The sequence below is a fragment of the Rhipicephalus microplus genome, chromosome 4, assembly GCF_043290135.1.
Source record: "Rhipicephalus microplus isolate Deutch F79 chromosome 4, USDA_Rmic, whole genome shotgun sequence".
Lineage (NCBI taxonomy): Eukaryota > Metazoa > Arthropoda > Arachnida > Ixodida > Ixodidae > Rhipicephalus > Rhipicephalus microplus.
The window spans coordinates 84,028,192-85,181,624 of record NC_134703.1 but is presented as its reverse complement, the minus strand read 5'-3'; the positions used below and the strand labels follow the sequence as shown (position 1 = coordinate 85,181,624).

Genomic DNA, 1,153,433 nt, shown 5'->3' with positions numbered 1-1,153,433 from the left:
TGCGTACGTAACGCGATACGTGCGCGTTGCGGTCTGCGCATGCGCACTACGCAGAACGTGGCGTCCTTACGTACGCAACGCCGCCATGTACGCAGCGTACGCAGTACTAAAACTCTCTAATAACAATTTTCTAGGCCTTAAATGTGTGCTATTTGGAGCCTGTAACTTTTCTTACTTGCTTGTTCTTGAGTACCAAATGTCAGATTAGGGCTCAGGTTTATTGTTTTTTCAAAAACAAAACAGTGTGGTCGCAAAATTTAGCACGCTCATTGAGGATTACGCTCGTATTCCGTACATAAAAAAATAGGCACCTGCATTTATCACGAGTAAAAGAAAACAAAATTGTCCTCACTGATCACGTGAATGCGGAAGACTTTCCAAGTGATCTTTTTAACATCAACTTTGACAGCATCAAAGTTTGATGCAAGGCTCGGCAGTGTCAGGATACAAGAATACCGCAATAGTATTGGAAAGATACTTTTTAGCATCCGTATTTGTATAATGCACTTCAAAAATGTGTCTGTATCTCACTAGTGCAATAATTATGCAATGTATCAATTCTATAATGATAATATGCAGAAAACGGGTATCTTGTTAGATATTTGCCATAAATGAACTGATGTGGCTTTTGATTGTACCAAGAGCATTGAAGGCGTGCCGCCGGTCAGTGACACAGAAAGGGCGCTGATGTTTTACTCTCTGGCAACGAATGATCGATGTGGTAAAGCACGCGACGTCGCTCACGGTACAATCGCGGAGGAAGTGCTGTTTGCCTCTGTTTCCCAAAGCCTGTGTAGCGTGCATAAGTTATTCTGCGTGCAAAAACCATTACTTCGTCACCCCCGTATGATTACCACCCTATAACAGGCATTTTGCAACGTCTCATGCGCGTTCGTTTCTCAAAAAGGTGGCGATTCCAAAAGTAGATTTTGTAATCGAGGTGCCCAGGAGATAACTATTAGGTAAATACTGCCCAGACTCTGCAAAAAATACCCTGTACCACATAATATAGGGCTTTCGATACAACCCCAGTGTCCCGCCCATGGACGAACACAGCGTACAAGAAAACTGCAGAAGACCAGTGGGAGCCGTTGCTAATGTCCGCAGACACTTAGGTTCAGCTCTGGCTCGTTGAAAAAGCTGGGACGTGGGCGGCTAGCCGTGGCTACCTGCAATGATGTAGTCACCTATATCTGGGAGAAGAGAACGCGCGCTTGGTTGCAAATTAATGTAGTTTCTCTCTCTCTCTCTCGTAAGTGCATTTGTTGCTTATGGGTAGTCTCTAGTTCATTGCTTCTTTATTTACAGAAAGCCGCCGCTTAGAAATGTTAGCAACAGTTGGATTAATTCAACAATAATATGATATTGTCATTAGCGCTGGTGTGACTACAAAGCTGACAAGTGAAGGACGGTGGTATATCCATTATGCTGAAAAATTGCGTCCTCCATCTTAAGAACAACATAGTTCAAGCCCGAGATAAAACGTATGGGAAAAAGAAAGAAAAACGCCAGGCCTGCATGGAAGGCGCAACCCAGTCAAAGCGAAAGCTAGAAGAGCAGCCTTTCAGAGCCTTTTCTAAACACTCATTGGGTAACTGCTGCAAGCTCACTTGCTTGATGCCCACTACGCATTAGTAATAAAAATTTTGGTGTAGTAGGCCGGCATTCAATATGCTAATTTTTTCTTAATTCTCGTAAGAAGCGTGGTATTCGCTATAGTATTGCGAGGAATTTTGTAAGAATTGTTCATGCAGTGGCTGACGACGATGGGGAATTATGTCTGTAGTGTGTATGTGCCGCAGTTTATAGGGGAACAAGAACAAGCTTTTGTAATGGGTTGGAGCATTGGATGACCCAATCGTTACGCTATTGGTGTTTTGCGACAACTGCTTGTTCTTTCGCTGTTTTAAAACACATTATAAGTCGTAAAAACGTGACTGCTTTCTCGATATCAATCCTGCCAAAGGCAAGTTTTCCAGCATGTCCCAAGCCCCAGCGTGGCTCAGGGGTAGAATATTGGACTGGCACCCAGTGCACCTTGGTTCGAGCCCCACTGTGTCGTTGTTACTAGGTTTGTTTCCTGATTTCGCACGATGTGGTTGCGGACACCGGCGGCGAACAACGACGGCGCTGTGCGAGACCATAGTTGTGATCTCATAAGACTTTCGCTGTGAAAACGTATCTTGATAATAAATTGGTATGTGCCTTATAAGTTGGGTGAGACTAACTAAGCGCTACTTTCACTGAAGAAGAAGACGGCAGCGATTAGCGCAAACCGTCTGCGAAGCGACAGCAGGGCATCGACTACCCCGAGTACATACAACGAGAAAAGACTAGAAAAAGGGAAAGACAATGGGCGCTACAACAAGACCCCGAAGCACCATGTCCCGAAGAGACGAAGGTCTTACGCTAACAGCTGCACTCCCGTAAATCTGTGAAGAGTTGGGAACGCTCCGTTTCGGCTCAAGTGTCTGTCTTTGGAACTTCGAAATCCGTATCGTGTCCCTAACTGTCGTCGGTATGATTCCAACTTTTCTGCCCTAAATACCGACATAGAGGCGACCCAGCAGCATCTAGCTAATACCTTGCATCTCTTAGCTAATCAAAAATACGTAACAAAAGTCCAGTTTCTCTTTTACAAGCCTTTTGCGACATCGTGCTCCTCCGTATTCACAAGCACTCGTCAACTCGAATTTCGCTTTTCACTGGACAGAGTTGAGCACTGCCTTACTCATTGACTGAAATGACGGCATTGTAGGCATCGACACTATGTATACATTTCTAAAGAATCACTGCAGATTATCGCTAATATGCCGTTACCTGCTCCGCCTAGAGATTGGGCTTCCATCGACTTTTTTCAAGTCGAGGTGTAGCATTGAGTGAAGGAACGTTCAAGAATGCAAGGGTCAGTTTCAGTCTTTTTCAATTATAGCCCTACTTTCTTCAAGTCTATTCCTCCTGACATATAAGCAAGTGAAGCGTAAGTGAGGGAACAACAAGACAACGGAAGCCAGAACAATGAAGCCGTTTCTTTAGCTACATGATGGCGCGTTGTTTGTGCGATGGCAAAAAAAAGACACGTAATACACATAAACATATATCTGTGTGAGTAAAGCCTTAATAATTTGTGACGTTGATTTGTCAGAAGCATCCTTTTTTCGAAATTTCCCCTCCTACCAATATCGTCACGCTGAACGACGTTCGTAAAACAAAGTGTAACTTTTCAAGTAAGTGAACTTCTCTGTAGTCTCGGAGGACTGTTATCATTTGTCCAATGCTTTTTTTAGATCTTTACGCTGTTGCAAGGTTCAGAGGCACGTGCGCGCTTTAACTCCAAACTGAGTGTTCCGGAAAGCTGTCATAACAAGGCGCCTGCTCATACAGGTGTGCAGATACTACGCCAACATAGAGGGATGAGCTCTTTGTTGCCATGGCAACTTTTCTTCCAGGTTGTGTTTGCGTTTCCAGGCACGCAACAATTTTTAGACTTGTCGTGAAGCCACCCGACTGAGTGAATGCTACAAATATCCCTATGCTATGCTCGCTTTTTATTTAGCTTCGTGGAGTTTCAGGTTTTAGGTACGATGAAATGTAAAGGCGGCTCCATCTCTTTCTGTACTGGAACTATTTACTCACAACTTCTTACTCTCGGTTTACTGTAAGCGTCTCAGTGAACTCCAAAGGGGCAGCTTTCTATTTCATAGGCTACTCCTAAATGAGTGTTTTCTTTACCCTTTTTTTGACTCTTTAACACATTGCGGTCAGATTTATTCTCGGCTTTTGAAATTGTGCTTGCTGGAAGTGTACTAATACTCTGCCATTTGTTCTATTGAATAGATAACTGCACTTTCTCCAAATTGCAGATACTTTCGTTAACGGTCCCGGCAGAAGCGAGAAAGGTGGTGTTGCTAGCCTCTGTAATCAGATTATATAAAACTTTGGTGATCACGCAGGTGGCGTCACATCTATGCTGGCATGATAGTTTTAAGCGAATATGAAATGGAACGGCAAACAACCTTTATAGGTCCTACGGAGGTTCGCTAAATGTCTCATCTTGGTTACAGATTTATGATTTGGAAACCTTTACACTTTTCACTTTATTTTGCGTGCTCAGCGAAAAAACGATCAGCCTTCTGTTCACGCGATTTGGACCTTCTAGTTTTTGCCTTCTATATTGCACATTGGCCATATTTGAACATAAGTATAAAATAAATGTACTTTTCTTCACACAAACAACAAACATAATGACCGTGAGATCTGACCCGATCTTGACACATGGCAGTGGCACTAATTCATAGCTCCAAAAAAGTGTCTCTACAATATTCACAAAAAAAATATATTGTACTCAGAGGTCGCATTCCGTGAAAGACACTTTCGGATTGATGGTTTTCGCCTCAACAGTTACTCGCACAATTTGTCCAATTGAGCTAAGTATATTTAAATTGCATTTCAGTATAATGTCAAAAAGCGTTAGCGTAGTTGACGGTATAGCTTTTTACGAAAGACACCTCAAGGTCTGATATATATATATATTTATATATAAACTGATCATGAGCGAAACGTGCGTTTCTTCATTTATTTACTTACAGAGTACCTACATTGCGATATAGGCACAACGTAGGGGAGGGGGACAAAAACAGTTAGTACAAACTAATTCGTAGCGAAATACATAACGCACATACAAAAAAAACATCGCCACATTTATCAGAACATAATAATGCATCACAAAATACATTTTCATACATATGGAACGTACATAACGAGAAAAGAATTTCACAGCACAGAAAAACATAAATTATTTTTTGTTATAATAACCATGTTGCCACCTACGCTGTTCCACTCTCTTATTGTTTTTGCAAAGAATCAGTGGAAAAAACTATTGGATCTGCATTTGAAGGTAGATATTTTTTTCCTATTGTAACAGCGAGTGGATGTGTGCTGAAAAACAGATGCCGGAAGTGCGTACAGCATAAAGTAATGATTACACTACAAAATTTTCTCTGCTGGTAAAATTGGTGAACAAATATTGTTAAAATGGCAGGAAATGAATGTACTCGATCTGCCTGAATCTATTCACAACAATAAAATTTGGCAGATACTATTCTTTGTGTGAATCGGTTTCATCTGAAACAACCCACAATAGTGTTTTTTTTTTTCAATATTGTTGGTTTGCCTGTATTATACCCGTGGTGTTTAAACAATGAGAACAGTAATCGGCTGCTTACCAGAACAACGCGAATTTGATTACCGCAGCCAAGGTCACATTTTCATGGAGCATTAATGCAAGATTTGATTGATTTGATTGATTGATTTGTGGGGTTTAACATCCCAAAACCACCATATGATTATGAGAGACGCCGTAGTGGAGGACTCCGGAAATTTCGACCACCTGGGGTGCTTTAAATTATCGCAAGATGATCACGTACTTTGGAATTTTGGTGCTTTTGAAATAATACGGGTGGTCATTATTTTCGGAGCTCTTCACTACAGTGCACCTCTTATCATATCCTACTTTCCTACCGTTAATGTTGAAACATTAAAGACATATTGCTTACAGTAAACATTTCGACAGAACAAACTAAACACAAAAATATTAGGCTTCATTTTGTGTTCATTTTGTTAGTTAGAGCTAACAAAGAAACCAGTCAATTGAATAACTGCCTTTCTCTCATAGTTACAGCAAACTTGCAATAAAATTGCGTTGCTTGAAGATAATTTGATTTGTCTACGTCACCTGATATTGCATATACAGCGGCATGCATACAACCCCAATAATGAGAAAATGAAAGGTGGCTAGAATAACTAACTTAACCAACAAAATTCTGCCATGTCGCACAACGCTATTGCTCCGTTGGCGAAAGAAACGCAACTTTTCTTTTAGTTTTCAGGAACTCGTTTCGCTGCAGACTCCCCGGGAACGTGGAGGAAAATGGAGGCACCCAGGAAAATTATTTACGTTTCTAGTTGCAGCCTCTAAACTTTGCGACGCCTACTGCTTCTTGCTTATGGTAACACGACAATGGGTAAACTTTACTTTTTTCTGTTCATTTCGTTCTCTCTGGTTGACGGGCACTTTTTATTGTTTAGTGAAGTGGCATATCGCGCTCGTCGCAAGTGTCTTCATTAATTGCACTAATAAAATAGAGAATCAACAACCACGCGTTTCTGACACGAAGCTGCCAATTCGTTCAGCTTTCTCGAAAGGCAAGCTTCTTAGTTTAGAAAAATGTCCCGTTTTGAGCACAGATGACGGCCGCAACTTCTTTGTGAGGTGATCACAACTTGTAGCACACGGTCTTTGGATGTAGGAAACCTGTTATGCGGAAAGCCTCTGCGTGAAGGAAGAAATTGAACTTCACACCACTCAGCGGGCATTTCAATGATGGATTCGCAACTGTGATACCTAGCAAAAAGCAGCTTTTTCTAATATTTCTATGCAAAACGAATACAGCTAGCTCACAAGTGATCGTCAGCACTTCGACTACGTGAATAAATAAATAAATGAGCAATTAGGTATACAAATAAATAAATAGGCAAATATATAAATAAAGAGCGCACATAACACGACATTTTCTACAATAGCAATCATTCTCTAGAATAAACAAACATATTGTGCTCCAAACTGGGCACAACATGACTACCTTTTACACGCTTCCACAATGTTTCATCTGAAATAATAAAGAGCATCACATTAACATATACTGGCGTGCTTCCTGGACGTATGCAAAAGTGCTAGTGCGAAGAAACGTCGGGAACTAAATATCACTTGAAGACTATACATAAAAACCTCGAGATAAAGAATTACCTCAATGCCTAAACTAAAGAAGGAATGGAGGTGGAGATGTTGTAGACCGTGTGCTCAGATTTGGGTACGCGTCAAAGAACCTGAGGTAGTCGAAATTTCTGGAGCCCTTCACTACGGCGTCTCTCATAATCATATGGTGGTTTTGCGACATTACGCCCCACATATCAATCAGAGTAAAGAAGGAAATAGCGATTCCCAAGATTCGCGAGAGAGTGAAGTCAGAATTTTATTCAAAGTCATGCTTGTTTTTCTCGCAAGAGTAAGTCCTACACCTGTTATTCTCGGAGAGCAGGGAAACAAGACGAAGTAACTTCAGGTGAATGCACTAAGTTTTTCAGCTTCCGCATTCATCGATGAACAACAACATTCCATACTTTCGTGCTTGATTCTATAACTCGCTTTTTCCGGTATTCTTCTCGTATTTCGCTTTCTTTTATCCCTTTCAGTCATGGTGTGTACAAATGGAGACATACACATTAATGGCACGTCACGCATGGCATGTTTGATTAAATGTCTTGTAATTTAGTATGCACATTCGAGGAGGCCTCCTGAGTTGACAACTGGCGATTATTTAACATTGTTATGCTATGAATTGCTGCAGCTCATGACTTTATTGGATGTACTACCATGCTCGACGATTGTTCGACGTGACGCATTCCAAGACCAGCACAAAAAGCGTTTTTTTTCTTTGTCCGAAACAAACGCAGCCATAAAAGAAACTGCGTATGTATTTCGAGCTTAATAGCGAATTTGTTTTATGCAAGTACTGAAGCTGACTGGTCGCAGAATAATTAGATAATTAGTTACACACTGAATAACTTTAATTACTAAAACTCGCCCGACACAACGCTTTCCTTCATTTTGGTACTTGAAATGTTATTCTGAGATCCTAGGAATTGTGCCACGTGAATTTTACACGTTTCTGACAGCGCATCATAATTCGTGACTGAAAGGGTAACATATCTACATGACACATCTTCCAAATCTTTACCGCAGCAATCATATTCTTTCATGGCGCACTCATGTTCGCTTACCCTAGGTCGCCAGAAAAAGGTGAAATTCGCTCACTCACACAGGACGGCGCACGTTAAAGAGCGTCAGGTGGTCCAAATTTCCGGAGCCCTCCACTACGGCGTCTTTCATAATCATATGGTGGTTTTGGAACGTTATACCCCACATATAAATCAATCAATCACTCACTCAGGAAGTTTACCCGAGCTTTGGCACTGACTTACTCAAATTTTCCTGATTCAGACTCACTCGGACTAGTCTAGACTAGCTCGACCTAGTCTTCCTTAATGGGCACCAGGGTGTGCAGGTGCTCCAAAAATAAAATGGAGCACGTGAACTATGGCTAAACGGGAAACAGCATGGCAGTGTGGTCTATAAGATATGCTGCAGGGAAAGAGATTACGTAGGCATATCTGGCTGACCAATCTCGATAAAATGATGCTTGCATTATCGCCCGCTTGGGGGAAGCCGTGCTACTTTCATCACTGCGTGTCAGGGGTGAAAGCACAAGGTATTCTCGGCTTGGTAAAGTGTTCATGCCTTCAAATATTTCGTCATGACACGGCAAAAGAAAGGCAATAAACACTTAAAGCATCCCCTGATGAGCTGTCATATAGTGGCAGTGTTATGGCAGTGCATCTTTTGTCGAGCCGGTGATACGGTGAGCAACACAATATCAAGATGGTGCAGCCGGTTGTGCTGATGAAATCTCAGTATCTGCAACGTATCTTCTCATAGAACGCGCTGGGATAATCTTTCAGCTCGTTTCACTTCAGCTCGTGCGTTCAATTTTACTTTTCAAACACCTTAACGTGTACGGACCCCTTTCATTTTGCCGCTAATTAAATATGGTCGTTGAGGCAAATATTTCATCGCGCAAACCTCGAGTCAGCAGCCGGGCTCTGTAAACCGATTACCGTGACGGGTAAGCCATAGCAACAAGAAGATGCTCGTATGATTATGGTACCTGTAACCATTCGCGTGTCTGTGTATACATATCAACAATGGCACAACTTTTCCTCCCTATGCAATCAACCATGAACTTCACACAACGTCCCCGCCTTATCAGCCCAGTGGATAATTGCCCCATCAGCAAGGTGTTTGTCATGTACTTTTTTCTTGCTTTGTTTTACATTCCCATACCATGTTAAATGTTCGTAATTTCTGGGGCACTGCTCATGTTCTTTACGACCGCTCACAAAAGAGCGCGATAAAAGGAGGCCAGCGTGGTTAGGTACCGACCCTTGATGACATCCGATTTCGCCTACTTATGTGCCTTAATAGAATCGGTGGGCAAGAAGAGCTATATAATATAGCCCATTCATTTTCTACACCTTTTAGGGGCGAACCTCTTTGTAGCGGTACCCATTCGTCCCTCGTAGTCGTAGTAGTAGTTTGTAACCAGTCTTACAATTTGACCTCCAAAGTGGTGCCGGGGGGAAATTCCTTCTGTGCGTTGTTGAACAATGAAAATTCGCAGCGTGCGCGTTAACTAAAAGCCGAATTCTCCTGTCTCTCATTCCCTCTTAGCAGCCATTGACATGTACATTGAGCACTATCTGACAAGAAAAGGTTGCTACGTTATACTCGCTGGGCGTAACCTCCTTGCTTTTAGAAAGGTTTTTGCGAGCGCTGGGCCGCAGTGCCATCAATACAGTGAACTAGTATATACCATGAACTCGAGGTGGTTAAAGGTGGGAAGTAGACACGAAGCGCAAGCCGTAAGAAAGTGTGCGTGTGCCTCCTCTCGTTCAGTTCTTGGAATGTCCGCTGGATGGCGATGTTTCTATACGAGGAATATATGATGAAAAGATGCGAGATGGTGGTACTTGGAGGGTTGAATAGATGGACGAACGGACACACAGACAGATGCATGGACAGACTCACGGATGGCTGCACCGAGGGATGGACGCATGGATGGACGCAGGGGCGGATGCATGGACGAACGCAGGGACGGACGCACAGATGGACGTGCAGACGTACGAAAAGACGCATGCATGGACGGGCGGATGGACACACGAGCAGCTGCACAAACGCACGCTTGGACGGACGGAAGACAGAACGAATGGACGGACGGATGCTTCGCCCCACTCTCCATCATTCATTTCGTGGATATGCTGCCATTTGTTTCCTTATATGGCAAAATATATTCAAAGGAATGTTATATTTACCTGCATAAAATGATAAGAGATTCCTTTGAAATCAACGCACGTTCTTTTTTTGAAAAATAAAACAGATTTTCTTTATCTTTGAAAAAAAAACTTGAGAACGTGCTTTGAGTTTTGATGTTAGGAGCTGGTAATGAGGTGACCGGAAGCTTTTGGGGTACAACGCTGGCAAACTTAACACCGTCTATTGAAGCGCAGCAAAGTGCGTGGCACGCAGGTGGAAACTGACGTCAGAGCGAGAAAATCTCTCATCACGGTGCTCTCTGATGTGCCGGCACGTACTACGTACACGCAGCGTTCGCCGAGCTAAAGCCTCCACTCGTAAAGCAGTCTTCGCGCCAAGGCGTCTGTGAAGCGCAGGTGGCCGAGGGGAAAAAAGAACGTAGGCAGCGAGCGGCGCTTTCATGAATACATAACAGGGCTGACAGTTTTCCGCGCGCGAGCTATTCTCGGTCATTGTGCCCAAGGTTTGGTCGATGCAGTGCTGCCAAGACACCAAATAGGAGGTAATCGGAAAGATGGGGATGATAATAATTTCTCGGCAAACGCATATTTTTATCTTTGTTGGCTACTTCAATTGCTCCAGAAAACTTTAACTAAGACTGACGTAAAAACAATAGGACGTGACCTTCGTGTCAAGAGAATTGTTGTTCTTGAGGCCCTCTTCACGTATAGCTTGAATGGAGAGTAAAATTTCTGATATATTTTTCACACTGTTCATTCAGTGCTAAAACAGTACAAACGAAAATGGTGCTCTAATCAGAAATCCTATCTTTTCGTACTATGCTCTGACCGTGCCTCGGAAGAGCTAGCGTTCTGCGTGTGATGTTTTCAATTTCTAACGGACCCATGTGTTCTCCTCCCTGTGTGCTTCTTTTTTTTAATAAACGGTAAGTGTACGGTTTTATTTATCTTCGCCTGAAAGGCAGTTCATCTAGGCTGTCTTCTCAGCACGATTGCAATGCTTCTGAAATTGAAAAAAAGTACTAACATTCAACGTTTCAGTAAGCATTGACAGGCATTTGAACAGCAGCAGTGCATCTGACAGCTACCATTGATTGGTTCTAAGAGTGGAACGTGTTCGCAATATATGAGTATTAGGAGTATGATAAAAAAATAACCACATAGAATTGACGCAGTGCTTAGGCACAGTGGGCGAGTAATCTAGCTTCACTGTTTCTTACGTTCATGATATAAAAGACATAACGCTGCTCTACATTTTTCAGTTCGACTAATCAATCAGAAGAGAACCTGCGACTAACCTGCAATGAGAGAAGCACACATTGTCAAAATAAAAGGCAGGTGAAATTTGGCAATATTGTTTTTTTAGGAGCAAAGCTCCTTAAGGCGTGGGCTGAGCCTTCTATCGTAATCGTTTGTGGCCAGTTCTCATTAGTTTTTGAACAGGCCGTAGAGGGTGGTACTTGTACATGTAACGAAATGCATATACGCTGAAAAATGCAAAAGGTACGATACTTGAGGACGTTACTTGTAGTATGATAAGTAATAAAAATACAGCATATTCACGGAGTGAATGATGATGAGTGGTCCGAAGCATTCATCATTCCATCCGTGCTTCTGGCCGCCCGTTCGTTCTCGCTACCGTGCATCCGTGCGTCCTCGCATTCTTGCGTCTGTTCCTGCGTTCGTCCATGCGTCTGTCCGTCCATGCGTCCATCTATGCGTCCGTCCGTCCGTGCACCCATTTGTGCTTCTGTGCGTCTTCCCGTCCGTCCCTGCGTTCATCCACGCGTCCACTGATCTGTCCGTCCGTCCGTTCGTTCATTCATCCATCCGCGCGTCCATTCGTTGATTCGTGCATCCGTCCACGCGTCCGTCCCTCCCGTTCATCCATGAGTCCTACCATCCAAGCGTCGGTCTCTGCGCTCGTCTATACTGCCACAGAGACTGCTTACACTTTCCGACATTATGAAAAATCAGTGTCCAGAGACTTGTGCGTACTCCTACCTGTGGCCGCACGACTCATGCCTCTTGTTCACGGGCACGAGTCAGTGTGGGTTGGAGCTGCGAAGAAGAAGAAGGTGCGTTGGCGGATGAACAGTTTTAGATGCGGAAGCATCTTATACTCGCGCCTTGTAGTGCGCCGTCCGCGCCGTCCGCGCCGTCCGCACCGCTTCTCGAACATTCGACAGCTGACGCGCGCGCATGCGCCGTCGCGCCGTCGCCCACTCTTCCACCATCTGTGCATCCCTTCCTCCTCTACACACCGCGCGTGCTTCACTCCTCCACCATCTGTGCACCCTTCCTCCTCTACACACCGCGTTCGACATCTACAATTCTCCCGATTCTCCAGTGGACGCGCATGTGGCGTCGCGCTTCGAGAACATTCAACAGCTGACAGTGCATGCGCCGTCGAGCTGTATATATACTCAAGGTCGGCGCTCGCTCGCTCAGTTGCCGCTCGTCGGTTGGTTTGTACGGCGCGTCGACGTCCAAGGTCGCGGTGAAATGAATTCCAACGAATCCACAAACACAATGATCGACGTCCCTTCGACCAGCGCCGCCCTTTCGCATACGTGTGTACGTGTTCACTCAATTAACACCCCCTCCTACAACCACGTTAACCAATTTAGCCATCGACCCAAGTAAGTCGCACTTTAACACCCCGTTAACCAATTATATGCTCCGCATCCTCCTCAGTGTTCCCCCGAGGGAAGCTGCGGGCAATTTTTTTTTTATTTTGGAACGCTCTAGCGGACTCTTCCATCTTTTCGCACATAATTTTCAGGGCACAAGTTCGCCCATAATAAACTAGTTTTTGACGTTTCTTCTCTTGCACCCGTTACATTCTGGTGGACGGTGCTGGGTATGATTGGAAGCCCCCTTGGCGCAAGAGAGCGAAGCCCCAATCCTCAACGATTTGAACCTGGCGAACTGACTCCGGTGCACCAGCGTGCAAACCGCCGCCTTCAAGGAGAGCCGCCTGAATTCGCACCCCTCCGCAGTGCTCCAGCAACACAAGCAGCGTCCACAGACAACGGAACGATGGCTTACCAGGTGACATCAACGGAACTTATTCCGTCCCCACCGTGCTTGCCTGAGCCATTCCACGGCGACACGTTCGAGGATGTGGAGGATTGGTTAGAACACTTCGAGCGGGTTGCGAAGACCAACGGCTGGGATGAAGCAAGGAAACTGCGTGGCGTGTACTTGGCACTGGAGGATGCAGCGAGGACGTGGTATGAAAACCACAAAGCGTTCATACCGACATGGGAAGAATTTCGATGACAAATACTAGCTACATATGCCAGCACCGATCGTCGGGAGAAGCCGGAGAACGCTGTACAGTCCAGGAACCAGTGCACGAACGAAAGCCTTGGCATGTATATTGAGGACTTCCCACTCCTTTGTGTGATAAAATCCTCAGAAATCGCCGAACATCAACGGTCTGACATGGAACTGCTCCCATTAATAAAGTATCTTGAAGGGCACGACGAACAAGTTCCCCGTGTGTTTAAGAGAGGGTTATCCTCATTCTGCCTCTGAGATAAAGCACTTTACAAGAGGAATTTCGAACACAACAAGGAGAAGTTTTTACTCATTGTACCATCAGCCATGAGGCATGAAGTCTTAGAGGCCTGTCATAATGAACCGTCTGCGGGTCACTTGGGCGCGAGTCAAACATTCGCTGAAATTCATCAGAAATACTACTGCCCCAAGTTGCTAGCGTTCGTGAAGCATCACGTCAAGACATGTCGCGAGTGTCAAACGCGCAAAACACCACCTCTCAAGACGGCCTGCCTTCTGCAGCCTATAGAGCCACCTGCTACTCCATTTAAACAGGTTGGAATGGACCTACTCGGACCGTTTTCAATGTCTGCATCAGGAAAAAGATGGATAATAGTTGCGACTGACTATTTGACACGATACGTTGAAACCGGCTGCCTCTAGCGAGGAATGGCAACGGAAGTAGCGAAGTTATTCATTCAGAATATTGTTCTTCGCCATGGAGCCCTACTCATCGTGATTACCGATCGAGGAGCAGCGTTCACGGTTGATTTGATGCAGTCCTTAATGACAATGACTAACACCGACCATAGGAAGACGACTGCATACCATCCCCAAACCAACCGATTGACAGAACGCCTGAATCGCACCATCGCTGACATGCTATCGATGTACGTTGACATTGAATTGTGGGACGAAATCTTGCCATACGCAACCTTCGCCTACAATACGGTCGTACAGCAGACCATCCGCGTCACACCCTTTCAGCTGGTCTACGGTCGCACTGTCACTACGACACTAGATTCCATGTTGCCAGTAGACAACGACAATTACGAGCCATCTGAACTTACCGACTTTCTGCAAAGGGCTGAAGAAGCACGCCAGTTGGCAGAACACCGAATACATCAACAGCAAAACAAGGACGCAAGCCACTGCAACCTGCGCCGCAGAAAAGTTCAGTACAACCCAGGCGAGCGAGTGTGAATATGGACACCAATCCGACACCACGGCCTATTAGAGAAGCTTCTTTGTCGATACTTTGGCCCCTTTAAGGTTCTCCGACGAATCAGTGACCTAAACTACAAAGTCATCGCCGACGGACACATTCTTTCAAAGCGGCAAAACAGCGCATAAGTCGTACACGTCGTTCGTATGAAGCCCTATTATGAGAGGGAATGAAAACGCTCCCTTTTCTGTTTGCCTCCCTCTATCACGCATCGGGACGATGCGTATTCCGAAGGGGGACTAATGCCACAGAGACTGTTTACACTATCCTACCTTATGAAAAATCAGCGTCCAGAGACTTGTGCGCACTCCTGCCTGTGGCCGCACGACTCATGCCTCTTGTTCACTGGCACGAGTCAGTGTGGGTTGGAGCTGCGAAGAAGGTGCGTTGGCGGATGAACAGTTTTAGGGGCGAAGCTCCTTAGGGCGTGGGCTGTGCGTCCCCTGTAGCCTGTATGTAGCCACTTCTAGTTTAGTTCTTGCAGTGTTCACTAGATGGCGGTACCGTCCCCTGTATGTAGCCACCTCTAGTTTAGTTCTTGCAGTGTTCACTAGATGGCGGTACCGTCTCCTGTATGTAGCCACCTCTCGTTTAGTTCTTGTAGAGTTTACTAGATGGTGGTACTTGTAGCTGGTGATGAAAAGATGCAAGATGTTATAAACTAGAAAGCGGTACTTGTAGTTGATGAAAGACGCGAGATCTTATAAAATAGGAATGATGTCACATATGGCGCGTGTCATTGGTTGAAGGCAATCGTTCGATTTAGTGCGGCGACGTACGCTAGGGGGAGCGTTGTAATAAAATCCGTTCGCTGTTGGCGCGCGCTTGGAGTCGCCGGATGGATAAGGCTGCACAGCGGAGAGAGCGCAAGGTGGCAGCAGCGCGCGCTCGCAGAAAGAATCCCGATGTGCGAGCGCGCGAGGCAAGGGACATCGCAAGCCATCCATCGTCTAAGAACAAATAAAAGTTGATTTGTGTATATACACACACAGCGTTTCTCACGTCTTCACATGATAATTGACTGGGCGAATTACACGGAAGATTCACAGTTTACCGATGAATCCCTCCGGAGCTTCGCCCATTCATCATCATTCACCCCGTGAATATGCCGTAATTTTTGTTTTGGAACGCTCTAGCAGACTCTTCCAACTTTTCGCACATAATTTTCAGGGCATAAGTCCGCCCATAATAAACTAGTTTTTGACGTTTCTTCTCTTGCCCCCGTTACAATACGTCCGTCCGTCCATGCGTCAAACAGACAGACCATGGACAGATGCGGCCAGCGGTTGATTCATGGTTTGCCAATAAAAAGTATTGTACGCGCAAAACAGCGGTGGCTCGCGCTCGAAGACGTAACCCAGATCTGCGAGCGCACGAAAAACTAGGAATGACATCACACGAACACGGAGGCGATTACGTGTTCATTTTGGCGGCGCGCGGCCTGAGAAGGTCGGTGGATCGAAAAGGCTGCAGAGTGGTAAGAGCGCAAGGCGGCGGCGGCTCGCGCTGCTCGCGCTCGAAGACGAAACCGCGATGTGCGAGTGCGCGACGCAATGCGTACAATGAAGCAGCGTGGCTGCGCTGACAAGATCCCGGCGTAACACTGGCGTGCGGACCCAGCTTTGCTCCATTCTGCATCATTTACCCCGTGGATATGCTACCATATTTTTAATAAGGGTAAAAACAAAAGTTATGTCTGAAAAAAGTTGTTGGTACTGCGACACCTTGAAGTTTTTATTATTTTTTCGCAGCTCACTCTATATTATGTTTGTTTTTACCACAGCCTGTGTATCCCCAATAAAGCTACCAAGCGCTTACCAGAAGATCTGACTCAAAGTGTAGTTTACCAACAATACTCTACGGTGCACATTTCAAGAAAAGAAAAAAAAGACCTTGCCTGCTTCTTCGTGCATTCTATCTCAAACATATCTGATTTCACTGTTTTTATACGAAGAATGGAGTGTCACGCTGATGGTGCATGTGCTGTTCGACACCAGAAAGCAGCAGGACCGTGGTGGTAACGCAAGGGCAGGCGCGCGAAAAAGATAACAATCAGTGCAGTTGTGTATCATGAAGATGGCTAAATAATGGCAGCATATCCACGGAGTGAATGATAAAGAGTGGGGCGAAGCATTCATCTGTACATTCGTCCTTGCTTCCGTCCGTCCATGCGTTCGTCTGTGTGACCGTCCGTGCGTCCATTCGCCCGTCCATGCGTGTGTCTGTTCGTGCGTCCGCACATCCATCTGTGCGTCCGTTCCTGCGTTCATCTATGCATCCGCCCTGCGTCCGTCCATGCGTCCATCCGTCCATGCAGCCTTCCGCACGTCTGTCCATGCATCTGTCTGTATGTCCGTTCGTCCATCTATTCAACACTCCTACTACCACCATCTCGCAACTTTCCATCATATATTCCCCTTATAAAAGCACCGCCATCCAATGGACATTCCAAGGACTGAACGAGAGGAGGCACAAAACACTTTCTTACGGCTTGCGCTTCGTGTCTACTTCCCACCTTTAACCACCTCGAGTTCATGGTATATACTAGTTTACTGTATTCATGGCACTGCGGCTCAATGCTCACTAAACATTTCTAAAAGAAGGAGGTTACGCCCAGCGAGTATAACGTAGCAACCCTTTCTTGTCAGATAGTGCTTAATGTACATGCCAATGGCTGCTAATGGGGATGAGAGATAGGAGAATTCGGCTTTTAGTTAACGCACACGCTGTGAGTTTTTTATTGTTCAACAACGCACAGGAAAAATCTCCCACCGGCACCACCTTGCAGGTCAAAACGTAAGACTGGTTACACACTACGACTATGACTACTTGTGCTAAGAGGGACGAACGGTGGCGGGTTTAAGGAGCTTCGCCCCTAAAAGGCCTATTCTTTCTAGCGTGTAGGCAGAGAATGGACTACTGTGCTAATCTATGGAAAACCATAGAAATAAATAGTGTGTGTGTGTGTGTGTGTGTGTGTGTGTGTGTGTGTGTGTGTGTGTGTGTGTGTGTGTGTGTGTGTGTGTGTGTGTGTGTGTGTAGAGGAATCAAAAAGTTTATAATAATATCTAATACACAAAGCATGAATACAAGTGTGAAGGAGAAAAGGCTTAAGCAGGAACTAAGCTCCTGTCTAATTTCGATTGTTATATGCTAAATAAGGCGTTTAATTTTCAGTTCTTTTGGTAATTTTTTTATCTTAGAGAAGCACATGTAATACTGTATAAACGCTACTGATAACATTTCACTCTGATTAATGGGAAGTTCAAGTTTTCTAGCATTGCAACAACCTAATATTGGTGCACGTAGATACGCACAAATTGTGACCTCGTGGCGCATTATTGAAGTATCATGTTCTGCTTTTTTGTAGCACAAGTATGAGCACCACATTGATGTCACAAACCAAGTGCTCGAGCAGTCCACCTACATTTGAGCACGCCATCTTTACCAGACGCAGGTGCTGTTGGTGCATTGATAAATACAAGGTGAAGTGCAACATGAAGTGCGACGTTTGGTGATAAAAATAATCACATCTTTCAGGCATAACTCGACAGTGGTGCGACTTCGAGCGACTCTCACGCATGGTTCCAACTGTTCCTATCTGAATATCTTTTCTATAAACACTGCCTCCTAACTCCTCGACTTATTAGTCTCAACAGCAAGGTATCATTCTGCCCTAACTTCACAAGCGGTCAGTATTCTACGAAAAGTTTAGTTCTGGAAATTTTAAAGTGGGGCAGAACTTCCGCATAGCCATCTGTGGTATCACTTTTATATTTGTTGGCGTAGTGTGCTGAACATACCCTTCAGTATTGGTGGTGCAAAATTCATATATAACCCTCCCTACAACTTTTCAGATCTTTACACAGACTCTTCGCACAGTGCACCCTAAATAAAGAGCACCTGACCATCCAGTAAGCCCGCGAGGCGGCGAGGAGACAGGGTTTCCGGTCTTAAAATAATTGCTACCGCAAAACACTATCATCAGCTGTCAGGACAACTCCTGTGCCCCGACTTGCCTTTAAGAAAGGGAAAGAAGACAACCATCCATAAGTGACACGAAGCCTGAAAAAATCCACAAACTTCCTTGTTAGCTCAATTGACAGAGCGACAGCCCCGAGTAGGCATTGGTCCCGGGTTCGAACCCTGCCCCAGGACAAAATGTTTGGCAACTAAGCAGCTTTTCTTTCTGAGAAGTTTGTTGGATTTTTCGTGGCTTCGTGCTACTTATGGGTGGTTGTCTTCTTTCCCTCTCTTAACCCTTCCACCATGTTGTGGGTTTCCGCAGAACTAATTTGCAAAACTTTCCTTTAATTTCTCAACCACAAGGATCGGCTTTCGTTCTTTTGGAACCACCGGTGGCGGAGCAGCGAACTCCATGCGCACGGAGCGTCTGTGTCATGTGCTTGATGGCCTGATTCTTTTGGTGAGGAATCACAGCCAGCCGATATACATGCGTACCACGCTAAGAGAGCCTCCTTCAAATCAAGCTCGTCAGTGCGAAAAACCGCTTGGGAAAATCTTGGTGTCCATAAATACGAACCGTATGCGCAGGAAGTGTCAAAACACAACAAATTCGCACAGGCTCAATGCGCCCTGTGGGCTGTCAAAGTAGTCGAAGCCATTATCGAGATTATTCCCACTCGTCAACAATTAAAAGCTCGTTTTAAAATTAGGTGCTGCCACTCCCCTTTTTACTTTGGCCAAGCGCCGTGCATTTCAGCGCCATTCGTGAAGACTAAGTTAAGACTTGCTACATGTCTCTACACACGAAACTCTACATGTCTTTACAGACGACGAAAGTAATGTACAACAACCTCGGAAGAGAACAGCGCTTCGAGATAGGTGTTAGTGCACTTGAAGTTGTAAAATACTATGTCTTCTTAGGAAAGCTAACAATCGCGGAGCCGAACCGCGAGACTGATGTAACTAGAATAAGAATGGGGTGGAGCACATTTGGCAAGCACTCTCAAATCATGGCAGGTAGATTGCCACTATCCCTCAAGAGGAAGGTACATAACAGCTGCATCTTGCCGGTACTTAGCTACGAAGCAGAAACCTGGAGACTTACACAGAGGGTTCAGACTAAAGTGAGGACGACGCAGCGAGCAATAAAAAGAAAAATGGTAGGTGTAATCTTAAAAGACAAGAAGAGAGCAGAGTGGATAAGAGCACAAACCGGGGTTGAGGATATCATAGTTAAAATCAAGAAGAAGAAATGGACATGGGCTGGGCATGTTGCACGTAGACAGGATAACCGCTGGTCATTAAGGGTAACTAACTGGATTCCTAGAAAAGGCAAGCGTGTTAGAGGGACACAGAAGGTTAGGTGGGCAGATGAGATTGAGAATTTAGCGGGTATAAATTAGCAGCAGCATGTACAGGACCAAGATGGCGGGTGGAAAATGAGAGAGACCTTTGTCCTGCAGTGGACGTGGTCAGGCTGATGATGATGATGATGATGATGTTCAAAATATCGTCTGAAGGTATTCAGTGGTATCAGTATAATCTCAATATACGAGATGACACACCGGCTGTTTTAAATTTTATTCCGTTCTATCCCACTTGATGATTTTTCAAGTGAAGAAACGTGTGCCCTGACTATCTTCTTGTGTACGTGTGTGCATGCCTTGTCCATTTAGAATGAATATGTATCAACTAGCTCTCCTCTCTGTTAATCGAAGTCAACGTGTTTGAACATCTCAACTTTCGCGAGCAAGTCTGGAAACCCAATCCGGTCTTATCACAAACAGTGAACGTCTATTTTTGTGTGTCCTTCTCTGCAAGGTGGTCGGTACTCGTAGTATTTAGTAAGCAATAGTGAACAGAAACTTGTGAGCTCAGAGCTTATATCTTCATGAAAGAATTGGACTACTTTGAAATGTTCTTACTGAAAGATCGCGTAAGCTTGCCATCAGCGAATACCTGCTCTACAATTAATATTTAGGGCTTTGTTACTAAGTTAACAATGTGAAACAACGATGTACACAGCACAAACCAATTCTCTTGTTATAACCTTCTCTTGTTATAATCTAAGGCTTCTCTTGTTATTTCTAAGGCTAGCAGCGCACGTTCTTTATCATGTGACCTGGCGTAACTTAACAGAACGCTGGTGAAGAGATACGCAGCCGCTGAAGCGGGAGAAGTGACCTTTGTACATCAAATGGGTTTGTCGCCTGCGCACTGATCAGGTAAAATGGAAACATCATAGACACTATAAATGCTAAATACTACGGTCCACAGAAATGCCAGAAGCTAGGTTGCCTATTGAGCGCTGCCGCATTTGCCACGCGTGAGTAATAGGTAGTGTTTCTGTCTTGACTGACTGACAATTAAAAATACCGCTATTGTTTCTGACTGCCAAAATATGTGTTCTGTGTTGTTTTCACAGCACCTCAGTGCCTACACCAAAGGTCCACAGCTCGAATCAGAACCCTAAATATGGCTATAATATGCGGCCCTCGGTCAGCGAGGAACCGTCTCCCCTTTCTTTTGCCACTGCCTACCTGAAGGCGGCCGTGAATGTTTTGGCATAAAATGGGACTTCAGCCCAAGTTGATCAAGTTTCTTAATCTATTTTCACATTTTATTGGAAATTCGCTTAATATTTTCGCTCTGCCTGCACATGCCCTACCTCTCCAATTTTCTGGCGACCCCCCACTGTGTCTAATTCACGAAAATTGGCCCTCCACGTCAGAAAAGTGCAGACCCTGGTCTTTACTGCTCCTAAAAAACTTATATAATGTACTTGTGTTTAAGGTGGTCAAATGCTGACCCAAAGTTTGTGCAATTGAATCCCCTGGAAAGCGCATTTTTGATGAAGGTGAAAGTGCTTGAGGCCCACGTGTTTAAAAGTTAGTGCACGTTAAATAACCACAGGTGGTTAGATTTTCTTGAGCCATGGAATACGAAAACTTTCATAATCATGTTCTGGTTCAGGGGATGTTATCGCCGACAAATATTGTTATACTGTACTAAAATAATCGCATAGGATTAGCTTGTTAATCATGTCTTATAATTATCGGGACTGAACGCGAGTACACAAAATTATTGCGCCAGCGCAATTGTCAAAACAAGAAAGAAACAGTCTTCACATTAATCGCATGGTGCACACCACATTTCACAGTACAAGAATTTGTCACATGACTGAGCAAAACTAGCGCCTAACGAGCTTTTTGTGTCTACAATTCTTTGAAAAACCCACACATACAGTCGAGTGAACATACGGCCATTCTGCTCCTTCAAGAAGAGCCTTCAGCAGATCTGGTTTCTCGTAGTTAGTGCTCGTTCTGATTCAACATATTTTCTTTTCGCCTTCATCCTTGTCTCAATAGGACTTCGTTCCGTCCAGAGAGCTCGCAAAACCTAGCGAAACTAAGCAGTCGCTAGGAGAAAACTTTGCTTTCCCAGTATGTAACGGAATACAAGAGTCAGAAGAAGCTGCGACAATCTCTGCTCCAGCTGCGGAGTCTTTCTTCTTCTATTTTCTCTTTTGCCCAGACTGAGCGCAGACGTCGTCTTGCCACTACAACACGACGTTGTTAATTTCATTTCTCTCTTTTACTTCGGTTGTGCTTTTTCCCGAATCCTAAGACAATCTTCAGGCATACGCATCTGTCATGTGTCTAATAAGATTCTTCTTTATTTCTATCTGTTTCATCTGGACGCTTCATTAGCAACGTCTACCTTGTTTTTTTTTTTGTCCACTTTTTCCTCGGTTGCTGATATTAAACACACGTTGGTTTGCGGAAGTTTTTTTTTTAATCTTCATTTTGTTGGGTTCTTCTCTTTCATCTGGGTGCATGTACCATACGGCGGTTGCAAAGAGGGTCTACATCGCACTTCCGAAAACGTTCAGTGTACGTATTTTTTTTTCTTCAGATGATTCCCACAAAAAGACAACATACATTTAGGATACATCTGCCAGAATAACTCTCCCTAGATCACTTTTGTACTTGGCGCCACTGAAAATGAATTCTCCCTTAATTCTTGCCTGCGTGTTTTGTCAAAACAAAGAGGGAGTACAAAAAAATAAATAGAAACAAAAGAGAATAAAAGAGTGTTTCTTGTGAACGTCTAGTTGACCCTGACGTTCTCATACGCGGATTGCCGAATGTATGCTTCCCTTGTTCCTGTTCTTGCTTATTTGTGTACTTCGTTTTCGTTTGACTTTACTAATGCATAACAGTAGCTTTCACAAAAACATTTGTTTTTCGTGTGCTTGGTATGTCTTTCTCGCTTTTCTATTTAAATGCGAAGCTGTTCTTAGTTAATTGAAGAGACACTGAGCATATCTATCTATCTATCTATCTATCTATCTATCTATCTATCTATCTATCTATCTATCTATCTATCTATCTATCTATCTATCTATCTATCTATCTATCTATCTATCTATCTATCTATCTATCTATCTATCTATCTATCTATCTATCTATCTATGTCTGTCTGTCTGTCTGTCTGTCTGTCTGTCTGTCTGTCTGTCTGTCTGTCTGTCTGTCTGTCTGTCTGTCTGTCTGTCTGTCTGTCTGTCTGTCTGTCTGTCTGTCTGTCTGTCTGTCTGTCTGTCTGTCTGTCTGTCTGTCTGTCTGTCTGTCTGTCTGTCTGTCTGTCTGTCTGTCTGTCTGTCTGTCTGTCTGTGCACCTGCGTCAGAGTGCTGTTATGATTGCCTGCTAAATTTGGGTTGACCAAAATTAGTATGGGGCGAATATGACTGGCTTGTAATGACATTAATAACGGGAAAATCCAGTCGCGTGCGTAATCAAATACTTTCCTCCTTACACGTGTGACACGAAAGGCCGGGTATGCGGCACATGACATTAAGAGTTCGTGTTTCTACATGGGCATTGTGAGGACACGCTTTCGTAATTTAAATGCGAGAGCATTACATCGGCATCATTGACCCAACAAATGCACAGAATAAATAGCGGGTTCTCAGCAGTAATTGAAATTAAGCATGCTGCGTGGCGAACAAATATATTACCACAGAGCTGAGCCAGGTCACAAAATGGCTTTGGAAAATAATATATGCAGGCGTAAAATTTCTGAAAAGTATATTGTGGTTACAGTGGTGCCCATATAATTTTAGATACATTACATGTATACTCCTATTACACTTGTATCACGTTGGTTTAGCGTGACTTGCGTACTTAAGCGCGATCCACGGAAGTTGGTCAGTGCAGAACTAGCAAGGGCTACCTGCTCACGCGCACAAGCGCTAGATATCAGTCTACCGCTCCTTGTGTTGATAATACCGATGTTGCTGTTGGCATTGTCACGCAACTTTAAACAACTGGTCACAAAAGGCATGTTAGGCTGTTGACATATCTGTGCGTACAAACATTATTACTTATATTTGCCGTCATTTCATAACGTTTCACTTTATAAAAATTTACCCCAGAGCCACGTTTCCTCCACCTTGGCTTTGCCTGCACATGCCCTGTCCCTACAATTTTCTGTGCGACCCCCCCCCCCCCCCCCCCGCTGTGTCGACTTCATGATTTGCATAACATGTATTTTAATGGCACGTGCGATCTGCGAATTTTTTTTCTTTCCTGGCTGTTTATATGTTTCCTTCTCTAATGAAACGCTGAGTGGGGATGACATTTGAAACAACTGAGAGTGAAACAACTTTCTCTTCAATTCGGCATAAAGGAAGAAGAGGTAGGGGAATTAAAGCAAGACTAGCGTGCTTGGGCGTCCCAAAGCAGCAATCCACTCGTGCCAAACCCGTAGAGGAGCCGCTTTCGGCCACTGGACCATGTGCTGGTTCAAGGCACAATTTTTCTAGGACGCGTTACGAGCACACGCTGGGCCACGTCTCTTTGGTTGTCTCGCTCTTGGCTCATGCGTTCGCTGCGGATGGTAGTTGGCATTGCTTCTTCGTTACTTGGCGGTAGCGCACAAACCCTGACGAAGTGTCTCTGTGTGGCTCGCGCCTTCTTGCAGTGTCGGCATTTATCTCTGGAGTACACCTCCGGGCAGACGTGCTTTGTCCAGACGGGGGACCATGTGGCTTGTACTTGCAACTGCCGTAGTGTGGCTGCTTTGCTGCGTAGTAGGTCTCGATGAGTTGGTGGGTAGAGGTAGGTAGAGGTGGGTAGATTTGGTGGGCACGTCACCGTAGGTTGTGATGGAATACTCCTTGTTTTCGGTGTCGGGTCATTTCCGCTCCGAGGAATGTGTTGAAGACCCGCGGCTAGTTAGCACGTGTGCCTCCGGATCTGCCTCTTTGTTGCAGTTCGGGCCCGCGTCCAGCTCTCCAGCGTGAACAGGGAAGCACTTGATGGTAACGTTGGTTTCTGGTCTTGCTATTGTTGAACGGACTATTGCAGTGGTTTTATGAATATTCTTTGTAGCAAAGTTTACTATTGCCGGCTACGAGTCGCTAAGGAACATGCGGCAATCCGAAATCACCAGTGCCATTGCGATTGCAACTCCTCGGATTACGTGGGCAACTAGCGTCGGATGCTTCTCGACGTTAAGAGTACTCCAGTATCTGCTGCGATGACTACTGCTGCGTACGTGTTTGGCCGGCGGGGATACTTCACCCCGTCCACGTAGAGCGTGCCTGGATTGTTGGCATGTCTCTTTGCGAGAGCCGTGGCTCTTGCCATTCAAGGCAAGACTTGTCGCCTGGTACACCACTCGCTCAACAATAAGGGAGCTCAGAATTACTCACTAAACACGACCTTTCACAAAGTCATAAAAATGGGAGAGGCTGAAGTTCAACGACATCCAGACACCAAATATCTTGCTGTAACAACACAGAACCCACTCCACAGCTACGAAGAAGCTGCCAACGAGAGACTGGATGCAACATCGAAGAATAGGAAGTGCGAGCGGTTCCACACACAATTACCTGTATATTAGCGTCCGGACCGGACCACGTTATTAACAAACTATTGAGGAACCTGGATGACACGGCGATCGAAGCCCTCACCAAATATTACAACCAGTGCTGGCGGATGGCATTCTACCCCATCAATGAAAGACCCCTATTGTGATCGGCCTCCGCGTCCAGGCACCACTTAGACGCGTTGAAAAGTTTTGACTTAGCCACGCTTCCTGAGAGCCCAAAAAGCAACAGCACAGCGAATCTATTTGGTTCGTCGGCTCGCCTTAAGCCCTTTTGGCCCGCACGGCCGATGGAGTACCTGGAAAAAGCTGTTTTCCGGTCTGGACTGCCTAGAAAGACTGGTCACCTGTGCCTTGCTGGAGTTGTCGGAATTCAGCTGACAATGAGACGAGTGCCGAGGAACCTCCAAAAACGTTCCTCGCATTTCAAAGGCCTTTCAAGTCTTCATTTCATTTCATGGCGTCACACCACCATTGCCACACCAGGCGCCGGTCTTGTCATATACTCGCAGGCACGCACCGCACTGCGTTGCTTTGACGCATGCACGTTTCAGCGCGTCCAGCATCTCTCCGTCACGAAAGGGGGAGTCACAGTGTTATCTGAGTAACGCATCGGCACGAAATGCAGCATGTCGCATATCGCGCCGGTTGCCATCACGCCATGCCGACGAACGCTGGTCGCGCCGGTCGCGCCTGGCGTCATGCTATAGAGTGCTCGCGTTTTTTTAACGTAGCGTCGCTGTACCCAGCTTGCGCGCGCGTCAACGCTACATTGGAGTATTTGGGGCCCTTCATGATGCACTCATGGCCGTTTTGTAAGCTCCATATATACCAAATTTGGTGTGACGTGATGTCGATAAATGACGAAATATAAGACTGGTGCAAACATCATAATCCTGGCACGCGTGCCATGTAAGAACACGAAAACATACCACATTCATACCGTGCTCGTGGCCATTTCGCTAGCTCCACATATAATAATTTTGGTATCACGTGACTTGAATAGATGACAAATGTAAACGACACATCCAAACACGGTAATCATGACACAGATGTCATGTACGGTATCATTTACCTCCACCTCGTAATGTTGTGCTGATTTTAAAGTGACGTATCAAAATTTCTCGATCGTGTTTAGCATATAATTGATTCTCTCTGTACGTGGAATCTGCCAATTTTTCTTTAACTTTTACTGCATTGTACGCATCCATACTTAGTTCGACGTGGCCAGGCATTAAGATAGAGGTTTAATTTAGTAGTTGAGTTTCACGATCTTCTCTCTCGCCATTTGCCTCGAAGCTATAGGTGACTTCCGTCCTGAATGAGATGGAATGAAGGCAAAGTTTTTGTAAACGTTAGGGGTGTAGCTATATTGTTTTCTTTAGGGCTGTTTCGTCAATGCTCTTGGGTGGCTGCTGCTCTGCTATAACGGCTTCAGGTACAAGATTTTAGCAAAGGGTTCAGTAGCCTGGCATTTCTCGATAGGGGTTGTGTGCTGCCTTAGCGCTGTGGCGTACTCTGTGGATTTCAACACTAATGTCGATCCCAGCTTTAGACATGCAGAGACCCCTCCAACAGAAAGCACCACCGATGGCCTTGATGACCCCACTTGGGCGAGAGAGTAAACCTGAGTCGCAGGCGCTTCAGAGCTGCTGTACTGGCAGACCTCTTCAAGCTACAGCGTTGGGCTGCCCATCTACAAGTCCTTTTTTCGGCGGCGGACGAGCTGTTTTGATCGGCCCCCATGTCTTGGCACCGCTTGAAGGTGTGGAATGATTTTCACTTAGCCGCGCTTCCTGAGGATCCAGAAACGGACTGCGCAGTGCATTGTATAGGTCCGTCACTTTGCCTAAAGCCCTTTGGACCCACACAGCTGACTTATTACCTGGAAAGGGTTGTTTTGCTTTCGGGGCTGCCTAGAAAGGCTAGTTGCCTGTGCGTTGCTGGACTTGTCGGAATAAACCTGACAATGAGCCGAGTGCCGGATAACCATCTTCGGTGACGTTTCTCGCATTCCAAGGGCTTTTCAAGCCTTCATTCCTTGTGCACGACGGACTGCCCGGCAACAATGCCTTGATGAGACAACCTTGAACCTAGCCAACTGGAACCTAGCCCCTTTGCAGCCATGCCACTTTACAGCCATGCCATGGCACCATGCCAGTTGTGTCATGCTGGTGTACTGGCCTTTTCCGGTACGACGAATAGTGCGTGCCTTTCCTCCTTTCCTGGGAGGGGTTTGTGACTTTGCCTCTTCCTTAGCGCATTGGAAGGCGATGATCTCGTTAGAGCGTGTTGGACTTAATTGCCTTCCCTGGCAGCGAATCTTGGGAAGACGGAGAATATAAAACGCGAGCGCAGACACGCTTGAGCGTGCTTTTTTATGAATTGCGTTATCTAATCATGTATATACTGTAAATAAACGTTTCAGTTTTCAGCTGCTGCTCGACGGTTTGTATTTACCCTGACCTTTGGATTGCTCCGGGTCTCATCAAAGTTTTCCAGTCACAACACCGCTAAATCATTCTTAATTCTCAAACCGGGTAAACCACTCATCATATATAAACTGAGACCCATCTTTCTGACGTCGTGCGCGGGCAGAGTACTGGAACACATCATGCTCATCATATGGCAACGTTATTTGGAGGACTCCAATATATATCCACATACCATGCTGGGGCACTGGGCCAAACTATGCGCCCAGAACACCATGCGGTTACACAAGAACGAAGTCGTTGAGAGTTTCCCATGTTAGACAACAGAACCATGCTGGGGCTCGATCTCCAGGTAGCATTTGACAACGTACACCACTCGTCCGTCCTTCGGCAGGTGTCCCACATCAAGATAGGGGAGAGAACGTTCACTTACATCAAAGATTTTCTGAGCAACTGCACGACGCGGCTTGTGGCAAGAGAACTACAACTACTGCTCAAGCAGTGTGGAAGCATGGGGACCACGCAGGGCTTACCGATCTCCGATCTGTTGTTCAACCACGTCTGTTGTTCAACCACGTCAGGCGTAGCAAGAAGATTGGAACTTGTTAGGAACATCAAGTACACAATCTACGTGTATGTGAAATGAAGAAAAGTCTCTGAGCTATGAAAATCAACTTACTTATGCTTTTCGAGTGTTTTTGTTCTTAAAAAACTCCCGATATTTGTTTGAAAATCTGCATGGTGGCATGGAAGAGTACCACTAAGTTTTTGTCATTGCAATATCTTGCTTAATTAATACAAAAAAAACTGCTTCTGGTCATTGCGACAATGGAACTAGTAACTCACATGTATTGTTATTACGAGTTTCCTTATTACTTTGGGTCTTTCAACAACTTTTGACTTTTTTACTGCGGCTTCACTATCTTGGGAAAAGTCAGGAAAACTCAATGTTGAAGTAAGCACATCTACAGAATGAAAATTAGACGGTCTAGTTGAAGCCTAACGGGAACCAGTGCGTGTATTTTCGTGTGCAGCACTGGACACCTAAAAGAATAATTCTTGTAGTTTACCACTTTAAAACCACGATATGGTGGTCTGGTGCGTCGTAGGGGAAAGCTCCAGAAATTTTGACTACTTGAAGTTCCTTAACGAGTGCCTATGTCTTTTGCACGGGCCACTTACATTTCGCCTCGATTGAATTGCGATCACCCCGACCGCGATTCGATCTCGCGACAGCGAGGTCACTAAGCGAGCACCATTCCGATCATAAACACGTACACCACTGCAGTGTGCGGCGCGTATGTTTTGACGTGTTATTGTAAATGTGACTCTTTAAATAACCTTTATATCAAAGTGTTGCCCCGCCGCGGTGGTCTAGTGGCTAAGGTACTCGGCTGCTGACCCGCATGGCGCGGGTTCGAATCCCGGCTGCGGCGGCTGCATTTCCGATGGAGGCGGAAGTGTTGTAGGCCCGTGTACTCAGATTTGGGTGCACGTTAAAGAACCCCAGGTGGTTTAAATTTCCGGAGCCCTCCACTACGGCGTCTCTCATAATCATGAAGTGGTTTTGGGACGTTAAACCCCACGTATCAATCAATCAACTAGATCAAAGTGTTGCATTATAAACCTTGCATTTCACCCCCCGCATCGGTTATTGCATTACAATATTATCAGTTTTCATAGGGCCCTGTACTGAATATTTAAAAATTTAATTTCATTTTATTTTTTATTTTTCAACTTCATCACGTATTGATGTAGTCATTATCATAATATTTTCAAGACCCATGGATATATCAAAACGTTTTTGCGCAATATAGAAGTGTCGACCAGGGGCAGTGCTCTTTCAGTAATTCAACTTTCAGACTTACTGACAGCTGGCGAGGCAACACTTCAAGCTTCTTTACGTTTTTGATTTCATTCGGCTGTAATGTGGCTCCTTCTTATGGGAGGAAAAAGGCGGCTGCCAGCGGCTCGAATCTCTAAGGGCTCACTCATCGGGCATTCTTGAGCAAGGCCAAACGCAAAGCAGAATAGATGACTGCGATAAGATTCCCGCTATTCATTAGAGAAGCTCCGGCTCGAATAACCGTTTCTCACTCTTCTAGGACTACGCGCCTTGTACACTCACTGCATAACACATCGCAAAGTGGCTTTCGATGACGGAAAAAGAAAATGACGTTGCCGCCTTCGGCGATAAAAATGTGGTGGTTGCCGCATTCCGTCAGTTGCGGAGAGTCGTACGAAAATGGGATATTTCACAAGAGATGTGGTTTTTATTGACTTGCAAAAAATTCACCTAAAATAACTATATCCGCTATAGTACTACTTCTGCAAAGATGATGGAAAGCGGTTTCCTTACGCGAAAGCTTTCAAGAAGCCACTCCATCTTCGACATGAAGTGGAAACCTTGGTCACCGTATTGGTATGAAAATTCTCGATTTGAACTATTAGTGGCTGGCCAGGATTGCTGAAAAGCATTTGGGAAAAGTATATTTGATCAGTCCCTATTATTACGTGAATTGTGTTTGCACAAAGCGTTAAACAAAAGTAACGCGCATACACACTGAGGATGCAAGTTATCCAGTCTATCAGTCTGATTAGTTTTTCGTTTTGTGACAGCTACGAGGTGCGTTAAAAGACACGGGTGCTCTACTGAACTGAATTCGCTGAAAAAAGTGTAGTACTTTACACAGTTTGCGTGAAGCCTAAAAGACAGCGAAGCTGTTAGTCTCTGGGGCTTGACGTAGTCGGTTTTTTTGATGCTAGGTCTTTCCCTGGTGTTTAGCAGAGTCGAATCACAGCCAGTCGAATCCCATGCGAGAATTCCCACCGCTTTTACATAAGTACATGGCCTCGAAAGCTTTTTTGTGCTTTTTAAGTACCACCAGACTTCAAAAGCGCTTGTGAAAGTACAGTGTGAGACCGTGCCATGTAGTCTCGCTCTCACTATTTGTCTATCTCTTTCTTACTCTTCTCCTTTCTTCTCAATCTCTTTCCTCTCTATTAGTCCCCCTTTCACCCGGAGTGTAGGGTTAGCCAATTGAGCCAAGCTTGGTTAACCTTCCTGCCTTTCCTCTCCATTTCTCTCTCTCTCCCCACTATAGCTGCCAAAGTAGCATGCAGAGCTGGTTCTGGCACCTCTGGTAGAAGCGTTGTCCTTTCGTCGCTCGTACTCGGCTATCGCGGCTGCCAAACGTGGTGCGGCGGTAGCACGGGTTCTTTCCGTTGGTATACAGGTGCCGCTGGTGAGCAAAAACGCATGATAGGCACTGGCGTGCAAGGTTTTTTTTCCCATTATCCGACGTTTTACGTCGAACTTTAGGAGGAAAGCTTGTGAAGCTCTTGTACAAAAATGCATAGAGGTATTCACTAAATGTTTTTATTACGTCAACTGCAATGTTTAATTAACGCCGTAGCAGGACCTTCGCATCTGCTTATGTTACATCTGCCGAGGCGAACTAAATCGTAGTTTCACCTCTGCATTTTCCTTAAAAACATCGTTGTTAGTGATGATACCATGCACATGTAGTTGTTGGTTTCAAGACGGTAGAGAAGTGATCTCGTCAAACAGTGGCAGGAGTTGTTACTCGTTGTGATCACAAGACGCATGAAGTCACGAACGTCACAAAATAGTGTCATCATACATTGGCATATTTACATTATGATTATTTTGCCTCTCTCTTGTGTACAGCTACAACACGGGATGCTCTGATAAGCCGAGAGCCATTTTTCGCGTTTGAAGAGCAATGTCGAGCTCTCTCTTTAAGAAACTACTTGGCTAGCATTTATCCTATTCGGGTCAGTGAGCTCGCGATGAGATTCCCGGGTGCTGCTCTCGCAAGGACGCAGTTATCTATACTCAAAGCCATTTGCAGCGGTGAGTGCCAGTTCTACTATCCATTAGCGCTGACGTCATAATTAAGGGGTTGCTTCGGGCAGCACGGAAATAGCAAGCGATTCGCCTGTGTGCACTTAGTGAGTGTAGCGAACAGCTTGGATTCACCGACGATTGCGGGGCAGACCTGGTTTCGTGAGCAGAATGACGCAAGAAAAAGAAGCAGCAAGCATGGAGTAATAAAGTACGTAGCGACTTGTCTTCTCCCGGAGACGTGTTCTCAATGAGTGGCCTAGTCACATTCAATTGGTGTCCGAATAGTCAAAATTCAGTGACTTACTCTTGTGAAGTTGCCACGCTCCGAAAGCGTCTTTCGTTTGCACAAATTGATGAAGTTCAGAATAAATGCTCATTAGATTAAAATTTATTAGATAAGCTATTTTACCCCAAGAAACCCAGATCATTTTGGCGAAGTGCGTGAACATTTAGCTAATTTTTCAGCTAATATCGCAACTTGCAAAATGAAGCACTGAAGAAACTGGAGGCTGCTTGAGCTTTGCTCTCACGAACACATCGTGACGACGTAATCAAACCTCGAGGGAATCGCTTTCTGTATTACAAGTTGGCTTCACTTCTGGTTTCATGTCTCAACTGTGCCGTTAAAAAGTGACTGTGTGTGTAACATTGGTAATTTCTAAGTATCACTGTCCATAACAATAATTGTTAAATTTGAATGCCCCAAACCTACAGTATTGTTTTGAGAGACGCCGTAGGTTTGAATTCCATTTTGTCCTTGGTGTTAATTTAGTTTCTGAGACGTCTTCTTATTTCATTCACTACTGGAGACAGTTCTTATTTCTTTCGATACCGGTTACATTGCTGGCGACGGCAGACAACTACGGAACCGTGCGTGACTCGTTTTCTAATCTCCTAACAGTTTTCGCTGTAAAATCTGTTCCCACAAAACGAACGTTCCGTGTGTGAAAAAAGTGAGAAGTGATAAATTATCAAATCATTATCGTATTATTCTTCACTCTTGGTGGAAGGCCACAAAGCACTTTTTTTTCAGCAAACGGAATTTCACATTGTACTCCTCACACATCCATGCTGTTTTTAGAGGGTCCCTCAAACACTTTTTCAAGTAACCATAGAATGCACTCACTATAACCTTTTACCTCACTAATTCAACACGGCAAAAATTTTAAGCATTCGTTCGGTACGAGCAGACTTGCAAAGATTGGTCGCCTCCTGCAAACGCATTCTCCATTCTGTCGTCCCGAAGAAAGTGCTGGATGCTAACCAGGAAGGAATGGCTTGGATGAAGAACATGCGTCAAGCGCGCCTCAGGACCTTTAGCACTGTTTTCTTTTTTTTCTTCGAATAGACTGATTTTACAGTGTTATCGCGCGCACACGCGTGGCCAAGTCATGGCCTCCCACGGTGATCCCTGTAGTGACCGAACACGCCATGTCCAGAACAGCCAGTGGCTGGTACATGGCCTTATACGAGTCATTTTTGAGCGTCTTCTGTGATTTGTCGAGAAAAAAGAAAGCAATTGTGTGCTGACTTTGTTAATTTATTGTGAATTTTTTATCGCGCGCTGCGATATGTTATTTAGCTCGCGTGTTCTTGGGAGCCCCTACTACCATTCAGCAGCGTTTTCTGACCATGCTGAAAAAGTGTTGCAGGGCCTTTTTAAGGTTCTTAAGAGTATGTGAACGAACTTCTTCTTGAAGAAAATATATTTATTTACATGAATATTACATTAACTTCTCTTAAATCGCGTTAGGCAGAAACGTTACGAGAACACTTGGTTCAATTTAAAAGACCTTACAACAAAAACGCTTGTGTGATGAACGTATGTATGTATGAACGTATGTATCTACATAAGTTCCTACATACAGACAAAAAATGGTCCGCGGTTTCAATGAACACGTTGAAGTTCTGAAAAAAAATCAGAGCCCAAAATACACAATGAATTCACACATACAACACCCACACACCCAGCCAATAAACACCTACAGCGCTCAATTCGAGATGTTTATTAATCGCACAAATGTGTATGTACAACATGCGTCACCTGCGCACGTTAACACGGGCCACCAGCACATAGTATCTAGACGTTCTGTTTTCTTCAGCTTTGTTATCATGTCCTAGAATTGGAAAACAAATGAGCTTCATAAGAAAACAAAGACCAAGAAAAATGCACGTACACAGTGGTATTCATTCCTAATCATAAAAAAAACTCATCTAACACTTCCCGTGCTGTCAATTGACTTCTGCAAATAATTTCTGCCGGAAAGATTCATGCATCGCCGCCACAAAATATATCATGCACAGTCAGGTGCTTATGGTATTGTTTCGTTAGGTTCGTTTTGGGCGTGCTCCCTTAACCGGTCAATATATTGGTTTGACTCATGCAGTACACCACGACGCAGGATAAATGTATCAAGCACACGACCTCAGTGGAGCTTTTTACAAAAGGCCTTTGGTGCTTCTCTTCAAAGCTGCGCTTTTTGATATTGTAAGTGCGCTGGCACACCATCAAAAATATGTTCAGTGCCGCAAACTCCAGTGGTACGCACTGCCTGCCTGTGAATTTCTTGAGATTGTGCGAGAGTTTATGAAGACGAGACAAAACTTGTGGCTTGAACTTTAAGGGCTGGCTAGCAGTCGTCGCTTGCCGTGGTCCACGTTTAAACTTCTGAAAGGGGACTTCGGCAACAGTGGTCTTTATTGATCGAGGAAAACCAGTGGCCTCTAATCCGCTCACCTGATTATGAAACGTAAGTTCTATGCCACCTGGGCATGACCTCTTCAGCGTCGAGTCTAAGCAGAGAGAGGCTGCACACTTCTTCACAATCTTAGAAAGCGCGGAGAATATACGGCAACGACATCCCCCTATGCATTCTCCTATTCACATCAATCACATTCAGAGGTACATCATCTCCATCTCAATTAAGCTTATACAATTTGATGTGACATGTAACCTACACAACTCTTAACTTGAATCATTGCATTCTTTTATATGAGTTTTTATTTCTTGTTGAAGTTTTACAATATTCCAAGCGACGCTCAACTTCCATTTGACTGGGAGCCAACTCCGGTTCACTTCTAGAAAGGCATAATGACGGAATATCTAAGCGCCATAACACACTAAGTGCTGTCTGTGAGCCTTGATGTGTTGGGGCGGAGTTTTATGATTTTGTTCGTAATTCTTTCGTGATTTGTAATTCATAAAACACCTGTAATAATACATTTTCTTGTTATTTTTATATATTTGAATGCTTTTTCCAAAGTGTAGCGTTCACGAATATTGAATCGCATTTCTTTCAATATTACCGGAGATCAATTACTGTCTTTTTTCCCAAATGAAGTTGTAACATTCCTCAACGGCATGTCAATCAAGAAAAGTATATGTGACCACATTTGCTTTCATTTATGGCAGAAAGAGAAAGCGCACTCTGAAACGCACGTATTCATCATCACCATCAGTGTCGTCGGGTGTTGTCTGCGTCGGCATTGCTTTTCTCGGGTGAGAGCATGTTGAGGTTCATTTTCATTCGTGACAGAAAGATAATGTGTGGCCTGGAACACACTTATTCTTCTTCGTCGTCATCGTCATCATCACCGTGAGTGCGCTTATTATTCATCGTCATCAACGTCACCTTCGTCACCACCTTGATAATGGACAGCGCACAACGCACTAAACTAGTTCCTAAGGTACATCAGTGCTAAAACAAATAATTGACATCTCGCCGCACTTAGAGATTCAGAGCTGGAACAGAGATAGATGGATGACAACTTTACTGTCCCAAAAGATAAGAAGGCCCCCTACTCCCCGTCCCCGGCAAACATGCCTAGGTTACGAGGGCCGCCGCCTCCGCGATAAGAATCAGGTGAAGAGATTATGACTCCTCGCGGCTTCTTCTGCCAGGCGGATGGCTTGTTGCTGTGAAGGGTATGTCGTAAGTGACGAATGAAAAGAAGACGTAGAAAAGGACGAATAAGCGTGAAGACGGACAACTTAAAATCATTCGTTTCAGATGCTAAGCGTTCTGCATAGCTCTGCTTGAAGAGAGATGGAGGAATAAAAAACTGGTTTCAAATCTGCATGTACACTCTCCAGACGCAAGACGATAGTCTTGCGTCTGGAGAGAGTGAACAAAACGTTTACTTCATGTTCTGCGCAGGAACATCGCTGAATGGCATTCTGGAGGCGCTGCGGTAGAGTGCCTCGAGCATGTAGCGAAGGCGAACGAGCGCATCAAGGCACGTTAGACACAAGCGCCATCTGGCCGTTATCTTCGAAAACAAAGGTGTGCAGCTCGCGGAGAAAGATGTGCGCTAGTCTCGGAGGTGATAAGGTGTGGAACGCAAAGTGACGGGCAGGTGCCGCCACCGTGACGCCGTAGCAAAGCGTTGAAAACACCTTTTCGAGCATCGCGTTGCACTGTCAGCGCAGCGCGATAAACGCTACATTCCGTAGAGTTACTTGTGAGTGCCTCTTCTAGTATAAAGGCAGACATACAAGACATCGAAGTATTGTTATGGCACCTCAGATATGCGCAATAATTTCTTTTAATTTGACAATCGCACGAATATAAACGCTAAACCTTGAGCAATATTGGTGGGCGCAGCGGATGGGGTTGGCCGTTTGATGCCGTTTGAGGTATCGTCAGGACGGACAATCAGACAAATGTACAGACAGACAGACGAAATTTTTTTTGCAGAAGGTCCCCAAGAAAGACTATCGTCTTTAAAAAACTGACAGATCCCACGTACAGTGGAAATCGATCTATGCGAAGCATGAATGAGAAATGTTGATAGGTCACTTTAAAATCTGCACAACGTTACAAGGTGGAGGTAAATGATGCCGTAAGTGACTTCCGTGTTATGGTTGTCTTTTTTAGATGTGCCGTTTACCTTCGTCATCTAATCACGCCATATGATACCAAATTCATTATATGTGTAGCTAGCGAAACGGCGGCGAGCACGCTATGAGCGTGGTATGTTGTCATGTTCTTACATAACACGCGTGTCAGGATTATCATGTTTGCCCTAGTCACATATTTCATCATCCAACAACGTCACGTAACACAAAATTTGGTATATGTGAACCTAGCGAAACGGCCACGAGTACATCATGAAGGGCCCAATATACTAAAATGTAGCGATGACGCGCGCGCGCTGGGCACAGCAACGCAACGTTAGCAAAACGCGAGCGCTCTAGAGACTATCACCAGTCGCGACCAGCGTCTGTCGGCGCGGCGCGATGGCAACAGGCGCAAAATGCGACATGCTGCAATTTTTAGACGGAGGGACGCTGGACGCGCTGAAACACGCATGCGCCAAAGCACCGCAGCACGGCGCGCGCCTGCGAATATATGGCAGGACCGGCGCCTGGCGTGGCAATGCCGGCGTGATGCGACGAGATGAATGCCGGCGAGCACGCGCACCGCATCACGTCGAAATTAATTGGTGCCTCGACTGTAGCATGTAGTCATGTTCTCAGATGACACGCATCTCATGATTATCATGTTTGCACCAGTCACATACCTTCGTCATCCAGTGGCGTCACGTTATACCAAATTTTGTATAAGTGAAGCTAGCGATATGGCCGTCAGCGCATGATGAGCGTTGCATGTAGTCATGTTGTTACATGACATGTGTCTCATGATTATCATGTTTGCACTAGTCACAAATCTTCGTCATCCATTCAGCACTGTAATACCAAATTTGGTATATGTGACACTAGCGAAATGGGCGCGAGCGCATCATGAGCGTGGCATGTAGCCATGCTCTTACAGGACACACATGTCATGACTTTCATGTTAAGGTCTGTCGCTTGTGTTCACCATGCAATCATGCCATACCATACCAGTTTTGCAACATGCCTTGTGAACGAAACCACCGCCAGAGCGGCAGGACCATGAATTGTAAATCATGACATTCATGAAATGCATGTCATGCTTTTAAGTTATGACTAGTCAGATATGTTCTTCATACTGTCATGTTATGCCATACCAAGTTTGATATTGATACCATTATCGAAACGGCCAGGAGAGTTAAACGTCCTAGGCGGCTAGATGGATGGATGGATGGACGGACGGACGGACGGACGGACGGACAGACGGACGGATACGCTCAAGGTCACTGAAGTTCGCTAAGAAATGCTTCGCATTTAAGAGATAATACAACAAAACGATAAGAGGTAGAGGATTATGCCACGTGAGAAGCTGTTTGTGCACGCAACAAAATTAATTCCGACCGAGTGAAGCGAGAAGTGTGAAAGCGAAAAAATGCTTAGAAGCCCCAAAAACTAGGAAAAGGAAGAAGTGTTCATTTATTTTTTTCATTCCACGGAGCTCACTTTCATGGCCAGATACGAAAGACGGGTACGAAATGAAACGGCACAGCCTGCCATTAGCGAAGATTAGAGCTGGGGGCTTCCCCGAATTGCACATATCAATTATAGCTGAATTGCGTAGACTTAAAATTGGCGAGTTATTGAAAAGAGTAGAGCCTTGCATATTTATATATAAATATTTTTAATTTCGTCCGCAAGAATATTTTTTCGGCTGCTTACGGCGAAAAAAAGTATTACGAATATTGCGATCTTTGCGCTAAGTTTGAGAAACCGCTAATTGAGGCCAATTCTTGCTTGGTGGTAGAATTAGCTGACTTAAACTTGAATATAATCTCTGAACACGAGCTTTTTAGAGGGGTGCAAAATGGTGTTCGCAAGCTACGGCGAGAAGCTATTTTTTTCTGGCATAACGTGGCTGCGGCCCGCTGCGCGTTGAGTGGTGCACCTAAGGACTTAAATGAAGTTTCGCATCCATCCATCCATAACGATGTTCATTCATTACGGCACCAGGGAGACACGTTAAGATTCGACATGTTTATGGATATCTATAACCATGTTTTATTTTTATTCCTCTTTTCGTCATTTCAAAAAGGGCATTGCAGAAGTGCGAAGAAGCTCTCTGTCATTCATTACGTTTGATGATACATAACTGCTGAGCAGCTACACTTTACGTTTCTTCTAAAAAACTCATCGTTTTCAACACCTGCGCACAGTGCTGCAATTCAGCCAAACAGACACAAAAAGGATTAAATATGAGACTAGAAGAAGATTGCCTATTTAGGGAGAAGCGAATGAATAAAAGGACCAACCAGACAGCACATTGATTTTGTTTTGGCTCTGAAGACTCACAAATCTTATGACGCCACGCACAGATAGTGCACGTAACCCTTATTATGTTGTCTTTCCAAAATGCGTATCACAATTTCGGTGCAACAAATTGTTACATTGTAGCTATGCGTAAATCAAGCGAATATTGAACCATTTAGGAACTTGCCTTTATGTGCAATTGTCGGAAGTGCATATATGGCAAACGAAGTCTCCTTACTGCTTCCCCCTAACAGCATATTGATTTATTGATCTTGAGTTCTATCACTTCGCTCGTACCTTACAAAACGCATCCTCGTTCAATGCAAGAAATGCTGCCTCATACGTCCCCTCTATGCATAAAAAAAGAAGGGCGTTCTAAGAAGCCTTTCGTACGTTGAGAAATGCACACATTAAATCGATATTTTTTTCTCAATGCATGGAAGATAAAGGCAGCGACGCGTGTTTATGCTTAATGTGCTATTGAAATAGTGAATTGAGAGTTTCGGCACATTTCTTTTTCCTGTGTGAATCTAATTCTGAAAGAAATAAATGCCTTCTTTGAAAGAACACACCCGGCAGGCACATTGAAGGCTTGCAAAACCTATATTGCTGCAAGCAGCGGTATCGCGGTACGTTGGTTACAACATTGTGAAACACACCTTGATCCCACGACTGCTTTTTTTTTCACAGATTCTATACATGGCTGTATATTCATCAATGTGAACTCGTGACAGCAAAACACAAGTTACTGACTGAAAAAATTGTAGTCGCTTCACTGGCCTGCTGTGTTTAATAATCATTCAGGCACCGTTTTACCCAAATGGTCCGAAGTATTCAAAGCTTTGCAATAACCGATATGACCAATCGTTCACGTGAATTTCAGCCAAAAACAGTGACATTCGGCTTCAAAATAGTTTACTTTTATTTGTTTACAACAACTCCAAGTTGGTATTTTCTAATTACACTTACACCAGTTATAATATCACTGGACGAATGGATGATTAGGTGGAGAAACTTCATTTGAGTCCTTCGAAAAGTGCTTGATCCCGTTGCAGGCTGCTCCCACGTATGAGGAGAAAGACCAAGTCTCTTTTTGCTGCACCGTGGGCCTATAAATGATTGATTCCAGAGCTGCTAGTAGCGGCCTCCTATTTAAACGGCGTGACGACTTCGCCACATCATAACGCGGGGCACCGTCAAAACATCTGTTCCATGTTAGCGGTGTCCGCATAGAAACATGTATTACTTGGCTGTATTTCGGTTTATGTCTTGTGCAACAGCGCGAGGGTAGGATGTGCCCATACCTGAAGTAGCTTAAGTGTCAGAACCAGATATATGTGCTTGATTTTGTATGTGGTAAAGGGTATGTTGTCTTTTTTCTAAGCATAATTTTTTGTCAGTTATTTATACGAAGTGGGCGAATACGCGTACTGCCGAAAACTTCAGCACCGCGCCCACCAGTGGCAACGCAGTTAACTAGTTTTCGCGCATTTATGCCACCACACTCGTTGAGATTGGGCCGGACTCCATCAATCCATTTCATGTGGGCAGGGAACTAAACAAGTGTGTGTGGCGCAATCTCCTTGTCACGGAGGATGCACAAACTCGGTCCCCAGATGGCGCGCTTGGGAAATGCTCTGAGCGCTGATCTCAAGTCTTAAAACCACGATATGATTTCGAGAGACGCTATAGTTTTTGATCCATTGGTAAATTTTGACCACCTAATGTTCAGATAGTCGGCAAAGCTCTTACGCAGCCTGAACTCAACGAACAAACCTTGACCGTCCAGTGTGCCCGTGAGCAGGACGTCAAGCTCGGCTTGACGGTCTCTACGTGGGAATAGCCGGATGGCGTGGGGTCTCCCCTGCGTCTTTTCTAAACCAAAATGAAGTTTTGATCATCATCATTATTATCATCATCTGGTGTTATTTAATGTGCACTGACAGCGCACACTACGTGGGCCTGAAATATTTGAATTGCGATGGCCGCGGCTTGGATCGAACTCGCAAACTGGGGGTCAGCAGCCGTGTAACGTAACCTCTACACCACTACGGCGGAGTGAGGGGTATGTGGTACGTGCATACGGGTATGTGCCACAGACATCAGCTAAACTCAGCAACTTCCTCCAAACAGGAAGAAAACAAGAGTTCGGCCAAGGAATGGTGTGTGCGCTGCCATTGTCACATGAGTGTCACGTACAATCCTGTGGTTCTAAAAGGCGATGACTGGAGTACCACCCCAAAGCTTAATTTATTGAATGGGAGTGATTCAACACAACTCATAAACTTGCAAAACGTAGAAATGCAATAGTGTATCGAACGGAAGGCCACCACCTTACTGTTTCATCGGTGTCCACGAAGAGATGATGGGTGAATTTATTGATTCATTTGATTTTTTTCTCAATTTTGTGCAATACCAATTGCAGATACCGGTGGTGGCGGACAACTTAGACGCCAAAGCCCGCTCTTGTTGCGATTTCAAAACCTCTTTTGCTGTAAAAATAAAATCTTTTTATTGTGCGGTAAAGCAGTTCTCTTTTAGATTTAAACAAGAATGGAAAGCTGCAAGGGGCAGAAAGCACTCTTCAGCGGGAAGCTGGGAAGACCAATACTTTATATATAATAAGGTACAGAACTCTAGTTCAGGCATTTTACAAATTGATGTACAATATTCTAACCGATGTTTCTCACCCACCTTCCTTGCTTTACAAGGTCGTTGTTAATCGGGCCTAATAAGGTATCAAAGCTAACAACAAAAATACTGCATCTTACTAAAAGTCGTAGTGCACAACACATTTCCTCGCGTCGTGATAAAGTGCTTGGGCATACTCTAACACTGTGGCTAGACATTGGTGGGACAATTTTTGTACTCTTGCATAAACGCAGATAATAAAACTGTCCTCAATCATCAGTGCTAAGTCCTAAAATTATGTCTAAATAAACAAAAGCAGAAAACTCTATCTCAAAGAATTGGTGGCATTTCAGGCCTGGTGTTGCATAATGTTTTTGAGAATTTGGGCAACTAGAAAAAAAAACCTAAGAAAAATTGGCCCCGAATCTGCATGTTACACTGCAAATTTCATCGAAAGACGATAGTCTTGTGTCTTGAGAGAGTGAACAAAACGTTTGTTTGATGTTCTGCGCGAGAAAATTGGTGAATGATATTATGGAGTCACCACGTTAGAGTGCCTCGATCGTGTAGCGGAGACGAACGAGCGCATCGAGGCACGTTCGACACGAACGCCATCTGGCAGTTATTTTGTACATAGTAGGCGACACGTCATTCATTTCACGTGTGTGTTGTGAAATGAATGACGTGTCGACTACTCTGTACATACGAGCGAATGCATCTTTATAAGGACCAGACGTGTGCTTTGCTGTTTTGTGCTGGTGGACCGAATATTAACGAGAGACATTTCCAGAGACTTCTTACATTGACTTTCGAACATTTACTTACCATTGTGATATGTGCGTATAAGTGTGTCTTTGCATATCTGTGCCCGAGTTTTCTATTTTCCATGCACTGCTTTGTATGTTTTGCTTCAAGATACGTGTTCAAGTTTCAATCAACGGCTAAAGAGTAGCCGGCGCCATAATGGTGCGCCAACATCTCCTTATATATTATATCAATCAATCTTCGAAAACGAAGGCGTGGGAGCCCGCGGAGATAGATGCGTGCCTGACTCGGGGGTGATAACGTGTAGAACGCAAAGCGATGGGCAGGTGCCAATCGCTTTGCCACTGTGTCATGGTAGCAAAGCGTTGGAAACATTTACCTTTTTGAGCGTTGCGTTGCACTGTCAGCGCACCACGATAAACGCTACAGCACTTAGCGTTACTTCTGTGTGCCTCTTCTAGTATTAAGGCACACAAATGGAACATCAACGTGCTGTTATGATGCCTCAGATATGCGCGATAATTGCTTTTTATTGACAATCGCACAACTATGAAGGCTCAACCTTGAGCAATATTGGTGGGCGCTGCGGATGGTGTTGGCCGTTTAGTGCCATTTGGGGTACCTTTAAGGACAAACAGAGAAATGTACAGACACACAGACCAAAACTTTATCGTCCAAGTTACCCAAAAAAGACTATCGTCTTTAAAAAAACAGGAAACAGTTGTGACCGTAAACTTCCCAATAGTTTGCCGTATGCCACCTGCAGAATGACCCAAACGCAATCTAGGCGAAAATGCTTCTGAAGAACTTTGGCGATGGGGCATCGAAAACCGCTTATGCGGCAGTGAGAATACATGAAAATAAGCTTCGCACGATAAAACAACAGTTTGCTAATCTGAGTAGCAGCCATAATTCAATGCACGCGTTCCACCTAGAAAAAGTGTGCGTCAAAAATAATTGCAATAATAATAATAATAATAATAATAATAATAATAATTGACACATGCCACGTACGGTGAAACCGATGACATGCGAAGCACGATGAGGAAGGTTGATATGTTACTTTAAAATCAGCCCAAGGTTACGAGGTGCAGGTAACATTCCGTACATGACTTCCATGTCATGATTATCGTGTTTGCGTGTGTCGTTTACCTTCGTCATCTGTTTACGTAATGTTATACCCATTTTAGTCAATGTACAGCCACTTCGTCATCTATTGACGTCAAGTAACAAGTTTTGTATATGTGGAGCTAGCAAAACGGCCGCGAGCGCACCATGAAGGGCCCAATATACTCCAACGTAACATTGACGCATGCGCACACTGGGCACAGCGACGCTACGTTCGCAAAACGCGAGCACTCTATAGTCTGACGCCAGGCGCGACCGGCGCGACTAGCGTCCATCGGCGCGGCCCGACAGTAACCAGCGCGAAATGCGACATGCTGCATTTCGCGCCGATGCGTTACCCAGAAAGCATTGCGTCTCCCTCTTTTCGTGAGGAAGGGACGCTGGACGTGCTGAAACACGCATTCGTTAAAGCAACGTAGCGCGACACGCGCCTGATAGCTTTAGCAGGACCGGTGCCTGGCGTGGCAACGCCGGCGTGACGCGACGAAACCAACGCCTGGTCACGTCGAAATGTATTGGCGCCTTGACTTCGGCATGTAGTCATCTTCTCACATGACACGCATGTCATGACTATCATATTTGCCCCTGTCACATTGCTTCGTCATCCATTGACGTCAGGTAATACCAAATTTGGCATATGTGAAGCTAGCGAAACGGCCGCGGGCCCATCATGAGTGTGGCATGTAGTCGTGTTGTTCCCTGACACGCATGTCGTAAATATTATGCCTAATTGTGTCATCTTCCAATGTCGTCCGTTCACGTCACGTAATATCGAATGTGGTACATGTGAAGCTAGCGAAACGGCTGCGAGTGTTTCATGAGCGTAGCATGTAGTCATGTCGTTTTATGACACGCACCTCATCTTTGTCATGTTTGCACCAATCTCGTACCTTCGTCATTCATTCACGTCCCATAATGCCAAGTTTGGTATAAGTGAAGCTAGTGAAACGGCCGCCAGCGCATCACGAGCGTCGCATGTAGTCATGTTGTTACATGACACGCATCTCATGATTGTCATGTTTGCACCAGTATGTAACCTTTGTAATCCATTCACGTACCATAATACCAAATTTGGCATATGTGATGCTAGCGAAATGGCCGAGAGCGCATCATGAGCGTGGCATGTAGTCATTTTCTTACATGACACGCATGTAATTATTATTATATTTACAGCAGTCACATACCTTCGTCATTCATTCACGTACCGTAATACCAAATTTGGTATGTGACGCAAGCGAAATGCTGCCAGCGCATCATGAGCGTGGCATGTAGTCATGTTGTTACATGACACGCATGTCTATATTTTCATGTTAGGATCTGTCGCTTGTGTTTGCCATACAATCATGTCATAGCATATTAGTTTTGCAACATGTCATGTGAACGAAACCCCTAAGTGCAGCAAGACCATGAAGTGTAAACGATGACATTCATGACATACATATCATGATTTTCATGTTATGACCAGTTAAATAGGCTCACATACAGTCACGTTATGCCATACCAAGTTTGGTATCGGTACCGTTATCAAAACAGCCAGGAGAGATAAAAGTCGTAGGCTGCTAGATAGATCAATAGATACGCGCAAAGTCGCCGAAGCTCGCTAAGAAATGCTTCGCATTTAATAATAATAATAATAATAATAATAATAATAATAATAATAATAATAATAATAGTAAAATTCGGCCGATTCCATTACCTGGGAGTCGACGTTATGCGATCCATGCGGAGGGAAGGTGACCGTGTTGCAATTCTTTCATTGAGTGACATAAAAGTGGCACATACTCACCCGTGGGTATGTGCCACTGTCTGGCGGGAAGTGTTTTACGACGTATGCGACGGGATTGTGACATTATTCATGTCTTGACAAGTGCGTCATATTCGTAAAACCATCTTACCCTCTCTCACTAATTGTGGTTCACGCCAAGTAAATGGGTTCACCATGAGGGCACCCAAATGTAAGCGGCTAAACAGATAGATAAATCGATACGCGCAAAGACGCTGAAGTTCGGTATGAAATGATTTGCAATTAATAATAATAATAATAATAATAATAATAATAATAATAATAATAATAATAATAATAATAAAATTCGGCCGATTCCATTACCTGGGAGTCGACGTTATGCGATGCATGCGGAGGGAAGGTGACCGTGTTGCGATTCTTTTACTGAGTGACATAAAAGTGGCACATACCCACCCGTGGGTATGTGCCACTGTCTGGCGGGAAGTGTTTTACGACGTATGCGACGGGATTGTGACATTATTCATGTCTTGACAAGTGCGTCATATTTGTCAAACCATCTTACTCTCTCTCTATAATTGTGGTTCACGCCAAGTAAATGGGTTCACCACGAGGGCACCCAAATGTAAGCGGCTAAACAGATAGATAAATCGATACGTGCAAAGTCGCTGAAGTTCGGTAAGAAATGATTTGCTATTAATAATAATAATAATAATAATAATAATATAAAATACTCATAATAATATATCGCGTTGAACATTGAAAACCTACGATATGAGTATGAGGGCTGCACAGACCTCACGATATTTTGACTATATGATCGATTTCTTTAAAGTGCACCGACATCATTGAGTGCACGGGTGTCTCTCCATCATTTTACATTAATCAAATTTGGACCACAGCGGCCGCAATCAAGCTCACCACCTTTGAGTGAAGATTATAAAATGAGTATTCGTACTATCATTTCCCAGTAAACTAAATTCGCGCACTTAATTATTTTCTCTTAAAATAACTTTCAACAATTTGTGGCTTTGGGTCCTTGAGTTTCTAGATTTTGGTGTAGCTCACGACAAAGGCAGCTTATACAATAATAAAAATCCAATTAACTCAATCTACATTAGCAGCTCGTCAATTATGTTATCCTGATAAACGCGCAATGTACCGATAGCAAATGGATTCGTGTGCAGGAGGCAGCTGAAACAAAAGTTGAAGTAAACTAATTACCTTTCATAGAAAGCGCTACTCCTTGTCTCCGAAACTAATTGTTTTTGAAGTAGTTTTTATTCTTTTTCTTGTCTTCTTTTACTCGTTTCTCGCCGACCTTATCAAGCTGAAGAGCAAGCAGACGTGCTGTTACGTTAAGCCTCAAGGTCAAGGTTCAGCGCTTAAGTGTGCCACTCCAAAGCCCGAGTGTTTGTTGTATTTTATGAAATAAACACTACAACAATGTGGATTGGGAGACTCCTTGTTAGCATCACCTGTTGTTGCATACATTCAGGATTTACGTTCTCGACTTCCGAGTGCCGTTACTCACGTGCGTGCTCGTTGTGTATCATAATGTTCACACATGCATCTGTGAGCAAGTGTGCACGCCTCTCTTGTCAGTGTGGGCTCGCAGTGTTCACGAATGGGAGCACCTGTTGGCATTTTGACACGATAGCGTAAAAGAGCTTGTTTCGCAGAAGTTCTGCTGCCGGTGTCACCAATGTTGCAGGCGCCGTTGATGGTCAGTGAGAAAACAAGCGTTTTTCGTCACCGAAAAATTCAGAAAGAGGCCAAAAAAAGAAATACTAAAAAATTGGCAGATCACGCACAGCGGGAATCGATGATATGCGAGGCACGAGTAAGCAAGTTTGATGAGCCACTATAAAATCAGCACAACGTTATGAGGCGGACGTAATTTATGCCGTACACGACCTCCATGTCAGCATTAACTTGTTTTGACGTGTAATTTACCTTCGTCGTCTATTCACGTCACGTATTAGCAAATTTGGTATATTTGGAGCCAGTGAGACCGCCACGAGCGCATCATTATTGTGTTATAATGTCTTCTTATATGACACGCATGTCATGAATATTTTGTTTGCACCAGTCATATACCTCCGCCATCTATTCACGTCACGTAACGCTAGATAGGGTATATGAGAGGCTAACGAAACGGCCGCGAAGACACTATGAGCGTAGCATTTATTTATGTTTTACATGATACACAAGTCATAATTATGATGTTTAGACTTGTTATTTGCTTTCGTCATTCATTCCCGTCGCGTAATACTAAAATTGGTCTATATGAAGCTACTGAAACCACCGCGAGCACATCATGAGCGTGGTATGTTGTCATGTTCTTACATGACACGTATGTCCGGATTATCATGTTTGGGCTTGTAATTTACCATCGCCGTCCATTCGCGTCCCGTAATACGAAATTTGGTATATGGGAAGCAAGCGAAACGGCCCGATCGCATCACGAGCGTGGCATGTAGTCATGTTCTTACATGACACGCATCTCATGATTATCATGTTTGCACTAGTCATATACCTTCATCTATTCACACCCCATAATACCGAACTTGGTATATGTAAAGCTGGGGAAACGACCACGAGCACACCATGAGCGTTGCATGTAATCACGACTTGCATGAAATCTATGTCATGATTTCCATGTTAGGGTCGGTCACTTATGTTCGCCATGCAGTCATGCCATACCGTACCAGTTCTGCTACATATAATGTGAATGAAACCACTGTAATTGTAATTATATATGTAATTTGTGACATTCATGACATAAATTCCATGATCTTGATGTTACGACTGGTCACTTATGCTCGTCATGCAGTCATGTAATACAAGCCAATATGTATGACGAGACATTATCGAAATAGCCAGGAGCGCTGAAAGTCGTTGGTTGCTAGATGCATAGATAGATAGATAGATAGATAGATAGATAGATAGATAGATAGATAGATAGATAGATAGATAGATAGATAGATAGATAGATAGATAGATAGATAGATAGATAGATAGATAGATAGATAGATAGACGAATGGACTGACGGATAAATAGATGGATGGATGGGTGAAGGGTACGCTCAAAATGATTTAGGTGCCCGTAAAAGTGGCTATTTTCTAGAACATAATAGTCTCAAAGTGCGCTCTAATGTTGCTTTATCATTTTCATTCGCCAATGAAAAATAATGTACTAAGCATTATATCAGAACGCTGCTGAACTTGCTTAGAGCTTGACAGGGAGTAGTCTAAGTTATACTGATGGCTCTCCTAGAACGTCAATTCTTACGAGCTCTGACTGAGCGTAATGAAAGGGCAGCTACTTCCTCCGAGAGCATCTCCTTTTCGGGTGGGTCGTTATCGTTATTAGGTATAGGAAGTACTTCCGGGGAAAGTGTACTCTATCACTTACACTAGAGGTAAGAGGGCTGCGTAGGCGTGAAACTTACACAAGAACACGCAAAAGCCAGCTATGATGATGCTATAAGAACTACCAGTACAGCTGTGACATATACTAGTCAGCCTTTGAACACCAAAGCTTTCGTAAAGCTGTCGGGGCACATTTACGCAGTCGTGGTGAAGATATCGATTCATTCTCCGGCTTTCTTACTGATTTTTGTTAAACAGAAAACATCAAGAACGAGGCCCTCCTAAATGGTGCTTGGAAGAGAGATGTTCATTTTTTAATCAGGATAGATAGGATATATACTATTATTAGGATCATCAGAAGACTAGAAGGAGAATCAGATGAATTGAAAAGACTTTTATAGTTGAGTGAAATGCCTTAACTAAAATAAGAACTACGTAAAAAGGGAACTATAGGTGTGAATTCGTACTTTAAAAAGGAAAAAAAAAGGAATATCATTACTACTTTCTGCATCGGAACAGATATAGTGTGAAGTTCTGCAGCTTAAGCTTACCTAAAATTTTAGCGCGTGCTATAACTTAGTTCTTCGTTGTGGAAAAGAACGTACCGACTGTAAGTAGGGACGAGTCTAAATGCGTTCTCTCATGACGTTCAAGGTAAATGACACTACGCCTGGGGAAGGTGCAGGTTTGTTTCAAAGTTCTGAGGGCAAAACAAAAGGTACAAATGGAAGACGCTATCTCTTGCTGTAGCTCTCGCCCTTATGCGAGTAGGCAGCTTAGTATGCTAATAAAGTATGAAACAAACATTTTAGCCAAATACCCGATTATTTTAAAATATTTTTTCAATGATCACACGTGGCGAAGCTTATCCTTGAATATCCTTCCTGGAATAGTAACGGCGCTAGCCTATAGCTATGGAAGTCGTTTAGCTTCGTTTTGCATATGTGCGTTATCACGTGCCATCGAAAGTTTTCAACCGTCAATTGCTGATGCTTAAGAGATTGTTGCTTTTTATTTTTCGGTAACTTTTATGTCCATCTCCTGCTTAAACAGGTTAAGTAATTTCTTCAAATTACCATAGAAAGTGATTTTCTTTCAACTGTTTTTTTTATCATGTTATCTTCGTATGGAGCATAAAACAAACAGAAATATAAGCGCCATCGGTGAGGCCTGAGAACACGTTCTTAAATCGGATAAAAAGCCTCGTGGAATGAAGAGGGCAGAACGGATGAAGGGTTTGACAGTAAAATAATTAGCACGGTGGTCTGCATTGTATATATACATATGAATAATACTTGCTAAAAGTACATTTAATTGAAGCTTCTAGGTGACATGAAACCAAATCTAGAATATTCATTGCAACTACAGTTGTCAAGAGCCCATCAAGTCATATTTTCTCTTTTTGAGAATCATCAAAGGACCCACCATGCTACCGTAAAGAAACGTACGGCCCTACACAACTGCTAAAATTGACAGTAATTTTCTTAGTTCTTATTACGAACATATGTCAGCGATTTGTTATAGGTGGGCCATAATTAGCACCCGCTAGTTGTGCGATGCAGTTGTTTTGACGCCTGGTGCAATTCTACGAACGTGCAACACAATTATACTTAAGTTAAGGAGACTGCTCCCTCTGCCTGGTATAAATTTATAATAGCTAGCTATAGTGTGTCTGTGTATGCGTTTGCGTATGCTTGTGCGCGCGTGCGCACCCTCGCGCATGTTTGCTAGGGGGGGGGGGGACATGTTTCAAGGCCGTGTCAAGCAGTGGTGTTGCTTTGTGGTAAAAAACCTGCTTGTTACAAAAAAGACCTGAGTTTGATTTTCAGTTGAACCAAAGACTTATTTTACAGGGAAGCTTTGTAGGCTAGGCAAAAACGAAAAAAAAAGAACCTTTTCGCATCGTTGTCACGAGCGGTCTTCATTGGCTATGCCATCAGTTACTTCGTTCTCAGCGTTCTACTCAGGTACGTACGCCATTGGCTGCTTTGTGAGTGACGTCGTTCATCCCATCGCAGCCGTGGTGCCGATTACCCGCGCATCACTTTCTAGTGAAAGCTCCCGAATGGATGAGCCACGGACAACTCTAGAGGAGCGTCGAAACTCGAACGTGAAAAAGCTCACATTCGCTGAGGCAGTACTGCAGTCCGGACCCAAAAACAGGCCCGGTAGACCCAGTACCAGCAGCAACGGCGTACCGTTGATAAGGCAGCCTTCTAAGCCGTTCTATGTGTGTGAGTGAGAATTTATTAGAAGGCAGAGAGGTCGGCCTGAGCTAGTTAGCTCTAGCCTGCTACTGTACACAGGGAATAAAGGAAGGAGGAAGGAAAGAGGAATGAAGGATGATGATGAGGACAAAAAGAGGTGGTGCGTATAAAAAGAGGTGGTGCGTACTTAGCATAGTACCCTACAGTCTAGTATCTAGTCCAGTGCTTTTGATAAATCGCAATCGGGAATGCAAGAGCCGATGGCGGGCAGATACTGCAAACAACGGCACCGAGTTAGCTTGTTGCGGGCACAACAGCATCAACCTGATGAATGCGGGAGAGCATTCACCGTGGCGAACGACCACTTTCGGAGGAAGTTTCTCCAACGAAACTTTGGCTTCAGCTTCGACGTCTGTGGCGACCTGTGTTTCTAGAACAGCCACTTTTATTGACGCATTTCGAAACGCCTTATCGTCTCTTTACTCTCATCCATGACAGTAAGTATTCGGGGCACAATGTGCGGCATGTGGAATAAATGCGTAGGTATACCGAAGCCAAACGTGTCTCTAACTTTACCAAGAAGCATTCATACCGCCAATAAGTTTTAAAAGGCTTCAGTGCAGAGTCGGGTTGAACCCACTACTAAAAAACGATGCCGCACATTTCAGCTTTCACTGGTTAACTATTTGTACAGAGTTCTTGGGCGGTCATTGTTTATTTGAAGTTTTAATTTTCCGAACACTGGCAAAACTATCTCTTCACTCAAAGCGAATGATACCAATGCCAGCACCAAAATTTCTTCGAACCACGATATTAAAGCGGTCGCGTTGAAAACAGACTTAGGTATCACAAGAAGCCGACCTGCATTTTTTAGGATGCTTTGAAGTTTTAATTTCTTGCTTACTGATCGGCTAGCTCTATTTGCCAGCTGTTTGTTTCTTGTTCACCGGCCAAAGTTCCTTCGCAAACGACTTAGTGAGTAACTACACGACGAAGTTAAGCTTTACATGTGCAGCTTCTTTCTTATTACAGCGAAAGCTGTTATGAGATCAAAACTCTGGTCACGTGCCGTAGTTGTCCGCCGCCGCCTAGTACCAAGCATACAGTGGGGCTCAAACCCGGGTCCGCTGTGTGCCAGATCAGTATTCTACCACTGAGCCACGCTGGTGCTTGGGACCTGTTGGCAAACTTACCTTAGGCAGGTTTGATGTCGGCAAAGCAGTCGCGTTAATACGACTTATAAAGCGTTTTAAAACAGCGAAAACACAATCAGTAGTCACATAATGCGAATAGCGTAACGAGTTCTCTTATATACCCTATTTGCGTCCAATGCTCCAACCCATCACAAAAGCATTCTCTTGTTACCCTATTAACTGTGGCGCGAACCCACTTCAGGCATAATTCCTCATCCTCGTCAGCCACTGCATAAACGATTGACACGAAATTTTTCGCAATAGTTTAGCGAATATGACGCTTCTCAGAAGAATGACGAAAAACAGCCTAGCGAGTGCCAGTCTCCAGACCTGAAATTTTTATTTTTAATGCCGTAGAGGGTATTAAGCAAGTGTGCTCGCAGCAGTTACCCATGCAGTGTGTAGAAAATTCTCTCAAAGGCCGCTCTTCTAGCTTTAGCTGTGGCTGTGCTTTGTTTTCCGCGCAGGCCTGGCCTTTTTTTATTCTTCACGCACCACTTTTGTGCTCTGTTTGGCCCTCTCCTGAAATAAAAAAACGTGGTATTTCTTTTGGGAAGAAAAAGGTTTACTATAGCGCATTAAGAATTCATACCATTGCAGTATGCTCACACCACTGCTCCTGCGAAGTGCATTCTTCTCATAGGGCTATGCCTCACACCACGCCCACAGGGAAGTTTCGCAACGACTTTGAACCACCATGACAATGTTATTAAGTTTAGTTTAAATACGATCCCAGGTATGCAAGTTCTGCGAAGCCCAATATAATTCAGGCTATCAGTGTCCTTACGTCGAACATCATAAACCACTTTATGCCAACGTAAAGCTTAAAGCGCTGATCTCGTGATGTACTCAGCTGACCAATAAATTTTGCCTCCCCACTGTGCTTTTACCCGCCTCTCTAAAGCTTTTGCCCAAAGTAGATTGGCCTTGTTCTGATGGGACTTACTTGAAAGAAGTACTAAGGGGTTCAGTATAGGCGCCGAAATTGCTTTGTTGAGGAAAACATACATCCTTCTCTTCTACCACGCAAGACATGCTAACGTGCTTGGGAGGCTGCTGTATATCATAAGTTCATCTGTACGAGGAGCCCGTGACACAACAAGGCAGTGACACACTCACCTCAGGTGGCTGTCGAATTGCTACCTCTCTTCTAAAACCACGAGAAACTATCTCAATGAGGCCAACATAAAAAATAACAGACAGATTACGGGTGCAGCTTCAAGAGACTCAATTGGATGTTTTACCATATAATTTCTGTCGCTCATGTACAACTTGGGACCAAATAAAACACTAAAAGCAAGGCATTTCTTAACAAGTCAAATAAACAATAAGCACTTCTATCTATCTATCTATCTATCTATCTATCTATCTATCTATCTATCTATCTATCTATCTATCTATCTATCTATCTATCTATCTATCTATCTATCTATCTATCTATCTATCTATCTATCTATCTATCTATCTATCTATCTATCTATCTATCTATCTATCTATCTATCTATCTATCTATCTATCTATTCAGCCAGCCACATAAACCTGCGTATCGGAGGGTAAAATTGGTAAAAGAAAGAAATTGGTTTAGGGAGTCATTACGTGAATGACGTCGAAAAATTCAGTAGATCCCACATACCTGGGAATTGACGTTATGCGAAGTACGCGGAGGGAAGGTGACCGTGTTGCAAATTTTTTAATGAGTGGCGCATCATGAAATAACGTGAAATATATGTACAAGTGTTGCAAGCACAGACATATGTGAAGAGGTGAAGATACTTATATAACCAGTTGTATGCATTTGTGCAACAAACAACTGGCATTGAGCAGATACGCTCAAAGTCAGTGAAATGCTTCGCATTTAAAACGCTGTCACGTATGTCGTCAAATATTTTCCTCCCGACACGTATGTCACATACAAGAATATCACTGGCAGTGGTATGTGGGTATGTGCCACCAGGGCATAGGCAGCAAATATCTTCTTAGGGTTGGCGACACAAACATTCGTAATTCAAATGTGACAGCGTTGAGAAATTGTGAAACTTGTGAAACTGTCACATGACGAATGAAAATAATAAATAACAGGCTACCAACAGCAGAATCATAGGCATTTTACATGGTGGTGAGCAATTCTACCACAGAGCCCACTGGGTCTCGAAAATGTATTCGATAAAGTTCCTATGCAGATGTAATATTGGCGCAAGTTTTAGGTGTGTTGTGTCGATGCCAGAACATAATACCTGTGAAACAAAAAATATTAGTGTGCAATGCTCTTTTTTCTTCACATTTACACTATTGTCATCTGGTCTGGTCTACAAGCTTTAAAGAATCTCAAAAGAACCTGGTCGGGTTACAAAAAATTGCCTTGCGATGAATTGAAGGTGTATCCTATAACGCACACACTGCTTTAATATTCGCAAACTATAGAATTTCAAGAATTACCTGTTATTACGAATACCAGCTTCTGTCAACTTTTAAATCGGAAATATGCAGAGGAAGTATCTTTTCACGCACCTTGGCCACCTTGCAACTAAATCCTGCCAGTCGCGTTACTCGCTGTACGGAGACTTGGCACGTACCTTGTCCTCGTACAAACTATGGATTTGAAACACTACGTTACCGCCTTCCAAGTGTGATGAACAAATAGAAACTAACAACTGATAATCTGCGTATATTGTCCAAATCTGAAATGTTAAATCAGATGTGCTTATTGTGTTGTAAATAAATGTTGGGTGATTTCTGTAATGGTTATTCAGCTTTTATTTTTTCATAATTGCTTTGTTATGAATATTTTTGTATGTATTTCAGAGTTGTCATTCTATTATTTGCTATCATGGGCCACATGCGTGTTTGTTTTTGTATTGTCGCTTTCCGCTGCCTGTAATTTTTGTAATTTTTGTGAATTTGTAGTTCACAATTTTTCTGGGTGAAGGGGCCAGTCAAGCTGTGAAATGCAGCTTTTTTACCCTTCGCACTAAACCACGTATACAGTGTATCTTCGTGTACTTGTCACGTGATTGAATAAACTCAAACTCAAACTCCACGCCAATTCTGGTTGCAGCGCTGGCTATATTTATTTTTATTTATTTATTTATTGCATACTGCCAGCCACTTCTTGGTGGCCAAGGCAGGAGTGATACAAACTTTCATACTTGCAGCCACATATAACACTACACTTCACGGCGCAGAAATAAAATCACCACATAACAGGTTTGCGTGGAACATGGATACTCGGGTTACAGGAGCAACACAAGAGCGGTATCGAAAATACAATCCAAATTTCGTTCCTAACACGAAGTGTAAAAACATCATTAGAAGAATTGAAATCTGCACATACGACCAGACAGCTTTTACTACAAACAGGCAGTGGCAGCTGATAAGAATGCGTCGGGCACTGCGATGCTGGTGATGTCATGAGGTAGTTCATTCCAGTCGGTAATTGTTCGTAGAAAGAATGAATATCTCCGAGAATTTGTTTTTCTAAGCGGCACCACTATGGTGTTATCATGCTTGTACCGAGTTTTTCGCGATGTATTGCACTGCATGTAAGTGTTAAAGGCGAGTCCTGAGTGTCCGTTGACTATGTTATAAAGGAATTTTAAGCGATGTAGCTTTCTACGGGACTCCAATGTGGGAAGAGCGGATCCATTACGGAGTTCAGTGACTGAACAGTGTAGACTGTACGCGTGGTACATAAACCGAAGGGATTTATTTTGGACTCGTTCTAGTAAGTATATTTCTGTTTGTGTGTGAGGATCCCATACAACGTCAGCATGTTCCAACAATGGGCGTACCAATGTAGTGTATGCGACTAGTTTTGTTTTGCTGGTGCAGTGCCTCATGTGATGCTTTAAGAACCACAATCGCCGCAGTGCTTCTGATGTTATGCCTTCGATATGAGTTTTTCAGCTCAAATTAGAAGTGATTGTCAGACCAAGGTATTTGTACTGGTTAACGGTTGTTATAGCAGTGTTGTTTAACATGTAAGTGAATTCCGAGGGTTTTTTTTTACGTGTTATGGTCATCTTGACGCACTTTGCTATGTTGAGGCTCATTTTCCAGGAGTTACATTATGCTGTAATAACCGATAAGTATTCATTTAGGGTGGCGTGATCTGTTCTTGATTGAATGGGCAGGTACGCAACGCAGTCATCCACAAAAAAAAACGACACTGCGCAGTAGATTCGGAGGACATGTTATTTAGATAAACTAAAAATAAAAGTGGTCCTAGGACAGAGCCCTGTGGTACCCCAGAATGCACGGGAGCGGAAGAAGAATTTTTATCTGCTATCCGAACGTGTTGGTGTCGGTGGGATAGATAACTATAAACCATCGAAGAATTCTTTCATTGGTTATGATTCAGCGAATTTAAACATCAAATGGGAATGGGAAACTCGGTCGAAAGCTTTTTTGAAGTCTAAAAAAATCGCATCAATTTGTCCGCCTTTGTCAAGTGTTTTTAGAAAGTCATCACTAGTGTGAATTAACTGTGTGGTGGTTGAAAAGCCTTGCCGGAAACCGTGTTGGTTTGGGGAAAAAATGGTTACTCTCCAGAAATGAACTTAAGTATTTGAAAAGGAAGTGTTCCATAACCTTGCCGGCTGTACATAACAACGAAATAGGGCGGTAGTTTTTCACGTCATATTTATCACCTAATTTATGACTGGGTACCAATTTACCCTTCTTCCAATCTACTGGAACTTCGCCTTGTAACAGGCTTTCCCTGAATATTAAGCCTAAGTATTTGGAACACCACTCGGCGTACCGATAAAGAAAAGCATTAGGTATTTCATCCGGCCCAGCCAATTTTTTTGTGTCAAGATGAAGTAGAGCTGACAAGATGCCTTCATCTGTTATAATCAAGTCTGGCAGTTCGAGATTGTTTGCGTGGAAATCAGGAGGGGTGTCACCCGTTCGCAAAAAAAAAAAACAGAAGAGAAGTAGTCGTTAAATGCTGTCGCTATGCAGCTGGCATCAGTCACGTCCGCGTCCTTGGTTTTAATTTTTGTCACTTTCACTTTTTTGTCGGAGAGGTGCATCCAAAATTTTCTTGGATTGGTTGTGAGAAAGTTGTGCATTTTTACGTTGAAGAAATGAAATTTGGAGCTTTTAATCTTGTTGCGCAGTTCGGCGCGGAGGCTCGTCAGAGCAGCACTACGTGGTTGTGTTTTTGAGCGTGACCGGCGTTTTATCTTGCGTTTTAGATGGAGTATTTCGCGCGTAATCCAAGGACTACGGCCGTGTATTTTTTTCACTTACTCCGGAACGAACGAACTTATACATTTGTGAACGGTTGTCTTAAAGTGCAACCATAGCTGGTTAACGTCACAACGATTATGAAGATGTTTGTTGGAAATATTGTCATACTCCTCCTCTAGGAGGTCCAAAATACTTTCGTCCGAAGCAGTATTAAAATTGAGGAATCTACATACTTGGGTAGCCGAGGGAGTACACAACATGTTGGTTTTAAATATTACTAGTTCGTGGTCCGATATACCTTGTACAACTTCAATTGTGTTGTTAAACTTGCAAATAGACTCAGAAACAAAAATAAGGTCCAGAATCGAACTCGTGCCTGCAGTGACACGCGTAGGAGGTTTTACAAGTTGCGCCATGCTACAGGAAAACGATATATCAAGTAGCAATTCGGAGTGCTGGCAGGGTGTTATAACGCAAAAGTGATCCCAGTTTATTTTTGGCAGATTTAAATCACCTCCTACAAGAATGTGGGTATAACGTTTGCTTTGTTCGAGCAAAAAATCTTGCAAAGCTTCGAGTACCGCTATATCGGAATTGGGCGGCCTGTAGACAGCGCCAATGAGCATGCTCAAATTTTTATGCCGAAGAACTATCCAAGTCATTTCGACGCACGTCCCGTGCGACAAAACCTTAAAATCCATGCCCTTTTTCAGCACTATCGCTACACCGCCCCCCTTTGCACCTCGGTCGTGACGAACGATTTCATGAGAGCTGGGAATTACTGCCGAGTCGGGAATGTCATTTGGAAGCCATGTTTCAGTAAGGATTGTAATGTCGAGATCATAAGCAATGAGGACGCTTTTTAGATCGACCGATTTGTTGACGACACTTCGAGCATTCATGTTTATTACAGAAAATGTTGACGGGACCGCGTGAGAAAGTGGAGCCGGTAGCGTTCGTCGATGCTCCAGATTGCTGCTTTGTTGCTGTCACTGCACAGCTACCGGAACCCTTGAGTTCAGTGAGTCATCCCACCGATAAAGCTTGCCGTTAACTTTGATCTTGTCAAAGGTCAAAGCAACTTTTGTTCCACTACTCCGTTCTTCTCGTGCGCTCGCCCATAGCTTTTTTCGTATTTGTTGAACTCGAGGCAAAAAGTCTTCCGAAATGCTGAACTCTGTGCCTTTTGGCTAAGGTACTCGGCTGCTGACCCGCAGGTCACGGGTTCGAATCGCGGCTGCGGCGGCTGCATTACCGATGGAGGTGGAAATGTTGTAGGCCCGTGTGCTCAGATTTGGGTGCACGTTAAAGAACCCCAGGTGGACTAAATTTCCGGAGCCCTCCACTACGGCGTCACTCATAATCATATGTTGGTTTTGGGACGTTAAACCCCACAAATCGAATCTGTGCCTTTTAGGTTACCGCAGTTCTTTAGAATCCTAGTTTTGTCACTTCCGTCAACTAGCTTCAGAATGACTGGCCGGCACTTGTTTGCCACTGGCTTGCCAATCCTGTGAATGCGCTCGATGGCGACATTTGGCACCTGAATTATGTCTTCCAAGATGCCCTTTGCCACTTGTTCACCAAGAGGCTGATAAGCATCGTTTTCTTCTGTCACGCCAAAAATAAGCAAGTTATTTCGTCGACTGCGGTTTTCAAGGTCGTCGATTTTTTTTGTCAGCCCGTCTACTTGTTTTTGTAGGTCATCTACCTTGGTTGTGTTGGAAGCGACAGTTTGAGAAAGGTCGTCTAGCTTTTTTTTCGATACTGGTCAGCGTATCAACCGTTTTACTTAATTGTTGGTTGACTGCGCTCGAACTGTCTTTCAGCTCGCGAATATCATTGATAATCGTTTCCAGCATTGCTTCTGTTGTGGGGTCCGGATTAGGCTCAACATCACCACACGACGACAATAAGTCAACCAGACATTCATAAATGGCACAGTACTCAAGAAGCAATGACCGTGGGCACGGCAGAAGCACAAGGCAAACATTGTCGTCTCGATAACATGAAAGATTGCGATCGTCTCTCACCTGTACGAAAAACAGGAACGGATTCCTGAGCAACATATTCGAAGAGCTTCCGCCGTGCCCACTGGTGAAGATGGCCCGGTCCAAGCGATTTATACTCTCTTCCATCGCTGACGTAATCGACGTCGTGCTGAGCTGCGCAGCTGGTTGGGGTAGCCAAAAGCGCATGCCCAGGAGTTCGTCGCTGAGGCAGCATTTTGAAGAATCCATGTTCCAGCTGCCACGGTGCCAATCTTCGTTGTTGTTCGGGAGAGCGCTGCACTCCGCCTGCCCGTGACTGGTGGATGAAGCGAAGACCACGGCCTGTACGAAAAACAGGAACGGGTTCCTGAGCAACATATTCGCAGAGCTTCCGCCGTGCCCACTCCGAAGTACGTACAGAAGTACGTATCTAATGTTCATTAAATATAATTTAATGAACATTAGATACGTACTTCTGTGATGCAGGCGTCACGTCGGTTTCGCCTCAATTGCATAATTAGGTGCCATCTACTGAAAGTAGTATACGTAGCACTATCAAGGGGGGCTACCACGCTCGCAAGGCTAAGCGCCCTACATATAACATTACCACAACCAATTTTGGCAGTACCCATGTAGCTGCTGGTGTTGTTACGCAACCGTAAACAACTGGTTGTATCAATGATATTCGACTTTTCAACCTATGTCAGTGCGTAGATATTGGCATATGTCTAGCGTTATTTCGCCACAACAATTGCAAGCGGTTGCACCAACATAAATTACTGTTTCTTTAGCTATTTCTTCTAATATATAATACTGTATCTGGTTTTATGTTCTGAAACCGCGATAAGATAATGAGACGTTGTAGAGGAGGGCTCCGGAAAATTTGGCCATCTGGTGTTGTTTAACATGCACTGTCACCACAGAACTTAAGGGCCTCAATCATTTTAACTCTCACGAAATGCGACCACTGAAACAGAGTTAAAACACACGACTTTCGAATGGGTAGCTGGGCACCGTAGCTACTAATTCACCGCACATGACTATCTGTTACTTCTGCCGCTTCTGTACTTGCCTGTGACTTTTCTAATGCAGTGAGACGGCCACAAAAAAAAGTATGAATATTTGACCCTCAAAGGTTGCGATTGGACCCCACTGCGCCGCGCTGAAAATGTCACGGCTGCTTCCACGTATCGTCTTTCACAGCGACTACTCTTCGTGCAACAGCTCGTCGTCGTTCAGTGTTTGGAAGCTGGCCATTGGAACTGCGGCCGTTGAACAACTCTATGTCCCATCCGGGCTGCGACATGTGGAATTACTAATGCTTAGGTTTCCAGTGCACAGCTGGGACTGCTTGTCGGCGAATATACAAAAAAAGAAACGTAAGTGCAGCCTTGAAGTGGTTTTTTTTCTTATAGCAGGTTCTCCCCATTTCGCCAGACCTAAATGAAAAAATCTGACCAAGACGCAACCAACTTCTTGGAAGCTATTATTATTTTGTGCACCAGCGCCAGAATAAAGTAAAATACGCTTCTATTGCAGAAAATTTTTAAATTTAAAAAATTAAATAAACTTGACGTAGTGTCAAAGGGGCAGTTGTGCGGAACGTCAGTATGACGAGAGTGGGGTTTCTGTTATTTTTTCTGCTTTTTCTGGCTGACCAGCGCAAACATGGTATTTTTGGTACCTGGAAATTGAAAGTGCAAGTAAGGCCTACTAGTTTTTTTAGTCTTTGAAATTAAAAAAAATTACCTTACGTTTACTGCTGTAAGATAATACGTTGTTTCTTCAATACAGCCGTCTGTCGCTTCGGCATACGTACTACAAGACTATATAACAAAACTACAACAATTAAGAAAAAAAATCTGTGTATTTTTACTGCTCATCTTGATCCTATTCTACCAGTATCACGATACTTGGGAGTTCAACACTTATTTCAACATGGCGTCATAGACTATACTGTGAGCTACCAAGTAGCCTACAATAACTTCCTTTCCTTCCTCCACAGTCACGCCAGTTGCAAGCAATACCCGTATTAGATATCCGCAGGTAGCTGTGCTATATCTGATACGGGGGTTATTATGTAACAAACACTTCAACGGCCCAGGCTGTTGAATGGTGTCGTAAGCTGTCATTGGTTTGCGTAACGCAGGCAAATCCACGTACTGCATAACCACCTGTAGCATATACTGTGCGTGCGTTCGCGCTAAGTGAAAGTCTTCATCCTCTTGTTCTTCGAGTGACTTTTTCACTGTGACAAGTACACTTCAGGGGTGTGAGCTGTTGTATATTATCGTATGCTATAGTCGTTTGACGTACGCAGGAAAAATCGCGTATAAAAACAGAAAGGACAGAAGCAAGCGACAACAGAAAAAGAGAGAAAGAAAAGAAAAAAAAGAACTAAATAAAAATATAAATGGAAAGAAATTAGTTGGAAAAGGGAAAAAGAATGTATGTGAGGTGGAAAGAAGACGAAAACAGAATAGAAGACAGCATTTTTTTCAGGCTCGACAGTACCACCGTGATGCAGCATTACTTTCTTTTTCCTGAGTTTTCAAAGGGTGCATGTATCACTTCAAGACAGTGATTCGCAATTCATGACGTTTTACGCTTGGGCGAAGCGTTCGCATACAGCCCGTGAATGGTGAGCTTTTTCAAGTTCCTGGGATTGAACATGTTGCAACACTTTTTCCTTTTCAGAAAAATAAGCTTATATTCTTGATCGCCAATATAAACGTTCTGCTGGTAGTCAGCGCATAAATCTGTCGGTTCTTTAGATGTCTTTTTGCATTTTTTGCACTCTTTTCAGTTTTGTGACACTAAGCCGAATAATTAGGTCATTCCTGTTAATGCTAGAGTGTTTAGTACCTAACCATCGCTGCAACCATGTCCCGCATGAATCTTCCCTAAGGGCTGCGTACGGGCACACTCCCAACCTTCCTCAAAAGTCAAGGGAAGCAAATGCGGCAACAACGGGCTCAGCAGAAAGTTGCGTTCGACCACGTGAACCACGGAGGCAGCGTTATTATAATACCTCGACCAGCGCAATGCCAGAGGCGGTGCGCGCACAATGCCACAATACCGCGAGCACGCTCCAATCAGAAATGGGGAATGACAAATCGCGTCTTCTGTCATGGCGAGGCGCCGGCCGTTGTCGATGTCGTCCATAAGTCTCTACGTTACAGACGCTTAGAACGAGTTGGCGGGGAATGCAAGCCTGTTTTTTTATCCTTCTCGCTCAGACCACTTCTCATTCTGGATCGAGCAGGAGATGAAATCGAAACACGACTTGAGAGCCATTTCGCCCTTTCATACCGGTGCAACGCCCCCTCCGCCTCCCGATTGACGTTCTTGTATCCTAGCTTTATCCTCATTGCACGCTTTAGCTTGCCACCCCTTCCCCCCTCCTGCCCTTTCCGTATTGAAGTAATAAAAGTAAGCAAGCATATGGGAAGGAATAGGCAGTTGCGTGCAGGAGGTGAATTGGAAAAACAACGATCTCATTTTTCTTTTCCCGCCTTTTGCAAATTGCAGCGTCACCAAATCGGACCCCCGTGGTAAGCAAGCCAGCATCCGACGACGGGAACATTTCAACAGCTGGGTTCAGCTGCTGGGTAGGCATGTTCTCGCACCGGCAAGCTATACCTTACGTTTTTGTGCGCCTTCGCTATTAATACTAAAGGTAAAATTTATCAATTACGGCCAAACATATTAATAGAAGAAAAAGCATTGTAGAGTGATCAAAATGACAAGCAAAGAGTTATATAAACTTGAAAAAAAAATAGTCGAAAAGATATGCAACATATGCAGGAAAAGGGCACATTGGCACTCGTTGACGCGGACTAATATAAGAAACAGCTAGAGCGCAACGAACAAAAAGAAAACACGTGCTATATTGGACCGAGTGGGCTCAGAGTGTGGTAACTCGGCGCTGGCGAGCAGAGACAGTTTCTTCGTCCAGGAAGTCCGCATTGGAAGTCGTTTCACCGACTGTCCAGTGCGTAGAGAATAAGTCAGAAACAATTTGACGCCAGTGAGAATTGGTACGGCCAAACTCTCTTAGAATCAGGAACCCTTTCGGTGTTCAAATGTAGTTGAACTGATGGAAAGCATCCTGACGCATCGCCTCTTTCGTGCTCTCCCGGGTTGTATCCTTTCTAGACCGCGGTTCCTTCGTCATGTCTTTTTATTTATTTTGTGTTTGTTTGAGGTGAAGGAGGACATTGGTGTTGGGGCTGGATTTATTTTTTCTGTGTCTCGGGCGAAGGTTTTGCAGCCAGAAATTTTCAGGAAGCGCATCCTAGCAAAAAGTCTAAAACATTGGGTTTATATCTGCACATCAGTACTTTAACATTCCTCAATGCTAAAGTTGAGAGAGTCCTGTGTGTGCCGTGTCTCAGTATAGAAGCTTGTCAAGTGCTACTAACTGTATACGCGCGTAATGCTTTACGAATAGTATGCAGTTGGTTCATGTGCATTGTGTGAAATATAACCGCAAGGACCACAATCTTTTAACCAAGCGAAGGCCTCCTTGTGAGAATGTGTACACCTTGACACATCGAGCCTAAAATAGGCAATTCAACAGGACAAACTGCATTGTTGACCACAATACGAAGTCAAGAAAACTGATAAGAGAACGTGTGCACAAAAATAACTTAGTTCGAAAATTCAGCGCGCGTACTGTTTAGACAGCGCCTGAAGAGGTAGCTGCTATGCTAACATCGTATTGCGTGTAGGCTTTTATTTTTTTGTCAGGTTCAGTGAGTCGTATGCAAGATCTCAGCGAAAAGCACTTCAACTCCCCTCTCCTTCTTAACTAGTTGTACTACTAACGCTGTCAGTGAAGTGATGCACAGCTAATTGAGATGATTGTTATAAAGTATGTTCATCTTTCTCTTCTATGTACTGCCCTGATTCGCATCGTCTACTTCAAGCCCTTGGCAGTTGTGAATGCCGTGGCCAACTACGTCATTAACTGTTTTGCATCAAAGTTATGAAGCCACAATCAGCAATTAGGCTGCCATTGTTACCCGACAAATAAATTGGGTGCCTGTGGTCACCAAAATGACGACACGATGGCAGAAAGGCTACTGGTCATTCGTAATTCGCCAGAAATGCGCTGGCTGCGTTTTTTGTGACGTGTGCGACCATGTTCGATTCAGTCTGGACGTTGTGGGTGTCAAATCCTTTACCTGGAAATCTTTTACCTGGCTTGTCTACCTCTCGCTTGTGTACTTAGGCCCACCTTTGCGCTCAACAGTGCTAAGGCACCACCAGGAATCGTCTTCGAGGCTAACAGGTGTTAAATTAACCTTTATGTACATGTGAGCATTGTGCTTGTATGTATGCGTGTATATGCATGCATGCAAAATTAAGAAATTTTTTAGGGAAAGAATTTTACCCCCTCCCCACTCCAAAAAAATAGTCTCCCATCATCTCTAACAAGGAGTAATAAATATTTAAGCTGTAGAGAAGATACCCAAAAGCTGACAAAATTGATGGCCAAGCAGCAAAATTTGTATCATTGAACGCGTTTATTGCTAAAAAAATAAAGTGAGCGGGTCAGTTCCAGAACATTAAAAATATTTATGAACCATGTCTTGGAAAGTTTTCTTTTTCTAGAGATAATGCGCTATTCCTTCGTGCAAAAACACTTTCTAAATGGTGTGACGCGAACTCGCTGCCAAACGCATTTTGAATGTTTTAATAAGTACGTCGAGGTTACTTTATTGTGTTGCGTCGAGCTTTTGACCGTCGTATATAAAGGGGGGGGGATAATTGGGCGTACTAATAAACTCTTTCATTAGTCTAATTATTCACGGCCCTAATGTCTTGCTCCACCAGCAGGCTAATTGAGATTTCTTTTTACAGTGCTGCAGCTCCCAGGCGCCCGTTCCATGCGTAGAGTGGCGCACCATCCCTGTTGCCGTTGGTGACATAGCCAATAGAGACAAAAAATTAACTGACAGCCATGTTAAAATTCAATAGGAAAATGCACCGTGGATCAAATTTGATTTCAACATAGGTCCTCTGCGTGGTAAAATATTCTATCGCAGAACCACGCTGGTGCGTGAAGCTATATTACAAAAAGGCCCTCTAGTGATGTTGTTTGGAACAAATCGCTTTAACCTATTGAATATGGCGCGGCAGAAGAACAAAATAACTACTAGTCATCACACAATATCATTCGCGCGACGAATGTGTGTGTCAATCCTTCTCACCTACTGCAAATTACTTAGCCATAATTCTTCATCATCACCCACACACCGCATTAACAAAGTGCACATGGCATCTTTAGTAAAACTTGCAGCTGTGCGAGTTGGTTCATATTTAAGGGTAAACGTATGTGTGCAAATGAAGACAAGGACACAGAAAAGATTCGACAGGAACAAGCCCAAACCAGTCTTTTTCGCAGGCTTTACTGAACCAGATTTCTACTACAACGGGGCTATTCGTCGATGTTTTGTCCGCTCTTTTGTCGTCAACCTTCAACCTCTTGGTGAGCCACATAATCACGACCACATGCCGATCAAGATATTTTACGTTCTGTCTAAGACAAAGAATTGTTTGTGCTAGCCCCTGTTTTAACTTTTCTGTGTCGTTGTCTTCATTTGCATGCACCAGTTTACCTTGAAACATGATTCCCAACGGAGGTGTACCAGGCGTTTCGCTTATTCACAAAGAAAGAAAAAATGGGGCAGCGGGTTCCACTGAGTAGTATTGAAAATTGGGCCAGTTGGTAATGATTCATTGTTCTAGGTAAACAGTGCGAAAAACGAAGACAGAGAAATAGGAAGACATAGGAGGAGTGGTCTCCTGTGTGGGTGCCACACTACATCACTGCAACTATCACGTCTGGGGCAGTGAATAGCATTCGGAAAGCAAAAAACTTGAAAACAGATGGTCTTACCGCTGCACGAAGCTGGGTTCAGAATTTAGATTAGGCAGTTTCGTAATCAATGGGGAATCGTTCAACGTCATGAGCTTCAATACTGCATTGCGTCATCGACTACTCAGTTGGTGAATAATACGTTGTTGGGGATTGCGAGAACTCATAAAATCGAGAACATGTCCTCCAGCAGACCGGTTGGTGGTAGATTCTAATATAACCTCGTAACGACTGCATTTGAGCGAGTAGGTTCTGCTTTAAAAGTCGCCTTTGAAATCACTCCACCTAACCTTATCCTCCCTGCCGTTCTTTTCTCCCTATTTTCTTCACTTCCTTCCATTTCTCTCTGTGCCCCCCTTTTGTGTATAGTCCCATGGAACGTTTAAGATGTGAGTGACTCAGTGAGTGAGTGAGTGAGCGTGAAAAAAAAAGCAATGTTGAGGCTGCTCGCTATTGCCTGGAGTTAGACTATTTTTTTGTGTTCTCAAATATTGTTTAAAAAGATAGGTTCAATTGACTAACTTTTCAAGAAACGAATATGAAGAAAAATTCAATGAGAAAATTGTAGATTGGTTTGCCAAACACTCGATTAGACAGTTTTGAACTTTATATCTGTTGCGTATTAGCGGTTTTCTGCTAATTACAAATGCCCGTTAAATACAAAAAATACCACGTGACAAACCCGCTCGTGCGCTAGTGCGCACAATCATTCTAGTGCTTCCTAGCGTTCCGCGTACGAACTACCATAGCATTTGCCCCATTGTGCTGTCTTGGCAGGGTCGCAACGGTGGTGGTGGTGTTACGATGAACACGTTTTGCTATCGGCCACAAGAACAATTACCGCTGTGACTGCTTATTGCTGTCGTGAACTGGTGCGAGGGAAGCGTGGCGTTCATACGCGGAACGTTAGTAAGCACTAGAATCATCGTGCGCACTGACGCGCGAGGGGGGCTTGTCACGTGGTATTTTTTATTTCGCGGGCATTTGTAATTAGCAGAAAACCACTAATACGCAAAAGATACAAAGTTGAAAACTACCTACTTGCACGTTTTTCAAACCGATTTACAACTTTCTCGTTGGAATTTTTCATCCATCTTCGTTTCTCCAAAGTTGGTTAATTAACGAGACCTAATTAAACAATATTTGAGAACACAAAAATAGTTTCAATAACTGCAGGCAATTGTGAGCCAAGTTCATTTGCTTGCGTCATAATTATGTGTTCCGGCATACTTTTAAACTCAGGCTAAAGTTACCTGGGACACCCCGTAGAGACGCCGCTATCTGCTACACAATAATGTGTGCGTAAGAACGACGAAATTATCCCGTGTCTTGCCCACCCTGACCGCTTGTGGAACTACGCAACAAACGTTACGCTATAGTTGCTCGCTGTCGCGTAAAAGTTCCCATGAAAAACTCCCTGACCCCAACCATCGCCGCAAAGTTACGAAAACACACGATAAGCGCGCCAGCGAGTTTTTGTTGACTTCGTTTCACCAGTGCTTTTAGTATTGGTGGGGGAGCTGACGGCTGAAAAAAACGAGTGATGGCAGTCGCTCTTTTGCGCCGAGTTTAAATTGTACAAGCAGAGTTACTCTTGTGAGCTAAAGAAATAATTACTGAAACTTGAACACAAGGCGCCTGTTGTGCAGTAGTTTTGTAAGTGTCACGCACACTCTCTCCCATCATGTTTTCCGGAGCCTTGTGAGGGGGAGCGTACCACGACGGCTGTTACGAAGTTCTGCATGGGCAGCCTCCGTATTCCGCGCGTCGCTCGACAAACGCAGGAAGTGCCCGGAACTAGATGACTTGCACAGATGAGCGCTCGGCACGGGATCGCTACGAGCCTTCGAGCCTCCATGTCTCCTTCTTTATTTCGGCGCTGTGTTCCCAGACAACCACGCAACGCGCCACCGTTATAGGCCCTGCGCTGTACAAACTACGCCGAGACTCCTACTCTGCACCCAACTAGATCCGTCATCACTCACCTCAGCTGAGTATGAAAAAGCGAGGCTCACGGAGCTGACACATTCGCCCCGTTTTAACCACCCCACCCCCCCAACCACGAGGTTTGTTAGAGCGTATGCTTCGATATAGACAGGACAGAAAATATCTTTTTACTAAGACGCACGGACTCGCTCGTGTTATACATGACGCGCAGGAGGACCGCAAATGCGAAAAAAAAAAACCGAACAGCCTAATTTTTATCAATATGTGCTCAGAATATCAAGACAAGGAGTGGAAGTTTAGAGTGACTTAGATTTACTCGAAAGATGTGGAATTTAGTTGCCTCCGTAGTGACCATATTTTGTTCGAGGCGAAATGTCAGAGGCACTGAACTTTGATTTAGCAGCCCTATAAACACTACTAGGTGGTCCAAGCGTGCACCTCTCCTCCGGCGTCTGTCATAATCACGTCATGGATTTCCGACTTAGACCTACACTTATTAGTCTTCGTCTTCACGAAATAAACAATGTTATCAATTCATTGAAGTATGCATTGCGCAACCAATGAAATGACGAATGAAGTTCAATGCCCTCCTCATGTGCACTGCAGTTTCAAAATACGTTTCAACGTATCAAAATACGTTTGCTAGGCTGCGACCAAGTAACCGAAAATGATTGATATATTTGGAGGTGAAGAAAGCGTTGTAAGCTTGTCTTTGGTCATCCGATTATTCTAAAAATAAGCAGAAGGTAATATATATATATATACGTACTTTGTCAGCAAAACAATCATGAGCACACTCCGGGAGCACACACAGTCTACAGGTGGTCGCTCAGGCATGTTGACTTTAGGTAAAGTAGCAGAGCTTTAGTTGCTTTCTGCGCAACTGAGGCAGATGCCCAAGGTCCTAGAATCTTCTGCACACAAAATGGTCCGGGGTCAAGTCGATTCAAAACCATCTGTCGCTGGCATCGCTGTGTGTCGTAGCAAGCGCAGCTGCACAGGACGTGTTCGATGGTCTCTTCATCTCCGCAGTAGTCGCATGTAGGAGTGTCTGCCATACCAATGCGAAAGGAGTACACCTTTGTAAATGCAACACCCAACCAAAGGCGGCATAACAGTGTCGCATCGGAGCGGGAAAGTTGTGATGGTAGCTTTAGCTTGAGCGAAGGATCCAGTTCATATAATTGACACCTTTGGAAGCTGGTAGACGACCAGAACGTGCGTGTGAGATCTCGAGCCAGCAGGTAAAGTCTTGCTGCATCATTCCTTGATAGAGGAATCGGGATTACACGGGTTCCTTCATGGGCTGAGCGGGCTGCATCATCGGCTAATTGATTTCCGGTAATACCGATATGTCCAGGCAGCCATTGATATATAATATCATGCCCTCGTGCTAGAGCTTCATGATGGCAATGTCTTATATCTTGTACCAATTGGTCATGACTCCTCCTGTGCATGGCAGACTGCAAACTCTGAAGCGCTGCCTTCGAATCGCAGAATATGACCCATTTTTCTGGATGTTCTTGAACGAGATATTGTAAAGCAGCCCTTATAGCAGCAAGCTCTGATGCCGTAGATGTAGTCATATGCGACAACTTAAACTTGATTGTCATTGCTGCAGCCGGAATTACAGCGGCACCTGATGAGCTGGTGGACGAGACGGACCCATCAGTGTATATCTGCATTCGGTCTAAGTACAACTCATGTAATAATTGCAGTGTTGCTTGCTTCAATGCTACTCTGATGTGATTGCTTTTTTTTGATTCCCGGAATTTCTAGACGTATTTGCGGCTGGTCGAGGCATCACAAAGGACATGCCATTCTCGCAGCTGTCGTTTATCCTGATGGAATGCTGTTTAGGTGCTGGGCTATGACGTCTTAAAACGTAGCACGTGGTCTTCTGGAGGGTAGAAGGGCCAAGTGGTGGTCGGGGACACGGCTAGCATGTCGAATGTGCGATCTGAGGCAATCCACAACTCTATATGTCCTGAGCGGATGGTCTTTGGCAAGCATGATTGTGGCATAAGTAGAAGCGCATCGGGGCGGTCCTAGGCAGATACGCAGTGCCTGACCCTGCAAACTCTCCAATGAATGAGTATTGGATTTCCAAGTGTACCTTCTCATCTCTCTGCAACCTCTTTTCTCCCATTTATCTCTTCCCCAGTGCAGGGTAGCAAACCGGATGTGCGTCTGGTTAACCTCCCTGCCTTTCCTTGCATCTTTATCTCTCTCTCTTGTCAGCGCAACCACTCTAGCGAAATGGCTGGTAGTACATCAATTGCTCATGCGCCTAAATATTCGTCAGCTTATGAGACTTTACCGTATAAACTATCTGCACTTGGCTCTAGACTTGTCTTTTTTGCCCCTCATATTCGTTTTTTGTTGCATTTTAATTATGTGTTTGATAAACTACGTCCATGCACACCTTCATTTGTACCATTTCTTCATTCAGTGGTGAGATAAAAAATAAAGCATCTTGAGCTCAAAAGCGCTCGCATTGCCTCGACGTACTACAAATACAATAAAACGTATACAATAAAACGGCGTACTACAAATACAATAAAAAAATCAAGCAAGAGAGAAATGTTTATGCCTCCTTTCTTACTGGCCGCCTCGAAAGGCTTTCAAAGTGACAACTACCACATGCTTCTATTGGCACGAGTTGTAAGTGCTTCATTCTTATGTGTTCGAGTTACGTCCACCGTTACTGTTAGCACTGCTTGGCGAAGATTGCGTGGCAACACCTGAGAAGCTTTTCATTGTTCAAGATCATTCTGTCCAAATTACGTGCAGGACGCGAATGGTCAACTTTACTTCAGAGCTTAAACGCGCACCAGTGGAAAGGCCTAATGTTCCTTGCTGCATGTGTGAACGACAACATACCTCACCGTAGATTAACTTACTGATGGCCAACGCTGTGTTCATTGTCACCCGTATATTGCGCGCATTCCTTCGTTGTAATTTGTTTTTCCGTTGCTGGGCCACATGTTTGGCCAAATAAAGTTCAATCTAGAACATGCCGACTGCAGCCTTCGTCGATGCCACGACGCCGTTACAGTACTAAGAACTTGTACTAGTTAAGTTGGTTAACTTCTAAACCTTCGCTCGAAGATCGCAACTGAGATTAACCCAGCAGTAGACGCGTTTACACTCGTATACCAAAAAGCTCCAAATTCGAGTTTCGAAGTTCTCTGTTAGTAGGAATAGCACTGTTCCTTCCTCCTACAAAGCAACAGAGGCAACTTAAACCTGCGCTGAAAGGAGAGGTTATCTTCTGTGTAAACCCAGATCTATCAGCGTTACGAAATCTCCCCATTTATCTTCCAGTGGTTGTTCCAACTATGCTCACAGTAAGGCGATACTACTGCATCACAATACCTTTGCGCAATAGCAGCAATATTCGGCACTGTTGATGTTCAATACTTCGAGGAGCTCGGTTGAATGTGTTCAAAACAAGCCCCGCCATTCTCCATGAACCAGGTCCTAGCCAATGGCAATCAAAGGCAAAGCCCAGACGTTTGAATTTTATACTTTTCCCACGATACAATGTTCTGTGCGTCGTTATGCCGACCGATATACATCCGTCTGATGAATCAATTGCGAGTTGCCTTTGCAGAACAATATCTCTGTTTACCCGAAGCCTGCATGATGCGCGGGACAGGTTTGAAAGGGGTAGATTCGTGTCATGACAGCTACAACACTATAGATGAAAAGAACGGTAGAAAAGCAAAAAAAAAAAACTTAGGGGATGGCACATGCGGGGAAACAACAGAACTACTAGTACAAGGGAACTCTAATATAAAGCAAAACGGTCTGTTAACCACACACATCCTCTTCCCGTGACGATATATAGCAAAATATATCTTCTAAGTTACAAATTTTGCGTCCTTTTCCTTGTTCGGAGTTAATTTCTGTCGTTCTCGATGAGAAATTTTAACCAACAATTAACTTGGGCACGAGACACGCAGTGCTTTCGCCTTAAGTTCAACAGGGCAACCTCCATATTCCACATTGAAATGAATTACTGGCCAAAACTTTTTATCTTGTCAGTTACACCTTCATTATATTATGGTTGTTGGGCCACGTACTTTGGGAACCCAAGTTGTGCGAAGCATGCGGATGCATGGACATTAGCTTCACGCGCTAACAGCATGAACTGTGGTAGACTGAGGTGTTTTACTGGCACGTGATGGTGGTTACGCGCGCCTTTATCGCGAATACGCGTGCATCAGCGATGTCAGTTCATGTGTCCAAGGGCGAAATATGCGCGTCCAGTTTGACACCTCTTCAACTTTGGCTAAATAGCTGAGAAGTCTCAGCATCATTAGAAGTTTAGTTGTTACTATAACCGTTCGTTGTAGTGGTGATGAGAGGTCTACGTACACTGAGCATGACGTATAGTTTAGTTGCTCGAAATTGGTAAAGTATCTTATGTAAAGTGGTCAATGACACTTCCGTTCATCATCGTGAGCACGAGATCTTGAGAGTCTCTGTCTACATAAAAAAATTCACAACTTATCCATGGAGTGAATGATGATGAGTTGGGTGAAGCGTCCGTCTATGTGTTCATCCATCCACTCGTCCGTCTGTCCGTGCATCCGAATGAACGGGCAGATCGAAGCACGGACAGATGGGTGCATGGACGAACGTATACGCACTGACATATGAACGCACGGACGAATGCACGGACGGATGGGGTCAAACACGGACGGAAGCCTGAACGAATGAACGCACGGACGAACAGACAGAATGACGGAAGCACGGATGGACAGACTCTCAGTAGTGCACGCACAATGTGCGATAAGCGAGTAATCATTTTTAATAAGTGATCGAATCACTGATTGTATGAGTGGTGCAATCACTCAGACACGTGCATAGCAGTCTCCACTCGTGAAGTGACAATTCCGATTGGGCAACTGCAACCGCTCCACGGCACAGGCTCGTCGTAGAAATGGAAGGCAGCCAACTTCTGTACGTTTGCTGGAGACTCAAAGCTTAAGCTGTTTTACTGAATCGTTGTTACGTTACTGAGTTATTAAGCTCTGTAACTAGTACCAACGAAAGCGGTACACTAACCGTTAACAGGCGCACGTTGTCCATGTCTACAGCTCTATGAACATACCTAACTCCAAGCGCCACATCGAGCATGGAGCCTGGCATAACTGCCACCAAACGTGCACATCTCCCCTTCAGAACTACTAGATAATTGAGCAAAGCGATCAGCGCACCAACGCCTTGCATTAAAAATGAGGGAGACAGAGAGCAGTCGGAAGCAGCAAAGGCGCCATGACAACCCGGTGCAGGGACGAGTGGGTTAATTCACCACTATGATGCCGAACGCAAATGAGCGATGTGTATAGCATATGCGGGCATATATGGCGGTGCCTTCATCACAGAAGCCGATCGAAACGCACTTTACAAGAGCGCTGCGACTCCTCTAAATCTACTATCACTTTCTGCGCCTACCTTGCAAAAGTAGTAAAGTAAAAACCCAAGGAGAATCAGGATACTATAACGCTCTTGTGGCTCTTTATTGTTTGAGTGCATAGAGAAATTACACAAGATTCTACTGAAGAATCTCGTGATGAGGACCTACGTGTTATCGCTGTGTTGAGGTTTCTGATAAGCTCAACGCGCTCACGGAACCTTTTTACATTGTCCTTTGACCATGCACACTTTAAACGCGAAGCATTTCTTAGCGAACTACGGTGACAATGAGCGTATCTATCTATCTATCTATCTATCTATCTATCTATCTATCTATCTATCTATCTATCTATCTATCTATCTATCTATCTATCTATCTATCTATCTATCTATCTATCTATCTATCTATCTATCTATCTATCTATCTATCTATCTATCTATCTATCTATCTATCTGTCTGTCTGTCTGTCTGTCTGTCTGTCTGTCTGTCTGTCTGTCTGTCTGTCTGTCTGTCTGTCTGTCTGTCTGTCTGTCTGTCTGTCTGTCTGTCTGTCTGTCTGTCTGTCTGTATCTATCTATCTATCTATCTATCTATCTATCTATCTATCTATCTATCTATCTATCTATCTATCTATCTATCTATCTATCTATCTATCTATCTATCTATCTATCCGCTTACGTTTGGGTGCTCTCTTGGCCACTTCCTTAACATGGCGGGAACCAAAATTAGCATGGGAGGGTAACATGGTTTCACGAATATGACGCGCTGGTCAAGACATGAATAATGTTGCAATCCTGTCACGTACCTCGTCAAACACTTCTCACCAGGCAGTGGCATATACCCACCGGCCGCTATGTGCCGCTGGTATACGGGCATGTGCCACAGGTGATTGACACTCAGTATCTACCCAGGAACGACGAGAACACACATGGCCAATTTCAACATGCGAAGGTTAAGAAATACCCTATATTGAGAGCGTCGACCCAATGAATGCAAGGAATAAATGTCAGGGCCTCAGCTGGAATCAAAACCAAGCATTCTTCATGGAAATGAAACATTCTACCACAGAGAGATGCCACGTCTCGTAACTACTTTTCAAACAGACGCTAATATTTGGGAAACATCGTTAGTGGTTGCAATGCTGCCTACCCCACTTCATAAACAAGACATATGTACTCCTTTGATACAGCCGTCACGTCGGGTTAACGTCAGTTGCAGTTTGTTGCCATTAACCTAAATTGATTAATGTAGCAGTGTGCAGGGCCTGCGTCCTCGCAATCATCTGCGCTTTATATGAGCTTCTGGTGTTGTTAATACGCATGCTCAAGTTAGCATCGTTGCGCAAGTTCAAGTGATTGGTTATATAGGCTTTTGGAACTCTTCAACATACGTCTGTGCCTGCAACATTTATACATATATGTAGCGTCATTTCATGAGGTGTCGCTCAAAATGCAACACGGTCATCTTCCCTCCGCATGCTTCACATAACGTTGACTCTCAGATACGTATGATCTGCTGAATAAACTCTTGATAGAACATTGAATCACGCATATCATTTTTACATGGCCAAAAATGTTTGACCACATTGAAGCAAATGCTAGTGTTTTTGACCTTCTTCACGTGACAGAAGTACATTATTAAAACCTTGTTGAACCTCGGCATAAAACACTTTCGTGTTAATGAATGAACTAGAATACACGAGGAAATGTATTACTTTACACCTCTTGAGTTGCGTTGCGCGTTCTATATGCACTTGCAATCTGGCAGCAGTTTGCGTGGGTGGGACCAGGTAAACTGCGGACAACAGAAAGTTTCTGGCACATGGAAAATTGCTCCGTAAAAGTCATAGGGCCTTTGTCAGAAACAAAGGCTATAAACTGAACCAAATCTAAAACAATGCAATCGGCCTCTTTGTGGCGCTCAGAAAAAAGACAAGAGAAGTAAAAGAACGAATACGGTAAATTATATATATATATATATATATATATATATATATATATATATATATATATATATATATTTAAAGGCACTAATAAATATTACTTGAAAAAAAACTTCATTTGTCATTTGTTTGCCGTCCGTACTACGTGGCTGCCATGATAACAATAAAAAAAATGTCGGTGAAAGGTTGCGCTCGCACATTCCTCGAGGGATGCTGGGAGACGTTTGGTAAGATTAAAAAGACAAGAGTAACTGCATGGTGACAATTGTTGTGGCAAAAAGAAAGAAGTGCTCTAGACAATCTTTCTCCAGGACTAAATTACTCGCGGCTTTCCCGTTCTGTGCAAAATAGGAAGCAGTAGTGGTGACCGTACCTTCCGTGTCCTCGACGGATAAGTCGTCGGGCTGCCACGAAACAATGCTTGTATTGTGAAAGCGTGCGAGTCCTGAACTGATTGAACGTCCTCTTTCTTTTTATCGTCGCCGCCAACAGCGTGACATTTGTACGTGCACACTTGTAAGACTGGCGAGTGGTGACCGTCAGGAGCCAGCAGCATCCTAATTTAGTCCACGCATTTTTCGTTTTCCCAAATCTTCTCCATTTCCTACGTCCGCTGTCTTTCCGCTCACTTGAGATGACCTACAAACTCTGCCTTGTACAGACGAAAACGCAAGCGCACACACAGCACACCTCTTTCTTCTCACAACATAAATGAACAACTGGAAACAACTTGCACAGGCATACAAGCTCTCCGCCAACTACACAAGTCACCACTGGCTTCTGTTCTCGGCTTCTAGCAGGGCGTTCTGTGAGAAGAAAAAAAAGAACACAAATAGAACTCGGAATATCTTTCATCAAATGCCATTTCTAATATTTTTTTTCTGGTTCAATTCTTCGCAAGTCGTTTTCCTTTCTTTCGCTTTATTGAGTGCCCTCTTTTCGCAGATTTCCCTAAACACGCATAAGGAAGCATCTTCTAGAAGGCCGCATCGGCAAACGTGACTGCTTGTTCCTGTTGTTGCTGCTGCATCAGAGCCACATGAACGCTGATATAGTCGCCCTACCGTACAGAGTTGGCATTCCGATTCTATCGTCTGCGGTTCCCACTAGAATAAGAGGTCTGAAAAAGCACGTCAGGCAAAATAGTCGCGGCGTTTGGTGTGTATACTGTGCTTTTCCCATTCGTTCTTTGACATTTTTCGATCTTCTCGCCAACATTGTGGAGTAATTACCGATGGAACGAAGCCTTCGTTGCGTGTTAGCGGTGGTGGGGGCGGAGGCGTAAATGAAACAAAGCAATGTGTCCTGCCCCTTTAGCGACTATGTGCACTCCTTTCATGTTGCGAAGTGGGAGGGCTGCTTCCGTCAAACACAAGTAGCAAGTAAGGAACACGTTCGCGCGGAGACTCCGTCAATGTGTGCGTGCTATTTTTTGACTGTTGAACCTGGCCATACACAGGAGGACAGTGATTCTTCTGCTCATCGAGCCACTGCTTTGCAATGATCGCCAATACAATGGAAACTCTTTCCAATTTGAATCGCACCTCTTTTTGTCTTCTTTTGTGAAGCATTCTTTTACTGTCTACCGTAAAAGCGAAGAGAAAGAGGGAACATTTAGGTGCCAAACATAAGCGCATTCTTGAAAAGTTTCTATTTTTTGCTAGTGGCAACAGATGGGTAGTGGAAGGCTTCCGAACTAAAGTTGATGACTGATTGAAGGCAGTGCCTGTTGTCCGCAGTGTGCACAGTTGGCTTGTTCCTGAGTCGGCGCCTCCTAATTCAAGATGTTGCCGCACCGAACAACAGAGCAGTCACAGTAATGACAACAACGTCGGCGTCACCACCAAATGACTGCCAGCTGTTGCTCGCCTCTTCTCTAACGCTGCACCGCTATATATCGTACAGGAGACGTGCGGCAGAGGCTGCCACCGCCTCTTGTACGAACTGCTGGCATGGCTTGTACGCGTCTATAGCCACAGAAAAAAAAAGAGAGGAGACAGGCGATTGCAGTTAACGATGTTGACGCATTTTTCAAGCATCGTGCAGAGACAGACGGTACACGCTGGTGGTTCAGTTTGTCGCAGGAAGCGTCGTCAGGTCGAGCTTCCGATGTCATCAATCAGGCTCCGGGCAAGATAGAATGGTCATCACAGATGTTGCACCAATCGCCGCTTTAGTCACTGTACCTGCCACTTCTAAAAGAAGAGTCAAGTGATACGTTGACTGCACGGCAGTCTTAAAACTCTGTGCGACTTTCGGTCATTCGAAAGAGTTTAGCGACACCTGCTTTGGTATAACTCTTTTACACTAATGGATTGGACATGAAAATGAAAGAGATGCTCGAAATGGTTTTGTCGAAACCATTATGACGCAGTGTAGCCCATCAGATGTTCACTTGGCCACAACATAACACTTCGACATATATTTTCTTTTGATTGCAGTGAGTCGGAGCATGAACCCAAAATTTGAAATTTAAGTCTACCGTGATAAGGTGCGCTGATGAGCACGAATCAAAACTCTTTGTAGCTAAAGTGTAACTGTTTTAGTGTTGCAAAAGCGTTCTTAAGTTCTACACGCGTACAATGTTTTCCAATTGGGCTGTCTAACTGCCACGAGAATATGACAGAAACACTGGGACATCTGCTATGATTTGTGGTTCTATTGAAACTATAAAACAATACATTTAACAGTCGGTGGTTACTGGACCTTTGTGCTGCTGCTAAAAACAACATAGAAAACAGTATCACGCAAAGTAATGGCTTATTCGATGCAAAACAGCTCTTTGACTCACGTGTGTAACGCTGGACGTGCGTGCGTTAGTATGAACACAACGCAACGCGTTCCTCTCCCCACAAGTGTTCGAGCTGTGCTAAATAGGTCACGCTGCAGCTGTTCGTTGACGTCATGCTCCCCTCGCAGTTCCGCGTGGACTTACCCTCTTTTCCTCAACCCCAGCACACTAGCCGCAGCCCCCGCAGATGCCACTTCGACGTCGTATCTTCACAGCAACCTCTCAGCGTGCACTTGACCAATCCCAAGGCCGTAGTATTCAAGGCGGAATACACGCCTGCTCCGGTTTAGGGCCCGTGTCTTAACTCTGAAGAAACGACGACCACGAAGTCTTGAAAACGCTTTGTCGAAACTTAACCGAAACCCGACCCGCCTCACTTGTCTTTGCGTTTCAAACAAACGTGCATTCGAGCAAATGCTACACAGAGTTCCGCCTTGAAACCTTTTTTTCAGCACCAGCACAGACGCCCGTTTCGAACGGGTCAATGCCGTGAGCACCGCTATTACTTCGCTTTCTATCAGGATTCCCTTCGAGAAGATGGTGCGTATTTTTGAATAATACTGCTTGCGCTTATGATAAATCTTCTGAACTTGAAAGCTAGTGAGTGATCCTGAATAAGATGCACTATAACCTTTAAACCAATCAAGGCAATGCTTTCAGTTATTTTTTTATTTATGTGTTTAGCAATACTGCAGACCACCGATTGGTCTATGTAAGAGGGGTTGCACATTGATCGCAAAAAAAAAAACAATGCACCACAATCAAAGCGAAAAATAGAAAATTGAAAGTATTCTGGGAAATAGGAATGCAAAAAAGATGTCAAGTACAATCATAAAACATAATGCAGATTTTCCAGTTCGCACGTACAGTCATTGGCGTCAAAAACAGTGGAGGGCCGAGCATTTTATTCGCAAGAGTTAGTTATAGGAGAAAAACAGTTTTTATGCGATTTCGTTTTATTGAAAATAGGGGCTGGGGGTGTGTCTAGTCTTCATAACTGAGTGGGGACGTACACAATCAGACATAGTTACTGTTATAGTTTCGGTAAAACATTATGAAAAAAAAAAAGACGCTTTTTGATCTTTCTGGCCGATTCTAACGATGGAATGTTATGTTGCATGTTACTGAGGAAGGCGAGTAAGTCGCTCTATACTCATTAAACATGAAGCACACTGCTTTTCTTTGAACCCGTTCTAGTTCTCCAACAACACTTTTGTTGTGGGGGTCCCACACAATTGAAGCATATTCCAATTTAGCTCTGACGGGAGTATTATAAGATAAAAGCTTGAGGCTAGGAGGTAGGGTTTTCAGTTTCCTATTCAGAAACCACAACTTCGGCCGCGCAGGGCTATAAGTAGCCGATGTGATGACCAGGTTAGTTTATTGCTCATAATGACACTTAGATACCTACATCTATCTTCTTTTTTCCAATGCGCGAGTAATGTTGGAAATCAGCGTACGCTGCCTTGCCAAGCGTTTTAAAGAAAACAATGCCCAACCTGCTTATTAGCCGCGAAGCATTTTAGGTTCTCGGCTTATCGCCGTCTCATGTGGTCTTTACAATCAGCCATGAATGGTCACGCACCACAAAATTGACTAAATCCCCATGCGGCACAGGTTCATAATATGCATATGTTGAGTTGGAGATTCATCATTGTTGCTAAAAACAATATATATGTGTCTGTGCGGTACCACAATCCTCGATGAAAATTATCGAGACGCTCAAGTTTTTAATCTAAAACCAAAGACACAAACGTAGGTCTCTACGGCAGAATCATCTATTTGAAACACATTCTTGTTGAAACAAAGTAATGGGACTTTACTCGCCGCCATTCCACTAATATTGAAGAAGGTAATAGTCATACCGAAAGATGTTTTACGACGTTAGTGACGTTGAAACATGATTCTCTACAAGGACAATTTTTGCTTTGCAAAACTAGTGCCTCCTCAAAGAAATGTCTCTCTAAACAATGCAGCGAATCACCTCAGCCAGTCTCTTACTTTCTGTATCATTTTGTTATTCAAACACGCACTACCCACTAACAGCACTGTTGCTGTGGAAAACACCAGTTCACAGAGCATGCTTGACTGCTCCCTGGTTAAACAACCTTATTAGGACTACTGGTTAAATATTGGAGGGAACAGAACTGATACCAAGAAGAGAACAATTTTTTAGAATGGCACTAGGTCACGCTTTTTTTTCGTAAGAACTAAGGACATCAACGACCGACGGTGAATATGCGAGGTGTAAAAATTGGACAGCTATAACAATAGACAGATTAGTCTTTTCTGCAGTGAGAATTTAGGAAAGAGATGTTATTATGCTACTGAGATAGATCCATAGATAGATAGATAGATAGATAGATAGATAGATAGATAGATAGATAGATAGATAGATAGATAGATAGATAGATAGATAGATAGATAGATAGATAGATAGATAGATAGATAGATAGATAGATAGATAGATAGATAGATAGATAGATAGATAGATAGATAGATAGATACTGTCCGTGGAAGACTGACGCGCATACGTGGATAATTATATCGTGTTGCTATAACGCAGCTCTGTTTCAGCATGAAAAAAAGATGCAACAGAAAAGAAAAAAAAACACAGTTGAAAGTATTTAGCACTAATCCGATTGCCTATGTTTCCATTCATAATTTTTGCCTCTTTTCCTCGTTCTGAAACGAAGATGTCGTATAGCAATACGATATTATTGGGCACCAAGTCGCCCAATATGCAGTACTTGTACATACACGTATATGGTGTCGGCTTCTTGCAAAAAGTTGCCAGCATATTCACGGAGTGAAGGATGGATAGTGGGGCGAAGCATCCGTCCGTCCATTCGTTATTGCTTACGTCCATCCATGCGTGCGTCTGTGTGGCCACCCGTGCGTCCATCCGCCCGTCCCCGCGTGCGTCTGTTCGTGCGTCCACACGTTCATCTGTGCGTCCGTCTCTGCTTTCGTCCGTGCATCCACTGCTGTGTCCGTCCATGCGTCCATCCGTCCGTGCAGCCATCCATGCGTCTGTCCATGCATCTGTCTGTGTGTCCGTTCGTCCACCTATTCAACATTCCAAGTACCACCCTCTCGCATCTTTTCATCATATATTCCTCATAGAGAAGCACCGCCATCCAGCGGACCTTCCAAGGACTCAACGAAAGGAGGCACACGCACACTTTCCTACGGCTTGTGCTTCGTGTCTACTTCCCGCCTTTAACCACCTCGAGTTCATGGTATATACTAGTTCACTGTATTCATGGAACTGCGGTCATACGCTCGCTAAACCTTTCTAAAACCAAGAAGGTTACGCTTAGCGAGCATAACGTAGCAACCCTTTCTTGTCTTCTGTGCGTTGTTGAACAATAAAAACTTTGCAGCGTGCACGTTAACTAAAAGCCAGATTCTCCTGTCTCTCATTCCTCTTTAGCAGCCATTGGCATGTACATCGAGCACTATCTTTCATTGTTCAACAACAAACAGAAGAAATCTCTCACCGGCACCACCTTGGAGGTCAAAATGTTATATTTAAAACACACTATAACGGTTACGAGGGATGGACGGGTGCCGTTATAAAGATCTTCGCACCTTTCAACGTCATCTCATATCCATGTTCATGTAGATGACGTCTGTTTTGTCATCATCGTTATAGTATGTCTAAGTAGGAAATGTTCTGCTGAGTGTTGTTGACGATTGTGGCAATAATGTTTTTCTAAACGAAAGACCTTGTCACCGACTGTTTCACAGATTCAGTGCAGCGTGCCCAAGAATAAGTATGCTCAGAACATCAACGCTGTCAACGAGGCGTTTGAGGCGATCAACCTTCCCTCGCCCTCGCCTAGAAATTCGTTTTGCAACTGTTAGGTGCGCTAACAAATACAAATGCACGAGCAACTGTCTACAAAAAGTATGGTTTAATAAGTAACCAAATAATGAAGAAAATCACATACCCGATTTTTGCATCAGTTTCTAGGCCATTTGTTCCTGGTATCGGCAGCTTCACGAAAGGGAAAAAGAAAGAAAGGAAAAAGCCACAGAAGATTGTGTCATAGAGGGAGAAGCCATGAATGAAATTCCAACCATGATTGTTGACGGGCTGAATAAGATCGCGCCTGTGAAGGCCATTTAATCGAAGAGTGGTTTTATGTATACCCACAACTACGGCCAATCTTTGCCGAAAAGTTGTCTATTTGATCTAGAAAATGGGATAAAAATACCACTTCCACGCCCAGCATCTACGCCATTCTTCCGTTGGTTGTTTCTATTTCGCTCACTTTTACTATTCCCGCTTTCTTTTTCTCTGTGTCCGAGCTTTTGACGAGAGATTACCGAAGGCCTGCAATTCACGTCATGAAAGCAGACGATCGAGTGCTATTCAAAGGAAGCCACCAAATGCAGAAAGAAAGTAGGCGGTACCGAGGCTGAGTATCGGGCATCAAGGAGCGTGTTCGTGGCTGACCTTGCGTGCTTTACCGCACGCCCGAATGAAGCAGCCTTGCGTGTAGCCTGCGGAAACTGGGAATAACGCGTTCAGCCGGCCTCTGCAATAAAAAATGGATGTCTTCTATGGGCTCATTTAATTTGTTCATGCACCGGTCGCAGTTTACGAGGAATTATGCTTGCATACAAGCGTTGTGTGTATAGAACGTCTCTGGAATAGACAGCAACAAAATTGCCGTAGATATAGTTTTACGCTTTCCTCTGAAACGATTAGTGGCGTGTATTAGGGTGTTAGTGCGTCACCTTTCTTCTAAGTGCAAACTGACTGCAGAGGGTCACAGCAGGTTTATGGTCACCTGGATTAAAGATACAGAGGGAAAAAGAGACAACAGGTGTCAGCGAATGCATTTAGCCGAGTCGCGTGGTGCCGGAGAGGCTTTCATATTTACGAAGCGATAATAGGCATGTTTTTCAAGCAAAGCCTGCTACAAGTGGCCAATTTTTAAAACGGCGACCTTCTAAAAAAAAACAAAACAAAAAACGTTTGATACAGAAATCTGGCCGTCCAAGGTGCGTCAGTCACAAACGTTTTTTCACTCTTCTCAACAAGAGATGGCCTCTCGATCGTGAACTCGTCAGCGATCACCTGTTTCAGACATATCAAATCGGTATTTCATTGAGCGTCCTTGTCGTTACCCGTTGCCAGATTTAATTTGTTTTCTCAATATATGCAAACGCACGGTCATCGCATATGCCTGAAACAAGTGGAGGGTTGCGTGAAATTCCTGGCATGGGCGAAGCGAAAGCTAGGAGAGGTGATTAGTAATGCTGAGAAAGAAAGAAAAGAAGAAAGAGAAACGAAAAGAAAGAAAAAAAGAAAGAAAGAAAGAAAGAAAGAAAGAAAGAAAGAAAGAAAGAAAGAAAGAAAGAAAGAAAGAAAGAAAGAAAGAAAGAAAGAAAGAAAGAAAGAAAGAAAGAAAGAGTAGGTCAGGCACACGCAGACCATGTTTCGCTTGTTCAAGCTTTGCGTGAAGAAAAAAGGGCTCCCACTTTATCCTCCTTTTAGAGCTCGTTTCACGGAATTTTCGACGTCGGCGTTCGTGTTTGTGTAGACGTGGGTAACGTTCATTGTGAGCGAAAGATATACTTGTGCTGGACCAAAAATTGAGAAAGGTGCAAATGAAATAAAATGATAAAGTTTTCGTGTCCAAGTAAGGATGGGATTGGGGCCGCTTTCTTGGCAAGCACGAGTTCAACCAAACAGCCACGGGTCTACTTAGAAATATACACACTGAAAATGACTTCATCTGCTTGCAAGCACCATGAAAATAACAAACTTACCTTACCAACACATGCGCGACCAATATACAAGCTTTACAGTACAACATAGAATCCTATAATATTATTGCTTCATACTAGCGAACATCTGAACATCGGGCGTCAGAAAATGTGATTATCGAAGTTTTTGGTGTATAAATTCAGCCACCAACTAGAAAAGGCACACACATAACTTCACGTATTCTTTTAGGACCACGTAGTGGGTGCTTAGCAAACTCGAAATGGTTGCACGTGCATAATTGTTCATGTAATAAAGCATGCTACTCTTTGCACGGAATGTAGCCATATGCGAAAGCTTCACCGACACAAGCCATTTTCAGTTTTATTGATTAGATTATAAGCATCCACAAGTTAAACTTCTCGAGTAACATTTTACAATAAAATATATGCACTAAGGTGCTCAAGTGCGCCATAGGGACAAAGTATAACATTCGCGTTCAACATACCATAAACAGAACGTAGACCTCCCCTCTCACGAACCATCCTATCACGTGGTCTTCGTATTTCGGATTTAACCAAGGAATTAGAGTAACGTAGAGCAAAGGCTCGGGAACTCGCGAGACGCATGGCTTTTTCATGTATTCGGCTCAAACTTCAATCCGCCGGTGAGTTAATGCGGCAGCAGAGTGAAATCGCACAGCCCCTGCAATTTTCTTTGCCTGTGCAGTTTCTAAACTTCTTGACTTCAAGTGCATTATTCGGTCAACGAACAGAGAGCACCATGGCTAATGAGTTTTTCCTCCTGTCACGCAGAGGAAGAAACAACAAAATAAAGAAAATTTCCGCGTGCGATATTTTTTGACATTGTTTTCCTTAAGACAGATTGGTTTTTCCCACCTAAACATAACAAAACAGCAAGAAAATGATGGCAAAAGAAAAGGGCTTGTTCAAGCGACACGGGATGCCGTACTCTCCGGGTGAAACAGTGTGTAATAAAGCGAACCGAAGGCAATTAATTGCGGTAATCAGTGCAAGTCGAGTAGTTTTATCTCGTTATTTTTCTCTAACACCTCTAGTGTAATGCCGGGTGGGCGATGTATTTTTGTGGTGCGAAAAACGGGTAGTTTTCAGCTTGAAAGGTAGCAGAGGAATCGCCGCATGTCAGGTGTTGAGGCTTCTAGAGTCATTTCTCATAAGCGGGGCAGGCACGAGAATGCTTTAGATTTTTTAGAGTTGATCAGTTCAGTGTTTTTAATGGCAAGTTTTTGGTATAAAGTCAAACAAATGTCCACGGTACTAACTAGAATGTGTGTTTTAGTAGGTGGGATTTGCTTGAATTTTCATAAAAAAACTACGCATACAAACATGAACATGCGCAAACGCACGCACTCACGCAAACATTCCTTTGCATACAAGCTGCTTATCTTTTTTTCAATCAGTCCACATTATAGTTGTTAGTACGAAGGTTACATGGTGATAATATACAGAAGGAGGTCCTGAAGTCAAAAGCTGCAATGGGACCGCCTTTTTAAACTATTGAAAGTAATTTTGTAGAGTTGGCGTGGGAGAACAATTTGTAATGAAATTCCCGGATGCGCTAGCGTAATTTCACGCATCGCTTACTACTCCAGCTGCTACTTGAGCACTGTGATACTTACCTTGACATATGCTCGCAAATATACCTATACCTATACAGTCACACACACACAAAATAGTTATTCATAACGTTCTGTTCAGTCGAGCAGTTCTCAAAATTACAACATAGCACTTCTGTATTCGAGTTCAACTGTTGCTGCAAAGGAGTGGTTGCAACAAGGCGACTTGAATTTGTATTTATCCTAGTGACTACGTTGAGACATTCTTTGGCATAAGAAAACTCGAGTGGCTCCTTTTAAATTCTGCTACTGGATATCAGTGTTATCCATTAGGGCAAACGACGTGAAAAATGCTTCTGGAGGCTGTTTTCACTGCAGCAGTGTCTCAGCAGCGAGGACGATGATCTCCGCACACTTGTCCAGTCGGACAATTCTCAGGCGTTTAGGCCATAACGGTACGCAAACATTAAAAAAGAAGATCACTGAAGCAGATCATCAGCATTTTTTATGTTTTTCAAGGGTCATTGATGCACGCTTAGCCAATATTTTGCTCTTGAGCGTCTAGAACGAACGATAACACGACATTTCCAAGTCAGCACGAGCTTTTAGAAAAGGTCGCTTACCTTTTCTTTTCTTTACTTCGCAAGACGCGACTGAAACCGTCGCAGGGACAATGCTGCGGAAAATCTGTCCCGAATGCGGTTTAATGTACGTGACCCCAGAGTAAGTTTGCAGCGTCGATGAACTGAAAATGGTCGATTTCGAGGGTAGATATTGAAGACTCCAGAAAACTGTGCTTTAAAATACACACTCGAAACAGTTTTTCATTTGAGGATAAAAAAAAACATTCTCTAAGACGAAATCAAGTTATACAGCCAAGCGCAAATCACTCGAAAGTGTCGGGCGTCTTCAGGAAGCAAACCCGCTTAAGCATCAGAACATAGCCTTAAAAAAGAGCTTCATGCCATAGTATCGGCAGTAAGAAAGCAGCAGACTGCGTCCAAATCGTCCAAGACCTGTATCCAGAGTGCAACCAATGAAGTCCGCCGCTGGCCATTCCTAACGAGTGGAGCCTTTGATGTGCCAGGAACAGTGGCAGGCGAAGACTCGACATTTTTTTTTTCCGCTCTTTTGTGCACTGCCAAGTTCGAATCTCCACACCACCTCTACCGGAGGGTGCTTTGTCGCCAAGCGAGCGGAAAGTAAATAAAGTAGCACAGAATGCTCTAGTAGAGTTCGTTTCAAAGCGAAGTGTGATTTGTCTCGGTCCACTTTTTTTTTCCCACATGCTGACTGGTTCTCATTGTTACTAGTGTTGTTTATACCGATTCGTGTCTCGTCGTTCAGGTTTGATTACAGAGGCGTTTGCTCATGGAAATGTCTTGAACTAGTGATTTGTTTGTTTATTTTGAAGCACTGAATGCTAAATGTAGTGGCCCTTTGGCATAACAAAAGTACAAAACAGCTTCAGAGACTCATCCCACATAAAGAAACAAATTGATTTCGTGCATAAAATTTGACAAGGCTCGGTGGAAGGGTTCTCTTATCTGCCCTCGTAAGCTTGGAAAGCATACGGAATGGTGACCAGTTGCTCTGATATGGTGATTTCGTGCTTGCTTCAGGCATGGGAACAACAAGAAAACTCTTGTCATATCCACTGCAGTTCGTTAGTAGAGAAACAATACGCATTTTAAGGAGCTAAATCATGCATTGGCAGGCGCGCCAGGGTGATCGAAGCAACTTATAAATGACCCCCTTAAACCAAGCTTTTTAACAAAGTAGAGGGCTTGTTTGCATGCTGTTTTGTGACATCATTTTTTAATGTACGCCCCTTTTCTAAGTATACGTTTAGATCAGGTAAATACACTCATTTTTTGCCATTGTCATCAATTTTATTACAAAGTTTTTTTCAGTAGAGATGCTTTTTAGCGAAGTCATTGTTTTATGGTATAACCTGTTTCAGCGAGACTTATTCATCACGGTCAGTATTTTGAAAATTTTCAAACCTTGATGGCTCTTTTCTAGAGAACTGCTAGGCCGATTGCGTCGATGTTATCTCAGATCGTATTTAAGTCTTTTCAGAGCCCAAGCAAATTCTGTACCCACCCCTGCATTATCTTGCAATGAGACAGCAGTATATGTATATATAAAAAATCGTCTTTACCGAAAACAATAAAGCACTTTCAGTTATCATTAACAAAAAAAACCACTTAAAAGCCTCGGCTACGTCTTATGACAGCCGGGCACGATATTTTTTTCTCTTGAAATATATGTAGAAACCTGTCTTAGAGCTAGGGTTTATTGCCAGCACTGTATAAAATTAGTACTTCATATTTCACTTTCACGTTGTTTTCTGTTGCTAAGAAAAGGAACATTTATTATCCTACTAAGCGAAAAAATTGCTACATGAATGCAAAATTGTAATGAAAGTAGCTCGTTCATATCGCCCAAAGTAAAGACCAGACCAATTTCTCGTTGAACACACAATACCCTGCAGGGAAATATAAAACAATTATTGCAATGTTAAGCTCAGACAAAGATAATCAGTCTACCCGACTATATCCCCTCAAACATGCCCATGTGAATTCTGCTTCTGCAATATTCTGCTTCTGCAATAAAGCAGTGGAAGAGAACAATATTTTATGAAATCAATGAGTGCTTGACCAACCTGTCACTTGAGCGATGAATGTATTTTTATTTTTTTTGTAGTGAACAAAAAAAGTCCCTGTATATTATGTCCAGGAGCTGTCTTGCGATTTTAGGGGGACAAAGTTTTGCGAAAAGCAAGCAAAAAAAAACCACCAGCGTATTGCTGGATGCTTTGTTTGTAATTACTATATTTTGACTGAGTCTCTCAACGAGCTGGATGGAACAATATGAGACGAAAGAACGTAATGCGAAGTCTAGGTGATCCACTAATTGCATCCGCGGACCCTTAAAACAGGGTACGATGGAGAGCTTTGACGTTCATTTAACAATGCGTTGCCGAAGGATAAAAGTTCTGCACAGGCGGGGCATTATTGATTGACAGCCAAAAAACAAGAGGGAGGGGGTGCTCAACTATGAAAGTTTGACTGCGTTACTGCGACATTTTTTGACAATGTCCAGTGAAGCTGAACACAAAATCGATACAATAATGAATTATTTTCCCGACTTTCTCGCAATTAGTCTTTGTTGGTCTGTCTGGCTGATGCGCGATTCAGCCACCGGGCGAACGTTTAAGCACTTCATGAACACGCAGTCATCTTGAACTGGTGGCTGCGCTCATACCTGTGAACACTGTCGATTAAAAAAAAAAAAAACTCCAGGCCTGCGCGAACGTTCAGCACAGTCACAGCTAAAGATGAAAGACCGGTCTCCTTTTTAAGCACTTTGGTTAGCTGCTGCAAGCACACTTGAGGGTACCCAACACGCCATAAGTAATCATTATTTTAGTGTAGTAAGGAGGAATTTTTATTCTTCTTGACCTCGTCACATGACACACACATGGAGTAGGAGACTGGCCGAGTTCAAAGGAATTGATCATATGTCTGGTACCCGTACACACTTGAAAGGAATTTTATTGAATTTATTGATGCTGTGGCTGATGATGATGAATCATGCCTGAGGTTTTTGTATTGGGTTAGAGCATTCAATCACCCCTTTTGTTGCGAAATTCGCCTTGTGTGACGCTCCATGTTCCTTTGCTGTCTTGAAACGCTTTATTACTCATAATAACGTGATTCGGGTCCCAACACGAAACCTGCCTAGAGTCAAGTTGCAACGCAGTTTCATTCACCGGCTTGGCTCTGTGGTAGCATACTTGGCTGGCACACAGAGGGTCCTGGTTCGAATCCAAATGTGTCCTTGATGTTTTGAATTAGGGGCGAAGCTCCTTTCGTCGTGGTTCGGGTGTCCACATTGTAGGTTGTTGAGGTAGTCGTCGTCGTAGTAGTAGATAGCCACCTCTCGTTTAGTCCTTGGAATGTCTGCTAAATGGCGGTACTTCTGTATCATTATATATGATGAAAAGATGTGCAATGCGGTACTTGGAGTGTTCACTAGACGGACGGACCAACGGATGGACGCAAAGACGGACGGACTGAAGCAAGAATCAACGGATGGACGAAAGCGCGAACGAGTGGACGGACGCTTTGCGCCACTCATCATTATTCACTCTGTGGATATGCTGTGTTTTTTACTTAGTTTTTTTTCTTCTTTCTTTTCAAAGTAGTCACACTTGTCGAAGTGACAGTTATCAGATCTTATAAGAGCTTTTGCTGTAAAAGCAAATATTACGCACATCAGAAGTGACGCATCAATGAGGTGGTCCCTGCTTTTATTGGAAAACGCATACATACGTAATTCTAAAGAATTTAGGGGTTCATACGCTGCGCTGAAAATGCAGCACAGCACAGCACTGTAGGGTGGGAGGCACCTCTGTCCAGCTCGGATCTGAAGACCCAAGAGGCCCTCGTGAGACGAGTGAGGACAGCGGCCCGTGCCAACGAGATCATGGACTAAGAATCTCACTCACCGACATTCCTTCCTCGGTCACAAATCAATGTTTTATTCTCTCTCACTCCTCTGTTTTGTTGATGACAGTCAGATGCAGCCAATTCAGCATTGAGGATGCGCTGTATGAAGTAAGTCAAACATAGGTGGCCAAGCAGCCATTTATGTTTTGGCTTTCGACGACGTTTGTCTTGAGACATTCATTTCTTTCGACGACATTTCCAGGCAAGCACGAAATTACGTGGACAATTATTTCATTCTTCTTTTTGTGTTCTTTTCTCCTTGTCTCTTTTCCACTTTTTTTCTTATGTTGCCCTGTTTTTAGTTATTTCTTTCTCTATTTGTGTTTCTAATTGTTTAATCATCTTAGATCCGTTTCTCTCTCTCACTTTCTTTCTCCTCTAATCTTTTCTTTTTTTCTAATATTCTATTTCAATATTCCTTATATGCTATGCAATACATTTTTTCCTCATGTCACCTTCACATATTTCTTCACCTCACTTCGCTTTGCTACAACCTTTCTAATGATACTATACAAGGCTACGCTATGTTCCATCATGGGGCCTGGAGAGCCGAGTAGTTACGACGGTCTCCTTCAGATAGTCGGTACACGGTTTCGAATCGAGCCGCATCGTGAGGCATCAATTTTGTGTCTTCCGCTTCGGGCTCGTCGACTCACTTCGGTTGTTTCGCAGGCGTATGTCGGACTAGCTGTTGCCTTCATTTTTATTGAGCCAGCGGTTAGTAGCGGTATTCAATCTCTGTGAGACACAGCCATCCTAAAGAAATTGTTTATTTTTTTTCGCTTGGCCACACTATCACACACACAGTGAACCATACCATTTTTCTGTTAAGCGACATGAACTTCCTCTAACCTTAGCAGCTTATGCGGTAATAAAAAATTGCGAAATCTCGCCGGCATCTCTGTACAACTTCAATTTACATATAAAATGCACTCATGTGTAGCACACGTTATAGCGCTTGCAAGTCCATCAAAGTAAAAAGAGGCTACTCCACCACACAGCGAAAGTATTGTGTCCTCAGTTCCTTTTGAGTTTCACTTGAACTAAACTCCACATTAAAAATTTAAAAATTTCTATGATGTCAGCAGCCGGGAACCATATACGGTGAACTTTCGCCCGCGTAAAGCTATGCTGGTAAGTTATCGTTATACCAACGTTGTTGAGTAAGTACGGTGCAAGTACCTACGCGTGGAATCATCTGCTTGTGACAGCCGACTGCCAAAGTCATTTGGAATCTTCATCGTAAAAGTCTCATGTCTCATTACACACAAAAAAGCAACATCCTCTTCAGCGGCTTTGATGTCAACGTGAGGGATGAAAGAAAATTGCCACTTGATGAAATCTACACGTGACGTTCTATTATGACGTCATAACATACCATTGGCACTTGGTCAAAGTTCGTAGATTACAGATGCAGTGCAGAACAGGTTAATAAGCAGTAAGCTTACAATTAATTCATCCTCCGAGGTTATGTGCCCCGCGTACAGCGCAGAAAAAAGGAAGGGAAATAGAGGGAAAAGAAAGGCAAGGAGGTTAACCAGCAAATAGGCAGCCGGTTTGCTACCCTGCGCATGGGAGAGGGATGGGGGAGATGAAAGAGAGCGTAGAGGGAAGATAGAAACAGCAAATTTGGCAGCACACGCGCGCACACTCAGTCATAGTCCAGTATTGTCTTTCGCGGTGTGTGACATTGCTGTTACAGTCGCTTGCTCAAGTCGGTGTCGCGTAGGAATTTCAACAGAGCCTTCGTCGCCTTCTGTTGCAAGGTCTTCTCTCGGGCACTTGACCGAATAGTTTCCACAGACATTTGGCTGTTGTCGATGCGCGCAAAAGCAGACGCCAGTGACTGTCTCTGGATTTCATACAATGGACAGTCACACAGGATGTGGTGTAGCGTCTCTTCGCAATGACAGGCATCGCAGAGAGCGTTGTCGGCCATTCCTATGACAAAGGAGTAAGATTTTGTAAATGCCACTCCTAGCCATAAGCGATGAAGAAGGGTGGCTTCTCTTCGGTCGAGTCCAGTGGGCATGCGGAGAGCCATCAAAGAGGACTGGTGGTGCTGACGATTCGTATCGATGTTTGGTGGGCACCATAGTGAAAACGTGATTTCACGCACAAGTCGTTGAAGATTACTGGCAGCATCAGTCCTCAAAAGTGGTATGGCTTCTTCTCGTGTTCCTTCAAGGGCTGCCCGCGCGGCAGCATCGGCATGTTCGTTCCCTATGATGCCGCAGTGACTTGGCAGCCATTGAAGCGTCACATGATACCCTTTCTCGAGTAAAGTGTGGAGAATGCATCGAATTTCGAAAACAAGCTGTTCGTACGGGCCGCGACGCAGTGCTGAGAGCACAGATTGTAGGGCAGCCCTTGAGTCGCTGAAAATCGACCATTGTTGCGGTGGTTCCCGATTGACCACACAAAGTGCAGCGCGCAAAGCAGCTAGTTCCGCTGCTGTAGATTGTGTGGAGTGGTCAGTCCTAAAGCTGATGGTAACACCTCTTGCTGGGATAACTACTGCCCCTGACGAACACTGGTGGTTCGTGGAACCATCGGTGTATACATGTATGCTGTCTGAATATTTCTCGTGCAAAAGAAGGAGAGACAGTTGTTTCAGCACGGGCGAGAAAAACTCAGATTTCCTCCGGATCCCTGGTACACTAAGATGCACTGTGGGTCGAATAAGACACCAAGGTGGTATGGATGGTTTAGATGCATGAGTGAGGCCCGAGGGAAGTTTATCGTTGTATTTCACGATAATTTTGGCAAACGATGCTTGGCGCCTGTCTGAAGGTAACAGTGCAAGGTGATGGCCGGGGGCACGTGCGAAGTGTCGGATGTGCGTTCTCAGGACTTCTACAACAATGTGAGTTTGTATCGGATAGTCACCAGCAATTGCAATTGTTGCTTCTGTTGACGTACATCTGGGCAGACCGAGGCACACTCTCAGCGCTTGGGCTTGTACTGCCTGTAAAACACGAACATTGGTCTTGCAGGTATTGCTAAGCACGGGCAAGCTATATCTGAGGAAACCGAGAAACAGGGCCCTGTAGAGCTCCATCATTGCGTCTACTGACATCCCCCACGTCTTTCCTGCCAGGAACTTGAACAGTTGAGAAATAGCGGTCAGGTGCTTCTTCATATAGGTCACATGAGGACTCCAACAGAGGTTCCTATCAATAATGATGCCCAGAAACCGGTGGGTTTTGGCGTAAGAAATCGGTCGCCCGCAGATTGAGATGACATAAGGGGTCATTGCTTTGCGAGTGAAAGCCACCAGCGCGCATTTTTCTGGTGATATGCTGAGACCTTGTTTGAACAAGTACTTGGCAATCATAGTTGCTGCTTTTTGAAGCCGGGAACGTATCTGAGGACGTGTGACTGCCGATTTCCAGACACAGATGTCGTCTACGTATATTGAGATTTTAATGTTGCTTGGCAAGTATTCAGCAAGGCCAATTAGTGCCAGATTGAATAGCGTCGGGCTAAGAACTCCGCCTTGAGGATCACCCCTGGAAGTATAGCGTCGCGTAGTTGGGCCATCTTCTGTTAACACAAAGAATGACCTTGCAGCCAGGTAACTCGAAATTCACTGAAAGACTCGACCACCAAGGCCAACCACCGCAAGAGCACCCAAGATGGCTTCATGTAGTACATTATCATAAGCGCCTTTCACATCTAAAAACAAAGCTGCAGATAGTCGCTTACGGGATTTTTCGTGCTGAACGTACGAAACTAGATCAACGACATTGTCAATAGAAGAGCGGTCGCGTCGGAAACCAGCCATTGAATTCGGATAAATCTTGTAGTATTCAAGATACCACTCCAGGCGGCCTAGTATCATCCGTTCCATTATCTTCCCTACGCAGCTGGCCAGTGCTATTGGGCGGTATGAGGTGAGTTCGAGTGGGGATTTGCCCTGCTTCAAGATGGGTAACAAGCGGCTTACTTTCCAGTCATCAGGAACATTGCCATCTTGCCACGACATGTGGTAGAGGCTCAACAGTTCTCTCCTTGCACCTTCCCCAAGGTTGCACTAGGCTCGGTACGGAATACCATCTGGGCCCGGAGAAGTTGAACGCCTGCAGAGAGCTAGGGCCGCCTCGAGCTCCTCCATTGTAAAAAGGAGGTCCATGTGGTAGTCACGGGAGCGGGGGACGGCACCTCTCACTGGAGAATCTGGACGAGTGGCTTGGTTGGCGATCTGCGCACAGAAATCTTCTGCGACATCGATGTCTTGCCTCCTTTGAAATAGCGCTTGCGCTTTGAATGGAAAGCGCTGTTCCGTAGGGTGACGCAGACCTTGCACCGTTTCCCAAATGTGTGAGAGTGGCTTGCGAGGGTCTAGTGACTGGCAAGACGTTGTCCATCGTTCCGACGCTAGTCTATCCCTCGACGCCGAATCTTCTTTTGCATCCTCCGGGCTGCCCTAAGATCGTGAATTGATTTTGTACGCCGATACCGACGCTCCGCCCGGCGTCGCAGTGCTCGGAGTCGCTCTAACTCTATATCAAAGCCCCGCCGCGGTGGTCTAGTGGCTAAGGTACTCGGCTGCTGACCCGCAGGGCGCGGGTTCGAATCCAGGCTGCGGCGGCTGCATTTCCGATGGAGGCGGAAATGTTGTAGGCCCGTGTGCTCAGATTTGGGTGCACGTTAAAGAACCCCAGGTGGTCTAAATTTCCGGAGCCCTCCACTACGGCGTCTCTCATAATCATATAGTGGTTTTGGGACGTTAAACACCATATATATATATATATATATATATATATATATATATATATATATATATATATATATATATATATATATATATATAACTCTATATCAAAGTCGTTTCGTGTGGAAGATATCGTCACCGTGCGAGTGGCGTTTTGCATCGTGCTCTTAATTGTTTCCTCTAACCCAGATCGTAGGCCATCGCTGCAAGCATCTTCCATGTCAGATGTGAAGTTGGTCCATTGGACTGCTCGAATGGTCGTCCGTGGACCACAACTAGACAAGCCGTGGATGTTAAGGTAGATTGGAATGTGATCACTTCCTCGTGTCTCAACATCTGGAAACCACTTGACGTATCTCGCGAGGGAGTTGGAGACAAAAGCAAGGTCGAGACAGCTGCCGTATGTCACCCCTCGAAGAAAAGTGGGGCTGCTGTCGTTCAGGAGAGTAAGGCCATAGTTGTAGGCGATGTTTGCTAACCTGCGTCCTCTTGCATTTGTCCGCGTACTTCCCCATGCGTGACTGTGCGCATTGAAATCACCTTGAGGACCCATGGTGCAGAACACACTCTCAAAATATCCGCTAATCTTCTGGAATCGAGATTACTTGACGGCTATATATAAACACCTATGAGAGTAAACATAGTTGGTTCTTTTTCACAGTGATGCAGACATACTGATTGTCATCGTGAGGTGCAATTAGTTGCACAACATACGTCAGTTCCCGACGAACAAAGACGATGATTTTGCTGCACGCACCGTTCGTTGAAGACATGACAGCTTCATACCCCGATAGTCTTATTGGTTTCGAGAAATTGGGTTCGCAAATGACGATGATTGGAAACACGTTGGTAAACACAAACTGACAAAAATCTGAAAAGCGTGATTTCAGTCCTCTGGCGTTCCATTGGATGACAGACGCAGCCTTGACTTCTTTACGAAAAGTTGAGGTGTGAGTAGCCATCTTCCTAGTTGAGAGATTCAAGCACTGGGCTTAGGGCATCCAATAGTTCAAGTGCGCTTCGAGCAGATGGTGTCTTCATGTCGACTAATATCGCTTGGATGGCTTCTATAAGGGAACGCAGCACCGAGATCACTTGACGATCAGTTTTAGGCAAATCTTCCATGGTTGGAGACGGCTCTTGTGTGGCCACAACCTGCTGAGATTCTTTGGCAGAAGACCGCGTCGGGAGCGTGGGCCATTCCTCCAGAGAAGGAGGCTTCTCTGTTTTTTTCGTAGAAGAAGTGGGCCTTTTCGCGGCGCTACTGGATAGAACCGCTAAAGAGTGGGAAGGAGCGTCTCGGGAATGTGCCTTCTTTGAAGACTTTCGATGATGCCGACGCCGACGCCGGACTACTTCGGCTGCTTCCCTGTGTGTTGAGTTTTCTCGGGCCATTTGTCTGAGAACCGCGCGCTCCTTTTGGATTCGAGGACAGTCTTTCGACGAGGCAGCATGAGGACCACTGCAGTTGGCGCACTTCAAAGTAGTCGCCCGACAGGCGTCTTCAGCATGAGGTTCAGTGCAGCGGGGACACAGTCGTAAGTTGGGGTTGACGCCCTTGACGTGTCCTAGCCTGAAGCACTGATGACATTGAAGTGGCTTTTGGATGAATGGTCGAACCGGATGTCAAAAATGTTCAACTTTAACGTGAAACGGTATGCAATCTGTCTTGAAAAACACTTTTACGCAGCGCGTATTTCCAAGGCGCCACACTTGTGCAATGACAGTTCCCTCGTTTGCAGGCTTGATGAGGGTAGACAAGTCAGCATTAGGAATGGCAGTGTCGATGTCATAAATTACACTGGCAATTGATTTGTCATTCATCAGGATAAAGGGGCGCATTTTAATGCCACCTAGCTCAGTCATTTGCTGCAGCTGTCCTAGCGCACTCACATCGTGCACGTCTATGGCGAGAATGTTCTTCCTTGGGTTTACTCGTAGGTCCTTAATTTGATGTGGCACCGCAAATTCGAGAGCAACCGAAAGTGCTTGCCTGTTCAGAAGCTGTAGGTTGCTTGATGGATCTTCGGGCATGAAGATGATGACGTGCGGCCAGCAGTGCAGTGCAGAAAATTTTCAGAGTGGAAAGGGGGAGTGCCAACACCTTGAGCAGAAAAGAAAATTTCTGTCGCTTTCCTGCTGCCTAAGGTGAGTGAATAAGTGACCCTGAGAAATGTTTTCTTGCCGCTTTCGAATAAGGGTCAGACTGTTGATGCTGGATAACTGCCAGGTTTTATTTTTTATGTATATAATTTTAACAAAGTATTCAATTGTGCAACCGCAACATCTAAGTATAGCAGATATATTACCAGATATAAGATCAAAGCTTTCTGATCAGCTGAGCAATGATGTATTTGTTCAGAGTAGAATGGCTCAGGACGTGTGATCATTGAGGATATCTTTTTTTTCTGAAAATAGAAGCAGACCATCATGACATTTTTTGCTGTGTTTATGAAGGCTGTGTCCTTTAAACAGTCTTCACCTTTCCCTATCGTTTTGACAGACGTACTTGCAGTAGAATCCTGCAATGGGAAGCAAATGTAGTTTGAAGTTTGAAATTTGAAGTTTATTCATCATTGAAGCATACATCTTTATCCAGTGGTTTGATGGGAAGGGAGGGGCGAAAAGGTAACTAAATGCCTGACAATGCGCCAATCCCCGCCCAGGCCAAAATAATGCACAACACTAAGTATATCTTTAGAGCATGAACACAAATTCAATACAGCGAGAGAAAAAAAAATGGAGAGAAGATACAGTGAAAATAAAGAGAAAGCAGTGGGAGAAGAGATAAGAAATTCCAAGACGCTTATACATGCACTTTTACACATACCAAAGAAACCTCTAATAATACAGTCGTAGTTTTGACCAGGGAATAACAAGTGACATATCGCGAAGTGAATAGGACCATAGCTGGCTTGCACAAATTTAAGGCACATTACATTTCCTAGACAGTACATAAGATGCGCAATCGTATACAGAAAAACTAAACAGACATGTCATGTTTGAAGCGAGAGTAGACAAGCGTGTATCTTTTTTTAAACTGTTGTTGAACGACTTTTCTTCACTATGCTGATAACCATGCTGCTTGAATGTAGAAATGAAGGAATGAGGTGTGCTAACTTTTGCCTGCCAGAGTTCGTCCGAATTCTTTCACTGTTATAGGTGTTTTTTTTTAAACTATACGTTTGTAGCTTCCGGGAGTAAGTATCCCTAAATTGATCTGCATTCGTTCTTATTTGATCATAGATGACTGTCGCGAGCTTTTTTTATAAAATATTTTTTCAAATTTTAGAATTGCATGCTTTTGAAAAAGTGGAGCAGAAGGCGTTCGACGAGGAACATTTTCAATGATACGCAGCATTCTTTTTTGCAGTTGGTCAATACCAATTTTATTTGTTTATCTTGTAAAGCCCCAGATTATTACACAGTAATGTATGCGCGAATAAACCAAAGTGTAGGAAAGCTGCTTTGTCACCCAGAGAGGTAGTAAGCATCTTATTTTTCCAATTGCGCCAATGAACCAAGATACTTGGGTACGAAGTTTATCTACGTGATTGGTCCAATTCAGGGTTTCGCGGAAAAGGACGTCCAGGAACTTTTCAGTCTGAACACGCTCAATCAAAACTCCTCTAAACTTGAGCTGCGCATTATGGAAAATGGAACGGTTTCGCAGATGAAAAATAATGTACTTTGTTTTCCTAATAATTATTTCTAATTGATTTGTTTGTAACAATAGAGACAAATTGTCAAGCCACAAGTTTGCTTGTTGTTCAAGATTAGACATATCTTCACCGGAAAAAAATACGTTAGTGTCGTCTGCGTACAATACAATGCCTGATGTGAGAGGCACATTTATGATATCATTGATATATAACAGAAACAGAAGCGGTCCAAGTATGGAGCCCTGTGAGACGCCATAGTTTATCTTGCCCATTTGAGACTTTGAGTGCTTCATATCTGTATACTGATATTGGTTCGAGAGGTAACTTCTTATTAAATTATGAGACGAGCCTCTTATACCTTATTCACTGAGTTTTTGTAGAAGAATTTTAGCCTTAATAGTATCAAACGCTTTCTTAAAATCTAGAAATATTCCTAATGTGTGCAGTTTTTGCTCAAAGTTATGAATTATTTTATCTTTAATAGATAGCAGGACTTTTTCAGTTGACTTGTTCTTCTGGAATCCATACTGATGTTCTGTTATAACTTTCTTTGAGCTACAAAAATTTGCAATTCGTATATATATGACACGTTCTACAATTTTGAAAAAATGGGCAAAACAGAAATGGGCCTATAATTACTCATGTCATTTTCATCACCACCTTTGTGTATGACACATACTTTAGCTACTTTTAGTTTGTCCAGGAACGTTCCAGTGCTCAAGATAAGATTGCATATATGGGCAAAACATGCGCTGATATGCTCTGAAACTGCTTTTAAAGGTTGAGTCTTTATGTCGTCAAAAGCAGCAGCAGAGCTCTTATTTAAATTTTTTATCAGTAAGGCCACTTATGATTCTTCCGTGGGCGTAAGGAAAATGGATTCCGGGATGCATGCTGTAACATACGACTTATAAGACTTGGCAGCATCACTTTTATTATCAGAAGCTCCTGATCTCAAAAAATGGTCATTGAACATATTAGCAAGTACAGTACCGGAACAAGATCTGCCCTCTATTTGAAGTTTAGAAATGCTCTTAGCATTCTTGCTTTGCAGAACAATATATAAACAATATATATCTGTGGTGTCCCACAAACATATATTTGCGGTGGCCCAAAACCGATACTGAGAAATGTGTGCAATTAAAGAAAAAAACTAAAAGAGTTAAACCAGCATTTGAGATGCACCACCCAATCCACCTGTCAACCGACTTTTGCCTCCGGCACGAAGCACCCAACAAGGTCGATCAATGCTGCCGACGCGATCGTATCCTCTGAGTCCGGGTTTACGTCTGACAGCAAAACCCAACAATTTGAAACGACCATTCCCGGGTGTCAAGACTTTCCACGAATTCCTCTGGCAACTGCTATAAAGAGACGTGGTCGCTTTTAGTAGCTCTTTGTCACAACCGACGTGAGAAGACTTGACAATAAACGGCTGAGCGAGTGAAAGAAAGCGAATAAAAACAAGTGGGTTACTTATACAGTAGCGAGTGAGTGAGTCAGTGAGAGAGAGTGAGTGAGTTAGTGAAACAACTTTATTAGCGCGACAATAGGAGAAAAAATGCATATGTATACGGGAGTCCAGGAAACTCACGAGCATAAGGAATCTGGAAATTTTAAAAAGACAGACGAAACATATACTCTCGCATATGGGGCTTCAGTTTGACATATCTGTAGTGAATGGAAATCTCGTCTTATGTATAATAAGTAAAACAGGCACATGACCTAATAAATCCCGTATACATACTCCTACACGCACTCGTGTCTCCTTCAGTAATAAATTTTGGGAGCATTCAGTCATGCCTTCACTGTTCTACTGAGAAGAAGTTGCCCTATGGCCACGTACAAAGTAACTGTGAACTACTAAATCAAGTTTATTTTCTTTCCTGTTGCAAAAAGTAGCCCCTATATAGCACGAGAAAGCTTTTTCGAGCCTACATTATTGTCTAAAAAAGTACATTTTCTTCGGTGACATCAGAAACATGCACCTCATTTTAGGACTGATTGGATTACTAATTTGTTGAAAGTGAAAACTGTAAAAGGTTCTTTTTTCTGCCAGCTAACTATTTTACTGTGGCAAAAAAGAAATTAATGTGCTCAGAGCAATGTACTTAAAAACTGGGACATCCCGTCGCACGTAATACAAGCAAACAAACAAAGTGTGTTCCTCATTCGCTGTCATAGCTACAATCGCTACAAGCGATTGGATGGAGGCAACCTCCGTAGCTTGACAGCTAGAGGATCAGACCTGTTATTTGATGATTGCAAGCTCAGTTATTGCAAGAAGCAAGCTTTTTCTTAGTTCACTTGAATCTCTCAAATACACTATATTTGCTGTGAATAACATCCCCGACAGGATCACCGAAAAAGAGCGCGGATTGAACAGAGACACAAGAAAGAGAGTACACAGTACAGGTGCTTTTAGATGGAGGCGAAAACATTGTAGGCCCGTTTGCTCAGACTTGAGTGCACGTTAAAGAACCCCAAGTAGTCGAAATTTCCGGAGTACTCTGCTACAGTGTCTCTCATACTTATATGAAGCTTTTGGGATGTTCAACCTCACATATCAATCAGTCAACAGCACAGGTGCTAATTTCCAGCTTTGTCTTTTTCACACTTGCTTACATTACCTGAGAAAAAGAGTTACATGATGCAATCCACACAAAATTAACTTCTAAAACCAACATATCTCTATTACCTATGATAAGTGCCGGATCATTTATGCACGCGAAACTCAGGAATGAGATTGCCTAAGCCTCCTTGACCAAGAATGACCCATTAAAATTTACATTGTTTCATCAGTCAAGTCATTGAAAGGAATGCCACCGTAATGATTATATCGAACAGCTAGGAAACAGCTTTCCTCAAGTTTTCCTAAATATATGCTGCTTATTCGTATATGGTTAAGAAGGCAGCAGAATCTTGTGGGTGTACATTATACTTAGAGAATTATTATTTCTCATGAATTCGAGGAAGGTGAATTGTTCATTGTTTTCTACTGGGTTTTGTTTCAATATATTGAAATTCATTGCGTACCTTGCTTTCTGAAAGAAAGCATATTAGGACGGAACTTGTGCCTTTTAACACACTTCAATGAATCTAACACATTAGGAGAGCTGTAACATAAACATGGCTCACTCTAAGAAATTAGTTTTTGAACGGAAGCGATTCACCGACAATACACACATAAAGTATTCGCCAAAAGAAGTCGAGAAGAAGCTTATCCGGATGCCTCAATGAAGTGAGATGGAAATGACCGCAAAAGTAACTCGAGACGTTAGGGCTCGTTTTGTAAAGAGCTGTCCGTTCTAGTTCATAAACATTATGTATATACTTGAAGCTCTTGAGGAAGTGTCATCGATGTAGGCAAATAGCATTCGTCAATAAAGAGGTTGTTTGCAAGACAAAGCGCAATTGAAAAAAAAAAGTGAAGCGAAGAAGGAAAACAAGCTTTATGGCTGTCACATACAGTAAAACCCAGCTTCTTTGCGATGTGGAAGAAACCAACTCTTCCCACTCGGCGCTCAAGACGCACTGAACCTCCTTAGGTAATATAACAAATTGGGAGAAGAAACATACTGCCGCTATTCTAATAGCGGCGATTGACTTGCTGGTCCCTTTAAGATCAAGCAGAAAAGCAAGACAAGTTCTAGTGGGCTGAGAAAAACTTGTATTTACAGAGTGTACAAAAGTTACGTAAGTACGGACATCAAAGTTACAAAAAAAAAAAGGAAACACTTTGGAAATGAACCGACTTCTGTAGGGCGACCCTGCGGTATTCAGCCGAGCCGATGGTGCCTAACATCTCCAGCCCGGTCCAGAACACTTGGCAGAGCTTCGGGACCTCTTCTGATGCCCTCGTTCCTCCGTTTTTTCACAACTCTCAACGAATCGCCGCCTGCTTGTCCACTGGTAGGACAGTACACTTGGTCGATCAAAAACCCGCCAAGAGGGTGCGACCTTCTTAGACGTAAGGGCTTATGCCCTCTCCACAAATAACCAAAGTGTAAATAGCACAAAAATAGCTAACTTTATAGCAAAATGGGCAAGCTCCGCGGCGCACAATTATCCAAACAGAGCAACAAGTATACTGGGGATTGCAGCCATAGGACGGCTTCCCTGTAACACGTCAACTTCTCTACGACGGGGCAATAATCCACCTGTCCCCTGTGTGCTGTAAGAGGAACCGCTAGCTGACTGCATGTGGTTTTATTTACGAGCTCATTTGTCAGCGTAAATGTGGCAGCAGTCGAAGATATGCCAATTCAACAATGAACCCTTCAGGCGCCGACCTGTCGCGAGCACGCCGGCTTCCGAGAGCAACCTCACTGGACTGTAACAGAAGGTTCACGGCAACCCCTGGGGATTCGAAATGCGCGTCACCGGTTTTGCAGGCGTGCAAATAGTACACGGCCGTGTTATAAGCCGAACCAATGTGAGGAGTCGCCACGGTGCGCTGGGTCTCGGAAGAGGCCCATTGATGCGTCGTATGCCAGTGCCGCGAGGCTATTAGGGGGCCGTCACAATGATTTTATGACCCCACCCCTCTTGTTGCCCACGTGGTGGTTTGTTTCTTTTTACCGAGTTAACAGGAACTTTACACGCTCGGCCATCTCTGGCGCTGCAGAACTACGTGGGGTACCATGCTGGCGTCTTACTGTCTGCGTTCACTGCATATCCGGTTGGACACGCTTCCACCAAGTGCAACTAAAGCAATGCTGCATGCCATCAGATAAAGCGCCTCCGCAAGCTTACGACACAAAGTAAGTGGAAGCAAACAAAAACTGCCACGCAACCTACGCAGCCACGCAACCTTAGCGTGGTCCTACACATACGCTGTTTCAAGCTTTTTTGTTGTTGTTTCTGTTAATGAAGTTGTTGTGGCATTGTATTTGGCATTTTACTTTTTTTCTAGCTTGTCACACGTTTTGCAGTGTACTCTCTTATGAGACCGCAGCAAGGGTCGCGTTTGCCGTAGTAATACACTGTCGCTACCGCCACTATCACACAAAGTGTAAGTAAACAAAAAATTCAACGACACAACCGAATTTGAATACGAGTCGCCTGCATGCCAGCCAAGTATTTTACCACTGAGCCACGCCGAGGCTTGAAACTCTGTTAGGAACTCATCATAAGTAGGCCTCATCTCGGGAAAGAAATCTCATTATTGTGTGTAATAAAGCGCTTTAGAACAGCTGAAAAACATCCAGGCGTCACACAATGCGAATTGCTTAACAAGTGGATCGTAGAATGATGCAACCTAATACAATACCCCTCAGATTGTGATGATGATTGAAACTTTATTTTCGCCCAGCAAAGATGCAGGGGAGACCCCGTGCCACGTGGCACTAAGTATAATTCCTCATTGTCATCAGCCACAGCATCCAACGTTGGAACGAAATTTTATGCAAGTGTGTTGAGGGTACCGTGTTTCTCCGAAGAATGACGAAGGATGGCACGGTGCATGCCTTCCAACTACACTAAAGTTATGACTGATGGCATAGTGGGTAGTCTACGCATGTGTGCTTGTAGCAGTTACTCAAAGGGTGTTTTAGTAATGCTCCTAAAGGCCGCTCTTCCAGCTTTCTCTGGGACTGTGCTGTGCATGCTGCGAAGGCCAGGTGTTTTTTTTTTCTTTTGACTGAAAGATGTGCTGCTCTCAGAGTTAGCTTTTGGGCATTGCAGCACCTTCAAACGTTCCCGTCCTCTGAGAGAAGCTGAGGGCCAGAATCAAAACTTCAAAGCTTCTGAATGGCTGAGTGGGTAATGATGAAAGTTCTACTTAATATTCATGCGTAAAACCTTAAAAAGAAAAGCCTATCTGCGCGGCGCAGCGTTGGCAGTAGTGTAATTAAAAAATGCTGGCTAAATATGCTGAAATTAAACGAAGAAAAAATAATACTCCGAGAGAAAAAACGTTTAAAAAGATCTATTTGAAACAGCACAACAGCATAAAGTTTCCAACAACAGCTACAATTTTGCAGAATATAAAAAGTAATCTAGAATAACCACAGCCGAGTAAAAAAAGGTAGGCATTGCTAAGAAATGATAAAAAGTGCACCAGTTATTTGTTATTGTAATCAATAAAAAGAGTTGTACACTCACTAGATGTGTTTGGTATTTCGGCTTGGGTGAAGTATTAAAACAAACAAGAAGCGCCAAGGCCTGTAGAGTCAGTCAATTATTTCTGCGATGTTAAGAAGTTGCCGCTCTCTAAAGCTTCTTTTCTTTTTCCTTATTTTGCAAAATTTGAAATTAAAAAAAAAACATAATCACCTTAGCGTGGCTGTGATAGCCTGGCCGTAGAAGATATGTACTCAAGGAGGTGAATATAAAAAGAATACAACATTATTATTACCAATTTTTTACATGAACAAACTTGCAGTAATCTTTTTCAAGATTGTTGAGCCCGAAAACGAAAATGCCAATAAGGCCTAGCAATTGAAGTGGGTACCTTACTTCACATGGGGTTCATAATTGACAAAGGACACTATTCGCTTTGAACCACGAATGATGCTAAAGCAACTATTTTCTGGATAGGCAGAACACACTTTCTTAAGTCACCGATAGTTCGTGTGTGGCGGAAGAAAATTGCTTTTGTCACGTCTATTTTCGCGTTAACTGTATAAACTCATTGTGTGTTTTTTGCTGAGTTGCCTTTTTCAAAAGTAAACTCGCTAATGAGAGAGAAATAGAAACAAGAAAAACGTGACCCTCACTGGGTGCCATGTGAAAGATCTGCACAATAGTCTCAAACAGCCTCCAACCCTTGAGTCTATTGTGCAGACATATAGACAGAATTGGGCCCAATTAGTGCAAGCATCACAAAATTTTCCTCTCCTATTGTCAGAAGACAACAATTCGGACATCTTCTTTCGTTTATTTCCTTTTTTTCTGAAACATTCTTTTTCGAAGTGGAGATTTTCTATTGGATAAAGAGTTAGCACGACGCATGAGGTCAGCGTAAATTTCCTTTGTCATTCTAATTAGCACAGAGCTCGCTGTAGGTCTGGAATTGTGTTCAGTAGATCATTGCGGGTATGTGTAAAATTGTATAAATGTTTATATTGAGTAATAAAAAAGTTATACTGAATTTTAAAGACTTTGTGTTTGCTGCCTCAGAAACCTTGCCGAAAAACGTTTAATCATTAAATGCCATGTCTTGAACTATTGAAGCCTTGAAGCCTTGAGCATGCCCTTCCCCTCTGTAATGTACTGTGTACCCTGAGGGTGAAATAAATAAATAAATAAATAAATAAATTCGTTAGTGTTTTTCTTATTTAAAAAAACTTCAAAACTTTTATAGAATCGCGAGGTGGGACGTAGGCAAAATTATACGTGGTGTTTAAAGATACATTCATATATTTAGTAAACCATTTCGTATATTTAGTGAATTTTAATTATTTATCGACTTGTGTCACGCCCAATCGGCTGATAATTGCGATAATCATCTCGAATGTTTAACGATACGCAAAAAGAAATAGCTTGAGTTTAATTTCGAAACGATTTAGGACCGCTAAAAGTTTAAATTGTTCGTAATTAGTAATTTTCTTTGATTTTATTAGAGCCATTTCAAAGAGGTATAGATGAAGACGTCTTTGGCTAATTACGCCAAGTAAGCAGCTACGGAGGCAATCTTATTTTCTGGCCAGCCATAGAAAAAGGCGATGGAGCGAACGGTCAAACGAATGTTCAACAGCACTCTTGCGGATCTTTTAATTCGCTTACTCGCTCATGGGTCCACTAACGCGAATTCTCGCGTGCACTTTTGTACTTTCATTATTATTTTTTGTTTTGAAGCCAAGTGATCCATTGTTTTATGAAAAAGAAAAAAACACTCAATTTTCTTTCTTTCGAATACGACTAAGGCGAACGTGGCTTTGTATGAATCCTTAAAATGAAGTGCTTAAGGAATCGATCAATCACACTCTGCACTCTCGGCGCCATGCAACTGCAGAACTTAATGTTTGCGTGGCATGCAGCATAATCATTTACATGCAAATAAGTAAGATTATTGCACCTAAACTTACTTATGATGCAAGCGTGTTTGAGGCAGGGGCGGAAAAATCAATCATTTATAAGAACAGCAAACAATATTGCAAATGTGCTGACTTCGTTCATTTGAATAATAATAACCTGCTTCTTCTGCTCTGTTGTCTTCATAAAACCAGAGCCTTAAAGTTTGGAACAGCTGTCGAAATTTGTGTGCGTTAGTTTCAATAAATAGCTTAGTTTTGTTTGTACCTTGATGGAGTTTTGTCTTAACATGCAAAATCGTTCTAAAAGCTGGTGCTCTCGTGATTATGACTCAAATAGGTGGGAAGACGTCTATGTAATTTTGTTATATTTATGTTTAGTAGGAGTGAATAGTTTAGAAGCTGTCTTACACCACGTGATCTGACGGTTCTATGAAAATCTCTGTATGATTAGTGGAAAACCGGATGAAAACTTGAGTCCACGAAGAGAAATCATAAAATTATATTTGGTGCTCATGCTGAAGAAATCACTGGTTCTCGCACGCATAACTGCCAGAACCTAAAACATTACTTACATTGGAAGCTATAGTGTCACTTGCTTTCCAGTATACAGAGTTGGACCAATAAGACGAACTTGTTGCTGTGTTTATTACTTTACGTTTTATTTACCACGAAAGTACGTTTTCCGCAACTCTGGAAGATTTATTTTGGACATAGCTATATTTTCCGTCTTTCAACGCTATAAAAATAGCTAGTTTGTGCAAATTTCATACGTTGTTTACTCTGCGGTATGTTAACACACTTTCAAGCATTTCGTTATCTGAAATAATTTGCTTCAGCTTTATAGCATATTCACAAACGTTGTGCTAGCCTATCATATATGTCACACTCTCTTGCTATTCATGAACGCTCCGCCGCAGTGGTCTAGTGGCTAATGTACTCGGCTTCTGACCCACAGGTCGCGGGATCAAATTCCTGCTGCGGCAGCTGCATTTCCGATGGAGGCGGAAATGCTGTAGGCCCATGTGCTCAGATTTGGGTGCACGTTAAAGAACCCCAGAAGGTCGAAATTTCCGGAGCCCACCACTACGGCATCTCTCATAACTATATGGTGGTTTTGGGACGTTAAACCCCACAAATCAACCAATCATCATCATTTGCCATTGATAACTGCTAGGCTTAGTAAAGTTATTTTTGTTATCTCTAAGAGATAATGATATCTCAGATGAAATGTTACCCTGAGCAAACAAACGATTTTTAAAATGAGGCGTACAAGTGTCTTATTGCCTTTTACACGCTGTAGCACTTTTTAAAGGTAAAATTGCACAAATATGCAAAACATCCAAGTAGCTACACACACACACACACACACACTCTCACACTCACACTCACTCACACACACACACACACACACACACACACACACACACACACACACACACACACACACACACACACACACACACACACACACACACACACACACACACACACACACACACACACACACACACACACACACACACACACACACACACACACACACACACACACACACACACACACACACACACACACACACACACACACACACACACACACACACACACACACACACACACACACACACACACACACACACACACACACACACACACACACACACACACACACACACACACACACACACACACACACACACACACACACACACACACACACACACACACACACACACACACACACACACACACACACACACACACACACACACACACACACACACACACACAAGGGCCGTTGTTGAATCTGTGAATGCTGCCCTCCAGAGACTGAAATTCTCTGATGCTGCTGCTGAGTATTCTAAGGCTGCATTGTTCGCACAAGAAGCCCTTTGCGAAGCGACGTACCAACGCATTCACGCACGCGTGCACACAAACATTGAATTGTCTTTTATAATCGCACAGTGGAGCCGAGACGGCGAAATTAGAACGAGGAAGTGTGCAAACAAAACGGATTTATCGTGTGCTCATGCCAGGTGTTGGGAGCGGGGCACGTAGCGAAAGTCTGTCACCATTGTAATAAAGCGCCACCTAGCAAGCTAGAGGGGCGCGACATTGTGTACGCGTAGGCCTTTAAACTGAAATATATACCAGCATGTGACAATCCAGCGGAGAGACTAACTTGAAGATTTGAGAAGATGCAATGAAAATTTATATGCACACCAACAACAAAGCGTATGATCTTTTCTATACAGAACAACTTGATATTTTTTCGTATGTGTTTATTTAACATTGCAAATATGAAGGCTGTCGGAGACAAAGAAGGCATAGAGATTCGGAAAAGCAGCGTCAACTGTAGCACACTAAAAAGTGGTGGTGTGGTGAGCGTACACCTATGTGTGGGTAAATGTAGGCCAGCAGAGGAACAGTGTAACGTTGATGTATACCCATAACAAGTGACACTAATAAAAGCAGCAATTAGAAACAACAAGAAATGTTTCTGTTGAAGTGTTTCAACCAAGTTTTATTGCAAACAATCTCACTTTGGTCGTATATACTTCAGCATAAGCAAATATCTTCAATTTTGCATTCTTAAAGTCACTGGACTCTTTGTGCGAGCACAAGTATATGAATATTCAATGTTATTTAAGATTAGCGGAACAAAGAAGAACCTTTCGTCACTGCAAAACGACAACGGCACGAGCATCTTCGAAAGCAAAATGCAGGTTTCATGCATGCTTGATATGCAAATTTTGCTGAGATGTTGAATACTTTGTGTAGAAGAATGAAATAAACGTTTATATTGCGCAACATTGTTAGACTTCAGCAATGATGCACTTCGGGAATGCAAGGGCACTTTATATCCAATTTTATATGATCTAATTTTGTAAACATAACATATGCATTTCTATCATAGAAGCGTCACTTTGCGCTAATGCGAATTGTGGTTAAGCGCCACTTGAGTTGGTCTACGTAGCACTCTCCAGAATATACATCCTTGCAAGCCTGAGCGCTACATATCAGCTCACCACATTCGGTGTTGGTAGTACCAAAATGGCAGTTTACTTCGTTATGCAGCTTTAAAGAACTGATTGTATAAAGCATTTGCGACTGTTCAGCACGTATCTGTGCGTACAACGTTTGTACATATATCTAAGGTCATTTCGTAAAGCTTTGATCAATAAAAATATACCAGAGCCACGTTCCCTCCACATACTTCGAACAACACGATTCCCTTAGAACGTGATATGTGCCAAATGTTTCGTCTAAACAATTTACCTGCGCATAATAATTTTGCTGTACCTCAAGTTAAGAAGGCAATGACCAAAGCGGTCAAAGTAACGCTGCAAGGTATATAGATAGATAGATAGATAGATAGATAGATAGATAGATAGATAGATAGATAGATAGATAGATAGATAGATAGATAGATAGATAGATAGATAGATAGATAGATAGATAGATAGATAGATATGCTCAAAGTCGCCGGAGTTCGCAAAAAAATGCTTCGCATTTATTAGCAGATATATGACGCCATAAGTGTCGTGGTGGAGTGCGGAACAAGGCGTTTTAAGCGGGACCGCTGAAATCGATAGATAAATCAGATCAGTCGGCAGAATTAGTTGATTGATATCGCTGAACGTAATTGGCAGCAGAGTTCCGAGCTTAAATATGCATTTGGAGATTGTTTTTGGGCTATTAACATTATGAACATTACTGTGCCACAAAAGCTTTAAGCACTTTAAGAAAGAAGGAATATGGGCATGATGCACGTAGACTCAAATGAGAAGCTTAGATAATTAATCTCTAATTTTTACGTGCAGAGGTGCAGATATCTTGATATCTGTGGTTTCCTTCAAGGACGTACTGCTCAATTTTTGGTCGTGCCCAAATAACACTCTCTGTATTGAGTGCTCAGCTGTGCGTGCTGTGAGATATCCAGAGGGGAGCTGCGTGAGAAACACAATTCACACACTTGTGGCCAGCGCGGTCTCTCAGGAAATTGCCTTCATTGCTCTGTTATAATACGCGAATGATATACTTACAGAATCTCTGAGTTGGGAGGAAAACACTGTACATAGCAGTCTGCACCGGGTAATGAAGCTGAACGTGCAAACGTTGCTTGTGTGCCTCGGTCTTTGTTTTTTTTTTATCCACACGCTCATCTGACGAACTCGCCGGCCAACATCGGAATACAAATGCTTGAGAAAGAAGCTTGGTACCACCATAACACAACAATGACCTTCAGCTTGCCCACCGGCAATAAGCCTCACTTTTGAAGAACAAAACTAACCTTGGTTCAAGTATTCCAGATTGTTAAATATAAGGTGCCCTCAACTGTGCCAGGGCTATCACAACATGTATAACGCTTAGGAATATAATTTATCCAGCTGAAATAAATCACATTCAATAATATTCTAATGAATATTGTACATGAAGTGTACTGCATGCATTTGTTTCAGTTTCATTTTAGGTCTCTTTGACGACGTCTGACTTTCGTGCCCTAGAAATTGCGCCAAATGTTCTGTGGGCTGGGAAGCTACTACAAAATGGAAGTCTCATTCATACGCAATTAATGTAGCTACCCATCATATATATCACATTAGTTTTTATTTTGTGGGCTGAATTCAGTTGTACGTCTGCATAAAAGAATTGAGTCGATGAACTTGCATATTTGCTGAAAAAGATTGAGCTGCCCAAAGAATCTGGTAATTGCAGGAGATGCGCATGCACGAGGGAGCATGCCGGGAGATGACTTATTGGTGAAAAATATTTTGTTTTTCATCAGTTCATGTATTGATGATCCGCCAGCACCTGCGAAATCTTGCTGCATGCGCGAACCTGGCGGGCATCACCACGTCCCGGTTCAGTTGCTTTGCAAATTTGCTGCACCTATCCTGGGTTGGGACAGTCTCCGCGATGGGGCCCACTTTTGACCTATCGCTGGTATCATGTGGTGACGGCATCATATGACGCTAAGTTACCGGATGTGATGCTCACCTCAGAGGCTAACATCACCACGTAATGATGTCTTTTTTATCACTGGTGTTGTCGCCGATATCGCACGGCACTGCTGACGCTGCCGTATAATATTCGTGCATGAAGCAACATCAACGTCTTTCACCTTAACACAAGCTCTTGCGTATCCCACGTGTATGTAGATTATTCGTGGCACATTGCCGTAGTTCATTTATTGCCTAATTGAACACCTGAGCAAAGTTCGTAAACTTGATCGACGGCCCAGGCTAGAACTTCTGTCGAATCAAATTTCGAACACGCTATTCTACTCTCTGTGCTTCAGGAGGCTGCATTTACGGCTCGTAAAATCCCACCGTTTTATTTCAGTTCTGGTTCACCGCGTGAAAAACAGCTTTTTTCCGGTTCGCGATCAAGCTGGCAAGCTCATATATATATATATATATATATATATATATATATATATATATATATATATATATATATAGCCCTATAGCCCTATTATGTACTGGTCATGCTAGGGACGTGAACAGCTAATCTAAACTACGACATCACTTCACTAGTGCAAAGAAATCAAACACAAGAGCACATGGCAACGAACACACTGAGCTAAGCTTCCATCAAAGGTTTTTGTGTGTGTGTGTGTCAAATGAATTTTGTGTAAAGAAGATTTTTTGTATTGAATGGAATAGAAAACGCGTTGAAGTTGTGGAGTTATCTATCTCTATATAATTGTAAATCGCAATTCAACCTCTGAGTTAGTCAGCAATGCAATATCACCGGCAAAGCGCAGGTTACTAAGGTACTCTCCATTAGGTCGTATGGAGAGTACCTTGGCAACCAGAGGCCCATTCTAGGGCCCATTCTAGGCCTCTTGAAAGCTCCTCTAAGCACGGTGTAATTAGCATTGGGGAGATCGTATCCCCTTGTATTACACTCTTCTTCATTTGTATTCTGTCACATCCTTTATAGAGCACTGCGGTGGCAGTTGATTTGCTGTAGATTTCTTCCAGGATGTTTTTATATGCTTCGTCGACACCCTGATTGCGCAGTGTCTTCATGACTGCTGATATCTCTACCGAATCAAATGTAGGGCTCAACTTCACATTCTACGAAGGCTATGCATGTATTCTGAACGTTTCTTTTCACCTGATTGACAGTATGAATGTGGTTGATTGTTCAGTAGCTCGTATGAAATTGTGTTTGATGTTTCGTTTGATTGAATTCCAACGTCGTGTTAGTTTTGTTAGCAATGGACTTTGCAAATATCGTGTAGATGGTGGGCAGCACACTGATTGGCCTGTAATTTTTTGAGTCTATGTTGTCTCCTTTCTTATAGATTTGGATGATGTTAGTATTTTTTCAAGATTCTAGTACCCTCCCCGTCAGGAGACACTTCAAAAACAGGTTGGCCAGGTTTTCTAACAGAATCTGGTCCGCGTCTTTCAGCGGATCTGACGTTAGCTGATCTTCACCTGCAGCTTTGCCCCTTTACATTTCCTCGAAGACATTGCTGACTTTTTTTGTCGCAATTGGTTGGATGTCATCTGTGGTACTGCTAGTTCATACGCTCTGGCCGTGGTTGTCTTGGCTACTGAACAGATCTCTGTAAAACTCTCCCGCTACTTTAAACATCCTACGTATGTTTATGAAGCCAAATATATTTTTATTTTCCTCCTGCTTCCTCGGAGCCAGCGCAATCACCAGTGCTCCCAAAACATATCAAGATTGGTGCCGTACACTTTTCTTCGATGGAGAACCTAAATAATGACAGGCATCCGCGGCCTATGTGTGAACTAAGAATGGTGCAAATAGTCTTTTCATGTGTCGCACAATCTCATATATTTGCAACCATTAACTGCTCAACATTTACAGATCACTGCCTATTTTATCTGCACAGCATAAGGTATTTCGAAGCCATCGACAGCATCTCTAATGTCGACAATGGCCTCGTTTACACCAAAATACTCCGAGAACCTAGGCAGCTGAAAAAATAACGAAAATGCTTGTTGTTCCCTGTTGTTTTCTGCAACACTTCATTATACGTGTGTTTTTGAAAATTTTCGAAGACTTCTCTATAACCTCAAAGATTGTTCTTTATTTACATAAACACAAATATGCGCTTTCGCTCACTGGTTTCCACGCGCGAGTGTCACTGTCTGCGGTGTGAATGCTCAAGGTCAACACCAAAATAGTGAACTTGAAAACAAAATGGTCACTGTTCATGACCGCTTTTCATTTCTCTTCTTATACGTCTGTCTGCACATGAATTCCTTACCATTACCTGAAATCTGAGCATTAGCAAGCCACGCATTTCAGTCTCGCCCCCCGCCTTCACGCTTCCCCTTGTTATCCACCAAGTTTTGTTCTATGATCTCTCTTTAGCGGAATCAGAAGTTCTATCCGCACACTTCGGACAGTCGCAGCCACTAGATCAGTCATCACCAGCACTTGGCATAGAAAGGGTGAGAATTAGTATTCTCACTTTAAATTCTAGATAAATAACAGAAAGTTATGAGAATAGAACCACTAGTTTGCTTTCTTATGACAGTGTCGTTGTAAATTCTTATCCTGGTCAGCGTAGAAACTCCTAAATTACAAGCCATCTTACGTAGCAGATGTGCTAGTTATTGGTAACTAAACTTGCTCATCTCAAGAAGCGCAAAACTATTATCAGATGAAGACGCGGAAATAAGACGAGGATTATAGCACAAGTTCTGTTGCCGGGTCTCTTCCATGTGAGAGTGCAGTTTTGCGGATATCAAAACGTGTTAGTGGAAAATGGAAGCCACACTAAGAATCTTCGTAATTTATGTCCGTATTTTGGTATAAAAGTGGCGACTCCTTTTCAACCAGCGCTTTTGCCGAGTAAGCCTTGAGTGGTGCTAACGCATGCGAAAGGAGCTGCCTCTGTAATATTCGCTTTCACAATTCACCAGCACATCTAAATGAAGCCGGCCAGATGTCACCTATGGAAGGAACACCACTTCTTGCTGAAAAGTGGAGATAAGCTAAATTAAGGGGGGCTCGTTTCAAAGCTGATAACGTCAAAAAAGCTGAAGTGAATCTCTATGTACGCCACCACTGCTTCTCACACAAAGGGTCAGGCCATTCGGTGAGTTATAAGGATCAAAAGAAAGACAGGTAGCACAATAAATACCATGCATGTGCTATCTCTCGGCTGCATTTGAGACCCTTTGTAAGGAAACTTGTGCTGATAAAGAAAGCCTCATTATCTGCAAGCCATTATTCAACAGACTGCTTAAGGGTGCCTGCTTTCCATACATTTGTTGAAAAAAGACGATAGGTGGCATAAAATGTGTCCAAATATTTGGTGCAAAAGTGAAGATCACAGCCTCTAGTCATACAACTGAGCATATTGCTTCATGGTTTAGGAATAAGGTTGTTTCAATATCAGCGCGGAAATGTCCGAAAAAGTAGCAGATTATGACATTTTGCTCAGAAGCCGTGGCAGTGGTGCGGAGTCAATATTTTATTGCACGCAAGTAGCATGTTGCTTGGGGCGCTACACATTACGGTTATTGTTGCAGTCGTTATTGTTTTTTCAGCACCTGCTCTGTAATCACGCCGCCTGCGGCAACAAATAGTACAGAAGACTATTAGTAACCACATCAAAGTAAGGTGGCATGTTTAGCATGTAATTTGTATGTATCGTATGCATGTTCTAACCAGGGCTCAACTCCACATTCTGGCAGTTCAAAGGGGCTCAGTGGCTACAGTTTTCTGCTAGTGACTCAAAGAGCACGTGTCCGATAGTGACCACGGTGGTCGAGATTGAGCTCTACAAGCAGGATAAATATTAATATTATTATTAATACTATTATTATCGTTGTTGTTGTTGTTGTGGGAAATAATATTCCACTGATACATTACGTTCCGCAAATACGCTACTAAGCACGTCGTAGTCAAGAGCTCCGCGAATTTCGACTAAGTGTTGTTCTTCAACTTGCACTGATGTCACACAGCGCGTGGTCATCCAACATTTCGCTCCCACTGAAATGGGACGGCCACTGCTGAGATTGACCTTGCGTCCTGTAGGTCAGCAGCCGTCCATCCGAACTGTCTGAATGATTGACTTGACCATATATACCACATGTGACTCATGTGATTTGAAAGTGTTAGGAGCTAAAAACACACATTTAGGCATTCAGACGTCATAACGCTTTATCCGCGTTCAGAGCACTCCGGTTCTGAATGGTCTCAGCTTTATAAGAAAGTCAATTTTATACTGAAGAAAAAAACTCCACGCAAATAAGTATAAAATACAGAGGCGGCTGTCTTCTTCAAAAAAATAGGAGCTTGTCAGGCGAGCAGACATCGTGGTGAAGTACGCATAACAGCGCTTGACGTGTCATAAATATCCAGGGATGGTCATTTTTCCGGCTTTCCGCATCGCAAATTTCGAGTCGCTCATGAAAGGAGCGCAGCTCATCGATTTCGCTCGGTGGCTGAATCTTCGGGCAGCCAGGCGCGCTCTTGGGCATTCCTGGCCATCTACGATGCGCCCGAAGCATCCGTCATTCAGCCTACGAAGCCTAGTTACTAAACGGGTCTCGGGGCCGACTGCCAAACTGCCCCCAATTTGTTCTTTGTCACGCTTCACTCTTTTCTAGCCGTCGTATTCAATAGATCAAGCCATTTTCTGCGTTCAGCCTGTTGGCCGTGTTTGCGAGCTTAGCCTGCGCCTTTATCGCCCCTTGCCACCCCCTCCCGCCGGCACGTGTCTTGAAAATGGTTGACCGTTTCCTCGACTATAACTCTGAAGGCAGCTTTATGGAGCGTGGTAACGGTCAGTGAGTCACTCTTTATTTTTTCGATATGCAAAGGCTGTTTCTCATGTCAGCAATTTGTTTGAAAGCACTTGTATATTATTAAGAATCTTAGGCGACTATGTCTTGCCTACCTTTTTACCGATGGTGGAGTAAGTTCATTTATTTAATTAACAAAAGAATAATAATCTAAATAATTAATAAATAATTATTAAATAAATAATAAATAATGTTCTCACTCATACATCAATGCAGAAAAACTTGATGATTCACAAAAAAAATTATGTCAATATGGTTGTCCTAATTCCACCTCAAAGGTGCCTCCACTCTTTTTTCCCCACTCACATTTCCATCAATTGTTCGAATTTCCTATTACATCTGCAATTTTGCCTGTTTCTATGACGTTCCAAAACAAAGACGTACGCGCCACCCTTGTGTAATGGCAGCCGCGTGAGCAGTCGGTATTCCGTTCCTCTTTGATTCAACTTGCTTATGTTCCCATGTTTTACCTGGGCAGTGGGGGCTCAGAATACCCTTATACGGTAAAATCAAATCTGCAGTTTACTCGGTAAAGCTGTTTCGAATGAGCAAACAATGTTTCTGATTGCATAATTAGAGAAAAAAGCATGGCTGCCACATCGCTTAACTCTTTTGCGCTGATCAAAAAGCGACAAGCTATGCGTCCCGTTTTCGCTTTTCGTTCCGCCGAGTATTATTGATTGATTGATATGGGGGGTTTAACGTCCCAAAACCACTATATGATTATGAGAGACGCCGTAGTGGAGGGCTCCGGAAATTTAGACCACCTGGGGTTCTTTAACGTGCACCCAAATCTTAGCACACGGGCCTACAACATTTCCGCCTCCATCGGAAATGCAGCCGCCGCAGCCGGGATTCGAACCCGCGCCCTGCGGGTCAGCAGCCGAGTACCTTAGCCACTAGACCACCGCGGCGGGGCCAACCGCCGAGTATTAAAAGAATCGAAAAAGTTTGTAGTTTCTTTTCAAAAAGCCGCACTGTTCATTTCACGTCAACGTACAACGTGATTTGCCAACATTCATTGATGGCCTTTCAAAAATACATTTCTTTCTGAGTAAGGGTAAATTACAAAAAAAGCCGTCATGAGAAAACACAAAGATATAAAAGCACTACTACTTCAAATACTGTGCCCTGAAGAATAAGTGATGAGATATTTGGAAAGTTCACGCACTCTGCCGCGACAAAAAAAAGTGCCCACGTCAACGACCGTAGTTAACATAGGTGACTTATGCCAATACATATGTGCTTTTTACTTGCCACTGCAACTCCAAAATTAACATCACTTTGAAATAATAGTTAACTAAATACGCGCAATATTTGAAGCAGTCTTGTTTGTTGTTGTTTTTGTTGTCGTTGTTTTTCTTGTTGTTGTTGTCGTCGTCGTTGTCGTTGTTGTCGTCGTTGTCGTTGTTGCTGTCGTTGTTGTTGTTGTTGTTTTATTCAAATGTGGTCAGCTACTGCTAAATCGTGGCGTGGCCCCAGGAAGCGCTCCGGGTCAAGGGGTTCCTTCAATAAGAGAGCCTCCCGCTTGAATAACAGGCCCATCATTAAAACCGCTTTATCTCTTTGTCTCTAGGAGTCTGACATTTTAAATTTTTTCTCCTTCATACTGAAGGAAACTGAAATTTGATGCACGCGTTGGTAAAACTAAGGACATACTGCGTGGACATATTTATCATTTGTGGCTGGTTGACCTGAAAAGACGCTAAGCTGCTTCTCAGTAGTATATATGCTTCTTCAGATTTCTGCCCTGCCGCTGTGGTCTAGTGGCTAAGGTACCCGGCTGCTGACCCGCAGGTCGCGGGATCGAATCCCGGCTGCGGGGGCTGCATTTCCGATGGAGGCGGAAATGTTGTGGCTCGTGTGCTTAGATTTGGGTGCACGTCAAAGAACCCCAGGTGGTCTGAATTTCCGGAGCCCTCCACTACGGCGTCTCTCATAATCAAATGGTTGTTTCGGGGCGGTAAACCCCACGTAACAATTAATCTTCACATTTCTTATTACGCAAGAGAGTACCCGAGGTAAATGACATACTGGGATAGCGTTTCATGAAAGCTTCATTTTGTAAAGTGCGACATGAAATATTGTGCGTGGCCTTGTTTTAAAGTAGCCGACATGAAAACATTCGGATACATACTTATGTATGCAAGGGACGGAGAGGAGGTATATTGATTTCTCTTCCGTCTATAAAGAATATACATATGGTTCTCCATTTTCTCAGTCTTTCAAACTAGCATTTCTTGTTGCCAATTCAGGCTGAAGAAATGCAGCGTTGCGAGAGGCATTGAGCCCCGCCACGGTGGTCTAGTGGCTAAGGTACTCGGCTGCTGACCCGCAGGTCGCGGGTTCGAATCCCGGCAGTGGCGGCTGCATTTCCGATGGAGGCGGAAATGTTGTAGGCCCGTGTACTCAGATTTGGGAGCACGTTAAAGAACCCCAGGTGGTCAAAATTTCCGGAGCCCTCCACTACGGCGTCTCTCATAATCATATGGTGGTTTTGGGACGTTAAACCCCACAAATCAATCAATCAATGAGAGGCATTGCAATTTATCCTGTCAGTCAATATCTCTACAAGTGATATAACAGTAATTTGGCGTAGAAAGCATTGAAGTCTATAGGATAACATTTATATGGTGTGACTACCGGTGACGCATACGACATATATATATATATATATATATATATATATATATATATATATATATATATATATATATATATATATTGTTGCGGGTTCGCGGCTATGCAGCTATGCGGGCGGTGCGAAGAAGAAGACGACGACGTTTTTGGGCTGTTCGAAAATACACAACGGCTGCCATCTTGACTGCTGGAGTACTTTTCTACTCTAAAGTAGTAAATACATTCGCAACATTTTGGTGGAGGTGCTGGGTACGACGCAAGACGGAACTTCGAAGCGGACGTGTTCTCGACTGCCCGACCATGGCAACAGAAACCAATTCTGCCGCTCCTGTTTCAGCCGCGACTCCGGCGCAGCCTGTACAGCCGGTCGTATTGACGCAACCGCGCGACCCTGGCAACTTCTGCGGCACCGACCATGTTGACGTTGACGACTGGATTCCGAAGTTCGAGCGGTTTGCAGCAGTGTACCGGTGGGACCCTACGATGATGCTCGCCAACGTTGGCTTCTATCTCTGCGGAACAGCTGGCGCGTGGTTCGAGGCTCATGAAGCGGACATAACCAGCTGGGATACTTGCAAACAGAAGCTTCGTGACCTGTTTGGTAAGGCCGTCGGACGCCAGCGGGCCGCTTCTAAAGAACTCTCTGGTCGGGCACAAACTACGACCGAATCATATGTCACCTACATCCTTGACGTTCTCGCCCTTTGCCATCGTGCCGACCCCAACATGTCCGAGGAAGACAAAGTAAGCCATTTACTTAAAGGCATTGCAGATGATGCTTTTAACATACTGGTTTCCAAAGACTGTTCCACCATTGATGACATCATCAAAGAGTGCCGCCGATTCGAAGAGCTGAAGAGTCGCCGGGTCGCCAAGAATTTCTTGCGTCTTCCGAACACGGCCGCTACGTCATCTTGCGAGGACCTTCAGCCGCCATGCAGTCAACCACATAACAACGAGAGTGTGGTTCGCATCGTTCGTAGAGAAATCGAGGCCGCGTCTCCGTCTTTTCTGACCCGCCCATCTGATGATCGACCAACGATCTCGTTGATCCAACAGGTCGTGAGAGAGGAGCTGGCAAACGTTGGGCTGCAGCCTGTATGTTCGTTGACGGAACCTCGGGTCAGTACCATAGCGCCTTCTCCTGCACCAGAAAGATTCCGCCGCTATCGTGATCCTGCTCAGTGGAGGACACAGGACGACAAGCCTATATGTTTTCATTGTCATGGTGTAGGACACATCTCCCGCTACTGTCGTTTCCGCACGTATCCACCTCGGTCGTTTCCTGGCTATCGACGTGACGACAACCACCGGCCCCTGCAGTACAGCGCTCGTGACGATGGACCGTACAATGGCACTCCTGCGACGCCAGTCCGCCGGTCCAGCCGTTCGCCGTCCCCGCATGACCGTCGCTCCAGGTCACCTCAGCACCGCCGCTATTCGTCGCCCCACCCTAGTGGACGCCCTTCTTCGGAAAACTGAGCAATGCAGCTCCCGGAGGTGACGCTGCATTGGACTCCCGACCTGAAAACCCTCTGCTGACCTTGACTACGGACAAAAACCTGCTTGATGTAGAAGTGGATGGCCTTCCTGTTACTGCCCTTATTGACACCGGCGCACATATTTCAATTCTGAGCTCTGACCTCCGTGCACGATTAAACAAGGTCCTTACGCCGCCAGAGTCCCTATTTGTACGTGTCGCTAGTGGAGCGACCCCGGCTGTGCTCGGAATGTGCACCGCGCGTGTGAGATTCGCCGACCGCCAGACGTCCGTTCTATTCCATGTTCTCGCTCACTGTCCACATGACGTCATCCTTGGACTCGATTTTTTGTCCGACCACTCCGCTGTAATTGACTGCTCAGCCGGCGTCGTGCAACTTGACTTGCCTGCGGCCACCGAAGAGTCGAAGATGGTACAGAACAAGCTTTCGTGCGCTGAGTTTGTTCGCCTCCCACCCCAAGCCCTAACTTGTGTCACAGTTGAACCATATCCCAGTGTTCCGGATGGGGATTACGTGGTCTTTCCCTCTCCTGGTGTTTTACTGGCCCGCAACGTTTCCTCCCCGTACACCATATTAACTGTCACAGCGAACAAGACGTGCCTTCCTCTTCTGAACTTCGGACTCAGCCCTCAAATCCTACCACAAGGCATTGTTCTCGCCACTCTTTCACCGTCACACGAGTGCCAGATCTCATCAGTGTCACGTGAACTGGCCACAGTCGCCTCGCCGAACCCGCATAGCACCGACGCAGCCAACTCTACACGGCTCAACAATGTAACTAAGATGATTGCCTCAGACCTGTTGCCGTCTCAGGTCAAAGACCTCACTGATCTTCTCACGAGCTATTCGGACATATTTGACTTTGACGGTAGGCCCATAGGTCAAACATCGCAAGTCAAACATCGCATTAATACCGGTGATGCAGCTCCAATTCACAGGCGTCCCTATCGAGTGTCACCATCAGAGCGCCAACTTATCCAACAGGAGGTGAATAAGATGCTCACAAAAGGCATCATAGAGCCCTCATCGAGTCCGTGGGCGTCCCCTGTAGTCTTAGTTAAAAAGAAGGACAATACCTGGCGTTTCTGCGTGGACTATCGGCATTTAAACAAGGTCACCAAAAGGGATGTCTACCCGTTACCTCGTATTGATGATGCCCTGGACTGCCTTCATGGCGCAACCTATTTTTCTTCGATAGACTTACGCTCCGGTTACTGGCAGATCGCCGTGGACGACCTCGACCGGGAGAAGACCGCCTTTGTAACGCCCGACGGTCTCTACCAATTCAAGGTAATGCCGTTTGGCTTGTGCAATGCGCCGGCAACGTTCGAGCGGATGATGGACACGCTTTTGCGCAGCTTTAAATGGTCTATCTGCCTGTGTTATCTGGACGACGTGATTGTGTTTGCCCCAACCTTTAAGTCTCACCTCGAGCGCCTTTCCTCAATTCTTTCAGTATTTCGAGAGGCTGGGCTCCAACTTAATTCTTCGAAATGCCATTTTGGGCATCGCCAAGTTACTATTCTAGGGCATCTCGTTGACTCCTCCGGCATCCGCCCCGATCCCGACAAAGTCCGAGCTGTCCTGGATTTTCCTGTACCGACTTGTGTCAAGGACGTTCGAAGTTTTGTGGGCCTATGCTCATATTTCCGACGATTTGTCAGAAACTTCGCAGAGATCGCACGCCCCCTCACTGATCTTTTGAAGAAAGATGTACCATTTGAGTGGGGTCCTGATCAAGGCACGGCCTTTTCCCAGCTCATAACACTTCTGACCACGCCACCGATTCTCGCCCACTTCGACCCGTCTGCTCCAACCGAGGTCCGCACTGATGCTAGTGGCTACGGTATTGGCGCGGTTTTAGCCCAGCGTCAATCCGGTCACGATCGAGTTCTTGCGTATGCCAGCCGGCTCCTTTCTCCTGCCGAACGCAATTACTCTATTACGGAACGCGAGTGCCTGGCGCTTGTATGGGCAGTTGGTAAATTCCGCCCCTATTTATATGGCCGGCCTTTCACAGTTACCACTGACCATCACGCTCTATGCTGGCTTTCAGCCCTCAAAGATCCAACGGGGCGCCTTGCTCGTTGGGCTCTGCGCCTCCAGGAATTCACATACACAGTGGTTTACAAGTCTGGCCGTTTACACCAAGACGCCGACTGCCTCTCCCGGTACCCCGTTGACGCTCCAGATCTAGTAACCGACGACGCGTCCATCTGTATTTCCTCGCTCTCTGCTTTCGGCAACATGGGATGTGAGCAACGGCGTGACGCGTCCCTACGCGAGCTAATCGACCGCCTGAACACAGGCTGTACAGACAGTTCGCTTCGCATGTTCGTTGTCATAGACGGCATTTTATACCGCCGCAACATGCACCATGTGGGAAACGAACTACTACTCGTAATACCCACTCATTTGCACTCGACCGTACTTCAGCAACTACATGATGTACCAACGGCTGGCCACCTTGGTGTTGCCAGAACGTACGACCGTGTCCGCCGACGCTTTTTCTGGCCCGGCCTCTACCGTTCTGTACAACGTTATGTGAGGTCTTGTGAGTCGTGCCAACGCCGCAAAAGGCCAGCGGTACACCCCGCCGGGCTCCTTCAACCGATCGACGTACCTGCCGAGCCTTTCTATCGTGTCGGCCTCGACCTGCTGGGCTCTTTCCCTCTTTCTACCGACGGTAACAGGTGGGTCGCCGTCGCCATAGATTACTCGACCCGTTTCGCAATTACGAGACCTCTTCCAAGCAGCTGCGCTACAGATGTCGCCGACTTTTTGATTCAAGACGTCATCTTACATCATGGTGCTCCTCGTCAACTGGTCACCGATCGCGGTCGCTACTTTTTATCTAAGGTAATTGACGATCTACTTCGTTCTTGTGCAACCAAGCACAAGCTTACGACGGCCTACCATCCTCAAACAAACGGCCTCACAGAACGTCTGAATCGCACACTCACTGACATGCTCGCCATGTACGTGTCGACGGATCATCGTGACTGGGACATTGCGCTACCCTTTGTCACTTTCGCTTACAATAGCTCACGCCACGACACTGCTGGATATTCTCCCTTTTACCTTTTGTATGGAAGAGACCCGACATTGCCGTTCGACACGCTTGTACCCAACCCTGCCGACCTGTCCACAGCATATGCTCGCCGCACTATTAGCACCGCGGAGAAAGCCCGTCAGATTGCCCACCAGCGCCTTTCGGACTCGCAGCTCCGTCAGAAACGTAGCTATGACAGCCACCATCGGGACATCCACTTTAGTCCAGGTGACCTCGTTCTTCTGTGGACTCCGTCGCGACATGTTGGTCTGGCTGAAAAGCTTCTACCCAAGTATTCCGGACCTTATCGGGTGCTACGGCAGGTAACTGATGTTACCTATGAAATAGCACCTCTAAACCCTTCGATACCTTCCACATCTTCCGACATCGTCCACGTCGCTCGCCTCAAGCCGTACATCTCGTCCAACACCTGCTAACAAGCGCCGGGTCGGCGCTTTTCGCCGCCGGAGGTCGATGTTGCGGGTTCGCGGCTATGCAGCTATGCGGGCGGTGCGAAGAAGAAGACGACGACGTTTTTGGGCTGTTCGAAAATACACAACGGCTGCCATCTTGACTGCTGGAGTACTTTTCTACTCTAAAGTAGTAAATACATTCGCAACAATATATATATATATATATATATATATATATATATGCTTAAATATTTACTGCAGAGTTTTTCATTATCGGTGCAACATTACTGCCACTGAAGTTTTTGAGTAAACCAGTGTGCCTAATAATTAAGACGAAAAAATGAGAGCTCACCAGTTATCTGAATATAATAGTCATACAGATGATGTTTGTGAAAGTAGGCATGCTACATGTGTTGTGAATAACTGATAACACTGAATGATAAAGATCACGAAAGGGCGGTTATCACGCCATGGGATATCTGCAGACGCTAAATGAAGGTGAGGGTATGTTTTTTTCGTTAATATTGGGGGCATTCGTTATGCGCTTCTTATCAACAAAGCATCATCATAATCATCATCATCTGCTTGGGTCTCTGGCCACATCTTCACTGGTTGTCACCACCATCATCATCGTGGGTGTTCGCGCTCCGTCTCAGACTGCCTGTTCGCTGCGGAACGCATGGGCTGAATAAACGATGTCTCAACCCAGACGGTATGCGATAAGCTTTCCAAAGAGCGTGTTTTTTTTTACACACAGCAGAAAGCATTATAGAACAATAACGATCGCGCATGTCGCAGTTAGTACTTTTCAGCTAAATTATGACAGGAATAGCCATGGAAGCACACTCGGGATATCCCTGTTACTACTGTTTTAACACGAAAGTGTTTTATGTCGGAGTTCACCAGGGCACCACTGACGTATTTCCGTCACGGAAGTGACATTAAAAAATATATAATAAAAATGCCGTGAAAAGACCAGAAGACCACCATTCGTCACGCGGAATCAAAACAGCAACTTCGCAAACCCTAGCATGCTGCGCTAACCACTACGCCATGGAGCGTGCGTTGTCAGGAATGCTAATGGCAAGCCATATATGTACACCATACCGTTTGCCAGCTTAGAAATTTTAGCGCGCTTTCGTTACCAGTTGTGAGATGGCGCAACGTGCACGCGTTGGGCGCAAGTCATCGCCTCCATGAAACGCTGTATCCACGGAGCATGGTCTCTCCTGGGCGCGCGCTGATCAGACTCGTCATTTCAGAGAGGACCAAGGTCACCACTCTGCCAAGGCCTTGTTTGCAAAAGGAGCGTTCTGCTTACCCACGACGCAGGAATATATATAACAGTTATTCGCGCTTGTCAAGTGTATACTTTCGGGCTGGTTTCATGCGTGTTTTTTTTTTTTTTTGAACAGCGCTTCAAGACTCGAGGTGAGACAGGTCTTAGTTTGTGCTCGTCCTGTGTGTGCTAGTTTCCTGCGTGCTTTCTGCTTGACGTGTGCGCGAAAATTTTCAAGCTGTTTTCCATTCCTAATGAGACTTTGAAATTTGCTACATCTACTAAGACAGTGCAAAATGAACGCTCAACTACCTCTGTAAAGGCATGTTTTACTTTCGTGTTATAATGATTTTTATACAGGAGCATCAGCCACGCTTTCTAGAATGGTCCGTGGAACGCCATTCTAAAATACAATTTGTGGTGATATAGAATAAACTAAAAACAGTCTGGTGCCGAGCACCTGGACAGATTAAGAAACTCCTGGTGACCAACTTCTTGTTGTAGACTAATAAGGTTTGGTATGTCTCTAAGCAAGGACACTTTCACAGATGCTCTTTCTTTACTAATGTGATATACAGGGAGATGTTGGCGCACAAGGCAGGCGCCGGCTACTGCTTAGCTCTTGATTCAATGAAGAACACAATGCTTGAAGTATAGAACACTCAAGAACACACTCAGACATACACACAGCGACCAACACCACCAAAACGTATATATACGAAAGTGTGCAAAATGCAATAAATTATGTATCGGATATTGTCTGTGGTCATCACTGAATTCAAGCGACACAACATGACCATCCACACGTCTGGTTCTTATGTGAACGAATTCACTCATTGGAACATAACAGTTGACACATCATGTACTTCAGTACATGCATATCATGGATGTCGTATGATCATCCTCATATTCATCCAGACTGCACCCACAGCAGGACAAAGGACTCCTCTATGTCCTGCCAGTCAACTCGGTCCTGTGCCTGCTGCTGCCCCCTCATCTCCGCAAACTTCTTTATCTCATCTACCGACCTAACTTTCTGTCTCTCCCTCATTTGCTTGCCGTCTCTTAGAATCCAGTCAGTGATTCGTAATGTACAGCGGTTATCTCGCGTTCCACGCGAGATAACCGCTTCGAGATAACCAGTCGCGTTCCATGACCATTCCTTCTTATTGATTTCGACTATGATGTACTTCAGAGCCGTTTGTTCCCTGATATACTCTGCTCCCTCCCTGTCCCTTAGGGTTACACCTAATATTTTTCTCTCCAGTGCTCACTACGTCGTCGTCAATTTGAGTTTAATGGTCTTTGTAATCCTCCACGTTTCTGCTCGGTAGCTTCCTACTCCGAGAATTCAGCAGGCTCTCAAGAGTGGTAGAAGCATCAAAGCGGTAAAAAGGAAACTTCGGAAAGGCAAAAACAGACGTGTGAAATAAGGGACAAGGAAGGCAAAGTAACTATCATTTTGAATAGGATAGTTGAAGTAGTGGAGATATTTCACAGAGATATGTACAACAGCCGGAACAAATGCAAGAACTAACAGTATCCCCAATGACATCCCACCAGTACTGAGATAACTCAGGAAAGCCTAGGAGGAAATGCAAAAAGCAAAACTGGTGGTGAGGAGCAGGCAGCATTCTGTCTTCTGAGAGACGAAGGGCCGATGGTGTTAGAAAAAATGGCCACACTGTTTACGAAATTTCTCCTGACAAATAGGTTACCAGAATATCAGAAGAATGTTAACATCATTCTAATTCTTAAGAAAGAAGGCAACAATGACTTGAAGAATTACATTCTAATCAGCTTGCTCTCCGTCGTATACGAGCTATCTACAACCGTAACTGCTAACAGGACTGAGACAACATTAGAATTTAATCAAGCAAAGGATAAAGCAGGGTTTTTACAGGCTACCCAACGATCGACCACATTCATACTATCAATCAGGTGACAAAAAAATGCCAAGAATACAACAAATTACTGTACATACCTTTCATAGATTACAAGAAGACATTATATTAAGCAGAAATATCAGCAGTCATGCTGACACTGTGAAGCTAGGGCGTCGACGAAGCACATATAAACATCCTTGAAGAAATCTACAGCAGATCCACTGCCACCAGAATATTTCACGAAGAAAGCAACAAAATACTAATAAAAAGGCTGTAATACAAGGAAACAAAAAATCCCTAATGCTATTTATCGCCCGATTACAGAAGGTTTTCAGCGGCCTCTTATGGGAAGAGTTAGAGATTCGAGGTAATAGAGAGTATCTTAATAACCTGCACTTCACCGGTGATATCGTATTGCCGAGTAACTCAGGGAATGAATATCAATTCACGATTAGCCAATTTGATAAAGAGAGCAGGAAGGTAGGTCTGAAAATTTGTCTAAAAAAATGAAGGTAATCTACAAGAACATCGAAAGAGAACAGTTTTTCAAAATAGGTAGCAGTGCACTTGAAGTTTAAAGGAATACGTCTACGCAGGACAGAAAGTAACCGCCGGTGTCGTATACAGTGCATATAACAAAGTATCACATGTGATATAAAAGAATGAGTCTCTTAAAAACAGTTTCTTAAAAACTGTCAGCCATTCCATTGCATTCTAAAAACGAGTTAACGCTTTTAGAGCGCATATCCGTAAAGGTACGTTTGGCCACCTAGAACTTTCTTGATACTGAATGGTCTGCGGTGTAACGCCAATAAATTTGATTGAAAACGTTGTCTCGGTGTGTAATGATGTGTGCAGTCCATAAAAAGGTGACATACATATTCATACACAATTGAACATTCACATTCGGAAGTTTCAGCATTGCCAGTTCTGTGTAATAAATTTTTTATGTTGGCGGTGCCTAGCCTTAACCGGCCAGTATAGGTATTTCAATACTTCTGTTTCTTGCTGGCGTAATTTTGATTTCGTTGAATCAATGAATCTGATATATGTCACAGCTCTTTGAGGTTTGGCCAAACGAAGTATTTATACTAAATCAAAATGTTGCTTCTTTACAACACCATGCTGTTTTCTGAATTTATGACCATGCCCTATTAGTCACAACATATATGGAAGTCCGTACTCGTCATGATTTCTTTGCTGCTAAGGTGTCGCTTGAGGAAGCAGGACTGACACCCGGTGAAGCAAGCCGCTTTGCGATGTAGGCAAAGTGAATAACGATTGTGTACATTCATATAGACCCACAATAAAAACACATCAGCTGCTCAATGTTATCCACCGTCAGCCATGTACTACGGTGTACCACGAAACCTTGTCGTATTTCTTGGCATGTAAAGTGAACATCGACCACAGTGAGCAATGCATAACCGGCAGCCAAGTTGTCAAAGAAGCTGAACCAGTCGTCATGTGGCTTCAGCCACTCTCAGACATAAAGCTCGTGTGTTTGTTGGAGCCGAAATCACCGTAAGCTCAGTCTGTACAGCTGTAAAGGCTTTTTCTGGCGCAGAAGTAGCTAGCCTGCAGTAGGCGTCATGACTCGACTACCTGGGGTCGCACGGGACACACCTAAAAAAACGCATGCACTACTACGTAACGCAGAAAATTAGGGGAACCTGATGATTTCGCCTTTAGGAGCTCAGCACGATAGCGACATCCTGTTCCTATTGCGTACGTCAAACTCGTAGTGCATGAAACTTTTTCGAATTAGCTGAGCCCCCGCTACGTGGCTTTCAGGGAATATGTGAAATAGCGTGTGTGCCTTTGGTATCGAAGTGCCGGCTTTCAAACACGGGGACACTATGATTATCACATTTTGACGCCCGCTGGTAATAGACGCTTGTACCATGTATAAATACTGCAATATGTCATGTTTTATTCCGAAGCATGTATAGAGGACGCGTGTGTTTGGGCAGCATGAAAGCTATTTTCACTGCGATTCCCAGCAGAAAGGGTTCATCTCAATGACTTCACAAGCAAAGGCGTGGCTTTGTGGTAGGACATACGCTTGCCACGCAAACTCCCCGGGTTCGATACCCACTTGGACCCAAATCACCCTGCTTTGGTCGCCACTCTGCTCCATGCATTTTTACAATTTATTTATTTTCTCTGCATCGTTCTCACTTTTTCGCTCACGCATAAGATGATGATTTTTCGCTCACAACCAGCGACGCCGACATCGACGCTGACGCCGATGCCGGAATTTTGGTGGAACGAGCTCTTTAACGCTATCGGGTTAACAAAGACGACCGACATCATGATCTATCTTCTTATAGTTTTGCCCGTAATCATTTTTCCCAGCATAGAATACCGAACCGGATTTATGCCTGGCTGACGTTCTTACCTTTGCTCCTTCTGTCTTAGTTGTCTTGCTTCGCCCTTAAAATCACTTTCATTTAGTCTATTATATATTTCGAGCCTCTAAATGCAATCAAAATAACGAGTATTTAAGATACTTCTTTCCAATCTAATTTGAATTGATAGTGCAAATGTTTAAGCAGGAGCAACGAAGGCACGTTTTCTTAACTCCAGTATAAACAATTGCTCTGACAATTCAAGCTCAGCTATTCACAACTAGCCGGCAGTAAACCTTATCGAGCTACACTTCTTTCCAATTTTCCCCATAAGGCTCTATACATTTTACTTTGTTTTGAGACATGATGTCTCCAGCAGGTCTTAAAGCTGCGAGGTTCATTATTTTGAGAGTATTTGTCTCAGAAAAGTGAGAGCTACCTTAGAAAATTAGAACCGAAGCAATAATATTTTAAACTTTGGAATTCTGGCAAGGAATTAGAATGATCAAAATTCTTTCTACATTGCACGTCTGGTTGACCTCCATAAGCACTCGACCTATGTTCGCTAATATGTCTACACGACAAGTTTGTTAACAGGAAGTGTAAAACGTTTATTGAAAGGACAACGTCTAGGCTATGAGCGAACAAAGCGTCATGTCTCACGAATGGGGAACACTCAGAAAAATTGAATAAAGTCGTTCGAAGAGCGAACAAAAGCCTCGTCCTGAGTGAATAGGGAAGCACTCAGAAAAACGTGTCTTGGACACTTAATCCAGGAATACGTAAAATTTCTTGGCACAGTGACAGCGATATTCATTCTCGCTTGCCCAAGGAAGATGCAATAATGAGAGTAAAATCACTTCTGCGGAAAGACATCAGATGAATGGAGCCTGCCTCTTTCGTAAAACAAAGGGAAAGCCTGAAGGTCAACAGGAAGTGTCAACAGGAAGGGCGAGGGGTGAACAGTGCCTACATTATATCCCTTGCTTAGATCAATTAATTGCGCGGTGGTTCAGAGCCCCAGAACTTGCATTGAAGATAGCTTTTTCTTCTGTCTCATCAAAACAGATACATAAAAACGGGGTTATATTTTAAAAGTCAAGTACAATAGTCCTGATGAAAAAGAATAATGTCTAGTGCCCGAGGAAGCATAAGACAAAAGGTGAGACCATAAATGAAGGCAAAACTGGGAAACTTGGTAATTATATCTCTAACATTTTTGTGAAGAGAGGACCGTTTTTGAAAACGTGGTTGGAAGATAACCGATAGAAGCTGCACAGATGCATTCAACTCCTCCTAATCAACCTGAAAAGACAACCTGTTGTGAAAGGCGGTGGTGAGGAGCCTTTTTAGTTGCCTCCGACGCGTTTTCTTCGACATCTTAAATTGAAGAAGTGGAAAGAAAAAATACAGCCTTAACGCACACGAGGTTTGTTCCCATAAAACACCCCACACGATATGCATGCAAAAGCGCATGCACTCGAAAAAAATGGTCACGTGCGATTGTTGTCATCTTTAGCACAGTCAGCAGAGCATTACGATGAAACTACAGGAACGGCTGCCTTTCAGGCAGAATTTTGCGGGACCTCTCGCTGTGTTTAGAAAAAATGTGCAACGATTTCGAGTACTTCGGACCTCTCGCTTACTTCTTAAAACATGGCAGTATATAGGAGCATCGTCATGAATTCTCGCGCACTGGTCTTGTAGAGATATTTTGAGGTAGAATTCTAAATATCCTGGGTGTTTCACGCACCCAGAGCTAAATATTTCTGACTGAAGCCTACGACAGTACACCATCACTTCGTTCTCCTTAGACTACTTTTTATTGTGCATATTTTTATAACAACTGCAATCTATTTAAAAAAAGGTACATAAACAGTTAGGAGCTAAGCACGCTTATTTCAGAATAACTGATCGCACTTTTTGTCTCACTCTTGATCGCACTCTTGCTGGGTTATTTTAAAATGAAAATATAAAGAACACGTTTCGCAGAAATGCTGGAGTGCATGCTGGCGTCCATGGTTTTGAAAGAAAACTGAAGTTTCCCTCAATAAAAAATCCTATATTTGCAAACAATTAATAAAATTGATTGGTCCTTGTGAAGGTAGAACCTATACCCTCTGGGTGCCTACATGATTTCTTCGATGCACCAAGCTACTGCGTCAGAGCTTGAATCTTATTCATAAAAAAATTGGCAGATCCCACGCACAGTGGGAATTGATAATATGCGAAGCACGAATGAGAAATGATAATATGTCACTTTAAAATTGGCACAATGTTATGAGGCGGAGGTGAATTATGCCGTACATGACTTCTATGTCATGATTATCATGTTAGGACGTGTCATTTACCTTCGTAGTCTATTCACGTCCTGTAATGTCAAATTTGGTATATGTGGAGCTATCGAAACAGCCACCAGCGCATCAAGAACGTCGTATGTTGTCTTGTTGTTACACGACACGTGTGTCTTGCTTATCAAGCTTGCACCGGTCATAATATACCGTCCTCATCCATTTACGTCACGTACCTCCAAGTTTGGGATATGTGAAGCTAGTGAAACAGCCGACAGTGTATCATGAGTGTGGCATGTAGTCATGTTGTTACATGACAAGCATGTCATGATTATCATGTTTGGACGAGTAATTTATTTATGTCATCCATTCGCGTCACGTAATGCCGAATTTGGTGCATGTGAAGCTAGCGAAACGCGTGCGAGTGCATCATGAGCATAGCATGTAGTCATGTTGCTACATAACATGCATCTCATGATTCTCATGTTTGCACCTCTCACATACCTTTGTCATTCATTCACGTCCTGTAACACCAAATTTGGTACATGTGAAGCTAGCCAAACGGTGGCGAGCGCACCATGAGCGTCGCATGTAGCCATGACTCATGACTTGCATGACATGCATGCCATGATTTTCACGTTTGGCTCTTTCACTTATGTTTGCCATGCAGTCATGTCATACTACACCAGTTTTTCAACATGCCATGCGAATGAAACCACCGCAAAAGCAGCAAGACCATGAAATATAAATCATGACATTCATAACATGCAAAACATGATAATAATGTTATGACCAGTCAATTATGGTTGTCATAGAGTCATGGTATGCCATACCAAATTTGGTATTGATACCTATAACGAAACGGCCAGGGAAGCTATAAGTCGAAGGCGGCTATAAAGATAGATAGATAGATATATAGATAGATAGATAGATAGATAGATAGATAGATAGATAGGTAGATAGATAGATAGATAGATAGATAGATAGATAGATAGATAGATAGATAGATAGATAGATAGATAGATACGCTGAAAGTCACTGAAGCTCACAACGGAATGATTTGCATTGAAAACACGCAGTAGCGTCTGGGTGTTTTGTGAACGGTGGTTGGCTTTAAACCACAACACCGTTTTGATAATCACGTGTTATGTAACCAGATCACTTGTATGCCAAATATTATCTCGATAGTACGTTTTATCGCAAAACCTGTATACAGGACACGTTCGCAAAGCATGAACGTCACTTTCACTGCATTTCCAAGCAGAAAAAGTTATTGTAACTGTGTATTCGAGAAAACAGGAAGCTGGGGGGTCGAACACCTGATTTACCCGCAAATCGCCTAGCGTCGACTCCTCACTCGGACGAGGAAAGTTTTATTATTCGTCTTACTTGCCTCTTTGGCAATTCAGAACAGTCCTGCTGAGCTTAGAAATAGAAATGTATGCGACGTCAACATTGTAAACGCCATTGGCATTCTACAATTTTCAGCTCTTTCATTGTTGATGCATTATCTCAACTGGCACTGTCCTTTTTTTCGCATATTACTATGCCTCCCTCGCCCTCTCCGGACCAAGTGCTTGATTTTTACAGAACCGTACATCCATATCTCAAGGTGAAATTTATACGAGAAAAATTTGCTCCCATAGAATCGGCAACATAGCTTAGTTGACTCATATTTCAATGAAAACTTTGAATCACATTTTTGTATCTATTGCAATGCCATTGTTGAACGGCGGAGAGCAATTAATTAATATATACAGCTCCAGCTATAGCAACGGAATACGGCAAATAATGCGAGGGAATAGCTTGTGGAGAAGCGAAAACAATGGTTCGGGGTTGACGACAGGAAAGCATAACTTTTTTTTTTCTTGGGGCCAACCAAATTTCTTTTCTGTCTTAGGCTGAATGGAGTTATTCGCGCGAATAGAAGAGGGAAATACGGCCTCTAGTAGGTTTCCGCTGGGACACACACAAAAAAGAACGAAAAAAATAACATGAAAAGCACCGCTGGTGCGAATATGGGAACGGCTGCTCTCATTTGGCAGCGGGAATCATACACGTGAAAAGGACTTGGCAGCGTTTTTATCTCTACGTGTCATAAAGAGAGGCGGCAGCGCCGTGATTCCTCATCTGTAAACGCGCTTTGAAGAAAAATAATTTCTGAGTGCACTAGTGCGCGACGTACTCTCATCTTTTTCATTCTAAAAATAATAAAAATGAAAAAAAGCTCTTATTTGCAGAACTGCATTTTTCTTCTTTTGGACTTTTTTTAAATGTTTTTAAATATTTTGGGAAGTTCTCTTTCCAATGTTCATTTTTTTATGAAATCAATAGCCCCCTTATATGAACATGCTGCAGGTTTTTTCGGTGAACTTAGTTTGATGGAACTTGCATCGGTAGTGCCATATATCACTATATAATTTGAAAATCTTTTGGCCTTGGTAGTGTTTGTCTTTCTCATCGATGATAACTTTATGTTTGCGGATATATTGGAAAATATTATTACACAAAAGAGTGGGCTTGACAAGATGTACAATAAGAAAAGGCGTCGTCAAACGTCAAAAACACGTGGCATGTGCAGAAATATCTGACGTGAGAATGTGGCATAGAGAACTATTAAAGTTCATTTATTGATGACCTTTGCAGCCGGCTGAAAGACGTGAGCAATTTTACTCGGAATCATAAGTTCTGAGATGAAAAAATTGCTTCGTTCCTGGCTATAACTTGATGTGTCTTTTTAACAATGAGTGCGTCAGTCATGAGAGGAAAAAACAGGCTTTAAGCACCAAATAAACTGAAACATTTGGAGTGCACGTGTAAACATTTTTGTTAAAATTGACTTTTTAGGACTGTGTAGGCAATGTGATGACGCGTATTTTACGATCAATTTCTTCAGTATGTCTGGAACTATTCATGCTTTAGCTGTCCCCATCAGTGCAGTTTTTACCTAACACAGTTTGGCCATGCAGAATGTGGCGCCAGTCTGAATAACTGGCCACTAATAACATCCGATGCTCTTAGACAAAGCAATGCGTTTTCTATACGTGCCTTTTTCACCAATTCTAAGTTTTTACAGGCTCTCTGCATCGCAAGCGAGAAAAGAAAAACAGTTTATAGCGTGCATGTGCAGTCGTGTGCAGCGTAGACAAATTTCGGAGTATATTATCACTAAGCTAGCAAATAGGAGCTAGAAGACACAAGGACGAAAATAGAGAAAAGGTCATTTACTCTAGGAAAACATGGCTACCACCCAAAAATGCACACCGCGATTAACTTCAGTTTCAGTTTCAGTTTCAGTTTATTCATTCATTCAAAATACAAAATTCGTAGAATGTAGTATGCAGACGAGGGTCCCAAAGTCAAGCGACTGCAGTGGGACCCTCGGTTAACAATAACAATAAAATTAATAATTATAACAGCACGTAAAATACGCAACACAAGTGAAAAGTAAACAGTGAACTTACATAAAATAACATCAAGTAAACAAAAAAGGCAGTCAAAATGCGACACAAGAACAATAGTAATAAGTTATACAAGTAAAACATAATCACGCCATAAAGCAGTAACCTGAATTTTCAAAGACTTTCCAATTTGATGCCCGGATACATAGGAATCGTTAATTATTTATCGTTGTCAACCTAGTTATGCAAGATGAAGTTTTTAGGTTCACGTTTGAATGCATGAAAAAATGATCATGATTTTAGTGTATAGGGCAGGTTATTCCACAATTTAATGACCGCGAAGGCGGACCTCATTTTGTCATAATTGGTGTTACATTTAGGTAAAAGGAAGTTGTGACTGTGGGCGAATCTAGTGGTATTGGTGTTAGTGAGTAAACTAGCAACGATTATATAAAACAAAAACTGTTTGTTAAGTTGTTTATATAACAATACGATTAAGTGAAAATAAAAAAGCCAGACACAGTAAGAATACAGTTAGCCTGAGGAGTGGGGTAACATTAGAATAAAATGAACTATTGGTAATAATGCGAATGGCCTGATTCTGAATGTGCTGTACAGACGAAATATGAGTGTTATATGTATTTCCCTATGATGTAATGCCATAGATGATGTGACTATGTATGAAGGGAAAGTATAAAGACAATAAGGCTTCAAGTGAAAAAAAAAGGGCGAGATTTGATGAGTTATCTTATGGCAAATGCTGTTTTTTGTTTGACGTAAAGAATATGATTGGGGAACTTTCAATGAAGGTCTAATTTTACGCCCAGAAAACACACACAGTTAGACGCAGGAATAAAATGATTATCAATGAACACTTGTGGAATGAAAGGTAGCATTTTTTGTGATGTTTTAAAAACCATGAACAGAGTTTTGAGCGGGTTTAAAATTAAGTTGTTTAAGCGACACCATTCAACGACATTAGTCAGTTCTTTGTTCAACATATTGACCAGAATAGGTAATGATTTATGCGAGGTGGAAATGATCGTATCATCAGCGTAAAGAATAACTTTATAATCTTCAAGGCAGTCAGGCAAATCATTATTATAGATACAAAACAGTAAGGGTCCAAGGATATAACCCTGTAGGACCCCTTGATTAATTATTTTCACATTAGGATTAACGCCCCCACTGCAGACAGATTGTTCACGACCAAGAAGGTAGCTTTTTATGAAGGTCAAGGATGGGCCAGTGATATCCAAGGACTCTAATTTGCTAAATAAAATATTATGACTAATGGTATCAAAGGCTTTCGTGAAATCAAGAAATACAGACCCTGTGAAATTACCATTGTCGATGGACGTTTTCAAAAAATCGGTTAATGATAGCAATGCTAAATTTGTAGAACTACCAGCCCGGAAACCGAATTGACAAGGCTTTAGCAGCTTAAATTTATTGAGGTACTTGTTAACTTCATTGTCCTTTTTCAAGAGACTGGCCACCAAAGTTATCAGTCTCCTTCGCGTCAATATAACAAACCATGAATTTTCAAAGAGTACCTAAATGCACATCAAATCGCTAGATCGCTGGAACCATAGCTTAGTGCACCTGTCTTTATGCAGGAAGCAAAAGTGAGGTTTTCAAAGTATCAATACCAGGTGAGAGTCCCGCATGTTTTGTAGAAGGCGTCGCACAGACGCCTTCCCGCTGATTTGTGGTACTTAAGCAAAGAGTGAGTATTATAGAGCAGATCGGCCGCGGTGCCCTTTGCCGTGACGTGTAAAATTACTGATGACGACGTATCTGGTAAGCACGCAGTGTGGCATCAACGAGGGAAAAAAATCTGGTGACACGATTGCTGGTGTCGTCCTATGTTTTATCCATCGTGTGGGCCACGCTACACGTTCTACCAAAAGTGTACTCCGTAGCCCAGCTAACCCAATAATGGGGAGAACATCTAATCTTGGACAAGCAGCGATGTGTTACTTAGCCAGATAAGTAAATGTTCTTATGATTAAAATATATAGGTCAACGTTCAAGACGCCATGCAAATACCAGAGAGAACTCTTTTCACTTCAGCTTTAACTTCAGCTGATATGTTTTCATCACCATCATCCTTATAGAGATTTCGACATGAATCCAAGATTTGTGTTGGTCGAATGAGGGCCGAGTATAAAGCATGAAGCCTGCGTAAAGCCACCCGCATGAACAAATGCATCCGTCTGCACCTCTATTCAGTATGCGAAGTCTCTCAAAACCGCGAGCGTGTGGGAAGACCTCGATTCTTCACCCCATCTCATTCGGCACGCACACCCGCATTGGGCTAACCCGCAATTACGCGCTGGTCGCACAGTGGTTCAATAAGCGTCCCTTTCGTTCCCTCCGTGCGCCTGTGAGAAATCGATCTTGCGGTGGTGCGAAGCCTGCTAGAGAGGTGTAAAGCACGACATTTTTTTTTCGTGCATAAAACGCCTTTGATGTCGATACCACTGCCTGTGCTATTGTACTGTATTTTTTGTTATTGAATTATTCGAGGTTTGATCAACCTCAATGTCGAAAGCTCCGTGCACTACTTTCTTTCCGGACTAAGAACATGTTCTTTGGCACTCACCCCATCTAAATATTTACTTGCATAACTTCTGTTTCTGAATTTTTTCAAGTTAAAAAAAACTAAAGCATTCTGCAGCTAGAAGGCAACGTGTTTGGAGCGTTATACAAACAGGCCTGCTGACGTAATTATTCGCACAGAAAGATGAAATGGAGTGGTAAGACAGAGGAGGCTGATGTAGTACATACTATATCAATACTGTGTCGCGTGCAGTGTAGGACACTACGAGGTGAACACACGCGAACGCAGGAGCCAATTAATAAGGCCGAAATAGCGTCGCTGTCAATAGCGCGACCTTGTGTACATGGTCAAGCGGCTGGCTAATTATCACTTGTTCAGTATGGCAAACAGCAAGGCTTTTGGGTACGAAGGCAGTGCTCATGTGTGTTTCATCAATGTGCGTCTAGTGTACGGCATTTTGTGGGGCGCTTCATGTGTGTTCCACAAATGGGATGTAAACATATATTCATAAGTCCCTTATATGAAGCGAAACACTCCGTTCTTTTACATTTGAATATAGGTGCGGGGATTACATATTGTAAAAACTTTCTAATTACACAAATTCTTATGACTATAGGCCTGGAAGCAGTGCACAGTCCATGTGTTCGGCACATAAGTTCGCTTTGTTGTAACCAGAAAAAATAATTTGGACAGCATGCGCTGTAGCGCTGCAAGGCTGGATCGATGAATCTTGTGAACAAACTATATGATTATTACGATCTTAAATAGCAAGGTCCTATTTTGTATGGTGTTAATTAGTAAGATCCTCTCTCTTAGCCACCTGAATTGCACGTCCATCGTGTCAACCTCACTGGGCTGGCTGGCCACGGGTCTTAATATCCGCCAAATTACTAGGTGATACAATGAATGTGGATAACAATCTCTATTTCTGGCATGTACATCAGAAAGTGCAAACAGCCATTGTTTATAGCCGAGGCTAAGGTGAACAAAAGGACGAAGAACGCACCCATTGCCCGAGTTCTCGCGTTGCAGTCGCTAAGGTTAAGCTTAGTTTTCTGGTCATGCAAAATGGTGGAACGCACAGTTGTGCTCTAAAAGCGTCCTTATAACGCTTTTGTATGATCGGCAGGAGGTCAGACGTATATCATGGTATTTTGTAGGAGCTTGCACGTCAAGCTTATTATGCTCGCACCTTGTTTGTACTGGTGGCGTGTATACTAGTTCTCAGTGGTCTCGCTAGAGGCACAGCTGCACTTTCTCCGGTGTGTGAGTCTCACAAGCGGCGCGGCGCCGTGCTCTAATTTGTGACCACCGTAGCACGTGCTACAGTGGTCACCAATTCAAGTCACGTGCACGTGCTTGGTGACCGCCAGAGGGCCGCGCTTACAGTTGACGCTCACGTTTGACACCCTTCGATTATCTTCGCGGGAAGCTCCCTCAGTGAACACTGTATATTAGAACTCCACAGTAAGAACACCCCAAAAACCAAAACAGCATCGCGGTGGGTTCGCAACGTGGCAGCATCTGCTGCGTTGCTGCCCTGCTGTGTCCCAGGGCTTCGTGCCCTGCGAAAAAACGTCGACCGCTCGGCCGAGTTCACCTTTGCTCTTCTCAACGTTTATGACATCGAACGTGATCCCATCCTGAGCGCAGCCAAATTATTTGCTTCACGAAGACGTGCAATGCCGGAAACGTGCAATGCCGAAAACGGGCAATGCTGGAAACGTGCACATCTATAGGTTTGCTCCCGTTGTCTGCCCCAAAGCGGAGCGTCCTACGGCTAGGGCCCAGATCTACGTCAAGCCACCTGAAGCGGCTGATGATCTCGCGTTGCCAATAACGAGCCAGAGCCCTAACGGCAAGCACGCCACTGTGGAGCTTTCATGCGGAATATTTGTCATGGCCGTGTACTTGGCACCCAAGTTGTGAAAAGAAGACGTGGTCAAGTACATCACGAAGGCGTTGCATTAATACAGGACTGATCCCACCGTACTCGTCGGAGATCTGCACGTTGACATCAAGTAAATCGATTGGCTATAATTCAATACATCGTGCCACATTATGCTTTCCGGTGCATATCGTACGACCGCGAACATCCTAGAACTATGAGGGGCGCCTGTATTAATGTTGCCTTCTCAAACTTTCTATTGCGTCACATCACGAATAATCTATTTAGAACATACTTTAATGATCATAGAGCATTTCTCTTTAAAGGAAAACGACTTCCCTAGCTAATTGAGGAACGCCCTTCTTGTAGTTTGTAAAAGAACAAAGCTTGTGTACATGTAATGTATCTATCGTTCGTCAAATTTTATGTAGTACATCAAACGCGACTTTTAATTATTAAGCATTGCGTGTGTTACGTATATATAACAATGTGGTCACGTCATTATATGATGGTAGAGGAATGTGTACAAAGCATTTGGGGGTTACTCGATCATCTCCGAGCAAGCTTGTCTATCATCAGTAAGTTTGGGAGAGAAGCCGGTGATTTATTTGGTCTTAAGTGGGAATATGAAATGTAAATATAGTTTTCCATTTGGTGTTCTAAATTTTTTAGAATTGCAGCTGACCCCAATAAAAATTTATACTGGTTGATTTCGTTTCGGTTGCAATCATTGCGATGTGTATTTTTTGTTTAAATAAGCATGTTTGAATAATTTATTCTGAGCTTGTTAAGCTCATTTTCAATGCACTGAGGATCTTTATTCATGCAATTACGCGTACTTACTAATATCCTTATATTTATTGTCTACGTCAGATTGTGGAGAAAGAATCATTCCGTTTTATTCCTCGTCGTTTGCATATGCTAGTGAATACCCCTTTTTTGTCGTCAAGACTAGAAGGTAGGCCAAGGTGTGCATTTTATTTATTTATTTATTCAGTTGCGTATTAATTTAAATTTGTGTATTTCGGGGCTGGGTTGGGGAGGGGGGTCAAAAACTTCACTCTAAAGTGAACTATATCTTTGAGCAGCTTGTCGTTGGGGGTAAAGAGGAGCGCTTTGCCGAGACTATGACTTCGACTCTGAGCAAATAAACAAGAACAAAAAATTAGCACCCGTGGAACAAAGTGCGGTGCACACATACATCATAAAAACTTTTACAACCTGGTCTACCAATTGTATAAATAGCAGAATTCCATCTAAAAAAAACAACATTCGTTTGCCCGGTGATTTCTGAAATGCTTTAATTTTTACACTATTGTGCATGCATATGTCACTTTCTTTAAGTATATAGAGCTCTAGCTGTTGAGGCACTGAACATATATATGACGTAGCGCAAGAATCTCCGAAACAACAAAATATGCAAATGAACGTTGATACTGTCCACCACCTAGCCGATGCATGGCATCGCAACAAAAAATAAATCTCGTAGCTTGCTCAAAACTTCGTGAGGTTTAATTGAGACTCCTCTTACATGAATTAGTTTTTTTAAAAAATCATCAGTAGATTAGGTGTTAGGGAAGCGAACGACAAGTGTGTAGAGATAGAGCTATGAAACATGAAGTTTATGAACAAAATATAATGGCTCCAACTCCGTAAACCAAATAGTTTCGTTTTGAATAGCGTCTCATATGACAGCCAGACATGCACAAGTAATTTACCAGGGCTGTCATTCATTTCATGACGTACTGAAAAATCTGGTCTCACAGCATTTTCCCGATTGGTACAAACGCTTCTTGTCTTGTCTATTATAGGCGCAGGCACACTGTTTCTTCAAGTCAAATCATTGACAGAGACGAGTGCTAATTTTAACACTTCATGCAGATTGCAACAGTTCTGGCGTACGTCACATGCATGGGCCAACATTATGGTCAGCTAGGTTAGAGAAAACCTGCTGCGGAATGCGTTTATGTACACATATATTCTAGAATACTTCATGCAAAGGTTTTAAGATTGAGTAGGTCCAGAGGCGTGGTCCTAAAAACTTGGCCACATTGCTTGTATATAGCTATTGCATCATGATGTTCCCAAAAGAGGTTCTTGAAATAAAGCGTGTTGTTACTTAGCACACTCAATCAATGAAAACAATTCTAGACGTCTACCACGATGAAGACAGCGCGACCTAGATGAAGAGAAGGAGACACATAAAACAAAGACGTATGTCTCATTGTCTTCGCTCAAGTCGGCCTGCAGTATGTTCCAACTCGCCCAAGGGGACGACTCATTAGAATAGAAACGTATATGATGGAAGGCGTTTGTGATAACGGCAGCAGTTTATTATGTGAACATAAATGTTTATGAACAAAAATGTGCCATATCAGTCAGTGAACGAATGGTGATGAGTGGGCACAGCTCGAGAGGGGGTATTATCGGTAAACTGTGACTCTATACCCTGAATTTAACCCTTTTCATCATCAGAAAGACGTAAGACTGTGCGTACATTATACAAAATGACTTTTATTTTGAGTTATTTGCAGCTGTTCGCAAACGAAACTGCGCAATGCCATCACGCACGCCTGCAAATGTCACTGACAGGTGACGACCAGGCTGACACTCCTTGAAAGTTAGCCCATTACGTCAATAGAAAGATGTAAGACTCTGCGTTTATTATTGAAATGAACTCTTTTTGTTGTTGTTCCTAATTGAAAGGGTGGTTTATGGTCGGTGAAGTGTTAGATCGGTGATGGGGCATAGTGGGATGTTTGCAGACGAAGTAGTGCGCAGCTTGCAAAAGTGGTTACGAACCGGTCACAAAGGAAGGGCAGACCGACGGCTTTAGTAGCTTCGCCTCTAAAAACCCCGCCGTGGTTGTCGAGTGCATATGGCACTCTATCTAATGCTAACCTGAACGTCCGGAATCAAATCCCGGCTGGGAAGCTGCATTTTCGATGAGCATGAAATTGTTTTAGGCTCATGTACATAGATTTAGGTGCGAGTCAACGAAGCCCAGGTGGTCAAAGTTTCCTGAGCCCGCCACTGCCGCGTCTATCGTAATAACATAATCGTCAAGTTTCCAACAACAACAACAACAACAACAACAACAACAACAACAACAACAACAACAACAACAACAACAACAACAACAACAACAACAACAACAACAACAACAACAACAACAACAACAACAACAACAACAACAACAACAATAATAATAATAATAATAATAATAATAATAATAATAATAATAATAATAGTGTATTATTATTATTATATTATTATTATTATTATTATTATTATTATTATTATTATTATTATTATTATTATTATTATTATTATTATTATTATTAATAATATGATTGTTGTTGTTGTTATTGTTGCTTTTATTAATATTATTATTTAACTTGTCAAGTGTCTAAATGCACTTCCATGCAAGTAGAACATTTTTAAAGGCTTTGTAAAGAACATGAACAGCAATGTTTCCGTTATGTATGTTTTTGTTTTGAGCATCAGACTTCAATTAGCGTCAAAATGCCCTTGTCAAAGTAATTGTAACATTTTCAGTTTGGTTAATCCAGCCTAGCTAGGTGTAGCGTTTCTGTGACGTCAAAGCAGTAGCGGCATCGTTCACTTGTTCAGATCTCGTCAGGTTAACAAACCCTGACATTAGCCTAGTACTGATCCAGTACTTTTGAAAGCGGCGAATAAACACTATGAAATGAGGATAAAGGACAAATGCTTAGCGTCGGTAACAAATGCGTCGTTAAGTGAAACATGATATTGACATGAAGAAAAGTATAACTGTTTAACGTTTATCTTGGAAGCACTTGCGAAGGAAGCAATTGGGAGAGGCGGGAAACCGTGGGGACAAACTACACACACTATATCAAACTAAATTTGAAAAGTGAAAAAAAAACACTCGCGAACACTCAAATTACCTCTAAAGAACACATTTATTTTTTTATTTATTTATTAATTCACAGGGTTTCTGCTGGCTTCAAAATGAAGCCTTCAGAAGAAGGGGGTAACATATAAATAAAGCACACTGAATATTTTCACAGTATATTACGCGCAGAAAATGCCGCGAACACGCAGTTTCAGACGCAGTAAAAGAAAGAAGAATATAGAGTGCATGGCATGCAATTTCACATAGCATAATACCTATATAAATGTGTGTTAACATCACATGTGTGCTAAGAAGCACGAGAGTAAAGAAGAAAAAATAGGCCTTGCCAACGTCACTAAACAAAGAGTACTAATATGGTAGGTAGACACGCTATAAACTCTGCAGCTCCGCTAATAATGACGCCACTTTCGCCGCCTCCACAAACCCACCAAGAAGGCGATTCCACTCGCTTACAGTTCGTGGGGAGGAGAGCCAATTTACGAGTTGGTTCTGTAAGTACATTCCTGTAATTTTTTTAATGATCTGCCCTCATAGATTGTCACACGACTTATTTAATATACGCGTTAATGCCAAGCTTATCGTGATAGAGCACATGTGTAGCTAATAAAACATGTAGCAATCAAACATGTAGCGTGATAGAGCCCATTTAGTGAACATGTAGCCAATCGTACGTAAACCGACTGTAATCCAGTATATGTGCAGCTCTATGTAGCCCTAACCAGGATGTAGCCGATATGGCCTCTCAGTAATCAATCGTTCTTACAGTTTACCCCGTCGACTCCGTGCTTTTGCCGCGTCGAAGTAGATACGGTAAACGCACGAAGTCGATGTGCCAAAGGCTGCATGCGAGCGTTCAGCACGTGCCTCACGCCCTTTAACCCACGACACGAAGCAACAGAGGCTGACTACTCGCATACCACGCACGCCCTTTACACGTAAGACAAAATCATCCTTTCTACTTTATTCCTTCCGTAACTGACCAGCACATTGAAATATAATTGATCACGTCTTTAATCAAAGAATGCCAGTACACTGCAGGATGAATACATCTTCGTTTTGGATCTGGTCGTGGCGAAAAGTATGATTTTCTTTTATTCCCGGAAAATGGAACGGATTGATGGTGATATCTCGGTCTTGTGCTTGCTTCTGCCATTTTATACCCGCAAACTTCTTAAACTCATCTGCCCACCTAACCTTCTGTGTCCCCCTAACCTGCTTGCCTTCACTGGGAATCCAGGCAGTTACCGTTAATAAGCAGCGGCTATCCTGTCTACGTGCTACATTCCCGGACCATGTTGATCTCCTCTTCTTGATTTCAAGTGAGGTATCCGTAAGCCCGGTTTGTTCCCTTATCCACTCTGCTCTCTTTTTGTCCTTTAAGGTTACACCCACAATTTCCTTCTACAATTTTCGTCCAAAATTAACACTGAACCCTCTTTGTAAGTCTCCTGGTTTTTTCTCCATAGCTGAGTACCGACAAGAAGCCACTGTTATATACGTCCCTCTTGAGTAATAGTGGCAATCTACCAGTCATGATTTGAGAGTGCATATATATATATATATATATATATATATATATATATATATATATATATATATATATATATATATATATATATATTGTAATATAAGGGGTTTAACAACCCAGGCAGCACGCCGCCGTTGGACCAATGTTGGACCAACATCGGCTAACATCGGCACCGACGTCGGGCCGACGTCGGAAGTGCAACTTCTTCCAATGTCGGGCCGACGTTCAAGCCAATGATGGGCCGACGTTTTGCCGATGTTTTAGCCAGTATGCAACCAACATTGGGCCGACGAAGGCCCATCGTATTGCCGACAAAGCTGCCAATGTTCCGCCAACATTGGGCCATATTTCAGCCAATCACATGCCATTTTTACGCCGATGTTTGCTGCACGACGAATATTGGCTACGGATGTACGACCGACATTGGACCAATCCAGGGCCACATTGCAGCCAATCAAATGCCGTTATTACACCAATGTTTCCTGCACGACGAATATTGGCTACTGATTGGCTTGCCATTATGTAACCATTATTATTAGGGAATTTTTCTTACCGGAAGATTTAAACAATATGCCTCAATGACCCGCTCTTGTAGCTTTGCAGCCCTGTATACTTGGGGCAACAGAAAATTGAATGCTGAGAACTGAAAGCAGTTACTCCATCTATTTCATCTTTTATACCTCATTCCCTTTGCTAACACTAGAAGTGTAGTTTATTTTTTTACCAATTTATCTTTTGCAATAGGGAGTGCTTTATTTGGTACTGGTATTTGGTACAGCAGATCGAAAAAAGTCGTTAGGAAGTAAATGCTGAAAGCGTATGTCCCCCACTTGCAATCCCCACATATGTCCCCCACATGGTAATCGAGAATATTCATAGTTTAGAGCATTTTTTTGTAACTAAAACATGGTGATGGTGCTTCTGAGTCAGCATAAGCTAGCCAAACAGTGCACTACCGACAGTCTGCAGACTATTTATTCTGTTTTTTTTTATTTGGTACAACAAAAAATGTATACATTGAAAAATATATATACACAACTAAAAAAGGCCTACTCTACTACAGGTCAGGTTGCGTTGGGGGCACAGTGACAGTGGTGCTGTCAAGGCCCTGGCTGCTGTGGCTGGGCTGGAAGCCAGCTGCCGCGAGCAGCCGATAATCTGCACTCTGAGAGTGGGGATCATCGGGCTGCTCCACAACAAATGCTTCTCTGAAGCGCCGCTTCCTGCCCCCACAGCGATCACCAGACCCTGGCAGCCACCTCTTAATAAAGTTGAGGGCCTCCGCCTGGTCGCACCCTGCTTTTTGGCAGATGACATCTGCATACAAGAACAGAAATACCATAGTACACATGAAGCACTGCAGTACAGAGAATACACAAGGGTACACACACATAAAACAATGAACAAGTCTAACCTGTCACTAATCTACAGAGCCTCAGGTTCACAAAGGCCCTTTTTCCTTTTCTGCCATGAAGGCTGTACAGCACTTGCACGTCATGTGCCAATACAGCCTTCATGGCATTCACACCAATTTCTCGGAGCCCACGTCCCCCAATCTGCAGGAGGTGCTTGCGCTGTAAAAAAATGCAAGAAGCATAGATGGGGTAAACGCAACAGCACATCGAAATGTTTTCATGATAAAAATCTGCAAGAAGAGGACACTGAAAACAACAACTTGAATTTTTGGGCATCACAACATTTCATTGTTTTTTTATGCTAACTTCCACTCACTTGACCTAAAATGGTTTCCACATCAGCCCTCTCACACTCAGTGTGAGAACCTTTCAGAGTCCTTCTCTGAATGCAGTTTCGCTGTTATGAAATCAAATACAACACTGTTATAACCCTTAATAAATATTGATTCTAGCTATGAAATAGTATAATTACTTTGTACAGTGCTCAAATTCCAATACACGTTTCTTCGAGGTTACAATGTCTTTGCCTGAATGTTGACCAGGAGTAGCTTCTACAGGTGAAAAATCATAAAATATGTGGAATTCAAAAAGAAGCTTGGACATGTTTTTAATCAATGCATTGTAAGCAGAGCACAACAAGATAAATGAACATGATCAAGGCGTACTAAGAGGCAACCTTAGAGCGACCAAATCTTGGTCATAGATGAAACTGATAGAAAAATAAAGGTCGCTCTAGATGGTCGCACAATTTGCTGTTTATATTCTTCTGTGATAGCCAACGAAGAGGCATGTCGCTATAGAAATCTCATCACAATAAACAAAGGTGCATTTTTCTTCACACTGCGAAATTGGGTGCTTGTTAGATTTTTAAAAAAGTAAGAAATCGGCTACCACAAGGCAGGGTGAACTGTAGCTCAAAGTAGAGAGAGCCGCGGCGGACACGAAATAGGGTGATAAATGAACAAAATTACTGAATGTCTGTTTTAAGCAGGCTATTGCTAGTCACTGCCCATCAAACACACGATGCCGCCTACATCGTCTGCTACCTTAGGACAGTTCACTCGGACTTCACAGACTATAGTAAATACAGTCGAATCTCAATAATTCCAACACACTTAATTCGAACTGACGCTGTGGTCCTATCAAAGCTATACCGTGCTCCGAAAATGCTCTCAGCACCCCGCCCAATCCTGCGGTGGCACTTCAGACACCTCATCGCTGTGCTTGAAGAAGAAAATGAAGAAAAGGAAAGAAAAGACTGCGGAGGAATGTTTGCCAAATGCCAATCTGCAACATTCCTGTGCCACGCTTCGGCTTTTTCCGTCCCTGCCACGTAGAGACCCTTCTCTTCTTAACACTGCGCATGAAGAGAAAGAGGGGAAAAAAAGCTGTCGCAGAGAGTTGGCTCTCTCATGCCGATCTGCAATGCGCCGGTGTCACGCTTCCCTGTTTTTCGTTCCTGCTATGTAGAGACTCTTCTCCTTTCAACACCGCGCATGAAGAGAGAAAAAAAAAAAAAAAAGCTGCCGCGGAGTGTTTCTCTCTCAAATGCCGATCTGCTTTTCTCCAGGTGGAGACGCTCCTCCTTTCTCATCATGTGCTGGCCACGCTCCGGCTGCAGCGCAGATGGTAACAGTGGAAACACAGTTGTCTTCGAAGAGTGTCAGCACTGGACATTGCCGCGCGCAACTTCTTTTGCCAGGACAATACTGAAGCCGAAGTACAAATGCTTTGCAAACTGCACACAAAACTTGTTGACTCGTTGCAAGGCCAACGTGTACAGACATGTATTGACTGCTTTAATTAATGACGGATGTCCTGTAATTTGTGAATAAAACTTCTACATGCACATGCATCACTGCATGGTGAGCCCTCCGCTCGTTTACCGTATTTACTCTATTCTACCGCGCCCTCGATTGTAACGCGCGCCCGGTTTCCACGACAAAAAAAAAAAAAAAAAAAAAAACCAAGACATCGGTTGCAACGCGCACCCTTTTTTCTCGTTGGCCCGCTTGATCACACCACTCGCGAAAACGACTCTTTTTGAGAGCGTCTTCCGTTTAAATATGAAGTACGGGGGAAGCTTATGCCTATCTGACGTGCAACAGAGCATTGCTGTCACTCTAGTTTTACCGTGGCCCGATGTCAGTACACAAACTTGCTTAGCCCCCTTCTCCTAGACGGTTGTGGTGCCAGGCATGTCGAAGTAAAGAGGCGTGTGATCGGCATTCCCGATTTGCCCAAGCAGGTAGCCGTTGTTGTGCCGCAAGTTTAGGAAGAACCTCTGAAGACTCTGAAGCTTTTCTTCGTACTCCTCCGGCAACTTCCGGCATATGCCCGTTCGCCTTCGGAGGGAAAAGCCTTTTCTCTTCATAAAGTTCATTAGCCAGCACCTGCTCGCTTTAAAATGGCTCTGCATTAGCCCTTTTTCTAAGGCTAACTGCATAGCCTGCACTTGGAGCAGTTCTGTCGTCACGGGCCGCTGTGCCGCTCACTGCTTAATCACATACTCGCCGAGCAGCTCTTCAATTTGTGGAAACTGACCCTGCTGTGGTCCACTGAAGCCTTTGCGTGAATCTTTGCTGTCGACAATATTCTGCTTTTGTTTCCGCCAGTCCCGCACGCACATTTCGGGAACTCCGAATGACCGCGATGCGGCCCGATTTCTGTCCGTTCCGGCACACGCGACGACTTTTCTTTTAGAAGCAGCATTGTGGTGCACTCGTCGAGTTTTTGGAGTCGGCCCTACCATGCCGTCGATGCTAATGTACTACAAGATGACGAACTCCTCAGCACACGTATGAAGTGCCGCGCATGGGAAACACAGAGGCAGAAATGACCGACGCGCCATGCCGCCGCACGAAGGGGGCGGCCATTTTGTAAGTGGCGATGGCAATAAAATGACCATATTCATTTTTTTTTCGTACTCGATTCTAACGCACATGCGATTTATGAACTCTCTTAACCGGAAAAAAGGTGCGTGTTAGATTCAAGTAATTACGGTAACTTTCATTATTCTGAACTTCTTTTAATTTGAACAAATTTTCTGGCCTCTTTGAGTACGAATTATTCATATTCGACTGTAGTACAGTGGCTCATGAGATAACCTGACTAGTTTGTTTCCCGAAACACAGTATCTTAAAGCAGTACTAAATTTCTGCATGTTACATAGGCATATTAAAAATCAAGAAATATACACCAAAGCCACAGCCACAGCTTTACTCTGCACAGCTGCCTCTGCTGCCTCCACTTCTCCAATTGTACCAGCAGGCAGCCGGGGAAGGTCAGAGGGGCGCTGTGCTGGCTGGGCGTGCTGAGGCACGGACAAGAGCCGTACCTCGTGCTTCAGCTGTCGCACCTCCTGCAGAACCTCTCTTTGTTGCTGCCAGATGCCAAGTTGGATCCGCAGGATCCGTAGCAATAGAGCTGAAACCTACAAGAGTACATACCATATTTACTCGCACAATTTGCATCCTCACAAAATTTGCTCACCAGTATAATTAGCCAGCCTGCTTTACTACAAGAAACTTTTTGCTCGCATACTTTGCCCTCCCCAACCAGCCCGAGCCACCTTGCCAGCACACACACAGACACATTTGACTTCATGATGCTCTGGTCAGGCACATCTCTTGTCGAGCAGGCGAGTGCAGTCTTACACAAAATGGACTGAGTGCAAGGTCCCTTCTTCCATGAACTTTTATGCTTTCCCTAGAATATCGAACTTGAAAACCGAAACCTGTTTATGTGTAGCCCGAAATGCCTAAAGGTTTGCCTCCTATCTTCCCACCTCTTCCACGGCAAGAATGTATTCCCGAGACACAGCACAGATGTCGAACGCGTGCAAGGACCTGTCACATCAACTAGATGAGGCAGGTTTTCGCACTCACTTTTTTTTTTCGGTTTCGCCATCTGGTTATTGCGTTTTTACCGTTCCTTGTGATAGGCTACAATAATTATATACGAGGCAGATTGCTGTTATAAAGCTTACCGAAGAAAACTGAAACCGTGCTACCGCTAAGCACATCAGCGTGGAGCTTTTCGACATGCAATATTCAGTATGGGAGCCAGCAGAAGAGTGCGTTGAATAAGACTTAGCATAGAAGCTTGGGTGTGTTGGTTAGATATCGGAGGGAACACAACGCAATAGAAGACTGGGACAAGGAATGGACACACACACACATGAAGGGCGACACACACAGCACTGTGTTGGCATCGCGCTTCCTTGTCTGCATCTTACTTTACGTTGGGTTCCCGACAATTATTGGAGAGTACTTATGTTCTCTGGTATAACCCTGTCGAGGGAAATGGTTTTTGTGAGCACTGTTCGGAAGAACTTCAAGAAAATGGGGGCATTTGAACAGGCTTAGCAAACAAATGACAATCCGCTTTGAGACAGCTGTGACAGCGCCTGCAACATATATTCCCAGTTGAGCTTTTAGGCCAGCGATTCCTACTAGCTTCGCACATGACCGGATTGACAAAAAAAGTACCCATAATACGCGAGTATATACCGCATTTGACTCTGTAGCTTTGATGAACCAGGCAGATACACAAATTTATCCAAAACTCCATTGATTCTGTTGCAAAATTATTCAACAAACAAATTGCCATGTTATCCATGTTACTATACGATTGTGGCACTTTACCATTGCAGCTTTCCAGGAGGCACACATAGTGCAGCGATAGTTCACCACTCGCAGTTAATTGTATGCAGTAGGTTGCTCACAGCAACTGACTGCATGCAATGGTGAACATCTTGCATGCTTGCACCGCTGTTTCAGCATGCTGGCTGCTTCCCATACGGCTATCAATTAATGTTCACAAAATTGCGAAGATGAAGAACGACTACACAGTGCCCTCTGGCCACCCTATACTCCAAACCTCCAGCCAACAAACAAACAAAAGAAACAGAAGTATGGAAATGGATATTATTCCTAATGCAGCTGGAATGGAGTGAAGTTTTCACCAATTCTGTGTGTTAAGTCAATATGGAGTGAGTTAACTCCATAAAGTAGCTTTTCTCATAACAGTGTTCACTCTATTGTAACACAAGGAGTGACTTCATAGCATCTAGAAGGAACAATAGAATCTTCAGTATTTGATAGAAATGTGAGGCTCTACCTTAAAACAACAATAATCTCTAAAAAGAACTCATTACATTCGAAAAAAAAAGGTAGCACAGTTGATCCCCTTTACAAGAGACACTGATGTAACAGACAAACGGGGATAAGAGGCACCAGTGTGCAGGCTGACATTTGGCCCATCATGCATCAAGCACTCCGTAGATGCGCCTGTGCAGCCGGGAGCCCTGCAGTCAAGCATGCTGAGCAAGACTGTTGACCACTGTACAATGACACATTGCCACAAAATTTCAAAACTTCATTTCACAGACTTCTGCAAAAGCTTCTTACACTCTTGCATAATTTTTGCACAAGCTTCTCTCATTGTTGCGTGATTTTTGTCAGAACAAATAAGTGTTGGAAGTTGTATGTCCCCCAAAACTTGCACAATACAAATAGCATACATTAAAGTCTATCACTTAATGCGTGCATAGTGTAACAATGAAAGGAAACTCACGCATGGTTTGCTCCGAGCCTTCCCCGTGCGGTGCCTCCTTGAGCCTTGGAGAGCACTGTACAGCTAGAGCAAAGTAGCATCAATCCAGTGTTAATGGCAGGTTAACAAGACAACAAAACTAACCCCCATATTCATAAACGCTCCCCGACTTGACTTTCACCCTTCACTTGACAGAGTTGAGCACTATGCCGCTGCTCGTTTGAAAGCGACGCTGCGCTACTCGAGAATCACAGCAGATTATTGCTGACATGCAGCAATTTTCTCTGCTTAGAGACGGCGCTCCCATCAGCCATCTCAAGTGAAGGTGAAGCGTTGAGTGGAGGGACGTTCTAGAATACGGGGGTAAGATTGGTTGCAAGAACACTACAATAGACACACTTATTTTTTACACTTCATCTATATTGTACAGCTACACACATTCTGCATCCTTATAATGCAACATATGCATAAAGGCTTATAAAGTAAACACTGTAGGCTGCTCAAATAACACTTACACAAAAAAAATTACCCAAACGTGGCCATGCGCAAAGTACTTTTATTTGAAACTCACAAAACTTTTGCGGTGATGGAGAATAAATAAGACAGGTTACGCTTGGAGCCACATGAGACCTTCGCAGCTTTCATAAAGTACAAAAAACAATATGGTATGTGTGTGTGTATGTACGCATGAAGCTTCAGCCTTTACATACGGTTTCTTGAAAGAATCGACTATGAATTTTATGGCACCTGTGTCCTTCAGCGCAATTGAAAGCCTGCTGATCAGTGTGTGCAATTGTGGAATAGTTACATGGAAAATGGCGTGAAACACCTAAAATCAAATTTTTCTAGCTAGGAAATATGCAGCTGTGTATACACAACACATGCTGCAAACAGTGGGAGGTGACCACAAGAGTGATTGGAGTGTAAGCGGCAGTATTCCGCATTCATGCATCCCGCCATTTTCAACTGTTGCCCAAAAGCAGCACCACTTCAGCGTGCTACTTCTTTTTTTTACATCATAAACAGCACGGAATACAGCGAGGATGAAAACAACATATGCAATCAAATTTTGAGCACTATTTATGGTGTGCATGATTGATTGATTGATATGTGGGGTTTAATGTCCCAAAACCACTATATGATTATGATAGACGCCGTAGTGGAGGGCTCCGGAAATTTAGACCACCTGGGGTTCTTTAACGTGCACCTAAATCTGAGCACACGGGCCTACAACATTCCCGCCTCCATCGGAAATGCAGCCGCCACAGCCGGGATTCGATCCCGCGCCCTGCGCGTCAGCAGCCGAGCACCTTAGCCACTAGACCACCGCGGCGGGGATGGTGCGCGTGAAAAAAAAAAAAAAGGCCTTTGTACAACGACGAATTCATAATTTGCCTTCACGGACCTTCTGTTAGGCTGCACCACATACAGATTTTTTGTGGCTTTCAAAAGAGATTTGAAAAAAAAATAATAACCGTGTTTACTCTCGTCATGAGCGCACTCACTAAGTCACCCTCATTTCAGTCGCCAAAATTTTGATTTTTTTTTCTTCCACATATTAAACACACACCCTACGTTCATCCGCTGAAGTCCCACGGGCTCCCCCCCCTTGCCGCCTTCGCTCGCTGCCACGTGCCATTTTATTTTTGTTTCTATTTGTTCACGGAACGTCCCCTGTCTTTTTTAATTATCTCTTGTAACATATGTGGCATTATCTTGTTCCCGAGGCGCCACAGGTGCTCTTATGTAGATGCACCATTAAACTAGTATTTTTGATCAACTGTGAATTTCTGATGTTTACCTTGCAAGTACGTAAAACTGGCATGCTTCTTGATCTACGATACACATGTGGCTTGTCTCACTTTGAAGGAAAAGTTAACATACAATTGTGTAAATGCTTAGAACTTGAAATATTGAGGCAGCAGCACACCGGAGATGATCATATGGTAAAGAAACGAGTGCTGACTTATTACTGGCAAGTTGTCACTTATATGTACAAATAAATTTTGCGAGCTAAAAAAGTACAAAAGCACAGCGAGGCTATGATGTGGTTCAACCTGTGGATTCGCTTCATTTATCACGCCATATGATGAAGCTTCCTTTGGTAAAACTGCCCAGATAAGAAAAAAAGTTTGCTGTCCAATACAGCAACTATACAAAGTGTGCACGTGCATCTAAGCGCCTTTTCGTCACTTCCGAAATGCGCCACCAACATGCCCGGGCACCAACCGAATCTATCGCCTACAACTGCCATGTTGTCTCCTCGTGCTTGCACCCGTTTAGTTTTGCCTCACGATGCAAGTTTGAGAAATTATGAGCTGCTAGTGAGGCAAGTTGATTTAGTAGTCCACGCAGAGGGAGCAGAGCTTAGGGTGTTTTTTCGCTGAAAGTTATAACCTAAAATTGAGAACGCACATTCCGATTTTCCTAAAAGTACCAGCGTATTTGGCTGGTGCAGATTAACAAAAGCTACTTGAAGAAACTTTGCAATATTTGCATCTTCAGGTGCAACTTCATTACGGGTAAGTGCCATAGCCAAGTATTTACCTGCAAACAGATATAGCTTACCAAGATACTGTACATACAAACTTGTCCGCAGTTAAAATCATGATGGCGAGGAAGGCGGTTAAAATCGTGATGCCGATCGCGGAGATTTGGTATTGCATTGAAACAAACTATAAAGAATGGGAAACAATATTAGTTCACTTTGAAGTATAGCCGATCGGTTCAAGTTGGGCGTCAGGATTTTTTTTAATCAGTCAATTAATTCTATACACGGTCTCTATCATGTTCAGTGACTCCACTGTACATTACCGTACAACAAAAGCAAAATACAAAGTGAAAAGTGTGTTAAAGCATACGCGAAAAATAAAGTTATGACTGGCATTACCGCGGCACACACCACGCAAAGTCGCTATCTGCCTTGTATAATATTTTCCTCGACTATTTCCACAAATTGCAATCAAAGAGGCTCAACCTCAACATCAGCACTGTTTAAAACACTTGGGGGGTGGGGGGGGGGGCATTGCTACTTTGGTGGCGTAGGCCGTGACAATATATTCATAATATTATATCTCTTGTAAACTTGCCTAGCTCTGCACGACTAGTTTTGGATGGGAGCAGCTGCGCTTCGCACATCCACTCTTAAAATTGCGGCTCGAGAGATTTTGAGCTTTCACTTGTTTTTGGGCCAGGCAATTTGTAGTGAAAGCAAGATAATAGGCCCTCATAGGTTGTAGCGGGCAGCCGGTGTACGCCGTGGCTGGTGTATGTGTCGCACATCTTGATTATCTGGTCTTGTATCGAGTGAACGAGCGAGGCCTTCCTAATCCAATGAGCTCGTTAAAGTAAGACAACAAAAAACCACAATGCTTCCACATCGTTCACAGCAACAGATGACGAGCCCCCAACAAACCGCACTGCAGCACGTGAACTGCCGTAGGTACCCAGGGAGTTACCCGGGCATGGCGGGAGTGGGCGACAACGGCAGAAGTGACATCACAAGAACACTATGTATAAAGGGGACATTTAAAGACTTTTTTCCCATTTTTAAACTTCGTGCACTGTTCTGTCACAATTTATTCCTCAGAATAGTTGTATTTTGAAAAGGGCACTAATTCATAAGCCCAATGGTTCAAGGATGGGTGCATTTAGGGGGCCCATTCTACGTTTTACTTATGCCCTTCAAGAACTTGCTTACAGGGCCAAAGTCCTGTTTCAGAAAGAACACGCTAGTGCGTGGCCAGCAGTCCGTCAAGCATTAGTGCTGGTGAGATTTGGAAATGCAGCGCATGAGCATCCTCATCTGCTACTTCTCTGCTCATGCTCTCGGGGCTTACTTGCGAGGCCCGGTCCTTCGCACTTTTCATTTTCACACTGTAAATCAACTGATACCAACTCTGCCTTCCATTATTTAATAAACCAATATTTCATGGTCACGAGGACGAGCTTAAAATGTTTGCTACATCAGACATGAACAGCATTTTGAGTCATCGAAACTTGCTAGTTGCAGCGAGCATTATGCGAAAAATATGATGTGCTTTACGGTGACAACTTGCAAAACACTGCAGCAACGATTAAAATAATGCATTTTTTGTGCTCACAGGAAATCCCTGAAGCAGGAGGCACTGGGCTAGATAAATTGCGCAGCTAAAATACGGATGCGCTTTCCAATGCTGTCATGCGTACAGGCGGAGAAATGGCAAACAAAACTGGGCGCACCCCGATTCTATGCGCATGCGTCCCATTCACAAGCCTCGCTGCCAGTTAGCACCACATGGCTCACTGTCCATGAGCTCGCTTGTTTCCTGTAACAGTGGACCATACGGTACACCTATTTAAAAACGAGAATAGAATGTATATAATGCAGCATCTGATGAAGCCATGACGATGTGTTGCTGATGAAATCTGGAACTCTAGTTAGTACCCTTATTGTTAACCAGCCGACCGACTAGCAAAAAGATTTGCGACTGAAATGATGGCATCTACACCTGCCCTTAAAGGGACACTGAACAAAGTTTTTGCCGCTGAGATTTTCAGCCAAAGCAAAAGATTGGGCCATGAAATTCATAGACAACAATAATTTCAAGCAGAAACTACGAAAAAATACTGAATTTATTGAGCCTTTTACAAAATGCCGCGTCTAGCTCTTAGACACGGCGTTTTCTAAAAGGTCGCGACATTTATTTTTCAAGTTTTTTTTGTTATTCAAGACAAATCTACGGTGCATTGTTCACAGAAAACAAAATTGCCTCGGTAAGATTTCTTTGCGAGCAGCTTACTAATTTTAAGGCAGGCGCGTTGATTCGTGAACTGAAGGATGCGAGTGATCGATCTTGCCTGCTAGTGGCTAGGCGACAAAGGCTTTACCTCATGTCCTGGTGTTGCTAAGTCACGCAAATGGAGCAGAAAATGTGCATTATCATTTATGTCACCTAAATATCACACGTATGTGACTTATTGCCGGTGACAGGTGATCAGTATGAACTCGACAAGTTGCAAATCTGAACAAGAATTCACTCGAATGAAAAACCAACCTATACTCACGTGCACGGTGAAGTCGAACACGTCGTCGTCAATGTTGTCGCTGATGCCCGAAGGAAAAGAGAAGAGGACAAGCGACGGGGTCGTCTCTTTCTATAAAGTCGGCGGAACTGCCAGAACGGCCAACACAGAAGGCATCGGGTTGACATTCCTCCATCTGGGCATCAGTCACTCCACCCGGGCATGCAGCTGCTACTGGTTCTACTACTATCCTCTTCCCGACATTGCAGTGTTGCTGCCATACTCGCGAACCTTTTTAAATTAAAGCACGCAATGATGTATTATCTTGCGCCAGACTAAACTTAAAAACAGTGCGCCGGTACATGAGATCACGAAGCGCGGTCCACGCCATCACAAGAGCAATTAGAGAAATGAAACAAAGAAAAAAATGTATAAAATATTTTGCCTCAATACGATCCGCAATCCAGTTTCCTGCAGCGGCTTTTGGCTCTGTATGAACGGCCAAGCCAATGCCAAGCCAAGCTTGCGTCCCTGATCAGCTGTTTGTTTCCATCGAGAATTCAACAGTGAACTGGCAATTTGTTTAGATGATATTGCTAAAGGGCTTGAAATTGAATATTTCTCTACGTACTACTGCTGTACTTTTCCTCTCTGTTTCCTGATCACAGTGATGAGATTGAGGAGGTTACAATTTAGAAAACAGCAAGTGCAGCTCAAGCATTGCTAGTATCGCTGTTTCGGTAATAAAATGTTACAAAGATTTTGCCCCGCGACCTGCTTGCTGTGTCCGAGCACCCAGTAGAAATTTACGGTGCCGCGTTTGAAAGAGTTGAATAAAATTGCAATATTACGAAAGGAAGGCTCTGAAGCAACATCGCATTTTATCAGGCCTACACTTCCCACACCTCGACGAGTAAAACTCGTCGATATTATCTTGCAAAGCTGTGTATAATATTTAAAACACATTCTTTAGCCCACGATGAATTGTTCTCTCGTGTGGCTTCTCCATTTGGTACTGTCATGTTAACTTACAAAGGCAACTTTCCATATTTAGTCTCTTTAGATGTTGCAAAAGCTTGACACGTGGTGTGTATGCCATACTGACAATTCTCGTAACCTGGGTCCGCCTCTTTAAACAGCGTCGCATTTTATTGTTCGCAATTGTGTTTGTTTTATACTGTAAGCCAGCTGTGTGATTTCATCAATATTCACGAGTGTTCCCTGACTATACAAACACGTGCGTCTTATTTGGTGCGGTGCACGTTTGTATGTAGCAAAAAATGTCATTTCGTCAGCGTGTGTCTGCATACACTTGCATGCCCTGCAGTACGTGTACATAATTAATGCAGTAAGGACTGCAATGCATATCCTTGCATGGGACATATATTCCATGCACCCTCAGAAAAATGTTGTTTGTTACGAGCCTACTGTTTATCATTGCATTTTTTTTTCGTTAAAGTTTCATCTCCATATAAAGCAGCTGTATACAGGCACGAGCTTCAGCAGCTTCCTCGTTGTTCCATTTTAAATAAAAACACCAAGCCTACCCGAATCAATGATCTGTTTGCTATCATTACTGTTATGTGTTCTACGATGTACACAAGGACAGTAGTATACAAAAAATAGGGAGGGAATTGAATGCCCTGCCTGCATGGCTGCGCCGTTTCACAAGATCAGGCGCTGCCCTGTGAAGCTTCCTACCGGCCTGCAGAAATTCAAGGGAGCGTACGATAGCGTGGTTCAAGAGGACTTGTGGGGAATACTAGACACACTGGGTGTAAAAGATGGAGTCACTAATCGTTTAAAGGAAATCTATAAAACTGATTGATTTGCGGGGTTTAACGTCCCAAAACCACCATATGATTATGAGAGACGCCGTAGTGGAGGGCTCCGGAAATTTCGACCACCTGGGGTTCTTTAACGTGCACCCAAATCTGAGCACACGGGCCTACAACATTTCCGCCTCCATCAGAAATGCAGCCGCCACAGCCGGGATTTGATCCCGCGACCTGCGGGTCAGCAGCCGAGTACCTTAGCCACTAGACCACCGTGGTGGGGGAAATCTATAAAACTAACAAGGTAGTTAAAAAGTGGGAAAAACAGGTATCCAAGCCCACAGTGGTGAAACGTGGACTTAGGCAGGCGTGCCCACTGTCACCCTTCTTATTCATGATGTACCTACAAGGATTAGAGGCCAAATTAGAGGCAAGGGGACTTGGCTTCAACCTCTCTTTAGTCAAACAAGAAAAACTCATTGATCAGGCACTACCAGCATTAATCTACGCAGATGATATAGTGCTAATGGCCAACAACAAGGAAGATTTGCAGAGGTTGATGGACATCTGCGGTAATGAGGGAGATAGGTTAGATTTTAGATTCAGTTAGGAAAAATCAGTAGTCATGATTTTAATGATAACAAAGGTAGTGAGCTTAGAATACAGGAAGTCACGCCAGAGATAACAGATACATACAAATAACTGGGCGTATGGATAAGCAATGGGACCGAGTACCTGAGGGAACACGAAATATGCGTGACGACTAAAGATAACAGGAATGCAGCAGTGATGAAAAATAGGGCACTGTGGAATTACAATAGGTATAATGTTGTGAGAGGAATATGGAAAGGGGTCATGGTTCCTGGGCTGACGTTCGGCAACGCGGTCTTGTGCATGAGGTCAGAAGTTCAAGCAAGATTAGAAATTAGGCAACGTGAAATATGTAGGCTTGCTTTAGGAGCTCACGGGAATACACCAAACCAGGGAGTACAAGGTGATATGAGATGGGCATCATTTGATGGCAGGGAAGCTAGCAGCAAGATAAAATTTGAGAAGCGATTGAGAAAAATGGGGGAGGAGCGTTGGGCTATGAAGGTTTCCAGCTACTTGTACATGAAGAATGTCAATACAAAATGGAGGAAGCGAACCAGGAAATTGACTGGTAAATACTTCGAAAACAGCAGGTGGCAAACCAGAAAGAACTACCGGTTAAAAAGGAACTGCAGGAAATGGAGACTGACATGTGGAGAATTGGCATGATTAAGAAGTCCGCACTAGAGATCTATCGAACTTTTAAGCAGAAAATTGCCAAAGAAAGAATCTATGATAATACTCAGGGTAGTTCTCTACTGTTTGATGCCGGGACGGGAGTGTTGCGAACCAAGGCATATAGGGCCAAATATGAAGAGGTAGACACAATATGCAGTGCGTGCGAAGAGAAAGAAAAAACTGCCGAACACTTGACAATGCTCTGTAAAGGGCTTCACCTTATAGTTCAAGATGATGGCGCAGAGTTTTTCAAAGCATTGGTGTTTACGGACAGGGAGGGCAAAATAGACTTTAAGCGGGTAGACTTAACTAGAAGGAGGTTATCTGATTGTGGGCTAAAGTCAAGGCACGATTGAAAATTAAACCCTTCACTTCAAAGTACCCGTCCAACTTTACTATTTAAAGGGGAAAAAAAAATCTAGTGGTTAGTTCACTAAGCATTACGGCTAGGTGACGTTAGCCGCCACCCGATCTAAAGGGTACAGCCACATCCATCCATCTATCCAGCCAAGAATATGCTCTCTGGCTTGTTGCTCCAAACCTAGTCAGGTAGATTTTCTTGCCTCACCGTTGAATTGTTTGCTCGGGTTGTGGCTTGCAAACATTGCGGTTTTGGGCTTCGTATCATCTTGTTCCGTCATCATGTCCTCCAAGTGGAGGACATGTCGCAGTGTGAGGAGGGAGTACGACAAGGCGCTGATAGAATGAGCTATCAGTCTTACCAGGCAGGCGGTTGAGAGCGCACCGAGGCAGCTGACGCACACCAGCACTATCCGCTTCCTGTATAATACAGGCTAGGGAATTATAAAAACACAGAGCAGAAATCAACTCTTGTGCCTCTCTCAGGCACTCACAAGGCGAAACCTGCTTCGAACACTGAGGACCGAGCTAAGCAACACCATGCATGACGATAAATCATGGTCTCCTATTGCAATAATGATTAAGGCACGCATGCAACTTAAACCATTGTCACGCAAGATGAATTCACAACACCATCGAAGTGAACCCAAGGCACGTGCTGATTATTATGTACGGTACTAGCGTTAAATTCATGCAGACGTTTAGTTGGCGCTGCAGTAGGCCTAGTTGAAGGAATGGCCACAGCTACTGCTGTGATGGAGAACGGGCTCATTAACATCTTCATGTAGATTAAAACGGCTTACCCCGAAATGGCTGGGAGTGTCACGCTATCCCTAGCAGTGGCACATGCAGTTGCATATTTAACGATTACAGAAATGGCGTACCGATTTCCAAAGCACCTATCAATACTTCCGTCAAGGCGTAGCACCAAACACTTTATCGCACATTTCGGGAAACATTCCTTTTTCTCCCAATCTGGTGGCTAGGCATGACTACGCCCAAGAATAAGCATGTTATTATGTATGTCGGAGGTATTTTCATCTGATCCCTGAAAAATTATTTCCCTAAACCCATGGAAAAAAAAAGAAAATGAAATTCGCACCTGTCATCACATTGCACCCCATCACAGGAATGGAATCAGATTGGCCTGGCGCTCAATACTCCCTTACGCTTAATCAGAGCTCGATCTGGCACCAGCTCCAGACAAAACCATTTATAATCTCCTGTCTGGCACATCTGTTTTACTCTGCTCTCTCTCAACCAGAGTGCACCATGTACCTGTGGTTCACCCCTGGTGGATCTTTTTTACTGTTTGTGAATTGCACACAAAGCCCTTACTGGTAGATCCTATTCCCAATTCTTCACTATTCTCATGGGAGGCCACTCTTTGGGCAGCTTACATCACGACATGTGCGTGTCATGATGACAGTGCCGTCTTTTCTTTCTCTTTTGCTCCTTCCCTGTCCTGTGTTTCTGGTGTTGCGCTGCAAACAAGTGAAGATGTTAAAGAACACCAGATGTTCAAAATTTGCTTCTCATTAATATATTGTGGTTTTGGGAATTAAAACCCCAGATATATTGAAAGAAGATGCATGAAAAAAGAAGGATGATATTGGAAACTGGCAAAAAAGGGATGACAGACTTCTGAAGCTATGCAGCCATTGAGATTTTCAGCTGTTCACGCAATTCTCACACGTGGCTTTGATGCAGCTATGCACATATCACACAAGCATGTTGACTGTACAGTTAGTATAACTGCAACCTTCATGTACCCAGCCTTCATGTACCCTCTATGACATTTCAGAACATCTGAGTCAGTGTTAGCATCAAGTTATGTTCTTCATGCTGGGGAACCAGTGTGATGAGTTACCATTTCTACAGAATGAAGCCCTGTCTACCTGGAACAAGCTGCAAGATATATAACTAAACGGCCCTTTTCAGGGCCAGTCAATCTCTGTCCGGCTTGGATGCACCAACTGATTCCCTTTATCATCAACCCTCAATAAAACTAGCAAATGTTTGTACATGTGCAAGCAGTGTCATTCAATATCTTAGGAAATGCTTGTGAAGCAATTTCAAGGAGAATCGTTTTTCTGATCTCATAGTGAGGCATTAGGAACACCTTAGTCACACCAAATGCCATTATTCAATGAGAGGAACAAGAGAAATAGTTCACTGGGAACTATGAAGTAAACAAAAAAACAAATGTTTTCAGATACTGCGAGATCATTTCATAAAAAAGCTCAGAAGTTGCTATGTTTGGCCACATTTAATCTGTGCAAGCATCGTGTGGTTACAAAATTCTATACCAAACATAGGTTCAGCTTTCTGGAATAGACCGCGCGGCACAAGCTAGCTCAGTGCATGCACTTCTGTACCCTGCCAGAGAATATTTTTACCACCAGTATGTTGTAACGTGAAGTGAAATGGTGATTGCATACTAGGGCGCGTCCTGCAGGACCCCAATAAAGTTGTTTCACTTGATCGGTTGGTGTGCTGTAAGCAGAACATTTCCAAGAAAAATCGTATAGTTTGGAGGAGGACTTAAGCAAGGAAAGGTGTAGATAAAACACTGGATTCACTGGCATTATCCTCACCAAGTATAACACTGTTTTTCTGGTGAAGCTTTGTGTCTGAACAGCGAGCAGGATAAGCTGGTAAAAACATGCAAAATGGGAAGTCTAGCACAGCAATATGTGCAGTACTGCTCATTTCATGGAGCATTAATTTCACAGGCTTTGCTCATTGTTTGCGTTAAGCCTATATTATGTCCACTGCAGGGTGGAAGCCCAATCAATGTTCCCTGTCCTGTATGAGCCAATTTCATATTATGGCTGATAATTTCTCGATCTCATTGGAACTAATCACCTGCCACTCTCTGCTACATTTCATGTGTCCTAATACAAATTAATTGAAATTACTGACCTGTCATCCATCTTTTTTTCTCATTCCCAACTAATGCATTCATTTTTGATAAACTCTGCTTTCTTCCCATGTCTTAATAATAGGCTAGCCTTTTTTCATTTTTCTGAAACATTATCTTTGCTCAGAAGCTAGAAGTTATCAGAAAGAACATAACGACATTCTACCTCCTGAGCATATGGCATCATCAATACAAAATTGTAATAAAAGTGAGAAAACATCCTATCTATATAAGAGGCCCTAAAATACTGCTGGAGGCAACAAATAAACTGGTATTTGTATAAAGGCAGTGACAAAAACTTTGACTACTGTCACTTATTCTGATTCTTGGGACATCTTTTTTAGTACATCATAACACATAATTACACATTTACACAATTTACACAGAGGAATTGCCACCACGTGCATTGAGGCCACCCTTCAGAAGTCATGTGAGCACAAGGATGAGGTAAGCCTTAAAAACCAGATTAAAAGACTGAAGGATGCTGGATATCCCAACAGCACCATCACACCTGTGTGCTAAACCCTCCTGCAGAAAGTCAAGTTAAACAAAACAGGACCAAAATAAAAACAGAATGACCAAAGATCTTTGCATGCTATATTGTACGTACATAAGGTGTTTCACAATATAAAGAAAATAGCGAGCCGATATGATTTTATCTTGTTATTTGCCATCCCTTGCAAGTTTTCAAAAGTGTGTGTACTAAAAAGCAATAGGAATAGCCATTATTTCACCATTCGTCACGAGAATAGGTATACTGAATGCCAATATAATGTTGTGTATGAGATACTATTGACAGGTGGAAACGTAAACATAAGACAAACTGGGCAATGCCCCAATGTTTGAGCAAGACAGCATGCTTAAAATGTTAAGAATGGCTATGGTAGTCGCATGGCCATACACTGTAAAGAATGTAAGTGCAGTTCTATGTTTCATAAAACACTGTTTTTGAAAAAAGCAAGAACAAGAAATGAAAGAGAGACTGTGGAAGCATTTTCTTGTCAGGAAGGCCATGGATCAGTGCATCAGTATACCTTCACTCATCCATTCGGAGAGAGAGTATTCTTTTCTCAGTTAAGATTATATTATCATGGTCTCACATGTGTCGTTGTGCATGAGCACTGTTCTTGTACTCTGTAAAAAAGTGGGCGTAGTACCTTCAATAAAATTTAGTTGGCCGTCAGCGCTCTTTCCTGTCCTTTTTGTCTCTTCCTGAACTTCTCTCACTGTTACTAGAACACAACCACAATAAACCAACTTGCCCAGATTAAGCTATTGTTGACGAAAAGTCAGAGCATGAAAATACTTCAGGGGCTCAGAACCTCCTCACTACCCGTCTAGTTACGGCCCTGGTCTATGTGTTCCGAGAGTGAAGCACTAGTGGAACTATCTAACTACCTAACGGTGAGGAAGGTTTGTGCATACTCGAGCTTGTTTCATGACATGGTGAGAGGTGGCAGGTTGTTGAAACAATATGCTGTGTGGGAGGTCAAAATTTTGATTGAGAACGCTGAGTATGAGCCAGTGACATTAGGCGTTCAAGACTTTTTGCGATATCCACTCTAGCATAGGACCTTGGTTGGTGATTGACGTGTGCATTTGATCACATTGTAGTCTTCCATCATAATTGTTTTGCCACTTGGCGTCGACGCTCTTGAGTTGTACCAAAGTAATTAAGCATCCAGGTACAAGTATCTTCTGTCAGTGTTTCAATGAAGAGCTGAATATGAGTAATAGCTTCCATCAATACTTCTGGCATTGGTGTATGCACATTTCTTTTGAAGTTCTCTTGCAAAAAAGGCATTAAAGGTATGTTTTTGTGACTTTTTAGTGTTGGCCAGAACTGCTGGTGTGTCCGAACGGCTCTTCGATTGGTTGTGGTGTTGTCTTATTCAGGGCCACACAGCTTTCAGTCTTTTTTTATATTTGCCTTCACAGGAATGCTCTTTGCATGCTTCTTCAGTACTTTATATTATTCCTAAAGCATTGACTTCCAGATGTTGATTGTGGTGCTTTAATCTAGTGTTCAAATTCACGCTAGCTTCATTTGCACGCAAAGCAAGAACTCAGGAGTATGGTAACTTTTGCCATGGGTTTTCCCTTCTTCAGTCTACCGTATTTTTGCCTATGTTGTCTAAGCGCTGACAGCCTCGTGCGACAGCTTTTTTTTTGTGCACTTATTGTGTGCCAATGACTTATTTGCCTCCTCAGCTAAAGACTTTTTGTATTATAAGAGAAAGCTCTGTCTGTATTGGTTTTGTCATTTGCTGATGGTGTATCTTCAGTATCTTTTCTCAGTGTACACTATACTTGAATGGAAGAGCAGCATGACTACCTTCAGCTGTTAGCAGGCTTTTAGCTGCTGTAATACTGATTGATGCTCTTTTCTCGGGCGTTCTATTTTGGATGGTTGGCATGTCATTGCTTCTTTTAAACTTTAAAACTGCAGGTGCGCCTTTTTCTGGTTACACCTGGTATATTTTTCCAGTGGTTATATATATATATATATATATATATATATATATATATATATATATATATATATATATATATATATTGCTAACTTGAGAAACAAGGCCTCTTTACGTTAGGTGCACATCAGGTGGGAAGAGTACTTCCATTACTTGCCAAGATTGTGGCCCCTTATGGTGGGAATCATAATGCACTGTTGATGTGTCAAATTCACATAGCATAATTTCAAGGCACTCGTTCAATATCCAAGGAAGAAAATTATGTTCTTTTGCGTGAGTTTCAGCAACTCATAGTAATTTGTATGTAGATGAATACTTCATCATTCTTGGCTGTTATGTTTTATGGAAGCACATGTGCTTCGTTAATAACAAAAAAACACGCACGCTCACGCAACTGCAGCGGCGTGAGCGTGCGTGTTTTTTTTTTGTTATTAACGATTTGCCCTATGCATTCACATTTCTTCTATGCATTCACTTCTCGTATCGCGCAGCCTACCGTTTTGGGCACACGTAAAAAAAGTACATAAAAAAGAAGCGTTCCACGCCGAAATTCGCGTTCGCAACGAGCTGGGCACCGACAGGGTGCCCTACGACGCCCACACACTCCGCAACACCTTACCAACCGTTCGCTGCGATGTTGTTGGGAATTCGTGTGGTCGTTTGGTCGTTGCATGAATATAGCGCGTGCGTGCGTGCGCACGCGCGTCTGTGTGTTAGATCACGGCAACTGCATATGTTGTATGATTCAGTCACCATAACGCAACTGACGACCCCCGCTCTTCCCACACGTCAAGCAGCAGCAAGTGCCGTTAACAGTACTGTGCTGTGAACGCAAAACAGATTCGAATAGGTCGCGTAGATAGCTAGCCCGACACATGATACGATAAGATTTGCGTCAGATATTCGTCGTCTACATGCAGGCGTAAGACAGCGGTATCCGCAGCAGCTTCGTCATACGTACGGATAGCACCGCATCGGACGTCACGTCTGACAGAGAAACTTGATCGGTAAATTTTTCTCACTTAAAAAGTCTACCTTGCACAACTTCAACCAACGATTATGCATTTCAACGAGCTGTGCATGGTTTAATGATTGATTGATTGATATGTGGGGTTTAACGTCCCAAAACCACCATATGATTATGAGAGACGCCGTAGTGGAGGGCTCCGGAAATTTCGACCACCTGGGGTTCTTTAACGTGCACCCAAATCTGAGCACACCGGCCTACAACATTTCCGCCTCCATCGGAAATGCAGCCGCCGCACCCGGGATTCGAACCCGCCACCTGCGGGTCAGCAGCCGAGTACCTTAGCCACTAGACTGCCGCGGCGGGGCATGGTTTAATGACGAAAAGATAGTTCTAATATTGTGCCCGGCTCATATATTACTCTCTCTCTCTAACTTGAAAAATCGGCGCGTGAATTGGGGCCAGAACAGCGCCAAAAAGCAGCACACGCAGAAAATGGCTCATATTCTAATATTATGACATCGTGATGTTAACTTTTCAGCTGACGCCGGCAATAACGTTCAAACGGCGGGCCAATAATGGCGGTCTTATTGGATGGCTCCGCCCATATTGGCTGCTACATGTACAACCTGGCCCGATGTGTCCGTTCTAATAGACCGGCACAGCCTATATGGGCGGAAAGTTCTGAAAGCTGGCCCAATATAACCAATCTAATAGACTGGCACAGCCATCATTGGCGGAATGTTGTTAATGCTGGTCCAACATAGCCGTTCTATTCGGCTGGCCGAACCAATATTGGGGGTACGTTGTCAACGCTGGTCCAACGTCGCCGTTCTATTTGGCTGGCACAGCCAATCTTGGCGGTACGTTGTGAAAACTGGGCCGTTCGTGGGCCAGGCAATGCCGATCTATCCCCAATATTGGGCCAACCTTCTGTGCTGCCTGGGAACCAATGTATGCAAGAACATCAATAAATGTCCGGTGGATATAAACGCCTTGGTTTGATTACCACTTTAGTAAAGCGCTTGAATAATTTCACCTAAATGCTGTTTTTGACCATGCATAGACTATGCACAGTGTTTCGGGATTTCGCCTCCACCGAAATGCGAGCACCGTGTCGGGAAATGAAATCGTGACGTTCCGGTCGAAAGTCGAGTAAAGTAATAATAATAATTTTTGTGTTTATTGTGCAAAAAGCGCCATACGAATATTAGAGGTGCCGTAGTGGAGGGCTCCATAAATATCAACCACCTGAAGTTTATTAACGTGCACCCAGTTCAAAGCAGACGTGTCTCAAACATTTCAGCCTTCATCAAAAATGCGGTCATGACGAAAGGGATTCGATCCCGTGAATCCGGTCAGCAGCCAGGTGTCTTAGCCACTAGACCACTGTGGCGTGTACAGCCGAGTGAAGTAATGGCTACACCGACGCAGCGGACGACCTGTGCTGTAGACAACCCCACAGGGGCAGGCGCTTCGCAATTAGGCAGGCGCTTCGTAAGCGTCGTCACCACAGACTTCTTCTTACTAAGTTGCACATAAACTTGCCTAACATTACTCATAGGACGCTAACTTACAAATTTTGTCACAAAATGGTTGATTAAGCCTTACATAGATCATGTTTTGAATGCATCTCAAATCAGTAGCAACTAACAGTTCCTTAGTGCTACTAATTACGCTTTTTCAGACTTATTTTGCAATGCAATTAGTAATTTCAGACGCGTGACCATTATTATCGTTTCGAACCTGATAATGGTGCAAATTTATGGACAAATGCTTCTCAATTGAGGGCCAGCGATTTCATTTTCAGGTGCCCGTATTAGCTATCTAATAATTCAAATTCGCATTTTGGAAGCCCACTATGTCCCGTGACGGCAGACCTCTCTGATTTTTGACATGCATCACCGCCCAACAACTTTAAGTTGTGGTTGAGCTGACCTTTATAGCCCTTTCTACAGGAGATGGCTGCAAACCTATTTATGTAGGTTTCGACGCTATCTACAAAGAAAAACACTGAGTTGGTGTTGTATTTTGTTTGCCCATTATCTGTAAAATTCAATATCCTAGGGTTACTTACACCTGTGTTATTTATGTATCCCACTTTTTTTCTCTAAGGGATCCATCAGTCCTTCCACAAACTCAAAAGGGGTCCAAAAACGTCTTTTCCCGAGTACAACTGATATCGGTGCTTACATAGCGGCATGTTCGTTAACAAACAACTTCTACCTTACCTGTGCCATTCTGTTAAGGAATGCGCACATCCTATTGTTTTCTGTATTCTCCTCCAATCGCTTCAGAGAGGGCATTGATAGTTTTGTTCACTAAATTGGGAAGTGGTCTAGAAAAGCGGTTTAGACTACGTGCATGTACAATCACATGTTACTATAACAACAAAGAGCAGATCTGGAAACTGTTAAATACAATCATAGAAATTTTGAGTAGAAAACTGTACCGGAACTGATGTCTGTACTACGCAGAAAAACACCAATACATATTGCAAAAAAATTTGAAACTGCCTAATCAAATGTCAATCAAAGTGATCTATAAATTTATAATATAAATTTTCCGCTCCATTTTTGTTTCTTATTGATATAATTATTCATAATTCATAAATTAGGCAATTCAGAAGAGAAAAAAACGGACGTTCTCGATATATACAGCAACATGTATTTCTCACGTCGTCTTCGAGTGGGTCAGCATTTTAAAAACTCGGTCTAGAGATAGCTACGACATGCTAAGTGGTCAAATCAGACAGCGATTTAACCTATATATTAGAGATGCCTTCATTACTCTGTGCACTTTTTCACAATAACTCAATTGTTGGTTTAAGGGGTCTTTAACACTGGGTAAATTTTTTTTAGCATCTGCACGAAGTGAATCATAACGAGTACGCCAAGCCCTGCAGATTGTTCTTACCGTAAATGACCCGGTATAATACCCAGTTATGCATGTAAATTAGGCACTACTTGTGTGTGCAGTATATAAAATGTGTCTTTGCCATTGAGTAGCTTCTTGCCTGCGTTGGCGTTGCTTATACATACATACATACTTACATACATACATACATACATACATACATACATACATACATACATACATACATACATACATACATACATACATACATACATACATACATACATACGTACACACATACATACATACATACATACATACATACATACATACATACATACATACATACATACATACATACATACATACATACATACATACATACATACATACATTCGGCGCATGACAGAATGGCGATGGCAAAAACTAACCGATAGTGTTCATAGAATTCCTATCGCAATAAAATAGGACAAATTCGTTTCTTGTAGCAATAACGAAAACCTAAGAGCTTTCTTTTTTCACATATTGAGGACGATTAACAGGTGGTATTCCTTTACTTTTCTAACTTTTCTAATTTCATTACACAGAAGCTTTGTATTTCAACATTGTTTCCAAGAACAACGGCATTTTAAATTCTACGCTTCTCATTCCTTCACGGCTATTAGGTTCATATTAGAGGACCAGCAATGTGTTATTGAATGAATATGCGCAGAGCTTGACACTTTCGCGTGCTTTAGGACTTTGATGAACAGTGTATATCCTCTTTGTTTCTGGTGAGGACGCAGTCGACTCTTCGTAGCTTACTCTTACGTTCGCACAGCCTAGAATTTGTATTACACAATATCAGCATCATACCATTTGGGATATCCTGCGGGTTGTATGAAACCTTTTCAGTCCAATAAATTTTAGCTTGTTGAGGATGAACTGGGTTGTTCACTAACTATGGGTTTTTTACCTGCACTGTGCGTGAACGGAAGCGGAATATTTCATGCATACTCCAATACTCAGCAGACCTTATATTTTAGATTGCGTACGGCTACGTACTTGACGTTTCACTAACCTTTGAGAAAAAGACCCCCTTCTTTTAAGCACTGTCGGCCACATTGTGCGCATTAAGGCGAGTGTAATGAGGCGAGCACTGAAGACGCAACTGTGCCGACGCTATAGCTACTCGCTTCGTTTACAGAGAATTAAAGGAAGGCGTAATCAGGGGTACTTTCAATCTTAAGGTGTGAAGAGCTCCTCGACTAGTAACGAGGGCACGGTTTTCGTTCATAATAGAGGCCATTTTACGAAGCGGCCTCTAATTGGGGCAAATGAAGCGTAATCAGCGTGATGCGAACGCGTCGTTTATTTACACGCGTCTGCCGTTCGCAGTCACCGATGTTGATATGCACACTGGGTCAAGCACTTGGTTTACAGCTGCGTTGGGAACAGTGTTAGTAGCAAATTATTGGATTAGCATTGACATCTACGCAAATCGTAACTTAAGATGACTAGGCCTACATCTGCTTCTTGTTTGAAAGCCGATCAACTGGGCATCAAAGGCGTTCCCCACAGAAAAGACAAGAGATCTAAAGTGCCCAGCCTTATTTGTCAATTACAATGACAAAAAAAAAACTAAACACGATTGAAGCAAGAGGCACTCACATTAAAGAACGGTGACATAAAGTGAAATTTATAAAGAGATTTCTTTGGTTAAAACCTAAGAAAATTCATTAAGTTCACATCAATAAGGAAGAAGCGAGTGCTGGTGGTGACTACTGACACGTTTGCAGTTAGATTATTGCTTTACCGTAGGACGCTTGGAGCACAAGATTCTGATTCCTGCATTGGTTTTAGTTAATTCCGCTTTTTATCAATTGTTTTTTACATTATGCTCTCCCGATTTCTTGCCTGTATTTTTAAAGCCCTCTTAGGTGATATCGGAAGCTATAAAGCAAAGTTGCGTAAAAAAATCAGAAATTTTTCTGCAGTTCTGTAGGCGCAGTAGCTTGACAGTGCACTGAAAAGGATGGCTCTTTGCTAACGTGTGGTATGCTTGGTAGTATGCTTGTGGTATAAGACCTCGTCCATCTTGGCGCACCCCTTTTGTGTCGCGTGCGCTGTCGGCATTCGTCTCTGTCAGCCAGAAAACCAGCGCAACCGCATTCTTGTAGAATGAAATCCCCAGTGGCGCAAGGCATCCACAGCTTTCACGGGTGTCTGTTGCGTGGGGTGATATTGAAGAGGTCACAAGCGCGTGTGTAGTGTCATGGTGCAATGTTGAAAGTTAAAGTGGAAAGGTCGGCTGTTTACGTCACTGGCAGAAGCGTCAAGTGGTGTACCGCAGACAATGCTGCTAACTATGAGTTCTCGAGGTCGTTCTTTTGCACCACTCGATTTAAGTATGTATAGTGTTTCTAACATTGATTTCAGGTGATGGTGAGGGAGTAGGAAAAATTATGTGATCGCAGTCAATGATAGAAATACGTCCAGTCCTCAAAATAGTCATTTCTTCTGGAAAACCACAATATTGAGCGCGTATCTTGTGCACGCTATGCGATAGCTTTGCGGCAGCGATGTCGGGCTGCTAAGCTAAAACACGCGGGTTTGAGTCCAGATGACAACGGCTCTAATTTAACTGAGACAAAATGCAGAACTGAGATAGCGCACTTAAAATGCGAAGCTCCCGTGAGAAAGAACCTATTTTACAATCACCCAGTAAAGTGTGCCTTTTATACGTGTTTTTTTTTCTCTGGGTGATATCCTGAAGTACCATTTTAAAGGTGATGGTAATTTTTTGGCATGCTTGAACGTCGAAATTTCGGCCTGTCTGTCTGTTTGTCTGTTTGTTGCACGATTAAACCACCTGGCGAAATTTTAAGAGCTTCCTCAATGCCCAGCTATAACAACATATGGTAGCACAGAGAAAGGGCATAGACAAGAGAAGGCGCATTCAAGACAACTTCTCTTGTCCATGTCCTTTGTCTGCGCTACCGTATATTATCATGCTACTATGCCAACAAGCCCAAATCACCACCCAGCTATGTTGATCTGCCAGCTGCACCCATGCTTGTGAACGTTGTCAATGAAAAAGAAGTGCCACGCAAACTTGAGGTAAAGATCAGTAATGTGTTGGAACTAAAATCGTTTAATTCGGTATCACTACCAAGCCAAAATAACGTCCGAGGCAGATATAAAATCCAGACATCTCTTCTGAATCTCAAAGCTTAGAATAGTTGACGGTCAATCATTATAGCATCCCGCAGGCATTTTGCATTAAGCAACCTACACTTTCAGTGGCTATGTTTTCCTAATGATTCTTAACTGGTGTTTATATGCTGCTTGAACACCTAAGTTCTGGGCATTGATCACAGGAAATACAAACTTACAAGTGATGGAACATGGCCGCTTATAGCGAATGAATAAAGTAATCCGATTATAATTATTGTTTGGTTGAATTAGGACAACGCCTACACTCTCAAGTGCAAAGACGAACACACGTGCATGTAAAAATGTATGACAACTTCATAATACCGTTCTTTAGATAACCGTAACCAAATAAGTGTGGTTTTCAATCCAAATTTAGTGTTTTGGCATCCTGTTTTTACAAATACACACACATGTAGCACAAAAAGATTGCCCGCAGCTTCCCTCAGGGGAACACTGAGGAGGATGCGGAGCATATAATTGGTTAACGGGGTGTTAAAGTGCGACTTACTTGGGTCGATGGCTGATTTGGTTAACGTGGTTGTAAAATGGGGTGTTAAATTGCGACTTACTTGGGTCGATGGCTAAATTGGTTAACGTGGTTGTAGGAGGGGGTGTTAAATGAGTGAACACGTACACACGTATGCGAACGGGCGGCGCTGGTCGAAGGGACGTCGATCATTGTGTTTGTGGATTCGTTGGAATTCATTTCACCGCGACCTTGGACGTCGACGCGCCGTACAAACCAACCGACGAGCGGCAACTGAGCGAGCGAGCGCCGACCTTGAGTATATATACAGCGCGACGGCGCATGCACTGTCAGCTGTTGAATGTTCTCGAAGCGCGACGGCGCATGCGCGTCCCCTGGAGAATCAGGAGAATTGTAGAATGTTCTCGAAGGGGAGAAGCGCGCGCGGCACAGATGGTGGGTGACGGTGCATGCGCGCGTCAGCTGTCGAATGTTCGAGAAGGGGAAGAAGCGCAACGGCGCATGCGCGCGCGTCAGCTGCCGATGTTCTCGAAGCGCGACGGCGCATGCGCGCGCGTCAGCTGCCGATGTTCTCGAAGCGTGACGGCGCATGCGCGCTACATTATACAGCTAGCGAATGTTCGTGAAGAGGAGAAGCGCACGCGGTGTGTAGAGGAGGAAGGGTGCACAGATGGTGGAGGAGTGAAGCGCGCGCGGTGTGTAGAGGAGGAAGGGATGCACAGATGGTGGAAGAAGGAGGAGGAAGCTTGCGGACGGCGCCGCACTACAAGCCTCGAGTATTAGATGCTCCGCATCTAAAAAACAACTTACACGGAATTAGAAGCCCCCTTCATTTACAGCATCTTTGCAAAGGGTGATGCGTGGGAGCTCATTACAGGGGCGATGAAGTTTAGCGATTAACGGCCAGCCATTGTCAGCAATTTGCTTCATTAGCGGGTGACTCTAACTGGGTTTGAAATAACGCACACATATAGCCTTCAGAATCCTGCCACTGGGAGGGGCCTAATTACGTTGAGTTAGCGCGCCAGAAAATTTTTCATTTCATCAATAGTGATCATATATTTGTGATTTATCACTAAGTTCCTTTCGAATAGATAGACTACAGGCTTGCATCTGTGTGTTTCAGAGCTGTCTACTACATTACTGCCACTTTTCTTGGCAGTAATAATATTACACTACCCTACTTAGCTTTTGCTGTGATGAGTAGTGTTATGAAGTACGTTTGTGCACTGCTGATTTAATAATATAACCGAATACTGCAAGTGGCTGATATCAAGTAAATTGTGAATTATTTTTGACTGAAATAAAGCATGACCACTTGGCTTGCTCTAGAGCATATAACAGATATTAGAACAATCAAAAAGCAAAATGTTTAAGCGACATTTCTCGAGCGTGGAAATTAGGCAAGACTGCAGTAACGACATGTAGAGTCCGAAATCGATGTTTTATGTAAGGAATTACTGAATAGGCACGGCCCTTAAACTCTAAAAAATGAAAATTTTAAGGCTAATAATAATTAAGTACGAGCAGTTGACGACTAGATTGACCACGACTAATTATCATGGCGTATACGAAACACATATTGTTCACCGTTCGTGGGCACCTGGTACGTCACCTCCTGTTAGGCACAAACTTCTGAAGCCTCAAGGAAATGTCGCAGCTATCTCCATCGAGTTTTCATTACGCTGAGATGTTGCAGTAATGAGCAGGTATATGGCTTCTCTATTTCGAGTGGAATAGAACAGATAAAATATATTTCTTTTCAACCACCAATATGAATGCTCATAATCAACAGGGTTACTTGGGAGAGTTTAAAATTTTCCAATTTCAAGACCGGTTGTTTGGTCCCTATTGCAAATTTTGCTAATGTTAATCGTGCGGATGGAGCGTTTTTTTAATAAACAAGTCGATGTCGAATTACGAACGTATGCGCAACAAATACCGCGAGTTAAAAAGCATCTATTGTTATCGTAGAACAGAGGGATGTTAAGGCTGTATGGTGTTGCTCACGAATATTATCTTTTAGGAAGAAAGCTGTTCTATCGCGGCGTAAAATGTCATAGCCCACAACCATCATAATCATAAACTGGCACATTAGCCCTCTTCATCTAACGCTTCTTTTCCAGAACGCCTGCACCGACTTCTCTGGCGCATAGCAAGGGGCACCTACACCGTGAAAAAGACATATGAAGTTGAAGAGAAGAAAAACGAATGTTAGAGAGAACATAGAGAAAGAAAGAAATATATGAAACATTCGAAAATTCAAGCATAGTAAAATTCCTCTTCAGATAGCTGGAAAAATAAGAGGATAAGTAAAACCTGGCACTTCTTCGCAGTCAATTCTCCTAGCTGTTCGAGCCGCATAGCAATATTCAAGACACCCAAGCATCGAATATTTCTCAATATGATGGATGCTCTATTTTCCAACAAAATAATAATTCTCCGAATTGCAATAAATATCCATCTTGAAATTTTGCGCAAGCACACAGGGAAGACAAACGTGCGCCTTTCTGTCTGCATGCGTGCTTGTGCAAAAATTTCAAGATGCATATGTTCCAACTAGGTCGAATCGCAGTTTCGCTGCAATAACTACATGCGAGGAACGTCACGATACGAGAAAAGTACGTAGGAGAGCAGAGAGCAAGCGGGGCTTTCGGCACTGCCGCGGTGGTCTAGTGGACCTGCAGTTCCGGGTTCAAATCCCGGCTATAGCGACTTTAAATTCGATGGAGGCGAAAACGCTGTAGACCCGCCTGCACAGATTTGGGTGCACTATAAAAAACCTTCAGGTGGTTGAAATTTCCGGAACCTTCACCCAAGATGTCTTTCATATGGTGGTTTTCGGACGTTAAACCCCACATATAAATAAAAATCAATCAGGGCTTTCATACTTATCAAGACGAGCGCACAGAAAAGCACAAATAACACAAGAAAGGGAACGACACAAGTGCTGTCTAACAACTGAACGTTTAAATGAAGAAATGAGTCATATGGGGCTTTCATAGTGCACAAAATAAACCTTACCGAAAGCTGTCGTCTTGCTGAAATTATATGTGCGCAATCCTACATCCCTTAAAGCAGAAATCTATTTAGGAAAAAAAGAAGGTAAAATGGCCAAAACCTAAAATACACTACTTTCAGCTGAGCTTTTGAAATCCATTCTGTCAAACCTTGCCTCAAAGCAAGAAAACTTTATATAAAACCAGAAAGAGAACGTAAACCAGTTTTCAAAAGAAAGCAAAGAGTGCAACACACATAAAAATCCCGAGCTCCATCGCTCCGCATGGCAAAACATCTTTCGACGCATCTTAAACAATTCACAGCTCGGACTTGTGTGAGAGCCCCCGCCACAGTGGTCTAGTGGCTAAGGTACTCGGCTGCTGACCCGCAGGTCACGGGATCAAATCCCGGCTGTGGCGGCTGCATTTCCGATGGAGGAGGAAATGTTTTAGGCCCGTGTGCTCAGATTTGGGTGCACGTTAAAGAACCCCAGGTGGTCCAAATTTCCGGAGCCCTCCACTACGGCGTCTCTCATAATCATATGGTGGTTTTGGGACGTTAAACTCCACATATCAATCAAACTTGTGTGAGAAAAAAATGAGGAAGCCAAGAGATATAAGTTATCTACTTAAAGAAGCGTGTCACTCTTTCAGTGTTATGAGCAGCTGGCTTAAGTGGTTAGAACTCTTTTGAGGACGCTGCTAGCATTTGTATAATGTTTTTGGTACACTACTAGTAAGAATAAACACATTTGTCTTGAATAAACTGAAAAAAAAATTCAGCAGAGTTCCACCAGAACCTTCAATGCTGCTATTAAAATGTGCTATAAAAGATTGCTCTCGTCAAAAGAAAAAGCAAAGATTGGACTTGTATAACTTGTGAGTGTAACAAGTTTGGTACCAACGCAAGCTCCATCTAACTGCAGTGTTCTGTTCGATGTTCGTTGACACCCATTACGTTCATTCACAACCCTCGTACCTGAGAACCAAACTAGCAGTGTTGACACTTACCTTGAAGAAGACAGAAAAGAACGTAAGATGAATAATCAGTGATAATTAAAAAAACTCTGTCCTAACTTTATGTAGTTCACGACCGAACCTAGCGCAACAGTTTACATCGGCGTGATTCTACACGGTGTCTGAAAGAAGGGCAGAGACAACCATGTGGAGAATCACTTCCAAGAGGCAAAAATGATGTAAAATTTAAAAGTGTTTTGAGCAAGCATGCGTACTTTTCCTAAAGAGCTTATTAACATTTATGCCGTTTATATTTAGGCCAATGTGAGGACAAGCATTATAGATGGCACATAAAGTGGTTCTTTGGCTGAGCTAATAGCAAAGTGCAGAACGTTATGAGAACGCTGCACGTCCACTGCGTGCATGCTTGAATTGTCTGAGCTGGATGAGTCTAGTCTGAGCAGTAGTTCAGAGTTACAGGTGAAGTAACTTTGGCGAGTTGATAGATAAGGCGACTGTTACGAGATAGAACTTGATGCACTGCAAACTAAAGCAGCTGACGGAAAGCCGGGATATGAAATTCTCGCCCAGTAGCTCCCTTAGGTTTCCCTAAGTGATTCACCGCCTAGGAACTAGACACTCTTACTCCGCTTCAACGGCTTTTCATAATAAACTGGCCTCAAAATTTGAGGTACAAAAATATAAAATACGCAAAATGGCACCGGAAAAGAGAGGATGAAGATGCCTTTCAGTATCACCTTAGAGTTGTCAAAGCTGCAGGTGCGCAGCGACAATCCCAGAGGTGCCGTTATTTTTCCAGAGCTCGTTATTCTTTACAAAATAAATTAGCGAAACCACTTGAACAATGCACGCCGCCAACACAATTATCTGTGTTACATCTTCAAAAGTCTTGTTTCCCAATCAGCTACGCATAACATCATAGGTGATGGCAGTTGAGGCACGAATGCTTACAAACTATTCAGTCCAGCTTTTGCTCGTGTCTGCTGTAGATGAGCACTGTATAGCTATTCCAGTACTTGTTGAAGTGGCATGTGTGCTGATGCAAAGGGCTAGAGAGGGCGTTCGAGCATGTCGAGTGGTAAAAAGTTATATACTATTCCCTTGTAAAATGTGGTGAAGTTTAGAAAAAGTCAAAGCTCAATTAGCCGGAAACATGTTTGTTGTAGGTGTTATATTCACGAGGCATAGCGTTGAGCTCTACTCGTGCTGTACAAAGCGATTCACTCGACTATCTTAAAGAATGCGTAGCGCTTGAAATATTACCCGAGGAGCAGTTTTCTCGCGTCCTTGATACTTCCATTACTTCGTAATTAGGCATTTTTATTTTTCCATCACCCAGTTAAGTGCAGTTTGCAAAACTGCTCTATTTAGGTTAAATAAATTTTATATACCTAAATTTATATTCAGTATACATATTTAGGTTATATAAATAAAAAGATATGACGAGAGATATTTGTACATTCTATGGTCGGGAAATTCTACAGCGAAAGTTGTTGTGAGATCACCACTCGCGTCACGCGCCATTGTCCGCAATCACTGGTGTCCGTAACCACATCGCGTGAAATCAGAAAAAAAAAATGCTAGCACCAAAGGGGGCCCGATACCCAGGTCTGCTGGGTGCCAGGCCAGTCTTCTACCACTCAGCTACGCCGATGCTTGTGACTTGTTGGCAAATTGCCTTAAGTAGGCTTGATGTCGGAAAAACAATCGTGGTAATACGACTTGTAAAGCGTTTTAAAACAGTGAAAGAACAACCAGTCGTCACACAGTGCGAATAGCGTAACGAGTGGGCCGTCCAATACTCCAATCCATCACAAAAGGTTTTTTCTTGTTTCTGTATTAACTGTGGTGCATACCCACTTCAGCCATTATTCCTCATCGTCGTCAGCCACTGCATGAACCATTGGTACGGAATGCCTTGGAAGTGTTTAGTGGAAACCCCCATTCTCAAAAAAATGATGAAAAATAGCATAGCAAATGCTTGCTTTCTACCCAGAAGTTTATTAGTAATGCCCTAGTGGGTATCAAGCAAGTGTGCTTGCAGTAGTTAGCCAATGTGTGTTTGTAAAAGGCTCTGAAAGGCCGCTGTTCTAGCTTTGGCTGTGACTTTGCTGCACTTTCCACGTAGGCATGGCATCTTTTTACTTCTTTTCATGCGCGGTTTTGGGAATATTTCTAAAAAGTGAGAAGTAACTAGAAATATGTGCGTATTGTACTACCGAAAAGTTTCTTTTTAGATTTTTAAGCGAGTGTTTGTGATATATCTGCTGTAAATTGTTTCAGCCTCCCACGCTTGCCCGTGTGCCTACGAAATGGTGGCATACATACAAGTCGAAGGCAGTTCTGGAGTGGTTTGACTCCAGCAGCTGCTCGCTAAATCTTGGGTTGCTCCAATGAAGGGTCTCACTTTACCACGCCTTGAACTCGTCGCTGGGTTTCTTGAAGCTCGAATTCTTAAGCTACTCCTAGATACTGTGCCATGTACAAATATAGAATGCTTCTGCTAGACTTACTACCGAGTTTTCTTGAGTTCGATTAGGTATACAGCCCCCAAGTGGAAGCCCTTCGTTTGCAACAGGGTAATCGAGATTCAAGGGCTCACATACGCGAGTCGCTGCAGACATTGCTCTGGAAAGACAATCCCAGCCGATTTAGTTACAAGAGATGTATCAGTGCATCACCTTTGTACTAGCAATTTATGGTGGCATGAGCCTGACTGGCTTGCTGGTCCCTAAGAAACGTGGCCGGCCTGTGAAGCTAGTCCTCATGAGCCAACGAATGAACTATGTAGATCAAACGACAAATATGCAACAGTTTTGGCTTGGCAGTGCTCACCAGCAGAGCCACTTTCCGACCTCGACAAGTACAGCAGCTGGATACGAGTTGTTGGAATCACAGCTTGTATTTATAGAGTTATCCACATTTGTGAAGTGCCCACCAGTCGTCGTCTGATGGGCCCACACACTGTCACTGATATAAAAGAAGGCGAGATTACATGGATGGAGAATGCGCAAGCGGCAGCCTTTGGCATAGAACTCGCCTCATTGTTAAAGGACCAAGCAGTACCTAAGGCGTCCTGAATTCGTGATCTGCATCCATTCTTGGACAATGACGGGATTTTAAAGATCAAGACCCGGCTAGACAACGTAATCGATCCTACTAGCAGCTGACCATCGCTGCACATACCTTATCATCGACCGCACGCATCAGCGCCTGCTTCAAAGTGGTGTAAACGATACACTTTCAGGGCGAGTGTTCTTGGGTGATTAAGAGCCGCCAGTGTGTGAAAAAGGTGGTCTCTATATTCAAAGTGTATGCTAGGTACAAGATCCAACCGGTATCAGCCCCTACCGAACCACTGCTGACCGACAGGGTGAAGAGATCGCACCCATCTCAAGTGATGGGTGTTCACTTTGCCAGTCCTGTTTTAACGTGGCAGCGTAAAAAAACTCGTGTCGCAGAAATTCCGGCGTCGGCGTCGGCACTCTTGGTTGTGAGCGAAATATTGTCCGTGAGCGAAAAATTGTGAAAAAAGGCAAATAAAATAAGGAATAAAATATTTGGTGTTATTGACGATCGAACCCACGCCGTTCTGGTGGAAAGCAGGTATTCTACTACAAAACCACGACATTACTCGCTGCTGCATCGCGAAAAAACACTACATAAATGCCTTGTATGGAAGGAGTAGTTTTAACGCATTTTGTTTGACAAGTGCCACGACGAAAACGCGCGCACTCGTGTGTGTGTGTGTGTGTGTGTGTGTGTGTGTGTGTGTGTGTGTGTGTGTGTGTGTGTGTGCGTGCGTGTGTGCGTGTGTGTGTGTGTGTGTGTGTGTGTGTAACAAAACACATTAATAAGTAATAAGTATGCACTTAGTGGTTGAAGGGCGCACTAGGGGCCGTATTTCGCTATCGCGTTGAACTTTCAAAGACGAAGCTCAAGGGTCCCCCAATTTTTTGTGAAAGAGCCAGTCCTGTAAAAGCCTATATCGTTATTTTTACGTGTTCTGTCGTTCTGGTGATCCACTCAGAGTTGTGCAATGATATGACAGCAGGGTCATTTTTAATGGCTTTCCGTCAGTTTGTGTCGCAACGCGGATTGCCTTGTGTTATTTGTCCCAACAATGCTCTACCTTTTCTTGCTGCCAGTCGTGACTTAAATGTGGTGTACCAAACTCTGAGGGACTTCCAAGTTGAGGACTTTTGCTCTACTAACCACATTACTTGAAAATTCATTGCAGAACAAGGTTCATAGTGGGGTGAATTTTGGGAAAGGACGATTTGCACTGCTAAAAGTTCCCTATGGAAAATTCTAGGGAAAGGGTGCTTTAGTTTCTAGCAGCTTGTGACCATCCTTGCCAAAGTAGAAAATGTAGTGAATGCCGATTCAGCTGTACTTACACATTCACACTTTCTAACCGGTAGAATGTCTACTACACGGCCTAGTGCTAATATTGCTGAAACCTCGGGGAATCACTCCGACACTTTAAAACATTGGAAGTACAGGCAGCAAATAGTAACTGAATTTTGGAAGTGTTGGTTTAAAGAATACCTTTTGTGCTTGAGAAGTGCACATATTAGGGGATTACAGATTGGCAACCAGCTTTTGGTTAACGATGTAGTCGCCCTTAAGAAAGACATGGTGCCCATAATTTTTAGGAAAGTTGGTAGAGTGACTAAGGTGTACTTATCAAGTGATAATCACGTTAGAGCGTGCAAGATCGTCTGGACAGGAGTTACGGAATTTACGAGGCCAGTGCACCTTTTGTGCCCATTGGAGTTGGGCGATTGAACTTCGTGGGGCGCGCACAACGTTGTAAATTGTTTGAACCTCTCGCGCGAATAGCGCGCGCATTGCGAATTGAAGGACGGAGAACAACGACGAAGAAAAAAAAAAGTTCAAGGAATTAGAACACGCTCTTTTTTCATGGATGCTCAGATTTTTTTTTCAATTCGAAACTTGCGTGAGATGAGCTTAAGGAGGTAAACTTGCTAGAGCCCAGTGGATGCTCAGATTTGCGCCTCTTTTATTTGGCGCCTTTCATCGCAGAAGCGTGGTTTTCTCACAACATTCTCATTGCGGAATAGAAAGGGGAAATATTCAACACTATTTCTTGTGACTTGTGAAGAGGTAGAACGACTTGTCCGTGCAAATGTCGAATTCGTATCGTTTACAGCGCATAGTACATGTTCGATGAATTAAAATAGTGCCAATATAGTAGTTTAGGCGTCGCTATTTTGCAACAGAAGTTTGACAGTCAAACTGCCTCGCGGTGATGCAGTGTCTACTATAAATATTTACTAACGCCCGGAAAGAGAAATATAAACTTAACAATCTTAGCTTGTCATTTGATGAGCAGCTTATCATGCCTGATTAAGCTAAATTGCCGAGATCTCGTAAGCTGAAATTACAGCTTGGGCAAGTTGGTTTATGATTAAGGTGAATTTACCAGCGCCAACAAACGCTGAACATTGAGGAAGGGCACGCACACGAAGCGCTGAACACGCACCTGATGAAGTATTTCGAACATAAGGTATTTTTGCACGCACGCGTCGAAACAGCAGAGAGTAGCATGCAGAAACGAAGCGAAGAAAGAAAAACCACGTGAAACTGCTTGCTAAAAGGACAATAAACCAAATTGATTGATTGATTATTTGAATAATTGATTGATTGATTGATTGATTGATTGATTGCATTGATTGATTGCTATGTGGGGTTTACCGTCGCAAAACCACCATATGATTATGAGAGACGCCGTAGTGGAGGGCTCCGGAAATTTCGACCACCTGGGGTTCTTTAACGTGCAACCAAGTCTAAGCACACGGACCTACTGCATTTTCGCCTCCAACTAAAATGCAGCCGCGATTCTATCCGATGATCGGCTGGGTCCGCAGCCGAGTACCATAGACCCCCATGGAGGGGTGACATGCTTAAGCAAACTGGGATCGTAAATGCACGGAATTGTGTTCACTCACTCTGAAATACTTCCACTACTCCCGAACGTCACACCTGCGTGTTTTCTTGACCGTTTGTGCGCGGCGAAAATTTCTGACACCTGTATTTGTGAGCGGAAAGTGAACACCAGTTGTGTTTCAGTGTCTTCACAATCTGGAATCCCCGTGCACTTCCATATATTCTGAGACCTGAGCTATGCTCGTTATTTAGCCAAGTTATCCAAAGCAAGTCTGCCGGCGGCAGTTGTGTATCGAGCTGTGCAAACACGGGGATGGGCTTGTAGGGACCGAGCGCTATAGTATAGTGGACATGACACACTTATCTCACCAATCTGAACCCTCCTACGTAACGCGTAAGAAATATAATGCTCATTTCTAATAAATAATTGTTGGGGTGTCTCATTAAAAATTGCTAAGTGGAAACCGACCTCTTGCTCCTGTCCTGATTTTCATCTATCTGGACTTTTCGTTCACGGTAGACGCTGCTTTTTTGCTAAAAACAAAAAAAGTGCCAACGCTGCTGATTCAGATATTTTTTATGTTATTGCTTTAAAAAATGGACAAGTAGTTCTTTAAATGGCCACTAAACAGGTGATGCCCTCAAGAAAGAAATATGAGAACGGAACCTAGCGACGCATGCGTAGGCGAAAGAAACAAAAAAAAACTATTAGGAGAGGAGAAGCGTGCGTGCGAAGAAGCTGAAGCCCAGCCATCCACACTGCTGCTACTGGTCTTCGTCTTAGCCATTTTGACGCATTGTCAGGTCTTCGAAGTTTCCTAATTGCTAAACTTCATCGGCGGTTGTTGTCTGTGTGCCGCGAATGTTCACGGTTATCGTTAACGGAAATTAATGACGGAATTTCAGTATCCCGTACTGTGAGCGTGTTGGTTTCGTAATTGCCGGGAGACACAAGCGAGCTTGCAGCAGCGTGATAGAGTGCTCGGCCAACACCACGGTTCATGCCACTCGGGGAGCACGAGCGGTAAGCGTTACTTCTGGTTTTTTTTTTTTTGCTTCGCGTTTTAATGTCACTCAGTTGATGCTTGATGCACCTTTCAAAAGCTTTTGTGATGGCCAAGTCATCGCATGGCCACTTTGTCCAACAGTGAATGCGTCTCAGTAATGATAGTTTGTGCGTTATATTTTGTTTGTGACGGCATGCTTTCAGAAAATATAACCTTAAGCGAGAAGCCATTTGTGCCGCGGCGTTGTGTAATCTATTAAACACACTTTTTTAGCATTTTATTTAGTTGCAACCTGTTATACATTCCTCGCGTCTGGGATACAAAGGTTGCAGTGCTGGGCTGCTAACCAAGAAGTCCAAAATTTATATAGGAGCCGACAGATGGAAACACGTGGTGGGTTAGTCAGGTTGAACTGCAGAAGTGCCTCAGATAAGCTGGCTGACATTTCGATAGGAGGATCTTACCTCGTGAAAGGCACCTTGTTATCCTTGGCGTGTTAGTTTTAAGAGTGGTGATATTGACGTCATCTTCTCGTGGTGGCGCAGACGCGCCACCACCAGAAGAAGACGTCAATCACTGTTGACGATGACGTTCGCACTCACCATGTATATACTTGTGCACTCGTATCACACGTCCTTCTTCGTGTTTGAGCAGTGTCGAGCTGCCACAGTTGTTATCTCGCGATTGTCTTTTGGTCTCTTTTTTAACTTTCCGCCAGAGAAATGAGCTGCAAATTTCAAGCTACTGTCCGTTCTTCGCATGACATAAGTGGTAACATTAGAGGCTTCGCCTCCGCATTGTTCGAAATGAAATCAAGTGGACGGAAGTGTTTCACCATCGAGAAGGTATTATGACCATGGCGCTGCCCATCCCAGTTCTAAAAGGCAACGAAAGCGCTGTTGCGTTTCCTCAAAGACACCGGTTTGTTTCATAATTTGTGGTGTAAAACGTGAAACGCGTCACCCAGTCGGTAAATACTTTTGCTCCTCCAAAACCTTTCGTCCCCCTTTTTCCTTCCCAAGTGCAAGGTAGCCCACAGGGGCTCAGCCCTGGTTAACCTTCCCGCTTTACTAAATATTCTTTCTTTCTCTCCTTCATGCTTATGTCCATGTTTGTGTGCTCACCTTATCCGGTTTAAACATCACATTTTGTTGCTATTGTACTGAAACTTTTGCCCTTGAAGCGAAACAATGCAAATTAAACACTTAACAACCTTTGTGGGGACGCACGTCACTTTCAAGTTTTGTCTATCTCAATAACAGAGAAATTAGCGGTGGTTTTTTTAATATCTTTATACACACCTAACCAAATATGCATGAATGACAGTCCCGTAATATTAGGTCAATATTGACAAGAAACCTGTGCCAGCTTTCATGCAGTATGAGGCTTTTAGAGCTTCAAGCTTAAAAAAATCGCCACAGGACGAGCATTCTATCGTTTAGAAATTTGACATCCATGGTTAAAAGTAAAAAGTACAATTTTAGATGAGGAAAAACTGTTAAATATGAACATAGTGCGCATGCTATAAATAAAAAGTGAGGGTGAACATCAAGATATTCGGATGCCCGGCACCTGCAATGCACCGACAATAGATCCCTAAAAAGCGACAAAAAAAGTTTAGTGAAAGCCATTTTGACCACTCATAAACATCGATAAAACATTGCGTCTCCACGCTCGCTCTTTATCGGTGTGGCAGTTGATAAATGTTGCTTCATGTCACCGTAACACACCGCGACACGCCCGAAAAAAGCAGATACAGGACCAAAGACGCCCACTGATGAAAAAAAAACTAATAAACTGTTCAGTCGCTTCGCTTAGATGTTGCAAACGACCAGTGCTCTGTATGTGTGTCCACATAATTCTGCTTCACACCTTCGCGTATCGCAATGAGGTAGATTATTGATGCCGATGCACCGAGGCTATTATGGCCCGCGCGTAAATAACTTCCCCGCCTCAACGCCCGCAGAAACTGTTCTGTCGTGCATCATTTATTCTTATTGACAGGGCAGCCGCCCGGCATTTTCCTTGTTCGTTTAAGTACTTCGGAATTTTTCGCATGTTTGCGTCGCTTTCGCTAAGCAGATGCATGTGAAAACGGCAATATTTCATTTTATGGCGCCACACACGTAGGCTTGTATACAAAATGTTCTTTGAAACATCTTGCTTCGCAACAGCCCGGGTGATTATAGAAGCGTGAAATTTTTGTCTTGTAAGAACGCAGGCTGTGTAATGTAGCATGGCGGGCTCGCAAGTACTATTCATTCGATTGTTTATTCGGAGCAATAAAATTATCGAAATGACCTGCTTCATTTTACATTACGTGTTTCTCCATTAATAGGTTTCTATCCTCTCTAACCATAGCTATGAGGCTTGTTTTTTTGCTCTTCAGGCGCAGTACAACTATAACTGAAGTAATTTGATTCAATGTGATGTGTGCATTTATATGCTATAATGGAGCTACCCTGTTATTGCAGTTCGTTGTCTGGAAGATCATGAAGATATGTAAATTGAGGTGGTTAATACGACATAAGGTAGCCTGAATTTCACAATTCACAAATTTTTTTGCTAATGAGTTGAAGTACTTTGCTTGATGACAATCGCTGATTACTCAATGAAAGCTTCATTGAGTAATCAACGATCGTTGTTTTTAATGGGATGCCATCTTTTTGTCTGACAGGTAGGAGGCAGTTTAGTAGCCACATTGCATGTGGCTAATAAACCCCAATGCCTTGGGGACATCCAATTACTGCAGCGTTGTTGATAAATGCTTTCTGTTTCGGCAACAGTTATTAACTGCGAGTGATCGAGTGCCACTCATACAGCCTGATTCCTTCAGCATAATGTTAACTAATTGGTATTTACGATATGATCAAAAGGCACACCATTGTAGATGGCTTGGGGAATTTCTAACATTTGGTTTACTTTATACCGTACACTGGCGTTGTTCGGTACACTGGCCTTTAGCGATGCACCGCCATTGAATTATAGCCGCCACGGCGTGAATAGAACGCACCACATTGGGGTGAGCACCCCTGCACCACGCCTGACCTCTGATACTATAATATGTTACAAACACACCATTCACACAGCAATACACCAAAATAGGGACAATACTGTTGGCCACATCTCCATGTTTTCAGGCGCAACACTTATTCAGAAGGACATTGCATGCGTACAATGTACACACTTTCTTAGTTCAAAAGTAGACAGTTCCGGGCACAAGTTTTGCGGCTTGTATTTGTAGAGAATGTTTCTTTACGAAGCCGATATTTCAATATAATGATCACACTGATGTGCTCTCTTTTGGGAAATCTGGTAAGAAATCATGTACAGATACTTGTCCTTGCTCACTTTGTTTTTCATATGCAGCAATTTTTTGTGATTTCGACTAGTCCTATCATAGTGCATTGTTTTCACATGGTTTACTTTCTTCGTGTTTTCTGCGCCTTGTATTATTCGCACTCTTCGAAAGGTAATCTGAATTGATATGTGTACTAACCATCCTACGTCTTGTTTTTTGTTGTTGTTGTTGTTGTTGAGCTTACATTTGCGTCTTCTCTCACCCTCACCTTTCCTTAGGAACAGTTGAGACACGAAAGACTACACGCAGCCGTATTTCACGTATCCCGCTGATGGCGTAGCCACCAGCTGTTTCGTTGCCTCATCGATATCTCTTTCAGTGTAGCTGCATTCATGCGTGTGACTGTCTGGTCCTCTGTTCCCCGATCACGTTCAATGAGGGCATTGCTAAGTGTTTCTGACGCTTCAGGCGCGTTGGATGCGGGCCGTTCGTCCTGAATGTGAAGCTCTTTCGTGATGCCGAACCAAGTCACGCCCACGGGTCGTATCTGTCTGTCGCTTACCGCTCGCATTGATCCAGTATAGTGTTTCTCTTCGTTCTATCTTGCCTGCTTACGTCTCATGTCGAGTTCGTCTAACGATGTTCGCAAATCAGAAGTCGACTATCCAACCTTACATAAAGTTTCGGCAGCAAAAGCTTAATAATAATAATAATAATAATAATATAAATAATAATAATAATAATAATAATAATAATAATAAATTGGTGTGCTTTAACTTCGTAGAAACACGACTTCATTGAGGTAAACGCTGTAGTGGAGCACTTTCGAAATTTCGACCATCTTATGTTCGTTAACCTGCACCTAAATGACCTGAATCATTTGCGCCTCCATGAAAATGTGGCCGCCGGGGTTGGGATACGATCCCGCGACATTCGTGTTGGCCGTCAAGTACCATGGTCACTTGACCGCCGTGCAGGGTGAGCTTCTGGAGGTACTGTACTGTAGAGGATAACGTGAGAATTACGCATGGCGTCTAACAAAGAAAAAATACTGTTATGCCAAGCTCTGCTTCTTCATGAAACGTCAACTTAACTAGTTTCATTGAAGAATACTGATTTATCATGATCAGGGGAATTGATGTTGCAGAATTCTACTCCCCTTAACATATAGTTCCGGGTTTCATAGCCGGTCTGTTTTGGAAGGCATGCGAACTTTTATGGCAAATGCTCTTGCGACACATGAAGACGCTTACGCTTAAGAAGTAGTAGTGAGAGAAGAAACAGAAACACGCCCTGAATGAGAAGCACATGTTAGGATGCGTTGAACACCTTTTCAGACCTATCGTGTAAAGTTATAGGGTGTTAGAAGTGCGAGTTGGTACACATGGTCACTCTGCAAGGACAGCCTCAATAGAAATAATCCCTCGCTCGGCGACTATGAGTAGACGTGTGTAAACAACTTGGTGGCTCATTTTATAACCATCGCTGTGCGCAATCGTACTTCTTGGGAATTTATACCGGATAAGTGGTGCATCCTGCGCGCGCCCACCTACAATGAATTGCGCTATACGGTGGAACCAGAACACAACGATCGCAATCAAATTGCCACCAGGGTAAAAGAAGAGTGCTAGCTCTTGTGGTATTATTTTACGAGTGCCATTATCTCGTTCGCAATTTATCACGTACTTTGTGACACATACATTGTTGATTCTGGGACATGCTTTGGCGATCGATTACGTTGAAATGAAACAGGAGCCAAAATTTAACGGAATCTTATACCCTGGAACACACGGCTCAATTGAAATCCTTAAGTACAAGTTACATTTTATCAAGATGCATCTAATTTTATTCATATTGCCACTTGGCCGCCAGTAAGGGCGAGCACAAGCCATGGCTACCCGCTAGTATGGAAGAAGATGTTCTGGGGCAGCGCGTGCTCTGGCTAGTTGTTGTTGATTATTGAAGCTGCCATCTTGCCAGTTTTTGGTGCGTCTCCTCGCCGGCTCTGTTCTTCCGAGTTGAAGGCCTTTTGTACCACGTGACAACTGGCGGAGCTGTTGGGTTACCCCCAGCCGATGTTCCAGATGCCTCCAGGTAGCCCTGTTCCTGCAGTGATAACACCTGTTCACCGCTCGAGCCGAAGACTCTGAGGTGTACCTCCTGAGCATGGACCTCTTTCCGAGATGACATGTCACACCCCCGAACAATAGGGAAGGTGCTGCAGCTTCCAACGCACTGCAAGGCGCTGCAGCCACGCCTCATACGCTGTGGAAGCCACGTGTGCCGAAGGTGTTTTACAGTTCCATCTTGGAGGATGTCGAAGACTGGCTGGCTCAGTTCGAACGGGTCTCTGATTACAATGGTTGGACCGACTTCGACAAGATTAGGAACATGTATTTCAGCTTGGAGGACGGCGCTCGTACTTGGTACTAAAACTGTGAGCCATTTTCCTCGTGGAGCGACTTTCATCGATACTTGCTGGCAAGTTGGGCCAACCCCGATCGCCGTGAACGAGCCGAGCGAGCGATTCAGTCGCGCCTCCAAATGTCGAATGAAAGCGTCATGATGTACGTCGAGGGCATGACGGGCCTCTTTCATCGAGCCGACCCCGACATGGCAGAAGAAGGTCCGTCATTTAATGCGAGGAGTGAATGACCAGCTTTTCGGTGGCCTCGTTCGCTGTCCTTCAAAGGTCGTGGTGGATTTTTCGACCGAAGCCACAACTATAGAACAAGTGCTGCAGCAGCGCTCTACTGTGTACGACCGGCAAGTGAGTGCCGCTTCGTCAATAGGTCAGATCGGAGGCGCAGAAAGCAGAATCAACATCGAGTCTCTCTGCGACCTCATGTGATCGGTGGTGCGCGATGAGCTACAAAAGATTCAGTGCCAGTCCCAACCTACTGAAGGGTGTATTTGCAGCCTCATCAGAAACAAAGTACGACAGACTCTCCAAGTGCCGCCTTTCCGTTATGCCCCGCCTGTCCCGACGGAGTAACATCGTGGATCATACGGAGAAGTTGTCAGTCGATATCTTCCCGCTGCACCGCGCTTAATTAATCCTATGCCTCGATAGCCCTTCCTTCGCTACGGACAATTCAGCACTTGGAAACTCGACAGTAGCTTCCCAGAAAATCTGACGTATGGCGCCCACCGGACAGATGACCACTATGTTATCACTGTGGTGAAGCTGGACATGTGTACCGGGAATTTCCTGATTGTCGCCTCGGACTACAGGGTTTTGCCGTCGACTCGCCACGGCCGAAATTCAGCGAAAGACCGAGAGCTATTGAAGATTACTTTTCACAGCAGCGCATGCCACTGTGGTGTCAGTCACGGTCCTCATCCCCAAGGTGATCTCCGAAATTCCGGAGCCTCCCAGGGGCGGTGCCGGCGCGCTCGCCAAGTCCTAGGCGGGAAAACTAACGACAGCGACCTTCGTGAGCGAGGCCGCTGACGCTCGACACAAGCAAGGCCTCCCACCGACGCAAGCATGGACACGGAGCGATTCCACGACGACAGCGACGAAAGCCAGAAGCAGATTTTCTTTGGATATACAAGTGGTAGTCGACGGTCACCACGACGTTAGTGCATTATTAGACACAGGTGCTGACTACTCGATCATGAGCGGAAAACTAGCAGCGCACATAAAGAATGTTGTTACGCCTTGCTACGAAGCACAAATTTGTACTGGGGGGGGGGGGGGAGCACGTAGTCACCTTACTAGGCATGTGCTCTGTCAGAGAGCATTCGAGGACGTATGCTTCTCGCCAGCTGCCTCGAATTCATGACTGTTCCCGAAACCTAATCCTGGGAGTCGACTTTCTGCGGGAGCACGGTGCTATTATCGACTTTCGAGAGCGTACCGTGACGTTTTCAACAACTGGATCCTCTGACAGAATGGATGACATCCGCCACAGCACGTTTCACGTTTCTGCAGACAGCATCACGTTCCCTCCGCGTTCAAGCGTCCTAGTTGATGTGGTGTCTGACAAGTTACGGGATAGTGAGGTTGTCGCCGAAGGCAACTTGGCTCTTTTGTTCGCGCTTGGTGTCTGCACTGCACGCAGCCTCGTCACGATTTATGATGGACACTCTGCCCTACTTGCGACTAATTTCAGTAACGAATACCGGCACCTGTTTCGTGACACCGCCATCGCTTTCGCCTGCCCTCTAGCAGACGTTTTGAATGCTTCGTATCTGCATCAGCCGATGACGGGCTTCGACCGACACCAAGTGACACGACTTCATATTTGCAAAAGTTGATGTCTACTCGACCCTCTCGGAACAACAAAAGATCGAGCTACGTGAACTGCTATATCAATATAAAGAGAGCTTCGCGTCCACCTCGAAGGTTCGTCAGACACCGATCACGAAACACCGAATAATTCGTATACCAATGCCTTGCCCATAAAACAACATCCTTACCGCGTTTCGGCAAAGGAACGTGACGTGATGAATGCTCAAGTCGAAGAGATGTTGCAAGATGACATTATCCAACTTTCGAAGAGTGCCTGGTCATCTCCGGTTGTGCTCGTGAAGGAAAAAATGGCAGCATATCCACCGTCTGAATGATGGAGAGTGGGGCGAAGCATCCGTCCGTCTATTTGTTCTTGCTTCCGTCCGTTCATGCGCCCGTCTGTGTGACCGTCCGTGCGTCCATCCGCCCGTCCATGCGTGCGTCTGTTCGTGTGTCCGCACTTCCATCCGTGCGTCCGTCCTTGCGTTCATCCATGCATCCGCCCCTGCGTCCGTCCATGCGTTCATCCGTCCGTGCAGCCATCTGTGCGTCCATCCATGCATCTGTCTGTGTGTCTGTTCGTCCATCTAGTCAACACTCCAAGCACCACCATCTCGCATTTTATCATCATATATTCCACATACAGAAGCACCGCCATCCAGCGGACATTCTAAGGACTAAACGAGAGGTGGCACACGCACACTTTCTTACGGCTTGTGCATCGTGTCTACTTCCCACCTTTAACCACATCGAGTTCATGGTATATACTAGTTCACTGTATTCATCCATCCGTTCATTCCTTCTTGCTACCGTCCATCCATGCGTCCGTTTCTGTGACCGTCCATGCATCCAACTGTCCATCCGTGCGTGCGTCTGTTCGTGCGTCCACACGTCCATCCATGCATCTGTCTGTGTGTCTGTTCGTCCATCCAGTCAACACTCCAAGCACCACCATCTCGCATTTTATCATCATATATTCCGCATACAGAAGCACCGCCATTCATCGGACATTCCAAGGATTAAACGAGAGGTGGCACACGCACACTTTCTTACGGCTTGTGCTTCGTATCTATTTTCCACCTTTAACCACCTCGAGTTCATGATATATACTAGTTCTCTGTAGTCATGGCACTGCGGCCCAACGCTCGCTAAACCTTTCTAAAACCAATGAGGTTACGCCCAGCGAATATACCGTAGTAACCCTTTCTTCTCACATAGTGCTCAATGTACATGCCAATGGCTGCTAATGGGGAATGAGAGACGAGAAAATTCGGTTTTTAGTTAACGCGCACGCTGCGATTTTTTATTGTTCAGCAAAGCACAGGAGCAATCTCTCACCGGCACTACCTTGTAGGGCAAAGCGTAAGACATGTTACGCACTACTACGAGGGACGAACGGGTGCCGGTTTTCGGAGCTTCACCCCTAAAAATTTGGATCACTGCGCTTCTGTGTGGACTACAGGAAACTTAACAGCGTGATTAAAAATAAAGACGTCTATCCGCTGCCCCGCATCGGGGATTCGACAAACGTCGACGCGCCAAGTATTTCGCATCGATAAACTTAAGTGGCTATTGGCAGATCAAAAGTTGATGCACAGAGTAACATAGTTTACAACGTTACTCCACGGTTGATGGACGAGATCGTGAAAAAACCGCCTTCGTTACACCTGATGGCCTATATGAATTCAAAGTCTTCAGTCTCTGTTCTGTACCTGTGACATTCCAGAGTATGATAGGCACTCTTCTTACCGGTCTAAAGTGGCACAAGTGCCTAGTTTATCTGGATGATGTGGTCGTGTTTTCTGCGACCTTTGAGGAGCACCTGAACTGTCTGCATAATGTGCTGGAAGCTCTCCTCTCTGATAACCTGACACTGAAGCCAGAAAAATGCCACTTCGGTTACAAAGAACTTAAATTTCTCGGCCATGGTATCAGTGCGGAGGGTATTCTACCACATCCTGACAAAGTACTGCCGTGGTCTCGTTACCTGTTCCACGTGATGAAAAGGCAGTACATCGCTTTCTAGGGCTCTGCGCATACTATCGTTGCTTTTAGCCAATTTTTCTAGGATTGCTGAACTGCTGACTCTACTTACTCGGGAAGAAGTTCCATTCGTTTGGGAGGAAAAACAGGACGCAGCTTTTTCTGAACTGCGGGAATGTTTGCAGACACCACCAGTCCTTGCTGACTTTGACCAAGGCGCTGATACTGAAATTCACACTGACGCCAGTGACGTGGGTTTTGGCGTTGTCCTCGTCCAACAACAACAGGGCACAGAGCGAGTGATAGCGTACGCTAGCCGCACTCTTTCTCGCGCCGAGGTCAACTGCTACACGTTAGAGAAAGAGTGCCTCGCTGTTGTATGGGCCACAATGAAACTTAGGCCTTACCGGACGTTACTTCAAGGTAGTGACCGACCATCATTCGCCGTGCTGGTTAGCCAACCTACGGGATCCGTGTGGCCGACTGGCACGATGGAGTCTTCGTCTGCATGAATACGATTTCATGATCACTTACATTTAGGGTCGCGAGCAAGAAGATGTTAATTATACCGCGCCCCTTTTTGAAGTTTATGGCCACGACACCGAGGATGACGGTGGTTTCCTTGGGTCCCTTACTACAACGGATCTGATTACACGACAGTGCGCGGACGATGAAATTCGCGCAGTTATCGATAACCTGGAAGGACGCAACTCTTCCACACCTCGACGCATTTCTCGAAGTCTGTCGTCGTTCTGTATGCGATATAGGGTCCTGTCTAAGAAAAACTCCAACGGCAATGAGAGAACCTATTTTCTAGTTGTGCCAACTGACATGCTTGACGACATTATTCTCGCCTGCCACGATAAGCCCACATCTGGTCACTTAGGCTCGTCTCGAATTCTCGCTCGAGTTCGACAAGGATACTACTGGCCTAAGCTTTCTGCGTACGTTAAGCGATACTTGAAAAGCTGTCGGGAACGTCAACGCCGCAAATCCCCGCCAATGAAGCCCGAGGGGCTTCTTCGACCAATAGAACCACCTAGAGCTCAATTCAATCAAATGGGAATAAATTTACTGGGGCCCTTTCCGCTATCATCTGCCGGCAACAAGTGGATCGTAGTAGCCACCGAATATTTGACGAAGTACGCCGAAACAACGGCACTACAACGCGCTACGGCTTCCGACGTCACCCAATTCTTCATGGACCAGATTGTTCTTCGACCTGGCGCCCCGTCGTGCCTAATCACAGACAGAGGAACAACATTTACGTCCTAGTTCATTCATTACGTATTCACCTCAGCTACGCGAGCCATCACAAGACCACGGCATATCATACGCAGATCAACGGCTTGACAAAGCGACTCAACAAGATGAATCCCTAACATGTTATTCATGCACGTAGATGTCCAGCAGAATACCTGGGATTAGGTGCTGCCGTACGCCACATTCGCGCACAATACTGCCGTCCAGCAAACTACGCGATTCAAGCCTTTCCGGTTGTCTATGGACGTGAGGTCCAGACCATGCTGGATGCGATGCTTCTACACAATTTTGACGCTTTGATTACTCCTGACGCTGTGCAGCTAACCCAGTACGCCGAAGAAGCACGCCAGTTGGCAAACCTACAAATTACGCACCAGCAGAGTACTGACGCATGCCGCTACAACGCTCACCATCGACAAGTTTAATATCATCCAGGCGATCAAGTTTGGGTGTGGACTCCATTCGGACGCCAGGGATTGTCACAAAAACTGCTCAGTCGTTACTTCGGATCGTACAAAGTGTTGCAATGCGTGAGCGATGCGAAACTACGAGATAGTCCCTGACGGCGCCTTCTCGCCACGGCGGCGAAGGCACTCCTCGGAGATTATGCACGTAGTGCGACTGAAGCAGTATTTCACGCGGTATTGCGACTGAGCATGAACCTTTATGCTGTTTTTGTGTATGCGTGTTTTTTCTGTTCGTTCGCCCCGACTTTGCCTTTGTACTTTCTGAGCATCAGAGTGATGCCCTTTTTTCCAGAGGGGAAATAATGTCACTTGTCCACTATAATTACGGTAAGCGCACGCCTTATCTGTCCGCTAGAATGGAAAACGATGTTCTGGGGCAACGCGTGCCCTGGCTAGTTGTTGTTAATTATTGAAGCAGCCATCTTGTCAGATTTCGGTGCGTCTCTCCGACGGCTCAGTTCTTCTGAGTTGAAGAGCTTTAGGGGCGAAGCTCCTTATGGCGTGGCTTGTGCGTCCCTCGTAGTACGTAACCACCAGTAGCACTTACCCGAAATAGCGGTCCTTACGATTTCGACCTCCAAGGTGGTTCGGGTAAGAGATTTCTTCTGTGCGTTGTTGAGCAATAAAAGATAGTGCTCAATGCACATGTTAATGGCTGCTAAGGGGGAATGAGAGACAGGAGCATTCGGCCTTCAGGTAACGCACACGCTGCGATCCCCATCAGCAGCTATTGGCATGTAGATTGAGCACGATCTGACAAGAAAGGGTTGCTACGTTATACTCGCTGGGTGTAACCTCCTTGGTTTTAGAAAGGTTTAGCGAGGGTTGGGCCACATAGCCATGAATACAGTGAACTAGTATATACCATGAACTCGAGGTGGTTAAAGGTGGGAAGTAAACCCGAAGGGCAAGCCGTAAGAAAGTGTGCATGTGCCACATCCCGTTTAGTCCTTGAAATGTCCGCTAAATGGCGGTGCTTCTATATGGAGAATATATGATGAAAAGATGCGAGATGGTGGTACTTGGAGTGCTGAATTGATGGACGAACGGACACACTGACAGATGCATGGATGGACGCATGAACGGACGCAGGCGCGGATGCATGGACGAACGCAGGGACGGACGCACGAACAGACGCATGCACGGACGGGTGGATGGACGTATGGATGGTTACACAGACGTACGCAGGAATGGACGGAAGCAAGAACGAATGGACGGACGAATGCTTCACTCCACTCCCCATCATTCACTCCGTGGATATGCTGCCAATTTTTTGTAGCACGTGACAATATAGATCAATACCACAGACAAATATTTCACTGCAGTCTTCCACACACATTTCTTCAAATAACGAATGACAAGCACATCAAGTAGTTAAGCGGTTCACGCAATGCCATTCGGTCAGGTGAAATCATTGTTGAGCAGGTTGTTGCCCAATGCCAAGGCAAATAAAAATTGACGTTTTGAGATAAATATGGAGCCCTTGGTCACCACCTTTTGAACAATGGGAGGTGTACGAGTTCATACGAGCCTGTACGTTTGGTCAATGGTCAGTGATTTTTGTTTTTGTTTTTTTAACAAAATCACTTGGCAAACGTGACAGGAAGTATGCGGCTTATTAGTATTTGAGTTATGCCACGTTTAAAGTGGGCATCCTTATGACGGAGGTGCATGACGCACTCTCGCCATAAATATATGCCGAATCTCGCAGTGCCTGCATAATTTAATAATATATATCAGTGTTAGTTCGTGTCTTTAGCGCTTTACTTCCAATTAATAAGTATGTAAGAGTTAGTGAACATCGTAAGTACTACCAATACCAAGTGACTGACGGTTAGTAAAGATTACAATTGTGATTTTGATAAGTTAGTAAAAAAAAACATGATTCTCTCAGCTTACCATGTTGCCTTGCGTTGAAATCGATAACCTTCAGAAATATTTAGCAAATATATTCTTATGTAGGAATAATAGTATACGCATCGTCATAACAGACATGTGTGTAAGTATTACGGTTTAAAAATACAGTCCCAATTATTTATTGTATGTCTATATTTACGACTCCTTACCCGTACAACTCATGTTACTCTAAGCCTTCACCTTGTGGTTAAAGAATATAATATAGCGCTTGTGTACGCTAATATACGGTGTTTGGGCCATTTTCATTTTCTGTATTCTTCGTTTTATCAATGAACGAATAATGGCTGCTTGGCTCACGGAACGGCTTTATGCTCTCCCATAGTGGAGTACCAAGTACTCAACATCGTTAACTTCTTCTAAACACACCATGGAATGTACATATGCAAACATACCTTTTTGAAACTCTTTTTGGCGTGTGCGTGTACGTTGCGTTTCGTGTATATATATGTAAACATACCTTTTTGTCACAATTTTCGGTGTGTCAGTGGATGTTGTTTTCCATCGCGATGTTCTGTTCGATTGTACTTGATGTTCACTGTTTGTGAGAACAAATTTCTCTAAACACATAGGTTATAGTGTTCGGCTGCTGACATTATGGGCCAATTCAGGCTAATTCGGTCGCCTTTCGAGAGAGGCAAAACGCTATAGAGTCCTAGGAACGGTGTGATGTCAGTGCGAAATAAAGACGCCCCATAGTCGAAATTTCCAGAGCAGTCCCACAGAGTGGCCCTCGCGATCATATTGTGGTTAAAGCCGAAATATTTTATGTGTTGCTTATGCAATCATTACTATTCCAAGATTCCCTAATAACATTCATTGAAAAAACACTGCATAGGCTAAATAAATCTGCAGAATTCAATGAAACGCATTTTCAACTTTAAATTTGGTTAAAGCCATACTATTATTACAGTTGTGCTTCGTTATGTGTCCCCTTGCCTGAACTCTTCGTTCTTTGGTTTGTTTAGTTCCTCACAACCACTTCATGTATATAGCAGTGTTTTTTAATTGACGAGGGTGATGACACAAAGTATCGTTCAACTTTAAAGATACTTTAATAAAGACGATAGTTAGTTTTGTATGTCTGTCTGTCTGTCTGTCTGTCTGTCTGTCAATCAGTCAGATGAGTCAGCCATCCAGCCGAATTTCAAGCTCTTGGGGAACACCCAACCATCTTGAACTAGTGGCTGCGTTTATACTTGTGAACAATGTCGATCAAAACGCAAATAGTACGCTTAAATGAGGCGCCATGCCCCGCCGCGGTGGTCAAGTGGCTAAGGTACTCGGCTGCTGACGCGCAGGTCGCGCGTTCGAATCCCGGCTGTGGCGGCTGCATTTTCGATGGAGGCGGAAATGTTGTAGGCCCATGTGCTCAGATTTGGGTGCACGTTAAAGAACCCCAGGTGGTGGAAATTTCCGGAGCCCTCCACTACGGCGTCTCTCATAATGAAATGGTGGTTTTGGGACGTGAAACCCCACATATCAATCAATAAATGAGGCGCCACATTAATACGTAAGATTACGTGGTGTGTTCCGTTAGTAGTAAATACGTATATAAGTAAGTCTAAAAACCCTAGTGTTTTCTGGGCTGCACTGAAGTTCGTCACTATGTACGACTAAAATGCGACGCTATGTATGAAAATCCTTCTGCCAACGATTTGGTGCTGCCACCTGGCAGTGGTCCTAGGTTCTGCACAAGCTCGTGTTTCCAGGCGCCACAGCCAGATTGCATCCATATATCCCGCACCATTATATATCACAGGGATGCGACCAGGACTCCGGTTATACGGCCGTGGGAACACTATCATCTTTTGACGACATTTCAGTGAAGCTAGCAGATTTACAGCGAATTTCGAACTCATTTTGGTTTCCGTGTTACTTTACAGCTGTATATGCCCCCACCACCCCCCTTTCTGTACTCACTCTTGTATCCCCGACAAAGCAGTGCCTTTTATTTATTTATTTATTTATTTCTTTATTTATTTATTTATTCAGATACCTACAGCGACCAAGGGACATTATTGTAGGGGAGAAAAAATTGGCAGATCCCACGTACAGTGGGAATCGATGATATGCGAAGCACGAATAAGGAAGGTTGATATATCACTTTAAATTCAGCAAAACGTTACGAGGTGGAGGTAAATGATGCCGTACATGATACGCATATAATGATTGTCATGTTAGGACCTGCCATTTACATTCGTCGTCCATTCACGTTATTAAATTTCGTATATGTGGATCTAGTGAAAAAGCCGAGAGCACGCTATGAGCACGGCATGTATTCATGTTGCAACATGACACGCATCTCACGATTATCATGTTTGCATCAGTCACATACCTTCATCATACATTCACGTCCCGTAATACCAAAGTTTGTATATGTGAAGCTAGCGAAACGGCCGCGAGCGCGCCATGAAGGGCCCATATACTCCGACGTAACGTCGACGCGCGTGCACGCTGGGTGCAGCGGCACCAAGCTAGCAAAACGCAATGCCAGGCGTGACCGGCACGATCAGGGTCCGTCAGTGCGTCCCGGCGGCAAACGACGCGAAAGGCGTCGTGCTGATTCTCGCGCCGATGACGTTACCCGGACAGCACTGCGTGTGCCTCTCTTCGTGATGGAGGGAGGCCAGGGTGAGCACAAACGCGCATGCGTCAGGGCAACGCAACGCGGCCATATGGCAGGCGGATCAGGGCCTAGCGTGGCATCTCCGCCGAGACACGACGAAATGAACGCCGGTGCGCAGATACGTCGGGCACACGGAAACGGAGTGGCGCTTTGAGTGTGGCTAGTAGTCATGTTCATACATGACACGCGTCTTATTATTATCACGTTTGCACCATTCACATACCTTCGTTATCCATTCACGTGACGTAATACCGTAGTTGGCATGTGAAGCTAGCGAAACTACTGCGAGCGCATCATGAGTGTAGCATGTAGTCATGTTGTTACATGACACGCATGCCGTGATTATCATGGTTGGACGTGTGATTTACCTACGTCGTTCGTTCGCGTCACGTAATACCGAATTTGCTACATGTGAAGCTAGCGAAACGGCTGCGAGCGCATCATGAGCGCAGCGTGTATTTATGTTGTTACATGACACACATCTGATGATTATCATGTTTGCACCAGTCACATACCTTCGTCATCCGTTCACGTCCCGTAATACCAAATTTGGTGTCTGTGAAGCTTGTGAAACAGCCGCGAGCGCAACTTGAGTGTGACATGTAGTCGTGTTGTTACATGACATTCATGTCATGATTTTCATGTTAGGATCTGTCGCTTGTGTTTGCCATGCAGTCATGTGATACTATACCAGTTTTGCAACATGTCATGTGAACGAAACCACGGCAGGAGCTGCAGGATCACGAAATTTAAATCATGACATTCATGACATACATATAATGATTTTCATGTTTTAACTAGTCAAATACGTTCTTCATGCAGTCATGGTTTGCCATACCAAGTTTGGTATTGATACCGCTATCGAAACGGCCAGGAGAGCTAAAAGTATTAGGCGGCTAGATAGATAGATAGATAGATAGATAGATAGATAGATAGATAGATAGATAGATAGATAGATAGATAGATAGATAGATAGATAGATAGATAGATAGATAGATAGATAGATAGATAGATAGACAGACAGACAGACAGACAGACAGACAGACAGACAGACAGACAGACAGACAGACAGACAGACAGACAGACAGACAGACAGACAGACAGACAGACAGACAGATAGATAGATAGATAGATAGATAGATAGATAGATAGATAGATAGATAGATAGATAGATAGATAGATAGATATATTGATTGATTGATTGAATGATTGATTGATTGATACTCTCAAAGTGGCCGAAGTTCGCTAATGAATGCTTCGCATTTAAGAATAATTACAGGTCGGGTACAACATCAAGAGTTAGCATAACAAGGTCCGCAATGTGATAAGATTACAGATTACTTTGTTGGTTTAAGTCGTATAAATAAATAAAAAAATAACTATCTACGCATATGTTTCTGAAACACCTTCTTAGGGCGCACTCATTGTCGTTAAGAGAGAGAGAGAGAGAAACGAGAAAAGAGGAAGGCAGGGAGGTTAACCAGATGCTAGTATCCGGTATGCTACCCTACACTGGGGTTAGGGAATAGGGGGTTGAAAGAGAAAGGGAGAGTTAAAAAAATAAATAAGAGAAAAACACCGACACACACGCACACACAAAATCAGTCCACTCAGAGGCGTTCCGACAGGCCAGTAGTTCGTAAGAAGCCCAGTAGCGCTTGCACGGCTTTCTTCTGTGACGATGAGTCATGACGATGGCGCAGTATACTTTCTTCTGACAGCGGCTGGTCATCTAACCTGTTTAGTTTATTAGAAAGGTGTTGTCTTTCCAGGTTGTATTTCGGGCAGTCACATAGGATATGTCGAATTGTTTCTTCATCTCCGCAGTGTGCACAGTCGGCGGTGTCGGCCATACCTATGCGGAACGCGTACGCACGGGTAAACGCGACTCCCAACCATAGTCTGCACAGAGCAGTAGCGTCGCCTCGTCCAATTTTTGTTGGAAGCTGCAAGCTTAACGTTGGATCAAGGGATCGTAATCTTGCATGCGTAAAGAGAGGCTCATTCCAAAGAGCCATGGAGCGTTGGCAAGCAAGCATTCGGAGCCTCCTAGCAGCGTCCGTTCTTGATAGAGGTATTGACTGGTCGTTGTCTTCTGTATGGGCTGAACGGGCTGCTTGATCAGCTCGTTCGTTACCGATAATTCCACAGTGGCTTGGCAACCACTGAAATATAACGTGGTGCCCTTTCTCTGTTATGTGGTGTAGCATTTCTGCTGTTTCGAATACCAACTGCTCGTGTGGACCACGGCGTAGATTTGACAGAAGTGACTGCAGTGCCACCTTGCAGTTGCAAAAAATCATCCACCGTAGCGTGCTTTGGTCGTTAATGAAACGCAGCGCAGCGCGAAGCGCTGCAAGCTCTGCTGCCGTTGTTGTGGTTGCATAAGCTGTCCTGAATTTGATGGTTGTGGCGTGCGTTGGAATAACGACCGCCGCAGTTGAGCTGTTTGGCAGGACGGAGCCGTCGGTGTAGACGTGGGTGCAGTCTTGGTACTTCTCGTAAAGCAGAAGTAATGTGAGCTGCTTGAGGGCTGGTATTGAGAAATCACCTTTTTTCTGAATGCCTGGTATTGTCAGGTAGATGACTGGCTGTTTGAAGCACCATGGAGGAATTGAAGGTCTCGCCGTGGGCGTAAAACCAGTTGGTAGGGAGTCACCATGTGTAGTTATTGTTCGACAAAAGGAAGTATGAGGTCTATCCACTGGTAGAAAGGCTAGGTGGTGTTGGGGATTCCGGCCCACATGCCTTATGTGTATCCTCAAAGCTTCAATTTCAATATGGGTCTGCACGAGATGGTCTTTGGCTATAGCTATAGTCGCCATTGTTGAGGCACCCTGAGGCAGACCTAGACATATTCGAAGCGCCTGTGCCTGAACGCTTTGTATCATGCGTCGACTTGTTTTGCTGGCGTTTGATAATGCAGGCAGACTGTATCGTAAAAAGCCAAGGAAAAGCACCCTGTACAGTCGTAACATAGAATTAGGCTGCATTCCCCAAGTCTTTCCAGCGAGAAACTTGAAAAGATGGCATATGCCTGTCAATCGCTTTTTCAAATACGACACATGAGGGCTCCATGATAAGTCTCTGTCGACTATGACACCCAGAAATTTGTGAGATCGACGATATGGTATATTTTGGCCATTAATTGACACTCTGTAATTGGACATGGATTTGCGCGTAAATGCCAGAAGAGCGCACTTTCCGGAGGAAATTTCCAGGCCTCGATTGCGTAGATACAAAGCAGTTGAAGTAGCAGCTCTCTGTATTCTCGCTCGTAACTGCAGGCGAGTTACCGCAGATGTCCATATGCAGATGTCATCAGCGTATGTTGATAAATAAATATTGTTTGGTAGGTGCGTATGGAGAGCAATTAGTGTTATATTGAATAGCACGGGGCTCAGTACACCACCCTGAGGGACGCCACGACAACTGAAATGTGTAGACGTGTTCCCAGTCTCTGTACTCACAAAATAGGATCGCATTTGGAGATAACTGCGTATCCACTTAAACATTCAGCCACCCACTCCAATCTCTTCTAGTGCGGCAAGGACGGATTCATGTGTCACGTTATCATAGGCTCCTTTGACGTCAAGGAACAGAGAGGCGCAAAGACGCTTATGGCCTTTCTCGTGTTCAACGTACGTGACTAGGTCGATGACGTTATCGATCGATGATCGACCACGTCGAAAGCCAGCCATGGCATTTGGGTAGATCTGATGATACTCCAAGTACCACTCGAGTCGGCCGAGAATCATTCTCTCCATCACTTTACCCACGCAACTGGCTAATGCGATCGGGCGATAGGAGGAGAGTATCAATGGTGATTTGCCAGGTTTCAGTAATGGTACTAGACGACTAGTTTTCCAATTTAAGGGGACAGTGCCCTCTAGCCAACAATCATTATATAGCTGAAGTAGAGCTATTCTCGCGCGCTCACCCAGATGACACAGGGCTCTGTAGGAGATTCCGTCAGGTCCTGGTGCAGAGGTACGTTTGCATGAAGCGAGTGCTGCTTTGAGCTCCTGAATGGTGAACGGGCAGTCCATAGAGGAATCACGTGGTGGCGGACAACTGCTCGAAAGTGGTGAGCTGCTGATGGCTGTAGTTTGCCCTGATAATCCGGCACAGAACTCTTCAGCAATGTCCACATCTGGTCGATTTTGGTGAAGGGCTAAGGCCTTGAATGGTGACTTCTGAATGGGCGATGACCGCAAACCTCTAACCGTCGTCCATATGTGCGATAAAGGCTTACGAGGGTCGAGTGACTCGCAGAAAGTAATTTAGCGTTGGAATGCTAGCTTGTCCAACCGACGTTTGATCTTCTTCGGCATACGTCTAGCAGTCTGTAAATCTTCTATGTCCTTCGTGCTGCGCCGGTACCTTCTTTCAGCTCGTCGTCGCAAGGCTCGAAGCCACTCCAGCTCTATGTCGATCTTCGTGATTCTTACAGGGCATGGGATCGTACACACAGTCTCTTTTACAGTGCTCTTGATGGCCTCTTGTAAATCGGATATGTGTTTTTGGCATTGGTCTTCCATACGAGACGGAAATTTTTTCCAGTCCACTCTTTTAACCATGTCGCGCACTTTAGGAGGCGACAATCCTCTGATCTTGACGTATGTTGGAATGTGATCACTCCCGTGCGTTTCTATATCCGTGAACCATTCGGTATGTTTCACTAGGCTTCGCGAAACAAAAGCCAAGTCGAGACAGCTACTGTATGTGGAGCCACGTAAAAATGTAGGACTGCCGTCGTTCAGTAACCAAAGTTGGTTGTCGGAGGCAAAAGACACCAAGCTTCTGCCCTTCATGTTGGTATTCTGACTTCCCCATAATGTATGATGAGCGTTAAAATCTCCGATTATAACAGACGGGTCAGGAGTTAACGCTATGATGTCTCGTAGTCTTTTTTGATCGAAACGGCTTGATGGTGATAGGTATGCGCCAACCACCGTGATGTTGAGCCTCCTCTTTTTCACTCTTAAGCATACGTATTGGTTTCCGTCATGAGGTGGTACAGGTTGAAAGATGTAAGTGAGGTCTCGGCGAATGTACACCAGAACCTTGCTGCTTTCAGTAACAGTAGACGACATAAAAGGTTCGTATCCCGAGAGTCGTATTGCACTCGATAAGTTCGGCTCACAGATGACGATTACGGGAAACATATTGACGTACACAAATTGACGAAAGTCACCAATGCGCGATCTCAGTCCCCTGGCGTTCCACTGCAGTATTGCTGCTTTACGAACCTCCTCAATGAAAGACAGTGGTGGGTTAGCCATGGTCTACTCTAGGGCTGCTAGCACTGGACTAAGCGCGTCCAGTACTTGAAGGGCACTTTTGGCTGACGGTGTATTCATGTCGTTTAACAACATGCGAATGGTGTCCACTAATGATCTTAGCATCACCATCACGCGATGATCTGGCTTCCCGGCTGTTGCAGCATTTTGTGCTTGTTCTTGAGGTGGCTTCTGTTGAGGCTCAACAGGTCGTGTAGGCGGCTTCTGTTGAGGCTCAACAGATCGTCTAGGCTGAAGGAGTGGCCATTCCTTTGGAGAGAGAGATCTTCCGGCATCTTCTCTTTCAGCGCAGATGTTTGCCGTGCTAGGAGCCGCGCCTGTCGATTTCACCGGAGTTTCTGACTTTGTCGTCAGATTTTGCACTGTCCTTCGTGAGGACATTCGACGATGGCGGCGCCTTCGCCTTACTTTTTGCGCAGCTTCTCTGTGAGTCGAGTTGTCTCGCACGATTTGCCTCAGAATATAAATCTCTTTCTTAATCTGAGGACAGTCCTTGGAGGAAGCACTGTGAGCGCCTTGGAAGTTGGGGCATTTCAACGTAGTTGCATTACAGTCGTCTTCTCAGTGGTGTTCAGCGCATCGGGGGCACACTGCGGAATTTCTGCAAACGCCCTGCACGTGGCCAATCTTCTGGCACTTGAAACACTGCATAGGCTTCGGAATAAATGGGCGAACCTGGTGACGGAAATGGCCAACCTTCACGTAAGAGGGAAGATAGTCACCCTTGAATGTTATTCGCACACAACGAGAGTTGCCTAGGTGACCAGCATGCACAATGACGTTGTTTTCGCTCACTGGTTTTATCAGTACAGGAAAATCTTCATTGGTGATTTCAGTGTCTATGTCATAGATAACTCCTGTTACGGTGTCACCATTCGCTGGTATGATGGATCGGACTTTGATGTTTCCCAGCTCCGACACATGCTGTAGCGTGTTCAGTGCACTCGGGTTCCTCACGTCGATTGCCAAAATATTCTTCCTCGTGTTTATCCTGATGTCCTTAATCTCGTTAGGCACAATGTTTTCAAGGTACAAGGACAGTGCTTGCCTGTTGAGGAAGTGTAGATTGGCAGTAGTAGTCTGCGGCACAAACAGAATGGAGTGAGGCCATCGCTGAGGCGCTGTCCTCACAGTGGCTGTACTTGATGCCGATGATGCGTTCATGATTCTTCGTTTGGCCTTGCGGTAGAGCACAGGTTCGAAGCCGTCTTCCGAGGACTCGTAGTCTGATGCAGAGTACGGTTCGGTGTCCTCGCTCTCACTAGATGTATTACCACGCTTTCTTGAAGCAATGCCCGTGGATGAACTGGTACCGGGCGGGATCTCCGGAGATTGTACTTCCATGACCGCGATTTAGGGGGCTGGAGACCCCGCTGTTGCACTGTGGAAGGCAGAAAATACAGCACAGACCGAAAGATGTGTTCCACAAGAGAATCACTTCCTCATTGTCATTAAGGTTCGTGCATTGCTATATGTAGATATCATGTATCTGAACATTTAATTGAGGTGTGTATTTAGAGGTGTCATCGCATGAAGTATCAAGGAATTAAAACAAGTTTACCATCGCAATGTCGTTTCGACTAAGGCATCTATGATAGCGTGAGTAACTCTGGGAAGTTGAAACCCATGAACCGTCATCTTGTACCGTTTGTCGGTTTGGACATGTAACAATAAATTTGTGTTTCTACTTCTGTGTAGGAAGTAACTGTACGCAATTAGTGTGGTGGTAGAAGAGTTCCTGTCTTTTGTGTTACTGTTTGCTGTTACTTCAGAGATAGCGATTGTTGTAACGAGATTCTAACAATGCTTGTGTAGCACATTGTCGTTATGTTGTCATTTTGTTTTTTTGTTTTTCCAAACCAACAACAAAATGACAACATTCATGGGCTCTGTTCGCGTCACAATAATGAGAACTTTTTTCTCGAATAAGGAACAATAAATTGTAAAAGAGCTTAAACAAACATACGTTTCTTGATGTCCAGTGGTACCACCTAGGTGGTAACGTTTGACCAAAGTAATGCATTCGAGAAATTCTACACTGTGCAGCTACAGTATATGGAAGAATGCATGCAACACATTACTCGAAGGGCTCAGGTTCGACGACTCAGAGCACAGACTACATCCGCGTTGGGACAGTCAGGCGAAGCCCGACGGCCGCATCTTGGGCCCACTGGATAGCTCACAGTGTAGCATCGATATCGGGGTTAATGAAGGCGATAATCTTTCTTGGGGACCTTCGATGCAAAACTTTTTGTCTGTCTGTCTGTTCATATTTTGTTTGTTCACTCTTAACGGCACCACGTACTTGAAATGGCTGACCCCATCCGCAGCGCCCACCAATGTTGCTCAAGACTTAGCGTTCATACTTATGCAATTGTCAATTAAAAAGCACATATTGCGCGAGTCTGGGGCACCATAACAACACGTATATATTCTGCATGTGCGTCTTTTACTACAAAAGACATACATAAGTAATTTCAAGAACCGTAGCACTTATCCCGCTACGCTGACCAAGCAACGCTTGCACGAAAAGGTGAGTGTTTCCAACGCTTTGCTAAGATGAGACGGTGGTGGCACCTACCCGCAGCCTTCCGTTCTACACCTTATCACCTTTGAGACGGGCGCGTACACCCGTTAAAGAAACCCACGTTAAATCCGTCTCAGAGCCACGCGCTTTGTTTTCCAAGAAAACTGCCAGATGGCGCTCATGACTCACGTGTGACGTGACTTGATGCGCTCGTTCGCTTCCGCTGCACGCTCGAGGCACACTAACGCAGCGCCTTCAGAATACCATTCACCAATTTTCTTGCGCAGAGCATCAAATAAATGTTTGGTTCACTCTCTCAACACGCAAGGCTATCGTCTTTCGATGACATTTGCAGATTAACATGCAGATACGGGGTCAATTTTTTAGAGCAGATAAGCTGTTGTCCTGATCAATTTTGTACATGCCTTTTAACAAGGGAGCAATACTAGCATATCGGTTGGGATAGCCAAGTCCTTGCAATGACTCCACCTGTATGAGCCACTGGGATAACTGTCTGGTTTAATCTTGTATAATCAAACCATGCTGGCATTCGTACCCAACTGTGAGAACCTCCGAGTCAATGCCTGTGCTCTATCTGACGTCTTCTTTGGAAGAGGGATTAGTTCAATTTGAGATCAAAGGGCTGAGTAATTTCATTATTTCCCGTCATTTCACTGAAGGCTGGTGTTGGAATTTTTTTGGTCAAGTAGGTAATTGTATGAGCTGAAAAAAAGCATCGAAAACCCGGATTACGGTACTTTTGCACGCGATGGTATAGTGCTCGTATACCATACGTCCCAATTTCTTAGAAGTAACTGAGTTTTATTTTAAAGTACCTATGCGCCCCGCCACGGTGGTCTAGTGGCTAAGGGTACTCGGCTGCTGACCCACAGGTCGCGGGATCGAATCCCGGCTGCGGCGGCTGCATTTCCGATGGAGGCGGAAATGTTGTAGGCCCGTGTGCTCAGATTTGGGTGAACGTTATAGAACCCCAGGGGGTCTAAATTTCCGGAGCCCTCTACTACGGCGTCTCTCATAATCATATAGTGGTTTGGGGACGTTAAACCCCCCATATCATTCAATAATTTAAAATACCTATACGACCTATTACTTATGCCTTAAATTTATCGGGGTTAGATAATTAATACACATCATCAATGTACTATTTTTCCTCTGTTTATTTTATATCTTAAAAATTCAAAATAAAAATTTAAGTTAGGCTATAAAAGTTTTGCCTGTGAGATGTATGATTCCTAATATATATGCAATCCACAAAGAATACAATGACCAGCATGTCATGCTCTCAAGAATCGATGTGCTTAGATGGCTGGTGCTTGTATGAGAATTCACAATGTCCTTCTTCGTTATAAATGCTACAGATACGCTATTCTAAAAAAAATACTGATCGTAATAAACAATAAATACCTATAGATGCTGTAGTGGTGGGTTGGAAATTCTGGCTTCTCTAGATTTTCTTAATATCTCCAGCGCTATTTTTGCGATCAACTGTGCGGAGCGGAAAACGGGTCTAGAAAAAACCACTGGCGTGACAATCAACAAAATGTTGAATATGCCAAATGATTCTTGACTTGACATCTGAAGATATTTTCTTTATTTTTTAAAACTGACAGGTTGTTTGTACTTTTCAGAAATATACCATGCACTTACCGTTTAGAAAACTGCCATATCCGATATTTCGTACCTTCTAACTGAACTTGAAGTTTCCCATCACATGTCTTCGCAATACTCACATATTAAATTGAATGAACGTTATTAAAAGGTTAAAACACGAACAATTGGCGTATTATACAATAGCGCATTAGTTAATCACTATAGGTGTTAGAATAAATACTAGAACACTCTTCTTAAAGTACCGAAAATGTGCGGCATCCATCTTTTCAATTTCTCACTTTTCTACTAGTAAATATTTGTTTGCCTCTTCAATCGCGTAGCAAGTTACGACCGTCATTAAAAAAAGCACAAAGCAGGTAGAGGTTCAGGCGCCTTTGCTACTGCATAAAGAATAACATAGTTAAGAACGAAACATGATTAAAAAAACGTATGGCAGCTGATTGATATGTGGGGTTTAACGTCTCAAAACCACTATATGATTATGAGAGACGCCGTAGCGGAGGGCTCCGGAAATTTAGACCACCTGGGGTTCTTTAACGTGCACCCAAATCTGAGCACATGGGCCTACAACATTTCCGCCTCCATCGGAAATGCAGCCGCTGCAGCCGGGATTCGAACCCGCGCCCTGCGGGTCAGCAGCCGAGTACCTTAGCCACTAGACCACCGCGGCGGGGCAACGTATGGCAGCTGCCAGCTTCTCAAACCTGTGGGTGTCCGTGGTATGGGCACCCAGTGGGTCTTATTCGCAGAGTTACCACCACTCCGTGTACCGAAGAATCGAGGGCAACATTGTTTGAGCTAAGCATAGGGGGTTTCCTGAGGATGAGTTGTACTTTGAGAGGCATGTTCAAAAACTTGGCGAGAGACATGCGCGCTACTTTTTTACTGCGCATTAAGAACTTGCTGTCTGTTACGGCAGTTTGAATACACGTAGTCTGCTGCGAGGTGTGTCAAGTTGTTCTCTCAATCAAATGTTCTCCGTAGCGACGCAGCACCGACGCGTGTGTGGCACAGGGACATTCGCTCAATCGGCGAGATGGTGGTGACCTTTGTCGTGTTTCGAAAACTTTTAGCAATATTAAGTTAGGTGATGCGAATAAATCTTTTATTTCTAATAAATATGTCGTTTTTGGCCTTTTTCGTTCATTTGAAACCGTTTTTGAGCATTGCTTACCGGTATTGAGCGCTTTAAGCGCAAGAAATTGACAAACCACAATCCAAGCCGCACACTCAAAAAATGCACTTTACACGAATATTATGTCTTTTGGAACAGAAGCCTAACCTCTTCTATGAAGCTGGTGTATTAATGATGCTGGATGCCGCGAAAAAAAAACGTTCTAATGTGATAATGTGTTCCCTTAGAATAGCAGCTTCTTGATGACACAACACCAGGAGATGCTACGGCTATATGGCCATTAGACGGAAGCAACGGTTACAAAAGCAACATACTCTGAGCCTAATGAGTAATCACATTGACAAAAAGTTCTAAACACTACACCGATTCTTGTAAAACGCTGGAAGCCAAACAGGGTGGGATGTCAGGACTACAAAAAAAAACGTCACGCACGCCTCGTGACCTTTAGCACTTCTTTTTCTTCAAATGCGCGGCTTTCTCAGTGTGATCTCGCGCACACGCGTGGGCAAGTAGCGGCCTCCCACGGTAATCTCTGAAACAAGCGAGCGCGCCATGTTCATATCAGCCAATCGCTAATAGATGGGCTTGCTAACAGGGATTTTCGGGCATATTCCGTGATTTGTCGAGAGAAGAAAACGCAATATTTAGCCAACTTTGATCATTTATTGTGAATGCCGGGCTGCGTGCTGCACTATAATATTTGGCTGACGTGTTTTCGGGAGCCTTTACTACCGATCAGCACCTTTTTCTGACCATGCTCAAAAAGTGGTGCAGGGCCCCTTTAAACGAATTAGGACGCTTCAAAAATTCAAAGTGGACTCTCCTCAAACCGCAATGTTTGCTGTGTTCACAAGAAGTACTCATTATACAAACACAGCCGGAAGTTTTCTGGAACGAAGTGTTTTGTTGATACACTCACTGTTTCAGGCAATCTGAGTTGGCCCACTGTTGTGTCAAGCTTGTCATATTCTATCGTCCTTCCTTCTCAATGCCCACGGGGTTTGCTTTATTGAGCGTTCCTAGCGTACCACCTTAAAGAAAATCGTATAATGTCGGATCCTTTCAACCTCGCCGTCATTGCTACGGAAAGCCGTCCTTGTTCTTTACAAAGGTCCCTTACCAGCCAGTTTTGTAGGCTTGATGCGACATCATTTGAAATCTGTACTGTAGCTTTTATTTTATTTATTGAATTTATGTTGGTTTATTGGCATTTTTGTTTGCTCTACGGTTTTTTTTTTCTCTTTGGCTAAAGTGACTATTCCTACTTTTAGCAAATTCAAGGAGTGTGGGTTTGGTTCTTTTGAATGCGTACTGTTTTGTCCCTTACCTTTTCTTCGAAACAGCTGCGCAAAATAATCTGAGAAATAAAATGTTCTGGGGAAAAGCATTGGAAGGTAACGGTTAGTGGCGGTCATATAATAAAACGGTAGTGGTGCTTGCACGCGTAGTTTTAAATGGAAAGAGAAAAGCAGAAATTTTACGTGATTAAAACTGCTTTGGAGGGGTTTTGAACTTCATTTCTTCTTTTAGAGAGTGTTCGACAACGCAACTTGCAGATGTCGAAGCCTACACAGTGGTATTAATATGCCATAGTCATGTCAATAAGAGGACCTTCGAGCATTTGGAGCTATTCTCAAAACGAAAGCCTCATTCGTCTAACGCGAAGGTAGTGTTTAGTAGAGAGCTATAGTGTTGGCGCCATTTCGCAAAAAAAAAAAGAAACACCACGTGAAAACTTAAATGTGGCTCAAGGTGCGTGAAGTGTGCGTTCACTTGTAATTGCGTAGCTTGGGTGACCAAATAAATTAAAAAATTACGCCATCTCTTGCAAAAAAGATCCACGTGTTTATGTGAAGCAGCGGGCGCTAACACTTACACTGGCGGTGACGTTTAGGCTGGCGCTCATTGCAGGGTTGCGCAGGAAAGAAACCTGGAGAGGCGTAATACACGCAGTGACGGACCGGTGTTTTCTACTGGAACCGTCAACACCGCCTGCAGTGCAAGCGTTAGCGCCCGGTGCTTTGCATCTATACATGGTTCCCTTTAGTGGGAAATGTTGTAATATTTTTTTATTGGGATACACTCATAGTGCCGCGACAACTTGCCTGCATTCAAACAACGCGCCCATCACCGCACGCTCAGGGACACAATTGCGGGCCGTCTTGTGTCGCTCAGAGACTATGATGGCACGAGCACCCAGCTGGACCCGGCTGATGTGCACCACGCGCTCGGGACTTCTAGTGGAAAGGAAAAAGGAGGCAGCTGAAAGACATCTTTGATGTTCAACTGACCAATAGTTCTTCGACCATAGTCACTTTGAGTTGTGGGCACAGGTTTGCCCTTTTAGTAAACACGTTTTATTATACCCCCGAGTACTTCAACATCGCTACATTTCTGGTGGAGGTGCTGGATAATGAATTGAAGCCCTACGAATGCAAAAAAAGCCCCGATCATTTTCGAGTTGATCTTGTGGAGCTAACACCTGTGCATCAGAAGACACTCGCCGTCGTCGAGGTGACTCAGCAGAGTTTAATCCACTCCGCTTCACGCCGAGGGGAAAAATTACGGACTACAATATTCATTCAGACACAGCCTAATATGGTTCTTTTTGTATCCAACCATAAGCGAAAAGCAGTAAAAGGTAAGGTGAGAAGCAGCAGAAAAAAAATGAACAGAAATATGCTGAGATTTTGTCTTTGCAGCCTCTAATTGGATGACGTGGTGACTTTTGGGATCATTACTCGGCCCTTTTCGGTGCGTGCAATGCGTAGCCGCGCAGAGAGAGGTCAAAGAGGTCCCCCTCTGCGCCATTTATCAGATATACCCAGTAACGACTTTGGCGGCGACAGGCAAGGTAACGACACGAGTGAAAACAAAACAGAACACGAGGCGGCAGAGAAGTCTGAGTCAGGATGGAGCTCCCCCAACTTCCCGGTGACCGTTTGCTTTCGCGATCAATACGTTATCCAACTTTGCGGCCTTCCGATGACCAGTTTCTTGTTTGGCGGATGGTAATGGCCAGCGTGCCCCGAGAGGGAAAACCATATTAGGAATAATTTGCTTCTCGCTATTCAATAAAGAAAGCTGGAAAAGTAAATGCACATAAATAGGTAAGTGAAATAACAAACAAATACACTAATGAATGAATAAATAAATAAATAAATAAATAAATAAATAAATAGGGCATTTTTCTTGTGCATCTGTCGGAGACAAATCAAAAGCGACCGCCACAGGCATTGCCTTTTTTTTCTCAGTTAATTGCGCACTACTTCGGTGATTCAAAGCAGGGCAATAGGAAGCATTCGAAGCTTTCTGCACTAACGTGATATGACAGTGTCTTCTGAAGAGGCCAACCCTTGACCAAGCGATGACGTCGTCATCACGATGGCCCGTTAATAAGACGTCACAGTGCCGTCTTGGTGAGGTCACATGGTGACGTCATATCGAGGTGTTGGTTATTTGCATCACTTCTGCATATGGACACCGACTGTCACTTTTCCCGTTTGAGCTGCATACGGAGGTTTAGCTGTACATACATACATACTTACATACATACATACATACATTTATACATACATACATACATACATACATACAAACATACATACATACATACAAACCTACATACATACATACATACATACATACATACATACATACATACATACATACATACATACATACATACATACATACATACATACATACATACATACATACATACATACATACATACATACATACATACATACATACATACATACATACATACATACATACATACATACACGTAAAGCGACACAAACACACACATTGCGTAGAGGCACAGACCTGCAAGTATTAACGTCGACATCTGCACAATGCAGTTTGCAGTGTCATTACTGTCTGCGAGCGGGGACACAACCAGCTATAAGCTTTGTTTCACTTGGCCACTGGTGCTAGAATGCTGTCCACGTCACATACTTTCGTCGAGCAGCGAATGCAATATCCGGTGTCACTTCGGCGTTGGCATTTCGTCGGAGCTGAGAGAACGCCGGTTTGGTGCATTAGATGTCACATTTGTGGTGACTATAACAGGTCCACTGTGCCTTTTTTTCTGTGTCTGCGCGCGGGATTCCAGACCTATACACTAACATTCTGTTGAAGGAGCACCTCTCACAGTAAGCCGGCATGTAACGATGGGCGGATTGTATTTACATGAAGGAACACTTCTAGTATGGCGGTGTATTTCTTACAAAAGTTCGTGAAAATTGGCTTGTCTGCCTACAAGAAAAGAAACGTGAGGTACAATACAGGCCCATAAGAAACGTGGGCCGTGTTACCAAATCTCATCGTATTTCCACTGGTGCGAATTGTGTTGAACAGGTCTATAGCGTGTACAGTGTCACTACTTGAGTCAAAGCCAAACATGTTGCAGTAGCCACTAACTGAAATATTGAAGAAAAGGATAATATGCTAACGTGCTTGAATTTTTTGGAGCATATAGCTGCTTTTGGTTCCTTAATAAGTACGCTTTCGGCCGATGCCTGCGTAATCGAGGCACCCTCTTCTAACACATTCATCCCTAAACACACGCTTCCTTGCAACCCTGTCAGCTTAGCCAAAAGGAAGACACTTAAGGATTTACGACACTCCCCTGAGGGAGGTATGATATTTGTTTATTTGCTTCAGTAATATATGGCGATGCAAACAAAATGATTTGAGATAACCCTACAGTGAATATCATCTCCCCTTCACCCCCAATCACCTTTGTATCATAGGCAAAATTGATAGCGAAAAAATTACGTTATTTCGTTACGCGTTGCTGTACAGTTCTGTTCCGCTTTAATAGTTTTGCTGAATCACTTCAACGGTTTCGCTTATAGTTATACCAGTGGTTTTATTGTAAGCTGGCTGCAGCTACACCAAAATCACATTTCGGAAGTGTTGAGGCTTTGTCCTCTTGGGCTGACATTGCAGCGCAATACCTACCCATCTTCTACTTCGATGTATGGGAAACTTTCTACTTTCACTTTGCTGGTCTTCTGCCGTAGTTATACTGCACGTACGCATAACTTCCACGAACACGAGTACATTTCTGCTGCATGTAAATAGCGTATCTTTCAAAATGTATTCGTAATTAACAATACTTTTGGTTGCCTCACTACCTCCGCATATGAGTGGTTCCAGCGGATGCTATTGAATTCGGTATAGAGACTGGCTGCTTCAAACTGCATCTTTCTGCTGAAAAAAGAAAATAAATGAGGGGGGGGGTGCTACTCAACATGCACCACAAAGCAGGATTCCATTTCTGCGATGGACGGTAGAGAAAACGAACTGCCATAATTTCTGCTCATGATTTTAGCAATAAAGGCAGTTAGGCTGGCAACATCACGTATATACCATTAAGTTGAAGTAGGCGAGATACGCGATTAGACAAAAGCACACTCAAGAAATCAGATTATACCGTGAGCTGGTTACCAATGCACTCTCAGCTGAAGCTTTCGAGTGTGCTGATTAAGAACCCAAGGCTCAGGGTTAGCTGAACTCTCAAGTAGGGAACCGATAATTATTCTCCATTGCAAACTCCCGATGTCATGCAACTTTTATACCTTGTGAAAAACCATAGTTGATATAGCATCTGTTTCTAGGCAGTACGTCTGCTTCAAGCACAATACAGAATATCGTGTGGTGGTATTACGATGTTACAAACCAGCGAAGATGGAAGAATGCTCTCGCTAAAATGACAAAAGGCAAAACAACAAAGAATATGACATTTCTTTTGTCACGGTGACCTGGCCTTACCAAAAATACCTGTGTGGAGTAAGTTACGAGGTGTTCTGAATATTAATGACTAATGCCGCACGCGAACTTAGCGGCATGACCGCAAAAGATTGAACGACGTCCCTGACGGCGCTTGCAATGGCACACGTGCTTCAGTGCGATGTAGAGAACGACGTACCTGATGGCGCAGCCAATGAATATTGTTACAGTAACAAAAGCCGAGTGGTTTTTCATTTCGCCAAGCACATACAGCTTGCAATGTAAAGTGAGAAGTGTGTAATGAAGAATACCAGCGCTATTCTGTAAGGTCGACGGTATCACTCTGACAAAAAAGACGATAGCTTTCGTGGTTCGTGCATTGCGACGCTTGCACCTGCTCGGCTGTTCCTCTCCGACGTTCTGCGACAAACCACACGGTTTATTTAAGAAGTGCTGTGCTGAAACGCCTTATTGAAAGTACATTAACACCTCTGCAGATCTATTGTGTTTGCAAAATCATTGAATGATCTCAAAATGTGCCGGATGCTTCGAGGCGTTGATGAAGAAATTCAGTCCTATTGTTTGCGTATCAGAGGTCTTACGGATAATGTGGCGATGGCGTGGAATCCACGACACGTTTCCAAGAAATTAGTTCTCATATCACCTACAGGGAGTTTGTTCATGATGGTGGAAGCTGTCGGAATGCTAGTCTGGAGGTTTGTGAAACTCGAATTGAATGAGTTTTTCCAACTCTGGCTTTCCGGTTGCTTCAATGCACGGGCAAAGTGAATTGACAGTAACAGGTGCCATACACATTTCCGGTGAAAACTGCTGCAGAGATCATGCTAGGAAAACATGTGAAACTCGAATATAGTTTTCGGCACGTGGCAACAAGTATGCGTTCAGCGAATACAAGAAAAATTCTAGCTTCCTAGGACGATCCTTCGGGATTTCGCCGGGGGTATTATTCATAGGAAATGGTTCCACCACTGCCGTGAGAAATGGCACATGTAGTTTTTCAGCCTAAAGAGAAATGGTTTCAATAAAAAAACTTTGCAAAGTTAATTTAGTTGCAAGCTCGAAAGAAAAAAAAATGGTCTTATGGTTGCAAGAAATTTACCTTTCTCTACGTGCTATTGCAGATAAAGTTTTCAAAACCAGACTAGCGAATTCTCAAACTTCTCTGGTGATTTTTCACTGACTGGTTTTTACACTTTGGCTTTTGGTGTGACCGCTGAAGTGCCTGATCGTTGAATATAGTTGCACATTGCTCACTGTGATAATAAAGGAAAGCGCATGTAAAGATGCATTTATAAATGACCTGCTTAAATAATACCTCGCTTCTGATGTAACTTATGTGCATATTATTATTATTATTATTATTATTATTAATATTTGGTCAAATTCACTGCTCTTGTCTATGTGTCGAAGAACTTTACCTTAACGAGCAGTATCTGTGGTGCCTTATACCTTCAATATATCTAGGTCGCCTCTTTCTGTGACATTATCAAAGCACTCTGCGTAATATAACCAGCCACATTTAGCTCATTGGTATTCGCTAAGAGCGTTACCAAAAAAGATAATTGAATCATTGTCCGAACATACTGAGGTTCATAAGTGTAACGAGAAATTTCTTGCGAACAAAGAAGCCTGTTATATGCGCCAGTGTTAACTTGGTACGACGTTTATGGTTTTCAACTAATCTTTCAATGAGCATGAATTCACGGGGGGAAAAGTAGGGCGGTTTTCGTAACTCTGCTCAAGTTTTTTTTTAATTACACCTTATCTAGGAGAATGAAGTAGACAGAAAAAATGGCTAAAGCTGTTGCTTGGGCGAGTTTGTTCGCGATTAAGATCGATTTATCAGCGCAAAGAAAGACAAGATATGTTCAGTTTTTCTTTGCGCTGGCAAATCTATCGTAAGGAAGAAACATTAGAGTGATTTTCGGTGGCAGAAACACAGCATTCATATACGTGTAACATCGAAGTTTTAATGCAACAAAATTTGAGTAGCAAAAGTCACGCATGCTTCCTACAAATTACTGAACTTGGGCTCTTCATTTGTGAGCAAGAAGTTATATCTAAGGCACGCGAAACGGGATCATCGCGAAGGAAAAGATCCTAATGATCAGTGAAACTTGCAGATAGGCGAGTGTGTTCACATTTCAGACACAAATGATCGTTTCTCGAAAAAAGAAAGAAAAAGACAGTAATAAATTTGAAAGATTGAAGATACACGTCGTTTGGTGAACTGTATCTGAATGAACCCGATGCTTCGGTGTCATTTTCGTTCGCTGCTATTTCGTAGGGTAAAGGCCATGGACCACTCCGACGTAGGTAAGGGGAGGCCTAGCTTCATCTGAGTGCTGTGGACCTTTCGGAGAGCTTTGCGTTTCTGTAGCGGGACTAAGGTGTGACCAAGTTATCCAGCTGCGGGATCGTACCTAACCTGGAACCTTTGAATAACGCGTCTAATGCGCTACCCCCGAGCTACAGAAGAGGTCCTCCTTGCATCCACTTCATAGGCAGGGTTTCAACTGGTGGCTACTTTTCTCCAAATTGGGGAATTTGAGAGGCCCATGGTGACCTAAACTTTTGCATGGAGTTATTACAAACTTTTGGCGATTTCGAGCTTGCGTCTCGAATTAATTATACATTCTGCACTTAGTGTCTTCAAAATGAATGAGCAACAACAGTTTTCCCTGGTTTCTTAGTTTTACACTCACCAGTGGAAGACACACTTTACGCGCCATTATATACGTCATCCTGCTTCTCGCATGTGTCTTCTAGTTCACGTACATGCTGGAGGCACTGGCGCACTCCTGCGGGCACCAGCAAACACTCAGCAAAACTTAGATCAGGGGACTGCTTCGCATGCTGTGAGGTGGTGGCGTTCTACTAAGGTTTTTAGGTGCTTCATGGTATTTAGGCTTTTCTGAAGTGTTGCTTCTGAAGTGGCTGGGCGGCGGTTAGGCCACGTGTTTCGACCGCAGGTCCAACTGTTGTGAATATCTTGTCGACTTCATCACTGCTGTGGTACCCAAAGTTTGATATGTTGAGTCTAATTGTTTTATTAACATACTTTTTGTAATGACCAAGAAGCTCAACTTCTTTCGGCAGCTTTCAGAAACTACAGTTAGTCGAATATATAGCGTAAGCCTGAGCACACAGATAGCGCGGTGTGGGCATTGCGACGGCTGCACCGGTGCACACGGTTACACAGTAGTTCTGATTTTATTTTCTATGCTTTTTAGCTTGAAGTTCTTCGATAATTGAAATCGTGATTCCCAATGCTACAAAATTCTCTAAGTCTACATGAGAGCTACGCATGATGTCCCTCTATTGTTGTAGCGACTGCTTCATCCCGTATTCGCTACAAAGGAAACCATCACAAACTTTTGTTATGAGGCTCTAGCATTCACAGATGGTGCTAGTGCATGCATTCCCTTTCTCAGTGGTCTCATGGTGAAGCGGGTGATGTGACTGCCTTTAAAAAACGTCATTATAGCTAAGCGTTTGTGAATGGTACTGTGTTTCACGGGGCTATACGTAATATGGAATTTTCATCAGTATAAATGCCACGCATAAATACAGTGGCGCCTTTTCTGGCGAAACTCGCAAAAAGAAAAGCGCCTCTTGGTGTCATTTTAGTCGTCATTTAGGGAATGTCTCTTGAAAGTCACTGGCAACGCTGTTTTTTCGTATATATCGAATTAGAAAAAAATAAAAAAATTATGACTTTATGTTTCAAGTTGAAAAAAAAACAATGGTTTGGGCAACTAAACTAGGACACCAAAACAAGTTCTGTCCCCCAGCTTTATAATTATAGGCATAAAAAAATCTATAGTCTAATATCAACAATTTTCAAAGAAAGTTGTGCGCGACCACTTTCAAATGTGAAAGCGTAAACACTTCCAGCGGCAAGTTATCTTTTCGTCCACTTTTTTTTCTTCACATTTACATAGAAAATATTTCCCGCAGCATTCCCTACACTTTCTTTGGTATCATTGTATGTTGGTTATTTTTATTGTCGTGCCTAACAAACAAAGAGAACCCTCAAATTAGCAATTATTTCCTTCATTCTTAACGAAAGTTCCCGGTCGTTATGGTCGCCTTTTCATGAAGGTGAAATGGTCGTAACCCACGTTCTATGCGATGTAAGTGACCCTAAACAACACCCGATGGTCGGTATTTCCGGAGCTCTACACTACGGCGTCTTTCTTAATAATATAGTGGCTCTGAGACATAAAACTTCAGGTCATCAAAACCTCAGGTTATTATTATCATAGCGAGGGTTTCATTCTGGTAGACTTGATGCCTTCAGGTAGTATGCGAGTGATTATAGTGAAACTACTAGCACGTAACAAGATAACACGCTACGTGATGACAATTGGCAAAAACAGTGTTCAACACGCACCATAAAGGCTACTGGCATAGCACCGGGAAGCACAACCAGCAAAAGAAAAGTCCTTTGCCAGACAGCGCTGTTTCCTGCGTTTTCCCAGCCGCACTCCTAACGAACTGCCAGTGGAAGCCTCATGATTGGTAGAACCAGCGCCAATATTTCATTACGGAAGAATCAGGGCTGATTTCACGATGAGCTCTTTGTGCAGGGAATAGCTTCCTGCATGAGTGAAAATATAAAAGAGAAAAGTAATGCGTACGAAGCCACCAAAAAGACGCATAATGTTAAAGCCATTACGTTCTGCCTGGATTTATGTCCTTGCGCTGATGAATGCCAAAAAAAGCAAAATCACGTTTCCCTGAGTTTCATTACGCGTTCCGATTGTCTCATTTTGTGCTTACAAGATTATAAATGGAGGCAGAACTAACATTTTGCTCTGTGTTTTGCGAGGTATTTCGATTTTCCATCTTGCTTTGATTAAAAAAAAATTGGTCCTGTCAGGACCATGCACTATCAGGCCACTCAACATGACGTTCAGAAGGAACATTGGTTAAACATAATTATCGTTAAAGGCTGATATTTATGTAACAAACGTCCTTCTTAGGAGCCGGAACCACTAATTACAAAGTACGCAGGCATCAATTATTATCGCTATCAAAAACAACATAAACAGCGTCGGAAGCGGCATAGGCAAGTGTGATGGTCTTACGAATACATAGAGCGTAACTCTTCGCCTCACAATATTAAGAATTGTGCGTAGAGGGCACTATAAACGGTACATCTAGTAGACATTTTTGACAGTCTGAAAGGGCCAATTTACAGGTTCAAAACGACTTTTTATAGCGATATTTACAGTGGTTGTATTTCGTATCGCAGTGGTCGGTGGCCGGACGATGAGCGGAGCTGTTTCTTAGCAAACACCGCATCTAGCAGTATAACTGGCCGCCCCGTCTGGCATGACGTCAGAGGAAGAGCAGCCGTTTCATTGTGTGTGCAGAAAGGGTGGCTTCGTGGGATCCGTCGATAGATATAAAAAGTGAGCCGAAAAGACCGAAAGAAGCCAGGCTTCATGGTCAGAGCGAATCTAAGACAAGGAAGTGAGCCGAAGTTGGTTGAACAAGAGGGCTAGGGCTGAATCTCACAGAGTTGCGAACAGTCCCCATTTCCCGGACGTTAGAATATTCGCCTCAACCTGCTCTAGAAAGGACAACTAGAGCCTTAATTAGTGTTGATGTATGTGTTAATATTGAAAAGACATGTTTATAGACGCTTATAAGCATATAGGGAAAAACATTGCTAACAGGCAAATATAGGATATATAAAAACACTGTAAAAACGCTTCTTGATCTCCTCTTCAAGCTCATATGTAAAAAGAGGCCTTAAGAATGTTAAGGGCACAATAGGCATTGACCTCAAATTTGATCTCCCGTTATGACAATGAAACATCAGCAACGAATAGGATAAAAGATTTGAAAGATGTCTAGAACGAAAATAATGCAGCACTGCGGTGTTTTTATAGGGATTCGTGTAGACTTTTTGCACTGCTCGCGTCTTACATCAGAGTGGTTATATAATTTTAGCAAGCTCTCGACAAACTTCCCGCAGCGTGTTCGTCACCTTTCCAGATTTCTCAAGTTGAGCTCTTCATGGTGGATGTAGTCAAATGGGGAATCGATGGTTGAAATCCTCCAATCCAGTGTTTTTGCTGTTCTTTTAGCGCATACACAAACACACATATACGCGTGTGTAGAAGCTACACCCACGCCCTGTAGTAGATGAAATTACGGCTACACCCCTTCCTGGACGATGAAAAGATACAAAACCTGACACATAAACTGCTCAGCAGACAATGAAACATACGCTGACTACAAATAAATATTTAATTACGAATGGACAATATATATATATATATATATATATATATATATATATATATATATATACTTGTGAATATAAATAAAAACAAATAACATGAACAAAGAACGCCATGCATTTAAAATACGTAAATGCCCCTTGCCATGGCCTGTCTTTCAATCCTCGTTCATTTGGAAACTCATAAACTTTCATTTTATAACTTGACGGATGGTTTTCTCACTCGTGTACGAGGGCCTTCCATCACTATTGGGGCTGTTTTATTAACTTAGGCTGTTCGAAGACCTCGATTGTTGATGACAATAGTCATATAATAATGATCGATGAGCACAGGCATGACAATAAATCGCTTAAGGTTCTTGTTTATGACTGTGTACGTCAGTATTATTCTCGCGCAAATGGTCGTTCAAGCACTGTGCCATGTGGCCTTGGCAGAAGCTGCCGCTACAAGTGGAACCTCTGGTACCACTTTGAGGTCTGAACGCTGCATTAACGTATATATAGCTTGCATGGCGCAAATGTACTTTAGAGAATCCGTAAAAGAAGACCAAATCAAATCTGTTTCATCTTTATTTAACATTGCCACAAAAATACCAAATCATATTACCTAATGGGTTTTCACTACTACCCCGGCTACAAAATTTCAGGCTAATACCGTGCACATCAAAACATCTTCTCCCATTTTATTAAGTTTCCATCTTTATACAATGTCATAATGCGAAACAAGGTCATTTTAACATAGAAGTCCACCAACACAGCAGTGACGTATTTCCTTCTTGATTATGGTGTCAAAAACATGCACATGATCAGAAGGCAATAGAAAGTTCTCCAACAATGCATGTCGAACTGACAAGCGCTCAATCCGCCGCAAAAGACGCCGGGTACGCTAATAACTGCGCCACAGTTAAATGCTCTGGAAGCTTTACAAACGTGCTTCAACCAAACTTGCTGCTGGGCGAGTTGGTTCATATTTGTTAGGTAACTATAGTTGCAAGCTTCGAGCACCCTGACATTGCAGAGACAGACGAGCGTAAGGTGGGTAGAGTGAGAGTGAGAATTTCTTAGAAGGCAGAGAGGTCAGCCTGAGCTAGTTCGCTTTAGCCTGCTACTCTACACAGGGGATAAGGGAAGGGGGAAGGAAAGAGGAATGAAGGGTGATGATGGGGACAAGAATAGGTGGTGCGTATGTACAGTAGTCACTTAGCGTAGTGCCCTACAGTCTAGAATCTAGTCCCGGTTTCTCGGTTATCTGCGTAGTACCCTACAGTCTAGTATCTAGTCCAGTGCTTTTTATAAAGTCTAGAACAGCCTTTGTAGCAGTTTTTGACACTGTTTGGTCGTTCATTGCTGACAATATGTGGCTTTCACTTAATGGCGTTCGTACGATGCTTGCCAACGTTGCAATTAGCATTTTTCTTTGCGCCACGTATAACGCACAGACACAAAATATGTGAGCTAAACTTTCGCGCACTTGGCAGCACTCACAATTCGGGCTGTCCGCACGGCCGATTAGGTGGGTGTAGTGGCGAGTGAAGGCGACGCCCAGGCGAATCTGGTGCAGTATATTAGCATGTCTTCGGCTGATTTTTCTGGAAGACGAAAACTCATACTGGGGTCTGTTTCCGAGCACGCTTGTTCCGGTGATCTGGTAGTGACCAGTAAGTGGCAGCGCATTCACGCATGAGCGATCTCAACAATGTGTTGATGTCACTTCCCGAATACGGTACTTTGACGTACATAGGAGCGTTGTATACTGCCGCTCTTGCTTCGCTATCGGCTGTTTTGTTGCCAACCAAGCCGCAGTGTCCAGGAATCCATTGGAGTGTAATCAAGTGACCGCTCCTGTGTGTTAGTTGAAATGCTTGGACGATTCCTAACGCTAACTCGTAAAATTGGCCTCTTCTTGAGCAAGAATGGATAGCTTGAAGCACTAATTTTGCATCAAACAGAATCGTCCATTTAAACGGTGCTTGGTCGTTAACAAATTTTATGTCTTCCAGTATAGCAACTAGTTTTGCAACTGTCGAAAATGGAGACGCTAGGGGCACCGATTCATGCGGTCGTCTACACATGGGCTCCTGCTTGTTCACCTTTTTTTCTGTGAAAGTTAGCTATGTGTTTGATGCCTTTTGCTCCAGTTGATGCCTGAAGTCTTGAGGACAGCGTGGATCCAATTTTGTCACGGTGGGTGGATCCTTTACCGAGTTTTGAAGAACTTTCTTGCTCGACCACGCCGTGGGTTGCTAGGCCTAAGGTTAGGCTGAGCTAAGTCTAACGCTAGGCATAGCGTGTTTGAGCTATCAAGATGGCTATGCAAGTCACTGTGCAAGGGGAGGACCTTTCTCCCGAAGAATTTCAGGGTTCTGCATGGACAACGGCGCTTTCTAAGGGTAAGTCAACTGAAGCACCCGTGGCGGGCGCTGAAGTTCAAGGCTCATAATAGGCAAGAACGCTGGCACCCAATCTCCCGCCAACGTGAAGAAACGCCTCGCTAACACGTCAAGGCTGTCTTATCTACAAAGGGAGCATTTTAGAATCATTGTTAGGCCTCGGGGAGGCCTGAACGTTAAGAATACCAGTAAAGACCAGATTTCTCAAGCCCTCACGACAGCGGCGCGTCTCTCCGCTGCGGTTATTACAGAATACATCATTTGTCCTAACGCTATGCAGAACATTGTTGTGATTAGTATGCCATCGCAAGCCGACGCCAAGGCATATGCAAGTCTAGAGGCCATCACCGTTAATAACGCAAGATACGAGGTTAGCTCTTACATTGCTGCGCCCGACAACACATGCAAGGGCATCATCAGAAACGTCGATATGGAAATCGACGATGAAGAACTCAGAAGACTTCTTATTCAGCCGAGAAATCCCACTGTTCTCGAAGTGCGGCAAATCAAGAACTCTGCCACAGTCATTATCTTCTTCGAAGGACTTCGAGTCCCAAATTACGTCATGTTTGGTCCCAGCATAGTGAAGTGCACCCTCTACCGACGGCAGACGGATGTCTGCTATACCTGTGGTAAACTCGGTCACAGAGCCGACGTGTGCCCCATTTCAGGAAATGTTATCTGTTGAGGTTGTGGAATGACCTCCCCTGGTGACCAGCAAGTTTGCTCACCGAAGTGCGCCTTCTGTGGAGGGCCTCATCCAACGGCCGATAGAACCTGTAAACAGAGATTCGAGATACCTTACATCGTCAGACAGCGCAGAAGAAAGAGGCGCGACTTTGACAAGGACTTCCAACTCATACATCACCTGTCCGAACCAGCCAACAAGTCCAGGTCCCAGTCCAGGAGCTCGAGGGGGCGCTCTCGATACAGCAGTGGTCCCCGATCCACGAGCCGTTCCCAGTCACGGAGCTGTTCCCGATCACGGGCCCGGCCATCAGCATTCAGGTGCCTGCTGCCACAGCGACCGAGTGGGCTGACCACGTCAAAGGATCCCAGATACCGGTAAGGGGGGCATACTGCCAGAGCAGAACTATGATAAAAATATTCAGCTGGAAAGGAAGAACGCTGCACTAAAGGAGGCGATCGCGCAACTTATAGTCGAGATAGTTGCACTTAAGAATGCTAATAACGCTAAGAATGAGGCTCCACAACCTCCTCAGGTCACATGACTCAAAACGCCTATGGAAACGCCCATGGAAACACCTACGGAAACGCCCGTAGAAAAACCCGCGGAGACGCTCGTTGAAACACCCATGAAAGGGCAGTGTATTCCAGCCAAAAAGAGGGCTTTGACGAGGCCCGCGTTTGATGAGGAACTGCTTAGTCTTAAAGCAGAGATCAGAGACATGTTCCAGTCACTTAGCCAAACAGTCGCATTGGTTCATGTTAAGGTCGATACCTTGGCGGACAAGTTCAGCGCACTGGATCCCAAGGTCAATACGTTGGACGCTAACTTCTGTGCGTTGGACGCTAAAGTCAACGCGCTCGAACGCAGGCACGTATCTTTCGAGTCCATGGCACATCCGCCTAAAGAGTTCAGGATTTGGCAGTTGAACTGCTGGGGGTTTACCCGCAAGAAGGCAGTTCTTCGGCAGTTTATTCGTTCTCACTCTGAAAAGCCGCACGTCATTTTGCTTCAGGAGACGCTTTCGGATTCTGTCATTCTGCCTGGTTACACATCTTACGCTCTTTATGGAGACGGATGAAGGGGCATTTGCACGCTCGTATCTAAGGGATACACCTATATCTCGCATGATCTTTCTATGAACAGCAGTAAAGTGGAACACTCATTGGTGGAAATTATTCCGGGGGGTCATTTAAAAAGTAGCGTTTTCATCCTGCATATTTATAGTTCACCAAATGACTCGAAACAAAGGTTTGTGGCGCTCTTGAGTAGGGCTGCCGCCAGGGCCGGTATCTCCCCGCTTGTGGTGGCGGGTGATTTCAACCCTCCTCATCAGGGTTGGGGTTCTGCGGTCATCCTGTGAAGGCGAGGATTTGTGGCAAGCAGCGGTGAACCTGAACCTCACCCTGAACACGGACCCAGCATTTCCGACCAGGATGGGTGACTCCTGCACAAAGGACACCACGCCGGATCTTACCTTTGTGAAAAATGTTGAATCTCCTACTTGGCACAACTTGCACGTGGATGTGGGTAGTGACCATAATGTCTTAGCTACCGACATCAGTGTAAAGGGCAAACCCGTAAGAGAGTTTAGTTTCACACATTGGGATTACTTCCGGTGTATTAGAAAAGAACGCGCGCAAGCTGAAGACTTAACCCCCAGCCTGGATCAATGGGCCAAGCAGCTCAAAGGAGACGTTGGTGAGCCGACAAAAAAGATACACACAGATTTGGAAACCGATAGGATGGACAGCCGCCTAGCGCACCTCCTAGAGGCCAAGAAATTGTTACTGAATAGGTGGAAGGGGCAGAGGCTCAATAGTCAGCTCCGCGAGAAAATTGCAGAACTTAACTGAACCAACGAGGACCACTGCCAGACTCTCTCTAGGCAGCAGTGGGATAAGCTGTGCAATTCCGTTGATGGCCAAATGAGAACAGAAAGGAAATGGAATTTGCTAAAGCACCTTTTGCACGAGTCGAATCCCAAGAGTAATCAAAGGCAAGCCATTGCTTGACTGATACATGCCGCAAGACACTCTGATTCTGAAGACGCCATACTTGATGATTTGGCTCACAGATATTTACCCATTGGCTCCTCGAGCTGTTCAGACTATCCGCCTTACACTGGACCCCCTTGCAATGAGCTCGGAGAGCCCTTTACCATCAGCGACGTTTGGGAAGTTCTTCAAAACCATAATGGACGATCGGCTCCGGGGCCGGATGGCATCTCGAACAAGGCCCTCAGGAACCTGGAAGACAAATCTATCAATTTCCTTACCGATGAGATAAATTGCATATGGAGAGAAGGTTCTATCCCAGACTCTTGGAAAATGGCATCGGTTGTCTTCATTCCCAAGCCGGGGCGACCTCCAGGTTTAGGCAATCTAAGGCTCATATCGCTAACGTCCTGTGTCGGCAAGGTGGCGGAGCACGTCATTTACAGCCGTGTCTCTACGTACACCGAGAAGAAAGATCTTTTTCCTTACAACATGGTTGGGTTTCGTCCGTCTATGTCCGCACAGGACACAATGAAGCTGCTCAAACATCAAATCAAAGACGTGAACACAAGGGACGTGAGAGGCATCCTGGGTCTTGACTTGGAAAAAAGCGTTTGACAACGTCTCTCACGCGCACATCTTAAACTCCTTTTCAGACCTTGTACTAGGCGAAGCCTTCCACAGATATGTCAGCTCCTTTCTCAAATTCAGGCAGGCCACGCTCAATATCGGAGACCTCAAGTCCTCTCCCATGGCACTGGGCTCTAAAGGCACGCCGCAAGGAGCTGTGATATCTCCACTTCTGTTTAACATCGGTACATGCAAGTTGTCTACACTGCTATCTAACGTGAAGGGCATCAACCATACGCTTTAGGCTGATGATATTACTATCTGGTGTCCCGGAGGTAGCGAAGGGGAAGTCGAGACTGCACTCCAGGAAGCCATCGATAGACAGAGCTCTTCCTTGCTGGCACAGGGCTGAGGTGCTCCTCGAGTAAATTGGAGCTGCTTCTATAGAGGCCCAATAGAAAAGGAGCCAGGCCAAAAAACTGGAAGCCTTTATCAGAGGTAGACATTGTGCTTCAGACCGGAAGTGGCGCCCCATTCCGAGAGTGGACGCTATTAGAGTGCTGGGCATGATTACAGAGTCGCAGGAGTACAACGGACAAACCGTCGCTAAGATTTCAACCAAGACCGAGAACATGATCAAATTGGTTAATAGGGTTTCGAACAGAAGGGGGGGGGGGGCTCAGAGAAGAGAATCTACTGAGGCTCTTTCATGCATTCCTGATGAGCCACATGACATACGTTGCTGCCATGCACTCTTGGTATGGATTCGAAAAGAAGAAGCTGGAAACTCTGATCAGAAAAAGCGTAAAGAGGGTGTTGGGTATCCCTGTGTGAACAAGCACTGAACGGATTATGCAGCTAGGAGTTCATAACACCCTAGATGAGATCATTGAAGCGCAAGAGACTGCACAGCTAATGCGCCTGTCGTCTACACCGGCCGGTAGGAAGATTCTGTCCGTCCTAGGCCTCAGTCCGGTGCTCGTTGAGGATCACCGTCTCAAACTACCAGATGAGCAGCGTACTGCCATCCAGGTCTCTCCGTTTCCACGAAACGCCGTCCTCAGCACAACGTAGAAGGCGCCGGGCTAGGGCCATCACACTTCTGAAGAACATCAGGAACGATCCTCATTCAGCTTGTTTTGTCGATGCCGCTCAGTACGGTCGCTAAGCTAGGTTTTCTGTTATTTACGTCATTCATATGGGCTCTATTATCAATGCTGCGTCAGTTAGGGACTCTACTCCCTCAAGAGCCGAACAGTTGGCTGTAGCCCTTGCCCTTTTGAATGATAGTAGATCGCAAATATTCACCAACTGAAGGTCAGTGGTCAAAGCTTTCGCCTCTGGATCCGTCTGTACTGAAGTATTCAAACTACTTGAAAATAGGACACTTTCTCCACATACCGTTTCCTGGTTTCCTGCACATCTCGAACCCCTTATGGACTCTCAAGTAAACCTGAATGACACTGCTCACTCCCGGGCACGCGCACTAACCCTCCACGCTGGGGAGGACGTAGGTCCGCAGGTTGGCAGTGAGATGTTCAGGGACGCTTTACTTACATTCAGTGAAGTGGCTAAACACTACCAGTTGAGTAGGCGGTAATTTGCTCCACCACAAAACAAGTTGTCTAGACCTCAAGCCATCATGTTTAGAATGCTCCAGACCAGGTCCTATCCAAGCCTATATTTCCTCAGCATAGTCTCTTCAGAGGCTTTTGACTCTACCTGTCCTGAATGCGGTGAGGTTAGTGACTTAGCACATATGCTCTGGCAGTGCCCCTCGTTACGGGGCCCAAGTTGGCTCACAGAAGAAGATTGGGACTGACTTACGATGTTCAGAGTTGCTACCACAACTACGGGCTGTCCAGAAAGCCCACGGTGCGGCGGTGAGGCTAGGCCTCCCCGTTCCTACGTGGGAGCGGCCCGCGACGTTGCTCTAAAGGAGCAGCGTCTCTGAGGACCTAATAAAGTTCTTTGTCTGTCTGTCTGTCCAAGATGTCCTGTGATCTAATTTGTACTGTCGGGAAATACCGAGTTGAGGGATCTCTAAGGCTGCAGCTGAAGCGGATGAAGTTACGGATCCATCGGTGTAAATGTGCACAGAGTCGCTGTATCGGTCATCGAAATGTGCCAAGGTGAGTTGCTTGAGAGCAATATAAGAAACACGCGACTGATACGAAATTCCACGTATGTGAAGGCACACCAGCAGTTTAGTCAATGTCCATGAAGGCACTGCAGGGATTACGGCAGGTGGAAAGCCTGAAGGGATCATGTGTCTATGCGTATCGAGGCATCGCGAATAGGTACAGCCTGGTCGGTCCACTTGTAGCGAAAACAACGGGTGCTGTGCATGTCTGGTATGCAGACGAAAGTGCACTAGAAGAGGCTCAGAGGACGTGCAAACCTGTATAGGGTAGATGCGGGACTCCTCTATAGTGCCAGAGGTTGACGTGCACCGTGGCAGGCCAAGGCATATTCTCAGTGCTCGTGCCTGAAGGCTCTCTAAAGTACGAAGGCACGTTGCCCGCATGCTGGAAAGTACAGGTGAGCTGTACCGTATATAGCCCACAAAGAATGCCTTTTATAACTGCAGAATACTTTTCTCTGAAGGGCCCCATCTCAGTCCTGCTATAACACGAAGAGCATACACAAAACTGATTAGCACAGTCACATGCTTTGACCAGGACAGGTTGCGATCACTGACGACCCTAAATAGTGGTGGTGCTTGACAGCGGGAATCACTGCTCCATGAGCGACGATTGGGTACTGCGACATTGATTTCTTCGTAAATGGCAATGCAGCACATTTTGCTATTGAAAGTTTCAGGCCCTGACGACGCAGACACTTAGATGTTAATGATATGCTTTGTTGTAGCCTTGCTCGCAGTTGTGGTCGTGTTGCTTCAGATGCCCACATGCGTATGTCGTCCGCATACGCACCTATTCTGACAACGTCGGGAAGCTCAGCTTCAAGGCCAATGAGTGCTACGTTAAAAAGCATGGGGCTCAGGACGGCGCCTTGCGTAACTCCACGGCTTACGAGGTGCCTGGCCGCGTCACCGTCAGATGTCAACGAAAAAATGGTACGTCCTCTGAGATGGCTCACTATCCATGCGTGTAGTCGGCCACCTACGCCGATGTGTTCAAGTGCATCAAGAATGGCCTCATGCTGGACGCTATTGTACGCGCCCTTTATATCTAAGAAAATGGCCCCTACCAATCTCTGACGTTGTATTTCCTTTTCAACAGAAGAAACTAGGTCTACAACACCGTCTATAGATGATCGACCTCTACGGAAGCCTTTACAAAATCTGGTAAGCCGACATTATTCTCCAGCAGCCATTCCAATCTTGCCAGCACCATGCGTTCCATCACCTTACCGATGCAACTGGCTAGGGCAATGGGTCTATAAAAAGACAACTCGTGTGAACATTTGCCTGGTTTTAGTAAGGCCACTATGCGGCTGCACTTCAAACTCTCTGGGACTGTCGCTGTTTCCCACGTAGAGTTGTAGAACGACAAGAGAGCCTGCCTTGCTTCCTGGCGGAGGTGATATAGAGCCGAATAAGTAATTCCGTCAGGCCCTGGTGCGGACGATCATCGGGACGCAGAAAACGCAGCGTCGAGTTCGTGCATTGTGATTGGTAAGACGAGGCGATCACCGCTAGATGGCGGTGAGGCTAAAAACGAAGGTGATATTGGTAAGGATGACATTCCTACGAGTAAGTTGCCGTAATCTTCTGCAACCTCTACTTCAAGTCGACCTTGCTTTAGAGCCAAAGCTCGGAAAGGGAACAACTGTTGCGTGGGTGTCTGAAGGCCCCGGACAATTTGCCATATTCGAGACAGGGGTTTTCTGGGATCAAGAAAGCCACAAATTACCCTCCACCGTTGCCTATCGAGCTTATCGAGGTGTCGCAGTACATGTCAGTTGTGCTTGGCGTGCTGTAGATACGTCAGATGGCGATTTCGTCCTCCTGCATTTCCTACGACTCTGCCCGGCGACGGATTGCACGAAGGTATTCATATTGTGCGTCAAGTTGTGATTTTGGTAGCGATACATTCACAAGTTTCGTATGCTTTGTTAAGGCTGATGCAATGAGGCTTTCTATTTCAGATATAAATTGAATGTTTCCGCACTGAGCATTTACAGAAGCTTGGAATTCTGGCCAGTCTACGCTTTTCACAGGCAGGGGAGTCGAAGGACGGATTCCTTTTAGCTGTATATATTTTCACGGCTAAAGGCTGGACAAGAAGACAGAGGACGATGAAGTGATGAGCGTGGACAGCACCCATGGTTCCTCCGAGGAAGAAGAAGTCGAAGCGGCTGCTCTTTTGTTCTGTTAATACAGACCTCGTTTTTCTGGTCGCTCCGTCGTCCTGTATTCTGTTATTTTCACCTAGCGACATTGGTGGAGGTGCTGGACTTCTCCAACTGATGCTTGGGACACCTCCGCGCCCTAGAACATCGAGTCCACCACCGCAATCCGTTCCTGCAGTGGATACTCCTGTCCATCGCTACAGTCGCCGACAGCGAGGCCTTAGTCCCGAGGCGATCCCGCTCGAACTTCTCCAGCAACACACCGTACCGGGAGAAATGGCTACCGGAGGGCCTTCACAGCTTACTGTTGATCAGCCTCTAATTCCTGAGACCTTCCACGGTGAGGTTTATGAAGACGTGTAGGACTAGTTAGCCCAGTATGAGCGAGTCGCCAAAGCCAACCGCTGGCCAACTGAACAAAAGCTATCACGCGTCTACTTTGCTTTGGCAGACAGCGCTAGTACGTGGTACGAGAACCGCGAGTCAACGCTGTCTTCGTGGGAGGAATTTCGGCAGCAAGTTCTCGGGACATTCGCAAACACCGACTGCCGTGATTCTGCTTTGCAGCTCATCGAGGCACGCATACAGAAACCATACGAGAGCGTCGCCATGTTTGCGGAATACATGACCCGCCTATTTCAGCGGGCCGACCCCGAGATGCTTGAAGGTAAAAAACTCCGACATTTGATGAGAGGCGTCAAGGAAGAGCTGTTTGCCGGTCTCCTACGCAACCCAACAACAAGCGTAGCCGAATTTGTCAAAGAGGCTACTACACTCGAGCGAGCACTGCAGCAACGGCGCCGATACCATGACCAACCAATCAAAACATCTCCCAGTCTCTCTGCTTTGAGTGCCGGTAGGGAGTGTTCTCTGCGTGAACTCATTCATGAGGTCGTTCGGGAGGAGATCCGAAACCTCCTTGTGACTCCGCAAGAAAATACCATGGCTTGCGTTGCAGAAGTTGTGCGGCAAGAACTCCGCCAGGCATTTTCGTTGCCCGAATCGCCCCCAGACCAGTGGTCTGTGAGCTGCGCATCAGCTGTCCATTGTTGCGTAAGACGGATCGATCCCACCGAAGCCACCACTGTTGCGAAAGACGGGGACGCCAACACGGCCTCGAAGGCGCCACTGCTTTCAACTCCGCCGGGAAGGTCACCAGCCGTTTGGTAGCGTATGTATCTCAGCTCGCGACCGCTTCTGCGCCGAGCTGATAAGACGAGCGGACGAGACAACGGTGAGTTAAACAAGGTTTATGTACAGCATATATACAGAGGCGTTACAATTTCGGCACTGGGGCCGACAGAGACTCGAAGAGCCGAGCTCTCCTCTCTAACACATAGGTCAGCCTTTCGCCTAAGACCGCTGACTCACACACATGTCGACTCTCCGACACGGGGACTCCTCTCCTAGGACCTCCGATCGCGACGCGCCGCAGGGCTTCTTTTATTTACACCGGGTCCAACCAAAATGTCCAATCAGAAGCGCCGCTGGTCGTCAGGGCAGATTCCGCCAATGGGGGTCGCCGCGCCATGCGTCAGACCACCAGACACGCGGACGCCGGCTCGCTGTCACGCGCGCAGCTGACTCACTGCATGTGGGCCAGAGGGGCGCCGCGCGTGTTCACGCCGTCGAGGTGATCGCGCCAGGCCGACTGCGGGCTGGCCTTGACCCAGATTGCCTTTTTCAGAGGCACGGTCGTTTGACGAGGACTCGCTGGCATAACAGCACCCCCGCCGCCAGACAATGCACCGGAAAGACGAGCTGCTTCCACGGGGCTCGGATGTCAGGTGCGCTCGTTCGCTAGGTCCCTCCAGGTTCGCCTCCAGGGCCATGGAAGAATACAGCTCCAGACTGCTCCGGGAACACATCCCATTTTTGACGACGGATCCCAGCTCCACTGGCTTGTCGCCACAACTTGCTGACCAGCTTCACTCGTCTCTTCTGACCATCTTCGGTTTCAGCACTTGTCGATGGTTCTGCAACTTGCTAAGAACGGTTCGACAACAGACAACACACGACACACGCAAGTGCCCTCGGTCACCCGACAGAACACCAGACAAAGTATAGTACAACATATACCTATCTACGTGTCTATCGGAATTTTGTTCCCTCTACATCAAGAGGCACAGGTGGGACACAAGACTCTTAAAATGACAACTCAATTTTTTTTTCCCACGTACAACAACGTAACGAATTAGAATACCACAAAGTTGGCCCCTTGAGATCACTCTGAACAAGAGCGCTCAGCCCAGGTCGTGATGAGGTCAAAATTTTGCCCCGAATCGCCAGCGAGAAACCGAAAGGTTGAGAAGTTACTAGCTGGAACGCACTGCTCAATGCACCTGCATTAGCGTTTACCTATCCTTTATTTTTTTCATAGCGAACGTCAAAGTTGCGCTGTGGAGCAACATGCTCCACTTCAGTAACCGGCCACTTTTAGGCGACGATACCTATGCGGCACCAAGAGCGGCTCACACTTTCGACGTTGCACAGGGGAACAACGATACGGCTTGCCACGGATTGACTCCTCACCGCTTAGCTCGATATCGTGCTCGATCACCGTCGTGTTTCCGGGACGGTCCGAAAACACGTCTCCAAACTCGGAACCAATCTTTCTCAGGTCCTCTTTCTCAGGTCCTCCTTCACTTAAGCTAGGCTCCAGGTTCAACTGTTCCCAGATTACTTCCGATTTCCTTTCGATTATCTCACTAGAACTAAAAATTTCCGCTTCCACTTCCTCCGAAGCACTTAAATGTAAATTTACGACTGCTTTCAAGTTACTGTGATAAACTTTGTTCGGCCGCCTTCCTAATTTAAATTCACAATTGGTATCAGAAAGCTTCGATACTACTTTTGCGGGCCCTTCCCAATCAACCTCAAGCCTGTTCCTTTTGTACGGCTGCAGCAGCATTACCTGATTATCAACTTCAAAAGCACGCTTCTTCACAGATTTCTCGCAGTGCTCCTTCGACAGCACTTGTGCCGCGTTTTTCTGGCTTTCCACTAGCGCTTCAATCTGGCTTTCCACTAGCGTTTCAACCTGGCTTTCCACTAGCGCTTCAATCTGGCTTTCCACTAGCGTTTCAACCTGGCTTTCCACTAGCGCTTCAATCGAGAGGTCCTCACGCTGCTCTCGAATGAGCGTCTCTCGATCAACTCTCGGCAGCTCGCTCCAACTTTCCACTACAGGCGAGAGCGTTGCAGCCCTCTCGCTCTGATTCAATGGCGCCATGTCGTCTCCCCTTTCTCCGGAAACCGCGCAGCTAGGTTCGGCGACGGGCCGCTCGCGTGACTGCTCACATGACTCATGCGGAAACTTTCCTTTCTGGGGTTCCGTCGACCCGCCGACAAGGTCACTTGAGAGTTCACCGCATGGAACCAGATCAAGCTGCCGCGATAGCTTCCGCGCTTGCGATCGCGTGAGAGCCATGCACGCTAAGCTGGGGAAGAACGATTTGCCCTGCTCTTTGAGAAGCTGCTCCGAGTTGTTGGAGAAAAGATAAGGAAAACGATCGGGAAGCGCGGCAGACACAGCCGCTTCGGTGCGAAGCTTACCGAACGGGCCTTCAATGACAACCGTGGCGATTGGTAAGCAAGCACTCTGCTCCTCGGCGACTTGCCTGATCCACGCGCATTCTCCTGTAAAGTCGTCCGGAGACACCAATGAAGGATGGACAACATCCATGGTTGCCGCGGAGTCTCTAAGTGCTCGACACGCTTTCCCATTCACACTAATTTCTTGGATATACGGCTCCAACAACCGCATGTTCTTTTCAGATTCTCTAATTGTTGCAAAAGCAAACTTTTGCTTACAGTTTATCGCGATGTGCCCTTCCTTTTTGCAGTTGTAGCAGATTAGTGGCTTCCGTGATTCAAACGCCCGTGTGGTATCAGTGCGTTGTTTAGAAACCTCACTCGATTTTTCCGCTTCTGTTTTCCCTTCCTCTACAATGTCCTTCGTAAGAGACGGGTCCTTTTTGAAATTACGGTGCGGAGCGGGTTTCCGTTGATCAGGTTTCTTTGAAAAGCCCTCTTTTCTTTCATCCTTTTCAACGCGCACTGCCCTGCTATGCAACTTTCGGCGAGTATAATACTCCTCAGCTAACTCTGCTGCCTTGTTTAGCTGTACTTCACCAAGTTTGTCCTGCAGCCAAAGTTTGACATCCTCCTCGATGCAGCGGTAGAATTGCTCCAGTGCAACGCATTCCACCACTTTATCGCGGTCGTCATAAACACCTTCGCCCTTGAGCCATTCAATCAAATCGGCTTTAAGACGAAACGCGAAGTCAACGTGTGACTCATTCCCCTTTTCAGCATACCGGAACCTTTGCCTGAAAGCCTCGGGTGACAACTTATAACGTCTCAAGAGCACTTCCTTAACCTCGTCATAGCTCTCAAACGCTTCCCTAGACAAGCAAGTTAATGCGTCGGACACTTCGCCGGGAAGAAGAGCTAACAGGTTCTGCGCCCAAAGAGACCGCTCCAAAGCGTTTCGCTCACAGACGTGTTCAAACTTGACGAGATACTTCGCCATGTCCTCGCCTACTACGAACGGTGGCAGTTGATCCCGAATTCTAAAACCGCTGACCTGAATCGTCGGAGAAGCTACGCTAGGCGCCTGCGAACACTGTAGGATTGCCAATTCTATTCGTTTCATCTCGAGACGCTCCTGTCTCTCGGCTTCCTCGCGCTCGCGACGTTCGCGCCTTTCAACTTCTTCACGTTCGCGAGCTTCGCGCCTTTCAGCTTCTTCGCGAGCTTCGCGCCTTTCAGCTTCTTCACGAGCTTCTCGCCTTTCAGCCTCCTCGCGGCGTGCTTTGATATCCGCCCAGGCCTCATCGACTTCCTCCGCCGACACTCTCTCATCCTTCATGATCTCAAGGATCGCTTGCTTTCGTTTAGCATGGCCCAAAGTAATGCCGAGTTCCTCACAAATTTCGATGAGTTCCTTCACTTTAAGGTTCTCCATCGTTCACACTAGCCTCTTGCTGTTTGCCCCTGTTAACAATTTACTTGCCGTACCCACTATAAGTCAACTAGCAAGACGCGCAAGCAATTTTTCTCACTCCCGTGTTTACCCCCTCCGCATTAACTTTGGTTTCAAAGCGCTTCGACTTGGCTTGAAACAATCAAAGCTCACTTCAATGCTTCACACAGCCCTTCTCTAAACTACTACAACCTGAGCTAGAGTAGTCTGGTGAACTGAGGGGAAAACATCAGGCACTCACCGCATCGATGTCGCTGACGCCGGCCGATCCCGCAGCTGCCAGCCACTGTTGCGTAAGACGGATCGATCCCACCGAAGCCACCACTGTTGCGAAAGACGGGGACGCCAACACGGCCTCGAAGGCGCCACTGCTTTCAACTCCGCCGGGAAGGTCACCAGTCGTTTGGTAGCGTATGTATCTCAGCTCGCGACTGCTTCTGCGCCGAGCTGATAAGACGAGCGGACGAGACGACGGTGAGTTAAACAAGGTTTATGTACAGCATATATACAGAGGCGTTACAATTTCGGCACTGGGGCCGACAGAGACTCGAAGAGCCGAGCTCTCCTCTCTAACACATAGGTCAGCCTTTCGCCTAAGACCGCTGACTCACACACATGTCGACTCTCCGACACGGGGACTCCTCTCCTAGGACCTCCGATCGCGACGCGCCGCAGGGCTTCTTTTATTTACACCGGGTCCAACCAAAATGTCCAATCAGAAGCGCCGCTGGTCGTCAGGGCAGATTCCGCCAATGGGGGTCGCCGCGCCATGCGTCAGACCACCAGACACGCGGACGCCGGCTCGCTGTCACGCGCGCAGCTGACTCACTGCATGTGGGCCAGAGGGGCGCCGCGCGTGTTCACGCCGTCGAGGTGATCGCGCCAGGCCGACTGCGGGCTGGCCTTGACCCAGATTGCCTTTTTCAGAGGCACGGTCGTTTGACGAGGACTCGCTGGCATAACACCGTCGACACACTCCGGTGTCCTACAACTCGTCACCCCTGGCTTATCGTGACGTGAGCCAAGGGCCTTGCAACGAGCCGTGGGCCCCAGCTCCCAATCCGCCGCAGCCGTATCCACAGTACAACGTGCCTATGCAAACGGCGCCAATGTACACTCCGTCGACATCTGCATCTTGGTCGCAAGGTATGCCCACCAGTCGACCATTCATCCGTAAGACGGACTTGTGGCGCACCGTCAACCGTCGACCACTTTGCTTTCATTGCGGAGAAGCCGGCCATATTTTCCGCAATTGCCCGTACCGTGACCGTAGACATTATAACTTTCTACAAACCTCCCCTCGTGCCTATTTCGATAACCGCTGTGACAGCAGTGCAGGCCCGCAAGCACAGCAACTCGAAGTGCCGTATCGTCGACCCCACTCTCCTTCACCTGCACCGAACTCGCCGCCGCAGCGCAGTTATTCTGAGGTGATCCGGGGCAGATCTCCTAGCCCTCGTCGGGGAAACTATCAGCTGCGACCTTTGGGGGGAAGGTTGCCGCCCGTCGTGATGCTATCACACCCCCAATATCTTCTCTACGACGTGATACGACGAATGATACCACGGATCGTACGACGCACGATGCCAAGGACGATACGACGTCACCGACATCAACGGAAATCGTAAGCGCCAATCTAGACATTTGTATAGATGGACGCCCAATAACAGCACTGGTAGATACTGGCGCGGATATCTCTATTATCAGCCGTAAACTCGCCGACTGCCTAAAGAAAGTAAGAACAATATGGACGGGACCAAACATTAGAACCACAGGGGGTCAATTGGTGACGCCGACAGGCAAATGTACAGCTCGAATTAATATCGGCAGTTCAGATTTTGTCGCTACTTTCGTAATTTTACCGGAGTGCTGCAAAGACCTGATCTTGGGCATGGACTTCTTGCGTGAATACGGTGCCATTATCAACATTCCTGAGAGATCGGTTACGTTTTGGACGGCCCCAGATCAAGTTTCGGATGTGCCCTGTACAGACCAGTGACGTCAGCCTTTGCGTGTCTTCGAAGACGACGTGACCATCCTACCACGGTCGAGTGCACTCGTGGCTGTGACATGTGACACGTCGAGCGATTCTGAAAACATTGCCGAGTACATTCCAACACTGCTATTCAGCCATGGTTTATCTATCGCAAGAGGCATCGTAAGCATAAAATGCGGACACACGCACGTCCTTGTTACGAACTTCAGCTCTGAACGCCGACATCTAACGAGGGGCATGGCAGTCGCGTACGTGGAAGAGCTCGCCGAGACGGCAGACTGCCTAACTCTTGAAAAAGATAATTCAACTGATCTGACCCCTGCACCTCTATCTGTTGATATTGGTCCAAGTTTGCTGCCGATGCAGAAGCAAAGTATCATGCAGCTTATTAACAACTTTGAAGATTGTTTCCCTTTGATTTCCAGGGTCCGTCAAACGCCGCTGACGAAACATCGAATTATAACGGACGACTTGACCAGACCCATCAGGCAAAACCCGTACCGGGTAGCTCCGCGAGAACGTGAAGCCACCAAAAAGCAGGTGCGACAGATGCTTGAAGACGACGTTATTCAGCCGTCGAAAAGCCCTTGGGCTTCGCCGGTTGTATTAGTGAAGAAAAAAGACGGCACTCAACGTTTCTGCGTGGATTACCGCAAGCTGAATCAGGTGACAAAAAAAGACGTCTACCCACTTCGACGTATCGACGATTCACTCGATCGACTACGGCACGTGCGTTATTTCTCGTCGATGGATCTAAGGAGTGGGTATTGGCAGATAGAAGTCAATGAAAGAGACCGGGAGAAAACAGCTTTCGTGACACCTGATGGCCTTTTTGAATTTAAGGTACTTCCATTTGGCTTGTGCTCAGCACCGGCAACGTTTCAGCGGCTAATGGACACCGTACTATCAGGCCTCAAGTGGCAGACGTGCTTAGTGTATTTAGATGACGTCATCGTATTTTCTGCCACATTCGACGAACACGTCAGGCGACTGCACGCAGTATTTCAAGCTATTCGTTACGCCGGACTAACACTTAAGCCGGAAAAATGCCATTTCTGCTTCGAAGAGCTTCCGTTCCTGGGGCATCTTGTCAGTAGTGAAGGTGTGCGGCCTGACCCTGAAAAAATAGCTGCCGTTACGAATTTTCCACCGCCAACTGACAAAAAGGCGGTCAGACGGTTTTTAGGACTGTGTGCTCACTACCGACGCTTCATTGAGAACTTCTCGCGCATTGCCTCGCCGTTGACTCGCCTTACCAGAGAAGACGTCGCATTCGTATGGAACGAAGAGCAGCCGCTTCAACTTCTTCTTCTTCGGAGAAACCGTGGGTGCTGTCCACGCTCATCACTTCATCGACCTCTGTCTTCTTGCCCGGCCTTTAGCTGTGACATGCTGCCGCACGAGTGCGAAGACGCTGAAACGGATGCTGATTATATCACTCAGCTGGCCGAAGAAGCCCAACAACTTGCACGCCTACGTATTAGTCGCCAGCAGCACTACGATTCAAGACGGTACAACCTTCGTCACCGACCAGTCTCCTACAAGCCAGGAGAGAAAGTTTGGATATGGACACCTATTCGGTGCCGTGGCCTCTCAGAAAAACTGTTAAGACGGTACTTCGGTCCCTAAAAAGTTCTGCGACGTCTCAGTGACATTATTTATGAGGTTGTTCCTGATACTGCGCACTCTTCAAGGCGTCGAAGGTATGCTCAGAAGTTGTGCACGTGGTACGCATGAAGCCTAATTTCTCTGAATGAACTCATGCGTTTCCAACGAGTACAAACCGCTTTGATTATAAAGCATCGGGACGATGCTTTCTTGAATGGGAGGCTAATGTCACGGCTAAAGGCTGGGCAAGAAGACAGAGGAAGATGAAGTGATGAGCGTGGACAGCACCCACGGTTCCTCCGAGGAAGAAGTCGAAGCGGCTGCTCTTTTGTTCTGTTAATACAGACCTCGTTTTTCTGGTCGCACCGTGTGACAGAACGAGCGCTAAAAATGGGCGCGCTGCCAAATTCTTGCGATAACGCGCGGGAGAGACGTCGCGAGGACAAAAGAAAAAAAGAAAACAAACATCCAAAGCTCCCCGGGCGCGCGCTCTCCCCTCGGAAGCGTGGCTTCGCCAACGAACCTCCTCACCCCACATCGGCGGCCTAGCAAGCCCTAGAAATTTCCAGAAGGAAAGGGGCGTGTATGCCGGGTTGAGTCATCTGTCGGGGACGGCCCCCGTACAGTCTCGCACCTCTCCCCAGCCTTCGCTGCGTATTGCGCCGACGAAATGACGAGAACTTTCTGGAATGTCGCGCGGGAGGTATTTAACCGAGCAGCCCAGATGAGAGATGAGGAGAAGACGGAAGTTAGCGCCAGAGTGCGTAGGAATTCCACCGTGTAGTTGGCGAAGGTTTTGTCCGTAGGGACGAAGCAGGAGATGAAGAGGATTTCCACCTGAGGGGTGACGACTCGAGCTACAGGCAAGAGTGTGTGTTTACCGCTATCGAGCGAAGACGCGTGGCGACAGCTGCGTGTGTGAAGCCGACGTGTTCGGGCGAAGAAGTTTGAAGCTTGGAGAGTGGCCAATTGAAGACGTGAGGTTTCCTGGAAGAGAAACTTTGAGGGCGCGGAACGACAACAACGCTGGACTTTGAGTGAGTCATTCTCGGAAGAGTATCATCCAGACTTTTGTTCCAAGAACTTTGGACTGGATAGGTTTTCTATCTCTTTAGTCTTTAAGTGTCTTGGTGGTTCAATGCATGCGACTGCATTGTAGTGCGTATTGTTGTCTGTGTCCGTTGTTTTGAGTGTGGCTGATTGTACTGTGTAGTACGTTGTTTGATTGGTGACGTATTGTATGTAACTATTGTGGAGTGTGCATTCTTGTGTATTGTTTTCGATCTGCCATTTTTGAGAATATAATATTTGTTTTGTTAATCAACTCTCGGCTCTGACTTGTTCTTTGGGCGACAGCCGGCGTCCGCTGGCGCGCCAAAAAGGACCACTTCTAAATTGTCCACGCTTTCATGGTGCGGTTCGGGGGGCCCATACTTCGGCCCTTGGAATTAGCCCGGCGATCGCCTCCCTAACTAACGGGACCTGTGTGTGGCACACCGTCGTCCTGTATTCTGTTATTTTCACCTAGCGACAATATGTAGGGAGATTGTCACTTGCATGTGTTTCAACGTCTACGAACCAACAGGTGGTAGGCAAGATACTTCTGCTCACAAAACATACGTCCAGACAGCTGCTGTACGATGCGCTACGGAGATAAGTAGGTGAGCCGTCGTTAATGAAAATCAGGCCCTGATTCAGCACAAAATCGGCAATGTCCCTACCGCGGGTGTTCATTGAGGCAGAACCCCACATGGCATGATGTGCATTAAAATTCCCAACTAATACGTGTGGTCCAGAGCAAGCTTGGAGCACAGACAATAGATGGGAACAGTCCACGTGGCTTCTAGGAGGCATGTATAGACGAATGATTGATATTGAACGTCACTTGTGCTTTATAGATAGGCAAATATAGTCGTTAGAAGCAGGAGGAGCCACGGCATGCCTCACGTACGGTAAATCTCGACGTCCACATATAATTACTTTGTTCGCATTTCGATCATCGCGTGACCACAAAGTGACGTATCCGGAAATTCGAAACGACCAAATCATATTCGGCACACATACAACAACCAACATAAATTTGTATTTGAACATCCGTTGTCGAAAGTCAGACAATTGGCTTTGCAAACCTTCTGCATTCCACTGCCTTATAGCAGAGGTGCGCACACGTTCATCGAAGAAATTTGCCATATTATTTGTGGAAGGGCAAGCAGTAGCGATTTCAGCAGGTTGAGGATCTGCACTGCTGTTTTCGCACCTGGCGTGTGTAGCTCGTTGAGAATGGCACGAATAGATTTTAGTAGATGCTTCAGCATAGTGTGGTTCTTCTCAGTGTCTTACCTATCATTTTCCGCCCTCTTTGAGGTTGCAGCCCATGATGTGGTCTTTTTAATTGCTCCGGTCGGTAGCGAAGGCCACTCTGTATCTGAAGCATCGGCGTGCAACGCGGGCGTTGGTCCACCTTCTGCATCCGTGGAACGCGGTGCGTACTGCATGGGTGTAGCGGCCTGATAATGCGCATGCGTATGTTCATCTGTTGCTGATGGTGATGCATCACTCCTATGTGCACTATGCTTTCACTGGTGCCTACGTTTTCAACGACGTCTGTGTCGGCAGATGGACGTGACAGCCTCTTGTGTGTCGAGTTGTCTCTGACCATCTTCCGCAGGACGCAAATTTCTTCTTTGATCTTCGGGCTCTCCTTCGACGTTGCTTCATGTTCACCAGAGCAGTTTGGACATGTCCATGGAACAGCAGTATCGCAGTTTTTCACCTTATGAGAGCCGCCGCACCGCTGGCAAATTGTCTGACTTTTGCACACTGCGCAGACGTGTCCTAACTTGCAGCACTTGTGACACTGCAAAGGTCGTGGCACGTAAGGGCGCACGGGATGTCTCACGTATTCAACCTTCACAATAGGAGGCAGAGTCTCAGAATCAAATACTAGTTTGATGCAGCGAGACTGCCCGAAGCGGCGTATGGTCACGATTCTGACTGTCGACGTCACAAGATTCTGGAGGTCAGTGTCTGTGATATCAGCGTCGACGTCATTTTTCACGCCAGTCGTTGTTCCTTTCCCATGAGCGAGGAACACGCGAACTGAAGTACTTCCGAGCTGCGTGACGGCCTTCAGTCTGTCAAGAATGATTTTGTTTGTCACATCAACTGACAATGTTTTTGCTGCTATTTATGCAAGTTTCATTCACTTGAGCAGGTGCAACTCGCTCGAAATAATTTGTCAATGACTGCCTGTTCAGTGAGTTCAGGTTGTCTGATGTAGAGATGAGTACATACGAGATGGTGAAACATCGCTTGCCTTTGTCTAGCTAGACATCGCTTGCCTTTGTCGCTTGCCTAAACAACTGCTAGACATCGCTTGCCTTTGTCTAGCTAGGGTTGTGGCTCCGCCGTTGATGACGTCCTACGAAGCTTCTTTTTCAACCGGCGGGTCTGGAATGTCCTGAAGTCGACTTCCGATTCCATCTCTTGCACTGATGAGCTGTCGGTAGAATCATCACAAGGAGCAGATGCGCCAGCGCAGTCACCCACCTTCGGTCCATCCTTAGGGAAGTGGCTGGGGCCCGCGGTCTCGTTGGATGGATGGTCCCCCGTCCCGGGGGGTGACGTCCTCCGTTCCGCTTGTTCAGAGCAAGTCAGGAATTCTGACAGTTTAAGAAAAAAATGAAAGTTGTGTAAGGCAGAATTATGCCCAAACGCACTTCTTCCTCGTCTTCTAGTGTAAACTTACAGACGAGCGTAAATTTACAACTGTACTCGTCTGTATCTGCCTGCGTCTGTGTCTGCCTTGTCGTTGCGTTCGAAGTGCGCAATCATAGTTACATACCAATTAAAAAGGTGCCTTTTAGATCTCACGCATCTATTTTGCTGTACTTTTGGTCATCGGAGTGAAGCTGCCCTCTGGGAGTGGTAAACAAAATAGTGCTTCATTGCCGTGGCCTCCCCGATTAGCTAAATGGATAGATAATACATAGCCCCAAAAAAAGTCTGCGTAGTGTTCTCTGCTACGGAGAAACTATGTTGACTATGGAAGCTTAGAAATTTTAAAAAGAATACGCAACCCGCCTCTGGAAAGAAGCATGTGACTAGGTTTGTTGAATGTTCCCGAGCTGTCGTATACATGTTACCTCTGTCGTGCGACGTGGTTTATACTGGACGGACTGCTAGGTGTGGCAACTCCCACCTGCACGAGCACTGTTAAAATGTCAGAAAACAAAGTTTCTTCCAGCTCCATCCAGACTATGCATTGTAAGACGTGTGCATTCGCTGCATTGTATATTTTGACCATTGTATTATTTTGGACCGCTGTTATATTCAGTGGACACTAAGGTTATTTTATTGTGAGATGGGTGAAGCAGTGTGTGAGTACGCCATCTCTAGCTTTATCTGAAAAAGATCTCAACTTTTTTATTGGTGGGGGGGGGCGTAGGCAGTGAATTGGTGACGTGTGATTGTTTATCTTATATTTTCTTGAAACTGCAATTTTTGTTCACGTTTCGCGCCACATCCTTTGTTGTTTTAAATGTCTTTAGCGGCACCACGCGTACTGTAGGGCGAGCAGTATAATGTGCTGTGTGGTCATGCGATAAACAAAAGTTGGAAGTTTAGTGCTTATCATGTCGGCTTTGTTTCCTTTCTTCACTGTAACCTCATTTCTTCATGCTCAAACGAAGCTGGACTATAGCAATACGGCATTTATTTTTTTTTTTTCGTTTAACCCAGTTCACTTTTCCATGGCGTATTTCTGCGACCTAAATACGGCACTGAAGTGTTGTGGACACCGGTATAAAAAGCTGTCCTGTTAACAAAAAAGTATTCTGTGCCGCAACAAAACCTCTTTTAACCAACCTGAAAGTGACTCACAATATAGTATAAATGCCTCTTGGAATCCCATGTTTCCTTGAGCTATGAAAATGCAGTGCCACTAACGCACAGGTCCAGAGAAGGAGCCGGGAAAAACCAAATACTCTAATGTTCTAAATCGCTTCGTAGGTTGGTCTGTTTACACGTGGAACACGACTTTCATATACTGCATTGAGCCACGACAAAGCAGTCTATAGTTCCTCGCTTCCCACCTAATGAGGCACATTTATGCTGTCCTAATTGTTGCACTTTTCCTAATACAATAACCACCAGCAGTACATCTCAATAAACAAGCAGTATTTCTCCGTTATCTGTCTACGAACATAATGTGCACTTGAAATTTTATTCAAAACAAATTTCTCCTAAAATGCTGTGTTGTCTGTCACGGGTAACGTTATAGATTCACTTAATCGTACAATGGCACTCAAAAAATGACCTGGCTGAGGTTCATAACAATACAATATTTGTAGGGGGAGGCACTAATGGAAACTCGGTTCGAATTATGGCTGTAGCGATAAGTTAAAAGCCTCAGGATCTTATTAAGGATTTGAATTTTGCATGTACACTCTTTCGCTGAATGGCGGTTCCCGAATAACGCGGCCGCAGTGTGGAAAGTTTTGCGAGCTGTCGTGCTCTCCGCTATTCTCGCTAAATAATTGCGCGAGTAAAGCTTGTGAAACACCAGATGTGCATTCATGTAGAGCCATTTCATTTTGTTTAAAGAGTTTTTCTTGGAAACGCGAGTGGTTGTGAAATAACTCTAACCATGCAGAGAATTTCTGGCAACAGCCCTACACTTTAATACAAGCTGTTAAAATGGCGTTACAGTTAACGTTTAAGCAGCACTTGCTTTTTTTCTTTCTGGTTAGTGTTGCTTCATCTGTATGCTTGCAGCCAGCTCAAAGAGAACGCTTTCTGGCATTGATACAAGAATGGTAATGATTACTCGGCTCATTCAGAAGCAGATCACATGATGTTCTTGCATTAGAGGGGTTAGCTTTAGGCTTCTCTAGGCTCAGGATAAATTAGAGTAGTATTGCATGAGTGCTTGATTACCTGGCCACTTGGGCATTGAGCGTTAAAAGCACGCATGTCTTTGCGATGTAAGTACAGTAGCCGTCGTGAGAGAAAAATAAACCAATGTTGAAGTCAGAACGAAGAATGGTCAGCCCGATGTATGAAACCATGTTACAGGTGAGTTGTAGGTGACCACCATAATGAATGTATCAGCAGCGGCATGCAATAAACTTCTACACAAAGAAAAATATTACTTGTAAAGATAGAAAGGTGGTCTGATGTAGTTGCGGCTATATAACCTGCTCCGGAAGAACACTTAGAAGAATATTAAGATGGGCATGGCAGGTAAGAGACTAATATAAACAGAAACCTACAATACCTAAATATATACAAGTAAAGGCGGTCGCTAGTAGCCCCCAATATTCCCTATTCTGAAGGCCCGCAGATCTAAGAAACACAAGTTGCCTGAATGAAGACATCTCGACGAAGTGCATTTGGAGCGAATTTAGAAATTTCACACATAACAGTCCGTGACACTCTGTTTAGTGTAGCGCAAGTCACTTCACAGTTTCCTGAAGCGATACTTTGTGAATTGTTTTCTATCACTATGTCCCCTTCGCCTTAAATGTAGATCCCGTTAGTGAGCCGGGCTCAACCTCCGTAACTTTTTTGCCTTTCGACAATTTCGTTTAGGGGCGAAGTTCCGTAGGGTATATGCTTGTCAACATCCAATTTTCTCACAGTGTATCATGTTGCCACTGTCCATCATAAAACGGGAAGGGCCACAAAAATGCGGTATATTCGACTACTCACCACCGGTCGACTAAACATGCAGGCAGACAGCTTACCAAGAGCCGACGATGCAAATGGAGCTGCAACCCCCTCTTCCCTACATGATGTAAATATCTGAAGCTAGCATGTGCGGAAGAAAGAAAGAAAAAGAACTTAGGGTAAATTGCATTACGACTACGTCAGTGGAGTGGAGACACTGTTCTCTGAGTGTCTGTGCCTTCTGAGTCTATCGTGCCTTCTTGTATATCTCTCAAAACACTGCATTATTTGCTCCATCTCTGGTATCAAGTTAGTGGTGTTGACACTCTTCAGTACAGGCTTCGCTCCTCTCCAGGTATTTGTCATCTACTTTTCCATTCGTCTAAAATTAATATTGAAAGTGATAAGACTTATTATCAAAAATCACAAATACTTTTGTCATTTGAAACTTCTTTTGGAATTAGGTGACGTAGGTATAAAGAGTGAAGTTACAACACTCTGTATTGCTCTTTTATGACGGTTCATATGCGTCGCAGGAGCATGGCCAGGGCATAGTATAGACTACAGTTTAGAGAATATTTGAACGTTCAGTCATTTCATCTGGGCATTGGTGAACGAATCGATGACTCGTGTGTTGTTTCTTTAAAAATATTTTGCCGTACGAACATAAAAAATACTGCACGATGTGTTTTGTACGATTATCAAAACTTCCGGAAAAGTATCATATGGAAGTAATGGCATCGATAGGCTTAAAACTTCGTTATTAATACTACATCAATGCCTAAATATATATCAGGTACATTACATGCTCAGTGGATTGAGTTTTCAGTATTGATTTTCAGAAAATATGTTAGCATTTTAGTACTGAAATCGCGCCCTCAATACACCAGCGGGTTTTCGCAAAGCCTGAAACATTCTACTGTGATATACCCACATGAAAGCTCCGTTAAAGGGTCCAAGTTTCTAATTTAGCCCAGTTTACTCTTGTCTTTGCATCCGGTAGAAGAAGCCATAATTTTTGGTTCCGTCGCTGTCTTTGCGCAGCCTCAAAATAGTGTAATTAGGCTAATTAGCTGTGAATCGTTACATGAATGTCAAATGTTTCACCTGTATTACGATATTAAATAAGTGATACTTCCAGAAATAAAATATTAAGGCAAATCAAGTTTCCTTTGTTTTGGAGCTATAACACTCAATGAGATGTCAAGTAAATGGTGGTATGTCACAGTGACTGCTGTCGTGACCTCACGCGTGACAACTGCTTGGAGTACGGAGCTCAAGGCGAAATTAGTCGAAAAAATATTTGGTTTGTGATTGACATTATAAACAAGGCTCCCATACGGAAAAGTGCTCTATTATATACTTTCATGGTCCTTGCCCACTTTTCGTTGTCTTCGGGTATTTTATTAACAATAAATTAACCGCTGGGCTTTTATGTCTCAAAACCACTATATCATTATGACAGACGCCGTAGTAGAGGGCTCCGGAATCATCGCTCTACTGGGGTTCTTTAACGTACACCCAAATCTATGCACACAGGCCTCAAGTATTTTTGAGTGCGTCGAAAATGGTACCGCCGATGCTTGGATTAGATCCTGCCACCTGCGAGTAAGCAGCCGAGTGACTTATCCACTAGACCACCGTGGCTGGTTTTTCTCATGTAATTTTCCTGCCAGACAACTTTTCCCCCTACTCTTGACCTCAGATAAAAAAAGTTTCTTTAACCCGAGATCTTGTGTTGTTTTCTAAGATATTTTTTTCACTTAGTTGAGAAGCTTTACTACGTATTTTTCTAGGGCCCTCGCATAAATTATTAGAGGGGTGTTGGAACTTGATTCATAGTCCTTAGATGCGCGACTAGCACACAGTGGGCTTCTCCCACGGGACGCTAGCATGAAAACAACAAATAAATTATATACTGGTAGCTCAAGAGAAATAAAAAAAACAAGGATAGGTAAGCAAGCAAAAAAAGAAAGTCATGGAGGTTAGCTAAAATTGTGCCATGTGGCTAACTGTGTGCTGGTGGATAGAAAATGTTAAAAAACTGTCGTGAGGAGAATTATTTCCAGACAGGTGTCGAAAAAGTGCAGTGGTGCATGTCAGATCCTCAAATAGAGTTTTCATGATTGACCTAAATGCCTATATGTCATGACGTATAGCAGTCGATAATGTAACGAAAAGGCTTTGCCTAAAATAACCTTTCCTCCTTCCCTACAAAGCACAAACAGAACAGAGTGAGGCGGGTGCTTAAAGTAAACAAATTAGGAGTGCTTGGAAGTGCTTCTCCGGACCCACCAGAAGTATAGAAATATAAATGGCTTGGTAACATCCTTTTCTAGCTTCTTTCCTCCTGCATCAAAATTTTGATGTCACTGCGGGCCTCAGTGCGGAATAATGGGACTTCAATAGGGGCTTTCCCATTTTATCACTGCCTGTCGTCTCCACAATCGCTTTCTCCTCTAGCTTAAGAAATGGCAGCCCTAACTTTTTATCAGCGTAAGTAAGATAAATTGATATTTTTCATTTATCACCCTCTCATTTACTTGTAATCATGGCATACATGATCACCTCGGAATTTTAATATTTCCTGCACCATCCTACCACCTTGTTTACTGAACACTGGAGGAATAGACAAAGAATGCACAACCTAAATGAGGGCTGATGCATGGTTACGTCTAAATGCACTGCGTTAGGCCTGCCCTAGTATATATCGCTTGAAACTACAGTATACTGCAATACTGAGAAAATAAATTTATTCAGAAATATTGAGGTGTATCACATTTTTCACTTTGTGATGTTTCTACTTTTCCCCGATTCTTACATTATGGACAGCACCTGGTTTTTTTGTTCTGTGCTTCTGCAGGCTGTTGAACAGCCAAGATATGTTTGCCCAATCACCACCAAAGGTTTTTTCTAAAAGTTTAGTGATTTTTGTATGAATCATCACCAAACATTGATTACACATATTGCTTTTCATGACTGAGCGTCTGCTCCTATTTGGAAGGTATTCAAATCTGTTAGCAGCCCCTTCATGCAGCCACCAGTTTTTCCTAAAAATAGACGCGTCCTTCGATGAGTTTTACTTCTAAATTCAGTTATGTATAGCCAATTATCTCAAAAAGTAGGTGAAAGATGAGTGAATGTGTACAGATAGATGCTACCATATCTAGTCTTAGTGAAATGGTCGAGCATCTACTGTTGCTGTGCTAAGGAGGAAATTGTTTCATCCGAGTATATGTCGCTGAACTTGATACAGGTGCACTTAGGATAATTGGCAGGACGACGTTAGACATTGATTCAGAGACCATGGACCCTTCGGAAAGTCGGTGGGAACTTAGAGCCGATACCTTAACATGTAGATCACTGTTTAATTATTCTTTGTTATTATTACTCAAACCAAGCGAGACGTCACAGGATCTTTGAAGACTGCCCCACGAGCACATCTGGCTGAAGTGACCAGTTTTTAAAGAAGACAGAGAGACCACGACACTCATCCGATGAACAACACGCCTAGGGCTTCACTTGCACCTATGCAGGTTATGCTGCATCTTTTTGCCGTCACGTCGCCGTACTTCCTCAGAACTGCCATCATTACACCTGACGTATACAGAAAAGTGAGACAGGAATTTATCTATCGGTGATAACTCAGTCGCTGCATATTTATGTCATCGGTGACAAATTTACTAAAAGGCCAGCACGACAACAGATTCTTCAGAGGGCAGGGCACTCATCCGACGAACAACAAGCCTAAGACTTTGCTTGCAACTATGAAGATTGGATACTTAACAAATGTTAGTTATAGAAGTGATGAACAATTTTTGTTACTAGTGCCATGCCATGGCAGAAGTATCAATATTCTTTGGCGTTGCTGTGCAACAATTTCTATCTCGTTGTCGGGCCATGTAGAGGAAAAACTCTGGGTCTACTATTTCTCATATGCTACAAGCTATTCTATATAGCCAAGCGGTCTAGGACCTTAAAATAGACATGGTTAAAGAAGAAACTGGTGAAGTGAAGGCTAAAACTGAAAAATTGACCCAACAAATGACCCAAAAAATTGAGAACCTAGAACATATAGTGCAGGAACAAGCTGCTAAACTTGCAGATTATAAGAACCATGGTTGACGCAACAATCTTCTGGCTTTTGGTGTTCCTGAAAGCAAGGGAGCTTCAGCTGTTGATTTGAAAAAATTTGAAGTCAATGCGATCGTTAAAAAAACTCTAAGTATAAAAATCCATCTGATAGAAAAAATTCGACTTAGTAAAAACCTGCGAAAAATAGGCCCATAATTGTGAAGTCTTGTTATTACCGCGAGAAAAAAGTGTTAATCAATGTTATATTTATGATAGAACTACGTAACTAGTCTTGGTGGACTATGACATAAAGCTCTCTGGTGTTTAAAAAAATTCTGCAAATAAATGCAGTTTGTGAAGATTGAAGGCACGCATTAGATTTCTCTGGAACCAACGCAGAGTTTCGTTCGATGTCGGACTTTGCATTAGTCATTGCAGCTGATAAGCTCTGTTTTTTTACAGAACCCAAAATATTGAATTCTTAAGCCACGAGTGAACTGAATGCGCAAAACTTTTCTTATTATCAGTCGAGTGTCATACTTTCTTCATTTCTAATAGAACTTTTAAAAATGAGTACAAAGAACCAACGGTAGGCATGCTGCCAGAGCAGCCAAAACGTGTTTCTACGGATGCATCGAAGCTTGTTCTCGTCATTGATCGCGGCAACGTTTTTCCCGGCACTTCTCTGAAGCTCCCTATTGACCAGAATTGACGGGAAGCCGAGCGAAGCGCGAGAGAGCATCCGGGACTTGCGCATCCAGGTACTAGCCTGCACCTGCCTTTGTTTTGCGCCACGATGCCTTTCATAATGCCTGTGTGATATAGCGTGACCTCCGCGCCCTGCACGTGGCATATCATGCCACGTATACTCTCCGCGAGTCTGTAGCTGTCGTTCTACATTGTGCTTTCGCTGTTTATGTTTTCGGGGTTGTTGGTTTGAGTAAGGTGTGGTGCCTGCTTCCGTCGCCCTCCAGTGGCATTGTCTTGGATGTTGAATGTTGCTAGGTTACCTGTGCCTATGAAATCGTCGTTGTCGCGTTTCCATAGATGTGCACCTGTTTTTCAAACGAATACTGATACGTATTTAGCAAGACAAATCTTCGAACATTATTCTTTTATGCGAATCAATTTTTACAGCTTTGAATTCATATAAAACCTAGTTTTATCCTCCCGTCGCTTGTACAGCGTACCCTGAATGTTTTCGGCGTCGTGTATATGCGATTTCAAATAGCAATGATGTATTTCATGGTCGCCCATTGTTCGCACTGTGATGTCATGTTAGACGCCATTTACACTTGACAAGAAAACTATTCTGCAAATAATGGTTTTGAATCTGTGGAGTTGCATTTCGTTCCGCTTTCCAGTGCCGGGTTTGCCGTTACACTGTTGAATTACGGTATTGTATTGGTTACAGTATCCCATACTTCACCCAAAGGACGCGGGTTTCATCCTGACTGTGGTGGTCACATATTGACGGAGGCAGAATTCCTGAGGCACGGGTACTGTTCGAAGTCCTTGCACATTACATAACAGCGCATGGTGTCACAATTGAGTGTTCCACAAAGCGTGTGCCTCAAACCCGGCGCCAGGCAGACGCGACGAAAGCCGCCGTACTGAAGAAAGAAGCATCAAAAGCCGCCGCGTGCGCACCTACTATCCCACTGAAAAGCGCCGCCTTCAAGCCGACCAACCTTCTTGGATCTAACACCCAGCGAATTCTAGAATTATCTAAAAGGAGAGGGGCGTGGGGCTGCAAAGTTGCGTCGCGGGTCACGGAACCTGTGAAATTGAGGTCACCATTTCCCCCAGATTTGGCTGTGTGCTACGCCTGGAAACTTTTGAAACCTAAGTCGTACGTATATAAGAAAGCAGCGGAGAGTGGCGATTTGGAGGTGGTGTGTTTTCTGCTAGTAGACGAAGGCTTGTCCTACAGTGACAAAGCAGAAGATAAAGTGAGTGTTTTTCGCCAGTGGCCAAAGACGTGACCTGTACTAGCAGCGCGTGAGTGGCCGATGTTTTGGTGGTGGAAAAGTATTGTAATATAAATACGGTCAGTTGACGTGAAAGTTTCCTGAAAGAGTGGGACGAGAACTGGCGCTGAGCTTTGAGTGAGTGTTTCCTTGAAAAGAAGCATTGAAGTTTTGTTCCACGAACCTTGAACTGAGTTTGTTAGACCAACATTTTAGTGTAAGGTGTCTTGGCGGTTAATACACGAGGTGGTAGTGTAGCGCGTGTTGTTGTTTGTGCCCGTTGTTTTTATTGATTGATATGTGGGGTTTAACGTTCCAAAACCACCATATGATTATGAAAGAGGCTGTAGTGGAGGGCTGCGGAAATTTCCACCACAGGGGGTTCTTTAACGTGCACCGAAATCTTAGCACACGGGCCTACACCATTTTCGCCTCCATTGAAAATGCAACCGCCGCAGCCTGGATCGGATCCCGCGACCTGCGGCTCAGCAGCCGAGTACCTTAGCCATTAGACCACCACGGCGGGGTGCGCCCGTAGTTTTTCATCTATTGAAGTACCTTGTGGGTGGTGTCGTATTCTATTTGATAACAGCGAAGTGGATATGTTCTTGTGTTTCTTTTCTGCCTTATCTGAGACCATATTTCTGCTTTTGTTATCAACCGTCTGCTCTGCCTCCTTCTTTGGACCACCCTCGACATTCGTAGTGACTAAAAGGAGACCAACACTAAACTGTCCGGGCTTCCGTGGATCATTTTCGGGGGCTCCAACAACGCGGGAGAACTTGGAATTAACCCGGCGATTGCTTCCCTATAATGGGACTAGTGACACTTGGCAAAACTTTTCTCAGCCCACCGCTACGTCACCTCTCGTACTCATATCGTGCATGGTTCTGGATGACTTCCTTGGGCAAGGGCTTAATATAAGAAATTTGTCATTCAAATAAACGGGCAAAAATATGAAATTTCTGAAGCCACAAGTGGCGGCAAGGTTCGGCGAAGACTTGCGGCTGATTCTGAGAAGTGTATACGTGTACTAAAACTCAAAAGATTCTTCCTCGGTAAAAACGCCTGTTGCATTCCCACCACATTTCCCCACGTATCGAAAAGTGCATAGTAGTTAGTTCATACACGTCAGAGATACAGTGTCTGCACCGCTTCTCACGCGAGAAAGCATTCTGCTGGAAGGCTGTTATATATGCTACCAGCAATTCCAACAGTGACGTCACCATGATGTCATAGTGACGTAAAGGTGATGAGTGACGTCAATATGGCGCCAATACATGACATCGTACCTTGACAACAATTGGGCCAATCACGGGGGCTGTTCAAAACGAAGCCAGCTGGCTATAATCCTGGAAGCAATTGTGGAACCAGAAAGTAGTCAGAGGTTGGCGGGTCAGGATCAACACATCAGCTAAAAAAAAGAGCGCTTGCCTTCGAATTGTTTAAGATGATTGCATAGGTTCCTCATGCACTCTATGTGACCATGTGAGTTATGGAATCGTGTGATTTATTGTTCTTTTTTTCTACTCCATCAGTGGGCAGCTTAGCTGTAATCGCTTTTTGCACAATTAAACCGCTTTTTTCGCATACAAACCTACTTTAAATAAATTCCGAAACTTCATTCACAATGGCAACTACGTTCTATAAATGTATTCTGGGACAAAAAAAATGCCAGATCGCACGTACAGTGAGAATTGATTATATGCGAAGCACGAATGAGGAAGGTTGATATGTCACTTTAAAATGAGCACAACGTTACGAGGTGGAGGTAAATGATATCTTACATGACTTTGGTGTGATGATTACCATGTTTGGATGTGTCTTTAACCTTTGCAATCTATTCACGCCGCGTGATACCAAATTTAGTATATGTGGAGCTAGCGAAACGGCCACGAACACGCTATGAGCGTGGTATGTTCTCATGTTCTTACATCACACGCGTGTCAGGATTATCATGTTTGCACCCATCATATATTTCGTCATTCATTGACGTCGCGTAACACCAAATTTGGTATAAGTGGAGCTAGGAAAACGACCGCGAGCGCATCATGAAGGGCACATTATACTCCAATGTAGCGTTGACGCGCGCGCACGCTGGGCACAGTGACGCTACGTTAGCAAAACGCGAGCACTCTATAGTCTGACGCCACGCGCGACCGGCGCGACCAAACCGCGACCAACAGCGCGACCGGCGTGCCGTTGGCACGGCCAAACGGCAACGGGCGCGAAATGCGGCATGCTGCATGCACCGATGCGTTACCCAGACAACACTACGTCTCACTCTTCTCGTGTCGGAGAGACGCCAGACGCGCTGAAACGAGCATGCGTCAAAGCAACGCAGCGCGGCGCATGCCTGCGATTACATGGCAGGACAGGCGCCTGGCGTGGCAACGGCGCGCCGTGACGCGACGAAATGAACGCCGGCGAGCACGTGCACCACGTCACGTCGAAACGTATTGGCGCCTTGAATTTGGCATGCAGTTATGTTCTCACATGACACATATCTCATGATTATAATGTTTGCACCCGTCACATACCTTGCTCATTCATTCACGTCCCGTAATACCAAATTTGGTGTAAGTGAAGCTAGCGAAACGGCAGCGAGTGCATCACGAGCGTAGCATGTAGTCATGTTGTTATATGACACGCATCTCATGTTTATCATGTTTGCGGCAGTATCATACATTCATCATCCATTCAGGTCCCGTAATACCCAATTTGGTATAAGCGAAGCTAGCGATACGGCCGCCAGCGCATCATGAGCGTCGCATGTAGTCATGTTCTTACATGACACACATCTCATGACTATCATGTTTCCAACTATCCATACATTGACCCTCCATTTACGTACCGTAATACCAAATTTCGTATATGTGACGCTAGCGAAATGGCCGCGAGCGCATCATGATCGTGGCATGTAGTCATGTTACATGACACTCATGTCATAATTTTTATGTCAGCGTTTGTCGCTTGTGTTTTCCATGCGATAATGCCATACCATACCAATTTCGTAACATGACTTGTGCACGAAACCACCGAAACAGCTGAGAGATCAGGAAATGACAATCATATCCTGATTTTCATGTTATGACAAGTCAGTCATGTTCTTCATACATTCATGTTATGGCATATCAAGTTTGGTATTGATATCATAATCGAAACGGCCAGGAGAGCTAGATGTCGTAGGCGGCTCGATAGATAGATAGAAAAATTGGCAGATCCCACGTACAGTGTGAATCGAGCATATGCGAAGCACGAATGAGGAAGGTTTATAGGTAATTTCAAAATCAGCACAACGTTATGACGAGAAGGTAACCTATGCCATACGTGACTTCCATGTCATGGTTCATCATGTTTGGACGTTTCATTTACCTTAGTCATCTCTTAACGTTACTTGATACCAACTTTGGTATATATGAAGCTAGCGAAACGGCTTCGAGCGTGCTATGAGCGTACCATGTAGTCATGTTTTGCATGACATCTGTATCATGATTATTAAGTTTGGACATGTCATTTACATTTGTCGTCCATTCACGTCACGTAATACCAAATTTATTATACGTGAAACTAGTGAAACAGCTGCGAGAACGCTATGAGCGTAGCATGTAGTCATATTCCACTTGAAATGTATATGATTATCAGATTTGGACGTCTCACTTATCTTCGTCGTCTATTCACTTTCGGTAATACCAAATTCGGTACATTTTTTTAGGTGAGGTATTCTTTATTTATTTATCGTGAATACATTGAAAGGCTGACGACAAAAGCTGCATGTGAATTGAAACCGCGTCGAGCACATCATGAAGGGCCCAATATAATCAGACGCAACATTGATGAACGCGCAGGCTGGGCGCAGCGACGCCACGGTAGCCAAACGCGAGCACTCAATAGTCGGACTCGAGGCGCGACCAGCGTCCGTCGGTGCGACCCGAGGGCAACGGGCGCGAAACTCGACATGCTGCGTTTCGCGCCGACGACTTTATTTAGACAGTACAGCGTCTGCCTCTCTTTGTGACGGAGGGACACTCTGTGCACTCAAACGCGCATTTGTCAAAGCAATGCAGCGCGGGCCTGCGAGTACATGACAGGCAGGTCCATGATAGTGTTCAGTGGGCGCATCCACTCATCTCTACGGGATATTGCCGCCTGGCGTGGCAATGTCGGCGTGACGCGATGAAATGAACGCCGGCGCGCTCGCACTCCGGCTCACGTCGAAGTGTATTGTTGCCTTGAGTGTGGCGTGTAATAATGTTCTTGAATGAGACGCATCTCATGATTATAATGTTCGCAACAGTAAAATACTTTCGTCACCCATTCACGTGACGTAATACCAGAGAGAGAGAGAGAGAGTGAGAAAGGAAAGGCCGGGAGGTTAACCAATATTGGCATCTGGTTTGCTACCCAGCGCTGGGGGCGGGGAAGTAGGGGCAAGAAAGAGGGGGTAGATAGAGAAAAAAAACGCGCACTCATAAGAAAACGAAAACACACACAGGAAGGACGTCCTAGCTACAACCGTTCAGTAAGGCCGGTCGATCGCAAAAAGTGTAGTAGCGCTTTCAGGGCCCTCTTCTGTGAAGTCGCATCCTGTCGATACTGCAGAATTCCCTGATCCGACAGAGGTTGATCATCTAATTTGTTGAGTTCCTTGCGAAGGCATAGTCGTTATTTACTATACGCTAGGCAGTCACAAAAAATATGTTGGATTGTTTCCTCTTTGCCACAGTGGCCACAGGCTGTGGTGTCGGCCATCCCAATACGGAAAGCGTAGGCGTTGGTATACGCAACGCCCAACCACAGCCTACATAACAGGGTCTGGTCTGCTCGGCAAAGCCTCGACGGGACTTGAAGACTTAGTGTAGGGTCAAGCGAGTACAGTCGGGCATGCTTGAAGTGTGGCTGATTCCATTGTGACGTGGTTTGCTGGCGAGCAAGCCTGCGGAGCTTTCGTGCAGCATCTGTCCTAGAAAGTGGTAGTCGTAGTTTATGATCTTCTGTGTGGGCTGAGCGGGCAGCTTGATCGGCCCGTTCATTGCCGATGATTCCGCAGTGACTGGGCAGCCACTGAAATGTAATTTGGTGCCCTTTCTCACTCAGGTGGTGTATAACCTCTGCTATCTCTAGTACCAGCTGCTCGTGTGGTCCACGGCGTAAGGCCGATAGTAGAGACTGCAGTGCCACCTTCGAGTCGCAGAAAATAGTCCACTTGCGTGTCGGTTGATCAACTACAAATAGCAACGCGGCACAAAGTGCTGCCAATTCTGCTGCCGTTGATGTTGTTGCGTGAGATGTCTTGAATTTAATTGTCGTGGGTAACCTTGGTATCACTACTGCTCCTGTAGAGCTGGCTGGCTGAACCGATCCGTCAGTGTATATATGTGTGAAGGCTTGGTATTTCTCATACAAGAGAAGTAGTGTGAGCTGTTTAAGAGCCGGTGACGACAAACTGGCCTTTTTCTGGATGACAGGTGTGTTATATTAATCATTGGTTGAGCGAGGCACTATGGCGGAGTCACAGGTCTAGCGGCAGGAGAGAACGAAGTTGGGATCGACTCACTATGTGTGGTCACTGTTTTGCAGTAAGATGTGCATGGTCGGACCACTGGTAGAGAGGCTAGGTGATGTCGAGGAGTTCGAGCAAGGTGTCGTATATGTGCCCTCAGCACTTCCACATTAATGTGGATCTTGATGAGGTTGTCCCTTGTGATGGCGATAGTTGCCGCTGTTGACGAACTTTGGGGCCAGCCTAAACATATCCGGAGTGCTTGAGCCTGGACACTTTGAAGCATTCGTATGCTTGTTTTACTCGCCTTGGTTAACACAGGTAGGCTGTACCGAAGAAATCCAAGGAAAAGAATCCTGTATAGTCGCAACATAGCAGTTGCGGACATTCCCCAGTTCTTTCCAGCGAAGAACTTGAACAAATGACAGATGCCTATCAATCGCCTCTTCATGTATGATACATGTGAGCTCCATGAGAGGTCTCTGTCAATTATAACACCTAGGAACTTGTATGATCGGAGGTGACGTATCCTTTCGCTGTTTATTAGAACGTTGTAGTTCTGCACTGGTTTGCGCGTAAATGCCACAAGTGCACAATTCTCAGAGGAAATTTCCAGACCTCATTGACGGAGGTAAATAGCAACTTGAGTGGCAGCTCTCTGAATTCGCGCTCGCAGCTGTAGACGTGTTACTGCAGACGTCCAAACGCAGATGTCGTGCGCGTACATTGACAATCTGACAGTACTTGGCAGATTCCCATTCAGAGCTATTAGCGTCAGGTTGAATAGTACAGGGCTAAGTATTCCACCCTGGGGAACACCACGGTGGCTGTAATGTAGCGAAGTGTCACCATTCTCGGTTCTCACGAAAAAGGATCGCTCAGAGAGATAGCTGCGTAGCCACTGAAACATCCGACCACCCACTCCTACCTCCTTGAGAGCGGTGGGGACAGCTTCATGTGTGACATTATCGTACGCCCCTTTAACATCAAGAAATAAAGAAGCGCAGAGACGCTTATGGCCTTTTTCGTGTTGCGCGTAGCTGACCAGGTCTATAACGCTATCAATTGGTGGCCGGCCACGGCGAAATCACGTCATAGCGTCCGGGTAGATGTTGTGATGCTCCAGGAACTATTCTAGCCATCCAAGTACCATCCTCTCCATCACTTTGCCCAAGCAACTAGCCAGTGCGATCGGGCGGTATGATGTGAGCACCAATGGTGACTTGCCAGGCTTCAGTATTGGAACCAAACGGCTGGTCTTCCAGTTAACTGGGAGGGTGCCCTCTCGCCACGAATCGTTGTATATCTCGAGGAGGGCACTCCTCGCACTCTCACCAAGGTGACACAGTGCTCTGTATGATATTCCATCAGGCCCGGGTGCTGATGTCCGTCTACACAAAGCCAGTGCTGCTTTAAGCTCATGAATAGAAAAAAAATTGGTCCATGTGGTGATCGTGTGATGTCGTGCCACCACGTGAGAGCGTGGAAATGTTGGGATCTGCGAGTTGACCAGCGTTCTTCCATGAGAGATTCAAACTTGGTCCAGTCCACTCTTTGGATAGTTTCGCGTATCTTGCAAGGTGATAATCCTCTGATCTTCACATATGTGGGAATGTGGTCGCTCCCATGTGTTTCTATGTCCGCAAACCATCCGGGACATCTGACGAGACCTTGAGAAACAAAAGCCAAGTCAAGGCAACTGCTGTATCCAGGGCCACGCAAAAATATTGGGCTGCCATCATTTAACAAGCACAGCTCGTTGTCTGAAGCAAACGTTATCACACTTTGTCACAGAACGAGCGCTAAAAAAGGGCGCGACGCCAAATTCTTGCGATAACGGGCGGGAGAAACGCCGCGAAGTCAAAAGAAAAAAAAAGGAAAGAAAAAGAAAACAAACGGCCAAGGCTCCCCGGGCGCGCGCTCTCCCCGCAGAAGCGTGGCTTCATCGACGAACCTCCTCACCCCACAACGGCGGCCGAGCAAGCACTCGATTTTTCCAGAACGAAAGGGGCGTGGTCATACCGAGTTGACTCATCCGCCGGGGAGGGCATTCCAACCGTCTCGCCCTCTTCCCAGCTTTCGCTGCGTATCGCGCCGACGAAAGGACGAGAACCGTCTGGAATGCCGCGCGCAAGGTATTTAACCGAGCAGCCGAGATGAGAGATCAGGAGGAGACGGAAGTGAGCGCCAGAGCGCGTAGGGATTCCGCCGTGTAGTCGGCGAAGGTTTTGGTCCGAAGGGACGAAGCCGGAGATGAAGAGGATTTCCACCTGTGGGTGAAGGCTCGGGCTACAGGCAAGAGCGTGTGTTTACCGCTATCGAGCGAAGACCCGTGGCAACGGCTGCGGGTGTGAAGCCGACGTGTTCGGGTGAAGAAGTTTGAAGCTTGAAGAGTGGCCAATTGAAGACGGGAGGTTTCCTGGAAGAGAAACTTCGAGGGCTGCGGAACGACAACAACGCTGGACTTTGAGTGAGTGATTCTCGGAAGAGTATCATCTAGACTTTGGTTCCAAGAACTTTGGACTGAATAGGTTTTCTATCTCTTTAGTCTTTAAGTGTCTTGGTTGTTCAATGCATGCGACTGCAGTGTAGTGCGTATTGTTGTCCGTGTCCGTTGTTTCAAGTGTGGCTGATTGTATTGTGTAGTACGTTGATTGATTGGTTTGATTGGTGACATATTGTATGCAACTATTGTGGAGTGTGCATTTTTGTGTATTGTTTTCGATCTGCCATTATTGAGAATATAATTTGTTTGTTTATCAACTCTCGGCTCTGACTTGTTCTTTGGGCCACAGCCGGCGTCCGCTGGCGCGCCAAAAAGGACCACTTCTAAATTGTCCACGCTTTCGTGGTGCGGTTCGGGGGGCCGATACTTCGGCCCTTGGAATTAGCCCGGCGATCGCCTCCCTAATTAACGGGACCGGTGTGACAATTAATCTGGCGTCCGCGACAGGACGCCTTTTGGTGCACAGTGTGTCCAAAGTAGTAAGAAAGAGCCTCGAGTTGGTGATACTGCTATCGGAACGATTCTGTCTGTTGTTCAGTGTTCTCGTTAACGAGTGCAGGGGAGTGTTCCGATAGACTGATTTAGGCAGATACTTTTTGCACGTGGCAAGGTTTTATCTGCGAGTTGCGAGACACAATGGATCTCGAAAAGTTAGTTGCGCTTGGTGAGAAGATGGGTCTTTCCGGCGCCGAACTACGCAAAAATGGGTAAGCCAGAAGGAGAAAGAGGCGGTGGAGAGAGAAAGGTTGGCAGCTGAGAGAGCCAAGGAAGAAAAAACCGCTGAGTTGGAACGAGAATGGTTGGCGGTCGAAAGAGCCAAAGCGGAAAAAGAAGCGGAGCTGGAGAGAGAGAAGTTGGCAGCCGAAAGGGCGAGAGAAGAAAGAGAAGCGGAGATGGCTGAAAGGGAACGGCAGCGGCAGCTTGAGATGGAACTCGAGCGGCTCCGTTTGCAACAGCGAAGCGAAACTCCCGTCCAAGCTAGAGTTGAAAGCAGCGAACGGGAAGATCACGGCTTCCGCTTGAACCCAAGCAAGCTGCTCGTAGCGTCTGATGAAAGGAAGGACGACCTTGACGCGTACCTTCACCGATTTGAGACGATTGCGAAGAGCCAGAATTGGCCGGAACATTGATGGGCAACTGCTTTGAGTACTTGCTTGAGTGGTGAAGCGCTCAGTGTGTACGGTAGGCTGACGCCGACCGATGCAGCCAACTATGCAAAGGTGAAAGCTGCTTTGCTGAAGCGATTTAGATATACCGTGGAAGGATTCCGGGACAGATTTAGGACAGGAAAGCCAGCTGATGGGAAGACGGCTACGCAGTATGCCGCCCGACTTTGCCATTATTTCGACAGATGGATTGAACTTTCAGGGACAGCACAGGAGTACGATGAGCTTAGAGAGCTCCTAATTAGAGAACAATTTCTTACTAGTTGCCACCCAAGCCTGTCGCTGTACTTGAAAGAGAGGAGAGCTAAGTCACTTGAAGACATGCTTGAATTAGCTGATCAATTCTTGGAAGCGCAAGGTGGAACTAATTTGGCCAAGGTCAAGACGGATTGTCCCGAGGATTCGAAGAAATTGGCTCCCGACGAAAAGAAGCGTGCACCAGAGAGCATTCCGCGATGTTTTCTGTGCAACCGAGTGGGTCATCGCGCGAAAAACTGTCAAACGATCTTTACGAGCCCTACGGCAGTAAAATGTTTTAAGTGTGGTCAGACTGGGCACAAAGCAGACGCATGTCGAAACGGAGCAAGTCAAACTCACCAGGTGTCCTGTGTGCTAGCAGCACCGAAATCCGATGATAAGGCCGTCACAGATGGATTCGTAGAGTTGAAAAGTGGGAAGAAAATTCCTATTGTGGGTGCTGTAATGTCAAAACAGCCAACCGGTGTTTCGAAGGGAATGCCAACGCTGCCTGGAAGGGTTGCAGGCAAAAAGATTACGGTTCTAAGAGACACCGGTAGCTCCACGGTTATCGTGCGGAGAAATTTGGTACGGCAAAGTGAGTTGACAGGCAGAACGAAACCGGTTTGCCTAATCGACCGTACGGTTCGGATGCTTCCCGAAGAAGAGATCGAGGTGGAAACCCCGTACTTCAGCGGGAAGGTTACCGCTCTATGTATGACGACCCCCCTTTTCGACCTTGTCATCGGAAACATCGCCGGGGCGCGAGGACCGAATTATCCGGAATGTTTGGGAGAAGACCCTAAGATAGAGTCCTCGCCAACCCAGCGACCGCGAGATACAAGGGAGGAGCCACCCGTGACGGATCTCACTAGAGCCCAAGGTGAAGCCACGGTACAAGAGACCGTAAATGAGAAGATGATCGTGTTGAATGAGTTCACGGGCCGGGCAGCTGGACGTACGTCGGCACGACCCCAACCGACCGACAGTGTAAAGGAGACGGAGTCGGCCAGCCAGGCAAAATGTAGAGACATGAACAAGCTGGTAAATAAACAGACCGGACCCGTCGAACGTCATGACCCGTTAGCAGGGTCGGAAGTGACAACGATGGCTGAGACGCTGCCTCAGATACCGTCGTTGGAAAAGGCTCGCCGAAAAAGAACAAAAAAAAACAAGAAGAGATCGAGCGAGCACCGCAAGAAAGGACGCAAGCGCAGCTCGAAATACACAGGATAGGTGCTGAGGTCGAATCAGAATGTGTTTGGCAGGGCTGAGTGCCATATGTTGTGTTAATGTTCTTGTTGTCCTGTGTCGCAACTGTATGTTGAGTGAGTCAAAATGTTTGTCTCGGTGATGTGATGTATAGTAATCATGTGAGTGTAGCAATTGTTGTAATGAGAGAACTTTGTACGTTTGTATTGTTCGGAATGTGTGATGAAGTGTTCTAGTCATGTACCTGTGGCTATATTTCATGTGTTGTGGAATTGAACTACAATGTACAATTGTATTGAGCGATCTATTGCGAATGTGAAGTGTCAGGGGCGACGGTTTGTGTTACAGTCTTTCAGAGTGTGTCGTGACTGTTCGCGCTCGTTTGTGTGCTTTTGAATATTATGAGATAATATTCTTAAAGTGGGGGGCAGTGTCACAGAACGAGCGCTAAAAAAGGGCGCGACGCCAAATTCTTGCGATAACGGGCGGGAGAAACGCTGCGAAGTCAAAAGAAAAAAAAAAAGGAAAGAAAAAGAAAACAAACGGCCAAGGCTCCCCGGGCGCGCGCTCTCCCCGCAGAAGCGTGGCTTCATCGACGAACCTCCCCACCCCACAACGGCGGCCGAGCAAGCACTCGATTTTTCCAGAACGAAAGGGGCGTGGTCATACCGAGTTGACTCATCGGCCGCGGAGGGCATTCCAACCGTCTCGCCCTCTTTCCAGCTTTCGCTGCGTATCGCGCCGACGAAAGGACGAGAACCGTCTGGAATGCCGCACGCAAGGTATTTAACCGAGCAGCCGAGATGAGAGATCTGGAGGAGACGGAAGTGAGCGCCAGAGCGCGTAGGGATTCCGCCGTGTAGTCGGCGAAGGTTTTGGTCCGAAGGGACGAAGCCGGAGATGAAGAGGATTTCCACCTGAGGGGTGAAGGCTCGGGCTATAGGCAAGAGCGTGTGTTTACCGCTATCGAGCGAAGACCCGTGGCCACGGCTGCGGGTGTGAAGCCGACGTGTTCGGGTGAAGAAGTGTGAAGCTTGAAGAGTGGCCAATTGAAGACGGGAGGTTTCCTGGAAGAGAAACTTCGAGGGCTGCGGAACGACAACAACGCTGGACTTTGAGTGAGTGATTCTCGGAAGAGTATCATCTAGACTTTGGTTCCAAGAACTTTGGACTGAATAGGTTTTCTATCTCTTTAGTCTTTAAGTGTCTTGGTTGTTCAATGCATGCGACTGCATTGTAGTGCGTATTGTTGTCCGTGTCCGTTGTTTCAAGTGTGGCTGATTGTATTGTGTAGTACGTTGATTGATTGGTTTGATTGGTGACATATTGTATGCAACTATTGTGGAGTGTGCATTTTTGTGTATTGTTTTCGATCTGCCATTATTGAGAATATAATTTGTTTGTTTATCAACTCTCGGCTCTGACTTGTTCTTTGGGCCACAGCCGGCGTCCGCTGGCGCGCCAAAAAGGACCACTTCTAAATTTCATTTCATTTTCATTTCATTTTATTTTATTCGGACATTTCCGCAGAAATGCCCACGAAGGGGGCAAAAGGAGAGTGTGTCTCCTTTTGCCCCCTTCCACGCTTTCGTGGTCCACGCTTTCGTGGTGCGGTTCGGGGGGCCGATACTTCGGCCCTTGGAATTAGCCCGGCGATCGCCTCCCTAATTAACGGGACCGGTGTGACACACTTCTACCCTTTGCGCTGATCTTCGGGCTCCCCCATAGCGTATGGTGGGCGTTGAAGTCTCGGATGATCACCAATAGGCCAGGAGAGGATGATAGAATGTGTCCTAGTCTTCTGTGGTCAAATATACTTGATGGTGACAGGTATGCACCGACGACAGTGACAATAAGACCCTTTTTCTTCACTGTTAAGCATATATATTGGTTATCGTTGTCAGGTGGTACAGACCGAAGAATGTAGGTCAGGTCACGTTGAATAAACAGCAGGACCTTGCTGTTTCCACTATAACAAGCCGACATAAATTATTCGTGTCCGGAGAGTCTGATAGCGCTCGATAAATTTGGCTCGCAGATGACGATGATGGGAAACATATTGGTGGAAACGAACCGACAAAAATCTGCAATGTGTGATTTCAGTCCCCGTGCATTCCACTGAAAAATTGTTGCTTTTTTTACCCCTTCCCTGAAAGACAGTGGCTGGTGGGCCATTATCTTCTCAGGAGCCACCAGTACTGGACTCAGAGCGTCCAGTACTTGGAGTGCATTTCTGGCTGAAGTTGTGCGCATGTTAACACCGTGCTAATGGCATTAATTATGGGTCGTAGAAGAGCAATCACTTACTTATCCAAGTTCCGCTGCTCCTCTGTTGTCACAGCTTGCTCTGATGAATGCGGCTTCTGATGCGGTTCTTCTACAAGTTGCGTGCATGTAAGTGGCGGGCACTCTTCAGTAGAGAGAGATCTACTTGTTTTCTCTCTCCTATCGTCTGCGTTCGCCGTGGTGTACCCTGCAGTGGGCGCCGTTCCCAGATGCGTTGACTTACTTTTTGTAGTTGACTGCGTTCTTCGCGAAGATCTTCGACGGCGACGTCGTCGTCTTCGCTGGACTTTTTCCGCGGCCTCTTTGTGGGTAGAGCTGTCTCGCACCATTTTTCTAAGAATAGTAAACTCCTTCTTTATGCGTGGACAGTCTTTGGAAGATGCACTGTGGGCACCTTGACAATTAGGGCACTTTAGTATGGTTGCGCTGCGTTTGTCCTCGGTGTGTGGTTCTGAGCATCGGGGGCACACTTCAGGGTTTCTGCACGCTCCCTGCACATGACCGATCTTCTCGCACTTATGACATCGCATAAGTTTTGGAATAAATGGTCGGACCTGGTGACGAAAGTGGCCAACCTTCACATGGGAGGGGAGACAGTCCCCTTTGAACGTAATTATCACACAATGTGTGTTACCAAGACGGCTGACATTCACAATGACGTTATCTTCATTTGCCGGTTTTATTAGCACTGAGAGATCCGAGTTTGGAATTTCAGTGGCGATGTCATAAATGACTCCTGTTGAAGTGGTGCTATCAGCTGGTATGATAGACTTGACATTGATGTTACCCAGTTGCGTTACTTTCTGAAGCGCGTTTAGCGCACGTGGGTTCAGCACATCGATTGCCAAGATGATTCTTCTTGCGTTTAGACGTACTTCTTTGATCTGATTTGGCGTAATATTCTCGGAATACACAAAGAGCGCTTGCCTGTTCAGCCCGCGTAGACTTTCGGTAGCCTTCAGCGGCACAAACAGGATAGAGTGAGGCAATCGCCGAGGGGCAGTTTTCACGGTGGTCGTGCTTGATGCCGAAGATGCATTGACGATCCGTCGTTTAGCCTTGCGGTACAGGACCGGTTGGAAGCCGTCGTCCGAGGATTCGTCGCTTGATGCGGAGTACAGCTCAGTGTCCTCACTCTCACTAGACGTGTTTCCTCGCTTCCTCGAAGCAGTCCCCGCGGTCTAACCGACTCGGACAGTGCCCCATGAGGTTGAACATCCATCACCACGATAGAGTGGTGATAGACCCCACAACTGCAGCGAAAAATCCAGAAAAGCACAAAGACGAGCAAGGTGTGTTCCGTAAACGAATGACTTCGTGTTCTTACCAAATTTTGGCATATGTGAAGGTAGCGAAATGGCCGTGAGCGCATCACGAGTGCGGGACGTGGTCATGTTTTTACATGACACTCATGTCATGATCATCGTGTTTGGACCGGTCATTTACCCATGTCGTCCGTTTGCGTCACGTAATACCGAATTTGGTACATGTGAAGATAGCGAAACAGCCGCGAGCGCATCATGAGCGTAGCATGTAGTCCTGTTTTTACATGACCTGCATCTCATGATTATCATATTTGCACCAGTCACATACCTTCGTCATCCATTCACGTCCCGGTATAACAAATTTGGTATATGCAAAGCTTGTGAAACGGCTGCGAGCACATAATGAGTGTGGCATGTAGTCATGTTCTTACATAACACCCATGTCATGATTTTTATGTTAGGGTCTGTCACTTGTGTTGGTCATGCAGTCATGTCATACCATACAAGTTTTGAAACATGTCATGCCAAGAAACCAACGCAAGAGCAGCAACATCATGAAATGTAAATCATAACATTCATTACACAGAAGTCATGATTTTCATGTTATGACTAGTCAGTTATGTTCGTCGTCATACCAAGTTTGGTATCGATACCAATATCCACCAAATGTCCAGGAGAGCTAAATGTCGTAAGCGGCCAGACAGATAGATAGATAGATAGATAGATAGATAGATAGATAGATAGATAGATAGATAGATAGATAGATAGATAGATAGACAGACAGACAGACAGACAGACAGACAGACAGACAGACAGGTAGGTAGGTAGGTAGGTAGGTAGGTAGGTAGGTAGGTAGGTAGGTGGGTAGGTAGGTAGGTAGGTAGGTAGGTAGGTAGGTAGGTAGGTAGGTAGGTAGGTAGGTAGGTAGGTAGGCAGGTAGGTAGGTAGGTAGGTAGGTAGGCAGGTAGGTAGGTAGGTAGGTAGGTAGGTAGGTAGGTAGGTAGGTAGGTAGGTAGGTAGGTAGGTAGGTAGGTAGGTAGGTAGGTAGGTAGGTAAGTAAGTAAGTAAGTACGCTCATAGTCACCAAAGTTCGCTAAGAAATGCTTCGCATTTAAAATTGGCTGTGTATTTCTGTGTTACGCGGTAAATGTTTTTGAAACGCAATAGCACAGCCACTGGATAAAAAACCAGCAGGGAATAGTCTTCCGCCGGCCTTGTTTCTTGCATAGCATCACATTTTCAACACAGCGTAAGAAACTCTACGTTGTTTAAAATTGCGCATCTATGCATTTATTAGTAAAGGAGCTCGTCACCTAATACTTACGTATTGATATCAAACACATTACAAAGTTTCAGCCACAAAGCACGAGAGAAACACCGATAGCAAATGTAGGTTGGGCTTTTTGCTGAAACCGCTTACGACAAGACAAACCCGGTATCGGCAAACTCATTCATTAACACCGTATTTTGCTAGAACAAACATTTTCAAATACTCGTTCTTTCCTCGAACTATAAACGACTGGAACTGCCTACCTCAATTGTTAACCGACTCTGTAGAGGCACTTGAGCGTATTTAACCATGACCTATGTTTTTGTATCTTTTGTATATGATGTGTCTTTTTATTGTTCTTTCTGTTTTAAACCTGTGTGCAATGTTATGACTTTGTTCCTCCTGCTGGGGCCCTTAAACGGGTCTGAAGTATTCTGTAAATAAATAAAAATAAAATAAACACTAAGCGATTTCAAGCGTCCCTAGTTCGTGATCACTCTGACAAGGTACAGTGACGGTGAATGCCAGTCGGTGAAACTTCCCTCCTAACACCATATTAATGCGACACTTCAATTTATTTTAACATTGCATGGAATATAAATAGGATGATTTCAGAAACTCTCGTGTTTTAGCGTTATCCATACACCGAATACAACTTCCAGTGTCTAGCGGAAATTTAAACCTACGTTTGTTCGGAAACATTTTCAACGTTTTCTGTTTAACCCCCCCCCCCTTTTTTTTTTCGGTTGAGCAGATTTCGTATCACATTTGAGATAAAGAATCATAGTAGCACAGATAATCTATGCACTACTTTTTTGCACACGGTCTTGGCAAAAGACTCATCTTCCCGTGTATAGAGTACGTCCCTGTGTACCACCTTACCGTCTTCAGCTTTATAAACGACTGTTCACGACTGCCAGGAGCTTCGACACATCTGAGCCCTTCAAATACCTTCTTTCCTTGTCGACATTTTCAGTTTAGATTTGAGAATATTTGATCATTTGTTGTGCTGTTTCACTGCAAAAACAAGAAAGACTTCATACAATGCAACAGAAAGGTATGCAAGTAGCAGTATTAGAATGTCTAGATCATCAGTCGGGGTCGAAAACTGGACTGCAAAAAATAGCAACAAAGACTAGTTCCACAACGCGTATCCTTTATTCAGCTTCCCATTTTGACAGTGTGGACAGTCCGGCTTGTGCAAGGTGACAGGCTCCAGCAACGTGGTTACCTATCTGGTAATCAACATTATAACAAAAATAAATAGTGTGCCTTATGCAACATAATAATGACTCGCGGGCATTCAAAGGGTAATACTGGAAACTTCATCGAAATAAAGCTGGAATATTGCTTCCTTAAGCTGAAAAGTGATACTCTAAAGTGCGCGAGCTTCGAAGGGCTTTTCAAAGTGAATATTTACTGATACCTATGCAGCTTTTTTAGTAATTTTATAACCCGTACTTGTACTTCTTATAGAGTCACCAGTTAGTAAACCCACATTTATGATCTGTCTAATTATTTAGCTTCGTAACTCATTTTTGCACTGCATAATTTTGCCACTAATAAGGATGCGTGTCTGATATGTTGAAAATCAACATTATCAATCAATAATATACAAAAGAATATCTACGCTATCTTCTGTACTACTATTTCATAGTTCAAGGTGTAGTTAAACATGTTAGTATTGCAGAATAAGTGCAGCCGTTAATGGTTCCTATAAAATTAGAAAATGGCTGCACAAGTATGAAGGAATAGTTGAAATACTTCCGGACCCCGAAAATAAAAGCTAAATACGACTAATAAATTATTTGTCATGTGAGAAGAACACATGTTGGCATTGAAATTAGAGTGAGACAATGTTCTGAAGGCTTATAAATTATATATAGCAAACAAAAAAGAGAATATTTCGTTTTAATTATATAATAACACCAGGCACAATAAATGTGTTTTTTATTTAAAGCATAGCGCCGCTGTTTTTTGTCTAACAAGTGTAGAAGAATTTGGTCAATATGGCAGCTGGACGTTGTCACGGAGAGCGCGCTGACAAGAATGCCCAAATCTTCGCAACTGTGTGAAAGAGAAAGGACGTGCAGTGTTTAGGCGAAACGTTGTGTGCCACCTGAGATAACTTCTACTGCAGAATTTTTTAATTGTAAAACACACGAACAGAAAAACAATTGAGTCTTGATTCTGCGTTTATTGTAGGTCACGATATGATAAAATTCAAATTGTTCGTCTAGGGAAAATTAATTTTGTTCTAAACGTGTAACACGCGACTGCCTTCAAGCCTCATGCAGTGAAATTAAAACCTCAAGAAAACATAACTGCCAAATATTTACAAGCGTAAACAAGATCTCGGAGATTAAAAGACGCGCAGCGAAGCAGAATCACTACTTTCATAAACGTCTGAATATTAGGCGGAATATGCAAAAAAACTTGCAGCAAAGCTTTATTTCATTCGCAATAGTTTCCTTGGAAGTCGAAGAGCCACCAAAATCAATTACAAGAAAGAAGCGACAATTAAATGTGAGCCGCTTGTGAGAAAAGTAAGGCTTAATGACCCTGCAGGCAGATTTAGGACCTCTGGCAAAACGAAAAGTTCGGGTTAATGGATCGTGAGCTCGGTACAAAGATATATTTTGGCGGGAAAATGTCTGAGCAATTCTTTAAGCTTTTTGTGCATATTCGATTATTCCGCGAGACCCGGCGGCATTTGTTTAAAACATAAACATAGATATGGATATGTTGGTCTATGAAAATTTAGTCTTCACATAAATTTTCCTTGCGCAAAGTAAACATCCGGCTACATCTCACCTCTAGTTATAGTATATTACAGAGCAAATCGTGAAAGTAGGGCAAACTGTTCAGATAATTGCACTGCTTCACACATTTCAAATTATTCGTCCTGGTGATCGAAGAAACAGCCTCTGGCGTTATTTGTTGTTGACTCTCACATAAAATATAGAGAAAACGAGATATAAAATCGATTCTGTAGTGTTCAAGGGACCGACAGAGCAAAGCAATTTTTCGCGTATTAGCAAAGTACAATATTCAAATCCCGAAAACATTTCTCCTAGCACGACACAACTCTTGGTAAGCCAGAAAACGCGCGAAAAGAAATTATGAATGGAGATTCCACCTTGACACTCCTGCACCAAACACGATTCCATCATAGATTTTGAAGGAATCTACTGGGTTTCGCATAGCTTCCAATTGACAAAAATGAAGGATATTACTGGCTGTGGGTGCCGTAAACTTACCATATATTCTAGGTTTCTGAAACTTTTTGTAGGAAGTTTAAAAAAAGTTTCATCAGGCCAATGTCAAAAAAATACGAAAATAGATTTTGAAATTCCTGACGTCACCAGCGCAGACTTCACTGCGAAGCTTCAAACTAAAACTCCAATCTTGATTTTCTCCTCTAATGAAGAACATATGATAGTAAAACACTTGGCATTAGGATTTTCAGAGGGCAGTTCTTCAATCTGAAGGAAGGCATTGTTTCTCTTTATTGTCCCTCTAAGCGCAGAAATTACATGGAAGGCAGGGACTTGGAGGGACACACGCAAGAGCTAATCTTTAACAACGCTTTATTCGAAGCAGGATCAAAAATTTATCCGTATCATTTAATAAACTCGGGCATGTGCATACGTGACGGAACCGATGAATGACAGTTGTTTTGTAGATAGTAAAGTGGTTTTTACAAAATTTTGGTAAAACTTGTGTACAGTGACTAATTTAGTATTCAGCCACATGATTTCATATCGTTACCTGCTTAAAGAATGATTCTCACAAGATTACCCTCTTATTCAGTAACGTATTTTAAACTTATTATTATGACTTGAGTCAAGCTTAGCCTTAAGTCCTCTCTTAACGTGTTTCAAGAACCGACCTTGTACTCATCGCGGCATTTTTTCGCACTCAAGTGAGGCGCGGTTCAGGTAGCCTATTGCCTACCTTAATGATTTCTTAAACAACTTAGCGAGAGACGACAATTTTGCGTATTCCGCTGATTACGATGACAGCAAAGACGAATTATTGAATGATACAGTGTACGCATACGCGTCACCGCTGCGTCGAGTGCTCAACAATCGACGGAACCCACTGGAGACCTACGACAAGCAGAACTCATCGCACCATTCCACCTTTACAAAAATTGGCGTGAAAAATCTGCTCGCTGTGCTGTTTCTGCAGAAAAACACCCATGGTGGCGAGTTCACTGCACAGCGTCTCATGCAGCTGTTCATCGCATTGCGCTTTTATGGAGTTCCCTCGTTTCAGCTTGGGAGCGCTAACCTTGTCAATGTCTCGTAGCCGACCATGTCTCAGTCCAGCGGATATCTGCTATGGTTGCAGAAACACTTTTTCCCGCTCCGGTGAAACTTGCCGAAGTGGTGCAAACGCTTTTGTATTTTGGTTGTTTAACCATACATGGGTGCACATAATGCCTGATGCTGGGTAATTCTGTTTCCAAGTTTTTCATTTTTACTGAAGGAACACGACATTCGTCTTGGTTTTTTGTGGACAAAACCCGTCAGCACACAGCCACTTCGTCGGTGAAGTTCATTCAAGTGCACCGTTCCACAATAAATGCAACTTCGTAAAAAAATGTTGTAAAACTACTCAAACTATCAGGAAAATTTAGTGAAACTCGAGAAAGTGAATGAACACGGCAAACGCTGAAGAGAGCACGATAACACCACCAAACAAAAAGAAAACAAGCAAGACGACTAAATAGCAACAGTGGCCGGACGACCCCACTGCGTCAACGGAAGTTGCTCAAAAGTGGCCAGACAAAAAACGTGCATTTCACCCAGAACTATTGTTGCCTGAACGAACAATTTCGCTGTTTACGTTTGGTGGCTTCAGTGCATATACTGTGGCTAGTTTCTTGCAGTAAAGCTAATTTATTGCTACTCGGGGTAATGATTTTATAGGAAAAAGTTTGCTACCCTCACTTCCAGGGTCTATACTTGACGAGTTAAGTAGGTTAAGTAAGTCTTAAGTGCGTCTTTCATAGGACCAGTTATGACAAAGCACGTTCATAAAAAAGTACCTTGTAATTTTTATACGTTTACTTTTCGATTCCTTTCCTAAGTAGCCTTACACCTATTCGTTAAGGCCTGTTTATGAATACAGCGGTTAGTGCTTGTTTGTGTGTTTTCCAGTCACGTTCTGCCGGACAGGCTCTGCACTTGATGCACAATGAGCGTGTCGCAACAACACAATGTCGAAATTGAACTTTGATGAGGATAATGCTTGATCGCGAATCAGTGAAAAATTATCGACAACTGATTAACCTTACGGCTCTTTTTAACACTGAAAATGTACAGCGAAATATCTTTACCTTGGGAAACTGTCGGTGCGGTCGCGTCTATACTGCAGCTCGTGGGAACAACTCAAGATGTTGTACAATAAGTGTGCCGCGATCAGTCAGCTCAAACACACCTGCAGCCCCATGAACTAAATCCGAAATTGCACGTAGCTCCACGATGACTGAGCGGAAAATATATCTGCTACATGATGATATCTACTTCAAATACCTCGAGCAAAATGTCCGAAATCCCACCGGAGCTGGCAAGATCAGCGTTTGTTGAGGACAAGGTAAACAGGGCAATGAAAGATGGCCTGCACTTGAAACACTAACCACCCGAACGTACCGCACAGATAGAAATGCAGCGTTGTAGAGGGATGATGTACCGATAGCACAGTATGCAGCACTAAAGAAAAATTAAAGAAGGCGTGTGTTGAGGCAGGGACGCTGAGATGATGATAGATGACGTGAGAGCTCGAGGGCGAAACCCAGAAGCACGCAAGCAGAGACATCCTGTCAGAGCCAATATTTGAGGGTTCAGTGTACAAAACACCAGGCACATTTTCAGTGGTTACTATAGTACAGCGTTTTTCTTTTTCTTTCCTTTTCTTTTATGATAAGAAAACGCGCAGTGCGCGAAAGTGCAGGAAAGTTGCGTTCCCAATCGATAATTTTTTTTTTTGCAGTTTACAGTCCGTCCTACTTACATTTGTTCACTACACCTTTTATTTTTTTATGATGATAATGTTGTTTCGCACGGAGATGCTTGTGCAGCTTTTTTGTTATATTAATGTTTTTTGTGTACATGCACTTAAGAAACAGACATGTCTCTAAGCCGCCAGCATTTCAGTTTTTCCTGCAAAAGCTCTTCGTACAAAGAAGATGCGAATATGACGCTAGTATCGTTTTTGTTGTCGGGCGTTCTCAACAGTGTCTTCTCTTCTGTCTCTATTAGGAGTCTCGAAACTACACGCCTTCAATTTTCTGTTTTTCGCATTCCTCCGTACCTTTATGCTCCAGTAAACACGCTAGTCACGTGCAATCGAAAAAAAAAGATTTATTTTACTATTATTAGCCTATTTTTGGCGGCAGAAGATCGCTGTGACGCACAATAGTGCTATCACGCATGTATGTCTCTAATGCCTACAGTTGCGACCGTTCCCCCGCATAGATTAATCAGCGTATATAAAGGGGTGTTATTTACCTATGCACATAGGCGTGCGCAAGGTTTCTCATTGAGGGGGGGGGGGGTGGCATAGTATTTTCGCACTGCCCCAACCCTGGTCGTTTGTCGAATCCAAAGAAAACATGCTTCACAATGAATTACGAAAAAAAAAAGGTGAAGGTGTGCTTTTCAGAACAGCCCAAGTGAAAGAAACATGTGGAGTGAACTGTTCTTGAAATGCTGAAGCAGGTGTCTCCGACCGCCATCATCACCAAAAAGTTTGTGGCCGTAACCTTCTTTCTAAAGAACTAACTCTCTGATTAGCTACGACCTCCCTGATTAGCTTAAAATGGCGCCATTACAAAATTTGACAATATGGTGGAATTAGACTGTGTCCAGAATAGCATCCCAGGTTGAATGAAGTGAGATTAACTGGAAACGACGTGGCATGACGTGAGCGACTGAAGTCCAAGGATAGGCGGGAGAAGTAGGGGGTGTAGTGGTGACTTGCGCTAGTCGTGATATGTTAGCGCGTTGGCAGAAGTAGAGGGACTGTTGGTGAGTCGTAGTAGTAGTAGTGGTCATAGTGGCAAGCTGTGAGAGTACGAGAGCAGTGAGAGGTGGGAAGAGTTTTGTAAGTAATTTTGACTTGTGGGAGCAGCGAGTATAGCGGGAGTGGTAGAAGCAGTAGCGGCCCCGATGGCATCACAGTAAAAGCTGTTATTAGATCACAACCAGGATCTCGCGCAGCTCCGTAGTTGTCCGCCGCCGCCGGTGTACCTAACTACATCACGCGAAATTAGAAGAAAAATCCTAGTACCAATGGCACAGTGGGAGCCACACCCGGGTCCACTGGGTGCCAGCCCAGTATTCCACCACTGAGCCATGCCGGTGCTTAGGACTTGTTGGCAAGCTTTCTTTAGACAGGCTTGATGTCGGGAAAGCAATAGTGTTAATACGACTTACAGAGCGTTTTAAAACAATGAAAGTACAAGCAGTCATCGCAAAGTGCCAATAGCGTAACGAGTGGGTCGTCCGATGCTCGAACCCATTACAAAAGCTCGTTTTTGTTCAGCCATTAGTTGTGGCGCATACACACTTCAGGCATAATTCCTCATCATTGTCAGCCACTGCATGAACAATTGGCAAAATTTCCTCGCAATATATACTTTAACGCATACCACGCTTCTCAGAAGAATGATGGAAAATAGCATAGCGAATGCTGGCCTACTACCCTAAGATTTTTATTATTAATGCCGTAGTGAACAACAAGCAAGTGTGTTTGCAGCAGTTACCCAACGAGTGTTTAGAAAAGGCTCTGAAAGGCCGCACTTCTAGCTTTCGCTATGACTGTGCTGCGCTTTCCGCGCAGACCTGGTGTTTTTTACGATTTATCCACTTTCTGCGGGTAAAGCCTACAACGTCTTGTGAAGGTGCCTGGAGATGCAACCCTCGACCATGAATAGCTTCATTGTTAAAAAAAAACAGGTAACTGGCAACTTCACCTTAACTACGAGCTGATGCGTGCATTTCTGCTTTATTTGACTTGACGTGTGCGTATACGTCATTCGAAACGGCGAATCAGCCAACTTTGTCGTTTTCCTCCTAGTTTTATGTTTTGTATCTCTTCACGCGGTTTGATACGGCAATGATAAGATACCAAGCATCGTAAAACAGACGCGAATAAAAAATAACTAACATGTACGCTTTGGCGTAAGCCCACGCATAAACCTTCGTTCGTTTAAAGGTTTCAGCAACATTATATTTTCAAGGCTATTTGTTAAAGTTAACGTTCTGTGTAATAATTAAATCTTGTTGACTAAGCCTATAGACGCTTGAAAGACTATAGGCGCTGTGCCATAATAGTCTCTCACATGCTACATACTGAGGATGTTATGGGGTGGCACGGTGAACAATGCTTTGTGAAGATCTCGAGCGAAGGAGACCGGGCAGTGCCATTTCACAAACTTGTCATTAGCACAATCGACAGAACAGCATCGTATCCTGGCGAAATGCATTTTCGCCGCTCTGTACCACAGATGTGAGTGTGGATGGCGCATTCTTCTCTGTGACTGACTGTGGCATTGTGCGGCAGTGAGCGAAGACCATGCACCGTAGAGTTACCCAGTGCCCTGGGGGCGCTAGAAAAAAAAGTAATACCAGCCAGATCTGCAAATACAGCATTTTTCGATGAGGATACGTCGGTCGGTGGGCTGGTAATTGCTGAAACGGACCGCAATTTATCAACGCCTGAAAAAGAAACCCCGAGCAACGATCTGTGCAGCATGGCTGTGATCAAATAGATAGATAGATAGATAGATAGATAGATAGATAGATAGATAGATAGATATAGATAGATATAGATAGATATAGATAGATAGATAGATAGATAGATAGATAGATATAGATATAGATAAAGATAGAAAGATAGATAGAAAGATAGATAGATATAGATAGAAAGATATATATAGAAAGATAGATAGATATAGATAGATAGATATAGATAGATAGATAGATAGATAGATAGATAGATATAGATAGATAGATAGATAGGTAGGTAGATAGATAGATAGATAGATAGATAGATAGATATTTTTATTAACACATGGTTTGATAAATTAGAGTTTATCATCATATATCGAAATAATTAGGTGGAGTCACACGTGAGCACAAAGATAAGTCATAGCCTGCCTAAGGCGACGGTAGGGCTCACCTAAATAAATGCTGCTTTTTATGTTGACGTATTGTACTGTAGCTGTGCCAAACAATCGGCGAAACTGTAGCGTTGGTTGATCACATTCTGCTTATAAGTCGGCATCATTCAACAAGCAGTCATACTCGAACGTATAAGCCACCCTTGGCATCGAAAAGAAGAGGATATAGTTATTCGGCACTCCTATTATTCGGGCATACCACATTTTAGGCTCCACCTGCACCACTTGTACGTAATTTCCCCTGAGTGTCTCTCACCTTAGGGCAAATGTAATTAAATTACATAATAGACTAACGTTGAGGCAGTCGCATTTAGATGGCGGTGAAGCGCTATAAAAGTACTGCATGACATCGGTGCATGTTGAAGAATTCTAGGCCGTCTTAATTTCTGTACCTCTGCGCGGCATGTCTCATTATCATGTTGTGGCTGGACATTCAAAAATTTCACAAATTATAATTTTGGTCATATTAGCGTGCCACATCATGAATAAATAGTTAACGCTAAAAATAACAAAAAAATCGGAGAATGCAACTATAGTGCGCACGTGTGGAAAGTTTGTCTTCTCAGGCGTACAAACAGAAAGGCGTACGTACTCCGTCAATGCTTTTTTTTTTCGGTGCACGCGCGGTAATTAGGAATAATTTTGCTCTCCATCACTTTCTTCCTACAGAGAAACAAGTTTTTGTACTTTTTGAGTTCACGCAGTACGCGCACGACGGCACACTATATGGTGGAACTTGCCGCGAGCGCTGATGAGATTTGCGATGCAGCCCTGCGTACCAATTAGTTCAACTAGCTGGTATAATATACACAAACACGAGAGTTTCGTGCATGATGTCACGCGATGGTAATGTAACATCTGATATGACAGCGAAAGTTTGTGCTCGCGCCGTTCTGCTTTAAAATCGAGCACGTTTGCAGTAGAGAACACGCCGGTGCTGATGCGATGGCTTGAAGCCTTCCGTGAATAACAGTCACCATTCGGGTAATTATCAATGCTGAAAGAGCACTCTTGTAGTTTGAGTGATTGTTTGCGCAGAAGGGTGCGGGACACTGATGAAGGGATGTACAATTATGTGTTGTGAAGTAGCCAAACAAGATACTTCACGTGCGCTTGCATGAGTCTAATCACTATGCAGTTGGGAAGCTACCACTTTTCAGGATACTTGCAGGAGAAAGAGCGTCTTTACGTTTGTTGTGAATCTTGCAGTCTTCGTGTGTACATTTTCTATTTCGAGTTAGTGACTGTGCAAGGAAACATTGCTGTAATAACGTATTCAAACACCAGTCTAATTTTAGTAGTATGGGTTCAATCTTGGGCAGACTAAGGCGCCAGCCTAAACCATCTGCCAAAATAAAAAAGCTTACGAAAAGGAACTACCAGACTACTGGAGAAGTGTGCATGCCATCAAGAATCTGAACTGAACCAATCGTGACATTTAGATATTTTTATTAGTTCACTGTTGCAAAGCTATTGCCTTTTATTCTAGCTTCATTCTTTCTAATTATCGACATACAAACAGTTCATTTTTGTTTGGGGGGGGGGGGGTAATTAACTTTCGTCGTGTCTTACACCAGTCGAAGAGAAGGTTAAAAAAATCCGTTACGGCCAGGTAATTTGAACAAGTGTAAATTTTTCGTAAATAATGAAGTCTTATGTCAAGAGCCTAGTGGTGAAAGTCATATTGCCTGCAATTCCATTCATTGTTTATGCTTGTCGTACACTCACTGTTTTATTATATTGAATTTCCTGTTTAATACCTGGTAGCCTTACTGTACTAATTTACACGTTATTCGAGTTACCGGTAGTGTTCAAATGATCAGTCAAAAATCTGCTAAAACTGCATGAATTCAACCTGCCATCGTATAATAATTATGTTCACCCTTTTTTGCGATTGTTGCCTGTGCTGTAGCTTTCTGCCGAAGCTACTTAGAGGTGCCCTTATACATTTGTACGAGCTATTATGTCCCGCAAGTTCGCCAAAACGGCTAAATGTCCTGAACAATACGTTTAATAACAATAAAGCATAGCTTACGATATGACTAATTTACTATATATAGTGGTTGCCCCGCCGCGGTGGTCTAGTGGCTAAAAACTCGGCTGCTGACCCGCAGGTCGCTGCATCGAATCCCGGCTGCGGCGGCTGCATTTCCGAAGTAGGCGGAAATGCTGTAGGCCCGTGTGCTCAGATTTGGGCGCACGTTAAAGAACCCCAGCTGATCGAAATTTCCGGAGCCCTCCACTACGGCGTCTCTCATAATCATATGGTGGTTTTGGGACGTTAAACCTCACATATCAATCAATCAATCTACTATATATAGCGGTTCTATAACGCTGGAAAGCCGCGGATGCACCGGCTCCTGGATTTAGCTGGTCAAATGAGTCACTGCTGTTTAACCACAACGGCACCTTTTACTGAGCGGAAAGTCACGTCTGCCTCAACCGTACTGCTTGTTTTGCCAATGCCGCTGGAAATAGTAATGAAACCTCCTTGCTCCTTTTAAAGAGTAACGAGAATAGGATGATTTAGTATCATCCGGGACGCTCACTTATAAGCTGTGGCGTTAAGATTTCCTAAGCGAAGACTTTTTTTTTTGGGGGGGGGGGTCGAAGTTTTCCATTTTCACTTCTGTGGTGTAGCAAACACTAGTAAAGAACAAAAAAAGAACAAGAAGCAAGTGCCATTTTTATTTGACATGCCACGAGTTTACAATTTTTTTACGGAAGTTGAATTACGTGTTTATTCGACTTGGTTCTAGAGCTGGCTGAGTTATTGTATGCAGTTGAAATTATTGATCTTACACATAAACAGGCAAATCTTGAAATAAAAATTAGGTATTGATAATAGTCAACAAAGTAAGAATGTTACAAGGTAATTATAGCTTATGTGAGGTTTAGACTAGAGAAAGTACAAAAAAATTCGCCTACTCCTGAGTGCACCCCCTGCACTGGGTATGATCCGCGATATAAGAAGAAGAATGATGAAAATGAATGGAAGTTCCCTAGTATGCTCTAGTGTGCATGAAATGGCACAAGATAGATAGAGAGATAGATAGATAGATAGATAGATAGATAGATAGATAGATAGATAGATAGATAGATAGATAGATAGATAGATAGATAGATAGATAGATAGATAGATAGAAAGATAGATGTTTTGATGATGAAATATCATATATTCAATTCGTTAGCGTAATTCTCTCAGTCAACAAACATATAAATACAGTGTGTTGATTGAAAGATTAAAAGAACCTTTTCTCTGACTAGTTTGAAGCACTGGCGTCGTTCTGTGCTAGAAAAAAGATGATTGTCAGATCGAATTCTTGTTCAGATTTTCGTTGGGATTCAGAGTGAAACAACTTTATTCGGTCCACTTGAGACGCGAGTAAACTCAGCGTCACCTGGCTAGGCCCACTCGGGGACCATCAGGTTAAACCTGACGGCCCTCGTGCGGGCCCTCTGGACGGCCAGGATTTGAGAGGTCTGGTCCTGGGCCTTAATGAGTCGCTTCATTTCCTCTTGGGTGAAAGGGGGACCGGCAGAGTTTAATTCTTTGTTATACCCAGATCAACTCTTCCGATTCCTCAGTTTTTACAACTGTCATGTTTAAATTAACAAAGATTTTTCACCCTTTGGTGAGTAGATACACACAATTAATCACTTTTGGTTCATACCAGCATACCATGGGCTATGGTATAGGTGTACGTGCCCCACGAAACTGCAGGAAAGGGCTTAATGACGTACGCGACGGGATTTTTCTCTGATTCATGTCATAATCAGACAGCCACGTTCGTAATAGCACCATACTCCTATTAGCCAATTTGGTCAGTAAAATGTCAACTAGGCGGCCCCGATAAGACCTTGATGACGAAGAAGACTAGATTTACAGACAGTTTGACAAATATACCGTCAGAAACGCTAAAGCTAGCTTCGGCTCCCTAAGAACGGTTTCCAATGATATAATGTTATGACTCTTACATATCCCACTGTAGATATCTAATTACTCAGCATGAATAAAGAGCAATGTGCATGACGCACACATGGTCATTGCGGAACACAGTAGGCTCTTCATTTACCTCAAGTGGGACACGCGCAATCGCTTCACTGTTTTGCCTCATTCAGTTAAGATATCAACACCAGTTTTTTTTTCTCTCGTAGTGTCCCACGTGAAAAGGAAGTCGGAAATACAACTACAATCGGTGATGCCACCGCACTTTTTATTTTACCCTTTCCCGTACTTTCGCACATCCTCTGCTCTCTCATTTTCCGCGACCAATTCATTCTCGTGCCCTCGTTTCCGGTAGAGTTGTCAAACCCAGTGAATGCGAGACTGAATGCATTGGGCTCATGAAAATAAAAAGCTCCTATTAGATAAGTTCCAGATCCTTCTGCAGCTTTGCCGTCTTTTCATCACGCAGCCTGCAAGGTGTCAAAACGTTCCGCCACGTAACACTGGAGGAAAAACACGCTTTAGCTGACGAACATCTGAGCTGTAATCCATCGCTGCTAATATAACGATACTGACTACATACTTTGGTGAAGAAAAAATGTTTGGTTTTGTTTTTTCGCACAAGAAAATTTAGTGCTTGTTGCCGCTTTAGTCATAGAAACTCTATAGAAGAATTCATACACTTTTTTATTTATAACACCATTTTCTTTCGTTTACACTTTCATCCATATTAGCGACCACTCAGCAAATTGTGCTGTAAATCCGGTACATTTTGGGGTCTCATATACAATACTGCCGAGGGAAAAGGCGGATGCAGGAATTGCAGGTGCATTGAACTTGTTTCAACAATTTCCAATAAAGTTGATTCAGGGCTCGTCCACGGCTCTGCTCACTCGCATAGTGAACACATTGAATGAAAGGAACAGTTCGCTGTCCACTACGACCACGATAAGGCCTGGAGGCTTAACCTGTCGCTCTTTACGTGAGGGTCACCAGGCTGGTTGCTTGTCCCCATGACGAGAATAATCATTAATGTTTGGGAGAAGAACAATTAGGTGTTATGTATGCTCGCGTATTGACGTTATGTGTGTGAAATATCCCTCTTGTGACCTGCATAAGAATAGCGTACACCATGTTGTAGCAGTAGCGAAAACATTGGCCGCACCTTGGTATGCCGCAGGAAAGATCAATACTGAGTGTTGCGCCGAAGCTGGTTTGAAGTAGCATACATTTTCCTAGTATTGGATAATGACGAGAGGGTGGGGGTGCATGTAAACAGCGCAGATGCAGTCATAATTGCAGGAAGGACTCGCTAGCACGCATGTTTGAGCTGTAAGTTGAAGACCACATACTTGTTTTTCACCGAAAGTACACATCATCATAATCATAATCAACAGGCTCACTACGTCCACTGCAGGACAAGGGCCTCTCCCATGTTCCACCAGTCAACTCGGTCCTGTGCTTTCTGCTGCCAATTTATACCCGCAAACTTCTTAATCTCATCTACCCACCTAACCTTCAGTCTCCCCCTAACCCGCTTGCCTTCTCTAGGAATCCAGTTAGTTACCCTTAATCACCAGCGGTTATCCTGTCTACGTGCTACATGCGCAGCCCATGTACCTTAGATTTTCATGATTTCAACTATGGTATTCTTAACCCCCGTTTGTTTACTAATCCACTCTGCTCTCTTCTTATCTCTTAAGGTTACATCTGTCATATTCCTTTCCATGCTCGCTGCGTCGTCCTCAATTTAAGCTGAATCCTCTTCGTAAGTCTCCAGGTTTCTGGTCCCTAGCTAAGTATCGGCCAGATGCACCTGTTATATACCTTCTTCTTGAGGAATAGGGGCAATCTACCTTTCATGATTTCAGAATGCTTCCCAAATGTGCTCCACCCACTTTTCATTCTTCTATTTACCTCAGTCTCGTGGTTGGGCTGCACGGTTATTACCTTTCATAGGTTGACATAGTCTTTTACAACTTCAAGTACACTATTACTTATCTCAAAGCGCTGTTCTCTGACTAGCTTTTTGTACATTACTTTTGTTTTCTGCAGATTAATTTTAAGACCTACTTTTCTGCTCTCCTTGTCTAACTCCGTACTTATCAGTTTTGATTCTGATGATACTTACACGTACATTCATTGTACTGCCTAACATCGAATTTTCATGTTCTGTAATTTTTATTATTTTGATGTTACTATGTTTGCTCTTGGTTATAGTTTTTTTTCTGTACCCCACTCCCCTCTGTAAAGCTATGTGCGATTGAGGGTAAAATAAATGAAATGAAATGAAATGATTCGTCCCCTGAGTTACTCAGCAATGCAATGTCATCGGCGAAGTGCAGGTTAGTAAGGTACTCTCCATTAACTCTTTTGCCCAACTGTCCTCATTCTAGGCCTCTGAAAATCTCCTGTAAGCACGCGGTAAATAGCATTCGAAAGATTGTATCCCCCTGCCTTGCACCCTTCTTATTGGTATTCCGTTGGTTTCTTTATGAAGCACTAAGGTAGCAGTTGATCCCCTGTAGATTTCTTCCAGGATGTTTATATATGCTTCGTCGACGCCCTGTTTCCGCAGTGTCTGCATGACTGTTGATATTTATACTGAATCAAACACCTTTTCGTAATCTACGGAGGCTATGTATATTGGTTGGCTAAATTCCGGGCATTTCTCTATTACCTGATTGACAGTATGAATTTGGTCGATTGTTGAGTAGCCTGTTTGAAAACCTTTTTGTTCCTTTGGTTGATTGAGTTCGAATGTTGTCTTAATTCTGTATGCAATTGCCATTGTATATAGCTTGTATACTACGTAGAGCAAGCTGATGGGCCTGTAATTCAAGTCCTTGTGATCTCCTTTTTTATGTATTAGGATTATGTTAGCATTCTCCCAAGATTCTGGTACTCTTCTCGTCAGGAGACACCTCGAAAACAAAGTAGCTAGTTTCTCTAACACAATCTGTCCTCCATCTTTCAGCAGATCTGATGTTACCTCATCCTCACCAGCAGTTTTGCCTCTTTGCATGCACTCCAAGGCTTTTCTGACTTCTAGCATTACTGGTGGGGTGTCATCTGGGTTACTGCTAGTTCTTATATTAGGTTGTGGTCTTGCTGGCTACTGTACAGATCTCTGCAAAACTCCTCTGATAATTTTACCATTCTCTCTATATTGGTAGTTACTTTGCCTTCCTTGTCCCTTAGTGCATGCATCTGGTTTTTGCCTATCCCAAGTTTTCTCTTCACTGCTTTGACGCTTCCTCCGTTCTTCAGAGCATGTTCAATTCTCTCCATGTTATACCTTCTTACATCCAATAATTTACGCTTATTAATCAACTTCCAAATCTCTAGCAACTCTATTTTGTCTGTTGTACTTAAGGCTTTCATGCTTTGACGCTTCTTAATGAGATTCTTTGTTTCCTGGGACAGCTTGCCAGTGTCTTGTCTAACTGCAGTACCTCCAACTTCCACTGCGCACTCCTTAATGATACTCATCATATTATTATTCATTACGTCGATGCAAAGGCTGTTTTCCTCGATAAAAGCCGAGTACCTGTTCCGAAGCAAGACTCTGAATTCCTGTACTTTCCCTCACAGTGCTAGCTCGTTTATTGGCTTCTTGCGTATCAGTTTCTGTCGTTCCTTCTTCAAGTCTAGGTGAATTCGGAACCGTATCATTCTATGGTCACTGCATCATACCTTGTCAAGCACTTCCAAATCCTGCACGATACCTGGGTGTGCACTCAGTGTAAAGTCTATTTAATTTTTATTTTCGCCGTTAGGGCTTCTCCATGTCCACTTACGGCTCTTTCGCTATCGACAGAAGATAGAAGTTCACAGGGTTTATTTAAATTTGCAGCAAGCATTTCTGTAGAGTGTGACTCATCGTTGGCTCTGATAGTTGACTCAAGATGTCTTGAAAGTAGTTCATTATCTATTTAAATAAACAATTGTATGGGCATGAAAATACTTTGCAAAGCAGTTCATAAAAGCGGCTTAGGAGTAGCTAAAAACTTTCACACAGGAAAGACGTCCTTGTATATCAAGTGCGGTTAATGTGTTAGTTCATCTATGCTTAACAAATGAACAGAGTTTATTGTACCCTGAGAGCAGCAATAAAGCCCTCGTTCGGTCTTTACTTGGGTCACGAGAACTTATGGCAACATATTACCAGGCTGCTTCATTGCGCGTCATAGATATATGTTGTAGTCCCCGGTGAAAAATTTTCATTAACATTCCAGTGACCGAAGATTGACAAAGAGTTCATTCACACTGTTGAATTCGCCAGTTGTATACACACGTCATGCCCAATCCTACAGTTTTACTGCTCAAGAGTTTGTCTTGTATTTTTTTCTGTGAAGACCGCAGACTATTCAACGGCTTGAACATTGAGAAATTTTACAGCTATTCGCGAGTACTTGAGTACGCTTAGCACCAAACATTCAGTGCGAGAAATGTGCAGTAGATATTTTGTAATATTGGGTCCCAGATATCGTTCCGCCTCATACTATTCTGCTATAAGTAAGTTCTCAAGAGTTAAACATGCAACATTTTTAAAGAATGTCTGGAGAGCAAGTGTGTGTTATTGCATGTGTTTTTCGTATCAGAAGGGCATCCAGTACGCCACGATGACATTACCGCTACAATTGACCTACTTTTCACTGCATGGGCCTTTCATAAGCTGGCAACACTAATAAAACCGTAGCAATCTTTATATTGCTACGCTTAACAGGGTAAACATGGCATTTTCGCTTGGCGGTGTACTGAAGTTTCTCGATTGCGATGTCGCATCGTGTTGCTTTGTCATAGGCGAAAAGCTGCTGCCTGTGGATCGCCTCATTCTAAGTGGAAATAGTCGCGCTGTGCGCGCAGACATCGATCCTCTTCGCTGAACCACATCAGATTTTTCTCAAGTTGAAGGAACCTGTCTAGCGAAGCCGGAGTTGAAGAAGATAACTGCACATCTGTCGACGGCCCCTCCGAAAGATGCTAGTTTTCTCTTTTTTTATTGCACTGCGGCGCTATTACACTGTTACAGCAAGGTCTTAACAGTTTTCGAGGTAACGACGCTGTGACTCGTACCGCCGATTACACGTATCCCATTGAGTTTTGTTGTCCTATTAAGACGATTGCGATGCCGTGCACTCAACTACAGAACAGCGCTATGCCTGCGCCAGTGTATCTCTAGCTAAGGCAAATTGTTTAAATTGTAATAGGAGTAATCGTTTCTTTTCGTTCGCCGATCTTTGTTATTACTTTTGTTTAGATAAATTTATTCTCACAGACAGTGATCATCAATTAAAATCCAACAGAACATTGCGACAGAACACAACATCCGCAGACACGCCAAAAGTTGTTACAAAAAGATGTGTGTACATATGTAAACGGAACACAACATACACAACTTACCCAACTACACAGGAATTGTTACAAAAACAATGTCTACATATGCACAATACATGGTAAACGAAGAACACACAAATAAAATGTAGAGATCAATATGTCAGATATTTACATAGTATTTACAAGGTATTTGTATGAGTACTAAACAAAGATTAACCTACCAATACCAGGCAGGCCTGAAAACAAGGCTTACACGTATCTCACAGATGAACACAAAACGGCAGGACCAGTGTCGAAGGAATTCCTTCTCACCCAAAAAGAAGAGTTCCTCCGACAACACATATAGTATTTCTTTGTACAGTCACTCCAAAATTGGGAAGAGAGCACGGCGGCGACGACCTGCTGCAACAGCTTCACAGCTGTTACGCCAAAGACAGTAGGCACCAGCAACAATAAGAATGCAAGCAAAGCGGCCTCGAGAACAACGTCCAGAAGAAACAAAGCGGTTTACTCCGAGGCCACGAAATCCTGCATGCACAGCCCTACAGAAAACACGAGCAACGACACATTGCCTTAACACATGCTGATTTGTTTCCCGTAGGGAGCAGTTCGGACATGTTGATGACTGGACCATTCTCCACCTTTCTAGGCGGTCAAGAGTAGGAAGAACGCCCCACCCAAGCCGCCACATGAAGTCCCGGCGGTGGCCAGGTAGAAATGATGCCATCAGCGTGCTCCAAGACACACGACTAGAGCGGGTGCGGCGTGCTGGAGGAACTAACGGGAGCAACAAAGCGGCTGTTGTGTCAACGAAAGGATTGTCTAACACATCTAGCTCAGGGCAAGTCGACTGAATATGACGAAAAAACGTGACAGCTGTTGCATAAAACGAAGGTAACACTAATTATTGTGGACCCTGATTAAGGCGCACATTAGGCAATAAGTACCGAAGGTGAGTGCCTAGAAAATAATATGCCAGAGTTCGTGCGGAGGATTCGTCTCCTTGTACGAAGCGCAACAGGAAGCGCAGGGCCAATAGCCGGCAGCGTATTGATACTGAAGGGAAAGCAAAACCTCCCTGGGAACGCTGCTGTCCTAACGCTGCACGAGAAACCAACTCAGTGCCGCCAGACCAAAAGAAGCAACACAAGGCAGACTGCAATGACCTCACGATGCGTAAAGGCGGCTGTTCCACGTGAGAAAGGTACCAAATGCGACCGCAGAACACAGTCTGCGCAAGGTACCTCCGCTCAAGAAGCGGGAAGTCGAATTCCCGGGCGTTCTCAATTTCTTGTTTTACTTCATCGAGGGCGTTTGACCAAACGGAGTTACAAATGCCGTAGAGGTTGTATAGAATTCCTAAAATGTGAAGAGACGCAGCCGGCTGAAGAAGAGATGTGGACCTAAGTGTGGAGTTGGGATAGCCGATGAACAAATACCGGGATTTAGAGAGGTTTAGCGCGGCACCTGAAATGTCCCCATACTGGAAGATTAAACGCAGGCTATGAGAAAGACTATCTTCATCTGAAAGGTACAGGGTTATGTCGTCAGCAAAAGCTGTGACTTTTACGGTACTGCTGCCGGGAAGCGCAAGACCCCGGACATGCGAATCTGCTTCTAGAGCACACAAAAATGGCTCAAGGTTGAGGACAAATAGAACAGGAGACAAGGGGCATCCTTGACGGACCCCACGTGTAATAGAAAAGGCAGCACTCTCCCAACCATCTAGAACTAGTGTGCTTTTTATACCAGAGTAGGTATGTCTACTTAATTCAACAAAAGTACCAGAAAAACCAAGGGCTGTGAACACTTTAAAGATATACGTGTGCTCTAGTCGGTCAAATGCTTTCTCTTGGTCTAAAGACACAAGGAGACCACGCGCAGATCGCGACAGAGTATAGGCTATGATATCCCGGGTGGTAAAGGACAAACTGTGTATTTCCCGTCCAGGCATAGATGAAGCCTGGTGATAACCCACCAGGGTGTTCAACAGAGCCTTCAAACCTTGAACGATCACCGTCGCGAATATCTTATAGTCAACGTTAAGAAGCGTGATAGGTCTCCAATCTTCAGGATTAACAGAAGAAACATCACCTTTTGAAATAAGCACAATGCGTCCATCTCGAAAACTTGATGGAAAGACACCATCCTCGAAACATCGCCGGATAACCGCGGTTAATGCAGTACCAAGCTCATTCCAAAATGATAAGTAAAATTCAACTGGAAAACCGTCTGGCCCAGGGGCTGTCCCCCGTTTCATAGATTGTAGTGCTGCCTTTACCTCTTCAACTGATGGAGGGACGTGCAGAGAATCAGCAGCTTGTCGAGGAACGCGTGGCAAACCTCTAAGCATAGGCGGTATTATATCACAGTTTGTTCGCATGGCCGAACATGACATCTCTTCAAAATGCGCCAGAAAGAGAGATCAATCACGCTTAGGAAGCGGCTGTGTAGGTGGCGTCTGCATGGTCGTAAAAACAGGTGATTGTGACTGCCCAAAACACGATTGCCTCGCATAGCGTAGCACCTCGGGGTGGGCACAAGGGTTGTGCCTACAACGCCATGCAGCCGCCACCAGAGACGAGGTGGCAATCAAACGCTGGAAGCGTTCACGTAATTCATGTTGTCAAGCTCGCATCAAGGGAGACGGCGTTTCAGCGCGCAATGCGATGCGTAACTTCGCTGCAGTATCGGCCAGCTCCTCAGAAACGCGACGACGAAGGGAACGCCCTTCAACTGAGCAGTGCAGGCGCCACTGCGTTTTAAGCGCATCCTAATCAAATAAATCAGACGCAGCGAGTGACACGCGTATTGCGCGGGACAAATTTGAGCGAGAGCGCGCGTCCTGAAGGACGCGAACATCAAGACGCCATGGTTTCTCCGAAAAAGAAAATGGAATTTTTAGTTCTAATAGAATCGGACGATGGTTAGAGATGTACACAGGCGAAGGTGGGATGGGCGGAACACGTAGGTCGGAGACAAACCTCTCTAAAACATGTGGAATATAAGCACGGTCGAGTCTGCTGGAGGAGTGTCCGCGGCGCCATGTCCAAACAAAAGTATTCCCGTGTATGACATTATGCGCATCCAGCAATGAAAAATGCTGGACAAGGCGTCACAGCTCACGTGAATTCCAAGCAGCCCAACCCCAGCCAGGACCTTGTACATCGCATCGCGTATTTAGCACACAGTTAAAGTCTCCAATTAGAATTACATGACGACCGTCTAGGAAAAAAAGCATCCAAGTTTCGAAAAAAATCATTAGACTGTCCGGTTTGTGCAGGCGCATACACACATAGTATCCTCATTCGAAAAGAAAAGTAGGCACAATCTAGAGCAATAATTCTACCGACGCCGTCATAAACAACGTGGTGACCTCTCAATAAAGCCCGATTAAATATAATGATGCCTACTCCCGTAAAACGAGTTGTAGCGAAAGAAAAATGGCAATCTAAGTTAAACTTTTGTTTAAAAGCCCTAACGTCGGATAGTGAACAGAAATTAGTTTCCTGCAGGCATAAAACATCACAATTTGCAGCACGGGCTACACTAATCACCTCGACCTGCTTTACCGGACTGCGAAAACCTTTTACGTTGAAGGAAATAATATTCAATGCGGTAGCCATCGTAAACAATAAAGACAAATTTGGATACTAGACTCACAGTTCTGACAGACGCGGGAGCGGGTACCCGCAAGCAGCTCAATCACTTCTTACGACCAGGCGACCCACCGGAAGCGCGGGGCTTCCGGGGCCGCATCGAAGTCCGCAGGGGACTTCTGTCTCTGCTGGGAGCCTCCGAGTCGCTACTGGATATTCGGTGCCGCTTGGTGCCGATGCTCTTGCGTGAAGATGGCACAAATTCGTCAAAACTGTCCCGACTGATCTCGCTTAGAGTGCTGTCGGTGTCTATCTGCAGGGCCGTGTCGCTCCTAGTACTGCTCGTGTCCTCGTTGATGGAAACCTCGCCAACCTTGGGACAAATTCTCTTCATTGATAGGAGGACTAACAGACGACTGGGCAGCCATGGGGTGAGCAACAGATATCACGTCAGCATCTGCGACGCGTTCGCCGAGTGGCGCCTCCTCTGGTGAGGGCTCGACCGGTGGTTCTGTGGGGACCACCACTGGTCGCGGGCCGCTAGATGGATCATCCGCACCTTGAGGAGCTGCCTGGTCGGGGCTGGCTGGAGACGCTGTGGGCGTTTGGTGTGGCGTCTGGTGTGGCATCGTGATGCACCCAACTTCGTCCTGGCAAATATCCGGGCCTAGCGTCAATGATACGACGTCCTTATTCTCGCCTGATTGAAGTGGCGGGTAATTCTTAGAGGCCGCCTCGGAATACGACGGCCTGATGGTGCAGGCGACGGTGGCATGCGGGTCACCACAACGGCGACACGGCAGCGAGCAGCCCTTCCCGTCATGGCCGTAAACGCCGCACCTTCCACAAAACGTAGGTGTGCAATTCATGCAGAAGTGCCCGCTGTCTCCACATCGACGGCACACTCGCTGGATCCCTTTATAGTCACACGTCACTCGATGGCCAGCGACCTTGAGGTAGTTGGGCACCGGCGACGATGTCTTCATTTCCATTCGGACGAATCACGTCCCAGTGGTCACGGTTGGGCGCGATTCCATGAGTCCTCTGCTGATGTGCAGCACCTTCCCATAGGGAGACAATGCTTGCGCGAGGACCTCGCTGGGGACGCGGCATGGCAGGAACATAACGGTGACTTGAGTGACTTGGGGTCCCAAGGGTACGACAGCAACGCGCTCTCCTCTTATGATGAGGTGGGACGCGTCGACGATTTGAGCCAGAGCGGCCTCACTGTTGAAGGTGACTTGGTAATTCCGGCCTCCAAAGTGCTGTACACAGTAGACCTCTTCGATTCCTACTATTGTAGACGTCGCGTCAACGACGTCTTCGGGACTAGTCCCCTCGGGGACGACTACGTCGAAGGCTAGCGCCTTCTTCGGGGGCTGGCTTGCCATTACGGGCGTCCGCCAGCCCAGGGACGCCCTGAGACGCTAACGACGACAACGAGGCAACACGAGCACAGGGCGAAGCTCCTTATAGCGGCACACGTTCATCCCCATTACTTTTTAGGGGCGAAACTCTTTAAAGCGACACCCGTTCGTCCCTCGTAGCCGTAGTTGTGTGTAACAAGTGTTAATTTTTGACCTCCAAGGTGGTGCCGGTGAGAGATTTCTTCTGTGCGCTGTAGAACAATAAAAAATTCGCAGCGTGAGCGTTAACTAAAAGCCAAGTGTTCCTATCTCTCATTTCCCATAAGCAGCTATTGGCATGTACATTGAGCACTATCTGACAAGAAAGGGTTGCTACGTTAAACTCGCTGGGTGTAACCTCCTTAGTTTTAGAAAGGTTTAGCGAGCGTTGAGCCGCAGTGCCATGGATACAATGAGCTAGTATATGCTATGAACTCGAGGTGGTTAAAGGTGGGAAGTAGACCCGAAGCGCTAGCTGTAACAAAGTGTGCGTGTGCCACCTCTCGTTCAGTCCTTGGAATGTCCGCTGGATGGCGGTGCTTCTATATGTGCAATATATCATGAAAATATGCGAGATGGTGGTACTTGGAGTGTTGACTAGATGGACGAATGAACAAACAGACAGATGCATGGATGGATGCATGAACGGACGCAGGGGTGGATGCATGGAAGAACGCAGGGACGAACGCACGAACAGACGCACACACGGATGGGCAGATGAACGCATGGACTGTTACACAGACAGACGCATGGACGGACGGAAGCAAGAACGAATGGATGGACGAATGCTTCGTCCCACTCTCCTTCATTCACTCCGTGGATATGCTGCCAATTTTTTTTTAATGAATAAGGTCGTTTGCTTCCCAATACTCACAGGTACGTGTCTGTATGTAGCGGTAGATATTCAAAGCAGATATGTACATGCACACTACACACGCTACAAATGCATGGATATGATATAATATATATAAACACGAACATGAATGCACGCACGCTACGCACGGGCTACCTTCACGCGCGTGTTTATGTGCTTGTATATACACTCATGCGAACTGCAAAATGTTGGGGGGGGGGGGAGGATTACTGCAGCTTAATTTTATAATGGGCAGCACTACGATGCGCACAGGAAACGAGCATACGCGAAAAGTATACAGTCACACACGTTACTCAACAAATTTCCTAAAGTGCTTGCTTATATAAACGAAACTAAACTCCGCGCTTAGAGAATCCTGAATATTGATAAAAACTCACATACTCTGAATAATGGTGTACTCACCGAAGAGAATTAGGTCATCACAAGCAAATTCACTTGGACAAACTACTGTAGTGTCTGTCTGCCACCTTCTTTCCAATGAGGAGGTTCTGATTGGCGCTGTTGTCCGTAGCGCATAGACTGCATGCTTCGGGAACTGATAAAACAATATGCTGCCGTGTTTTGACCCCTCATTTTAAAAGTGAGAATTTTTTGAGTTTGTTGCTCTTAGCGGGATGGCTCAGTGCTCTCCCATAGTTGAGTACGAAGTACTCGAAATCGTTAAACATCTTTTTCTAAACCCACGATGCCATGCACTGTGGCTCACTTTAATGGTCTTTTGCATCGCTGTCTTCTTTTTCACGCTCAAGCGTGATACATGGCGAAAATAAAGAAACTGTGCAGCCACTTCTCATTGCGTGCAACGTGGTAACATATCTCCTTTCAAGATTGACCCTGTTAGCACAGCCTCTAGGGGTGGGCGCTTTGGGCCGAACGCCATGTTGGACGCTCACAGTTAGTGTGTGTTTTTTCTTCGCAACACATTTAGGTTGCAATCATCCGGACAATTTCAGCATGCATCTAACGCCCCTAACTTATTGTCTACAAAACTTGGTAGTATTTAAACCGAGTTATGGCGTAACTTTATATTTAGACTCATTCGTCAATTCATTGTCTGAATACAACGCTGGTCTTATAACTGCGCTAATTTGGAGCTGAAAATTATTGTTAAGAACTCTACCTCCAGCTTGTAGCACCGTGCGAGAAAATTGAATTTATGTGCATTTTTAATACATTATGGTCGCAGCGAATAGTAAAGGAAGCCAGAGAATGTAGCATAACGGCACCTACATCTTTTATTTTAAATGCAAGCTCTTGTTTTCCTTGGCAAGATACCCGGAACTTGAATGGTGGTCGTATCGTGGAGAGAATTATTTTATCGGAATTTTTTTTGTATTGCGGAAGCTTATACTTTCTCTGTACCAGCAGAACCCAACGTAAAGGCTCCATGGCTACACAAGAGTTACTTCACGAATGAAAAAAAAAATGCTGCGTTCTTTCATTAACTTGCCTAACCTCTTTTAAGTGCTCGAGACTGTGTTTTAGCCGATTGCGTACGATGGTAGCAGCTGGCTCAAGACAAGAATATCTTTGTGGAAGAATTGTTGGGATTTATCAGCCGGTTGGTTAATAATGCTAATGAATATGATGAAGTGTACTTTTACCTCACAGTGTTATCGCAGTTTATGCCAGGAATATTTGCGAACGTATGTGTAAAAAAGGAAACCTTTGCAGGATGATTGAGACACTGCCAGTGAGTTGTTGCCTTTTTAAAATATTGCATTTTTGAGAGCGCTTGATGGCTGACTAGTCTCGACCTGTTTTTTTTTTCTACGGGTAGTCCACGCCTGTATGCGTCACCCTAATCACCCATTGATTTAAATGTAGTAATGATTATGAAGGTCAAGCGTTCGACCAGAAAAAAACGTAGTGATTGATACTTAAACAACTTTGACTTAGCGCGAATTCGGTGTATATGAAGACAAAGACACACAAAGAGAGAAAGAGGACTAACCGACTTGTATGTCTGGTAGTCCTATGCCGCCAGTTTCCCACAATATTGGCGCGCTTCGATATGACTGGGTACTTCGTTCTGCTGAACACGGGACAGTAAGTGGGCTTGTATCTATTTCAAGAGTAGGCATCCGGTGGCAGCAGTTCTCTGCATGCCAAAGCAGCGCGAGTGTGCTCGACTATGTCACTGAGGCTGTGGTGGATTAAGGTGCCCCTGGGGGCTTTTGCGGAGTCTCATGAGGCTGCCTTTTGAGATGAGTACCCATGCAGAGTAGGGCACCACACCGGTGTATTACTCTTCTCATTAGAAAAACACTGGAGGGCTTCTTCTCCGCATCGGGTTTCAGACCTGCTACCTGCCGCTTCGGAAGCCGACGTTCAACTATGCAACTACGATTGAAGTGCATGCGTGCACGTACGCACACACACATGCGCACTAACGCACATACGAACACACACACACACACACGCACACACACACACACACACACACACACACACACACACACACACACACACACACACACACACACACACACACACACACACACACACTGTTCTTAAGTTTGAAGTTTTCTTGATAATACTCAGATCTTACACCTTACGCACAGAGCACTTACGGACTGAAGATCAATTTATCAATGGAGTCAGGAAGTCCATACGAAGTTTGCCCGAACCAAATTTACCTAAGGTGTAGGTGTAACAATTGATATCATAAAATGGGAAATCGAACATATATAGTAATAACTCTTACACTAAATGCACTCTCGAGAGAGTTTTACAGTTTGAAACGCTGAGGTGAAATATTTGTTGCCAATTTTTGGAAAATATATTGCTGCATTTTTTGTACAGTAAGCTAATATTAAGGGTTGTAATAATTATAGCACTGCACTGTGAAACAAACATTATGGTAAAAAGAAACTGAATCCTTCAAATCAAATATAGTTTCCAGGTAAATAGCGCTAAAGCGTACAACAATGTTTCTCTGCGAGCTTATACTGTAACAGCACGCAGGTGTGTAGGAAGTGCTTACCTATTTGCTGCTTCTTGCCGGTATCACCCAATGCTTGATAAAGATAAGACACACTACATGAAAGATAAGACATGAAATAGCGCATAAAAAGTTAATATTCTACAAACAGCCAAGTTATGTGGCTATGAACACTCAAGCAATCAATCTAGTCGTACTTCTTATTAGTCTTGCACAAACCGCAAGGTAACGGTCTTTAAGCAAGAGAAAACACTAACCTTTCAACAATGTTGTTTGCGCTCGCTATGTAGTAGTAATGTACGACTGTATTAGGAGAGATTAGTAAGGATGCTAAATATAGGCCGCCAAAAATTGTGCCAATTGTAAAGTGCACAGGACACCACATGATACACTCACCTACAGTTCTTTTATTTAAAGAAAGAAAGTGGAGAGCAGGCAAACCACCAGAAAAAAATTACGCAGGATTAAGGAACCTTCTTACAGAAAGCTCGAATGTACCGGTAATCTCAAATGTTCATTCATTTATTTGCATTAGCTAAATGAAATATTTATGGTCTTCATAGGCAACCTTGATTGTTTTGTTTACAATATCTCTCTTTTTCTAACCAAACATTCGTGAAATACATGCTGTAAGCATATCATCAAAAAAAAGAGGGTGCAAAGAGAAAGTGTGTATTTCTGTTAGTAGAATCAAATGAACTCCGGTAAGACCCGAAAGAACCATCAGCAAGATGGCCGCCTTATCATTCATGAAGGTTTCGAACGTTCGATCTAATTTAGAAAACTATGACATGGTAGAAATCAGAAGAAAAATAATTAGAGCACATCTACTGAGTGAGTGGTGATGAGTGGGGTGAAGTGTCTGTCTGTCCATCTGTAGATATGCTGTGCTAGCTATGCCAGAGGGACGGACTGCTCTAAGGCATGACAAGCTTCGCCTCTAAAAAGATGGTTTTGATCGCGAAAAGGAATTGCTACAGGGCTACCATTGCGGCAATGTCGCAACGCCCTTGGTCTTTTTTTTTTCTCGAAGTTGTGCATGCAGAGAGTGGGGCTTTAGTTAGCACTGTTTCTTTTCAATTTTTATTGGCCTAATGCTTACCGCGACTTTCTTAAACTGAGTATAGAATGATACCTAATTCGCAAGGAAATTCTTCTGCATTGAGTGCGAACGACACTTATCCTAGAGACTGTGTGTTAGCTTATTTGATGAAACGTTTGAAAAACGGTTAATTTCAAACGGATATGCGTCGCCTACAGGAAGACAGAACAAATTTAGTTCATATACACTACCTCTAATCAACTCAACACAGATTGTGTATAGCCTTACGTTGTTTGATCAAGTGGTAACAGTGGTTAGAAAGTGAGGTGAGAAAGAGATGCGGGGATGGAGATTGATTGCTTGTGATAGCGCACGCAGCTGTGTGATGAATCAGCTATTATTTTGCGATAACTGCATCACTTGGTGAATGATGCACCAACCCAAAGCCCAAAAGACCTAATGCGAAGACCTAATCACTCTGTCTTAACCGCTTTACTTGTCATACATCTCCTTGTGCATGTTACCCACCTCTCTAAAAATAGGGACATGGAACATGTATATATTAACACTAGTTAGATGCTTGAATTTCTACAGCAGCGTTTTTCATGTAATTCCTGTAATTTAAAACTACAATTCTGTTGAAGTCAAGCTTGATTTAAATAAAATATATTATTTTGTTCAGGATTCATATCACTTCACAATTGTCAAAGCCCTTGAATCCCCTGAGAAAAACAATGCTCTTTTCGCGTTTTCGAATTACGTTTGCTGCGGTGCCATTTTTTATAAAAGCTAATTTATGTCGCTTTTTTAATCTAAGTCACGCGTAATTACCCCCATCTAAATCTCTTTTAGAAATTATAATTCGCTAGCCCAACACAAAAAAGAACATATTTTTCTTCAGTGAGCTCACTGTCTCTACAGATCAATAATATACTCGAGGTGAATATTTAGTTATCCCAATCTAAAATCCATTTTATATCGCAACTAAGCATGTGTTGTCTGAAACAACCTTCTGTTGATCTATCAGGTTCCGTTGCTTCTATTTATTTGCTGCTATCGGGCATCCTGTCGCTTTAAAAGTAGCAGGTAACGTTACACCTCTATACTCTTTGTCAATTGCCCCCGCACATGAGAGTATAGTAATATTTAGCATTGTGTTCAGGGGCAAAATGGGACAAGGGGTAAAACGCAATATTTTGACTATGGCGACCTTTCTAGCTAATACCATAATTACTTTTCCTTTGTTTGTTTATTTCAGCAATAAGTGCTGATTTTGGTCTACTTTTTCATTTGTAAAAGTTGGTCATTGCTCATATTGTTCGCGTGGGAAAAATTACGTGGCCAGTGTCAGTGCTAGTTTTCAAATAGCCGTGCCTCATGACAGTTACGCCTATTTTTTTTTTCTCTGGGCTCCCTAAAAACAGGATTTCATTCAGTACGTAGGAGCGCGCCGTCTCTATGCCGTTCTTTATACGGCGCCTGACAGAGAGTGTATTGCTGACCCTGCGCGCAACTGCTTGTGTGCTGACTTAGTTGAGAACATACGTAACAGTCGAAAGAAAACTGGAGAGCAGAAGGCTCGAGGCTAAGGCTAACAAAATCAGGGCAAAATCAGGGCTTCCAGCCAGTTCGCGCCTGGTCACAGTCCACAAGAAGCCCCCCTCTCCTTTCCCCCTTTCTTTACAGCAGCTATCAGCAAGCATCGTTCGAGAGGTCGCCGTGAAGAGAACAAGTGTTTGCGGTGAATGAGGAAGCACTCTACCGTTGTATTGGGCCACAGTTTCACTCTTGTTTACCGAAGACTAAAAAAAAATCTTTCTAAAAAAAGAAACTCACGAAAGAACAGTAACACTTACAGGAACCACCGAATGTTGACGTAGAATATACAAAAAAGACGATGTTTCTGACGTTCACATATCCTCACACGTGTAGCTCTAGTGTTACCCTGACTGACAAAAAATATAAAAATAAAAACATAGATTACATCGCTCTCCCAAGAGACAAGTAGTACCGCAGTGTGAAGAGAATGTGTACTCAGCGCTTTCGTTTCCGCAGGGTGGCTTTTTTTCCGGCAGCGCATTGTTCTAATTCGAATTCAGCTGCTGTGGTAAAGGAATCGCACACTCTTAACGCCCAGAAAAAACCTGGCCACCTTCTTTTCTTGTTTTAACCTAGTAGAGCAATACCAAAATACGGAGTGACTGGACAAACGCCTAAACGAGCCAGCGTGTCATGAATTTACTTATCTTGAGAGTATACACTTCTAATGTTCATGCGTTGAATTTTTCGACGCTTTCTTCACTTTTATTTCATGTCTAAACATTTTCGTTTGGAGAGAATACTTTTCGATCTTGCACGGATGACAAGGACTAACGCTTCCTTGGGGTTATAATCTAAAAAAAAGGGCTCGTACGAAGCCTGATGGCAGAATGTGTTTTGAGAAGAAGCCACGTGTATCGAGTTGCTTTACTGGGGTCTGTTACACAGCTGCTGTTTGTGATCTGTAAATATATATATATATATATATATATATATATATATATATATATATATATATATATATATATATATACATATATATATATATATATATATATATATATATATATATATATATATATATATATATATATATATATAATCGTGTCATGCTCTTTGCTGTGGGCCATTTTCACGGACATGTTTTCAGTTTTAGATGTTGCGCACCTATTTAACTTGCGTTTTACGTGCCAAAACGACGATGTGAGTGCGTGACGCACACTGCAGTAAAGTGCTCCAAAAATTGAGATCATGTGGTTTGGTTTAGTGTGCACTGAAATTGCGCAGTACACGGGCCCCTATATTTTTTTTTATTTGAAAACAACCAACCTAAACGAATCAAACCCGGGTCATTGGGTCAACCACTGTACCACTATGGAGAAGGTATGATGTTTATGATCGTTCAGAGCCCTCCACTACGGCGTCTCTCATAATCATGATGTGTTTTTGGGACGTTAACCCCCCCCCCCCCCCCTCCCCATATCATTCGCTGTTTCTGATCCTGCTAGCAATCCTTGCTAGAAAGGTCCCGGTCGTTGCTAGCAATAGTGTGTGGCCACAGCCGATCACAGAGGCCGTGACCTGACATACCATACAAAAAGCTAATGTGCGTTTGTGGCTAAGGAGTGCTCGTCGATGCCGGTTTAATATGTAGCCTTGGCGTTTACATTTCTTCAAGGTGAAATGCAAAAGTGACTTGGTGCACAGATTCGTGTGTGCCGCAAAATACGTTAGATGGCGATATTATTCCGGACTTCCCTTTGAACTTCCGTGGGCCTTGTAATTATACAAGGTTATTGACGAATGAAATCCGAGAGTTTAAGAGAAATCAATATATTTTGCCAAAACAGACAGGTGCACGTTTGGTAATGCAACTCAACTTGTCCTTTCAGCTCACTAATATTGAGCTTGTGCATAGCGCTTCAGCCTGCCCGCAAGACCTTTTCATCACACGGCGCTTTGCATCGCTGCTCATTTACATTAGGTTTTACTCAAGCAACGAAGGAATGAAATAATACTTCCCGCTAAGGGCGTGCATCACAGCAGTGATACACATTCCGAAGTATTCAGGACAAACACACCAGACCTCTAAGTACCACACCTCCCAGTGTACACTAAATGGTTCAATTCACGTGTAGGCAGTTCACAAAATAAATAAATAAAAAGTAAATAACCTGAATAATTTATAAAAAACGTGAACTCTTGTTTTTTCGCTAGATCGAACCATTTGAATCCAATGGCGTTCGCACTTTGTATGTTTCAGATCACAATATCACTATGACACCTATCACCATTAAAGCAAGATATAGGCTCATTATCAAAGGCCTGCGCTAAGGGAACTCAGTGATTTGTGCAAATGATGAAAAACGTGCACCCATTACCAAGTGACATGAAAAAAAAATTAATTCAAAAAAGGGGTCGAATGCACGTCAAAAGAACGTTTTTTAACCTAAGGTGCTTCTGTAGAGTTCTGCAGTTTTGCTTCTCTTATACTTTTACCTGTTTCTGCACAAGCCAGTCATGTTCTTTGTATCTGGCTATAGCCAGATACTATTTTCACAGACTTGCACATGTACACATGCAGTAAGTTCATTGCTTCTATTCTGGGGAGTGAAAATAGCAAAATAATAAATAAATATACGCTCATTTTCTCCAAAGCCAGAGCTCGATTTTTATCTTTCCACCTATTCTTGATTTGGGTCGGGGTATTTGCTTCTTTCTTTTGCTGTTGATTCTTACTGCGTAGTTTAAAGGCTAACATGAATGTGGTTTTTAAACTCAAGCTTTATTGTTTCCTCGATTGTGTATCCTATATACAACTGCAGGTCGACTGTGCCTTATTGTTTTTCGGCAAGCCTTTCAAGGGGCACTGTCACCCGTGCAAGGCATTCTCCTGCGTTCATACTCCGTATAGATTTATGCACACTCGCCACAGCGTCTGCAGCTGCCAGCTCCTCCGCCCGCTGGCAGCACACTTTCCTCTCGCTTCACCCTTTCCACCACCGCAGGGCTCGACCGCACGTCGACTGTAAACACTAGAGAGTTTTAGTGCTGGCTACCCAAGCGGCTTGCGTACCGAGGACGTTGGGGCACCGGTATTGCGCATGCGCGAAACCGCAAACAGATGCGTCGCAAGACCGCTGCGGCACTGGGTCCATGCGTCCGCGCGGCCATAAACAACGCTGCCACCACTGGCCCCCTAGTGGAGATAAGCTGCCCTGACGCTTATGCTGGCGATTATGTTACCCGTGATACCATACCCGTGTTGTCACTCACCTTCACGGTGAGCCAAGCCGAGGATGACCAGAGCCACCAGCTCGACACAATAATCATAGCACAAAGGCGCCAATTCTCGGACAGCATGGATCGGCCGCCTTCTAAGATGCCGCATCCGGCGAAGCAGCGCCGAGGAAAGATTTACTTCACGCTTGAGGTGTACATTTTCCCGTTACGTGAGGTACTGGCGCTGGATCAATAGTGATTGAATAGTGCCAATCAGACCACCAAAACTAGGATGGCCTGGAACATAGAAGCCAAAAACGAGTGAGCCCCCGCCCAGCTGAAGAGGTGGCGCCATCTAGCAGGGCCATAGTGAACCAGGCAATCACAAAACTGGTATTGCAGAAACATTGTGCATTGTACGTCTCGTGCAAAAACCACGCAGTGGCGTCATTACAATTGAGTTACCTTTTTGATAATTTTCACCTCGAAAACATTACGCGCAAGCTAACGTGTTCATGACTGTTGTTGGACGAAGTGTCACAAGATGTTGACACCATCGTTACAGTAACCATGTATTTCTCACCTTTTTGCCTATACCAGCATACTGTACACGAAAAAAAGAGTCTCGTGATTTTGCCGCAACGGCGATTAAAATATGTGTAAGTTAAATGCAGGTAGCATCACCATTTAGAGTTTGCGAAAACGTAAAGGTATACACGTTTACGTACGTACGTAAATGATTACGTATGAGGAGCATAAAACATTGGAAGACATGCGTTTCGGTAAGATGGTAAACACAAACCGGTATCCGGTAACACGTAAAAGTGAAGAAGTATACGTAGAAACTAAAAGTTACACATAGTTACACGCCATACCGTTGTTCTGTTGTCACGCTTGTCGGACTACTACGAGCCGTCTGAATTGTATGGCATCGACGGCGGCGGCTTCAGTCGCAACTGTGGCACATACAAAAAAGTTTTTCTTGTTGCGGGTTGATAACTGTCATAATAATTAAAATTAATTTATTAAGAGTAGTTTACTTTATGTCACTATGTATGTTTAACATTTTAAATCATAAAAATAATCAAACAATACTAACGCGACAAGACGATATGGCTCTGCGAGTGCATGTGACCTTCGTGCGGCTCAAGTTTGCGTGCGCACTGCTATAAGGCATTCCAATTGGGTATGGGTTGGGTACGCAACGCCGCGCGCCCCCAAGCCCGCAATGCCCCAAGAGCTTGCGTACCCAGCACTAAAACTCTCTACTCTTCCAACTCGCTTATCTGCGATAAAACTTGGACAACCCGAGCCCGCCTCCCATTTCAAACAAACGTTGACTCGAGTAAATCCTACACCAAGTTTCGCTTCAAACCATTCTTCCAGCCCCCACGTCGACGCCCGTTTCAATCGAGTAAACATCACGTGCACAGCTGCTGCTTCGCATCACATCAGGATTACCTTCGGGTAGACGGTTCATAGTTTTTTTTTCTCTCTACTCTCGCGCATTATCCAAGTACTCTAAGTGGAAAATTTATTGCGAGACATCATTCTATGCTCTTTCGAGAGTAAAGGGGCATCAATGGCGACCAAATGAACACTGACGCTAGCCAATTGACGCATTTTGTCTCTCTATATGCGGACTAGCACTACTTCCAAACAAGATTGCCGCTGTAAAAAATTGAAAGGGAGATGTACGGGCATGTCAAATCAATAAGCATTACGTCTTGTCCCTGTTTACGAACCTAGCGAATGTTATTCAGAAGCACGCAACATCGCAATTTCAAAAGTGCGCAAGCCGTCACGTCCTGAGGTTCGTCCAAAACTTTGTTAAGGTATTTGTAAGCGAGGTGTGTGAGGCATCCTTTTGTAGTGTTATAATAAAATAGTGGTCTTGCTTCGTGCTATATATAACCGTCGGTATCATATCAAATGTTTATACCTCGTTGCCTTCTCTATGAATGCGTAACACTTAATTTTAAAAAGCGCTATCATATCAGTGTTTGTTGTTCTGATGGTGTACACGCCATGCAACGTATTCAGTTCACTATATTATAAAAGCCAGCACAGCTTGCCGCAGGACAACTTTTTGATGCCGAGGGAAAAGTAAAAGAATCTCACATGTCTCCCCGCAAATTGAACCCTAAGTAGTACGTGAACCAGCCATGGGTAGACATTAAAGTTTTGTGAAGGAGGGCTCTATTTATCACTGTAAACGTTCACAGTTGTGCACACAACTGCTTTGGCAGCTCTCGCCTCCGCCATAGTCATGCTGATGTCTTCATTCATACTACTACGCTGTGTGTGGGAGAGAGAGAGCAGTAAACGCTTTTTAGGGGCAAAGCTCCTTATAGCGGCACCCGTTTATCCTTCGTAGTCGTCGTCGCAGTCGTAGTGTGTAACCAGTCTTACGCTTTCACCTCCGAGGTGGTGCCGTTGGGAGATTTCTCCTGTGCGTTCTTGAACAATGAAAAATTCGCAGCGTGCGCGTTAACTAAAAGCCGAATTCTTCGGTCTCTCATTCCCCATTAGCAGCCATTGGCATGTTCCAGTAGGAAACGAAAGTAGAAGTAGAAGTGTTAAAAGCCTACTTCTACTGTCTCTCAATCCCAGTAGCAGGCATTGTTTACCTCCAAAGTAGTGCCTGGTGAGATTTCTCCTGTGCGTGATTAAACAATAAAATGTTTTTGTTGAGAACGCCGTTTATTGATGAAATAAACCAACGAAAGACGCCAGATGTCTTCTAAAAACAAAACGAAAAGACGCCGGATGTTTCGAAAGCAAAACAAAAAGAAGACGCCAGCTGCTTAACGAAAGACGCCAGGTGTTTTCTAAAGCATTGGTTTTATAATCAAAACCGTATTAATACAGGTTTGTAGTTGCCGATGCTCGTTGCTGTCGGTATGTGCTCGTATGAATAGGGATGCCGAAAGGCGGGCACGCAGGGAAGCGGCAGCGCACGCTCGCAAGACAGGACCCTGAAGTGAGAGCAAGCGAGCAGAAGTGCGCCGGGAAGCAGCGCGACGTCGCCGGCAAGATCCTGCTGTACGGGAACAAGAAGCCACATCAGCAAGGCAGCGTCTGCAAGATCCCGCCGTACGTGAAGAAGCTGCAGCGGCACGTCAGCGTCGGAAAGATCCTTCCTTACGAGAACGAGAGGACACATCAGCAAGGCAGCGTCGGCATGATCCTGCTGTACGGGAACAAGAAGCCACATCAGCAAGGCAGCGTCGGCAAGATCCCGCCGTACGTGAAGAAGCTGCAGCGGCACGTCAGCGTCGGAAAGATCCTTCCTTACGAGAACGAGAGGACACATCAGCAAGGCAGCGTCGGCAAGATCCCGCCGTACGTGAAGAAGCTGCAGCGGCACGTCAGCGTCGGAAAGATCCTTCCTTACGAGAACGAGAGGACACATCAGCAAGGCAGCGTCGGCAAGATCCTGCTGTACGGGAACAAGAAGCCACATCAATAAGGCAGCGTCTGCAAGATCCCGCCGTACGTGAAGAAGCTGCAGCGGCACGTCAGCGTCGGAAAGATCCTTCCTTACGAGAACGAGAGGACACATCAGCAAGGCAGCGTCGGCAAGATCCTGCTGTACGGGAACAAGAAGCCACATCAGCAAGGCAGCGTCGGCAAGATCCCGCCGTACGTGAAGAAGCTGCAGCGGCACGTCAGCGTCGGAAAGATCCTTCCTTACGAGAACGAGAGGACACATCAGCAAGGCAGCGTCGGCAAGATCCTGCTGTACGGGAACAAGAAGCCACATCAGCAAGGCAGCGTCGGCAAGATCCCGCCGTACGTGAAGAAGCTGCAGCGGCACGTCAGCGTCGGAAAGATCCTTCCTTACGAGAACGAGAGGACACATCAGCAAGGCAGCGTCGTCAAGATCCTGCTGTACGGGAACAAGAAGCCACATCAGCAAGGCAGCGTCTGCAAGATCCCGCCGTACGTGAAGAAGCTGCAGCGGCACGTCAGCGTCGGAAAGATCCTTCCTTACGAGAACGAGAGGACACATCAGCAAGGCAGCGTCGGCAAGATCCTGCTGTACGGGAACAAGAAGCCACATCAGCAAGGCAGCGTCGGCAAGATCCCGCCGTACGTGAAGAAGCTGCAGCGGCACGTCAGCGTCGGAAAGATCCTTCCTTACGAGAACGAGAGGACACATCAGCAAGGCAGCGTCGGCAAGATCCTGCTGTACGGGAACAAGAAGCCACATCAATAAGGCAGCGTCGGCAAGATCCCGCCGTACGTGAACAAGAAGCTGCAGCGGTACGTCAGCGTCAGCAAGATCCTTCCGTACGGGAACAAGAGGCTGAGGCAGCACGTCAACGTAGCGAAGCAGATCTTGAAAACGTTCGACAATGGGAAGCGGCGAGGAAGCGCGCATATCGCCAGGTGAATTAACGGAAGAAAATTTCACGGTGTTACTTTCAGGAGCTTCGCCCAACTTCATCATCATTCACCTCGTAGATCTGCCAACAATTTTTTTAAAGCTGTGCAGCGCTGCTAGTATTCTCAACTCGTGCCAGAGCACACAAAGGAGTGGAGTGAGCACTCTACCGCAGAGCCATCTAGCGGGCACTCCAAGTGCTAACGTGGCTACGACGACGGGCAAGCGACAAGCCGCGATCCATGGTGGAAGAATACTTTAGGTGAGTGAACCCCGGGACTATCTGCTGAACGATAACGTTCTACTTCGATATGAGTCGAGGTATGGCGCTACGAACTTTGCCCCGGCCCGGGCCCTCTCTTCCTTTCAGTTTAGAAAAGTCCCGTCACGTAATAGCGGCGCTCATTTATTGTCACCAAAACGCCCTCACCATGCCATCAACCTCCTCCCTTATCACCCCCTCATTCGCGGCGCGGCTGGTTGATATCGCGCGATAACCCGACTTTTTCCGATCTGGAAACCACCGCCGACGTGGCGGATGTGCTTTGCGGAATCAGGCAGCAGCACGCCATGGTCCTCAGTCAGGCGAGCCATCTATTGGCATGCCTCAAACGAGAACATAATCGGTTCTTCCCCGCCAAGCACTTGCTTCGCAGCGTTCGCTCACTTAAAGTATTCTGCACCGTGCCCCGACCATAGGTGGTGCCGCATCTAAAAAAATATTGCACGGTGGCGATGAAGCAGCCAAGAAGTGTCAAAGTACTCGCGAAGTGTCAAAGAATACCCTAGGTAAATTTAGATTCGAGCGTAGCACACTTCAAGATAATCGAAAAAAAACATATGGGACATTCATAAAGTGTGACGTATCGGCGGAAACACTCACGCACACAAAAAAGGTTTTCTGTGCCCTCTAATACTCGTGCACAGAAGCTTCCGAGAATCCACGTAGCTAGAGTAGCAGCCATAACTTTGAAGAGAATCCTATTAGCCACGAATTTATCATTAAAGCAGTGCTTGCCTCGGAAATACCCATTAGAGCGATATCGAGCTAATGAGAAACGTCTTACGGGATTTAACGTTAGTGTGATTACGTTCTTCGTCGCGGAAAATTTCTGCAGAAGTTCACGCTATACAAAAATATGGATCTCCTCTCCGCTGCCGTGCTTTCAGCGCCTCTAATCTGCGGATTCACTGAGTCGCGCACCGATGGAAAGGGATATTGAATTAGTCTCGTCCCATCTGAAGAGCGATCCTATTTCCGCATACTTTACCATAGATCGCTTTGGTGAGCTTGTTTGGGGTGAAGATTTTTGAACAAATCTTGATTGTAACCTTCGTAGCAGAAATAAATAAATAATTTTGATGTCACCTTCGAAATTTCTAGAATTCGTGAAACACAGAGACACTTATACGTATACATATATATCGTAAGCATATGTTTCTGAATTATTTAAGAGAATTTATTAACAGATATATCTTACATAACTTATGTGCACACAGAAAGATAGACAACAATGATCATGCGCATGTACAATGCAAGCTGTTATGTACAGCGAAAATAACTTATTTGCGTATGCAGTGATGTACAATGCAAAAATTGTACAACAAGAATGGGACATTCATGAACTTTAAGATGATGAAACTTATCTAAACAGTGAAGGCTATATGTACAAACAAGGAGGTCGTTCACAATATAAGGTGATGTTTTTGCATCCACCTGTGAGGACAGTTTGCTCTCTTTCTTAAGAACAATATTTCACAAAAACGACATGTATTCAATAAAGAAAAGGTGAATTCACATTGTAGTTTCACAGTGGCACAAGCTCTAGCCCACTTCCTCAGTAGGGGAGGAAAGGCATGCACACTCTGTTGTTTTTTACAATAACGAATCGCGTAGACCAGCGTATGAGGAAAGCCTACTGTCCCAAAATAACTAGTTGTTCATTGAGATGCATAAGCAATATGTTTCTTAACCGATGTAGACAGGGGAGTTTATTGCACACTGGTAACAATATTTCAGGTGAATACACCTGTCTAATTTAACAAAATCACTAGGTAACTTTCCAGCCGAGCTTTGCTTCTGCAAAACAGATAAAATGAAAGCCCACATTGGTCTCTCGCACCTTCACCTATAGTTCCTGGTTGTTGAAACGTCTTTTGTAAGTTCGCATCAGTAAGCATGTAGTATCTACGCATCTTAATGAATTCGCGCTACGAGTAGGTAGGCCAGCATAACTTTGTATTTTGAAGAATTTGGTCAGGACTGTGAAACTTACAATAAGATATTTTATGAGGGCTGGCGTATTTAACGGTAAGTGCCATGTCATCGAGCTCGACACGAAGTTTTTTTTTTTTGCTGTTTTGCCGGGCGATTGGTATATTGCGTAAGGTAACATGATGAGACGGTCAAATTGACCAATAATGTTCTTGGAGACTAAAAGAAAAAGCTTGGTGCTGACGACGCTATTAGAGTATTTATGTACTTCCGGCACTGGAAATTGACGCAACAATAACAACCTCTTTCAACCCTTCAACCCTTGTGCTCGAAGAGTGCCGCTATCGTACTGTCCTATGACAGTAATCCAACAGTTATCTGGTTCACGTTTCATAGGTGAACGTGTAATGGGTGACTTAGACCCGCGTATATATCTTAGCACTATCACATAATTTTGAGTCTAGTGGAGCAAAGCCGACTGTTCGCTTCGAAAATAGACGGAAGATTAAAGTCCCATAGTCGGCTCATATTTTTGAAGCCAATTTCTCTTATCACCACGTCAATTATGACAACGGCTTCAAGGAACATTCTTCGCTCAATATGCAAAGAATGCAGCCACGACATAAAAAAAATAGCCGGCCTATTCTCTGGGTTTATTTCACGTACATTCGTCGAGAGTATTTATGGCAGTTAGAGCACTTTGTGTGCGAGTTCATTAGTTTTGTACATTTTATCAGAGGAGGTACTTTAGGTACAAAAAGGATCCAGTGGGATCCGTAAGAAATAAGGCAATATGCACCACAGGAGTAGGGCAAGCTTATTGTATTCAGTACAATAAGGAAAATGAAGACAGTGAATGGAGATAGCCGAGTTAAGGAAAGTGACGAAGAACGACGGGGAAGGAATTTGGAGCCTGGTGTAGGAGAAGAGGCCTAGTAAAGCACAACTCGTTAGGGTAAAGGAGCCCGGATAGGGATTAGGAATTGAGAATTAAACGAAAACGCGGCTCGGGGAACTTGAGAAGAGGAAATAAGAAGGGAGCGAAGAAAAACAGAAGTAGACATTATAGTATCTGAAGTTTCCCGGGACAAAACCACGATATGATTACGGAGCACGCCATAGTTTAGGGCTCAGAAAACTTTGAACATCTGGTGTTTACTATACATTGGCACCACACGGTACACGGGTCCTTACCATATCGCCTTCATCGAAATGTGACTTCCGTGGCCGCGATAATACTTGTGACCTTCACATCGGTAGCCACGTGCTGCACCTACTACGTCACTGCAGCTTACAACGAAGAGAAAAAGAAGGAGACAGGAAAACGAAATAAAATGTGGTGAGCCAGCGTTCGAACCAGGGCACCCATGCTCCGAAGGCGAGTGTCGTAATGCCTAGGCTTTCCAGGCTCGCTAGCAGAACGAGCATTCATTGGAGCTACACAATTGGTGATGCGATGGGCGAAATTACGAGACAAAGAGAGACAGACCAATATTCAAAGACAGAAAAAAAATGCAGGAAGTCGCTCAACTTAACTTTTTGGGGTTCACTGCCACTCCATGTTTCGCTCTAGTTAGGAGGATAAACAACAAGAAGGAAGGCAGGGAGGTTGACCAGGCACATGCCCGATTTGCTACCCTACGCTGGGGCAATGGGAAGGGGGCATAAAGATGAGAGAGAGGGGAAAAAGAAGAGAAAAAAAGGGAGCAAAACAAAAAAACGAAAACGAGCTCTAGTTATGTGGCTATATCAAGAATAGGCTTCCCTTGAAAGCCAAGAAAGCCGCCCAGAACCGCTGCCCCCTCCACCTTAGCTCTGACAGTGTGAAGTTATCCTATGTTCGTTTTGTAATGCATCGCTGTTTTTTTTTTCTGTGGTCAGGAAACTAATATTTATTTAGTATGACAGTGCATTTATGGCATAAACGTGACGTGACTGGACACTTATTCTCGCAAGTCATGAACTGGTGCTTTAGGAAACAGTTAGCTGGGAACAGGTACCATTGACAATCAAAAGCACTATAGTGTTATACCGATAAACAAGATCACTATGCCAGCCGGCTTTATGGTTGTTATTATTATTACGGTGCGAAGGGGAATATCGCTCATACTGACCTATCTCAAACACGCCTTATATCTCTAAAATTTTACAAAAAAAATTTGGCAGAGCACTCCTACCGTGGCAATATTGACATGTGAATAACTTAAACGTAATAATATAGCTAAACAAACCCCGCGTACTTAAAGCATAATTGTTATGCGAATAATGCAGAGAGAAGGTTATTATTCTGTAATTTTTTATACACAAAAGATTACTAATTGACGCTGAAATTATATGTATAGGTGTTGTGCGCACAGGCATATCCTGAACCGACGCATATGTTCTACGTAATCAGTTGTCCACAGGGACATAACGATGCCAACAGCAACATAATTTTTACCAACAGCAGAAGTAGTCCGATAAGTTGATATCGAGCGCTTTGACTTCCGCAGACGGCAGCCTGTTGGGGCTACGTAGGTCAACTTCCGTGAGGGGCACTTAAGTGTACCACTGACGTTAACCAGATGGGACATCTGTATATTAGGATTACTTTTGTAACGCTCATAAAAATTGCTAGCAAACACTGCAACCGCAAGTGGCGTTCTATGAGCATTGCGACTGCATGCATGGGGTCATTTTTCAATGCAGTTTTGAGGCCGTGGCTATGTGATACAAATATTTGATTTCCATGCAGAATTCTCGGGTTCAATTTTCGCAGAGATATTGCTATTTATTAATTGCATTCGTCTGGTGAACGTCGCGGATGTCAGTTTTCCTTACGCTCTCGCAATTAAATGACAGCGCTCTCTTCGGGATAAGAGAAGAGAGAAAGCAATCGCATCGTCCGACAAGTGTCTGGGACGGCGCTCGTACTTGACGCGTTCAAAAATTTTTGCAGCAGTGAATTCCTAAAGCAAGAAGCCATTTGGAGGTCGCTTTAAAAAGTATTAAAAGGGTTCCTTGTAGTTTTTATTTCGCAATCGTAAATAAGATAACGTAAACTATGCAGATCACTGACTATAGATAACTGACTATAGATAACGTAAACTATGCAGATCAAAAAAAAAAAGGCGAGCCTTTCTGATGCGGTGCATGTAATACAATTTAGAGGAATTTATACTGTACCTCATGCCTCAAAGAAGCTGGGGACAGTGGAAACTAAAGGGAATAAGTGACGAAACGGGAAGGCCCCATCACAGTCAGCGCCACTGTGTAGCCAAATGATGTTTACATGATGGCTTACAATGCGAAAGGCGCTGTTGGACAAGTTTTCGCAACGTCCAATTGATTGACGTTGCAGAAGCATGCCTTTCAAGCATTCAAGTTTAGAGTTGGGCATCGAACTTGTATTGAAAAAAAAATGAAGTGCGGTGTGCACAGGAAAGTCTGTTCATCACTGTTTTATGCCTTGGAACCAAGCGCTACTCTGGGAGATGCTCTATACCACATAATGACGAGCCTAAGTTTTATTGAAAAAGTAAATCCGCGATCCTGGCAGTGCAAATAATGACTATACCACGCACCATGTTTCGAAACTGCCGCCACAGTGCGCATGCGATCCCTTCCAGCAATGATGGGGTAACTCGCCAGAAAGGTGTTGTTGCGGCAAATCCGTCCAGTATATGTTTGCTGCCTACGTCGGAATGCCGTTTTTTTATGCGCCAATTATGCTCAGCAGTTTCCAGTAGCATGCAAGAGATTTCGCGTCGCATTTTTGTTGTATGGTCTTGCATGAGCTAAAAAATAACCTTCTACACCGCGGCAAAAAATGACGTGGCGAGCGTACGCAACGTACCATGCTTAAGACATATTTGGGTCTGATGTACGTTTCAGTGCAGGTTGCTCAGCTGCTCAACTGAAGGTCGTGGTTTATATCCCGGCCATGCAAGTCACATTTATATGGAGGCGAATAGACAGATGCCTGAGTACTGCGTGATATTCGTGCACGTTGAATAACACCCGTTGGCCTAAATTTCCGGAACCCAACCACTACGCCGTCTCTCATAACTATACTGTGCTGGGACGTAAAACTTCTGACACTATTACTCACTGGCGCCACATTGAAAGAACAGGGAACTCTCTGTGGACTTCTTTTAAAGAGTGTGTGACAAAATGTTGTCACACACAGGTCCCGTTAATTAGGGAGGCGATCGCCGGGCTAATTCCAAGAGCCGAAATATCGGCCCCCCGAACCGCACCACGAAAGCGTGGACAATTTAGAAGTGGTCCTTATTGGCGCGCCAGCAGACGCCGGCTGTGGCCCAAAGAACAAGTCAAAGCCGAGAGTTGATAAACAAACAAAATTATATTCTCAATAATGGCAGATCGAAAACAATACACGAGTAGGCACACTCCACAATAGTTGAGTACAATATGTCACCAATCAACCAACGCACTACACAGTACAATCAGCCACACTCAAAACAACGGACACAGACAACAGTTCACACTGCAATGCAGTCGCATGCATTTAACAACCAAGACACTTAAAGACTAAAGAGATAGAAAACCTATTCAGTCCAAAGTCCTTGGAACAAAAGTCTGAATGTTACTCTTCCGAGAATCACTCACTCAAAGTCCAGCGTTGTTGTCGTTCCGCTGCCCCCTGAAGTTTCTCTTCCAGGAAACCTCGCGTCTTCAATTGGCCACTCTTCAAGCTTCAACTTCTTCGCAGGAAACACGTCGGCTTCACACACGCAGCTGTTGCCACGCGTCTTCGCTCGATAGCGGTAAACACACGCTCTTGCCTGTAGCTCGAGCCTTCACCCCTCAGGTGGAAATCCTCTTCTTCTCCTTCTTTGTCGCTACGGACAAAACCTTCGCAGACTACTCGGCGGAATCCCTACGCGCTCTGGCGCTAACTTCCGTCTTCTCCTGATCTCTCGTCTCGGCTGCTCGTTTAAATACCTTCCGCGCGACATTCCAGAAAGTTCTCATCATTTCGTCGGCGCGATACGTTGCGAAGGCTGGGAAGAGGGCGAGACGGTTCGAATGCCCTCCGCGTCGGATGACTCAACTCGGTCTGACCACGCCTATTTCCTTCTGGAACTTTCCAGCGCTTGCTCGGCCGCCGTTGTGGGGTGAGGAGGTTCATCGGCGAAGCCACGCTTCCGAGAGGAGAGCGCGCGCCCCGGGGAGCCTTGGATGTTTGTTTTCTTTTTTTTTTCTTTTGACCTCGCGGCGTCTCTTTCGCGCGTTATCGCAAGAATTTGGCGGCGCGACCATTTTTAGCGCTCGTTCTGTGACAAATGTCAAGCGTAAAATTTGCTGAAGATTTCCAAAATGTTATTATATTCTCTGTGCCACACATATTACCTTTGGTTTTTAATAAGGCGACTAATTTGCGTGTCGAGCACGTGCGCATGCCCTTTTTCTGAAGTAAAATCGACTGTTGTCAATGTAGTTCACAAACGGCTTCGAAAGAACTGATCATTCGCAACACAGTATGACAGTAATATTAGTCTGATAATCAAGATCCGCCTGCTCCAGAAATTGGTTGTTCTGGCTCTTATGGCAGAAAGCCGCACACCACCGGCAATGGTTGGTCACTGCAACGCCTAATGTCGGTGGCTCTAGGTTTTGATGTATGCAGTTGTAGCTGCAAATATGACCTCTTTGGTTTCAATTTTTCTGGAAAAACAATTTAGTGATTATTACACTTCAAAATCATATATCCACGATCTTCCCAAGACCATGGGTTACGAAGTACGACCCGCAGCCTAATGGTCCTTTCAGCTAGAGTAAACTATTGCGGCTGTATGGTATATACGCTAAACGTAACCAATGAGGACAGAATGAAACTCCAAACTGGTGTTCAGTAAGTAGTTCAGATGCACGATGTTTTGCAAATCGGTATGAAAAATTGGCAGATCTCACGTACAGTGGGAATCGATGATATGTGAAGCAGAAATGAGAAAGGTTGACATGCCATTTTAAAATCAGGACAACCTTATGTGTTGTAGGTAAATGATGCCGTACAGGACTTCCGTGTCATGATTATCATGCTTTAATGTGTCGTTTACATTCTTCACCTATTCACGTCACGTGATGCAAATTTAGTACATGTGGAGCTAGCGAAGCGAGAGCAGGCACACAATTAGCATGCTATGTTGTCATGTTCTTACATGACACGCGTCTGATGACTATCATGTTTGCACCAGTCATATACCTTCGTCATCCATTAACGTCACGTAACACCAAAGTTTGGTATAAGTGGAGCTAGCGAAACAGCCGCGAACGCATCATCAGTGTGGCATGTAGTCATGTTACATGACGTGCATGTCTTGATTATCGTGTTTGGATGTGTCATTTACCTATGTCGTCCATTCACGTCACGTAATACAGAGTTTGGTAAATGTGAAGTTAGCGAAACGGCCGGGAGCGCACTACATCAGCGTAGCATGTAGTCATTTTGCTACATGACACGCATCTTATGTTTATCTTGTTTGCACCAGTATTATACCTTCGCCATTCATTCACACCCCGTAATACCAAAGTTGGTATAAGAGAAGCTAGCGAAATGGCCGCCAGCGCATCATAAGCGTGGCATGTAGTCATGTTTTTACATTACACGCATTGTATGATTATCATGTTTGCACCAGTCATTTACCTTCGTTATCTATTCACGTACTGTAATACCAAATTTGGTATATGTGACGCTAAAGAAACGGCCGCGAGCGCATCATGAGCGTGGCATGTAGTCATGATGTTACATGACACACATGTCATGATTTTCATGTTATGGTCTATTTCTTCTGTTCACCATGCAATCATGTCATGCCATACCAGTTTTGAAACATGGCATGTGAACGAAACCAACGCGAGAGCTGCAGGACCATGAAATGTAAATCATGACACTGACGACATGCATATCATGATTATATGTTATGACTAGTCAACTATGTTCTTCATACTGTCATATTGTTACGGGGATTACAAATACACGGAAGATAGAAAGGGGTGTATTTGCCATATTTACAGGTAGGTGTGACACCTCCGAGTTGCTAGGATCTCGCGCGCCGAATCCGCTTCTTCTTCATCGATTCGTCTACGACGGGGCGGAGCCATGCCGAATGCCTCGTAATATCACCCCCGGCGGACGAAGCGCCGTCACGGTGCCGCTAAGTCAATTAGGACTGGCAGTGTAGTAGCATTTTAGTCGCGACACATGGACAACATCAGTAGGTGTTGTGGCAGAAGATGAAGGTGGTTTAACGGGAGTGATGAGGTAGTCGACTTCAGTGACCTTGCGGAGAACTTTGTAGGGCCCGGTGTATCGTGGAAGGAGCTTCTCGCACAAGCCTTCACGTCGATGTGGCGTCCAAAGTAGGACGAGAGAGTCAGCAGGGTAGTCAACGTCAGCGGACTTTTTGTGAGGCCTGAGAAGCAGTGAGCCTAGTGTGCGCGATTTGGTGAGCGACGCGGGCTCGAGAAGCAACGTCCTGAGCATACACCATTGGTTCGGTAGTATCGGAAGAAGTGGGTCCAATGGCAAGGCAGGGTTGCGGCCGTACAGAAGAAAGAACGGAGAATAGCCGGCGGTGCCATGCCTTGATGAATTGTACGCAAACGTAATGTAAGGGAGCATTGTGTTCCAGTCACGGTGATCAGCAGAGACGTACATGGACAACATGTCTGTAAGAGTTCGGTTGAGGCGCTCTGTGAGACCGTTGGTCTGGGGATGGTAGGCAGTGGTAAGATGATGTTCGGTAGAGCAGCTACGGAGGATTTCGTCGATAACGTTTGCGAGAAAACAGCGGCCACGATCCGTCAGAAGCTGGCGCGGAGCCCCGTGCCACAGAATGACGTCATTCAGTAGAAAGTCTGCAACGTCTGTAGCGCAGCTACTTGGCAAGGCACGAGTTAGAGCATATCTGGTCGCATAGTCTGTTGCGACAGCGATCCATTTGTTGCCTGACACGGACGTTGGGAAAGGTCCGAACAAGTCGAGGCCGACGCGGAAGAATGGTTCCGGGGAACGTCGATAGGTTGCAGCAGGCCAGCCGTATGGAGAGTAGGACGTTTGCGATGCTGGCAGCGCTCGCAAGCAATGACATAGCAGTGCACAAATTTATACAGGACAGGCCAAAAGAACCGTTGCCGCACGCGGTGAAAGGTGCGTGAAAAACCTTGGTGTCCTGCCGTCGGAGCGTTGTTGAAAAATAGTGGCACGCAGGTGTCGGGGGATAACCAACAAAAGGTCCGGGCCATCAGGCTTCATGTTGCGGTGGTACAGAATTTCGTTGCAGAGGACATATTGACGGAGCGAAGGGTCGGAATGTCCTGAAGATACTCGTTCCATGACCGCCTTGACGGTTGCGTCCCGGCGCTGCTCCATGCCGATGTCGCGCAAATCGGATATGGCGAGAACACAAGAATCGCTCTCATGGACGGCGAGGCTAGCAGGATCCACCGGATAACGCGAGAGACAATCGGCATCTTGGTGTAACTTACCAGACTTATAAATTACGTCGAAGTTATACTCCTGGAGACGTACAGCCCAGTGACCTATGCGACCAGTTGGGTCCTTGAGTGACGACAACCAACACAGAGCGTGGTGGTCCGTAATAACTGAAAACTCCTGGCCATACAAGTAGGGGCGAAATTTCGCTACAGTCCAGACCAACGCAAGACACTCGGGCACCGTTATCGAATGGTTTCGCTCAGATGTGGAGAGAAGGCCGCTGGCATACGCAATAACACGCGTTTGACCCCCCTGGTGTTGAGCGAGGACGGCGCCGATGCCGTGAGCACTGGCGTCGGTGCGAACTTCAGTCGTCGCGGACGGGTCGAACTGAGCCAATATTGGTGGTGAAGTGAGCAGCTAGATCAGCGTGGAAAACGCAGCTCCTTGGTCTTGGCCTCACAAGAAGGGCGCATTCTTTTTGAAAAGATCATTGAGTGGTCGTGCAATTGTAGCGAAATTGCGTATAAAACATCGGAAGTACGAGCGTAAGTCCAGAAAACAACGAACATCTTTGGTAGTAGAAGGAAGAGGAAAGTTCTTGACAGCGCTAATCTTGTCAGGGTCCGGTTGGACGCCAGCAGCACTTACACGATGACCAAGGACCGTGATTTCTCGTCGGTCGAAATTGCACTTTTTGGAGTTCAGCTGGAGTCCCGCTCAACGAAAAACGGCTACATTGGTCGACAGGCAAGTTAGGTGGCTTTCAAATGTTGGAGAAAAAACAATCACATCGTCGAGGTAGCAAAGGCAGATGGACTATTTATAACCACGAAGGAGAGAGTCCATCATGCGTTCAAACGTTGCCGGGGCGTTGTACAGCCCAAAAGGCATAACCTTGAACTGATAAAGGCCGTCCGGTGTGACAAAGGCAGTTTTTTCGCGGTCTAAGTCTTCGACAGAAATTCGCCAATAGCCCAAACGCAGATCTATAGATGAGAAGTATCGCGTGCCATGAAGGCAGTCAAGGGTGTCGTCTATACGGGCAGCGGATATACGTCTTTGCGGGTTCCCTTCTTCAAGGTATGGTAGTCAACGCAAAATCCCCAACTGCCATCTTTCTTTTTGACTAAAACAGCAGGTGACGCCCATGGACTAGAAGAGGCCTCTATGACTGCTTTAGAGAGCATCTTCCTGACTTCTCGTTGTATGACCTGGCATTCGGACTGGGAAACACGATATGGTCGCCGTCTAACAGGACTAGCATCGCCTGTATGTATTTGATGACGCACGACAGACGTTTTACCTAAAGGGCGTTCATCGATGTCGAAAATATCTCGGTAGGTGGTCAGAACGTGGTGGAGTTGCGCAGCCTGACAGGGCAAAAGATCAGGGGTAATCATCATCGTGAATTCATCGCTGGTTGCGTTTGCTCGGCTGGCTGCAATAGGGGACGAGCAGTCTTCAGGGTCTATGTCACGATGTTACATGCATCACGTGGGGAAACATGGCCTAACGAAATGCCTTGCGGGAAAACTTGGGTCGAACTACTAAAGCTGAGAAGCGGAAGCTGAACGTAGTTGTCCACAATAGTCACGATGGTATGCGGCACAGCAACACTTCGCACCAAGAGCACATCCACTAAAGGAGACACTATGTAGTCACTGTCAGGTGAGCTGGTGATATCATTAAGGCCGCAAATGTGGTGGCTTGCGGTGACAGCCGAACATAATCAACAGCGCACAATCGGTGTGACGGTGAGGACGGCACAGCTTCAAATCGAGGCAGTTCAAGTTGGAGAACGCCGGTTGCACAGTCGATGAGAGCGGCATGAGTGGACAAGAAATTCAATCCAAGAATCAGGTCATTGGGGCACTGCTCAATAACTGCAAAGAAAACAGATGTGGGGTGATCGGCGATTGTGATGCGTGCTGTGCACATTCCTATGATGGCAAGACTTCTTCCGTTGGTGACACGAATAATGCCAGTAGCAGCCGGTTTGAGAAATTTCTTCAGGTGGCGACGAAGTCGGCCACTCATCACAGAAATATGCGCCCCGGTGTCAATAAGTGCAGAAACAGTCTGGCCGTCAACGTCTACGTCGATCAAATTTTGTCGTGTTGGCAGTACAAGGAGAGGATTTAAGGTCGGTATCGAGGATGCAGCTTCACCTCTAAGAGCTGCACCACTTAGTTTCCCTGATGAGAATTGAGCGGGGAGGTCGGGCATCGTCGTAGAGGAGAAGGGGACGAGGGGTGACGTGCAGGCGGCGAACGAGACTGATGACGTCGAGGCGACGGTGAGCGGCTGTGCTGCGTATTAGGGGCATCGAAGGGTGGAAGGCGGCGGTAGCTGTCGGAGATCGGCGCAGGAGGCTGGAAAAGGCGGTAGCTGTCGGCGCGGCGAGCAGTGTTATACTGTGTTGGGGACAAAGACCAATGGTTGCGGCAATACCGTGCGACGTGCCCTATGCGACGACAGTTAAAGCATATCGGCCGATCATCCGCCGTTCGCCATTCGGCCGGATTTCGAGAGCGTGGAAAAGACCATTTCTAGGTCGGTGACCTGGGGTGAGGCGGCGAACTTGAACGGAAGCCATATGGCCGAGACTGAGCAATGGCGCAGACATCAAAGCCCAAATTGCTGAGTTCTTCCCGCACAATCGACTGCACCAAGCAAACCTGAGGTACTTGCGAATGTGCGTGGCCGTTGCTGGGAAGAGCAGGTGTAATTGCTTCAATTTTCTGCTGAACGATTCGCGTAATTTCAGACGCGGGTGAAGACTGCCGATGAGAGGTCAGTCCATCTTCGCAGGAGGACGTGGCAGTGGTGTTCGGCAGTCGAGTGAAAGATCTTGAAATATGCCTGCTCTTGGCCTGTTCAAAACGCCGGCATTCCTAAATAATTTCCTGGATGGTCGCGCAGTTCCGGCGCATTAGCAGGTTGAACGCATCGTCCGCTATCCCCTTGAGGACGTGGCCAACCTTATCCGACTCCGACATGTCGTTGTCTACTTTACGACATAGAGCCAGCACGTCCTGTATATACGAGATATACGGCTCTGTGGACGTCTGAGCACGTATAGACAACTCCTTTTTTGCGGCCGCCTTTCGACCAATGGGCTTCCAAAATAAATCACGAAGCTTCTCCTTGAACGTGTCCCAACTGCCGATCTCCTCCTCATGGTTCTCGTACCAGACTTTGGCCGTGCCTTTCAGATAAAACAGCACGTTGGCCAGCATGAGAGTCGGGTCATACCAGTTGAGCGCACTGGTACGTTCGTAGTCGGTTATCCAGTCAACATCAACTTCGTCCGTACCGCAGAACGTTCCTGGATGTTTCGGATGCGTTAGCACGTACGTGGGGGGGGGGGGGGGCGGTGGAGGCGTGTCCGTGGATGGTGCAGGTGTTGCCGAGGCCGATGGAGAGGTGGTCGAGGGATCAGTCCCGTGTTCCATTACGGAAACTCCGATTTGACGACCACTGCGGAGCTCCGTTGTAGTGCGCTTCGTTACCCAGCACGTCCACCAATTTGTTACGGGGATTACAAATACACGGAAGATAGAAAGGAGTGTATTTGCAATATTTACAGGTAGGTGTGCCACCTCCAGGTTGCTAGGATCTCGCGCGCCGAATCCGCTTCTTCTTCGTCGATGCGTCTACGACGGGGCGGAGCCATGCCCACTGCCTCGTAATAATATAATGCCATGCCAAGTTTGGTATATATACCAATATCGAAATGGCCAGGAGAGTTGAAAGTCGTAGGCGGTTAGATAGATAGATAGATGGATAGATAGATAGATAGATAGATAGATAGATAGATAGATACGCTCAAAGTCGCTGAAGTTTGCTAATGCTTCGCATTTAAAATCTGAACAAGGGTATATAGCTGGAGGATAGGTACACATAGGTGTGCTTAGATGATGTAGGCGTACTATTTACAGTTCAATACGTACGCTGCTATAGGAGAGTCGTAAGCTATATGTTAAAACAAATGGTCATTAGTGCGAAGCACTTTTTCGCTTACTGTAAGCACTTTCGCCGTTTATCTGCGTATCTATCTACCTAGCCGCTTACGTCTGGGTGCTCTCATGATCACTCCCTTAAAGGGGTACTGACAGAAAACTTTGGCGTCGCGTTTTTCTGCTGCAATGCGTCGCTGGGGACCTGTTAGTCATGACGTGACACATCGTTTGCTGCAGAACGAGACAGGTAATTACAGGCCCCTCATTATCGATCAGTTCCACTTTAGGTTTGAGAGAGTTCCAAAAACTGGGTGCAACTGTCGCCGCCTAGCGTGTGCAGCTCTTAACCACGTCAGCACAAAAAAACTTTGACACACTTCCGCATGGCCCACATCAAGAATTACTTTCGAATAGGAAACGGGACTAGAATTTCGCCAAACACAAAACTTTTTAAGCATGCGCCACGGCCACACACTCGCAACCAGCCGCCGAGAAATATAGACTTCGGGAACAAATGAAGCATAAGAAAAATGGCGGCTATGATGTCATCATACCTTGTTTCGTTGACCACTGCGTGGTGACGTGAGGAAAGTAGGGGGCGACTTCGGGGTTCCCTCCGAGGGTGTCTATAGCGCTATGGAGTAGGTCGCTCACGCAAACTTCGAAATGAATTTAAAATCCCATCAAAGCTATGTTCGCCATTGATATCTTGCAGATGTTATACGAATGTTCACGAGAATCGATCCCGTAGGCTATCTCGGCCCCGAAATTTTGTGTCAGTACCTCTTTAACATGTCTTGAACTAAAATTGAGGGCAAGATTGTAGAGCGATTTGGATGCGCTAGTCAGCACAAGAAAAGTTCGGCAGATCCTACGTACCTTGTAAATCTAAGTTATGTGAACCATGTGGAGGGAAGGTGACCGTTGATTTGATTTATTGATTTGTAGGGTTTAATGTCTCAAAACCACCATTTGATTATGAGAGACGCCGTAGTGGAGGGCTCCGGAAATTTCGACCACCTGGGGTTCTTTAACGTGCACCCAAATCTGAGTACACGGGCTTACAACATTTCCGCCTTCATGAGAGATGCAGCCGCCACAGCCGGGATTTGATACCGTGAAGTGTAGGTCAGCAGCCGAGTACCTTAGCCACTAGACCACCGTGGCGGGGCGGAAGCTGACCGTGTATTATTTTATTCAGTGACATCATTATGAAATCACGTTAAATATATGTGCAAAAGCTGCACGCACTGACATATGTTGGACAGCTGCAGATTTTTATATAACCAGTTGTTTGTCCTTGTGCAGCAATGCCAAAAGGAACACGAGTCTTAATAACATCAGAAGCGATAAGGCAATGTGAAGCGCTGCTGCTCGCGGCATTGGGCCCCTGGAGACTGCTATGTAAATAAACTTCAACGCATGGCAGCTCACCACAATTGACGTGACTCCCGAAGTGACGGTTGATTCACAAGAGTAAATGTGTAATGTTTATAAAATTGGGTATCCAACACTACAACCAGAATAGACGTTTCACGAACACTATAGGGTCCGTTTGAAAAGCAGCTAAGCCGTTCTGCTCAGCGGGAACACCGAAGGCCAGAAGTGGGCCGTCTAGCAGGCCAGGGCCATCGCCAAAGACATCGAGAGATGTTTCTCGAATGACGTCCACTATCAAGTACCACCACCAGTACATCGCTGTTGCGGCTTGGCTAGAATAAGTGAACCATGGTTGCTTACCCGTAAATGTAACATGAACTAGGTTGGTACTCACTCTTCCGTAATTTGTCTATTGTTGTTTCATTAAACGTTCCATAATTTTATCACAATTGCAAAAAATGTTACTCTCACATTTTGACTAATATCTAATATTACAAATATTATGGTAAAATGACTAACCTATAGTTATTAGAATATTATGGTCAAATGACTTACCTATGGAGCTTCATTCCTTTCTTAAACTGTGCAAAAGAAATTTCCAGACTGTGTTTGAGGGGATTTTTTAAATACCCTGAAACGAGGCTTTGGTGAAATTGTATAAACAGATTGAACTGATCAATCGATTCCTATAAGTGAGTCCATAAGGGGTGGGGGGGGGGGAAGCTGGAGTGTTGACTTTCCAACCCTAACATCCCCTCCGCCACATGAGGACGCCAATTTTGATAACAATACTTAGCCATTCCTTTGCACTAAAAGATTTTTTTTAAAGGCATTTGTTCAAATTACTGGAAAGGTGGCTTCAGAAAATTTGCTGTTTAAGTGTATTTAACATGCAATTTTTGTGCACGCACTAAAATCAGATGAAAACGGAGTATAAGCTCGTATACATATTACCCATACGTTCTAATCTACCAAAGTCTACCGTGGAGTGTTCGGAGAGCCTGTTCGGAGAGCCAACACGACAGCGGGAAAGTTTCAAGTTGGCATTTTCTCTAGAAAGTGTACTGCTTTTCCACTTTCTAGCTCCTTTGTACCTTACGCGCTAAAAGGGTTGGTTTGAGAGCTACGGGGAGCTCTGCGTAACCCAAGTAAACACCTTCGGTTTTCTACACGTCGAAGTCTTTATATATATAGGGCATTCCCCTCCTTTTAACGGCCACTTTTCTTTCATCACGATTCCACTATAACTGGCGTGGTGTTCAATTCTTTCTCGTTATGTGACACTGTTTTTGCTTTCCCCGTGAGCAGTGGGTGTTCTAGATAGGAGACCTGTTCTCCGTTTCAGCTTGGTCACAATGGGGCCATATATTTAGACATCGCGCCGATTCCTAGCCAACGCTCTCATTCAACGTATGGTCCGGAGAGTACCGCTCTTCTGTAAACTCCACTGTGCGGGAAACCGTGTTTATGGCACCCTTATTTCTTCTTTGGATCGGTTCGCCCAAGTGTTGCGTGCTTCGCAACCATTCAGCCCATTTCGCTGGTCCTTGTCTGCGCAATTCTCACTTACTTCATTTATTCTTTTTCGCGTTCAATGCTTCGTGATCTCCCCCCCCCCCCATTCGGGGCAGATATCTATGGTCAATAGTAAATTGTTTCCGAACCATGAAACGGCACGCTATTTGTTTTCTGTCTTAATGATCCTACCAAGCCTTGTCAGTACAAAGTCGAAGAATCACAAGCCGAGAAACAGAAAACTTCTGTATTCTGCCGAGAGGGGGGGGGGGGGGTGGCTAAGAAGAATGCAGAACTGTGACGCAAATTGTTTGTTTTCTTTTTATTTCGTTTACGCGTTGCAGCTCTTTTTTTTCTTTTTGCCATTGATTTTGTTTAGAGGTACGTGTGCAAAATTATGCTTCAGTGTACGCTTAGTAATATTAGTTTCATACCCATTTAAGAAACGGATATTAAACCATTATAGAAATTCAGTCGTCAAGTCAAGTGAGGTGATGTTGCTGTGAACGGGACATAATTGTTTTTTTTTTCAAAATTCAATGGTAGCGTTATTTCAAGTGGACTATACTCAGTGTTACAGCATTTTTTTAAACTTCTTCATGACTCATGACTTTCGTAGGACTAAATGTGCAATATACGAGGCCTCTTAGAGCGTGATATAGTTCGGTTGCTTTTTTTTTTACTATGACTCTGTTATCAACAGTTTTGTATTGATTGATGATTCAGTAGATTCGCTTGAACCGAATCCTACGGTTACTGGAGTCTGATTAATATTGATACATAACAGCTGCTAAGCGCGACTGCATGAAAGAAGAGGACGAATTTTGTTTTTGGTTGATGCTGGACTGGCACCATATTGCTCGTCGAGTTCTGTGCGTTGTAAATAGATTATTAAAGAGGTTGCTCGTAACAATATTAAAGGGACCTTATCCACTTTCTCAAGAAACCAAGGAATGAATTCACTGGAAGAGCTCATAGCCTTACGAATTCAACGTTGCAAAAATTTTAAGAGTCCATCCAGTGTGAGTGGAGTTACAAACATTTGTCGCACGCTGCCGTTGCATTCCCCCTTCTCTCGTCCTGACGAAAGCGCTGGAAGCTAAGCAGAGAAGGATGGCAGGGGCATGGGAAATACTTCACCCGCGCCTCGTGACCTTGAGCCCTTTTTATTTCTTTTTTTTTCTTCCAATGTGCGGCTTTTTTTATTGTGGTCACGCGCGAACCTGTTAGAGTTACTGTATATGCTACCTTTACGTAGCTAAGGTAGCATATACAGTAACTCTAACTACCACCACCACCACCTGTGCACAAGTAGCGGCCTCCCGCGGCAATCTTTGTAACAAGTGAGCACGCCATATTTAAATCAGCCAATGGCGGATAGATGGGCTTGCTACGTGTTATTTTTGAGCCTATTCTGTCATTTGTCGAGAGAAGACACTTTTTAGCTGGTTTGATAATTTATTGTGAATTGCAGGCCGCGTGCTGCGCTATAACATTTTTAAGAGACAGAATTCACTTCGATGGGCGGCTAGGTCATGAGGTGGGTTGGCGACTTGCAGGACGTGCAGTAGCTTTTTTGGGAGGCACGCGGGCCCTTCGGGGTGCAGGATAGCTAGTAACGAGGAAAACAACCAGGGAGGGTCTTCGACAGGCTGTATGGACAGATACGATTCCAAAGTGGCACCAGTATCTAAGATAGGTAGAGTCCGGGGCAGAAATAGACGTAGCCACGAGGGCCGAGCCAATTCAGACGTAGGGTATATTAACATGCAGGGTGGCAGGAACAGGCCGAAGTGGGAAGAGACGGAAGAGCAGCTAAGGGAGGAGAGGCCGATGGTATACGGTTTTGTAGAAACACATCTTAGGGACATGGAACAACCTCCTGAAAATCCGGACTACGCGTGGGAATATTGTAGTAGAACAGAAGGCAGCAGAAAGGGGGGTGGTATTGGGGCATCCATTCATAAAAGTACAGACTGGCAAAGGGTCAAGCAGGAGTGTAAGGAACATTTATGGCTAAAAGGGAAAGTGGCAGGTCAAATGACACTCCTTGGTTTCGTGTACTTGTGGATGGGAGCAAAGGCCAGAGAGGAAAACCAGGCAATGGTAGAGTGTATATCAAAAGACATTCAGGAGTTTGGAAGAGAGTGCGAGATAATTATACTAGAAGACATAAATGCGCACATAAAAGATATAGATGGGTATACCGACCCAACAGGCAAAATGATCATGAATATGTGTGAAAGACATGATTTTATCATTTGCAACAGTACCGAGAAAAGGGAAGGGCAAATAACATGGGAGGTAGGAAGGCTGCAGTCGACGATCACGTACTGATGTCACATAGAATGTATGGTAGGCTCAGGGGAATGGACATAGATGAATGTGGCTCCAAAAGTCTGGGTAGTGCTCACAAACGTATCAAGCTAAGTTTGGAAGAACAGTGAAAGTGGGAAGAAGACAATATGAGCAACTACAGCAAAATTTTTATTCAGAAAGGCAACTAGAAATAGCTATTAAACAAATTGAGAAAGTAATCACTGAGGATAAAAAACAGTGTGGACATACACGAATATAATTAGACTGTTTGAGCTTGAGCTTGCTAAGGCACGTGACAAGTCACCCCGGAAAAGAAGACACAAACCCAAGAGTTGATGGGATGAGGAAGTTAAGAGAGCCATATCAAAACGTCAGGAAGCCTCGAGGAAACACAGACATGCTAAGCCGCGGGTGAACCGACAGATGATGTTGAAAGAAAGGGGGACATCTCTCTAAGCTGTAGACGGGAAGCACGCCTTCTGATCAATGAAAAAATCAGAAGAAAGGAGGCTCAGTAGCTGGCGGAAGAACATAAAAATGATAGAAATGCAGCTGCGGAAATTTCGGAACCATCTAAATCCCTTAAGAAATGAGACGAGCCTAGAACAGAAGTTTTTAACTACAGCTCAAGGTGCAAGGCTAGAAAGGGACAAAGTTATTGAATAAATAAGATCAAGGGTGACACAAAAATTTCAAATGGTTCCTTGTAGTACATCAACAGGCCCAGATGGCATTCCAATTATGTTGATAAAGACATTGGGTCCGAAGTCTAAGCAGACTTTGAGAGAGGCAGTGAGCAAAACTATAATTGATGGTGAAGTCCCCGATGGATGTAAACCTAGCAGGATGAGCATGATCTATAAAGGAAAGGGGGACAAAGCTGACATAAGCAACTACCGTCTTATAACAGTGACATCAGTCGTCTACAGGCTGGCGATGCAGATTATAAAGGAAAGACAGCAGGCATGCATAGAGAAAAATGGGGTGCTGGGGGAACTGCCGAATGGGTTTTGGAAGCACAGGAGGTTGGAAGACCATCTGTTCTCACTGACGCAGGGCATCGAAATAGCAGAAAAGGAACACAGGCCCTTGTGGCTAGCATTTTCGGATAACAAGGGAGCGTACAATAGCGTGGTTCAAGAGGCCTTGTGGGGAATACTGGACACACTAGGTGTGGAAGATGAAATCAACAATCTTTTAAAGGATATTCATAAAGGTAACGAGGTAGTTATAAAGTAGGAAAAACAGGTGTCCAAGCCCACAGAGGTAAAACGAGGGCTTAGGCAGGGCTGTTCTCTGTCACCCTTGTTATTCTTGATGTACCAAAAAGGCTTCAAGTCCAAATAAGAGGGAAGTGGACTTGGCCTCAACCTATCTTTCGTCAAACGAGGAAAACTCATTGAACCGGTACTACCAGCATTTATGTATGCAGATGACATAGTTCTAGTGGTCCTTGACAAGGAATATTTGCAGAGATTCATGGACATCTGCGGTAATGAGGGAGATAGGTTAGATTTCAGATTCAGTAAGGAAAAATCAGAAAAATCAGCAGTCATGATTTTTAATGGTAATGAATGTAGTGGGCTTAGAATACAGGAGGTCACGCTAGAGATAATAGATAAATACAAATATCTGGGCGTATGAATAAGCAATGGGACCGAGTACCTAAGAGAAAACGAAATGTACGTGACGACTAAAGGTAAGAGGAATGCAGCAGTGATGAAAAATAGGGCACTGTGAAATAACAATCGGTATGATGTTGTGAGATGAATATGGAAAGGGGTATTGTGTCCCCGTCTGACGTTCGGCAATGTGGTCTGGTGCATGAGATCAGAAGTTCAAGCAAGACTAGAAATTAAGCAATGTGAAATAGGTAGGCTTGCCTTAGGAGCTCACTGGAATACACCAAATCAGGGAATACAAGGTGATATGGGATGTACATCATTTGAGGGGCAGGGAAGCTAGAAGTAAGATAAAATTTGAGAAGCTATTGAGAGAAATGGGGGGGGGGGAGAGTACTGGGCTTGGAAGGTTTTCAGCTACTTGTACATGAAGAATGTCGATACAAAATGAAGGAAGCGAACCATAAAATTGACGGGTAAATACTTAGGAAACAGCAGGGGGCCCAACCAAAAAGAATTATCGGTTACGAAGAAGATGAAGGAAGCGGAGACCGATATGTGGAGAATAGGCATGATTAAAAAGTCCACACTTGAGATCTATTGAACTTTTATGTAGCAAATTGCCAAGGAAAGTATCTATGATAATACTCGGGGTAGTTCTCTACTGTTTAAGGCAAGGACGGGACTATTGCGAACCAAAACATATCGGGCCAAATACGATGGGGTAGACGTGGTATGCAGTGCTTGTCGAAAGGAGGAGGAAACTGCCAAACACTTGATAATGTTTTGTGAAGAGCTTCATCATATAGTTAAGGAATATTGCGCAGAGTTTTTGAAAGCACTGAGGTTTAGGAACAGGGAGGGCGAAATAGACTTTAAGCGGGTAGAATTAACTAGAAGGAGGTTATCTGATTGGTGACAAAAGTCAAGGCACAAGTTAAAATTAAACCCTTCACTGCAAAGTACCGGTCCTCAACCTTACTATTTAAAGAAAAAGTAAATCTAGTTTTTGGTTCCCCAAGTATTACGGCATGGTGGCTTTGGACACCACCCGCTCTAAAGGGTACAGCGATATCAATCAATCTATTCATCCATCCGCGTGGTGTCGGGAGCCTCTACTACCAATCAGCAGCGTTTTCTGAACATGCTCAAAAAGTGTTGTAGCCCCTTTAAAGAGAATGCTCGGAGGAGTGTCGGACCTCCGTGCATTAAATGAACGAAGGAGGAGACAGAAATTAAAAGTCGAGCTTTAAAAGATGCGGCATGAGAGAGAAGGCAGAACAGGTGCTCAATAGCAAATGATACAATTATGACAGAACTGGGGGAAATATAGGCAACGTACTTTACAAGCGCTCGTGTGGACAAAATGAAATGCATAATGAAGCGAGGAATGCCAAAGTCGCCTCATTGCCTGACCATCATCGTCACGTGGTCATCGTCTCGTTGTTGTTATTCGGCCATCTTGATGATACCGTCGCAATGCTCACGAGATTTTCATGATGTCATGACGTTTGTTCACGTTACCGTCAAAGCACTCGGCTCACCATTTGTATCGTCGTATTCGACATTTTCTTGTTATTGCACCATCATCACAACACCACTGTCCTCGAAGTTATCACCATCAGGTTATCATAATCATACAGCCTTCACAAAATTTTCTTGGCACTTTCTCGTTATTATCGAATGTAAACTTTTATAATCAGGATGTTTTAATACGCCGAAAAAATTGCTCGCACGGCCATTTGAATCCTTCACCTGACGTAAGCTATGAATTGCGTTAATCTAATTACTTAACTAATGATACATTACCCCAAAAACATAGCGCCTCCGTATTAGCTTATCTTGAAATATGTCTTAGTGCTGAGCTCAATGACGCGGCTTTGATTCGCGGCACCGTTGATGCAGCCAAAATTCAAGAACATTCACCTAATTAAATTTAGTTTAACGCATAAGACCCTATGCGCCTAGAATTCTTCTGGGCCTCCTACTGCGGCATACCTCATGACCACATTAAAAGTTTGGCACGAAACATTATTCCAAGAAACTATAGAAATTTCTCACACAATTTACATCCTATATCAGGTGTTCTAAGTCTGTGCCCATAAAAGTCGCTTAACCACATGCGTTCAGTTTTCATCAACATTGTAAAAACAATTGTCAGTGTGCATTGCCTATTAATAATGATGCGAACTGAATATTCGACTTTACCAAAAGGCACGTGTAAAACGTTTCAGCGGCTACGGTGACAGAATAATCGCTAGGAACAAAACGTTTCCACTGACTCATAGGCCAAATGTGTGAGGCAAGTTGTTTGAACAGCAGCTTCTTAGCATTGAATGGTGCCACTTCAAGTACATGTTTGCGTCTAGTCTGGAAATAATAATAGTCATAATCATTAGAATATATTCACGGTATATGCCAGGAATATTCAGATAATAAAGCAGAAGAGAATACTGATACTTGCCATGACGTGATGTTATTTGACGAACGTATTATGGCACGCAAAGTGCAACATGAACAGAGATAGAAGGAACGCAATCATCACGTGCTCTCTTAATGAGTGTCATTTTGTCTCTGTTTCCCAGTGTAATGCTTACTTTTTTTTGCTGGAACAGAATTATCGTGTACCGTCTAAGTACGTGAGTGTACAAAAATATATAGCGCAGACACCTGGGTGGGAGCACGAATTGAACCCACGTGACTTTAGCAACAGAGTACTGTGCCACATTTCTACGCCAGTTCTTGAGTCTTCTCCAAAATATGACGCTATATATAGGCATTATGTCGGCGGAGCAAGAGCGTTAACCGATCAAACACTGCACGGCAAAGGTCTGAAATCACACTAGGCATGGCACTTGTGAAATGCTTAACAAATGAGTGGCTCGAAAAGAGAGAAGAAATGGTAGAGAAGGAAAGAAGGGGGAGTTAACCAGTCCAGGATAACCGACTGCTACGCAGAAGAGAGAATCCGAGGGGGGGGGGGGGGAGGTTGGGAGAGAAAAAGAACGCTATCACATAACACAGCATCCACACAAACAAGCAGTTGGCCACCAGTTGGATAACGTTCTTTTTCACAGTGCACCACACTGGCGTGGTACGTGACATCACTGTCTCAGCATGTTGTCTATTTTGCTCAAGAACACCAGGTCGTCTTCAGCGGCGATGTTCTCTGTTGACGACATAAATGAATTCATTCGACCATTTAGGTCGTCAAGGTGCGCGAAAAAAGACGCCAGTCCCTGTCTCTTAACATCAAAGACCAGCTGCACAGGCTGCAGCGTAGCGTCTCCTCACAACGCCAGGCATCGCAGAGAGTGTAGTTGGCGATTAAATTGCAAAAAGAATAAAACTTGGTGAATGGCGCACGTAACTATAAACAATTAAACAGCGTTGTCACTCTTCGACAGAGTCCAGTTGCCGTTGAGAGAGGGCATCTAAGACAGCTGGTGAGGTGACCACTCTATGGGTCTGTTTGGTCTGGTTGCTTAAGCCTGGCTGGTGCAACATTGTGCACAGGTGTGCGTTTTCACTTGCAATTGCACAGTAAGTAGCTGGCTACTTAACAATATTGTGGTTTATGGTGTAGTGGGCACGTTACGACTTCATGAAAAGTGATGATTTGCTGCGTAGTGAGTACTTTACAGCTGTACTTGAAGTAGTCGCCCAGCGGGCGTTCTCGGTGGGCTGCATGAAGTACGCTCTTTCACCTTATGGTGCTACTGTGATGCATGTTATTTAATTTTCTTGCTGTATGAAAGCTATCCCACCGAAAATTAGAGAACCTGTCAATTTGGTGGCTGGAAATGTGGACTATTATATAATTTCACACTATGCTTCTGTTAAGTTGCGCAATTCATATGATGCAACAACCGGGTAACATGTACGCTTTAAAGAACTATATTTGTTTCGTCACTTTCTTCATTGCTCACAAAGTTCGCCATGAACTGACTATCCAATCACAAAACAACGACGCCCTTAATAGTCGAGAATAGAATAAATTAACCGTTTTATGTCGTGGAGTTGGGCCACCCACACTATGCATTCTTCCCTAACAAAAGCGACAGTGAAGTATACAAAGATGGTTGCAGGACGAGACAGTTACTACGAAACTGTTAAGAACCCAATCAGTTGAACCTGTCAAGATCTTACAGATTCCACGAACTTATTTGTTGAGATTGGTAATCCAGTAATCACTCAAATGTTTCTTCGGACTCTAAATATTGCTCATGGCTAATAATTGCTACGAGCAATAGACACGACTTAGAATAGCCAGTGCTAATAATAGTCATGTCTGTGATTCGCATGTACACCTTCACTCACCACTAGTGACAGCGGTTTTAAACCTAATAGATGCTGCAAAACTAGATCAAGAAAGCATTAAAAAATGCGTGTTCTGTAAGACAGGGTGATAACATTCTATGAAAAGACGTGTTTAACATACTTTAGTCCTAAAAATTATCCCACACTTTGTCCTTCTCTGACTGCCAAATATGCCGACTTTCTTTCTAACTGATTCAATTTCTGTGACACCAAATCTTTATCGAAGCCAAAGTTGAGAAATTTGAGGTACAGTTAGCCATTTGGCAATTTCATCACATCCCCCATTCGTTGTAATAGTGATGAAAAAAAAAGGAGGCTGAAAGCAATAGGTGAACAAGAATGTACAATGTCTGCTTTTGTGCAAAAAAAAAAAGAGGAGTAGCTGGCGCCACGCATTGGCATCAACCTCTCCTTATATACAATTAATTAAAACAACAGCAGACACTACAGATATGGCGGAATGAAAAGTATATACATACATCATAGCGATGTCCGGGTGCCACTACCGGCTGCTTTACCACCTCGTGAATCACACTGCGAAACGGGGCTGCTTGACGGGCACCCCGGAACTTACTAGCATGGTGTTCCTGGAGCATTTTTTATACGGCTATGTGGTGACAGCCAAATAAAAGAGTAAAAGAAAACAGTTCTATAGGAGTGTATAGAGAGATGCCTTTTTGTACGCAAACAGAAAAAAAATCTCACTGTTTGCGAAGCTGGATTAGACTCTGAAATTAGAGCGGGGAAGTCTCTCCTGCTCCAGTTATGTCTGTAGCAAAATTTTGCAATGCTCTACGTGAACTTGTTCATTATGCACTAAGTGGTCATTGCAACATTAAAAAAAGGCCTAAATGCTTAAGAGAATATGTTAAAAGTGACATACTAAATTTTATAGTTTAACTATTTCGCTTTTTTTCTTTTTATTTCATTTGCATACATGTAACCATGTATGCGAATCAAATAAATAAGCAAACAAATTGCATGAGTCGAGACTAGAAGGGAGGTGGGCAGGTGAATTGAGAAATTTGCGAGGTAAAGTGACCATGGTAAGCACAACAATGGATTAATTAGCGAAATGTGGGAGCCGCTTTTCCCTTGCACGAAGAGGGTGGGGAGTAGTCAGGCTGATGAAGCGATGAAATGTTTTGAAGTTGCGGAAAGCCACAATTGCCTTCGTTTGTTTAAGAGGCATGATGGTTTTGAAGGTTCTCTACAGAAAAAAAAGGAACAACTACATGTAACTACCGGTAACGTACTTGAATAAAACTGCTGATGGAGCTCAATTGCTGTTAAATTCGTTCTTGCTTTGTTTTATAAGAGCAAATCTGTATCATCACCAAAGCGAATAGGATTTCGATCGTCAAAACATTTTAAAAAATGAGCAAACAGCATATTGAGTCGTGAAAAATTTGTGTTGGCCCTGAAAAAGGTGTTGTGAAAGTGGCTTTCTGCCTGTTCTTTCGCGAAAGCAGTTCTTTTTGGTGGACGTCAGTAGCCTTCATTATGAGCGGTCAGTTGTACCATGACTTCATCACAGAGCATTGCCTCATGACTGCACCACAAAGTGATAGACGAGTTTTCCCGGTAGAGCTTACGTAGCGTTGCCTCACAGCTGAAGCCTTTTATCGCGCTTGCGCTGTGTTCTGTGATTGACAAAACCGTTTAAAAAAAGACATTTTATGTATAGTTCTCCAGGCTGGCAGGATAACAAAAAAGACGTCAGTAATAATGCACGCAGTACGACAAAATAAGTAAAAAAATTGGTTGTAAACAATAAAGAGAAATAATGCGTTACATAAGGTTCTTACGATACTTTTATCTCTTGCCAGATCTACGACTTTTTGGGCAAGTGCCATCTAGAGAAGGTCGTGGTAGTTGTTAGAAACACGTACAGGCAAACAAATTTTCGCGGATAGACGTTTGTTTTGCATAATAAGCACAAAACGCTTGACGGGCCACCATGTTTGCGGTCTCAAAGGCAGAACAGCAGCAACTAGACACAGTGAAAACAGCGGAGGAGGGGGAACCCACTTTAAATTCGTCTTGTGGGCCTATGTGTTCTGAACGTCTTACATTTTTCCGAAACAGTACATGTGATTTCTTTTTACTGCTAGAACAGTAATTACGTGCTCTGTTTATTGAAAAAAGTTATTGTAGAAAAATTAAAAAATATGCGACGTTCACCGGCTGCGAAGTACCTCTTTTTTGTCACCTTCCGAATCTGGATGACTTGCGAATATTTTTTCAAAAAGGCATTGTGGACAGTCGTGCAGCAGGAAACGAAAGAGCGCTTTATTGCATGATGCCGGTGTACTTGTAGAGAGGCAGGGCAGGCTTGCGCATGCGTAGTCACTGCAATGCTTGATGACGTAGCACCTGGTCACATCTTCCTTCCCTTAGAAAAAAAATAAACCTTCTAAATGTGCCTTCTAAATGAAGGCACATGGAAGAAACAATTCAAAGTTCAATTTGCACTACATCCGCGGAACAGTTTCTGTTGGGCGCTCTGGGAGAGGATAGCGTTGTGGCAATCTTCGCAGTCTTGTGCTTCGACGCAGCGTTTCTTGAGGTGCTTGCTGCTCAGTGGTGCACGGCTGCTGGCTGGAACGCGCTGTCGCTATCGCGCTTTCTGGCTGCTGTGAGAAAACCTGTCCGTTTGTTGACCTGAGGTGTTCTCTCGTGCGTTGTAGATGCTGGCCGTTCTCAGTAGCAACAATATAAGAGCGTGGTGTACTTGCCGGGCCCATGACGACTGCTGGTGCCCAAGTCTTGTTTGTTGTATCGTAAACCTATATACTGTGGACCCACTGTGCACTTCCGGTAGATTCCGCGTTGATCTGTTGTAGAAGACGCGTTGTTTTCACCTTAATTCGCCGAGTCGCTTTCAGACAACTTCGGTCGGCATGGTTTGGGGTTCTAGGTGGCAGTCTGGTACGGGCAGCTTGGTCCTCGTCTGTCGACCCATGAGCCATTGGACGGGTGACTTTAGGCGGTCATTCCTTGGCATGTTTCTCCATTCAAGCAGGCCGCTGTAGAACTCCAGTGTTCCAAACCGGCACTTCTTCAGTAGTTTCTTTGCTTCTTGGACGGCCCTTTCAGCCATGCCATTACCGCGAGGGTAATGCGGACTGGAAGTCACGTGGGTGATGCCCAGCTGCGTTGGAAAAATACGGAAGCACGCGCTATTGAACGGGGGACCATTATCGCTGCATATCTTGTCTGGTATGCCGTGCGTGGCGAAGATTTGCATGCACACGTTTGTCACTGCTTCTGCCGTAGTTCGATGTATCTGCTTGATCTCGAAAAAAAAAAGAATAGAAATCTACCACAACGAGGTACTCATCGCCTTCGTGGTAGAAAATGTCGATTCCGACTACTTGCCACGGCAAAGTAGGTATATCGGGACTAAGCATTGGTAGTTTGGCGTTCCTGCTCCTGTACTTTTGGCAAAGGGGACACGCTTTCGCTAGAGCTGCAATATCTGCCGACATGTCCGGCCAGTACATAACCGCTTTGGCTCTTACCTTCATCTTTTCTTCACCCCCGTGTGCCGCGTGAAGCAAACGAAGTACTTCCTGCCTTTTTGTAGGCGGAATGATCAACTTGTTGCTTCTTAGGACAAGGCCATCTTCGACGTGAAGTTCGTCGTGGTAGTTCCAATACGCTCGTGTGGTTTGAGACACCTCAAGCTTGCTCTCAGGCCATTCTGTGCTTGAATAGCTGCACAGTTCCGTCATTGTTGCATCCTTGAGTACTTCTTCCCGGATTTCCTGCAGTTGCCGATCAGAGACTGAAAGAGAAGAGAGCGTGCACATGAAAATCCAGTGATTCTTCTTTCAGCTCCTTCTGGTTAGAAAAACGCGAGAGTGCATCCGCTAGGAAAAGTTATTTTCCTGGTTTGTAAATCACTTTTATAGGAAACCTCTGAAGGGAGAGTCTCGTACGCGGCAATCGTAATGGGCACTCGCATAGTGGTTTCCTAAATATTGACTCTAGAGGGCGGTGATCGGATTCGACGATTACCTCTGGCTGCCCTAGGATGTAGTCTTCAAACCTGGCGCACCCGTGAACAACGGCTAGCAGCTCTTTCTCGATTTGGGCGTATTTCTTTCGTGCTTCGGTAAGCGAACGCGACGAGTAGGCGATTGGGTGTCCATTTTGCAAAATACCTGCCCCTACCCCTTTCTGGCTTGGATCCACGGACAACGTCAAGGGAACACCTTTCGCAAAATAGGCGAGAACAGGTGCTTTTGTTAGGCAAGCGCGAAGTGTATTGAAGCTTTCTTGGGTCTCTTGTGTCCCGACCCAGGCCGTGTTCTTCTTCAATAGCTCCCGAAGGGGTGCAGATAGTGAAGACATGTTGGGGATGAAACGCGCCGCATTGTTCATCATCCCGAGAAAAACCTGCAGTTCCTTACAGTTTTGTGGTGGTGGCACTTGCGAGATGTCGTCTACTCGACCGGGATCCAGGCAAAGTCCTTCTTGCGTGAGGATATGACCCAAGTATCGAACTTGCGGCTGCAAAAAACGACACTTTTTTTTGTTCAGATTTAGATTGTGCACTCTGCAGCTTGCGAACAAAACTGCTAGATTTTTGTCATGCTCTTCTCGACGGTTTCCCCATACAAGAATGTCATTCATTACAACGGCTACACCACTCAGGCCTTCAACTACCTGATGCATTGCCCGCTGAAAAACTTCTGGAGCCGATGCAATTCCGAAGGGCATGTGCAGAAATTTGTAGCGGACGTAGGGAGTGCTCATGGCACATAATAATGAACTTTCTTCGTCTACCTTAATTTGCCAAAATCCTGAAGATGCATCTAGCGTTGAAAAGAACTTTGCCCCATGCAGGCGCGGAACTACATCTTCTAATGTAGGTATATGATAGTACTCCCTCAGTATGGCCTTGTTTGTGTCCGAAGGATCTAAACAAATGCGCGCTTTGTCATTCCTAACTACTCCGACCATGTGGCTTACCCAGGCAGTAGGTTCAGTTACCTTTGCAATGACGAGGTCACGCTCCATTTTATCGAGCTCTTGTTTCACGCGTTCTTGAAGAGCAACCGCAACTCGCCGTGCTGGCTTGATGCTGCCTCGTGTGCCTGGCTTGAGCTCGATGTGGTACGAAACACCCTTCAGCTCCCCGAGGCCTTGGAATACATCTTCAAAACCGGCACTCGGGTCCTGGCTTGTCTGGGCATCGACCGCGCGTACGCGGGATATTAGTCTTAAGCGCTCTGCAACACTGCCACTCACTGTTACCGGCACGGACTGGGGTACGATGAAAAATTCCATTTGACAAGTCTGAGCCATGTACGAAGTCGGTAACGTGATTTTACTCAACGCCGTTTGCTTGTGGCCGAAAAAAGCGCGCAAGGTGGTTGAGCATGACTGCGCCGACTGCGTAGTTAGTTTCCGAAACGTCGCCTCAGGCATGACACAGCAGTTGGCTCCCGTGTCAATTTTGCATTCAACCGCTGAACCTGCGATAACAATTTCCGCCGACCAACGGTCCTCACTGGAGATAGCATACGCTTCTAGGTTGTAGAAAATACTCGTCTTCAACTCCCAAAACGACCTGCTTTACTTCGCGTGTGGTCGATCTAGGCGTTCGCTTTGGCTGACGGCACACACGAGCGAAACGATTGCTTCTGCCGCAATTGTTGCAGCGTTTGCCCTGCGCCGAACATTTCCCATATTGATGCTTTTCAAGACCTCAGCCCGTGCAAGGCGTTGTATTTTCTGTGACTGCGGCAATTGTCGGGTTGTTCGTTCTGGCTCTGATTTCTAGTAGTTGTTCTTTTGCTTGTTCTCTTGCGCGGCACATTTGCATTATTTTGAAAACGAGGGGTTTTCTGAGAGAAGCTTATCTTTGATGCCAAGAATCATCCTGCTCCGAATCAGCCGTTCCTCGAGCTCACCGAACTCGCTTCTCCCCGCGAGGATTGATTGATTGATATGTGGGGTTTAACGTCCCAAAACCACTATATGATTATGAGAGACGCCGTAGTGGAGGGCTCCGGAAATTTAGACCACCTGGGGTTCTTTAACGTGCACCCAAATCTGAGCACACGGGTCTACAACATTTCCGCCTCCATCGGAAATGCAGCCGCCGCAGCCGGGATTCGAACCCGCGCCCTGCGGGTCAGCAGCCGAGTACCTTAGCCACTAGACCACCGCGGCGGGGCTCCCCGCGAGGATTCGCAGCTCCGTAAGCCAGTCATTGAACGACTCTCCCTCTTGTTGGTCCTTGGAGCCAAATCGAAATTCGTTAAAGGTGAGGTTCTCAGAAGGCTTGAGATTCGCCTCGAACTTTGCTGAAATCATTCCGAGGTCTTTTTTATCGTCTTCGCTGTCGAACTTGAAAGTATAGAATGTTCTTCTCGCGTCTTCGCCTATTGTCATCAAAAGGGTTGCGGCTTGAACATCCTTAGGCTGCTAGCTCAGTCTCGTCGCCGTAGCAAAAAGGTCAAACTCACGTTTCCATGTGGTCTAGTTGTAAAACATGTCCCCAGACAAGTCTAATTAATGGCCTCGGTGGCTGCAGCAGCGTTGACGCCATTCTCGCGACGGGCGTTTGCGGCCGGCTGGTGGGTTCATTAATTGCCGACTTACGGTGGTATCCAACGAACCACTTATGACGCCATGGGGACAGTCGTGCAGCAGGAAACGAAAGGGCGCTTTATTGCATGATGCCGGTGTATTTGTACAGAGGCAGGGCAGGCTTGCGCATGCGTAGTCACTGCAATGCTTGATGACGTTGCACCTGGTCACAGGCATCTCTATTGCAGCCGGAACAAAGACGTATAATTCACGTTTAAATCTATTCGTTGGAAGCAAGGATTTCTTGTAGATATCTGTAATATGTTTTACACTAAAGCGGAGAAATTTCGTAAATGCCGCAATATTGCTTCATTTCAGGTCTTCTTTTCTTAAAGGAAGCGCTAGCTCTGTGAACCTCTTCAGGAATTGCGGAACATGCTGCTTTTTCGAGCTTCTACTGGCTGCTGTAGAACAGAGGTGAGTACATGACGTGCATATCTGCTCAGTTATTTGCTTCCAACTTACACTGCTCTTTCCGAACCCTTGTCATTATAGTTTACCTACGACAGGCGCCATACATCAGCTTGATGGGTAGGTGCGAAAAAATTTCGTTTCTTTTTTTATGCCAATACGGTGCGTTACGTCCACTGCAAATTGCTTTGCGAGGATTCACTATAGCAATGACAACAAACCCTAGTTACGTGTGCGATGTATTTCTTTCTTTTACAGCAGCTCCACAATTTCATACTGTAAGTTGCTCACTCAATTGACAAGTTCTATGGGCGATGGCATGGTGTGATGGTGGTGCATTTGTAATACTCTACACGAAAACCCTAACACGGCTTTCTGTATGTAGAACATGCGAAGCGAAAAATCGTGCCGTGGCCGTTTATGTTTCAATCTCGATAATATACCACTTCTGTAGGCTGGAAAACTTATCTACGTCTTCTTTAAATGTCATATTTAGTAAATGTATTTAGCAACAGAGAAATTGGCGTTTGTGCCTTGGTTTCTTCTGATATCTGGCTCATTCAACCGCAAAGCTTTAAATGTAAAAGGTGGGCCTCATTTGCTTATTGCCCTAGCATTGTTTCTCAGTTCAAAACTGCACGAAGGCAAAGAACATTGCTGCTGAATCCAGAAAATGGATTAATATTGCAACTAGCAGGACAGTTGATTGGCTTCGTTAAAATGTTTCAAAAAAAAAGCTCAGAAAATGAAATCCCAACATATAGGCAACATATACAAGCAGCAGGACTTTTAATCAAAAGCGCAGAAAGGTATACAGGCACATAGCAAAACGGTATTAGTAAATTGATTAGGAATCAGAATAACGTTGATACAGCTTATGATGGTGACGAAAACGTGCGTCGCGGTTTTTATTATGCATACTCACGCTGTAGTTTCCTTATTCCTAGTCTTGTTTTTTGCAATATGTAGTATAGCTTCCTACGCTTTTCAATAAAATTTTAGTTTTTAGTGGCGCGTCGTCCTGCCCCCTCGGTGACTCTGGGTTGCGGCTTTTTCACACTTTTTTCAAACGTGACTTTACCTCAACTCCCCGCCATGAAGATTATCTATTGCACACACTACACTTGTCAAGCTCTATCTCAGTTAATTTAACTGTTTAGTCCGAATAAAGCTAAAGCCTTCTTACGAGTGAGAAGGGTGGGCAAGGCACAGGGTGCTACACATGATACACATGTACTGGTCCGAGCTCTCCCGTGAACATGAAACAAATAGAAGAAATAGTTAAGCATTTCTAACTAGAACACCAGTAATTGAAGGGATACGTTCTTGCAGTCCAAACCCCTTTTTTTCTACGTGTAAAGGGACCCACTTCTCCTCAATAAGTTGTGTCTTGTAATGCGTAGTTACATGTTACAAATCAGGTGTTTCACGCACAGCAGATAAAGCCAGAAAAAAAAACATACTCAGATTTAAATTGATGAGGATGAGTTTTTTACTTATTGAAGTGGCCCATTGTTTTAGACAAACCGAATGACAGGTGATCCGTTGCCATAATCTTTTTATGTGAAGTTAGTGAATTGAGATCTTTTAAGCCTGACAAACATAATTTATTCTACTTGCTTTAGGCTTTCTTCTGATTTAGGCTGCAACAGATTGATTTGTTAATTCTGAGTGATGTGTGTAAGTACAATGAATGCAGCACAGCAAAACAAAATAAGCTTGGGACCTTCTCTTACACATGCAATGCAAAAGTAAAGCCATATGAGGACAATTGTAAATGAAGGAGAGAGTTGTGGAAACAAGCAAGAAAAAAAAGCGAGTTGGAGGGGGGAAAGCTCTCTTTCACTTCCGAAGCAAGTTTTCAGGGGCTGAGTGCATTTTCAGTGGAAGAGAAACAAATGAGCAACTGCCGTTGGAAAGGCAATTAATTGCCGAAAACAAGCCAAGTTCACACTTTTTAGGCATCTTTTCGTTTTCTCTCTGTACACTTATAGAATACTTCGAAGCAGCCAATGTGCATGGTGGCTCACGATGGCGATGTTCCTAAATTAAAGGCAAGTCACAAGATTAAGCACACGTCCGGAGCCCATTGCCTGGAGCAATCTCTCGCCTACCGCCGTCCAGCGCAAACGTCGTCTTTGACCCGTAGTAAATTTCACGAAGCCCAGGTCAGACAAACAAACAAACAAACAAAAACTCACAGCTTTCCTCGCTTCTTCGCCTTCTCAATTTTGTAAAATTTCATCTAAGGGTAGATGACATAGACATCTACTTTTATTATTACGCTACTATTTATAGTAAAAAAAAACTTGCTTCACGCAAGTGGTGGTGTTCCCTGGCACTTCGCTCTCCTCAGTTTCAGGCCGTCTGCTTTATGCGCCCATGTAGGCCATATTTAAGTTGAAAGCACCGCGAGGACATTCAGGCTTATAATCATGTGCGTTTATGGGGGGCCCTAGATGGGCAGAAAAAAAATGCCATCAGAGAGGTGTAGGAAGGGAAGAAATGAAAGGCATGGAGGTAAACCAGACGCACGTCCAGTTTGCTACCCTGCACTGGGGGAAGGGGTGAGGGGATCAAAGGAGAAGAGAGAGAGAAGTGAAGGGCAACGTGTGTCTAGATGTTACCTTGTCCATTGCACGCTTATAAGTGGCCGCGTAGTCCGGCCGTCTTTAGAAAACTTAGCAGTGCTCGCGTCGCTTTGCTGGCCTGCGACGCGTACAGCCATGAACCAAGGATCTTCTCTTCGGAGAAAGGTCTACTGTCTAGTGTCTCTAACGTTTCGAGTAGCAAGTTGCGTTCGCTCGAAAAACGTTCACATGAACACAGTAGAAGTTCTATTGTCTCGTAAGTGTCACACGATTCACATCGGGAGCTATCCGTCATTCCTATGCGAAGGGAGTACGCCTTTGTAAAAGCTACTCCTAACCACAGGCGGCACAGTGAAGTTGCATCCTGGCGGGAGAGGTCCGATAGAATTTGGAGCTTTCTCAATGGGTCCAATTTGTGTAGGTGGTAGGTTCCTGACACTGAGGTCACTCAGCCAAGTAAGTTCCCGACATGGTGTCAGCGAACGAGTGAAGGCCCCTCGCAGCGTCGGTTCTTGACAATGGAATTGGGGTTGTCTGGGCGTCCGCGTGGGGGGATCGGGCAGGATTATCAGCAAGGTCATTACCGACAATACCACAATGTCCCGGTAACCACTGGAACACCACGTCATGTCCTTTCGATAAAACTTCGTGAATCACTTCTCTTATTTCATTCACTGGTTGTCGATGCTCCCTTTGTCGTAAAGTTGATTGCAAGCTCTGAAGGGATGCCTTGGAGTCGCAGAACATAGCCAATTTTTGAGGTCGGGCTTCCGCGATATAAAGTATAGCAGCACGTAAGGCGGCAAGCTCCGCTGCTGTGGATGTTGTCCTATGCGACAGTTTGAGCTTTATAGTGACCTGGTACACCGGGATGACAACAGCACCTGTGAAGCTGTCAGCCGAGACCGATCCATCGGTGTAAATGTGGGTCCTCTGGCCATATTTTTCGTTGAGTAGCGACAATGTCATTTGTCGTAGGACCACTGTTGAATAACGGCTCTTGTTCGTTATTCCCGGAATAGTAAGGCACACCTGTGGTTGTTGTAGGCACCATGGAGATAACGCTGGTCTTGTTGCTGGAGTGAAGCCGAAAAGAAGGCATTCTCTATGGGCAGAAATAATCTTTGAAAACATCGCTTGTGGTTTTTGAAGTGGCAACACTGCATCATGGTGACCAGGAACTCGGCAGAGGTGTCTTATGTGGGCTCTCAAATTGTCAGTGGTGATGTATGTTTGAATTGGATGCTCTCTTGCGATCATTATTGCCCCTTAGGTTGAGGTGCATCGCGGCAATCCTAAGCACACGCGTAGTGCTTGTCCTTGCAGACTTTCGAGTGTGCGGATGTTTGTCTTTCACGTACTTGCCAGTAACGGCAAGCTGTAGCGCAAAAATCCCAGAAACAGTGCCCTGTATAGCTGCATCATTGACCTTATCGATGTTTCCCAAGATTTTTCGCAAAGGAACCGCATTATATGGACGATGGAAGTTAGCCTTCTCTTCAGGTAATTGCAGTGGGCACTCCACAAAAGGTCCCTGTCAATAATCACACCCAGGAAGCGATGGTTCTTCTGGTATGGAATATTTTGCCCATTGATGGTAACGGGGTATTGTGTCATGGCTCTGCGAGTAAACGCAACCAATGCATATTTCTTCGTTGAGACGGAAAGACCTTGCTTGCGGAGATATGAGCATGTCAAGGTGGCAGCCTGCTGGACTCTTGCACATACTTGTAGACGAGTTACAGCCGAAATCCATAGACAAATATCGTCAGCATATATGGATATCAGGATAGTACTTGGCAAAATTTCACGAAGTCCTACCATCACGAGGTTAAATAAAGTGGGACTTAATACGGTGCCCTGAGGGACGCCGTATTATTCATATGATTCATGAATATATACTGACGGAATGAAGAGATGCGGGATCTCTTCATTCCGTCAGTATATATTCATGAATCGTATTCCTATAATAGTTATATGTGAACCAAACGTGCAACAACATTCTAAACTATCAGGGTATGAATCTTTCGTTTTTTAAACGTGCGAGGAACGCAGCAAGGCGGTTGTTTACATTCGCACAGATTTCACATATGTGCATCATGCACTTCAACCACATGATGACAATAAATATGTCTGCTTACGTGTTAAAAGGGAAAAAGCGTCATTCACACTCATTGGTGTCTACATATCACCATCCGGACGATTTGAACAAGACCGACTACGAGACATACTGACAACAACTACGGGCCCGTGGATTATAACTGGAGACTTCAACGCACATCACTTAATCTGGGGTAGCTCGACGATCAATGCTAAAGGAAGAAACCTTGTGTCATTCGCCTCCAAGCATGACCTATCTTTCTTAAATGATGGCAGTCCTACATACCTGCGGGGCCTTACGTACAGCAGTTGCCTCGATTTGACTCTGGTATCCAGAAACTTCCGGTCGCAAGGGCACTGGTTTTCAGACATCAAAACTCATGGGAGTGACCACATTCCAACTTATATGCGAAATGCCCTCACCTTCCCAGAAAATAATTGTGAGGAAATGCGAATGCATTTTTTGCAAAGAGTGAGGGCACCGTGGCCGCCAGACATTCGCCTTCACCGACTTTCGCCATTGCCTTGAGAGGGGCCCAGCCAGCGAACGGTCGAGAGTGAGGAGCGAGCAGACGGGAGAGTGGGGCGCAAGCGTTCTCGGCTCTGCGTTAGCGTTTCACAGCAACGTCTCTAGCGCAACTTTCCGGATGTTCTTGGGAGGCGCCCAGCCAGCCTACGGTCGGGAGGGAGGCTAGAGTGGACGGTAAGTGGAGAGCAGGGAGGAGATAGAGCGACCGGCGAGAGAAGCAGTGGTGAAGTACTGCACCTAAAGCACCTACTCTCTCGTACACTCTTTTGCATCACATGCTCCGCTTGCTACGATTGAAGTTAGGTGCGCGCGCCCGCAGCTGTTGTTTTGAGAGCGGGAGTGAGTGCCGAGAGATAACACCTGCCAGCGCGCGGCCGCCACCGCGGGCGCAACCGCTGGATGCCTGGCATAGCCCTTCTAATAAATACATGCACATTTAAAAAATTTTGAGGATCTTCAAATCTATCGTTAAAACAATTCGAAGGCGAGAGTCCTACCTGCGATGTATTAGGAATCCTTCTATGATTCATGTGTTTCATGCATATTGTGCCTTATCTGTTGTCGCCTACTTCCTCAACCTTCCCCACTATCCACTAGGCACTGTCTCGGTTCCCACAATAGCATGCCCTTGCTGCATAAAAGCGTAACCTTTAGGAAGCAGTCTCACACAGAACGCCGCCGTTTTCATGCTCGCCAAGCTGCCGCCTCTTCTGTACCCCTCCCAAGTAGTGATCAAGCCCAATGCTGCTTAACCTCGGGGATCGGACGAGAACCGGCACATTCAGCATGGTGATGCCATCGACTTTTGGCCGCCACCTTTCGAACAACCGGCGAATTAAATTTACCGACCTTGCAATGCCATCAATAAACTTATTTCTCTCCTCTATACCCGGATGCTTTTTAGGACGTTGGCCGCAACAGTTGATGTGCATCGTACAACTGAGGTGCATCGCCTCAGTCTCACGCTTTCCCGAAGACGAAGCAAGTGCGTGGTCTTCTCCCATGCTTCAGCGTCCTGAAATTTGGCTTTATTGTAATTGTGTTTTACTAACGTACTTTTTCATTATTATAGAGGGTTTCAAAGTCGTAAGCGTTTTGGCATTGCGCCAGCATTGCTTTAATGTTCTTTCGCATGGTGAAGTTAATGATGGACATTTCAATTTGGTTTGTAGTATTACTTATACAATACTTTACACCTGGTCGTAACGCATCCGAAGATAAAAAAAACTGTTACTGTCAAAAAGCACATGAAGCCAATGAAATGGTCATCTTCTTCATTAATGAAAAAGTTACATTTCCGGCACAAGGCAGAAGCAATGGATGCGATAGCAACCCATCGTACTAGTAGACGAAGTAGGGCTAAGAGATTTATAAACCATACGAAATATAGAGAACATGGTCGAATGTGCATTCAGAAGCAGCGTCTCTCGCACGTGCACAGCACGTTCTTCCTGTGGCTGAGCACGTATGCGAATCCACCTTGCTTCAGCGTGACTAGCATTTCATTGGAGCTGTTCGTACGACATGCGGTGGCATCACAAAGGCCGAACATACAGCATTTACACCGGGGTTTGACCGGCATTTTATTCATTGCGTCAGCCGACATCGACAATACAAGGGACGGTAGCAAAAAGTACAATTCCAATGCACTTCGTCCACCTGTTTCAGACATTGCAGTAGGCGTCAACACTGGAAACAGCTAGATAGTGGTAGATGCTTCCAGGCTAGCTTGTTACTTCATATATGACTTCCACCCACCACGGGGGTTTGGCTAGTTCTACTTTTCAGTGGAACTAGCTGTCTTATTTTTCGTGCTGCATAACTACAAGTGAGACATACATGCTTTGTTCAAGGATGTTTCTTTGAAGTTCATTGAAAGTAAGCCAGTGGTAAATGTGTGCATTTACAAATCACCGTTAGCGAGATGAATAGATAGAGCAGCGTGGCCTTATTGGCTAACGCAGTTCCCACAGGAGCAGTGGTCGCTTGATTGAATCTCCGGTGGTTGCCTCGGATTATTTTCTTCAAACTTCTTTTTCTTTATGCGGTACGTGATACGGCGACGGCAAAAATCACCCAGTGTTCATATAATTGCGATCGCAGTAGTAACTGTGAAAAGTTTTGTGGTGTCAATTTATCAACCAACATTTTAGCAATTTCGCAATGATTCTTGATAACATCTCGTTGAAGAGGCATGTAAAGCTGGAAACCAAAAGTGTGGGACAAAATATACGACTTGCCTTTGATGGGGAGCTCAGCCTGGATTCCCAGTTTTGTTTACAGAAGTCGTGAATTGCCGGTCATTTAGCTTCCATATGCCACTAATCTCGAATTTTTATGTTTCAGCCTTAAGCTTGTCGTTTAACCTTTTTTTTTCGTTACTTCTTCGTTCCTCGACTGCTTTCACCCATGTTTCCATATCCCCGAACTTCTTAATTGATGCAACATGACTCAGGCCATACGAAACTTCGCTATAACTTACTACGCATGAACACTTATGACACGTTTTCTTCACGGTGATTATTTTTCTAACAAAAAGACATTTCTGAAGAAAAGAATAAAAAGCTTTCTGAAAGAGACCGTTTAGCGTTATTTTTTATTTCGCAGTGGAGCCACGCTCAAGCCTACCACGTAACAAAAGGTGTGAAAAGATAAACAGAGGTCAAAAACGTCACTTTGGGTGCCTTTCCTGGCAGCAGTCGTATCATGAGCGAGCACGCAAAGCTCTAACGCAAAACAAAAGTTGAGACATGGAAAGATAAAACTGCGTAAAAAAGAAGTCTCGTTTGTGAGGACAAATGGTTCTCCTGCAAAACAGGATGACAGCAATTTTTCGCCGTAAAGAGCGCAGCATAAAATGAAGGAAAAACAAGCATGGACAAACTCAAGCATAGAATAAAGGAGAAATTGCACGTTAGAGTAAAATAGCAATGGCGGGCAGAGGGCATTGGTAGAGACGCAGGAAAGAATGACTCAGAGCGGACTATGGTCCTCTCAAGGGAACCGTCTGTATATCCGGGGCTCTTTTAACAAGACCAGCTCCTAAAGCGGCGGCAGAAATGACCACCATGTCACTGCTGCTAACCTCTTTCACTTTGTAGTGCCACTATTTTTTTGTTTTTCATTTTCTATTCTATGCGCTCTTTCGAGAAACCGTATAACGAACTCATGAAATTGTTTGACACGGGATGAAAGGGCAGCTAGAGTCACGTCTTTTGTGATGAATTTGGAAGATACGAGGGAATATTGAGAGTGTCGAGGTATTCGTTTTCTTGGAAGCCATCTGAATATAAATTGCTTGCTAATTGGCACCTGAGTCGCCTGGTCCGATTCAAAGTGGTTGAGCAGTCCCACCAGATCGCGGAAATTTTTGTGCTCTACAATTCGACACACTATGGCCTGGAGTTCTTTTTCAAGTTCCTTTTTCTTTCTTTTTGTTTCGGGGGGGGGGGGGCTTTTTAACAGTAAAGCTATTCCAACTCGGCGTGAAATCTCTGATGGCAATGAAAGGTCATACTTACATACAATCATGCACCACTGCACCGCTACAGTTTTCTGTTTTTTTACCAGCAAATATGTAACACTTTACTTAGCAGTATTTTTCATTGTCCAACTTCAGAATTTCAGTTTTTCGTCTACCTAATGTAATAATCATTGGTAAGTTTTTGTTAGCCGTTTTGCAAGATTTGTATTGTTTTCATGACTGACACCGCACTATTATATTGTTTTACTTCTCTTGTTTCTTGTGTGTATGCATTGCTCATTTTGATATAAACCTGAAACTGTGTTGTAGTGTGCTGTTTTTTATTATTTCATGATTTACTGAAGTTTTAAAATCGACGTCCAGATTTTTTTTTCATATCTTTGCTCAGCGGGTTTTCCAATGCCAAGTTAAGCTGCAAACACAGCAGATTTTCGCTCCCATTGTTGCGTATTCTTTTCGCAATTTCGTAAAAAAAAACGCTGAACAGAACTGAAACTGAAGTTTGCTTTCTATCTGCTAATTAAAAAAAGTAAAGATTTTGTGGAAGTGACGTGCATGCGTGTTAAAAAAAGGAAGAAAAGAACTGTTGCCACGTATGTAATCTGCAAGTGTGTTGATAATTGTCAGATGCCATAAAACGCCGCTGATAAATAAGTTAGCAATTTCTATAGCGGGAGCAGGTGCCATTGTTTTGACAGGATGTGAGTTTTTATAACTGCGTATTGCGTTGAGCGTGACGTCAGTTACAACTTGTCAATTCAAAAGATGAGAAGCTTTGTCGTCTTTTTTTCCATAGATGTGCGCTTGCGTGTATAATTCGAATGAGCCTCCCATCCCCGGCTGACTTCATATAAATATGTGAACGCAAGGACACCATTTATACAAGGGGCTAAAACACCACAGCGTTTCAAGAACGGTTTTCAAGAACGACCGAAATGCATAGCTCTATGCTAATGCAGCAGCTGGACAGCAATTCTCTGCCTGAAATATCAGGCACCAAGAGAGTATTGTATAGTTGACGTAGCTGAGTTTATAACTTCAATTTCAGCTAACATGGTCTGCTTTACAAACGCTGTAGAAGTTTTCAGAATAAAACACGAGTAAAAGGCAGCTCTGGGATGGACACCACTTTTCACTGCTCCAGCAATGCGACTTATTTATTATCCAACGTGACTTTGTAAGTTGAAATGATGATCAGGCTGATAGAACAGATAACGAAAGAGGGTAAAGCCAAGTACGGAAAAATTATGGGCCATCTCCCCGAAGAGAACCCTGATGAATTGCGAAGCAGCAGCGGTTCACAGGGCGTTGACGCGGTTGAAACGGGCGTCGATGCAGGTGCTGGAAGAACAGTTTGAAGCAAAACTCGGTGTGGAGTTTACTAGAGTAAACGTTTTTTTGAAACGCAAAGACACAGGAGGTGGGTTGAGTTTCGTGTAAGTATCATTAGGGCGTTTGGCAAGAATTCGTAGTCGTCATTTGGTCAGAGTCGGGATACGGGTGCTGGAGCGGAGAACGCCCGTTTCGGCTTCACTGCCACGGCCTTGTGATCGGTGAAGTGCCCGCTGAGAGGTTCCTGCAGACACGCCATGGAGGAAGGAAAACTGGGGAGAGGCCCTCACTATCCAAGCGGCAGAAAAAAAAAAGTGTGGCGGAAGTCACGTGCTTTCTCGCAATGGTTGCTATGGCAATGTGGGCACGCCGTTGAAGCCCCGTCATGGCCCCGTCGTCTCGCATCGTCGGTAAATCACACCTTTGATCGGCTTGTTATCTGTGGATGTGCATTTTTATGACATAATTGTGTTCGCCTGTGACGTAACGTTTTAGAAGTTCATCCTACAGTGAGTATATGGCGTCACGGTTGCGTGCGCAGCATTCAGTGTGCCATCGCAAGGGGTTTTCGAAGCCCGAGACAGCTTCTCTGAGAAGGCTTGGCACCGCAACTTCGCTGTTTGCCTTCGATACCGTAGTGCTGCATTCTACCGCGATGAAAAGATACATTTCCAAGAACAGAATGACACCTCCGGCGGCTCTTAATGTTGGAGACTGTGTTGACCCGTTTCTGTGCGCGTCGGTGACGATAGCAAAGCATTGGCCTGGTGCTCTCACTGAAGGCTGCATCGTCAAGAGTAGAAAAGGCGTGCCTAACCCAATTGAGTTTGACACAAGAAGGCGATTTCCGAAGCTTCTTGGCGTGTTCTGATTTCACTGCGTTTTGGGCGAGGTAGATTTATATGAGCCGAAGTTCTCTTCAAAGCGGTCGTACCAGAACGACTACCGCGCCCCACTGTAGCTTGACTGAAGTGCCACCACGTTGGTGTGATTGTGGGGGTGCGAATGTTATGACGCACAAATGCAAGGGATAATCTGAAGGTGCAACATGCTTATATTGAGGAAGGCCAATGCAGATGTCTCTGTTAAACTATTCCGCGTACTCTTAACTTACCGGTTAACCTAAAAAGAAAAGAAGATGGCGATTACCCTGCCGAGTTGCACAGTTTCTTTCTTGCGTTCAGTTGAATAGGTTTGAAGCACGTAACTGGAAGTTTATTTGAAATGCTCAATAGCAACGCTTGCACTCAATAAAACTGTGCTCCATTTTCTGTACACTCGCCTGGGCAAAATACGGACGTATAACCATGCAGTCAATTGATATTTCTCTGCAATAAAGGCTGGGCATCTAAATGAGCAGCGCGTGCGTCGTTGCGGTTTCTCACGGCACTAGGAACGGCATCCTCGCGAAGGCGAAGTGCCACTGGCGCCACCCGATTGAAGTACTCAGGTGGGAAGTGTTTTGAGCACAATAAAGACCATTTGGTTGGTTCTCAGTCACGTTGGCAGAGTCTAATGGACTCGATTCATGGCCTCCTTCAACGGGGATCTTGGGAAAACCTGCACGAAAGCAATTATAAATGTACGTGAATTCGCGGACATTATTGGCACATGGACAAGTAGTCATTGAAACACAGTGAAATCACGGCGCTGACAAAGCAAACGAAATGAGAAACTCCAGCGCTACCTGCGCCGCGCCGTCAGCGTCGTGGTTAATTGCGCTGCGTTTTATTGCGTTCAAGAACTGTCACCAAGAGCCGTAAATAAACCCCAGGAACACTACGCTGACGCATGCAGTATCGCGTGCATTGTGTTCTGCGAGGATAGCCTCGATCATACCGTACGTCGAACACATAGAAAATTCAATACACTCACCTGTGGAAGCTGACGCCTGGTTCCCTTTTTATCGAGGGCATCGCAGCTTCTTAGCCGATGCGATCAGATATATCGCTTTCCAGCTGGGTCAGCTGGCGATGTTCCTGCTCTCTGGCCAGCGCGACACGATTTCGTATCCTAGCAACCAGATCAGCGTACCTACAAGTGCGAGGAGGAGCGCTCCTACTATTTCCTACTTTCAGCTTCCCAAAATGTGACGTCATGGCCTCTTCCCAGTTTTTTCTTTCCTCCATGAGACACGCGAAGTCAGAGTGGCGGCTGCGGGCGCTGCGGCAAGCGTGCTGCGGGGGATGGATGGATGAATGGATGGATGGATGGATAGATGGATGGATGGATGGATGGATGGATGGATGGATGGATGGATGGATGGATGGATGGATGGATGGATGGATGGATGGATGGATGGATGGATGGATGGATGGATGGATGGATGGATGGATGGATGGATGGATGGATGGATGGGTGGATGGATGGATGGATATGGCTGTACCCTTTAGATCGGGCGGTGGCTAGCACCACCAAGCCTTAATACTTACTGAACCAAAAACTAGATTTCTTTTTTTCCTTTATACAGTGAGTTTGACGATTCGTACTTTGCAGTGAAGAGTTTAATTTTCACTCGTGCCTTGACTTTAGCCACCAATCAGATAACTTCCTTCTAGTTGTGTCTACCCGCTTAAAGTGTATTTTGCCTTCCAGGTCCCCAAACCCAGTGCTTTGAAAAACTCTGCGCCATCATCATGAATAATAGGGTGAAGCCCTTTACAGAACATTATCAAGTGTTCAGCAGTTTCTTCTTCCTCTCCACACATGCCCAGCCGCGATGGTCTAGTGGCTAAGGTACTCGGCTGCTAACCCCCAGGTCGCGGGTTCAAATCCCGGCTGCGGCGGCTGCATTTTCGATGGAGGCGGAAATATCGTAGGCCCGTGTGCTCAGATTTGGGTGCACGTTAAAGAACCCCAGGTGGTCAAACTTTCCGGAGTCCTCCAATACGGCGTCTCTCATAATAATATGGTGGTTTTGGGACGTTAAACCGCACACATTAATCAATCCTCTCCACACACACTGCATGCTGTGTCTACCCCTTCGTTTTTGGCCCGATATGTCTTGGTTCGCAGTACTCCCGTCCTGGCCTCAAACAGTAGAGAACTATCCCGAGTATTATCATAGATCTTTCCTTGGCAATTTCCTGCTTAAATGTTCGATAGATCTCTAGTGCGGACTTCTTAATCATGCCCATTCTCCACATGTCAGTCTCCATTTCCTTCACTTTCTTCTTAACCGATAGTTCTTTTTGGTTTGGCCACCTGCTGTTTTCTAAGTATTTACCAGTCAATTTCCTGGTTCGCTTCCTCCATTTTGTATCGACATTCTTCATGTACAAGTAACTGGAAACCTTCCTAGCCCAACGCTCCTCCCCCATTTCTCTCAATCGCTTCTCAAATTTTATCTTGCTGCTAGCTTCCTTGCCCTCAAATGATGTTCATCCTATATCACCTTGTACTCCCTGATTTGGTGTAATCCCGTGAGCTTCCTGAAGCAAGCCTACCTATTCCACGCTGCCTAATTTCTAATCTTCCTCGAACTTCTGATCTCATGCACAAGACCGCATTGCCGAACGTCAGCCCAGGAACCATGACCCCTTTTCATATTCCTCTCATAACATCGTACCTATTGTAATTCCACAGTGCCCTATTTTTCATCACTGCTGCATTCCTGTTATCTTTAGTCGTCACGTACATTTAGTGATCCCTCAGGTACTCGGTCCCATTGCTTATCAATACGCCCAGATATTTGTATTTGTCTGTTATCTCTAGCGTGACCTCCTGTATTCTAAGCTCACTACCTTCGTTGTCATGGAAAATCATGACTGTTGATTTTTTCTTACTGAATCTAAAATCTAACCTATCTCCCTCATTACCGCAGATGTCCATCAATCTCTGCAAATCTTCCTTGTTGTTGGCCATTAGCACTATATCATCTGCGTACACTAATGCTGGTAGTGCCTGATCAATGAGTTTTCCTTGTTTGACTAAGGACAGGTTGAAGCCCAGTCTACTTCCCTCTAATTTGGCCTCTAATCCTTGTAGGTACAACATGAATAATAAGGGTGGCAGGGGACACCCCTGCCTAAGCCCCCGTTTTACCTCTGCAGGCTTGGATACCTGTTTTTCCCACTTTATAACTACCTTGTTACGTTTATAGATATCCTTTAAAAGATTAGTGACTACATGTTCCACGCCTAGTGTATTCAAGCTTAGTATTCCCCACACTTCCTCTTGAACCACGCTATCGTACGCTTCCTTGATATCCAAAAATGCTAGCCACAGGGGCCTGTGTTTCTTTTCTGCTATTTCGATGCACTGCGTCAGTGAGAAGAGATTGTCTTGCAACCTCCTGTGTTTCCGAAACCCATTCTGCAGTTCCCCCAGCACCCCCTCATCCTCTATCTATGCCTGCAGTCTTTCCTTTACAATCTGCATCGCCAGCCTGTAGACCACTGATGTCACTGTTATAGAACGGTAGTTGTTTATGTCAGCTTTGTCCCCCTTTCCTTTATAGATCATGCTCATCCTGCTAAGTTTCCGTCCATCGGGAACATTACCATCGATTATTATTTTGCTCACTGCCTCTCTCAAAGCCTGCTTAGACTTCGGACCTAATGTTTTTATCAGCATAATTGGAATGCCATGTGGGCCCGTTCATGTACTACTAGGAACCCTTTTCTCTGACCTTTCCCACTCTCGTTGTGAAATGGAGCCATTGCACCCCTTCATTCGTCCTTGTCTATTGTGGTGCATAAAGTACTTCTTTGTTGAAATTTTTCTGTCACCCTTGTTCTTATATATTCAAAAGCTTCGTCCCCTTCTAGCCTAGTACCTTGGACTCTAGTTATAAAACTCTGCTCTAGGCTCGTCTCATTTCTTAGGGGGTTTAGATAGTTCCTAAATTTCACAACTGCCTTTCTATCTTTTTTATGTACTTCTGCCAGCCACTGAACTCCCTTTCTTCAAATTTTTTCATTGCTCTGAAGGGATGCATCCCTTCTACAGCTTAGAAAGGTTTCCCATTTTCTTTCAACATCATCTGTCGGTTCACCCCGCTGCTTAGCATGTCTGTGTTCCCTAGAGGCTTCCTGACGTTTTGCTATGGCTCTCTTAACTTCCTCATCCCAGCAACTTTTGGGTTTGTGTCTTCTTTTCCGGGGTGACTTGTCACGCGTCTTAGCAAGCTCTAGCTCAAAGAGTCTAATTATATTCGTGTATGTCCACACTGTCTTATTATCCTCCGTGATTACTTTCTCAATTTGTTTAGTGGCTATTTCTATTTGCATTTCTGGATAAAAAGTTTCTGTAGTTGCTCATCTTGGCTCCTTCCCACTTTCGCTGCTCTTCCAAAACTTAGCTTGATACGTTTGTGATCACTACCCATACTTCTGGAGCCACCTTGATCTATGTTCATTCACCTAAGCTTATCATACATCCTATGTGACATCAGTGCATAATCTATCGTCGACTGCAGCCTTCCTACCTCCCATGTTATTTGCCCTTCACACTTCTCGGTACTGTTGCAGATGATCAAATCAAGCCTTTCACACATATCCATGATCATTTTGCCTGTCGGGTCGGTATACCCATCTATATCTACTATGTGTGCATTCATGTCTCCTAGTATAATTATCTCGCACTCTCTTCCAAACTCCTGAATGTCCTTTGATATACACTCTACCATTGCGTGGTTTTCCTCTCTGGCCTTTGCTCCTGTCCACAAGTAAACGAAACCAAGGAGTGTCACCTGCCACTTTCCCTTTTAGCCATAAATGTTCCTTGCACTCCTGCTTGACCCTTTGCCAGTCTGTACTTTTATGAATGAAGGCCCCAATACCACCCTCCTTTCTGCTGCCTTCTAATCTATTACAATATTCCCACGCGTAGTCCGGATTGTCCAGAGGTTGTTCCATATCCCTGAGATGTGTTTCTACATAACCGTATACCATCGCCCTCTCTTCCTTTAGCTGTTCTTCTATCTCTTCCCACTTCAGCCTGTTCCTACCACCTTGCATGTTAATATACCCTATGTCTGAATTGGCTCGGCGCTCGTGGCTACGTCTATTTATGCCCTGGACTCTACCTATCGTAGATATTGGGGCCACTTTGGAATTGTATCTGTCCATACCACCTATCGAAGAGTCTCTCTGGTTGTTTTCCTCGTTACTAGCTATCCTGCACCCCGAAGAGCTCGCTTGCCCTTAAAAAAGCTACTGCGCGTCCTGCAAGCCGCCAACCCACCTCATGACCTAGCCGCCCATCGAAGTGAATTCTGTCTTGTTGAAAACCACCCCACCTATGCACCTCTGTGTTTATTTACACCACCTCAAAGCCTTTCTCTCGACTCATCCGCCATATCTCTTGGTTTGCGTTGACAACCGCTCTTTGCAGGTTGCTATCACGCACCGGTACCTCTGGTATCATGCATATCACTACCTGTACCTTAGGAGAAGTGGCGCGCATGTCATCGTCGCCTTTCGCCAGTGTGGTTGCTAGTCCTGCTGTATCTTCAATTAAGACATCGTTTAATCCGCCTGAAATTATCACAAGGTTTCGTCTATCAGCTGTAGTTTTGAGTTTTGCGCTCGCTTGCCTCTTGACTGCTTCAAGCTTGCGTCCTGGGAACGCCCCTATTGCAACCCTCTTATCACCTTTTACCCTTTCTTTGATGGCTTCTGTGCATCGATTTAAATTGGAGTCCCCGGCGATTATCACATGCTGTGACTTTTCAGCTGGAGCGTCCTGCACCCGGGGTCTACTTGCACCTGTGACGCCGGCGGCTTTGTCCCCTCCCAGCCCCACCACTACCTCTTTGAAGCTGGGCCTTGCCACAATTGAACCGGCTGAACCTGTTTTTTCCAAACTTGCTTGCTCTTCCTTCCCCACCGTTCTGGTTGCCGGTTCCCTACTGTTCTCTCCGTAGGCCGCTTCTTTGTTCAGCTTCGCTAGTGCTTCCTCGGCGGACTCAAGTCTTTCTCCCATTGCCCTCGTTTTCTCTTGCTCTGTCGCCAACGCAGTCTCGAGCTCGGCGATTCTCATCAGCAGTTCACTCTGGGCAACCATAATTTTCTTCATTTTTTCCTCGACCTCACATTGCCTACACTTCGCGTCAGCCTCTTCCCCATCTGCTTCTACGCTTGGGTCCACTTTCAAACCGATTCCACATCCTGAACACTTTACAGTCTTTTTAACCATGTCTTTCTGACACCAATTGTCCCTATACTCGATAATTACTAAACTCGAGCGCTGCACTACGAAAAAAAAGCCTAAGCTCTACTACAAAAATTTGCGTGTTCAATGTACGCGCATCTCCCCCACGGGGTAGCAAAAGAAAAAAAACAACAAAAAATTCAAACACACACACCCACACTAACTAATAAATACCTGGTGACTGGCCCTCGAAAAAGCCGTACCATAAAAGAAGTGCTACGAAGATTTCAACCGCTGCCTTATAATTATAAAGACAAGCTCAAAACATGCAAAAACACTTATCTGCGCAGTTGATCCGGAGCGCTCAAAAAACACGTCCATCCACCGTGATAGCCTGAACTGACAGTCCGAACTGAAGGAAAGAGTAACGTCCGCGCGCCCTTGCGAGGGAAACGTGCGAAGGAAGCATTAAGTCAACGCGCAGCTGCGGTGTGACCTACTAGACACCGTATCACCACCTGCGGCGAAGGGAACGCATTGCGGCGCGCTCGTACGGATGCACGTGCGTACCGCATTACACACGTGTGTCAGAGCTTCTTCGCATCTATAAGATCGCAACTGATCAAAAAGGCACAAGTATCTGTATATTCTATAGGAAGCTTTATAGCGCTAACAATTCTTTGGAGCTCTCGTGTTAGGCGCGGCTAAGCTTAGACAAGGTTAGATTCGGTTAAAACCAACATAACACACACCAGTGTGGGAACGTAGTCGCAAGCCGATATACATCATAGAATAACACATGTGGTTTACCATGTGTTCACTATGCATGAATACACTACAGTCTCCCATTCTTTTAGCATGTATACACATAGGCACTACATTTGGCAACTCTACACTTGATTTTGCCCCACTGTGCATCTGCAATGGTAACTGCAACAGAGAATGTCGTATCTTTCTTTTAGAGCGAAGATGAATTGCACTACATCAAATCTCTTGTCCGCTAGAGCAAATCCCTGGCGCGATTATTGAGCAGTAGTAGAATAAAAGTCCCACGAAACATTTGAAGCTTGAAGCGCAATACCAGGCACCTTTTGTGCCATTGCAGGAAAAAACTAGTGAACCAAAGTTGAAGAAACTTGTGACCTTCATCAAATCGCCCATAAGAAAAGTGGCTAATCTCTTGGACGAATTGATTGATATGTGGGGTTTAACGTCCCAAAACCACTATATGATTATGAGAGACGCCGTAGTGGAGGGCTCCGGAAATTTAGACCACCTGGGGTTCTTTAACGTGCACCCAAATCTGAGAATCTCTTGGACGAAACACCAGCGCTTAAAACGAGTCCACATATCCGAACCCTACAAATTTCTTGCAGCTAACGTTTCATAAAATAAAAAAAATATTAGAACCCTTATTCTTTAAAGAAAGGCAGAATACATCATTCATAAAGCCGCACCTTCAAAGAGATCTATTCGTGTTTAGAAGGGAAACCAAGTGCAGAGGGAAACGTGTAAGCTTGGTCGTTTGAAGCCGCTGTCTCCGCATTGTGCGTTGCACTGAAGCCTACTCGTAATTGTGATGGCCATGTAGTCCTGCTTGTGGCACTGTACACTCTACACAAGGGTGTGACCTTTTGACATCAGGCTAGCCTCGTTCATATCAACTCTGTGCCTCGTGCCAGAGATCTTTTCTGGTCATCGATGTTCATAAAAGAGAAATGGCTGCGAATGTTTTTCTGCGTTTTTTTATGCAGCGCAGATCTAAAACCACTCTTTTCAGTTATGTCACTTTTTATTCTTTCTTCTAAACCTCTTTGCATGTACGTATCGGAGGACACTGGTAGACGTTGTGGCAAGAATGGTCCTTGACAAAACTTTATAGGTACATACCATGCACAAATACCAAGTATGAACATAAAACGTTTCTTATATATGTGTTCAAGCGATAATTTTTGTGCCTGATGTAGGAAAAGAGAATTCATTTTTGTGGAGCAAAAACAGTATAGACACAAACACAGGACAGGCCACATAACAGTACAGGCGCTAGACATCAACCTATGTACAGCGCCATTCCTGTTTATGTGACCTCTCCTGTGTCTACGTTTTTAATTTCTTGCGCTATAAGAATGAATGCTTGTGATCACAGCGAACTAGCCCACATTACCGCCTTGACGCTTATCCAAGAAGTAAGCCTCCACAATGCGCCTCTGTAAAATCACCCTTTAGGGAAAAGAGTTTCAAAACTAACGTCTATTGATGATAGTTTTGAAAGTATATATATATTGCCGCGACAGGTTGGCCACGTTCAAGTAGCCCGCCGCAATCATCGTGGCAAGAGCACAAGCAAGACCCAGCTGGCATGCGCCACGCGTTCGTGCGCTCCGGCAACGAGGAAGAGGAAGATAGTTGTATCTGTGCCACTCGGCTACTCGGACTTGAACACCCCAGTCTTTAGAATCATGGGCACAAGTTCGAGTAGCCGAGTTGAGGAGTACTTGTCCACGCGCCAGAACTCGCCAACTCTACGCCAACATCGGTCACGGTCACCATCGCCTATGCGCTACCGGTCCTCCAGCCCACGTAGACCTTCAAGGCAGCCTGGTCATCGCTCTCCAAGTCCGCTCCCGGAAAACTGAAGCAAGCGACCTGTGGAGGTGAGGCCGCTGATAACGTCAGTTACGAAGATTTTCCAATATGGTTTGAGGGTGATGACGGTGTATTTCCGGTAGATGGGTGCAGCAACGAAAACGTTACTTCAGATTTGCGGTTGAGAATGGAAGGATGGGAGTTGAATGCCTTAGTCGACACCGGTGCTGATTATTCAGTGATAAGTCACAAGATGGTGAAAAAGCTAAACAAAGTTGTGACACAGGGGAGTGGATCGCAGATACGCACGGCAGGCGGTCACATTATTATGCTCCTTGGCAGATGCACCGCAAGACTTGAAATACGGGGCTTTATTTACGTTGCTGATTTCATTGTGCTACCAGAATGTTCAAGAGACCTCATTAAAGGAATGGATTTTTTGCGAGCTAATGGCGCCGTAATTAACCTGCGTAGATCCAGCGTGTCATTTTCGACTGAACGAGCTATACCCGTGGAGGAATCTGAGGAACGACGCCTAACTGCTCTACGCGTTGTTCATGATGACGTAACTGTGCCGCCACGCTGCAGTATAATGGTGCTTGTAGAAACTGACGCATTGTACAACCGCGAAGGCATAGCGGATACAAATGTAGGGCTGTTTTTGAACAAAGGCGTCTGCGTAGCTAGGGGTCTTGTTCACTTGACGAAAGGCCGTGTGGATGTCCTACTCACAAATTTCTCCAATGAACTTCAACACATCTCTCAAGGCACGGCTATTGCCTATTTACACGACTTCTGTATGGCGACTGAACTATGCAGCTTAACGATATCAACCACTCGACCAGTGGCCTGCAACATCGACACATCCGTGACCGTCAATCAGAGCCTTCCGGACAGTCAAAAGAAACAGATTTGCGCCTTGGTAAAAGAATTCTCTGATTGCTTTTCAAGTGCCTCGAAGGTCCAGCGCACGTCAATCACGAAACACAGAATTATAACGCAAAACGACACGAGGCCTATATGCCAGCATCCATATCGGGTGTCACAGAAAGAACGGGAAATTATCAAGAAGCAAGTGGAGGAGATGCTTTCGGATGATGTCATCCAGCCTTCTAATAGTCCATGGGCGTCCCCCGTAGTGCTCGTTAAGAAGAAAGACAACACACTTAGATTCTGTGTCGACTACAGAAAACTGAACAGTGTAACTAAACGAGATGTCTACCCCTTGCCACGTATCGACGATACACTAGATCGGTTGCGATGCGCAAAGTTTTTCTCCTCCTTAGATCTGAAAAGTGGATATTGGCAAATAGAGGTCGACGAGCGGGACCGTGAAAAAACGGCATTCGTAACACCAGATGGCCTCTACGAATTTAAAGCGCTTCCATTCGGCCTCTGTTCCGCACCAGCAACGTTCCAGCGAATGATGGACACTGTCCTTGCCGGATCGAAATGGCAGTCATGCCTAGTGTATTTGGATGACGTGGTGGTATTCTCTGCAACGTTTGACAAACATCTAGAGCGACTACGCACAGTATTGGAAACCATCCGGTCAGCAAAATTGACAATCAAACCCGAAAAATGCCACTTCGGCTTCGGAGAGCTGCGATTCCTTGGACATGTCATTAGTTCCGATGGTGTTCGTCCTGATCCCGAAAAGACAGCCGCTGTTCAGAGGTTCCCCACACCCAGAGACAAAAAGTCAGTGCGTCGACTTTTGGGTTTATGTGCCTACTATAGGCGATTTGTTGAAAATTTCTCAAAGATTGCGGATCCTCTTACAAAACTGACGAAAGACGACGTGCCCTTCACATGAGAAAGCGAACAACAGAAACCTTTTGACGAATTAAGAAAACGACTACAGTGTTCACCAATACTTGCCCATTTTGATGAGACAGCCGACACTAAAGTCCATACCGATGCCAGCAATGTCGGCCTCGGCGCCATCCTTGTCCAATGGCAAAATGGTCAAGAGAAAGTGTTAGCCCATGCCAGCCGCAAACTATCAAAAGCTGAGGCTAACTACTCTGCAACTAAAAAAGAGTGCTTTGCAGTCATCTGGGCAATAAACAAGTTTCGACCATACCTTTATGGTAGACCGTTCAGAGCTGTCAGTGACCACCATGCTCTATGCAGGCTGGCAAATCTCAAGGACCCGTCAGGTCGACTAGCAAGATGGAGCCTCAGGCTGCAGGATTATGACATTACGGTCGTGTACAAATCTGGAAGAAAACACAGTGATGCCGACTGCCTGTCACGCTCTCCCGTCGATCTAAATGTACCTGAAGAGGAAGACTTCCCGTTTCTAGGCGTTGTCGACGCATCCGAAATCGCTCAACTACAACGAGACGACCCGGATTTGCTGGCGCTTATACAACACCTGCAGGGTCTCGACGTTCAAGTCCTTCGCATATTCTCCAGAGGGCTCTCCGCGTTCTGCCTTTGAGGAAGTGTCCTTTACAGGAGGAACTTCGAACCTAATGGTGAAACGTTTTTACTAGTCGTGCCCACAGCCATGCGAGAGGAAATTCTGCACGCATGCCACGACGAGCCAACATCTGAACACATGGGTGTGAGCCGAACATTCGCCAGGATTCGCCTGAAATACTATTGGCCTAAGTTGCTCGCATCAGTGCAGCACTACGTGAAAACTTGTCGTCAATGTCAACGGCGCAAAACTCCACCCGTAAAACCAGCCGGCCTTCCCCAGCCAATAGATCCTCCAGATGCCCCATTCCAACAAGTCGGCATGGACTTCCTAGGACCTTTCCCGACATCGTGTGCAGGCAAGAAATGGATAGTAGTAGCCACAGACTATCTGACCCGTTATGCTGAGACTGACTCTCTGTACAGTGCGACAGCTGCCGAAGTCGCGAAGTTCTTTGTGAACAACATAGTGCTCAGACATGGTGCGCCCATCGTCGTTATTACGGATCGGGACACCGCATTTACTGCAGACCTAATGCAATGCCTGATGCGCATGACAAATACCGATCACAGAAGAACAACGGCGTATCACCCTCAATCAAATGGCTTAACCGAACGCCTCAACCGAACTCTGACTGACATGCTATCAATGTATGTCGATGTTGAACATAAACAGTGGGATGAAATATTACCCTATGTAACATTCGCATATAATACAGCCGTTCAAGAAACAACCCACGTTGCTCCTTTCGAACTAGTATTCGGCCGAAGAGTGACCACCCCGCTGGATGCCATGTTACCACTACAGGACGAAAGCAGCTATCCACCTGACTTAGATGACTTCTTGCAAAGAGCCGAAGAAGCACGGCAAATGGCGAGATACCGAATACGCCACCAACAGCATGTCGATTCTAGTCGGTACAACAAGCGACGCAGTGACGCACTTTATCATCCCGGTGACAAAGTATGGATATGGATACCAGTGCGCCACCGCGGACTCTCTGAAAAGCTTCTTTGCCGATACTTCGGCCCTTATGAAGTACTCAACCGTATCAGCAACGTCACTAATGAAGTCAGAACCGCTGGACACGTGACTTCAAGACGCCGCAATCCCACGGAAGTGGTACACGTAGTCCGCATGAAACCCTATCATGACAGATCGTCGAAAAACGAGTGAGAGTGCGCATGTATCTTTTCACTGTCTTAAGCATCGGGACGATGCGTCTGAGGAGGGGCATAATGCCGCGACAGGTTGGCCACGTTCAAGTAGCCCGCCGCAATCATCGTGGCAAGAGCACAAGCAAGACCCGGCTGGCATGCGCCACGCGTTCGTGCGCTCCGGCAACGAGGAAGAGGAAGATAGTTGGATCTGTGCCACTCGGCTACTCGGACTTGACGACCATAGTCTTTAGAATCGTGGGCACAAGTTCGCCCTAATAAATACGCTTGTTTTTTTTTAATTTTGTCTGCCTCAGCATCGCTACAATATATATATATATATATATATATATATATATATATATATATATATATATATATATATATATATATATATATATATATATATATATATATATATATATATATATATATATATATATATATATATATATATATATATACTTGCTTAAAAATTAACATGTGCGGTAAGCACCCACGTTAGCAGAAAACCAGCGGATAGAAATATAGACAGGATGGAAATCGCTTGTCAGATAGTTAGACCACTGTGCAAGCTGGCTTGGTAAAAATATCCATCAACAAAATAATGGCCCCGATAGTGACGCGTACCGAAGGTTTGAGGTGATTGGTTTCAGAACAGTAAAAGAGAGTGCTTCGTTAAAAAAGAACAAAAAGTTTGGTACAAGACGCATAAACAAATAATGGCTTTTGTTGCTAGTATTTTATATACGAATGAAGATTGACATGGTATACTGGTGCTCGAGGAGGAAGAGTACGAAGGGTTGTACAACACACTGATGCTACAACACAACCTCGCCAAGCCTCGGCCTCACTCACTAACATGCGAATGAAGCTACCGTACTTCAGAGATAAACTTAAATGGCTACATTTATTGAAAGCACACAAAAGTTACGAATCTCGCTAATTAGAACAAAGATGTCGCTCCAGGCATTGTCCCGTGCTTACGACGCGTCGGAGAGAACAGATAACAGAAAGTTTGAAAATAAAATTTGAACCAACAAGGAAATCACGCCATTGTACTTACCTTTAAGCAATAGTTAAAAAATGAGAAACTCCTATCGACGTCTTCCACTTGTACCTATGGGCCTTTATCAAGCAATGGTCCTCCCTCGCTCTTTATGAGGCGCACCGCTGGCTGATAAATAGTCTTCTATATCGCGGGTACAGCGCGATGCGCTTGCCAAGGACGAAACAACAAAAAAATGTCACAAAATGATTTGCAGCCTCTGACGCAAGGAAATACTTGTTCTTTTTTTTATTTTGTTGGCTGTCTATGGTGTTGGTTTAAATATGTGTCAACCTCCTTGCTACAATGTCAGGACCGAGCTTGCTGTTACGTGGTCTGTAAACATGCTATCAAACGTCTTGCCGAAATAACGAGTGGGAAGTTATGCGCAGAGATAGTGGTGCATTCATCATGCATCATTCGCGGCGTTTTACCTTCCTCGCACAACAATGCTTACAATGCGCGCATTGGTGTTTCACCATCTTGACTTCTGAGAAGCAAAATATGAATGACGGTAACGATCGTCTTTGTAGGAATTTCGGCACACTTGTTATGCAGATAAAGTGAATTGTGCCACTGTAACAAAAAAGGCACCGGCGTTATCTACGTTTCTTTTGTTTGTTTTGTATTTCAGTAACTCCTAAATGGAAAAAAGTTGAAGATATCACTGATGTTGCATCTGCACTCGCGGAAACACCTGTTTTACCTAGATGACTGAGGTTGCCGACATGGGCTTCTTTATCGGCTTTAAAGAACGACGCGGTAAAGGAAATAGGTTTTTCTCTTCCTCTTAGCAATACTATATCTTTTTAGTAGCTTTATAGTTGCATTCAAGAAACCCAGGTGATCCTGGCGTACGCAGAAAACGGGCAGTGGAAAAGCGGTCACTCCCCCCCTATTCTCCTTCTCCTCCCTTGTCACCAAAGGTCCACTCCACTTTCCTTTTCTCCCGGCATAATGTAGTCTACCGGAGTGCTGTCTGGTTAACCTCTCTGCCTCCTACATTTTGCATTCAGTCATTTCTCCCAGCTATGCCGCCAACCTTTATTCAGTTGGGCCTGTCACTTGAGTGTCTAGTTTCCTAAGGTTGAAGCTTTTGACCACATCAGTTTTTTTATCACGATGGTGGCCAAGTACTGGTGGTATTGCATTTCAAGTACTCTTCATTTTCTATCGCTGCCTACGGTAAGGCCGGCAAAAAGAAGGTCGCTTGATTTGAGTGAGTAGCAACGTCACAACATTATTTTTAGATAAACTGCAAAACTTGTTTTCTTTAGTTTAGTTTAGTTTGGTTTGCATTATTCAAGGCAAAATTGAACAAGATTGCCTTGGGGGACACGACTAAAGGCTAAGTAAATGCCTGACTTTGTCGTGCCACCCTGGCAGCAAAGCAGAAACGTACCGCAAGTACAGTATGCAGAAAATTACAACATCACGTGTTATCTTACACGGGTACCATAGTCGAACAGGAACTGCCAGAAGTGTGAATAAAAGAATAGAAATATAAACAGTCCTTATTCGAGTGGTGGCAAATACAAACAAATGCATGTTTTCTATCAAATAAATTAACAAGAGACATCTTGACTAGGAAATCGAGTTGCTCTACAAGACAAATTAGAGTATAATAAACAACAGGCAAAGGGACTATATTGAACAAGGTGCAACGAATACAAAAACATCATTACCTACAAATTTCCAAGAAAACCATCGGTTTCATCCACTAGAAACTCTTTCGTTATTTTTTTAAATGATCCAGCTGAACTTCCGTCTTCCAATAAATGTAATATAGTTGGGTGTTTGTTGAGAATGTTTGGATTTTGTGAGGCTAATCGTTGGTCACCGTAGTTCGTGCTTGATATATATTTGTATATTAGGCTTTTTCTCAGCTTGTATGGTGTTTGTTTTACATATTATGTGTCCAAGAATAGTGATGTATTTAGTTTATACTGGTGTAATATCTCTAGACATAGCTTATGTCTGTATAGCAGTTTTATAGGCAATACTTCGTACATTTTAAAACATGGTCGAGCACTTTCGTAAAAGGGAGTGTTAGATATAGCACGTATAGCACGCTTTTGTAATATGAACAGAGAATTAGGGTTTGAGAACTCAAACCAAAAAAGGGGAGTTGGGGGAGGCGGTGGCTTTGGTGGTACTTGCTTTCTTCTAATGATGAAGCTGGTGCATGCTTATGCCAACAATACAACGGTATTAAGCAAATATGAACTAACAAGGCTAATACAGGAGTCGCTTGATACGCCTTCATGTAGTTGTGCGCTGCGAAGTTGGACAAAAATTGAGGAACAACAAGATAAACTGCTGGATGATGCGCAAAATAACAGCTTACTTTATATCGATCATGAGCAGATTGATGTACAGTCTCGAAAAAAAAAGGAGGAACTTGAAATGAAGAGAAAATGTTGAAATGAAAAAGTGGTACACTATAGAAAAGAAGGTATATCAGCTTCCGTGTAGACAAGTGCCATGGAAACTTACGATTCAAACATAAATTTTTTGCGTCGTAATTTTTCATGTGCCAATTCGCGACTACCGTTGAATGAAATAGCAAAGACTTTCCAGAGCATTTACGAAAAAATGCAGTAACTTCACAAATAGTTCAAGATAGTTTTATTTTGCTTGTTCTTGTTGTATACGAGGTTCTTATTGTATACGAGGGTATTAGTCATCTGCCAGTTAGTAATACGTTCACATGCTACGTGACGCCAAACAAGCTCATAAAGAGTGTGCAACACTCGCCGCCATGGCTACTAGTGGCGCTGGCTGACACTCCCATGTTTAAATTCACTTAGATAACCAATAAAGTGGCTTTTGGGATAGCTGTCATGGTAGCGCAGTGATAGAGCATCGAACGCGTCATTCGAAGGTCGTAGGTTCGGATTCTGTCCACGGCAAGTTATCTTTTCACCCACTTTTTTTTATTCTCATTTACATTACAATTGGCCTAATAAATTTCCCTATACTTCCCTCGGCATTATTGTCTGTTAGAGCTCATTAATATTGTGTAAACACGAAAAACGAGCCCTTAAGTATACACTTGTTTCCCTTATTAAATATATATATATATATATATATATATATATATAAAGAAGACACACGTCGAAAAACGGAAAGGTTTCTTTACGTTTCGGCCGTGGGACCGGCCTTCGTCAGGTTATTCTGACGAAGGCCGGTCCCACGGCCGAAACGTAAAGAAACCTTTCCGTTTTTCGACGTGTGTCTTCTATTTATTCATACTATTTACCGGCATCCAAGAATTTATTCCCTGCAATTATATATATATATATATATAAATATATATATATATATATATATATATATATATATATATATATATATATATATATATATATATATATATATATATATATATATATATCATTACTGCTATATATAAACGGCGTCCTAAAGAAAGCAGCATCAAGATGAAGTTTCTCCAGTAATATATTAAGAAAAAAATCACATAACTTCTAATGCATTCAGATTTATTATCCTTTAACACGGTGGGTTGTTGCAGCTCACGATTCCACAAGGGGCCTTCTCTTCTCAAGACAGCAATTCCTTAACACACGCTGCGGTTAGCAGTTACTGCTTTGAAGGAGACAATGCCACTTGTCGAAGCTATGTGTCGAGACTTTTCACCTTAGAATTTCTTCACACATGACCTATAAGATGGAATAAATAGGTACTTGCTCAAAACAAGGCCATCAAACACAAACAGCGTTATAAACATGAGTACAAGTAATGACTGTGTCATTTAATGGTTGCTGCATTACCTCAATTGTCGAGGCTTTATGGCACCTAAAAGCTTCTGCATTAAAGTACTGGTGATGAACTGAGCGTAGATTATGGTAATCGTGTTTCGAAACGAAAGCTTCGATTGAATGTTTAAAGTTTTGCTGCTAATGAGGTTGGATGGAGTGGTAGAACTTGAATGTTGGACTGAATATAACACATTCTTTTACATACGATGTTCGATATGGACTAAGAGTGGTGTACTGTTACGCGTATACGGCCAGTAAACACTGTTACGCACAAATGTAGTTGCGTCTACTTGATTATGGAAATTCTAGAACTACATCGCAACCCTCCACAAAAACGTCACACATTCGAATTAAACTACAGCTGAAATTTTTAGAGCCTCGCCTGTAGTTTCACAGTTTTATAATGTAACAAATGTCATTAAAGTGACGCTGCTTGGCATGGCATCGCTTCCAAAAATTAAACTTTCAAGTATAGTGCTCTAGCTTTATTAAACATTCATAGGCATGAAAGAAATAAACTGCTTTATCTAAATATCTAGCTATTTTGTGATTTTTATTAAAATAAATCGGCCGCACGCCACCCAAGAAGCTGATATCTATATGGGGGACTCATAAGCTGCAATTATTACTAATAATAACCATATATCGCATACAGAAACGCCACTCAAGCGAATAATTTTAGGGTAAAGATCCCGCGGTAGCGAAGTTGCCCCTCAGAGACAGTCAGGTGCAGATTAATAACTGCGTTTCCTTTATTCTTTTGCGAAATAGATGAGCAGAAATGACAATGCAACTTTTGCTCCAGTTTGTATTTGGCTGTGCCCTATGTAAGTACGTACGTATATGTACTCAGTGCAAGGCGAAGAAATGGCTTTGTCTATTAGAGCGATGTTGCTTTATTTTTACATTTAATGGCCATACAAATAATAATAATAATGAAGCGCACTTGACTTTCGAAATACCGCTTAGGTGTAATTTGTCTGAGATTGCCGAAAGAACGCTGTCCATAATGAATTTCACTTGGTTACTAGTGTTCTACGTAATGAAGTTTATACATGCTTAAAACAAAGGGCGAGGGGCACCAGGTTTTTATCTCTTTGTTCAGAGTGCCAATTCAAGCTTCAATGAAATTCTCTACGTAAGCTAACAAAAAAAAACTCACAGACTTCTTTACGCAATCGCTAAAACACTTTAAAGTCGAGAACCATCTCCTTCCTTTACTTCTCAGTCAATGAACCGATCTGCTCATGACCCATCTCCGAAAACTTTCTTTATCTAGCCTTGCTTTATTCCAGCTCGGACGAACAATGGCTGCGGTTCTCGGCTGCTCACTCAAAGGTCACGGCTTCAATCCCCACCGCGGCACTCGCATTTCAATTGAGGTAAAATAGTATAGGCCCGTGCACTGCGTAATGTCAGTGCAAGTTACTGAACACCAGATGGTCAAAAAACACCAGGCCTGCGCGGAAGGCGCAACACAGTTGCAGCGAAAGCTAGAAGAGTGGCTTTTCAAAGCCTCGTCAAAACACTCATTGGGTAACTACTGCAAGCACACTTGCTTGATACCCACTCAGACCTTGATAATAAACTTTTGGGTAGTAGCCCGGCATTTGCTAGGCTATTTTCGTCATTCTTCTGAGAACCGTGGTATACGCTAAACATTATTTCTTTGTGCAGTGGCTCACGGTGATGAGGAATTGTGGCTGAGGTGGGTATGCGCCGCAGTTAATAGGGGAACAAGTTTTAGGGGCGAAGCTTTTTATAGTGGCACCAGTTTGTCCCTCGTAGTCATAGTCGTAGTCGTAGTGTGTGACCAGTCTTACGTTTTGACCTGCAAGGTGGTGCCAGTGGGAGATTTCTCCCGTGCGTTGTTGAACAATGAAAAATTCGTAGCGTGCGCGTTAACTAAAAGCCGAATTCTCCTGTCTCTCATTCCCCATTAGCAGCCATTGGCTTGTACAATGAACACTATCTGACAAGAAAGGGTTGCTAGGTCACTGGGCGTAACCTCCTTGGTTTTAGAAAGGTTTAGCGAGCGTTGAGCCGCAGTGCCATAAATACAGTGAAGTACTAAATGCCATAAACTCAAGGTGGCTAAAGGGGGGAAATAGGTACGAAGCGCCAGCCGTAAGAAAGTAAAAGCCGAATTCTCCTGTCTCTCGTTCCCCTTAGCAGCCATTGGCATGTACATTCAGAAACCTCTAGCAAGAAAGAGTTGCTACGTTATACTCGCCGGGTGTAACCTCCTTCGTTTTAGGGACGTTTAGCGAGCATTGGGCTGCAGTACCATGAGTACAGTGAACTAGTATTTACCATGAAGTCGAGGCGGCTAAAGGTGGGAAGTAGACACGAAGCGCAAGCCGTAAGAAAGTGTGCGTGTGCAACCTCTCGTTTAGTCTTTGGAATGTCCGCTGGATGGCGGTGCTTCTATATCGGGAATATATGACGAAAAGATGCGAGATGGTGGTACTTGGAGTTTTGAATAGATGAATGAACGAAAACACAGACAAATGCATGTACGGACTCGCGTTTGGCTGCGCCGATGGATGGACGCATGGACGGACGCAGGTGCGGATGCATGGACAAACGCAGGGACGGACGAATGGACGCATGCACGGTCACACAGACGGATGCATGGACGGACGGAAGCAAGGACAAATGGAAGGACGGATGCTTCGCCACACTTTCTATCATTCACTCCGTGGATATGCTGCCATTTTTTTGTAATGGGTTGGAGCATTGAATAGCCCACTTGTTACGCTATTCGCAATGTGCGACGACTGGTTGTTATCTCCCTGTTTTATTAAGCCTTGAAATTGCAATTTAAAATAAACGCGATTGTTTTCCCGGCATCAAGCCTGCCTAAGGCTTGTTGCAGGGAAAGTTTGCCAACAAGTCACAAGCACCAGCGTAGCTCAGTAGTGGAATACTGGGCTGGCACCTAGCAGACCCGGGTTTCTAGCCCCACTGTGTCGTTGGTGCTAGTTTTTTTTTTTTCTAATTTCGCGCGATGTGGTTACGGACACCCGCGGTGGCGGTGGCGGACAAATGCGCGTGACCCGAGCTGTGATCTCATAACAGCTTTCGCTGTAAAACTTCGGAGCACTCCACTACGGCGTTTCTCATAATTATAACAACGTTTTGAGGTGTAAAACCCCAGATAATAATATTATGACCTTGTTTTACGCTGTGGCCATGATTGCGTTTGAAAAAGAGACGATGTCACTTGATTACGTCTCGTCAAAGTCACATGATGCGACCTCACGGTGACATCACAAATTTTGGTAATTTGTCGTCCTGATGATATCACAAGATGAAATTCCCCCAGTATCAATTTTGTGGCACTTGTGTTGACGCCACCGCCACCGGCAGTCGGTTTTGATGAGCTATGACACTTCTACATCTTTTGCCTTAATTCATGTTGTATATGACTCAGAGAAGGGCTAACAAGTAATCAAGTGATTATACGACTTGATAATGAGATGCAGCTGGCCTACGACACCAATGCATGGATTAGTGTTGGACTTTCAGAACGTTGTTATGACATTCAGCATCGTGTGAAGTTCATCGTACTTAGCTAGAGCATGAAACCAATTGGTGGCGTTTTCTTTTAACACTGGTTGGACATTCTTTTTTTCTCTGTGGCACCACACTTCGTGTTAGAATGAACGACGATGCGCCAACGCGGGCTTTCTCTGGATAGCTTTTGACAAGCGTACGCCAGATTATAGTTTGTGCATTTACATTGTGATATGTACCAGCCTGTGCTAGAGTTATTTCTCTGGCACTCCTATGGGTTAGTGGTAATGTAAAAAAATTACCAAAACCATACATGCAGAGACACCGTTTTAATGTGTCAACATTTTTCTATTAAAATCGAATAACAATGAAGAAGTTCTTGTTATTTTTTTGCGGTGGCTAGAACATACAACTCTCCATTAGGACAGAAGTATACATTAAATAAATAAATCCAGAAACAAAGGAAAAATGTGCATACGCATATATATAAACCCGCATTTGGTGAGTTCACAAGTTCTGTTTTGGTCTAAGCAGAATAGACTTTAAATCGTAGCGTCAACGTGCAATGTAGTTGACTCGGTATTCATCACAAAAGATTGGAAGGGAAGCAAGGAAGAACACAAAGAGAGATACAGAGAGAAAGCAATGAGCAAATTAGTAAAAGAAAAGTGGTCCCGAATCTTTGTGTTTTACTGCAAATGTCGTCGAAAGACAATAGTCTTGCGTCTGTAGCGAGTAAACAAAACCTTTATTTGGTGCTCTTCGCGAAAAAATCAGTGAATTGTATTCTGGAGGTGCAGCGTATAGGCAAACAAGCGCATCGAGGCATGTGAAACACGTGCGCTATCTGGCAGTTGTCTTCGAAAACGAAGTTTGGCGTGCACACCTGTATCGGAAGCGGTAAGGTGTAGAACGCAAAGCGACGGGTATGTGCCACAACCATGTCGTCGTTGCAAAGCGTTGGAAACACTTGCTTTTTTGTGATAGCGTTGCAGTGTCAGCACAGTGTCATAAACGCTATGGTCCTTGGAATTCCTTAGTTAGGCCTTTTCTAGTAATATAGACACACCACAGAATATTGGCGTGCTCTCATTGTGGCAGATATGTGCAATATTTGCTGTTTAATTCGCAATCGCACAAGTACGAACGCTGAAACTTGGGCAATAGTAGTGGGCGCTGCGGATGGGGTTAGATTTTTGCCATTTCGGGTATTGTTTCAACGGATAAATAGGCAAATATACACAGAGACCGACCAAACTGTTTGTGTCGAAGCACTCCAAGAAAGACTATATATCGTCTTTAATATCAGGCCAGCTTTATGGTTTCCACATGATAGCCATGAACCTCCCACTGTGTGTGTCGTTTCAGGGAAATCAGGCTTTTTAGATAAATTTATATGCCTGTACACGCACTAGAACGAGCGTCTCAAAACTAATTTTCTTGTCTATTTTACAGTTTTCTCAGCATACCACTCCACTACAATGGTTTTCGTGTATAAGCGCGACGATTCTCTCTTTTGAATCATGTTGTCTTATAGAAGTTAAAGGCGCACTGTTTCAAGGAAAGAGCAGCGTCATGGTTTCCAACACAACCGAGGATTTTCTTCTGCCACTATACGACACCGATGTGTACCAAGTTTGCTTAGTGAGCTCGGACGCAGTCGTTCCAGCAACGCGCAAATCTTCTCTAGCAAACTGCATTTTTCATTGTTGCTGTGTAACCATTGAAAACAATCCGCTCAGCATAACTGCTCTCTTTTCCACTCAGCCCCTCCCACGCCACAAAAGCGGGCATGTACTCATCTGCAACTACCATTTCAGTTCTTTCTTGCTTGCCCGGCAACATCGCTTTGCATGAACGCAGACTAGACGCGAGGCTCACTCACAACCGCATGACCCGACTCACTATTCCTAGCAGCTAGGCGAACTTCTAATTTATTTCAGGAAGAATAGGAAAACAAGACGTTCGACTGGTTGTGGATCGACAGAAGCGCGGTATAATCAGTCAACCCTGAACAGCGGCAAACTCTCACAATAAATAAAGCTTCGTTCCTCATCGTACCATAGATTTGTTCGAACTTATTTCATAAGCTTTTCTAAAAAAGAATACATGTGTAATCTCTCCCACGGAATATCTATAGTATTTCTGAATGCAGTATAAGTCAGGATAAATGTAGAACCACTGAAATTTACTGTGTCTTATGGTTCAAATATTGAATACATTGTCTCAAGGTAGAGATATGGAACTAAATCAATTAAGCCGTATTAATCACGTATTTTCTGGGTAAAGGCGAATCCATCATTTTCTGTCAGACTTTACTTTGCACAAACAAAAAATAAAAATGACCGCGTGATAAAATTTTTGTCCTTATCACACTCTCAGTGTTATAATGCGCTCACACACAATCATAAACGAACAAACTAAACAATGTTCGCTTTGTTTTATGTCAAAGTTTCTATATAAAAGAAATTTACAGTGTAATATTGCAGGTTCAGTAAAGTTACCTTACTTTCACTGAAAAATCAAGAACTTTCAAGTGCTTTGAATTAACAAAACCATCAATCAACTGAATGAAAAGGCAGCCCAGGACAAATTATGTGGAATATGAAGTAAAACTTCAATTTAATGTGATGATGTGTGATACCATAATAATAGAGGCGCACGCGAAATGATCAATCCATGGAGATGATCAGTGCTTCACATACGGCACTTTAGTCATAAGATGCATTTGTTTTCCGCGTCGTCGTCTTGCTTACTTCATATGTTGTCGCATATATCGACTGGACTTTGAAACCGTACCAGTCGTAGTCATATTCTAGCGAGTACGCTAGATCCTGAGTATTCAGTGGTAAGACGGACACCATGAGTGTATGTCTACCTCCGAGTATTTTTAATGCTTTAAACGCATACCTCTCAGCGTTCAGATTTCATCCCTGAAACCTCCCAAAATTTGTTCGCTGAGCCAGCGTAGAAGCACTCAATGCTAACCGGGAGGTATATAGCACCTGATGCAAATCTATAGATGTGACAAACCTTTAAAGTGAAAGAAGTCGCGTACGTCATCAAACACTTTTCGCCAGACATGTCTCATATACCCGTGGGCGGGTATGTGCTACAGGTATGTGGGTATGCGCCAGAGGCGATTGACAGCTTATATCTACCTAGAAACGGCGAGAACAGACATGAGTAGTTTTAACGTGTGAGCGTTAAGAAAAAGCTGACGGTGGCTGCATTGCCTCAACGAGTGCAAAGAAATAATGTTATGGTCCCGGTAGGAATCAAACCCCACCAGTATGCTTGGCAATCGAGTATTCTACTATATAACCATGCGAGTTGTAGGAACTACTTTTCAAATATACCTTAAAGTTCGTGAACGGTTAAGTGTGGTTGCACTGCGGGATATCAAATTTTTTAAACATTATGCATGTAGTCCTTTGATACAGCCTTCACATCGGGTTAACGCCATTTGTAGTTATAAGCATCATCTACTGATGTTAACTTATGTACTAGTGATTGAGTTGATTCGCGTAGCAGCGTCCAAGGCTACCATCCTCGCGAGCAGCAGCTCGTCATATCAGCTTAAGCTTCTGGCGTTGCTGATATCTTTGTGTCTGTTGGCATCGTTAAGCAACTGTAAAAAACTGGCTATATAAAACATATGCGAGAGTATAATGTATGTCGTTGAGTGCATTTCTACATATCTTCAGTGCCACACAGTTACGTTTCTCCAAAAAAAATACAACACAATCACCTTCCGTCTGCATGCTTCACATGACATCAATTCTGAAGCTGCGTGGGGCCTGCGGAATTATTTTTATTTGAAATGGAAAGGGGGGGGTGCGTCAATAAAGTTGGCGCACCCCCCCTTTTCGAAGAAAAAGAAGATGAACATTGCCTTTGCGTTCCAGTCATCCTAAGCAAATGCGTGAGGGATCAAGTGACTTCTTAAGCAGTTAAGCTAGTTAGGAAGGTCACATGGTCAGAGGAGCTGTTCAGGCTCGCAGAATTTCCTTTAGTGGTGAAGTCTCCTTATCAGGGACAACCGCGCGCTTACTGATCTCTTTCATCTTCCACCTGTGCTACGTTAGAACACGTGCACTGAGTCGTTGGACGTTGGATGCAATATGCATGGCTGGTGAGTCAACTACTACAGAGAAAGAGAGAGAAAGAAAAAGAAAGAAAAAGAGGGAAGTCTTCGTGAGGCGTAATCTCCCACGATCGTAATGCGAGCGTCTTAATCACTGAGCCATCAAAGCAGGCAAACAGACCATTACATACCATCGTATAATAGAACACACTAAAGAGAAGTAAGGAAAAGAGGAATGCCACCAGCTCAGGTTTTTCCTCAGTCTTCTTGCCACTAGTGCGTAGCTGCCGGAATTTTTTCTCTTGTTCGAGTCCTAGCAGACATGTTCATTAGAGCACGAAAGAGGCCAATAATGTGGGCGGAAGAAGCGGTGCTGGCTGTCTTTTTCGTTTTCAGCTCAGAAGAGTGCGCGGCGTTTTTCGATATGCGACCCTTTGTGAAAAGAACCCCTCACACGTTGAATGACTCTTTAGAAAGGATGCGCGAAGGCGAACGAAGGGCAGAACAATTCGCAAAAGGCATCCGAAATACCACGCAGCAAAGCACGAGCACACAACGTATCCAAGCGATCCTGTCAAGACAAACGACTTGGTGTCACATAGGCTAACAAGAAACCACCGTCGGCGCAGTTTTGAAAGGGAAGAAGAAACCCCACCTGCAAGTTTTTAGCTTACGTCGTCATGAAAAGAAGCACCCGCTGCGTCGCCATTTATCGCGACAAGCCCGTCTCTGGAAACGATAGATGGTGGCTGGGGCTGTATTGATAGAAACGGCGCGAAATGACTCCGCATTCTTCAGAGAAAAGGGAGCAACATATGGAGTCGGTGTCCACACAGAGGCCTTGTGGCTCGGTTGGAGCCCATACAACATCCCCGAAAGAAAAACTGGCAGCAATTTCGCCTTAGTGGTTGTCAATCTTTAGTGTAGGAATTATGAGTGGTACTTGCATTATTACATGTTCAGGCTGGTGGTTTGATGTTTCCGATAGAAATCTTTCATGAAGTGAAATAAATTGCCAGTTTTCAAGACACGCTACAGAGAACATACAATCGGCTGAAATCAATCAGCTTTTATTCATTTGTATTGTTGTCATTCTTTATAGTGTTTATATGAAGCGATGATTTCTGGTCATGTGTGTAATTCAAAGTCGCTGTCCCGCTTGACTTCCGAAGACTACGTGTGTAAACCACCGATCAATACTAGTAATCAATTGACCACTATACTGGCAGCACCTGTGCTATAGACACTTGTTTTAGAGCTTCCAAGAGAACGTTTTGCTGGAACGTTTGACGTCTGGATAGGCGACAAACTATATACTTTTGATTTTTCCGCATGTAACAAATGTCATAAAATCTGCCAAACATTGAAGGGTGCATACAAACATCATTTCCTATACGCTATGTTTAAAAACATATTTTTTTATTGTAATAAACATTGCAAAACATTTTCGATAAGCAAAACTTTTGTGCGTGAAGAGCATCACGAAGTTCGATCTATAAGAGTAACCATATGAAGAGGCATATCACAGGCCATCGTCCGTAATTTCTTTAATGTGAGGGGCTGTCTGTCCAAACTTGCTAGTTTGTTTCTTAGTATGTCTCTCTCATTCGCGTATTTGACGCACTCCAAAAGGATATGGCGAACATTTACGCCTGCATGACCACAATCGCATTCCGGGAAGTGAGACTTCTTAGTGGAGACCAGGCTGGATAAGCGCCAGTGACAACCATCCAGGGTTTGACATAATAAATGTTGTGTTCGTGCATGTCCTGACAATAGAAAAGAAAGGTGTGGGTGTGAACATAATATGACTGTGTGAACTGCTGCAAGCAAAGTGCACATTGGGATGATAATATAACTGCTTTTAGTGTGATGATACGTTTTTTTTTTTTCATTACAGAGCACCGTTCAGTATTATTTTTTTTTTTCGCTGCAGAACTTACTGACATAGAGTAGCCGAGGCAATATGGACCTCAACCTCTCCACAGGAAAACAGAACAGAACATATGAAGAGGCTGGCTACACTGCACGTTTTTTTTTATGAGTTTTGCTTCAATGTTCTATATAAACTGAGAAATATTTGTTCACCTTGCAATTGAGAAAAATGAACCGTTCCTCTTATATAATACATGAAATGCATACTGTTTACTATGTTGTATAATATGAATAATATACACAACCTATGTTCTTCTTATTATATTTTAGTGACCTCCACTTTATGAAGTATAATATTCACTTTTATAACAACACCTTTTTATTATATTCTAGTGGTACTATTGAATTTTGTACAATAATTAAGCAGTCTTTCCAATGCAACGACACAGCCGCACAGCACAAGGACAATCTGCTGAATGATTCGTCGATATTTTTACGTTATCTGGCTTGTTTGTAGAGTATTTAGAGCGACGTAATAGTGGCAGTGAGAGTGCGACAGGTGTTTGACGATGGGCCAGACGCAAATATAAGTGCCGGGTGGCCGCCAATTGGGAGGTGTCAATGGCACCTGACCGAAGTTTTGCATAAACGCAATACTGTTGAAGAGATTGCTTCGCGGAAATTCTGAAGTCGGCGTCATTGGTTACACCCGTGGACGCTTTATATAGCTGTCGCAACACAAAATTCACGTCTGCTTCTGTTGTACTTGCCCTGTAAAACAGAGTTGCTTTTGGGTAGCTTCATAAAATAGGCAGAACAAATGCTAAAAGCACCCGAAGTAGCCAGGCTATTCAACATTATCGCCCCATTTGTAACCATATGATACGAAAGCGGTATTACGAAAACATTTCTTAATTATTAAACAGTGAATAATATTTTTAATCAGCAATAACCTAGAGATAAGATGACAGTTATTTTTGCTGCTTGCGTCCTCTTCAGGTCATAAGCAAATAGCAAATAAATGAAGAAATTATGAGCTGCGTGCCCCTACATGACTATGTCGAACAGATAGAGTAATTGCCGGAGACAAAGTAAGTATTCTACTCATTCATTCAGTAAAAACATTAACCATAATAACGATTCGTGCTTCAAGTTTCAGACATAAAGTTACTATAATACCATTCAGTGCCAAACAGGTGTAAGATAGCCAGCACAACTTCATTCGGCAGCGAATATCTCTTTTTAACAACTTCACATGACAACACCCGTTGCACAACAGCATTAGAAATTGAATTGTCACTTATGCAGCAATAGCAGGTAGTGTAAACAGCGCGTTATAGTCAAAAGACACACCTACATTTACGTTTATCATGTCTCAAGTTTCGACATTTATTAAAAGCTGAGAAACCACTGCCTCTTAGCCAGTATTCGTGTCAGTTACAATGGCTAGGCGAACAAAAACTTCGTCGCTCTGTCTCATCAGGTTAGCCAGGCACTGCGATGAGGTGCTTAATAAGCACCGGGAGGAGGACATGCGAATATTTCAGCTGACACGCAGAAAATGTTGGAAACATAAGGTTATTATAAGGCTTGCGTGGTATTTTATCTAGAACTTATATTAAAATGACCACTATACGATTTAACACAGAAAATGTAGCCAGAATAGTAACCATGGCGCGAAACTGAAATTTTTGTCGCCATCAAGGTCATAAAGTGGTGAATTAGGCGTGAAGTAGCCATTAGGAGCAATATTTTTTTCTTAAAATAGGCTGGTGTCCTGTTCCTGTGCCTCTCATTGGTTTACACGTGTGAGACAGCAGCTGCGAGGCTGAAAAACAAAGAAGTGAGCAACTGAGCCATAAAATTCGCCTAATGACTAACTTAGTCGCGCAAGCGGTACTGTTCACAGGTTTGAACAAGTCTGTAGTTCGCTATCTTTCTCTCAAAGCAAGATCTCTTCCTTCAATTGAATTTTTTAGTTCTCCTGCGCACTCTAACAAGTGGAGAGGCTTGGGTAGATGACCAATTAGTGAGGAGGGAGAATTCAAGCATACTTAGGCTCAATCCAGTTAAGCCAAGGAAACTAGTTTCTAAAAGCAGATATGTGATGTCTTGTGACTTTGTAGTTTCCATTGTAAGTTATTGCCATGCCGACAAGAAGAGCCGACAAAAGAGCACTTTCAAATATTGAAGGAAACTAGTTAGCTCTTTTGCTGCTCCTGCTCTGGAAGCAAAGCAAGCAGATGTACTTTTGAAAATGCCTTTCTAAATAATTGAATTATTGAAGCCTTTTTCTGCAACATTTCTTCTAAACCCTCATAAGCAGTAGTGTCTATGTAGTTTGTATCATTTTGAACAAAAGCGACCAGCCTTTTAAGTGAATTTTTGAAGGAGATTGCAAAAAGCATTTCTCCCATACTGGAGAACAGAAAAAACTGCTGCAGTCGCAATGAAATGCTAATGCTTGAACGGTGTCAAGTCCTTTAGAAAGCTCTGTAGATGTGATGTACCTGCTTCGTGGAAAGATGAACGCGTATGACAATATTATGCACGCAGTAAATAATCTTCGGTTAGTATTTGTATTGGAAGCCGTGACAGCATGAGCCGGATGGGTAACGAGGCGGGGAGCGCTATTATATATGAGCGGATATGGGGAGAGGGGGAGGGCACTTTTTACCTTACGCCCACGAAAAGGGACGATTGCAATATTAGTTCCTGCATGCCTGTCTACGCATCAGACGAGCAAACAGACACGAGTGTAAACAAAGCCTTTGGTGGGCTTTATTGATGATTCCTCACCTTTATAGCACTTGCCGTGGGTAAGTGCCATCGGCGAAAATGTGCGAGGAAATATCAGATACAGAAGGGCTCATGCAGCTTTAGAGCTCGCTAATAAAGGAATCATGAGTGCCCTATATTCCTCGCGGGCACTGGTGTAGCTATCTGGCAGTCTTTGGGAGAGTGCTCGCATAGATAAACGATCTACATCCGATAGTGTAAGGTAAACGCGTTATGTTACGGAAATATCATGTTGTAGCTAAGCTAGTCCTAAAAGACGATATTGCCACACGAAGGGGCAGATATGACCTCTGCTAAAGCAGCAAAGTTGAGTAGATTTCGGCTAAAAATGTTCATTGTGTATTTTAACAAGTTTTCGATTTCTCGGTTGGGTAGCTGCTGTCTAGTTCACAGCGCCGTTATGTTTGGTTTGTGCACAACCGCTTAAACAACTTGGTGTTTCCGTTGCGAAAGTGCTAGTATATGCGATATAACTTATAAAAATATATCCGTGACGCATACGTATGTTGTTAGTGCATGTCACGTAGAAGCAAACAAGATTGTTTAAGCTTAAATTCCTACGACCTAGCGTGTTACCATGTTTTCGTCATTTCCTTGCAGGCTTAAAGCGAGACTTGAGATACGGCTTAGCACGCAGCGTATAAAATACTGCCATAATTCGCGGACTTAAAACATTAGTCGCCTATTGACAAACTTAGATTTTAGTTTACGCGCCACGTAAACGCTGTATACTTTATCTAAATTCTGCCCGCATGCACAGAAGCGATTGTGTGTATCTCCGAAGGAGGGGAGGAGGAGGGAAGGTGAGCTGAAATCAAGGTATCAGTCGACCACGCTGCCTTATTGGCGTGTTGCGTGTTTTGGCACTGCTACGAATATCAGGAAAGACAGGTAAAGTAAAAATAATAAAGCCATATATAGCGCCATGTCTCCTTCTATTGTTTTTTCCCTCTGAAGTAAGGGCTACGCTAGCCCGCATACAATAGAAATGCTGGTGCGCGCATGCTCTAACGCAGACAAACCACGAGCAGCCAGCCTGGAACCGCCAGATGCGCTGTGAGGATTTGCTCAGCCTGGAAATAGAACATGTGTGTCTCGTCGAGTGAGTAGAGGAAGCCGCTTGAGTCCAAGGGCTCGGGGCCGACACCTAGGCGGCGACTGAGTCCCAGAAATTAACTTCACCGGACACTTATCATTGAAGTTATTTTTCTCTAAGATTTTCACAGTTCATGGGTGGGCGGTAACGCGTTACATGTAACGCCTGTACCGGTAACGCCTTACCTTTTCTGCAACTAGGTAATATACTCGTCACTATTTTGGAACTCTAACGGTTAACATCTTTCGTTACCCTTTTTCCAGCAACTTAGGTATCACGTTACCCATTACTTTTCCCTGCAGTAATACTTGCAATCTTAGGCAAACTTCACTCGCATTGTTAAAGCACCTTTCTGATTACTTGCCCCGACGTTACTTTACCCCTGCAACACACTGCTTCCGGTCCACCACAAGGAAATCAGTTTGCAGTATTAGTACTGAATTTTAGAGAGCACCGAAAGCTTTGAAGAGTGCAGTAAACATATACCGTAATATTGACTATTCCAAGCGCTGTACGTACATCACAATGTTGTTCGGAAATACATAGTCTAGTTACTTCTTGCGCTCAAGGTAAGGATGATGCGTTGTCTTTTTTACTGATAACGCATAGCGGCGATGAGTTTTTTTTCTTTTTCTAATAACGAGTAATCTATTTTAGTTACTTCGTTCCTTTTTTGCAACATTGCGTTGCACGCACCCAGTTCTAGTACAGGAAAATAAGGACTCCAAAACTAGGAAGTGGGAAATTGACCAGTGGTGTTAGGGTGAAGCAAAAGATTGCGGCGTATAAGAAGGAATGAAAGAAAGATGCCGAAGTAGAAGTTCTTCAAAACATTTTGGCAGATATGGCGCTCCGAGAAATGAACGGCGTTCTCGAGAGTGCTGGCCGGAAAATGAAATTAGCAAAAGAATAGCAGCCAGAGAAATGACCAGAAGCGTAGTTATTAGCGTTACCGGTTGCTTTACGGCTCACTGCAGGGGCATCTTGAATGCCCCGCTGCGGTGGCCTAGCGGCTAAGGCACTGGGCTGCTGAACCGCAGGTCGCGAGATCAAATCCTGGCTTAGGCGGCTGCGTTTTCGATGAAGGCGAAAGTGCTGTAGGCCCGTTTGCTCAGATTGGTGTGCACGTTAGAGAACCCCAGGTGGTCAAAATTTCCGGAGCCCTATAGTACGACAGCTCTCCTAATCATATAGTGGTTATCTTATCAGAGGCATCCTAAATTGAAAAAAAAAGGAATTTTTGAAAACGTAACTTTTGCTGAGGGCTCTCCGGTCAAATGATATTATACGCGCCATGCAGGAACAGCTGATTGATGCACAATTCTCATTCATTCGTAAATTTCCAACGTACACAGTGTGCTCCCGTATCAAATGCAGTGCTCAAAGAGCTACGTTAATCACATAACGGTGGCAATACCGATACTACAACACACTAAAGGCAACAAGCAATGTACTTATTGAATATTCACTCAGCTCATAGTGTCATGGACGTAGGCCTGCGCTTTAGGAAATGATGTTGATTGAAAAGAAAGCTTTACGGATGTGACGCTGACAGCTGACACGACTTCTAAGTCATAATTTCATAGAAGTCACGTATACCATTGCCGTAATACTCTACTATATTTCTGTGGGGTGTGATAATAAAGATAATGTATTACTGCATTAAGCACCTTCGCCCTCTCCAAGGAAGCACCCTATCAAAGAGATGATCTGTTTCCTTAGCTTTTACGAGGAACTTGGTAAAAAATACTAAGCCCTGAAAATAAAGGTTCCAGTTGACGAGGACTTCATCGTGACCTTTCATTACTTGAGTTGTGTTCTGATCGCACGTTACGATGTTACAGTAAGACGAGCGGACGGCGTTTATTATATGAGTACTTACCTTTCCATCCAATGATTTCCGTTACAGACTCAGGACCTATCCCAACGGCTTACCGCAATAAGGGGTGGGTTGCTGGGGTCTGAGTACGCGGAAAATTTTAAATAAACGCCTATAGCGAAAATCATCTATACATATATTTAGGTAGGCTGGATGTTAGAAATCACCAGGAGATAACTAATCCGAAGTCATCACTACGATGGGCCTCAAAATTATAGTTTTTTTTAGATGGAAAGCCTGTATTTTTCTCCAGACACTGTCCATCCGAAGTTGCCCCTAAACGGTGATTTAGCCTTCATTAGAGCGAAGTGACACGTTAATCAATGCTTCGGGGCTGGTAAAAACCAATTGTTCAACCACTTTCCAAATTCGTAGCTGAAGAAAAGTGCATGAAAATAACAATATACACAAGACCAAAGTATTTAGGGGATTTCCCATTCTTCTTTAGAATACAAAAGAAAAGTCTGCACATGAAAACATGATAGAAGGGAGAACTGTCAGAGCCGTAGTACTATAGCTGGGGATAGCAGAGAGATATAGGCCTCGTTGGCAGAAAAAGAGCGTATAAAAGGGGCTTCAGCGCATGTCACACCCCGTAATTGCATTACCCCTGTCCTGAGACAATTAGTTACCGTAATTAATTCCCATTTCGGACCTGTCACTTGTGTTCTCCAGCACTTGTTAGGAGCAGTTTTTCCGGGCCAATCGATCGAAGAATGTCCCCGTGCGGAGCATCCTCATGGGGTTGGTGTCGTGATTAAGGACACTTCGAACGTCGCTGCCCCGCGGGCTCTCAAAGCTTCATTTCAGACTCGAGTTTTTTTTTGTTTTTTTCCTCCTTTTCTGTGTTACACATTTCAGGGCAGTTCTTCAGTGTTATTCTTGAGGTTATGTTCTCAACAAATTTGTGCGTTGCATGATCTGCATGTCCATTTTAAATGAAGCGCACGAGGTTCTTATCCGTTTTACAGTTTATCAGGAACAGGGAACGGCAGAAAAAGGGAAGGCACGATTGAGTGGTGTTACTAACATGTAAAACTAATAGCATGAGACAAATAATCGCTGAAGAAGAAAGTCTTGACTGTGCTTGTTGTTGTCGTTTCAAGTGAATTGGCTAGCGCTGTACTGCATGATAAAAAGGCGCCATGATAGGCATTCACATTCCCGTTTTCAAGCTATATATTTTTTTGTTTACCTTTCATGAGGCAGTGCGGAAGTCTAACGAAGATTCTTAATTGATACCAACTTGAGAGTTCTCCTATCAAGCACTGATTAACTGCAACCTGAATTCCCCCCATCTTACATACAGGTACTTTGATAGAACCGTCTTATTTTCTTGAAGGTGAATCTTGAAGTATTTAGCAACGATAAACACATGTCCACGTAGGTGTGCGTATCTGATTTTTATTAGGAGAAGTTGATGCTTTGTCGAGAATAACTTTCTACTGAGATCATTAAAAAAGCTCACGGGCTCTTGTACAAGTTGTTATCTAGGAACATTGAAGCCAGAGTGGCCGCCTAATTGAACGTTTTTTATGTCATTCATAGAATTTGCGTCGAAAACTATCGTCTATCATTATAACGCCATATCGTCTGACACATAATATAGTACGCTTAAAGTGCGTTATTCAATAAACATTCGTTGTTATGGAGGCTAGAGCCACTGACCAACATATATATTTTTTTCTTCTGGTGATATTAAAGCTATATTGTCGTTACATCAGTGTAAAGAAACTTTCACTGAAAATCGTGTTGCACCTTGCGTCTTTTATAATAATATAGTGGTTCTTGAACGTTAAACACCACATATAACTCAATCATTTACACCTTGAAGAAGGTTCTTCAATATCCTTTTGTTGTTGCAGCCTTAGGCCAGTCTACGATCCCGAAGTGCCTGAAAGCTGGTGCTTTGCGGATTGATTTATCCTGTTGTTGCTTTTCTGTTAAATATTTCGCTTACGTGATGTTACTTCTGTCCTATTAATGGCGAGTTTTCGTACCTATATTCACTACTGGTATAAGAGACTACGCTAGTCCGCTAACACTTGCCTCCTTATTGTTTTTTGCTCTTCTCACTGACAACTGACATACCTATATGTTTGCACATTTTTTTAAATGTATAATAAATCATCGTAGTCAACTTTGCTATCAAACCGCTATCTGGCGTCTCAGCTAGCTTTACTCATGGAGAATCACTGTAACCTTGCACAAGAAAATACTCGCAGAATCACCACTGAATACAATTCTTGACCTCAATCATAGAAACAATTATGATAAACAAAAGAACATTAATTTGTACATTGTCCTCAACAAGCATAAAAATGGGAAGGAGATGAGAAGTAGAGAAAAATACGAAATACAGAAAAATAGTTCAATGTGTTACGAATAGTGAAGACATTAAAAGAGATTAGGGGAAGAGGGGATGCTTTGTTCTGGTTCTTTTTCAGCAGAAGCAAATATAGCTCTCTGGGTACTTGTACGATAACCCAAGACTGCTGACGGGCTAAAATTAACTCGTTTTATGTTCAGTCGATGTATTCTTCCACTCTAGCTCCCCTAACGAGATACCCCTACACATACCAGCTTTTCACTGCCTTCAGTATCAAAGCTATTGCAAGCTTTGTGCACTATCACACTGCGTCAGTAATTGGCTCATCCTGGACCAAACGACGATGTCACACGGGGTCATCATCACGCGATGTCACGTTGTGTGATATAGTTTTGACGACATGATGACTTCAGAGAGATGTATAAGTAACGTCATCAATATATCTGATCGGTTACATCGTGATGGCGTCACTACGAGATGAGTTCTCGCATCACCGCTTTTGGCCCCGACGCCCCCGGATGCTCTCGACGGTCAATTTTAGCATTTGGCTAAGTATCAAAAGTTTTCGCCTTAGTAATCAGTCTCAGCCACGAAATATTGGTCGCTCAAGAGATAATTTTTAGAAACCTCTCGTATTTAGGCAATCAAGAAACTATAACTAGGCGGTTATCAAATTGAATATTTGGACGACCATTAAGGCTAATTTCTAGAGTTATGTATGTGGTGTTTATACATAGAGATATTTATGAAAAATACATGTTAGTCACGCTCCACTTATTTTGCTCTATGCCGACGTGGTAGTTTTTTGCCGTAACGAAAATCATTGACGACCCTTATTCACTTGAATTCGTTAACTAGTACATTGCTGACTTGAGGTCAATTGCTCATAATAGGAACTTGTAGTGCCAATAAATTATGGCACACCAACTTTTTCAATCCTGAAAGTTTCACGTCATACATATTCATTCTTCATTGAACTTCAAGAATGAAATCGAAACTGATAACTGGATGGATGGATGTAACTGGCTGCTCCCTGTAGTTGTAGTTCGGGTGGTGGCTCACGCTACCTAGCCATAAAGTTAAGTACTATCACTCTGTGTTTCACTCGTGCCTCGATTGTAGCCATAAATAATTTAGCCTCCTTAGCCTCCTCCTGGCTATTTCTACCCGTTTAAAGTCTATTTTGTCTTCACTGTCCCTAAACGCCAATGCTTTGAAAAATTCGACGCCACTATCTTTGACTATAGGGCGGAGCCCTTTACAGAATATTATCAAATGTTGTGCCTTTTCCTTCTTTTCTCCACACGCACTACATACCATGTCTGTGCCTTCGTATTTTGCACGTTACGTCTTGGTCCGCCATACTCCCGCTCTAGCCTCGCAGAGCAGAGAACTACCCCGAGAATTATCGTAGATTCTTTGCAATTTTCTGCTTAAAAGTTCGGTAGGACTCTTGTGAAAATTTCGTAAGCATTCCCATCTTCCACGTGTCCCTCTCTGTTTCCATCACCTCCTTCTTAACCGATGTTTCCTTTTGACTTGGGATTCTGCTGTTGTCTAAGTACTTACTTGACAGTTTTCGAGTTCGTTTCCTCCAATTAGTATGAACATTCTTCATGTTGAAGTAGCTGAAAACTTTCTTAGCCCAACGCTCCTCTCTCATTTTTCTCAATCACTCCTCAAATTCTGTCTTGCTGCTAGCTTCTCTGCACTCAAACGATGTCCAGCCATGTCACCCTGTACCCCCTGATTTGGGGTATTCCCGTGTGCTCCCAAAGCAAGTCTACCTATGCCACGTTGCATAATTTCCAATCTTGCTTGAGCTTCTGATTTTATGCACAAGACCACATTGCCGAACGTCGAACCCGGGACCACGACACCTTTTCAAATCCCCCTCACAGCGCAATACCTAGTGTAGTTCCACAGGGCCCTATTTTTCATTACAGCTGCATTCCTGGTGATCTTAGTCATTACGTATCTTTCATGCTCCCTTAGATACTCAGCCCGGTTATTTTTCCATACACCCAAATATTTGTATTTATCTACTATTTCTAGCATGACTTCCTGTATCTTATGCTCACTGGCTTTGTTATCACTAAAAATTTGGCGATTTTTCGCTGCTGAACTTCAAATTTAACCTATCTCCCTCATTACCACAGATATCTATCAATCTCTGTAGATCTTCCTTGTCGGCTGTTAGTACTATAATATCTGCATACACTAATGCTGGTAATGACTGTTCATTGTGTTTTCCTTGCTTGGCAAAACAAAGCCTGAAGCCGAGTTGGCTCCCCTCTAATTTGGCTTCTACTCCCTGGAGATAAAGCATAAATAACAAATGTGACAAGGGACATCCCTATCGAAGCCCGCGTTGTATTTTTATAGGTTCAGATACTTGTTCTTCTCGTTTGATAACTACCTTGTTACTTTTATAGATATCCTTTATAAGATTAGTTATTTCATCTTCCACATCTGGTGTGTTCAGTATTCCCCACAAGCCTTCTTGAATCACACCATCGTAAGCTCCTTTGATATCTAAAAATGCCAGCCACAGGGGCTTGTGTTCTTTTTCCGCTATTTCAATACACTGAATCAATGAAAACAGATTGTCCTCCAACCTTTTTCGTTTACGAAACCCATTTTGTAGTTCTCCCAGCACCCACCATTCTTCCCCACGCCTGTAGTCCTTCCTTTACTATCTGCATCCCCAGCCTGTAAACTAGTGATGCCACTGTTATAGGACGGTAGTTGGTTATATCGGCATTGTCCCCTTTTTCTTTATAGATCATGCTCATTCTGCTTAGTTTCTACCCAATGGGTGGTTCAACATCCATTATTGCTTTGCTCACTGCCTCTCTTAGTGTTTGCTTGGAGTTTGGTCCTAGTTTTTTTTTATTAGCGTGATTGGGATGCCGTCAGGGCCTGCTCCACGTCTAGCACGGAAAAGCAACCTCTGTTGCCCAAGAAGGGAACTACTCATAAATTGGAAGCGCCTAATTTAAGTCAAGTCTCGTCCAAGCAGAATGTGGCCACAATATTAGCAAGAATTCCGAAATACACAAATAGATAGCTTTTCCTTTGAATTTAATGAGGGGCGTTTATCTTCTCCTTTCTGAATCTATAAACAGAATTGAAAAACTAAGCCGCCCACTCGTGCAATACAAAATTCTTGCTCGCTTTTCTCACTATTCTGCTTCAGTGCGTCTCGATCGAAATCTCCTTCCTCATTTGTCAGATCCAGTGCCAGTCTTACGTAACAAAGTTCCTGCGTCGTCTGTGCGCCAGGAGTTATCAGTGCCACTCTCACCTTCTAAGTTTGGTTAATAAATACCATAAAATACATGCAACTTTCATCATTACAAAAAAAAGCAATGTGGCATAAACTGGTACGTGCTATATCTTTCCAATATATACAGGTTACGGTCAATGAATAATTCAAATTTCTTTAGTGTACTTTTCCTATTAGTCTTGCTAATGTCATATGAAGCTGTTGCAAAGTATTTCGGTCTTCAATCAGAGTACGTGTGTCAAAATGACTGGTGTCGGACAACCAAATAATCTTTATTGAACATTTTAATGACGAAAACAAAGCGAAGAAAAATTGTTATGAATATCCTCCTATAATTGTGACCATAAGTAATGAGAATACGAATTTCATGCAATATAACGGTTAAGCTCAATTCATCAGTGTTGTTTTTGAGATAATACATGTGTCCAAACAGAAATACTACAATTTAATAGCACAAAAAAGCGTCCTAGTAAACAAAAACCTTAGTGCTAACGGAATGCTTTTTGTACTTTTCATAGCGTATAAGAGGTTTAGTCTGCGTTGTACTACATTAGGTTAACGCCTAAATTAGACTCATCTGAGATTTTCATATTAATTTCTGCGTTTTCAATATGCCTCGAAAACGTGCCCATCAGGTACACTTAGCATTATGTGCTCTCTTTTCGTGGCTATGTACGGCAGAAGTTCAAGGGGCTGGCGTATCATGTGTCACACCATTCTACGTCGATAAACTTTGCTGTACGGCTTGTCTTTCAGTTTACAGCCGAGCTGCCTCGTTTAGCACGGGCGCCTACAAACGGACGTGGTGCAATGTCTACGAGATACAACATTTTTGTGAGTTCCATTAATCTGTAATCTCATCTACAGGGTTTTCGTATAGCAACAACCTTCATGTTTTATGTCTCTACAGTGTTCTGAGTGCCCTGGAAGACGTCTGAAAGTAGGTCCTGATTTAGAGCACAGCGCGAAAGTTACAGATTTGATACCTCCACCTGACCTAAAGCGCTGTCCTATATAGCGCGTAATAAGAAAATATTTTTACAGCGAAGCACAGTTTGCGTATGCCATGAAGCTATGGGTATACCGTCGCATCAGCCGTACCATTTCTATAGGGCCATAAAACGAGGCGCTAGCGACACTGAGTGTCGACGTCTTACACAGTGCTTCACATAAAACACGCCTTGAAGCATGCTTTATTGCAGCGTGACGTCCCCTGTCTGTACGTACTAGCACACCTTTAGCCACGACAGCAATAAGGATCAGTGTTAGAGTATGTCTTATATCTCCTTGTATTCGGAAAATTGAAAACGTAGCAACGTGGTGGACTACGGTAGAGCTGACGCATCTAAGATATCCTTTGTATAAACCTTAGTGACAAAGATAGTTACGACGAGGCTTACGTTGTAGCCATATATTCCCGCGTGAATGTTTGCGAGCGTTGTTTAGGGTATTTCGCTGGCCCTGTACCAGGACTTCCTTTTCAGCCACGGCGTTTAACGACGACCTGACTTTTGCAATATAGATGAGCAGCGTGGGAGCAGCTAAGAAAGGGTTATGTGTCTTCATGGGGCTGAGAGCTTTTGCTTTATCGCACCGCGCTGCTATTCCAAGAGTTCCTGGGCCAGGGACTTGGAGAACATCAGGGAACAAAGAAGAAAAAAAAGTACTCGGCAAATGCTGCACTTCGTTTGGTTGATCCCGCTAATAAGAAGAAGTGTCCGGCGCGTGATCTGATCTGAGCGGGGGATTGGTCAAACATTGGCGACCTTTCGTATTTTTCTTTTAATCTTGAATTCGCTGTACTTCAGTCGATAAAGAGCGGCTAGCTACTTTTCAGAAAAAAAAAACGTTTTTGTAGTTATGAAAAGGCAGTCTGACTCTTAATCGCAACGGAGATTCCTGCTTCGAGGTTTCGTTTACTCGGAAGCTCACGTTTACAACCAACCATTGGCGAAATGTGTTTTTATAGCTTTTAAGATCAAGGCACTCACGTGGTGGCTATATTTCGTCGAGAACGTCTTGTGGGTGAGATTTATGCGGTATTGGCACCAGTGTTTTTGTAGAAAAATACCCCTGCAAGAACGACTGGCATCGGAAGCAACGTTGGTCAGTTAAGCCATTGTTATGTTGTAGAAGTAAGTATTCTAGGTTTATCTCCAGCAAGTCGCTAGAGACCATATCAAAGAAAGTTCACTATATAAGTATTGCCAGAACTCACACTCTTCATTTCTGTTATTGAAGTGCTTGGTCTTCGAGTAAATCTTCCTTGGTCTTTGGAACAAAATGACATTCAGTGTCTCCTTACGCTTTCAGGAAGACACACTTCCACTTCCTCAGTGTCTGCTGTAGTGCTGTAATATTTTTCACACCTCACCTCAGGCAATAAGTGAGATTAGTCAAACCTAAAATTTTTACGACCACCACTGATCTGCAAAAAGGACATATGTTGAATTTAAAAATGACCACGTGAAGACAATCAGAAAAGGCGTAAAGTGTTGGCCAACTAATGGACAAGCTTATCATGATGACGATGATGATTAAAACTTTATTTTGGTCAAGAAAAGACGCAGGGGAGACTCTGCGCCACCCGGCTAATTGCACGTAGGGACCACCAAGCCGAGCCTTACAGCCCGTTCACGCCAATTAGTTCACGTCGAGAGTGGCCGTGAACTAATTGACCAAGTCTTTTTCTGTACTCTGCTTTCTCGCTAGGCTGTGTTCTTTGTGAAAAGAATATATGAAACTGGGTATACCTTGGCCTCGTGTGCTGAGACTCACACCTGAATGAAAGTTGCACCTATAAAATTTTGTCTTTTCTGGCAACTGTGTAAATAGTTCGGTGACGGAAACGTTACAGACGTTATGAAGCTTTTTTCGCCAGATCCCCGTTCAAGTTATGCATTAACTATGCTTGAAGGGCATTCAAAACCGAGGATTTGCTTTTTGTGCTGGCGCCTGTAAGATTAACAAAAGCTTAATCGTCTTTAACGCTTAGTGCCTAGTAGCTTTAAGATTGCCGTCAAATAGGCATACATTGAAATTGGAGAGATGACATGGCAGGAGAATCATCAAACTCCATGGTCATGAATACTTGAAAGCAGAGCACCTTGAGGAAGTTTTACAACCATCAACGTAAGGCGACTCAAAGTAGAGCATGGTATACATTTATTTTTATTCAAACCAGATTAAGGGGATGTAGAAACAATTTCATGGTAATGGCTGATGACTTGAGGGTTGTTATTCAAGCTAATGGGTACTCTAATAAACATGAGTATTTCCTAGCCTGCCACAACAGTACCGTGAATATTTTCATGCGCACTGACAACACTTCAATTAAATCTTTGTGACATTTATATCATTGTGTTATATACACACACACACACACACACACACACACACACATATATATATATATATATATATATATATATATATATATATATATATATATATATATATATATATATTAAAAATAACTTGCCATGAGCAAGTTATTTTTCTAGCCACTTTTCTTTCTTCTTATTTACATTACATTGGCTCTAACTTCCCCTATACATTCCTTGACAATATTGTCTGTTAGATCTCATATATATATTTATATATTATTATATATAATATTTATTTATTTTTATTTTTTTACCAGGGGTTGGGTACGTGTCATTGGTATACGAGTATGTGCCACAAGTACTAGACATTCGTTTTTATATCTACGCAGAAGCGATTAGAACACACACGGGTAACTTTAACGCGGCAGCGTTGCCTGGACGATTGCAAACAAGAAATGTTAGGATCCCAGCTAGAATTGAACCGTAGGAATTTGCGTGGTAATGAATAATTCTACCACAGAGTTATGCCAGCCCTCGGACATGCCTTTCAATTGGACCCTAATATTTGTGTTACGTCTTTTGTGCTTGCCGTACTGGCTAGCCGATTTCATAACCATTACATATGTACTGTCAACGTCAAATGAAAGCCTAACAGCGGGAAGCCTTCGTGACGGGATAGCCACGCCGCGCACTTGTCACAGCAGACAGGCGCGCATATATATGACCAGAGCTGCCGAGCATTATGCGCGCACCTATCAATGGTGATAACGGCACAGTGCGCACTACACCTTCGGGGAGGCTTGCCGCTGTTCTGCTTTAACATGATGGTGATAGTACTCCTATGAGGCAGCCGTCATGTCACGTTAAAGTAGATTTCAGTTCGACGCCGTCCGCTCAAGTTGATTTGTCTAGTAATGTTGAGGGCTAACATGAGGAGAAACGAAGTAAGGCAGCGCTCACGTCACCTTCAACGAAAGAGGAGGAGAAGGGGAGAGCTGGTGCATGTGCAGATGCGAGGGGACACGTGAGGGAAAGACGGACACAGCCCCTAGGAGAAGCGGCTTCGCATCTAAAACGCATCAGAACCTTGCCAGTTTTGTTTTGTAAAATATGGGGCTTTTAACGAACACAATAATTCAATACAGAAACTGAAATCGCTAAAAGAACCGCGTAGCTTTTCCAGACTTTTATGCTACATTGTAAAGTACGATGTATATTGTTGCACTTCCCAGTATTTCACAAAATACGCTGTAGATCCAGGCAGCAAAAATACGCAGTGGGACAATGGGCATACAATAAACACAGCAGTATAGCTCTTTTCGAAGACATGCTTGGTCTAAGAAAAAGAACAAGTGTGCTTTGCTGGCCTGATTGTTCGATCATTTTAGCTGTATTTAGGGATGAAACGAGGGGCTCGAAAATTCCCCTGCTCTTCTTCGATAGCTTTTTACGAAAGGCTCACTGGCAGTAAGCTCCTTACTGGCCATAGCTCCTGCACTACTTTTCGAAATTGATGTCGAAGATTCCATCAATAAAGCGTGAAAAAGACATTTGCAAAAGCCAGTATGCTGCGCAAGTTAGTTATAATTATTTGTTTAACAGCTTTCTCAATGCACACTCTCAAGGCACATTGGATAATCCGGCGATATTGTTCAAAGTAGGTACAGTTGCATGAGGCGTAGTCAAGATATTCTATGTATTTGCTGTTTTTTCTCTTGCAGCTATCCCTCTAGGTGGAGTCAGTCATACCAATTCGCAACTTTCACAGATGGTGGCGTCGCCATGCGTCAACTGTCGTAACTGTCGTTTGGAGAATGTCCATGCAGCCAGCCCATGCCATCGCTCAGTCGGCCTCACTTTGGCGGTTCGCTGTTTCTTTGTATTTTGTCGCTGGCCATTTCTACTACGGTTATTCTTAAGTCGTTAGTGAACTACCGAAGTCACACAGGTACTGCAAGTCGTATTGCCAATGATTCACTCTTTATTGTTTGCTTGCTGAGCTAGAAAAAAGAGAAGAACAAGAGGGAAGGGAAAGGCAGTGATGTTAACCAGTCTGGAATGACCGGTATGCTACCCCACACTGGGGATAGGGATTTGGGAGTTTGAAAGATGGAAAAAAGGGACAGAGAGGATGGCACGCACACGCATTGAGCTCACAAATGCAGATGACTTCGAACACGATCAGGCGCACTAACAGACGAAAGTCTGAAAAGACGCGGTTTTAGTCCACTGGCGTTCCACTGAGTAATGAATGGTCCCTTGACTTCTCAGAAGTTATGGCGATCGTTAGCCATATTTCCACTCGAACGAATCAAGTACTGGGCTTGAAGCGTCCAGAACTTTGAGAGCGCTTCGAGCAGACGTTGTCCCCATGTCTAACAAGATCTCCCGAATAACATTCATGAGAGAACGAAGCATGTTTATGACTTTACCATCTTTCTTCTGTGCTTCATCAGAGGTTGGACGACCCCTGAGTGGGCGTGGTCTTCTGACGTTCTATGGTTAGGGGACGACTTGGAAGAATAGGCCATGCCTCTGTAGCGATATTTGTCCCCGCAGTCTTCTTTGAATTCGTTGGTCCTGTTGCGGCTTGACCTTATTGTGCACCAGTAGAGGTGGCACTGTCGTTTCAAGCTTGTGCAGTCTTTGAGGTCGAACTATGTCGCCGATGCCGCTGCCGACGCCAGACTGTTTCGGCAGCATCCATGTGGGTCGAATAGCCGCTGACCATTTGCTTAAGCACCGCGCGCTCCTTCTGAATTCGAGAGCAGTATTTAGATGAGGCAGTGTGTGAGCCATTACAGTTACTGCATTTAAGAAATGTGGATTGACACGCATCTTCCGAATGGTGTTTTGCGCACCGGGGGCACCGCAGCGAGTTCGCTCATATGCCCTTGACGTGACCTAGTTTAAAGCACTGGTGACATTGAAGTGGCTTTTGCACAAAAGGCCGAACAGGGTGTCGAAAATGTCCTGCTTTGACATGGGATGGTGTGCAATCGCCTTTTAAGACCAGTTTCACACAGCGTGACTTCCCAAGGCGGTGTATCTGAGTGATGACAGTACCCTCATTTGCTGGTTTAATGAGAGTAGGCAAGTTAGCGTCGGGAATCACATGTCTACGTCAGATATCACACCGACAATGGATGCGTTGTCAGTCGGTATAAAGGGGTGCATTTCGATGCCGCCTAGCTCAGTCACTTGTTTGAGTGGTCGTGGTCCACGCGCATGCACGTGGAATACGTCTATGGCGAGTATATTTTTTCGCGTATTTACTCTGATGTCCTTAATTTCATCAGGCACCACACGTTCCAAAAAAGCGGAGAGTACTTGCCTGTTCAGCAGTCGCAGGTTTTCTCAGGACTCTTCTGGCACGAAGATGATGACGTGTGGCCAGCATTCATGCCTTGACTTCATAGCCGCTGTACTCGCAGAAGTGTGCGAAGCTGCGTTGACGATCTTCCTTTTCGCCCTCCTGCTCCGGACGGGAATAAAATTATCGTTGGATGAGTCGTCTTCCGAGGCGGCGGAGTACAGCTCTGTGTCCTCACTGTCACTGAGTGAAGTTCCTCTTTTCCTCGCGCTGGTCGGCCGAGATGACTGCTGGCCAAGCGGTCCTTCGGAAAGCCCCGCGTCCCCGGCCACAAGAGGCGGAACTGAGGCACCAGAAAAACCTGAAGGTTTCACCTAAAAAATCACAGAGCACCAAGAGTAGTGGTTGAATACCAGAACCCTGAGCTAGAATAATCATGAAATATGTTGGATGCTGCTGTGCAGACACCTCGCAGTCAAAGACGAGGTTTCCTGCTTTGCACAAGCACGGCCACTCGATCTTCTCCGGCTGTGGCACGAGCAGGGTTCACAAAGATGTACGTGTATTCCTTCCCACCACAGCAGACGATGTGCCCGGCGTTCTAAACTTCTTTTCCTTCAATATACACTGCACACGCGTTTCTCGACACGCAGTGTGGGTTATAATACATGCTAGAGTCAATGACCTTCTCAGCAAAGCCTTGACAACACGGAGGCTGCAGTCGAAAATACTACGCAGTTCGAAGTGATCGGCACACCAGCGGCGGCTGCCGGCGTACAGGCTGCATGATCCCTTAAACGACAGCCATGTTGGGCTTTCACTTATGCTAGCGATGATAATGAAAACATATGCACTCGCGCCCTCTCTAAAAGGTGAAAGTTGCGAATACAATTTCAAAAAAGGAGAAGAATGGACAAAACAGCCAGATTTATTTTGATGTCCATGAAGTTTTATGAATATCAAATTTCTAAGCCCTGCATAGAAAGAAATCATCTGCTATATACCAAAACCAAACAAGTGTCAATCTGGCACTTGTTTTGAACACTCAATAGATAAAAAATCCAAGATTGCTTTCTGCCAGTCACTGTGAGTAGGTGTGGCATAACGTAAATTTTATGAGCATGCATACTTTTTTCACGCTATGTATCGCACGTTGCCTTTTTCGAATAAGATACGTCGGGAATCCTTATCGATAGCTTTCCAGAGATGAATTTCCATCACAATGCCGCGATTCAACGCTACGCTGAAAGCGACGTGTGCTTCATTCGTGTTTTCATTGCTCGAAGCATGTCAACTCTTATCTCAAAGGCGCAGGAGATTTCTACATTCAGCAGTTGACGCGTGGGCACCTTGTCAGAAGAAGTACGGAAGGTTAGTTATTCTATACGAGGAGAATGATGTTTGGGTGCGTCAGAAACGACAAGTAGCCGCTTGCACTGATCCACTTTCAAGAGCTGCTTAAAGACTCATGAGCACAGCACTGATGGCATCTCATAATTTTTTATTACCTATACTTACAAAACAGACAGCTATAATTAGTGACATCATTTGGATTCTGCAATATATCACCTACAGATAACCGAGAAGGTACCTTATTCTTCTGCAAACGTGGCTTCAGGAAAATAAAAATTTAAACACAAGAGGAAATTACGCAAATATAGCGCTAACACGGAACTGTTGAGAAACTTGAATCCTAGCGTAAGCGGCAACAGCAAATGAGAACGCGATAGCGCTGCATGTCATGGTCCACCAAGACGAGGCAGACATGAATTTAACTATAGATTTGAGGGCAGCAAAATTAACATGAACAGATGAGATGAAGAAAAAAAGGTGATACAGTTTAGGCAATCAAGACACTGTGTAAGTTGAACCCATACCCTTCCGATGATCGGAGCCTGCTGCTCTACTCACTGATTTTCCGATTCTCACTCTGGATTTCTGATAAGGAGGCCTACTATCTTTCACACCCTTAACCTCTCACGGTGACCTTGGTTGGCGGCGTGTAGTGTCACTATCTGGGATCGGTTAAATTAGTTAGTGCATTACGACACTAACGAGGGACGACAGAGACAACTTAGATAAGTGGTCTCAGCTTTCGGTACACTGGGATGCGTTTTTCATGCAGAAGAGGGGCAGTGACGGTGCTTGTAAAATCCATGCGTCCAGCAATTCGCGCATAATAAACCGTTGCCTACTTTTAAACACAACTTCTCGCAAAGCACTTGATCATGACCAATTTCACATAACGTGGCACGTGCAATGCATGCAGGGAAGGTGTCGTGTATCTGCTTCCCCTGTCGTGCGCAAAACTACGTGGGGCAGACGCGGTGGTGCCTCAACAACATCACCCAAACAGTTTTAAGAGAGGAGGCGACTGTTTGTTATCCACGCATCGCAGCATGTGTAGATGTTCACCTGTTCTTGCTAAGCGCTCAGTTGTGTGCATGCACGAGGGGGAAATTGCGCGGTTGGGCTTCGAATAAAACATTCATGAAAGCTAGCCCTCGTATGCATTCTCCCTGTCCCGTCCTCGTGTTTCGGTGCCTTCTTTCACTTTATGAACAAAAAGAAATGTATAAAAATATTTCTAAAGAAATAATTTGAGCTCATGCCATTTATAAAAAGGACGAATAAAGCATAAAGCAGTCGTGTACAGTTTTTAGGAGTTCACAGTGATTTCCTTCTAGGTGTTGCGCAATAATTCTTGAACTGACTGAACGTAACCAAGTGCGTCAACAAACAATGGGTTCTTGGATGGCATCGCGTCGTACAGAGAGAAGCAGTTTTTATCTGTCTGTAAATGGCACGAGTTTATAGTGCTACTGTCTACATTTGTTTCAGAAATGCTTTGATTGATATGTGTGGTTTAACGTCCTAAAACCACCATATGATTATGAGAGACGCCATAGTGGAGGGCTCCGGAAATTTCGACCACCTGGGGTTCTTTAACGTGCACCCAAATCTGAGCACACGGGCCTACAACATTTCCGCCTTCAGAAATGCTTTCACCAATGATATAATATGCACTCGCAAGAAAACCATTCGAACGCTCCCGAATTGTAACAAACAGTGACAGCTGGAGGGTACGGCAGTTCTGACGTTCGAATGTCGTAATGGCTCGAACAAAAGTGGGTGCCTGTGCCTTCATCTTCAAGTGGTACTGTTGCGTCTCTAGATATTCATAGCAGCAGCTATATGAAAAAACTCCAAATCCGATTATTTGTAATATTGCGTTGGCTGTTTGCAAAGGCACTTGCTTTAGCAATGTTGGGTTATCATCCGTACACCGCTTTGTTATGAATACAGCATGTTCAATGGGCTGAAGATTTCTATTCAATATGTTCGTATTGAAAGGTTCCCACTGAACTTGTTCGCATTGCAAAGATCAGTTCAGTGGACGTTCGCTCTCATATTTTTTGCAATACTTGGTTCTCTAAGCGTTACCAACCGCTATTATTCAATGTTGGGCTGTAGTGTTGCAAGGGGTCTGTACAGCTCCACACTACTCTTTATCTGTTCTAAATATTTTTTTTTCTGTGCCCTCCATGCGAGCCCCTTAAATTTATGAATCATTTTACGTTCCTGGCTGCAATCACTTGTTACTCTGCACGAGATTTAGCGTAGTCTCTAGCACAATGTATTACACACATGCTATCGATGATTGTATTGCTTCAATACAAAATTTTAGAATCTCAAAATGTAAGTATTTGTGTTTTATAGCTACATGCCTCTCAGCCCCTAAAGCGGTGTCCGGAGCCATGACGGTAACCATGAAGCACTCCTGCTTTTGCGACTGGCGTCACGCATCACGTAGCAAAGGTAAGGCTGTCTCCATGGCAACCACTTGTGCACGTCGCTATTTTCACGTGTCTGCACCACGCACTGCTTTCTACGTGTAAATTTCTCGCAGCATAAGTGCAATCATCTAGCAAATGACTTGCTATAAAAACGTATTATAGCGTTGTTTCACTCGGAGTTTGAGCACAATCCAAACCGTCTAAACTGTGATCGGCAGCTCACCCACAAGCCGTGAATTCTGCCCGGCGGAGGTGGTCGCATTCTCGTGGAGGCAAACTGCTAGAGATGCATGTCTTCTGTGCGATATCAGTTCCCGTTGAAGAACAATATTCGATCTATATTTGAAAAGCCCTCCATGATGGCATGCCACAAGATCAGTCCTTATACTTAGTACGTAAGACCCCACCAATTTAAACTTTTGAAATTAACTCAGCGGGGTCCGAAAATATTTTTTGAGTTCTTTATAATATGCCCAAAATTATGATGAAAATACGGGACAAGAAGTTGAACGCAATGGTGATTACGCTATGAACAGTAGTCGCAGCTAAAACTCGCCACCATTCATTCATTTTTTACGTTATTTAAAAAAAATGAGTTGCGGCTACACATGTCACGCTGACTCTCCTTGTTTCCGCAACATTATTGAAAGAAAATGAACTTAAGTTTCACCAAACTATTCGCCATTACTCTTGGAGAAGTTGCTTACAAACGAAAATCAGCCCCATTTTTCATGTGTGAGCAGTCAGTGGAAAATTTTGAAGCTTGCGATTCGTTATCGAAGTTCTTGTACAGAAAGAAAAAAAAACGTTTTTTTGCGGCATGCCGCACGAAAGAACACTGCGATTTTCGTGAATGCCAGCAAGACTACACTTATCATTTGTCTTTCTAGCTAAATCAAAATTAAATCTGCGTAGATGAAGAACGAAGCCTAATTTCACGTACCCGCTGTTAATCGAAGTTTTCTTGCGCAATGCGCAAAAGCATAGCATCACTAAATGTGGTCGTTGTCTTCTTGGTGAAGCTCATTACCCGCTACACGAATATGTACTGGTTTCATGGATAAGAAAGTACATACTATTTCGAGCAAAGAGTGTGCAAGGCAGTGCCGTACTGAAAAAAAAGAATAGGCTCGTTGTGTGGTAGCAGAGTTTCCTCGATTCACTTATATAGTTCACATGCGCGACTAAGGAAAATCGAAGAGGAAATTTAACCAGGAAGCATGCGAGAGCAGCTCGTTTTCTGGGTTCATCTGCTCTGTGGTGGCAAAGTGAGTAACAGCACCATCAATCGATGTGGTGATGGGTAAGAAAGGCTACACCACCTGGATATCTTGACTGGTTTATCTCTCTGCAGTCGTACAGCAGCCTTAGTGGCATGACTGTCTTCACTAGTGTGACCTCGTGGATAAAATACCTTTGCTGGGATGTGTTATGAAGGTGAGGGCACGCCTATCTGACAGAACGATTGAGATATCTGCGCTTGTTGCAGTATGCAGGTTACCTAAAACAGAATGCTGTAGAGCAGATACCTCGTGCAAGCCAGCCGGTCTACATGGCTTTATATTCGTCCCGTTTTCTTTCTTTTCTTAAGTATGTTCAAAAGAACTTAACTTGCAACTTACAACTGTCCGCAACCAGACAGTAATTTGACGGGCAAGGCGGGCGGACGCCTTTTTATTTGAATGTTCCGGGCTCAGAGAGTATTTTGCAGTGGCCCAAGGTTGCCAAAGACCATGTTTCTCGCCGCGACAAGTGCCTGTACCTGGCGAGTCACTGCCTCCTTTTAAGACGTACAGGAACTCCGCCCAATTTCACTTCGGGGGAGAGAGAAAAAAAGGAGAATATAACTTACTTATCCGCATACGAGATATGAAAAAGGCTTTTTCTTTTTCAGTTGACGCAAGTGACCGCGTTAGCTGAACTTTGTTCACACTTCTAACACCACCTTATCGATGTTATTTGCCATCTACTGATGCATGGTGTGCGGGCGTTCTTTTTTATTGTAAGTTCAATTTAGTCGCAGAAACTGCAGTCGGTGAGCGTCTGAAAAAGCGTGTGAAATTTGAGCCCTCATTAGCTTTAGAGGAGTTCGATGCAGTGGTCTTCCTTAGTCTTTTTTTTTTCGCGTTTTCTTCTAGACCACATTCCCTTTGCACTACGATACAAGTAGGCCTCTGTGAGAGTGAGATTCTGTAGCCTAATGGTCATTCTTCTATTAATTATATTTTTGACTTCTTTTTCTGTAGCTTTCAGCGATGGAAGTGAACCTTTGCTTCGGTGGCTACCGTGTTCTGCGTGTAAGACAAACTGTGTCTCAATATGCGCTATTACCAGAATGCATGGTGCTAGTGATAGACAATGATAAATTCCAATGTCACATTTTCTTCAAAAGAGCAAACTCTCGCAGTAAAGTCGGGGACAAGAACGGGACGTCTGTGTTCAACGCATGACCTATGTTGACTTTCAAGCAAGCTCTGCAACTTCGCGCTGCTTGTTACCTTTCTTTCTAACCCCATGTAAGCCGGTTTAAAAAACAAGCTCTCTTATAACTAGACAAATGGCAAACCTATACAAAGTGCTATTGAAGACAAGAACCTCAAAAAGTAGAATAAGTATTTAGAGAGCTAGAAGTACTAACGAAAGCACGTCTTGTTCCACCTATCTTGCTGACTAATTCATCACCCACTGAAAAAGGTCGCTAGGGTTTAGAGTGCGGAGATTCATGGTCTGTGCTTTCTCTTTAATCTTCACTTCTTCCATAGTTATTTGCGAAGTCCCATTTCTACGCGAGCATGACCTCATTTATTGATGTGGGAATACATTCAAATGTAAAACACCGTGTTCATGTAACAGGTTACGAAATTCCAGGCAAAGCTGTGACCTGTATGAAACTCCACGTATGAGCACCACTTAGAAAAATTCTTAAAGGGCCACTCACCAAGCCCCATACCAAATTTTAGCTAGACAATGGAAGTTGTTGGGTGTCCGATGAGGAACATTTTGCCACAAAAATTTTTTGAATCGGTTGATCACGAGCGGAAAAAACGCGTTTTTTGAAGCGACGCGAAATGAGGATGAGAGGAGAGAGAGAAATAACTTTATTGGGTTGAAAAAGAAGGTGTTTAGGAGTTAGATGGGTGGGGCCCCATGTCCAAGGCTCCACTGGCTTGGGCCGCCTGCCGGACGTGGTCCAGGAGTGCTAGTTGCACCTCCGGGTGCGAGCTAGCGAGGAGTGCCTCCCATTGCTCCCAAGAGTTTCCATTCTATACATACGCTGTAAGCGATCAAGTTCATTTGGCCGTTTAGCACAACTCCACGAGATATGGTAAAGGGTCGGTGGCGAGTCGCGACACCACGGACAATCGCGCCCATACAAAGTTGGATGAATTTTGTACAGTCGTAATAAATTTGGATAAACTCCCGTTTGAATTTTACGGAGGTCTATGGCGTCTTCCCCTTTAAGAGATTTGTGGGGGGCGCCATATTTCTGCCGCGTGTATCGCTGGTGAGCAAGAAGCTCTCGCGGAGCCATCCGAGCCGGGTCGTTTTCCTCCTCCTCGCGAAAGCCGTCGTTGCTGGGTGGTGGTAACAGCGAGAAAGGCTGCTGCTCCGCTCGGTTCGTGAGCGCTCGAGCTAGAGCGTCCGCCCTCTCGTTACCCTCTAGGCCTGCATGTCCAGGGCACCAGGATGAGAGGAGCCGAGCTCGATACTCTTGCCACTCCTCCGCCTAGCCTTCCCAAGCCAAATCTCTTCCTCACCCTCTCAAGCGTTCGACCTAGAGATGACGTGCACACGACGTGCCTGAACAAGTCCAACCCCCGAGCACGCAAGCGGCGTTGCTTTGTTGACCAGCGTTATTTTGTGGTCTTTTGCCTGTTTCTGCGGCTTGGTTTGGAAATGCTGGTGTCGGCGCGGTAGAATAGATGAGCACAATGAGTGCGCGAGGAGGAGGATGGATGGGTGGATGAAAAACTTTTATTGGGGTCCTGAAGGACTCCACCCCCGTTTTACAGGGGTAGGATCGCGGGCCGCTCCCACGTTGGGACGGGGAGGCCCAGCCTGACCGCCGCATCGTGGTCCTTCTGGACAGCCTTGAGTTGTTGTATGAGAACCGGACTCGTGAGCATTAAATGAAAGGAGTTCTCAGAAAATTCTTCATTTTTTTGTAAAGAGGGGCACCTCCAGAGCATGTGGTTAAAATCACTGCGATTCTGGCAGTCTGGACAAAGTTCTGAAATATCGGAGAGAAAAAAATTCGCAGATCCCACACACAGTGGGAATCAATGATATGCGAAGCACGAATGAGAAATGTTGATATGTTACTTTCAAATCAGCACAAAGTTACGAGGTGGCGGTAAATGATGTCGTACATGGCTTCCGTGTCATGATTATCATGTTTGGATGTGTAGTTTACTTTCGTCATCTATTCACTTCCCGTTATATCAAATTTAGTATAAGTGCAGCGAGCGAAATAGCCGGAAGCATGCTATGAGTGTGGTATGTCGTCATGTGCTTACATGACACGCGTGTCAGGATTATCATGTTTGCACCAGTCGTATATTTTGTCATCCGTTGACGTCACGTAACACCAAACATGGTATATCTGAAGGTCGCAAAACCGCAGCGAGCGCATCATGAACGGCCCAATATACTCCAATGTAGCGTTGACGCGCGCGAACGCCGGGCACAGCAACGCTACGCTAGCAAAAGCCGAGCACTCTATATATTCTGACGCCAGGCGCGACCAGCGCGTCCAGCGTCCGTCGGTGCGGCCCGATGCCAACTAGCGCGAAATGTGACTCGCTGCAATTCGCGCCGGTGCGTTACCCAGACAACACTAGGGTTCTTCAATTTTCAGGCCTCTGGCAGCTTTCTGGCAGCCAGAGCTAGCCAGAGGGTCAGTCAGCTAGTAACGGTCTGAACAGAAAACAGCGTCGTGGTCACGTGTGTGGGGAACCCGAGACAACCCGAAGCTGCCCGAAGATCACAAAATCGAACGCTGGGCCAGCCAGCGTAAACGTAAACAAACTTTACCGTCATGACTGCAAATGAAACAATGCACCGCGTGTATGCCGTTTTTTTTTTGCATTGTCCGCTTGGAAATACGTAGCTAAGCTCGCCAAAAGCTGAAATAATATCCTAGAGCCTACGCATTTGTGGTACGACTTCGTCGCTCACACAATAACTCGCCGCTTGCACGAACGAAACAGCCAGCTGGCGCACGCTGCCTCGAGAACGACGTAAGGTGAGCTTCCGTGACGCTGATGGCTTAACAAGCTCACGTCTCTTCAGTAAATGTATCAGTCACTGCACAACACGACGCAAAGTCACGCGAAAGTGATCGTGTCTTCAAAAGAGCTCGAGGATATATACCTACTCAGCTATCGCGTAATATACCTCACAAACACACGTTGACCAACTTAAGTTTTTGTCTTAAGTTTTTGTCTTAAGTTCATGACATGCGCAGGTATCGGTACTACGAGTGCGCGTCGTATATAAAATAAGCATTTGCATTACACGTTCTCACCCTATTTTAGAAGTTGCCTTGCCCCGCCGCGGTGGTCTAGTGGATAAAATACTCGGCTGCTGACCCGCAGGTCGCGGGTTCAAATCCCGGCTGCGGCGGCTGCATTTCCGATGCAGGCGGAAATGTTGTAGGCCCCTGTGCTCAGATTTGGGTGCGCGTTAAAGAACCCCAGGTGGTCGAAATTTCCGGAGCCCTCCACTACGGCGTCTCTCATAATCATATGGTGGTTTCGGGACGTGAAACCCCACGTATCAATCAATCATAGAACTTGCCTTGGTCTGTTTTCCAGTCCTAAGTGGCACTTAACCAATGCCATGTATATCGACTTTGATTTGACCTACTAGGTCAGAGTTCATACTGCACAGCATTATTATGAATACGAGAAAAAAAGACAACGCCAACGATGAAATGGGCAACGAAAGGATGTATACATTTCTGAATCCATTATCCGTTTTTTTTCTCGCGTCGTATTGTATAATATCACGCCATATATACGCACCATATGTGATATGATAATATCATACCACATATGCTGGCTCGTTGATAGAAATGGGTTCGCACGCCGCTCGCGACTAGCGAGCATCAACAGTCGCGATCTAGGGCCTTTTATCACTATCGAAGATCAATCGAGTAGTCAAGACAGATGTTCTAAGAGGTTCACGTGCGCAAAGACATGACGGAGCGAGCTAGTTCGATCACAATAGTCTTCGCTAAGTGCACAGAAAGCCGACACAGCTCCACACTGTGTCACAGTGTGGAGCTGTGACACAGTTCCACACTCGACACAGCTCCAAACACAGCTCCAAACAAGCGCCCACATTGCAATCCCTCAAGTCTTCACAAAGATGGCACCGAGCGCGCATCGTACCTATTGGGCGCCTGCTAGCCCGAAATCTGGCCAGAAAGCTTCCATGACTAGATTGCCCTGGAAGCGTCTGGCGACCTTCGGGCTCCCCGCGTGTCTCAGAACTGTCCAACCCGAGAAAAATGAACGCCAATCGGAAGTGCGCCGTGGGGGGGGGGGGAGGACGGAGCAGCCCGAGAAAAAAATGGCAGCATATCCACGGAGTGAATGATGGAGAGTGGGGCGAAGAATTCGTCCGTCCATTCGTTCTTGCTTCCGTCCATCCATGCGTCCATCAGTGTGACCGTCCATGCGTCCATCAGAACATCCACGCGTGCGTCTGTTCGTGCGTCCGCCCCTGCGTTCGTCCATGCAGCCGCCCCTGCGTCGTTCATGCGTCCATCCATGCATCTGTCTGTGTGTCCGTTCGTCTATCTATTCGACACTCCAAATACCATCATCTCGCATCTTTTTATCATATATTCCCCATATAGAAGCACCGCCATCCAGCGGATATTCCAAGGACTAAATGAGAGGTGGCACACGCACACTTTCTTACGGCATGCGCTTCGGGTCCACTTCCCACCGTTAACCACCTCGAGTTCATGGTATATACTAGTTCACTGTATTCATGGCACTGCGTACATGCCCATACCATGTGGAAGATATCACACGTCTCCCCACAGTGTGGGCACCGCCCATCTGTGTTCGCATCGAAATGCTTTAGGATTGCAGGACAGAGTAGAGTACCTGTCTGCAGGCGCCTTAGAGTTCGCTCTTCCGCCTTACTCAGCCCCTTTGCAGGAGCCAGGTAAAGACGGTGAGTGTCACGATAATAGGTGAGAATTTCTTTGAACCGCAGCAGCGGTGTATTGGCCTCCGAGTCATAAGAGCCAAGGTGAGGAGCCCGGTGGGTAAGTGCTCGGGCGGCCGCGTCAGCGGCCTCATTACCTCGTAGGCCCTGATGGCCAGGAGCCCATACGATGCGTTTCGGGGCTGGATCAGCGAGAGCCCGTTTTAGAATTTGGCTGGCTAGGGGGGATATCTCTCCTACCAAGTAATGAGTACATGCTTTCCTGGAGTCCGTGATGATAACTTTCGAGTTGGGGTCCGCAGCAGCAAGCGCTATCGCGACTTCCTCAGCGCGCTCTGGATTTTGTGCTCGGAACGAGAGCCCATTGACATGCTTTTCCCGGTGAACTAAAGAGGCCGTGTAAAATCCCGTGGGCGAAAGCCCTGCTATATCTACGTAGAATACACCAGGTCGGGAGCCGTGTTGCCTCTCAAGCGTCCGAGTCCGCGCCTGTCTTCTGCTTTCGTGCGTGTGCTTATCCATGTTACTGGGGAGTGGAGCGACCGAGAGCATATGCCGCCACAGTTCCGGAATACGCTCCGCCTCCTCTGCAGTGCAAGTGTGTTGTATATGTAAGCGGTTTAGCTGGCGGCGCCCGGGAGCCGTCTGCACGAGCCGCGTATATTGATTCATAAGGTGGGCCTCCCGCAACTCCTGGTAGGAGTTGAGCACACCTAACGCCTTCAGTTTGGCGTTGGAAGTGGCCACCGGGAGATCCAGAGCTCGTTTAGTAGCCTTACGAATGATGGCATCTATTCTTTCGTCTTCTTGCTTGTTAGTACGAAGGTATGGGACGGCGTAGAGGATCCGGCTAGTCACGAAGGCATGCGCGAGCCGAAGCGCGTCCCTGCCCCGCAGACCACCCCGCTTGTTGGAAACGCGGTGGATCATGCGCCCTACCTGTTCGCCTATTCTCTTGAGTTTCGCTATAGTGGAGTCCGGTCTGAGTCTGTGGTGAATGAACAGGCCCAGAATCCAGAGCTCCTCCACCTCTCTGATGGGAACCCCAGACAGGGAGATGTGTATGGCTGACTTATCTCTTGGCTTCGCTCTAACGTGCAGAAGCTCTGATTTGTTTGGAGCACATTGGAGTCCACAATCGTTGGCATACGCCTCGACTATGGATGCGGCCTGCTGAAGGCGTTCCTGCATTTCACCAAGGCTCCCTTCAGTGGTCCAGATTGTAATATTGTCGGCATATACTGCGTGTTGTGTGCCTTCCACCCTGGCCAATTCGCTTGGAAGGCGCATCATAGCAATGTTGAAAAGGAGTGGTGATAACACTGCTCCCTGTGGGGTACCCCGTGTTCCCAACGCATGGACGGACGGAAGCTAGAACGAATGGACGGATGAATGCTTCGCCCAACTCTCCATCATTCGCTCCGTGGATAGGCTGCCATTTTATTTTTTTGCTTCGACGTGTGTTTGTTTTGCTGTAAGTATACTTATATAAGAGCGTATGGTTTTTAGGGGCCCGTTCCTCCACTTTGCGTCGCTTGGTGGCCGTTGCCACTACTCGAGACGCTGGCAGTTGTAAAGGAATGCGTCTACTTAGGGCAGCTAGTAACCAGGAAGCCGAACCATGAGAGGGAAATAAATATAATTGAATAATAAAAATAGGGCGTGTCCCATTCCGCAACCATTCTCAAATATGGAATGGTAATCTAGCAATAACCCTCAAGGGGAGGTATGTGTATTTCAGCTGTATTTTTCCATCAGTTACCTACGGTGCAGAAACGTGGAGGTTTAAAAGAGAGTTCCGCTAAAACTGAGGACGAAGAAGCAAGCGATGCGAAGTAAAATGATAAATTTAACTTCGAGAGACAAGGGGAGAGCACAGTAGGTCATAGAAGAATCTGAGGTAAAGGATATCATAGTAGAAAGCAAGAAGAAGTGGACATGGGCTGGGGACGTAGCGCGTGAGAGAACAACCACTGGGCATTAAGGGTAACCGGTTGAATTTCCAGAGAAGGTGAACGGAGGAGGGGAAGGCAGATTGTTAGGTGAGCCGATGAGAATAAAAAAGTTCGCAGGTACAACGTGGCAGCAGAAAGCACAAGACCGGGTTGATTGGCAAATCGTGGGAGAGGCCTTTGCCCTGCAGTAGGCATAGCCGTGCTGCTTCTGCTGTGATGATGATGATGACGATGATGATGATTGATGATGATGATGATCACAAGCTTTCTTGTGCACCTGCAGGTGATAACAACCTGAGCCTTGCGGTTTGAAAACAACGAGGGTGATGTACTATTGCCAACAGTTGAGGTGATGTTGGTAGAGCCTTTTTCGTGCTACTTTATTACCAACGCGTTGTTTTTCTTATGACTGCTGCCAAGAAAGCTTTGTTTAAAAACTTCATCGAAATCATATTACAACTGCTAAGCACGTTGAGTGTATGGGTCACTGCGCAAGCTTTAAGATGCAAGTAATTCTGTGCGGGAACAATACGCAAAAGGGGGCATTGCGATGACGTGGAGTAATTTTATGCTGCAATGATTCGAGCGCCCGAAGCCCATGACAGCGAACAACAGAGCGCCAAGTTCCATTTACTTGTCTCGGTGGGCTGCCTTAACACATGGTTGGACAGCAAACTCGCAGGTGGTGGATCGAAGCTTGGCTGTGGCAGGCGCAATTTCGATGCCGGCGAAAGTGCTCGAGGCCGGCATACTTAAATTGAGCTGGACGTTAATGGGCCGAACGTAGTGTAAATTTCTGTAATGCTTCACTACAGCGTATCTCGTAATCTTATCGTGGTTTTGGCTTAGGGACATTAACCTCTATCAATTGTCATTATATTGACACATTGGAAAACAAAGCTACAGCAAGAAGGGCTCAATCGTTCATTCACAGACTGTCAGCTTTCTTTTTCTAGCTTTTGTTTTCCAACCTGAGATCGAAATATTCAGATCAGAGTCTGCATGAGTGGGCCAGCTTTCCCACAAGCCAACATGATTGATTGTGGGTGGATTAACGTTAAATGTTTCGGTTCAGCCCACTAACTGATACAGGCTCGCGTTCGTTCGAGAAACCACTATTTAAATAAAAAATTATTCAGGTACAGAAGTACGTTGTTTGTTTTGTTTGAGAAAATTCAAACAACAATTGTTATAGACGCAAGCTCTTGTCTGTTACAGGTTCTCTCGTGCCTGCAGGCAATCGGTCTAGAGAATCCCCGATGTAAAGCGTAGTCAGCTGCAGAGCGTCGCATCTAATTAGGGCAGCCATGCCCATTATCCTGATTACTCTCCTCTCTCGCCAATCAAAAACGCGTTTGAACGCTTCGTTGCCCCCATTAACAGGAACGCACAGAGTTTCGTACACACTTCAGGCGTCGGTGACGTTTTCTCCGTACTCTCAGTGTCCTGTCTGCGCTCGGCTACTATCTGATAAAGAGCGGCATTACAGGCTCTTCTAGCGGCGCTTGGAGTTAATGCTGGCAGTGCGTCTTCCGAGTCCGGTCTACGACGACCAACGTCTGTTCGCTGTATCCTCTGGCGTGCGTAGGGCGACAAAGGCCTGCTTCGTGTCCTCATACGAGCACAGGCACTACTAACATTTCCTAACTAGTCGACTTGGCAAAATCTACTGAGAATATATTTATCCAAGTCAACTCTTCAGTTATTTAATACTTTGAAGGTTTTGCAGAATCAATTGTTTTTTTTTTCTCATTGACAGCAAATCCTCCAGTTTATATGCGCCGTGAATATGGGGTGTCTTCTGCAAAGGCGTGAAGGTTTTATCATGCAGGTAGGCTATATACCTTCTCTGGCTTCTCTGAGAAAAGAGAATGTGTGGGTTGAAATTACCCAATAAAACGCAATGGCTTAGATTTGCCTCGCTACGACCCACAGTTTTTGAGTTTCCTTAGGCAGGTGCCGCATAATTTATAGTCTCACCCATAAATAATCAATGTGAAGACTGCTAGCACGGCGTTGGAGATGTAGCCTTTTTAAATGTTTGGACCTTGGGGCAAAAAATTACTAGTTTCGAAAGATTGTAAATTTATGCTTTCTTATTTTCTAGGCTCAAATTTGGGCTGGGAGACAAAAATATAAACATATCATAATCGTGAAACAATTTTTGATTCTGGGGCGTTGCCGGAAACAGGTTAGAGGCTAGAAAATGTTTTATGTTTAGTGTAGACAATTTTAATGGGGATAAAAAACAGCAACACACGCTATAACACACGTTCTTTATCTGTGTCCGCATACCTTTCTATCTTCTGTGCACCGATGAAAACAGGCTAATAATCCAACCCAAGCAATATTTTCCGATGCTTGTGGGCATGGGTATAGTTTAAATTATTTCATAGGTAGATTCCATTTCTTTAGCGCCTCCACAGAATCTCCCAAATCAATTAGAGGTCAATTCTTATCTAGCGTATTGTTAATGTGTGAACTGTAAAACATCACTAATCGAAAGTAATTCACGAAAAAGTGTCTGTACCACAAATGTCTCTTCGTTATTGCTGTAATGGCTCATAGCTTCACAATTTGCAGCACACACTGGTCCACACACCACAATTACTGGCAGACTGCAGCTGTTAATGAATAGACTGCCCCGGTGCAGCTCAAATCGATGCGACCCTGCACCCGGCCATATCGCAGTCCACAGACCTGCGGCGTCACACGCTGCTGAGCTTGAACTACGGCGTGTTGTGAAGGCATGCCCTTGCGACAATCACTGTGAAGAGTTTCTCATCAATCTTCGCATTCTATCTACGCATAAAAAAGCCCCAAGTGCCTCTTTATCTGGCTCACGCCTATGACATCACTGCGTCTGAATGATGTATAGTGTGACCGTGCGCCCACGGGGAGCGATTTTATGTGACACCAGTTCGGCATCGCGAAGTACCACTCGACAACTGACGAAGTTGGATCTTCACGCGTAGTCTATTTCGCATTTAGGTACTGTGAATCGAACACGCCAGTCTGAGTTAGACAGTCCTTTAAGTCATGGGTAATAGTATGGCTTCTATCGGAGCATGTGCTTAGATTAAGGTATACTCATTAAACAACACTGGGTTGTCAAAGTTTCAGTAGCCCTTCACTGCGGCGCATCTCGCAAAAATTTAAAAGTTTCGCCTCATCAATTACTATTCCTTTTCAAGCAGCTTCTGTGTGGCATTTTCATATAAATTAACTGAGACAATACTGCGTAAGATGAACAGCAATGACAACTGAGCTCTCAATGCTCATTTCCATGCAGGTTTTGCTTCCAACAGAGGGGTGTATTAAGTGCCCAGAATGGTAACGAGAACACGAAACGATTGGCAGCCACATGCCCTAAATAAGCGACGTCGAGTGGCATATCATGTACACTAATGGAGCACGTATTTTGTGCTTTGATCATGTCACTTTTAAATAAAAACAACCATCTAAGCAGTAGTCAGCATGATTTTAAACAGTTTTTAATGTCCAACCCGACTTGTTGATCGTGATCTGGCTTCAGCAATAGATAACCCACAAAGAAGGAACTACATACCACCCAGTTTCAGAAAATATTTGATACAATGACGCACGATTTTATTTATTTATTTTATTTATTTACATTTCACATACATTGCCGTAAGACATTACGTAGCGGATGTACACATAATAATTTGACTACATGGTGTTCAATCGAAACAATAGATACAACAAATACAACAGCACTCAAAATATTTTAAGAGAATAAAAAAGAACACTCAAATATTGATGAGTGAAAACAACGTCACAGTCATGTATTCATAAACACCCACACGCTTCGAGACAACAAACCATTCTTAGTGGCAGTGATAGTGTAGGCGTTGTTACAAGGAAGAAAAAAAGGATTTATTATCAGTTTCATTGACGAGATCATCCGGTAGACGGTTCCATTCCTGTATTGGTTTTACGAAAAAAGAATTACTGAAAGAGTGGGTTTTGTAGCGGTATTCTAATATTTTTCGTGAATAGTCTTGACGATTAGAGACGTACGTTGGTGTGAACAGATAATTAGGCGGGTTAATGGCATCTCCATTATAATATATACAATGAAAAAATGTAAGCCTTAGTTTCTAGCTCCTTACCATCAGTTTCTCCCATTTCAATGCTCGTTTCATTTCTGTAATGTTGCAAAGGAATTGTAATTGTTGCTAACAAATTTGGCTGCTTGGTTTTGAACTTTTTCCAGTGCGTCAATCAAGTATTGCTGATGGGGATCCCAGATTACGCAAACATAATCTAGAATAGGTCTCACACACATGAGATAAAGGGTTTGTTTCACGGTCTGTGAAGCTTGCCTAAAATTTCTGCGTATGAAGTATAGCATCCGGCCTGCTTGGTCACAGTTATGTCAATGTGTTTATTCCACTTGCAATTGTCAGAAAAATAGACGCCCAGATACTTAAAAAAATCATTGCTAATTATTGAATTATTTATTTCGTATGTTGTGTCTAGTTTACTAATCCGTTTGGTGAATGATACACAGCAACATTTACGGACGTTTAGACTGAGTTTCCGTTTTTGGCACCACGTTGATATTCGGTACAGATCATGCTGCTGAATTTGAGCATCCTTGGGCGATTTAATAACTCTAAACACTACACAATCATCAGCGAATAACTTAATGGGAGAGATAATACCATCAACTACGCTATTGATATAAATCAGGAAAAGCAAAGGTCCTAGTAGGCTCCCCTGTGGTGCACTGGACGTGACGGTTACCGCAGATGACTTTGAGCCGTTAAGCAATACGTTCTGCTGTCGATAGTTTAGATAGTTCTTTACCCAATTGGTAACTTTAAGGTTTATGTTTGCAGAGAGCATTGCAAATTCTAACAGGCTGTGTGGGACGGTATCGAAGGCTTTCCGGAAGTCAAGGAACACTGAATCTACTTGAGCGCTACTGTCTACAGATTGTGCGATGTAATGCCGAAATTTGACTAGTTGAGTTACGCATGAGCGTCTATTTCTGAAATCATGCTGAGATGGAGTCGGGAAGTTGATTGATTCTAAGTATTTAACTGTTTCACTGTATATGATGTGTTCAAATAACTTATAGCAAATTGCTGTGAGCGAGATGGGCTTGTAATTTTCGACAAGCTTTTTATCACCTATACCTGATTTATGAACCGGGATAACGTGTGCAACTTTCCAGTCATGTGGGACAACTCCAGTATTTAATGTAATTTCATATATAACGCATAAGTACTTCGCAATGAAGCTGTGACAGGTTTCAAAAACAAATGGTGATAGACCATCTGGTCCAACTGCTTTACTTGTATCTATCTGCCGTAACAAGCAATCAACACCAGTAATGTCAACCTCCACGTCTTTCATGGAAGGCCACGTGACTGGAAACGCCCCCACATCGCCAGGTGTGATTTTATGTTAAATTCACTTGAGTTGTGGAAAATATCCCTGTAAGATGACTGTCTTTGGTGCTGAATGGTTTCTCTTCTGCATAGGCTTTAACAAACTGAAGCGTTATGTAGGGATTAGTTCTGGGTCTTGATCCGTTTGTTTTTCTTTTTTGCGATATGCTTAACAAAAAGTCAGATCCTCGTTTAGAAGATCTGACTTTGTGGAAGAACGCGTAAGGAAGGATAATTTTCGCATTATAGGATCACGGTGTTATTAAATCAAGATGTCCTTGAGTCTTCAGAAATGAATTCATGTCATCTTTGTATGGAAACTCGTCTTTCAGTCTTTGACAATAACACCCCTTTCAAATATTGAACATATACCCTGAATTTTTGCGGAGCATAAGAATATAAATATTTAGGTACATTTTTAACACCTAAATTAGGGTAGAATTGATGCATTTCCGCACAATAAAACTGCGGCAAAAAAGTTCGGTTAGGTTTCTTTACCTATAATTTCAGTCAAACTCCTTAAAAATGAAAGAAAAAAACGGTGATATTTCTGTTTTTACTTACACTCGCTGTATACTAAACTACAGTAGTATTTGTTGGGGTCCATCCGAAGACTCCCCACTCACACTATGCAAGCGCAACTCTCCTCCTTCCCTCTCTTCAACAGCTGCGCGTTACTCTCGTGACGTCTATCCTGCCACCTGCTTGCCTTCTCCTGCGTTCTCGTGTCTGCTCTAGCTGCGCATGCACTACTTAGCGCATCTAGTCATTCCAGCGAGATTCGCTCGAAGGATTTCAAGCTGGACGGGCGTGCCCTCGCAATCTCCGACCACAGCGTAGCTCCCGCCGACTGGTTCACCCTCCACGGTCTCCTGCCGCTGTGCAGCTCTTGCCTTGTGGTGCCCCGCCCTTGGACTGCTTCGACCGCATCCCCACTTTCCTATCTCCTTCTATTTTATGTCGCTTGCCTCTCTATTTATTCAACTATTTCCTTCTATTCTTTTTATCTCTCCTTACCCTCACCCTTATAAGGCATAGCGCCGTGTCGCCCTTGAGGCAGACAGAAGATAGGTGCCTTTTTCCTCTCCCTTACAACCACAACTATCTGGTCACATATACTTCAAGTGCCCCGCCGCGGTGGTCTAGTGGCTAAGGTACTCGGCTGCTGACCCGCAGGTCACGGGTTCGAATCCCGGCTGCGGCGGCTGCGTTTCCGATGGAGGCGGAAATGTTGTAGGCCCGTGTGCTCAGATTTGGGTGCACGTTAAAGAACCCCAAGTGGTCGAAGTTTCCGGAGCCTTCCACTACGGCGTCTCGCATAATCATATGGTGGTTTTGGGACGTTAAACCCCACATATCTATCAACATATACTTTAAGCGTGAATATGATGCGGGTGCGCATGCGCATCCCTTCCCCTCTCATCCTACCCTCCACCCCTACTCGCATCGCAATGCTGACGCAAGGAGCGTCAGCTAACTTACGCTTGCTCCTTCCTCTCTCTCCCCTAGACATTTCTTCCCGCTGCTTTTATACTCCCATTGCGCATGTGCATCTCCTCCCCTCTCACCTCCCTCCTCCCTCTCTCGCCTGAAAACGCCGACGCAGGCAGCGTATGCAAGGCAGTTTTTTTTTATTGAAAAAAATCACAACATATCCACGGAGTGTACGATGAGTGGGGCGAAGCATATGTCAGTCTGCCTGCACTGCCGTCTGTCCGTTGGTTCTTGCTTCCGTCCGTTCATGCGTCCATCTGTGCGATCGTCCGTCTGGGCGTCCATCCATCCATCCATCCGTCCATCCATTCGTGCGTCCTTGCATCTGTCTGTATCTCTGCCCGTTCATCTAGTGAACACACTAAGTGCCACCATCTCGCATCTCTAAATCATATATTCATCATATAGAAGTACCACAGGTCCAGCAGACATTCGAAGGGCTACGCAGGAAGTGGCACAGCCGGACAAGAGGAGCGGAACGCACGCAATTTTTCACGGTCTGCGCCTCCTGTCTATTTCCCATTTTTCGCTGCCTCTATTAGATGCGGAGCATCTTATACTCGCGCCTTGTAGTGCGCCGTCCGCACCGCTTCTCGAACATTCGACAGCTGACGCGCGCGCATGCGCCGTCGCGCCGTCGCCCACTCTTCCACCATCTGTGCATCCCTTCCTCCTCTACACACCGCGCGCGCTTCACTCCCCCACCATCTGTGCACCCTTCCTCCTCTACACACCGCGTTCGACATCTACAATTCTCCTGATTCTCCAGTGGACGCGTCGCGCTTCGAGAACATTCAACAGCTGACAGTGCATGCGCCGTCGTGCTGTATAAATACTCAAGGTCGGCGCTCGCTCGCTCAGTTGCCGCTCGTCGGTTGGTTTGTACGGCGCGTCGACGTCCAAGGTCGCGGTGAAATGAATTCCAACGAATCCACAAACACAATGATCGACGTCCCTTCGACCAGCGCCGCCCTTTCGCATACGTGTGTACGTGTTCACTCATTTAACACCCCCTCCTACAACCACGTTAACCAATTTAGCCATCGACCCAAGTAAGTCGCAATTTAACACCCCATTTCACAACCACGTTAACCAATTTAGCCATCGACTCAAGTAAGTCGCACTTTAACACCCCGTTAACCAATTATATGGTCCGCATCCTCCTCAGTGTTCCCCCGAGGGAAGCTGCGGGCAATTTTTTTTATGAAACTGCGGCCCAACACTCGCTAAAGCTTGCTAAAACCAAGGAGGTTACGCCCAGCGAGCTCAACGTGGCAACCATAAAGTGCTTAAAGTGCGTCCTTCGGATACTAGTTTTTTTTAAGACTCAAATTCAAGGCAAATTTTACTGCAGATTATTCACCGACACTCATCTCTGTAGGTTATTCAATGAGAAACAACTATCTTTTTATATATAATTGACGTGCGTGGGTTTCTTCCTTATTTGAAATGAGTGTGGGCGTGCCGCTTCTCTAGTCCGGCTGAGGAGGTGGCTACGTACTACTACGACGCACTACTACTACTACGACAATGACTATTACTACTACATACATACATCCATACGTACATACCTACCTACATACATACATACATACATACATACATACATACATACATACATACATACATACATACATACATACATACATACATACATACATACATACATACATACATACATACATACATACATACATACATACATACATACATACATCGTGGACGCACGACACACGGCCGAAGGGGCTTTGCTCCTAAAAACCAACTGTTTGCGCTGCCCATCCATTCACTGGACATTGGTATATGCAGGCACTGGTTCTTGACCTTCAAGCTGGTGCGGGTGTGAAGAATAAAAATTCGTAGCGTGCTCGTCAACTAGAAACGCACTGTGGGTCTTGTGTTCCGTCGGAGTCATCTGTCTCTCGGTGCCTATCAGCAGTGATTGGCATGTTCCAGTAGGTAACACCAGTCATTCACTGCGTGCTTTGTGCGTCCTCAGTTTTATCTCCTGCGGACTACCGCGGTGAGTGCCAGCGCAATCGCCACCGCCAGTGTAAGCAATGGCGCCAACTGCTTCGCATTTATACATAGTTCCCTTTAGTGGGAGATGGTGTGATTGTTCACTCTGTTTACGATTTTAAACCGACACTGATGGAGAAAGATGTATGAAGTATTCCACTTGTGCGTCGTTACTAAAAATTCAAGAGTTTGCTTTCAGTGGTGACGTCTTTAATATTCTTCATTTTTTGACATGCCACAAGAGAACGAAATGCCCTATCACCTGACACTTTGAATATTTTGGACAATCATGTGTTTTACTTTGTTTTGTGTGTGAAATTACTTTTGGTTTTATCTGAATTTACCCCTCCGGCTGTGATGCCCGCTGGAGACATGCAGGTATGTAATAACTAGATAAATGAATACTGAAATACGAATAAATACATACGCACAAATTAATGTGTGCGTAACCTATAATCTCTGTAATGCCCGTATTCAAGTGCCCGTGTTCAAGTGCCCGTGTTCAGGTGCCCGTGTTCAGAAAGTTTGTCGGCTGTGTGGCCGCTGCTTACTACTTCAACATTGCATTGTTTAGTGAATATAAAGTGAGAGGTCACAAAATGTTCCTTGCACTGATTTTTCGTACCAAAAAAAGCCTTTGAAGAAACGTGAAGATATAACAAACAGCGTGTTGGATCCGGGCTTCGTATTTCATAAATATCTCACGCCTAGCCGTTTTTCCCACTTCTAAGCTGGGCAGCATGGTCGGTCAAGGACTCGAGAAACGTTCATCAATTTCGCTTTTGCGGGTAAATCTCCCAGCAGACGGGAGCACTTCCCTTGGACATCAGTGAAACGTCCGGTCCATTCGTCATTCGGTATACCCGCAGCGAAGACGCCAAACAGCGGGAGCCGGCTATCACACGTGATTCATTTTTCTGGGCTTTCTTACTGCGTACCTTTGCTCTCTTTGTATGTACTATACATTTTGCGACCCGTGTTTCTTGCCGTGGTCCGAGAAGCAAGCAATAAAGATTCAGTTTCTTTCCACTTTATGTAAAGGGAAATAACTTGGGTGGTGTATGCTGCTGCAGATGGTGCTATTTGCTTGTCACAGAAAACAGCACACCAACCTATTCGACCCTACCTTTTTGCTTCCGTTTCCGAAGGCGCAGTTCTGTTTTGCTGATTATCCAATATTCTTTAGGCTGTATTCGTCGACGTGCTCAGACGGCCTCTCCGATGATGCGTAAGCGCAACCTTTTACTGTTTTTTACATAGTGAGCTTTCAACCGAACTTTTCCACAACTGCATCCACAGGAAAAGTGGAAAACTTTTTTTAACACGATAGCGTTACAGTCCGGGGTTCATCAAGACTTAAGTGACGTAGTTCCATTATAGGAAGGACATGAAAGAATACGCATGATCATAAGACAGAGTTTTGTCAACAGGAGTCGAGCCCATGACCTCTGGGTCCACCACAGGCTTTGCCAGACAGGCTATTCTCTACGCCAGGGTCACTCACTGTGTGACTTAGAGCATACCCCATTATATCTGCCACTCCCCCTTCCCAGCATTCCTGGTAAAGTGCAGTGATGCATATTGACCGCGAAACCCACGATTACTTCCTTAAACACTTCGTTTGAAAGCGTCCATCCCATTCGGTGTGTTTCCTCATGAGAAGTGCAAAGTCATGAATGCCTTAAAACACCCCCATGGTGGCGACGTTACCCCAAGCGTCAGCGTCATTGATAGCATTAATTCTTAAAACTGCCCTGTGACTCGCACTGGCTTCTTTTCGGTCTTACCTCCACTTTTAGGGGCGAAGCTCCTTAGGGCGTGGGCTGTGCGTCCCCTGTAGCCTGTATGTAGCCACCTCTAGTTTAGTTCTTGCAGTGTTCACTAGATGGCGGTACCGTCCCCTGTATGTAGCCACCTCTAGTTTAGTTCTTGCAGTGTTCACTAGATGGCGGTACCGTCTCCTGTATGTAGCCACCTCTCGTTTAGTTCTTGTAGTGTTTACTAGATGGTGGTACTTGTAGCTGATGATGAAAAGATGCAAGATGTTATAAACTAGAAAGTGGTACTTGTAGTTGATGAAAGACGCGAGATCTTATAAAATAGGAATGATGCCACATATGGCGCGTGTCATTGGTTGAAGGCAATGGTTCGATTTAGTGCGGCGACGTACGCTAGGGGGAGCGATGTAATAAAATCGAGTGGGCAAAATGTACAGAGGATTCATGGTTTACCAGGTTTACCTCCGGAGCTTCACCCACTCATCATCGTTCACTTCGTGGATATGGCGGAATTTTTTTTTGACTTACGCTCGCCCCGTGAATAATTGCGGCGGGCCAAAGGATAAAAACAGCGCGCGACATTTTCCTTTGGTCGGGCAGTGGTGTACAGCAACTCCAACATGCCCCGAGTAGGCGACTTAACCCCGAATTCTGCGTCCAATCAGGAACGCTCCTGTAGCTATCACATCACATTCTCTGGTTTTGCTTTTATTAATAACTACTACAGCTACAACAAGCATATGTGACCGCAAGGCTTCATTTATTCATTAGTGATAGACGTTACCCTATCGGAAAAAAACGAATGGTGGGCATAGTGGAAACCACCACCCACCATTATAGTGGATTAATGTAGTGGGTGAATGGTGGGAAACGCCCACCATGGCGCATGGTAGGTATGGTGGGTGCTGCAGTGCCGCCAACACTTGAGCGCGAAATGACGTCAGAATCACCGTGACGAGCTGCCACAAAAAATAAAAAAGAATTCTATAAAAACGGTATAAAAACACCCGTCCCGTAAAAAAAAAACAAGGCGCCACGGAGATTCTCATTCGAAGACGCTAACCACTGCGCCACACCAACATAACGGTGATTGCGTGTTAAATACTTAGTTGGCATACAAACTTAAGGTTCAACTTAATTTATGTTTGTCGTGTACACAACATAGACAAGATCTACACCTGCTACTAAAAATTGCACATTTATTAAACACAAGCAATGCGGCCTGTAACGATTGCCACTATGTTAATGGCACTAGTGCTATTTTTTTTTTTACAATTCACAACTTCAAGGGGAAAAAAACCTAGTAGACTGGGGAGCAGCAACAGTTTACCGGCGGGGTCTGCCAAGTTTAATATCCGTTTCGCGCTTGTTCTAAAGGGCGACATCTGCTCACGCTTTATGACGCTTCTAGGCTCATTTCATAGATACACCCGCCTAATTTGTTTGATTGAGTATTGGGATGCTTTTCGCATAATGTAGAGGGCGGTCGCGCCAGCGCAATGCTGTAGCTCTTTTGCTAAAGCAACAACTACATAACGGCTTGGCCAAAACGAATGCAGTGTGCCGAAAAGATTACGCTATCATAATGGTTCACTAAGCACACGAATTGCCACGTCTGAGTTCTCGTACAAAAGCTAGAGAAGTGCCGGCGAGTGCGACCGGCGGCTGTCGGTGAGAGGACACTTGATTACGTTCTCTGGGAGTGCTTTATTCGCGTCGCATCGATGTCTGTTGCTTCTTGAGCGGACACCATACACAATGAAAAATGCTTCATTTAGGTTAATTGATGCCATATGGCTGCACTGTATTGTCATACTTAATCGTCGTAATCGTGTATTCTGAAACCCGGAAGCACGGATAACACAATTGTACGGGCTCGGTCAGTAGGCCTAACCTTTGGTGGAAATCATGGTGGTAGAACATGTAGTGTACAGATTTCAGCTTGTTACACTATATAAATTGCCCGCCATTATAAGCCCACCCATCATCTGCTTACTGCTTCCCAGCATTATCGCGATGGTAGTCAGAGCTTCTCAGCTTGGTACACCATGTGACCCACCATAACAAGCAGCACCCATCATCTGCTTAGTGCTTCCCAGCATTATCGCAATGGTGAGAAGAGTTTCTCAGCTTGGTACACCATGTAGCCCACCATGATAAGCACCACCCACCTTATGCTTAGGGCTTCCCAGCATTATCGCAATGGTGGGCAGAGTGTCCCATTATTGCCCACTATCTAGCCTCTGCTTTCCACCATCATTTCCACTTTACCCATCATCTGTACACCATACAACCCAGTATGTCCCGGCATAACCACCATATTTTCCACTACGTCCCACCATAGCCATCATAAATTCCACCATGCCCACTAATATTTCCACCATGCCCACTATTATTTCCACTACGCCCACCATGTTTTCCAGTATCCACCATGGCAATTTTTCCAATAGGGTAGTCATTGTGGAGGTTTATGAGTAGTTATCAACGTGGATGCATCCATGTTAACCATTTTTATAGCTGTCCAAAACCAATAGACCCTGTTCCAGCTCTTTTATATGAATGTACATAAGAATTCAACTTCTGTATGGCTATATTTTACTTTCATGTTTCAGTAATTCCATGAAGGAAGGATCAACTATGTTTTTTTGTCAAATACAATTGAAAACTGCTTTCTGCGTGCTTCTAACAGCCACTAGTGGTAGCACAGTATTTCATTCTAGGATGAATTTTATAAGTCAGTGAACATGACAGGAGCTGGTGCGCCTCTGGCTCAAGAACGTTTTTAAGAACACAACCAGCGTTTTTTTAAACGTGTCAGAGGTTCTTCAAGGAAAAATAAAAGAAGGTATACGCTAACAAGGATTGACTTATTTGATATGTATAATAAAAAAATAGCCATATCCACCTCTACTACAGTTACCCCAATCGCTAGCTCACTCCTGCGTAGCATTTACTACATTAGTGTACAAATGTTTAATTAAGGTGTCACTTTGCTACTGTAGATGTTCGTTTTGTTGTTTCCGGCCTATGTGAATGTATTTGACGTTTGCATAGTACCACCACTGTATACGCGTCAGCCAATGTATAAATAGTGGTGATTTTCTCCTTTATTTCGTTTCTCCTTGCTCACTATCTCATCTTTTACTCCTATTCCTCACATATCTAGCGTAGGGTAAGAAACCAGGAATGTGCCAGGTAAACTTTGCTGCCTTCTCTCTTGTTCTTGTTGTTCTTCCTCCACCTTGTTTTGTCGTTTTTTTCTCGCGATTCCGTGTCTCTCCCTACCCAACAAATGGGAACGTAAGGGAACAGTTGTTAATGTGCTCGTCAGCGGAACAAAAGGTCGCGGGTACGATGCCGGCCACTGCGGTCGCATTTTGATGGAAGAGCAAATATTCTGCTACCGTGTACTGCGCCATTTCAGGGCATGTCAAAAGACAGCAGATGGTTAATATTTCCGGAACTCTCCACAGAGACATCTCTCAGAATGATATGACGGTTTTGGGATGCCAGACCTCCAATATTATTCGATGCGGGGCAGCTTAGAATCGAGCTCAATCTGGTGTGGCGTGACCACCCTTACTGCGAGGGCGCATCTATTCCCCTCTCTCACGTCGCAACGTCAATGCAAGGAGCGTCTTCTAACTTGAGCTCACACGCCCTCTCACTCCTCTAAGCATTTCTCCCCAAGGCGTTTACACCCCCTTTGCGCATACGTATTTTCTCAGCCTTCTCTCCTGACCTACGCTCCCTCCTCTAGCCTCGCAATGCTGACGCAGGGAACATCTGCTAACTTACGCTCGCTCCTCCCTCTCTCGTCTGTCAACCGCACAACCATTCACTGGCCACCTGTATATACAGGCGTGGTATCTTCACCTTCAAGCTGGTCGGGGTAGATTTCCACTGTGCGAGGTTGAACAATAAAAAAAAAAAACTCACAGTGTGCGCGTCAACCAAAAGCAGACTGCGGGTCTCTGTGCCCAATCAGAGACGTCTATCTAACAGCCCATTAGCAGCGATTGGCATGTTCCAATAGGAAACACCGGTAAATCAGTCTGTGCTTTGCGCCTTCCCAGATTTCTCTCCTGTGCAACCTCGCGGTGAGTGCCAGCGCCAACGCCACGGCCAGTTTAAGTGTTAGCGCCCGCTGCTTCGTATCTACCCATGGTTTTGAATGCGAAATATTTTAAATGCGAAGCATTTCTTAGCAAACTTCGGCGACTTTGAGCGTATCTATCTATCTATCTATCTATCTATCTATCTATCTATCTATCTATCTATCTATCTATCTATCTATCTATCTATCTATCTATCTATCTATCTATCTATCTATCTATCTATCTATCTATCTATCTATTTAGCCGCCTATGACTTTTAGCTCTCGTGGCCGTTATGATCATGGCATCGATACCAAACCCGGTATGGCATAACATGACTGTATGAAAAACATCTTTGACTAGTCGTAACACAAAAATCAAGACATGTACGTCATGAATGTCGTGATTTGCATTTCATGGTCTTGCTGCTATTGCGGTGGTCTCGTTCACGTCACATGTTGCAAAACTGGTACGGTATGGCATGACTGCATGTCGATCACAAGCGACAGAACCTAACATGAAAATAATAACACGCGTGCTATGTAACAACATGACTACATGCCACACTTATGATGCGCTCGTGGCCGTTTCGCTAGCTTCGCATATGCCAAATTTGGTATATTGGGACGTGAAGAGATGACGAAGGTATGTGATTGGTACAGACATGGTAATCATGGAAATCGGGTCATGTAACAACGTGATTACATGTGACACTGATGATGTGCTCGCGGCCGTTTCACTAGCTTCATATATGCTGAAGTAGGTACTACGTCATGTCAATGGAGGACGAAGTTATGTGACTGGTGTAAGCACAATAATCATGAGATGCGTGCCATGTAAGAACATGAATACATGCTACATTCAAGGCGCCAATACACTTCAACGTCAACCGGCGCGTGTGTGCGCCAGCGTTCGCTTCCTCGCGTCACGCTGGCGATGCCACGCCAGGCACCGATCTGCCTGCCTTAAACTCTCAGGCGCGCGCCGCGCTGCGTTAATTTGACGCATGCGCGTTTGAGCGCGTCCGGCGTCCCTCCATCACGTAGAGAGGCAGACGCAGTGCTGTCTGGGTAGAGCGGCGTAACGTCATCGGCGTGAAATGCAGCATGTTGCATTTCTCGCGTGGTGCCGCCGGGTAGCGCCAACGGACGCCAGTCGCCCCGGTCGAGCCTGGCGTCAGAGTATACACAGTGCTCGTGTTTAGCTAGCGTAGCGTCGCTGCGCCCACCGTGCGCGAACGTCAAGTCGGCGTATACTGGGCCCTTCACGACGCGCTCACGGCTGTTTCGCTAGCTCCACAAATACTAAATTTTGTGTTACATGACGTCAATAGATGACGAAGGTATATGACTGGTGCAAGCATGATAATCATGAAACGAATGCCATGTAAGTACGTGACAGCATACCACGTTCATGATACGCTCGTGGCCGCTTCGCTAGCTCCACATACACCAAATTTTGTATCATGTGACGTGAATCGACTACGAAGGTAAATGACACGTCCAAACATGATAATCATGATATGCGTGTCATGTAAAGCATGACTACATGCTACACTGTTAGTGTGCTCGCAGCCGTTTCACCAGTTCTACATACACCAAATTTGGTATTACATACGTGGATGCACGAAAAATGTAAATGAAACGTCCAAATATGATAATAATGTCAAGGAAGTCATGTACATCATAGTTTACCTGCGCCTCATAACGTTGTGCTGATTTTAAAATGACATATCATTCTTCTTCATTCGTGCTTCGCATATCATCAATTCCCATTGTATGTGGGATCTACCATTTTTCTCTTTAGCGGGAGGTGGCGCAGTTTTATTAGTAATAGTAGCACTAATAGCACATCTACTCATAAGGTATGAAGACAGCTCGCAAGCTGACTTTCGCCCGTAGAACTGTAGCCATGGAGTGTTCATCGCACTAAATGGTCATTTCATAATCAGGTGATTTTCATAATGGTATCTTGCAACAATCAATACACGAAGAATGTAAATGAAACGTCCAAATATGATAATAATGTCAAGGAAGTCATGTACATCATAGTTTACCTGCGCCTCATAACGTTGTGCTGATTTTAAAATGACATATCATTCTTCTTCATTCGTGCTTCGCATATCATCAGTTCCCATTGTATGTGGGATCTACCATTTTTCTCTTTAGCGGGAGGTGGCGCAGTTTTATTAGTAATAGTAGCACTAATAGCACATCTACTAATAAGGTATGAAGACAGCTCGCAAGCTGACTTTCGCCCGTAGAACTGTAGCCATGGAGTGTTCATCGCACTAAATGGTCATTTCATAATCAGGTGATTTTCATAATGGTATCTTGCAACAATCAATACACACACACACAAACTCACGCACACACACACACACACACATATATATATATATATATATATATATATATATATATATATATACATATATATATATATATATATATATATATATATATATATATATATATATATATATATGTATATATGTATATATATATAGAGAGAGAGAGAGAAAGCGACGAAAAACAAAGAGAGAGAAATACAAAAAAGAATACATGAACACGAACACACAAAGAAATAAACGAGGAAAAAAAGAGAACTAACGAGAATAGCCTTCAATGCTAGCCCAGCTCCACACTTGCTACAGGCTTGGCACCACTTGGGCGAAGTCAGTTTTGGTCTTTCAGAGCGTAATTACTGTTTAAAAAAGGCAGGAATGTGACGTATTTACTTTCGTGCGAATTGAGAAGCGTATCTGACAAATGAATCTCTAAGCGCACTCATGCAGAAGCTCTTTATTTCTTTGAATGTATGGACTAAACGACCTCTGATCTTTAAAAAGGAACCAGTAAATTCAGCGCCCAAGAGCCTTCTCACTTATTCCTGGCTAATGTAGCATCTCATGCTCCTGCCTGTTTCAATTGGAGAAAAATGACTCCTCAGAGCACGGGTGACCGACCAAGGGCGGGTCCCAGTGCCCAAAGGCCAGAGGCCCAATACATTACACTAGGCAACACGAGCATCGTAAGAGAAGACGAGAGGAGAGGAGGCGTGTAGACACACGCGTGCTTTGACCAAGATAACCAGAGGTCTAGCATCCTCCCGTTGGTACAGTCATTGGCCTGATACACTGTGCGTGTGGTGGCGAGGACGTGGTCAATAAAGCGCAACCACTTATCTTCTTACCACTCGGGACCCCTTGCACTATCGATCCTTCAGAGCAGCGGATGTAGACACACTGACGCCGTCCTTCCTCTCAGAATAAATGGTGAACTTCCTGGTGGTTGTTTAGTTGCTGAACGATCTCAATGATAATGACGACCGATGGTCGGCAAGCGTGACAGTAACTAAACGTAGCAAGATCAAAGGAATGCCCAAGGCAGTTGAAGCTGCTGTTGCGTATCCCGTAAATTCTGTCGCGTCTTGTTGGGTAAACAAGCTCATCTCATTCCGCCATTGTAGGGTAGGGAACCAGCCATGTGCCGGGTTGACTTTCTTGCCTTCTTTCTTGTTGTTCTTCAATACTCTTCCGCTAAACAAGCTCATTCGGGCGTCGCTATTTTAAACAAAGAGCTGGCTGCTAAGGTCATACACAATAAAAGAAGCCCGCACACGGAAGCATAATACGCCCTCGAAGCAGGCGAAAGAATGCTGCCAAAGGGAAGTCAATCTGGTACAGCAACCATTCAAGTCAGCATGACGCTGCGATTTCGGTCTTTACCCCTCACCTGTTTGCTAGGTAGCTACACATAATTATTATCACATCGACAACTTTCTTAAACAGTGTCACAAAATAACTTAGTGGTTTTAAATGAAACTGCTGTCAATTGTGTATTTTCGCGGAATTAATTTGTGAGAAGTCACTGCGCTGAAGTATTGGCAGCGGCAAAAAAAAATATTTTGCAACGTGGAAAATAGAATACTTGGCTGTTTTTTATGTATTGTTAACCTTGTTTTCACAAGTAACGGCGGCTGCAGTAGCTTTGATTTTGGCACGCTTGCGTGCTTCCTTCGCAATCATCTTCGTTACTTTCTATTCTGGCCTACCACTGACCCGGTAGCTAAGCAGGTACCTTTACATATTTATAAGATTTTGGTGTACCTGCCGTAGGGAGGGCTCCGGGAATTTAGACCGTCTGATGGCCTATAACTTCCGCTATGATCGCACAGTATACACGAGCATCTACCGTTTCACTTCAACCGAAATGTGACTGCCGCGGCCAGGTTATAGCCCGCGAATTTTGGGTGAGCAGCCCTGCACCTTAGCCACTGATCCACCGATGTGGACAGGATAACAATATAAGATAAGAGTATGGTAATTACGGGAGAAATTTTAAAGCTATATTGTGTGAGGCACGAATGAACGAGAAGGAAAGGAAATGCAGGAATATTAGCCAGTCTATAAGGACTGGTATGTTACTTTCGCAGAGAAAAGGGACAGAAGAGCTTTAAAGGATAAAGAAATAGAAAGATAGAGAGAGTGGAGAGAACACACAAACACACACACACACACACACACACACACACACACACACACACACACACACACACACACACACACACACACACACACACACACACACACACACAACACAACACACACACACACACACACACACACACACACACAAAGTCACAATTAACAGTCATGCTCATTCTGTGTGAGAAAAGGTAGTATAGTAAGTCGCTGAGCACTCAATTGCGTCAGCTTCAAACCCGAAGACCCCGATGACAAACTAGCACGGTTTGCTTGCCTTCTATTCGCCTAAAAATTTGAAAAAGTGGTGGTGACAAAAAGACTTCATCAGGCATTTCTCAAAGCATTCTACAGAAATAATTGTTTTCTTTCACTAGACCTGCCCCGCCGCGGTGGTCTAGTGGCTAAGGTACTCGGCTGCTGACCCGCAGGGCGCGGGTTCGAATCCCGGCTGCGGCGGCTGCATTTCCGATGGAGGCGGAAATGTTGTAGGCCCGTGTGCTCAGATTTGGGTGCACGTTAAAGAACCCCAGGTGGTCTAAATTTCCGGAGCCCTCCACTACGGCGTCTCTCATAATCATGTAGTGGTTTTGGGACGTTAAACCCCACATATCAATCAATCAATGAATTCTTTCACTTGACCTAGAATTTAAATTATGTAGTCGGGGTATAGCGTGGGAGAAAATTATTTTTAATAGAGAAATATTGCTTCACAAGTACACCGCATCCTTCCCACCTTACTAGAGCGTGAACTACTTATGACAGCCATCCGCTTTAACAAAGCTGTGCACGATCATGTCGGGCAAGATACGGCAATTGAGTACTGTGAGATATGCCAAGAAATCACAAAGAACTGGTTTAGTATACGCTTAAAAAAACTTTTCGATTATGTTCCATTAAAATGCTAATTCTAAGAGCTGTACGCTCTAGCGCAATCGAAGAATTTTGGTAGTTTTTTAGTATATTTTTCTTGAAACTGCTAATCTCAGCTATGAGATAAAAGTTATATGCGATTTTTTTTGCCTTCGTTTTAGAAATATCAGTGGGCACAGATATTTTTTTTTCTTGAGAGGGTGTGAAGAATAACAAGGGATAAGGAACGATTGGAGCTCTGTGAAAATGCTAAAGGGAAGAAATTGAAAAGTGTCTCCATGAAAAAAAAGAGTGAGAGTGCTGTCCGCAGACAAGTGGAATTGACAGTGCGGAAGAGCGCCACTCTGCTATACTTCCACGGCTAAATTGTAGTATACCGCTTTCGGTGAGTGCATGGTTATCGCCGCTTCACTTCCAGCTTCATGCGAACTTATAAAAAGAGAACTTTATTCTTGTGGGACAACAAATTTGCGCATTTATTTGTACGTTTTTTATAACGCGCTTATTGTGAGATGTCTCTGTGCGGCACGAGCAGATTTTCGAGCGCCTCATGTGAGGTCGCAGTAGGCGCACGTAGCTTTAAGCCCATATGTTGAGAACCCCCCTCATCTTATGACAACCTTTACTGAAGTCGCTTCTGACCACGTGACACAAGACTGCTGGTGGGAAGCAGCTCTCATCATTGGCAGCGATGAACGCGTTTCGGAAGCTGCGGGAACCTCGTAAGAACTGAAGCTTGAGGAAGCTCTTATGAAACTTCAAGCCTCCAGATTTTTTCCTCGAACAAAGTGCCATGTCTGCAAGTATTTGCAAAGATCTTCTCAGAAGTCGCTCTTTAGACGAAAGTGTATCGACTCAGCTTAAGTACCATGTTTTGTTGGAACACGGTGGTGAGAATTCTGCAGGTTCAAATGGCAATAAAAACTTACATGATTGGTGGTTGCAAAAGAGAAACAGTTACGACAAGAAAATCTATATTGCAATGAAAAACAAAGCTCTGTTAATCGCGGCTTTGCTTATTGCAGACTGTTTCACAGCGAATGGAGATCCACGACCTTTTTTTATGTTTCATTGGTAACTCTAATTCTGGTAAGCATGATGGTTGTCTGTGCTTTACATAATTGTGCAACACACACGTGTGTTGTTTATTCAGCTCAACTTTCCTTAATTTAGTTGACTCCAGCGAGCCTCAATATGAAGCTACTAAAGCCATGAGTCTTGCATACCCCCGATAAACTCGGGCAGCACTTATTTTGCAAGTAAATTGCTGCTTACAGAAATATTCTTTCAACAAATCTTACGTCAACAAATTTAGGTGCTACCAGGTACAAGCTTCTCCTCTACAGGAAAGTTTTCCAGCTCTTGCTATAGACATTTGAAAATTGTCTTCCTCCCTAAAAATATAACAAAACGAAAATCTACGGGCAGAGTGATATTATGCTCATTATCTTATAGGTAAATGTTCGCGTATGGCTTTCACTATAATAGTTGCTCTAAATAATGAATGAAATAGAGACAGCTTTGCACTAGTACGGCAAGCATGGAGAAGATCACAGCTGAATAAAGCGTTTCTTAATGAATTTACGGCAGACACCTTGAGTGTTTCTGTCTGTCTGTCTGTCTGTCTGTCTGTCTGTCTGTCTGTCTGTCTGTCTGTCTGTCTGTCTGTCTGTCTGTCTGTGGGTCGGTCTGTCTGTCTGTCTGTCTGTCTGTCTGTCTGTCTGTCTGTCTGTCTGTCGGTCGGTCGGTCGGTCGGTCGGTCGGTCGGCCGGTCGGTCGGTCGGCCTGTCTGTCTGGTTGTCTGTCTGCCTGTCTGTCTGTCGGTCGGTCGGTCGGTCGGTCGGTCGGTCGGTCGGTCGGTCGGTCGGTCGGTCGGTCGGTCTGTCTGTCTGTCTGTCTGTCTGTCTGTCTGTCTGTCTGTCTGTCTGTCTGTCTGACTGTCTGTCTGTTTACGTCTCCCTGCCCTCGCGATCACTTCAATCACTTGTAGACCCTAATTATTAAGGGAGGATATGAAGGCGTGACGAAAATGTCTGTCTGGTCCTGACAGAAATTACGTGAAAATCTTCCGACTTATGTCGTCGAACCCTTTTTCTCAGACACGTGGTGCACGTGCCCGCCCAACACGTGCTGCCGTAGTGTTTTTTTGTAATATCTGTGCACAAACGGCAAAAATAGAATCGGTATTTGAAATGCTAGAGCCTTAGGAAAAAATCACAGCATACACACGGAGTGAATGATGATGAGTGGGAGCGAAGCCTCCATCCGTCCATCAGTGTGTCCACGTTCTCTGTGTCGGTCCGTCCACGCACGCGTTCATGCGTGTGAATGCGTTCGAGAATGCGGACGGCACACGAGTAACACCGACGAGACGCGAGCTAAGGAAGCCGAGCTCAAGTGTCGTCAACGCGCCCGCCGCTCTGCTTCGTCCTTGCCCCACCAACTATCCGCCATGTACAGCGACTATTCAGAAGACTGTATGAGTGCGCAAAGAACGAGTGCCTCTCTCAAAGTGCGCACAGCAGCCAATCGGAGAGAAGCAGAAGAGTAACGCCATGAAATGAGACGAGAAATGGTCATTCATTTCTTTTGCCTTCTTTTCTTTCTCCTCTCATCTTCTGTCGGTTACGCGTGATGCGTGACAAGGTTAGACAAAGAGGAGTTTTGCCCCTAAAAAAGACTTGGGCAATATTGATCAGGTGGGGACAAAAAGTAATTACCAGGGTCCCAATAGAAACCAGACCAAAATATTCTGCATATCAATCAGGTATCCTACCACAGAGCTACACCAAGTCTCGAAACTACATTGAAAAAAAACCATATTCAGGCGTAATGTTGGTCCAACATCAGTTCCGGTTGCAGTGCACGTTATCTAGTTCTATTAGCATTGCCTAAAATTATGTAATCCCACAATACAGTCATAACTTCTGGTTAACGTCCGGTGTATACTTAAAAGCCATCCACATTAGTTGATCTACATGGCCCTAGTCATGGCTACAATTCTTTCTTAGCAGAAGCTCTACACATCAGCTCACAGCTACTGACGTTGCTATCACTTATGTTACTATAAGCATCATTACGCAAGTGTAAGCAACTGCTTATGCAAACATTGCGACAATTCAGTATGTTTGTGCTCGCAACATTCGCAGATATCTTTAACGTGAATGCGTGACATTTCGATCAATGAAAGAAATAGCAGCACAATCACCTTTTTTTTTTGGCATGCTTCGTATAACATCTATTGCAATCATTGGTGGACACCGTCGGTATTTTTTAAGGATCGTTTTTATGTTTTTTTTGCTTTTTTTCGTGTGAACGATGCAATGTCAAGGCACTGTAAGCACCGTCCTCATCATGCATTCAAACGTAGGGTTATAATATCTATGAGCTATCTTATCCACCATGCGCCATACCAACCTCGGCTAGCAATGGCTATGATGGTCGACATTTTTGGCTTAATGAATATAACGAACATATGTAGTCTGAAATAAGAGAATACTATTACTGCGTTTGGCTCTATACTAATATTGAAGTTACTCTAAAAAAGTACGGCCCCGCCACAGTGGTCTAGTGGCTAAGCAACTCGGCTGCTGACCCGCAGGTCACGGGCTCAAATCCCGTCTACGGCGGCTGCATTTCCGATGGAGGCGGAAGTTTGTTAGGCCCGTGTGCTCAGATTTGGGTGCACGTTAAAGAATCCCTGTTCGAAATCCTGCTTATTCCTTTGGTTGAATGAATTTTAATGTTTTCTTCACTCAGTTAGCAATTGCCTTTGTAAATAGCTTGTATACTGCAGAGAAAAAGCTGATCGGCCTGTAATTCTTCAAGTCCTTTTCATCTCCTTTCTTATGTATTAAAATGATGTTACCGTTCTTCCAAGACTCTGGTACTCTTCCCGTCAGGAGACACCTCGAAAACAGGGTGGCTAGTTTTTCTAACCGAATCTGTCCTCCATCTTTCAGCAGATCTTATGTTACCTGATCCTCACCAGCAGATTTGCCTCTTTGCATGCTCTCCAAAGCTTTTCTGACTTCTTCTATCATTACTGGTGGGGTGTCATCTAGGTTACTGCTAGTTCTGATAGTATTAAGGTTGTGGTTGTTCCGGCTACTGCACAGATCTCTGTAAAACTCCTCCGCTATTTTAACTATCCTGTCCATATTGGTAGTTATTTTGCCTTCTTTGTCCCTTAGTGCATACATTCGATTTTTGCCTATCACAAGTTTCCTATTCACGGCTTTGACGCTTCCTCCGTTCTTCAGAGCATGTTCAATTCTCTCCATGTTATACCTTACATCGCATACCTTACGCCTATTAATCAACTTCGAAAGCTCTGCCAGTTCTATTTTGTCTGTTGTACTTAAGACTTTCATGATTTGACGCTTATTAATGAGATTCTTCGTTTCCTGGCAAAGCTTGCTAGTGTCCTGTCTAACTACCGTGCCTCCAACTTCCACTGCACACTTCATAATAATACTCGTCAGATTATCATTCATTGTATCTACGCTAAGGTTAGTTTCCTCACTAAGAGCAGAGTACCTGTTCTGAAGCAAGACTCTGAATTGCTGTACTTTCCTTCTCAGTGCTAGCTCATTGATTGGCTTTTTGCGTATCACTTTCTGTCGTTCCTTCTTCAAGTCTAGGCATTCATACATGATAGTCATTCATACTATCAATCGGGTAATAGAGAAATGATCAGAATATAACCAACCACTATACGTAGCCTTCATAGATTACGAGAAGGCGTTTGATTCAGTTGAAATATCTGCTTTCAAGCAGACACTGCGGAATCAGGGCGTCTATGAAGTATATATAAACATCTTGGAAGAAATTTACAGGGGATCAACTGCTACCATAGTGCTTCATAAAGAAAGCAACAGAACACCAATCAAGAAGGGTGTAAGGCAGGGCGACACAATCTCCCCAATGATATTCACCGCGTGCTTACAGGAGGTTTTCAGAAGCCTAGAATGGAAACAGTTAGGAATAAGAGTTAATGGAGAGTACCTTCGTAACCTGCGCTTCGCCGATGAAATTGCATTGATGAGTAATTCAGGGGACGAATTGCAACTCATTATTACGGAGTTAGACAAAGAGAGCAGAAAGGTGGGCCTTAAAATTAATCTGCAGAAAACGAAAGTAATGTACAACAACTTTTGGAAAAGAGCAGCGCTTCGATATAGGTAATAGTGCACTTCAAGTTGTAAAAAACTATGTCTACTTAGGGCAGGTAATAACCGCGGAGCCAAACCACGAGATTGAAGTAACTAGGAAAATAAGAATCGGGTGGAGCACATTTGGCAAGCAATCTCAAATTATGACAGGTAGATTGCCAATATCCCTCAAGAGAAAGGTATATAACAACTGTATCTTGCCGGTACTTAGCTACGGAGCAGAAAGCTCGAGACTTACAGTGAGGGTTCAGCTTAAATTGAGGACCATGCAGCGAGCAACGGAAAGAAAAACGGTAGGTGCAACCTTAAGAGACAAGAAGAGAGCAGAGTGGATTAGGGAACAAATGGGGATTAAGGATATCATAGTTGAAAACAAGAAGAGGAAATAGATATAGGCCGGGCATGTAGCGCGTAGACAGGATAACCGCTGGTCATTAAGGGTAACTAACTGGATTCCCTGAGAAGGCAAGCGGGTTAGGGGGAGACAGAAGGTTAGGTGGGCAGATGAGATTAAGAAGTTTTCGGGTATGAATTGGCAGCAGCAAGCACAGGACCGGGTTAACTGGCGGAACATGGGAGATGCCTTTGTCCTGCAGTGGACGTAGTCAGGCTGATGATGCTGACGATTATGATGATGATGAAAGAACCCCAGGTGGTCGAAAATTCCGGAGCCGTCCACTACGGCGTCTCTCAAAACCATATGGTGGTTTTGAGACGTTAAAGCCCACATATCAATCAACTCTAGAAATACGTCTGCATTGATCTAGGGTTACGGTAAACGCATAATTTTGGTCAGCATATTGATGCCATTATTTTCACTGCCAATTTGCGCTTTTCTACAATGACATCGTGTGTACGTAAGTGTTTGACTGTCTTTTTCAGTCTTTTTCCTCTTTCGTCCTGACACCGGCTTCTTCATCCCAGAGCACGGCTAGTCTAAACGTTGGTTCTCTCACAGGCGATGCTTTTGTTTGGGTGATTGCTGTAAAAGACTGCATTGTGTTTTATGTATTATGTCAGTTATTTTTGTTAATAAATATTTGAGTTCACTCATATAAGGTGTCCAGACAAAAGGTAACGAGAAAATATTTGCAGACAATTCAATGCGGTCATGATTTTCGGAAACACCACGAATTAGTTGACGTTTTTTATGGTTTTTCAATGGTCTTCTAGATTTAAATTTATTTACCTTTTCTTTACTTTTTGTCTCCCCTTACCACTTCCACAGTGCTGGGTAGCAAGCCCTATAAATGCTATCCGGTAAGTCGCCCTGCCTTTCCGCGTCTCGCATTTTTCTATCTCAGAATTTCAATAGTCGAGCCTATGTAATCTCATCATTTGCTCTTGAGATCGATTCGGCCACTACAATTTAATGACGTATAGCTTCTGAAGCGAGGCTGATACGCTTTGTGTAAATATTTAATTCTTATCACTGTGCCTCGCTCGCAGGCAGCAGAGAGGAACTAAAGAGGCATGAGAAAATCGTTTCCGTGCTGTTCGGAAAAAAAAAGGAAAAAGAAAGCTCCTTTGATCCCCAGAAGAAATAGTAAAAAAATAAATCAAATAAAGATATTTAGGGGGTGCTCAAATAGAAAGGTAACGATTGAGGTACACAGGAATAGTTTTTTCATGTTCAACAACGTGAAACCTAGGTAGCTGTGATGTTTGCACTGTTCTTAGATTTTCTTTTTTGGTCAAGCACAAAAGTGGTATCAAGCCTGACAGCGGGCATGCAGGGAAGGGTGTTTATTTTTTACTGACGTCATCGGGAAACTGCGTCATACTGCAGCTTGCCCTAAAGTTCTTTTTCTGCCTCCTTACATGCCCAACTTGAGTTTCTTTAGGCGTGCAGGAAAGGTAGCCACTGTTCCACTAGCGTCGTTCACTATTCGTAGGGCCAACTGTTGCTTTATTTAGTCATAGTGAACAGGTAGAAGGTTGAATGATATCTATTGCGGCACTTATAACGTTTTTTTGTGATGTATCGTGACTACATGACGCACCGTGATGCTGGGAGATGTTCACAAGCCTAGTTTGTAAGGTGCTTCGTGCCCAAAACAAATTTGAGCATCATATTGGTCAACATCTGACGAAGACCCTCGTGAAGCTTCGAATTCTACAGCTATAGAAAGAAAGATGCAACTCGGACAGAAAATGTGGGGCGGTAATCTCAATAAGGACCTAAACTAAACGTTTTCGTAAGAAAATATTTGATAAAGTATTTCGATATAAGATATTAATGGTGAACAAGGTTTACCAATGGTGAAATTACCACACGAATGAGCAGTTGTATGAATTCGGCATCTGGCTAGTGTGTGCGATCCCACAAAGTAGATATTGTAGGATTGGTATTTTTTAAATTCTACCAGCCCAGTCTTGTGCAAATATGAATTGTAATATTACTGCTACAGTTTTTACGCCAAGCGTGAATGACAATAAGTGTGCACGTTGAATGTTACAATAAAATTAAAACGTGAAAGCCCGTACAAGTGCTTGCAAGGCTTGAAACATCGAACCTGGTTTATTCAAGAACTTGAACAAGACTGCTTCTAAGTTTACACTTCATTTCCGTTTTAGTCTTGTTAAATGTTTTTTTGCGTGATCTTTTGGATCGACCTTAATAAGTCAGATGCGTGCGTGCACCGAGGACACCACATGCAAATGAGAATGACAAGCCTTGTTAATGCGAAGCCTTTTATGACGATGCCGAGGACAGGCACATTCTGAGTAGCTTTATTTGTGTACGTATTTATTGACGTAAACGATTGCTAAGCAACACTTGGCGGTGTAATGCTTGGCCATTTTGGTAGCTATAGGCAGGAGAAGCTGCGTTGGTGAACCCGGTTTGGTGGTGGATTCTCTGTTTCTACTCCTATGATGCATGCGCTGCTTGGAACAACGTCCAACCCCACAGGTACCGTGGTAGTGAGCCGAGCTAAGGTGGTGCTCGGCAAACTCTGCGGTGTCCACGTTGGTTAACAACGAAGCGAGCATTTAGTGGTGGGCGTTGATCTTGTATCATGACTGTTTTCTTAGCAGCTAAAAAAAAGTTGGCTCACATGTAATTATCAGTTTGATAGTCCAGTCAGCGCAAATGCCCTTCTCAGACGCCTAATCTTGCAATAGGGCATGTTTATTTGTTTTCGCGCCAGTGCTTTTCAATTAGCCGTTACTGATTTCACTTAGAGAAACAGACAATAATAATAATAATAATAATAATAATAATAATAATAATAATAATAATAATAATAATAATAATAATAATAATAATAATAATAATAATAATCCAGCGTAACACAGATTAAACATAGTCTTGCACTCGAGCCACTGAAAATTCGCCGCGACATCTCACTTTTATCACTATTTCACAAACTCATCCACACCAGCATGAAGCCATCTGTTCACCTTAATCTAGCGCATCTAACTTTGAGCAGACTACATAACACCTTTAGGTTATCACGCATGTACGGCAATACCAACACTTTCAACCAGTCGGCTCTTCCACGAGCTATTCGTTTGTGGAATGATTTGCCAGATGATCTTGCTTCAGAACAAGACCACACAAAGTTCTATCATACTCTTAAAAAATACTTATGCACCAAAAACTGCTCTATACCATCTTTGTAATCATCTGTGCTTATAGGACTGTTGCCGATGTTTTTGCACTATTGCTAGGTTGTAGTTACTGTCATAATGTTTTTTTATTTCACCTTCACATACTGTAATTCACTTTTCTAGTATGTATTTTGCTGACATGTTCATAACTTAAACTGCATTTCCTATTATACTCAATATTTGCCTATGTATGCATACATATATATGTATATATATTTTTCTAACATATTATCTGTACCGCCCCCCTTACAAAATGCTTCCCGATGGCTCTGTAAGGTACTGTATATAAATAAATAATATTACTATATTAATATTAAAATTGAACAAAAGCATTCATATTGTGCCAGTGACCTCAAACATTCTGCCATCAATGTTAAAACTTAACGCTCCATATTGAAATTGTTCTCTTATAACAATACAAAAAATTTAAACGTCGTAGGAGGATAGTAAAGTATCTACTAATCTAAATCGTTAAGCACTATTTCTCAACACACAAAACTAACAAAGAAAATAGTGTTGTGCTTCACGTCCGCGAAATACGAAGACAACGAGAAGCTTGGACAGGAGCTCCATGCTCGTTGACAGGAAAAACTGTATAAAATATATTTAGGAGTGAAACTTTCATAAAACCATGGACGCAAGTTCCTCTCATAAGTCTTCCCTTCTGTTAGAGGCATTTTTCAACATCGATATACACTCCGATGAAGTAGCCAGGTGTAGCTTTCTCCTTTCTCTCTCTACGTTGGTTTATTTCTCTCTGGCTGCAATATCTCGAAAAACTTCCCTCACTAGGGTGACGTCTTCATCAAAAGCCAAAGTTATAATAAAGCAAGAACGAAAAGCAGTGACCGAGTACCAAGTTTTCTTGCCAGAAGGAAAAGTTTAGCTTCCGCATTGGAAACCCGAACCCGAAATGTCTGCTAGAATATAAGGTCGCACATGAAGTTTAAACAGCTCAGTAGTTGTGCGCTACGGAAATATGATTACTTGAATCCTTTAAACTAAACTCCTACGCCCGAAAGCAGTTCGGGTAACTCTTAAGCGTTTTGGCAAACCAAACGTGCATTTGTTTTCAGCAGTGGTGCAGACCTGTCTATGCAGCATGTGCGGTTGATTGTTTGAGGAACTCCAGCTGCAATTTATTTTGATGTTCTGGGAGTGCTACAACTAACCATTCTTTTAAACCCTAAGCACATGGAAAGCTTCAACAGTAGATCTCAGGACCAATGGCGTGCAGGAATAAAAAAATTGAGAATTTTTGGCCAAAGTTACCATTCATTCACGTCTATGCGGTATGCAGTGCTGGGTAGAAATCCACTCTTGATAAGGTGACCCCATAATTAGTATTTTATAAAAAACAGAAGTCTACGAAATAGAAGTAAAAATTGCGAAGTAGATTCATTGAGGTACTGCTACCCCATTTTAAAAGCGAGATAACTTGCAGGATCATTTTGTGCGAGCATACACGTGTTTAGTATATCGACGGAAAATGTAGCTGATGACATAGTGCGTGTGTTCACGCACTATGTCATATTCAAAGTGCGCCTCATACCACTGCACGCGAAACATGCATTCGGTTTTCCTGTAAACAACCAACCATCTCCTGCCTCACGCGTTTGTGTTGGCTGCCATGATGTTTGGAAGCACGGTTTTCTACCAGATCTCAATTGAAACAGGCACCACACTTACACCGGAATATTTAGGCAGGTGTTCCGTCTTTTGCAGTGCATTTTTTTGGCGTCAGGCCTATTTACACAGCCTCCGAGTGCTTTGCCGAAGCCTCTAGAAAGCTTTCGTTGCAACGGGCTGTCAACGCGCTGCACATACCGGCAACACGTTGCTCACGTAGCCCGCCATGTTTACATGAAAACTACTATCACTGATACAGATACTATGAGTGACTGCTATAGAACTATCCACGCGATTAACCCTTGCGTGCCCTAAGGCGAACAAGATTTCCAGCCGCGAGAAAACAGTCGTTATATCTACCTATTGCAAAAGAAAACGTATTCTCTTTTTGGGGGGTCAGTCCTCCTTATAAAATACAGTGAGCCTCGTCAAAATTGAGGTTACGATTTATCCAAATGGCAGAGAGTTGAGCGGATTTGAAGATTTGTCTTAACATTTATTGTCCGCTAAGTAATTGGAAAATGCCTTACAGCAGCAACTGCGAAAAAAATTTGAGGCTAAATGATGTTCGCTGAGCCCTCACTAGCAACGCGAATGGTAATAAAAAGTATATACAGTCAAATGCGTCTCGCTAACTCTCTCTTTGACAAATATAAGAGATGTTATCAGAAAAAACATTTCACGAAGCTTCCGCTTTTGTTATTCATTAGTGTGGAACCACGACTGACTTTCAAGGAATGACGTTTTCTTTTTCAAAAAAATTAGAGAGAGGATGTGTTTAGGCCACATATAACACCCCGGATGTTTTCATAACACCTACCTATAGGTAGATTGGTCATCAAGCTGCCCAAACAAAGCACCAAGGTATGCACAGGGTCATGCGAGAAGAGTTTTGGGAAATTGTTAATGCAGAGGTAGCAAAAAATTTTAAGAAGTCCTTTCGCATCATAGGTCAAAGTACTTCAGCTGATCTACCTGTGATGAAGAGTACAGTAGAAAAGACTGCTGGTTTTAAAGCTCTGGAAACTATTGAAATGGTATCAATCAGTCGGGACTCAAGTGCACTTTCTCAACTTCTGCATACATGACCACATATTGTTTTTCATTGGGAACTGCTTGATTAGTTCTTTATTGCGTAACATTGATTTGATTTTCAGTTTTCATAGAGCTGGCAGCTTGTATTACTGCAATGTCACCGCGGGAAGTCGTATTTCAATATGCAAAATATATATTGAAAAACGGCTCCGAACTCACACTAATACAGAGTTTAGAAAAGCACATAAATTTCAACGTGTCGTGTAAGTCGCATTAGTTGAGAAAAATGAAAGCTTTACACCATTTCGTTAGTGCTTGTTAGCTAATGCACTTTAGCGACGGCATGGGAGGCTTAAATTGTCGCACACCAATTCAGGCAGTATACGCACTTGACCGAACCATGTAATTTAGATAACACGCCATGATTTAGCGCTGCTTCAAGAAACCCGGTTTAGTATTTCGTTTGTCGGACAAAAGTTTTACCCATTATTTGCAGTGCGCTGTGGTAAATGTCCTATAAACATTTTGTCAGGCTGCGTTCATAACTTCCTAACTTCCATTTTCATGGTAGTGAATCACCGCGACCGGAAAATAAAACAGCGGTATTTTAATTTGAATGGCTAGTGCTGCAGACTCTGAACCACAACGACTGCTTGAAAGTCGGATGATGAATTCGGAACGAAAACTTTGAGAACGGGGCATTTCTGACAGAGCTTGCTTGCATTTGGCTTAAAAAAAATGAATCTTCATGTTTCATCCAGGGAAAGTTCAGCCACGAGCGTTCAGGGGCATAGCAAGCATGATATGTAGCAGAAATTATCGAAACCTGTGTGTGATATTGCTGTTGGCAAGAAAATTTAGGACGAAAATTCAAATAAGCTTGCCTCAAGAAGGACACTGGTGTAGCAAGAACACTGGCTAGAGGCCCAGTTCTGATGAAACTTAACAGGGCCTTAAAAAACGTAAAACCTTCTTAGTTAATATTTTTCACAAAGTACGTGAGCAAACTACGTTGTGGCTCGGCTTGTCATTTCTTTATTCTCCAACAACACAATACAGCACAAAATTAGACTAGAAAGCATCATTACTTTCCAAACCGGGCAATTGAAAACAATAGAACTTGAACAATTTAATTGAACAATTGAAAACTTTGAACAATTGAAAAACACCTGCATAAACATATTTTGGGCTACGCATGTTTTAAACATAGTTGCATGTAGAATCAACGCTAATGAAACTAATAGCGTTTCGACTTGCAGGTTGATAATCTTTACTGCAAGACAGTGAAGCTTACCGAGTCGTTTCACGAAAAGCACTTTGTACATCCTGCTCCAAGGTACAAAAGCTAAATTTGCAAGAAAGCAATTTTAGCGTTTTCTATCACAACCACATCTTGTATAACAGCGGGACTGCTTATGCCGGGCATATTCTGCCCGACGCTAACAAACAAACAAACAAACCCTGCCACGGTAGTCTCGTGGCTAAGGTACTCCCCGCAGGTCGCGGGATCAATTCACGGCTGCGGCGGCTGCATTTTCGATGGAGGCGAAAACGCTGTGGGCCTGTGTGCTCAGATTTGGTTGCATGTTACACAACCCCAGGTGGTCAAACTTTTCGGAGTCCTCCACTACGGCTTGTCTTATACTCATATGGTGGTCTTGGGACGTTAAACCCTACATATCAGTCAACAAACAAACAAACAAAGATTTCAGCAGATTCCATGTACCTTGGGAATCGACGTTATGCGAAACATGCGGAGGGAAGGTTACCATGCGGCCATTTTTTTATTGAGTGACACGCTACGAAATGATGCTAAATATATGTAAAAATGTTGCACGCAAAGACATGTTGAACAGTCTCAGATGTTTAAATAACCAGATTTTGGCATTTGCGCGACCATGTCAACAGCAACATGAGCACTAGCAACCCCAGAAGTTAAAAATTGATATGAATCTCTGGTGCTCGCGATCATGGTAGGCCTGGACACTGCTACATAAATCAACTTCTGCGGATGACAACTAACGACATTAACCCGGCGTGACGCTTGTATTATATGAGTGCAACTTGATGTTTATCAATTTGAATGGCCAGCACTGCAACCACAACAGAGGTTTTACGAACATTGGGTCTACTTGAAAAGTAGTTCCGAAACCTAGCGCGGCTCTGTGGTAGGATACTTGATTGCCACGCAGAGCATTAGGATTTGATTCTTGCTGGGATTAACACAATTATCCATTGCATTAGTCGGATCAAAGCAGATCATGTTGGCTTCTTTTGTAACGCCCACGTGCTTATTACTAATGTATTTTTTCGGCATTCCTGGTTTGACTAAATTGTAGTCACCCGTGGCCCATACGCGCATACGAGTAGCAAGATATCCGCCCACAGGTATGTGTCACTATCAGGCGGAGAGTGTTTGACGACGTACGTGACAAGATTGCGACATACATTATTCACGTCTTCATCAGCGCGTCATCTTCGTGTCTTCGTGAAACCATCTCACCCATCCATACTACCTTTGGTTCACGCAACGTTAATGGGGGAGGGGTGATCGCGTGAGCACCCATACGTAAACAGATAGATAGATAGATAGATAGATAGATAGATAGATAGATAGATAGATAGATAGATAGATAGATAGATAGATAGATAGATAGATAGATAGATAGATAGATAGATAGATAGATAGATAGATAGATAGATAGATAGATAGATAGATAGATAGATAGATAGATAGATAGATAGATAGATAGATAGATACCACAAGTGCTTGCAGTGGGCGAAGAAATGCTTCGATCCCGTTCCCGCGCGTTGCTTAGCGGGTGGCTGCACAGATGTGCGCTTAATTTGCTGGACCATGCCATCCAGCAGAGTTGGACGGTAGGCCAGTTGGTGCATAGCCTAATAATTTTATTAAGCCATGCCCTTCCGCGCATCAGCCCGCGTGCCTGGACACACAGCGCTTCTTCTGTGCGTTGTTTAACAATGAAAAATAGTGCTCAATGTACATCTCAATGGCTGCTAATGGGGAATGAGAGACAAGAGCATTCGGCTTTTAGTTAACGCGCAGGCTTCGATCACCATTAGCAGCCATTGGCATGCGCATTGAGCACTATCTGACAAGAAAGGTTGCTACGTTATACTCGCTGGGTGTAACGTCCTTAGCTTTAGAAAGGTTTAGCGAGCGTTGAGCCGGAGTGCCATGAATACAATCAACTTGTATATACCATGAATTAACTCGCGGTGGTTGAAAATGGAAGTCGATACGAAGCGCAAGCCGTAAGAAAGTAAAAGCCTAATTCTCCGCCTCTCATTTCCCATTAGCAGCCATTGACATGTACATTGAGCACTATCTGTCTGAAAAAGTTTGCTACGTCATACTCGCTGGGCGTAACCTCCTTGGTTTTCGAAAGGTTTAGCGAGCGTTCGGCCGCAGTGCCATGAATGCAGTGAACTAGTATATACCATGAACTCGAGGTGGTTAAAGGTGGGAAGTGGACCCGAAGCGCAAGCCGTAAGAAAGTGTGCGTGTGCCACCTCTCGTTTAGTCCTTGGAATGTCCGCTGGATGGCGGTGCTTCTATATGGGGAATATATGATGAAAAGATGCGACATGGTGGTACTTGGAGTGTTGAGTAGATGGACGAACGGACACATAGACAGATGCATGGATGGACGCATGAACGGACGCAGGGGCGGCTGCGTGGACAAACGCAGGGACGGACGCACGAACAGACGCACGCACGGACGGGCTGATGGACGCATGGACGGTCACACTGACGGACGCATGGACGGACGGAAGCAAGAATGAATAGACAGACGAATGCCTCGCCCCACTCTCCATCATTCACTCCGTGGATATGCTGCCATTTTTTATCAATAACACCATCCGAAGTTCTTTTGATGGTACTTTTATTAGACTAGGTCTCTGCTTATTCTCTCAGGTTTCCTGCATTACTGCATTTTAGAATAATGACTTTCAATATTATTCACCCAACACCTGGTGCGTTCTCTTGTTGTTCTTCCTGAGCCGAAATTTGCACGCAACGTAAATTGCTTTCAAAAGATACCTTCTGAATTTACGTAATTCAATTGAGCTTCTTTTCTTTTACTTGGGAACAAAAATAACGTTAGCATACCTTTTCATCGAACAGCACTTCTTAAATGCAAAGGCACATTGAGCAGAATTAATGCTAACGTTCTTTGTATCGACTCCCAAAGTGGGATTTCTGGTAGACTTTTTTTCTTTGAATCGTAAGAACTTGGCGCCCCGCGTTACATGAATACTTCAGAATTGTTGAAGGAACCTGTAGAAATAAAAATAACATATACGCTAAGACGTTAGAGATAATTTGTTGAAGTGATGTTGTCAAACCCGCCGTGTTGACTATTTTTCTACACATAATTCTCAAACGTGTCAGCTTTTTGCGACGTCTCTGATATTTTTATTTATAACTGTCAGAATAATAGACTATAAAATACTAATTCGTAATTCCACTTGGAAATGCTTGAAATCGAGTCATCTTTCAATTATGCTTCATTCGTATTTTCACGATCACCTTATTTTGCTGAATCAAGTTGCAAAAGAAACAACGCTTTATTAGCTTTTGAAAGGCAACGTGGAGGTGCTTGTTTCGAAGGCTCTGCTACCAAGACTAGTCAATGGCAGACGTCAATAAAGGTGATTAGCACGAGAAAAGGATATTCTGGAATAAAAGGAGATCAAGGATGAACTGTAGCGACTCCCCTTTCATTTCTTCATTGTAAGGTGCGCAACAAAATACACTGGAACACCGCTATGAACTTGAAGCAGGACTGCAAGTCCGTAAGAGCTACGTGACCGATCAGAAAGCAAAATTGTACGCTGTAGCTGTGACAGAAGCATGGCGAAAGCTCGTTTAGTAGCAGAAGTGATGCTGCATCGCCAAATTGGTTTTGTTTCATGGAACAAATAAATGAGGCCCGCCATTTAGATTGACCAGCATTATGGAATATTTTTTTGTAAATTTAGTTAAATATTTCCTGGTCAGTTTTTTTTTGCCGTCAAAGTTTTGTTTATTTCTTCGCTTCCGCATGTTACTCTACTTTAAACACCAAGATAACCTGTGTGATCTATTTTGGTGAAGGACAAGAAAAAGATGGGATGGCTCCCCGCGGGGGCAATCACACGCAGGTTGTGCAATTAAAAAACCCAAGGTGGTCGAAATTTCCGGAGCTCTCCACTACGGCGTCTCTCATAATCATATGGTGGTTTTAGGACCTTAAAGTCCACATATCAGCAACTTTCGCAAGCTTGCGTCTGAAGCAGGCAGTGCAAGTGATGATGAAAGCATGTTCTCTGCCCAATACAGGGTGGGCTTCCATGAAGCGACTATCAGTTTTCACAAGCAAAGGAGGGGAGGAGGTAGAGTGAGAGCTTTGGGTTCTCAGGAATTCGGTTGCTGATAGGAAATGCAATTTTTTCGAGGTGATTTACACATACACTCCCGAATCGCAGCTGCGATTTCAAGAAAAACATATGATGTTGGCTCGCATTCATTTATCACCGCGCCTTCGGTAGCGATAATCAATCTTAAGTATTTCGTCTTGGTTATTTTGCTCTGTGAATTGTGCTCTACAGGCATCTGCCGGTTATCTAGCGCTTACAATTCTAGGTGTGCGTTCCTAAAGCTCTTTATAAAATGACAGAATTACATAAATGACCATGACTTTAACGTTGTTGACATAATACCAGAGATTTAGTATCAATTTTGTCCCTCTCTTATGCACACAGATTTAGTGCTACGTAACTTCTTTTGGTCCTAGAGTGAGAAGAAAAAAAACGCCTTTATTTTACCGTCAGTTAAAGATAATATAACTGCGTAATGTTTCTCCGTGGCGAATACTTTAAGAGCAAGATATGATGTTGGCGTGCTTGCATTGATCACTGTAGTTCAAGTAAACGATGAGCCATGCTTAGGTAGTTCTCTGGAATCTCTGAAGAAAAGTGAACGCGACGGTTTTTTTTTTTTAGACGGGAGGTCTGTGCACAGTCAACACATTGCGCGGGCCTTGTTGAGGATAAACAGAGTTTTTAGAGCTGGTAAACGCACCAGATTACGAAAACGAATCTCAAATAATCTCAATACTTAACATTTTGTAATTAGTTCAGTGCCATCGTTCGCATCTTATACGCAATATAGTTTTTTTTTTTCAGTCTGTGCATCAATAAATGTGGGACTATCGATAAGTCTAGCCAGGAAAGCTTAGTAGATGACGATGCTATGCGCTACGCTGCGTTTACCGAGTGTAAACACATGTTCTTGCGCCAGTAATAATGATAAAAAATTATATGAGTATTAAGAATGAAGCTTTCATCGGTTAATTATGTCCATGGCAGTGCCACAACAAAGGCCTGGTTAATGAGACAAAAACGTTTTATTGTTTAGTTTTTCTTAAACAAAAATCGATCACTGCGTTTCATCGGTCACTAACAATGCCACACAAACGCTGAAGACAATATGAAAACGATAAAATTTTCAGTGAAATCATACGACGTTACATATAAGGCATTCCATCTGAATTAATTTTCAACGTCTGGGCTCTTTAAAGCGTTGTTAAATTTAAGCATACGGTTGAGCATGGTAACTTTCGGGTTCGTATGCCGGCTGCGGTGGCTGCATTTCCGACGGAGGCGGAATTGTTGTAGGCCTGTGTGCTCAGATTTGGGTGCATGTTAAAAAACCCCAGGTGGTCCATATTTCCGGGGCCCTTCACTAAGGCGTCTCTAATAATCATATGGTGGTTTTGGGACGTAAAACCCTACATGTCAGTCAGTCAGAGCATGGTAACTGTTTTTTAGTACAGTTTACCTTCCGATGTGTCGCAGTTTATGTGTTAGTAATATTTATAAGTAGTCGTGCCATGGCCTGATAAACACAGCTAAGACTCCTCGCGTGATCGATAAAATACGGGGCCATAGTTGTACATTTACCAACAGCGCGCACGTGCTTGGCATATAGCCTGTTTTTTTCTTCTTTTTTACACACCCTAATTGCTATAAATCGCTGCATTCACACATCATATAATTGCCTTCATGCTTGGGAGGATGCCAAGAGCATTTTGCGATGTGCTTGAAACAGAAAGCAGAACTGATTTTTAAAATATTCTGCTGAATGGAAGGTACGACGTCAATAAGCAGCACTCTGGAAAGTTGCACTCGCCGACCTTGTCACAGTGCATTAGCAGCCGAGGAAGACCAAATGTTTTTTTGCATCGTTTCAGGCACACTTAAGAACAGTTACACTCGCGCTGACATGACCGCACAAATCACACTTTGAGAACGTGCATGACGTACGCGCACATAGAAACACGACGTGGCTAGCAGACGACGCACGGAGCGATACGCACTTCACCTCTTCAGCCAGTTGCCACCAGGGAGCGACTCTGCTCGATCTTGTGGTCAATACATTTATTTTTGTACAGTGAATACAGGCTGAATCAAACTAAAACCACCTCTGGAGACATAGCAAATGGAAAATGTATACATGAATAGTCGCAAAACGTTTGATTCAGCAGATACCTTGTGATGCCAGCAATTATGTGAATATTTTCTTTCGAACTTGATATTTAGTGTTTGGTGTCATGTGGTGTTTGCGACATCCTTAACTGCAGAAATATTAGTTCTTAGAATTTCACTCATCATGATAATATTTAGACAACACTTGACGAATCCCCCTCATTAATGTCTTACTGAGTAAATCAGAGTTAAGGATAAGCTTGTATCGACCGAATATCAATTTTGAATACGCTGGATAGAACAATGCCCCACATTTTTGTTTATCTCCTTTATGAATTTCATGTCAGCATAACTCTTTTTTTAACGTCAATAAACGTCATCAGAATAGTTGAAGTCAGGATCATCGTTTTGATGACGCTATTGTAATCACAGCTACATACTGTTACGAAACCGAGACGCCAACACGGTCCCGAAGGCGCCACTGCTCCGATCTCCGCCAACACGGTCACCAACCGTTTGGTAGCGTGTGTTACTCAGCTCGCAACTGCTTCTGCGCAGAGCTGATAGACGAGCGGACGAGACGAGGGTGAGTTAAGGCAAGGTTTATGTACAGCATAGAAATAGAGGCGTTACGAATTCGGCACTGGGCCGACAGCTTAGGGACTCGAAGAGCCGAGAAGTCTTCTCTCGCACGCATCCGTCGGCTTCTCTCTCTGTTACGAAGCGCACTGCCGACGAGGTTACGAAAGGCGCCATGAAGCTCGCCGCTACCAGAGACACTGGGCGCGCCGACTGCGAAAGAGGCTCGAAGCAACGAGAGGCTTCTCTGGCACATAGGTGTACTGCTGGCGACGCGCCACAGGGCTTTTTTTATAGGCACCACGTGGATACTTTGAGTCACCAACGTCCAACCAGAAGCGCCACTGGCAGTGATGTCAAAATGCTCCGATGGGGCCCACCGCTGGGCCGCGTCATGCTCATCAAATCCAGAGCCGCTGCACATGGTTGCACCCAAGGAAGAGTTACATTGCCACGCATTGTGTAAGACTCGCCAGACTGGAATGTGCCGATTGCTTCAACGGGCTTGTGGGCTGAGGGAGCTCGTTGTGCGTTGCGTGACAGACCGACGCCGCCACTTGATGATGTCGTTGAGTTGATCGCGTCAGGCAGGTTCGAACGCTGGCTTTGACAAAGATTGTCTTTGCAGAGACATTGACGTTCGGTGTGGACTCTCAGGCGTAACAATACGTTCCCAAGAGATGGAACATGTACTTACAGCACATCACTGAACATATTTGTAAAAAAGAATTATTAGAAGTGTTGCAAATCCCACGCGTTTCCAAGTTTGAATTAGTCCCATTATAAAGAAATCTTCCGCGAAGCTCTCTAAAGAACTCAACCGGTAGTCTTCCTGTCTTATTAGCAGTCGCGTTTGTTAAACTTGCTTCAAAATAGACGCCCTGTACAGTGAAACAATAGCCGGAAATCTACGCTGACTCTAGTCACTACAGCGAATCGTGAAATCTTTCACATTCCACATCCTACAATGGCTTCATCAGATGCTCAATCAGATGCTTTATCAATGGCTTTATCAGATGAGAGTCAAGCCAATGAAAAATTGCTCGTCACTTGATCGACTTAAGCTGTTACTGCGTTATCACGGCAGAAGTTGGCGAACACCACCATATTACTCAAACACTGACACCTCTACGGCGACTAAGGGAATTTGTATTTGTGTGCGAGATAGCGCATGGCCATAACAGGGCCAGGGGAGGTAAGACAACTCCATGTGAACATTCAGAACAAAAGTGTACAACTCGTGTGAAGATGAGAAAATCATGACGACATACACCCAAAACAAGGTGCAATTTGCATTTAAATGTTTTGAGGTTAACTAAGGCCGCGTCATGATATTCTAATTATTACGGTGCTCGATTACTGGTCCAAAGGATGCCAGGTTACACTATGGCGCCGGCAGACACATTTTAATGTAGGCCAAACGCTTTGTGTCTGCATGCGTAGATTTAGGTGCACATTAAAGCGCAGTTCCTCAAAATATTCAGAACCCTCACTACGGCGTCAGTCATAGTCATGTCGTGGTTTTGTGACGTAAAACCCAACACTTATTATGGGAAAAATAAATGTGTGTTATTCCCAACAATAAAACAAAGACAAAGTGGAAAAAGGTGGTCCTCTTGTAGGCCCGTGTACTCAGATTTGGGTGCACGTTAAAGAACCCCAGGTGGTCAAAATTTCCGGAGCCCTCCATACGGCGTCTCTCATAATCAAATGGTGGTTTTGGGACGTTAAACCCCACAAATCAATAAATCAAAAGTGGTCTTCGCAGATTTCTCTGTCGCAGTTAGTGACACAGCCTGCACTAAACACGTGACGCATGAACCAAACACTAGTTTACGCAGATCTGTAAACAGGGGAGGTTATGTTTTTTAACGCTTTCTTGAGAATGTATACGCCTTGTGGGGCAGCATGGAATCCAATAGAATTGAGCTTCCAAGCTCGGCGGCCTGCCGAAACCAGTGCCGCCTTTTCCCAGGCTGCCACTGTCGGTTGGGTTGGAAACTTCGGCCATTAGCGGTGACTCGAACGGGAGATAAATTATGCCACAGACACCAGCAAGCGCGCCGCTCCGAAACACGCCTAATGACTTCCGTTTAGCCTAGGATAAATCTTTTTGGTTTCATCTGACAGTGCGACTGTAGCGACACACTGAGTTGTGTGAAGTTACCATCACAGCCTAGACCTTTGGAGCACAAGTCACTGATCATATTCTTCCATTCATGTACAACGTGCGCTTCCACGTCAGTTAACATGAGTTACAAAGCAACTACGACATAGAAAAAATAAGTAACATGACCACCGTGTCTTTCGTTGATGATGCTCATTGCCTATGCCAATATGATGTTGAAGGCGTCATTTTTTGCTCGTTTACACTTACAACAAGAACGCTCAATGAAACAGTTTACTTTTTGATTTAGCCCGAAAATGTAAGCACTACCTATTCCGTGACAACAAAAAAGCATACGACGATGTGAACACCCACTGATTTTCTTCATAGTTTTTTCAATAGGCTAGCTGGGCAGTCTATCAATACCTCCCACTTTCCTTTCTAGATTTCTCTTTTTTTTAACTTTGGTATTCGTATACAGCTTCCGGACCTCTCTTCACTTCGCTTCCGGAACGGGACGAAAGTTATTTGTACATTCGTCACTTATAATCTCTACAGCTTCGGGAGAGAAGTGGTGTAGCGAGAAAAAAGAGTGCACCATCGCTATTGGTCACTTCGTACACAGGCGCGAGCTAACTTTTTTGTGCGGTGATCTTATTTCGTGATCGGTTTACACCAAGTAAAGGCAAGCCTGTGCAAGGAGTATCTGGTACAGCACTAGTTTTGGTAGTTTTATCCGTGAACGCTAAGCGCACAGAGGTACAATTCACACCATTGAAGTTCATCTTTCCTCCAACTAGACTTCCCTCTGGCTCTTTAGTTCATTCGAAGTTCGTTTAGGGAGCCAATAGACTTGTCTTCGTCCAGACTGGACCGTTCTATTGACTTCTTTCCGTGCAGGGGCTGCACTCCGAATCTCGTTTTTTGGTTCACACGCCAGTAAAGACAATTTTGACCTTTAGGCTTTTTAAGATATAACTCTTTCGTTTATATGCATTCGACTATAGCTAGCACTACCACATATGTTTTTACGAGTTATGTGGTCATTTCCTCATCCCTCTCCTTCCGTGAAGACAATGTTCACTCCTGTCCGCTTATTATTGCTGTAAGATTGCCGACCCGAGGTGTCTGAGTTCATCACCACTTCTCTTTGAGTTTATGTCTTAAAGGCTATATCTGCAATGTACTGGTGCTTTTAAAAAAATCTTGGATTTATGGACGCCACACAACTCTCCCATAGTAGAGCGTGCACCTATAGTGCTCTAAATTGTTAACTACATTTTCTAAACACATGAAATCTGCAAGAAGGAGTACATTCAAAGTATATGTTCCCGCGGGACTGTTCCATGCTCTCCCATAGTAGAGTATTTAGTACTCTAAATCGTTACCTGCTTTTTCTAAGCACTTTTGTGATTTTAGAGGTCCATGCAATTCAATGAAATTCGCTGGGTACGTTTCTGTGCACATTTCCGTAATTTATGTCAAATTACAAGCTTCACATATGCGCTGATTGTTTGCAAATGAATTTTAAAGATTGCCTCGAAAAGCTCACCTCGCTTACCAGAATTATTGGCAGTACTGCCTGTATGACGTCATGTTTGGCATGTCAACGGCAGTGACGCAGCCGATGGCATCGCTACTTTGGCCACTACAGCGTTTATTGTGCTGGTCACAAGGCGACGGCGGCGGCGTTTGGCACGGGTATGGCACGCGAAAGCTTCCTTTGTAGTGTGGCCGGCGCTTCGACACTCTGGTTTTCAGTTTTCACACTACGCGCCAGCAGGAGCAGTATACGGCCTCCGGTTCTGACCATTCGAACACATGCTCTGGATGTGCCCTACCCATAGCGCAGCACAACTGAATACCCAAGAGGCTTGGCAGGAAGCCCTCAAGAGCAATCAATACAAGCTGCAACTACAGGCGGTCCAGAGGGCCCGGAACATTGCTACAAACCTTCGGCTGCCAGCGCCATCCTCGGTGGAGCCTCCACGTTGAATTAAGGGTCGAATGGCCCTTTCTCAGCCTCCTCAGGATATGTTTAAATAAAGTCAATCTCTCTCTCTCTCTCTCTCTCTCTGCGGTTCTTACCGAATCGTACGTCATACGCAGACAGGGTGCCCGCGCGGTCAGGTTTCCGTTTTGCACCTTCTTGCTTATGAAAAATTATTTTCGAATTTCCTGAGCATTTCAGCTATTGGGCTAGTGACAAGAGTGTCTCGGGAACAAAGAAATATCGTCACCTTGACATAGTCTAAAAATAGCTGGAGTGGGCCTTTAACGCTATAGCTTTAAGAGCTCGTTTCGCGAAAATTCCTTTGTTGGCGTCGGCGTCGTTGGTTGTGAGCGTAAAAACATAATCTTATGCGAGACTGAAAAATCAAGAGCAATGCAAATAAAAAGAATAAATTATAAAAAAAAACCTTGGAGCACAGTGGCAACCGAATCAGAATTCTCGGGTTCTGAGTGGAGATTGAAACGGGTCGTTTGTGTGGCAAGCGGATGTTCTACCACACGGTCATGCTTCTGCTTGTGAAAACAGCAGAATTCCGTGTTACTTTCGCTGTACATTTATCTTTTTATTAGATGCGATTCAACTTATGAACGAGGCCTGTCCTTTGTCGCGCCGTAGCCACCGTGTACGATGACGATGACACTGATGATAATGTTTATCATGGAGAATGACTGGCGTGTGCAGTGTAAAACGTCTCGATATGGTATACGATTTATTTTGTACGACTGGAAACAACCAGCAACGATCAGGCAAACGTGCACAGACTTAAGCTTTGCTAACTTAAGGCAAGATCTAATACCACGAAGCATTAAAAATGAACGCAAAACTAAATTCACAACTCCACACATCAAATCACTTATGGTCAATAAACACTTTTTTGTCACTGATTTACATGCGCGAGTGGCCAATGTCACGAGTGAATTACGGTAACACAGCTCGAACACCACTTCTTTGCCCACTCATGATCTTTCTCTTCGTGATATGCTGTGATGTTTTTTGTACATTTGGCTTTGAACTGAATGTCTTATTTACATGATACAAGTTTTGCTGGACATTTGGCCCTCATTTTTTTTGTCTGTGTTTTTCCACTAGCAGTTTTTTTATGAAAACGACTAGCGGACGCCATATACACGCCACCAACTACTAAACTGGCTACATCGAAAAGAAAAGAAATGGTGGAGGCACAACAACAGCAACAACGACAAGAACAAAATAAACAAAGCTATTTACGTGGTCACGTTTCAACAAAAAGACAGCCCTTTGCAGTTGGTTCACATAAGTAAAAAACAGCAGATGAAAAGTGGCTTTAGCACGCACAATACTGTTCAATTTTTGTATGTATATACTCGACGTGGCAGTGTGGCAAATAAAATGATGAACTCGACCCTTGTTTGGGGAAAAGTGTGGATCGGCTCTGAGACACAAAAACTACCAGAGGTGGCCAGGCAGAGGGTAAGGCTGCCTGCCACCCTGAAAATGTCTAAAGCAGAACATATGTCCCCATAAACACACCGGGCAACAATGAAGCGCTGGAGGAAGCAGTCGAATATAGCGACTAAGTGGAAGCAGAAAGCCTTTCGCCTCCTGAGGCACTCTTTGGAGCTGCTTTTAGGTCCCAGACTCACAGAGGAGACCACTACACAACCTCAGTGCGAAACAATATAAACGCACAAGACTTCTGGCATGACAATGAGAATGGTCGTGGCCTTTCAGCCAACTAACACACACTTGCTTTATTAGCTTCTATTTTGGTACCGTGCTTCGTCATATTTTTTCTGATCTCCGCTATGCTTGTTTCTTGTTGATCAGTTTATTTTTCGAAAAAGAAATGAGAATACGGGTTCAGTCCACAGTGTTGTTGTCACATTCTTTGAACAGCAGTTCAAAACGCGGATAAATTATTTCGAAGCTCTTCTAAATGCTGAGACTTCTATCGGTTGATTGCCCATGTTGAGAAAAGAATGAGCCGCCGCTCCCATGACGTAGCCCACCGTCGACCTTCTTTTTATTGGAGCACACTGCCCCTATTCCTAATAATCATCAAGTCACTCGTTATCATCTACACAATATTTAACATCCTCCGCACCCCACAAACAACGCATTACGAGGAATAACACTTAAACACACCCAAGATCTTAGGACACAATACCAGTCGGCAGTTATACGAGTTCCAAGCCGGTCCATATGGAACAATCCAGGTTTCGTGTTATGCTGGCTTTTTCGGCGGTGTTTCCGACGCTTGTTCCAAATGCGTGCCTTTGAACGTGTTCCTCTTCATGGACATGGCCTGTCGGTGAGCATTTTTTGTTCGCATGAAAATATATGATGATGACTTTTCAATGAGGGTCTGCAGGAGATATTTCTGAGATTTCTCGATTTCTTGGTCTTGTCTGTAGTTTCTTTCGAACAATCAGCTTTTTCGATTTCTTTTTTTTCGGCTGCCTCACTTGTGGTTTTGACGTTGTCTGAGTGTTTTGCGTCTTGGGTAGCTGTTTCATCTGCATTCCCTTCAACCTTGATGTCAGCAGCTTGCTCGAGGAGCAGAGGCTGCGATCAGCACGAAGGACTTGGTCCTGTGTTTTCGGGGCCTTTCTTCTGTTTCTTTTCGCTCTATTAACTGGCCTCGATTTTGCTCCATCGGGCACTTGTACGCAGGGTGATGAAGACCTTATAACGACTGAGTCGGCCAGCTTTTTGCTTGGACGCATCTTTAACAGCTCGTGGGTGGACATTTCAATATACAGAGCTTTCCCCCTTTTCAATCAGGAGAATGCCTTCCACCTCGTACACCGGAGTTATTGTAGAATCTTTTCGATATGTTCATGATATCGCACGCTTACGACAGTTCTAAAGACGTGGGCCACGTCTTTTTAGGTAACGGTTGTTCTGTGCTGGATCCTTTGATGGACTTTACTGCAGTCAAGGTGCTAATTGGTTGGCATCTACCAAGCTCAAGAATATGTCCAGAGGCTGACTCGTCTGGCATCTATGGTGCAAGATCACTGTCCAATAGACTTCGGCTGGACGGTAGTAATTCAGAGGCAGAAAGTGCCTTTCCTTCTGCCTCCATTTCAATCTGCTATCTTATTGATGTCAAATGAGCCTGTCGAGCCTTTAAGGTTTCTGTGATCTTATAATGTGCTCTGATCCTTGCTAGAATAATCTTGTGCTCGTAAACGTCAGCTGCCTTCAACTCTGCTTGCAAATAATTGATGTCAACTGTACTCTCTACTTCTTTATCAATGCGTCTGAGTTCATCATACTGCTCAGTCAAAACTCGGTGAATACTTCGTAACTCACAGATTGGTGGGTGATCCAATTGCCAAAGACGTTCGATGTCTGGGATGACTTGCTTGACGGCCTTGCGTACTTGGCTCAGCCTTTCATAGAGGGCCTCCATGATCCGGTTCAGTGTCGAAAACGTGAAAAGTCACTGGCCGGCCGTGTCGCCAGGTGAAGTCGGAGTCAAACGGCCGCCATCACAGAAGCTTCGCACAACGAATATCCGTCACTTGTGGAGCTTTCAATCTACATGATCTTGCGAATATCGGGCCGTCGTAGTGAAGGGCGAGTCAGGATGGAACCAAAGTAGACGTGAGGGCTACTCTCTCACGAGGCTCCAGGCGATGCCTGCGCTCAAGGGGCTGCATACGTGGTCGAGAAGTCGTGAAATCCGCTCTGTCTCACCTCTAAAGGCCCGTTCTCTCGGTTTTCCCGGCACCAAAATTTAGAGAAAACGACGAGCCACCGTTCCCATAGCAAGGTCCACCGTCAATCTCCTCTTTATTGCAACACACTGCCCCTAATTCTAATGATATAGTCGCTAGTCATCGTCTACACAATATCAACCAGCCCACACACGTTCTGTTTTCAAGCTATATGCACTGTGTGCAGGCACACACTCACACACACACAAAACCACACACTTACCCGCCATGGTGGTCTAGTGGCTAAATCACTCGGTTGCAGAACCACAGGTGGCGGGATCGAAATCCCGCTATGAAGGCCGCACTTCCGAAGTAGCTGAAAATGCTTGAGGCCCGTGTGCTTGGACTTAGGTGGACGTAAAGAACACCAGGTGGTCTAAATTTCCTGAGCCCTTCACTACGGCGTCTCTAATAAGTCATAATCATAACGTGGCGGTTTGTACGTTAAACCCAAACAATTTATTTACTAGCACACACTTGTTGGTTGTGAATGAGGCACGGACATAGCGGGAAATGTATTCCAACATTTAAGCTTGCTATGTAAAACTCTGTAAACACTCACGACGTGGTCACATTCACCACAACACTCACACTCGCCACAAGCGGACAGGGATGTCTTCCTCAAGACTAAAAAAATTGATTTTCTCCTCGTTAGTGTGCTTCAAACGCTCTCCTTCATCCGAACAAAATAGGGAGAGAGGCCAACTGTTGATGCAGGGGCGTGGAGGGGGGGGGGGTGATATCGCCAAAGTGGTGTCCTGCTACATTAAAATGCTGCACCGCTGGTTTAAGTGATATCTACAGTGTACGAGCGCTGACGATTTATTATACCAATAAGAGGCTCTCTAGTTTCACCAATGTACCATTTGCAACAATATGAACATTTGGTCATGATTATCGGTCCTAAGAACATTATTTCGCATCAGTAATGGTTATATAAACGATGCCACAGTAGACTCATGTGCATTGAAACACTTGTACACATGCATTTAGTGTTTGAAATCATTTATTGGATGCGACAACATCAATCGAGTGAAAACAACTGACAGCATCTGTGATATGAAAATAATACCTTAAGCACGAACATGAAACTCTGAGCCAACGGCCGAGAAAATGGGATTACAGGCGTGAATAAAATTGCCACAACAAGCCATCGGCTTGCCTTCGTTCCTGAAAAACCAATAACTTCACTTGAAATAGGTAGTCCGGTCCTTGAAGTCTATCTGGTAACCCACCATTGCTTTTCACATAAACTCCATCCATGCATATTTTTCTGTTGAGATTCCTAGACCTTGCGCGTAAAGATACCATTCCTATCTCCGCACCCTTCCTCAATGCAGGATATCTAAATGGACTCAGTGTTGGTCTCTCTGCTTTTATTTTATTCTTCTTACCCTCCTGCTTTCTTTTCCCGTTACTTTAATGTTACTATTCATGTGTTTCATGTGTCGGATAGTTGTATTCATCTTTTCAACATCCTGGCTTCATTCTCATCACTGCGTTTGCCCTTACTATTGTCATCGTGCCACCAATGTGACGGTATTTTATCAAGTGAGAGAGAGAGAGATAACTAATGAAGAAAGGCAGGGAGGTTAACCAAGCTTGGCTCGGTTGGCTACCCTACACTTGGGGTGGGGGAAAAGGAGAATACTAGAACGGAAAGAGACAGAAAAGAAGAGGAGTAAGAAAGAGAACCATAAATAGCCAGCTCGAGACTACACGGCACGGCCTCGCACAGTTCTTTCACAACCGGTCGTGAAGTTTGGTGGTCCTTAAAAAGTACAAGTAATCGTCGTTGTTCCAATGATGTGATCATTATGTCACCGTCACGAATTTTGCGTCAGGAACTTGTCGTGCTGTCATGGTTTTTTATATCCGCCATTCTGTCACACAATGATCTCGGTGTCGTAGCATTTGTGTAGTCATGATTGCGTCGCTGTCAGGCAGTTGTCATTCCGTAGTTGTAATTTTAGTCGCAATGTGTAGAAGGCGTATTATCTCGCTGCACATGTCGATTGATGCTGTCTGCGATGAAAATGCGTAATTGACCACTAAAAAAATAGAATACCTGAAAACAAAGTTTCATTGCTTCCACTTTGGCTGCTGAAGCAATCGCCATACTTCTTATCTCACGTTTCTCTTCGTGATCAAAAAACAAAAAAAAAATGGCTGCATATTCACCGAGTGAATGATCGAGAGTGGGGCGATGCATTCGTCCGTCCATTCGTTCTTGCTTCCGTCCGTCCATGCATCCGTCTGTGTGACCTTCCATGCGTCCATCCGCCCGTGCATGCGTGTGTCTGTTCGTGTGTCCGTCCCTGCGTTCGTCCATGCATCTGCCCCTGCGTCCGTTCATGCGTCCAACCATGCATCTATCTGTGTGTCCGTTCGTCCATCTATTCAACACTCCAAAGTACCACCATCTTGCATCTTTTCATCATATATTCCCCATATAGAAGCACCGCCATCCAGCGGACATTCCAAGGACTAAACGAGAGGTGGCACACGCACACTTTCTTACGGCTTGCGCTTCGGGTCTACTTCCCACCTTTAGTAAAACTTGCGTTGGGTCTAGTTGGTACATAGCACAAAAAAAAGAAGTTAACTTCTTTGGCGCAAACAATACGGAAAAAAGGAAAAAGAAGGCGAGGAAAGAAACAGATTGACGCCAAACTAACAACTACTTTATTCTTCACACAGCAACGCATATATATGCCGAAACCACATACATTGCATGCGCACGCACAGCTTCGTATCGTATACGTAAAAACGAAAAATTCCTAAACCTTAACACATCACACCACACACCTGAATGTACACGCGTGTTGTCATATTACACTTGTAGAACACGATATCTTAACCAAGATGTGTACGCAAAAATTCATATTCGATGGCATGCAAAGAAACGGAAGTATCACTGATACAGTCAGCTCCGCTTTTCTTAATATGATAAGCCTCCAAAGCAAGTCTTGCATCTTCATTCCTGCTCCTGCCCAGAATCATCGTATCATGAAACCGTGGCGAACATCCAATGCAGGATTGTAAGTGAGCAACAAGATGTGCCCCTTTGTCTACCTTGTTAACTATTTTTTGCGCATGTTCCCTAAGACGCTCGTTTATGCAACGTCCCGTTTGCCCGATGTAGATCCTGCCACATACCAGAGGTATGCCATATACCACACAGGTGATGCAAGAAATAAAGCAGACACCGTGTTTTATTTTGCACCCAGTTTTGCTACTACCGCAGGTGCGGGAGCACAACTTCAAGAGTTTGTTGGGCGCAGAGAATACCAAGGAGACCCCATGCCTGTTAGCAACTCTCTTGAGTTGATGTGTGACCTTATGTAAATAAGGTATCACAACAGGCCTGAACGTATCACGTTCACATGTCGCCTTCTTTCTTGTTTTCCTTTTCTGAAGCAGGGCTTCAGCTACGGCTGTAAGGAGCGTCATAGGGTAACCTGCAGCCAAAATCCGGCGTACCTGATTTTCAAAACTCTCCTGCATTTTATGAGCGCACGACTTTCTGAGAGCTGAATCTATGCAGGTTGAGACTATTCCTCTTTTAACCACTTTCGAGTGGGCCGACTTAAAATGTAACAGCTCTTTCTGTACACGGGGACTGTAAGCCCAACACACATGCCGGTAACATACCTCTAGACTAAGGTCAAGAGCTTGTAAGACATTTTCCTGGGGCAGCTCATGCGTGAAAGTGAGCCCTTGTCCGTGTTGCTTAAAAGCATTTAAAACATCAGTCACCGTATCACTGTAGTCAGAGCCAATATTTAAAAACACAATAAAATCATCTACATATCTAAAAACTCTTAAAACCTTAAAAACTTTAAAAACATTTTGTAGAGACCTATCGACATGGGCTAAAAAAATGTTGACAAGTACAGGAGCAACACAGGATCCGATGCAAATGCCATCACGCTGAATAAAATGCTGGTCATTAAAAACTATAAATGTGACCTTAAGATAGAATTCTAACAAACTCATAAAATTCGCCACGTTCAACCCGACCTCGTTCTGAAACGAGATAGCACCGTTTTCTTCAATGCATTCATGCACAGATAACAATAACCCTTGCTGCGGTACAGAGTAAAATAAATCCTGGACATCAACCGAGAAAACATAGCCCACTTTTTCGTTCCCACTACAAAATTTTACTATATCTTCAGAATTCTTAGTGCGGAACGGGCCGTTGACACTTAGCCACCCCAGCTTTTTCTGCAAAAATTGGCTTACGTTGTGTTGCCAACACCCAGACTCACTAATAATGGTTCTAAAAGGCGTTTCAGGCTTGTGCGTTTTAGCTGTGAAAAACACATTTAAACAATTGGCTTTACTTCTCTGAATACTTCTCGCAAGCGGCGCGAGCGCCAACTTGTTACAAAATTCCACGAATCTTGATTTTACGCGAATTTCGCTTTTCTTAACCGCTACAAAATTTTTTGTCACTGCTTGTAACGCTTTTTCATTAAAAGCCCCCCTTTCTACTACAACAAAACCACCTTCCTTGTCTCCCTGCAAAAGACATAGGTTATTATTCCTTAAGTAGGACAACGTATGTTTAACACTGAAATCCATGCGTTTTGCTCCTTGCTTGGACACAGCTTTATCTAGGCACTCCACCCCTTCAAGTAGGCATCGATCGCGCACTACTTGCTGTGCCTTTGAAGCCACATTTCTATTGAAAGCCACCAATTCATGCGCAGGAATACTGGAAGGCATGCAAAACTTGGGCCCTTTGGACAACAAACGAGAAACATTTTCAGGCAGGCTAACATTACCTATTACTTTGACGTTAATTTTGGACCTAGGACTGTCCTTCTTTGCTGCAATGCACAAAACCTTTAAAAGGCATTTCCACCTAGCTTCAATGAGCTGGCCCGCAAGCCGAATCAAAGATCGGTACTTTTTAAGAGCCAGCCAGTAGGGAACACTGGAAAGGCACATATTCCAAAGCCAGTCCCGGAAGAAACGAACTTGTCGCCACATCTCTGACCGTAGAAGTTTACACAGTCTCTTGGTGTGAGCCCACGAGGGACATATGGGCCCAAACAAAGCACTCACATCTGCCGGAATCAATCCTTTGCGCAGGGAAAAACCATACACTCTTGCTCTGCAGGTTGCATGAATGATGTGGTCGAGCAATGCATTGACGTCCGCGGAAGAATATGGTGGAGACACACAAAAAGAAGGACCCACTGTACTAGAAAGGAACTTCAGTAAAACTTGCGTTGGGTCTAGTTGGTACATAGCACAAAAAAAAGAAGTTAACTTCTTTGGCGCAAACAATACGGAAAAAAAGAAAAAGAAGGCGAGGAAAGAAACAGATTGACGCCAAACTAACAACTACTTTATTCTTCACACAGCAACGCATATATATGCCGAAACCACATACATTGCATGCGCACGCACAGCTTCGTATCGTATACGTAAAAACGAAAAATTCCTAAACCTTAACACATCACACCACACACCTGAATGTACACGCGTGTTGTCATATTACACTTGTAGAACACGATATCTTAACCAAGATGTGTACGCAAAAATTCATATTCGATGGCATGCAAAGAAACGGAAGTATCACTGATACAGTCAGCTCCGCTTTTCTTAATATGATAAGCCTCCAAAGCAAGTCTTGCATCTTCATTCCTGCTCCTGCCCAGAATCATCGTATCATGAAACCGTGGCGAACATCCAATGCAGGATTGTAAGTGAGCAACAAGATGTGCCCCTTTGTCTACCTTGTTAACTATTTTTTGCGCATGTTCCCTAAGACGCTCGTTTATGCAACGTCCCGTTTGCCCGATGTAGATCCTGCCACATACCAGAGGTATGCCATATACCACACAGGTATATGCCATATACCACACAGGTATATGTGTGGTATATGCCATATACCACACAATCCTGCATTGGATGTTCGCCACGGTTTCATGATACGATGATTCTGGGCAGGAGCAGGAATGAAGATGCAAGACTTGCTTTGGAGGCTTATCATATTAAGAAAAGCGGAGCTGACTGTATCAGTGATACTTCCGTTTCTTTGCATGCCATCGAATATGAATTTTTGCGTACACATCTTGGTTAAGATATCGTGTTCTACAAGTGTAATATGACAACACGCGTGTACATTCAGGTGTGTGGTGTGATGTGTTAAGGTTTAGGAATTTTTCGTTTTTACGTATACGATACGAAGCTGTGCGTGCGCATGCAATGTATGTGGTTTCGGCATATATATGCGTTGCTGTGTGAAGAATAAAGTAGTTGTTAGTTTGGCGTCAATCTGTTTCTTTCCTCGCCTTCTTTTTCCTTTTTTCCGTATTGTTTGCGCCAAAGAAGTTAACTTCTTTTTTTTGTGCTATGTACCAACTAGACCCAACGCAAGTTTTACTGAAGTTCCTTTCTAGTACAGTGGGTCCTTCTTTTTGTGTGTCTCCACCATATTCTTCCGCGGACGTCAATGCATTGCTCGACCACATCATTCATGCAACCTGCAGAGCAAGAGTGTATGGTTTTTCCCTGCGCAAAGGATTGATTCCGGCAGATGTGAGTGCTTTGTTTGGGCCCATATGTCCCTCGTGGGCTCACACCAAGAGACTGTGTAAACTTCTACGGTCAGAGATGTGGCGACAAGTTCGTTTCTTCCGGGACTGGCTTTGGAATATGTGCCTTTCCAGTGTTCCCTACTGGCTGGCTCTTAAAAAGTACCGATCTTTGATTCGGCTTGCGGGCCAGCTCATTGAAGCTAGGTGGAAATGCCTTTTAAAGGTTTTGTGCATTGCAGCAAAGAAGGACAGTCCTAGGTCCAAAATTAACGTCAAAGTAATAGGTAATGTTAGCCTGCCTGAAAATGTTTCTCGTTTGTTGTCCAAAGGGCCCAAGTTTTGCATGCCTTCCAGTATTCCTGCGCATGAATTGGTGGCTTTCAATAGAAATGTGGCTTCAAAGGCACAGCAAGTAGTGCGCGATCGATGCCTACTTGAAGGGGTGGAGTGCCTAGATAAAGCTGTGTCCAAGCAAGGAGCAAAACGCATGGATTTCAGTGTTAAACATACGTTGTCCTACTTAAGGAATAATAACCTATGTCTTTTGCAGGGAGACAAGGAAGGTGGTTTTGTTGTAGTAGAAAGGGGGGCTTTTAATGAAAAAGCGTTACAAGCAGTGACAAAAAATTTTGTAGCGGTTAAGAAAAGCGAAATTCGCGTAAAATCAAGATTCGTGGAATTTTGTAACAAGTTGGCGCTCGCGCCGCTTGCGAGAAGTATTCAGAGAAGTAAAGCCAATTGTTTAAATGTGTTTTTCACAGCTAAAACGCACAAGCCTGAAACGCCTTTTAGAACCATTATTAGTGAGTCTGGGTGTTGGCAACACAACGTAAGCCAATTTTTGCAGAAAAAGCTGGGGTGGCTAAGTGTCAACGGCCCGTTCCGCACTAAGAATTCTGAAGATATAGTAAAATTTTGTAGTGGGAACGAAAAAGTGGGCTATGTTTTCTCGGTTGATGTCCAGGATTTATTTTACTCTGTACCGCAGCAAGGGTTATTGTTATCTGTGCATGAATGCATTGAAGAAAACGGTGCTATCTCGTTTCAGAACGAGGTCGGGTTGAACGTGGCGAATTTTATGAGTTTGTTAGAATTCTATCTTAAGGTCACATTTATAGTTTTTAATGACCAGCATTTTATTCAGCGTGATGGCATTTGCATCGGATCCTGTGTTGCTCCTGTACTTGTCAACATTTTTTTAGCCCATGTCGATAGGTCTCTACAAAATGTTTTTAAAGTTTTTAAGGTTTTAAGAGTTTTTAGATATGTAGATGATTTTATTGTGTTTTTAAATATTGGCTCTGACTACAGTGATACGGTGACTGATGTTTTAAATGCTTTTAAGCAACACGGACAAGGGCTCACTTTCACGCATGAGCTGCCCCAGGAAAATGTCTTACAAGCTCTTGACCTTAGTCTAGAGGTATGTTACCGGCATGTGTGTTGGGCTTACAGTCCCCGTGTACAGAAAGAGCTGTTACATTTTAAGTCGGCCCACTCGAAAGTGGTTAAAAGAGGAATAGTCTCAACCTGCATAGATTCAGCTCTCAGAAAGTCGTGCGCTCATAAAATGCAGGAGAGTTTTGAAAATCAGGTACGCCGGATTTTGGCTGCAGGTTACCCTATGACGCTCCTTACAGCCGTAGCTGAAGCCCTGCTTCAGAAAAGGAAAACAAGAAAGAAGGCGACATGTGAACGTGATACGTTCAGGCCTGTTGTGATACCTTATTTACATAAGGTCACACATCAACTCAAGAGAGTTGCTAACAGGCATGGGGTCTCCTTGGTATTCTCTGCGCCCAACAAACTCTTGAAGTTGTGCTCCCGCACCTGCGGTAGTAGCAAAACTGGGTGCAAAATAAAACACGGTGTCTGCTTTATTTCTTGCATCACCTGTGTGGTATATGGCATACCTCTGGTATGTGGCAGGATCTACATCGGGCAAACGGGACGTTGCATAAACGAGCGTCTTAGGGAACATGCGCAAAAAATAGTTAACAAGGTAGACAAAGGGGCACATCTTGTTGCTCACTTACAATCCTGCATTGGATGTTCGCCACGGTTTCATGATACGATGATTCTGGGCAGGAGCAGGAATGAAGATGCAAGACTTGCTTTGGAGGCTTATCATATTAAGAAAAGCGGAGCTGACTGTATCAGTGATACTTCCGTTTCTTTGCATGCCATCGAATATGAATTTTTGCGTACACATCTTGGTTAAGATATCGTGTTCTACAAGTGTAATATGACAACACGCGTGTACATTCAGGTGTGTGGTGTGATGTGTTAAGGTTTAGGAATTTTTCGTTTTTACGTATACGATACGAAGCTGTGCGTGCGCATGCAATGTATGTGGTTTCGGCATATATATGCGTTGCTGTGTGAAGAATAAAGTAGTTGTTAGTTTGGCGTCAATCTGTTTCTTTCCTCGCCTTCTTTTTCCTTTTTTCCGTATTGTTTGCGCCAAAGAAGTTAACTTCTTTTTTTTGTGTTTCCCACCTTTAACCACCTCGAGTCTGTGGTATATACTAGTTCACTGTATTCATGGCATTGCAGCCCAACGCTCGCTAAACCTTTCTGAAATCAAGGAGGTTACGCCCAGCAAGTATAACGTAGCAACCTTTTTCTGTCAGATAGTGCTCAATGTACATGCCAATGGCTGCTAATGTGAAATGAGAGACAAGAAAATTCGGCTTTTACTTTCCTACGGCTTGCGCTTCGTATCTACTTCCCACGTTTAACCACCTCGAGTTCATGATATATACTAGTTCAATGTATTCATGACACTGCGGCTCGACGCTCGCTAAGCCTTTCTAAAACTAAGGAAGTTACACCAAGAGAGTATAACGTAGCAACCCTTTCTTGTCAGATAGTGCTCAATGTACATTCCAATGGCTGCTATTGGGGATCGCAGCGTGCGCGTTAACTAAAAGCCGAATGCTCCTGTCTCTCATTCCCTCTTAGCAGCCATTGGCATGTACATTGAGCACTCTCTCCTTTTGTTCAACAAGGCAAAGAAGAAATCTCTCACCAGCACCACCTTGAAAGTCAAAATGTTATACCTGTTACACACTACAACAGCTACGAGGGACGAACGGATTCCGCTATAAAGAGCTTCGCTCCTTAAAAAAACCCACTGAACAGAGCCTAGAGTTTCAGGCATCCACCGGCGTTTCTGGAGACTCTTTCATCAGCATCTAGTGGCTAAGGTAGTCGGCTGCTAACTCGAAGGTGGCGGGATTGAATCCCGGCAGCGGCGGCTACATTTCAGGTGGAGGCGGAAATTAGACCCGTGTGCTCAGATTTGGGTGCACGTTAAAGAACCCCAGAATATCCGGAGCTCTGCACTATGGCCTCTCTCATAATCATATAGTGGTTTTGGGACTTTAAACCCCACAAATAAATCAATCAATCATTCTTTCATCAGCAGGGATATTGCTGTCCAAACGTCATAGTAACAAGAGCTTACCCAGCTCAAACTTCTGGCGTGAATTTAAACAGATGACGATTAGATCCGAGAGTAAGTTTGTGTATTAACACAAATGTGTTTTATGTGGGGTCCACCACGGGTCTGCTGACGTACTTCCGTCAAGGAAGTTGCGTTGGAAAATATATACTAAAAGTTTGCAGAAAAAATGACAGAAGGCAAGCATATGACGCGTGGAATCAAACCAGGAGCCTCTCGATTCCCAGCGCACGGCGTTAACCACTACGTCACAGAGCTCGCATTGTCGAGTATGCTAACGGTGCGCTAACGTAGGTTAACGAGTGTGCCAAATTTGCAAGGCTTGAAACGCTGGCAAAACACCGGCGGGATGCCGGAGTGGCGGGAGCTAATTACTGACGAAAAGAACAAAGAATGCATTACACAGAATTCAGGGCATGAAACTCTGCAACGGTGCCCCCTCGAACGTGTCGGCGCTTGTTCCTCACGCCGGAGGAGAAAGTTTTTTTTTTTTTTTTTTGCCTCCGTCTTAGACGAGGCTTCATATCCAGCAGGCATGAAGGGTAGCCAAGTGGAAAGCGCGAAGACTTCTTCCCTCAGCTTGCGCAATTTTTTATCATCTCGTTTAACTCTTTTTCCTTTCTTTACGTCTTCCTCCTTTGTTACGTACGCGCTGCGTAAGAGCGTTCTTGCTGGAGAATGTTCTCTAGCGATCAGGTAGCGGGACGAAACGTTTCCTTTCGTATGCCTATTTGGGCACACATACTCTGATGCATTGAGTCTCGTACTTTCGCCTTACCGCGTCTGGCTGCGGCTGCTCGCGTTCACCTTGCTCTCCCCGGAGTGTTGTTGAAGCCTAATAATGCATGCTCTAATGAACCTTGGTGAGAAGCGCGTACCTGCTTTTTTTCAGTTTATTTTGATTCAATGAGTACAGTGCACTCGTTAGTAGAGCTCGTGTTTGTTCCTACTGCGCAAGAAGAACGTTTTGATGGGAGACTTCAAACGTATTACAACACGACTGGATGATTCCTTGCTTTTATTGTTGTTGCTTTCAAGTACGAGAGTGCGGAGTGTTCATAACAATTTGAGCGGACTATATAACATGTTCCTGGTACGTGAATGCAGCAATCGGTATCCATTACTACCCCGCTTACTTATACCTAATTACAACGAATTCATCTTAGATGCACAAGGGTATGCGCCTAACATTGTCAGGCCTCATGTATGTACTCAGCACCACGCAATTTCACCAGCGTTTCTGTGTCACCAACAAATAATTCCAATAACGGCTCTCTCTTTCAGGTGCAGTTAATACATTTTTTTGAAGAGTGAACAAACGCTTCTGCTTACAAACCGCTGTTTCTGGCACATTGTAGACATGTCTACACACATCCTACTGTACGAAAGCGTTTCAGATGTACTCGCGCAGTTTAACGAGTGGTCTTATTTACGCTGTAAGTGGCCCTTGCAAAAAGGTCGACTTAGAGAATCTATGTTTACAGTTCTGAACGCGCTGTATATTGCAGCAAACGAAACACAAGTTTTCGCCTGCTAGGAAATAAGTACTATATGCCACAACAATGAACCCGTGTGTTTCGAATACTTTTGCATTAATTTGCAGGGCCAAGAACATTATTATTTATTAATAATATTTTTATGAACTAATAATCATAGCATACTGAAGCTAAGCCGTTTCACAACATCCACTATGGCAGAACTGTATGCAATACTTTGTGTTTTACGCTTCATACGTTTACAACCAAGTCTACTTCGATTGGTAGTTATCAGTGACTTACAGTCCTCATTAGTTTACTTGAAGGAATCTGCTTGGGCAACAAAGCAAGTGAGCTCACATAGGAAATACAGAGAACGTACGCTATCGCAAAATATTTAAGCCATACCATAATGTTCCCGTGGGTGCCAAGCCACTGTAGAATCACAGGAAACGACATAGCAGATCACATTGCACATGCAGCACAGCAAAAAAAAATAATATATCCCTGCTACCTCCATCGATGAGCGATGCACGATGTCTAATAAACAAGCTGAGCTGTGAACTCTCTATAAAAACCTGGTTCGAAAATAGTGCGCAAAACCCTCAGTTATATAACCTCGATCTCTGTATAAAATTTAATATTCCGTTAAAGGTTAGCTGATCAGTAGCAACAATCATCCATAGGCTTCGATTTGAAGCAGCCTACACGAAGGCCTTCCTGTATAGATTAAGAAAGCTGGTAGTCCTACTTGCTCATGTGGAGAAGCTCAAGAAGATGTGGAGCACAGTCTTCTACATTGTAAAATCATGGCATACCTGAAAAGAACCTTTTACAAAAACTCAAATCTTTGGATAAGTGACCTCCACCAATTGTAAATATTTTGGGTCTATGGCCAAAAGGAAAGCTACATCCACTACGCGCGCAGTCGTTCACTTTTTGAAGGAATCAGAAATAGCTCAAAATTACTACAAAATGTACTATCGTCACTGTTAACCGGTGTGTTTCAAAACAGTATTTTCGAGTCTCACTACGATATTTTTGGGAAAACGTTTCTGAAAATAGTTCAGTACTTAAGCGACAACATCACTTTAGACATTTTATTGAACTTTCACGTTTTTTGTGAACACCAAAATAGGCTTAATTACTTGTGTTTTTACAAACTTTGTGTGGTGTAGACACATTTGTGTGTGTTGTGAACACTCAGTATTGAAAAACCTTGACTCCCTGCGTAATCGTTCTGCTTGTACATATGTATAGACTTATGTTTGCTACAAAATATGCGGTGTCGACTTCTGTGCAAGATAAAAGGAGTAGTCGGCGCCACGCATTGGCACCAACCTCTACTTATATACATTTATTTAAAAAAGCTATAATAAACTATACGTAATACCGCTCAAATCATATTTGCTACCCTACATTGTTATTATTCGTTATTAAAATGAATCTCTTTCATTCTCCTTTTCTGCTGTATATGAATATATAATACTTTTTCTTCCTGAAATTTCTTCACAAAAACGCAAAACCAATAAGCTTTCATGCACACTCTACAACTTCGCACGTGGAGCCCACTGCATATGAGTGCAAGCGACTGGTAAGCTGTAGATCTCCTGTGACCTCCATATCTGCGAGCTACATCTGCTGCCTTGCCAAAACATATGGCACGATGATGTCGTGGAAACGTAGAAACGGAGATACATGCGGGAGTGTCCTCTTGATACAGCCGTCTGTGAGACCTGTATGAGAGCTCAGCGTACGCAACCGGAAATTGCACTCGGAGTTGACATCCTGGTCAGTGCTCGGTCAGCAGTCGTCAACGAAAGAGCGGAAACGCAAGAGCATCCGCTGTCGCAGGGCACGCGATGACTGCGCAAAAATCGTTCCCCTGCGATCACACTCACTGTTACGCAGCTCCTCTGACGTCCAGGCTACTTGCCAACGGTCGGAGTGAGTACGATGCGATGTTTTCTCAGGCAGGAAATTCTGAAGGCACGTGGTAGTCATCAAGTTATTGTGGTTATTTGTAGACAGCTCAGCGAAAGCCGATAAGTGACACGCTCTATTCTAGGCATGAAAAAAGTTCGGCAGATCCCACGTACCTGATAATCCACGTTATACGAAGCATGCGGAAGAAAAGTGACCGTGTTGCAAATTTTTTATTGAGCAACACGTCAGAAATAACTTTAAATATAATGTACAAATGGCACACACACACGCATATATTGAAAATTTGCAGATGTTTATATAACCAGTAGCTTGCACTTGCGCAACGATGCCAACTGGGACATGCGTATTAGCAACACCAGAAGCTGATATGAAGCGCTGATGCTCGCGAAGATGCTTGCCCTGGACACTGCTTCATCAATCAACTTTAGTGCTTGGCAACTAACCACATCTGACGTTAACCCGATGTGACGGCTGTATCAAAATAGTACATATGTACTGTTTATAGGATTGGGTAGGCAGCACTGAAACCACTATTACCGTTTCATGAAGATTAGTGTCTATTTGAAAAGTAGTTCCGAGACCTGGTGTAGCTCTGTGGTAAAATGCTTCATTGGCACACAGAATGCTTGGGTTCGATTCCAGCTGGGACTCGGCGGGTCGTCGCTACCACCGTCGGGTATTTCTTAACAGTCGCGCGTTCAAATTGCCCATGTGTGTTCTCGTCGTTCCTGAGCAGATACCAAGCTTCAATCAGCTGTGGCACATACCCGCATACCAGTGGCACATACCCGCCCGTGGGTATGTGCCATGGTCTGGCGGGAAATGTTTGACGACGTACATGACGAGATTGTGACATTATTCATGTCTTGACAAGCGCGTCGTATTCGTCAAACCATCTTACCCTCTGATGCTAATTTTGGTTCACGCCAAGTAAATGAGGTGACCACGAGAGCACCCAAATGTAAACGGCTAGATAGATAGATAGATAGATAAATAGATAGATAGATAGATAGATAGATAGATAGATAGATAGATACGCTCAATGTCGCCGAAGTTCGCTAGGAAATACTTCGCATTTATAAAAAAAAACAAGATAAATAGACGGCAGGCCTGTCACAGCATTTACTCGTGAAGGTGCCTCCATGGGTACATCTGTGAACTTTCTTTCGGCGCATAGTGTAAGTATAGCTGTGAGATACTGACTATGTTTCTATATATGGCAATACGCGCACATGAGAGCTGCACACTGATGCTGTAGTAGATGACAATGAGGGGGATGAAGACTTACAGCGGATCACTTTGTTTTTGGTGGAAATCCATGAACCACCTTCGCGTGGTGTGACGCTTCGGGCTATTTTGCTCTTCTGCCACGCAATATTGCATTAGTGAATGGAATTTAACGCCACAAATGACGCTTGTATAGGGTCCGTCTCGGGAAAAAGTTAATGCATTGGCATAAGGCTTAGCAATTGCTCGACACGCAGAAAAACTTGGTTCGCATTCTCCTCAATGCGTGTGTTTTTGTTTTGCTTTGTTGTTTTGTTGCATTTTTCAACAGGTGCGCGATAGGTTTGACAGACACCGGTGGTAGCAGAGGGCGAGTAGGCCATGGGAATTGGCTGTTATTTAAGATCTCTCACGCGGAGAAAACTGAATTTGAAAAGCATTTTTTCTTCGTAGAAAGATTAGGTAGGTTGATTTTCATTCCTAGGAAGGCAGAATGTACGGAAGAGATAATGCACGTTTTAACATTTATTTGCATAAACGGCTGACACTGTGTCGATAGTCTACAAAGCTAATACTATTACATTATTTATTTTGAATATGAGAGCATCATATGTCAAATACATTTTGTAAGCACATATATTTTCGTTTAATATCCTCTTGCCCATCATCACCACTCCTTTCACTTGTTTGGTCAGCGCTGTACCTCACTAACGTCACCTTAACGCTTCTTTGTATTCTTGTTGTAGGTCGTTGAGAAAAAATGTGCTTCACTGACGATCCTCTGTTTTTGGCTGTTAAGTTATTCGGCCTCCTGCCCACTGCTTGTTGCCTCGAGCATACTTTGCCATGGTAGCTGCTCATGAGTTCAGCGCTTTCAACCGTCATGACGCATTGGATCAGCGTCTGATGCCACTCATCACATTATCAGTTCATTCAACGTCAACAAGCGCAGAAGCCGGCACGCAGCCATTACATGGAGCGACACCGTGCGGAACCAGTATAAAAGGCTGTCCTTTCGTCGACCACGCGAATACTGGGCATGGCGGCACCGAAAGAATGTTGTTCGTTGACAATTGTCTGCTGTTTGCTTTGCATGTGTGGAAATATTATGGCAAGTGGTACCGTTTAAGCAACCCTTTTCTTCTAGTGCTACCATGCCCATTGCTGTGTCCCTTGCTTGATGTTGCTCTTATCTGCCTCCGGAAACTAGTATTTTTAGAAGAAGACTTTGAAACGAACCCTGGTCACGACGCTGCAAAAATATTACAGCAGTTAAAAAAATGGCAGCTGGTATTAAATATATAAAATAAAATTGACTGATAGAAAAAAAAGGTAAACACTTTGTCATATCTTGAAGAAAACATCAGTTCACGTCAGGACCTGCTTTCGCATGTGAATGAAGTTTTTCTGACACTTCAAAGCAAGATATATGAACTAAAAAACTGCAGTAGAAGTTTTAATTTGGCTAGTCTTGGTTTTCCAGAACCAGAGGATGAAAACTGTAAACCCCTTGAGACAGCCGTATATAAGGGCTTCTTTCAAGGTCTTCTAGGACTGAAACCCGTCGCTGTTGAACGCATTCACAAATTACGTTGTCCGTCTCCGAATAAGAATTAATCGGTCATTTTGAGTCGACTCTATACGAGAGATAAATCATTATTTTTAAACAGTGTGATGTGTTAAAAGTACTTATATATCAATAATTGCGGACTATTCCCTTAAAAGTCATGATGCTAAGTGGAAGCTGTGGGCAAGTACAAAAAATGGCAGCATATCCACGGAGTTAATGATAGAGAGTGGGGCGAAACATTCGTCCGTCCGTTCGTTCTTGCTTCGGTCCGTCCATGCATCCGTCTGTGTGACCGTCCATGCGTCCATCCACCCGTCCATGCATATAACGTAGCAACCTTTTCTTGTCATGTAGTGCTCAATTGACCCTACGAGCACACACCGACGGCAACGAGCATCGGCAACTACAAACCTGTATCGATATGGTTTTATTTTAAAACCATCGCTTTAGTGAACACCTAGCGTCTTTCTTTAAGTAACTGGCATCTTCTTTTAGGAGCGAAGCTTTTTATAGCGGCCCCCGTTCGTCCCTCTTAGCCGTTGTAGTATGTAACAACTATAACATTTTGAGCCCCAAGGTGGTGCTGGTAAGAAATTTACTCTGTGCGTTGTTGAACAATAAAAAATAGTGTTCAATCTACATGCCAATGGCTGCCAATTGGGAGTAAGAGACAACAGCATTTAGCTTTTAGTTAACGCGCACGCTGCGATCCCCATTAGCAGCCAATGGCATGTACAATGAGCCCCATCTGACAAGAAAGGGTTGCTACGTTATACTCGCTGGGTGTAACCTCCTTAGTTTTAGAAAGGTTTAGTGAGCGTTGAGCCGCAGTCCCATGAATACAGTGAACTAGTATATAGCATGAACTCGAGGTGGTTAAAAGTGGGAAGTAGACCCGAAGCGCAAGCCGTAAGAAAGTGTGCGTGTGCCACCTCTCGTTTAGTCCTTGGAATGTCCGCTGGATGGCGGTGCTTCTATATGTGGAATATGTGATGAAAAGATGCGGGATGGTGGTACTTGGAGTGTTGAAGAACAACTCAGCCGTTGTTACTAACACAGTGGAACTGCAGAAGTCTCAAGAATCAGAAGAAGCGGGCTCATTTCCGCCTCTATCTTGAGACTTTGAGTTCCTCGTTGCCGTGGTTGCCCTCCAGGAACCCGGCACGGACGTCAAACTCACAAATTACACTACATTTCAACACAACCCGGAGACATGTATACTTGTTCACAAGCAATATACCGCCCAGGAAGTCACACTCCCCACAACACCGCCTTTCCCATACACGATGGTGTCGGTGCTGCCTATAAGGCGATCTGACCCACCTGTTCATATTGTAAACATTTACTGTCCCCCAAAGCTTAAGAACGTCACGTTCAGCGCAACTTTCACACAAGCTATGCAGGTGGCAGGAAGGGACCCCCTCCTGATCGTCAGCGACTTCAATGCCCCAAGCAGGTTATGGGGCTACCCACGAGAGGACAGCGTGGAAGGAAGCTTGCGGAACTTCTTCATACACTTGGACTCACCCTTCACACTGATCCCGCCAGCCCAACACGTGTAGGCAACTCTGTTCAACGACATACTTGCCCGGACCTCACAATTACACGCAACATATGCCATGCCGACTGGCTGAACACACAGGACACTCTCGGTAGTGATCATTGTGTATTAAACACAACCGTGTACATGTGTCCCTTAGAACGCCCACTTACACAAGCTCATATCCCAGACTGGACAACTTTCCGCACCACTCTACCTATTGTGGACCCTCTCCATTCGGGATACGACACCTGGTCTAAATCACTGACGTCTACACTGAAACAACACGAACGGCTGATACAGCTCACAGAAACTCAAACGGACGTGGACAACCACCTCCTCCATCTTTGGCAGGCCCGCCGGAGCCTCACCAAACGATGGAAAAAAACAGAAACATAACAGACGCCTCAAGAAACGCATCCTAAAACTCACGGAGTAAGCTGCGGAATATGCTGCTCAGCTAGCCGACACTAACTGGGTGGACAGGTGCAACACGGCTGCACGCCAGATGTCTGGTCGCAACACGTGGCGCCTGTTTCGCGCTCTCATCGATCCAACACAAACACGCACGGAAACTCAACGTCACTTACATAAGGTCATGCACAACTTTATAGGAACGACAACACAGCTGGCGAACACGCTCAGGGACCGGTACCTGTACACCACCAAGGACCCCCGCTCGGCCGCATACCCTTACGCAGGCAAAAAGAACACGCAGTTGGACACCCCGTTCCAGCTCCACGACCTCCAGGCGGCCTTACGCAAGATGAAGCGTGGCACTGCACCCGGCGTGACCAGGTTACGGTCAAACTGTTGGCCAATCTTCCCAACGCAGCCTACGCCATGCTCCTCAAATACATCAATAGCATTTGGGACGGAGAAACTCATCTCCCTCTTGAATGTAAGTCAGCTCTCGTGACCTTCATCCCGAAGGCAGGTAAACCTATTGACGTGGAGAACCTTCGCCCCATCTCCCTCACGTCTTGTGTCGGCAAGCTGATGGAAACGATGGTGCGCGACAGACTCTCCGAGTTTCTAGAAAGACAGCACACTTTTGCGGACACCATGTTTGGATTCCGCCCTCAGAAGTCAGCTTAGGATATACTTCTACAGCTCCACCATGGCACACTAGATCCTGTTGAATGCCCCTACATTGACAAGGTAGTCCTGGCCTTGGATCTTAAAGGGGCATGCGACAACGTGAAGCATGAGGTAATCCTTGACTACCTCAGTCAGACCAACTATGGTTATAAAACATTCAATTATGTTAGACAGTTTCTTACAGACCGTCAAGCCTACATACGCATAGAAGATGAGGAACATGGGCCTTACGTCATCGGCTCGAGGGGAACTCCTCAAGGTGCGGTCCTCTCTCCCCTCCTATTTAATATAGCCATGCATCTTCCCCCCAAATCGGCTTCTCTACCAGGGATACATCACGCTCTTTACGCGGATGATATCACGATCTGGGCCACGCAAGGTAACCTGGGTCACATGGAGTCATGCCTGCAAGCAGCAGCGACTGTAGCCGACGACTATGCAACCTACTGCGGACTCCAGTGTGCCCCGTCTAAGTCAGAATTCATGCACGTACGTCCCTCCCCTCAGGACACAACTCAGCTCCATATCAGTCTTCTCTCGGGACCGATCCGTGAGGCCAAGGAGATCCGCGTCCTTGGCCTCTTCATACACCACCAACGCAAGGCCGACACCACAATAGCCAAACTTCGCACGGTGGGAGACCAGGTGGGCCGTATGGTCCGCCGGGTCTCCAACAAGCGGGGCGGATTATGAAGCAGGGATGCAATGCGGCTTGCCCATGCTTTTGTAACGAGTAGAATACTCTACTCGACTCCCTACTTGCACATACGCAAACACGAGGATGATCAACTCGAGGTCATCCACCGCAAAGTTATCAAGCGGGCTCTCGACCTCCCTATCACCACGTCCAATCAGAGACTTCTGGCCCTAGGCGTGGTGAATACCTACCGGAAACTTCGAGAAGCCCACCTCATCAACCAATACACGCGCCTTGCACAGACCCATTCCGGTCGCCGCCTCTTGGACCGAATACACATCAAACACGATTACTATATTGAGGAAAGGGTCAGAGTGCCAGAACCTTGGAGACGCGCCCTCCGGGTCCGACCCTTTCCCCGCAACATGTCCAAAGAAAACCACAGTGGTCGCCGCCAGGAGCGCGCGGAAGCGTTGCAGCCACACTTTGGTCAAGAGGAACACGTGTGCTACGTGGACGTTGCCGGCCCGCACCATGGGGGGTGGTATACGGCCGCAGTCATACACAACGCAAACACCGTAAACGGGCTCACTTTCAAAGCCTACACGCAACACACGCGGAGGAGATTGCCATCGCTCTGGCTCTCACCTATCCTTCTTCTAAACATATCATCACCGACTCACGAGGGGCCTGTCAGAACTATCAGCTAGGGTGGGCTTCACCGCTTGCTCAGCGCATACTGGAACCTAGCTGCCGACACGTTAATCCAACTTCGCGAAATCTGGTTTGGGCACCTGGTCACCAAGAACTCAGGGGTAACGAACAGGCCGATCAGGCCGCCCGCGCACTCTCTTCCCGGGTTATCTCCCTGTCTTTGGAAGCCTACTCGCAATCAGACAATTCGGCCCTTTCATTCAAAGATATTACCAATTACTACAAGGAGGAGCACCGGAGCTATCCAGACCCTTGTAAGGGACTGCATCGCGCTGACGAGCGCCTCCTTTTAAAACTGTTAACCAATACTGTACTGTGCCCGGCGGTCGTAAAACATTTCAATTCATCCTTTGATGGCAATTGTCAGTTCTGTGGTGAGGTGGCTGACACCTTTCACATCGTCTGGGCGTGCCAGTCTAATCCATCTATCCCCCTCAACCCCAATCCCTCGAGAGAGGACTGGGAGGCGGCCCTGCTCGGCTGTCAAGTTCTTAAGGCCCAAGAGGCTCTGGTTCAACGGGAACGGGCGGCGTTGCTTGCCAATGGAGCCCCGGAATAGGGGTTCCACCTAGAGCTGTGAGGGTAGGAGGCCAATAAGGCCCCAACCCAATCACCTCTCTGTAACCATTTATTGGTTAATAAATGTTTCCACCACCACCACCCACCCAGTGTTGAATAGATGAACGAACGGACACACAGGCAGATGCATGAATGGACGCATGAACGGACGCAGGGGCGGATGCATGGACGAAGGCAGGGACGGACGCACGAACCAACGCACGCACGGACGGGCGGATGGGTGCATGGATGGTCACACACACGGACGCATGGACGGACGGAAGCAAGAACGAATGGACGGACGAATGCTTCGCTCCACTCTCCATCATTCACTCCGTGGATATACTGCCAGTTCTTTTGTTTTGCTTTAGAAACATCTGGCGTCTTTTCAGTTTTGATTTTAGAAAACATCTGGCGTCTTTTCAGTTTTGCTTTTAGAAAACATCTGGCGTCTTTCGTTGGTTTATTTCATAAATCAACGGCGTTTTTAACAAAAAATTTATATTGTTTAAGCATGCACAGGAGGAATCTCACCAGGCACTACCTTGGAGGTAAACAATGGCTGCTACTGGGAACGAGAGACAACAGAAGTCGGCTTTTAACACTTCTGCTAACGTTTCCTACTGGAACATGTCAATGGCTGCTAATGGGAAATGAGATACAGGAGCATTCGGCTTCTAGTTAACGCGCACGCCGCGAACTTTTTATTGTTCAACAAAGCACAGAAGAATATCCCACCAGCACCACCTTGTAAATCAAAATGTAACACTGGTTACACACTACGACTACGACTACGAGGGACGAACGGGTGCCGCTTTAAGGAGCTTCGCCCCTAAAGAACCATTACAGTGGGGACACAATTTTCTTCAATTTTGGCAAACTGTGTATCAATGAAGTGGCGTGCGTTTGTAACGAGCAACTGAGTGATGGAGTTCCAGCTCAAGCAATGAAAAACGATGAAGAAAAACGACTTCGCCCAATGGCCTGTAGACAAGCGCTAACGCTAAGGTAAACAATATTCTTTCTGATTGCCAAGGAGGTGTTTTAAAGCTTCCGTATTTAGAAATCAATCATACATCCTTTGTGAATTCAGTTTCTGCCAAAGAAAAACGCTTGCGCATTGTCAGTTTTAACGTTCGTAGCATATAGTAGACGAGATAGAGTTGTTTGAAATTCAATAGCGATGGCATGATCCTCACAATACTATTATAACAGAAACTTTGCCACACAGTGATATAACAAAATAAATAAACTTTCCAACCCATTACAAGGTATTTCGTAAAGATAGAATGCACAGAGAAGGTGGCGTAGCCGTTTTATTTACAGATCAGTTCGAAGCAACGCTTATCCCCGATGCTCTCTACTTTGAGTGTTTATTTCCTAAGTATGCATGCTGTGAAAACTGCTTTGTGCTGCACGCATGCTACGGGCCATCTGATGCTACTACAGATTACTTCATTAAACTTCAAGAGCACATATCTTCTTACCAAAATAAGAATGCCTTATAGATCAGTGATTGCCCCGCCTGGGCGGTCTAGTGGCTCAGGTACTCGGCAGCTGACCCGCAGGCTGCGGGATTGAATCCCGGCGGCGGCTGCTTTTTCAGTGGAGGCGAAAATGCTGTAGGCCCATGTGCTCAGATTTTGGTGAACGTTAAAGAACTGCAGGTGGTTGAAATTTCCGCAGGCCTCCACTACGGCGTTTCTCGTAATCATATCGTGGTTTCTGGACATTAAACCCCACATATCAAATTAATTGATTCGTTATCCTAATTTTTCTGGTGAATTTGGGAGATCCTCAAAGCAAATAGTGAGAGTGATGAAAATGAAGAGATTATTTTCTAAATAATGCTGAAACGTGATCTATTCAAGGAAGTTAGTGTGCCTACATGAGCAAAAGGATCGTCCTGTCCCGAACTAGATATCGTTTTTTTTTACCGCGCCTTTTCTGAGCATATTGTGTCAAATGAAGATGGTTTTTCACATCATTTACTTGTTGCGGTATGTGTGCCTATTGTCAAGACTGCTGTCCACGAAGCTCCTGAAATCGTATCTCTTGAAGATGATTTAAGTGCTGATGACGTCTGCGTCGTTGACTACAGCAAAGCTGTTTTACAGGCTTTACATGTACTGTCAGTGATGTGTGTGCACTGTAGGCTACCTTAGTCACAATATTGCTTAAATTCATTAATACCTACTAAATCAAAGAGTCAATATAAATTATGCCTTGGATGATCCGTGGTACATTTCAATTGAAGCGCAAAATCAAACAAATAAAGAATCACGTGCGTACGGTTATTATCAGTAAATTAAAAGAAAAGCTCGCATGAGCCTAACGTCATCTGAAGGAATTATATTTCACTGCAGCATTGTCCAAGTTTATAAACAAAGCGCCGAATAAGTTTTGGAAATGCCTCTTCGAAAGCTACAGGTCTGCCAGGGGATTTGCAATAATGGAACTCTTATCAGCAACCTAAAACCATCGCACAACACTGCAACGATTACATTCGTAGCACCTTCACTCATTCAAGTCTAGGATTATTTCCCGGAGAATCTTTCGACTCAGGAGTGCTTCTGCCCATCAGGAGAACTTCATATGAAACGAAGGCATTGCGTATATGCTGATAAATTTAAAAACCAAAACAACACGTGGGCCTGTCAACATCCCAATTGTGTTCCTTAGATGATACGCCAGAACTTTTGCTAAATTATTGGTTGCGTTATTCAGAGAATCTTTGTTAAGTAAAATGTACCTAATGATTGGAAGATGCTCGAGCTGCCCTGGTCTTTAAGAAAGGCGATTTATCGTTACTACAGAATTACCACCCCCTATATTTGATGTCATCAAGCGTCCAAACGTTTTAGCTCATAATTGCAACTCGTAATACTGCATTCCTAGAAGAAACCTCAGTACTAACCACTTGTAAACATGGCGTTGGAAAAGGCTGCTTGCCTTTCACCTAATTGGTTTATAGTGATAGATGTATTTGCTAAAGTTCTGTATGTTGAAGGTCAAATTAATTCTTCGTTTTGGATTTTTTTATTAACGTTTTTGACAGAGCCCTCCACGAAAAATAATTCTAAATCTATGAACCATAAATCTTACAAACACATTGATTTCTTGGATGGCCGACTGTACGGAAAATGGAGAGCAGTATGAGAGAATTGATGGGCACAGCTCAGACTATCTTGTAGTCACTTCTGGTGTTCCCTAGCGCAGTGTTTTGGTCAATTACTTTTTCTTTTATATATTAACAACATCACCACCATCGTCACACCTGGTACTCAAATAAAACTGTTCGCAGATGATTAGTGTGTTTCGTTGAAACGAGTCTTTGGAAGATTAAAGAGAACCAGACTTCAGCTTGAATAGTATTTTTGTGGTGCGAAAAATGGGGCACGGCTGCAAGCACCGACAAAACAGTTTCTCTTTGCATAACTTATAAAAAGTATTCTTTCAACTCAAGAAACCTTCAGGTGGTGATAAATTTCACCGGGTATAGTAATTAAGGAAGTTAGAATTATCAACTTATCAGTGATTTGAGTTTGGCAGCCATGCTCAATTGCAGCATTAAAGTTTCTCATGTGAAGAACCAGTCACAGCCTTAACATATTAAAGTAGCGCCCTTGGTAATTTTTTTTTTGCATAATAAATCATTGTACAAATCTTTTAGAATTTTTTAGGGCAACTTCACTACGCGACTTACTGAAACCCTGCACTGTGTGTGTGATGTGTGTGTTGAGTACCATGCACATTTCCTCCTCCTCTCTCTCTTTTTATGGGCGAAGCTCCTTAAAGCGGCACCCGTTCGTCCCTCGTAGTAGTCGTAGTGCGCAACCAGACTTACGTTTTTACCTGCAGGGTGGTGCCGGTGGGAGATTTCTCCTGTGCGTTGTAGTACATTAAAAAATTCGCAGCGTGCACGTTAACTAAAAGCTAAGTTCTACTGTCTCTTATTCTAAATTAGCAGCCGTTGGCATGTACATTTAGCACTATCTGACAGGAAAAGGTTGCTACGTTATACTCACTGGGCGTAACCTTCTTGGTTTTAGAAATGTTTAGCGAGCGTGACGCCGCAGTGCCATGAATACAGTGAACAAGTATATACCATGAACTCAAGGTGGTTAAAGGGGAGAAGTAGACCCGAAGCGCAAGCCGTAAGAAAGTGTGCGTGTTCCACCTCTCGTTTAGTCCTTGGAATGGCCGCTGGATGGCGGTGCTTTTATATGGAGAATATATGATGAAAAGATGCGAGATGGTGGTACTTGGAGTGTTGAATAGATGGACGAATGGACACACAAACAGATGCATGGATGGACGCATGAATGGACGCACGAACAGGCGCACGCACGAACGGTCACACAGACGGACGCATGGATCGTCGGAAGCAAGAACGAATGGACTGACGGATGCTTCGCCCCACTCTCTATTGTTCACCCCGTAGATATGCTGCCATTTTTTTAGTTCTTCATTCTCCTCTTTCCACGTGTAGAGTAGCAAACTGGACGCAGTCTAGTTCACCTCCCTAACTTTCTTAGATTATTTCTCCATCTGTCTCTTTTTGGCGTAATCAAACTCATGCTGGAAGCAAACAATAGTCTGGAAGGTCTTTCTTTTTGCGAGCAAGTATACTTATAATAGCCATCTTACCAACGCTCATCTTGAACGATATGCCTTCGTTGGAGACAATCGAAAGTACCTGCCGCGCTCACCTCGGCAGTAGGTATACTTACGGTCAGAGCAGGCCAACCCACGTGCCACGCCTACGTTGCCGTGATCTTCCGTTGTGGCTCGGTCGGTTTGCAGCACGCTTCGATACGTGGCGTACGAGAACAATTCCACGGTTAAGGATGTAACAGCACAGTTTCCAGTACATCGAATCTAATGGGAGCTCTGTCACAACGCTGGTGTAGAAAAAGGAATAATAAACGCATGCAGACGAGCACTGAAGAGAAGAAGAAGTGGGAACCCAGAAACGGCGTTCGGTGTGGTTTCTCGCAGACTGAACTGTGGTTGCGTTAAATGCAACGTTGGACGCAGTGCTTCGATTATCAGCAAAGGCGGTAACAGCTGGACTCCGCGGTCTGCTTCTGGTCTGCAAGCGACGTTTGATCTCGTTAGGCGGTTCTCGGTGCTGGTTGAGTGGCAAAGTACCGGATAGTTTTCATTTTTGCCTAGTATTTAGTGCGTTTACCATTATTTCATGCAGGATCATTTTTTGGCAGTCTTAAGGCTGTACTGATGTCGAGGAATTCTCCTGGTCAGGATCGTTCCCTGTGGAAGGCCTCTCTAGACAATGACCTTTCTACACAATGTGAAAAAACCAGTCAACCTTTTGACTGGTTTTTTCACAGTGGCGTGAGAATATTCCCGTGGCTCTGGTATCTTTGGCTGGACATTTTATTAAGCTGAATAACCCTAAGGCGACACAAGAACATCTTCATGCCATGACACTAAACTACCAGAGCATAACCGACGTGTGGCGGTTTGGTCACGGTGGCCTTGTATGTGAAACACCAGATCAGCATTGTGTAAAGAATCTCCTTAAGTGTTCTTTCTTTACTTCGATCCCGGTGAGTTCGTATATACCGCAACATCTCGCACGCACTTAAGGCATTGTGCGGGGGGTTGACGCACAACTAACCCCTGCGGAGACGCGCGAGAACCTCTCGGTGGCATGTGTGGTGGAAGTTTACCGGTGCAATCGACTGGTTGGCAACAAACGACATCCCACTGAGTCGGTGATTGTGACTTTTGCAGGTACGTCGTGCCCTTCAGAAATTAAAGAATGGTGATTAGTATTTAGAGTAGATCAGTTAGCGTCCCGCCCATCACAATGTCAGAACTGCTGGAGGTTTGGACATAGCTCTCGTGGCTGCAAATCGCAGGGTCGATGCCGTAGATGTGGTGAACGCCACTCAGATCAAGATTGTAAGGCCCAAGATAACTTGTGTTGCTTGTGCGATGGACATCACGCAGCCGATTTTGCAGAGTGCACAATGCGCCATGAAGAAGTACAAATTTTAGAAATCTTAGAGAAAAGGAGATGCTCTAGAAAGGAAGCCATCGCAGCTGTTAAGATGAGAGCTCATGTCTATGCTGGCGTTACAGCACGTCATTCATTTCAGGATACTAATATCGTGCAGGCTGTTGAGGTAGCGGTAGGACGAGCTATGGCTACAGTAATGGACCAATTAGTAGATATCATCTCCGAATGCATAGCACAAGTTGTCAGTAATCAAATTACTAAGCAGTTGATTCCAACTGCTCTCGGTAATCGTGGGCCCAACTAAATACTGACTGCCAGTGATGCTACTGCAGTATGTAATGATGAGGTGAATAACGCGGACAACATCAAGGGCTCCTCGGAGTGCATAACAAATGTTGACCAAGAACAAGCGTTAGACCTAAATGTGTCTACTGATGTCAAGCTTGATGCTCGGGCACGGAAACGCAGCCGGCCCCGTTGAACCATGACGCCTCAAGTTCCCTTCCGCCTAATCCTGAAAAGACTCCGTCTAGTAAAGTACTCAAGGAAAGTATTTTGGAGAAAGTTACCTCCGCAACATTTCTTACACCAAAAAAAGCGTCCCTGAGAGTTCTGCAGTGGAATTGACGTTCTCTATTTGCTGCTCTTACTGACTTAGATTTCCTGTGTGATAATATAAATCCCCATTTAATCTTACTTCAAGAATCTTGGATTGCTCCCAATACTAACATTCACTTTAAGAATTTTCATTCTTTTTTTTCCTAGATCACCCTAGGAGAGGTGGCGGAATAGTGACAATGATTTCGAACAAATTTTGCCGCAAATCCAGACTGATGTTAAAGCTCTTCTCCCCGACATACGCATTATTAGTTGTAGGCTTAACTCCCCGACTGGGCAGGTTTTGTCAGTAGTATAGTAAATGCTTCCTTTCCTTGAGGCGTACACGACACTCGGCCGTTAGGTACTTTATTAACCACGTGCGGAGGAAATATTTTACTAGCAGATGCCCTCAACGCCTATCATATTACATGGGGAGTAAAAACTGATACTTGTGGCAGCCGGTGGTCGTGTTGGGTTCAAGATAATTATTTTTCATGTCAGAATTTGAGAAGCCCAACATACGTATGCAGCCATACTACTTTAGCGCTGGATTTAACTTTTACAAGCTCCAGCGTTAATGTTTGATGTTGGTCAGTCGTTGATTGCGCAACAAATAGCGGCCATTACCGACATCTTTCGAAATAGAAATTCGGATAGCCTCATCAATCTCTATTACTCGTGCGCATATAAACTACTCGAAATTTAAGGATTCCTTCCTTTCTTCGCTGTCTTCTCTGTGAGATAATAGCACGATGCTGAAATATTGGAGCTTGTATTCTTTATTAAAAATTCCCATGAGAAATCTGAATTCGTGGTGTCATCAGTTAATCATAACTCGAATTCTCTTTGGTAGAATGACGATTGCTCGAGAGATTAGAGACGCAGGAAGGCAGCGTAGAAAAAGCTTTTGTACGATGAGTGCCCTCAAAATCGATATAAAAACCCCACCAGTTCGTTCGTGTTTTTAAACGTACAGTTACCAAGTCAAAAGAAGATTACGACAGGGGGAAGTTCAATTATTTTTCTGAATTTAAGAATAAAAATGCGTTATATGAATTCTAACGTAACGAGAAAATAATTCCACAGTCAATAAATGCAGACTCTATCATTTAGTCGGCCGAAGAAATGAAAGCTTCTTTAGAAGCATCTGGTAAGAAATTGGAGCAACGATTTTCTTGCTTATCATCGCCACCTTCTTCACTTGCAAAAAAGGACGAGGATTTCACGGTAGTTTTCAGGTATTAATTGTCGCAGGTGTTAGCTAACTTGTCACCAGCGGCTATGGGCCCTCATGGAGTACCGTCGGTCATGTTGAAAATAATGTATAAAGAGTACCAAGAGTACCTATTGGATATAATCAACTATTCTTTAAGAATGGCATGGCTCCCATTGGAGTGGAAAATAGCAAAGGTAATAATATTAATACTAAAAGTTCCGGGCAAACAATTCGTTTTGGATAACATTAGGTCCATTGCGTTAACCTCAAACTTTGTAAAATTAATTGAGAGAATCCTAAACGTTCGAATGACAAATTTCATCAATGAAAGAGAAATTCTGAATCCATCCCAAATTGGCTTCAAATTCGGATGCTCCATATGGCAGGTCCTTACAGACCTTGAAAATCGCATGAAACTAGCTAAGTTTGAAGGAAATTACGCTCGTCACTCTTGATAAAGTGTACCACAGTGCTGAGCCTATATTGTTAATCAACCAGCGGCACAACCCTAACTTCCCAAATTATATACAGTCATGGGCAGCAGAAGTTTTACGCAATAAAACGTTTTACTGATACAAAAGCGGCATCTAGTCTTCTAAATATGTTCAGACAGGAGGTGTCCCGCAAGGGTCCGACCTTTCAACGATGTTGTTCAATATCTCGATGAGCTCTGTACCACGGCACCAGGACGTCCACACTTAGGTGTATGCGGACGACATTGCATTTCTTTTTCAGCAGCAGAGGACGTTCATAAGCTATTTCAAATATTACAGTCATACCTATCTGCCATAGAAATGTGGCTTGATAGATGACATATGTATTTATATGTCAAGAAATGTTCTGTTTTAACATTTCCACTCAAAGACCCTTTTCACGTCTCGCTCTCTTATCATCTGGATCCTAACCCTTAAATAGTGAATGTGAAATATCTGGGGGTGATTTATGACCAATCAATGTCTTGAAAGACACACATTGAGTACATTGCAGCAAAGGGAGGTCTTGCGGTGGGAATATTAAGCAAAATTAGTAATAGTTGGTTAGGTATGCGGAGAAATATCCTTACCTAATTGTATGTATGTTCGCCCAGTGCTTGAGTTTGGGTGCATGTTGTAAGTGGGCGCGCCTGCTTACACGATACATCCTTTGGTAGTCATTGAGACAAGCCTTGAGACTATGCTTAGGTCTCCCTGAGTTTGTTGCAATAAAGGTCTCGTATCTGCAAGCTGGGACCAGATTGTCCATCTTAATAACGCTTTATCAACGACTACAAAGTTTTCCTACCTGCGGCATTATTCTTACGGGTGAAGCGGCAGCTGGGATCTTTGGATTCCAGAATTCTGAATCGTGTTATGCCGACGTTATAGATATACTGAAAGAACATTTCGGCGATAGTAACAGAATCGTGCAACAGCACTTGTCAGTGCTTCGCAATCTTCCGCATGTCAAGGCAGGAAGCAACATCTGAGGCCTCGGGCAGCTTTACGACTCTGTGCAGCTCAATGCACGATATCTCACTGCACTAAACGTACCAACGGTAACTTTCTCGGCAATGTTGGTTGGCATTCTACCAGAATCTTTGCCGTACGAGATCGTTCAGCATACATCAGAGCAAAGTGCAGCGAGACTTTAAGACAACATGAGTCTTCTACAAACACGTAGGATCCAGCATTGGCAGCTGCAAACTCAGATTCGGAATTAAAAGTGCTGCTCATGTTCATAAGTAATGAGTTGAAAAGTCTGGAGCAGTGTCAGCATTTTTCAGAACGACCTGTTGTTAACCACGCCCTCAGTCATCGTAGAGGATGAGATGGCAACACAAGCACCGCTTCGGTACTACACAGTGCGTCGTACAAGAGAACGAGTGATTTTTCTGCAAATCTACGGTACATGGCACACGCGCCTGTGACGCCAACCTCTCCATTTTTTTTAAGAAAAAGCAGCTAGATGAAGCCAACCGCTACTACAGACGCACGTCGCGAGATCACCTGGCACGATCTTGCAAAGTGAAACTTACGTGCTCAACTTGTCATGGAAGGCTCAGAACGAGTATGTGTGACCCTAACTACGTACGAAAATTGGCTACATCCGAAACGTCGTCACCAGCAGAAGCTTCAGACTGCACATCAGGGACCTTGCACTCAGTGATGCTATGCGGTAAGAATTTTTCAAATGGTTCGGCGAAGACGGACACAGGAGTGCACCAGCAGATTTTTCGCGCCTTTGTCGCCAACGATAACAGATAAAGGTATGTTAGAGGGGTCCTCGATGATGGAAGCCAGCGATCATACATCACAGAAGATCTAGCTGGAAAAATGCAAACTTAAGTTGCTGGGAGAAACTTGAGTTTTTTTTTACCACATTTGGCAGCGTTTCCCTAAGTTATGCAGAACGACTAAAAGTTGATGAAGTCCCCCTGCGGAGCCAACACCATTTTCAAATCTACATTATTCGAGCCATTGTCGTACGGGTTATCTGTGATGACATTCTTTCGCCGACAAGTGATGGCTACCTCATACAGAAGTTGCGTCGTGAACGGGAGGTTAATGCAGATGAAAAGAACTTTCTTGAAGCAGAGACTGAGACTGGTATGATTTTGTTGATTGGAGCTAACAATCTGTGGAAGGTTACTACAGGAGGAGTCATAAGAGGTACAGAAATTCCAGGATTGGTCGCAATCAACACAGTGTTCGTACAGACACTGCAACGGCCCAGTCGTCAAAATTACTCTCTCAGATGCGACACTAAGATAACTCTGTGTTCTGCAAGAAGAAGCGATCAGCGTAAACGACACAGTACCGCATATTCCCCAATCATTCCGGCAGTTTGAAGCAGCAGCCATCGCAGATCCAGATAAAGCACACTTCATGAGTCAATTTCGAGCTTCGAAGGAACGACTGACGAGCAAAATGAGACACAAGTAATCGCTTGCAAGAAAGATCAGAAACAGCCACTCAAAAATGACCGTGATGCCGTGCTGGCATGTTCACTAAATGTGGCAAAAAGACCACGGATGAAAGGTTTATTGGAGCGATACGCCCAGTTGTCCTGCAATGCATGGGGCAAGGTCAAGCTCAGATGCTACCTGAGAATGCAGCGGTCTATCGGGCAAACTGTTATGCGCCACACCGAGAAGTTGTAAGAGAAGACTGTTTGACTTCTGAGCTCCAAGTCGTGTTTCACGCTTCGCCAGCCACTCAACTACTTCTTTAATAAAAAAGTGAACCACAAGTCAAAGAGGAGCATCGAGGTGAGCCCTTCATTCACACTATCAACGCATCGAGGAAATTTGAAGTTTATTTCACGTGAATTCCATTGGTCGGCTGGTTCGTGTGGCAGATTTGCCAGAAAAGTGAAGTCTTCGTTGCTCGAGGCACTTGGAAAGAGCAAGTGCAGCTGCGAAGAAATGAAAAAGGGGCAATTGGAAGCAAAGGCAAATGACAAGCGAAGACAGCTCACCTATACGCATATGGACGTCAAAGAGACCCCTCCGATTTCTCCTTTGCAATTTCCTGTTAGACGTTCATACCAGCCTTTTCCGAGTCAAAACAACTACGACTACGAAGTTTGAAGCTCTCAGGACACTCGACGTGGCAGCGAGAACCTAAGATACCATCAGGACTAGGTAGACCTTAGGCTGACTTAATCTAGAGAAAAGCACCAATCAAAACTACGGGCGGTTCGCCTTGACCAAGCCCTCTGCAGTAGCAGTTCCCAAGTATATGGTGCAGTGATTTTCGCGGAACTTTACACTTGCAAGAGTGTTTGGCCTTTAAGACGAATCATACACGTCGACCCTGGTTAAGATGACATAACCCGAGCCTGCGGAAGCTCTTAAGGTTACCAGTGCAGAAATGTTTCGTGCAAGAATTGTTCAAGCTCGAGTTGTGCAGCTCTACTGGGAAGCGGGAGTATGTAAGAAAAGGAGGAATAAACGCGCGCAGGCGGGCACTGTAAGAGAAGAAAAAGAAGTTGGAACTCAGGCACAGCGTTTTGTCTGGTTTCTTCGCTGTTCGATAGTTTTCCTTTACCGGTAGAAAATGACGTAACACCCAGGAAACTAGAACAGCGAGCAACGTAAAATTAAGTAATATTTGTAGGTGTTGTCAAGGTATTGATTCTGCGTGTCTTTGCAAAGGGAAGGTTTTCTGCGTTGGGTGTCACTTCCGCTGGTCAGACAACCCATTCTTGTAGATGTTGTGAAATAATTAGTTTTTCGATTGTTTTCTTCTTCTTCAGCATATTTGAAGAATTTAATGCCTCTCACATTTGGCAGCATTATTTTGGAGTTCGCACTTTTACCATTGCCTATGCGTGTGTAGTTATCGCTGCATGGATGCTCTATAACTAAGATGAGATAACATTGGAATGCTATAGAATACTGCTAGTGATAGAGACCGAAGCATTAAGGCACTCAGGTGATGAAGGATGACTGACATCACCTTAGTGACATTAGGTCACTCAGGTGATGAAGGAAGAATTGTTGACGTTTAATCTGGCCTTTCTTCGGGCGATCAACCAATACGGCTCGTGAAATGAGTAGACGCTCGCTGAGAATTGAAGTTTTGCTGCTATTTTACGCTGTTATCCCAACCGAGTGCATCGATTCGCTGCACACGCTTCGTCGTGGACCCGTGTTTCGGCTGATAGCAGTCTGCCTTGAGCCCTAAAGTCTGAGCACGCCCCTTCAAGGTGCCAATGTCGCTTGAAGAGACGTACGTTTGTTGAGACCTTTGGCGCGCGAGAATCCCAAAAGCCAAGAGAGTCGTTTATTAGGCTTACGATTGGCAGGTAGAGAAGCGTCTGCTACATCTTGGCGCGCGTGTGCGCCTGTTGACAGGACGGATCAACTTCCTTGGAGAAGCTCCACCTTGGGAGTTGGAGGGATATCGCGGGCGTCGAAAAAGAAACGGGAAGAAAACGCTGTCTTCGTTCCAGCGATTTAGAGGGCGTTGGCTCTGTCTGGCCCACCGCTTCGCTACTGAGAACCGCTAAAGAAACAAAATCTCTTCCCGAAAGACTTTGAAAGTAAGACCGGTCATCGTCCTTTACCTACGCTTTCCGTAAAGCTCGGGAGCATGAACTAACAAAGAAGTCATCGTTAAGCTCAAAAAGCGTGTGCAAAAGATGACTCTTTTGCTAAGTTTACAAAAACCTTTAGGTTTTATTGTGAACGAACTGGGTTCCTTTTAGTTTAGTCATCTCTAAATAAAGGTGTAGCGTCATCATCATCGCGATTCATCATCATCATCTCTTCTAGCCACCACGCCGCGACCCTCGTGCTGCTCATGCCTTGCTCGAGCTGCGCGAAGAAGAGAACGAGTTCACGTGCCTGACTTTTTTTCCCTTTTTTTGTTGTAAAAATAGTGCAGTTATCGTCCATATTAGACTATATGTTCTCTTGGCCGAACCCCCAGAGTGGGTATGAGCCATGAATTAGAGGATACAAACAAACAAACAAACAAACAAATAAAGAAACAAACAAAGCTTGCCTGACGCTGGCAGCCGCTACCAATCCACTTTCGGCCTACGAATAAAGTGGCGAGTTTGGCACGACCCCGTCGGCATCGCCTCACGACATCGTCTCACGTCTCTCTACTCTTGCCGCTACAAAAGGAAATATCTTAATATCAAATCACTGCAACGCTTGGAGGCTCTGTGCACCTATTTGTTTAAACAAAAATATGCTTAACTGGAGTCAGTTTTGAGTGACTACGTCTGTTATTAACTTGTTGTGATTAATATGACAGATAATTTGCACAGCCGAGCCTCATAAGCACTGTGCAACCACGGTGCTCAACCACTACATATATCTTCACTTACGTATGGCAAAAAAAACGATATATTTTACACGTAAGCACCCTTGATAAAGGTATATTTAGTCAAGGCTCTCTGGAACTCTCTACATACGGCTTATGACAGCTACGTTACTGCTCGAGTAGCATATCAAAATGAAAAAAAGATGTGCAGTGAGATCAAAATAACAAATTACTTTGTCGTCATGGCCTGTTTTTTATGTGGTCAAAAGTTATCATTTTTATATTGCATATACATAATTGAGCTCTGACGCAGCACTCCGGAACAATCTTTTTTCAGTAAAGATATCCAATTCACATCTTGGTAGACATAAATGAGGAGGTAGGCCAAAGAGAGGGCAGTTATTATGTAAATCAGAGCAGCTTGTATGGTTTACATCTTATTAGGTAGTTCGGTTTACATCTTTACCTTTTTACCCCTTGTCCTGCCTGTTGGTCTCTGCCTGCTAAAATGCGAAAAGGATACTTTTTATGACAATTGTTCGAAAGTGCTGCATTATGGATAAAATTCACGTAGACATTATAAATATGATCAGCTTTGAGTACGTAAATAAGAACGGTCATGATGACAAACATTTTTTTTAAATGTTGGTGTATTTTTTATGTTGGGCTCAAGGCATTTGTGCAGCTCTGATAGGCCGTATGTTGAGCGCAATATTAGGAAGCCTAGATAGTGTCGGAATGCTCTCAACGTAGTCATTGCTGCTTCAGATAAGAATGCCTTCTTTTTATGATTGATTGATATGTGGACTTTAACGTGCCAAAACCACCACATGATTATGAGAGACGCCATGGAGGAGGGCTCCGGAAATGCCTTCTTTTTCTGGGTAGGAGAGGAGGGCGCCCACATGCAGTGGTACTGACAAACTTTCGTACGCATATCTGAAAGTGCTGCCCCGAAGTTTTGGTCTGGTGGCTAAGGTACTCGGCTGCTGACCCGCAGGTCGCGGGTTTGAATCCCGGCTGCAGCGGCTGCATTTCCGATGGAGGCGGAAATGTTATAGGCCCGTGTGCTCAGATTTGGGTGCACGTTAAAGAACCCCAGGTGGTCGAAATTTCCGGAGCCCTCCACTACGGCGTCTCTCATAATCATATAGTGATTTTGGGACGTTAAACCCCACATATCAATCAATACCTGAAAGTGTGCTACCTGAATTTTGAAATTTGCGTTCGCGATCAAGTGAGGTGACTCTCGCTGACCATCTTTTTTCCTGACGTCATCACGCTGCAGTCAATACAAGAAGTTATTAACACGTCATGGCCATCATTTTCTTACAGCGAAAGGTGTGTATGGCTAGGCGAAACAAAAAAAAAACTCTTCTCTACGAGTAAAGATAACGGTCACCATAGGCTTCTCTGTTAGTGACATTATTCGTCTTTTCGCAGCTGGGCCGCTGAGTTCGGTCGCAGCTCTTTCAAAGGAGTGGCTTTGAAAAAAAGAAAAATTTGTAAACAGCGCACACGTTAATAGAAAAGACACCGACACCTGTCCTTTTGACGTGCCTCTTTTTTTTTTTGCACTTATTTCTCTGCGATTTCTAATGCACACAAAATCTACCACCATTACCTCAGGCGAAGCGAATTCCGCTTCGCGACGTCACGGAATGGTTGTTACGCTGAACAGAATGCAGAATGACAGAACACGGCACAAGCAGAAATTTGAAGTTTATTTCCTAACATCAGAGAGTTATCTCCATACTATACAGAGCACACTTCGCAAAAAAAAAAGACACAGAGACAAACACTTGATGCTGGAACAACGTAATACTAACAGCGTGTCCAAGTTTCAAGTAAACAACAACACATGCGTCGCATCTTCTTGAACGTTTTCAGCCGTCAATTGTGATATCACAGTTTTTCAATGTTCCAAAGAGAATGGTGAACGTCACAAGAGTCCTAACACAGCTTCCTGTACAAACAGTGCGTTGTTTTTTATTTGTGCACTGTACCACGGTTCCCGCGGTGTCATTTTTTTAATAAAGGATGGAATGATGATGCCATGCCTTCTGCGATTTCGCAAAGACCGTGCAAATAAAGTGATGATGAGATAAGGTACACGGAACAGCTTCTTCTGACCCGCGTAAGTTTTGTTCAAAGCATGCTTTCACGATTAGCGGAGTGTAATAGTTGCTGACTGCCTGAAGCTAAAACTTCAATTTTGATTAGTATCATATACTCTTCATAAACAAATTGTTATCCCAATCCATGACCATTACAATCGCGTGATGGTTTACTTTCACGATATGTCTAGAAATAACGGAAGCAAGAGCATTATCCACTGGAATTTTTTCGTATAAAGACTCGTCCTTGGGGAAAGCCCTGGACGAGTTAGGAGCGTAATACGACGCGACAGATTGATACAGAAGCGCTGAACCGCAATTATTGAAATATTACGCTAGTGGATTGCTTTGTTTCTCGGTCAATAGTGCTTTTCTTATCAAACTTTATTGATTTTTTCTCGTAATTCCTTCACTGATGTAGCGTAATTTATTTCTTTAACCAGTTAGTGTTTCACTCAATAAATATAAAAATAGCTAACGGAGTTTTCTTGTTTTTATAATGTAGCCGTTTGACTTGCGCAGCGCTCATTTAAAACCGCATGTTTTACTATATGCTACTGTATTCGAAATATTTGAGACAGGCTGTAAACAGGTGAAGTAAACGTTGCGTTCTTGGTCGTTTTTTTTTTCGTAAATGGGCACTATACAGTGGCCTATATATTTGTCGCGTTTTCTTATATTTCTGCGACAACTTTTCACTGCTGTTTTGAAACGCAATGTTTAAGCCATATCTCGGGAATTCCACCATAGCGTTATTTTTTTATTCTTTCCGGAATCAGTAGCTGGATAGTAATGTATAGTGGAGGCTCTTTTGACATTTTGAAATATAAATATAACTTATCTCTCCTCTATTTGTTATAAAACGGAAATTATCAGTCACATTTTTTGGACTCGAAAAGTCGCAGATAATTCACTTCATGCAGACATTTTCGTAATATTTTTATTGCAGTGAACCACTGACTAAAACGACTACCAGCGTATATGATCAACGGTAAGGTTCGGATTTATTGGGTTGTTCTATGTAACAACGAAATCTGCGTACCAGGATTCTGAGAGTTGGACTTCCTGAAAACCAAGTCCTGCAGCAATATGGTGGCTTAAGGCCAAGACATTATTGGTAGAAGATGAGGCGACTTCATGGTATGTAACGAGAAGCCGGCTTTACAGTGTTTTTACCCATGTGTTTAATCCTCTATTTGAAATTCATGCTGGCAAGTTTTCTTTATCCGCTTAGCGTAATGCTTATTCGCAGAAGTCCATCTTTTATATATATTGCATGAAACGTAAATTCATAGCAGCTAGCTGGACATTGTATCATTTTGGCTGCATATCATTTTCATTGTAGCAGAAAGGCTGTCTTTACAACGAAGTATATTTTATCTCTTCATACATGTACGTTTTTCGAAAAACCTCTCACGGAACATCGCAGTCTTCCTCGTACTAACGTACCATACAGGAGTACTTCGCATACTTTGCGGAGATGTACCGAAACAAAATTGAAAGCAGCGAACGTCACGTTCACGCCATACCCACTGAAGCCTTATAATGTATGGCCATCACGCCGGCTTGGAACATTAAAATGCCGATGTCTTAACAGATGGACGCAGTGATTGCCAGTTTGGCGGTTACCATGATATGTTTAAAATATAAACAAGCTTAAAGTGCCCTTGTAAACATTTAGTCTGGGTTGCCAATTTTTTAAAGTTTGCAGTATATGTACAACTGTTACGGCAATGTCTGCTTTCACTTGGGGTATGAAATAAAGTTTACGTACACTTTAGCATAGCTGATTTTGTAACGTTTTGGCCGCTCAAATCTGTGCGACATGTAGTGTGCACTTTTAGGTAACTTAAGCTAACGCATTCGTTGAATGACTGTCTTACGAAATCAGTGCTTATTAATCAAGTGCATCAGGCAGTAGCACAAGACAGCTAAAAAAACTACTGAATTTTCAGTCTTCCTTCGACAAGTGATTCAGAACGAAAAAAAATTTGTTGCCGTACTAGACATAAACTCCAACGAAGCAAGACAAATTGTGCACAAAATGGTCATTCGTAAATGCTTGAACAAAGTATGGTTTCGGCTTACTTGACAGACAGTATGTAAAAAAAAAGTCGATATTCCCAGACTCTGACCAAATAGATAGTGTTTAAACGGTTTCCAGTGTGAGTGACAGAAATGAAAATGTATGTTCCTTTCCCGCACTGTTCACGCAGTTTGTTGTACTGCCCCTGCCATTATTTTTTCCCATTTTGCACTTTATGCGTCGACAATCATGTCAATCCTTGTAAATTATCACCAGTGAAGAGGACCACACTTCATAAAACTGCAACCCCGAGTAGGATCGACAATGCAAGTAGAAGAAACAAGAGCGATTTGTAGGCTGGTTTCCGTATCTAACCACTTCGCAGCACTGTCCAGAAAGGGACGATAACTCGACGTATTCGGCCCTGTCCTTTTCGTAATGTCGCTTTCTCTCCTTTCGCGATGGCTCACTCGTGCGCTCAATCCACCTTGTCAAGAGTTCAATCGGGAGGAACCGCCCATTGGCAATACCGACACTGTGTGCGATGTAGTACTTGGCGGACAGCGTCCTTCGTCGCTTCTCACACAATTGTCTGACGATACTTGAGCGGAGGCGGAACAACCACGCATTCCGACACGACTTCTTCCACACTCGCCTCGGCGCACAAGGTGGACGGCACGGCAACGGCGGACACGGCGCCAGCCGTAGAGACCAAAGTGGGCACTGATTCGGTGAGCACGGCTCGAGTCTGTCCTCCATTTCTGGACTGGTAATTCTGCGGTGAAGGTCGTCCGAGCGTCGCTTTCTGCAAGTGGTAAAAAGAAATGGTGTAGAATCAAAGCGCAGCAGGGTGCATCCGGCTGTTACAAGAAATAGAGGCTCATGTATTATAAGGTAACCTAGTGGTAGCCGTGTTGCGCTGTTCAGGTCGAAATCTCAGCATTCAAGACTGTACGCCGTTGCCTGAACGTTGTATGACATGCAGAATCAAACAATACGCCTTATTCAAAAGGCAACTTACTCTTTCCGGGTGCAAAACTTTAATCCACTTATGGAAAAGTTGGGTTTAAGTGGGGCGAGTTAGCTTATTACACATAGGCTCTCATGAAGGCAAACAAAGAATAAAATGAAAAGACATTTATAACTAGGGGACCGAACGTGTATACAATACCTCTGATGCATTCAGTGTTGGTTTATACAGCAGTGACAGTACTACCGAAAACTTCTCTATTGTGTGCTAGGTAGCTTATGATGAGAATAAAACGAGACATCTCGTGGTCTATAGCGAGTGCTCTTTTTTAGCAGAAAATAAATAAGAACATTAAATCGGCTCCACGAAACTATTCAAGCAATGAAACCATGACGATTTTTTTCTGTGTGCACTCACTATAGGTTATGCCCATAAAGGAATAAACAAAATTCTTCAACTTTCCCTGTTTTATGCCTTCGCAAATCCCTTGCTTGTTGTTGGCTCTGTGGCATCTCTCAAGACTACCACTGTGTGTCTTTTAGCATGATACAGGGATAAAGACAAACAAAAATTGAAGAATTAGTCAAGGATTCGTACATCATTTTCAGCATCAGCTTCTGTCCAGCCTTTCCACCGCACGGCTTCAGATGGGCGATCTTCTTCTACCTTGAGCCTCTCTTCGCTGCCACTTACGTCTGAAAAAAAAAACAACAGCAAATTCAGACAATTCACACATTCAGTCGTTTTTAACGTAAAGTAATGCAACACATATGATAACTGAAATATAAAACAAAAACAAGTTGCTAGCGAGATTTAAGAGGATGCTACAACTCCACAGGCAAGGCCAGCTTGTTAAATTACGTGCGACAATACAAACCCGTTGAATAAAAAAGGAAAGAAAACCACTTGAGTGTATATAAAGAAACCTATCAAATATAAGAGTGAAGCTGAATTTTATTTAGTTCATGAAGCACTCAAAGGTTTTTCGAACTGAAAAATTGTAATGTTTTTCCTAAAAGAATTTGTACGAGCCTCACAACCCTTGTTTATTTTTTTGAAAAAGTTTATTGACCCAATAATGTAGGATTCGCAAGCTTTAAAATGTAAAAACATGTCTAGCTTGTATCTTTACACTCTGTCCCAACTGAATATGGCGTCGTCAAAGCCTAAAATTATGTTTGCCTATATATATATTTACGCACTTTTGTCGGCAATGTGTTTTAAATGCTGTTGTTTTATTTACTCACTTATGTTTTGACGGTCCTTAATTACTAATCAAAGCTACGAGATTACCTATAAAGAGTAATTGTTGAACAGTCTATTACTGCGGTGTGCGGTGAACTGTTGCTTATACGCTAAGAGTATTACAGCAAAGAATAAATGATAACTACACTATTCACTTCAACGTGAGCATTCCTTCCTCTAAATAGTACAGTATTTGATCAGTAGAACCTTCAGCGAGGTACTACCGTTTTTGAGCGATGCATTTATTGCTCTAAGTCTTTCCCATCTGTGGCCAAAGGGTTCCTCAGCCCTCAAATTGAATTGTTCATTGACAAACTGCCATGAGCACGAATATATATTTCAGTACAGTGCGTGACGTGGATGTACTTGGCCCTACCGAGAACGACATCCGGGCACTTTTCTTCACTTTGGGGGCTGCGGAGTTTCAACACACCATCGGGATATTGGTGAAGAGGTGCAATTTGCCTGAAAAGAAAATATAGCGAGGGTAATGAAGTGAGGAAAAACATGAAAGTGAGGGTCGTCAAGATGGTCATAGCTACAGAATTTTAGACAAGTTACGAATTTTCCAACTATTCCTTGAAGTACGGCGTTATATAAAACTGAAAAAAGCACTATAAAACTCACAACTCATCGTCTCCCTTGATCGGTTCCGCTGCAAAAACACAGAAAACAAAAAGGTAAGCCATTTGTTGCAGAAATGACAACAGTGTGCAAATTATGATTTTTGGAACCAAATCCAATACGAATCGAATAGTGGTGACGTCAATTCCAACAGCTGCCTCATCAAAAACAGTTCGAATGTCTTTCTAATAGAACGCAGATAATTTTCAAAACAAATTCAGAACACCACGCCACAACATTTCATTTCAAACAAATATTCTCAAAATTTCACCAAAGGTCAACGCAGTTAATTTTCAGTGACTGAAAATACCACCATTTGCCAAACTAAGGCAAAATAGTATACAACGTTCGTACTAATTTTGAACTGTATTTAGAAATACAACATTCACTGACGTTATCATTATTAGAAATTGTTGCCGGACTTAAATAAAATTGGGACAAAAAAGCTAAACAATTTTCAACCGTACACCCCGAGTACAGCTAAAGGTGTAATGAAGCAGGTCGACCTATCATTACAACATAGCCTCCGCACTGAAAGTATGTAACGATCGGTGTTAAATCTACATTTGCAAATGGTAATTGGACATAGTACATAGCAATTGAACAAATACGCTGCAGGTAGAATAATTGGCTGATTTACTCGATAATTGACAGGCACACACAAAATCACAGATTAACAATGAAGGCGACACGAAATACAATGCAGACATGTAGCACTTAAGAACGAAGCAAAAATATTTAAATAAGAAAAGGAAATGAAATCTTATCAATAAATGGGCACACATTGAAAATTTGAGGCTGAAGGTTGTTCTAGGCCTGCGCTAAAGAAAAAAGTCTTTAGCGCAGGCCCAGCCTTCTTACGTGGAACCATTCCAGAACTTTACAGTATTTTAACCTTCCCAGACCTGTCTGTAAATGAACAGTGCATTCAGTGCGAGTTGGTGCCAACTTCCACGTACGCGACCATTGGTTTTTCTTCAACGTAAAAACCGAAACCAAACAAACAGAAACACGGCCCCACTTTTCAATAGTAAGCTTCGTTACGCGTACAGTTTAGTGAACTGAAAAAACGCATGAAGGAGCAGCCAGATGAGGTCGGTGCGTTGCAATTCGTTCCCGCCTGCGATTTTTCCATATCAAAGCTTTGGGCTCTGCCCACGGCAAAGAAGGCCGCTGCTCCAGCGAGTGTCCGTGTTCAAAGGAAAGGGATGGGAAGAAAAGAATGAAAACTTAATTTAGGATTCAAGAATAAATCATATAAATGAAAGCCTGGTGCAAACGTGGGCGCTTTGAAAAGCTGTCAGAGTTATGGCGAGCAGTGTTGTGTTTCTTCTAATTATTTCCTTCTGACTCCGTTGCACCACTCTGCAGTAGAAAAAAATAAATATGAAGACGTAAATCAATTCCTTATTCTTTTGAGTCTAAATTGCAAATTGCGAGGTACAGGTTCCATCTTGTTAAGCTTGGAACGTGAAGTAAATGAACTAAAGAAGCGATATTGAAAGAGGCGACTGCCGAAATAAATGTACAATGCGAAATGGGAAAGAAGCAGCATCAGATATGCGGTGATGCGCTCGGTTTTGCTCCTTCAAAAGGCGATAAAAAGTGCACGAAAGCTTTTCAGCTGTTCCTAGGTGAACTATGTTAACACGACTCTGTCTGTCTGTCTCTCTCTTTCGCAAACGCATACATTACATTCATACATACATACACACATACATACATACATACATACATACATACATACATACATACATACATACATACATACATACATACATACATACATACATACATACATACATACATACATACATACATACATACATACATACATACATACATACATACATACATACATACATACATACATACATACATACATACATACATACATACATACATACATACATACATACATACATACATACATACATACATACATACATACATACATACATACATACATACATACATAGAGCTTGGGTGCGTGCGTCCTACACACTTTTTCGGAGCAACTATGTTTATCAATACAAGTTGTGGCGCAAGTAATCATAATGACGCACGCGATGGTAGGTCACTTACGTTTGTGTCGCTCTTTAGCGCTGCGGTAGCGCAGCAGAAGCGTGACGAGGAATGCGACGGCCACCAGCCCAACGGCGCAAGCGATGAGCGCCACGAGGATCGGGCTCAGGCTGCCGGGCCACAACGGCTCGGTCAGAGACTGAGAACCAGCCAGTGTCTTGGCGCGAAGTAACGTCATCGCACTGCGACCTTTTGAGGTAACGGCGTACAGCACGAGAGACAGACGTGTGCCGCTACTCAGACCGCTCACAGTCCAGGCTGGGCGGTCTGTGGCATTCACATGGAGCAGGCTCCTGTTGAACTGGTCGAGCACCTGGGTATCAAAAAGCACAGGATTGTAGTAGCAAAGCTGAACTGTGTCATGACTTTCCTTCTATCAACACTTCACTTGCTCTTAATGTAATACGCATACCAAAAAAATTACAGTATGTCTACGGGGTGAATGAGGGAGAGTGGGGTGAAGCTGGGTCCACACGCCACTGCCACACCGCTTCGGCTTTTCGTTGTCGTACTGCAGGGTCCTCGTGGCGCCGCCGCCCTGCACGCACGGTGCTCAGCAGCCTCGTCCTTCCTCCATCACCGAGCCTCTGAATACGCACGCGCCAAAATGGCGCTTCTATTATACATTAGAGCACCCCCTGGCGTGCGGTGCTGCCAAAGAACTAGTGATTCTAGTCGCGCGATCGTCTCTTTCTCCTTTCGTAAGTGTGATGTGAATCCTTCTTTTCTACAAGTAATGTCCTCTAGTGTCGTAACATTTTCATTTTTCAGCGTACAGTACAAGTACCGCCCTCTATGGCTGGTTCAAGAATTATTAGGGGCGGTTACGCACAACGGGAACGCACAAGCCAAGCCATAAGGAGCATCGCCCCTTGAAAAAGAGCCTGCGCAGTAAGTAATCTAAAAGAGCCTTCGGGCGTAATTTGTTGCATCCCGAGTAAGCAGCGAAGTGGGGCGCGCGTCGACAGTGTTCAGTTGTGTTGGTGAGATCGGATATGAGGCGGCGATATAGAGATATATATGTTAACTTAATGGGGAATAACGTGGAAGCCTACAGTAATTAGTTATGCTCAGCAGAAGCTTCAGAAAACAATGAATAATGAAGCAGTTCAATACTTGAGCTACTATAGCTAACACAGTTCATTGTTCGGGGAGGTGGGACCAGTGAAGCTGCGTACATGCAGCGTTTATCTCACCACCCTTGCTGTTTCAACATGTTTTGTATCTATGTGGCAATGACGTAAACTTCACTTTACTTCATTGACGCATTCGCTCTAGGCAAGCTACGGAGGTACAGTGGTTGCGGTTTTCAGCTGCTGACCTAAAAGACACGGGTGCGGTCCCAGCAGTGGCAGTCGCATTTGCTGAAGTTGAAATGGCTCGTGTGATGCGTTTATGAGCCAACGTTAAAAAGCGTCAGATATCTGAAAATTTTGGAGCCCTCCTCTACGGCAAGGCTGATAATAACATCGTGTTTTGACACGAAAAACAGCGGGCTTCACTATGCACCCACACTGTAGCTTATCAGGTGATGTGCCGTAGTGCTATGATCGTGGACGCGGGCTTGATTCCGAGCGATGGCGGTCACGTCTTTTGGGGGTAAACGGTGAAAAGGCCCGTAAGCTTTCGCTAGAGATTCGCGTAAGGAATGCTAGGTGGTGATTGATTTGATTTGTGGGGCTTAACGTTCCAAAACCACAATATGATTATGAGAGACGCCGTAGTGGAGGGCTCCGGAAATTTTGACCACCTGGGGTTCTTTAACGTGCACCCAAATCTGAGCACACGGGCCTACAACATTTCCGCCTCCATCGGAAATGCAGCCGGCGCAGTCGGGATTCGAACCCACGCCCTGCGGGTCAGCAGCCGAGTACCTTAGCCACTAGACCACCGCGGCGGGGCGAATGCTAGGTGGTAAAACTTGTTCTGGAGTGCCCCATACCGGCATACCCTGTGGTGATATTGCGGTCAACGCGTCAAACTAGATTAATGTTTTTATTCCATTCCTGCAATAACATGAAACGTTTTGGTGGCATCAATTTCATTGAGAAATATCCCCGTGAAAGTATTCTACTTATTTTACGATGAATGAAACTCAGTTGAAGGGCTTTTACTTTCCGCTGCGTAAGCTGTCTCTGGCTGCATGCTGATGTTGCCTAGAGACAGTGGCGATTCGGATCGAATAATGAGAGATTTATACTTAGTACACCTCACCTGAAGCACATACACGGGCGGCATTCCTCCGTCGTCCCCCGGTTCACATTCTACAGCAAACGCACTGGCAGTGCGGTTCTGCAGGCTGCAGTTGCGCGGGGGATCCGGGTTCCGCGCGGGCACCAGGCTGAAGGCGCACGGCTCTCGCTGCGTGCCGAGCTCGTTCGTGGCCCAGCAGAGCAGCCTTTTGCCGAGATCTTGGGGCACGCGGCGGAGCACCAAGGTCGCGTGGCTCGTGTGACCGAAGCTGGTGAAGTTTGTCAGTGACTCGTTGCCGAGTCGCCAGTGGAAGGACGTCGGAGCCGGCTCGGACTGCACCTCGCAGTTGACCCGCACTGGCTGGTTTGACGCCGCGCCGTACACTTGCTGCTGTCCGCGGCGGCAGACTGGTGCATCTGTGTTGTTGGTGTCGTGAAATAGTCAGTAGAAACTTTATCGCGCGAAGGAGACGTTTTTGATGCGCGATTTTACCACACCCTCATATTGGCCCCTAATCGCTCAAAGTTGTAAGCTGTTAACTTTCTAAATTCAAAGGTGTTCATCCATATTCAAAGAATATGGTCAATTGGTTTAGTGTTCTACAACTTAACTGTTACTATTTCAACCATGGTTTGAGAGAATGAAGTACAATGCAGTTGTTTATTAAACCACAGAGAACCATGGTGAGGTCAGTTGACCGTTAATTTGCTTCCTCTGACAGTGTTTTATGGGAACCACTCCAGCAAGAGCAGTGCTTCTGAAAGCACAATGTGACAAGCATATCTTATTGGAGAATGACCAGCATAAAAATATACAGAAGGAACTTCCTTGACGGTAATTAAAAAAAAATTTTGCGTTTGATAGAAGTACTCACCCGACAACTCATCACGCTCACCAGATCTCTAAGAAGATAGCACGGTCCTAGAGTGCATAGATGTAGAACGCGCCTTGAGTTCACAAATACGGTGAACGCACTTTGAAATGAAGGAAACGTGAAATATCTCGCTTGCATAGATTTGAGTGCATTTTATATAACGAAATATTATACTGCGTGTATCACAATTATATGGTTGTTTTCTCACGTGGAACCTCCTAAATTGTTATACTCCTATTAAGAAGCCAGCATCTAATCGCCGGTGCCATATGTCCTCTTTCCATCTGCAGCTAATGCATTGGACAGCATCTAGTTATGAGGAAAAAAGAAATTCGTCCAGGCTTGTGCAACGTTTATTTGACTGTTTGTTTTTCAAATTTATTTTATATCTCCCTATATCTATCCTCTTTCCGACCCTTTCCCCCACCCCCGTACAGGGTAGCAGACCAGTTCGTCTAGGTTAACCTCCCTGTCTCTTCCTTTTATTTATTTCTCTCTCTCTCAGACAGTTTTACCGACGCAGGTTTTACACCAATATTCATGCACAGGTATGCTTGAATTCTGAGGCATATGTTTATCGCACTTTTTGCTGAACCGTACCGAGTAGGGGAGATACTGTGAGTCGAGAAATATAATAATTGAAATGCGGAAATAAGACCAGGCTGCATTACTTTACAGCATCACAGAATTTCTACAAAAAATAATAATACGTAGCTAAAGAATTTCACTCTTGCGTGTTGCTTTGTTACTGTAAGATAAAAAAGGCAGAGAGTTGAAGAAAAAAAAAAGAAAAGGTGGGAATGACATTTTCAGGAAGTTAAAAATTTGTTGGAGCTGTTTACTTACACTGGAAGTTAAGAAAGAGTGTGTTGCTGGATCCCTGCCCCTGGGAATTCGCGGCACTGCAGCTGTATGGCCCTCTTGCGTCAAGGCGCACCTTCTGGAGCACAAGCGACCGGTTGTTGACGAGTACGCCTCCCGTGGAGTCCGTGAAAAGCTCGCGGTCACCAAACCACCAGCTGACATCGGAGACTGGAGGGTTCGCGTCGACAACACATTCCAGGTACACGTCCTGACCCTCACGCAGCTGTGACCGACGCAGGCTTGACGCGAGACGTAGCGTCAGCTTTGGAGGAACTGGACGTTGATATTGAAAAGAAGAAAAAAACAGTTGCCCACAAGAACTATAACATTATTTTTGAAAGCCCTAACAATGTATTTTCAGCGTGAACATCTGAGAAGAATATAAAAAAAGAGTTTCTACAGTTAAGATAGACCTCTGAATATCCGTCGCATAATAAGTGATTGACATTAACAATCTGCAAACAAATGTGTATATCACTGCCATTGACAGAAAACGGATGTGAAAGAATTAGATATAGAAGGTGAAGAAAGAGAAGGATTGAAACTGTAGGAAGATGCCATCAAGAATAACACAATTATAACGTCACGGCGACGCGAAAATTTCAGTAAAGCATCATGTGCATAGTGCAGTGTTGATGTAACTGTTAAGCTTTGCATTGGAGTATTGACTTCTTTAAAAGGGGCTAGTCATCAGGACGGGCGGAAATGGTCGCTAGTGCACTGTGCCTGTGAGCGTTGCATTGATGGCAGCAAAAAAAAAAAAAGACCGTTCATTAGTTTTTCTTGTTGCCGCAAGGAGCATTAGCAGCATTATTATCTAAATCATTAGCAAGAGAAACCGAATCTATTCATAGGCTAATAGACTACGTCAACAAGAGGAGTACACTGGTGCGGGGCTGTTGGTACGACCCACTGCGAGGTTGAGCGGTGCAACAGATTCCACTAAAAAAAAAAGCACACAGGACACGGGCCAACTAAGGACTGTACGTTTATTATGCAAACATGCTTGTTTATATAGCCACTTGTTAGGATTCACCCCACTGTCATCAAAAACAAAACCTGTGACTGTAGCAGTGATGCTCTGCAATTGTGCTTTGTCTTGTTTTCTCTGCTTTAACGTAACATTGTGTGCAACAAAAACACTAAGAACAACTACTCCTACTTAAGGAACCATGCATACTTGCAGAAAACAACAAGCTCTACAAAAATAAAAGTAGCTCTACAAAAATAAAAGTAAAGAAAACACTGTGGCGTACTCACAGAGGACCTGTAGTCTGAACTCGGCGAAGATGTCAGAGCCCGGGATGAGGTCGTTGTCGGCCCGGCATCGGAGCATGCGACCGTGGTGCCGTGCAGTGGGGCGCAGTGCGAGCCACGACAGTGTCACGTTGCCGTCCAGAGACTCGTTCTGTCGCGCACCGGTGAGCACTTGATCGCCCAGTAACCACGTGATGCGCGACCGAGGGCGCGAGCCGACGGCGCGGCACGAAAGCCAGCCCGTTTTGCCGGCTTCCAACGTGGGGCTCACCGCCTCCACGCTCACTTCGAGTGGTCGAACTGCGAAGAAAGAAACGTGTTCGATCGAGCCTTCTTAAAGTACTTGAAGAGTCATCCCAGACCTATGGATAAACGATGCTTAGTGCCCACACCGGATAAAATTCGCAAAACTCATCTTTCGTAATGAGACGAAAGTTCGATTTGCAATGAACGAAGATTGTAGCATTTCATCATTTTCGCTGCTGTATGACGTAAAGCGAGACATGGAAGCGGCAGCTTTGTCGGCCATGCGATGACGCACGTGTTGCTTACGTCAGCACGAGCGATAGCTGCTGCGCATGCTGTCTCTGTCATAGGCCATCTTGAGTGTGGATTAGGCAGCACTAGAACCGCTGTGCACAAGCGGATTGGTGAGGAGACTTTATTATTGTATTTCCCTACAACCTGCTACTGACTAACTAAGTGGCACTCATTAGAGTATTATGCAATGCCACCAGTGGTCTGTACGAATGGTGCTGATGCACTACGTGAAAATACGTAAAAAAAGTGCATAGGGCCACCCAAAATAAGAATAAGAGCACCAACTTCGGGTACAGCGGGAGGGGACGGGGGGGGGGGGGGGGGGCTTGTTATTTGTTGTGCTTATAAACCTCTTCTCAGAACAACCAGGCTGGTTCGAACAAGCAGGTGGGCTAAACGGTGCGTGGTGCTGTACGCGTCTTTTTTTTCTACTTCCCGTAATTGAATTTGCAGAATAAGTGAGCCAGCATAAGGAAATGCACTCGAACGAAAGGCAATGCGATTCCGCTAGCCTCTTCTGACATCCGCATTTTTTGAGAGGTAAGAATTTCTTCTGCGGCCACGTGTTTCATTTTATGCGCTGCAGTACTCGTCAGCAGTTACGAGAAAACTGAGTGCGCACTCTCTTACCAAAAGTGGAGCAATGTAAATATTATTTTATTTGAACAGTGGCCCACTACGCGCTAGTTCACACCCCGATAGACATAAATAATTTTTTTCCATACAATCTCGTAGCAGATACCAAACAGTGAAGGTAAGAGAACAAAATTATGTGGAAGTTAGTAATCATGCCTACAAGTCGACTTAGCAGAATGTTTCCTCAAAAAAAAAAAAAAACGAAACGTTCAGTTTAAAGTAATCAATTGGTCTTCTGCACTTCGCGTTCTCTATTAAGCAGTCTACGTGGGCAATGGTTGCATTACGTTTTACCTCATAGTGCGAATGTAGCAAAATGCAAGGAACCAGTTTTTAAGTAAATATTTTGGTTGCACACATTTTCTCTTCGTCCAGCGCCCATGTCTCTACCAACTTGAGAAAGCTTAGAGTGAGCGTAGCAAAAGTGTCGTGAGGAAATGCAGTAAACTTTCACAGAACTTGGGATATAGTTTTTTAGTATTGAGGGGAAGATGAAGAGGAAAACAGTGGCTCCCGGGGGCCATCGTGCAATAATTCTTTTTGTAATAATGAATGTCTGATCTTGCAACGTAGGCAAGCTTCTACTTGGGGGGGGGGGGGGGGGGGCGGAGTATAGGACGGCAAGTTTGAGCATTTTTATTTTTAATACTCAATATTCTATTCTCATAAAGTCTAACTTGAGAGTGTTGGAAGTTGGTAAAAAAGAACTTGTGTAGTGGCGACTTGACCTGCATTATTCAACTAAATAGACCTAATTGCGATTGATAACTTTTGCCCGCGAATTTCTCAATCGCTGTTACCACCTTTCAAACAGGTGTGCTAAGAAACATATTGTTTATTCCTGGCGTGTTCTCATATGCCTAGGTGTTCATTACAGTCTCATGACTCGCAACCTCTCTTAATAGGACTCGTAACTTATTTCTATCACGTAGTATTTAAAATAAGTTCAGGAATGTCTTGAATCTCGAGGTTTTGCTTCCATTACGTCAAGAGCTGAAGAACCCAAAATTTTCAAAAATGACAAGTAATAACAAAACTTGACACATCATTTGCATCATCGTATGCGAGTATTAATTCTGTGGCGTTTTATACTAGACACATAATAACACCTATGGTACACTCGTGTGGTTGTTTCTGAGTGCTCCGGAGGCTGTGAAAAATAATGTATATTAGCAACTAAATAAGCAGGACAATATATGACAAAAAAAAGGAGCAACACGGCTCACATACCTACTAGTTCTCACTCAGAAGCTTTAAAGCTTTTAAACTCGCCAATTTAAGACAAGGTCAGAGCGCATTCAAACAACCACCCGAATTTGGCATGCATAAGTTAAAATTCTTGCTATCGTCAATGGCGACAAGCATTGATCTTGAATGGATTGGGTATTGGAAGATGTTGGTGTACAAATGGTAGGCTCGGGCGATTCTTTGCCTCAGCAGTAAACGAATAATAGAACGTACACTTTTGAAGATGACATATCAAATAAGGTTATGAATGTGACTTCTAGATGTTAACAAATCGGTTCCTGCACGCTGGCCCGCTATGGCATGAAGGTGAAGAAAAAAAAAACTGCACGGCACTACAACAGAAAGCCTACCGACATAAATACTACTAAAGTCACACACAGAGTATCTCTCAAAACATTGGTTGGCACCTGCAACATACATGTAGAATGTAGCGCACAAACTTAAAATAGCGAAAATTATGACGAACGATCACGTGCATAGGCTGCTTTACTTACAATTCATGTCAAGCGTCACAGATGTTGTGAGCGGTGACGTGAGGTTGGAGTTCGACGCCTGGCACACTAGCACGGCCATCAAATCCTGACGCCGCAGTACGAACGGTCCAAGAGCACTGCGGCGAATTCCCGGCCGATGCTCAGTGAGTACGCTTTCCAGCGGCACGCTCTCCCTCCACCAGGTCACACTGGGCTCGGGAACCCCTACCGAAAATAAATAAGGAAAACAGGTTGGAGAGGTTATGACTGAATAATTCATGACTGGTTTATCTACAGTCAGCTATGGCCTCTCTCAGCTTTAGGCAATAGTAATCTTATTACGATCAAATGTATCGCCAACCACACAATGCAGCTTGCCAAAGAAGCGAGTACCCGTCATGGTGGTCTGGCGTTCGACTGCTAAACTGCAAGTCATGGGATCGAATTGGCTTCAAGCCGCTGTGCTTAGATTCAGGTGCACGTTGAAGGTCCCCACCTGGTCGAAACTTCCGCAGCCCTCCACTACTATATATCCCATAATCACATAATGATTTTGGGACATTAAATCTCGGCAATCTTTACTAAGAAAAAGAAGCAAATGGTTTAGGTTCTCCTGAACTACGTCTTCATGGAATCATCGAACGACCGCTGTATCGTAGTTTCTTGCCTTAGGAATCGATCACCACAAAATTGTTTCTTCTCCATCAAGAACTGGCGCAGTTATACGAATTTGTAGCGCACAACGTTTTCTCTCTTTTATCGCTCCGATGGGTTCGCTGGAAGATAAGCAGAGAAGAGCACGGGAAAAATATGTCACGCCGTCATGACCTTGAGTGCACGTGATGAAACGCGGTTGCTGTCTCCCGTTGCGATTCCCGTGCGCTCTTGCGTGGCTACTGTGTTGTAACGCATGCAGACTGTGGATTGGGGCACCCTGCACTTGGCGACACGCCGTAACAGAAAGCGCACTCCAACAAAATGCCACTTTGATTGATGTCGACAAACATACTTTCTCACGCGTCGCGCCGAACTGTTAGCGCCGGTAGCTCCAAAGAGAGTGATCGCAGGCGTCTGTCTGAAAAACGACTGCCTGAGAAAATTGCAAGTTTGTGCTCCTATTCTAAATTATCCTTGTCACGCTCGGCTGCAAGATCTGGCTTATCTTTTCATAGTAGTATCGGTTTTCCACTATATGCTTTTTACAGATAAAGCTGTTATGAGATCAAAACGACCGCTGATTTTGGCGGCAAATTTTTTATCTACCACCAGCGTGCATAGCCACTATTGCACGAAAGGACCCAGGCTCAAATAGAATTTGAACTCTGCCTTGAAAAGCATGAAAAGCTTCTCGTTCATCTATTCCGCTTTGTTGCAGCCGAGGATTATACCACATATTCATACCAAGGCTTGAAACTCCTTCAAAAAATACCTTATACCGGTGTCTTGCCGAGCAGGCAATCACGTTAACATACGCGATATACTCTGGTAAAAGAGAAAAATAGCAAGGAAGTATCACAAAATGTCTACTCCATAACAAGTGGTCGTTTACGGCTTACACTACATTGCTAAAGCATTCATCACTGTTCGCGACGGCATCAAGAAAATCCACATATTGCCTTACAGAGGTGCAGCGGGGACCTCACTTCTCAATAGAATCACAATAGTGGCTGCTTTCCTACTACACAAAAATTATGATCATTTATGATGTAGTGCGTAGAGTGCATGTGTACTTGTAGCGTAGCTGCCCAACACAGTTTGAAACGGGCTTTGGAAAGGCCGGCCGCTCGTCCAGCTTTCACTGGGGCTCTGTTGCGTAATGCATGCACAACTAAACTTTCTCGTAGAAATGGCCACGGTGATCTGTGATAATTAAATTTAGAGGCAAAATAAAACATCGCAAACGTCAAATATATCTGAGACTATTGCGAAGTCCATTCCATTGTTGAAGTTTACTACATCAAAGCCTGCACATCTGCCATAATCTCTTATAAATGTCGTGATGCATCATAGAATCGTCGGCCTCTTGAAATGTACTTTCTTTGTTAAACTCGGGAGCTAAGAAGGGCTTGCATTCATAGCTATGTTTTAACGACCATACAGTAAACTACTTGAGGGTGAAAACGAAAATTAAAGCGTACGTTGTACTGCGTCTTTATTTTGATTTGTTTTGTATAATTTTTTAATTACGAACGCGTGAGTAAGTACTCTTGTGAGTATAGCAGTGGTAATAAGCTTAGATAAACTATACGTGGCGTATGCGCTGTGATCGTCTAATCTTTACACCGCATTCTTTACCACAATTTCAGTAATGTGGTTCTCAAAGCAACGTCGCCTTCAATGGCAGGAATGGTTTTAACGAATACATTATACAGACTACTTATCTGTGACATCCACAAACTAAAAAGCGTTTGATTACTTACTTATCACATGTTGAAAGATTGCCTGTGCTACCCCTCAATCTCAAAGGTGTTGTTCATACCACTGAGAGGCTAAGTGCATTAAATTCGCATATTCATAGAGCATATGCTTACGCCAGTGCTCCCCTTTGCATAAGTAATGCAGCCTGCATCACAAATATCTGTAGAAAGCGTGTTTCAGAAGACAGTCATTCAGAATGTGTGAAAGCAATGACCGTTTTGCGGGGTTGCAGCAGAACAAGGCGTACTGCATAGCGCAACCCGCCATCACATTGTCGAGCCAAGCATTGTGTCATTGTATGCTTATTTATTATTCACCGTTAATGTATAGTTAGCTTTATTTTTTATTTAAACACTGATATGTTTGAATGACGACTGTGTACAAGAACGTTGCTTGAAAACGTAATAGATTAGCCATGTCGGCGGCAGTGCACAGTCATGATTGAATGCACGACACCTTTGGGGACATATCAGGAGTACAAACGTGAACACTTGTGTAGCGTTGATAGGATTGTAATGCGAACACAGCGTATTCACCAGACGACGTTACGTATACCTCTCTCATAACACGTACGTTCAAAGTATACCAATGCTAATAGATACGGTGAACGCGCGTAATTTTACGAAGGCCTTGCGTTTTCGATTACTTTCCGCAGTTGATGAAAACTCGATTACCAACCGTACAGGGAAACTATCTCCCCGATAATACACAATAATAACTACTCAGGATTTAAGTGGTATAAACATTCTGGAGTGACTAGACTGACACAGTTCCCACTGGCCAAGCAGAATAAACTGGCTGTGAGTACAAATTGTTGACCAATACAGCAACACATGAACGACCTTCACGGCCCTCATTTTCCTTATTCTCTCTATTGTGGTTGGTTCTGGCTAATACGCTCTCTTCAGTAACAAAACCTATCGTATATAAAAAAAAATGGGCGCGGACGCAGAACAAAGGCTCTCTCGAGCGTAGCGAACAAAGAACAGCGCATCGCTAATAGTGAGCACTCAGAAACACGTGTCTTTTCACGTCGAACACTGGAAACAAGAAAATTGCCACACACTGACAGTCATTACAGAATGGCTTGTTCGTGGCCACCACGGGATGAAAGCGAACTTGAAATACTCCGCGGGATGAAGCTACAGCTGTGAAAAATAGGGGGGTTGGGGTGGAAGAGGGAATGGTTTACAGGACGCAGGACAAAGAAAAGCCGTGAAGACTAACGGGCAATTGTGTGCAGGTATATAGTACGCTGAGGAGAGGACAATGCTTGAAAGATGGACAAGAGGCTATGCCATGGGCAGGTCGATTAATTGTGTCTCTGGGGACGGGGACAATGAGGCGTTATTCTAACGCGCCCGTTGTTGTTGTTGAAATGACTAGAGTATATGAAAGCCGGGGCCACTTTGTGCCCTCATCTCGCTGTTGAAAAAAAAAACAGCAGTCATTTAACGATATCAAGCCAGTTAAGTCCGCAAACCGAATCGCAGGATTTATAGCGTACTGGCAGCAGAGCCACAGAAACAACTGCTGGTCAGAATGGTTGTGTTAGCGTATACAGCTGAGAAAATCCCGTGGCTTGTGCTTGAATCTCGCGTGGTACAGCGATGTTTCGTTTCAGCGACAAACATGAGTTGCAGCACAGAACCCCCCGAGTTGCCAGTGAAGCGTTCTTTTGTTTGTTTTTCTCTCCCAGTGTTTTCGTAAGTGTCCATGGTGACAGGAGCTTTCACTCCGCTGAACCCTTTTGTTGCTCGGCTGAGGCTTCCAGACATTCCCCTGCTTTGGATGGCGCCACCGTAAAGGGATTGCGCTAACGAGCCTGGGTGTTGGGGAGGGCCTCTCCAGCGTTAGCGAACTACCCACGCAGACTCACCCTTCGCTGCGTCCGCTGGCTTCGCTTTGTACTCGAGATATAAGAGGATGGCTTCGTCATCCGCTGGAGTGGAGGGCTTGCGTGAGCCCTATTGTTTAAGAGGTGACGTGCTCTGCTCTTTCTCCCATCCCCACCTTCCGCTGTACCCAAGCACTCCTACGGCACAGCTCCACCGTAGAGTCGGTGCTGCGAATTTCATTCATTTGCTTTTATGTATAAGCACACTCCTGCGCGGGCTGTGGCATCTCGATTGCTGTGTGCGACACGTCATCATTTATGCTTCTTAGTAAAATAGTCACGCTAGCAGTTGAAGGATGCTCAAGCGCCCCACTTGTACGTGACCATAATCATTAGGTAAGTGAATTTCGCAGCTTGTCTTGTCTTGTTTCCTAGGAGATCTTGGCTCATACCCACATGGGGGAATGGCCACACTGTACCTCATAATAGATCATTTTTTACAACGCTTGCTAGTAGGCCCTATACGCGTGCAGAAAACGCTATCGTCACACCAATCTAGCGATAGGTAGGACAAATATATTATAATTTCATCAATCTCGGGTTGGAAAGTTTAAATGCGAAAGTGTTAAAAAAGCCCGCGTCATCGAAAATAAGGCGGTGTTAGTTGCATTGCCCGTGAGGCAAAAATACCCATGGATTCTAAGAATAAAAAGAAAATTCGAGCTTCAGCCAAACCTAGAGTTTGTGCAGTTCCGTTTTCCTCCACTCTTGTTCTTGTTATTGTTGCCCTTCACTTGTGGCTCATACCTACTGTGGAGGATCAGCCAATAATTGAGTGTTCTTATAAAGTATTATTCAACTTTAGAGTAAAGGAACTTACAAATTCAGAACGTTACAAATTTTAGAATGAAATTTTGAAGATCGGTGATATGTACTCACTATGAAGCTTTTGTAACTGCTTTTCCATTCTCACTTTCTCTTTCTCTTTCCTCTAGCAAACTGGACATTTAAATTCTTGTAGACCTCCATGTGTTTCCCACTTTTTTATCAACCTGTCCTTCTTCGCGTAGAAATAACTATTACACCACAGAGCTACACACGGCATAAGGCTGTTCCGCAAGGTAAAAAACATATCGCGGTAATACTTCTGGTGATAAGTCGTGTTAACAGATGTACTATCGCGGCAATATGTATATTCGCAGGAGGTGTCACAATGGCGTTATGGTAATGATTTCGTGTGTGAGAGTTGCTACCCCTTTCCGCAATGCTCAGCTCTAATTTTAATAATAATAATAATAATAATAATATTAATAATAATATCAAAACACATAAACGGTAAAGCATGCAAAGCTACGTAGTGGGTGCTACGCAGCTGCATTTGCAGTACGTGCCCATGAATAATTCCCTACAGCCAATGCAACGTGCACTTGAATTCCTTTCTACACGGCACCGTTGAAGTGTCCACTGGAAAATGAAGCATGACACGTGTGCAGAGGCGAAAATCCACCAAAAATACAAGAGGGAAAAACCTTTTACCGAGGCGTTCATTTTGTTTTTACAAAATGAGGTTAGATATTTGAATCTATGAAAACTGAAGTCATACTTTAAAACAAAAATAAAACGTGAGCACCGACTTCAGCAGCTGGTGAAGGAGCTGAACCTAACCGCACTGTGCAGCCAATAGCAGAAACGTAAGGTTGTGAAGCTTGTTTCTAACTTACAGGTTAGCTCTAGCACGTTTAGCTAATATATCAATGGGATTAAACTACGGAGGAAAATGGAAAGACTTTTTGTTTGAATGCACATTGTTAGAGCTTTTGTTATTTTCAGCTGCCTGAGCCCTTCGTGTATCCTCTTCTTTTCTATCTCTTTCCTTTCTATTATTGTCCCTTTTCCCCAACCCAAGTGTAGGGTAGCCAACTGAGCCAAGCTTGGTTAACCTCCCTGCATTTCCTCTCTATTTATCTCTCTCTCTCTCCCAGCAGGAAGTTGCCTATCACAATTTACACCTCAGAACCTTCTTGTAAGGCATGGCTATGGTAACCAATGATTTTTTAGACACAATCGTAGTCCCACCATCAGATCCATATTTAATCGTCAGTGGTCGACACCATTCTTTCATCATAGGTTGTAGATCATGAAGGAATAGTTTTTTCCTTTGTGTTTTGATACTAACCCTGTTCAACATTTGCAGCTTGAGAAGTAACCCTTGACACTTCGGAAAGCTTCTTACTTCAAAGTGTCTTTTTAAACGGAAGCTAGCTCTCACTTTTGTACTTGTTTAATTACAAAGGCTTCACAATTTATGGTAGCTTTCACGCTATATTTGACAGAAGGTATTTATTTGTCAAGCCATTTGAATATGACATTAGGGAGCCAAATGTCGAGGGGTGGTGCTGATGAGGTGTTGCCCAACTAACCCACCCTGAGTACAGCGGACTTGCACACGAAACTCACCACCCTCGACGTCGCACACGAGTCCCAGGCTGTCTCCTTCATTGTAGGGACCGATGAGACTTCGTAGAGGCTCCCGGTCACCAGCGGCTTCTCTTATCACCGGTGTTCCTGGCGGTTCTGCACAATGTAACCAAAGGAAATCATTTGCGTCATGTGCCTCATCAAGCAAACTAGGTCATTAGTGACCGAACACTGATGTTCCTTTAAATATTCTCTTGTAGTGTCTATTAAGTCTGCCGGGTTCACAACAAACGTATAGTTACAGTGCTTCTTTCAGTGCCTTAGTTCTCATACCATCGAGTTCAGTCTTTTATTCTCTATGATTGAAGTCGATGAAGGAAGTCGAATAAAACTGACAGCAACGACACCGACCGCTGTCAACTGCGATGACAAATACTGGTCTTTTGTGCCCAATTCAACAGTGCAACATAACAGGGTTGCCTTTGGTGGCTTCTCTGCGCCAAAATGCCTAATTTTCGATCCATTTGGCGACGAAAATTTCCAGGTGGAGCCATGGCTTGCCGTAAACGAACACGAGGCTCAACAGCAAGCATTGAGGCTTCCATAAGCGCTGGCTTGCTGCATGCGCTCTCTCTTTTTTCGCACTCCGATCATGAGTACATGTCACTTGCCTTGAATGAACACAACGCCTGACAGCAAGCATTGAGGGTCCGCAAACACGAAGCTGCGCGAAGGCGTCGGTAAGCGAACCCGGAAGTAAGAGCTTGCAAAGCTGTTGCGAGACGACAACGAACGCAAGTGGGCACAGAGCTGAAAACTCGAGAAGCTGATGCGAAAGGCAAGATGGGTATACGCTATACTTGACGTGAATTGCGCTGGTGCCCGCTTTAAGCGCGAATTTCTCGACTGCGCCTTCAGACACAGTAGTTAAGTGTGCAATCGTTTGTGGTTTGATAGCAACATCACCGGGAACACAAACATTACTCATTATATTATGTAGAGTGGGCGATGTACGGGTATTCAATGTTATTTATTTTATTTATTTTATTTATTTATTACATACTGCGGACACTAAGTGGTCCAAGCAGTAAGGGCACGTCACGCATACCACAGACGTAATGACGTACATCATACGAAAAACACACTTTGTTTTACACGCTACAATACACTTCGTTATGTAACAACATCACGCTTCGCTCTATACACTACAATAAACTTCAATATGCAAAGCAACAACACACCCGGTTCTACAACACTACGTTACACTATGTTCCACAACACAAGTAGTAACTTACGCCAAATAACGACAATACATTGCATACCTCATACTTTACAATACGTTACATATACGTTACAATGAATGAGGTTCGCATAACTTGTTCCAGTCCGACATTGTTCGCGGAAAAAAAAGAATACATAAAGGCATCGGTTCTCGCAAAAAATGGGGTAAGCAAATCAGGATGATGATGTCGTGTGTTTTTTGTTGACAGAAAAGATAAGTAAGGCGATGAATCGATTGCGAGTTTTTGATTAAGTAATAATTGAAGGAAATCCAGCCGTTGTTCGCGTCTGCGGGATTCAAGGGTCTGAATGTCGTTTGCAGACATCAGCGCGGAAGGTGAATCCGACGGTAAGTATTTTGAATATATAAACCGAACAGCTTTCCTTTGAACCCGCTCAAGTTTGTTAATATTAAGCTTAGTTTAAGGGTCCCATACAATGCTGGCGTATTCCAGTTTAGGTCGTATAAAAGAATAACAACTAAGAAGCTTTACATTGGCAGGACAGGTACGCAGTTTATGTCTTAGAAAACCAAGTTTCCGAACCATGTTAGCCAATGATCATAAGTGATTAGCCCATGCACTGATTTTCTTTAGAATAACCATAACTAAATCGGCGGGATATATTCACTTTCTACGATTTTCATGCTTTTCAATGAAAAGTTTTCGTACCACAATGCTTCTGCAGCGCAGTCATTGGCGAGCGTTTTGAACACGTTCCGCACATGTCTTTATAAACAAAATTGTGTTTTTGTTACGATCACTGTTTTTAACTGTTGCAAAAGTCGACATACTTTTTCTAGACAACTATGCGACTGATTACCGCTGATCCTACTGAAATTTTCTGAGATTATACCTAAATTCAGCCTAAATAGTCTCAAACTAAAAATCTGAAAAAGGTTTGGGTTGTGATCAAAATAATTATTTTCAACTCTCACTCGGGGTATGTGAAAATGAGGGACAATACTCATTTCTCCAATAAGATAATTGTACGAGCTTGTGCTCTTGATTATGTACTAATACCACTATTATGTCGAATAAGCGTGCCAAGGTACACGGTGATAAACTTTCTCGATTTTGAGAAAAGAGCCATATAATTTTGTGCACAAGTCTTTCACTTGGTATCTAGCCAGAAACACGTGGAATGGTTATACAGTTGTCATTGCACATAGTGAAAACCAGAAGCTGTTTCATTGAGAACACAAAACTTCACAACAAAATATAAAACAGTTTGTGAGATATAAAACCGGAACTAGGACAACCTGCTGATACCCCATTAAGCCGAAACGTGCTCCGAATCTGGCCTTATTACATACCACCACCACCAGTACTTCCAGTGCACCTGAAAGTAATCTCGTCTCCGAAAAAAAAATGGTAGGCATAATTCACTCGTATCGTTCACGTGCGCCAATTGAAAGCGAAAACGAAACATGTTCACCGCAATAGCTGAAGCGTTGGTCCCCAACAGCATACTTGTGGTAAGATTTTGGACGCTGACCAATCCTTTCTGAAGAACCAGAGTCATTTTGGTTGTTCGCGATTGTTGTTTTGTCTGGTTTGCGTCGCACATTTACGGCGAGTCGTTCTTCATGTGCTCCGATGATCGTCCATATTATCCGGTTTCCGGCAAATTATGAGAGACTGAACGAGATATTGATGCTGTTATACGCCCACTGGGACCTGAGGGCGCGTCCGAATTATGCTATTTTACGAATTACTAAGGGTCGCATAACACAATATTTCACTGTTTAAGAATAATGTTTTGTTACAAATGGCAGGAGAAAAATTGTGGGACACACACACACACACACACACACACACACACACACACACACACACACACACACACACACACACACACACACGCACACGCACACGCACACAAATATGTAGCATTATTATTAGAATGTTAAAATCTGCTGATAATTTCCCTTTCAAGAAGATTCCACTTTTCACGTGTGTTATTGAGCAAAGCTCACTCTTCAAATGTTAGGCTTGCGTGTGTGAAGCGCAGAAACTTCGCGGGTGTCTTTTGAATGCAACATACCCGCAGTTTCAATGGAAGAAAAGGTCAACCTAGGAAGCAATCAGTAAATATAGTACTAAATGAGACTAATTACTCTTTTGGGCTTACTGACCAAGCGTATGGCTTTAATTAGGGGTGGGGGGCTAACCTGACCAGACGGAGATACCTTTTCCTGCTTTTATGTTAGCCTAATGCAGAGCTGGAGTTTCCGGCAACGCAGCCTCTATCGCAAGAGTGCTTGGGATGCGCACTCCATGGTACTTGTGACCGATGCTTCAGTCCGGAGAGTTGTTCGGGATTTTGGCTGTCCGATAGAGTAGTTGCCTTTCATCACTCTTTTTCGATCACCATGGTTGGCGTGTCCCAGCCAATTCATTAATTACGGACGTTGATGGAGCTCCCAATTAACTCGAGAGTGTGGCTGCTAGGAGTTTTCTCGCGAAGTCGACGAAGAGCTTTTAATTTTGCAGCGGCTTTCTATTGGGGCATTTAAATCTTTACGTGCATGATAACAGTACAGTCCCACGTGCGTACGACTAAGCATCTAAGTCCAAACAGCGCTCTTTCATTGAAAATTTTACGCATCTTTTGTTATTATAATAATTCACCCACGGCCATGATTAAGGGTTAATATGCACCGCTCTAGTTTGTGTTTTCGCAATGAGTCGATAAGTAGCCAATTTAACAGTGGTGAACCTTTTAGAGAGTGTTCCAGTGTGGGCATAAAACTTGAAGAGTGGGAAAGAAAGACGTATTTGGGCATAGAGAAGTTAAATTACTGTCTCTGGCATACTCTTGACGATTTTTCAACAGACGTCGATCATGCTGTTCAAAATGGAGGCTATCAAATTCCCAGTGCATTGTAATCTTAATAAAAAGTTGAACGAAAAGAAAAGGGAGTAGGAGGTGCGCGCTGCAGGTTTCCAGCTGCTTGCTGTTCCTGAGGTGATTTTCGAATTGGTTGCTGTTGCTGAAACAATGCACAATAAACGCTCAACTACCTTTGTAAACACATGTTTCACTTTTGTGTCATACCGGTTCCCATACACAAGAATCAGCCACATTTTTTTATTATTTGACTTTCTTCGGCAAACGTGACGTTAATGTAAGTTTCCACCCAATATCACCAAAAGTATGAGCCTGAGAGACTTCTCGAGAGCAACAGCCTCAGCATTTTAATAATGCACGAGATTAATTTTCGCAACTGAAGCCTGCTCGAATATTGGAATTCTAAAGAAGGCTTGTGGTGTTCAGTATTATACCTAGTTGCGACAGCTGAGTGAGTCCAGCTGAGTTTTATTCCAGCTCTCTGCTAAAGTCATCGGCTTGTCAGTCCTTTCGGCAATATACACCTATACTAAAGCCAGTAGCACTAATGTTACATCCATCATTCACTACCTGTAGGGCTTTGTATGAGGAACTCGCTCTGTGCCGTTTCATTCACAATGTAACAGATGTATTTGGAGGCACCGTATGTGCAACAAGGCGAGGGCCCACGACATAGCCGTGGAGTTTAACCTCTCCATACTGTCGTGGGAGTGGCCCACCGGCATTCGCCCCTAAGGAGAATTGAGTGCCACCTCCAGATATTAATGAAGTTCTTTGCCTGCCTGCTTGCCTCAGCCAACACTCCCACGCGGCCGCTGTTGCTGATGATGGAAAAGCTTATTTAAAACAGTAAAGGAGGTTGCGATAGCGGAGGACAGGTTAGGTCCCTGGCCCGGGACTCCGTCTGTGAATGCTACTTCTTTGTCATCTCTACTATCTTCATCAAGCTTTCTTACGTTCGTCAATACTCTTCTCCTTCTATTCCGCACGTTCCTTCGTTTCCTCTGTGCCCATTATTACTAGTTCACTTACATCAAGTCTGAAGAGTGGCAATGCTTGTGGTGCTTCAGACTGTTTTTGAAGACGACCCTGCATGCTCGGTCACAAGCGTGGCCACGTGCTCATAAACATTTTTTTATGTTACCAATAAATCTTGTACCCCTTCTGACAAGTTCGCTTACTTTATGCTTTTCTTTCCTCTTTCTTTCCTCACAGCTTCACTTCTTCTCTCCATTCTCGTCTCTTAAAACCAACTTATTTTATGCCAGGGTTGACCAAAATTAAGCTCTAGTGACGTACTTCCGACACGAGAATGAAGTCGAAAACATAGCACACTCCGAAAGAAACAAAAGTTGTGTCAACGGGAGTTGAACTCCTGACCATCCAGTTGGCAGGCACTGAGGCTGGGCACGCTACCCACTGCACCCCGGACACATAGGCCGGAAGCTTCACAAACGTACACTTCGTATCTAACACTCTCAAATCACTGTACTCTTGGTAAAGTGAAGTAATGCATGTTGACCGTGAAATACACAATTACCTTTTCAAGGCGCCTTTTTTGCACGTTCGTCCTATTCGACTTGTTTCCAATAGAAGTGCGATTTTGTCAATGTACTAACACGACGCTAGATAGCGACATTACCCCTAGTTTCAGCCCGGCCCATTACGCAACCATTCATACCAGAAATCTTTCGGCGTCACCTGGCTGTAACTCTACGTTCTCCACTTACACTCACCCATTGAGACATCGAGACATCGTGACCGTACAACAGCGTGCGCACGACGCACATTGTATTTCTTACTTTTTTATATACATACTCAGGCCGTGGTGTTGAATACTAAAAAATTCCGCGAGTAGATGACCTTAGCTCAAGTTCGGCGTACATTCTGTGACAGCCCTCCGGCTGTCTCACCGCTTTCTCCTATTCTACTCTCACCATTAACTACTACAGCTGAATGCGTGTATAGTCTGTGGCTAATGGCGGTCAAAGCAAGACTTAATAAAAGAACGCCAGCAAAGAACCAGAATGGTCACATCCCTCACCGATGTTGGCCCTTGCGGTCTTTACTGGCCTCCTTGAGGACGTCCAGTGTACCGTAATATCCAGAGGAATTTATTTTATCTGATGTGGTTTACTTGTCTTCTTGCTGCGGTCACCAATAAAAAGAGCAAACATCTCTTACCGCAAGGATTTGTTTAATAATTGGTCAGGGGGGTTAGTCGCCATAATAGATATGTATCACTCAACGTCAACGTAGTTGCGTTTCGGTTTGTCAAACATCAAGAAACATTGTGGAAGCTCTCTTATATCAATGTACAGTAAACATTGAACTACTTCTTTAAGGACAAGTTTCGCTTTCGTGCGGTTTCCATGATAGAGAGATTTTTTTTTCGATGGAGTAAGCAGGCGCTACACCCCCATTTGTAACAGCATCCAGATTGCTGCCTCGTCTTTTTCGTGGTGTTCTTGTGCGCTTGTGAGCTGAAATCAAATAAACAAAGTACGGTTCACTCGTGAGTCCTTTCTCTTAGTGAGACTGGCTCTACGCTTCGAAGTGGGTCTTCATTCAGTTAGATAAAATGTTGCTTCAAATTTAAGCTCTCGGCGTTGTAGTGAATCGCTTTTTTACTAGGTAAACAGGGCTGTAAAATTGAGGCCCTACTATTGTAATTTTAGAGTGCAAAAACCTGTTAAAGTGAAGGCCAACTTGGGAAGAAGAAAACAAGACCAAGATGTAGCAATTCGAAACAGGAATTTATTCAGCCGTTCAACAACTGGATTTAAACGGCCTGCTTCAACGGTATTATATTCATTACATGAATATCTGAAATGTCAAGCGTATAGTGAAGAGCTCCGACTCAATGATGAACAGACCAGGTTTTCTTCTTTAGAATTACATATATAAACAGCATCTATATAAGGTCTCACGTGACGCGCCACAAAGAGACCCATAAAACTGGCTATACTTCTACGCGAGTTGTGTTCTATATACAACATTTGCTTAAAACAACGCTTCATTACAAGTTTTCTCCTTCAAAAACAATTTCACTGTAAGCAACGTGCATAGTAAGAGGAAAGAGTTCATGTTTGTTCGAACGCGTGAGAAACTTAAATAGATTGCCGTTTGTAACCGTCTGAAGCCTTCTCGTCTACATCATTGCACTTGTTTTTGTGATGCCTGTTTATCACGCCAACTGTACACAAGCCTAAGTCACTACTTTTTTAGATACGTCTTCTGGCAGAACGCTCAAAACATCAACTGCATTTCACTGTAGTAGAAACATGATCACATAAGTTGTTATAATGATCGACCACAACGAATCATTACAAAAGAAATCAAACTACTGGAAGGACCACGCGTGGCTGCTAATGGTGCAAGTCCCTAGAGCGCGATCAACACAGTTTAAAAGAACATTAAGAACTCCCTTCCCGCAATTTAACATCCGAACGCTCATAGGTTCATGCAAGGAAGTCATTTCGAGGACACGAAACAGAAAAATTATGAAAGCATACGTAACGAACATCCCTGAGATTCTAGCAACGGTTGCTCTGGCGAGGCTAGTCGAAAAAGCTATTGTACTTCTGACACGCACAACCAAATGAATTTCTCCTGGAAAGACATGAACATTAGGCACCGTAAGGAGATTCAAGAACAGCGGAAGGCGTGGGAGGAGGAGAAGGAAACATCGCGCTAGTAACGAGTCAAGCAGATAGGATGGCAAAAAAAAAGGAAAAGGAAAGAGGGAACGTTGCATTCAGCCTTCAGAGTGAACCTCCTGCATCTGCATAAAGGAAACGAAACATCAACCAAAGAAAAATAACCAACTACTTTATGAGTGGAAAGTAATCATAAGAGACAAAAAAGTGGTGTAAACCACAAAGCGGCCGGGCAAAAGGAAGCAAAGTGAATCTTGATTACCCTCAACGTCTCGTGCTCCGAAGTCGGGGCTTCATAGCAACCCACATTTTAAGGGCAAAGTAATGTTCCGTGAGGGGTGCACAAAGTCATAACGCCTCTAAGGGGAACATGCACTCGTTTAATCACTTTTTCACATTCCATTAAATTTGGGCGCTCGCCCCCCAAACCTGCATTAGAGACTTTTACGACGGCGACCTTTAGGCAAAATTCAATAACGACCGAGTGTTTCACTTCAACACCTCTTTGGCTCCACATTTGTACCGCCATTCAGAAAACACTAACACGCAATTATGGACGCGCTTTACTGATGTTTAGGTGTAGCCTTGACGAAACGACTGACCCGGTTATTCGCGATATAGTTGAGAAAACAACGACGTCTTCGGGAAAACGGCCCCCCATTTACACATGGACACAATACACCACGAACACATCAAACTGCGATATCTCTTCTACACCGCAAGAAAGTGAGAAAGAGGTATATACTGAGAGCACTGCGAAATAAGCTTGCCAATGCATGCCTAAAGCACATTCTGAGTACGCACTCGTATTGTCACGCAGACAAAAATGTTACGGGCTTAGTATACGGTATAGTGAGCTGGTAAGTTACAGAAATTGCTTTCTGCATTGAGTTGAATGGTGATTGCTTAACGTAGACGACAAAACAGCGCTCGGAATGACGCGAATAGAAGGCCAGGAGAAAAATGGACGTAGTGTGAACCAGATTTTCACACTGATTGTTTTCGAGTACATGTTGACAAGTAATCGCAATAAAAAATCGAGCTTTAGATGATTGCCATGTTGGCCCCACGTTATTTGCTTTGTATAATTCCCAGCGCTGTTTTTTTTCTTATACGTTAAACAATAGAGCTAGATCTATATGACGTAGCAGCTTGCCAAATAAGTTTCAGAAAGAACATAAGCGCGTGAGACTAGGTTTCATGAGAATTGCGGGTTTTATGGGCGAAGCTCCTCAAGGCGTACGTCTATCTATACCTTGTATGTATGTAGTAGTACGTAGCCACCGGTGACACATAACCCCTCTATAGCGAGTATGAGCCACAGTAGATGCGAGACGGGAGATGGCTGTACTTGGAGTGTTCACTAGATGGACGCACAGACGGACGGATGGACAGACAGACTAGCAGGCGGACGAGCGGATGGATAGACGCACGGACGTTCGGACAGATGGACGCACGAACAGACAGACAGATGCATGGACAGACTTACAGAAAAACGCTCGGACCGACGGTCAGACGCATGGATGGACGTACGGATGGTCGCGCGGACGGACGGAAGCTAGAATGAACGGACAGACAGAAGTACGGACGGGCTGATGGACGTTTCGCCTCACTTATCATCATTCACTCCGTGGATATGCTGTGATTTTTATGCTTTCCATGTTGCCTACTTTACGTAAACACTGGTTATTGTGTCGGCTTCCAGTGCTACTGAAGCCGTTTGTTGTTATGGCCTAATTTACAAACATACCAACTTGTAATTAACAACGGGGCCGTTTTTCAAGAGCAATATTTTCTTTTTTTTATTTGACTTTGTTTCTATGAAACTCAAGCAGTGTTAATTGCTTCTATGTGAATTACAAGATACGCTCAATTTGGGCTTAGGAGTGCCATGCAGTCTTATTTATTTAAATTGTATTTTACTTTGCATTTTATGAACAATTTGAGAGGACACCAGAGCAATCATTTCGAGTGAGCGTTAGTATAACCAGTAAAAACAGAGTGCTTTATTTCAATCACCAAGTTAAGAAACTCACTTCTTATACCGCCCATCTCTGTTCCGTCATGTCTTCTATAAGCCTTGAGTGCATACTTGACGCTTTGCAGCAGATATTTTAGCAGCTTGTTTTAAATAAAGTGTCGAAAAGGACGACTACAAAATAAAGTAAATACTCGCAGATTGATCCTCCGGGAAAGATTTTCGATTATGCAGGCGTAACAGTGGTGTTTAAAGGCATTGCTTGCCTTCAATGTCTATATCGAGTTTGCGTTCGCAACAGAATAGCTTTATAGCAAGGGCATCGAAACAACTAACAAAGAAAAGCACAGGTTCACAAACCAACATCAGCAGGCATTCCCAATAGGTGAGCAGCGGGGTCTTTTTGATCATTGGCCTTGTGCATGCGTAACCAAAAAGTTTGTTTGAAGCACCACACAGCTTTGTTTAGCTCAGTTTCCTTGAGTGGTTTTAATGGTCTTGTCTGCCAGTACACACGCATTCTTTATCATGCCGTGCACAGTTCAATGAGCACAATTTTCTAGTGCAATGTCTGAACGGGAGCTCTCTGGATTTGGCTTTTTGCAATGGTATCTCTCAATTTTATGGCTTCTTACAGTGAAAAGCTTTCTTTGGATCAAAGCTACATTCCTGCCGTATTTCTTCAGCATCGTTGCGATGACAAGCGCTGTGATGAAAGAGTTGCGATTGGAAGAGTGGGTTTATTTGATGGCGCGATTCTTTTGATTTGTCTTCAGCACTCTCTGCTTAGCAGATGGCTTCTTTTGAAGCGCTATGCTTGAAAAAAAAAATTAAATACCAAGTTTCTCAATAGAGAAACGCTTTTCATAGAAAAACGGAGGCGAAATCGATTAGCATCAGCCCCTTTGCATCTTCAAAAAAAAAATGCGGAAAGGGTCTTGTTTATTTTCGGATGAGGTATCTAGGGTATACTACCTTGTTCTTTGTTCGCCGTACTCCACAAAAGTTTTGTGAATTGATGAACACGGTGCTGTGCGCCAGAGGTAAAGAATACAAGCTCTTTTAAACAGAGCATCGTAAGCAACCGAGCGCCAGTGTCTACTCTCTCATGATTGAATAAAAACAGTTTTCGAAGAACATAGAAGAATCCTCAACTTCACAAAACCAGAAGCCTTTCTTCTCCTTGATGACGCAAATTGGCTGATTTGTTTAGTTTCGTTGAGCATGGACCAGTATTGACAAAGGGCGTTGCTATAGGATCAAAATGGGACAAGACAGTGTAAACAAAAAGCGTCGTGCAGAAGCGCTACGATTGTCTAGAAAATAATGATGCACGAACGCAGGAGAAAACGCAAACGTGTTTGGAAAGAATCCGCTGAAACTCTTGCTCTCCGAACACATTCCTTTGAACGAGACAATATACAAAAATGTGCACGAAGTGTTTACGATTGATTGATATGTGGGGTTTAACGCCCCAAAACCACCATATGATTATGAGAGACGCCGTAGTGGAGGGCTCCGGAAATTTACACCACCTGGGGTTCTTTAACGTGCACCCAAATCTGAGTACACGGGCCTACAACATTTCCGCCTCCATCGGAAATGCAGCCGCCGCAGCCGGGATTCGAACACGCGACGTGCGGGTCAGCAGCCAAGTACCTTAGCCACTAGACCACCGTGGCGGGGCACGAAGTGTTTACGACGATTGCCAAGGTAAACGAATTGTTGATTTTTATAATGCTTACGATACCTGCCTGCATGCTTACATATATTGTAGTTGTGCCATTCATGTAGGATTTGTTTCTAAATACGAAACATATCTTAGCTAAATGCAGGCACTTTGTGTACCCCTATCTATCTATCTATCTATCTATCTATCTATCTATCTATCTATCTATCTATCTATCTATCTATCTATCTATCTATCTATCTATCTATCTATCTATCTATCTATCTATCTATCTATCTATCTAACTATCTATCTATCTATCTATCTATCTATCTATCTATCTATCTATCTATCTATCTATCTATCTATCTATCTATCTATCTATCTATCTATCTATCTATCTATCTATCTATCTATCTATCTATCTATCTATCTATCTGTCTGTCTGTCTGTCTGTCTGTCCACTTACGACTTTTAGCTCTCCTGGCCGTTTTGAGAAAGGTATCAATGCCAAACTTGGTATGGCATAACATGACTGTATGTACATATTTGACTAGTTATAACATGAAAATCGTGACATGTATGTCATGAATGTCATGATGTATATTGCATGGTTCTGAAGCTCTTGCGGAGGTGTCGTTCACATGGCATGTTGCAAAACTGGTATTGTATAGCATGATTGCATAGCGAACACAAGCGACAGACCCTAACTTGAAAATCATGACATGACATAGAAATCATTACATGACTACATGCCACGCTCATGATGCGCTCGAGGCCGTTGTGCTAGCGTCACATATACCAAACTTGGTACTACAGCACATGAATGGATGACGAAGGTATGTGAGCGGTGTAAACATGATAATCATGAGATGCGTGTCACATAACAACATGACTACATGCCACACTGATGATGCAATTGCAGCCATTTCGCTAGCTTCACATATGCCAAATTTAGTATTACGGACCCCGCCGCGGTGGTCTAGTGGCTAAGGTATTCGTCTGCTGACCCGCAGGTCACGGGCTCAAATCCCGGCGGTGGCAGGTGCATTTCCGATGGAGGCGAAAATGTTGTAGGCCTGTGTGTTGAGATTTGGGGGCACGTTAAAGAACCCCAGGTGGTCGAAATTTCCGGATCCCTTCACTACGCCATCTCTCATAGTCATATGGTGGTTTTGGGACGTGAAACCCCACATATCAATGAATTTAGTATTATGGGACGCCAATTTGATGACGAAGGTGTGTGACTGGTGCAAACATGATAATCATGAAATGCGTGCCATGTGGGAACATGACTACATGCTACAGTGAAGGCGCCGATACATTTCGACATGACGCGGTGCGCGTGCTCGCCGGCGTTCCTTTCGTCGCGTCACGCCGGCGTTGCCACGCCTTGCGCCGGTCCCGCTCGAAGGTGCGCGCCGCACTGCTTTGCTTTGACACATGCGCATTTCAGTGCGTCCGGCGTCCCTCCGTCATGAAGAGAGGGAGGCGCAGTGTTGTCTGGGTAACGCATCGGCGCGAAATTAAGCATGTCACATTTCGCTCTGGTTGCCGTCGGGCCGTGCCGACGGACGCTGGTAACGCTTGGCGTCAGACTATAGAGTGCTCGCGTTTTGCTAATGTAGTGTCACCGTGCCAAGAGTGCGTGCGTGTCAACGCTACATTGCAGCATATTGGCCCTTTATGATGCGCTCGCGGCCGTCTTGCTAGCTCCACATATACCAAATTTGATGTTACGTGACGTGAATGAATCACAAAATATATGACTGGTGCAAACATGCTAATCCTGACACGTGTGTCATGTAAGAACATGACAACATGCCACGCTCATTGTGTGCTCGTGGCCGTTTCTCTAGCTCCACATATACTAAATTTGGTATCACGTGAAGTGAATAGATAACGAAGGTAAACAACACATCCAAACATAATAATCATGACAGGGAAGTCAGGTTCGGAATCATTTACCTCCACCTCATAATGTTGTGGTGATTTTATAGTGACATATCAACATTTCTAATTCGAGCTTCGCATATCAGCGATTCCCACTGTACGTGGGATCTGCCAATTTTTTCCACTACTAGTTATCAAGGAACCAATCTCTCTTCATTTTACCTACCTTAAAGCTGGTATAATTAAAAGGGAATGAAAATGACAGTTCAAAATTATGTAAAACAAAAAAGCCACGGCTCACCGACTATGTAAGAAAACGGATAACAACGCCACACGTTTTAAGAATAGAACAAGAACCACGGGTCACGGTCACCATGGCTGTACAAATAATTACGAAGCGAGGTAGACAGATAATTTTTATTAGGAAAAGGGAGTACCTATGGTCATCAAAGAGAGAGTGGATGAGGGGGAGGGTACAAAGTGAGAACTGAGGCTCCTTGAGCAGTTACGAATATTAAAACATTACATCGTGTATATGCAGTGATCGTCACGTCTCTACATAATGGTCGACTGGGCAAGATTCACGGAAGATTCCCGGTTTGCCAATGTACCTATGGAGCTTCACCCGCTAATCATCATTCACCCCATGAATACTTTGAGAATATTTATTTTTCAACAACGCACAGGAAAAGTCTCCCATCGGCATTACCTCGGAGGTCAAGAGCCAGTGCTTACATATACAGGGTGGCCAGGGAGGAGTTGTGCAGCGCAAGCAGTCGTTTTTTTTTTTCTGAATCTAGAAACTTGTAAGCTTCCGTCGGCGTTGCGAGACAAGAAAGAGGAAGCATAGGAGAGGATAGAGAGGGAAGGAGATCCTCATGCGCAATCAGGATGTAAACACCGTGGGGAGGGATGAATAGAATAGAGTGGGTAGATTGGGCGCATGTTAGGAGAGGCGGCCTGCGTAGGCTTTGCGGAGAGAGAGGGAGCATCGGAGAGGAGAGTGATGCACATGCAAATTGGGGTTGTAAATACTGTGGGGAGGGATGCCTAGAAGAGAGAGCGAAGAAAGGGTGCGTATGCTAGCAGACGCTGCCTGCGTTGTCGTTGCGAGGAGAGAGAGGGGGAATCATTGGAGCGGAGGGAGAAGGGGAGGAGACGCGCATGCGCAGTGCGGGAGAGAGAAAAACTGCGCAGCACTGAGGCACAAGGAACCGGCCCCAGGAAAAAGAAATGCTTCCATGGATGTTTCTCCTCTTTGTTACACAATTGATGCATTCAGGAGTTTAATCTCGAAACGTCAGGGCGAGCGAAGCGCTCGAGTGGTTGATATACGAAGAATATTTCTTGTGAATTGTCTCGTACCCTGGTTTGCATTGTACTTGGATGCCCGTTCTGCCTCCTATTCGGTGACTATCGTACGCGGTGAACTGATTTCACTTTGTTTTCTGCGTTTGCAACTGCATGAGGTGAAAAGCATGGAATCTTCACTGGTTCAAAGATTAGTGCTGACATCCAACCTGTCTTATGAATAAAGAAGTGATGGGAAGGAGATAGCGTTCGCAAGAACGTTAGCGAAAACTGCTGTCTCATCTTTGAACTCGATTTGGTTTAGGGGCCCTTTGATAACTCTGCATTTTCCTGTTTCGTGGATAAAAACACATGATTGTCATTTTTGCCTGTAAGATACTGAAGGTTCCGCTGCTGAGAAAGTGAAGGAATGTGCACTACCAGCTTGGAGGTAAAAAAAAAAAAAAAAACTTAGCAGTGTGCGTAGGGGAACTAGAAAAACAGAAAGAAAGAAAACAAAGAAATATTACATGACACACTTACATGCCGAATTCGTTGTTTTTTGCCCTCTTTCCCAATAAAAAAAAAGACTGCTAGATTTCCCGCACATTCAGCATCAGCCTGACTGCGCCCACTGCATGGCAAAGGCTTCCACCATGATCCGCCAATTAACCTGGTCTGGCGCTTTCTGCGGCCACGTTATGGCTGCTAACTTTTTAATTTCATCGGCCGTCCTAACTTTCTGTCTCCTCTTTGTGCGTTTGCCATCACTGGCAATTGAGCCAGTCGCCCTCATTCACTGACCAGTGCCTTCATTGGTAGCTGAAAATTGTCATGAAGCCATGCTTGGATATGTAGAACCAAGAAAGTCAAAAAGCACTTTTTCGCATTCTTTTGTTCACCTGGAAACACTTATGAATAATTCATCAAAAGACTAGGGACACATCGAATTCGGCTAAGTCGCTTCCGATACGTAGTAGAGGAGCTGCCAGCACGTATTGTTCACTCACCGATGACAAGCAGCGAAGTCTCGTGGTTGCGTGTACGATCTTTTCGGAAGTCGACGCGGCACCTGTAGACGCCCGAATCCGTCACCGCGAGGTCCTGCAGCCTGAGCCCAGGCGTCGGCTGGGTGACGAAGTAGGCGCGCGTTCCCCAGGCGATGGATGAGTGTCGCGCCTGCGACACGTCCCCGCGCCGCGCATCCACCGAGTAGACGGGCGTGGGCAGGGCGTCCTTGTACCACAACACAAGTGCCACTGAGTCGTTGTCTGGGGACAAGTCGCATGGTAGCAGTGCCTCGCCACCTGCCAGCGCCGTCACGTGTGCCACTGCATTGAATTAAGGGTGCGGAAATGTATCGTCAGTTGGCTGAGTTGTTCTTAAATATTCAGGTCAGTAGACAATTTCTTGTAATTCACAAGCTGGCATGCTTCAGAGTAAGCTACTTGTAGAAAAACCTTAAGATTGAGAAAAAAACAGTTTTTTATTTTTCTCATACCTAAAAAATGAATTCCATTTCAAGCCAGCATATGAAGCCGATTCTGTTATGTGACAAGAAATGAGACTGGGGGAAATAAATAAAAACAAAGACACAAGACTGCTTTCCAGTGGCGCCTCTATAAATAAACCAAGTAGCGTGCGTCTCCGTATATCATAAGACGAAATTCACTAAAGCTGGGACCAATGCTGTTTATGTGAAAGTGGGCAGAGGATAAAAGATTGCGAACTTCATTTTTAAAATTTGAGATTCCAAATCATTTATTCAGTTGAGCAGTGCTGTCTACTCAATGGCGTATGGCCGAGGTATCAAACCAATGCTTATACTAGAAGGAAGATAGGAGGAAGATAGGCAAGAATGCTATGACAGTGATCAACTGCAGAACCCTCTGAAGCGAAGTGCCTCACTGTGTGACGGCAAGCCGTTGTTTTCATCAGCGAGGTCCCCGTGTACTAGCAGTGGGCAGTCTAGCGGGCCTGTACTATCATAGAAGACCTCGAAAGGTGTTCCGCGAATGGTGGACTTCCGACAGCCTACCTTGAGCAAAAGTGACAATTATTGGACAAAGTTTATTTAATTTCAACTCAACAGAACAATGCATACCCAGCGACCCATGCTTGTACTAATTGTTGGCTTGGGCCCCTGATTTTGCAGCACAGCAGCCCTAGTCACTAGTCATTACTTCCTTTTGCAGAGCTAGACATTAAGCTTTCAGAACGCTAGTCTATTGCGCATTTTGTATCTTATATCTATGTCACAGCTATACGAAAGCGGTTGATAGCGGCCAACGTGTTGCGCGCTGGAACTTAGCATGAGGTTTGATTCCCATGCAGCCACTTTTCAAAAAGGACGAATACGGAAAAATCTGTGCAACTAAATCTTGGTGTGCGTCAGTTTTCATCATGTAACTGAAATTTATGTGACGGAGTATATATATCCCACTAATGCTAATCTCATATACATGTGGTGGTTTTTGCACTAATCACATCGTTTTTTCTTCAGCGCTGCTATAGTTGCCTTGTTGTGCTGTCATTACATCGAGAATAGCGTTTCTTCTGCATGAAGAAGGCTACGCATTAAGAAACGAGGAGTGCATCCTGCTTTAAAATGGACAAAAGATTCCTTGTAGGGTGCACCGATTGACTCTGACCGATCTAAGTGAATGTTCGGGCGCCTTCTTATGAAATTGACATAGTGTACACAGAGATTAGTGTTCTTACTTACCAATTTGAGCTTATTGGGTAAAAGAAAAATATTTGCATGCACAAGTATTTCTCATTACCAAATAAGCGCAAAGCTGCTAAGATGTGATGTTCTCTGCTACACTGCACTGATTTTAAAAGTTCAAGTTCATTGTAATCTTTGAAAGGTACCTAATAGTTATAATAATGCAGTTATAATAATATCCTAACAGTTGTATTAATAACCAATGCAATTGTTTAGGTTTTTTTGCATACTGTGCCCAGAGTGTAATAAATGTTATGAATTAGCAGATCTTCTAAGAAGAACTACTTTTGGAGGGGTGTTAGTTGTAATATTATGGTTGTGAGCCGGCTTTATACTTCACGCACAAGTATCAGATTAGGCTGCTGCCGGAAACATGAAGTAGAGAGATAGGACTGACAGGCGCTGGCTTACCTGCGCTTGTCTGTGTTTTTTTTCTACTTCGTGTTTCCGTTCGCTTTTTTTTGCGTAGTACATTATAAATCAGTACGAACTTGTTAAACTAGCCATTCTTCCGTAGATATTAGTTTTATTTCTTATATAGAATCCTATTGCTTATCTTTGGAGAATATTGCCTCGAGAGGCATAGGCAGATTTGCGTGTTAGTTTTCCATTCTACAAACTTACTTTTTAAAATAATATTTCTACGGGTCTCCACGAATACCTTGAAGTTTCTTATTTGATCTATCGTGGGAGTGCTCTTTCTCTAACGCCGCTGGCATACTCTGAACCCCACCAGCTTAGTTGGATGACGTCAGCAGAAAAGTCAGTCATAACAATGCAGTGTTTGATAGTGTTCGTTGTTTGTACATAGCTATGAAAAATTTAGATGGCACGCAATGCACGACTGCCCCACTGATTGTCGCTAGAGGATCTTAAAAATAAGGCGTCAGCTTGCAGTGTCATTTGGACCTTTGCCGCTACGGTGTCGCTACGATTTTGCCGCTACGTTACTCAGTCACCAAAATGGTGTGTTCCTAAGCAGGGAAGCACGCACCAAAAAAGAGGTACTGTGGACTGCGAATTTTCTCTGCGGGAAACTGCGTCATCGTAGCTAGCCAATTTCTATGGGCTTTTCGTTCATGCAGCATGCGTGCTGTATTTACTGGCCTCAGGCTCCAAGCTAAGGTAATGTTTGATATCAACCTCGTTTGATTTGCTCTTGTAGGGCTGAATGCGTGAGCATAGTAGACGTTCTTATGAGCACTTTTACCTTTTCCGCCATGGATCTAGAAAGACGTGCGTGGCTGCCTGCCAACAACCAAGGAGGTGCTCGAGGTGCTAGTCTGTCCATGTAGAATAGATTATGGCTGATGGTGCGCGAGGGATAGCAGCTTAAGAATTAATGTTCACCAAGTCGAGCTCTCTTGTTTCGTGCATAAAGCATAGGGGAGAAAAAATTATTTAAATTAGGTGCGGAATTTTGTTTTAGTTACGGCCAAGTATTCGCAATAGATTTTGCGAGTGACAAAAGGCGGTTGTCAATATACTGAAAATATTAACTTGTTGCATCAAGGCATTAGTGTTGTCCTAATGCAGAGAGGAAACGAATATGAAAGGATGAACAAGGTGCCATAATCGAATCCACGAATATCATCATTCATGAGACAGAAAAAGAATAATTGGTTCCGTGGTACACAGAAGGTACACGACTCGCGATGGTTATGTTGACATGGCACATGCATGAAGCATGTTGTCCTGTCGTCAGGATGCAACTGGTCGCCATGACGAGCAGTTGCACCCTGACGAGATGCGGCAACTCCTGACAGCGGACGTGTCTATTTAAACCACAGGTACACAAATCTACGCACCATTATGGCAGGGGTGATCTGAGACAGCAGACTGTTGCTAGCATAAAACTAATACTACTCTTCTGGAAACGTTCTGTGAAGTTGAACGAAAATTGTGGGAAGCAAAAAACGAAGTAAAAGGAAGGAATAAAATTAGTCACGCGTAAGGTAAAGCCGACAGAGAAAAGAAAATTATATATGTCGTGAAGCTAGCAAGGTAACACAGTGAGAATTGTGCAGCTGCAAAATCACTTTGTTGGCCCTACTGACACTGTACTTTCATGTTTAATGAGTACTGCTCTTACCGGTGACGCAGCGAGCCATGAATAAATGTTAACATAGTTAACGCTTTGTTATGCTCCCGCAAGTGTTTGGATAAGATGACCCACAGGTTAGAAAAATAGGGCCGTTAATATGAAAATATCAATAGAAACTGGAGAAGTTGATAAAGCTTTGTTTAAGATACTATATTTTCAAAATAAATGAGTACACACGAATCTAACATAGTAGTGTTAATAAAACTAAAATTTAACACGTGACAATTACCTTCAATCACAAACGGGAACACACCGTCGAACTACGCATTCTCATGAGGAAAGAGAAAGAGAAAAATACACGCATATCCACAAAGTGGATGCTAACGATGAACCAAAGTTAGAACCTATGGTTCATAACATCTACCTTGAAATTGCAGACTACTCTAAAGTATGAATGGATGCATGGACGGATGATCGGCTGGACGGATTGGCGATTTTTAAACCACATTTGTCCTCTGTAGATGGTATTGTGTGCCGATGTCTTTTACATGCGTTATGACTGTGCACGGCGCTTGAATGGATTGCAGCCGGATGTACGTCTAGACTTTGATTCTAGATCAAGGAGTGGATTAAGCATCAAGGAGCTTTGATTCTAGATCTTCAAAGGACTGTACAACTTGTACGTGTCTTGTTTACCTTAGAAACTCTGCGGGTAAAGTAATGGGATAATATTTTTCACAACCCAAATTTATATAACGTTTGTTCACTAGTGAATGCCGCATTCACTATTCCAAGTTTATTAGCTAATGACTACGTAGATTTCTAAGCGTAACCTCAGTTGCATGCAAATCACCAAACCGTCACAGTCTTTTACGTACGCACAAGAACAGTGCAGCCAGTCTACCACCAAAACAAATGGCCACATGATAACTGAAGTGGCACGTTTTGATAAAATTTCAAAAAAGTATTGAAGCATATTGCTGGGAAAAAATAATTATATTTTTAATGAGTTCAAAGAACATGAAAAAAAACACTGATGACAAAATGAAGAGCAAATAAGAAAGTGCGAAAAGCAAACAAAACGATTAACGGATGACCTAACAAAATATCACTGAACCACGAAGTTTAAACAGAATAAAATCATGTTTTTAATGCGCCGATTCCTCATTAGTATTATGATATTCAGTAATAGTCAAAGGTGGCTTTTGTCAAACATTATCCACTTCCAAATATTTCGTTTGATCGTCTTTTTTTGTTTTCATCCTTCCGTAATCTTTGTTCTAATTTCTGTTTGTGCATTTCACTGCTTCCAACAAGCTAATTTGAAAAAAAAATATTGTTAATTTTTTTACAATAAAACAAATGTAGCTGCAACCTTAAAAACTGCCAGGCCTGCACAAAACGCGCAGCACTGTCACAGCGAAAACTGGAAGAGCAGCCTTTCAGAGTCTTTTAACACCCTTTATGTAGCTGCTGCAAGCACACTTGCATGGTACCCAATAGGACATTAATCCTTGTGTAGTAGGCAGGCGTTATCTATGCCATCCTTCGTCATTCTCAAGAGAACCACGGTACCCGGTGCACCTTGTGAATTGGGGCTGACGACAATGAGGAATTATGACAGAAGCTTTGCAATCCCCAACAATGCAAAATGCAAAAACATGGACGTAGCCTAACGCCTGACATGTACTGTGAAGCTCGACTGTGAAGAAGCTGCCCGGGCTCAGGATCGGGCGGCAGTATCGTTATTTTTCTTTGAGAGTTCGTTATTTTCCGGTAACTGTTGCGGTCTTTCTCTGCTGAAGCGAGTCATTCGATCTTGATCTCATTTTCTTCCCCCGGCCAAGGGCACTCCCCTTGGTTAGCTTCCACTCCCGCCAAGGATTAGCCGATAGACTATTTGTTACGCAGTGGGACGAGAAGTGTCCCTGTGGCGCTGGTACCTACAGATGGGGGCAGTATTCCGATGAAGAACCCAAAGGCGATTCAAGTGGAGCTTCGAAAAGCCACTTCGAATTTGCAGGAGATCACTGAGGTCCGCCAGTTTGGTCGCGAAAGCATCATATGCTGTTCCGCAGATCAGGAATGCTTTCGTGAGCTCCTGCAATGTTCCGAATTCACAGCGCTTCCGGTAAGCCCATTTATTCCGGCACACCTCGCATGCTCGAAAGGATTAGTCCGTGGTGTAGACACAAGCCTGACACCTGCAGAAGTGCTCGATTTGTTTTCGGGGGCGGGTGTAATTTCAGTGTACAGGTGCATCCGTACAATTGATAACATCAAATCCCCAACGGAAACGGTGATAGTCACCTTTTTGGGAACACTCCGACCTTCCGAAATTAAGGCATGGCCACTGATCTATAACGTAGAGCCACTTTCCCCCAAACCCCTGCAGTGTTTGAAATGTTGGCGATAAGGACACAGCGTCAGAGGGTGCCGTCGGTGTGGTGAAAATCATGACAGCCGCAAGTGCAGCTCTGAGAAATAGAGGTGCTGCTTATGTAATGGGGCGCACCCTGCAGACTCCGCAGACTGTGCAGCAAAAGAAAGGGATCTTGCCATATTGGATATTGTAGAACGCAAGCGGTGCTCTCGGAGAGAAGCCGTTGCAGAAATGCAGGGGAGATCTAAAGGATATGCCGGTGTTGCAGCACGTAACACCACCGCCTTGGATGCATCTATCGCAACATCTATCGCAGAGGCCATAGAGAAGGCTACGGAGGAGGCAATGGAAGGCCTCGGAAACAACCTTTTTGAAAGCTTGGCACAATTGGTTTTCAATCAACTATCTCAAATTCTAGGTGTAGCATCTACGAACGATTGGGATCCTCAGACATCATTGGTATCGCAGCGTACGAAAATAGATAGTGCGACAACACGTCAGCGAGCGGTTTCTCTTGAGGCAGGGACTTCCAAAACAAAGGAAGACGGTGATCTAACGGATGATTCGGAAGCATGTGCAGATATGGATGTGGACTCTCATAAGGCTCTGAAGCGAACCCAATCTCCCCAATCGAAAAATTCTTCGCATAATTCAAAATCTAAAAAGTATCTATCCAAAAAAGAATTCTTTGAGAACATGTCTAAGAAAGACTTTTTGCGAAAGGACATTTTGGAAAAAGCAGTTTCTGCGACGGTTCTGTCGTCAATATAGGTTCACTAACCATATTACAGTGGAATTGCAGATCTATATTTTTCGCAGCCACAGACCTATCATACCTTTTTTTCACAACTTTCCCCGAACATTATATCACTGCAAGAAACCTGGCTTTCAACCAGCCAGAAGTTTTACCTAAAAAATTATCGGCTATTTTGATTGGACTGACCTAGCAGAGGTGGTGGGCTTGGTGTCTTGATAGCAACTAAGTTTAGTCACAAAGCTACGATCTCTTATCGTTGTGTGACTCCAGATTGTGAAATTTTGATAGTAGACATAATATTACCCGACAGTTCTCCCTTCTCGTTTGTAAATGTTTATTTCCCAGCCGGGGTGCAAGACACACGAAGTCTAGACGATATGTTCTCTGCCTGCAAAAAGGATATATTAATCACTGGAGACTTCAATTCACATCATGTGGCTTGGGGTTTTAAAACAGATCTAAGCGGAAAACGCTTGTGGGAATAGGTTATTGACAAGAATTTATCTTCTTTAAATTCGCAATCTGCTGCTTTTGTCCGAGGTCTCTCTAAATCTGTAATTGACTTGACATTTTCAAGCTCATCTCTAAATATATGTTCGTGGCAAACTTAAGACTGTGCTACTGACAGTGACCACTTGCCTATTAGTTTTGTACTGAAATTTCCGAAAATACATGTCGCCGAAAAGGCCCGCTCATTCCTCAGCTATAGAATATTAGAAAAAGACTTGAGGGCTACTTTTGATCACCGCAAGGACATACAAGGTGACATTAGGTTTATGAGTCTGTGTGCAGTGTTAAAAATATCAGTAAAAATGCCACTTTTAAATTAAAATTGGCCACAAGAGGTTCTTTTACTTCATGGTGAACTGAAGAGTGCATGAGGAGCTATAGAAAACGGAAAGCTGCATGGAAACAACAGTTGGTCAACCAATGTCCAAAAAATTGGTGTGATTATAAATTCGCAGCAGCAGACTTCAAACGCACAGTAAGTACAGCAATAGATGGTTATAATATGAAACGACATTATTATCCTTCTAGGGCTAAAAACAAAAGAGTGCTCTTCAGATTTTTAAGATCTCAAAAGATGTTACTACCCACTGAAAATATTGTCTCTTCTGTTCTCTCCGCCTTGAACTCTCTCATTTAGTAGAAAATATACCGAAAGGGCTCCAAGATAGATTTATGTCAACTATACCACTGCACATTGTGATCCCAATGGCAGGCGAGGATTTCAAGGAGTATACTTTAGATGAGCTGGCAGAGATAATAAGGCACTTATCTCCTTCAGCACCTGGACCAGACGGGGTAACAAATGCAACAATAAAAGTAATATTCGAGACTTTTCCAACTGAAGTACTTAATCTGGTGAATTTTTCGTTCACAAAATCATGGACATCTGCGGAATGGAAGCTGTCTAAAGGGATTCCACTTCTTAAAAAGCAAGAAAAAAGATGCGCCTTTGACAATGTAAGGCCGATATCACTCAAGTTATATGTGGTTAAGCTAATTGAAAGAGTTTTGAATGCCCGGGTAAAGAAATATATTAATAATAACGCAATATTAAACCCCAGTCAAATTGGTTTCAGATCCCGTTGCTCAATATGGTCTGCCCATGTTGATTTAGAGAGCCGAATACAGCTGGCTCGGCGTCGGCGCCAGTACTGTGCGTTAGTTACTCTAGATTTCGGTAAAGCGTACGATAGGGTTGAGCAATCAACTTTATTAAAACCGATAGAATATCACCATTTTCCCAACTATATCACTGTCGGAGTTTTTAAGAGGGAGAGAATATTACTGCTTTAAAGATGGGTGCTCGTCGAATAGATATAAGCAGACACGTGGCGTACCACAGGGGGCTGTCCTGTCACCAGTTTTATTTAGCATTTTCTTAAACTCCATTCCATCAACTAAGTATATTCAGTTACATGTGTGCGTGGACGATATTGCTTTCTTTGCAAGTAATACCGACATTCAATCCCTATAAGGAGTCTACAAAATTATCTCAGTATGATAGAAAGATGGCTTGAAAATATTCATATGACACTGAACGTAAAGAAAAGTGTGCTTTTTGCATTCTCTTTTCTGCAGCCTATCTAAATCTCGCTAATGTACAGTAATGAGCTCATTCCGCAGGCGTGTTCCCTAAAATATTTGGGCATCATATATAATGACACAATAAATTGGAGAAGACACATTGATGATGTGTACTCCAAGGCAACACGGGCCATAGGGTGGCTACGGAAGCTCGCAAACCGTAAAGCGGGCTTAAGAAGAGCTGTGCTAATAATGATATATAAACTTTATTTGCGGCCCATCACGGAATTCGGATGTGTATTATTTTCTGGCAGCGCAGCTTATAAAATGAGACCCCTAATACTGCTGGAAAGAGAAGCGTTGCGTTTGTGTCTGGGTCTACGAAAATTTGTTGCAAATAACGTGTTGTATATGGAAGCTCGCCTACCTTCTCTGCTAAATAGGTTTAAAATTCTTACTGTGCAAGCATTCCTAAAGATATATAGTTCACACCAAAGACTCTCTTTCACGCTTTCATTCAAGAACCGGCTTAATTTTTCGAAACACATTGGTCGCGACTACACACGCCGCAAATAGTATTTGCACAAGCGCTACTACAGCAACTGAATGTAAAAATTAAGCATACTGGTCCAATGCACAACCTAAAGTCAATGCTTAGCATACAATTTGATGATATATTTTCTCATGACGAGAAACAATTGGCACATAGGTACCTAAATGACCAGTTAGCACATTATCTAGCTCACCTAGAGATAAGCAATATCACTGCGACTAATGCATCTGTGTCAAAAGAAAAGGCTAGGATTGGCATCTTCTCTCCTTCTTTGGACTGGTCCTTTTTGATTCGACTCCAAGATTATACCCCCGTATTCATGGCAGAATTATTGGCCATTGTTCTTGCTTTACGCAAATTGCCCTGAAGCGAATCATTAGCAGTTATCATTACAGGTTCGTTATCAGTTTGTAATGCACTTTCTGCGGCAGTAAATGCAGATCTGATTAATACGTTTCGGCATATGGTACCAAAAAACGTAAAAAAACTGCATTTGCTATGGGTACCGGGTCACTGTGGATTAGATTTGAACAAAATGGCGGACTCTTTAGCAGCAGTATCCCTGAGTGGGCCCATCATCTCAGTTTTGACAGATACAGCTTACGGGACAGCGCTAAGGTTCCGAAATGCTTGCCTGCAATGGGGAAAAGGTAATTTAGATAAATTCAAAGATTTCGAGCAATTGAGGTATTGCTGGAATAAACAGGGGTGTGTATCTCGTCAGTTAGAGGTCACTTATACCAGATTGCGCTGTGCAATTCGACAACTAAAATATTACCTTAACAAAGCTCGACTCAAGGCGTCACCGCTATGCATTTGTTGCAACAAAATTGAAACAATTGAACATTTCTTTTTATTCTGTCATCGTTATTCTTATCAGAGAAAAAAAATTTTAGTAGCCCCATTACAAAACCTAGGAATACAAGTAAATCTACTAGTAATTTTATCACTTGGCGGAACTTCTTTTGGTTACTGCCACAGGGATATATGCTGGAGCATATATCCTTGTGTTTGATTACATCAACGCAACTAAAAGATTACTAACCCTAACCTTTTCAGCCCTAATCTTTTCAGATCTTTAGTTTATAATTCGTAGCTATGTCTATCAAAAACAAGAGATGGTTTGACGGTTTGCTCAGCAAACATGTCTGTTTTTCGGTAATAATATTTTTAACTACTTTTTGTGATTGGCTTCATTATCATTTTAGTTTCATTTAAGTATCTTGCCGCCCGGTTCTTGGCCCATCACCCTCTGTGGGTGAGCGCCATCCATCAGAGGTCATCAGAATCAGCATCAATTTCCACCATCTCCCACAGTGGGTATGCGCCACAGTTAGTAGGTCAACAAGATCATGCTTTTGTAAACTATTGGAGCATTGGATGACCGACTCGTTGCGAGATTCGCATTATGTGATAACTGGTTGTTCCTTTGCATGTTCTAAAATACTTTAGTACTCATAATAACGCGATTCCTTTCCCGACATCAAGCCTGCCTAAGGCCAGTATGCAAAAGAATTCCAAGCACCGGCTTTGCTCAGTAGAGAAATCTTGGGCTGGCACTAAAGGGAAAGGGCTGGAATTGCATTATGTTTCTAGTGTCTTTTTAATAATGAGATTTTTTTCTTATTTCCAGCTATAGTGGTTACGAACACCGGCGGTGGAGGTGGACAACTACAGCGCACACGCGGCCTGTGTTGTGATCTTATAGCAACTGTCGCTGTAAAAAATGGTTGAGCACAAAAAAAAAAGCCAGCGGTGTAACTGAGAGAGAATGTGCCGTGGGAAGGAAGCCATAGCAGTTTCAACAGACGAAATTATGGCTTTCTTCGGACTCAGCAAAGCTTTACGTGTGAGTGGAGTCGACAATGCAATTTGTGCTTGGTGGCGCCGATACATAAAAAAAAGCGAAGTATTCACATATTTTGTTGAATTCAGTACGTACGCCTTTTATTCGGCAATGTCTTTGTCTAGTCTTATAATGATTGGGGGAAACTCACTGCGGTTTGTCATTCAGTAATTCCCGAACTTGTAAGAAGTGTATGAAGTAGAGCATAAATATTGGGGCACTTGAAAATAAACTGAGGTAACTCAGCTATGCTAATCTGCTTTTCAGCATTTTTTCCTCATCTACGCAGCACTTCTTTGTTACTGAGAGAGCCCACGAGGTGGTGTTGGTCATTTTTTGCTGAGAAAGGAAGTCTTGCAAATGTTTTTCTTTGCTCAGAAACGAATATTTTTGTGTCCTTTTTCGATGCAGAATAAAAACGTTACTTCGGCAATGTGATTCTGGTATGATGCTGCCATTAAAAAAAAGCTACGGGTGGGCACCTAAGTCTTTCTCCTACTTCTAATAGGCTATAGCTAGCAGAACGTAATGAGCATAAATGAAGTTTGTTGGAGACACTACAAAAGAAGCAAGCTTTTTGTAATGAAGAAGCATATTCTGCGCTTGTACTATTACAGAAAAATACTTTACGAGTGAGAACCACGCATTCATATGTGTTGCACAGAGCTCCGTTGTTTATTAACTCAAATTTTCAGTTTTTCAGGTTGGCAAGGTTCTGTTTGGTGTCGCATGAGTTGATTACCGGAATTTGGAGTATTTTCCCCGGCAGTTCAATCTTTCCCCTATGACACAATCGAAGTAGCAAATTTATGTGTTCGCCCTCGCTTGTGTCTCGAAAGTAGACTTATATGTGGGGTTTAACGTCTCAAAACCCTCATGTCATTATGCGAGACGCGTGTTTCTCAAAGCCAGGAAACCCGCGTGCAGCGACGGATTTACCGGGAGAACTTCACGGCTTCGCAAAAGATTGGACACATCATAAGAATCGTTGTTATAATATATCATTTTCTCCGTATTAAAGAATACCTATGTAGCTTTGCATGCCCTTCTGGCTCTCCGGTAGCTATAGGGCTTCTTGAGTTCATCTCGGACGTTGGCAAAATATTCAGAACAGCGAAGGGATATGTCCGTTACTGGCACCCCAGCGACATTTTCACAGCACAGACGCTGGCAAAATACTGAAACTTTCGAAGTGACACGATGGTTATTGGCACAACAATGATTCTGGGACACCGCATGGACAAGAAGATCAGCGAGAGCTGATGGGAAAAAAACATAACGGAAAAGCCGGGTCTGTAGAAATAAATACAACCGCAAAATTTGGTGGCACTCTGGGACTCCATAAACAACTTTGCCGTGAGGTTATAGGAATTTAACCTATCTTTTCTTAAATATCAAAGACGCTAGAACACAAATGCCCGAAGTTCAATTTTAAATTTGCCGCGCCCTCCCTTACACTACTTCAGGAGCACAGTACTTTGGCATGTACCACGATCACGAACACACTATTTGGTATGTGGGGTTTACCGTCCCAAAACCACCATATGATTATGAGAGACGCCGTAGTGGAGGGCTCCGGAAATTTCGGCCACCAGGGGTTCTTTAACGTACACCCAAGTCTGAGCACACGGGCCTACAAAATTTCCGCCTCCATCGGAAATGCAGCCGCCGCAGCCGGGATTTGAACCCGCGACCTGCGGATCAGTAGCCGAGAACCTTAGCCACTAGACCACCGCAGCGGGGCGATCACGAACACACTATTCCTTGCAGATGATGCAGTCTACCGTCCCCCAGATTTTAATACAATCTCAGCCGATGATTGAAAACTTAGGTCTACTTCCGACCAAATACATGAGTGCGCTTTTTGTTTAAATTTAATCATCTGGCATTGTACTGCATTTGTTTACATAGATCCGTGTTATTTCCATCTTTTATACGTTATCTTGAGCAAATTTTGCACCTGTATTACTTATGTGTGCATGTTTTATTTACTTTTGTAAACGATCCACGATTGTTTGTCAACCTTGTTTTGAAACTTAGACTCTTTTTGTACATTTTTTGGTTACTTTTGCAAACGTATTCAGCACTGACTACCATGAGGCGAGGCCAGTAAAGCTACAGCTATGTTTCTTTATTAACCTTCTCAACCAATTATAAAGTGTTTTTTTTGTTACTTTTTTGCAAAAAAGTAAGTAACTTGGACTTCAAGTTAGCACACTGATCATTTACTTTCTTAAAAAAAACCGCAAACGACTGCAAATAGAGACAAAAAATACAAGATTGTATCGAAGGGCAGCTGGCTCACGGACTTGTTTTATCGCATCAGCGTTAGTTTCTGCGTGTTCGGCACTAAAAACACCCATGCGGACAGTTTTTTTTTTACATGCCCCCATGGGCTTTCTAACTCGATTACTTCTAATTCGAACTACAGTGAAGGCTGAATAATGAATCATTTGTAATCTGCACGCATTTAGAACACCTCTTCACTTGGATCTCAAGAGTGACTTCGATACCTTCAGGCTAAGCGCTCCACTCGACGGGTACAGAATACTAAAACTGAATTGCTGCTCGCCGATTCCACTTCGTAGAAATGCAAGTTTCCAAAGATTTTTTATGTCTGTCTACATACCACTAAAACCAAACTTTAATCATAACGTGGTTGTCACTCGGGGAAAAAAGGCTTCGTAGCTTTTTCTGTCGCTTCTGAGCACTGCATTTTTATTATCTTGAATATTTGTTGCTTTAATTTAGGATTTTTTTTCTTCTGACCTCCATCAGCCTATTTCCGATGAAAGGTCGGCCCAGCACAAGCTATTCTGACTCCGTAGCATCCACAGTAGTCATAGAAAAACAAAAATAGACAAAAAAGTTTATTTATGCAGGTCTAAAAAATTGCCCTCCTTGGGTGGAGCCTTTTGTTTAGAGCACCATTGGCTCGCGCGACACGGTGTGCCCACTAGAACAGTCGACGCTGACCCTGCGGTTCTAAGCTGGTCAGCGTAGTTTCCCAGGAGGAACGTGAGAGCCAAGAAATCCCTAAGATCCCACAACCACCAGGCCCGGTAGTCGGTGGGCACTCTATATAGGGGCAGTATGAGGGAAATTGTGTGGAGTGGAAAAGATGAAAGTTGTAAAGGCAGGAAAATGAATTAGTGTGAAGCTGCCGCCAGGCAAGCGCGTCCTCTCAGTTGAGTTATATGTGTGGTGGCGGTAATTACATACAGCTTTGTCGGTAATACGGTAGCGTGCCAGCGTATTTTAATGCCTAGTTCGGCGCATCGTCTGCCTTAGACAGCTCTACTGATGTCGCCCGGTTCTTAGGCTCTCGAGCTACCGCATCAGCGCATTTATTGCCATCAAGAGAGGCGTGTCCAGGTCTCCAGACGATACGCCTCATTTGTAACTAAGAGGAATGTACAGGTGTCAGGATATGGTGTGTGTGCTGCGTAACGATTCTTTTCGCAATATTCCGATAGACAGTTTGTGAATCAATAAGAACTGTGAGTGGTTCATCTGGTGCTGGTATCTGTGAAGCACGTACGATAGCAAGGGCGATAGCAGCCTTCTCTGCCATGCCGCAGTCCAGATTTTTAACCGTAGCCGAAGTCATTACAAAATCGGTATTGTCCACTACAACAAGACACCTGACCCATTTCTGTGAGTATATAGGGTCAAATCAGTGCAAAGGACTTCTGAGAGAGACGTACCATCGCCTACGACTGGCATCAGAACTTAAACTGTTGCTCGTGTCAGGCCTTCATGTCGATCAGGTACGTATTGTGGCGTATGGGTGCTACCTAAATTTTCCTGAAATGTCGAGTGAAAGGTGTTTGGGTTGTGGTTGCGGTTTGTTTGGAAAACTGTCATCCAACCGAGATAGAATGAGAAAACCATGCCTTGTACGCTGGAGGCGTTCTATTTGACTGTTATGGTGTCTTTAAACTAGTTCACGTAGAGTGTCACGAACCCCAACTCATAGAAAGGGCTGTGCTGATGCTTAACGGGGCAGCCCTCGAGCTGCCTTTACTGCCGTGCCTTGCAGATGATCCATCTGATTTGTCGCGGTTTGAGTAAGGTTCTGGTACGGGAGATGGTAGGTCAATCTACTTATGATGAGGGCTTGCACCAATCAGAGAGTATCTTTTTCAAGAAGTCCAATTCAATGGTTCGTAATGCGCTAATCGTATGAGAGAGAGAATGAATGGTAGAGAAGGAAATATGTGGTGGTCGACCAGTCCAGGATAACCAGTTTCCTCTCCTACATGTGAGAACGGAAGGAGCGATATTGAAAGAAGGAGAGGAAAGTGGGATAGGTACCTAAAAATAGCACATCACACAACACGTACACAAGCACCTAGTCAGTAAGAGTTCATCAATCTTGCGTAGAACGTGACATTACTGTCACAGCCCCTGGTCCAGGTGCATTAAAAAAAACTTAGCAGTTCCATGGTCGCCTTCAGATGCAATGTCCTTTGTTGGCGACATTATCGAACTGTGTCGACAGACATTTGTCTCTCTTAATCATATGAGTCACTTGGGCGATTTTTCGCGCAGTAATTACAGGGTATATGGCGCGTTGCCGTTGTGTTGCATATTAGGCCATAATAAGCGGAGTGCATCTACATCTTCAATGAGGTTTTGATTCACTCGACGAAATAGGTACAGACGCCGATGGCACCGTGGTTTACTACAATAACAGAAATAAATCGTGTGATGACAACTTCGAAGTTATTATGACCCGCAGTCCAAAGGACGAAGAAAAGACTGCTGATCGAGCCATCTCGTCCAAGTAAGTCCGCTGCAAGAGTTGCTTGAATTTATGAGCCATTAACCCTTCTTTTTGTGCCTGTGCTCGCCACAAGCAACATCAAGCAGCTTAACCGAGAAATGTTATACCCATTTAGCAATGGGTACAGAGGCGTTGGTTCTGAATGAATTAAACAACTTATGAGTCGACACCCGTAAAAACACTTTGGGTATAAGTTTTGAACATGCGATGGGGTTGGAGTCATTTCGCCCGGTCACTGACCTCGATGGTGTGCAGGTCCAGGGTTATGTAGCAATTCGGACAAGTTCGTAAAGCTTCATCGTGAAACGGCGCACCTACATGAATACAGAAAGGAATGAAGCCGAGGACACGAACACTCGTGTTCCACTTTTATATTCAGTTCTTCTCTGTTTAGAAGGAGAGACAGCACGATCGAGTGAAGGGCAAGGAGGTTGATCGAAAGTGAGGCTTCTTGTTTGCTTCTCTACAAGAAGGTGGGAGAGGGAGGGAACATAAAGACGCAAAGACAATAAGGCGGAGTCGTAAAGTGGTTCTCGAAGCATGCTTTGTCGAAGACGGCCGGAAAGAAGTATGAGCAACAGCGGCAGACTAACAGCATGATAGCCATTGCCATTTTTTTTAAATATTCATATTAGCGCACACAGCCAATGCAACTAAAGTGCCACAAGACTTCTCCACCGAACGAAAAACTCACAGCTCCTTCCACTATTACCAGAATTATTAAAAATTTTATATTTCCATTGATTTCAGTGGCTAAAAGTAGTCAAAAATGTTCAATATCGCTTCACTGACACTAACCACTTCCACTAGCAGAACACAGACCATCAGGGTAGTGTCCCATTTTATAGTCGATTTTCTGGCGAGTCGGCTTTTGCCTTGTTATTACAGGGCCGATTGCGTCCCAACATGTAGTATTGATTCTCGTCGAAAATTTGACACCTTTTTCTATGTCGTAACTGCAGATAAGGACCAAGCTGTAAAGCAAAATATGCCTAAACAAACCAAACAGTTTGGTGTTGTGGCCTTGTACAGCAACGCCAACCAGGTTAACTTGGCCTAATGAGTAAACTATACACCTGCATATCAATAAAAGCTGAAGTATGATAATAAACGATTGAACTCATTCCACTGACAGCATTCAAAACTTTCGTAGTGTTGTGAAAACTTTCTCTGCGGGCGCTTTGTCTCATGCCATCGCACATTTTCAAGAAGGTCATGACGTGGTTCTGATTGCTCAGTCTAACATCTTTAAATGTGCCTGACCATTAGGTGAGTCGCGTACATTTTTGATGATTAAATGAGCAACACAAGCGAGTCATTTAAAGGCTGATGGGGAACTTTATAAACATACAAACCTACAGAACCTGCAAGCTCAAATTAGCAAGCAATGCAAGGTTGTTATTTTGTTATCATAAAAAATGCGAGAGATGAGACACCAGAGTATAAGAAGAAAGAATGAATGCACGCAGAGTGTTCATTGTGCGTGAATACGGAGGTACTTGGTAGTGTAGAAACTTAGGCACAAGCAGGCAACGCAGGTGAGAAAGAGTAGCTAACCTCGAAAGAACCTCACATAGCCGTTATTTCACACACTTGAAAAATCGAACGAATTATTACGCTCTTCAGTAAGAGTAAAAAAAGCAACCGAGGAGTGCAGTATAAGTGAGGTGGTACATACCAATATTAAGTCGCTGCATCACTTCGACATATTTCATCTTTCACAAGCAAAGTATATGAAGTAGGTGCCTTATATAGGCGCTATTTAGTCGAGAGTGAGCGCTGTGGGCCACTAAGCATAACTGAATGAATATGGAAGCCTGCTGCCGAAACGGAAACATTTTCACCTTTTCTGCACGCGTTTTATATTGCATGATACTGTGCACCGCTCCAAACGCCCCTGACAAATAGGGTGTCCTTTTTTTTTTTCTCTCGCAGAAGATTACACATCGGCGCTCATGTTGTTCAGTCTTCCTTGGTGATTCCTCTCTGCTCTGTTCCGATATGAATCAAGATGTTGTTGCATTAAATATATACCTATTTTTATAACGGTGTGTGACGAATTTCGGCTTAAACATTTTTTGATAACATTCGTTTTAAAGCAGCCTCAAAGTTCATAGCACTTTTTGTTTTTCATTACCTCTTGTGTAAGTAAATATGCGCGTTACTTGGAATGTTATTCTTTATGTATGTATATCACGGACATTATGCTACCTGTAATCCCTTATTCAGACGCTATCCAGACAAATCTTTTTGTATGAGATTTATTAAAATATGTATAAAAATGCTCACCTAATGAGAGCAAATTGAATTAAGCAAAATTTCCTTCATATTGCAACAATTTAAGCGCTCAACCGTAACTAAAAAAAAAACACCCGACAGCTAAGATAAAGTGAAGTAGAACAACGAGATTTCTTCATATTGGGCTGTACAAGGAAGGAGATAAAGGCGAGCACGTGACGAAAATGGAGCAACAGCCCGTTCTGAGAGCCTAGTTTGTCATGCAGGACATTTAAGGCGAACGTGGCTATTGAGACACGCTACCAGAGCATAGAATTGCCTTATATAGCTTAGTGCAGCGATGGGTTGAAAGAGAGGTGTAAGCGTGAGGACGAAACATGTGATGGTGAGGAGGATAGGAGAGAATGAAGCAAAGCACGGAAAGTATGAGAAAGTCAGATATGAAAAAAGACCGAATATATTGAAATATAGAAAAAATATTGTGATCAGCAGAGAGAAAGAAAGAGGATCAAAGGACCAAGTACAAAAAGAAAGAGAACGAGAGAGAAATGAATAGGACTTAAGAGAGAAAGAAAGACGTAGGAAAATAGAGAGAATAAATAAATAGTGGAAAGCAGAAAAAAAAAACTGACGAAAGTTATCAAGACAGCAGAAACCGGGGCTACCGAAATGCGAATCAGCTTCACTGTCTTTTTAGCATTGCGCCTTTATTGCAATCTGAATGAATGAATGAATGAATAATAGAATGAATGAATGAATGAATGAATGAATAAACTTTATTTAAAATCAGCTAGTTTTCACCGGGCTAGGTGGGGAAAGAGGGCATTAACCCCTGACTCTTCCCACTCTCCGTCAATTATGATGGCGGTGTCTCAGGGGACCGCTCGAAGTACTTGGACCCGGGCGGCATCTTCAGCTTGCTGGAAGGCCCAAAGCTGGTCGGTCAGCTCACTATTTTTTTCTTTTTATGTACACTAAGTGTGGAAGGTTTAGAGCGACTAGGTCTGATAAACGAAATTTCCTAAAAGTTTTTCAATGCTTTCGGTTAAGAAGATTGCGCGTTGTTACCACGTTTTCGAAGTGGCCGGAAATTCAAATTTGAGGTTGCCTGCCGAAGCTGCGGAAATAATTAGCTTTTTCTTGTGCCTCGTATTCTTTTAATGTTTTGCTTTTACTGATCGTGATCTTTTCTGGTTTTAAGTTTCTGTAGTGCACAGATAGCGGCTCTGTACTACATTTTACCACTACGGTTCAGCCCTATACTAGAGCTACAGGATGTAAGCGAGCCATATGGTTGCACTGGAAAACATTGTTGAAGGTACAGCTACCTTGCAATTGGCAAAAGGGAAACATTAGTTTTTGTTCAGTGCGTGTGACTTATCATTACAGCCTGTTATGTTCCTTCTTCATCACATATACGTGGTATTACTTTGGCTATTGCATCAGCAAACTCAGTTAATGTGTTTACATATCGACATGGACATGCCCGTTCAGGCGTAAACAATCCACTTCGATCCGATCTTGTGCTTGTTACTGGCCCACGGCACTGACAGCGACAAGAATGGGACAATGAGCCATCGCTTTGTGCCGTCTATTAGTAGTAGTGTTAGCGAGATTAGTTGTTCATTTAGCCACGCCTGCCAAGTTAAACACGCTGAAAATTTTATAATGATTAATGAAAATAGCTCATTATTGTCCCGAGTGTGTACTAGATTAGAGCGCCTGGATATAAATCTAAAACAAATACAAACGTCAAATTAGAACTCATGGGCCACACAGCGCAGAACGACGATGTAATAAATTTTAAGCGCAGGGCACCAGCGTTGAAAGACGAAGTCATGTTGTGTTTTTATTTTAAAGACGATAGTCTTTCTTGGGGATCTTCGACGCAGAAACGTCGCTCTGTATGTATGTATGTATGTATGTATGTATGTATGTATGTATGTATGTATGTATGTATGTATGTATGTATGTATGTATGTATGTATGTATGTATGTATGTATGTATGTATGTATGTATGTACGTTTGTCTGTTTGTTCACTCTGAACAGCACCGGGTACATGAAATGTCCGACCCCATCCTCAGCGCCCTCCATTGTTGCTCAAGGTCCAGCGTTCATACTTGTGCAATTGTCAATTAAAAAGCAATTATTGCGCATGCCTGGGACACCATAAGAACAAGTATACACTCTGCATGTGCGTCTTCTACTAGAAAAGGCATGCATAAGTAATTTTAAGGACCGTAGCGGTGACCATGCAAAGCTTGGACGAAAAGACGAGTGTTTCCAACGCTTTGATAAGACAAGACGGTGGTGGCACCTACCTGTCGCCTTGAGTTCTACACCTTATCACCTCTGAGATGGGCGCGCACATCCATCTCAAAGCCACGCGCTTTGACTTCCTAGAAAACTGCCAGATGGCGCTCATGTCTCACGTGTGACATGACTTGATGCGCTCGTTCGCCTCCGCTGCACGCTCGAGGCACTCTAACGCAGTTCCTCAAGAATACCATTCACCGATTTTCTTGCACCGAACATCAAAGAAATGCTTCGTTCACTCTCTCAACACGCAAGACTATCGTCTTTCGACGACATTCGCAGCTTAATATGCAGATACAGGGCCAATATTTTTTTACCACTGCCATCTGCTCACTATCCTCACCGAACGCTTGCGCGCAAACGACAAGGGGACGCTCATTGGCTGAGCAGATGACGTGGCGCAGATAAATACATCGTAAGGGATTTCAACCCTTTCTATTGGCAAGGAATCCTGTAGCCTCCATAGTACTGCCTACACAGTGCTGACGGGAACTTCTGCGACGGAGTATAACTTATCCCACCGTTGTCACCACGTGGATAATTACCCCCATGCATCTTCTGCTGGGAGAGAGATAACAAGTTATCCTTGAGGGGAAAACATGAACTGAGAAAAAAGCGATAGTTCATCGACCACCGTAGATCATGGTTGCACGAGGTCGAATTCTATGGAAAGTGCTAGAAAAAGGACAAGAAGAAAAATTGGGTCGACCGCGGAAAAAATAGCGCACTTATCGGCGCTCGTATCATTTCATGGCAGGCGACATTCTGAAGTAAAAAATAGTAAAAGAAGAAAAGTAGTAGTTCTTTTATATCGATTTTTTTCGCGTCAACTGGCGCGCATCGACCATCTTCAGATCACCTATCGCCCTGAACGTACACACCCGCCTCTACCATTTTTGCTGAATGAAGCGTCTTTTTTTCCTTGCTTTCACTTTCTAGATGTTGCCGTTTCGAAAATAAAAAACGAAGGGCAAACACTAGATTGAAGAAGCGTAAAGATAAATGAGCCGTTTTTCTCCGACCTCGCCATAGATCTCTCCTTTCTTTATGCACATTTCTTGGCCGTTCCATGACTGTCGATTTTTTTTCCCCTGCGGGCCCAATGATACAGAGTGCGTTCACTCTACACGTGGTTTCGTTGCCACTCATTTTAAGTATACGATCGTTGGGACTCTTTTATCAATTTCTTTACGGCCTTTTTTGGAAACAGGGCAGGGGCTGGCGGTAAAAAACGGAGAGAAAACGTGGTGCGCTCGTACGCGGCGCGCTGAACTTCGAGGCCGCATAGGTTTCGATAAGGACGACCACGTCGTTCGCGTTTTCCTCAGGGCGGGGCTCATTTTCCTTGCACTTCGTTCCTTGTGTTTTCGGAGACACTCACTGCGCTCACAGTTTTCACCGCATCATTGGCTGTGTTATTCGGGGCGATATATATTTTTCCCTTCATTTCCCTGTCAATGTTTGAAATGAATCTGACGTACTGTAGCTATCACTTCATAACTTACTGCTTTCGAGTCATTGCAACTGTTTTGTTGTTGTCCTCTCCATACATTTGTTTTTCGGCCAGATTGCACACCAGTTTCCAGGCGTGACGCGACAACGATTCAAGTGATGTTGTGTAATGTTCTTTCTGAACATAGAATCTACGATCTCTAACCAACAAATATAGGCAGTACTTTCTCACAGAGCTGCTTTAGTAGTAAATTGCAACATAAAGAAACAGGGAAAACAAAAATAATGAGATTCATTTGCCTATTATTGACAGGTTTTTATCACTACACAGATTTCAGGAGTCATCTTTCGTGACTTTTTTTCTTCGTGTTGAAAGTAGCTTCTCCGCACTACGGCTGCTTTTGGGTCAGTGCACCCTTTACAGGATTAAATGTACAGGCAAATGAATTGATCAAAGGGAAAATCAACGCACTATCGCCACTGCATTGCTGTATGATTCAATTAGCTATACCAAACGTATACCTGTGCCCTAAACATTAGCGCCAGTGCATTTATCAAAGAGCATAGTAGTTTTATTGATAAACACGCACAGTCTGCGATAAACAGTAGCATAAAGCTGTTGTTAACTTTTTGGTGTTTTAGATAATACACAAGTACCTGCTAAAATCGGTGTGGGAATAGGCATGGAGCCTGGTAGTGGCATCTCATCTCGCACGTAAACTACTTAGTCCTGATATTGTAAGCAGAAAGCATGGTGAGTACACAGACACAGCAAGTTACAACCAGTTCATTTAAATTGAGTACTACCACTAATATCGGGCTGTGCCGAGACCTAATCACAGGCCAATATACAGTAGTTTTTTTTTTCTCAACATTATTGCCTTCGTGTAAATATCTTCCGGTGACGTCATGTATCAACAGCGTACGGGTATCGTATCAGCGCGTAAAATTATCAGATCACGTAATCTGTTATTCCGACGAATATGTGCAGCCTACTTATTTATTTATTTATTTATTTATTTATTTATTTAAAATTTGGTATTTCTTCACAACATAGTCAAACTTCGCACATTTATAACACTTCCTACATTACAACAAGTATCTTTAACTTTGTTGCAACGGAATTATTAATTCTCAGCCAAACAAAAAAAAAACACAGGACGCAGCTTGCAAATTTATGGCTGCATGGTTTCTGTCGACAGTATGTTGACGCTCTCCAACCGTAACCAGGCCTTGAATTAATATACACTCATTTATTCCTCCACTGTAGACCATGCGTGCAAGCGCTAGAGCCAGAAGTGCAGCCCCATCTCTGCCTAATAAGCACACATTATAAACAGGCTCCAAAGTGCACGCAAACTTTGTCTACATTTGATCCGTGACGGTTGCCGAAATTAGTTGGGCTAATAATGTTCAGTGCAGGAAAGTGAGAGACTTAAAAGGGGTCAGTTGAAAAAACAGCCATTTCATTTTTGAGAGTTCCACTGTGCACCAACGTCTCATAAATTGTTTAACGAAGCAGAACTCATTGAAACAATGTTATTTACAATGCAGGCCCATGTTGCAGTTATCTACCGAAGATAATGCTTGAAATAAGGCACTGCATCGACTATAACAGTGTTTATCTAGAGCTGCAGAAGTTGGTAACGACTATTGCACATCTGTCATTGAATGAAATATTGTTAATATTTCAGTTTTCAAATATTTCGAAACTGGCTACTCAGTTTTGAATAAATCACAGATGCATTGACAACAAAGAAGTTGCGCTTGGATTCTTTACACCAACCCGCTAGAAGCGAACTGCTCGTCCTTGTACTTCTACCCTGAGATTCGTGCCATATTTTAATTTTGAACTGTTTTGCTACACCGCGGACCCTCTTCTTAATGGCACATGTTATGTAATGTGAGTAGGCGTATTTTTCTTTGCCTACAAGCTACTGATGTGTCTGGGATAATAATAATATTTTGAATGCTGCTGCTCATCTACTGTTTCCCTAATGTCACCAGTACATTTAGAGGCACTCTTTTATCATAATTACCTCCTAGCAGTTTTATCCCGTGTTGAAAATATGAGCAATTATTGGGACATTCTGTTTTTATTTGAGTGCTTCACTGAATGATGTACCTAAGTTCTGCCATTGATGAAACACATCTCTAAAACCTTCGTCATTATATTTTACGATACAATGCGTTAAAACAGTTTTGCTAAAATAGCCTTCGCGAAAACCACCGATCGGAAATATGACAGATAATACAGTGGACAGTACAGTCGACATGTACCAAAACAAGTAAAAAATAACATGTAAACAGTACTTAAAAATTACCAATAATTACAGAGCTGCAAGATGAGAAATGTGAGTTCAGGCTCGTGTCGGTTAAACGCCAACTGTAATTGAAGTTTTCGCTGCACTTGTAGCAACGTAACATTCATAATATATTGCTACACAGACTGCCTTTGCACGAGTGCTACACACACTACTCTGTGCATTGCTAGACTCGCGAACCAAGTGAAACGCCGATAGCCACAATACGACATGAAAAGCGAGCTTCCGTGTATGTCCCTGTCTAGCATGCGCACGAGCTTGAACCGATGGATCATCACACGTGGCGGAGGAAGAAAGTGATGTTAGAGACTGGTGACTCATTATTCCGAGACTCCACGTCTGCTCTCTACCGTTGTCGTTTGCTCTACGTGTTACGTCACCATCAGCGCATTACGGTGACACCACCTAACGCAGGAACGAGTGCCTCAGGGATGTGCTCTAAAATTAGTGGTATGATTAAACTAAAATATCTCGTCCACATTGTGGTGCGCTAAAGCAAGAGAGGTGTTGTTGTACATGTATCGTCAAAGGAGCCTTTCTTCTTTCTTTTTCTCGCCTTCGTGAGTGAAGTAGCTTCGCCACAAGATTATCAGTGTCAAGGCATAGCGCGCTCTACAGGGGCAACTTTGAAAGATGTACATTTGGGGACCTATGTTCACCTTTCACGCTGATCAACATGGCTACGTCGCCATTGTGCTTCCCAAAGTTTCTACTAATTTCTGCTCGCTGCTGTTCGTGTACCACCACTGTCAGTGAATTATCTTCCATTCTTACGTCGTACTGACTTTCGCAAGCGTTGCTTGATTGCGTAGCGCTGTTGTGCTAACTGGTTCATACCAGATCATACCACTGCTCTCGTGCAATACAGACAATTACAGAACCTGAGTACTTTACCCACTGAGATAAGCTTCATATTGGCACCAACCTCTAGAGCCTTACATACATTTATTTAAAAAAAGAGATAAGCTTCTCTGACACAATATGTATGAATCATTATTTACGTTTAGATGTTCATTGGGCTTTTCTCTTACTAATAAACTATTAAGAAAGACAGTTCCAACCAAGGCACAGAAAATTTGGGTGGCCTCATCTCCTCATCAACTGCTGCAACCAGGCTTACTCAATTGAGTGTTGGGACTATAGAGCCCAGCGTCGAGTTTTCTATATATGTATGTTTTTTTACGTAGGTTATTATGTTCTTCATAACTGATGTTCATGAATACAGTTTTTTCTGCTTCAGTATTTCGTTCACAGAGCAAAATAATACACCAAAAAGGAGGGTGTCCCATTTTGACAGTTACGTGAACAAACCTAACTTACACTAAAAAAAAATAACAAACTTCTGCTGGCAGACGACCAGAAGGACTGTGAGCTAAACTTGCACCACCATTCAGAACAACTCTGAGCACTGCTCAGTTTTTTTTCCTCTAGTGTCTACATTAACACAAAACTAAGCGTAGCGGTTTAGTGTCACGAATAGACAACGGAAGCAAGTCGCCTCCACGGACAATGAAAATGTTTCCTCAAAGGGTACTATGACCCAACAATCTCTTCCCGGTTGCCTTTTTGTTGTTGAAGTATGCTGTCATTCACAGAACTTCGCTTTCCTTTTTGAGAGCAACGTATTGGCCAGCTGCTGTTTTCTCTTTTGCTCATCTCTCTCACTCTCAACATTTCCCTCACTTAGAACCTAAGCGCAGCATTAGATATTGTCTTTCCGCAGCCCCCTCGCCCACACCGGCCATGCTTTATTGTGCAAGGCCGTCGCGGTCAGCGCATTTGTTATTACCACAAAGGCACCTTCCTACAAGGCTTCTGTTTCCCATTTCAGGCTTTCTCTCAGTGCGTATACCGTACAGTAGCACTGATAGTTGGGCGAGTTAGTGTAGGGTCGAGCTAGGGAACGGCAAAAGAATACGAGACACCAAAAAGGAAAAAAAAAAATCTGAACGACGGGTGCTGGCGCTCGTCCTTGTGTCATTTTCTTTTGCTGTCTAGTGTTCTTGCGCAGTTCCTAACCATGTATACCGTTGTTCTGTGTTAGTTCTTAATTCGGGGCCATACGTAGTGAATGGCGCGCACTTTGAGGGCATCTATCTATCTATCTATCTATCTATCTATCTATCTATCTATCTATCTATCTATCTATCTATCTATCTATCTATCTATCTATCTATCTATCTATCTATCTATCTATCTATCTATCTATCTATCTATCTATCTATCTATCTATCTATCTATCTATCTATCTATCTGCCTACGTCTGGTGCTCTTGGGATCACCCGCCTAATTTGGCCTAAACCAAAATTAGTATGGGAGGGGGAGAGTGCTTAACAAAGATATCTGACACGTCGTAGAATGAAAAACATGAAAATTCGGCCACGTTCGTCGTGAAACCTTTTCTTCCAGACATGGTATACGGGCACATACCTTTATACCAAGGGCCGCGGTATGCGGTATGCACCACCAGCGTTTGACAGTTCACCTGTACCGAGTAACGGCGCAAACAGACAGTGCGAAAATAAATTGAATTTTGTGCCGCTATGCAATGTTTTTCCGCACTAGTTAAAAAACTATTGTTGATAGCTTTTCGTTTCCTGAGTTCAGAACTTCCTTTCTTTGTCGAGAGATACGAGCAGAAGGTCGTTGCTTTTTTATCACTGATATCTCATGTCACCATGCTATGTCGGTGCTTGAATTGGCATATCACATGAAATTTATTTGGTAACTGAAGCAGTAGGACAGACTTACCCAACCAATAAGACAGATTTATGCTCAACAGAAGATTGTGTATTGATTTTTTTAGGTTAACTCACTCAATACAGACACGGAGTGTGGCGACTGACTGCGGATGAATGTCGCTGTTGCACACACCACTGGTGGGGGTGTTTGCCGAAAACAATCGAGATAACACACCTTTTAAATTTGGTAAATTTTGCACCGCAATTGTACTTTTATTACCTAGACGAGCATTGAAAATTACCTTTAGCCTTTTGACAAAGAGTTGAAGGCGTGTCAAACAGCACAATAAGGTACTTTGCAGTCATTGCGTTTTACCATGTCCGACAGGTGGTCCCGTGTATTATTACAAAGATTAGCATAGAAAGCATTTTCGTTATCTGATCACTATAGTCTTTTACACTAGCATAGTATTGATCAAACTGCTGACCTCTGTAAGGGACAAACGTAAACTTTGCGTGACGTTTCATTAAGGGCAAAGAAAAGCAAGCGCGACAACGGGCGCTCTCGTTCGTGCGTCTTGTGCGTCTTGCCTAATTCTTTGGTTTGCAAGTACTCTAAAGGAGTGTAAACTTCAGCTTGTCGCATGACTTCCTCATAAAAGCAACGCGAGTACACGAGACCAGCAAGACAACAAGACTTGCTTGTCTGTGTTCTCCCGTATAGCCATGCTGTTATTTTACGATGAGCGCAAAGTTACATTGTCTTTGCTTTACATTTGTTTTTACTGTATAACTTTGGTGGGTTCATCAGCCTTTATGAGAAATTTTCTTTACTTTTGATGTTGTCGCTTAAATAAAAATAAAAGGAAGTATCCATACGCACTTCACGTAACCTATCCAACCCACCTCCACCTTCTACGCTACTTTCGCCATGCACTCTTCCTCCTAAACTTTCTATAGAACAGTAAATTCAATACACCACAGCTGAAACGTCATATTGCCGTACATATTGCCGAAAAGTTCCGCGAATTTCTAATGACATCTCATACTGCCAGAATCGAAGCACCTCAAGCGGCAGAGATGGCTGACCAAAATAAAAAAAAAGAGTTTGTAAGAGCCGGCTACGCATGAAAGGAACACGATAATCCATCATGGTAAGCTTGACATCGCTTTGCAGTATTGCCACATCTCAAGGCGGGATAAACAGAACATACACTTGAGCAGAAACGCCATATAATAGCATGACTCGGTAAAACATTATGCTTAAGAAAACAAGGGAACTTGGAACTGGGAAAAAAACTGAAAACAAGAAAGCTGCGTGGCTATGTGGTATAATGTTTATGTCATGTTTTTTCAATGCACCAAATAAAAACGTAAAGAAGGAAGTTAAATTAAAAAGATGAATAAAAGAAGTGCACTGACATAAAACAAAATGCCAGCAGGGAAAGTAGTTGAATATGCCAACTTTGCCAGCTAACGAACAAAGTTTGAAGGCACCGATACTCCAAAAATACACTACACGCGCGCATTTGACTCATCTGAATACAAAATCATCGCTTTCCATAACGTCTTTCATAAAATGTGTGTAACTATACAGAGACAATATGGCAACTTTAAAAACGCGAACTTTTCAGCCTCGTTTCGATTGACGCCCACTGATCCGATGCCCCACAATCAACTGCGGTTTCGTCAAAGGCCCAGATTTTGAGTATACTAAAGCTTTACTTATTAGGATTCTTTTCTCATTTTACAAACAGCTCCTTTTCAAAATTCTTTCTATAATTTAGAATCCCAGTACTACGGCTTCAGTATCAAGCACACAGCTTTACTGAAAACAGAAATAACGACGGTTAGGTATTAAAATTTCTCAGACTTGAAACTATTTTGTTATATTCTACGTAGATCATGTCTACAAAAATGCTAAATTTTAGAAAAATGCACTGATATTAGTACAGCAAGAAAGCAGTGTCTTTGAGTCTTGATGGAATTAAAACAGATTTAAGTTGAATAAAAGGACGTTGTGAGCATAAAACAATGCTACAAATATTTCTGAAGCCGTAATCATGAGCATTATTGAAATCATAGCACCGCCGTTTCGCACTCATGATACGTAGATGAACAACTTTACGGTGCTCCTGGGACTACTTCTTTTGTCGGAAACGCTACTGTCTATGTTTGCACGCGTTTCATAGCATGCTCGGGCCACTTGAGACAAAAAGAGACACTAGCGTGTTTCAAAAAGTTACTGCTTTGCCGCATAGGCGAAGCAATGAAGGCGATAGCAACCAATTGGAAGATCACACACAAAATGGAAAGCAGATCGAAACGTGACCAGCGCTTCTCACGCAAAAATGGCGCACAAAATGTACTCACATGCATAAATGAACGTGAATAAGCGTGTCAGTTGCTACTTCGCTGTCTCTGAAAAGCGCGCCCTTTTTGCAAACGAAGGCTGTGCAACGACTGCAGTGACCTTTGAGCACCCAATAAGTACAACAAAATTGTTCCAGTGTAAGGCCAACGCCATGCAAAACGTATGATCCTCCCCACCGGGAAATAAAAGTGCGCGAGAGATCGTCCACTCTCTTCCTCTCCGCGGGACAAAGTACGCGTGACAGATGAGAGCCGCCGTACACTCATTGCGCCATTTTGCTGATAATGCTGAAAACACGATCGTCCCCCCCCCCCCCCCCGAGATGCCCGCCAACAGCGGTAGGTGGTAGATATAAATAGCTTGCCATTTGAACGTCCAAAGAGGTACATCTTAGTGGCTCGGTAGTTATCGCCTTCTATCCACGACGTGGAGGTTCCACGTTCAATACCGCGCGCCGGAGTCTTTATTTCTGGATTTTCAAAATTTTATATATAGATACTTAAACATATACGTTGGATTACATCGACACCGACGCCTATGGCAAATTCCAGCCGAGAGTTTCCATATAAATGCTATCGCAATAAAATGAACAAAATGATTTTTGTACGGTGATATCGCCAAGTGTGCTGTTTTTCTTAGCGCACTCGATTGTTTTCAAGAGTGGCGTTTACACGTGAAGAGTTTGTTTCTATTTTCATTTCATGAAATCACATGCTAGTATTTCTACTTCTATTCTTCCGTGGAATGTGCCTTTCCTTTTTTAGCATGACAAATTCTAACGGCCGCCATGGAATAACTCGCAGGAAAAATTTAAAAAGCGAGCTCATACCTCGTCACGTGTACTCGCATTAGGAACAGCGAGGTGAAGCGTAATTGTAAACAAGTAATGCAGGCCCACCATGATGCAGGAAGAAATGGTAACACCCAAAGTGGTACTTGTTGTGCTCAGTACTAGTGCGGATGCCGCAGATACAAACGCTCTCGGTGAAAACAGTGTGCGTGACCAAAAAAAAAAAAAAATACGGGCTCTCGCAAGCACACGCACACGGCAACTTTGCCATTTCATTTCTCCGTCTCATTTGACCCGCGTTCGGAGAATAAAGCCAAACCTGCAATTACGCTACTCCCCTCTTCGTGCTTGCGATCCCGTTCCTTCACGTCCTCTCCGAGCGCCTGAATAAAAATCATTGCATGTTTCAGTCCACCTGCTTCAAATCGGAAGTATATCTCCACCTTTACACTCTTCTCTTTGTTACGCTTATCGGGGCACATGGTTCTTCTGCATTTCTCTTTATGGCTTGCCAAAGACTCGTATGAGGCAAGCTTCTAGAGGGTTGTGAATAACTGCAAGCTCAGTAATAACGACTAGAACACTGCGCGGTCTTGGGCCTATTACCGAATACCGTGCGAGCCGGGCCGCGTAAAAGAGGTTTTACGGCGAGATCGGGCCACGCCCTGGCCCGAAGCTCCGCGCTTTGGGCTGGCCTCGGGTTTCAGGAGGCGGGCTCAGGTCGGGCCGCTCATGGACTTTTCTTTAGTTTGTATAGGAACACTGAAGATAAACACTGACTTGGTTTGGATTGAAAAATTGTTCTCGTAAAACTCAATCACTAATTTCACCACCATAGGTTAGTCGATAGACGAGAAAATGATGGTCAGAATTTCATTCCCTAATTTCGCGCTGTAGTCTCCGTTCATGGTGTCATGAATTTCAAACTCAATTCATCTTATTTTGGAGGCACGGGCTCTTGAAAGTATTCTGAAACTCTGGTATGTTAAAATTATACGCCACTTACAGGTTCCCTCAACCACTGCTAGCCCGGCTTAGGCCCACACTGCTGGTTTGAATAAAGTTTGTTCCCCCACTCACACCTAGGTCACTTTAGTCCATTCTTACCAAGGAGGATCTACGTAGGCCTCAGAATCTGTGACATGATGACTTCTGCTGCGTGAATTTCAAGGTGGCGTCGCCAACCATTAACTCAGTTGTGGGTGCAGCGCTTGTCGTGTCTTTTCTCGTTTGTTTATTCATCCGAACGCTGCCAGAATCAATTTATTATGAAGCCTAACCAACTATCCCACCTTTCCGTTATTCTGCAACCATTACCTTTTCCCGCAATTTCACGCTTATCGGGAATCTTGTCACGACGACCGTGGGTATATTGAAATTCTAAGAGTAACTCAGTGATCACAGAAATTTTCTTCTTTCCTTAATTGTAGCTTTAGGCTTGTTCCAAGGACGTTGGCCATACATACACGTTTGACATTTCATCTCGAAAAAATGCTAATTTTATGTGGCGTACGCACTTTGGTTTTGAATGATGGGAAGGGACTCAACTTTGTCTTCTTTTTGCATAAGGGGCAACTTGATTTTTCGGAAACAGATGAGCTAAATGTGAACAAACCAGACGCTTATATAATTAGCTGTTCTGGGCTTTATTCGCATCTTTCATAATTTTGTATCCCATACCTGTAACTAAATTCTAAAATTAAGTTTATAACTTATCATCACAAGAGTTCTAATGTTGGGAAACGTTCTTCCAGCTCTCCAATGAAACTACAGGACTGACCAGACTCTCGTTACACAGAATTCCTAGAAAGTTTTAAGTGGCCTTTCACGGCACCCACAGGTCATGTCAAGCGAGGTAGACATGCACAGCCTGCTTTGCACGCCCGCAATGTTAATGTCTGAGGGTTCAATTTTCACTGGATAAAACTGAATTCCCACGAGTGGATGGAGGAGGAATTTTAGATGCGGAGCATCTAATACTCGAGGCTTGTAGTGAGGCGCCGTCCGCAAGCTTTCTCCTCCTTCTTCCACCATCTGTGCATCCCTTCCTCCTCTACACACCGCGCGCGCTTCACTCCTCCACCATCTGTGCACCCTTCCTCCTCTACACACCGCGTGCGCTTCTCCTCTTCACGAACATTCGCTAGCTGTATAATGTAGCGCGCATGCGCCGTCACGCTTCGAGAACATCGGCAGCTGACGCGCGCGCATGCGCCGTCACGCTTCGAGAACATCGGCAGCTGACGCGCGCGCATGCGCCATTGCGCTTCTCCCCCTTCTCGAACATTCGACAGCTGACAGTGCATGCGCCGTCGCGCTGTATATATACTCAAGGTCGGCGCTCGCTCGCTCAGTTGCCGCTCGTCGGTTGGTTTGTACGGCGCGTCGACGTCCAAGGTCGCGGTGAAATGAATTCCAACGAATCCACAAACACAATGATCGACGTCCCTTCGACCAGTGCCGCCCTTTCGCATACGTGTGTACGTGTTCACTCATTTACCACCCCCTCCTACAACCACGTTAACCAATTTAGCCATCGACCAAGTAAGTCGCAATTTAACACCCCATTTCACAACCACGTTAACCAATTTAGCCATCGACCCAAGTAAGTCGCACTTTAACACCCCGTTAACCAATTATATGCTCCGCATCCTCCTCAGTGTTCCCCCGAGGGAAGCTGCGGGCAATTTTTTTTTTTTTGCGGTGGACGGCTTATCACATTGAGCACAGTTTATGAGAACTCTTCATCATCGTCCCGTCTTGCCTCCTCCGCTCGCGCAATGAATCGAAATGCCTCGCGCTCCCCCACAAATGTCGTTTCAAACAGCGTTTCATCTTGGAATGCACTCTTGCAGCTGGTGCTCTAGCAGTAGAAGCGTTGCGTAAGCGCGTGATTCGAGAGCATGCACGCGGATTCCGCGTTGAACCGCGCTGCGGTTTTGCGCATACGACGCCACCATGGCTTTCAGATAGAATTGATCACGTGACTGTTCGCGGAAAAGCAGGTTTTTTTTCCTGTAGTGTGAATGCAACTCTACTATTGTGCTTCCAGAGCATGACCCACTTATCATTCACCCTGTGTATATGCCGGGATATGTGTGTGTGTGTGTGTGTGTGTGTGTGTGTGTGTGTGTGTGTGTGTGTGTGTGTGTGTGTGTGTGTGTGTGTGTGTGTGTGTGTGTGTGTGTGTGTGACACACAGTATTAATAAAAACACGCTGAATGAGAAAGACGTCTTAAAACAACGCGAAGGTTCTATTCCAGGATGTCACGGTCATAATACATTACGGCACTTTGCCAAAAACACTGACAGTACTGTCTATAATATAAAAAGCGTATCTTTGAGGGTTCTATTGGGGTGGTCATGGCGTAGTGGATAGCATGCTCGACATATGTTGCCGCCAACCCAGAGTTCAAGGGATTCACTCTCGATGGCGGAAATGTTTTTTTTTTTTTTCTGATCGTGGGTATTTTTGAACGTTACTTTCGTAACGTAAATGCATCATTGAAGTCTGGGTTAGCCACGGTATAAAGATTTTAGTGGTAAAAAGGACAACCAGAGTCCAGAAAACCCGTCAAAGTACGTAAATAAATGTGACTTGAATGCAAAACAAATAAGAGGAAGGTGATTCCTTAAAAGGAATAAAGGTCGGTTTGAGCTACTTCGCTTTGGCCCGCTATCTGTACAGGGGAAGAGGGACAGAGGAAAAAAAGTTTGCCCCGTATCTGCATGTTAATCTGCAAATGTCGTTGAAAGACGATAGTCATGCGTGTGGAGAGAGTGAACAAAACATTTAATTGATGTTCTGCGCAAGAAAATCGGTGAATGGTATTCTGGAGGCACTCTGTTAGAGTGTCTCGAGCGTGCAGTGGAGGTGATCGAGCACATAAAGTCACGTCACAAGTGAGACATGAGCGCCATCTGGCAGTTTTCTCGGAAAACGGTGCAAGTGGCTCTGAGACGGGTGTGTGCGCCCATTTCAGAGGTGATAAGGTGTAAAACGCAAGGCGATGGGTAGGTGCCACCACCGTCTTATCTTAGAAAAGCGTTGGAAACACTGGCCTTTTCGTGTAAGTGTTGCATGGTCAGCGCAGCGTGATAAGCGCTATGGCCCTTAAAATTACTTATGTATGCCTTTTCTAGTAAAAGACACACATGCAGAGAATATACATATTGTTATGGTGCCCAGGCATGCGCAAGAATTGGTTTTTAATTGACAGTGCACAAGTATGAATGATAAAGCTTGAGCAACAATGGTGGGCGCTGCAGATGGGGTTGGCCATTTCAAGTACCCGATGCCGTTAAGATGGATAAATAGACAATTGTACAGACAGACAGACAGACAGACAGACCAAAATTTTTGCGTGAAAGGTCCCCAAGAAACACCATCGTCTTTAAAAGAAGTGGTGAAGGGAGACGATTGGGGCAGAAACAAGTTCTGTGTATATACAATAACGACGCAGCACTGTGGCTACGCTAGAGCCTAGAGTCCAGTCCTGTACTTTTATTGGCGAAGCTCCTTAGCCGTGAGTCGTGCGTCCACGATGTATGTAGTAGTAGTAGTAGCAGTAGTAGTAGTAGTAGTAGTAGTAGTAGTAGTAGTAGTAGTAGTAGTAGTAGTAGTAGTGCGTAGCCACCTCCACAGCCGCACTAGAGAAGCGGCACGCGTGCACTCCTTTTAATTGAGAAGGCAATTCACGCAGGTCAATCATAAATAAAAAGATAGCTCTTTCTGAATAAGTACCCTACAGAGACTAGTATTGGCGACTTAATCTGCAACAAATTTGCCTGCAATTTAATGCTTACTAAAAAAAAGAAAACCAGTATCAGGAGGACCCAACTTGAGCACCATCGGGTTCCAACTTTGAACTAACTGGGCGTAACCTCCTTGGGTTTAGCAATGTTTAGCGAGTGTTGGGCCGCAGTTCCGTGAAATGGCAAAAAGTGGGAACTAAACACGAAGCGTAGGCCAAAAAAAAAAAGTGCGCGCATGCCTCTTCTCTAGTCCGGTCACGCCACCTATCGTTTAGTCCTTGGAATGTCTGCTGGAATGCAGTACTTCTATATGATGAATATATGATGAAAAGACGTGAGGTGGCGGTACTTGGAGTGTTCACTGGATTGACGGACGGATGGACAGACGCATAAATGGACGAATGGATAGACGCATGGATGAATCGATGCACGGATAAATGCACGGACGGACGAATGGACACATGGACGGACGGAAGAAAAAACGAACGGACGTACGGCCGCCCAGACGGACTGATGGATGCTTTTGCCCCAGTCATCATCATGAACTCCGTGGAAATGCAGGGATTTCTTTAGAAAACCTGTCACAGTCCTTATAGCAGTTTTTGATCTTTTCTGTTAGAGGGACATAAAAGACACGGGTTATTCTTTACGTTTCCAACGAGAAGTCGCGTTTTCTGAGGAAAAGTGGGAATGAGTCCAAGTCGTCCGGAAGCGAAGTGGTCGAGAAAACAAGCACTGCGACAGCGCTAAATTCGAATTTTATAACCGCGAGGCATTTAAAAATACTGGACCATTGTTTCTCGACAAGAAATATTTCTCCTCAGTGTGCTACCCGCATTATGCATTCGCGAACCAAAGGTCTGCTTTCGTTTCTCGTCTGCCTCCTCTTCGTGTAATGTCTCCTGCGCGGCATGAAAAATTGTGTTTTCTCCCCATGCACCCGGTAGCTGACGCGCCGATCACGCTAACTGATTAGCCGTCCAGAACACAGACGCTCGACCTCAGGCCATTTCTCTACATTTCATACGAACGACCAGCACAATGGCTCATGCTAGCCGAAAATTCCCCGTTACCTCCTGAATTTCACGTGGAGTGATGACGAGAGACGCACAGCGAAGTACACAGTAGCGCCCTCTGCTACATCTACCACGACAACGCAATGCTGCTGCGCACGGCCCTCGTCGCAAATTCTGCGGCATAGCTCTTTCTGAAGCGCGATATTTGCTTTGAGGCTCTTATGACATGTCCAACCGCGTTCGTGCGTCTCTGGATACTTCCCGGTAATTTTATGACTTTTGCTTCTGATGTTCTTGTCAACAAGCTGTGGTTTATAGTTCGCGAATGCGATATACCACGTCATGCATGTTAATTTGGGCAAATTATGAGGTCGGTGTATCATAAAATATTCGCGCAACAGATGCCACCGCTTGCTGAAACTGTTTGTATTATCCTTGTTTGTTTGTTTTTTACTGTTTTAGGCGTACTTACAGCAAGAATCCATGCGATATGACACGTGCAGATCTGACCCTAGAGGCTCTATCAGAGCATTAGCTATATTAAATACTTTATGCGAGTTCCGTGCTAGTTCTCGCGAGTATTTTGTTTGAGAGAGAGAAACATGATCAGGAAGGTAGGGAGGTTAACTAGATCAAGTCTAGTTTGCTAGCGGTTTAGCGTGTCGCACGCCATTAAGAATAATTTATTGTTTCTTCTTTTGTTTTGTTTTTTTCAGCAAGTGAAATAGCTGTGCTAAAGGTCGTATCAGTCAAAAACCTAATATAGGTAGCAATGAAGCACAAACGGGAAAATATCAATGATAAAAGAAAACTTTTTTTATTCAATAAGAGGAGCGCCTATTGAAGTCATTATATTACCAGAAGAAAGAAACGAGTTATAAGTTGAACAATACGAACACTAAGTGTGAACTTTCTAGAAACAAAGAAGTGACAAACTTTTTTGCAACGTATACCTACTTTATTCTCTCGTTAGCGAGGCGTTTAGTGAAAGTTGCCCTTACATCATGCATTCCCTACCATAGCTTCATAAATTGCCTTTTTGCAGCGGGTGAATAAGATAGGGCGAACACCATGAGTTATCTATAATGCAAGAACAGGATAGTTCATTAGCACTCATTATATATGGCGGTGTTAGCTCTAAGGAGAGATATGCAAGCAGCCTTGCATAAACATTTCCGGGGACATCATAAAAGTACGCAAATGATACATTTAAAGCGTGCGTGTAGAGAAAGATAGAGAAATGAGAGGGGCGAGCGAACAGCACGTTGTACATCATCTAGAGTGGTAGGCTAACCTGGCAATGAACACGGTTAGTTGTGCTGTTGTGTGGCCTGCTGTTGCTTTTCGACAGAACCCAAAGGCGCCACTTACTTACCCTGGTACATCACTTCGCTCATCCTTCTGAATATTATTTTATACTTGAATATCATGCAGTACCTTTGTTTACTAGTGAGTGGTTCTTCGATAATCGTAAAAAAAGGGCGATCTCACGTACAGTGGGAATCGACGACGTGTGAAGCACGAATGAAAAAGGTCGATATGTCACTTTAAAATCAGCATGTCGTTAAAGGTGGAGGTAAATTATGCCGTATATGACTTCCATGTAATGACTATCACGTCTTCTCCAACTCTCTTCTGCAACTCTTTTTTTCTTTTTGTGCTTTGTCATCATGATCATTATTATTACCATCACCAGCCTGGCTACACGCACTGCTGGGCAAACCCTCCCATAATATGCCAATCAACCCGGTTTTGTGCTTTCAGCTTCCACGTTATACCTGCGAACAGTATATCCTCATCAGCCAACCTTTCTTTCTGTCTCCCCCTTGCGGGTTTGTCTCCTCTGGGAATAGAGCCAATTACCCTTAATTACCAGCGGTTTTTCTGCCGACGTATCCCATGCCTGGCACATGTACATTTTTTTCCGTTATTTCAACTATGATATCCTTAACCCCAGTTTGTTACCAGACCCACTCAGCTCTCTGGATATGTATTAAGGTTACACCTATCATTTAACATTCCATCGGTCGATGCGTCATCCTGAATTTAAGGTGAACCCTCATTTTAAGCCTCCAGGTTTATGCTCAATAGATAAATACCGGCAGGATGCTGCTTTTACATATACGTTCCTGTTCGGGGTTAGTGGTACATTACCATTCATCATTTGTGCATGCTTGCCGAATGTGATCTACTCCATCCTTATTATTCTAGTTATTTCACTCTCATGGTTTGTCTCTGCAGATACCACCTGTTCTAAGTAGACAAACTTTTTTACAACTTCCGACTAAGAAAAAGAACAAATTTTGGCAACAACAACTACGAGTATCGCAAAACAAAAAAATTGTCAGATCTCATGTACCTTGGGAATCAATGTTATTCGATGCGTGTGGATAAGAGGTGACAGTATAGTAATTTTTTTATGAAAGGAAACGTTTTACTATGTGGCGTCAAAATGACGCACCGGCATGTGTTAAACAGCTTCATATCTTTTATCAACCAGTTGTTCACAGTTGCGTAAGGATGCCAACAGGAACATGGATATTAGCAACGCGAGAAGCGCTAAGCTGATATGAAGCAGTGGTGCTCGTGAGGTTGGTAGCCTTGGATACTGCTACACAAATGAACTTCAGCGGATGGCACCTAACTACAATTCACATTAACCCGGCAAAGTGGCTGTGTTATAGGTGTAAATATGTAATGTTGATAAATTGGGTAGCCTGCTGTACAACCACAATAGATGATTGACGTAAATTAGGGTGTACTTGAAAACCAATTGCGACACCTGGAGTGGCTCTGTGGTAGAATATTTGATAGCCACGCACAATGCTGGATTGAATTCATGGGAGCAACACTGCCGATGCCAGTTTTTTTAATGCTGAGGCATTGAAATTACCCATATCTGTTCTCACCGCTCCTGTGTAGATAAAAACTGTTTATCACCTGTTGCACATATACCCACATACTTGTGGCACATACCTGCCTGCGGGTATGTAACACACATCTGACAGATAACGTTTGATGGCGCACGCGACAGGATTGTGACGTTATTCATGTCGCGACGAGCAGATGATATTTGTCAAACCATCCTACTGTCCCATACTAATTTTGGTTCACCTTAAGTTAGGGGGGGTTCACAGGAGTACCCAGACGCAGACGGTGAGATAGATAGATAGATAGATAGATAGATAGATAGATAGATAGATAGATAGATAGATAGATAGATAGATAGATAGATAGATAGATACTAAACGTGCCAGCACTACACAAATAACAGTTTATATTTAAAATACTCACATGCCTACTGATGGGCGTGCATGTCTCAGCAAAGATTAACGAGCTCTTGTTTTTTTACAATGCTTTCCGTGCATGTAAACAGAAGCTCAGTTATAGAAGACAGCAATTATGTGAGTGGAAAGTGCGCAAAATAACTTTCAGACTAACGGCCAAGTTTTTCTGGCAACGTCAGAAAGAAGAGACCCAGTTGACAGATGACTACACCGTTCCTAGAGACACTAATCGAGTTTTGACAGCGGAAATCAAGTTACGCTTGAAGGACAGCAAGTGGCGAAAAGTGTTTGCAAAAGCTTGGTCTTCGCTGGGAGCAAAGATAAACATCTCTCCTTATGTTTTTCCAAGATTGCGTGTAACTGCAAAATACGAGGCGGGGAACGAGGCAGCACGGCCGTCTTTGTGCGCACTTAAGGGAAGGAAGAGTCCTGGGCTCTAGGTGGGCAATATTGATACAGAGTACAGGCGCACCGACAGTGGCTTATCATACAAATACACTTTAGAAAGTATTTAAACACTCAGTGGTGGTAGCCTTCTTGAATAAATTCGAAACAGAGGCTCAATATACGAACGGCGCAACCTTGAAGTAGTTAAAGCCTAACTGCGGTAGTTACGTACCCGTAGTTTTGCGTATTCGCAAGTTTTCGCCAACTGCGTCTAGGTTGCGCTGTTCGTATATTCAGTTATGTCCTACGAGCTTACCCAAGTTTCTACGCTTCAAAGCAGACACTCCTTGTTTCTTATTTGGCTCGGGAGACTTGAGTATAAAGGCAGCATGAGTGAAAAGAACTATAACTCGATCAGCTAGTACCTTAATGAATACCGCTTCATATAGTATCCTGGCGTAAAAACAGAAAGGAACCGATAGCGAAGAGGGAGTTTAGTCAGTAAACAAAGTGGCTTGATAACGTGCCAGGTGTAGGAAGTAAAATAAATGATGAAGACAAGAGGCCAAAGATAAAGCTGCCTGCGAGTGTAATGTAACGCGTGATTCCTTTGAAAAGTCTGTCACAAAGTCATGCGGTTTTTGAGCAGAGCGAAAACAGATAGCGAGCTTTCGTCTCGGTATCAAAAGGGTGCAATGCAAAAGAAAGGAGTGGGTGTGGTTAAATAGATAGATTTATTATACGCTCTCGGCCAACTGCAGAAACACATCGCTAAACTAGCAACGGGGCTCGAACGATAAACAATGAATGAAAATCACGACTTCTGACTGACCAATTAGAGTATATCGGAATCAAAACCACAGTAGACAGTAAAGCCTTACGGTGCGTGCCAAAAAACAGAGCTGAAGGACCAGGCCATTTGAAAAGTTTCTGGTGCGGGGAGATATGTGTCGGGCTGACAAACGTGGCCGAATGTATGTTCATGTGATACGCCTTAACTATTCTTCGACGTTTCATTTCAACTTCTGAACAGCCTTGTGTTTCGGTGAACGGGGGTTCTAATTGACATAAAAACGTACAACAAGAAAGCGTACATGAAGCGTAGCATGCGGAATCAGTGACTTATGTACCGAGAGCATGCACTTGCCAACAAGGGGACGTCGGTGACGAGCCTCTGCGCGATGCAAGTGTGCAACTCCTCAACATGTAGCTACCTGTAAGGCTGGACGCTTTCTGTGCATATATGCCAAAATAAGGTTATTTGCAAGTTTACTTATTGAATCCTCCTTTGCGTTGAGGCCTTTGGTATCAGGTCTTACGACAGCCGTTGCACTGCTCTGTGACTCTGAAGAGTAATGAGAATACTGCTTGTTTATTCGTGTTTGAAATGCTGCATGGTTCTGGGGAAAGTGATATTATGAATATATTATCCAGGAGTCTCAATCATCGAGAGAAAATGTGTTGGAGGCTCACCTTTGTCTGTGATGTGATGTGCCATGAAAGAGAAACAGAACAAGGAAAAAGAATTAATGATTAGTTATGCGCACGAATAGGGTTACGACAATTTGTATTTCATGCAGAATTAACAATATAGACAGAAGTATTTGTCTGCCTCTCACATTGAAAGTGTGCTGCTAACAGCCGGCTCAAACATACAAGCCACCAGCATACGTCAGCAGTGAACGCATACAGAATACGCATAGAAAATAATGAATATCTAGCCGCAACTACTTCGTCATAAATGAAAGTATGACGTACAGACACTGATGCAAAGTAAGAAAACCACGCAATGCGAACGCAGGGTTGACGCACAAAAGACGAGGACAAAGAGGCTTAATACACAAAGATGCACACACACGCACACACACTAGCTGTATGTGTTGTGGCTTGTTTATTCTGGACAAATAAAGGTAAATTGAGAGAGTAAATATAACTGTCAGCACATCTTTTTTGCCGATACGGCATACATTAAAATACATAACGCAACTTCTTTTCACGCAAATACCACGGTGGAAATAACGCATTCACCATACCACGGAATGTATACTGCAGAAATCCAATTGTTCACAATACACAATTATTTGCCAAACAGCAAACAATAAATCGTGGATTCTCTAACGAGCAAGAATTAAATTCGGGGTACAGAGGCTTTGGCAATTAGGAAGAAGACCAAGGTGTTTCAAATGTTAGAAAAATCAACTCCGGACATCACCTTGAATATGTGATGTTGCCCTAAGTTCTAGATCATTCGTATTGTACAGCTGTGGAGTCCCAGAATCTGCAGATAATATGTGGGTAGCACAGGCAGAACTAGGGAGGAAATCGAGCCGCTTTTGCTGTAACTGGCAATAAACCTTATTACGATTCTCGGTTCTATATTATGGGCTCGTGAATGCTATGAGTGCTATGGAGACACTGGTCACCCACCTTCACGGAGTAAAATAATCTAGAGTGTTTTTTTTCTAGTTGCACCACAGGTATTCTATGGCACTCATTGCGCTTTTCCTAGTTTACAGAGAGACACTTATATGAACTGCACAACCATCTTGAGAACTACAACACCATTGGGCATATTTGCCACTCTGTTGTTACCCCTCAAAGAAACATAAACTACTGCGCCTGCCCACAGTTGGACAGAAGAACCACTATTGTTATGAAACTTAAACATCAATCATTTGCAATTACTGATACGCCTTATTTTCACAAGCCTTTCATAAAATAGCAGACAGATTCGAATGTGTAGATAAACGAGTATGCGAAATGCAACATAAGTATTTGTTTCCACCTATAATTGTTTCTCTTCCTCGCTCTTTATATCTCTTTACTTTATTTCCCTTTATGTATTACTTCTTCTTTCTTTCTAGTTTTTCTCTCTCTTTGTTTCTTTCTCATCTTTTGTTTGTTATTCTATATATTTTTTTCTTTTTTGATCTGTATTTTGTATCTCGTTTCCGTGTCTCTTTCTTTCTACTCATTAGTTTTTTGTTTCTTTCCGTAGACAACCTTATGTGCTTATTTTCTTTCATTCTCTATATTTTCAATTTTTTCTCTTTATAATATCTGTGTTTCTGAATTTTTTTTTCTCTGTGCTCGTTCTCTTCCCCATCCGAGTAATTGCAACCCACGCTAGGCAAACCGGTGCACTCGTTTCTAAACGCCAACGGAAAATCAAGAAGAGTACGAAGAGAGCGTGTGCTGACCTATTTATTGAGATAATGCTGATGACAGTTTTTTACACATTTGACAGAGATTTTTTCTGGCAAAGAAGTCTTATTTTGTTTTCAGTCGGTAGATGGGCTTTCAAATTCATGCGATGAATAACTGAGGGACTTTTAAGGTTTGCCAAACAAGGAGCTATTTGCTGAAGAGATTTGCTCTAAAAAAACAAGAAAATCTTATAGTCACTGCGAGAGCGTAAATGTGATACATAAAACTATTTATAAGCATTTTCATTATGGTACAATGCACCCATCTATATTCGGGACTCAATAGCTTGCTTGTGATGCGAATCCCTGTGAGGCAGCGGTATTAACACATCTAGACAGGCCGAAGTGGGTACAAGGCGCTGAGCAAGTTTTCGGAAGATGCATAACTCGACAAGAAACTGCAAATTTGTCCAAGGTCTTCCTTGATCGCCACCCTCCTTATCATCAACAACATATTCTCTCTCTACTTTATTTTCCAACCCGTCCGCTTTCCTACCACTGGGTTGCAGGCAAGAACATAAATTCAGGCCGACATCTTAGCTTTTCAGTATCAATAAACATTTCTCTCGTCTCAAGTCGATCGCGTGATGCTTTTATAGCAGGCATGTTAATAGGAGTACGACTGCATATGGCTAACATCGAATACCACCTGATTACGATAGCTTACAGAAGAGAGGTTTTATATTTATAAATACAAATTATGGCACTATGTTCGGCATTCCTTCCAGGAGCGTGGCTGATTGCCAAGGATACATGTTCATTTTTTTTTGTTTAGACAATTTGTTTGGCGAGAACCTAAACTGGCCCTGCAGCACATTTTCGAAGTAGCCATAAAATGAATTTACTAAAGGAGCTTACTGCCCAACGAAATCATCGCTTGAAAATTTTTCTGAAACCATCCACTAAACTGAAGTTGGAAAGATTTGTCGCACGCTACAATTGTTTTTTTTCTTTTCTCTCGTGCTGACGCAAGCACTATAAACTAAGCAGGGAAAGATGGCATGGCAAAACGAAATACGTCACGTGCACCTCATTACCTCGAGTGTTTTCTGTCTTTCTTCTTTCTTCAAATATGTGGTTTTTTAGTGCGATCGCGCGCACGCGGTACAAGTAGCTCCCACGGCAGCCTAATAATAATAATAATAATAATAATAATAATAATAATAATAATAATAATAATAATAATAATAATAATAATAATATGTATTATTATTATTATTATTATTATTATTATTATTATTATTATTATTATTATTATTATTATTATTATTATTATTATTATTATTATTATTATTATTATTATTATTATTATTATTATTATTATTATTATTATTATTATTATTATTATTATTATTATAACAATGAAAACAAGATAACTTCAAGGTCTGGTGACTCACCAATAATTCACGTGTGACGACGCTTCGCCTGGTGTATGTAGCGCGAAAGCCGTTTACCTGAGGGGGCTTCTCCGATAAAGCTTTCTAGGTTCTTTTTGCGTGTAGAACGTTGCTCTTTGAAGTGCAATTCTTTCAACATTATTTTTTAAAAAAAAGTACTTTGCAGCCCCAAGAAGAAATAAAACGGGCCCGAATAACATCACTAACGTGTGTTTTAATCAATATCTCAGTCTTCTCGAGGCAATTGACAATAACATAGGAGAGTATGTATCCGTACTCAAGATTACCTCCAATAACCATTTACTCTGATCAGGGCACTTACCATGGTTTCGGGCTTCACTTTCAGCGCTGACACTAAGTGGTGAAATTGTTAGAGCCATGCAAAGGTAGGGAGGGGGGGCTAAGGGAAAAAGGACGCAGGTTTGGCGCTCAAAACTGATCACGCGAACGCCCCACTGCTTTTCAACTCTAGCGCCATCTGAGGGGCTTTCTATCGGTAGCGCGAAGAGGAAACGCGAGGACCGATGAACCGAGTTGATGAAGGGTCGATGCTGTGAGGCGTATTTGAATTTGACAGATATCATGAAAGAGATAGATATAGAGAAAAGAATAGCGGAGCTTTCATCCCATTGGCTTAGTGCCGACAGCGAAGAGACGGGAAGTGTTTAAAGAAAAAGTGCGAGAGGAGACGGAGGGGATAGAGGACAGATTCAAAAGATTGGAATAAATGAGCAGGTTCTCGGTCAGGAAGCTAAGGGCGCCAGAGCGGCAGGATAGCGCCTCCGTTTCACCCCATCCATTTCCCGTTGCGTTAAATAAAAGTGCTTGCTTTCCATCCTTAAAATGAGTTTAGAGCGAACCCTGTAGCGATTCTTTCCGCCAGGACATAAAAGTGGCCTGTGGGTAACGCAAGGTGACAAGACAAGTCCATACGCTAGTACTAAAGTTGAAGACCCAGTTGATGCCTCGAGAAACGTAAGCCAGGGATCAGAGTGCGTGATGCCCCCCGAATCATGTGAAAGGCCAAGGGCCCCAAATGCGCTCATCACGCATTACTGGGAATGGTTTGGTTGCCGCTTTCCACAGATATATCTCTTGCACGGCTTATGTTGGGACCCATGGACAAACCTAGTCGCGATCAGCTGGTTCGGCATAGCGGCACCGTACATAACGCATGCTTGTTTTGAAACGCAATCGTTACTGCATCATGTTACATGACTCGGAAAAAAAGCGGTGTTATGTGACTGCATCAATTTTTTTGCGCTGAAACAATGTGACTCATGTGTGTGTGCAGGTTTGTAAAACAAGGTTGCAAGCCCATCTGCAGCTAAAGCGTCAGACAATGCAATCTTTTATTCCCAGATGCTGTGCTTCACGTTATGTGCTTGCCAGTTTAAAACGATAATTGTTGGTGACAGTGATGCATTATAGTGTAAAATGTGCCTCCCGGTCTCTTTCACCTAGTGAGGAACGCACACGTTGCGGTTACAACACGTCCTCTCTCTTCCCCCCCCCCCCTCCTCCGCTTAGCGTTTGACAAGCCAGACGTGAACTTGTGTCTGCCTAAGAGCCACACGACCGTGTTAATGATGAGTGACTTTCAATGTGTCCAATCCTTTTTCAGAATCTTTTACGCAAACTCGATGTACACCGCGTGATTGAAACTCTAGTGAACAACATAAATATCACTGTTTTTTTTTTGCTGCACTGAGCATATATCTGATAAAAAATCGTTCGAGAAAGAATATGAAAGTGTACATGACAAAACAGCTTCTCCAGCGCAACACATACTAGCATTCATTATAACGTTAACGCTACTACTTTCGTCTAATTTACTTCATTGATGAGCTTTTCATAGGTGAAAGTTGAGGAGGAGCGAACGGCTTCTAAGAGGTCATAATTAAAAGAATACGCCCGAAGGTTATTTTTTCTTAGAAACTCATTCACTGTGTAAATGAGTTCTCAGAGTAAAAACAATAAACGTTTCTGCGATGGTGGCTGCAGCATCATAAACATCGCAGCCACTGAACATATTGCAGAGAAGGGGCTCTCCACACGCAGCAAGAAATGCTCTTCCTGTTACCAATAACGGTGAAGAAGATCTTAGCGGGAAAATCTAAGGAAAACTATCTGCAGACACAAAAACAAGAAAAAAAAAAGAAGTCGATACGCTAAAATGCCACCCACATAGAAAATTCTGCCACGAGCGAGTGAGGTGGACCTACCCCGGTAATGCGCATGGCTGCTTCCGTATTTCGGAGAGAAAAAAATGAAGACGGAAAAAATTCTTCCTCGTGGTAACGTATGCTGAATTTCACAGCTGCCCTCTAAGTAAGCAGGAAGTCGGAATAAAAAGAGGTAAGATTGCTTTTATGGGATGCGTTGTTCACCACAAGGCCAACACCTTTGATTGCGATGCGATGTATATCGCATATCGCTTCACAAAAAGCACGTCTTGCTAACGAATAGCCTCAAGATTAGAATTGAACGTTAGAACATATACAGTGGCATGCGCACAAAACACGGTGATTATAAGGCAAGGACAACTGGAGCACATAGTTACAGCTCTGCTGTTACGTATTTTCTTCATGCTGCAAGAAACTAAACAGAACTTTCGTCTCGGCCCTCAGCATGATACTTACCGCGTGCATTTTGTTCTTTTGCTCTCTTGCTTCAACATACCTTTCACTGAGGCCGAGATTTGAGAGAATAACTGCCACCAGGAGACAAGTAATAAAGTCGGCTTTACATATTGTAAGCCAACGCTTAAGAATCAAGAGGCAGAGACGTAAAAGCGAAAGTACAATAAAGAAAGATAGGAGCAGATAGGAGCAAGTTGAGAGCCTGAAGAAAACTTTGTTGAGTGGGAAACGGTATCATGACTGTGTTGCTTGTTTGAATCTCCACGTGGAGCACTTTGCTGGAGGAGCTATTTTCTCGGAAAACGGAAATTATCAGGCTGGATGGCTTCGCAATTGCAAACAGTTTTCAAGTTAACAAACTCTGGCGCACTCCGGAGGCCTAAATTGTGAAAACTTCTTTTTAAGTTCGTTTTTACATTTTTCAGCAGGGCTTAGCAATGTTATTCTTCACAACGTGATTGGGTGAAAAATTCTCCTGTGATATATTTTAACACAGGACATTTTTTAGGCACAGGTAAAGGATTTTAGAGTTACGTAATCTCAACAAGGAGCTCTCTAAATAGAAAATAAGCATTTGTGCGCGCCGGGGATCTTTTTCACAGGATGTGTCCCCGTAAAGGATGAAAGCTCGAATTCAAACCATAATATTGAAGATCATTTCACAGCTTAAGAAAATAGACTAATTTACACATGTAATATTTGTAGAGGCTGTGACACAACCACAGTGAATGTGTCAAAACAAAACGACAGCGTTAGATCCTGTACTCTCTCAGTGTGGCAATATTCACGTGAAACTTCTGTTTGAAGCACAGTAGGAAGCATTTAAGATTGCTCTTTGTCCCTCAATGAACGATCGTGGTGGGTCCGTTTGCGCTTAGAACGCATAATGAAGGTTACCCAACACTTAACGAAACTAAAACTAACAGCTCGTACAAACCAAAGTTGTGTTGAAGACTCTTGAGCAACACAAAAGCCCTACTAGCAGGTTTCTTAGTGACCTGCGTGAAAGAGGTGAACCGTGGCCGCCATCACGTAATACCTCGACATAAAGTCGAACCCTTGTGCCTTCACAGACTTTGTACCTACATGATTTATTTAGAATTTCAATTTCTCAATGTCAAAGAATCGAGCATGCTCCTTTTTTCTGCTCCTGCGTTAATTTTCTCCTTCCACAAGGTGCTTGTCACACCTCACGGCGGCATTTCTGGCTTATTTAGGGTAGTACTGGGTTTGGGGTTTTAGATATATATAAGAAATTGTACAGTAAGTAATTCATCACTTCAACTATGTAACCACCTCTTTATTTTATTCTCTGTTTAGGGTCCTTAAGGGTTAATAAAGATGACGATGATGATTATTATGATGATAACTCTTGAACCTATTTTCATTTGGCGATTTGGCGCATGTAAACCAGAGCACATTCAGATGTCTGCTTGGCTACGCCACAAGGTGTGTCAAACGGGCAGAATTCTGTGATGTTTGTTCTTGCTTTCATTTAGTGAAATGTGCATCCAACGAATATTTGTTTGAATTAAATGTGTGTAATTTGAGAATGGTGCCTAGAGATAGGCTACTCCTCTCCTCTTATACTAAAGCTTGATCCTTGATGTTTACAATAAAAGTATACCAATGCACATAGCAAGCGTTCATTTGCGTAAGAAATGTTCACGCGTCTGGACCAATGCTCCCAACGATTTATTGCATCAAAGCTGCACACTATGTACTTTCTCAAAAGAAACTGATCTCAACCAGTGCGTATACATGAAATCCTGAGCTCTCAATCCTTTTTATTTGTCCTTAAATCCAAGTTAAGCTCTACTAAAGTACGCCGGCTTATGAAGCCGTCATGCTGAAACACACCAGAGAGCCGATAGGCACTGATGAACAGACTCGGGGCTGTTAGTGCAATCTTTGACAATCGAGCGGGCACGCAACAGACCCAACCTTCTCTACATGATGAAACTCTCGAGACCCAATCACGTGTATTCTTCTAAGCTTTATCAATCTTGAATCTCTGTCGAAATAGCTACGAAACGGTGCAGAACACGGCGAGCGAAATATCTCGGCCACGGTCCTTCGTAGCTCCCATTTCCAACCATTGCGCCACGCAGGAGCACCATCAATCTCGGGCGCTGCGCGAATCACTGTTCCGGCGTTTCATTAGCGAGCAAGAAGTTTCTCTCCTTAGCCCGCTTCGGCGCTTGAAGAAGCCGCTGCAACAAATGGGTGTTTTCCATGAAAAAAAAACGCAATACAGAACGAAAAACAGCCCATTCTGGCGTGACAGCTTCGACGGCTTTTCTGCTCTCGGAACCATGCAGAATATTGCAGCAACGATGCGGAATGCCATCTTTCATGCTGTTAATTGAACATCCGCAGAAAGGTGGCGTACTTTTTCTCTGGAGGCTATTTTGTGTTCTTACACAGGCATTTACGCGTTGGTCGTTTGGCTTTATAAAAAGTTTTTTCCTTTCAACTTTTGCGGTCAGGGAAAAAACTAAATGTCTCTGTAACCATACCATAATGTAAGAGGCCAGCTGTTGCTCAACGCTTAATCAGGTTCATGCCGTTTGTTTGTTTTTTCTGGTGGATTAATATTCTCTTTTCTTGCACATTTTTTTGCTACGTCGAGCTTGCAGGGCATGAATTCGTGATTGACTAAAGCTGAAAAGACAGGAAGTACACAGAAAGCAATACAACAAACGGAAGGCCACGCCACATGCCCGTCTCTAATTTTAGCATTGCTTACACCGAATATTCACAACTTGATACACAAAAAACTTAGCAGATTCCACGTACCTTGGTGTTCCTCGGTACGCGAAGCATGAGCATGCAAGCTGACAGTGTTGTAACTGTTTTATTGAGCGAAACGTTACAAAATTATGCTAAAGATATGTAGAAATACACACACAAACATACATTAGGTCTGAGTATACTTGATATTACCAGTTGTTTAGAGTTGCGTCACGATTTCAACAGCAACATGGATATTAACAACACGACAAGTGGTGAGCTGATACAAAGCGCTGATTCTCGCGATGATCGTAGTCGTGCACAATGATACATGAATAAACTGAAACGCATGACACCAGACTACAGTTGATGTTAACCCGACATGACTGGTGTATTGTAAGTTTACATATGTAATGTGTATCAAATTGTAAAGCGAGCACTGCAACCAGAATTGGCGTTTCATGAACATTGGGGTTTGTTTGAAAGGTGGTTACGGGGCGTGGCTCTGTGTAGAATGCTTGATTGGCACGCACAATGCTAGGGTTAGATTCCTGCTGGTACAATGAGATTTATTCTTCACAATTGCCCGGTCAACCCTGCCAATGTCCGTTTTTTTTGTAATCAAGAGTTAAAATTACTCATCTCTGTTCTTACCGTTCCTGGGTATAGAAATAAACTGTCAAACACCTGTGGAAGGTACCTGCTTATCAGTGACACATACCCGCCCCCAGGTATGTGCCACTGTTTTTTGGAAAGTGTTTTATGGCGTACGCGACGGGATTGTGATATTCATGTCAAGACCAGTGAGTCGTATTCGCCTTACCATTTTACCCCCCCCCCCCCATATAATTTTGGTTTGCCCCAAATTAACGAGGTGATTATGAGAGCACTGAGGCGGAAGCGGATGATAGATAGATAGATAATTAGATAGATAGACAGATAGATAGATAGATAGAAGATAGATATCTATCTATCTATCTACAGATAGATAGATAGATAGATAGATAGATGGATAGATAGATAGATAGATAGATAGATAGATAGATAGATAGATAGATAGATAGATAGATAGATAGATAGATAGATAGATAGATAGATAGATAGATAGATAGATAGATAGATAGATAGATAGATAGATAGATAGATAGATAGACCAACAGACCGACCGACAGACAGAGAGACAGACAGACAGGCAGGCAGGTAGGCAGGCAGGCAGGCATAGATAGATGCTCAAAGTGCTTACAGTACGCAAAGAAATGATTTTGATTTAAAATTAGTTAAAGGATGGAAATTTGTTGTGGTGGCTCTCGGTGCATATTTATTTCGCGAGCCTAATTCACACGGAGTCGATTTGGGTATATTATTTTAATGTGCGTTTTCAATGCAGTGCCTGTCAGTGGCTGCTGTGCAAATTACAAACGAAATGGCCTTGTTGAATCGCGCCGAGAAATAGAATGGTGAATGGCTCTCTATTACTCGGCGTTTATTATAATACGAGCGTTCATTAGGCTCGCGATCGCATTTATATGTACCAGAGTTAAAAATGATATTAGAGCTGTGAGTAGGCATAAAGAGGAGCGAGAGCCGTGTATCGCAAAGGAATTGAGCTCAATTGAGCTCAAAAATTATCAAGCATGATAAACCTCTCATAAGGCTGTTGAAGGAGCTTGAAGAACATCAATTATATTATGCGGCCTGAGAGGGAGCATCACCGTGTACGCACACAAACAAAAAAAGACGCTCATGTCATCAAACAAAAGTATATATATATATATATATATATATATATATATATATATATATATATATATATATATATATATATATATATATATATATATATATATATATATATATATATATATATTTGGCAGAGCTCGACACACATGCTGAAATTGATTGCATAGAAGCGAGTTCGATGCTACTATGTCTATGTCGTTGGCGTATTAAAAACTGAAGTCATTAAACTCAATGACCCAATATTGTATCGACCACATCCTTTTTATTAGGGTGCAGGAATGAGGTCATGCGTGATTAATGGTCACATCGTGGAACGCGCAGTTGAGCGAATCTGATCGGCGTCGTATGTGGTGGGCAACATTAGAACCAATACAAAGTTCGATAAACAAGCGTACGACTTTTCAGGCCTCTGAAGCATTGTTTATTTATCTCCGATTGATTTATAAGTCTCTAAACTGCCAAAAATTGTGGTATCAGTGTCCACCTCATGTGACTTACCTGTAAAGAGATTTAGAATGTAGCTGATTCACGTGGTTTGTTTGAATGTTTTATGAAGTGAATCCGCGGATGCAGAAGTTGAGTTTTTTTTTTACTTTCGTATGTCGTCAAAGGCAACAGAGCACTCTAGCCCTTTAAACAGTGTTTTCTTTGCATACGAGATCCTAGGAAAACACTCAGGCTTCTTTATCTCATTCTCGTCTTTCGATCACCCGATCCTGGGCAAGCTGTTTTGTTCTGTCCCTCGTTTTCTTCTCCTTCCCTCTAGCCCCCCGCGCGCCCCAGCCCCAGCGTCTTTCTTGATTATGAGTCTAGTGCTGTATCATTAACCGAAGGAGTAACTGTATACGTTACTCGCCATTCCAACAGAAATAAAGTTCGTTACTGCCCTACGTTACCTCAAAAAAAGTGTAAGGAGTTATCGTTATTGTTACCGACAAAAAGTAATGGACGTGACCTCTAGTGTTACTACACAATTATAATTTTTAATCAATGTGTCTTTCTACACTGTTCAGTCTGTCGAAGAAGTTTTTTGCTTCCCTCATGTATGATGCTTCACAATCAGCATGTGGTATAGAGTAAACCAGCCCATGAGCGTTTTTTTCGGTCAGCTTGTTTTTTGGGTACGGAAGAGCGTATGGGGGCCAGCAATTTAGCTGCTACCTAAATCCCACCCATGAAAAAATTTTCGCCTTTTTACATAGTCAAGGATGATGAAGGAGCTTGCTCCAGAGGTTAAATTAGCTAAACCGTGATTCTCGTGCACATTTGCTCAATCATCATCATATAGAGATGCGACACGAGAGTTGTTGGGGTGTGATTGTATATAGACGTTATATACACTATGTTTATTATTTGAATATCAATGTACAATATACAGATGTTTACATATCAATGCAGTTTATACATTTTGTTCAAGAGCTTAATTACGGATCACATGAGATCGGAGGAGTGCTTTTATTTCAGTATAATATCTTTGTGATTCATAAAGTACAAAGCCAGAAATTCATGAATTATAGGATGTAGTGGAAAGTTCGAGAAGGGTCCTGACGGCGAGCTCACACTGCAACCGCATTGCGAGCTCTTCGAGCCGCCAACTTGGCTTTTGCAGTGTTTATAGTAGGTAGCGGTATCGATTAGCCTTGAGTGATGTCCAGTGAAAAAGAAAGGAAGTGTGCTTAGAGCGAGCGCTATATATAGGCGCGGCCACGTAGTGGTCTCTTATCAACCTCGAGCTCGCGCGCAGAGTGGAGCGACCATCGCCTGAGCGGTGGCCCGCCGTCTAGTCAGAGCTCTTGAAACGAAGAGCACAGCTGCGCCTCTAGCGGGAGCAATGAGCACTAGCGTTCGCGCCGACGCAACGACGAGAGACAACCCCCCCAGCAAATGGAGCATGCTCACCAGTTGGTCATGACGTATTTCTACAGTTGGTCATGACGTATTCCGCGGTATTCTTCAAGCTTTATGTGGAGATGGCCTAAAGCTGCCCACATGGAGTCTGCGCATTTCAGGAATATATATCCACAATTTTCGCCCCCCCCCCCGCCTCCCCAAGAAAAAAATGATTCTACCCCCGCTTCCTTCGTCAAAGCCTGCAGGTGGACAGCTGTCCGACGCTTCGACAAAAGAATTCATCAGGGTAAGGTCTGGGGAAATGGCACATGCAAGATGTAAAAGTGCTCCGCCGCCGTGGTCTAGTGGCTAAGGTACTCGGCTGCTGACCTGCAGGTCGCGGGTTTGAATCCCGGATGTGGCGGCTCCATTTCCGATGGAGGCGGAAATGTTGTAGGCCTGTGTGCTCAGACTTGTGTGCACGTTAAAGAACCTCAGGTGGTCGAAATTTCCGGAGCCCTTCACTACGGCGTCTCTCATAATCATATGGTGGTTTTGAGACGTTAAACCCCACATATCAATCACAATGAAAAAGTAACGAGTAATTCGACACCGCACGTTACAAAAAAACTCTAACGTAAGTATGTTACCTGTCACAGCTAAGAAATTGTAACGAGTACGTTACTAAGTTACCAAAAAATCACGCGTTATCAGTAACGCGGCAACCCGTTACTTGTAACGCGTTATTACCCACACTCATGACACTCAGCCATGACTGCGAGTGCACCCAGTTGTCGACAATGTTTCTGGCGAGTGTTGTTGGCTGCATCGTCGTGGTCAGTCCAGACGGTACTTCAACATGGTTTGGTGGTCAGCCCCAAGTCTTGTGGGTGACACTGGCTTCATCACGGCGGTTTGCATTGGAAACGTTGCGACTTGGCTTGAGAAGCCTCAGCTTACCCTTGAGGGCGAAATTGACTTAGTCTTTGTGGTTGAAGTTATCTGCAGTGACGTGGTTTGGTGTCGAATTGTCTTGGTGATAGTTCTGGCGGGTGGACCTGACTGTGGCGCAGTGGTCGTCGCACGCCAAGCAGACCCTTCAACCCGGTGGTCTGGTCTTTATTCGTGTTTGTGTGCCCAGTTGGCAAACAATTTCGCAACGCAAAATGTGTCTGAACTTGTCTACAGAATGTGTCTACAGGCAGCGGGACGTGATCATCGGGATCAGACATAGCAGTCTCGCCCTCATTGCCATCGTAGCGTTTTGCTCTGTGGCTACTCGGACAAACTACGGTGTCCGGTTGATCCACATCATGTTGTACATGTGACCTGAAGTGCTTGCGACAAAACCAGCCTCGCGGTTAGCTGCGCAGCGTTCATGTCGTAAACCAGTAGCTAGAATTCAATCCTTGGCGTCAACAGACTCGCATGCCATGTGGTCGGAATTGCTCATGGCAGCTCAGTCTGCCTGGGGCGCATTGATAGCCCTGGCTGTACTAGCGTCGGGCCTTCAAGACACGTGCAGACGTTCAGAGAATATGGCTTCGATTGTCTTGGCTTGTACGAGTGGTTCACTCGCACTCTCGGTCAATGACTGCAGTAAACTCTCTGTCAAGGAATTTGTGGAAACAAGTGCCCACGCAGAATCCGCGTCCTCAACCATGTCAGAGTGGTGCCCTTCACGTGATTTGTCGTCGACTGTAGTCGGTGGCTGTGTTGTACTCGAGTCGAGTACCAACGAGTTCGAAAAATCAAGTGATGAACTGACATGGTCAACAGCAGCCTTGAGGTAGAACCCCTCCTAAGTTCCACTCTCGGTTGTGGTCTAGTTAGACGGGTTGGTGGCAAAAGGTGGTCAGGAATACGGCCAAAAGCAGCTATGAGTTGCTGCTTCAGTCGACCGAGCACTGCTGCTTCACGCCTTCATACTGGGGCCACGCCGCGGCGTCTTCCCGAAGGCGGGCTCTGGCTACACACCAATTCTGAGGCTCCGTCTAGGCATCACGCACTGCTAGTGCATTGACGAATGCCACCCAGTGGTCGGTGTCGTTCGGTGTCGAATTCCGGTTGCTCGCAGACAGCCGGTGATGGTGGGGTGGCATGTACAGAACAGAAACCACCGACGCGAAGCAGCCTAGCTTGGGTGGGAGCTGCAAGAGAGAAAAACCTAAGCTCTGTGCTTTGCTCGGGTGTGCTGACCTCAAGGTCATGCGAGGCGGCTTCATTCAACACTGCGTTATCGACGCGCAATGCTGACAACATGGCAGGAGCTAGCCCGGAGATCATTGCTGTCAGTTCGCTAACATTGAGGCGGAGTAGCACGATGGTGCACCACAGGTCCGCGGCGCTGTCGCGTGTTCGACGAGTCAGAGATTACAGACTCCGAGTAAGTAGAAGTTACTCTGTCAAGCTCCACGAGCAAGGAAGTCTGGACGGCGTTCCGTTGCGGCTAGTATGTGGGAAGAGTACAGACAATCGAATATCGGCCATGGGAAGTTTTCACTGCACTCCCAGAGGACAGGACGCCCATACGTATTCCATGTAATGGTAGCACTGTCCGTTAGGTCGTGCCCTGGTGCTGCTCGAGAGGCATAGACGGCGTCCACTGGTGGTCCAATGGGCAGCTGAAGCGGCGGCGGAGTTGATGGCTCCATCGGCGAAGAAGAGTGAACGGCGTTCGTGGATGGAGAAGCCCACGCTGCTGACGACCTGCGAGGACACGTTCCGTTGGCTTTAGCCACAGGGTTCAATTGTGGAGCGGCGCCATTGTTAGGAATGAGACAGAGATAGCACAGGATCCTGGGTCGGTTGGTCGGCTGCCCCTTAGATGCCTGGCGCAACCCACCACAGGATATCGGCCATGAAACGGATGGTAGCTTTTTTTAGAAAGAAAACTGTTTTACCCGGCGAATTCGTTTAAATTCGGATGTTTTTAAAAAAATCAATTTTACAAACATGACATAAGGAAAGAACAAATTAGGTAAAATAAAAAGAAAGCTCCAGAAGCAAATAGGTTGAAAATAGAGTGAATGTATGCGTAAGTTTAGCGTTTTATTCGTTTTTTCTTTCTCTTAGGAAATTGCATATACCTTCGCGAACGTTTTATGGCTAAAGCCATTCTTAATTAATCCAAAGGAAAGGAGCACCAAAAAGGACAAACTCAAAGCGAATCAACGTAGAGGTTCTTCGAACAGTTTTTTTTTCTTTGATTTCCAAATAGCCTGCATGTTAACTGGAAATGATGCAGAGATTCACCCTCATTGCAGTGGAGGCATAAGTTTTACGGTACCAGACCAGACCTGTGTAAGTAAAAATTCAGTGAGGCGACTCGGCTTCATAGCCTCGTAATTAATATTTCCGCCTTTTTAGATAAGCACCTCAATTTTTCCAAGGTTAATGTAGATGAGAAAACTGAGATGTTGCCTAGTGAGACTTTTGAAAGTTATCCAATGTGGCAAATAATTCAAGTCGTGCCACGGCAATAAATGCTAGCGTCGGCAATATAGAAATTATCGGACCATTTTGTGAGACTACTTCAAGTATATCTGCATCTTTATTGAGGGTTAAACATTTATGACCTAGCACCCATACGAAACGAATGAGACGTAACTGTCTTGGGGCAGGAACATAAAAAAACTTCTAAAGCAATCGATATATTTGGGGCAGTTAATGAATAAAAGAGAGGCAGGCAGTGTGTAAGAATGACAGCATTGGCTATAAATAAAAACAATTCCCGTTAGGCTAAGATAATTGGAAGTAATTCCGCTTAATAAATAAGTATAAAACTAGGTAAACAAATCGAAAAAGACCAATGCATCACTGAATATTCCAATCGCACACCTGACTTTCTTCCACGGACTCATGCATCAGTTGCTATTACGATATTTAATTTTAACATTGCCAGATGGTCTTTAAAAATGGCATTAAGGTATCACTGGTAAGACCTGTCCAATTTCTAGCGAATATATTGCCGAGTTCTATTTTAATTATTTGAATAGGTCTTTTTAGTACCAACTAGTACTTCACAAATGTTTACTTGTAATGTTTCCAAAAGCTCCTCTATGACAATGACTTGTAAGCACCTTAATCCAGACCACTGTTGGTTCAAAAAGACCATCGGCTCATTACTAAAAACATACTGTGACCTCCACTGTGGGGATGCATATATTTTTAGGAAGGTATGAACTGTTCGTATTTGGAACATTGAAATATGAGAAGGCAGGCACGCATCTTTGTATGAAATATTACTTGCGACAAACTTAGGGATCCCATGACATAATCGTAATTCTTCGTGTTCTGGAAGTACCAGTGGTCAATATTTATAGGTGGAGCTCCAAAAAACAAGACGCAGCCAAACTGTAGTATTAGGCTAACATACATGCAAGATAAAAGGACAAGCACATCACGACGTAAATCGGCTTGTTTACCGCTGAGTCTACAAAGCATTCCTAACACCCGTGCTCATTTAACTGCCATATTTTCTATATGCAGACTAGAACTTAGGTTTTTGGTATACGTCAATCCCAAGTACCTAACGAATTCTACCTGCGGGATCACTTGCTGTCTGTATAGTTCCGAGATCTGCACAGGAACTCTCAGCTGAAATATTACGATTGCGCTTTTCCTGATGTTTATGGACAGATTAAAGTCGCCTAACTATGGGTCCAGAGCGTTCATATAAAATTGTACTTTCTGATACACTGTATGTACATCTGCTGCTTTAGCAAAACATGCGATGTCATCAGCGTATGCATGCACCTGTACGTCATGTTTTGCATGAATCGTGACAGTAAGGCATTGAATATTATTCGTGACAATACTGGACCTCCGGGGAGAGCTCTTTGACGCACCATATTGAGAGCAATAAAACTCTATTTTACGAGGAAGTAAACCCATGCAAAGAAGTAGTTTCGTAAGGATACGTGCGTAAGCAAATTTATTAGTTTAACGTGTTCAACTGTCGTAAGCTGTTTGTTGTATTCGGTATCCCGTCTTCCTCTACTTCCCTCTAGCTGCACGCGCGCCCTAGCTGCAGCGTCTTTCTTGGTTCTGACAACAGATATATATATATATATATCTATATATATATATATCTATATATATATATATATATACCATGAAAATGCTAACAACGAAATCGTTCATTTCAACGGTTTTGGCCAGAGTCTGGCTGAAAATGTCGAAATGAACGCTTTCATTGTTACCGTTCTCACGGAGGATTGACTTGACGATTTGCAATGCTACGGCCACTTTCGCCACTCTCTCTCTCTCTCCACACACACACACACACACACACACACACACATATATATATATATATATATATATATATATATATATATATATATATATATATATATATATATATATATATATATATATATATATATATATATATATATATATATATATATATATATATATCAGCATCTTTGTGCATCCTAGTTTCATTTTAACGCGCAAATTCCAGGAAAGTATTAATTTCTCCTTTCTCCAACCAAAAATGCCTTCCCAAAAGGGCACGCCGTCACTGAGCAACTTCATTAGCATAAACAATAAACAAAAATAGAAAACATGAAGTCACATTGCATTGAGAGATTTTACTCTTGAGAGCATGATAATACTCTAGCACAACATTTTGCCTGATTTTAGCTGAAGTCAAGAAAAATGTTAGTCGCACTAAAAAGAACAGTGGGAAAAGGATTCAGAGGGAATTGTATGGGACAGCCTCAGGGTGAATACAAGAACGAGAAAAGAGAGCGTTAGGACGTACTTGTATTCATCTTAATGCTGCCTCATACCGTTCAGTATGAACCCTAACCAACTAGCCCACATTTTCGTTAATCGGCAGTGGGACAGGGAACAGCTGGGCGCAATAACAAATCAAGTTTCCCCTCTTACGCGAGAGCTGAAAACGTTCTCATGAATGTATAAGCGATGCGAGTTGAATAAGTGATATCAATTCGTCAGCACGGTATATCAGAAAAGTGAGTAGACTAAAAAGTTGAGAGTGGCCCGCGTTGAATGCATAAACGATGTGTGCGTTGAGTTCTTTCGTGTCTGGTTTGCACTTTGGTTCACACTGTGTCTGGAAATGGTCTGCTTTATGAGGCCTTTTTCTACTTTTTTTCAGGAAAGTAGCTGGAGTACAATTCACAAACACTCAAACATCATCATTTTTTGCCCCTATACGACAAGGCTCCTTCACGCTTTCTTCGCTGCTTATGTGGCGGTGATAAAAAGCCGTTATTGTTCACAGAGAATAACAACGAGTAATGCATTCACATCTGTGCATACGCGCATGAACTCTAGCTGTTTTCGACATTGGGTTTTCAAACTAGCGTTCTCCCGGCTCTGTCAGCCGCCTCACGTGCAAACTACCTAGAACTTTCTCTGTCTCTTTTGCTACCTAGTAATGCACGTTTCACGACACATACATCGTAGCACATCTGAGCGACCGCCAAGCCACCAGCTGAAGATTTCTCAGCGAGTGCACTGCAGCCTTGTCGTCCCGACTTCTGCTCAGCATAATAATCTGAAGCTCCCCCAGATACCAAGGGCAACTTTCCCTACGCATGCCGCTCTCTTTGTAGTGAAATTCGAGTCACGTACAACGGTAAGACGCGAAGACCTGAAAGGGACTTGAGTTGCGAGGATCAGCACCCCTGTGCAAGAGAAGTGTTGAATTGGAGAGACCGAGAGAAAGGGACAGAGAACGAGAAGGAGCACGATATGGTGCGTGTTTCCCTTACACTTTCCATTTGAAGGTTTCCTAGTTTTCCCTCTCATCATTCAGAAGACGAGCTCCGCATACTCACGACATTCCCCATCTTCTCTTCGTCTGCCTTTATTTATTAGTTGCGTCTTGTCCAACTAGATGCTCTCCAAGGCAACTGAAGCCTCCGAGTGGAGCTTAGAGTGCGCGAGCTATGCACAGCCACTTTGGAGGCAAGAATCCCACTCGGCGGCTGCCGCAGCAAAGCCGTTGGTCGTCGTTGAGTAACGCAACAATTCGCATCCTGCACGCTACAGTAACGGCAGTCTTACAGCGAAAGCTTCAGAGCGCGCTGTGACATGAAAATCCCTTCCACAAGAGTAATGATGATGGTCTCCATTGGCTTAGCCGTCAGTTGCGTTAGTGTCTATGTCGCAACCAAGGCCACGCGCTATTGGCGCAAGGCGTAGTTCATCTATTGGCAGCCATGCCACCGAGCCCGCATGCAGCTGGTTTCACCTACAACTTTCAGATGTAAAGGAGCTGGATCCTACGAAGGGCTGAACAAAAGACAACTCTCCAAAAACTGCGCCGACAGCTTCAGGACAGAATTAATGTTCGCTAGGCCATTCCGGGCGCAAGAACAGGCCCGGGTGCCGAAGCGCCAGCAGCAAGTGCGCACCAGAGATACGGTGGCCTTCGAGCCGAATGAAGGGACAACCGCTAGTTGAAGAAGTAGTGTAGTGGGCAGAGCAGAGGCAGCGTGGCGATGGCGGGAACGCGGTCACCGGAGCCAACGCCCGCCTAGGGCGGGAGTTTCTTGAGCGCCACTTTGGCTTTGGCTGCGATATCTGCAACCGCCTGTGTACGCGCGTTGTAGCTGATCTGGTTAACTATCTGCACGAAAAGTTTGGGCGGTGTTTTTTCCTTCACAGTGAAACCTAGAGGTGGGCACTGGGGGGTATACTGCGCTGTGAGGGTGGCAATTCATTGAACACGGAAAGGGTTCTCCATAAGGATTGGTGACGATTGTTGTTGTTGCGGCGTCTATATTACCCTTCAAAGTGACACTTTATGCACTACATCTTGATCAGGATGTCTGGCTACTCCACGAAGCATATATACATGCGTACGATAATTTGCTGTGTGTAAGCACTTCCTTGGTCTTATACTGGTAAGCATTAACACCTACTAATGTATATATATATATATATATATATATATATATATATATATATATATATATATATATATATATATATATATATATATATATATATATACATTATATATATATATATATATATATATATATATATATATATATATATATATATATATATATATATATATATATATATATATATATATATATATATATAATATATATATATATATATATATATATATATATATATATATATATATATTTATTTATTTATTTATATATATATATATATCAAGTAGCAGAGAGAAGACAAGCAGTCACCTCTATTTTTATGTTGCGTTGAGGTTAGACACAGTTTCTGAGTCCCATCTACTGCAACTTTTGTTATAGAGTGACCACACTAACATTCACACCTTGATCTGCTTTTATGATATGGATGCGGAAACTGAACACCTATACACCATATAAACACATAATTTTTTGTACAAGACAAACCTCAATTATCAGTGCCCCTTATGACGAATAGCCACAAAAAAGCCAATGTCAATATTTGCTATTGCAGTCTGTGCATAAGTGAAATGAACGTTTGAATGGAAAGGGAAACACTGGCTGTTTTCTCAGCGGAAAAAAAAGGTTCGCACTCGAGAAGCTGTGTAGAGCATAGAGTTAATAAGTCCCATTCTTTGCCATTACTTTGCTTCATCCACTCTTTTTACACGTGACCATACGCTGTGTCTCTTTACTCATATTTTGTATTCTGGACGAGCCCACGACTATGCTCTATATTTTCTTTCTCAGAAAAAACGTGCCCGACGCTGGCTTTTGTATCGAGTGATGGACGTCACACGCCGCGTCACGACACAGATGGAGCGAAAAATGATAGACACATAAAAAAAAGAAGGAAACGAATAATGGGTAAAACTGGTAACACGGGTGACTCAGTGCTCGGAGCAGACCATGGGTTTCGAAAAGGACGCCGTGCGCACTCATTAATGCATGTTTCTTCTGAAGATACAAGTGCGTTGTATTCAATGAACCTGCCAGGAGCGACGTAGATTGTGGCACCTACTGGATGCTAAGAAAGAAAATAATTAGGAAAAAGATACATCGCTGGGCCACTCCTGCAACAATGGTGGGGCGTGCGGAGGGACACGGGGCTTGTATAGCTAGCATCGTTACACGGGCGGCAGATGTAGTCACACGTAGACGCGTGGCCCTCCCGTGTGCTGTTACGGAACAGCAAGGAAGCGAGACCGTACGAGCGGAGATTGAAGAAGAGGGGGTGGCACAGGGACCATGAATAATTAAGGCACGCTCGTTTGGTGCATGCAATTACGGCAGCGTAGAAAGCGGTGCTAGGGAACCGCACATACGCACAGGTTTCGAGGTTTCTTTGGGACGGTGTGTGTATGTTTGCATGTGTGTGGGTTGAGGCACTGGTACATAGAGCTGATCTTGTACAGATTTTGGAGATGCGAGTGAAAGCATCAAGCAAGTGAGATCATCGCCTGTCTGTACGACTCGTGTAATTATACCTTAACCACGATGATGAATCAGGTTCTCGGCTATTTACGTCAGAACGTAATGGATCAGATTTGATAGAAGTTGGCTAGTTTGTGGAAGCATTTATTGTAGAGATATAACATTGTATATGCCGTAGTCGGGGGCCTCAGTGGTCTTAGCCAAGCGTTATGCATAATCTATCATGGATCACTGATTGGCCAGGAAGAATGAAGCGGAATTATTTATGAGAGCAGGGGCTAGGAGATGATATGACTTAACAGTAGCAGCTAAGCATGATGAACGCGAATTATATTTAGGTCACCTATCTGTGCGTCAGAACGCCTACTGTATAGGTGTTTGCTTCTTCGCGAACCTTAAGTTATGGTATAATAACAAATTTATTTATTTATTACTTATTCGTTGTTTTTATTTTTTCATTCACAGCTTAAATTAAATTTATATGGATATAATACGCTTGCTAATTAGGTTCCCATTTATTTCTGAATGTATAATGCATATCTAAGCTTTAACCGATTGTCCTTTTAAATTTTTTCGCGTGATTGATTGATTGATTTCTGGGGTTTAACGTCCCAAAACCACTATTTGTTTATGAGAGACGCCGTAGTGGAGGGCTCCGGAAATTTCGACCACCTGGGGTTCTTTAACGTGCACCCAAATCTGAGCACATGGGCCTACAACATTTCCGCCTCCATCGGAAACGCAGCCGCCGCAGCCGGGAATCGAACCCGCGACCTGCGAATCAGCAGCCGAGTACCTTAGCCACTGGACCACCGCGGCGGGGTTTTTTCGCGTGTCAGTTCAAACAAAACACAACGGATCATTTATGACTAAACTTTTTCATTGAGTGCACGAGTAGAATCTCGGCTGCCATTATTAGGTGTGCTGATGCTCAACAATTTTATTTGTTTTTATAAAAACCTCTTGTGAGTGTCAAGGAGCATTATGCTTCAAACTTACATTAAAATTGGGGCTCCATGTTTTGATAATTTATTTTTCTTGAAGTTCGGGGCCGTTTTTCGGAGGTAACTATATTTTAAGGATATTGGGCGCTTATCGTAGACCATTTGTCGTTAATGTAAAATACTCAAAAATTTAATGTTGATTTTGAAATGAAAGTTCTTGCAATGTGTTTTTTATAAGTTTATTGCCAATGAAAACGCGTCGCATTGTCGATGGTACTTGGGTTTCTTTGCCTTTTTATTTTTTACTTCATGTTTATTTGCGCTGTTATACTAAAACCTTTGATTTGCGCTGCTATGAATTCGCCAAAGCATATTTGTTGGGCGAGAATAGCAGGAACTAGTCAAGCTGGTTTTCAGATTTTTCTTCCAGACTCTTCAATTGTCTTGATGAAAAAAAAATAAAGGGCCCCCTATTAGTATTACTATTTCCAGTGCTCTGAAATGCTGAATGAAATCTTATGTCAACGCAGAAACATGTGAACAGACTAGGCGTACATTGAATGTCATTAACGCAAAACACATATATACTCACGCGTAAATACTTGAATACAATACACCTTTGTTTGTTTGTATTACAACCTTAGAAATCACAAAAAAATGTTCGCTGTTTTCACAAGAAGAAGCGTTACCGTCTGGTAGAATATCCGCTTTCCACACAAACGACCCGGGTTCGAACCCAATTCGAACCTAATAGACCCTGGTGCAGTCCCCACTATGACCCCGCATTTTTTGGTCACGCATAAGTTGATGATTTTTCGTTGACAACCACCGTCGCCGATGCTGAAATTTTTGCCAAGCAAGCTCTTTGACGCTATCACGTGGATACTTGTAAACAACCCAAGCATATTTTACTAGACTGCGGTCGCTCATAAAGGCGCACTCTTTTTGACTGATCGGTCTCAGCTTTGAAAATGCCCTTTAATGTCAAAAGTGTCCTTTTAAGTTTGGAGTTTATTCGATAAATTCGTCAATAATGTTAAAAACGATAATTTCTATGATACGTCATGCGAAAGCACTGCCAATTTAATGCGTACTTCTAACGTAGGTCTATATGTACATTTTTGTGGAGTAATATCTTTCACTATAAAAAAGAAAACCATATTTCAACACCCACCGAAAAATTGTTGACCGCCTACACTATTTTTCGATTACATGACAGGGCACACCAGATAATTGAAGTTTCGCCACTAGGTGGCTTCACAGGCCATTTTTGTGATTTTCAATGAAGAAATAAAAATATAACTCTACTTTTCACGTGAAAAAAACAGGGTATGTTTGAGTCACTATTAGGGAGAATATTTCTATCTGTGCAGTCGTCTCATCTAATATTCTGACCAGTTGTCGGTCTCTTTAAAGAAACGCATTAATAAAACATGTTGAACTTACCGCAATGTCCCTGATGACATGCGTGATATTCCAGGTTTGTTTCAGTTGTAATAACTTTTTATTGCTTTACTTACTGGTATTTTTCTTCTCACAACTTGTCCCGGCTTCTTCCGTGGTAATTGTGCAGTTGATTAATTCACAAAGTTCATACGGTATAGTTCATTAGTATGAGCCACTTAGAGAACCTGTATTTATGCTGCTAAAGTGGCAGAATTTAGCCCAATATTGTCTAACCAAAGTTACTATGGGTTACACGTTGCGTAACTCAGTTTTCTTGCTTTTTTTCTTCATTACCACAGCTTCACAGGCTATACCGGGTCCTTCTCGGCAGAAAAGAATCAAAATTAACGAGCATCCTAGCCCAAGCTGCAGAAAACGTTTCGCAATAAATGTACCGCAACTTGTAACCGCATCTAAATTACATAAGGTACTTTCTCAAAGCCTACCAAGAAAACTGCTCTGAAGTTCAGTGTAATTTATCATATCATCTCTGTGGATAATTAATCGCACATTTACCCTAAATACTTTGTGGCCAATTGTGCTCATATGACACAACGCGACTGCTCTGAAAGCAAAGAGAAAACAAACACGAAGAAAACAAACTAGGTATAGGATTCATATTTAGACAATTGTTCGTTTGTCCTCATATCAAGCTTTGCTATAGCGCCACCACAACAGCTTCGCTGCTGTCCTTCTTATGAAATCTACATGTACTTAACTGTAAATGAAGCACAGAAATACTATCTTACGGTAGGGTTTTTTATGGCGACTGCGAATGCAATAAGGCTAAATGCATGCGAAAATGAGTATTGTAAAACAAATGCGCCCCTGGTTCGGCCGATATCTCCTTATCAAATACATTTGATACAAAACTAGATTTCATAAAGCCTTCTGCTCCACTAGCCATTTCCTATTTGGCTAATCCGAGAAAAATTCAGCATAGCATAGCTGCTATATACAACCAACGTGCCGTATTGAGCGAATGAACAAAAGAGAGAGAGAAAAAATGCTTTTGATACATCCAACTCAATATCAAAAAATAAGAAAAAAAAGCGAGAGAGATCATCTCGTGGCTGTATGAACGTGTGGTTTTGTCATCTAGAAAAACGACTGTGGAAAAAATAATCATGCCAAGCGTACACCATGATGTGCTTGGAACGCTTTCTTCCTCAGTTTGTGCCCGTTCATGAGTTTGTGCCCGTTCATTATATATATATATATATATATATATATATATATATATATATATATATATATATATATAATATAAAGAGTCTGGCTTCGGTTGCCGTTGAATTAACGAAAAATTAGTATACGCCTCTAAAAAACTGTTCATTGGCGACGTTTCCGTTTCCGATCGAAACGTCACCAATAAACAGTTTTTTAGAGGCCTATACTTATTTTTCCTTTATATATATATATATATGTATATATATATATATTATGACAGTGTTTCGATAGTGTATAACAACGTACCGCTGTTTTCAGTTCTTAACACATTGCGAGAAGACATTCTATTCAGCTTGCGAATCTTTAAGTCAATGTTCCTCAAGTTCTTTTTTTTTTCTCTCAGAATATTCCGTCGGTCTACTACGACGTAGCTCATTGCATAGTAATGATTCTGGATAGTGCCCTCGTGAGGCCATTATAAGCCTAATTTTTGTTCAAATCGGCTCTCTGCATACAATGTATTATGAATGCGATGTCCATGCCATGATATGATGTGCTCTTACCGACCATCTGGAGCCGGCACATTGCGACCCCGGTATTAATCAGGCACCGCAATTCGGTTAGACTCTGGAGACCTCGTATTTCTCTGTGTCATATATATAGGGTGCGTGACTATGAAAAAAAAAGAAATGTTATGAACTTAAGAACACCATCTGCGAAGGAAGGGCAATTTTGTGTAATATGGTTCTCATCAATGCCGAAAATGAAACCTCACAGAGAAATATTGAGGTCAGCAACTGTAGTGAATTTATTTGTTGGTTTTGTGGAGACGAGGGATTAGGTCACATTACTGTATCCTTTTGGAGTGTTTTTTTTTCCTTCTCCCGTCGCATACCTTTTTTTTTGTATTTCACTATCCTATAGTGTTGTTGCTTACATAGTCATGCAGATAAAGTTTGTGCCATAACTGCTAGCAGTGACTTCTTGCTTTTCTCCGCAGCCCAAACAGAAAATCCAGTCACATGCCGCATTTCTAAGCAAGACAGGTTTATATTCCCGTATTTAGAGAATTCGATACTGTATAGACTTTTGTGCGTGTACATACGCGCATGAACTCTAGCCATTTTCGACATTAGGTTTTTAAACTAGCGTTTTCCCGGCTCTGTCAGCCGCCTCACGTGCAAACTACCTAGAACTTTCTCTGTCTTTCTCTGACCGAACGAGACATTGTGTGCAGTGACTCAATGTGCTATACCAGAATCACCCCTCATCATACCCTCCTCTTTCTTTTCATTTTCCTCTTACCCCCGTGTGGAGTAGCAGGCCAGAAAACCGCTTTCAAGGCCGACCTCTCCTCCTTCTCATTAAACACCTTCTTCTTCTTCTTGGGGTCACATGCGAAGGAACCAGATTTCTTTTTCTTTTTGTGCCTTAGCTGTAGCAAAGGGGAATATGTCGTAGCAGCTCAGGCCTCCCTTACCCGCCCCCCCCATATGTTTCAACCGTAGCGTTCGTTAAAGAACGCCTCAAAACGGAAATGCATACAAAGATCTCTACGTTAGATTTCACACACAAAAAATAACAAACTTTCTTGTGTCATATTCTAACTCTTTTTAACCACGTTCGTAGATGTGTATGGCTCGGCGAAGTCTACCCAATTCACGTAATAGTTGTCACGAAAAAGTGGGCATTATCAAAACTATACTATTGGGCGCTTGGACAAATACTGCCACACTTAGTACGAGTACTTAAAACACACATTCACTCTGCTAGGATTTTGGGAAATCAAAGCACTCACACAATCTCAGTCTCCTTTACCTGTTTGCTTGTTTAGTGTTCAGTGGCGGGTCTTTAGCAGCGATACATGTGCCTTATATCCAGAAGCACAGACTCTCAAGATGATCAATTCGGCACGTGTGCGTCTCTACGAATAATCTGCTTTTTAGCATGATCGCACCTAATGGTGATCAAATTTAACAATCGCGATTGGTTTGCGCACAAAAACTACAGCAGGGTTCCAATTGCCATTGAGAAATGTTGTCCCGATCAGTCTCAATCGCAATCCGCAGTGTGCCATGTGAGACCGTTATAAGTTTTGCCGAAACGCGAGCGGTCGTGCACATCCTTTCGTAACATCTGTAACTTTAGGCTGTTTCACAGTGGTGCTCGGAACGTTCTATCCTTTCCCAGCCATATCCTTTACTTCCAATAGCTGAAAAATACGACTCCGGTGGATGACGAAAATAGCCGTTGCATTTGATCACGGCACACACGCCGCTCGACATAACAAGCGTAAGATAAGTGGCACATTTTGTTTTAAGTTTATGTGTGGAACGAGCAGTACTAGTTTAGTGAAATATCCAAATTAATGTTATGCAGGCATCAGAGGCAGTGGACTTAATATACACAACACAAAAGTCAGCATCCACGCTTCGCACGGTTCATCTATATACATACTGGTTGGCGACTTTGCTGTACATTTTGATGTTTTAAGTTATTTCATTTCCCTCTCAAAATGCATAATTCGTGTGGGTTAAGTTCTTTCTATTTCATATTTTTTCAGTAATTTACTAATTGCGGAGCAAAAGAAAGGACATGTTGCTTTTCTGCGAGGCGAACTTCCTTAGCTTTCATCAAGCGTGCTTCTTACCTCGTCATGTTGTTGCTGGCATATGTTTTGCCACACTTCTGCAGACGCTAGTCTCAGACCATCTGGCTGAAAGTTCTTTCAAAATGGGGCAACATATTCGAGCATCCTAATAAACTCAAGGAATGAGATGATGCACAAATATAAAATTAAGCTTGTTACTCCTTGCACAACTGAGAATTCAATTGACATCTTCCTATGTCGCCATCCGAACGGTCCATCCTCTGGTTACTATTGATTGCAACAAGAGCCCTTTGCAAGAGCCCTTCGTGTGCTAAGTCGATATAAGATTTCAAATGCGTCTCTCAGTCGAAGTTTGCTTTTTCGACAGGTCATAAGAATGTCACATAATCAGCAACTTTACATTGGTGAAACTGCCTTAATATATTGTGAGTGTCAGGTATCCAAGGGCATATTTCGGATGTTCCCTTCACATAAAGCAGTCGTGCTTTTCAAGGTGTTTGTTCAATTTTAGCCAACTTTGTGCATAGTGAGCTTGCATATATTACGGTCCTACCTGCTGCATCATGGCCACTGTTTTGACTGCTTGCCTAGTACAGGCGATGCGAGTACTTAAAGCGAGCACACACTGAGCTAAAGAAAAAGCTACAAGAAATTACTTACTATTGTTATCACGCTGTCACAGGAACGCGCTTGTTCTCAGCTTCTGACCCTTGAGTGGCTGCGTAATTTGCTCACGTGAAAAGGGCGAGGCCGCCGGGAGTTAGCGACATGGCCATTGATCAAAGTCGCTGTCTTTATTCGACTATGACTACGCCCCTTTTCGTGCAGCACGTGAATAGCGAACAGAACTTCATTCCCATTCCTTCGCTGTAGGTGCATTCTGCGAGTCTATCAGTCATGCAGCCCTGACTCGTTCCACGACACTAGGATGCGACGACTGCACCGCGTCCTTGACTGGGACAGCCGAGTTCACTTTTGAACGCTCGCTGATTTCCACATATCTACAGCACGGTCGGAAACAGCGCGGGGAGTTTATCATCTCCCTTTTCAGCACTTCTCATTTATCTCTTCGCCACAAGGTCGAGCAAGTTGGCATTCTATTTTTGTATCGGATTGAATGAAAGTGAATTGTTTTCAAAGAAGTAAACAATAAAATGAGCGCGAAACGTTTTGTGAACATAAACATATATTACTTTATTTTTCTTGTTCTTTCTATACAGGGCGATATTAAAAAGGAACGAAAAGCAGCAGGCGCTCTTAACTTCGCAGATTAGGGTGTTATGCAAATGTCACCTAAGCTTGTGAAAAACGAATGTTTTACTTGTAGTCCACAGGATTTCAAATAATTTAAATATGCGAAGTAAGCGAAAAAAAACTTGCTTTCAGAGAGTGTGAGCTTGTTTTGCAATTGTTTGAAGAACTTAATTTCTACAGGCCTACTTCATATTTACTGTCAATGTTCATTTACGTCTGTAAAGTTTGAATCATGACAAGTCAGGAAACCACACTTCCATCCTTCAGTTATTCAAATCCACGCTGCTGCTAGCCATGATAAAGCAAACTTAAAGACGACTTCCCAGCATTCATCCATGTAACGCTGAAAATGAACATGCTATACTGATGTCGCAATTTTAGTTTTTGACGTTGTCTCACCTGTAGTTACGACAGCGAATACATATCACTCCAGTAACCTTCGTTTATTTATTGTAGTGTTTAAAGTCTTGTCGTGCCTAAAAAAATGTAGGTCGGAAGAATGGAGCATGATAGTGTATAAAAGACGCCCATAATATTTATGCGTCAATAAACGTGACAGTGTTCTTGTTTCAGGACGATTAAGGTGTATTATTATAGAGCTTGTTGACATGCCGTGGGTAAGAAAATTGAGCAATCATAATGTTACCGACAGAGACATTGCGCCAAACCATATAACACAGCAAAACACATTCCCTGTCACCGCTGGCATTCCAGTGCTCAGCATTGTATTGTAGCGAAGCAACCATGAATATGCCTGTGCCAGTCGTTTGAAAGCAGTCTCATGCTCATCTAGTTATTTCATGTGCCTTATGTACACCCAGATGTGACTGTACTCGTTTCCGAAAAACGTACACTATGATACTTTGAATATTTAAATGTTGCGGTTGTTGGCAACCATTCATCATAAAAGTAAGTGTGCCTATACCTTCTCTTTTCATCTCTGGTGTCCGTGTCCACACTCGCGTACTCTTTTTAATCAATGTAGGACACACGGGTGTGACAAATAAAATTTTTCTCATTCCAGTTGTACATCCCACAGAGAGTAAAAAGAAGTAAGTAAGTGAAAAGTTAAGTGTGTGTAGAAAATTAAGGGATGTTTTTTTTTCGTTAGAAATTGTAGATATGTCAACCTACTGATAATTATGCCATTGAAAATATGCGGGCTATTCTTAGAAATAATTGTAATTAAAAGGTGAAGAAAGAAAAGTGGATGAAAAGATGACTTGCAGTTGGCAGACGCTATCTCATTACAGGCTGGCAGCTCACCATCACTCGCATTTAACCAAAAAACATCAAGTCTGCCGCAACAAGACTCGTTATGAATGAAGGAAAGACGTCGAAATTTCTACTTATCTATATTATCTCACAAATATAATGAATTGAACAGCGGCAATAGATGGACCTGAAATTTTATTGCGTTTCTTTTACCAGAATGCTGTGTTGTCCGTGTATGTAGTCGTGAAATTGGTAACTGTAGTTCCACGTTTCAGTCTCGGTTGATGGTGAGATATGATTGCTGTATTTAGCTCTTTTGACCCTAATTTTATTGCAACTATATTTCTGTACCGTTTTTATTGTCTGACGTCCAAGTTCAGGTGACGTTTACTAGACCAGAGGGCCCGTCGGCGAACAGGTAAAGCGCAAATAGACACTATGATGAGAAGGAGGACGCGTAGTCAGACGTATCATATTGATGATAATATACGAAAGCGGATTATGTGCGTAACAAACAACTGCACTAATAATTCATTATTTTTTCTCGGTTTAGACATTCTGAATACTTCAAATATATAAACAGTCAGCTCTCTTTTCTTTCATGTGCTCGATGTCTTTATTATATGAACAAATAGATAATGCACACTCTTATAAATAATTGGACAAACAGAAGTCATTATGACAAGTCTTATGCTGACATAGTGGTTGTCATAACTGTAAAAAGTCCTTGTCTTATCCAACGCGCATAGTTGTAAAGCTTAGTGTGCACAAACGACTTATGACCATGTCTGTAAAACACCTTTATAAAAGGACGAATCAGTTAACGTATAGTGGTTTTGAAGGCCACTGCTACAGATTTTTGGGTGCTCGAAGAAAACTACGCGCAGCCTACTTAATACTCACACCCTTACCTCAAATGAACACATGCTGCCACAACTAATGCAGATGGTTCAACTCCATCGAACAGAATCTGTTTGAACAATTGTAAAATAGGTTAAATTCTTCAACACCAGTGAGCGTAAAAAAATGGTGGGAAGAGAAACGTCTGTGAAACAGTTGTCAAGTGGAGGGAAAGAAATGTAGGTTCTAGGAAAAGAAGGTGAACAGTTAGCTAGATGTCGCTCTCAAAGTAATATTTCCGCCGTAAACTTAACACCGCTAATTATGTATTTAGACACCCCGCTCTTTTTCTTTTCTTTAAACTTGTGCACTTTGAAACACACTTGCGCGTCTGCTACACGGGGTGCCACAAGGACCTAATTTAATCTTATGTGTCCTATCTGGAACGAAAAAAAATAAAAAAATAATGAGACATATTATCTGACGGGAGAGATGAGGAAAAGAGCAAGATTAATGCGTGAAATTGAAACATTGCCAGTCATGCGCCTCGAGGTGGTAACAAGAAAACGAGGACAGGGAGTGCGTTAACGAGATATTGGTACGCACGATGGGGGTTTGGGCGAAGGCCTTAGCAGAAAAACTTGCGCTGATCTCACGCCGCTAGCTAGGATGAGATCTGGGAGGGTACGTGCGGGAGATTAATATTGTGCGACGCATCGGGAGGGCTCAAAAGAGAAGAACGGCCCAATGACGGGAAATAAGCGTTCATAGACAGGGAGAGAGCAAAAAAAAAAAAAAGGAAACAACAGTTACTGCGGCAAAGCCGAACCACCTCCTGAAGAGCTGCGATCACTATACAGCCAGCCAGAAATGACGTGAGGGTCAGGAAGAGCCAAATAAAGTAAAAAATGGAATGTAAAAAAAAGAAAAGAAGAAACCACGTCGTGAGGAAGGGTGGAGTGGATGACGAAACGGGGAGAAGCTTACCGTGCGCCCACAGGCAAGCTATTATAGCAAGGGGACAAAAAAAAAAGAAAGTGTTTGTTTCGAAAGTAGTAAGGAGGACTATTTCCGAGGGAAAATGTATTTTGCCAAGCCCAGTGCGAGGATGTTGTGATACGTTAAGGAATGCGGGAATAAGTACAAATTATAGTTACCGCCTTGGAGGCTACACGCTGACTGCCTTGGGCGAACATCGATCAAACAACGCCGCTGCCTCGCTCTGCGTCTTGCCAGCACCTGATAAGAACGGTCGCGAAAATCGCGTACATGGAGCGCACTATACGGAAGACGTCCATAGTCGAAGAGCAAACACGGAAGTTAGCTTTCCGAGGAAGGTGCTTTATGCAGCCCGTAGCGTAACTCAACTAGTTATGATTTATCTTGTTAGAAGATGAACGGGGCCACGTAATACGTGCGGGCGGTTTTCGAAGTCCCGTGTCGACGCCTGTGAGTTGTTGTCTTGGCCTGATGCAAATACTAATAACTTTTTATTATGTGTGCTTTTTTTTACTGTCTAATAACTCGGTGTGTCGGAAGTGGCGAGCTCGTCGCTGCCAATGTGAGCAAGTTATTAAACGTGACAACACATAACTTTGAACTGAGTAAGTGAATGTGATGGTGGCTTAGCAATTTAACATTACCGCCATTTTCAGCCCCACGCCCGCTTCTACTGTCTTACCTGCGCGTTACTTCACAGTTCTCAATATAAGTTTTCCGTGTTAACTTTGCTATCACTTGTTTGATGTTGCTCGCGCGGACCTACAATACTCTTCATGCCTCTGGGCCACTTGCTTTCTTTTGCCGTGTATTCTGCTGTAAACGGTCCACCGACGCTAGCTGCGTTTGACAAGAGCCCCAGACCAACCCCCCTTATGCAAGAAATATGTCCCGAAACGCTGGCGAAAAATGACCGTCGTTATCAGCGAAGTCCAAACTAGGTTGCAACGATCGATTTGCATGCCGCTAATGTGCTCCTCTTCCTTTTTTTTTGTCAGTTACAGCACGTAAGAACCAACGTAAAAACAAAATAAACTCATTTACTACTCAACGTACCGCTTGCCGGCACCACCTTCCAAACGCGAATATTGAAGCAATGGCGCTACTATCGATAAGATTTCACCCAGCAAACAAAGAGCATGAAGAAGACCTGCCTCGGCGTCCAGCAGATGCCACGTCCGTGGGGGAATTCATTAGCTAGAAGCAAGCACAGTGCACGCGCCTAATAAAGATGAGTGCACCAATAAATAGCAAAACAAATATCACAAAACAGCGCACAGCGAACGCGTCAATGTACATTTATAAATTACCCAGACTTATGATGCAAAAAAATGCGTTTTGTAGAAATAGCAAGTGTCAACCGTCATTCCCGTTCTTGCAGCAATTTCGCTCACGATAAATAACCGGCCGCTTAGAACTTGCCGGTGGTTTTCCAGCCAGAACGTAGTGACAAGAGATTGTGAAAATTGCTGGGGAAAGATGAAGTACTTCGTGGTGTACTCGTGACGCAAAAAAGATAATTCCTTACTTCAGAAGTCAATTATGATGACGCTGTTGTTCTCAGTATTTGTTTAGGGGCTGTTTAGATGAAAGCGATAAATTCAGTAATGCTGAACGTTAGGCTTCCAATCCCATTTCCTGCTACTTTGATGGGCGTTCGTTTGATCGCAAGATTTCACTGACTTGTAATGATTTTCTCTTCGTAACCGAAAGAGCCAAGATAAAATTATACTAACAGCTTCTTGTGACCCACTCTAAAGCAGGTGAACAAGAGTGGTGTGCATCTGAAATTAGATAGTAATAGATAAGTTCAACTAGAATAGCAGCCTAGACAAAATCAATAACGCTCACGTATTCTAAAGAAATGAATGAGCGATGGACCCATTTATGCCAAATATGACGGCAATAGAAAACAATTAGGTTGATTATTCAGACGTGCGAAGATGACGAAGAAGGAAAGGCAGGGCGGTCAACCGAATGCGCATCCGGATTGCTACCCTGCACTGGCGGGCAGGGGTAATGGAATGAAAGGAACGACAGAAAGAAGAAAGTAGAAAGCACCGTCATGTATATGCGCGTCTCTCGATTGCATGGCTGGAAGCATTCCATCCGTGCTCAAGTCAAATTGATATTAGTATTGGTGAATGAAAACCACACACACACACACACACACACACACACACACACACACACACACACACACACACACACACACACACACACACACACACACACACACACACACACACACACACACACACACACACACACACACACACACACACACACACACACACACACACACACACACACACACACACACACACACACACACACACACACACACACACACACACACACACACACACACACACACACACACACACACACACACACACACACACACACACACACACACACACACACACACACACACACACACACACACACACACACACACACACACACACACACACACACACACACACACACACACACACACACACACACACACACACACACACACACACACACACACACACACACACACACACACACACACACACACACACACACACACACACACACACACACACACACACACACACACACACACACACACACACACACACACACACACACACACACACACACACACACACACACACACACACACACACACACACACGCACGCACGCACGCACGCACGCACGCACGCACGCACGCACGCACGCACGCACGCACGCACGCACGCACGCACACACACACACACACACACACACACACACACACACACACACACACACGCACGCACGCACGCACGCACACACACACACACACACACACACACACACACACACACACATATATATATATATATATATATATATATATATATATATCAGAGGAGTAAAACAGACAATGCCTTTATGCTAGGCCGGTTGCTCTTACTCCAAACAGGCTCATAAACAGTGTGCCACACTCGCCGCCATGGCTTTAAATAGCACTGACTGACATTCCCACGTTTAAATTCACATAAATACCCAATAAGGTGCCTAAGGGGATAGCTGTAGCGGTAGCTCAGAAGTAGAATATCGAACGCGTTATTCTAAGGCCGCAGGTTCAGATTCTGCCCATGGCAAGTTATCCTTTCACCCACTTTTCTTCACGTTTACATTACAGTTGGCCTAATATCTTTCCCTATATTTTCCTTGACATTATACATTATTTTCTGTTAGATCTATTATATATATATATATATATATATATATATATATATATATATATATATATATATATATATATATATATATATATATATATATCGTCCCGATGCTCCTGTGTGGCGGCGTGGGGGCAGAAGGTTTTTAAGGAGCTATCTCGCTTTGATTGGACACCGCGTAGTGTCGCCATGAAGAGAGAATATCCGTTCTTAGTGAATACTAATTTGTTCTGAAAATCCAACTTCGGGAGCTCTTAGTTGTGTATGCGGCGGCTGCTATAAATGTCAGGTTCACAACCCTTGATTAGTTAGTAAGACAGAAATGAATGACAGTAGTACAATAGAAAGTATTGTCACGCTGAAAGGTATTGTTATATGCATGCATATTACTACTTCCGGTGACTATGCGCCTGTGTGTCTGACGAAGAAGACGAAAGTCTGTCTCCACCTGGTCACTGATCAACCGATCCCACCGCAACTGATTTTTAAAATATATTTTACCTACACCATCGTCGATCCGGCGTCTCTTCTGTCACGTAATATTTGGTGTAGGCGGAACGTTCCTCACCGTCACCTCTCGGCTTTGCCGAGGCTGGCCATACTCCGTGAGACCGTTTTGATGCAATTTGCGCACTACGCAAGATGAAAAAAAAAGGTAACTGTTCAGGTCATTTATACATTCGCTTAAGACAACTGGAAGGGAAGAGCCGTCTTTTTTGTTCACCGCCAATGTACTCATGCTGCCCCGCCACCTTTCGAAAGCTTCGTGCATCTAACGTGCGCCTGTGTGTCTGACGTTTCGCACTGCCTCCGAAATGGGAGGCACCTCATCAGGTTTTGAATTGCCTCATTGATTCTTTGTCCAAGATATTATGTCGAGTATGATGTCATCACAGGATGTCACAAATCTGTGGCATCGTGAAGACTTAATGTGGTGACGTCGTCCCTCTACGACAATTTTTTTTTCGCCTCTTGTCCCTGACGGCTTGATAAGTCTGCGTGCAACGTTAAATCTGAGAGTTTGATGAGGCAGTTAAGGTTTTGGCCTTAATTTGGTAGAAGAGCACGGATAGTGGAATGTCGTAAATATTGTGAGTTTGTTGACATAGCTTATAGGTGCTCCTATTTTTCTCACAATGGGTCACTTTAGTGGTTCAACAGCGCTTCAAGTCATAGAAAATAGAGAGCAGGTCTGATGTCTCCTTTTGCCCAACCTCTCGTCCGCTGTTGAACCACGAACGTTATCCAACTTGGCATTATAGATAAGTTAACCGACACATACAATCTAGAACTACGACTATAATTCCAGCGAAAGTAGTTTACGAAGAAATAAGAAAAGCCCCGGCACAGAATGCACTCTCAAATCAACATTGAATAGGTGAAAATTGCTATTACGCTGATACCCCCCCCCCACACTGACACGTTAACAAAATCCCGATGTTGTACTACACACTAAAACGTATCAACGTAACGCTCCAGCCCCCGTGTCAACTACAAGCACTGTCACGCGCTATCCTTCTATTTACTTGGGTCCCTTTCTAATAGCAAGCAAAATGAACGTAAGCCAAACCACACGAACGCCCCGGTCCCATATATTTCCTCTCTCTCCGCAGTCTCTATCTACGAGCGTTTCCCATACTTCAAGCTCACCGCATTTATAAGACAAGCGACCAAGCGGAACAAACGACGTCTACCCGGAAAGCGGAGCAGCGCGACGAATCTTCCAAATGGCGACGCGTTTCCAACCGATCCTAGACAGACAGTGGAGGAGGCACGTGTTAGCAGGGAGAAGCGCGCCGCGGCAAGCGCAGAGATAATCGCCGCTCGTTTCGCCATGCATGCCTACGCAGAGAACGTGTGCTGTTGGATGCCAGGAAAGAATCCAGGGCCTCTGGGAAGCAAGCGAACGCAATATACGCGTACTTCACGTGAATTTATCTTCGCAGAGAGCGTACCGTGGTCGTGTTTTGCACAGGCTGGACACCGAGACCTGGAGGACGAATGCGAGCACGCGTTGTTACGGCGGTTAGAAATTGCCCAGCATTTCACTTTGTGACGGTGGCGCCATGCCCGCGCAGTCATTTCACCGGATTCCTAAGCACACACACGCGAAAGACGAATGCCGGCGCCGCGCGCAGAAGTTGGCGTTTCCGAGCAAATTTACGCGGGCTCTACGTGTACAAGCCAGATTAGCTTCCAGAAAATGACGCGCCTTGCGAAGCGTTTCCGCCATGGCGCCAAAGCGTTACCGCTGTGGAGTGGCGTGTGGCGTAAGAACTATTATTCGTTTAAGGGAGGCGTTTTCGCTCATGACTTATATATGTAGGATTCAGTCGCGTCTGTGCTAATTCTTGTGCTCAATGCACTCACCACGAGCTGAAAAACTCATTTGGGAAACAAATGTTTCGTATAGTGGTCTCGTAAATATGTTCAAGGAATAGTTCTCGATTTCCTGACATTGTAGGAATTGATCTGTTGATGTCAAGGTTGTATTGATATAATTCCAATTGATAATTGGCGATTTCTATAGGCCCCCGAGTTCCCGCATACCTTTTTTATTGTCTGATAGAAATGACTTCAGTAACCTAACAGTTTTTGTAAATTTCAGCGTTCATCATGTTGTCTGGCAGAATGACTTTCCCTACGCTCTTTCAAGTGCTGTCGAACGTATTCTTGATCATGTGTTGTTTGATGCATTACCACAACTTGTTCATGCTTCTACTCGTGTCCAAGGTACCAAACAATCGCTCTTACATCTAATTTTTGTCAACCACAAACTATTACAGTAAATTCATACTATCCAAGTTTTAGAGGGTTATCGGACCGGAAAATTGTATGCCTAAGTATGCAACTAAACTGTGTTCATGAAGTCATCATCATCGTCATCAGCCTGACTACACCCGCCGCAGGGTAAAGACCTCCCCCATGATCCGCCAATCAACCCGGTCTTGTGCTTCTGCTGCCACGTTATAGCTTCGAACGTTTTTAATATCACCGGCTCACCTAACTTTCTGTCTCCCCTTCGTGCGTTTGCCTTCTCTGGGTATCCAATCAGTTACCATTACCGACCAGCTGTTATCCTGCCTATGTGCTACGTGCCAGGCCTTTGTCCATTTCCTTTTCTCGATTTTAACTATGATATCCTTAACCCCGCTTTGTTCCCTGACCCCCTCTGCTCTCTTCTTGTCTCTTTAGGTTACACCTACCATTTACTGTCACTTACTGCGTCGCCCTCGATTTAACCTGAACCCTTTTTGTAAGCCTCCAGGTTTCTCGCATATAAAATCGCATATAAAATGTACGTAATACCAATACTGAAATATGCGTTGGCTGTGTGAGACCCGCACACAGAAGCTAACATTGGTAAACTTGCATCTATGCACAGAAAAGCTGCACGGTTAGTATTGTAGAGCCTACCAACAAGAGACATCTTCGTCAGTTCTTTAAAAAGCGCTACACTAGAAACTTCGAAGTGTAGATGTTACCCCGAGAAAATAAAGTTATTCTACCTGAAATACAATGACAAGCTTTAGTAATACAGAAAACCAATCACATCAAACTAATTATCGCCACCAAATAACGTCTTGCCACCATGAAAGCGTCAATCGGAAATCATTTTTTGCGCCTTCCCTCCTACATCTGTCTGATAGCTGCACTGCCATACAGTTTACATTGCGTTTTTTTTTTTTTTTGTGCCCATCCTAGTGTAACAGGTTATCTGACGTTGATTGATTGATATGTGGGGTTTGACGTCTCAAAACCACAATATGATGATGAGAGACGCCATAGGGGAGGGCTCTGGGAATTCCGACCACCTGGGGTTTTTTAACGTGCACCAAAATCTGAGCACACAGGCCTGCAACATTTCCACCTTCATCGGAAATGCAGCCGCCGCAGCCAGGATTCAATCCCGCGACCTGCGGGTCGGTAGCCGAGTACCTTAGCCACTAAACCACTACGCAGGACCATCGGACGTTCGGTTTGTCGCGTTTGTATATTAACAGGCGCGGAGTACTTTTTTACATTGTCGCTGGACTTATTTGTGCTACAAGTGATTTCTGTGGCTCAAACTTTTTTGTTTCTTTTTTCCCTCACAGAAAAACATGCCGCTCACTACGTTCGGACGGCTTCTGTGTTGGTTTGTATGGCACGGCAACGATTGAGATTTTGGATTGCATTTCACGCTTTTGTTCGTGCGAGTCAACGTGTTTTTGCTAAAGACTATGTACACTGGTGTATAACCTGCTCAATACTTTCTTTTGTGCTTCCTGTATGTTGTTATCTGAATTCTACTACCAACTCCTGCCCAAAATTTGGTATTCAGACAGGGAGTATTCTTTTGATTAAAATAAATACTGGAAGCACAGTCTTTGTCCTAATTCCAGTCGATAGGTTCAGCTCATTATGAGGAAATCTTTCATAACTTAATAATTGGTCTACGCAGCGAAAGAAATGAAACTCTGTAAAGGACGAAATTATTTATTACTTAAGTAATCCTGGTGCACATATAGAGTCCAACTCATAAGTAATATTTGTAACATATACAACTGACTTACTATTAATATTGAGAAGAACTGGGGAGGCAAACTTTTAAACTACAAAACTAGTTACGGAACGCAATAGATAATAAAGACAATAAATAAATATTATACATACACGTGTTAGATATACCTTATGGGTGCGGAGATGTTCAGTAAGTGGTAATTGAGCCAATCTTCATAAAAAGTAAGAACGTTGAATCGCAATTATTTTCGTGCTTTTAAAAGCAATGCTAGTCAGGGTGCCTTTTCTATAAGCAGCGGTGGCTTTTGAACCACTGCTGTACGTTTTTTTAGGGGCGAAGCTGCTGTTTAGAAAAAGTTTATTCTTTCATGGGACGCAACAAACCTAAGAGACAAGCGTCTGTATAACAGGCACAATAACAAACAAAAGACAAAGCACAACATACACTACACATTTAAACTAAAGTGTCCAAGTCCGTAGGATGTCCATAGTCCATTGTACTAATAACTATACATACACTACATAAATGCACTAATCACAATGTAGACAATGTACATGATGATATATGTACAGAATTTGCAAGACTTGGTGAAGATGTTAGAAAATATGTACAACAGGTATCAATAATCATAAAAGGTACATAACTTACAGTGTTAGAATGAAGTGCATATATAGGAGAGCTCACACCCATATGGAACACACACAAACACATAAAAATAGTAAACACATAGTGATTACATGCGCCAATCAGACATTGACAGGTGACCTGGCTATAGGAACCAGGCCAGGTGGAAGACTAATCGAACGCGTCTGTCAACTACGGACAAAAAGCGGCACGACCATTGTCGCAGAAAGAAGGAAAAACAATTCCTCCGACAGAAACGATAAGAGTTCAGAGTAGAGGCGTTCCAGAATCGGAAAAAGAGCACGACGACCATGACCTGCCGCAACAGCTTCGCACCTATTACGCCATAAACAAAAAGCTCCCGCAGCTATTAGAAGGCGTGCAAAGCGACTACGCGAGCAGCGACCAGATGTTACAAAGCGATTAACACCTAAGCCACGAAAACTAGTGTTAACTGAGTTCCAAAACACCTTTGCAATGACACATTGCTGCAGCACATGCTGGTTAGACTCCTGTAACGGGCAGTTAGGACAAGTGACGTGGCTTGTGCGTCCCTTGTGGTACGTAACCACCATGGCACATACCCGGAATAGCGGTCCTTACGATTTTGACCTCCAAGGTGGTTCCGGTCAGAGATTTCTTCTGTGCGTTGTTGAACAATAAAAGATAGTGCTCAATGCACATGTTAATGGCTGCTATAAGGGGGAATGAGAGACAGGAGCATTCGGCTTTTAGGTAACGCGCACGCTGCGATCCCCATTAGCAGCTATTGGCATGTACATTGAGCACGATCTTACAAGAAAGGGTTGCTACGTTATACTCGCTGGGCGTAACCTCCTTGGTTTTAGAAAGGTTTAACGAGTGTTGGGCCGCAGTGCCGTGACTACAGTGAACTAGTATATACCATGAACTCGAGGTGGTTGAAGGTGGGAAGTAGACCCGAAGCGCAAGCCGTAAGAAAGTGTGCGTGTCCTACCTCTTGTTTAGTCCTTGGAATGTCCGCTAGATGGCGGTGCTTCTATATGGGGAATATATGATGAGAAGATGCTAGATGGTGGTACTTGGAGTGTTGAATAGATGAACGAACGGCCACACAGACAGATGCATGGATGGATGCATGAACGGACACAGGCGCGGATGCATGGACGAACGCAGGGACGGACGCACGAACCGACGCACGCACGGACGGGTGGATGGACGCATGGACGGTTACACAGACGTACACGGGAACGGACGGAAGCAAGAACGAATGGACGGACGAATGCTTCGCCCCACTCCCCATCATTCACTCCGTGGATATGCTGCCATTTTTTTTTAAAGGCAGCAGATGTTTCTGCAGAAAACGGTAAATATTAAGTTGTTATGTAAAAAGAAGACTCTTCCTTTTAGGTTGACGGTGGCAATTCAGGATTGGTTTCATTCACTTCTACGTGACTATAGAAAAGACTAAAAATGGAAACAACAGAAAAACGGGGTACATTCGAGACAACACAGTGCTTCTCTTACTTTATGTCTATGGCGGTCTACATACTTTCTAATAGAAATATCATGCGATCTTCATTCCAATTTGTTCTATATCTCAAGTCCTGGTTTCATAACACGTACCGCTGAGAAAGTTCTTTAAGTAGTTATTCATCTGTAGTTATATAGGCGAGGTTCACCTATGTACAAGCTGGGCAATAGCGTACACCTTTGCGCCGCAATACGAGAACATAGTAGAGTCATCACATTGGGCTATAGGGAAAGTGATATAAAGAAGTGTGAGCGAAGGATGCATATTTCACATTTGGTCACAGACAGCAATATTCTATGAATATATACAACTCACAAACGGCAAGCGTGTACCGATCATGTTACGTAGTAATGCTAGACAGGAATAAAGGAAAATACACTTTAAGAAATGCTCACTGCTTTAGCATTTTCTTTGGTCTGGTCAAAGCGGATTAGGCCCGAAGCTTCAATAATGTGAAGGAGATGGAGCGGTAATAAGTATCTAGCCCAGCACAGGTATCCCGTAAGCAGCGCCATCGAAAGGACGGTGTCTACGTTGACGCGAAGACGGCCACGTTGTAGATAAACAACTTTCCCCGACTGCCAGACGAAAAAAACGTGTCACGTGTGGCGGCATGGGGACGAGCTGCGCTCATTTGCATTGCAGAACACGCGGGAGACGCGCTGCCAACAAGCACTCTGCGCCTCATATACATCATGTTGGTATTGTTTGTTTCCACCCCACGTTTACTCAGTTGCGGGAAGAGAAATACGTTTTTGCTCTGCCGTCTTGTTTTCAATTGCTTTTGTGAAAGATACTAAAAATAACCGAAGAACGCAATCTTCTCAACGGCACGTCCAGGTTCTTTTTACCCTGTTTCGATATGCCCTGAAATTCTTTTGCATCGCATCATACTTTAAATCTCGTGTTCATTCTCTCACATTGCCAAAATTCAAAATTAAGTTTTAGCGTCCCCGTCCCCCCATGAATAACTTCAGCTCACAGATGGCGAAGTCTTCATGCATTATGCATGTGTATAATCAGCGTGGATAAGTTCAGCTTGAGTGGTTTGCCTGAAAAATTTTGTACGTTGAAAGCGGATCGCGCGCTTGAGTGTGCATGTTGAAGCAAAGGCAAGCTGTCACAGCGCTCTGAATATGTGCAACTGTACAATTAATTAGCTAATAAATAGCCTCCAGTTGTATTTTTTGCTAGATATGGGAAGCGTTTGCATGCCCCGAAGTATACCATTTTTGATCTACTACAGTCTTCCTTCTAACGTGCCCCACCGCGGTGGTCTAGTGGCTAAGGTACTCGGCTGCTGACCCGCACGCAGGTCGCGGTATCAAATCCCGGCTGCGGCGGCTGCATCTCCGATGAAGGCGGAAATGTTGTAGGACCATGTGCTCAGATTTGGGCGCACGTTAAAGATCCCCAGGTGGTCAAAATTTCTGGAGCCCTCTACTACGGCGTCTCTCATAGTCATATGGTGGTCTTGGGACGTTAAACCCCACATATCAACCAATTCCTTCTAAAGTATCTTCTCACTTCGTTCCTTGTGTCTTCACGTTCGCTATTGCCTTGTGTGGAGAGTCGTCATAGATCGTCTATTGCTCCCAAATCGTCACGATCGGTCAGTACATTGTTCCATGTAAATGAGAAAAGGCATTTTTTTCGCCACCAAATAACCCATAGACTTTCTGCGTAATGTTTAGGCCTACAGGCCAGTGCACTTCTTTACCTGCGGACAACTTTTCTTGACAACGAAATGAAAGGTAGTGGTGCTGAGATCCTTCACATTAACTCCTACGAAAAGTAGTGTGTTGTGGTTTGTGTCTCGCTCCGCTGAAGAAAGTGATGGCTGCCCGTAACTAGCATTGCATACCAAATGCCATGGGGGGGCTCGGCCCTCACGCTCTACAGTGGCAATAAATGTTTCTACCACCACCACCGACGCAGACGATGCCTATCATTTGAGCAGCCTTTTGAAGCCGTTGCTGTCTCACACGTGCCTAAACGAAAAGTGACCACGTAAAAACGACATGCATACAAAACTTTTCCTGTTGCGAGCAGCGTACAGTCTCAAAGAGTTACATGTGCCATATCAAGAATGAGTTTTTATATCTCATGCCGCAAATACCGGCGGTATTGCCGAACTGCATCCATTGGTGGTAAAATACGCGGCAGTATTCTCTGTACCCTTCTGCTTACAGCTAAGAAAATTTCACTGCGATTATAGCAGCGCCTTTTTTTAATCTCCACCACTGGTTGCATAATTTGTCCCGTGTGCACCTCGTCTCTACTATGTTCAGCTCTCGCATGAATGCTCGATATGAGCCACAGCTATGCATGATGCGTCTACAATGAGCGTCCTTAAAGTCGATAGTCTTATTCGGGTACTTCAAGGCCTAAGTTTTGGACTGTCTACCCATCTGTCACACGATTCAGCCAGGCTGCCAAAGTTTAGGCACTTGCTGAACACATCTAGTGTCCGCGTTCATACCTGTGAACACTGTTGATCACGACATTGTTGATCAGATATGAGGCACGACATCAACACGTAAGTATTACGTGGTGTAATTCGTTATATAAAATCTATACGTACGTCATTCTGAAGGCCCTAGCTTTTCCCACACTGCGCTGACAATGCAACGCTATGCACGAATAAGCAGGCGTTTGCTACACTTCTCTAAGGAGATACGGTGCTGCCATCTACCCGTCGTTCCGTGTTCTACATAGGCTTTAACTTCCAAAGATTACATCCATATGGCGTCTATATCTCGCGCAGCGCGTTCAGACCATAGACTATCGTTTTTCGACGATATGTGCAGTGAAGCACGCAAGTACGCTGCTAATTTTTTCTTGCCTCTGTTTGTCTTCTCACAATTACGAAATAGATATAATCCATTAAAACATCTAAATAACAGCTTTTTACACACAGGGAAAGATAAATTTATGCGTTTCAGAAATATTCAACAAAGAACAGATCATTCAGGCTCTTTTGTTTTGAGATCCTTACTCATGATTACATTATCAACAGTAAGAATAATTGCAGCGTATTTTACAAAAACCCTTTTTATTTTCTTTTTCATATGCTTTATGTGAAGTATCCGCATGTTTAAATAAATATAATATGAATAATGCAACAAATTCAGGGTCAATGTATGCACTCGAGCATGCGTTTTGATCTTCATTATTGTCAATCCTGCCAAAGGAACACAAATATACCTGACTATCTTTCAGCCGGTGGTTACCAGACAAACATTGATGGCATCAGTCATCAGCCACATCAAAGGATTATTCGGCAGGTCTTTCTTTCAGCTGCGCATCACACGCTAGTTTTCTGGCTGCTATATATTTAACGAATGACGAGAACTCCAAGACTTTGATATGCCTATCCAAGCAAGTAGGTGATCTTTCGAATTAATGTTGCTTTTATCTCGTCAAAAAAAGAATACAAATGAAGCAGGGAAAGGCAGGCAGAAGGCTCTCCAACAAGGTGACTTAGCGAGTGCCTCAAGAATGTAGCGTAGTCCCATAAAAGGAATTGCAGCGTCCTTGTTAGATCCTTCGCTAACGACGTTGTTAGACAAGAGCAGACTAATTACTTAATCTGTCACCATTTTTCTCGTCACGCTTTTTGAAGTTTTCCTGTTGTCTCTTACAACACTGCCCTTTCGTCGAGCAATTCGCTAGATAGAGATGACTGTGAAAGAAGTAAAGGAAATTTGCATGAGGTCCTCTTGCAGCATATACGTGAGGGAGGGTTAAAAAAAGAACAAGGCAGCATTTTAGAAAACATGCACACTGCATAAGCCAGAGTCGTGCTCGTTAGTAGCCACACAAGCATAAAAAGGAGGATGCCCAGAGCGTAGCGAAGAATGCGATGATAGAGTGTCTGTGCTTGCAACACGAGCGTGTAAAAACCCGATAAGGAACACGTGGTTGCCGGCCTATGTTCTCACCAGAAAGAGGCGCATTATTCGCAGCTGGCTACTGGAGAAACTCTACAGAAGCTACACACATTGGCGTAGAAAGCCCAAGAATATAGCTTTCTGAACGACACAAGTGCCGCCGAGGGCTGAGACGAGTGGCTGAGCCGCCGTTTCACGCCCTGACGCGAGCAAGAGAAAGATAAAAGGCACCTCCTCCATAGCTATCGCCCCGAGTACACTCCGGGTGTGTTCCTCGGTTGGAACAATGTTAAGAGTGCCGAAGAAAGCCAGGAGCGGCCAATCATGCGTTGAAGCTGGTCTTTTGTTGCGTCCCCGTTCAGGTCGTTTCATTCTATTGGTGTCCAATCTGCCACACCGGCCTTCGCCAAGGGTGATTGCGTGTACGCCTTCACTCGGCCTGCTCCTTACGGCTCCCTTCCCATCTCACTTTTTTCTGAGATGCTGTTCATTAACCCGTGTAAAGAATGTGGTCCAGTAAGCGTGACTCGTTACTTAACAGGATAGAATTGACACGTGGTTCATTCCCCTCTATTTTTCTGTCATTGTGGAAATTGAAGAGACCGAAGACAAAAACGAGCGACAGGAAATATAAAACATTGAGAGGACGGCAACGCAATGGCACAAATGAGCTTGGCTATTGAGGCGGTGACTATTCAGTCTCAGTTACGATGGTCTTCAAAGAAGACTAGAAAATACTGCATGACACGGAAATTACTCGAGTTCAATGGTTTAAAAGATAGAATTTCTGCCCCTTTGTTATGCCAAAAAATGACCAGAAAAAAAGACTGGACTTCCGCACATCACGGAGAAATAATGACGGTAAAGTGCATGTTCTTTTCGTGTCTGGGCTCCCCGCAAAAAAAAAAGTTAATGCATTGACTGTTATGCACAATTAGAAAATGAATGTTCGTTATGGAATTGGGAGTATACGTGTAAATAGGGGCATGCATTGATATATTTTTAATGCGATAATTACAAACATAACGGGGCGAAACTCTGACGAACATACACAGCAGGAAATTATTCTTTGCTCGCACGCAATGTAGTACCGCGGATGTGGAGCACGAGCAGTTTTTCTACGTATAGCCATCGGTATTGTCTGTACCCGTAACTCCATCGTCCAATTTCATTTGGAATGCCTCTATTCGAGACAAGTGACCTTTCCAGCCTGTCACTTGGAGTGTCACGTACATACATACTTACTTACTGATTAGCAATACTGACAGTACGGCGTGTGACCTCTTCGCAGACAGAAAACCATTTCGCACGCTTTCTGTCACTACTCTTGCTACTGTTCGTGCGATGAGACAGCCTTAGTCTATACATGAAATCACCACCCAATAAAATCACTAATTAACTACCCATCTTACGTGTCTGGTTAACTATACGAGCAGCCGTGTAGAATGATGAATGATCATTATAACAAAAAATAACCAAGTACAGCACAGTACTATACGAGCAAGTTAAACATGAGCGTTGAGTGTTCTACCACATTATTCTTCGAACATTTTGAGTGCACTTCTTGAGAATGAAAAACGACATATAAAGGACGACAGGGAGCAACACAAGCTCGCTTGTGATGTCACTGTGGCTCTATTTACGATGTATTTCGTTTTCTGGCATCCAAAACTTTCACCGTGTGCAACCAAACGCCGTCAGCCCTCTCTCTTACATGAGGTCTCGCGGCAAAAGTAATCTCCTAATCACAATGGTACTGCCGTAACAGCAAAATACCGTAACTGTGGTAAAACAATCGCATTGCTAAAAGCTCAAACGAATCAGAAAGACTGCTTATTTGAACGTCTTGTTATGAGTGACGCCTACATAAGAGAAATGACGGCAAAAATGAAGCGAAGAAAAATTCCCACGTGTCCATGATGAACAGAACGCACATGGTTGCTGGGAATGTCAGAATGGTAGGCTACAAGAAAACACCCGAGTTCGTAGTGCACGCCAAGTGTCGCATTCTTCGCGTTTGAAATGGTCTGTGGAGCTGTAAAGTGGGACGATTAGGCTCAGGAGTGTTTCAAGAAAACGGGACGAAGCCAATTACCGCCTATAAGCTACACTGCTTCTTGTTTTGTTTTGTTTTTTCCTCCCATTACTGGCCATGCGATAGGGTAAAGAAGGGGGGAACAAGTCAAGGAAAGTAAACAGTATACGACAATGTTGCCTGAGAAGAAACGCCCGAAGTGGTTACCGTGCCGCTGACATTATTGCTGTCTCCTTCCGGAAGCTCTTTTACTGCGTGACGTTAAGGCACATCTCGTCTGACTGCGTTTGCCACGTTTCGGCAAAACCATTCTTTGGCGGCACCTTTGCATGTGCCACCATGGTAGCGCCATCTAGCGGCCTTGCACAACTTTGAAACTCATGATACTAAAGCAAGCACGAAATACGCAAAATAAATTGTCATTGTATTTTGTGTCGAAGCTTTGCGTGTTGGGTAAACATTAGATGGAACAGAACGCAGAAGAAGACGGGGACAAGAAATAGCGACGCACACGCAGTTTTGACTTAGAACGCTTTCTTATCTGTCCTACAAACTGAAGAGGGTAGGGCAACGTGTAAAGGTTACAGTTGCGTTTTCCACAATGAAAAATTTGCCGCAGCTTTGCAAGTTTGCTTCAAGTGGTAGCCGTAATAGCAGTTCTGCGAAACACCGATATCAGTTTGCGCCCTCTAGTACAGGCGTGGTATACGCGATTCCACTGCCCCGTGGGGGAAAATGTCAGCTATATTAGCAGGTGCATGGTTTAAAGGCTGTCTAAAAGAGCAGCATAAGAATGTGTACAACACTGCCAGGTTTCACTTGGCCGTCGTCGGTCGTGGCTGTGGTTGTGCGCCCTTTTTGGAAAGAAAAATAGAGACGCTGGCTAAGCGTAACTTGCACTTCACATGTGAACTCATTGAGGTATATTTTATCAAAGATTTCAACAGCACGTGCGTCAGTGTTTTTTCGACCGCACTTGCATCTCGCGAAATGTCGTGTTTCAACACGCCATGAAAGGCACACCTTTGTGTTGCGTGGAGTTTGTACAATATTTAATATTGAGTAAAACTTATTGCTCCCTTTTAGTGGTTGCGTGTTAGTGGCATATGTATAAAACTTCACCATTACCTTCCCATCAGTGAAGTGTTTTAACTCAGCATTGTGTGTGCGTCTCACAGTTGTCTTTTCCTACTGGATTGTGTTCCCTCCAGTGTTTCCTCTAGCTTTTGCTACACTGAGTGTCTTTTAAACAGCGCTCACTACGCTGTAAGGTAATCACTGTACTTTAGCTATTACTGTTCATACGCACCGCCTCTTCCTGTACAAATATTCGCCCTTCATTCCTCTGTTTCCCTTCTTTGCCTTAGGCCCAAACAACCAAACGTTCCTTTCCTTTGACCGCGTCCTCTCCTTACGTGAGGCTTCCTTACAACCAAGTACCGACGGAGGAAGCAAGCGTACTCTGAAAGCTCCCTTAACCCGTCCTCGCGGGAGGAATGGTTGCCGCGCTCCTGCGTTCGAGGTTATCGAATATAAGCTTTGCTCACAAGCGTTTATTCTGTAAAAAAAAAAAAGGTTGGGTCACCACATCACTTCCAAATTGAAGTGTTAATATAGAGACGCGTGTACGCTTTCTTCAAACTACGATTACTGAATGTGAAAAGCCACCGTAGTTAAGCGCAAAACGTGGTGCATTCTAGCAACACTGAAACGCCCCACGAAGGAAGGAAAAAGGTTTCCTTTCCTTCCACCGTGGTGCAGTGCACGCACGCTCGCCGCTCGCGTCTCCCCACAGGGGTGGGGTGAGAGGGTTGCCTCGAAAACGAAAACATCACGTGGGCTAGCTGTGAGGCGAAGCGCTCGTTCAGGACAAGGAGCGGACCTAAGGGCGCACGAAGGTAGCCCCAAAGCAACCTTAAGCTGAGGAAGCGCCAAGGAAGCCTTCACCGAGGGCTCCTCAGTGAGGAAGCTTTCAGAGTGACATAAGGCGGCCTCACAAAAATGAAGGCTTCCTCACTGAGGAAAGGAACGTTTCGTTGTTTGGCCCTTATTCTCTGTATATAGTAATAGGCTAGAGCTCATCAGCTTGGGCTGACATCTCTGCGTTATAACAAAATAATCTATCTCGCTTTCTTTCTCTTAAAACATATGCGTGACACACAGTATTTTTTTCATTTACAGTGTCATGCTGAACAGGCAGTTGTGAAGTAGGCCACGTGATAAAGATGGCCATTGAAATTATGATGATCATATTCATCATAGTGTTAAGTTATGATGATGATTAAGATGATCGGAATGAGGCTAAGTGGCCTTCGTCTGCCCTCATTTATACTCGCACGCTTACAGAATCTACAACTTTCATGACATAGAACTGACAGTTATATTTTTAAATCTAAACCTAGCCTTAGAAAGTCATTTTACATCACAATGGGAGGCATAGCTTCGTCAGCATCGTTTGTACTGTTTTTTATCTCCAAAAAAAACCCGAAGAAAAAATAAAGCAGCATAAATATCGTACCATTCGGGGTAGAGTCTTGCGCTCCAGGCTGTAAAATTCTCCTTGTGTTTCCTGGGCCTGAAAAAGAAAAAAAAAACGTAAAGTGAGGCTTTCTGTATTGTATACATTTTCAAGGGTTAACGTTGCTTCACGATGAAGCGATTCATGTATATGCTAAATAGGAGAAAAAATTACGCATACTGAAAATGTATTTCAACAGGTCTTTTTAAGCACTGAAAGAGCCAACAAAAGGATAGCCATGGACGAATCAAACTAAAATCCTTAAGAGACTGCATTTGAAATTCAGGTATGTCGCCGCAGAATTGCCTTTTTAGGAGAGTAGCATGGAAATGTTCGTGAACTGTTTTTCTCACGGACATATCTCAGCGGAACTGCAAATGCACTAAAATAAAAGCTATTGTCGGAGCTGCTGTATGCTCTTGGGGTCAGATTATGGCATCGGTATACGAAGCATCCGTTGTTACAATGCGAAAGTAGGGAAAGCTTTCATGAGCAAGCATTGGTGAATTTCTTTTTCAGTTTCATTTTCCCAACAAACACTGACAATTCGGTTTCGTGACTGTGATGGTGCAATAGAAATGGCGCGCTTTGAATGCACGTAAGTCCGTGTGTTGAAGTGCCGGTCGTGGTAGCAGTCCGTGAGCGCTATACAACCGAGAATACCAGCGTCCTTTTGACAATGAACTTGCCTTGCACGTTGAAAGGTGCGTGTTGACATAGTTTCACTTTTTCTTTCTGCCACTGTTGATTATGTCAAAGGCAATTATCTGGCCTATTCATTTTGTACCGTTGGTCCGGTTCTCTAAAACGGTGCATAACTGCGGCTGTCGCATGTAAATCAGTGAGTCATGAGGGACCCTACACAGAAAATAAAGGGGACAAAACTCGTTCACACACACGCAGTTTATTCGCGTGTTTCGCCTTACGCAAAATACCTGCCCGCTTGGGCAAGCTTCAATAAGCCGCATTTAATTTAGACAGGAGGAGGCATTTCATAATCTGGTCCTTCCCATTTAACTCCACGCTCAGACGTTCGTGCAAAGAGATTTCTTTTAAGCTCATTAAAAACGCTGCGGCGGCGCATATTCCCAAGCGGTGCTGGCGCAGACGAAATGGCACCTTGTGCACAGAGAAAAAAAAGGAAAGTGGCAGGAGGAGAACCCTTCCAGTTTCTCGGGCGCATATTTGAGGTGCACCGCTGTAAGTTGCTCGCCAGGCTGAGGAACTCATTACCGGCGTTTTCCATTAAATGCGCCTGCGGTCCGCTTCGCCGCACCGCAGCTAAAACGTTTCTTGGATAGAACAGCTCTGCTCGAGCTACGGAAAGGCGCCTGGAGTTCTGCTTTGCGTATCTCTCGCGCCCCAAGCATGAGCGCACCATAAGTCAAGCTTTCATAAAAACTCTTTGTTAGTTTGGTGTTTAGCATGCCTGCATCGGTAGAACTTCGCAGTCCTCGAGACGTAAATTGATCCTGATTTTGAGAGTTGCGGCAGTTTTTTTTTTATTTTGCCAGATACTTTCGAAATAAGGAAAGTTAGAATAACTTATTATTGTCTTCTTCGGTAAACGATATGCTGAAAACAAATTACCGTGTGTCAGTGCGAAAGCGCTAAACTGGTGCTGCCTGTTTTTTCTTTAGTTTTTTTTTTATTTGCAGCTTCCGAGAACACGTTACCCGGTGACTTGGCGAAAAATTTATTACTCGAATCGCCTAGGGTTGGTCACTGGGCCTACGCTTTAGTGATCTAGTCGTAAACTTTATACTGCCGGACCAGCGACGTTCTTCACTACAGGGCCGCAAAGGCTACGCACAGTAGTCGACGATGACATTGTCAGCCACGTCAAAACCAATACGAAAACTCTAACTACACCTGTGTTCGATTTTCAAAAATCGATAGTTGCAACTATTACAGTATGTGGTTGTCCTGCTCACGAACAACGTATACGTAAGCTCGTGTTAGTTTTCGTGTGAGTGACTTACTTGGGGCTCTTTTTGTTTTCATTTTGAGTACTGCCAACTTGATGAGAGAAATCGTAAGAATATTCATTTGGAATGCGTACAAGTGGACAAGGCACTTACAATTTGCGTTGGGCGAGGTTCAGCGTCCTTTTTTGTATGTTTACGCTTGTTTGTGCATGTGCGCGCGTGCATACGTGAGGCAAACACTTCAGGTGTGGGGTGGGATGACGTGAAACCTTCTAAACTTCCCGCCCCTCTTTCGCCCATCCAACTGAATTTTGTGTGGGCATCTCAAGGTCTTCGCAACCTAGTTTGAACGTGAGCGAGACGTTAGGACGTGTTTTATGATTCTTTAACGAACTTTCAGCCATTCAGTGTAGAACTCAGTGGTCGCGAGCATAGAGTTTCCTAAAATTAAATATAGGGAACTGTGGAGCTGTGATCATTCGGCCATGATGAGAACGATGCATAGTACACTGATTTGTCTAGTCCTCGTGCTTGCGAGATTCGAACTTGTTGCGCTCCTTGTTGTGGTGTTTTGGTTTTGTTTGGAATAAAAGAACGGACGTTTGTGGGCTTAGTGACCCTATTTTAAATAGTATAAGCCTAAAAGGTTAAGATGAGGAAGTGCAACTGCTGGACTAGTGCTGATTTTTTGTTCCGTGACAAAGCAGCACAAGCACTGGGCGTCGTGAAGCCAGAAAGAGCTGTAGGTACGATGATTACACACATTTGTGTACTACCGATCATTTCAACGCTGGCTCAAGTGCCGTGCGTGGTAGATCCCATAGACATTGGCGCCAGAGTCTCCTCTGGTGTATTTTTAAAAAGAAGTTCATGGTTGGAAACGAATTTTCGTTATCGTAGCGTTAGCAAAATAATGATATTCTAACACCGGTTCACAAAGCTGACTCTCTTTAAAACATTGCCTTGAACGAACATGTCCATGTAGGCACGTTGGGGCAATTTCAATTAACGTACCCGTGCTGCAAAGAAGAAATTCGTTCCGTTATCATTTGACCCTGAGGGTAAATAAATAAATAAATAAGTAAATAAATAAATAAATAAATACGCCTCAAAATATTCATCCCGGGTATACCTGCATGTCAATGTCTCATTCTGAAATGTTATCTTACAATATGCATAGAACTGTAGCGTGTTAGATTGGTGTTAACATGCGAAAATGTAAATACCCGTGGAACGGCTTTAGTACTTGCTCAAACGACAATGCGGCGTCAACTGTTACCATCACCGCGACGTCTGACGATGGGAACAACCTTTTTAGGGGCGAAGCTCCTTATAGCGGCACCCGTTCGTCTCTCGTAGCCGTTGTAGTAGTGTGTAACAAGTATAAAATTTTGACCTCCAAGGTGGTGCCGGTGAGAGATTTCTTCTGTGCGTTGTTGAACAATAAAAGATAGTGCTCAATGAACATGCCAATGGCTGCTAAGGGGGAATGAGAGACAGGAGAATTTGGCTTCTAGTCAACCCGCACGCTGTGAATTTCTTATTGTTCAACAACGCACAGAAGACAAGAAAGGGTTGCTACGTTATACTCGCTGGCATAACCTCCTAGGTTTTAGAAAGGTTTTTCGAACGTTGGGCCGCAGTACCATGAATACAGTGAACGAGTATATACCATGAACTCGAGGTGGTTAAAGGTGGGAATTAGACACGAAGCGCAAGCCGTAAGAAAGTGTGCGTGTGCCTCGTCTCGTTCAGTCGTTGGAATGTCCGCTAGATGGCGGTGCTTCTATATGAAGAATATATGATGAAAAGATGCGAGATGGTGGTACTTAGAGTGTTGAATAGGTGGACGAATGGACACACGGACAGATGCATGGACGGATGCACGGATGGCTGCACGGACGGATGAACGCATGGACGGTCGGAGGAGCGAATGCATGGATGAAAGCATGGACGGACGCACAGATGAACGTGCGGACGCACGAACAGACACACGCACGGACGGGCAGATGGACGCACGGGCGGCCACACAGACACACGCATGGATGAACGGAAGCAAGAACGAATGCACGGACGTAGACTTCGCCCCGCTATCGATCATTCACTCCATGGATATGCTGCCATTTTTTTAAAGACGATGCTTACTTAGGGTACTTTGGCACAGAATTTTCTGTCTGTCTCTCTGTCTGTTTGTCTGTCTGTCTGTCTGTCTGTATGTATGTATGTATGTATGTATGTATGTATGTATGTATGTATGTATGTATGTATGTATGTATGTATGTGTGACTGTACATTTGTCTGTTTGTCCGCCCTTACCGGTACTCTAAATGGCACTAAACCATACCCCAAACGGCCGACCACATCAGCAGCTCCCACTGATATTGCTCAAGGTTCAGTGTTCGTACTTGTGCTTTTGTCAATTAAGAAGCAATTAGTGCGCATATCTGAGGCACCATAGCAACACGTCGATATTTCGTATGCGTGTCTTTATATTAGATAGGGCACACATAAGAAGGTTCATGGACCGTAGCGTTTGTCCCTGTGCGCTGACAGTGCAACGCGACGCTCAAAAAGGCAAGTGTTTCCAACGCTTGCTAAGACGACACGGTGGTGGCACCAGCCCGTGGCTTTGCGTTCTACACCTTCTTGCATCCGAGACAGGCGCGCATCTTTCTCCGTAGCCGCGCACGCCTTCCTTTCTTTTCGAAGATAACTGCCAGATAGTGCTTGTGTCTAAAGTGCCTCGATGGGCTCGTTCGCCTTCACTGCACGCAATCAGGCTTTGTAACGCAGTGCTTCCAGAATACAATTCATCGATTTTCTCGCGCAGAACATAAAATAAGCGTTTTGCTCACTCTCTGCACACGCAAGAATATCGTCTTTCGACGACATTTGCTGTGAAATATGCAGATACGGGGCCAATTCCTTTTTTTGTTTACTATGAGACCTGTTAACATATATCAGCTTCTAAATTTTTGTGTTGTTTCAGCACATTGCTCAATGTTCCAAACAAGCTAGAGAGTGGGAGCGTACTCTCACGAATAGAACGAACAGCGTAAAAGATGAATTTGTGGCACACACCAACGCCGACGTGCCTTGGCTGTCGCTTCAAGCCGATGTGTGCTTTCAGCCAGCGTGACCCTAGCGCTAGGACCTCACTTCAGATGGTGCTGATTGATTGATATGGGGGGTTTAACGTCCCAAAACCACCATTTGATTATAAGAGACGCCGTAGTGGAGGGCTCCGGAAATTTCGACCACCTGGGGTTCTTTAACGTGCACCCAAATCTGAGCACACGGGCCTACTTCGGCTGGTGCTATCGCACCACGTGTGTGTTCAAATTTACATTCATAACTGACAGATGATAAGCAGAGGCAGTAGAACAGCAGCATTAGGAGCGAAGTTCTAGCGCGATAGGGCCACGCCGACTGAAAGCACACATTGGCTTATAGTGACAGCCAATGCACGTCACAGTTTTATTGTGTCGAATGCTATGCTTTCTGCTGTTTGTGTTTCTTTTCATTGCGATAGAATATTGCGAGTTTATTCTCGATACAGCCACGTTTAAGTGGCCAATAAGTGTTTAGAGCGTTTTTCTAATGAATACGTCGACAGCTCTGTTCCATCTATGGCGATGATTTAGTGCATTGTGTAGTCGGGTTTCACTACAGGGATTGACATGTGGCCTATATATGCAAGCCTTTTTTGTCAGGCACCGAAATTGCGTTGCCCTAACTGAAGTTACAATCACTCGCATGTTTTTTTTTACAGTACATTTGTAATTCTTCTCGTTTTGTCATGCGCCGTTGGCAGAATACTATCATTATCAACACCTGGAATGAGCTGTCGTTAACTGGTGCTCACTATTTTGTCATTTCATCACTTCTGCCGGTGTGTGATGATTGTTCGTATTAGTGGATACGGCTACAACCGTCGACATATTGTCACCATTCTTTATTATAATTCCTGTTTTTTCATTCCCTTCGCACAAGAGGAGTGCAGCCAAACAGGTGTAACTCTGCACTCTATGCTTTCAAATAGTCGTATCTCTTTTCTAACACTTCAAAAAACAAACGTATATTACACGATATTTCTTAACTGAAAAAATTGAGGTTAGAAAAACACTCATCTGCATGGTGCAATGACTTGGCATTTGTGTTTCAACACATTAAGTATTCACAAAAAGTAAACAAGTTTTGTGGCAATGGACATAAATATTAACAAAGTGTTGGACATGCTGAACAGCTGTTCGTTACAGCACGACCATGGCCAGCGTTTTCCTCCTTTGACGTCTCAATGTTCGTTGGGTTAGGTTTGGGACCCATGCAAAGATGAAAGTGTTCCGTGGAATGCGACCCGTTTTCAGGCAAGAGACCATGTGCATCATCTGCGTCTGAATAGATGCGTCTTGGCTTGTCAAAAAAGGCCAATAGACGCGTGCAGAACGCATCAGCAGCCATACGACTAGTGACGCACCTACATAGGCAGCGCATAAACCCGTAAATACGAGCCGCTGATACGTCCACCGCTCTTTTGCGGACCGACGCAGCATAAACCATACGTAAAGAGGCGCGTGAATGGGCAGCCCCTGCATAGTGCAACGGAAAGGACTGAGTACGGTGGCACCATCGATCGAATAAAGTGCATCGCTGGGCACGACAGACGATAGCCGAGGCGACACATTCGCCGCAAGATGACGTTCCATTCAACCGAAAGGAAAATCTCGCAACAAAGAGAAGCCACTGCTTGCTCCACTCTCTCACTCTGCTGCCGCTTTCACTTTGGCGACGGCACTTGAGAATTTTATTCTTCGCGGGGACAGCGTTCTTCGCAGTTTGTCTCCTTCGGTTCTTCCCAAAATGTGAGTTGTGTGTCGTCCCGTAAGAAAACTTTGCGCTACTACTGAATCTGATTTCGGATTCTACTTCTGTTAAATAGGTAAAACAAGAATCTATGTTTAATAGGTTAGAGAACAATTTACGCGTGCAGTCGTAGGCAGGGATGTTTAACATCAAATGTTTAACTACTCTAACGAATAATGAGAAAATAAGCTAATTTGTATGCACTTATTTCGTGCACTACATTCACTTTGTTGGTTAACATACTTATTTACGCTGATTTATGCATTTTGCAAACTTCGAGGAAACATCCGTATCTACCAAACATAGTGATTTATTAAACTTGCCAGCAAGCCCAGTGCGTTATTCATATCTGGGCAAAAGCGAAACATCACAGCGAACGTTTTCCCCAACTGATGACGTCGCGATCCTCTTCCCTTTACTGTCAGTTGATGCGTTAAGCAATGACTTGTACAAGATATAGGAAAAATGGTGGCAACAACGGCGTCTTTATCGGTACCCTAAGCAACTTCTTTTTATTTTTTCGCCTATATCGGGAAGTCACGGTTGCATCCAGACATACAACGCGCATACATATGTTGTATGAAATAAGGCCACTGAGCTGTGGCAGCCTATACATGTGAAAAAAAAAGAAACAGTGGGTGTATTGCTGTGACGTAAACCATGGCTTTACCGCAAGAAAACATGAAGTCTATAGTTCGATGGAATGGATAGTAATAGGAACGTTATTTTTTTAACCTGCGCTAATTATATCCACAAGCAAGATCGAGATGCATAACGGAGGAAGATTTTAAAGACGTTTTCGCCCATTGGCAACCCTGTACTATGAAATTGTACAGAAAAAGGAAAAATTGTATATAAGTGTGTATCACAGACGAGTGATTACGAACACAAGCAATAGCTATGGTTGAGAATTGGTCGCTTACCATTAAGGTATGAGGCAACAAGTACACGCTATAGTGCTCAACATGACAACTTTTGCGATAGTCCAACGTTCCGATTGCTGAACTGGCACATTCAGTCAAACGCAAAGAATAAGCTTGAGTCATCTAGGAATCGGTAACACAGAGACACAGCGCGAGTATATCAACTCTTAGCACTGCTCAACCCGACACACTTTTGTAACGTCCAGCATCCCGACGGTGCAGTGTGTCAAGTGAGAAATAACCCACGACATGTGAAAATAGACGCGTTCTTAGCCCACAGCATCGACTTGCGCATCAAACTCCCTTTTCAACGCGCCTTCGAGAAAATTAAAAAAAATCAATGAAATAAAGCATGAGCTGCGCGAACCAATACCTTGAGTCGCGTTATCTGAAAAAGCTGGGCCTAAGCCGCTTAGATCGCACCGCTCACTGGACAGAGAAAGAAGCCAGCGCAAGAACTGTTTTCGAGAACGCGGCCCCGATGTCAGAATCCGGGAGCTTTTATTTTGTGCCCGGGATTTTCTTTAAGCGTGCAAAGATTAAGCGAGAACTTACGGGCACACGTAGTTTAAGCCACCCGATTTTTCGAACGAATAGAAAGAGCGTAACAATGGTCTGATCCAGCTGGTTGCAGCTTGAGCTGCCCACGACTGATCACAAGTAAGTGAAACAAAGGCGTATCTATGAAAAGCGCGAAAAGTTGTTTTGGCTTTTTTTAAAAAGCAAGTCCCTGCTTGCCGTAAAAAGGTAGACATCCTATACATATATATCTTCAAAATAAGGTGGAATCAACAGCAGGGCACAAAATGCGCGTGTGTAATTCACAAAATGAAGATTTCTTCAGTACACAGTTTTCATCCGCTATTTTAGCCTCTTTCTATAACAGAGATGGTCGAAGCGCGTTGCGTTGATGAATTATCAGATGCTAGCAGCAGTGAATAATGCCTTATACGTCTGACTGAATTGAAATGCTTTTTTTTTTATTGACGTACGTATAAGCCATGTCCTACTTCCAATTACGAGAGGAGAATTGTCAATGTTTCGTGAGTATAATGAATGAAGAAGTAGGTGGTTATTGAAAAGAAAGAGGACAGGTCGGCCTGGAAAGCGGGTTTCTAGCCTGCTGCTTCCCACGGGGTAAAAGGAAAAAAAAAGAGAAATAGGAGGGTATGATGATGGGTGATTGTGATATAGCACAATGAATACAATGAAAATCGAACAGCAACTTGCAGTGCCGGTAGCCACGATTTCCTTTTCGTTGCGAGGCAATTCAGAGGGGTTTAGTTTTTTTACATGTACCCGGCAGCCAAAGTTTACGGGACTTGAAATTCGCTGCAAGTTTATTGATTTGTGAGGTTTAATGCTCCGAAACCCCTGTATGATTATGGGAGACGCCATAGTGTAGCGCACCGGAAGTTTCGACTACCTGGGGTTATTTAACGTGCACTTCAACGCACATCAGCGTGGGCTGCACGCTGATGATAACCCTATTCCCATTTTTACTGCCCTATATAGAGATCAGCAAGCTAGCTGTCTGGTCATTGGAATTCTGCTGTATAGAGCCCTTGCGAGTGTGTCTTGCCGCTTTAGTTACGTAGGCGGAAAACCGATGAAAATACATAATTAAAAAATATATTTTTCACGTTAAAAAATAATACCCTCCAGTAACTTCACTAGTTTTTAGCTAACACATAAGGATTTCATAGGAGACAAAGTGAATATTTTTAGTCCGACTACCAAAGCAAGTTTTTCGACGCTTAACACAGAGGTCTCCCCCCCCCCCCAAAAAAAAAATTATTTTGCAATTTGTTAGACTATGCTATACCTTCAGGGTCTAAATCAATTTTAATTTGTAGCATGTCAAAAAGGCAACCAGCACATACTTTAATTGTGTACTTTGAGGTTGCATTGTTTCCTGAAAAGAAAAATTCGAAATTTGGCAACATTATTTACTACAACTCGTGCAAAAAGCACCTGAACATACCTATACATAAGTAAGTGATTACATTTACAGTTAGACCATTTCATTACCTTGTCGCGAATACCATTTTATGGAGTGCATTCCTGAAATGTCTTTTGAAAAAATTCTTGTTGGCTACCCTCTAGCTCAGTTGGCGCCAAGCTACAGACTCTCATAAATGTGGAGGAAAATTTGATGCAATGAAAATAAAAAGACCACGACACGTTTTGAGCTTTGAGAAACACGTGGGAATTTTTTCAGTCATATTTGTGATGGTTGAAAAAACGCTGGATGATTTGACATGGATTAACCCTTACCTGATCACGCAGTTTTTTTATCATAATTAGATGTTGTTTGTCTTCGAATTCGCGCATAAGACAGCAGTGTTGTTCTATTCATCTAAAACTTCAGCGAGCGGCTGAAGATCCGGCTGCTGCCGGCCTCAATGCTTCTTGAAAGGTTTTGAGCACCGAGCTCTGACCTTTCTTCGTCGCTCTATGTAGCTTTTCTTTCACCACTGGGTTCTCAGCGGCTCACTGTCAACTGCTTCATTCACAAGAAAACGCTGTAAACCGGGCTTTCGCGAAGCCCCGGAGGTCCAGCCTTCCACCCTGTATTTTTGTTTTTTGTATTCTTACTAGCGGGACATTTCATTCCTTTTACTACGGCCATGCATAACGCGACTTTATTCGTATATAGCGCAATTCGCCAACCCCACTTCGTATGTTCTTGTGAGAAAGTGAGATTGCGTTGGCCAGGGGTGATGAGACGGCTGCTGCACGAATCTTTTTGATCGCTCCAATTCTTTTCTAGTGTGTGTGTGTATGCAGAGGCAATTTTTAAAGTTATACATTTCAGTTTCTTTTGCCAGACCCCAGGACTTGGCGTAGGCTGAACGCCAAACGAAGAAAATGTCCCCTACAGCTGCGACTTTGTTCGCCAACTTGACCATGCACCTCGCGCACAACCTTTACCGCTTCAGCACGGCTTACTCTGTATTCTTTATAACATTTATTGGTTGATTCCTTACGAACGTAGGAAGCAATGGTGAACCTGTCGAAAAAATCTGTCGCATGTGGGCTTAACATAGCTGGTATTCAGAAGCACGCGCCTTGAAATCTGAAACATTGAAGGCTTTACAAAAAGGCTAGAATTTGAAGCTTATGGAATCGCCAAACAGTTCTATGCTGCCGGCAAGAACGCATGCTAAAGTCATTTGATGCTTCTTTATCTTGGCAGTGGTACGCGTGGGAAGTTTTAATCATCAGGGGAGACAAAACATCGCAAAGCTATAGGTGGAAGCGTTCAAAGAAATTCAAGTGACATGTAGAATATTTTTTTTCAGCATAATATTGTTTAAATTAAAGCAGCAGCCGTAGTGCTTTTTTCTTAGCGTAAACCCCACAAGAAAGAGGAAAGAACACAGCGCTACTCTCCACCAACATGATTTAACACGTCACTCCACTCTTAGTAACAACCAGATAAAGGTAAGACAGGCGTCACGGACACCATGCGCAAAACTACCACAACTTAGTCACTCGACGCAGACGTCATAGCACGTGCAAAAAATAAAATTTAGTGGTAAAAATCGCTATGGAATGCGCAGTAATACACTGAGCACTCTTGTGGCAAAGCATTATTACTCTCTTGTGGCAAGGAGCATGAGGGTCAGTGAGGCTGCTGTGTGGATGAACACCCTTAAGAACATGAGCGATCCCTGCCTGCTGGTACAACTTCCCATTTAGCTCAGCCCTGCTAAAAGTGCATTATTAAGCTTCATTTAGGTTTACAACTACTTTTAAGAGGAGCCATGGCACATAGAGTTTCCTAAAATTAATCAGAGGGGACTCTGGCGCTGCGATCGTTCAACGACTATGAGAATGATGGCTATTACATGGATTTGCTTAGCCTTCGTACTTGCAGGCGGCGAATCGCACTTGTGGCTTCATTTATCGTTGCGTTTCGATCTTGTTTCGAAGGAAAGAACGAACCGTTTTGAACTTGAACTTTGTGACCTGATTCGGAAAGGTAAACATAAAATGATAAGGTGGTAAATAGCCAACCACTAAACATTTCCTCATTTTCATTTCGTGAGAAAACTGCTCCAAGCAACACGAACACACAAGGATCCAGAAGTACCAGGTATATTAGACAAATCCGTGTATACTACCCATCATTCCATGCTCGCTGGATTTCCGTGCGTTGCAGCTCTCATAGACACTAGCGCCAGAGTTTTCTCTCTATATAGGAAACTCTATGCCTTGACACCCCTGCCCAGTAATTATCAGAATCATTCTACTTACTGTCATTGGGTTCGCAGTGCACTAGAGTGCTTTCCAATAGTGTGCATTTTGTTAACGGGCTGCCTGTTTTAATGAGCGCCGTAACCAAAAACAAACAATGTCGAAGACATCTAGACGCCCAACGCAATAAAAGATAAGCGAGTCTAAGCACATGTACGCGCTCACACGAGTGCTTATGATGCCACATCCACACACACATCGCGTAATAGATACAATCCACACCGCCCCCGCGTCATAGCACTAAGTAACGCTAGCGTTTTGACACAAGACAACTAAAGAGTCTTCTTGCTGGTCAAGCTGTATTCATGCAACGAATAAAGTTTCCATTCGGGCTTGCGGAATGCGAAATGCGTCATCATACGTCAAGCCATTCGTCAACCGTGATTCATGAAACTAGTGAGGCCCAGATCAACGTTGGGATCCTTTGGGAGCAATGCCGAAATCGTCGCTTGTATCGTGTATTCTCCCGTGCCGTGTGAATGCTGGCTAGGTGTAGAGAGACTTGATTTACGTCACATGTCACATGACTTATTCGTCAACGATCATGGCCATCGTGTGAATGCACCTTTAGACGAAGCAAGCGCAGACAATGGCACAATTGTGCTACTCGCGCGCTCCGCCAGCGAGTGGCCGCCTGTCCCGCGTGTAGTCTTTTTCTTAGGGTCTGTGCAGAGTTCGCGTTTTACGGTGGACGTTTAGGGATACCTGTGCCTCGATGCTACAGCTGTGCGATCATATTGTGGTCATCGTGTGCGTTCTAAGTGGGACATTGTGGACCAGCGATAGAAGTTTCAGTCCTGTGCGGCCATGTCTGCCTTCGCAAGATCGTAATGGAATGTGGCGTTTGCGTATTTTAACTCTCTTTTTCAAACGTGACAACGCGGTGTTTATCAGTGAAGGGACCACGAATCTCACACATGTTCGGCACAAAGTCCCTGGGCATCCGAGCATTCCTAGTATCGAAACAGCGAGGCACCACGGCGCGTACCGGTAAGTGTGGATCATTTCTAGTTTGCACTCCACTCCGACAATTGAGTTCAGATTATTGTAAGAGTATTAACTCCAATATTTATGTAGTACAGACTTAATCGCGGCTAGACAGTTATGCTGTATTCTTGCGCAGCCGTTGCTGCAAAAGTTCTCGATAGGCCGTTCGGCAATCTTCAGTACTTTCGATGTACTGCTGCGGGCGCAACAACGAACTAGCATAAGGGACACCTTGCGAGTGCAGCCTTTATAGAAAGTTTGCCACAATGGCTCGCGAGTTAGCTAAATCCAGCCAGAAATTGTTGTGGTAGTGCAGTCCCTGCGTCGAAAAAAGCATGTTCTTTTAATCTACGTAACTACCACATAGTTTGTCGTCACATCACCACCATGTTTGGACTACGCCTCCCACTTACGTGCTATGAATACAATGCAACACTATGCGGTCAAGCCGAGACTGATACATTCTCCGCGATAATTAACAGACTGGCGAGCTAGCATTTTGCTCGATGTCGTAACTTTTGAACTGAGCGCCCAAGAACATGTACATTGTGCGTGCTAATCTTGGGCAGCGTCGTGATCAGCGAACACAATATACAGCACACGTGGTTGTGCCCTTAGAAGTACACTGCAGGGTTTTTAGGGGAGCAAGTGAATCGGTAAACAGGCATAAATTAATGCCCTCGGGGTGGTGCCGTGTGTACACGCATGCACGGCTCGCTGCTGTTTGCGTACGTGACTTTCACGTAGAATGACACTACGCGCATTTTGGTGCTAGACCACCTGAGCGCGTTATGTTGCGTCGTGGACGAGCAACGAGGCTGTCGCCCGTTCCCGGAGGGAGTATGCATGGATGACTACAAGTAGGCTTACTCTACGGAGGCGATTGTTGCAGTCTTGCGCAGTAACACGTAGCCAACGTGCCTAAAAAAATAAGTGTGAGGGCCCGGTGAGCATTAGTATATGAAAAAAAGCCAGTAGTGCAAGCGCTAATAAATAACTGAGTAACTGCCTGCTACCTTGCTGCTTTCCTTCTTGTGTCCATTAATAAAGCAAAGTAGGTGCGCTCAAAACGACCTGAGTTTGCCGTGTACGTATAAAAAAAAACTGCTACACTTACAGCAACTAAGCTACTATGTTATCGATTAGCATGCTCGGGCTTTGGTGTTTTGAATAATCTGCCTTGCAATTTAACTATTATATCGCGAGCATTCAAGCGAGGATGCGCTAGTTTCAAATATTGGTGAAAACCAAGGAGATCAACGAAACAACAATCTCCATCACAGCACTTTCCCCGCCAGGGTGGTCTAGTGGCTAAGGTACGGCTGCTGACCCGCAGGTCGCGGGTTAAAATCCCGGCTGCGGCTGCTGCATTTCTGATGGAGGCGGAAATGTTGTAGACCCGTGTGCTCAGATTTGGGTGCTCGAACCCTAGGTGGTTGAAATTTCCGGAGCCCTCCACCACGGCGTCTCTCATAATCATATGGTGGTTTTGGCACGTTAAACCCTACATATCAATCAATCCATCACAGCACCTTTCTGAGCACATCATTTCATAGGTTACACTGATAAAGAACAGTGGCGGTAAAAACTGCGTACCACGGGAGCGGGTGTCAAACAGCACCGCTGTGCCTTCTGACGGCTGCCTGCAAAGCTTGAAAGCGCGCGCTGCGCACGCGCGCCTTTTTTGACCTACCAACCTGCTCGTTCGCTCTTTTCAACAGTGTGAGCACCGGAACGGTAGAAGAAGAGCCAGATGTCCCTCCAGCTGTCAGTGCGCGAACCTTATCACAAAGGTCGATTTTTGATAAACTGACACCGTTTGCACGTTGTCGACCGAGCGGAGGTCTGTGATTGAGGCGCAGAATGCGGCACACACCGAGCACTGCCAATACAAATTACGTATTTTGGTCATGATATTATCACTCGCTGTTTTCACGGCGACAGCAGGTGTGACACCTTGCGCTTCTTCTGGCTTTCCGGTGCGCGCGCTATTGAAGAGAGCGAACGGGTGGACTGGCAGGTGAAAAAAAGGCGCGCGTGCGCAGTGCGCACTCTCGAGCTTTGCGGGCAGCCGTCAGAAGGCGCATCGGTGCCGTTTGACACGCGTTACCGTGATCCGCAATATTTTGACCACCACTGTACATCCATCACTAAGCAACAAGCGTTTACTATAGCAGACCAGGAAAGAGCCCGAGCGCGTTTTTTATACGCTTGCGCGTAATGTAGGAAATCGCATTTTTTACAAAATGCACGATATTTCTCAATATTTTTACAAAATGCACGAGACCTGCACGGACCACGCCTTCCGGTCACAGTGAAAGCTCGAAGAGCGCTCTTTCGAGAGTCCGCTGTCAGCTCTTTTGGAGCAGGTAATACAAGTGCACTTGCATGTTACCAATTACGCAATAAGTCATAATACTTTGGATGTGGGAAAGCACCCAGAATGTCAATATTCGTAAGTGTACGGGAAAGCAAAACATCGACTACACGTATCTAAGGCATTATGAGCCCTTCGTTGATGTTAAGCTTGGCCTGAATCTATTTTCCGACCAGCTACTCAGCGCTAGGAAAAGGGAGAGCGTGGAAAAGAATGCATAGAGATAAGATGTTTATGATATTGATGAAGGTGGTGATGAACAAAAACCTTGAATAAGTTTGCCGACTATTTTAAAGTTCTGTTTGTCTTAAAAAACTTGGCCAGTGCTTGTTGCATAAGCATATATAGCATAGCATGTTGCAGAAGCGTGTATAATATAGAGTAGCAAAGAAAATGGCAAACGAAAATTGAATTGAGAAATGACGTTCAAGAAAAATGAAGCAAAGGTTCGGACCACGCTTTAAAACATAAAATACGAATACGTCCCCTTGACCAATCGTTGAAGTACAGTGCACCTTTAGTTTTTATTTGCTCCATTCAAAACACAATTAGCAATGCCTGAACCTTCACACAATCCGGTGAAAAGGCATAAATGAATCAAGAGGTCGTGGTCTGTGTGGTCTTTCGCGGCCAATTAGAGCTTTTCTCCGCTATCGTGGTCCACGGCACTCGGCCATTATCTGAACGTGACCCGCTCCTTTGCGGTGCGAGAGAGGCGTGGTAATCAATAGGAGAGCCTTCTGGCATCGACTTTCGGGCAATTAGCGATCGCTCCAGGAAACGAAGTTCCAAGAGGATGCACGCTAGAAGTTGGAGAATAGGGAATTAAGCTCTTGCGCGAAGTTCGTCAGGCTCAGTGGAACAGATATCCGGTATTTCGCAATTCTCGCACTGTCGTTGCCGCCACATTGAGTGAGGCCATACGGAATTGTACAGTTGAAACTGTACGTTTCCATGGGATTCATTTTAACGTTATGCGAAACACCAGTTTGCTTTGCAAACCTCTAGTAACAACAAAAAGAAACTTTTCATGGTTTTCCTTATCACAAGCTAGGCCGACTCAACGGCGAAATCATTACTGCTTAGTCTTCGATCATTTCTTGTTTGGTCATACAATCTTTTAGCCTTCTTTTTGCTTTGCGGTTCCTCGCTTTTCATGCTTTGTCAACTTCACTTACTTTTAATATTTCTGAGTCATTCACCACTTGTTATTAATAATGTTTGATTTATTTTAGTTCTTTGATTATTATTAGTTTCGTTCAGTTACTTTCAGTAATCCCTAAGCACTCCTAATTGTTTATTTACCTTATTTCACTCTTAACTACGCTCAAATCTATTTCGATACAATTTATCTGAATAATTGGGGTATAAATGTTTCCTCTTAATAATAAATCGAAGTTCCAAAAAATCAAAGAGAGACACGGGCACCCAAAATAAATCTTTATGAGCCATTATCTACGAGTAGGACTTGTAGTTTCAATTTGTGCGTGTGGTTGCGAGGTATGACACGCGTTTTTAGATGACTTTCGCTGCACGAAGAACTACGCAAGATCTATACTGGCTTTGGTTGAAGTATGCAGGTGCGTAAATTGGGTTACTAGATGAAGGTGTGATTGAAACTAATGACCGAAGAGAAAATAAACAGTTGTCAGTTTAGCCCCAGGCTGTGGCCCTTGTTCGGAAAAGTAGATTTTTGTTTCTGCTGAAGTCATTCGATTATTTATATTCTGAATAGAACCTCAAGCACAACAAAGTAAGGAGAATATTATTGATTAGTTGATTTATTGTCACTCATTCGTTCATGAAAAATGTTGTTTCATACTAAAGAAACGGGAATAATTATCACTATCTTAGTTTCCTTCACATGTCACATATCTTCACGCATTCACTTATGTTTTTACTGTCTCGACAACTTCAAAAAAAAAAAAAGCATTGGACACCTTTAGCGTGAGAATGTTCTTCTTTCTCACTTGACCTTCCTCACACACCGCAAGTTAACCACCTTCTAACTTCAGTTAGCTTGGTAGACTACTATAATTACTGAGCGCAAAATATAACCGTGTCAATTGACAAGGAGCAAACGAAAAATGAGCAGATTCTAATCACTGATTTGCTACGTTTTACGCGGCTTCCTATATATTTATTGTATATGCCGATATTCAATATGACTCTACTGACCATTGCAGATATGAGGCCGTAAAATATACGCTAACTAATAGAAAAAAGAGCAACTAGAAGAGAAAGCTTCGTCATAGGATGTAGATCCGTCGACCCCTCGATCTACCGCGCCTGACGTGAATAAACTCGCCCACAGAGGAGACGTTTCTCAGCTTACTAACGGCGAGCTGTTCATGCACAGCATTTGGCGTTGGCGGTACTCAGTGCTCGGCGGTGTCTACGTATTTGCGTCAACACCAGCGAGGCAATGTGCATTGCACAGTGGGAGGACTTCAAACACCACGCGTTGCGATGCGCGTGTTCCTCTACATAGCTCAGTAGGTGGTAGGTGTTTTCAGGCTTGGTCCCTCGTGCGCCCGCGCCTATTTAGTGTAGAGAGTGGTTTGTACGTCTTGTGTTTCACCGCATGTTTGCGTTAGAATCACAGAAAGCATGAACGTCTCTTCATTCGTGGCAGCTGCCGCGTTTGCGGAAGGAGTGGTTCACTGACACACAAAAAAGAAACAAATGTAACAGTTGTCAGTTGGCGGTCACTCTGTGTATGCCTGTGCGTTTATTTTGTGCCTCCTTCTTTGTGTATGAGCCGCACGCCTCAAGTTTCCACTGCAACTGTAAATATGTTCGCGGTCGTTTTTTTTTACGTTTTTCTCGTGCGTTATTTTTTTGTTCAGAAGCCCGATGGAAGCTCCGTGCTGCTTGCCGGTCTTAGCGTGACATTACAGTTTCTTGCCATTGCATTCATATCTTCTCCATCGTAGCGTTAGTAGAGATAGTGGAGCGTTATTGTGAAACAAGGCACAATAACGCTCCGCTGTATATCCCTGCGAGGACACGTTTAACTTTTGTGTTATACTGATCGCTAAAAAACATATATTAGTTATGCCTTTTCTGTTTCTTTTTCTTTGTTCTCGTGTCGTAACTACATGCGCACTGCCTGGTCTTCACACTTTATGTGGTTGTGTCATTTATCGCTTACTTTACGCTGTAATGTTTGAACAAACTGGGGAATACCGAGCAATCTAATTGCTGCTTCGTGTGCAGACACAGACTACGTAGTTTATTCATCGAGTCTGTTGAGCATAGCGTGAACCTCAGCGCCGCTATGGGGCTTTTCAGCGTTTATTCCTTTTACTGCCACTGCTATCAGAAAAACTACGTGTGCCATGTTTTCACACAACCAACTGAGTGCCACTGTACCATACATTCATTCATTTGTCCGTTGCTAGAGTTTACGAGGTTGAAGCGTTTGGTCGAATGTACTCGAACGAAACAGAGCGCATTAAGGAGACACTTGGCTAAATAACGAGAAAAAAAGAAAAAAAAGCGAACTAAGAGGAAATAGGTGAGAAGACGACCATCGTATACTGAGTATTGCGAAGATAGCCAAGGAAAGGCTTTCTCACAAGTACCCTTCAAACTGGCTGGCGGTACATAAAAGCACTCTGTCGAAGGAGTACAAGACAGGATCTTAAACAAATCCAATTCTGCAGAGAGAAGAGTGTGTACGCCCGAAATAAGGAGATATGGCTGACAGAAGGAGAAAGGGGGTCGGGAAAGTTCCGATGGGAAGGGGACTCAAATGGCCGACGGGGAAACGCATTGACGAATCAAAAGTAAAAAAAAAAAAGATGACGAGAAGAGCGTAATGAAAAAGCGAATGGCGTAGGAAACGGCGAGAGATTCGGGTCGCCACAAAATAACTAATGACGACGCCCACATGGGCTGCGGCAACGCGGGTGAAAAAGAAAAAAAAAGAAATTGCGATGGTGGTTACCCACGGGCACGCCTTGAAAATTGCTGTGTCTCAAGCGAGGCTTCACGTATAGGCTCTGCCTGGGGGAGTATAAAGATCGCGTTTTGAACGCAGCAAAGCACGCATCGTACACGGGTCACGCTGAAAGCAGGATATTCCAGAATCCCTGGGTGGAAGGAACAAGACATGCTACAAAACGGAAGGGGAAGCGGAAATCCCGAGGCACAACGGGTGCTCGCGCAATGTAACATCTCTTCTATACCAGTTTCTCAATTTCCTTTCCTGTTTTTGATCACATTTGTTGATTCCCCTTTAGTATTCTGGTTAAGTTACTCCAATGTTTTTTTTTCCTTTTCTCTCTTAACTGCTGCTGGTGTACTACTCCTGAACGACAATGTAAACGAAATTGTTATATTCAATGGAGAGTATGTGAAGTAGGGCGGTGAAAAATAAAGTGCGTAGCATTCACAGCTACAAGAGCGCACGACTTCAGGGATTAAAAAAAATGTTCTGTCCGATTCCTCGGCTTTATTTCATTAGTCGCTTTTAGGCCCCTCCTGAAACAGTTGTACAGAGAACTCGAGACATCCATGCTTCAGTTTCGGCTGCAGCGCACGTACTGCTGCAGAAACTTGAAACAAAAGGGCGTGAGTCATTGCGTCATTTCCCTATCATTTGCCCAATAATATTGTTCTGTCAGATTTGCAAGCCTCTTTGATTAATTTTCTCATAGCTTTTACTTATGTCAAATATTATCTCACTAGCGGGAGGATGGTGCCGCTCGTGCTTCTGGATTCTGCACAAGTCAGCCATTAGCCGAAATGTTTTATGTTTCGCAGGGTACCCTGATCAGCGTAACATTAACAGATAAAAAGAAACCAGAATCAGTGAAAGCACAAGCAAGCATAGGTGACATTCTAGTTGACATGAAGGGTAGAAAATGGATTTGGGCCAGCCATGTAATGCGCAGTAAAAACAACTGGTGTTTAGCTAAATTAAGGGATTAGATACCTGTGATATAGATTTTGTTCGTTTTTTTACGTTTTATTAGCTCACTGGGTATGAAGCTATGAGAGTCTTAAGGGACAAAACCATTTGTTCAATTAACGACGTAGATTTCTTCAAATACAATAAACGCCAAAGACAATCTACATAAATGGAACACTCAACGAAAAATTGGGGGATAGTTAGACTTCACCTTTAAAAGCTGAACACGACAGCGATATTTTATCCTGGTGCGTTCTTCACGCACTTTGTCTATGAAACCTTTTCGAACTTGCTATGCACCCTCAACATGGCCTTAAAGGGACCGTAAACCACCTCCAATATGTTTTCAAACATCGATCAACGATTCTACACTTGGCAGCGTTTACGACTCGCCAAGGCGCCACAAATTACAAGGCACAGTCCCTCCTTTCTTCGGGACTTTTTGGGCCTTCGCGTGACGCCCAATACGAATATCTCTGACGCACCGTTCAAATATCCACACTAGCCTTAAATATGCTAAGCTTGGTCGGGAAACAGCCTACAACTTCCGGTTAGTCTGCAATCAGCTTTCCGCGCTGCTTATTCTTGTTCGTCGTGTTGCCCGCGGGCGCGCATTCCAGTTTAACGTGTTGGCGACCCTTTGATGGCGTGCGTGCAAACCAGGGTACATACCAGCACAATTCCTATAAACACGGGCCGGCACGGCAGCTGCGGTTCCCCAAGAAACGCGCAAATGACGGAGTACACGGGGGGGATAGAGTCGCGGCAACCGGAAGTGGATGGTGTTTCAAGCAGCGCGTCAGCGATGACGTATGCCATGCGAGATTTGGAGGGGCATGGGAAAGGCACTCAGCGTGAGGGCAGAAGAGCTTTGGGAGAACATATTGCTACATGCATATGTATTGATATTCTAGGGGGCGACGCGCGTGTGTGCCTGACGAGGAAGACGAAGAGTTGTCTCCGCTCGATCGCTGGTGAACCGGGCACGCCATTACCGCTGGTTTTGAATATATCTAATCCCCAGCCTCGTCGTTACGGCGTCTCTTCTTTTCCGTAACATATTCGGTGGAGGTGGAACGTTCCCCGTCTTCACCACGAAGCTTCGCAGTGGCCGCACCATTCAGTCTCCGGCCATGGCTACCAATGACAATAGCCTGTCAGCGTCCCCATCTGTAGCTCCAGCCACTACATACCTGACGATGCCCACCCCCCGTGATCCCGGTACATTCTCCGCACAACCTGGACTCGACGTCGACTACTGGCTCCGTAACAATATTATGATTTTCTGTAACAATATTATGGAAGGTAGCGCAAGAGAAAGCGAAGAAGAGATCGTCGTGGTTCCGACAATCAACTGCGTCAAACTCCGCTATTACGACACCGTTTCGAAAAAAAAATCTCTCAGCTTCGTGCTCGTCAAACACTTAGGCACAATTTCTCTACCACAACTGAATTTCGACCTCTGGGTGGTGTCCGGGCCCTTTAATGGTGCAGTGACGCATGTGGCTTTTCTAGTGAGTGAATGGCTTTGAAAGATTAAGTAATTTTGGTAATACCATGGTTCTACGCCCGATTGAAAAGTACGTTTGTACCACGCATCATTACGGCAATATTTATTGTTGTATTATGAAACATCTATACAGGACGCGTATGTTTGTGAAGCGTGAAAATTACTTTCACCATATTTGCAAGCACAATATTTTATTTTCTTTTTATTTCCAAGCAGAGGCGTGGCTGTTTGGTAGAGCACCCGCTTTGCCATTCAGACGACTTGCGTTAGATCCCCACTCACACCCAAAATTTTTCATCAAATAGATGTGTGCGCACTTTTCTCTATTTTTCCGTCACGCAAAGATGATGATTTTAGCTCACAACCAACGATGCTGACACTGACGCCGACGTCGAAATTTCTCCGGAACGAGCTCTTTAACACTCTCGCGTTAAAGGTTCACTGCACACAATAGTACACTCCGCATAACATATAAAAGAAAAGATAAATGAATAGACTAGGCGATGTAAGATGCGACTATGACGCAGCTGAGTGGCGGAGTATAGTGAAGGATACGAGCTTACTTTCACCGGAACGTCGAAGAGTTGGTCGACGTATGTGCAACTGAAACGTGGAGGCTTCAGCTTGTGGTGCGCATGCGGGCTGGCTGGCCGTGATGAGGGAGCGACATGTGTAAGGCGATGTGCTGGGAAGGCAGGAGAAACAAGGACGGGCAAATGGATGCACAGCACGAACCCATAGCCTAACTGCTGCTGCTACGTTAGCTGCCGGCAGGAGAATTCGCAGGCCTCGGGGTAGAATTCGCGCATTATGCCTATGGCCCCCTCGCGCACGAGCACGACAACGCAGGAGGCTCCGGCTTGCTGAAGGGTTGGTGGCTGGGGTCCTGAGTCCAACAGTTCACACCAATGACAACTTCCTGCCTCTTGTTGTCTTGGAACTCCCGGAACTTTTCTCTCGAGCAACGTAAGCTTTTTTCTGAACTCCAGCCTACTTGTCTACTTGTCCTTGCCTGAATAGGGACTTGCAGTTGTCTTGGACATATCCAACTGTCCTCTGAAATTCCTTGCTGAGTGGTCATTGGTCACATTTATTTTGTCAACGACACGACTGTAACTCTAGTCTTTTGTTGCTTTATGCCCCCACCCCCCTTTTCAAGGTGCATATTTCAAACTCGCACCACACTCAACACAGCCCCATGTAAAGCGACAAAATCAAGAAGTTCCCATGGAATAAATGGGTTCTGCTCCCGCAAGAGAAGACGAACTGGAATTCATCGGGAGAGGCCTTTATCATGGATTGGACATAAACAAGGATTGAGGATGTCGCCATCGGTGTTCATGATGACGATGATGATGATGATTATGAGCTGATTACTTCAGCAGCGTTTAGAGAGTAGTTCGTTTCACCCAAGAAAAAGAGCGGTTGTTGAAATAAAGCTTCTCTCTGACGCTCTCGTTGGTTGTAAATTGTTTCAAGACACTGGACGACCTAATTTCATGGCAGAGAGCAACGTGCATACGTCTTTGAGTTCCGTATCTTATCGAACAGCTTGAATAAATTTGTTGTTGTTGCTGTTGTTGTTGTTGTTGTTAAAGGCCTTGATTTTATAAATCAAGAGTAATAGTATTGCTCATTAAAATGCGGGTGTAGAGACTGTTTTGACAATCTCGCCTGAAATGTGGTGGCAATCAGCTGGATTGACTTCCGTACTTCCTTCCTGTTCAACCGAAACTTTCCCCGTTCTTGATAACGGGCGTATGTGATGTGATTCTATGTATACAGTTTTCATTTCGAGGTGCTTTTTCTTTGTTGCTGAAGCTTGATAATCTGGCTTCAGGCGTTCGTTTCCAATGCATCTAAACTACATGAAACGTCGTGGATTCAGAATCGTACAAATAGTGAAGGAATATCTGGCGGTGAACGAAAAAGCAACAGCAAATGACACAGACGCGAACTGCCGCTGTTCCGAGGCCAGTATTGCCAGGACGTTTTCGCACTCGCGGAGCGAAACAGCAATAATTCGCGTGACATGCGTGGCGAATAGAAATTGCCTTTTCCGAGCTTCCAATCTCCCGAATCACCGTCGTATAAGTCCCGAGACTGGCGTCGGGAAGCAAATGGCCTCCGGTAGTTGTCGTCGAAGATTGCTGTGCCGTCGAAATACCGGCAATCACTGAGGCTCGTCACGTTCGTGGATACACGGACAGGTCACCGCTTGCCTCGGCCAACATGCTTCATTGAGAGTGTTCGTTTTCGGGGACGCAAATTTCCTCGTTATTTCGGTATATATTTAAGTCGCTGAGGCCAATGCTCACATCTGATTTAAGTGTAAACCAGAAGCCCTTTCAAGTTACTTTCCGAAATATCAGTGGGCGAGAAAAAATGTATCAACAACGCAAATTTGTGACCTTCTGATTTTATTTAATCTTTTTCTCTGGCCTGAACCCGCCAAGATATTTCCCACTTGTATGCCCTTAACTGTTCTGCAGCCATCTTCGCCAAAGTAAGCGCAAACAACAAAGCAGACTCAAGATTGGTTTAATTTTAATGGAAATAAACACTGTTTTTTTTCGTTAAAAACTGTGTGAAAACATTTATTTTTGTAGCTTTTTTTCGGTAGATATTGCATATATGGTGGCAGTACACATGGCCAAACATTGTTGAAATTCCGAATATTCAGGAAGGGTTCTTCTATTTCTGCCGATGGGAAAGGCACGATAACCATCTCTTGATAGGAACTGAACAAATCATAATTCGTTATTGGAATGCATGAGTGTTATTTTTCTTTTTACATACTATACTCCAGACGCACATATTGGTGAATTATATTCCGAGAATCTCTTCAAGGACCGACGGTCGAGTCTCATTGAGAAATAAAGCTGATAAGTAAACATCCACGGTAAGGAAATGAATACTGCCGGGAACAAAGGTGCTGGCCGCCTCTCGATTCTGTGCATACATCACGTTATGCTTGAAGGCCATTGCAAAACAGACCCCTTCTCTCCCCCCCCCCCAGCTAGCTCTAAACATCGCTGAAAATTTGTTCACAGTAGCCGTGATGAATACATTGACTTCATTATTTTATCTTCCAAATGAGAGGAATACAATAAGTCCGGTTGTAACCGGTAGTTTTCGTGGCTACCGAAATGCTAACATGTAATAATGACAAGGAAAGAAGATTGGGTGTGGTTTGAACTATTTGCGCCAACAGTATAGAAACAAATGGGTAAGCGAGAGAATGAAATTTTGTTTTACAACAAACAAGAAATTAGGTTAGCGTACAGGCAAACTTACTCTTCGCTGTTGGGAACTCAACGGCGGCGACTATAGTTTCTCATCCTGTTGCATTTGTTCTCCCTATGTCATACAATTACTACATTTGTATTTAAGGATAATTGTAGCACGGTCTCTGTTTTTTTTTGTCCTAATAAAGCAAGAAAACTGCAAAGGCAAATAAAGGAGGTCATGGGGGTGGGGGAGGGTTACTATATGCATGTTTTATTCGCTACCCTGCGTTAGGAAGAGCAAGGTACTGTCTGTTCGCAACGCGTTAGCCTTCCCACTAAGTCAGTATTTCAGCGCTCGCAACAGGTCATTTGAGCAACAGTTGTAACGATCACGTAGCTCCATTAAACGTTTTCAAAAGGGTAGGCTCCGATTCGATTTGTTCAATAGAATCTGAAAACTATCTCGTGTGACAATAAAACAACCACAAAACTACGATACCTGTCCCGCCGTCTGTTTACGGCTGCAGCGGCTACAGACGGGGTACATCTGGCATTCCGACACTCCGAGAGCGTACGTTCTTAAAAAAAAAAAAACGTCATTCCTATTCAAAGCTCCCGAGTAAAGTGATGCAGATACCCGAAGCTTCGATCCCGGTTTGGGTGGTCCCGGTTTGATGTAGGCGAAATGCTAGATGCTCGTGTAAGTGCATTGTCAGTGCGCGTTAAATGCCACCAGTAGGTCGCAATTTCGATTGAGGTGCTTTTAAAGGCAAGATCTGAGATATTATTATCGTATGAGTGACTTAGGGTAACTTGAAAGTTTCGAATGGCTCGCTCCGTAGACGTCATCCAATGAAGCTCGTGGAAATGCTGGAAATAACTCTGGAGCTCTCAACAGTTTCAGTTCTAGGGCATTAACTGCTAGAGTTAGAGTAAACTGGGCGCTGTCGTCGGATTACGTTATGGCGATGCTGGTGAAACCAGTTCCGCGAAGCGAATGACGTGCTCCCACGCAAATCACCTTTTTTTTGTATCCGGCTGGCAGCGGGGTGTGAAATGTTACTCAACACTCGAATGCAGCGCGTGCCCCTGATTTCGCAAGTGTCTGTACATCGAGGATGGACAAGGTCCCTTTTGTCTGCGTCACCAGTTATACGGAAAGTGACTCGTCTGCCGAGTGTCTATAATAAGCGACTCGAGTTTGCCTAACTCCAGTAATCTATTTTCCGTGCTTTGTAATGACCTCCACTGTTTGAACCTCAGAGAAATATTGAATGAAAATTTATTAAATGTTGCCTTTCCAAGCACATGTAATCCACAGGCTCAAGAGAGAGAAAAATAAATAAAATGAAGGGACAGGGAGGTCAACCTAGAACGGGTTTGCTACCCTGTACAGGAATGAGGGAATAAGGGTCGGAAAGAAGATAGAGATAGAAGGATATAAAATAAAATTATAAAAAAATCACACGCACACACATGCAGGGCGTTCCGATCACAGTCGTTTGGACAGGCCGGTCGAACTCAAGAGGCGCAGGAGTCCCTTCGCAGGCTTCTTCTGCGCCATAAAGTACTGTCGGTAGCGCAGGATTATTTCTTCCGAAAGAGATTGGTTGCCCAGTTCGTCTAGTGCATCGCAGAGTGGCTGTCTCTGCTAGCAGTATTCTGGGCATTTACACATAATGTGCATCAATCACTATTTTTTTACTGGGTGCTCTAACAGGGCAGGCATTACTTGAAAATGCGATGCCTTGGAGTTTAGAATGAATATTCTTGCGTTAAGAGAATGTTAACCGAGAAAGCTTCTGTGCTATAAAGTGCCAGTTTCGCGGAAGAACGTCCACAGCTTTCACACTATAGGAAGAACAAGAGAGGCTTCACATGTCATTGCTATAGAAACGTGGGCCCGCTTGCGAAATGCTTTCAGGAGCCCGTGTGCTTTCGAAAGCCTGGTGCGTAGGAGAGCCTGACAAAGAGACCGTGACATGAGCTTGTCTGCCGAGTCTGTACATGGCTCCCTCCTTGTCGCAGCCAGAATCATTGGGAAGCATTCGCTCGAAATTCAAAGTGCATGTCGGCGCCTCGCTTCTAGTCTTTTCGCGTTTATGTGAGAGCTTCAAATTTATTTCTAGTTTACTTAACTCTACTTTTTTGTCACTGTCACAATGAATATGTTCAGTGTTGCTGTGGTGAGTGACGGCTTAGAATTTGTACTATCACATCAATAAAGCAAAGAAACGCATGTCAAAGACCACATCGTTGCAGACTACTTTCTTCTACTAAAGCAAGCACCATACTCAGCAGCTCCACCGCAGTGGTCTAGCGGCTAAGGTACTCTGCTGCTGACACGGAGGTTGAGGGGTCAAATTCCGGCTGTGGCGGCTGCATTTTCAACGAAGGCGGAAATTCTGTAGGCTTGTATGCTCAGATTTTGTTGCACGTTAAAGAACCCCAGGTGGCGATATTTTTCGAAGCCCTCCGCTACGGCGTCTCTCATGCTCATATGATGGTTTTAGGATGTTAAACCCCACATGTCAATAAAAACTATATTTGGCACTGTCATATTTGCGCTGATACCTCAGCCACACAGGAGACTCCTTCCCATAAACTCTGTGTCCCGCATAGGAGACAAATGTTATCTCATCGGATACCATTGGTCGGTTAACTCACCCATGAGTCAATTCACTCGGACTCAGTCTCAGATGAAGCAGCGAGTATGAGTTTGAGTACGGCTAAGTAATATTTTTGTGAGTGTGAGTCCGAGCGAGTTCAAATCAATGTATATTTCTTTAATAATTCTAAGTGAGTTCCACTTTCTTTTGCCGACCTAAGGTTTCGTTCTCAGGAAGGACCTAAGGTTCTAAATTTTCTTTCTGAGAAATATGTATGGATTTCCTTGCGGCTTCATGCTACGAATGGGTGGTTGTATTCTTTATCTTTCTTAACCCTTCGCCACCTCGCGGGTTTACGCAGACCCACTTGCGATGGTCCTATCTTGTCATTTACACCATTACTTTCATCTCTTCCCCCTAAAAATGACCTCACTGGTTTGCAAGCACTCGCAACTTGTTTTCGAAAATTCTACGTCAAATGGACACCAATTTTGAAGAAGCAAATTCTAGGCAACGTCGACTCGAAAGTCGACTCACTGGGAATCAGTCAGACTCCAATCGAGCCGTCAGCCTGACTGTGAGCGAATCCGGGCGAGTAATGCTGGCCTACTACACTATTATTATCATTATTTATGGTGTAGTGGGTACCCATCAGTGTGCTTAGAGCAGTTACCGAAATAGTGTTAGAAAACTCTCTGAAAGGCCACTCTTCTAACTTTCGTCAGTGCAAGCTGAGTTACAAAGGCGGGACTGGATAACAATGTCTTCCATCGCTCACGGGGTGGGGGATTGAGGGTGTCGATTGTAAGGGAAGGAGGGGGGGGGGGGAATCAGTTCTGTGCACTCCGCCAAGATGTGTGGTAGAGGGCTATTTTCTCTTTTGCAAAAAAGACCAGGAGCTGCTGGATACATACGGATTCTGCAACTAGGGAACCACCCCGTCTTGTGCCTGCGCACACTACGAACAATGTTAGGCCCAATAAAGGTTGATTCATCATGATCTAGCTTTAGCTGTGACTGTGCTGCGTGGTCCACGCAGACCTGTCGTTTATTATTATTTTTTGTATATTGATAAAATAATCCTAACATTGGTGCCCTTTGTTGCGAAAAGTGAACGCTAAATAACGCTCTCTGTGAAATATTCGTTTTTCTGCCAAGTCATACAATTTAGCCAACAAAAGCAACACGCCCTGTACGTTATGACACCGACGACGCTGCGAGGAGTGACGCAAAATTAATTTTAATATGTGAGTGGCAAAATCAACTATTTTACTGCTTTCGTAATAGTTTATATGCTCATCGCAGATATTTTTTGTCGTAATAATATATCAGACGTGCATCCCCCTCCCCCCAATTTTCCTCACTCTTGCTCGGAGCAATTTTTTACGAAGGTCTTTGCAGCATGCCGATGATTCAGCACCTACAAGTTCTTGAGGCAAATAGGAAAAAAAAAGAAAAGCAAGGACGATACAATTTAAATTCGTCCTCGGGATACGCACTTTGAAAATTCGAGCCGAAAATAAGCAAAAACAACACAGCGACGTTACGTGAAACAAGCTGGCGAACAATAAAATGGGGTCGCTCAGATGAAAACAGCGGGGTATTTGCTCATATATAAGAAAGCGAGGAGAAGAAGGGTAAGGAAGGAGAAGGTAGGGAAGCAATAAGACATGCGCCAAATTGAGATAGAAAGAAAAAACGCACTGAAACGGAATGACAGTACGAAATCCGAAGCAACGAAAGATGGCTCGGGCCCTCTGTATTCGGCCTAGCGTTATTTTTATTCTTTCTAACCTTTCTGGTATGCAAATTAATGCTAATTTGAGAACTTGCGCCAAATCTTCGTTCTTAAGTGTTTTTGCTCGGCGTATTTTTATTTTATTTCATCCAGTAATTTGTCTCCTCCAATCTTGTTCTTTCAACCAAGCTTACTGTAGCTTTTTCTACCTTTTCTTCCTTCGTTTTCCGTTCGCCATGAAAGTATTTTTTAGTTCTTTTTGTCAATTCCCACCGTCTCATTCTTCAATAAATGAATGACACATTTTGGGAAAATCGCTATTACAATCCTCCCATCTCTGATACTTGTGGTCGCCCAGACATTCTTTTTCTTTTCTATTCCTTTTTTTTTTTCGTTCCGGGTGTCTTCTCATCAAGCAAGGCTCGTCGTCTAGGCTTTATACCGTAATGAAATGCCAACTTGGAGAGCCACCTCTCTTTTTCACTTATTTTTCAGGTTCTATTTTGCATGATTCAAGTGTTTTTATATTGTGACATTGTGCGCACCAGGTTTTGCCAATCACCGAACCGCTCCAGACAGCGCTACACTGTTTGGCTTGCACTCGTACAGATTCGGGTGTTCGCATCGCAAGAAAATGTTCAGGGAGAGCCGAATAAGGCCGAGCACAAAGAGACGAAACGGAAATTTCAATTCGCTAGCGTGCGACCGAGATGTCTCTGAGCCGTGCGCATTGGGTGTGCATGGCGTTGGAAGCAATAACGGAAAACGAACGATGGGAGATGTGAACGCTAACGGTGATAAGGAGGCCCAGTGTAATCGCCTTCACGGCGTAGTATCACTACATTTTTATTTCGGTTTGTTGGAAAGTACGCAACGATTCTAATGAAAATATTGCTCAAGTCCCAAATCGGCGATCGTGCAGTAGACCCAATGTAAGGCTGTGTCACTTGTGACACAGCCGGACGTTGGAAAATATAGAAACATAGAACACGAACATGAAAAAAGGTGACCTTTTCTTTAACTAAGAGTGCACACTCTTAGTCAAATTGTGGCTAGAATACACTTCAGTAGGCAGAAAATCAAATAAAATATAGGCCGCTTATAGTCAGATAGTTACGCGGCTCCATAGCCGTGTCACAGAGTAACCGGCCCGATTCGAAGTGGCCTTCAGAATAGAGTACAGTGGACGTACTATGTGGAAACTAAGCTAGGCTAGCACTGCCGCCTACAGCCTACGCGTATGCTTCGTTGGCATTTATGTTCTTCATAATTGCAGCTGTCGGAAGTGTGCCTAGCAATGCGGAATAAAAAAAGCAGCCGCAAAGTGTACTTGTCAGGCAATGAACCAGTAGATTACAGCGCTACTCCGTTGATCTGGAATTAATCTATGTGAAAAGCAGGGGCGAGGACATTAGAAAGGTCAACAATATTTTGAGTTGGACGTCTACTTTGTAGCAAGCATAGATATAAAGCTTCCAAGATTGCTTACGCTACTGCGAATTTATTTAAATAACCCCTGATTCAGCGCAAATAGCATGTATTTTGTTGTCATTCCACGGGCACACAGATTCATTTTGTTATTTTCATATCCACATCTGTGAACTCGCATGCATCCACAGAGTGCAGCCATATTCAAAAGCTTCACTGACACAAGTCACTTTCCACTTTGTCGCTTACACTGTATAGTAATCCAAAATTTAAACTTCTCGGGTAACATAATACAATTATAAGTTATGCCCCAAGTGGTTGAAGTACGCACCAGGGACAAAATACCGCTTCCGCATTCAGCGCAAAGCTTAAGGATACCCAGTTTCTTCGGACATGCAGGAAAGATTTGCCCCGTTCCTAATGGGTCTCTCAACTTTCGGCCAGGGGGCACAGCGCGCGTTTCCCCGCCTTTCCTGCAAAAGCCGGTCGCTCGGTGTCCCGCTCCCGCCTTTTGCCTGCGCTATCTCGGCAAGTTCATGCGCTCTGCACGCGCTGTTATCTGGTCAGCCTCCCCGTGCAGCGTTGTGACTTGCCCCGTACGTTTAAAAAGGAGGAAAGTTTAAGGGGAAGGACAGGGAAATTAGCCAGTTCTTAGACCGGCTGGCTAACCTGTGCTGGGGAAAGGGGTGAGGGGAGTTAAAGATGATAAAAAGAAATGTTGCGAAGAAAGAGAAAAATACAAAAAATAAAAAAGAAAATATTACAAAAAAATAGCGACAGATAAAAGGCAACATCACAGAGTATAAGACACTAAAGTCTGTCTGAGGCCAGTTGTCCGCAAAAGGCGTAGCAGAGCTTTCAAAGCCTTCTGGGCTGAGGATGGGCTCGGCATGACCCGGATTCCTTTGTTCCTACAAAGGTCGATCATCTAGTCTATCCAGAGCTGCAGGCAGTTGTCTTGGCACATTGAAATTGGTGCACTCACATAGAAGGTGCGCGATGGTTTCTTCGCAGCTGCAGTACGTGCATGTAGAAGAGCTGGCCATTCCAATGAGATAGGAGTATGCGTTCGTGAACGCCACTCCAAGCCACAGGCGGCATAGAAGAGTCTTCTCAGCTCCAGATATCTCTGAGGGAAGACGAAGCTGCAGATCAGAATCCAAGTTATGCAGGCGCGCATTTGTGAATTCTGTTAAGTTTCACTGTACCAGTGTGAGATCACGCGCAAGCAAATGAAGTATTGTAGCTGCATCGGCTCTTGAGAACGGGATGGCTGTGTATTGGGTACCGTCGCGTGCAGGTCTAGCAACCTCATCTGCGCAGTCATCGCAATATATATTGCAATGACCTGGTGTCCACTGATACTATGCTGTGCTGTTTCTTGATTGCTTGGTGATGAAGAAGCCTTATTTCAGTTACTAACTGTACATTAGGTTCATGGCGAAAGGGTGATATAAGACATTGAAGAGCTACTTTCGAGTTTGAGAAGATAGACGAAGTTCCCGAAGGCTCTTCAACTATAAACTCCAGAGATGCACAAATGGCGGTGAGTTCTGCAGCTGTCAACGACGTCAAATGCGATGTCATGAAATTAATTGTGATGTGCCTCGCGGGAACAACCATCGCCCCTGCTGAGCTTACTAAAGACACAGAGCCATCCGTGTAAATGTGAAGGCGTCCGTTGTGCTTCTCTTGCAGGAAGAGTAATGTGGCCTGTTTAAGGGCTAGATGCGACGACGTTTTCTTATTTTGGATGCCAGGAATCGTAAGCAGGGATTTGAGTGGGTGTAGGCACCACAATGTTAACAGCGGCCGTGCTGCATGTGTGAAGTGCAATGAAAGCCCTGCGCAATAGGTTTAAAAAGATTATAAAAATGTTTTCACGCAGTGAATCTTATCTGAACCAAGAGCGATCCATTGACAACCTTCGCGGGACCAAGCAAGTCAAACAATGCCTTTGAGCGAGCCCTGTGTGAATGTCGATGGTGAACAGCTGCCTTTCTATGACATTAAAAGTTCGGGAACGGTGCGTATTCTATGTTACCAATAAAATGCGCATTTGCTGCGGCATTCATGTCTTCTCTGAGCTGTCGGCAAACTACCGCCCCGCTTTCTCGTGCATTTGTATGTAGCGTTCGGATTTCTATTGCTTGAATGCCAAGTTTGTCACACGGCTTTATATTTAATAAGAGGTCATTGGGAAGAGACAACATACGTTTGCCCGGTTCAGTCCCTGGCACCATTTCATTGCGGTGTGTTCAGTTTAATAGAAGTTCCACTTTTTTCGAGGTTTTCACCAGTTGTTAACAAGGTCTTATCGTAAGTTCAGTCACGCCTTTCATTTTTGCAGCTCCTTTGAAATCTTAATAATGCGCACAAAAAGATATTTTTATGTCCATTTCGACCGTGCATGTTTCTTGCAGCGCATGTTTCACTTCAGATAATATCCACATGTCATCAGGCAGCGTCTTCACTGATTCGAATGTCGATTAGGTTGTTTTGACAACTCCCTTAATGGTCGTCATATCACACAATACCCACTAGCATCGAGCATGTTTTAGCTAATCCTTGATTAGCCCCTCATAACCCCGCCAAATTTCGCGAAACCATCGAAAATTTTATGTGTTATATCTGCCTCGGTTTTTTTTTTCAATTAGTTTTCATAGCGGCAACTGTATATTGCCCGCGGCTCGGGCACATGCAAGCACACAATATTTTACGTGCTCGTACCATTAAAAGCTCGTGCCATCATACTATTAAAAGTCACCCCGTAGTTTGAGACTCCAGATTGATTCCGGTCACCCGAGGTATTTTTTTCTCGCACATAAATTAATTTGAAGTGTATAGGGCGAGACGACAACTGACAAAGGGTGAAAGACACACCGAGCGTCACTTCTGTTTACATTGAGCATCACACCACCGCACGCTTGAAATATGCAGCACAAACACGCCCTGTCTATAATTCTTGCACCAAACTGTTAGCTCACTGTTATTGCGTTTCGCTCCCGTGTAAATGCAGCTGGAGTATGTGGGTATGACTTTGATCCTAGCATCACAACACCTCATCATGCTAATTTATCGGTCGGTGTATAGCTTGCAAGACCTGTATACGTATAAACGCTCAGCGCGAACCCGCAGCACAAATCTATTTACACTGAGTAGTGACGTGATGTCTACAGCCATCCGCTGCATAAAACGACTTCTGGCCGTACGGTATTTTAGGTGTATTAGGCTAGCAAGCTCCACCGATTTGGCACTACCAATGGTTGTCTCGGAAAGCTAGATCCCAATCGTGTAATGTACAGTGGCTGCCTATTTGCTGTAGTTTCAGTTCACAAACGCGCTTTCTTTTAGTGTGAGTCCGGTCATCGCGTTTCTTTACGTTAATTATTAGTTTGCAGTACTGTGCACGACAAAAAAAAATCGAAGTGACGAGACTGGGGAGTATGAGCGAACTGCCGTAATCCACTCTTCACGCCTTTACTTCTCGCACTGCTCGCATTTAAAACGGTAGAACTTGACGGGCAGTTTTCAGGTTTTCGTCACGTTTAAACTTTTGTAGCAGCTCATAATGCAGCAGTAGCGCGTGCTTACTTTCCAGAATGACGAAAGAGTGCTGTCCATAGCGTGCAAATGCGAGATAAGCATTCCAAGGAACACGTTTCCCGCGCGCGCAATGGGAAAACCCAGCAAGCACGGCCCGTCCGAGAGACCGGAGCTTGGTCCTCTTGAATGGCGCTGCAGCAACTTGAGGCTGTCCTACCTATAGAGCGGTCGCTGACAGGGTTGCATCAAAGCTTAAATCTGCCTTGGAAAGAATCCTGGACTGTATGTGCTAAAACAAGTGTCTGAAATTTCGAGTGGTGCTGATTCAAATATTCTGGATGCAATTAAAGCATTGAAAGTGCTAGGTCACAAGCACGCTTCACTAACTCCAGTGAACGTAAAGTGCTCTTTTTCGCGTAAAAGTAAATACTGACTGAAAGCAAGCACAATTCAAACCCGAAAACCTTGAGATGATACTGGTTCGTCAGTGTTTTCATAACCTTTCCCACAATGTCAAATTACCTTCGTTTTTCATTATCACGAACTTTTGTCATTTATTCACACCATGCACACCTTTCACGGCATAGTCATGATTTTATTACTTGTATGTTTTTACCCGCTTTACTGCGAGGAATTTTATGGCCCTTATACAGCCGCTAATCACAACCATTGTCCACGTTGCTGTCTCATGAACTGGCGCTCTTTGGCCATCAAAAGGCCCTTGCGCCAAAAAACACCATATATCATCATCAATGTCAAATTACCTCAGCTTTCGCCTAAATATATTCAAATGAATGTGCTTTTTGTTTATTCCTTTCATAGAAAAAAATAAAATTAGCTTTCCCAAAGCACAGAATTTATCTGCTGTGTTTGTTAGAAGTTGAATAATTGTGCTGAGCCCGATACTGAAGTAATTATGAATTGTGCCTGTATGTGCCTAAACGATCGTTTTAACGCCTATTTATGCCTAAATGGCAGTTTAGAGGGCATATTATACGTGCTAAAACATTCATTTTTGTGCCTAAATTTCAGGTCTCTAGTCATGTATGATTGCACAATATCGGTGAGGCCTCTGCGCTACTTGCTACGAGTAGTTGATTGCGCTGGCGGGTACGTTTGCGTTATATAATGAAACGGTGCGTTGTCACGCCTGTTCCTCTGGCTAATGAGCTAACCTTTGCTTATCTTGGTGCACGTTCTGTTTTCTTTTCCATGACGTTTACACAGAGGAGGCAATCGGACGACGGAAAGAAATCGAGAACGCACAGATCCCGCATGTACTTTGTATATATGAACGCCCCTAATGCGTTGCTTGAACAAAAAAATGTTGATATCATGTTTAAGCAAGCTAACGAGGCTCGTGTTGACCTGGTACTATATATATAGCGGCTTATAGTGGGTCACCATTCACACGTAAAGAATAACACTAAAAGAGAATACACACACTCCGAGTGTGCTACAGCAGGATCAAGAAATTCATATGATTTCGTTAAGTTACGCAGCCCTTCATACTGTCCTAGTTATTGCGTGAGCAGTGTTGAGCAAACACCCGAAGTAAACGAAAAGCATCCATACACAGGACGCTACACCACTTGGCTGCATATTCTGCGCAGACCTGTGTTTTTTTTTTGTACGCCATAGATGTATACACATCTACAACATACACAAGAAAGAGTATGTAGGGGAGTACGTGAAAGTAACGAAGGGCACTGTGTTAACATACGCAGCGCATTAGACTAGCACTATCTTACACCACACTGTGAAGGTTTGTAGAAGCTCAAAGAGGCCGTGAGACATGGAGTTGCGGTTTCTCAATGGCACATGCGGACATTATATTATAGCGAGAAATTGTCAATTTTCTAGTGCTTTAGCTGACAGATGCACCACCAATTGCAATGACAGCATACACATTGTGGTGCATTGACAGCTGTACCACTCAGTCGTACCGAAAGCTATCACCGTGTGCAAGTTTGCATTTTAAGGTGATGTTAAATAGCAGTGCGATTTCACTTGTCACTATACGTTGGTTTGTCATTTCGTTTAAGCGAACTTTCAGTACAGCGTGCTTTCGGTCACTTCTACACCAACCTAGAACTATTAAAAGTGCATCACTCATTCGTCTTATACATCATTAGAGGCTGCTCTACGAGGACGCTTTTGGAGGAGGGGGAGGGGGTGTTTGTTTATGTGTGTGTGTACACGAACACACACATACAAAAACACCCCCTCCCACACACACAATATATATCAAATTTGGAATAGTGACACATGAGAGATGACTGCACGCATTAGCGCGTGTCAGAGAGTAGCACTCTTTCGAACAAGCTCACATTGAGGTATCGAGTATCAATGGGAAAAAAATGTAGAAAGAAAAAATCACAGCATATCCATGAAGTGCATGATGATGCGTGGGGCGAAGCGTCCGTCAGTCCGTACGTGCCTCCATTCACCCGTTCGTTCTTGCTTCTGTCCGTCCGTGCGTCCGTCTGTGCGACCATCCACGCTTCCATCCGTCCTTCCGTGCGTTCGTCCGCACAATCATCCAACCGTGCGTCCATGCATCTGTATGTTTGTCTGTCTGTCCATCCGTTCTGCTGTCTATTCGTTCATCCGTCTAGTGAACACTCCAAGTACCGCCATCTCGCATCTTTTCATCATATATTCATCATGTAAAAGTACCGCCACCTAACTGACATTCAAAGGACTAAACCAGAAGTAGCACGGCCGGACTAGAGAAGCGGCATGCGCGCACTCTCTTATGGCCTGCGCTTCGTGTCTAGTTCACACCTTTCACCGCCGCTAGTTCATGGCACTGCGGCCCAGCCTCACTAAGCCTTGCCAAAACCAAAGAGTTAACGCCCATCGAGTTAAACGTGGCAAACTTTTCTGGTCAGATAGGGCTCAAAGTGCATTCTTCTGCTACTAGGTTTTTTTAGTAAGCATCAAATTTCAGGCAAATTTTATTAAAGATTAAGTCGCCAATACTCATCACTGTAACTTAGTTAATCAGAAACAACTGTCACATTATTTATGATTAACGTGCGCGGTTTTCCTCCTCAATTCAAAAAACGTGCGCGCGTGCCACTCCTCTAGTCCGGCCGTGGAAGTGGCTACCTACTACTACAACTACTACAACTACTACTACTACTACTACTACTACTACTACTACTACTACTACATAAATCGTGCACGCAGGACCAAAAACTCAAGAAGCTTCACCCCTAAAAAAATGTGAATCACGTTATTGCCACTGCCCATCCGAAGAAACGGACCGCTTTTATATGGTACCTTCAGGCTGCAATCAAAGCAGGGCTCCGACCACGTTATCGACTAGAACAGTTGGGAGTGAGGTATTGAGAGTTATAGTGACGTATAATGAAGCGGAAGGAATCCCTGCAAAATTGCGACCCATGTTGTTGGCGCCCGACCTGTACCGTTCTCAAGGTGTAAAATGCTGTCTTTAGCAACGAGCTCCGCCACGGTGGTCTAGTGGCTTAGGTATTCGGCTGCTGACCCGCAGGTCGCAGGATTGAGTACCGGCTTCGGCGGCTGCATTTCCGGTAGAGGCGAAAATGCTGTAGGCCCGTGTGCTCAGATTTAGGTGCACGTTAAAAAACCCTAGGTGGTCAAAATTACCGGAGCTCTTCACTACGACGTCTCTCATAATCATATGATGGTTTTGGGACGTTAAACCCCACCTATTAATCAATCTCTTGCAACGGAACAGGTGCAAAGCGATTCCTTGTAGAAAGCTAGTTTGAGGGCGATGCTGCCTTTGGCGGGTGGGAGCGCAATCACCTGTTATTTCAACGGTAAATTGTTTTATGGCCTGGGTCTACCAAGATTTCAGGGACGTATTTCCGTCATGGAAACGATGTCGAAAAACACGCGCGATCAAAAGACAAAAGCGGTTCCGTCACTGGGATTCGATCCCATAAACCCTGGGTGCGCGACAACTATGCCGGGCGCGCTTATCCACTGGGCCACGTCATCATGCTTCGTTTGCTTTAAAAATATTATTTTTCTTTGTATCACTATCCTCTCACAGCGTTCTTGGGGAAGTGCCGTAATACATAATCACCGTCATATCCATCATTAATTCCGTCAATGAGCCATTTCTAAGCTTCCGTCACTTTCGGCGCGTTTACAGCAAGAAAAGTGCCATTTTGTCAACGCCTTAAAACACCCTCGGGTAGCAACCTTACATCAGGCGTCGTAGGGAGTCTACATGGCTCCGTAAGGCGTCGGCGTCGCTCATAGCATAGAGTTTCCTAATATACGCTACAGGGAACTCTGGCGCTAGTGTCTCTGGGAGCTGCAACGCACGGTGCTTCAGAAAGCACGGGATTGGGTGTGTTCCAATACTCACCGTAGAAGGCTAAATAGACTTCTAAATGGATGGCAGCCATCTTAAATCCTATTTCAATTCTCACGTAGGCGGCGAAATAGCTCCGAGAAGACCACATCGTAGACAAATACGATGGAGGTTACCTTGCTGTCTGAACAAGATGGCGGCTCAGCGAATCGCTTAGATATATCGGCTCTCGCCGGAATGATTGTCCGCACACAAGCAGACGCTTCCCCAGACACTCAATGTGAGTAACGTTTACTTGATTTTTACTTCAACACAAATTAAACCATAAAATACAACTATTACGTTTGTTTAATTTAGCTTTTTCTTCTCGACGCGAGGTGGTGCATTGTCACGAAAAAGCCGTCAAGACATGTTTTGATTCTCGGACAGCGTGGGCTCAGTGCTGTCTTCTAAGCAGTCTACGTAGACTGTCTACGTGCTGCCTAAGAATTGGAACACAGACAATGACGTGTAGTACACATATTTGTCAAACTTCGTACTTCTAGCCTGCTTCTGGCTCCGCGTGTGTTCGTGTGGCTTGGAGCTGTTTTCTCAAGAAACTGGTCAGCGGTTGCACTTCACCACCTTATTCTTTTAGGCTTTCCATCTCGAATTGGGTCATGAAGTTCAAAAGGGATTGTTTTTTCTTTCAAACCAAAACAAGCAATAAACGAAGCCGCAATTATGATTCATTGCCCGCAAGTACGAAGACGAGGCAAATCCGTGTACTACCCATCATTCTCATTGTCGCTGAATTATCGCAGCGCCAGAGTCCCCTCTAGTTAGGTTTAGGATACTCTATGGCTCATAGCATCCATTCATAACAAACAGCTTTGCGACTCCCGCTGGCTTCGTCTGGCTTCAACTTCGTGTTCCCCGTGAGCAATTGTGGCCGTCCAAAGACATGAGGCGACGTGTGTAGCGTTTCCCTCTCGTCGGGTTGTTGCGTTGAACTTCAACATACGGTGACTAGGCAACTTTAGCCCAAGTTTGGCATCCAAGCAGACACGCTATTCTGGCTGTCACATTGTTTCCTCTGGTTCTTAACTAGTAGAGGTACTCGAAGCACTTATTACTACAAGTGTTTGTTTAATCATTCATGATAGACGTTGGTAGTCGGGATGAAAATGTATGACTAATACCCCTGTCACACGAGAAAGTTTATTGTCATTTACACCCAACGACATTTACATTTATTGACATCAGCAGGGCACGAACATTCGCAGAGCACGCATGTAACGTTGCGTTAGCGTGGGAAACCTGTGCTGCCCGAGGCGCCGAAACTCACCGAGCATGTCCTTGTGTTCGTTGGAGGTCGTGTGGTAGAAGTGGTTGTCCTCGTTGGCGCTGGTAACGTACAAGTTGTCGATATTGGTACATCGAATGATTGCCACGTAAGGAAGTGTCTGCTGGTGCATCTTGCAGTAGTTCTGTACTACCGGAATGTACGTTTCCCCTTGAGACTTGTGTACCGTATGGCATTGGCTTGCATGAGGGAAACTGCTTGCGTCTGCAGGAAGCACCTGTCTTGAGGCTGAGGGTGAGCGAGACCACGCGAGCTTCGATTGGCATCCAGGACGGTTCTATATCGTAGCCGTTTCGCACGTCTTCACTGGCCCGCATGCAGGCCCAAGTTTGCTTGACGGCAAGCCCTCTTTGCTTCCGCCTCCAGGGCTGTCAACACATAGCGCGAGATGTGGCTGTGTTGCGTGCCTACTACGCTGCTGCCTTGGCTTTTACGGTGTTCATGTGGCCGACCGGTAACGCGTATTTTAGCTGAGTGAGCTCCTGGTGAAGAGATTGATTGATTTGTGGGGTTTAACGTCCCAGAACCACCATATGATTATGAGAGACGCCGTAGTGGAGGGCTCCGGAAATTTTGACCTCCTGGTGAAGAGAAAAGAATCGCACATACCGAGAGCATTTCTGAAATCACCGTAGACGTGTACACGCCGCTACCGCGCAAGACGCGGGCATAGAAGCTAGCTGAGCAAGCTCCCAAATAAAAACATTCACATATATAAATAAAATGGCGTCAGTGCCACTCGGCGTAGCGCTGCGCAAAGGCATGAAGGCCCTCATTAACAGCGTCCCTTCGATCGATGCGCACCTGAGCCGCTCGTAAGGTGACAGAGTAAGTGTGTACACAGGCAACCAGCGGGCTCACCAGGTTTGCTACGCGCTGTCGCCGGAGGGGATAGCTGCTGGATACGGGTGAGGTGAGCTGACGTCTCTGTAAGTGCTGAAAAACTGTATCGATCGCTCGTCCATGAATACCGTGCCTAGAGAGTGCACACGGAATAGAGGGCGGGACCCAATGTGGAGGATGCAGTCGCCCTCTCTAAAAGGACAGAAGACGACAGCGTTAACCACAGAGTTCTGAAAATAATGACAAGTGCGGGTATGAAGATAGTGCAAGCGATGAAATGCTGCTGCGATTTTTTAGCCTGTCAAGCAGAGAGGGGCAATATTGTTTTTCCACCGGAAACTCCCGGTTGGGTACTTTTTTTTCCTTTGTTTTAAAAGGCTGCTCTTGTAAATATCAATTTGTGGTGTTCAAAAAGCGCGTGCAGTTTTGCCGTTTGCAAAGTCAATGATGGTAAGGTTCAGGAACTTATTTCATGTTTCTCAAATAATATAAAAAAGTAGTTGTAAAGAAGTGTAACTGGTACGAAATCGCTGGTTTTCGTTCGTTTTAGGTGCCATAAAGAGAACAAATAGCTTGTGTAAGTTCACTTCAAGTATGAAATAAAGAATTGACACAGGAGTAAGTAGCCATTATAAACAAATAATCAAATAAACTTATGGACATAAAAATTGTTTATTTTCGAGCAGCTGGGAGTTTTGTGGCCCCTGGTGGAGTAAATCTCAACCAAGCGCTTTTTTCTACGTAGCCCCTGAGGTTAGTGCGATGAAACACAAATTTGACTCTAGGAGTACAGGGCACGCCAAACCCGAAGGGTGGATCAGTCTACCAAATTTTCTAAATCATAGACTATGGTTGCCTCGAGTTTTTTACGGGTGATGATACTAAAAAAACTGACCGCCCAAGCACTCCATACAGATGTTTAACTAGCTAAATTCAGAAGAGAGGTCTCTGTTTTAAGCAGTAGGCTAATACCGGCTGAGCCAGAAATGCCATTCGGGACACTACGGCCGAAGCGGGAAACTCTCGCTCTGCGCGCACTGCTGCCACCTCCAGCGTACGCCGGACATGGCGCTCAGTGAGGTCACTGACGGCGCAGCCAATCGAGAAGTTTTGATGTTAACGCTTTTTCCTTTTATTGGATCGTTATGGCAGTATACATCTTTCCTGATATTGATTCTTTTCATTATTCTTGTTTTATATTTAAAGGTAATCTGTAATTTTTTTTTCCTATTTCATTATATATTTTATTATTAGCATGGCAATCTTTCAATAGTTATGATACATAGACTACAACAAGCTTTCTTGGCTGATCCCCCGGAGTGACTATGTGCTACCGGCTACAAACAAACAAATAAGCAGAACGCTTGTTACTACCAATTTGCTAGTTTCTAACTATTTCTGCGAGCACCACTGAATTTCTGCCTCGTTCTGGCATCGATGCAAGTAAAAAGACGTCCCCGAGTCCTCAAAGGCAATGGCGATATCCACGTCAGCAGTTTTTAAGAAATGCATTGGGCTAGATGGAGCTGCGGACAGTGGCGACATCAGCCAACTCGCTCAGCGGTGAGCCATAAGGTGAAGCGTAGAAACAGCGAGTCCTCCCTGACTTCAGGCAAGTACTGTGAAATCTGTTAAAGAAACCGCAATCAGCATACGATTATTTTTGTACGAGATCCTCCCACCAGTAACTTGTGGCGACTCAATAGAGAGACCGTCTCATTGCTTCTCGAAGCAGCGGGATTAAAAGAAGTAAGGGACGTGAAAATGAACTCACTAAACTATGGTATAGCTATCGACGTTGCACTCCAGAAGGCACAGAGCACGCTGAATAAAATTACCGAATGTGATGATATCACTCGTACATCCCATTTGGCAGTGGTACCACTACTGGTGTCATCTACGATGTCCATATATCTGTTTCAAGCACGGACTTGGCCAGTCTTCTGAAGCCAATGGTTGAGACCATCGATAAAATACGTATGGCTCACATAGGCACATTCTACTGTATAAAACTAATATTCAAAGGTCAATATCTTCCCTCACATAACAAGGTAAACCTCTTTCAGCATTCTGTCTCGCCTTTAATCCCAAGGCCACTTCAAGGCCGCAAGTGTTTGAGATTTGGACACGTGAGCGCCGTCGGCCTGGGCATGATAATTTGCTGGCGCTGCGCCGAACTACACGATGCAGACTCCTGCACTGCCACGGTAATCAAGTGCCGCAATTTTCTAGGGTTCCATGAGGCTACGTCAAATGACTTCCGAAAGATAAAGAAGAAAACGGACATCCTTAAGCAGATGGTGCGAGACTGTTTGTATCGTCGGAAAGATGCCGATGTCGTCTGAATACGGCCCTCCCGACGCGTAGTGGTTCAAGGGACTTTGTAACAGGCCATTCGCAGATGCTACGTGCTCCTTTGCTTCCTAGACCAAACTCCTCACCAGTCAAAATTTAAGGATAGGACCACACCAGTGCGCATGGACGCTGAAGTATGGTCGGCATCACCAAAGCTGCAGCCAGAGTCACAGCCAGAACCACACCCACATTCAAAGACACCTGGTCATCCACAGCGAATCGAAGGGTCGCAGCAGATCGAGTAAATATTGACCGAGTCAGCGACAGTGCTCATTCCCCACGCCCTGCCCGAAAGACTAAAAACATCTCTGTGACGCTATTGTCTTTCCTGGACATCATATTTTGTTTTGGAATAAGCTAAACACTCCAACAGCATAGACTGCCCTGAAGCTGCTGGAGATTTTCAATTGCTTGTTTTCAACGCTTCAGTAGTCACCACGGATCGCCAACGACCCTCTCACAGGCAGCAGTTGTCCAATGGCATGTCTAAACGCTGAAGCCATGTTGGTCACAGAAGCTCCCGCCTAAGTGTCTGACTGTATAGTTCTTTGCACGTGTACTTCTTTTTTTCTCTTTGTAATCCCCGTTTTTCTATTCACAAGGCAAGCTAGCGAATTTAACACTCATGTCGTAAACCTCTCTGCCTTTCCTCTTTTTGCTGGCTCTCTCTCTTACCCAAAACGGTCATCTTAACAAAAATTCGTCAACATTTTATTGTGTCTTTTTGTAGGGTAGTGGCTTGTTAGAAAAGTTGTATTGCCCTCCCTCCCGCCCGACCGTTCCTTATTCGCCGTTATTTCTATTTGTTGGCTGTATGTTTCATGTTGCTACTTGTCTCTCTTTCTTCTTCTTTCTCCTTCGTCTCCATTTCTTGAAGAGGAGTAACAAACGAGATGTAACTCTTGATTTCCTTCCTGTATTTCTCTCTCGCAGCTCCTTCTCTTCGCCTTTATTACTCCGTAGTGTAACACTGAATGCTTTTCAAGTTGATTATGACTAACACACAAGAAAGCAAAGGGAAGTATAGGGAATGGTATTTTGTAGTAATTACAATGCAAACGGTTTGAAAGTAAAATGGAGGAAGAGATAACTTGCCACTGGCAGGGACCGAGCCTGTGACCATCGATAATGCGTCTGATGCTCTAACAACCGAGCTACAACAGCCGTCATCCCTCCCTCCACGTTATAGGGCGTATATGTGCATTTAAATGAAGAGCGTGAATCAGCGTCGCCAGCCATGACCGTGAGTAACACATTATTCTACTTTCTAGCATTACGAAGCCCGCGATCGTTTTACGAACTGGCAGCTCAACAATAAACTATCGCACAGCACCTCAAGTCTGCCAGAACGAGACCCATGCTATGAAAAAAAATTAAGAAGGAGCCCTTAAAGGTTTACATTTTTTAACATCGGTGTAATGCAGAATGGAAGACCGTTATTGAGTTTCAACTCCAATGACAGCTCATTTTGTTATTTTGTTCTGTCTTAATGTCGCACTCTATTTCGAAGGTGCTTGTCGCCTTCGGAACGACAAGTGCGCGTTAGTTTTGTGATTGGTACGATGCGGGCGGGATGGTGGCTTGCAGAAGTAATCAAGCGGGACTGAAGCGTTCGGGTTCTCACCCTGTTACCTTACTTTTACGAACTTCGAGGTGCGTTTTTGTTCACAGAACGTTCAACGCTGGCTTGAAGAGCGGTACTTTTTAGGCTAACGCATTCGTTCGCAGGTTGCTCCGAGTCTCATCTCCGTATGGGTTTCACAACAGGCGCCCACATGCAACTCGACAACGTCGCCTTTCAACGATGTCTGCAACCAAGGCGAATCCACACTTCAGTGCTATTCGCGACTCATCTATCTAAAAACACATGCAGCCTCCTAGTAAAGTAACATGTAAGACAATTTTCTGCAGAATATACATGCAGCGACGGTGGGCAAATCTTCTAAAGTACATGTTTGTGTTTGACAGCGAAGTATTCATATGTTGTGATGAATACGACAACGTGAAGTATTTTAATATATACGGCATTTTTCAGTGCTTGATCAGCCATGTGATTTGACACTGGCAACTTATGCAAAATAACGCAAACAATGTGCTAAACCAATGTTTCGTCATTAAAGAGCATTCAAATTACCAATGATAAAGAAAAGGCGTCGATTTTGTCCGCATAGAAATCAACTAAATGATTATCGTGCTAGTGAACCCTCACCTTTTTAGATATTTAGCTTAAAATTCGTAGCTATGTCCGTCAGGAACAAGAGATGGCTTGACCGCTTGCTCAGCAACCGTTTTTGTTTATGGGCAGTTTTATCTCTAAACTGATTTCTCAGATTGGCTTTACTTCATTATAGTTTAATTTAAGTATCCTGCCACCTGGTTCTTGGCCCATCCCCCTCTGTGGGTGAGCGCCATACATCTCAAGTCATCAGCATCAGCATCAGACTGTATTAAGAGCACATGAAGAAGAGGCGTTCTTTTCACCACAGTATTTTGATGGATTCATTCAGTTTATTGCACATTACCAACTCAGCCTCTTCCCATAGAAGTAAAAGTGGTTTGATTGAACCTTGAATATAATAATAATAATAATAATAATAATAATAATAATAATAATAATAATAATAATAATATTAATAATAATAATTAGGATTTAAAATCACAAAACAACGACACGGTTATGAAAGAGGCCGTCGTAGAGGGCTCCGGCAAATCGACCACATGGGGTTTCTTAACGTACACCTAAACCTAAATACACGAGCCTCAAAACATTCTCGCTGCATGAGAAAGGATGTATCGTCAAAGTCGATCTCTCGTTTTAATTTTTAGAGGTGAAGCTCCTAAAGGCGTGGGTCTGTCCATCTCTTGTATGTAAGTACGTGACCGCCTATATGTACACCTTTGCCAACTGCCCACTACTTCGTCTTTGCAAACATCCCACTACGCCCCATCGGCGATCCTCCACTTCGTCGACCATAAAGCCAATATAATGAGAGGCGAACAGAATCGACGTATAGCTACTATTTACGAATAGTCAAATGTTTTGTACAAATATACACAGTGTTTGTGACGTCTTCGATGATGTAGTGGGCGATATTCGCGGAGGGTTTACGGTTCAGCGATGAAACCCTCCAGCGCTATACGCCCCACGCATCATCATTCATTCTGTGGATATGGTGATTTTTTTTCCCTAATACACCTGCGAAGTTTCGTGATCGTATGTCTATTTCTTAAAGAGTCGACGTTATGACAACTATATCGTGCCACGATTTGAAGTTACTGAAGTTGGAACTCTTCCGAGCTAAATACTTGCGCTACTAACCGACTTTCTTCACGCGTCTCTGAACGGCATGGTCTTGTCTAATGGCGTGATTACAGTTTGGAGCTGAGTTATTGATTCTCACTAACGTGACTTTCCAGAAAGATAAAAACAATGCTTTCAAGCGAGTTAAGATAGCGTTTACTAAAAAAAATGGTAAAACTCAAAAGCCGCCGTTAATTATGCTATGGTTCATTTGAAACGGATTGGAAGCATTATATGTGCCTCTTTTTCCGACTGATGGATCGAACACCCTTTCTAGAACAGGAAAAGAAAACGAAGAAAACAAAGATGCGAATTTACTGAGCCATGAAAAGGGAATCATAAATTGCTTAACTATAGAAAAGCAATATTAAGGCCAGGGATATGGAAAGAATAAAAAAGTACTTGTGACAAATTTCGCGAAAATGACGGCAAGGAAATAAGAAGAAATCTGCTTTTTGGAAGTGGTGGAAGCTGCAGAGTACGAAGGGTGGATTTTGTGGGTGACCGAAGTTCGCATTGATTGCAGTGGTCATTACGGATCCTCGTTCCACCAGCACTGGTAGTAAGAAACAAAAGACCAGAGATAGGCCATTCGAAAGCGTGCGGGCAACGCGCACGCTGCTCGATGGAAACCACCGCCTTTTTCAACGCGTGGCCTCATCCCCGTGCCATCCATGGTTGGCGCTCAGTTTTTGCTGAACCACCAGTAATGAACTCGTCGCTCAACCACCACAGTCATGAGAATGAATAAGCGAGTGCAATATTTGCGTAGCACGCACTCATGATTACAATTTTTTCGAAGGAGTTTTAAAGCATACCTCGATTCTTCTTTCATCCATCGTGTTTTGGGCTCATTTTCAACAATGTCATTCGTAACATTCCTCTTCATGAAAGTTTCTGTTGGGCACGATGAGCTTGATTAAATGTCTTAAGCACTATGATGACCCAAAACCACGACATAAAGCTATGAAAGGAATTAAGACGGGCCATAAATTGTGGAGGCAATAGTGTCGTTTGATATGGTCGACTACGAAAAGTGAAATCTTTTCTAGGTGTACACAGCGGTATCATGTGTCTCGTTTACTTTACCTTTTTACGCATAAATTTTCGCCCAACAAAATTTTTGTGACAGTCTGCCCGAAGTAATTACGCATGCGTGCACTACACAGAGGCTCAGTCCCTAACTAGACCACACCAGCAGATATGCATAGTTTATTTAAAAGTCTTACGATACTGCCAACAAAGATAAATAACTAACGTCTTAAATGGCCTGATTACGGTATAATTTGGTACAACCAACATATTTTGCGATAAACGAAAAGCCATCGCCCAAGCGCATAATTTGTGGGTATAATTTTAGAAGCTTTCCATTTAAATATACGTATTATCATAGTCATTTTGCCCCTCGTCGAAGTTCAGGATGCAGATGAGATGCGAAGTGACAGCGGCTGTTTTTTGATGAGGAACAAAATCGAAGAACACCCGTTTGCTTGACGTTTGCTGAAAATATTCTAAGGCTTTCCAAGAAACAACAGCTCAAGCCGTTCTATACACGGTCGAGGTTGATAACCAGTGTAGCTGCAGAAGGGCGCATTACCTCTTCTGCAGTCGTCTCCGTTCTTTAAAAAGCGCCTCTCTCCTTAGACATTCTCACTGTCAGAATTTTGCCTACTTGAGGCTCTCGGCTGCACCACCGGAAGTCCTAGGTTCGACTGACGCGGCGAAATGCACACGAAAGGTGTGCCATTGTACTGAAGCTTTCCTCAGATCACATGTTGCCGCAGAGCCTGGGAAATAAGCGCACGTTTAGCAGATCGCAAATGATAATTGATAAGTGTCACCATATGATATTATGTATAGCCCCATTGTCACATGTCACGATGACAGCTCACACTACTGTGACCTGTGATCTCATATAGTGACGTCACATGATTACGTTACTGTGTAATGAGCGACGCCATCACTCACTAGCAGGAGGTCACGTGAGTTTTTTTGTTTTTTTTGTACGGAGATTGATGTCGGACGCCGCACAAAGAAGGTTCGCCCCTTACAGCTTGATGGTAAAAAGTTAGGCAGCCGTTTAAGAATAAATAAGCAATGGTATATTCAAGTGCGGCATATACATACAGATAATGGTGCTCTGATGCGTAACCATATTTATATTTTTGTATCAGTATTTGCACTTGGGCAATCGAACACGTATGTGAGAGCGTGATGTGACGCTGGGCATTAATCTCATTAATACGTCACCACACTCTCTTCTCTACGTCGTTGTGCACTCGCTAGAAGAAGGCGACTCTCCTTGTGTCTGCGTAAATCAATTGTGTGGGGACAACGAAGCTCGCGTACTTGCGCGGACACGGTTGGGCTCTGAGAAGGACGAGGAGGAATGCGCGACAGCGGTAGACAGGTCCGGCGAGGAATGAGGGGACAGAAAAAAGAAAAATGCGAGTCCTAACAGCCAAACATAGGAGGCTGGGAAAGGCCGGCTCCATTATACGTGCCGGAATATATCGATCAGCTAGGGAAAAGCGAAACAAAGATAAGGAGGCTAGTACCCCGGCCGAGCCTGACTAGAAAAAGAGGTGCACGGCTGGCTCGTTTCCGCGTCTAATTGGAAGCCACGACATTGGAGATCATTACTGGGTCTCTTTTATTGCGTGCGATGGATAGCCGCCCGGAGAGGAGAGAGAAAGGGAAATGACGGCTAGGGCCTCCTAGACACGATTTATCAGATATCGTCAGCAGTGACCACTGAAGGGGGGGGGGGGGGTGAGTTGACGGGAAGGGATTGTCAGGTGGACGGAGAGAAAAAGGTGAACAAACAAAAAAAAAAGAGGAAACAGATTCTGACCGAAAAAGAAGGAGTGGAAGTGCGGACTTCCTGGTTGCCGTTTCCTTTCGCGATCAGTAAGCCACCACTTCTTCCTGTCGGAGGGACCGAGACTCTCTCCATGTCCCGCGGATGGTAATGGTCCGTGTTGAAACAACACAACAAACGCTCCGAGGGTTCCGATGTGTCCAGCACGCTGCTCGGATGAAGCGAGCTATCAAGTGGGAGCAAGGGGAAAGGGCCCGATGGTATGTGCCGACGGAAAGTGGTAGATAGGGTGTGGAAGACCTCACTCGAAACCATTTGTCTCGGGCCTCAGCGCTGTGGGCTTCGCGTTCGGTCTTTACGCGAGGGGCTCTGGCGAGGGCGAACTGAAGCCGGAACGGGGTGACGCGGCCCGATTGTTGCGGACAGCGAGTGCTTCGCCTGCTGGTGCCACGACAACTGCGTTGGATGGGGAGACCTGAGAGAGAGCATGGAAGACGGGAAAGGAGAGAAATCATTTTTCTTCATTTATTTTCCGCTCCCTTTGTCGATGGAGAGAAAGCTAAGGAAAACAAAAATCAGACTACAAAAAAATGCGTTTCTACGAACGCCCTTTTTCTTCAGAGTCGTTGGGGGCAGCTATAGCGCTGGAATGCCTGAGTGCAGTGCAGTGGAGCTTGCTTTGCTCGCGCAGTACGAATCTGTGCGCGGCCTAATTAGCGCACCATGCGCGCTATGCGCTCAATTTCCAGCGTCGGAATCCAGATTCCTATGTCGGGGACCATGGGAGAACGCTACCTGCCGGTCGAGTGCCGTCTCGGTGTTGCAATAAGCTTTATCTCGGATGTCATGGCTGAATTATTACGTTACTAAAGGGATGACACGTGACCAGGGCTATTATAGGGCACTAAAAGAAGCGAAATTGAAAAAAAAAACATATCGCTTTTCTGTTCATAAATTGAAATTCTGCGATACCAAAAAAGTAAATATTAGTAAAAATTGTTCTTTAGAGTCACAAATTTTAGCGGATTCTGTTCTCTATGAAATAATTCGACCTTAAGGTACAGAGTAAATGACTTCACGTTAAGAATTAAGTTGATATGCCATGGCAGCCAGTATATGAAAGAGTTAAGCGAAAACGGTTAAATATTTTCTGAATACAACACTGATGAGTGGAAGATTAGAGTCGAAGAAAACACTGATACTTTACAAAACACTATTCGTAAACTTCTAGCTATCTTTTGATAAATAGGTTAGAGATTGCTATACTTCTTGAAATTGTTTTGAAACAGTTTTAGAACGCAACTTTTCAAAGCCTTTCTGTTATAGTGTGTATGAACACGCATCACTCAGTAGTTTCAGCATACCTGGAAAACAACGTCAACGTGATAGCACTCATAGTCCTGCCATAAAATGGCACACACACTAAAAATTTAAAAATCAAATGATGATTTTAAAGCGCTTTTTGCTCTCTCTTTTTTTGAGAGAGGTGAGTATCACAAAAACAAACCACAAAAGGTAAGCACTCTAGAAGCCACCTGGACTCGATAACAGGATGGAAGACGTGGACTTCATAGCGAATGCCGGGAACGTCGATGACAGCACGTTTCATCAATTTTCACTCAATCATTGGTTGTGTCGAAGCTTCCATTAAGGAATCTCGTGTGATCCCGCGCTGTCGCGAACGTCGGAGAGAAGATGTAAAGGCCGCCAGAGAGGACTTGCAGTTATGAGGAGTGGTAGGTGAATGTAGACGGCTTTCATGATGCGGAACATCTGCTGCGGGAGAAGGCGCAGAAGACTCGGGAAACGAGGGCACTCATCGGGTTGTCTCTTGAGCACGTACGAAGAGCAAAGTTGAATTTGTTTACAGAGCTATCAGAGCTTGTTTACGACGGTGTTTGTAATAATAATGTTGTAGCGAGGCTGACTGACGCTCCCACCTCGTAAAGCAGACGAAAGTATGACCGCCACGTTAACTGAGTGGTAGAGCATCGAACGCATTTTTCAAAGGTCGCAGGTTCAGTTCCTGACGGTGGCAAGTTATCTTTTCGTCCACTTTTCGTTCTCCACATTTACACTACAATTACTTGTAATAATGTCCCCTATATACTTTTCTCTGCATCATCGCCTGTTAGTTCTATTAATAACAATTATGTGAGTGGCTGAAAGGTGCCAACCTTTACAAAAGGAAGCTAAGCTGTGATTCCTTGTCGTCTTAATGATCAGGAACAGCTTCAACAATGTGTGCCAATATTAACGTTACCTCTAATTGTAACCGATCATGATAGTGCTCCACCTGAAGAAAATGATGAAGCAACTTCATGAGAAGGCAATCGCCTTGCACTCGTCTTAGGCGAACGTATAAAAAGACACTGTGTATTCTTAAAAAAAACATTTGCAGTGTTTCTGAAAAGTGCTTTATTATGTTTGTGTGCTGCAGGATTACATCGCTCGACGCTCTGACATATACGCTGTTTAAATGGAGGAGCTTACGACGCTCCACGCTGTCTGGAAAGTTATACCTTCACAAGCCACGATTCTCATCGCGGTGGTGTGTTCGATGTCACTACAACATAGAAGCTTGTTTGTCTGACGATAAACACTCGATAGTCCACGCTCTTTCCTGTCTCCTCTCTCAGTTTTCCTTTAGCGTGTGCAGCAGGTCGAGTTTTCAAGTATGACGCAAGTAGTCTTCCAGGAAATGTTGCCTCATTAAATGCCTACGTTTTTAAACGCAGTACGTGGGTAGTATGAGGTCTGTTAGTACTCATCCAATGACTGAACACTCGTAAGCTCAAGCTTCCTATTTAACAATTTTCGGGGTTTTACGTTACAAAACTACATGCAATATAGTTATAATAGACGCCGTAGCTCCGGGTGTAACTTAAGTCAAAGCACACCAACCTCTGCCAATTTGCCTTCATTGAACTGTGACTGGCGGGGCCGGGATTCGGTCGCGCAGTCAGGAATCAACCACATCAACCTCTAGACCATCGTGGTGGACAGACCTTGTTAAAGGAAGATCAATAAGAGAACCTGTGAATTTTTTTTATATTTCAGGAATTTACACTCGCAAGACCTGTGGAAGTCTATACGGCACTGTGTACATTCACCTCGGTTCTTTCATGAGAACGACGTGAGAGCGACGCCAGATGCAAATAACTCGACTCCAAATATCCTGAATTTTCCATTCAAGAATGTGTCGCAACCGACGTTTTTTTCTGTTTTAAATTGGTTGAGATATCCGTAAAATTCACGTTAAGGTGCTCACGCTAATATTGTGCCACCCCGACGCTTGCGCAACCAACGATCTGTATAAATCTTCTAAGCAATAGTGTAATACACATGATATGGAACTGGCATTACAAGCATAACTTTCTTGTCTTTTTTTCTTATTTCGTACAGCCACGCTTGCTTGAACACGGTTTCAATATCGCCTTGCATTTCTCAATATCTTCTCAACGCCCGTTATCTAATTCTTTTTATTGCTGACGCTAACTCTTTCTTCACGTCTTTCGATAACGTCAAGTTTAAAACATCGAGAATAAATGAAAGAAATAAAACACGATCTCTCTTAAGAACGCCCATACGACGCAAGAGACGTCTCTGACGTCATTCTTAACACCGGCTAGGCATCCGTGAGACGATTCCTCGCAGAAATAGCAGCAATATTATCCAGATGACATCAATTCGGTCCAAGTATTACACTCGGTAGCCCGCAGTAGTCGGCATTGATTGAAGAAGATGAACGGAAGAAAATAACCATTATCCGCAGCGCTCTTCCCAAGACCGAAGCTGCAGCAGCTGCTGTGCTCTTGCGAAGTGGCTCAATTTCGAAGTCTCGATACAAGAGAAATTGTGCGGGACGATAAACGAAATAGATTTAAAAAGCAGACGGGGATATAACAGAAAAATTGTGGTCGCAACATTTTTCTCCGAGCTGGCTTTCTGTCCCCTTAGCGGCATTGCATGGATCATGCCATTTGTCTTTATCTCGACGTCACCGCTAATTTCAGATTCAGCTGGCTCAAGGCCATTTTTCATCCACTCCGCAAGACGTAGAGTGATGTCGTCTCTTACGCGAGACTGTGCAGCATTGATGCGGTAATACACGAACTCTTTGGGCGGTTTGCTTTGGACAACTTCAACTTCTTGTAGCCAAGAACAATTTTTTTACAGAACTTCATTACTTGTAACATATTTTGCCCCACTCTGAGTGAACCAAAAAGCAGAATTGTGTGCGAGTGCGTGATAATCTGATGCGAGATAACAAGACACAAAGCTTGGAAAGCTGGAAGGGCGAAACCAGGCTACAGTCTTGCTTAAAACACAAAGAAAACGTCGATTGCTACGCAAAATTTACAGTTGCCAGTAAAACGCACAAACGGTTCAGAAATATGTCGATACCAAACTGATCTTGCACTAATTGTTCAAAAAGATAGTCTGATGGTGGCTTACGGGATAGTCGGTGAATAAGTCAAAGTAAGGAGAAACGATTTAGGTATCTTATAGCGTGGTGAAATAATTAGAGCTTATAATATTGCCCTGTTTGAAAAGCAGAGCAGTATCTGCATAGGAGACTTAAAGGGAAGCTAAAACACTTTTCTAAGAAAAATGACTTAGGAGCGTCTAAGAGCAGTTTCATCGCTGCTGAATTAGAAAAACCATGGAAGAGTTTTCAAAAGTGAACGCCAAAAGCACTTTTTGGTGAAAAAAAAAACAGTGCCTGTGGCCACAGGTCGTCTTGAGACGCCAACAAGCGAACACGGTGACGTCATTCTCGGTATGTCACATCATCTGCAACAGCAGCACTACTGAAGTGTGGCCTCTTTGATTAGTTCTGATATTTCGCCTATTCGAAGCTACAACCGCAAAAAAAAAAAAATTATGACATCGTCCACAATAATGACGGTCCTTCGTAAACACGAAGTTTGATTGAATTCTAAAAATCCTTCAGTTTCCCTTTAAGCGATCCTGCACAGGTGGACTCCGATGAAATTTCCGATATGAAATTCGAATTTATAAACATGGTCAGCAAGTTCATTTCCTCACAGAACCGCAGAGCCCTGGTTGTGCAACTGGGTAATCATGCTAAAGCATTCGAATTAGCACAAAAGGTACTAGAGCTCAGGCACCGAGCACGCGCGCTCACATCTAGATAGACACTGGCTGTGCGCATGCCCTCCTACAAAGGCCTTTTGAAGTTTACGCATCGGAGCAGGAAGTTTAGTGCGTCTCGGTGAAGATTCTGCCCCGCCACGGTGGTCTAGTGGCTAAGGTACTCGGCTGCTGACCTGCAGGTCGCGGGATCAAATCCCGGCTGTGGTGGCTGCATTTCCGGTGGAGGCGGAAACGTTGTAGTCCCGTGTACTCAGATTTGGGTGCACGTTAAAGAACCCCAGGTGGTCAAAATTTCCGGAGCCCTCCACTACAGCGTTTCTCATATTCATATGGAGGTTTTGGGACGTTAAACCCCGCAAATCAATCGGTGAAGATTCTAAAGTAACAGTGATGACTAAATGGCATCGATTAGGCGATGTTGATAGAACGACCGCATTGTCATACCCATGACGCTTAAAAAAAGAAGTAAACACGACGATGCAGACGTGGCCTGTGAAATGATAATACTGTGACTTTTACAGCACCACCGCAGTAAGCATCATAGCTCTGCCGACTTTTGCGCAATTCAGCCCTGCGTCACCGACTATATATATATATATATATATATATATATATATATATATATATATATATATATATATATATATATATATATATATAAGAACACACTCTATATAGGCTATAGTGAGCCCGACGGCATAATGTGTGTTATTGTTTTGCCTCATAACCCGTAACTCTTCCTTAACCTAGGCCCAAAATACTCGAGCTCTTGCTTCAAGGCTGACTTTTTACAAGGGCCTTCTCCGGCTTTTACAAGTCTTAGCGTGAGCTTGTTTGCATGCCAACGTAGTCAATGTGGCCTTTATACTGCATCTGCATCGTTCGCGCTACAACAGGTTGATTTTAACGCGACAAGTTTTACTTGGCCACGTTGACGAAAATGTGCTCAACGTGTATCCATGCCCCACTTTCAACAGCACGTGCTTCTATGCACGTCGTTCCATCCACCAGCGCTAACAGGGCACCTCTAGCACGAGGAATTCTTGGGTGGGACGACAATAGTTATAGCGCAAGAACAAAACGACAACACAGAGACAAGAAGGACACTAAAGACAGTCCTTCTTGTCTCTTTGTCGTCGTTTTGTTCTCGCGCTATAACTATCGTCATGCCATACCAACTAGCCCAAGCTGCCACACTTCTTGGGTGGGGCCACAATCCCCTGTCAGGTGTTGTAATCATCCCGGAAAGCCCTAAATGTACTCTACCGAGGCAACAAGGTAACCCTTCGTGCTTCGGTGCACCATTACGAATAAAAGAAAAGGGGCTCTCTCTCCTTCTCTCTCAGATGTTCATGATAACTTGCAAACATGAATTGAGCAAGGAGGATCTCCGCAGAAGAGGAGGAAGATCTGACCCATAGAGATCTTGCCATTGTTTTTCGTATGAGAAGGGTTCCGCCTTACGCCCTCATACTTGTGTCACACGTGTGACACAAGCACGAAGATGGGAAATACTGGTTTATTTGTTATACCCAACAGATTAGGCAGAAAATAATTAAAAGTGTGAGGTCTACTTCGTTCGTGAGGAAACCATTAGCTACCTGAAGTAAAGGAAGTAAATGATCTTGGTCCAGAGTTGGCGCCACGAAAACCAAGAAAAAAAAAACGAACATAAGATTACCCTAGTCGTATGCAATACCAAGCAAGTGCTGAAAAAACAGGATAGTTTTGAGTTCGCTAACATGACAGATTCTTGCTCCCGCATAAGTGGCTATAGAAGGAAGCAAAAATCAGTTGCGAAAAAGGGCAAAATCCTGAAGTCGTAGCGTTGAATCATTAATCTCGGTGAAGTTTGTCATTTTATTTTTGAAGAATACCCGAATTTTCTCCTCATGGTATTGGTGCAGGAACAAAACTAAGAGACCAGGCACACATTCTGTAGCGCGGTTACATGCCAGATACTTCTCAGAAGCTTTTCTTTTGTTGTTGTATTTGTGTTTGTTGTTGTTGTTGTTGTTGTTGTTGTTGTTGTTGTTGTTGTTGTTGTTGTTGTTGTTGTTGTTGTTGTTGTTGTTGTTGTTGTTGTTGTTGTTGTTGTTGTTGTTGTTGTTTAGACGTTCAACTACTTCTGGAAACTGCCTCACTTGTTGTTCTTGAACGCTATTTTGAATCGCTCGTCAAATACGGTGAGAAGGGCTCTCACTTTTTCTCAATTACTTTCTCACACAGGGTATTTTGCATTCAATGCACGTAACTTTTTTTCGTACACATTTTGTGACGCGTAAAAATGTCTGATACATACCGAAACGGTAGAGAGTAGGAAATATTACGCAAACAAAATTAAGCATTATATTACTTCAAAATGTCTTTGAAAGTAACTGAAAAATCTATTTATTACCTAAGTATTAAACTACCTTTCTTCAGTACCATTCAAATGGTTGAGCTATCCGCATTTGTTACTTCTCAGTTCCTTATAATCGTTTCCTCAGTACAGGGTAGCAAGCGGAATATTTTTTGTCTGCTTAACCTACGTGCCTTTTCGTTTTATAATCAAGTGTCTGTATTTATTCCCTTCTCTATTCATTGCTTTATGTGTACTACATGCTCTAAACAAAATTTGGTGCAGTGTGCGAAAATCTTACTCGTAAACGATGGCTTCACACTCCTCAAAACGCGTCAAATGAACGCCTAATAAATTTCAGGGAAAGGGCGACTGAACATCACAGAGTCCTTCACGCCCAAAGCTGAGCGCTCCAATCAAGTATCTTTGACAAACTGGCAGGTTGGGTTAGCTGGTGATTCGCGGTACTTCGGCATACAAGCTCATAACTAAAAAGTGATTAGAAATGATCAGGGCAAACGCATACATGTACACGTCTTCACTTACTTTGTGTTTAGTTAGGTACAGGTGTTTTGAAGTGTCGTAGAGTTTATCAAGTTGCCTTAACTTGCGTTTTTGAAACAATTCGTATTTTTGATCAGGTCTTTAGTGCGGGAGGCATGGGTGGCAAATGAAAAATCTTTCTACTAGCGCAACACCGAAATAAATCAGGCGCTGAAGTACTGGGTCCCGGGCGACATTTCTTCCTAAGCTTACTCGCTTTCTTTGGGAGCCAGTTCCTCGCATACATGAATAATTAAGAGACGATTAAGAGGAATATCCTTTCAGCTGGAACTTTTAGGCGCAAAGCCTGCACATTTAATCATGGCTGCACATATGAAGAGAGAAATCAGGCGCATTGTTTGGGCGTCAGCGAGGCGGCTTACCGCATGCAAAGCCCCACCAGCTGCCGCTAACAAAACTCCATTGCCTTGGGTGCTTGAGAAGACTTCCACTGTGCAATACACAAGAACCGTCTGTAGGCATTAAAGGCAGACGCAGAATCTTTTTAGAGGTAGGCTGTGTACAGGCTAGAGGGTGGCTTTTGTTATACCTCTTATCAACTTATTTTTTACCTATTTCTCTCAATTTCCATGAGTTAGCGTGGCATAAGAATATATTGCCAAAAAAAAAAAAAAAAACGCGAGCAGAAAGAGACAGTGACTCACAACGATCGCTTATTTTGAAAACGAACAAAGAAATATTTGCGGGAGGCGAAGAGATATAACGATTTTAATACAATGAGAAAACGAAAACGCGCGCATAACCAGGTAGTGTCAGATTACGAGCGCACGTCATTCATGTTAGGTATCCCACTAAAGTTTCTTTTTTTTTGTAAACTCGTTTAATTGGCTTTTTTTACAATTATTACACTTTTGTCTGTGTGATACGCGTTTATGATAGTGATGCCACTAATCCACGCGCACTTTCTCGTCTTCCTGTTTATTACTTTTCTCTCCCGACTTCTCGAGTGCATGATTACTAGCGAACAGGATATTTATTTTACGGTTGAAGTCACTTCTTTTCTGAGCCATATTTATCTCTTTTTAATTGCGAAGCATTTTTTAGTGAACTACGGTGACTTTGAGCGCATCTATCTATCTATCTATCTATCTATCTATCTATCTATCTATCTATCTATCTATCTATCTATCTATCTATCTATCTATCTATCTATCTATCTATCTATCTATCTATCTATCTATCTATCTATCTATCTATCTATCTATCTATCTATCTATCTATCTATCTATCTATCTATCTATCTATCTATCTATCTATCTATCTATCTATCTATCTATCTATCTATCTAGCCGCTTACGACTTTTAGGTCTCCTGGCCGTTTCGATAATGCTATCGATACCGAACTTCGTATGGCATAACATAACTAGATGAAGAACATATTGGACTAGTCATAACATGAAAATCACATGTATGTCATAAATGTCATGGTGTACATTTCATTATCCTGCAGCTCCTGCGGTGGTTTTTTTCACATGGCATGCTGCAAAACTGGTATGGTATGACATGATTTCACGGCGAACACAAGCGACAGGCCTTAACAAGAAAATTATGACATGCGTGTCATGTAACAACAAGACTACATGCCACGCTCATGATGTGTTTGCGGCCGTTTCGCTCGTGTCACATACACCAAATTTGGTATAACGGTACGTGAATGGATGACGAAAGTATGATAGTGGTGGAAAACATGATAAACATGAGATGCGTGTCGTGTAACAACATGACTAGATGCTACACTACACTCATGATATATTCGCAGCCGTTTCGCTAGCTTCACATGTACCAAATTTGGTATTACGTGACGCGTATGGACGACATAGGTAAAAGGCGCATCCGTACATGGTAATCACGACATGCGAGTCATGTCGTGATTACCATGTACATGACTACATGCCACACTCATGATGCACTCGCGGCCGTTTCGCCGGCTTTATATATGCCAAACCTGGTATTACGTGCCGTCAATGGATGACGAATGTATGTGAGTGGTGCAAACATGATAACCATGATATGCGTGTCATGTGACATGACTAGTTTTCACTGTCAAGGCGCCAATAGATTTCGACGTGACGTGTGGTGCACGTGATCGCTGGCGTTCATTTCATCATATTCGCAGGCGTGCGCCGCGCTGTGTTGCTTTGATGCATGCGCGCTTCAGCGCGTCTGGCGTTGCTGCCTCACGAAAAGAGGGAGACGCAGGGTTGCCAGGGTATAGCATCGGCGCGAAATGCAGCATGTCACATTTCGCGCCGGTTGCCGTCGGGCCACGCCGATGGAAGCCGGTCAAGCTTATCGTGAGAGAGAAGGTGATTCTTAAGAGAGAAAGGAATAGAAAAGTGAGCCCCATAACTGTCTGCTTCAGTGAGCGACACCTCAACAGTAGCTGGCAAGGGATGGGGGCGATAAGGGATAAAAGGGGTAGGAGTAAAGGTGTAGAAAAGAGGAAGAGACGTGAGGTGGTCAGCCAGAAGGAGCGACAACCATCTGTGGAGATAGGAGAAATAGGAAAGATGGAAACACGGTCACAGGAGTCCGAGCTCGGGGCACCACTTGCGAGAGCTCTTGTCGGCGTCAGTAGATGGCGTAGAGCAAGTCCAATGGGTCAGAGCTACACTGTCGTCGAAGGTCGTCGGCGTCAGGAGGTGACGTAGGGCGAGCCCAGTCGACCAGGACTACGCTGACGCTGGAGATCGCGAGGGCACAACCGGTCGGCACGGAATCCAGCAAGCGAGTCCCACGCTGGTCGTGCCTGGCGTCCGTTTATAGAGTTCTCGCGTTTTGCTGGTGTAGCGTCGCTGTGCCCAGCGTGTGCGCGCGTCAACGCTACATTGAAGTATATTGGGCTCTTCATGATGCTCTCGTGGCCATTTTGCTAGCTCCACATTTACCAAATTTGGTGTTACGCGACGTCAATGGATGACGAAATATATGATTGGTGCAAACATAATAATGCTGGCACGCTTGTCATGTAGGAACATGTCAACAAACCACGCTCATAGTGTGCTGGTGGCCACTTCGCTAGTTCCACATATACTAAATTTGGTATGACTTGACGTGAATAGATGAAGAAAGTAAACAACGCATCCAAAGATGATAATCATGACATGGAAGTCATGTACGGCATTAATTCCTTCCACCTCGTATCGTTGTGCTGATATTTAAGAGACATATCAACCTTTCTCATTCGTGCTTCGCATATCATCGATTCCCACTGTACGTGGGATCTGCCAATTTGTTTTTCCTCGAAACTATACTTTTTTACTTTGCGCGGCGTCGAGTTTAGTTTATTATGTGGGCATCTCTTCATCATTTGTTGCTTAACTTGTTAGAATTGATGAGAGGTTTACGGAAAGGTGATATTTCTAAATATTAAGGGAGACAGGTATTATTTCATGTGGTACTTGGGGACAATAATAATTATTCAGGTTATGGCTTCATTATTCACACTTGCTCATAATGCAGCTTTGACAACTGGAGTTTTGCGATGCCGTATTTCTTTCCTTCAACCACGTTGATATACTTCTTTCTTGCGTTACATGTTGTAATTTAAATTCAACTCAAAAATTGTGATCCGTGTCTGACTAATTCATGACGTATAATATTATGTTCTGCAGCCCAACGAAGGCCTAATATTTTTGAGCAAGCCTAGGTATTATAATACCATATATGAACGCGAAGGCGCAGCGACATTGCTTATATCACCGAATTTCCACGACTGCCTGATATGAGTATCGTATACAAAGGAAATAATTATAGAACTTTACAAATCATGCAACTCGTGTACATTCTTCATATTTAGTATGAATATTTGAAAAAGGTGCAGCGTCAGTTGACTAGAAAAAGCCTGAATTGCGAATTGCAACATTAACTGCTGTAAATATAGAACCCATCATCGATAACGATAGTGAACTGCAAAGACGCCCTCTAGATACTAAATTCAAAGTTTTGAAATCAACGCCAAACGCTAGTGTTATGCCTGGGAAAGTTTTTTTTTTGAGCGTGTGGTTTTTTAATTGGGCTGCATGTGTTCCGCTATACTGAGCATACAAACGAAATTCCGTTAGAACGCCCGTTAAAACATTCTTGCCTGTCGCATTTAGCAATTTAAGCTTGCCTGAAATAAATCTCCCGCACTCAGTACATTTATAGATAGCCGAATCCAACACTTCAAATGTTCGTCAGAGAAGTCGATTCTAAGCTTTCTTTGATATAGCATGTGGAAGTGAAGAATCATGGTGATAGAGCATGGTTATATAGCATGGTGAAGAATCATATAAAATAACGATACTCGTTTATATAATAGAAGCATTTTAAATTATATGCGACTCTGTTATGGAGAGCGACTAGTTAAAGGCAGAAAACGAAGCCAAGATCGTTTTATGCAAGAGATGGTTAACCTGTGAAAAGACTATAGTGTTGGCATGCGTTCATCAGTCTATCTTTTTCTGGTACTTCATGTATAAGTCACAAACATTGAATGTTACTCGACAACAGCAGCAACCACCCTTAGCGAAAAAAAATTAAAAAAAAGATACTACAGTCTTAACCAAACGTTTCTGTTCTTTTTTCAGTGATCAAGAATTTTCAAGCCAGGGAGCATATTTCATTTCGCAGGCGCCACATATGATTTCGGAACAGGCTTTATTATTCACTCGTGAAATCACTGATATACAAGCTCTAAAGATATGAATGATGTCTTAAGAAATGAGCATGAGGGTTGCTGCGTTTTGTTTTCTCGGTTACTCTGGAAATGGAATCCGTCCTATAGTCGGCAAACTTGGAACGAAAGCTCGCTCACTGCTCCCACAAACTAGCGCTCCAGTCTATGTATATAATACGACGCACGCTCTGTTCCCTTGATAAGGACGGAAAAACTGTTTGCTTACGAACACGCAAAAAAAAAAAATGACAGGAGCCAAAACAAAGCCATCAAACAAACATAGTGCCACCTTTGGAGCTCGTATATCGTAACAATTATGCGCCTGTAGTATAATCCTATTAGAAGGATGCTGACGGTCAGCGGGGATGCTGTCCGAGACGGCGCTTTGAATATTCATGTCCCTCGGAAACGGCCAAGAACCAACCGTGATGTCCAAGAGGGGGTACAGGTTCACACGCTAGAAAAAAAAACATAAAGGGGGATGTAGGGGGTGGGGGGGTGGGAGGAGCTCAATATACATCTGCACTTGCTGCCCCGAAAACTGCGAGCAAGAGTGCGATAAGCTGCGTGAATACAGCGATGAACGACTCGCATCTGCGGATGCGCGTATATCCGCAACGACCACTGAGAAAGTAGGCACGCAGCCTCCTCGCTTCGTCCCCTTCTCCTCTTTGTTTTTCCCTGCTTCCCTGGTGGGCGGTGATTTCATTATGCCGTAAATCGCATCAAGCGGGTTTCTGCGCGCGCTCGGAACTAGCGTCTCGGTCGGTGCATGCAGGTATAGGGCTGCGATGGATTACGATCGTTGTTTGAGCGGTGCTACGCGTTTTCACTCGAGAACCAGATCGATGTTTATTCTTGCTGTCATTTGCTGACTCTTGTGCTGGTTGTCCATACTCGTGTGTTTAGGCACCCTAGAAATGGAGAAAGCGTGTTCAAAGCCCATTATGGGGTATATCGCGGAGCACTGTGTTGGCAAGTGAAATAACTGTGGGCCTTTGCGTAAAATAAATGATTAAGCTGAAAACAGCAGCTTTTCGGCATAAATCATATATTGCTGGTACCTCTACATTTTATTTTTTCTTTTTTGTTGAAGAAGCATATTACGAAATGGGCTAGTTATTCTGAGTAAAAAGTTGAAACGTAATAAGTTCGTATTTCGCTTTGGGTGGTTGACATTTCGTCAGTTAAAGCATAACCATGAGGCTGCACTTGCTTTTCCCGCATGTCATAACATAAAATATTATTCGAATGATCGGTCAATGGAGATCATAGTTTATTTATATACTTTATCAGTGATTTTAGTTGCGTACGAATTGGAAAGATGGTTTTAGTGTGTTTTGATTGCACAAGAGTTCATTTTAGGAGGAGACCACGTTTTATGTTGGCTTGATAATAGCATGAGTATCACGGAACGTCTGAGTAGAATTCTATTTGCGAAGCCAAGTCAGCTAACGTGCAACAACGAGTAAACATATCAAGCATTTCGTTACACTTACAGCATATAATAGGACAAAGTGGGTAAGTTAATTGGCACTTATCGCATACAGGTTTCGGTGTGACCGAGAATGCTCCATCGCTCAATTTCCGTCTGCTGTTTTACAGCGCAATTTCGTGAATGCTTTAGTGAATATTTGTTGCGGGGGCTGCTAATAATATTTCTATACAACACTAACGAAATGCGAAGAAAAAGTGTCATTCAATATTCGTAGGGCATAGCTGGCACGACAAGTTAGAGCAATCTTCCATTTTATGCACTTGGCGTATTCGGCGTAAAGTGCCTGCAGCAAGGGGGTAACTAAAAGGCTGTGAAAAAAAAAGGAACTTGGAGACGTGCAGCAAAACAATCACGGTGAGTACGTCTGGCTCATTGGGAGAGTTGCTGCACAGTGCACAGCAAATTTGCCCCAAGTATTCATCAGTAGTCCGCTATAAGAAGGACGACCGGTAGAACCACTGGTGCTTCAAGCCTCTGGCGCTTTCCCCGCTTGCTTTTACAACTTCCGCCGAGCATCGTAAACGAGCTCTAGCTCTAGCTGTTGCTGTTGCCGTGCCATTGGCGACAACGCCAGTGCGGCGAGCCTCATTGTCGTGGGAAAGGAGCCGCTGACAGTGAGAGGGGGGTAACCGCGGAGTTTAACTGAGTGGGCAGCTCGCATCCGCAGGATGTGCCCTCAGAGAGCCTCACTGATAGGACGCTTCCCCGTGAGGTTTTCTGGAAAAGTGGTCGATGTCTACTTGTGACGCCAGAATGCGCATTTGAAGACAACCGAGGAAGTCGTTATAGCGGTTTTATTAGGGCTAAAAGCGCACAGGGAACATGAACCAAAAAGAAAAGAGGCTCACATACACCAACACATGCGTTATTTCAATAAGTTTTTGATCAGCATAGCACTAACAAGCTCGTTTCGCAGAAAGCCCGGTGTTGGCATCGGTGTTACTTTCGGCATCATCCGTTGTGAGTGAAAAATCATGTTCTCTGTCTGCAAAATTGAGGAAGTTGCAAAAAAAATAAATAATAAAATATTTGGTTCGAGCGAGAATCGAACCCACACCGTCAGTGAGAAAAGTAGGAGTATACCACTCAGCCGTGGTAACGCTTCAAACGCCCCCCCCCCCCTCCAAAAAAAATAATTACTTCATGAAAACCCTGTCGTGGGCAGAGTGTCCTTTTAACAAACGTGTTATTGCGTGTTAGATGCTGTTGGAGCACCGTCCCTATTCCTCGTCAGCCAAGAACCAATAATGCGTCATTGTGTTTTAAGCACCGCGGGCTCTTGTGAACGTCAGTGATAATCTTGCAGTGCGAACGTCACATAAGTGTTTGCTCATTTGCTTATATTTTTCTTCCCTCTCCTCTCTCTCTCTCACTCTCTGCGTCTCTCTAATCTTTTTACTCTCATTCCTCTTCTTCGCCAACTTTGGGCAGCCAATCGGACTGCTGTCAGGTTAGCATCCCCACCGTGTCCCTTTTGTCTTCCTTCCCTTTTTCGGAAGCGTAGAGTCGCGCCAGGCGTCAAAACACGCGAATCGCGCTAAGAGCAGATGTATTAGTCCAACCTAGTGCAGTGGATGGACATATGTATTAATCATCCTCTGCAAAAAATATCAGCAAAGTGAGCAGCTGCGTGATTTCGTATGTCGAATTACGAACGCGTAGTCGGCGTTTTGCTGATTCGCCAAAGAAAAAAAAATATGGTGTATCGGACAGATAATACCTGCACTTGCGTTCTAGTATGATTTCAAACGTCCATTGCCACGAGCTTGGTCATTCATTTCCTTGTGGCGTGGTTAAAGCATGCACTGAGAAGCGAAGCCAGGCAAGCAATTGAGAAAGTGATGAGCACGGTGCCCAATAACGCATCGCCTTTTACTATTTAAAGAGACACTAAGACAAGGTCTTGAGTGGACGTTGATGGTTGAAATAGCGGTCCAGAAACCTTGTAGTGCCAGTTTTGTGCCAATAAAGTGCTCAGTTCGAAATAAAATTATGTTTTATTAGTCTACACAACCTTAACGCACTTCAAATCATCCGCGCCGGAAAGCGGTCGTTCAGACGTCGCTCTTACCCTGCCAAGCGTTGCCTTTACTACGTGGCCACCGGCGCCAGTAGCAGCAGAGAGAAAGTAGGGGGAACCACAGTAGCAACAACGGCTATCGGACAATTTTCAGCAATTGTGGAGGCCATGATTCTGCTCCTCGACAGCCCACAAGGCAGTGAAAGCCCTCGTGTTTTTTTTTTTGTTTTTTTTTAGGACGACCGAATTGTGTGAGCGCCTCTGATTTGCGGTGGAGTTCTGCACGGTGCACGGAAGTTACTTTCTGTCTCTTTTTTTTTCTGTTTCTTCTCTTGCCTTCTCTTTCTCTCTCATCTTTCTTGTCCACTAGATGACACCACCTATTCAGCCTAACCAGCCAAAACTCAAATTGTGAACCACTCGCGTGGTTCCCCGTAGTAATGCCAGAGAGTTTTTTTCCCTATAAATCAAACAGAAACGGAGAAGCGGCTTCTTATTGCATCTTTTAATGCATGGAAGGTTTTCTATTACAGCTAGTTATATTTATTGTAGGGGGATACTCTCATGTCATCTGGGTCTATCCGCAAATGTCCCACTTGTGGAGTACACCGTATGATTCATTACGCTTTCTTTATTGGTAAGTAAGGTACTGCGGTTAATATTATTGCCATTTTAAAAAATTTCATGCAATGAGTTTTCTCTCTGAGATAAGTTATTAGTTGCCTTTAGTGTTCTTTTAGGCGAAGTTCAAGCGTCCTCCGAGTTTTTGCTATGATGCCATAGGTACTTACAATGAAAACCAACAGAAAAGGGCGTGAAGGAAGCAATTGGGGGCGTTCTGTTCTGTTTTAACTGTTTTGCTGTGGAGAGGTTGAGGTACATATTGCCTCGGCTACTCCATATCATGAAGTTTTGCAGCGAAAAAAAAAAAGAGTAATACAGAACGGTACCCAAAAACTAACAATACGAAAAAGAAAAAAAAAGATATAATAGCACACTGAAACCAGTTCAAATATCATGCCAATACACAGTTTTCTTAGAGCAGTTCACACCGTCATAAACTGCTTACACGCACACGTTCCTTTTCTACTATCAGTACATGCATAAACACATTTTATATATATCTATCTCTGGCTGTCTATCATAGGCACTTGTCCAGTCCGGTGTCCACACAAATGTCTGTTAGGAAGTTTATTGCCTTTTTCTGGAGATGCATCTCAGGCCATGGTCCAAGTAGTTTCTTTATTGTGAGGGGCCGTCTGTCCAAACTTGCTAATTTGTTGTTTAATTTTTCTCTTTCATTCGTGTATTTAAAGCACTCCAAAACATATGGCGAACATTTTTTTTCTGCATGACCACAATGGAATTCCGGTGAGTTGGATCGAGGTACCTTGTGCAGGAAGCTGTTTGTGTATGCTACATCCTGTCGACGTCGGTGGATTAATGTCTCTAGGTGTCGGGCGAGGTCTGTCGCAATGGAAAAGTTTCTGTGTGGATAAACTTCATAAAGTACCGTTTCCTTTGATTTAGGGCTCTCAAACCACTTCTCCATCGAACAATGGTTAGCTTCTTGCATTTTAAAATGTCGAATATCCGCCCCAGACACAAGGATTGCGCGATCCCGTCCTTCCTTCAATGCTTTCTTCGCGAGGCTGTCAGCCTCTTCATTTCCCTTTATTCCAAAGTGGCTGGGTATGCATTGGAATACGATTTTGTGACCCTGCGATGAGGAATATTCCACAGTTTCTGGAAGACATTGTGCTATTTTACCGTTTTTGTAAATTGATATCGCATTTTTGATTAGCTGAAGAGCACGTTTGCTATCCGTGCATATCGCCCAGTTTCGTGGCTCAGGATTCTCGCAGAAACTCGACAGCCACCTTTGGCAGTACTCTGAACTGCAGAAATATCTCGAAATTTATTTAGAATTTTCACGCAACATGAAAGGCATTCTTTATCTGGTGCACTAACACAAAGGACGGCAACGAGACTACAGGATAGTGTATAACATTTCAAGCAGTAGTACCAGAATTTAAACGATGAAAACCTTCAAAACCACCTTGGACGCTGCCACTTCTCAACGTTATCAGTGAAATAGACGGCATAGATAAGAAAGCAGACATGGCACCTCTTTAGCGGCCCAGATGGTACATCATCAGTTTCATATAAATCATAACGAAAAAACGGAGATATATAGAGCTGGATCATGTACTGAAGAAGCGTCAGCCTGTGTGGTCTTTATAACCGATTTTCAGAAAAAGATAATGTACAAATTATCGCACAAATCTTCATCGCCGACAGCAGAATTGGTGGCTATCTTGGAAGCAGTTAAGCTTATCTGCGAGAATCGGGGGCGTTACTTGTACTCTTTTGATTGTGTAGTAGTAGTATTAGTTATGACGTAAATTAGAAAGAAGTAATGAAAAAAAACAACTCTGTACTTTAATTCATTTTATTTCAAATTTTTTCTATATTTACACCAATACACTTAAGATAGTACATATAAATTCCCAGTCTTCTTTTGGCGTCGTCAACTGCTGTTTTTCATTAAGGTAGCGTCCAACAAAAGTAATAAAAATGTGTATAAGGGTTTACGTCCCAAAACTATGCTATGCTCACGAGAGACGTTGTAAAGGAGGGCTCCGGAAATCTCGAACATCTGAAGTTCTTTGATGTGCACCTAATTCGAAGTACGTGAGCCCTAAACCTTTTGGCCTCCATCGAAAATGTGGACGCCGCAGCCTGGATTGACTTCCCCGACCTGCGTGTCAGTGGTCGACTACCCCGACTCCTAAACAACCGGGGCGGGGAGTGTCAAACGAAAAATACGACCCAATAAAACTCTTTTCTTTCGTACATTCATAGCGAGGGTCTCATTAAGGAAGAGTTCATGCCGTGAAGTATTATGCGAGGGCTTATTGGTAAGCTGGCTGTTTTTTAAAAGATCGCCTTCTACCAGCTCGAAATAATAATAGTGTTACACAGTTATCGGCGTGATATTTGAATTTGCGTTGTAAGAACCAGAAAACAAATTCCTTTTTTTTTCCTCAAAGACGCTGACGGCATGGTTACGCACATTCACCCATCATCTCAATCTTTTATGCCTCCATGATCTTCATTGTTTACTAGTGCCAGTTTCGGTCGAAAATTCTACTCGGGTCAAACAATGAAATGTAGACCACCATCTTAATGCATTCGATCGAAGACCCCATGATCGAAGACACCAAGTAAAGTACATTGCAACTGTAGTTTACTACTTAGAAGTTTATTTAGGCCAAGTTTTCATGAAGCCTAGGAATTCTCGAAGTTTTGATACCCCAGACACGCCGCATTCGACCATTTGTAGTTATATAAAAAACTTAGTTTTTGGAGGTAGCCACTGATTGCAAGGTACGTTTGATCGCAAGCTTCAGTTCATTTTAGTTTCAAGTGATTGTTATAGTCTGACGTCCGAAAACCACGACGTTATCACGAGAAGGCCACTTAGGAGGGCTTCATAAATTTCGACCATCAGGTGTTTTTTAACGTGCCCTAAATTTTAATGCACGGGCCACCAGAATTCCGCCTCCAAATCTAATCAGCCGCCATGATCAGGATTCGATCCCGAGACCTTTGGTTCAGCAGTCGAGCACATTCACCACTAGTGCACCGCGGAGACTCGCAGCAGTGTCTGCAGCAGCATGCGACAGCATACATTCAGACTCAATGTAGGTGTTTCAGGCAGTATAAACTTTGTCGTATTGGCACAACTCGCGATGCTGTTTCAATAAATATCATTATGTTGGTTGAGCTGTTTGTTCGTTTTATCACTAGTAAATGGTAGTCTGACCTGATTCCTACCACATGACACTTTTCTAATAAATGATTCAGCCTACGAGCGGTTTTTTTTGCCGAAAACTACGACATATATATAACAAAGAAAGGACATATAGCCCAATCTTTTTCTCTCACGTATAAACTTTTGACGGTTCTCAACACCGTAAGCGTGACACAAAAAGGAAATAGAAACAAATAAACAAACAATCGCGGAGGTCACCAAAGAGGCAAGAATTATAGAACGTTTTCAAACTCGTCCTGCAACTATAGATTCATATTTTGCAAAAAAATAACTAAAGTTCAATTTAAAGAAGCTTTGGTAAAAAAAAGCTGATGATGTTGAACTATCCAAGATTTTTTTTCTACTTTTCGCTAATAGTTCGTATATTAGATCAACGGAGTGGTTTTTACGTGAGACAATTCCACTCTCTAGTTCTATAGGACTATGATATGCTGATATCAGCGAGGCTAAATAAATATTTGATACGACACTTTGAAACGGTACCTGCTATGTCTTACTCTCAGCATGCCTAGCGGTGGACTTCTTCAAAAAGCGGTAACATATATTGGCTTAACCGAGTAGATTGTGTTAAGTCAGATTAAGCTCACAGATTCTATGGATATACACCACCGTTCTTTTAACTTGAAATGAAAAAATCATGGTACTCGAAAACAGCACCTTTCATGCATAACGAGAAGCGATTTCCCTCAGGCGCCACCGAACAAACCGTGGCCCACTGTCGTGTCAGTGGTAAACTTGTTATTGTTGGTACACCGTCGGCAAACAAAACTGTTTTCCCACCATCTCTCCTGCAATTGATATAACTATATGCACTGCTGCTATGCGAAACAGGTAACCACGGGAGAATGAGCAGTCAATGCTGTCACCTTGGCAACGGAATAATTACCTTCGTTTCGCAAGCAACGTCTGGACGTTCCATGCTGCGTCATCGGCTGTGCTAAGGAATACAAACAACTTAGTGCGGCAGTGCATCACTAAATAAACATTTTAATGCGAGCTTGCTTAGCGAACGCAGGCAGACTTAAGCCAATAAAAAGAAATACGGTATGGAGAGCTAGCTATAGACTTTTACAGACCTTCGATATATGCAAATTACAGACACTTTAAAAATAAATGAAACCACACATCAAGTACAAGGACTGCGCGTTCTTCCACAGAACCGAAGAATGAAGTACGTAAAGGTTGTACAATAAAAAAACAAACAACAACAAAATACGTGATTAAGGCAAGACGTCTATCAAATCGGCGTAACGCTTAATACTTTTCGTATATTCCTCTCTTTTTTTTAGCCACACCAGAAATTTCTTTAAGGCTTACGTGTTCAATGGCAGTTTCGGCAAGCGCTTTTGCGAGGCTTGTACCCTAGAGTGTGAGATATCATTTTTTTTTCACGAGTACCTTTCTAAAATCAACATGCCCTTCTCTAAGTGAGTGGTTTGTGGAGATGACTTGTCTAAAGACAGATCACAAAAATTTCTTTCCTCAGCATGAAGTCGTAAAATGACATCCCACTGTGACGTCCTCAATTGACATCATCGATCAGCAAAATGTGGAGCGACCTCAGAAGCGATGCAACACCACGTGAGGCAGACAAAACTTCAGACTATTTCGCGAAGAGCAACGCAATGAACTAGAGACGTCGTAGTCATTTAATGGGTGTCTCCCGCACTGCAGCTTGCTACTTCTTGCAAGTTGACTGATGCCCATGCCAAGGCATGGCATGCCCTTCAGGCACGAAGTATTACGCACTGTCTACTACTGTGTCGAGCTCGCAGCCATAATTCCAAGCCACTCGATAGGACATCCCAAGAATGAGAATGAAATTATGTGGTGTTCTGTGTAAGCCTCTGTGATTATCTGTATTTGGCATGAAATTGAGTATTTCATTATTCTGCGCCTCATCTTGTTTTAATTTGACGTAAAAAGAATGAATTCATGCACACCAAATGTGTGTTAAATGAGTTATAATTGTTTTTACATGAAGAAAAAGCTATTACTTTTCGCGTTGGTTTTAGAACACGGCATATTGAATGACCCGTCAAACGCCATAGTGCTTTCGATAAAGTTGTCGGCTATACGAGTCACAATCAGTTCAAGTCACAACATATTGGTTATGCACAAGGCTAAAGTGATCCAATGAACAACATATGTTGAAGAAGCCGCAGCTTTGCCGCAAAAGCGAATCAATCAGTGCGGTAAGAACCAATTGGCAAGTCACGCGAAAAATGGCGAGCAGATTAAAGCGTGCCTCGCGTCAATCACGCACAAATGACGCACAAAACGTTCTCAAAGGTACATATAACACAAATAAGTGCCTCAGATATTAACTTGCTGTGTCAGAAAAGCGCGCCCTTTTCGCAAACGGAGACTGGGCAGCGAGTGCAGTGATCTTTTTGCACCCGTTAACTAGAACAGAATTGTTCCAGCGAAAACCCAAGGCGTCCTATTTGCCCCACGGTGACATAACCGCGCTCACGCGTGATCGTTTACCCCCCACCCTCGGCGGGGCAAAGTACGCATGGGAGATCAACTCATGAGCATGCGTCACCGCGTCGTGACGATCTCGTGACGCTAACGTCCCTGGATATTTTTACGAAAGTACCGCCATTTTTTTAACTGAGCCGCCACGCTGCGCACCATCCTCTCCAGACTCTCACTTCTCGGGCCACCACGAACGTCGTGCGTGATATTTCCGTGACCTATAGCATTCTTATTAGGAAAGTGGCGCGAGCTGGGTTGGGGTAGATGTCCGCACGGTGGCGGTTCGGGAGAGGATATAGATAAGGTTTTGACACTTGGGAGAGGAGGGTTAGACTCTTTGGAGAGGATATCGAGGAAGAGTGTCGATACTTTTTCTATAAAAAGAGATTTTAGCAGCGCGCACTCATTGCGCCATCTTGCGGGAAATTCTGAAAAGTTCTTTCGAGATAGGCATGGCCAGTGGTAAGTGATAGATATAAATAGTTTGCTGTGTCAACGTTGAAGGAGGCGCTCCTTCGTGGCTCAGTGGCTAGCCCCACGCACTCACTAGCAAGATGTCGCACGTTCGATTCCATGCGCCGGGGCATTCTTTTGGATTATTCTTCGTTCTTGCGTTTATATATACATATATATATATATATATATACGCGGTGGGGGATGGCGGTCACCAACGCCGACGTCGACGCTGATGCTGGAGGCAAAATCCAGAAGAGAGTGTCTTAGTAATTGCAATTGCAAACTAAACGAGTTGCCAGTGATGTCATAAAATTTTCTAGCACAAGAATCGTTTCCCGTATTGAATGTGCTACGCGAGTCCATCATGCCACTATTCAGCTGAAATTACAGCTTCGTAATGGTAATAAGAGGGCATCGTCTTCCAATTAAGTAAGTAGAATTAGCAAACTCTGCAGTGACTCTGCAGTGAATCTCTGCAATGAATCTGCTTACTTATGTGCAATTCAAATGTTTATCGTACATGCTTGAAAAGACACGAAGAGTCTACCACAAAATTTATCAGAACCGTTTCATCGAAATTTCTGTCGTGATGCTTATTATACGTTTCTGTTGTTATAACCGCTACTCATTTACTACTTTTACGCTTCTCGGACCTTTCTGTCTGATATACGCTTTTCTATGCATAATGTCATGTAGGCGCCTGCACATACACTTGCTGAATGTTATATTTAAAAGCACTACTTTGCTTTTTCAAGCACTTCTACATGTTATGCGGGTTTTATTTTTCGTGCGGTGGTTAGTATGCGTGGAGAGACACCTGAAGAAAGTACATATAAGCTCTTTTAGCCCGTATAATCATGTTTTTTTTTATTATGTGCACCTTCAGAGCTTCTAAATAGCCTTGCAGTGAGTATAAAAAAACTGGCAGATCCCCCGTACAGTGGGAATCGATGATATGCGAAGCACGATTGAGAAATGTTGATATGTTACTTTAAAATCAGCACAACGTTACGAGGCGGAGTTAAATGATGCCGTACATTACTTCCGTGTCAAGATTATCATATTTAGATGTGTCATTTACCTTCGTCATCTATTCACGTCAAGTCATACCAAATTCAGTTTATGTGGAGCTAGTGAAACAGCCGCAAGAACGCTATGAACGTAGTATGTAGTCATGTTCTTACATGACATGCGTGTCAGGATCATCATGTTTGCACCAGTCATATTTTGTCATCCATCGACGTCACGTGACACCGTATTTGGTATATGTGGAGGTAGTGAAACAGCCGCGAGAGCATCATGAAGGGCCCATATACTCCAATGTAGCGTGGACGTGAGCGTACGCTATGCACAGCCACGCTACGTAGCAAAACGCGAGCACTCTATAGTCTGACGCCAGGTGCGACCAGCGCCAGTCGTCGCGGCCCGACGGTAACCGGCGCGAAATGCGACATGCTGCATTTTGCGCCGACGCGTTACCCAGAAAACACTGCGTCTCCTTCTTTTTGTGACAAAGGGACGCCGCACGCACTGAAACGTGCATGCGTCAAAGCAACGCAGCATGGCGCACGCCTGCGAGTATATATCGCAGGACCGGCGCCTGGCGTGGCAATGCCGGCGTGACGCTACGAAATGAACGCCGGCGAGCACGCGCACCGCGCCACTTCGAAATGTATTGGCGCCTTGACTGTGGCATGTAGTCAAGCTCCCACTTGACACGCATCTCATGATTATCATGTTTGCTGATCATATACCTTCGTCATACTTTGGCGTCACGTAATACCAAATTTGGCATATGTGAAGCTAGCGAAACGGTCGCGAGCGAATCATAAGTGTGGCATGTAGTCATGTTGTTGCATGACACGCATATCATGCTTATCTTGTTTGCACTGGTATCATACCTTCGTCATCCATCCACGTCCCGTAATACCAAATTCAGTATCAGTGAAACTATTGAAACGGCAGCTGACGCATCATGAGCGTGGCATGTAGTAATATTGTTACATGACACGCAACTCATGATTATCATGTTTGCACCAGTCACACACCTTCATAATCCATTCACGCACCGTAATACCAAATTTGGTATATATGACGCTAGTGAAACAGCCGCGAGCACATCATGAGTGTGGCATTTAGTCATGGTGCTACTTGACCCGCATGTCATGATTTTTATGTTAGGGTCTGTCACTTGTGTTCGCCATGCAATCATGTCATACCATACCAGTTTTTCAACATGCCATGTGGACGAAATTGCCGCAATAGCTGCAGGACCATGGCATGAAAGTCATGATATTCATGACATACATGTCACGATTTTCATGTTGTCAGTTCAAGTTTGTTATCAATGACATTATTCAATGGCCAAGAGAGCTAAAAGCCGTGGGCGGCTAGATTAGATAGATAGATAGATAGATAGATAGATAGATAGATAGATAGATAGATAGATAGATAGATAGATAGATAGATAGATAGATAGATAGATAGATAGATAGATAGATAGATAGATAGATAGATAGATAGATAGATAGATAGATAGATAGATAGATAGATAGATAGATAGATAGACAGATAGATACGACCAAAGTCGCCGAAGTTCGCTAGCAAATGCTTCGCATTTAAAACAAATCTCGGCTAAATATCTAGCTCCTGAAAGGCCACTATCTGGTTGACAGCGCATCCAAGAGGAGAAGCTAGGACAGGATGACACTGTTTTGGTCACTTTTCCTATACGTGCTTGATTTTTCAAATTGCGGGGCACAAGAAGCCCATCATTAGGTGCACTAAGAATATTCTTCAGATCGAGCTTCAAGACAAATCCGCATTCAATACAAAGCGCGAATTGGCAATCGGCCAGCGCAAACACTCCCATGTGGGATAATGTGCCGCACACTATGTCCACAGTGTATAGTGGTATTTCTTTTTTCAACTATCTCGTGAAAACTTGCTTTCGTGTTTAATTATAGCAAGAGCAACGCGGGAAGTAGAAGAAGTTGAATTTCATGTCTGCATTGAAAAAAAAAGGAATACAGCACAGCGCTTAGTCTATTGCGAGAAGTTGTCAACAATTACACTTCCTGTACCCGTTTCACGTACCCGTGATACGCAACCGCGATTCCGTGGGCAGTGTTAAAGAGGGGCAAACAGATAGGCATGCAAGCTTGGCCGCGAGCACAAGGTGAACAGCCAGCGCGCACACAGAGAAGCATTTCCAGCAAACTTTCAAAAAGAAGTGATACGTGAAAACATTTACTGAGCTTAACAACTTCCAGATCGCAATATTTGACGGGGACTTTATCTTCATAACAAGCACTTTTATAACACTTAGTCACAATTCTTTTCTTCATTCAAGAAACGTCGTGGTCTTGGCGAAATGAACAAGTAAGCAGACAAAACAACGCTGTTCAGTTCACAACCCTCAAACTAGCAGTGATACACGTTCGGGTCCCATTTTCTATTTTACTGGTCTTTAAATTGCTTTAACAAGGTATTTTTTAATGAAGGTTGTATATCACTCAGCACAAAAAAGAAACAAAAAAATCATTTACCTAGAGTTTTCATAACGGTCTCCATTGGTAACGCCATCACGTACGTCCTTGTCTACGTCGCACCCAAGTGCACGTGAAGACGTCGTTCGTCCTTTCGCAGCTGGGCTGACAGGCCAGCATGTGCTGCAGTTTTCACATATACCTTCCACATAATTAGGGGACAGCTTGTACGAATGCCCGTACAGTAGACAACTATCCAAGAACAGCACCGACAGCTGATCACTCAGGGTAGTAATGTCCGCTGGGGAGATCAAGTAGCCCAGGCGCAAAAGCAGGCTCGGGTGACGAAGCGCAAGCAGCAACTGCACGCCGAGGATTCGGCAGCCATCCGAGCCGAATACAAGCGACAACGGCGAGCCAAAGAAGTGGTTTTGCGGGAAGAGCAGCGTCAACTTGTCAAATGCTGGAACGCGTTCGCCAGGCCAACAACCACTTACGACGGGAGTCTGTCGAGCGGCATGTTGCCATCGTCTGAAATGTCTGCAACCACCTGTTGCCAGATGTTTCAGCTTTGTTGGGTAGCATTCTGTTCGGGCTTTTTTAGATGCGGAGCATCTAATACTCGAGGCTTGTAGTGCGGCACCGTCCGCAAGCTTCCTCCTCCTTCTTCCACCATCTGTGCATCCCTTCCTCCTCTACACACCGCGCGCGCTTCACTCCTCCACCATCTGTGCACCCTTCCTCCTCTACACACCGCGTGCGCTTCTCCTCTTCACGAACATTCGCTAGCTGTATAATGTAGCGCGCATGCGCCGTCACGCTTCGGGAACATCGGCAGCTGACGCGCGCGCATGCGCCGTTGCACTTCGAGAACATCGGCAGCTGACGCGCGCGCATGCGCCGTTGCGCTTCTCCCCCTTCTCGAACATTCGACAGCTGACAGTGCATGCGCCGTCGCGCTGTATATATTTTCAAGGTCGGTGCTCGCTCGCTCAGTTGCCGCTCGTTGGTTGGTTTGTACGGCGCGTCGACGTCCGAGGTCGCAATGATCGACGTCCCTTCGACCAGCGCCGGCCAAAGTGTTGGTGGAACCGCAACCAAGTCGTCGTCCGAAGACAAGGCAGCGCGGAGAAGAGCTCGCGACGCCGAACGTAAACGTCGGCGTCGAGCGGAAGATGCTCAACTTAGAGAACGTGAAGCCGCTGAGAGACGTCAGCGTCGAGCAGCAGCACCGGATTCGGCCGCTTTGAAACGTAAGCGTCGACAAGAGGACCCGGACTTTCGAAAACGGGAAGCAGAGTGCAAGCGTCGGCGACGAGAGGCCGATCCCGATGCTGCCCGCGAGCGCAAGCGCGCCGAGGTAGCGGCGTGGCGCGCCAAGCAGTATGCCACGCCCAACGCTCGCTTCAAGCGCGACTTCCTCGACCGAAGCTTCGGCCACACCTGCAAGGTGTGTGATCGTCTTTGGTTCGATAACAACTTAACTCGGATCGGCAACATTCAGAACAACTCCAAAGCGTTGTCGGTTCTTTGCGATACGTTTGGAAAGGGCACCGACTATGCCGACTACGTCATGTGTGCTACGTGCAAGCAGTCGTTGATTGCCGGTCGAGTTCCCTCGGCTAGCGTGAGTTACGGCTACCGCTACCCGCCCCGACCCGAACATCTACCCGAGTTGAACGCGGTTGAAGAACGACTCATCGCTCCTCGACTCCCGTTCATGAGTATACGACGCTTGACTCACGGCAACGGACAGTACGGAATCAAGCTCTGCATCCTCCTCAGTGTTCCCCCGAGGGAAGCTGCGGGCAATTTTTTTGCCTTTGTTTTTCTATATAATATATATTTTTGCATAACTGATGCGGGTTTAAATACCTATCAATATCCATGCATCGAACGATCAAACTACTTTATATAAACCTTGTGCTACAATATACCCGCACTGTTAAATCGACTGCAGAAGTGCCTAAATAAAGATACCGTCCTATCACACACGCAGTTGCGTGCTCTTGATCATTGATAAGCTTTAGTTACCTGTCTGAAACTTGGAAACTTGGTTATGCCGGGTACATTGTATTCGTCACAAGTACAGCGATTTGAAGTAACTTGCACATTCATGTTATTCACTATGGCACTTGCTGCTTTTCTGAATATTAATTTCGACTGTCACAAAGTATATGCTTACGTTGTGGGTATGTTATTCAATCGTATTTTAGTCTGTTCACCGTGCGCACGTATGTGTTCATACATATTTATGCGCAAAGAATAATCTGTTCTATTCATGAATCTGCCACAATGAAATGCTTTGTTTTAGTATTGCCCATGTGTGTATACAGTGGTGCACTGAGGCTGTTTCGTGGTTGAAACATTTCAGGTGGTAGCGGCCTACTGGCAATGTCAGGCTGTATGCTTACAATATTCCTACCAAGCTGACCTTCGACATGGTACATCATGCAAGTTGCAAATAAAATTTGACTTAACTTAGTTATGTGCGTCACGATCAAAAAAATTAAACCGCAACAATTTACAACTACAGAAAAAAATGCACACATTTATGTCGGAGCGCTTAGAAAGTACTTAAAAGAGACCAACAATTAACCAAAAGGTGTAATCAGGTTCTCGTACAAATTAAGATACCATAAAATATAGTCACAGAGTCCAGCATTATTTTGGCATTGTGAGTAGAGTAGGATCTATATCGAAGCTGGATTTTGAAATAGTGAGTCGATCACATTGCTGTACGCAGTCACGAAGCCTAATGCTGTCACGGGCGCCAATCCTCATATTAGAGTATGTATATTATTATCCAGCCCCACTCAATTCTGTGCTGCTTAAGACGCAATTGAGTTGCGCACAGTGAGAAGCAGCGTTCCGGCGAAGTAGCAGTGCATGCATATTAAACCACGACGCTTTAAGACGAACCGCTCTTATGCTCACTGTCAGCAGCATGGGAGTATACGACTTAATATTCGCTGCAGATAGGAAATTTCTGATTACAAATGTTTCATGGTGTGTTCTACTTTGTAATTCTGCGATTAAACTCACTGAACGGTAATCTTTCTGTTCCCCTGAATAAATGACACCATAAAAATTCGTTTTGGTCCCTTCGATACTATGGTGCCGAGAAAAACAGGGCAGCTACAATTGTAACTTTTTGTGCGCTCAAACTAAACACCAGCCTCGTCCGAGCCACAAGGTCTACACTAGTTTTACTTTTATTATTTGACAACATCTAGTTATTCTCCCCGCCTACCCCAAATTACCCCACTTAAGGCACCACGCATATATGGGAGTAATGATTCCGCTTCATTAGGCAAGAAAGTAACTTTCTCTGGGCAAAAGGTAATGTTACCAAGAGTATTTGCATCGCGTGAACAAGTGCGAATGCGGTGAACAGCGTCTTCCGAAGCTATAGAAGGAAACAAGTGAAATCGTGTGGGCTTGCACGTATATCACTTATAGCGTTTATTAATTGAATGACGATTTTTTCGTATAATTTTTTTTCGGTAGTACTTACATAGTGGTTCTACGCACGCTCATTACAGGAGTCATATAAAATTGACTCATTATTATCTCAAGCGCGGCCGATAACCACTCTCTCCACGGGGGCCAAAATATTTTAGGCATATGTTGTAAACTTGCTTTTTGCGCATATGCACAGCTGTTGCGTGAACGTACGTCAGGCGGCGATGAAAACGATGCTGACCTTGCGTAGAAATTGCTGCCCACTTACGTAGTGCAGAGCTTTGAGGCCTTTCTTTTTTTACTGTTACATGATGAATACTCAGCTACGCTGAAGAAAACAGCGCAGGAATCGTTACCATTAGTCAGAATGAAGTAATTCACTCGAACACTCTTGTGTGGTGCGCTAATGTTATTACCTCAACGCACGAAGGTGACCAGTTTAGTGACAAGCAATTTTTTCCCCAAATAACTGCCATCCGTGACCCGACTAGCGTTTCGCCTCATAATTAATGCGTGTTAATACGGGGCACCGCTTCACGGTAACGGAGGGAAAGCTGTACTCCCCGCGAAAACCCCACGTCGTTTCCCACTTTTTGCCGGCAATGCTGCCATAGACTCGTGCTACCTACGCAGGAAATTTTGCGGAGGTGGCGCAAGTTTATGGCTTTTACACAGTGTGAACGTACGTTGAAGGCAGGTGACGAGGTCGAACTGAAGTATTCCTATAAGCACTGTATATCTCAGTGTGCCATTCTCAAATGTCATGAAAAGCAGAAATTTGCAGGCAGCGAAAGTGCAGCACTTTTAGCCAACCATTTTATGTGTAGTCGTAAGCAATGCAAGCTGCACTACTGAAATTAATATCGGGTAAATGCCGTTGGCAAGAACAAGAGTGCTCGTGACATTAAATGCTCAAGTGGAAAGATATGTCTGGAAATTGAATACTTCACATTCATTTGACAACTCTACAAGTAGTCGTTCAATTATGGCACAATTACTTTTGCCGTTCACACTGTTTTCCATAGTTACAGCTGGCTTGCACACCTCTCGCACGTACAGCGTGAATTATGTATACTTATTCTATCCGCTCTCTAATAATCGTATCAGGTGAAATAGTCCCATGTTATTCCTGCTTATGTACAGCATACGTTCTTATGAAAACAATGTTCTGTTCTCAGGTTCCGCAAAGAGCGTGAAAGCGGTAGGGAGGCATTTATTGAACTTTATCTCCGAGTTTCATTTGGTTTATATGTGTATATACCAGCACAAGAAAGAGACACTTGAAAAATATAAAGAAAGCTAGTATACGGCTGTATAGATGTATTATATCAATTAATTTGTCAGTGCAAACAAAAAAAAACAATGCAAGAGGCCCCTACACTAATGCACATAACTGAAGATTAGAAACAATAGTAACGCTCCACAGCAAACCTTATGAGAAGACCTATAAAAATGAAAGTCTTGTTATTCATTCTGCAGTTCTTTGTAATGCGTGAATAGTAAAAATGCATCTCATTTTGTTGCTACGTCACATGCTCCTCAAAGGTGCTCCCCAATTGCCGCAACAAATTTGATTGAAGCTTTCCACGCCAGAAACTGATCTCGTTTCCGTGCCTTTCACTCTTCATGTGAGATATGGTCACATTTTCATTCCATCTGCATTTTTCGTGCGTCGCTGTCGTATGCACTTTGCATGTTCGAAATCAATAAGTCAGCATTTTCAAGACAACCATCCCAAGGTTATAGTTTCTCCTCGCTACTCGATGCGTCTGCCTATCTCTAACCAGGCCCCTCGATATTGCGTTGCGTCTCACCTACGACCGTTCGGCTTCCAGTCACATACCTACACGCAAGCACAGTCACACGAGAAAAGCAAAATGAGTAAACGAAAGAACAAAATGAGGAGATATATCATTGATTCCTGTTAAATCGATACGCAATAAAACGCCACCATGGGGGACGCCCAGCCCTTTTTCCCCATTTCTTCTTCGAAAGCACACACGCGGGCAGCATCCGGGAAAGAAGAGGAAAAAGCTTCGTCTCGCAAAGAGGGACGGTGCCGTGAAGTAGAGGAAGAACCCTGGAATGGAGATTGTCGCTGCGAGCGAACAAAGCTGTATGCGAGAAAGTGTCGATAGACGGCGGGTGACAGGGTGCCTCCTTACATATGACATTTCTTTTCCGTGAATATTACCGGGAATCCTGCTGCCGAATACTCTTTCGTCCTCTTCTTTACTAGACGTGCCATCTTTCTGCTTTTTTTGCCACCTATAAATCGGCACGATTGCTCGCCTTTCGTGGCGTCATATCCACAGCTACTCTGGGAAAGAAACCAGGTCACCACCGGGGGTCCATTGTGTGCATCCGGTTCAGTGTCTTCATTTGCGCCACAGCGGGTGTGCTGAAGCGCGTGGAGCTTAATTTCCTGGCTGCCTACTTCACTGCCTCGCACGCGTGCCCACTATCGCGCAGTTGCCGAGAGGGAAGCTCCTACCGAGAGTAATTATACGCGGAAAACAAGTGTTCATTCGGAATGTTTCCTTGATATGATGCCCTACACAATGCTGCGCTGTTATTCATTGGTTTATTTTACTTTACTTTGTTATACAATGCGTAGAGTACCCGGAAGAAATGGCAGTGGCTGAAATGGGAGCTAAGACGCAGCGACCTTCAGGTGTATGTAGAGAAACATTGTCATCATTTTTTTTACAAAGGTCTGGGAAAAAGATGCAGTGTCCAAAACCCTTTTTTCTGTGGTTCCACAAGCAGAAAAAAAAGGAAAGAGTGTCGTGACTCAAATTTTATCCGCAAATATTGTGAATAAGCGTCCAGAAATATGGTCTTCAGATAACAATACGGCAAATGATGTCGTATACTGCAAGTTGCGGCTTTCAGTGGTTCAAATAATTCATCTGAACTTTTTTCACGAAAAAAAATATATATTACGAAATCTAAAGTTGCTATAGGCTTAAGCATCCGTGTGGAGCGTGATATGCCGATCACCGTATTGTGTTTGCGCACCAGACACTGAGGTTATCTCCTTCTGTTGACTCTTTGGGGGGAAAGGTATAAAGTACTCAATGGGCGACGAATGCGCGCGTTTTCAATTACGCTGGACATATTCCTGCTGTGTAATTTCTCTAGTAAACCACGTCAACAAACGTGGATGCAGGTAACGGACACCCTAACGTAAGCTACGAAAAAAGCAGGTTCTTCAGTTGGCCACCTGTGACGATGTCTCTTTCTTCTTACCTCGCAGTGGATATGAAGTGGCTACACAAGATCCTTTCAGCTTTATCTGTCTTTTTCTTTGCTTCGTGAAAACAGGTAAAGCTGCCCAGAGTTTGGAGGCTTAACAATCATAACATGATACTTTGAAGTGTGAGTTACCTTTCACATGCGAAACCATAGGTCTATATTGTACGGGTGATAAATTGTGTACTTCAAGAGTTTAAACATTATCCTTTTAAATTGAGGCCACCTAAAGTAAGGCTCTTGAAAAGAAAATGAGGTTATTCAAAAGAGATTGCCGCCTCACAACATTGACGTAATAAACAAGACTCGACAGTTTCAGAGAGTATAGGTCACAAAACATTATTGGGGATGCACTATATTTTGCGAAAATATAACAGAAACATAATGAACGCTTTGTATGAAAGGGAGCCTTAATGGGTTCCGTCAGTATAGGCATAGGGAGGTAGAGAAAATCTGATGTGATAGAAACGTAGTTACCTGTTCAAGCACGAAGAGGAATGTTTTTTGTGTTTTCAGATAGGTGATATAGAACGTTGCATCGTGAAAGCTTAGATCTTGGAGCTGTGCGCTGAGTGATCGGCTGCTCACGAGACACTGTGAGCATTTCCAGCAGCTTCATGTACTGCCAAAGAGCACGTAGAAAACTTCAATGTGCTCCCAAGGTTTCTACAGCGGTTACTGCTACAAGTAGTTTGCAGGAGCCTGAAAAATTGTAGAAGTATTGTAACCAAGCTGGCTAGCAACGCTTACAACTTGGTTGATTCGGTCTGTTTGTACGGTCTGTTTACGTGCTCCTTTGCAACAGACAATATCGCAGTCAAATATCCGTTTCTTTTTGGAACGCATCTTAACCAATCGAGGGTTGATTACCTTGACTTTCAATCTTTCTGGTTTAAACGTACGCCGCAAAATGCCCTTGTTAGCAGTATACACTTACGAATATAAGCATGATATATTGAATTACTAATTTAACTGATGACAAATTTTAGGTTACCGTACAGAAAGCATGGTGCCACTAAGATAATTTTTTGTTTTTATGAATTGTCTTCCTGTAACATCTTTTCCTCCACAAAAACTGCCGCAGGAAGTGTGGCATCTAGGAACTGCAGCATCATAGAGGCTGCTGAACAGTGAAGCCTTTCTAATGCAGTATACGGCCTCTAGGATGCATCACGGCATTTCGTAAATGAATATCACAGCGCCAGGACCATGCGAGTCACTAAAGCATAAATAAGGCGACGGGTGATGGTTCATAAACTTCCTGCGGGCGAGACTGTGTCACTGCCTGTAAACATTGCGCATGCGTTTAATTGTGGGTGCAACTATTTTTCCGTCTCTCACGAAGGCTGGCAGACAGCAAATGTGTATTCCTGAATTACCGGAATATGCCCACATTCAGTTCAGCGTTTACTATAGAGCTGTGCTTCTCTGACCTCAAGCAGCTGCTTCATTGTGTGAAGAATAGAGATGACATTTATCAACCAGTTTGTTAATGCAGCTTCATTGCCTTGTTTTTGAACAAAAAGATGCAGAATGTTACTGCTAAGAACAAACAAAAATCAGAAATACAGGTGTTGATTTTATTCCCTTCAGCCAGAACTAATATGTGAAAAAAAAAAAAAAAAACACGTGTGGGTTTTCCATAAAGGGTTCAGTGTTTGCGAAAGTCACCTCATAAGTCAAAGTTGTAAAGAACTAAAAACTGGTGATCAACTTTGCGAGCTCTAATTCGCTTGATGTGTGACTCTGAAGATGTTATAAAAACGATTGCTTGTCGTTGCAGTCTTATTCTCGCCGTCTGGTTCTTTTGATCCTGGGTGCCAGCCTCTTTTCCGCCCAAGAAAATTGAACGAAGCATAGAAGGACCCATATCTCCAGCCTTTTGCAAATACGAACGTATTTAACCCGCCAGAGTTGAATGAGGGCACTATTGTTAGTTCAGAGCTACAAGGTCCCAACCCTTCTTTTGTTTGCGGTTCTTGGTTCTACCTTGCGTCCAGAGCTTTTTTTGAAGCACCGCTCAATAACGAGCACCTGCGCAACTTCCTCTGACACACTGTGCATCGCATCCCCGACGCCGCGCGCTAATCTTGTCAATAGAGCCACGCCTCGCTAATGAGCTACTGCCGAATTCCATGGCGCCCGTACGCTGGGTTATGGCAGCTTTCTCCAGTGCATTAGCCAACTGAGAGGGTGAGTGACAGTGTGAGTCATTGTCAAGTCAATATGTGAGGTGCCTTTCAGAGTCGCGTAATCACACCGCTCCTGCACGCACGGGCCCATATGATTATTTTTTCTGTACGGGCTTTAGGGTAAACACTGGCAATGGCGGGTGATACTTCTAGCCCTTATTAAATAACACGTAAGGAAAAAAAACATGACTCATTTCATTCTGTGTAGATAGATAGCAAACAAAACTGTTCAGCCTAAGGCACAGAGGTGATACATTATGTTTGTGAAATGGCACAAAGGAACTTTTTTTATTTATTCAGTGTATGCCTCGTGGAATAATGTCCGCGTCGATATGCGTGAACTACATATGTGCTGCCTGCAGGTTACTTATTTACTTCTTTGCTTTTTTTTAAGGCAATATACACGTTCGTTCAATTGTATGCTGATTTGCTCCCTGTTTTTCTGTTGTTTTTTTCAATAAAGCACCGGACCTAGAGTACTTGTGCTTATTCAAATGAAGTAAACTTGTTGGAGTTTAAAGTTGTGTTCAAGAAATATATGCTACGCAGCATGCCATAGCAACTAAAATCCAAAACCATCAAATACAATTCAAAGCAAACTGTAAAAAAGATACACGTTCTTTTTGCTTTAACAAAACTTTCCGCAGCATACAGTACAAAGATTGACGTTCTCTCTTTCACAAAAACCATCCTGCACACAAGTAATAAGACACGAGGTATCAGTGAGAAAGACGCTCATACAACAGGGTGAAACCATATATACATACACCACGGTGACAGCGGCTGCAGAACCGGGTGGGGTGGAATACGAATGACGTGGTTAGACTGCGGTGAGCAAAGTGTGCATTCGTTCCCGTTCAAAGGGACCGTATGCCCGAGCCAGCGCTCGATGGCGGAGAGAAAGAAAAAAATTCGCACTCGTTTTCTGCATGCATACAAATTCGATAACGACGCCAACGAAGACAAATGCGTCCGCACAACGAGCTTATGCGGTGTGGCCGGAGTTGTCGATGCTCGCAGTGTCGCCTGGCGGAGGCTGCACGACCAAACAAGTCGGTTGTGTTTGTTTTTTTTTCTTTTATGCGGGCTATTCGCCAAAAATGTGATGCGGAGAAAACAAAATATTGAGAAACGTTTCTTTTCTCGCTATGAAGGATCAACGCATTCAGTGCGTTTCTATACGTGCGCGCGGAATACTTTTTGCTGGACCTGTTGCGCAAGGCGTGAAATTGTTATAAATGAAGCCGTTGACTGCCTATACATATTACGTAGCGGGGAGAGCTATGTCGAGAGTCCCTTAATAATTGTTCACACTACGGGCCTTCAGCAGTACGGGGGTTGCGTGAGAGAAGCTCTGCTACTCGGAAAGGTGCTGAATTAATTAAAAACTTCTCATGTAAATTTGCAAATGAGGGCAGTTTATCGGGCGTTTCTCCTTACGCTTCTAGACTTGGTGCACGAGCTGAAATTTCTTCCTGCATTCTATAGCAATATGCCGGAAGACAAGCTTTCAAAATTAAAAAAAAATATCATAACGCGTGGTTAAACATGAGGTGTTTCGAAGAGCTGGCATAAATAAGTGCTTTGTTTTCCATAAAGGTATATAATGTAGTTTATCTCAAGAAGACCAAACAAAATAAACAAGAAAAGCGTAGGGCGAAGTTTTCAGCAACGTGTGGGTGTTGGTTATATGCGCGAAAGTACACGTAGACACTCCGTGAGCAAAGTAACAACGGCAGCGTTTAGTTCGACAGTTTCGGCCCGAGTCTGGCCTTCGTCAGGAATGAGGTTAAATGTTGTTCGCTTTCACATTTATATTACTTCGTGCAAAAAAAATGAAAAAGGGCGAACGGCAAGACACAAAGAAGGGAAATAAAGAGAGGAGAAATGACAGAGCAGATAAATTGCCAAAGCGTGAGTGTTTGTTTTCGTAGAAGCATTGCGTTGAGTGTGTTTGGGTGGCGGTTTCTTTAGATGATAGCCGGCCAAAGTAAGGTCTCACGAGTTCTCATCAACATTCACATATAAACTCAATAAAGTCGATGGGGGGATAGCCTACGTGGTAGCTCAGTGGTAAAGCATCGAACGCGTCATTCGGAGGTTGCAGGTTCGGTTCCTGCTCACTGCAAGTTTTATTTTCACCCGCTTTTCTTTCTTCACGTATACGGTACTGCTGTGCCATTGTCCTCGATTTGCCTCAGATAGACAAGTACTTGCCAATGCAATGCGGCGACTGGATAATCGGCCTCATTCTGTGCAGGTGCTATTACAGCAACGTCCACATGCCTCGACAGCCCACGAGGCAGTGAAAGCCCTGCTGTGTTTCCTGAGAAAGACAGGCTTGTGTGAACGCCTCTGACATGCGATAGAGTTGTACACGCTGCAGGGAAATTACTGCCAGTCTCTCCCCCCTCTTTTGCTTTCTTTTCCCTATCTTCCGTCTTTCTGATCTTTCTTGTCCCCTTTCCTAATCCCCCAGTGCAGGGTAGCCTCACCTCCCTGCCTTCTCCCTTTCGTTGCTTACACACACACACACACACACACACACACACACACACACACACACACACACACACACACACACACACACACACACACACACACACACACACACACACACACACACACACACACACACACACACACACACACACACACACACACACACACACACACACACACACACACACACACACACACACACACACACACACACACACACACACACACACACACACACACACACACACACACACACACACACACACACACACACACACACACACACACACACACACACACACACACACACACACACACACACACACACACACACACACACACACACACACACACACACACACACACACACACACACACACACACATATATATATATATATATATATATATATATATAATATGTATGTGTGTGTGTGTGTGTGTGTGTGTGTCTGTGAGCCAGCCGAACCAAACAACTGCTTAGCTAGTTTTTGTGTGTGTGTTATGGGAAAATGTGCTTTATTACAGTATATGATGCTAGAGTATGGGATATACACAGTTGTAAATTGTTTTAGTCCCTTCAATGTCATTGAAGGTTTCAGTGAAGAAAAATGAGGATGGAGGGTAAAGGTTTCGCAATGGGCATGTCTAGAAATGTTCATTGAGCTTTGCATTTTTCATAATAATGGCGTGAAACCTCATTATTGTGAATAATGTATATGACAATAGTAGTGTGAAATTTGTAGCGGTCAGTGACAGAATAAACCGTACAGAAGTTTCTGTGTAAACATCTTCACGTGTAAACGGGAGCCTTCTTGTGCGCGCCTCGTTCATGCACTTTGTGTACACTTGTTAATCGAGGTGAAACTGGTTGATACGATAAAGGCTCAGACTTTGTGACAAAACAATACCTTAGAGATGCATCGAACGTTTGTGATAGGATAATTCAGATGAGATGGATAGTTCAGACGAGTCGGGTATTGTTTTTGATAGCGATGATTCAAGCTTCCAGTTTTTTTCGTGAGTAATGTTTCTGATTTGTTACGCAAGTTTTTTTTTACTGGGATGTTTTATTTCATATTTTTATGTACAGTGAACCAGTATTCTTTTCTAAATAAGGCTGTCTTATGGACGAACGCCCTTATCACGTTGTGATGAACGCTACGGAAAGGTAGCGGAATGTCCGGTTGAATAAGCTGGAACTTGAATACTTGTCATACAGACTATATATGTTCCCGGGCACATACGGGTAACACGTTTCATGATTATGTGTGTTCTACGCCCTCTGTCTCAAAGTGGCATGCGCCATTCAGGTAACTGCTGGTATACGGAATGGAAACAGACACCGGTGTACGCGAAACACATCTTGTGCAAACTGTAGCGTCAATGAGGGTCGAATGATTGAGTTCAGGGGACCTTTTTGAACCGGGTAAGATCAGAATCAAGTTCATATTTTACTTGATTAGTTGGGCAAAGTCGTTAAATTACGTAGTTACCGGGTTCCCTGCCCTGAAGTACAATCTTCTATGTAGTGACAGTGAAAGGGGCAAAGCATTATCAGAAACAAAAAGTTGAAAGTGATCTGCTGTATCAGAATTACACCTTTTGATGCACCTCGAGCTCGTACAACCTACAAGTGTACCATTACAAATTTATGTAATGCGAACTGATGGCTCTGTAGCGTTACACTTTCTTTGGAGTCAGTTCTCTGCAGCTGTGAATTGAATGCGTTACTAAATGACCAGAAACAAGCTATCGCGGTTCTTCTTTATTATTATGTTTTTTCATGCGGCCTTCTCCATATAGGATGTACCGCTACCTACACCTGTAAGAACTCAGGTAGTATCAGTAACTTTCCTGCCTTTATTTAGAGCTCACTTTTTTGGGCGCTCTTTTTTGCGTTCAGTGGCGTCGCCATTGTTGGCTGGCATGAACATTTAGCGATAGAGTGAACAAAGACAAAACAGAGTGAATGCTTATATCACGAGCCGCTGGCGTCTAACCTCGATTTCATTTTCCGTCAGGAGCTTTGGCCCCTTAGGCCGCGTTCACACCGAGCATTCCGGCCGCCGAAAGTGATCCGAATCCGGCTCGGCGGGGGCGAGATCCGCCGAAAGGGCCCTCTCCGCGCCGATCACTCTCGGACCGATTTTTGCGGCATCTGCCGCCGAATCGGTCACCGCGGACCAATAGGAGCGCTAGTCACGGAATTTTGAAAAATGGCGGCCCAGCCCTACTCACTTGTTATGCCGCAGTGCACGTAACTGAATGTTGAAACCAACGGGAGTTTAACCTACTCTGTGCCTACTTCGCGTCCGTATTTCGTGGAAGAGGTGACCGAGCTTGCTGTTGGCGTGACCGAGCTTGTTGCGGTCTTGCAGAGCAAAACGAACCCACCAAGGCCGCTGGCGTCGGTGGTTTTTCTGCTCTTCGTGCATTACAAGACAGCCACTTGCCAGCAAAGTAAGCAGTACTGTCTTTTCTTGCTTCTTGCGTGCGAGAATTGTCAAAGTATACACCACCGGATATCGTAGTAGCGTTTGCCAGCCGCGACAAACACCGGGTGACAGCGCATCCATCCCGCGTTCGCCCCGTAGTAGATGGCATATTCGGCGGCGCGGGGCTCGTCCAGTGCGAACTACGCTGCGTTTCGGCGGCAGGGGAATTTCGGTCGCTGTAGAAAGCGGATTTTTCAGTGTGAACTAGGCATTAGTTGAAGCTCGCACGCATGTAGAGAAGGCACGTGCACCACTGCTGGTTTCGCTTGTCGTAACGGGTTTGTCGGCGTTTCGCTTACTTCTCGCCGTCTGCTATGCGCAGAGTGGTGTGCGTACAGCACTCGACCGCCGGCCGCTTTTTTATTATATGTAAAAAGTATTAAATCGCTACAGCTTTAGATCTTCAAAACTTCAAACTCAGTTGGCGTCACCTGGAACCAAAGCTGCGCTCAGAATTCGCATTAGGAAGAATCGGAATTGTCGTTGAAATTTCAGATACGAAGCAGCTATTTGACTAGCATGCGTAACGCTGTCCCTCCATACGAAAGCAGCGCACACCAAAGGTGTTGGCGTGGTGCCATGTAGGTCATGCCGCATCTGCGTGGAGACGTCACGCTCCTTTCGAAGTGCACGCTGACGTCACACTCTCCTTCGCCTGCCGCGCGCTTGCCGCGGCGCTCGCAGCTGCCCCCTCGTCGGTTCGCCCGCAACACCTGCCGCGACCGCCGTCTGCTACACCACCAAGTCGGCTGTTCACGTGCAATAAACCCAAGGCGTGCCTAACGTACGCGCTGAAACATGTCTTAACGTGTCACCTACAGGACCTACATCAGCCATCGCAACAAACGAATCTTCCAGCGCTCACCGAAGCACCCGCGTTTGCGCCGTTCAACCAATGACGCCACCCGCGTGCAACGTTGCAATTTCGCATCCCATCAGGCTTGCCTTTGAGGAGATGGCTTAAGTTTTTTGTTTTTCATTAACATTTAAACGTGTTTTTTTACCCATCTTATACCGTCAGCTTGCTAACTCTGTTTACAGCGTATCCAGGGTCTTCGAAACATTATGTGCTCAGTTTTTTTTTCCAGCTGAGAAGTAACATGGAAGTATTCAGCATCAGTGCACCTTGGAACGCGCAATCGTCTACTGCCAATGCTTCCTATATATCAAAAGAAAGAGCAGGTTTTTTCATATGCATATATGGGGAAAACACTGAACTCGGAATAGCCGTGAAACTTTCAAATGACGGAAAGTATGTGTTATGTTACAAGAGCAAATTATTACCGTTCCACAGTTTAACAACACAATGCTCAAGGCGAAATACGAGAAAAAAATTTCATGCATTTGATAATTGCTAGCCAAGCAATGGTTCATCGAACACATGTGCAAATGCAAACCCAGCAACAGTAAATCACGTATCACAAACAAGAAAAACAAAACAAAAAAAGAAAGTGAAATAGCATCGTCCGCACGTTTTGGGAGGAGAATAGCTTGCAACAGGTAAGAAGCTTATACAAAGTTATCAAGCATCCACAACAGTTTTGGTCTTCTTTATTCCCTCTGCGTATATGGTTGTTTGTAGCCTGTTTGATATTTCATTTTCAGTTGCTGCTGGATTACTTGTATTGTGCTGTTTGCATACTTGCTATTAGCGGTCAGGATTCGCTCACCGTGTAAGATACTGAAATGGATCGCAGTATCGCAAAACAATTATCTGGACACCTTTTACAAGTCATGCTGAGTGAATAGCTGGACAAAAACGACTAAAACAGGTACACAAAAAATGAAATAAAAAATACAAAACAAATTTCTTGTGAATCCGGCCCCCATAAAACACAAGGCGCAAAACAAAAAGCGTTTGCAGCAGTTGATACTCGCATAAATAATGTTATGCAGCTGACAGCTCTTCTTTTTAGCAATAATCATTGACAAAACTATATATTAATTTGGCTGTGGCTCGCCATCGCGACTAAACCCAAATTGAGTTAAGTAGCCAAACAAAATGTGGGGCAAAGCGTTTCTTCATAATTAGCAAGCAAGATTTTTTTTCGATTGATCAGAGAATGCACCTGGCGCTCAATTAAACACACCTGTTAAAAAGCAACTAAAGGTGCCGTGTATATTGCGGGCGCTTTCAGGTGGATGCATGCGACTTTTGTTTTCGCAATTTACGTCGGTAAGTACTCGGTATTCCAGAACTCAGCGTTTGTTGAAAGTTATGTGTCGACGTTGTTTTGATTACTTCTTGGTTAAGGAGTTTTTATACGAGCAACAGCGAGCTTACTGAATGCGTACTCGAGTCGTTAGGCTAGGAATAGAAGTGTCGAAAGCTAACTGATACACTATGTGAAACAGGTTTGCGCGAGCAAGCTAACCACCACCAACGACCTTTCTCTTTGGGAGTTGTGCTATAGCGCAACAGCCGTGAACACTGTCAGCCCAGCTATTATACCTTAACAATGTGATCTCAAGCTTGTATACGAGCGGCTGGATCGATGCCACTGTAGGCAGGCACGTCGAGTAAAAGTTGCATTGTGCGCTTACTGGGATATATTGAGCTGCGGTGGTACCGCTCTTGAAAGTCGGCGCGAAGCTTGCATCTTATAACAGCATACCCTATGAGTGAAAGAAACATGTGAAGATCTGCTTTCGGAAAAAAACCTAAAACTTATGCCTTTTCATTTCACCCTACTTCGTTAGTTGGAAGGCATCACGGGATGTTCTATTCTGCATTCTTTTTGGTAGTTTATGCGTAAACTGCGTATGATGTCCTGCTTCGAGCATTAGGACCCGGGTATATCGAGAGATGAAATAAAATACGCAATATAATATAACAAAGTTGCTTTAATAATGGGCGTGAGAATAAAGTGTCAGCAATTGGTAACTACCATGATTGACTAGTAACTATGCGTCAAGCAGCTGTACTTAAAGTTATGAGCTGAACAATCGTGTATACGGGACCACGTTTTGTTTATTTTTTAGGTTCTCGGCACCAAACTATAAGCACACGCGTGAAAATGCCACTTCTAAACTTGCATGTATTCATAGTCTCTTCAGTTTACTTCAAACTTCTTTCTTCTCCCCTTCAGCGTACAGGAAAATGGGAAAATATTTTTTATGAACAATGAAAAAACTTGAAACTTTTAAAGTTTAATTCCTTTTTACCAACTGAATTACAGGCTTTACATTTTGTTTGAATATTTTAGGCAGATTGTAAATATAGTTTATAATACAGATTATGCGAAAAATTGATAAAAACTTCATTGGAGACTCTTCAGCAGTTTCGCCACGCACACTGGTTAAAAATAAACCAGAACAAAATTCCCTTACTGGCCTCTAGGACGAAAGAGTTAACGTTTGCTGAAAAACGCTCGTAGGGAACCCGCTGCTCTTCAGAGATACTCCACATGGAGCGCCATCTAGTTCATTTTGATTAAGTAATACTCTCCGTGCGATACAATTAGGCTGAAAAGTAAAAAAAATGCAGCAGAAACAGATGCACTTTCTTCAAGCAATGGCCCTAAATGTGGTCCCAGAGACTGTAGAGGATACGAATCTTCCCAGGAAGTCCTGACTATCAAACTATTTATTTTATTTACAAATACATTCTTTAAATTTTTCGAGGTATAAAAGATGAATGGTTAAAGCACTGGTAATGGCAGCAGAGAATAAACATTTTAAACATACGTATAGTAGATTTTACTACGCCATAACGACTGAATTGTGTACATTATTTAACATTCAAAACATGGTTAGTACTTGCATTTACTGCAGAGCAAAGAATTTAAATTTTAAAAAATGGCCTGAAGATAAAAAGGGCATGCTGGTTGATTAAACACTGTCCGCAGAAGCGTATAGTGATGCATGGTAATAGTGTCAGAAGTGCACGTAAAGAACATTATTGTCCACATCTAAACAATAGAATAAGTGTGAAAGACAAAGGATCTAGATGAATAAAAAATGAAAGAATAGATCAAGCCTGGATTATATACGTTTCAGCGTAAGAGAAACACACACACACACACACACGCACACACACGCACACACACGCACGCGCACACGCACGCGCACACGCACGCGCACGCGCACACGCACACACACGCGCACACGCACACGCACACACACACGCACACGCACACGCACACATCCATATACATATACATAGTAAATATTCCTGATACATTCCTGATGAAGGCCAGACTCTGGCTGAAACGTTGAGATAAACCGCGTTGTGACTGCTCACGGGGGATCTACTTGACTACTTGCAACGCCACGGCCACTCCACCACCATGCCGGCCTATATATATTATGCGCAAAATCCACTACACAGAAAACTAAGCAGACCTCAGGCACTGACACTCGTGCTTCTTGATGTCGGGGCTTACCCTAATCCCGCGCTATTGAACAAAAATTATCCCGAAATACAGCCTACCTATTACATGCTCCTTCTGGGACAATACTGCGAACTTGGAGAATATATATATATATATATATATATATATATATATATATATATATATATATATATATATATATATATATATGTGTGTGTGTGTGTGTGTGTGACGAACCACACGAAAACGGTGTGGTGGAATGGTAGAGAAGGAGGAAGACGAAGACAAATAAATGGTTCATCGTACAGCCATCACGCCTCGTGCGTCACACGAGTCGACAGGATGAAGACCTCGCGACTACATCATCGCCCGGCCACCATCATCGAAGACCTGAGCGAGACGCAGTGACCGAACGCGGACCACAGAAGAACGTGGACCACCAAGACCACCAAGCATCATGACAGCAGCATCAGATGACCTTGACATCCCTAAGTACACCGGATCAGCGGACGACGGACCCGTACAGGACTGGTTCAACCTGTTCGAGCACCACGCAACCGCTGCATCATGGTCGGAACGGGAAATGATCACCAACTTCACCGACTACATCTCAGGTGAGGCATTCAAGTTTTACCTGACACACATATTCGAAAACGACGAATCATGGCAAAAGATCAGGGAAGAGATGATTGCCCGTTTTAACGACTACGACAAGGACTTTCTCATTACCGATCATCTTTATACAACCATGCTCGGCCATCACAGTCCACGCTTATTTCTCAAGAAACGTGGCGTTCCACCAGGTTTCTCTTCACTAAAGTCGGCTTTTTCAAAGTCGTGGCACCAACATACGACACGAGACGTCGCTCACCCTACTGATGCCTTTCATGCTTCGTCTCGCATACATGGTCCACCACCTGGTTTTCTACGACGCAGCTCTTCAAAGGCTCCTAACGGTCACTATTCGTGTCATAAGGACGCCTTGTTCATGGTAGACCAGCTGACACATGGGGAAAATACCAAACAACGCCAAGATGACTCAAAGAGTGAAAATCAGTCTTCAGGCATTGGAGCAGCTTACTCCCCATCTCGCAGACTTGGCCCTCCTCCTGGTTTTCCATCGCTTGGCTCTTTCGTAACCCACAATGTCCATCTCGCATCTAGCACGCTCACAATGGTCGGGATAGAGCTGTGGAGCTTGGACGATGCTACGCCAAGCCCTGGACTTACCACCCAGATTCATGCGCCAGAACAGCTCGCATCATTAGTTGCACAGAAAAAGGGCCATTCACAACTCAAACCTTACCAAACTACCCCTGTTGCGGTGTTGCCGTCCAGTGCGCTGCCACCAGAAACTCCAAACACAGAAGGCTCAGACGCATCGAACGTCGCATGCTACCAGGCGCAAGAACCACTCATAGTGAGCCGCGAAGAAGAAGTCCCTGATGAACTATCTGTCAACTCTGAATGTTTTTTGTCGCAAGAGTTCATTTCCACGGCACCGCAGACTTGCCAAAGTTTGCATTTTCAACCTGGTGATGCGACGTCACATGTGGTACCCTCATGCAGGGGTCACCAATCCAAGAATCGAACCAATTCAGAAGCAAATCATACATCAAACCTCGTACACAGTTGTCTTTCAGAAGCGTCCATAGTCAACCACGTCACAGAAGCCTCTGAAGAGCAGGCTAGCAATGATGGCGCACCACCAACCATGCCCGATAAGCAAGAAACCTGTTCACCATGCATCGGCTGTCTACAGGACGCGTCAAACCTCAAAGTAAATGAATGTCCCATTCCAGAAGGCTTGCCACTACAGCCATCTCCTGAGCAGCATGAGCAAAGCAAGCATAGCCAAGCGCGCAACCTCCTGCGACAACAAAATAGACTGCAACGAAGGCATCGACGAACGCGAAATTCAATGGAAGCACACTCACCAATTGAAGAACAGCGGAAAATAAGATCTCTAACCCAAAAAGTATTCCAAGACGTCAATTTTTCTCGCACAGAGAAAAGTCGCCAGAGACGCTCCCTGCGCCTGGAGTTACACAGACCGCAACACCACGGAAAACGCCACGAAAGGTGCGGAAGCACTTCTTGCATACCGCCAGCCTGCAGGCATCACGCCGTCACAATCCGTCAAGAAGCACGCATTTTAGAAGCAAAGCGTCTGTCGCAGCCACGACTCAGAATCCAACGCATGAGACATCCGACCTTCCAACGCTACAAGGACTCCCAACCTTGTTCGTTCCTCTATACTAACCAGGTTGTGCCATCATCATTTTTAACGCTGAAGGCATGGTTATGCTCCCCAGAACGCAACAGCCAACCTCGCCCACCTGAGGTCTCCTAGATATCACCGGACTGCCTTTCCTGTGAACATTTTGTGCAAGTGCATGGAACCGCCGTGCGGCATGGAACTACTGCATTTTCTGGCATTATTTTTTTATTATAAAACTTCATTTGTTCCTGCTTTCTAGATTGTAGCTCGCGCATTCTTTCGGGGGGAGCGGGAATCATGTGACGTAAGAAGGTAGTGACGGTTGGTAGAAGCAGAGGAGGAAGAAGTGACAGTAGAATAAACATGGGGTATGAGCCAGGCCGCGTCACCCAGTCATCATAGCGTCACACATATATATATATATATATATATATATATATATATATATATATATATATATATATATATAAGTGAAACAAGCGTATACTTAACAGCTCGTTTTTATCGTGTTTAGACACAATAATAATGAGATCTAACTGACAATAATGCCAAGCAAAGTACAGGGGAAGTTTTTAGGCTAATTGTAATGTAAATGTGAAGAAAGAAAGTGAGTTAAAAGATGACTTTCCGTAGGCAAGAGCTGAACCTGCGACCTTCGAATAACCCGTTCGACGCTCTACCACTGAGCTACCACAACAGCTATACCCCCAGCCACTTTTCTTGGGTATCTATGTGAATTCAACCGTGTGAGTGTCAGTAAGCGCCACCAATAGGCATGACTGCGAGTGTGGCACACTCTTTATGAGCCTGTTTGGCGTCACGTAGCAGGTGAACTTATTACCCGTTGGCAGCTTACCAATAGTCCCTCGTATACAACCTAAAGGCACCAAGTCTGCCAGTACGAGACCCTCATTAATGAACGACCGAAAGAAGTGTATATCTAAGGGGTCGTTTTTTTCGTGTTTTTGACACAATAATAATGAGATCTAACAGGCAATAATGCCAAGGAATGTATAGGGGAAGTCATTAGGCCAATTGTAATGTAAATACGAAGAAAGAAAGTGGGTGAAAAGATAACTTGCTGTGGGCAGGATCCGAACCTGCCCACAGCAAAATACCTTTTCACCCAATTTCCACCCACATAGGTAATTGACACTGTGTATCTACATAGGAACAAAGAGAACACACATGGGCGATATGAACGCGTGCGCGTTAAGCAATACCCGCTATCGGTAGCGTCAACCCAACGAAGGCATATAGTTATTGTCAGTGTTAAGAAAAACGTGACATAGGTAGCGTTGACCCCCCTCCCCCCCCCATCTCTCCAGACGAATGTAAATAATAAATTTCAGGATCCCAGCAGTAATCGAACCCAAGCATTCTGCGTGGCATTGAAGCATTTTGCCACAGAGCTATGCCAGGCCGCGGAACTACTTTTCAAATTGACGCTAATCTTCGTGAAACGTCAATAGTGGTTGCAGTGCGTCCTACCCAATCTTATAAACATTACATATGTACTCCGTTGATGCAGCCCTCACGTTGGGTTAACGTAAAATGTGGTTAGTTGCCATGCGCTGAAGTTTATTTCTGTAGCAGTGTCCAGGGCCACCATTCTCGCGAGCATCAGCGCTTCATATGAGCTTCTGGTGTTGCTAATACGCATGTTTCAGTTGATATCGTTGCGCAAGTGCAAACATATGGTTATATAAACATATGCAACTTTTCAACATATGTATGTGCGTTCAACAATTGTGCGTATATTTAGCGTCTTTTTATTATGTGTCGCTCAATAAAAAAATCGCTATACGCTCACCTTCCCTTCGCATGCTTCGCATAACGTCGATTTTCAGATACGAGAGATCTGCAGAATTTTTACCTTCCTCGTCCTTTCGCGTCAGGTAATACCAAACTTTGTATATGTGAAGCTAGCGAAAGACATTGAGCGCATCAGGAGCGTGGTACGTATGAAGTCATGTTGTTACATAACACGCATGTCATGATTATTGTGTTTGCGCTAGTCATATACCTTCGTCATCCAATCACGTCGCGTAATATCAAATTTGGTATATGTGAAGCAAGCCAAACGACCGTGAGCGCACCATGAGCGTATGGCTTGTAATCATGACTTACATGGCATGCACGCTATGATTTCGACGTTAGGGTCTGTCAGTTTCGTTGGTCATGCAGTCATGTCGTACCATACTCAATATGTCAATATGTGATTGAACTGAACCACCACAAAGGCAGCAGGACCATTGAATGTAAATTATGAGATTCATGACATACATGTCATGACTTTCATGTTATGACTAGTCAATTATGCTCGCCACATAGTCATGTTATTCCATACCAACTTTGGTATCGATACCATTGTCGAAACGGCCAGGAGAGCTAAAAGTCGTAGGTGGCTAGATAGATAGATAGATAGATAGATAGATAGATAGATAGATAGATAGATAGATAGATAGATAGATAGATAGATAGATAGATAGATAGATAGATAGATAGATAGATAGATAGATAGATAGATAGATAGATAGATAGATAGATAGATACGCTCAAAGTCGCCAAAGTTCACTAAGAAATGCTTCGCATTTAAAAGGTATTTCCAATAGTCTTTTAGCTTGGTTTATTGGTATAGAAGTGCCGAGTGACCCCTGTTTCAAGTCACCCCGCTGTGGTTGTCTAGGGGATAGATAATCGGTTACTGACACGTAGGTCACAAGATCGAATCCCGGCTTCTCCGGCAGCATTTTCGATGGAGGGGAAAAAGCAGTAGGCCCATGTTGTCGCATTTGGGTGCAAGCTAAAGAACCCCAGGTGGTGAAGATTTCTGGAGTCCTCCACTACGGCGTTTCTCATATTTATATGGTGGTTCTGGGACCATATAACAGTAAGTCGAGAACCCCATATTTATATTGCTGACTGTGCCACTCCACTTGAAGTAAGATTACTGGTGCGCCAGTTTCGCTTTCCGCGTACACAAGCCCAGACACACTCTCCCTCACTCCCTTCCTCCTTCTTTCCCTAGCTTTCTCACTCATTCTTTCAATTATTTATTGATTAAAATTATGCATACCTATACAAAATGATGAATAAATATTTAAAATGGACAATGAATGGCAGACAAAGGAGCATGGCAGAGAAGAAGCTTCGAACAATCCTCCACTTTCTGCGCTTTAGGCAGGTGATTTTGTGAGAGAACAAAACACCCATAAAAACGAACACATAATTAACTTATAAAGCTGTCGCAATTTCAACAGCTTTTCTCCTTTTCAGAAAAAAAAGAGATTTGTAATTACCACGCTATTGTGACAGTAAAAGAAAAACAATAGTTGTTTCTCCCGTTTATTTATTTAAATCGCCTAAATGTTAGTAAAGTACGGTATTAAATCCTCTACAAATCCCGCTAGACTACAACCAGAAGTAAGCGATGTCACCGCGTAACATAATAATATGAACAACTATATATATATATCCTGTTTTATAAACTAAAGAAATATAAATCTGTGCAAATTAGCCTGGTCGTCCTGTACGCTAACTCATTTCTGAGTGGCAGAAGGACTTCAGTGTTCCGGAATATGTCAGCTAGATAATTTTTTTCTTTTAAATTTACAAACATAAACTGCGTCAAATTACGGTGTACAGTGAATAGAGAGTTTTGATAACAAAATATGCAGCGTATAAAAGCTAAGATAAAAAAATTGTTTAAGTAAACGACCTATTCAACGCCAACGAGCGGCATCGAAAAACGAACTGAGTCATTCACAGACTTTAATGCGACATAATTGTAAATCCAATTATTCTTGCCGCTCCCGAAGAATAATCCTGTCACCAATCATCGGGTTTACAGTTACTGGACAAGGTTCACAAACAACGAGCTTTTCGTTTTCTTGTTTTGTAGCTCTAATATAAATGTCGAAAGCAAGGACACCACTTATTCACTGAAATTGTGGGAGCGAGAGAAAATGCAATTCTTGTAATAAGCATTCCAGTTTGACGATGGGAAGAAAAAAGTATATTGAATATGACATTATCATTCGCTTTTGTTATGTGAACCATGTTTTGTCCTTGTTCTCCTTAACTTAGACAGTATTTTGGGATGTACTTTCATTCAAAAGCTGCGCTCATATTTTAGCTTACATCGAAACACCAGAGAGTAAAGTTTTTTTCGGATATCTGGTTTGTTTACGCTCATCGTGGCGCGCCTTGGATCTTCCCTGCTTCTGATTACAAAATCGAAGTTTCCCATTTTTATTAAGTAAACGCATCTACATGTTCCGTTTGACACCTTAGGCAAGAATATCGAATTTCAAAGCTTTTTTTGGCCATGTTCGTACAGTGTGCTTGAATATACAGCGGTGCCGATAAAACAAAAATAACTACAGCTGAAGAAGCGCTGCCGTAGTCTGTAGTGATTTCTTTTTTCTATTTTGCATAACGTGTACAATATTCTTCTACTTTTTGATTGAAACTGTCGCTGCACAATACAATCCACTGTCATGCATAATTCTTACGGGCCTGCTGCCTGTATAAGTAGAAATGCACAAAGTATATTCATTTCAGTAGACGCAGTTTCAGATATCCTTCTCTAACAAACGCTACACATTACTTGTTTATTCAAAAATTATTACTGAAATATTTTAAAGGTTCAACCTTATATAAACATTTGGTTTAAGTCTAGTCATTTAAAACTGAAAGCTGTTGAATTCGCTGTAGTATTTCCAATGCTGTTTTTCATCTTGTCTTGTGCTATCAATAGTGTGAGGCTGATTGAAGACTGAAGCACAACTGGGAAGTAACACGGAAGTATTCAGCATCAGCGCACCTTGGAACGCGCAATCGTCTACTGCCAATGATTCCTATATATGAAAAGAAAGTGGGGGTTTTTTCATGTGCGTATATGGGGAAAACACTGAACTCGAAATAGCCGTGAAACTTTCAAATGATAGAAAGTATGTGTTATGTTACAAGAACAAATTATTACCGTTCCACAGTTTAACAACACAATGCTTAGGGCGAAATACGAGAAAAAAAATTCATGGATTTGATAATTGCTAGTCAAGCAATGGTTCATCGAACACATGTGCAAATGCAAACCCAGCAACAGTGCATCACGTATCACAAACAAGAAAAACAAAACAAAGAAGAAAGTGAAATAGCATCGTCCGCCCGTTTCGGGAGGAGAATAGCTTGCAACAGGTAAGAAGCTTATATGAAGTAATCAAGCATCCACAACTCACGCACACAAATCTGCATTCCGTTTATCATTCACAAACCATACCGATGTATCGAGCGCATTTTCTGCTTCTGTTTTTTTCTTGCACTTCCAATATGTGTGAATCGTAAGAACACTACAATCGTCAGTTTTTTAATTACTCGCAATTTTAACTAGTGCGGGATCGTTTCTGAGTCAAGTATTGAATCAAAAAGAAGAAACAAGAAACTAAATATCTAAGGAGTCCGTTCCTGGGATATCCCGTTGAGGGGGAGTGTGTGCGACCAAAAACACTAACCGAGTGAAGCCGTGGCTGACGACACGAAGCCCGCTAGGAGCGCAATCCAGCCCAGCGGATGTATCCTCGAGTCTCTTCGGTGGCGCATGGTATCCGAGCGTCGGCCGCGCACACCGTATCCCAGCGAGGCACCAAATGAGCACGGTGAGCGCACGCTGTGAGGATGCGAGGCCGCCTGGCGGTCCGGGCGTGAACCCTGGCTCCCCGTCAGCCTCCCCTCACTACCGATGCCCGCGCGGACGCTGGTTGGTCTGCGTGTGCTGGGCAGCGCCACCGCGGCTGCGGCGACGGGAAGCGCGGGCTAGCCTTCTTCACCGACGTCACTGCCGGCTATTCGAAGACCAAGGGGCTGAGGGAAAATAGGGGTGGGAAGGGGGGTTGTCGAACCCGATTCTTAGTATTTTTACCAATGGCAATATCAAAGAGGCACGCCACCTGGCCTTGACTTAGGCCTCGAAGTTCGTGCATTCTGTTTTCTGTAGAGGCGACCCGAGCGTTGCACGCTTTGACCTATGAACCCCAGCGCACCTGAAGAGTAGCGAGGATGAAATACGAAGGCAGAAAATGTTTGTACGCTGAAGATATCTGACAACAAACAAACAAGAGGTAGGAGGCATGGTCAGAGGAGAACTGCCAGTGGATACATTCCAGGTAGTGTTGCGAGATTTGTGATATACTGAAGCCAGAGCGTATCAATTATTGACTTTTCGTAGCTACCATCCTGTGGACAGAAGGCATCCACAGTTGTTTAACAACTTTTCAGCCATATACTGCGGCCAGTATTTTTTTTCTTTCCTTTTGTCACACTGTCGTAAACACATGCTTTCTATTCAAAAATATAAGCTCACTATATGGCTTACACTAACTAGATGTTTACCACGATCAGGGCTACAAAGTAGTAAGCTTGAAAGAAGAAACCCTTTATTGCTTACCTTCCGGGGTGAATTATACGAAATCATCACCAGAATGTACGCATGTATTATACGTTTCTGGTGTGACGATATGCATCAATTTCCATTATTGTAAAATCACTGTGTTTACTGTATGTTAGCAGCCATGATAATAACATAATATTAACGCGTTGCATATTATCCTTGGCATAGAAATTCAGCAGCGGCTCACTTTCTTTTTACTGGCAGTGCGTGGTGAAAACAAATAACTTTGAAACCTACATTTTTTAACAATGGAGCTTTGTAAGCTTTTCGTTGCGCCAGGTAATGTGAACAGAAAGAACAGAAATAAATCGACATGAACCAACATGACATCTCTTCTTCATGCTCTCCTTACTATTCGTTCTCCCCATAATATTAAGCTTGGGTTCCACGAAACTGGCGGCGTGGAAGGCAACAACTGGGACGAGCTAGAGGAAAAGATCAGAGAAAGAGAAAAAATTGGCAGAGCACACGTACCTTGGGAATCGACCTAATGCGAAGCATGTGGAGGGAAGATAAGGGGTTGTTATTTTTGTTTAATGAGCGACAACTCATGAAATGACGTCAAAAAAATGCACAAATGTTGCACGCACAGACGTATGTTGATGAATTACCGATCTTTATATAACAAGTTGTTCGCACTTGCACAACGATGCCAACAGGAACATGAGTATTAGCAACAGCAGAAAAGATAAGCGGGTATGAAGGGCTGTTGTTCACGAGGATGGTAGTTTTGGACACCATCATCATCAGCCTGACTACGTCCACTGCAGGACAAAGGCCTCTCCCATGTTCCGCCAGTTAACTCGTTCCTGTGCTTGCTGCTGCCAATTTATACCCACAAACTTCTTAATCTCATCTGCCTCCCACTAACTTGCTTGCCTTCTTTGAGACGCCAGTTAGTTACCCTTAATGACCAGCGGTTATCCTGTCTACGCGCTACATGCCAGGCCCATGTCCATTTTCTCTTCTCGATTTCAACTATGATATCATTTACCCTAGTTTGTTCCCTAATCCACTCTGCTCTCTTCTTGTCTCTTAAGGTTACACCTACCATTTTTCTTTCCATTGCTCGCTGCATCGTCCTCAATTTAAGCGGAACCCTCTTTATAAGTCTCCAGGCTTCTGCTCCGTAGCTAAGTACCGGCAACATACAGCTGTTATATAACTTCTTCTTAAGGGACAGTGGCAATCTACCTGTCATAATTTGAGAGTGCTTGCCAAATGTGCTCCACCCCATTCTTATTCTTCTAGTTACTTCAATCTCGTGGTTCGACTCCGCAGTTATTACCTGCCCTAAGTAGACATAGTCTTTTACAACTTGAAGTGCACAATTACTTATCTCGAAGCACTGCTCTCTTCCTAGGTTGTTGTACATTACTTTCGTTTTCTGAAGAATAATTTTAAGACCCACCTTTCTGCTCTCCTTGTCTAACTCCATAATATGAGTTGCAATTCGTCCCCTGAGTTACTCAGCAATGCAATGTCATCGGTGAAGCGCAGGTTACTAAGGTACTCTCCATTAACTCTTATCCCTAACTCTTCCCATTCTAGGCTTCTGAAAACCTCCTGTAAGCATGCGTTAAATAGCATTGGAGAGATTGTGTCCTCTGCCTTACACCCTTCTTGATTGGTATTCTATTGCTTTCTTTATGAAGCACTATGGTAGGAGTTTATCCTCTGTAGATTTCTTCCAGGATGTTTATATATACTTCATTGACGCCCTGATTCCGCAGTGTCTGCATGACGGCGGATATTTCTACTGAATCAAACGCTTTCTCGTAATCTATGAAGGCTATGTAGAGTGGTTGGTTATATTCTGAGCATTTCTATATTACCTGATTGATAGTATTAATATGGTCGATTGTTGAGTAGTCTGTTCGAAATTCTGCTTGTTCCTTTGGTAGATTGAATTATAATGTTTTCTTTACTCTCTTAGCAATTACCTTTATAAATAGCTAGTGTACTACAGAGAGCTACAGAGTTTTGCTACAGAGTATACTACAGAGGTTTGGACACTGCTACATAAATAAACTCCAGCGCACGGTGCCCAACTGCAATTGACGTTCGCCCGACGTGAAGGCTGTGTGAAATGAGCACATATGTTTGCTATGTAAAATCAGATGACAACCCCAATTGACATTTCACGAGCATCAGGGTCGATTTTAAAAACAGTTCTGAGGCCTGGTGCGGCTCTGTGGTAGAAATTTTGATTGCCCTCTTTGACTACCCCTAGCAAACCAGATGCCAATACCTGGTTAACCTCCCGGCCTTTCCTTTCTCACTCTCTCTCTCTCTCTCTCTTGATTGCCGCACAAAATGCTTGGCTTCTATTTCGGCTGGGAACCTGACATTATTTGCTGCATTCATCATCAATCTGACGCATTACGATTGTTCATGTGTGTTCTCCTCGTTCCTGTGTAGATGCTAGGTTTCACCTGTGGCGCATACCTTTATTCCAGCGCCACATACCCGCCCGTGGGTATGTGCCATTGTCTGGCGGGAAGTGTTTAACGACGTACGCGGCGGGATTGTGACATTATTCATGTGTTGACGAGCGCGTCAAATTCGTGCAACCATCTTATCCTCTCATTCTAATTTTGGGTCACGCCAAGTGAAGGGTTGATCCCTAGAGGACCCAGACGGATAGATAGATAGATAGATAGATAGATAGATAGATAGATAGATAGATAGATAGATAGATACCAAAAGCGCTTGCAGTACGCAATGAAATACTTCGCATTTATTAAAGGATGGAAAGAAAGAGACGGATACGGAGAAAAAAGGACAAAGAGAAAAAAAAGAGGGAGGCGAAGACAAAGAGAAGGAGACACAAAGAAAATAACAGGGTTGTCGACATTAAGAAAAGAAAAGAGCCAGAGACAGAGAAAAAGGAAGAAATGGAAAGTAATTTGGAGGAAGTGAGAAACAGAAAGAGAGAGAAATTAGAAAAAGGAAGAGAAGGCAACTGCGATGTGGAATTTTGGAGAACTAGTTACGTTGAACGGTAGTACTGTGGAAAAAGTGAGTGATATTAGCGTTGATATTGAGGCATCGAAGCTTGTAATTATATAAGCTATGCAACAACAAAATGCTGCCAAAAGGCCATAATTGCATTACTATTTTTAAGTGCAAAATCTGCAATTGATTCACTGTTATACCGAGACAACTTCATTAAAGACCCGTGGATCTTGATGCCATATTGCCATGTGCGCAAAGCTTTTATTCGCCTATTGGTCAAAAGTACCAAGGAAATTTGACCGGCCAAATACAACAAATCAAGGCAAATATATCATGACCCCCGATTGTGGATTTGCGTTGACTGACTTTCATGTTCATAGGCAAATCACTTATACGCACACATCGTCCATCCCTCATTCACTCTTCCTTCTTGTTTACACATTGAACATAATGAGAAAGGCATACAGGAGCACAAAGGAGAGAAGATCGGTAGAATCTTATTTGATTAACTATCGGGATATAACTCATGGATAGTGAAGACTGCTATACGCCAAGTATTTACCGAGCAATTAAAGAGAACCTGTGCTTTAGGTATTGACACTCATGGTTGCATCGAGTTATACGAGCCACGGGGAGTGCTTGTGTTCACGCATTCTGCAGATGAACTCTTTTTATTGGGGACATTTCAAAAGAGCTGAAAGTAAATTAGGTTATGACATGCTGTGGAAACCTAATTGAAGCATAAAGAAAGTAGTAAGGAATGGAAGCAAGAAAAAGAAAAGGCATGTGATGTTAATCGGCATACAATATGCGATGTGATTCCGTGCACAGGAGAAATGAATAGTGAGATCAAAAACTCGAATAGTAAAAAAAACGGAGGTAGTGTAAAGAGAATGAAACAAACCATTTTTCTTTATTGACGTGATGTATAAGAAGATGTTGGCGCAGAAATTAGGCCACTCCTTATTTTTTAGAGGTATTTAACACAGAGCATGTGGGGTTCAAGTCTCCAGGGGAAGAAGTACGCAGCACATACAATATACAATTATAACAATGCAATAAGTAACATATAACAGTTAGGAAATGATATTTTAAAACAACGTATTTGAAAGTCACATATAATATGCATATACTGTGATAATAACAAACTGAAAAGTAACCGATGCATGCAGTGAACAGTCATATAATTGTCAACGTAATAGTGAACGTTCACATAAATAAGCGTCCTTGTGTTAAAAAAAACAGAACAAATTGTACTATATATGCCACTGCCTTCAAGAAGAACATTCAGTGCTTTACTGCGCACTTCCGGGAACCCTACGTTGGCGACCGGCCTAAGAGTTTACTCAAGCTGGATAATATGTGATCTAAAGTCATTAAGGATGGTACAAGTCGGCATCTGTTGTGGGCATTCAAGAAAGAGGTGACATATGTCTTCTTCTACAAATCCGCAATGACATTCAGATGTTTCAGTGTGCTTAATTTTTTGTAAAAAATGCTTGAGGTAGGCAGTGCCAAATATATTTGGTGAATAAGGGTTGACACGTTTCTGGCTAAAGACAACAAAATTTCTCATTCAATTACTGAAACTGTTATATAAATCGGAGCGTTCAGAGTTTTCGTGTAACAACTCACTTTTAAACTTATATTGTGTCTTAAATGTGGCGAAATTCACATTTTGATAATGCAAAAGGAACCAAAATCTTGGTGATGTGGTTGTCGTGCTGCGCTTCATCAGCTGCTGTGTTGCCTGGTATGTCGCAATGTCCCAGTATCCACTGAAACATTATTTCATGGTGCTTTTGTTTCGTCTTTGTGAGCTGTTTCAGTGTCTCCTAAATGAGGCTATTATTGATTGTTTTGGCTTGTGTGCTTGTTATGTCCTATATATAGCAATAAAATTTTACAGCTGCTTGAGCAAGTCTGTCACCCTCGAATAGGAAAGCTTCTATTTACTTTGTTTAATTACCTCATGCTACCTTCACTGGCTGGAATACATAATTTGACCCAACCTGCATTATATCCTCTTTCATGACGCTAACTTTTTGTACAAAATTTCTTCCGAGTATTACCAGCCTTTAAAACGGGTTACATCAACTACGGTTGGTACAACCGCAATTATTGCTAAGCGTGGTTTAGGCTGCGCAAACGCAGCCGGGCGAGCCAACGGTTATGACCCTAACCTCAGTTGACTGCAAGCAGAACCTGCTGACCTCGGTTTATGGTAAGTGAATTGGCCTGGTGGACAAGATTACGTGGGTGGTGTGCGGACAAGGAGCGCAATTATTCGCAGCTGAACTGCAGACGTGTTCAGTAGTACAGGGCTACTACAGCAGCCACCATTACCATTTAGAATTATAACCTAGCCACTTAGTGCTGAAATTTTCGGAATCCGCGTCTCCACGCCGAGATGACGCAAGGCTCCAAGGCATTCTTCCCGCCGGCAATTACGGACTAACCTTCTTCGTATAAGCGAACGCTGCCACAGCCGCCGCCTTTGCCAAGTGAATTATGCGAATAATGCTGCTTCGAGATTGCACACCACAAATAATGTACGCGACAACCTGCAGCGGTAGGTGACACGATCTCACGTTTCAGAGCTATGCGAAGCGAGCCTTTTCGATGTAAACAAAAGCAAATGATATGGCAATATGTCAAAAAGGTATGCGCGCTGCATTGCCTTGTTATTCATCGCACGCATCACGGGTCAGATATGCCATCACTATTGAAGCTATACGTTTAGTGTATTTGTACAACGATGCGTCTAAACTATTCTAGCACAAAATGAAACCAGCCAAGACTAATATTCATCGCGACCTTTAGAGTCAACAGAAATGCACTTGAATAATACGGCAAACTGCAGTTTTTCTTAGCAATGGTTTATTGTCGCTACAGATAAGTTGGTGCGTGAAACATCACCAGCATATATATATATATATATATATATATATATATATATATATATGTATATATATATATATATATATATATATATGTATGTATATATATATACATATATATATATATATATATTGAACCAGACGTCGTTTGTTGTGTGATTTAAGTTTAACTCATGTTTGGCTTGGACACCGAGTAAATAGATAGGCTTACATAGTACAAACTGCGTAAAAACACTTTATATTTTAGTGCACAAGCATAAATATTAGGATAGAAATATTTATCACTGACAAAATAGCGTAACTTCATTGACTGTGCTCAGTAACACAAGCACCTACTAACACTCTCATTGTCATATGTGTTTAAAATACGATGAACGAGACTACTATACTCCTAGGAGTGCCTTTTTATGGGATATTTAAAAATCAAAACTAAACAGGTGACCTAAAGGTGCTATGAAATAGTTTTTGAGCATGGTCACATAATGTTCCAGTTTGGTAGTCGAGGCTACCATACGAGATATATCATACAAAAAGAGATAAGTTTTCGTGACGTTTGAGACAAACCAATTCATGGCCTATGTAGCAGCTTGGAACTTGACGGACTGTGCACTCGGTTGGAAGCACCAAGCTGTTAATGCGCTACGTCTCAAATGCTTTCTTTGTTTATCACCTATCACAGACAGCTTGAGAACATCAGCGCTAAGCATGCGAATTATGTACAGATAAGCGTGCCATTGATCGTCAGTTCTCCAGGTTAGTGATCGCACTAAGAAATGAAGTGTACTTAAAGCAGAAACTCAAAGCAGAATCATACAGGGACATATATTTGAAATGACGTAGTGAAAATCTAAGACAGCTTCAGCCTTGAGGTGGGTGCGAAGCATCAAAGAAGGGCAGAACTTGGTTGCCTTTGTTTCTGTTCGGTTTTCCCTACTGATCAGCTTGACTATTAGCAACCAGTCGTATATGACTAATTACATGAATCGGGTTTTCACTTTTTTGCTCGTTTTTTGGTTTTATAGTTTGTTTTGTCATATTTTCTGTCATCATATAGATTGAATACTGTCGATGGCTGTCCATCTCACTAATCATGTCACAGAGATTCGCCTCAGTGATTTTACAAACAGCATTGAGGTCTTTTCAAAAAGTAGAATGGCTTTAAAGGTGGCACTTCTGAGAGTTTGCATTCGAAGAAGCACAATAAATTGTCTTCTAGACGAGAGCTACGGTCCCTCCATATTCTGGGAAGGCACAGTTAGTCGTAATCTCGCTATGTAGAAGCTGTACTATAAACCAAGCGTAGGCATTGTCACCACAGGTAACAGTTTGTATTTTCGGTGTCACGTGATTAGCACAAAGCTCACTTACAAAACTGTTCACGTGAGTGCTTCGAACCTCGTCTCTGTTAGTAGCCGAAGCGCGTGAATTTTAGATTGTACTGCCCTTTACAAGCAGTTTTTTTCGATTAGTGAATACGAGAGCATGTTTTGCTGCCGGAATAAAGTCATCAAATGCTCGGATAAACTAATAGTAAATATACAGAACCAACTCTCCATGTGCGTCTCTCACACACACAAGGCAAGTAGACTCAATAAATGTATTGCGTGTTCAAAATAGCTGCACAATGAGCCTTTTTGTAGCCGAAACGTATTTTTTATATCCTGCTTAGCTCGAGAAAACAGCCCCGCCGCGGTGGTCTTGTGGCTAAATTATTCGGCTGCTGACCAGCAGGTCACGGCTTTGAATCCCGGCTGAGGCAGCTGAATTTCTGATGGAGGAGGAAATGTTGTAGGCCTGTGTGCTCAGATTTGGGTGCACGTTAAAGAACCCCAATTGGACAAAAATTTTGGAGCTCTCCACTACAGCATCTCTCATAATCATATGGTGGCTTTGGGACGTTACACCCCACATATCAATCGAGCTCGAGGAAACAACCAGTTTGAAAATAAAACGATATTATTTGAGGCAGACAGCTCAGGTTGTGCATAGTCTGAGAGAATAGGGCATGATTATTGTCAGTTGGCCTCAAAAACATGGTAGTTTTGGCTGAATCAAAACGCGCAATCAGAGATGGGGTGAAAGATATTGCCATTACCAAGCTGAAGGCCTTATCATTTCAAACACGCAAAAAACAACAAACTATGGTTAAAAATATTCACCCTACTTCATGCACTTAAAGTGAACGCTTGATCAAATGTCTTTCCCGTTGTTGGTCACTAAATGTAAGTAAATGTGGAACATTGTTGATAGTGTCAGACACTAGTATGTCTAAACTAGTCAGAACAATAGCCCACCCCTTGTCTTATGCAAATCCAAGTGACGCCCCTTCCCTCCACGATGCCATATTTGTGGAGGCATTCCTCAAGACCAGTACTAACCCCGTACTAATGAAACTGGCCCTCATTCAACTTGTCAAATATCTGCCAAGTACGATCATGATATCCATACGTGCAGACAACATATGTCTATAGTGTTTATCTTTATACGACCCCAAATATGTGCGAGACTTCAAAAGACTGTTCAATTGACAGCGCGCTATCTTTGCAAACAAGACCTCGAGATATGGTCGGAAAATGTGCATAGGTGGCGTTCATTGATGTTTTATGCTATATCTATTGGAGGGTAGATGATTTATTATGCCAGAGCCCACAAGTTTTTTTCTGCCTAGTTATTGACAAAACCCTCTCTTAGAGCCCGAACGTGACCTACTTAAACAAGCACCGGACGGCAATCGTTCAGCTGTTCGAGTTGCACGAGCTCGGGTACCCACAGTTCAGCTCGGTCTAGTTAGTGTTCACCAGCAGAGGCATCGCCACTGACCAACCAATACAAACATGCATGGCGGTGGAAACCTTGACAGCTCACATCAGGCATTTTGCTAGAGCTCATAGCCATCTTTTTGTACTACTGTTCTGAGGAAGACCCTAAGCATGATACTGTGAACTTTCAAGCTATTTCGCAAACTTACTGTCAGTGTTCAGCACCACATTCAAACTATCGATTTTCTCTTGGCGTTTGACTTGACCTGCCGGCTACCTCAGTGTAGATTCGGGAAAAAAAATCGGAGTTGTCATCGCCTATCCTGAACGAGGTATCTTCGCTTTTACGATTCAAAAAGTACACTGGCCGTGTACATACTTACACCAACGGTTCATTGACCACCCGAATTTCGTCCGGAGCAGTGAAAGTTCCAAAGAAAGGTGTAACCACTGCCATGGCTTTAATACAGACTATTCCACAGCACTGATGACTGCGGTACTGGCAGCTCTTCACGTTGCACTTAACGTTGTCAAACACGAACAACCGTCGAGATGGTCGATCTTCAGCGACTCCAAAGTGACCCGACAATCTCTGTTGTCACCCCTCTGTTGTCACAATCTCTGTTTTCACAACTCGTATTCTAAGTCAGATGCCTTATCCATGCGTCAGCTGAAAAAGGACATTTAGCGAAATTTCAATGACTGCCAGGTATTTTCGGTGTGTTTGGCAGTGAAGATACTGATAGGGCTGATCGGTCAGCTTTGCCATTTGACAAGGATGATGATACGGCACTTGGAAGGTCTCTTACTACCACCATGCTTCAAATGATCACGAACTATATTTCACATTGCCTAATGGTATATTTTGCACTTCACAACAAGTAGCCACAGTGATCAGCAACACCAACTGAACGTGTCGTTGCGGTTTCCAATGCAAACTAAGCTCCGCTGAAGAGAGACCCCTCAGCTACGCCCCCTATGGGTATAAGTAGCTTTAACAAATTATTCTTCGTTTCGTAAAGTGATGGCTGAAAACACTCTTTAGGAGGCTTGCAGTGTGAAGGAAACTTTGCAGCACATCTTCTGCTACTGTTCTCGTTACTCTGAACACGGACGATCATTCTCAATCACTATTGCTCGCTTTAACAACAGACCGATGTCGGTAGTAACGATTCTGAAATGTCATCCTGGAAATTCCTATTGAATTCAAGCAGCCAAAACAGTAGTTGTTAAAACTCCTCGTGACAACAGACTCGCACGAGTGGCTGTAGACTGCTCATCACTGTGACGTGCTCATGTGTGCTCTCTGTCTCGTTGCCTTTTTTTTAACTTTCCTTTTAAAAACTCCATCCATCTCTCTTGTGCAAGGTGGCTTACCAGCTATATGGCAAAATAATTGACATCCCTGTCTTTCCTCTCCCTCCTTCTTGTTTTCTTTCCTTCATTAACCCACAAATACTTAGCAAGAAAGAGAAATACGCCCACACCCTGCACGCAGCTGTCCCCTTTACCAATGCGCCCGTCTAAAGATAGAGAGTATAGCAGGTGCACGTACAAAGACGTAAGAGCAGGAGTATCGACAGAGGGAAAAATGTAACATTCAGGAGTGAGTTCTCGCAGTCTTTTAACTTATCTATGAGAATATCATCTTAGAAAAAACAAAGCAATTTTTAAGTAGATAGAAAATTAATAATATCCACTGCGTAAGCAACAGGCTTACACACAAAGCCAACCTCTCACGGTCTCAGACACGAAGCAATACCATACTCGCCGCTGTACATCAACAGCCGCGATATTGTAATGTTAACTTCCAGAATACGTGTTCTGTTTCTGGCCATGAAATCCTAATTTCAGTTTGGGTGAACTGAGAAATACGCACCTGCATATACGTACATATACGTTCACTTTCAAGAATCTGAAGTGGTGAAAATTCATTCCATGTCACCATTTATGGCGTGCCTCATCAGCTTAGCTCTCAATGTCTTAGCACTTTAAAACGTGTTTTTTTTTTATTTTATTCGAAAATTTTTTGCCTATGAGGAAAATTTTTGCTGAAGACGTTTATTTAGCTAATTAAAAAAAGACCGCCCAACCCGCACCTCTCCTTTTTTAAAATTTTCCTATTTTACTTTTAAAACAAAAAGGACAAGCCGTCACTCGTGAATAACCCAAGTAGACAGGCCATGCCAATAAAGTTCTATGTAAAGTTCGGACACCAATCACCTAAAAATGAAAACGATGATTTTTTTAGTCGGCGCTTTTCCAGAGTGAGCTCCGCAGATTTATCTGCACCATGGGCCCGAAGTATTGAAGATATACGCAAATAAGTAACCAAATATCAGTACGCGATTTCAAATAAATTTATATAAATGATTCAGTTTTTCTTTTCAAATAACATTGTTTGAAAAGAGAGGTTAATGATGCTATAACTCATTAACACTGGACCGGCAACAGGAGAAGTCAACGCATTTTTTAATTATTTGGCATTTATATGCCTTCCAGTCGAGTGTGAACGTATTCCAGATTACAACGTTTGCACCAGCCGTCGGGTATACTTTACACACCATCAAATTTCAAACTGTGTATGCAGTTGCGAGATGTTTGCTTGTATGCAGCATCGCCTTGTTTGCCTTTTCTAAACTTAGGCCGGCATGAAGACTGCAATGCACCGACCTTCATTTTACGTGCTGTTCAATGCAAAGAAAAAAAATTCCCAGGTGGATGGAAAGTGGTGGAGCCTAAAACCAAGCACCCCACTGCATAGGTCCATCAACGCATAATATTTCCCGAGTCGAAGCTATGCAAAAAAAAGGAGGAGGGGAGCGAATAGTTTTGTTTCTAGAGCGAGCGAAAATGCACGGTGAATACCTTCAGGTGCGGGGGAATCGGCGTGAACGGGCGCTTTGAACTCGACAGAAAAGTGAGAAAAATGAATGTACGGGGTGGAGGCTCTATTGTTCTAAATGGGACTGTGGCGCGCATAATATACGGGAGGAAAACGTGAAACCAACGTACTCTCCCGACCAGTGGCCGTTTTCTTGAAGGACCCTTTAGGTGTGTAGAGCCGGCGCGAGGAGTAGGCCAGGGAGCGCTCAAAAATGGCGTATGCCGCCACAGCCTTGGAACGTGTGCGCTTTCTCTCGGCGGAAGTAAAAGTACCCCAGGTTCCGGGAGTCCCATGCTTTTCAGATAACGTTCTCACTCTATCAAAATTGCTCTTTCCAAGGTTCTTCTCTCGTTTATTTCAATGCATAGTTTCTCTCTGTCTCTCTGTTTTCTTTTCTTCTTTAGTTTGTTCCAGAAAGTTTCATTTCGCTTGCTTTCATACACTTTTGCCTCTTCTTTTACCTTCTTCGATTCATTCATTTTTCACTCAACCGAAGCCGGAAAGCATGAGAAGCCAAAAAGCAAAAGAGCGGCCAATGTCTGGGCCTGGCCATAGGTATACACCGAAGTGGGAGACCGAACACGCCGAAATGGTTGCGTAGGGGTTCTCGGTATATGCAGAGAGTGGTGCATTTGGGCGACTCCACTCAGATGTAAAGAAACCCGACTCCCTCTCCGCATATCCTCGATCTGCGGTCGCCTCGCGAGGGACCTGAGTGTGACGACGAGAGAGAAGGAGAAAACTCCATTATATGAGGAAGTCGTACGGTCGGATCCCCCACCACTCTCCGGAACGTCGACGCAGAACACACTCTCAGGTCACGGTATACATTTCCATACGTAAAAGAACACCGCCCCACACTGAACCCGCAGCTTTATACCCCCGCCCCCCGCCTCACCACGCCTTCCACCTTACCGGCACAGCGGGTTGGTTTCAGCGGCCTGCTCCGTTCAGTGTGTAGTGGAGGCTTAAACAAGCGCAGTTCACGCTGCGTTCTTGTCGGGTGATGGGGGGGGGGGGGGGGCGCTTGGAAGCCGACAAAGAAATATTGGCGTCATCATCGCTCCGTTCGTCGTGATCGGCTTGCAGCAGAATCTCACCCATCGGGACTTCCCCCGTACTCCTTCTCTCCACCGCTGCTTATCTTGGCGATTTTGTAGACGCCATCGTGTCTTATGAAGAAGCAGCAAGTGTCGCCTTTGAGAACACCTGGGACAGGTTGTTTAAATAGATGATGTGCGGTATAATAAAACAGCTGGAAGCAATAAGGTCTTCCCCTTGAGAGAAAGCTCATGCGCTTGCTTTTTTTTTTGCGTACAGACTCTGTCTTTGAAAGATCTCACAGGCAATGTGGGCTTAGCTATTACGGTGATATTCGTACGAGTTTTTAACAGTGAAAGTGGTTATGACATCACAACACGGTTAACGTGCGCACCGTAGTTGTTCGCCCCCATCGCCGTCACCGCTACCGCTCTCCGTAACCACTTTCGCACGAAAAAAGAAAAAAAAAACTCAGTAAACAAGAAACACGAAGGACACCGGTATTCGAACGCGGGTCCCCTACGTATCAGCCTGGTGTTCTACCACTGAGCCACGTTGTTTGTTTTTTTTTCTTCTTTATTGACTGAGCCAGGCCGGTGCTTGGAATGCCTTTACGAACTGACTTAAGGCAGGTTTGATGTCGGGAAAGCAAATGCGTTATTATGAGTCATAAAGCGCTTTAGGACAGCAAAGGAACAATCAGGTGCCACATGATGTGAATTGCGCAAAGATTGAGTTGTCGAATGATCCAACCGTTTGTTCAGGATCTTGTTCATGTATTAACTTTGGCGCATACTCACTGTGGAGTATTGTGGAAATTACAAAAGCTTTTGTCAGAATTTTTCATCGTCGTCAAGCACAGCACAAAAAAATTGCACAAAGTCCCTTGTGTGTTTGCAGCAGGTACCATGTTTTCCTGAAAAATGACTAAGGCTGGCATAGTGAATGCCTGTGTACTACACAATTTTGCTTTGACAGTGCTGCGTGTGCCGCGCAGTCATGGAGTTTTTTTTCTGTTTAATATTATTATTTTTTTTACAGTGGAAGCTGCAACAAGGGTCGATTTTGGTGCCGCCGCCGTAGGCGGTCACCACTATCGAACAAAATAAGATAGAAACGAACAAAATAATGATAGCTATTACAAAATGGGACTCGGACCCGTGACCTCCTGCTTGCCAACCCAGTAATTAACCACTGAGCTACGACAATGCATCAAACTCCGTTTCAAGTTGACTCTAGACAGGCTTTACGTCGCGTAAAAATTGGCGTTAATATGTGTAATGAAGCGTTGTAGAACAGCAAAGGTACAACAAGGCATCACGCAATGTGAATTGCGTAAAGAGTGAATCTTCCAGTGGCCCAACCCATTACCAAAGCCTGAGGCATAACTATTCAGCCTCGTTTTTCACAGCATCTACAAAAGGGACAACATTCCTTGCAAGTGTTGATGCGGTACGACGCTTCTCAGAAGAATGAAACTGGCGTAGTGAATCTTTCCCTAATACACAAAAAATATCACGCTTTATGACGTGTTGGGTGCCCTGCAAGTGTACCTATAGGAGTTACCCAAGGAGTGTTTTAAAAAATATTTCGAAAGGTGGCTCTTCCAGCTTTCGCTGTGGCTGCGCTGCGCGTTCGGCACAGGCCTGGCGGTTTACTTGTCTGGCTCAGGGGGATTGAGCGCCACGGAAGGTAGCATATAGTAGGGGACGCTGCATATGCGACACTTCTGGTAGTGGCGACCGAGATGATACTTTGTATTCATGTTGACCGCACGTTTTTTTTTTTCTCAATACGGTTGTAAGCATCGTTGTGCTGTTGCTTCATGCGGACAACGACCCGAGCACCCAACTACATTTTCGCGCATCGTTAAATGTTCTTTGCCTTGCATTTCAAGTGTGCAGAAAAGGCATGGGGCTTGTCGTCGAGAGTGTCCACGGTTTTCAAAGTCTCAAAAACGGGCGAGTTCTATGAACACTCTGGTGGTCTGGAAAACGAGAGGTAAGATTGCGGCTGCGAAGAACAACACCTCGTTCCGAATCTCACTTCCAAAGCACAAAAGTATCTTATCAAAGCGAGCTGGTGATTGTTTAGCATTCCGATGCTAACTGTACCATGTTTGGTACATAGCTCGAAAATGACCATGAAGCTTTCGAATGTTCACGGACAAGCAGTTTTTGCATTTTTGTCATGTTTAATTTGTGTTAAACTTAATAACAAGCTTAAGTAATGTAATGAATCATTTATTTCTAGTTAAAGCTATGCAGCTATTGCCGGCCATAAAATACCACTCATATTTTTTTTCCGAAATGCACCGCAGAAGAAGAGTTAAAAAAAGCGAAAATTTTCTCACAAATAATTGAAGCATAATGGCCTAACGACACTAAACGTTTGAACGCACTGTAATGCTTTAATTGAATCCTAAATTGTTGCATTGTGTGAATTAGATAATTGCTTCATTGACCATGTATTTTTTTATTAACGTTCAAGTGACACATACATAATTAGGAAAAATAAGACAGTCCTACTCTCACTACTGCCGTGAAGTTCCGCACAATGCTCCGTCTTTTGGGAAAAAAATGTATGATAGAAATGCCCAGATAATAGTAGTGAAACTAGCAGCGACGAGTAAAATGGACCTTGAAGCTTCTTTCATAGAAGGTGCATAAAAAGAGATGAGTATAGTAGAAAGAATACGACAGCACTCCCCGTGGTGCACTTTAGTTTCCGAGTGGTGTTGCTTTTGTGCTGTGTGATAATTGACTAATACTAAGCAGTGGACTTTCCTGTTGTCTTAAATGACTATTTAGTTTTTATAGTGGACACTTCTCAATCAATCAGTTTTCAATCAATGTGTCTTTCATTGGCTTCAGAAATGTTTTACATAGCGTGTATATATGCAGGAGGAGGTCCCAAGGTCACAAAGTGCAGGCGAGGGAATAAACTCCTGTGTTATTACAAAGGACAAACTGAAATACGAACAGAAAAGAGCAACTTTTTTCAAGTGTTACAAGTACCAAGGACATTGGCAATTGTTCAAATTAGCACTTCCAGGCAAATTAGGCAATTGTTCAAATTAGCAACTAAGCAAATTAACAAAATGCAGCAGTTATATATTCAAGAAACTTTTTCTTACAATTTTTTCTTAAAAATGAGAATGCATTTTTTATCTTTTAAATCTAGTTATAAAGCATTCCACAATCAATTGGTTAAATAAATAATACTTAGCTTTTCCGAATAAGTCTAAACTTTTGGTAAGTAAAGCCACTACTCCGCAAGACGTACATCAAATACAACTACTTACTTGATATTTTGTTTTTTTCGCTCACAAAGCACGCTGGATATCGAAGATTACAAGAGTAAGAAACAAATAAACAAAATAAACGAGGCATAAATCTCTGGTCATTAGTCGACTACACGTCAGACGGTACATCCTATGAGGTTGCCCCGTGAAAAAAAGCCGGACGCAGGAACAACGACAAACGAACCTTCTGTCCCCAATCAGGTCGCTGAGCTTTCCGTATAGCTGCACCACTTCATGCATTTGCGATTGTGCCGAGGTTGTAGGACCGATGGACTCCGGCGGAAGCGCTCTATGCACACGTAGCATGTAGAGTTGCTGTTCTCGGCGTGCCAGATGAAGCCTAGAAACACTGGTCACGCGAGCCTTAGGAAGCGCTTGCTTTCGATACGGAGCGGTGGCGTGCAAGCACAGTTCGGAGGCACTGAGTGAGAAGCTTAGCTAAGGGCTTTTTTCTCTCTGCTCCTTGTCAGGAAGCCACAGTCTATTCGTTATAAAGAATGGGCGGCCGTTGACTTTGGCGACAGTTTGAGTGACACTGTCGGAAGAAAAGGGCTTAGCTCTATGAAGACCATTGACGGTTGCCTTTTCCCGTATCATCCATCGATTCCGAAGGGCTTTTGTTAGCAATTGTCATTGGGCACGCAGTCTTCCATATCACTTCTTGCCCTGTAGCTCAGCCCGTCTCGCTCCTTACGTTATAACCAAAAATAAAAAAATAAACTAGAAATGCTTCCCGCCGAGCAGCTTGACTTGCTTTCATCTTCTGCGTCGTGTCCTGCCGCTGCATGTACCTTCATGTTCTAATCTGCGAATTAATTGCCGTTTTATTTTGTGTGTTCTATTAAAATACAGATTTGCTTTAACTATGTCTCTTTTAATTCTTTATGAGCGTCATGAGGGTCACCTCGTCATCTTCCTTATGTGGTATGGGAGCTTCTCGTGGGAAATTTTAAGCAACAGAGGAGAAAGGTGGGACATAAGTTTTACTATAGTGACGCAAGGCAAGAGATCCAGCGGAACTGATCAGCACTACGTTGGTTCTGGCTAAAATCGCTATATAATTTACCTAGAAGCTTTTGTATTGGCGTTTTCGAGGTTAATCATGCCGAAGTATTGAATCCTTGACCTTTAAGCGGCTTTTTGACGTCTCAATAAAGCATATCAAAAGCACATAGAGCGTGGCCCTCCGCAGCACATCGTCATGGTGAATGCCGGCGGCGAGGATCTGGAGCAACCTAACTTTGAGCGAGAGCAGTGTAGACTTGTCTCCCCAACCTCTTCGAAGTTGGCGCGGCAAACTCGGCTAATCACCTCGTCCCGAGTGAAGAAACAGAGTGGTTGCGCGCATTGTCGAGGCGGGTGGGTGAAACCAACAACAAATGCATGCTGGTGACGTAATGGCGCACGCGCCGTCTCGCGCAGCTGGCATGAGCTTGGCAGACTTAAGTTCTGATTGGCGAAGCAGACGCAATACTATGACGTCGGTTGCTAAGCAACTTGTGGTGGATTCTTGGCTGCGTGTAGCTGTCTGTTCGCGACGGATGGACCAATGCTCGGCATAAAAAGCACCGCTGTTAAAACTGATTGAAGAAAACCGATGATATAAGGAAGGCGAGTTACTCAGATCTTATCAATGCCGCATTCAACACTGTGTTTCATTCGCTGAATGTTTCTCCGGCGGGGTTTATAACGTGTCTAGCAATGATACCAGGGGTAATCCGCGTGATGTCTCTTCTGAGAGCAACCATCGTAAAGGACTCGATAATTTGAGATACATTTTCAAGAAAATCATTGATGTACAAGTTATAAACCACTTTTGTCGTTTGCAGCTGTACATTTTCTTAAATTACAGCATTCCATATCAGGGGTAATTTTCTGGATTGTCTTTTCCATTTATACAGAGCATCCATGCTGCTTGACAAACTATATAAAATTTTTTGCTGTACTTACACGTGCTGTTTGGATAATGAAGATGAGCTGGTTGATTGATATGTGTGGTTTAACGTCCAAAAACCAATTATTATTATCAGAGATGCCGTAGTGAAGAGCTTCAGAAACTTCGACCAGCTGGGGTTATTTAGTGTGAACTCAAGTATTAGCACATGAGCCAACAGCGTTTTCGTCTACATCGAAAATGCAGCCGCCGCAGCCGGGATTCTATCCCGCGACCTGCGGGTCAGCAGCCGATTATATTTTCGCCACTTGACCACCACGGCGGGGCACATAAGTGCTGGCCCATGTTATTCTATTGCTCATAACCCGGTGACCAGTTTCATAATTAGGGCCTCGATGAAGTGGGTGCTTCACATTGACACGTTACGCTGAAAGTAACGTTACCCCGTCATGTATCAAAGTGTTCACATATGTGAACATAATCAATTAACAAAATGTGAGAAGGCAAACCAAAGTCTTGCCTCAAGAAACATGCATGAAATGTTGATATTAGTTAAAGAAGGAGGAAGAAAGAAACTAGTGGGAATTGATTGATTTGATTGATATGTGGGGTTTAACGTCCCAAAACCACCATATGATTATGCGAGACGCCGTATTCGAAACTAGTGGGAAGGCAGCGAGGTTGGCTATATCGTAGACCAGCTCAAGGTATTATATAAAATTTCGGTATTATATAAAGTTTTTCAAGCACGCGCGCTTTTGGGAGCACCGTCAGTGATGTCGCTCCTTCTTTCGTATAGCCGAGCCATTGAGTCCACGCGCACCACTTTAAACTTGCAAATTCTACGTGGTGAGGGCTTGAAATATGCGAACACTTGATCAGCAGACAAGTTCTCGACAACAACACGGACGGCTGATTTAAGAGAGAATTCAGGTTCACCGGGCCGATACAGCCTTCCAAGTACAAGAGCTGGCCTGGGTGGCGTAGAGCAAGCAGCAACTGCACGCCGAGGATGCAGCAACCTTCCGAGCCGAGTAGGCTGAATACAAGTGACAACGGCGAGCCGAGGATGTGGCGTTACAGGCAGAGCAGCGTCAACAAGGCAATGGCGGAAATGTGATAGCCGGGGCCGACTACCGCTTTCGGTGGTAGTTTCTTGAGCGGCCCTTTGACTTCGGCTGCCCCGTTTGCAACCGCCTGTGCTCGCACGTTTCAGCTTCATTGGTTAACTATTTGTACGAAGTGCCTAGGCGATAGTTTTTATGCAGATTTTGCTGTGCCGTTAGTGACCAAATTTTTTAGTAAAGTTGATGCTGCGGCATCCATTTCTGCGGATGCAAGCATACCAAATTCTGACAAGTTGATAGTACGCCGCATGGCCCACTTCAGTGCCGTACAGTTCTGCATGAAAATGCTTACTGATAAATGCCTCGATTAGGTTTAAGAAGTGGCCTTTCAGTTTTTGTTTTTTTATAACCAAGACAGGAATAAAAAAAGATATGCCTTCTATTTTTAGTGTCAAGTAGAAGTGAATGTTCCGATCAGGAGAGCACCAGTGCTACACGCTTTGAATCAGACCTGTTTGCAAGCAAAGGTCTCTTGAAGATTGCTGCTGCTAATGATGAAAACATAAAATGTCTGAAAGTACACTAATTAGAAAAAATGTTTCAGCAAAAACGTTACTTTTACATATGCAAAAATGTGGCGAAATCTAGGGGAGCCTCGTTGTTTTGATAACTAAAGCTTTTCACGTTCTTGTATGGCATTTTTTTAGATGTACTTGTTTAAGTTTTAATGCAACATTTGTTGAGATTTCTGCTCGTCACACTTGACTTCTGTGTTCCCGAATGTTTTATATAACTACTGCAACTGCTCCGAAACAGTGTCTTTCAAAGAAATATTAGGTTTATGATATTACGACAGGGCAATGTAGGTAATGTTCCACGGTTGCGAGGTTGTGCGCTGTGAAAATCTCACCTAAATATTTCGACACACGCGCCTATACCTGGCCTATAAAGGAGGCTGGCCCTATCTGGCCTGTAAAAGAGAGGAGCAATTAAATAAGTTCCTGCAAAAAAAATGAAAACAACAGGAGTCTTTATTTTTCTTTTGGAAAAGTGGGAACTAGCGAAGCTGATTTATGCGTGCCTAACCTTATAATTTCCTTCCTTCCTTCCTTTTTTCCTTTCTTTCTTCCTCCCTTCCTTCTTTCTTTCTTACTTTTTTTCCTTTTTCTCTCGCAATGCGCAGTGTTACCTTTCAACTTTTTTCTTCCCTTATGCCGGCAAGAGGACCTTAATCCACATGCTTATCGGCATGACAATGCAGCGCCTAGCGGCAACAACTGCCACCATGCGTTTATATCCAGATAACAATTAAACATAGAAAAACAAAAAAAAAGTGATAGGGACTTTTAAGAAGCTCAGACTATATTACGAAAAACGACCTATTGGTAAAAAACCCATGGTCGAGAGAGCATCAGTTATTGGAAATCAGCGCATACAAATACGCACGTGACAAGGGCACATTTAACGGCCATATATCTCTACAGCTGCACACGCTGAGTTATCCCGCGTGCAGCACTACCGACGCCACGAAAACGCGCTAATCGAAACTATGACGTTGTGATCGCGTCCTTACCTAGGTGCGCAAGTTTGACTGGTTAAGAAGATGGAGGGCGTTTCCTACGCCTGGCGGGTTAGCACATTAGGGAGAATTGTTCCAAATGACCGCTGTCCCAACTGCAGCAAAAGAGATGACAAAATATGTTGTGTTTGAGTGCTCGATGGAGAAAGGCGTCTGGCATATGGTGCAACACCTCTTTGGCCTTCGCACGGCGCACATGGAAGCAGAACGTGGGCTGTTCGCGAAACTTGTCTTTGCAGTGACTTTGTACGTAGTGTGGAGACAACGCTGTTAAGCGGAAGTGTGGCACAAGCCTGTTAGTTGTGCCTACCCCGCACTGCAGAAAATACTACTTATTGTGTGGACTTAGCTCGATGGGCAGCTGGAAACACATGATGATGAGGCTTTCCTTCGACAATGGCACATACGTTTCTTCAGAGTATGGAAGGGGTGGCTGGAGCTTTCAGTTGCTTACTATAGCCATGTATCCATCCTAGTACGCTAGCACGCGTTAGCATTCTTTGCAATGTGAACAACTTGACCCTATTTCTTTAACTTGTTAAAGTTAACTTGTTAAGTTAAAAGTTAGGTTAAAGAAACCTTTACCTTAGGTTTCTTTAACTTGTACCGTTTAGATGCTGACAGATAAATCGAACTTTAGTGCTCATTTTTGTATACGTAGAAACTGTCTTTACTTGTTTTCAATGTTTAGTTTGTATAAGTACAAGTTACATGTGCGATAAAATTTTACTTTTCAAGACTCCGCAACGGCGTTTCTGCAATTCTGCCAGGACAACTTACAGCCCTACCATTGTAGAGTACAATCGCACTTTAACTGGTCAAACATTTATTCTAAACACAGCTGCGCCCAAGGAAGGAAACTCGCCTACTGCCATTTCGCAAATTATGAAAACCACACAACCGCCAAACAAAGGTCACCCGGCTGGACATGACACGCGTCAGGGCACTCACCTGCCTTTATTCTATCACTTTCTTCCTGTAATCCAGGTGACCGCAAAGCCCATGTAATTCTCTCCAGTCAGTATGCGAACATAGCGCTGTCGACGTAATAACACTTCAGAACACACCGCTAATGGCTTCAGGGGATTACTTATAAAGTTATTTAACGGTCTATACTCTTTATCTGGCCGAATGGGCGGTGCTTTACACGCTACGCTCTTGTACGCATGCAAGGTGCTTCGGCAATGGCGTTCAGCGCGCAAAGAAAATGAAATCGATCCCCATGCGAGATGCCTGCTTCCTCTTGTTTCATTGTTTTCATCTGGCTGTACGTGTTGTTCTGCGTCACCGCAGGCTACGCGCACGGCCGCTTCGCTCGGGCGTGCGGGGAAGCACGCACGGTCGGACGCGAACACGTTCCCTGATGCGCGATGCCCACCCTCGGCACCGCCTCCTTCCTTGCTGCGTTTCTGTGTTGCCTCTGCCTAATGCTGCATCGGAGGCTTCCATGGCGTGACTCGTCGCTGTTACGGCGTCCTCTCGGTGGAAAGCTGTGGCACAGAAAAAAAAGAGGGGGGTGTGAGAAAACGACTAAATGAAAAGGGGCGTTGCTGCCGCTCGCAGAAGCGGTATTTAGACCTTCTTTTCGAGATCACAAGTACACCTTTTTGCCACAGAATGGGTGGTGCCGCGGATATAGATAAGACCCGTCTTCGACGAGTCGTGCTTCACAGGTGCGATTTGACGTGTCACGTCAACACGTAAGGGTCGTGTTTAATTCATGGCTTCTCCCGCCGCGCAGTCATTTTTTTTTTTTAGAACACAGCTCTTATTGGCACGCCTTCCCGAGTTTAACGGCGTCACCGTCGCCTCGCCGTTGGTGGCGTAACCAATAGGTTTGGGAAAAAATATGAGGAAAAGATTCCCAGGATCAAATGGGATTTGAACACTGGCAATCTGGGTGATAGTAGTCCACTGTACCACCGAGTGGCACTCATTTGCAAAAAAATACTCCATACAGGTGTCATGTCGCAAAGGAATCACGTTAAACGTCTGTCTAGAGACATTTAAAGAAACAATTGAAACATATTTCGATCAACAAATAAATATCTTTTCATCACTAATCTGTCTTATATCAAAGATTAGGTAGAATGGGGCTGAAACATAGTGACTAGTGTTGATTTTATTGATATCTGGGGTGTAACGTCTCAAAACCATCATATAATTATGAGAGATGGCGTAGTGGAGGGCGCCGGAAATGTCGATCACCTGGGGTTCTTTAACGTGCGCCCAAATCTGAGCACACGGGCCTACAGCATTTTCACCTCCGTCGAAAATGCACTCGCCGCATATACATTCATAAGTGTTCGGAAAGTGTCTTGGTTCATTTTGGTATACTATGCATCGAGTTTCGTTCATGTATCTTTTTACTTTATCTTTTTTAAGTTTAAGACTCGCATTTATACACAATGTGAAGTGTATTGTGTGTTGCTTGTTATTAAATACTGAGCTGTTTTGTTAGCGCACATGTGGTACATCTGTTGCTCGTTGTATCTGCGAAAGAAGTGTATCTGTGACAAACTACAGGTGCGGAAGCTTTGTCAGACGTATACAATATGCCTTTTGCCTCTGTACCTTTTTATTTCCATTCACGAACTACTACTACTACTACAACTACTACTACTACTGCACTGCTAATTCGCAATGAGCATGTGGTTCAATTGTTCTCACCTACTAGAAAGTGCTCAGGCATAATTAATTGTCATCAGCTACATGGGGCCTTAACGAAGTGCACACAGTACCTCACATATGTGTACCGGTTACCACAGTCTTCAACAGAGAGACAAATAATGGCGTAGTGCAAGGATCGGCAACCCTTTAGGACGGAAGGCCGAGTTTCACGAAGCTAACACGGTGAGCTAGGGCTGCGTGGACAATGAGGGAAATAGGAGGGTCTTAGCAGACAAAGGAATGAAGATCGCTGAATATAACTGAAATACCGTAAAGATGCGATAAAAAATAAGGTTTGTTTTCAGGTCGCACATCACCAGGTTACAATTACAAACACGTGCGGCCTTCAGTTAAGACGTGAGAAGCAGAGGGGCGCGCGGTGGTCTTGACTACGTACGGGAGGCTGCATAATTCTACTGCGTGGGATACATGCGGTACGCGGACAGATTTCCGCTCAAGTCAGTGCCTTGACATTTGCACTTCACTGTGTTAAGGCATTCCTACTGTTTTTACAATGCCAATTCACCTTGTCGAAACATTTGGTTTAGCCGCAATACCAGTTAAACGATTTGGCATCGCTTCACGCCTCCATCTCCTCCTCAACTTCTGTGTTGCTCGGTACTGAAATCCTGTAAGCAAAATATGTTCGCCATCACTGCACACGTGAATAAATTGAGTACATCGTGGATTATCATGACTGTAAGACAAATTTTCAAAAATCATAAACTAAATATAATGAAATCCCCGTGTCCCGCGATGGGCCAGCTAACTTGCAAAAGGGCACGAACACATTGCACTTACAAGAGAAGTGGGAAAGGAGAACTATTCGATAGCGCATCCCTCTCTTTGTTTTGCGCCCTTTCCCTCTGCTGGCTAGCCTCACTAAGGCGTCATAAAATGAATGTTTTTTGGCGATTTATATACACACTATATACCTGGCAGCAACCGGCGGTGGTTGAAGCAGCGCTGCGGCAGCAAATCACCATGCGCGAGCACGTACCATGGGAAGAATAGGAAGTTTGTGCTCGCCGATGACGTGCAAACGCATGTCTGGCGTCACGGAAAGACTGCAACTGGCGATATACTAGCAAGAGCTGTGAGTTAGCTGTACGCAAACAACGACGAGTGAATTGTCTGTCGTTTGTAGACTTCAAAAGTGATTCTTGCGATCTAGCCTACATGTAACACGCGTAATTCGCAAACGTAGTAAACTGTGTTGAATAGTCAGCATATTATTCATTGAGGAGGGGCTAGTTTGTAGCTGCTGCGTGACTAAAACTTCGAAAATTGATAGTTTCATACGTGTCTGGTTCTGTTGTGTGGAGCACGATCGTAGTGCACACCATAGAAGACATCAAAAGTCTCCGAACGAAGGGAGCGTTGCTTGGTCCGATGATTCATAGGGGATATGCAGAAGTCAAAAGAGAGAAGGCACACATAAAACCACACGTAGGGCTACGTGTGATTGTATGTGCGTCTTTCCTGTCCCAGAGTTTTGCGTTGTTTGCCTACATGTTCAACCAACTAGCCAACAAGTTCCCCCTGGATCCTACGTTTCAATAAATAGTCTTTTCTATAATACAAGACTGTTTGTCCAAAAGGTGCCTTAAAGACGACAATACTTCTTGAAGAAATCTTGGCTTCAGCCACATCCCATGTTTCAGAATTTTTAATTTTCATATTCACTGGAATATCATGAGGACACATCTGATTTCTCTCTTAGCCATGGTGTCATTCTAGGATTCCTCCTGGTCCTTCCTAAGGTCCCACTGCGTTTGCCACTCGGCTGCTACCTGTGAGGACTGTCGAATGTTAAAGCTAAATCTTTAGATGCCTCAGAAAACCTCACATCTGACCGTCGAGGTCCCATGTCAGTGACATCTCGTGTGCAGCGGGCTCAGAGACTATAGCGATTTAAAAAGGAAAAAAAAGTCACTCTGAGACGACGTCACGATGAAGTCCCAGACAAACATTAATCAGGAATTCATTATGACATCGTAGAAAGTGATAGGTCCGTGACGTAACGTCAAGTGATGACGTCATCCAATTTCAGCGCATCTGAGTTAAAGGTGCTCCAATCACGGAAGTAATGCAAAAATATGTGAGGTGCCTTCAAACTTGAGAACAGCGCCAACTCATGTTAAGAGCAGAAGGCTTTCTCAGGGTAGTGGGGCAGCATCAAAACTTGGACTTATACAGAAAATAAGATGGCTTTCTCTTCAAGTCACCTTAAATGCATTCATAAGGAACCCTGTCATTTTTCCCTCTAGATTTTTAGGTCTGCGATTCTCAGCCTTCAGGATAGTACTTTTGAAATAGATGCGCTACGTGTTGTTTTGTCCCCAAGACTCTCAAAATCAGCGCTGCGATCATTTCGTATAAAGCCAGCGTGTTGAAGAAGAAGAAGAGTTAGACACGTGCCACTATTATTTTGGTAAAAGTTATCATGCAGTACATTGAAGATGGCTCATCAACTTCAAAAGACAGCCAAATAACTCAAAAGCGCTAAATTGTATTCACAAAATCTGCGATTGCTGTGTACGAGATGGTCTTCAATGTTGTTTTTGCTCCTTCGCAAACATCCTGTTACCACAGCCTGTCCATGTATTTTTGCGTAGTTTTTTAGCCAGATGAAGCGCAACATGCCACCACGTTTACGCCACGTCAAGGCGAAAGTTACATTGCAAAGAAGTGTGCCGTTGTAATAATAATAATAATAATAATAATAATATTAATAATAATAATAATACCTTCTATTTCTTCAAATAAAACTACATGGGACTAGGCCTGCCAAAGCCAGTTGGTGGCTTGAGTGGCAGAGCCTGGCAGACAGCAAAACAAACAGGACGCGTTACAAGATTGTATTTCTAGGCCTAAAAAGATGATAGGACAAAAAACAACGTGCATATAATATTAGAAACAACAGGGCGTACAAGCAATAGTTACAAACATTATACAATAGTTACAGCAATTGAAAGGGAAAAAGTGAAAAGGAAAAAAGAAAGAATTATAGCAAATGCTTCTTAAGAAAAGTATCACACTGGATGATTGTGCAGCATCATGCTTGCGAATGAGTGTATATGAAATAACACTCATTCTATGCTTGTACCATTAGTGCAGGCTATTAATAAGCGTGAGCCGTGCAGTTTATGTTAACCCCCAGACCCTTACGAATGTCTAGAAAATCAGAACAGTTTATGTACGGCACTAAAAATGAAGGGAATCTGCATCATACGTGCCTTGAGCATAAGTGACGAGGACCAAATCGATTCTCGAGCTTTTTTTTTTGCATGTGCGGATGCCCACTATAACCAACTAAAATATTCTTCTGATTCAAGTGGATATTTGTACATGCAAACAAAACTTGCATGACCGAGGCTTGCAAGAAAACATGGTTTCAAAGTGTGCACTAAGCCATAGTTCTTCGTTTCAAAAACTGGCTAAGTACGAGCTACGCATTCACAAGGTGCCAGGCGCACCTACGCAGCGGCACAATGTAATGTATTCATGCTTTTAAAGACGATAGTCTTTCTTGGGGACCTTGCACGCAAAAATTTTGGTCTGTCTGTCTGTCTGTACATTTGTCTGTTTGTCCACTCTCACCGGCATTCGGTACTTGAAACGGCCGACCCCATCCGCAGCCACCACCAATGTTCCTCAAGGTTGAGCGTTCATTGCGCATCTCTGAAGCACCATAACAACACGCATATATTCTGCATATGCATACCTTACTAGAAAACGCATACATAGGTAATTTTAAGGACCGTAGCGCTTAACATGCAACGCTTGCACGGAACGGGGAGTGTTTCCAAAACTTTGCTAAGACGAGATGGTGGTGGCACCTACCCGTCACCTCGCGTTCTACACCTTATCACCTCTGAGACGAGCGCGCACGGCTACGCGCTTTGTTTTCCGAAAGAAACTGCTAGATGGCACTCATGTCTCCTGTGTGACGTGACTTGATGCACACGTTCGCCTCAGCTGCACGCTCGAAACACTCTAACGTAGCACCTCCGGAATACCATTCACCGATTGTCTTGCGCAGAACATCAAATAAAGGTTTTGTTCACTCTCTCCACACGCAAGACTATCGTCTTTCGATGACATTTGCAGATTACATGCAGATACGGGGGCCAATTTTTTATGTTATACCTTCTAATTTTTCTTTGTTTTGCAGTCATGTTACTCAACTTGGAGGACACTTGAACTTTGCATTCAAGAGTAGAGTGTGATAGCTCTGTCGCATACTGTGTACAACACCTTTAACCGTCCCACCAAGAAATAAGCACTTGTGGACAGAACACTGGCCGCTTCAAACCACTATAGAGTCATGGCAGCAACCAGCGCGAAACAACAATATGAGCACACAGGAAAAGATTATGATAACCTGTCTTATTTTTTCGCCCTGCTTGCTACCATACATCCATATCAACTGACACAATCCCGAATGCGTATTGCAAGTCCATTTTTGTAGTGCACAGTATACGTCAAGCTCTTTCTTTTGCAAGCTGGCGAAATACCAACTATATACGTGTTAGTTATGCGCAACGCAAGTCTGCACAGCTGCAAATTCTGTAATTGATGGCAAGATTTAAACTAGCCAATCTTTGACAATTTCACGTCTTTCGACGCCAGGTGCGATTCTACGATCATATCACACAATATTGCGTGTGTTCAGGAGACATGTCCCACGCCTTGCCGCGGTTGTCTAGTGGATAAGGTCTAGTAGCTAAGGCTGCCTGCACACAGGTCACGGGATCGAATCGCGGCTGCGTCGGCTGCATTTTCGATGGAGGCGACAATGCTGTTGGCCTGTGTGCTCAGATTTGTGAGCACGTTAAAGAACACCAGGTGGGCGAAATTTCCGAAGCCCTTCACTACGGCGTATCTCGTAATCATATGGTGGTTTTTGGACGTTAAACCCCACATATCAATCAATGAAAAGACATGTCCACTGCACGGAATTCTTATATCGTTTCTTTACGAAGCAGTTTCAAGCACAGTTGTGGCTCTGTGGTAGAAAACCTGCTTGTCGCGCAGGACGCTCGTACAGTCTTCGCTCATATAGAAGTGTCTTCCTTATTCATTTACTTCCACTTGTCTGAAATTTTTGCTACCTCACAACGCCGATTTTTCGCTCACAACAATAACGCCGCCACCAATAATAATATTAATAATAACAATATTATTAATACCTTTTATTTCTTCAAATAAAACAGTACATGTGACTAGGCCTACCAAAGCCAAATGGACAACACCAATGTCAACGACAGAAGTTCTGCAATACGAGCTCTTGCCGCTACCGAACAAAGAGGTTATAGTTCAAATGTGAACATGACTCAAATAAAAATCCTTATGGTCAATCGATGAACAATGCATTTGACGTCAACATTTCATTCAAACTTGTACATAATTTATATCATCAGAACAGTATCGAAGAGTTATGACAAAACACTTGTCGCTGAACCGTTTCCGGTAGTCACAAATAACCCGAGATTTCAAAACTTCCAGCCGGCAGAGGCATCCCACCACTTAGCTTGCAGAAGAAGCCGAAGGCGACGGCGTCTAAAGTGAAAATCGGTGCTCTGTCTGTGATGGCCTTCCCATCTCGCCCGCTTGATGGACGACGCCGGACACTCGAAGAAACAGCGTTTTCTACAACGAGTTGGACCACAGGTGTGTACCAGCTCTCTCAGTAAGACGCTCGAAAAATGCATTAGCATCGATAACTGCTGGCAAGCCCCTACCTCTTCTTGCTATGGCGCAGCACACGTCCACAGCATGTCACAGTTCCTTGAGAAGGCAGCGGCGGCCTCAATCGGCTGTCGACTGCCGTACGGTAAGTAGTGGCGCAGCGTTAGAGTAGAAACGAGCAACAGCTGGCGGTCATTTGGTGGCGACGCCACCACCGTCACTGTCATTTCTGTGATTGCACTCTTGTTGGGCCCGACGACATCTAGAATCAAGAGGCGGCGACTTACGACGCGAGATGACGGTGTGCGCGACGGACAGCAGGCACGGCTTTCAATCAGAGATCGTCTTCGGTTTTGAAGCCCTCCACACCACCTTCCTTCCCTGTCTACGAAACCCCATCTGTTTCCGCTAGCACAAACATGAGACTGCCCTTTAAGGTTGTCTTTATATGTTTCATTACTAAAAGCTCCCAGTTCTACTTCGACGTTCAAGAGGGACGTGTCGAAATCGAATGATTTACGAAATAAGATAAAAAGAGCAGCGATTCAAACTGGAAAGTGCTTCAATCGTACAGGCGATCATTGCAATATGATGGCTAGATGACCGCGAAAATCAAGCGTGATCTGCTGTATTTGTGGCCAGACTACCAATGCGAAATTTGTATTCGCATTCAAAGATAGCGGGAGAAGGATGGCATTCAATCTGTGAACGCGGGCTTTTGCTTTCTCTCTCTTTCTCTCTCTCTTCTGTTTGCAAATTTTGTTAGCGAGAGCCTGACTGCGAAATCGTACTTCAAGCCTTCTCTCGTGAGCACACATTTTGCAACAGTTGCGACAGAATTCATCACTCTCTGACTTATTGGGCAAATTTCTGCACATCTAGATCACCAGTTTCGGCGGTGTGCTAGAAGAACAAACATCCCTATAGTATCATTATTCGGGGAGTCATAGTGTGGTAAACACCACTGCTGCAGCCATGGACACACTTGATGTGCCTCCGATTAAGAGAGAACGATGTGGATGGTGTATGGAAAACCTTTATTTGTAATAATGACGAACAAACTTAAAAAAAGCGATACGTTAGCAAAGCGTTTCGATAAGTTTTGTGTTAAAATTCGCCTGACAGTGTTGTCGAGTGACCAAAATAATAATGTCGGCCGCATGCAACTCTCTCCCTAAAACTTGATTGAGTTACAGCAGTTCAAAATGAGTCACAGAGTCATAGACACGCATTACACGACCTGAACGACCTATGTCTATTGCAGTGTTGCTCTTTTTCCTCCTCTTGTGAATGACGTCGAATGACGACGCCCAAACAGTCCTTTCTGGTTACGTAGGTAATTTGTTGGATGTTTAGTTGAAAGTTGGAAGTTTAGCGCCTACCTATCTCTACGTCTGTGTCGTGTCCCTTTCTTTTATGTACTGCGCTAATACACGCTACGTTCATGGTATGACCTAACACGGCTGTATGACGCACTCAACTGATTATTCATAACATGAAAATCATGGCATGTACGTCATGAATGTTAAGATTTACGTTTTGTGGTCTTGTTCTTCTTGCAATGGTTTCGTTCACATGGCATAATGAAAAACTGGTATGGTACGACAGGACTGCATAGCGAACATAAGTGACAGACCCAAACATGGAAATCATGACATGACTGTCATGTAAGTCATGACTACCCACCACGCTCATGATGCACTCATGGTAGTTTACCCAGCTTCACATATACCAAATTTGGTATTATGGGACGTGAATGTATGACCAAGGTATATATGGCTGGTGCAAATATGGCAATCAACGGATGCATCTCATGTGAGAACATAACAGCATACCACGCTCCTGAGACGCTCGTGGCTGTTTTGCTAGCTTAACGTATACCAAATTTGGTATTACAGGACGTAAATGGATGACTCGGTATATGACTGGTGCAAACATGGTAATCAGGAGATGCGTGTCATATAATATCACTACAAGCCACGCTCATGATGCGCTAGCAGTCGTTTCCCTAGCTTCACTTATACGAAATTTGGTGTTAAACGACGTCAATGGATTACGAAGGTATTTGAGTGGTGCAAACATAATAATGATCACATGATTGTCATGTAAAACTTGACCACATGCTACGCTCATAGCGAGCTCATGGCCGTTTCACTAACTCCATATAGACGACGACGAAGTGTATTTCTACCGAACGCTGCCTATTTCGTTTTGTGTTTTTTGTGTGAATTTACGTTTTATCCGAGGATCATCGCTCTCCTGCGGGCAGCGATGGATCCAGGCCCCACCGTACGCAATCCGGACTTGGCGTCACCTTCGACGTCAACCTCAAGGAAGCGTAACAGCCGGGAGGACGACAGCACCAGTGACAGCACTGAACTGTACACGGCGAGTAGTGAAGACAGCGACGAAGATTTCATCCCTGCAGTGAAGCGTAAAGCTAAAAGAAGAATGGTCGGCGCGTCTTCGCCAGCTAGCGTCTCTACCGTGAAGGCGGCGTGCAGTTCTGAACGCCATACCATACTTTTTGTTCCTGTCGACTCTTCTAGCAATCTGAAGAACATGAACAGGCAAGTGATATCAGCGCGTCTCGAAGCTATCGTGCCTAATGAGATAAAGGATATTAGACTCAACCCACGGAAGAATATCCTGGCCATAGACGTTGAGCACCCGGCTGCGCTACATACCCTGCGAACTGTCACTGAGCTTGGAGGCATCTATCTTAGAACTTACATTCCGCAGGATAGTGACACGACGACAGGCGTCATTTATGACGTTGATGTTTCCATACCGAACGTAGACCTTCCTGTTCTGATAAAGCCAGCTACTGGGGCAACGGACATATTGCAAGTATGCCGGCTTGGCAAATCCCGTTGCATCAAGGTGACCTTCAAAGGTGATTGCATCCCATCACATGTAAAGGTTGGTCATTTTCGTCACGTTGTCCGACCATACATCCCAAGACCACTACAGTGCCACAACTGTCTAAAACTGGGCCATGTTAGTGCTGTGTGCAACAACAAGCAAGCATGCCCACGTTGTGCCGGACCCCACAAAGCAGAGGCTTGCCAAGCAACTCTCCTAAAATGCAGCAACTGCAACGGCAACCATGAGACCTCGTCCAAAGACTGCCCAGTACTGAAAAAAGAGAGGAGCATTCTGAGACAAATGGTTAAAGACGGATCCTCACGAAAGGAAGCGGTAACGGTTGTTCAACGACGGCGTTCCCGTCGACGGCGGTGCTCGAAGAAAAGAAAAAGCAGTCCTGTGCCGAAGGCGCCTTCACTAACGCCGCCACCGCCACCATCACCACCGCCACGACCACAGAGATCTCCACCGCCCCCGCCACCAGGTGGGGTACGTCCAGAGGTACCGGAAGACACTGTGGCGCTACAGAGAACATCCGGCTCTGACTGGCCCACTTTACCGCGGTTACACGTGTCTACGGAACCGCAATATCGACAGTCAACAACGAATATGCCCCCAGCAGGCAGTCTGTCCGCCCAAGAGGTACAAGTCTTTTCTGTACTGAAGTCGTTCATGAGTGTTATTCGCACTCTATTGGATAGTCTACAGATCCCTGCCGCTAAATGCGCGCTGCAAATCTTGGACACACTAGAACCAGTTCTTGCCGGACTTCAGTAACAAGATGGCGCACCATAGACCGCATCAGCCTTTCCGAGAAAAAGTCAAGCGTGCTTCCATAATTCAGTGGAACGCAAGAGGTCTACAGTCAAGAATGCCTGAGTTCCGACAATTTATTTTCGAAAATAAGTTTCCCATCATCATCATTTGTGAACCGCATTTTTCAAAACTACCTCGTCTGTCGGGCTATGAATCGTTCATTTCTTCAACGTGCATTGAGCGAAGTCAAGTTGCTGTGTACATCCGTAAAGAACTCACTTATGTTCTCCAAAGAGTAGATTCTCACAATGGAAATCACTACGTGTGTCTATATGTTAAAAAGAAGAAGTTGTCGTTTACACTGATAGGCGCATATATAGCGCCGTCAGGTCGACTGGATCAACAAATCTTGAATGGTATATTTGCAACGACTCCAGCGCCTTGGATATTGATGGGTGACTTCAACGCCCATCATCCATTGTGGGGAAGCATCAGGACAAATCGAAAAGGCACGGACCTAGTTGATCTCGCATCAGAGCACGGGCTTCAGGTGCTGAACGACGGCAGCCCTACTTATCTCCGAGGAGTAACGTACAGCAGTTGTCTGGACTTGACATTAGTGTCGCATAGCATTGTCACGAAAGTCCAATGGTTCACAGATATTGAAACACGTGGCAGCGACCATATCCCCACGTACGTGACAGTCAGAGGTTTGGACGATTCTCCTTCCCCTGGACACTCAAGACTTATTGACTGGGAAGAGTTTCAGATATCAGTGGAGAGCAAGTGCATGCACGGACCACCGGAATCCATTGAAGAAGTGATTAGTTGTGCAATGGAGACTTCCACGAAGATATGTTCGAAAGAATCGAGACGCACGGCACTCGACCAAGAGTTGGAACAACTTCGAGCGGTCCGCCGACGTGCCGAAAGACGATACAGACGCACGAAATCTATCTCTGACCTCAGAGAATCCAGACGCATTCAGAAAAAAATCCAGCGTCGAATGCACAAACTTCATTAACAACGGTGGAAGAATTTTTGTGACTCGCTAGACCCTCGAAAGCCCTTGTCTCCCGTATGGAGGACTCTTCGAGGTATTCACTCGCATCCGCAACAGCGTCACCCCTTCGCCGCTCTGGCGCTACATCAACGTCGCTCACAGCTTGATGTTTCTGGGGAATTTTGTGCAAAGATCGCCGGCGACATCTCTATACCGATCGATCTAATGCCACAGGATGTTCCAGTCGCACGAGATCAGCAAATGGAGATTGCGTTCACCATGGAAGAACTTCATGCGGCATTGAACACATGGAGACGCTCATCGTCCCCAGGTCCGGATGGAGTGACCTATACTGCCCTACGTCACCTAGGCCCGAAGGCACAGCGCTGTCTCCTGGACATTTTCAATAAGTCTTGGCATGATGGAATGATGCCTGATGAGTGGAAGTGTAGTCGCCTGGTACCTTTGCTGAAGCCCGGAAAGTCTCCATTCGATTTGGCATCATACCGGCCTATAGCACTAGCAAGCTGCGTTGGCAAGGTCATGGAGAGGATGCTGCTTACACGCATGGAATGGTACCTGGAACATTATAACATTTATCCTGATGCTATGGCTGGTTTTCGACGAGGTCGGTCCTCAGTTGATAGCGTTATTGACTTAGTGACCTCTGTCCAGCATCAGAAAGCTCAGAAGCGGCTGACGGTAGCTCTGTCTTAGACGTGAAGGGTGCCTATGACAACGTGACCGACGAGGCTGTTCTCAATGCTCTTGAAGCAGCTGAACTTGAAGGTCGTGTCTTTAGATGGGTAAGAAGCTACCTCACAAAGAGATCTATGTTCGTTTTGACTGAAGATGGGTCTACGAATAAGTATTTCACAAGTCGTGGGGTGCCACAAGGCGGTGTTTTGAGTCCTACACTTTTCAACCTGGTTCTCGTGGGGCTCACTGAAATGCTGCCACAGACGGCTTATGTATCTCTCTACGCTGACGATATCTGCATTTGGGCGTCCGGCGTGACACGACCTCAAGTGCGCGCAAGAATACAGAAAGCGGCGACAATGACATCGACATACCTTCGCCAGCAAGGTTTGACTATCGCCACAGAAAAATGCGCAGCGGTGGCGTTTACACGCAAACCGATGTCTTTCTACTCATTGTGCATCGATGGCAGATCAATCCCATATAAGAGCACTCATAGATTCTTAGGCGTCATCGTAGATCGTGACCTAACCTGGAGCCCGCATGTCACATACCTGAAGAAAAAGCTCATTGGCATTGAGAATGTATTCAAGTTCGTCGCCGGAAAATCATGGGGCCCATCCGTGCACTCCATGTTGCAGCTTTATACAGCCCTCTTTCTCGGAACTCTCCGGTACAGCCTTCCGGTCCTGTCCAACACGTGCAAGACTAACATCCGTGCACTGCAAAGCGTACAAGCCCAAGCACTTCGGACATGCCTTGGTCTTCCAAGATGCTCATCGACAGTGTCAGCTATTGCTATTGCACAAGAACAACCGGTCACAACGCACATCATTGTCGAGACGCTGAGAGCGCACATTCGGCATTTATCACGGCTACCGTCACATCATTTAGCGTGTTTGACAGCTCGGAGGCCCCATTCTTCGTACTGCAGTATCGTGACAAAACATCAGGACATACTACCGCCTGGCTTCAAACTTGCCATGCATCCAGCAGCTGCGCCATGGAGTCTTCGTCTACCTGACGTGCGCTTATCAGTTCCTGGTATCTTTAAGAAGGCACGCTTGTCAACGCTAGCCCTGAAGCAACTGACTTTGCATCTGTTGGACGAAAGGTACTTCGACCACATACATGTTTACACCGATGGCTCCACTAATTCCAACAGCTCCACAGGAGCAGTGGTTGTTCCATCTGAAAATGTGTTGCTTCTGTACAAGTTTTCTCACACCACGACGTCGACAGCAGCAGAGCTCGCCGCACTTCAAGGTGCAGTAAAGTACATTCTTCACCAGGAACCTAACCAATGGGCCATCTTTTGCGACTCCAGGTCAGCCTTACAGTCACTACGGTTTGTTCTGCAGCACGGGCTACATGAACAATCAGTATATCAGATAAGGCACGACTACCACGAAGCGCTCGCGGAAGGTCACGATATTGTATTTCAGTGGTTGCCGAGTCATTGCGGAATCGTTGGCAATGACCGCGCAGATGAAGCTGCTCGATCGGCTCATGACCAAGACCAGCGCACGCCCATACCACTCTTGAGAACGGACGCTGCAAAGCTACTACAATCACTTGCTCGCCGTATAGCTCTTCTACAATGGAATACGCAGGGTTTCTCCAACACGCACCTGTATTCGATCGACCCAAACTTGCAATTTCGTTTGCCATCCGGGTTCCCACGATGCGCTGAAACTTTACTGTGTCGTATGAGGTTAAGCGTGGCATTTACGAATTCGTACTCTCGTCTTCTTGGAATGGCGAGCACTTCGGCATGCAACATTGGGCAGGGTTTCACCGCCAGCATGCGGCCACGGAATAATCTGCTCTTGTACGTTCTGCAGATTCTCGCCTTGTGCCTGGGGTTATCATCGGATGGATGGTCACCGGAAAGCCTGCTGCCAGTGATTTTGTCACCCGACGCCAATCAGCGCAGTCCTGAATTCCGCTGCACAGATGAATTTTCCTGGATTCGGTGGCCAGCTCAAGTTTCGGTTTCCGGTGCTTTGAACTACACAGTCAAATCGACAGCGACAAGCGAGGCCTCGAGATACGCCCCACACGTTTTCAGCGGCATTGGGCAGGGTTTCACCGCCAGCATGCGGCCACGGAATAATCTGCTCTTGTACGTTCTGCAGATTCTCGCCTTGTGCCTGGGGTTATCATCGGATGGATGGTCACCGGAAAGCCTGCTGCCAGTGATTTTGTCACCCGACGCCAATCAGCGCAGTCCTGAATTCCGCTGCACAGATGAATTTTCCTGGATTCGGTGGCCAGCTCAAGTTTCGGTTTCCGGTGCTTTGAACTACACAGTCAAATCGACAGCGACAAGCGAGGCCTCGAGATACGCCCCACACGTTTTCAGCGGCATTGGGCAGGGTTTCACCGCCAGCATGCGGCCACGGAATAATCTGCTCTTGTACGTTCTGCAGGTTAGTAAAAAACATTCCTATTCCAAATGCACCACGACTTTCCGGTGCCTGGTGGTGTTGCCTTGCCCAAGAGCCTTTTGTGATGGAGTGGCCGAGTGCTTTGATGCTGCGTGTATGTTGGTATTGCTTCTGAGTGGGGACATTGAAATGAACCCGGGCCCTAATGATTCTGCAATGCAGGAGCTACTTAAAGGTCAAAAAGAAATACTTGAGGTGATGGGAACAATTAGAAAGAAGCTCGACGACTACATTGCTCTTACGGATCAGAGGTTAGACTCAATTGAAAGTGAATTAAAATGCCTTGCCGGTAAAAGTGTACAATTTGAACGTTGTGAGAAAACAGTGGATCGAATATCGGCAGGCATTGTTGAGATGCAAGTGAAACTCGATGATCTTGAGAACAGAAGCAGACGTAATAATTTGGTTGTATATGGGTTGAAAGAAAGTACTGGTGAAACAACTGAATCACTTCGTAAAACTGTTCTTGACGATATTTTTACTGCTAAAATGGGTGTCACCTTAATGAGTGTTGAAAGAATTCACCGCATTGGAACAAAGAAGCGGGGGAAGAACAGACCAGTCATTCTACGGCTTTACAACTTTCGAGAAAAAGCTGATCTCTACAAAAATGCACACAAATTGAAAGATTCTGGCTTATCAATCAGTGACGACTATTCCAAGCAGGTGCGCGAAAAAAGAAAGCACTTATGGGAATATGCAAAATCAAAAAAAGCAGATGGTCACACAGTGAAACTTTCTTTTGATAAGCTTATCATTGACGGTAGGACTTACACTTGGGATAGTGTTGCGCAAGATGTCACAAAAGTAAGACGTTCGTGACGCGATAACAAAGAAGTGAGACAAAAGCCCCAAGGTGCCCGAGATATTGCCCTTCTGATGATGAATTGCCGAAGTGTTAAGAATAAAGCTGATGAGCTGGGTGGCCTTATTGGGTCAGTGAACGCTGACTTAGTCATTGGGTCAGAATCTTGGCTTGACGAAGCAGTTTCGAACTCTGAAATGTTTCCTTGCAATTTTCAAACATATCGAAAAGACCGGTCAACGCATGGTGGTGGTGTTTTCATTCTTGTGAAGGATTCTTTGATGTCCGAAGAAATTTTTATTGATAACAATGAAACTGAATCTGTTTGGTGCCGAGTAGTGCAAAGTAATCGTTCTAGTTTCATTGTTGGTGCTTTCTATCGGCCTCCTGTCTTTGAACCGAATGTTATGCGTCAGCTGAGAAAAATTGCCTGCACATTTTCTAAAGAATGTGTCGTTCTTGCTGGTGACTTTAATTTACCGGATGCTGAGTGGAATAACGGTAATTGTGTCTTAAAGTCTCAGGCAGCGACATACTGTGAATTGAAAACGTTGACTGACGTGCTCGGCCTCATGCAGTATGTTTCCAGTCCTACGCGAGGTGACAACATTCTGGATTTGTTGTTTTGTAATACCCCTGATGTCATTAATGAAACACACGTTATTCCCGGTATTAGTGATCACAACGCCGTCTTTGCAAAGCTAACAAGATCTCGGGTAAATACAAAGAAATGCGAATCTAGGAGAATCTTCTTTTATAGTAAAGCAAACTATCAGCAAATATCAGCTGGTCTTGAGCAACAATTTCTGTCCTTTGAATGCAGTGCAGACGAAGCAACTGTTGAGCAGCTATGGCAAGTGTTTAAGGAACGCATTACTGGGCTCATTCGGCGTCACGTGCCGAGCGTCTCAAGCGATAAACTGAGTAAAATAAAGAAACCTTGGATTAAGGGGCATCTTATTCAGCTTATCAAAAAGCGCAAGAGGGCTTTTTCCCGATACTGCCAAAAAAAATCCCCTGAAAATTTTAATAAAATGAAAGATTTGACATCACTTTATAAAATGGAACTGAAAGAAGCCAAGAAAAAGTATTTTAAGAGTCTGGCCGCTGACTTTTCTAATAAGAAAAGGTTTTGGAAATATATGAGACGATGTGGTACTGAGAAGGTTAGCCCACCAAACCTACGTCACGGTGGCGAGATTGTAATTGAGGATCGAGATAAAGCCACACTTTTTAACGACTTCTTTAAATCGGTCTTCCGCCCACCTACACAAGTGATTGTCACGAATAAAAAAGAACAATATTTGCCTATGGGTGAGATAGAGCTTTCATTCAATGGCATAATGAAGTTGTTACAGCGCATTGACGAAGGTAAAGCAACTGGCCCAGATGGCATATCACCAAGAGTTTTAAAACTTTGCTCTGAGGCAGTGGCTCGTTACCTTTATGTTATCTATAAAAAATCACTCGATGAAGGCAAGCTTCCTGATGATTGGAAAATAGCTAATGTTGTGCCAGTTTTCAAAAGTGGTTCTAAATCAGACGTATCAAATTACAGACCAATTTCTTTGACGCCGATTTGTTGTAAAGTACTTGAACATGTTCTTTTTTCTGCTTTAATGAATCACCTGACTTCAATTAAATTTTTTAATCCTAAACAACACGGATTTAGACAGGGTTTTTCATGCACAACCCAATTAATTGAATTCTATCATGATATAGCATCAGTTTTAGATAATCGAGGACAGATTGATTGTTTATTTTTAGACTTCAGAAAGGCTTTCGATACGGTATCACACTCTATTCTGATTCAAAAACTGCAGAACTTGAACATTCATCAAACCATTTGCCGTTGGATTGCGGACTATTTAACTTCAAGAAAACAAAAGGTTGTGCTTGGTGGATCTTGTTCGTGTTTAGCTTCGGTGACATCAGGGGTACCTCAGGGTTCCGTACTCGGTCCGCTTCTCTTCCTTGTGTTTATTAATGATATTTCGGATACAATTAGGTGTCGTATTAGAATGTTTGCTGATGACTGTGTGTTGTATACTGAATTGACCGACCAAACGGATTCCACCCAGCTTCAGGATGACCTTAATCACGTGGAGGCATGGTGTAAAAATAATGACATGGTATTAAACACGAATAAATGTGTTCACGTCAGTTTCACCAAAAAGGTTAATAGATTTACAAATCAGTACATCTTAAACAATGAAGTTATTAGGTATGAACACAAATATAAGTATTTGGGTGTCACGCTTTCTGAGGATGGGGGATGGTCTGAGCACATTGGCAGTGTTGTAAGTAGAGCGGGAAAAGCCCTAGGCTTTTTACAAAGAAATCTTAAACATGTAACCAAGGAAGTTAAACAGGCCGCATATTATGCCTATGTGAGACCAATACTAGAATACGCCTGTCCTCTGTGGGATCCGTTTAACAAAATACATATTCATGAATTAGAGCGCATTCAGTCGATGGCAGCAAGATTTGTTCTGGGAAAATATGGCCGAACTGAAAGCTCCCGTTGTATGAAAAGAGAACTTAATTGGCAATACTTACAAGATCGAAGACGTAATCTAAGATTAAAACTATTTTATTCGATATATAACAATAAAACGGGCATTAATGCTTCAGATTATTTAAAAAAAGCGTATTATCAATCCTCCCGTCATGATCACAAATTTAAAGTACGGCCATACAACCCCAGAACGGATCTTTTTAAGCATTCTTTTTTTCCGCAATCCATTGTTGAATGGAACACGTTACCAGCCGATGTAGTTGGCCGCAAGACTGCGGATTCATTTTATGAGGCTCTGTGCCCCCCGCAATAATGCCTAAGTGGCGCTGCGGGATTTGTTTCAAATAAAAAAAAACATCTGCGCCTGCGAGGAAACGCTTGAGCACATTCTATGTCATTGCCCGGCATACCAGACCGAACGACGTATCATGGAAGCCAAGCTCTGTCAGCTGGATTCACGGCCGCTTACAGAAGAGAAGATCCTGGGACCTTGGCCAACAGCTTCGCATACGCGCAAAGCCACGAAAGCCCTCTTGTACTTTTTAAGGAACACCAAACTTCACGACCGCTTGTGAAAGAACTGTGCGAGGCCGTGCTGTGTAGTTTCGAGCTGACTATTTATGCTTCTCTTTCTTACTCCTCTTCTTTTCTGTCTCTTTTCGTTCTATTATTCCCCTTTTCCCCCACCCCAAGTGTAGGGTAGCCAACCGAGCCAAGCTTGGTTAACCTCCCTGCCTTTCCTCTCTATTTATCTGTCTCTCTCTCTCTCTCTCCATATAGACCCAATTTGTTATCACGTGAGGTGTACAGACGCCGAAGGTAAATGACACGTCCAACCACAATATGCGCGTCATGTAGAACATGACTATATGGAACAATCATAGCGTGCTCGCGGCTATTTCGCTAGCTTTACATATACCAAATTTATTGTTACGTGAGGTGAATGGACGACGAAGGTAAATGACATGTCCTAACGTGATAATCATGACATGGAAGTCGGGTATATGGCATCATCGTAACGTTGTTCGGATTTCAAATTGACATATCAACTTCCTAATTGGTGTTTCGCATATCATTGATTCCTACAGCACGTGGATTGTGTCAACTTTTCCTCAGAATCGTTGAGCAATAAAAAATCACAGTGGGCGCATTAACCAGAAGAGGACTGCGAATCTCTGTGTCCAACGGAACTGTTTTGTCTCATATTACCCATTAGCAGTGGCTGGCATGTTCCAATAGAAAACACCGGATTGACACTGCGTGTTTTGCGCCTCCCCAAGTTTTTCTCCTACGCATGATACGGTGAGCGCCAGCGTCAACGCTGCCGCAAGTGTAAGCGTTGTTGATTTGTGGGGTTTAACGTCTCAAAACCACCATATGATTATGAGAGACGCCGTAGTGAAGGGCTCCGAAAATTTCGACCAACTGGGGTTCCTTAACGTGCTCCCAAATATGAGCACATAGGCCTACAGCATTCGATCGAAAATGCAGCCGCCGCAGCCGGGTTTCGATCCCACGACGTGCGGGTCAGCAGCCGAGTACCTTAGCCACTAGACAACCGCGGCGGGGCAGTGGAAGCGTTGACGCGCACTGCTTTGCATTTACACAAAGCTCCTTTCAAGGGGGAGATCATGCAGTCATTTTTTCCAGTGTTTTATAGGTGGAACCTATCCCGATTTTGCATTGACCTCGAGGACATACCGTGGCGCCACCTACGTGATGACGACACTCATAAGATGCCGGGTTGTGTTGTCTGCTAAAACACCGCAGTTTCTTCGCTTTTTCTGTGGACGCTGTGCGAGCTTTCCCTTCGTTTTGAAGCTCTGTGCTTGCAGAAGCCGTAAGACCTGATAATATGGGCAAGAAAACTACGATTAGGTGCCCCCGGTGGCACTCTCGTGTCTAATTCACATCGTAAAATCACGACTGAGAAACGGTGCACCCTTGGGGGACGATGCAAGCAATGCGAGTGCACAGTCTATCTGTGACGTCAAAACGGTCGCAGCGCTGGCCTCTCTAGTGGTGGCCAATACCACTTCATTCCTTTCTTTACTTATTATATTAGAGAGTTTCAGAATTGGGGGCCCAAGACTCTGGGTGCCCAAGCTCCGTTGCGCAGGTTGCTTTTGCGTCCAAAGGATTACTAAAGTTGGAGAACTGGATTGAGCACAGGCTGCATGCATTGGGTCAAACTCATGGGGCACCACCAGTTGCCAAATTCAAAATTATACAAGATGTGGCCTTCACGGCACCGTGGCTCACGCGGGCTCTGCTTCGTCTCGCTGGTGACGCAAGACGTCTTGTGGAGCTAGTTTTCAATTTTCGGGCCTTGGGTCAACACGAACGCAAAAGCCCAAGATTGAATGGGGTTTTGCGCATGCGCCCTGCAAGGCGCAAGCTTCTTGGGTTGCCAAACTTTTTGGGGCTGCAATTCCTAAACTCTCTATTATGTTCTCCGCGCTTTGCGTATCGTTAAACAGTACAGGATACAAGTTTTTGTTGTTCTTGTAAGCTTCGCCGCAAACCAAATAAAATCATACAATTTGTAATAAAATTACAGCCCATTCATAGAGGTGAGTTCTAATAAAAATTTACCTTCTAAACCATAAGTCAACAAAATACACGAGTTCTCATCTAATCACCCTAGTTTCTTTACCCTAACGCTTGTCTTGAAGCAGTATGGCACATGAATCTAGCCAACTTCTTTTCTATTGGCATCACCAAGTTCCCCGATGTAAGATGAGGCATGGAGTGAAATCGCTCTCACAGACAATAAATAAAAAAAATTATGGTGCAAATAGACATGAAGTAAAGTTATTAAAATCTGCATCGTAATTAATTGTAATTATTTATAATGTTTAACGGCTATAAAGGAAGTTGTCCACTACAAACGTACCTTCCGTCTGGTACTTTCCATCTGAGCAAGACTTTGACGTAAACTTTTCTTCTGTCTGAAACGAAGTTGCTATTACTCTGGCACGTTTTCGCCGAGTACCTCAACCTCCAGTGACTATCAAAGCGGTCAGCTGTACGCCGCGGGTCTCTAAAATTGCTACTGAGAAGCGAACGGTTTATGATAGCCGACACAAATAGACGGAGTCTCGGTGCGCACGTGCCCCGTTTTTGCTGTCGATATTCACCTCTTCGCGGGAAATAGTCACCTCACCTTGCTTCAAGCACAAGAAGGCATGTAGTCTCAAAACCAAAAGACAAATTGCTTCGCTCTCATGGCGCATCGGCCACCTCTGTCGCCAAAGAGCAGCGTAGAAGTCATCCCGTCTGCAACATACTACAAAGTGAGTGAGAAAAACATATCGTAGGAAGAACGGGAAAAGTCGAACAATACGCGCGAGACACCACGGCTCCTTTGCTTCACGCGCGCTTCCGGACCTCTTATTCCAAGGGGAAACGGAGACGACGAAATCGGTACTGCGACTCCATACTATAGGGTGGCTATATGAACCTCCATGCTGCTGTGATGCAGCAGCAGCAGCAGAAAGCAGTCACGCTTTCCGATGTCGCCTTCTCGCAGCTGCCTCCTTATTGCATGTTTAGGCAGCTCGAAGAAAAGGGAGAGCTCAATGGAGCGATGTGAAAGGGAAACACTCCTCGAAGAATTGAAGGAGAAAGCAAAAATGAGGAAAAAGGCATTCGAAAGGACGTGCTCGGACTTCCATTTGCGCTAGCTTGCTTTCTTTCTCGCACGATGCTTTATCGGAGGCCCGACGAACGGAAACCGGCGGTGTTTCATGTAGAAGGTGGGACCGTTTTAGCGGCACGATGTACACGTATCTGTGTGCGTGTCGATGTGCGTTTGTTTACTTGTGTGGCGAGGAGGAAAAGGAGAAGAGATGTGTTGTGCATGCCTGCGTTTTCGTGTGTGCAGGACAGAGTATGTAGGTCATCGCAAGTGTGCGGGAAGGTTGTGGATGGAGAGGATGAAGAATAATCGAAAAAGCAGCGAGAAAGTGCGTGAACTAAACGAGGATGATGCCGGCTTCTCTCAGTGCCTAGAATTCCAACAGTGTACAAATGCTGCGCTGTAGGCTACAAGGCGAGAGAGAGAGAGAGAGCCGGCGATCAGTCCAGGACTCTTGCGCTGTCTAAGCACAAGCATTGTGTTCTGGAGCAGCCCGACGAGTCGGTTGTCGACGCAGCTGGAACTACGTCCACCGCTACTGCTCTCTGTTTGGCACAGAAGGGGACAGTTGCGAGCAATTTAGTCCTCGGAAAAGATTGCCCACCAGCACGTTCTACATTCCTCCTTCCCCTTCACAACAACAGAGCTCACCCCACCCTTGCTCTTCTTTCCACCGCGTTGCCGACATTACCCAACATCCCCCTAGCACGTTACCTTGTACGAGTGCTCACGCACTCTCACGGACTTCTTTTTTTTTCTCGTTGTGTTAATGCTAGCCTCGTAGTACGTGCAACTACCTACAAATGAAGTTTGCCTCCATGCGTGTTGATCTCTTTTCGTCCTCTCTCTCTTACTGCTGACGTTTTTTTTACCTCACTTAATTGCCACCGAATTTCTTGGCAAGGCAGATGAAATAGTCTCGAAGTCGGTCCAGTGTGTGCTCAGTGTTTGTCACGGGGAACTATGCCTTTTGCAGAGTAATTTTCATGGGCTAAAGACTGCGCGAAATGCTACCAGATTGCAAGTAGACATAAATAGTGCTAAGCAATTTTGGCAATGTAAAGGAAGTGCACCAGTATTTTGCCAGTGTATTTTCATTTATTTATTTATATATATATTTATTATTTATATTAGCAGGATCTATATCAGAGCGTTCTCCAAGATACATTTTATTTGCTTAGATATTATATATAGCGTGAAATACGAAGAAAAAGAAAACAAAGCATTTCCTGCACACATTATACAGGTATATAAAAGGAAAGTCGACAGAGACAGCATTAAGTAACACCGTGGAAAAAAGGAAAATTAGGTTTATAGAAAAAGCTATTCACTATGGGTATATTTGTGGACCGAACTTAGACGTTCGATCTTGTAAGCTATGACAAATTTCTGCAAAAACTTCCGACGTAATGACTTAAGATTCTTAGGGTGATGACTGGAGTTAAGTGGAGAATTCCAGTGCGCAAGCGTGGCATTATGCGCGATGTGACGAAGTTCTCTAGCTGCGTCTACTCTTGACAAGGGTATTAACACTGTGGGCGCTCCATCGTGGCACATCGGGCAGCGTCGTCGGCGAGGTGGTTACCACTGATGCCACAGTGTCAGAAACAACTGCCATCCAATATTTCTCGACGTGACGCTACAATGCTGTGCCGGCGGTGAACTGGGGTAGCGTTTACTAAGTCATTCAGCCATCGCATTGGCATGGCGAATTCATCTATGTGTGAAAGCTGCAACTGTATAGAGACTACTGAACATCACTTGTGCCACTGTGCCCAATTTGATGAAGATCGCCAGACCCTTCAGTGTGCCTTCAATAGACTCGATGACCGGCCATTTAATGAAGGAAAGATCTTAGGAGCCTGGTCGCGCAGCACATAAGCACAGAAAGCCACACGAGCCCTCCTGAGATACTTGTCAGCAACTTCATTGAGGGACCACCTGTGAAACTCGGCATTGTGTGTGTGATGTGACATGTGTCTATCCTTCTCTCTCTCTTTTACACCCCCTTCCCCCTCCCCATGTGTAGGGTAGCAAACTGGACGCATATTCTAGTTAACCTTTCTACCTTTCCTACATTCCTTCTCTCTCTCTCTCACTCTCTCTGCAAAAACTTAAGGAGTATGGTATTCGTGGAGCACCATCAAGCCTAATTAGCACGTATCTCAGAATCCGACGTCAGTATGTGACATCATCCCAAATAATAACTGACAGAGGAATTCCGCAGGCTTTCTTTTTAAGCCCTTTCCTTTTTCTGACATACATAAATGATTTAGCCCACTAAATCTCAGAAGACTGCAATTTATACGAGGACGAACCAATACCTTTCTCACAGCTAAAACAGGGACTGAGCTTTACAAAAAAGTAAAGATGTCTTGCAAAAGCTATTTACCTGGCTACGAAAGATCACCTTCTCCCAAACACTACAAAGTAAATATTTATTATCACTGAAAAACACACCCGAATAATGAACACTACACTGTTGAATTTCAATAGCCTTCTTCTGCAAAGAGTTAATCGCTCGAAGTTTCTCGGTAGTCATCTTGCCAGTCAACAAAACTGGCATAAACATATACATGAAACAGCAGTATCTCTAAATAACAAAATAGCAATATTGCATAAACTACATTACAGTGTTATTTTGAACACCCTTCTCACTCCATATATCAGTGTCATATACTCACAGATAACATACGCAATTGCCAAGTATGGACTTACATACCCCACCAATTTATCGCTAATTATCGCAGCACACCACCAGGCGCTCCAAGCTATTCTCTTCCTAAAGCGTACCGAATCAATCACATTTTCATACCCATTACTTCAGATTCTTCCTCTGAAATACTGCATGAGGTATAACTTTCTCGTAGGGCTGTATAAAATCATGCATTAAATTGTATTGAGTCCTTCTGTAATAATCACTTACCAAAACACCCTATACCCGATCGAACCTTTCACTATTCAAAAGTCTTGCGCGAAATATGGATCATTTACATTCACACATACCACCACACAGCATCTTTAAAACAAACTCCCAACCGACCTAATAGAACACCAGTCAATTACCTGTTACAAAACTTACTTTGGTTTATCCACTCTTTTCCTGTTTAAATAAAATGACACATTCTACAGCTGTTAAACAAACATATTGCGTGATCTAGCGTTTCTATAACTGAATACAACATAAGGGCCCCCTTCACAGCGCCTGTGCGAGTTATAGGACCCTGCCTTTATACCAAAACTGATGTATATATCTTCTTGTGAATACCAAAGGAATTGAATATGTTCTAGAAAGCTATCACAAACACTTGGATGTGTAGGGCCTTTTCACTTTTCACCCACACCCCACCGAAAACAACAGAAGCAAAAGTATGCGTCCTAGTGTAATACGCATTTTGTTGTCCTTCGTCGTATCGACGTGTATGGTCTAACAAACCGCTTGTGCTTGGGTGCAGTCATTAAAAGGCGGCCAACCCACCAGCCCCATAAGCCCCCCCACCCCACCTTCCTTTTTTTGCGCTATGTGAGTAATAACGGGTTCAGCTAAGGGTGCAGCAGAGGTCCAAGGGTAATTTGCATAGCGCAGAAAGATATGCTTGCGCCTTGCGGAGTTGCCTGAGAAAACATCGCCGAAAGGGGAGAGTAGTCTGGGATGGTCGAAGGCTCATTGCGATACTGTGCAGCGAGGTCATCTACTCAAGCCGTCTTGTTGCGGGCGCACTCTGTGTTTGTCAGAAATGTGCAGACCATGACACTGTCCACGTGGGACTTCATAACGGCGATCTCGGCACATGTTTTATCCCACTCTCTGGGAAGGATGGCTGGACAGAGAGCACTTGGCAATCGTAAAATTACTGCAGCATGCGCATATCTAATTTATCGACTTTCATTCTTTCGTTCTTTTGTCTGCAAGAGTGACTGTGTAAACATTAAACTAGGTGCTAGAAAGACACTGCCAGTACTCATGCTTGAGCCCAGCCACAAGTAGGACGAGCCCTCGTACCGTGAAGTTGACCGCAACAGGCTGGCGCACTCATCCCATGTGTTCACGTCTTCGTGGCGATACTTCGGGTCATTGGGTTTTTCATACGACCTTGCATGCCACTGCTAACAGTGAACCTGTCTTTTTTCTTGCGCAATGAACTCAGTGGACGTTGCGCGCTAGACTCGCAGTAATTCAGTCATTGCTCAGTGCGCACTGTTTTACCGCGAGATAAGATATCTCTCTGCAGTGCAACTCGTAGAAATCTCATCAATAAGCATAATTATCAACGTAGCTCTTTACAGCCGCTTCTACATTTTGCTGTTATACACCACTGATTGTGGTGTGCTTATGATTTTGATTGTAGTGTAGTGATTCGTCATGAAGTACTACACATCATCCTCATCAACATTATCACTTTCACTATCATCATTATCATCAGTGTTAAGAAAAGCAAGGCAATGCGAAAAACCATATCCAGAATTTCGGTAGATACACGGTCGATATTTTAGCTTTCCTTTTTTTATAACCAAAAAAATTCTGGAGACGCTCATGTTATTTTGTTTGTGGACGCAAAGACATCGATGGGTCGCAGATATCTTAGCCACTACCATGGCCATCAGCGAACGTCTCACGTTTGTTAATTTAAGTGGCTAAAACGCACTCTTTATTCGGTCAAAAACGCTGTTCTTGTACAGGGCCTGAGCACGCCTGTTACTTAGGCGTAGCTTAGCAGTGGTGATTTTTTACTCCAAAATCACTATCACAAGCCACGAAGAATACTCCCGCTATATACACCAACGAATATGGGCATTACGGTACGCGATCTTCACCGTGATTGTATTATCAATAGCAGGCAACCGAAATATTAACCAAGTATGGAACGCAATCATTGAAAAGGATGATTGATTTCACGCGCAATTTCCAGTCGCAACTCTGCTGCCCTTACGGCAGATCGACACATCGCTGGTGACACTTTACACGGGTCTGTCCTGCTGAGGGAGCCATTTTTGTTCATGGTATCATTCACCCATAACTTCTTTCACAATGATTGCACATTCGGTGGAAAAAATACTTGGCGAGGTGCTGCTGTCTTCGTTCCTCTAAGCTTGATGAATACAGATTACTTAACACAAACGCACTTGTGCTCGCTCACAAGCTTTGACGTGAACTTGCTGCAACCGAGCGACAACAGCTTTGTGAACTGATTTGATTGATATGTAGGGTTTAACATCCCAAAACCACCATATGATATGAGAGACGCCATAGTGGAGGGCTCCGGAAAACTTTGTTAACTGGGGCGGAAAAACGGTGCAATGACAGCGGAAAACTAGAAAACTAGAAACAGGATGAACAAAATTAATGGAAGGAATAAGCTTTCTTGATAACAATGCCAACAATCTAGAGCATAGTACCTACATCTTTTATTTTATGTTTATTATTTATGCTACGTCATATACAAACGCTAGCGTTGGTGGACTACATGCAGTAGCGCAGTAAAAAAGTGCGTGCGCCGATTTCAAAGCCTTGGCTGGGCTGCCGCAGAAAGTTGTCGCGATGTAAAGTACAACGTGACAGTACTTTATATGCCATGAGTAGGCAACCTTATAGCCGAATTGAGTTTTACATCCATTCAGTGATGCCTCTCGTGGCAGTCCCACCGATTCCTTTTATTCTGCTCTCACCGTTGATTACGTATAGCTAACACAAGCAACTACGACTTCTGTTTATTCATTGATCATGGGTGTCTTGGGATCATGGGTCCATGGTCAGAATGGAGATGTATCACTGAGCGTCAACACGGTTTCGTTCACGTCAAACGGTGCATGCTATAGCTGTTAAACCAGAGACACCGTGCAAGCTCTCTTTTATCGATGTACAATAAACATTGAGCTACTTATGAGAGGAGACGTTTCAGTTTCGCGTTACGCCGATTCCTGTGACTGAGGAATCAAGCATGTTCAGCGTTGCTGCGTAAAGATTGGCGTTTCCCTGCATATGTAATAAGAACTAAACTAACTTTCGCAAAGGCGTGGTCTTTGTGGTAGCACTTGTATTCAAGCACATGAAACGTGCGACAACTTGAAAAAGTGCCATTCACATACGGAAGTAGATGGCCTTTGGTCGACGGTTTCTGTGTAATTGCAGAGAATCGCTTTTAGATACTCGTCGCGTGCTTTCATGTATGCGAGCGTGTTTGCTTAAGCAAATAGGCCTGACTTTATATTCAAAGAACAGCACAGAGCAAGTACGAAGAAAGCAAATTGGTGTTTATTTTATTGTTGATTAATCCCTTGACATAGTGCATACAGGCTTTGTCTACGCACACGCTCAAAACGCACAATCTAGACTGAGTCAGTAATGTTCTCTCATGGCATACCGGGCGTATCACTCCACCAAGTTTTAGTAAAGAGCAAGAGCAGTTGATTCGTGTTAGTATGAGCCAGCAGTTGCAGAACGAAGCGCGTTTTTTTTTTTTTTTGATTTGCAAAGTAACCAGAACTATGTTACGAGAAGCGGTTGATGAGCACTACCTCATTCTTTACTTTCTTCGTGCGCATTCGTCTAAACATTACGTTTGAGACTCAAGCAATGTGTTCGACATCTTAACGAAAAAAAAAGGAACAACGATAGGAAGACCAGAATCAACTGATTTTTGCTTTTTGTTCATTTTTCCTGACTTACAGTTATTAGAAGCTTCCTTCAGTTTTGTACCAACCGCCAAGTTAAGATATTTTCTTGCCACATTTTTTATTTGTTTATAATTTTATGATATATATGTTTTCAGCATCTTGTAAACCATTATCCGAATTCAAGCTCCTGCCGGCTTTCGATGTCTTGATGTTTTGTTCGCCTGCATACTTGCTGTGCCTTTCGAATAACAAATCTAGTTGAGAGCCAGTGCTGTGTCTTGTATGTCCTTCATCCCGTTGTCGGTGCTATTCTGCCACGATGTTTAAAAACAAAATAGCCCCCCATTATTTTTGTTATTTAATTGTAAACGTAAGAAACACATGCACAATTTGTAAAGTGCAGCAGTGTTCTTGCGGATAAAGCGGTTAAAGTGAAAAGACGATAACTAACTAATTTAACTGTTTAATGGGAAAATTAATTTTACGTGTCATTGTTATTTGTAAGATAATGATGTTTATTTAGCTTAAGGTTTCATATCCACATGTTAAGTTGCCACAGTCTCTGCAGATTGCACCGTGCTGCATAGGTGGGCAGCTCTTCTCGGGCAATGAAAGGAAATTTGTATGAGGCGGAGCTTCTGTACATGCACTACCACGCTGATTTTGGTTGGGTTTGGCGTGCGTTTCTTAAAATTGTCGAATATAATATCTTCGCTAATTCAGCAGAAAATGAAATTCGCTTCAGTTTTATGCAGTTATTAGTTTACCTATGAAAACTAACGTAAAATTTACGCACCAACATAAACACAATATGAGCACCACTGGCTAACCTCAGGTCAGAACACTTGTTATCTTCGAACAAAGCTGGAACACGTGGTAGCGGTGTAATTCAAAGCACTTTAAACATTTAGCAGTCCAAAGCTTTTCGATTGGAAGAAGCGAAGAGAGTGGTTTCAAGAGAAGCCCAATTGCCAAGCAAGACATTTAAATAATATTGTTGCCACTATTGCTCCCCCCTCCCCCCGCCTCTAATTGCGCGTGAAACATTGGGTGGACAATTCATGTAACTCGTGGTTATGGTTTCCTTGTACCTCTATATCTGTACTTTTTCAGGTGTGTTTTTGTCACTGCGTCTGAAGAAGCTAAATCTCACACTTGTAACTCTGCTCTAAAAGCAAAATTTAGGCTAAGTAGCGATTGAAAGAAAACAAAGATTTATCTCCACTAAAGGGCTGAGTGGATAAGCCATAAAAAAAATATTGTGGCTTCAAATAGCGCAGGACAGCACCGCCTGTGGGTCAAATCAATTGATCCCTGTATTTGCAGACAGTTCATGGCGGCCCCAGGTCAAGTCTTTTCAGCTAATAGAAGGCGTCTCGCCGGTCGTTTTATCTGTCAATGTGCTTTCAACATGCACTAGAGAACCCAAAAATGACGGTGGCTAGCTATTTCGCGATTCATTGGCACTCACACAAACATCTTGCGGACACCGGCCTACCTCTCCGGCTTGTTATCTGCGCCAAGCAGCTAGTTGATATGACGCCCCCCCCCCACCCCCATCCTCCAAGGACACTTTCTTTAACGAGCCTATGTATTGGGGTCACAGGGCTTCATTTTTCAAAGCGGTAGTGCTGGCGTTATCTGTGGCTGTCGTGACAGTCCTTGCTGGTGGCGAAAACATTGGCTAGCACATCGCTTTTTTTTTATTGCGAGAGCGTCAAAGAGCTTGTTTTTCAGAAATTCTTTCGTCGGCGTCGTTCGTTTTGAGAGAAAAAATGCGTGACCCAAAAATCGAGAACGATGCAAATAAAATAAACTATTTAAAAAATTCCTGGTTCAGAGTGGGAACGGAACCAAGGTTGTTTGGGTCCCAGAAAGAACCGAAGCCGGGTTATTTGCGTGCCAACCGGATGTTATACCACACGGACATGCCTCTGCTTCTGAGTACCGTTAAAAGAATTTCCTCTGCTTAAAAAAAACAGTAAAAGTAGCTTTCATATTTTGCAAACACACGTGTCCTGTGTACATGCTTCCCAATACAACTCGAAATAATGCAGTAATACTGCCTGGTACAAGCGCCCATTGACAGTGGGTGTCACAACATATGATTATCATGATGACTCCGTGGTTTGAAGCCTGTCAACTAACACAAAAAGCAAACACGCTACAGTGCCTATTTACTTAAGGTCACGTGGTGGGCGCAAATTGGAAATCGTTCCATTCACTAAGTGTTCGAAGTACGCACTAGCCCTTTGATGCCCGCTGTTGCTCTATGGCAACAACACAAATATTTTTTTCAGCTAACACACCCAGCATTGTTACCTTTCTGGCGCTATATGTTGTAATAAAAAAACACTACCGAGCGTTCCGAGCTTTAAAAATGCGTAAATAAAATGCATTCCGATTTTTATAGTGTTTCGTTACAGCTTCTGAAAAGGTGGTAAAGAAGTTGGCCCTGTATCTGCATGTTACACTGCAAATATTGTCGAAAGACGATAGTCTTGCGTCTGGAGAGTGTGAACAAAACGTTTATTTGATGCTCTGCGCAAGAAAATTGGTGAATGGCATTTTGGAGGTGCTGCGTTGAAGTGCCTCGAGCGTGCAGTGGAGGTGAACGAGCGCATCAAGTGACGTCTCACGTGAGACATGAGCGCTATCTGGCAGTTATCCTGCAAATCGGGGCGCGCAACGTGCGCGCCCGTTTCTGAGGTGATAAGGTGTAGAACGCAAGGCGACGGGTAGGTCTCACCACCATGTCGTCTTAGAAAGCGTTGGAAACACTTGCCGTTTCGTGCAAACGTTGCATGGCTGGCGCAGCGTTATAAAGGTTACGGTCCTTAAATTAGTTATGCATGCCTTTTCTAATGAAAAACACACATACTTAATATTGACTTGTTATGGTGCCTCAGATATGCGCTATAATTGTTTTCAATTGACAATCGCACAAGCATGAACGGCGAACACTGAGCAATATTGGTGGGCACCACGGATGGTGTCGGCCATTTGGAGTATTATTTGGTTACTTTAGTGCCGTTTGGGGTACCGTTATGGGTGGACAAACAGACAAATGTACCAACAGACGGGCAGACCAAAATTTTTGCGTGGAAGGTCCCCAAGAAAGACTGTCGTCTTTAAAAAGCTCCACACAAGGAAGGAAACTTATTCTACTACAGCGGAACAGCATGCTACTGAGACACCTATAATACCTAAAGTGACTCAGAAGGCGCTGTAGAACACCTATGAGCCCGCTAATTAGTGTGGCCTCATTTGACATCACAGAAATCTTGATACAAGATGGGTTGTTGCTCACGAGCAACATTAGGCATGTAGGGAAGTACAAGCAAAAATGGGAAGACGTGATTGTAATAACTTTCAGCTTGCGGAGCTGTTAAACTCGACCTTTTAAGTGTGGGAGAGAAAGAAGTCTACCATCGTTAAGAACCGGTCAGTGCTCCTTTCATCCTTTTCTTCCTCGTCTACGTCACTCCTAGAACAAGCGTGCCAATCAGTATAGCATAGGAAAAAGAAGAAACTTTATATTTTACAAAAATGTCTGCGTGGTTCGGTGGTCTTTTTATTTACACGATAATAAATCTAAAAAGATCGTTTGCATTATATAGAATGACAGTATGTTTTCTGTTTCCTAGCTTTTTAATGTTTTTTTTCAAGGCTACCCTGTTCAAGCCCAGTCCCCCAGGGCAGGTGTGAACCAAAACTTTAGGATCTGCACATTAAAATCTTTATCTTGGATGGTGCAACGTGCATCTACACCTTATTTCAGGCGCTCCTGCTGAAAGGAATTCCATGTGAAGTAGTACTCTAGGTGCCTAATGTTGTTCAGGAGCAACAACTTATTACTCCCCTATAAATAATCGTAATTTTTTTCTGAAAGCTATACCAGCATATTTCATCATTTTCCGATGCATACCAAAGTTTTGTTTGGTGATGTTCATTGAAACAAAATTTTGGGCATCAAATGGCTAGGAACAGCACATCGCTATCACGTTGAACGCTTTATGGCCTCCTAATTATTTATTTTGGTATTTAAAGGGTGCTTTGAAATACGTTGTGCTTAACGATCGGTGACTTTCATTTGACATTTAAAGAAAGTAGCCCTGCAACGAGACAGAAAAGCAGGTATTATACGTTGCCTTCAACTTCACTTCCTATTTAGTGAGTCATCTACCTACCATACTAAAGAAAAATATAAAGCTGCAGACCTTAACTGTGTCAATATATGCAAAAGTGACTATCAGCGTCAGGACGAGTTACGCAAAAAAAAAGATCAACACGTGAGGACGTCCCCTCAAGATGTCGCATCATGCAACGTGATATGATGCAGCAATCACAAGACACTATCGCCTGGTCAAAAGTGGGCCATTCCCAGGTTCACCTCACAATCTTCAGAAAACGTCTCCTTTTTTTCTTCTTTTTTTTCTCTTTCAAGGGGGGCGGAATATTAGCACAGTCAACTAAGAATAATAAGAAAAATAAGATGGCTATTTCACACCTAATCTGACGCAAACTCAAAAAGGGACCCTTCGCGCATATGACTTTTTTTTTTCAAGTTGTGGAATTAGTTTACCAGGAACAAGTATATAATATCTAGGAGGTGCCTCGTGGACACCACTCTATCTACCGCATGTGCACCCAGCTTTGAAACCGCGTAACAAAAGTAATACTTGAGAGACTGTTTGCCGGATTAAAATAATGGAGACCAGACGTTTTTGAAATTATTCTTATTTTTAACAACTTGACAGAGCATCTGAGGTAGATGTTAATCAGGATAGATAGATAGATAGATATATAGATAGAGAGACAGATAGATAGATAGATAGATAGATATATAGATAGATAGATAGATAGATAGATAGGAAAGGTGAAATACAGAAAAAGATAAAATGTGTGAGGGCAACTACACACCAAGAAAAAAAGCAGATAAAATGTTGGAAAGCGAGAGAGAGTTAGAAAAAGAATGATTGGAAGAGAGCACCTGAATACAGAGAAAGAGAGAAGAAATACATAAAGGGAAAGAAAACGGAAAAATTGTAGAAAGAGAAATAGAGAGGTAAAGGTAGTTTAAAGCAATGTATACAAAACAGGAGATGAAAAAAAATTTGGCCAATCCCACGTACCTGGGAATTGACGTTATGCGAAGCATGTGAATGTAAGGTGACCGTGGGGTTTAGAAAAAGTTTATTCCATCTTGGGACGCAACACATCTTAGGAACGAGCATCTGTACAACAAGCACAATAGGAAACAAATGACAAAGCACAACATACATTACACATTTAAACAAAAGTGTCCAAGTCCGTAGGGTATCCATAGTCCGTGGTACACTACATATATACACTAATCGCAATATGGACAATGTACATGATGATATATGTACAGGATTTACAAGACGGTGAAGATGTTAGGAAATATGTACAACAGGTATCAATATTCGTAAAACTTGCATAACTTACAGCGTTAGAATGAAGTGCATATATACAGGAGCTAACACCCATATGGGACATACACAAACACATAGAAATAGTAAACACATACTGATAACATGCACTAATCAGACATCGACAGGTGACCTGGCTATAAAACCAGGCCAGGTGGAAAACTAATCGAAGACGTCTGTCAACTACGGACAGAAAGCGGCACGACTATTGTCGCAGAAATTCTTCCGCCCCAAAGAAGAACAATTTTTTATTTATTTATTTATTTATTTATACAATGCTGCAGGCCTAGGGCGGCCCAAGCAGGAGTGGTTTGTTTGTATATCAATGATGAAAACCAGATTTAAACAACAACAACAAAAAAAGAAATACAAATGGAGAGCAAGAAGAAATAAGCAACGAACAATCGAAGAAAACACCAGAGAACAGGAGAGGACTACTCAGTGCATATTTCAGAATTGCATAATTCCTCCGACAGAAACGATAAGAGTTCAGAGTAGAGGCGTTCCAGAATCGGAAAGAGAGCACGACGACGATGACCTGCCGACACAGCTTCGCACATATTACGCCACAAACAAAAAGCTCCCACAGCTATTAGAAGACGTTGCAAGTCTTAGGGGCGAAGCTCTTTAAAGCGGCACCCGTTCGTCCCTCGTCGTAGTTCGTAAACTGTATTACGCCTTGACCTGCAAGGTGGTGCCGGTGGGAAATTTCTCCTGTGTGTTGTTGAACAATAAAAAATTCGCAGCGTGCACGTTTACTAAAAGCCGAATTCTCCTGTCTTTCATTCACCATTAGCAGCCATTGACATGGTACATTGAGCACTATCTGGCAAGAAAGGGTTGCTAGGTTATACTCACTGGGCGTAACGTCCTTGGTTTTAGAAAGGTTCAGCGAGCGTTGGGTCGCAGTGCCATGAATACACTGAACTAGTATATACCATGAACTCGAGGTGGTTAAAGGTGGGAAGTAGACACGAAATACAAGTTATAAGAAAGACATGAAGTGCAAGCCGTAAGATAGATAGATAGATAGATAGATAGATAGATAGATAGATAGATAGATAGATAGATAGATAGATACGCTCAAAGTCGCTTAAGTTCGCTAAAAAACGCTGCGAACTTAAAAAGAAAGACAGAGTAAGCATGACCATGCAGAGTACGGTCACCTACAGTCGTCAGCAAGTGTAATTCGAACGCTCCGAAGCACGTCCTGAAACAGACTGCTGATGATGGAGTGTAGGAGGAAGATAAAAAGAATGTAAAGATCCCGTGCCGATGATGATGATGATGATGATGATGATGATGATGATGATGATGATGTTTCGGCGAGATTCACTAGCTTAGCTGTTAAGCCATTGTGTTTGTCAACAATTTCGAAACACATATTTTCTTTGTTAAAAAAAACGCAGATGGGGAAAGGCGTGATTACTCATCCAGAATATTAGTCATCCTATTTTTCTTCATGAATATCATTGTCGGCACTTTATACAGCGTTGGTCCAACTCATTCTTTTCATCCGTAAATTATCTTATCAGCAGATACTTCATTATGAAGGTTCTCGGTATCAAAATGTCTTTGAAATCCTTCAGTCAAATTACTTTGCATGTCTGTAACGTTTATTTTGGTGGTGAAGCACTGACTGTTAGCCACGCTAGAAATATGACGTCCCGAAGGAAGGAAGATTATTTTGATTCCTTTAAACAGTAAGTTATAAATGCATTTATTTCTGATGTAAACTATTTGTTGCATGTATAACATTTAACTGACTACTCATTTCGAATAAAGCTTAGGCGAAACTAAATGAAAATCTTCTTTTGTAACTTCCATTTGCCACCAGCAGTTAAGTAATCTCTTTAAAAATAAATAAATTTACCGATTTTCTTATTTATTCAATCATGTTAAAGTTGTAGTATCATGTAATAATCATGTTAAAATCTGGTGTAATGTACGTCAGGTGTTTGTTGTCGTTGCGCATGCGTCAATTTCCTTTCTCGAATTTTCTGTTCTATCAAGTCATTTCCCTCTTCACTTTCCTTATGTATATGCGTGCAATAAACGATTTCGGGTGGTTGTCAGCTGACACGGAATCGTCGACGTCTTCGTCCTGTCAGGGCGGTAGCTAGACTGCCACTGCAATGCTTATTCGCTCACTCACTCACTCACTCACTCACTCACTCACTCATTCACTCACTCAGTTACTCACTCACGCAAACACACACACTCACTCACTAACTCACTTAAAAGCTATCCCACGTCAACATTACAGGAAGGGCAGGCGCATGGAAAAATGGCGGGTCAGGTTAGGCGGCGTGATTTCTACATTGGCTTTCAATGCGTAGTGGAGTGTCGCCAACAGACACGTTATGAATCGTACTTTCATGGCAGGACCAGATAATATAACTAACGTGCAGCCCTCCTTGAGCGTGCCGCTTGTTCAGGCTACTCCCGGGCGTTTACTAACGCTATCAACTACTAATTAATTGAAGACCTGAGTTGCCGAAGCCCCATTGTGTTGTAGAAGATTATGACGTTGGAAAACAATATTGACTATCCTACCAGCAAGCCAAAAGTTTGAGGGTAGAAATAGTCCATTGAGAGGGCATGTTAACGTATTGTTTACAACCTTCCAAAGCGCGACTCAACACTGGGAGGTTGCATCGGTGAACGGAACAATCTCATCAAAAATGTGCTCTGCAGGCGAATTTGCGTCGCGCTATTGAAAAATGGCGTCTGTGCGCAGAGTCCCGGGAGAACAAAACATTTCAAAGCGCGTTCGACTAATATTTAAATTTGCCGCTGATCTGACCTCCGAACTTTCTCATAGAGAGCTAAAAACTCGTTCAATAATGCAAATGTGCTGCCTGGCCATCATTTGCATAACCATTAGATCTATCTGCTCCCTGCTTGAAATCCTTAATAGCCCTTGTTCAAGAGGCTCGCAGACGCCATAGCACCGGGCTGTGTGGAGATTACAAGAGGAGAGTCTTTGAGCTCTAAAGATCATGGCGACAATCCCCCAGGTAATTAAACAAAGCAGCGATCACAGCATAGTTCCATAGTTCCATGTCATTTCCCCAAGGAACCATCTTTAGCGGATTAGACTTTTCATTTTGAGTCGATTTTGCATGCGTAAACTAAAACCCTTTGTCCTTAAAGTTCTGTAGACATAGACGTACGCTTCCTGTAACAAAAGAAGAACCCGTTGAAACGGCTATTTTTTTTAATGAGTGGGCATATGGCATGAAAATAGAGTGCGCTTTTATGTATAGATGAACGTCATTTAGGACTTTTAAGTTCGAATTAAGGTTGTTGCATGAGACACGGAAGAGTTGTTAATTACATTACAGAGATCTCTAAGAAAGGGTGTGATTTTTCGTGGCATTTTTGGTAATTAATAAGCAGCATATATAGCGTATTGAGTCTTTTCATGCACGAATACAGAGTCGATGCCAAACGCGCCACCGTGCACAAGAAAAGGTTGAAGTAAACGCCAGAATCTCATTGGTATCATTCCCTGTGGTAGGGATCGGGAAGGGGGGACTTATGACATCGGTACACCTGAACCACCACTTTTCAGTCCAGTGACTACCTGTACACCGGACGCGTTATTCCAAGGTTACCGGATCGGACCCGTCCAGCGGCAAGTTATCTTTTAACGCGATAGCGTTAAAGAGCTCGTGTGGCAGATAACCCACCGCCTGCGTCAGCCCCGTTGGTTGCGAGCGAAAAATCGTCTGTGCATTTGTGACCAAAAAATCAAGTTACCGAGATAGCCGCGAGAGGCCGCTACTTGTCCACGCATGCGCACGTGATTACACTGACAAAGCCATGCACTCAAGAAAAAAAGTGCTCAAGGTCAGAAGGCGTGGTAGTTTTAAAAAACAGAAAATTTTACTGCTTTTTGGGTGGATGCTCTTCTAAATAATGTAAGCAGGCATGAGGTGTACCTCAGGGCTCAGTATTATCCCCTGTTTTATTCATTATATTGGTTAGTTTCATTCCAACTCGTCGGGATATTCAAATTTACGTGTATGCAGAAGATATTGCTCTACTTGCATCAAAGAGTGATCTGCACTCATTCTATCGGGCATTACAGAATTACATGAACATGCTAGAAGCATGGGTTGACAATATCGATATGTCATTGAACATCAAAAAAAGTGCGCTTCTGCTGTTCTCTTTCAAGGATCGTGTCGACATTTCTTTGATGTAACGAGCTCATAACCCAGCTCGATTTTCTGAAATACCTAGGCATCGTTTATAACAGAACGCTAAATTGAAAATGCCACATAGATGGGGTTGGCTGTAAAGCGTCACGTGCCTTGGGGTGGTTACGAAAATTGAGAAACAGAAAAACAGGATTGTGAAGGAGTTCATAGATGATGATTTGCAAGATGTATGTGCAGCCTATTATGGCATTGGGCTGCGTATTATTTTCTGGTAGCGCGGCTTACAAGATGAGACAGCTAATAATATTAGAAAAAGAAGCTTTGCGCTTGTGTCTTGGACTCTCCAAATTTGTTGCGAAGAATGTTTTGTATGTGGAAGCGCGTCTTCACTTTTGTTAACTCAGTTTAGAATACTTACAGTTAAAACTTTCTTAATATATACAATTCGCCTCTGAGACTAGCGTCTTACGTTTTTATTGAAAAACCAAGCGCATTCTTCGGAACACAATGGTCTAGACTACACTTCCCTCAAATTAGGTTCGTTCAAGCGCTGCTAGAACCTCTGAATGTAAATATCTTTCAAATTACCGCAACGAAGATGCCTAATTCAAAACTTGAAATAGAATTTCAGGATACCTTCCCCTCTAATCCGAAGCAAATGCCCCTTCGATATTTAAAAAATCAGTTACAAGATTGCTTGACTCATCTGTCCATAAACAACGTTATCGTGACAAATGCATCGGTATTAAACGAAAAGGCTGGAGTAGGAATCTTCTGTACTTCTCCAGACTGGTGTTTTTCACTTTGATTACCAGATTATACGCCTATATTCATCGGTGAAATATTTGCTATATTTCTAGCACTTCATAAACTTCCTGCAAGCGAATCAGTCTTACTTACTGATTCTCTCTCCGTAGGCACTGCACTGTCAGCAGCAAAAAGTTTGACATTATTGAGTATGATATGTAGTTGATTACCAGCAAACCCGAGAAACTTCCGCTTGCTATGGATACCTGGCCACTGCGGGATTTATCCGAATGAGATGGCAGACTCGTTAGTCAAAGCATTTCTAAGCGGACCACTCCTACCGATTTTACCTAATTTCGCTTATGAAACAACACTCAGATATAGAAACGATTGTTTGCACAAGGAAATAGAAAAATTATCGTTGAATAAAGTCAGAGACTTCGTACATCTAAGATTTTGCTGGAACAAACAATGGTGTGTATCTCGGCAGTTAGAAATTACAATCATCCGATTACGATACAGAATTCCGCAGCTTAATACATCACGCTCGACTCACAGCATCTCTGTTATGTCTCTTCTGCAAGGAATTAGAATCAATGGATTATTTCTTTTTATTCTGTCACCGATATTCTTATCAAAAGAAAAGATACCTGGTCAAACCAATTGAAAAGCTAGGTTTAAAAATAAATGTGGCAGTAATTTTATTCTTCGGAGGGATTACATTAGGTTGTAGCCACAGGGAGGTTTGCTCTTCCGTGTCTGCGTACATAATGGCAACAAAAAGATTACCTTGTTTGTCTATTGTTATTAATATTTTCGGCTTCGAGACTACCTTAATGCCTGACTGCTAGCTCGTGTAGCATTTTCATACTTTTTTACGATTAGCTTTTGCTTTATACTGAAATATATATAATGATTTCAAATGCATAACTAACTCGCTTGTTGATTCTGCCTTGCGGTTCTTTGCCGATCCCCCTTTGTGGGCAAGTGCCAGCAAAGCAAAAAGATCATCATCATCAGCATCATCATCATCATCATCATCATCATAATCATCATCATCATCACCATCATCATCATCATCATCATCAACCTTGCCCTGCCTCCCCTCCCTGTTTAGCTTTCAACGCCTTCATCGGGACGAGAGAAGAGATAATGCAATTGCAGCATGCGACAAACACGTGTAACTCCACTCGCACTGGACGGACACGTAAATTTTTTTATGGCGTTGAACTTTTGATGCAATATGCTCTTCTAGTGAAATCATTCCATGGTTACTTGAAAAAAAGTGTTTCAGGGTTCCTTTAATGCATTTCGTTCGGCAAGTGTCACGATCAAAACGAGCCCATTCTGCAATAATAGCGCGCGTGCTTGTCCAATCTACTGTGTGCGTGTGTATGTAACAAAACATATGAATAAGCATGCACAGAGTGGTTGAAGGGTACACTAGGGGCCGGATTTCACTATCGCGTTCAACTCTTAAACGTGAAGCTTAAGGGTCCCCCAGTTTTTCGTTCACTCTTCTTTCGCTAGATTTAAGTTACAATTGCTTTTAAAAATATCCCCTACACTTTCCTTGTCATCACTGTCTGTTAGCTTTAATTTACGCTTTGTCTAACAAAAAAAAAAAAAACGACCCCTGAATTTCCACTTCTGTCTTGTGTTAGTACAGCTGCAGTACGTTGGGAATGGCTGAAAATCCTCAGTTGATCACGCTCCTCTTATGATTACAGTGTCGCATGGTTTCATGTTCACAGCGCACGGACGGAACCTCTAGTGGTCTCAAACGTAACCTCAAGCGTGGCCTGTCAGTTTATTAGATGCTAAGCTGTTTTTGCTCGTTACTGTGTCCGTCCTTCTCTCACACGTCTGCTCCCCCACTGCGCATGCTCCAACTCTCTCTCTCTCTCTCTCCTCTTCTACCTTTTGGCGCAGGTGGCATGAGCCCTACCTCCACTTCATTTCTCTTCTCTCGTTTCTTTTTCTCCACCACAGCTGTGCGTTCGTATATAATATGGTGCGTGCTCGCTCCCGTTGCACTCTGCTTCGCAACGGGGCTATGGACGTCAACGCTGGTGTCAGTTATAGCGGCATCGGTAGCGTAAGCTGTGACAGCATCGCAAGCTGTGAAAACATTAGTGTAAGCATCGCAAGCAGGGTAAGCAGCGCCGTATCGTCGGTAGAAGAGGGCTCGGGACACAGGACGTAAACGTCAACACCAGCAAGTGGATCCAAAACTCCGATCTCGTGAAGCTGAACGTAAACGGCAGCGCCAGCAAGCGAATCTTCAAGCTGCGTGGCAACGGGAAGCCCAAGCGCAACGGAAACATTGAACTGATGACCGCGAGACTGCGAGGCAACGCAAAGCCGTATGAAAACGGAAAGACCAAGCCGAGGACTCCGGCACTGTGAGGTAATGCGAAACCAAACGCTAAGACTTGACTTTGCGGTGCGATGAATACATACATGGTAATACCGCGGCCACTGGACAAAACACAATGTCCAGCGGCCGTAGCAATACACACAATGGAGGGGGCAATATAAGCAGCACACAACATGTACACAACTCCACACACAAATGAAACTTACACAGAATTACACAAATGAAACTTACACAGAAACACACAAACTAAACAATTAGGACGGTGTCAAGATCACAAAAGTTGTACCTTGGAAAACTTCCGGTCACCTCATTTACCAGCTCATAACGTCGAAACTGAAAGCACGTTTTCATGTTCCTTTCAAGTGTAAGAGAATTCTTTCTTCAGTTTTTCAGTTAGAAGGAATGTGCGTAAAATTCCAGGAAATCTCTTCTAAATTTTATGTAGCTCAAAAGAACATTTCTTTGAATATATTTTCACAAACATGGGAACAAAAGTGTAGAAAATTAGCGGGCTATTTTCTAAAGCTCTTCTTGCCCACCGATGCTATTTTGACACATCGGTGGAGGAAACCGGATATCATCAAGGGGCTGTGTTTGTAAACAGTGAAAGGGAACACCAAGTGGGGTTTCGTATTGCTACATGGTTCTCTTTAGTGAGAGATGGTGTATTTTCTAAAAATATGCGCTATGTGTCACTCTCTCGAATCGTGTCATGATTGTGCTCACGAATGTCCCCCAATTAGGCTTTAGGGAGCATTGGCATCATCACTATACCCACTATGACTTTGTAATGCTCCAGTCATACAGTTACTTTAGTTTTTCACATAAAATTCACACCCACGAATTTTCTAAGGCTGATAACCTGTAGTGGTGCATTGCAAAGAAAAAAAGATCACACATTCTCACACGTATCATCGGTAGCTTTGCGGAATTGCTCTCAAAACAATAGCGGTAATAACTTCCGCCTGAGTTTTGAGTAGTGTCTAGCAGGGATCATCCATACGACTCATTGAACGTGAAAAAGAAGAGGACTAGAACAGCAGCCACCTCAACTTCAGTCCAACCAGCGATCAACTAAACCACTGAAATCAAAGGGACTGTCTACCGTTCTTCACTGCATTCCCGTTTTGTGTCGCAATAAAAAGTGTACCTTCTGAAGTGTATAACCTTGCAATGGTTTCTCTGAAAAGTGCGTAGAAATATTTAAAACAAATTTTTTGACCTGGGTTTGGTCGTATAAATTGGTTGGATGAATGCCCACAATTCTTGTTGATGAAGGCGATGACAATAGTACTGGTGAAACTCAAAAACTGAAGTCGCTGCATATTTGGCGACTTCATCAAGTTTTGTTTAATAACGAAACAAGTACCTTAGTGGTCGTTTAAGGCACGAATGCACTATTTTGTTGTTCTTATCAGTGATGGCGGACGAAATGCTCGCGTTTATGTATGCAGGAAAGCGAACACACCGCTGGCAGCGCCACCAGATGCCTCTTTGAACGCCCGAGAAATAAAAAAGTGGTCTCTGAAGCAACCTGAAGTCTGGCGCAACCTAAATATACGGTTTCAAGTTATAAATGTTTGGTTTTAAGCAAAAAAAAAGTCAACCCGTTGGAAGTTCTTGTCTTGCTAGTAAATTGACCATACCCCGCCGCCGTGGTCTATTAGCTAAGATACTCGGCTGCTGACCCGCAGGTCGCGGGTTCAAATCCCGGCTGCGGCGGCTGCATTTCCGATGGAGGCGGAAATGTCGAGGCCCGTGTGCTCAGATTTGGGTGCACGTTAAAGAACCCCGGGTGGTCAAAATTTCCGGAGCCCTCCACTACGGCGTCTCTCATAATCATTTGGTGGTTTTGGGACGTTAAACCCCACATATCAATCAATCAGTAAATTGACCATAACACTGTTAGGTGACGCTAGCAGCCATTTTTGCCGACTTTCCATCTCAAGTAAAAATGACAAATCTTCTCATATGGGACTTAAGCTCTCGTTTCGATCAATGTGATGAATGATCTTTTCATCTACGCCACAGAAAAATTTTTTTATGAGCAGTAGGCAAATTCTTTGAAAAAAAGTTCATCATTGTGTCCACCTATTCACTTTTCTGCCATATCAGCAGAGTGTTGGTGGCTGCAGTGCATTGTATTTCGAATTTGTATTTGTAGTTTGTGTACTTCGAAGTGGAAAGATATTTGGTCAGTAACATATGATGTCGGGTTAGTTGGTGTATAGTGGTGTATAACTGTGAGCTTTGGTTTATTGAACGTCAGTTGCGAGTGTGCGCTTTTCTGTGTATCTTCTTCAAAGCGTCTCCTTTCAAATTTGCGCAAACAATATTTTGCGCACGAAAATATGATCACAAGTCCCCTTGTAGGTCTCCTTATATGAAGCGGAAAATTTTCACTTTCCTTGGAAATAATGTGGATTTCGCGATAATATATCTTTACTCTATTCTTACGTATGTACCATCTCTGCACTCTTCATAAAAAAATACTGATGAATACGGCACTCCATACAATGCAAGTTCTGAGTGAAGCCTACTTTAGAAGCAACGCCAACAATGTTTGAAGTTTTGGCTGTTCGTAGTTGTAGAAATGTAAGATTCGTTACTTAATGCCACAAAACCTGCAAGAACGCGAGTGCTACGCACACCTCTCTTTGCATTGCTGTGAACGAAGCGAAATGCTAACAGCTCCGTTTCCACAAACGAAGGCAACCGCATTGCACTTGCCAGTGGTAGGAGCACTCGAGCTCCTACCGGCTCTTACCGAAGAGCCAGCACGCGTGATTGGGGAACAACGCGAGGTTAGACGCCAGTGGCCCATGATATCGACAGGCTCCGCGCTCACTCGGTTTCGATCACTGTATCGGTTGCGCCGACAGTGACAATGGCGATGCCACTCAACGTAGCAACGGCCGCAGAAGAGGTTCACTCTAATATTTATGCACATAAAGTTCGTTGCGCTAAACAACTTTCGCTACAGCGACCGACATCAACAAGACTCTGTCATCCTCTTGAGGGAGTGCTAAGTGCCGCTGTACAGATATACACCTAGTATGATAAGTTTCTTAACAAGGATGCCCTACATCCAAGTTCCTGTAATCCATCATCGCGTGAGACGAAGAAATAATAAATCAAGCGAGGGAAAAAAAGGTAACAGAAAACAAGAAAGAATGGTGATTGAGAGAGGTCACTTTCGGACACAACACGAACAGCTTACAGTGCTGGGACGCCAAACTAGTTGAGCAGCGCTTGGACAGGGGAAAACTTGCCGAGCCCAAGAGCTGCAGAAATTGGCCGTACGGATTCTTACCGGGGCCAAATTACTCGCGATCTGTTACCTACAGCGCTGGCAAGTAGGCGGCAAAGCTCGGAGGGAGGAATTCCTTGACGAGAAGCTGGCTGACTTCAGCAGCGCCGAGGGAACACACTCCTAGCTCAATAGGCGCAGCAGCGCGCGCTTTCTTCATGTTCGTTGTGATTTAGCTGCTTCCTCATACTCGCCCACGTAGACTAGCTGCAATGTCTCCTTTGCCAGTTTTTCCTGCTCACAATCTGCTCGGCATTCCCAATTTTGTATTTGTTTCGCTGGAGGCTTCCATCCCTGTACCTTGATTTTTATTTTTGTTTTCTCCTAATGTATGTTTCTTGCCATAGCCTATGATTTTTGCCTCTCGAACGCTCCCACCCAGCCGCTAAATGCCACTGTTGAAACGTCTCTGTCGCTCGAACCTTGCTTGCCTAAAGATGGCGTGCGTGCTGGGGACACTATCGCGTCGCGAAGCAACGCAGGATAAGCAAAACGGGATTGGTATTTCTCCCTTCACCTCCTACAAGCAACTGCCTGTTCTTTATCATCTGCTTTGTTTATTATTAGTAGCAATATTTTGAGGAGGGGGAGAGGTATGCTGAAGCGTGCAATAAGAAGGTAGCAAATGGGCAACATAGTCGTAAAGACGGCGGGTGGGGCTCTGCTTGCACCACGGTAGGAAAGGGTGAAAGGGCTCCGAAGTCCCGTTTTGATTTCGTCTCCGGCTCGATTCGGAATAAGACGGGCGTCTCAGCGAGGAGGAGAGGGAAGCAGCCTCCCATTCCTCGCCTGCTTCCGTTGCCTTTGCATTGCCTGTTTTACGCGTACGTAACGCAGGTTCGTAAGAATGGCATCGAAAACGGCTGGTGCCTCGCACTGGCAAAGAATGCGATTTGTCATTCCTCTTCCCAGATTGGAGCGCGCCCGCGGCATTACGCACGCACTGCCTCGGGCATAGCGGTAGCCTAGATAATAGCAATGCCTCCGTAGTGCACGTAGCCTGATGCATTCTTGTGCAAGTGCATGGCCTGTGACTGAAATCTGCGCGGGAGAGGAAAACAGCGGTGGCTCGGTACGTGGCAGATGTCTCGGCGTCACGCTTGTGCCTTGAAAAGAAGAACACGCCAGTGGTGGTTCCGCACAGTAGCATGAACAGCAACATCCTAATCACTGTGCTTAGCGTTACACTATTGGTAACTGTAAAAAACAGAGAAAATCAAACAAACAAACAATGACACTGCAAATGCAAACAAAACTCTGTGCTATCTACCAACAAGACGTTAATTTTGGCGATCCGGAATAGAAGTGCATGTCAGATAACAAAACCAACAGGTTCAGAATCAGGCCTTTCTAAAGCTTACTGGTCACGAGAAGTATGAATGCTTCGCCAAAGTTGGCATGACAGTGGATTGATAAGAGTTGTGGAAGCAACTTCAGGCAGTTTTGCACTAAGTGGGAGTGTGGAGATGGGAGTGTGGAGTGGGGAGATGGGCTAGCTTCCTTGTTTATCCTCGGTTATCTTTCTTTCTTTCTCTTTGTCTCTTATTCTCCTTGATCGTTTCTGCGTATTTTTTCTCTACTTGCGCTCTTCTACTTTCTTTATCTATTTTCTTCTCTTTCTTGCTCTCTCAATTTTTTTTTCCTGTTTTCTTTTTTTTTTCACTTTACATTGCGCCCCTACATCACCTTTGTTTTCTATTTTCATACTTCGTTTAGCCGGCATTGCGGCAATCACACTATATGTTTTTTTTTCTCTGCTTATGATGACAAGTGATCATCATCATAACGCTCAATGAACATGAGGAAGAAGACATTTGCTTAGCGCGACCTTGTAGTCGCCTATCACCATGAGAGCGCTCAAGCAGCAAGAGGAAGAAAACTTTTCCTTAACCCGAATGAGCGCTAAATCTGCTACAGAGGGAGCGCTGCTTTACACGACGACGACAGCGTACTACATAATATTACAGCGCACGGCAACCTACGGGAGCCCAGCCCCGTAAATTTTTTCGCACTTAATACAGCAAAGCCTCGGAGATATAATCATGGCTCGTATTCATTTAGGGATAATATAAATTTTCGCGTGGTCTTGGTCGAAGCCCGTTTGCCTGTGGTGTAATGGATTACGGATGTTGCTAATTAATTTTCAATCCCTGACCTTTGATACAAATGTACGCAGCCACTCTGGTACGAGCACCTGCTGTCTGTGGTGCCATGGAAGATGTGACGCTCACGCGCTGGTGCGGGAATCCAAGCACGGGAATGCCACCGATTTGTCAGAATAGGCCACCAGTGACGTGCCGTAGCGTCCAACATTGTGCATGAGAACCTTAGTGGTCCTAAAGCACCTTCGCGTGGCTTCATGCTTGGAGAATAGGTGAAGTTCCAGTGATGTTTCCTTCTTTTTTTTATTTTCCTCCAACTCGTGCTTTTGTGCTTTTCATGCAGCGTCCTTGTACAGTTTTTCCACGCACCTGCCATGTCCATGGAGTCATGCTCTCGCAATATGGCGTTCTCTGAAATGGGGACGACGAACGAAAGAGCAAGCGGATGGTCTTGGCGAGAAATCAAGTCCTTGAGACATGTTTTCCTGTTAAAATTAGCTGCTTCGGTGCTCCGCTGCTGGCCCGAAGGTCGTGGGTTCGTTCCCGGTTGCGGCAGTCGTATTTAAATGGTCGAAAAATTGATTGATTGATATGTGGTGTTTAACATTCCAAAACCACCATATGATTATGAGAAACGCCGTATTGTGGAGGGCTCCGGAAATTTCGACCACCTGGGGTTCTTTAACGTGCACCCAAATCTGAGCACACGGGGCTACAGTGTTTTCGCCTACATCTAAAATGAACGGCGGCAAAACTATTGGGGTCTGTATACTGTTCCATCTCAGTGCACGTAAAGAGCACCAGATGGTCCAAATTTCGGGAGCCCTTCACCATAGCATCTCTCATAATCATGTCGTGGTTCGGGGACGTAAAAATTTACATGTCATTATTATAGAGTCCCCGGAATGTCAGCATGCGTGATTGTTGGAGACGCGCCCACCTGTCAACTCTCTGATTTGTACAGGAAATTATCTAAGTATTTATCAAACCTCCCGATTGCACTGGAACGGCTATAAGTGTCTTGATAAACGTCCCCAGCACCACTGCGATAAGAAACTAACCACATAAGAGCGCGTTTCTAAAAAAATTGGGAAATCCCACGTACAGTGGGAATGGATGAAATGAGGAAGGCTGATTGGTCACTTGAAAATCAGCACATTTTTCGAGGTGCACGTATGTAGTATACAATAAATGCAAGTACAGATGTTATGCGCACTCAGGTATCTGGATAAGATGCAAGTAAATTGTTTATAGTGACGTATAAAGAAGGCACCACTAACGTTTGCAATACGAGCGCCAGCAGTGGTGTTCATATAAATTATGCCGCACATTACTTCCATGTCACGATTAGTATGTCTGTTTGCGGCATTTGTGTTATTCATCCGTTCGCATCACGCAATAGAAAATTTGGTACATGGGAAGCTAGCGAAACGGCCGCGAGCGCATCATGAATTTGGAATGTAGTCATGTTGTTACATGACACGATGTTATGATTATCGTGTTTGCACCACTCATATACAATCGTTATCAATTCACTTCACGTAGTACCAAAATTCGAGTATGGGAAGTTAGTGAAACGACCATGAGCGCACCATGAGCGTATGGCGTGTAGTCATGACTTAGATGACACGCATCATGTCATGCTGTCCACGTTAGGGCCTGTCACTTATGTTCGCCATATAATCATGTTATTCCATACCAGTTTTGCAATATGTCCTGTGAATGAAACCACCACAGGAGTAGCGACCATGACATGTAAAATCATGACATTCATGACATATGTGTCATGATTTTCATGTTATGACTAGCCACTTATTCTCGTCATACAGTCATGCCATACTGATTTTGGTATAGATCCCATCATCGAAACGGCCAGGAAAGCTAAAAGTCGTAGGCGGCCAGATAGATAGATAGATAGATAGATAGATAGATAGATAGATAGATAGATAGATAGATAGATAGATAGATAGATAGATAGATTGATTGATTGATTGATTAATTGATAGATAGATAGATAGATAGAGAGATAGATAGATAGATAGAGAGATAGAGAGATAGAGAGATAGAGAGATAGATAGATAGATAGATAGATAGATAGATAGATAGATAGATAGATAGATAGATAGATAGATAGATAGATAGATAGATAGATAGATAGATAGATAGATAGATAGATAGATAGATAGATAGATAGATAGATAGACGGATGGACGGACGGATGGATGGATGGATGGATGGATGGATGGATGGAAGTCGCCGAAGTTCACTTCGTATTTAAAATTTCTGACCTTTATCGAAGCTTGCCAAGAGCTCTATAGGTCGCTTTCGCCGCCGTACTTTATTGTTATGTGCAAAAGTATAACGAGGAAATGCTTGCCGTCATGGCACAGAACACATCTCGTTCAATGCGCACACTCGCCGTTTGTCTGCAAGCACAAGTATCGTATAAAAATTTTACCTGAAATCACTCAGTGCTGCGCACAACTTTGCTGCATTATCAATGTTTTCTCATAGATAGAATTTTAGATTATACGAATACTTTCGTTCACTAGTCGAGATTTGTATCAAGGAGGTTATACTGTATTGCATTTACGCTTTTTGAACTCATGACGTAAAAATAGTGATTACGTACTGTATCTGATATACCTCAAATGTCTACCGTTGTACACAATGTTCAACCTGAATATATTGTTACGGAGCTCGCAAACACACGGAAGAGAGGAATGAGCGTATTTCCTATATTTACATGCCAAAGTGACGCTTCAGAGCTGCCAGTCTCTCGCGCGGCGAGTCCACTTCTTTTTCATCGAACTGTTGTCCACGACGGTAGAGCCATGCCCACTGCCTCGTAATAATATCATCTAATTCTTCAAGAAGATCCACAGGGACAACGTGTAGATGCCTTTTTTTTCTCAACTGATGTAGCACGGTTATACAGACTTGTAATCAATTAGCTGGCGTAACACACCTCTGAAACGAAGAGACGTTCTCTTATCCTAAACCAATGAACGGGAGAAAACCCTCCTTTAAATTCAGGCATAAGATAAATTGTAACCTTCTCAAGCTTTGCACAGATTTTCCTTTTAAACAAACCAACAAGACTACTTTCTCGCTAGTGGGCTGGATAGCACAGGTGTGTGCAAGGGGGAGAAGGGGGGTGGGGTGAAGCCTGCCTCATAAATTGATTTTATGTATGGTTGCTGCAATAAACCTTCACCCCCCCCCCTTTTGAAGAAGAACCTCGTTCACGATTTTGAGATGGGGATTGAGCAAGCGAACAACTGATATTCCGCGTTCGTTCAATACTGTTCCACTCGATCGCCTTGGCGCAAGTGCTTCTTAGTTCGGTTTGCTTCATATTTTTCGACATCAAAAGGATCGTTACACAATTATGGTATGGCACGAGAAAACAAAAGACTGATAGCTTCCCAAGAATACATCGCTGCTTTACACAGATTTCCAGAGGCCGCAACAGGCGCGGCGGGTGTGATATCAGAAAAATGAGCGATTGAAGTCTTGGCATTTAATATTGTGTGTGCGACCACGAACTACCGTTCACAGTTGTTTACTGTAAACCTCGGCGTTACTGATTCGACGTGTCGCAGCCCGGACGGGAAGCGGCGTGGCTCAGCGACGGCAGAGTCGGGTGGGCGGCACCCACACTGAATGACCACCAGCTGTGTTACGAAGAGTGCTCGGCACAAAAATGAGAAGCGGAAGCAGCTGCGACATTTTCAGCGACGCGCTGGCGCTCCGATTATCGAGGCTGATGCATTTTTCAAGCGACTCGGTCCACCAATCGAAGCGATTCGCCATTGGGACTCGAAAGAAGCTCACCGGATCTTGGCGTGAGAGAAAAACTGTCATTTATGTTGGCGCAAATAGTTGTAGTGGTTGTCCAAATCTAAGCCTTCTGTCGAATAGAAACAGCATGATAGAATTCAGTGACCTACTTTCTGTTTCAAGCATTGCTTCATAAATTTCAAGTTCAATTCTAATGATCCCACGTGGTGGCACGAACATCGCTCTCTCCGTCAGAGCTTTCTGCAGTTTCGCATGACACAAATTCACGGGTTCAAAATTTGTATGTTCTGATTAAGAGAGAAATCAAAGACACCTACAGAACCCATGAGGAAGGACCCTTATTTAGGCCTTACTAATTACGCATAAAACAAACATTCGGGGGCAAAGTTTGCATAAGCGTCTCGTTCGTAAGAACGAGGCTGCGGGTTCAGTTTGAACTGTGAAAGCTCGGTTCATTTAGAAGGGGATTGTGAAAAACGTGTATACACTTATATATATAGGGAAATTTTCGAGAGCCCTGTGTGGTCAACAGTAATCCGGTGTACACAACGGATTACGATCTCTCGCAGTTACAGCACGGTTGTCGAGCAAAACACACAAATGGTCAATCATTTTATTCACTCGGCACTATCGTACGTTCGATTGTAATGGTTTTGCAATCACGTCTGTTGTTTTGCTATATGTTGCTTTGGTGATGTTGAGACATAAGCAAACATATTTATCTAAACATCGCCTGGTGCGTCGTTAACAGCGTAGAACTATCCGTCTGTGTCACCTCGAGTTTATGGATATTAATGAGAACTAACAGACAACACTGCGAGAGAAAGCACAGGGAATGTAAAAGTAGTAAATGTACCATAATTGGCAAGAAAAAAAAGTGGATGAACAAATACTTCGCCGTTGGCGGGTACTAAACCTGCGACCTTCGAATGCCGCATCCGTTGCTTTAGCAACTCAGCTACCACGGCGGCTATCCCCTCGTCCACAATAGGGGCTATATATGTGCATTTAAACGTGCGAGTGTAAATCAGCGCCGCTAGTAAGCATGGCGGCAAGTGTGAAACGCTCTTTTCTGTTGGCGTCACGTGTTACGTGACGCCAACAGGAAGTTCTTGAAGTGACAGTTCTTTAACCACACCGCAGAGCTAGAAGTCTAAGTTCTGTTACAGTTTCATGTTACATGGCATAGTACTTAGCGACCCCTGGCTTTGGTGGCTTGTGATGTCTCTCATGGTGAAATCGTGGTTGTGGGACGTTAAACCCCAACAATTATTATGGCTTTAGCAGCTTCATCATAACGTCAAGCACATGAAATTATTCCCTCTTGCTCGTTGTCGTCCTCCTCTCTACTAAATTTCCTTCGATCGTACGCCCTTTTTTGTACAGTATGGGCGACAAGCCCACAAGACGATGCTATATGGAGCTGTTCTTTATGTGTTTACAGAACATATTTTCATTAGCTTCTGCAACATAGGTTTATCTGAGCGTTTCTCATCACAGTGAGCATGATATGTTATAGACAAGGGAGGTGAAATATTGCAGGTGCTTTAGACATGTCAAGAAATAAGGTAAATTTAAAGAACCTTAGGCACATATCTCACATATCAAAATATTTTGAAATATGAATCCTGCATCACAGCTTGGCCTGTGGTTAATGTGACTTTTTCTGATGCTTGAGTTCAGAGAATGTGTTTGGGACCCAACGGCACGCGAACACGTCTATTCACGCAGAGGTGGTTCTTCTTAACTGTTAGTAGTGTTTTATTTTATCCCTCCAGAAGCTCCTGCGTGCCTCAATAAAGATTATGCAGTCAACACCTGCGGGATTTAACTTCTGGCCGCATCAAATCTGTATTTATTTCGTTTTGATTGGAAGTAAAGTTTTCCTCAGGAGGGAAACAAATGCACGTAGAAACTTTCTCATCATGTGCGACAGATCTTCTTTCAGACACGCATTGTACCCCAATAATGTCATGTCGCCTACTGGACTGTGTCGACTGGCATCATACATCCTCATACCTCCCATTCACACACAAAAGAGGAAGTTAGATAAGTAGAAAAGACACAAGAACGAAGGAGTGGCGTCAACGAGGTCATTCATAACGCGCCTACGTTAGGATGATGCCTCACGATCGCCTACGGGGATCTGCTGGGAGACTATGGGGTTCACTTTGATTTTAGATACAAGCTTCAGGAACGATGGCTACTTTAAAGGATAAGAAAACAGTGAAAGTACTGAGACAGGGCGAAAGCTTTTGCTTTTTTAGTCAACGCATCCGTTTAACTTATTTTATTTCTCGCTGAGACCAAGCTCCATCGTGTCCCTTAAAACGGTCAAGTCACGCTACGGAGGAGGTTGCCAGCATCGTTTACATGATTCGGTTACTATTAAATAAAAAAGAGAGGTGACGCCTTATGTTGGGGCTGGCCGCATAAAAGAAAAAGAGATGTCTTTTATGGAAGGCCCGGTGTCCGTTGACCCCATATGACTGAAGGTGCCAGGACTCACCGACTCGGCTTCTGCGAATAAGCAAAAAGAAACGTTCATTCGGAGAGCGAAAGACGGCAAACATAACCATATTTGTGAAGAAACATAGCGTAGGCAGAAAATAAATGAAAGGCTAGGAGGTTTTCAAGGAACGAGGCCGGTTCGCTACCTTTAGGTGGGTAAGAAAAAATTTGTTCTTCCTCGACGTTGCGGGCAACTGTGTCTCTATCGCATTTACTCCGGAGTTGCTCTCGGTTGGAGTGATTCGCTGGCCACCCCTGCATTCGAAAATGCAATGTGCTTGGCGCTCTTCATATCAGCGCGCTCGGGAAAAACGCAGCGCCACTAATCTTAACCTCACCGATTTGGCAACTGGTTGTTTATGCCAATCTTCTTTCGTTGATTCTGTACATAAATCTTTCCAAAGGACACGTGAACTCTTGGGAGACTAATAACGCGATAGCGTTAGAGAGCTCGTGTCGCAGAAATTCCGCTGTCGGCGTCGGCACCATTGGTTGTGAGCGAAAAATTGCCCGTGAGCAAAAAATCGAGAAGGAAGCAAATAGAATAAAGAATAAAATTTTCGATCCCTTTAAGGATCAAACCCGGACCGTTCGCGGGGCAAGCAGGTGTCCTACCGTAAAGCCACGATGTCACTTGCAGCTGCTTCGTGAAACAACACTGCATAAATTTCTTGTAGTGGAATGAGTCTCCATAACGTATTTTGTTCGACAAGTGTTACGACGAAAACTAGCCCATTCGGCCATTTGTAAGCGCATTCGTGAGGCCATCAAACTACGCCGAAAAAGGCCGGGATAGTGCAGCCATTGCCGCTAAAAACACCCGGGAACTTGCGAACAGCTCTAAAAATGGACAACTATGTACATCTAGCGGAAAACATATCATCCCTTTCCAGAGGCGTTCATCAAGCAAACAGCAAACTCTATATAATGTGCTGCCATCTGTGAGGCATCGGTGAGACTCGTTATGGCCTCTGAAACGGTGACCGCATTGCGTGTATTTTGGAGGCCATGCGACTCTCGCTTTAGGTCCAAAACCTGTGTGTACGCGCGCGCTGTGTGTGTGTGTGTGTGTGTGTATGTATGTGTGTGTGTGTGTGTAACAAAACACATTAATAAGTATGCACTTAGTGGTTGAAGGGTGCACCAGGGGTCGTAGTTCGCTACCGCGTTGAACTCTTAGAGGCGTAGCTTAAGGGTCCCCCAATTTTTATACTCCCATGTAGGAGAGCCTTGAGAACCAAGAGAAAGTTTACGCCTTTTTCTAAATGAAGTAATATTAGTGGAAAGTCAGGACTTGGTAATGATAGCAGATTGACCTTCTTTTTTTATTGGGGGGGGGGGAAGGAGCTTCTAATAATCAAGGCTTGGCTTTTGGCGTCGGCATTGTGCACCGTAGCCGCCACTGAGGATGACGCTGATGATGACGAAGAAGCGCATTTCAGACAACGCTTTCTTTTTGTGCCTTTAAACCACAGCACATGCAAGGTACCCACCATACGTCACGACGACGACGCTGGTGAAGATCAAGATGGTGACAATGATCATCACGGAAAAAGACTGGCTTGTGCAGTAAATAACGTCTCGATATGCTCTACGACGGTTTTAGTATGACTGGAAACAACCAAGAAACACCAAGAAAACGTGCACACACCTCATATTGGCCAATTGAGGCTAGATTTGATACCTCAAAGCAGTAATATTGAAAATAAAACGAAATTCACAACTCAACATAACGTACCAGTTATAACCAGTGAACATTGTATATAACTGTACACCGCTTGGCACGCATGCATGAGTGGTCAATGTCATGGGTGATTTATGGTACAGCCGAAGAATTTCACTGCTTTGCCCACTAATTATCATTCACTTCGTATATATGTTAAGGAATTTAATTTTTTTTTCGCAGCGCACAATTTTGATGCTTTCGCTAACCGCCACTGTGTTCCCTCAAACATACGCTTCGGAAGCGGGAGTTACGAGGTCAACTGACGACGTGTCCAGACACCAACCGGTTCTTCTGATTGGATGAGAGATACCCTAACTATTCTCTTATACTCTTCACTAATTTTCACAGTTCACATTTTCGTAGTTCGCGATGGTTACACACCGAAACTGTAACGTCTAGTTAAATGCACATTCACTGTTTTTTTAAGTGCCAGTAGTGTGGTCTTTCAATTAAAGCATCTTGCAAAGTTAATATGGTCGTCTCTGATGCGATTCTTTGAATAAATCTCAACGGCATTGGCATAGCTTAGGAAGAGGGGTATACGGACGGAGTTGGTAGGTGTTCGATCGAGCTCTCTTCTAAATTATCACATTTTGTATACATGCGCACGCGTATCGGTAAAAAAGTACTTGAACCCCCCCCCCCCCCCCCCCCTTTTCTTCTGAAAACATTTTTGTGCTAATCTCATGACGAGGTTCCAAGAAAAAGGTGGTTAGTCTATAAATAAGTGTGCCAGGTATTTGTATTGAGCGTCAAGTTAAGCCATTATATACTTAAATTGCTTGAACCTTCATCAAACACTGGTGTTGTAGTTCCTCTTTGAAAACTTATAGAACGCCCCTGACGGGATAGCCGAAAACAAATAGGTGGCTACAACAGGCAAGTCTGGAATGCCGTTCTAGCAAAGAAACGTTTTTTAGATGCTACTTTTCTCCTACGTAAGAGAAAACAGGGAGGGTAAATCTTATGCGACAAAACAACAAATACTATACTGCACTACTTAGACAACGTCTAAGTGCTAGCGCGCGTTAGAACTAACCATTCTACGAGCTGTCGCTGGCAAGGGAAGCAAGGAGAATATTCATCCGCGGCCCTTGTCAGTAAACGCAATTAGTTTTTTGCTCCTGAAGGCGGAGGCAAGAAACTCCCTCGGGACAGTGAGTTACCCAGTGAACCCCGACGTTCTTTATAACCACCCTGCCTCTTCGTGTGTACTTCTTTCAGCGTGCTTCTTTCATCATTCAATCGCGAAATGACGAGTGCACTTACCATACACATGTATTCTTGGCGTATACCACATTCGCTCAGATCGGCTCAAGACAAAGAAGCTCAAATAACGTCGGAGCTTCTCTCCTACGTGAACGCCATGGCGCAATATGCAGTAAGTGAGGCACCTGCATATACCGGCCGCACGTAAGACAGGCGTAAGACACGCGTTTAGCGCGGTAAGTAAGCGTAAACACTAACGTGTGCACTCTTGCTGAATGCGGGCGTGCACGAAATACTTAGTGATGTTGGCTCCGTTAAGGTTCCTCTACTTCTACTGAAGTGCGAATGGCACTGTGAAAGGCACTGTGGCCAGGAAAAGGAAAAATTTAGTCGAATAGCACTGCGAGGAAGCAGTTCAACATTACGTAAGCCACTCTTTCAGGAGGAAAATGCAGAGGGTTATGAGTGAGAAGGGCTTTGTAGTGTGCACGCATTGTGTAGGGGCACGGTCACTAGCGTGGCTTTGGTCTTAGTGAGAAACAGGGCCGCATTAACCATCGCCTCGCTTGACTAACGCCATTGCACAGGCGAGTTCAGACAGCCAAGGCACCCAGCACAGCAGGGCACGTACCAGTACTGCTCGCAAAGAAGACGCAACACCATATTTCCTGCGGCTACAGCAAAATTGCAGTACAGCGCCCACGGCAAAAGGCGGCGGCAAAGCACAGAAGGCTTATCCACCCTACGGGTGAAACGCATAACACAAAGGGTGCCGCGAGCACGTCTGCGTGGACAAAAAAGGTTCACGGTTACCCGCCGTTGACTGAAGTGGGCCCTCGCGACTATGCTGCGTGCTCTGACGATCAGTGACAACAGGGCCCGATCACTCGACCGAAGGCAAACTGCCTTCACGTTGGCTTTCGAGAAGCACGGTTCGGCGCATTGAGACCATGCGCGTACACACCACACCACTCTTCAGCCTAGGGTTTGGAAAGGGAGCGAAAAGTAAGCGTTCGCCGCGGGCGCACGACACCGTTGGCATGTCCGAGCGTGCTTCAAGAACAAAGGAAGCCGGTGAATTGAAAGAAAACGTGTGCGCATCTTTCGATGTCCAGAGAGTATCTCTCTACCGGCAAGCGCGCGAAACGTTTCGGGATACTCAGCGCATGGTGCTACAGTCCACATCCGCTAACGGGTGTGAGGGGTTAACGTGACTTCCGCCGGGCTTTACTTCCACTCTCCCAGCAGTGACGAACTGCGGAGAAGGGGAGAGTCACGTTAGGAGAACACAAAGGCTGAAATAGACGACAAAGCCCACGCAATGGCGGCAGGCTAGCCCCATGTCCCACTACTTATCGCGAGCGTTTGAACACCATGTAAAACTCGGATTATTATCAGGTGATTAATAAAATAACTGGGAGAAAGAAACAATCTACTGCAAAGAAATATACTAATACGACTTGACGTAACATTTACAACAATAAACTGCTACTTCCTCATTACAGAATAGAGTAGTCCTAAGTATTAGGTTTGTAGTTTCGAGGAGAGCGCTGGCATTATGTATGATTAGCCTTCAGTAGGCATCAAGAACCGATGACCTATGGTGAAACGTGACACGCCTAAAGTCTTGCGTCCACTGATATAGAACGCAGCAGTGTAATTTAAGCTCACCTGTTTTTGTTATCTGTTATGTTCCTTTTGTGCCTCTCTTTTCATCCCTGAATCCCCTTTCCCCGGTGTAGGATAGCAAACCAGACGCTCGACTGGTTGACCTCCCTGCCCTTATTTATTCTACCTCCTCCTCCATTCCTCGTCATAATAAACAGGTGACCGGCACGTTGGACTATGTTGATAGCTTGCGTTTCGTGGAAATCAAAGTGCTTTAAGCCTAATAGTAGTCAACGTAAGCCGGGATGGTCTGCGAAGACCATTGTGTGTCAACGTTTTTTAGGTATTCAGCTTGTATCAAATACCGCTGCATGACACATTTCTAGAGTGACTAGTTTTTTTTTTCAGCTACAGGGAAGTGGTCTTTTTAATTTATATACCCTTTTTAGCCAGTTTTTTTTTTGCTGATTTGCTTCTCTCCAATGTAAAGGAGACATGTGATGCAGCATTCTCGCTGTTCACTTTGTGGCACACACATGGTAATACACAAAATGGGGGGGAGGTAACTTAAGGGGGTAAACATATACACAAACACCACACACAAATGAAACGTACACAAAAACATACAAATGTAAACAACAAACAGACACACAAGTCAACACCAATGCTGCTCCGCATCCTCACATAAGGCTCTCCCTTTAGTGGGAGATGGTGTAATTTTTTCCCAGCATTCTTGAAGGGCCGTGTGTGTCTATTTGTCTCTTCCTCTCGCGAAGTGTCTATATTGGGAAGCAGTTGCACGGCTTCGTTTTCTAACTTTATCTTTGATTTCTCGTCATTTATGACAGTACAGCTGTGCTATTGTACGTGCGGAGGGAGTCAGATAACAATTGCCCATGGCGACTAGACTATTCCTTTTGCTAAGTGACAAAGTACGCACTAAGTGTGCGTATGGGACCGTGCACACCTGAGAAGCGGCAAACTTTGTAATGGTGGGCATGTGTAGACCACCCAATTGTAGCGCGATTCACATAATTTGACACTTGGTGTGATTGCATGAATCTTCAATGGAATGCACCGTGGATTTATTAGACTTCGCATGTTCTTGCAATTCTTACAGATAGTTTTTAAGCACTTCCAAACAGTGTCGCGGATCAGTGATGAAACACCTTCGATGGGTAAGGCCTTGGTTGGATTCTGACATAAACCTAAGATCAGTTATTATTGCTTTATTTGCATTTATATCTAAATTGGCAACACGAACAACGTGCCATTTGTCTTCCAAAACCAAAACACCACCGGTGACGTTGACGCCAGCTCCAGAATCTCTGTGCAATTAGCTCCTTATGAGTTTTGTTTTTAAGGTCCCAGTTTCACCGCAAGGCTGAAGCATTTAATGCGATAGCAACATATTACAATGTTATAGGAAGTAAGGTTGACTGCTAACACTTTTCGATTGGATCCCGCGCAACTCTACAAAACGTTCGTTTAAGAGAATGAGGCCGTTCTAGGGACAATTTTTACATATCATCTACGCGTTGAGATCATAGAAGAACATCCGAGTCACCCACTGACCAATGCTGAGATAGCGACTACGCGCGCGCCAGCGACGACCGCACTCGTAAAATTAAGGATCGTAGTTGCTGCGACAATTGTATTGCTACTCTCGACGGGTTTTCGCAATCACTGTGACGGTTGCCATGGCCGTCGCTGTCATCGTCAAGCCCCGTGTAAAGTTAAAACTGACAACATCCCCACGCGCATAGTACGTTTTCCTACAAGTAAAAGAGCGTGAGTGTTGACTGCAAACGCAGCTGAAGTAGAGATCAAATGAGTCGGCGCATCTCGGTCACTCGGAGGGTGAATGCGATAACGTTACCACGCTCGGGAGGCCTGCCGTCGAAGGAGGGAGGAAAAACTCTGCCCGTCTTGAACGAGCATGAAAAGACGTGAGGGAAGGGGAGGATTGTTTGTCGAGCAGCAGCTTTAAGCTTTGTTTCTAAGTGTGTGGACACGATCGCTGGTGCAAGCGCCTTGTTGACAGCGCGTATGCTCTTCTACGGGCTGCTTTCTCAACACGAAGTTGTTATGCGGAAAGAGTATGTCTTCTTGTAGACAACGTACTGTTTTACACCAGCGTTTTGAGGACTTGTGCGAGTTTGGATCTAAAAGAGTTCGCTGCCAGCCTTACTTCATATAACATTACAATTGGTTGCCAACGCACCCATTTCTTCGTCCTTGTGGTGAAACTGTGACTTTTTTTTTTTTTAGTAAGCTTCGCAAGTAAAATGGATATATAGACTGTCACATGGCTGTAGCAATAAAAAACGCAGCAATACTAGAAAGTACAGTATTCTTCATTCGCCGAATTTGTGCTCGCAAATCGAACGGTGAGAGTGCTCCAACGTAGACGTTCGAGCAATCGAGGCTGTAAAATCACTGCGGCGAGAACAATCATAAGTCACCAAGTAATCTTATTCGCAGTAAAGCACGTCGGTACTTTATAGCTTTCGCATGGATGATTGCAGCTTTATGACTGCTTGCCACATCACGTTCAGAATAAACTCGGGTGCGCTTTGCGCAAAGCAGTGGTTATAGGTGTAACGAATCGGTTGACTTAGATTAGGAAACAAAAATGTCTGCGTGGCGACGGCTTCAACATGGCATTACATTCACTGCGTACGCAGTTACATAAATTTTTAGAAATTTGTAAGTACCACAACGAACCTTTACACTTCTCAAGACTTTTGTTCTTTCTTTTTTTCAGGCATCCGTGATCTGTTGACTGGGTATTCCTTCCACCATATGCGCAACGCCAAACAAGATGCCAGCTTGGTAAGATTCCGATGTCCTGTAAACAATACCGCTTGAAAAAGAAAAAAAAAGCCTTATCCTACGTGAACCTGGACCACTGTCGACAGCACTCCTGTATCATACTTCCTCAATAATCTTGGTAAGCTCCACTTGTCATTTAAATATTATTTCACTATACAGAGAAAGCGTGCGCCTGGCAACAAGTGACGTGACAGCTTGTTTTGGCTGTGCAAGGGAATTCATATGAATGTTTACAAGTTTTATACACGGCAACATGGTTCATACCATGCAGTGTACCACGTTGCGTACATATGTAGAAACTGATTGCTCAAATACTCAATGGCCCCCGGTATTCCCTTTAGTAGCATGCTTTCGATTGTGCCGCAGCATAGTCGACTAATGCTGGCAATGAACACCTATGTGTGTCACTACAATGCATTCGGAAGAATGGTGAGCGATTGAAAAAGATCGACTTGGAAAAAGTAATGACAATATGGGGGCTTTAACTCCCAAAGCCACGATATGATTGCGAGAGGCACCGTAGTAAATAGTTTCGAGAGTTTCGATCACCCGGGGTTCTTTAGCGCACATTTTTATCTAAGACAAAAAGCCTCTAGCATTTCGCTTCCATTGATATGCGGCTGCTGTAGCAGGCATTTGATCTCGGGATTTACGGGCAAGCAGTCAAGACAGAAAAAGAAAAGTGGAAATGAATTGGCGAGCGAAAGAAAACCATACAGAAGGCAAACGTAGCGCTTTAGTATTAATAGTCTCAACTTCTATAGCAGTTGTAGCTCTAAAATGGGGTCTACGGACTCCCGGGAGCACGTGAAGCCATTTCTGGGTGACACGAAACCCACCTTAGGAAAAAAAAAGCGCGCTTTTTTCTAGTGGCATTGGCTCCATCTGATATCTATGCTTCAGTGCATAACACAAGTTATGTTTATGCAGTTTTCTGCGATGTACGCACGTGAGCATGCTTTCTGCAAGCTAGCATAGCTGTAGAGCAAATATATCTGGACACGGGTGGAATATGGCTCCAGGCCGAACAACTTATTGATAAGGTGCTGATATTGAATTGACGTGGGCGTTGAGTTTGACCACAGTTGACGAGAAAGAAATAAGACTCCTATTGCATATTGCGCGTTGTATTAGATTGGGTACCCCTCTCCTTCTTTTTTTTTCTCACTGCGAGGGGTCCCTTAGCACTTTCATCCCAGTTCCAATGGTCCAGCAGGAATCCTCGAAACATCCATGGCTGAGTACCTTTGTTTTGGGAACGATGGTCCTGGTATGTCAAGATGTGATGACAACTGTTCAGAGAACGTATTGGTTCAACTGTAATGCATTCTTTCTTCTTAATGTAGACCACACTGAGTTTGTGTCTCATGGTTTCAGAGCAAAAGGAGAATTTCGTTCACCATGTCAAGTGACTGCCTTGATGCGTCGTGCGCTTGCTTTATGGACGATCGTAAGACAAACTTTTAGCTCCCAAACACGTCACAGAGTACCGCGTAGAAGTTCCGAAAGGCTCATTGTTTCCTGCAATAAACCTATTGCTGCAATATGTGACTACAACTATGATTACTCCTTGCAAGTATGTCACATCGGAACAATGTTATAGCCTTCGCCATTCCACCCACTTCACGGAAAAGTTTCAAAAAGCAGTCATAGCGCGAAAATATGCGGAGGAGATGTGAAATTTATTGAATTGACTAAATTTATCACGAAAGCAGCATTTTAAATTTTACAGTGTCGTAAACTTGCTTTCAAAGACCGAGGTAGTGACAACTCATGGCCAGCGTCATGACAGGTCCCGCAGAACTGGCTTGTCTGAGATTCCCGTAAAACCAATATACACGAAGCGCAACTATCACGGCTCTTCAAAGTTGACTCGAAACTTCACATTCGAACGTGGTGCGAGGCACAGCTTTTTGAGAAGATTGCGCTTGCGGAGAGAAGTGGCGTCAGCATACTGCAATTGTGTGAATTTCGAAAAGGCTCTCGCAACAATTCTTTTCTCCGTGGCCAGACTACGCTGTTTTTACTGGTTAAGGCCTTACGATGCATGAAGCAAGTGCGCGAAGAATCAATAAAAAGGTAATTGTGGCTGCAAGGCTAGATGTTGGCGTATTCACAGAGCAGTTTGCAAAAGAATACTGACATCCTGAATAAATAGGAAGTTCAGTTTTACTATCATGCGGATTAAAGACAGAGATAAACACACATCAAAAGTTAAATCCTTGAAAGAGCGTTAATCGCACAGGGTGTCACCTGCTGCTAACTTAAAAATCGTTTTTGTGTATTGCTAAATGACAAAATCTCTGTGAAGTCGGTAGCGATTGCCTAGGTATACGAATCATCAGTGACAAACACGAAGTTAACAAAAAACACGGAATAAACTTAGCAAGTTATAAAAAGCGCCTGAAAGTTAAAAAAGAATGTTTAATACTGCTCCACAAGCCTTTTCTTAATTGTGAGTGTTCAAAGGATGTGAGCTCAATTTTAAGAGTTGTCACACACCTATGTACTCAACGCTGCTGCACCACCAATAATAAATTCATGTGCATTCTTTATAGGCACAAACTTCGAGCGATTCTCCTGTTTCTTTTTCAAGCACTTTTGGTAGAGTACGAACTTCCACATTTCCGAATATTCAGAGCTTGCGCTTTAAAAAAGCTTGGTACTGAATTGGTGGTTCTTGTTAATTATAAGATATATATTAGCTTAGAAGGGCCAGGTGACTGGTAAGATAAATAATGAAAATAAACTGAATTTCCTCTAAAGAGGAGGAACTCAACTTGACCTGCGTTGATAGTTGTGTCACCTGGTGGAGCCTACATCACCCATGTTATCCGTTGTGCGTGGCCTCTGTGATACTGTGCGAAACGCAAAAATCAATCAAGGAATATGCGAGAGCTCATGAATGTTGTCTTGGAAGTGCCACTATCTAAAGCAAAGAAAAAAACAGACAAGGGTCGACCTTGAGATTTCGTCCTGTTTTACCAATGAACATTAAGGGGTACGTAAATTTTGAATAAATGAATGCACGGTGTCCTTCAGATACTTATGTCAGGCGGATCACAGAACTTTCTTTGATATTCATAGCTTATACTGACGAACCATGTTATTTCCATCTTCTAAAAAAGGAGTATGTGAGTCTCTTTTTAGGTATTTTTGACCTGTCACGTATACGAGGTCCGCTAACTCTTTTATGGGTATGAGAGAGTGGGTATAAGAAAATGTAATGACCCCTGAGTAGACTTGACATGTCTTTCAAAAGAGAATCATAAACAAGGCCAGTCAAAACTCTAAATAAATAAATAAGTAACTTTTATTTTGCCTGTTGACTGTGTTGGGGAAAGTTTTTTCAGGCATCTCAGTTGAGGCAGTTCCTTCTGTTTATTACGCGTATTTTCTACTGGCGACGTATAGAAAGGTATTAAAAAGTGCTCCTTGAAAAGAGTTGTTTTAACAGATAATAAAAAAGACATTTACCTCATTGAGACAAGGTATGAGTGTAAAAGTAGCCCAAATACAAAATGAAAAAAAAACATCTCTTGAAGTAAGGCAGTACAAGAAGACGACTGAAATCTTCCTTTAATTCAATATCGTAAGGTGCAAGTGGGGAATGAAATTGAATGACTTCTGCAGGTTGAGTAGCACAGTCACTATTTCGGCAAATGTCTCCGAGCAAAAGTTGCTCCACGTGTGGCCAATAATAGACCCTTTTGAAAATAATCAAATATTCGGCTACAATGATGTCTTTATATCCGGTTAAGGTGGTGTGCCGTCTCCTCGCTTGAACAGAACGTACAACAGTGAAGTCTTTCACTTCCTTTATCTTTTCTGCCCTCAGAAGCCCTCAAACCTATCTGTCGGCCATTTAGTTGATATCCCAAGCGTAATCACATTTACGTTGAGCGGAACATCGTCTGTGCACACATTTGGATGTTTGTTTCGAATTTTACTACTCAGTGCGTTATTTTACATAATGCATACTTACAGTACGCAGTGGAATCGAGGCCAACTTATGTCGTTGAGTTTCACTGTATTTGTGTTCCGCTTCTTGAGTGCATTGAAAAATATCATTTTAGGCCTCTTCATAGCTTGAATTCACACTACCGTTTTTCACTTTGCGCAGAGTTCTCACTGCTTCACTGAAGACACTTCACTCAACCATTGTCTTCTGTTGATTTTGCCTCGCGTTCTTTCTCGATTTCTATTCATCTTGATAGTATCACATATCGAACCTATTTCAGGAAAACGTTAAGCACGCTCTTCGAAACACCACTGAAAAGTTCCTTACTCTAGATTTCTTATTTAGAGAGAAGAGGCGATAGGAGAGCCGAACAATGATAGCTTTACCTCCACCAAGGTTTCCGCGAAGATGTGGCCACCCGTTAATTAATGCGTAGGTGAGAAATAAAGTGAGTTGTGCCACAGCTGTGCTACCATCAGTTCATAGGAAATAAGCGTGAGTTCATCTTAGTGCGGATATTTTGAGCATACGCGTTCAGATTACCTTCATTGGGAGTTACTGCAAAGAGAATACACTTGCCAGAGAAATGGTTGAGATCATCGTAACTATAATGACCACCCCGACAATGGGCTTTCCGGAGAGAGTAGTTGCTCTCTCACTATGCACAGCTGGAGCGGAGAATAGAAGTTCTGAGTGAGACATGCGTAAAACTAAGCTGGATCTTCACATCCTAAGTTTCTGCCAGTGGGAGATTTCTCCTGTGCGTCGTTGAACAATAAAACTTCTCAGCTTGCACGTTAACTAAAAGAGCACTGCGGGCCTCTGTATCCAATAAGAGTCTTTAGTTACTCGTTTAACTATCGCAGCAACTGACATGTTGAAGTAGGAACCACCAGACAATCACTGCATGCTTTGCGCCTCCCTAGGTTTCTCCGCTGCACAACGCAGCATTGAGGGCCAGATTCAACGGCGCTGCCAATGTAAGCGTGAGCGCCCGCTGCTTGGCTTCAACACATTGTAACTTTTAGCTGGAGAAGGCGAGTTTTTAAGGTGTCAAGAAGGGATTAGCGGTGTTTTGTGCCTGCACCACTGAATAACCTTTTCTAGGTGTCTTTTTTCTTGATGTATGACACATATATAGTTATCTTGGAACGTTAAGGAGGTGTATAGGGTGGAATTTCTGGCACTGAAAGAAAATTTGTTTTTGAAAGTGTGAGCAGAATTCCATTTCGAAATCAATAAATCAATGTTCACTCATGAAGAATGCTGCGAGTAATCTTCCGTACAAGAATATACAGTTTCAAATCTTTCTTTAGAAGCAAGATGTCCGAAGAACTTCAGAATTTTTATTGTGTAGGCGATATTTTAATGTAACGCTTCATTTCATCGATATTTCCGGACGCATATGCCTGGAGCGACACATTTATACGAGATGTAAAATACAGGCTCCTTTTGTGTGTTTTCATCGACATTGCGAGTCGTCAGAGCGAAAGCAAAATCAATGAGTTCCATGTCGTACGTCTTACTTCATACGCTGCGATTGAAATAAGCATTATCTAGCCCACCATAGATTTACTCTTTTTTATTTTTTGTTTCTAATTCAGCACTGGACAGAAGTGATGAATCGGAAGTACTCATTAGACATTTAATATGTAAAAAAGGAACAAAGTTTTCTGTTGGCAGATATTCCTTATGAATTGTTTTGAATAGCAGACAAGTTTATCCCACTTATGCAGCGCAGTATTTCAAACAATCCAGAACAAAATATTGCAAGACAACCAAAATTTTTATAAAAAGTTTGAATCTCAACGCTGCTCCATGACGCTGGCAAAGTGAATATTCTGATTCGAGGATAAATTGAGCCCCAATTTCTATTTTGAGGTTGTCATTTTATTTTCAAAGAAGAAAGCCCATTCCGTGGCTCAACGACAATATTGTGCTTGTTCTATCAATACGCGATAGCTTCCTCTATTATAATTGTTTCGCAATCGTAGGGTACAGCTCGTCACTTCTGCGGTAATTATTTCGCTGCACACAGTCGGAAGAAATACCCAGCGGACGAGTTATAAAAGCAGCTATATAAAAGAAAACGAATGCTCTAGATTTTAAGACGAGCGCTAATTTACAAAGTGTGCTCAATTCAGCCCATAATTGATTCGTGCAATTCAGGGAAGCGCCTTCAAGACTTCAGCGTGCCTGGGATTTCAGTCCTAATCTCCGCTAATGGCATGGCCGAGCCGTTTTCTTAGATACCCCTCTTTCGTGTCTGGCTATCAAAGTAAGCTATGTGTAATGAAAAAAATAAATCAGGGCTGGTTTTCCCCCTGACTTTCGGGGCTTTTGCGGATGCATTCGTTTTCACACTTCTCGCTTCACTCGGTGGGAATGAATTTTGTTATGCGCGCGAATATGTTCCCACGTCGCGTCATCATCTAAAGTCTTTCGTTTTTTGTTATTTATTTTTGGGGCCTGCCGGGATGCGCGGCGAGAGACAGATTAGCATCTGGAACAAATGGATTCAATCTGTCCATCTTACCACTTATTCGCAGATTTTTACGAGCTTTTTTTCACCGTTAGCTTATGATATGCTTTGCTACACCTTTCAAGCCCAAACGCATGCAAGATTTTAGAAACACAATATTTCGCAAGAGTAGTCATGACACATTGTACTCAAAGAAACAGCTTTATTTTTTATTGTTCTGAGCAATGTATGAACAACTAAGTCACAAGATTTAAGGGTGTTGCAATGCAAAAAAATGAAGCAGACGGATATATTTTGGGCTTAATTATGAGAATTTTCGGGTTGTCAGTGGGGTAATCAGTAACTATTAGAAAGAAGAGTAACAGCGTGGAGATTATCTACTCTTGATTTGACTTCCCTTCTTGCCTGCAGAGTTCGTTTCCCATGGCAACAATGCCACGTTACTTCGCTTTACCTTTGAAAGCGTGAGTAGCTTCCCAAGTGTGAAATGACATTTAATTGCTTTTGATAGCCGGAGAAAAAAGAGGAGATTTGATCCTTTACTCATAGAGTAGGACGTTTCTTAAAAACACGTTACTTATCTCGTGAGCCTAGTCATTACTTTGGTCTCCAAAGACAGTTCATGAGCCTCCTTCAAGAGAGTCATATATGCGTAAGTGAGAACATACCAAAAGTCAAAGGACGTGTTATTTTTTCTTCAAAGTTAATTCAGTAGTGTTGAGCGTTGGTGAGAAACAATGAAAAAAAAATGTCACTCGACACCACGTGCGACCTTCCGATTTGTTGAGTCGAAGCAAACGTGCTTCGCATGAGCTCCCGCCTCGACGCCTCATCTCACCCGGAAAACTTCATTGCCACCACCTACGAAGTACTAGACCGTTTTCTAGTAATCAAGCGCAGTCAGTGGATAACCGGTTTTTAACCGTAAGTCCATATTTCCTGAAAGTCTGCTTGTTTAAAGATCCAAGGCGAAGAACGCTGCTCTAAGCCTAAGCGGCTTCGGGCCATTCGCCCGACGAAACGCTACTCGCGTTTCCGCGCAGCGCGCGAGAATGGCTGACTACGACGCGGCTGCGTCAACCGGAGCCCCGACATCGATCGAACAAAAAACTCAAGGCGGACAAAATGCTACCAGCGTCTCGCAAAAGAAGCCTTTTGACAACGGGGGATGGTTCACTGCAACGTACCACAACTCAAGGCTGATCACCGTTCCGGAGACCGGGGCCGAAGTGGTAGACAAATCAGCGTCGAGAAACCTAAACAAAAAGGGAATCCTCTTCGAAAAGAGAAACTGCCTCCACTGCCGAAAACCGACTTCAAGGTCATCATTAGACCGAGGGATGGGCTCAACATCAGTCAATTAAGCACGCATCAGATGGCGCGCGCTGTAATTATGGCATGTGGCAACCCAGACATCTGCAGCGAAGGCAACCTGCTTATACGGCTGCGCAATGGATCCAACATGGCCATAATCAGCACGCCAAGCATGGAGACCGCCAACATTGTGCAGAGCCTCCGAAGTCTACGTTTTGGTGCAAAAGACTATGCAGTGATGGCTTACGTAGCCGCGCCGGACAACTTGTGCAAGGGTGTGATTCACGGACTGGACGCCGGCACCACGCCAACCGAATTACTAGTCCATCTTCGGGTGCGTACCCAAGGAGTGAAAATACTTTATGCAAGAATGCTTGGAAAATCCTAAAGTTTCGTCATTACCTTCGAGGGCAAGATCGTCCCGTGCTATGTTTACTACTACGGTGGTGAAACACGATGCTACCTCTATCGATCATCGCGACAAGTATGCTATATATGCTTCAAGCCTGGGCATAGAGCAGACGCATGCCCAACACCAGACGCTGCTGTCTGCTCAGGTAGGTAGGTAATCAACTTTGTTGATTCACAAAGGAATCATTTGAGGGGGGGTGTGGTTGGGGAAGTGAAATCAGGATGACGACGAGCCCTCGGGCCGCTCTAGGTGGCCGGACACTGCTGTGCTTCGGCGACCCTTCTGGCCCAGCTCACTGTCCGGAGCTGTAAACCAGGTTGTGAGCTGCGCAGAGCAGCCTCCCATCGCTCCTGGTGTTCTGACCCTTGCCACGGAGGCTTGGGTTTGTTTGGACAATTCAGAAATATGTGCTGGAAGTCGGCTGTGGTGCTAGGACATAACTTGCAATGAGGCGAGGTTTCGCCATGTGTAAAAAGGGAGAGAAGAAAAGGAGTCGTTACTGTGGCCGTTTCAAGTCCGCGCTACAAAGCCTGGTCACTTCTGGAGACAGATTTATGTGGCGGGAGATACGTTAGGGGGGAATTTTGGTAAAATAGCGTGATATTGTGATAACTGAGGAGTCGATCCCTGGCACTTCGAACCGAAGGCAGGTCGCTGTGAGCCCGGTTGGCGAGTGCTCGGGCTTGGGTGTGAGCGGCCGTGTTGCCTGGGTGTCCACAGTGCGCAGGGACCCAGAGGAGGGTGATGAGGCGATCAGGTGGAAGAGATGATTCAAGAATTTTAGCAGCCGGAGAATGAATTCGGAAAGTGGCGAAATTACGAATTGCAGTTTTTGAATCAGAAAAAATATACTCAGCGGAGGAGTGAACAATGGCTAAAGCAATTGCCGCCTCCTCTGCTTCCAGGGATTCTGTCGAATTTTGAAGGGACGCACTAGCGACCAGTTTTTGAAATCCATCTACGACGGCTACAGCGAAAGCTCGATGATCTACATATTCGGCCGCGTCTACATAGACTGCGGGAGAATTAGGAGGGAAGCGCTTCTGAAGGGACTTGGCTCTGGCTTCCCGTCGCGCCCGATTATGTTCTGGGTGAGTATTTTTGGGGAGTGGCGGAATTAATAGGTTGCTGCTAACAGTGACGGAAACTGCGTGCGTGGCCGTGGTGTGACCAGGAACGTTGATTCCAAGTCGGTGCAGGAGTACCTGTCCTGTTTCTGAGAGTGATAGTCTTTGATATTGGCTGAAAAGATGCGCCTCTACAAGCTCTCCCAGAGTGTTGTGCACCCCAAGTTGAAGTAGTTTATCCGTGGCTGTTGATTTAGGAAGGTTGAGCGCGCAGTTTTATAGGCATTACGAATGAGTCTGTTAAGTTGCTCGGTCTCCGTAAGTCAGAGATAGAGGTAGGGGATAGAATAAGTAATTCTGCATAGGCAAAAGGCCTGTATGAGGCGGCGTGTGTCTGCTTCCCTCATGCCGGGATGACGATTGGATATGCGCTTAATGAGGGAAGCTGTATTTTGAACTGAGGTGCGGATTAACTTTATGGTGTCAGCGTTCGAGCCATCGTCGGAAATATTAAGGCCTAAAATATTCATTTTATTGAACCTGCGAATAGGAATGTCATCAAGCATGACTTCAATGTGGCATGTATCTTGCTTTTGAAAGTCAATTACTAGGAGTTCCGATTTAGCCGCCGAGCAGGTGAGCCCAATATTGTTGGCGTGTTTAACAACAATGTCAGCGGCCAACTGAAGCTTCGATTCGATTTCGCCATGGTTGCCAGTATTGACCCAGATGGTGATGTCATCCGCGTACAAGGAGTGATTGATAGAAGAAAGTTTGGCAAGTTCCCGTGCTAGCGGTATGAGAGTAACGTTAAAAAGGAACGGGGACAAAACAGATCCGTGGGGCATTCCCTTGCTACCTAGCATGAAGGGATCGGTTTTGAAAGTGCCCAACTGTAGGCAGACGAACCTATTGCTGAGAAAGGCAGAGACATGCCTGTGCGTGCGAGAGCCTACGTTTAGTTCACTAAGAGATTGTAAAATCGAGGAGTGAGAAACATTATCAAAAGCCTTAGTCAGGTCCAATGCAAGGATGGCTCTGGTGATGTTTGGAAAAGTAGGATTCAGCACGTCCTTGCAGCATGACATCCTGAGTGGAGAGTCCCGCTCGGAAGCCGTACATGGTGGAGGGAAACAGCTTTTCTTGTTCCACGTAGCGATTAAGACGATTGAGAATTACATGCTCCATCAGTTTTCCAGTACATGAGGTAAGAGAGATCGGTCTCAAATTATTAAGGTCTAACGGCTTATTATGTTTGGGTATGAAAGTCACCTTAGCTGACCTCCATTACTGGGGCAGCGTGCCCTGCTCCCATTGTTGATTCATGTAATCGGTAAGAGCTGCTACTGACTTGGAGTCTAAATTTCGGAGTGTTTTGTTAGTAATTCCATCTAGTCCTGGAGCAGATGTGGTGCGAAGTTTGCTTAGGGCAGCCCAAACTTCCGCCTCTGCAATTGGTGCATCCAAGTCTGCATTGGGAGCTCCATTGTAGGTAGGTAAGGATTCTCGCCTTGGGCCAGGGAAATACGTTGTTTTAAGAGCAGTTTTAACGTCTTGCCCTTGTTTTTCTACTTCAAACAAGAGTTTCGTGATTCGCTTATTACTTTCACATCGCGAGGAGCATGGATCTAACATATGGCGAAGCAGGGACCAAGAGTTCTTCATATGTAGAGTACCGTCGAGCCGGTTACATATCTGGTTCCATTGCTGCGATGAAAGTTCGGCCGCGTGTTCAGTTACAAGCTGGAGTGTTTGTGACATTTTGCGTTTTAGTTTACGATTATATTTTTGCTTGAGCCATCGTTTCTCCAAGCTCTGATAGGCCTCCCATAGGTGGAGTAGCCTGCTGTCTACTGGATCACGGATATGTGCTGCGGGGGCTACTTTTCCGCTAAGAGCTACATCCTGTTTAAGCTGAGACGCCCAGTCTTTGTAGTCTTGAATTCCTTTTTTCGGGTTTCGGTCTCGGATTTTGCGAAATTTATCCCAGTCAACAATATGTTTTAATTGAAACTGTGGACGAAAATTGGCATGGGGCAGTGTAATTGTTAGGATGCAATGATCACTGCCAAGGTTGACCCCGCTGTGTGTCCAGTTAGCTTGTCGCACATTTTTAGTGAAAGTAAGGTCAGGGGTGGTATCTCTGCTCACACTGTTACCAATTCGTGTTGGTAGCATGCAGTCAGTGACTAGAGTGCTCCTGTTTCGCTGAATGTATTGAAGAAGGCTGGTGCGCTTCCGAGTGTTTCTCCTGTAACCCCAATCTACGTGCGGGGCATTAAAGTCACCCGTTACAACTATGGGAGCAGAGTTTGCTATTTGAATGGCCCTATCAATTGCTTCAAAAACAGCAGTGAGGCCATCTCTAGGATGAGAATAAATATTCAAAATAAAATATGTGCCTTGTCCTGTACGACGTGGGAGAAGTTCAAGAAGAAGGCAGTCACTGTAAAGATCGGAAAGATCATGTGCTATAAACGAGATATTTCTCTGTATATATGTGATAGCCCATGGGGAGCTAGGATGCGAATGTACAGCCTGATATCCGAGGAGTTTGCAAGCTTTTGAAGGCTCCTGTACAGAGATGACATCAGGGGCCCGTGTAGACCGCTGTATATAAAGTGAGAGGTTGTCTCTTTTGTTTCTTGATCCACGGCAATTCCATTGCCATATGCAGAGTGAAGAAGGTGAAGATGAGGCAAGGGTGCAGAAGGAGTTTATGGCTGCGAAGGCGCTGGAGAGGGTTGAGATTGTGGGAGAAATTCAAGCCGAGCAACTAACACGTCTAGAATACTCTCTATTTTATTGAAGCGTTCAGCAATTTGCGTAAAGCTTAAATCAACCTTTTGTTTGAGTTCGCGGTGTTCTTTCCGAATTTTTTGACTGGTGCTTTTAAAATCGTCCTTCGATGACTCGGGTTGCTCTGTATTTTTCTTTTTTGCTGGCTGTGGAGAGGAATCTGTAATATCGGTCCCTGATTTTGCTGCCATATCAGGCTCTATGATAAAGGGGGAGATAGATAGGGGTGGAGAAGACGCGGGTGGGGCAGCTGTAAGTGTACCTAAACGTTCCAGCACCAGAGCCAACTGTTGCTTTAACTCTTGATTCTCTCGCATTAGACGTTCGATAGTCTCCTGAGTTTTAGAATTTTCTTTAGCATCAGAGAGCATACAACAGAAGCAGGAGGCTTGCTTTGCCCAGCTCACCTTTTCGGGTTTGGTGCTGAAGTCGCGGCTTTGTGATGCACTTCGTCCAGGGCTTTTGCCTTTGCTGCCACGGTTTCGTCCAGGACTCCTGCTTTTGCTGCTACGGTTTCGTCCAGGACTCTTGCTTCTGCTGCTACGATTTCTATCGTCGATGCTTGGAAAAGACTTCTTCTCGAGCTGGAACTCGGGCTGCTCCTGCTGGTGCTCTTGTTGCGGCCTTTGTCGTGGCCGAGAGAGACGGCTGAAGCCATGCTGAAAGCGTTGCTTGCATGCCCTGTCACCCGTCTTGTGAGCGTCCCCACAGATGACGCACTGCGGGATGCAGGGATAGTCCTCCGGGTGTTTCTGTCCGCAGCTTGAGCAAGTGAGGCGATTTGGCAAAGGACATACATCTCGTCGGTGGCCGACTTGTCTGCAGTTTAGGCACGCTTCCACCTTCGGTCGAAAGTTGAAAACGGCGTAGAGGATGCCAAACATTTTGACTGACGGAGGAAGCTCCTCAGCCATGAAGTGAATGAGCACTGAGCGTGAGGTACGCCCCATGTCTCTTGCTTGGACTATTGGTAGAAGGGGATTTGCCCGACGTAATTCTTGAAGCAAGTCCTGAGGTGATTCACCATTCCAAGCGCGGTAGATGATCCCTGTCCGTGCCCCGTCCGGGGGAGCTATGTACGCGTGAAATCCCAGTTTTTTACCACGTAGCGTGAGTTCTCGTATTTTTGCATAGTTGGCAACTCGGCCGGCGCAAGAAGTGGACACGGTGAAAATATTCTTGGCCAGACTGGTGCACACAAGATCTTCGTCGGCAACCACAGAGTGCAGCCCGGTTTTGGCGACTACAGCCGCTCGTAACTCTACGTCGTTGTATTGGGCCAGATCTACGCCCACACTCGGACGAAAGACAATCTTGAAGTCATCGACTGGCAACCGTGGCAATCGTTTTAAGCGAGGACGCGCCACAGCTGTGCTGTCGAGCTTTGAGGAAACGCCGGGCGGTGATTCCGTTTTGCGTGCTGGCGTTTTGGCAGCTGGCGCCGCTTTACTTGACTGCGTTCCTTCGGTTTCTTTTGACTGTTGTCGAGGTGAGCGTTGTCGGGCATTCAGGACTACACTCCATTCTTCTGGGTTGTATTCTGTGGCAGGTAAATCCGTGCCACTCACCATGTATGCCATTGCGTTGCCGAAAAACTTGTGCACGCGCGTCGAAGCGCGAGCCCGATGCCGGTGCCGGTGGCAATAGGGCTAACGAGGCGGCGTTCCCCCGCTCAGCAAGAGTTGATGTTTGCAAAGCTCCTCAAGAACAAAGAGGTTTGAGGCACTCTCCAGCAGCGTCGGCAACTTGCTGAAGTTCAAGAGAGACCACTGTTGGCACCAAAAAAGCAGTCTTGGTTCGACAAAAACTTCGTAGAATACGGAGCCCATGCGAGGCACGTCAGCCTTGCCTGGCCCCCTAGCGGACTCCTGTCTGCTCAAATTTCACCGAGCCAGTCATAGAGGACGGACAGACCAGTGAGCCCCGGTGCGCACTATGCAAGGAAGCGCACCCTACGCGGGCAAAGGAGTGCAAGGAACACCTCAGGAGACCGAGAAGCCCACGACCAAGAACAAAAGAGCGGACGGCCGCCGGAGCACAAGGCGCCGATGGACGCTGCCGGGCCCGGAAACGCCGGTTCAGCAGAAATGGAAGCTCACCATCCAGGTCCCGATTAGCATCGAAACCATGGTCATGGTCAAGATCGGCATCCAGGACCCGCCAGGTTCCAGGAAACAAGAAAAAGCAGCAGAAGAAACCCTTCACCAGGAAGGAAGACGATGGTATGGTGAGCAGGAAAGCGCCTTTTTTCTCTGCCTCTCCCACTGCTCTAAACAACATGAATACACAGACAGTAATAGACGGTAAGAATGGCAGTGCGCCACTTAACGACGAAGTAAAAGATTTAAGGCAGACTATTCAGACACTCAGGGCAGAAAACGCCGAACTCCGGCAGAAAATAAATTATCTCATAAATGAACTGAAGGCCCTGAGAACAGGACAGACCAATGCTAACCTCCTATCAGACCTAACTCTGACAGCCACCGTATGGCGCCAGGAATTCACAACTACCATGGCTGCCATAAAAAATGCCCTAGCGAATCTTGGCAACCTCATCTCTAACATCCAAGATGAGGCGCTCTAGGATAGAGAACGTCTGGTGCAACTCACGGCCATGAAATCCAGAGGCAAACCCTACGCTCGGACATGACCTGAGTATGGCGAGCAGCCGTAAATGCTCGGTCAAGTTGCAAACCCTCGAAATATGGCAGTGGAACTGTCGTGGAATCTGTCGAAAGCAAGGTCTTCTGAATCAATACATCAATAAATGCACAAGTCCACCAGACATCATCGTCCTCCAGGGAACCAGCTGCTCACTGAAACTCACTCGCTTTTCAGTTTATGAGGGTCTTGGCCAAAGTAAGGTCACTCCTTTGGTTGCCAAAGCGGTCACCGCAATTAGACATGACATCAATGCAACAGACATTGACCACGTTCTCATTGAAATCATAACGAAACCAAGAACCGACGAAAGCATATTTCTACTCAATATCTACAGCCCGCCAAGCCAGCGGAAAACCAACTTCAGCTCCCTTCTGCGCAAGGCAGAACAAGCAGCAGGCAAAAAGGGTCTTGTCATCCTTGGAGACATTAATGCGTGGCACAAGAGCTGTAGATATGTCAAGGAAAGTCAGAAAGGCAGGGATTTAGCCAGAGAAGCTGATCGCAGAAGGCTAAGCCTCATTACAGACCACACTCAACCAACACGAGTGGGGAATAGTATCAACCGAGATACGTGTCCGGACTTGGCGTTCGTTAAAGGTGTCAGGGAGGCCCGATGGGATAACGGCGGGGAAACGCTTGGCAGTGACCATTGCATTTTGCATATCCAGCTAGAAACCCTCCCGGTTAAGAAACGACATGAACTGGCTCGACTTACAGACTGGGAAGCTTTTAGAAAAACTAGGCGAGCATTCGAGGATAAAGAAATTGCGGACATTGAGAGTTAGGTCTCGGGAATCAAGGCAGACTGGAAACGAATAACCCGAGAAGTTACCCTATCTACAAACAAGCCCGAGGTCGACAAGCCTCTCCTGCACCACTTGGACGCCCGCCGGGGCCTATTAAGAAATTGGAAGCGGCAGAAACAACACCACAAACTGAGACTTAGGATCGCCGCAGTCACCAGGGAAGCCGAAGAGTATGCGACGGAGCTGTCAAGGCACAACTGGGACCAAAAATGCAACGATCTACAAGGTACACTAGGTTGGAAAAGGACATGGGTCTTGCTGAGAGCCCTCATAGACTCAACCAGGACCAAGACTGAAACCTGTAAGACGACTCAAAAAATAGCACACCCATTCAAAGGCACAGACCGGGAACTGCTAGAATACATAAAGCTGCGCTATATTGGCGATACAACAATTACTGACTGCAACCTGGCATACACTGGCGCAGCTAATCCCGCTCTGGACGAACCCATTACCACAGAAGAAGTTCGACATGCTATGCTGTCGGCAACAAAGAACACAACGCCAGGAAAGGATGGCATCAGCAACGCTATGATACGGAACCTCGATGAAAAATCTATCACAAGGTTCACAGAATTCATCAACAAACATTGGGAGAAGGGTACCGTTCCAAACGACTGGAAACATGCGGAAATATATATTCCAAAGTCTGAAAAGGCTCCAAGCTTGGAAAATTTGAGACCCATTTTGTTGACTTCGTGTTTAGGAAAAGTATACGAGAGAATCGTGCTTCAGAGGCTGGAGACATACCTGTAAGACAACGAACTCATGCCACACATCATGTTTGGCTTCCGGAAATGCCTCTCAACACAGGACGTCCTCCTACAAATCAAGAAGGAGGTGCTTACCGATGTCCCAAAAGATGGCGAAAACGTACTACTTGCACTGGATCTTAAGGCTGCTTTAGACAATGTCAGTCATAAGGCTGTGCTAGAGGGGCTTAGCAAATTAGGCTGTGGAAAGCAAATACACAACTACATCAAAACTTTTCTCAGCAACAGAACCGCCACAATTGGTATAAGAGGCATCAGCACTGATACGGTTCATACGCCCACAAAAGGAACACCCCAAGGATCTGTGATATCGCTGATGCTGTTCAACATCGTTATGATCGGCTTAGCTCGGAACCTGGAAAACATTAAAGGACTCAGACATGCCATCTACGCAGACGATGTTACAATCTGGGTGGCAAGAGGATCTGTAGGTCAAAAACAAGATCTTCTGCAACGCGCAGCTGATACAGTTCACGACTACGTGCGTCAATGTGGCCTCGTCTGCTGTCCGGAGAAATCACAAGTTCTGAGAGTCTACAGACGAAAATATGATCTAAAAACTCCATAGACACCTATATAGGGGGGAAGAAAATTTCAGAAGTGTCCCGAATAAAGATTCTCGGCATGTGGATACAAAGCAACTGTCGTATAGACCACACCATCAGACAGCTGTCAAACACTACAGGGCAAATCACGAGGATGATCACCAGAATCTCTAACAAAAGACGGGGTATGAAAGAGGAGGACACTTGTAGGCTTGTACAGGCCCTCGTTGTCAGTAGGATTGTATACAGTGTCCCCTACCAAACACCACTCCCACAGGAAAAAGAACAATTGGAGGCAATCCTCAGAAAAGCCTACAAGAGCGTCCTTGGTCTACCTGTCAGCACCTCGACAGAGAAATTCCTTAAACTCGGAATAAACAACGCAGTGCAAGAACACATCGAGGCGAGTGTTGTTGCGCAGAAAATGAGAATAATGTTGACTGCTACGGGCAGACATACGTTGGAGACGTTGGGCATGAATAATGCTTGCAGAGAAATCAATAAGACGGCGAGCGTACCAAAGGGCATTTCGCCAGATCATTAAAGTCAGCCCAATACCTCGAAACATGCATCCAGAAATCCATAAGGCTAAAAAAAAAGCCAGATCAGAAGCACAAGAAAAAAATTTCAATGCGAGAACCGACGTATTGTACGTTGACGCGACCACGTACAGAGAGCACTCCGGGACAGTTGTAAGCGTTGTTGATCACCAACTTAGGGAAGTCAACAGCGCTTCGATCAAAAGCAACAACATCCTCGAGGCTCAGCAAGTGGCGATCGCGCTCGCCATCACAGACCAGAGCGAAGAGTCTACTACAGAAATAGTTACTGACTCGCAAGAAGCGTGTCGACGGTACAGCAGTGGACGCATATCCAGTGCTACCATCCGCATACTCAAGGGAAGAAAAATCAACTTCTCGAGCTGCTCCATTACGTGGATACCAGGCCATGAAACTGTGACAGGGAACCAGCGTGCCGACGCCATTGCCCGAGAAAACGCCGACCGAGGGGCGCACAACGACGAGGAATCAGCCAGAGTTACAAGACGCTATGAAGCAATTTTAGAACACCAGAGAGCCCTGAGGAGGATATACCCCCCTCCCCACAAAGACCTCAACAGAGAGCAGTCGGTTGCCTGGAGACAGCTGCCGACTAATACGTACCCCAATCTCAGTCTTCTGAGTAAAATCTATCCGGGAATATACACCAACAAATGCCCGCGTTGCAGAGAACACCCCACACTTTACCACGTGACATGGGCCTGCCAACACACACAGGTAGTGCCAAGAAACTGTACACCAACACCGGAGCAGTGGGAGGCTGCGCTGTCCTGCTCTAAGCCTGAAGATCAGCTCAAGCTGATCGACAGAGCTTGCAAGATGGCAAAGGCCACAGGAGCCCTGTACTGAGGGCTCCACCTTCACCGGAAAAAAGCTACTTGTAATGAAGTTTTGCATTCCATTTAACACCACGTTGTAGCAAAAGTATTACCAACGCCTGGATAATGGCATGTCTTCGTTTGCAAGTTTTGGCTCAAAGAACAGTCTCTATTCAAGTATTTGTCATCTTTTGAAAGATAGATGAAAAAAAATTGGCAGATCCCACGTACACTGCAAATCGATGATATGCGAAGCACAAATGAGAAAGGTTGATATGTCACTTTAAAGTCAGCCCAACGTTACGAGGTGGAGGTAAATGATGCCATACATGACTTCTGTATTATGATTATCAAGTTTTCATGTGTCGTTTATCTTCGTCATCTATTTACAACACGTGATACCAAATTTAGTATATAAGGAACTTGCAGAATGGCCGCGAGCAAGCTACGAGCGCGGTAACTTGCCTTGTTTTTACATGACGCGCGTTTCAGGGTTATCATGTTTGCACCAGTCATATATTTCGTCATCCATTGACATCACGTAAAATTCAATTTGGTATATGTGGAGTTAGCAGAACAGCCGCGAGTGAATCATGGAGGGCGCAATGTAGTCCAATGTAGCGTTGAAGCGCGCACACGCTGGGCCAGCGACACTACGTTAGCAAAACGCGAGCAATCTATAATCTTACGCCAAGCACAACCGGCGCGACCAGCGTCCGTCGGCGGAGCCCGACGGCAATCGGCGCGAAATGCGACATGCTGCATTTTGTGCCAAAGCCGCGTTACACAGACAACACGCAGGGACGCTTGATGCGCTGAAACGTGCATGCGTTAGAGAAACACAGCGCGGCGTGTGCAAGACCAGCACATGGCGTGGAAACGCCGGTGTGACGCCACGAAATGAACGTCGGCGAGGACACGCACCACATCACGTCGAAATGTATTGGCGCCTTGACTGTAGCACGTAGTCATGTTCTTACATGACACGCATCTTATGATTATCATGTTTGCGCCGGTCACATACCTTAGTCACCCATTGATGTCATATGTGAAGTTAGCGAAACGGCCACGAGTGCATCATGAGTGTGGCATGTAGTCATGTTACATGACACGCTTGTCATGATTATCATGTTTAGATGTGTCATTTACCTGTGTCGTCCGTTCGCGTCGCGTAATACCAAGTTCGGTACATGTGAAGCTAGCGAAAAGGCCACGAGCGCATCATGAGCGTAGCACGTAGTCACGTTGTTACATGGCACGCATCTCATGTTTATCATGTTTGCACCAGTATCATAACATCGCCAGTCATTCACGTCCCGTAATACCAACTATTGTATACGTAAAGCTAGAGAAACGGCCGCCAGCGCATCATGAGCGTGGCATGTAGTCATGTTCTCACATGACAACCATCTCATGATTATCATGTTTGCACCAGTCACATACCTTTGTGATCCATTCACGTGGCGTAATACCAAACTTGGTATATGTGACGTTAGCGAAACGGCCGCGGGCGCATCATGAGCGTGGCATGTAGTCATGTTATTACATGACACGCATGTAATAATTTTTATGTTAAGGTCCGTCGCTTGTGTTCGCCATGCCATCATGTCATACCATACCAGTTTTGCATAATGTCATGTGCACAAAACCACCTGAAGAGCTGCAGGACCATGAAACGTAAATCATTATATTCATGACACACATGTCTTATTTTCATGTTATAACTAGTCAAATATTTTCTTCATACCGTGATGTTATACCATTCCAAGTTTGGTATCGATACCATTATTGAAACGGCCAGGACAGGTAAAAGTCATAGGCGGCTAGACAGATCCCCAGATAGAACTTTCGGCTAGATAGAACTTTCTGTTCAGCAGCAGAACTCCGTATAAGCTCTCACACTAACACTGATTCGGGTAACTGAGAAGATACGAAAGATGGCAAGACATTTTATAATGTTCATACATATATTTTCCACGGAGTACGTAGCAATTTTTTTGCGCTTTTTATATGACCTGGGTAACAATGATGACATTTACGTCTTACATCATTTATCGCTTCCTATTATGTTAACTAACACTACCAACATGTTTGGCAGAGCCGTAAAAAATCTGATTACAATAAGGACGCCCAGGCAATGTTTCTCTGTTTTTCATATGACTTCAAATAATTTTAAAGACTACTCTGCATTTGGAGCGAGTGCCAACTATCTGAGCTTAATACACAAGCCGACCGACACAGTTGCGTTTACCACATTTCTCGTAGTTTGAATAAATATTCCGTTTGCACATTTTCTTCCGGTCAAATTCTCGACTTACAAACATATGTTGGATATGCGGAATATTAGGTCTAAACGTTACCATAAAAACAAATTCAACATGAGCGCACACGTTGAAATTTAGAGAGGGCTTAGTCTCTGAGGTGTGAAATTGAGATCAAAGAACTAATTTAGATGCGTGCTGCCTATAGGTGCCCTGGCGGATCATTTTTCTATTGAAATAAAGAGAAGTTATTCTTAAAACTTGGACAGTGCAGACCTTTCTTATGCAAAGCGTTCAAGATTTTCCTTTTATGGGTTTTCTCTTGTAGTTCACTGAGAATGAGGCAAGGGATAAACTTTCATTGCCGGCCCTTGCAATGTTGTATAATGGATGCTATGCGCATTACAAACAGACATTTTAAAACTGATAGCGATGGTAGTTATGACTTGTTTTAGTTCTTTAGTGTAAATTTTACCTTGGTATAACCGGTGAAATACAAGTATTCTGCTAGCCAAAAGAATTAATACAGTAGTTTGCTACCTGGTCTATGTAAGCCATTGAAAAGGGTCCACCTTTTACAACATTGTATGAACTGCTTAGTGTGCAAAATAAAATCAGTGTGAATTATCTCATGGAACTCACCGACTTCGAGTGCAGTCCCGAAAGTTTTCTCACCAGGACTGAGCATTTCAGACCGGCCATTGCAATGCCCAAGTGCAATACTTAGACTGGGTGGACACAATCTCGTCTGGCGAAATTTGCAATGCTAAGCGTTTCAGAACGAAGTGAAATCTGAAAGTGAATGCCACTTGCTTTTATTCTTGCGTGTGTGCGTCCTAAGACGGAGGAGAAGGCGTACTTTGAAGAGTTGGCCTGCATTGTTAGGTTCGACGTGACATCACTGCTCTAGAGAACAGTGCTCTGACGTCGCTCATTGTAAAACGCGACACTGCGAGAATCATTCAAGAGGACATGTATAATTAATTGAATCTGTTGCTTGAATAGATTAAGCAAATTTGAGAGAATTTCAGTTAAACAGAAAACGCGATTTGTGCACTACATGATTTATTATTTTACTTTGATTCTCAGCGAGATGCGTAAATAATCTGCTTTCTATTCACATGCATTAGTGTTCTCCCTGCGTACGCGTCGGGCAGGCACTAGCCCTGACAACGCTTGGCGCATTTTGCGCATTTACAGTGGTGTGGTGCAGTATATTGCGTTGAAGACTCATGATAGCGGCCAGCCTCTCTGAACGGGCGCGCAACGAGGCACATATGCCACAGAAACATTCACTAAAAAACAAAGAACACCGAAACAGCACGACATCTAACGCGCGCGCAGGTTGGCTTGGGCGCGTCATGTATACAGGTGACCTTGAGTGCATGATGGGCTGATGCATCTGCGTTATGTGATCCTCCGGTTTTGATATCTAAGAAGGCACGGAAGGAAGTGGTCTGTGATGGCTACACAGGGTAAGTGCATGCCAAGCATTGCAAGTTCGACTCCCGACATCATTGTTTCAGGCCAATACAAGATGTTGGTTCTCTGAACTCGCAATGATCCAAGTAAAAAAAAATTTGTGGTACAACGCTCTTCATTGAGTACAGAACATCATGAGCGTCTAATCACTATTTACTAAGTGGAACTGGTGCAAGGCCTTTTAAACAATTACCAAGACTCTGAATCGTCAGAGAGTGCCGATTGGCCCTGCCACAAGCGCACTTGTACGCAAGGAATGGAAATTTGGCGTAAGACACTTGAGCCAGTACGTCGACTGCACGCGAGAATTCGTGTATAGGTTGCCACTTTCGTGTGGAAGGTATATATTGGTAAACAAGCAGGTCATTATTTGAGCCATCCCCTCCGCCAAAATAATAATAGGCTGGAAAAGCAGTAGACGTAGGAACTCGGCTATTGATTGGTATGAGTGCTGTTTTAAACCGTTGTTTGAGTGGTGCACTGCTGTGTTTCATGAGGCGTGAGATTTTGGAGGCAGCCCAAATTTTACGTAAAAGTTGGAGACGCGTAGGCATGGCTTTTGTATCTTTGACCAAGTAGCATATGGCTATGTTAGAGGGGGCACTAGAGCTAGGTGACGAATACGTTGATGTGTGCTAGTTCGCTGTGCACCTGCGTCATTGATCATTGGTTTCCTTCTGTTTCATGACACACACACGCACACACACACAGACACACACACACACGTACACGCACGCATTGAAAAATATGTCTTCTACTTATATTAAATTTATTATTTCCTTTAGGTATTACACTCCTGAATTGCCACAATGGGCATTACAGCATTGGGGTCACAGTCAATAAAAACAAAGAAATTACACTCGAAAACCGTGTAAGCCTTTGTGATCCAAAATTTTCACAATATCAGGTGCTAGAGTATTCCATTCTTTTACGGCTCTTGAATCGAGGTAACACCTGAAGACTCGGCGGCACATAACCGAGTAACGTAATATACATTGCTCACTGAATGCTGGTTTTAGAACATTAAACAGCAGCAAAAAATTCAGCCTTAGGTTTTCCGCCCCTCTGGCAAAGCCTGCCAAAATAATGTCGAGTTGCTTTCGGTAATGTTTATTGCTTTACTATGATTGATCAGTAGTCGTATTTAGCACCTTTTCAAGGTGCTAAATACGACTACGTATTTAGCACTTTGAAACGTACAGAACCCGACATATACGACCGTGTGGAAGTATACTGCCAACGTACGCAAAATACAGCTGCTCCTTAAGTTTTCCTGGTAGCTGACTGAAAAATGGTGAAGAAACCTTAGTGCCATTGTTGTCTCATCCCTAATGTGCCAAGTATGTCTCATCATCATCATCATCATCAGCAGCAGCAGCAGCAGCAGCCTGACTACGTCCACTGCAGGGCAAAGGCCTCTCCCATGTTTCGCCAGTTAACCCAGTCCTGTGCTTGCAGCTGCCAATTTATACCCGCAAACTTCTTAATCTCATCTGCCCACCTAACCTTCTGTCTCCCCTTAACCCGCTTGCCTTCTTTGGGAATCCAGTCAGTTACCCTTAATGGCCAGCGGTTATCCTGTCTACGCGCTACATGCCCGGCCCATGTCTATCTCCTCTTCTTCATTTCAGCTATGATAATGTTGTGTTCCAAGCACCCCTGTGTCACGAGGGAGCCTTCGAACCCGCGAATGACCGGTTGCTGAAACTGCTTCCAGATTTTGACTCCTCCCCTTCCCCCGCTCGGCGCAAACGAGCCACCGTCGTTTCCCCCTGTAGTTCGGCCGCCGCCTCCATCCGAATAGGAATAAACTTGTTTTTAACCGTTCGAGGCTGTATGAGCTTTTTGAACTACCGCGACCAACGCGTACGTCTATGGGCCGGCGACAACACCGGACATAACAGTGGTGACGAGGAAGTGGATTTGGACCAACGCTACGCAACGATATTGACAAGCTACAAGCTATGGCTACGCACGGGCTCCCAAATCGGCTACCCGAATTCAACGGCTCATCATGGTCATCGTGGTCTGGACGCCTGCAATTTTACTTCGAGGCTAACAACATCACTGATGCAGCAATGAAGAGGGCCAACCTGCTAACGCTGTGTGGGGAGCAGACATACGACACAGTCTGTGCCCTGATTCAGCCACGCACTCCAGCAGCCGTTTAAAGAACCCCAGGTGGTCGAAATTTCCGGAGCCCTCCACTACGGCGTCTCTCATAATCATATAGTGGTTTTGGGACGTTAAACCCCACATATCAATCAATCACTTCAGCAGCCGTTGACTACGACGACATCGTAGCAGCGCTACAAGAGCACTATGACAAAAGTCCATCGGAGGTCTACTGTCGAGCCCGCTTCCAACGGCGAGACCAACTGGAAGGCGAAAAAGTCGCCGAATACGTAGCGGCTCTCAAAAAGCTCGCTGCTGACTGCAATTTCGGGACGTTGACCGCGACAACTGCAGCTACTGCGCAGGAGGGAGGATCGACTGCCATTCCTGCTAACACCACTATGCTCCCCTTGGACGTTATGTTGCGTGACCGTTTTGTGTGCGGACTGCGTGACGCAGGCCTACAACAACGCCTGTTCGCGAAGACGGGTCTCACCTTCTCCAAAGCCTACGACATCGCCCAACGAGCGGAGAGCGCCGGTCACCAGCAGAGGGATATTCGACGGAACGTCGAGCCGGTGCATCACACCAGTTATCAGTCAGGTCATTCCACGTCTAAGGCGAAATCAAGCAGAAAGACACAGCGCTGTTGGCGATGCGACGACATGCACGATCCACGATCCCCAGGTATGTCGATACAAGACAGTGACCTGCAATTTTTGCCAAAAACTGGGACACATTAAAAAAGCATGCATCTCGAAGTGCAAACAGCTCGGACCGAAGACTTCAGTGCAACAGAACAACAACTATCGACGCACAGGAGGGCCAGACGCAAGATACAAGCCGAACAGCACTAACGTCATCGGCACTATATGACTTAAAAGCCGTTGTGAACCTCGGAACGAGACCGAAGATTACAACTGAAATTATGGTACACCAGCGCCCTATCAGGTTTGAGGTCAATTCCGGAGCAGCATGTACGCTCATCAGCGAGGACACTTTTCGCGCTACTTGGCGTGAGAACGCGCCAGCTCTCCAGCAAGACCACACGCAGCTGAGAACGTGGTCCGGACATTTCCTTCCACTGCTGGGCTGTGCCAACGTAGACGTGTACTACAACGGGCCGACCCATCAGCTCCTCTTGCTAGTCGTCCACGGGTTTGGATCAAGCCTTTTAGGACGAAATTGGTTCACCCCCCTTGGAGTGGTCATTGGCGGAGTTCACCACACAACCAGTTATCTGTCAGTGGAACAGCTTCAAGATAAGTACAAAGCGGTTTTCTCCAAAGAAATACCAGGAAACAACGGACCTCCAGTCAGCCTGGAGCTGCAGGAGGATGCGACGCCAAAATTTTTGAAAGCTAGGTCGGTGCCTTTCGCCCTAAAAAGGTCAGTCGAGAATGAGCTTGACCGACTGCAGGAACAAGAAATCATCGAACCGACGCAACATTCGGAATGGGCTACACAACTCGTTGTCGTCCGAAAGAAAAACAGTACCCTACGCCTCTGCGGAGACTACCGGAGCACTGTCAACCTGGCGACAAAAGCATCTTCCTACCCACTGCCGACACCGGAAGAGGTTTTTAGCACGCTTCGTGGTGGAAAAATCTTCAGCACCTTGGTCTTGACACAAGCCTACCAGCAGCTGAAGGTGAGCGAATCAACGTCTGAACTGCTCAGGATAAACACTATTAAGGGTCTTTACAAAGTTAAAAGGCTATCACTCGGAATATCTGCAACACCAGCGATCTTACAGAAATTTATGGAGTCTACACTTAGCGGGATCCCAGGTGTTTGCGTCTACTTGGACGATGTTATTGTCGGTGGCGCCTCCAATGAAGAGCACACAGAACGCTTGGAGCTTATTTCGTAAAGGCTAGCAAATGCTAATTTGCGCATCAGTAAAGAAAAATGTGTTTTTGCGGTGCCTGAAGTGAAGTTTCTTGTACATCAAATTGACGCGCAGGGTATGCATCCCACTGAAGACAAAGGGCGTGCAATCACCGAAGCACGAGCGCCTACTAACAAGCAACAACTGCAGTCGTTTTTGGGGCTATTGACGTTCTACGACCGGTTCTTAGAACATCGAGCTACAGTGGCCAATGATCTATATCAGCTTCTGCAGAAAGAATTCCCATGGACTTGGTCGCCACGCCACCAAGAGTCATTTGTTGCCCTTAAGCAACTACTTCGCAAGTCTACTGTTCTGCGACACTACGACGAAAGGAGACCCCTACTGCTAGCCTGTGACGCATCACCATACGGAGTGGGAGCAGTCCTCTCCCAAGTTGACGACCAGGGACGGGAAGTCCCGATCACTTTTGCTTCGCGCACCCTATCGCAGGCAGAGAGGAATTATTCCCAGCTAGATAAAGAGGCACTTGCCATCGTCTACGCAGCAGATCAGTTTCGGCAGTACATTACTGGCAGGAAAGTGACTTTCATAACAGATCACTGGCCTTTATTGAGTATTATGGGTCCCCAGAAACCAATGCCACAGACATTGTCGCCGCGAATGACACGATGGTGCATCAAGATGTCGGCGTACGATTACGAACTCGTACATCGCACTGGGAAGAAACCCCAGAACGCCGACGCACTAAGCCGCCTGCCGCTAGACACCACAATAAATAAACCACCGCCGGGTGATATACTCATGTTCGAGGCGCTGCCGAACCCTCCGCTAACAGCTGACACGGTAGCAGCATCAACGCAGGAGTGCACTGTATTGAAGGAACTCTACGCAGCTATACAAGAAGGCAGCGTGCAGAAGCTAAAGGGTTAACACTTCAACGCTTACCGCAATCGAGCTGCGGAGTTGAGCACTCATCGCGGTTGCGTACCTTGGGATCAAGAGTTGTAATTCCAGCGGCACTTCGCGAACAGGCCATGTCGCTTGTCCACGCAGGTCATCGAGGCATTTTTGCCATGAAAAAGTGCGCCAGAAGTTATATTTGGTGGCCTGCTATCGACCATGATATAGAATTAACAGTTCACGATTGCCAGCCTTGCTAATGCAACCACAGAAGCCCGCTAAGAGCCCCTATTCCTGAATGGGAAAGACCAGACACGCCTTGGCACACCTTGCACATTGATTTTGCTGGACCTATCGAAGGGTGTTCGTTCCTGGTGGTTGTAGACGCATACACCAAGTGGATGGAGGTAAAACAAATGGCTACAACGACATCGGCAGCAGTTATCGACACTCTGCGGTCGTTGTTTGCAACGTTTGGCCTACCGCACAAGGTGGTCTCGGACAACGGCACTCCGTTTGTGTCCACGGAGACTCTCAAGTTTTACAGCGACAACGGCGTCTCGTCTGTTACATCAGCTCCTTATTACCCGGCTACGAACGGACAAGCCGAGCGCTACGTGGCTGAGCTAAAGCGCGCCCTTACTAAAGACGAGACTGGGACAATGCAACGCCGCATCGCGCGCTTTCTCTTCAGACAGCACAACACTGTTCAAAGCACTACTGATCAAACGCCAGTGAAATTGATGTTCGGACCAGAAATGAGAACCCAGCTGACACCAATTGTGCCGGAGCTCTCAGCGAAAGCACCGTCGGAGGAAGAAAAGCTCCCGCATAGCAGGAGAATTGAAAGTGGGCAGCGCATATACACCCGCCAGTTCCACAGAAAGCCCGGCTGGGTTGAAGCCATGGCACGCAAACGCATAGGTTGGCGGTCATGGCTCGTCGACATTTGTGGAAAGGCCACACGCCGCCACCTTGATCAGCTACGCCGTTCAGGTAATTTGCCAAGGGAACCTCCCATTCAAGCAGCCACCTCGACGGAAGCTTCGTTCCACTTAGCCTGGCATCTCGCACCAGATGAATCGGCGCCGCCGCCCGCCGGCCCTGAACACAAGAGAAACGACACCCAGCGAGCGGAGGCTTCTCTTCCTAGTGCGTCCAGAGCGTCCACGCGCACACGGCGGCCCCCAGATCGCTTCCAAGCGACAATCTCAGGAGGGAGGAGATGTTGTGTTCCAAGCACCCCTGTGTCACGAGCGAGCCTCCGAACCCGCGAAGGACCGGTTGCTGAAACTGCTTCCAGATGTTGACTACTCCCCTTCCCCCGCTCGGCGCAAACGAGCCACCGTCGTTTCCCTCGGCAGTTCGGCCGCCGCCTCCATCCGAATAAAAATAAACTTGTTTTTAACCGTTCGAGGCTGTCTGAGCTTTTTGGACTACCGCGATCAACGCGTACGTCTATGGGCCGACGACAACACCGGACATAACAGAATCCTTAACCCCCGTTTGTCCCTTTATTCACTCTGCTCTCTTCTTGTCTCTTGAGGTTACACCTGCCATTTTCCTTTCCATCGCTCGCTGCGTCGTCCTCAACTTAAGCTGAACCCTCTTTGTAAGTCTCCAGGTTTCTGCTCCGTAGCTAAGTACCGGCAAGATACAGCTGTTATATACCTTCCTCTTAAGGGATAGCGGCAATGTACCTGTCATAATTTGAGAGTGCTTGCGAAATGGCTTCTTATTTTTCGCCATTCTTATTTTTCTAGTTACTTCAATCTCGTGGTTTGGCTCCGCGGGTATTACCTGCCCTAAGTAGACATAGTCTTTTACAACTTGAAGTGCACTATTACCTATCTCGAAGCGCTGCTCCTTTCCGAGGTTGTTGTACATTACTTTCGTTTTCTGCAAATTATTTTAAGACCCACCTTTCTGCTCTCCTTGTCAAACTCCGTAATTATGAGTTGCAATTCATCCCCTGAGTTACTCAGCAATGTAATGTCATCGGCAAAGCGCAGGTTACTAAGGTACTCTCCATTAACTGTTATCCCTAACTGTTCCCATTCTAGGCTTCTGAAAACCTCCGGTAAGCGCGCGGTAAATAGCATTGGGGAGATTGTGTCCCCCTGCCTTACACCCTTCTTGATTGGTATTCTGTTGCTTTCTTTATGAAGCACCATGGTAGCAGTTGATGCCCTGTAGATTTCTTCCAGGTTGTTTATATATACTACATCGACGCCCTGATTCCACAGTGTCTGCATGACGTCTGATTTTTCTACTGAATCGAACGCCTTCTCGTAATCTATGAAGGCTATGTATAGTGGTTGTTTATATTTTGAGCAATTTTCTATTACCTGATTGATAGTATGATAGTGGTCGATTGTTGAGTAGCCTGTTCAAAATCCTGCTTGTTCCTTTGGTTGATTGAATTCTAATGTTTTCTTTACTTTGTTAGCAATTACCTTTGTAAATAGCTTGTATACTACAGAGAGCAAGCTGATCGGCCTGTAATTCTTCAAGTGCTTGTCATCTCCTTTCTTATGTATTAAGATGATGTAGCGTTCTACCAAGACTTCGGTACTCTTCCCGTCAGGAGACATCTCGTAAACAGGGGGGCTAGTTTTCCTAACACAATTTGTCCTCCATCTTTCAGCATATCTGATGTTACCTGATCGTCATCAGCAGCTTTGCCTCTTTGCATGCTCTCCAAAGCTTTTCTGACTTCTTCTATCATTACTGGCGGGGTGTCATCTGGGTTACTGCTAGTTCTTACAGTAATAAAGTCGTGGTTATCCCGGCTACTGTACAGATCTTTGTAAAACTCCTCCGCTATTTTAACTATCCTATCCATATTGGTAGTTATTTTGCCTTCTTTGTCCCTTAGTGCATACATCCGATTTTTGCCTATTTCAAGTTTCCTCTTCACTGCTTTGACGCTTCTTCCGTTTTTCAGAGCATGCTCAATTCTCTCCATGTTATACCTTCTGACATCGCATACGTTACGCCTATTATTCAACTTTGAAAGCTCTGCCAGGTCTATTTTGTCTGCGGTACTTGAGACTTTCATTATTTTACACTTCTTAATGAGATTCTTCGTTTTCTGGGAAAGCTTGCCAGTGTCTTGTCTAACTACCCTACCTACAACTTTCACTGCACACTCCGTAATGATACTCGTCAGATTATCATTCATTGTATCTACGCTAAGGTTGGTTTCCTCGCTAAAAGCCGAGTACCTGTTATGAAGCGAGACTCTGAATTCCTGTGCTTTCCCTCTCAGTGCTATCTCATTGATTGGCTCCTTGCGTATCAGTTTCTGTCGTTCCTTCTTCAAGTCTAGGCGAATTCGAGACCATACCATTCTATGGTCACTGCATCTTACCTTGCCAACCACTTCCACATCCTGCACGATCGCCCCGCCGTGGTGGTCTAGTGGCTAAGGTACTCGGCTGTTGACCCGCAGATCGTGGGTTCAAATCCCGGCTGCGGCGGCTGCATTTTCGATGGAGGCGGAAATGTCGTAGGCCCATGTGCTCAGATTTGGGTGCACGTTGAAGAACCCCAGGTGGTCGAAATTTCCGGAGCCCTCCACTACGGCGTCTCTCATAATCATATGGTGGTTTTGGGACGTTAAACTTCACAAATCAATCACATCCTGCACGATGCCTTAGTGTGCACTCATTATAAAGCCTATCTCGTTCTTATTTTCGCTATTAGGGCTCCTCCATGTGCATTTACGGTTTCGCGTTTTTGGTAAAAGGTATTCAAAATCCGTAAGTTATTGCGTTTTGCGAATTCTTCTAGTAGCTCTCCTCTGGCGTTTCTAGTACCGATGCCATAGTCTTTTACTGCCTGGTCTCCAGCCTGCTTCTTCCCTACATTTGCATTAAAGTCTCACATCAGTATGGTATACAGTGTTTTTACCTTACTCATTGCTGATTCTACGATTTCAACTGAAGCATCACATGGCTGGGTGTAGGTGCGTAAGCCTGTACCACCTTCATCTTGTATATTATATTCAGTTTAATTACGATACCTACCACCCTTTCATTAATGCTATAGTTTTCCTCTATGTTGCCAGCTATGTTTCTGTGAATTAGGAACCCCACTCCCAGTTCTCGTCTGTCAGCCAAGCCCCTATAGCAAAGGACGTGCCAATTTTGTAGCACCGTATAAGCCTCATCTGTCCTCCTAACTTCACTGAGCCCTATTATATTCCATTTAACACCTTCTAGCTCCTCGAATAATACAGTTAGACTTCCCGCACTAGATAAGGTTTTAGCGTTAAACGTTGCCAAGTTCAGGTTCCAATGTGCCTGTTCCACCTTAAATTACACGTTACAAATATTCTTTGAAGTTTATATTCCTGAGCGTTCTATAAGTTATTCTATTCGGTGAATATCAGCAATACTAAAATATCCGTTTACCATGACACTCTGTTAAAAGTCCGTTCGTTCATTTTTCGTCCTTCGTTTGAAAAATTCACGCACGTGAAGTAGTAGAGCATGGAGTACCATCCAGTTCGAACCCACACCTTTAACTACCTTTAAAAGAAATTCAAGTATTTTTAGTTAAGGTGACCTCTGTCAGTTATTCGTTCGTTGTTTTGTCTTGCTACTTTTTCAGAACGAAATCGTGCCAGCATATAATGCTGGGATATCTTGGCTTGTCTTTGCCAAGAAAAGTAAATATTAGTAAAGTGTAATCAACAGCGAAAAGCACGTGGCTAACGCACATACCAGGAAGTGCTTGGTTATATACCCGGATTACTGCGGCCCGTCCTTGTTCGTTTACTTTCGAAATTGCTACGAGGTGGATAAACAAGGCCTTGTTCATTGGAATCAGTGAAATCAAAAAATAACGTTAAGGCACGGAATACTGTTTCTTCACAACCAAAACGAGAAGTATTCAGCCGAGTGTGAGTTAGATAGGGAGCGTTGTTTTTCATTGTGGTTTCAGGAGCCTGAAGATTTCCGAGGAAGAAAAGTTTTCAGTGTGCCTGACAACCAACATGTTCTCGCTAACTCCATCTTCTCCGTAATGCAGTCTTCTTTCGTGGCCCAAAAATGTTTTCGATATGCTCTAGCTGCGCGTGCTGAAAGACATACGCCCGAGTTTAACTCAGAAATGTTTGCCAAGGGCAAACGTTTGCTCTCTTTCGAATTCAGTGAAAGTCGAGGAGGAAAAATATTGGTTGCCCGTAGGGATTGACCACGTTCGGTGATTGAATGCGGGATGGTTTGCCGGCTGTACAAAACAGAAACTGAAGCCAGTGCGGGGAGGCACACAAACCAGCGAATACGGAAAGAAGTTCATCTTTAAGCATGCAGGCAGCAGCAGCTATCTGAAGAGCTTCTGTGTTTTTTTTTCTTTTTCACTCGCACTTTTCTTGATTTATTATACATGTGAATAACACGGCTCGTTAGTTCGCCTCTTAAAACCACAAACCACGAAGGAACTGATAGCGAGACCCTGCTCTGTGTTTCGGTTAATAAAAGCGTCTCCTGATTTTGTGTTCTTCAGCAATGTTTCAAGTGGCCCTGCACCAGTTTTTGAGCATGGCTAGAAAACGTTGCCGATGAGTGATTGAGCCTCCCGAAAACACGCGAGCCAAATCTCATAGCGCAGCACGCCGCCTGTAATTCACAATGAGCTCACAAAGTCAGCTAAAATTGCTTCTCGTCTGTGACAAATGACGCTACAAGCTCAAAAATCACTCATCAAAACCATTCAATAAGGCATTGGCTGGTTTGAGCATGATATGCTCGGTCATTACTGGGGCCACCACACAAGGCCACGGAAAGCAGCGTCTGGTCCACGCGTGGGCACACAATCACTCTGAAATGTCACGCATTCGGAGAAAAAAAAAAGACTCGAAAAAGGCTCAAAGTCACGAGGTGAGCGTGAAATTTTCTTGTGACATCTCTCTCTGCTTAGCTTTCAGCGCTTTGCGATCACAGAAGAGACTTTGTGATCACAGCGTGCATAATTCCTTGCTACTCCAGTTGTTCAGGTCGGATTCTAAAAACAATTGTTCGCGGTGGTGAGTTCTCGACGGAGTACGTTCGTTTACAGATTCCACTATATGGCTACTTGAAAAAGTGTTGCATTTTTCCTTTATTGGCAAATAAAGTTCGTAGGTGAAGATGACTGGTACAACCAAAAATAAATGCTGAATTCGTACTACAGTTGTACATTTGGCACATTAAATATGGAGGAAATTCTATCGATTACATCGTGACGAAGCCAAACAAACAACTGATCAACGTTTATTAATAAAATGCTATTTTAGGGTGATGTTGGCGCTTTTGCTTTGGCGTTTTTGAGTTATAGTTTAGTAAAAAAGATATAGTAGCAGTCCTCGCTCGGGAGTGAAATATGCTTACTAGTAATTACATTTATGGCTAGCTTATTGACGTAGAATAGTGGATGAAAAGGTGAGGAACGAATTATTTATAGTTGTAGAGAATGGCGAAAGGCAAGAAAGATTTCATGCGATAGTAATGACGTGTTTGCGCTACTCACCGCGTATAGCGTCAGCTTGAACTGATAGACCCCTTTCATTTGGTGCCGTCTATTGTTTTTCACACTTGATAAAATTCAAAACAATCAGAAACAGAACTCAGAACTAATCACCATCCAAACATTCCGTAGACATAGTTAAATAGATAAGTCGAAACGTTTGGCCTCACAGATGACCACTTTATCACTCCAGACACCCAATTTTTTGCCTTTCGCAATCATTCCTTTTTCATGGTAAGTATATTTGTGGTGAAAAAGCAGGTCTTGCCCAATTTCTGTGGCACATTAACTCTATAAGTTCTCGTTCACCGAGATACGCCCAGTGTTGCTGCGGAACACAGCCTGTTAACATAGTAAGGCTAGGGAATGAACATTTCTTCCTGAGGTTTCTTCTTGTTTTTTTGTGATAAATTTTTTTTGAGAACGTAGCTCACATTTTCCTGCAATCTGTCTCATCCATTTGTGGGGACTGATTGAAAATCAGTGTAGATCGTTGTTCACGTCTTTTCTTCCATCTGTATTTCATGTAAATCTGGCTTGGTTTTTTGCATCAGTCACGTTCATAGCTTCGCTGTCTGCGACCGTCTTCATTAAGCTTCGTTTCACGGTATGTTTTGACAAGACAGTTCACGTCAGTCCAGTTATTAAAGAAAAAACAAAACTATAAGCGCCAAGTTCATTCACATAGCGATAGAAAAGAAAGCGATGTACTGTCAACTCTAGCAACCCTACAATTTTCATAAAGTTAGGCCACATGAGCACTGAATACGTTTAAAAAGTCACTAGACAACACTTTTTGTCAGGCAGAGGATAGGCGAGGATGTAAGCTGCTCAAGTGAACTAGTATGCTACTCAAAATTGGGGCAAATGATTGAGGAGGTTGAGAGTCAGAGATAGAAAAGGTGTGGTAAAAAAAAGGAAGAGAGGAGCTCGCACGCACACAAAGTCACAAAACGTCACAGTAAAATTATTGAAATTTCGTCTGCAACATCTCGTGCAGAGAGTGAGAGAGAAAAAAGATGCAAGGAAAGGCAGGGAGGTTAAGCAGACGCACATCCGGTTTGCTACCCTGCGCTGGGGAAGGGATAAAGGGGAGAAAAGAGGTTGCAGAGAGATGAGAAGGTAAACACAATCACGAGCACACTCGGGGAGCACACACAGTCTACAGGCGGTCGCTCAGGTTTGTTGACTTTAGGTAAAGTAGCAGTGCTTTAGTCGCTTTTTGCCCAACTGAGGCAGATGCCCAAGGACCTAGTATCTTCTGCACACAAAATGGTCTGGGGTCAAGTTGATTCAAAACCATCCGGAGCTGGCATCGCTGTGTGTCGTAGCGAGCGCAGCTGCACAGGGCGTGTTCGATGGTCTCTTCAGCTCCGCAGTAGTCGCATGTAGGAGTGTCTGCCATGCCAATGCAAAAGGAGTACACCTTTGTAATGCAACACCCAACCAAGGGCGGAATAACAGTGTCGCATCGGAGCGGGAAAGTTGTGATGGTAGCTTTAGCTTGAGCGAAGGATCCAGTTCATAGAATTGACAGCTTTGGAAGCTGGTAGACGACCAAAACGTGCGAGTGAGATCTCGAGCCAGCAGGTAAAGTTGGCTTGCTGTATCATTCCTTGATAGAGGAATCGGGACTACTCGGGTTCCTACATGGGCTGTGCGGGCTGCATCATCGGCTAATTGATTTCCGGTAATACCGATATGTCCAGGCAGCCATTGATATATAATATCATGCCCTCGTGCTAGAGCTTCATGATGGGAATGTCTTATTTCTTGCACCAATTGGTCATGACTCCTCCTACGCATGGCAGATTGCAAACTCTGAAGCGCTGCCTTCGAATCACACAATATGACCCATTTTTCTGGACGTTCTTGAACGAGATATTGTAAAGCAGCCCTTATAGCAGGAAGCTCTGATGCCGTAGATGTTGTCATATGCGACAACTTAAACTTGATTGTCATTGCTACCTGATGAGCTGCTGGACGAGACGGACCCATCAGTGTATATCTGCGTTCGGTCTAAGTACAACTCATGTAATAATAGCAGTGTTGCTTGCTTCAATGCTACTCTGGAGTGATTGCTTTTCTTTTTGATTCCCGGAATTTCTAGACGTACTTGCGGCTGGTCGAGGCACCACAAAGGACATGCCATTCTCGCAGCTGGCGTATATCCTGATGGAATGCTGTTCAGGTGCTTGGCTATGACGTCTGAAAACGTAGCACGTGGTCTTTCGGAGGGTAGAAGGGCCAAGTGGCGGTCGGGGACACGGCTAGCTTGTCGAATGTGCGCTCTGAGGCAATCCCCAACTCTATATGTCCTGACCGGATGGTTTTTGGCAAGCACCTACGACTTTCGAATAACGCGTTCGATGCTCTAACCACTGAGCTATCCCAGCGACTTAGCTCTTTGGCAAGCATGATTGTGGCATAAGTAGAAGCGCATCGGGGCAGTCCTAGGCAGATACGCAGTGTCTGACCCTGCAAACTCTCCAATGAGTGAGTATTGGATTTGCAAGTGTTAGTCAGTACCGGCAAGCTGTAGCACAATAGACCCAGGAATAGGGCCCTGTACAGCTGTAGCATGGATGCCACAGAAGTTCCCCATGATTTCCCGCACATGAATTTCATTATATGCACAATAGATAGCAGTCTCTTCTTCACGTACGCACAATGCGGGCTCCATGAAAGACTTCTGTTGATTATTTTGCCCAGGAAACGATGCATCCGTGCATATTTGACACTCTGCTCATTGATGTAAACAGGGTATTGCGTCATTGGTTTGCTGTAAACGCCATTGGTTTGTCATTGGTTTGCTGTAAACACGCTTGGAGTGTTGACTAGATGGACGAACGGACACACAGAAAGATGTATGGACGAACGCATGGACAAACGCAGGGGCGGATGCATGGACGAACGCAGGGATGGATGCACGGATAGACGTCTGGACGCACGAACAGACGCATGACACACAGGCGGATGGATGCGCGGACGGTTGCATAGACGGACGCTTGGACGGACGGAAGCAAGAACGAATGGACGTACGGATGCTTCGCCCGTTTCTCCATCATTCACCCCGTGGATATAGTGCCAATTATTTTCTTATTTTGCATGCAAGGAATGGTAAGAAAAGCTCTGAGTAGGTGTAAGCACCACAATGGTAACTGCGGCTGTGCAGTATGCGTGAAGTGCAATGGAAGCAGTGGGGAATGCTGAGCTACAGTTGCGCTGAACGCTGAGTGGGGCCAAGAAGTTCGAAGTGAGGCGAGGTGATGTGATGGAAGACGAGCGATATGTCTTATACCCCTGTCACACGGGCACTTAAAAGTCTTTTAAGTAAGCGGTCTTTTTCCGAAAAGGAGTTCCTGACAGCAGACACATGGCACAGAGCGAACTCCTTTTCAGAAGCGGTCTTTTTCGTAAACGGCGTTCGTCGATCTCTTTTACGGCTCCGAATGAGTAGCCTCGAAACCAGTGAGCGCCAGCAATTTTCGAGTGGTGAGAAAAAAAGAGCGAATGCTTATTTTGCTATCACCAAAACTGTTTGTAAAAACAAATTTCATATCCTGCAGAAGGTGTTATGAACTCTTTTAATGGTTATTTCCTTTTCTATTCTCGTAAGCAGCTACAACGCGTCGGCAATATCACGTGGTGACGCTCGGTCTTGCGCTGCTTTATCCTCTCCTTGGCGGCTTTTGCAGCGTCTGCCTTGCTTTCCAGATTGAGAAGGCAGGCCGTGAGGCTTGCGATCCTCGCTTTTTTTCCCGTACGGTCGCCCATAACGTGTCGAGAACAGTCAAGAGCAGCAAAAAACAAATACGGTAATTAAAAGCACAGTGGTGCCAGACGGACTTGATCACGTCGCTAGTTATGGGAATGCTTCCTTATCTAGTGCAAAAAACATTCACATTGGTGTTTCTTCATCTCTTATTCTTAAATTTATTTGAAGAAACGAGCAGTGCAACAAGTCTTTAATTTGTACATCGTGATACATCGTTTAATTTTCATTGCTTCTCTTTTAACTGCTAGCGCCACGCTTTCGCTAGCGTCTTCGAACGAAAACACTTAAAGGAGATCGTTGCTGCCGCGTGTCTGCGCCGCAAACACCTCTTTGTTAAAAGTCTTTCAACTTCGTAAAAGACCGCTTACTTAAAAGACTTTTTGCGCGCCCGTGTGGGACAGGCATTAGGTGCATTCTCAAAGTGTCTACGCGCATGTATGTGTTGACTGAATAATCACACGCAATGGTGACTGGCACTGCTGCAGACGCGCATCTCGGGAGACCAAGGCATATTCGCAGTGCTTGGGCTTGGATCGACTGGAGGACGCGCAAGTTTGTTCTCCGGATGTCGCAAAGCACGGGTAAACTGTAGCGCATATAACCGAGGAACAGAACAGTGTAGAGTTGAAGCATTGCTGGTATTGATGCACCCCACGTTTTTCCAGCAAAAAAACCTCAGGTTGTGGGTGATCATGGTGAGTTTAGTTTTCATGTGGGCGATGTGACGGCTCTAGGAAAGGTCGCGATCAATTAGGACTCCGAGGAATCGGTGGGTTTTTACGTAATTGATCGTGTGTCTGTTAATTTTAATAACATATGGACTCATCAAGGTAAAGCTCAAATTCAACAAGGGGCATGTTTTGTATCACTGTAGCACAAAGAAAGTGTTTTCCTTTATAAAGTAATGAACTACCAGAGCTAGTATAGCAGCGCAAAAGCGAGCTCTGAGTGGAGGCGTCGGAGAGCGACCATAAGACAGGATCAATTTAGTCTTTTTTCATGATGATTGCCTACTCAGTTTGTGTATTGTAAACAATATTTTTGTAGCATACACGATTGATGGTGGCAGAATGCCCCAACCAATTGCCCATGATTTCGTGAGCTAGTTTGCTTTGGTTCTTGCCTAAGGTGGTCAGTAAAGTTTGCGTTGTTTAGTACAAGGTCCTATCATATGAAAAGTCCCACTCACACATTGAAAAGTCGCATCATCCTAGTGGTTGCGTAATTCTGCTAAGTATATTTTGTCACACACTTTCTTGATAATAGGTTTTCGAATACATTTTCCGCAGACTGTAATAAGCACTTCCATGCTTTTGTTCAGAACTTATTATCAAAATTAGCCAAATTTTGCGTGTAATTTTGTTTCTCTCACTCATGAAAGTGAGGTTGCTCTTTTCGTAGCACAAAAAAAACAATTAGCGCAATTTTTTATACACTTATCTCCTCGTATACTTTGAAGCGTGCGCGAAGATCTGTGTTCGCGAAAAGTTGTGTTTCCTTTATGGGTGGTTTAGTTCGCAGCAGTATGTATTCATCACCGTATTTCTCTCTTTTTGTTCTAATGTACGTCTCTACTCAAGTGGAGGTTTTACCGGGACGGTATGACAAATGCTGCTTGACGGCCACTATCGTGCACGTCTCTGGAGGCCGCGCGGTGCAAGGCCGTGCGTAGAAGGCTGATGGGGTGTCGTGATTCATAAGGTGGTAAAGCAGCGGCTGCCACTTATTTACCAGGATTTTTTGCGAAGTGTTTTTTTTTCGATTTTATCCTTTCTTCGCTACGCGCACTAATTTCTTCTGTTTTCTTTTGGCTGCGAAGAAAAAACTAGGTGTGTGCACATGTGAATGATGTTTATTGGCGAGAACAGTGCAAATTTGTGACAAATGACGGCAACAAACAAACGTACTGGGATACGCTAGTTTAATATGACTAGGTGCTTTGTATTATGATAAGTTATGAGGCCGCAATTGAGTAAAATGTTACTATGCCTTACAAGGGCGATAATTGCTGATGCTTTACGTCCCGAAGTGAGAATGTGATTACAAGAGACGCTGTAAAAATTTTTCGACCATTCGGGGTTCTTCAACGTGCTCCCAAGTCTGTAGACACACGAGCCTGTGGCATATCACCTCCCTTGAAATATGACTGCGGCAGCCGGTATTCGGTCCCTCGACCTGGGCTTACCTCTCAAGAGCCATATTCGCTACACTAAAGCCACAAAGGGGTCTGTAGTTCGTACTTTCGAGAGATAACTGCATTTCCACAACCATTACTCCCCAAAGGATGAACTTTTCATCCTTTCGGCAGTAACTGTCAAGGGGCGAACTGTTAGTCCTCAGTATTGAACATCAAAATGTCATGGAGTCATTGTTACCCCTCTATGGGAGGACCTGATTGATCTGTCTTTTTGCACGGCGACTGCGTAGGAATGAATGGTTAATCCTGATAGAACCAACAATAACAATTGCTTCTTCCCAATTAAAAACATTATTACAATTTCTGGTTGATTTACTGAGAATTTCCAGGTTGACTTATGCAGTTGATGACATATGTGATCAATACACAAGGACTTAATTTTGAAATAAACTACATGAAATTCACGCCGAATACAGATGATTCCAACTCATGAAAATTGAATCAGCAATCGCGTACGCGAACCACTGCACCACACGCCTGTACACAGCAGAGTGAAAATTACCACAGCATATGTAGGCACGGTCCGTACGCTGCGTGTTGTGCCATGTTGCCCCCAAAAGCGAAACTTCTTATATTATACTTGATCTTTCAGTGTTTTGGAAAGATTCATTCGGCGATGACGTTCATGAGAATGTAAAATGCGTTGAATAGGCATTTCCGCGTGTGCTTAAAGCGAATTGGCGTGCTTGATGAGTGTATGTATAAACAATCCCATATATGCTGCTGTCGCTGTGTCAAGCTTGTCCCCTTCTCATGGTTCAGAGCCCGGTTGGTTATGTTCTTCAGCCAAATTGTCTGTTTAAAGAGAAGCAAATAAACAAAAACATTTAAAGAAACAGTCAAGATTATTCAACTGCTCATGTCCATTATGCACCATCGTGCATACGCATCTTATCAGCAACTTTGTTTGATTAGTACAAAAGATAGGATAGCTTCTTTGCTTTCAAGGAGAGACAATAAAAAGTGCAATATTTTATTAAATGGGTGCTGTCCAGCCGACTTCAGGAGGGGCACCCGTGCCATCGACAGCTGCTGAGAGCGTGTTTCTAGCGGCCAGATGTTAACTTCTCTCAGAAGTCGCAACACACTCAGTCATCTATTTTCTTTAAAAAGTAAGTTCAAAAGCATTCATTATTTCCTGCACAACTCTTTGTGCACTTGTAGTATTCGTCCCACCACGTCTGTTGGAAATTTCACGTGCGTAAAAATGAGATAAAACCACTTTTTTCACAAGAACTGTCATAAAGCTATAAATTAAGCAGTTCAGAACGTGTTATGCAGTTCAAAGGTGCATTCTCAAGTTTAACGCTTCAAGCTTTCACGGCGATACGCTTGTAGGACCACTTATTTACCAATGAAGCTGGCGCCTCATTTTAAAGGTATATAGACAGTTCAGGCATTTTATCTGCATTGTTACAAACGATCGATGTCGTCGATACGGTCACCGACAGCGAGCTTTAGCGGTGCAAAGACTTTAGCTAGACATGGAGTGCTACCAGACAACCTTCCGAAGTTATTCGTTTACCTCGCAAAAGATGACATTGTGCCGAGTTTAATTTTATTTTCGTTTTAAAAGCCGGGAACATTTCTGATGAGCAATGCTTTTTTGTGCTGCATTGAAAACAAAACACATTTTGAACAGCTGTACTTGCTACAGCTTATGATGAGCTGTTATCGAAGCTACCACGTTTCGATGAACCAGCCATCACGCTTGTAATTTAATGGCAGGCGGGACAGCACTCGTAACGCTGTATAGTGCAAGTTCATCAACCATGCGGATTTTGTTCGTGAAGAACGTGAATTTTAAACAAGCGTTGACCGTTGCATATCAACAGCATACAGGTAAAGTCTTGTGGAGTGTTGGCAGCCTAGTCTACTCTGACCTCTCCGGCAATATCCCAGTCGGCGTGTAGCATTTCGATAGTGCAGCACATCATTACAGTAGCAAATCACGTGCACAACAACACAAAAGGTTCACTGCATTACAGGAGACAGCAATGACGATCACGTAACGATAACGCATCCACAACACACCACTACACCATCTAGGGTTAGCTTGCTGGAACACCACGCCACGAATTGATACAGCTTGAGCGCTAGTACTTTTCCAAGCTTGCTCCTTTTGCTGGGGGGTTATCTCTCGTCATTGCGCCGGTGTGTACGCTAGTGCTCACTGCATTGCTCCCGCTAGACTGAGCGCAGCGTGCGAGGCTTCACACTGGCCCCACGTAGCGGGCGAGAACTACGATGACTGCGGTGGTGTGAACGCCATGGTCGAAGCCTCTCCTAGTGCCGTGCGTTGCAGCTTCGCGAGTGCCGACAATAGCGCGTCTGCCGACAGATCAACGTATGTTCTATAAAGATGACTAGTCGCACGCTGTGCATATAACTGGCTCAGCTCAACTTCGAATGGCGGCAAGACGACGGATGCGTACGAGAATAGAGAGCTTTACTACTGCGGAATGGTGCTACGTACGCATCACGCAAGCGCCTTGCGTTACGTGGCGTCGTTTGCCACTAATCAGCTTTTAGTACGCCGTAGTACCCACGTACGTAACGAGCGAGAAGCGTGTTGCGCCATCTGGTAGATCAAAATAGAAGCACGTGTTGTTGACAGCCAATGTGAGCCAATCCAAGTGTTATAGCCAGATTATAGCCATATTTTAAGCCACAGAGCCGGTCGGTGCTTGCCTTCGATGCCACCATTTTGCAAAACGAAGTCTCGCGCTGTCGAGAACTTGTTCGAGAGCGGCGCAATCACCTCATACGTACGCACGCACGCGTCTCATGCGTGCGTACGTAGCGGCTGCGTAAGTAACGCGATACGTGCGCGTTGCGGTCTGCGCATGCGCACTACGCAGAACGTGTCGTCCTTACGTACGCAACGCCGCCACGTACGCAGCGTACGCAGTACTAAAACTGTCTAATGACTGTCCAAGACAGCGGATGGCATAATGCTTGTAGGCTGGCAACAGGGCGTGTGGCGCAGATCTTCAGAAAGAACATTGTGTATATAACGTTCCTATACGATCGCACCACAACTATCAAGTGTCACGTCTTTATATGATCATGATTGAGCTTATGCACAGATGATTCATGGCTTACCAGATACAACCTCTGGAGCAAGCTCCTTCATCATCATTCACTTCGTGAATATGCGGGATTTTATTCGATTGAAAAAGGGGGGGGGGGTGGCAAACACATTTGTTTATTTCTATGCCATATAAATTTTATTACTTTACTGTTGCCATAAATGCGTCCTTGTCATGACCGTTTACACTAAAATAAACTGTTATCAGTTGATTTCTTTGGCGGACTGTTTGCTTGCGCACATTCCTTCGAGGCCGCCACTGCCCCGGACCGCTCCATGGGAGTAAACGTTGCTCCGTATGGTCTAACAGCTCCTCCCCCAGTTTGCACTCGGCACCCCATTTTGCAATTATTCATTCATTTCGCGAACTAACTGTTGGTTGCAGGTACAAAATGCAGCACTGACTGCCATTTCGCTCCTTACGGCTTAGATGGTAGACGACCATGGCAGTAGTGGTCGTTATACATGTTGTGTTATTTAACTTAAAAATTACGTGAGTGGTAAACAAGACGTTTGAGCAAGCGAGGCTTGAAAAACGTGACTAGAGGTGTAACAGGGGCCGAGGCTGTGGATTGATCCAATACAGTTCATAAACTAACAGCCCCAACTATGATACAGAGGTACTCCAGACGCTTTTCTAGCTTTCTGTCTCTCTTTGCATTTATTAAACAGCGCGCGCTCAAGCACAAGGCGTACTTGCAATAGCGCAAGGAACACAATGAGTAGGAGTTCAAATTTCGTAATGATATCAGTGCAGAGCTAGCGCTGAAAGAACAAACAAAACCACCGTAACCAACACACTCAAAAAAAGTGAAGATGGGTATATAGGTGACGTTGCTCCAATGAAATGTTAGTTGTCAGTGCAGCATTGGCCATGTATTTTCTTGTTCGTGTACTCGTCCTAACGCTGCCCCATTCGATTCATTATGAAAAAAAGTAAGTTTGTCGCAACTGTTCCAGTTACTGCTTTCTAAAATCTCGTCGCTTATGGCCTGGTATGCGTATTGGTTATTTTCTGCGGCTACCTCTGTTTACACTGCTCCCAAGAAGAACAGAAAGAGACGAAGCTCAACGCCGTTGGCACGAAGCTAGAGATTTGAAACTCGTCTCTGGAGCACATCCTTACCGACACCTCACACAATGCATGCATCTTCTCTGAGACATAGAACGTCTAAACCTCTGACGCATGGTCTATAGCTGTTTACGTAGTGCTGTAGAAGCTCCCTTGTTGTTCAACAAAAAAAGAAGAACGCTACTCAAACACGGAGCTTTTTATCGCAAAGAACAGGCGCAGCTTGACGTTTCTTCGCTGGTGGTGTATGCTTCCCACATCCCGCAGTTCCTTTCATCTTACGCTCACACTTGGGAGTGTGCCCAAATTTTAGCGCGCATATCCGGCAGCAAGATGGTAAAAAGAAAGTTTAGGGAAAAATGTGTTCAGCTTACGCTAAGCACTCCTAACCAGAGTTCAGTGCATGATAAATTGGACCAGATAATATAACAGAGACGGGAAACTGGTTTTCCAGCGTTCGATGCTTCCTCTTCCGGCATAACATTTATTACCAAATCGGCTCGTACGTCTTGTGAAGTGTTCTTCCTTTAAATATAGGAAGAATGCACGTCACTACACGGCTGGCTGTGCCACATAAGAAAGCTGGTGAATGCCGCGCTTACTAAGAGTACGTGACGAGAAGCCGAAAGGAGAGGCCCGTACGCTGGACTTGCACACAACGCGTGCACCAGTTTTAGCATTTGTCAACGTCTACCTTCAGAAACTCGGCGAGTATAGCACAGGTCATTATAAATGACGTCATTCCGGGCTTTCGCTCACCTAACGTAGAACTTTGGCGTAGAACGTGGCGACGAATTGTGATAAACGACCGGAAGCTGTTTCTATAAGCACTGTGTTAGTAGAAATGCATAGTGCCACTCTGTATCGCACCCTTTGTTCGCCGTGAGTTTTGCGGTGTATCAAACTACTTTCTACACCTAACTTTTTTCCGACCTCTATGAATTGCTTTCTCGAGTCTTTATAAAATATTGTTCGATGTTCGTAAAGGTCTATTTTTGTATATACATAGCTTCTCAGGCTAGTCTTGTGAATACCAGAGCTAGTATCTGGGCTACTTGCAGGACACCTATATCTTAGTCATTTTATAATCATAACTGTGGTGACAGTCCCTCAATTTGTTATAGCTTGATAAAAAATTCATGCAAAGCAAGCTTTGTTTGGACACTCTTTCTTCTTAGCTTTTGCTTTCGAATTAACTGATTTAGTAAAAGGCTCTAGTCATACTATCTTTCCTAAACTATTTTAATGAAGCAGAACTGACGGTCATAAACTCTATTTCATTCACAAAGAACTAAGTGAAGCTTTGTAACTTGAGTAACGTGGAGTGATTAACCCCACATGGGTTTGCTAATACGCTTGTCAAGCTCTGCATGTGCACGGTAATTGAATCAGAATTGTAGAATATAACAACAATTATTTGATATTCAAGCTCGTGCCAAACTAAGCGCAAACAATTTTCCGTCCCCATTCTTCCCGCGCTCTTCATTGAAATTTAAAATTGAGAAAGGAATGGTGCATGATATCTTCACAGACCACACTTACTATCATACTGCTTGGACAACTTAGTGGTTATATGGTGACTGAATGATTGCTAATGTTGGCTGAAATATGGTGACCGTTGGCTAACGCTATTCTCTACAGTAAGCTATAAATGTATGGTCCTATGACTAGCATCGACTTTTTTTAAAAGTGTTGCAACGATTGTATTGTTGCTCTAACAAAAACGGAAAATAAGCAATGTAGGCACTTCATGAAGTTTCTTTGTTTGTCTCATCGTTTTCCTTTGGTGTGTACGGGAGCGCGCTCAAATGCAGTAGTGCCACCTACTGAAAAGGCAGGCAGCAAAGTTCAAAATTTATCTCACTACAAAAGAGACGAGTGCTATCAACTGCCACATGTTTCATTATCGAGCTGCGGTGTGACAAAAAGCAGTAAAAATTACTAAGAGCTCATTATAAAAGCTTTTACAATAGGTAGCACGTACAACGGTCCCAATCGTAGGAGAAAACAAATAGATGCAAAATTACTTGTTCATTCTTCGGCATGCAAAGATGCTTTATCCAACTGCACCTAAGCGTGAAAAACCAGAATATGTAGAACCTATACAGATCAGCAGAAAAAAATTGTTTTTCTACAGCTTGTTTACGTGAAACTACTTCGGCGCTAAAAATGGTTTATCGATCTTATGGGTGCGTGCTTAACTGCTACTAAAAATTATAAAAAAAACGAAGCCCACCACTTGCAGTATTGGAAGGTGTGTTGGCTGAAAAATATTACTCTTTAACTAAACAGAAAGTTTGCAGTAGCCTACTTTTGTTTTAATGCGAACAAATTCATCCCGAGGGGGAAAGTGAAAAAAAAAAGAAAAATGAAGATTTTCAGTGTTTTCTTTTTAGAAGTACATCACGCCGAAAGCGTGTTTTTAACGCACCTTTGTTCGGGGAGGCGCTGAACCGGGCTTGTTCGTCACAACGCCAGAGAGATTGCTCGAAAGAAATTTTCGCTTCAAGCCTCGATGACTTTATCGGTGCATGAACGGTGCACTGTTTTTTTTTTCACGCTTATCTCACCTGTCCAAGCCTGAAAACGTATGTGCGCCTGAGCTTCTACGGTGCAGCTGTTTTCACTCGCGTTAAACGAAATAAAGAAAGAAATTCTGATAAGCTGACGTGGCTTTAGGACATTCGCGCTTTTTGGCGCTTACTCGGCGCTTTTGCTTGTGAGTAATGAATGGTGATCACTTACTTCTCTGCACGGCTACTGCTGAAGCGTCCACAAAACTCCCTGTTTTTCAGGAAAAATGCCCCTACGTAATGTTTTTTTGTCATGTCGCCTTTCTGTATAGTGCGAAAAGCTAGTCTGAAGATATTTAGTCCAACAGGTAGAAGCCAGAAAAAAATTTTGATTTTGTGGAATTAGGGCCTCGTTTTTGGATGCCGAGAATCAAATATCGCTGCAATGTATTTCTTAGTAGATAAAGTTGTTTACGTATGTGAGGCACAAAACTACTCATGAGATAAATGTCAGGCACAGTACATAAAGTATTCGCCACTTTTAAGCGGGGCGGTATGTAATATTGGAGCCAACGCGCAAAGAAAATTTGTTTTTCCCTCCACTATCTGTTTGAATAATCTATTTGTTTCACACTAACCTATGCCTCGGTTTCTCTTTTACCGTTGGGCAGATCATTCACACTTTTACACCACTCCCACCTTTGACTCTGGCAAATTGAAGGTAAACCTAGGGAATGCCTTGCGGCCTTCAAATTCTTGAAAAAAATCAATTACTCAGGCCTATACGACTAATATGAGCACAATTTTGCAGTAGATCTTTCCTGTATATTTGACTTGTGGCTCTCTGCTTGGCTATGAAAACACGGGTATGTGCAGAGTGGTACGAACCAAGCGACGAAAACATGCAAAGAAGAACGATAACAATAGTATAAAACAATCTCTTCCCGGAGCAGTGGGAGTGCTGCCTGACCAGCTCTTATCTAGAGATTCGGGAGCGCCTGATCTCCCGCGCTGGAATAGATCGCCCAGGACAGAATTTCAGTATAGGCGCGTTGATTATATACGTACCGTGCTTGTAATCATCCAAGTCGTTTTCGAAATTCCTCTTTATTGTTGAAATTGAATCCCTTTGTTGCTAAGGTTTGAAGCTTGAGAAACAGTGCGTAGAAGAAAGCGTGCTCTATTTTTGGAAAGAGGCGTTTTAAATTCCCATTCCGTTGCATGCAGAATACGCCTAATGCCATTCCCATTTCATTCGTCCAAGCATTGTTCTCATGTCATTCTCATACCACTTAAGGGTCACGAAAATGCAGGATAATACGGGATTCATCCAGATTCCGGAGCGGCAACTCTTCAACCTTGAACTACATACCACGGCCGCTACTAACAATCGTAATAGAAAAATTGCCCACCCAGACATTGTATGGGCTGATTCAAACGCGCAGGTGTAATAGTGACAATCAGCAGGCTACGGGGCGCTAGATAAAAATAACATATCAGCAGTATGACTGAATAAACGAATCTTGCACCACGACAAATGAGGCAACAGACGTCTGACTAACGCAATCGCTACCAGCTTGATGAACAAAAATGTCTCCCATTGCGATCGTTAAACAAAATCGGTTCTAAAATATTTGCTCAGATGCCCACAGCACTGAGCCTTCAGCACCACTGTTAATGTATTTCGTTTTGAAAGTGGCGTTTCTGCATTTCGAAGGCTTTGGATTGTAGTTGTTCACCCTGAGAAAACGATCATTATATTAGGCTTAGAGAGGAAACTTGAAAAGGGCCGCTTCTTTCTGTGCCTTGTTTAGTTTATTGTTTAGTTTATACCATATCTGTAAGAAATCTGAAAATCTGTAAAACTTAAAAAAAAGGCTCGAAAGGTGTGCTGTCTTTTTCGAGAGATGCTTGGAGAGCCCACTTTTTTTTTCTTTGGCAGAGCAGCGTAGGTCTTCACTATGTTTTGACAAGCACAATACTGACAGGCTTGCATTCTGATAAATAGGGACCTTTATGCTGATTTATTATTTGGTGTTGACCTACCAAAAGAAATGGGGATATTCAAGACAATATAGCAGCCTTATTGTGTCGACAAGGCACACATATTTCAGAATATCAATTTTTAAGTTGTATTTGTAGAAACACAATGAGAACCATAAAGAGTAGTATTTCAAGTACTATAATATAGTAGAAAAAGTGCAAACATTGTCCTACAAATTTATATCTGCCCCGGAACCACACAATAAAATGTGCTACAGCTTTTTCAAAATCGATTATTTAAATATTATATATATATATCCTTGAAGCCTATCAGAAAATTCGCCTGAATGCTGCAACAGGCGAAACACTTTTAAGATTATTAGAAACATTTGGAATGCTACTTTTTCGTGTAAGACTCAGTTCATCGAACACATGAGGCCATTTAGATTGTTCTGGCTGACTGTAGATTTAATGGGCATATAAATAAAAATAAAAGAAGAGCGGCCATATCTTTTTTATACAGCCGCTATGGAGGTAAATGCTAAGCTACATTGTGCAACGCGTAATTCAGATTTTTGTTCTTATTCTGATAAAAAAAAAGTCCAAAACAAAGGTGCTTGCAGAAATATGAAAGCAGAATACAATAACCGGATTGAATGGCGACTTAGCTAATGATATAATGATTTTAGCCGTCCTGATATACTACGTTACTAGTATAAATTCTAGCTTGCTTGTGCATGTGCTGCTGCCCTATGGCTGCCTTCGGTTTATTTTTCTCGAAGAAAATTGAAGTGATAAAAAAATTAAAATGAGTAGAAATTATAGGTTGGAAATTATACACGACTAATCGACTGCTATGCGCAGACACCCATAAAATATTCATGTCGCCTTCCTTTCCCTATATTCATCTTTAGTAGATTCGTAATCAAGCATTGCGTAGGCTATGCTTGTCATTTTCAACTCACTTGAAATTTCTTTGATAACTATTTAGAAGAATAGCTTCATGATGGATTTATCGACTGAGTAAATACATGAAATGTCAAGTCTGGCAAAACGCTGCTCCAATTAAGGCGTGCGTTACCAAAAGCAGTTGGTGTTGTTAACGTTGTCATGTTTGTTAATGTTGCGTGACAAACAGGACAAGACATTTCTCCTATTGAAAATGTGCCGAATGTGCCGGTTGTACCAAAGATGAATTGTCAGTGACATCTTAAATGGCACGAATTACTTCATTCTCAGTCCACTCCCATATGGTGACACTCCCTCGCCAACAAAAACAAAGTGAGAGCAAAGAGAAATTGATTAAAAAAGCCGCATATTTGTAGCTCCTTCTATGGCTTTGACGGTAGAGCAGTTTCTTTAACGTGCGCCAGCCATCATCGTTGGCCAATAGTACGACTGCCTACAAAACAAGAAAAGTTCTTTTTGGTATACGATGCCTTTCTTTTGATGACGGGTTTGGCTGACAGATATACACCCTAAAAGAGTCGGCGCACCCGGACATGGAACACTTTCGAGCTAAAAGTGCAGTAAAGTGAAACCAATGCCTAGAAAAATCAGGTGGCTAGCATCATAAAAGAGAAGTAAATTGAACATGAAGCCGGAAGTGTTTTGCCTTTTTTTTGGTGGTTGTCAGAAGAAATTAAAGAACCTTCAAAACGACGTAGATGTGTGGCATATAATGTCGCTTTCGGCCTAGCGGTTGTTTAGAAAAAAAAAGGCTGCTTTGTGGCCTTACACGAAACATGACCAGTGCGTTATTTAGCCCTTGAATTTTGCGTACCAATTCATAGTTACTGTGCGATGCAACGCGAAGTGACTCAATGCCGTTCTGTCTTCCAGTTCGTTTCATTCTTTTAAAGACGATGAACTGCGGGCTTCTACAGGATTTCCTTTCAACTTTTAAATTAAGAAAATCATTTTTTACTGGGAAGAAAAGCATTTTCTCAAGAAGACTTCACCATATATTTAATAAAACTCCCATTCCCCTAAATAACGCAGTTATGAGCACAAAAGGGTTTAGAACTCAATATATATAAGGTGGTTATTCTGGCATTTGAATTGAAGGCAACCGCAGTACAATAGCACTCAACTACACGTTGAAGAGAGGTAGGCTCACAGTCAGCTGACTAACTTCGCCTAGTTTCTGTACAGTTGTCACACAATGAAGCGTGAGACTGTTTTGCTGTTTCTTTTTTTCTCAAGTATAACAACAGCTAACAGGCAATAGCTCGTGATTACCCTGTGATGTAGCTTTGATTGATTGATATGTAGAGTTTAACGTCCCAAAACCACTATATGATTATGAGAGACGCCATAGCGGAAGGCTCCGGAAATTTAGACCACCTGGGGTTCTTAAAGGTGCACCCAAATCTGAGCACACGGGCCTACAACATTTCCGCCTCCATCGGAAATGCAGCCGCCACAGCCGGGATTCGAACCCGCGCCCTGCGGGTCAGCAGCCGAGTACCTTAGCCACTAGACCACCGCGGCGGGGGTGTGATGTAGCTTGAATCGGCCTGCAAAACGTAATATTGACTCTTACGTAAGTGTTTAAGTCATCGATACACTGACATAACAGAAAGTGTAGACGCGACAACGGAAGCACATGCCTTATTTAGCACTGGATTTTGGCGTATCAATTCATAGGTAATTTTCATTGAAACACGAATGGTTCCAATGTCGTTAAATCTTACAGTAATTTCAATTTCTCGAGAGACATCAAATTGCGAACTTCAGTGGTAGCAGTTGAATGAATGAATGAATGAATCTTTATAAAAAGAAAAAAAATCATGCAGGGAGCTTCTTTTTGTACCCCTGAAAAGGATTGTCTCTTGGAATAAAATTCATCACGTGCTTTTTGGCACCATCACGCCATGAGAAAGTGAATACACTACTTAAAACTGCTCCGCATGTTTTTTTCGTGTGACGGGTCAAAAGAAATGATTAAACCTCTGTCCCGTCCAACCATCAGTCGATGACGACGGTGCTGAAGGCTTTACAGGGGACAGCTTGAGGTTTTTCACAGCGACCAGCTCGTTGGTATCATCAAAGATCTCTTGTAATAACCCCCTCCCCCCCCCAACACTTTTCTGCGAAATTAATTTTCTGACGTCTTTAAAGCAATACATGCACGTATAGGGTTGTTCGGAAGCTTCCAGGCCGCTGGGTATTCTATTTCTACGGCATACTGGCTTGGTAACTTTTGACCACCGCCGTACATGGGATCCCCACTAAAGGTTTCAACGACAAAAGGTTTCAACTGACACGCAGATGGAAAAATAAAATGTCAATCGCCTCGGCAGAGTCAACATATGCAAATGGCGAAGTTCTTGGTGCTGCTTTATTTAAAATACTGGAAACTCATTATAAACCTTTCATTATAAGTATAGATATTTTTGTAGGTCATTTTTTTAGCGAATTCTGTTCGATTACAGCGAACTAACGGGTGCCCTCATCTATCAAGTTTATCGGCGTGAAAAATGTTTCGGTGAACGGCACTATTAAATGCACAACACTTCGACCTCTGATCAACAGATGCAATTATGCATTTCAATATATCTATCTATGAGTTGGGTTTGCCGCTTATATAACTATACACTAAACCAATTCTGACCCTTAAGGGTGTAAATGAGCTTGTCGCCAGAAGAACACCCTTTGCTCTCTATTGGGTGTTCAAAAAAGGGTGCTGAGAAAGGGTGCAGAGCTCAGCACCCTTAAGAAAAGGGTGCAGAGCAAAAATTGTGAAGGGTGTAATGAGTGCACCCTTTAAAAAAAAGGTGCTGTGATGTCATAACACCCTTTCAAATGGGTGCTGGAAGGGTGCTCCACATCGACGTACCAGTGGGCCAAATCTAGGATTGACGCTGGAGATGGCTAAAAATGCAGATTGCTGTATACTCTGTAGACCATGCTGAGTGACAGCCCACATACAGTTTGTTAGTACTTGAACACATGTACTAAGTCGTCCATTCCACCCTGAACACGTGCACCATGCACGCGGCCGGCCCTCCACAGAGTGCCTTCCGCAGGCGCTTATGAAACTAGCACTGAAACACAGTGACAGCTCTAGGTGGGGCTTTTGCATCATCGTCTTTTAAAACACAGTGTCTCTGCAGTGAAGCTACTGGTAAGTTGGCTCCAGTGTTTTGCTTTCTCTATGTGTAGGCAAATAGAGAATCTGGCACTGTTATCGAGAAGTGCTGCAATTGTGCCTTACCCTGTCCAGGTGCTGTTCCTCGGGTCTTCGTTTTTGGCTGCTCTGGATAGAACAAGCTGCACTTCTAAAGAAGTGTCGAATTTTAGATAAGCTGGTACTGTTGCAAGAGCAAAGTTAGCTTCACCACAAAGGAAGTGTGATTTGGCAAAGCTGTTGTTCTCCAGCAGTCAACAAAGTGGAGGCCCCACTTACAGCTGTCTGTACGTTTGTGTACTAGTTACCAAAGTGCCCTCGAGAAGCGCTCAGTGGAGTGCCGGATGCATGGTGCAATGTTCAAGGTAGAAGTGGACAATATGTACATATATACCTTAAAGCAAGCTATATTGAATAAATATGTGTGTTCCAATAATCATGAAACTGATCCTAGAGTGCGTATATGGCCTGTGCTACCCATGTTTGGTCCAGAATGAATGTAATCTATTCAAGGCCCCTTGCTGCACACATGCATGCACAATTTATGGATGCTTGGTCACCATACAGACATGCATGCCTGCAAACAAAAAATTCATAAGTTTCGAATACTGGTGTATATTTCAAAAGCCATATACTCACTTTAAAAGCAACACAGATAACATGCACTAAATACAGAACCTTACCACATTGCCCTCTTTTAAATTATGTGCAGCAGACGTGAGCTTTTATGCATGTGAGAATGCAAGATATTAGGCCCCAACAAAAATTTTTATGACAAATAAATTAACATGATGGCAATAGTCACTATTTTATTGTACATAGCATACAACCGAAAAAGATTGACAATAGTAAACATGAGCTATGACCTTCTGCATTGATTGTAATGGTGAGATCTTTGTGAGTGAGGATCAATCTTCTGTTTTTTCAAATCTTTTTTCTTACGAGTAGACATCTTTTTTCTGACGAGACTTCTTTTTTAACTTTTAACATTCTGACTTCTTTCCTTGCATAGTAGGTAACAAATAAATTATTCAGAACAAAATATAAGTTAGAGGCACCAGCAGTCCAAAGGCGCTTATTGAGGGTGTCGCCAGTGCCCACAAAATTGAAAAAGAAAATAGATAGGAAAGTAGGTGTGTGGTAAAACATGTGGGCTTATATAACATGCTTTGGTCATCATGCTAAAAGCCTTGACTACAAACTTGCTCAAGACTTATTTACAGCTCTCCCTTTATATATGTGTGTGTGTTTCTAAACTTGTGCGTTACAAAATCACAAATATTGGCAAAGTAATGCAAGTGGTGTTGGATTAATATAATGTGATCATTCAAACACTTGCACAATCCATCTTCAGCTGCCCAGGCGACTTTGGTTCCTTTTACAAAAGTGTGGTCAGGGCGCTCCTTCTCTACAGCACATCCGCGCCCGGAAGCCTAAAATAAAGACAGAAGTAATCACTAAGAGGTTCGCAAGACAGACTGTCCAAGATACAATATGCTTTGTCATGCTGGAGAGTTTTTAGTTCTATGTGAGTAGAAGTCAGCATCAAAATTCGCTTTGTTTTCAACGGAAAACATGCTTGTTGGAGGTACCCCAGGCAAAAAAACTGCGTAAACAACTTGACAGTACCTGGGGGCCTACAGAGGGTAGCACGTACAACAGATTTCACATACAAAAACAAACAGCATAGTAGAAAGGAAATTTATACACAAGAAACATCTGATCAATGATTCAGCATGATGCACACGTGAAACATGAGTTAGGTTTGAGTAAAAAAGCTATTCATGAAGTAATTGCGCACATCCGATTTGAACAAACCGAATAAGGCACTGAAGTTAATTAGGGTTTTTAAAGAATTGTAAAGTGCCAATAAGCAATATTCTAGTCTAGCTCAACAATAGTGTGCCATGTATGTAGTACTAGTATTTGCCTGTTAGGTATGCTGTAGTCATGAACATATTCAGTTTTCCTAATACCTAAAACTTAGTATGTTGCAGTCCAGCTGTTCATGTTCAATAAATAATTGTTTATGGTAGCATTTAGGTTACAAAATTGATGCTAAAAATTTGGCAGACCCCACATACATTGGGAATCGATGTTATGCGAAACACGCATAACATGTATTTCAATTTTTTTATTGAGCGATCTTATGAAGTGGAGCTCAATATAAGTACAAATTCTCGCACACACATAGGTTAAACAGCCGCATATGTTTCATTTGTTATGGGGAGATGTCACACCTTCGACAACATTAACAGTTATTTGCTGTTTCGTAACGATGCCAACAGAAACATGGATATTAGCCACACTAGAAGTAGTAAGCTGGTATGAAGCACTTGTGTTTGCGCTGGCACTCGCGACAATGTTAGCCCTCAACACTGCTACACAAATACTTCAAAGGATGGTGCCTGGCTACAATTGACTTTGACTCGACCTCACGGCTGCATCATAGGAGTGCACATGTAATAGTTATAAAATTTGATAGCCAGTACTGCAACGACAGTTGATGTTACACAAACATTTGAGACTATTTGGAAAGTATAACCGAGGCCGGGCATGGCTCTGTGGCAGACTACTTAATTACCAAGCAGAATACTAGGTTTCGATTCCTGCTAGGACACTTGACTTTATTCTGTGCATTCATTTGGTCAATGCTGCCTATGTCAGCTTTTTAACATGATAGCGTTGAAGAGCTCGTGTCGCAGAAAACCCGCCGTCGGCGTCTGCCCCGTTGGTTGTGAGCGAAAAATCGTCTGTGCTTCTGTGACCGAAAAATCAAGTTAGCTAGTTTCCAGAAACTCAAAATTCCTACTTATGACCTAATGGAGGCGTGCTAATTGCTGCAAAACAAAACCCCCAAGTCGTACTAATAGACACTCAACACAGGGCTTAACACACGGAAGTCTATTGACATCGGCCAAAAATTAACGTTAGATGTACAGCACTATTCCTTTTCCCCATTTCATGAACTACACAATGCCATAATAATTGTACCCTGGTATTTTTGGTGGGCTATATCGCACAAAAAATATAAGGATCATGTCAAAAGAATGGCATCAAATTTTACCGGCATGTCATCGAAATAGAGACACAAGCTACTAGTCTTATTTATAATGCTAAGAGCATATAAGGTAAAGGCATTGAAGATAGCTGGTGGCCTTTTTCACTATCTAGGTATAAAATTCTGCCATGTCAGTCATAGTTTACTGACATTGCAAGCTCAAGAAAAGTGTGGCTTTGAAGGCATCAACACAGCGTTTTGCCAGATCTTCTAAGAAGGCAGTCTTTAAAATTGCTAATATTTCCAATTATTTTTTGCTATAAATTTCGTGCTTTGCATCCAAATGAACCTCCATCCAACTTGTTTTTTTGCATTCGTGCTCTCACTAACTGCTTACCTTGTCTTGTGAAGTGTTCGTTGACACAAATAGGACTACTTGATCTAAAAGGAAAGGCCACTGTAGACAGACGTAAGCTTTTTGTCTTATCCAGAACATTTCATTTGTAACATCGTTCATAATGCACTACTATATTTTTTCAAACTAGGCTTGTTTGTTTCTACTCTGTCTGCAGTGTCAATATCATCACGAGTAATGGTTTTTCCATGATCGCCCAAAAATTTTGGACAGCGTCAAAAGAAAACCCTCATCTGAGACGCCTTCGATGTCGGATAGTTCAACCTTGAATACAGTGTAAATTCTTCAATTTTCATCTGAAGTTGCTTATTTTCACCTGGAAGTTTTTTGTGCCTGTTTCAAGGTGCGACAGGCTCTTCATGCAAAGCCTTTATTTCTAATGAGAGCGCGTTGACACTGTCACCACCTTCGTTCCACACTTCTTGAAGGACCAAAGTTCAGTATGAACTTTGTGCTTGAAATCCTCTGTTTATCATGACAAACAATTCACAGGAAACATTAGTACTCTTGCTTGGCAGGAGAGCATGCACTAATACTAACACAATTAAAGCAAGAAATAAGTGTCTCACCTGTGCAAAAATGATTTTGGCAAGCACTGTGAAGATCACACACACTGCTGCCAAGCTGAGGAAAATATGGAGAGCACTTCATATAAGTAGGCAGCGTCCAGTAGCTTGGTGAGGCACAGCGCATAAGCAGGGTGAACAGAGCTGATGCTTGAAACAATGGTTCAGAGTTCGCTAGTGCTTGGGCTCCTTGACCTTGTCAGGAAATTTCCTTGAGCAGCCTCACTCAAATGAAATGACAGACCGTGCCGAAGAATTTCTGCACCAGTGCAAAAAAATATTTTATTGAGGTTTGTCTAGACTACATGCGCTGCTTCCCAAATTGCAGTGAATGGCTAGAAACGCATGGCCAACATATATTTAGTGGCACGCAACTGAGAAATACAAAAAGGGCATGCTGCAGTATAAATACAACGAAAAACATGCTGCTGCAGAGCTTTTCATGTCGATGTCACACATGTGAATTTTCATTCACCTTTATAGCTCACTCATGCACGAAGATGAAGTTAGAACTTTTAGATGAAGACACCCCCTTTTAGCTGTATCGACTGCACGTAATTAAGAGGTAAGCATGCGTGAGTAATGCTGTTGCCTGCAATCAATAAATTCTGTTCTTGAAGCTGACCAAATATATGCACGAGTCCATCCATAGAGGCACATTTGCATTTCTGTAGTTATGATACCCATGTGATGTGTTTTTCTTAAGTAAATGCCATGAAATATGCACCATATGAATATTTTATTCCGTAAAATTGCAATACCACTGCATATACATGTCCGTATGCGCATATGCATCCACTGCAGATAAAGCATAAAATTAAAGCAATACTGACACATGAATTTTTTACCAAGGTAGTGGAGGGCTCCAGAAACTGGACCACCTGGGGTTCTTTAACGTGTACACAAATCTGAGAACACAGGCTTACAGCCTTTTCACCTTTATCGAAAAAGCGGCCAGCAAGGCTGGAATATCATCCTGCAACCTTCGGGTTAGAAACTGAGTACCTTAGCGACTAGACCACTGCGACAGGACTTCAATCACCTGTTCCCCCGTGTAGGGTGATAGACCGTCTTTGCTGGTCTGGCTAACCTCCCTGCCTTTCCTTCTCTACCATTTATTCTCATGAGTTCAACGAATGAAGCTTCCTTCAAACGGCTAACATTCGGACGTTTATAATTTGCCTGAAATTGAGTTCATTAAATGAATATTGTGTGCTGCTTCATAGTGATCATTGATCTAAATTGTTCTGGTTGGCTAAAAAGGCACTACTCCTCACTTCTAATCAAACAGCACAAGCTGTCTAATGACCATAGGGGAGGAAAAGTGGAAACGCTAAGACAAAACATCAATCTTGAACCCCATGCTAACATAATGAAGCAGGCAAGCTTCTGCAATATTGACCGGCAACCAGGATCTCAGACACTGCAGATAGCTACATAACGTAATGGTTTCCCAACATGACGTAAAGGCAGCAGAATCACATATTGCCTAACCTGCTTCATTATGATAACAATGAGGCCATAACGTTATTGGCCTCTGTATGCTAATAAAAATTTACCTTGCATATCATGTGACATTACCATTCAATATGACGTCATGAATCTTGCATCCTACCATGTGGTCTAAGTACCAACAAGGCGGTTTTAGTGACGTTGGTGCAAGGCAATAAACAACAATCACTTGGTGAACAATATTTTTAATATTATTCAATTAGTCTGATGCGTACACCTTCGAAAAACGGCAGTTAAGATTTGTTCATTCTTAGATAAATACAATGTCTAAGTTTGCATGTCAGCAGCAACATATGCATGCATTTGGCACGCATACTGTGATGTATCACCTTATTGTGTTTTGAGCAATAAATTAGGCATTCATACACTGCACATATCACAGGTCACTTGTAAATCTGCAGCGAGGTCATAAAAAATTTATGATATCAGATAAAGCGTTACACTTGTATTCGAAAGTGTCATTGGAAGTTTTGGTAGAACTTAGTTTTAGAATGTTTGTAGACGTATAGGTATTCGGCAAAGTTTTAACTCCAAGGCGGGCTGCAGCGCCCACAATTCTTTTACAAACCAGAAGAATAAAATGATATGTGAGCAGGGGTGGACAAGCAGTACCACCAAAATTGCACTCGAACGAGTGAACTACTGCTCAACCTAGCGTTTGCACAGCTAAGGTACGGCTATTCGGCCACTCATAGAGAAAATGTATTGACCCAGGCGTAATTGCACGCTTTGAAAACCGCACCTACAGCACGCTGTGTCAAGTTTACGCACACTTAATTGAGCTGAATATCATGGTAATTTAATATTATACGTGCTCGGTGGATGCAAACACATTTGGTCACACAGAAAAACACATCTACCTTATAGTAGTCACACACATTTAATGATCATGTAGCTGTTGAAAAGAGGACGCGTAACATATAAAACTTTCTTCATATACTTCTTTGGCGCAGAAAACGAACAAGGCCGCGTAAATACCAACGCGGACACTACGTTATTCTTCTCCATTCTTCTAAATTAAATACGCAAAGATCTAATTCAACGCGAATCACCGGAATACTCCTACGCACGCGACACACAGACGACGCTTACGGCTTCCATGCACAGTCCCCGAACGGCATCCGACGGCATTGCAAAAATATAGTGATTCATAGCGTGAAGAGCATCGCCCGCCGACTCACAGCATCACAGCGCACATTGCTTTAACCTCCTTCTCCACAGAAAAAATTCATCCGCGCGTAACGTCCCTGAGCTTAGACTTGAGCCTAATGAAATCAGACACGCCAGCAGGCTCGCTACGTTAATAAAAACTCACTTATCGTCCACCAGCTAGAAAAACCTTAGTTCCCAACGTTATTATACTATAGCGCTTTCGGTGTTAACTGCGGGAGGAGCCGAGGACGCGAGCGGACGCATAACAGCCTGGATCGGGCACGCTGCGGCCTGGCCGGAGAAGCAAAAAACAAAGCGTCGACAGCAGAAACATCCACCTACCTTTTTAGTTTGGAGAGCGCTCGACGGTACAAAGCAGCCGGTCCTCTCTTGAGTATAGTGCATCTTCGTAACAAGCAGCACCAACAGAACACGAAAGACAGCGCAAGCACACTTTGAACAAAATAAAAAATCGACTTGAAACGCTCGGCACACGGCCGTTGCGGCCTCCAGGAAGATACCGCCCTTTCTGTCCTGCTGACGCCACCGATCCGCATTTGCGCACATAATTTTTTATATGATAAGTAAATAGATTATTTCTGCTTAAGTTTTAAATAAAAAAAAGTGAAGATAGAAGATATGCTAGTGCGTATTGCATAGAATGCTTTTTATCTTTCAAAATGACAAAATTACACAACGCGTATTTGCGCGAAATTCGAAATGTGAAAGAGCGCGCGAAATTTGAAACGTTTGCTTGCTTGTGTATTTTTTATACCGATACCTTGTTAACATCTGTACATTGGTTGAGTGGTTGAGCTGGCTGTTAAAAACAGTGTCAAAGCGGCTGTATATTAGTACGAAGTACAGGCAGCAAGCAAAATTTGTCACATCAAAATAAGCGTATTAGTTGGCAAACAATATTTTAGCTGTCTTTAGTGAATTTTCTTTAGGACAATGTTTTAGTGAAGGCTCATTTTAACTTGCTTTGCAGGATATTGCTATGAACAAAATCAAGAAAACGTTTCTTTAATGTTATGATATTAGAACGTCAAAGTCCATAGCCCGCCATAAAAATTGGTAACACGTGTCAACTGATACATTGTAAGGTTAACAAATATTTGTACAACACAAAAACTATTTTATCTACCACGGTCTTGTTGGTTTGTATTTCTTTGCATTAACAAATGTATGATTTATATATACTGTCATGGACGAAGCTTTGTTTTCAATGTTAGGCGCAAGCGAGGCCGAGAGCTCTATATGTGTAAGTCACAATCCTGTTGTAGCTCTACAAGCTGCGTACTCCGCCATTGGCTAGTGAGCTTGTAGCGCATGGCTTGGTCAGCGCCGGCCGTGAGGCGACGAGAAAAATGCAGCAAGAATGCAAAAACCAGTGCAGAACTTACGTTCAGCCGGGCACTATCGCTATTCAGATATCAGTTACTGCGGTGGGGCTATTAAGGAGACCATGGTGTCTAACCAGTAGACATCTAAAAGCTGTTGGTTATGCTCTATGACCACGTTACTCACAAAGCTTTGTCGGCGACTGTGCACCCTAATGGGTGCTCATCAGCACCCATTAGTTGTTGCACCCTTTTTGCACGCTAGTTTCCATCCTTTTGATGTGTTCACCCTTTAGGTTCCGCTTGTAGGGTGCTGAGACGCGAATAGGGTGCTCAAAGGGTGTGCTTAGGGTGTCAGCACCCTTTTTGACACCCTTAAGGGTCAGAATCGGTTTACTGTGATACGTATGTAAAAAATAGATGCTACTCACAATCGCTGCTTCTACATTCTGTTCAGCAATCCTGGCCAGCCGCGAATAGTTTAAAAAACACGAATATATGCATTTTAAGACGACGACTACGGCCACATCTTTGGGTGAAAGACGGAGTGGGTCTTTGAAGGTTTTGCTGAGCAAGTCCGCTTTTGTGGAGGTGGAAATGTTGTAGGCCCGTGTGCTCGAATTCGGGAGCGCGTTAAAGAACCTAAGGTGCCCGAAATTTCCGGAGTTCTCCACTACGGCATCTCTCATAATGATATGGTGGTTTTAGAACGTTAAGACACACATATAAATAAAAAATAAATAAATGAATAAATAAATCAAGTCCACTTTTTATCATCTCCGAAGGGATTCTGTCAGCGATCACGCCGTGACGTTGCTTGAATTTTCTTGAAGTCTACAAAAACCTCGGTTCTTATGAAATATCCCATTTCCATACGATTTCACTACATTCGAAATTCCGCAACCGCGACAGATTAAGTGCCAAAAGCAGTGCCATTATTACTTTCAATTTCCTTTCTCTACAGCCACTGCGAATGTGTTATGTAAACTGGCTCTGCGGCACTGATAGTGCCAGCGTGGTTGAAAATAGGGTTTGGAGCAGAAATCCCTATAGTTGATTTCAAGAACCTTATCGCAGTCATCCATCTTACTTTGCTTATCCTCTTGCTCAAGGATGCCCCTTAGGCGAGCCCCTAGAAGTTCAATTCACTTGCAGACGCCTTTCTGCGCCGTTGGCTCGCTTTCCAGCGAAGGAAAATGGAAGGAGCAAAGCAGGTTTAAGTGGTGACTGACCAGCCGTGTATGTACGCCTCCAGGCCGAGTTACTGCAGGAGCGAAGACCGCTGATTGTATGCCCTAGATCGCGTGCGAGACCATTGTTGTACGCGTTGAACATATTATAACAAGGCCTGCATGGCTAGCACCTGAAATTGAATAAATGAATGCAGAAAATAATTTTCAAAGTTATTGCACGTCATTCTAACGCCTGTGATTTTGCTATACGCAGCCATCTGCCAATAGCACATAGGCATCAATGTGCGCTGCGACAATACTATAGATCTCCGCTACCTTGACGTACACTCTTCACCTAGTATTCTTGTGCTCAGGTAGTCGCCCTCTCGTCAACCTTCGTAGCAGCTCCTTCCCCGATACGCAGAGCCTTACGGCATCACCCACCAAGTCACCCAAGTAGAATACGCAATTACTCTAACCAATTCTCCTTCAGCCCCTGCCGCGGCTTCAAGTAACATCGTGCACGTAAGCATATTCAAGGGCTACTACAGTGCATCGGAGCTCTGATGCTAAAAGCTCAGGGACAGTGCACTGGAGGTAATGGTATAGGCAGGGTCCAAAGGACAAATGCGTTGAAGAAGACGGCGATGAAGACTTGGAAACTTTTTTGCGCCGCTACTTTAGCGTGAGGTGCCCGAGTACTTTCCTGTTAATATACTTACAGCCTCTCATCTGCGTCTCTTCACGTAACAATATTTTCGGAATAAAACATTTGCGGGGTGAGTCCTGATCAAGTATGTAATATATGAGTTTAAGAGTACTTACAAAGCCGCACGTTGAAACACCTGTGTTTTGCCAGAAAATGTACGGCCCAGTTTGCATTGGCAGTTATTCACGTCGTGCGAACTTATCATTGCTTATATTGTAATATAGATCCACTCTATTAAAGAGAAATAATGTGCTGTGTTTTCCCGAAATAAATGGATTCGAATAAGTCATTTCAAATGCTTTTACCAAGTCTCCGATAATGAGAAAACCAATAAATAAAGACATGTGCGTTATTTCAAAATTTCTCAGTATTGTCATTCAATGTAAATTTTTCGTAGTAATTTAGCAGAAGGCTTTTAGCTAGCACGCAATGATGAAACTTAGTCGCAGTCTTCCATTCTGCCTTCCTGATATTTAAAAAAAAAGCCCCGGAAGTCATTTGTTAAAAGAAGCACCTAAACAAATGTTGAAATTTTTTTCTGAACTTTGAGGCACTTTTGTGTTGCATACTTTTTATGCATATCCACTCAGTAATTCTTCATAGAAAAAAAATGGGAGTAACGAGTAGAAAAAAAGAAATAAACCAGACATACAAAACAAGTACCTAGATAATTTTTGTGAATTTTGTCATTAAAGTAACTGGGACGGGGCAAACCATTCGTGCATAACGATAATCGAAATGAAGAAAAGGAAACGCGACCATACAACAAAATAAATCAGAAAGCGACATCCAAAAGAAACATACAGTAATTCGTAAAGGGAAAAAGTAGCGTCGACAAAACGTGCATCAGAAGCAGTGTTTCGTCCTCTCCCTCTTTCCTTACCTTTCTTTTCTTTTTAGCGTCCGTAAATGACAAAAACAGGCAGGCGAAAAGCAAGGAAGAATTTCCTCTCGGAGCGGAGAAGCACAAAATTACACGGTCCGAAGTTATTCTGGTGGATGCAGCCTAATGGCGTTTTCTCCTTTTAGCGACAACCATTTAGCGCAAAAGTACACTGGACGTTTTGCGGAAGTACGAAGACCACGCGCTCTGGTCGACGCCAAAGGAGTGCGCACGCACCCCCCCCCCCCCAAAAAAAAAAGAAAATAAAGGATAATTGCAGAAAAAGAAGCAACTTGAGCAAAATGGAGAGTCTACAAATCAACTTAAGTTTCCATCAAGCTACTAAGAAAAAAAAGAGCAAAAGGAACGAGATCAGCGTTACAACTATGGTGACAAGACGAAACGTAAACAGGTCGTAAAAGAAAGAAGAAGCATATTGAATACAGCAAGAGGTGCGACTGGCTTAAAGTTGTCATGGTAGAAGGAGAAAAGAAGCGCTGGAGTGAAGAATAAAAATGAAGTGGACAGTGTCGTAAAGCAAGGGCAACAACCCGTCTGTGCGAAGTCGAGATAATAGGGAAAACAGAGCAAATTAGACCCTGTCCACCGGCAGTTTCAGCAGAGTGTCACCATTTTTCTCGACATTTTTTATTCCGTAGGAAACAGAGAAAATAGAATGTTTGCCCTGGCTGTCTGCTCGGTTTTTCCAGATTCTGTGGATTCTCTGGAGCAGGCTCCGATTGAGATGAGCATAAAAGTACAAAAAAAAGCAGTTGAAAAGGCAGTCGCAAAAGTCAATGAAGTTTGGTTTATGTGCACATGTGTTTTGGCATCAATGTACGAATGGATTGAAAAAAAAAATCTCGGTAATAAAGGCTCATCAAAGGAGTGGCTGAGATTCGTATTAGGTTCATCGTTGCAATTCGTTAAGCGAGAGGAGCGCTGACGGTGGCCGGAATCTGACGATACATCGCGAGACTGCTGATGGTGTCAACAGGATACATGCCGAAAAACAACTCGGCCTAAGTGATGAATGGTGGTCAAAAGTCGGGTATATTTAAGCAAATGCACGTGCATTGAGTCGGTGTTAACAGAAGTCGAACGATCTCTGTGGAGCCCGGAGCCATTAGAGACAACTAAATGGAACGTAAACAGTACGTCACTGATATCTCGCACTTATGACGCCCTTACGACATCCCAACACCAAGTCATCATAGTACTTCATCGCCTAGACAAAAATAGACCAATCAAGGGGGCTGTGCTGAAGTCATGTGATGTGAAGAAGCTCAGGAACGTCATGTCATGAACAAAAAATTATGGCACTCTCAAGCTTCACCTTCAGGAGTTGAACGCGGGAGCGATGTTCTCTTCCTTGTGCATACTTCAAACACTTAAGACATCAAACCTTTTCAAACTTGGTATGTACCTACGAAGTGGCCTTAAGGAAACAGGTGCAGTAGCGTGTTGGTATTTTGTAGGGGGTTACTGACTTTAAACAACGATGTCATGATAATCACAAGCGTTGCAATATAATTTACCTTATAAGGTACAGTGCGGCCAATCCCCTTTGTGGGTAGAAGCCAAGTTCTTCTAGGTGACAAAACAAAACCCATGTTCTGACGCCCGATGGCAATCGGTGCTTGTACGACGCATTATAATTAAAATGTAATATATCTTGTTGTATTGTGAAACATGTATATGGGACGCATGTGTTTTAAAGCGTGGAATCCACTTGCTTTTTCAAGCAGGGGGAGTTATTTTTATTGTATTCACAAGTGGACGCTTGGCCGTGTGTTAGCACCTCCTCTTGCCACTCTTAAGGAGGATAAAAACACATGAAAGATGGTACGAACGGCTAGAAGAGTGGAAGCGCCTGCGTTCTCTAGCAAAGTTCTGCTTAGCACACACCCGCTGGGTAAGTTTCTCTCAAACTCCTAATACTCGGCATGCACAATCTTGAAGTACTTTTGACCACTATGTTAGTGGCGGTGAAATCAGAGAACAATTTCCAGCAAGATGATGAGCCATTGTACACCAACCAAATATTTGTCTGAATCCATGATTGAGTGTTAATATGGTTCGCAAAATATATTGCGAAGTTCATAAACAAAAAAAAACCGTGTGCAATTTCACTTCTTTGAAAATAAACTCTTCTATTCAAGTTATTGGTGCTTTTGTGTAGCATCAAATACATGTTTCGACCAATGTTAAAATCAGTGACAATCAAATACATGAGCACACCTACGCAAGGTCTTGCTAGAAGTGAGCTTGCAAAAGTCTGAAAAGCAATCGAAAAACGCATATTGACGAACTACATTTACGCAATGGATTAAAAGCGTTCACTTCCTATTTCAGCACAATCTACAGGAAGGCGCTATGACGTACAAAAAAAATAAAGTAACATAAAAATACAAGTGTTTTCTGCTTAAGTACCCTAGGCTTTGGAAGTAATTTGGATTATAAATTGTGCGTCTGTATACAAAGTGATTAAAAATATTTAGCTCATGCTTCTAATGACACAGCGTCAAAAATATTGTTTCAGATAAAGGTAGTTTCTTATAAAATAAACGCAGAAATTACTGATTGTCAAGATACCGAAGAGTAGTGCGCAAATATATATGCATGGACTATTGCAGCTTTCATTGCATAGCTTCATTCTATAGCTTCATCGAATATCTACTGTGTAATGCAGGTTTAATACGCGAACCAGAATTACACTTTTTTTTCAGTTTGCAATTACGTAACACAATCTCTTCTCTGTAAGCTCACGTGCTGTAGAAAATGTGGGAACCTGATGGCGATCTAGCGGTTGCGTTTAATCAGGCAAGAACTTAACTGAAATTGATGCTCCTGCTGAGGCCTGAAAAAACTGGTCTGTGTATAGATAGAGGAAGCGTCCAATGGAAAGATCTTGAATGGCGACACAAATCGCAGCTCTAAATTGGAATTCAAGGGTGCGCATTGACAGAAAGAGAGAGAGAGACTGATAGTCTTTCCGCCCTGACATGTTTTTTTCTTGAGTCTTCCACTGCGTCAAGTTACGCTGGGAAGAGATGAATGAGAGAGAAAGAGAAGTGATGGCTTTTGCAGTACGTTACTTCAATTCTCTCTCCCGTTCTAAGAAACGATACGAACTGCACATTGGGGTGAAACAGGCATTTGGATCCAAAACCGCCGGCATAAGAAACCTTGCGAAGGTTCCCGCCCTCATTCCGCGCCATCAAATCAACTTAGATGAAGAAACAGTTCACAAAACTTGCACAAGCCAAAGCCCGTTTCGCCAGCGCTTCTGAAATGAACGCGCCGTTACACCCATGTCAGCATTTACGGCGTTCGTTGCAGGTTTGTTGCTTTTCTCTTGGTGCACCATCATCTTCACTTGTTCGTGTCTTCATACGTTCACGCTCTCAATTATCTCTCCCGATATCATTTTCAGCTGCATCTGCATTTTGTTTCGGCGTAGTTTGCTGCAATGGCGAGAGCACATATAGGCACTACAAAAAAATTAGGTGTGAACACGAACCTCGTAAGAAAAATTACCGTAAGGAAAAGAAAACTGCTAAACCGAAACAATCTCTAAATTATATTGATGTTTCTGTTTATTTTTTCTTAAAGTTTCGCCCCACGCTTCACAAGTGTACGTAGAGACTATTGACCCAACCTGCGTATGCGGGCGCTCGTTAGACAAGTTAGCATATATATATTCGAAGGGGCTGCAATCTTACCCAGCTCTTACCGTGCCAAGAGCGATCTCGAAATTGGGAGTTCCGAATGGGCAAAAATTTGAATACTGGCTAGATTCATCTGAAAAGAAATTCCGGTATTGTCTCTGGCACTTTTTTTTTGTCCGAGGTGCGTTTGAAAGAGGTTATTCATTTGGCAAGTTGTTTCGAAAGCCATGAGCCAGTCTGGAAATAAATGTATTCAGGAGATGTCTTGGGGCAATCGCATTTAGGTATAACTCACCGAATGAAAATATAGTGATGTCTCGCACTGCAGAGTCCCGAAAGCTAAAAAAAAAAAGACCACATCGTTAGCAAATAGTTTCATGCTCCTAGAATTGTGAGCGCTACTTAGTAGATACGATTACCAGACTTGCCGCAGTGTGGGATCTGAAGTAGAGTCACATGATGTTCTTCAACGCACAGCTAAACGTATATAGTACGTTGGTCTTCATGCATTTTTACATGAAAATACGACAGCGGTAGGCGGGTTCCTAGCAGCGTGACACCTTATATGCTAAGGCTTCAGTAAGGGAGGCGAGAAATTATTGGTGCTGTACACTCTGAAATAACGTTTTACATAAAGCCAAGATGATGCTCACTCTCTGTCTAAATCGGTCTACATCACATTATCGAATGCAGCTGAATATGAACCAAGAGAAATGTAGGGGTGCATATGCCTACCGTAAAAGGCACTGCACTACCACCTCTTGTTGCTTAATTATTCTAATTGGATTGTGAACCATGGAAACTTTGATGTCTTGGTTGTCTGTTGCTTCTGGTTAAGGCTCCGCTCACGGTATGCTGGAATTTTTGCATCCGACATTTTGCGCAGTGATGGGCGCTTCCTTTTTGTGGCTCATGAAACGAGTGACACACTTGGTTTCCTTCGAAGCACTGCCGGTCGAGAACTTAGTTCTAATTTTTAACGTCTCGAACATTTAAAAAACAAAAAACTCGCGAAGGCTTGAAAGTTTCAATTCAAGTTGAGGTTTATATCAGACGCATTAGATATTAGAACATAGTTTAACTCAGTAAAGGTCGCCCACATAGTTGGAACAGTGGCTATGCCGCTCCGGGGACAAATTGCAACTCATGATTACGGGGATAGACAAGGATAGAAGAAAGGTGTCTTAAAATTCATCTCCAGAAAACGAAAGTAATGTACAACAACCTCGGAAGAGAGCAGCGCTTCGAGATAGGTAACACTGCACTTCAAGTTGTAAAAGACTATGTCTACCTAGGGCAGGTAACAACCGCGGAGCCGAACCACCAGATTTAAGTAAATAGAAGAATTAAAATGGGGTGGAGCACACTTGACAAGCACTCTCATATCATGACCGGTGGCTTGCCACTATCTCGCAAGAGGAAGGTTTATAACAGCTGCATATTTCCGGTACTTGGGGACTTACAAAGAGGGTTTAGCTTAAATTGAGGACGAAGCAGCGAGCAATGGAAAGAAAAATGGTAGGTGTAACCTTAAGAGATAAGAAGAGAGCAGAGTGAATTAGGGAACAAGCGGGGGTTAAGGATATCATAGTTGAAATCGAGGAGAGGAAATGAACATGGGCCGGGCATGTAGCGCGTAGACGGAATAACTGCTGGTCATTAAGGGTAACTAACTGAATTCGCAAAGAATGCAAGCGGGTTAGGGGGGGGGGGGCAAAAGGCTAGGTTGGCAGATGAGATTAAAAAGTTTGCGGGTATAAATTGGCAGCAGCAAGCACAGAACCGAGTTGACTGGCGAAACAAGGGAGCGGCCTTTGTCCAGCAGTGGACGTAGTCAGGCTGATGATGATGATGATGATGATGATTATGATGATGACGGCATAATTTACCTCTGCCTCTTGAAGTTGTGCTGATCTCAAAGTGTCCTTTCACCCTTCCTCATTTGTGCTTCGCATATCATCGATTGTCACTGTACGTGGGATCTGCCAATTTTCTTAGCTCATTTCTTCCATTTTCGATTTCCCAGTGTCTGCTACAAAGCCTCGTCGGCATCATATAGGAGCGTCGCACTCATCGGTTCCTTCTGGCTTGATGTGGTGGTTCCTCATGGACCATTACCAGTCACTCGACAGGAAAAGCACAGTCTTCACACAGGAAGCGGTGGTGGCTTGCTGATAGTGAGAGGAAATGGCGACATCAAAGGGCATGTATAGCTTCACCATTACTTATCTTTCTTGTTTTCCAGGGTCTTCAGCCACTGTTGTTTTCCATTCACTTTTTGTCCTTTTATCTACCTGACAAGCTATTGCAGTGTTCTTCGGAGCCCATATCTGATAAATGGTCCTGGGAAAGCACCCCCCTCCCTTTCCTTTATTTTTGCGATTCTTTCTTTTTCCTGGTCACGCTGCCTAACATCGCACGCAATCGAACACACCTGTAATGATCCTCAAAGCCTTAGCTCCCAATTAGTGGCGGGAGCGAGACAGGCTTCCTTCTTTTCCTTTCTGTTGTAGAAGGTTTGGTTCCTTGCTCCGCATGGTTGCGCAAAAAGATCGATACATTCCCGCGTATGGGCTGCCTTCGCAGGCATTTCTCTGCCAATATTACGAGAAGTGCCGTCGCAACTTCCAGCATGTACTTCTGAATTTCGTTTCACAATTGTTATATAACTGGCTGCTATGACAACCTTTCTTGTTTTCTGTGTGGTTGTTTATTGGTGAGATACAGGAAAAGATTCGTATACTTGCGTCCCCAGCCGGATCATTCCGGCTAACATTGGCTACACCGGCAACAAACAGGTGTTACGGTTGAGAGGAGACACAGTTTAATTGTAAAGGGCCGAAGCCACAACGCAATAATAACAACTAGGAATGTCGAACGACGTAAAGGCTACAGATTTAGAACCAAAAACACTTGTAGTAAATGCGAGCTTGCTAAGTAAACAGTTCGACTGCGGCAAAGGCAGTCACATATGAAGAGAGTGACCCATTGATTACGACAAACAATATGTGGAATAGTGGTGTTGATAAGCGGCTCTTGTCAGCCAAACATTTCAGTTTTACGATGTTTAAGATTGCTCGCAAGTGACGCATAGGCAGATTTTCACCATATTGTGATTGATTGTGGTGGCTGTAGGATGATGTCAGTGTATCATGTTCGATGCCATGAAACGCTGCCTATGTGTGTTCGAGAAATTTCAGCAGAGTCACTGAGCGCTTCAGCGGGATCAATACGCAATTTAAATGGTTGTTCTGGTCCACGGCTGCAAGTTCGCAAGAACGAAAACTCGCCCACCCCTCCCCTACAACAATGGCTATGGTACTCGGCTGCTGACCAGAAAGAAGCCGGCTATATCCTGGTGACTTTGGTCCCATTTCTATGGAATCGAAATGCTGAAGGCTCATGTAATGTGGGATTTTCATGCTCGGTGAAGAATCCCAACTGGTCGCCATTGTCCGGAGCCTTTTCAACGCCTCCTCCATTTTACCAATACCAGTCAGCTGCACCTGATCCAGCTGTTCACGACCCTCTCATTTAGCTCTTTCCTGCTCTTTCCCATCGCCTAGCCATTGGGTGTCCTTTGCGGTCATGAAGGAGAGTGGCCCATCATGCAGTGCCTCATGACGGAAATTCTATGAGTAATTTTTTTGTTCAGTTGTGTACAGATCTGTGGGGCGGCCTCTTGCATTTATTGTCTTCACAATATTGGCAGTCACGCTGGCTCTGTGAAATATACGGTATTTTCAGATAGCGTGTCACCGTTGGTGGCGTGGGGGTGCTATGCGAGCAACCAATGAAGAAGCGTCACTAGAACGTTTCTGCATGCTCTGTGATGCAGTGGTGGCCTTGTCTCGAGCCAGAAAGAAGCAGCATGAAGGATCGAATGTGAATGGCATATAGTAAGGTTGTGGGAAACACGTCTATCATATCTTCGGGAGAAAGCGCTCGAACGCACGTGTGACGCAAGCAGCGCGAGCTTTCATATAGCGCTGCATCACGACCACTTTTCGAATTAGGGCGGACCGACGACTACCGTTGAGAAGCGCGCGTTTGCACTGGCATTAAAATAAAGGAGGTCTTGGCCTTTTTATAACATTTCTCGTAACGTGATTCGCTTTGGAGCGTGAAACACCACAAACTATCCGAAACCGACCAAGCTACAAAATACATGGCTTGTTTGGCATTCAAAAAACAAGAGAAACTTGTTTAGCAAACTATGATGTGTTAGGCGGGCACGAACTTCGCAACTTCCATGGATGACAGGAAGATAGATTTTCCGTAGTAAAATCTGGTCTACCAGACCGAAAAAACAAAAAAAAAGTCTTGAACAGTTATTTCGTCTTATTTCCTTTCTGTTGCGTGCAGATAAAGATAACTTTGTGCTATGAGAACATATTCATCGTAGATGTAGGTACATCTAAGGCAAGTATCACCTGCGATCAATATATAAAAAAGAACAAGCAATTTTGTGTAACTAAACTCTTGGTGTACACGGAAGGCCAGAAAGTGCGAGGGTTACGCACCTGAAAGAGACACGTGAGTAGCGCTAATTACACCTGAACTGAAGCAGACTCTGATCCTTTTATATTGGGTAGTGGCGATGAGTTGCTTTTAACAGAAAGAGCTTCGAAAACAGGGCGCATGTTCAAACCATGTCTACGTCATGCTGTGTCATACGCTCTTTTGTACGCGGGTTGCGGCGCTGATCTGTAATTACCATCGAAATCAATGTTCTCACTGTTAAATCCACCCTTTCTTACTTCTTGCTTGACTCGCAGCCCATTTCGTATTTGATGTTCACCACTTCTGTATTAATTAGTGCTGAAACATCTGCCAGTCTCTGCGTCCTCACTACCTTTTTCTTTACCTTTTACTTTACCGCATTTTTTTTTCCTTTTTATTAAGTAGTGATGGTAGTCGTTTATCAGATTCTGTTTGGGCAGCTGTGCATTTTAGTGTGTTGTTGTCGGGTGGCTAGTGAGTTGATTTTTGCCTGCTATAACAGGACAATAAGCTGGCAATGAATAAATAAATATGAGTGCATATTAGAAATTCTGCCTGTCTGTTTTTATATCCCTCTGAGGTAGTGAGGTTTCTCCGTGGTTAACTACAGTGCGTGATTCATAAATTGTGATATCGCTCATGGTTTGTGCTCGTATGGCGTACTTAGCACTCGCGCTGGTAAATAGCAATCGAGTTTAAAACTAGACAACACTGCATAATTTCAAACGAAGTAAGTTATATCGGTAGGAACAGAACATAGAGATCGATTCAATAAGTCGATGACGGCGTATGACTTAGAAGTCGAGGACCAAAACAGACGAACGTATGGGCGTTGCTCTCAAGTGAATGGGGAAATTGCGAGTAGACCTGTGCTCTGGTCTCAATATCACCAGTGGTGGCACGCTGGTATATCCAACTTCAGTTTTGTAGCGTGGCCGAGAGGGGACACGTTCTATATTTCACATTCAAGAGTTTATGGGAAGAGGAATTTATCTCTTACAATCTAGAAAAGAAAAGTGTTTCCCCAAAAGGACGAAGCAGAGAATGATGTTCCTCTTTTTTTCATTCGATTTGACGAAAGTGCAGGACACTGGCGTATTCGGCTGTTCCGTTCCCGGGTGAGAAGCTGTTTTCGTGCTGTTGGCGGATCACAGGTCACACCACGAACCGGTGATATTACAGCACGTAGAGAAGTACACCACCCGTTTGCTGATGCCTGCCGAGATAGAGCACGGGTCCGTACTCGTGACCGCGTCCTCTTAGTCTAACTTCACAGTTGCGGTTCGAGACATGCAGCCCATCTACACCTTCATACTCCTTCGTCTAGTGAAGTACGGTCAGGGAGCTTTTTCTCTGGTTGAGGATATATCTAGGGCAGGCCTGGCACGTGGAGAAAGTAATTCGCATGCACCATCCATGCGACGGGCATGGGCACGTTGTTTCGCTTGTGCTTCAGCTGAGTTCCTCGCATTTACTGGCGGCTGCAGCATACGATGCACATAAAAGAGTAATGAATTCGGTTTTTATTCGGAACGGGACGAAACAAGGAAAACATGCACAAAGTACATGTAATTCTTATCGCAACAAATATATATAACCATCAAAGCAGGCTGGTCTATTCTCTTTTTCTGGAGAGCTGCATCATTTTAGCTATGAAGTGTTGAAGAGATTATTTTTTTGAGATGTTTCTTGCAGTTAATCTTGCTGTAGGTATGGTTGAACTCGTATAAACCTAAGGGATTGTTCGCAAACGCCAAAATAATTGGGGGAGTCTGAAGCTTCACGATTAAGTCTTGAACTTGATAGGGATATCTTGTTTCTTATGCTAACTTCATATACATAGTTCACGAAACCTTTTCTCTCTTCCTATGCACCCATTAGGTGGCCTCAATCGATTCATATGTGGAATTTAACGTCCACGAACCACCAGGTAAATATGAGAGACGCTGTAGTGAAGGGCTCCGAAAATTTTGACGACCTGGGATTCCTTAAGGAGCACCAAAATATGAGCACACGGGCCTACAACATTTCCGCCTCCATCGGAAATGCAGGCACCGCAGCCGGGATTAGATCCTACGACCTGCGGGTCAGCAACCGAGTAAATTAGCCACTAGACCACCGCGGTGGGGCTTACGTGGCCTTAATAGAATAGGTGCACTAGCGGGTGTGCTTTTTTTAGTAGGTGACCGGTTTAAAACCACGGCTTCATTATGATAATCCTGTGTTCTGATGCCTGCTGGCAATGAACGCTTGTACTATGCGATCATACAATATTTCATGTTTCATTGTGAGACATGTATGCAGCCACGTGTGTTTGTAGAGCATAAAAGCTACTTTTCACTGCATTTGCAAGCACATGGCGTCCTTTTCACTGTACTCCTAAGCAAAAGCGTGGCCGTGTGGTAGGACATCCGCTTGCCATGCAAACTACGCTGGTTTGGTCGCCACTCGGGCCCGAACAACCCTGGTGTGTTCCTCACTCTGGCCCAGGATTTTTTACCAGTTATCTTATTTGCAGCGTTCTCAATTTTTCGGTAACTCATAGGATGATTATTTTTCGCTCACAACCAACCAAGATGACGCCAAAGCCAGAATTTCTGCGAAACGATCTTTTTCACGCCGTAGCGTTAATATTGGTACAAAAATCTCTGTGTCACATTCATATTATTCTTAGCATTTTCTTTCGGATCATTGTCCTAACATCTCTGTTTTGAACTATTACACGTATACACCGGAAAACAATTTTAGAAAAAACTTTGAAAGTGTATTTCACAGCCACGAAATATTTTCAACAACGCGGGCACTTCGTTATACTTGACTATGAAAAGGGCCCCCTTTTCCTCCAAAACACACACCATTCCTCGTTCTCCGGCTGAATAAAAATTCTAAATTCTTACACGAAAAAAAAGAAGAAGCCCCTGTTGGGCATTACGTGATGAAATAGTACATTTTTAGTACATTTCTTTTGCTAGTTTTGTTTATGACGTATTTGTGTGCGTGTTATTTCAATATAGCCACAAATCAATTGCTACTAAAGCACCCCAAATTGTTACACTAGCACATCATTACATTACCGAGAAACCGAATAAAGCACTTGAAATTGCTAACGGAATTCAGAATAACAGAGCAGTAACCATCTGCATAGTAGCAGTGACTGTGCCAGAAATAGGAAAGAAACAAAGAAAAACTGATGGGAAGAAACGAGAATGACTGTTCATTGCGTTTTGCGTTTGTACTTACTCCATTGCAGAAGAGGATTGGAGTTGGACGAATGAAGGAGCTAGAAGGATATTTTGGAGATGAGTGACGTGTTGCGAGGGATTGGACCAGATGAACTGAGTGTTCTCAGAGAACTGTCGCCTGGAATGCAAAATATGCGAGAAATGCACGGCGATTCGAATATTCTTAGTGAGTTCCCTCCTTTGCATAATTCGCACGTTACGAAGTAGCGAAGCTTGCCGCCGAAGGAGTTTTGTACGTTATTGTCATCTGTTTTCGCTGGAGCTCCTCTGAAAACTAGCTGTGCTCGTCTTCATTTCGCGAGAGCAATGCTTACGCATACTTTTTCATGCACTCATTGCATCTTCGTCCAAAAGAACGAAGTTTTTCCTGAGTGGAACGCTGGTTTCAGTCTCTGTTATTTTTTTTCGTTTTCATTGGTGCTTGTGGAAGACGCAGTTCTTCTGCCTGCGGAAATGGACTTATAATCACCACGGCCTCCACCCATACCTTCCACGTCGTCTGTAGCCACTCTAATAAAGCGCTCCGGCCACCCAAGTGACGTCGACAGTGAGGGCACGCTGATATACTGTACGGCCAGTGATGAAAGCTTCGATGAAAGTGACTTTGTGCCCGTGGCAAGACGCAAGGCGAAGAGGAGGCTGCTTAAGACATCTCCTTCTCAAAGTAAGGCCAAACCGAATATTCAAAAGCCACCGGTTCACACTATTTTGTTTGTCCCGCTGAATCCCTTTGAGAGCATGAACCGACTAAATTGTCAGGTCACGTCTATGTCACTTGAGGCGCTCGTTCCGGGACAATTAACAGACGTGATAATCAATGACCGCAAGCACGTTCTGGTGATAGACGTTACGCAACGTACTGCTCTATACATATTGACCAAGGTGAATGTGCTGGGGAACATCAACATGCGTTCTTTTATACCAGATGGCAAGGACTCTAGGGCAGGCGTTATCTACGACGTCGGCACCTCTATCAGCGATATTGATTTTCCCACTCTAATCAAACCAGTGACGGAAGCTACTATTATCTTGCAAGCCTGCCGTCTCGGGAACTCACGATGCGTGAAATTAGTTTTTAAGGGTGACAGCCTCCCAACTCAAGTAAGAATTGGTCATGTTCGACACACAGTACGGCCGTTCGTGCAAAAACCTCTTCAGGGTCAGAAGTGCTGTAAAATAGGACACGTGAGTGCTGTTTGCACAAGTTCTGCTGTGTGCTCCCGATGCTCGGAGTCACACAACACAAAAGCCTGCCAAGCAGAACATCGCAAACGCGGCAATTGCCAAGGTCCTCACGAGGCGTCATCAAAGCAGTGCCCAAATGTGAAGAAGGAGATGCAAAGGCTGAGGCCGATGGCCAGCGACGGTTTCACCCACAGGGAGGCTGCTGCCAAAGTGCGACGTCGGCGTTCGCGCCATAGGAAAACTCGTAGGAAATCCTTTGCATAGGCCAGGGATACACCGCTATCCCATATAACGCACTCACCACCACAAGCATCAACAAGTGCCAAGAACAAGCATCCTCAGAAAGACGCAACAAACATCGACCCTGACGCGTGGCCAGCATTGCCGTCAGTGATACCGCAAGTAGAGCAGCAGCATCGCCCACTGAAAGCTACTTCAGAGCGAGTAAGTCATGACAGTCAAGATAACGAAATAATAGACGTGATTAAGACCCTCATGAAGACAATTCGAGTACCCCTGAATAATATTCAGACTCCGGCTGCCCACAGTGCTCTTCAAATATTGGACGCTTTGATTCCGGTGATATCAAATCTAGAGAAGCACCATGGCTCTTTCTCTCTAGCCCTTCTGTAAATAAGTGAAAGAGGCATAAATTTTCCAATGGAGTGCCACGGTCTTAAACCTCGAATTTCGGATTTTTGATCATATGTTTTCAAGAATCAGTTTCCAATTATCGTAATTTCTGAACCACGTTTTCAGAATGCTATACGACTTTCTAAATGCGAGGCTTTCAGATCTGCAACCCGTAACGAAAATAGTAACGTCATTGTTTACATCAGGTGCGAACTCACATATATTGAGCATCCAGTAACACCGGATGACAGCAACCAATACGTGTGCCTGACAGTTAAGCGTAGAAACGTGAACTTCACGCTAGTGGCAGTACATATTTTGCCTTCAGGCCGCTTCGACCCAGCAAGAGTAGGTGGCATTTTATCAGCGACACCTGGGCCATGGATTATTACCAGTGATTTTAACGCTCGTCACCCGCTGTGGGGAAGCCAGAAGATGGACCGTCGAGGAAGAAATGTGTCCTCCTTTGTATCTGACCACCAATTATATTGTTTAGAAGACGGCACTCCCATGTTTTTACGGGGCCTGACATATAGTAGCTGTCTCGACCTAACTTTTGTGTCAAGTAGCTTAAGTACGAAGGTGCAGTGGTTTGCGGACAATGAAACGCATGGCAGTGACCACATCTCCACCTATATAAAAATCAAGGGGCTGAGTAAGTCGCAAATCACGCCCACTTCACGGATAGATTGGTCAAAGTATAGATCATCCACAGAGAAGCAATGCGAGAGAAACCAAGAAGGTTCTCTTGAAGGCCTAGAAGGTATAATGAAGGCTGCTCTTCAAGAGGCAACGTTTAATTGTGGACCTTTGCCAGATTCTTGCGAATATGAGGTGGAGTTGGAGCGACTTCGCGCAATCCGTCGTCGTGCCGAACGACGTTATAGGCGCACAAAATCCATCTACGACTTGAGGGAAGCGAGACGTCTACAAAAGAAGATTCAACGTCGAATCAATGCACTACGGTCGCTACGATGGAAGTCACTATACGTGTCGCTCGATCTACACAAACCTCTTTCGCAAATATGGAGAATAATCCGTGGCCTACGAACATTGCCACAACAACATCGCCCGTTCAAATGCCTTGCTCTCCACCAAAAAAGACGTCAAATGGATGTAGCAGAAGACTTCTGTGCCAGGGTTGCAAACAAGGGGTCCGGGATCAACATGAGTAACCAACGAAACGCGCCGGTGTCCAGAGACACTCGGATGGACAGTATGTTTTCTCTGGAGGAGCTTCAGGCAGCATTGGCAGCATGCAAGCAGTCGTCATCCCCTCGACACGATGGAGTCACCTACATGGCCCTTTCTAACCTAGGACAAACAGCTCGGTGTGCCCTTCTAGCTGTATAGAATGACTATTAGAGCAACGGTTTGGTTCCTCCTTTATGGAAGTGCAGCCGCCTTGTGCCCCTGCTCAAACCAGGCAAATCGCCTCTGCACATGGCCTCCTATCACCCCATTGCGCTTGCCAGCTGTTTCGGAAAGGTGATGGAGAAAATGGTGCTGACTCGCCTGGAGTGGTACTTGGAACATAACAATATATATCCCGATGTTTTAACCGGCTTTCGACGTGGGCGGTCTTCCATAGACAATATTGTTGATCTTGTCTCGTCTGTACAACAGCAGAAAAGCCTAAAGAGATTATCAGCGGCACTTTTTTTGGATATTAAGGCTGCATATGGCAATGTACTACATGAAACCATCCTGGACGCCTTGGGCAGCATTGGACTGGGAGGCCGCGTTTGCCAATGGATCTACAGCTATTTGAAAGACAGAACCTTCTTCGTTCAGACAGAAATTGGTGCAACAATGCACAATCATTGTTATCGTGGCGTACCTCACGGTGGGGTCCTAAGCCCCATACTTTTCAACTTTGCGCTCATCGGCTTCGTTGACGTCCTGTCACACTCCGTACATCTGTTGATATAAGCGGACGACATCTGTATCTAGGCATCAGGGGTCACGCGTTTACACGTACGAGCCAGACTACAGACAGCGGCTACACTGACGTCAGACTGCTTTCAAAGACGAGGACTGGAGCTGTCATTTGAAAAATGCTGACTGGTTGCGTTTACGCGCAAGACAATGACGCCATACCGCATCGGATATAATGGACACACAATCAGCTATCAAAACACCCACCGTTTCCTGGGAATAATTATAGATCGTGACTTGTCTTGAAGCCCTCATATTGCTCACATGAAGAAGAAACTGACCATGATCACCCATTTTCGTCCTAAAGTTTCTTGCGGGAAAATCGTGGGGTGCATCGGTACGAGCCATGCTTCAACTGTATGCAGCACTTTTTCTTGTCTTCATGCGCTACAGCCTACCTGTGCTTGGCAAGGCCCGCATAACAAACGTAAGCGTCCTCCAGTTATTACAAGCTCAAGAACTGAGAATATGCCTCGGGCTTCCGAGATGCGCATCCTCAGCAGCGACTGTCGCCATCATTCATGAACACCCTTGTTGATTATTTTTCACGTTCTTGGCTGGGACAAGGAAACGAGAAAGAAGAAGAGCGCGAGCGAGGGACGTGGGGACGCTCAAGTGACAGCAGAGTGCTTCTGAACGCAGTTAAATAAACAAGTATTTTTTGCCTTATACCTTAAAGACGGAGTTGAGTCTGATCGCAGTGTCTGGAACGCCATCGTCTAAACATTGGTGCCGAAGAACCGGGATTGAAAACCAGGACCCTACGGACGGCTACCAGTCAACTGCAGCGGCATGGAGCGACTAAAGTCGAAGCGGACGTCGCGGCGAGCACAGAACACGAGGATTATAAACGAGGCAAGTGAGCTCCTCGCTCACGGCTCTGCCTCCTATGACCAGCTCAACTTCATATATGAGAGGCTGAAGGCTAATAACGAAGAGCTTAAAAACCTGAACAACGAGATTGAGCCGCATATACCTGACGAGGAGTTCGAGGTCGAGTATAACGCTGTCCTACAATACGAAGACGTTGCTACGCGCATTCTCGCTGAGATTCTCAGCAAGAAAGATCGCATGCTAAAGACATCGACCGGAACTGAAGAAACAGTTGCCCAGACAGTCGTAGCACCATCAGACGGAACTGCAGTTAAATTGCCTAAACTGACAATAGCTCCTTTTTTTGGAGAGCTATGCAAGTGGACCGAATTTTGGGAACAATTTTACCAAATTGTTCATAGTAACAATCGCATCACTGCCAGAGAGAAGTTTCTTTACCTGCGACTGTATCTAAAAGGAGACGCTGCATAAGTAATTGCGGGCCTTCCGACGACAGAAAGTTGCTACAGTGACGCCATCAAAATGCTGCAGAAGCGATTTGGGGACAAGACGCGCCTGGAGCAAGAATATTTTTGCCAAGCTACGGATATGAAGCCCTGTTCTTTCATCGACTGACACCAAAGCGCTAGGCAGCTTGTACGACCAAGTTCTCGCGAATATCCGAGGCTTAGAGGCTTTGGGTATGCACAAGTCGTCATTTTCGTCAATGCTCTGCGACATCCTATTGCGTGCTCTTCCACGGGATATAGTCGCGCAGTATCATCGATCATGTGCCGTACAGTAGGCATAAGACTCGAGAGCTGAAGCTACACCCGTGGGACTAGACCGTGTGCTCAACTTCCTGTGTATCGAGCTAGAAAGCCAGGAGAAGAGTGATTTTAAGGATGTCAATGGACGAGAACATAGAACACTCCCCGTGGCCAGTCAGTTGACGTACTCTCGGCGTGGGAAACCGACGTCATCTGTGCGTCACAGCAACTCGGTACGAGAAAAAAAGGACAACTGCGTATTCTGCTCGTCCAGTCAGCACAGATCGGAAGCCTGCACAGCTGACTTGTCACTGACGCAGAAGAAGGAACTGCTTTCCAACGACAAAAGCTGTTTCCGCTGCACCACCAAAGAACATCGGGCACGGGACTGCAAAAAGAGGATTTCCTGGTCCAGATGCCAAGCTCGACACGCTACAAGCATGGGCGATCTCGATAGGTGTTCGCGAAAGTCAGACGGTGCTAACAAGAACTACGAGAAAACTACGACAGTCTGTGCATCACTTGGAAGAAGACCCGTCAAGGAAGACTCTACCAATTCCGTTTTTCTTCAGACTTTCAGAACATGGGCCATGAATGATGACACCTGCCGCTACATACGAGGTGTTTTCGATGGTGGCAGTCAGAGGACTTTCGTAACTGAAGATCTGTTCAAGCACCTCAAGCTGTAAAGCGTGGGAGCAACTCGAATAGCCTTCACTACTTTCGCAAATACATCCGACCTAGAGGCTAAGAGGCGTCGCATAGTAGAACTACAACTGCGAAGCAAGTTTTTCGACACGGAAATAGTCTTAACTGCAATAGATATCCCAAGCATCTGCCAAGACATCGCAGAGACTGCAATGGACGTAGCCTTCCTTGCGTCTTTCAAGAAGCTGGGAAACGATGTTGCCGATGAACTCCAACATCCATCTCTCATAACTAAGAGTTACGTTAGCGTACTTATCGGGTCCGATCAGATGTGGAAAGTGTTCACCGGTGAAGTTTCACGGTGCGAAGGCAACGAATCATTGATCGCACTGAACTCCAAGCTTTGATGGACCTTCCAGGGAAGCACATCGCACTTGGTGTCCCGCCCAACTACTTCACAAATGATGGTGTGCGTGCTAAAAGCCCAAGCTACCGATTCCGACGAGATTTTGCGCTCCATTTGGAAACTTGAAAATCTAGGAATTACGGACATGATAAACAAGCCACCTGAAATGAGCAACACCATGAGGCATTTTGAGCAAACGATTAGCTTTATAAACGGAAGATATGAAGTGAACCTCCCTTGGAAGGATAATTTTTAGCTTGCAAGCAACATGCAAGTTGCCATTACTCGACTTGACAAGCTTGACAACCGTCTCAACTCCAGAAAAGGACTGCTCGAAACGTATAATATGACCGTACCATAAGGGAGTACTTGAGGGCAGGACATGCCGAAGTAGTCAGTGACGTACCTGCAAAGGTGACGAAATTATATTACATGCCGCACAAGGAAGTCATGTGTGAACAAGCACTCACGACGAAAATGAGAGTGGTGTTTGACGCTTCGTCACATGCCAAAGGATGCAAGTCCCATAATGACTGCCTTCAAAAGGGTGACAACTTATACCAAGACCTCGTGCAAATTCTGCTACGCTTCAGAACTCACCCGGTGGCAGTTATCGCGGACATTGACAAGGCATTCCTTCAAATTGCGATTCAGGAGGATGACAGAGACGCTTTCCGCTTTCTCTGGTTTGCAGAAGGAGATTTATCCAAGGGCAAGCTGCAACAGTGGAGGATGACACGAGTGCCTTTTGGAGCTACATGTAGCCCATTTTTGCTCACAGCTACTATTCTCTACCACGTGAAAAGAGCACCGGCTGTCATGGTACAAACAGCGCAAACTCTTGCCGAGTCGTTTTACGTGGATGACTTAGTCACTGGTGCCGACACAGAAGAGGAAGCCGCTAAACTATGCCGAGAAGCGCGCACAATAATGAAATCGGCCGGCATGACATTGCGAAAATGGACAACAAATTGAGCAAATTTGATGCGCACGCTTGAAAATCAAGTGGAATCTACTAGTAATTTGTTCTACTAGTAAGTCGTTCTTCACGAAACGTCGGTCAAGGTCCCGGGTTTCGGCACTCAACTCCGTCTTTAAGGTATAAGGCAAAAAATACTTGTTTATTTAACTGCGTTCGGAAGCGCTCTGCTGTCACTTGAGCGTCCCCGCGTCGCTCGCTCGCGCTCTTCTTCTTTCACGTTTCCGTGTCCCAGCCCAGAACGTGAAAAATAATCAACACCCTATCACAACCTACATTCGTGTCAATGCTTTAAGAACGCACTTAAGACATGCCACCCGGATTCAATCGCATCACCTCGCCTCCCTTCCAACTTCCAGGCCACGATCTGCGTTCTGCTCTAGGCACACACGGTAAATTCAGGTTGCATCCAATTCTAGTTCTATACGCTCAGAAAAAGAAAAGTTGTTGCAATGCAGTACTCAACTCATATGGTCATGTGTTGTAATCTGAAAACTGCGCTACCTCGAGTTCAAAATGCCGCAGCAGCTAACTTTTTTCGCCCCATGTGCTCATACAGCACCAGCATGCTTGCGATCTTTCTGGTGCACTTGGATAAAAAAGTGTCGAGAGATGCCGTTCCGACAAGTATACTCTTCTTCTATGTAAAAATAAAATTAAAAATTCTTCAAAAACACTTTATAAGTGACTCCATACTTTACGCAATACAGAAGGAAGCTAGCCGCCGCAATACACAAATCATGACTATTTATATTGACGCGACAGGATTAAACAGCTCATTTCACAGAAATTCCGGTGTCTGCGTCGTTAGCTGCGAATCATCGTTGTCCCTGGGCGTAAAACTGTGATTCCTGCTAAGGTCTCAATGTTTTCTACCCCAGTAGGAATGGAACGGAGGTTTCTTGCTTGGTAAGCAGGTGTTTCACCTTTGATCCATGCCGATGCTTGAAACTGCTTTGGGGTCGATAAGACTCTTTACGAATGCCACGCAATTCAACGAGTTCATCGAGAAGGGAACGCAGGCTAGCGGCTGAGAAGACAGTTTGAACAGGGCGAGATTACGGAATCACAATATATTCTGAAAGAAGCATCTAAGGCATTCGCCATTTTTAACATGAAACTGTTTTATGGTGGGGTTTACGAATCCTTCAGTGACCTATTTCCATCACGGCAAAGACGTTGAAAAAATACGCAGGATCGAAAAGCAAAAGAACATTGCTGTGAATGGCACTCAACCCATGACCTATTCTTCAGCGACAACAGAGGTAGAACAGTACGCTACGGCCGCACCACATTACCTGGCAAATCTACAGATGTGTATTTTACAATTACTCTCGTTTTAAAGTGCTCTTGGTAAAGTGAAGTAATGCATTAGGCCGGACTCAGCCACGATTCAACCTTCAACGCGTCGTTTCGACGCGTTCATCTCCCTTGGCACGTTTCAAGCAAGGGGAGCGCAATTTTTTCGATGCACTAACACGATGCCAGGTGGCCACATTACCCCTTGTGTTTATCTCGCTCATAACATTCATTCTTACAAAAAAATCGCAGCATATTTACGGAGTGAATGATGATGAGCAGCGCAAAGCTTCGGTCAGTCTTTCCGTGCTTCCGGCTTCCGTCCGTCCGTTTGTTCTTGCTTCCCTTCATCCGTCCGGGCGTAAGTTCATGCGTTGATCCGTACGTTCATGCATCCGTTCGTTGATGCATTTGTCTGTGCGTCTGTCCATTCGTCCGTGCGTCCACCCGTCCGTCTCTGCATCTGTCTGTCTGTTCGTTCGTCCGTCCGTCCACGCGCCCATTCATCTGTTTGTCTGCTTGTCTGTTTGTCCACCCGCACGTGCGTCCGTCCTCGCGTCCGTCTGTGCGTCTGTTCATCCATCCCTGCATCCGTCCGTCGCTGCATATGTCTGTCTGTCCGTCCATTCGTCTGCTCATGCGTTTGTCTGTTCATCTAGTGAGCACTCTAATGGTGCATTCAGACGACGGACCAAATCCGGATTTGTCGTGGACGCGGACAGCTAATCCGCGGATGGTCCGCCTGCAGGCGCATCCACACGACGGACGGTGTCCTAGGGGAAAACAGACGGATTACCCTCGACAGCAGATTCGGCGCTCACCTGCGCCCGCTGGCAGCAGACCGGTTTGAGAGTATTCAACATGGATGCCCGCAAGAAGCGAAGCTTGGCTGCGATGTCTGTCGTGTTGTGACAAATGAACGAGCAGTGTTATTCTTTCAGGAAAAAAGGGAGTTGCTAGCAGGATATTCTTTCAACTACATTATTCCCCACTTGTAGAACTTCTAAACGTGTCTCCCGCCTTTTTTTTTTTTTAGAAGCGGCACGTCGCCGGTTGCAGAAGTTGGAATATTTCACCACCATGACGGCTAAGAATCTCGCGTGTTAAGCGACGGCGGCGACATTTCCCGAACCACCAAAAGTGATTTCTACATATTTAATTACCTGAGAACAAAGTCTCCGGAAACTAAGTAAACAATGCTCAAGCGTAGATGATGCCGACCAGTCACGCAGCTGTCCGCGAGCCATGGAGGACATGCCGCGAGCAGACGAAAAGTGTACTGGTTGCCACCGACCCCAAGCTATTCCGCTGAAGTACCGGCTCTCCCCCGCCAGAATCCCGATGTGAGAAACAGGTTGGGTTCATCCGTCCGCGAGCCGCGCGGACGAGTCGCGGACGAGGGGAATCGCTGATGTGAGGTCACGTGACACGCCGTCCGTCCCGCCACATCGGGATTCGGTCCGTCGTCTGAATGCACCATAAGTACCGTCATCTCGCATCTTTCATCATATATTCTTCATAGAAGTACCGCTATCCGGCAGACACTCCTAGGATTAAATGAGAGGTGTGTACCTACTACTACAACGAAAACTGCTACATACATCGCGGACACACAACCCACGGCTAAAATAATAGCTTCCCAAAATCAACTAGAGGGGACTCTGGCGCTGCGATAGTTCAGCGACCATGGGAATGATGGGTAGTACACACATTTGCCTAGTCTTCGTACTTGCGGGCGGCGAATCGTACTTGCGGCTTCGTTTATTGCTGGTTACGGTTCGTTTTGAGGAAAGGATAAAATCTTCTGAACTTTGTGTTACCCGATTCAAAATGGTAAGCCTAAAGAAAGCCTAAAAGGATAAGATTGTGAAGCGCAAACGCTGAACAGTTACTAATTTATTTTTTCGTGAAAAATCAGCTCTAAGCCACACGAACACACACGGTACCAGAAGCAGGCCAGAAGTACAAAAAAAAATGGCAGCATATCCACAGAGTGAATGATTGAGAGGGGGCGGAGCAATCGTCCGTCCATTCGTTCTTGCTTCCGTCCGTCCATGCGTCCATCCACCCGTCCGTGCGTGTGTCTGTTTTGCGTCCGTCCCTGCGTTCGTCCATGCATCCGCCCCTGCGTCCGTTCATGCGTCCATCCATGCATCTGTCTGTGTGTCCGTTCGTTCATCTATTCAACACTACAAGTACCACCACCTCGCATCTTTTCATCATATGTTCCCCATATAGAAGGACCGCCATCCAGCGGACATTCCAAGGACTAAACGAGAGGTGGCACACGCACATTTTCTTACGGCTTGCGCTTCGGGTCTAATTCCCACCTTTAACCACCTCGAGTTCATGGTATATACTAGTTCACTGTATTCATGGCACTGCGGCTCAACGCTCGCTAAACCTTTCTAAAACTAAGGAGGTTACAACCAGCGAGTATAACGTAGCAACCCTTTCTTGTCAGATAGTGGTCAATGTACATGCTAATGGCGGCTAATGGAGATCGCAGCGTGCGCGATAACTAAAAGCCCAATGCTCCTGTCCCTCATTCCCCATTAGCAGCCAATGGCATGTACATTGAGTATTATCTTTATTGTTCAACAACGCACAGAAGAAATCTCTCACCGGCACCACCTTGGAGGTCAAAATGTTATACTTGTTACATACTACAACAGCTGCGAGGGACGAACAAGTGTCACTATAAAAAGCTTCGCCTCAAAAAATTAGACAAATGTGTGTACTACACATCATTATCATGCTGATGTGCCGTGTGTTGCAGCTCCCATAGACACTAGCACAAAGCTTTCTAGTGTATATTCGGAAACTCTATGCCTAAAATAGCTCCGCTTTACCAGGCTGTAACGCCACGTTCGCCACTTACGCTTGCCTCGCGAAAAAAAAAACTGCTGGCCAACAGCGTATTTCGCCACCCACAGCACGAGCGTTGTAAAAGTAGATTAAAAGAAGGCGGAAACATGGGCTAGCGGTTCTTTTAAGTCATATGACTACGCAACTGTAATCTTTGTCGGTATATTGTGCAAAAAGCATGCACTCGCCAAGGCTCCTTTATGGTTCCTCATTACACTGCAGGCGGAGCCTTTTTAATTTGATTTTGCTCAGCGCTGAACTGATTTAAAAGGATGGGCTCTTAAGTTATAATGACTGTATATTTTATTCGCTAACAAGCATGCCTCGTATCCCCCAAGCTGCTTTCCTTTAACTAGTTTAAGTTCTCCTCTCTAAATTACCCGGAGACCTATAACCTATGCACATACATATAATGCCAGCAAGAGACAGTCTCTTCTGAATGTCTGTTGAACGTCACGGGTTATTCAATAATTTTATTTATTATCTAAATATTAACGGTCAAATTGAATATTGTAAGACGCAATGCTTAGAGCGAAGGTATTCCGCGGCATTAATTGAGCCTGGGAGCGATATGAGACACGTTTTACTCAGCAAACAGTTACAAACACTCAATAGCGGCTTACGGAAACAACAAATATAGGCTAATGATGTGCTGTTCAGCTGCATGATAAGTCCCAGTACTCTCTACAGCTGAAAACAAGCCCGAAGCCCGGATGATGTTGTGTACTTTACAATGCTTTCTTTTTGTGAACGAGTTTAGCTTAACAACAGAAGCCCGCATGAAACGAGATTTTGTCTTCCAGTTACCAAGTCATATGCTGCTTTTTGATAGACCGAATTTCTACAAGACTGAAACATCATTTATTTTGTTGCTGTGGTGGTTGCATTTTCGATGGAGTCGAAAATGCAGTAGGTCTATGGGCTCAGATTTGGGTGCACGTTAGAGAACTCCCGGTGGTGACAATTTCCAGAGCCCTTTACTACGGTGTCTCTCATAATAATATGGTGGTTTCGGGACGTTAAACCCCAAATATCGATAAATTTTTTTTTGCATTGCTCGATATATCTTATTTACTTTCTTGAAGCTACGAGAGGGGGTAAAAAGTTAAAAGTAGTAAAATAAGAGAAAGGAATGCCCAGACTTTTTTCTTTTGTGTATTTTTAAAGTAAGACGCTCAGAGATCAAGTAAAATGTTGAAAATAATAAATTAACAATACATAGGAGTATGCGTGAAGTGTCACAAAAGAGAAATTATCTCAAGTAAAAGCAGCTGCCTACCGTTACTAGTCGATCTATTCTGTGAGCAGCACCAGTGAAACAAGTGTGAATTCACTCCATCAATTCATTCTTTTGACTGTTGTAAAATTACCCCTGAAGTACCACTTCGCTTCCGGAATTTCATTTTCTTCGATGGCCTCTCAGAGAGCGCACGTTGGGTAAAGCTACGAGACTTAAGTTGATGGAACTACCAAAACACAGCGATGTACATAAAATGCAGCAAACTGACAAGCTCAGCTAGTGTGTACGTGTTGATAACAAAACATTTATGGTATGCTCAAGACCACGACGAAAAAAAACATGAACGGCTGCTGTTTTTATTGGTTTCGACATTCCAGTTTATTTTTGAAGTCAGCAGAGTGGGAGGACCTGCTTTAAAGATGCAAATGTGACTGCGTTTATCATTTCTAGGATTCTTCTCGTCGCGAAAGGAAACCGGGTCACTCTTTGAAAAGAGTTAAAGCAATAGCTAAACCTTTCTTTCCTAAGCGCCAGTGACAAGAGCAATTCCTGACAACCATGTATTGATTGGTGGCATTTACAATCGCAAACCAAGGGCAGTAAAGTGCAACGCGTGACTGGCATCATAGACACGAATCTGGTTTGTCAGGCATTCATTTACACATGGTTGTTGCGTGTTTGCTTTTAACTCTTGACTGAAATCAAGCGTGATGTATCTTTTGGTTCGTGACGGGACCAGGCTTCCTTTATTGCTTTCACCGCACTCAGCTCCTCAATACAAACGTTGGAAGTCGCTATGATTTCAGGCGTTACATGGTAAGCGTAAGCGGATTCCAAACAGTTTTTGCGCGTATTTATTTCGTAGATTCTCTCCATGTGATAGTATTAACTAAATATAGTTATATAATGTCTTCAGATTTTTTCTTATCTGCAGATAACTCTAGAGACGTCAGCAAGGGCACAAAAAGGAAGAAAACGTGCTTTGCATATGCTAAGTGAACGCAAGCATGACGCAAACTTTAGGTCGCGATGATCTTGTTTTTCAGACATTCCATGTGTGATGAGCAAGCGTCATAGGGCCTTCTCGTATAAGGCTACACGTAGTGCAAATGAAAAATGTGTGGTGAACTTGAAAGGTAATTATCATAGGTTCAATCAATTTGTATTTGTGAAGATATCTTGTAAAAAGAGTTGCTTTTGGAGCAGAAATACTGTGCACAATTTCTCTAAGGAGTAAGCAACAGCGGAATTGCTTCAATGTTCGTATGGTAATTTTAAATGTAATTGATAATAATTTCTGAGGGTTTAGTAATCAGTGGCACTAGTTCTGTTCGCAACGACAAAAAGTGCATGGAGGGTGACGATGGTCTACAGGAGGATCATTAAAAAGCCTGTAAAAATTTTGTTCACTTGTCGTTGTTGCGTTGTGAGCAAGAGTATAATTGCATTTTTTATTGATATTAAAAGCAAGCAAAGAGAACGTGCAATTTGTAGAGTCTTTCTTGTTCACTATTCTTCTTCTTTCTTTTTTGCACATAAATTTTACATTTCCGTGTCTCAGTGTAGGTTCCAAGATATGATAACTGATAAATACCCGCAACTTCACGGTTTTTTACTACTTTCCGCACTTACCTACAACTCAACAAATTACAATTCGTGCGTAGCATGCCCGAGTGCTCGACAGATCACAGGGCGATGATTAGGGTTAGCTGGTGGATGTGAAATTTTCTAAAACAGCACATCTTCAAAACGTGAACACGGCGTATAGAGGTATTGATGTCAGCGAGCAACGCAAAGAGCTATGTGCATTTGATGTCTGTAAAGTCTCAAAAGTGTGTGTGTACTTATTATATACTATTACCTAAGTTCACTACATATATCTACAGTTTACTCAGGGCTGAGGGGAGGGTGGGAGCACGGCTACAGCGCAGGTGCACAAAAAACTTGACAGCCACCACAGCAGTGCGCTGCCAAATGGCACGGTGTATTATGAAGTTCCTTCACCTTGCTGTTCTTTGTAGATGTGCATTGAATGCAATTGTGGATGTGCATTGAATGCATTGAATGCATTGAATGCAATTGAATGCAATTGAATGCTACGAATTCCACAATGCAGAATGCGTCGTTGATATAAAGACGTGCCGTGCACGCCGCCACAGGCTTAACGTGCTGCGAGCTCGCCGTCCGTAATAAAAGATCAGAAACGAGTGTCGTCACTTTCTGCAGTTTGCGGCACAAAAGTTCACTTAAAACAGAAACGGCAGCTTCTGTGTCGACAAGAGCGTTCGTCGCGACACCATCAATAATAACCGCGATCTCGTTCGGAGGCGAAAGATGAGGCCTTGGAATTTTCGACGAGGGCGCAGTTTGTGCCTCAGGAACTGCGGCTCTTAGTTTTCCTCTTGCGTGGGGTTAGTACGGCGGAGCATAGGAGAAATGGAGCGGCGCCGGGGAGGAGGAGATCGACGAGAGAGGGAACTAGCACGGTGCGAATAAGCGCCCGATGAGTCGGCGGAAACAGGGTAGGTAGTCCAGGTTGGGGATGTAATCATTGGAATAAACACTGCGCTGATGGCGACAGTGACGTGCAACATGGCCAGGAATGCCACAGGCGTAGCAGATTGGCCTGTTGTCTGGACTGCGCCAAGGGTTGTGAGGTGGTCCGGGAGGCGAGAGGGGTTGAGCGAGAACCGGGTGTATTGGGTGAACAGGGCGTGGTGGCGAGTAGATGTTGGTGACTGGGGCGTATGGTGTTGGCGTCGGTCGATCATAGGAACGGGTAACGGCCTCAGCATAAGTAAGAGGTGCTACAGGCTGCGTTGGTGGTTCAGGTGGTGGAACCGCCTCAGCAAATTGAGTTGAATGACACGACGGAGCGAGTGATCCAGTGCCGTGGGACTCTCGGTGACAGACGAGACAATAGAGAGCTGACGAGCCACTTCCTCAAGGATGTATTGCTTAATTTGCGGCAGTAAAGTGGAATATTCAGCGCCAGTGCTCTTAGCTTCCAAAGATGAGAGTTCCACTGTGGTAATTTCATCACGACGGGTACAAAGGCGCTCTTTGCGCAGCTTGTCAAAGCTTTGGCACAGTTCAATGACTTGCGCTACTGTCTGCGGGCACTTGGCTACCAGCATATGAAATGCATCGTCATCTATGCCTTTCAGTATGTGCCTTATATCGTCAGACTCTGCCATATAGATGCATCCATGCGCTTACAGAGATCAATGACGTCCTCAATATAACTCGTAAACGTCTCAGCGTTCCTTTGGGCTCTGGCACGGAGGCGATGTTCGGCGCGAAGCTTGCGCATTCCAGGCCGACCGAAGAACGAAGCGATGATTTGCTTGAATGCCGACCAGGTGGTGAACTCGGCTTCATGGTTGTAGTACCATAGCTTCGCCACATCGGTCAGATAGAAGCTGACGCGCGTCAACTTAGCAGGGTCATCCCATTTGTTGGGACCGCTAACAAGCTCAAATACTACCAGCCAGTCTTCGACGTCAAGCTCGTCGGTGCCGCCGAACATCGGAGGGTCATGTTGACGAAGCGTCTCAGCACACATGGCCGTAGGTGGTGCTTGGGAAGGAGCGGCATCCTCGATTATTACGGATGCAGACTGTAAAGTACGGTTGCGGAGCTCCACGACGAAAAGGGGAACGACCCAGCACCTCCGCCAAATGTAACAAGCGTGTTCTTCGGAGGAGTTTCAGCAAGAAACTCACCAGGGCAAGCAAGACAGCTGCAGCAGAGAAAACAGGAGGCCGAGAGCGCGACACTCGAGCTTCGTCGTCTTTTCTCTCCCTGGCACAGAGCTAGCGCTGATGTGCACCGGTACAACTTATTTATTAATTTATTTATTTATTTATTTATTTATTTTCATTTAAGTATTGCCAGCCGCTCATGATTTGCATTTAGCAGAAGTGGTCACAAACATGCAAGAGTGATGACGAGAAAGCTCTCAGTGTTGAACGTTATACGTGATGAAACGCCATACAATTGAACAATTCGCATCGCTTGCCAATGGGCAAAAGCAGTTGCACACACTAGAAGCCTAATTTATAGTAAAAAAATGGACGCTTGAGCAAATAAATAAACACTCCTAATAAGTACGTCAGGATTATGGATGTCGGAATGTGGTGCTGCAAAACGTTGGCATGTGGCATACGCTGAAGTATGTTGTGTTCAATATTCGTGTAGGATTGATGCTGGAGAATGATAGGGCGCAAAATGGCTCTACAGCGTCAGAGCCATCGTAACTAATGTCCATACACAAATAATTCTATAGAAGGCAATGTAGAAAACATCAGTACAAAATTTAGTCACAAGGACCCGAACGCGCCACTTTCGGATCATGAGCCGGGCGTTTAACCCCTATGCCACTGTGACAAAAGTTTTAATTCTTGTAGAGGGACGGGGGAGCATGTTGATTCACGTTTTAACTTCACCTTTGCATGTTGCGTATTTGAGACAGAAGCGATCCACACTTTCTGATAAAATTTGCATATTTATTAAGCACAAAAATACTGTTGGTAAGGAAACGCATGTTGATTACGGCCACAAACAAAGCTTTCTGTCACTATTCGTTACGTGACTCCAAATAAACATCAAATGAACCGAGCAGCAGCTGCAGTTTACCAGGTCTTACTGCTATGTTTATAATCCGTTTTTCACTCCCTGAAAAGGCAACATGTGCTGAGACTTTGTGTCCAGTCTAACCGCATTCAATCAATAAGCACGTAAAATTCATTGAGTACTGTGGCGTCAATGTGCGCAGCGCGCAACATGGCCGTGCCAGCCAAGTCATCCTAATAGCTTTATCAATAGTCACAACTACATAACGGCTTAGACAAACAGAAATTTAGCACAATTTTCTATCCGCTATTGATATCCGCGATTTGCTATTAGCGAAAGTCAAATAGTGGTTTGGCGACGTGTATACTGCAGCAAATATTATTATGTTATAAAAAAGATAATTGCTTGAAGCCACCGTTTCATCATGGCAAGTAAATAATAAAACAAAAAAGTGTGCTAAACTATGTAAGAAAAATACTATTGACCGTTCCACATACCGATCATTATCTCTCTTCCTAGCGTAGGACTCCCCAAAAAGTAGGGTTCGCAAATTCTTTTTTTTCCCGAAACTCATCCTGAGAAATCTTAGAGTGACTAATCCTACCTCGTTTTTTGATACGCTGAATGCATCTGAATTAGTTCGAATACGGTTTTTGTGATGAAGAATATAGGAAATATTGGTGGCAAGAAAACTAAGTTATCGTAAATATTGACGAATATTGTCGCACATTTTCTACAGTCTCGCAATGTGCTTTTATCAGATAGCATAAAGTTACCAACTTGACCACGTTCTCCACTCTGTCATGTACGCTTCAAAGGAAATGCTCTCGACATAAAAAAAATCGCTATAACACAGGCGTGTAAGCTCGACACTTCATCGAAAATGCGCGCGACAAACAGTTCCAGAACGTTTCCTCCTTACTGAGAATAGATTTGTTCCCTTCACGAGAGAAGTTATAATATGAAATGTCGTTTGTGGAGTGTTCTCTTATTCTGTCCGCGTTACCCATTTTACGACTCGCGCATTTGCTCTGTGTTCGCAATGACAGGATTTATTTGTACTGCTGAGCTTTACTTGAATTGATACTTCCACGTCTTCTCCGCATGTCAAGTGATTTGGGTTGTCGGTAGTGAAAGCATTTTTGGGCGTACTTTGCCCTTCGCGCTTGGCGGTCTCAACAAACGCGTCGGGAATTCATGCTTGCAGAGCTCAAGCCAAAATGTCAAACTATATTTCTCATTTCATCACATTCGGTCATTCTTCTCTCTAAGAAAACAGCAGGAAACTATAAAAGCCTCGAAGAAGAAGGCCGTGTCGTGTCATGTAGTTCACTGAATAGCTTTCAACGTTACAAAACATGCATACGTATACGCATAGTATAAACAGTCGCCTCTCTTCTGTCCAGATGGCCTTTGGAAATATAAACCCTAGGTTGTACATGGTATATGCAATTCAGCCTTTAAAGGCAGCCTGTGGAAGGAGTGTAACTTAGCACTGCTGCTAATACATCCCTTTGCTTGCACGCTTGGAACCGGTGGAAGTGTCGTAAGCCACGTCAAGGAAAATAAAGTGTGGCTACCAACCTCACTCACGGAGGTCCACGAGACGCACTCGGCGAAACTGGTATCGATGTACACGTGTGTTGCACCACAGCGCACAAATCGTCTGTTCAATGAAAGCCTCACGCATAAATTACAGGAAGTGAATTCCTGCATTCAACTTGTATCAATTGCCTTTGCGCCATACTGCCCAACACCGCTTAGCGTTTCGAGTTTCGAGTTTGAAGTTTCCAGAAACTCGCAAAAATAATTACTTCTAGTCAGATGTTGTAATCGAACCCTGCACATTGAGAACAATGTCTTGCAAAAAAATTTATTTCATTCATTCATGCAACCTAGTAAACTCATATCCCCGCCGTGGTGGTCTAGTGGCTAAGGAACTCGGCTACTGACCCGCAGGTCGCGGCATCGAATCCCGGCTGCGGTGGCAGCATTTTTGATGGAGGCGGAATTGTTGTAGGCTCGTTTGCTCGAATTTGAGTGCACGTTAAAAAATCTCTGGTGGTCAAAATTTCCAGATTTCTTCCCAATGGCGTCTCTCATAATTATATGGTGGTTTTCGGATGCGAAACCCCATGTATCAATCATTAGTCAACTAATGCGTATTACATTGCACCCTAATGTCTATATTTTCACAGGGCCAAATTCTTTTTGCATAAAGTATTCCACAATTTTATGCTGGACACGAGGCATCAACCTCACTATATAATCTTAGTCTGAATTGACTTCTCCGTTGCCATCAGAGCATCGATATGCCTAGTAGCCTTTGCTTGAATTTTGTGGATCTAGCATGTGATTCGGGGTCACAAAGAAGTGAAAACTTTCCATTAATTACCTGCCCTCTGCAACAACAAGAAGCTGCTTGTATACTAATGTTCCCAAAGAAATGACATCTTTGTGAAGAGCATACGCGTAGCATTTAGCAGGACAAACGTTCATGCTTCTGAGGAACAATAATCATCCTACGTTTGTTCTATGCGTCGTAAAATATGGCGTTTCTTGTGCCTACATTGTGTCATAGCTAGAGTCGCAAAGCGGACTACGTTGTCTTTGCTGAGAAACCATTGCTGTGTTCTCTTAACTTCTTTCGAAATCTATAGAGCAAGAAAAGAAAACGAGAAACAGTTCGTTTAACGTTACCACTATGGTCACCACTGATAAAACGCGGCAAAAAAAAAGAGACTCTGTGTAATATTTATCCGGAAACCTGTTGTTCCTAATTATAATTACTGTTCAGAAGAAAGCATACGCGAGTGACGCATTACCTGAGACGTCGGTGTTTTTTGTACGTGTTCAGATTCCGGTGGTTCCTAACTCATTTGTATCGTTATGGTTTGTGTCTGGTTTCAATTATGCAGACATTTTTTAAAGTATTCGTAATTATCATTGCCGTTTCATAGCGACAGCTATCATGGTTTACCCATTTTTTGTGCAACGAGGCACGCCATCAAGTGTAATGCTGGCGCTCGTGATTAGTTTGCTCTCGCCAGATTATTAAGCCCTCGTTCAGTTTTCATTTCTCGCGAGGTGTGGAACGGCTGGTGGATAGTTTCTTGAGCCTGAAATAAGATCATTAATTCCGGTCTGATACAATATAACGGTCGCGATATCTACAAGCGCCACGCACTTTTTTTACTCAAATGGCCTCGCTTGAACTGCTCCTTATGCGCTCACTAATGCCAGCCCGGACAAAAAAAAAACTTAAATCAGCACCAGCACTTACAAGATGGTAAAGAAAGGGAAATTGGAGTTACTAATTGAAGGGGCATAAATAGGTCTAAAGTTGCTGCTACACTACTCAATTTTAGGAGAAGGGATGTAGTGCATGTGGGAACAGGGGACGGAAGGGGGTTGAACGTCATAAGGGCCTTCATACACACCATGTTAATGTTCCCACTTCTAGGGCATCGCTATTGGTCTGTAGGTGATCACGCAGTCAATCCTGGAATGAAGGAATGAGGTCATCGTTGAAATATTCAAGGACAACACAATTGCATGAGAGACTTTGGACTCGTAGTGATGCCGTATGCGACACAAGAGAGCCACATTGTGACGCTGCATATAGGCTCTCTCTGCCTTTCTTCCTCTTTTTCTTTATCTTTCAATCTCCCCTATACTTTTCTATAGACAGAGCAAAAAACTCCCTACCCTAAACTGGTTTACATGCGTCCAATTCTCCTATCTGTGGTTTTCCTTCCATATGTCATTAGGAATTTCGAAGGCCGAAGAGTTCTAAACAAGCGTGTGTATTTTTTTTTTCACTGAACGTATTTGTCCATGCTAACAACTAAGTACAGCGCTGCCTTACCTGAAATGAAAAATATCAATGTCATGTTGAGAAAGCGTACATACTGACTAGGACAATAGGCAATCGATTCGCACCGCATGTTGAACAACGACTGCAGGTGACTTAGTGGTTGCGGGGCTCCGCAGTTCAACGAAGGCGCACGCCTATTCTTAGCCTCGGTGGAAACACAGCAGGAGAGCCCCTTGTTTTGTGTGATATTAGTGCACTTTAATAAATAGCAGCTGGTCCTATATTATACGGATGCCTCTGTAATAGCAAGCTAGAAATCTGAGTCGTCTTGACATTATGGTTATTCTAGAATTGGACTACAACAGAATTGATTTAGAATATAATGCACCTGTGGTTAAAACAACGAATAATAGCACACTAAATAATCAAAGGCGCCAGATAAAAGTATTTAGATCACAAGTTCTGATAATAAAGGGTTTCGAGACTTCCATAGTTCGGTATTTTTTTTACGCAAAGTCGCAATTTACAGCACGCTAGTACTTCACCTCAATTGAAAGTCCACCGCGATTGCTCGGCTCGATCACCTTGCGTATTTGGGCCAACAGCTTAATACCGTAACCAACGCACCAAGCCGGTGAAATTTCTTTCTTGGCCAGTAATTACGCGGTAGTGGGATGGCAAACAATACACGTTATTCTCATAAGTGTGAAAGCTCGTACTATAGGTTTTGGTTCGTGCTGGCGAATTTTACAGCGCGCTAGCATAAGAGAAAAAAGTGGCACACAGTAGAAAAAGCCCTGAGTCAAAGTGATGTTTAATTTCTAGAGAGCTAAATTATATAGCCACAAATAAGAAAACTGAGAGGCTTAATTATTTTACATACGTGGTCATGATTGTCTCACAGACCAGCGAGAAAATCACACCCATATCGTGACAGTGCCAATGAAAAAGTGCTTACGCGCATATATATATATATATATATATATATATATATATATATATATATATATATATATATATATATATATATATATATATATATATATATATATTTATATATACTGTTAAGGCGTTTATTAGCCGGCAACGAGCGAGAATATACAATGACGACAGTCACAGCCAAGCACGGGCTCTCAGCGCGAGCGGCGTCCTTGTTGGTAGCCCCACTAGAAGGTACTCAAGAGTTCGACCCATTTCCGAGTTCGGAAGCTTCGCTACAATTACCCCGGGGTCGAAGAGGGAGCCGCCTGGCGACCTAACAGCTTGTTACTATGAGCGGGTCAAAATAAGCCTTCAGGCGCTCCACGTTGACGATGTCGCGCCCACGGCGGCGCATGTCCGAAGATTGTTCAACGGGTTCGATCAGATAGTTGACGGGTGAGGTGCGCTCAATGACACGGTAGGGGCCTTCGTATTTGGGACGTAGTTTGGAAGAGAGGCCGGCTGCAGAGGTCGGGATCGAGAGCCATACAAGCGCACCAGGAAGGAACGTGGGCTCAGAAGTGGTGGAGCCATCACGAATACTCTTCTGCCGCTCTTGCTCTTGCTTCGTAAAAGTCTTGGCAAGCTCGCGACACTCTTCAGCAAGCCTGGCTGTCTCGGAAATAGGTGTACACTCAGATGGATCCGGCGTGTACGGGAGTATCGTGTCCATGGTGTGCGACGGGTGCCTTCCGTACAGAAATAGAAAGGTGAAAAACCACTCGTGCTCTGAGGGGCGGTGTTTTAGGCGTAGGTGACGAAGGGCAGTATATTATCCCAATTAGTGTGGTTAGCAGCGACGTACATAGAAAGCATGTCGCCGAGGGTGCGGTTAAAGCGTTCGGTGAGGCCATTCGTCTGTGGGTGGTAAGCAGTAGTTTTGCGGTGGACAGAATGGCACTCCGTCAGAATGGCTTCTACGACTTCCGACAAGAAGACACGGCCTCGATCGCTGAGAAGCTCTTGGGGTGGTCCGTGGCTCAGTATAAATTGATGCAGCAGGAAGGACGCAACATCGTGCGCAGTAGCCGCAGGGAGAGCGGCGGTTTCGGCGTATCGCGTTAAATGGTCAACGGCAACGATGGCCCAGTGGTTACCAGCCGACGTCAGAGGAAGTGGTTCATACAAATCGATACCTACGCGGCCAAAGGGACGGTCAGGGCAAGGTAACGGTTGCAGACCGGCGTGCGACGTATGGGCTGACGATTTACGGCGTTGGGAAGTGAGGCAAGAGTGAACGAACTGCTTCACATAGCGGTACATCCCGCGCCAGAAGTAGCGTTGTCGAATGCGATGGTAGCTTTTGAATACCCCAGAGTGCGCGCACTGCGGATCAGAATGGAAGGATTCACATATCTCTGACCGCAGACTGCGGGGTATCACGAGTAACCACTGCCGGCCGTCGGCGTCATAATTGCGTCGGTGTAGAAGGCCATCACGGATGGCGAAACGGCGAGCTTGACGATGCAAGGTACGCGTGGATGACGTTGCGGATGGATCAGAGAGCATGCGATGAGCGGGCCGATTCAATTATCCTTTTCGCTGTTCAGTAGCGATGATGTCAACATCAATGGCAGAAACAGCAGCCGAGGATACTGAGCAGAGCACATCACCTTCAGGCAGAGGGGAGAGCGAGAGGGCGTCGGCGTCAGCATGCTGGTGTCCGTTGCGGTACAGCACGCGGATGTCGTAGTCTTGTAAGCGAACAGCCCAACGAGCGAGACGGCCTGAGGGATCCTTCAATGATGAAAGCCAGCATAGTGCATAATGGTCGGTGACGACATCGAATGGGCGACCATACCAATAAGGTCGAAACTTTGTAAGAGCCCAGACGATCGCCAGGCACTCTTTCTCCGTGATGGTGTAGTTTTTCACGGCTTTCGTGAGCGTACGGCTTGCATATGCTACGACATATTCAGGGAATCCGGGTTTGCGCTGCGCCAGGACAGCGCCGAGGCCTACACCGCTGGCGTCTGTGTGCACCTCCATTGGGGCTGTGGGGTCGTAGTGGCGTAGAATGGGAGGCGACGTCAACAAATGGCAGAGCTTCGCAAACGCGTCGTCGCACTCGGATGACCACGAATTGAGCGGCCCGTTACTTCCAAGGAGCTTCGTAAGCGGTGATATGATCGTGGGAAAATTTTGTATGAAGCGTCGGAAGTATGAGCACAGGCCCACGAAACTACGCAGTTCTTTGCCAGGTGCAGGTTTGGGGAATTCGGCCACGGCCTGAAGCTTGGCAGGATCAGGAAGAATGCCGTCTTTGGACACGACGTACCCCAGTATGGTGAGTTGCCGTGCTGCAAAGCGGCACTTTTTCAGATTTAGTTGCAAGCCGGCATTGCTCACACGTGCGAAAACTTCTTTCAGACGTTGGAGATGCGTGGAGAAATCCGGAGCAAAGACAATGACATCGTCGAGGTAACACAAGCACGTGTACCATTTTAAGTTGCGCAGAACGGTGTCCATCATGCGCTCAAAGGTCGCAGGTGCATTACCTAGACCAAACGGCATTACGTTTAACTCGTACAAGCCGTCTGGCGTGACGAAGGTGGTCTTTGGTCGAGCGTCGTCAGCCATGGGTACTTGCCAGTACCCCGAGCGCAGATCGAGCGAAGAAAAAAAATCGGCTCCATGAAGTCTGTCAATCGCGTCATCGATGCGTGTCAGTGGATAAACATCCTTGCGAGTGATCTTATTGAGCCGTCTGTCTTTCTTCCGTCTTTCTTCGCAACAAGAACCGTCTTTCTTCGCAACAAGAACAACAGGAGACGCCCATGGACTGTCCGAGGGCCGAATAACGTCACGTCGGAGCATATCGACAACCTTATCATTAATTACTCGACGTTCAGCAGGCAACACGCGATATGGACGTTGCCGTAAAGGTGGATGGGCACCAGTGTCGATGCGATGCGTAACAACGAACGTGCGACCGAGAGAACTTCGCCCGACATCGAAAGAAGAACGATATTCTTGCAACAGGTCCAGAAGTTGGGAACGCTGTACGGCCGTAAGGTTGTCAGCGATGGAGGGGCCAAATACATCAGCAGATGACGAATCAGAAGTGAAAACAGCATTGATAGCACACGACCGGGGACCGCGCGTGTCATCGGGTACGTCCAGGACTTGTGCGTCGTCGACTGGTTCCACTCTGCCGAGACAATCCCCTCGAAGCAAGGTAACAGCGTACGGGGACGGGTTAGTTACAAAAATAGCAGTGTTGCCCTGGTTGACCTGCACGGTCGCGAAATGTACCAGCAACCCTTTCCTGCTGCAAGCGCGGTCGGATGGCGAAACAAGTCCAATGGTGTCGGAGAGACCAGCGCAGTAGACAGACACAGCCGTCGTCGAGTTTGGCGGCACTGTTGTATCGTCTTTCGTTAGAATCTTGCTCAGTGTCGGGAGACTGTCTTCTGGTGTCAAATGCGAGAAGGGTGAGAGCTCAATTTCGGCAGCGGCACAATGGATGAAGGCGTCATGGCGGGAGAGAAAGTCGCATCCCAGGATGACGTCATGCGAGCATGCCTGAATGATGATGAACTGGGCGACATACAGAACGTCCTGGATGACAACGCGAGCTGTGCACACTGCTGTAGGATGAATGCGGTGCAAACTTGCAGTACGGAGGGATAACCCAGAGAGTGGCGTCGTCACTTTTCAAAGTAAGCGGCAGAGTTTTTCGTCCATAACTGATACGGCAGCTCCAGTGTCAATAAGAGCCGATGCACAAACACCGTCCACAAGCACGTCAATGACATTCGAGGGGCTGCTCTGAGGGCTTTCGCATTGCAATAGCGTCGCAGTCCTTGCCTCGGGGACTGCGACGACTAGTTTTCCCGCTCATGAGTGGCCGCACTTGGCCGCATGGGAGACAGGGAACGGCGTCGTGGAGATGACGATCTTCGAGATGGACCTGGGCGAGATCGAGGTGGCATAGAGGGCGGTTCTTCGTGATAAGGACGGCTGAGTTGGCCAGCAACAGGTGAAGAAATTGGAGCCGGCTGTAGGCGATAGCAATAATGGGTCACGTGACCGGCGTAACCGCAGGCAAAGCAGATGGTCCGGTTGTCGGGTGTGCGCCATCTGTTCACCGGGGTGGGTGCGTCTCACCCATATCGCAAGGGCTGATGGACAGGACGGTGGCTGCATGGTGGACTAAAGGTGAGGCTGAGGGGTTACGTCAACATACGAAGCGGGCACACCCGCTGCAAAAGACGGAGGTTGAGCGGCAGCTTCGGCGTAAGTCAGAGGGTCGGTTGCTGGAACGACTTGGGGTGGCCTGGCGACCACTTGCGCGTAACTCAGGGGCGCAGGAGCCGGAGGCTGTGGACGGTGGTACGCAGGCATTACCTCCGCTATTTCCTGTTCAATCGCTCGACGGATGGGAGGAAGAAGGGTAGTAGGCGATTGTTGAACAGTCGGTTGGTGGGCAAAGGGCAAGAGCAAGAACAGACGTGCGATTTCCTCACGGATGAAGGACTTTAGGTCTGCCATCAACGCCACTTGGTCACAACTGGCCTCCAAACCAACAAGCGTTGCAGCTCGTGGTGGGGAGCATCGGGTCATCGAACGCTGCCGGTGGAGCTCCTCGTAGCTCTGGCACAGCGTGATGACCTCAGCCACTGTGCCGGGGTTTTTGGCGAGCAGCATTGTGAAGGCATCATCGTCAATGCCTTTCATGATGTTTCGGATCTTGTCAGACTCGGACATGGTGGGATTAGATTTGTTGCATAGGTCCAGGACGTCTTCAATATAGCTGGTGAATGACTCACCAGCCTCCTGAGCACGTTCACGTAAGCGCTGCTCGGCTTGCAGCTTGCGAACAGCAGGGCGGCCGAAGACGTTGATGATTGCGGTCTTAAAATCGGACCAGGTAACAAAATCGGACGCGTGGTTGTTGTACCACAAACTGGCAACACCCGTAAGGTAGAATACCAAGTTGGTCAGCTTGCCGTCCTCGTCCCATTTGTTGGGGACGCTCACGCGCTCGTAAATGGTGAGCCAGTCCTCCACGTCAGTGCCATCAGCGCCAGTAAAGATGGGTGGATCGCGGATTCTGGGGACACCGGGACAAGGGGGTGGCATTGGAGGAGGCGTTTGCTGGGAAGCGTCGTGATACATAGTAGATGGCAGCGTACGTGATCGTAGCTCCAAAGGTATAGACAGGGATTGCAGCACTCTCCACGAAATTGTTAAGGCGTTTATTAGCCGGCAGCAAGCGAGAATATACAATGGCGACAGTCACAGCCAAGCACGGGCTCTCAGCGCGAGCAGCGTCCTTGTTGGGTAGCCCCACTAGAAGGTACTCAAGAGTTCGACCCATTTCCGAGTTCGGAGGCTTCGCTACAATATATATAATGAGTCAGGGCTAAACAATATGCTCGCTCGTGCAACAACTTCATGCACATTCGCGTGAACGCTCCGAATCCTGTTTCCTACATTCCTGCGCACCTTGCTACATCCAATGTCATATTGTTTGCGCCCTTGTGTCCTATGTAGTTTCCCAGATTATCATCTTTGTTGTCCACAGCGAAAAAAAAAGCCAGAAATATGGAGAGAATAAACAACACTACTGTGTGTGTAAGCACCATTGCTAGTGATACCGTTGTATATGAAGAGACATGGGACAAAAATTACTGGTTTCATTTTCTGCATCTTTTGTAACGTCACAAGAAATGACCTCTTTCTCATTTTTCTTGGCTCAAATGGTGGTAAGAGATTATCAGTTCTTATCGCAATGATTCTTAGTAACCACCTGTTTCTGTAGCAATTCTTACTGGTACTTTCAATGTTACGTCGTTCTTAGCTATCTGTTTTCTTCTTGAACAATGCCTGATAAATGACGACATCGCAAATTAGGATGAAAATAGAGGTTTTTAGCAAGCTCTGGAAACACGTTACCGAAATACGACACGGCTCCTTTCCGTTTGCGCGTACAATGGTCCCGCATGCGCACTCGTCAGCCGTTTCCGTATTGCCACATTTCCGTACCGTTTCCGCAGCTTGCTAAAAAAACCCTTATGACCGGAGTATGACGTATCCCGTTTCTTACAAAGCTCATTTGCACACCATTGTTACCACGTTCTAGATAACGATGAACAGCGGTGCGTATGCAAGAGCAATATAGGAAATTAGGAGGACAGACCTTAGTCTCATTCAAGGTAGGCGCTGTTTCAGAGGCCGGGAGCCTTCATGGCAGCGCACACATGAAGGCTCCTTGGGCCGGTAGGGCTCGCAGATGGTATGACAGCGAACCGGAGCCTACTCATCAAAAAGACATCTCTCTTCGCTGATCGGGCTTGTCTCCCTTTGTCGGGCTCTTAACTTTGTTCCACCCTCTGAGAGGGCTATGTACTTTTGCTCAGACCAACGGATGGTATGGTGTTCTCGGTGGTGTTAAGGATTTCATTGCCCGCCTAATATGTGCGCAGGCGGAAATGAAGACAACTCTCTCCTTGTTCGCCTTCGGTCTGCAGTGTAGTCAAGCACCTATAGTATTTAGCACTGACGGGGATACGCTGTGCATGCCTCGACGAGTCCTTTGTCAGAAGCGCCCGCCAATAACACCCTCTTGATGAAACTGAGTAGAAGCGCGCGCTTTTGTTACGTTTTACAGCCATTGTAATGACGAGCGGACACAGCTTATGCCCACTCCCTTGTGGTCACACGACCGCCTCTTGACCTGGCATTTGTCTCTCGTTACGTGGCATTGTGGCATGATTTTGTTCGTTCCCTTGATATCTCACTCTTTTGTTTTTTAAATGCGAAGCATTTCTTTGCGAACTTCGGCGACTTTGAGCGTATCTATCTATCTATCTATCTATCTATCTATCTATCTATCTATCTATCTATCTATCTATCTATCTATCTATCTATCTATCTATCTATCTATCTGTCTGTCTGTCTGTCTGTCTGTCTGTCTGTCTGTCTGTCTGTCTGTCTGTCTGTCTGTCTGTCTGTCTGTCTGTCTGTCAAGCCGCCTACGACATTTAGCTCTCCTGGCCGTTTGCATAATGGTATCGATACAAAAATTGGTATGACATAACATGACTGTATGACGAGCATATATTACTAGTCAGAACATGAAAATCATGACATATATGTGATGAATGTCATGATTTACATTTCATGGTCTTGCTGTTCGTGCGGTGGTCTCGTTACCATGACATGCTGCAAAACTGGTATGGTATGACATAATTGCATGGCAAACACAAGCTACAGGCCCTAACGTGGAAATAATGACATGCATGTCATTAGGTCATGAGTCGTGACTACACACCACGCTAATGGTGTGCTCGCCACCGTTTCGCTGGCTTCACACATACCAAATTCGGCGTTACGTGATGCGAATGGATGACGAAGGTATGTGACTGATGCAGACATATTAATCATGAGATGCGTGTCATGTGACATAATGACTACAAGCCACACTCATGATGCCCTCGCAGCCGTTTCGCCAGCTTCACATACACCAAATTGGGTATTACGACACGTGATTAGACGACAAAGGAATGTGACTGGTGCAAGCATGATAATCAAGCGATGCGTGTCATGTAACAACTTGACTTCATGCTACGCTCATGATGCACTCGCGGCAATCTCGCTAGCTTCACATGTACCAAATTCAGTATTACGTCACATGAATGGATGACGAAGGTATGTGAGTTGTGCAAACATATTAATCATGAGATGTGTGTCATGTAAGCGCATTACTACATGCCACACTGAACGCACCAATACACTTAGACGTGACCCGGTGCGCGTTGCGAAACTGACCTCCACACGTGATTATTAAGCTGCTCCTCGATGATCTCGAGAAGGCTGAATTAGTGCGTGTGCCTGTATGCATCTACGTCGCACCTACCTTTTTTTAGCTGTGCATTGGCCACCAGCATATCTAAAAGTGCCAAGTTTTGTCATGTAATATACGTATACGGAACCTATAACCAAGAAAAAAGTAAGCCAATGCAATATTAGGGGCCATCATTTGTACTTCTTAACTAAAGTTTGTTGATCATGATATAAATCTAGAAACTGAAATGGGAGAGAAAACGACTCAGTACCGGCTGGGACCGAGCGTACAAACTTCAATCAATTCGTCGACTGCAGTATCATTTAGGTGATGGTGGTTACAGAACATCGAATGTGCTCTCCGATGGTCATAGCTTCAGTTCCTACTGGTTGCAAATTGCCGTTTGTTGCGCAATTATTACGAAATCAGATACGTTGCACAAGTTCTTTTATCAGGTCCACTGTCTAACAGTCATGCAGCGAAAACGAGGTATATTCGACGTGATGGACGACATCCGAGCAGAGTAAAATGCAACAAAATAACATGTGGTGTGGGCGGCTTCGAGTGATGCCGTCGTACGAAAAAGAATCTCCCAAGAACGTGACGTACTGCGATGTCACGAATCGGCTTCCCGACCGCGGCAACTCGTTCAAGTTGCGGATGGATCTGCAGCATCGGAAATAGCAACACTCTTGCGAACGTGATCAGAGCACCAAGGTCGCCTCTGAGACGAGTTCAGAATTGCGCGCATAAGGTGGTGGATATGAAAGAAGTGACCCGGCCAACTGTACATTCTCTGCCCTTCAGCGAAGAAGCACGGAAGCCCTGTGCTTGTATGGTCTCGAAGTGAGGTCAGGGCGTTTTGCCAGCCTTTTCATGCTTCTAAAGGCGGCAAGTTCCTGTACCTCATCGCCGACTGAGCGTGTGATGAAAAAAAAAACTATTTGGAAAGTCAATTACTGAATGAAGACTGAATAAATAGCATTATGGTGTTACGACAGAGCAGACCGTATGCTGGTGAGTGTAGCTCCAGATCAGCTTGATTGCATTAAAATAGAAAGTTGGGGAAGTTAGATCCCTTCTTCGTGATATTAAAAACGTGAAGGACAAGGGATTGGTTGATAAAAAATTGGCCGCGTAATCGTGTTTCGCTGCAAAGGACGTCGAAAGTACTCTGTCTTGTGGCGCTGTGTTATATATGGCGTCATCTGGCAGTAATGTTAAGAAAGAAAATTTTTTACTTTTTTTTGAGGACGCAGTGACACTAGTAGGTGGTGGCACAGGATCGCTTTAGTTGGAACTCCTCACCTAAGCGCAGGAAACTCCCTCTTTTTTGTTCGTAGCATCTAATTGTCAGCGCAGCGTAGTAAACAATTCCGTCGGTAAAAATACGTATCTATATACGCAGTTTCTGAAATACGACATACTGGCCAGCACTGACGTATCAATGTTTAACCTCATAAATGCGTAATGGTTGCTTTCTGATTGGCAGTGTTCACAAGCATGAACGCAGTCACCATAGCAAGGTAGGTGGGCTTTGAGCACGGGCTTAATTAAACTTTCACCGGGTGGATGAAATGGTGGACAGACATCAACCAGGAATGCTAACCCTAGGCCATCCCTGATGGTCATGATCCAATACGACGCCAAACAAACAGAGCGTAATTTTTGACGACTCGGCCTGATCTCTCACGGGACGGCTTTATAGTATAGTACCTTGTACTCATAAATGTTAACCACTTCTCTAGACAGTAATTTATCCGTAGATCAAGGGATTTTCTGCCTCTTCCAAAGATAGGGCGTCTTTTTTGTTGAATCTAGATATTTTCGCTTTAAAAAACGATTAATTTGGAACTTTCCTTTTATTTCCAAATAGGACAGTCTTGGCGTTGTGTTCGCCTGAGTAAAAGCGGTTTAGCAGTTCTGTAATGCACGAATAATATATACTGAATATAGTGGGAAACAAAACTTTGTTGTAATAGGCACGCGAATATCATGAATGCTTTCAGTTAATACTGCTCGGTGAAATAAAAATAAACTTTGTCTTGTAGTTAACAAACCACTTATTTAGGCTAACTGCATACTGCTGCTGTGTAAACTATGGCTGTGAAATAACTTAACCAAGAGTCTTAGAGAGAAACAGAGTCAAACTGAAATTTGGTATGGTGGCACGGGTTCAATATTCCTGAAATGACCAGATGAAAAGTGACTACAACACTTGTTTGAGTGTTTCAGTTTTTCCGTCGTGGCCTTTATATGAGAGTGCAAAGGGGACAAAAATAGTATTTTGCCAAATCTGGAGAAGACTGAATGTACAAAAGAAAGGCGTGTCTATCAGATATTAAAAGAGAGTCCATGTACATTTACTGAAAATCACGCACTAGTGGTTACACATGTGGAAAATCAAGAATGAACAGAAGTCGCCAGTACAAAAAGGGTGCTACAGAGTTGCATATCCCATCTATGCCTTCAATGCTTGTACGAATAGAACTTGACAGACACATCTGTCACTATGGCAACTGATGCCATCTGCAAATAATTTACATGCAACTCCACAGAACGTCCAGAAAAAAGACCTTGACGGTTGTTATTAATAACCACACGTCCCTTTTAAAAATATTTTTAAAAAAGATAGCCACAATTCACGCTACCTCAGTACTTAGTTAAGAGTCAATTAGCGTGAATACTGGTATTCAAAGGAATCTAGGATTTTTCTTGTATTCTAGGAATTTTCCAAGTTTCAATCTAGCAATTAGATATAATCTCAGGTTGGCATGACTTACAGCAACAGACAAACCAAAAATTTTTCCTTCAAAGTATCTCAACAATACTGTCGTCTTTAGAAAACACAAGAAAGCTGCTGCCTGTAAACTATGTTTTATCGAAAACGTTGCAAAAACGTATACAGTGATGAGAAAATTTTAATAAAAAATACCATGGAACATATACCTCATGTTTCCCGGGTCACGTATTCTGAATGTGTGACTTGATATATTTTCCTATCATATGTGATACAACCTAGATGCAATCAGCGCGTGTCCAATTCTCGTTTCAACCAGTCTCTCATCATTTGCGATTTCCAACACTATGGATGAAGTTGATTTACCTGATTGATTGATGTTTGTTTAGTGCTCACTTTATTAAATTTACTGTGTTAATAGTTTTTGTACATCATTCTTTGATACTCTAGGCTAGTGCAACTTTCTGATTTTCACCTACACAACAGATCGGCTCAACACACACACGCGAATGACGCAAAAACTACAAACTAAATGCCACCATATCTTCAGAAGTTCGTGATACGAAAACGTGAGCCAGTTGAAGAGAAAACATATCAAAATCAAAAGTGTCCCATAGAAATCTTCAAATTTTCGTTCCTTGAAACGCAGTGTTGCTTCCGGGCAAGCCAACTGCAATAAGGCAGAGTCCAGACACTTCGATCGATCACAATTCCGGCCCTACACGGCTTTTATTGGCACTGTCGCACTGGTCTGTGAACTCTAGCATCTCAGTCCGTAAATAGGTGACCTCCTCCAGACGCAATATGTCTTACTGCATTCGTTACTTCGAAGTTTCATTCGAAAGCCAAATATCTACCCCCCTACTCAGTCTGCTGTCACAGCGCTCATGTATTCTTGTTTCTGCGTTGTGAGCTCACATTTTCAGTTTTTCTTTCTTAATTCGCTGACAACCAGGATTTTCTAAACATTTTTTAAACGTGCATTGTGAGGTTTTGAAGCAAAACCTTTTGTGAACTTTCTGTAGGCTACGGAGGGCACAGAAATGTAACCTGCTGACGAGAAGTCACGCCGAATATGCTTTGAACAGACACTTATCTTTTGAAGGACCACTAAAGTGTGCTTCAGTATGCGTCACCAAATTTTGATTTTGGCATTTCGCATCCTTCCAAAGTTCTGGCCTTTTCTTTGAGTGTACTATCAACAGCAAAATTTTACGGGAGGAAGACGAAGTTTCCTAAGTAAGTTCATTTACTCTAAAATAGAATAACACTTTATCATCATCATCATCATCGTCATCGTCAGCCTGACTACGTCCACTGCAGGACAAAGACCTCTCCCATGTTTCGCCAGTTAACCCGGTCCTGTGCTTGCTGCTGCCAATTTATACCCGCAAACTTCTTAATCTCATCTGCCCACCTAACCTTCTGTCTCCCCCTAGCCCGCTTCCCTTCTCTGGAAATCCAGTCAGTTACCCTTAATGACCAGCGGTTATCCTGTCTACGCGCTACATGCCCTGCCCATGTCCATTTCTTCTTCTTGATTTCAGCTATGATATCCTTAACCCCCGTTTGTTGCCTAATTCACTCTGCTCTCTTCTTGTCTCTTAAGGTTACACCTACCAATTTTCTTTCCATTGCTCGCTGCGTCGTCCTCAATTTAAGCTGAACCCTCTTTGTAAGTCTCCAGGTTTCTGCTCCGTAGCTAAGTACCGGCAAGATACAGCTGTTATATACCTTGCTCTTGAGGGTTAGTGGCAATCTACCTGTCATAATTTGCGAGTGCTTGCCGAATGTGCTTTACCCCATTCTTATTCTTCTAGTTACTTTAATTTCGTGGTTAGGCTCTGCGGTTATTACCTGCCCTAAGTAGATATAGTCTTTTACAACTTCAAGTGCACTATTACCTATCTCGAAGCGCTGCTCTTTGCCGAGGTTGTTGTACATTACTTTCGTTTGCTGCAGATTAATTTTAAGACCGACCTTTCTGCTCTCCTTGTCTAACTCCGTAATCATGAGTTGCAATTCGTCCCCCGAGTTACTCAGCAATGCAATGTCATCGGCGAAGCGCAGGTTACTAAGGTACTCTCCATTGACTCTTATCCCTAACTGTTCCCATTCTAGGCTTCTGAAAACCTCCTGTAAGCACGCGGTAAATAGCATTGGGGAAATTGTGTCCCCCTGCCTTACACCCTTCTTGATTGGTATTTTGTTGCTTTCTTTATGAAGCACTATGGTAGCAGTTGATACCCTAAAGATTTCTTCCAGAATATTTATATATACTTCATCTACGCCCTGATTCCGCAGTGTTTGCATGACGGCTGATATTTCTACTGAATCAAATGCCTTCTCGTAATCTACGAAGGCTATGTATAGTGGTTGGTTATACTCTGAGCATTTCTCTATTACCTGATTGATAGTATGAATGTGGTCAATCGTTGAGTAGCTTGTTCGAAATCCTGCTTGTTCCTTTGGTTGATTGAATTCTAATGTTCTCTTTACTCCGCTAGCAATTACCTTTGTAAATAGCTTGTATACTACAAAGAGCAAGCTGATCGGCCTGTAATTCTTCAAGTCCTTGTCATCTCCTTTCTTCTGTATTAAGATGATGTTAGCGTTCTTCCAAGACTCTGGTACTCTTCCCGTCAGGAGACACCTCGTAAACAGGGTGGCTAGTTTTTCTAACACAATCTCTCCTCCATCTTTCAGCAGATCTGATGTTACCTGATCCTCACCAGCAGCTTTGCCCCTTTGCATGCTCTCCAAAGCTTTTCTGACTTCTTCTATGATTACTGGTGGGGTGTAATCTGGGTTACTGCTAGTTCTTATAGTATTAAGGTCGTGGTTGTCTCGGCTACTGTACAGATCTCTGTAAAACTCCTCCGCTATTTTAACTATTCTATCCATATAGGTAGTTATTTTGCCTTGTTTGTCCCTTAGTGCATACATCCGACTTTTGCCTATCCCAAGTATCCTCTTCAATGCTTTGACACTTCCTCCGTTTTCAGAGCGTGTTCAATTCTCTCCATGTTATACCTTCTTACATCGCATACCTTACGTCGATTAATCAACTTCGAAAGCTCTGCCAGTTCTGTTTTGCCAGTTGTACTTGACACTTTCATGATTTGACGCTTCTTAATTAGGTTCTTCGTTTCCTGGGAAAGCTTGCCAGTGTCCTGTCTTACTACCCTGCCTCCAACTTCCACTGCACACTCCGTAATGATACTCGTCAGATTATCATTCATTGTATCTACGCTAAGGTTGGTTTCCTCACTAAGAGCCGAGTACCTGTTCTGCAGCGACACTCTGAATTCCTGCACTTTCCCTCTCAGTGCTAGCTGATTGATTGGCTTCTTGCGTATAAGTTTCTGTCTTTCCTTCTTCAAGTCTAGGCGAATTCGAGACCGTACCATTCTATGGTCACTACATCGTACCTTGCCAATCACTTCCACATCCTGCACGATTCCAGGGTGTGCACTCATTATAAAGTCTATTTCGTTCTTATTTCGCCATTAGGGCTCCTTCATGTCCACTTGCGGTTTTCTCGTTTTCGGTAGAAGGTATTCAAAATCCGTAAATTATTGCGTTCTGCGAATTCTACTAGAAGCTCTCCTCTGGCGTTTCTTGTACCGATGCCATAATCTCCTACTGCCTGGTCTCCAGCATGCTTCTTCCCTACCTTTGCATCAAATTCGCCCATCACTATAGTATACTGTGTTTTTACCTTACTCATTGCCGATTCCACGTCTTCATAGAAGCTTTCAACTGAAGCGTCATCGTGGCTGGATGTAGGCGCGTAAGCCTGTACTACCTTCATCTTGTATCTTTTATTCAGTTTAATTACGATATCTACCACCCTTTCATTATTGCTATAGTATTCCTCTATGTTGCCAGCTATGTTTCTGTGAATTAGGAACCCCACTCCCAGTTCTCTTCTGTCTGCCAAGCCCCTGTAGCAAAGGACGTGCCCATTCTGTAGCACTGTATAGGCCTCATCTGTCCTCCTAACCTCACTGAGCCCTATTATATCCCATTTAACATCCTCTAGCTCCTCGAATAGTACAACTAGACTTCCCTCACTAGATAAGGTTCTAGCGTTAAACGTTGCCAAGTTCAGGTTCCAATGGCGGCCTGTCCGGATCCAGAGATTCTTAGCACCCTCTGCTGCGTTGCAGATCTGACCGCCGCCGTGGTCAGTTGCTTCGCAGCTGCTGGGGACTGAGGGCCGTGAGTTATTTGACGTAAGCATGTGGGAGGTAGTGGCCAGATACTGCACCAGGGTGGCCAATCCTTCTCTGGTGAGGGAGTGCGTTCTCGGCGGTGTTTGCCGGTGAGGCCGCACCCCAGGCCTCTTAATGCAGTTTCATCAACACGCGGATTTTTGGATTTTTTTTAATCCGGTTGGGAACTGCGCGGTACCGGGATTTGAACCATGGACCTCTTGCATGCGATGCAGATGCTCTAACCACTACGCCATCGCCGCATTTCTACTCATGTAGCGGCTTAATTTTTGAAACGTAGCTTTGCAAGTAAAGCTGTGGCGTACATATTGTTGCATTGTATAGTTTGTTTGTAAGATATGCGCAAAGTTTCAAAAAAGTAGTTGTTCAAAGGAGGAAGAAGTTTCATCTAAACAACCAGTAAGAACCTTGCATTTTCCTCACCTTTACTCCATAGCACGTCAATGCGAGGGTCTAGCGGAGGCTTTTCGGACGCGAATAATGCATGTCACACAACTGCTTGTTACTTGTTTTAGTAAAGTGCTGTATATAAAGCCAAAAAAGGGCAATAGCGTCTGTTTATTAGAACGATGTCTTCCCTTTGGACTATAGTAGGGCAGGTTAAATGGAACCGCTTTTCAGTACCAAGGGCAGAATTTTAATGCAGTAGATGGCCTGCAATACAAAACTGCTGTGTTGTGTTTTGGTTCTGGTAGTTATTGCACATTGTTTTAATAATATTATTGACATAATTTAAGTGTAGTTTACTTAAGGTCTCTTCGTGATGTTTCAGGTACAGAACGATGCATGATTTTTTACCACTGGTATACATAATGAAATGATTTATCCCAGACACATGGCAGATGACTTGATATTGTGCCCATAAATAACACTTCAGTCAGCATTTCCAGAGGGATCTTAACATCTTCATCCCCCTCTTTCAAAATGGTCCGAAGATGCTGAAGATGCTTTATTTAAAAGCAGCCGTCCTGTAATGGTAACAGGCTTTCAACATTTTCAACATGCTAGGAACACTAAAAAAAGATGAAGAAAAAGTACACATCACAACAGGAAATGGCGAATTAGGTGTTAAGTGCGCACGTTATTGAAATCATCTTCATCGTGTGTACCTGGGATACATCATTTCATCATGCACACCAGTGGCAAGCGATCATGCATCGCCCCATACCTGAAACATCATAGCAACAGCTTAAATGAAATATTTTTACGAGAATGAGAAACTTGGAAGAGTACACGCAGATCTGTAGAGCTGGTTAAGCAAGCAGCGCCACAGATGCACATTAGCTCGCGCCAGTCAATGTGTGTTCACACCAAGCGCAGCACGCAAACGAGCTAGTGAATTTTCGAAGCCGTGAGGGAGGCGAGCACGTGCCGCTGTTCAGACCAATCGGGTTGCCTTCTCACCATTATGCCACGGGCACGAGGCAACCCACGAATCCACGGTAGGCATGTCGCCATCTTCCAACACGGTTCCCTATTCTAAAACTCCATAATGAAGCCTACAAAAAAGGGTAACCGCGGCAAGAAGGCAGGCTGGCCGAACCATGAGCGTAGCCTGCGAACGTGGGTGCTACAACAGTGGGCTGAAAGAAGAGGCCTGTCTACAGTGCAGCAGCACCTGAAGACGAAGGCTCTGGCAGAGGAGACTAAAACTGAGGGGTACAATGGTGGTCCGTCGTAGTATTTTGACTTTATGCGGGAGAATCAGCTTGTCATGCAAGCCTGCACTATAGTGTTTCAGAAGCTACCTGACTTTCAAGCACAGCTGGAACACTTCAGCTCATTCGTCAGAAAGGAAATTGCAAAGAACGTCAGCGCAAGCCAAATCGTCAACATGGATGAAGTACCATCGATCTTCGACATTCCGCTCATGAGAAGTGTCGCCAAGAAAGGCCACAAAACTGTGACGGTGAAGACAACTGGCCACGAAAAGTCTCTTCACTGTTTTGCTCACCTGCTGCGCTGATGGCATCAAGTTGCCTCCCATGCTTATATTTAAGCGGAAAACCTTGCCGAAAGATATTTTCCCTCCTACGGTGGTGGTGAATGCGAAGAGTTCGATGGACGAGAAAATGATGGATGCCGCCAGGAATGATTACAGGCACACAATGCTTCGAACTGCTCTTTTTTTTACGACGTAGGTGATATGAACCCGCATACTGTCCATCACCAGTATTTCTGGCTTCTGGTGAAAGAATATATCGGGTCAACGTGAAAAACAGCGGTCAAGCCACACACCCAACACTTTATAGGACCACTCAATTATTGGCCGATTCCCCACAGTGTGTATGAGCCACAAGTGAGGGGCAACAAGAACAAGCACAAGAACGCTGGTTTCAGTCCCTGTTATTTTTACCCTTTGCACTGGTGCTTGTAGAATACTCTGTTATTCTGCCTGCGGAAATGGACGTAGAATCACGAGGGCCTCCACCAATACCTTCCACGTCATCTGTGGTCACTATAAGAAAGCGCTCCGGTCACCCAAGTGACGCAACAGTGAGGACACGCTGATGTACTGTATGGCCTGTGATGAGAGCTCCGATGAAAGTGTCTTTGTGCCCGGAGCAAGGCGCAAGGTGAAAAGGAGGCTACTTACGACGTCTCCTTCTCAAAGTAAGGTCACCATGAATATTCAAGAGCCACCGGTTCACATTATTTTGTTTGTCCCGCTAAATGCCGCTGACAGCATGAACCGACTAAATCGCCAGGTCACGTCTATGTCACTTGAGGCGCTCGTTCCGGGACAAATAACAGACCCGAGAATCAATGGCCGCAAAAACATTCTGGCGATATACTTTATGCAATGTACTGCTCCTGACGTAATAAACAAAGACAATGTGCTGGAGAACATCAACTTAAAATCTTACATACCAGATGGCAAGGACTCAAGGGCAGGTGTTATACACGACGCCTGCACTATAAGTGACATTGATTTTCCCATTCTAATGAAACCAGTCATGGAAGGTATACTATCATCTTGCAAGCCCACCGTCTCACGAACTCACGATGCGTAAAACTTGTTTTCAAGGGTGACAGTCTTCCATCTCCAGTAAGAGTTGGTAATTTTCGACACAAAGTGTGGCCGTTCGTGCCGAGACCTCTTCATTGTCAGAACAGCTGTAAATTCGGACACGTGAGCGCTGTTTGCACAAGTTCTGCTGTGTGCTCCTCCCGATGCTCGGAGTCACACAACACAGAAGCCTGCCAAGCATAAAACCGTAAATGCGGAAATCGCCAAGGTCCGCACATTGCGCCTTCAAAGGAGTGCCCAGATGGGAAGAAGGGGATGCAAGTGTTGAGATCTGGCCAGAGATGGTTTCACTACCCAGAGAGACTGCTGCTGAAATGCGACGTCGGCGTTTGCGCCACAGGAGAACTTCTATGACACCTTCTACCAAGGACCGGCAAACACTGCTACCCCGTACAACGCACTCACCACCACAAGTACCAACAAATGCCAAGCAAGCATCCTCAGAAAGGCAAAAAAATCATTGACCCTGATGCGTGGCCAGCGCTGCCTTTGATGACACCGCCAGTAGAGCCGCAGCATCGCCCGCTGAAAGGTACTTCAGAGTGTGTAAGTCGCGATAGTCAAGTTAACGAAGTAATAGACGTGATTAAGACCCTCATGAAAACCATTCGAGTACTCCTGAATAATATTCAGACTCCGGCTGCTCACAGCGCTCGTCAAGTATTGGACGCTTTGAATCCGGTGATATCAAGTCTAGAGAAGCACCACGGCTCTTTCGCTGCAGCCCTTCGGTAAACAAGTGAAAGAGGCATCAATTATCCAATGGAATGCCTGAGGCCTCAAACCCCGCATTTCAGATTTTCGGCCTTTTGTAGTCACGAATCAGTTTTCAAATATCGTCAATTGTGAACCACACTTTCACAATGTTTCTTGACTGTCCAAATAAGAAGCTTTCAGATCTGCCACCTGTAACGAAAACAGTAAGGTCATTGTTTACATCACGTGCGAACTCACATTTATAGAGCACCAAGTAACACCGGATGACAGCAACCAATACGTGCCTAACAGTTAAGTGCAAGAACGTGATTTTCACGCTAGTGGCAGTACATATTTCACCTTCAGGTCGCTTTGACCCTGCAAGATGAAGTGTCATTATATCAGCGAAACCTGGGCAATGGATTATTACTAGTAATTTTAACGCTCATCAATCGCTGCGGGGAAGCCAGATGATGGCACGTCGGGGAAGACATGCGTCCTCCTTTGCATCTCACCACCAACTATACTGTTTAAATGACGGCACTCCTACGTTTTTAAGGAGTGTGACACATGGTAGCTGTCTCGACCTAACTTTTGTGTCAAATAGCCTCAGTACCAAATGCATTGGTTTGCGGACAATGAAACTCATGGCTGTGATCACATTCACATCTGTATAAAGATCAATGGGCTAAGCAAGTCGCAGATCGCTTCCTCTTCACGGATCGAAAGGGCGCTGTGAGTGCGCGACCGTTTTGAATGTGCAGCACACCGGCTCCGACAATTTTGTTGGGAACCCCAGATTACCTTATCGAACCTCCGAGAACGTCTCACCACCGTCACCGGAATGTGATCTGGTTAATCTGGATACCACAGTTTGGCAGATAGGCCCGCTTTACGTCTCCTACGGGCGATTTACATCTCTCCCACGCCAGTGGCGTTGCTAGGCTTAGTGACCATAGCAACTCCTGGTAAAACAGATGGCCGGCTTCAGACCGCAGCCGCAACCATAGCGGCCACCAAATATGCATATGATCCTCACATCATGGTGTGGACCAGCGTCGCGTCTTCGGACAGCCGAAAGGAGCTGCCCGAAACATCCAAGAGCACCACACTTACTGCAGCGGTCACTCGCCGAAAGAGAAGGCAAGTCACCCACTCACGGTGGCCTCCACCGACACGGCATCCCTGGCAGCAGCTGCCAACGCGAACGCAAGTGCCTGCTCCCCAACACTTTCGTTGCCTGCGACGCGCTCCGTGGGCCCACAGCAGGGCTACCGAAAGCCTTTGTGGTGGCTTCAACTCCTGCCAAAGACGAAAGCACTGGGCTTTGTCCTCGTGCTCAGACCCCGCACTCAACTGTTCATCGCCGATACGTTCTCCGAGAGCGAGGCCGGACGCGCGCTACTCGCCCTCTTCAGAGCGACTGCGACATGGCTAATCACTGTTGTGATGGTGCGGGAGCAAAATCTGATTCTAGTCTACACCTCGAACCCGCTCATAGCTGACGAACTTATCAGCAAGTTCGCGGTTTTTTCACTGGCCGGACAAGTGCCCCTGCTTGGGTACTTGCGCGTGGACACTCAAGAATCCTGTTATGGTGTATTGACAGTACCAAGCTTCGACAGCAAAGATGCTCTTCGTGAGAGCCTTTATTGGCCCGAAGGTCACGTTCTACACGTGCGGCGATGGGCACCTCGAATAAGGTACGCCTCACCTTTTCCGGCAAGGTGAAGCGGAAGTGCGTTGCTTACGACGCCCTGATCATCCCAGTGCAGCCGTACAAAAAAAATATTCGAGTATGAGGTCACTGCGACTTCGTTAGTGATCGGCTCGATGCCTGTCCCGGCCCCAAACTAGGCTTTTGTGGCATCTGCGGAAAGGTGGTGCCACTCACGGATGGTGCCCGTGCTTCTCATGAGTGTACGCCCCAATGCGTTCCCTGTGCTGGGTCCCACATCATCGGGGACTGGAGCTGTAAAGAACGCTACAGGTAACCGCCATTCAAGCCACCCCCTACTTCATCGGTAGGTCAAGCCGGCTGCTAGAAGAGAAGAGGTCGCCACCGACAGAAATCGGGTTCTCGGTCGTCGCCGCAGGTGACTCAGCCCGCTGCCGTCAACCCTGCCCCACCCCCCTCCCTGGCTCGGTGGCTTTGGGGGCTCCACGCTGACGCATAACTATGGACGAACCACCAGCCAGCAGGTCTACAGTGAGGCAGCTCTAGCCCGCCCCACCCAAACTGAAACCGTCGTTGCATGGACTCAAACCCGCAGACGAGGGAGATCCACCGTGGGCTGACCACGTCCGAGAAGGATCTCAGGTGAGCGGCTCGGGCGGGGGAGCCTCTCTTCAAACACACTCGGGGATCTCCCAACCTAAACCGCCAACCCCTTCCACTACCGCGCAGTACCAAATCAAATTCCACAGGTTGCCGGCCCAAGTTGCTTGTTTAACGTAAGTGGTGGAGGCGCTTGCACACCACTCGTCCTCGCCTAATCCGACACACATTAGGCAGGTACCAGATGCGATGGATAGTACCCCGTCCGATCACATGGACACCATGGTGCACTTTGCTTCGCTTAAGGCGCACCTCGACAGCTGAGAGGCCTAGAAGACGCCCATAGTAACCACTATCGAGGATTGAATGGCTGCCACCCTCCAAAGCGTTTCTGACCGCAATCCAGGCGTGATAGCTGCCCAGATCACTCAACTATCTGTTGGGACTCGCCGTTGAAAGCTTAAGCGTGTGTGTCAATCTCAAGCGCGCCGACCTCTTTCTTATGTAGCCGAGGTACATGCGCACTCTGGCAGTTCGACTGCAACTACGCAAGTGAGCACAGGATCGAACAATGAAGCCTCTATGGCCCGCTTGGGTCTCCCGGAGGCCATCCATACGTTTAGTTCTCATGGTGGCAGGCGATGGCTCTAGATGGCGTCGCCTTCGCGCAAATTCGGACCCTTTTACAGTCCTACTGTGGAATTTTCTGGGATTTAAGGCACGCACTAAGCGGGCTGCTTACCGGCTCCACTAAAAAACCTATACGCATTTGCTCGCGGTAGTGGCCCTTTAGGAGTCGGTCGAGCACGCTGTTCTCACAAATTATACTGTGTACCAAAGGGATGCACTAAGCGCACTCTGCGTGCACAGAAATTATACCGCCAACCTGGTGGATCTCGACTGCGATCTGTTTTACTCCCACGTTATGGTGAATCTCCTCCCGCTTCGGAGCAGGACCCATTAGTACCATTCTAACACTCTACACTTCTCCGAAATTTCCTGGTGTAGCTTACGCTGATGTATTTAGCAAAGCCCTTAACGTGGATGGCAGGAAGCCTCTAGTCATTGTAGGCGATTTTAACGCCCCTAGTCCTCATTGGGGTTACCGTAAGGAGAATCGGCGTGGAAGAAAGTTGGTGGAACTTATTTTCACCCTGGACCTCACTATCCTTACGGACCCTGCATACCCGACCCGTATTGGTAACTCTAACTCGAGACACATGTCCAGATCTTACAATTACCAAGCACATCAAGTATGCAGAATGGTTGAACACTGAGAAACCCCTCGGCACTGACAACTGCATTCTTCTAACTACAATTCGGACATATCCCCTAACGCGCCCTCGCCTCCAAGCGAAACTTCCTAACTGGGACAAGTTCCACTCAGAGTACACGACTCTGGCACCGATAGCTCAACAAGTCCATGCTTCTTGGTCTCACAACCTTGTGACGTCACTTCGCCAAACAGAGCAGATGGTTCAGCTCTCAAAAGCCACTCCGGCGGTGAATAACCATTTCGAGTGGCTCTGTGAGGCTCGGCATAGCCAATACCACCGATGGCACTGACAAAAGCATAATCGTCAGCTCAAAATCCGCATAGCATCGCTCACCCAGAAAGCAGCTGAGTGCGTGGTGCAGCTCTCTGACTCTAATTAGGGTGAACGCTGCAACGATGCCGCCAAGCATATGTCAAACCGTAACACGTGGCGTTTCATGAGGGCCCTCATCGACCCTAGCAAAACGCGTACAGAAACGCAAAAGCATCTTCAACGCACCCTTCATGCCCACGCGGGTGACGCAGATAAATTGGCACAGGTCTTTAGAGATAAATATCTCTGAGGCCGGCAGGACCAGATCAGACTAGCGTTCTCTTTTGCAGGCTTGGAGAACGCAGACTTGGATCGTTGCTTTCATCTCCATGATCTGAAGGCGGCCCTGCCCAAAATGAAGTGAGGAACGGTGACGGGTAGAGATCCGAGTGACGATTAGGCTTCTAGCCAACCTCCCAGTCCCGGCATATCACCAGCTCCTCGATTACTTATACCAAATTTGGGAGGGGCATGAACAATGCCAATCGATTGCAAAACGGCTTTCGTAACGTTTATTCCCAAACGAAGCAAGTCTCTAAACATCGAAAATCTACTACCCATTTCCTCAACCTCGTGTGCGGAGAAGCGTATGGAAACGGTGAGTAGGGATTGGCTCTGCAATTACCTCGAAGCCCGAAACATCTTTGCCGACACTATGTACGGTTTTCGACCACATTGCCTTGCTCAGGACATACTCCTTCAACTCCCTCATGACGTCATTGAGCCGATCGAGCATCCCAGCAATGATAAGGTAGTCTTCGCCTTGGATATCCAAGGGGCTTATGATAACGTCACCCACGGAATCATTCTTACGCATCTGTCCCAAACAGACTGTGGGCATAATGCTTACAGGTACATCCGTCAGTTTCTGATGGAATGACAGACATACCTCCGCACCCAAGACAGGGAGCATGGCCCATATTTCGTGGGTACTCAAGAAACAGCACAGGGAGCGGTCTTCTCTTCCCTTCTGTTTAACCTCGCCATGACTCATCTCCCCCCACTGCTGAAGGATATTCCCAGCGTACGCCATGCTATGTACGCCGATCATATCAAGCTGTGGGCAACCCAGGGTTCTCTCGGCAGCACTGAGGCCAGCCTGCAACAAGCACCGTCAGTCGAGGAGGACTACACCTATCGCAGCGGTTTTGAATGCTCTCCAACAAAATCTGAGTTTGTACACCTTCGCTCTGAACCCACAGACACGACAGAAATCGCAATTTCGTTGCGCACTGGGCCTATCCCGGAACATGAAGAAAGCCGCGTCTTGGGGCTTTTTATACACAAGTGCAGAGAAGCTGACCGAACCCTGCGCAAGCTACGTACGGTCGGAGATCAGGTAGGCTGCATGGTTCGTCGGATCTTGAACAAGCGAGGTGGTCTCAGAAGCCACGACACTCTGCGGCTCACCAACGCTTTCGGACCAGTCGGATTCTGTATTCGACACCCTACCTTCGTTGCGCCAATATGATGTAAACACACTCGAATGCATTCTCCGCAAGATATACAAGCGTGCTCTAGACTTCCCGATCTTGAAGTTTAACCAATGCCTTGAAAATTTGTGTATGACCAACACGTACGGGGATCTCAAAGAGGCTCGTCTCAAAACCAGTACCTTCGGCTTACCAAGTCACACGCTGGGAGATGTCTCTTACACCGCCTCCATATATTCTACATATATCAGGCAGAAGAGCGGACCACGATCCCCGAGGACGGGCATAGTGCATTGCTTATTCAGCCTCTGCCCCTAAACAGGGCTAGGGATACTCGCGAAGGCAGGCGAACTGCGTGGTTTACAGCCTTGCATGGATGCTATGGGTCCCGTTTTGGGGTATTCTACACGGACGCGTTTCGCCCTCACCACGAGGGGTGGTACACGTCAGCCGTAGTCCATCAAAATGTTCCGTTCAAGCCCCAGACATTACTCACGCGGGGGAAGTCGCCATAGCTCTCGCCACAGTGGACCCCGCATCAAAGAGCATCATTACCGATTCGCGGAGTGCGTGTCAAAATCTTACAAAAGGTCGCATCATCAGTCACTCGAATCTTGAAGGGGTGTTATTATCTAGACCGCCCAAACACACGCTTAGTGATCTGGACGCCAGCTCACGCAGGACTAGTTGGTAACGAGGCTGCCGATGCCTCAGCCCGTGCACTTGATTTCCGGGAACCGTCTCGTCCTACATCGCCTGACGGTAGAGAACCTAATCTGGTCACCTACTTTCGCGAAATTACAGCCACGTTCAGATCGAACAGGCTCCGATTTCCTCCCCCGGTGACGGGCCTAAATAAGGCGGGCGAGCGCTGGCTGTTGCGCCTTTACACCAACACAGTATTTTGCCCGGCAATACTTAATCATTTCAATCCGGCTTTCTCAGGGGAATGCCCACACTGCGATCATCCGCTTGCGAATACTCTACACATGGTGTGGACATGCCCATATAACCCGGTGGTCCCCCCGTATCACTTCCCCTTCACCCCCTTTCTGAGAGAGCTGGGAGGCTGCCCTGCTTGGCTGCTCGACCTCGGAGGGTCAAAGAGCCTTCGTGGCCAGGGTGCGTGCCTCCGCAGAAGACACAGGGGTCCCGGACAAGGGACTCCTTTTAGAGTTTATACAGGGTTGGTATTCAAGGCCGCCCCTATCTCTCTTAGTTGTAAATAATATAAATAAATGTTCGTCACCCCCACCACCACCGTCACGGATGGACTGGTCAAAGTACTGGTACCCACAGAGAAGTGGAGCGAGGGAAACCAAAATGGTTCTCTTGAAAGCCTTGAAGGTATGATGAAAGCCGCTATCCAAGAGGCAACGTTTAATTGTGGAACTTTTTAAAATTTTTGGGGATATGAAATTGAGTTGGAGCGACTTCGAGCAATCCGTCGTCACGCCAAATGACGTTATAGGGGCACGAAATCCATCTACGACTTAAGGGAGGTGAGATGTCTGCAAAAGAAGATTCAACATCAAATAAATGCACTACAGTTGCTACGATGGAAGTTATTATGCGTGTCGCTCGATCCCCACAAACCGCTTTCGCAAATATGGAGAATAATTCATGGCCCATGAACCTTGCCAAAACATCATCCCCCGTTCAAAGGCCTTGCTCTCCACCAAATCTGACGTGAAATCGATGTAGCAGAAGTCTTCTGGGCCAGGGTTACCAACGAGGGGTCCTGGATCACTGTGAGTAACCTACGAAACGCGCCGATGTTCAGATACACTCAGATGGACATGATGTTTTTTCTAGAGAAGCTTCATCCAGCATTGGCAGCATGCAAGCACTCGTCATCCCCTGGACTCGATGGAATCACTTACATGGCCCTTGATAAACGAGGAGAAACAGCTTGGCGTGCCCTTCTAGCTGTATACAATGACTCGTGGAGCAACGGTTTGGTACCTCTTTCGTGAAAGTGCAGCCGCCTTGTGCGCCGGCTAAAACTAGGCAAATAGCCTTTGGACATTGCCTTCTGTCACCTCATCGTGTTTGCCAACTGTTTTGCAAAGGTGATGGATAGAATAGTGCTGCCTCGCCTAGAGTGGTACCTGGAACATAACAATATATACGCTGATGCTTTGACCGGCTTTCGATGTGGACGGTCGTTCATAGACAATGTTGTTGACTGTGTCACGTTTGTATAACAGTAGAAAAGCCTAAAGAGATTATCAGCGGCACCGTTCTTGGATGTTAAGGATGCACATGAGAATGTATTGCATGAAACTATCCTCGACCCCTTGGGGAACAATTGAGGCGCCGCATCTACCAATGAATCTACAGTTACTTGAAGGACAGAACCTTATTCTTTGTTACGAGAGAAGATGGTGCAACAAGGCACCATTACACTTATCGGGGTGTACCTCAAGGTGGGGTTCTAAGCCCCATACTTTTCAACCTTGCGCTCATCGGCCTCGTTGACGTCCTGCCGCACACCGTGCATCTCTATATCTACGCAGGGGACATCTGCATCTAGGCATCAGGGGTCACGTGTGTACAAGTACGGGCGAGGCTTAAGATAGCGGCTACACTGACGTCAAACTGCCTCCAAGGACGAGGACTTGCTGTCATCTGAGGAATGCTCACTGGTTGCGTTTACGTGCAAGGCAATTACCTCATACGTCTTAAAAAACTATGAGTACGCAATCAGCTCTAAAAAAACACCATTTTCTGGGAGCAAGAACAGATCATGGTTTGTCCTGGAGCCCTCACATCGCTCACATGAGAATATAAACTCACTATGATCTCCCACATCCTGAGGTTTCTTGCGAGAAAATCATAGGGCGCATTGGTACGAGCCATGCTTCAACTGTATACAGCACTTTTTCTCGGCTTCATGCGCTACAGCCAACCAGTGCTCGCAAAGGCCCGATAACAAACGTACGCGCCCTTCAGTGAATACAAGCTCAAGCACTGAGAATATGCCTTGGGCTTCCGAGATGCCCATCGTCAGCAGCGACTGTCGTAATCCCTAATGAACACCCTATCACAACCTACATTCAAGTCGATGCTTTAAGAACGCACACAAAACATGCCACCCGAATTCATTCAAATCACTTCGCGTCACTTCCAACTTCAAGGCCATGCTCTGCGTTCTGCACCATTATTGCTCCACATTGCGCTGTGATTTCCGTGAACTTCACGCACGCAGCAAGACCGTCGTTACCATTGTGATGTCTATACCCACTGGAAGCCATAACAACCATCCCCGGAACACCGAAGATAAATAATTTGTCAAAATTACCCCTAAAACAAACAACATTAGTGTTTCTGCATGAGAAACACAGTGGACGCATTCACATTTACATGTATGGGTCGGTTATTTCAGCAAGCTCAACAAGCGCAGTGGAGAAATCCGTGACGGTATATATCAGGACATCACATCGGACATCATTCACGGCTGCAGAACACACCACCTTTCATGCCACCCTGGAGTTCCTTGTTGAAGAACCACAGCAGACATGGTCAATCTTCTCTGACTCCAAAGCAGCCCTCCAGGGCATTGCCTCGCCATATCATCATAGACCAAACGAAAAGCTAGTCGCTGAAATAAGACTGCTTCGTCATCGGGATATAGAGAAACAACATGGCATAGCATATCAATGGATACCGGGCCACTGCAACATCGATGGAAAGGACCATGCAGATGAAGCAGCCCGATCTGCTCATGATTATTATGTTCACGACCATTATCAAGAACGTACGCTGCTACAAGGCTTCGATCAGTTGCACGAGAACTGACACTCGCTCAGTGGAAATCGCCGGCACTCACCAACGTCCATCTTGGTAAATTGAACCCAAACCTACAGCTGTCTTCCATCAAGAATAACCAGAGCTGAGGAGACACTTTCGTGCCGTCTGTGAGTTGGGGTGGCCTTTACGAATGCTTATTCATTTCGAATTGTAATGAACAGCAGCCCGACATGCGACAACTGTGGCTGCGCGGAAACATTCTCCCAGTTTTTCTGCGAGTTTCCTCACTTAAGTGCGCCAAGAAAAGAACTGTCGAAAGTTTTAGATATACTAGACAATCGCCAATTGTCGGACACTGGCCAAGACCGTCCTCGGCACGCAAGACATCAGGAGCGTTGTTGCGCTACTTATGAACAAGTGTTCTTGAAGACAGTGGTAAAGAAGCGTCGTGGATCGTACTGTCGTCCTTTCCCCTTCTTTCTTCTCTTATTCAACGTCTTTTTTCTCTCATCTTTTATTCCTCTTCGCCCTTTCCCAACACAGGGCAGCCAGCTGGTCTGAGAAATGGCTAACCTTCCTGTCCTTTCTCCTTCAATCGTCCTCCTTGCTGGACGCGAAATGTTCTACGAAGCCGAATTCTCGCTATGTCTTGGAATGCCAATTCAACATAAATGTTTCACACTGCACTTTGCATTCCGACCTATGCAGTCACCAGATTGATTACAAGCATTAGGCACCGATACGGCAAAAATACGCATTTTTTGTGGATTTAACGGACCGCAAACTTCTGCTTTTGATAGTTCATTTCTCTACGCTGGAGAGGAGAGCAGATAAGGACCCTTGCTGTTGCTTAGTTAAAAACGTTGAATATGATTGTCATCGCCATAGCCCGGAGACGTGAATAAGTGGTACATGTTGATAAATGCGACACTGAATGAAACGCTTAGCCTCAGTGATTGCCGACTAGGTTTGTCATGCTAAGCATATTACGCTCACCATCACCGACTGGTCATAACATCTAACCAGTAAAAGGCGTGTTACATGCCATGCGGTCTTCAGACACTGTTGGTAAAATTCAGAAACGTCGTTTTCAACACACAAATAAGATGAATATCCTCTTAAGCAGCGTTCATTATGAGCAAGAAAGCCTGTATTAGGTCGGGGCCTTCGTGTAGCGTAGATAATGTTAATGATTAATGTGTTATCGACGTCGGTATGAGACCACGTAAAAGTATCCTCAAACTGGTAATATTATAACATTAGCTCGTCAGTATGTAGCACCAGACACTTTAGCACCTGGCGCCCCTATGTAGCACCTGACACTCAAACACTATGCCCGCGATGCGGGCCTTGATGTTCTGTAAACAGGGATATATTTTGCACATGCATGAAACCTGGATGCGGCATGTGTATTCCCCATGCTATCAACTATGGAAGTGAGGCCACCAAACATGGCCTTGACTTCAAGCAGAAATATCTTGAGGCGAATGCAGCTCGCCGAAGATTGTACGCGGCAACCAGCTAAACAGATTAGATTGACGAGAAGGGCTTGTAGAAGAGAAAAGGTAGATTCTCGTAGTACTATAAATGTAATTTACTAGAGTGGAAGCTTGGGCTAGTTAGTGTGTAGTCTGACTACATAACAACGAGCACAAGCTTCCACTCTTCGCTATATGTGTATTTCAACTATACGCATATATATACCCAAAAAAGAGCATTTTTTAGCCCTGGTGGAGCAATGCTAAAGACACAGCGTAGCTGACGGGCAGCTATGTAGTTCTTCCTTTTGCTGCTTCACTAAGTTTTGCAGATTTTTTCATCTTTCTTGTTTTGTTTCGCCGGAATTCTTTCTCCTCTGTTTTTTGTCTTTGTGAACACACAAACACTCACCACACAAACACACACACACACAAACACACACACACACACACACACACACACACACATATATATATATATATATATATATATATATATATATATATATATTCTATCTTGTTCAATTCCTATATCATATATGAGTCTATTTTCATTCTCCTTTTATTTCATGCTCACTCTTTCTGTCTTTTTAGGTATGGTTTTCTTTAGCTGCACTTCTTTCTCATTCCTTCTAGGCTAAGCACTACATTTTAACCTCCTCTCTCCGTCTCATGGTAATAATCTCTAGTATTTAACTACAACATTGATTTTGTCCTTGCTCCAGTACAAGTAATACAAGCACATGGGCCAGTGACTATAGATGTAGAATAAAAAGAAAGGTGAAATAATAAACTCTGCATGGCCTGATTAGTAGTCACTCGCATGATCTGGGGAGCTTGTTTTATTGCTTCATAAAATACTGGCGTAGAACATTTTGTTTTCATTTGAGCGTCTGCGATGGTGCCTTTGTTGAACGCATATATTTGTAAGCATTAGTGCTAGAAGGTCCGAAGCAAAACTTTTGCCCCGAAAGTTCTTTCTTCTTCCGTGTCCTTGTATACGTTTTTACCTTCCACTGCCTCAAGCCAGTCAGCTTACACACAATGACTTTCGTTTGGTATTTGACCCCCTTGGAAAAAGTTGACGAGAATTCGAGAACTCTTATCAACGTTTCCCTAACCTGGTCTTTAATCGCAGAGGTCCATGTTAAGAACAATACCACGCTTATTCAATATTATTCTAACACTTCCCTCTAAAGGACAAAATGCTCTTACGCACTGAGTACACCTTCCTTGAGAACCTGTCATGGCGTTTATTTTTGTTTTCCTTGGTATATTTCCTACCATGAAACTGAACCAATGAAGATCGTGAATGCAGCAGACGTGCAATACCGGAAGAAAGCTTTATAATTAGGGCCACATTTGTTTTTAGGAATTGGTTCTCCCACCTTGCACTGATACAGACGTGTTTTTCACATTGAGTTGTGTGATTTTTCGTTAAACTGTTCAGATTAATTTCAGCATATGTGTCTGCATGAGCATGTAAAATACCCATATAGAGTCATGCGAATATTATGTTTTCAATATTTCATTTTCTTCTCCTTCTCTTTTTCTGCCTTCTTCCTTCATGGGTCTTTCTGTCCTCAATTCCTTTTTTCTATACACAGCAGCATAGAAGAGCCTTATATACGCCGGATGAAACACTTGTTCTTTATTAAAGAGCTTTCTCAATCTCTCTCTCTTTTCCTATACACTTGGGGTAATGCATCTATCAGCCTATAACCACCACTTGGCCTTTTTTTTCTGTATCTCGTAACGCGACACATCACTTTTAAATTTGGGAACGTCATATGCTGATCAGATCAGAGATGATCTCCTGGAGTAACGTATATTTGTGAGAAATGCTTTTTAACACTCGACTGCACCGAATAGTTCAAGGTAACCTTGAGATGAAAATAATTCTTGAATTTCATAATAGCAAGTAGGATGACGCAGTAGCAGAGGCTGTCACAGGTGTAGCTACGAAACTGGTTAGTGTAAATCGTACTTCTTCATGGAGCAACGTAGCATGATTTCTTTGTGCATAGCTCCATGGATCCTTTGCATCAGCACATTATTCTGGAAATTACCTGTTGTTAATTGCAGGGTAAAAAACAGGATATATATTGACCTGTCTTCCGTATAACGTATATTTTATGCTAGCGTTTTTATTTCACTTCCTAACTAGAATGAATGCTTACATTATACTACTAACGCAAAACTAAGAGGAAAAGCTTCACGGAGGACGAGGGCTGGTTTTCTGCTTTACAGTGCCAGCAACAAATTACATCAAATCTCTGAAAGTTCAATATATTGTTTGTGCAACTACGGGATACAGGTTATATCTAACAGTGAGCGATTATGTCAAGCGCTAAGGACACTCACTCGCTGGATTTCATGACGACCGGTTGTGACCCCGCGATCTCTGACGACAGCGCATCTCTGGCTGACTGGGCTCCCTCTACGCCATCTCCTGACGGCGACAAGAGCTCTCGCTGGGTGGTGCCCCGTCCTCAGACTCCTGTGACCGCGTCCATCTTTCTTATCTCCTCTTTGCTTCTGTCGCTCGCTGTCTTTGCGCCTCGCTCTCTCCTTGCTCTTTCTATATATACATTTTAATCCTATCATTTGAATCCTTCCTTACCACCATCCCTTGTCAGCTACTGTTTAGGTGTCGCACTCTGATGCAGACAGTTACGGGGCTCACTTTTCTCCGCTTTTCCCTTTAAGAATCACATCAGAAAGAGGGCCATAACTAATGAAAACTTCCAACTTTTTATATTCAAAAAGCACCATGGATGAAACACAAAGAGGCCAAGCCGGACCAAAGCCAATTGCCCACTGTTTTTTGTAGTAGTTTTTTTAATAGATTCTTCTTGTAGTTTAGTGTGTAGTCAACGATAACCCTGGTTGGTCCATACCGTCATGTTTTTATCGCACAGGTATTTTCCTTTAGTATGGCTGTCTACTAACAAAGTCACTTTCCTAAGCTTTTGAATTTTCTTTCCACTTATCAATACAATAGCACGCCATGAGATATCAGTGACTAAAGCGATAAGGGGAGAAAGTGACGTAACGAATACGCACCCTTTTTATAATTTCCAGTCATCGACAAGCCTTACTATGTTTTTGTATGCCTGAATTACGTGTCATTATTCTCTCTGCACAGCATGAATATTTTATTAAGTGACAATGATAAGAGGATATTAGACAGCGCTTTACAATAGTGCGTATAAAATGGCATCGTTCGATATAACACAATATAAACACATTATTTCACCCACAGTTGATCGTTAAGTACAGAAAAAGCGTACCTTCAGGCCTGATCGCCACGTTTTCAATTGAGCTCTTAATGGCAGACAACTTTTGTTTAATTAGATGATGATCTAGTGGCTAAGATACTCGGCTGCTGATCCACAGGTCGCGAGATCAAATTTCGGCTGCGGAAGCTGAATTTCTGATGGAAGTGCTAATGTTGTTGGCCCATGTGCTCCTATTTGGTTGTACGTTAAAGAACCCAGGAGGTTGAAATTTCCTGAGCCCTCCACTACGGCGTCTCTCATAACCATATGGTGGTTTCGGCACGTTAAACCCCACATATCGAATATGTTTGATTACAAGAAAGAGTCCCGTTGATTTTGTGAGTGATTATTTGATTAAGCTTGTCGGTATTGTTATTCTTGCCCTCTGTACACCAAGCTTATAGCCAAACCATTCCAGTGTGTCGCATTGCTGCCTGTTCCTCGTGACCTGCATCATTTTGTCTTCGGAAGTGCAAACCGTTAAGATAAAAGCAAAAAAAGAACTCTAGGCACACCGGAAACAATGCATATACTCTGCGAACATTTTCGAAACGATTCGCGCACCTTCCCTTTTTGGCAAACTTGATAAAAAAAACAGATAAACAGACAATTTTCTTTTTTATGTGCTCGTCGCAGTACTTCTCACACTGATCGCCATAAGACTATTACTTCGATACTTTCTTTCTTCAGCCGTCTGTCGTATTTCTCTTTTTGCTTCAGTATATAGTCTGCACGAGGACAGTATGAGAAGACTGTGCGTAGAGTGCGGCGTTTGAGGTAAAAGCGGTGCGCTTGATAATTTAATATGAGTCCTCTGTATGTATGCAGTGGCACACTGAAGAAATGAAACGGGTGCTCTTTTCTTGCTGTTCTGCTTTCTTGTGTCAAATCACTACAAAGAAAGTAGCCTCGATGTGGAGCCGCCTGCTGAAATAGCTCAGCGGCCGCAGGTATTGCAAGAGGGCGAAAGGCCTTCAGCTGAGCATCGCTATATTTCACCAGTGGCGCGAATGCTTGAATAACACGTGCCAACTGCGCTTACGCAAGAACGTATTCGGTGGTCCCTCAGAGTAATGCGGGCACTTCAAATTTGTGTTCGAAAAGAGCAGTTGGGGAGAGTAACGGGTGTCGGAAAGTTGCGTTCTCTGAAGATCTCGTCCAGTGCGAATAGGTGTCTCAGTTCGGAATGGTCTCAGCGACGTAATAAAAAGGAGAAAACATTAAGCTTTGTATTTTACAGTTGGCATTGAAAGGTAATATAATATCTTTTTCGAAAATGACACTAAATCTTTACGGCTACGTTGAATGCCAACTAAGAAATTATAGCAACGTGCCTGCACCTAATGATTCAGTTAGGGATAAATTGCCATGTACTTGCCTCGCTTTTATCTGCTTCGTAATAGAGAGAGAGAGAGAGAGAGAAAATTTTAATGCGGAAAGGCAGGGAGGTTAACCAGAAAACATATCCGGTTTGCTACCCTGCACTGGGGAAAGGGTAAGGGGAAAGGGAGGAAGAGAAGCACAAACACACATACACACACTCGCACACAGTAGTGTCACAATCGTTCTACGAGGCGGGTCGCTCGCAGAAACTTCATCAGCGCCTTCGTTGCTTTCTGGCGTGAAGCTCGATCTTTCCGACATTCCAAGATTGACTGCTCAGAAAATGGCTGGTCGTCGAGGCGAGCAAACACTGCTGAGAGGGACTGTCGCTGAGAGCTGTACTGGGGGCACTGACATAAAATATGTTCAATTGTTTCGTCATTGTCGCAATGGTCGCATGTAGCGCTGTCTCTCATTCCGATGCGGCAGGCAAAAGCGTTCGTGAAAGACACCCCAAGCCACATACGGCAGAGAAGGGTCGTCTCGGATCGGGGTAGGCCAGATGGAATAGTAAGTCGTAGGCATGGGTCCAGGCGGTGAAGACGGGTGTGGAGAAAACCGGGCGTATTCCGCATAGACCTTGCGACATCCTGCGCAAGCGTATTAATCTTTGCTGCTGCGTCGCTTCTTGATAGTGGAATGGGTTCCATCACTCCATTTTCGTGAGCATTCTTAGCTGCATTGTCGGCATGCTCGTTACCGATGATGCCGCAATGGCCTGGTAACCACTGAAAAGATATGCCATGTCCTTCGTCTATTAGGTGATGGTACAGTTGTCGTATTTCGAGCGCCAATTGATCTTGAGGTCCGCGACGTAGAGTATTGTGTAGACATTGGAGAGCTGGTTTCGAATCAGTAAAAATGCTCCATTTTTGTGGTGTCTCTTGGTCAATCCTGCGGAGTGCGCTGCGGAGTGCCGCGAGCTCCACGGCTGTCGATGTCGTCTTGTGTGACGTTCTGAACTGGATGGTTTCGGCTCTTGCTGGGAAGATCACAGCTCCTGCAGATCCTCCAACAGTTGTCGAGCCATCCGTGTAAAGTTTGACATGATCTTTGTATTCTTCGTGTAGCATGAGTAGAATCATCTGCTTTAAAGCTGGCGCCGAGAGCTCCGCCTTCTTGCGAATCCCCGGCACTGTCAAGCGCAGTTTTGGTCGGTCCAAGCACCAAGGAGGTGTTAGTATCCGTTCCGGAGGTGTGTAGACTGTTGGAAGGCACTCACGGAAAGTCAATACTCTCTTACAGAAGGAGGCACTCGGTCGATCTTCTGGAAGCGAAGCTAGGTGGTGGGCAGGGGTGCGAGCAAGGTGTCTAATATGAGCTCTAAGCACCTCCAAAGTAATGTGCACTGTGGCCGGATAATCTTTGGCGATTGCGATGGTTTCCGCTGTTGATGTACAGCGTGGTAATCCAAGACAAACTCTGAGTGCCTGGCCCTGGGCGTTTTCTATTGTGCGTATACTGCTTTTGCAAGCGTTCGTCAGAACCGGCAAGCTATACCGCAGGTACCCCGGAAACAGCGTTTTGTACAAATGCAACATCGCGTGCACTGATGTGCCCCACGTTTTGCCTCCGAGGAACTTGAAAAGTTGTGCGATGGCCGTTAGGCGCTTCTTTAGAGTGGCCACATGGGGACTCCAGCAGAGATTTCGATCGATCGTGACCCCCAAAAACCTGTGGGTCCTGGCGTAGCAGACACTGTGTCCATTGATGGCGATGGGATATGACGTCATTGCCTTCCGCGTGAACGCGACCAGCGCCGATTTCTCAGGAGAAATCTCGAGGCCTTGTTCTCTAAGGTACGCCGATATTGAATTCGCTGCTTTCTGGAGTCTCGCACGTACCTGAGGACGTGTTACACCTGATGTCCAGGCACAAATATCATCTGCATAGAGAGATATCTGCACGGAATCTGGTATGCGTTCAACGAGACCGATCAGAACCAGGTTGAACAGTGTGGGGCTCAATACACCACCTTGAGGAACACCACGGTGTGTATAATGTTCAGAAGTCGGCCCATCATCAGTTTGCATAAACAATGATCTCATATGTAGGTAGCATTAGATCCAGCGGTACACTCGCCCGCCCAAACCAACTGACTCGAGGGCGTCAAGTATGGCTTCGTGAGAAACATTGTCATATGCTCCTTTGACATCTAAAAATAGTGCGACAGATAACCGTCTGCTCATTTTCTGGTGTTGTACGTAGGTCACCAGGTCAATGACATTGTCAATGGAGCTCCGAAGACGACGAAAACCGGCCATGGCGTCTGGATATATTCTATGGCGTTCTAGGAACCACTCGAGTCTGGCAAGGATCATTCGCTCCATCAGCTTCCCTACGCAACTAGCCAGCGCTATTGGGCGGTATGATGTCAGCTCTAGAGGCGATTTTCCAGGTTTGAGAAGTGCAACCAACCGGCTTGTTTTCCACTCTCTGGGGACCGTTCCATCTCTCCAAGACTCATTGAATACTTCCAGCAAAGCACTTCGTGCTCGATCACCGAGATTGCATAATAGGCGGTATGATATGCCATCCGGCCCAGGCGATGACAATCGATTGCATGAAGCAAGAGCCACATTCAGTTCTTCCATTGAAAAAGGCAGGTCCAGGTGCGGGTCAAGAGAATGTGGCGTGTAATGAGCAGTAAGGGCTTCTGTGCAATTTGGTGGGCCCGCAATCTTCCTACAAAAATCTTCCGCTACCTCGATATCCCTTCTATTTTGGAAAAGGGCCAAGGCTTTAAACGGAAAACGTTGTTGGGGAAATGTGCGTAGGCCTCGCACTGTTCGCCATATTTGAGAAAGCGGTTTGCGAGGGTCTAGACTCGCGCAAAATTTCGCCCACCGTTGAAACTCCAGTTTGTCTATACGACGCTGGATCTTCTTTTGCATGCGCCTGGCCATCCGTAGATCTTGAATGGATTTTGTGCGTCGATATCTACGCTCCGCACGCCGACGAGTCGCACGGAGTCGCTCTAACTCCATGTCCGTTTCTGAGGGCCTTGAAGAATATGCCAGCGTGCGCATCGCACTCTGCGCTGCTTGTTTGATCGCTTGCTCAATGTCAGAGGTTAAGCCTTTTTCACAAGCGTGTTCAATGTTGGTTTTGAATGCTGAAAGATCGATCTTCCGTACGGTTTTCGGCGGGTGGTCGCTAGCAAAGCCTACGATGGTGAGATAACTGGGGATGTGATCGCTACCATGTGTCTCGATGTCTAAAAACCACTTAACGCTTGTGGCGAAGCGACGTGACACGAACGTCAAGTCCAAACAGCTGCTGTACGTTGATCCTCGCAGAAATGTAGGGCTCCCATCTTTAAGTAGAGACAGTTCATGAGTCGATACAAATGAAGCCAGCCTCCGGCCCGTGGTATTGACTTTTGAACTTCCCCAGATTGGGTGGTGGGCGTTGAAGTCTCCTATAATTATCCACAGATCCGGGACGCTCGAAAGAATGTCATCCAGTCTTTGGCAATCAAAACGGGCTGAGGGAGATAAGTAGACACCTATTAATGTGAAGGTGAGGGTTTTCTGCTTCACAGTAAGGCAAACATATTGGTTCTCATCATGAGGCGACACAGGTTGAATGATGTAGGTAAGCTCCCGACGAATATACACAATGACCTTGCTGCTTTCGTTTCGGGTTTTGGACGGGATTGATTCGTAGCCAGATAGCCTGATCGGGTTTGATAATTTCGGTTCACATATTACGATGATTGGGAAAAGGTTAGAAAACACGTACTGACGAAAATCGGAAATCCGTGATCTAAGTCCTCTTGCGTTCCACTGGATGACTGATGCTTCTCTGACGTCTTTGCGGAACGATTGTTGATCTCCTGCCATGACTCTACGCGAGGGAGGCGAGGACTGGGCTCAGCGCGTCCAACACCTGTAACCCGCTTCGAGCGGTTGGAGTTCCCAGGCTTCTTAGTATGTCTGCCATGACAGCGACGAGGGATCGTAACATCGGGATGATCTGTCGATCGACCCTTGACACATCCTCAACGGAAGTAGACTCGGTGGAAGGTGTAGGGCGGCGAGGCCTCGCAGGAGGCTCCTTTGCAGGCTGTGTACGCGGAAGCGTAGGCCACTCATCCGCAGCTGTGAGCTTCTCCACTTCTTTTCGCTTCGTGCTTACTACTTCACTCGTGCTCGGAGGAAATGGGTTATGCGCAACACTCTGTCCTCCACGCCTCCATCGGCGACTACGTCGCCGCCGAACCCTTTCAGCAGCCTCTCTGTGGGTTGAATTGTCCCTAACCATTTGTTTGATAATGGCGATTTCCTTCTTAATCCGAGGGCATTCCTTGGATGCAGCATCATGCGGACCATCACAGTTTCTGCACTTCAGACTTGTTGCCCGACATGCGTCTGCAGTGTGCGGCTCAGCGCATCGGGGGCATACTGTGGTGTTTGTACATACACTCTTGATGTGACCAATTTTCATGCAGTTATGGCACTGGAGTGGTTTAGGGACAAATGGTCGAACAGGATGTCGGAAGTGTCCCACTTTGACATGCGACGGAATGGAATCTCCTTTGAACATTATCTTTACACATCGGGTGTTTCCGAGGCGAAGTACATTCGCGATGAGAACTCCTTCGTTCGCTGGTTTTATGAGAGTTGGGAGGTCCGAGTTTGCTATGGCCAAATCAATGTCGTAGATTACTCCCGCCGTGCAGGCACCGTCCATTGGAATAACCGGTCGTACTTTGATGCCTCCCAAATCTGATACTCTGCGAAGCTTGTCTATGGCGCTGGCAGTCATTGTGTCCACAGCTAGAATATTCTTCCGCGTGTTCACCCGGATATCCTTAATGTCGTTTGGTGCTACCCCCTCAAAGTACATAGAGAGAGCTTGCCTGTTTACTGCTCGTAGGCTGATGGTGGAGTCCTCGGGCATGAAGAGGATGGTGTGCGGCCAGCATTCTCCTTTTGACTGAGACGTTAATGTCCCTGCTGGTGAAGACGACTTGATACTTCTTCTTTTGGCCTTCCTGCTTCTCACGGTCTCGAAGTCGTCATCCGACGAGTCGTCGCCAGTGGCCGAGTACAGTTCTGTGTCCTCGCTGGTGCTCGAACAGGTGCTTCGTTTCCGCGACGAGCTTGCCAAAAGTGGTCTATGGTCGGACATAGCCGCAGAAGGCTCCACGTCCACAGCCATGATGCAGTGACTATCACCGTTGGCCTCACTGGTTCTGGGCCAGGCGCGCTGATTTACCGAGGAGCTCGCCATAGCAGACCTCTGGCTGGGCGGACCAGTGGATGACTCCGCGTCCGTCGCCTTGGGGCAGGGAGCAGCGTCTCCCGTAGAAAGCGAAAAACTTGATAACAATGCTCGGAGCCGAAAGCAGAAGCGTTCTATGAAGAGACACTTCGTCGTCGTCCTGCTTCGTAATAAAATAATATATACCGCAGTAGGGCAGTGGTGGTAGCAGGATGACAGCTTTGCGCATGGAATATGATCAAGCCCTTTCCTGGAGATGCGAAGGAGCTTATGGTGAGGGCTTGTCCCTTGTCCGTCATCATTGCCACGCTGGTACTCGGAGTTCTATTAGATGGCGGTATGGTAGAGTGCTCCCTCCTCTCTGGCTATGTTGGCGAGCTCTTTTGCTAGTGTGGCGGCCCCCTGGGCCCCAACCTAGCCCCCGTCTAGCTTGGTTTCTCCCATTTCTCCTCTCATTTATGAATAATAAAATTTATTCATCCTCCAGCATGTGCTTTGGTTAGTCACTCGATCGCTAACCAGGTATTACTGGAGACCTGAGTCTCCACTGATAGCGAAGTATCAGTATATTCTGGTATCAGTGAAGACCACTAGTGGCGCTGCGCTGCTCTGTAAAATAAGGTACCTTCATGTACGCGGCCGGCGCTTACATAAAGACTCCCTACTGCATAATAACAGCACTTACTCCCCCTAGATAGCTTTGCCGTAGAACAGTCACTCCACTAAGACACGTGCTCTCGTATGAGTGGACACCGATAGCGGCACTTTGTTGTTCTGTGTAATATAAGCGCTTACTCACACCCCCCCTCTCTCTCTCTCTCACGCACAGCGTAGTAGTATGAATGAAGACACGATCATGGACAGAGGCTGGATCTATTGGCACTAAAGGAACTGGACTCCAGGCGCCCAATATAGGCTTGCGAAACACTCTTTTAGGTTCCAAAATCGCAAATTTGGGCACAATTAACTTTGCTGCAATTCAAGTTTTCGAAGAAATATGTGTGAGATCTGTGTTTACGTTTGAAAAGCCAACAGAAATGTTATACTTTAAGATGCAAAGGCGCCAATGGTTGAGCATAGCCATGCATTTTTTTCCCGCATGATTCACGAAATCCGCTCTTTCCTTTTCTAGTCCAGCACAGGAAGGTAATTATCTGCCGTCAAACAAATATGATCCTGGGTCTCTTTGTTTTTTGCATGGCTGGGAATGGCAGCACAGGAGCAAATAGTTAGAGCACTGATAGGCCATAAAGGCCATTTTGCCTCGTATTTACTTGATGTAACCGTATAGGGTATATTTCTTTTCAGACTCGGAACACTTTAAAAGGCCTTTCACCAGACTTGAGAATGCCGAGCAAGCAAGAAAATTTCAAGCAAGGAGGCTCGTGGTCTCATCTGTCAGTATTTGCAATGCTACACTCCCTGGAAAGAGATGTGTTCGATTGAACGTTCTTTGACCTGCATTTCACGGGCGCTTGCCCCCACATGTTGAAGGTGACGTATGTAACAACGAATGGTCCCCCGTATGTTAAAGTACTACGTGATAATGAGAAAATTATTCAAGGCACCATGTGTAATTTCTGCATTCTATTGCCTCAATAGAACTAAGAAGGTTGACAGAAATATTAAAACAAACACACAGAATTCGTGTGCGTTGTTTTCCTTTTTTGAAGTTTGTATTGAACGGGATGGGAGACCAAGCTGCCTCCATTTATTTGCGTTGGAGTTCTTGCTGTTCTCGCATCATGGCAGAGTCAGCATTAATTACGCTTGAGGTGTTTTTGGTGCATCGTCCCTTAGAGAGGTTCCAGTGGTGCGTATCGTTGTGTGTCGGGGTAAAAATACATGATTCATGACAGCCTCTCCAAACGCGCTCCTATAGAGAGATCCATCCCGCAGAAGCAGGCAGTAAAATAAAGAGAATGTCGAAACGGCACAATACCGCTTTCGTGCACGACCTGGCATGGGCACGACAAGTGAATGTGCGTGCGCATGACGTGTTGATGCGTTAGCGTCGTGTCATCTTCTGGCTCAGAATGGCTCCGATACCGGCAAGGGCAGGGAAGGAATTCGGCTTGCGATGTCTTCACCGGGCGAGTGGCGAAGGTTTCAAGCTCACCTCCTCGCGTCATGCTCTCACGTCTTCTAATAGATGAATTACTAATTTGAGTGGTGCAACAATTTTCATTGGGCGCTCAACAACTTGCACTGTCTAAGTGAAATTTTTCATGTGACCCAGTGAAGCGCCGTTTAGGAAGTAAACTAAAAACTAAATCACGTGTACATCGTTTTTCTTTTTACTGCACTCTACTTTCCCCTGATGTAACTCCTTGGTTTCACATTCATTATCCATCATCCTACGACTAGGAAAAAGTACCTCCTGCTTTCTACGATTGAAAGAAGGCAATTAGGAGATGCCGAGAAGATAACTCGGCGTGGGTGAATACATGTGTAGTGGCTAATCGGCCTTCCTATGGGCTAAGAGACTTTGTAGCCTTGACAGTGATGAAAGAAACTTATGACTTGGAGTATAGGTTGCACACCATAGTGTTCTGAAAGCTCAGTATTGCCTGGTAACATTAATAATGGTCTCTAACTATACTAGAAAGCAAAATTTGAGGTTAACTAGCGTTCGTACGGACATCTTTATTAACCGGAGGAATTCATAAAAGCTTATAGGAATTTCAAAAAAAAACCTCAAAACAGGCATTTATAGGCACTATAAAACTCTATAAAAGCTCTTCTTAACCTTTAATTCACGCTCATATATCAAGGTAGCACGATAGGAAAGCAAGAAACAAAATAGGAATTCGCCCATAATCCTGATGAGCGTGGTGGAGGCGAAAACTCGAAAAACAGTTGTGTGGCAACTATTAACGTCTACGGTAACAAATAAAGAGCACCTCTTGAATTCGACCCATGACTGCATTGCATTCTACTCAGGGTTCACTTTACGGGAAGATGTGGGCGGTTTTCCTTTCCGTTCATTCCGTTTTGCTTTACTTTAGGCTTTTTTCTCTCCTTCGGTGTGGTGTGCCTTCATCTGTCTGTATGAATGTGCCTGCCCACTTTAACTGTGGTGTACATTTAGAAGAAATGCTTTTATTGAACAATCTTGAAGCGCTAAGCACGACGCAAAATAATTTCATTTCTAAGCATAAATTATAAGCATAGACTTGTCGCGCATCTGAATTTAGAAATCAATGTTCAGGCGTTTATCGCCGTAAACGCTATCAGTTGGGCAAACTCAAGAACCCGTTCTACGATATTACGAGATCATGCAGCACTCAATCGCCCACTATGCATTGTCATGAAAAAAATAGCTTCGTGATTTCTTCTCTGTGTTCTGCCTTTCTGTATGGAAGGTTAGCACGTTGCCAATGAGCGTACTCCTTCGAACTGGCCCGTGGTATATACCACTTTTTCATATGTATTTTATGTCGTGGTTTTCTTTACTGACATGCTTTTAAGTGGAGATTTTAGGCGCTCCTTACTGCGTTGAGCGGCGTGCCGTTGGATTGTTGGAGTAGTCGGAGTAACCAATACAGCGAACGAATACCAAAGAGAACAAACGAGTGCGATAGATAGTGAACGCGAAATATGTGAATATCGCAAGCCACTGACTACTTACTGATCAAGCTTTATTCATCCGTAACGCGCTCTGGCCCCTCAGTCGGAGCTCCACACATGAAGGCTTGGCACGTGCACTTCAGCAGAGTTCCAGAGTTCACTTGTTCTAAAGGCGCTGTAGACGTTTCGCACGGTTCGCGACACCTGCAATGTGCAGGATGGGTGTGCAGTTATAGAAATAGAACATAGCGAATGTTACAGTGCTATAACTGCGATTAGCGAAAACTCCGAACACAGGTGGCGTCCCTCCAACAAAAGTGCGACCTAGAGAATATGGCGTTCACCGGTGATTTTGTTTCTTTATTCAATTTCGGCGCTTTATTGTTTTAACCTACAGTGCTACATAGAAACTTGCTCACCAAAAGCGGTTCATACATTTAATTTTCTGCGGGAAGTATAAATCAAGGAATATGAATAGCGGGAGAAACCGACTGATGCGCGAATATGTTGGTCAGCCATCTTGACTTTCTTTGCCGTTGTGCTTTGAAATACATCTTGTACATATTCAAACAACTTTTGTTATCTTCTGAAATCACACAATATAAACTACGTGCGAAATTGCGCTTTGATTTTGGATTGACGCTGGCTAGCCTCCTTTATGCTTCCTTTGACCTCAACAGTGTATTTTCCAGAGCACGTGAACTCAAGCCGCGACACGAGTTCAACTTCCTTCTTAAAGTTAGTTTCCTTCAATTTTCCGGAAGTGTGACACTTTTTTCTTCTTGATATGAGAAGCGCGAACTCAACGATACACTCGGTAGCTACAGCGAGCCACTGAAAAAATGCAGCATAACCAAAACTCTGGCCACCGGCATGGCCGGGGTGAGTGATTGCACATCTGCCGTGCCGCTGGGCTTACTATACCTTCAGTATTACTCCTCGGTTCCTGCGTTTGAGCGCCCGCTTCTGCTGAAATGTCTAAACTCAGAGTCGACAGAGAACTTGCCAAGCCGCCTGGAGTTACGCCGCATTCAATTGGTGCAGTATTTTAATGTTTTTTTTTTTCATCCGAAATATTTTTTGCATACAAACGCTCTTGAGCGGCGTATAGCTTTCAGGTGAATGGTATCGAAACCAAAACTCGCGTGTGGTTAGCCTCCCGGCGTTTCTTACTCATCTCTTCCCTTCGCTTTCTCTTTCTTAGTGTTACGTTCTAATGGCGTAGTTGTCCAGTACAGCTACCAGAAACAGTACAGTTACAGTGCTCTTTAGGCTAACGCAACCTGGGAGCGTTATTGTTGATTGATTGATTTGTGGGGTTCAACGTCCCAAAGCCACCATTTGATTACGAGAGACGCCGTAGTGGAGGGCTCCGGAAATTTTGACCACCTGGGGTTCTTTAACGCGCACCCAAATCTGAGTACACGGGCCTACAACATTTCCGCCTCCATCGGAAATGCAGCCGCCGCAGCCGGGAATCAAACCCGCGACCTGCGGGTCAGCAGCCGAGTACCTTAGCCACTAGACCACTGCGGCGGGGCGGAGCGTTATTGTAGGACAGTGTGTTTGTAAATAAACAAACTGATTTTGAGGAAAATGATCAATTAGTGCAGCGTTTTAATGGTTTTTTTTTCATCCGAAATATTTTTTGTATACAAACGCTCTTGAGCGGCGTATAGCTTTCAGGTGAATGGTATCAAAACCAAAACTCACGTGTGGTTAGCCTCCCGGCGTTTCTTACCCATCTCTTCCCTTCTCTTTCTCTTTCTTAGTGTTACGTTCTAATGGCGTAGTTGTCCAATACAGCTACCAGAAACAGTACAGTTACAGTGCTCTTTAGGCTAACGCAATGTGGGAGCGTTATTGTAGGGCAGTGTGTTTGTAAAAAAAACAAACTGATCTTGAGAAAAACGATCATAGCTCTACTAAAATAAAAGCTCGAAAGCATGAGAAGAGTAATCAGACTTTGCTTGATTGAAAACTGCTCATGCTAGTGAACATGATGGCAAGATAAATAAGATATTCGTGAAATATTATCAGTAACTATTATCTGAACAGTACGGGAGACTTCTTTGGTATTTACTTTTAGTACTACTACTGTATTGCACAGTGGTTTACTATTTCGGAACGCGGAGTTTCAGGTTCGAAACCGTGGCATCGGGGCTGATGGGTTATTCGGACGTATTTACTAATCGTGTGAATTTTCATTGCTCCAGTGCATATACTTTGAATTAGCGGTATATATTTCAAGGTCACTCGTATTCGATGCACGTTAACACTTTGGAAATTAAAATATTGATTTAATAATTGATATGTGGGGTTCGACGTCTCAGAACCACCATATTATTATGAGAGATGCCGTAGTGGAGTGCTCTGGAAATTTCGACCACCTGCGGTTCTTAAACGTGCGGCCAAATATGAGCATACGGGCCTACGGCATTTTCGCCTTCATCGAAAATGCAGCCACCGCAGGCGGGATTGGATCCCGCGACCTGCGGGTCAGCAGCCCAGTACCTTAGCCACTACACCACCGAGGCGGGGCATACAGACGCTCTCTGTATTTGTTCAGCGACAGATGCATTGCAAATGAAACAAAAGTATACTGCGACTGACGGCGAAAGTACAGAAAAAGGGGTAAAACACCGATATTAACAAATATTACATAATAGTTTACTTTTATTTATTGTTTATTGATGACAAGTGAAACTTGATTCAGCGCTTCTGTAAACGCATTTCCATTCTCTTGATGCTCTATTCGAATACAATGTTTGCGAATTTGCTCCGGAACCTCAATATCGGTGCCAAACTCACGGAGCTCCACTTGCGCACCACTGCACTTGTCTTTTCTTGCATTCTCATAACGAGAAAGATTGTGCTTTTGCCGTTTTCCACGAGGATAACTAGGCTCGGCTGAAGGAAAAGCCGAGCTGCAGCTGGCGCCGAGAACTTTTCGTTTTATTTTAAAAAATATACTTTTACCACATCATTTTTGATGCCGCGTATGTAACTTGCTGCTCCAAAACTTGTTCATCCGCTTTTAAAGCTCATCTAGTTTTCAGCCTCTTTTCTATCGAGCGGCAGCTTGTCACGCGTGAATTACAGGTCTCCTATAGTGAAACCGAAAAATTTCATACGCCCGCTGCATAGAAGTTGATACAAAATAAATTGTGAAAAAAAAATGGTCTTGAGTTTCATCGCTTCAGATTTGAAAGTTTTCCGGCAAGTGGAATTCTGCTTGTGCAGGTTAGCTATTCACTGTGTGTAAAAAACGCAATATATCGGCTTTCTTTTGAAGCAAGATAAAGAAATTCGTTCTCACAAGCTGAACCTTCACTGTAGTGCAATTTCTTATGTGAATAAATCATTGCAAAGAGCAATAACTGGACGTGTTAGCTTCCAGTTATTTCAGTTCTAGTTTTTCGGGTATACGTGTGAAATCGAATTTGCTGTATTATATTGTGTGCTTCACGAGGGACGAACAAACAAACAAAAATAAATATATTCGCAATATTGACGCAAGATACATTTAAAGTTCGCGTGTCAGCCACTTTCTATGTCCTCAATGTTGCCTAGGTGTGCGTGTGAAACAGAGTCAGCGAAGCGCCAGGGGGAACTGGCAGGATTGACGCTGACAACTCAGGCACGCGTGAGCGACGTGGGGAGAAGACAAGACCCTGTGTCGAACTTGAAAAAAAAGCCCGTGTGTTCTGCCCATAGCCATTTGTCGTGCACAGTTGAAAAAGTTTGATGGGATAGCTACAATAGGCGAACTTGTGCCCTGAAAACAAAAAAGTCAGAGATAAAAATGTCTAGGCGCAGAACTGTGTTACTTCAAATGTAGTTGCCTGATGAAGAGGTGAAAAAAGGCTCTTTTGGGGATGTAAGCACGTGTGTAAGCGTCAAGGATTATGACAAAAACACCTATAGACGGTGTATCATTTATGTGCTTACTTGTGATACTATTTTTCAATATTGAAAAATGACGACTAAATGCGCCAATGTTTAGGTCAAAAGTATCCAAAAAGATACGGAGAAAATGCAATTTTTTAATAGAAGGTCTATCAGACCAAAGTGAGGCTACGCTTTCAAACCAGGGCTCCACTGCCTATAGCGCCATAGCAGAGAGAGTAGTTATGTAGGCGGTCACCAGGGAAAGAACACCAGCTGTTCAGAATTAACAGAGACTGCCTCTGCGGTATCCCTCATACTATTATGCTGGTTTTGGGAAGTAAAACTTCCACCATAACAACCTGTCTAGAAAACGTGTTCAACAATGTGCAGTACTTCGTGCTCTAGTTAGTACTCACAGCCGTCCGCGGTTTGGTTATGTACTGCATTCAGGATCAGAAGCGTTTCAAGCTTGAAGCCCCTCACCTGCTTATGCAAAACGTCCACGATCGGCCTAATTTTGACTAGGTAATCAAGTTGCGTGATCACGTCATGTTAAGTGGCTTCTTGATGGCATCGAGAAATTCGGCGATATGTGACATCATTGCGTGATGACTTTTTGGAACATTCGTGTTGTGCCACCAAAGCTGGAAGTTGATAAGCGCGTTTGTTGAGACATTTAAGACATACAACATGATAAATATTTAAGCTCTCTGCATTAAAATTTTTGACTTTCATCGTCCGTACACTACTTAGTTGCGCTGAACACGCAACCTCAATTTTTTTTCTTTTGAAGTGCGATGCTTAGACCTGTCGAGGTTTTAATGTCGAGGTTTGTGATATCGCTGATAACATGGCTCCGTACTGTGGCTAGGGGGAGCGTCGGTAGGAAGGGGAGGGCTATGTGCGTCGCGAGAGGTGGAAGCGTGCTGCGAGAGGTGAGGGCTTGATACGAGACGCGAGCGCGAATGTGAAAACTTTATAAGTTGTGCTTAAACGCAAATAAGACCAAGTACAATTTGTTTTCCCCCGTGAATAAACCAAGAAATTTTAATATGACCATTACCTACCACGGTCACATATTAGAACAAGTTAACAGCCAAAAGTTCCTAGGTGTCTGGTTTAAGAAGACCTATCTTGGAATTAGCACATAGCAAAGGTAAAGTCAGAACTGAGTAAAAATATTGGCTGCTTATACAGGTTAAATTCTCCCATACAACTGTGGCTAAAAAACATCCTTTATTATACTCTCTTCTACTCACGACTTTCTCACTGCGCTCTTGTGTGGGGGACTACAACACTAACGAACTATTCTAAACTGATTATTCTACAAAAGATGGTTCTGAGAATCTTTGAACACTTTTGAGGCCCTATACGTGACTTGCGGACAGAACCGCTATTTTCAAAATATCGCACGCTCAAAGCAAGCCAGATTTACTATTTTAAGTTATTTCAGTACATAAAACGCAATAGACTCTATCATTCACTAGATTCTCGTGGTTCTCTGTACGATTTTCGTACTTACGCTAGAAGGACTCCGAAAACTCGAACGATCTACGGACGACAACACTCATCTTTTCAGATACCCACCTTTTTAAACAAAATCGACAGCCTCCTAGATAAAAATTGCAAAGTTTCGAAGCATACGATCAGAATGGTACTGATCGAGAACAACATTGAATTTTCTTGACTATCGCTGTATGTGTCCTCTTTGCCTAAGTAGTATCTGATGCTTTTTATGTGTGTGTTTTTTCCTATGCTTCCATGTGTATATTGTTATTTTTGTATATCTCTTGCAATAGCGATGAGAAATCGCAACTTATATCTATTGGTATTTAAAACACTAAGATGGTTATGTATATTTTTGTTTACTCTAAATAACACTTTATTACTGTTGTATGTGTTACAGTATTTGCGCATGTACCTTATGTATTTTTGTATATTTTTGTATATTTTCTGTATCCTGCAAAATTCTTTTGTCAGCCTGCCTGCCTCACTGTATTTGGAGCAAAGGCCCTTTGTCAGGCTTTCAGCCTTTCGCCTTCGCACCATTTTTGTACTGGCACAGAAAGAAACAAAGAAAGAAAAAAAGAAAGAAAGAAAGAAAGAAAGAAAGAAAGAAAGAAAGAAAATAGAAAGGCTGTTGAGGGGTGAGCTTAGAGAAACGCGCCAAGGTGGGGGAGGTGGTATTGCGCAGTACATTGTAAAGTAGCGCGGAAGAGTCGGCGTTCAGGTGGCTCCGCTATCAACATGTTGAACATTTTTATGCTCCTGCTGAAGAAGTCACCCGAAGTTAGCGTCGAGAAAAATTGACACGAGAGCAGGATAGTGTCACCGAGGCAACGACGGTGTTTGCTCTCTAGAGAGGTGGAAGTTAAGCGCCAACAAGCGGAAGACTTGAAACTTTTACAGCTATGATATAGCCTGATGCAGATGGGCATAAGCTTCGCTGTTTCGATAGTGTTCTCAAAATGAAGTTGGCATAATTTTTTTCTTTCGTTGTTGCTTCTGTTTAAGCGCACTAACATGCTCCTGTGAATTTGCTGAGATTGCTCAAGCGTGGACTCCAGCGAAGTTCCGATGAGTTCTGTATAATAGCAATGTTCATTCTGTGTATTTTCGCCGTAGGAAACTTATTTTTAATGACACGACACAAGTAAAGTCTAGACAATGTAATCAATGTTGAAAAGGGGGTGAAACATGGTGCAGAAAGCAAATATACATGATATCACCAAGTTGAGCGTGTATTTCACGCTTTCTGTATTTGCAGCACACCACTTCACTACTCTGGCCTACAGAGTTCATCGTTGATGTGCTAAGCGAAATTTATCTATCATCAACGTGATTTTATACTGCAATGCAGATTGTGCGGGAAGGTTTCGGCTACGATAGGGCGGGACGCATCCACGACTATATTATATTTAGTTTATGTTGACTATTGCTCTTTTTTTTCCTTTTCAGATTTCTACACAAACCACTGTACAGAGTACAGAAGATTGAGAGGCCCAATACGTGGTGAGCTAAGAAACAGCTATTTTTTAGTTTTATTGTAGTCGAACACATATGAGGAATAAGTATGTCGAGAACTTTATAAACCCGCCGAAGATTCCAAGCGTTCTATCGTATACTAGGCTGTATCATATACTAGGGAGTTTCACAGGTAAGGAGTGCTCAGACGTCATATGAAAAGAATGCTGGTAGAAATAATACAGTAGCCTGATGATCATTTCATCGGCTTGAGTCTTATTCCTTTCAAAACGTGATCAGCAATACATTCCATAGTATATAGCTTGTATCTGTACACCGCTAAAGTATAAGTATGTTCAAAATTGCGTGATAACTACGTTGCGATTACGAGAAACATGGTAGTGTAGGGCTCCGAAAATTTCGAACCCCTGGTGTTCTTTAATGTGCACTGATATTGCGCAGTACACAGGCTTCTGTCCAACAAAAAAAATGCTACCTCTTCTGAACATTATAAGAGGCTGAACCCCGTAACCACTGCTTCACCAGGGCGTACTATCATATCTTGATGCGAGGCTCTTTTCAGCATTCAGTTGCACGCTGTAAATTTACCAGCCGCTCTTTCGCGAGCACGTTCCCAGTCACCGAATTGCGCATTCGGGAGCACCAAAGAAAAAAGCACCGGCCATGCTCATTATTATGATTTGATTGATATGTGGGGTTTAACGTCCCAAATCCACTATTTGATTATGAGAGATGCCGTAGTGGAGGGCTCCGGAAAATTTGACCACCTGGGGTTCTTTAACGTGCACACAAATCTGAGTACACGGGCCTACCAAATTTCCGCCTCCATCGGAAATGCAGCCGCCACAGCCGGGATTTGATCCCGCGACCTGCGGGTCAGCAGCCGAGTACCTTAGCCACTAGACCACCGTGGCGGGGCACGCTCATTATTATGTAGCACTTTCATTATACCTAATGATTTAAAAAGTCACGCACGTAGAAGAACCAAAATGTGTTTAGAAAAGGGGGTTAACGATTTAGGGTACTGGGTACTCTAGGTACTCTACTATCGGAGGGCATAGCCGTCCCGTGGGCCCCAAAATGTATATATTGCTTTAGTGAATTATAGAAAAAAAAAATATTGCCATTGCTCCATCTCGTTCTAAGCAGCTCTTTTCCTATAGTCAAAATAGATTCACAAGTATGTATTGTGGTTTTACATATGAAGTACGACAGAAGACCTTTGTGCTCCAGAAATTTGAACCGTGAACAGCAAATGTATGATATTGTTATGTGAGCTTAGCCACCAAATCATTACCCTTTGGTCTAGTGGCTAAGGCACTCGGCTGCTGACCCGTAAATCGTTGTATTGAATCCCGGCCGCACCGGCTGCCTTTTTGATGGAGGCGAAATTTTTTTAGGTCTGTGTCCTTAGATTCGGGAGCACATTCAAGAACTTCGGTTCGTCCGAATATGCAAATCCCTCCACTACGGCGTCGGTCATAATCATTAGGTCGTTTTGGAACGTTAAACCCCAACAAATATTGTGGTATTAGCAGCGGAATCACGGGCTGTGAATTCATTAAAGTCATACAAAGTACTGTTCTGTGCTTGCCTATTCACTAGGCATATGCACCACGAGTGAAAAGAAACTGTTGTATAACCATTGGCGCAAAAGCTAAAGTTTACAAAGGAATGGACCAAATGGTTTTAATGAAGTCCTTGAGCAATGCTTTCTTCACGTATCGCTTTGTCGCAAAGTACGCGTTTTTTCTTAATTCCACGAATTTCAAAGAGAAAGCTTGAGGTCACGCAGACTGCGTGAAAAAACTGCCGCAGAACCTATGTGATTGGGGCGAGTGCCAGCAATCATAATCGCAAAAGCGTGTCTTTATAGTTGAGATGGTACACGCATGTTACTGTGGTGAAAACTATCGCGAAATTGGAACACAGGTATTACTCACTCCTTCCTCATGTTCTGTCCTAGCACGGTTTTTCATTGAGTAATTATCATTAACAGCAAAAAAAGCATACCCAGTAGCACTTCTCAGGGGCGTTAAAACTCAAATTTGAAGTTTCATAGTTTGTCACTCACTCAAATTCTATGTATCCGTGGACAATTTGTTATCTCAGGAAATATACAAAAGCCGTAAATTCTTATTTAGCTTATTAGGAACAAGAATATCTCTAATTTACAACATAGTGACGTCATTAATAGTCAAAGCTGAGAACAAAACAGAAAACGAGATTGTATAGGACGTGTATAGGACGGGATGCCGATTATTGTCAGAATGGCATGGTTATGCACTTTATGAAGTGTCTGGTTAAACTGCTGACTTCTTACTGATAATCTAGCATTCGCATATTCTGATACAGCCCAAAAACATGCAGTCTCTCCTTGATAACCAAATTTGTCTCGTTCGCGATACTACGCTAACAGGTATTACCCAGGATACATTTGTTGTAACTATGGTCTGCGAATTAGTGACATTCTTCTACTTACCATGAAAGTAGTCGCAAGCTTTTCAGATTTAGAGGACTGGTCTCTTATTCAGATGTCTCTTCGTTCATAAAGAATTATTTATATGTAGGGTTTAACGTCCCAAAACCACCATATGATTATGAGAGATGCCATAAAAAAATATTACTCAAAGCGAATAATATCTGATTTATGTGAAAGGAAATACGATTAGCAGATCAGGCGTTTCTTATTTGGTGGTTTCCAAATATATATTCCGAACGCCAAAGCTATTCAGTATCAAACTGGCATCGTTATTAAACCATGTGTAGAATTTTCAGTGGTAATCACGACAAATGCTACCATGACCACTCAGTGCTGCAGTGTGTCATTGATATGTGACTCAGTTCCATTTCATTTCATTCACTGCTAATGAATAAAGTATATGAGTTAGCGTTAGTAGCTGCTCCTGCTGAAATTCCGTTACAAGTGACCTTATGCTTTAATGACCTGAGCCATTCAGAGCCTTTAAGCAGACCACTTACACGTGCCAAAGTGTAATGATCAAATCACCGAAATGCAGCCCGATAAGCACACGTTGGCTGTTCTCAAAGACGTAACTTTTAAAAAATATGAATGACTGCTTCGTGTTGTTTTTTTGAAGAATTTCGCCTGAGTGGGAGGAACTGTTGAAAATATCTGTAAAATTATGGCATACACAACAGTGTACCTTGATAGTTCTTCTTTTGTTTTCATAATGAAAAATAAAAAAAAATGTAAAATATATCAGCCAATATGAAAAGGGAAGTGTTATAAAACATGCGTAAATCACTTTTTGTTCTGGTGTCCGCCACACTAAAAACAAAATGTCTTTAAGAGCAAGCCTAACATTGAAACACCATTCTGTTGCCGTATACAGTGTTTTTTTGCAATAATAACTGATGTATAGAAGTGCGATTGCCATTTAATAAAGTAGTTATATTTTAGTGGTCACCGTGTTAAGATGTCGTTTGGTATTTTTTGGTTAATATTAAGGCACCTAGATAAGGTCTGCCTTCTTAATGACATGCAATACCACATGTTATTCTCCACACTTGACGCCGTTTTTCAAGGTGCCGTAAGGTAATATCCCTGAATTTTCGCTGTGCCAAACCATAACTTTTTATGAAGTTTGAAGATGTTTTTGGATCTTTAAAAGTTATGGACACAAGGAAGATGCTAAATCTCGCGAAGGCTAAAAAATAGTATATGCAACGTTGGCTAGCTAGCAGATCAATTTGGCTCAAGTTAGAGGACGAAAAGTTGAAATATATGATGTGCTTCATACGTATCCGTGTTCCTGGTGTATTCGAAAGCGGCGAGAAACTTGGAGAGTTGTAGAGATGAAAAATGAGAGCAATTGAATCACGCAGTTATGTTTTGTGGCCAAGGCATATACCAGTGGCGAGAAAACTGGCCCTGATAGAAGAAGCGGTTGCTTTGGGACCATTCATCACCTAGTCAAATTTTCATAGCTCACACAACGCGGCACTTTATGGCTTTTCGGTGCAGTGCGTTTATCTTGCGTTAAAAGAAAAAAAAAAGGCAACTAGCGTTATGTATGCGTGAGGGAAGAACTATTTTCTAAGAAATATGCCACGAATGCATTCACGTTATCAATGAATGAATCAGCCAGTCAACAATACTTTTTGCCAATTTGAAAAAAAAAACACAGATGTCCATGGAGTGAATGATGATGAGTGGCGCGAAGCGTCCGTCAGCCGTCCGTGCTTCCGTCAGTCTGCGCGACCATCCTTGCGTCCATCGATGCGTCCGTCCGTCTGTCCGCGCTTCCATCTGTCCACGCGTCCGTCCATGTTTTTGTCCGCCTTCTAGTCTGTCTGTCCATGAGTCCGTGCGCCCATCTAGTGAACACTCAAAGTACCACCATTTCGCATCTCACGTCCCCTTTGGCACATATCCGTTCCGCGCGTCCATTTATCCGTCCGTCCGTCTGCTAGTCTGTCTGTCCGTCCGTCCATGCGTCCATCCGTGCGTCCATCTAGTGAGCACTCCAAGTACTGCCATCTCCCATATCGCATCCCGTGTGGCACATACCCACTATATAACAGGTATGTGTAGCTAGCTAGTGGCTACATACACTAATAGAGGATGGACACACCCACACGCTAAGAAGCTTCACCCCTAAACTGTATATAAAACCTTTGCGTGTGTAGATATTCTAAACGATGCTTGACCTGCAACAGAGGTTCTGTTTAGTTGCGCTAATTGATCATTCCATAATTTTTACGTTTACCTGCAAGCTAGGCAATCTCGCATCGCTGACGCACATACCCGCTGTAGAAGGGGTATGTGCCACTGGTGGCTACATACACCAACGCAGGATGCACAGACCCACACCCTAAGGAGCTTCGCCTCTAAATACCAAGAGATAAGTGGTGATTAAAAGCTTCTTCCGACAGCATGTCGAACCCGTCCCCATAACAAGCACTCTTGGCAGCACAGCGACAGTTTTGCTTTGCATGAAAATTGAAAAAAAAGTACATCACTGTAGACAAATACATTACTTAGAAACATAGATGTAGTATATTTTTATTCATCAGACACCAGGAAATTCTTCTTAGGAATTTAATTAGTGCGGGGATTGTTTTATACGCAACTATTCATGGCAATGCACTGTAGCCTGAAATTATGTGGCCTACAAATAAAGAAATATAAGCACGTGGCTTAAATTGTTTGTGGCTTGTAATTTTTTTCACTAAGTGTAGACGACTTTGTTGTTCAGCATTGGTGTGAAACCTGCTATCTATAATCAAGAACTGCAATTCAAGCTATCAAAACCATTCTCAATGCATCCTTGCCTTTTTCCTGCGGAATATAAATGTTCTCTAAATTATAGGTACATAGATAGGGCTGCGTGGAAGTTTATACTACAGGTCGATAGCGCTGCGGAAACGTTCTTGGTGGGCGGAGGTGCTTATACATCGGTGTTTTCTCTCAACCACCCTGAAACTTGATTGCGACATCATCCACGAATGTCTGTGGTGAGCGACAGTAGGTGTGAGGCAGTGGCTATTACACGCCAATCAGACACTTGCACCGTCTTAAACTGTTGGACGACGCGGTACCGAGTGCGTGATGAATGGTCGTAGACTCGAGCCTCTACAAGAAGTAGTTGAGTTCGATGAATGAACCGTGTCAAAGGAGACGTCCATGTCCATGCCTTTTACATGGCTTGGTGCAAGGAAACCTGCGAGAAGACTGATATTCTGCACCGAAAGTGGACCAGCTGTGACGCAGCAGAGGCGTACTTCAAGCCACCGCTGCGAAACTAATCACGTCTGCTACTGAAGCTCTGCAGCTGGCGAATTCTCTGACTAACCTTATACTTAGTTAAAACGACATCCAGAACAAAGTCAGACCCAAACCGAAAGATTGATGATCTCATGACTGACGGCGCCGAGAATGAATAAGAGGTGACAACGGCTCTCGAATATCCTCTGGTTTCGCACGACTTTTGTCCAAGCTACGATGTCATACGACAGCGTCATCATGACGTTAACTCAAGTGACTTCATAATCGCGTCATAATAACATCATCGGAGGCATCACGTGGCGCCAGGCGCCGTCAACACGAGATGATGATTTATCATCACTCGTGTCTTACGCTGTGGGATGCCTATGCCGACATTTAAATCTTACGTTTTATGAGGAAACTAAGGTTCTGGCATGAAAATGTACGACAGTCATCAGGCTGCGTACACTGCTACTGTAGCAGTGTGTGCCGGTATATAGAAATGACACTGTCATCGGTAAAATGCAACACCAACTCGCCCCACTTCGTTGGGCCTGAGATATGTATTTTAAATCTGAAGAATTTCCTAGCGAACTTCAGTGACTTTGAGCGTATCTATCTATCTATCTATCTATCTATCTATCTATCTATCTATCTATCTATCTATCTATCTATCTATCTATCTATCTATCTATCTATCTATCTATCTATCTATCTATCTATCTATCTATCTATCTATCTATCTATCTATCTATCTATCTATCTATCTATCTATCTATCTATCTATCTATCTATCTATCTATCTATCTCGTCGCCTACAACTTTTAGCTTTCCTGGCCATTTCGATAATCGTATCGCTAGTATCATTGGTGCAGTATATCGCATACTGATAGGAATGCATACAAGTTCACAAGTCATGAATTGCAACAATAAAAGAGCACATGCTTCTCTTGTATTTCAGTTTGCTGGCCCTTACCATCAGCTGAGTTAAATACAGTAGAACAGAAGTACTACGCACGCCACTGTCGCAATTCCTCGGCTGTTAAATAAGTCGTTGACTATTGGTCGCGACATAGCGACATAGCCCCCAAAGGACTCGATGCGGTAGGAAACGTGCTGTGTATCAGAAGGGACCATCGGTCGAGTTGGTGCTCTTCTATCTTAAACAAAATTTAGCGTGACGAAAACAGGGACGGGAAAGAAAACACAAAATAAAGCGCTGACTTGCAACTAAAGTTTATTCCAAAAAGAAGCCGATTATGTAACATCTGAGAAAGCAAAAGAAAGACAGAAGAAGAGCAATCGAACAAGCTCACAGTGACAAAACTTCTCAAAACGCTATGTGGCCGATGAAATGTGGAAGCTATCTGTGAGATATGAAACTTCTGCACCTGGTAGTGTTAGGAAAGGCTGGCTGATGCAATTATCACCTCCCAGTGACATATAAAAAGCTTCTATGATTTCTCGGGACGATTGGTTTATGTCTCAACGTAAAATTTATGTCTTATCAAAATATGGTTCACACTCATTTCTGTGACAATTAATGGCCAAATGAGAACATGTGCCATTTTTACATCACGCGCATACTCATGGATTCTTATATTGACGCATCGACTAGTTTTCCCTATGTTAATACCCTTGTTGCAAAAACATGGTATATTGTATACTGCATTGATTCGAAACTCAATCAATTCACTCTTTTATGTTTTATCGCGCATTTTTTTCTTGTGTCATAATTTTCATCGTTTAATTTCCTTTGGACAGCTGAACAAGCTTGCCGCAATTTGTGGCCAACACAGAAAACAACTGTACCTTTGTACCTACTGCCCACATTTTTAAGCCCTTGCGACAACCTACGCACATAAGGAATCACGGCTTTCTAGTTGTGTAACGGTTAACTCTTGTTTCCATCAGCCCACCCATTACTTTCATTACCACTTTTTTTCGGGCCCTCTTCATGACTCTCGTGATGACAGAGTTTATGTGTCATAATCTTTTCCTAAGTAATCCTCCAGTGTGTAAGGTGAGAGTGGCTAATTTGCATATTCGGTAGACTTCTGTCCAATGGACGTCCAAGTACTGTGTGGCTTCATGGTTCCCTCAGTGGGCCATTCTGGGAGGATGTGTTGCATACTATAGTCGGAATGTTGGTGTCAAGTGCGTCACTACCAGGACTGCTTACGGGTGGTATGTGGTGACCGGAGGAACCCAAGCAACAGGAAAGCTTACCGGAATTAGTTCCTTCGCTCAAGCTAGCTGACAGAATTTCTTAGGAACCCTGTGCTACTGGGCCTACCAAAAAGAACGAAAGGTATCTGCAGCGAAGGGAAGTTACTTCTGCTTGGACAGTGTGAATAGCCTGACCCACAAAAAAGCTAATGCACCTAGGTCCTAAGCATTGATTTGCACCGGCACTGTACCCGGGTAAAAAAGTGGCTCTGAGAAGAAATGGTGCACGTATAGGTAAAGACGATGAAGAAGTTTGATGTGTACGGGAGCTCCTAGATGAATGCGCAAATTCAGGGCAAGGTTCAAGTACTAAGAATCCTATTGCTTATGTCGTGAAGTGTCTTTTGTTTAGAGGTTTGAATATTGTCGTAACTGATAAAGAGAGTTTTCAAAGACGACAGTCTTTCTTGCGGGCCTTCGACGACTAAATTTTGGTCTGTCTCTTTGTACATTTGTCTGTTTGGCCGCCCTTACGATACCTCAAACGGCACCAAACGGCCAACCCCATCTGCAGCGCCCTCCAATATTGCTCAAGGTTTAGCGTAGATAGTTGTGCAATTGTCAACTAAAAAGCAAATATTGCGCATATCTGAGGCGCCATAACAGCACGTCTATGTTTTGTATGTCTGCTTTTATACTAGAAGAGGCACACACAAGTAACTCTAAGGACTGTAGCGTTTATCACGCTGCGCTGACAGTGCATCGTGATGCTCAAGAAGGTGTTTTCAACGCTTTGCTATGACGAAACGGTGGTGGCACCTGCCCGTCGCTTTGCATTCTGCACCTTATCACCTCCGTGACTGGTGCGCACCTTTATCCGCGGTCACGCACGCCTTCATTTTCGAAGATAACTGCCAGATGCCGCTCGTATCTAACGGGCCTGGATGCCCTTGTTCGCCTCCGCTACACGTTCGAGGCACTCCAACGCAGCGCCTTCAGAATACCATTCAGCGATTTTCTTACGCTGAACATCAAATAAACGCTTTGTTCACTCTCTCCAGACACAAGACTATCATCTTTCCACGACATTTACAATGTAACATGTAGATTCGGGCCAATTGTTTGTGATTTTGTCGCAAAGGACTTTTTCAAAAAAGCCTATGGAGGCAGTGGAAAAACCTTCAAAGAAGTTTGTATTCATGAAGTTAAAAAAAGGCCGTGCTGTGGTCCTTTTAGGAGGTCTACACCTTAAGCATTTAGTTGCAAAGGTCAAGAAGGCCACGCTTAGTGCGCTGGAACGTTTCTTCATGGCGAAAAACACATAAACCCAATGTTATCTTTAGAACCATAGTATCGGAGGTGAACACATGGATGCACGCAGCTTCGCAGTGGCTTCTGTTGCACCTTTCAGCACTTACCTTTCATGATCCATTGAATGTTCCAAATTCTGGAAACTTGGTGAAATTTTTGAAAGACTGTAATCCAGGGCATGCCATGGTTTCAGTATTGATGGGCGGGAAGTGTATTATTCTTTACCGCATATTATGCTAATGCACTGCATTATAAGGTGTATTACTGATGAGAGTGATGAACATTTCTTAATTATTGAATGTCTTGTTTCCGTCAATAGTGCTATAGAGGTGTTGTCTTTTTATTTGTATTTCACTTTTGTAGTTTGGGACGGAAAAGTTTTTCTACAGAATTCGGGAGTGTGCATTGTATCTAGAGTTGCACCAGCTGTTAGCAACATTTCTTTAGCCTATTTTGTTTAAAGAAATAAAACAGAGTATCGGAGACCTCGTTCGTAATGTTGGGTTGTTATGTAGATGACTTTTTAGTCATTGTCAAGACTTTTGACTCCCAAAGAAGAGTAATTGATGTTCTTAAAGTATCTGGGAAATGTGGTAATGGTCTTAGTTTCACGTGTGAATTGACCCTTCAAAATGAATTGCAATTGTTAGGTTTAAGATTATATTTTTGCAGCGGAAGATCACATTTGTTGGGAATATCTTTCTAGGGCCGATAAGCCGTTGCTTACTTTGCCATCTGACGACTAAAAAATTGTAAAAAGTGGCATTACTGTTGCATGCTTTCAGTCTTCTTTGTTCGAAACCTATCACCACAAAATGCAACAGACCTTCACAAAGCAGGTTTCACGTCTTAAGGAAGGAGGACACTCTCAATGGGTCATCATGAAGGCCTGCAAAAAAGTGGCAAAGAAAGTAAAGGGTGGGTAGAAGGAAACAGAACTTAATCATTACACAACTATAGAAACATTATAGCTGTGATTCCTCATGTGCATAGGTGGTCACAAGAGTTTAAAAATGTGGGCGGTAGATACAAAGTTGCTGTTATTTTCAGCGTTGGCCACAAATTGCGGCAAGTTTGCTCAGCTGTGCGAAAGAATTTAAACGATGAAAATATTACACAAGGAAAAAAATGTGCGGTGAAACATAAAAGAGTAAATTCATTGAGCGTCGAATCAATGCAGCATACAATATACCATGTTGTTGCAACAAAGTTATTAACATGGGGAAAACTAGTCAATGCATCAATATAAAAATCCAGGAGCATGCACGTGATGTAAAAATGGCACATGTTCTCATTTAGTCATTAATGGTCACAGAAATAAGTGTAATCCATATTTTGATAAGACGTGAATCTTATATTGCCACAGAGGCCAACGGTCCCAAGAAATCATGGAAGCTTTTTATGCCACTGGAAGGTGATAACTGCATCAGCCAGCCTTCCCTAACACCAACAGGTGCCGAAGTTTCATATTTCACAAATAGCTTGCACGTTTCATCAGCCACATAGCGTTTTGTAAAGCTTTGTCACTGTGAGCTTGTGCGATGGTTCTTTTCCTGTCTTTGTTCTGCTTTTTCAGATGGTGTATAATCCGTTTCTTTTTTGGAATAAATTTTATTTGCAAGGCAGCGCTGTAGGTTGTCTTTTCTTTCCCGTCCTTGTTTTTGTCGCGCTAATATTCCTTTAAGATCGGACGTGCTGTGTGTGGGGAGAGGAGGGGAAAGCAGTTTCCGTGTGCTAAGGTGCAAGTTGCCCTTCCTGCCAGCCTAGCCATTACGGAAGAGGGCAGGCATGTTGACTTTTTTGCAGCTTGCTCTAGTTTCACCGTAAGATGACGAACGTAAGAGGCATCAGTGACTGGTACTTTCGGTTGCTTGAACACGAGCACGACATTCAAGATCTGTATAATAAACAATATGTCTATAACGTAATTGCTCACGTACGTGGACCTCTGAGTTCTGCTTTCTTTTGCACCGTCACTTTGGCGGAGGCTCATCATCATCGTTATTTGCAGTACCAGCTAGAACTGGTTGGAGCTCGAACGGTTCGCGGTCAGACTAGTCCCACTGGTCGTGTCTCGTGTGCTTAGTTCACTCACACCGACAACTGATGATGCAGAACAATCGAAGACGTCGATTAATTTTTTTTGTGGATCATAGACTTTCTCGGATTATTCGTTACTGTCGTGGACGTTATCGTGATTGAGTACACCAATGTGCGCACCAGTTAACGAATTTATGATTTGGTGGAGCAGGGCTCAATTTATTCAATGATCGCGTTAGGGGTTTTTTTTGGTATGAGTATACGTTTAAGACAACATTTGCATAATTTTTCAAACGTAAGCATTGAACAAAAATTCTTTAGAACCAAACAATTCGTTCAATTCTTACTGCTTAACGGCTTCTGTGCTTCCTGTCCTAAAGTTTATCAAGACTAAAGCCTTCAATAGTTCACAGTCGCGGCATCCACCCATTCATCCGTTCGTGCTCTGGAACGATGCCAACTGGGACTTCTCCATTTAACATTCTCTCAGTAATGACGCGATGGCACAGCGTCGCATCACAAAAGTAGCACTACCATTCCTGTGGCCTCTGTCCTTCCGCACTCTCTGAACAATCACTTGGTGGCATGGTGGCGCATGTGCCAACGCGCCTTAGCGCAGTCAGTCTTATAGAAAAATGCTTTCACCGCACACACCTCGCAATTCACAGTGTACGATTTCTCCTGACGGGTCATTCATTAGGGGGTAAGCATGATTAGAATGTTGTTCTGGCTGCCATGGCAATACAAGTTCGAAACATTCAGAACAATGTATTTTACTGCCAAAGCTGTTATGAGACCACAACAAGGTTCGATTTCATCGTAGTTGCCAGCCACCGGTGTTCGTAACCCCTATCGCGTGAAAGAAGAAACAAATACCTCAATAAAAAACATCAAGGTCACAATGGTATTCCAACTAGGGTCCCCTGCATGCCAGCTCAGTATTCTACCTCTGAGGAAACATACTGAGCTACGCCAGTGCTTGAAACATCACTTGAAACTGACCCTGGGCAGTTTCATTGCAATAATGTGAGTAACAAAGCGTTTTAGAAAAGCAAAGGAACGACCAGGCGTCATATAAGGCGATTTGCGTATCGAGTGAGTCATCGAATAATCCAACCCCATTACAATAGTGCTAGGCATAATTCTTCATTGTCGTCTGCCAAAGCATCAAAACTGCGTTAAATTCCTTCCAAGTGTGTAGTGTATCACGCTTCTCCGATTAATGACGAAGGATGGCACAGTGAATGTCTTCCTACACAAAACAATATGATAATTTATTGAGTAGTAGGTACCCTGCAAGTGTGCTTGCAGCAGCTACCCAAAGTGTTTAAACAATGCTCTGAAAGGCCGCTCATGAAGCTTACGCTGTGAATGTGTCACACGTTATGCGCATGCAGGCGTGGCGGTTTTCGCTACATCTAGATGTATCGCTGAACGTTGTGGGATAAAAACTGGAGTTGCACACATCGCTGCTAAATAAAGATTTCTCAGCTAAAGAAAAAAAAAACTGCCCGAGGGGAAAACTTGATGCTAACTTTATGCAAAAAATTAAAAAAAATGCACAACTATGGAGTGAGATCTACTCAGTTCAGTGTTTAAAGCCGGCTGACGGGTGATACCAAGGATGCCACCAAGGCGAAAATCCTGTCGCCTAAGGGAGACACCAAGGATCTAAGCTTCGCCTTTAGAGGCATGCAGTATACGACTCCACGAAATGCGCCGAAACGTGGTGTGCTCGCTGAATGTTAAGAGGAGCAGCTGAGACGGGAAGCAAATTAGAGTAAACAGTACACGCGTTCGCTTTCCAAAGCCTCGCTTACTTTAAGAACGAGTTTCTAATTGGGGACGGATGACAGTAATCTCGATAATGGCTCTGAGTGCTTTGACGACACGTGACGTGCAATGGGCCTGTGCGTGTCTGGTGCATTTCGACACTTCTCGCTCACACGGCTCGTCTTTGTGGATGCCGAAATTTTCGTGAACAGTTTCCCGCACTGATAGCCTTGATGTCGAAGGCGCTGTTTTAGCACCGTACGTGCGCTTATTAGGTCGATTTATCTGCTTTCCTGATGAAATGGGCCCGTTAATGTGGTTACGCAGGGCGCTTGTTTACGTTGCTGGTAATTTTTGGTAATTAACTAAAAATTTGCTTCAAAATTTATCAGCATTAAAACATACAACATTAAAGGGGGATTATCAGTTAACACATAAATAATTGGTTTTTGATGAGAAATATATAACAAAATATTACAATGACAAAATCACCAATGGCATTCAGAAATACAAAAGCATTAAAGCGCTAAGTGAATAATATAACACTCAAAAGAAATAACGGTCGAGGCATAGCTAAAAAATTAACTTGTTGAGTGCACTGCGGAGGCAAATGTAAGAATGCAAACAATGCACAAAAAAGGGGCAAATTGTGAAACGAGAACATGATAAGCATAACGAAATTTACGTGGCTTGCTACACTGCGATACAAAGCATGCCAATACTCGCGGCTTAAAAATAAAAGCATGAAAGGACTTGCCCCTACTTCAGAAAATAGCATTACGCCTCAGTTCAGTAGTTTTTAGCATGAACTTGTCTTCGAAGCAATGTAATTGGTATGCTGACTATCTAGGTCCCAATTGGTTCATCATACCCAGAAATATTGGCGAAGGTGATAGGTGGCACCGAGATTTCTGGTGTTAGCTACATCATGTCAAGAGACCGAATAATGTCACAGCTATAGCTGTGTGAATTTATGCCTCACTTTACTACATCAAGAAGAAATCATTGTTTACTTGTTGCACGTAATCATGCACAGCACGCGCGTTGTAGACTGCAGCATTTGCCACAATGGTGCCCTCTCCACCTGTCCATTAAAAAAAGAACAGACGTATTCGGGGGATTTTTTTTTATGACAGACACCATCATTTTATTCTTTAAAGAACCCCAGGTGGTCTGAATTTCCGGAGCCCTCCACTACGGCGTCTCTTATAATCATATAGTGGTTTTGGGACGTTAAACCCCACATATCAATCAATCAAATCAATCATCTTATTCTATCTCGCGTGCCTTTTCTTGCGTTATCGACCGGCTCTTGATAGTTCTAGGTATCGAAGAGCGCGCGCGCTATCAGAGTCATATGACATCCTTAGTATCAAATTAGGGAGGAGAAATGTTTCTAGGAAGGACACAGGAGTGAGCAGGTGACGTTATTTTTTCGTTCAAAGCAAACCGTATAAAAGAATGTTCAACTGAAAGTGTAAGTTCAATCAGTTGACATAACGGTATCGTATGTTTTGTTGAGATACATAATTTGTAGTAGAAAACTGTAATTTAGTGTGAGCTTGCAGAGAATGCTAATAAAGTCTCTAAAGTTTCTAAGTACCACAAATTGTTTTGCAATGTACCTTTCTACCTCGAAGTAAGGAAGAGTAAAGCAAAATTTCTTGCAGCTCTGCATCTGCAATACGTGATTGCTCTGTCCAAATAGCCTGGTTGGTAACAGGGACTCTTACACTGTATTGTGAAACATAAGAGACATCTTGGATCACTCCCTCTTTTATTACGTGGATGTAAAAATATATATATAAAGTTAGAATATATCCCATCAAGCGTTATTACTATGCTTTACCACGGCTTTTTTTTTTTCAAAACTACCAAGGTTCTTAGCAGACACGTGCCGCCTTTGGAACCAATAAATTTTGCAGCCTGACATACTGCCACGATACGTATACCTGTCACTGCTTATCGAAATGTTCAATGTGGTACATTTCTTTTCAAGGCAAAACCATTAGAAGATAGCCCATAAGCTTGTCTGTGCTGATCGTCTTTCAGCGAAAGGTAAACGAATTCGAATAGCTCCCACTTATCACCGATCAAACGGCATTGTAGGGGAACACTAGGGGCATTTCAAAATTGAAAACAGCATTCGCCGTGTGCAAGCCATTCCGTCGCTGGTTCAAGTACAGTGAGAATGGGTAAATTTTGGTATGGAACAGCCCGCTTGTATGTAATGCTTCAGCGCTGAATCAACAGCACCAAGGAGAAATATGAAAATTCACTGTCCGTTTCTAACTACGCGAAATAATATCTCAAGGGAAACAGCTGCTCCGAGATGAAAGCCCCTCACGATTGTTACTGCGTTCGTACCAGTTTAAGTTTTCTACCACTCATAGATAAATATAACGTTCTTCGAAAACAACATTATCATCCCCAAGCTTGCGAACTCCGGCCGGGCCTGCGCTTGAACCGGCGCCGCATCGACCAAACCTTGGGCGCAACGACCGAGAAGCGGTCGTACACGGTAAACTGTTCGCCGTGTTATGTGCTCGCGAATGCGCTTCTCTCGTCGCCTATTTTCTCCTTCTACTCGGCCACTTGCTCCTAACAGACGCCTTGGCGCAAAGACAGCTTTACGAGCCGAGGTGCTTGCTCGGCTAACGAAGCGTGTACGTGCCCGCACAACGGCGGGCACCGCGATGCGAGAACATTTATCTCCTGACGCCTGTCTCGATCCACGCGCCGCGCACTTTACCACCCCTTGAACACTTGACCCAGCCGGCATGCTTTTAGCGCGTACACTAGGAGCCGTTGAAAACGACACGAGGACTCGAGAATGCGTAGCCCGATATGTGAATGGTAATGCAAGGTGCAAGAAAGAAATACTATAGCAGGCTGGCTGGTCTGGCATACTATGTTTGTTTTACGGCAGGTACGTTGGGTGGGGTTCTTACTCACACGCGCATAGAAAAGTTATGTCAACGTCATGCGATCGTCTTCACGGGATTGCGCCTTATCCGGCGCGGTGATCTAGAAGGTATTGTAGAAATGTGGGGTTTAATGTCCCAAAACCACCATACCATTATGAGAGACGCTGCAGTAGAGGGCTCCGGAAATTTCGACCACCTGGGGTTCTTTAACATGTGCCCAAATCTGAGCACACGGGCCTACAGCATTTTCGCCTCCATCAAAAATGCAGCCGCCACAGCCGGGATTCTATACAGCGACCTACGGGTCTGCAGCCAAGTACCTTAGCCACTAGACCCCCACGGCGGAGCAATCTAGAAGGTATTGAACCTGGCTACTCAATCAAAGTTGAAGAGATTGAATATAGGTCCTGGCGGCTGTATATCGATGGAAGCGAATGATGGTGGCCCGTGAACTTGGACTTGGGTGCGAGTTGAAGAAACCCACCTAGTATGAATATTATTTCCATATGGCGGTTTCGGCGCTATAAATGCCAAAAATAGAAAAAAGAAGTTGGAAAATTGTGCCATCGCTTTTGCGTTATCACTTGAATGGTGTCACAACTATGTTTCGAGTCGCTGTCTTACCAATTGTCTTACCAAAAAATGGGAGTGCGAAGTATTGACTACTGTACGTAAGACATGGCGGCCGCCGCTTTGGGCTGCTAAACAAATGTTTTCTTATTTTCATATCTCGCGACATGTGTAATTAAGGTCATGGAAGGCCAAATAAGCCAATCCAGCTGTTCTGATGTGCATATGTCTACTGTAGCACTCTTCATTTTGTTATTAAAGATATAAAACTGCAAAGCTACTACTGAGTATAAACCCCTCAATAAAATAGTCTATAATAAGCAGGTATATGGGCTCGACAAAAATTATCTTGCCCATTCAAGTACGTATATATAAAATAGTCTCTATAATGCGGATATATGGGCTCGAGAAAACAATATCTCATTCATTTAGGTACCTATATAGGAATGTAGATAGCAACGGGCAGAGTTCCTTCGATTTGCTTGGAAATGATTCAGTTTTTGAAATGAAAAGGTGAATGGGTCTATTGATCATGCTCACGTCAGCCTACGCAACAAAAAGAAGACGCTGAGAACTTACCAAGCCATAACTAAAGAACGTAATATTTTTCAGAGAATCACCAGTTTTCTAAACTGCAACGTAAAGTTGGCTGTTAAGCGAAATGCACATTTTTTGTTAATTAAAAAAAAGCATGTTAACTGACTGGGCAGTGTTTATTGTCTTGGGAAATATTTTTTGTAAATTTGTCTTTATACAATGTGTTGTAAACAGAGAGCGTAATTACCTTTAGAAGACATTATTTCATTAAAATTTACTCTATGCACAAAAGAAAAAAAATGTTTATTGGCTCATTTTTTCGATAGACAGCCTAATAAAAACAACAGACACTTCTTAAATGTCTGTTAGTTTGTTTAGCTGTGTCTGAGAAAGATTACCTTGAGCGAAATATTCAGATTCGCTGAGTTTTCAAGTGCCAAAACAGTGACATCGCTATAAGGCGTGCTGAAGTGTATTGCTCTTGAAATTAGGACCGTAATGGAGCCCTTTTAAGATGCACTTGCGTGGCACAGCACGAGGTCGTCTAGCATTTCGCCTAAAAGAATACGCGAGTGGTGCTGTTTGAATTAAATTAGCATAATTATGGTCAGCAGACGATCATCGTAATCAATGTACAACCGTGGCGTACCTATTGTAAGCATACTACTGATATTGAACAAACCATGTCTCACGCCGTCACGCCACTTAAAAAAAGACGCTCGTGCATGCGCAGACAGGCGTCACTTGCGCAATCACCAAAGTCGCGTGTAATCTAATGACAGAGACCCAGAAACTCGGCTAAGTGGGCTTCGGCGAAGATCGCCTACCAAAGTGGCTCAGAGAGTGGGAAGCGCAGTGTTTTTTTTTTACACCACAACAGCACAAAATATGATTGTGAGGGACACCGTAGTGAATGGCTCTTCGAATTTAGACCACCTTCATGTTCTATAACGGGCGCTGATATCGCACAATACATGGTTCTCTACTATTTCGCCTCTACCAAAATGTGACAGCAATCCTCGAGATCGCCCCCTCCCCTTCCCCGACTTTGGGTAAGCAGCCAAGCGACTTAACTACTTTTTCACTACGGAGAATGACGGAGAAAGAATGTGAGAGGTATAAAAGATCTGCAGCATACATACTTTGCAAAGGTAGGAATTAATGTGACCAAATCGCAAGAAAGATAAGAGCGTGAACGGCAGAGACAACGCTTTTCAAGGAGTTGTCGTTGAACAGAAAGCGCTGCCTTGCTAGTTCACTGAGACATTTACACCACTACCTGAGTCTGAGCTTGGAAGCAAGTACTTCACATGGGGAGGGGGGAGGAAGCTTCAGCAGATTTTCTTAGGGACTTTGTCGTACGTTGACCTTAGATTTCACGAAGCCAACGAACAAGCAGCGCGTTAGGGTGCTTACGGACTTAACCCAGTTGGGTGGTTTGGTGAAAACTCGAAAAAATGGTAGGATGCCAGCCAGTGCGAAGGGAATACTAAAAAAAAAGTTACCACTACGACAGAGGCCTCGGTCGTGTATGGCAAAGCTGTTCTGTTGCAGAACGAACACGTGCGTGTACACGCAGAGATAATATATAATTCTAAGAAAGTTCTACTGAACAAACAACGGACTTCTGGGACTCGAAACAAGATGTATTTTATGGAAAGTTCCAGAATGTTTCTCGAACTGCGTTCAGATATGATGCATAAAGGAAGAGTTAAAATCGCGAGAAAGGTTTCTTTAATAAGTAACTGCACCAGCTTATGATCGTCTTGTTCTGGACGTGCAAAAATTAACTGTTCGTGCTTATCATTTATTCCTTCATTTGCAATACTGTTGGCTCTATTTATAAGGTGAATACAGTAAGAATGTGTGCTTGATATATATTGATAAAGAATAAGATTCCAAGTAACACTCGGCGTAAGCTGGCCAGGATTTGTCTCAGAATGTCCTCTGATTAGAGGAAATCCAGTCTTTGCGGAAAGAGGCACGTTTTTGCGTATTTAAATATGCAACCGGCGTCGTTCATGAAATACCGCTGTCTTGTGGGAATCCTTATGTAGGCGAAACGGGGCGTTGAGTGAACTATTGTTAGAGAAAACACGTGCTTTCACTTTGAAATAACGGGAATGCTTATTTGACTGCACATTGCCAAGATTGCAGGTCCTGACTAATTTTAAGTAAGATTAGGACTTTCAGTAGGGGCAGTGATACCACACCAACCGAACTGTTGCAGGCCTTCTATATTTATACAAGAGGCAATGCTTGTGTTAGCAACACCTCAAGTTACTTATTTATAGTGAGTGTAAGTTTCCACGTGGCCTTTTGTAAGCTGCTTGGTTTTTGGCCATATGATCATGCGCATGTGACTATGTAGTTTCGTCATTATATATTTGAAGGTTGATGAACAATAAAATGCAGTTGAAAGTTTGCACTTGTCCCTGTTATATATTTTCTGTGTCGTTGTCTTTGCGCACACCAGTTTACCTTGAAGCTGTATATGGCTACGAGAAACTAAAATCCTTCCGGTGTAGGTTTCACAACTGGTGTCTATTGGCTTTACTATCAGTTACATCGTTTTCAGCATCTAACCCAGGCATGTGCGTTATTGGGTGCTTTTTGAATGACGTCGTTCATCCCGTCGTATCTGTGGCGCCGAGAAGGGGCGTATAAGTTTTTTCCGAAACTTTTCATATGGGCCTGCCACGGACAACTCTAGAAGAACACCGAAAGCGGAAGTGTGAGAGAGCTCGTATTCGCCCAGTCGATGGCGCAGTCTGGGCACAAAAACAGGCCCGGGAGGCCAAGTGCCAGTTACAAATGCGTAATGATGATCCGGCAGCTTTCCAAGCCGTGCTAAATGACCAAGCGCCACGAAGGCACCGGTGACGGGCGGTTCCTGCAAACCAAGCCACCGAGATCACTCGCGATTGCAAACGCTTGCGACGTCGTTGCGGCATCAACGTGATGATTACCGGAGAGTAGCTTTCGGCGGGAGTTTCTTCAGTCTCACAATGGCTTCGGCTGCGACGTCATGGACAACCTGTGGTTCGAGAACAACCACTATGATTAACGCTTTGCAAACGCATTTAACGGCTCATTGTGCCTCGCATGATCACGGTCATAGAGGAGCATAATGTCTGGCGTGAAAAATAAACACTGGTGTAATCCCAAGCCAAACGTGTGTTTAACGTCAATAAAGTGCAGAAAAATTTAGTCAAAATTGTGAAAAGCTTTGGTGCCACTTCGGGTCGAAACTACGGATCAACACCGGGACCGCAAATGTTTAAGCTTTCATTGCTTAACCATTTGTACCGAGTACTGGGGTTGTGATTCTTTATTTTATGCTCCATTCGTACATGTAAGTTTTGCACTCACTTGTCGACAGCAAAGCTTCGAGCTGGAAAAACTGAAACTGAGAGCTGCTGTAGCTGTATATTGTCATATCAAGATACTGGGTGTGCTAACAAAAAAAAACAGCAACAAAATTGCCTTCGTGAAAAAAACAACACAGACACTAAAGGTGCATTTAGCCATTGTCAAGATAATCTTGATAACGGGTAAGTGTATTAGGTTGCGGATAGAGCACCGATGGCGGCGCTGGCTCTCTGCGTGGCCAACGGAAAGGTCAGTTCTGCCAAGAACGCTGGTGCTTTTTAATCATAGCCTTCTTGAAATTTTCGGAACCTCTTTGAGACACTGTTGTCATTACTAAATGCGAAGACACAACTAAAAACATATGACGCGCCTTCGTGGTATTTCTCTGTGTTCTTGCTTGTGTCCTCCTTCTGCATGGGGATCAGCAAACACCAACTAACCTAAAAGCAGCTGCTCCAGTTGAGACAAGAGGCAACCTAACGTTCTTAAGTCTTCGCATGCAAGCTTACTCGCTATAGCATCACGAGAAAAAAATGTGTGTGGGTGCCAGCAGTGTCACAAATATAGCTGCGAAAATAATACGGCATAACAAAACAACGCATGATTGACTTTTCTTATCAGTCGTCTTTCCTTCTTTTGTCCAACGTAAGCTTTTCTCTTGAAAGTAGAGTAACAGAATAGGCAACTCTCGCATACGGAGTTCTATACTCTCTTTTAGAACAGTATTTCAGAACGAGCACAATGTTATCGAATAGGAGTTGGTTGCGAAAGCGCTCAGCACCATAATACTTTTCTCAGAGGGAAATTTTTTTCTCAGCGCTTAAGCCACTCAGTTTTGACGCTTCACAGCTGCACTTAGAAGGAATGTGCTCTGTACATCTGTCTGACATTCTACATCCCTCTGTCTGAGGCTATCAACACTAATAAGCTGCACTGTCCGTCTTTTGTCCATAACACCCATGTCATCTTCGAAAGACGACATAAGTGGGGTGCAAGAACCATTGTACAAGCCGTATCAGAGGCAAGTCAATGAGATGCTGGAGCTGCAAGAGCAGTCACCCTCACGACGATATTGCTCCCCACTAGTGGGACTTCGGTATCATATGAAAGCTGATAAGAGCGACGCTATAAAAAGAAAAAGGATCCTGTGCATTATAGCGTCGTTTCGTATAGTATTTGTGTGGCCGGGCGTATCTCGCTTCCTACCGATCTAGCTTGGGCAGGCAGAATGAGTCGTGGGGGAAATAGGTCAAGACTGGTTCATTGTCCCAGGATTGCTATGCTCCAGCAACTGGAGCCAAGCAAGTTTTGTTGACGCATTTAAACCTTAAAGAGCTTGCCATAAGAAACAATTATAATACGTGGTCCTCAAGATAGAACCAATCAATGTCATATCCTGTAAAAGGGCGACGTTAAACAGTGCTTGAAAAGTTCACGAGACACGTACCAACAACATGAGAGCAGATATTATTTTCGGCTGCTGGCTTCTTCTGTTCTCTGCAGAAGTTAATAGCCTCTAACTTCATTCTATTTCATCCGCTGAATGCGCTAACTGTGGTGATATAGTGAGCTTCAGTGCGTCTTTCAGAGACATTTGCCTATAGATAGGAGCAAAATCATCGATTAAGCTAGAGATAATAACTTGAGGACTGTATTGCTTGCCTGCGCGTACTGAAAAAAATTCTTATCCGAAAGCAAACGATTTTGCAAGGTGAAAGTGATGTATAGACAGTGATAGACTGTATACCTAGACTTGTTTGATAAAATCAAAAGTGTACAACGACGAAGAACACTCACACGACGACACTAATCATGCCTGTACAAGTGCGTTGGCGTCAGCCAACGCAGTTGTAAAAAAATTATTTATCTGCTTGATTTATACTGTGAAATAATTTATAGGGACACTTCCCTCTGACATGTCTCGTATAATGCCATATATATTATATATATAAATTGTTGGTTGCATATTTCGCGATGATGATAATCGGAACTCTATTTCTCTCAAAAGAGGGGACCGGCCCAGAGGTCGGTTACGCTGCTTAGAGGAGGTCAACTGGAATCGCTTAGGACACCGCGGCCTCTAATGCGCGTGCTACTGCTTTCGCAAGTTCGTTCCCGGGGACTCCCAAGCGTCCCGGACACCGAGTGATACTGTGAGATTCACGGAGTACTTCGCCTAGTAGCCTGACCGTTGTGCGTGGTAGACGTCCTTTCACGAACTTCATTCAGCACGCAGCTTGCAAATCTGTCATGACGGCTATCGTTTTCCACTTGCGTCTGTGCGTGCAATTGCTATAAAGTTTTGGTAGTTCCTACACCCGCACTCGTACAATAGGTGCGTGCTGTGGCTGATAGTGTAATGGGAGATCATTTAGCGTAATTTACTGCCGTTAGAATGCCAAAACGATTGTACTTTGAGAGGTCTCTATTAATCACATCACTGTGTACACCCAAACCTTAAGGAATTTGTCTCACTCTGGCCACGCCACCTACGCCATGGTAGTGTGAACTCGTGTTCTTCGTAATTGCGGAAACTATTACTTGTTCCCGTTATGATTCGGGTACGTAAAACAGGTCCTCCTCGCATGTAAACGCTTGAATAATTCTTAGTACAATGGCGACACGACACCTTCATTACCCTCGCTACAGGCGTCGTCTTCTCCAGGACAGTTATTTATTCACAAAACGTGGTGCCGAATTCAGCGTTGCACGTGAGACTACGGAGATCTAGCGCCTTTCGGCTAGGCGCTATTATGTTCTTTTGAGAAGTACAAAACAAAAAAAAAGAAGAATTAGTTTATGGCACACTATGGTAATACGAGACAAAGCAAAACAGGCGTGCGACCGCATAGGAAATTAGGCAGGGCGCATTTCACTACTGATATCCTAGGCACATGGACCAATCCAGAGTTTCTAGCCTGAAGGCATGACATGCATGAACTTCTAGCGTCACGAATTGTGCCAAAAAGTTTGGAAACAAAAGGAAAGCATGACGCGACCGTGTTTTCTATTTCTAGAGGTTCCTCAGGGAACATTAGAGGACCACCAAAATACTAAGATTATAGCGGAATAAAAGTAGCTTCATTTGCTATTTCCATCAAAATGGCAAGATCCTTAACAGTTGCGCAGGCATCAAAAACGTCATCGTAGAATAGAGTACAAGAAAAAACTTCGAAAATCAAGAGAAGATAGATGGAAAAACATCCCCACTTGGCATACACAAGCGGAAACTGTAGTCCATCAGTGGCAGTGCTATCTAAAACCAGCTGGAAGTGTGAATCTTCCTGTAAAAAAATTGCAGAATGGTAGGAGGAGACTCTGCTTGAAAGCCCAAGTGATTGAGCTATATAGAGTGCGTTTACGTGGAAAGTGAGCAAATGTGCAGAGAGAGGCATCGAATAGGGGACACCGAAGAGGCTACTGAGGATCACCACCGACTTTCTTGATGTGTGCCGACAACACTAGGGTCACTGAGAATGGAAAAGCTGAGTGCGCAGCTTGAGCGCAAAGCGCCTTTCTCACAAGAGGCCATTCAAACATCCCGGTCACGGATACAATAATGGTTGGGTTTGACGCCCGGCTGGTGATCGCACCCGAAAAACATGCTTCTCTTCCAGCTCGACTTCTCGTAAAGAGAGTGACCTTGACCCTGGTAGAGATAGGCACAAGAAGTGATTGCCGCTCAACAAAAGGTGCCTGGGGAGAACTTTTCGTGCATGCACATTTATATGCCTTGTTTTTCTTGCTGTGGGCAGGGACAGGTCCTGCAACCTATACAACAACCTGCTGCCTCGGTTCCTACCGACGCACTTTACTTTCTTCTCATTTATATCAAAGTTACTACAGCTATTGAAATAGTACAAACAGTATCATTCCTCTCTCCGAAAGTTCTCAATTTTGCTACCGTAATATATACGCACACATCAAACCCTACGCAGAACTTACCTGTGATGTGGTTCAACCGCTACTACCTCCCACCAAAAAAGAAAAATAATGTTTCTGGCCATCCTGCCGAAATCGCTGCAATGCTATCCAAGAAATGTATCCGACGACGCAGCTATAGGCAAGCTTATAAAGTAAAAGGTGATGAGCGAGCCCTCGTTTAACTCCGGCCTAGTCAAGAAACGAAACATTACCGCACGGTTGTCGTACCTGGTGACTCAACCTTCCACAAAAAGAAGCATATACTAAGGTACGTTGCTGGAATAGTTGGTTGGGGTTCATCATTATTATTTGTATAGCGCAATACGACAAATACACGAAAGAGACACACACATGATGCTTACATGGTGATTTCTACGTTTTATCGATCTAATGTTAATGTAAACATATAACACATGTGATTGCAAATAATATATTCGTTTCAAGTTATGAGTGATGGACAAAAACTTAAAGAAAACATGCGCAAACCCGTTTTTTCAACTTCAGGCTCGAAGCCATCGAAGAACATTTTATTCTAAGTTTGACGGAGCAGAAAACACTAATCATAAAGGCAAAACAGAACACGCAACTCAACACAACGCAGCATATATGAGTAAAACATTTTATATACTGGACACAAACGTTCTTACTCATTTACATGAGCAAGTTGGCGGGTGATTTAGCTCTCCAGGACTTCGCCCATTCGTCACGATTCAGTTCGTAGAGATGCATGGATTTTTTCGACATCGCCGGCACTTCAAGGTGCACAGGGCAGCACTCCAGACAGAGTTGTACAGTTGCGCACAAAAACATTCAAGAGATTGAATGCTGCTTGACCGCAACAACTCTAAAAAGTGCTATTTTCGGCCTTTTTTAGTAAAAAGCGGGAAAGGTGGTGTATAGGCATTCTGGTTGTATGATTATTTGGCAGGTGAAGTGTGTCGACATGAGAGCACTCTAAAGTAGCCCCAGGCATATGCGAAGGACTTGGCATTGAATGCTTTGCAGGAACCGCGTGTTAGCCTTCCCGGCCTGCGGGGAAGAATCAGTCAGCTCCGAATATTTCTCACATGCTATAAAGTTGAGAAATTTTCACTCTGTGAAAGGCGAAATCCCACGGCAAATAGTCAGAATGTGTGTATCTTCAGACTGGCTTTGTCCTTTTTTTAATGTAAATGATGTATTTGTGCCTTTCCCATTTGCACTGTCAGAGTCTTAGTGACTTACAGCCCAGGCATTCCAAAAATGTATACGCAACAAAACGAGAAACATTATAATATTTCAAAGTAATATATGGAGTGCAAAAAGCGAAGTTCATTCAAACACATTGGCACAAGGCTACCACTTTCAAGTAACGTGCCAATAAAACATTTGTTTTTGATGAAATAACAATAATGTGACACTCAGCGAATTTTGTCGTCATCATCACCGTTGTCACTATGTTCTGAGTATGTTTGCATATACGAATTAAAGCGACAAAGAAAAAAATGGCAGCATATCCACGGAGTGCATGATGAAGAATGGCGCGAAGCATTCGTTCGTCCATTCGTTCTTCCTTCCGTCCGTACATGCGTCCGTCTGCGTGACCATCTATGCATCCATCCACCTGTCCGTGCGTGCGTCTGTTCGTGCGTCCGTCCCAGCGTTCATCCATGCGTCCGCCCCTGCGTCCGTACATGCGTCCATCTATGCATCTGTCTGTGTGTCCGTTTGTCCATCTAGTCAACACTCCAAGTACCACCATCTCGCACATTTTCGTCGTATATTCTACATATATATATCAGCAGCACCATCCAGCGGACATTCCAAGGACTAAACGAGAGGTGGCACACGCACAGTCTCTTACGGCTTGCGCTTCGGGTCTACTTCCCACCTTTAACCACCTCGAGTTCTTGGTATATACTAGTTCATTGTATTCATGGCACTGCGACTGAGCGCTCGCTAAACATTTCTAAAACTAAGAAGGTTACACCCAGCGAGTATGATGTAGCAACCCTTTCTTGTCAGATAGTGCTAAATGTACATGCCAATGGCGGCTAATGGGGATCAAAGAGTGCGCGTTAACTAAAAACCGAATGCTCCTGTCTCTCATTCCCCAGTAGCAGCCATTGACATGTACATTGAGCATTATTTTATTGTTAAACAACGCACAGAAGAGATCTCTCACCGGCACCACCTTGGAGGTCAAAATTTTACACTTGTTACACACTACAACGGCTACGAGGGACTAACAGGTGCCGTTATAAGGAGGTTCACCCCTAAAAGTCAGAAATGTTCGATCAAACTCGAGCCTATAACCCTTCGCTCCACAGCGTGCCGCGTTAGGCACCTCTGCCATGTGCTACTCGTTCTTAGGGTAGCTAACGCTGACGATTTAACGCTGGTTGTACGCAGACCTAGAAGATGCTTCGGCGTGTTCAGCACGCCCATAAAAATGGTGTGAATGGCGTGCTCTAAGGAAACGCTCCTACGTTTTGTTCCATCTGCTCTTGAGACCCACACAAAACAGTGACCTATTTCTCTGCCAATTTGCGATGTGGATCGTTAGGCAAGATATGTTTCAAACAATGAACGCTACAGGAAGTGCAGAGGGGTCACTCCGCGTGTCGCAGTGTTCATTCAATAAAGAGGTGCTCACACAGTCGGCACTTACAGCGATTCGATCAAACAGGAAGACGTACCAACGGTGAGAGTTGTTAATTCGCATTAATCCTGCATATACTTGTGCGGACTATGGCTTAGAGTGTGATTCACGAACAGCTATGCACACTGAGTTAGAATGGCTGACAGGCCTGCCCGTGATCACTGTAACGGCGGGAAAACCAATGCACACGTCCTTTGTCGTTCACCATGCCACAGCTCCCAGAGCAAACAACACTCGGCAATCGTAGCATGCCTCTATGACCAGCCGATTTCTGAAAATTCAATTTTGGGAAAAGCTAAGACCTGTCCAAACAGTTGAAGCTTCGAGCTTCCAACCAGAAAACCACGAAAGCACTGCTAAAGTTTCAGCGGTCTACGGCCTTCCTAAACGACTATGACACTCCTGTGCTTCTCTGTGTCTGCTTGTTTTCTTTTTTTTTCGTTATCATTTCAGTTTTTTGTTTTTCCTTCCTTGACTTTCTTTTTACCTCTTCGCACATGTAGGGTAAAAAATGGACATTTTTCTGGCTCACCTGACGACATGTCATTTACCCTTTTTTATATTTGTGTGATAATTTTCAGCGTTCATCTTTGTGTACGAGCAGCGGGGTTCGAGTGTCGAGTTGGGACAGTTGATAGTTCATGCTTGTCTTGTGTTTGTTCATTTCATGCATCCTTTACGCTTGTGTGACGTTCCGATAGTATCGAACTACTTCTTCGGCATTTTGCGACATTGTTAGTTTTTTGCTATTGCATTATATGTTTCGCCCTTGCTGTGAAACTGGGACTTTCTTTTAAGCCATTGCGTGGACTGCTTGAGCGGGTGCGTGTAAACACACGCACGCACCCACACGAGCCCTTCGCTGGCAAAAAAAGCATGCTTGGCTTCACCATTAATTTGTTTTCATGAAGGTTGTATGAAACGATTAAACTAAAATCCCTCCTTTCCTTATTTTATAGCAGATGGTATCGTTTTGGACAACTTGATGCTTTCAAAGGCTATAAAAGCACTTAATGGCCTGTTAAGAGACCAGACCACGTGTTATTGGATGCCAGATAGCGAAAGACAGTGTTACATGCTGGCCACCTTTGCTTGTGAACACATCGGTACCCAACACAGTGGATTCGAGGACGGCTGCTGCTGTAGCGCAAAGAATATAACATCAGGTGCTTCATCTGAAGCTTACAAGTCCGGTCCCGGACAAGGAAAGTTCTCATTTCGTTCACGTTTGCATCATAACTACTAGAATACAGTTAAAGCAACAGTACAGTTACCGTCCTCTGTAATTTATTTCTCTTCATTGTCTCTGGAATTGCATTGATGTGTTTAACATATATATATATATATATATATATATATATATATATATATATATATATATATATATATATATATATATATATATATATATGTATATTCAGTTTTAGTATTCAAGCTGCACCAGCGCGTCAGCTCGAATAGTGAAAAGAAGAGAATGCAGAGCAGTTAAAAACAGCTGCCCTGGAATATATGCCTTGTATATTTGTCTCACTCTTTTATTAGTATAGTGCAGTCGACGAAGAAGAAGCCTAACGTCTTAGCTTCTCGTCCAGGACACCAGCCAATGTGCAGCCTCTGTAAGCGCAACTGGAGCATGGTGTCCAGTCCTGCTCCAGAGGTGTTTACCTTCCGCCACTGCCACTACCGTTTGGGGCGGCGTCTAGGCTTCCTCAATGGTTGGGCACTACTGCTGCCGTATCTTTTCACAGCAAGGGACGCCACTCATGCGTCCTCGTCTGCGTACCCCGCCACCGTGAGCACCAGAGCCACCACGCACTCCGCGATCACCAGCCAGAAATCTTCGGGTGGCTCCGTCAACAGTAGTGTGGAGGTATCGCGCATGCGCCCAAAACTATTACGCAAACCCTGCCGCATGTCGTCGTAGAACTCCGGTTCCTCGCCTGCCACTTCACCATCATGAGCTGTTTGGACAGTGCCGGTGTTCCGAGGCTTCCAGGGCGACGTTTTCCTGTGGGTCGAGACTATCAATTTTCTTGGACCCTTCCTTGACTAGCCGGAATGTCGCAACTGTATAGTTGCCATAGACCACCTTCGCGATGCCGCTAGGGCATGGCGTGCCTACGAGGACATCAGTCAGCAATGCAAGCCGAAACGGTGTGCCAGCCTCACAAATCTTTTCGCCTTCTTTGACACATCTGTCTCGCTATCCCCTCATACATCCTATCTACCACGAATGGGAGCTGCGGTGACACTCACTTCGATGGCACAGTTGTGCTCTGCAGCACCTGCGCAAGGAGCATCGGACAGAAGGCTACGAGGCAGACAGCAACACTAGCCGTGAGCATTGTTCCTTGCCGGATAACCCCGTTTCTACAATGTTGCCTTCTACACGACCATCGCCAGAAAACACGACCTTCTTCAAGCAAGAATAGTCACTGATGAACACTCCAGGACGAGTAGTGCGTATAAACACAAAGTTACCAACAGTTTTCCAGCTTGACACCAGCGATTTTCGTAAAGGTGAGAAAAAGCCCATGGCATCTATCACAGAATTCGAATTCCAACTGGAGTTACTGACTATTCCGGGGCCACTTGACGTTGTATCATCTACAATAATAAAGTCTGCACCAAAACAACCTGCGATTGCACCCGATGCACTACCCGAACCGCCTCTGGAGCTGCGGACACTCGCTACTTGCAAAGTTACACGTCCCTAAGTGAACCCTTCACGTCTGTCAAAGATGTCATCGAAGGATTGTCACTAGAGCACAAGTCCATTGATGGCTCAAATGGTGATTTAAGCTCCTCTGACCTGGGCAGCTGTGCTACGCAAGAGAGCGAGGCAGACGTAAAGAAGACTTTGCAGCTAAACTTTGCCAATGAGTTCACGGTAGTTGCTGCGCCCATCTCCTCTAAACTGGGTACTTCACGGCCGTCAACGTTACGGTGTGGAAAAACGCCAAAGACACGTTCATGAGTGTTACGGGACGATCATCGGAGGTATTTTCCCACGTCAAATATTCATTGCTACCCGCAAGGTGCACCTTCTGCAAAACACGTTCAGCCGCAGTGTGGTGGAGACCTGTGGCCGCATTGCGGCAGTCATGGTCAGCCACCTGAGATATCAACTCTTGATGTGTCACGGCGTGCAGAAGAGAGACCACTTGGCCGAAGCAGTCACTGACCGTCACGCAACAGCCAAGGTCGACCATCAGAGTCATTGTTCACACCTCACCAAGCCAAGACACTGTATACCAAAAATCGATCGCCAAGCAACAGCCAATACTGGCCTCCAGAGGCAATTTCGCAGCTAGCCTTGCAATGTCACAGTGTAGCCGAGTGTAAGAAAGCAACATAGGTGCTGCTGCACTGGAGCGAGCTCAGGTAGTGAAGAGATTGATTGATTGTGGGTTTTAATGCTCCAAAGTCACCATATGATTATGAGACACGTCATAGTGGAGGGCTCTGGAAATTTCGACCACCTGGAGTACTTTAACGTGCTTCCAAATCTGAGCACACCAGCCTATAACATCTTCGCCACCAGCAAAAAATGCAGCTGCCGCAGCCGGGATTTGATCCCGCGACCTGTGGGTTAGCAGCCGAGTACTTTAGCCACTTGACCACCACGGCGAGGCAAGAAGTGAATAAAAGAGGAGAAAAAAAGCATAAGAAGAAGAGCTGGCCTGGTATACAGGTGTTGTCTTTTTGTTCTCTGAAAACAAAGTGTTTTTGAAACAGAACTTTGCTAAACTGTGTGACTGGTGTAGAGAAAACCTGCTTGCCGTCATTCTCTACTCATCGTTTCTGTAATTGAAGTACGCGCATGAGGATCAGCTGAAAAGAGAGTTCAAACTCGTGGTTGTGTTTCACAACTGGAAATTCTCGGTGCCTGATTGCCTAATGTGGTAGGTGGCCGCATGCAAGCTACGTGCAGCAATATTACGCTGCGTGGCTGCTTGATTTGTGGTAGTTATGCTGTGCTTTCTTCCTTATCTCCAACTGTTTACCAATTTGCTGCTTTTTGTTATGATCAATAGTGCCAGCATCATCTCAATGAGCAGTTGTTTCTAGACCACAAAATCAAAAAGTGAGCTCTCGTCTGACAACGCTTATTTCAGAGAAGAGCTCAGTCACAGTAAAATATAATAGCTGTAACACTTGAATCCAATATAATTAACCCTCAGAATCGTAATGAATAGTTATTTCTGGCCTGACTTGACACACAAACATCCAAATGTATAAGTGACGTTTGATAGACGTTTTGCTGTCATTGTAAAAATATGAATATGCGTTCTGAAGCATTGCCTGTTTTCAAATACATTGTGACTCTTTGTGACATAAAAAACCCCTTATTATTATTATTATTATTAGTATTATTATTATTATTATTAGTAGTAGTAGTAGTAGTAGTATTGTTAATATGGAGGAATTGTTCCTAGCACCCCCTTCTGATATCCAATGTGCGTCACCATGCACGTGGAGTACTGAGTCAAGATAATATATGTATCCTTCACTCAGGAAATGTTCATGGCGAAAAAATAATGCCAAAATGATATACTATGATGTGTTCATAGCTCAAAATGGTTCTTCACTAAAACTAAAAGCTTAGGTGACGTAGTTGTACAGTTGTACTTCATTGAATAAACAGAGCTTAATATTTAGAAAATATTCTGACTGCATGAGAAGAATAGCGACTATACCAAAACCATAGTGGAAAGCATACCGTTCAGTTCACTTCCAAATTGAGTTTCACATTACTGATTATTTGCATTGTACTGTCATCTTATGACATGTATATAGATGATGGAAACCATTAGAAACTGAAGGACATGAACTATACTTATTACTATGAGGCCGGTCTAACGCATCGAGTGAAGCATCCTTTTTCAGATTCCTGTAAATCATCAGAATGCATATTTTTTAATCAGTGTTCTCTTACAATGTCTGCGCAACTATAAATAAAATTGCTTAACGTTGACGATCTATCACCTTCTGTATGGGCGCACATTAACAGACACCTGACGACCGTAATTTCAGAAGAGCTTATAGAGCTCAACAGCAAAAAAAATGTTATATACATGCTGACTGCTATATTGTGGTTCACACTTTCTAAAAAAATTTTTGATGCTCTGTATGAGCATTAAACTTCTACGTCCATAAAACTTGAAGGCAATGTCCTAATAAGGTATTACCTATTAGCCATGTGAATAATAGTTTCTGCCATTTTTCGTTCCTTCTAAACTAAGTTTAGCAAGTTTTTAGACTCTTCATTTACAGAAACAAGGGTCAGATGGGCTGTGCAGAATCATCTGACAGCAACACTATCTAGATGTTGGCTTTCTCGGCTGCATATATTCACGCTCTAAAATAATCTGATATTGTCGTGTGAACAAACGCTCGTGATGCAACGTTTTATGTATTCCTAAATGCTCAGTGATTTGTAATATGCAGACCCTGAGTCACACGCTTCAGCGTATATATGTGACGTTGAAATACACAAGTTGAATGTACAAGTTTAAAGTTGCGCTATGAGTCTCCTGTCTTTTCTCAGTGCCCGTCTTCAAAGCGCCCCCACATCATGCAGAATCAACTAGCTGAACTAAGTGCGCTCTCAATTCTCGCCGCATTGAGCCGTAAAAAAAGTGTGGCACTTGCTAGTTTGGAGCAATTATTATAACAATATTATTGTTTCTGCTATTTCTTCGAAAACAACAATCAATGCAAAACAAAACATCTGCGGTAAGGAGTTGTACCGCAGTCACAATCAGTTTTGTAGCCTGTAAAGCGTGCTTTGTCTGTAAGACAACAACGATGCGCAAAGAAGCCAGGGTAAAAAAAGTTGGCCCCGTATCTGCAAGCTTCACTGCAAATGTTGTCGAAAGATGATAGTCTCGCGTGTGAACAAATTGAACAAAAACGTTTATTTATTGTGCTGCGCGAGAAATTGGTAAATTCGAATTAACCTGTGAATAGTGTATGTGACTGGATTGTTTGATTAATAGTTTGAATTATTGGTTGTCAAATTATCACTCTTTTTGTTGGTTTTATTCTTAAACTCGCTTTATGTGTGGCATAAATATTGTTCGGAAACGACTTGGGTCACTTCGCCGTCATTTACACCCTGCAAAGCATGTTTTACCTGGAAGGCTGTCGTGGCTAAAGAGGAAGCCACACTAGAGGAAGCCGTATTCAAAGGCGAGTTCGGACTGCGTGCTAAGCAACGGCCCGCTGAATATGTGTTTTCGCGGGAGTGGTATTAAAGTGTACTTTTCGAAAAATGTCAAACTATTTCATATAAAATCATTCACATTTCTTCTTTCTGTTCTCAATTTGATCTATGGGAAGTTTTGTTAACGAAGCTGTTATCAGTTTTTAATAATGAGAAGCATTCAATACGAACTGTCACGCGAGTCTCTCTCAGTCCGCTCAGATGTCACGGATTCTCACAATATGTCATAAGTTTTACTGCAGGCTGGTTGAAGCAAATTTTTACTTATAAATTCGACATAATATGTGTAGAAACCCAATTTAGAATATAAGATCTGCATGATAGGCTATAGCTAATTAAGATGTAAATGAAAGCCCTTTTGTGAAAATTCACATGGTCCTTGACACATAACTCTAAGATGACTCGCAGGTGAAAGCCCATGTCGCCATTAACATCATTCCCATAGACGGATCTCGAACGCCCACGTTAGCTTTTCTACCACGCACCAGCTTTTCAAGGAAAGGTCATTGTTAAGCTGTCACTCAATATATTAATGAACATGAATAATTTTGTTTGTAATGCGCTCGCAGCATTCAACCACTGACTCGTAGCTCAAATTACAGTTTTAGACTTAGTATGCTTTTGTAAGACATTAATGCATTGATCTGTAAACATGAGCTCTTACCTGACGTGACTACTGTACAGGGCCTCTTTTTCAAAGCGGTCTGAAAGGCCAGTCTACCTCTGCGTTAGAAATGCCACGTGAATGCCTCGATTCATTTCCAATTTAATCTCTGGATTTTACTGTGGGAGTTTCCTCGCAGTCACTTGAGGAGTGGCACCGCACATCTAGGTTCTCAAAGGAAGTGTTTGTTGTGGCACAGAAAAATTTCGCCTAAATAAAGAAATACAACTTCCTAGCATTTGTTGATAAGTATATCTGAGCTGCCTGCTGAAATAATGATGTTGTGAATACGTTCTCTTGGGTAATTATTCACTTAATCGGTGAATTATGCAGGAATATCCATAGCGTATCAAATATTTATATGGTAAATACACCAAATCTTCGTTTAAGTTGCTCAAAGCTTGAAACTATAAAGGTGGTTGACTCTGAAGTCTAATCTGGTTGCTTTTGCTCGTAGGTTGTTGCTATGCTTTAGCTAGAGTGCGCTAAGTTGTTTGTAGGTTGTTTCTTGGTTGTTGCTGGCCTTTGGCTCGGTGATACCTGGTTACTTCGAACTACCTGCTAAACGTTTATCCATGCTATATTCTAGATCGCGCCTAGGTCGTTACTGGGCAGCAGCTAGTTGATGTTAGTTTTTTTTGGTTATTGGGTGTTTTCGCAGACTTCAGGATCGTCCAATTTCCCTGTTTCAAGTATTGCGCGACGTAGTGCAAGCGTCACCCTCATATTCCTTTCTCTTTGTTTATAGCGCTTGCTTTGTCTGTATCATTTTTCTTTGTTTCTGTTTCTGAATTCGCTTTTTCTTTTTTCTCTCTCTCCCATGTTTCACGAGCTACACTTTGCCGAGCAGACTTCCAGCTGTACTCTGCTGAAAAGATTGCTTACTTCTTGTCGCTTATACCCTTCTGGGGAATTTCGATTGATGAAGCACCACCTGTGGATAGCTTGAGCAGCTTCACAATAAAGAGAATGAAGAGAACGCATAACCACCCATAATGCTGGTGATAGTTATTGGTACACATTATAACCTACAAAAGTTACACAGTTAAAGCTGTTAGGAGTTCACAAGGATAGCGTGCCCAGTACTTGTTCGCTGCTGCTGCCGCCGGTGTCCGTCCCACTATCGGACGAAAAAACAAAAAAAAAGAACTAAGTAAATCAAGAACATCAAGGACACTATGGGATTCGAAGCTTGGTCTTCTACATCCAGACCTAGTATTCTACCGCAGAGCCACGCCAGTGCTTGAAGCTCCTTCACAAACTGGCCGTAAGTTGGCTTGATATCGGGCACGGAATTACGTTATTACGAATATTGAAGCATTTTGAAACAACAAAGGAACAACCAGGCGTCACACATTGCCAATTTTGTATTGAGTGGGTCATCAAATGTTTGAACCCATTACGAAAGCTTCAGACGTAATTCTTGTTCTTTGTCAGCTAGAGCACGAAAATTGCCCAACATTTCTTACACGTATGTAGCGGGTACCATGCTTCTCTAAAAATCATGAAAGATGTCGGAACCACCTTAAAATTACGATATTTATGGCATAGTGGGCATTCTGCAAGTTTGCTTGTAGCAATTGCCCAAAATGTGTTTAACAAAACCTCTGAAAGGCCGCTCTTCCAGCTTTCACTGTGACTGTGCTGCGTGTTCCGTGCAGGTCTAGTTGTGTTTTACGGCCACCTCAAATATCTTCACTCTAACAGGACCATAATCGACGTCCCCATCGTCATGTTACTTATAGCAGAATGTGGGGAAAAAACGCCAGGCCTGCGACTGTGCTGCGCCGAAGGTCGCACAGTCGCAGCAAAAGCTAGAACAGTGGCCTTTCAGACCCTCTTCAAAACACTCATTGGATAACTACTTCAAGCACACTTGCTTAATACCCACTAGGGCATTAATAATAATTTTTGGGGGTGGTAGGCCGGCATTCGCCATGCTATTTTTGTCATTTTTTAGTTTCCTAATGATCGCCAACTCACCACGTTCTGCATGAGTTCTTTTCTTTTTGTTCTGCATGAGTTCGTTTCTTTTTCTTTTCATCTTCCCACCTTACCCTCTGCTATTATCGGCTGCATTTCCTACTACTTATATATATTCTACAACTCCTACGGATCATGCGTCATCGGCCCTTAGCCTTACCTGTTGTTAATTTTTATATTCCCAATCTATAAAACTAATGGCTACCCTATTGTTTCTGTTTATACACTGAGTTGTTTTTATACCACCTGTGATTTTTTCGTTCAATCGCACAAGTGAGTGGTACCTTATTCGTTCTCGACACTTTTCATTGAGTACTTAGGCTCACTGATTTGCCTGTTTGCTTGGAATCAAAATTTGGCTGTTGTAATCTGTTAGATCACAGAAATATCCTACTTGCTATGCCTGTAAAAGCATATACAACGTGCAGAAAGAATTTAAATAGCAGGAATTATCCGGAAGTGTATTGTATTAGGAAAGTGTGTGCTTCTATATATTTTGGACATTTTCTACTGAGTTAAAATCTTGCAAAGAGGTTACAACATCCCACCTGGTGTTCTAATTTTTTTCGATGATCCTTTAAGATCATTGCTGGTCTTTTTTAACCGTCCTAAAATCATAATTTATAGTATCATAATTGTTATTCCAAGCTACTACGCTCTTCGATAAGGAAGAGAAAAGAAATGAATACTATTTCTTAAATATAACACTCATAAAACTAGCAATACAACACAGCATAACCAACGCCATATGATCTGCAAAACTAAATGTAGATAACACAGCAATCTTTGCCTTTAAAGTGGATTCGAAACAATATTCGGGATGGCAAATGCACAAGTCTATCCTTTAGCAGCATTGTGCTGAACATGTAACCCTAGTTATCATCCCATTCTATTTTTCACGAAACTGTAGTTTTCTTAAAGCATTTCATTCATTTTTGAAAGGGGCATATGTGGTTTTCGAGAAGCCCGAAGCCATAAGAACGCCTTCGACTGTGTGCGTACGAGGAAAAAACGTCTGTCCTCACTTTTACACTCCCCAACCTTTGTCTACCTACAGTGCAGTGTTAGAAACTGAAGTCAGCCTGATTATCATTTTTGTGTTTACCTTGCGGTAATTTTTTTGTCCTCTTTCAAGTAACTATTTCTCTGCTCATCGCCTCTACAGCAAAGCGTTTTTTTTCTTTCTTGCCTAAACCAACATAACCAAAACATAGAAAATGCAGTCACTTTGTCAATTCACAGAGCACAACATTACTGCACGAGAATAATGAAGACACCATGTGCAGCGGAAATTATATCACGATTAAATGTTAACGTTGGTTTTGAGTCTGCCAGTAGTGATCGGTGAGGCAACATTTTTCAAAGGTACCACACTGTACAGTGTCGAGCACATTTCAAATGCACAAAAGCTGGTAAACGAAACGAGTTCTACATTCTATGTTTTAAGGCAAAAACTCTTCCACGCCATGTCTCCTTATGTCATTTGTCGCGTCGCAAAGCCTTTGATCAAAGCCACCAGAGCGCAGTTGTGGCAGGCGTGATGTCTGTTCTCATTATCTAGTAGGGAGAGTGCGCACCACTTTCACTCGGAGCCTTGTTACTGCAGTATTGCGATGCCCAGCAAGGCCTCATTGATTGGATGCTGTGCACACAGTCTTTGCAGAACGAAAGCAAAACATATCACTCATTCTTTAAAACTCGCTTTGAAAGCGTTAAACACCAGTCACTTCTCCATCTCGGTTTCGCCTTTATTCACTCAACGAAAACCTAATAGTCTCTGCCGTACTGAAGTCGATTATTTGAGCTTTGCGTACCTACGTAACCGTCGCCATAAAAACTCAACGCTCGCTTTGCACTAACCACAAAGTCTTAGAGAGTGTTTGCCGTAATTAGTAGTGTTATTACTAACTCCATGTTTCGTCCTAAGCTAGTTAGGTAAGTGTCTTACGTGTCGAAAGTAAATTGTTATCTTGAAGCAGTGGAGCAGTGATGCGTGCCTAACTAGGTGGGCGCGAAGCGGATTCAGGAGCAGCTCATTAGTGAAACTTCTTCCGATTGTAGATAGGACTCCCTCGCATTGGGGATCTACTATCAGTGCCCAGAATTTAGATGAGTGCTTTATACTGAGTGGCATTTTGGTTCTGCTTGAAGCGTGTATTGCACGACAGAAGTTAAGCCATCCTGAACCATCCTGTGAAGTTTTGCAGGCCGACAATATTCAGTCATTAAAGGCTGTCAAAGAGATTTCCGTGAAAGTATCTTTGTCTTGCTGGCTAATTCGGAAAGAGTGGGGTGTTTCGTATAAATAAGAGTGAACCACTGAGCTGTTGTTGTTGTTGTTTTTGAGGTTTATATATAGAACTCCAAGTTTAAATTTCGCAGATTTGCGCTTCATGGTGTTTTTTGTGTAGATTGCGCAAATAAATATAACAATAAATTTTGCATGTTCGTAGTGCGAAGCTACGAAAGATATTGACGTGGTGAAGTTCTCGGACTAAAGCTTTCCTGTTTAAGAAATATTTCTTGTGGTCGCGGTTTTCCTATGCATATATTCATCTTGATAAGGTAGTTGTGGTCAGGTCTTGTAAAGATTAAAAGAAAGCTTCCCGAGATTCACGCAATCGAACGTACACGAATGGAGGCATGTTAATTTTCAGTGTTGTTTGTTCGCATGTGACAAACGAGCAGAACTCTTTATGATGTGACATCTTTTCGTCAGGTAGTGAAACAAAAAGGAAGAGTGCCTTGTATTCCGCATTTCAATTTGACTCGTCTCCTCCTTTTTCATTTCCCATTTGTGAGGAAATCAGATGATGTGAGGACCAGTGACACAAAATTTCAAACTCGAGTAGTGGCGTTCATTCGATTGCTTGATATGCATGTCTTTATTTAAGCGAATAATAAATAACGTCCGTTACATAGAAGTTGTTCTATTCCGAGTGAAAGAAGTGTGCACAAGTCCCATAGCGTGTTCGCTGCCCTGAATCATCAACGGTATTTTGACGTGTTCTGCAAGCTCCTGGGCCGCGCCACAGGCGCCAGGTGACTCTGAGCGAGCTGTGATGACGTCGACAGTTTTATTGTTGTTAGTGTGGTGTCTACATCTGGTATCTTCTGGCGGTGACACCTCGCTCTTTAGCAACGGCTTCGTTTGCTTAGTTTCGCTTGCTTTGTGCAGCGTATTTTTTGCGAATTTGGTGTTTTAGTGGAGTAGCTTCGGGTGATTTCTTGTTTTCTGGTGGATTTGTAATCTGGAGGCAGAAACTCCCTACACCTCAAATGAATTCGCTCTGTTAGCGGCTGCGTCGCTTTTACCACTGGTGGATGTCGGTCGTCCTGCCAGAAATAAATCATGAACACAAAAATTATTTGATGACGTTACTGGTAAGGTTCCCAAATAAAGAGGAAGGGTGAAAATTGAGAAGAGAAGAATTGCCGCGAGAGCCCCGCTTTCCTATTTAGCGTGCAAGCGGAATGCGCTCGTACCTTCTTTCCACCCCACCAAAGTCAGCGCAGTTCGAAGAGCTTGCACCACGCAGACAATGCCTTCGTTCTGCTGGTCACACGAAGCCGGTTCTCAGGGCTAGGAGGAGCCCTTGCTCGCGACAGGTGAAATCGGTGGCTGGCATGGAAGGAGAGGGGCGCCCGGCGGCAACCCGAGCGTCAGGATTCTCGCACGTTAGCTCCCGGGGAAGGTCGTTGCGTGCAGAGTCGAAAGAACTTGCGTGGTTGGTTGACTGTGGGGTGGTGAAAACACCGTCCCACCGCTTGTGTGAGTGTCCTGCTCTCAGTGAAGCACGCAAGCGGCTCGTGAAAAGATACCGCCTTTTCGAACTGCAATGTCTGACCCTGCGGGACCTCCTTCACCCCACCAGCCACGAAGACTATCGCCGCTCGGCCCTTGCAGTCTTGCCTTCCCATCACGGTAGTTTCCTTTTTTTCCCTCCTTAATTCCTTCCTTTTTCTCCTTTTTTTAGCCTACTTTCTTTTTTTCACTTTGTCTCGTCCTTCCCCGTTTCGCATGAGTGAATCGTTTGAGATTTCCTCACACGAGAGACAGTTATCGTGCACTTCTCACCCCATTTCCTTACCTTTCCCACTTTTTTTTAAATACTAGCCCCCCCCCCCCCCCCTTCTTTCATGTCCTTTGGCCGCTTGGGCAATGCAGCCATAAATTCTTGTTAATGTTTTTTAAAATTTTGTTTGTGTTTTCTGAAGAGGTCAAAGCTTAGCTGACTGATTATTCACAAAAAAATAAACTCAATCGGCACAAATAAAATGAACTTTTTCATTGTACATTTTGTATAAGAAAACAACAGACACACGTAGTGTGAAAGTGTCAATCTATAAAAGCAGTCTTAATTTACAACTGACATATGAACATAATGGACATAATGAGCAAATATGGAACCCAGAATATCCAAATCAATGCGAAAATTTTTCCCAATCGCGTATAGGACATGTCCTATTTCACTCAATCTCATTTGTTATGACGGCGCACGTTGTTTTCTTACAAAACTTTAGTACCAAACGAGACTGAAGTTCATAATCACAGAGAGGTTTGGAGCAATCAGAGGATTTTGAGAAAAAATGTCGCCAGAAACAGTGTTTCGGCAAGTTGACTTGTCTTCGTCAGGGCAACAGCGTTGCCTGGACAAAGACAAATCAATTTGCCAAAACACTTTTTTCATTGATGTACTCTGCAATAATTTTAGAAAGCATTCAGTCCATCACGTTTATTTTAGTGACACTATACATCCAAGTAACTGTGAGAAAGTGAAAAAACACAACGGATAGTGTGGTGCTTAGAATAACACATAGCATTTCGATTTCTCTTCCTTAGATGTGTGATTTGCGCTCCACACTTCAGAGCCTAGCATTTACATGAAAATGATGTCAGGCCCCTACGCGTAGGCTTTCAGAGTCAGCTTTTAAAGTGTCCCAAGCCGATATTATAATTCCTTTGTATATGTTTCTTTTAGGTTGCCATAGTTATTCAGCAACTTAAAGCGCCACTTGTGCTCGTTATATCAGGTAATAAAATAGTTTTGCTAGCGAATAGACGTAATAGCCCTTTCGAGTAGAGTAAAATAGAGAGCGTGCCCTTGTTCGATCACTTTCACTTTCAATTTGTTAATTTTAGGGCTCGCTCCTTATGCACACCGTTGATTGTAATCGTGCGTCTCTTGCTGTATAGCTGCACTTAATGGTAGCTTTTAAAAATTACCAAGACACGACAGTAATGACTGGTTTGAAGGATTTAATAGAATTACCTGCGCAATCAATTAAAACTGCCCTCATATGACGCCTTGTGGAAATCGGTTGCATGCTAAGCAATGAACAATTTGGGCTGTAGGCTGCATTTTTTTGCTTTGTGTAAAGCATTTTCCATCGATGTGTTCATTAAAGTTCAATGGTGGGGTAGTTGGTAAAAGTTTATATTCACTAGTGAAGTAGCGCACGCAGGCAAGACACCGAAGGAACGAAGAGGTAAGCCCCCGATGTGCACGTAACTAGAAAAAAACTACATTGATCTACTTCGGAACGCTTCGATCAAAGCCAAATATTGCAGCATAGGCAATAACCCGTCCACCTCTTCTCATGAAACCGATTCACACAACGCCTTTTTTTTCAATATTAGGTCAAATGCTAATAAATACCATTTGGTTCAGGTATCACCACTGGCCACCATTGTTCTAATAAATATTAAAATGACAACAAGGGGCACGCTAACATAAATTAAGATTTGAGGACATCATCAACCAGTAACTGAGGCCTTCATGCGTACAATACAATTGCGAAAACACTGAATGTTTCTAACCTTTACATTTTTAGAAATTTATGGAAGGTACGCGTTAAACATTATGCAAGTATGTTTGCTTATTTTTTTCAGTACGATCGCTTCTTGTATAGCTACATATTGTAGGGGATTTCCACACAGCCCGCTGTTCAAGCTCACGCTACATCAAAATCTGCCTAGTATTATTCTCAATGTAAGCACGTACATCTTTGCTTGGTTTGCTTCGCATTTTACGCTTTATTGCCACCTCTTGAAAGTAATCAGCGTTCTGTTTACCATGTGCTTGAAGCTTTTTATGTTTAGTGTAGAAGTTTTCTGACCGCCTAAAGGCACATATTCGTAATATTTTAACAATTTGGCCGATGCAGCCCGACACATAAGGAAATGGCCCTTGCTTATTGATCACCAATGATTACGTCAGATCACCCATGCAGTGCTACCTACAGGTAAAAACCACCACACAGTGGTTTTCACACGAACACTTCTATGCGTTACACCACGCATACCTATGTGTTCATTAAAAATGCTTGGCAGCCTCAAAAAAGGTCACATTAGGCAGTTTTTTTATGGGTTAGCCAACAGTACCAAACAGCAGTTTGGCCACAGTACGCCAGTGGAAAAATGAAAGGACCAATTAGTCTTTCACAACATTCCCATAGTCAAAAACAGATGCAGATTTGTGTTTCCTTCACAAATATTAAGCAACTAATTGTGTTCACCAATACGTTACGGATACTTTCATTTCCAAATTCGAAGGTGACCATAATCCGTGACTTAAATGTTTTGTAACGGCACTCGCACGTCGGTGTCCTTGTGCCCTGTTCTATTCTTTGGGTCACCTTTCTAATTCGCAAGCTGGTGAAACGGCAGCTGCGACTTCAAAAAACGTTTGTCTTTGAAGTCTCCTACGCCAGCAGCTGAATAAATCTAGGGTGGTGGAAAGCAAATAACGCGCGTTTTCAATGAATGCATTCTGTTTATTTTCATCACTAATCTTAACAAGTAATTTAGGTGAACTTATGCTTCGATGTGAGATCTACCAACCATACTTACGAGCTTGAACCAGAGCCATTGATTTTGTTTGAGTTTTGTTCAGAACGTTAGAAAATCAGGAAGTAAGTACTTCGGAAATAAACAAGGGTGTCACTCTTTAGTCAAGCCACTAGTGTGTTTTCATCTAACGCAGGGCTCAGCAAGTACTTGGCGCCTTCATTTCAGTGGGCAATGACCATGCCCTTGACTAGACTTTAACTGTAGAGCACATGTTCGCTAACTAACGAAAGAAATCACTTTGAAGTCTTGCTGCAGTTGTCAGTTGCACATTTTATTCATGCGGTAAATGGGTCCTTCCAACGAAAGGACCAATTCACGGGGTTCAGTGTTACGGGGCTCACACAAGGGTCATCACTCTGAAAGAAAAGCAGGCAGCAAGAAGTAATGAAAAAGTAGGCAGGAAGAAGTAATGGTTCATTGAGCAACAAAGAACATATTGACCAGGAAGGCGCCAACGTAGGACTGCATTTTGAACGCGCTTACATGTTTTTTTTCTTTATTTTGCATTCATATTTTTCCTTTCCCAGCCTTGTCCGTCTGACAGTACTTGCCGATATCGTAATGAATGGTGTTTTTATAAGTAGTGTCGGTGTGCCTCATTGAAGCCTTACCTTTAACTCTTTGGGCGTTCGTTTCGTGCCTTTGACGGACAGCCTAATGGTCCCCAACGTTGTAAGTTCTGTATGTACAAGATAAACAAGACAATGGCCCTTCTTTTTTTTCGGTTAGGTACCCGAGACTTGTTTTAGTTTCCTTCCTCTCTCTTTCTTTCTTATTTGAGAATTGCCTCCTATGAAGCGCCCTGAAATACTGACGCAACGCACCCTGAAATACTTTTCAGGGTGCGTTGCTGGTCAAAAAGACATATCTGTTACGGATTTTCTACGAAACTCCAAACTTTACATCCGCTAGTCAATTTGCTAAAGATAATGCTCGTAAATTTGAACATTGCGGGATCGGAAATAACGATTGAATAACTGAAGCACGCAGTCATCAAATTCAGAATGAAAACAACAAACAAATTTGATTCCAATAGTGTTTCATTTTCTTCACACTGCTACTTTCCTGTTTTCGCCGCAGACAAAGTTAGCCTCGAAGGTTATTCGGACGCATTGTGAGAGACAAAACCTTAACAGGAAACAAGAAATTCAAAGGCACAGCACAAATACTTCGCCATCTTCTTAGCGTTTACCAATACCTCACTCAGAGCACACGCTTTTTTGAAATATGCGTTCACCTAAATGAAGTTTTTGGAGTGTCCATTACAAAATTATTTCTCACCATTTGTGCCCTCGCATTTCCGCGTGTATTTGTTTAAGACAAACATCTCAGAAAAAGGATGACATAACAGAACTAGTTCAGGAGAACAGAAAAAAAACTGCTGAGTGTATCAAAACTTGAAGCACCGGAGAGAAAGCACTGTCAATACTGACTTACTATTTTCTTTAGCTGCAACCACCTTGGTTCCAACATTCTCTTATGTTGTCCAAATACAGGACAGGGAAGCAAGCGTTAAACAACACTGAATGCCGGCGACCAGACCATCTTGGTTTTTTTGAGACAGTGACGTTTTATGTTGAACGTCAAATATCCGGAAAAAGTCGCAATGTTACTTTCGCGTGGGCAGCGCTACAGGGTGATCCTAAGGTGGTGAAGACATCGCAGAAGTCTGTATCTCTTAAAAGCTGCTGGCTAATAAATTTGAAATGGGTGATAATGTTTTTGCTTGGTCTGATAGGTCAAGATAGGTTTTTTTTTTCTGAAACAGAAACACCGATGATGTACATCTGTGTGTCCTGCAGTATTACTTTTTTTAGTTTTTTTTAAATACTCAGAAAGCTTATTTCGAAAGCTTATCACCGTTGAGGATACTGTTCACAAGAATAGTCGACTGGCACGATAGTGTTTGACGAATTGTCGCGAAACTGGGGTACACTGTGTTTACCAGGGCTAAAAAACATAGTTTGATGGCATCGAGTACACAATGTCAAAGTAATATAACGCTGAACAAAACGGCATTATATAATAATTGCTAGGGCTTAACAGTCGAACACTATGTATAAGTGTGAGGTGCACTTTAGTTGAGAGCTGCGAAAGTTTAGATTTCCTGGAGTTCTTTAACGTAAAATCAAGTACGGAAACAGGCTTCAAACACTTTCGCCTCTATCGGAAAGGCCGCCGCCAGGGCCGGGATTCCATCCCATGATTTTCGGGTTCACAGTGAGGCAACATAGCCACTAGCGTGGGACAGCGTACCCAGACGGGACAGAAAGCTACAAAAAAAAACCACCTACACAGCGATGTCTATAAGGGGCTCTTTAATCTTTCTGTACCGTTGGAGCATGCTGTTTCGTGATGAGCATGTGCCAACCGGCTCATCAACAATCAGTGTTGCATATGGTGAATGATGGTGGCTGCGATGCCAAAAAATAAAGAAAACTAGCCGGAACTATTCATAGAGCTTCTATCGCAATGATGAAATAAGTAAAAATAAAATATACATCCTAAACTCAGCGCAGCAAGACTAGACGAGCACATAGAAGATCAGTTCGACACTTCATCAAAGAACGGTCTGTACGCGTCACGTTTTCTCTGTTTTCGAGCAATCGTGCTGTGGGTTGTTTGTAATGAATCCCAATCAACGCACCAACCAACACGTATTTGGTTCTTCGCAACAAGTAAACAAAACATAGGCGGCTCAAATCAAAGCAGACATTGTGACCATTTTAGCCTCGAACATTGCGTGCTCAACAATGAAAGATAAAGCGCACCGACGAAAGATTCGCTCGCGAAGTGAAGCTTCGCTCATTGTTCTGCAATGCAGATGAGGAGACGCCCATAGCGGCTCCGCGCACCACAGTGTTAACTCTATTGGGTGAGCCACTGAAAAGGAGGGAGGTGTTTATTCGTGAGGCTATCATCGCTGTACCTGCAGGTGTTCGCAAGGTTTCGTTCTCACCTGCTTATCTTCAGCAGGACACGCCTTTAGAGGATCGCGTTCTATTTGCGTACTTTGGCAAGTTCTTTCATGCGTAGGCACCTGATCATATTACTTGCTGCAACTTACGTCATTTTTATTTTGGTTCCACATCGCTATATATACTATCTTCCGTTTTTTGGCAGTCTAGATCTGCTATACATACAACTGAATCAACTAACGACTATGATGCCTATCAGTACGGGACTAAAGTGATGCTAATCTGGCAAAGTGCTCTTGAGCTCTACTTTTGTGATGGTTTTCCCAGCCGCCGCGATTGCTTGAATTTGACAGCGACTAAGAGTGGAGTGCGCTGTGCTTTTGAGTGGCTAAATAAAGAAGTCGGTTGAGCAGATGGCGTACCGTGCTGCGCAAGACAAATACGTGAACGGCGCACTGGTGTCGGAAAGCAATGTTGCGCGAAAAAGAAAAAAAAAAGCGGTAAGACAACTGAAGTGAATATTTTTACTCCAGAAGGTCGTTTTTGTTGCTTCATATTTTAAATGAAAAGCATTTCTTAGCGAACTTCGGCGACTTAGAGCGTATCTATATGTCTATCTATCTATCTAGCCGTTTACATTCAGGTGTTCTCGGGGTCACCTTCTTAAATTGGCGTCAAACAAAATCAGCATGGGAGGGTAAGATGCTTTGACGAATATGACGCGCTGGTCAAGACATGAATGATGTCACAATTCCGTCACGTACGTCGTCAAACTCTTCCCGCCAGACAGTGGCACATACCTACGGACCGGTTTGTGCCACTGGTATGCGGGCATGTGCCACAGGTGATTGACCCTTAGTGTCACTGCAGGAACGAAAAGAACACACATGAGCAATTTTAATACGCGGGTAATAAGAAATAACCGACATTGGTAGCGTCAACCCGAAAAATGCAAAAATAAATGTTAGGGTTCCAGGTGGAATCGAACCTAAGCATTCTGCGTGGTAATGAAGCATTTTATCACAGAGCTACGCCAGGTGTAGGTACTTCTCAAAGAGACGCTAATCTTTGTGAAAGGTCAATAGTGGTTGTAGTGCTGCCTACCCAATTTCAAAACATTACTTATGTACTCCTTTGAAGCAGCCGTCATATCGCGTTAACGTCAACTGTGGTTACTTGCCATGCACTAAAGTTGATTTGTGTAACAGTGTCTTGGGCGATCATCTTCGCGAGCATGAGCGCTTCATATCAGCTTCTGGTGTTGCTACTACGCATGTTCCAGTTGGCATCATTGCGCAAGGGCAAACAACTCGTTATATAAACATCTGCAACTTCTCAACATACGTGTGTGCGTGCAACATTTGCACATACCATTAACGTCATTTTATAACTGTCGCTCAATTAAAAAATTACGAAACGGTCACCGTACCTCCGCATGCTTCGCATAACGTCTATTCTCAGGTACGTAGGATCTGCCGAATTTTTTCCCATGGTCGTATTTGACATACTAGTTATCTTAATTGGCAAAAACGAATTCGTAAGCATAATTTTGCCTGAAGGGGCACCTCTTTAAAACCACAAATTCTATAGAGAATGCGGCTCCCCTTCCCCCCACTTTATGTTGTGCACGACTCAGGAGATATACCCACAGCAGTTTGCTCAATTGTAATGTTATTGTTTTAGTTGTCTTCATCTCTAATCGCAAGTACTTTTGATTGAGAAGCCTGGTTTCAAACAATTTCGGCACACAATTTTTATGTAGTTGAGATATATAGCTTATTAGTGGAAAATCACGAAGTTGCCTTATTTGATTCGTTGTTTAGTTAATATACGAAGAATACGCAGTAGTTTGCTGCATACTTTGCAGCAAGATTGATGTTTTGTATGTCGACCTCGGAAACATAAAACATGCACGTGGAATGCAAGCGACAAACAGTGTATTTTTGCAAGTGACAATCAGTGATAGTGTATTTTTCTCCAACAGTAAAAATCATTTTTCTAGTTCTTGAAACAACATTGTCCAATGAAGCAAACCTGACCGCAATGCATTGCTGGTGTCACACAACGGCGTCTAGGAGCAGGCTATTTCGGTCTGGCTGGAATTTCATTATCGTGATTACTGTGGTCTCTAGTATGTCTTTATCGTAATTGATATATGGCAAAATCTAGTCATAATAGTTTACCAGTAGGTGCACTTTAACGCTAATATAACTAGTAAACTTGATAAAAACTCTTTTTTATTGCATTTGTTCGACCAAATACTTATGTCACGGTTCACCAAGAGTTCGCTGGACTCAAATTGTCAAAGATGGGAGGGCAGCAAAATGTACATGAACTGGTGCATGGGTGAATGGATGAACTTTATTGCGTCATTCGGAACGCGCTTTAGCACGTTAACGGCCACTCCCACGCCGGAATAGAAAGATCATCTCTCTGCTGCGTTGCGGGTCAATTGGAGTGTCTATAACTGTTGTTCGAGTTCGCAGCTGGAAATAGCACCCTCCCATTTGGAAAGAGTGATGACTTCATCACAGTGTATCACGAGGCACCGCCAGAGCATGTGTTCTAATTTATCTGTACCATTCCCAAAGGAACACGGAATAAATGGCTGTATTTCGGGACAAATCTTGTGCAATAGCGTGGGTTAAGAGTGTAAGAGTACGCCCCGACTTCAAGAAGCTTGAACGTCAGAGCTTGAGGTCTTCTTAGTTTTCTGTGTGGTGATGGGTATTGTCTCCACGCCATGTAAACATGTTTCGTCTGTTCGTTACACGAGAGGGAAGGGTCCCGGTTTTGCAAAACATCAGCGCCGGCTCCCCGATAGTCATGCGGTTTACTAGTCCTCGCGCAGTTATGTGGGCTGACTCGTTGAGATCGGGCGGAGATCTCTGAATACATTTCATGTGAGCTGAGAACCAAACGAGTGTTTGTAGATCAATCTCCTTGTAACGAAGAATCCGCATAGCCGATTCGGTATTGTGGCCTTGGCAAATGCTCTATCTGCCGGTATCGAGTTTCTGTGAATCGCGGACCTCCTGTTGTCCAGCAAGCCCGACGCTATCGCCACTTGTTCTGCTATTTCAGCCATCGTCGTCCGCAAGGTTGCGGAATTAGTGAAACTGCCCTTGTGATTTAATGCTGTCTGCCACACACGCCTTCCCCTTGAGATACCGGGCAGCATCGACGAAGCAACTGCCTTCGGCGTGTCCCTGGGCCCTTTTAGTAGCGCCTTTGCCCTGGCCTGCATTCTATCCTTATTATGGTTGAGGTGGGCTTTTTGTGAGATGGAGACAAGAATGATTTGTTCTCGCTGCTCACGAGAAATATTGCACAAGAAACACTTGATTTCTATTGGTGGAATGCGCCGCTTCCTCAGAATGTTTCTCCCAAAACGCGTGGTGGGCAGCCTAGCAAATTGCGCTTTCCCCTGTGCTACCAGATATAAATAACAGCCGGAATCGCTTCGAGGTATAACGTTTTGCGGGCCAAAGCACGTGTACTATCCTTCAACGTTTCGGTATAAAGGGGGGTGACTACATAACAGTAAGACCAACCAAAGAGTGGCTAGCGATATCTGAATTGTCCCATCTCAAGACTAATTATCTTTCATTCAGCCATTCTTATTGTGATTGTCGTTTACCTCCACTCAAAACGCGCGTTTTGCCTTTGCCTCTGGCCACCGCCCACCTACTGCTAGCGTAGCCACAGTACTGTTGAGGCTAACACCCATTGCATCCAGGCTTCTTGTTTATTTTGCTACATAAGCTCATCGAGTTACTTCTTAACAGGTGTTGCTCTAATATTTCGCGCTTTCAAAAATCTCCTATAGTACACGAGATAACTATGCGTTTCTTGCGAAATAAAGTCCTACTAAATATGAACAGAAGCTTTTGTAGCTGTAATAGCTGCTGCTTTTGTCGTTTTTCAGGCTTCGTTTCTTAATGCCCCAGTGTTGTGACACTACTACAAGTACCCGAGTCCCTTCGCTATTCAATGTCCAGATAGACGCATTTGCGCGCTTCCAGAAAAATTGTAATTCCCTCCACATGTTACACGCTCAAGTGCCTCTTTTGTCGTCTTTCACCTGGAGCAATTATTGATTTCTCTTTATCTTTTACCATCTAATCTCATCAAAGTAAGGTTCCTTTAATTGCTCTCTTCCGTAATAAATTAGGTCCGCTGGCTCTTTCCGAGCTGCCTCTTTGATCAGTGCGCCGAAAGTAATAATCGTAGCAAAGAGAGGCCAAAGAGTTCATCTTTCCTTTCTTTTTTAGTAGTAAGGGAAAGAACATAGTGTGTCATAAAAAAAATGTCATTCTGCATAGAGAGCGTTAGGAAAGCAGACTGCGCGCACGATGCGTCTGTGGAGTTAACATAATTGCAAGTAACAATATAAATAGCTGCAAAAATGTTTTTGATCTACTTGCAAATTGAAGTCAGACAAAAGATATAAAAGCAATAAATAAAGCGTACAGTATAGTCTACTGCCAGAAGGAACGCGTGTGGCCGGGATGCCCGTGGAGCGTGAAGTGCTGGCGAGGTTCGTAAACGCAAATTCATGAGGATGGTGCGGGCCTCGCGTCGTCTGCTACTTTTATGCGCCAGCGCTTGGCATGCTCTGATCCTCGCCGCTTTACTTTTCGCAGCAAAAAGCAATCATACCAACTCTAGCTATTTTTGTTTTATTGTCGGAAGGGCAAGTTTATTAAGCTCGCTGTACCGTCCTTCAACTGTGTTGTCTCTTTTCAAGAGGGGTCAGTTGCTCTAGCAATATATGAAAAATGTATGACTGGCTTATCAGTGAGCATTGATACAGACTCATCAAAGTTCTTCGTGCTGTTTGCTTGCACATGTTGCATCACTTTGCAGAGCACAGCTCTTCGGTGCCTGTGCCCGTGCTGAGCCGTGTCGCCATCGTGGTGGCCGTAGTCATCGGCGCAGATTGAATGAAAGTCAAACGGAGGCCCAATAAGTAGCTGCTCAGTATCCTACCACAGAGCTTTGTTGGTGTTTGAAACTCATTTGCAAAACGAGCTAAGACAGGGGTCATGTCGTGCGGGGAGTCGAGTTAACCTATGTTTCATAGCATGACAGGCTAGTAAAATAGCGACCAGTCATCACGCATTCATGTTTACGCAACGAGTGTGTTGATTAATGCTTTCCACCCACTGCAAAGTGTTCGGCCATGATTATTCATTCTGTTCAGTTACATGCAGTCTCAACAACGTTAACATAATGCCTTAATGCCTAGCGGGTACCTCACTCAACCGCAGAAATACGAATAGTGGCGTGGTAGGGGCTGTCTTACTTTGCAAAATTGATACTTTAGGAAGTAAAGCCAAAATATAATCGAAAACAGCTAGCCTTGGTCCCATGCGAAGCTGTGCTCAGAATTCTCATTATGCAGTATTGGATATATTTTTTTTTCATGTAAAAGTGTATTGGCGTGTAGCAGGCTAGCAACTCATCAGTTTTGCATCCTTCAAAAATCTTTTATTTAGTTCATGCCGCATATAACTTCTCTGACAAAACTAATTACCTAGCTTTATTTTCCAACTTTACTCTCACACGTCAATGTGTACCAGCCTTATTTCATTTTGCGCATCTGTTGTTTTAAGAAAATGACTTCATAACAGAATATTTGATTCTATAGGAGCTTCTGCACACGTTGTTTCAGCTGGCCTAGAAACCAGTCAGGTGAAAACGTGGTAAAAGACTTCATAAACAAGCAAATTTGGATATTTGTTTTGTCTGCTTCTTTGACAACTATCATTAGAACGGGTGCGATTTCGAGAGCAATTTCGTGGTGCGTTGGTTGGGAGGGCACGCACCACCCTTACAACTGTATGCGTATGCAGCGCACTTTCAAATCTTGCTGCCAGTCAGCGCCGTGTGAGCTGTCTGCCACGCGCTAGCGTGTTACGTCTAATAGTGGACCGTAGTCTACTTGTGCCGGGTAATTGCGCCATGAGCATCGCTGTTAATCTCACAAGCAAGATTCAACAAACGACCACGTGATTTCAGGTAAATTGCAGTCAATCGATACGACAGGCTGCAAGTGCCCGTTTTCTTAGGTTGTTTTCGTACAATGGACTCATGGAATAAAGCTGTGAACTACTTCTCAGAAGCATCATGACAGTGACATCAGACCCTCAAGTGAGTTGTTGATGTGCGCTCGGGCAAACACCCGTAGTGCATGCCAATACTGCTGAGTTATAGTAGGTACTTTACCAACTACCACTTATGTGTCCATCAAAGATTGAATATAAATGCTTAGAGCTTTTACAACGCAACGGTCTCCGCTTGTCCGTGCGAGTTCCGAATGCAGCCTCAGAAAGAAAGTCGTTCACGAGACCCAGTATTTGCCACTACATCTATCATTCCAAGCCCTGATAACAAAACTTCTGCGAACGAGTGAGTCCTTAAGTGGAAAACCGATCACCAGAAAACTCCTAATTAGGCAATTATCTCATCCCTGTGCGGCCATAAATACTTTAGATACCCTGGGTGTTGAAGGGGCCCTGCAACACTTTTTTAGCCTGGTTAGAAAACGCTGGCGATCGGTAGTAGAGGCTTCGACTATAGCGCTGTGCTGGCCTGAAATTCCCAACAAACAATTAGTCAGCTAAAAATTGCTTTCTGTTCTCTCGGCAAATCACGCAATATACCCAACAATCGCATGTAGCAAGCCCATCTATCAGCCATTGGCTGATTTGAACATGGCACACTCACTCGTTACAAGGATCGCTGTGGGAGGCTGCTACTTGTTCAGGTGTGTGTGCGCGATCATACTGAAAAGGCCGCGCAGGAACATGCTGGCATCTACAGGAACATGCTAATCGCTGCTAATGGGCAATGAGAGACAAGAGACACCATACGGACACAGAGATCTGCAGTTCGCTTTTAACGCACACGCTGCGAATTTTCATTGTTCAATAACACACGGCAGAAATTTTCCACCAGTACTACCTTCGAGGCTAAAATCTAGTGCTTATATATACGGTGTAGCAAGGGAACTGTTGCGCAGCGAGAGTAGGACAGGTGGACAGCGCTCCTCGCTAGCCTCCAACCTAACTATGAAAACCTCGCCGTCCAACGAGGGCCCGTAAACGGACCACCAAGCTCGGCTTGGCGCTCCGTACGTTGAAACAGCCTGGTGGCACGGGGTCTCTCTTGCATATTTTTCTGTATCAAAATAGACTTTTAGTAATAATCATCAGTCCGCTTTAGATGTGAAGCAGCTAATGGAGTCACGTGTGTAACGTTTTACGTACGTACGAAAGCGCCACAACGCGTTTCCCCTGCCGAAGGTATTAGAGCAGTGCCAAGTAGGTCACGCCACAGCTGCACGTTGACGTCACTCTCTTCTCTCACCTTTCGCTCGCAGGTGCGTAGTGTGGTCGTCCTCTCTATCACCCATGGCACGCTCACCACAACGCACGCAGCTGCCGGCTCCTCCGCCAGCTCACAACACACTTTTTTGTCGCTTCGCCCTCTACACCAACCGCGAAACTCGACCACATGTCGAGTGGAAACACTTTCTCGTTTTTTTTTTATCTGCGATGAAACTTACACGATACCCAACTCGCCTTCCATGCCTTCGCATTTGAAACTAACGTTTACTAGAGTAAATGCTATACCGAGTATTGCTTCAACCCGTTCTTCCAGCATGCACGTCAACGCCCGTTTCAAAAGGGCTCACGTCATGCGCATCACTGCTACTTCGCATCCTATCAGGGTTCCCTAAGATAATCCATAATTTTTTTTTTCAATCAAAGAACTCACTAGCAGAGGCAGCTTGCGTCAGCATTGCGAGGCGAAAAGGGAAAGCGTATGAGAGGAGAGAGAGATATGGAGGGAACGCGCATACTGTATTAGGTATTAAAGCAGCGGGAAGGGATGCCCAGAGGGAAAAATTGGCCTTGGAGCTGCATGTTTCATTGCAAATGTCTTCGAAAGACAATAGTCTCGCGTGTGAAGAAAGTGAACAAAGCGTTTATTTGATGTTCTGTGCGAGAAAATCGGAGAATTGTATTTTGGAGGCGCCGCTTTAGAGTCTCGATCCGTGCAGTGACAGCGAACGAGTGCATCGAGGCACGTTCGACACGAGCGCCATCTGGCATTTATCTTCCAAAAACGAAGAAAGGCGTGCGCGCCCACGGTTGATTAGTACACTGTACCCACAGAGAAAGATGAGCGCCTGTCTCGGAGGTGATATGGTGTAGAACGCAAATGACCTCGAGGTGCCACCACCATATCGTCTTAGGAAAGTGTTGGAAACACTTCCCTTTTTGAGCATCGCGTTGCAATATCAGCGCAGCGTGATAAACGCTACGGTCCTTACAGGTACTTATGTGTGCATTTTCTAGTATAAAGACAAACATCTAAAATATTGACGTGTTGTTATAGTGCCTCAGATATGCGCAATTATTGCTTTTTAATTGACAATCGCACAAGTATAACACTCAAACTTGAACAATATAGGTTGGCACTGCAGATGGGGTTTGCCGCCTGTTAGCGCGGACAAACAGACAAATGTACAGGCAGACAAAACAAAAGAAATACACACTGAAGTTTTGGTGTTTAAGGTCCCCAAGAAGGACTATCGTCTTTAAAAGAGAGGTAGGGGTGAGCGTAGGCTGGTATAGGCGCTTCCTGATTCGGCATTGCGAGGGTAGGAAGGGCGGGGCGTATGAGAGCAGAGAGAGGGGACGCGCTTGTGCCATGGAGAGAGAGATGCCACAGGACTGAGGTACACAGGCCACGGCATGGAATGCTTGGCATTTAAAGATGTAACCTACAGATTTATGTTTTATTTGAGAAATTATGAACAACCTCAATCCTTGGTAAACTTGGGGTGTCCAACGTCATAAAAAGGCCACGACTCTCCACAACGTGAATTCTGAAGAGTGGGGAAGCACAAGGTATTATGTATATATATATATATATATATATATATATATATATATATATATATATATATATATATATATATTGTAGCGAAGCCTCCGAACTATGAAATGGGTCGAACTCTTGAGTACCTTCTAGTGGGGCTACCCAACAAGGACGCCGCTCGCACTGAGAGCCCGTGCTTGGCCGTTACTGTCGCCATTGTGCTTGCTCGCTGTGGACCGGCTATTAAACGCCTTAACATTTTGGTGGAGAGTGCTGTGCCCTTCAAACATCTTCGGTTCACATTCGATGCCCTTGGAGCTTAGATCCCGTACCGTGCCTTCAACCATGCAACAAGACGCCGCCCAGCAAACGCTTCCTCCTGCGCCGACGCCATGTTCCGGTGTCCCCCGCATCCGCGACCCACCTGTCTTCACCGGCGCGGATGGCACCGACGTCGAGGACTGGCTCGTCATGTACGAACGCGTCAGCGTCCCCAATCATTGGGACGAGGCAGGTAAACTCGGCAACCTGGTTTTCTACCTCGCGGGTGTGGCTGGCATGTGGTATAACAACCACGCGTCTGATTTCGCAACCTGGTCCGATTTTAAAACCGCTATCACCAACGTTTTTGGCCGCCCTGCCGTTCGTAAGCTGCAAGCCGAGCAGCGCTTAGGCAAACGCGCTCAGCAGGCCGGTGAATCATTCACCAGCTACATTGAAGACGTCTTGGACCTATGCAAGAAATTCAACGACAGCATGTCCGAATCAGACAAGATCTGGAACGTCATGAAGGGCATTGCCGATGATGCCTTCACGATGCTGCTGGCCAAAAACCCAGGCACAGTAGCTGAGGTCATCACGCTGTGCCAGAGCTACGAGGAGCTCCGCCGGCAGCGTTCGATGACCCGTCGCTCCACACCACGAGATGCAGGGCTTACAGGCTTGGAGGCGAGCTGTGACCAGGTGGCACTGCTGGCAGACCTCAAGTCCTTCATACGTGAGGAAATCGCACGGCAGTTCTCTCTCCTGCCCTTCGCCCACCCACCGGCTGCTCAACAATCGGCCACTACCATTTCCCTCCCATCCGCCGAGCGATTGAGCAGGAAATAGCGGAGGTTATGCCTGCGTACCACCCACAACAGCTTCCGGCTCCTGTACCCCCAAGTTACGCCCAAGTGGTCGCCAGGCCGCCTCCAGTCGTTCAAGCGCCCGCCCCACTGACTTACGCCGAAGCTGCCGCACGACCTCCATCATTTGCAGCGGGTATGCCGGCTACGTATGTTGACGTGACCTCTCAGACTCAGCTCCAGCACCCCCTGCAGCCTTTCCAGCCACCGTTCCGTCCATCGGCTCTTGCGTCATGGACAAGACCTACCCCGGCGAACCGATGGCGCACATCTGACAACCGGCCCATTTGCTTTGCCTGCGGTTACGCCGGCCACGTAGCACGTTATTGCACTCGCGTACAGACGCCCCATATCTCGTCGCCTGTTGCTGGCCAGATTAGGCGTACCTATCACGAGGAAACGCCGTGTATGCCACCGCCAACTCGCCTAGCTTCATCTTCTCGTAGGTCACCGTCTCCACGACGTCGTTCCCCGTCCCCCATGCGGCCAAGTTCAGCTGCTCACGAGCGGGAAAACTAGTCGTCGCAGTCCCCGAGGCAAGGACTGCGATGCTATCGCATTGTGAAAGCCCTCAGAGCCGCCCATCTAATGTCATTGACGTGCTTGTGGACGGTGTTCACGCATCAGCTCTTATTGACACAGGAGCTGCAGTATCCGTTATGGACGAAAAATTTTGCCGCTTGCTTCGTAAAGTGACGACGCCAATTTCTGGATTGTCCCTTCGTACCGCCGGTTTGCATCGTATCTATCCTACAGCAGGGTGCACAGCTCGCGTTGTCGTTCAGGACGTTCTGTATGTCGCCCAATTCATCATCATTCCCGCATGCTCTCATGACGTCATCCTGGGGTGGGATTTTCTCTCCCGCAACGACGCCGTCATCCATTGTGCCGCCGCCGAAATTGAACTCTCCCCCTTCTCGCATTTGACGCCGGAAGACAGTTCTTCGAAAGTGAGCAAGATTCTCGTGAAAGACGATACCATAGTGCCTCCAAGCTCCACGATGGGTGTATCTGTCTACTGCGCTGGACTCTCCGACACAATTGCACTCATTTCGCCATCCGACCGTGCTTGCCGAAGGAAAGGGTTGCTAGTACCTTTCGCGACCGTGCAAATCACCCAGGGCAACGCCTCTATTTTCGTGACCAACCCATCCCCGTACACTGTTACCTTGGTTCGAGGGGAATGTCTCGGCAGAGTGGAACCAGTGGATAACGCACAAGTCCTGGACGTACCTGATGACTCGCGTTGTCCCAATTTGCGTACCATCAGTGCTGTTTCCACTTCTGATTCGTCATCTCCTGATGTATTTGGCCCTTGCATTGATGACAACCTCACGTCGGTACAGCGTTCCCAGCTTCTGAACCTGTTGCGAGAATATCGTTCTTCTTTCGATGTCGGGCGAAGTTCTCTCGGTCGTGCGTCCGCTGTTACGCATCGTATCGACACTGGTGCCCATCCACCATTACGGCAACGTCCCTACCGCGTGTCGCCTGCTGAACGTCGGGAAATTAACGAGCAGGTTGATGATATGCTCAGACGCGACGTTATTCGGCCCTCGGACAGTCCATGGGCGTCTCCTGTTGTTCTTGTTGCGAAGAAAGATGGTTCTGCGCGGTTCTGTGTAGACTACAGACGGCTCAATAAGATCACTCGCAAGGATGTTTACCCACTGCCGCGCATCGATGACGCAATTGACAGCCTTCACGGAGCCGAATTTTTTTCTTCTCTCGATCTGCGCTCGGGGTACTGGCAAGTACCCATGGCTGATGACGCTCGACCGAAGACTGCATTCATCACACCCGACGGCTTGTACGAATTCAACGTCATGCCGTTTGGTCTATGTAATGCACCTGCGACCTTTACGCGCATGATGGACACCGTTCTGCGCAACTTGAAATGGCACACGTGCTTGTGTTACCTCGATGACGTTGTTGTGTTCGCTCCAGATTTCTCTACGCACCTCCAACGTCTGAAAGAAGTTTTTGCACGTGTCAGCAATGCCGGCTTGCAACTAAATCTGAAGAAGTGCCGCTTTGCAGCACGGCAACTCACCATCCTTGGGTACGTCGTGTCCAAGGATGGCATTCTTCCTGACCCAGCCAAGCTTCGGGCCGTGGCCGAATTCCCCAAACCTGCGTCCGTCAAAGAACTGCGTAGTTTCGTGGGCCTGTGCTCGTACTTCCGACGCTTCATACGAAACTTTGCCACGATCATATCACCGCTGACGAAGCTCCTTGGAAGTAACGGGTCCCTCAATTCGTGGTCGTCTGAGTGCGACGACGCGTTCGCGAAGCTCCGCCATGTGTTGACATCTCCTCCCATTCTACGCCACTACGACCCTACGGCCCCGACGGAGGTGCACACAGACGCCAGCGGTGTAGGCCTCGGCGCTGTCCTGGCGCAGCGCAAACCCGGATTCCCTGAATATGTCGTAGCATATGCAAGCCGTACGCTCACGAGAGCTGAGACAAACTACACCGTCACGGAGAAAGAGTGCCTGGCGATCGTCTGGGCTCTTACAAAGTTTCGACCGTATTTGTATGGTCGCCCATTCGATGTCGTCACCGACCATCATGCACTATGCTGGCTTTCATCCTTGAAGGATCCCTCAGGCCGTCTCGCCCGTTGGGCTCTTCGTTTACAAGACTACGACATCCGCGTGCTGTACCGCAATGGACGCCAGCATGCTGATGCCGACGCCCTCTCGCGCTCCCCTCTGCCTGAAGGTGATGTGCTCTGCTCAGTATCCTCGGCTGCTGTTTCTGCCATTGACGTTGACATAATCGCTACCGAACAGCGAAAGGATAATTGGATCGGCCCGCTGATCGACTTGCTCTCTGATCCATCCGCAACGCCATCCACGCGTGCATTGCGTCGTCAAGCTCGCCATTTCGCCATTCGTGACGGCCTTCTACACCGACGCAATTACGACGCCGACGGCCGGCAGTGGTTACTCGTGATACCCCGCAGTCTGCGGTCAGAGATATGTGAATCCTTCCATTCTGATCCGCAATGCGCGCACTCTGGGGTATTCAAAACCTACCATCGCATTCGACAACGCTACTTCTGGCGCGGGATGTACCGCTATGTGCAGCAGTTCGTTCGCTCTTGCCTCACTTGCCAACGCCGTAAACCGTCAGCTCACATGTCGCACGCCAGTCTACAACCGTTACCTTGCCCTGACCGTCCCTTTGGGCGCGTAGGTATCGATTTGTATGGACCACTTCCTCTGACGTCGGCTGGTAACCGCTGGGCCATCGTTGCCGTTGACCATTTAACGCGATACGCCGAAACCGCCGCTCTCCCTGCGGTTGCTGCGCGCGATGTTGCGTCCTTCCTGCTGCATCGATTTATACTGCGCCACGGACCACCCCAAGAGCTTCTCAGCGATCGAGGCCGTGTCTTCTTGTCGGAAGTCGTCGAAGCCATTCTGACGGAGTGCCATTCTGTCCACCGCAAAACTACTGCTTACCACCCACAGACGAATGGCCTCACCGAACGCTTTAACCGCACCCTCGGCGACATGCTTTCTATGTACGTCGCCGCCAACCACACTAATTCGGATAATATACTGCCCTTCGTCACCTACGCCTACAACACCGCCCCTCAGAGCACGACTGGTTTTTCACCTTTCTACTTGCTGTACGGAAGGCACCCGTCGCACACCATGGACACGATACTCCCGTACACGCCGGATCCATTTGAGTGTACACCTATTTCCGAGACAGCCAGGCTTGCTGAAGAGTGTCGCGAGCTTGCCAAGACTTTTACGACGCAAGAGCAAGAGCGGCAGAAGAGTATCCGTGATGCCAGCGCCACTTCTGAGCCCACGTTCCTCCCTGGTGCGCTTGTATGGCTCTCGATCCCGACCTCTGCCGCTGGCCTCTCTTCCAAACTACGTCCCAAATACGAAGGCCCCTACCGTGTCATCGAGCGCACCTCACCCGTCAACTATCTGATCGAACCCGTTGAACAATCTTCGGACATGCGCCACCGTGGGCGAGACATCGTCAACGTGGAGCGCCTGCAGGCTTATTATGACCCGCTCATAATAACAAGCTGTTAGGTCGCCAGGCGGCTCCCTCTTCGACCCCGGGGTAATTGTAGCGAAGCCTCCGAACTATGAAATGGGTCGAACTCTTGAGTACCTTCTAGTGGGGCTACCCAACAAGGACGCCACTCGCACTGAGAGCCCGTGCTTGGCCGTTACTGTCGCCATTGTGCTTGCTCGCTGTGGACCGGCTATTAAACGCCTTAACAATATATATATATATATATATATATATATATATATATATATATATATATATATATATATATATATATATATGTGTGTGTGTGTGTGTGTGTGTGTGTGTGTGTGACATATGAAGCGATGGTTGGTAGATGCGGAGAAGGAAGAAGTGCGGAATGAAATAAACATAGCGTATGAGCCAGGCCACGTCACCCAGTCATCATAGCGTCACACGAGTCGACAGGATCTACCACAGCAGCATCATGAGCCCACCAAAGAAGATGATCAGCCTGCCGAAATACACCGGAGTTGAAGACGACGTCCCTGTTGACAAGTGGTTGGCAAGCACAAGGTTGTCAACGTCCCTGTTGACAAGCACGAAGGCGAGTAGCTGCATTAGCGAGTACCTGGAAGGTGAGGCATTCCGCTGGTTCCTCATCGAGATTTTTGACGCAGAAGATACGTGGGAAGGCATCAAAACAAGCATGATATCACGATTTTCTGCACCTGTTAGCGACCCTTTCCGCCAATTCAAACACTGCAGGCTCAAAAGAGAATGGCGCATCAGGCACTACTACGAAGAGAAGACACACCTTGGTCACCTCGCAGACTTAAAAGACGTTCACATAGTATCAGGATTGACCGATGGTGTACCTGAAGAGATCGAAAGGTGCCTCGCTGGATTGACGCTCACTACCCCGGCCAAGTGGCTTGCTGTAGCGCTTCAAGCGGAAGAGTCTCTCCACAGAGATGCTTCCCAACACTCGTCGAAACGGCAGCTCATGCGTCGAGAGCCTCCCTCTACGCGACCATGGCTCCCTGCAGGATCGATGTGCACCCCTCACAGTGAGTGCCGACATTGTGCATCGACTGACCTTCCCATTCCTAAGTACACCTGAGCAGTGGACGATAGACCCGTGCAGGACTGGTTCTACCTGTTCTAGCTCCACGCTACCGCTGCATCATGGTCGGAACGGGAAATGATCACCAACTTCACTGACTACATCTACGGTGAGGCATTTAAGTTTTACCTGACACACATATTCGAAAACGACGAATCATGGCCCAAGATCAGAGAAGAGATGATTGCCCGTTTTAACGACTACGACAACAACTTCTTCATTACCGACCATCTGCATACAACCACACTGGGCCGTCACAGTCCACGCTTATTTTTCAAAAAACGTAGCTTTCCACCAGGTTTCTCTTCGCGAAAGCCGGTATTTTCAAAGTCGTCGCTCCAGCACATGGCACGAGACGTTGCTTACTCACCTTATCCACTTCATTTTTCGTCTCGCATACGTGGTCCACCACCCGGTTTTCTGTCACGCGGCTCTTCAAGTGCTCATGACGCTCACCGTTTGCTTCGTAAGGACACCATGTTCACGATAGACGAGTTGACACACCGAGAGAATACCCAGTCAAGCCATGCTCCTTCCGCACGGGTTCATGCATCACCGTCCTGTGCATACACACTCCACAGTCAAAGCAAAACCGAAGGCTCAGACGCATCGAACGTCACACGCTGCTATGCGCAAGAGCCCCTCGTAGCAAACAGTGTAGAAAAAGCTTCTGAAGAACTTTCTATCAACTCTGAAGCATCATCTTCATTGCCTCAACTGCATGACAACAGCTCACAGACTATCACCTGCCAACTGGAGACACCATCAGGTTGTCATGAAAACCAGCGCGATGTTCAAGAAGGGCTTCCACCGCAATACGGTTCACAGCAACGTCAGCAACGCCAGCAAAAGCAAGTCCGTGAATCACAGACACTCCAACGGACACACCAACAAGGACGACGACGCAAAGCAAGCCTCTTAAAACAAATTCAAGAAGTGAGGCAACTTCGCATAAGGGAACCGGCGCCAGAAACGCATTTGGCACAAAATATCAAGGCTGCGCCTAAGATTCCAGCTCCGAAACCTCAGAAAACACCAGTCACTAGTCAGACAAGAAGTCAACAGTTCTACCACGCAAAGATACCATCCCATTAGTTTACGACAACGGAGCCAACGCCACAGAAAACTACGAAAGAGACTGAACGTTATAATTGGTACAACGCACGAACATAGGCATAATTCCTTGAACTTCAATTCTTGTACACGCAGGCTGCAAGCACTAATTCTGTCTCAGCCGCGACACAGAATACAGCGTGTACGACAGAGGATTCGGCGACTAAGACATTCGACCTTGAAGTGCTCCAAGGACTTCTAACCTTGTTCGTTCCTCGCAGCTGCTCAAGTCGTGTCATGGTCAGTGCAGTTTTGCAAGACGCGGTTACCTTCGCCAGAACGCCACAGCCGACTTCGCCCACCAGAACTTCGCCATTCACCGGACTGCTGCACCCTTTTCTGAAGTTTTGTGAGTTTACGGAACACCACTGGGCCATGAAACCAATTTTGCGTTTTGACATTTGTGACTTCTCAACCTTGCCTTGTTTACTTTTTCCTGTTCGTAATCCATGCCTTCTTTCGGGGGGAGGGGAATCATGTGACGTATGAAGCGATGGTTGGTAGAAGCAGAGAAGGAAGAAGTGCGGAATGGAATAAACATGGCGTATGAGCCAGGCTACGTCACTCAGTCATCATAGCGTCACATATATATATTGTGAACGAGGAAGGGGATCACACGTATTCCTTACTTATCTACGAGGGTTAACGAACTAAGCTTAGAGAGCCAGTGAAAGCCAGAGGGAGAGATCTCAACGCATTTGCTACATACGCCTACGCGCTATTTACACCTACGATTCAAGCATGCACTTCTCGACGAGTGCCTTTCACAGGATGTGGAATGCGTGTAGCACCCACGCTGATGCACTTCGTTTCGAAAATACTGAGCCGTGTCTCCAACTGGGAGACAGAAATAGGTGCCTCATTATGCCTCCAACAATCACTATACATACATAGTGTTAACATACAACTCGATAGGAAAAGCTCGCCATAGGACCCATGCATTAAAAGCTATAACACCACAGGTACCACCTCATGAAACAATACTCAGCTTCGGGTGGTCTCACTTGCCCTCGCCAATGCATGCTGCAATCACCCCAAGGGATGTTTACCTCTTTCGTGGCTCTCTGTGTCATCGCACTTTAATACTGTCAATCAAGTTAATTTTTTGGCCTATAAAAAAGCAACAACGAAAAAATTGGCGAAACCCACGCACAGTGGGAATCGATCATATGCGAAGCACGAATGATAAATGTTGATATTTCACTTTAAAATTAGCACAACGTTACGTGGTGGAGGTAAATGATACAGTACTTGACTTCGTGCTATGATTATCATGCTTGGATGTATCATTTAGCTTTGTCATCTATTCGCATCACGTGGTATCAATTTTAGTATATGTGGAGCTAGCAAAACGGCCACGCGCATGCTATGAGCGTGGTATGTTGTCATGTTGCAACATGACACGCGTGCCAGGATTATCATGTTTGCACCAGTCATATATTTCATTATCCAGTGACGTCACGTAACAAAAAACTCGGTATACGTGGAGCAAGCGAAATGGCTGCAAGCGCATAATGAAGAGGTCAATACACTCGAATGTAGCGTTGACGCACGCGCACGTTGACGCGCACGTAATAATAATAATAATATTATTATTATTAATATTATTATTATTATTATTATCAGCAATACGAGTAGTAGTAATAGTAATAGTACAGTGACAACGACAGCACACGTCGACTATGAGAACTTCGCTGTGAAGTCCAAAAAATTATGTGAAGATTATGAAGGTGAGTCATGGTTCGTGACATTCCTGACAACAGGCAGGGTTATTGTTGCAAGCCAAATGAATAGACCGATCCCACAGGCCAGTTTCGCGATGCCACTGCTGCCGCGGCAGCCGCGGTGCATGCCGGTACTTGTAGTCGTCCGGGCGCACCAGCCAGCCGAAGTGCCTGAGCGTTCCCTTTTCGATAGATTTTTCGGTCGTGTGGAGCCGTCTTACGATGGGAGGATTTATGTGCTGTGTTCCTGGATGCTACAACAACAGCACAAGGGATAAAGGCTTGGGTTTCTACGTCTTTCCTAAAGAGCAAAAGCTTCGGGAGACGTGGATTCAGCGTATCAACAGGGCTGGACGGGGCGGCAGGTAAGACATCTTATTAAATGTATAGTGCCGCTTTGAAACTAAATAAGCGTATTGCGGTGTTTTTTTTTTATGTGAATGTTTAATCATGAAGCTTAGCATACCAAAGAATATGATCTTTGCTCACTCTGCCTGCGTATACTCTTACCGGATAGCTCAGCCGCGGTTCGCGGTTGTGCATGCCGGTCATTTTTTAGCGCATCTTCCTTATTCTAGCGTTTTTTGTTACCGCTGCGTACTAATATTATTATTATTACGAGTTGTAGTGCTGAGGTCTTTTAGTTTTCCATGTTGCGCAAGTGCAGCACCGCGTACGCGGCTTGCGTTTTTTTTTTTTTTACAACGCAAGTGGCAAGCATGCAGGCATAAGGGGAAGGCAAGCTCATTGACGAGGCTCTCCTAATAGCTCTACCGTACATCGAGACCTTACTTTTTAGAAACGACGTAACGTACTTCACGGCACGCTTGCAACAACTTACCCAGAACTCGTTGTGCCAAACGGCGATTAGCTTTCGCGGATCACCCTCGATGCAAACGGTGCCTCTGTAATCTCGTCCTTTCCGTAAAATAGTTATCTGGTGCATGCACGCGGCCGATTTCGCTGCACCTATGCAGATGAGTGGCACAAACAGCTGTATAATTTACCTGTGTGTGGCGTTGTCGAGTGAGGCTGAAAATTAAAATTACATTTGTCATTTGCCCTTGACTGATATGGAACTTTTTGTACGTTAATCAAGAGAAAGTGATACTGTTGTCTTGCAGTGGTAGCATGCAGACTGGACATTTAAAAGGAACCTGAAAACACAGTAGGTGATATTCAGTGTCATATGAAATAATGCTGGAACTCTTTGTGCTCAGGTTCTCCAAGTTTACGCCTACCACGGGACACCGAGTATGCGGTGCCCACTTCGAAGGAGGAAAAAAGACTTACATGAACAGAGTGCCCACAATCTTCCCGCTGAGACCGCAAAAGATGGAAAGGAGGCGACCACTCATAAGGACAAAGGTAATTTGAGCGCAAGCAATGCAGAGAAATAGCATTACGTTGTTGCATATGCACCACTGAATATTTTGTTATGGCTTAATGCAGGCAATGGCTACTTAAGGGTTGCGCTACTGCGTAAAAAAAGCAATGATGCCGAGTAAACTTAAACTCGTGTGAAGGTATAAAATGCAGTATTGGAAATCTCACCTGCAGCTGCACAGTGTGTTGTAAAAATCACTGAAACACATGGCTTTCTTTTTTAATTTTCCCCTGACAGCCGGAACTTCCCAACAGTCCAACTGTGGCACCCCAGCACGACCCAGAAGTCTCAGGCTCTGCCATCACTAGTAGCAGCAACGACAGTGAAGACACCGCACAGCAAAGCACTCTACTCATGGACCATGCCTACAGCAGCCAAGAGTCAAGCTATGACCAGCTTGCCAAGAAAGTTGCTTGCCAAAATAATATAATAACTGAGCTAGCAGAAAAGGCTGAAGCTGCTTACGCGAATGTTGAAGAGCTCAACCGCCAGCTAAAACGCTCTCAACAGGACCACGCTGAAGCAAAAAAGCTATGTGACCGCCTTCAGCAGAAGAATAGGTGCTTGCGGCTTGAGCTATCCTGTATGCAGAAGAAAGTCAAGAGGTGCAAGTCTGAAGCTACACAAAAGATTGACATCACGTATGAAGCCCTTGTAGAAGATGAAAAGAAGCTGCGGTACTACACTGGCTTTACATCCAGAAAGTCCTTCGACAGTTTTTGGTCCCTACTTGAACCAGATGCGAAAAAGCTGCGGTTCTGGCAGATGAAGGAAACGGAGAACGAGGACCGGAACTTCATCCTGCCTTTGAAGACACAGCTTGTGCTCGTCCTGATGAGGCTACGGCTGGGCCTTGACGGCCTTGACCTTGCGTACAGGTACGCTGCCAACGTTGAAGTGTTTTTTTTTTGCATCAGTACTCATTTTTGCCTTTGCATAAGGTCCAAGTGGAGTGACTAATGAAACTCTGTTACCATGCCAATACATTTACGCGGGCATACTGTGTATAATGTTATTTATGAATATGCTGTGAGGGAAACAAGCATAACCCAATCAGCCCGAAAGGGGCCATGAAGACAAAATGCGAGTTTGCTTTATTCAAAAGATTTGGTATTTTGTAATACCCTTAGTGCTTGTCCGGGAGCAAACAAACTTTCATTCACTGAGAAATTCAAGTTTAAGCCAAATTTCAGTGTTCCTGCCGAGCGTAGCTGGTTTTGTTAGTTACTTTGTGCATAGGGGGAATGCAGCATGCTGTGTATTCGTACGTTCCTCAAAATATCAGCAATGGTATGCAGCACTTTTTCACTTATCGTTTATAATGAAAATGACTGGAAGTAACAAGGTGCTTACACAAAAGGAATTCAGTACCGTTTAAGCATCTTCTGCAATGACATCTTCATTGCAACCGTAGGTTCTTTTGTTTGTGCTGCAGAAAATTACTGATGCGCATTTTTTGCAAATTTGTTTTTCGTACAGGTTTGCCGTTTCTACGTCAACCGTTTCGAGGATCTGGGTAACATGGCTGGATTTTTTGGACAACAGGCTTCGCCAGGTATGTCAGCACCAGTTATCTTTTTTATTGCCTTTTGTTTGTGGTCTCTGTGATGGCCGCGACAAATTGCAACATTTATAGGAAGGGAGAAAGGGGACTGGATGGAATTTTAGGTATAAAAGGCCAACTGTACACTGATCAGTCGCGTAGCCAGGGTTCTATTTCAAGGGGTGTTTGTATGCCTTCCCCTCATGGCCAGATATATTAGCCCCCACTACTGCCTTTCTGTCTGTCAAGATACCTGCTAAGAACGTACAGGTAATTTAATTCCCCGAAGCATGCTTTTTTAAGCTTACTGCAAGATTGCTCAGCTTGAAAACCTGGTGTTTGCATTCTAAGATGGATCGATTGAATTAAAGTAAATTTCAGTAAAACTACTCGTTAGGCAGTTGGTGCACGCTTGTAAAACCCAGAGCGCAAAAATACAACACAGGCGAAGCACAATGGGACAAGCACTCACTCTCAGCTAAAAATTATTGGAAGCAACGTCACATGTCACCTCACCTTAAATGTACTCATTTCATTTTTTTTATTCTGCGGGTTGCTACATGGCTCAGTGCCCGCGGCGTTGTGCTGCCCAAGGATGCGGGTTCGATTCTCGGCCGTGGCTTCCGCTTTTCTTACGCAGGCAAAAAGCGAAAATGCTCGCATGTTCGAGATTAAGGTGCTCGGTAAAGGTTCCCATCTGATCAAATTAAACTGAAACCCTCCACTACAGTGCACCTTATAACTTATGTAGTGCCTGTGCATTATAACTCAATAAATCAATCGATGAACCTTCTGGGTCTTACAGCACATGCCCAATGCAGTAAATGATTTTATTTATATGTAACGATGCTTCCAAAAAAAGTTTTGTTGAGAGAATGCTTATTCCAGCATGCTTCTCGTGTGCCCGTGTGTTTTTTGCTAATTTTTAGAGCATTTGTAGATTCATTTGACAGTGTTACAAGCTGTGATGACTCATCTTGCGGTCTCTACTGCAGAGCAGTGCCAGTACTTGTGGCAAAAATCAAAGGTGGAGAAGGTGACTTTTTAAATCGTACATTAAGAGCAATGGGGAGATTCATGTGCATTGAGAATGCAGTCTTAGATCCTTCGCATAGATCCACCACTCTAAGACCACTCCCCCCGCCCGTTCCTAAGCCACTGATGAAATTAATGTAAAAAATATGAAAACCCACTTTTCCTTCTTTTTTTCAGGTCCCAACTTGGATGCCTCCCCACCTGTGCGACAAGTACAGGCCACAAGCTTTCACTGACAAGGGCTACACCACTGTTGACGGCATCCTCGACTGCACCGAAATTTTCATCGACACCCCCTCGTCATTCCGTGTACAGAGTGAGACCTATTCCTCGTACAAAAAGCACAATACTGCAAAAGGGTTAGTTGTGTGCAGCCCGAACGGCTTTGTTATGTTCGTGTCCGATCTTTCTCCTGGGAGGCTGTCTGACAAGGCCCTAACAAAGGCTTCCGGTGTGTTGGAAAAGTTCTCACCAGGGCGAAGTTTGATGGCTGATAGGGGGTTCACCATCGAAGAAGAGTGCAAGGAACTTTCACTGCACTTGAACATTCCGCCATTCATGGAAGGACGGCCTCAACTGTCTGAAGCAGATGAAACTGAGACAAGGCTTATTGCCAGTGTGCGCATACATGTGGAAAGGGTCATTCGGAGGATAAAGACCTACAGAATACTCTCACAGGTGTTTCCAAACAGCATGTCTGGACAACTGAACAAGGTGTGGCATGTTTGCGCACGCTTGACAAACTTTGTGGGTGAGCCATTGCTGTGAGCAGATGTGAGTGAAGTCTGCATGTCTGCTGATAGGCTGCGCCAGTTCGCTTGCACTACATTTGACTACTTTTTTGGCCATGCAACACAGCCAGAAATGGGAAGGATATAGGCCATTGTGCCTGTTCTAGGAACTGCTCACCGTCTCTCCAAGCTTTTTTATTCACCTTAGCCCAAAACAAGGAACAACCCAATCCCTTCAGGAGGGCACGTACGAAGAGCCGTATCCTTCCCGTGCACATTCAAGCATCATAAAAAATGTCCCTGCCTAGGTTTTGTATTCAGTTTATTTGCTTTGTTTACTTGGTCATTCCCTTATTCTCTAAATTTCTTGAGAACTACGTTTACTTGCACGAAAAGATGTGTTGTCTGCATTGACCCCCATTTTCTTTTTTGTTGTCATAACACATTGCTACCTGTACTGTCATGAACGTGCATTATGCAATAGCCATACTCTCTTCATCTCTGTCACCATTTCAAACAGCGGCACGTTTTGATGCTTTCCATTAAAATCGAAGTGAACCCATGCCTGGCGGTGTCAATGAATAGGTACATACATTTATTTCGATAGGGTAAAAGCTCGTGATCGTGGCCATAGCTGCCCATTGAGAAGCATACTTGTATGGGCTATCACCATATTGTCCCCTTGTGTCCAGCCATCCAGTCTGCTGTGGTTTAACATAAACATGAAAGGTTAATTAACAGGCTGACGTAGCCTTTTAATGCGTGACAGCATTCATTGATAAACTGAAGGTATGTTGAGTGTATCATTTCCTGCATAGAAACCAGCTGCAGGAGGATAATGGAGCTGTGAAGAAACGGCGTTACACAGTGCTCGAGTAAATTTCAAGAAGCCTGCAACCGCCTCTTTTGCAAGAAACAGTTGTCTAAAAATATTTTCCACATAGGGCTCCAGTACAGTGGTTTATTTGACATTGTTTTCGTGCTTCCCGTAAACTGTGTAGGGCCTTCAGGAAGACAAAAAAAAAAACAGGCCAGAAGGCACATGATAGTACAGGCCTACACACTAGCAGTGGTGGGTAAAAAGTAGGGCCATAAAAGAAGCGGGTCACAACACATCATAGCACAGGCCTACACATTAGCAGTGGTGGGATAAAAGTTCGAATAGCTCATGCCAAGTGACACGTGAGCAGGTGCCTCGCTGTCCCACAAAACAATGATTCATGGAAAGCTGTGGCATGTGTTACCGGTCTGCTTGTTTAATTCACCTTGAATTCACCTTGAATTAATTCAAAATGAAGGCGAAAAGAGAAGTACAGACAATGCAGCAGTAAAAGAGCCCGTCAATGTAACATTACATTGAACAAAGTGGCAATGAAGACAGACACAAATAACACAAATACCCTATCAGTAAAGAAGCAGTTAATAAGTATCACCAGGCTTTTTACCTCCACAGTACGTAAGCAAGCTTAGGTGCCCCGAGAATTTTTTTAAATTCCACATAAGTTGCTGTTTTGGAGCAAGGCCGGCCCTTACAGTAGCACGCAAGCCATAATGGTGTGAATATTAGTAGCAACAATAACGCCAGTGGTGCAGTTTCGTGTGCTTCATGGCATAAATAAGCAAGCCTATGCCTCCGCGAAATTAGCATGAAGCACACAGACGCTTCACACTGGAGGGCCTCACGCTCATTTGTACTATTTTTCCCCAGCGTGGTCAAGTTATGCACGTGAATGATGTACAAAGAAAGAGGGTAGACTGTTCTTGTTAACGCAGAACAAAAATGCACAAACCTCATACATAAACATCTTTGTTGTAGAAAAGGCAATTTACAGGCACAGAAGCAAAACTCTGGTGGGCTACTTCTACTGGCTTGAAGTATTTATGGTATGACAGAACACACGCACAAGCTTGAAAACATTTTCTAGCTTTACCTTACCAGTTACTGGAAATGTAGGGAAGCAAGTAGCTGGAAGTAAAAAATTTGCAACGTTCTATGAATTCCGTGAAGAAACTCTGGTCAAATGGCACGGAGATTTGTCGGCACTCTTCCTTGCTGTAAACAAACAGCACGCAGGTGCTCAGACCAGTCACACCCATCTGCACTTGCACCTGAGTATAATAGCCACTACTTTTTTTTAGTTCCCCAGCACGCAACTGCCTTTTGGCAAAATTTTGAATTTTTAGGGGCACTTTGATCTCAAGCAGCCGTGGTGCGCAACATTTACACTTCACGAGCCCATCTGGGCTTGCACCTAGAAAAGCGTGATGACGAGAGAGGAAGAGGCCAGTTTCAGTCATTTCAAGCTCCACGTGGCTGTCATTTTTGTCCTGAAAGGCTTTCCTGGCTTCAGGCTCACACAGCAGGCCTCTCTTCATGGCAAATGTTGCCCTGCCTTTCTTTTTCCCAACCACTGCTGCGATGAGACGTCGGGGATCATGCGGCCCCATTTTGGTTTGGCACGTCCTGACCCATGTGTAAACTCTATGCGCTACAGATGCAGTGATCAGACCCTCCCTATACATATGCCAAAGGAGGCAAGCACTTTGCAGTCGTGTGGCTGCCTCTACGGCTGTAACTTCTTCGTCTGTGTATGACAGCAAAGCATTCCCCTGTTTGGCTCGCTCCAGCTACCTTAAAGGTAGCCCAGCCACATCTTCGGTAGCGGGGCTCTCAACTTTTCTTTGTTTTTCGGGAAGAAAGTCATTTGCTTCAAGTACGTCTGCGAAGCAATCGAGCCCACATTCTTTGAAGTTTCCATGCAAGTTTATGAGGCTCAGTGTTGACAGATTCGAGTCTTGTGTTCTCAAGCATGAGTAGGCTGCTCGTTTTTTGTGAAGCCTTGGTGCATCACTGATTTTTTCAGTGGTGTCCTTGGAGAATACAATCTGTTGAAATTGCTCAGTCACTTTTTTTGGATCCCATGGGTTGTACCACTGCCGTTCACCTTCAGGGCATGCAATGGCATTTGGTACTTCAGTGAGATCATGTTGCGCAATGTGCATCAGCCCATACAAAACGCAGCAAACATGTTTGCAGACACCACCTTTCCCAGCAACACATGAGCAGCTGCCACTGACAAGCTCCCCATCACACTTAAGCAACTTCACCCCAACACTGTACACTGTCCGTGTTGCCATGGATGCCAGAACTTGTGCCTTCACCACGGTCTCTGCGGTGTCTTCAGTTGAAAACACCAACTTTTGCAGGTGGCCTGATGTGAAAAGCCGCAGGCCAGCATCTCGATGTTTTCTAGCGCCTTTACTTTCAGTGTACCTGCATGAAGAATAAACGTTCACGTTTACATGCTGTGCAGGACTTTTTCCTTCCAGAATATACATTTACACATTCCACCCTTTAGTTAACTGTTGCATAATAAAAATAATCCCACTTTCAGGCCTGCAGAAACAGCTGAAGAAATTTTTGTAATTGTACTTGGCTAGAACAGTTGGCATGAGTACATTCCTGTGCATAAACACCTTTTCATTCCCTACACAAATTTGCACACTCCCACTTTTTGTCCATTGTGCAAGTTCTGAAAATATAGAAATTAAACTAAATTTAGGAAGACTGTCTACTGCAATCAGATATGTAAAAAACTTCAATTTAAAGTGACCTCAAATTGTAACAGCAAAATGGTTGGGAGCTGCGCTAGTTGGCACGTATTCGGATGGGAATCAGTGGAACTTTGTCGGAAACACACGGCACACTGTTGACTTTGTGATTGGGAGCGACGGAAGTAATAGCCGGCGAGAACAAACTTTCAGGAAGATGGGGACGATCGAGTAAAGTCGGGCTCGACTCGATCTGGGCGCTTTGTTACGTGGTCTGAAACTTCACGAAATAATGTAAGGGGAATGGAGGAGAGAAATGCCAGCTTTAATTATTCATTTCTCAGCAATCAAGAGTTGTTGGTCATTGAATAAAAGCTGAGAAAGCTACAAATGGCGTTATTTTCCAGCTAAACACAAAGTATCTCAGACCCGCCGCGGTTGCTCAGTGCCTAAGGCGTTGTGCTGCTGAGGGAGAGAATGCAGGTTCGATTCTCGGCCGCGGCGGCCGCTTTTCTGATGGAGGTGAAAAGCAATAACGCCTGTGTTTTCAATATTCCGGCACACGATAAAATCCCCAGGTGGTCAAAATTAATACGGAGCCCTCCACTACGGCGCGCCTCATGCCTGCATTGCATCGGCGGATTAAACCACACAATCAACAAAGTTACTGAGCCTGTAGCGTACCACTTTAATAAAGAGAAGAATTTTTGCATACTACAGAGCCTACAAGATGGGTAGAGCTTTGTGGCACTAGGAATAGTTCAAGAAACGTTACACTTTCTGAAACATTTGGGTGTCAGCATGCTCTTTTTTTCCCAAATAGCACTCATCAGTTTTAGAGAATCATGACTGCCGAGTTAAGTTTGCATACCTGACAATGTGCTCCTTTCCAAAGTATGGGTTCAGGGAGCTTGTTTTGCAGGTCCACCCTTGACTGTTGTGGTTGTGTAATACAGATGCCATGGCACAGCATTACACGGAGCTGCAAAAAAAACAGAGCCTGAAGGTTAGTTTAATCTGAACATAGCCAGCTAAACTTTCTGCTAAGCCAATACACTTTCTTAGATTACATATTTTTATCAGGGCGTTACCCTCTATTGGTGGAACATACAAACATCTGCATGCTGCGTACTCTATAAAAGAACCCCGGGCAGTGTCAGACAGTCGGTGCCCGTTGTCCACGCAGAAGCCAGGCCAATGAACCAGCTGCACGTATTAATAACATAATATGCCTCCACTGCATGATGCTCGTACCCGATGAGTAGTAGTAACGACGTGTGGACTAGTTGGTGTGGTAGCATCATGCAAAAAAGCACAAAAAACAATGAAACGCAGCAGTAGTTCTCATGAGAAGAAAAGAGAAGAAATCGCTCGCCCTGTTTTCAGGACCTTACCAGTACCAAATCTTTAGTCACATGATAGTAATCCCATGACAGGGACTGCACTTTACTAGGGCTGAGATAATCTTCACTGTTGCACATACTGCACACAGTAAATACTCTTAAGAGAAAAAAGCTTAGCGAAGTAGAAATTACAAAGACCATAAACAACAGGGCTATAACAACGAAAAAAAAAATAACTGCAATGAAATAACGCAGGACCACGACAAAAGCCATAATAAAAACGCAATCCATGAAAAGAATATTGATTATTTAAAAATGCAGCCAATGCATTACTGTACCGCAAGAATGCAGTTTTCTAGGCAATGCCGTCCTCCAACCACACGAACCTGCAGCTCTCTGGTAACTGCATGTACAGAGGTAAATACTGTTAACAACGCACGAACGCGTGGCTTTCGATACGTGCAGCACAGCCTGCTGATAGCCACTGGCGTAACCAGCGATATTAGGTGACGGCGCTGCGGCGGCTTGGCATGCGAAAGCTATTGCCCATGCTTCCTTTTTTTTGGGGGGGGGGGGAGGCAGGGAGAGATTCGACACCAGAAGTCCCTCACCACGACCGTCGCCAACACATAAAATAAACGATATCTGACGCTGATAACCAGCGAAGTCTGGATCATTTTCGCCTTTGGTATGGTTACTACGTTCCCCTTTCTTTATTTCGGAACTATATACCAAAGGCAATAAAAAGACAGCACTAGTTATCAGGGTAAGATAACGTCCCTTGTTGGCTCCGTATCCTTACATGCGGCTCAACCGACAAGTGCGAATGACTGATGAATGCGTATCACAGCTGCTAATGGAGAGCGGCGCGTTTGCATATTCACGTGCGCGAAACATGGGACGCTACAATGTCAAGAGGTTTCAAAATATAGCGACCGCGTCGTTCGGTGGACTAAAATCAGAACGCCACCCAAATTAAGAATTTCAAATATTATTACTACCAAATGCTGTATGTTGAACGCGACACTCGTGCACGTAAGTGCCGTAAGACACGAAAGGTTCGGCGCCGCATATAAAGCCTGTCCCCAACAGCACGTCACTGTGCAAACAAACGTTGCAATCCCCGAGATGCACATGCGAAAAAAACAGTCGCGCAGAACAACCGCTTACATACATCACTCAAATGAAAACGGTACTCAACAGGCAATGAACGGGTGGCTGTCCTAAGTCCCGCCGAAACGAAGGAGTAGCAGGCACTTATGACCGAAATTCGCGCCGCCTGCTCCCATTAACAGACAATGTAGGTATTGAAAATACTCACATGACGACTTTTTCTTGCTGGTGAAATCGGAGAGACGTCCGCGAAGGTCCGGCGCAGTACTGAAAAAGCGGCGGCCACTGCGTAGTCGCTGTAGTCTGGTTGACCGATTGACTACAACTAAGATGGCGGCGGGGCAACTCCGGAAAACCGGCGCATGCGCTGATCGGCTGGTGGGATCGGTCTATTCACATTTGATTTAAGTTAGATGTAGTTGTGATGCATGAGCTGATGGACTCGGCCACCATAATGCAAGTTAAAAGAAAGTTACATCATCATCTTCACTCTCTATTCTTACGGCACACCAACACCTAAACCAATGCGTCGCTTGTCTCACGAAGGCTGTGCACTCCCAAAAGCTTGCATTTTCCTTTTTTGCACACTTCCACAGGCACACTTCTGACCTAGTAAGGACGTCCTCCCTTGATTTGATGACAGGAGGTTACAAATTCTGGGTGTTTCTGACTCATTTTCGAATGTCACTAAACAAACACTACTTCAATATTTTTTTTATTATTTGCTCCGAATCATTAACGTTCTGACCAAGTTGCACTCAAGGTTAACGCTGTAAATTTATGGATAGTTAGTCGGTGTTCTTGGGGCTTTTCATAACTCTCAGAACGCTGATACGGTAAATTATTTCGTGCTTACTATTAACAAAGAAATCCATATATTCAGCATATTTGTATTCCGAAAAACAAGCCAGCAAGTCTTCTTCTTTGAAATCTGAACGCCTGGAACCTAATCGCCCACATTCTCATTCAGCATTTTCGCAGGTTGCATATGGTCCACTGCTGCCATACGACCTTTGAATAATTCTATTGGCGAATATTCTTCCCGGCAATTTTCAGACACCACACTTTGGCCAAGAAAGCCAAAGCGTCCAATATCGGCAACTTCCATACCCCTTCTGTGCAATTATTTTAACGAGGTTATAGTGTTCGACCAGTTCCTAGTGCAGAAAATTCGAAGCACTCTGGCTGCCGTCAAGTTGTCCTATGTTGCTCTAAAACAGGCCTATCATCAGGGAACAAAAAAAATGGCTTTTTTTTTGTCGCACAAGTTTTCTCACATACTAAAAGTGTCCGTGGTGGTCCCTGTATTCTTGTCTGCCGCTCCATTTATTTCCGTTTCTTGAGCGACAACGAGTGCCTTCTGGCGAGAAAGTGCTGGCCTTTCTTCGGATAACTAAAAGAGAAAAGCGAAAGAGAACGACGCACGTGAACCTCGCTTCCGGCTGCTTTAAAGGTCCTTCTCGTTAGGGGTGCGCCGGACACTTTATGGTGCGCAACTCGATGACAGGCCGCAATGCTCTTTAAAGTCACGCACGTTATTGGTCCTACCCGCTCCTCTGCTATAAAGTTTCCGCTTACGTGCTTCCCCACAGGGACATGCTCGTTTCTACACTTCACTTTCAAAACTACCACGCTGCACCGGATCAAAGTCAGGTTCTCACATAGAGGATAAACAAGTTCGTTGAACAACCCGAAAAAGTCAGATTTTTTATGGATACTTTCTTACAACTAGAACAATTTTCTCTTGCGCGTATTGATTCCTGAGTACTTGTGATTTAAATGCCTTTTTGTATTCCTGCCCTGATTTCACAGACAAGTGGCACCATCTGGGGTCACGTTCGTAGGCTGTGTTTGCTTTTTGTTTTCTGTGCTTCAAAAGGGTACGAGAGAGAAAAATTTCATAATTTGTATACTGATTGCTTTAAAAGAGGCCGCAGCTACAAATTTTCCAAAGTTGTTTCGTACTGCGACTCCTGTGACCTCAGCTTTAGAGTGAATACACATCCGCTTGATCACACAGAAATAACACAGGAACCATTACTTTGAAACAGAGTGACTACGCAGTCTTAGAAGCTGCCTCCGCAATGAAAGCCGTTTCAACCTTTTTATAATTTCATGAATAATGGTCTAAACGTGTGCGGAAGTAAGAATAACTTCTTGCCTTGAGTAGGACGGTAGTTATAGCGCGAGAACACAACGACGACACAGAGCCAAGAAGGACACGCAGGACAAGGCGGCCACAGTTATCGGCTCTGTTTTAAAATGTTGTACCAACATTCGTCTAGACAGGGTAAAAACGCAAGCCACGAAAATGTGTCATAAACTAGAGTTGAAACAGTTAGCACAGTATACTCTCAAAAGCGACAAACATGGGCTCAGCATGTTTTTTTCTGCCATAACACACAAAGTCGACATGCCCTTCCGAGTCATTTTGATATAAAATGGAACGTGGCAAAAGCATCTCGGCTTGTTTATTCAGACCCATCTAAAGTGTCTAAAGATTGATGACCCATTTCTTATTAAAAACTCGCAGGCACTGATAGAATTTTTCAAACTGTCAAATCAATCTAGTGTTTTCGGTTTTTCAATTGACATAAAAAACTTATACTACTCACTGCTTCACGATTAGGTATTAGAATGTATAAGGGATAACATCGAAGTCTTCGGGGAATTGAACTTCTAATTGAAAACTGGCATCAGTGCGCGAGATTTTCTTGATCTTGTTTTGCTGTTCCTAACCCCTACTTTCGTTCAATGGAATGATTGCATTTATCTGCATTAAGGTGTTTCAATCGGCTCATGCATAGCACCTCTACTCAGTGATCTACTATTGGCAAAAATGGGCAATAAACTGCAGAAAAAGTTAGAGACACGCATGTCGTCAAAGTGTTCAGATACGTGGGTGATTTCTTGGTTCTTCTAAATTGTAACCCTCCTATGTTCCACTCGATTGCGGCTAAAACAATAGGTGTGTTTGAAGATTGTCTAAAGCCTCTAGTGTTGACACATGAAATGCCCGAGATTGACACGTTACATTTTTTACATTCAAAACTGTTTTTTAGCTCACAGCCCATTTGTTGGTGTTATGAACCACGTGCACAGAAATCTTTACTTCCTTTTTCTTCCGCTCACAGCAAGTTAGTTGAGCGAGGCGTAGCACGAACCTGTCTTGAGAATGTCTTAAATAGGTCGTGCGTTCACAACATCTCTGCGAGCTTCAAAGCTCAAGTTTCCCAGCTTCAAGCTCCGGGTTTTCCTGAGGCGTTTATCGCTTTCGTTGTTGAGACTATCCTGCGAACTAATAGGGCAGAGCAGAGGCAGCAACAGGATGTGAGCAACACGGATACAGAGCGTGAAAGGATAGACGTGATTCCATACCAACACCAGATATCACCCAGGCTCAAGAAAATCAGAAAACGTGTTGGAGTTCGTGTCCTGTTCTCTGCACCGCTCGAATAATAAGCCTCCCCAAATCTACAAACCCCTGAAAACGCAATCATCTACGGAATGTAGAGTTCGGCATAGAAACAGGTATGCTCATGCTACCGAGAAGTTGTCTACAGGGCCCCCCTTTCATGCGGTGCTTGTTATGTCGGAATGACTGGAAGGTATCTCAACGATCGACTGAGAGAACATGCCAACAATGTAAGAAACGGCAAAGATGGTTTTATCGCTTAGCACTGCACTGAGTGGAACTCTGTGTCCTTTTTCAAGGACACATTGACGTTGTACAAGCACAGGGATGAGCGCACCCGAGTCATCGTCGAGGCCGCGCACATGGCACACAAACAGGTGCCATGCATCAGCAAGCTCTCCGCGTCTCTGACCGAGAAGGAACTAAGGTTTCTCGAAGAAGTCGGTGTACGCAAAGAGTTATATTAACTTTACTTTTCCGTTTCGTTTCTTTTTAGACTTCTCTTTGCCTTTTTATGGTTTTGTTTTTTCCCTTACTCATGAAATGCTCTTTGTGGCACATGGTTTTTGTCACATGGTTTACTGTCACCTCTATATATTTTCATGCTCTGCGCAATAAACTCAGTTGGAAGTAGCGCTGGTGTCCATCATGTCCTTCTTGTCTCTTTGTCATCGTTCTGTTCCCGCGCTATAACTATCGTCAAGTCATACCAACTAGCCTAAGCTGCCACACTTTGAGCAGGAGTTTTTACATCGAAGCAGTCATTTAAGCACATTGGAACGTATCAATGGTTCCTGTCAGCAACGATTTGCCTAAACTTTGCCACAGTTATAAAGGTAAAATGTTGTGCATTTTTATAGAGATGCTTTGTATGAGTGCCGAGAAAACATGTTCTTAGGCTTCGTGATAACCATGCAGCATAATGAAACTTAAAATGTAAAATAAAAGAAAATTGTTTATTGTAGAATTTGATTTACACATTAAAATGAACGTGAGAATTAATATCCACAAAGTCGTTCATCATAAACAGAACTCCACATATCAAACCAAAGGTTATTTAATAACTCAACATATGATTCAGTTGTATTAGCGTTTACTACTTCTTGGGGTAATTAATTTCATTGGGATATAGTAGATAAAAAAGGGAATGCTGATGTATATTAGGATTACTGAACGGAAGCTTGACTGTTTCGTTGTGGTTTGTACGACCAGATTGCATAAACTGCTCAGCTATTTAGATTTCAGTTGGTATTTTGTAGTGACCGTGGTACAGCTGACATAAAAATTTCAAGCGAGATACAGTTCTGCGTTGATCTGTTTTTTTTTTGTCAATTTCGACCTGGCGCGAAGAACAGACACACAGGACCCACTAGAAATAATGATGGTGACGACACCACAGAAGGTGTCTGTAACGTCTCGACTTTTTCTTTTTTCCATGTTTTTTCTCCCTGTCTTTTAGATTGCATGCTCGCCATCTAACTCAGCTTTCTATTATTCTTTTTCATTATCATTTACTTTTGTCACAACATGCCCTAGTCTCCCTAGACAAAGCTTAGGCTGGCATTTAGAAGTTACTAGTCTTTTGAATGGAATTCAGAAAGAAGGAACGTCGGTACCACTTCTTCACTGAAACGTACCTTCTATTGGGCGCATCAAAGCAACTGGTACTTTGTCGCCACAGACTTGAATGTAACCCAATAACTAACAGTCTTCAGAAAGCGCGCAATAGGTGGTGTGAAAAATGAATCAATGACCATAGTCTGTCGAAGTAATTAGACCTTGGATATAAACTAGTCGGCAGGCGCAAGGTGGAGGTACCGTACAACCGAGCGTATTTGGCCGTGCACCAGAGATTATCTAGTAACCATGTCTGGGTTTCATGTCGCCTTCGATTGCTTGGGTAGGTGTTTTTGAGCAGTGGATGTCTGGGACTGCATATCTCAGACTTCCTCAGACTAGACTCTTTCTGCTGCTTGCACAGATAATTATTTCTGCTGGATATCACTTTGTTAGCTGTTGCATTTAGAACACAGCCATAAAAAGGCTGTCTTTAGCGAAGCCTTAATTGTTCCCTTGACTACGCCGATAAATGCTACCGGATGTGTTATTTATATAAAGAGATATATCTGGTATGCAGGAAGTTTAGCAAAAAGCAAGTATCTGGTTTGCTACCCTGCAGTGGAAAGGGAGAGCTAAAAAGTAATAAAGAGAGATTGAGAGAGAGAAAAGGAAGCAAAAAAAAGTACACACACACTGGAATCTCACAATCGTTTGACGAGGCAGATCGCTCGCAGAAACTTCAAGAAGGCCTCCGTAGCTTCTTGGCGTATTACTTAGAGCATGCGGAAAAATTATTCCGTACACAACCCTTATGTGCGTGTTCATTCAAATAATATTGTCAATACATCAAAAGGCAAGAAAGGCGCATGTTTCCCCTCAAAGCATTGACCGAGACCGAGATTTTTTTCCAAACCCCTTGCAAGATTTGAAATAGAAATTTTTCATTTCATTCAGTTCTGTAGGCGAGAAGGGTTTTGACTGACAGTGGATACACATGAATTGTCCTTCGCTCGGCGTTACTAAATGTTCTCCAAGAGTTTGGTGTGCCTGGGTGCTGCAAAAGCATTGTTTTCTTGCACAAGTTCTGCAGAGAAATTTGTTCATGCAACAGGCAAAGCGATGCAGAAGTCTCTTCACGGATAATTGGGAAGCCAGGAAATGACACTGATAATTTCAAACTTCATATACAGTGAAGGAAACGTAGTTTATGTAAATTAGCGTGTATTGTTGACCACAATTGATTCTGAAAATCACAGCAAAAGGTCCAAATGTTACGTCTTTAAAGTGGTCGAATGAAAAAAGATAGCCAGGCCTCAAACGTACAGTGATTGTCCCACAACCCTCCGCACAAAAATATTGAATTATGCCTTCTAGTATGGTTGTAGTAAAATATCAGAAAGCTCAAAAAAAGAAGGACCTTTGTTACAACTTCTTGAGATCGAGTGAAAATTTATAACATGGAAGTTTTACACGCCCCAAAAGTACGACGGACGTACTTCTGGGACGTAAGACGGACGCCGTAGCGGACAGCTCCAGAAACTTGGACAATTCAGAATTAATTACTTGCATTGACATCGGTGAATCCACGGGCCTCTAAGTATTCGCCTCCATCAGAACGAGATCGCTGTGACTGGCATCGAACAAGTGACCTTCGGGCCAGCAGCCGAGAACCGTAACCTGTGTCTCTCCATGGCGGATGATGTGACTTAGCCAGAGGACGTTTCTGCGTAACCTAGTATTTCATGGCTAAGCATATGTTGTTTGCCATTGGCAAATAGTTTTTGTTTTAATTGGTGTGGCATAAAAGGTGACGATATGTCCTACTAGTGGTACAAAGTGCTGCACATGTAATATAAGCCTTATGTGATTTCAGGAAGTTCCTGTAAAGTGGCAGAAAGCTTCCGCATCCACTTCAAACGCGGTGTTGGAGTGTGGTTAGAGCGTAAAAGAAGAGTAGGCTGGAAGAAATAGTGTAAAGCCGGTCTATGCCAACATTCATAGACAGGAAGTTGTTGGCACGATTAGATGCAGTGACCATAGAATGGTCAGAGCTCGTATTCACCTAGATTTAAAATAGCAAGGACGAAAGCTGGAACGCAAGAAGCCTAATAATGAACTGGTGGTGAGACGAAAAATACAGAAATTCAGAGTATCACTTCAGAATCGAATCGAGGCACTAAATGAGATAACCGACGTTAGCGTGGACACAATAAATGGTAATCTTACTAGTATCAATAAACAGTGTCCATTTGTAATTGCCAGTTTCCCGTCACTAGACGGCAAACTGGCAAGCTATTTCAGGAGATGAAAAATCTTATTAAGAGACGACAAACGATGAAAGCCTCAAACGCAACCGACAAAATAGAGCTAGTGGAGCTTTTGAAGTTAATCAATCGGCGTGAAGTAGCCTACATCAGGAGGCATAACATGGAAAGAATTGAGCAGGATGTAAAACGTGGCAGAAGCCTCAAAGCTGTGAAGGTAGACTTGTGCATAGGCAAAATCGGATGTATGCATCGAGAAAGAAGGAAGGCGATGTCATAACTAATACTGATAGAATAGTTGAGATGGTGGACAAGTTTTACAGAGAGCTGTACAGAAATAAAAATAACCAGGATAATATTGTGAGAAACTATAATAGTTCAGGAGAATTTGACGTCCTACCAGTAGTGACGGGGAAAGTAAGAAAAGCCCTAGAAAGAATTCAAAGAGGCAAAGCTGTTGGTGAGGATGAAGTAAAAACGGACCTCCTGAAAGATGACGGAGAAATTGTGTTAGAAAAATTAGCCACCTTATATGCAAAATGTCTCTTGACGAGAAGGGTACCATAATGTTGAAAGAACGCCAACAGAATCTTAATTCATGAGAAAGGAGACGTAAAAGACTCGAAAAAGTACAGGCCGATCAGCTTACCCTCCGTTCTCTGCAAACTATTTACAAAAATAATAGCTAATAGAATTCAAACAATATTGGGGTTAAATCGGCCAAAGTACCAAGCAGGATTACTTACCGGCTACTCCACAAAAGACTATATTCATACTATCAATGACGTAATAGAGAAATAAGCTAAATACAACGAACCGCTATACATAGCTTTCATAGATTACTAGGAGGTGTTTGACTCAGTCGAGACATCAGCAGTAATGCAGACACTACGAATTCAGGGCATCGAAGAACCCTACATAAACACACTGGAAGGAATTCGCTGAGGATCCACAGCTACCATAGTTCTCCATAAAGAAAGAGACAGAATCCCAATAAAGAAAGGTGCAAGGCAGGGAGACACGATCTCTCCAGTCCTATTCACCGAGTGTGTACAGGAACTATTCAGGACCATAGATTGTAATGAGTTAGGGATAAGAGTTAATGGAGAGTACCTTAGTAATCGGCGATTCACTGATGACATTGCCTAAATGACTCAGGAGATGAAATACAATTCATGATTGCTGAAATGGACACGTACGGAAAGCAGAAAGGTAGGCCTGAAAATTAATATGCACAAAACCAAAGTAATGTGCAACAATCTCCTCAGAAAACAGCCTTATGTGAGACGTGGAGAGACGCTGGAAATTGTAAACGAATGAGTCTACTTAGGGCAGGTAAATACTGCGAAGCCAAACCACAAAATTGAAGTAACTAGAAGAATAAGAATGGAGTGGAGCACATTTGGCAAGCACTCTCAAATCGTGACTGGTAAATTGCCACTATCCCTCAAGAGGAAGGAATATAACAGCTGCCTCTTGACAATGCTTACCTACGGAGCAGAAACCTGGATGCTTACCAAGAGGGTTCAGCTTAAATTGAGGACGACGCAACGAGCGATGGAAAGGAAAATCATAGGTGTAACCTTAAGAGACAACAAGAGAGCAGACTGGGTGAGGGAACAAACCGGTGTGGAGAATATCATAGTTGAAATCAAGAAAAAAATGGACATGGGCCGGACACGTAGCACGTAGATAGGATAACCGCTGGTCATTAAGGGTAACTGACGGGATTACCAGAGAAGGCAAACGCACGAAGGGGAGACAGAAAGTTAAGTGGGCCGATGAGATTAAAAGTTTGTGGGTATAACGTGGCAACGGAAAGCACAAGACCGGGTCGATTGGCGGATCATGGAAGAGGTCTTTACCCTGAAGTGGGCGTAGTTAAGCTGATGATGATGGTGTTGATGACGACGACAATGATGATGATGACGATGATGATGATGATGATGATGATGATGATGATGACCACGACGACGACGACAACGACGACGACGACGACGATGATGATGATGATGATGATGATGATGATGCAAGAAAGTTGGGCGTAAGTGTACAGCACTGTTATGGACTGACATTTCAGAAGTGTCGATGAACGGGGAGAAAACCAATACCTCACGGTGCGACTCACTGTAAGCGTTTCTCGCTAGAACTGTTCGCATAAATAACCTTATTCCGCGATGCTCCAGGGGACAATTCAGCGCTGAGCGTAATTGATCGGCTGTCCGCTTTGTCGGTCCCATGCCGACGTGGGATGCATTTATTATCCTCGTGTTTTGCCTAACTCTGCAGTGGCGCCCTACCTATGCCTGCGGCATTGTGGTGGCCTCCCGTGTCGGCCCGAACGTTACTTGTTTCACCCTAAAACTTCGTTACGCAGGTGTAAGCACGCCAAGTTCGCTGCCCAGATTCTATTGAATAAGCGAGCGTGTGCCAGTGAAGCGACGATGACAGCATATTGATGAGACCCTATTCATCACAACTTACTCGCATCGCTCACAACCAAGGAGCTTCTAAATCTATTTAGTTTTTTTTTATTTATATGTGTATTTTTTTACGTGAACGCAACGATAATTTTACTTGTCGGCAGATTTATGAACTAGTTCAGGCACGCTGTCACGTTTAACTAAAGCCAGTCTTACTTTGTTCAGAATACCATTATTAATATTACCCTGGAGAATATTCTTGACACATTGAATGAAAAGCATATGTCTACGGGCAGAAACGGGGACAGGGAAGTGCCTTTCCTCCTCTAGTACCTAGTTGATGAACTGCGTTTTCATCGTAATAGCCTTACAGGTTTAGGGCTTGGAAGAGGAAAAGTTGCGTAAGACTTCACCTGCCTTGTCTCTCACTCCCGCCCTCTAACGCTAAACCGTGCACATGTTTGTAAGTACTAGTAAATACAAACTACTTGGAATACTATAGAACTACGCTAAAAGCATAGCAACGCTCAAAAGCGCAGTTTGACAACACGAAAGAGTCTCTTAGTTGCTTCTTGCTATCTCTACTGCACACAGCAACAAATACAGGCACATAGCAAAGAGAAATAGAAATGCCTAGTTGCCATTCGCTTGTAATTCTGGGACTCCCATATATTCACGGCAGAGCTGTTGTGGTCAATTTTCGCTTTCTGTCATAAATAGAAAACCACCATCATCCAGAACTGACATACACTGAATGATCACTAAACCGTTTAAATATATTAGGCAACAGGAGTAATTCAAGAGTAGCCAGCAGCTCTGCTGTCAAACAGCCTTGTACGGCTTATCGCAAGTGCGTAATTTTTTCTTTGAGCGTAGCACTGCCTCCAGTATACCTTATGTATTTTTTATTTTCTATATTGACCTCAGAAAAAAATCTTACCTTATTGTAGTACCATTTCACGTTGTAGAAGTGACGGCCTGTGAGCGAGGGAGTTAAAGCTTGTAAGTGGGCCGTAATATATTCGGAATCTTCGAATTTCGCCATATTTATCTCCTTACATTCCGTCCGCCTGTAAGAGTTCCCTTTTTACCACTGTACAATAAGTTTACGGAAAAAACAGGCAATTTTTTCACAAAAGCTTATGGTGACACAAGTCACCCACTTCTGAGAGCCACGGTCATATACATTGACTTTCTCCAGCCGACAAAAAATACATATTTGCACACGGAAAGCACTGAAAGGGAATAATTTAAGGGCTCATTTGTTCATTAGGACACAGAAACTAAATAGGGGTACTGAACGCGATGGTCGCATTTTTCGTACAGTGGCGTTCCCCAGCTTCTATACTCTTCCTTTGATTGCAATGAACAATAAGGTCGCCCAAATAAAGATTCTCCAGCGGTATAAAATTATTATTTGCTAGTTTATAGGCCAAATGCAATGGAGGCAATCGTATTGGTACGGAAATTTCTCTGAAGAGTTTTTATCAAAACTGTGGCCATCGCAGCGCTAGCTGCATGATGAGGTGCCCGCTCAGATTGTGGTTGGTACCACATTCAACTCCCAGTACCTACCACAAACACTTTTAGGGGTGAAGCTTCTTATAGCGGCACCCGTTCGTCCCTCGTAGTCGTAGTAGTAGTGGGTAATCAGTTTTTCGTTTTGACCTCCAAGGTAGTGCCGGTGAAAAATTTCTTCTGTGCGTTGTTGAACAATGAAAAATTCGCAACGTGCGCGTTAACTAAAAGCCGAATTCTCCTGTCTCTCATTCCCCCTTAGCAGCCATTGGCATGTACATTGAGCACTATCTGACAAGAAAAGGTTGCTACGTTATGCTCACTGGAAGTAACCTCCTTGGTTTTAGAAAGGTTTATTGAGCGTTGCGCCGCAGTGCCATGAATACATTGAACTAGTATATACTATTAACTCTAGGTGGTTAAAGGTGGGAAGTAGACACGAAGTACAAGCTGTAAGAAAGTGTGCGTGTGCCTCCTCTCGTTCAGTCCTTGGAATGTCCGCTGAATGGCGGTGCTTCTTTATGAGGAATATATGATAAAAAGATGCGAGATGGTGGTACTTGGAGTGTTGAATAGGTGGACGAACGGACACACAGACAGATGCATGGACGGGCGCACGGATGGCTGCACGGACGGATGGACGCATTGACGGACGCAGGAGCGAATGCATGGACGAACGCAGGGACGGACGCACAGATGGACGTGCGGACGCACGAACAGACGCTCGCACGGACGGGCGGATGGACGCATGGATGGACGGAAGCAAGAACGAATGGACGGACGGATGCTTCGCCCCACTCTCCATCGTTCACTCCGTGGATATGCTGCCATTTTTTCCCTAAAAGGCAGATGAGTACACCGACCTGTCGCTCAGTTCTTCATGTTTGCTCATCTAGAAAATTGCCGCATAAGGTTCTAGAAAAGGCCCTGCGAGCGATCTAGTCAACCGTACCCTTGGTGAAGTAGTCGAGAATTGGACGCTGTTGGGTAAAATAGCTACAAGCACACTTCTCGCCAGACTTTCGGCGGAAGGAACTACATTGTCGCTAGGGAGGGCACCCACTCCACGGGAAAATTCACCGCATGGTTCTGCTATACCTCATTATTTTATAGGGCAGCGCACTCCAGATTAAACAACCAACACGCGCACAGCGAAATGACACAATTGCTATGCGTGTTCGCTGTTTAACATTGCGTGCGTTGCCATGTACCGTAATGACTTACCAACTAGCCCGTAAGTACAATTTAAGCTATAGCTCAAACCTCCCTTTACTTTAGGCGCTGATGTCAAGCGTCATTTCAGCTTCTCTTTTCAACAGTGGCTTGCCGCTGCTCCATGGGGCGTCAGTTGCGTTCAAAATGAGCAAGAAAATAGCGTAGTCTCTCTGTGGCACACGTGACAAAGGCGTGCAGTTGAGGCTTAATTACATTCCCTGGCTGTAGGCAGGCAATTATTCGCTCGAGTGCCGGCGGCTCTCATCACTCCTTCCACGTCGTATTCGCTCTTCTTTTGGCAAAGCACGTGCCACTTAATTCATCTTTTCACGCTCTTCGATACAATTGCCTCTCTAATACAGGGCGTCCATGTTTGCTTGTATATTTTGGCAAGTTATGTGAGTACGCCAATTTTTCGCCCTTAAAGAAGTGTAAGAGCTAGGAAATAAAAAAAGAACCTAATAGAGCTCTCAAGCATAAAGTGCTTATCAAATTTAGTAGTTTTCAATGAAATCACGATTGAACAACGTGAAACCTCGCCTGAAGGCTGTGATGTGTCAATAACGTTATTGTACAATTTTCCGCATAACATAAAGCGAAACATAATGTGTAGGCGATGGCGATCTGTACATAACCTTTTGGTTCCTGCATGCCTTGCCACAGTAGGCCACTGTGGATTCCATGTAAAGTTTGAATTATAAAAAATATCGTATACGCCTTGCCAAACTCCGTACTGAACAACGTTGTACGTTTACGCTCAAATAACTTATTTTGCAAGACTTGCATTTGCTTTGTAAGCTACTGAACCAGAAATAAAATATATATAAATTTTTACTTTCATCATTATTTTGCTGCTAATATTGACACCCGATTTAAAACTAAGCCCTGCCATTTCTGGGCCTAATACTCGAGTGTCCGCCACTTAGTACTGGCAGCATAACTCAAGCGAAGCCAGATGTCTTTGTGATTGCGTGAAGAACTTCAGGTCGAAAGATCCTGAAGTTCGTTCATCTGTTCACAACATGTTCTAAGCAGCTGCAACAATATATATTCGGAATCGAAAGGCTTAGACGCCTCTTGAAACATAAAATACCACTGTGAACATAAACACAAGCGGCTCATAAAATACAATGTTACGGTGTCAAAACGTGATGTCATGGTGATGTTACGTATCTTCAAAGTTTGTGGCGCCACATGGTTTCACTTAGAATCATAATGATGTCTTGTTAAGTCATCGCATGACATGGTCGCTTGGACATGTGTGCGCTGATAGACACGGTCGGTAAAGAAACCTGAAACCTTGGAATGTGTACAATACTTGAGCCCGTGCGAAACCATTCTAGGAGCGGAAAGCACATGGGGGAGTGCAGGTACATCATCTTAGGTGTACGGCACAAAGACCCAGTATAGGATGCTCTGCGTGAAAAACAAGAACTACTCCGGAGGTCACACAAACAATTCGTGACGTGTCACGCATGGAACCTTTTATTACACGTTCAGCTGATCTTTGCAAGTGCAAGTGCCTGGCCACCTAGGAGAGGGTAAAATCAGTTTTCCGGCTCCTATATATATATATATATATATATATATATATATATATATATATATATATATATATATATATAGAAAGATGCAGGGAAAGCAGGCCAGGCAAGGCTAGGCGAACCATTTATTTCGTATTACTATATATATTGAACTCCTTCTATATGGTCCGAAAAGTATTCAATCACTAAAATGAATATAAAACAGCATATAAACTACGGAAACCTGAACAACGTAGATACTTTCTTTTGATACTTAAGATCTACGAAGTTATAGAAATAAAACATCAATAATAAAAGAAGGTACAGAGCTATTAACCACACACAATGCAACTTGCAACTTTTCCTGATCTCACATTGGTGACACGGGTCAGCGAAGCATTCTTGTACGCAAGCATTTCTGGCAGTCCACGAGCTCAGAGTTTCCTTGATTTTTTTGTGCAATTTGATCAATACCCTGCGTCGCGAATTATAAGGACTTTGCTAGTAAACGAGAGGCTTCGTACAACCCATGTGTTTGCCGTTCTAATATCTAACTTAGTATGGACTCGAAGCTAGCTATGCAGCAGCCTATCTCTCTTCGACCATCAACTTTTTTGTGATTGTATAGTTGAGTGCCTAGGCAGTGCATTGGCTGATTAAATTATGGTTTCTTAGAATCCTCTCGAGTGGCCCAGTTGCCAGGTTTTACTACATGAACATGTGTTGTGTCGTGTTTGATCCTGTTGTCTTATTTGTGCAACCACGTGTTATATTTTAGTTGAAGCAGCCTGTTTTCACTGATGTCTTGTCGGATAAATTTTGTGGTTCTCTAAAAACGGTTCAGCACTTAGAGGCTCTCACTTCTTCCAATCGTAGAATGTTTATCCAGACATATTCCATGATATCAAAACCGATATACAGTATGCGTAGCACTGCTGATTTCGTGGACGTGTGGTGCGTTTTTTTTTTCACGGAAGTAACGTTGTAAGCGTGGTGGCATGAAAAAATATATTTGTAGATAGTTAGGCATCCACCAAATAACTCCAGGTGGTAAAAGTTCATCCAGACGCCCACCACTGAGCCTTGCTTCATGGGAATATTACACCTTCTGGCAAGCAGGACCATAAAAAGTTTTCTCATGTTTCTTAGATCGATCCACATCTAATGACGCTCAGAGCTTGTTTTCAAATTCATAAAAAAGTATGGTCAAACGAACCTATTAGTTCACAAATTGCAGCCCTAGACATTCTTAAGGGAGCGAAATCTTTCTCATAATTCACAATGGTGGTTTATGGAATCTCGCTTTTACAATTTTTATTATTAAACTGATTTACATCCTTAGTAGTGCTTTGCAATGCCTATATCACCCCTGCGCCAAAAAAAACGTATTTACACGAATCAAAGCACCTCTAACATGAAGTGTTGCTCAAGACAAACACGTCATAGACAAATAATAAGAAAGATTATGACTTTATTTCGATAAGACTACAGATTGAGTTGCATATGGCTTCTCAAGAAATGGTGGAGATACTCGACTAACCCTTCCCGTTCCGCATATTTTGTGTAGTGCATGTATGGGAGCCCTAAGCGAACCTGGCATGTAAATGAAGCCCACCTAACATCGAACACTGTTTTAATAAACGAGTCCCAGTTATCAGCTAACACTGTGTCGTATAGGCAACGGATGTTTTGATACCACTTAGACTTTAGCTCGGAAAGAGCTATGAGAAAAACCTTAGCCCTTACAAATTTCAAGAGAATTTGGGGAAGCATAACCATTCGGCACGAATTCTGAAATCATGAATGCTAATTTACCATTCCCCCTCACGAGGAAGGTATTTACCAGTTGCATCTTGCGGGCGCTTACCAACGGAGCAGAAACACGGAGGCTTAGAAAGATGTTTCAGCTTAAATTTAGGAGACGCTGCGAGCGATAGAACAAGAAATAATAAGTGTATTCTTAAGAGACAAGAAGAGAGCAATATGGGTCAGAGAACAAACTGGGGTAAAGGATATCATTGCTGAAATCTGGAAGAAATGAATATGAGTCGTGAACGAAAACAGCTGGTTATTAAAAGTAACTGACTACAATCTGGGAGAAGGCAAACGCATGATTACGAGACAGAAGGTTAGGTGGGCTGATGAGATGAAAAACTTCGCAGGTATAACGTGGTAGCAGGAAGCCCAAGACCGGGTTGATTGGCGGATCATTTCAGGCGTCTTTGCCCTGCCCTCGACGTAGTTCGGCTGATGACACCGTATGATGATGAGTCTCGTTTCTCCCCTAATTTTGTGTAATCTGCTGAGTTAAAAATTTTTGAAAGCTCTATAAAAGTGCGAAGTGTTTTAAAGACTAAAGAGATGGAAAATTAGCTTTTTACTGATTCATTTATGTCTGAACAGATGTAAACAAAGGGGACAGATTCGGATACTCATATATTGGTGTGATGGGGATATTACAAAGAAACACAGTTTTCCTTTTTCTAAGCGTCGACTGTTTAGCTTCACTTTGCATGCGCACATTGGCATAATTATCTTGAATAAGTTGACCTCGCATAATTTTACAAGACTTCCCGAAAGCAGAGCGCTCGCGTAGGTCGTGTATTCTACTATAAAGTCGATCAATTCATTATTCCACGAAATTTGGAGTCACGAAAATGTATATGTTTTGGTTGCATGATGCTATTTCCAATACGCGTGTCTTTCTCGCTATAGCTTGTACGTTACTGCAAATACCACCACGTCTCCTCAATAGACGCTCACACGGTTTCTGCTTAAACTGAAAACACATATCCTGCGCTGTCAATGCCTTTAATATGGAGGTGTTCCTGAAGATCTCTGAAATTGAAATTGCTGGCTTGAACTGCAGGCGCAGTGTCATTAAGACGGCGGAGCTGGAGGGCACCAACGTACTCCCGGCTTATGGTGTTTTGCCAAGTTTTGCTAATCTTCTTTCTTCCTTCCTCAATTTTTCTTCGTCTTTCTTCTCTATGCATATCTGTCTTTTTTCTGTGCTTACTTTTATTTCTTCTGTCTTTCTTTCTTTTTTTGCTTATTTTCTTGCTCAATCTTTCATCCTCTTCTATATAGCCCCGCCGTGGTGGTCTAGTGGCTAACGTACTCGTCTGCTGACCCGCAGGGCGTGGGACAGAATCGCGGCATTGGTGACTGCATTTTCGATGAAGGCGAAAGTGCTGTAGGTCTGTGTGCTCCGATTTTGGTGCAGAATAAAGAATCTCAAATGACTGAAATTTTTTGAGCCCTTCATTACGGCGTCTTTTATAATTATATGGTGGTTTTGGGACGTTATGCCCCACATATCAACCTCTTCATCTCATTCTTTCAGTATTTCTGTTTCTTTCTGCATTTTATACTCGGTTCCTCTCTTTCTCATTCCTTCTATGTTTTTCTTTACATCCTCTTCTACTCTTCACAACGAAATCTCTTCTTCTCATCTCCCTTTCTTTTCCCTTTCGGTGCACCTCTATACTATACGAAGCTGTGGAATGCTGTGCCAGCGTCCCTGGGTAGCCAAGTGGTCAACTCAGCTGCTTCAATTAGAGGGTCTCTATATTAGAAGCGCATAGTTCGGGCGCCGTTTCCATTCCACTCAATGGTAACCCAGAACCACGGTGTAATATAAAAATAACTTTTTGTACATTACACAGTGCCCTTAACTGGAAGACCTTCTCGAAGAAATTCAGATGGTCGAAGTGTATATGGTGTCTACCCAATGTGGTGCGCCTAGTGATCTGTTTTTAGTTTTGCAATGACTCATCAAGAATTTGTCTTCATTTAAGCAATGGCGCAAAAGGTGTGCAAAGTAGGTCAATGCAGTGAAAGAAAAAAGGTAATACTTAACCACAGCGAGGAACACTCAAGCTGGCAAACAACTTTTGTGAATGAGCGTTCGTTGAGACTAAATGCAGTATCGCAAAAGCTACACACACCAACCAGGACAGCTTTTTAATTTCTGCTAGACGCAAAAAAACAAGAAAAATTGCCAGCATTTGCTGAGAGGGGAACTTCAATGCCCAATAACGAAGTAATTTGAAGATAGAGGGAAAACCGGTGTGGGAATAAGCACTGAAAGTGACCGAAAAAAGAAGCAACTTGTACGACCCCCTTGGGGATAGTTCACTGATAGATTTAAGTGATCAGCCATCCATTCACAAGTTCGCTTGTCCACAAAAGTTGTATATGCGAAACGTAAGTTAAGAAAAAAACTACCCCTTAACTCTGCGTCAAAACACAGTGGCTCTCAGGCATTCGCGTGTGCATTTACGTCGTTACGTCGTTCCGTCACTACTTCACTCAGGACGCGGCTGAAAAGGTCTCATGAGAGACACCATGTCTGCACTGGAACCTAGACACGGTAGACACTGGCTGTAAGGCGTAGCTGGTGAATTCATTTATCAGGCTTCTTCCCTGAGCGGCCATTTTTCCTCCTGCCTCTATTCATCTGACGGGAAAGCTGTAGATACGAAGAAGAGAGAAAAAGGCTGGAACTATACGATAGAGAAGGTGTGGTTTTGTTTCAACGCTTGTTTCTTTCCCTTCATCATATACTTGGCGCATATTATATGTTGAGTGTTCTCGTCCATCTGACGAGTTTTGAAAAAGTTGTTGCTTGTCAGCACGGTAAAGCTGAGCAGTCGAAAATCAAATTTTCTCGCTCCATACAAATTTGAAAAAAAAATTATTGCTCTCTTATATTCATCATGCAAGCTGAAAAAAAAACGGGGCATTTATTCGATTTCTTGCTGAATAATTGGTACTTATGATTCCTCTTTGAAGTTAGATTCCTTGTGTGTTAGGGCTGATACAAAATACCAATATTGCTGGTTTAATGGTCCTGCGTATCTCACTTTCTGCGACAATGAATATCATTGATAATTTTGCATAGTTTGTGCCGTAAATTCTATGTCAAGTGATATTTTACGGTTATGGAAGAATGAAGGGTTTACTTTTAATGCTCTGAGTATTAGTGGCTGCCTTTCTGTCACTTTCGTGATAGTTTTTGGGCACTCAGTTGTCATTATTGTTGCATAGTTTTTGGACATTCAGTTGTCGTCATTGTTGCATTGTCAGTCATCATAGCCCCAAGCTCTTATCTGATTAAATGCGATACACCTGAAAATACATGCCATACAAAAGAAAATTTCAGGTGAGGGCTTATCTGTGAGTGAAAGTATTTGACAAACTCATTCTCGAATAAAAGAAACACCGTTGTTCAAGTATTGTCCAGCAGTGGGGCCAAGCCATTGTGGCCTACAATGAACATAGTCACCAACTACAGAATACATAAAGCCACCGGCGGTGTACACTGCGACGTCTTTATGGAATCCGGAATAAACTTTCCAATTTTTTTATTTTTTTCCAATTTATTTGGAAGGTTAAATTATTTATTAAAACACTTGTCCATACATGCTGCAATGAGCTTCAGGCTATGTAAGCAGGCAAATATGGAGTACAGGAATAAAGGACGGCGGATAGCGCAATCGAAACATCCCAACTAGATGCAAAATACTATGGGGTCATGCCATAACAAGTGTACCCGGTAAATTTTCGACCATCTCCGATCATGCTGAAAAACACTGTGTAGGTATAAGTCAATGTGAGAAGTATATGTACGTGTATGTTGATAATATTAATGTGAGTAACAAATAATTATATCTGAATACAGGTATACAGGCATTCGAAAGCACCTCCAACGTACTATCGAGATACTTTTTAATCGCCCTACTGCTCAGAGATGATTTGGAAGCGTTACCGATAACTTCTCTTGTGCTGTCATCGGCGATATATTGCTGGTTAAGTGTGCGGTGCTATGTTTATGTAAATATGTTAGTCACTCTTCAAGCCGTGCCGAATCCAGTTACTCTTCAAGTCATGCCGAATTCTGTCGTATGATCAGCAACGAACAGGCCTATTGAGGGGCTTGGGAACGTGTGACATCATGTACACACGTATAACGGCGGTGGTTGACGAAACACCACCACTGCTGGCTTGACTGGTACTATCGCGCTGTAGTTGCCGCGCTTTTTCATTTATTTGTATATTCAACCTCTAACTTCACCTGACTGTTCAAGATTATTTGTGGCATATGTCAGGGAACATATATATGTGTAGACAAGTGCGTGAAAAAAAACATATTTCGCTTGAAGGCTTTTTGACTTGGTGAATCACTGAAGTGGCCTGTGCTAGGATTAGTGACATTGTAGTCCTAAATGGGTCACATTTGCTGTGACGTGTACAGGAAGTTGAAAGGCATCGACGATATTGCACAACCTTCATGGACCACGAAACAGCATCCTATCTATGCTGTGTCAATAACAATGCATGTCGTTTGCGAAAACATTGGCGCTCGTTCTGGGTCATTCGCAGGAACTGTTTGTAAGCGGAAAAACGAAATTCCGCTCTATTTGTAGAGGTGATGCATTTCAGGTTAAGATTGATGAGTGTGAATATCTCCGCATTCCTACTGTGTGAAGAAAAAAATGTGTAGAAGCTTCTGGCCGAAAGGCACGGTGGCGATCTAACTCCGAGCATGTTTTAGCTTTGCCTAAGCGGCATGTACCATTTGTCAGGTCGAACACACAACCTCATTACAGATTTTGCATTTTATTAAAGATCTCACACGTAGTATTAGAAACAGTGAAAGTTATTGTTTGTCACATTGTTGTTAGCCTTTAAGGCTTTATCTTCACGAAATCCCAATACACATTTCAAGTTTGTGTGTCTTAATGAGAGCCGAAAATAAAGTTTCTGAACACGTTGGTGTCATTAGAAACACCAATGTAACCGTGCAAGATATTATTCTTATTTTCATGATGCTGTGCCTATAATTGCACAACAGCTGAGTGGGTTTACTAGAAACGCCATTGGAAGAAATTTCGCTTTTGTGTTCACGCAGATTTGTTGAGCTCCACAGACCGCATGGCCACGGGTGTTTCCTTCTTTTCACTCATCTCCGATATGTGTTTGGTGCCGTGAGTGGAATTCAGTCGATAATCGCCCTACCACAGCTTGAAACCATGCAGCCGCCAACAAACTAACCCATTTATTTATCAGTACAGATGCCGTGATGTGAGCTGAGTGGCTTCGCATCTATGTCATGCAAACATTTCTCTAAGCACTAGTCATACTGGATCTGTACAGCATTTGATTATAAAAATTGACCAATTTTTTTGCGGATGTGATCTGCAACGAGCAAATCATGATATGTTGCCGTAATAGAATCGTTTATTAAGGGCAGTCACTTTTTATTTTATTGGCTGTCACTTAATAAATAAGCAATTTGTACCAATTTCTATGGAAAGAATTCTGGCACAAGCAGCGCTACTATGCAGAAGGATCTTACCTGCACATTCAGTGAATAAACAATTAACATTCAGTGAATAAACAGAGAATTAAAAGTTGTGGGAAGCTTGCCGACCGACAAACGCACACAGACACCAACAAAAGAGAAGAAAACAGAAAAACCTACAAAACCTCGATCACCACCAGATTTATTATAAACATTATCATGACATTTGTCAATTTTACGGGCATTTGTTCTGAACCAGGCCTTCAAACATTCCCATTCGGCGCCTACGACCAAACCCTACTTTTGCTTATCGGGCTTGACTAACGACTCATTCATTCAGTCTATGTTCTAACTGACTTGAACTTAAATTATCATTAGTTGGCGACTTTTACTATTTATTCGCCCATGACGAAATGATTGCAGCTCCTGCCAATCATTTTACGACCGCTACTCCCAACGGATACATAAAATATCTTGACCACTGATTGGTTGAATATCGCGTCAGCCTCGAACCACAAGGTATTTGAGAGCTGGATGGTCCCTGCGGACTCGGGTGACCGAAGACCTTGACTTTTCATTTCGATATACTTGGTTTTTGAAAAGCGAAGCTAGTGTACTTCGGCGTAAAATGTGTGACCAATCGAGAACACAATCATCATGACGAGCGGGTATGTTAGGAAAATTCGAATATTCACCACTGCCGTGTGGTATGTAATAACCCTGATGGTTGAGAAAATGAGTGCCGATACACAGGTGTAAAAATGAGCCAATTGGGAATGAATCAGACAGACGACAAGAAAGATATACAGACAGAGTAAGAGGAAACTTCTTGCCGAAAAATATTCTTCACATAGTGGGATCGCATACTGTGTACCCTCGATCTGTAGGTCACCGTCCAAACCACTCAGTTATCTGGGCACACTACTATCGTCTTGTATATTATACAGTAGCGTGGGCGTGCGAAAGGGAGTGAGTAGAAGAAGCAGACACGTGAGGGGGAGACAGATGGAACTAAACAGGGGAGTGAATAAAGCGTGGGACATAATGAATGAGAAAGAGATAGAAACTCAGAAAGACGACGAAACAGAGAAACAGATAGAAAGATGCAGAGAGAAAGAAGATTAAAATAAACAGGAAGCAGGCATCGAATAGTCTAGAGACCAGATACTGTCCCAGCAGACCATGTAAGACGAGATTTCAGTGGCTCAGTGTAATGCAAAAGTGAGTGCGAAATTTCTGAGAATTGGAAATTTACCAGAAATAGGCTGTGATAAAGGCCGAACTTCTAAAAAAGTAAACTGCGAAAAACACCCTCCTGATTTCAGAAAAAAATAAACTCTAAAAAAAAGGAGCACTACATATGTACAAATATTTTATCGCTGGTGTAAAGCTCGTAAAATTTTCGCTTGGTGTAAAGCGTTGCGAATTTCCAAATTCATACAGATGTTTCTACTCCTAAATTGGCGCTCTAAGATTCTTCAAAGCCATTTCCCTACTTTTATTTTGCTTACAGATGCCTGAGCACAATTTAGCGCTTGCTCTTACATCACTTGTCGGCAAACACGAGCTTATTATTTCGACATCTCGTGGCTCGAGTGTATTCATAGGTAGTATTTGATTATTGTGAAATCTGCATACGCGGACGCCTTTAATGTACGCACCTGCTGCACAGTATATTGGCACAGACGTTCATTATTCCTAAGCGCTAAATGGCGTGGTTGCACAACGTGAAACTCATTTCGAAGTTTAGTTTGTCAAGTTATTTCTCGTGCTTTGTAAATATTTTCGGCCCACTTTCAGCTGCGATCACCTCAGCAGTGTTGTCCTTGGCGTCCCACGTGAACCTTCAGATGCAAATCGTGTGCCTATTTTTTTCGTTAATTTTGATTGTTTATACCTCACACGCTCTCGTTCTCAACGAGTTAAATCCACGTTGCGAGAGCAGAAAGAACATGTTTTGGAGTCCAGGCCTCGAAAGCGAGAAATCGCTCGTTTCGATGGAAATTGGCTCGAATGCGCATGAAGTGTTTCATTTGGGCTGACTCGTGTTTAAAGCGGCTTCATGCAGAAGTGTCGCCCAGCGAGTCTTGTGAAAGTGGCGTCTCTGGGTTAGAAGAAATTAAAGGGAGAGATCAGCAGAAATCGCCAGAAATCCCCGACCGGGGATTTGAAGTTTACTTTCACTCAGCTTCGCCGTAGTAATAAAGCATTCAAAACGTGGCCGGCGAGTTCATAAAGACCAAGAAAATACAGGCTAGTCTTGACTTAATTATTTACGCAATGAGATTTCCTGCAGTGATATGAATATGAATCCAGGAATCTCGAGAGAAGTTGCAGTGGTGGTCTCTGAATATGATGCTCGACTGCTGACTTGGGGATAGCAAAATCTATTTGTTTGTTTTGATTTTTTTAGAATATTTTATTTTTAAAGCTTGAATCAATTCATTTAGCTGGGTTGGAAACGAACTATTTCGTCCCGATACGGGTAACAACACAAATGCTACGTGTGATTTATTCTCACGTGCCAGTTACACGTGTGATATGTCTATGGCATGCAATAGCGAACGAGCACTGATGCCCTTAGACATGCTTGAAAAAGAGCCAGAAATCAAACTAGAAGTCGTCAAAATAGTCGTATTATCTGACTTATCATCAAAGTTATGATCAGATGAACACATATTGATTCAATGACTACAGTTTCTTTTACACAATAAATATTACTATGAATACACAACATGCAAATAACTCATTTGTACTGCTAAAGTGATTTTTTCTACCATAATATGATTAGGTGATTCAGAATCTTTTACTTGAGTGTCGCATTGTGCATTCTTCCACGTTCTGATACAGGGCTAGTTGTGCAGAGTGAGCGAGGAGAAATGCCAGGTAGGAAAGAAGGTTTACAAAATAGGTGTTTCACTCTTTCTCCCAAAGTTGGTTTCTTTCGGCAAACCTGCGGGCATTGATCACACTCCTGCAGAAACAAATAAGCATCGTGTCAATGGATATAAAACGAAAACCCAGCGGGCTGCAAGGTCCTCTTTTGGGTAATGTAATCAGCCGAACATCTGGCGCCCAAGGTCTGATACAGATGACGAAAGATTTGTGCTTTTCAGGTGGGTAATGCTGATCTCTGCAGTGTGGCTGTGGCGGCAGCTTCTGAATGTAATATACGTCATACAAAAAGTGAAGGCACTTGCGCGGCTGTTGACGCAGCAGCACACGCCAAATCCAGCGACGCTTTTCCGCGCTTCAGCTACGCCGCAGGATGTATACGGCACAGCAGTATTGTCCTAGCGATCACGAGCTCTCGCAGCGTCAACCAAGTTTATGCGGAGCCTTGTTATTTCACAGGGAAATGTTTCAGTGAAGGTTAGTTGCGTGTCATATTTTGGGGAGCATGGTGTGCTTAAGAAACAAAAGTGCGATACAAGCTCCTGGTACTTGACAGTGCAATTGCTGCCACTGGAGACAGCCATCAATAAGATAAAGGTGCAGAATAGATCTGTCCACCTACATTTAGGTGAACGTTAAAAAGAAACCGCTTGCTCAAAATTAATCGAGGCTCCTTACTTGGTCATGCCTCATATATACATTGACAACTAGAGATGAATACCAACTGAATGCACAACGGGTTCAGGCAACCGGCATGATACGTGCCTTTAGATTCGTCATGCTGTTTTCGAGTAGTTTGTAGCCTAGCATTGCAGCGAAGATATTTTAGGGGAATTAGAAGAAGTGCATTGCGTTTTATCAAATAGAAACTTATTGGGGCATGCATCACTCGTTGTACTCACTTTTGTGGGTGTTTGCTAACGAAAGCTATAAACAGAGAAATAACCTGGTGTTGTTCGTGCACGTATTTATCGCTTCGAGGTAGCATAAACTTTTTTTGTCTTCAATATGAGGCATTACTAAAAAACAGTTCATATCTCAGGATAACCTACCTAATGGTACCTTGCCGAGAAACTATGTAATGTAAGAATGACGCATAATATAATGTGCGGCCTGCCAAGTGTTGCAGGTAGCATTGTCTCTAACATTTCATCTTGCTCGCCAGCAAAGCGAACAGAAAAACTAGATGATTTGTTCATGATATTTGTGAGACAAAACTCAAATATTTCGTGGAATATTATTTTATGGTCCCTGTTGTTTTAGGCTAAACTTTCACGGGTATGTTCTACCGCAAATTAATTATTATTTTACAGCAACTTGATTATCAATCTTTGTAAAATTTGTTGTTAACAATTAGGTTAAGTTTTTATTGCACTACTGAATTCATATGCATCTTGAATCCTTTAATAATATTTCCTTCTGTGTTTATTCATTTTAAACCATCTATTTATTTGCTTTTTCCTTTGTACACACTGTAGAGAAATAAACGATGGCAGTAGTGAGTTTACCGGGGCAAATGAACAGAAAAACAATAATAAAAACACTAAATACGTACACTTAGCTACCGTTCAAGACTGTTTTACAGACACGTGTCTACGATGGCACATGCAACACTCCAGAATAGGCGTGAGCAAGAATATTCAGGTAAAGTCGTCTCAGCGTTGAAATCACGAAAGAAAAAAAAGCCGAATTTATTCGTGACAGTGCGTGCGTACAAGTGTGCAAAAAACATCAAGTTATAGCTGTCACAGAGTCTCATGAACGACTTCAATACAAGCTGTCAGGCACGAGCCCTCAAAAACTTAGCTTCTAGGTACAAACCGTGAATACTATCATAAACAATACGAGTAGTAAACAGGAACAAAATACTGAATAATTGCGGCATAGGTAACCATATTACATCTGAACATTATATTTCGTTTATTTGACATATTTATTTAATTGCGTTGTGGCTGAATTATTTCATATTTTATCTTCTGGTTTGTAATATTCTCTATATGCAGACGATCCGTGCATTTGGGCATCAGACACGAGCATTCAAGCAGTTCAGCAAAAACTTCAAGATGGGCTGCCAATGATCAATGATTAAGAGCAGAGGCATCACTCTTTCTCATGAGAAAATATCTGTACTTCAATTCACAAGGAAATGCCTTAAGAAATTCAAACTTCAGATAAACTCTCAGCGCTTAGAACTTGTGCGACAGCACGAATTTCTAGGGGATATTTTACACAGACGTCTGTCTTGGGCTCCACAGATAAAATCACTAGAGGACAAAGTCAACTCCCTAATCAATATATTACGGGGACTGACCGGATTGATATGGGGTAGTTAGTGTTCTTCTTTATTGCGTGTACATTCAGCAATCATTCGACAAATAATAGCTTACTCTGCCCCAGTTTTACATGAAATATCACGTAACTTAGAGGAGAGGATTCAAAGATTGTTGGCCAGAAGCCTTCGTATATGTATTGGTGTACCGCGAACGTCTGCAAGTGCTTTGGTAATTCGGAGTCTTGTCAATCAATCTTCCATGCTATGATATTTACTGAAAGTTGCCGGCATTACCTTCGGTTGGCAACTCAACAGGCTAACCATCCCTTATACCAAGATATTCAGGAGATATGAGCTGCAAGAATATATAAAACTATAGTATAGTTCAAGAGTTTACTGCCTACGCACGGATACTGGAATCCATGTGCATCCCACCTACCATGGTGACTCTCTATCCCAAATATTACAACTTCGATTTCGGTAATAAATTGTAAAAATAATATGCCTATATTTGTAATAACGCAATTACCTATACAACTTTATACCAATTATGAAGACTATATTCACGTGTACACAGACGGATTATGTCTGAATCAAAGCTATACGTCGGTATTCTTCGTACCTGCATATCAAGCGAGAAAAGCTTTTACACTCAGCTATTTCGCAACATCCACAACGGCAGAACTCTATGCAGTAATCTGTGCTTTACACTTCATATGTTTACAGCCAGGTCCACTTCGATGGGTAGTTATCAGTTACTCACAGTCCTCATTATTTTCTTTAAAAGGAATCAGCCTGGGCAACAAAGCTAGTGAGCTCGCATATGAAATACGGAAGACGTACACTATAGCCAAAGATTTAAAGTACGCCATAATGTTCCAGTGGGTGCCAAGCCACCTTGCAACCACAGGAAACGATATGGCTGATCACATTGCACATGCAGCACATTAGGAAAATATTATATCACTGCTACCTCTATCGATGAGCTATGCACGATGTCTGATAAATAAGCTTAGCTGTCAACTATATGTGGAAACCTGGTTCGTAAACGGTGCGCAGAACTCTCAGTTGTATAACATTGATCCCGGCATAGAATTTAATAGTCTGTTAAAGGTTAGCCGATCGGTAGAAACAGTCATTCATAGGCTTCGACTTGGTACCGCCTACTCGAAGGCCTTTCTGAATAGAATAAGTAAAGCTGTCAGTCCCACCTGCTCATGTAGAGAAGCTCAAGGAGACATGGAGCTGATTCTTCTGCATTGTAATAATCATGACGTACCTCGAAAGAATCTTTTTTGAAAACTCAATTCTTTTGATGAGGGAACTCTATCAATTGCAAAAATCTTGGGTTCATGACCAAAAGGAAAGCTACAAGCCACTGCAGCGTGTGCAGTCGTTCACTCTCTGGAGGAATAAGAAATAGCTCAAAAGTACTAAACAAAAAATGTACTTCATCACTAATAACCAGTATGTTTCAAAACAGTATTTTTGTGTTTCACTACGATATTTTTTGGAAAACCTTTTTGAAAACAATTCAGTATTTAGGCGACAGGATCTCCTTAGAGATTTTATTGAACTTTCATGTTTTCTGTGAACACCTAAATTGGAGTGATTACTTGGTGTTTTTACAAACTCTGTGGGGTGTGGACACATTTCTATGTAGTGTGGACACATTTATGAGTGGTAAGGACACTCAGTATTGAAAAACGTGGACTCATTGAGTAAGCGGTCTGCTATGTACTTATGTATAGCCTTGTGTTTGCTACATAATATGTAATGTCGATATTTGTGCAAGAGAAAAGGAGTAGCCGGCGCCACGCATTGACACCAACCTCTTCTTATATACATTTATTTGAAAAAAAGATAATTTTTAGAAAGAATGAACAAGGTGGTATTTGCAGTCAGCACTCTTTCAATACGCACTCTAAAAATTTTATCCGAACTTTAAGGTGAAAGACTAGTAAGAAGTTTGAAATTTCCAACAAAATATTGAAGTATGATCATACAAAATTATATAAAGTAGATTTTCCTTTTCAAGTATATAGCCCTCGATCAGCACTGCTTCTCAATCTTAACCTATTATCGCCTGCCAGGGCACAAAGAGCTCAAAGCGCCGTTTTTTGGTACATGCCTTTCAATCAGAAGTGAACGTATTTCAGACTAAAACGTTTGCACGAGCAGTCAAGTATTCTCTGTACGCATGCTAGCTTGAAACACTGTATTCAGTTGCGACCCCTATCCATTGACTGCGGCACCATACTGCCCGCCTTTTTTGAATTTCGCCAATCATAAACACCAAAATGCGCCTCTTCTAAATGCCACGTAATCTTCAACCCAAATGGAAACCTAAGTAAACAAGATAACCAGGTATGAGGGAAGCGGCGCAGCGCAACACCGAGAACCCCACCGCATGAATTCTCCAGCGCGTAATATTTCTCAGTAGAAAATATGTAAAAAGCAAATGCAATGGCTTTGGCGCTGAGGTGAGTGAAAATGCAATGGGAATTCGGGTTCGAGTTTGTGAGAGTCGGCGTGAACAAGTGCGTGAAGCTGGACTGTAAAGTGAAAAAAAAAATAAGGGAGTGGTGAGTTCGGTGACCCCATCGCTCTGAACGTGACTGCGTGCGCTTGTATATTTGCACGAGCAGCGGCCGTTTCCTGCAAGTATGCTACAGGTAAACAGAGCCGGTGCACCCAGGACGGGCCAAAGGAAGTTCGAAAACGGCATATGCGAATGCAAGCTGTGAACGCGTGCGCTTCTTTTGGTGTAAAAAAAAACTGCTCAAGGCGCTTGGAGTCTCATGTTCTTTGCATATCATACGCTTTGTATTTAAATTGCTTTTTTAAGCGTTTTTATTCTTGATCTCGATGCATCACAAGTCTATCTTTCTTATTTCCTAAATTAGTTCCTGCAAAAAAAATTTGGTTTTACTTGTCTTGTGCTGCTTTGTTTTTTTTTATTCTATTCATTATTTCTTCATTTCGCCGATGGCGGAAGACGTAAACAGCCAATGGTCGAAAGAACGGAAACATGCCTGGGCAGGCCATAGGTATAGTGGGGTAGGGGCTTGTCGCCCATGATGAGAGCAGTGCATTCGGACGACGCCCTTCAGATGTAAGGAGACCCGACTGGCGCCCCCTCACTCCTCCACTTTTCTTTCTGCGGTTGTGTTTAGAGAAACCCGATAGCGATGTGAGAGAAAGAGAGAGACGGACAAGTGCAATATCCAGGAAGCTTGATGGTCAGAGCCCTCCCCCCTCTCCGAAGTTTTGATGCAGAACACACTCACAGGTCACGGTATACATTTCCATACGCGAACGAACACTACACACACTACACCCGCAAATTCATTGCCCTCCACCCCACCTCTCCTCCTTCTTGCACTCACGTCTTCAGCCTTTCCGGCATACCGAGTTGGATTCAGCAGCCTCCTCCTGGTCAGTGTGTAGTTAGTTTTAGCATAAACAAGCAAAGTTCACGGGGCGAGAGGGCGGGGGGGGGGCTCTCCTCTCCCACTGCTCTTTGAGGGGGGGCTGAGGATTTGGAAGCCAAAATATGAGCATGGGCATCGCAATTTCTCTATTCTTCATAATTGGCTTGCAGCAAAACTTCACACCCTGCTACTCCCCTTCCCTCTCAATTTTTCCGCCACCACAACTTGCGTCAGTGATGTTATAGGCGCCGCCATGCACTAGGACGAAGCTGAGCTCGTCTATAAGAACATCTGGACGAGGTTACTTAAACGATCGAGGTAGTAGAGTAAGTCATCTGCAAACACCCTTGCCTTCTCTTGCTGACAAAGCTCACGCGCTTACCTCAAATACTGCTTGTTTTTTCCGTACATATCACAGTTCTGACATATGCACGCATAAGGTGGGCTATGGAAGGATATGTTTGAAAATTCTTGATTTTCTTTTGCGTGGATCAGTGATCAGGAGCGCCCCAGTTGCCAGTACACCACTTGCGAGTTACGTGACCAAGTTGGTGCCTTGTAATCAAGTTTGTCGTATACTGTGTCATCAATACTGTGGTCAGCGCAAATGTGAACATTTTCTGCCTACGTATCAACTATCGAGCAAGAGGACACACCACACAGGTGCCTGTTTGCACAGCAGTGTGTGCTCCTCGTCATGTATTTTAAGTGAGCAGTGAACAGAATCACTCATGTCGTTGACAATGTCTAGAACCCTCACATTTACAAAGGCAGACGAGTGCTATGAACCAAACGGAGGATCGCGGTCGTAAAGCACAACTCCGTGGCAATGCTGATACCGAATCTAAAAAATCTGATATGTTGTGAAATTCATCTGATTGTTTTTCAAAGGCGCAGTAATGTTTCGATTGCGTCTGACCTTTTTCACTGTGTATAATAAATTCAGAAGATAAGCTTTTATTGTTTATTGCACAGATTTTATATTAACACATGTAAAAGCCACATACCCGAATAACACTAAAAAGTGAAACAGTCTGGGAATATACCTTCGCAACTGCACCTGGGATGGGTATGAATTCAAAACAACTGCGCAACATCGGTCCACTAATTCAGGAAAAAAAAAATTCCGAGAAGTGCTTATGCTTATTTTCTGTCTTCGTCAATTGTCTGCTTTTGAGGTCTCTCTTGAAGGTGAATTACCAACCAGCACAGACTCACTCACATGGTTAAAAGCCTACCAAAATGGTAGTTGCGGACAGCCGAGAGAAATTAGCAATACCAGCTGCTACAAATTGAATTGTCGGCGTATTACAATACACTGCAACATAAGACGACATGCAGCAACGAATAGGCTCAACACGAAGCTACCACACACGCGCTGTGTTCTATTGTCTTTTTTTATCTTTTGAGGTGTAGTAGTGATTGTTCAATACTAACTAGCACAACTCACCGTTCTTCTTATTGTCTATTTAGTATAATGACTATCTCTTCTGAACATTTAAAAGCTATTCAGCCAGAAGCGCACAAACAAGTCTTGACAAGGACATTGTTTTTTTTTTTGCACACCTATCAGTCAGTGCAGTGTAGGTTACAACCGGAGGAAGGCTATAAAAGAAAGAGACGAGGTTGGAGTCCAGGCATATTGGTCGATTGCACATCAGACGGCACTTCCTACGCGGCTTTATCGAGGAAGAACGCCGGACGTCCGAACAACGACTGCCTGACCTTCTCTACTCAATGAGGTCGTTGACCTTTCCCTGAGTGCACCACTCTGTGTGTTTGCGACTGTGCTAATGTTGAAGAAACCATGGGCTCCTCCGAAAGCTGTCCATATACATGTAGGAATCGTAGCTGCTGTTTTCGAAATGCGAGATGGAACCCCTAGAGGCGCTAGTCACGCCAGCCAATGGAAGCACTCGCTCTGCATACGAAAGTGCGGCGTGCACGCACAGCTTGGGAGCGCAGAAGAAGAATTTCAGCTAAGGAATTTTTCTCTCTGCTTTTTTTCTGTAGTGAAGTCAGCGTCTGGTCGTTACGAAGAATGGGCAGCTGTTGACTTTGGCGACAGGTTGAGTGATACTGCCGGAAGAGAGGGGCTTAGCGGTATAAGGCCTCATATAATCTCTATGAAGCGCCCCAATGATGGCCGGCCTTTTTTTTTTCGTAATACTCCACTGCCACATTCATCGCCGATATGTCTAACTCATAAACAGCTTCACTTAAGAAACAAATCACAGCATATCTGCGGACTGAATGATGATGAGTGGTCGAAGCGTCCCTCAGCCCATCCATCCACGCGCGCGCGCACGCACCCCCCCCCCCAACACACACACACGCACACACACACACGCACACACACCCACACACATATATATATATATATATATATATATATATAAATATATATATATATATATATATATATATATATATAAAGGGCTCGTCTTTCCGTATTTCACACAATAGTAGTGAGATCTAACAGAAAATAATAACAAAGAAAGCATAGGGCAAGATACTAAACCGAATCGTAGTGTGAACATGAAGAATGAAAAGTGGGTGAAAAGACAACGTGCCGTGGGCAGAAACCAACCCTGCGACCTTCGAATAACGCGTTCGATGCTCTAGCACTGAGCCGTGGTTCTTTCTTCATATTCGCATTACAATTCAGTGTAATATCATCCCCTATACTTTCATTGCCATTATTTTCAGTTAGATCCTATTAATATTGTTTCAAAACACGAAAAAACGAGCCCTTAAGTATACACTTCTTTCTTTAATTCATTAATGAGAGTTTCATACTGGCAGACTTGGTGTCTTTAGGTTGTATACGAGGGAATATTGGTAAGCTGCCCGCTCGTAATAAGCTCAAGTGTTACGTGACGCCAAACAGGCTCATAGTGGGCCATATTCGCCACTATGGCTACTGGTGGCTACGACTGACACTCCCACGTTTAAATTCACATATATACCAAATAGTGGCTGGGGAGATAGCTGCCGCGGTAACTCAATGGTAGAGCATCAAACGCGTTATTGGAAGGTTGCAGGTTCGGTTTTTGCCCACCGCAAGTTATCTTCTCACCCACTTTTTTTTCTTCATATTCACATTACAATTCGGTCTAATATCTTCCCCTATACCTTCCTTGGCATTGTTGTCTGTTAGACGTATCTATCTATCTATCTATCTATCTATCTATCTATCTATCTATCTATCTATCTATCTCTCTCTCTCTCTATATATATAGATATATATATATATATATATATATATATATATATATATATATATATCAAATGATAAGTCATGTCACATATAAGGAATGCCCATTTTGTTGACGCAATAAATGAACTGCTCAGCAATTTTAATTGTTATATATTCGACAAGAGCAAGTGGCAAATCAACGTACCTGCTTTTCCTTTGGCAAACTTTCCATGTTAGTAAGACTTCAATAAAAAAAATTACCCGGGGTGAAATAAAATTGCTCTCACGTTATTCTGCTAGCTTGCCAACGTATACCTCAAGCTCCATTGTTCATAACAACGGTCTACTGTATACGCTTCGAGTCGCCGAAAATGTTGCAGGTGATGCCTGTCGCCACTGAGAAGCCAATGGTCAAAAATAGCGGACACAAGTCGACGAAGACGTTGCCCGCACGCGTTCGTTTTTGTTTTGTTTTTGTTTTTCTTCTGATATTAGTTATTCCTTGAGAAACAGGCATCCCACTTTGCTACAAGCGTGGGAGTGGGCATGCTATCGCAAAACCAGAAAGACAAATTGCTTCGCTGCCTTCACGCGTCCGCCGTCGCCGACACGCAACGTAGAAGTGATTCCGCCTGTAGCACGTTACAAAGTGAGCAAGGAGAAAAACATCATGGGACGATTGGGAAAGCAGAACGATTCACGCCTGGCGCCGCAGCTCTTTCGTTTCACGCGTGTTTCCGGACCTCTTATTCCAGGGGGAAACCGGAAACGCTGAAGTCGGTACGACGAACCTATGCTATGGGATAGCTACATCAACTTCCGTGCTGCTGTGGTGTAGCAGCAGCAGCAGCTGTAAGCAGTCACGCTCGCCAATGTTTTCTTTTCTCATTTGCCTCGTTATTGCATGTTTAGGAAGCTCGGAAAAAAAGGAGCACTCAATTGATTGAGAGGAGAGAGATACAAGTCACGAAGAATTGGAGAGGGAAAAACGAGGAAAAAGGCATGAGAGAGAACACGCCGGGACTTCGATTTGCACTCATTTCTCTTTCTTTCTCGCATACGACGTCCTATCGGAGGCCCGAACGGAAACCGGCGTGGCCTTATGTAGAAAGCGGGACGTCTTAGCGGCCTGATGTGCACGCTTCTGCCCACGTCTCGGGGTTCGTTTGTTCGTCCGTGTGGCGAAGGAGGGAAGAGGTGCATTGTGCTCGCCTGCGTTCTCGTGTGGACAGGACAGAGTATGTAGGTCATCGCAAGTGTGCGGGAAGATTGCGGACGGAGGAGAAGAAGAATAGTCGGTAAAGCAGCGAGAAATAGTGCGAACTTAACGAGGGCGCTGCTGGCTCCTGTCGGTCGCCAAGATTCCAGGAGTTTACAAAGGTCGTGCTGTTGGCTGCGAGTAGAAAGAGAGTGAGAGAGCCGGTGATGAGTCCAGGACTCGTGCGCTTTCGCAGCAAAAGCTGTGTGTTCCAGCGCAGCCCAACGAGTTGGCTATCGGGGCAGCTGCAGCTACGTCCACCGCTACGGCTCGCTGTTTTTCAACAGAGGGGTAGAGTTGCGAGCAATTGACTCACTAGAAAAAGCTTACCAACAAGAGCGTCCAGCATTCCTTCATTCTCTGCTTTCCAAAATCGATATCAATACTCACGGCACCTTTACCCTTCCTTCTTAAGCCTTGTCGACCTCTTCCAACGTCCCCCTAACGCTTTACCTTCTGTGAATGCTGGCGCATATGCTCGTGACCTTTTTCTTTTTTTCTTTTTGTTTTGTGGTGCTCGGTACGTGCAACGGAAAGCATGTTTTTCCTAGGGAGCGCTTTTTGCGTTTCCGTTGTCCTTATGTTGATATTTTCAAACCTTGTTTCTTTTTCTTTGAGTGTCAAAATGAGATCGATAAAGTTGTTACCGAATTGGTCAAGTATTTCACGCGACTTTTCTTTTACGTGTGCGGGAGGGGAGGGGGGGTCCCAAAATGAGTTGCCCCTTTAGGAGTAAACTTTTGTCGCCTAGAGCACTCCCGTTAATGAAATGGTCACGCTTCTGCATAACGTAACCAAGCTGCAAGTGGATGCGATCCTGGAGATATCTAGAAAGGCATATAACTGCGTATCATATGTAAATGTGATGATTCTGCTTTTAGTTCGGCACTACGGCTCCAGCATTCCAGTAGCACAAAATCAAACTGATGCAGTATAGCAGAAAAGACTGCGACGGCGTCACCCGCAACACTATTTAATTCCAGTGGTTGTTCTAGCTTTCGTCGTTACGTCAAACTAAGACTGCAAACAAGCGCTGTCATCTTGTTTTTTCTTTCTCCTTGTATCTAACGATACATAACCATTTACGCTGTATAGGCACAATGCGTGAGGCATATGTACAAAAAATAAATATTCATAAATATGCCGCTATTCTGAACCCCTAGAGCTATAATAAATGATGTTAAAAGATAGATAAAAATCGCCGACGACAATGATACCACATAACGCGAATTTTAAGCGCAGCTGTTTAGGTGTTTTCATCTTGCGATCAGTTGCAAGAACCAAATTGAAAGACGTGTATGTAACCGCAGTTGCACACCCCTGTTTATTTTCTACAACTCTCTGTCTTAGGAACACACGTCTGCCAGTGTTTTATAATAATCAAGGAAGCCTTGCGGTTCGATAAGTAAGTGGAGGTGTGTTCTTATTGCTGCTCCAATGCTTGGCTCTCAATGACAAGGCATTTGCAAATGTTTTATTTGGTCTTCCCGTCAGCGGGATGACTTGCGATAGAAAGTAGTAGAATGTTTTTGTACATACGTGAAGAGAAGGTGTCGTTATTTTTATGTATATACTAAAGACCCCCACAGCTAATATTGGGGTGCATCAATGTATTGTTCTTGCGAAGCGCGAAACGTACACATCTCTGATAACTACGGTGAGCTATAGGTACCAGCAAGCCATTGTACAACTTCACGGCGCACAGTTCACCAACTTCATCTGAGATACCAAACAGTTTGATGGGTACTAGAGCCATTCCCGTTCACATCTATACAGTCACTCCAACCTCTCTGTTGTGTTCTTTGCGAGTGCCAAAACAGTGCTGGTAGTCCACATCTTCGAGAGGTTGTTTGGGATTCATCGAGGTTTAAGCAAGGCGAAGTGGACAAGCATGTTGAAATATCGAATAGTGATGTATATCTTTGGCATGTCATGGAAGGGAGCCAACATTGAGAAGGGAGGTCGATAATAGGTGTGGCTGGTCAATCATGGCGTAGCACTTAGTAGTGACAATTTCGTATTCGCGAGACTGCAGCTGACGAAACTCATCGGCTATCATTGTGTTCAAGTAGGTTTGCAAGTTGCAAAATCTGCAGTTCTCTACACTGGTGAAATAAAGCCTGTTTTCTGTAGCACGACATAACTCTACACATACTAGTTATCTTTTTTTTTACTACGAAGCGTTTCTAAGCAAACTTCGGCGACTTCGAGCGTATCCAAATATCTATTTGTCTATCTAGCCGCTTACGTTTGGGTGCTCCCCTTAGCACGTGTTTGAAGGGGTGCTTCCCTTCAAACACTTCCCGCACGACAGTGGCATATACCCACGGGTGGGTATGTGCCGCTGCTATGCGGGTATGTGCCACAGGTGATTGAAACTTAGTATCTACCCAGGAACGACGATAACAGACTGTCACACATGTCCCGTCATGAGGGAGGCGATCGCCGGGCTAATTCCAAGGGCCGGAGTATCGGCCCCCCGAACCGCACCACGAAAGCGTGGACAATTTAGAAGTGGTCCTTTTTGGCGCGCCAGCGGACGCCGGCTGTGGCCTGTTATGCCAGCGAGTCCTCGTCAAACGTCCGTGCCTCTGAAAAAGGCAATCTGGGTCAAGGCCAGCCCGCAGTCCGCCTGACACGAACAGCTCAACGGCGTAAACACGCGCGGCGCCTCTCCGGCCCACGTGCAGTGAGTCAGCAGCGCACGTGACAGCGAGCCGGCGTCCTCGTGTCTGGGGGTAACGTGGCCCAGCGGCGACCCCATTGGAGGAATCTGCCCTGACGACCAGCGGCGCTTCTGATTGGACATTTTGGTTGGACCCGGTGCATATAAAAAAAAGCCCTGCGGCGTGTCGCGATCGGCGGTCCTATGAGAGAGGAGTCCCCATGTCGGAGAGCCGACATGTGTGTGAGTCGGCGGTCTTAGGCGAAAAGTTGACCTATGTGTTAGAGAGGAGAGCTCGGCTCTTCGAGTCTCTGTCGGCCCCAGTGCCGAAATTGTAACGCCTCTGTATATATGCCGTACATAAACCTTGTTTAACTCACCGTCGTCTCGTCCGCTCGTCTTATCAGCTCTGCGCAGAAGCAGTCGCGAGCTGAGAAACATACGCTACCAAACGGCTGGTGACCTTCCCGGCGTAGTTGAAAGCAGTGGCGCCTTCGGGACCGTGTTGGCGTCCCCGTCTTTCGCAACAGTGGAGGTCAGCGGTGGGATTCGGAGGTGGCTTCGCAACAGTGGTTGGCAGCTGCGGGATTGGCCGGCGTCAGCGACATCGATGCGGTGAGTGCCTGATGTTTTCCCCTCAGTTCACCAGACTACTCTAGCTCAGGTTGTAGTAGTTTAGAGAAGGGCTGTGTGAAGCATTAGAGTGAGCTTTGATCGTTTCAAGCAAAGTCGAAGTGCTTTGAAACCAAAGTTAATGCGGAGGGGGTAAACACGGGAGAGTGAAAAATTGCTAGCGCGTCTTGCTAGTTGACTTATAGTGGGTACGGCAAGTAAATTGTTAACAGGGGCAAACAGCAAGAAGCTAGTGTGAACGATGGAGAACCTTAAAGTGAAGGAACTCATCGAAATTTGTGAGGAACTCGGCATTACTTTGGGCCGTGCGAAACGAAAGCAAGCGATCCTTGAGATCATGAAGGATGAGGGAGTGTCGGCTGAGGAAGTCGATGAGGCCTGGGTGGATATTAAAGCACGCCGTGAGGAGGCTGAAAGGCGAGAAGTAGAAGCTCGCGAAGAAGCTGAAAGGCGCGAAGCTCGCGAAGAAGCTGAAAGGCGCGAAGCTCGCGAAGAAGCTGAAAGGCGCGAAGCTCGCGAACGTGAAGAAGCTGAAAGGCGCGAACGTCGCGAGGAGGCTGAGAGACAGGAGCGTCTCGAGTTGAAACGACTAGAATTGGCAATCCTACAGTGTTCGCAGGCGCCTAGCGTAGCTTCTCCAACAGCTCAGGTCAGCGGTTTTAGAATTCGGGACCAACTGCCACCGTTCGTAGTAGGCGAGGACATGGCGAAGTATCTCGTCAAGTTTGAACACGTCTGTGAGCGAAACGCTTTGGAGCGGCCTCTTTGGGCGCGGAACCTGCTAGCTCTTCTTCCCGGCGAAGTGTCCGACGCGATAACTTGCTTGTCTAGGGAAGCGTTTGAGAGCTATGACGAGGTTAAGGAAGTGCTCTTGAGACGTTATAAGTTATCACCCGAGGCTTTCAGGCAAAGGTTCCGGTATGCTGAAAAGGGGAATGAGTCACACGTTGACTTCGCGTTTCGTCTTAAAGCCGATTTAATTGAATGGCTCAAGGGCAAAGGTGTTTATGACGACCGCGATAAAGTGGTGGAATGCGTTGCATTGGAGCAATTCTACCGCTGCATCGAGGATAATATCAGACTTTGGCTGCAGGACAGACTTGGGGAAGTACAGCTAAACAAGGCAGCAGAGTTAGCTGAGGAGTATTATACTCGCCAAAAGTTGCACAGCAGGGCAGTGCGTGTTGAAAAGGATGAGAGAAAAGAGGGCTTTTCAAAGAAACCTGATCAACGGAAACCCGCTCCGCACCGTAATTTCAAGAAGGACCCGTCTCTTACGAAGGACAGTGTGGGGGAAGGGCAAACAGAAGCGGAGAAATCGAGTGAGGTTTCTACCACACAGGCATTTGAATCGGAGAACAAACGAAAGCTGCTAATCTGCTACAGCTGTAAAAAGGAAGGGCACATCGCGAGAAACTGTCAGGAAAAGTTTGCCTTCGCAACGATCCGAGAATCAGAAAAAAACATTCGGTTGTTGAAGCCGTATCTCCAAGAAATTAGGGTCAATGAGAAAACGTGCCGAGCACTTAGAGACTCAGCGGCAACCATGGACGTTGTCCATCCTTCATTGGTGTCTCCGGATGACTTCACAGGAGAATGCGCGTGGATCAGGCAAGTCGCCGAGGAGCAGAGTGTGCGCTTACCAATCGCCACGGTTGTCATTGAAGGCCCGTTCGGTGAGCTTCGCACCGAAGCGGCTGTGTCTGCCGCGCTAAATGATCGTTTTCCTTATCTTTTCTCCAACAACTCGGAGCAGCTTCTCAAAGAGCAGGGCAAATCGTTCTTCCCCAACTTAGCGTGCATGGCTCTCACGCGATCGCAAGCGCGGAAGCTATCGCGGCAGCTTGATCTGGTTCCATGCGGTGAACTCTCAAGTGACCTTGTCGGCAGGTCGACGGAACCCCAGAAAGGAAAGTTTCCGCATGAGTCATGTGAGCAGTCACGCGAGCGGCCCATCGCCGAACCGACCGGCGCGGTTTCCGTAGAAAGGGGAGACGACATGGCGCCATTGAGTCAGAGCGAGAGGGTTGCAACGCTCTCGCCTGTAGCGGAAAGTTGGAGCGAGCTGCGGAGAGTTGATCGAGAGACGCTCATTCGAGAGCAGCGTGAGGATCTCTCGATTTAAGCGCTAGTGGAAAGCCAAATTTAAGCGCTAGTGGAAAGCCAGAAAAACGCGGCAAAAGTGCTGTCGAAGGAGCACTACGAGGAATCGGTGAAGAAGCGTGCTTTTGAAGTAGGAAGTCAGGTAATGCTGCTCAGCCGTTCAAAAAGAACAAGCTTGAGGTTGATTGGGAAGGGCCCGCCAAAGTATTATCGAAGCCTTGCGATACAAATTATGAAGTGAAATTAGGAAGGCGGCCGGACAAAATTTACAACTTGATGAAACCATACGTTCAACATCAAGCGGTCGTAAATCTGTTGTTGAATGCTTCAGAGGAAGAGGAAGCAGAAATTTTGAGTTCTAGTGAGGTAATTGAAGGGGGATCGAAAGTAATCCGGGAGCAGATAAACCTAGAGCCTAGCTTAAGTGAAGGAGGACCTGAGAAAGAGGACCTGAGAAAGATTGGTTCCGAGTTTGAAGACGTGTTTTCGGACCGCCCCGGAAACACGAGGGTGATCGAACACGATATCGAGCTAAGCGGTGAGGAGTCAATCCGTAGCAAGCCGTATCGTTGTTCCCCTGTGCAACGTCGAAAGTGTGAGCCGCTCTTGGTGTCGCATAGGTATCGTCGCCTAAAAGTGGCCGGTTACTGAAGTGGAGCATGTTGCTCCACAGCGCAACTTTGACGTTCGCTATCAAAAAAAAAATAAAGGAAAGGTAAACGCTAATGCAGGTGCGTTCCAGCTAGTAACTTCTCAGCCTTTCGGTTTCTGGCTGGCGATTCGGGGCAAAATTTTGACCTCATCACGACCTGGGCTGAGCGCTCTCGTTTAGAGTGATCTCAAGGGGCCAACTTTGTAGTATTCTAATTCGTTACGTTGTTGTACGTGGGAAAAAAAATGAGTTGTCATTTTAAGAGTCTTGTGTCCCACATGTGCCTCTTGATGTAGAGGGAACAAAGTTCCGATAGACACGTAGATAGGTATATGTTGTACTATACTTTGTCTGGTGTTCTGTCGGGTGACCGAAGGCACTTGCGTGTGTCGTGTGTTGTCTGTTGTCGATCCGTTCTTGGCAAGTTGCAGAACCATCGACAAGTGCTGCAACCGAAGATGGTCAGAAGTGACGAGTGAAGCTGGTCGACAAGTTGTGGCGACAAGCCAGTGGAGCTGCGATCCGTCGTCAAAAATGGGATGTGTTCCCGGAACAGTCTGGAGCTGTATTCTCCCCATGGCCCTGGAGGCGAACCTGGAGGGACCTGGCGAACGAGCGCACCTGACATCCGAGCCCCGTGGAAGCAGCTCGTCTTTCCGGTGCATTGTCTGGCGGCAGGGGTGCTGTTATGCCAGCGAGTCCTCGTCAAACGTCCGTGCCTCTGAAAAAGGCAATCTGGGTCAAGGCCAGCCCGCAGTCCGCCTGACACGAACAACTCAACGGCGTAAACACGCGCGGCGCCTCTCCGGCCCACGCGCAGTGAGTCAGCAGCGCACGTGACAGCGAGCCGGCGTTCTCGTGTCTGGGGGTAACGTGGCCCAGCGGCGACCCCATTGGAGGAATCTGCCCTGACGACCAGCGGCGCTTCTGATTGGAAATTTTGGTTGGACCCGGTGCATATAAAAAAAAGCCCTGCGGCGTGTCGCGATCGGCGGTCCTATGAGAGAGGAGTCCCCATGTCGGAGAGCCGACATGTGTGTCAGTCGGCGGTCTTAGGCGAAAAGTTGACCTATGTGTTAGAGAGGAGAGCTCGGCTCTTCGAGTCTCTGTCGGCCCCAGTGCCGAAATTGTAACGCCTCTGTATATATGCTGTACATAAACCTTGTTTAACTCACCGTCGTCTCGTCCGCTCGTCTTATCAGCTCTGCGCAGAAGCAGTCGCGAGCTGAGAAACATACGCTACCAAACGGCTGGTGACCTTCCCGGCGTAGTTGAAAGCAGTGGCGCCTTCGGGACCGTGTTGGCGTCCCCGTCTTTCGCAACAGGCCCAAAGAACAAGTCAGAGCCGAGAGTTGATAAACAAACAAATTATATTCTCAATAATGGCAGATCGAAAACAATACACAAAAATGCACACTCCACAATAGTTGCATACAGTATGTCACCAATCAAACCAATCAATCAACGTACTACCCAATACACTCAGCCACACTCGAAACAACGGACACCGACAACAATACGCACTACAATGCAGTCGCATGCACTGAACAACCAAGACACTCAAAGACTAAAGAGATAGAAAACCTATTCAGTCCAAAGTTCTTGGAACCAAAGTCTAGATGATACTCTTCCGAGAATCACTCACTCAAAGTCCAGCGTTGCTGTCGTTCCGCAGCCCTCGAAGTTTCTCTTCCAGGAAACCTCCCGTCTTCAATTGGCCACTCTTCCAACTTCAACTTCTTCGCCGGAACACGTCGGCTTCACACACGCAGCTGTTGCCCCGCGTCTTCGCTCGATAGCGGTAAACACACACTCTTGCCTGTAGCTCGAGTCGTCACCCCTCAGGTGGAAATCCTCTTCATCTCCTGCTTCGTCACTACGGACGAAACCTTCGCCGACAACACGGAGGAATCCCTACGCGCTCTGGCGTTAACTTCCGTCTCCTCCTGCTCTCTCGTCTCGGCCGCTCGATTAAATACCTTCCGCGCTTCTTCCAGAAAGTTCTCGTCATTTCGTCGGCGCGATACGCCGCGAAGGCTGGGGAGAGGCGAGACGGTTTGTCTGCCCTCCCCGGAGGATGATTCAACTCGGTTTGACCACGCCCCGCTCGTTCTAGAAAAATCGCGGGCTTGCTGGGCCGCCGATGCGGGGTGAGGAGGTTCGTCTGCGACGCCACGCTTCCGCGGGGAGAGCGCGCGCCCGGGGAGAGGCACTGCGCCGTGTCGCCTGTAGGCAGACAGAAATTAGGTGCCTTCTTCCTTTTCCACATGAACCACTACCACCACCACCCGGGGAGCCTTGGATGTTTGTTTTCTTTCTTTTTTTTCTTTTTTTTTGACCTCGCGGCGTTTCTCCCGCCCGTTGTCGCAAGAATTTGGCGGCGCGCTCTTTTTATTAGCGCTCGTTCTGTGACACTGCCTCCCACTTTAAGAATATTATCTCATAATATTCAAAACCACACAAACGAGCGCGAACAGTCACCACACATTCTCACAGACTGTAACACAATCCGTCGCTCATGACTCTTCACATACAGAATATATCACTCAATACGATTGGACATTGTAATTCAATTACACAACACGTGAAAACACAACCACAAGCGCATGAGTACAACACTCCACCACACATTCCCAATAATACAAATGTACAAAGTTCTCTCACTACAACAATGATACAATACTATACATCACATCACAGCACAACACTTCGACACTTGTGACACAGGATAACACAACATTAACACAACATATGGCGCTCAGCACTGCCAAACACATTCTGATTCGACCTCAGCACCTATCCTGTGTATTTCGAGCTGCGCTTGCGTCCTTTCTTGCGGTGCTCGCTCGATCGCTTCTTGTTTTTCCTTGTTCTTTTTCGGCGAGCCTTTTCCAACGACGGTATCTGCGGCAGCGTCTCAGCCATCGTTGTCACTTCTGACACTGTTAACGGGTGATAACGCTCAACCGATCCTGTCACCCGCTTGTTCATGTCACGACATTGGACCTGGCTGGCCGACTCCGTCACCTTTACACTGTCTGTCGGTTGAGGTCGTGCCGAAGTACGTCCTGCTGCCCAGCACGTGAACTTATTCGACACGATCGTCTTCTCCTTCGCTGTCTCTTGCGCCGCGGCTTCACCTTGGGCTCTAGTGAGATCCGTTACCGGATGTTCCTCCACTGTATCTCGCGGTCGCTGGGTTGGCGAGGGCTCTATCTTCGGGTCTTTTCCCAAACATTCCGGATCATTCGGTCCTCGCGCCCCGTCGATGTTTCCGATGACAAGGTCGTAAAGGGGGGTCGTCATACATAGAGCCGTAACCTTCCCGCTGAAGTATGGGGTTTCAACCTCAATCTCTGCTTCGGGAAGCATCCGAACTGTACGGTCAATTAAGCAAACCGGTTTCGTTTTGCCGGTTAACTCACTTTCCCGTACCAAGTTTCTCCGCACGATAACAGTGGAGCTGCCGGTTTCTCTTAACACCGTAATCTTTTTGTCAGCAACTTTTCCAGGCAGCGTTGGCATTCCCTTCGTAACACCGGTTGGCTGTTTTTACATTACAGCACCCACGATAGGAATTTTCTCCCCATTCTTCAACTCTACGAATCCATCGGTGACGGCATTATTATCAGATTTCGGTGCCGCTTGAACACAGGATATCTGGTGAGTTTGACTCACTCCGTTGCGACAAGCGTCTGCTTTGTGCCCAGTCTGACCACACTTAAAACATTTTACTGCCGAAGGGCTCGTAAAGATCGTTCGACAGTTTTTTCGCGCGATGACCCGCTCGGTTGCACAGAAAACATCGCGGAATGCTCTCTGGTGCACGCTTCTTTTCTTCGGGAGCCAATTTCCTCGAATCATCGGGACACTCCTTCTTTACCTTGGCCAAATTAGTGCCACCTTGCGCCTCCAAGAATTGATCAGCCAATTCAAGCATGTCTTAGAGTGAGTCAGCCTTCCTCTCTTTTAAGTACAGTGACAGGCTTGGGTGGCAACTAGTAAGAAATTGTTCTCTACTTAGGAGCTCTCTAAGCTCATCGTACTCCTGTGCTGTCCCTGAAAGTTCAATCCATCTGTCGAAATAATGGCAAAGTCGGGCGGCATACTGCGTAGCTGTCTCACCGTCAGCTGGCTTTCCTGTCCGAAATCTGTCCCGGAATCCTTCCACAGTGAATCTAAATCGCTTCAACAAAGCAGCTTTCACCTTTGCGTAGTTGGCTGCATCGGTCGGCGTCAGCCTGCCGTACACACTGAGCGCTTCACCATTCAAGCAAGTACTCAAAGCAGTTGCCCATTGCTGTTCCGGCCAATTCTGGCTCCTCGCAATCGTCTCAAATCTGTGGAGGTACGCGTCTAGGTCGTCCTTCCTTTCATCAAACGCTACGAGCAGCTTGCTTGGGTTCAAGCGGAAGCCGTGGTACTCCCGTTCGCTGCTTTCAACTCTAGCTTGGACCGGAGTTTCACTTCGCTGTTGCAAACGGAGCCGCTCGAGTTCCATCTCGTGCTGCCGCTGCCGCCCCCTTTCAGCCATCTCCGCTTCTCTTTCTTCTCTCGCCCTTTCGGCTGCCAACTTTTCTCTCTCCAGCTCCAACTTCAATTGCTGCTCTCTTTCTTCCTTCAGCTGTCGCTCTTTTGCCTCTCTTTCTTCTTTCAGCTGTCGCTCTTTTGCCTCTCTTTCTTCTTTCAGCTGTCGCTCCTTTGCTTCTCTTTCTTCTCTCGCCCTTTCAGCGGCCAGCCTTTCTCTCTCCAACTCAGCTGCCTTTTCTTCCTTGGCCCTCTCTGCCGCCAACCTCTCTCTTTCCAGCTCGGCTGCTTTTTCTTCTTTGGCTCTCTCTTTTTCTTCTTTTTCCTTCTGGGTGACCCACTTCCGTAGTTCGGCGCCAGAAAGACCCATCTTTTCACCAAGAGCAACTAACTTTTCGAGATCCATTGTGTCTCGCAAATAAAACCTTGCCATGTGCAAAAAATATCTGCCTAAATCAGTCTATCGGAATACTCCCCTGCACTCGTTAACGAGAAAACTGAACAACACACAAAATCGTTCCGATAGCACTATCAACAACTCGAGGCTCTTTCTCACTACTTTGGACACACTGTGCACCAAAAGGTCCTGTATCGCGGACGCCAGATTAATTGTCACACCGGTCCCGTTAATTAGGGAGGCGATCGCCGGGCTAATTCCAAGGGCCGGAGTATCGGCCCCCCGAACCGCACCACGAAAGCGTGGACAATTTAGAAGTGGTCCTTTTTGGCGCGCCAGCGGACGCCGGCTGTGGCCCAAAGAACAAGTCAGAGCCGAGAGTTGATCAACAAACAAATTATATTCTCAATAATGGCAGATCGAAAACAATACAGAAAAATGCACACTCCACAATAGTTGCATAAAATATGTCACCAATCAAACCAATCAATCAACGTACTACCCAATACAATCAGCCACACTCAAAACAACGGACACCGACAATAATACGCACTACAATGCAGTCGCATGCACTGAACAACCAAGACACTCAAAGACTAAAGAGATAGAAAACCTATTCAGTCCAAAGTTCTTGGAACCAAAGTCTAGATGATACTCTTCCGAGAATCACTCACTCAAAGTCCAGCGTTGCTGTCGTTCCGCAGCCCTCGAAGTTTCTCTTCCAGGAAACCTCCCGTCTTCAATTGGCCACTCTTCCAACTTCAGCTTCTTCGCCGGAACACGTCGGCTTCACACACGCAGCTGTTGCCCCGCGTCTTCGCTCGATAGCGGTAAACACACACTCTTGCCTGTAGCTCGAGTCGTCACCCCTCAGGTGGAAATCCTCTTCATCTCCTGCTTCGTCACTACGGACGAAACCTTCGCCGACAACACGGAGGAATCCCTACGCGCTCTGGCGTTAACTTCCGTCTCCTCCTGCTCTCTCGTCTCGGCCGCTTGATTAAATACCTTCCGCGCCATCTTCCAGAAAGTTCTCGTCATTTCGTCGGCGCGATACGCCGCGAAGGCTGGGGAGAGGCGAGACGGTTTGTCTGCCCTCCCCGGAGGATGATTCAACTCGGTTTGACCACGCCCCGTTCGTTCTAGAAAAATCGCGGGCTTGCTGGGCCGCCGATGCGGGGTGAGGAGGTTCGTCTGCGACGCCACGCTTCCGCGGGGAGAGCGCGCGCCCGGGGAGCCTTGGATGTTTGTTTTCTTTCTTTTTTTTCTTTTTTTTGACCTCGCGGCGTTTCTCCCGCCCGTTGTCGCAAGAATTTGGCGGCGCGCTCTTTTTTTTAGCGCTCGTTCTGTGACACAGACATCGGCAATTTTAGCGCGTGAGCGTTGAAAAATACTCCCCATCGGTAACGTCGACCCGACGAATGCAAAGAATGAACGTCAGCGTCTCAGCTGGAATCAAACCCAAGCATTATGCGTGGTAGTAACGCATCTTACCACACAGCTACGCCATGTCTCGGAACTATTTTCAAATAGACAATAATCTTCGTGAAACATCAATACTAGTTGCAGTGCTGCCTACCCAATTTTATAAACATCACATAAGTAATCTTTTGATACAGCCATCACGTCGCGTCCACGTCAAATGTGGTTAGTTGCCATTCGCTAAAGTTGATCTATGTAGCAGTGTCCTGAGCATCCTCGCGAACACCAGCGCTTCGTATCAGCTTCTGGTGTTGCTAATGCGCATGTTCCAGTTGGCATCGTTGCGCAAGTGCAAACAACTGGTTTTATAAACATCTGTAACTCATCAACATATGTCAGTGCGTGCAACGTTTGCACATATATTAGCGTCGTATTATGGCGTGTCGCTCAATAAAAAATTGCAACACGGTCACCTTTCCTCGACGTGCTTCGCATAATGTCGATTCCTAGTTGCGTGGGATCTGCCGAATATTTTGTGCCTTATTCACGTGACCCATACTTCGTTCTTCGTTTGACAGTGACACCTGATGTACACGGTTGCTGGGCTTGCCAAGTTTCTGTGATGTGCACTCAGTCACGTGGTTACGCTACCGAGAGAGACTCCATTTAATGTATTGATTGATATGTGAGGTTTAACGTCCCAAAACCACCATATGATTATGAGAGACGCCGTAGTAGAGGGCTCTGGAAATATCGACCACCTGTGGTTTTTTAACGTACACCCAAATCTCAGCACACTGGTCTACAACATTTCCGCCTCTATCGGATATGCAGCCGCCAAAGCCGGGATTCAATCCCGCAACCGGCGGGTCAGCAGCCGAGTACTTTAGCCACTAGACCACCACGGTGGGGACCACTTACTGCAGGAACGGGCACATAAGAGGTGCGCTTTGAAAAAGGAAAAAATAGATAAGTGGCTCTTACTGCAATCTTTCTACCTACCTACAGAGTATAGCAAAAACTGAGTGACGTCGCTACCACCTTGTAGACAATCTCATAGGCTCCTATCAGAAAACTCTATATTTCCATTGACACTAGTAGAACGGGAAAATGTGCACCGTTGGTCACTGCGTATTGTATTGGAGCATATTTGACAGTGCATATTTGAGCGTTTCTTCTTTTAGCTGACATAGTAACACGAAATCTCCTCCGTGACTACTTACACAGACTTGATTTTGCATTACCAATATTTTGAGAGCACGACTTCGCATACCAGCACACTTCTCACTGTACTGACAACACCATCAACTCCAAGCGCACTGACCTTCGAGCCAGTCCTTGCAGGCCGTTGGTAACATTATGTATTGCAGTGTACTTCATCTAAGACAGGTGAAGTGAACACGTACCTTGTGACAGTTGACAGTTTTATGAATCTTTGGGCATGTGGGGTACATGCTGCTGTGTGTGCAAAAGTACTTTTTTACCTCTGTTTTCTACCGTATTATTTTCCACCATTTCACCTTCCTACATGTATCGCAGCATACCGGGATCAACGTAGTTAACCTCTCTGCCTTTCCTTCGCTTTTATCTCTCTTTTTACGAAAATGACGGAGCTTTAAACACCTGAAACACGGAGAAATTCAAGGAGCTTGAGAAGTGAGAATTTAAAGGTGGTTTCGGCGTACCGGCTCTTTTTCAACATCCTTGAATAAAGACTCTGATAAATATAGGAATTGTTGCCTGGAACTATCTGCTATTTACTGTGTTATGAAACTCGGGAGCTACACCCCCCCCCTAATAATTTTTCAGTGAAAGTAAAAACATATGAAAGATCTACTACAGTGAAAGCTGAAGAAATGCGCCGCACAGACACCCAGTGATTCCCATTCACAGAGTTATCACATCTCCGTTTACCAAAGCGTCAATGATCTCAACGTTTGAAGTAAGCATATAGTGTTTCTTTGGTACCAGTTAAATCTTTTGCTCCCCTTACCCGTTTCCCCAGCACAGGGTGGCCAGCCGGTATGAGAACTGGCGAAATTCTTGCTCTTTTCTCCAATTTCTTCCCTCCCTCTCTTCCACCTTGTGCCGCGCCGTGATGGTCTAGTGGCTAAAGTACACGGCTGCTGACCCGCAGGTCACGGGATGGATTACCGGCTTTGGCGGCTGCATTTTCGATGGAGGCGAAAATGCTGTAGGCCCATTTGCTCAGATTTGGGTGCACGTTGAAGAACCTCAGGTTGTCGAAACTTCCGTAGCCCTCCACTATGGCGTCTTTTCTAATCATATGGTGATTTTGGTACGTTGCACCCCACATGTAAATCAATCCTCCACCTTGTTAGACAGGTTCACAAACACGGTGTGCGATATACGCTACTTTTTTCTCTGCTTCATCGACTTCCGCCCGCTGTGTCACTTATTTGCGCATCGTTTGCAGACAGTTACGTCAAGGTATTACCCCCGTCAGATGCACCCACGTGGCAGCGCATCGTCGATGTAAATCTGATGCATAGGGAAGGGCACTTATTAGGATACTTCGATGATCCTCTTCTTCCTCCACTATGTGCAGGGTGGTGACATCTGAGCCATGGCCCCGCCGCGGTGGTCTGGTGGCTAAGGTACTCGGCTGCTGACCCGCAGGTCGCGGGATCAAATCCCTGCTGCGGCGGCTGCATTTCCGATGGAGGCGTAAATGTTGTGCGCCCGTGTGCTCATATTTGGGTGTACGTTAAAGAACCTCAGGTGGTCGAAATCTCTGGAGACCTCCACTACGGCGTCTCTCATAATCATATGGTGGTTTTGGGACGTTAGACCCCACATATCAATCATCAATGACATCTGAGACATGTTAGTGCCCACTTCTCGGCAGCACGCGACGGGCACGTGGTTGAAGATAGGCTTTCGCGCAGTGAGGAATGTAGCAACCAAGCACCCTCTTCGGAGAGCAGATACCAAGCTACTGGGAGACAAGGTGTGTGACAGGGCTATTTATTTCATGGCGACGTGAAAAGCGCATGAGACAGAAAAGGACAAGAAATCTATGATAGTTAGTGCCGACTTCCAACGCGTTGTGTATACTATACAAAATGCTACTAGAGCAATGGTTAATATTGCATGAACTTCAATCATGTTTTTTAGAACTGGCCCTGACACTCAGATCAGATAGTTTGTGCAGGGCCGAAAGTGTGTCAGAGATCCCCGTCTTTTTGTCACTATTCTTGGGCTTGTGAGAAATAGCATTTCAAGATGGCAATACCACTACTCTGTTTATCACTGTTGCTTTATGATAAGGAAAAGCAATCGATTGCGTCAATTTTTTCGGCAGCTTGTCAGAAATAAAGAAGAAAACGTTACGTGGATAACCGACTGCTTTCAATCACCTTATCGGCGAGAAGAAGCTGTCCTGAGTAGAGTGATGGCGGTAGTTAACAATGGTGATGTGCAAGTATGCTTGAGTGGTAACCCAGTTCAACGGCTTGCTATGTGCCGAAGTTTAAGGCAGGATAGGTTTTTTGACGCGGGTCTACTGAGCCCCACGAACCGTCATTTCTCTTTCCCACCACCTTTCTATACATTGGTTTCATATAGATGGCTGTGCTATATGTCTGTCTCCCTGCCTAACGTCATACATGGCTATGCTATGCCCTAACCTCCCCCATCCTCATTTTCTTCCTCCTATACCTCAATAATTACCCCACAACTTGCTACATTGCCCTTTGTGTTGCCTGCATGACGTTTTACTTGGATATACTATGTTTTGCTCTCTCTTCTCCGCGTTTCTTTAACCTTAACCTTCACTTCTTCTCTCCACCCCCTTACTATACACGGATACATGAATCTGCCTACCTAATGCTATAGAGGACTATGCCAAGCCTTCGGCTTTCTGTTGTCCTCTTTATCCTCAGTGTTCATTGATAATATTAGTAATGTTATGTAGGGTTTTACGTCCCAAAACCACGATATGCTTATGAGAGAGGCCACAGTGCAAGACTCCGGAAATTAAGACCATCAGGTGTTCTTCAACGTGCGCTGACAAATACAGTACGCAGCGCTTCAGCATTCCGCCTCCATTAAAGAAAAAGAAGTGAAGGATTTGGTCACCTTGGTGGGGATCGAACCCCGCATTTTCTTTCCCTTGCATACCCCCTTCTTGTATATGGCTATGATTTACATGGTTCGGCAACCAAACGCCATACATGCGAATGTTATGATTTACCTTTTCTCTTCACATCCTTATCACCATGACTCCCTTTCCCACCCCCTTGCTATATACTGTTAAGCCGTACCTGATTCTATTTGCATAACAAAATACATGACATTACGTCATACATTACGTTACCCTATATCATCTTCCTCACGCCCTTTTTTCTTTCTCAAACTCGTGTTCCACACGAGTTCGTCATAAGTGGTTTTGTGTGTGTAACACCAAAGTTGGCTGCGCTATGCTGTACCCTCTCCCATCATCCTCACCTTCCCCCGCCCCTTGCTACACATGGTCGTGGCATAGTTTCCCCTAAGTGAAGCCATACATGGCTACGCTTTGGTTTACTCTCTGCCTGTCTCCTTTCTACCTTTCTCACCCCACTTCATTTTTCCAACTATCTCCCCCCTCCCCTTGCTAAAGAGCTTCACAAATTAAGCAATGTGGTCTGGCTCACACATTAATGGGAGGAAATAGCTTGTACTTATTGCTAAAAAGGTCAATGACGAAACACTGACTCGCAACAGTACTTTCGTTCATGAGGTCTGAATTGCCAATTCGTCACCACTTTGCCAAAGTGTTCTTATGTCCACACCATAATATCGGCCAGGCACATCGAAAGTAAATTGACATCATCATTTCTTTCTAATATGCAAGGTTCTAATAGTTTTTGCTCCATATTCTCGTATTCTAAAGGAAAAAACAAAAAAATCAAGTTTTTTGTTCTTTCTTTACCTCCGCCCGTCATATATAACACGAACTAGCACATGCGTCTTAATAATGCTGTATTTCCTGTTCTGCTCAGAATTGACGCACGTGGTACAACAAACCTCGTTTGCTTGGAAGTGGTTGTTGAAACGGGACCGATCTTCCAGTTTTGTTAGCTCCCCTGTTCTGCGCTCAGCTTATGTGAGTAATGGCCAGTTCAGAATGGGCGAGCAGCGGGCGACCCGGGGTAATTTGTATGGCGCAGGGCCAATTTGGTTGCGCGTTGCGCGGTTGCTCAAAAAGACAGCGTCGAAAGGGTACGAGGCTGGGTGGGTCGAAAGCTCATTGCGATCTCGCGCAGCGCAGTCATCTCCGTATACTATCTTTTTGAGCGCGCATCTGTCGAGGGCGTTTGTCGAGCAACGCGCCTGCTGTGCATGCAGACTTCTCATGCAGGGCTTCGGAACGACATCATTGAAACACTTTTAATCACACACTCTGGCAAAGATAGTAGGAGAGAGTGTTGTTGGCAGTTGTGAAATTACTCCACTGGACACGTATTTTATTTATTCTTCTTGATTTTGCAAGAGCGGCTCTGTTTAATGAGTTTAAACTCTCCACTAGAGAAAGTCAGCCGGCAACTCGTGTTTGAGCCGACACTCGTGTTTGACAACTCGTGTCAGCTCCAAGACCATGACGAGAGCCGCTGCAATGAAGTGAACCGAGGCTCGCCAGCGTGTGTCACCGGCAACGGTGAAACCGCGTTGCATATTGCGTAATTCACTTAGCGGATTCGTGAGCAATACGCGGAATAATTCGCGGGATATATACATAAGGGCTCGTTTTTTCGTGTTTTGTTGACACATTATGATAGAGATACAACAGACAGTATTACCAAAGAAAGTGTAGGAAGTGTTCTAATAGAACTTCCTATACTATCTTTGGCATTACCGCCTGATATATATATATATTATGAAGTCTTGGTTTGGAAGACCTTTATTAGGCCAGAGGAACCGGCAGCCGACAGCGGAGATGCACGAACCAAGATGATGATACGTGACAACGCTGAGGATGCATAAGCAATACATGATAATGATGATAATGTACAGATGAAGAGGATTGGTATACTAAATGCCCACACTGATTCCCCCCACGTGAAGCGGCCAGCCTGGCCGCGGCAAGTCAAGGGGACAAAGAACGTCGCATGAAGGGCTTCATACGGGAGACATGGACGACTTCAGTAGTTCGATAACGGCGATCTGCTGGGGTTACAAGTGGCGTCACGCGATAATTTACTGGTGAAGTTTCTTCAAGAACTGTGTACGGCCCGATAAATCGTGGCTGGAACTTGTCGCACAAACCAGGTGTGCGAATAGGGGTCAAAAGGAGCACTTCGTCTCCAGGTTGAAAGGATACAGCACGATGCGATTCATCATAAACCAGCTTTCTGTCTTACTGTCGGGCTTCAGTGTTTATACGAGCACGTTGGCGGCTCTCTGCGAGCCGCAAAACGTATTCCTCTGAAGAGGATGGAGATGAATCCGCATGGCAGGTAAAGAAGGAGACGTCCAGCAAAGAAGTAGGGGAGCGTCCATGAACTAGGTAAAATGTTGAGTAGCCGGTTGTCCGCTGAATAGCCGTATTGTAGGCGAAAGTGACGAATGGTAGAACTACATCCCAGTTCTTGTGGTCTGGTTGAATGTAGGCGGCGATCATGTCAGCAAGAGTGCGGTGGAATCGCTCAGTGAGGCCGTTAGGTTGGGGATGATAACTAGAGGCAGTCTTGTGAGTTGTGCCAGAGGCGCGAAGAAGTTCGTTCACTAGTTGTGAAAGGAAGGCCCTTCCACGGTCGCTGAGCAATACACGTGGAGCACCATGGCGCAGTATAATGGCTCGGAGGATGAAGTCGGCAATTTCAGAAGCTGAACCGGTAGTGACAGATGCCGTCTCGGCGTAGCGCGTCAAATGGTCAACGGCTGTTACTATCCATCGGTTTCCAGCAGCACTGACTGGAAGGGGGCCATAAAGATCGATGCCTACAACTTCTAATGGTGTGGCTGGGCATGGAAGAGGCTGTAGTGTACCGGCTGGAGCAGATGAGGGTAGTTTTATACATTGGCAGGTAGTGCAGGACCCAACGTACCGAGCTGCACTAGTGGTAATACCTGGCCAATAAAACCGACTTCGAAGGCGATCATAGGTTTTGTGGTAACCAAGGTGACCAGGTGGCCGTCGGATGGTCATGAAGTGCTCTGAGGACTTCGGACCGAAGCGTTCGGGGTAGAACGGGAACCCAGCGCTGACCGTCAGGATGGTAAATTTTGCGGTACAGCAGCGAGTTGTCCAGCTTAAACTGCGAGAGTTGGCAAAGGAGCCTCGCATTAGGTGGACGGGAACTGCCAGTGAGGTAGCCTATAATACGTCGACAGTATGGGTTAGCCAGCTGTCGAGAAGAAAAATCATGCGGGTCGTCCGAAGGCAGCTGGTCCATAGAGGCAAGAGAGGAAACCGCCGTAGACGTGGACTCCGAGGGCGTCTTGTGCGAATTGATTGCGGAAGCCCCGACTGGAGTCGCTGGTAGTGGGCAGCGAGAAAGAGCGTCGACGTCACTATGTTTCCTGCCACACTTGTATACGATGGCAAAATCATACTCTTGTAGGCGTAGAATCCAGCGGCCGAGGCGTCCCGACAAGTTCTTGAGTGCCGAAAGCCAACATAGAGCGTGGTCGTCGGTCACAATTGTGAAATGGCGCCCGTGAAGATAGGGACGAAATTTCTGCACTGACCAAACGACGGCGAGGCACTCCTTCTCGGTGATCGTGTAGTTCCTCTCGGCTGCGGAGAGGACGCGGCTGGCGTACGCAACGACTCACTCTCGCGAGGAGTTGTCGCGCTGGAGGAGGACGGCTCCTAAACCATGGCCGCTAGCGTCCGTATGGAGGAAGGTCGGTGCACCATCGTGAAAATGAGAAAGTACAGGATCGGTCGTGAGGGCACTCTTCAACCTGTCGAAAGCCGATTCACATTCCTGAGACCACTGAAAGGGCGTACCAGAAGCAAGTAGCTTATGGAGTGGTGCGGCTATGGAGGCAAAGTTTTGTATGAATCGCCGAAAGTAAGAGGCGAGACCAAGGAAACTTCGCAAATCTTTCGGCTTCTCAGGGCGAGGGAAGCGAAGCACCGCAGCAGTTTTCTCAGAATCTGGACGAATTCCGTCCTTGCTCACAACATGACCAAGGACCTTGATAGATCTGCTCGCGAAATGGCACTTCTTGGTGTTAATTTGAAGACCAGCGCCCGCAAGGCAAGTCAGGATCTCGTCCAAGCGTTGCAGATGATGAGGAAACGTCGACGAAAAGACAACAATGTCATCGAGGTAACATAGGCAAGTCTTTCATTTCAGGCCACGCAGCACGGTGTCAATCAAGCGCTCAAAAGTAGCGGGCGCATTGCATAGACTAAACGGCATAACATTGAATTCGTATAGGCCGTCCGGGGTTGCAAACGCCGTTTTAGGAGCGAAGCTCCTTAAGGCGTGGGTGTGCGTCCCCTGTATGTAGCCACCTCTCGTTCAGTTCTAAGTATTACGCTAGCCACCGCCCGATCTAAAGGGTACAGCCATATCCATCCGTCCATCCGTCCGTCCATCCGTCCGTCCATCCATCCATCCATCCATCCATCCATCCATCCATCCATCCATCCGTCCGTCCGTCCGTCTGTCCGTCCATCCATCCATCCGTCCATCCATCCATCCGTCCATCCGTCCGTCCGTCCATCCATCCGTCCTTCCGTCCATCCGTCCGTCCGTCCATTCGTCCGTCCGTCCGTCCGTCCATTCATCCATCCGTCCATCCGTCCATCCGTCCGTCCGTCCGTCCGTCCATCCATCCGTCCATCCATCCGTCCGTCCGTCCGTCCAAAAGATGCAAGATGTTATAAACTAGACGGCGGTACGTGTATTTGATTATGAAAGATGCGAGGTGTTATAAAATAGGAATGATGCCACATATGGCGCGTGTCACCGTTCGATATAGTGCGGCGATGTACGCTAGGGGGAGCGTTGCAATAAAATCGAGTGGGCAAAATGTACGGAGGATTCATGGTTTACCAGGTTTACCTCCGGAGCTTCGCCCACTCATCATCATTCACTTCGTGGATATGGCGGCATTTTTTTCTTTGTCATCTTCGTGCATGGGGATTTGCCAATAGCCGGAACGCAAGTCGAGGCTTGAAAAGAATTCAGCACCTTGTAAGGAATCGAGGGCGTCGTCGATACGTGGCATGGGGTATACGTCCTTCCTAGTGATCTCATTGAGTGCTCGGTAATCGACGCAGAATTGTACGGAACCGTCTTTTTTACGCACCAGAACCACTGGAGACGACCAAGGACTGGTTGAGGGTCGTATTATCTCCCGTTGCAGCATATCGTCTACGTTTTTTTCAATGATTTTCCGTTCGGCTAGGGAGACACGGTAAGGACGACGATGCACAATGGATGTTCCGTCGGTCTGAATACGATGTGCCGTAGCAGTTGTCTGACCCAGGCTGGATGAATGAATGTCAAAAGAGTTTGCATGCTTTTGCAACAAATCAAGCAGCTGCTGCTTCTGTGAGTCTGTCAAGTCCTTGTTGATGGCTGCTGTAAAGGCCGAGGAAGCAGTATGATCTCCAAGATGGCCTTTAGGGGAGGCAGGGGTAAGAGGCACGATGCACACAGGCTCCAGATCGGCAACGTAGGCGACAGTAGTGCCCCACGGCAGTAAAATTTCATCTGGTGTGGTGTTCGTAGCAGCGAGGACAGCTGATCCATTGTTGAAGCGAGCCACACCTGATGCGAGAGCTATGCCTTTATTGAGGCAACGGGGCGATGGAGTGACCAAAATGTCACCAGAGTCAACGTCGTTGGACAAAACAGTGACTAATTGATGTTCATTTGGGGGTAACTCGATGTCTACAGCAGCGACGAGTCGAAGTGGCCTGTAGGTTTCGTCACTAAGCAAGTGGTCTGTGTCAGTAAGATGGACGACACGTTGTGCACAACAAATAGCCGCGGAAGCAGATGAAAGAAAGTCCCAGCCTAAAATGAGTTCGTGGGAGCACGGGGATAGCACAGCGAATTGTATATAATGAAGAATGTCGTCGATTAGCACACGGGCAGTACAGAGAGCGGAAGGGCGAATCATTGTTCCCTGGGCTGTACCCAGTGTTGGTCCATCATAAGGCGTCGTGACTTTTCGAAGACGGGTACACAAATCAGCACGAATAACAGAAAACCCAGCCCCAGTGTCCACCAAAGCATCAACGTCCACTCCCTCAACTGAGACTGCAATCATATTGTAAGGGCGCGCTGGAAGAATTGGAGTACTGTGTTGGAATGCAGTTTGTCCTCCAAAAACTGCATCGCTTAGTTTTCCGGACGCCGATCAGAAGCGAGGGAAGCAGGCTGAAGAGGAGAAGAGGAGCGACGGTAGGGCGATGGTGAACGGCGTCTGGTTGATCGATGACTACTGCGCAGTTCACCGGATGCTGGCGGAGATGGAGACCGACGCGGCGGTGACGAATAACGACGGCCCTGGTACAAGGCTCCTGCGGTATAGTCTCGTTCGCGTATGTCGTACCCTCGGCGCTCATCTTGCTGGCGCTTGCGGCAAAAGCGTGAAATGTGACCACGATAGCCACAATAATAGCACGTAGGGCGAGTCGATCGATAAGAAGGGTAGTAGCTTGTGTTAGATGCACCGGGAGAGAGAGCAGTGAGAGGGACAGATGATGGCTCAGGCGGTGGTGATGGAAAGCTTGTGAGAAAGCTTCTGGGAGGTGCGGCAGCAACCGACGCTACGTTGGTGGTGGCGGCGTCGAGCTGACGGTGCCTGATGGTGTGGCGACGGCTTGCGAGAACGATGGGAGAGTACGAGCGACAGTGGGCTGCAGGTGGGCCATGTGGGTCATGGACGTGAGCTCCTCCCTGATGACATCCCGCATTGACGTTGAAGAAGACTGCATGGGACACACTAAAGGTAGTGTGAATCCCATTGATTCTAATTCTTCGCGTATAATCGCCCTTATTGTGTCTCGCAGGTTTGGATCTGCCGTAATACGGGCCGCGTCACTGTCCGGTTGTAGGCGCATAGACTCGAGTTCTTCGAGGCGCTGACAGGTTATCGCAACGTCAGCAACAGTAGCTGGATTCTGGATTGCAAGGGCATTGAATGCGACGGGTGCAATCCCCTTAAGAAGCTGGCGTACCTTGTCTGGCTCTGTCATTGGGGTTTCAACCCGGCGGCAAAGTGAAAGGACATCCTCGATGTAGGATGTATACGACTCGCCGATGTGCTGATTCCGAGCCGCGAGAGCTTTCTTTGCGAGAGCCGAACGAACAGTCGGTGTGCCAAAGACATGCCGAAGCTGATCTTTGAAGGCGGACCAGTCGAGGATGTCGATGTAGTGGTTGAGGAACCACGTCTTCGCGACACCCGTGAGGTAGAATGACACGTAAGCGAGTTTGTAGGTGTTATCCCACCGGTTAGCAGCGCCGATACGTTCGAAATCATCCAGCCATTCCTCCACATCTTCCCCGCGCATACCGGCGAAGGGATGGGGCTCACGCTGGGGGCTGTTAATGACGTGAAAAGGCGGGGCACGCGGTGGCGGAGTGGGAACGGTTGCAGCAACGACCTCTTCTTGGTGCGACATATTTCCGGACACCTGGCCCAAGCGGCGACCTGAACGTAGCTCCAGGGGGTAGAGTGGTCGAGAGGATGACGAGGGATCTAACAGCACGCTCCACCACGTATGAAGTCTTGCTTTGGAAGACCTTTATTAGGCCAGAGGAACCGGCAGCCGACAGCGGAGATGCACGAACCAAGATGATGATGATACGTGACAACGATGAGGATGCATAAGCAATACATGATAATGATGATAATGTACAGATGAAGAGGATTGGTATACTAAATGCCCACAATATATATATATATATTTATATATATATATATATGTGTGTGTGTGTGTGTGTGTGTGTGTGTGTGTGTGTGTGTGTGTGTGTGTGTGTCACCATATAAGTGCCCTCTTGATTAATATGTGGGGTTTATCGTCCCAAAAGCACCATATGTATATGAGAGACGCCGAAGTGAAGGGCTTCGAAAATTTTAACCACCTCGTGTTGTTTAAAGAGCACCCAAATTTGAGCACATGGGCCAACATAGTTTTGCCTCCATCGAAATTGTAGCCGCCGCAGAAGGGAATATATCTCGCGAACTACAGGCCGGCAGCAGAGGGCCTAAGCGACTAGACCACCACCGCGTGGCATATCATCATCATCATCATCATCATCGTCATCATCATCATCATCATCATCATCAGCCTGACTACCTCCACTGCAGGACAAAGGCCTCTCCCATGTTCTGTCAGTTAATCTGGTCCTGTGCTTGCTGCTGCCAATTTATACCCGCAAACTTCCTAATCTCATCTGCCCACCTGACCTTCTGTCTCCTCCTAACTAACTTGCCTTCTCTGGGAATCCAGTTAGTTACCCTTAATGACCAGCAGTTATCCTGTCTACGTGCTACATGCCCGGCCCATGTCCGTTTTCTCTTCTTGATTTCAACTATGATATCCTTAACCCCGTTTGTTCCCTAATCCAGTCTGCTCTCTTCTTGTCTCTTAAGGTTACACTTACCATTTTTTTCTTTCCATTGCTCGCTGCGTCGCGGGGCATATGCATGTGTGTTATGATGTAGGTTTTTGACACTGGGTAAAAAACTAAATACTCCGCTTTCGTGTACCTATTAGAATCTTCACTCTCCAGCAAGCTTTGTTCCTCCTTTAAAAAAAAAGATGTTGCGTTCATGGGCGTGGTGTGCAAAGGAGTCTTCAAGAAAATATTGTGGCCATGGATTGCCGAAAATAGCAACGCCTGCGCAGTGAACCATTAGAGCCCCTGCCGAAAATGACAACCGTCCCGTCTGTCATTTCATTTGTACTATTATTTTATTTCTACCATGCACCAGCGAGCCGAAAAATTACAGCGCCGACCCATTTTGCGATTCAATGGTGCTCGCGCAAACATATTGCGAGCATCGACCTCCATCCCCATCGTCAGGCAGCAAGTTCACTTGCCTCCCCCCCCTCTCCTGCCCCAAGCAAGCTTTCTTTAACGAGCCCTCGTGTTGGGCTCACAGTGCCTCACGTTTCAGTGGGGTACCACATACGTTAACTCGATCAGGTACGTTAGTGAAGATGGGTCACGAGGACTTTGTCTTAATGACCAATACGTTTTTAAAAAAGGAGTGCGTTGAAATGCATCACCCTTTATAATGACAGCACTTTCGTAGGACATTTTGTAAAATAAATGGCATATCCACAGAAGACCAAAGCTACGCCTGTTCTTTAGCTTCTTGCCTAAAATTGTGTCATCTAGAAGCCATTAGAAAATAAAATCTTATATTGGGGCACCAATATGTTACGGGAAGCAAATATAGGACAACCAGCGGATGCTCAATCACACCGAAAGAACCTAGGAGAATATGTGTGCTCAAATTATGAACTGCGTAAAGAGACATGTAGAAAAAAGGGAATATTTTTACCCTAATAAAATGACTCAAGTTTAATGAATTATTGAAATCATAGGCTTTATTGTATATTATTTGCCGTGACGTTCCACAAATACTCACAGCTACTCAAGTCCACATTTCGTTTCAAATGTGAAGCATTTCTTTGCGCCTGCAAGCATATTGGAGTCCATCCGTCCACCCGTCTATCTATCTATCTATCTATCTATCTATCTATCTATCTATCTATCTATCTATCTATCTATCTATCTATCTATCTATCTATCTATCTATCTATCTATCTATCTATCTATCTATCTATGATTTATAATAATGTAGCCATCTTTCATACTCCTCCTGTGCGTGATCTTCATCTGCTAGTGCTTCTTCAACTTGATGGGCGCCCCGCCGCGGTGGTCTAGTGGCTAAGGTACTCGGCTGCTGACCCGCAGGGCGCGGGTTCGAATCCCGGCTGCGGCGGCTGCATTTCCGATGGAGGCGGAAATGTTGTAGGCCCGTGTGCTCAGATTTGGGTGCACGTTAAAGAACCCCAGGTGGTCTAAATTTCCGGAGCCCTCCACTACGGCGTCTCTCATAATCATAGAATGGTTTTGGGACGTTAAACCCCACATATCGATCGAACTTGATGGGCGCTTTCCGGCACAACATACATTCGATATATACCAGTCGCATGCCTGTCTCTAATGTACCTGGGGTGGTACATCACTGAGTGTTGGCAACACTGAAATTATCACGCACCCCATCAAGTAATGACCATTTTTCCTCAGCGAAAAAGTAATTGTGCATAACGCCATTCGCTTAAGTATGGACTGCTCCTCATAGCTGAAAGACCCTAACGTCTCCGTTTAGAACCCACTTGTGACCAAATCAAAAAATGTTTTGTGCAAGTGTTCTTTCGCGGTGGCTGTTTTCTTTCTGCTAGGATGCTTTTTGCGCGTGACTTCATCGGAATAGTCTGTGCTCAGCGTTCTCGAGGAGAAAGACGAAGACGACGTTCTGAACGGACGCGTTTTTCATGTTCTCCGCTTCGAAGGATTTATCGGCCATGGGCCGAGGTGCTGCTCAGGTTTCAGCCAGCGGCAATGACTACCGTGTTGTACTTCCTCGCCTTCCCACTGGTAAGCTTGTTGTGGACTCTGTTTTTCTACATGCGGACTTAGCTGGTCGCCCCTACCGGATTCAAGATTTTAGAGATGCTCTTCGGGACATCATTGACTTGAAGGAAATAAGCTTCATAAGTCGATTTTAAATGTCTCATGTTTGGATGGTCACATGCAAGTCAACGCTGACGAAAACAAAGTTGGTCACAAGAGGCGAATTTTTCGTCAAAAGTCGTCGATGCCTCGTTATAGACCCGGAGCCCACGGAAGTGAAGCTGAAGCTTATGTGGCTTCTGAGCGCTTGGAGGACGCCTATGTGTGCGAGTCACTGCAAGCTTTTGGGAAGGTCAAGACAATATCACAAGAAAGCTGGAAAGTAGCAGACATGGAACAAATGCGGACGCTAAATAGGGATGTTGTTTTGTCCCTTGCTGATGGAGTTCGCATTGCGGATATTCCTCATATTTTTGTTGTCTGCGGAGTGCAAAGCCTCGTCCTGATACCTGGCCGCCCACCACTTTGCCTTCGGTGCAGTAAGGTTGGACACATCCGTCGAAACTGCAGGACACCTCGCTGTGACAACTGTCGACGCTTCGGTCATTCGGCCGAAGATTGTGTTATGACATACGCCAACAAGCTGCGACAGCACACAAAGCAGCCAGATGATAACCTACAAGAGCATATTATGGATGCCACCGAGGTTCTGGACGCAACGGGAGACACTCCGTCAATGTCATGTGCTGCAGGCTCTACCACAAGGAATCCAGAAGAGGAAAGAAAGTCACTCGCTGTTGACACAGTTGAAACTTCTGCGTGCAAAGAGCCAAGTGAATCATGCAAGCAGCATACCCAAAACGACTCCACACAACCCATAGCACAAGTGGAAGTTCCTATGAAGAGTGCTGTTGCGCTGACCCATAAAGATGCCGAAGAACCACCAGTACAAGATAGAGACTCTGGGCTGGATGCCGCAGAAAGTTCAACACCTGCTTGCGCTGCAGCTCCGCAGCAGCTCTTTCATCATGGTGCAGTGTCGGAAGATGATATGCAGATCTCTACGGATACAGCAATACTGAAAGGTCGCGCATCCTCCAGCTCAGATTCAAGCAAAGGGAGTGACCCAGCGTCAGTGACTAGGGAGTCACGCCGTCGCTGAAAGTCCATGCCAAAGGGGAAGTGTCGCCGATCCCGAACTAGGAGGCCTGCTGGGGGCTCACGGGAAGCCTCAGCGCCAACTCTTGGGACTGATCAAGAGGGACAATAAGCGAATTAGAAGGTAGTCACCATGGCGCAGTCTGAGCGACTCATATTTGCCACCTTGAACGTACGCGGCCTTAGGTCTTCGCAGAAACAAGCACAGCTCCGTAGACTTTTCAATCGGAAGCGTCTCGACTTTGTCGCCATCCAAGAGACAAAGATCGAGAGCGAGGAAGAGACCGAGAAGGCCCTGCGACCTTTTCTGTCTCAGTTTAATGTGTGTGTCTCTCATGCTAAAGGTTTATCTGCGGGCTGTTGGTTGTTTCTGAGAAAAAGCCTACCCTGTTCAGCATTCTGCACTAGTGTTGATGAAGAGGGCAGGTATATATGCGGTGATTTGTTGTTGCAAGGAGTGCCATGGAGAATTATCAATCTATATGCGTTTAATGATGTTCCGAAACGACTTGAGTTATTTGAAAAAGTGCGTAATATAATTGACGTCGACAGATGCACGGTACTTAGTGGAGATTTCAACTGCGTATGTGAAGCAATTGATCGTTATAATTGGTCTGGAAAAAGAGACAGGAGTGTTGAGCTTTTATCCGGTATTGTAGATAATGCAGGACTAATTGACATCGGGGTCAGAATCGGGCAACAGCATATACTAGAGTACAAGGCAGCTCTCATGCTCGCGTTGACCGGATTTACGTGTCCTCATCACTCCTATCTCGTAAAATTTCCTGCAGCACCGAAGCTGTATCATTCTCAGACCATTGTATTGTCATAGCGCAAATTGGTGAAAATCGTCACAAACAATTCCGTCCCCAGTGGGCCCTTTGGAAAATGAATGCGAAGCTCCTCTGTGATCAGGAATTCATGAATCGCGTCCAGATGGCATTAAGGCAATCTTTTTCGAATGGTTTTCATATCTTCGCGGCTTGGGAGCTTTTTAAACAAGAAGTTCGTGCTATAGCTTTAGAAATTGGGGCTGTTAAGTCTTTCTATAGAAAGAATGATGAAAAGATACTTTTTAAAAGTCTTTGCAATCTTTATGAGATGGAATGCGAAATGCCGGGAAAGTACATCAAAGATATTGAGAATATTAAGTGCCAACTACAGAGATATGATGCTGCTCGCTACCAAGGGGCACGTATTAGATCTCGGAACCAGCGCACTTTAAATTCTGAGCAACCGACGCGCCAAGCTTTACTTGATGAGCAACGCCATGCGATTTCTAAAGTTATTCCAGACTAGTACTTTAACGATGTGCTCATAAAAGATAACGGAGACATTACTTTGGCGTTCGAAACGTACTATAACAGCTTATTTAGCTCTTCCTCTGATGATCTTGACGCTCACCTCAAGGCTAGTTTTGTTTCTCTTGTGAACCCCTTGAAGGGCAATGATTGTGCAGTCATTATTGGGCCCATTACTATACAGGAAATCGAGCAAGCAATCGACAACTTGCCTTTAATGAAAACACCGGGGCCTGATGGCATCTCAGGCGAATTTTACAAAGCTTTCAAGAAAACGCTTGCTCCTATAATGCTGAATATTTTTCAGATGAGTTATGACATGAATACACTCCCACAATCTTTTTGCAAAAGTCACACTGTGTTAATACCGAAAACAACTGACAAAGAAAAACTTCGCTTCGTCGAGGGCTACAGACCAATATCGCTGTCAAATGTGGACTACAAAATTTTCGCAAAAGTATTAGCAAGTAGGTTGCAATTTGCTATGTCGATCCTCATTAGGTCTCATCAGACATGTGGGATTAGAGGTCGATCCATACAAACCCATATACATGTCACTCGAACAGTGCTTCAATACTGTCATGGTTCTCAAAAACATCTCGCAATGCTACAGGTAGACCTTGCAAAAGCTTTTGATCGTGTTCGTCATTCCTTCCTTTTTTCTCTTCTCGAACAAGCCAATGTTGGCAAAGTTGTTCTTATTATGTTGGCAAAGTTGTTCTTAAATTATGCTATAATGAATGCTCAACTCGTCTGATAGTTAATGGTCAACTCTCTAAGCCAGTTTCTATTCGCTCTTCTGTGAAACAGGGATGCCCGATGTCACCTCTTTTATTTGCACTTTATCTAGAACCACTGTGCTTAAGCATAATACAGTCGAGTTGCATTCGTGGCTTTAGAATATTAGGCAGTGAGGTTAATGTATTGGCTTATGCAGACGATGTCGCATTCTTTTGCACAGATAAACCAAGTGTCGAAAATGTGGTATATACTAGTGAAAAGTTCGGCGTAGTATCAGGAGCTCGTTTAAATGCCTCTAAAAGTTTAGGACTGTGGTTTGGCTTGTGGGGTAGCACACCGAACCACTTTGCAGGGATTAATTGGACAAGAACTCCTCCAACATACCTCGATGTACCATTGCATGCATATAGATTCAGTGCGCATTACTGGAAGGAACGCGTCCCTAAGCTTGAACGACAGGCCCAGACATTTGTGCCCTATCGACTTTCGATATTTGGGAGAGCTGAAGCTTGCAATACTTTCTTAGCAACAAAACTTTACTATGTATTATAACTTATTCATTGCGCAAGATTCTATATACAACGCTTTCATCGAATTTTCGCTACTTTCATTTGGTCTTCGACTTTTGAGCCCATGCGTCGTGATAATATATTCAAGCCAGTTAGTGAGGGTGGGTTAGGACTAAAACACCTTTATCTATGGCAAATAGTGTCCCGATTCTTCTTTTTTCGAGACAATTCCCATCCTGTAATCCGTTCTTTCTTGCAGGTTACACTCGTTGATTGCTTACCAGATTTAATTGTTTCATCCAACTTTTCCAAACGCCCATGCTTGTGGGGATTCATGCAGGAGGTTTACCTCGCAGTTCAGTTCCTTAAAGCTTGCTTCTCTGTAGAATACCTGTACACAGTATCGCGCAAGGAGCTGTATAAGGACCTACTGAGTACACTCTAAACACCTCCATTGTACCGTTCACTCTACGCTAATCTTCCAGGTCACGATGTGTTGAAGCGAGTGCGCAAAATGTACATTCCACCGAATTCAAAAACATTCTTCTATAAACTCCACTCTGAAACATTGGCGGTAAACACATGGTTAGAAAGAAAAGGTATTTTCATTCCGTCTGTTAACTGCCGTCTATGTGATGTGCCGGAAACGATTGAACATTGCTTTGTTAGCTGCAAAGATGCCATACTGTTTTGGGATGTCCTTCAGCGAGCACTGAAAAAACGTTTCGTCATTAATTCTCACACAATTCGTTATCTTCTGCCAGGAACGCTTGATGAAGTACCATATGATACGTTTTTCCTCATGGGTATGCACAGCTTGTGGAAGACATGAATGCAAGACCGCAATGTAGAGCCCACCACCTCTTCAAGCGCACACTTCATTCAGATGGCTATCCACCTGAAAAACATTTACGACGAGCTAGACTTAAGACCGGACTGGTACTTCGTCTTAGAGAACTGTTTGACCTCACCCCTTTTTTGTTTGTATAACACAATGTGAAGAACTCTCAATGTGAAGAACTCGCGCTGTGTTAGGCATTTAGTGTTTATGAGTAACACTTGAACGCTTACTTTCGCGATTTGATTGTACTTTTGTTCGCTTGATTTTGTCATGATTGCCCAAGTACTTTAATAAATACCATGGTAAAAAAAGCGTTCTCGAGCTGAAACTGTTTATAAATAGCAGCCCCGAACATTATTAGGAGCTACAACATGAATAATAATTTCTGTGTGTAAAGTAACATTCGCTTGCTGCGGCGGAGAGTAATGCTTACTCTTCTGTTTGCGTTATTTTTCTATTTTCAGTTATTTTATGGCTGAAACCTTGTTTATCACACCATCAGACTTTTGCAGTACTGGAAAGCACTGGTGATACGCATTTACATTGAGTAACACATGAGACTGCCGGTCGTAATTTTAGATTGCAGGTTGTGCTTCCAGAAACAGCGCTGTAGTTTATTTATAAATTTATCTTCAGCGGTAAGTTTTAGAACTCTGTCAACTTACGCTTGTTGATGTGTCATTACTTGTATACTGTTTTGCGTAAATAACCTAGACACTTTATGACTAAACGGTGAATTCTGTGGCTGTGAGACATGCAAAGAAGACACTAATACAGCTGTGAGCAATTAGCATAACCAAAAGAATATGCTGATATTGTCTTTATTCTGATAAAATATATAACATATGCGAGAATGGTGCACTGCAGCCTCTCTACGTCTTTTTATTTTTTGCCCCGTTTCAAGACGTCGCTGGACACAGCTCACTCACTCACTCACTCACTCACTCACTCATTTATTATTCTAGTTACTTTTAATCAGTTATTTATAGTCTAAGTTGTCAATGCTGCACTGTGATATTGAAGAATATGACGTCAAAAATATAGTTCCCTGCATTAGGCTTCAAATTAGAAGGCTCACGTAAGCTCTACTATGGTAACATAGTTGCCACCATTGAAAGCACGACACAAAACAGTGAGGTCGCATCGGCGAATGAAATAAAAACGCCAAAATGCTTTCGGCAGGCGAGCTCATGTTGCATTATAAAGAAACGGCGTCAGTGCGCGGTGGAACAGCGCATAGTTCCAGAAAAACGTAAATTTTAGAAAGAGGCTCGAATGATATTTACATTTTCTGTTTTACCAACTTCCGAGCTTTCCCCGCGAGAGCTAAAAACATGTTCAATGATGGAAATTATGCTGCTTGGCCGTGTTTTGCATAGGCATTAGCACGATTAGCTGTTCTGCGTGAACTCATTGTTAGCCCTTGTTCAAGCGACTCACGCATGCCATGGCACTTTGCTCATAGGAGGTTACAAGACGAGAGTCCTTCAGCTTCAAAGATCGTGGCGACAATCCTCCAGGTAATTAAATAAACAGCAATCGTGGCATTGTTCTATAGTTCTACGTCGCTCTTTCGGGAAATCTTCTTGAACGCATTGTAATTTGCATTTTGAATCAATTTTGAATGTATAAACAATACCTCTTGTCCCCAGAGTTCTATGCACAACGACCTGCACTTTCTGTAAAAAGAGATGAAGTTGTAGATATGGTCTTATTTAATAATGTATGCAATAAACGCCAATAGAGCCTGCTCGGACGCATAGATTAACACTATTTAGGAACCTTTATACTATGGTGGTAGTGTTCATGCCACGTGGAAAAAGCGCTGTTATGAAAAAAGTTCATTCGGCCTGTAGAAAAATGTGTTATTGTGCGTGATATTCGTGGTAGGTAATTAAGGGCATAATGTACTCTTTTCATTCATGTATGCATACAAAGACGATGTCGAATTGGCCACCGCGCGTGAGGTATGTGATCGATATGAGCAAGGTTGGATAAAAAATTGTCTCGACTACCTTTTCAGGTGCTGAAGATGGGGAGGGTAACATTAGGAACGAGGTGGAGGGACTGATGAAGACTGTGTTTTACAGGGACTTGTGTATATGCAGTAAAGTGAAGACAACTGCCAATCTCGATGAAAATCGTCCAGTTCAGCGAATCCGTGTCGTGCGATTCGGTAACGTAACACCTGGACGAAACAGGAAGTGGTCGCAGGTGTCGCACGAGGTGCAGACTGCGAATTTATTGTGAATCTGTGGTGCATGCTTCCAGACAGTCCTGTCGCGCTTACGGTAACTTAGCAAGAACATTAGCAACATTCATACTGGCGATGACTTCATAATGTTTAAACTGGAAAGTTCATTTTATAGATGGTCAAGGAATTCACAGCCGCCAATCGGTCGCGATCACCAACAGACAGCGTTTCCGTAAAAAGACGAGACATTAAGTGAGAACATCAGTTATGTATTTAGCTCCTGGCTAAAATTTCGTAAGTGTCTAGAAAGAAATTTTCACATAGTTTATTAACCTTTATTTTAAAGAGGACTTTATTATAGCAGCTACCTCATCACATGCTGCATAAACAGTGATAACTAAGAACACCGAATTTCACAACTGCTTTATAATTTCAATGCGACTATTCTTTCTTCCATCATGTTATCGAAGCTTGACAATGCATCAGTTTAACACAGTCTGAGGCATGTTGTCCATAATACATGCGATTCTGTAAAGAAAATGCTCAGAAGCGGCACTTCATACGAATTCATTATAATGTGAATGCAATGTCAAAAGCGGTAGCAGCGTCAGTACAGAAGCAACAAGAGCAGGTCAAGTATACGGGCAGCGTCGCAGCAGCAACCAGGCAGCCTTTGCTCGCGCCTCGCGCCAACGTGTCGATGTCGCTGCAGTAGTGGGCATTCTTCTTCACTAAATTTCATCCCCCGTCGGAAAAGGAACCATCCTGGAGACTCACGGAGAACAGAGTAGAAGCGGATCGTAATAAGGTTTCAACCGCTGTACGTGAACGGTTTCACGACCCCGAAAGCGCTGGTCTGTGGATGGCGTAACGGGTTTGACGATGTAGTTAACAGGTGAAGTCTGCGAGACAATGCGGTAGGGTCTTTGGTATTTTGAAACAAGCTCCGAGGAAAGGCCTGTAGGGACAGCGGGAACCCAATGCCACACAAGAGTGTCCGCTACAAAGTTAGGGTACGGCTGGGTATCGTCACGTCGTGATTTTTGCCTCCATTGGCCGATTGTTGTAAACGAAGGGGCGAGCGTACAGCATTCCTCGGCGCGGCGGGCAGCTTCAGAGATAGGCGTAGACTCAGAGCAATCGGGGTGGTAGGATAGAATGGTATCTAGTGTGGTGGAAGGGTATCGGTCATATAACAGGAAAAATGGCGAAAAGCCCGTAGTCGCCTGTGGAGCAGTGTTATATGCGTACGTCACAAAAGGCAGAATGAGGTCCCAATCGGAAGGGTCTGAGGCAACATACTTAGCATGTCCCCTAGGGTACGGTTGAATCTTTCCGTCAATTCGTTCGTCCGCGGATGGTATTTTATTTATTTTTTTATTTATTTATTTATGGTACCCTCAGGGCCCGAAGGCATTACAGAGGGGAGTGGCAATACAAAATAATACAGCAAACGGCAAAACGTAAAGGAAAAGAAGGGAAAATACAAAGCGATTGGCAAAAACACACAGTAACAAAGAATTAAATGTAGTAGCGGTAATACATTACAACGATTTTGTTAAAAAAAACGGCAAAACGTAAAGGAAAAGAAGGGAAAATACAAAGCGGTTGGCAAAAACACACAGTAACAAAGAATTAAATGTAGCAGCGGGAATACATGACAACGATTTTGATTAAAAAAAAAAAGCACGACATATATAACACGAAGCAAAATCAAACATCGCAAAACATGTTTTGCAAAAAGGCCCTAAAACGTGATGTATCGGTAATAGCCGTAGCTGATTGTGGTAGTAGATTCCATTCGGATGTGGTTCTTGGAATGAAGGCATGCGAATAGGTTACGGTTCTGCAGCGGGGAACATGAACTTTTTGCAGATGGTCCAATCTGGGTGATATGAATGAGGGGGGTTTAATAAACTGTTCACGAAGATTTTTGCTATGATAAAGTTTATGAAGGAGACTGAGTCGGGCTATTTTACGCCGAATGGCGAGTTCAGGAAGGTTGAGCTGGGACTTCATTAAAGTAACACTGGCCGTGCGGTTATAATTGGCTAAAATGAAGCGAACTGAACGATTCTGGACTGCTTCTAATTCATGTGTAAGTGTAGTGCCACCAGGATCCCAGACGGATGATGCGTATTCAAGTGATGGACGAATATAAGTAGTGTAAAGAAGTTTCTTAAGGGATGAGGGCGCCATGTAGAAGTTCCTGCGAAAATACCCGAGAGAACGGTTAGCCTTGGCGATGATGTGCTCCACATGGTGGTTCCATGACAGGTTACTGGAAATATGAACACCTAGGTATTTGTAAAATGAAACAGACTCGAGGTGGGTATCATTGAGATGATAATCTGGATACGCAAGTGAGGTGCGGCACACACGCATTGCTTTGCATTTTGAAATGTTTAGTTCCATGTTACATAATTGACACCAGGTAAATATGTTATTTAAATCCGTCTGGAGCGAGGTAACATCATTTTGGTTAGTTATTTTCCGATAAATTACACAGTCATCTGCGAATAGGCATACCTTTGATGAGACATTAGTTGGCAGGTCGTTCATGAAAATTAAGAACAGTAAGGGTCCCAACACAGAGCCTTGGGGAACACCCGAGAGCACCGGCTGGACGGGGGAATCAATATTGTTAGCAGAAACAAACTGTGTTCGGTTGGAAAGAAAGGCTCGAATCCAGTTAAACACGTTAGGGTCTAGGTTTAAGTGTTTCATCTTAAGAAGTAGTAACTGATGACTGACCTTATCGAATGCCTTAGAATAATCTAAAAAAATACAGTCAATGGTGAATCCAGAATCGAGTAGGACATGCAGGTCGTTTGTAAAGACTAAGAGCTGCGTTTCACAAGAAAAATTCTTGCGGAAACCGTGTTGCGAGGGTGTGAAAAACTGGTTAGACTCGAGAAAGTTAACAAGGTGGGTGAAAATGATATGCTCAAGTATTTTGCACGGGACAGATGTCAGTGAAATTGGACGGAAGTTTGATGGATTGTGTGTTAGCCCTGATTTGTGAACTGGCACTATCTTACCGACCAGCCAGTCTTCCGGAAGGCTAGAATGCTGCAGGGACTGTGAAAAAATGCATGACAGGATAATAGAGGAGTATTCAACAGTGTTCTTCAGGAATTTAGCATTGATACCATCAACTCCACATGATGATGAGTTTTTAAGTTTCTTAATGACCGCACGAATACCTTCCGAGGTAACGAAGATAGCGTCCATAGGTAGGTAATGGGGTGACGGCAAGGAGATTTGGTTGTTGATGGTCGCCTGGTGAGAGAAAGCTTTTATGAATGTGTCATTTAGTACAGATGCGCATTCTACGTCGGGCACGGGATGCCCTTCAGCTGTCAGCAAGGCTATAGCGCGGCGCTCGCTGCCACGCATGAAATTCCAAAACTGTCTAGGGTTATTTTTCAGCATAACCGGTAGAGTGTGACTAAAAAAGGAAGACTTAGCTCGTTTCACTTCAGATAAATAGGTTGTGGCAGCAGATTTGTAAGTAGACCAACGTTTATCAGACGGGGATTTGACAGCAGCACGATAAAACCTTTTCTTACGGTTTGAAAGGCGGTTTATGTATCTGTTGTACCATGGAGCACGTGTATTGGAAAGAACTTGTTTTATAGGGATATGTTTAATGGTTAGCTCTGAAACTTTAGCTTTAAATAAGTCCCAGTTGCTCTGCACCGATCTTTCAGGGTAGTTGGGTAAGAACTCATCTAGGAATGTGCCCAAATCCTTGTTAATTGAGTCAAAGTCAGCCTTTCTGTAATCCCGTATAGTTTTAAGCTGCTTACGCATGCGTGAGAATGGCAGCAATATATTTGCTTGAATAATATCGTGATCACTGATATCAGGTACATTGGACACTGAAGATACAATATCTGGTTCTGATGTCAATATAAGATCAAGAATGGATGACGTAGTATCGGTAACGCGCGTAGGAAAATTAACAAGCTGCGTCAAACCAAAATCTGAACAGATGCGAATAAAATGCTCCGCTTCCGCTGAGTTAGGCAAGGAATATGAATAAGAATTTGACCACACAATGTTAGGGAAATTGAAATCGCCTAGTAGAATCACAGCTGCGCGAGGAAACAAAACCTTCACATGGCTCAGACAATCATGTAGGTCATTGCAAAAGTTTGCACTTCCTGAAGGTGGGCGGTAACATACGCCAATGACAACTTTTCTAAAAGCCACGTTGAGGCAACACCATGTTGCCTCCAAAACCGAGTCTATTGCAACAGCGTAGTTTTCAATGCTCTCATTCACCGCAAGAAGAACACCACCGCCACATCTATTAGGTCTGTCGCAGCGATATATTTTGTATTTTTTATCACAGCACAGCAGCTCTTCGTTTCGTATTTTGTCGCAAAGCCACGTTTCAGTTACCGCAATAATATCGGCGTTTGAATCATTAACTGCTGCACTCATTTCATCTTTCTTGGACAGGAGGCTGCGAACATTAGTAGACAGCACGATCAATTTTCTGTGGTCAACGCAAGTGCCACCACCCCTTGCTTCATCCTAGCTTCCCGAGGAAGCATTAAATTGTCGACCAGAACGAAGTTGCCGAGAAGAGGAGTTGGCGACACTAGCGTTATTAGTTACGCGTCTGGATGGCCCGATTTCATGCACTGTATCAGTAACGTAGTCGTAGCCATAACATTTCTCATTTGCAAAAAGTTTGTTATAGCGCACACTGAAAGGGCAATGAAGCTCTTTGGCGAAGTTGGTCAGCATTGCTCTAGTACGGCGAGTGTTAGCAGAAAAATCCTCCCGCATAACCACTTTGCTTCCTTTGAGCATGTGACGTTTTGAAAGAACCATTTCTTTCGTTTTGTAGGTGGAAAATTTTACTATAATCGGACGAACTTTATTAGTGGAAAAGCGGCCGATTCTATGTGCGCGTGCAACGTTATCACCAGATAAAGTTAGATCAAGGGACTGGCGAAATAAGCTCAAGATAGTTTCCTCAGTCTGCTGCGTAGTTTCAGAGGCATTGTCTGCGATACCAAAGAATACTAGATTATCCCTCCGAGAGCGATCCTCAGCCTCATCGAGACGCGCACGTAGACCAAGCATGTCGCCCTGCACTTGCCTTGTAAGTTGACTCGTTGCCGTCAGTTCGCGCTGAATGTTATCTATAATGGATGTCCGCTTTTCAACCGTTTCCAGGCGCGTCAATATGTTGGAAATGTCTTTAGTAAGCGAAAGCTGATGTTGCTTAAGCTCCTGGATGTCACCTGACATTACCGCTTGCGTGGTTTCAATGCGAATCGAACGTTCTTGCATATCTTTCACCATTTTATGTATTTCAGTAATTTGATCATCCTTGGGTCCCGGGTTCTGCTCGACATCACCACATATTAACAACAAAAGGTCACAAAAAGGCTGTAACAGGGCTTCTGGGCATGGAAGCACCATAATAAAAGGGTTGTCAGATCGAAAACTCCTACACGGTAGTCTGTTAAAATAACTGACCTGCAAAACGTAGGGAAGCATGAATGAGTACATGCTTCTGCCGATGCTTCCATGCCCACTGCCGGTGGCATGCGTGCAACACGGTTTTAAAGGGGCCAGTGGTGTCGCTGTCGTCGTGGCCGATGACGATTTTGCTGCGGCACGTGCGAGATCCCTCCCCTCGAAGAACCAGCTCTGATGAGATAAAGTGCAGAGCACCGGACCCTGGGTTGTATCCAGGTAGGTGCTGTTAGCAGTCGAAGGGAAAGTCACGCTGGAATGTACGCTGAGCGGTAGCAATGCTCCGGCGTTGACTGTACTCAGGCACTCGACGAGAAACTGCAAAACGTAGGGAAGCATGAATGAGTACATGCTTCTGCCGATGCTTCCATGCCCACTCTTCCATGCCCATGGTAGGCGGTAGTAGACCGGTGAATGATACGGTATTCGGCAAGGAGTGCGTTGATGACTTCAGAGAGGAATACACGTCCTCTGCCGCTGAGAAGTTCACGTGGTGCGCCGTGACGGAGAATGAAGTTCCGCAGGAGAAAAGATGATATGTCGTGTGCGTTGCCAGCAGGCAAAGCGGCTGTTTCGACGTATCACGTCAAGTAGTCAACAGTGACAACAATCCAACGGTTTCCGGAAGCCGTGAATGGAAGAGGCCCATACAGATCGATTCCAACGTGGTCGAAAGGCCTGGCTGGACAAGGAACTGGCTGGATCGGACCACAGGCGTGGTGAGGGAGAGCTTTGCGTCATTGGAACTGCGGGCACGACTGAATGCATTTGCGCACAATTGTGTACATGCCTCGCCAATAAAACTGGGAGGAAAGCCAAGCGCATGTTTTGAAGACGCCCGCATGTGAGCACTGAGGCTCAGTGTGGAAAGCTGAACATATTGCTGCACGAATATGGCGAGGCATGACGAGTAACCACTTTCAGCCGTCGGACTTGTAATTCCTGCGATAAGAGGTCATCGCGGACCTCAAAGTGAGCCGCTTGACGGCGCAACGTTGGAGAAGATGGAGAAGTCAACGGGTCTCAAAAGAATCGCAGAGGAGTGCTGATCCAGTCATCCTTACGTTGCTCAGACCCCATGTCGCAATATTTCGAAACGCAATCATTTCGTCCACGGCAGATAGTCATGCAGAGCTTTCGGAGGACAAATGTGAACCTGATAGGGCATCGGCATCAGTGTGACGTCGGCCAGACCTGTAGACAAGACGCATGTCAAACTCTTGCAACCGCAAAGCCCAGCGAGCTAAACGGCCCGAGGGGTCTTTCATTGTGGATAACTCGCGAAGCGTATGGTGATCGGTGACTACGTTGAAGGGTCGACCATATAGGTACGGTCTAAATTTACCAGATCCCATATAATTGCCAGACACCCCTTCTCTGTCACAGAATAGTTCTCCCCTTTGGTGAGGGTACGGCTTGCGTATGCGACTACGTACTCCTGGAATCCCGATTTGCAGTGCGCGCACACGGCACCGAGTCCAACACCGCTGGCATCGGTGTGTACCTCAGTCGGAGAAGTCGATGACGGCCTTATTAGCGGAGAGAAAGTCCCAACCCAAAATGAGGTCGTGGGAGCAGGAATTCAACACTAGTAATTCGACGACATAGATGAGGCCATCAATCGCGATGCGAGCAGTACAGGCAGCGGCCGGCGTGACGTGCTCTGCGCTGGCAGTACGAAGTGATATACTTGCTATTGGCGTCATAACTTTTTTATGCAAGCGGCACAGCCTGGCACTGATCACATAAATTGTGGCACCAGTGTCGACAAGAGTGAGTGCAGCGACGCCGTCCACATATATATCGAGAACATTCGTTGGAGAAGAGAGAGGCCTTGGTTTTTTCGCGGGCGACGCAGTTCCTGCCTCTGGAACTGCGGCAATCAGTTTTCCCGCTCCGGCGATGAAGGACGACGACGCATCGGCGATGGCGAGCGGCGGTTAACAGGAGGTGGTGGTTCGCGTACGATGACACTTGGTAAGGGGGCTGAGAGCCTGTGAACGAAGGGCGCGGTGGCACATAAGGGGCAGGTTCGAAGCTCTGGTGGTAGACAGGGACGCGTCGACGCCAGTATTGTGCTATGTGGCCAGGTAGGCCACAGGCAAACCATATTGGCCTATTGTCGAATGTACGCTATTGTCCACTACTCTGAAAGGACCTTGGCTGAGTGAACCAAGGAATGGGTGGCGGTGGCACGGCTGATGGCAGTGACGTAAAAGTCTAAAGAGGTGGTCGAGTGGCCACTTCAGCATAGCTTAGAGGTGCATTTACCTCAGCACAGGCAACAGGGGTCGGTAACGGAGTAGTGTCACGGGCAGATGGCAGAGCCGCGCAAAATTGCTCCTGGATGGCTTGGCGAATGTTTGCTGGCAGAGGTGACAGTGGTTGGCCGGCTGTAGATAGCAGCGATAGCTTACGAGCGACTTCAGCACGAACAAACTCCTTGGTTTGCTATAGCAGTGACTCAAGGTCAGCGGTAGTGGTTAGGCTCCAGAGTGTGTCATACAGGACGTTATGGCGTCGCGTGAGAAGATGCTGTCGCCGGAGCTCGTTGAAACTCTGACACAACTGGATGAGCTCAGAGACAGTGACAGACTTCTTCAAGAGCAGCATTTGAAAGGCGTCGTCGGAAATGCCTTTCATGATATGTCGTACCTTTTCAGTTTCCGCCATCGTCGGGTCGACACGCCAGCAGAGGTCGATGATGTCCTCGATGTAGCTAGTGAATGTCTCATTAGTTTGTTGAAACCGGTTTCGCAGTCGTTATTCTGCGCGAAGTTTGCGTACACCAGGGCGTCCAAAAACATCTGCGATGCAGGCTTTGAAGGTCGTGCCAGTGGGGATATCCGCCTCATGGTTTCTGTACCATAGCTTGGCAACATTCGTTAAATAAAACATCACGGTTCCAAGCTTCGCGGGATCATGCCATTTGTTAGTAGCGCTGGCTCGTTCATAAGTTTCCAGCCAATCCTCAACGTTTTTCTCGTCGGTGCCGCTGAAGATGTCTGTTTCTCACAAGAGCTGGGCACCGGGATAGCGCTGGCGTGGTGAAGCCAGTGGGGGTGTGAAGACAGCGTCGTCAGGCATGACGAATGGCAGCTTTCGGCTACGCAGTTCCAGGACTGGGGAAGACCGCAGCACTCTACACCAAAGTATTGTGTGAATGCAAGGTCAAAAGCGGTAGCAGCGTCGGTACTGAAGCAGCAAAAGCAGGCCGAGTACGCGGAAAGCGTCGCAGCAGCAACCAGGCAGCCTTAGCTCGCGCCTCGCGCCAACGTGCCGATCTCGCTGCAGTTGTGGCCATTCGTCTTCACTACACTATCTTTTTTCTTGTGAGCCGGAAGTTAAATATTGCTTGCTGAAAAAACTCTGGCGGTTTTGTAATTCTTTATCAGTCTATTTACGTAATTAGAGAGTACGAAAAATATTGCGCGAATTCCGCTTATTGCACTGAAATACTTCACTGCTACTGCCTAATATCGATAGGCCTCCATCCAATTCAGATTTTAAGGAATCGCAGTGTACCACTCTGCATATCTACACCATACCTTTTGGCTTTCTGTTCAGACACGTTTTCTTGAAATCAGGCTACCCACAAGCATGCAAGAAGACGCATGAATACAGCTATGAAAGATTAATTAAAACAGGTATAAAACAAATAATGAAGTCCAGAAAAGCAACAAAAAGCAATGGTGATCAAGGTAGGCAACTTTCAAACAGAACATCAACAATGCGCTACGCTACGACTCCGTAGAGCCTACCGGCTCACAATAGCTTAGACGGGGGGACAACTTACCCAATCTAAGAGCGGAAGAGTTTCGCCACTCTGATCCTTCCCGATGCGAAAATGCTCGTGATATGTTCCCTACGGTGCTGGAAACTCGGCGACAAAGCTCGGAATTTGTATTTGACGAGCAAGTGGCTCCGCTCTGGAGAGCCAATTTTCACTTTATAGGTCCGCTCAGTTCAAAAGCACAGATTTTCATTTTGTTCAATGCTTTTTATCCGCTTTTATATATACATTCCACATACACAGACACCAAGCCTCTCTTGCCTGTTTGCTCGTCTGGCTATCTGCTTGAATTTTTCTAATTTTGTATTTCCTCGACTTTGCCAGGTGTTTCACTTACTTTAGTTTTGTTTTGCTATCAGCATACATTGCTGTACAGCCTCTTCTGCCTTTCGGGTCTGCAGCGAAGACGTGCTGGAAGGTACAAAATTCTTGCCCGTGTGCGAAAACGCATGCCTAGCAGCTAAACTCCACTGTGAAAACGTTCCCGTTAATCGAATGCTCAGTTTGCCTGCCGCAGGGGCCCGTTTTTGTGACACTGTCAAGTCTCAAAAAAAGATGCAGTGGTCATAACAAAAGATACAGAAGAACTTAAAAAAAGGAATCATTTTCCTTTCTTATACAGCATACAACTGCCTGTTCTTGTTGATCTGCTTTATTTGTTGTTCTTATTTCTTCAAGGGCTCGGTGGAGATGGAAGCGGGGAAGCTTAAAGTACCTAATAAGAAGGAAGCAAGTATCGTCGTATATCATCGTAGAAATGGCGGAGGGGACTTTGCAACGATTTCAAAGGGCGAAATGGCTCGAAAGTCAAGTTTCCATTTTCTCTCCTGCTCGATCCAAAATGAAACTTGCCGTCTGAGTAAGGAGGAAGGGAAAACATGCAAGCATTCTTCGTCAACTTGCGTTTCTTTTGCATTGCTCGTTTTATGCCCTCGTAACGTATGGAAGTACGGGCGACATCAGCAACGGCCGGTGCCTCGCACAGGCAGAGAATGGGATTTGTCATTCCCGTTCTCTGATTAAAGCGTGTTTGCGGCATTGTGCGCGCACCACAATGCTTATATCCGTAAGCTATACGCAATAGCTCTGGCTCTGTGGTGGACATAGTCAAAGAAATTTTTCATGCTGACCATGGTGTTTCCACATCTATTTTAACACGACAGCATTAGAGAGCTCGTTTCGCAGATATTCCGCCGTCGTTGACGGCACCCTTAGTTGTGAGCGAAAAATCATTCGTAGAAAAATCGAGAAAGGAGCAAATGAAATAAAGAATAAATTTTTCGGTCCCATTGAGGATCAAACCCAGGCCGTTCACATGGCCAGCAGGCGTCCTACCACAAAGCCATTATGTTACTTGCCACTGTTGCGAGAAAAATCACTACATAAATGACATGTATTAGAAGGAGTCTCCTTAATGCATTTCGTTTTACAGGTGCCACGACGAAAACGAGCCCATTAGACGATTTGTAGGCGCATTCGGAAGGCCATCAAACTACGTCGAAAAAGGCAGGTATAGTGCAGCCATCGCCGCTAAAAACACAGACGAACTTTCAAACAGCTATAAAAATAGACAATTATGTCCATACAGCGAAAAATATATCATGCCTCTTCAGCGGCTTTGGTCAAGCAAACAGCAAGTGCTATAGATAATGTGCTGCTATCTGTGAGGCACTGTGAGAACCTGTATGTACTATTCACGCGCACGCGCTGGTACAATCTACAGTGTGTTTGTATGTGTGTGTGTGTGTGTTTACCAAAAAAATGTTATAAGTATGCATTTAGCGGTTGAAGAGCGCAATAGAGACTGGATTTCGCTATCGGGTTCAACTATTTAAGACGAAGCTTAGGGGCCCCCAATATATTGTTTTAAGGGGAGGGGTGAACGTATATTTGGTAGAAGGAAATTTTAGCGGAAAGTGAACCCAGTGGTGTCTCAGCAACAAGTGCCTCTTGGTGCAACAGCTGTGTCTGGAAAAGAAGAGCACACCAGTCCATGGCACCTTCAGGTGGTAGCACCAGCAGCTGAATATCTCTTAATCACTATGCTTACTTTTCTGTTACTGAAACAGTTTGGGAAAAAAGACGCAGAAAGAATAGACAGTGCCACTTGCTGACTAAAAGCAAGACGGTCATTTTGGCGATCCAGAGTATGAACACATGTTCGAGTAAAGAAGAAACTGTGTCCACAGGATCAATCCCACAACCTTTTAAGTGTTGCCCTTCACCGGCATTGTGAACGTAATGAAAACGGTGAGGTGTCCCTGAGAATTGTCAGGAGCTGTGTAAAATAATACATGACTATTCTTGATCTAATCAATTAAATAAAAAGTTAGCTGTCACCCACACTGGGCATGTGAATGCCCAGCAAAGTTTTATGACCCACGAAACCGGCTCACAGGGATGGGGCGTGCGTTACTATCAGTTGGGAATAGTTATAATCGCTTTGTGGTCATTCTGGTAGACATATTGGTTCCACAACCAATCTCAGCGAAACATATTTGTTCCTTTCGTCGAGCATTCCATTCACCTTGTTCTTCTGGTATCTCATTTTTGGGGTCTGCCTAAGCAGTCTTAGAATGAACTGAGAAACAGCAGGAAAGGCTTCTCTCTTATATATGAAAGCGGGAGACTCGTTAGGCAAAAAGCCAGCATCGTTTGACGTCGTTTAAAGCCCTCGTCTGAAGTGTTAAGCTTCTGCCATTTATTCTTTTTCGGAAAACGCACCAGTGTGTCTTCCCATTGTTCCCAGGTGTCTCCTCATCTATCACGTGGTTTGGTGCTTGGTTCGCGATTTCATTCATTGTTAATAATACAGATCCCTAGGATCTGTGCCTTGCTGCAAAAAGGTATGTTATTTGTGTTCAGTTGTTAACAAAGACAAAGAGCAAAAATGGTTAGGTCAAGGGCAAGCAGGTTAGTCAGAAGAGAAAGTTTTGGTTTGCTACTCTGCCCTAGGGCAGGGGCAACAGCTATAGAGTTGTAAGAAAAAGAAAGAAAAGTGGGACGCTAAGATATTCACGCACAGACACACACACACACACACACACACACACACACACACACACACACACACACGATTGCCATAGTCATTTGGCGTGGCTGGTTCACCACAAAAACTTCAGCATCTTTGTCGCTGTCTGGTGGGAAACGCGAACGTTCCGGCAATCCATAATTGATTCAAAGAGCCGCTGGTCATCGAGTCATTCTAACGTTGCTGAGAGATGCTGTCTTTTGAACCTGTAGGGAAAACGCTGACAAAGAATCTGTGCAACGTGTTCCTCGCTGCCACAGCGATCACAGGCAGCACTGTGAGCCATTTCGATTCAGTAGGCAAAGTTTTCCTGAATAACACTCCCAGCCACAAGGGGCTGATGACTTTTGTTGCGGGTTCAAATAGTCTGGATGGAATTTGAAATTAAAGTGATGGATATAGAAGGTGAAGGCGGGTATGCAGAAAACCGTATCTGTTTTGCAGTGAATAAAAAACCCTAGATAGCCGAGTGGTTAGGACGCTTGCCTTTACAGCATATGCTGCCCTCGCGAGGAATCACTCCGCCGAAATTTCTTCTCTGTTTTCCTTCTTTTTCTTTGTGTCTTCTTCTTAGTCCCATGCTAGATGCTGCTAGTCTGTTACCCAAGTTCTGTGGGACTCATCTGTTGTGATGGAGGTATCTCTTGGGAGAAGATTACGCCAAAAAATTTTCGTACCAACTAGAGAGGTATTCTGCTTAGCTGTAGATACTGATTTGCCCTTCAATCAGACATAGCTCAGCTATTTACACGTACATAATCGCAACTGATGCGATCGTGAGGCCCGCAAGGAAGACCATTTTAGACTGCTTTAGAGAATCTCCTGATTGTGGCATAAATTTTCAACGAATATATAGGGCCTATTTGTTGAACAAGGTCCACGGAAACAACGTAAAAAATGTTTTCTGTTCGTTTTGTTTTCTTAATTTTTGGCGGGCGAGGTGAAGGGGGGGGGGGGGGCGGGAGCAAACATGATATGTGATCCGGTGATTCTTAGGCCGAAGCAATGCACCTTTGTATTCACACCTCATGTTATGTGACATTACTAAACGTATGCTAACCATCTAACTGTAGAGTTGAACAAAATTATCGTTATTCAAGCTTTACTCGGGATTTTATTTTCACAAAGAGGACAATACTACTTTGACTCTTTCATACGGCGAGTGAAAAAAAATTATGAGCGACTGCAATTTCACTGCTGCCAAGTCGTTCTTCCGTGCTATTTCCTCTGGGCAAGTGTTTTTAATTTCAATAGGTTTTATATTTTTGTGCCATCGGCGTTCTTTCTCGATCACTGCGCTGAAAAACAAAATACTAATAGCTTTCCAAAATGGTTCGGCACCTTGCGCAGATTTCACGATATAGGTTTGGCAAGAGGGAGAACTATTGCAAAAGTTAGCTACTGTTGTCGTCGCCAGAAGTGTGTGTGACCGCAGACTATACCGATCTCAGTTGTTTACCACAAACCTAAGCGCCGCTTATTCGACATGTTGGTCGCGGTGGCCTGCACAAGACGCGGCGTTGCTAAACGACCACATTTTCGGAAGGACGGAATCCACACTGAATGACCCCCAGCTGTTGCCTTGAGAGTGCTTTGCGCGAAAGACGATAAGCGGCACCAGCTGTGACATTTTTGGCACTGCGCTGGCGCTGCACTTATCGAATCCGATACAATTTTAAAGCGATGTAATACGCCGATGAAAGCTTTTTGTCTGCCTTTAGAAGTCGTTCTGGACATTTGGCTACCTAAGGGAAGCCGTTTGCGAGTATAAAATCTGTAGAAGCAGCAGAGAAAAAAACAGTCACTTATGTTGGTGCAAATGGTTTTGATGTTTGTTGTGACAAACGCCATCAGTGGAATAGCAAGAGCATGATTGAATTCGATTGCGCATTTTCCTTTTACCATGTTGCTTCTTAACTTGACAACTTAATTTAAATGACACGAATTTCGAACTTTGTGGCCAAGCTTGAAACTTATGCAGTTACTTTTTTTCTAAATCTGATTTAGATTGATGTCACAGACACCTGTATAACCAATTAAAACTACCCTGGTATTTCCCTTAGTAAGCAGGTATATTTAGGCGGGCAAGGCTTGGTTGACGGTCAGGTTTTGTAAATATGGGTGGGGGCGAGTTCAAGCTCTATTTCAATGAGGGGGCGAGACTAATTCCCGTCTACTTCGACTTAGGCAAATTTTTCAGAGCGCCATGCGATCAGATTTAATACTCCTCTTCCGGTTTTTCTGCATTCGACGGATCTCCCAACTACAACGTGGGTTTAGAGCTCCAACCCTGAAGTCCATCATATACCCTATCATATACCTGGCCGCAATGGTCTGACGTCTGTATTGGTCTGGTAGCTTTTTTTTTTTGATGATAATCTCTATACTAGAAAATATACATATGCACACATTTTTTAGTGGACAATATGTAACGTAGTACTGTCAGCCGATAAATCACCTTATAAGGAAAACAAAACGGCCAAAAACCACACAAAGACAGCAAAGAAGAACAACTGACAAGCGCTGGACTTACACCTGAATGTTCATTGCATAATTTTTCAATAAACTTTGGTCTGTTTTTCAAGGACCTGTTTTGCAGAAACATTTGCTTTTTTGCTTATTTTATTCATAGTTGACACAGAGCGCCAGGGTGTCTCTACAACTGCTAAAGTCAAGCGACAGTAGAGAAAGTCAGCACCGTTTACACGATTCGGCTGCTATTAAGTGAGACAGAGAGATGATGCTCTATTCTGGGGTCGGCCATGAAATCATGAAGCAGAAAAAAGAACACCGTTTACGGGATGCCTAGTTTCTTTTGGCTCCCTTGTGATTAACCACTCGTATACTTCAATCGCGGAGATCATGAGAGAAGAACGAAAAGGTGCGAGCTTCACCAGGGATGAACTGGATACGCTACCTTGTAGTGGTTGAGAGAAACGGGTGAGAAAGTTTGAAAGGAGAAGAAACAGCACACTCTAAAAAAATCGCAGCATATCGTTGGAGTGAACGATGATTAGTGGGGCGAAGCATCTGTCAGCCCATCCGTGGTTCCGTCCGTCCGTTCGTTCTTGCTTCCGTCCGTCCAAGGGACCATCCAGCGTCCATCCATACGTCCGTACGTCTGCACATGCGTCCGTGCGTGATTCCGTTCATCTGTCTGTCTGTTTGTTCGTGCGTCCATCCATTTGTACCTCCGCACGTCTATCCATCTAACCGTCCATCTGCTAGTCTGTCGGCCCGTTTGTCCATGCGCCCATCTAGTGCATACTCCAAGAACCGCCATCTCTCATCTCGCATCCCCTACGGCACATACCCGCCCTAGAGCGGGTATGTGCCCCCGGTGGTTACGTACTACATACATACATACATACATACATACATACATACATACATACATACATACATACATACATACATACATACATACATACATACATACATACATACATACATACATACAAGGTATGGACAGACCAACGCCTCAGGGAGCTTCGCCCCTAAAAAGAACTAGAGTCCTTATACGCTTCCTGTGAGTCCTGATTTGCCACGTACATGACTCTCTTTAAAGAGACACGCGAGGTCATTGTAGTCTCACCGGAGAGTCATAAGACCCCGAAACAGAGTCAAAAGTACGTGCTATATTTGAAGCGAGTCATGTATGGAGCATCTCCAGGCTAATTGAAAAGAGTAACATATATTCACTCTTTTTTTTCTTTTTCGCGATGATATGCGCTATTTTGTCGTCACTGCTTCCAGCTGTGTTCAAGAAAAACCATGACGCACATAGCTTGAATACCACAGTGCATGTGTTTCCCAACCAGTTATTCTACTGGCAGTGCGCGGTGTGGGCACTCTTCGCGATTAGATGTCTCTTTCCTCTTCTCTTCTCCTTACTGTTCATATTGAATTACATATGATCTTAATTTCTGCCCAATAAAAAGACAGACACTTTTGAGAGACAGGGCAGGTGCCGCTCTAGCTACGGGTTTATTGCAAAGGCTGTAACAGAATATATAGCACAATAAGGCACAGGCATACCGTGCGGTCACACAACTTATGGGGATACGGGATGCGATGTAGAAAAACTAAATTTCGCTGTTGAACACCCACATGGACGTTTCATTAACACAGCTAGTTTTTTAGTTTTTTATTTGAAACACCTTTCAAAGTTCACGATCTGGTTCTTCTGATTTCTACCTAGAATCTTGGCTTCACAAAACGTTGGCTCCGACTTGCGTTCTCGGCAGTGGGACGAAAGATGGGCGCCATATACATTCCTCAAATTTTCCGGATGTTTTTTAGCGCCTGGCCTATCTCTTACATCTTTTTTGTTATTTTTAGCGAAACATCATGATGTGTATTCAATAACCAACCTAACAACAAGTTCTTATCACGAAATAACTATGCGCAGGCAAGTCCGCTTTTAGCTGTTTCGTGCGGGTACAGCCATACAGCGAAAGTGCAGCAGGTTAACGACACCGTGTAAGTGTCTTGTAAATCAATCGGCAGTGTCTATAACTAAGATTCTTCGCTAATAAATCTTGAGTCACAAGGGACAGCACAGCAGTCGTATAAGATGTTCTACGAAATTAGTGGTTACCTTAACATTGAATACATTAGGTAATTTGACTTCAGGGTGAAATAGCCATGATGTATACAGTGATTTGCAATTTTATTTCATGTGCGCGAAAAATAGACCATTGGTGTTAAAATTGCTCTTCACAAATTGATAAAATGCTTCCAGTTTAATGGGAACAACAAAATGGAATTCTACAAAAGGCAAGAAGACAAGTCAGCAGATCATTTCTGCAACGAAACGAGATTATTCACATATACGTGATAACTCTAACGCAAGAGAGAACACGGAACGTCAGCTTCTTGAGACAACAAGTGGAACCTTATATTATGCTACTTAGAACTACAATCAATTGCTAGCCAACGATTCTCGGGGCTGTGGCTGGCTAAGGAAATATGGACGAAGGTTGAGCCGAGGCTGTCCTTAATAAACATCTGCTTAAGATGAAAGCGAGGTACTCCCTCAGGTGAGGGAGTCGCCGAATTAACACCAAGGTTCCTGTTCACCCCTGTGCCTTTAAGTGCCTCCTACTTTCGGCACTCTTATTTCGTCGTTTATTCCTGAAATGACGAGCGCACTTAGCATATTCCAATCCTTGGCGCATAGCACGCCAAGATTGGCACAGCAAGGAGAAGCTCAAATAACACCGGCGCTCTTCTCCTCCGTAAGTCTCACGCTGTAATACGCAGAGCGTGAACGACTGCATGTACCGTACGCGCCCAAGATGCGCGCTTAATGCGGTCAGCCAGCCTGAATGCTAAAAGAATGCACCTTTTCTGAATTCAGACGTGCCTCTCATACTTGTCATGTTGGCATCGTTAAAGCCCCTGGACTCCGGCTGGAGTGCGATGACTTCGTGAGATAGGCGAGAAGAGAGAACTAGATCTTCAGCTGCACCGTCTTGTACCGGTTTGCTACACTGCGTTGCAGGAAAAGCGAGAAGAAAAGAAAGGGCATAAATAAAACATGAACGAAACAACAGAAACCACATCCCAACATTTTTCACAATACGGTGCTGGAGAGTTGCCTAAAAAGAATTGCAGCATATCCACGGGGTGAATGATGGAGAGTGGGGCGAAGCATCCGTCCGTCCATTTGTTCTTGCTTCCGCGCGTCCGTGCGTGCGTCTGTTCGTGCATCCGCACGTCCATCCGGGCGTCCATCCCTGCGTTTATCCATGCATCTGTTCCTGCGTCCTTCCATGCGTCCATTAGTCCGTGCAGCCATTCGTGCGTCCATCCATGAATCTGTCTGTGTGTCCGTTCATCCATCTAGTCAAGAAGTACCACCATCTCGCATCTTTTCGTCATATATTCCTCATATAGAAGCACCGCCATCCAGCGGATGTTCCAAGGACTGAACGAGAGGAGGCACACACACATTTTCTTACGGCTTGCGCTTCGTGTCTACTTCCCACTTTTAACCACCTCGAGTTCAGTATATACAAGTTCACTGTATTCATGGCACTGCAGCCCAACGCTCGCTAAACCTTTCTAAAACAAAGGACGTTAGGCCCAGTGAGTATAACGTAGCAACCCTTTCTTGTCAGATAGGGCTCAATGTACATGCCAATGAATGCTAATGGGGAATGAGAGACAGGATAATTCGGCTTTGGCACACGCACACTTTCTTACGGCTTGCGCTTCGTGTCTACTTTCCACCTTTAATGACCCCGAGTTCATGGCATATACTAGTTCACATTATTCACGGCACTGCGGCCCAATGCTCGCTAAACCTTTCTAAAACCAAGGAGGTTAAGCCCAACGAGTTTAACGTAGCAACCCTTTCTTCTCAGATAGTGCTCAATGTACATGCCAATGGCTGCTGATGGGGAATGAGAGACAGGAGAATGTGGCTTTTATTAACGTGCACGCTGCGAATTTTTTATTGTTCAACAACGCACAGGAGAAATCTCCCACCGGCACCACCTTGCAGGTCAAAGTCTAAGACATGCTACGCACTACTATGAGGGACGAACGGATGGCGCTTTAAGAAGCTTCGCCTCTGAAATGTGAGTTTATATATATATAATATATATATATATATATATATATATATATATATATATATATATATATATATATATATATATATATATATATATATATATACATGTGATGCTATGATGAATGGGCAACGAAGCCTGGCTCATACGCCATGTTTATTCCATCTCTCACTTCTTCCTTCTCGGCTTCTACCAATCATCGCTTCATACGTCACACGATTCCCCCTCCCCCTCGAAAGAAGGCATGGATTACGAACAAGGAAAAGTACACAAGGAGAGGTTGAGAAGTCACAAATGTCAAAATGCACAATTGGCTTCATGGCCCCGTGGTGTTCCGTAGACTCGCAAAACTTCAGGAAAGAGTGCAGCAGTCCGGTTAACGCAGGAGTTCCGGTGGGTGAGGCTGATGGTTGCGTCCTGGATAACACAAGAATGCTTTGGACGTAGAGATAGCGGAAATCGCAGCCGGCATTCTTGTGAAGAAGAAACGAGGTTCGAACACCTTGCAGAATGGACAGTTCAGATATCGTAGGCATCGAATTCTTCGTCGTGGCACAGGTCGTGCAGGCAGCTTGCGTGCGCGTTGATCGAGGTTGATTGGGCGCTGCCTGTGTTTCTGCCGAGTACAAGGGGTGCTTTTATGGCTTTTAGAAATTTTTCTATGGCGATGTCGCAGATGGTTTGATGGAAGGCACATTCTTGATCTTTGGTGGAGAATGTATCCACCACGATGGGCCTTTTTGCAATGTTCTTGAAGCCTTAAGAGTGCACTCGATGAAGTTTTGTTTCGCCGTTGACAATGTTGAAGTATGCGTTGACGTTGTAATTTATTCGTTTCGTCAACTTGCTTGTGGTGTGACATTGATCGTGTTGCGCCAGGATTCTTAGCGAGTCCTCCGCAGGCTTCTACGATGCCAACCAATGCAACTGTTTCTGGCGCCAGATAATGTGGCGGGTTTGATGCACTTGAATCTTCTGTATTTATAAACCGTTCATTGTTGGTCGTTGCCTGAAGCGTACTTATGTCATCAGAAGTCGCACCTGTGGTTTTGTTTTCATTATATGCAGTGAGGTTGTGTACTGGATTCACGTCGCTTCCATCTTGTGATTGATGAACACTCGACGCATCTGCAGAACACTTTTCTTCACAAGATGCTGATTGTGAATGCTTCTGTCTCTGTGGAACTGCTGAACTGAATACTTTGAACAAATGAGATTCCTGTGAACATTCGTTGTCTGGGTTGGTTTCGTGCGGATTTACTAACTCGTCATGCGTAAATGCTACGATCTTGTGAGGTGCTTCATCAGGTTTATCAGTAAAGTTGCAGACAGGAGATGGAACTGCTGAGCTGAATACTTTGAACGAATGATGTTTCTGTGAACATTCGTTGTCTGGGTTGGTTTCATGTGGATTTACTAACTCGTCGTGCGTAATTGCCGTCACGCATCCGGAGCCGTGTGGGCCATGTGTGCGACACGAAGCATCAAGGAATTCGGGTGGTTCAGTAAAATGTGAAGCGTTGTGGTGCAGTGAACACGTTGAAAAAGCCGATTTCATTGTTCTTGGGAAAGCCGGCTTTAGGTTTAGTCTTTTGCCGAACTGGTCTAAATTCCTTTCGGTATACGGAGGCTTTACCTTGTTTCTTGCGACGTGCAAGTTACGAGTCGGTGTTCGAATGCGTGACGTTTTTTCGGAAGAGTCATATGATGGTACAATGGTGGTATATTTTCTCTGAGGTCTCGTTTGGGAAATAGGCTTAGTGCGGGAAGACTTCGCGTAACTCTGATGGGCGAGTTGAGAAGCCTTCCGCTGATGAGGTATGGACAGGTCTTCATAGTATTCTTTGAAACGGGTGATCATTTCTTCTTTGATCTTTTTCCAAGACTCATCGTTCTCGAAGATGTGGGTGAGGTAAAATTTCAATGCCTCACCTGAGATGTAGTCAGTGAAGTTTATGATCATCTCCCGTTCCGACCATGATGCAGCGGTGGCATGGAGCTCGAACAGGTTGAACCAGTCCTGTACGGGTCCGTCGTCCGCTGATCCGGTGTACTTAGGGATGTCAAGGCCTTCTGATGCTGCTGTCATGATGCTTGGTGGTCTTGGTGGTCCGCCTTCGGTCACTGCGTCTCGCTGAGGTCATTGATGATGATGGCCGGGCGATGAAGTGGTTGCGAGGTCTTCATCCTGTCGACTTGTGTGACACTATGATGAATGGGCGATGAAGCCTGGCTCATACCCCATGTTTATTCTATTCTCTCACTTCTTCCTTCTCGGCTTCTACCAATCATCGCTTCATACGTCACATATACATATATATATCAACCATCGCTACGTTTTTACGTCACATGATTCCCCCTCCCCCGAAAAAAGTCGCGTCAGAAAGGTAACAAAACAACAAAAACGCGTGTTAAAGCGAGCGGAAAATGTCGAAATGCACCGTAGTTTCATTTCAGAAGAGAGTTCCTTAACTCACACAAAAAAAATACAGCAGAGGGAAGCAGTCCAGCCATATCTATAGAAGAAAACTCGTGTCGACGAAGCTGGCAGTTGCGTCCTGGATGGCATAACCACACCCTGGAGATCTGCACTGGTGATGACATCGGCCGAGTTCTTGTGAGGAACGGACAAGGTTGGGAGTCCCTGTAGTATTTCAGGTTCGGATGTCGAAGGCATCAAATTGTGTGTCGTAGCGGGAACAGACTATGTGCTTCCAGTTTGCGAGTGAGATGGTCGCGGCAGACGGAGTGGTGTCTTGGTCTCTGCGTTCTACAGATAATGCCTTTTTATCTCTTGAACTGAACTGAAGTAAACTTTATTTTGTCCTGAGAAGACAAGTCCCCCTAAGGTGGTTCGCTCGCGGGCCGCGTCCACGACGGAACCGGGAGGTTGAATTCGACGGCCAGGTCGTGGGCTCTCTGAAGAGCCCGAAGTTGATATTCCTCTTTCAGACTTGTGAGGAGAGCGGTCCACTGATCCTCCGTGGCTGGAGACTCTGCAGTCGCGCGCAGCATGGGGCATTGTCACAGCATATGTTGCAAATTGCATTTCCGGAGCCCACATCGAAGGCAGCCCGGCTTTATTTCACTAATAAAACGTGAATAAGAGATATAGGTGAAGGTTAAGCACCTGTTTGTAACAGACGTAAAGTGAGAGTTTGCGGTCTCGTTAGAAGAGAATAAGGTAGAGAAAACTTTCTCTGCTCAAGTCGGTAGTGCCGACAAATTTCGTTGTACGTTAGGAGCGGGTCCCGCTGCCATGGCTCGCCCTTGGGCCTTGGGTCGCCCTCTCTCCTGGCGCTGCGAGTAAAGTCGCGCGCCTGGGACTGAACTAGCTCGTTGGCGTTAGGAATGAGGGGGTGAGCATCTTCGCCTACATGGCCGGGGAACCAGATCAAGTGTTTAGTAGTAGCCCACGTTGCACGCGAGAGCACTCGGTCTGCCTCTTTACAAACCGAGCTGGCGCGAAAGGTCCTAGCTGCGGCTTTGGAGTCTGTGCAGACTATTGTGCGATCCGTGGTTGCCAAAACTGATGCTATAGCTACGTGTTCCGCGCCATCTGCATCCGTGTGTTCTCTGGTTTCGGAGCTGTAATTGTGGGCACAGTCTTGATCTCTTGTGCCAAATGCGTTTGTGACGCCGATCTCTTATGCGAAGATGTGTCACGTCTTGAATTTGTTTTAGGAGGCTTACTTTGCGTCATCGTCCTTGAAGGTGTATACGTTGGAGTGTCTGTGATTCTTGGACTTGCTTTTGCTGGCGTTGCTGATGCTGCTGTGGAACGTATTACGGTGTGATCCCTTCTTGAGCATTGCGCTGGTTTTCTTGACAACTTGACGTGGTGCCCAGTCGGCAGCTGGTAGTCTCTGGGCTGTTGTCATGTATTTCGGGCAATCAAGGTAATGCTTCAGAGTTGGTAGAAAGTTCTTCGGAAGCTTCTTCTACCCTGTTCACTACGAGAGGCTCTTGCGCATTGCAGCGTGCGACGTTCGATGCGTCTGAGCCTTCGGTGTTGCTTCGACTGTCAAGTTCTGTATGCACTAGACGGCAATGCATGAACCCGTACGGAAGGAGCATGGCTCCACAGGGTATTTTCCTGGTGCGTCAGCTCGTATATTGTGAACACAGCGTCATTATGAGGCAAACAGTGAGCGTCAGGAGCACTTGAAGAGCCGCGTGATTAAAACCCGTGTAGTGGACTACGTACGCGAGACGAAGAATGAAGTGCATTAGGTGGGTAAGCAACGTCTCGTGTTGTGGGCTGGAGTGACGACTTTGGAAATGCCGACTTTCGTGCAGAAGAGAAGCACGTTAGATAGTTGGGTTTTTTCCCTAAATGCGTGCATGGTCGCCTGTCAGTGAACTCATGTGCCCTTTCGCCTTGTGGCAGTTGTCGATTCACGTTGGGCTTTCGAATGCTTGAGGACTGCTTAGAGAATTGACGATAGTGTGCGGTTGTCTTGATATAATTGACAATAAATAGATCTTCGTCACAGTCGGTAAAACGAGTGATCATCTCTTTTTTGATCTTTTGCCATGACTCGTCATTTTCAAAGATGTGGGTGAGGTAAAGCTTAAATGCCTCACCGGTGACGTAGTCGCTGAAGCTCGTAACCATCTCCCGTTCCGACCAAGATGCAGCGGTAGCGTGGAGCTCGAACACACCGAACAAGTCATGTACAGGTCTATCGTCCGCTGCTCCGGAGTACTTAAAAATGGGAAGGTCAGTCGTTTCTGTCATGATGCCGGTAAATGCATGCGCCTGTGATCACCTCTTCTGTGGTCGATATTCAGTTGAAGCGTATTGCCGGTGGCTTCGTGAATGATCTGAGTCTGATGAGCGGCGGCTAGGTCGTCATCCCGTCGACTCGTGGGACACTATGAGGACTGGGGGACGTGGCCCGGCTCATACACCTTGATTATTCTATTGTCACTTCTTCCATCTTGGCTTCTACCAACCATCGCTACCTTCTTACGTCATATATATATATATATATATATATATATATATATATATATATATATATATATATGACCAATCCAGAGTCTGCCCAGTGCAACCTCTTGATGCCTGTTACGTTTTTGTGTAGCATATCTTCCTATTCTTGGCTTTACTATCTGCAATTTCTTCTTGATGGCTGCGTTTCATTCCTCTTGCCATTGCCCACGCATTCAGTATCTGGTTAGTGGCCTGAGGTCTTCATGCAGGATGACGTCTACGTCTACTGATGGGCGGAGTGCAGCTCACTTCGCAAGACGGTCCACTGCCTCAAAAGCTGGCTCTTTTTACAAAAAGTTGTAAGCCTTACTTAGATTGGCTCATCTTACAATATTCCGTAATTCCACACATTCACACTGGTAGCAATCTTTTCAATGTAATGACAATTGTCCTCACTACTGTCGTTTTCATAGCTGTAGTCACTGGTTTACATATTACACTTCAAATGATACACGGAATAAGTGGTGCTGGACAATATTTCGTGAGCCATAAAAATATGATGCGTGATCTACAAGAGTTACAGCAAGGAATTCTCCTTTTTAAATATTTTGATAGCTACTTGTCGACCACTATAGATTGAGTAACTTTCAATCAATATAACTAACCACTAGCCCAGTCTTCTGAAAACATTCGGCTGATCCCACGTACCTTGGGAATCGACGTCATCGCGAAGCATTTGGAAGAAAAGTGACTGAGGTGCAATCAATTAAACGTTACGAAACGACACTAATGACTTGTACAAATGTCGTACGTGCACGTGTAGCAGTCGCATATGTCTTATACAACCAGTTATTTACTTACACTTCCGTAACAATGCCGACAGTAACATGAACGTTACCAACACCAAAAGTGGTAAGATGATATGTAGCGTCTGTGTTTGGGAAGATGGTAACCCGGGGCAGTGCTACAGAATTCAGCCTTAGTGGACGGCGCCTAACTACAATGACGTTAACACGACGTGAAAGCTGTATTATAAGACAACATAAGTAAGGTATACAAATGAAATAGCCAGAATGCAACCACAATCGACGAAATAATAACATTTTGCCTGAATGGTATTTTTTTTTCAAGCAGTATCAAAACCTGGCATGGCTCAGTGGTAGAATTCTGGATGCCCACGCGGAAAGCTTGCTTTTGGTTTCTTTACATTTTATTTTATTCGTCGGGTCAACGCTGCCAAAAACACTTTTTTCTTGACGCTTCAAATTACCTATGTGTGATCTCGTCGTTCTTGGTTAGATATGAATATACCCGCATATCTGTGGCACATACCCGCCCACGGGTATGTTCCACACACCTGGCAGAAAGGGTTCGACGATGTACGTGATGGGATTGTGATATCATTCATGACATGATGCAGCAAGTCATATTCTTCAAATCATCTTATCCTCTATACTAAGTTTGGTTCAATTTCAGCTAAGGGGGCGCTTATGAAAGCACCCAGACGTAGATAGATAGATAGATAGATAGATAGATAGATAGATAGATAGATAGATAGATAGATAGATAGATAGATAGATAGATAGATAGATAGATAGATAGATAGATAGATAGATAGATAGATAGATAGATAGATAGCACTTAGCATTTCTTAGCGTACTGTAGGCACTTTTAGAATTCAGAAATTTCATAGTGAGGGAAAACTGCGTATGTTTGTTTGCTGGTTTGTTAAGATAACTTCTCGAAAAAAAACTAAGGGAAGCACGGAACGCTAAGCTATCATGATTGCACTTGGGGGAAAAAGTTTCAAGGTGCAAATAATGGTAAAAAAAACAAAAACATACCACAAAGTGGTTCGTTATGTACGGCTGCACGTTCTTCAAAAAATTTACTTCCAAGTTTACATTAGGAATTTCTCCGGGTTAGATAAAAAGGATATTGTATGCTGCAATCAGTGAAAGCCAAATAACGATGGTATGTAATCAAGTGCTCTTTCTTCGAAACTAACATGAGAAGTGTACAGTGGGTCCTCAGCTAACTAGAAAACACGATTTTTTGTACCGGCTCCCGGGGTCAAAAGTTTGCTAAGACAGAACAGTTTGCTGTCTGCCTGACAACCAATATGCTGTGTCTTGCTACATTTTATTTTTCAGTTTATTACACTTCTCTAGCTTCGTTTTATACGTAATAGTGTCTTTTACATGGAATTAAAAAGTTTTCAGTACAATAAAATTGAACTTGCTGGAAGCTATACCGGCGCCTTCAAGATCAAGATGTTCTGAAGGAGCAAATGTTTGCTCTCTTTTGCATTCAGTGAAGGTTCAAGAGGAATGAAACTGGTTCACTGTAGTGGTTGACCTCGCTAGGTGAACGATTTTGCCGTGTTCTTGTGACTGTATAAAACAGCTATGAAATACTCTGAAGACGGCACACAAACCAATGAATCACGAAAGAAGTTCAACTTTCAGCAGTTGGGTGGCCCTCTGACACGTTTGTTTGCTTCTTTCTTCAAGTTGAAGTTTTATTTATATGTTACACAAAGGAAAGATAAGGCCTATTTACTCCCCCTACAACCAAAAGAGCTGTAAACGAGTTCCTCTACTGTTAGCAGTCTTTTTTTTTTACTTTGGAAGTGCTTAACGGCCGGTAGAATTCCTACGCGGAAACCAGTCGCCCATACCAAGATCAATTGCTCAGTTCGTTTCGACTTGGCAGACACGGCTTAGAAGACAGAAAAAAAAGGATTACATCTCGACGATTAGTGAAGAAATCAATTCTATGTTTACTTAGAATTAGCGGCCCCAGCACGGTGGTCTAGTAGCTTAAGTACTCGGCTGCCAACTCGCAGGTCGCAAGATCAAATTCAGGCTGCGGTGGCTGCATCTTTGATGCAGGTGGAAATGCTGTAGGCGTGTGTGCACAGATTTTGGCGCACGTTAAAAAACCCCGGTGGTCGAAATTTGTGGAGACCGCCACTACGACGGCTCTCATAATCATATGTTGGTTTTAGGACGTTAAATCTATCATATTCATCATAACTCGGAGATAGCGCTACAGCCCAGCATGTTATGACGAAATTCGGTTCGCATGCCGATGCTGGTTCATTTTGAACGTATATTTACTCAAAATTCGTCATGAAAGAACCGTTTTAAAAAAGGAGGGTATGAGGTGCGGCGTTACTGGCGACCACCAGCCGGTAATGCCCTTCTTCACCAGAGCAGGTTTGCCCACCGTAGTGCAGTATGTGGCCACTACGTCACATATAAAATCAGCAATTGACCCCCGGCCTTCAGTCCCCTGCGGCTGCCAAGCGACTGTCCGAGGCGGTTGTCAGAACTGCTATGCAGATGAGGGTACTGAGAATCTCTGGGTCCGGACAGGCAGCCATTGGAGTTTGAACTTGGCTACGTTCAACGCTAGAACGCTACCTGATGAGGCTAGTCTAGCTGTGCAATTCGAAGAATTAAAGGGTGATAATTTGGATGTAGTGGGGTTCACAGAAGTCAGGAGGACATCGGAGGCTTATACAGTGCTAAAGAATGGATACGTCATATGCTACCCTGGATTAGTTGATTGAAAAGAACCAGGGGTGGAGTTTTTTATACGAAAGGATAACGCAGGCAACATAGAAGAATACTATAGCATCAGTGAGAGGGTAGCAAGTATCGTAATTAGGTTTCTCCAAAGCTCAAGATAAACGTGGTATAAGCATACGCACCTACATCGAATCATGATGATCCTTTGTTTGAACGCTTCTATATACGAAGACGTAGAGAGCAATTCCTAAAGTAAAGAACATTTCACTATATCCGATGTTCTCGCCGCATGCTGCAAGAATCTGATTGTTGGCATGGGCTTATTACGAGAATATGAAGCCGTCATTAACATCCCCGACAGTTTGATTACGTTCGGCAAAGTCCTGGCATACCGATTGTCCAGAGGCGTGGCCAGACCAATTGAGGCTAAATGATGACAATGCGGCTCTCCCTCATAGGTCATTCACGCTGATGTCTGGGGAAGCCGCGGCTCAGTTTGACGCCGAAGGAGTGGCAGACCAAGCAATCTCGCTCCCCACACACGGCATTTCCGTCGCACGAGGTATCGGCAGTGTCGCAGCTGGGCGCACGGGCTTTCTCCTTACAAATTTTAGTGCTGATCACCAGGATTTTCTAAAAGGTGCGGTAGTCGCTTACTTTCACGATGTCGTATATGCCGAAGGCTGGTTGTCGGGAGTCGACGAGGCGCCAAAAGTTCATTCAGCGCCAGTTTTCGACATCACCACTACTTTGTCAAAGGACGACCGATGGAGGCTTCTTCAGCTACTGGCCGAATTCCAAGACTGCTTTTCGACAACAAGAAGAGCTGGCCGCAGCCCTCTAACCAAGCATCGGATAATTACTGAGGACATGGCGAGACTTATTCACCAGAATTCACCAGAAGTCTTATCACGTGGCTCCAAAGGAACGCGAAGCCATACATCAGCAAGTCGACAAAGTGCTTCAAGACCACGTCATTCAACCATCAAAAAGCCCCTGGGAGGCACATGTAGTGCTTTTTAAAAAAAAAAGACGGCTGCCTGCACTTCTGTGTTGATTACAGAAAGCCAATTGCTGGAGACGTTTCTTTAAAATAATCAAGACTACTGATTTAGCATCGGGGTGATGCTCTTTGAAACGGAGGCAAATGACGCGTGCATACATGTGAGCAAAAACGACAATCAGGAGATTTAGTGGGCATTACGTAGTGGGCCTCTGGCTATTCGATGACAAAAACGGCGATATTGCAGTTAAGCTGCTTATAACACGCTGTCATCGCTGTGTCAAGGTCTACCTGTCTTTTGTTCGCATTGCATGGCGACAATTCATGTTGCAATTAATCCAAAATCATTACAGTTGCTATTTATAGAGACTCATCATTGATTTATATGTGGGGTTTAACGCCCCAAAACCACCATGTGATTATGAGAGATGCTGTTATGGAGAGCTTCGGAAATTTCGACCACCTGAAGTTGTTTAACGTGCACTCAAATCTGAACACACGGACCTACAGCATTTTCGACTTCATTGAAAATGCAGCCACCCCAGCCAGGATTATATCCCACGACCTTCGGATCAGATGCCGAGTAAGTTAGCCACTAGGCCACCGCGGCGGTGCCAGAGACTCATCAAAAGAGAAGGAGCGGAAAAAATCTTCGCTGCATCCAACTTCTATTGATATTGATCGGCATTTTACTGCTTTGTCGAGTAACTTTATTTTTTTTATGACAATGACTGCCAGGTACAATTCCTTCATTGGGTGCACTGTATTAGCACCCACTCTGCAATGATTTGGCCTACCTGTGTTTCACAATAGATCTGTGCATTCCATACGCAAAAGCTTTGCCACACGAGCTTAGTCACGCATACCAGTGCGCGTGCGTTCATTTGTTTAGTCGGCCACGGCCAGAGCGGAGAAGCGAGCGGGCATTCAATTCCATGCGCCTCCGAGCGTAATTCGGCTTTTGTGTATGTATACCTGAGTATACCTATATATATGTGCAATTATGAAGAAACAGAAAGCCCCTAATGACAATCAAGGGCCGGAACCAAAATATTGTTGCATTTTATGCCACCTCAAAGCGTGTCCATCAATTAGTTTTTAAATGTAGTAGCATATTTCATAGTGCTTTGGAGCAGTGTTTCACTGCAGGCGGCCGTGGTCAAAATATACGAATTTCCTCGAAATGAATTAATGTGGCTGGGCGAAGTGAAGACCTGAGGTCTTTACTGCTCACGTTAATCGCCGACTAGTGTAAAGGGTCTGTGCTTGCGGGTCTTTTATATTGTTGCGTCACAATTATGAATATAGTAATGTGTTGTTAATCCTTATTTTGTGTCTCTCCTATGTTTTAACTATGGCCCTACGCACGGATGCCAAACGAATGCACAAGTCTCGCTTTTAAGGTGATTCGCCGCTAAAGGCGCGCTTGCATAGAGTACATGACGTCCTCTCGAATCAATGCGGAAAGGTGGGCGCCACCGGACACCAAGGAAATCGCGAGGTGGGAGAAAAGTGCACGGCAGAGTCTGCATACTGTCACCCGTCGTTTGCCTCACCCCTTCGAGTTTCGAAAGGTGCCTTTAATTGCCGCAAGTGGGCACTAATTAGGGTAATGACGCTGGCCATCTTAACGAGAAGAGGCATTATACCGATTCCATTATAGGCATTATAGGCATTATACCGTACCTTGTGCTGGAGAAATCCGGTTGGAACTGCAGCATTTAATTTCTATGCAGTGTCGAGTATAACGTTCATATATTCACGACAGTCCTGTCAACGTAGGCTGCATGACACTATCAGTAGCTTTTCAGAGAGGCTGCTGCTTTTCAGCTAGATAATCAATACGAGGGATCAGCATTACGACGGTGGTTTATCTAGGGAGAAGTGGGTGGATTAGTTTTGCTCTTCGGTGAATCCATTGTAAGGTGATCAAAATAATAAAGCTGAACTATCATGGTAGAATAAATAATTGCGTGGGTAAAAATGAACGCAGTGCGTCACACTGCTGCACCTCTCAATGGATGTGTTCAATTATGGTTGTTTGACGCAGTTTATTGATTATTTTTAGTTTTAAAGAGATTTTGGTCACATTACTGGCAATTCCAGCTGAGTAATGAATTGATCTCGTGGTTTTCGCAGGTAACTAGGCGCTGTTGCGGACGCCTCGGACTATAGAGGCGTAATCCCGCACATGTCAGCGACTTAACTGCTACGTTTCCCCACTCCTTTCTCTCTGATATATTATCGTTTCCCCTTTCGTACCGAAGTGTAACCATAGATGCTTGTTTTGTCGACCGTAGGCTAAATTTAGTAATCTTTACGTTTTGTATTTGCTGTGCTGTAGTGACAGAATCATCGTCATTAGATACCTTGCAACAAAGTATTTGCAAAAATAACTAGAAGGAAGTGTGGCGCTGCAATCATTCAGCTATCATGGGAATGATGGGTATGTACACAAATTTGCGTAGTCTTCATACGTGTGGGCTACAAGTTCACTTTTGGCATTATTTGATGCTGTGTTTTGGTTCTGTTAAAAATAAGAGAATAAATCATTGTAGACTACGTGGGTTGATTTAAATTGGTGAGCCTAAAGAGGTAAAGTTGGCTAATTGTAACTGTAAAATCTTTGTTGAACTTCGTGCAGCAGCAAAGCGGATTCAAGCGACACGGAGCTAAAAGGACAAGACAAGGCAAGCCAAGGCAAATTTGTGTACTACCGATCATTCCTATGCTGGCTGAAGCACCACGTGTTGCAGCTCCCATAGACACCAGCGCCATAGTTCTTTCTGGTATGTTTATAAAAAAAATTGGTCCTGTATCCGTATGCTTTACTGCAAATGTCGTCGAAAGACGATAGTCTTGTGTCTGGAAAGAGAGAAGAAAACGTTTATTTCATGTTCTGTGCGAGAAAACAGGCTAATTGTACTCTTGGGGTGCTGTGTTAAGCTTGCTGCACCATGGCGACTTGCACCAGTCACGCGACCATTTGCGACTGGCGACCGAAACGCGACTCAAGCTCACGCCAGCAGAGGCTGCATGCGAGCGACCAGAAGTCGCAAACCCGTCACGTCCAGATCTCATTATCAGCGAGAACTCTAGTGATAGAGACCGGTGTCGATCAGCTGATCGCCGCCATCTGAGTGAGCGGCCATGCAAGCCGCCTACCTTCCGAGCTACGCTGAGACGACGAGGACTATTTCCGAGAGTGGTACGTATTCAGAAACACTACTTGAATTTAACTTGACTTGCCACATCCTCCAATGCAGCACAAACTCGTCTAGAACGCGGTGTCTTTAGGCGGTGCCAAGGCATGAAGCGCAAACGTGCTCCAAACGCGCTGCTATAAAGGCGATGGCAAGTCAAGATAAAAACAAAAAAGTGGCAGCATACCCACGCGGTGAATGATGGAGAGTGGGGCGAAGCATCCGTTCGTTATTCGTTGTTGCTTCCCCCCGTTCATGCGTCTGTCTGTGTGACCATCCGTGCATCCATGCGCCCGTCCATGCATGCGTATGTTCGTGCATCCACGCGTCCATCCGTACGTCCGTCCCTGCGTTCGTCCATGCATCCACCCCTGCGTCCGTTCATGCGTCCATCCGTCCATGCAGCAATCTATGCGTCCGTCCATGCAACTGTCTCTGTGTCCGTTCGTCCATCTAGTCAACACTCCAAGTGCCACCATTTCGCTTCTTTTCATCATATATTCGTCCGTCTGTGTGACCGTCCGTGCGTGCGTCTGTTCATGCGTCCGTCCCTGCGTTCATCCATGCATCCACCCCTGCGACTGTCCATGCGTCCATCCGTCTGTGCGGCCATCCGTGCGTCCGTTCATGCATCTGTCTGCGTGTCTGTTCGTTCATCTAGTCAACACTATATGCACAATAATATAATGGCGCAGGTAAATGAAACCAAACGAAGCCTTTTTTTTCAACGATTCTATTTGTAAGACTTAAGAATGGTAAGCATAAGAAAAGTGCTTCTCATTTAACTTTAGGCATTCATAATCATGCATAGTGCGAACGCGTTGAAAAGGAGGGTAACGCACTTTAGTTGACAGCAGCGTGGACCAGGAGACAAACAGTATTACCGCACTGCTCGTGAAAGGCAGGCAGTTATGTTGATACCAATTACCGAAAATTCACCGAATACTGCCAATGAGGTGTTGCGAAATCTTGAGCTACACATGTGCAGAGATGTAAGCAGTATACCTTTACTAACTCTAGCGAAAGTTTTGTGGAGTGCGATGGCCATATCTGCCAGCACTGGACAGCTTCTGTGCTCCGGGCACCTGCGTTTGGGCTATGCGTAGTACGTATATATTGTTTTCACATGAACGCGGATGCATGCATGTTGTTTACTGCTGTGTGTGCTAAATGTTACTTGCGTAATCTTTACTTTATGTAAACTTCGATCAATTGACTTTCAATGAAACGATTTATTGCTGCAAGCTTGTGTGATCAGCGTTGTAATTTCGCCCGGCCTGTACGCGGCATCACAACTTACCTAAGTAAATATGCAAGATACTTATGAGCCTATAGTAAGCAGTGTATTGCAATAGAACGAGAAAAATTGAGAAGGGGGTCTGCTACAACGAGCGAGGGCCAACCATGAAGCAGAATTATATGACAATGTCGTTTGTGATGCGCAAAGGCAGCCGCCATAGTGAAACACCCTGGTGCTTTTGAAACCTATCTCATTTTATCGCAATTATAAATTATACAAGCAATAATCCTAATTGTGTTAGGTTCAAAAAGATATTTGGGTATAGGAGGTAATAAAAACTTTTTCACGTTTCAGTAAAATATTTATTTTTAAATCTTTTTACGAGAACCTACAGAATCCAGACGGCGCTACCTTCGCTTCCAAATTGCTCTCCCCATTGGCTCTATGGGCATGCCACTCCCTTTTCATTGTCACGGCGGACAAACAGACAAATGCACGGGCAGACAAACAGACAGACCACACTTCTTCCGTCGAAGTACCCCAAGAAAAAATATCGTCTTTGAAATGCCGCCCACCTCTTTCCACGGGGGGTCTCAAGTAAATGCGTCGCAGCGTGGTAAGGGTAACGCATTAATGTTGCGTAATTGCGTATGGTTTGGGAATGTTTAATTCTTATTTCGTCTTTATTATTATTCTTGATTAAAGGGAGCAGAAGCATCACCTTCAACGTCCAGCCAAAGCCAATAAAGACGCCTTTGACTGAATTGCGAACGCGGGTTATGGTGCCTGTATATACGGGGTGGCCAGTGAACTGTTGTGGAGCGCGAGCAGTCATTTATAAATGCGGAGCATTTCTTAGTCGCACCATGTCACTCGTTGTCGGCGTTCACACCCCCACTGCGTATGCTCTGCTCGTCTCCCCTGCCCCTCCCTCTCTCCCCTTTCATCCCCTCTCCCCCCTCTTTCACTTGACTTCACACTTTGCTTCACTCGAGTAGATGCGATGGAAGCAACAGATGGCAACAGTACCTTTAACCAGTTTTGGGGCACAACTTAACATCATCGTCCAACCACTTGTTCTGGGCAACGTTACCCCACCCTCACCATCTTCGCCATCAACAACAGCATGCAACTCAGAATACAAACCTGCGAAGAGACGAGCATACGACGCTGAACGCAAGCGTTTGTAGCTAGCTGCGGATTGCGAACTTTGTGCACGAGAAGCAGCGGCGAAACGGCAACGCCGAGCTGCGTATCCCGAAGCGAAACGTGAGCGGTGAGTTTTAAGACTAGAGGTACGTGAGCGAGAAGTGGCGTGCAAACGTCGTGAATGAGAGGTGGCTTCTGAAGCTGCTTGTGACCGCGTGTGCGCTGCGAAAAGGGTGGGGCGAGCCAAGCAGTTTGCGCAGCGGGCCGCTCATTTCAAACGCGAACACAGCTGTGGACACAGCTGTAAGGTGTGTGACCAACTATGGTTCGACAAGGACTTTACGCTGGTAGGGAGCATCAAGAACAAAGCGAAGCAGACCAACGCGTTACGGGTTCTTTGGAGCACGTTTGGCAACGTCGACTTGAAGGGCGCTTGCATCAACGACAAAGTTAACAGCGAGAATGATGATGACGAGAGACTGCTGGAGCCGTTCAAGTCGTACATGGCGTGCGCATCGTGTAAGGACTCGTTGGTACGTGGGCACGTACCGTCTATGAGCGTGACCTACGGTAACTGTTACCCGCCTCGACCCGCGCACATACCGGAGGTGAATGCGCTGGAAGAGCGGCTCATTTCACCTCGACTAACGTTCATGAGCATCCGTCGACTAACGCGTGGCAACGGCCAGTACAGAATCCAGGGGCAGGTGATGAACGTTTCTCAATTACGCAACATTCAAGATATACCCCCGCCACTCTTTGACGCATTTACTCGAGTTGCCCCCGTGCGAAGATGCGGGCCACTTTTTTTTTAATTAGCAGACACTGCCTGCGTCTGCCTCTCAAGGCGAGAGAGAGGGAGAGGAGCAACTGTTTTGCGGGTGTCCTCCTAGGCCGACACGAGACGCGAGCATGCGTAGTTGGGGTGTGGACGGCGCCACAACCAACACCGAAGCGCGACATCGCGCGACCAAGAAATGCTCCGCATTAAGCATTCAGTGCGTTATAAACACGCTAAGTCTTCATAACCTTTGTCATGGTACATGAATTTGCTGTGCCCTATAGCACACGGCGCACAACGGACAAGGCTGTACTGCCTGTACCACAAGGTGCCTCGCCCCGAAAAAGAGAACTCAAATTTGGACATGTTAAAGTATTGAAAAATGACAGAACACCACTCTGATTATAGATTTCATTATAGAATGCATAGAGGAGATAATTTTAGAACGTTTTTGCAAATATTTAGTCATTTCCTGCTACTGTCAATGATACTTTTTTGGGGGAACTTGAGGCTTTTTGATGCCTGGTCGTAATAATGTTTCGATTAGAATGAGGCCGTAACCGATGTCCTTGACGAAGTATAGAGATCCTGCTATCCAAACTGCTATTTTGGTCCACCCTAAACGCCTTGATGTGCGCGCGTTTCCATGCTTTAATGTGGTGACAACTTTGGTCATGGCTGCTTACAACTGGCTAAACGGCCGCAATACTTGGCGGGCCACCATGCTGGTTCTGAGTAGTCGCTCATTTACGGTGAAAGCAGCGTGGGTTTCAACAATAAGGGGGTGTTTTTTTAATGCGAAGCATTTCTTAGCGAACTTCGGCGACTTTGCGCGTATCTATCTATCTATCTATCTATCTATCTATCTATCTATCTATCTATCTATCTATCTATCTATCTATCTATCTATCTATCTATCTATCTATCTATCTATCCTATCTATCTATCTATCTATCTATCTATCTATCTATCTATCTGTTTATATATCTAACTGTCTGTCTGTCTGTCTGTCTGTGCCTGTCTGTCTGTCTGTCTGTCTGTCTGTCTGTCTGTCTGTCTGTCTGTCTGTCTGTCTATCTATCTATCTATCTATCTATCTATCTATCTATCTATCTATCTATCTATCTATCTATCTATCTATCTATCTATCTATCTATCTATCTATCTATCTATCTATCTATCTAGCCGCTTAAGACGTTTAGCTCTCGTGGCCGTTTCAATTATGGTATCAATACCAAACTTCAAGTGGCGTAACATGACTGTATGAAAGACATATTTGATTAGTCAAAACATAAAAATCCCGACATGAATGTCATAAATGTCATGATTTACATTCCATGGTCCTGCAGCTCTTGCGGTGGTTTCGTTCGCATGGCATGCTGCATAACTGGTATGGTATGACATGATTGCATGGCGAACACAAGGAACAGACCCTAACATGAAAATCATGACATTCGTGTCACTTAACAACATGACTAGATGCCACGCTCATAATGCGCTCGCGGCCATTTCGCTAGCGTCACATATACCAAATTTGGTATTATGGTATGTGAATGAATGACGAAGGTATGTGACAGCTTCAAACATAATCATGAGATGCGTGTCATGTAACAATATGACTACATGCCGCGCTCATGATGCGCTTGCAGCCGTTTCGCTAGCTTCACATATGTCAAACTTAGTATTACGTGCTGATTTTGAAGTGACATATCAACCTTTCTCATTCGTGCTTCGCATATAATCGATTCTCACTATACGTAAGATCTGCCATTTTTTTATGTAGCAAGTTCTGAAAGCTGGAAGGTTGTTTTTTAAAGTTAGCCCCCGTTTTGTAGAACAAGAAAAACGTGTTCGTGACTTGAGTTTGCATAAAATACCGTTGAAACAGTTCATTTATCCCACCTGGTAGACCCATCACACTGGCGGAATGAGGATCTTTACGGAGCCTATATTTGCGCGGGGTAGATGACGATGCCACTGTGAACGAACTTCAATCTGTGGGTAGAATTCCTGTAACAAATTCACGCCTCAAAATACATCTAGTGCAATGCTCGAGATCATGCTTTAATATATGACGGTACCCATAACGACAGGGAAGGCTGATCAAACTGCAAACTACCGGGTAGCTCGTGATGTTCTCTGTAAACCGCGTAACTCCGCTAGCCTGTTTCTTATACCCTAAATATTGCTTTTGTCCGTAATAAATTATACTGCAGCAATTTCGGTTCCTGCGAACGAATGTGTACAGTTGATTGCTCAAAAACCTTACGAGCTGTAAGCATTGTCTGAAAATAGTAGGGCACTCAATCTTATTACACCAACACTCTCCCTTCCCCCAAAAGTCTGTATATTAGACTAGAAGTAAAGCAAAGCGGAGCAACAAGGAACAAATCAAGTTTTTCAAAGTCATATTTTATTGCAAATATCACCCAAACAGCATCCAAACAGCAGCTGGCCTCAATTTTTTCGAACCATCCTGCCTGCTTTGCTGGAAGCTTGTGTCCTTACAGTGGGCCTTCAACAAAGCAATAAGGCGAAAATTCATACACGGCACCGACCACATATATGAAGCCAATACATAGTTTCTCTACAAGCACTAAATAAAAACTGAGTTCATAATATCAAATAGTCTTTGTGGCGGTTATGAAACAAAACGACGACAAAAATAACGACGCCGCCCCATTCACCCATAGGGTATATTTGAGTTATGGGCCAACAACCGACTTGCTTAGTGTACATATTCTGCCCTGTTCAGAACCGATAGACAGACAGAAGGACAGACGGACATGAAGAGTAAATTTTTCGCAATATATATTAATAAAGCAAAGTACTTTTGCTATTGTTGAGCGAATTTCAGTGTGGTTCGCGTGTCATTGAAGGGAAGAACGAATACCCCATGGCAAGCCTCACAAAATTTAGTTGAGTTGCAACTGCGCGATACTACAAGAGCCTACAGGGAACGCGTTCGTCCACTCGTCTTTGTACCTCTCCAAAGACCGAGGTGAAAGCGCAAGAATGCGCACATGTGCCAGCAAAGGAAGGCGTGAATACGGGCGTCTGTTGGTGGTTTACGGGCCTGCCATTTTCAGCGACGAATACGGCGACAGTTTCGGAAACCGAAGAAACGTGGATAGTGAATGCATGTAGGACCACACGCTCGACTAGTCATGTCATTCGATTTGTGAACTGCGCTTCGACTAAGAGGATAAAAGGGCATTTTCAAGTTAACAAGCTTTCGCTCGCATAACCCTGCGTAGCCGAATGAAGCCTGATTCATTGTTTTTTACTGGCAAGTTGTCGTGTTTACTTTGCCCAAACAGCTTTTCGTCGCATGATTAAGTCAATGTTTTTGCAGCAATATTTTGCAGCGATAATTATCAGCGATATACTCAATCTATTTGTTTACAACGGGTACTAACCTCACAAGCACGAGGAGAAGTAGTGGGCTCCAAGCAATCTCACTTCACTTCTGTAATCCATCATTTCCGTGGGCTAGAGCAAGTAGGCAAGTGGGACAGTCTCCAGATGGTTTTGCGTTGCGGCACGCAAAACCCTGAAATTTACACTCCAAAGTTCTTGTAGGTGTGCTTAGCGCGAGGATGGTGTCGCAGCGGAAGCTGGGTCTATGGTGTAGTCAAACGCAGCTCATACCGCCGCTTGCACACTCACGCCAACATGCAGCTGGTGCAGTGCAGTGGAGCAGAAACGCCTGGCCACGAGAACCTACATGGCGCTTGTTGTCATAGAAAGCGGGACTGGCAACATTGCGTTTTAGTGGGCGGTAGCAAGTGGTAGGTCAAAGGCTTGCACCATCCTAAAACATGGAGACGCGCGCACATGAAGGCTCCGTAGTCCACACGGGCTTTTTGCTCTACTATAGTAGAGTACCAAGTACTCTGAATCGTTAGCAACTTTTAAAGCGAATGTATTTCTCAGGCGGGCCATATCAGGCATCCGGCGTTGTCCGCGGTGGTGTCCACGTGCCAGCAGGGGTTCTCTCTATGGTCTCACTCCCCTTCTCACAGCAATAGCTGTAGGCACGTGCGCTTATCCTCGCCCCTAGCAACCAGAGTGCGTGATGTGAGAGAGTGTAAAAGAGAATGGCTGCAGTGCTTGCCGCACGTTTTCTCGCCGTTCGCTCTATTTCCTCCCTGCGCCCAAATCTCCCATGCGCTGCGCTTGCGCCTCACTCTCGACTGCTCGCTGTCTGGGCGCCTCTCAAGAAAATCCGGAATAGATCTCTCCCTGTTTGTAAACAGTGTGACGTCACTGCGGGCACCTCACCCACCATATCTTGTCTGAGAGCAGGTGGTCGTTGGCAATAACGTTCCGCCAGCGGCATCTTTCTGCATAGCAGAGATGCGTGTCTGCAGTTCTTCGACAGAAATTCTTACATTCTTGTGTACTAAAGTCACAGCTTTTGAAAGAAAGGGGTCTCGGAAGAGTCACTGTTTATAGTGTGAAAATTTGATCGTTGTAGTTGGATGAATGTCGAAACATTATTTAGTGCATTGAGAGACGTGACTAGCACGTAGTGGGCTTCACCCACATAGATGGTAGCCATAAAAAAATCTGATATTTTTTGAAAGCGTAATTTTTTAACGCACACGGTGACTGGCACTTTGGGAAATATTTGCATAGCATAGATGTAATTCAATTTCCATCGTGGCATGTGCAATGCAGTTTTAAACAACGTACAGCATTGGCGGCAGCGTCATTTTGAGCTGCCATAAGCGATGTCGGGGGTAAGATTCTTACTCATTGTGCAAACGTCTGATCAGAGATGAATAAAAAAAGCACTTCTTGCCGTGCGTTAGGCTTAGGTTAACATATCCTCGTGAAAATTAAAGTGAAAGTATGCCACTGCGTTTCTCAATAAACCAGTGAAAATTCATGTGATGTGTAACCCGACAAGTTAATAATAGATAGTATTATCTGGCACAGTTACCTTCCTGCGTTTGACAGCTATAACGTGTTGTCATACTTATATTGTTCCTTTAGGGCAGATACACAAACTTCTAATGCGCATTGTGACTTAACAAAAATCGTGCTTTAAATGTACAAAGTAGATAAGAAACGAAAATGTCCGCTGTTTACATTAACACGTATCAGGTATCCGACATTATGAGTTATGGCCGTGGTGAAGCGTATATGCAGATTCGAGAACACTACCACATGCTTATATTTTTTTAGTTGTCGTATTTACCACCCGAAGATCATGCACATTTATTTTTCGGCCCACCGCGCATACGCTGAGACGTACCTCCTCGCAGATGATTGCGTCAGATGCATTTTTACCTTCACTAACATGTCATATCGCAAAGTCCCATCGACAACCGGTACTGCAACCAGCCCACAACGAATACCAGCGTTTTCCCAAACAGTACGCAACGCGTTATTCATACTGCGCACACCACGCACAATATTCCCAGTTTCATTGTCCCCAAAGGTGAACCAGTTTTGTCGATGTCTTTGAGCTCACACTACACGCCACAGTCAACACTGCACCTTCACGAAGACGATACCACTGTTCTTCGCACAGGCCGCCACGTGTGTTCACTTCTCCGAAATGAACAGCCAGGCAGTGTGGCAAATATTTAATCATGCACTCTACCACACACGTAAATGCTCTCTGACACATACCACCGCTAATTTTGCCACTCTGAGATGAACATTATCCTTTAAAAAGAAGAACAAATTGGCAGCATATCCACGGAGTGAATGATGGAGAGTGGGGCGAAGCATTCGTCCGTCTATTCGTTCTTGCTTCCGTCCGTCCATGCGTCCGTCTGTGTGATCGTCCATGCGTCCATCCGCCCGTCCGTGCGTGCGTCTGTTCGTGCGTCCGTTCCTGCGTTCGTCCATGCATTCTCCCCTGCGTCCGTTCATGCGTTCATCCATGCATCTGTCTGTGTGTCTGTTCGTCCATCTATTCAACACTCCGAGTACCATCATCTCGCATCTTTTCATCATATATTCCCCATATAGAAGCACCGCCATCCAGCGGACATTCCAATGACTAAACGAAAGGTGGCACACGCACACTTTCTTATGGCTTGCGCTTCGTATCTACTTCCCACCTTTAACCACCTCGAGTTCATTCATGGTATATACTAGTTCATTGTATTCATGGCACTGCTGCTCAACGCTCGCTAAACCTTTCTAAAACTAAGGAGGTTACACCCAGTGAGTACAACGTAGCAACACTTTCTTGTCAGATAGTGCTCAATGTACATGCCAATGGCTGCTAATGGGGATCGCAGCGTGCGCGTTAACTGAAAGCCGAAATGCTCCTGTCTCTCATTCCCCATTAGCAGCCATTATCATGTACATTGAGCACAATTTTTTATTCTTCAACAACGCACAGAATAAATCTCTCAGCGGCACCACCTTGAAGATCAAAATATTATACTTGTTACATACTACAACGGCTACGAGGGATGATCGGGTGCCGCTATAAGGAGCTTCGCCCCTAAAAAAACTTGCCCCAAGCCAACGACCGTTGCCCCAAGCACCGAGTGACTGCACCACACTCATCCACAAGCGGGAGTTTTTGCCAAACACCGTCTTGCACGTGCACCGGTGACGTCACGCTGTGACGGACCCCGGTAGAGGTCTATTGCGTGCCCGAGACGCTGCCGCTGTGAAACGCCAACGTAGAGCCGAGAATGCTGGCGCCCTTCCCCCGTCCGTTTACACCTCACTCCCGACCGTTCGCTGGCTGGGCGCCTATCAAGGCGATTACAGAAGTCAGTTACGGCGAATGTCTGATGGCAACGGTAGCCTCTTTCAGAGCAAGAAATGCATTCGCATTTCTTCACAATTCCCTTTGCGGAGGTGGGGGCATTTTTTTTTCTTAACACACGGAATACCAAGTTGATAGTTCACTTGGGTGATTTTGTCAATTTATTCTCTATATTTTCTGGGTGGATCTTTGCTCTTCAGTAGTAGAGAAGCACTACTATAAACCATCGAACACCTTTTTTTCTAAACACACAATGTACCAGCTACTCTAAATTGTTAAACACGTTGTCTATACACACTTTTAAACTTGGACATTTTTGCTCAATGGTGTCATGTATATTGTGCTTATTCACTTGTTTACGTTATTTTGCTTGTTCTATAGACACAGTTTTCGTGTATGGGTAGCGTAGAATGAAAGCATATTTTTTTTTCTAAACGCAATAATGTCAGTGAAGGATTTCCTATAATCAAGACTAGTGGCCCTTAAGGGTTCTTGAAATTGTGACAGCTTATTGCTTTTCCATAGTAGAGTACATCGTACTCTCAATAGGAGATTATTTGTTCTAAACACAATTAAGTTGCCAAGGACTGCGGTTTGCGGTTGTTGGAAGACCGTGATAGCACATACAAAGACAAAACAAGGCGACACAAAGTGCTGAGCGTAGTCTTATTTCCTGTCCTTGTGTCCTCGTGTTTTAAAGCTACCTTGATAACTAAGCACGTGGGTTGCTGCCTATGCCTTTACTACAAGGTGAAAACCTTAGATGCCTCATCAAATGGAAAATTTGAGCGCTGGTGGCGCTCTACTGCAACGTCAGGGTGATTGTTGCAAGAAATCACTACTAATGTCGTCATCATATGACGTGTTCATGACATCAAGGATCGCAGAAGCTTCGCAGCCCAACCATGATGTCACAACTGCTAGTGTGAGGTTGTGTGATATAACACCACATGATGCCATTGTAGCACCTTCCTTGGGACGCCGTGCGTGCGATCTCAAGAGAAAAAAAATCAAAACTGTGCTTCACAAAAAAAAGTGAAGCCAAGGTGTGTGCTACCTGCTTCGTTATATGTAAACTGACAAGAAAAAATATGAGTTTATCCTTGCAGTGTACTCAGGTGAATGCACAGGGGAGGGAACCTGTGAATTTTCTTACATCTTAATGGTCTGATAGCGCAAGGATGTCTGGTTATCAAAAAACACCACTTATTCCATCCGCATGAATAGTTCCTAAACAATAGTTTATTTATTAATTATTTATGAATACTGTCAACACTTGTATAGGACTATAACAGGAGCGGAAAAAGAAGTACATGAAAACATTGCGATCCCTCTAGAAACAGAACATAGGTAAGAATTATACTCAGAAGTAACAAGTCAGAGGACAAGAATGAAGTCATCAAAAACAAAAACGCAACCAAAAAATCAACCAAGAATTTAACCAATAAATACACTATAGCATGCAGAAAAAAAATAAAGCATTATCAATTACAAACCAAATTATGTGCTAGGTGTTTTGAAAACATGTCTATGAATGAGCATGAAACGGCTTCATCGCTGAACGAATTCCATTCATTGATAGCTCTAGGGAAAAAGCTATACTTAAAACAATCGGTGGAAACAGCCGGTGCAATAATAAACATTGAATGGCGAAGTCTAGAAGTTTCAGTACGAAAAATATCGAAATATTCAGCATACCTTATATGAGCACGCTCAATAATATTGAGGTAAAGATACGTAAGTTCTTCGTGTTTTGTCTTGGATTTATTCGGGGGTAGCAACGCAAATACACACAGTTGAAATGGGGAATCTGTTTACCGATATTTAAAAAATATAAACCGGACTGCTAAATGCTGAATTTTTTCAAGTTTTCATATGTTTGCAATCGTGAATGCGAGAGAGTTCTTGCGTATTCAATTATTGGTCTAATAAGCGCTTTGTAAGCTAAACATTTTGTTTCTTGTGTCGCGAACGGCAAATGGTGCCTAAGACTCCTTAAGATCTTAGTGGCCTTTGCGCACACATAATCTATAGGAAGATTCCAGCGAAGATCACTTGTAAAATTCAAACCAAGGTACTTATGTTGTTCAACTCTTTTTTCGTGTATGATTATCAATATATTGAGTATAATTTAAGTAATTTTTCATCCTAGTGACTGTCATATCTACTGATCTACTGTTTTCAGGGGGTTCAGCACCAATTGCTATTCATCACACCAATTTATTTTCTGTAAACTTTTGAATAATTTTAACTGGTCACCTATTGTATCGACTTTATTGTACACGTGGCAATCGTCTGCAAATAGCCTAATATAAATGTCAATTTCTTTCGGAAGATCCTTTATAAATAAAAGAAACAGAAGTGGGCCCAGGACACTGCCTTGTGGTACCCTTGACTTAACAGCTGAAACAGGAGACTTAGTGCCATTGGTTTCCACAAATCACTCACGAGGATGAAAGTAGGATGAAAACCAGTTTGTGATGGAAAACTTTTTGGAACGTAACATCAATTTTTCGAAGTAATTTACTGTGAGAAACTTCATCGAAAGCTTTTGTGAAGTCCATGAAAATCATATCCCTCTGAGCATGTGAGTTAATATTTTTCGAAAGTTCATGGACTAATTCGATGAGCAGAGATGTTGTAGACAAGCCCAGTTGAAATCCATGTTGGCAGTTGGATAAAATATTATGCTCACTCATATAGTTTAATAGATGTTTTGAAATGAAATGTTCAAGCAGTTTTTAGCAAGTACCGATAATTGAAACAGGCCGATAATTTGTATACATTGTCAGAACTACCACTTTCAGGAATAGGGATCACTTCAGCTATTTTTCACTTTTTGGGTAAGCAACCCTGGGAAAGTTTGCTGGAGATTAACGTCCCAAAACCGCTATATGAATACGGAAGACGCCATAGTGAAGAGCTCTTAAAGTTTAGACCAGCTGGGCTTCATAGACGAGCTCCTTTTAATATTCCTCAGACGTTCTGTAATGAACCGAAAATGCAGCCGCCGCGGCCGTGATTCAAATCGGTGACATTCAGAAATGTAGTCAAGGACCACAACTACTACTAGACCACGGTGGTTGGTGCATGAACAGTGACAATAGGCCATTGTTACATTTCATAATTAAAGTAAATAATTACTTAACTCGCCTTTTTTATGAAGTATCTAACAGACATACGTTATCATTTTTCCTTGTGTATATTTGGGTTCCAAAGTATTGCTGTTTATTTAGTCTTCGTGTCCCATAAAATACACCACGTTCTTTCATACCTTTATTAGAACTGAATATCATTTCTTTTTATATATTTGTAATAGAGCACCTTCCTGCCTCTTTCTCATCAAACTAAACGTATCATTTTCCGACCTCAGAAACCATGAAAATTTACATTCGAAAGTTTTTACAAAAGTTATCTATGGTATTTTAGCGTGCACGAAGACGTGTGCTTGCGAGGAAATAAGAGTGATATTTTCGTAGCAGTTTGCCCCGCCGCGGTGGTCTAGTGGCTAAGGTACTCGGCTGCTGACCCGCAGGGCGCGGGTTCGAATCCCGGCTGCAGCGGCTGCATTTCCGATGGAGGCGGAAATGTTGTAGGCCCGTGTGCTCAGATTGGGGTGCACGTTAAAGAACCCCAGGTGGTCGAAATTTCCCGAGCCCTATACTACGGCGTCTCTCATAATCATGTAGTGGTTTTGGGTTGTTAAACCCCACATATCAATCATCAATCATTTCGTAGCAGTTTATATGTATCAGGACATATTTCTTCCCGTTTTGTTGTAGACAAGGCTAATGCCCACGTAATACGATGCCTCCGCTGAGGTTAACATGAAAAACGTTCTCTCGACGACTGCTAGCAGGCCTCCGGAGGCAGCATGGCTTGGCGCCATGCGTAGAAGGCTGATGTGAGACGGTGATTCATGAGGTGGTAAAGCAGCTGCTGGCAGCAGCCCGGCGCTTCGTCACTACACTTCTGGAATCGCTTTTCTTTTCCTTGTGGTTTCTTACCTGGAGCCAGCCCTGTTTTTTTGAATTCTTGTTTTCCATGTTTCCATTAGGCGCGCGAAAAAGAACGTGGGCCTACGGACAGGCAAACGTGGTTGGTTCGCGAGAACGATGGTCAAGTTCTTGCAAGGTATGGTAATGAATATATTGGAATGGGCCTGATGGTTGTAGCCAGAAGGTTTCCGACACTGCTGTTTTTTACGCTGCGGAAACGGTGTGAGGCTGGAGAGACGTGCATATAATTTTACGCAATAATACTTCATTTGACATTCATAGCTGTTCAACAAATATAGCGAAATAAGCCATTTGAGTCAGGGAAGTGCGCAACTTGACTAAACATCATTAGAATGCTAACAAACGTCGATATTCGGGCTGGCTGTTTCACCGTATCTCTAATGAGCATAGAAGTAAACCCAAGGAAGCCGAATATTGTTAGTAAGAAGCTTAAGCGTTTAAACGCGTGCCTCGAACTTATTCTTGGCCTATACAGACAACTCACACAATACATGCATCGTCTTCGAAACATTGGAATTTCGAACCTCTGACGGGTGGTCAATAGCTGTTGGGCACACTCTGCTACTACCTGCCGTTTAGCAAGAAGAAAAGAACAGTACCATGACACGCTACATGCTTTATCGTGAAGACCAGGCACCGCATGACCTTTTTGGCTTGTGGAGTGTGCCGACCACTGAAACTTCTTTCGTCTCAGGCTCACATTGGCGTGTGTGCCGAAATCTTAACGCATATATCCAGCAGTAAGAAGCCAAAAGTAAGATTTAGAGGGTAGCGCGTTCTGGCCTACGTCTAGCATGCGTGAGCTTAGTTCAGTGGGTGATAAATTGAACCATATATTATAATAGTGGAAGAAAACTGGTGATCCCGCTTTCGCCGCTGCCTGTTTCGGCGTAACATTTATTCTCGAATTGGCTCATACGTCACGTCACGTGGACTCCCGTAAAACACATGGAACAATGAAAGTCGCAATACAGCTTGCGGTGTTGGAAGTAAGCTGGCAAACGCCGCTCTTTCAACGCGTATGCGACGAGAATGCATAGCACGTGCTAAAGTCACGTGCTATGTTGAAGCACTTTGTGCTTCAACATAGCACGTGACTTTAGCATTAGTCAACCTCTGGCGCTAGAAACTGAGCGAGTATAACGCAGGCGCTTGGGAGTAGCGTCAAACGAGGCTTTCGCTTACCTAATGCAGACCCGGATGAAGGAGTACTGACGATGGGGAGCAGAAGGGGCACTTTCTGGCAGAAGAACGTGGCAGACAAGTGATAAACGACCGGAAGCTATTTTTATGAGCACCGTGTTATTGATTGATTGATTTGTAGGGTTTAACGTCCCAAAACCACCATATGATTATAAGAGACGCCGTAGTAGAGGGCTTCGGAAATTTTGACCACCTGGGGTTCTTTAACGTGTACCCAAATCTGAGCACACTCGCCTACGACATTTCCGCCTCCATCGGAAATGCAGCAGGGATTTGAACCCGCAACCTGCGGGTCAGCAGCCGAGTACCTTAGCCACTACACCACCGTGGCGGGGCGAGCACCGTGTTATCACAAACGCATAATGGTACTCACCTCAATATTCTTGCTGGAATATTGCTGTGTATCCAACAACTCTCCACACCTTCTACATTTCCGGCTTGCATAAACTGTCTTCGTAAGAAGTTCTGACAAATCGCATAATGAATACTTGTAACCATCCTTTTTATTTTCCAATGGATACCCTTCCAAGCAAAGCTTTTCAATGCTAGGGCAAGTTTGTGGAATGCTAGCATGCTGTTTATATCTTAATTGTAGTGGCATTGCAGCTTATCTCGTGGCCAATAAATATACCTTTGGTTTGAAAAGTACGTGAAATCTCACTTTTCTAGGCAATCACTCATCTATATTTAATTGGCATAGCCTTCATCACAGTTCTATGAGTCTGATAGTGCGCAGTGTAAGCGTTTGGTACTCATTATGTTACCTTTTGCGTAAATTAACATTTACGGCTACCATTACCGTTTGAAAAAGCAAGGAAATGAAATGGCAATCCAATAATTTGGGTTCTTACTCTCCAGATTTTTTTATGACCCTTAATCTAACACCTGTGCACTGCTATGTCATGTAGACCAATTGCATTAATGTTTATTCACTGCATTAGCATTACCAATGACACTGCTTTTATCCCCCTTCCTTTACACAATATTTCTTAAAGGGTCCTTACAGAACAATAAATAACCATCGTTTCTTCATTTTTTTTGGTATTAAAATTTCTAGTATACAACAGTACACCTGCCTGGTAGTATTTAAAATAAATAGCTAAAATACAAATTCTACGTAAAACAGAGAACCGCCGTTAATGAAGGAAATTGATAACAGCGCTGTTGAATTCTCGCCCAAGCATCAACTTTCGCTATAACAAGCGGAACTTATCCAGACCAGAGAGAGAAAAAAACGTTTTTCTTGGGCTTGTTTAGGCAAAAGTATCTCCTCAGCATCAAATTACTAATAATTAACGCCAGAACACGTTTATCTGCTCCTTAAAATATAAATGAAAATGCAATGATTGAATTGCAGTTTCTCGAAATGTATGGTTTAAAAAATAGCTTTTCTCCGGAAGCAGCACTTTTATATATTCCATTTTCTCAAGTACTAAATACTTTAGCCCGAAGCAAACAATATTAGGTAACGATAAATCTCCAGGGCGCGATTTCTACCCTGCTTTTCCCCAGAGCCTCGGGTTGGAAATTTGTTCTTTAGGCATCCTCGCTCAGCAGGCGTTGAACCGGGCTTGTTCAGGGCGACGTAAAATGGAGAGATTGCGTGGCGGAAGTTATCGCTTCCCTCGATGACTTTATCGGTGCATGAACGGCACACTTCTTTTTTCCCGCTTATCTCACCTGTCTAAACCTGGAAACGTATGTGCTTCTTAGCTTGCACGATCCAGCTGCTTTTACTCGCAGTATGCGAAAAAACAAAAAAGAAATCCGGGAGCGCTGACGTGGCTTTGGGCATTCGCGATGTCTATTTAATGCTTACTTGGCGCATTTACTTGTGAATAATGGAAGGTGATAACTTACTGGGCCACACGGGTACCTGCGAAAGCAGTGGCAGACATGCCATTTTTTTTTGTTCTTGTTATGGTTCTAATACAGTAGGTCGCGGTGGCCGCATTTTCGATGATGGTGAAAATGCTCGAGTAGTTCAATTTACGTGTACATCAAAGAACGCGGGTGGGCAACATTTTGGTGGTGCTAGTATATTGAAGTTCAAATGCACTTGAATATTATTTTATTTAGCAACTCACACTTGTGAAGTGCGAGTAGTTAGCCTGGGGACTTTGAGCACAATAAGTAGCAGGAACACAAGCTTTAAATATTGCAAAACTATCGCAGCATTTTCTTCTGCCGAGGTTTCAATACTTACCGGCACGCTTCTGCACCCTATAGGTATGAAAGAATCTCTTCTTCCTTTCATTTTTCCTGCTAAAGTCTGTGAGCCCACCCCGCCGTGGTGGTGTAGGGGCTAAGGTACTCGGCTGCTGACCCGCAGGTCGTATGATAGGATCCCGGCTGCGGCGGCTGCATTTTCGATGGAAACAAAAATGCTGTAGGCCCGTGTTCTCAGATTTGGGTGAACGTTAAAGAAACTCAGGTGATCGAAATTTCCGGAGCTCTTCAATACGGTGTCTCTCATAGTCATATGGTGGTTCTGGGACATTCAACTTCAAAGATCAATCATTCAGAACAGCTCTTGAAGTTTAAACACTACAAAGCGGTGATTTTTATGTTGCTGTTGCAATCTTTGATTCGTCCTTTTGGCGAAACTGTCACCTTTTTTTTTCCAGTACAGTTTTAAGCGATGGTGCGTCTCTTCGGTAGAACACCTATCTGCCACGAAACTATCCAGGGTTCCATTCTAAATTAAACGAAAGACTTTGGCTATTCATTTTCTTTACATCATTCTTGATTTTTCTCTAATAGACAAGCTGATGATATTTTTATTGACAACCAACGACACCAGCGCCGACGCCGGAATTCCGGCAAAATGAGCTTCTTTACGCCCTCAATTTGGAGGGTACTTTTACCGTTTTCTGACAACTTCATGGGTGAGCCGCTCACAACCATTTTAGCTTCTTTCACTGCGTGCGTGCTACCACTTCATCGGATAGAAAGTTCATTTGCGGAACATAACTAAACTAAGCGCAACTTGACGCCTGGTACGCCTACATCAAGAGTGGGATGCGCTGATTAGCAATAAACGCTATTCTACTTATGCCACCAAAGGCACAATGAACCAAAGCACCAACAATTGTGTTAAGAAAAAAAAATGTTCAACAATTTCGAGTACTTAATACTCAACTATGGAAGAGCATTGAGCCGTCCCGCACAATGGAGATACGACGAAAGGTTACTTTCCGAATATGGTACGTGAGATTTTCTGTACTCCACGACACTCTTGGTTCCAAGGGGGTCGCACTGAAGTCGCGAATCTAAGTGTTCTTGAAATGAAGAATTGCATTATGCACGGAGATGAGTATTCGCTAAATAGTGCGAGTCACATAACATAAAGATTCTCCTAAATAAGAGCGATAGCATTAGTCGAGTTTTGAAAAATGACTTTTTTGTCAAAATGTTTGCTGTGATTTTTTTGTTCGTTTTAGGCTTTTAAACGCAGGAGTGTTTTTTTATATTTAGCTCATTGTAGAGGGTTCATCTTCTTGTCCATGAACAGACAATAAATATCAAGAAAGAGACATCCACGTAAAATGAATTCGAATATGCTGTTTTATTTATTTCTATTTCAGTGATATTATGTTATCTTGCCGATTGTAATTTAGGAAAATGCCTCTTTTGTAATTTTGCTGCAGTGGTGATTCATTCCTATCTTAAGTAAACGAAGTTTCATTGGAGCTGCCACGACCATTTAGGATCTTGCGCTAACATAAATCGATGCGTTAACGCACGTGCGAAAACACTTCCGTATGAAAAGCTAAAGCAAGCACTTTTAGTTGAGCGTACGTGACGAGTCTGCGTAAGCAGCCAGGCTACGGGAGAGAAGTGCAAATGCGTAGTACTTAACCTATCTATTCCATGGATGCGCGCATCCGCCCTCAAAAAACGGCGCTCGCTAAAGAAATGATACGTAGTGTTAGGCATAGAGTTTCCCAATATACACTAAAGGGAACTCTGGCGCTAGTGTCTATGGGAGCTGCAATGCACGGCGCTTCAGCAAGCATGGGAATGATGGGTAGTACACAAATTTGTCTAATCTTCGTACTTCTGGCTTGCTTCTTGCTTCATGTGTGTTCGTGTGGATTGGAGCTGTTTTCTCACGAAACAAAAATCAGCAAATGTTCAGCGGTCATGCTTCACCACTTTACTTTTTTAAAGTTATACCTTTTCAAATTGAGTCACGAAATTCAAAAGGGTTCGTTCTTTTCTTTAAAACGAAATCGTAACCAGCAATCAACGAAGCCACAAGTACGATTCGTTGCCCGCAAGTACGAAGATTAGGCAAATGTGTGTACTACCCATCATACCCATGGTCGCTGAACGATCGCAGCGCCAGAGTACCCTCTAGTTAATTTTAGTAAACTCTGTGGCATTAGGTACGTGACACTCTCGTGAATTCTCGAATGAAAGAGCAGCAAGATTGCAAGATGGCACAGAACGTAAAATCATGGATCCAACAATTTGGTTTAACTTGGACGCCAGGGGCCGTTATCATAGCCGCTACTACAAGGTGACGCTACGAATCGCCTAAAGGCTGTTTCGTTTTCCTCATGATACGCCTAGTTGAATGAAACGGATCCCATTACGGTCAATACGGTAAGCTAAACGTTTTGATGGCTGTCTTGCTTGCATCTTTACGCAACGTATCATGCTGCGTACGTAGGATTGTTGCATACGCCCAACTAAAAGTGCACAATATTGTTAAAACGGTCATTCCTGGGATACGGCAAACGCAATCTTGAGTGTCGGTAACACGGCAGCGTTAAGAAGCATACGCACAAGCTATAAGCCCCTATATTGTAGATACGCTACATACGTCAGAGCGATTGTGTCTTTCTCAGTAACACTTCTAGATTTCTTACGGCGTTATTTGTTGACCTGTGGCAGTGAACAGTTCATAATGACCAATTCTAGAACAATCAGTACGAAAAATACCCTGACGTAAATAAAGCCTGAACGATCACGTTTCTACACCTCTCCTGTTCCCTACACAGATATCACAAGGCTGGATCCTGTGCTACTGTATGCCAACGTAGCCTACTGGCATGCCCCTGCAGGATCGAGCCTGTTCGCAGTCTGATGTGCGACAAAATGGCAGTAATGCCTTCTTCTACACCCATAAAGCAGCCGTTTTGTCAGGAGTGTTGGCAAAAGTGGCAGTATTTGCAACTGTGAACGAGTGCGTGTTCAAGCGTCTCCTCTTCCCTTCCCAGGTAGGAGTCAGTTTTACGTCTTTTTTAGTTACTGTATAGCGCAACCACCACCACTTAAAAAAATGTTGCTCTTGTGTTTGTCATGCCATTCAATAATAATATTGCGAAACATCTTGACCCACTTGAAAACGTTTCGCAGGCGATGCTGCTGAGGGATGTGGAACACGTTCTCGCCTCCGGTAAACTGAAATTATTCACAGAACCTCAAATCTTCTCAGGAACATTTATGAATGACATGAACGATATCCAGGTGAGCCTGGCGTACCTAAATAGAAGTGTTCAGGGTCTCAAATCTTAAGAAAAAAACACACTAACTGGGAAATTGTGGTTTCGCTTCCAAGAAATCAAAGCGCACCTCTAAAATAGCTGTGTTTCAGCACAAGATGGGCCCTGTACTCAAGGCGAATATTTTGCTGGAAATCTCCAGGTCATTGAAAATGAAACTGACTGCCGTGTGGCCCTTCCACAGTGGTCTAATGGTTCTGGAGCATGACTGTAAACCTGAAGGTCATAGGAGCAAATTCTTGCTGCAGCCGCATTTTTGATAGAGGCGAAAATGTTTCAGGCCCAGGTGCTTAGCCTTAGGTGCACGTTAGAGAACCTCAGGTGGTAAAAATTCTTCCTAGCTCTTTCCTACGGCGTCTCTCTTATTCTTATCGGGATTTTTGGACGTTAAGAGCCAGCTAATAATATTAATATGACTACCCTGTGTTGAAGAATCACATAGATATTGTTCACAGTGTTTTCTCTGCATCTGATGCAAAAAAAACTTTATTGCAAGTTTCGCTTGGAGGGCTGAGATAGGAGAGTTCATTATTAAGGCACAGAAGGAGCGACTTCAGAATGACGGCATTGGTTCGGAGGAGCAGAATCAAGGCCCACATACATAAATGACTATTTCATACTGACAAAAAGCTCTGTTTGCGCAAGGTCTGCCACTGAAAAAAAAAAAACCTCAGCATATTCATAGAGTACATCATATTGAGTGAAGCGAAGCGTCTTTCAGTTTGTCCGCGCTTCCGGCCGTCTGTTTGTTTTTGTTTCCGGTCATCTGTGTGACCGTCCGTGCGTTCATTTGTCCGTCCGTTGTTGGGCCTGTCCGTCGGCGCCTCCATCCGTCCATTCGTGCATTCGTTCGTCCGTGCATTCATCCGTCCGTGCATCCGTCCACGAGTCCATCCACTCATTCGTCCATCCCTCCGTCCGTGCATCTATCTGTCTGCCTGTTTCTCTCTTCATCCGTGCGTCTGTCCATCCATCCGTCCATCTAGTGAACACTCCAAGTACCGCAATCTCGTATCTTTTCATCATGTATTCATCATATAGAAATACAACCATTCAGTGGACGTTCAATATACTAAACAAGAGGTGGCATGGCTGGGCTAGAGGAGCCACACGCGCGTACTGTCTTACGGCCTGCGCTTCGTGTCTAGTTACCTGCTTTCACCGCGGCCAGTTCATGGCACTGCGGCCCAACCTTGCTAAAACCAAGGAGTTTACAGCGAGTTTTATGTGGAAACATTTTCTGGTCACATAGTGCTCAAAGTACGTCCTTCTGTTAATATTTTTTTAGTAGGCATGAAATTCAAGGCAAATATTATTGGAGATTAGGTCACCGGTACTCGTCTCTGTAAGATTAACGTGCGCGGATTCTCCCCTCAATTCAATACAGTGCGCAGTGGCCGCACCTCTAGCCCTGCCGTGGAGGTGGCTACCGACTACTACTACTACTACTACTACAACAACTACTACTACTACTACTACTACTACTACTACTACTTCTACTACTACTACTACTAATAATAATAATAATACATACTACTACTACTACTACTACTACTACATACGTACATCGTGGATGGACGACCCATGGCTTAAGGAGCTTCGCCCCTAAAAAAACACCAGGTCTGCGCAGAACGGTGAAGCACAGCTACATCGAAAGCTGGAAGCGGGGTTTTTCATGGCATTTTTTGAACACACTTGCGGTAAATCAAGCATACTTTCAAGGAACTCGCAACGCCATGAAAGCAGACAGAAGAACTTTCCGCATCAGAGACGAGGCTGACCTGAAAATTTTCATAAACCAAGCCTAATAGCATTTAATGTTTTTTTTTAATCTGAGTAACATTGATTCAAGAGAACTAGCACTTTTGTTGCTAAATTTATGGTGTTTAGTTTTAGTTTATTGCGAGAAGTTTGAACAGACACAACAATGAATTTCTCCTGCTCTCGTGATCGTTTTTCCTTGTGTTTTCACTGGTGTGTCACAAAATAGTTGGTAAGTGATAAAAATAAAAAAAATTGTTTTCATTTACAATGTACACTCCTGACTACTGTAATCGCAGCTGTGGTGGAGCTTCATTTCCCCAAGTAATCGGTATAAGCGCAAACTAGACTTAAACGCAAACTTTCCAGATGGCGAAACCTTGTGATTTGAAATAAACAAGTCATCGTTTGATACCGGTAAAAAAAAAGAATTATACTAGGCTGCATCTAGCAGTCATCAAGTTCTAGCATGACCACATTTTGCCATGCTCCTAACATTATACTGAATACTGTTTCAAATTAAAACAAGAATATTGTCGTAACTTCAGGTATCGGTATCGTTATTCAGGATGATTGTAGTTGTTATAACCGAGAGTCGTTAACATATGCCATGGGTACGATATGAAATCGATCTACAACTACCAACTAGAATAGCTTCAACCTCAAACACACTCATTGATAATCCGCAAACGAACCTGCTACATCCCCTTAGGACACCTATTGTTAGAACAAATTCGACGTATTCTTTCCTAATTGTAGTGCACTTTCAACGCCTTATACGTGCCTATGAAAGTGTGTACACAAATCAATGTTTGATAGAGATGACAGCAAAGCGTAAGCCACCAGATCAGACGGGTGAGTCGTTGCATCGTTCTTTGATGCTGAGGCCTCCTAAAATAAACCTGTTTGCCTGCCAAGTAGGAACCCTATATCTTCGTCTACCAAGATGGTCAAGCGCCGCAAACACTTCGCATCTCCTTCAGACCACTGGCTTACAACGCTATTCATAAAAAAGCATGCGTAAAAGAAAACAAACCTTTATTGCAAATAAAAAAACCGTTTGTTTAACCAACCACTTAAAGTTCGCTGCAAGGCGGTTTGCAGTTTTATAACACCTAAAAAGCTGAAGAAACGTTACTACGCATGTTTGATAGTGAAAACTGCGTACTAATACGGAAAACATTGGCATTTACCTAAGACGTATTTGAATGAAAATTTTTAACACGAAAGTTGTGAAGAAACCTCAAGAAGAAGGTCGTATACATAATAATCCTACAGCTAGTGCATGCGCGTTCAGCAAATTTTTTGGCTCTTATCTCAATATGACAGGTGCTAACGACGCTCTCGTGTCACACCTGACGCCACAACTATTTGATCTGTTCTTGTGGCGAACTTTCAAGGCTGATGAAAGCAGTCAGTGACAATGGCAATATCGTCCAAGTTTTACAGTGGGAAACTGAAAAATTTCTCAACGATCAAACTTCCGCATCGTCTACTGAACTCCAACGAAGTTGAAAAAGACCTGTAAGATCACAGCTCCACAAGTATGCAAGAAGTGCGGCTGAGAGTCCCTCATAACCAAATGATGGTTTTGGAACGTTATAGCCGACATAATAATAATAATAATAATAATAATAATAATAATAATAATAATAATAATATAATCGCGGCTGCAAAACAAACCACAAAAATAGGCTAATAGAACGGACTGAGTCTGTGGTTTATCACCTACCATTGTCGAGTGGTCGCAGCTACGTTGTGCGCAAAGAGGTAGTTGTGCAGCCACGTCGTGCAAACAGACATACGCGAGTGCTCTTACAATGTCAACAACGTATGTGGCGAATGTTTAGCAATACATTGTAAGTTGTGTGACTGCGTTCTGTTGTTAGACGCGAGCAGAATTGTCGAAAGCAGTACAAATTCCCTGGCAAGAGAGAATCTGATGCACAAGAGATTCAGAAGATCGAAAAAATGTGCGTAAGCATGCCGTCGATTTCTCTGACGAAGATGCTACTTAATTTCTGAGTAGGCTAAATTCAGTTTGAGAGTTTCGCCTGTTATGGGGCTTCGAACTTCCGCGAAAAAAATTTGGGCTTATTAGGCGATCCTGTATAATTAGCAGCGCTATTGCAAGAGTGAATATTTTAAAGTAGCACGTGTGTGTGTATATATGCGTGCCGTTTTTTTTTTTGTCCGTGTTTTTTTATGCAAGCACTGCCTGTCCACCTTCTACGAAACCTTGCTTGATAGATACAGGAAATGTGCCAAGCGGGCGGTGATCTTGCGGTTGCCCTTTTATCGCGCATCGATCTATCTGAAATCGATGCTCCTCCACAAAAAGACTGGCCTCTATAGAGATAGAAGAACCACGGGATAGGGTGGTAATCCGAAAAGCGAGATGAATCGTCCGCTTCAAATATAGGTGGGAGAGTGCGAAACGAAAGAGGTAGAGATAGAGAGAGACCGCAGTATTTTATCCCCTCTACTTTTGTTGCTAAGATTTTTTATAGGACCCGTTTACGTGGCCCAAACAGGAAGTCAGGGAAGAGTGACTCAGACTTTTCTCGTCCATCCCCGATTCCCACTCACATTCTAAGAAAAAAAGTGAGAAAATGCTTAACGCGGTGAAAAAATAGAAATAATCGGAGATGTCCAACACTAAAAGCGTTGAAATAATAGCACTTGGGAAGATTTCGGCAAACACTAAGTGCTAGCAAATCAAGGAAGATGGTAAAAACAACGCGAAAAAGTCCCGTTGGGCTGAGAGCATTTCACCACCGCTGAAGAATTCAACGCTCCGTTACCGCCGTGTCAGCATTTACGGGTTAATTTACTGTAGCTCAGACGCCATTCTCTGTGTCCTGAACTTTTTTTCTTTCGTAACGTTATGCTTTTCTGTTCTCATTTCTATTTTCCAAGAGCATTTTTTCAGCCACGCTCGTTACGGCCTACATGGGTGCAAAAACAAGGGTAGAAAATGAAACTACAAGGAAAAGGTGCGAATGAAAAGATTTTATCAGGAATTCGCTGCACGTAAACAGATGCGGAAAGCCAAGCGCCCACATTATTTCCGGGTTTCTGCTTTTGGTCACTGCAGATTTTGCCTATGCTCGAAACGCGAATACACAAATCACTGTGCCAGTCTTAAAATGTTGCCGCTCATTAGACGAGTTAGCATATATATTGGAAGGAGCCGCTATCGTACGCAGTTCTGACGGCGCCAGTTTGGTCTCGAGTGGAGATCAAAAATATATTACGGCGTAGATTCATTTGAATAATTTTCCACTATTCTGTCTAGCGCGTCGTTCATTTTACACAAGGTGGGCTTGTTCAGGGTTATGGCTTCTGGAAGTTGTTTCGAAAACTACTTGTCAATGTTTGAAGAAATGTAACGAGAATGTATCTGGCACCAGGGCAGATTTTATAAATTGCCGACTGGAAACCCATTGTAGTGCCTGAAAGTTCTTATCTTTGTGAGCTGAAATAGAGATCACTATAACATCTTATATTTTGGTTGCCCTTAAATCATAACTGAAATGGCCAGAGTCGGTGTATTGTGACTTTTTTAAAAAGCACGCTAAGCAGACTTGTGCGAGTATTGTCTCAATCTCGAACATAAATTTGACTTTAAATTTATTATATTTCGTAGCCACTACATAAAGTGTTATAGTCGTTTGAGAGAATCGGGGTTACTGTAAACGTTGCCTAACTAGATTTGCGAGAGAACAGGAGGCATAATAAATATTTTTTCATTAGTAATTATTATTTAGGTTAATTCGTAGTTCCGCGAAATTTTCTGGGAGTACACTGCGTGGTAAAATTGCCACATTTTAAATTTACACGTTGGCACCATGAGGGGTTGTCGTATCACTACCTCTACGAGATACGTTGCGCAAATGTTTGTGGCGAGGCTAGCATAATCTCAGCTGACAAAAATAAAATAAAATCTCCTGTATTGAAGTTCTCTCAGAGGACATGTCATGACACTATATGGCCCCGTCGCGGTGGTCTAGTGGCTAAGGTACTCGGCTGCTGACCCGCAGGTCGCGGGATAGAATCCCGCGACCTGCGGGATCGATTTAAGCGGGTAGAAGTTAATTCTACCCGCTTAAAGTCTATTTTGCCCTCCCTGTCCCTAAACCCCAGTGCTTTGGAAAACTCTGCACCATCATCCTGAACTACAGGGTGAAACCCTTAATTTACAGAACAAGATGAAGTGTTTGGCAGTTTCTACTTCCTTTTCACATGCACTGCATATTGTGTCTACCCCTTCGTATTTGGCCCGATATGTCTTGGTTCACAATACTCCCGTCCTGGCCTCAAACAGTAGAGAACTACGCCGAGTATTATCATAGATCTTTTCCTTGGCAATTTCCTGCTTAAAAGTTTGATAGAACTCTCGTGCAGACTTCTTAATCATGCCGATTCTCCACATACTGGTCTCAGCTTCCTTCACCTTCTTCTTAACCCATAATTCTTTTTGGCTTGGCCCCCTGCTGTTTTCTAAGTATTTACCAGTCAGTTTTCTGGTTCGCTTCCTCTATTTTGCATCGACATTATTTATGTACAAGTAGCTGAATACCTTCCTTGCCCAACGCTCCTCCCCCAGTTTTCTCAATCACTTCTCAAGTTTTATCTTGCTGCTAGCTTCCCTGCCCTCAAGTGATGTCCATCCCATGTCACCTTCTACTCCCTGATTTGGTGTATTCCCGTGAGCTCCAATGGCAAGCCTACCTATTCCACGTTGCCTAATTTCTAATCTTGCTTAAACTTCTGATCTTATGCACAAGACCGCATTGCCGAACGTCAGACCAGGAACCATAAACCCGTTCCATATTTCTCTCACAACATCATACCTATTGTAATTCCACAGTGCCCAGTTTTTCATCACCGCTGCATTCCTGTTACCTTTAGTCGTCACGTATATTTCGAGTTCCCTTAGGTACTCGGTTCCATTGCTTAGTCATACGCCCAGATATTTGTATTTATCTATTATCTCTAGCGTGCCCTTCTGTATTCTAAGCTCACTACCTTCATTATCATTAAAAATCATGACTGCTTGCTGATTTTTCCTTACTGAATCTGAAATCTAACCTATCTCCCTCATTACCACAGATGTCCATCAATATCCGCAAATCTTCCTTGTTGTCGGCCATTAGCACTATATCATCTGCTTACATCAATGCTGGTAGGGCCTGTTCAATGAGTTTTCCTTGTTTGACGGAAGGGAGGTTGAAGCCCAGTCTACTTCCCTCTAATTTGGCCTCTAATTCTTGTAGGTACATCTTAAATAACAAGGGTGACTAAGGACACCCCTGCTTAAGCCCCCATTTTACCTCTGCAGGCTTGGATACCTGTTTTTCCCACTTTATAACTGCCTTTCTACCTTTATAGTTATGCGTTAAAAGATAGTCACTCCATCTTCCATACCTAGTGTATTCAGTATTCCCCACAAGCCCTCTTGAACCACACTATCATATGCTCCCTTGATATCCAAAAATGCTAGCCACAGGGGCCTGTGTTCTTATTCTGCTATTTCGATGCACTGCGTCAGTGAGAACAGACTGTCTTCCAGCCTCCTGTGTTTCCGAAACCGATTCTGCAGTTTCCCCAGCACCCCCTCATCCTCTATCAATGCCTGCAGTCTTTCCTTTATAATCTACATCGCCAGACCACTGATAGATAGATAGATAGATAGATAGATAGATAGATAGATAGATAGATAGATAGATAGATAGATAGATAGATAGATAGATAGATAAGAAGTTTATTCAGACAGTCATGGTCTGGGATGAAGGGGCTAAAGGTAGATGCAACTGCCTGACAAAGGCCCCCCTACCCATACATTGCTCAGGGGTGGAAAGCCGCGGTACATGCGCAAATACAGGAGACAACATAAGGCAAAAAAACAAAACAAAAAAGAACAGGCGCACAGGTGATCAAAACACAATCGGTAGAATAGTTACCTTCGATACACACTAATGATGCGTGACATGAAAATGTTTATACAAGCCCTGGTGATGATCAAATTTACAAAAC

The 1,153,433-nt window shown here is 44.3% G+C and overlaps 4 protein-coding genes, 2 long non-coding RNA genes and 1 pseudogene across 7 annotated transcripts; 4 read left to right on the top strand and 3 right to left on the bottom strand.

Moving 5' to 3' along the window:
- Positions 1–145,732: 145,732 nt before the first annotated feature.
- LOC142814378 (uncharacterized) lies at positions 145,733–156,923 on the bottom strand. Its single transcript, XM_075893109.1, has 5 exons — positions 156,693–156,923; positions 151,668–151,730; positions 149,290–149,516; positions 146,090–146,249; positions 145,733–145,992 (listed from the first exon to the last, which is right to left on the bottom strand). The coding sequence occupies exons 2-5, from the start codon at positions 151,669–151,671 to the stop codon at positions 145,733–145,735; spliced, it is 651 nt and encodes a 216-aa protein (XP_075749224.1). The 5' UTR covers positions 151,672–151,730; positions 156,693–156,923.
- A 26,702-nt stretch (positions 156,924–183,625) lies between these two features.
- On the top strand, positions 183,626–499,969 carry LOC142814453 (uncharacterized). The gene is made up of 4 exons (XR_012894934.1): positions 183,626–183,867; positions 339,173–339,271; positions 398,630–398,728; positions 499,559–499,969. It is a non-coding gene; the product is annotated as an uncharacterized LOC142814453 (long non-coding RNA).
- On the bottom strand, positions 491,426–722,495 carry LOC119172765 (cell surface glycoprotein MUC18). The gene is made up of 13 exons (XM_075893213.1): positions 722,376–722,495; positions 620,627–620,683; positions 529,179–529,499; positions 513,585–513,701; positions 506,894–507,097; positions 503,979–504,275; positions 502,701–502,991; positions 501,002–501,396; positions 498,788–499,100; positions 496,706–496,733; positions 496,455–496,543; positions 495,431–495,528; positions 491,426–494,668 (listed from the first exon to the last, which is right to left on the bottom strand). The coding sequence occupies exons 1-13, from the start codon at positions 722,461–722,463 to the stop codon at positions 494,444–494,446; spliced, it is 2,523 nt and encodes an 840-aa protein (XP_075749328.1). The 5' UTR covers positions 722,464–722,495; the 3' UTR covers positions 491,426–494,443.
- LOC142814452 (uncharacterized) lies at positions 633,104–1,145,333 on the top strand. Of its 2 annotated transcripts, none has more exons than XR_012894932.1 (4): positions 633,104–633,593; positions 805,204–805,389; positions 951,026–951,079; positions 1,145,130–1,145,333. It is a non-coding gene; the product is annotated as an uncharacterized LOC142814452 (long non-coding RNA). The 2 variants fall into 2 exon arrangements; XR_012894933.1 differs by lacking the exon at positions 1,145,130–1,145,333 and adding an exon at positions 1,124,425–1,124,520.
- LOC142814430 (uncharacterized) lies at positions 1,016,305–1,017,214 on the top strand. The gene has a single exon (XM_075893189.1). It carries the CDS (start codon positions 1,016,432–1,016,434, stop codon positions 1,017,035–1,017,037), a length of 606 nt encoding a protein of 201 aa, XP_075749304.1. The 5' UTR covers positions 1,016,305–1,016,431; the 3' UTR covers positions 1,017,038–1,017,214.
- On the top strand, positions 1,017,553–1,019,948 carry LOC142814431 (uncharacterized). The gene is made up of 2 exons (XM_075893190.1): positions 1,017,553–1,017,632; positions 1,018,833–1,019,948. Exon 2 carries the CDS (start codon positions 1,018,845–1,018,847, stop codon positions 1,019,421–1,019,423), a length of 579 nt encoding a protein of 192 aa, XP_075749305.1. The 5' UTR covers positions 1,017,553–1,017,632; positions 1,018,833–1,018,844; the 3' UTR covers positions 1,019,424–1,019,948.
- LOC142814428 (uncharacterized) lies at positions 1,020,672–1,024,376 on the bottom strand (annotated as a pseudogene).
- Positions 1,145,334–1,153,433: the final 8,100 nt, after the last annotated feature.

Excerpts from the sequence above, each read along its gene's own strand:
- LOC142814378 (XM_075893109.1), bottom strand. Across the intron at positions 146,250-149,289 it reads AAGCTGTGGCTGTGGCTTTG|CGCAAGCACCTCCTGCAGAT; the intron begins GTGTATATTTCT and ends ATTTTTTTACAG. Across the intron at positions 145,993-146,089 it reads GCTCTGTAGATTAGTGACAG|ATGTCATCTGCCAAAAAGCA; the intron begins GTTAGACTTGTT and ends TCTTGTATGCAG.
- LOC119172765 (XM_075893213.1), bottom strand. The coding sequence starts at position 722,463 with ATGCGCCACCGAAGAGACTCGAGGATACATCCGCTGGGCTGGATTGCG. Across the intron at positions 513,702-529,178 it reads GACTTCGCTGCTTGTCATCG|AACCGCCAGGAACACCGGTG; the intron begins GTGAGTGAACAA and ends TACATTGTGCAG. Across the intron at positions 496,544-496,705 it reads ATCAAGGGAGACGATGAGTT|GCAAATTGCACCTCTTCACC; the intron begins GTGAGTTTTATA and ends TTTTCTTTTCAG.
- LOC142814430 (XM_075893189.1), top strand. The coding sequence starts at position 1,016,432 with ATGGACCATGCCTACAGCAGCCAAGAGTCAAGCTATGACCAGCTTGCC.
- LOC142814431 (XM_075893190.1), top strand. The coding sequence starts at position 1,018,845 with ATGCCTCCCCACCTGTGCGACAAGTACAGGCCACAAGCTTTCACTGAC.